The 1,153,433-nt window shown below is 34.1% G+C and overlaps 1 protein-coding gene, 1 long non-coding RNA gene, 1 other non-coding gene and 2 pseudogenes across 5 annotated transcripts; 4 read left to right on the forward strand and 1 right to left on the reverse strand.

Moving 5' to 3' along the window:
• The first annotated feature begins 78,876 nt into the window (after window positions 1-78,876).
• Window positions 78,877-847,394, forward strand: FSTL5 (follistatin like 5). 3 transcript variants are annotated; one of them, XM_019441101.2, is made up of 16 exons: window positions 78,877-79,579; window positions 129,351-129,492; window positions 208,241-208,274; window positions 348,470-348,718; window positions 491,745-491,941; window positions 506,137-506,257; window positions 599,884-600,050; window positions 660,428-660,548; window positions 697,737-697,898; window positions 702,270-702,404; window positions 739,309-739,335; window positions 748,618-748,736; window positions 769,913-770,062; window positions 786,596-786,703; window positions 792,659-792,783; window positions 844,877-847,394. In XM_019441101.2, exons 2-16 carry the CDS (start codon window positions 129,367-129,369, stop codon window positions 845,577-845,579), a joined length of 2,544 nt encoding a protein of 847 aa, XP_019296646.2. In that variant the 5' UTR covers window positions 78,877-79,579; window positions 129,351-129,366; the 3' UTR covers window positions 845,580-847,394. The 3 variants fall into 3 exon arrangements, with proteins under 3 accessions (XP_019296646.2, XP_053757135.1, XP_053757134.1); XM_053901160.1 differs by having other exon boundaries at window positions 739,312-739,335; XM_053901159.1 differs by having other exon boundaries at window positions 208,244-208,274.
• Window positions 618,427-618,526, forward strand: LOC128776781 (U6 spliceosomal RNA; annotated as a pseudogene).
• Window positions 631,984-632,092, forward strand: LOC128776789 (U6 spliceosomal RNA). Its single transcript, XR_008421960.1, has one exon. It is a non-coding gene; the product is annotated as a U6 spliceosomal RNA (small nuclear RNA).
• Window positions 811,560-811,688, forward strand: LOC128776840 (U2 spliceosomal RNA; annotated as a pseudogene).
• On the reverse strand, window positions 836,239-839,866 carry LOC109262462 (uncharacterized). The gene is made up of 2 exons (XR_002077782.2): window positions 839,757-839,866; window positions 836,239-836,526 (listed from the first exon to the last, which is right to left on the reverse strand). It is a non-coding gene; the product is annotated as an uncharacterized LOC109262462 (long non-coding RNA).
• Window positions 847,395-1,153,433: the final 306,039 nt, after the last annotated feature.

Consider the following 1,153,433-nt stretch of genomic DNA (forward strand, 5'->3'; position numbering starts at 1 on the left):
GACTGGTTCAGATTCTGTGTCTCCCTCTCCTCTGCCCCTCCCCAGCTCACTCTCTGTCTCTTTCAAAAATAATAAACATTTTTTAAAAGTAAGAAAAATAAAATAATTCTTAAATCAATGTACAGGATTCATATTTTTACAAAAAAGGAAAAGAAAAAAACATTAGTCATAAGTTTGAATAACGGAAATTATAAAATGATGCTATTTTCAAAAGCAAAAAAAAAAAAGATACTTTTAAACTATCCTTAAAAGATATTCATTTAGTATTATTTTTACATTGTCTTTTCAGGTAAAAATAATTTCATAATTATTTTATTTAAATAAGATTTATCCAAATTAGTTTTTAAAAATTTAAAGAAGGAAAAATAATTTAAAGAAGGTAACAGGAACTTAGTCTTTCTATGAAAATGTCCATACAACTACATTTGTAAGGTTTTCTACAAATAAAAGTAAAATACTAACAATCTTGAGAAGAGCAAACCAATTTATCATGTCTCCAGGCAAATTTTATAACTCCTTTGTTTAGATAGCCAGTCAACATTTTGGACAAACTAAATAAACTCTGAATCTTCTGAGATTACCCTACCAAAATTAGCCAAATAACAGGCCTCTGTGTATAAATACCTGTTCTAGGGAACTGTTGAAATAGTTCTTTATATAGAAAGGAGAAAATATACATATTTTATCATTTCACAATATCTTTCAAGTACTTTTATAAAGGGAGTACTTTGAAACTAAGTATAAGATCCTAAGCATTTGACCAAAACGTGAGATTTGTTGCTTTCAGTAGCATAGAATTTTTCCTCATCAGTATCTGTCTTTGACATATGACTCTGTTGAAATCTTATTCAATCTTATTGTTGAAAAACAATATCTGGAATAGGAAACCCAGGAATCAAACTAAGGTATAGCGGGAAAAAGTAAAACCATTACTCTAGAGTTGTGAAATCTGTGTTCTAGACCCGGATTTTTCATAAACTGCTTGTGACCTTGAGCACTTTCCTTAACCATTTGTTTCTCCTCTTCCTTTCTTCCCTCCCTCCTTCCTTCTTCCCTTCCTCTATCCTTCCTCCCTCTCTTCCTCCTTTCCTTCCTCCTTTCCTTCCTTCCTTCCTTCCTTCCTTCCTTCCTTCCTTCCTTCCTTCCTTCTTTTTGAGAGCGACCGAGAGCATGCAGTCATGATAAAAGGAGGGGAAAAGGGAGAGAAAGAAATGTAAGCAGGCTCCATGATCAATGTGGAGTTGGACATGTGGCTTGATCTCACCATTGTGAGATCATGACCTGAGTGAAAATCAAGAGTCAGCTGCTTAACAAAATTGAGTCACCTAGGCGCTCTTCCCTTCTTCATTTAAAAGTTGTTTGCTTTAGAGGTGATCTAATGAATGTTCTAATACTAGTATGTATTCTTTCTTCAACTCACACCAGAAACATGTATAACATGTGAAACTCCCCTTAGAACAAAATAATATAGAAAAATGCTGAAAAAAAACCTCTAATAATTCCTTTTATTGAAAAATCATTGCTCTTGAAATCTTATAAGAACCTACATAAGGATTAGCTGAAACTGAAATAATAATTTTAATTCTAAATATAGTTCTATTTGTCAACCAGATCCTATCCACACACAAAGTAACCCAATAACCCAAATACATTTTATTGGAATAACTTTTTTCTTCCCAGTACAAATACTGTCCATAAAAGTGTTTGGAAATCACAAGCAGAAGTTGTAGAAGAATTTAGTGAGTGACATATCAATAAATCATTGAAGAGTTTGCTCTTGACATAGCTTTTTACAACCCTGTAGTTCTAAATATCCCATATCCCCATTCTTCAAAGCTCAATTACATAGAAAATATAAGTATGTGTTTGTAACCCCTTAGTTAGTATCCTACCTTTTAATCATCCCGCCCATGTCTATATCTCCAGCCACGTGGCCCGCTCTTCCTCATAGTTATGTATGCTACAGCTCTTTCAAACTATTCACAGCTGCCCAAATGGGACCTTCCATCAAATCCTTCCGACATGTCTTTACACATGCTATTCCTTCTGAAAATAATGACTCTGTTTTCCATTTCTTTATCTGGATGATTTGTAAACATTTAACAGAATCATGTACTCTCTGCATCTCACCACTGCTTTGGAGATGAACTTTATTTGTTTCTGATTCCAGAGTAGAATTTTATGCATAACTCTATGACCTGTATTGCACACTGTTGATTTATGAGGACTCTCCCCTTTAGATTGTTTTTTCTTTAAGACGAGGGACAATGTTTTATTTTATTTGATATTTCCCACACCTAACCAAATTGGGTAGCACTCAGTACATGTCTCCAAACTGAACCAATGAAAAGCTATAAGGTCCCTATACTTTCTTTAAATTATTTTTCCTTCTTTAATTTTTTTCAAATAATTAAGATAAATCTTAAAGGATGTGGACTGCCCCCCCCACCTCAAAAAATCCTAGGTCTATAAATACAGCCATTCACAATACACTTTACTTTAGAAATTGAAGCAGGCTCCTTCATGAAAGGTAAAGGGAATTAACTTTTGATTGGACTGATTTTGATTGGACTGATTTTGACTTAAATGTTGGTTTTGGCTCTGATTAGTAGGCTGACCTTGAAAAAAACTGCTTACATTTTATAAGACTCAGATTCTTGATTTTTAAATAATTAAATGGAAATAATTATATCCATGTTGTTAGAGGTTTGAGTGGAATAAAAAATGACATCCCCTACTATACATAAGGCAGAGAGTGAATACTAATTCTGTTTTTCATATGCTCAATTAAAAGCTTAGATTACATTAAAAAATATTTCAATAATGTATGAGATTTGTATATAAGTTGTATAATCATGCAAAGCTATAAGTGACCAAGTTTTTAGATATTAATTTGTTTATTTTATCTTAATTATGGATGTATCACCACAACTGTATAGACAAAGAAGGAAAGAGTATCCAATGGAAAAAAGAAAGTCTCTGCAACAAATGGTGTTGGGAAAACTGGACAGCAACACACAACATAATAAAACCAGACGACTTATGGGTTAAAGACCTAAATGTGAGACAAGAAATCATAAAAATCCTAGAGGAAAACAAAGGCAATAACCTCTTTGACATTGGTCATAGCAACTGCTTACTGGATATGTCTCCTAAGGCAAGAGAAACAAAAGCAAAATTAAACTATTGGCACTACATCAAAATAAAAAGCTTCCACACAGAGAAGGAAACAATCAATAAAACTAAAAGGCAACCTATGGAATGGGAGAAGATATTTACAAATGACATACTTTATAAAATATTAGTATCCAAAATATATAAAGAACTTATCAAACTCAACACCCAAAAAACAAATAATCCAGTTAAAAATGGGCAGAAGACATGAATAGACATTTTTCCATGGAAGACATACAGATGGCCAATGGGTGCACAAAAAATGATTAACATCACTCATTGTCAAAGAAATACAAATCAAAACTTCACTTCACACCTGTCAGAATAGCTAAAATGAACAACACAGGAAGCAACAGGTGTTGGCAAGGATGTAAAGAAAGGGGAATCATCTCATATTGTTGGTTGGAATGCAAACTGGTGGAGCCATTCTGGAAAACAAGAAGGAAGTTACTCAAAAAGTTAAAAATTGAGCCGCTCTACAATCTAGCAATTGCAGTACGAGGTATTCACCCAAAAATTACAAAAATACTGATTTGAAGGGATACATGAAGCCCGATTTTTATAGCAGCATTATCAACAATAGCCAAATTATGGAAACAAGACTGCATGTCCGTTGACTGATGAATGGATAAAGAAGTGGTATATATATCAATGGATTATTACTCAGCCATAAATAGAACGAAATCTTGCCATTCTCAGTGATATGGATAGGCCTAGAGTATTATGCCATGTGAAACAGAGAAAGACAAATACCATATGATTTTACTCATATGTGAAGTTTAAGAACAAGAGAAATGAACATGGGGGAGAAAAAAAGAGAAAAAAAAAACAAGAAACAGACTCTTAACTACAGAAAACAAACTGAGGGTTGCTGGAGGGGAGGTGAGCAGGGGATGTGCTGAATGGGTGATGGGTATTAAGGAGGGTACTTATTGTGAAGGGCACTGGGTATTGTGGGTAAGTGATGAATCACTAAATTCTACTCCTGAAACAAATATTACACTATATGTTAACTAACTAGAATTTAAATAGAAACTTGAAGCAAAATAGAAAGAAAACAATTCTCATTTGCTTACAAAAACTAAAAGAAAAAAGTGGATGCATCAATAATTTTTCAAGTTAGAGTAATATCAATCTAAGGAAGTTTAATTTGGTCTTAAATTTGAATGAAACTACTACAGAAAATGACTGGACAAAGGCAACAGAGACGATATATGAGGCTCTCCAGAGACGATATATGAGGCTCTCCAGAAGACAATAAGGATAATGACTACTGTTATCCAGGATATATTATTTGTATTAAACTTTCTGCTGTGTTCCAATTCACATTTTTCAAATTTATGTGCCAAATATGGGTGAAAATGGAAACTGATTTTATGAAAACGTACATAGTTGATTACTAAAAATGACTATAAAGTAAAAATCTTATTTCTGTTACGGCCAGTGTCAATATATTTTGAGAGATTACATGCAATTTGGAGTGATTAAAATACATATTATCATGTCATACCAGAACCAATTGAAGAAAGCAGTTGACTATTTTGTTAACCAAAAAAAGTATCAGAATTTGAAACTGAATTAATTTTTCTCCCATCCTGGATGTTTTCAGCTTCCATGATACTTGGTTGGGTAGTTAGTAACAGAATAATGTATACAATTAAATATTAAAATAAAAGTAAGTGACATGAATATTCTGAAATTGGGTTTTGTGTTTTTGAAAATTCTAAACTAATACTCTGCATATTGAAAACTAATTTCCCAATATTAGCAAATTCTAGATATTCTGAAAACCCAAGATCTCTTACCGAGACTGTAGCATCTATAGAGTACAAAGACAAATCTGACCAAAGTGATAAAAACATAGCAACTCAGTTTGGAAGACATAAAAACAAGACAAATACAATAACTCTTGATCTTCTCCAGTCTAATGACTTTGAATATCATCTACTCAGAAATTTACACCTCAAGCCTAGAAGCTCCCCTGAACTTTAGACTCACGTTCAACATCTTCACCTTGATACTATCTGAAATTTACCATGTCCAAAGCTGAACTCCCCTCCAAATCTGCTTGTCCTTTATTCTTCTCAATTTGGATAAAAGACAATATTTTTCTGCCAGCAGTTTATGTCCAATCTTTGGAGTCATCTTTAACTCTTCTCTCTGTATGTTCACATGGAATCCATCAGGTCATGCTATCAGTTATTAGCTCTTCTCTCAAATACATTCACTATCCAATCACATCCTAATACTTCTCTGCTAACATTATGGTCAAAATCACATTATCTATCCTTTGTGCTATTGAGTTTTTATTTATTTTATTTTGAAAGAGAGAAAGAACGATCAGGGGAAGGGCACAGAGAGAAGGAGACAGAGGATCCAAAGCAACTTGAAAGCCTGATGTGGGGCTCAAACTCATAAACTATGAAATCATGACCTGAGCTGAAGTCAGATGCTTAGCTGACTGAGCCACCCAGGTGCCCCAGTCTTTGCATTCTTATATTAGCTTTGTAATTGGTTTACCTGTATCTGTCTTATACAACTGCAGTCTACTCTTAAGAGTCAGATGATCTGTAAACTATGAATTACAATACCACCTCTTCTGTCCTCAAAACTATCTAATCCCACCAGTAATATAATTGTAGTTAATGTTAGATTTATTTAGCTTGGTGTTATCATGATAGGGTGCTCATCAGAGGAAGCCTGGTGAGTCTTGGTAAGACAGGATTTACATGGAAGACCTTGTAAGATTCTAAGGAAGAATTTGAAAAACAAGTGTCTGTTTTGAATTAGATACTATTAATAAGCAGGGTGACTCAGCAATTGGGTATCTTTGTAACCTTTATTCCGAAAACAGGAAAAATGATTTGAGACTTGTTAAGAAAGCAATAACATGTAAGAAAAACCTAATTGTTTTGTGGCTATGATGACATCTTGACTGTGTTCTTTTAGAAACTTTGTTGATATGATAGGAAAGGAAAAGCCAATTCTTAGTGTGACTGATTTTCAACTTTTCAGAGCCCATCACATTATCCACTCATTTTAGGCAAAAGCCAGTGTTATCAGAGTGAACTACAAGACATCAATAAATTCCATCACACTTCACTGATATAATTTATTTCTACTACTGTACTCACCCTTTCTATACACACTTGATTTTTTTTTTTTTTTTTTTTTTGCCTTTTCTGCAACAATCAGATGTACTCCATCTTGGCATCTTTATATTTGATATTCTTCTGCCAGGAACACTTCACTTGAAGATATACAAATAGTTTACTTATTCTCCATTTTTGGATCTTCACTCAGATGTTACGTCCTCAGTGTTGCTTTCATGGAGACATTATTTTAAACATGACAAATCTCACTCTACAAATATTCTCTATCCCCCTTTCTTGTAATATTTTTGTTCCTAATAACCCATTGTACAATCTGGCTTGCTGTAGACTCTACAAATTTCTTTTGTTTATTGCCTCCTTACTTGTACTAGAGTCTAAATTCCATGAAGGCAGGGATTTTTGCCTGTGTTCATTGATGAGCTGGTGCCTAGAACAATGCCAAGCACAAAGTAAATGTTCAATAAACATGCATTCTAAGAAAAAAAGTGAGTATATTGTGTTCTAAGAAAACAGTATATATTTTTGAAATTAATTGTAACTATAAATTGAAACAGGTTAAGGTAACAAGTGCTTTATGTTAGTGCCATTGTCCATGATGGTTTAAACAATGACAATTTTTTTCAGCATGATTTTAATGCTAAAATTAGAATTAAAAAAATAGCACAAACGTGGTAAAAACAAAATGGCTTAAGAAGTTTAATATGAACTTTGTGGAAGGAAACTTTAGGAGATGAAAGTGCATAAGGAAACTTAAAAAAATATCATGATTGTTTTGGGCTTTATCTAGTAGACATAATAATGGACAGCCTTTGGAAGTCTTAAATGCAGTAATGTTTTCTGATAATTACATTAAAAAATATAAGTTGGCTGCAATATGAACAATGATTGGAAAAGAATGAGACAAAATGCAGAAAAATCAATTATGAGATTATTATAATAATCAAAATGATAAAAAAATTAAGAGATACTGTAGGCAAAATCTAAAATAGTGAAATGAAGAAATGTAAGAGATTATATAGGCAGAATTGATTTGAGTTATAAAAACTGGTATGGGAAATAAGAAAAGGCAGGAATTATAGAAAATTAATGGATCGTGGCTCTTAATCTAGCTCTATGGAAGGGCCACATGAAGCACTCTGGTGTGTTTATGTGTGTGTGTGTGCATGTGCATGTGTGTGTGTGTGTGTATGTGTGTGTGTGTGTGTGAACATGAATGCATAAACTCATTGTTTTTGGAGAAATTTTCAAAGGTCTTTTTATTTTTCAAGTGTAATGATGACCCAGAAAAGACTAAGAACCTTTGTACCTATACATGTGATGTATTATTTTGTGAGGAGATGAATAAACAGATGATATCTTGTTTAGGATAGGAGGGATGGGGAACCGGGTAGGCAAAGATGGTCACTGCTTGTGGTTAAAAGTGTTTGATTTTTCTACAGCACAATCTCTTAGGGACATGTCTATTAGCCAAAAGTAAATGGTAGTGTTAGTGACATGAAGTACCTAACGAAGACTAAAATTTGGCAGTCACTGATGAGCATAGAAATTTTTTACTCCCTTTAAGACATCTGATTTTATGGATATTTATTATATATTAACCATTGAATAGGTTCCAAAGATTAAATTTTCTGTTTTGAATTGGAGAAAATTTCCCCATTCAAGCATTGCATCAGTACATAGCAGTGTATTACATTTTTAAAATACCTAAAGATTAAAAAAAACTTTTAATCACAAAAACTTAAGTGATTGTTCATATACATTTGTACTACTGATTTATTTTATTCCTTCAGAATGGTTAAATAAGCGTCTGTGGTTTTAAACTCAACAACCTTTAAAAAATCTTCAATAAATTATAACTAAAGACAACATTTTGAGTCTAATAAGAATACATGTGTACATGCAATTCACTAATAAGTGTAATTCACATTATATCAGACAAAGAAAAGGAAGCAAAAAGAGATTCATAAAAGATGCCTGAGCTCACAAGTTTGCATTACAACAATCCAGGGAGCATGAAGACCTGAATAAGGCCTTTAATATGTCAAATAAAATACCATCTCAGAAAGATCAATATGAGGAAAACACTCATTACAGTAACAAAATCCTAGTGTAAACAGCTTTAAATAAAATACTAAAGGGCATTAGAAAACAAGGAAAGAAAAGTTCAATCATTATCTTACATAGATCACTATGATTCAAATGTTCTCCTGCTCAAATTAGAAATTGGTGTTAACTTTTTCTTTTTTACTTTGTGAAAAATTTATTCACATAAGCAGTTAAAATCTGCTTCATTTTCCAAATTGACTTCATTTACTAACATCAGAAGTTCTTTGACTATAGCTCCTTTTTACCCCAGCAACTTTATTGTGATGCAATTGTATATGATAAAATCCATCTTTTTAAGTGTACAATTTAGTGACTTTGCATACAGAGTTGTGCCACCATTATCACTATCTAATTTCAGAACATCTCATTACTCCAAAAAGAAATCTTATATATAAGGGGGGGCCTGTCCCCATTTTCCCCTCTCCTAACCCCTCATAATCATTACTTTCTGCCTATGGGTTTCTTGTACTAAAAATATCCTATAAATGTAATTGCCCAATATTTGATTTTTCATGACTGGTGTCTTTCACTTAGCATAATTTCAAGGTTCATTTTTGTTGCAGAATATGTCCATCCTTAATTCCTTTTTATTGTCAAGTAATATTATGTCATATGGCTATATTATTTTTTAAATTTTATTTATTTATTTTGAGAGAGAAAGGGACAGGGTGAATGGGGGAGGGGCAGAGAGAGAGAGGGAAAGAAAGAATCCTAAGCAGGCCCCATGCTGCCAGGAAAGAGCTCGACATGGGGCTTGATCTCACAAAACTGTGAGATCGTGATCTGAGCCAAAACCAAGAGTTGGACACTTAACCAACTTAGCCACCCAGGTGCCCGGCTATACCATTTTTTTAATTTATCCATCAGTTATCAATATTTTGTTTGATTCCATTTTTACGTTATTAAAATAATGCCAATTCGAATTTTGTTTACAAATCTTTGCCCAGATGTGCCATTTTCAATTCTCTTGGGTATATGTTTAAGAATGGAATTACTGGGTCATATGGTACCATTGTATTTAGCTTATTTTTCAGCAGTGTATGAGGGTTGTAGTTTCTCCACATCCTCAACACTTGTTGCTTTGCCTGTACTTTTTTTTTAATTTATCCTCATGGGTGTTAAGTGGTATCTCATTGACATTTCGGTTTACATTTCCCTGGTGACTAATTACATTGAGCATCCTTTCCTGTTTGTATGGGTTATTTGTCTATCTTATTTGAAGAAGTGTCCATTTAAACCTTCTGCCCATGTTTGAATTGTCTTTTTATTATTAAGTTTTAAGTGTTTATTTTAGATACTGGAGCCGTATCAGATATATAGTTTGTGACTTTCTCCTGCTTGATAGGTTATATTTTCACTCTCTTTTGTCTTGTGAAGTACAAAAGTTTTAATTTTGAAAAAGTTGAATTTATTTATTTATTTGTCGCTTGCACGTTTGGTGTCATATCTAAGATACTATTATGTAATCCAAGGTCATGATGACTTATTTCTGTTTTCTTCTAAGAATTGGTAGTTTAGCTTCTACATTTAGGTATATTATATATTTTGAGTTAATTTTTACCTTTGGCCTAAAGTGTGGGTGTGGGTGTGGGTCCAGTTATTTTTTTGGGTGTGTGTGAATATGAAGTTGTCCAGCACCATTCACTGGAAACACAATTCTTTCCACACTGAATTGCCGTGTTACCTAGTCCAAAGCAAATTAATGGTAGTTTTAAGCATTTCCCTTTTGGCTGTCAATACTGTTCTATTGACCTATGTTTCTATTCTTTTTTCCCTTTAACTTTTAAAGAGTTTTTATGGATAGCTTTTATCAGCCTGAGAGATACCTTTTATATGTCTATAGTTTGTTGTGTGTTTTTATTATGAAAGTGTGTTATATTTGTCAAATGATATTTTGAGTCTGTGAGTCTGTTGAGATGATAATGTTGTGTTTGTCCTTTATTTTGGTAATATGGTATATTACTATTACTAGCTTTTTATGCATTAACTTTCCCTTGCATCTCTGGAATAAATCCCACTAGGTCATATTATATAATTATTTTTGTAACCATTTTATATTACATATTTCAGGTTGTTAGTATTTGGTTGTATCTTTTGTATCTATAGTCATAAAGTTTATTTGTCTTTCTTTGTTGTTGTTTCTATTTCTTTTTATTTTATTTTATTTTTTATTTTTTTAAATTTACTTCCAAATTAGTTAGCATATAGTGCAACAATGATTTCAGGAGTAGATTCCTTAGTGCCCCTTAACCATTTATCCCATCCCCTTTCCCACAACCCCTCCAGTAACCCTCCGTTTGTTCTCCATATTTATGAGTCTCTTCTGTTTGGTCCCCCTCCCTGTTTTTATATTATTTTTGTTTCCCTTCCCTTATGTTCATCTGTTTTGTCTCTTAAAATTCTCATATGAGTGAAGTCATATGATTTTTGTCTTTCTCTGACTGACTAATTTCACTTAGCATAATACCCTCCAGTTCAATCCATGCAGTTGCAAATGGCAAAATTTCATTCTTTTTGATTGCTGAGTAATACTCTATTGTATATATATATATACCACATCTTCTTTTTTTAAATTATTTTTTTAACGTTTATTTATTTTTGAGACAGAGAGAGACAGAGCATGAACGGGTGAGGGTCAGAGAGGAAGACACAGAATTGGAAGCAGGCTCCAGGCTCCGAGCTGTCAGCACGGAGCCCTATGCGGGGCTCGAACTCACGGACCGCGAGATCATGACCTGAGCCAAAGTCGGCCGCTCAACCGACTGAGCCACCCAGGCACCCCTATACCATATCTTCTTTATTCATTCATCCATCAGTGGACATTTGGGATCTTTCCATACTTTGGCTATTGTTGATAGTGCTGCTATAAACATGGGGGTGCACATGTCCCTTCGAAACAGCATACCTCTATCCCGTGTATAAATGCCTAGTAGTGCAATTGCTGGGTCGTAGGGTAGTTCTATTTTTAGTTTTTTGAGGAAGCTCCATACTGTTTTCATGGATGCACCAGCCTGCATTCCCACCAACAATGCAAAAAAGATCCTCTTTCTCCACATCCTCGCCAACATCTGTTGTTGCTTGAGTTGTTAATGTGAGCCATTCTGACAGGTGTAAGGCGGTATCTCATTGTGGTTTTGATTTGTATTTCCCTGATGATGAGTGATGTTGAGCATTTTTTCATGTGTTGGTTGGCCATCTGGATGTCTTCTTTGGAGAAGTGTCTATTCATCTCTTTTGCCCATTTCTTCACTGGATTAATTGTTTTTTGAGTTTGATAAGTTCTCTGTAGATTTTGGATACTAACCCTTTATCTGTTATGTCATTTGCAACTATCTCCTCCCATTCTGTCAGTTGCCTTTTAGTTTTGCTGATTGTTTCTTTCACTGTGCAGAAGTTTTTATTTTGATGAGGTCCCAGTAGTTCATTTTGGCTTTTGTTTCCCTTGCTTCCAGAGACGTGTTGAGTAAGAAGTTGCTGCAGCCAAGATTGAAGGGGTTTTTTCCTGCTTTCTCCTCGAGGATTTTGATGGTGTCCTGTCTTACATTGAGGTCTTTCATCCATTTTGAGTTTATTTTTGTGTATAGTTTAAGAAAGTGGTCCAGTTTCATTCTTCTCCATGTCACTGTCCAGTTTTCCCAGCACCACTTGCTGAAGAGAATGTCTTTATTCCATTGGATATTCTTTCCTGTTTTGCCAAACATTAGTTGGCCATAAGTTTCTGGGTCCATTTCTGGGATCTCTATTCTGTTCCATTGATCTGAGTGTCTGTTCTTATGCCAGTACCATACCATCTTGATGGTTACAGCTTTGTAGTATGTCTTGAATACCAGAATTGTGATGCCTCCTGCTTTGGTGTTCTTTTTCAAGATTGCTTTGGCTTTTGCTTGCTTTGGCTATTTCTTTTCTGGTTCCATACAAATTTTAGGATTGTTTGTTCTAGCTCTGTGAAGAATGCTGGTGTTATTTTGATAGTGATTGCATTGAATATGTAGATTGCTTTGGGTAGTATCCACATTTTAACAATATTTGTTCTTCCTATCCAGGAGCATGGAGTCTTTTTCCATTCTTTTGTGTCTTCTTCAATTTCTTTCATAAGCTTTCTATAGTTTTTAGTGTATAGATTTTTCACCTCTTTGGTTAGATTTATTCCTATATATTTTATGGTTTTTGGTACAACTGTAAATGGGATCGAGTCCTTGATTTCTCTTTCTGTTGCTCCTTGTTTGTGTCTAGGAATGCAACCGATTTCTGTGCATTGATTTTATATCCTGCAACTTTGCTGAATTCATGAATCAATTCTAGCAGTTTTTTGGTAGAATCTTTAGGGTTTTCCATGTAGAGTATTATGTCATCTGCGAAGAGTGAAAGTTTGACCTCCCCCTGGTCAATTTGGATGCATTTTATTTCTTTATGTTTGATTGCAGAGGCTGAGACTTCCAATACTATGTTGAATAACAGTGGCAAGAGTGTACATCCCTGCCTTGTTCCTGACCTTAGGGGGAAAGCACTCAGTTTTTCCCCATTGAGGATATTAACGTTGGATTTTTCATACATGGCTTTTATGATCTCGAGGTATGCTCCTTCTATCCCTACTTTCTTGAGGGTTTTTATCAAGAAAAGATGCTGTATTTTGTCAAATGCTTTCTCTGCATCTATTGAGAGGATCATATGGTTTGTGTCCTTTCTTTATTGATGTGATGAATCACATTAATTGTTTTGCAGATATTAAACCAGCCCTGCATCCCAGGTAAATCCCAGTTGCTCGCGGTGAATAATTTTTTTAATGTATTGTTGGAACCAGTTGGCTAATGTCTTGTTGAAGATTTTTGCATCCATGTGCATCAGGGAAATTGGTCTAAAGTTCCCATCCTTTTTAGTGGGGTCTCTGTCTAGTTTTGAGATCAAGGTAATTCTGGCTTCATAGAAAGAGTTTGGAAGTATTCTTTCCATTTCTATTTTTTGGAACAGCTTCAAGAGAATTGGTGTTCACTCTTCCTAAAATGTTTGGTAGAATTCCCCTGGAAATCCATCTGGCCCTGGACTCTTGTTTTTTGGCAGATTTTTTATTACTAATTCAATTTCCTTACTGGTTATGGGTCTGTTCAAATTTTCTATTTCTTCCTGGTTCAGTTTTGGTAATATATATGTTTCTAGGAATTTGTCCATTTCTTCCAGATTGCCCATTTTAATGGCATACGCTATTTTATTGGTGTATACACCAATTATTATTGTTTTTATTTCTGTTGTGTTGGTTGTGATCTCTCGTCTTTCATTCTTGATTTTTTTTTTATTTGGCTCCTTTCCTTTTTCTTTTTGATCAAACTTGCTAGTTGTTTATCACTTTTGTTAATTCTTTCAAAGAACCAACTTCTGGTTTCATTGATCTGTTCTACTGGTTTTTTGGTTTTGATAGCATTAATTTCTGCTCTAATCTTTGTTATTTCCTGTCTTCTTCTGGTTTTGGGTTTTATTTTCTGTTCTTTTTCCAGCTCCTTAAGGCGTAAGGTTAGCTTGTGTATTTGAGATCTTTCTTCCCTCTTTAGGAAGGCCTGGAATGCTATATACTTTCCTCTTATACCACCTTTGCTGTGTCCCAGATGTTTTGGGTTGTGGTGCTATCATTTTCATTGACTTCCATATACTTTTAAATTTTCTCTTTAACTCTAGGTTAGCCCATTCATTCTTTAGTAGGATATTCTTCAGTCTCCAAGTATGTGTTACCTTTCCAATATTTTTCTTGTGGTTGATTTCGAGTTTCATAGTGTTGTGGTCTGAAAATATGCACGGTATGACCTCGATCTTTTCATGCTTACTTAGGGCTGATTTGTGTCCCAGTATATTGTCTATTCTGGAGAACATTCCATGTGCACTGGAGAAGAATGTATATTCTGCTGCTTTAGGATGAAATGTTCTAAATATATCTCTTAAGTCCATCTGGTCCAGTGTGTCATTCAAAGCCATTGTTTCTGTGTTGATTTTTCAATTAGATGATCTATGCATTGTTGTGAGTGGGGTGTTGAAGTCTCCTACTATTATGGTATTACTATCGATGAGTTTCTTTATGTTTGTGATTAATTGATTTATATATTTGGGTGTCCCACATTTGGCACATAAATGTTTCCAATTGTTAGGTCCTTTTGGTATATAGACCCCTTGATTATGATATAATGTCCTTCTGTATCTCTTGATACAGTCTTTATTTTAAAGTCTACATTGTCTAAGTATGGCTACTCTGGCTTTCTTTTGTTGACCATTAGCCTGATAGATGGTTCTCCATCCCCTTATTTTCAATCTGAAGGTGTCTTTAGGTCTAAAGTGGGTCTCTTGTAAACAGCATATAAATGGTTCTTGTTTTCTTATCCATTCTGTTACCGTATGTCTTTTGTTTGGAACATTGAGTCTATTGATGTTTAGAGTGAGTACTGAAAGATATGAATTTATTGCTATTATGATGCTTGTAGAGTTGGAGTTTCTGGTGGTCTCTCGTCCTTTTCTAATCTTTTTGCTTTTGATATATATATATATATATATATATATATATATATATATATATAATCTTTTCTCCCCTCAGAGAGTCCCCCTTAAATTTCCTTGCGGGCTGGTTTAGTGGTCACAAACTCCTTTCATTTTTGTCTGGGAAACTTTGTATCTCTCCTTCTATTTTGAATGACAGCCTTGCTGGATAAACAATTCTTGGCTGCATATTTTTCTGATTCAGCACATTGGATATTATCATGCCCCTCCTTTCTGGCCTGCCAAGTTTCTGTGCATAGGTCTTCTGCAAACCTCATCTGTCTTCCCTTGTAAGTTAGGGACTTTTTTCCCCTTGCTGCCTTCATGATTCTCTCCTTGCCTGAGTATTTTGTGAATTTGATTATGATATGCCTTGTTGATCTAATGGGGGTCCTCTGTGCTTCCTGGATTTTGATGTCTGTGTCTTTCCCCAGGTTAGGAAAGTTTTCTACTATGATTTGCTTACATAACCCTTCTACTTCTATTTCTCTCCCTTCTTCTTGTGGACTCCCTATGATTCTGATGTTGTTCCTTTTTAATGTGTCACTGATTTCTCTAATTCTTAAATCGTGCTCTTTTGCCTTCATCTCCCTCTTTTTTTCTGCTTCATTATTCTCTATAAGTTTGCCCTCTATATTGCTGATTCTTTGTTCTGCCTCATCCATCCTTGCCGCTGCTGCATCCATCTGTGATTGCAGCTCAGTTATAGCATTTTTAATTTCATTCTGGCTATTTTTTACTTCTTTTATCTCTGCAGAAAGGGATTCTAATCTATTTTCGACTCCAGCTAGTATTCTTATTGTCATGATTCTAAATTCTGGTTCAGACATCTTGCTTGTATCTGTGTTGGTTAAATCCCTGGCTGTCGTTTCTTTGTGCTCTTTGTTTTGGTATGAATTCCTTCGTATTGTCATTTTGAAGGGAGAAAAGGAATTAATGAGGTAGAAAAATTAAAATTAAAAAAATTAACCTTAAAATATAATAAAATTAAAAAATTTAAAAAAATACACAAATTGAATAAATGATGCTAGATTCTAGGTATGTTTTGGTCTGGGTGTTGAAAGTGGTTTTACAAATTAGAGAAATAAAAGGGGGGGAAGAGGAAATCATTTGAGAATTTGAAAAAATGAATACACTGAATTAGACTAAAGTGAGATGATGGAGTAAAATAGAATTTGAAAAAATGTACATAAAATTAAAGAATAAAGTCCAAAAAAGAAAGAAAAATATTCTTAATAAAAATTAAAAATAAATATGAATCTTTGCTCTTTATGTATTCAAGAAAAAGAAAAGAAACAAAGAAGAGAAAAATGATTTTAAAAAAATAAGACATTTTGAAATTTTGAAAAAGTGAATACACTCTAGTAGACTAAAATAAAATGATGGAAGTAAGTAGAATTTGAAAAAAAATTATATAAAATCAAAAAATATAGTAAAAAATTTAAAAAAATATTTTTAATAGAAATTGAAAGTAAAAATGAAGTTTTTCTCTTTCTGCATCCAAGAGAAAGAAAAGAAACAAAAAAGAGAAAAAAGAAAGAGAAAGAAAAGAATAAAAAAAGGAAATCATCTGAAAGTTTGAAAAGGTGAATACACTGAGGTAGACAAAATGATGGAAGTAAAATAGAATTTGAAAAAATTTACACAAAAGCAAAAAATATAGTAAAAAATTAAAGAAAAATATTTTAATAAAAATTGAAAATAAAAATGAACTTTTTCTTTTTCTGTATTCAAGAAAAAGAATAGTGTTAAAGAGACAAAAAAAATAAGGAAATTGAATAGATGGACCTGCTAACAGATTGAATTAGGACTGAGATTACTTCCTTTTCCCCCGGAAGTCGGACTCTGTAGCACTTATAGTCCATAAACTAAGCAGGCATTGAGACTTGTGTTCTTGAAGAGGGAAGTTGGCCCAGTGGGGTGGGGCTCAGTGTGACGGCTCCATTCTCCACTAGATGGCGCTTCTAGCCTACTGGGGTGGAGTGTTGCAGCACCTGTAGTTGTATATGCGCATGCGCAGGATGGGGACCATGCGCCACTCAACTACCCAGTCTGTTTTCCCGGATCAGCAATCGCGCACCTGTCCTCTGTTTTCAGCTCTCATCCACTTCCTACTTCTTAACTGTCCGTGCCCAAGCCCCAGGCAGTACCTCTCTCCTGAGTTTTGTCTCAGATGCAGCTGTTTTCCCCAGCCACTTACTTCTGAAGGACTGTGGCTTTGGCCCGTTCTGCCCCTCTGTGGGAGGGTCTCACTGAGCAATGGCCGAATATCAGCTGCACCCAGGAACGCTTGTCGGACCCTGCTGCTGAGGGTGCCCTGCGACTGGCCAGGTGCCAGCCCGTCCCAGAAAAATTTCACGAGATCGTGTAGCAGCAGCATTTCAGGGATTATGGAAAATCACAACACGCATCTGGCACCAGGCTTCACCTTCAACAACCTTGCCCCAGCACCAGCGAATGTGGCCACCTGCTGGAATCTGCTGGGACCAGGTGGCTTCAACAGTCTCTACCAAATGTCCTTCCAGCAGTGGAACCGCTTTTCCCCGTGTGGCCCGAGAACCTCCTGGACCCCACTCTGTTCTTGGGGATTTGCCCTTCCCACCAGCGCACTGCCAGGTATCGAGCTATGGAGTTGCAGACTGCACTCCCCTTGTTTACAGTCTTAATAGAATTTAAACCCTGTCCTTTCTCCTTTCTCCCTTTTTAGTTCAGTCCCTGCGGCTGTTTCCAATTTTCCACTTTCTGTCCAGCTGCTTTTGGGGAGGGGTGCTTTTCCCGTATTCACCACCGCACCCCCCCCCCAGTCTCTGTCCTCTCTCTGCTCGCAAAAGCACCTCCCTTCCTGCGCCTTCTCACTCCCCAAGTTCACTTCTCCGTGCCGCATACCTGCCGAATTCTGTGGTTCAGGTTTTGCAGATTGTTGTGTTAATCCTCCAGTCAGTTTTCTAGGTGTATAGGATGGTTTAGTGTTGGTCTGGGTGTATTTCATGGATGCAAGACACACAAAAAACTTCCATGCTGTTCCGCCATCTTGGCTCCTGTTTCTATTTCTTGTAATATCTTTATCTGACTTAGGTATACAGGTAGTACTGATTTCATAGAATGAGTTGGAAAGTATTCCCACTTCCGTGTATTTTTTTTATTTTGGGGAGTGTTTTTTAGGGATTGGTGTTAGTCTTTAAATATTTGGAAAAATCACCAGTGAAGCAATCTGGGCCTGGATTTTTGTGAGGTTTTTTTTTTTTTTTTTTTTTTTTTTTTTGCTTGTATTCCTTGGGCAAAGCTGGTTTATTTTTATTTTTTTCAATATATGAAATTTATTGTCAAATTGGTTTCCATACAACACCCAGTGCTCATCCCAAAAGGTGCCCTCCTCAATACTCATCACCCACCCTCCCCTCCCTCCCACCCCCCATCAACCCTCAATTTGTTCTCAGTTTTTAAGAGTCTCTTATGCTTTGGCTCTCTCCCACTCTAACCTCTTTTTTTTTTTTTTTTCCTTCTCCTCCCCCATGGGTTTCTGTTAAGTTTCTCAGGATCCACATAAGAGTGGAACCATATGGTATCTCTCTTTTGTGAGAAGTTTTTTATTATTAATTTGATCTCAGATTTTTTAACATCTTCTTGAATCAATTTTCACAGTTTGTGTCTAGGAATTTGTTTCATGTAGATTGTTTAGTATGCTGACATACAATTTTTCATAGCCTTCTCTTATAACTCTTTTTATTTAACTAAAGTCAATAGTGATATCCTCTCTCTCATTCTTGGTTTTTGTAATTTGAGTTCTCTGTTTTATGAGTCCAGTTAAAACTTTGTCAATTGTTCATTTTCAAAAAACAAACTTTAATTGTGTTAATTAATTTTATTGTTTTTCTCTTCTAGTTTTCTTTTATTTCTACTCTAATATTTATTATCCCCTTCTTTCTCCTTGCTTTGTTTCTGCTTTTCTAGTTTCTTAAGGTAGAAGCTTAGAGTATTGATTTGAGATCTCTCTCTCTCTCTCTCTCTTTTTTAAATATAGGTGTTTGCAGCTATAAATTCCCTTCTGTTTTATAGATAAACAGTCTATAAATTCCCTGCTGTTTTAATCACATCCTATAATTTTGGTATGTCATATTGTCCTTTCCATTCATATGGAAATAACTGCAAATTTCCTTTGTGATTTTTTTTATCCCATTGATTAACTAGAAGCATGCATTTTGAACCTTCAAAATTTCTTTCTGTTGCTGATTTCTAACTTCATTATGGTCAGAAAACATACATTTTATGATTTATATAATTTCAATGTAATGTGATCTTTTAAAGGCTTAACCATCTTGTCTTTCTTTGAGAATGTTTCATGTATATTTGGAAAGAATTTGTTTTCTGCTATTTCTAAGTTGAGTGTTCTGTAGATTTAAGTCTAGTTGGTTTATAGTGCTACTCAACTGTCCTAGATCCTTGATGACTTTCTGTCTAGTTTTCCTATCTATTATTGAAATTGGGGTATTTAATTATCTAATTATTATTAAACTGTATGTTTCCACTTTAAATAATGTCAAAGATAAAAGAAATTAATACTTTATAATGGATCAGAAGAATAAGCAATCATTGGCACCAGGGTGTTGCTATGTTTCTTTGAAGGATAAGTTAATATTTTTGTTTGTTTGTTTTATTCAAATATAATTAACATACAGCATTGTATTAGTTTTGGGTGTACAATGTAATGATTCAACAATTCTATACATTACTCAGTGCTCCTTATAATAAGTGTACTCTTAATCCCCTTTTCCTGTTTCATCCATCCTTCACCTACCTCTGGTAACTACCAGTTTGCTTTCTGTATTTAATAATCTGTTTTTTTATGTCTCTTTTTTTCTTCGTTTGTTTCTTAAATTCCATGTATGAGTGAAATACTATAGTGTCTTTCTCTGAATGACTTATTTCACTCAGCATTATACTCTATAGATCCATCTATGTTGTTGCAAATGGCCAGATTTTATTGCGTGGCAAGATTTTATTATTTTCATGGCTGAATAATATTCTACTATATATTTAACATATAATATTCCACTATAGATATAGATATACATATAGATAATATAGATATATTACGCATCTCCTTTTTCCATTCATCTATGGATGGACACTTGGATTGTTTCCATAATTTGGATATTGTAAATAATGCTGTAATAAATGGGTTTATGCATTCCATTGAATTACCGTTTTTGTATTCTTTGAGTAAATAACCACTAGTGCAATTACTGTATCATAAAGTGGTTCTATTTTTAACTTTTTGTGGAAGTTTCATACTGTTTTCCACAGTAGCTGCACCAATCCACCTCCTCACCAAAGGTGCATAAGGGCTGCTTTTTCTCCACTCTTGCCAATACTTCTTGTTTCTTCTATTTTTGATTTTAGCCATTCTAACAGGTGTGAGGTGATATCTCCCTGTTGTTTTGGTTTGCATTTCCTTTGATGATGAGTAATAGTAAGCATCTTTTCATGTGTCTGTTGGTCATCTGTATGTGTTTTGGAAAAATATCTATTCATGTTCTTTGCTTATTTTTAATTGGATTATTTGCTCTTTTGGTGTTGAGTTGTATAATATCTTACATATTTTGTATATTAAACCTTTATCTGATACCTTTTCCCATTTTGTCTATTTAGTTGATTGTTTCTTATGCTGTGTAAAGGTTTTTATTTTGATGTAGTCCCAATAGTTTAATTTTGCTTTTGTTTCCCTTGCCAAAGGAGACATATCTAGAAATATGTTTCTATGGCTAATTTCAAAGATATGACTGCCTGTGTTTTCTTCTAGGAATTCTATGGGTTTAGTTCTCACATTAGGTCTTTAATCCATTTTGAGTTTATTTTTGTGTATGGTGTAAAAAAGTGGTCCAGTTTAATTATTTTGCATGTAGCCTTCCAGTATTACTAACACCATTTGTTGAAGAAACTGTCTTTTATCCTTTGCATATTCTTGCCTCCTTTGTTATAGATTAATTGACCATAAAAGCATGAATTTAATTCTGGACTCTCTATTCTGTTCCATTGTCTATGTGTCTATTTTTGTCTCAGTACCATACTGTTTTGATCAGGCAATGTTTTTTAAAAGATTTTTTTTTCATTCATCTTAGAAAGTAATCCTAGACAAGGACACCTGGGTAACTCAGTCAGTTCAGCACCTGACTCTTGATTTCATCTCAGGTCATGATCTCATGGTCCTAGGATCAAGCCTGCATTAGATTCTGTGCTGGGCATGGAGCCTGCTTTAGATTCTCTCTCTCCCTTTCTGTCTGCCTGTCCCCAGCTTGTGCTCTTTCTCTCTTTCTCAAAAAACAACCAACAAACAAACGAAAATATTTAAAAAGCAAGAAAAACAGAAAACAAATGAAAAAATACTAATCCTAGACTTAATGTGGTGATTATTTCACAATATATACATATATCTCTATGTCATACACCTGAAACTAACAGAATTTTATGTCAATTATGTCAGTTTTAAAAAATAAGTGAATAAACAGGAAATGGCAAAATATTTTAGAAGTAATATTTTAAACAGTATCTAAATCTAATATCTAGATTTTTAATTCTATGTTGACCTATAGCTCAAAACCCTAAACATCTAAATCTTCAGCTATTGTGACTTAAGTCTTAAGTAAATATATAAACTACACATCTATTTTTCTCAATTGGACTATTATAAAAGCAAACAGACAACCTAACAAATACTTGTAATTATGTTGAGTTACTCAATTAAAATAGGTATTCCTAATATTTTCTAGTCCTTATTCATCATTGAACAGTTCTTTCACTTTTTCAATGCAGCAATGTTCTTGATTTCCACAGAAGCAATTCTAAACTTTTACTTCTATTTTGAAACCCTTATTTTTATATCAATACCAATTCTCCTCATGTCTTTTTTTACCTGTCATAATTTTTTCTTCCATTTCCCAATGTCTAAAGAATAATAAACACAGTTTTACTCATAGGTATCACTCATACCTTCTTTTTAAAGGTAGTATAATGGAACTTTGTGAAGTTAGACTTGTGAACTAGTTTAGAAGAATTCGTTCTCTTGAAACCTCTTTACAACTGCAGACTTTAATTCTCACAAATCTATGCTAATTCTATACCTTTGATTTTGTGTGTCATTCCTTTTGATTGAGAATATAGTTTTCTCTTTTTAAATTTAAATTTAAATTTTTATTTTTTTTAATATGAAATTTATTGTCAAATTGGTTTCCATACAACACCCAGTGCTCATCCCAACAGGTGCCCTCCTCAATACCCATCACCCACCCTCCCCACCCTCCCACCCCCCATCAACCCTCAGTTTGTTCTCAGTTTTTAAGAGTTTCTTATGTTTTGGTTCCCTCCCTCTCTAACCTTTTTTTTTTTTTTCTTCCCCTCCCCCATGGTCTTCTGTTAAGTTTCTCAGGATCCACATAGCATAAAGAAATTGTAGTTTATATACACAATGGAATACTACGTGGCAATGAGAAAGAATGAAATATGGCCTTTTGTAGCCACATGGATGGAACTGGAGAGTGTTATGCTAAGTGAAATAAGTCATACAGAGAAAGACAGATATCATATGTTTTCACTCCTATGAGAATATAGTTTTCTAATTTTAATCAAGGAGTAGAAATACTAGAATAGATGAACAGTAAGAGAATTAAAAATCTCTTTCCTTACCCTGTTCCTCCCTGTCAACTTGATGAAAATATTTTCAATGAGAAATTGCAGGGGAAAGACAACTAGCTTCACTCTTCTATTAAGAAACAAGCTCATAAAAAATAACTTGCAAAACTTTGAGGCCATCACTTTTTTAGTATGTTCTAGTTTTAATAAGGCATAAACATAGGATAATAACACTTAGATTTAAAAGAACTTGGGGCGCCTGGGTGGCTCAGTCAGTTAAGTGTCCGACTTCGGCTTAGGTCATGATCTCGTGGTTTGTGAGGGCATGGTCTCGCAGTTGTGAGTTCGAGACCCACATCGGGCTCTGTGCTGACAACTTGCAGCCTGGATCCTGCTTCGGTTTCTGTGTCTCCCTCTCTTTCTGCCCCTCTCCTGCTTATGCTCTGTCTCTCTCTCTTTCTCAAAAATAAACAAATATTAAAAAAAATTAAGTAACTAAAAGCACTTATTGTCACATTTTTTTTTCTTTCTTGGAAAGCAGAAAATGCATGGTACACTGTTAAAAGAGCAAAGCTGTTTTATGATTTCTGATGTGTCTCTAAATATAGCTACATCACTGTTTGGTTAAAGATATTGATATACTAAGTTTACAGAACCTAGTATATCAGTGCTTAAGGAGCTTTTCTTGAAAAATATTTAACAAAGCGTAAGAGTCTCTTAAAAACTGAGAACAAACTGAAGGTTGATGGGGGGTGGGAGGGAGGGGAGGGTGGGTAATGGGTATTGAGGAGGGCATCTGTTGGGATGACCACTGAGTGTTGTATGGAAGCCAATTTGACAATAAATTTCATATTAAAAAATAAAAAAGTATACAGCTGACCCTTGAATAACACAGGTTTGAACTCAATGGGTCCAATTATGTGCAGTTTTTTTTTTCAATTAATACAGTACAGAACTATAAATGTACTTTCTTAAAAATAAAAGAAAATAAAGAAAAATATTTAACAAAATTATCCAAATAGGAATAGCACTGTTTTTAATAGAATTATAGTAGCTCTTCAATTTATCTCTATAAGGCACACTTGACACACAGAAAGACTTCTGAAATAGAACACATTTAAAATTTGGATGAAATTACATTCACCTAACTTACTTATGTCACTTCTAGCAATATACCCCAAAGATGCACTTCTATGATTACAAAAAATTTAGATGCACATAGTTATTCTTTGCATCATTTGAAATCACAAAACATTATAAACAATATAACTGCCCATTTAAAGGAAAATGGTTGAGTAAACTATGCTACATTTATACAATTGAGTACTATGCATCTAGGAAAAGGAATGAGGAAGATTTCTGTGAACTAATAACAAGTGATTTCCAGGACATGCTATAAAGTTGAAAAAGCAAATCACAAATGAATATTTATAATATGTTTTTCTCTTTGTAACAAAACTAAATTGGATGTAAAAAATATGTGTCTGCTTATTTGTGATAAATGAAAACAAAAACCCAAATATGATAAATACAAACCAGAAACTAAAAATAATTTTTACTTACATGAGGGTTGTTGAGAAAGGGATGGAAAGAAGGTAGAATGAGAACATTGTAGCATAGATGAGAAGGAAATGATACTTTATGAATATAACTTTTTGTATAGTTCTGCTTCTTAGAACAATAGGAATTTTTTATATACATTTCACATGCTCTAAAAATTAAATAATTGGCAATAAATGGGATATGAAAAAATTCTAAATGGAATATAATCCCAAACAAATGAAGCTAACTTAGTAATAAGTAAATAAAATATCCACATTGAAGGAGTTGGGGAAGGAATGAACTAACTTAGGTAACTTTGGAAAACAGTACCTTGGATGGATACAGTAAGACTAAGACAAAAAGAATCATAAATACTGCAATCTCATCAATAAACCTATTTCTCACAGGTTGGAAACAAGTATATGTGTATTCTGGAGTTGAAATAATAAGTAAATATATTGTAGATAATAAGAATTGGGCTCAATGATAATGGGAAAATTACAAATAAGGAAAAGGGGAGGGCTAATATTAATCCTGTGGTGTTGAATTGGAATCCATGATGTCAGGATAAACACTTGTTTTTAGATAGATGACAGATAAATAGATATGGATATGGACATAATATATATGGATATAGATGAGTATGGAGTAATACTGACACAAGTACAGAAATACAGAAAGTGTGTGTGTGTGTGTGTGTGTGTGTGTGTGTGTGTGTTTATTTCCTAGCCTGAACACTGAGAGGACCTAGAAGTAATGACTTTTCATTGTGAAATTCATGTGTAAGGCCCTTGTTTGGTTTATAAATGCTATTATTAAAAAAATAAAAGTAACCTGGACATCTTGCAGAAGTGTTTGATTACAAGCCTGGAATGTAAAAATACAAGAAAAATAGAAGATGAACATAGAACATCTTGTGGGACCACAGTGAAAAGAAAGGATTAGAAAGGAAGAAAGGAAGGAAGGAAAGAAGGAAGGAAAGAAGGAAGGAAGGAAGGAAGGAGGAAGGGAGGAAATAAACGAATAGGGAAGGAGGGAATAAAGGAAAAGGGGAAAAGGGAGGGAACTTAGTAAAAGAACACAGGAGCTGACTTAAAAGAGTTCCTAAAAGGTAGAACTAGATAACAGTTACTTATCCAGAAAAACTAAATAAATGTTGATGGCTTTAAATTATAACTCATAAAGTAAAATAAAAATCTACCAACCCATATTGCCATAAATGAATAATCAAATACATAAAGAGGAAGACAGCTTTCACTTATGAAATTCCAGTTAACAGATGTAAAAGAAAAGAGAAATTAAAAAATCACCATTAGGCAAAACCCTTAATAATCATATGCAGACATAATCCAACTATGAATACTAATATTATACAGAATAAATTTGAAGAAAAACAAGCAAAGAATCTCCCTCAAAATACTTGTTAAATAAGCAGGAATAGCTAGTAACATGAGAAAAGAGAAACATACCAAAACTCACCCTAACAGAGTGGTGATGGTTAACATCAGTAATAAGATGTATTGACATCTTAAGTCTCATAATATGATGCACAGAAATGGTACAAACTCATTTTGTGTCATTCTTTTAAAAATGCATACCCTTCATCCAATCTTAAAATGTATTAGACAAACATATAAAGGGACATTCATTAAAATATCTGAACAAGTCTTTAAAAATAAAAGTGTGGTTCAGTGGGATACCACCTTACACCTATCAGAATGGCTAACATTAACAACTCAGGCAACAACACACGTTAGCAACGATGCGAAGAGGATCTCTTTTGCATTGTTGGTGGAAATGCAGGCTGGTGCGGCCACTCTGGAGAACAGTATGGAGGTTCCTCAAAAACTAAAAATAGAACTACCCTATGACATAGCAGTTGCACTACTAGGCATTTATCCATGAGATACAGGTATGCTGTTTTGAAGGGACACATGCACCCCCATGTTTATAGCAGTGCTAGCAACAATAGCCAAAGTATGGAAAGAGCCCAAATGTCCATCGATAGATGAATGGATAAAGAAAATGTCATATATATATACAATGGAGTATTACTCGGCAATCAAAAAGAATGAAATCTTGCCATTTGCAACTATGTGGATCGAACGGGAGGGTATTATGCTAAGTGAAATTAGTCAGAGAAAGACAAAAATCATATGACTTCACTCATATGAGGACTTTAAGAGACAAAACAGATGAACATAAGGGAAGGGAAACAAAAATAATATAAAAACAGGGAGGGGGACCAAACAGAAGAGACTCATAAATATGAAGAACAAACTGAGGGTTACTGGAGGGGTTGTGGGAGGGGGGATGGGATAAATGGGTAAGGGGCACTAAGGAATCTGCTCCTGAAATCATTGTTGTACTATATGCTAACTAATTTGGATATAAATTTTAAAAAAATAAAAAAATTAAAAAAATTTTTTTTGAAGAGCTGTTACACTGTTTTTCATAGTGTTTGCACCATTTTGCAATCCCACCAACAGTGTATATGGTTGCCAACGCTTGTTATTTTCTGTTTTTTTGAGAGCAGCCACCCCAATGGGCGTGAGGTGATACTTCACCGTGGTATTTGTATTTCTCTTATGACTAGTGATGCACCGCATCTTTTCATGTTTGTTGGTCATCTGTATGTCATCTTGGAGAAATGTCTTTCCAAGCACTTTGCCTAATTTTTAATTGGGTTATTTGTTTTTTGTTGAGTTGTAGGACTTCTTTGTGTGTTCTGGATATTAAAAGAATGCAGCTTGGGGCGCCTGGGTGGCGCAGTCGGTTAAGCATCCGACTTCAGCCAGGTCACGATCTCACGGTCCGTGAGTTCGAGCCCCGCGTCAGGCTCTGGGCTGATGGCTCAGAGCCTGGAGCCTGTTTCTGATTCTGTGTCTCCCTCTCTCTCTGTCCCTCCCCCGTTCATGCTCTGTCTCTCTCTGTCCCACAAATAAATAAAAAAACGTTGAAAAAAAAAAATTTAAAAGAATGCAGCTTGGAAGGTAGAAATAAATGGGAGTGAATTTTTTAAAATATTATGAGTCAATAAATATTATAATTAACTATGAAAAAAATAAAAGTGTGGTTAACCCATTCATTCTTTAGTAGGGTGTTCTTTAAACTCCATGTATTTGAGGCTTTCCAAATTTTTTCTTATGGTTGATTTCAAGTTTCATAGCATTGTGATCTGAAAATATGTATGGTTTGATCTCGATCTTTTTGTACTGTTGAGGCCTGATTTGTGACTCAATCTGTGATCTATTCTGGAGAATGTGCACTCAAGAAGAATGTGTATTCTGTTTTAACTAGAGTTTATTTTGATAAGAAAAATAAGCCAGAGAAAGACAAATACCATAGGGTGTCCCTTATATGTGGAATTTAAGAAATGCAATAGATGAACATAAGGGAAAGGAAGGAAAAATAAGGTAAAAACATAGAGGGAAGCAAACCATAAGATATTAAATACAGAGAACAAACTGTATTTGAACCGAGAGGTGGGTAGGGGTATGGGCTAAATGGTTGAGGGCATTAAGGAGGGCACTTTTAGGGATGAGCACTGGGTGTCATTTGTGAGATGAATCACTGGGTTCTGCTCTTGACACCAAGACTACACTGTATGTTGACTAATTGAATTTAAATTAAATTAAATTAATTAATTAATTAAATAAAGGTGTGAAAAACATAGAAGGACTGTGGAAAAGTAATAGACTGAAAGAAAAAAAGGAACATGATATCCTGCTAGAATCCTAGAGCCTAAGGAGGACATTAGTGGAAAAACTGTTGAAGTCAAATAATGTTTTGGGGTTAGATAGTAGCATTACACTAATGTAAATTTCCTGTTTTGGATAGTTATACTTAAAGTTATGTAAGATGTTAAACAACTAGAAGAGGTTTGGTGAAAGATTTATGAAAATTCTAGTATTTTTGACATTCTTTTGAAAGTCTAAAGATCATTCAAAATATAAAGTTAAAAAATATCAGAAAGAGGAGAAAAAAAGAGGCATAAATCTACGGAGCAAACTGACATTTACTTGGGTCTTATTTGCTTTCTCTAGGGGGCCGAGAGCCATGTGTTTATAGAGTTTTTACTTAACAGATACGAGATAACCTGGGTAAACAGCCAAAGCAGGGAAAGAGCCAGACAGATACAGGGATACCTCATGTTGTTGTGCTTTATGGATACTGTGCTTTTTACAAACTGAAGATCTGTGGCAACCTTTGTGGAATAAAACTATTAGCAGCACTGTTTTTCCAACAGCATTTTCTCATTTCATGTCTCTGCGTCACATTTTGGTAATTCTCACAATATTTCTAACTTTTCATTATTCCATTTGTGTTGGGATACCAATGATCAGTGATCTTTGATGTTACTGCTGTAATTGTTTTGGGGTGCCACAGACCATGACCATACAAAGTGGCAAATTTAATTGATAAATATGTATGTTCTGACTGCTCTACCAACTGACAGTTCTCCATCTTTGGACCACCCTTTCCTATTCTTACACCTCTTGCACCAGTTAGTCAAGAGGTGAATTCAAAGGAAAAGTTCTTGCAGAAAGTTAAAAGTGGTACTTTAGTAGGGGGCGCCTGGGTGGCTCAGTCAGTTAAGTGTCCGACATCGGCTTAGGTCATGATCTCTCGGTTTGTGGGTCTGAGCTCCGTGTCGGGCTCTGTGCTAGCAGTTCGGAGCCTGGAGCCTGCTTCAGATTTGGTTTCTCCTTCTCTCTCTGTCCCTCCCCTGTTCACACTCTGTATCTCTCTCAAAAATAAATAAACATTAAAAAATTTTAATGAAAAATAGAAATATTCTTTAATATAAAGAGAGTTCTGAGTGGTCTGGGTAGAAGATCAAACTAGCCACAACATTCCCTAAAGTCACAGCCTCCTCCAGAGCAAGACCCTAGCTTTCTTCAATTCTGTGAAGACTGAGAGATAAAAAAGCTGCAGGAAAAAAAAAAATAAAGCTAGCAGAGGTTGGTTCATGAGGTTTAAGGAAAAAAACCATCTCCATAATAGAAGGGTGTAAGGTGAAGCAGCAATGCTGTTGTAGAAGCTGCAGCAAATTATTCAGATTTAGCTAAGATAATTGATGAAGGTAGCTACATTGAACAACAGATTTTTCAGGGTACACAGAAAGTCGTCTTTAATTAAAAAAATAATTTTTATTTTTGAGCAACAGAGAGAGAGAGAAAGAGAGAGAGAGAGAGAGAGAGAGAGAGAGAGACAGAGCATGAGTGGGGGAGGGGCAGAGAGAGAGAGGGAAACACAGAATCCAAAGCAGGCTTCAGACTCGGAGCTATCAGCACAGAGCCCCACGCGGAGCTCAAACTCAGGAATCATGAGATCATGACCTGAGCTGAAGTCGGATGCTTAACCGACTGAGCCACCCAGGTGCCCCAGTTTTTTTTTTTTTTAAGTTTATTTATTTATTTTGAAACAGAATACAAGTAGAGGAAGGGCGGGGGTGGGGTGGTGGTGGTGTAGAATCCCAAGTAGGCTCTGCGGTCATGTGTAGTGTGTAAAGCCAGGTTTGAACTCACGAATGTTGAGATCATGAACTGAGCCGGAACCAAGAGTCAAGACACTCAACCAACTGAGCCACCCAGGCACCCCTACATGGAACAGTCTTCCATTGGAAGAAGATCCCATTTAGGACTTCCATAGGTAGAGAAGTGTTACTGCCTGGCTTCAAAGCTTCAACGGACAGGATAACTCTCTTGTTAGGGGCTAACACAGCTGGTTACTTTACGTTGGAGCTAATGCTCATCTACCATTATGAAAATCCTAGTCCCCTTCAGAATCCTGCTAAATCTACTCTTGCTTATGCTCTCTCAGTGGAACAACAAAGTCTAGATGACAGCACATTTATTTACAAACTGGTTTGCTGAATATTTTAATCCCACTGTTGAGGCCTACTGCTCAGAAAAAAGATTCCTTTCAAAATATGACTTGTTACCAATGTCACAATTGGTCACCCAAGAGTGCTGATGGAGATGGGCAATGAGATTAATGTTGTTTTTGTACCTGCTAACGTGACATGCATCCTGTAGCCCATAGAATTAGGAGTAATTTTGACTTTTACATCTTATTATTTAAGACCTACATTTCATAAGGCTGCAGTTGCCATAGATGGTGATTCCGCTGATGGACCTGGGCAAAGTAAGTTGAAAATATTCTGGAAGGAATTTACCATTCTAGATGCCATTAAGAACATTCATGATTGATAGGAAGATGTAAAAATATCATTTAACAGAAGTTTGGAAGAGGTTGATCTTAACCTTCATGGATGACTTTGAGGGATTCAAGACATCAGTGCAGGAAGTGACTGCAGATATGATGGAAATAGCAAGGGAATTGAGTTAGAAGTGGAGCCTGAAGATGTGCCTGAATTGCTTCAATCTCATGATCAAACTTTAAGTGATGCAAAGTTGCTTCATATGGCTGAGCAGAGAAAGTGGTTTTGTGCTATGGAATCTATTCCTGGTGAAGATGCTGTGAGCATTGTTGAAATGACCACAAAGGGTTTAGAATAATGCATAAACTTAGTTGGTAAAGTAGCAGCAGGGTTGAGAGGATTGATTCTGAATTTGAAAGAAATTCTCTTGTGGGTAAAGTGCTATAAAACACCATCACATGCTACAGACAAATTGTTTGTGAAAGAAAGAGTCAAACTTCATCATTGTTGTGTTTTAAGAAATTCCCACAGCTACCCCAATCTTTAGCACCCCTCCACCCTAATTAGTCAGCAGACAGCAGTCACCATTGAGGCAAGATCTTCCACCAGCAAAGGTTATGATTCACTGAAAGCTCACATGACAGCATATTTTTAAGTTCATTTATTTATTTTAAGAGAAAGTGGACATGCACACGCATGGGGGAGGGGGAGAGAGAGAGACAGGGAGAGATAGAGAGAATTCCAAGCAGGCTCTGCTGTGCACTGTTAGCACAGAGACTAACACAAGGCTTGAACTCATAAACTGTGAGATCATGACCTGAGCTGAAATCAAGAATCAGATAATCAACTGACTGAGCCATCCAGATGCCCAGATAGCATTTTTAAATAATAAAATACCTTTTAAGGTATGTACATGGGCTGTTTTTTTTTTTTTTTTTTTTACATATAATGCTACTATGCACTTAACAGACTACTATATAGTATAAATAAGTTTTAGGTGCACTAAGAAAACAAAAAATTAATTGGACTCACTATTGCAATATTTGGTGTATTGTGGTAGTCTGAAACTCACAGTATCTCTAAGTTATGCCTGTACCATAAAGGTTTATCACTTAAGTTGGAGTACTGGATAACATTGCAAAGTGCATAAGGAGGTGGTGATATTTTCCTGCCTCTGCTTTATTTGTGGATGGGCAAAAAACAAAACCAACCAAATAAACAAAATGAAGATGAAAACAACATAAAGAAATGTGAAAAAAGTCTTACCTCATGGCAGTTCTCACACTGAGAAATATAAAGGCAGAAGAATTTTTTTTAATGTTTATTTATTTTTGAGGGAGAGACAGAGTAACTAGGAGACAGGCAGAGAGAGAGAGAGAGAGAGAGAGAGAGAGAGAGAGAGAAAGACAGAATCCAAAGCAGGCTCCACGTTCTGAGTGGTCAGCACAGAGCCTGACACAGGGCTTGAATTAATGAGCTGTGAGATCATGACCTGAGCCGAAATCCGATGCTTAACTGACTGAGCCACCCAGGTGCCCCTCAAGGTAGAAGAAATTGTAAAGTGGTCTCAGGTTGATAGTATCCAAAGCTCATGACATAACAAGACACTTTTTAAATACAGTCCTGAAAAAATTGGCAGAGATAGATATACAAGAAACAAACCACCTGGGATGACAGCCAGGGGATACATAGAGTATATTTTGAATATAATGTGTACACACACACACACACACACACACACACCCTTGACTTATACAGACAATGGAATATTATCCATGCAAAAAAGATATGAGCTATCCAGTCACAAAAATACACAGAGAAACTTTGAATGAAACTTTGAAACTTACTAAGTGAAGGAAGCCAATCTGAAAGGGCCACATACTGTATGATTCCAACCGTATGACATTCTGGAAAGGTTAAACTGTGGAGATAGTTAAAAGCTCAATGGTTGCCAGGGTAGAGATGAATAGGTAGAGACTAGGGCATTCTTAGGGCAATGAAACTACTTTCTGTCATAATACAAAGGTGGATATATGTCATTATAAATTTGTTCATACCCATAGAATGTACACCACCCATGTAATGTAAACCATGGATTCTGAGTGATAATTTTGTGTCATTATAGGCTCATCAGTTGTTACAAATTGCCACTCTGGCTTGGATTTTGATATTGAGAGAGGCTATGCAAATACAGGGCAAAGCATATATGGGAAATCTCTTCAATTTCCTCAGTTTTGCTGTGTATCTAAAACTACTTGGTAAAAATAGTTTCTCTTTAAAATATCTGATGTGTTTAAAGACATTAGAGATAGCCTTGAAAGTATAATGAAGGAAGAAACTGGTATCAAAAAGGACAAGCCAGTTTTGAAAAATAACAAAATAGAACTATAATAAACTCTAATAGAACTGAAAACAAATTCTTGAAATTGTACCCCAGTGAATTTGACAGAGAGAACTAGTGAAATAAAAGAGCATAAGAAATTACACAGGAAAAAAGGTGATATAAATTATGGACATCAGAAAAATAAAGATTTCAGGCAAAACCACCAAAAATTTCACATACTATGTGGAAAATTACATTTAGAAATTCTAGTGTAGCTATGATATGTGGTTCAGTTGGAGAACGACAATACTTAAATGAGTCCTATTCCTGTTATCTGCTATAATGATACCAATGTGAGGTAATGACAGCAATACCTCAGGGTTGTACCAGTGGAGATGCTATGGATGAAAAGAATGTGGAAGCCACTCTGAAAAAGACACATTAGTATTTGACAATTCATTAATATAGTTTTGAAGCACTTTCTTCTGTTTATTTGTATTAGTTAAACTTAAAAAATTGGTAGAGATTTAAAAAAAAACAAAAAACAAAAAACAAACTGGGGCACCTGGGTGGCTCAGTCAGTTAAGCATTTGACTCTTGATTTCAGCTCAGGTCATGATCTCCTGGTTCATTCATGAGATTAAGTTTGCACTAGGCTCCCTGCTGACAGCACGGAGCCTGCTTGGGATTCTCTCTCTCTCTCTCTCTCTCTCTCTCTCTCTCTCTCTCTCTCTCTCTGCCCCTCTCTGTCTGCCTGCTTGTGGGCTCTCTCTCTCTCTCTCTCTAAATAAATACATAAACTTAAAAAAAATAAATACAAACATACTAAGTCATATAGAATGTTTAACCACCACCACACATTTAGGGATATGGTTGGCCTAATTTTTATGATTATTTTGTTAATGTTTATTTATTTTTGAGAGAGAGATGAGCTGGGGATGGGCAGAAAGAGAGAGGGAGACAGAGAATCCGATGTAGGCTCCAGTCTCTGAGCTGTCAGCACAAAGCCTGACGCAGGGCTCGAACTCACAAACTGTGAGAACATGACCTGAGCTGAAGCCGGATGCTTAAAATTCAGATACTATGCCATTTAACTCAGTCTCTAAAGTATTTCCAGGATGCATATATAATTTTGCAAGAAATAGGAAAATCGTTCATTTCAATAAAGGAAGTGTAAACAATTCTACCATTAAAATACTCAACATACCAATGAATAGCACTAACACATTTTTACTGTCCAAAGTTCTCTGACTAGCATTGTTTGGAATATGGTCTGAAAATAAGTTTAAATTCTTCATTTGTGAGATGAACAAAATCCTATTTATAAACCGAAGGTAAAATAAAAATTGTTTTTCTAAATCTATCAAGTATTTATTCACAAATGTTATACATCAGCTGCTTTCTTTATTGTAGCACAGAAGATAATGCCGTCAACAAAAACCACCAATTAACAAAGTCTGGTTTACAAACCTTACATAACTATCCTAGGACAATACAAGTAGAAAACACCAAACCTAGAATTTAAAAAGTTAAAAAAAACCTTAAACCAGCATAAAACTGTATTCCTTTTGCTACATGATGTTGCCCCTCCAGCTGTTCTATCAATTCACACACCCAAGACACTCTGCATTTATACACGACTTGGAAAAACCAGTCTACATTTCATGCTTGCTCACATTGTATTCTGATAGAATTGAAACATCGGGCATAATTTAATTTACTTTTCATTTAATTTCAGATTTAAGACATAGAGAAAATCTTATTGTCTTCCAAATAACAAAGCTTATCATACTCCTCTGTTTAAAAAAAAAAATCCAAATGGTTGCTCTTTGTCAGTGAATTAATATATAGCACCTTCACTGTCACCACTCATAATCAGTTCCCAAACTAACTTTTGTCTTGTCCAGGACCCATCACACTCACACATTCCACAGTGAGTTCATATGCAATCCATGATCCATGAACTTATTATTGTTTCTAAGGGTGACTCTAACATATTCCTTTCTATCTTTCAATTACTGATTCTTTATCTGCTAAGTCAACCAGCTCAGAATTATCCTTTTCCCATATTTTTAAAACAGTTATTAAGAGCTTATGTCATTACCCAACATGTTTTGTATAGCTAGATAACTAGAGGTCAAGCATTGACCACTTAGATACTGGGGATAAAATAAGAATGAAAAACTTTTAAAAAAGTATATTATTATTTATTTAGAATAGAAACAATAGAAACATTGAGATCTAAAGTATTAGATTTATTTTTTTTTAATTATCAAGGGTAGCATCAACAGTCTTTGCCTTCTTTACATTCTATAACACATTATAAAGGAATTATCTTTCATATGCCTTTCTTTTTTAAAAAAATGTTTATTTTGGGAGAGAGCACACATTTATTTTGTGTGCAAGTGGGGGAGGGGCAGAGAGATTGGGAGAGAGAGAATCCTGAGGAGGCTCCATGCTGTCAGCTCACAGTCCAATCTCGGGCTTGATCTCACCACCGTGAGATCATGACCTGAGATGAAATCAAGAGTCAGCTGCTTAACCAACTGAGCCCCTCATATGGCTCTCTAGGTTTGTATCAGCTTCCAGCATTTTAACCTATGTGCTTTCAAAGCCATCTAATGCCTTCTAACATGTCTTTAAGGTGAAGATTTTGCCAGCGTCCCTCCCACTGGGACATCATCCTTTTCAACACAATCATGTTCCTCATTTATGTCCATATGTTCACTTGATTAAGTTTATTTAGTCAGTCTGGCAGCATATCTAGAGTCCCCTAAAGACTGTCACTTTCAACGTTCCCACACCTCACTCTTTGTTTTGTAATTCCATTTACGTTTGATGAGATTTTACTTCTGGCATTTATAATTTTTCATTTTTTTTCTTCACTCTCGTATTGTTGGCCAGTTTCCTTTTTTATCATCCGTGTTGGTAAATGTCACATGGGTTTATCCCTGAGAGAGAAAGAGGCAGCACAGTTACATGCCCTGCTGATAGTGTGTGACCTTAATAACATGCACAGAGACCAGTCCCTTTTAGATTAAACAAAACAAAACAAAACAAACCAGTGATATAATTGGCCAGAGATCATTTTGTGTATCTATTATTTACTTACTGACTTCTGGACCAAAGAGGTGGCAGTGAATTTTGCACTTCACAGTTTCTCACATGTAATGGTTACTGGCAACTAAAAATTGGACCATATTGTTAGAGGATTTGCATTATTTAACTAAACCATAGTAACTAAAATTCATACTTCTCAGAGTTATTTAAAGCAATGTTGGCTGTAATTCCTCAACAGAAAAGAATGTGTAATACAATAAAAAATGCTATTTTTCATAAACATTTTTCAATAGGTGTTTACAAGCAGGATATTCATAGAATCTTGGTGAGATTGTTATGTATCACATGCTCTTGTGTGCCTTGAGAGGGCAGAATAGTGATTTCAAAGGTTGAATACAATTAATGTGTGTTCTTTGATTACTTCGCTTTTGAGGTAATAAGATTACTATAGTTAGTATCAGTCATATATTACTTATAAAAATTAAAATGATCTGTATGTTCTTTGATTACTTCATTTTTGATGTAATAAGATTACCATAGTTAGTATCAGTCATATATTGCCCATAAAAATTAAAATGATCTGTATTTTTGGGGCACCTCGGTGACTCAGTAGGTTAAGTGCCCAAATCTGGATATCAGCTCAGGTCATGATGTCACAGTTCATGAGTTAGAGCTTCACATTGTCAGCTCCATGCTGACAATGCAGAACCTGCGTGGGATTCTTTCTCTCCCCCTCTCTCTACCCACCCCTGACTCAAGCTCACACACTCTCTCAAAATAAATAAACTTAAAAAAAGTTTAAAAATTTAAAATGATCTTTATTTTTACTTTCTTAATGTTTGTTTTTTTTTTTTTAATTTATTTTTGAGACAGAGAGAGACAGAGCATGAGCAGGGAAGGGGCAGAGAGAGAGGGAGACACAGATTCGGAAGCAGGCTCCAGGCTCTGAGCCATCAGCACAGAGCCCAATGCGGGGCTCGAACTCACAGACTGTGAGATCATGACCTGAGCTGAAGTCGGACGCTCAACCGACTGAGCCACCCAGGCGCCCCTAAAATGATCTTTATTTTTAAATGAGTTAAGGCAAAGACTGTAACTGCCTGTTATGGATTAACTGGAAAATGTTGATAACAATGATGGCAACTTTCTTACATTCTAGTTCCATAAGTGAGAATGCATTGACACTAAAATCTTGATTCATCTTTCAATTGGATATACACTATTAAGTTAATCAGGTTGCTCATACACAAAAATTCAATTTAAGACATTGGCCAGATAGGTTTTTCTAAGTGCATAACAGCTGGTATGTACTCTTAATTAAATTTTTTCTTTTCTCCTCTCAAAAATTTACTTAGTCATGAAAAGTGTTAACATAATAACTGATAACTCTTCACAAAATACACATCTTTAGTATTAAAAAGCCATTTATGCATTAGTTGTAAAACAATACACAAAAACAGTGTTTAGAAAAACAGTTGTTTCATTTTAACTATATAGTAGGATCAGGCATATGAAAGACATTAGGGCTTGTTTTAAATTCAACATGAAATGTTGGAAAAATAAACCAAAGGTCAAAAAGAATGCAAAGCTCTTCCATTATTGCCTTATTTCACAGAAGGGTGTGCCACAGTTAGGAACTCGGATTTGGAGTTGCTGGGATTTAGTCCTTTTGCTCTTCTTGTAGCCTTTTCAACAGGTTATGCATAGACTACTGACCCACGCAGTCACAGTTTAGCAGCTACCTTTAAGTCACGATTTAGCAGCTACCTTTAAGGATAGTTTTTCTTGAAAACTCAGATTCCTAGCACCTGGGAGAAGCAACAGCCTCTGCAGTCTGTGGGCACAAACTATTTACTGTTCCTGTGGGAGGAGGTGGCTGAAGCTGACTCTGGCAGAAGATGGATGGGATGGGGTGATGCCAGCTGTTTTTATGTAAATCAAGGCACAAAGAAGATTAGGAGGCAGGAAAAATGCAGAAGCAACTTCTTTTTTTTTAAATCTTTTTCTGCTCTTGTCTGCATCACTCCAGAGCCACCAGTTCACCCCAGCTTCCAGCTTCATTTGGCATAAAGAACTAGGCTCCCATAACCTTTCAAAAGTGCCAACCTCAAGTATGTGGTGCCTCTGTCTTAGCTACCTGAACCTTAAGTCTGAGGGACTTTCTGTTTTTTTTAACATATATATTCTTAATGTTTATTTACTTTTGAGAGGCAGAGGGGAGGGAGGGGCAGAGAGAGAGGGAGACACAGAATCCAAAGCAGGCTTCAGGCTCTGAGCTGTTAGCACAGAGCCCGACATGGGGCTCGGACCCAGGAACCTTGAGATCATGACCTGAGCCAAAATTGGACACTCAACTCACCGAGCCACTCAGGGACCCCCTTCTCTGAAATCTTGATGTACCTAAAGTTATTTTAATCAGTGAAGTTTGAATTTGATCTGACAAACATTATACTTAAAACACATCAAGGAAATGGAAATTGTGTGTGTTAGTTGGGTGTTGGTACTTACAGAGTGAAAAGTAAAGAACAAAACCAAAACAGAGAAACCTAAAATGGAGAGAAGTTCATTCAATAACAACTTAGAGATGTAGATTAGATCAAAGCATCAGATGAAAGAGTAGAAATGAAAGGCTTTCGGGAAATTATGAATGAAAGGGGAGCAGTGGACATATTTTTAACAAACCTTACTGAATTATTTAACACTTTAAAGTAAATACAGGTTATACTTAGACAGTTTGATAAAACTTTAAAAAAAATATCAATTCAGGAAACTAATTCTACACAATAAAGTCTAATTACCCCAAATAACAGGAAATATGATATTAAATATAATAACCCTGAAGACATTCCCATTAAATTCAAAGAATAAGACAAATAGCAGTCCTTACTAATACTTTTAGTACTATTGTGTGTGTGTGGGGGGGGATTTAGTTAATAAGACAAAAATTTTTCAAATTTGTACATTGTGAAAAAGTAGATAAAAATCAGGTTGTATATTACAATTTTATAATCATGATCAACAGAACAGCAGTCATAATGCAGTGTAAATGTTTATGTGTGCAACATCTTGGCCAGAGCTGTTAACATTGTCTTCACTTCAATTGAGTTATGTATATTTTTGGAACTACACATGTTGAATTTAAATGTCACTTGATATACCTTCAAGAAAAAGAGCATACTATGACTTGACATTGAAACAAAAAGTTATTTTGTATACAAAAAGGCTTGGGAGTGGGAGAGAGCCAAAGCATAAGAGACTCTTAAAAACTGAGAACAAACTGAGGGTTGATGGGGGGTGGGAAGGAGGGGAGGGTGGGTGATGAGTATTGAGGAGGGCACCTTTTGGGATGAGCACTGGGTGTTGTATGGAAACCAATTTGACAATAAACTTCATATATTGAAAAAAAAAAAAGTTTTGGGAACAGTGGTGGAGATTTACATCCGATATGGTAAAACAGATATTTTTGTTTGAGTAATGTCTACAATTTATGTTTTCTTGCAAAGAAAAAAAACATACCACATTCTATGGGACTTGAGAAAAGAAGAAACACTCTAGTACAGAAAGCTTTGTTATAGTTTGTCATTTATATATAAACCAAACGATTTCCTATTATAAACTAAAGATAAGAGAAATTGCCAACTCCTTGGAATAGATGAAAAATAAAATTAAAACAATGAGAGATTTGACCAATTTATGATTTATATATCACTCTTGTCAAAGAAACCATTATTGATTTTATAGAAATTTTATGCCCTTTTGGAACAGACCTATTTAACTTCCAGAAATACATGATTCAAGTCAGAAAAAGTGAAATTATGATCTAATTAAAAAGGAAATGTTAATAAAAAATTAGTTACTTCAGCATACCAAGAAAGTATGTTGCCAATCCTAAAGATATCAAGATCATCATCACAGGTTACAAAAACTATTACTTCCTTGTGATTTTATTATTACATATAATTTTAAACTGTGGAAGAATAAGGCCATCTCCAAATTTTATCATGAGGGGGAAAAGTTTGGATAAATGCTGAAAGGAAGGGTAGGTAAATGTAATAAATATATAATTAGAAAATGAGTCCTAGAAAATATAATTAGCACTATATCTGTTTAATAATTGAAATTGTAGTCAAAATATTTCCCACAATTAAGAGTTTAGACTGAGTCGATTCAAATGTTGATATTGTGTAGTAGTTAAGGGTGAGAAAACATTATCATTGAAAAAACTGATAGAGAGGAAAAGAACACTAACCAAACTCATTTGTATTGTAAAGCCAACTTCACCCTCTTTTCAAAGCTGGGCTGGGCATTATAAGGAAGAAGAGGACAGATACCTTTCATGAACACAGATACAGAACTTTTTACCATGTATCAACTCAGATTTCACAACAGAAAAAATATCATACCACATGGCAACACATCCAAGGATTAGATCATATTTTAACATTTCAAGTTTAATTAAAATACTTTATCACACTGATGAAAGGAGGGGGAAGAGGAGGAGGGAGGGGAGGAGGACAGGTGGTGGGGAAGGGGAAAGGAGGAGGAGAAAGGGGGAAGAGAAGGAGTAGGAGAAACAGCAACTGTGACCATTAAGTACAGTGACAAATTCTTAAATTTAAAATATCCACGCATTTTCTCTTTTAGCATTTCAAACTATAATTGTGCCCATTCTGGAGATAGAAAGTCTGGATGCTTTTCACCTCCAGGTTTTGTAGTGAAAATAGAGAAAAAAGAAGTTTTATTTTTATCTAGATCTAGATATAGATAGACATACACTCAAATTTGCAAAAATAAAAAAAATACATTTCCAACTAACTTTATAGGTCAAAAGACATCGTGGAGTTGGTATGTATTTCTGTTTAAATTCATTTAATTTAAATTCATTTAAGTTAAATTTACCAGTGAAAAATACACAATCGAGATTCTTTATCCATGGACTTATAACCTATTAGTCATAATAATGTACTGTATTAACCTATGATGTCCTTTGCCATCTGTTAAAGTAGTGTAGTGCATGGAGTATAGACACAAATCTTAGTTCCACATTATGTGAACTTGGGCAAATTAATATATCCTGTGACCTGTTTCCTCATCTGTACAAATGGGATAGATCATCACCCACAGGAAACACACACACACACACACACACACACGCGCGCGCGCGCACACAGACACAATACTCCTAGCAATTTTCAGGTTTGCACATTCCTATTTTTTCATAAAAAATATTTCATTGTTACTGTTTTTTCTTTTATCTGACTGAAGGAAAAGGTTGTCTCCTTAGCTTAGCATAATGCTTTGAAAAGGGAATGCATTCATTCAATGTTTGTTTAATAAAATATTTATCAATTCTTCTGGGTGTATTTGTTCTCATCACACAGAAAATGTCAAGAGTTGGCTTCTGAATATTAGATATTAAAATGATCACATCAGCCTTCAGGAAATTTTGAATTAGCATAAAGATAATGTTTGAATACAACGTGTGACCTTCCTACTCAGTACAACTCCAAAGCATCAACCTCGTGGATGTGATTCCATGAACACACGAATGCACATCTTCACTGACACAATTCCTCTCTAAGTAAACATTAAGTCAGAATAGGAATATTCTAACATCAGAAAAATGTAGACAAAGGTAATTTTTGTTCACAGTTCAAAGGTCTAATCACCTTGATAGGTATATCACAAAGATTTGTAAACATGTCAATAATTCATCAAAGATCTCCAAAATGAACAAAGTGTTATATAGTAGACATTAGGATTAATTGAAATAATCATCTTTTTTAACACTTCAGGAAAAAAATAAAAAGGTCTAAAGTGAACTCAGTTATAGAATTGACATTCAGACAGCAAAAAATCACTACCTGCCCTCAACTTGTATTAGTGCACATCAAGGCCTTAATTATTTTTTTGGTAATCAACAGAATCCCCCAAATCCTGAACTATGATTCAATTATGAGTGTGTATGTTTGTGTGTGTACATATGTATATATATCAGATTTTTTATACATTAAGCAGCATCCATATATATGCATGTATATGGGTGCTGCTTAATGTATAAAAAAATGAGAATGGAAGAAACAAACAAAAAGTTAAATATGACTTTTCAATTACTTAGTAAGTGAAATCAGGTTATGCTAATTTTTAATATAACCTCAACAATATATCTCATATTGCTTCTATTCTTTTCAAAATGGAAGCTTTTGAGCTACTACTTACCATTGAATAGCTGTAAATAAGATACCAAATCAGGAAAACTTCATCACCAACAAAATATACTTAATGAATACCTTTCTCTTTACCTACTAATAACAAAAATGCTTTGTTATTATAATTGGAAATATCCACACCAACAGTACAATACTTTTTTCATAAAATAGTAGTAATTAAAGTAATAATATTAAATAAGGTAGCAAGACCTACCTGTGTCTGCACAGATTATTGCCTATAGAACATGAGGGTTTTTTTTCTTTCATTCTATATAAACTACAACCACATTTATTTATTTGTTAATTAATTAATTAATTAATTTAGTATTATTATAACATTTATTAAATAGTGCTGTAGGTTAATAGCAAAAGCAAAGAAGCAAAGAATTGAAATGTGAGCTATGTAAAATTCCAGCTAAAGCGTAAAGTGTCTTATGTATTCATTCATTAGCTAACTGAAAGCCCAAGAAAGACAAGACATCCAATGTAATAAAGTACTGCAAAAGAATTGGCAATTTTCAGTTATCAAAATCGTGGATTCTGCATTTGGTACCCTTTCCTCAATCAAGAAAAGAAAATATTTGGGGATGTTATATAACATACTTATAAAACAAGATAGAAAAATACATAATAAATAATAAATAGCATTTAAAACTGACTGTATATTGTACTCAAATGGCTTAACTGTACACATTATTAATCACAGAAACAGTAATATAAAAAAATCTCTAATCTAAATATAAAAAAATCTAATTAGAGTAGATTTGATAAGGAGTTATGTAATAAATTATTATTTTCTTTAGTGAAGCAAAGCACATTTGTTGAGTGGGTTCTAAAGTTTGTCACAGTTAAATTATACATAGCAAATATACCTTATTTCTAATTTGTTGTATTTGAGATAGAATGTCCATCATCAGATGAATAATGATAAATCTTACTAAATTTAAACTATTATAGTTTACTAGCGATAAATATAAAAGATAATTGAAATAATTAAACAAAAATAAAATACACAAATCTTTTCACTACAAAAATATAGAACTATATCATCACAAATTAATGATCCACTAATATGTACATAGTGAAATAAAAATTTAAAAGAAAAAAATAAGACAGTGGAAGTAATTTTTACTCTATTATATCAAATGACAAAGGAAACAAGAAAAGATGAAAAGTGCCATTACTACTAACAAATTTAATTTGATAAATTAAAATATAAGAAACAGACTCCTACTAATTTGATTTTAAATTGTAGAGAATGATGTCTGAATATAGGCCAGATTCACAACACACTGAAAGTATAATTCAACTTCAATCCAATTTATCTCATTGGGGACTATTGTCAATAAATCTACTTATAAAACAATGAATTGATTATAGGATTAATAGCAGAATTCCTTTTGACATATGCCAGAGATATTCTTGTATGCAAGGGTTTATTTTTAACTTCCTAATCAAGTTATAATTTAACATGTCTGTAACTGTTTGATTAAAGGGACATCAAGTACAATACGTAATTACAAGGTAAGTTTTTTTAGAAACACAGATTCTAAATTCTTAAGAAAAACATGATTATATAACTTAATTTAAATGAAAATTTGCATCTTTATTCATACAACATTGTTAAAAACAATATTGTGTGTGTGTGTGTATTCCACTGTTATAACAACAAAAAAATCTCCAATGAGTTAGAATGGGATTATGTGTGAATGCATCCAAAAATTACAGCACTATTGATCCAATTTAGATTTACCATAGTTAAAGGATAAAATAAAATAATGAAAATGTCTACAGAGATGTATTCAACTAATTTTAAATAACATGCTAGTTAGTTATCATTTAATAGTGCCAACAGGAGTAAAACTTCCTACATGGCATTGATTGACAATGTTCTGTGTTGAGAGTATTCTGTATTTTTCAATGACATTTATTGAATAAGATGGACAGTAACATTAAGTGTGTGATATGTTTCACGTATTTATATACACTCTTTCATTTTGTTCTCACAAAAACCTAGAGCCAACAATCCACAACTCACAGATATTAAAAAAAAAGATGAGTAGTCAGACATAAAGTAATTCAGCTAGTCTGAAAAGGATGTGGAAATTCTGAATAGAAAAATAGAGTGGGGGAAATGATGGGTGGTTTGTGGCAGTGGGTAGAATGACCATACTTCTCCATCCAGCCAGGATAATTCTGGTTTCCACCTGTTTCCAACAGTCTGAAGATGATAATCAATCATGCCTCTCTCACTCTCCAATGTCTTCCAGCTTGGATGACAAATTATGTGGTCACTGGCTCAATGAGGAACCATGACAGGCTTTTTAATGTGATAATGACATGATGTGGGCAATGCTCTAGAAAGATTAATCTGAAAGAAATGTATACATGGGAATGAAGGGAAGGGTCTGAAACAGAGAACCCAATTAGATGTCTACTTCCATCATCTAAGGAAATGTACTGAAAATCTGAATTAGGACAGGGAAAGTGGCCAGGAAGCAATATATATTACAAGCTTAATGGAGCAATGTTGCAGATATAAAATAAATAGGACACACAGACACTAAATACTTTTTATGAGAGAGACTGAGGAATTAACAGTGATTACAAGATTTGGATCTTAAGTGACTGGGACTACAATGCTACTAACAGGTGGTAAGCATTGTGATTGTGTTCTTGGCCTGAGAGCATTTTTATATATCGTTGTTTTTGTTTTGTTTTGTTTTGTTTTGTTTTGTTTTGTTTTTTTGAGAAGACTACTTCAATTATCATGGATTCTCTGACTTCATGTTTTCCTGTAAATTATTCCACTTCAAATACGAAGATGTCAGTTTATATTTGTCTGCAGAATTTGTAGCTATGTAGGTCACTTTTATGTGTAGAGTTGATTTTAAAAACTATTTTAACATAGAAACTCATATCTCTAGTATTTTCACAATTGTTTTTCCCCTCTTGTCTATGTTACCTTATACAGCAAGCTGCTCTCCCCTAGCACACAGTAATGTTTTATATTATATTATATATATTGAGGTTAGAAGCTGTATGTTATTATGATCAAATCCTCAAAGTAAATGATGATGGTATATTTTACATTACATTAAAAAAATCAGGAAAATCATACTAATGTAAATATTAATGAAATGCCAGGTTTATCAATAAAGTTTTAAGATGATTCTGAGAATAAAACATTATGTTCTTCTTAATTAAAAAAAAATCTGAAAAATTAATACCTTTAGAAAACCACAGCTATTGGATAGTACTGTTGAGGTCAGTGAAAACTTAGAGGGGGTTATGAAAGAGACTGAAGACTTTTTTTTTTCATGTTTTATTTTATTTTTGAGAGAGAGAGAAAGAGACAGAGACAGAGTGTGAGTGGAGGAGGGGCAGAAAGAGAAGGAGACACAGAATCCCAAGCAGGCTCCAGGCTCTGAGTTGTCAGCACAGAGTCCTATATGGGGTTCAAACTCATGAACTGTTTGTGAGCTCATGACAAAATCAGAAGCTTAACCAACTGAGCCACCAGGCACCCTGGAGACTGAATACTTTTTAATGTAATCCAGTGATTGGTATTTTTAGGGGACAGAATTTCTCAATATACACGTTTCCTTTGGGTTTGTATAGGTCTATCACTAACTCCACTTACATTTATCAGTTGCATTTAGGGCTTTTTTCATGTTTTAATTTATTCTTTTATTACTTTAAATGCAATGATTTTGCATTTTATATTTTACAATTATAAATACAACATCTGCCCTTTTTGTGGATCTGATTCCACAGTTTTATGCCACGTTATTGAGGTATAATTGGCATAGCAAAAACTTTACATGTTCATGTGTACAAGGCAATAAGTTTAGAGGTTAGTATATACCAGTGAGATGGTCACCACAATCTACATCATAAACATATCCATCACCTCCAAAAGTTTCCTCATCTGTTTATTTATTTGTTTGATTATTTGTGGTAAGAATGCTTAATAGAAGATCTTCTACCCTCTTAGCAAATTGAAAATATGTAATTCAATATTATTAACTATAGGCTCTATGCTGTACAGTAAATATAGAGGGCTTGCTTATTTATCTTGTATAAATGAAATTCTGTACTTTAAGTCTTTTAATTTTAATGTATAAGTGGGATAAAAAGTGATGGGGAGCAAAAGGATAGTGGATATTTCCTTGAGTTATTTGAGCAGGAAGTAAAGAGATATGGAAGATTTAAAAAGAAAACCCATTAGAAAGCAAATATCTACGGCAGACATATAAGATGTGAGCAATACAAATTCTGTAAATAATTATGAACGAATCCTCTGTACAAGGAAAAAGACAAATTATGTGAAGAAGCAACACATTCAAGATGTTAGGTGGTATCATTATTTTAGAACAGCTTGGCTATAAACAGAATGGCCTGTAGTTAGATAAAATGAATGGAGGTAGTATCCAAAGAAAAGGTTTAAGTGCAATGTTTATAAGCTAGTGTTTATATGTCTAGTCCATGCAGTAGGTAAAAATACTTACACTATCACCGCCATTTAACTATTGCTACTGTTACTATCATGTACCAGGCAATTTATACAAGCAGTACAATGTTATCGTATCATAGTAACATTAAGAGATTGCATCAACTTTTCCACTATTAGAGATGAGGAAACTGAAATGTAGACAGATTATACACACATCTTGCTGAAGTCCTCTCTGCTAATGGAAGTTTGCAAACTCTTCTGTGGCTACAGCCAATTAAGATTTTACCCCTAACGCACACTATACTCTGACTCCACATATCCTCCAAACAAGTTCAATAGTTGCACCTTGAATGCCAGAGATTTGCCAAAATAATAATGCTTGAATATCTCATAAATAGGTATTTTATCACATATAGCTTGGCTATACTTTGAAAAGCCTGTGCTGATACACCAGTATGTAGTCTTCTGTCGCCATGTCATCTCTGGATAATTAAAATTAACTGTTTCCCAGCTTTCTATCAGGGCTGTATATATGCATAATAACAATGTACAAAAGTATAAATACATTGTACATTCTATATTATACAATGTAAATACATTGTATAAATACATTGTAAAGAAAATGTGTATTTTGGTTGTAAAAAAATAATATTCTTCTGTTTTAATTTAATTTTAACTTTCACGTAAAATAAATACTTCATCACTACATTTGTGTAAAAATGCTTAAATTATAGACAAGTTCTTATTTTATTTTTTGCACATTTTTCCCCTATAATTTATTTAATTTTTATAATTTACAAATCCAAGTTAGCACATGGTGCAACAATGATTTCAGGAGTAGGTTCCTTAAGCCCTTTACCCATTTAGCCCATCCCCCCTCACATAACCCCTCCAGAAACCCTCTGTTCTTCATATTTAAGAGTCTCTTATGTTTTGTCCCCCTCCCTGTCACCCTCCATTTCTTTATCCATGCATCAATTGATGGACATTTGAGCTTTTTCCATACTTTGGCTATTATTGATGGTGCTACTATAAACATTGGGGTGCCTGTGTCCCTTCGACACAGCATACCTGTATCCCTTGGATAAGTATCTAATAGTGCAATTGCTGAGTCGTAGGATAGTTCCAGTTTTAATTTTTTGAGGAACCTCCATACTGTTTTCCAGAGTAGCTGCACCAGTTTGCATTCCCACCAACAGTACAAAAGAGATCCTCTTCTCCACATCTTCACCAACATCTGTTGTTGCCTGAGTTGTTAATGTTAGCCATTCTGACAGGTGTGAGGTGGTATATCATTGTGGCTTTCATTTGTATTTCCCTGATGATGAGTGATGTTGAGCATTTTTTCATGTTTTGGTTGGCCATCTGGATGTCTTCTTTGGAGAAGTGTCTATTCATGTCCTTTGCCCATTTCTTCACTGGATTATTTGTTTTTGGCTGTTGAGTTTGATAAGTTCTCTATAGATTTTGGATACTAACCCTTTATATGATATGTCATTTGCAAGTATCTTCTTCCATTTCATCAGTCAACTTTTAGTTTTGCTGATTTTTTCCTTTGCTGTGCAGAAGCTTTTTATTTTGATAAAGTCCAAATAGTTCATGTTTACTTTGGTTTCCCTTGCCTCCAGAGATGTGAAGAAGAAGTTGCTATGGCCAAGGTCAAAGAGGTTTTTGCCTGCTTTCTTCGTGAGGATTTTGATGGCTCCTGTCTTACATTTAGGTCTTTCATCCATTTTTAATTTATTTTTGTGTATGGTGTAAGAAAGTGGTCCAAGTTCATTTTCTGCATGTTGCTGTCCAGTTTTCCCAGCACTATTTGCTGAAGAGACTGTCTTTATTCCATTGGATATTCTTTCCTGCTTTGTCAAAGATTAGTTGGCCATATGTTTGTGGGTCCATTTCTGGGTTCTCTGTTCTGTTCTGTTTATCTGAGTGCCAGTACGATACTGTCTTATGATTACAGCTTTTTAATACAGCTTGAAGTCTGGGATTTGATGCCTCTTGCTTTGGTTTTCTTTTTCAAGATTGCTTTGGCTCTTTGGGGTCTTTTCTCATTCCATACAAACTGTAGGGTTGTTTTCTAGCTCTGTGAAGGTATTATTTGGTGTTATTTTGATAAATATTGTGTTGTGTAAGTAGCTTTCTTTGGGTAGTATTGACATTTTAACAAATATCTGTTCTTCCTATCCAGGAACATGGAATATTTTTCCATTTTTTTGTGTCTTCTTCAATTTCGCTCAAAAGCTTTCTATAGTTTTCAGTGTATAGATTTCTCACCTCTTTGGTTAGATTTATTCCTAGGCATTTTATGGTTTTTGGTGCAATTGTAAATGGGATCAATTCCTTGATTTCTCTTTCTGTTGCTTCATTATTGGTGTATAGGAATGCAACCTATTTATGTGCATTGATTTTATATCCTGAGACTTTGCTGAATTCATGGATCAGTTCTAGCAGTTTTTTGATAGAATCTTTAGGGTTTTTCACATACAGTATCATCTCATCTGCGAAGAGTGAAAGTTTGACTGCCTCCTGGCTGATTTGGATGTCTTTTTTTTCTTTGTGTTGTCTGATTGCTGAGGCTAGGACTTCCAACTCTATGTTGAATAACAGTGGTGGGAGTGAACATCCCTGTCTTATTCCTGACCTTAGGGGGAAAGCTCTGTTTTTCCCCCTGTCTTATTCCTGACCTTAGGGGGAAAGCTCTCAGTTTTTACCCATTGAGGATAATATTAGTGTTGGGTCTTTCATATATGGCTTTTATGATCTTGAAGTAATGATCCCTCTATTGCTACTTTCTTGAGGGTTTTTATCAAGAAAGGATGCTATATTTTGTCAAATGCTTTCTCTGCATCTATTGAGAGAATCATATGGTTCTTGTCCTTTCTTTTATTGATGTAATGAATCACATTAATTCTTTTGTGGATATTGAACCAGCCTTTCATCCCAGGTATAAATCCCACTTGGTCGTGGTGAATAATTTTTTAATGTATTGTTGCTTGCAGTTGGCTAATACCTTGTTGAGGATTTTTGCATCCATGTTCATTGGGGAAATTGGTCTATAGTTCTACTTTTTAGTGGGGTCTTTGTCTGGCTTTGGAATCAAGGTAATTCTGGCTTCATAGAAAGAGTTTTGAAGTTTTCCTTCCATTTCTATTTTTTGGAACAGCTTCAAGAGAATAGGTGTTAACTCTTCCCTAAATGTTTGGTAGAATTCCCCTGGAAAGCCATCTGGCTCTGGACTCTTGTTTTATTGGAGATTTTTTTGTTACTAATTTGATTTCTTTACTGGTTATGGGTCTGTTCAAATTTTTTATTTCTTCCTGTTTCAGTTTTGGAAGTGTATATGTTTCTAAGAATCTGTCCATTTCTTCCAGATTGCCTATTTTATTGGTATATAATTTCTCATAATATTCTCTTACTACAGTTTGTATTTCTGCTGTTTTGTTTTATGATCTCTCCTCTTTCATTCTTGATTTTATTTATTTGGGTCCTTTCCTTTTTCTTTTTGATCAATGTGGCAAGGCATTTATCAGTTTTTTTATTTCTTTCAAAGAACCAACTTCTGGTTTCATTGATCTGTTCTACTGTTTTTTTGTTTTCGATAGCATTAATTTCTCCTCTAATCTTTGCTATTTCCTGTCTTCTTTTGGTTTTGGGTTTTATTTGTTGTTATTTCTCCTACTCTTTAAGGTATAAGGTTAGGTTGTATATCTGTGACCTACCTTCCCTTTTTAGGAAAGCCTGGATTGCTATATACTTCCCTCTTATGACCACCTTCGCTACGTCTCAGTGGTTTTGGGATGTGGTTTTATCATTTTCATTGGCTTCTATGTACTTTTTAATTTCCTCTATAACTTCTTGGTTAGCCCATCCATTCTTTAGTAGGATGTTCTTTAGTCTCCAAGAGTTTGTTATCTTTCCAAAGTTTTTCTTTTGGTTGATTTCGAGTTTCATAGCGTTGTGGTCTGAAAATATACATGGTATGATCTCAATCTTTTTGTACTTGTTGAGTCCTGATTTGTGTCCCAATATGTGACCTAATTTGGAGAAAGTTCCATATGCACCAGAGAAAAATGTGTATTACACTGCTTTAGGATGAAATGTTCTGAATATATCTGTTAAGTCCATCCAGTCCAGTGTGTCATTCAAAGCCATTGTTTCCTTGTTGATTTTTTGATTAGATGATCTGTCCATTGTTGTAAGTGGGGTGTGGAATTCCCTACAATTATAGTATTATTATCAATTAGTTTCTTTATGTTTGTAATTAACTGATTTGTATATTTCGGTGCCCTCACATTTAGAGCATAAATGTTTACAACTGTTAGATCTTATTGGTGGATAGACCCTTTAATTATGATATAATGCCCTTCTTCATCTCTTGTTACAGTCTTTATTTTAAAGTCTAGATTGTCTGATATAAGTATGGCTACTCCAGCTTTCTTTGTTGACCATTAGCAGGATAGATGGTTCTCCATTGCCTTACTTTTAATCTGAAGGTGTCTTTAGGTCTAAAGTGGGTCTCTTGTAAACAGCACATAGATGGATCTTATTTTCTTATCCATTCTGTTACCCTATGCCTTTTGATTGGAGTATTTAGTCCATTGACATTTAGAGTGTATACTGAGAGATATAAACTCTTTGCCATTATGTTTCTTGTAGAGTTTCTGGTGGTGTTCTCTTGTCCTTTCTAGTCTTTGTTGCTTTTGGTCTTTTTTTTTTTTTTTTCATCTTTTCTTCCCTCAGAGTCCCCTTTAAAATTTCTTTCAGGACTGGTTTAGTGGTCACAAACTCCTTTAAATTTTGTTTGTCTGGGAAACTTTTTATCTCTCCTATTATGAATGACAGCCTTGCCAGATATAGAATCTTGGCTGCATATTTTTTTCTATTCAGCATATTGAATATATCCCGCCAATCCCTTCTGGACTGCCAAGTTTCTGTGAATCGGTGTGTTACAAACCTGATCTGTCTTCCCTTGTAGGTTGAGGACTTTTTTTTTTCTTGCTTCTTTCATGATTCCTTCCTTGCTTGAGTGTTTTGTGAATTTGACTATGATATGCCTTGTTCATGGTCAATGTTTGTTGAATCTAAAGGGGGTCTTCTGTGCCTCCTGGCTTTTGATGTCTGTGTCTTTCCCCAGGTTAGGATAATTTTCTGCTATGCTTTGCTCACATAACTCTTCTACCCCTTTTCTCTCTCTTCATCTTCTGGGACCCCTATGAGTCAGGTGTTCCTTTTTAATGAGTCACTGATTTCTCTAATTCTTAAATCATGTTCTTTTGTTTTAGTCTCCCTCTTTTTTTCTGCTTCATCGTTCTCCATAAGTTTGTCCTCTAAATCACTGCATTGCTGCTCATCCATTGTTGCCACTCTGGCATCCTTTCGAGATTGGTGCTCAGTTATAGCACTTTTTATTTCACCCTGACCAGCTTTTATCTCCACAGAAAGGGATTCTAATCTATTTCCAACCCGAGCTAGTATTCTTATTATCATGTTCTAAATTCTAGTTCAGACATCTTGCTTGTATCAGTGTTGATTAAATCACTTCCTGTTCTTTCTTTTGGGGTGAATTCCTTCATTTCATCATTTTGAAGGACAAAATGGAGTTAACAAGGTAAGAAAATTGACATTAAAAATTAAAAACAACGCAAAAAAATCAAATAAAGGATGCTATATCCTAGGTGTGTTATGGTCTGGCTATTGAAAAGAGCTTGATAGATTAGAGAAAAAAAGGAAAGATAAGAAAAGAAAAGAAAAAAAAGGGAAAATGTTTGAAAATTGGAAAAAAATAAATTCAATGAAATTGAATAAAATGAAATGATGGAAGTAAAAAAATTGAATGTGAGAAATTTACAAAAAGTAATAAACATAGTAAAAAATTATAGAAAATATTTTAATAGAAATGAAAATAAAAAATATTTTTTCTTTCTGTAATCAAGAAAAAGAAAAGAAGCAAAAAAGAAAAAAAAGAAAATTGAATAGATGGACCAGTGAACAGATGAAATACAATTGAAATTACATCATTTTCCCCAAGAAGTCAAACTATGAAGCACTTTATAGTCTGTAAAGTAAGCAGGCAGAGAGACTTGTGGTGTTTGAAAGAGGGAGGTTGGCCCATTTGGGCGGGGCTCAGTGTAACTGCTCAGTTCTCCACTAGATGATGCTGCTTAGCTTACTGGGGTGGATTGTTGTGGTGCCTATAGGTGTGTATGCGCATGCGTGGGGGGCATGAAAATGGTGTCACCCAGCTACTCAGTCTCTAGTATCAGAACTCTGTGCTCTCCCAGACCAGCAATCGTGCACCCATCCAGCTTGTGTCCCCTCCCCGCTTTTACACTGTGACCAAGCCATCCAGTTGCCAGGCAGCACCTCCCTCCTGAGTTTTATCTCAGATGCAGCTGTGTTTCCCAACACCTCACTTTTGAGGGACTGTGGCTTTTACTGCTTAGAACTTCTGGGGGAGGGTCTCACTGAGCAATGCCAGGGTTCCGCCTGCCACCAGGAACGTTCAGGAGATGGTGCTGTGCCAATGCCCAGAGACAGTGGCTGGATGCCCGCCTGCCCCAGAAAAAGTTCCCGTGATCCTGTAACAGCAGCATTTCAAGGATTATGAAAAATCACAACACACATCTGGTACCAGGTTTCCCCCTTAACATCCTTGTTCCAGCACCAGCAAATGTGGTTGTTCTCCGGGGTCTGCTGGGACCTTTGCCTATGGGGACGCTTCATGGTCTCTATCAAATGTCCTCCCAGCAGGGGAATTGCCTACACCCATGTGACCAGAGGACCTCTTGGACTGTGCTCTCTGCTTCTGGGGATTCACCCTTCTCACCGGAGCACTGCCAGGAGTTTCAGACTCTGCCCTCCCCCTGTTTATAGAGTCTTAATGGAATTTAAACCCTTTCCTTTCTCTTTTCTCACTTTTTTGTTCAGTCTCTTTCATACTCTTTTCTCTCCAGCTGCTTTTGGAAGGGGGGTGTGCTTTCTGTACTCTCCTCCCATCTCTGTCCTCTCCACAAGCAAAAACAGCTGCTTGCCCTCTGCAGCTTTCTCCCCCAGTAACCTCTCTGTGCCACATAAGTTCTCTGGTTCAGGTTGTGCAGATTGTTGTGTTAATCTTCATATCAGTTTTCAAGGTGTGCAGGATGGTTTAGTGTTGATCTGGTTGTGTTTCAGGGATGAGAGATGCAAAAAAAAACTTCCATGCTGTTCTGCCATCTTGGCCCCTCCCTCTTTTTTTACATTTCTTAAGAATGAATGTTAGTAGCCATTGTTCTCCCCACTATCTTCTATGATTATTACTCTGCCTTCTGATTAATATTTTCTGTGGGTATCTTTAATGATGAAATAGTATTACCTAAACCTAAAAAGTTTTTTAAATTAACACCTTTTACAAAAGCACTTTAAATAATACTTTAATCTATTAAAGTATTATTAATCTATTATTAATAATTAATCTATTAGATAATTAATAATCAATTATTAATTAATTATTAGATTAATAATTAATCTATTAATCTAATAGATAATTAATCTATTATTAATCTAGTAAAGTATTTAAATCTATACTGTAATGTATATTAGACATTTACAAAGAAGTGAATAAATGTAACATACTTTAAAAGCTATTGAGTGTGTGGTGAGTATCTTTCCTTTGTCTTTCCAGATGCTTCACTACCTGTCTCCACCATACTCTGTATCTCTGAGGCTTTGCAGAGGGCTTTGCAGTTGAGTTTAAAGAATGGGTCGTATCAAAAGGACATCTTGGAATGGAAAACTTCAAAACAAGTTTAAGGTATTTATTCCTCTATTTCTAGCTTGTGAGGTTTCCCTGACTAGCTGCATACCTCTAAGTAAAGTCTAACCTTCTGCAATGGAGGCGTCTCTGCATAGTCTTTCTTTTGCGTAGAATCCAATAACTGTTTCCCATCCAACCTACCCCTTCAAGCCCATTGGTGTTTGAGTGGATGATGACACTAAGACACTATGCCTTAGGCTTCTCTGTTAGGGCTGCCATAACAGAGTACAACATACAGGGTGGATTAAGCAACAAAAATGTATCATCTCATAGTTTCAAGGCCAGAAGTCCAAAATCAAAGTGTTATTAGACTAGGGGACCGTCCTGGTTCTGAACTCAAGTTTGGGTGCTCACCCTAGAAAATCAGTACTCAAGAGACAAGTGATGGTGGAAAAGGAAAAGATGCTTAATTGGGATGCCAGAAATCTGGGAGGATGGTGGACTAAGGTCCCAAATACCATCTCCGCCAGTTTAGGTGAAGCAGGAAGTTTTTAAATGGGAAGGTGAGGAAATGATAAAGAGGCTTATGGGCAAGAGAAGCTGGTGCTCAGCAGTTAGTCATCTATCTGCATGACCTGAACAGACAGGCTGGTATCAGTGGAGGCTGTTTTTTAATGTGCTCAGGTCTGGTCCTTTCTCCCTCAAGGCCAGTGGTTTGTAAAATCTCAAGGAAAGTGTGTTAGTTCTGCTACAAACTATGGGGCTTAGGTTGGCAAGCAAGGAATACATCAACCTGAGATAATTTAACCATTAAGACCAGTTGGAATGTTGATACAAGGTATACACAGGATCGGTTCCTTCTGATGATGCTGTGAGGGATCATCTGTTCCATGCTTCTAATGGTTTACTAGCAATTGCTGACATTACCTTGCTTGTAGACACATTGCCCTTATCTCTGCCTTCATGTTTACATGATAATTTCTGCATGTGTGTCTTTCTCTGTGTCCAAATTTCCTTTTAAAAATTTTTTTTTAATATTTATTCATTTTTGAGAGACAGAGTGTGAGTGTGGGAGGGGCAGAGAGATAGGGAGGCACAGAATCTGAAGCAGGCTCCAGGCTCTTAGCTGTCAGCAGAGAGCCTGACACGAGGCTCGAGCTCCCAGACCGCTAGATCATGACCTGAGCTGAAGTCAGATGTTTAACTGACTGAGCCACTTAGGCACTCCAAATTCCCTCTTTTTAAAGGGACATCAGTTATATTAGATTAAGAACCACATAATGACCTTCTTTTAACTAGATCGCCTGTGTAAAGATTCTGTCTCCAAGTAAGGTCACATTCTCAGGTACTGGGAGTTAAGACTTAAACATATCTTTCTTTAGAAGATACAATTCAATGCAAAAGACTGTTGGCTCAGCACTGTAAACAATCCCCTTATTAAAGTCTCTTCAGACTACCCAATTTGAGAGTTCTACCTGATTTTCCGACAGAGTTCTGAACAGAAGAGCATTAACAGCAGCTCTCAAATGTGTTGTACCACATGTATTGAAGTATAATGATTACCTGTTTTCAGATCAAGAATGTCAAAGAGTATATTATGTATTTCCTAGTACAAATGCATCTCTAGAACACAGACCATAGCATTTCAGTCACAGATATCCAAGATATAAAAAATCAAGTTTTACTCCCCTTGGTTTAACATCAAATGGTTTTAGAAAATTTACAAATTCTGTAAGTGTGTGTGTGTGTGTGTGTGTGTGTGTGTGTGTGTGTGGCAGTTTTAAGTTACTAGTATGTATGTATGTATGTATGTATGTATGTATGTATGTGTGTATGTATGTATTAAATTTTGCATCCAAATTAGTTAGCATATAGTGCAACAATGATTTCAGGAGTAGATTCCTTAGTGCCCCTTACCCATTTAACCCATCTCCCCTCCCACATCCCCTCCAGTAACCCTCTGTTTGTTCTCCATATTTATGAGTCTCTTCTGTTTTGTCCCCCTCCCTGTTTTTATGTTATTTTTGCTTCCCTTCCCTTATGTTCATCTGTTTTGTCTCTTAAAGTCCTCATATGAGTTACTGGTTTTTAAACTTAGTACTTTTTAATGGAAACAACTTGACCAAAAATCTGTCACAGAATTTTGAGACCCATTAAAACAAAAGTTTAATGAGAAAAAAACCCCAAGAAACCAGTTGCCATAACAAAATTAATCGAATTTTTGAGACAGGCAAAAAAATGTGTTTTTAAACCATGCCTATGTAAATTTTTGTAAGTCAAAGATATAGTAAATAACTCCCATTTCTCAGTTATTGTTTTTAAATTATATTTATTTATTACTTTTTTTTGAGGGAGAGAGAGAGAGAGAGAGAGAGACAGAGCATGAGTAGGGAAGGGGCAGAGAGAGAGGGAGACACAGAATCCAAAGCAGGGTCCAGGCTCTGAGCTGTCAGCACAGAACCCAAGCAGGACTTGAACCCATGAGCTGTGAGATCATGACCTGAGCTGAAGCCGAACGCTCAACTTACTGAGCCACCCAGGTGCCCCACCCATTTCTCAGTTATTTTTGCCTAATCATATACATTTTGACTTGTAAGGCATCTGTATGGTGTTATTGTTAACAACTCTCATACCTTTCTCTTCAAATGCCATTGACACATTTACTATGGAACACTACACAGAGAATTGATCAATTAGCATCCATTAAGTTGCTGCCTTTAGTACATTAGGGATGAGCACTAGTAGTACTACCAGCAGGAACAGTAGTCAGACTGTTGTGGGACGGGTGGCAATGCCAGGAGTTAGAATGGAACATATTTCTTAAATAATGAAAAGTTGTTCCAGTTGAAGTAAAAACAGGATCACTTTATCACAGAGTGGGAGTGGTGATGATGCTGACAGAAATGAGCGTTAGAATAAAAATGGAAATGGTATCATTCTAGTGTTAAAAAAAGAGACAAAGTAAAACAAAGTCAGTCTGCTAAATGCTTACTCTTTCCCATTTTTAAAAAGATTTACATTATATTTAGAGACAGAGCATGAGCAGGACAGAAGGGCAGTGGGAGAAAGAGAGAGAGAGAGAGAGAGAGGGAGAGGGAGAGGGAGTGAGAGGAAGAGAGAGAGAATGTCAAGCAGGCTCCCCCTCAGCACAGAGTCTGCACTGGGATTATGAATGGAGCTGAAATGGAGTCTGATGCTCAACCAACTGAGCCATCCATGCGCTCTGTGCTTTCCTCATTGTTTTTAGTAATAAGGTGATTTGGGGGTTATATATAAGAATAATATGTAATTATTCTTCCGAGCCATCTCATACCTTTAAAATAAATGCTAAATTGACTTTTAATAGCATATTTGCAGGTAAAAAAAAGAAGAAAGAGGGAAAGAGTAGTTGGCTTTAAGTTCTGTTTTGCCAAGATCTTTGGCGCTACAACAAAAGGAAGGTCATATGCGCCTAAATATTTACAGTAATAGTAGGAATGTCCTAATTCTTAGAGGATGCCAGTCATCAGAAAACATGAATAGACACTTCTCTAAAGAAGACATCTGGATGGCCAACAGGCACATGAAAAGATGCTCAACGTCGCTCCTTATCAGGGAAATACAAATCAAAACCACACTCAGATATCACCTCACACCAGTCAGGGTGGCCAAAGTGAACAAATCAGGAGACCATAGATGCTGGCGAGGATGTGGAGAAATGGGAACCCTCTTGCACTGTTGGTGGGAATGCAAACTGGTACAGCTGCTCTGGAAAACAGTGTGGGGGTTCCTCAAAAAATTAAAAATAGATCTACCCTATGACCCAGCAATAGCACTGCTATGAATTGATCCAAGGAATACAGGAGTGCTGATGCATAGGGGCACTTGTACCCCAATGTTTATAGCAGCACTCTCAACAATAGCCAAATTATGGAAAGAGCCTAAATGTCCATCAACTGATGAATGGATAAAGAAATTGTGGTTTATATACACACTGGAGTACTACGTGGCAATGAGAAAGAATGAAATATGGCCCTTTGTAGCAACATGGATGGAACTGGAGAGTGTGATGCTAAGTGAAATAAGCCATACACACAAAGACTGATACCATATGTTTTCACTCTTATGTGGATCTGAGAAACTTAACAGAAACCCATGGGGAGGGGAAGGAAAAGAAAAAAGAAAAAAAAGAGGTTAGAGTGGGAGAGAGAGCTAAAACATAAGAGACTCTTAAAAACTGAGAACAAACTGAGGGTTGATGGGGGGTGGGAGGGAGGGGAGGGTAGGTGATGGGCATTGAAGAGGGCATCTTTTGGGATGAGCACTGGGTGTTGTATGGAAACCAATTTGACAATAAATTTCATATATTCAAAAAGAAATAAAATAAACTACCAAACTACCAAGAAAAAAAAAAAAAAAGAAGAAAAAGATGCCAGTCATTATACTGCCATTTCCTCTGCTCACTTGTTTAAATGTCATACTTCTGGGAAACAGGAAAATGAGCATGTGTGAAAACAGAGGGGAAATGCTTCAGATAACAAGGCTGCAGAAGAGATATGAGAATGGGGCACCTTGGTGGCTCCATCATTTGTGTCTGACTTTTGATTTCAGCTCAAGTCTTGCTCTCAGGATTGTGAATGCAAGCCCCACTTTGGACTCCACGCTGGGCAGGGAGCCTGCTTAAAAAAACAGAAAAATGCAATGAGGGTAGAAATTCATGGACATCATAGTTGAATCTGGAGAGACCCTACAGAAAAAGGAAAATATAACTTTAAAGTTATGAAAAAAAAGAGGAGAAATGAAAATAGAAAAAAAGGAGAATAAGAGAATTTTATATTATTTTGAGAAAAATTCAGTGAAAAGAATGAATTTCAGTGAATGAATTGGGTGAAAGGTAAGGAAAATGATGCTAAATCTGGAAAGCATGACTTTTTATTGTCTAGCAATTCAAATCAGGAGTTTCCCTGATCTTATAATTGAGGTTGTCTGGATTCTATGCCATGGAAGGGAGGAGCATAGCTGATGAGAAAACCACTTACTCATTTAGGCAATGATCAATAATCATAGAGATTACTGTAAACTAGGCAATGAGTCTTGATCTTAGGGGACACTATCTGTAACCAGCTATGTCCTTTCCTTCATTACTTCTATTGTCCTTAAGTCCTCATATACAGACCCATTGGTATCTTATATCTACGGGCCTCTAGTTAAGAATTAGTTTTCTCAAAGGTAGAGAATAAACCAATGATATCAGCCTCCTCCATTTATGAGGTTAAAAATTATTGTGACCCTCAAATCTATATGCTGGTGATTCATTATTCATAAGCATACACACACACACACAAACATACTATCTAGAAATAGGCTCTGAGAAATCTCTGATACAATATAAGTACCTATAAACCTCTGGAGTCAAACATCTCAAGCCACCCACCCCTATTCTCACCCATGGAAACAAAATAAAATGAAACAAAACAAAACAAAACAAAACAATAAATACTGCATTGATCCAGCCTATAAACCTGGACTTGTGTCTGGGAGAGACAGCTTGTAACTATCAATGTGGGGGGGTGGAAAAAACACAGTTTTTGGATCAAGACAGTTTTAAATATGAATCCTAATTTTAATCCTTTCTAGACATGATACTTTTTTAGTATTATTTTCTATTTGAGTATAATTGACACACAATGTTAACATTAGTTTCAGGTATATAACATAGTGATTGAACAAGTTTATACATAGTGCCACATTCACCACAAGTGTAGCTGCCATCTGCTTAGTTACATTATTATTAAATATATTCCATATGCTGTGTCTTTTGTGATTTATTCATTCCATAACTGAAAACCTGTGTCTTTTACTCCCTTTCACCTATTTTGCCTGAACTGCTTATAGCCTCCCCTCTGGCAACTCTCAATTTGTTCTCCATATTTATAGTTCTGATTCTACTTTTTGTTTGTTTATTCAGTTGTTTGTTGTTTTAGATACCACTTATGAGTGAAATCACATGGTATATGTCTCTCTCAGTCTGACTTATTTCACTTAGCATAATACCCTTTAGGTCCATCCATGTTGTCTTAAAGGTACAATGTCATCTTTTTATGGCTGTGTAATATTCCTGTGTGCGTGTGCGTGTGCGTGTGTGTGTGTGTGCATGCGCATGTGCACACGTGCATGCCACATCTTCCTTATCTATTCATTTGTTGATGGACACAGTTTGCTTCCATATCTTGGCTATTGTAAATAATACTGCAATAAACATAAGGGTGCATATATCTTTTCATACCCAAGAATGGAATTATTGGATCATATGATATTTCTATTTTTCAATTTCTTGAAGAACGTCCAAACTGTTTTTCAAAGTAGCTGTACCAATTACCTTCCCACCAATAGGATATGAGGGTTCTTTTTTCTTTAAAATAATAGTTTTCTCCCGTAAGATAGTGATATATTTGAGGATGAACTTTTAAAATTATGGATAAAAATATAACAAAAAAATGCCATCTTAAATATTTTTAAGTGTACAGTTTAGTAGTGTTAACTATTTTCACATTGGTGTATGGACAGATCTCTAAAACATTTTCTTTAGAAAACCGAAACCTTAAACCCATTAAACAATAAGTCCCCATTTCCCTGTTATCCACACAACTGTCAACTACCATTATATATTGTGTTTCTACAAGTTTGGCGGCTTTGGATACCTCACATAAATGTCATTGTTTTGATTACTTTAGCTTTGTAAAATGTTTTGAAACAAGGAAATGTGAGGCCTCCAACCTAGTTCTTTTTTTATTTTTCTTTTCAAGATCATTTGGCTCTTCAGTGTCCCTTGAAATTCAGTATAAATTTTAGGATTTTTTTTATATTTCTGCAAAAGAAAATTCCATTGTGATATTGATAAGGATTGTATTGAATTCGTAGATTTTCTTGGGAAATATAGGCAATTTAACAATATTAAGTGTCTAATTTGTGAACATAAAATATATTTTATTTATTTATATCTCCTTTAATTTCTTTCATCAATGTTTGGTCATTTTCACTGCATGAATCTTTTGCCTCCTTGGTAACATTTATTCCTAAGTATTTTGTTGGTTTTGGTGCCATGGCAAATGGATTGTTTTCATAATTTCTTCTCAGATTATTGATTGTTCATGTATAGAAACACAGCTTGTTTTTGCATATTGATTTTGTATAATGCAACGTTACTGAATTTATTTATTAGTTCTAAGAGTTTGTGTGGTGTGTGTGTGTGTGTGTGTGTGTGTGTGTGTGTATGGAATAGATGGTTTTCCACATGTAAGATTTTTTCATTTGCAAATGGAGATATCTTTCCTTTTTTCCTTTCCAGTTTGGATGGAAACTTGTTATTTCTTTTTCTTGACTAATTGTTCTGGATAGAATGCTCAGTACTATGTTAAATTGAAGTGGCAAGAGTGGCATCCTTGCCTTGTTCTTGATTTTTGAGGAAAAACTTTCAGTCTTTCTTTTAATGTTTATTTATTTTTGAGAGAGATGGAGAGACAGAGCATGAACAGGGGAGGGAGACAGACACAGAATACAAAGCAGGCTCCTGGCTCTGAGCTGTGAGCACAGAGCCCAGCATGGGGCTTGAACTCACGAACATGAGATCATGACCTGAGCCAAAGTCAGACACTTAACCAACTGAGCCACCCAGGTGCCCCAAAACTTTCAGTCTTTAACCACTGAGTATGGTATTACCTAGAACTTTTCGTATATGGCCTTTATTACACTGCTGCAGTTTTCTTCTATTCCTAGTTTCAGGAGAGTTTTTTACTACAAAAGGGTATTGAATTTTGTCATATGCTTTTTTTTTCCCCATGACTTAGGAGGATCAGATGGTTTTTGTCCTTTATTCCATTAATACAGTGTAATACATTAATCGATTTTTATATGTTAACCCATCCTTGAATTCCAGGAATAAATCCTACTTGAACATAGCGTATAACCCTTGTAATGTACTATTGATGTATTCTTTCCTATGGCCACTTCTTACCTGAAATACTGCAGCAGACTTCTAGCAGTTTTCCCTGTATGTAGTTATGCTGTCTTAAAGACAAGTCTTCATTTAACCATCAGAGAATTCTTTTAAGATATTACTGAAATTTCCCTCCCCCAAACCTTTCAATGACTTCTCATCAAAATCAGTACCAAATATAACACATTGTAATGGGTCAAGAGGCTGTACATGGCCAGCCCACCTACCTCTCTGAGCTTAATCCAATCCCACCATCCTAGTTTTCCTTAGCATCTTTTGTCCTTGCTATTCCTTCTACATGGAAAATTTCCTCCAGATATTTATAAGACTCTTATTTTCCTCTTTGCCAAGCTTCAAATATTTCTTTCATTTGGAAGGCTACTTTGGACATTCTAACTGAAATATATCATCAACTTCTCTTTATGCTTACATCAACTATTTTTCATAAGTCTAATAAATATAGGATAATATAATAACTATGTATTTTTTAATAATATGTATGTTTAGATTAAGTTTCTCTCCTACTATAAAATATATTTACTAAAATTAGTACTATCTTTTTTCTTTTGTCATTAGTATCCCCAGTGCCTATTATAGCACCTGACTGAAAGAGATGTTCAAAATATACTTCTGTAAAAGTAAAATCCCTCCTTTATATTCCATAGCAAACTATTTCTCTAAAATCCACACATTCCTAATTTTAGCTTCACTTTCATGACAATGTGAGTCAATCTAACTCAGTGAGGTATAACTGTGAATGTAACTTAGAAGTAAATTATTTTTTTTTCATATTTGGAAATAGACTTGAAACATGGTTAAAGTTGAATTGCTATCCAGTCATCTATCTTTGTCAAAGTATTTTATAAAAATGCTAAGGTTGGAGCAAATGTAATGAACATTTGTAGGAAAAAATATGAACTTCTGTAATAGATGAGGTGGAGCATGTTGAGAATCCCCAGCTCTGGTTTAATGAGGATTGATTAAATGTTAAAATGATAATGAAACAAGGGAACCGGAACTATGAATTGAACACAAAGATAGGTAATAAGGCAGGTTGTCTGTGGACTGAAACTGAGGAAACAGCTTTGTGAAGTCATCTAAGATTAGTCTGGTACATGTATTGTATAGCTAAGTGAACCTTGTCATTTGCCTAGTAAGTGTATAAAAGAGCGTGCTTACTGGGCCTGATTTGAAATAAAAAATATATAAATAACCAAACAAAACATTGAATTATGTGTGCACTGAGTTGTTGCTTAAGTCTCAGGCATCTGATTACTTTAATGCTTTTTCATAAATTTTCTTTACTAGTTTGTCTTGATATTTTATGCTCAATAGTAAACATAGCAAATAGAACATATTAATCTTCAAGACTCATTTTAAAATGTGTTATTTCTTTTACTTCACAGCTTTTAATTCCTTTCTAACATTTCACTGGCTAATGGAACACTTTTATTTATTCAGTATAAAATGTCCTCATAGAACTATTTTCAGTAATTTAAGCAACATTCTGTAAAATAAATAAAAATAAAGAACTCTTTTGGCTAAGGCTTTATGAAACAATTTAGTAACATTGTATTGCCATCCATAATTGATATTCACCTTTGAGGATAACTTAAGTATAATTGTTTTCATGTATAATACCTATATTGTATTTGCTCCATAATTCTATTTTTATACAAATTAGATTAGTTTGATCACTATTTTTAGAGAAAATAACTATAATCTATGTATAATACATAAATCCTATAATAAGCAACATTTATTCTATTTGCCACATGTTTTCTTTTATTACTGGACTATAGATTCTTTAAATATCTCAAATACTATCTGTTGATTATTGCTTTCATTAAGCAAGCTATAGTTCATATCATTCTTTTTTTTTTTCAGTATGTGAAGTTTATTGTCAAATTGGTTTCCATACAACACCCAGTGCTCATCCCAAAAGGTGCCCTCCTCAATACCCAACACCCACCCTCTCCTCCCTCCCACCCCCATCAACCCTCAGTTTGTTCTCAGTTTTTAAGAGTCTCTTATGCTTTGGCTCTCTTCCACTCTAACCTCTTTTTTTTTTTTTTTCCTTCCCCTCCCCCATGGGTTTCTGTTAAGTTTCTCAGGATCTACATAAGAGTGAAACCATATGGTATCTGTCTTTCTCTGTATGGCTTATTTCACTTAGCATGACACTCTCCAGTTCCATCCATGTTGCTACAAAGGGCCATATTTCATTCTTTCTCATTGCCACGTAGTACTCCATTGTGTATATAAACCACAATTTCTTTATCCATTCATCAGTTGATGGACATTTAGGCTCTTTCCATAATTTGGCTATTGTTGAGAGTGCTGCTATAAACAACTACAGCTCGGATTGAAGAGGCAGAGGAGAGAATGGGTGAAATAGAAGATAAAATTATGGAAAAAGAAGAAGCTGAGAAGAAGAGAGATAAAAAAATCCAGGAGTATGAGGGGAAAACTAGAGAACTAATGATGCACTAAAGAGAAATAATATATGCATAATTGGTATTCCAGAGGAGGAAGAGAGAGAGAAAGGTGCTGAAGGTGTACTTGAAGAAATAATAGCTGAGAACTTCCCAGATCTGGGGAAGGAAAAAGGCATTGAAATCCAAGAGGCACAGAAAACTCCCTTCAGTCATATCATTCTTTTAACTCACAAGAAGGAATAATACATTAGGAGAAATTAACGTTTGCCAATTTCTCTACTGCTTTTAAGCAAAACCAGTAGAAAATTACAATAAATTCAACTAATAAATTACTATTGATTATATGGTTGGTATATCACTCAACTTAAGGTTACTCTTTAATTATTTAAAATGGGCATGTAAACAGCCACTAGGTAATAGTTACGTTTTGTATATCAGTTTGAAAACTTGGGTATGCATTTTCTTAATTTTTTAGAATCTTATAAATTGTATTTGTGTTATTAACAAAATAGTGGTAAAGGGGAACTGAATATGTATCCAAGTGAGGCTAACAAGAATTTTGTCAGTGTTTTCCATGTGGGTTTAGTTTAAAAGTTCTATACTTCAGTCTAAGTTTGAAGTATACATACTTGAGTTATCCTGGTTTATATCTTCTCTCCTACATTTACCAAGGATAAGTATAGATTAAGAATCAATAAAATGCTTTACAGGGTAAGATAAGACATCTCAGTCAATGTCAGGAACTTGAAACTTAGGAAACAAACTATATATTGCTTACTTTCATACGATAAATTTTCTGTCCACACTGTTCTTAGAAGCTGACATATCATTCTTTTTATTTCCAAAGTACTCAAAGAATGTTAAACTATTTGTTACATAAATATTAGGCATAATTAAAATTCTGGTGATCTTAAGACACTGATTGGTCAGATAAACATCTAATTTTTTTTCATGTTTATTCATTTTTGAAAGAAAGGGAGACAAAACATTAGTGAGGGAGGGACAGAGAAAGAGGTAGACACAGAACCTGACGCAGGCTCCAGGGTCCACACTGTCAGCTCAGAGCCCAATGCAGGGCTCAAACTCAATGAACCGTGAGATCATGACCTGAGCCAGGCGCCCTGGTAAAGTGAACATTTTAAATACTTACAACAAAATACAACATTCTTGAAATAAATTACCAAATGATGATGCTAATATTCTTACTGAGAAGGTAAAATTGTATTTTAGCAAATGTTGAATTCAGCGGGAAAATGTTCAGACTTTTATTCTTTTAGCAGATATTTAATAGGCTTTTCCCACCTGCCAGTTTGTGTCTAGCAGATGAGGATATAGAAATGAGCAACGACAGAAGGCCAAACTCCCCTTTAGGGATAGACAACAAACATAAAATAAGTAAATACACATATCTAGATGGTGTGTTTACTATGAGACAGAAATTCACATTATGTTATGATATCAAATTTATAAATCCTAAGTTTTTTTTTTATGGATATAAAATTTTTAAATCTAAGGTTCTCCCCCTACCCCCAGGATAATCACTATCTAGTGATTAGAGAGAGGAATTAAAACAAAAAAAACAAAGTATGAATAAAGACAGAATGAGCATCATGATAGACTTCTACAGTGGTTTCAAGGAAGGGTCACAGTTCGCAAATAAACTTTTATGAAAGAAATAACATTCAACATACTCTTGAAAAATAGGTAGATTTTGAAAAGTTAAAAGTGTAATAAATGAAAGCATTGCCAAATATATTAATGCAGTCATTTAGTAAATATATACTGAACACTTATGTTATAGGCAGCTCTCTCTGCACACAGAATACACGTATGAACAAGTTGGGTCTTGCACTCAAGGAACTAACATTCAAGTAGGAGAAGACAATACTGAGGGATGAGGAAATAAATGAATGAATTATCTATTTTCAAACGTTAATACATCCTATGAAGAACAAGTAGTGGTATAATTGTTAAAAGGTGGCAGTATAGAGTATTGGTAGGCAAAAGAAGTCCACTCCATGGAGCTAAATGCTAAGGTCCTAGCCATACGGAAATCTGGGAGAACAGAATTTGGGAAGAGGGTGCATCAAGTATGGAGTGAACATTCACATGGGTGTGAACATTCACATGTTCAAAGAGTAACAAGATTGCTACAATGATTGCAAGTCAGTGAAGATAAGGGCAGGAGTGGAGTCTGACATCAAAGATGTGAATGCCTAATAGTGGAGGGACCTGTGAACAACGGTTAGTAATTTAGATTTTTTAAAATAACAAATGGAATGTAAAATTTTAAGGAAAGAATCAACATAATGTGACATATATTTAAAAAAAATAACTGCAGTTAATGTGAGGAAAACATATTTTCAAGGAGGTAAGAAAGTAAGAGATCGGTTTGGCAATCAGATAATAGGAGATGATAGATGATGTATAATATAGATAATTGTAGCTTGGACTAAGGTATGTACCTGTGACAAAATAAACTTACAAAGTTCAGTGATACTTGTGCTGTCCAATTTTAATTGACTTCAATGTAATTTTAAATGAGGAATTAAGGCAAAGCCAGTAATTTTACGTAATTTAGTAGACAATAGTAACTCTCAAAAGGTTTTTGTTTTTGTTGTTGTTGATGATAGTGGGTCTATTTTATTTCTTCTTCAATACAATAACTCTTGATCTTTCAAAGAAAGTTATCATATGAAGCTTTATTATTACCTTGTTGAAATTAAATTCCTTGAAGTGTGTACAATTCTTTAAGCACTCCAATGGGCAATTGCTATTTTCCCTGACTTGTTCTTAGTTTATACATGATTTTCACTTTTTTTGGTCATCTCTTTTATTATATTTATGATAACTATTGCCTTTTTACTTGAGTTACATGCCTATTATTTTATCCTTCCCCTTCTAGCCCACCCAATGTGCACATTGTCACTCCCCTTCTAAAGTCATCATTTAGGAATTTGGAAACTCTCAAATTATTGGACTTATAGAATTAAGTATATTAAATTTTGATTCTATACTATGAGCCAGGTATGGGCTAAGATTAGAAATCCCATAATGAACTCTTTCATGGAGGTTCATGTAGGAAATAGGATACATGCTTAAATATGCAATTATATGTAATGTAATAAAGTGATAATTTTGAGGAAATTAAAGATTTAGTTAACCATGATGTTGGCATGTCTGATTAAGACTGCAAAGAGGAAAAAAGGACTACAAAGGATGGAATTAGGAATGCTTCCTGAAGAAAGTGACATCTAAATTGGGATAAAAAGAACTCAAAAGTTAAGCAATCGGACTCTGAGCTTTAACTCTGATGAATGGAGGTGTTGTTCAATAAGAAAAGGATCATAAGAAGAGATTTCAGTGAGATAGATAAATTCAATATGGGACATGTGTTTCAGATACCTGTGAATTATTTTTATTGCAATTTTATTGGGAAGTACCATTTGTCTCTGAGCCCTGAATCAGGTCAGCAAAATGTAGAGGGTTGTGGAAAGAGTGGAAGAGAATTTCCAGACAACATGTAGAATAATAATTGACAAGAGTAGGATTTGATTCCTGAGAAACATTTCAGAATGGCAGAGGAGGAGGAATCAAAAGGACAAAAGGAGGGGAGAGGGAGGGAGGCAGTGAGGGAGAGCAGGCAAGAGGAAGGATACAACTTGAGAAGGAAAGCAAAGAAAGAGAAAAGAGGCAAAACTGAAAATTATCAGGCAATTTCTTCAAAACAACAGGGTGTAGTGTCACAGAAGCCAAATAAAGAATGTCTTCCAATGCAGGCATGGTCAACAGTGTTAAATGATTCTGAGAGTTCAGGACAGGAAAAGTATCTTTGAAATTTGTTGGAAAGTGAATTATTTTGATTCTGATCAGAGCAATTTCCAAAGACTATGGGGAGAACACACAGTAAAGATGGAAGTATTTGGAGAATTAAGTGGAAGAGGAGAGAGCATAGATAATAATTTGATACAACTTTTAAAAAAATTTTTAAATGTTTATTATTGAGACACAGAGCATTGGCATGGGAGGGGCAGAGAGAGAAGGAGACACAGAATCCGAAGCAGGCTCCAGGCTCCATCTGTCAGCCCAGAGCCCAAAGCAGGGCTTGAACTCACAAACTGTGAGATCATGACCCGAGCTGAAGTCAGACACCCAACCGACTGAGCCACCCAGGCACTCCTGGATACAACTTTTAAAAAGTAACTCTTCTTGTCTCATTTGATTCCCTTCCATGACCCTTATGCACCCCATGCTTTTCTAGACTTGATTATTTTATAAGCCATAAAACAAAACAACAAGCTCCGATTTTTGTGTCCACCCCCCGCCCGTTTTGTTTTGTTTTGTTTTGTTTTTTGCACTTTCCTTCTCTTCCTGGAATACCTTTTCCTTACCTGTGAAGGAATTCTCTATTTCTCCAAATATAAGTGGTTTCCCCCTAACTATTTTTATCACACCTCAGAAAAACAATTTTGAAATACTAAGGGTTGTGGAGATATACTATGGTGATAAAGTGGAAAGATTTTCTGCATTATACTTAGATTAATTCTGGTGTGTTTCACTAACTTAATCTTCAACAATGGACAAATGACTTTACTTCTCTGCAGTCAGTGGTAAATCAGTGATTATAATAATAAACTCAGAGCGTTATAGTGAGTCATAAAATAAATAACAAATTTGAAGGTCCTAGCAGTGTTTGAAACCAAGTATTTTTTCATTTAATGCTAGTTTTCTTCTCCATAAATTTTCTTAGTATTCTAGATGAAATTTTTTAGACATATATGAAGTAGTTAGTTTCGTTGTAACAATTTAGGACAAGTATGAGTCTGGGAAGGAAATAGGGGGACTGGACAAAACTAGACAAGCTCACTAGCTTCAAAAAGCAAGGGCGCTTAAATGCTGTAATTGAGCCATTTGGTCAAGTCACAGTAGTCAAAGGAACAAGTAATTCACCATCAATTCTAGGTATAGGATAATATTCATTTTACTAGCTGTTGCTTAGTTAGGTAGGTGGAATATTGATATAGAGAACATAGGCAAGCAATACTTTGAAATCTATAGATCAGTCATTTTATATCTGGGAACAATGTCCCTGGGAAGTGCCAGCCAATCCTTCTGAATGAATTTTAAAGGCAGAACTTTGATCCCCAGTAGAAATATCTATAAGGCTTACACTGGACTGGGATGATTCTAGGCACATTACGCTATTTTAATACTTGGTACACCATAAAGCAATGGCTTGGATGGGCATTGCATATTATTTTTTGTATCTCTAACTCCCAGCATATTTGTTTCAGAGTAGAAAACAGATTTCTGTTTGTTGAATGGGTAATTGAAGAGATACTTGGAAATTACCACCAAAGAAGAGGCTTGGTTCTTATTTTGGACAAAAATGGGTAGGTGGAAATTAAATCCTAACTGAAAGATAGTGAGCCATTATGCAGTGTAGAATAGAAGCCAAATAATTAGCTCTAGAATAATGCATCTAGGTCAGAATGATAGAAACTTAGTTCAGGTCAGTACAGGGTTACTTTATTTTACTAACCCAGCCTAACCTTATTTTAGGATGGATAGTAAGAGGATGAGATTTGTTTTATTTGACTCCAGATAAATATGAAACCTAGGGCATAAATAAGCCTATATATCTCAAGAGATCAGTTACATTTTTCATATAGGAACCTAGAGAGGTCGGTTCATGTGTAACTAGGATGTTGTGAGGGATTGATGCATATATAACTATTTTAAAATCAACTCAACTACTGTTATTTACCTATTAGTTTAAGCTATTTATGTGTTATAACAGACAAACAAACCTCAAATATCAGAAGCCTAAGACGCACTTTAAATTTCAGTAGCCTAAAATAACCAAGGTTTATTTCTTGCTCATGTTTCAAGCCCATCATGGTTCAGTGTATATTAATCAGGGTTCTCCAGAGAAACAGAACCAATAGAATTTAGATAAATAGGTAAATAGATAGATTGATAAATACATGGATGATTGATAGATGATAGATATGTAGATAGATAGATAGATAGATAGATAGATAGATAGATAATTTATATAGGAACTGGATCACACAACTATGGAGACCAAGAAGTCTCATGACCTGTTGTCTGCAAGTTAGAGAACAAGGAAAGCTGTTGGCATAATTTACTTTGAGTACAAAAGTTTGAGAGTTGGGATGTTGTAGAGAGGACAATGGTGTAAGTCCTGATCTGAGTTCCAAAGCGGGATGGGCTGAAGGCAGAAGGTGGGTATCCCAGCTCAAACAGAGTGAGTTTGCCCTTCCTCCTTCATTTTGTTCTATTGATGCCATCGGTGGATTGGATGATGCCCAAGCACACTGGTAAGGGAGATCTTTGCTGAGGCCACCAGTTCAAATGCTAATCTCTTCTGGAAACACCCTCACAGACACACCCAGATGTAATGTTTCACCAGCTACCTGGGCATCTTTAACCCAGTCAAGGTGACACAAAACTAACCATCACAGTCAGCACAGGCTTCTCGGTTCAGGGTTGTCCCTGGGGAATCCAGGCTAACTGAGCAGCCACTTATCTCAAATGTTGTCAATTTCTTTGACAGAGAAAAAGGCGCTCTGCGGGATTTTGCTAAATTCTCGTCCCAGAAGTGACATGTGTCACTTCTACTCATAATCCTTCCTACAGAAGTGGGCACGTGGTTCCATTCAACCACTGGAGACCACAAAATGTGATTCAAACACATTCACAGGAGGGAAGTTGGCTTTATGAAGTGAGCAGCGTTAATGAATACACAAGAAGTATATTGTAAAATCCTGATCTGTTAGGTAGACTTGTTTTCAAGGTTCTTTTGTGACAGTGTTTGCTGTTTGAATTCAAATGATTTCTATATAATATTAATAAATAGCAGAAACACATCAGTGGAGTGAAACTTCAATAAAAGTAACGTGTATACATCTCTGTTTGGTCCTCAGCATATTTTTTTTTCCCAGACAGTGCTAGTACCATTCTTGGGAACAAACTGAGACAGCTGCTTTGGCCCATATGCTCTGGAAGGATCTTATATACAAGAAAGGCTAAAAAGAACAAAAAAAATCAGTAGTAATTGCTCACTTCACCAAACTCTACTTCTCTTTCAGGATTTATCACTTTTTACTTGTGGCTTTTGAGTCATTTTTACCTGTGAAATTTTATATATGCTTCTTAATATTTTTTATTTCTATCTTATGTATTTTAGTTTTAATTATGACATTATTAATTTTTATATTATTTATTTTTTTAAATATAATTTATTGTCAGTTGGCTAACATACAGTGTGTAAAGTGTGCTCTGTTTTTTGGGGTAGATTTTTGTGGTTCATTGCTTATTTTATGTATTATTTAATACATATGTATTTATATTATAATTTTTTTAATATTTATTTAATTTTGAGAGATAAAGAGAGACAGAGCACAAGCAGGGATGGGGTCAGAGAGAGAGGGAGACACAGAATCTGAAACAGGCTCCAGGCTCTGAGCTGTCAGTGCAGAGGTGGATGCAGGGCTCGAACCCACCAACTCTGAGATCATAATCTGAGCCGAAGTTGGATGCTCAACTGACTAAGTCACCCAGGCGCCCCAATAATGTATTTGTATTATATAATAAATACATATACACACACACAGATGCTAGACCTTAAGATCTAGATCCTTTTCCATCCTTTCTCACTGTACCTAATGTGTAGGAAGTAGCTGTTTGGGCAAATTACTTGTCCATCTGGCCAAATAAACATATCATCTCCACTAACTACATATTATAATCTTTTTGAACTGGAGACTTAACAGCCATATTCTCAATATCCTTTTATGTTCTGCTCTCAAAGAACAATATAAAATATGTTGCTATGTGTGCTCCTTTTGAAATTTGAAAAGATAATTATTATGACACTCTTAAAATATTCAGAAGTGTAAATAAAATACTAAAGGAAGCTAATCCAGTGACATACAGATTCTAAGAGACAATTAAAATAAATTTTGAAAATATTGAAATGCAAATAGTTTTTACAAAAGTTTTATAAGTCTAACTCCCATACCATATTAGTTTTCATGTATTTGCACAACACTTTAAATCCAACAATAAACATTAAAGATTTCCATCATAAATTCTTAATCAGCATGCATTTAAATCATTATTTTGATACATAGAACTCTAGGGTTCACGCTGCTGTATAATTCTCATATGTAATACTAACATTGGCCAATAGATGCCCTAAGAGATCTCTTAAACACAGGAACTCTAAGAATTAAAATCATGTTTTTGAGAATCAGTAAGTCTTACGCTTTATTTTCATAGTTCAATTTTCATTACACTTGTAAAATGGTACAGTATTTTTAGATCCTCAAGTCTTAAGATTAGCAAATTCCAAATTCCAAATTACCTGCCCCAAACACTGATTATTAAAATAATAAAGGAAAGAAAAGGAGACTTTTCCAGAATTGCTTTTAAAACTACAGTGAAGGCAGGGATATATCTGATCCACTTAGATTAATGATTTCTAATTTCAATAAATGCACCCCACACTATAGGGTGTAACTATAACTCTCAGGTTAATTTAATCATAGAAGATTAGGTTGAGTTGTAAAGCATTTGCTCAAATGAATTAATGGATACATTTGGATTTTTCAGATTTTACTACAATTTCTATTATTTTCTATAACACTGCTATTAGCAGAGTGTGCATTGAATCTATTAATGAAAGGTATTTTAATTATAGTTCTCTACATCCACTTTTAACATTTAAGTTTATGAAGATTACCAAGATTATTATATAAATCTTGAAAAATAGAACTATGTTATTTTCTCTCCACTTTTAGTTTATAAAAAATTACTCCAAAAAATTTTTTCCTACTAAGCCAATGACTAAATTATTTTCTTCTAGGCTTATGTTCGTATCTGCCACCTTCTTCTTCTTCTTCTTGTTTTTTAATGTTTATTTATTTTTGAGACTGGGAGAGACAGATCATGAGCAGGGAAGGGGCAGAGAGAGAGGGAGACACAGAATCTGAAACAGGTTCCAGGCTCTAAACTGTCAGCACAGAGACTAACGTGGGGCTCGAACTCACAAACCATAAGATCGTGACCTGAGCCAAAGTCAGACACTTAACCAACTGAGCCACTCACCTGCCCCAATATCTTCCATCTTAATGAAACTATCCCAAATTGTATAGACATATGGCAATATAAAAACAATATTTAATTTATTCAATTACATTTATTATAAAAGTATTTTCTTAATTCTTCATTTCGTTTGGTACTCGCTTTTATAAAACAACACGTTTTGATGCCAACCCTGTGAGCCTGAGAATTCTATGCATGGTCATATGGGTAGATGATGGTTCTTATAGAAAAGTTATTCCCATTGTTTTCAGACTAGCGCAGAAAAAGTAAATAGTCTTTACCAAGCCAAACAAGAAAGACAAAATATAGCTCTGGGGGAAATTCATAGTGGTATCACTTGGAAGTCAGAGAGAGTATGTCTCAAAAGAGCTATTAGATAAGGAATATAAAAGTACTGTACATGAAAACTGGAAAACTAGAGTAGGTAACACAAACATGAGTCTGGTAAATCCGTCTATTAAGGTTCATTTCCCTTGATATGTTTATATAAAGAGGCAGCTTTACTTTTCCCTCCAATTTAGAAGATAAAACTTATCAAGTTAAGGATCCATGTTTATCATAAGAAAAATAATAGCTTCACAGGTCTTTCCACACTTTCCATAGTACATACCATTCATTGTACTCTACAGTGATCCTTTGAGTGGCCCATTGGTACTTAATCCTGAATTCAAATTCAGGATTTTACTTGACCCACATTATTGATGATAATTGTAGATGATAAGCTCCAGATTGCTGATGATAATGAACAAATCTGTTGCTTAAAATCTAACCTAGATTGCTGTTAAATGCTGTAGATTTTAGCTTTCTAGTGAGGCAACATTTCTTGAAACATGTTCTAGTCTTTCTCTATTTAATATGACCTCAATACAGATTAACATCAACTAATTTTTTGAACCAATAACTTCCATTCATATTATACATTTGCTGAAGTTCTTGTGGAATTTGAAAAACCCATTTACATAGTGGGAATTAAAGAGTTCATACATGCATTGATCTGAGAATTTAAGGGATAAAGAATTCTATCCCAGGTTTTAGCATGGTATTTCTGAAAAGCAATCTCTAATCTTTTATGAAATGTACCATTTTGATGATAGGTTCATGATTAAAAATTACAGAAATAGTCTTAGTGTGTCTCCCTGTGTATTAAATACTAATATGAAAAGAACTAACTTTTTTATTATTCATCATATACGTAACAATCTCTTATGTGAAACAAATACAATGCCTGAACTCGAATAGACAAGGTAGACACAAAATAAACATAATCTGAATTTGCAACATATATTGAAAATATTAAAATTAAGCTAACATAATCACATGAAAGCTATGTAGTTGATTGCAAATACCGCTTAGGTTAAAAACGCTCTTGCACGTGTGCTTAATTCAATACTGTTCTTCAGTCTGTAGCTTTATATATTAGAATTGAAGTTTTGGTTCTTATATCTTAAACCTTATTCACATATTTTAAAGAAAACATATTTTCCTCTTCAGTGCATTCTCCCCTCACCCCCCACCCGCATACACATAAAATTGGTACAAGGTTGAAATACTGCAGTAGCTAAGAAATTTAAATATAAACATATCGTATCAACACTTCATTCAATAATACAATACTGTATTTAAATATCCTATAACACAACAGACAGATCACTAATAAATTTTTATTAATAGAATGTTAACATAAAGGATAGGTAGAGAGAGAGAAAGGTCTTAAGAGAGTAAAGCATAGAAAGGAGGAAGGGAAGGAAATAATGGAAGTAGGAAGAAAAACAACAATAGAAGTCAGGGAAGAAAAATATATTTTCAAGTGTCAAATATCCAAATAATGTTGTAAATCATTGCATACCTGGCACTTGTAATTGCTGTTAAAAAGCCCAAAACCAAGAGCATAAAATAAATTTCAGGAATTATTTTATCATAAGAACTAATTGTTGAATGCAGATTTCATGCTTTAAAAACTATGTGCATATAATGTATTAAGTGAAAGCACAATCATGGAAGCTCACATTGCAAGGAAGTTAAAATCTCTAAGATAGATACATTTTGTGATTATGTTGTAATTTTCTTGCTCTTTTTAATTAAGGAAGTGCTTGGCCATTGTGGCTCTGATTTTTTTTTTAAACCAGATTTGCTTTATTATTTTGATTCTCCAAAATTAAGAATGAAAATTACCCAGCAAAAAGTAGTGAATCTTGGCTTTTCAAAATAAACATGTTCTTAATTCACAGGAAAGCTTCTCATAATAGATTAAAAAGTAAAAATTAAGAAAGCATACATTGTTATTATCTTTAGAGTATTTATAATTCTAATATGCTACAAATACATTGGAATAATTATAATTTGAAAAGGAGCTTGTAAAATTTGATGACACTACAGGAGTCCAAACATAGAGAACCAAAAAGCAATATGATTAAAAGGTAATTCTTTTGTACAAGTATAAATACACATGCACAAAGCAACAACACAATGAGCTTCATAATTTCTGTGTATTACATTTTAATATGTTCATGTAAATTACCTAAATTAAAATCCTTAAGTACATGTTGGTCATTCAGCTTTAAAGATGTTTTCCTTGTTCATATTTACTTAATATTTTAGTCATCTTTCCCATGACAATTTATAACTAAAACTCCATCTAATGACTTTTTGCATGCATTAGATTTTATTGTTGCTTTACAACTATTTTAAACATCCTGAACAGTAATTACTTGTATGACTATATGTGAGGATATTATAATATTGTTTATATAAAAATAAATTACTACTTTATCAGACCCATTCAATCCTCTCTTAATTTCATCTTGGGTAGGTAAAATGTAGTTTTTTGACCTCTCTTACTTAGCCTCATCTTTTGTTCTAGTCACTCATCTTTTTTGCACGCCTCCCAAACTAATTACCCTAAGGTACCATTTTCACAGTCTTAGTAACCAGATGCCAATTTATCCCACCTGAGGGGAGGGCTCTTAAGATCTTGAATTCTATCACAATATCATTATAATATAGTAATTCATGAAGTTTTAAAATTCTACTGTAGAGTCATAGAATGACAGATATGTAAGGAACATTAGAGACAATTTAGTGCAATAAAATCCTCAAATTTTACAAATGACGAGTATGATGAAAGAGTTTAAATATCTTGATCTTGGTCACACAGCTAATTTAAGTCAGAAAAAAACTTAGAATCTCTGAGGAGGGTTCAGTCCTTCCAGTACTTTTCTGTATGTATGCCTCTTTGTGGATGCGTACCAAAATAGTTCTATTTCTTCTCTTCTCTTTTCTTTCTTTCTTTCTTTCTTTCTTTCTTTCTTTCTTTCTTTCTCTCCCACTCCCCACAATGAGAAAATGATTTCTCCCTCCCCCTTATTTGAAACATTTGAAGCAATTATCCCCTTAGGCTGTTGAATAATATTATGCCTGCGTTAATGTAATTCATAGCCCCAAACAATATGACGACTGAAGTGAACTGAAAAATAATGTCTATTAAACAGCATATGACACAGTTTGGTGGAATTTTGTAAGGATTTTTAATAATGCACTCTATATATTTTCACAGTGGACTTTTTAAGTTTTCTCTGCCATTTTGGCATGTTGGCATGAAGCAGACCAAAATATGCCATGTGACATTTCTAAAAGAAGCATAACATGTGTGCTTTGATCAGCCTAAGTACAGGATATTCAGTTGGCTTCATTGTACTTGTAATATAGAGTACCCATCTGCCCCAAATGTCATCCTTTAGGCCTTACCATGGTATCTGAAACCATTATAAAATCACTTTGGTAACTGAAACACTATTAGAATGTGTGTGTGTGTGTGTGTGTGTGTGTGTGCGCGCGCGCGCGCGCATGTAATGAGCAGTGCAAAAAGTGTGTGTGTGTGTGCGCGCGCGCGCGCGCATGTAATGAGCAGTGCAAAAAGGCATTGCACTAGTTATTTATATACTTACATAAAATCAATAGATGTCAGAGGAAAATAAAACAATGCAGATTACCTGGGATGGTCTAGATATGTTGCGGGATATTCCAAGGGAATTGGATATTTAGGAAAGGAATAGACAAATTCTTTAATAAAGCTGGAAAGGAAAGTTTATTCAAAAGCAGAAAAAAGAAAGTTCCCTCCGAAGAAAAATTATCATTTTTTTTCCCCTCAATCTTGCTAACTAACTTTCAGGAAAGGATGTGGGTATATCTGCCCACAAAATAAATGTGTTTCCTCAAATAATTTCTTAAATTTTGCAGAAAATCAAATTTATTATGTTTCTTGTTAGGAAAATAAAGAAGTATACTCATTTCATCGGATTCCCTACAAACATTCCTGAGCGGGTCCAGTGCAGAATAATATTACACTCCAGGAATATCAGGATATATGCATTTTTATGGAAAACAATGTATTGCATGCTAAGAAATTTCTTGAATAAATGACTTTGTTTATGAAAATATTTAGTTGCCCATTTCTTTGTACAAGTAAGTCCTGCTGGCTGTAGGTGGGACATGTGGACAGTATGTGAATAATGATCTTTCTAGGAGATTGATTGCTCCAGTTCACTAAAAGTATTTGTTTACAAGTTTAAGCAGTCAGAAATCTGGCATGGCAGCCCTTTCTCTTGCTGTCAAGGCCCTCAGAGCTTCACTGGAACAAGAAACATCACATATAGTGAGAGAATTGCTAAAGGCTATGAAATGCTTCCAGCATACCCCATCTTTCAGAGAACAATTGATATATTAGACATAATAAATATTACATAACCTTCAGTATTTTGGCAGTGGAAGTTGAAGCTGAGAACTTTCACTTTTTTTCATTATTAATTTTTTTTAACCCTGGAATTTCCAACTTCACATAGCTTGACGATGTATTCAAATCATAAGAACGATGAGGGAAGATTCTGTAGATTCTATAAGAAAACATGAATTCTGATATATGCTATGCATCATTCACATAAAAAATAAGAAAATATTCTGTTTACGAATGATGATAAGCATTGCCAGCTTTCACATTTTCTCCCAGTGCTCAGTGCAATTTTTTTCTCCTAAACAAGTTTCTGCTGCAGCGACTCCCTCTAGCAGCTCCCTGAACCGAGGAAAGGGAACAGAACACCAGACACATCCTTTCCAGTAAACAAATGGTAGGGAGCAGGAGGAAAGTTTGCCTAGGAAGATCAAAAGGAGCGGGGACATTATTTGGAGTGGTTGGATGGATTCATTCTATTCCCTAGTCCCTTCTCCACCCGCCTCCCCAGCCTCTCCTCTCAGTGCTCCACTGCCCCCACCCTCCGCCCCTTCTTCCTGCCAGAGCTGTGCCAGCAGCGATCTTTAGAGCGCACAGAAACGGCAGTCCCAGCGAAGGCAAAAGCTCATGCCACGCCAAAAGCGTTTAGTTTCTTCAGGACCGCTGGTGAATGGATTGTGAAGTCCAATGAAGTCCACGTTGGTCATAAGCCTGGATTTTGTCGCCTCGATTGCCTCAACTGACCCTACCAGAAGCCCAGTCAAAGGGGCGGCCCCGCACCTCTCAGGGAGTTGATATGCAAAATAGTTACGTCAGATGATGGGGGCGGGGCACGCCCGGGTTGAGTGGCAGCAGCTTTTGCTGTGGGAGGAGGCGCGAGAATCAGCCTGGTTCAGTGACTGAGACAAACTGGAGGTGAGAGGAGCTGGTGCTGTCCACTGTGCTGTCGGTGCTGAACCTGGGACGCGAGTCGACGGGGTGCTTCAGCACCTCGAGGCAACGCCCTCTTGCACTCTCTGTGCCCTGCGGGACCCGCTTCACCAGCAGGACCATATCAACTTGACAAAGGAGTGTGCTATCGGACGTGGGAGAGAGTCCTCTGTTTGCCACCTGGGCGCCCACTCAAGCGTGACTTTGGAGATTTCTATAGTTTTAGACCAAACTATTTTCCTCTTTTCCCAGCTAAAACAATCTTTTAGTTTTTTTTTTAACTATTATTATTACTGTGATTTATATACCTACACCATTTAAGAATCTTTCTGGGAGACTTTTTGACTCTTAAAATAAGGTAAGATAAAGAATATGTTATAAATTATTACAAAGGGGGGAGGAATGCAGAGTGCCATACAAAAATTTAAAAGCAAGTTATGATTTTTCTAATCTGAAACAGGAATTTTGGCAATGATTGCAACAATTATCTTAATAATTACTATTATTATTTTTATTACAAACACATCTATTGGTGACTAAGCACTGAATTCTACAGGGGAAGTTGAGGGTTTGGGTTTTTTTGCGAAGTTAATGTCATCAGGTTACATTCTGCTTTATAAATATAAATATTTGTAGAGCAACACTTCCAGCATGGCTCAAGAAACAAGAACCATTCAATGCAAGCCCCAAATATGTTAGTAAATTGCAGTAAATAAATCAACCAACAAGTTGTTTAAAGCAAATGCAATCTTGAAGAAATATTTGAGTGAACTAATCTCTGATTAATCAATATTACCTCTGGTATCTACAGCATAGACTGCAAAGTACAGAGCTCTCTTAACATTTTTGGAGGGGAGGTGGTAAGGATAAGAGCATTCATATCCTGCTGGGTTCATTTAGATGTGTTGTTATGCAGTAGATCCAAATAAAACTTGTGAAACTCAGTCTCTGAGAATTCTGCACCCCAAGGTCATGGGTATTTCCAAGTTGGGGGCTGTTTGTCCTGCTATTGAATAGTAAATGTCATCCCCTCCCCACCCCCTCAGGTTAGAGGTGGATGTAAATGGGAAGCTCTGATTTAATAATACAGTATTAGCTTGTATTATAGTCGCTACTGCTGTTGGTAATTGAATGGAACTGGGAAGCGTGGGCTGAGAAAATGTCTCGCTATTTCAGAAATGTTTAACCTCTTGCATGTTTAACAGAGAGCTTTTCTCTACTTAGGAGATTTTCTTTTGAAGCTGTGTTCCTTTTGTCAATTGGTAGTGTGTTTTGAGTGGGTATGAAGAAAGAATTCAGTACAGAAAACCACTGAACAGTACTTCTTATAGTGAACAATATTTAAATGATAGAAGTTAACTCGTGCTCTGTGTATTTGTTATCACTATTCATGACTTTATATGTAAGGCATATTGTTTATCTGATAAGTAGGATTATGATTTTTCATTTATCTCTTTTAGTGACATTAGATTCAGGATAAAGGATGGCTGGAAAAACAGAGAGTGGAGGGTTTACATTCCAGGGAAAGATTGCAACTAGACATCCTATCTTAATAGGAATGTGTAAAATATAAGCTGTTTCAGACTTACTAAGTATCATTCAACTGACCAGGGCTATGTTTTTCAGCAAATAAAGAGTATACTAAGTTAACTTTATATATTTGTATATTTTTAATTACAGTAAACATTTCTTTTCTAGTGGCATTACACTTACCAGTATGAACTTTAGCTTTAAAGTTAATTATTTGAAATAATTTTTCTGCATAGAGATTTTTCATTTTATTTACAGCACACTACTACATCAGAGTGATTGTTGCAAGAAATGAATATTATTGCAAACACTAGAGGTTAAATATAAATCCCCTTAAGTTGTTCTCATGTTTTACCCCAAGAAGATTGTTCTTTATAGGATTCCTGTCAGTCATGTGATCTTACATTAAATATTGATACAAAATTTTTTAAAGACTAAGCAGGTAGAGAAGCAAAGGAGGGAATATATGAAATACTGGGCCATGAAGCTCCCACTAAACAGCCTCCTTTAAATTAATATGAAATAATTTTTTTCTTCTATACATTTTAAAATTTTCTTTTTAAAACTAGTTATATGGGTATACATGCTCAAAGTATGGAATTTCAAACAGAATTATGGCTTCTTTTAATTTCAGTTTCCTTTTCTTTGTCATATGGAAACAACAATATATATTGTAATTTTATAACTTACTTGAATGGCAATAACAGAAATAAACACTATGTTCACCTAAATGTATTTTAGTATCTCATTGACTTCTTTTTGCATAAAGTTTTCCAAGATGTATGGCTTCCTTTGAGTATAAACAGTTCTTTGAACTACCAGTATCTGAAATTCTTTCAGGTGAAGTCACAGTGAGATGGTTAAATACTAAAATCAAAATATGCTATTGGAAATTGTGAAACTAAGGAGGCAGATTCGATGAGATTGCAAATTTAAAATATTAGATACATTTTTCCTGATTTTTTAAAACCTATTTAGCTTTTATATATTAGTTCTGAAGTAAGGTAAAATTAGGTGACCACGATAAACCCAAACTTAGCATATAGGGTATACTATTTGGATGTAGAATACGTTTCTTACTGTAAACAAATAAAATTGCCAAATTGGAAGATACCTATTAAAGACAGTCAAATGTGGTATCCCTTCATAAATTTTTTGCTTCACAAAGAAAATGACCATATTTTGGAGTTACAACTTGTCCATGTGAAATTCAAAGGAATATTCAATACCACAGTAGATAGCCTCCTAAAAAATGAATTCATTTCATTGCATAAGTACTACAAGTATATACAGAACTTTTTACTTCAAGATGATAAAGTTTACAAAGTGTATAGAAAGATTATTGAAATAATTTAATTATATGTCACATGACATACTCTAGTTGCCTTAATTGCTTCTCAGTTTCTTAAAGCACATTGATCTAGTAAAAAATTTAAAAATGATATTGCTAGGCAGATTTTTTTCTTACAGATAAGATGAAGTAAGTATGCATGTTTGGTTATATTTAAGGCCAAGATGAAACAATTTGGGTTTTCTGTTATCAAGGCTATATATTGCTTTCTTTTTTAAAATCTGTTTACTAACGTGTACAATGGAGAACTAAAGAAAGTAATAATAAACCTGAAATACGCTAAAAAGTTTTAGGAAATTGACTTTTTAAAAGTAACTTTTAAAATTATATTTAAAAGATTATGGAAGTAATAGTTTATTGAGAATTGTCTTTGAATAATGACAATTTTTCATGTTTAATGCTTGTTTATCGATGAGACCAAAACACCTTCAATAATATGTTTCTATTAGTTCTGCTCCAAATCTCCAAATCTACTTCTGGCATTTTATTACTTAATGTATTATAAAGTTCTAAAGATTCTTTGGAACTAATAGATCAGAAAAAATACTTCCTGTTGTTAACATTATTGCAACAGCCATGTGACCAATTATCTTTTACCAAACAGACTTAATCATCTTCTGCTTCAACACCTCCAGTGTCCTTTGGGCATAGACTAGTTAAGGTGAGCTGTAGGGTCCCTTGTGGAAAATCCTAATTTTCCCATTAAATTGGTCATCACACCATGCATCAGAACAATTGGTCCCTTTGTGCTTTAATCACCCTGGCATTGAGGAAGTTAATATTATTATAGTAAATGAGATAGTGTTTTTGATAAATTCAGAATTTCAATGAGTCTTAGTATGGGTTTTTTAAAGAGAAGGAGTTAAACAATAGTATAAGTGCATGATATAATGAGTATATATGTGTGTACATTGTGTGTGTGTGTGTGTGTGTGTGTGTGTGTGTGTATACATATATATTTATTGGTAAATTAGGCTCTACCATAAACATGCAATGGGAATGATCTTGAACATGCAAGTTCAAGAAATGTTACTTAATACAAAAATAATTTACATAGCAAGCTGAAATACAATATATACTTTTAGTGGCAAATGTGTTCATTCTGTTATTGTTTTTGCTATTTAGGCTGTTATGCTTTAGCACACACCAGTTTTTTGCCATGAAAATGTCACTCATAAGCTCTCATGCTGATTGGCAAGGGAAGGGACAATTGGAAATGAAAATTCTCCAGGAATAAGAAGCAGAATGGATGTGTACATAGTGAGGAGTTTATATTACCACACTGATTCTGAAAAAAAAAAATATGAGTGCTGATAAGGATTTGAAAGTTTCTATCTCTAAAAGAGATACATCAGGTTTTCTTCCTATATTTCTGGGCAATAAGCCATGCACTTCTAAGGGATAGAGTTTGGAGATCCCTATACCTAAGATATTTTTATTCTTTGTATATCAATGTTACACGCATAGATGTGTTAAAATGTGGGAAGAAGAGCCACTTAACTCTGAACTTTCTTGCTTTAAAACCAAATAATTAATAATAATTTAATGTGGCTTTTAGTATCACATTATGTAAATCTCCGAAACAAAGTAGTTGCTTAGTGAGTTCATTTGCATGTCAATACAGAGAATATTATTCCAACTCGTAACACTGGTTCATAACACTGCTAGAAGTTCTAAAACACAATGCAAAGGATTTGAAAATACTTTTTTTCATTGAGTTTTATTTAAATATACCATTGTAATTGACAGTTAAGAGAAGCTTACTTTAGTGATATGTTTTTTCTGTGTAAGTAGCACTAAGGTAGCAATTAAAACAAACATACAGTAGCAATTAGAACATACAAGCCTGAACTGTGTTCCCCAACGATGATGATGAAATGGAAATAATTTGCCTTTTGTGATTGGACCACTTCCACAAAACACATTAGGTAGTGTTTTAATGACCACCAAGGCTTTATTTTTTCTAATTTCTAAAACCCTTAAAGATTTTTTACTAACATGATGTGACAAATGGACAAATGCCCCCATGTACTCTGTAGGTATGTGCCCCCTTTTTCAGAGCTACAGTAATTGCTGTGATCCTGACATCAACCAGAGTCTGAACCGCCTCATTTAGGATTGAGGAGGGGGTCCCATTCATCCTTCCAAAGAAAGAGAGAGAGTGATTTGCTTCTAGTAAACGCATCTTCTGTCTCGTGGTAAATTACCTATTGATATTTGAGCAAAAAGTCTTTGAGCCTGGATTTTCTTATACAAGAAGACAGAAAAGGATACCATTCGAAGGGTTAATATGTGTAGACATATATTTTATACATATATATGTACACATGTTTTACTCATGTTAGGCCATTTTATCTCAGTCATTTAACATGTGTATAACTGTGAAAAAAAATTCATGGTACCTTCATTTTGGATAGGAGAAAGCAGAAACTCGGATGAAAGTTGTCCACCTCTCCAGCATGTGCTCACACAACCAGGAATAGGTGGATTAGACAATCAAACCCAGGTCACTCCTTTTGCAGCTATGCTGTGCACTTCCAGCACCTCTGTTTAGGACAAATATTCAACTGGGTGTGTCTTATTTAAAACTACACATTTTCTGTGAGACTTTTACTAAATGTGAATGCCTACTTTGCCCTCTTTCTCCAAGTCTTCCCTTAATTATTAAATTATATTTAAATGATTTTGTGGTATTTATTCTTTAGTATACACATTTTAGAATGCACAATACCAAAAGCTTTAAGAAGCTTTTCCTCTGTATTTAATGTTAGAAAGATGTTACATTATTCTATCTCATAGAGCATTAATAAGAGTAAGGGCAGGCAATAAGTAGAATAAGAAACAGTAGAATAGAGTAATTAATGTTTCCTAATACTGCTTGTTTTTTTCCCTCTAAAAAGTCCTACTGAATATCAAATACAAATACATCTTGAACTTTAGCCACTTCCTGAAATTACCACTTGTGCTATCAACTGACAGTCATGTTTAAACCTTCAAACTAGTTAGCTACTAATATTTCAAATGGTCTGTGAGATGAAATAAAGTAATCAAAATAAAATTAGTTTTGAAACACAATACAAAAATAGGTAGTCTAAAATGGGCTCTTGAACACTTAGGAAACATTAAATACTTCATTCATTGTTTATTTATTCTATTTGAGGTACAAAGGGAAATGTTGACCTCTAGTTGATGCTCTGTGTTTTCATATAGCATTAAGCTCACTGAGTAGGAGAAAAGGTGAGTACTGGTGGCAGTAATTATAATACAGTTCCTAGGGGAGCCACAGAGTTGCATCAGATTCCCTAGTGAATCCTCATTATCCAAGTTTTGGGTTGTCCTTATTAAATGGATCCCAAAGGAGGTAGAAAAGTTTGATTTATAGAAAAGTTAACTTAAAAGTGTAAGATTATAGGGCTTTCATTAAATATTTTAGTGTAAGATTATAGGGCTTTCATTAAATATTTTACATATTCGTTAGAAATATCCAGTGTTTACCTTTTGGAATGAAGACTGGTATAAAAGTTGTTAATCCTTGAAATTTCAGCACCATTTTGTATACTATTCATTTGACTCACTGTTCCTCATTCTCTGTGGAGCCCTGCAGGAAGTCCATTCACTCCAACAGCTACAATTATTCTCTCTTCACAGAGATCTTCCAAATATATAGCTCTGGCCCAGATTTGAACTCCATTAATGTATTTACAAAGGTCTGCTGGACATTTTAACTTTGATTTCATGGTGACAGCATAAATTCCATGAACTCATCATCTCATCCCTCACATGGTCCCCCATCTTAATTTTTTTGCCTGTCAGTTAATGACATTTTTTCTATTCACCGAGGTCTGAAAAATTAATGATGTCTTAAACTTACATCATTCTTACTATACTATATGCAGTGACTCCCCAAGTTTTGATATTCCTCCCTTTGTAACATAGCCTTTATCTAATTCTCTGTTTTCTATTCCCTCATCGTATCACTTTTACCTTGACCTAGAGTATCCCATCTCAATCAGAATTATTTTGACACTCTCTACATTGATCTCCCTGATTCTTGTTTCTTCCCTGCAGTAATAATAATTAGTGATGTTATTAGCAAGTACATTTTTTGGTAATTCATAGTATGCCATACAATATGTTAATTTCTATAAGCAGTATTATATTTTATATGCACAATGCTATTCATAGAGATAGATAGTAGATAGTGAAAGACCAAAGCTTAAAGAGTTATGCTGCCCACAGAGCTGGGACTCAAACCAAACTGTGTCTGAAACCAGCTGCATGATCATCCTCATTATGCTCTCCTGATACACACTTCATACCTCTTCTAGATTCCTCTCAGTTAAAGTAAGCTTTTAAATGTCACTGTGTTCTTCAGAAATCATCAGTGGATCTGTAATTTTTACTTTTTCAAGTTGCAATTCTCTACTTGATGTTAAGATCCTTCTTACTGTTTCTGTAGCTTCAAGCAATCAATCTGATTTTCAATTTTCTCGTATGTGCAATGCACATATGTAAAAGAGAGATTGATCAAAATATAAAGTATGATCCTTCCCTCTACAGAAAACCAATACCCTGTCTGGACTGTTGCCTTTTCAAGAATCTCCACCTACATCTCACTCCTCTAATTCCAGCCAAGTTTTTCATAGTATAAGAGCATATTGTGCTCATATGTGCTTTTCTGAGTCTTTAGTTTTTGTTGCAAGTAATGTCATGTTAGTGTCACCCTGGATATTACCAAGATGTCTATTTTTCTTTACATGCATGTATTTGTTTTCTATTGTTGCATAAAAATTACCATAACCTCAGTGGTTTAAACATTTATTATCTCACAGTTTCAATAAGTCACAAGTCTCGGTACAGACTATCTGGGTCCTCTGTTCAGGATCTCACATCAAGGTTTCAGCCAGGGTTGGGATCTTATTTGAGGCCCAGGTTTGTTGTTCTCCAAGATCACTGGCTGTTGAGAGTCTTTTTCTTTTTCTTTTCTTTTTTTTTTTTTCTCTTTCTTTTCTTTTTCTTCTCTTTTCTTTTCTTCCTCTTTTCTTCTTTTGTCTTCTCTTTTCTTTTCTCTTCAACTTAAAACTAATGGAAGTTTGTTTCTTTAAGGCCAGATAAGAATTTCACTAATTCCTTCAGTTTCTGACCTATAGATCTACTTTTATTTTTTTAATTTTAAAAATTTTTAATGTTTATTTATATTTTGAGAGAGAGAGAGAGAGAGAGAGAGAGAGAGAGAGAGAGAGAGAGAGAGTGTTGGGGGAGGGCAGAGAGAGAGAGAGGGAGGCACAGAATCTGAAGCAGACTCCAGGCTCTGAACTGTCAGCACAGAGCTGGATGCAGGGCTCAAACTCAGGAGCTTTGAGATCACCATCTGAGCCAAAGTCAGAGGCTCAACTGATTGAGTCACCAGGTGCCCCTAAGATCCACTTTTAAAGTGGCCCACCTCATTAGGTCAGGTCCAGCTAGAATAATCTCTTTTGATATACATAAAGTCAACTGACTTGGAACCTTAATTACATCTTAAAATCTCTCCTTTCCATATAACATAATGTAACCATAAGAACAATATATTACCTTTGTCATATTCTATTGGTCAAAAGCAATTTAAAGGTTATGTCTACCCACAATGTAAGGTGATTATACAAGAGTGTGGGTCATTGGGATTCATGTAAGATACTACCTACCATACCTGACTCAAGTTCTACTTGAACCTTAGAATATTTCTCCATTGATGTTGTGCCACTAATCCCCAGCATTTATGACCTGAGCTATGCAGTGAACAGTCTGGTGTGGCCTTTGGATTTTTTAAATGTGTCTTAGGTTGTTCTTTCTAATTAATCTTTAACACTTTTTAAAGGAAAACCCTAGGAATTCCTTGCATGTGTGCAAAACATTGTAGTTTAAAATCACTTCATATACATATTATTATATAATCCTCATTGAAGTTGATTCTTTTTTATATTTACTTCCATTATGTAGCATCATGCATATTTAATGAATTGGTTTTGGTACAATGATTTTGTACATGTATGCTCATGGATTGGTTCATGTTTTTAGATTTTAGATTTTGTTTATCTTTTATTTATTTATTTATTTATTTAGTCTTTGGTCTTTGACAAGTTGAAACCACACAAAGGGTTTACTGTTATTATCTTATTTTATGCAACATAGGATCTCTCCATAAAAATCGGGGACTTATATTTAATATTATGCTCTACAAATGATATATAAATTACATAGAAAGTGAAAATGATATTTATATTTGTCTTTTAGAAGAGTACAAAATTTATTTCTATACACTTTTAAAGAAAAACTTTACATTTTTAAAGAATGTCATCTTCAAAATAAACATAAAAAAAATTAGAGGACACCTGGGTGGGTCAGTCAGCTAAGCGTCCGACTTTGGCTCAGGTCATGATCTCATGGTTTGTGGGTTTGAGCCCTGCATCGAGCTCTGTGCTTACAGCTCAGAGCCTGGAGCCTGCTTTGGATCCTGTGTCTCCCTCTCTCTGCCCCTCCCAGGCTCACTCTCTCTGTCTCTCTTTTAAAAATAAACATTAAAAAAATTTAAAAGAATGTCATTTTCAAAAGAATATCACATTTATGATACTAATAATTTTGTTCTTGTCTAAAGATTGGTAAATATTTAGACAATTACTTTATTAACATTTACTATACAAAATATTATTGCACTTATATCTTTTTATAGTTTACATACAATTAAGATAATTTTAGCTTGACAAAAGCTAAAAAGGGGCGCCTGGGTGGCTCAGTCCATTAAGCATACGACTTCAGGTCACAATCTCGCAGTTCCGTGAGTTCGAGCCCTGTGTCAGACTCTGTGCTAACAGCTCAGAGCCTGGAGCCTGCTTTGGATTCTGTGTCTCCCTCTCTCTCTGCCCCTCCCCCACTCAGCTCTGTCTGTCTGTCTCTTTCTCAAAAATAAACGTTAAAATTTATTTTTCAAGCTAAAAGATTAATTTGTATATAAATTCAATTTTTAATTTTAATAAACAATAATTTTCTTAAAAACATTAAGACCATATTTATTATAAAATAATTATTTCAATAAATATTGATAAATGGCTACTGTGTTTCGGGTGCCCTTTTGGTTGCTGGGGGTTGAGTGAGAATGCTAGAAACAAAATTGCCTCTCTAGTCTTTCTGCAGAAAGAGAGACAATCAGCAAACTAAAGTAGACAGAGGATCATGTCTATTATTGATAAGTGCCATGATCAAAAGTAAACTAGGTAAGGATTACTGAGGATTAAGAGTGGTATCTAAGGTAGGAGTTACCTTGGGGTGCCAACTCTGACATTCTCTGTTCCCCATTCTGTAGTCTCTGATGTTGACATTACTTATGGGTATTGTGAATAATGCTACAATGAATGTGGGAGCACAAATATCTCTTTGAGATCCTGCTTTTAGTTCTTTTAGATAAATAGCTAGAAAGAGTTGGATCAGTTCATCACATGGTAATTTTATTTTTTACTTTTTATTTTTAAGGACTATCCATACTGTTTTCCATAGTGGCTATACCATTTTACTTTTCTTCCAACAGTGTACAGGGTTTTTGTTTGTTTCTTTGTGTTTGATAATAGACATCCTAACAGATGTGAGGTGATATCTCATTATGGTTTTGATCTACATTTCCCTGATGATTAGTTATGTTGAACAACTTTTTATGTACTTGTTGGCCATCTGTATGTGTTTTTTTAAAATAATATCTCTTTCATTTCTGAATGTCCAATTATTGACAAAATCCAAAATGCTCCCATCATGAAAAAAAAAAAAAAGATTCTTTTTATTTGTGGTGGTCTTGTTAATAAAGATTAACATCCTTCGTTGCTTGGCACTCCAATATATGTGAAATATGTTATTTAACTTTTCTTTCCACTGTTAAATACACCATACAGAGCATATATTGCAACTAAATTCTGGGATTTAAAGCGAATTTCTGAAAACTCTGCATTATACACTTTATTTGTTCAAAACTTCACATCCTTTCATAGAAAACTTAAGTGCTCTAAAATCTATGTTCCTTTGAGGCAGTGATCCACTGAGCTGGTATTCATGTCAAGTAGTCATTAACTTAAACGCTATGGCATTATAGAGAAAGGGAAATGCTTAGTATGCCTTTTGGGTTTGTGCACATGCTTGAGAAACCACAGTGTTCATTAAAAAGTGTGACATCATGGGACCATGTAAGGAAAGAGCAAAATAAAATAAATGAGATATAAATACACCCAGAACTTTATGAAATAAATGCAACAATTACATGCACAACATCTCAATCCTTTGGCAGAGTCTCAAAAGTTGGTGAATTTACAAAAAAAAAAAAAATGGTTGAAAGAACTTGCACAAATTGTGGCAGTGTTTTCCCTAAATTACTTCCTTTGGTGAGATTCCTCATGAAGTCATAATTAAGTGAGCTAAAAAATGTAAAAATGAAGTGAAAAAAGTTCTAGAAATGCTTTGTATTTTACGTCTACATATTTACAATTAAATGACAGCAAAGATTTCAAGTATATGCCCTCCATGACTATTTCTTTTAGCAAGTGTCCTGTTTCTCATTTCCTGAGGGCTGAGTATGGGGAAAGTCTTTCACTGAGTTTGTTTTCCTGTCTGTGCACAAATAGTACGATTTAATTGATAATGTCTGGAGTAGAAGTCTGTGTCCAGCTGTGAAAACTGCTCTTAATGCTAGCACTCGACTGGACAGCTTGATAATTATATATGTTTTGTTAAACATCTCGGTCAGGTTAACAACTGTCTAAAAATCAGTAGAGGGAGCTCAAGAAGGCCTTAAGGATATTTTGATACTAGCTTTCTAATGTCACTATGCTTTCCCTCAATACTTTTTTTCTTTTTTTTTCATATATAGGAAATAAAAGTATCCTTAAGTGCAAAATAACCTTTTGAATTTGTGAAGCTTATGGCTATTTAAGCACTTGAAGAGGCTTCCCCATTTCCCCCTAATTTTTTGTCCTATTTGTAACAGAAGGTAAACAGATTTGACTTATAAATTGTTGGAATGCTATGAAGATCCAGCTCTGTGATACTGGGGCTTTATTGTTCCAGTTTTTAGATCTCTGTACAGGGTTTTTGATTCAGAAAAAGAACATGAAAACTAGACGCCTAGTATTCAGAGACTTCTATAAAGCATTAGTTGGCTTAAATTAAACCTGTGATAATCTTAAAACTAAGTCTGGCCCTATCCTAAAATGTTTCTGGTTAGCTTAAATACACTGGACTTAAACATAGGTCTGTATTCTATGCAGGACTTGTGGCAGTATCCTTCTAGAAATTTCAAAAACTGGCACAAAGATAAAGGACATCCATCTGCAGAAACTCTTAAACAGACCTGATATTTTCATTTAACAACTTCATACCAAGAGCCAGGTCCCATATTTATATATATCATAAATTTGAAAGCAACAACTCAGGCTATTTTTGATTGGGACTTTGCTCCAGGATTTTCCAAAGTTTTGCTGAAAATATAAAGCTTGCTAATTTAAAACACTTTTTCAAATTAAAATTTTAATTATTGTCTATGCATCAGAGAGTGTTATATCCCAAGGGTTCAATTGAAAACTTACCATGTTGTAAGAATGAGCTATTACATAACAGCATTTTAGAAAAAGAATGAAAGTTTTATTATTAATAACTTCTAACATAGTTTCATTATTATTTAGTCCTTATTTAATGCTAAATTAATAGATTCTTTTCTTGCATAATGACAATTTTTGGAATTCATTGCCATTTTCCATAGGACACTTAAATTTAATAGCAGCATATGTGATTATTGAAATCATAATAAATTTGCATTTTAGTAAAATTTATATTTTATTTTCTATTGCTTGGCATGCAGTTTTTATATGAATGCTGAGTGATCTACAAACTTTTAAAATGTTTGAAATCCATTCAAAGCTTTTATTGTTATTTTAAAATTTTCCCAGAAGTTGAATTATTTGGTAAAATCACCTGATCATACTTAAGTTTAGAAATGGCTATTGCTGTTTTATTTTCTATAATTATTACTATAGATTTAGGCTAGTAATATTTGAGATATTTGGTCATAGTGTTGCATGTTACAATTTTGTTAATTGAACAGTGAAAATTACACTTTCTAGATTTCTGCTTATATTTGCTTAGTGAATGTGATATTTTAATGTTTCCTAAAGTAATTCTTCTGTTATAAATTTTCTCTGTATGTCTTTTGGCCATTAATCTAAGAGAACTTTAACTTGATTTTACAAAATCAATGAAAATTGGATTCTATTAAATAAATTATTATTATTATTACTATTACTATTATTATTATTATTATTATTATTATTTATTCACCAATTATTGGGCCTCAAGCCTGATTCTAGACAACACTTAAATTATTTCAATACAGCTTTAGAAGAGGTTTTTTTTTAATTCTATTTTTGAGAAAGAGAGAGACAGACCACGAGTGGAAGAGGGGCAGAGAGAGAGGGAGACACAGAATCTGAAGCAAGCTCCAGGTTCTGAGCTGTCAGCACAGAGCCAATGCAGGGTTCAAACCCACAAACTGTGAGATCATGTCCCTAGCTGAAGTTGGATGCTTAACCCACTGAGCCACCCAGGTGCCCCCAGAAGAGCTTTTAAGGTAGAACCAAGGTTGAACCAGGGCTTCTGGGGAGGTTAAAGGCCACAGTATCACAGACATGGACCTCCCAGGCTCAAAGGCAATGCTGTATGACTATATATTAAGAATTCTATAATATTGATTTCATAATTTCCATGCAAGCTGGGTTTTTCAATGTCTAAAGTCTTCAGTAAAAATACCTTAGGCCCAACAGGCTTTTTTAGAAAACACTTGGGTTTCTCAAGTACATAAGATTTCTTCAAAGTAACTTCTCTCTTAAATATCTGTGACTCTAAACAAAGATACATTATCCAAATGCAATCCTGATTATTCATTATTTTTTAATTAAGAAATTCTCCAGTTTTGCAAAAGCAAAAGCACCATGAATTAAAACTTTCTGTAATTTAAAGAGAAAATAAAACTAAATTTATTAATGTAATTTTATCTGTGTTTTTCATTCAAGCCTTATCACTAAATGATGGCATATGAGAACTTCTATTTCTGGTATACTTCAAGTATTTTATCTTATAAACGTGTCAGAGTAGACATTATATTGAAGTTGACTTACAAATTAAGTAAAAATGTAATCTGGCATTTTTATAGGAACAGTATTTTTAAAAAATATTATTCTAATAAAAGTTAAATATAGTATGTCTATACAAATGCATATAAAAGTGTATAGAAAAATGAACTGAATCTACATTGAATTTTTCATTGGGTGGGATCTTTATTATCATCTGATTTAATAATGGGAAAACAAAGATTAAACCATTTCATTTTAATTGGGATTAAACTCAACTGTGTATGGGTTTCATTCCAGTCAGTGCACACTTCTAGATTTTTGTGTATAATTCTGAACTAGATACTTTCAGGCATTTCATTTTGGGGGATGGTGTTATTGCAATAACTCTTGAATGCTAGAACTCTTTCATGAGTCTCATACCTGTAATCGTACAGCAAATGGTACAAACAAAAGGTTTTGACTTTGAATTTGCAGTATTATTCCTGACACAAGCTTTGGTAGAGTAATGTTGAACATTTTTAATGTATATATGCCTTTCAGGCTGGGTAGTACATATGTTACTTCATAAGAGTTTACCCTTTGTAATCATTATAACACTTAGAATTAATGTCAAATTATATAAATTGTATTCATTGGTATAGTGTTGACAGTCATTCCTTTGGAAATGCAAGTTGATAATGCCTGACTTAGAAAGCCAAACTGTGGTACTAAATCACATGGACTTCAAGAAATTTCATACCATTTTTTGGCTACATTGTGGAATACTTTTACATGTTTAAGATAAAAATGATTATCTCTGTGAAGGGTGAACTATATATATGATGATTTATTATTGACAGTGAATACTCTAACTTTAATTATGTTTACCTTGAAATAAGTAGTATCCTATTTTTATATTGTGTTTGTGTGTGTGTGTATATATATATATATATATATATATATATATATACACACATCTATATGTATATATATGTATATTTATATGTATATCCTCTAAATCTCTCAAGTCAGTTGGAATTTTTATACTTACTAATATGTAGATAAGTACATTTTCAATGGTATATTATATTGATACATTAAATTGAATATCCACTAGAATCACGCATATACTGAATATAATGGTTGAAAATCTCCAAATTCAAGACATAATATAAAAGGAATTTAGGGTGACACAATAACTATAACACTAAAAAAATATCAAGAGTGCATTTGATCTCACTTTACTTTTAATTGTGTCTGAGGATTTCTTAATGATAAACTATTTGTGGTTATCAGAGGGAAGAATTGGTTAACTAGTATGGAATAGTCTTTCACAAGCTCATCCAATATGATAAAGTTCTGCTGGCCTCAACTTTTAAGTATTTATTTATAAGTTCTAGATATTAAATTTAATTAAATATTGATCAGTAATCTGCCGTTTTATAGGTATGTCAGATTGTGAATTAACTGATGAGGATGGGTCAATGGTACACATACAAATGCCTGTCATTTACCAAAGTGGTCTATATAGTTAAAACATTAATTTTGTAAACACAAATGAATAAGAAGTGGATATACTAAAGAAACAATACAAACAATAAAAAAAAAAAAAACGCTTCCAGAAAACCCCTTCAGAGAAAGGATAGTGAACTGATATCTAGTAGAATTTTAACTTAAATGGTGCACAAAAAATGTGAATCCAATTGGGATTTATCACGCTATTTTGTATTTTCTCACAACAGTGGAGTGAATTTATCATTCTGTACTACAAAGAAATCTTGCAGCATTTATTATAGGACATACTTGGAAAATAAATAAGTATCAAAGCACTACCATAGATTTAAAATCCAATTTTTGCCTGTTGTGAAAACAGCTTCTTGTGAAGTGCTTCTTGATGTTGGACTTGGTTGGCATTATTTGAAAAGGAACATTACAATATTATGTAGGGGGAGAGACTAAAAAGATAAGTTTAGAAACTATGGCTCAGTTGGTTAAGTGTTGGACTCATGATTACATTCAGCTCAGGTCATGATCTCATGGTTCGTGGGATCGAGTCCCGTGTTGTCATCAGTGCAGAGCCTGCTTGGGATTCTCTCTCTCCCTTTCTCTCTTTCCTTCTCCTGCTTGAACTTTCTATCTCTAAAAATAAATATGAACGAATTTAAAACTACTTAAAAAAAAGAAGCTAACTCCCAGATGACAATATTTACAAAATTATGAAAAATGAAACTTAGACTTAAGTGAGGTCACAGTGAAGAAGGGTCTACAGAAACATAATTACTAACTGTCATGTGACATCCTCAATGAGATCTTGGGAAAGAAAAAGGACATTAGGTAAAACTAAGGAACTGAGAAAAAAGTATGGACTTTATTAACCTTAGTTAATAATAATGTATCTGTATTGGTTTATTAATTGTGGCAAATGTATCATACAAACATATTTACAATAGAGGACACCAGGTGTTGGTTGGGTATATGGTTACTATATGGCATGGTATATGAACTATCTTTGCAATTTTTCTGTAAACCTAAAACTTATAAAAGGGGCTATCCATTAAAATAATGTGAAAAGAAGGCCATTTTAGCTATAGATATAGTGATTTATTTTATGGGTAGTTTATAATTTTATGTGTATAGAAAACTACAGATTTGAACATATTTTTAACTCCACTTCATAAAGAGCATAGAAATTATGACACAAGGTTATTATTAAGGAATTTATTCTAGGAAGGAAATTTTGTATTTGATTCTTCCAATAGAATAGAATCCCCCCAAAACTTTACAGTTACTTCAATTAAAGAGGGACTATTCTTTCTTTCTTTGTTTCTTTGTTTCTTTTTAATTTTTTTAATGCTTATTTATTTTTGAGAGAGAGACAGAGTGCAAGTGGGGGAGAGGCAGGGAGAGAGGGGGACACAGAATCCGAAGCAGGCTGCAGGCTCTGAGTTGTCAGCACAGAGCCTGACGTGGGGCTCAAACTCATGAACCATGAGAACATGACCTGAGCTGGAAGTCAGATGCTTAGCTGACTGGGCCACCCAGGTGCCCCAAGAGGGACTATTCTTTAGATAAACTGATGATATACCACTATCATGCTATAAGAATAAGGAATTATTATAATTAGATGTATTTCAGTAATAAAAAATAAAAATCTTAATTACTATAGTACGGTTGTGAATTATTTTTAGTTTGTCTTTCTAAGTTAAAATATTGCATAAATTACTATTTCAATATATGCTCACAGAAATTTAGCATAAAAATATTCTACTTAAAATATCACTGTTTCAGAAAATTTAGAAAATTCAATATAGTCTCACCACCATCCTTTAAGAATCATAATATACATTAGGATAGTATAAACTTTACCACGTAAAAGGTCCTAAAGGGCACCTGGCTGGCTCAGGCTGGCTCTACCGAGCATGCAACTCTTGATCTTGGGGTTGTAAGTTCAAGTTCCACTTTGAGGGTAGAATTTATTTGAAAAAAAAAAAGTCCTGAAGTATGGTAGGAATTATTATTTCTCACCAACATTTTACTCTCCTTACTATTGAGCATATAGAGAGATTACACAGTTGCCTCCTCCTGAAAGTATTAGATATGGTCATGTGACTTGTTTAGCCAGTGAGAAGGGAGTAGACATAACAGAGACACCCTATATACCAGTATTTAAGAGCTGGTGCCTGATTATGTTTTCTTCCCTTGCAATGGCATATCCTGATGCCCATGTTAAGATGAGAGTGTCATAAGATGGGCACTCTTCGTCAGCTTATGTGTTTTTTAGTAATTCCACAAAAAGACTTTTTTCTTGCCAACTATCAATGGATACATGCCAGAGGCAAAAATTCACTTTGAAAAACAAATAGGTTTCTGGAATTTAAAATTTTTTGTTGTGTAATGTAGGCAATCTAGACTATAAATACTATACAAAAATCTCTATAAACTTGCATTTTTTATAGATAATTTAAAAATAAAGTTTTATTTCTGTCATACTTACTGGTAATATTCTAAGCATTTTGGCCTAAATGTTTCCAAATATGTATTTTGATTTCACTCCTAAAACCAGTTGAGAAGCTGAGATAATTACAATATTTCTCCTTCATTATTTGTTAAAAAATAAATTCCAACATTTTATGTGTATAACTATTTTTTAAAATGTTTGTTTATTTATTTTGAGATAGAGAGAGAAAGAGAGGCAGAGACAGAGAGAGAGAGAATCCCAAGCAGGCCCTATGACGTCAGCACAGAACCTGACATGGGGCTAGAACTCACAAACCATGAGATCATAACCTGAGCCAAAAATGAAGAGTCAGATATTTAACCGACTGAGCCACCCAGGTGCCCCTTTGAGTCTTCTATTTTTATATGAAAATGTGCATGTTTGTATGTATCTGCACTTGTGTCTTTGTGTGTGTGAGAGTGTGTGTGTACTGGTAGTAGATGTGTATCTAATCAAAATGCTACGGTATTATATAAAAATTTGGTTTTTAAAATTTTTTGAGGATTCTCACTTCTTAATTTACAAATGATAACAATAATTCTGTGTGGATACCTGCTATTTAGAATTAATTTCACATTCTAAAGTATATACTTTTACAGTCATTTTTATAAAAATTCAAAAACAAAAAATAAATTTATAAAAATAACAATTTAACAAACAAGATTACAATAATATGTGTACAGTTTAGCAGATTTTACCTTGTTCTTTTTGATTTTCTGTATTTGCTCCTTGATGAAATATGCATATGCTTTTTTCCTACTGATCATTATATTTGTCTAATCAAATTTTCAAAATAATCAGAATGTTCTTGATGTTTATAACGTCATCATGATGAAGCACAACTTTGAATTTGGTGCCATTTCCAGAGCTGACGAAGTTATTTAAAAAATTAAGTTGAGTTTGATTCCATACTAATCACACACTCTGAGTGATTGTATGCAACATAGTATACTGTGACATGTTTGATCGTAATGAATGGAATACAGCTCAAATAGTAACGTAGAAATAAATTTCCATTTGGAATAGCCTTGTGGGAGAAAAGTTCAAATTAAATCCTCTTAGTGCATTAAAATGCAAATATAGGAAGGCAATCCAATTGAGTTACATCGATAATAGAACATATAACACAAATGGAAATTCCTCCCAAATAATTAAGTTATAGCTATATAAATCACTGATGTGTGCATTTGAATTTTGTTCCTTTCGTGCATGCTTGAAAGTTCATTAACTTTGGATCACATTAGAATACGTTTTGTTTATCTCCTGCAGACCAGTCACTAGGCAAGCCCTTTCCCCTACTGAGGACAATGAAGGCCCTTCACAGCATTTCATTGCATTCAAAATATGATAACTAAAGCTTTGAACTCTATTAGCAGGTTCTGTTTTAGACATAATTATGGAACCTCCAAAATTGGGTCACCACCCTGGTAGTTTCAATGTCTTGAATTTTCTCAGTAAATAATTTTTAGTCTAAAATATGCAAATATTGTGAGAACAGTAATTTTCATATACCAATCGTATAATCTTGAGAGAAAACAAAATGCTTTAGAGAAAATTCTGTTTAGAAACTGTGTAAGAGCAAACCTCCCCGTGTGTGTGTGTGTGTGTGTGTGTGTGTGTGTGTGTGTGTGTATTAGAAGTATTAGATTTGTAATTCTAAGTCTTACTGTTGTAAAATGTGTGGTGAGTTAAAACTTCAAGTACAAAAAAAATATGCAACTTATAACCATGAAAACCAAGGAGCACTTGCGGTAAAAAGAAAAATGGAAAGAAAATAATATGCTTTAGGCATTTAAATTAGTAATGATGCCATTTATATGAATTAAGAAGGAATGTTCATGGTGATTTGACCACCAAACATATATAATACTGTATGTGGTACAAATTCTGATCTTGAAAAATAATCATCTCTCAGATTTAAATTAAGTAAGGAGCACAAGTTGCTAATGTTGTGAATCCAAAATTAAAATTTTAAAGTAAAATAAAATTGAATTAAATCACACATGTACAAATGCCTTACTACAAATCAAGCTACAGTCAGTAAGTTTTAAAAGTGATTTTTTGGATCATTGCAATTTCATATCTTATTCTAGAAACAAAATGACCCAATTAAATATAAATTGCAGATGGTTACTTGTGGAAAGTGTAGATGTTATTTGAGTTAATATTTATAATGTTGTATATCATTGGATATGAAGTTTTTAACAGAACATAGCCTATTTTAAGAAATTGCTAAACAACTATAGACATTGCATTTGAGATTTTAACTGATGATATCAGAGAAATAGCTCAAGGATGAAGTAGTTGATTGTCTCATTAAAAATCAGAATACTAATAGTTGTCATCATTTGAGAGCCTAATGTGTGTCAAAGTAAATTCTTAGGTATTATGCATACATTATCTTATTTAATTCATACCACAAGCTGAAGTAGAGAGAGGTTTAAATAATTTGACCAAAGATACATTATTAATAATTGACAAAGTCAAAATAAAGTTCATGCATATGAATGATAATGCTTGTTCTTTCATCTTCTTTAAAAAAAATCTTTGGAACATATCAATTACTGTATCACATCTTCTCTTAGCTACTCAAGGACATTGCTCTAAGGATTCTCTTTACTCTTTCAATCTCATCAATTAGTTCTGCTTTTACTGGATTATTTTTATCAGCATAAAAGAATGATGTAGTTTTTCCCATTTTTTTTTTTAAATTTTTTTTTTTTTACGTTTATTTATTTTTGAGACAGAGAGAGACAGAGCATGAATGGGGGAGGGGCAGAGAGAGAGGGAGACACAGAATCGGAAGCAGGCTCCAGGCTCCGAGCCGTCAGCCCAGAGCCCGACGCGGGGCTTGAACTCACGGACCGCGAGATCGTGACCTGAGCCGAAGTCGGACGCTCAACCGACTGAGCCACCCAGGCGCCCCAGTTTTTCCCATTTTTAAAAAATCAACAAACAAACCCTTTTGACTATGATTACCCTTCATTCAATTTCTCTCTTTTGTTTTATGACAAAATTCTTTGTAAATCTCTACCACTATATCAAATTTCTCTCTTCAGTTATGTCCTCTCTTGAATCTACTTTACCTGATAAATCTAAATAGATTTATCTCTGAAATCTATTCCGATCAAGGTCAGCATATTCTGCATGTTACTAAATATGTTGCTGTTTTTAGTCTTCTGCATGCTTGAACTATTAGATGATTTGTTATAGTCTATCGCTTCATTATTCAAACTTTTTCTTCACTTGCCAATATCTACACCCAGTCCTTTTTCAGGGATTTTTAGACGTCTTGTCTCTTTTTATTTCCATATGCAATTTAAAATCAACTTATCAAGTTCTATAAAGAACCCTATTTGAATTTTCATTGGAATTGCACTCGTCCTACCGCTCAGTTTGAGGAATATTGGTATATTAATGACAGAGTTCTCCTCTACAAAATATAGTCAATGTTGCCATTTATTTAATATTGTTTAAAGTTTTCAGTAAAATATTTAAATTTATTCTATAAGGAACTTTTTGTATTTTTATTGGTACTCTAAATTTTAATTTAAAAAAATACATTTTCTAACAATGTTGTGGCCTAAAGAATTGCAATTTCATGTTGCATGTCGTCTTTTTCTTTTGGTTCAGCAATACTTATTTATTCTAACAACAAAAATGCATTTGGCAATTTCTATTTAGACAGCCATATAATTAAAAATAGAGTTTTGCCTTAACTTTCTGATTATAGGTTTTATTTTACTTTTACTTTTTTTTTTTTACTTTTTTTTAATGTTTATTTATTTTTGACAGAGAGAGAGACAGAGCATGAGCTGGGGAGGGGCAGAGAGAGAGGGAGACACAGAATCTGAAGCAGGCTCCAAGCTCCAGGCTCTGAGCTGTCAGCACAGAGCCCGATGCAGGGGTCGGGCTCACAAACCGTGAGATCATGACCTGAACAGAAGTTGGAGGCTCAACCAACTGAGCCACCCAGGAGCCCCTTACTTTTACTTTTTAACTGCATTGACTAGACCACCAGTACAATCCTAACATAATAGATAATAGCAAGCATCTTTTTGCTTCTGATCCTAAAAGGATTATTTCAGTAAGTATGGTATTCTTAATATTTTTTAAAAATTAGATGTCCTTTTTTAGGGTAAGTAGTTTCCATTTATTCTTAGTTTGCTAAGAGTTTTTTTTTTTACTCATGCATTATCTTAAATTTAATCAAGAGAATTATATCTGTGTATATTAAGATGAGCTTCAGTATTAGTATCAGTGGCCTTTAATCTGTAAATGTGCTGTTATAATACATACTAATCAAATTAATTAATTCAGTTAATTACTTAATTGAAGTTTCTGTAATTTTGAAGTGTTCTTTCCTTCACACCATGATTTATCAAAAAACTGCTTCAAATTTAGATTAGAGCTAGATTATTGAACTGCATATATTACTTAGTAGATTTAAGAGAGAGAAGGTTTATGTTACATTTATTTATATTTATATCTGCTATGTGTATGTGTGTAGAACTGACCCTTGAACAACATGAGTTTGAGCTTCCTGAGGTCCACTTATATGTGGATGTTTTTAAATGCATGTTAAAATTTGGGGACACATTTTAAAATTATTCATTATGTAGAAAATGTCCACCAGCTTTTATTTATTTTTTGATGAGAGAATTATGATGATAGCTCTTGACTTATGGCCAACAGAGAAAAATAGCTGAGAAAAAAATTAATTTACATTTTAAACATGTTTTCTTTATTGTTTGGTATACTGCATTTTTTAAGATCTTGTTTTACTTATTACCCACTATATGCAACTGGGTTGCATACATTTATTTATAGCAGTCTATTTCAAAGTTTAATCACAAGTCTATTTATCCCTTAATATATTCTTCTTTTTAAAAAGTAAGAATTGTTAAGTATCTTTAAGAAACCCTGCATACTACGGCTTCTTCTTGGATTTTCCAATACACATTAGCATAGTGAACTGAGAAATTTTTTTATAAAATTATTTTTTATCCTAGCTTCCCTAAATTTTATTTGACCATTTCAGTCTGTTTCCTTACTATATAAACTCAGCTAATATATCCCTTGTGTTCTGCAGAATGCATTTTAGAATACGTAATTTTAGGTAAGAAATATATAATTTTTCACTAATACTGTAAATCGGATTACTTCCTTTTGGTATATAAACGTCTATATTCACAGACTGGATTTCTTGATGTAGAGTTATCGCTTTTTGTAACTTGTTTGGCTAATTAATACAGTCTACTACTATAGGGTTTTTTTATTTATTTATTATATTTTTGGTTATACTCTAACCAAGTACCCCTCTCAATCCTAAGCCATTTCACATGAATTTTTATATCCACAACTTCCCCAACTCTAGAGAAGTAAAACCTAAATTTGACAGACTCTTAGTAAATAATTTGGTTTACTGCTTCATTTATATTAAAAGCAATCATCATGGGTATGTCTTCAAGACGGTCTTCCTTTTTTTTTTTTCATTTTTAACGGGGGTCTAGTCATCACTCAAAGCCAAGCCCATTTCAGTTATGACTATTTCTTAAAGATCTCGCAGAGAGTTGTAGTTACTTTTTGGGAAGTGAGAGGATAATTGTTTTGGCTTAGAACATATTGTTTCTAAGATGCATATTCATTAAAATTTAAAACTACATTAAAAAAATTTTAAGGGGGGGGGGCACCTGGGTGGCTCAGTCGGTTAAGCATCTGACTTTGACTCATGTCATGTCATCACATTCAGTGAGTTTGAACCCATGTCAGGCTCTGTGCTGACAGCTCAGATCCCAGACCCTGCTTCAGATTCTGGGTCTCCCTCTGTCTGCCCCTCTCCCACCATTGCTCTGTCTTTCTCTGTCAAAAATAAATAAGCATAAAAAAAGACTACAATAGGTAATTACATTTATGAATCTGGGAAGAGAATATCTGCAATGGATATTGATTTAGGAAAGATAACCATATAGATGACAATTAAAGTCATAGGGGTGCATGGAGAGACAGACGGAGTGGAGTAGAAAGATACAGATGTAGAATAGAAAGTCACTGGCTATGAAAGTAGTGAGGAGTAAGAGAAAATGAAAGAGATTTTGAACATTCTTCTAGATAACTAGTGGAAAATCCACAAGGGTTATTGCCATACAAGAAAATGGAGCTATTGTTTGGAAATGAAGGATATGCTTGCTCAACAAAATATCCAAGGAGCCATACTTATGTGCCAGGCACTGTATTAGCACTGAACTACAAAGATAATAAGACAGGATGGCCTCATAGAGCTTGAAATATATAATGACACCCAATTATTTAGGGAAAGCCAAGGCAGATAAGAAAGTATGTAGAGAATCATTAAAATTAATAACAATGAGGACATACGAGACTCAGAGAGATGAGTTTTGTGGACTAGAGGAGAAGAAACCATATTGAAATGGGTTGAACTGTAAGGCATTTATTTCAGATTATAGACATAAAAATATTGAAATGCACCAAAATATTAAGCATTATTGACTCTAGACTGGAATTACAAGTAATTTTATTATATTTTTCTCATATGTATTTTACAAGCGCTTACAATCAAGATACATTTTTTATAATAAGAATACATATTATTTTTAAATGAACTGTGTTCTAATGATTATTGTTAATTAAATTTTAAATGTAAATGAAGTGAAGGTATAATATTTATCTGAATGATATTATGGTAAATATAAGAGATTAAATGAAATGATTCAAAAACTGACAGTAACAGAACCTTAGTAAACTTCCTTTGAGGACTTCATTATTCTGATTGACTACATAATGATCCAATTAAGTCGATAATTGCCAAAACTCAAGTTGTTCTATGCTGACAACACATATCCACCAAAAAAGTAGAGCTGCTTGAGCCACTGGAAGTTTTTAAAAAGTGGAAAGCAAAGCATTAATTTATGTAGCTACTAAGTTGGCACTTGCTAATGCTTTCAAAATGTAGAATAGCTTCAATTCCCACCAGTTTAGCAGCTGACATGATTATGTACATGAATCCTCTAGGAAATTGAAGAAACAGTAATAACAAGCCCAGTTAACAAGAGAAGAAAAGGACTGCCTGGCTGACTGTCTAAGTTTCCTGTGTTAACACTGATTATAAACATCAGTGGTGGTAAACACAGCCATTCCATGAGATTGAGCTGTGAACATTTATGGGAAAATAAGATCAGCAGCCATGATTCCATTCTATTAAAACAACTCCTGTGAGGCCTTTGTAAGATAATACCTTTGTTATTCTCCCTTCCCTCCAGCATGTGAAAGGGACTATGGAATTAAAATTTCCACAAGCTAAATGAGAAGGGGTTAAGCTGTTAATTTCTTCCAATGTTATTGTATTGTTAAAAAAATACACCTTGGAAAACAATGAACTACAAAGTTCTTTGTTTTCTTTCGGACAGCTTTCACAAACTAAAGGAGTTTTGAAATAGTCGTAGGTGGTTTCTCATGTCATTTAATAGAAAGAGTGTGTAATTACTAGCCTGAAGCCCATCAACCAATTACAGATTAAAATATACCTTGCGAAATGTGAAACTTCCGGGGAAGTGTAATCACATATTTTAAAATGGATTATTTTGCATTTCTGAGTACACCGCTAAGTCTCCTGACATAAATTTATTCTCCCCCACACACTTCCAGCAGGTCTCCATGGCCTGAGACACCACTGTGCCTAATATTCCCAGGATTATTCTTATTTCTCAACCTTACAATGCAGTGGCCCAGAGTTAGGCTTGAGAGAAAATAAACCACATATAGGAAAGAGAGAAGATAGCAAGAGCTATGGGTTAGAAATCAGAATTTTGAGCTTTAGGAAATCATGAAGATCATCCATTCCACATCCTGTGATTGACCAAAAAAATATCAAAACAATTTCAGTGATTTACCCAACATGACAAAGGTAGGGCCACATGCCAAGTCCTCTAGGCTGTCAGGATTAGAAGCACTTGTAATGCAAGCACCATGAGTCTGTTTCCTTTAGACAAAGAGGCTAAGGAGTCAGAGAGCCTGGGAAACAGCCAGGGGCACTGGGCACCTGATAAGAGTGAGTCTTGACAGAGAAGAAGGGGGTAAATAGGCATTGTGATCTCTGTCCTTTATACTTTAGAGCTGCTTCTGCTAAGTTCCTTAAAAGCAGAAACAGGAGAAATGAAGCATCTCTTTATGGCACCGGTTATCACAAATATAGGAAGATTCATAATTGCAAGGGAATTGCTTTGACAGAACTTTATTTTTTCACTTTTCAAATATTTATCAAGTCAACCATATGCCTAGCACCAGCTGAAACACTGACCTAATCTAAGAGAAGGGCTACATTTTAAAGTGAATGCTATTGGTATTTATATGAAAATAAGATGTTACTGCCTTTAAAAAAAAGAGAAGAGTGAGAAGAAGGAAGAGGGAGGAAGGGAAGCACAGGCAGTTGGGGGAGAAAACACCATCCATAAACAAGCGTACTTGTCTATCTCTTCTTCATATGTTGTAGAAAATATGGAACCATAGAGCTGAGATTTAGGGTGACCTTTTATACTCTGCGTGTCCTTGGAGACAGCACTCACCAGTTGTTCAGTTGTACACTCTACAGACAGACTTCTATTACTGCCTTACTTCCAGTGTTTCAGAGAGCCACAGATACTGTTAAAAGCTCAGATGCATGTAAAAATACATTATGTTCAACACTAAGCTTTTGAACAACTATTAGAATTATGTTGCCACCACTTCTCTGTGACATATTGAAACACTGTTGTTCAATTTCTAATAACTAAGCAAAAGTCAGACTTAAAAACATAGTTACAACTTTGCAATATCACCTAAGAGTTCATAGGTTGACAATCCTGGAGGGCCAAACAACTTTCTCCTCTAAGAGATAAAATGAAATTAGCTCCTCCTGCAGAGCAGATGGCAAAATCCCAAAAAGAAATATAAATACTTGCAATTTTTTTGATTGCAACTTTTCCTTCTTGCTTCTGAAGATGATTTCCTTTGCCACCTATAACAAAGAAGCCCTGTTACTAAGCTCAGGAACAGTTTTCAGGGCAGGCATTTTCTTTTTATTTTGTTTAATGAGAGAGAGAAAGAGAGAGAGCATGAGTGGGGAGAGGGGTATAGGGAGAGAGAGATAGTCCCAAGCAGAGTCCACAGTTAGCATAAAGCCCAGCACAGGGCTCAATCCCACGACCTTGGAATCATGACCTGAGCCAAAATCAAGAGTCAGAATCTCAACTGACTAAGCCACCCAGATGCCCCAGGGTGGGCATTTTTTTTTATTAACGTTTATTTATTTTTGAGACAGAGAGAGACAGAACATGAATGGGGGAGGGGCAGAGAGAGAGAGGGAGACACAGAATCTGAAACAGGCTCCAGGCTCTGAGCTGTCAGCACAGAGCCTGATGCGGGGCTTGAACTCACGCACCGCAAGATCATGACCTGAGCCGAAGTCGGATGCTTAACCGACTGAGCCACCCAGGCGCCCCAGGGTGGGCATTTTTAATGCCACTAATGATTTAATCTCAGGTTAGAAAGATTTGAGTGTTGTTTTTTTCTTTTTTTTCTTAACTATTGAAGTATAGTTGACACACAATGTTACATTAGTTCCAGGTGTAGGACACAGTGATTCTACAAGTGTATATGTTATGCTATGTTCACCACAAGAGTAGCTGCTATTTGAATACCATTGACTGTATTCTCTATGTGGTACTTTTTATCACCATGACTTAGTCATTCCATTCCCTAACTGTATCTCCTACTCCCCTTCACCTATTTTGCCCATCCCTCCACCTCCTACCCCACTGGCAACTGAAAGATTAGATTTTTTTTTAGTTCTAATGTGTGTAATATTTTGCCTCTGTAGTCTCAACACTTTTTTCCTGGCCCCTAGCCCTGTAAATGAAAGTACCTAAATAAATGAAATTCTTCCTACCTCTGGTTAGATCAAGAGCAAAGCCAATATTCAGGCACTGAAACACCACACTGAATTTAATCAGTGAAATGAAAAAAAATACCCTGATAAACCTTGGATTGTGAGTTTAATTCATGTGCTTTGAGCTTCATCGTTTTCTTACTTGGGTCTAGCAGACAGTTTTATAAAACAGTGTTTCGCCAGTATGGGGTTTGCTCCACCAGTGCTGGAATCCCCTGTGATGCCTGTTTAAGATGCAGATTCTTGGATTTCACCTAAGACCTCTGGAATTAGAATCTCTTTGGTTGGGCCTAGGAACATTTAACAAGCACTCTCTGCCTAAAATTCTCTGGCTCACCAAAATCTGATAGCTGTAGGCATGGCGTAAAGTCTTCTGTTTTAGAAATGCGGAGAAAGGGAAGCCACAGGCTAGGAAAGTCAGTGAGATAGAAATTGGAACAGTCTCAGTACTGACACCCCTGGGCCCTCTCATTGTGCCTGGAGCTTTTGACTTTCATTCTGATGCTGCTTGTGTCCTTCCAGCCCAAGGAATCTCTCAGTGAGAAGCTTCTGCTATAGTGGGTAGCCTCCAATTCCATGGAATAATTTTATATCATTGTGACATTTGATTACTATAATCTCTATAAATAGAGTGGAATGACTTAGCCGCATCCTCAGAGAACCACAGTACATCTTTTGGAACATGACTTCAATTTGAAATGATGCCACCAGATGGCCAGCTTTAGAGAAGATCAGCTGAACTTGTCCTTAAGTGGCCAAAGAGCCCCACATTCTAAAATTTTGTTGTGCCTGATATTAAACAATTGTGACCTTGTTGTAAACACAATCTATATTTTTTCACTGCCTGAGTACAAACAAATACTGTAGTGGATTCATTCATTTAATATAAAATATTCATACAGCTTTATTAGCCCACAAATAACAGAACATCCTACTCTCTATCTCCAATGAGAAATCATGTCCCATGATTACTTAATTACCCAGATAATTCCTGAGATTCTATTTGAGGGGTGAGTGTGCAGTAATGTGTTCCTGCTTGTTTAGGTACATTTTAAATCCCGTGGGTTTATATTATGGTTAACATAGCGGACAATGCCGTGTAAACCCATTGGATCACCACCTTTGCAGAGAGCATAATGCAAATCATAATGTAATTCAAATGATGTATTTACATAGGCGATAGGTCTTTGCATTAGAAAATGTGGCTCTACAAAATAATGATATTTAAAAGTAGTTTTCTTTTCCATTCAATATTATCATATATGTAATGAGAAACATGGCTTAAAGTTACTACCATGTTAGGATTGACATGCATATATTAACACACAGTAATGTGTATGTGTAAGGAAATAAATCATGCATATAAGCAGAGAAATATGTTCAATGCATAATTATTTACCATATTTAATGTTTCATACCATATTTATATTATGGAAATGTTGATAAGGTAAATATTTAAAAAGTACATAGCCAGTGCCTGTTTCATAGTGAACTGATAATTATAATTTGATTTTTGGTCATCATGAAATAACAAGGATCCAAATCTTTATCAGTGTGGTCACATCTTGGACATATCATTACATATCAGTCTAAGTTGTTTTTTTTTTCCTTTAATAATATCAAATTGAATTGTTCATATAACCTACTTAACATGAAGCCTGCAATAAGTAAAATCCTAGGAAATGTTTACTATTGCTGTTAATATATCGTTTTAACTGTATAGGCCTTGACATATCTGGAAGGGCTTTTAATATAGTTCCCTTTGAACTGACACAGCTTATTTAAACACAGAAAACTAAGAAGAAAAAAAATCACATTCATTTGGAGTTTTTCTTATTTAATATAGACTATCACTCATTTGAAAAAAAAATCTGACTGTAAAAATAATTAGCTTCTGTTTACATAGGTCATAGATATTTAGTTCATGCACTTTCCTAATCAGTAGCATAGGAAGTGCTTACAATGTTCAGGCTTGATTGCACTTTTTTTAAAAGACTATAATTTTCAATCCCATGAACCTTTTTATTATGCACTTGATAAGGGGTGAATTTACAGTGATGATGAAACATTTTGTACAGGTAATACTATACTTACAGATATGGGAATATTCTTCCTCCTGAAGAATGAACACATATAGACACTGAAAACCAAAAACAAAGTGAAAGTTTTTCAAAGACCAGACAAAGATGATGTTTTTCTAAACTCTTTGTCAAATGCTCAGGTATAGCAGAATACAATCATTTTACAAGACCTTCAGTTTGTTGCTTAAAATGGCAGGATGATTTTAGAAAATAAAAAATGTTCAATACCTATGTGGACTTTATCCCTCTAGGTTCTTAGAATTCTATTGCTTCATGTTTGTAATCTCTCTGTATTGTCTTCATAAAATATATTTATAGTGCTAGCATGGTGCCTCTTAAAAAAACACATTTGATATCTTGTGATGAGTAAATCTAAAAGAAAGTGATGGTTTTGTTTGATTAAGCTCTTCCTCTCTTTCCTTCATAGCAGGCATGTTATTGAGCACTCTCTGAGGCTACACAATTTGGAAAATTATTATTTATTGAAATTCAGCATTTTTTTCCATAAGATATTTATATAAAACTGGATTATTTAATTTACATTAAATTATTATTTGATTCAAATATAGCAGTTTTTTCCCTTTTCTTTTAATGTTATTTTGTTTTCTACATGGAGCTGAGAGATGACCTTTCTTGTTAATACTGCCATGATACAATTTGAGGTCAATTTTGAAAAGTTTCATAACTACACAGCATTGGTTTAAGACTCTTCTTTTTTAAAAAAAATTAAATATCTATTTTTGAGAAAGAGAGAGAGAGACAGGGCACAAGTGGGTGAGGGGCAGAGAGAGAGAAGGAGACACAGAATCTGAAGCAGGCTCCAGGCTCTGAGCTGTCAGCACAGAGCCCAATGTGGGGCTCAAACTCACGAATTGTGAGATCATGACCTTAGCGTAAGTTGGATGCCCAACCAACTGAGCCACCCAGGACACCCAAGACTCTTCTAGGGGACAGACTGTAAATAATGTTCTTTTTATATCTTTGATTATTCCGTGTTTGGGTTTGTTGATTGCTATACTTTAATTAAGAATTTGCTATGTAACATCAAGTGTACCATAAAAGGTTTTTTTTTCTTATTATTTTTGCAAAAAATATGAAAACTTGCAGAGATTTACTTGGAAATATTAAATTGCAACTGAGTTCTCTGGGAAACATTTTCTTTAAACTTCAAATGCAACTCAGAATGTTACCAATGCAATATTCAGAGGATTATATTTCATGTAAGATGTGGATTTGAACAAAATAAATGAGTTGATTAAACATAAAAATGGATAAAGTGTTGAGCAATGAGGTATTACAGCTAAATTTAACTTGGAGATAAGTACTGCCAAAATGTGACCAATCTTTTGTATACAAAATATTTACCGTGAGAAAAATATGTAACTTACAAACACCATTACAGAAGTATGCATATTAAATAACCAAACATTGTTAGATCAGGACAAAGAAAATTCTAGTAGCATTATTCTGTTTTCTTAATCTCTTTCTTTTGCATATTCTAAAATATAGGGTAAATGTATGGAGTTATTTGATTAGAATCTTCAATAAGTCTAGAAAATAACTTTAGGTATAAGGAAATATTGTGTCTAGACACATTCCTATACATGTATCCAAAAATATTCTGGACATATTACTAAGTAATTAGCTAAATACCATCAGAGTTCAACTCATTATACTGACTTTTTTCCCCCTCATCTGTGAAAAATGACTTTGGGCTACATAATTCTAATATGTCTTTCAAATATAAAAATCTAGTTTTTCATGTTTCATGAGACTGGATTTATGTTGGTATTAGATCAAGTTTAGTATATTAATTACTTGCTCTGCAGTTTTTGAAAATTAATACAAATAGAAGGATATGTTTAAAAAGAAATTTATAAGAATCTCCTTAGTGCATCATTTGAATTATTTGCAGGGTTGTAGATCAAATAAAGTCATGATTTTCAAATGTTATCATCGATTTTCTCCACCCAAGCATTTTTGTTAGTGTATAAATTGAATACTAATATGCCAATTCTTGTCTAATAGTTATAAAAAACCTCACTGAGACTGACACTTTCTTCTTTTCTCTCTCAGATTTTTATTTTTTTTAATTTAAAAAAAATTTTTAATGTTTATTTATTTTTGAGAGAGACAGAGACAGAATTCCAGTGGGTAGGGGCAGAGAGAGAGGGAGACACAGAATGTGAAGCAGGTTCCAGGCTCTGAGCTGTCAGCACAGAGCCTGATGTGGGGCTAGAACTCAGGAGCTGTGAGATCATGACCTGAGCCAAAGTTGGACGCTAAACTGACTGAGCCATCCATGCGCCCCTAATTTTTTTTTAATGTTTATTTATTTTTGGGAGAGAGAGAGAGAGAGAGAGAGAGAGTGAGAGAGGGAGCGCACACGAGTGGGGGAGGGGCAGAGAGAGAGGGAGACACAGAATCTGAAGCAGGCTCCAGACTCTGAGCTGTCATCACAGAGCCTGACTCAGGGCTCAAACCCACAAGCCATGAGATCATGACCTGAGCTGAAGTCAGACTGAGCCACCCAGGTGCCCCATCTCTCTCGTATTTTTACAGTGAAGCCTGAGTTATGTAATTATAGTATGTATACATTAGCATTTTGTATTTACATTTGTATTTTAAAAGCTTAATAGTACAAAAAATTCCACATAACCTTGTTTTAAATTTACTTAATTTGAAAGAGAGAGAGAGATAACTCATAAGCAGGGGAGGGGCAGAGTGAAAGGGAAAGAGAGAATCCCAAGCAGGTTCTGTGGTCTCAGTGCAGAGCCCAAGGTGGTGCACCGTTTCACCAACTATGAGCTCATGACCTGAGCCAAATCAAGATTCGGATGCTTAACTGACTGAGCCACCCAGGTGCTTCTCCACTTAATTTTTATCATAGAAAGGTAATGAAAATGGTACTAAATTTAAGTAAATTAGAAAACCAAATGGTTTCAAGAATCCGAAGCAGGCTTCAGGCTCTGAGCTGTCAGCATAGAGCCCTATGAGGGGCTGAACTCAATGCACTGTGAGATCATGACCTGAGCTGAAGTCGGATGCCCAACCAACTGAGCCACCCAGACACCCAAGACTCTTCTATATGTACTCACTAAATGACTTGCAAATTATTTTTATTTTTTCTACTTTTTTTTGTATATTTATTTTTGAAAGAGAGAGAGAGAGAGAGAGAGAGAGAGAGAGAGAGAGAGAGAGAGACTGAATGAGAGCAGGGGAGGGGCAGAGAGAGAAGGAGACATAGAATCTGAAGCAGGCTCCAGGCTCTGAGTTGTCAGTACAGAGCCTGACACGGGGCTCGAACTCATGAACCGTGAGATCATAACCTGAGCTAAAGTTAGATGCTTAACCAGCTGAGCCACCCAGGCGCCCCAAGATCTGTTTGTTTTTTGAATTCTCCACAACTCTTTATATATATATATATATATATATATAATTTACTGAATAAGTAGTTAATATTCGTTCCATCCCTGAAAGTCCAATAGCCACAGATGGATTATACCGTAAGTGTGCCTCAGGCAAACTCAAAAACAAACAAAACAAACCAAACAAACGAACAAAACCTTGTTTCCTTATTTATCCTTTGAGGGTATTCCTAAACATAAAACATATCATCATCATCACCATCAAAGCAAAAAGGGGTATATTAAAGAGTCATAACTTTGAGGGTAAGAGGGAGGAGTTGGTTGTAAAAGCCAGGGACATGTAGGGAAACAAGTAAAGTTGCCTGGATAATTAGTTCTTCGTGTTAGTGGTAAAAATAACTTTCCATGCAGATTCCTAGAAGGTGCTAGGATCAAACTGAATTCAGGAACTGAGATAGTATTAATTTGAGATGGAAAAAAAAAGGGCTGGTCATTGCTGCAAATTAAATAAAGTTTAGCATTAAGAGAGGTGGCTGCTTTTAAAAAACCTCATGATCAGGCAAGCTAAGCACAAGCTTCATAACTGGCTGCCCTTGTCTCAGCATAACCACATGGGAGAAGTACAAAGCTGCCAATATTAGACTGGGGAGGTAGGGTGAAACACAGAAAACATTCACCTTCTCTTAGACACACACATACACACATATCCAACATCATGACAAATAAATAAGTAAATACATAACTGAGTTGATTATACCCCAGAAGAAATGTGATTTAAGAAAAAAGACTGGAAAGTTTTGAAAATGAATATATTTCAGAACATCAAGTAGATAAAAGAAGGCATCATATGCAAACATAACAAGACATGAAAAAGTAAAATCAGAATTAAATAAAAATAACAGTATTTTTTTAAAAGACAAACTAGGGGCGCCTAGGTGACTCAATCAGTTAAGTGTCCAACTTTGTTTTCCTTATGAGTAGTAATATTTTAACTTGTTAAAAGACTTAATGTGGACATTTAATGTGAATTTAGAATGGTTATTCATAATGATCTTTTTTTTAATTCAATGGATTTTATTTTTTTATTTTTTGAATATTTTTTAATTCAAATTTTAGTGAATATACAGTGCAATATTGGTTTCAGGAGTAGAATTCAGTGATTCATCGCTTACATACAACAAACAGTGCTCATCACAAGTGCCCTTCTTTAGTACCTACCCATCACCTGTCTAGCCCATCTCCCACCCACTTCCCTCCATCATCCATAGTTTGTTTTCTATCATTAAGAGTCTCTCATGGTCTGTTTCCCTCTGTTCTTGTTTCTGCCCCCTTCCCGTATGTTCATTTGTTTTGTTTCTTAAATTCCACATATGAGTTAAATCATATGCTATTTTTCTTTCACTGATTGACTTTTGTCGCTTAGCATAATACATTCTAGCTCCAGCCACATCATTGCAAATGGCAAGATTTCATCCTTTTTGATGTCTGAGTAATATTCCATTACACACACACACACACACACACACACACACACACACACACTCACCACCTCTTCTTTACCCATTCATCGATTGATGGACATTTGGGCTCTCTCTATATTTTGGCTATCATTGATAATGCTGCTATAAACATTAGGGTGCATGTACCCTTTCAAATGTGTATTTTTGTATCCTTTGGGTAAATACCTACTAGTGTAATTGCTCGATTTTAGGGTAGTTCTATTTTTAATTTCTGAAGGAACCTCCATATTGTTCTCCCAAGTGGCTACGCCAGTTTGCATTCCTGCCAACAGTGCAAGTGGGTTCCCTTTTCTCTGCATTCTCGCCAACTTCTGTTTCTTGTTTTGTTAATTTTAGCCATTCTGACAGGTGTGGACTGGTATCTCACCATGGTTTTAATTTGTATTTCCCTAATGATGATTGATATTGAGCATCTTTTCATGTGTCTGCTAGCCATCTGGATGTTTTCTTTGGAAAATTGGCTATTCATATCTTCTGCCCATTTCTTAGTTGGGTTGTTTGGTTTTGGGGCATTGGGTTTGATAAGTTCTTTATAGATTTTGGATACTAACCCTTTATCAAATAAATTGTTCACACATATCTTCTCTCATTCTTTTAGTTTTGTTGATTGCTTCCTGTGCTGTGCAGAAGCCTTTTATTTTGATGAAGTCCCAATAGTTCATGTTTTCAAGCTGCATTACAAAGCTGTAGTCATCAACACAGTATGGTAGTGGCACGAAACAGACACATAGATCAGTGGAACAGAATAGAAAATACAGAAATGGACCCACAACTATATGGTCAATCTTCGACAAAGCAGGAAGAATATCTGATGGAAAAAAGACACTCTCTTTAACAAATGGTGCTGGAGAATTGGGGAATGACATGCAGAAGAATGAAACTGAACCACTTTCTTACACCATTCACAAAAAATAAACTCAAAATGAATGAAAGACCTAAATGTGAGACAGGAAACCATCAAAAGCCTAAAGGAGAAAGCGGGAGAAAACCTCTTCGACCTCAGCCAGAGAAACTTCTTACTAGACATGTTGTGAAAGGCAAGGGAACAAAAGCAGTGGACTCTTGATTTGGGCTCAGGTCATGATCTCATGATTTGAGAGTCTGAGTGCCACACTGGGCTCTGCATTCTCTGCGGAGAGCACAGAGCCTGCTTGGGATTCTTTCTCCCTCTCTCTCTGCGCCTCCTGTGCTCACATGTGCTTGCTTTCTCTCTCTCTCAAAATAAATAAATAAACTTAAAAAAATAAAGAACAATATAATTTCAAATCTTGGCAAACATACCTATAGGCATTTAAATAAAAGTTAAATGGAGAGGTTACACATTAGGTTATACACAAAAATAAAAAATGGATAATAGAATACTATGGAGAAATTTATCAAGAATATAATGCTAATAATAAATAAATAAATTTAACAAAGAGAGTGCCAAAAACTGCCAAGAAAAAGAATACATTCCCTACAAAGGAATGGCAAGTAGATTAACAGAAGCCTTTTCGTTAAATTAGTATAAGCCACAAAGCATTTCAAAGTGTTGGAGAGAAAGTATTCCATATCTAGGATTACCTACCTACCTAAAATATGTTATTTTACCTAAATATTAAGTGCAAGACAATGATATTTTAAAACACAAAGAACAAGACAGTTTGCCTCTTATTGACCCACAGTGAAAAATTATAGAAAGATTTACCTCAGCATAGAAGTAAACCATTAGAAATGTATAGTGTGCAGGAAAAAAAATGACAAATGCAGAAGTTAAATTAACTATTGACTTTAACTATAATATAATAACTGCTATCTTTTAAAGGTGAGGCTACTTTATTACTAATTTCATGTAAGGTCTAATATTTTCAAAACATGTTGAAAACTTACACTATTTTGTTTTTCAGGTGAAATATACATTGAATATTTTAGACAGTAGAAATCCATCTAGAGCATCTAAATGAAGAAGGGAAAATGTATTGAAAATGTATCAGTCCAATTGAAAGTATGAAAAGAGAGTAATAGAAGTTATACAATGCTTAAAAAAACAACACACATACATGCAAAAAAATCTAGTAGTAGAAATGTTGAAGTATATCAATCTTCATGAATGTAAAAGGCTTATATTCACTTACTAAAGATAGATTTTCATAATGGTTAACCAAAACTTCGTGGGCTGCTTAGAAAGTAAACACCTTAAGTAAATTGCACTGACAAAGATAAATCCAAATTGAATGGGAATCACAACTAGCTCTGATGAAGAGCTTTATATGCTCATTTAAAAATTGATACAGAAGAGAAAAGAACCAAGGGTTTTCCTTACTGAATATCAAGAATTATTATAAAACTCTAGTAATTCAAGTACGTACTATCTGCATAGGAATAGATAGGTTAAAGGAATCAAATAGAGTATTTAAAAACATAACCACAATGCAGAGAAACCCAGCCTTTAACCAAGATAAAGTTACAAGTCAGATAAACTGCTTGAAAAACTTTAGGTGAGTAGAATACAGTTAAGGTAAAAATAAAATTAAAATACAAGAAAAATAAAGTAAAATATTGTCACCATACTATGCCACAAGTTAATTCCAGATCAATGAAAAGACTAAAATGAAAAACTTCAGATGAAAATACATGTATGAGAATATTTTTGGTGAAAGGAGGTTTTCTTTTTAAATATTACAGTTATCACAAACCATTAAGCAAACAATGTATACATTATAATTAGAGACTGTATATGTTACAATTAAAAATGAAAATAGAAAATAGAATTCAAAATTTATTTTAAAAATCAGAAGTTGTTCAATGGAGGGGAAGCTATGTCCCCTGAGCCAGTTTTCCTTCATGCTTTATAGGCAATTGCGCCCCCCAAGGGCTGGTCTCAGCTATTTTTGTGTTTACTGTAGGACAATAACTGGGCTGAGTCAAACTTGTAGCTTGCTTTTTCAAGAAAAGTAATGAAATGAAAGAAGCATTTGAGTGTGCTTGAGGGAAGTTTTGATAGATTCTCCAGCTACCGCTCCGTATTTCTCAGCTGCTTTCTGGGTGTTCAAGGACCCATTTTGCAATAGATTCCCTTATTAAAGAAACTTGAGAGGCATTTCTCTCAGCCTCCAGCTGCAAGGAATCATTATGGTCATTTCTGGTTCTAATTCCATAAGAACAGGGGAAGGGAGATAAATTTTACTAGCGGTTTTGAGCCCAGCCAGTTCTGTTGGGAGTTTTATATTCAGTACCCAGAAAAGAAGACTTGGAGAACCAAAGTCGCTTTCAAAAAAAAAAAAGGATGGTTGTCAGGGTTACAGGATTTTTCAGAATTACAAGTGTCCTGAAGCAGGCCATCTGAGGGTTGGATGTTGCTGCTAAATTTTGTTATCTGCCTTTAGACTAGAGACAGTATCTAGATGTAGTTGCAGGTTAGCTCCAATTCTATATAGGTAAATTCCATGTAGTATTTACCCCTAAATTTAATTAGAAGGAGACATCCCAAAGGACCGCTTGTGTGAAATTCTTAGAAATCAAACTGGTACCTGTGCCTTGCCTTTATTTTATTCTTGAAGCATTTGCTTCGAAAGATGGATACTGTAGGAAGTTGGTAAGGATATATTGCCTGGATTCACATGCCTAGGCTACCTAAATCAGTGGCTTTTGTATTGATTGACTGTTATCAAGAATGTGCAAGCACATGGTATACTTGGCCTGAAGCACTGTAAATATCCAATAAACACTTTTTACTGTTATATCATAACACATTATGTTACTGCTCTTTTTCATCTTTCTTCAGGTTTCTTTATTTCAAAATCTGTTGATTTTTTTAATCCAACTTTTTACCTCTAGTTTATTTTTCGAATTTGAAACAGTGGTATAAAATAAAATGCAAGTTCTTTTATGTCCCTTAGAAAACTAACTCAAATTGGCTGCGGTTTTGCTCATGACTTGTATTTTAATCGCCAGCTACCATTGGCCTCATAACTAGCTAGTATAGTTTCTGTTACTTCCTGTTAGGAATTAATTGGAAAGTTTCAACTGCTCTTGTCTGCTTTGGTTCAAATCACTGGTAATGTGCTTATGTTCAGTTGACTTAGCTGAAATCTATCTTTATGTTTGGTTTACTCACTGCTTTCTTTGTCTTTCATGAAAGTACACAGGTTTTGATTTTGAGAAATGTTTTGAAAATCCTCACGGCAGAATTAGGTCACGTTAACCTATATTCCCTCTTTTCCTTACACACCACAGTGGCCCAGATCTCTCCTTTTGGGAAGGCATTAGGTTGTTCTGAAAAATATTCAGGTCCCAATGATTTCTTCTAACTAACTGTGGACTCCATCATTGGACTTTCCCATACTTTTGTGAATACGAAGTAGAATACCTCTGAGACCCAGCTGACCTGAACAAATGGGCAAGTTTTCCCCATGGCATTTCAGTTTTAAATACAGAAGAAATTAAGTTGTTCCCTGTGCAGCACTTCATTGTTAAACTGTGACAGAATATTTTTTTCTTGTACTATAAACGTAGTCCCAGATTTAAAGAACATAGGCTGCTAGAAACCTTGGTATGGAATAGGTTGAATTTAAAATCTGTCTGACATTGACAAAATTGCAATGATTTTTTTTAATAGCAAATAAAATCTGTAACATAGTACCTTTGGGATTTTAGACAGAGTCAATCCTAAGAGCTGCATTCTTCCTTAATTTACATTTTAAGTGCTCATCAAGGTAGAAGGCAATGAATTCAGAAGACAGAGCTTATAATGATTTTCTCTTCTCTTGAATTAGAGCAATATCTTCAAGGTCATATAATATATTATTATTTTTAAACTTTTAAAACATCATTTTTCATGTTATATCAAGCAAAGTTATTGCAGCTTAGATACAAACTAGGATCACAGGACTTTTACACCAGACATACATGAAATTGCTTTTCCTTAGCCAACATTTTGCAGTGTGCAATGAAATTATATCCATAGTGTTTGAGAGAAAACAAGCAAACAATGGTCAATGATTGGTTAGTTTTAGTTTCCATAATTACTTCCAGTTGGTACTTTGAAAATAAGGAGGAAATTACTTAGAACTCTCAGCTTGTATTATTATGACATACAGATGTTATTCCTTAATTTTTTCTTGAAAATACAAATTAAAAGACAAAGAAAAAAATGAACTTTATCATTCTGATTAATTTTTTCTTCTTTGAACTTAACATACCAAACCTCTGGGATATCAGCTTTAAGAGATCAGATGAATCAAGAAAAAGTGTAAGAAGAGACCACAGAAGGATGGCTAGAAAAGTGAAGGGAGATCGTTGGAGTCTTGTGTGATTGAAGCTACAGGGAGAAAAGGTCAAGTAAAGTGGTCACTTTCCTAAGAGCACTTCCTTTTTTTAAATTTTTAAAAAATGTTTATTTATTTTTGAGAGAGAGAGAGAGAGAGAAAGAGAGAGAGACAGAATCCAAAGTAGGCGCCAGCACAGAGCCTGATGTGGGGCTTGAACCCATGAACTGTGAGATTAGGACCTGAGCTGAAGTTCGAGGCTTAACCAACTGAGCCACCCAGGTGACCCTGTGAGAGAACTTTCAATGGATTAGTTGGTGAAGCTGGATTTCAGTTGGTTGAGAATTATAGTGCGAGTGTTAAGAAAATCAGTTTATGAACACAGCCACAGGGAGAATCCATATCTTTTTATTTTAGCTATTGTTCTTTCTACTATAGCATGCTGCTACTCAGCATTACAAATACTTTTGGTACAGTTTTTAGCAATGAATATTTTCAGTTTATCAACCACAAGAAGAAAAGTGCCTGCTTGATGTCAGATTTCTGTGAAAATGAGCTAAAACTCAGAAATTCAACATGTCAAATAAACTGCACAAAGATACAGGAACATTATTGAAGCTGCTTCTTTTATGAAATTGTCACACATAACCCAGGTGGACATACAGTGTAGAAAAGCTAAGTGCAGAATATTAAGATATATCATGCTATCGTGGTTATATTAGTCAATGTTTTTTAACCACTTATTCTGTACCATGTTGCAGGCGGCAGCTTTTAGGAAGGTGGAGAATTGATGCCCCTTTAGGTGTACATATAAACATATATAATCCAGAATATTCATTCAAGTTTATTATAAAATAACTCCAGTTTATTAATTGGAAGAAGGAACTGACAGAAGATTTGATAAACTGTATGGAAATAATTACATAAAGTTTTTTTAATTGTTTAAATGTATTTATTTTTGAGACAGAGAGAGAGAGAGACAGAGCATGAGCAGGGAAGGGACAGAGAGAGAGGGAGACCCAGAATCGGAAGCAGGCTCCAGGCTCTGAGCTGTCAGCACAGAGCCTGACACGGGGCTCGAACTCACAGACTGTGAGATCATGACCTGAACTGAAGTCAGACACCCAACTGACTGAGTCACCCAGGCACCCCACATAAATTTTATTTTTAAATATTGTCTATTGAAGGCCATCATAAACAAAAAGACATATGGAATTAATTTAATTTCAACCTATACATAACATACTTTTTTACTATTGAATCATGAATGTGTTATAAAGTCAAGTCTGGGGACCTTCTTTGGGAGATTGAATATTAGTCACTATATGTTGTCTTTTTTTCTGCCTAAGTTTGAGGCACCAGTACATGCAATTTGAAGTCCAGGCTATTGTAAGGTTATATAATTTAATAAAATTCCTTGTTTAAGTCAGCTAGACCCAAAGTTTCATTCTGTTTCAGTTGTCAAACATGCTTTAAAAAAATAATAATAGTACTATATATCTATATATCTATATATCTCCTGTACTATATATAACCATTGTATAGAACTATAAACTTCTATATGGTTATATATCTCTCACAAATTTTATATATATATATATATATACATATATATGTATATATATATATATATATACATATATATGTATATATATATATATACATATATATGTATATATATATATATATACATATATATTCATAAAATCACTTATTCATATAATAGTATATGCTTATATATAACAAATATATCTAAAACTACTGTATAACTACAGTTACATAAGTGCTACTGTAACCATGTATTTATAACTTTAACCACAGCTATATATAACCATCTTCCCAGTGAAGATCATTTTGATCAAACAAGTGTACAAACAAAATTATCCAAAAATTCTACTTGAACAATATGATTCTGTAGAGATGGTGATGCTGAAGTCCTTTCTGTTGGCTTTTGGAAACTCTTTCTGTTGGCTTTCTATTTATATTAAATATAAAGTTGTTGGGGTTCACAGAGCTTCGGCTTCTAAACAGTGCCTTAGACACTTAAAACTTTTGTACACGTGTTATTTATTTCCATAGTGAATGGATTCTGGTCAGAAGTGTTGTAGCATTTAAAAGAAAAATACCGTATTTGGAATCAGGAGAGTGACATTACACGCCTATGACTACTTTCCTTGTAAGCACAAATGCTATTCTTGCTGCTTACTATTGTCCTCCCCTATAAAAAGAAAGGGTAACACTAGGTGTCTAATATGAATTTCACTTCTCTTATCTTGTATTCTGTGTTGAAGTTCATTTTTTTATCTTAAAAATGTTTTTAGTGCACCAGAGTGATTAATATAACTGCAGCATAGTTTTGTAAGGCAAAGATGGCTTTGGAAAACAAATATTTACCACCCAACATACTTTTCATAATGTGGGATTTTCAATTGTTTAAAGGAGAGTACTCACATCTTTTTTAAAAAATTAAATGGAATTCAGTGTGAATATTTTCGCCTAATGCAAGCTTAAATTATTATACATTTCACACTGCAGTCCTTCCAAAATGCCAATGAATATATTTTATCTATATTTAGCTTCTTTCTTTTTCAAATTAAGCTGGCTATTGAAAGGTATAATTGGTTTGAATCTGGACAGTTTTGTTCATCCAAATTAATGACTCAGATGTCATTGAAATCAAAGTTCCTCCTTTGAGAGTTAAATTAATTTAATGGTCATAATTCTTATTATTTAACACTTCTATTCTTATCTTAGATGTTAAGAAAAAAGTATACTGCACATGTTATACTCTTTCAATACAGAGTTTTATATTTAAAAGTTTTGGTCTTTTCAGAAATATGAACCGATAAGGTGGGATTAAGAACTAAAGAAGTTTCCATGTTTTTGAGTGTTTCCATATAGAATTGAAAGACACTCACCCATGCAGTATGGACAGAGAAGTCACATAGCTATTGTTCTCATTATCACTGCATTTGTTAATATGCATCTCCATTTACATTGATCCAAAGTGAATGTCAAGTGAAAGATTCTCTCTTCCACTAGTATTCAGTCTAAATAAGTAGTTGTTTGTCCTCTATGGCTACTTCATGTACAGGCTATTCTTCTATATCTGCATCATTTTGTGCATGTTGAAAGTAGAATTAAATCACAGAATCATGGGTCAAAGGTGATTGGAGTCAGCCTTGGATTCCATTTTGACAATAACCAGTTTTGTGAACTTGGAAACCTTATCCTGATAAGTTTCTCTTTCTTTATATTTAGTTCAAATAAGCAATAATATCTATCAGAAAATATTTTTTGGATAATTAAATATTATTAGGTATCATCCTAGTATGTCTAGTAGGATATGTATGACGTGTTTTTCCTTTGCTCTTCTCCTGTATGTTTCTACAGTATGAAAGTGGTGACTCTTAGCTGTTTTCTTTTTCTTTTTTTTTTTAATTATACTTATTGGACTGGATATTTGAAGAAAGGACAATGATTAGGAGATTACATTGCTCTGATGAGGATAATCTACTAATAGAGGGAAAGAATCTACTTCTGTGATAGGGAGAATATATTTCCCATAACAAAAGTAGATCCTTTGGAAAAATTTTTATCCTAGGAGAAATACTAAATTAGAACTCAACCTCAGAGTTCAAAGCCATGGGTATGAAGTTAAAGTGGGTCAAAAGATACAAACAGGTACTGCAGCAGATCTGCCTGATAGATACAAAGAAGTCTCTCCCATCTTTCCAACTTCAGTTGAGCTAAGGAATGAAAAGACTGTCAGTTCTTGACAAGGGAGGCTTTTCCACAGGAACTCCCCACTGAAAACCTGGTTTTGATCCAGTTGTAAAACAAAAGCTTTTTATAATAACAGCAACTTGAATTCTAGATTGATTTCATAGTCAGTTTTAATGAATATTTTCAATTACATGAAGAATATTAAGAATCCCTTAATGTATACCTACTATTTCAAATTAATTACTTATCACCATTAATTTATTCATTCATTTATCTATCTAAAAATATTTATTGAGCTCATGCTGTATGCCAGGTACTGCTCTAATTCACACAGGTAATTAACAAAGTCCTGTCTTTATGGAACTAATGTTCTGGTTGGAAACGTAGACTACACAAACCAGTAAAAAATATAGCATGGCAGATGATAATACCTGTGGCTTCCAGTCATTGCATTCCAATGAAAATTTCCATCTATCTTTTTCTTCAAAATTAAAATTTCACTATTTTCATTTTCTCTACCTCCTAGCAGCATTTATTCCTTATTTTGACTAAAACTGCCTGAGGGCTTAGTCTTTGGACCTCTTCTCCTTTCCAACCTCTTCCCATCTCATACCTGGGTTAGATGACATATAAATGCTAAGAACTCCAAATAGGTATATCTAGCCCATACCTCTTTGCTGAACTTCAGGTTCCTATATCCCAATGAATATTCAACATCTCCAATAGGACTACCAAAAGGCCTCTCAAAAAAGGAATAATAGTTTTCTCCCTCAAACTTGTTTTTCCCCATATCCTTATCCAGATCAGTAAATCTACCCAGAAGGAATAATCTGGTATAGATTCTAGACTATATAGTGTCATAAATCCCTTCCTGCAGATGAGGCCCAAGTAATGCAATTGGTTTTGTTTAGGTTATACAGTATGACACGAGGTAGGTTAAAAGTCAATTTTTCTGTCTCATAGAATTATAGAATACCAAAAAGGAAAAAAAAAAGTAGTAATAATTTAGGCCACCTCCCTGTTTCAGAAGAGAACAGAGAAGTCTATGGAAGTTAAGAAACTCCCTAGATTGTGACGGAACCAGTTTAGTGTATCTCCCTCTGCAGCTATATAAGGATGTAAACCTTCTTAAATCAATCACCACCGTGCAAGGTGAAAAGACACTTAAGGGAGATATGTAAAAATTGCAGCAGAGAGCAGCAAAGTCCATGTGAAATTGACAGGGGAGATTTCACAAAGGAAGTGACTGGGGATATTTCTTGGAAGACCTATAGTAGTTTTCTAGGCTGGAGTGAGAGGCAGTGAGGGTACTTCCGGTGAAACCCTCAGATACTTGACTTTTCTGCAACCTTTGATAATATTGGGAATTGCTTCACCTTGATATTCTTTTCATTCATAGATATAATACCAGTTTCCTTCCCCATCTCAAATGCTACATTTTGTTCCTAAGGCAATACTTGAACACTCTTAGTTTGTTTTCCCAAATGGTGAGATTCTAGAGAATGTGTAAACAAATCAAAATCCCTGAAATATTTGAATCTACTAAATCATGTAACTACTCTAAATCCTACTGCCATAAGCAGCACAGCATGTTACACCATATGGTGAATAAAATAGTTTGATTCAGAGAAAAATATTATTTTCTGAAGAAAAGAAACCTCTTTCCATTCCCCTTACCATTTTCGAATCTAACTTTGTTAAATCAAACATTAAGCAGATACTTTTTAGATTTGTGAACATTTTGTTTTCCCTAAGTTAATAAAGAGATTGTTTTCTGATGCTTCCATATACATGTTGGGGTTACAAGGAAAAGTCATAGGATCATTATTGCACCATCTGTTCCAGCTGGTTTGTTTTAGTCACATGCTCCTCAGTGTTCTTACTGAGCTATCACAAACTGCCAATTAATTATGAAAAGCTAACAGGTTGTCAGAGGTTATAGTACTGAGAAAGTTAGATCATGAGTCAGTATATCCTGGGATCGATTACTACAGATTTACAATTTCCAGAACACCTTCTGTGGATGAGTGAACTTTTAAAGACATAATAATGGCATCCTTTGGATCCTGTAGCTGAAGAGAAATAAGAAACTGATGATTATTTTCTGAGCATCCATCAAGAAGAGTCATCTTTTTATTTAGTTTGCTAATTGATTGCTGTATAATTGGATTCAAATATTTTCTTAGTAATATCTTAGTGAAGAAAATCTTGCAAGGTAGCCCTTCACAGAAGATAAATGCAGAAATTGGTTGTGTTCTTTTGTCTTGTCTAACACTCAGTGTTGAGCTCAAATGCCTATCTGTACTAGAAATACAAAACAAAGAGATATGACTTTTAATATCAGTTGTTTCATTTTATCTGTGGTATCAAGTAAATCACTCCAGTTGCATGATAGCTTTTGCTGAGATAAAGCATTCATATTTTAAAATTTTGTGTAACTTGGTATTATTAAGAAATTTTATACTTGAAAATTCTAGGACTATCAATGAAAAAATTAATCATGGTTAGTAATATGAAAAGTGGATTTAAATGTTATAAATAAGTTGTATATGATGCACTGAAGGCTTACATGTTGACTTGTTATTAACTTTTGGTGAAATTTCTTAAAGTAGATATTCCTAGTCTATTGCCTCTTGGCAGAGAAAATATTTCAGGAGACTGTTGAACTAATTATCAATGTGTGGAAGTTTACTTACCCAAAATTTATGAGATTTTTGGTCACCTATTAAAATTTTGTTCATTCAGTCTATATAGTATATGAAATATTTGTAGCCCTGTGGAATATATGTGTGTGACTGTGTGTGCATGTGTGTGAGAGTGCATTAGAAAGAGGAAGAAAAAGCGGTGCCTGGGTTAAACCACCGACTTTGGCTCAAGTCATGATCTCGTGGTTTGTGAGGTTGAGACCTGTGTCGGGCTCTGTGCTCACAGCTCAGAGCCTGGTGCCTGGTTTGGATTCTGTCTCCCTCTCTCTCTTCCCCTCCCCCACTCATGCTCTGTGTCTCTCTCGATTTCTCAAAAGTAAATAAACATTAAAAGAGAGAGAGAGGAAGAAAAAGAGAAACCCTTAAATGTTCAGCTTAAGAAATTTATGACTTCACCTTTACCCCATCATGGTGGGACAAGGTTGTGATCATACCTCTTTTCTCCCTCTCCTGTTTGACAACAGAGTAAAATAGTATTCAGAACCCTTAGAAAATATCCCTTCAGCTTAGTTGGTACTGTTTGCTTTATTCTTGGGCTCTATCTTGGATTTAAAATATTCCATCCAGTTGTCTTATAAACAAATATTTACCTCTGAGAGAAGGATTAGACTATACATCAAAATGACAGCAAAGGGATGGATTGCAAATGAAATTATTTAGTTTTCTGGGTTAGTTTTCAGACATTTTGTAGTGGTAGTGAAATAGGAATTGCATTCAATTTCATCAAAATGCAAAAAACACACTCTGTTTTTTACTATTGAATGCAGGATGACATTCATTTATGCATTCATTTATTGAGTGTCTAGTAGGTACCAGACAATTTGCCAGTCCCAGATGATATAATGCTAAAAAGAAAAAAAACAACAACCCAGATCCCTGCATTCATGAACTTTGAAGGAGATGATAATTATATAATGCAGTGAAGAAGACCAACATTATTCAAATTATCACATTAATGATGTCTAATTACAAATGGTTGCTCTGAAATGAAGGGGAACTGATCTATGAGAATGACTAGTTAAGAAATGCAATTCAGGCTTGGTGTGATGAGGACAACCCTTAAGGGATATGTTTGATATGTGAAGGCCTTTGGGTGATAAATGGGGGTGGGGGGAGGTGAATTTCAAATGGTGGAAATACTGTATGAAAGTCTTATAGTGAGAATGGACCAAGTAAGTTCAGTGTGGCTGGAGAGCAGTTCTTTGGAGGAAGAGAAAGATATGCACAGCCTAGACTTATAGATTATTTCAGGGATTTTGGTTTTTATTTCAAGGGTAAACGAGTATATCTTAAAGTTATTAACAAGGGCAATTACATCATGATATTTGCTTTTGACATGATCACTCAGGCTATTGGGTAGGGAATAATTCAAGGTGTATGTGCATAAATGTGGATGGCCACTGAGGATGTGATTGAGGCAATTTAGGGGACAAGTGGTGCTGATAATTGAACTAGGGTTGTGACAGTAGACTGGAAAGAAACTAATATTTGGGATATATAGTTTGAAGGTAGAACTAACAGAATTTAAGGGTGGGTTTGATATGAAAGGTAAAGGAGACAAATCTGTCTCCTTTGTCTCTGGCTTGAGTAAATAAATGAGTGGAAATCTGGGAAAGCATGACTTTATGTGGGGTTTGTATACTATAAACTGTTTTTGAAACATAAAGGTGGAGTTGTTAAGTAGGCTAACTATGCCAATCTGGAGATTGGATGAGAAGCAATAATATAAAGGTTTCCCCTGCTATCTGTAAGTATAGCCTTTCTATAAAAACTTTCATAAGCCAAAAAGCATAAAATGAAGAAGGAATTGTCATTAATTTATACTGAAAAATTTTGAATGTTCTCAGACCCCCCAAAAAACCCTCTTAGTCTTTTCTGATACCTTAGGAGACATCTTGCTCACAGATGCACAAAATAAATCAAGATAAAGCATGGGCGCTCACAGACACAGTTCAAAGCTCTGGTGGCTTGGTGCTGACATGTTGAATGTAGGTGCCTGGGAAGGGGCTTGGTTGGGCCATTGTCTCTGCTCCATGCTCCTGAAGCGCTCTGCTTCCTTAAGGGCTGACTGCAAAACAAATGCTCAATACTGTTAACCCCTTTCACCTTTTTGTTTTGAGAAAGCAAAAATCGCCTTCGCATTTCTTTTGGTTAGTGAAAACAGGTACTAATGTAGCTGTTCAGTAGAAGCAAAGTGGTCTAAGGTAAGTTTCAAAAAGCAGGAGGTAGATGTAATTAAAACCACAGATGTTGTTGAATGTTTGGCTGCATGAATAGAGTAGGTAAGTGGCTAACAACAAAAATTTGATAAACTATAATATTAAAGAGTGAAGCAAAGGAGTGGGATGAACTTGCAAAAGGGCTGAGAAGGAGTTTTCTTTACAGAAATTCTACAGAAATGGAAGTCAGGGGTGTCATAAAATTCCAGGTAAAGTGACCATTTCTTGAAAAAAAGAAATGTTACTTGGATAGGGTGATAGAAATGCTTGCATGGACTCGGTTCAGAAGTTAGCTAGAATGAGATACACAACTCTTTCAGAAAATTCAAAAAGTAGAAGAGAAAAATGATCTTTAAAAAATCTTAAAAAACCTTAAGATTTGAGCATCTTTAAAGATGGACGTTAATAATTGGGTGGGCAGTTTAGAAAACAGTAACCAGCATGGTTAAATACTTGGTTAAGTTTCTCAAGAAGTCAGGTGTACAGTATGGATTAGGCAGGAGCAGAAAGAGCTCTTTTTTTTGGGGGGGGGCACATTAGGTGCAAATATATGTTGGTGAAAATGATAAAAAGAAATATAGTTTAATTCAAAGCATTGATTTGTTGGTTAGGAAGAGGGCTTAGAGTTATATGATAATAAGTTTATGCCATTTTACAATTTCTTTTGTGTGTCCAAAGACACAGAGAAGTGGAAAGACTCGTATAGTTTTGAGTTTAAAGCACTTATGAAGAAATTTTTTGAAAATATTCTTTGTGATAGTGTTGGAAAAATGCACTCACAACTCAATATAACTGTCTGCCTAATTGTTGTTGTACCTCAGTTTATTAAGTGCCTACCATAGAAGACTGCCTTATCAAACTGTCAGCAGTCTTTACTAGTGAATTATTTTAGTTAAGTGATATTCATCAAATGTACTCAAAGAGGAGTTCAAGATTTATAAGTATGTTGATAATTGTACTCTATACACATGCTTAGAAAATTAACCATGCTTTAAAGTTGGGTTTTTTTTTTTTTCATTTTCATTTTCTTTCAACTTGATTTTAATTATTTTTTTCCTCAATACATTTTGATTGGCTTCTATATTTCTATGTATGTAATGTTGTGTAAAGCTGTACGAGTGAGAAATTTTTTAACAAACTGTTTGTTACGATGAAGGGGATCCTAATCTTTAATTGGAGAGGCTTACCTGTTATGGATTCAGTTGACAATTGCCTACAAGTATTGATTAGATCTGTGGAGATTTCTATGCACTATTGAATATTTCTTGATGCATTTTTTAAATATATAATGCATTTTCTGATTACTTGCAATGCTAATTTTCACAGGTGGAAAGCAATAAGAATGTTTAAGTGCTGGTCAGCTGTTTTGGTTCTTGGATTCATTTTTCTGGAGTCAGAAGGAAGGCCAACCAAAGAAGCAGGATATGGCCTTAAATCCTACCAACCTCTAATAAGATTGCGACACAAGGTACAGTCACCACTCTGAATTTGCACACAATGCCTACCAATTATGAACTAAACTACTAGGTGTCTGCTTTATTATTCACTCAGGAGCACTTATGTCAGTATATGCCTTCAGAATAAAATTTCCATATAAAAATGCACATTTAAAAATGAGAAATGACTAATTTAGAAATTTATAATTTGGGGAATTAAATATTTCTGGACAAAATATAGAGATGGTTTATTGAAAAAAAATCATTAAAATTAAGCCGTAGTAATGGATTTATAAAAATAAGTAAATCTGTTAACCTAATCAATCAGATAGTTTCTGTCATTTCCATATTAAGTTTAGGACTTTTTAAACTAAACATAAGTGTTATGTTTTTTAATTAGCGATAAAAGTAAATAAAAAAGGATATCTATTCCATCTGGAGATATATAGGTTGACAAAGAATTAGAATTTGTAGAAATCATTAGACATTTTAATTTCATAAAATTCATGTTATTTTATATTGGGCAAATACATCACTTCCTTATGTTAAATATTTTCAAACATAAAATAAGTTGATATTTAGACATACTATAAATTATATAGATTACTTATGTTAATTAATTAATTATATTAATTATATTATACTTATATTAATTAAGCTAGTGCTTTTATTTTAATAACAGATCATTATGCTAAAGCAGTTTCATCCAATCAAATTAATTTAATCGAATTAGATTAAATCAAATCAAATCAATACATTTTGGTCTTAATAGAAAGCAGATAATAATAATAATTATGGGAGAAAATATATATTTTAAAATTTCTTATGTTACTTGTCTTAAAAGAAACACTTGAAATAAATATAAGTACAGTTGACCCTTGAACAACATGGGGTTATTTAACATGGGGTTAGGGGCACTGACCCCTGCATAGTCAAAAATCTAAGCATAACTTTTGACTACCTCAAATCTTAAATACTAATAGGCTACTGTTGACTGATAATATAAACAGTTGATTAACACAGATTTTGTATTGTATATGTATTATATGCTATATTCTCACAATAAAGTTAGCTAGAGAAAAGAACATTTTTAAAAATTAGAAGGAAAAGAAAATTTACATTTATACTACTGTACTACATTTATTTAAAACATCATGTATAAGTGGACCCACCCAGTTCAAACCTGTGTTGTATAAATACATGTATGTTTTCATGCATATATTTTTGCTAAAAATTCTTTCATAATATTACAGCGTTTTGATAAAATGGGTTACTTTTACTTGGATTTCTATGTGCCAGACCATGGGGTAAGCTCTTAAATGTCATATTTTATTTAATCTCCAAACAATCTTATAAAGATGTACCAGTTTAATTTTATATATGAAAAATCAATTTTATAGAAACATTAAGGGATTCAATGAATGCATACATTTATTAAACATATTAACTGACCAGGGTAATGTGAAGTATAAGCTTGATAGCCAGAAAAGAAATAAAATAAGTAAAATATGAAAATATACTTCAATGTCAAAAATCATTGTTGAAATTTATTCATGTGTGAAAGCAAATAAGTTTCTAGGTAAATGCAGCTGGAGAATTTGACCTGTTCTGCTACCTTTCAATTATCATTTGTGTTCCCTACCTCACAGACTGTCAGTTTCATCCTACTCCAATTTTTAGAAATAATAACTGCTTTATGAATATTCTGAAAACATTATTAATGCAATGTATGGCTTATTTTGTTACATACTAGTAATTATTTAATCTTTCCGTTTGTCTCCCCTGAGTTATATGTTTTGAGGTCGGAAACTATGCCTTTCTAATCTTTTCATTCTGGTGCCATGAGTATAATTGATACTGTTTAATTGACTCCATGGCAGAGAAATGATCAGCAGAATGCATGGCTATGCTGTTTTTATTGTTCTTCTGCTAAATATAATACCACAGGTTTTTATGTGTCAGTGTACTTTTATAAACCATTTTGAATTAAATGTGGATATTGAAGATAAATTATTTATCATGTATTGCCATGAGATTTAAACCTTTAAAGAAAAGAAACAACACAGTGAGTCAAGCCTGTTTTAGAAACACAGATAATCACTCCAAATGATCAAAGTTACCTCTCAGTCTTTTCCATCTCTATGGGTCTTACCTCTGAATAGTTACAGATAATATATTATTACTGTTATTTAAAAACAAAATGGCAGAGAATATTAGTAATACCTAACTTTCCAACAATTTTGGACAGAGGTAAAATTAAGTTATAAAAGGATTTTGTGAATGTGTGTGTGAAAGTGTGTATCTTGACAAAAGTAAAGAATATCCTAGGTTGTGCCGGTCCCTGCCAAAACCCCACCAAGTACTTTCCACTCACTAGCAACACCCCTACCCAACCACAGGGAATACGAGGTCTTTATTTCCCCAAGACCTTGAGGATTAAGCTCATTATAGTCTGTCTATCAACTATCTATCTATCTATCTATCTATCTATCTATCTATCTATATAAAGTAGGCTCCAACATGGGGCTTGAACTCGACCCTGAGATCAAGACCTGAGCTGAGATCAAGAGTCATGTGCTCAACCGACTAAGCCACCCAGGCACCCTGCCTTTATTTCTGTTTGAATCAATTATTATTTAGATTCCAGAAATGCCATGCCATCCTTTTTCCACTGATTCCCATTTCAGTTATGCTTAGTTGCAACGTTAGTGGTAAGGCTTTCACAAACCATAATTAAAAACTGTTACAGTCACAGACATTTTCTATCTCTCCTTTTAAAATACATTTTCATCTATAGAACTTATCACCATTTGTCATATATATTTATATGAGAAATATATATGTTTTATATGTGTATGTGTATATTTGACTTATTTATTTGTTTATTGGATTGTTCCCTTCCATCATGATGTGAGCCACTATTCATCTTGCTATCCTACAGCACCTAAAATTGTATTTGGCACATGACCAACATTTAATAAATATGTATGGAATGAATGATTCCACCTGCTGACTAGAATAAGGCTGAAATCATATATTATATGGTATATATAATTATATTATATAGTTTATTGTAATTATTAATAAATTAGGTATGATTTTTCTATTAATTTATCATAGTAAGATCAACAGAGAAATACTTAATAAAATGTTTAAAATAGATTATTTTAACATACATGAATTAATTTACTATTATTTGTTATTTCCTATTATTTGTTATTATTTATTGTAAATAAAAATGGTTTTATTTAAATCACAAAGAATATAAATGTCTATATTTCTGTAAGACTTAGGGAATACACGAGAAGATTTTCTATTTGGTTTAGGCTCCACTGTATTGAATATATTTATTGACTAAAAAACTATAAAATAAATAATAGATAAAATAGATCTTGAGATATAATTAGCTATTTTCCACATTTTCCCCAGAAAGATGTCAGTACTTTGAGTCTAAACAAATATTATGTTTAGGACTCATGTTTACCAAATGTTTGTGTGCCAACTGTATAATGAATCCTCGTTAGGGAGAAAAAGTGAAATGTGACTTATTTGTCAGATTACATAGAAATACATTGTAGATAGAAATATAAATATATATGTACATATTTTTTATCATTTATAACTATATGTACACATAAATATGATTGAAAACCTATGTCTGTGTCTCAAGATAAAAATGAATACCATATAAATTCATCATGTTAATTATAGAAATTCTAATTATAGTCCACAGTATGTCTGAAGGAGCTGATCATGTGTTTTAACTGCTGTGTTATCCAACAGGCATTTATGAAACATCAAATGTAAGGATTCAGTAGCTTTATTCCGTACATTAGGTCATTTAATTATGAATATTCATATGCAGTAAGGAATTTTATTATTTCTTAGATGAGGAAATTAGATTCACAAATGTATAGTAATTTTTACTGTCACATACCTAGAAATTTAGGAGAAAGGATTTAGGATTGAATACACAGAGACTAAATAATGCAGAGTACACAATGAGAACTTTTTATAGTAATTTGACCTATGTGCCATATATTTCCTATTCTCCCCACATTCTGATCACATTGTAGGAAGGTAGGATATTATATCCCTCTGTCGTTGAATGGGACTGTGTGTGTAGTTCTGGCCAATGAGTTAATAGAAGTGCCATGGAATGCATCTGGACTGAACATTTGACTACACTTACAAAATGTTCCTGAACTCTCTTTTTCCTCTAGCATTACAAACAGCATCTGTTCAAGGTAGTGGTTGCTTAATCATCCCAAGTATCTAAATAACTAGGAGGAGTAAAACACCCAGGTAATTAGTGATTGTCTTGAAAGGTAAAATGAAAGAGAGAAAAAACAAAATAAAACAAAACACTTTCATTTTAAACCACTGAGATTTGAGAGTTGTTTGTTATCAGCATGACCATAGCCTATCCTCACCAATAAGGACAGAACTAGAACTTAAACTCTTATCACCTAATCAGAAATCCTGGGTTCCTTTGTCTGTACCATCCTGGTTTCTTATTTTATTTCCATTCTTTGGATTTTTCTTACTCTCTTTTCTCTATTTCTTTCTTGTCGTTACTTCTTTCTGGGTCATAATTTCCCATCATAGTATAATTTCCTATTGTATTTACAGCCCTTAACATGTGTGTCCTAATATTTTAGCATATTGTCATATACTCTAATTGGTTGGTTGTAAATCCTGTTAGGAACAGAACTATACCTTACATCCCTTTTCTTACCTATAGCGCTGATCACATTGCTGCATCATTTGCTGCTACTAATAATCAAAGTCAGGCTTGAAGGAAGACCTTATGAGGACAACAGGAGTGTTCTTTGAGTATACCTAGTGGTGCCACTTAAAGACCTTAAAATGCTTACATCTTTATGTGACCAGAGAATGCTATGTCCAACTTAATGGTACAGAACTACTCCTGCAAACCAAAAGGGGTTTATGATTCCTTTACCTTCTAAATCAAAATGTTTGTCTATGAGAGTAGTTACTATATAAATGGACAGAGTTAGCATAATTTAATACATCCATAGAGTGTTGCTATGCACCATTTTACAGAATACTTCAAAGATGTCATTTGTGGGAGATGAGTTTTTTCTTTGGTATTAAAGAATAGTAGCTGTGGATTGGTGAGAGTAGTAGGAGAGAACTCTAGGGCAGGAGACAAACATTAAACAGCTCATCAAAACCATGACTGCTTAGAGGCTGGAAACCTTCAGGCAAACCCGGCAGCATTATTTCCTGACTGAGGAAAAATTGTTCCATTCCATCTGAAATATCTGACTGCTTGTAGCATGTTCAACAGAAGGATCTTAAAATGTTAATATATTCTGCAGAGGTCAGAAAGCAAATCAGCACAGTAGATAAGAGCAACAAATGGTGGCAATGAAGGGAGTGAGGGAGTACTGGTCAAATAATCAACTAAATATTAAAGACTGCACTAAGTAATATATAAATCGAACTATTTATGCCATATACATCATAATGGCCGAATATTATTAATAAATCACAGATTTTTTCTAGTCAAGTAAATTATGTTTGAAAAATAAGAATATTTTTGGAATTTTATTTCTGAGAAATGAAATTCCAGTATTAACTGAGCTAGTTCCCGGACCAGGTTAAACGAGCACATATCACAGAGAATGCTACATGAGAAGATATGTGAGTTGAAGGACACCATGTCTATTGTATGGCCCATAAGCCTGCCTTTTCTTTGTATCAGAGAAAAACATGACCTTTATTACTCTGACGGCAAGTATTCCTGCCCTTCTCTGTGAATGGACATACAAACTCTTCTAAGGCTATAAATACACTTTCTCTTTGTTCCAGTGAGAGATGTTATCTCTATGTTTCAAGACAGTTTTCTATCCAAATATCCCTGGCAAGATAGTCCAGAGCAAATGGCTCAGTGTCTCTGTACATGAGGCCTCAGTACATGAGGGGCCATGGAAGATTTTCTCTCAATGCATATGGAGAGCACCACATTTAACAGGAAGTTAGAATTGCCATCAGGTATATCTAAAGCCAAAATTAATTCTGTGTGTGTTTCCAAGTTGATGTGAACACCCAGTATGTGGTTATAGGATCGTCTTACCTTTCACCTGGTTAACTTTGTCCTTTCTGGAACTCTAAGGGGAGAGAAATAGTTTTCTCACCTTTGGATGTGTTGCTTGCATGTTTGTTCCATCAAACCAGGGTATATTTGATAAACTGGGGAAAATTGGCATGCAGTGGACTTAATCATTCTGCCTAACAAAACTAAGTCAAGAAAGGGATATATCTAACTTTTAAAATTCTCAAGGTGAAGACCTGCTACAGAAAATTGTCATTTTATCCCTTCAAGAATGAATTCTCAAAGCAGTACTGTTATTATAGATGTGTAAGGTGGTATGCAAAACAGGATGCTCCTTTACAGTTCTCTGACTCTACATTAAACTATTTTTTGTAAACCTTTAAAAGTAGCTATAACTTGAAAGACTGGAGCTACTTTGCATTGAAGATTTAAAGTTTTGAAACGTTAAAAATATGATGTTTTAGCATTCTATTTACATCTATTCACAAAGTATAACAAAGTAGGCAAATAAAGTCAAATTTATATAGTACATTAAAGCCAAGCTTGTGAGAATTCCAGAAAACTACTTATGTATCAGCCTTGGGCACATATCATGTTTTCTACCATCCCAATATGGATTTTCATGTGATTTGAGTCACAGTGCTTCCTCCAATGCAATGATTTGAAAAATTATCCTGATAGTTAAAAAATGGTTTTACCCCTGTTTTTCTAACAGTCATTGATTCGTTTACTAATCAACAAATACCAAAATATTAGGACCTACGTACAATGAAATAAGTTTGTCATTACTGTTCATTTTCTTTAGGTTGACTTCCAAAGCCTTCTTATGTTTAGATCTGGTTGTCTTTTCTCACCATTTCTGTGGCGAGGAGAGTACTACATCATATTAGCTTGATAGAAAATCCACCTATTAACACATCCTTATTATTTGCTAATTAAGCACATTATGCTACTTTATATTCAAAAAATAAAATATAGGTATGTTGTTTATAACAGGGTTCAATGTGGATATGCTACACTGTAGATGTAGGAAAAAGGATTGTGAGTTAACAGGTCGTGAGTTAAAGGTGAATGAAGTAGAAATGCCTTTATCTGATCATTAATATTAATATATTGCATGATAGCATTTGCATTCACCACTTTAATGTGTAAATTAATTATAAGTTGTTTTGTACATCTTCAATTATTAAAATTCTATTGTGAATTCAATTACCACACCTCTGTATTATAAATGAAAGGAAATATCCTGATTCATGAGCTTGATATTCAGCATGTTTAAAAGATAAACACCCTATGGTATATGAACCACAAATGAGTGTGTGGTATTACTTTTAACTAATATTACTCACTGTTTATTTCAGGCATCAGTTCCCTATGTATGAGCTGAGAGTTAGGTTTTTAGAGCCACAAAATAGTAGAAAATATTCAATCCATTTAAAAATATATATAAAGCCAAGGACCTGAGAGGAAAATTTCTTTGTTGAGGATCACACAGGTGGGTGTTGCTTGGCTAATATTAGAATCCAGATTTTCCAACTTCCAAAACAGTTTTCTTTTCCTTTAACACTCAAGTCCAGGTTTTCATCAGCAAAAATATGCATTCACTCATTATATCAACACACATTTATTAAGTAGCTGCTGAACAAAATGCTTCAAATTAAGTTCTTAAATACACTTGCTGGTATGCCTGTGATCATTGGTGAAGTAAACCTCTCAAATGAGTGGGTTGAAAATACAATAAAAGACCTTATTTAATATATAGCAAGGGAACTGGCCCTCAGGGAGAGCCAGTGCCAAGTTTGCTTCATAGAGAGTAGTCTACAGGAAATTTAGTAGTCTACAGCATATTTGCTGGGCTAGGCACTAGAAAAAACATGCTTAGTTAAGTTGTTGAACTAGTCACCAGGCTGTCTGAAAGTGATTGTGAGTTTATCAGTTGTGTGGGTTAAACAAACAGCCCATTCAGAGATGGGGTTGTCAGTCATTACACTAACAATTGGTAGAGATATTTGACAACATAAAAATTCTATTTTAAACATTCTGTCAGGGGCTTCTGGGTGGCTCAGTTGGTTAACGGTCAGACTTCAGCTCAGGTCATAGTCTCAAGGTTCGTGGGCTTGAGCCCCGTGTCAGGCTCTGTGCTAACAGCTCAGAGCCTGGAGCCTGCTTTGGATTCTGTGTCGCCCTCTCTCTCTCTCTCTCTTCCCCGCTCATGCTCTGTCTCTGTCTCTCTCAAAAATAAATAATAAACATTAAAAGTATTAAACATTCTGTCAGAAGTTTGCTTATATATTCTATCAGAAATCCTGGCAATGTGGTTTTGTTTTTGCCTCTTTTAGTCTTTCTCAATTTTCTTAACAGGCTTTTTTAAAATTTGTTTTTCCAAGGTAATTTCTTTTTAATTTTTTTTTTATTTGAGTATAGTTGACATGCAATGTTATCTTAGTTTCAGGTGTACAACATAGTGATTCAGTAACTCTATATGTTATGCTTACTACTATTTTCAGTGCAGTTTTAGGTTAACAACCAAAGTGAGCCCAAGTTCAGAGTGCCCATATTCCTCTTGGCACCACACCTGTGCACCCCTCCTCCACTATCAACCTTCTGCTGGATATTTTGCCATTTAGATTTATATAAATCTTTTATAAAGACGTCACAAAAACGAGTGTTCTGACGATATTCAAATAAGTAAACAAATATAACATAAAATTTTAAAATCTATTATTTGAAGTGATGTAAACATTCTCTTAAGTGTGTAAAGGTTTATTCGCTTATATTGTATTTCTTTCAAATTTATATTTTATTTCTTTTAAATTTTAAATATACAGCAAATTTGAATGAACTTTACAGTGAATGTTCATGTAACCAAAACCTAGACAAATATTTTCTTATGCTTGATTTTCACATATATGTGTATATGTTTGTGTGTATCTCCATTGCTCTTTTAATTTATTAATCTACCATATTTTTTATTTATTTCAAATTATAGACAGTACACTTTTCTGTCTTAAATACTTTAGTACATATCATTAATTAGAGTTAAATATTTATTTAGAGATTTTTTTTCTTTTGAGATGACATTTTATACACAATGGAAAGGTCTGCTCTTATGTTTTTATTCTTTGAATTTTGACAAATGTGTGCACATCTGCAATAAATACCAAAATACATGGGGCACCTGGGTGGCTCAGACAGTTGAGCGTCAGACTTCGACTCAGGTCATGATGTCCCATTCGTGGGTTTAAGCCCTGTAACAGAGCCCCCTTCAGATCCTCTGTCTGCCTTTCTCTCTGCCACTCAACTCTTTCTCTCAAAAATAAACATTAAAAAATTCAAAACACAATTATTTCGGGGAAGATGGTGGCATAGGAGGCCAATGGGCTCACTTCATCCTGCTGATCACTTAGATTCCATGACATCTGCCTAAATAACCCAGAAAAATGCCAGAAGACTAGCAGAACGGACTCTCCAGAGCCAAGCATAGACAAGAGACCCACGGAAGAGGGTTGGAAGGGCAGAGAGGCGGTGCACGCTACAGGGACTGGCAGGAGGGAGCCGGGGTGGTGGAAGGGCAGCCCACCCTGCAAGGCAGAGCCCCAGAGTCTGGCTTGCAAAAGCAGAGGGACCAGACTCCCTGAGTTCTGACAGCCAGTGGGACTTAATATCTGGAATGTTAAAAGTCAACAGCTCTGCTCTCGGAGAGCAGGGAGGGCAATAGGACTGGGAGGGACTGTTGTTGAGCCCCAGAAGGAGAGCTCGGTGGGAGAACAAAGGCACTGGCAAGTGCCATTTCCCTCTCACATCCCCCAGCTGAAATTCCAAAGGGAACCAGTTCCCGTCACTGAACTTTCTTGCACCTTGCAAACGCCTAGCACTGTGCTTCTGTGGATCAATCCCTCTGACGGGCCTGCCTCTCTCCCAGTGCTGCAGGTCCCCTCCTGCAAGGGACCACCAAAGGCAAAGCAAGCTAAGACTGCCCCTCCCACCCCTGTTCACCTTGTGGATCCACACTGGCTAATATGTTCTATCCCATCAGAGCAGCACCACAAGCCTGGCAGTGTGCAAGTAGCCCAGACAGGGGCCACACCACTCCACAGTGAGTCCTGCCCCTGGGAGAGGGGAAGATAAGGTACACACCAGGCTGACTGTGGCCCCAGCAGTGGGCTGGGGACAGACATCGGGTCTGCCTGCAGCCCCGCCCACCAACACAGTTACTCTGGACAGCACAGGAGAAGTGCCCTGCAGTTTGGAGCTACCACAGGGACTACCCAAAATGACGAAATGGAAGAATTCTCCTCAAAAGAAACTCCAGGAAGTAGCGACAACTAATGAATTGATCAAAACTGATTTAAACAATATAACAGAACAAGAATTCAGAATAATAGTCATAAAATTAATCGCTGGACTTGAAAAAAGCATAGAGGACAGCAGAGACTCTATTGCTACAGAGATCAAGGAACTAAAAAATAGTCATGAGGAACTAAAAAATGCTATAAATGAGGTGGAAAATAAAATGGAGGCGGCCATTGCATGGATTGAAGAAGCAGAGGAGAGAATAGGTGAATTAGAAGATAAAATTATGGAAAAAGAGAAATCTGAGAAAAAGATAAAAAATCCAGTAGTATAAGGGGAGAATTAGAGAACTAAGTGATGCAATCAAATGGAACAATATCCGTATCATAGGAATTCCAGAAGAAGAAGAAGAGAGAAAGGGGCTGAAGATGTACTTGAACAAATCATAGCTGAGAACTTCCCTGATCTGGGGAAGGAAAAAGGCATTGAAATCCAAGAGGCACAGAGAACTCCCTTCAGACGTAACTTGAATCAATCTTCTGCACGACATATCATAGTGAAACTGGCAAAATACAAGGATAAAGAGAGAATTCTGAAAGCAGCTAGGGATAAACAAGCTCTAACTTACAAAGGTAGACCCTTAAGAGTAGTGGCAGACCTATCTACTGAAACTTGGCAGGCCAGAAAGGAATGTCAGGAAATCTTCAATGTGATGAACAGAAAAAAATATGCAGCTGAGAATCCTTTATCCAGCAAGTCTGTCATTTAGAATAGAAGGAGAGATAAAGGTCTTGCCAAACAAACAAAAACTGAAGGAATTCATCACCACTAAACCAGCCCTACAAGAGATCATAAGGGGGATTCTGTGAGTGAAATGTTGCAAGGACCACAAAGGACCAGAAACATCACTACAAGCATGAAACCTACAGACATCACAATGACTCTAAACCCATAACTTTCTATAATAACACTGAATGTAAATGGACTAAATGCTCCAACCAAAAGACATAGGGTATCAGAATGGATAAAAAAAACAAGACCCATCTATTTGCTGTCTACAAGAGACTCATTTTGGGCCTGAGGACACCTTCAGATGGAAAGTGAGGGGATGGAGAATTATTTCTCATGCCACTGGAAGTCAAAAGAAAGCTGGAGTAGCCATACTTATATCAGACACACTAGATTTTAAATTAAAGGCTGTAACAAGAGATGAAGAAGGGCATTATATAATAATTACAGGGTCTATCCATCAGGAAGAGCTAACAATTATAAATGTCTATACACTGAATACGGGAGCCCCCAAATATATAAAACAATTACTCACAAACATAAGCAACCTTATTAATAACAATGTGGTAATTGCAGGGGACTTTAATATTCCACTTACAACAATGGATAGATCATCTAGACATAGGATCAATAAACAAGGGCCCTGAATGATACATTGGATTAGATGGACTTGACAGATATATTTAGAACTCTGCATCCCAAAGCAACAGAATATACTTTCTTCTCAAGTGTACATGGAACATTCTCCAAGATAGATCACATACTGGGTCACAAAACAGCCCTTCATAAGTATACAAAAATTGAGATCATACCATGCACACTTTCAGTCCAAAATGCTATGAAACTTGAAATCAACCACAGGAAAAAGTCTGGAAAACCTCTAAAAGCTTGGAGGTTAAAGAATACCCACTAAAGAATGAATGGGTTTTCCAGACAATTAGAAAAGAAATTAAAAACTGTGTGGAAACAAATGAAAATGAAAATACAACAATCCAAATGCTTTGGTATGCAGCAAAGGCAGTATTAAGAGGAAAATACATTGCAATCTAGGCCTATGTCAAGGAACAAGAAAAATCCCAAATACAAAATCTAACAGCACACCTAAAGGAAATAGAAGCAGAACAACAAAGACACCCCAAACCCAGGTGAAGAAGAGAAATAATAAAGATCAGAGCAGAAATAAACAATATAGAATCTAAAAAAACAGTAGAGCAAATCAATGAAACCAAGAGTTGGTTTTTTGAAAAAAATAAACAAAATTGATAAACCTCTAGCCAGGCTTCTGAAAAATAAAAGGGAGATTACCCAAATAGATAAAATCATGAATGAAAATGGAATTATTACAACCAATCCCTCAGAAATACAAGCAATTATCAGGGAATACTATGAAAAATTATATGCCAACAAACTGGACAACCTGGAAGAAATGGACAAATTCGTAAGCACCCACACACTTCCCAAACTCAAACAGGAAGAAATAAAAAACTTGAACAGACCAATAACCAGCAAAGAAATTGAATCAGTTATCAAAAATCTCCCAACAAATCAGAGTCCAGGACCAGATAGCCTCCCAGGGGAATTATACCAGACATTTAAAGCAGAGATAATACCTATCCTTCTCAAGGTGTTCCAAAAAATAGAAAGGGAAAGAAAACTTCCAGACTCATTCTATGAAACCAGGATTACTTTGATTCCCAAACCAGACAGAGACCCAGCAAAAAAAGAGAACTACAGGCCAATATCCCTGATGAATATGGGTGCAAAAATTCTCAATAAGATAGTAGCAAATCGAATTCAACAGCATATAAAAAGAATTATTCACCATGATGAAGTGGGATTCATTCTTGGGCTGCAGGGCTGGTTCAACATTCACATGTGTGATACATCACATTAATAAAAGAAAAGATAAGAACCATATGATCCTGTCTATCGATGCAGTAAAAGCATTTGACAAAATTCAGCATCCTTTCTTAATAAAAACCCTCAAGATTGTCCGCATAGAGGGAACATACTTAAACATCATAAAAACCACTTATGAAAAGCCCACAGCTAATATTATCCCCAATGGGGAAGAACTGAGAGCTTTACCCCTAAGATCAGGAACACAACAGGGATGTCCACTCTCACCACTGTTGTTTAACATAGTTTTGGAAGTTCTAGCATCAGCAATCAGACAACACAAGGAAATCAAAGGCATCAAAATTGGCAAAGATGAAGTCAAACTTTCACTTTTTGCAGATGACATGATATTATACATGAAAACCCAATAGACTCCACCAAACATCTGCTAGAACTGATACATGAATTCAGCAAAGTCGCAGGATACAAAATCAATGTATAGAAATCAGTTGTATTCTTATACACTAATAATGAAGCAACGGAAAGACAAATAAAGAAACTGATCCCATTCACAACTGCACCAAGAAGCATAAAATACCTAGGAATAAACCTAACCAAAGATGTAAAAGATCTGTATGCTGAAAACTATAGAAAGCTTATGAAGGAAATTGAAAAAAGATACAAAGAAATGGAAATACATTCCGTGCTTATGGATTGGAATAATAAATATTGTTAAAGTGTCAATACCACCCAAAGCTATCTACACATTCAATGCAATCCCAATCAAAATTGCACCAGCAGTCTTCTCGAAGCTAGAACAAGCCATCCTAAAATTTGTATGGAAACCACAAACGACCCTGAATAGCCAAAGTAATATTGAAGAAGACAACCAAAGTGGGAGGCATCACAATCCCAGACTTTAGCCTCTACTACAAAGCTGTAATCATCAAGACAGCATGGAATTGGCACAAAAACAAACACATAGACCAGTAGAATAGAATAGAGACTCCAGAATTGGACCCACAAAAGTATGGTCAACTAATCTTTGACAAAGCAGGAAAGAATATCCAAAGGAAAAAAGACAGTCTCTTTAACAAATGGTGCTGGGAGAACTGGACAACCACATGCAGAAGGATGAAACTAGACCACTTTCTTACACCATTTACAAAAATAAAGTCAAAATGGGTGAAGGACTTGAATGTGAGACAAGAAACCAACAAAAGCCTAGAGGAAAAAGCAGGAAAAAAACTCTCTGACCTCAGCTGCAGCAATTTCTTACTTGACACATCTCCAAAGGAAAGGGAATTAAAAGCAAAAATGAAGTATTGGGACCTCATGAAGATAAAAAGCTTCTGCACTGCAAAGGAAACAATTAACAAAACTAAAAGGCAACCAACGGAATGGAAAAAGATATTTTCAAATGACATATCAGACAAAGGGCTAGTATGCAATATCTATAAAGAACTCCACAAACTCCACACCTGAAAAACAAATAATCCAGTGAAGAAATGGGCATAAGACATGAATAGACACTTCTCTAAAGAAGATATCCAGATGGCCAACGGGCACATGAAAAGATGCTCAACATGAAAAGATGGCTCAACGGGCACATGAAAAGATGTTTCCTCATCAGGGAAACACAAATAAAAACCACACTGAGATACCACCTTATGCCAGTCAGAGTGGCTAAAATGGACAAATCAGGAGACTATAGATGCTGGAGAGGATGTGGAAAAACGGGAAACTCTTGTAATGTTGGTGGGAATGCAAACTGGTGCAGCCGCTCTGGAAAACAGTGTGTAGGTTCCTCAAAAAAATTAAAAATAGATCTACCCTATGACCCAGGAATAGCACTGCTAGAAATTTACCCAAGGGAAACAGGAGTGCTGATGCATAGGGGCACTTGTACCCCAATGTTTATAGGACCACTCTCAACAATAGCCAAATTATGGAAAGGGCCTAAATGTCCATCAACTCTTGAATGGATAAATAAGTTGTGGTTTATATATACGATGGAATACTACATGGCAATGAAAAAGAATTAAATCATGCCATTTGCAGCAACATAGATGGAACTGGAGTGTATTATGCTAAGTGAAATTAGTCATACAGAGAAAGACAGATACCCTATGTTTTCACTCTTATGTGGATCCTGAGAAACATAACAGAAGACCATGGGGGAGGAGAAAGAAAAAAAAGAAAAATTAGAGAGGGAGGGAGCCAAATCATAAAAGACTTAAAAACTGAGAACAATCTGAAGGTTGATGGGGGGTAGGAGGCAAAGGAAAGTGGGTGATGGGCATTGAGAAGGGCACCTTTTGGTATGAGCACTGGGTGTTGTATGGAAACCAATTTGACAATAAATTTCATATTAAAATAATAATAAAAAACAATTATATCAAGATATTGAAAATCATCATCTGTCCCCAAGAAAGTTGCCTTATGCCTCTTCCTGTCAATCTCTGCTGCCCTCCTCATTCTTTCTGAGGCCACCAGTGCTCTGATATTATTCACCATAGTATAGTTTTATCTGTTCTAAAATCCTTGTAAATGGGATCATACTATATATGCAGATTTGTTTAATACTTGTTTTACTCAAAATAATGTATTGAGATTCACTTATGTTATTGTCTCTTAATAGTACATTCCCTTTCATTTCTGAGTAATATTTTACCATATGAATATATCACAGCATTTAATTTTTTTGTTTTTTTATATATTTTCTGTTGATGGAAACCTGGTTGTAACTCTTATAAATAAAATGTCTTTGAACATTCTTGTACAAGTATGTTTGGTTATATATTTTCATTTTCCTTGGGCTAATAGTTAATAAGTGTTAGCAGTGGATTGCTGGTTTGTAAGTTGGATACTTTTCCTTTAAAAAGAAACCACCAGAACTTCTAATGATACACAATTTTATATTCTCAACAATAATGTAAAATTTGCAGCTACTCTACATTCAAGACAACTTTTTATGTTCCCCGGTCTTAATTTTTATTTTAGTCATTCTGAACAATGGTATTTATTGTAGTTTTAATATTTTTTTGATGACTGGTGGTGACATTGAGAATTTTTTCATTTGTGTACTATTCATAAATTTTGTTTTGTGAAGTGTCCAAAATTTTTTGCCCATTTTTTGTAATATTGTTTTTATTTTCAGTTGTTGAAGTATTTTACATTCTCTCAATACTTCAAAGAAAATATAATTGCTTTATCAAAATATTTATATAGGGGCGCCTGGGTGGCTCAGTCGGTTAAGCGGCCAACTTCGGCTGAGGTCATGATCTCGCGGTCCGTGAGTTCGAGCCCCACGTCGGGCTCTGTGCTGACAGCTCAGAGCCTGGAGCCTGTTTCAGATTCTGTGTCTCCCTCTCTCTGACCCTCCCCCATTCATGCTCTGTCTCTCTCTGTCTCAAAAATAAATAAATGTTAAAAAAAATTAAAAAAAATATTTATATCATTGTAAAATTTTAAACTAGATAGATCTACTGTTACAGCCTTTAGTGTGATTTCATAGAAAGCAATGTGAAGTCAGTAAAAAGAGTCTACCTTTGGACAGTCTTATATCTATTTATATTTAGGATTATATACACTGCATAATTATACATCAATGTATGTTATAATATATGATAATATATATAATTCAAAATATATTTATTTCACTCATGTTTCATTGTTAACAAATTTAGGAATTCATCTATTGCACTTATTTTATGAGCCACTATAGTTAATCAATCACACCCAATTTAAGATCCAAAACAGTATTTCCCTAGTATATCATCTCTATAACTCACTTCTGTGAGATTAACAATACGCAAACCAGAAATGGCAGAAATAACATTGATGAGAAGGAATTAAAACTCCAGTTAGGAAAAGAAAGAATAAAAGGACATATAACTATTATAATGAGAAAATGTCTCTTGCTTTATGACATTATATTAGAATTTTAACAAGTCTTAAAAATGAAGTTTCATTTCATCTTTGAAGAATAAGAAAGTAAAAGATATTTAATGCTACCCTGTTCTATGTTCCTATCAGTACCATAGATATATAGCAAGTGTTGATATAGCGTCAATAATATATCACTAATTGTATCAATTCTGTTTCACTAATCGAATATTTTGGACTTTTTTAAATTTTTGTATTTATTCTCTAAATTTATTGAGGATTTATAGATATTTAAGAAGTATATATTAATAAATTTTATAATTTTTATTTTTTAAATTTCTATTTAAATTCTACTTAGTTAACACTCAGTGTAATATTTGTTTCAGGTGTACAATATAGTGATTCAACAATTCTATACACACCCAGTGCTCATCAAAACAAGTGCATTCTTTAATCCCCATCACCAACTTAACCCATCCTGTCACCCACCTCCCCTCTGGTAACCATCCATGTGTTCTCTATAGTTAAGAATCTCTTGGGTTGTTTTCCTTTTTTTTTCCTTTGGTTATTATTTTGTTTCTTAGATTCCACATGAGTGAAATCATATGGTATTTGTCTTTCTCTGACTTACTTCACTTAGCATAACATTTCTCTCAAGACAGAGAGAGAGAGACAGAGAGAGAGAGAGAGAGAGAGAGAGAGAGATCACCTCTTCTTTATCTATTCATCCATTGATGGACACTTGGGCTGTTTTCATAATTTAGTTATTGTAGATAATGCTGCTATAAACATGAAGGTTCATGTATCCATTTGAATTAGTATTTTTTGTATTCTTTGGGTAAATACCTAGTAGGTATTTACTGGATGGTAGGATAGTTCTATTTTTAACTTTTTGAGGAAACTCCATACTGTTTTCCAGAGTGGCTGCACCAGTTTGCATTCCCACCAACAGTGTAAGAGAGTTCCATTTTTCTCTACATCACCAACATCTGTTGTTTCCTGTGTTGTTGATTTTAGACATTCTGACAGTTGTGAGATGATATCTCATTGTAGTTTTGATTTGCATTTCCCTGATGATGAGTGATGTTGAACATCTTTTCTCATGTTTGTTGGCCATCTGTATGTCCTCTTGGGGGAAAAAAAATGTCCATTCATGTCTACTGCCCATTTTTTAACTGGATTATTTGTTTTTTTGGGTTTGAGTTTTATAAGTTCTTTATATATTTTGGATATTCTTTATCAAAAATGACATTTGCAAATGACATTTCTCCCATTCTACAGGTTGCCTTTTAGTTTTGTTGAGTGCTTCCTTCACTGTGTAAAAGCTTTTTATGTTTACAAAGTCCCAATAATTTATTTTTGCTTTTGTTTCCCTTGCTTCAGGAGACATATCTAAAAAGAAGTTGCTATGGTTGATGTCAAAGAGGTTACTGTCTGTGTTCTCCTCTAGGATTTTTGTTGTTTCAGGTGCCACATATAGGTCTTTAAATCCATTTTACAATATATATTTTAAATGTGTTTATTTAATTTTTAGAGAGAGAGTGAGTAGGGGAGGCGTGGAGGGGAGAGGGACAGAGGATCTGAAGCAAGCTCTGTGCTGACAGCAGAGAGCCCAATGCAGAGCTCAAACTCACCAAGTGTTGAGATTATGACCTGAGCCAAAGTTGGACGCTTAACAGACTGAGCCCCCTAGGTTCAGTCTGTTTGAATATATTTTTGAATATGGTATAAGAAAGTGCTCCAGGTTAATTCTTTTGAATGTTGCTGTCCAGTTTCCCAATATGATTTGCTGAAGATACCGTATTTTTCTTATTGGATATTCTTCCCTTCTTTATCAAAGATTAATGGATCATATAGTTTGGGTTCATGCCTGGGTTTTCTATTCTGTTCCATTGATCTGTATGTCTGTTTTGTGCCAGTACCATACTATTTTGATCACTACAGCTTTGTAATATAACTTGAAGTCTGGAATTATGGAGGATGGTGTATGTGGAGGATAGAAATTGTGGAGGATGGAAAGAAATGTGGAGGATGCGGAGGCTGGAGGATGATGATGCTTTGGTTTTCTTTTTTAAGGTTGCTTTGGCTATTTGGAGTCTTTTGTGGTTCCATAAAAATTTTAGGATTATTCATTCTGGATCTGTGAAAAACGCTCTTGGTATTTTGATATAGATTAAATTTAATGTGTAGATTGCTTTGAGTAGTTTAGACATTTTAACAATATTTGTTCTCCTAGTCAATGAAATGGAATGGCCTTCCATTTCTTTGTGTCCTTTTAGATTTCTTTCACCAGTGTTTTATAGTTTTCAGAGTACAGGTCTTTCACCTCTTTGGTAAGGTTATTTCTGGGTGTCTTATTGTTTTTGGTACAATCGTAAATGAGATCAATTCCTTATTTTTTCTTTCTGCTGCTTCATTATTCGTGTATAGAAATCCACAAATTTCTGTATATTGGCTTTGTATCCTGCCACTTTATTGTGTTTGTTTGTCAGTTCTAGCAGTTTTTTGGTGTATTCTTTCTGGTTTTCTATATAGAATGTCATATCATCTGCCAATAGTGAGATGGGCTTTCTTCTTTTATTTGTTTTTATTTCCTGAATTTTATAACTCTTATTAAGCTTGTTTATGCTTAAGCAATATTATATTGAAAAAAAATGCCTACAGTGCTTGTCCACAGAACTATTTCTTTCCTTTGAATGAAGAACATGTTTTAATCAGGTATTAGAGATACTTAGGGAAAGAGTATGTGGATATCTCTGAATGACTATACCAGATTACTAGTTTCCAGTGCATTTTATGCTTAGGTTACAGTTACATGGATGTGACCAAGAAATAATACATGAAAATGGAAGGCAAACACCAAGATGAGCAGAAAGCTCTCTTTATTCTACTCCCATTTCACGTAGAGTATTTCTGATTTTTTTTTATTTTGAGTCATAATAAGATTCATTTGGATAAAATTTGTTGCTTAATGCAAATTAAATATAGAAATGGATGGCCTTGATTACTTAGTGATTTTGTGAATTATGGTTTCAAATGATTCAGCTACTTCCAGAACTCAAATTTGTCCCCAAAGGATGTAGATGAGCTAAAACCAAATATATATTTTTTTAAAAAATTGAAGACAACTTTAAAAGGTTTTTCCAGGAGAGAAAATTAAATATTTTGAAAAACATTCGTATTAACTTACACAGCCATTACAAAGGTATCACTGAAAGTGAAAGGTAGATGTATCTTCTTTGTCTACAAGTCCAGTATCTTCATTTTTGCTAGTGTAAAATTCAGGTCTTAACTGTTACATGCCCAAGTTGCTAATATCAGGTAGTGATAGATTTGCAATAATACCCTGGTCTCCTAACAAAGAGTAGATTAGAGATCCTACCCATTAACACATTTTTCTGATATTTTTGTTTAAAACACTACCATCAATTATACACATGCAGCATGTATGTGTATTGTATGTACAAACATAACTGGCACAAGCATATTTTTACCAATTGTACTAGATTTTCAGCTTCTAAAACTTTGTCTTCAAAACTTGATATGCCAAATAACTATGTGTTCTCAAAAAAAAAGACAAAAAAACCCCAAATTTTTATTTCTTCCTGAAGAATCATAGCCATTGTTTAAGTTCATTATTATGCTAAAAAGCAGCCTTTTAAACACAAATAGAATTGACCTTGTGCTATAGTTCAAGCCCTGTTGTTGTGTCTAGTGTCCCTCTTTTTGGAAAACTGTTCCTTAAGATCTTATGATTTTTCCTTTTGATTGATATAATAAAGTTGCTTATTCACCTCCCAGAAGTCTGTATTCATTGCCCCTGAGAACATTATTTCTGTGAAATGTTCTGCTGAAAACGGATTCTAATGACCAAGTTATTTGGAGAGAACTGCAGAGTGTGCTTCTGTGGAAATACACAATGCACAAGAGCATATTCAAGTCTGAGAAATATTCTAAACTTTGCTTAACCTAGAATTTCCCAACTAAATGGACTATAGAAAATTTTCAACACCTTCTGGTATTCTAAGAAACACAATTTGGGAAACTATGCTCTAGTAGCTTTAGAATTAATTGTTACTATACACATCAGCCGACTTTGACTCTCTTGAAACTAACGATATTAGAGATCTGGCTTGGGCGCCTGGGTGGCTCAGTGGGTTAAGCGGCCGACTTCAGCTCAGGTCATGATCTCAGGGTCAGTGAGTTCAAGCTCCGCGTCCTGCTCTGTGCTGACCGCTCAGAGCCTAGAGCCTGTTTCAGATTCTGTGTCTCTCCCTCTCTCTGACCCTTCCCCATTCATGCTCTGTCTCTCTCTGTCTCAAAAATAAACGTTAAAAAAAAATTAAAAAAAAAAAAGATCCGGCTTACCATCCTTTTATAGTTAAAAACAACGAAGTGTTATAAGTCCATCTTTTCTCTTTTTTTATCAGTGTCTATTTTAGGTTTGTTTTTTCTAGAAATAATCTTGATGTTATAGTATAATAGTTATGATACATGTATCTTTTCAAATTTGTTTTTTATTTTCCTTAAATCTCATGCTGTGTGTAATCCCCATTCTTCGAAATACTGCTGTCAGCAACTAGGCTGTATTATTAAATAAAAAATCAAAGTACACCAATTTTAAATTTTTTAATTGAGATAACTTAGATACAGCGAAGCATGTAGATCATCACCTTAAATTTAAATACATTTTTAAGTATGTACATATTTGCAGTGCCTCCACTTACATTATGATACAAAATTTTTTTTGCAGTCCAGGAGTTTCCTTTTAAGAGTTCTAATTAATGCCATCTTCTGAAGATAACCACTATTCCATATTTTTTGCCATAAATTAGTATTCCTTTTGAACTTCATATATAAATGGCATCCTGATGCAAGTATTCTTTAGTGTATGGCTTGTTTGTTTATTTTGCTAAACACTATGTGATGTTTATCTACACTGATGAATGTAACAGAACTGTATTGTTTTTAGTACTCTATAGCGCCTTATTACACAAAATTCACAATATGTTATGCATTCTGTTTTTGATGGGTATTCTAGGAATAGGAATTCTCCTAGTTTGGGGGCTATTATGACATTCTGCATATGCCTTTTGTTGGACATATACATTTATTCCTCTTGAAGTTTAACTATAAGATTATGGGGTTGGCACATATTTAGATTTAATAGATAAAGCCAAAGAGTTTTCTAAAGTGTTTGTGCCAGCATATTTGTTTTGTAAAGTATTTCAGAATGATTTAGCAACTATTTTAATTCTAGATCTTTCTTTTGTCTACCTAGATGGAAAAAATGAGGTGTGAACAGATGTTATATTATTGTTGCTGCTGACTAATGGATGAGCAAAACAATTACAGGATGATTAAGTGACTGAATATTCAGCTTTTTAGATAAAAAAAAAATACTAAAATTGAGGCTCCAAAATTTCTTACTAAGTCTATTTTTGAAAGTTTAATACAATGTGAATTAGTATGAAATGTCTGACTTGGAAAAAGAGCCATTCTTCCTTTATAAAGTTACCCTAATTATAAACAAATCACAGAACTAGAAGTTTAGTTTTTTCTTAAAGACTTTTACTCTTTTTGACATGTGAGGAAACTTAATGATTGTCAATTTAAGCTTCTTACAGTTTTTGTACATAAACAGCAAAGTTCCCAATATCTATTTATTTAACATGAAATGGTCTCTCAGATATGGCATTTTATATTTATACTCTTTGGAATAAGTCATTTCAAGCAGTTTCCATCTTTTCTCAATCCCCAGTAGGATTGGCTTCAACATTTTATTTTTGTAGTGTTTGCTGATAATTAGCAAAATAAGATTTTATTACAGAATAGAGATTTTGTATCTCTGAAACAGTATTTGCCACTGGAAAGCACTATACTTCATATGTAGAAGTTTGGAATTTCTCAACAGACATTTGACCTGTTATCTAGTAGTTCTCAGGCTAGTCCAAATTTTCCTGAATTGAAAATTAGCTAAGAATGTGTGAATAGTAAAGCATTTCAAAAATCAACAAATAAAATAAACAAGCATAAAAAAAACAAAAAAGCACAGCCATCCTTTGGTAGTTTTCTTTTTTTTTTTTTAAATTTTTTTATGTTAATTTATTTTTGAGAGACTGAGAGAGACAGAGCACGAGTCAGGGACGGGCACAGAGAGAGGGAGACACAGAACACAAAGTAGGCTCCAGTCTCTGAGCTGTCAGCACAGAGCCCCACGCAGAGCTCAAACTCAAACTGTGAGATCATGACCTGAGCCAAAGTCTGATGCTTAACAAACTGAGCCACCCAGGCGCCCATTTGGTGGTTTTCATTTGTGTAAGTGGATCACCAAATTCTTGTTATACTGTCAGGCTTTCCCACCAGCACCTCTAGTTCAATTCAACATTGAATTCCGTTTGACATTTATTTTGTGAATATTTTATTTTCTTATAATAATATTACTATTAATTATAGAGACTTGCTGAACCTAGTTTATTGAAATTTTCTAAGCTTATAACATATAAGCTCCTATACCAGTCGGAGACATAGGCTCAGGTATCTTTTGAATTATTTACCAACTGGTAGAATTAGTTGGTTTCTAAATGAAGCTAATGTAGCTTATTTCTATTTTACTTATCAAACTTTAGGAAAATGATTGTCAATTCTGGCTGATATAATTAAAATGCCATAGACTGAGTTGCCTCCGTGACATTTATTTATCACAATTTTAAAGTCTGGGAAGTCAAAGTGCCAGTAGATATGATGTTTGGTGTCTTACCCATTCATAGATAAGAGTCTTCTTACTCTATCATGACATGGCCAAGAAAGAGATAGAGGAAGCAAAATGTCTTATGTTTCTTCTAAAAAGAGTGCCAATCCTATTTATGAAGGCTCCATCTTCATTACCTAATTACCACCCGTATTCTGCTTCCCTAAATACTATTAAATTGGTCTGAATTCGGGGGCAGGACACAAATATTGAGTCCATAGCAATGATCTGAAAATTACTTACTGCCATTGTTGTGCTCTTGCTGTTATCAGGAGTGTAAGCCACGTGAAATAAAATTCTGGCAACAAAATGATCATCAGTTATGAATTTTACCTGTTATCGGTTTAAAAATGATAACAGACACTACTAACTCTTAACAGAAGACTTATGTTTAGCATTCTTATGATGAAACATTACATAAACCTGTAGAAGAAGATTATGTATTTCTGTCAAATTTTTTCTTTTCAATAATCTGAGACTATTTCAAGAAAGCAGTTATAGGTATAGACTGATTTTAAGGGCCTCTAAAGCCATAGTTATCAATATTGACTGCATATTAGAATCGTCTAGTAGCATATAAACATGAGATATTGGTCTGTTCCCTTAGGAAATTAAATCAGAGCTTTTGGGATTAAGTCCCAGACATGAATGCTTATAAAGTTTCCTGGATAATTCTAAAGTGCAGTCAGGATAGACAATCACTGGGCTAATGACTAGAATTCTGTATCAAAGAGTTGAGTGTCAAAAAACCATAAGAATATTAATTTATGTTTAAAAAAGTAATATTAAGTATTTTAAAATTTAGATATATTGAAAATTCTATATGTATTGTAGAATTTTATATTCTCTCTCCACATATTCTTATTATATATCATATAAAATATGTATTATATAAGATATATAAAATATATGTCATATAAGAATATATGGAGACAGAACATAGAATTTTTATATAATAAGAATATACAGGAAGATAAGATTTTACAGAGAGAGGATATAGAATTGTATATTACATATAGAATGTTAAATATTTCTAAATTTAAAAAAATGCATAATTATATTCACATAAAATATTCATATATGTACTAAATTATGTATTATTTACAGTAACTATGAATATATATGTGTATACACACATATATATACATATATATAATTTAAATATAACCACTAAATAAAAATGTGTGTATATATACAAAAATGTGTGTATATATACCAAAAATGGTGTATACACACACACACACACACACACACACACACATATTTATATATATATAATTTGAATATAACCACTAAAGAAAAATGGTTTTATATAAAAGGAAACCCATTTTGGTGAAAATTTTGTACTGGTTGTGAATATTTTTCTTACTGCTATGGTTGTTGAAAGACCAAAAAAAAAATAATAATGCAACAACATGAAGCAAATAGGATGTTAATATGTGATGAATGAAGTGGAGAGTTGACTATAATATGTACATGATATTAGCAGAGGAAAACCAAATCTATAATCTGTCAAGCCACAAACAAGGCCTGGAAGAATGAATCCCAAACAAATAATGAGAACAGAACTTCCAGAGGGAATGTTTGGATCATCCCTTTAATTAACATCCCTTTAATTGCAAGGTTGGCTGGGGAAAAATACCTAGAGACTTTTAATGGGAACTTATGGTGAAAGTAATCCCAAAAGTAGTTAATGTTTTTGTTTAGGATATGTTGGTTCTGTTCATAATTAAGAAAATATGTTTGGTTTAAGCCACACTTGATAGCTGTGAAGATTATGAAACACAATGCCTATAGGCTTAGATATTTAAAATCTACCAATACATTTATTTAAGTATGTATTAGTGTGGAGGTTTGAACCATATATAGTACTTACACATTCAATGAGATAAGGTATGAAACAAAAGTCTTGAGGTAACTTCAGGGTGCAATGGAATTGCATAGGATGGTTATTTGACTTGATTTTGGAGGGGGGGCATAAGTGAAGAAACAACTTAGCTCAAACTTGAAAGAAAAATGTTGATGTTACTTGGTAAAAAGAAGGGATAAAAGTGTTCTAAGCAGGTGGAAAATATTTATTCAAAAAACCCTGAGAATGAGTTCAGTGTTTTCAAAAATTAAAGTATTTGACACAGGGAAATAACTCAATTTTAAAAGATGAGGAACATTGGGGCACCTGGGTGGTTCAGTTGTTTTAACTACTGACTCTTGGTTTCTGATCAGGTCATGATCTCACAGTTTGTGAGTTCAAGCCCTGAGTTGGGCTCTCCTCTGACAGCACAGAGCCTACTTGGGATTCTCTCTCTCTCTCTCTCTCTCTGCCCCTCCCCTGCTCTTTCTCTCTGTGTCTCTCTCAAAATAAATAAATAACTAAACTTTAAAAAAAATCTAAAAAAACCAGATGAAGAGCAGAGAGGTAATGGAGGATACTACATATAAGAAGTAGTAAAACTTGAATTTTATCAGGATTGACAAGGAGCCAATTGAAAGGATTTAAGAGGAAGGAATAATATAAAGTTAGTAATTTTATATACCTTTAAATTTATTTATACCTTATAAATTTATATATCTTTATATAGCAAGGTTAAAAGTATCTTGCTAATTTTTAAGGTAACATAATTTTGTAAAGAAGCTAATTTTTATCATGTTTCAGTTTTATCATACTTTGGAAAGGCTGGCCATTCTGCACAATAATCTGTAACTGAAACTGCACTATTGGGTAGATAGAAGCTTAACCTGCTTGAAAGTTGACAGTAATATTACACACCCAGTTCCTTAAAAAAGTTCAGAAAGTGGTCTCAGAATCAACTCACTCAACATCCCTGGGGAACTTGTTAGAAATGTGAATTCTCAGATCCCCCCACATCTGCTAAATCAGCCTTCCTGGTAATTCTCACTCATGATAAAATTTGAGAACTACTGAATAAAGGGAAAGGCATAATTCAAAATGTAGCAGTTTTATTCACATGAGGATTTTAACATAACAGGGTAATTCTCTTTCCCCGTTAAATAAAAAGTTCTAAAAGTAAGTATCTGATAATTTAAATCATAACTGTTCCTCTCTTAGGATAGTTGAGTACATTATATTGTGTCTTTTGGATATCTTAAAAATCATCTAATTCACCAGATTATTATCCTTTTCTAGATTGGATATTCTCAAATATACCTGTTAAATAGTCATTCTGCTTATACTAAGTTACTTTGAGTAACTTGAAACCACCTCCAAGTGGGTGAAACTCCTCATTGCAACTTTGAAAACCTGCTAATTTGAACTAAAATCTATCTCCTTGTAGCTTTCAATTACTGATGCTAATTTAGCTTTGCAGATTTTTCATAAAGTATCTAATATCCTCTCCACAGAGAAGCCCTGTGAAATATCTGAACATGGCTGTCATATCCCCTGAAATTCTCTATTCCTCAAGCTAAAAGTCTCTGGTTCCATTAACCATTTTTCATATGACTTTGGCTACAAGTTCTGGTATTCTTAACACTGCTGACTGCGGTTCATTTTTCCCTTCCCTGTGAAAAGTGGTGCCTGGAATAAAAGTCAGTTCTCTCAACTCCAACTTCCTTCTGGATATGACATCGGTATCAAAGTACTAAGTTATTAATAACAAATTAGTTGTTTCTTTTCCTTTTTTCCCATCTTATTAAAGAACATCTACATTAGGTAGTCTAGAATCTACAATCTAAAATCTAATTTGTATTTTTGCCTTTCTGTGGATTTTGCTTGAGGGTGAGATGTTTTTCCTACCATGTGGTTAAGTCATGCTATTTTATTGTAAATTTGGTGGACTCTGTATATTGAGAGTTAAACCGGTATTTTAGCTTTATTTTTGTTAAGGATCAAAAATCCTGTTTAATACATTTTTTTGTCTACTTACATTCTTTTTATTCACAAATCAATGTATCATTTTGTGTGTGTGTGTGTATATATATATATATATATATATATATGACATTACTACAATTTGGAGAATATTAGTCAACTGTTGATGTTGAAGATGTAAATAATTATTCAAATATATGCAAGGCACGGAGTTATTCTAGAATCAGCCTGTGTAATTCAGCATTCCGTAATGATAATATAAAATGTATTCATTACTGTACTGAAATGAAGATCTACTGTATATCCCTTTTTGATAAGGGGAAATAAAGGGAATAAATGTTAGCATATGGTGACTTTTACTTAACCCATTCTGATTTCTATACAGAGTCTCCGTTTATAGATGTCCAAAGTGTCATTCAATAATTGCTTTAAAAAATTATTTGAAACTAAATTTAAACTTTTCTTTCTGTGATTTGATAAATCTGTGTTTTGTTCTGTTTTGTTTTTGAAGGGGAGGGAATGGAAAAGATGGAATTTTTTAGACCATGAAGTTTAAACTTAGATTGGAATATTTAGTTTTTATAATCTCCTTAGTATTCCGGGAATTTATCTTTGATGAATATTTTTCTAAGATTTCGTTCTCTTGATTGAACACAAAACAAAACAAAAGCAAATTGAAGACATTTTCTTTCTGCGTAATAATCATGACAAAACAACAGACCTGTTATTTGCTTGATTTTCCCCAAATACAAGCAAAGTTATAAACCAATAAATAGCCAAACAGGTTTTCTCAACTTAGCTTTGATAAATTAGAGTAATCTTATATATGCCACTATTGGAAATTATTATTGAAGTGTTTCATTTGGGCAGAATTTAAATTGCTTTTTAAAATTCTCTTATTCTAAAAATTTGGTTTATTTCCTCTGAGCAGAAGTAAGATATTTACATTGGAGAGGAGCATAAGAATCTAGAGAAAGTTGTAAAATATCTATATGCTACATTTTATATACTCACATTAGTACATTTCTTCACAGATTTACTCAGATTTGGTGCATTAGTAAATTAAATCTTTATAGATGCAAATATAAAAAAATTTTCTATCAGAAAAAAGTTATTTTAAAATATCCAAAGAACAGTCATCTTAATAATTCACAGAAGAATGTGTTATGCTAAAGTAGTACCTACATATTTGGATTTAACTAAATATTGAGATATACTTTTTCCATTTTCTTTACTTATAAAACATTGCTAAAATGTTAACTTAATCTTTTGGAATTTTAAACTATGTTATTATTTCCTTAAATGGAAATATTTGTTGAGTACATAAAAATGAAGTTTTGAGCTCTTTGAGAAAAGATAAAAATCTATAGCTCTCAGATCAATAAACATTTTGAAAGACATAGGGAAACCAAAAGGGAAAAAATCAATCCTCCAGGCAAAATACATTTGGAATAAACCACAAAAATTGCCACAAATTCAGTATTAAAAAAGTAATAAAAAGGGAATTACATTTTAGATAGTGTCAATTTTCAAAAGCATCCCACAGAGATACAAGCCATAATGCTTAAAAATATATATAATAGCATACCACATAGTCATTATTGCAGAACTGAAAGTTTTACAAATACCCTATATGTTTTTAATGTTGCCAGTGGAATTCTAGGTCAGGACATAATTGAGTAAACATCCATTATCAAAACTGAAGTTTGAGAAAAAATAGCAAAAGTAAATTTGGGGCTTTTCAAGTAGAAGGACAGGGGAGAAGGAGAGAGAGAATATAAAAGTAAAGGCAATAATATGTAAGGTGGAAAGATGTAAAGGAGAGAAAAATTCTGAATATATTTCCCCTAATCCATGTTAAGAAGTTTCATATTTAGCCTGGTGCCTTGTGGAATTAGATACATAAAGCACATATTTTGATAATGACTGAGTAAAAAGCACATTAAATTTATTGAATATTAACAGAAAGAGGGGAAATAATATTAAATATTGCATGCATTCATTGACAATGCCCTGAAGCTAATAACAGAGTCAATTTCAGAGACCACTGCTTAATATGCTGTAATTTTTGTCAAAATGCTGATTAATTTAACATTTTTTGTTACTTTCTTTCAGGAGCCCCTATTTAATGTAAATATGAAAGTTTGTGATGTAAATTAGTGAATTTTCTTAGAATAGGATCACACAGCATATGTGTATGAGTTGGATATCTCAAAGGTATCAAATCCAAAGCCCTATATTTTAGTATCCAGGAGACTGAATCCATAGAAGTAGAATAAACCATCACCTAATTGACAGAACTATTCAATGGTGGGGCCTCCAGGGGCAGGCAGAAATTCTGGGTGCCCCACTCCATCCATACAAGTACTATTATCTATCTTTCTTTCTCACACCCCATCTCTGATAACATTTCCTATTAATGAATCAGATGCTTTAGCATGTGGCTAATGATAATGTACAGATACATTGAATATATACCGGAAGCTGGATATACATAAGCAGGTTATACGGTATACTGGCTAATATAATTGTAAGAAAATAAGAAATATGTCGTTGATTTTTGTTTAGAAATTGTTAAAATCAGTATATTTTTCCAATATGTCCTTATATTGAACCTGAAATAATCTCCCTGTTAGTAGTTGTATTATTTATTTTAGGTGACAATTATTTTTAAATATTTCTTGTATATTTGAATTTTCTTTGCTATTTTTTACTATAACTTTTATAATATATAGGAATTATTGATATATTAAATACATTAACCCTTTGACCCTATTTATTACAGAAGTTTTTCCCATCTGTTAAACAACTTCAAAGACTTACAGTGAATAGTATTTTCAAAGATGCAAATTTAAAATATGTATTGTTCACACTAAATTCCTTTAATTTTAAAAGTATTTTATCCTAGTTACATAGGAATGTTTCCCAAAATTTTAGTCCTTATGACAACTGTTATTTAAGAGTTTTTTTTTTCCTAAGCTGGCACTGTGCTATAAAGTCAAAATGTTACTCTAGAATATTTATCTTAGAATTAATATGATTTTATAATTTGCATTTACATTGGAAAGTGTAAATATACATTTCAAAATGTGGAATACATGTTTTATTTTTATGTTAATTTGGGTGTCAAAAATCTTTATTTCTTTTATCCAAATTATTAACCACCTTTTCAAGTATTATTTCTAAGTGATTCATATTTTCCAATCTCTTTGAATGCTATGTAGTCATAATTAAATTGCCACATAAACATGAATCCAGGAGATAACATGCTAACTATTAAACAATAAGCATGGTCTGAGCATTTACCGATCAGAAGGACTGTTGTATGAATTTATCAGCTACCAGTCAACCCTGCAAAACTGCACCCAAAATTTATAATTTATACCAATGATGTGTCTGTTCACTCTGGCATGGGAGCAATAGCTTTATTTACTATAGCTTTATGATATACTTTACTACCTGAAATGGCACACATCTTCCTTGTTATAACTCATTTTCAGAATTCTTTCTATTGACACTTTCTTCTATGAACACTTTGGAATAATTTCGTTAAGTCACAGAATGATTTATTGGTATATTGCATTAAAATTAATAATTAACTTGTTCTTACATGAAGTATTTGTAATTTTACAAGTACAATTTTACTTTTAGAAGAATTATCACCTTACAATGAATTTAACTTTTTCTAAGAGGAAATAAAATGTCTCTCAATTAGCCATTTTTTATATCTGTTAGCAATGTTTCATCGTTCTGATATTGGTGCTGAGTATTTTGTTAAGTTGACTGTTAGGAGTTTTTTATTTCCTATTGGAAATTGGTCTGTTTTGATAATATTTTATTTTTTATGTTTATTTATTTTTTGAGAAAGAGAGAGAGAACAAGTCAGGGAAGGGCAGAAAGAGAGGAATCCCAAGCAGACTCCACGCAATCAATGCAGAGCCCATCACAGGGCTCAAACTCATGAACTGTGAGATCATGACCCGAGCCAAAACCAAGAGTCGGACACTTAACCTACTGAGCCACCCAGGAGCTCTGTTTTGATAGTTTTAAACATTGGAATTATATTTCTTTAAATTACTCCTTGCAAGTGTATAAAGATCTAGATTTTTTTGTAGTTATTTTGTTCTTGGGTTCTCCTATCGGTTCTGGTACATTCTTAGTTGAAAATCTTTGTAGGAGAAAATCTCTTCCTAAAAGATGGGATTTTCTGCATTAATTCCTTTCACCAAATCTCTGTTATCTTGAACCAGCTATTTGAATAAAATACATGTTTATCTGATACCAAACTCTGCTCTTGAAGAAAGGCAATATTTTACATCCTAAAGCTAAACTATCTCAATTTTTTCATGCTTTGAATGAAGTGATAACTTTCATTCATGGGAGAATTAGAGCATGTCATGTGGTAATTAATGATTGTTCATTGGTTTTTATGAATTCAACATTTTAAAGACTTTCATTACATTTACTTAGCCATTAAATACAAGAAAATTGTCAAATAAATTTTAGTAGGCGTATGTTTTCTGCATGTTTCCAATAGAACTACCTTAAATCAATATTGTAAAAGTTAATGTCCACCAATTTTGTTCAAAATGTAAAAAGGGATAAAATATTATCTCTGATATGAATATCTTTATTATAAGCTCTTTTGCAAACAAATGAATCACAAAACACTTGCCATTGAGTAAGCACTAAATACTGGCAGCAACTTTTACTGATATCACCCATTTAGCAACCTTATACAAATCTCACTATGTGGTGCCTTCAGAATTTTCATTTATCATTCTATTTGATATTGATTTACTTTGTAGTATATACTGAAGCATTTTTTTCAGTGGTTAGTTTCTGAGTGTGTTTGGATGCCACATGAGATTGAAAGAATATTTTGCTTTGTCACACAAAAAAAAGGAAATAGAAAAAATTATTTTATGTGTCCTGGGCTTGGGTAGATATGGATTAAATTTAATATGATAGTGACATCAAAAGATTTACATATTTAATATGCTGGGAGTCCTAATTTCCCATAAATTGATGTTCAGGACTTGCAAATTCAAATGATTTTGGAAACTAAGTAAGTGAAATAAATGGGCAAATTGGGCCTGGTGAGTACTGTAAGAAACTAGAATACTTGAAAGAAAAAATGTAATCTTAAATACCTTCTTTGTTACAGATTTTGGAAACAATAATGAACTTAATTATTTATGCTAAAATTGGACAAAATAAATAAAATAAACTTTAGGAATACATAATTTATAAAGTAGAAACAGAAATTGATAAGCTAGACAACAAAAATTAGTAGAATAGGTAAATATATAGAAAAGCTCTTTGTTTAATTTACTAATAAAATATATATCCTTTTTAAAACCTGATCAATGAATAATAACAACAGTAGGAAATATCAGGAGAAATGGAAAGAATCATAAGCAATTCTAATAGCGATTCAATTGAAGAAACTTAAAAATTATGATAAATTGGTGATTTCTTAGTAAAGGGCAAGTTATCAAAATCAACTCCAACAAAGGTGGAAAACTTATTTTCCAACTACTATAAAAGAGATTGGAAAGGAAATTACAGATCAACATTGATATAGGGACAAAAACCATATGACTCCACATTGAGTCATCTAATTACCTAACTTCTTAACGACCTAATTTTTAAAAATCAGATAATGCCAATGGTATTAAAATAATTCAGTTTTCATCTTGGTAATATATCTCAATTTTTAAGTGTTGAAATTAATTCAAATTTTATAAAATATTTTGGGCTCAAAATAATTTTGTTGAAGATAGTGACTATTTGTTTGAAATATTGTGTCATTGGGACTGAAGACTGCTTACTGGTTATTGAACTGTATTTAAAAATCTTTGAAATGTATATTCTTGTAAATTTCTTGTCTGCCTAAGAAAATATGTGTGTGTGTGTGTGTGTGTGTGTGTGTGTGTGTGTGTGTAGAGGAGAGAGAAATTAAGGGAGAAAGGAGAGAGAAGCTTAATAGTTTTTTTTTTTCCTGGTTCTATTTTCCTATTATAGACTTTTGCTTTTAGTGTACAGTATCCATGGACAACAGGATGCCATGCTATAAATTAGCCCTTGCTTACCAAATTATTATAGTGACTCTACAGTGTTGTTAAATAATACATGGAAGTGGCCTCCTTAGAAATAAAGAGTCTAACAACTTGTATATTGCCTGACCCCTCCTGAAAAGTGGGAGTTTTGTTTCCCACCTGTTTGTATTGTGCTTTTGGGAGAGCAAAGAGAAAATATTATCTGTTTTCACTTTCCATATATCATTTGATTTACCTGGGTTGTGTTCCCTGATAAAGAGAATCACTTTACAAACTGGCCTTTTACAACCCAAATACCAGGTCAGAAATAAATGAGAACTAAATCATTCTGACTGGATACCTGCCTCTGGTCTGCTTCATTAGCAGAAGGCCCTCCCCAGTGGCCCTTTGAACTCTGAGTCACTGTGATCTATTATATTTTGTTAGTTGTGATCTACTCTAGTGGACTTTTTACTTCTTAAGAGCATTTTGGTGCCACTGACCCAGGAAAACTCTGGTTTTGTATGTACTCCAATATTGCTAGTCCTGGAGATGCTGCTGTTAGATGAGAAGTGATTAGATATTCATCTTTAAGAAATTAGAATGCTTCCCACAGTTAAGATTATTTAGAGGGCAGGCATAAAGATATTCACTAAAATTAACTCTCCAGCTTAAGCTAATGTTATATTTCAATCTTGGAGTTTCAGTTCTTATTTGGAAAAAAAAAGTCGTGTGGACATAATTTGTACAGAATAATATTGTCTAAAACAACAAGGATTATTTATGCTTAGTTCATAGCAATGCTTTTAAATTTTGGCAATTTAAATTCTGTAGGGTTCTCTTAGTCAATTTTTTTAGGACTCGTCAGTTTAACAAAATGTGCTTTAGAAGTCTCTATATTTAGTCTAATGCACAGAGTTTGTCAAATTCACATTAAAAACTTCAATAACAGCACATCAGTGAATTTGAAAACATGGGGGATTTTGTTGAGATTCAATTTCAAATTATTGATACTCGAATTAAACTACAAAGTAATAATTTACAGACAAGATAATGAAATAAACCATATAACACAAGAAAGTAGTAAAACTTTGAGAAACTGATTGTTTTATAATTAATTTAAAGGGAAATGCCAATCTATGATACATTTATAAAGAATTATATTTTGTAACACTTTATACAATGTCTAGAATGGACCTCTCCTAAGGAATTTTCCTGATTGGTGCTTTTAATTCAGTACCTACAGAGTAATGAACAGCAGATTCTCCTCCAGACACCCCTCTTTTAATTTGTCAATACACAGTTTTGTGCACAGAGGGAAAATACCTCTTTAAAACCCTCTGGCAATCCCTGGCAAAAATAAAAAAATAAAAATGAATAAAACCCTCTAGCAATCAGCTTATGCCCTGCAGCATGAGATTTAATTATTCTTGTCGGTTTTAGGATACATTAAATATATTAAGTCAGAATAAATCCTTATGCAATTTGCCATAGAAAAATACAATGAAAAATGTAAGTAAAATTATACTTAAAAGCGATTGAAATCGTATTTGAGGGCTTGGGGAACCTAACACACATAGATAATCTCAATACTATGTTGTTTGAAGAGACGTTGCTCAGTTAGTGATAAATAAGACAGAATATGGAGGTCCATGTGGAGCAGAAAAAAAAAAATATATATATATATATACATATACATACACACACAGACACACACATGTGATTTTAGGGAGACAGGAACAGTTTTCCTGACTGCGACTTGTATCATTTTAATTTGGAAAAAGTTATGACACCTTTAAGAATATACACATTATTAGCTTTTTCATTAGCTAACATCATCTTTTATCCGCTATAATCCCTTAATTTTTGTTTTCCTGAAGTGTGTACTATAGTCTTATCTCTTCAACCAGTGTAATGTGTTCCTAAAGCTGTTAATTTCTTGCACCTCCAACCACACATCAAATCCAAAGTGCACTTCATTATCTTAAAATTTCTTCCCAATTTTACTGTACTGAATATTATTATTAAGTATTTTTCTCCTATTTTTTTTAATTTTTCTTAAATGTTACATAATCCTGCTCCAATTCTCATTTACATAATTTTTCTTTTTGGAAATTTAAGTGCTTTGAAGTTGCCCTGCCCCTGTCTAGAAGAATACACTGATTAAAGCATAATTTTACTATATCCACATATCTATACGTGCAAGTTTAGGGACGAATAAACATGAATACATCCTCATTATATTTTCATTGAATTAAAAAAACCTTTTAAACACATAGAATAGTACAGAGAAATACGTAATAGGAAGTCACATGCTCATAACCATATAAGGAAACATTAATGTTCCAGATTGCTTTCATATTTCTAAAAATAAAAAAAAAATAGAGAAAAACCTCATATATACCTAAAGACCCTCTTTACAGGGCACTTGGGTTGCTTAGTCAGTTAAGCATCCGACTCTTGGTTTTTGGCACAGGTCCGTGACCTCAGAGCTTCGTGGGTTCAAACCCCACATCAGGCTCTGCACTATAGCACGGGGCCTGCTTGGGATTCCCTCTCCCTCTCTCTCTCTCTCTCCCCACCCCTACTCACACTGTCTCTGTCTCTCTCAAAATAAATAAATAAACTTTAAAAAAAAAGACCCTCTCTCCATTTCCCTCCCCTTTCTTCTCCTCCTGAAATTCTTTTTCCTATAGCGTAAGGCAACCAATTATCATACAACACAAATCCATTTACCCAGAAGACACACAGAGCTCTTTTAGTCATAGGATCCATCTTGAGATGATATTCATTGCACTAATTCAGTCATACTCTCAACCTGGTACACTCTAACCTTAAAACTAAATTTGAAAGTTAACCACCACCTACATACCTTATGTAAAATCATAGAAGGAAGGTAGATTAATATGAAAGACAATTGGTTGTTTTTTACATGAGGTACAGAGTAGAGCAAAGCAGAGAATACAGGTAGTTTCTAAAATCTGTAATTTTCAACTGATCACAAACCAACTGTAAGTTGGTTTTTATAACAACCTTCCTTCATTAACTATTTCATGTTTTCTGGATCTCTAGACAATATTTCAGCCATTAGAGTTCTGTTGTTGTTTTCTCCAGTAGGCTGGGCTGTAACTTCTTTTCTAAAGGTCCTGAGTCTTTAGTGATTTTTTTTTCTGTATTAGGTTGCTAAAGCCTTCTTTCAATATTTGGCAATGCATGTAGGAATATTACGAGTTAGTCCAAAGGAACTTCCGAATTTCAGACAGATGTTTTGTGCCTGAAACCCTATTTTCTTGATCATAATCAGTCTCCCTATCTTCTTGTTTCAATTGCATGAAGATATACAGTTGTCAAGTAGTAATTTAAACATCCAATTCAATAGAAGAATATTTTGTGCCTTAGAGCATTTCTCCCTTGAATACTAAAATAACATAACTCGGAGTTGGAAAAGGAATGAACAAAAATTTGAGAATACACTATTAAGTATAATAATAAGAAACATCTCTCCCATTTTTTACCTTCGTTCCCTGGCATTTGGGATATGAAAGAACAGCATCATATATTAGTTATCAATTGATAATATCAATTTCATCTTGAACCATTAATTTGCAAGCAGTGTTTCCTCCTAGTTGGTAATGTAGCTAAGTACTCAATAAAATAAACTATTGAACTTCTCTATAAAGCCAGGTGCTTCTGAGTATTGGAATTTGTGGTAAAAGAAGTGAATTTCATAGTTGTATTAATCACTTCTTTTACATAAAAATTAGTTATTTGGGCTAAACGCAATATTATGTAGGATGTATAGCAGTAAATAAGGCATTTGGTGAATCTTACAATGGTGACAACTTCTGAACTATTGCTGATAGGAAAGTTACAGATTACTGTCTATTCTAGTGTGGAAAATATCTATAAACTTCATGATGAAATCTGACCGATGTAATAAACCTGCCCCAGATAATTGGCTTGTTCATCTGGTTACAGATGATATATTAGAGATTTAGAGTCAATTTCTGCTTTGGCATAACCATACTACTTTTCAAGGGTGCTGGTGATCAACCCAATGCCCTTATAAAGATTTCAGTCTGGTATTTGAGGGAACATCATTAAAGAGCTTTAATATGTAGTTTAAGATAAGTCTATTCTAACTTCACTATACTTTGAGTGTTTTATTTCATCTTTTGAACTATATAAAAATACTAGGACTCTTAACATTATTTAATATAGGGCACTGATAAGTATTCTAGTTTTGGTCAATAAGTCAAACAAAAGAATCAAGTGTCCTATTCTGAAGCTAGTCTAATAAATTCGGAACATTAATAATTATACCCAGATTGATTATTATGGCCTAATCTAGTTATTTTTTTTTCCTATGTAGGCCATCACTCTTAGAATTCATCTCTACATGTGCCATCCAAATTTTCACTGGAACCAATGATCAACATCTTATAATTGTTATTGTGTTAGTTACTTCTTCCTTAGTCAGATTTTGCTATTTTTCCCTCTGGGGTATGTGGATCTTACACTTGGGGATAAGAAAGGGGTAGGAAAGTATTGGTATCTCATTGTAAGATAACTATTGCAAGTGAGGTTACTGTAATTTCTTTAAGCATCTCAGGAGTAATTTGATTAGACTTAGAGTTGATTTTACTGGCAAGGGAGGTATTGTAGTGTGTATGTGAAACTATCCATTTGCGTCCATTCTAAATTTCAGAAATCTACTTCCTCCAAATTGATACATTTAACTCTTATATAAGAGACATGCCTTAAATCCTCATAGAGATGACAGCCGAATACTAGAATGCTAATTCTGGTCACTTCAACTGTGTCTATCATTCAATGTCACCACATTGCTCTCTGGCAACAGTAACATCAAGAAGATGGCCTGTCACACAGCAGTTGTGTTCCAAATCTCATGCAGGTGCATCTAATTGGAAGAACCCAATTCACATCTAAACCTTCACAGAAAAGGAAGTTTGGGAACTATAAATATTACATTTTCTATCTATCCAACCAACAGTATGTACAGGAGGCTGAAAGATCAGGAGGCTATGGTACAACCTGTGGGAATGATCTCTCTGGAAAGCTTTTGCTTTTTATTCTGCCTGGCATCTTAGCAATATCCAACCAAGGGCAAATTTTGTGCTAATATCTTACCCTGGGTTTTCCTATAGCACAGATATTGCATATTTAAAATCTACCCTGGTGGGCTTACAGTTGTGATTATGTGTTTTTAGAGATTTACTCAATCCCCTAGAAATGAATCAGAGATAGTTGCCTTGTTTTTTTTGTGGTCCAGTGGATATATGTTTTTATTTTTTTTCCTAGTTCAGACTTTCACTAAGGGTACAGACCACTGATGGTGCAGGTTTTTTGCAGTCCCCAAAGATATAAACCAATTTTTGGAAGCCCAAAGCTTTATTTCCTGCTTCATATGGGCAATATTTTTCAAGCCTCAGAATTGCTTTACCAGCAACTTATGAATTGTGCAGTATTCATCTTGACTCTTACAACTTGATTTTCATTTTCTTATTTGTTTCTAGTACTTTTTGTTTCTTTCTTTCTTGAAAGCTGAGATATGCATTTAAGTAAAATTTGTTGTGTTTCTCCAAGAATGTCTTGTAGGGTGTGTGTGTGTGTGTGTGTGTGTGTGTGCATGCATGTGTTTGGAACAGGTTTTTGAAGCTAGTAGCCAAATTATCCTTATGGTAATCACTTCATCCCACTTATCATTATCTGGTAAATTTATTTCATTTTATATATTTATAGATATTTAATTTTTGTCTGATGGGAAATTGGTAGTTTTCCCTGTAACTCTCTCTTAAAAATGTTTTCTTGATTTTATTACTATATTATTTGATGCCAATTTCCAGTAACAAACACTTTCTGGATAAGCTTTGGACCATTTTCTCATAGATATGGAGGAAATCAAGGGAAAGCAGTGATGCAAGCTCTGAAACATCTTACTTGGAACATGAATTCCTTCGAAATGTTCTGCTAAGAAATTTTCCCATCTACTTAGGATGAAAATATTGGCTTTCTTTTGTTATTAATATTTTTGTTGATCTTTAATGCTGACTGTTTTGCCACAATTAAAGTAAAAGGAAGAAAATGAAAGGGACTTGCTTGTAGAGAGTTCATATAATAGTAAGATACTAATTTCAATAATTATGCAATAGGTGTATAGTAGGAGGAAAAATTCACTCATATATTTTAGGGAATTTAATTTATTAATAACTGAGGTTTATATTATATAAAACATATATATGTATATATACACATGTATAAATAATGTTAATTCAACAGATATTCATTAACCCTTGGCACATGATATCACTGGTATTTCATATGAAATTTAGTCTTTACTGAAAAAATCCTTTGGTTATAGTTGTAAAATACACATAGATATGTTTAGGAGGGAACAAAAATTCAAATTAAAAATAAATAAAACTTAGCAAGCTTTACAAAAATACCATCACTTGACCCATAAACACTAAAGGAAACTGCACAACTATGATTACACAAAATAATAAATGCAGCTGAAAGAAAAGTGATTTTAAAAATCTCCTTAGGAAAGGAAGAATCATAAATCTATAAGTTACCAAATGGTGAGCAAAATACTTGTGTTTGGGGAATTACTTGAAGTCACTAAAGGCATAATTTAGAATCACCTAAAATTAGAAAATAGCTGTGTGTAATCCAGCTGACTTTGTGAAGGCCTAATTGTGCTGAACTAATTTAATTTCCTTTTATAATAGATTAAGAGTTTTCATAAGCAAGGGAACAACTGAGAGATGTAGAAATTCAGGTAGAAAAGGTAGATTTTAGCATATAAGACTTCTCATTGACAAGCTGAAATTTATAAAATGCATCATGTTTATTTTTTAAATGCATTGCTCAAGATTCTCAAAATTCTCTAGAGATAACAGTATTGCTTTGGCAAAACTTGAAAACACTACAAACGTTGCCTGATCTATCTTATCTTATTTCTATAGGAGAGTAGTATAGCAAGAATATTCAATTTTACATACAGGAATACCAGAATAAGTAGGGCATTTTATTTAGAACCATTAATTTCCCGGCAGTTTTACCCATTACATATTATCATGACAAAAATTAATTCACCAAAGTAAACTATTATGCAACAAATATTCATTTTTTACACTTGCTATTATAGTCAAATATTACCTAAATACTTTTTAATCATAAGCATATTTTCAAAGTACAGCCACTTGAGTCCTATGCTTTGCTACTTCTTGAGATATTTCTTGATATAATTTTTCTGTTTTTGCAAAAATTAAAGATATATCACAAATAAATGCATCACAGTTTGCCTTTATATAAACAGTTCTACTATAATGTTTGCAATTTAATCAATCAGATAGTTTACTAAAAGAAACAAAAAAAAAAAACAAGAAAAATGAGTTTCCTAAATTTGTCAGTGTAAAAGAAGTTATTCTTTTTTAAATCAACACAATATTATTATATTGAATTTATACCCATAACACACACGCATGCATATGGTAGTGTGATTAACAACAATGTATTAACAACATGCATTTTTACATTTTGTATTAGGGTGCTCCAGGGAAATAGAACCACTAAGATATATACATATTTTGAAATAGATTTATTACAAGGGATTGGCTCACATGATTTTAGAGGCTGGTAAGTCCCAAGATCTGTAAGATGAGTCAGTAAGCTGAAGACTTAGGAGAGCTGGTGGTGTAGTTCAGAGTCTGAAGGCCTGAAAACCTGAAGGAACAATGATATAGGTCCAGTGCAAATGTTAGCAGAATCAAGGACTAGGAAGAACAGTTTTTCAGTTTGGGTCTGAAAGCAAGATAAAGCTGATGTCTCAGATCTAAAGGAATCATACAGGAGAAATTCTCTTTTCTTTGGGGAAGGTAAACCTTTCTGTTCTATTTAGCCCTTCAACTGATTGGATAAGGTCCACCCTAAGGAGAGCAATCTGCTGTATTCATTCTACCTATCTACATGTTTATCTCATCCAAACACCTAGGATAATGTTTTACAGAAACATCTAGAATAATGTTTGACCAAACACCTGGACACTCCTTGGCTCAATCAAGTTGACACATAAAATTAACCATTACACATTGTAAACTTAAGAATGTCAGCTAGGTTTTGAGTGAATATATCTTAGGTTTCAACAATCTTATATTATACACAGCAAGTATGTGCTGTTGTACCAGAATGCAATTACACTGTTAAAATTGTCTTCCTTGAAGGGTGCCTATATTTGTCATATAAGTATAAAACTTGTCTCTGTTCAAAGAACTTGATCACATATGTAGAAAAAAAAATCATGTTGTATATTTGTTCCTTAAATTAGTAGCAAATAAATGAATAATTATTAGTGATTAAATGAGTCATTTGTTTATTTATTAGTTTTTACCTTATAATATTCCTAATAGATTTCAGAGCAAGGTTATTTTTATTTATCTATAATTTGTTATATATTACCTTTTTATGTTTAAACAGTAATTCATTTATTCATTAATTAAATATTGAGTAAAGTTTTTAAGTATTCAATCAGTAAAGGGCCAATTATTTACCCATAGCATCATTGATACTTAATGACATCTAATTCATATGTTGTATTCATTTTGAAAATTACACAGAAGGGGCGCCTGGGTGGCGCAGTCGGTTAAGCGTCCGACTTCAGCCAGGTCACGATCTCGCTGTCCGTGAGTTCGAGCCCCGCGTCAGGCTCTGGGCTGATGGCTCGGAGCCTGGAGCCTGTTTCCGATTCTGTGTCTCCCTCTCTCTCTGCCCCTCCCCCGTTCATGCTCTGTCTCTCTCTGTCCCAAAAATAAATAAAAAACGTTGAAAAAAAAATTAAAAAAAAAAAAAAAAGAAAATTACACAGAAAAATCAGGCAGGAAAATTTCATTTCAATATTTTATCTCTACATTTTAGAAGAATAACCACGCTGGAATTCTCAGGGTAAAGTTTCATCTTGATTTTATTCTATGTATGTTAGTGTAAAACAAAAGATATGCTTTAATAAATAAGCACATATATTTTGGCTTTTTAGATGTGAATTAATATTATGAGCTCTGATTAGATGTCCCTTATTAACTATTCATTATTTAGTCTGTTGAACCAATGTCAATTAAACTGACATTCATTATTGAAAAAAAGACAGGCTAGGTGATCTAAGTCTCCTTCATATTTCTCCCATCTAGTGACACTCCTTAGTATCACTCACTGATCGCTTGCTGTAAATATTTATGTTATGATATTCCAGTGGCATATATAGTATCTAACTAAGCAACCATACCATTTCATCAAAACTGATGCCAATCCTCACCTAATTTTTCTGTTAAAATATTACATCAAAAGACGATTATTTCAGTGTTCTGGTTCAGTTTATGTGTGTTATATACATATTATAAATAAAAGGAATAATGAAACCAGGAGTTCCCATTAAGCCCTTTTGTATCCTTCTTAGCTACCAATTTCCTATAAACCAATTTCCTATGTCCCAAGTCATGTGGCATTCAATCTTATTTTCATAGGTGGAAGATGTCTCTTCAATTTCACCTTGTGTTTCACCAAATTCATACTGAAAGAATTGTGTTCCCTCTCAGTGTCTAATCTTTTATTTACTGGCACATCCTATTTCTAGGGTTTTACACCAAACCAAATAGGTGGTATACTTAGAAATTATAGATTTCAGAAACCCAAAAATAAGGGCTAGCAGGGAATAAATTATTTTAATAAATTAAATGTACATTTACTTGAAATGAATTATAATTGTGTGGAGAGCTCTCAAACATGTGTTCTTGGGGCGCCTGGGTGGCTCAGTCAGTTAAGCGTCTGACTTCAAGTAATGATCTCACGATTCATGGGTTCGAACACCGCACTGGGCTCTGTGCTGACAGTCCAGAGCCTGGAGCCAGCTTTGGATCTGTGTCTCCCTCTCTCTGCCCCTTCTCTGCTTGCACTCTGTCTCTCAAAAATAAAGAATAAACATCAAACAACAACAACAACAACATGTGTTTCTTAAGTATCACACTAGGAAAACTTCTATAATAAGCCAATCTCAGAAAGAATGAGACCAGAGGAGTCTCAAGGGATGACACTAGGGGCAGATATAGTTATGTGGGAGGAATAGGGAAAGAGTGAGCTTTTCCATACATTCAACCCCTCTGTTTATGTCCCTTACGTTTCCATTATACAGTACAACTCTGGGGTTGGGGGTGGGGAGGTAGATAATGTTTCATTTTTAAGAAATATAATGAAAACACTGTATTTAAAACATATTATATATATATATATATATATATATATATCCATATGTATACCATTCCCATTGCTTTTGTTCTTTTGTGTGGATCCATATTTCCAACTGGTATCTTTTTCCTTCGGCCTAGAAGATTCATTTTAACATATCTTACAGCAAATGAATCATTTGGGCATAAAGGGCAAATTAGATGTATAGAATCATAAGGTTCTCTTATTATAGAAGACATGAGGTAATATGATTTGATGGTAGATATGTTCAAGCTGGAAATAACCCCCTAAATAACTAATAACATTTTTAAAAAGGCTAAAGAGTTGTAGCTAATAAGTTAAGGATGGAGTTAACTCAAAATGGTATAAGACCTAAATGAGAAACATAAAAGTATAAATCTCATAGAAGATAACATAGGAGAAAAGCTAGAAGACCTTGGATATAGCAATGACTTTTTAAAAAGTTACAACAGCAAAGGCACATTCCATGAAATAAATAATTGATAAAATGGACTTCATTAAAATTAAAAACTGTGCTCTTCAAAAGACACTGTCAAGAGAATGAGAAAACAAGCCACAGACAAGGAGAGATATTTGCAAAACACATATCTGATAAAGGAATTGTATCCAAATATTCAAAGAACTCTTAAAAGTCAACAGTAAGAAAACAACCTAATAAAAAATAGGCAAAATATCTGAAAAGATATCCCACCAAAGAAGATAAACAGATGGAAAATCAGCATATGAAAAGATGTTCAAATAATCCAAAAGGAAGAAGAAAAAGATAAGTAATCAGACAGCAGAAAGGACAAATGCAAAAAATAGCTAGATAATAGATTCACATCTAAGTACATTAATGATCACACTAAATATAAATTGTCAAAACATTATAGTTCAAAGGTAGAGATTGTCATCGTTGCATCAATAGGCAAGGAATAATTATATGCTGCCTATAAAATTCACTTTAAATATAAATATACAAATAGATCAAAAGTTAAACAATAGAAAAACATATCACATGGTAACATTAATTAAAGAAAAAAGCTAGACTAGCAATATTGTAAGCAGGAGTTAGAGATCTCCAGAGAAAGAATGAGGAGATGCAACGTTCTTGACATAAGAAAAGTAATTTTAGGCTCCTAGCTGATTCCCCACCCCACCCCAACTATGCCCTACTATGCTCCACTAGCTCCTACAGAACTTCCCTAGGAGGTGTCAGAATCACAAAGAAATGCAAAACCCCAATGGTTAAAGATTTTAAAGGAACAGAGGGAATGTAAAAGCTAATGTCTCTACCAGACCAGGAAATAGCCTAACTACATCAGAGACAATAAATCAGTGGTAAAATTCCCAGTACTGTTTCCAGAGTAAGCAAGACAATAATGAGCTCAAGATGTCATCCAATTTATGCCAGCTCTCAGAGCATGCCCATAGCCCCTTCTCTTTGTCTGATAGTTACCTCTGCTTTAAATTTTTTCTTTAACGTTTTTGCTTATTTTTGGGAGAGAGAGAGAGAGAGAGAGAGAGAGAGAGAGAGAGAGAGAGAGAGGCAGAGCATTAGCAAGGGAGGGGCGGAGAGAGAGGAAGACACAAAATCCAAAGCAGGCTCCAGGCTCCAAGCTGTCAGCACAGACAGACCCCGACCGGGCCTCGAACACAGGAGCCATGAGATCATGGGCAGAAGTCTGAAGCCCAACCGACTGAGCCACCCAGGTGCCCCTCCTCTGCTTTATTACAATGCTAAATATTTGCTCAAGGAGGAGCACAAGTTTCATTAACATAACGTAGGATACCTACACAGGCATGTGTTCTAGGTATGGCTGCACAACTTTATGCCTGCCTTTATATGCAATGGCAAAATTTCCTTTCTGAATATTCACTCTGAACCTAACTAAAATGAACCCATTCACCCCCTCAGAGAGTCAGGTTTTGGCTTTGGGGATTTTCTTTCAAGAGATCTCCTTATTTGCTGCAAACAGTTTCTTTTGTGTGACAACTCTACCTGGTCCTAGTCTCTACCTGTAACTCACCAAGAAGCAAACTCATGTTAGTTCAGTTACAATATCACTATAAGAGAAAACTGATTTCAGGGTAAAACATATTTACTGTAGATAAAGAAAGTCATTTCAAAATGATAAAGGGGTCAATCCATCAAGAGGGAAGAGCAGTCCTAAACATTCAAGTGTCTATAAATGATGCTTCCATATATATAAAATGAAAAGAGAGAGGGAGAGAAAGGAAGATACATATTATAAGGAAATGGCTCACAACATTATGGAGACTAAGTCTCAGAATCTGCAGTTGGGAAGCTGGAGACCCAGGAGAGGCTTGAGACCTGAGAAGAGCCTGTTTTTCAATTTCAGTCTGAAGGCAGGTAAGGACCTGTATCCCAGCTCAAGTGGTCAAGCAGGAGGATTTCCCTCTTACTCAGCCTCTTTGTTCTATTTATTTCTTCAATTGTATGGGGCCAGCCACATTGGGGAGAACATTCTGCTTTACTTAGTTTACTGATTCAAATGTTAATCTCATCTAGAAACACCTTCACCGAGGAACCCGGAATAACATTTGAACATATGTCTGTGTTGCCCAGTCAAGTAGACACATAACATTAACCATCATATGTACCATCAGCTAATAAATGTTCACCCCTTCTACAAACAAGACTCAGATGCAATCAGCAAAATAGCACACAGGTTCTCAAGTTTACTTTTGATCAAGAATTTTCCATCAGTAAATAACCCTATTTAAGAAGAAAGCCACTGGCCTGAGGATGAACAGAAAGGCATATGAGCATAGTAAAAGCTGGTAAAGAAGTTTAACAGGGAGGCCTAGAGAAGGAGAATAAAAATACTAATGGAAAAATAGCTGAATAGTGAAGAAAGAAAGAAAGGATAGAAGAATGTAATTAAGGTAAACATTGGGCAAGGGGAAAGAAAGAAAGTGTACTTCTTAGTTTCTTAGTCTATTTGTCATCAATCTGCATGAAGAAACATAGATTTAGAAAGTTGACACAAATCTCTGAGAGGAAGAACACAGTACAGAAAAAAAAAAAAACTTTCAAGAAGAGTTAGTTTTAAGAATTCACTTCATAAGTAATGAGAAGAGCTTCCTAGAAAAGTCTCATGAAATGAGAACCTTGTTTAATTCCAGAGATAAATTAAAGGAGTATAATTGTCCAAATATAAAGCTCTCAAAGTAAAGCATCTATTGTTTTAGAGGAGTACAAACATTTATTTTTTAAGAGCCTACAGTTAGTTTTGATCAAACAATAACAAATCAACAAGATTTTAGAAAAAGAAAAACTCAATGATTTAACTGTCCATGACAAATTTAAGATAACTAATTCTCCTATTATAATGATATAAGTTGTTTTTTTTAGAAATTAACATCTACATTTAGAATGTTTACTGTGTATCATAAGATTTGAAAGGATGGTTTTACTGTGCTTTTTCATTTGAGTATAAAGAATTTTAGATGATACAGCATATTGATCAATACAGGCTATCAGTAAAACTCAGGGAGCCATCAAAATAGGTCTTTTGAAATTAAAATGCAATCATTGTTTTATAGGTGGAAAACAGGAATGAAAAAATTCTCATATAAAAGAAGTTTATAAAAACTTCATTAAAAGAGGTTTTGTTATTCAAAACTATGTGTATTTAAGTATGAAAATAAGTGGTAAACAAATACTTCAAAAACTTTTCATAATTAAAAAAAATTTTAATGTTTATATTTTTGAGAGAGAGAGGGAGGCAGACTGCAAATAGGGAAGGGACAGGGAGAAAGGGAGAGACAGATTTCGAAGCAGGCTCCAGGCTCTGAGCTGTCAGCACAGACCCCCGATGACCCATCAACTGTGGAATCATGACCTCAGCCAAAGTTGGACACTTAACCCACTGGGCCACTCAGGCGCCCCAAAAACTTATTCATAATTTAACAGATAAGACAAATGAAAGAAGAATGGAGAGAAAATGGTGGAGCAAGACAAGAAACGCACACAGTAATAACCGCATTGCGGTTATTAAAAGACTTATTAAAAGACTAATCCCGGAAGAGTTAAAGATTCAGGTAATTAAATGATGCAAAGATGTAACAATGGGATTGGAGGAGTCAGTAGGAAAATGTGAGGGCATTCAGAATATTTTTCGAAGAACAAAAGGAAAAACTCCATTTAAAATAGTAGCATATAGGAGTACCTGGGTGGCTCAGTCTTTTAAGCCTAGAACTCAGGTTCGGCTCAGGTTACGATCTCAGGTTTGGTGGGTTCAACCCCGCATAGGGCTCTGTGCTGACGGTGTGGAACCTCTTTGGGATTCTCTCCCTCTCTCTGTCCCTCTCCTGTTCTCTCTCTCTCTCTCTCAAAAAGAAAAAACAATGAAAATGAAAATAAATAACATGGTAGTATATAATACAAATAATAAAGAGATGAATTTTATGAACTTGAGTCAAGAGACTGTCGTTTCAGAATCATTAATAAACTGGATAGAATTCAAATAAGACAATACTTTGTTTATAGAGAAACTTGATTTGAGGACCATTTGCAATACCTATGAAAAGAGAATCATGTGACTTTTATTGTTGTCATCACTCTTATTAGAAAACATGAAGGGATTTGAAAATGTTGCTTACTTAGTATGGGCAAAAAAGCTCAGTCATCCAACTAAATTGTGTGAGTAAACATACATTTTATAAACATTCTTCAAGTAAACTTTATTTTATCCTACCCTTTAATTGCCAAGACAGGGCATGAGGAGGACAACAAAGAAATTATTCAATATTTAGTTATAATAATAATCAATCCTAAAGTGATTTCTTATTTAGAAGATACATGACAATGGATATGAAATGAGGATGGAAATGTCAGATGCATGATTGTAAGTTTTTAGAAGAAACACAAAAGAGAAATGTAAAGTGATTATTACCTGCATTTACTAAGGCAGCCAAAAAAGGTATGATGTTGGATAGGAAAGTTTTGTTTCTTTTGGGAAATTCTAATAGGAATTGAACTAAGAAACAAAAAGTATCCTGAATGTCAAGGCAGTATTAAGAATTTCTCTTTCTGTCTATACAGATTGCCTGCTTAGTGTATCTATGCACTTGAAATAAGACTACTCAACTACTACTTAGACTTTGTATCCTGGACAGCAGTAAATTCATGATAAGATAAAATATTGGTTTCTATTTGCTTAATCTGTTATGAAAATGCCAATTTCATGTAAATATTGCTAATCAGAAATAGTATGTTCCATATATCAATTGGAGAAGATGTTTTAACTTCATGCATATAATTCAGGTAGAGTTTAGAAAGCACTTCTTGATTAAGTAGTCATTTTATTAAAAAAAAAGAAAGTAAGATCTCAAAATAGTTATTTGTTTAATGCTTTAAAAGGTTTTATTGAGAGGGATACTCTAAGCAGATTCACCAGTTTAATTTTTAAGGCAATTAAAAAACAAAATTAAAATTTTATGCCTTCAAATAGCCATCATACTTACTGAATGGAGGAATTACAGAAAATTGATTGCATATTTAACCATAATCTCATTATGTTAGAATACTATAGCACATCAGTGCCTAGACTTTATCTGATTATAAATGAATCATGTCCAGGTGGGGCCAGCTTTATGAGCATGTGACCTACACAATTGCTTGAAACCCCATGCGAGTCTGGGCCACATATTTGGATTCTTAATGTGCTGTCACTATTTTGAAATTCTTAATAACTATTGAACAAAGGGCTTTGCATTTTCCTGTTGCACTGAGCCCTGCAAATTACACAGCTGATCCTGACTCTGGGCCACAAATACTTCCTTCATTTATTTTAGGGAGTCCTAGGGTAACAGTTCCTCCTGTGTGCTGTCTCTGTGACTTTTGCTTTTCCATGGAAACACAAATGGCAATAGGAAGGTTACTGTTGCTTTCTGCTGCTCCTGACATCAGTTTTCAACGCTCTGGGTGCCTGAGGCTTGTCTGTTGACCTGGAATGGAGAGAATGACTCCTTGCATATGCCACCCGTATTCCAAAGCAGAGTCTCAGAAAATTGCTCACCAAAGCTGTGCCTTTGGGTTTATCATTCCCTTTGTTACTCTTGGGGAGTCTGGGCAGTAATGTGGCTTCAGTCATAATTCCTCCGCTACCTTGCTGGCTACTCTTGCCTTTCACTATTCCTCATAATCGTCTTCCTTATCTTTTCTTTGTTCTCTTAGTGTGTCACTTTTATTTTTTTGCTTCCTCTTCTTTACTGTAGCATCTTCTTACCTTTTATCTTGAACCAGAGCCCTTCATTTTACTTCCAGGAGAAAAACAAAACAAAACAGAAAAAAAAACAGGCAAGCAAAATAACAACTCAAAACCACCAAAGCATATAAACTCATGTGTGGTAGACATTTAGACGTGGAAGAAAGTTGCTCCAATCTTAAAAAATACTCAAGGCCCAATTCAGTCACAGAAAAGTTACTTTGTAACAGAACCACCCATGGAATTTTAAGTGTTTCCTAGATAAACATAAACCAGTATTTAAAAGTGGGTGTGTTGGGGCGCCTGGGTGGCTTAGTCGGTTGGGCGTCCGACTTCAGCTCAGGTCACGATCTCATGGTCCGTGAGTTCGAGCCCCGCGTCGGGCTCTGGGCTGATGGCTCAGAGCCTGGAGCCTGCTTCCGATTCTGTGTCTCCCTCTCTCTCTGCCCCTCCCCCATTCATGCTCTGTCTCTCTCTGTCTCAAAAATAAATAAACATTAAAAAAAAATTAAAAAATAAAAATAAAAAAAATAAAAGGGGGTGTGTCCTTTTTCAAAAATATTTATGTAGAAACTGTTCACTTTTTATATGACAACTTATTGGTACCAAGCAACAAAGGTCACTCAAGTAAGTCATGTTCCCCTTAACAAAAATGATCATATGCTGTATTCATTTGCTAGGACTACTATAACAAAGTATCACAAACTGGGGCACCTGGGTGGCTCAGTTGGTTGAGCGTCCAACTTCGGCTCAGGTCATGATCTCACGGCTTGTGAGTTCGAGCCCCATGTTGGGCTCTATGCTGACAGCTTGGAGCCTGGAGCCTGCTTTGGATTCTGTGTCTCCCTTTCTCTTTGTCCCTCCCCGGCTCACACTCTGTCTCTCAAAAATAAACATTTAAAAAAAATTGTTTTAAAGAAATCACTAGTAGAAAAACCATAGGTTCACAAATATAAAGTGAAATATTTTATATTTAATAGCATCCAATTCATAATTTGGGTTCTGAGAAATTGGATATAACTATATTGAGGTAAGAATATCTCTTTCATAAGTTTTATTACATTTAGGTAATTTTATCAATGAAATAATGTTTATCTTTTATGATGTTAAAGTGAGTATGGTTGGATATGTGGGAATATGTTCTGAATTTTAAAAATATGTCAAAGATTTTAAATAAGATACATGATATATCTCTTGAAGAAAAATTTTATAAATGGCAAAAATGGGTGAAAAACAAAATTAATAAAAATCAAATATCAATCCAAAGAAGTTCAAAATGTAATAGGGAGAAAGCCTATAAACCAAACAAGAACAAAAGTAGCACCTAGCATTCTTATAGTCTTTTGTTTTGTTTTTATTTTAATTTTTTTAACATTTATTTATTTTTGAGACAGAGAGAGACAGAGCATGAACAGGGGAGGGGCAGAGAGAGAGGGAGACACAGAATCCCAAGCAGGCTCCAGGCTCTGAGCCATCAGCCCAGAGCCTGACACGGGGCTCGAACTCACGGACCACGAGATAGTGACCTGAGCTGAAGTCGGACGCTCAACCGACTGAGCCACCCAGGCGCCCCTGTTTTGTTTTGTTTTGTTTTGTTTTGTTTTGTTTTGTTTTGTTTTTAAAGCGTTCTTATATTCTGAGAAAGGAAGCTAGGGAAGAAAATGATTTAAGAAATAAAACAAGACTATTGCCATCAAAGCCAACTGAGAAACTCAAGATTAGACAGAAATTCTTTCAAAAGCAAAATCAGTTAAGATGGAATAGGGTAGAGTTGCAAACTCACGTAGCCTCCGACCACAAATTTTATTTTATTTTATTTTGACTCATTGAAAATCAATGGCTTAAAACAATTACATCATAGCTATCAGTTAAAAGTGAAGTAATTTCACATGAAACAGGAAGAAGAATCAAAACTATCACATTTTCGATATTGATACTGTAAAAGGAGAATGTCAATCATAAGTTTTTTAGAAAAAGTGGCCAGAGGAATATTTCCATTGCACTGCAAGAATTTTTAGAGTTCAGTGTCTTGACGTGGTTGAACATGGGATCCTAGACACTTGGAAACTTGTTTTATGGTTGAAGACCTCACAGTACAGCCATGGAATCTTTTACAGTCATTTCCCTACATAGGATACCATCTTAGTCTAAATAGTCTATAGTATTTTGTCTCTATAGATATGAGGACAGCTGATAGGAACAATGCTTATTGAAACCTGACATAATATTAGATATCACTCAGATCTGGAAATGACCAAAGTCAGAATATAAAAATGGAAGTACATGGACATTATCTAATAGATAAATAAGTAAGTAAACAATTAAAAACATATTTAGAAGCTTGTGTAGATTTGTACATAATAAAGTTAGCTTTATTCTTATCAGAAACTAATCAGAACACTCTGAAATTATACTTGAGACATCCAATCACTTTTCCAAAACTCAACAAAGATACTGTGAATTATAGAGCCTCTCCTATCCTGTGATACATATAGTTTTATCTATTTATTTACAGATTTGAGTATAAATCTAACATGAGACCACTATTATTTCTAAGATTTTACAACCAAAAAATTTCAGCTACATTTTTAAGAAAGGTATGGAATAATAAAAGAGGTTTGGGGACAAGAAAAAGTAGCAGAACTGAAAATAAGGAACTAATTTAATCCCAAATCAACACAAGCTAACTTATTGTAACTTTCAATTGTGATATGTTTTTATTTTATATTTCCAATATAATTTTGAAAGAAACTATGAAAAATGGCTTCTATGAGGAATTTATTTTAAAGATATTTTAGAAAACTATGCTGAATCAATTCACTCCTCTTAAAGTAGAATCCAAGGAAGTCTGCAGGTTAACAAGTTCCCCAGTGATTCCTATGCACACTGAAATTTGAGAAATTTGAAACTTTTTCCAGACCTGTGGCCTTTATCTGGAAGTCAGGCATCTGTGTGTGTTTCTGATCTCTTAACCTTTTTTGCAGCCCATCTTTCCCCACAGTCCACTTAAATCTTGAGCATGGTCCTTCTTTGTCTTCCTCTTGTTTATAGACATAATTGTTTGAGTTATAGATTATGCTATTTATAGACTATTATTAGCATTCCCATTCCACTGTGACTGGACCTTTTTCTTGACCTTTGTGATTGCTTGTGCAGACCAATATTGTATTACAGTAATTTGGAACAGAATGTGGTTTGGCATTGTACTTGAAAATGCTAATGGGGGACCTGGGTGGTTCAGTTGGTTAAACATCGGACTCTAGATTTCAGCTCAGGTCATGATCTCACAGTTTGTGAGATTGAACCCTGTGTAGGGCTCTGCGCTGACAACCTGGAGCATGCTTGGGATTCTCTTTCTCCTTCTCTCTCTGCCCCTCCCCACCCCCCAAATAAACATTAAAAAAATGCTGATGATATTTAATAGGCTTAATAAATAATAATTAATATTATTTTATTTCAATTTCAATTTCCAATATGAGGTTATAATTTAGAGCTTTGAACCTACTGTGATTTAAACTATTGCAACTTAATTTTTATTTGATTCTGAAGTAAATTTAAAATTTGAATGCTTTAATGCAACCACAGCACTAATCTATAAGAATCTATGACCTCTACATATGATGTTGAATAGCTAATATTTCAGTTTTGCAAACAGAAAAATTTGACTATTAAGTATAAAACATTAACACATGACCGCTGGGTTTTTCCTTTTTTTCTTTCACTTCTGGTGTATCACAAATATTACCCACTCAAAATTTGTTGGGATTTAAATATCAAAGAGTTTTAGATTGTCTCAAAATTCTGATATTATCGCAGACTTTTAGAAATTTTGGCTATTGTTTAAAAGATATACATGTAGTCCTCCCAGTATTCAATAAGTTTAAATGTTATGAGATTTCTATGCTATTTTATTTTGATATTTATTTCTTTTCTTAAATTTAAAATTGATTGAATCACACCTATTCATAGAACTAAGAATTAGTGAACTTGCTTTCCGGTACAGTGATGCTATTGCTTTTAGATGCAATAATAAATGTTATCATTGAAAGTCTATAGGCTCATTGATTTGTTTTTTATTTTCTGATAAGTGAGCAGGTAGTGTGAATATCCCACACATTCCTTTGACCTCACTCACTTTGACCTCACTTTGGCACAAAGTAAATAGTATATTCTCCTTATATTAGTTTAGAAATCTAACTCTAAATGTAGGATGTCAACTCTATTCTAATAAAATAGATAACAAGTTGAACCTAAAGTTGATCAGATTTAAAACAAAGATCAGATTTGTTCTCATTTTTTGAAAACTGGCATAAAAGTCTGATTTATTTTCCTGTCATTTTATATCCTCGCTTTCTTTAAAATTTGTTTTTTGATTTTGAGAGAGAGAGAGTGTGGTGGGGGAGTTAGAAAGGAGCAGAGAGAGAGGGAGACACAGAATCTGAAGCAGGCTACAGGCTCTGAGCTGTCAGTACAGAGCCTGATGTGGGGCTTAAACTCACGAACCATGAGATTATGATCTGAGCAGAGGTCGGAGGCTTAACCGACTGAGACACTTAGGCACCCCAAGATATCCTTGGCTTTCTTTTGAAGCCAATAATTCAAATTAAATTTCCACATTCCCAATCTAGCTTTGTCCCTAACTGATGGAAAATGAGTTTGGTTCCTTACCATTGATGTCAAAGAAGAAATCATATGGGTTCTTCATCTATCACTACGCTCATCCTCATGCATCTCCCTACCTATATCAATACTCACAATCAGTGTATGTATACACCTTATCTAGTCTATAGCCATAAATTAAATCAGTTAGGATATGTATACACCTTATCTAGTCTATAGCCATAAATGAAATCAGTTAGGAATGCACACACATGTGTAGTTGGTAAAATACTAAAATTTTCTCATAATAATATCATGCTGTTTTAGAATGTGTTCATGGCATACCTACCTTTGTCGTTTCTAATACTTCAGCATTATATCCTTTAAATGAGAAAATTTTGAATATTAAAGTTCAATTCAAGCTAAGTTTAAAACACCAATTGTAGGAATATTTAATAAACTCATGGGTGCATTTTTATTGTCTCTTTAAGCAAAATAGTCCAAGAGGGTGTAAATATATTTAACTGTCCATGTTGGTCTACATTATGCATAATGCAAAAATGCCAAAAATATTAGAGTATTAATAATTTTTAAATCTCTTTAAAATGAGTTTTTACCAGTCGGAATAAGTGTCAAATTGTTCTTACTCTTTTGCTTTAATTTTAGCTCAGGGGAGGTTTTTTTTTTTTTTTTTTTGTTTTGGCTTTTTTTTTTTCTTTTTTCCCCAATGTTCTAGTGGTAGAGGATATGAAGAGTTTATCAGGATGGTAGCCATTTATGAGTAGAGCTTTTGAGAGGAATCTAGATTAAAAAGGAATAAGCAGAGGGAAAGCTTTTACAATCCTGCTAGAAAACCATGATTTAGTGAAATGAGGTTCCTGGAATTTAAAGATCAGATAAAAATAGAAGCTGCCTGTCAGCTCCTTTTAGCCACAGTGCTAATCAGGCAGGTGGGCCACACTCCAGCTGGGTTGGTCTGTCCCCTCAGGACCTATTTGCAACCTGCCGTACACAGGTCTTTTTAAGCATCAGTTGAAATCATATCCCTGTGCAGTCACACAGCATCAACTGTCTGCATGTATGGATATATTTTTCTCTATGATAATGAAATCAACAACATATGTTTTAAGTTAATTAAATTGTTTTATTAGTTTGTTGGACTTTGTTATTGAGATAAATTTTCTCTCCCTTTAATGTTGGAAAATATTTCTGATGTACAATAATGTATAAAAATAATAAAACTCTTTGAATCCAGCATCAAAGTAAGAAATAAGATATTATAAATATTGTTTAAGCTCCTCTGTACCTCTCCCGAATCATATTCTTTACCTGGCTACCTCTTCAAAAGAAAATGTTTTCTTGATTTTGTGTTAAGCACTCTTATAATTTTATTTAGAAGTTTAATATATATGGATATTTTGACAATACATAATAGTGAGTCAGCATGTTACAAAAGTATATGATTGTAGCATTTTATTTTTTCATAGTGATTCCTACAGCTGCAATTTATTTATTTCCTCTATAATTAATGCTTCACTTATAAGTATGTCGCATACACTATATGAAAGATAGTTTGCTTCACATATTTTTTTTAATTACAAACAGTGCTGCTAGGATCATTCATACACATTTTCACAAGTGCGAATATGCAGAAAGTGGGATACATTATCAAAAGTGGATTTGTTATCTCCTAGGATATCTGCATATTCAAGTGTAGCTGATATTCACAAACAACTGTAAAACCAATTTTCTTAAACAATATTTCTGATCTAGTGAAAATCATCTGCAATGATTCTGATTTCTTCTATGGACCTCTTCATGTTTGTCTCCTAGTTCTCCAATTCCCTTCATCTTGGTGCTGTTCAACTTGTTAACTGGTTAGGTTACTTTGAACTGTCCTACTCATTTAAAATAATATTTAAGAGGGTCCATTACTTTTCTTGTCTTATTTCTTATCTTTTATTTATTTATTTTGAGCAAGAGAGTGTACAAGCAAGGAAGGGGCAGAGAGAGAGGGAGAGATAGAGAATCCAAGCAGCCTGGAGCCTGATGTGGGGGCCGATCCCATGCCCCTGGAATAATGACGTAAGCCAAAATCAAGAGTTGAACACCTAACTGACAGCCACCCAGTCTACCCCATTACCTTTCTTATGTATTCATAATTCTCTATAGCTCCCTAAGTATTTTTCATCTCTGCAATTTATATTCTATATTCAGTAATCCCAGTATATGAAATTTGGGGCAGCAAAGTTACTCTATTATTCCTTCCACTGACATTTACATGTGCTTTATAAATTTGGATTCTGTGATTGTGTTCTGTTTATTTATGTCTTCTGGAAACTTGGGAACCATCAGCCAAAGGCACAAATTTCCAGAGATGAAAACTTCTCTGCTGTAAAGGATCTTAAGGCATTACCAAAGTAGAAATATTTTATTTCTTGAATTTTTATGGTCATAACAGTATGCATTTGCACTCCAAATCCTTATGAGGACATGCCAATGATTATAGATACTAAGGAAAATATATTTCCCCCAAGTAAAGCTCAGGGTAGAAATCAAACATTCTTATGTTACCTCCATTTGACCAAAAAGTTATTTTATTTACTTGTTTGTTTATATCATTTAATGTTATTTTATTTTTTTTTCACCAAAATCAGTGTACTCTGGGGTGCCTGGGTGGCTCAGTTCGTTAAGCGTCCAACTTCAGCTCAAGTCATGATCTCACGGCTCATAAATTTGAGCCCTTTGTGGGGCTCTGTGGTGACAGCTGCGAGCTTGGAGCCTGCTTCATATTCTGTCCCCGTCCTCTCTCTCTGCCCCTCCCCTGTTCGCACACTGTCTCTCTCGCTCTCAAAAAAAAATAATAATAATATAAATAATAAAATAAATAAATAAATAAATAAATAAATAAATAAACATAAAAAAAACACAGTGTACTCTTTAATCCTCATCCCCTATTCCCCATCCTACCACTTAACTCTTCTCTGGTAACAATCAGTCTATTCTCCATAGTTAAGAGTCAGTTTCCTGGTTTGATCCTTGCCTTCCCCACCCGCCCTTGGCTTGTTTGTTTTGTTTAATAAATTCCACATATTAGTGTGATCATATGCTATTTGTCTTTCTCTGACTGACTTATTTCAGTTAGCATTATACTCCTTAGCTCTATCCATATTGTTGCAAATGGCAAGATTTCATTCTTTTATTAAGGCTGTGATATATATGTATACATATACATATGCATATATGTGTTTGTATGTACTTATACACATATGGCTGTAGTATATATGTAAGTGTGTGTGTGTGTGTGTGTGTGTGTGTGTGTGTATCACATCTTGTTTGCCCATTCATCTATGCCTGAACACTTGGGTTGCTTCCATAATTTGCCTATTGTAAATAATGCTGCTATAACCATAGGATGCATGTATACCTTTGAAGTAGTGTTTTTATATCTTTGCATAAATACCCAGTAGTTCCATGATTGGATCGTAGGGTAGTTCTACTGCTAATTTTTTGAGAAACTCCATGCTGTTTTCCACAGTGGCTGAATCAATTTGCATTCCTACCAACAGTGCAAGAGGGTTCCCTTGTCTCCACAACCTTGCCAATACTTGTTTCTTGTGTTTTTGATTTTAGCCATTCTGACAAGTGAGGTGATATCACATTGTAGTTCTGATTTGCATTTCCCTCATGATGAGTGATGTTGAGCATCTTATCATGTGTCTGTTGTCCATCTGTATGTCTTTTTTGGAGAAATATCTGTTCATGTCTTCTGCCCATTTTTTAAATTGGATTATTTGTTTTTTGGATATTGAGTTATATCAGTTCTTCATACATTTTGGATACAAACCCTTTATCAGATATGCCATTTGCAAATATCTTCTCCCATTCGTTAGGTTGCCTTTTCATTTTATTGATTATTTCCTTTACTGTGCAGAAGATTTTTATTTTGATGCAGTTCCAGTAGTTTGTTTTTGCTTTATTTCCTTTGCCTCAGGAGACATATCTAGAAAAATGTTGCTATGGCTTATGTCACAGAGATTACTGCCTGTTTTCAAGGGTTTTTAATGGTTTCAGATATCACACTTAGGTATATAATCCATTTTGAGTTTGTTTTTGTGTATGGTGATAGAAAGTGGTCCAGATCCACTCTTTTGCAGGCAGCTGTCCAGTTTTCCCAACATCATTTGTTGAAGAGTCTTTTTCTCATTGGATATTCATTCCTCCTTTGTAGAAGATTAACTGACCATGTAACTGTGGGTTTATTTCTGGGTTTTGTGTTCTATTCTATCGAACTGTGTGTCTATTTTTAGGCCAGTACCATTCTGTTTTAACTACTACCACTTTGTAATGTAACTTGAAATCTGGAATTGTAATACCTCCAGTTTTGTTCTTCAAGTTTGCCTTGGCTATTTGGGGTCTTTTGTGGTTCTATACAAATTTTAGGACTGCTTGTTCTAGCTCTGTGAAAAAATGTTGTTGGTATTTTGATAGGGATTGCATTAAATGTGTAGATTGACTTGGGTAGTATAGATATTTCAACAATATTTGTTTTTCCAACCCATTTGCATAGAATATCTTTCTGTTTCTTTGCATCATTCTGAATTTCTTTCATCAATTTTTATATTTTCAGAGCAGAGGTTTTTCACCTTTTTGGTTAAGTTTATTACTGGATATTCTATGGTTTTGGGTGCAATTGTAAGTGGGATTGTTTTCTTAATTTCACTTTTTGCTGCTTCATTATTAGTGTAGGCAGCAGATTTCTGTACATTGATTTTGTATGCTGTGGCTTTATTGCATTTATGCATCAGTTCTAGTAGTCTTTAGGTGGAATCTTTAGGCTTTTCCAAAAATAGTATTTTGTCATCTGAAAATAGTGAGAGATTTATTTCCTCCTTACTGGTTAGGATTCTTTTTATTTTCTTATGTTGTCTAACTTCTGTGGCTGAGACTCCCAGTACCCTGTTGAATAAACATGGTAAGACTGGACATCCTGGTCTTGTTCCTGACCTTAAGGGAAAGCTCTCAGTTTTTCACCATTGAATGTGAGGTTGGCTGTGGGATTTTCATATAAAACCTTGATTATGTGGAGGTATTTTCTCTTTAGAACTACTTCACAGAGGGTTTTTATCATGAATAGATATTGTACTTTGTCAAATGCTTTTTCTGCATCTATTGAAATGATCATATGGTTTCTATCCTTTCTTTTATTGGTGTGACATATCACATTGATTGTTTTGCAAATACTGAACCACCTTTGCATCCTAGGAATAAATCCCACTTGATCATGGTATATGATTTTTAAAAATATATTGTTGGATTTAGTTTACTAACATTTTGTTGAGGATTTTTAGCATTTATACTTATGAGAGATATTGGCCTAAAGTTATCTTTTGTGCTGGTGTCTGGTTTTGGTATTGGGGTGATACTGACCTCATACAATTAATTTGGAAATTTCCCTTCTCTCATATGCCAAAGAAATTATTTAACAAAATTTATATGTACGTAACTTTCCTACTTAAATTCCATACAAAACAATTAATACATATCCTTTAAGTGCCTGTTATCATCTGGTGAAATGAATTGTATATTTTATTTTTATTTATATCTACTTATAGATGCATGTATGAATGTATGTATGTTTGTATCTATCACCTATCTACCTATCATCCATCTATCTATCTATCTATCTACCTTCCCACCTACCTATTATCTATCAATTATCTATCTATCTATCTATCATCTATCATCTATCATCTATCTATATATTTATATATCTACCTATCATCTATCTATCTATATATCTATCTATCATCTATCTATCATCTATCATCATCTGACATTTCTCTATTCCTTTTCATCCTCATTCTCTACTTAACTCTTTTCCTTATTGTCAACCATTTTATTTGTTTGATGACCGATTTTTTTGTATGTATTCCTATAAGAATGCATTTTCTTGTGTTTTTGTGTTTTGAATTCACATAGTGTTGGTTTTGTTTTCACACCATTAATTAATTTTTCACTCAGTGCTTTGTTTTTAACATTTTTCCATGTTACTTGATTATTGCTTCTAATTGTTGAATTCTTAATATTTACAAACCAGTTTTTCTAGTCATGACCACATCAGTTGCCACCAGTACATTTTACCACAAACAATGTTGTGATGGTCATCCTCCCTCCCTGCTGCTCCTTGTGGAATTTAGGAGAATTTCTAAGCTTTTGTAATAGATTGCTTGCAGGAGGTTGTCCCTATTTTATTTCTCTGGTTTTATGCAAACAGCAGTGTATCTTTTATAATTATATATGTTTTTGAAAATAATCTCATATACAAAAAACTTTATTTCTTATACATCTACTGGAATCTATCTACAAAGGTTTTGGGGTCTGGGCATTTGGAAAGAAGTTTTCTGTGGCCATTTTGGGCATATTTTGTTTTGTTTTCATGTATGGTTTTCAAATTTGACTTACCTATGCACATCTTCTTTTTCTTCTTGTACCATTTTGTCATTTTTAGTTTTTTCAGAATTGTATCATTTACATCTAAGATCATTAGATGAGATTTATTAGAATGTAATGTTTGTCCTGTACATTAAATCACTGTTGTCTGTATTTCCATTTTTTTTTACATGCCACATTTTGTTTACTCTGACATTCTACCTTTTATTTTTTAATTCAGTCTTGAAGAAGGCTTGTCTAGGAGATCTTATTAATCTTAACAAAAAGGAAATATCAATTGAAATTGTATTTCAATTCTTCATTTCTTTTTGTTCTATATTTCCTTGCTATCTGTTTTTTTTGTTTGTTTGTTTCTTTATGTTTATGTTGTTACTACTTTTTAACCTCTGAAGTTGAATTCATGGTTTGTACTTTATAACCTTTCTTGTTTCCTGATAATTAAAGCTATAAATTTACCCACAAATATTGCTTTTCCAGAGCTCCATGATTATTGTCATACAACACTTTCTTTAGCTCCCATCTTAATATTTCAGAATTACTGTATGGTTTTCTTTTTAATCAAAGGATTACTTAGTAGTCTCATATGTATATTCTAGCTATAGGGTGCTAATTTCAGCATTCTTGTGATATTATTCTAATATTATTGATTATCTGATTAATTATGTACAATTTTCTTATTTTATATTATTCTTATTATATTATTAAATGTTATTATTATTAAAATATAATATTATTATTAATAATTATATTATTCTTATTAAAATACTCTGATAACTCATAAATTAATTATATTAATTTCAGGTGTACAACATAGAGATTTAATATTTTTATACATTACAAAATGATCAACTCTATAGCTCCGGTTAACTTCTGTCACTATACGCTTATTACATTATTGAGTATATTCCTGTGGTGTAAATTATACTTCCATGACTCATTTCTTTATAACAGGAAGTTTGTAACTTTTAATCACTTTATCTTTTTTTCCTATCCCCTTCTGGTAGCCAGTTGTTTGTTCAATGGATCTATGAAAGTGTTTTTTGTTTTGTTTTGTTTGTTATTATGTTTTTAGATTCTACATATAAGTGAAATCATACATTATCTTTCTTTCTCTATCTTATTTCACTTAGCATAAGATCTTCTAGTTCCAAGTTGCTGCAAATGGCAAGATTTCATTCTTTCTTATGGCTGAGTAATATTCCATTGTATATATGTATATCACAATCACATCTTTTCTATCAGTCATCTACTGAAAGATGCTTAGGTTGCTTCTATATCTTAGCTATTGTAAATAATGCTGCAATAAACATATGGGCCCACATATCTTTTCAAATTAGTGTCTTTGTTTTCTTTGGCTAAATACCAAGAAGTAGAATTGCTGGATTATATGTTAGCTCTATTTTTAATTTTTTGAGGAATTTCCATATTTTTTTAGTGGCTGCAATAATTTAATATTCCCATCAACAGAACGCCGGGGTTCCCTTTTCTCCACACACTCACCAACACTTGTTTCTTGTCTTTTTCTTTTAATGTTTATTTTTGAGATAGTGAGTGTAGTGAGGAAGGGGCAGAGAGAGAGGGAGACAGAAGATCGAAAGCAGGCTCTGAACTGACAGCAGAGGGCCCAGTATAGAACTTGAACTCACGAACTGTGAGGTCACGACTGAACTGAAGTCGAGGACTTAACCAACTGAGCCACCAAGGCACACCAGTTTCTTGTCTTTTTGAAAACAGCCATTCTGACAATTGTGATATCATGTGTCTACCCTGGACTGAGGAGACATATCCAAAAAATATTGTTAAAACCGATGTCAAAAGCTTACTGCCTATGTTTTCTTCTAAGAGATTTAAGGTTTCAGGTCTTACATTTAACTCTTTAATCCATTTTGAATTTATTTCTTTTTAATATAGGTGTAAGAAAGTGGTCCAGTTTCATGCTTTTGCATATAGCTGTCCCAGTTTCTAGACACCATTTATTGAAGAGACTGTCTTTTCTCCATTATACTCTCTTGTCTCCTTTGTCATAGATTAATTGACCATAAAAGAGGTTATTTCTTGGGTCTCTATTCCGTTCTGATCTATGTTTCTGTTTTTCTTCTAGTATCATTCAATTTTGATTATTGTAGCTATGTAGTATAGTTTGAAATCAGGGAGCATGATACCTCCAGCTTTTTTCTTCTTTCTCAAGATTGCCTTCACTATTCAGGGTCTTTTGTGGTTTCATATGAATTTTAAGATTCTTCTAGTTTTGTGACAAATGTTATAGGTATTTTGATAGGAATTGCATTGACTCTGTAGATTGTTGTGTGTAATATGAACATTTTTACAATATTCATACTTCCAGTTTATGAGCTCAGGATATCTTGCCATTTATTTTTGTTGTCTTCAATTACTTTCATCAATCTCTCATAGTTTTTGGTGTAAAAGTCTTTGACTTCCTTGGTTAAATTTATTCTTAAGTATTTTGTCATTTTCAATGCAATTGTAAATAATATTGTTTTCTTAATTTCCCTTTCTGATAGTTCATTAGTGTAGAGATACAAAACAGATTTCTGCATATTGATTTTGTATCCTGCAACTTTAGTTAATTCATTTATTAATTCTAATAATCTTTTGATTAGAGTCTTTAGGGTGTTCTACATATAGTATCATGTCATCTGCAAATAATGACACCTTTACTTCTTTTTTACCAGTTTGAATGTCTTGTACTTCTTTTTCTTGCCTTATTGACATGGGCAAAACTTCTAATACTACATTGAATAGAAGTGATGAGCGTGGGAATCCTTGTCTTGTTCTTCATCTTTGAGGAAAAGCTTTCAGGTTTTCACCATTGACTCTGATGTTAGCTGACGGCTTTTTGTATATGGACTTTATTATGTTGAGGTAGGTTCCCTCCATATCAGCTTCATTGAGAGTTTACACCAAAATTGGATGTTGAATTTTGACAAATGCTTTTTTTGCATCTATTGAAATAACCATATGATTTTTATCCTTCATTTTGCTATGTGCCGTATCATGCTTTTGATATGTGGATGTTAAACAATCCTATTCCTGGAATGTATTCCACTTGGTTATGGTGTATGATCCTTTTAATGTATGGTTGAATTTGGTTTGCTAATACTTCTGTTGAGGATTTTTGCATGTATGTTCAGCAGAGATGTTAGCCCATTTTTTTTTGTAGTATTTTCTGTTTTAGTATCAGAGTAATTCTGGCTTCATAAAATGAGTTGGAAGTGTTCCTTCTTCATTTTTTTGGAATAATTTAATAAGTATTCATTATTAAATGTTTGGCAGAACTCACTGGTGAAGTCTTATGGACCGGGATATTTGTTTGTTAAGTTTTTTGTTTGTTTTTATTTTTATTTTTATTTTTTGTTTTTTCTGACTCAATTCCAAGTAATTAGTTTATTCAGTTTTCTGTTTCTTCATGATTCAGTATTGGAAGATTATGTTTCTAAGAATTTATCCATTTATTCTAGGCTGCCTATTTCATGGCAAATAATTTTTATACTATTCTCCTCTAATTCTTTTTCTTTATTTTTTTAAAAAATACTTATTTATTTTTGAGGCATAGAGACAGAGTGTGAGTGAGGGAAGGGCAGAAAGAGAGGGAGACACAGAATCTGAAGCAGACTCCAGGCTCTGGGCTGTCAGCACAGAGCCTGATGCATGGCTCTGACTCATCTCTTCCAGTTCTTTGTATTTCTATGCTGTCAGTTGTAATTTCTCCTTTTTCATTTCTAATTTTATTCATTTGGGGTTTCTCTTTTTTCCTGATGACTCTGTCTAAAAATCTGTTGATTCTGTTTCTCTTTTCAAAGAACCAGTTCTTAGTTTATTGATCTTTTCTATTTTTTTAGTCTCTTCTTCATATTTATCCACTCTTATCTGTATTGTTTTCATTTTCTACTACCTTCAGGCTTCATTTGTTCTCCTTTCTGTAGTTCCTTTAGATGTAAAATTAAAATGTTTATTTGAGATTTTCTTGTTTCTTGAGGTAGGCTCGAATTGCACTGAAGCCCCTCTTAGAACTGCTTTTGCTGTGTTCGAAAGATTTTACAACGTTGTATTTCCAATTTCATTTATTTAAAGTATTTTTTTTAATTTTCTCCTTGATTTACTTGTTGACCCTTTCATTGTTTAATAGCATGTTGTTTAGTCTCCTTATGTTTGTGTTTTGTCCAGTTTTCTTCTTATACTTGATTTCCAGGTTTATACTATTGTGGTTGGAAAAGATGCTTGATATGATTTAAGTTTTTTTAAATTTATTGATACTTGTTTTGTGGCCTAGCTTGTGATCTGTCCTAGAAGATGTTCCTTGTGCATTTGAAGATGATATATATTTTTCTATTTTGGTTGGAATGTCTATGTGTCATTTAAGACTACTGCTTCCTTATTGATTTTCTATATGAATAATCTATCTATTGATATAAGTGGGGAGTTAAAGTCCCCCACTATTATTCTATTACTGCCAAATTACGCCTTTAGGTCTCTGAATATTTTTTGTATATATTTTGGTGCTTCTATGTTGGGAATATATGTGTATTTCCTTACTTTTGAAGTGAGTCTTTTGTAGGAAGTATATAGATGAGTCTTGTTTTTTGTTTGTTTGTTTTTTTGGTTGGTTGGTTTTCATTTGTTTGCTTTTTAACCCATTCAGCCATCCTATGTCTTTTGATTGTAGTATTTAGTCCATTTACATTTAAGTTAATTATTGATAGGTATACACTTATTGTCATTTTGTTCATTGTTTTTTGGCTGTTTTTGTAGCTACTCTCTTTTCCTTTCTTTTCTTTCACTCTTCTCCCGTAGTTTGTTTTCTTCAGTGAAATATTTAGAATCCTTTCCCTTTTTCTTTTGTGTATTTACTATAACTTTGTGTGTGCGTGTGTGTGTGTGTGTGTGTGTGTGTGTGTGTTTGCGTGTGGCTACAAGCACTACACACATAACATCTTATGTATATAACAGTCTTTTACAAGTTAATAGTAGGTTAATATTGAACCCATTTCAAAGCTATATTTTTACCCCCCCATTGTATATTTTTGATGACACACATTACGTATTTCTATTTTACATATTCCGTAACTAATTATTTCATTTTAATTAATTTTACTTCTGTCTTTTACTCTTTATACTTGCTCTTTAAGTAGTTAATCCACTGTCTTTATTATTTTTTTACCTTTTCTAATGAGTGTTTTACATAATGTGTTTTCTTATTATTATCTAGTGCCTTTCTTTTTACCTTAGAGAGGTCCTTTTAATATAATACTTCTTGTAAAACCAGTTTAGTGGTCATGAACTCCTTTAGCTATTGCTTATCTGGAAAATTCTTAATCTCTCTTTTAATTCTGAATAGACTTGCTGGCTAGAGACATTTTGGTATCTTGTATTTTTTTTTCAGCACTTCAAATACATAATGCCACTCTCATTTGGCTTGCATAATTTCTGTTCAAAACTCTGCTGATAGACTTATGTGGTTTCCTTTGTACGTAATATATTGTTTTTCCATTATGCTTTTAAGATTTGTTTCTCTTTGGGTTCATCTTATTTGGCACTCTTTGGACTTCCTGGACCTGGTAATTTCCTTCTATAAATTAGAGGAGTTTTCAGCCATTGTTTCTCCAAAAACATTTTTCTGGCTTTTTCTCTTTCTCTTCTCTTTTTGGGAGCCTATAATGTAAATGTTATTCAGCTTGATGTTGTCTCAGAGGTCCCTAAAGATTTCCTCACTTCTTTTAAGTCTGTTTTTTTTTGTTTGTTTGTTTGTTTAATTTTGCTGCTCTGTCCAGATGTTTTCCATTGTCTGTCTTACTACTTACTGATTCATGCTTCTATTTCATCTATTCTATTTTTGAACTTCTTCAGTGCATTTTTCCATTCAGTTGTAACTTTTTTGCTACTTCTTAATATTTTGTCTCTTTTTGAAACACTTCCTGTGCTCTTTCATTTCTGTCCCAAGATTAACGAACATCTTTTGATCATTACTTTGAACTCTTTATCAATGAAGTTGAAACACAGGGTGCTTATCTCACCCATTTGGGTCTCTGCTGAACAAGGAAGACAAGGCTCAGGACATTCATTCATCCTGGTTGTGTCTCAGTCTCTGTGTGGGTTGGACAGGATTCAGGCACTCATCCAGCTCTGTTGCGATTTAGGTATGTTAGTTATTTTGATCCTGGTAATTATTCCATGATGTACGTTTTTGTGTGTGTGTATGTGTGTGTATTTGTTTATATATGTAATATCACATACACTTCAGATATATACAATTATATTTGTCGATTATTCTTCAGTAAAGTTGAAAAAAGTAAACAGTTGTAAATAAAATGCCCTAGACTTCACTCACCTTTAAGTTAAAATTAGGATGATATTATAATAGCTGCTACCAATTACCTGCCCAAGCAGGAATGAAAATCCTATTAAATATTCTTTTACTTATTTTAAGGGATATCTCACTTGGGGATATCATCTTTTTAAGATGGCAGTTAAATTAATGGTTTTGTCTCCGATATCATGTAATCACATTTGCTTGAAAATGTTGTTGTGTATACCATGTTTATCATCTCCTAGAGACCTCCATGAACCCACAGGTTGACGATGTAAGTAGGGGAAGCTAGACCATGACTTTGGTCACCTCCATGAGATAAAATATATAAATAACTTAAACATTTCTTGCTATGTAGTAAGACTAATGTGCATGTTTTAATATTCCCCTTATTTGTCATTCCCTCAGGCTCCCCTCTCCTCTCCACACACCACCCCACCCCACCCCTCCACCCCCACCTATCTCCATTTTTATTCCCCAAGTCTTAATCTTCTTTTCATAGACTTGGACCCAGTCCCTCCACCTGTTGGGATGAGCAATGGTTGTGTTTATGCTTAGAGGTCATCTATTGACCTCTGTTGTGCTTATCTTCCCTATCAAGTTCCCTTGATTGCCTGTGCCCAGAATATCTTATACTCTGGAATACTTGGCTATAAGTCTTTATATTTTCTACATTGCAGGATATATTTTTTGTACAAAATACATTTTCAATAATAAATGTGGGTTATTGGTAGCCTCTGAAAAGTGTATATTACTAGAAAAAGTTTACTATACTCCAGATCACTGGAAATTTACAAATTGAATCATTAGATTCTTATAACAATTATAATTTAGGATCCATTTACAGACTTAATAAATTACAAATTTAAATCTATTAAGGGATAAATTTAAAATGGAAATAATTCTAATGTAAATGTATGTATTTTAAATAATAAATCTTCACTAAGACTTCATTTCCATGTCAAAATCGTTAATTAGTGATTTATATATCTATTTATTCCAAATACTTTAATTAGTGATTTCTGTTAGGAAAATCATCATTATTTTTCACACTTCAAAAGCACACTGTGAAAACTGTTATAATAATTGGCGTGTTTATTTAATTTATATGGCTCTTTACCAAATAGCTTTAGCTATAATACTTAAGTAGTCACAAATATTCTTCTGAAAATAGGAGAGAAGTTTCTTGAATATATTTTTATATAATACTCATGTATAAAGAAGTATGTAGGTGAGCTATGTTTACCTCTTCACTGTTTCTCCAAAAAGATTAAATATTTTACAGTTCTGTGCCTTTGCACTGCCTAATACTCTTTTCCCCATCGAATTATTTTACTACTCTTTAATTCTTAGCTCAAGCAACAATTTTCACTGTGAATTCTCCCTTTGCTTCATACTCAGCATAGACATTTTCTCCTCCCATTCTTGTTTCCACACTATCCTATAAATTCTTTATTTTTTTCATTCTATAAATTATTTATCATTGTTTATAATTAATAGCTATCAGTCTCTCCAGACAGAATGTAAACTTATGAGATCGGAAATTTATGTTATCCATACTTCACACCTATCTCATAGTATATATATTCTAAACAAAACTTCATTCAAGGGGTGAGTAGTTTAATATGCTAATACCTTATTAAAGTGGTAACAAAATCATAACATTAATAATTTCTAATTATATTTTGAATTTCTTCACACAATAATGCGATAAATGGATAAAGCCAGTTAGAATGTATATTATCAATTTAAAAAATGTAATCTCCTCCATTCTCTTTTTAGAAAAAAATGATCTATGTTTTAAAAATTAAATAGGTATGTCTTTTAAAAGTTTCCATATTTATGCTGGATATCCTTCGCAATGAAATATTGTCTACAATACAGAATTAAAATTGTCAAACATACTTAATTTTAGATATATTTTCTTTCCATTTCAAATTTATAGCTCCAAAACAGTGGCCCATCAACATAATATTAATTTTAGATTTTCCCCATATTTCAACTCGAAGTCTAATAGTGTAAAACAATGATGCTATAAAAAGGGACTGCAGAATCATCATTTTTATTTTAATATTATAGGTTAAGTTAAATAACATTTTTTCCTCCTAGAAATGTTTAAATTCTCAAATCTTTATTCCCGTAAAATAAAGTAAATAATTTTATACTTTGTATAGAAAGGAGTACATATATATGTGTGCACCATGTGTGGACTTTTAAGTGAGTAATTTCTTTTTTGATTATTTTAATCACCTACTATCCTTGTGAGTCTTTGCATTATTTTCTATATAATCTTTCTCACTACCTAATTCCTCATTTCTACAGGCTATTTTTTCTGCCCTAAATGCCCATAATGCCTTCATCTAGTTAAATCCTGATCATCTTTTAAGATCCAGTTTGTTTATGTTTTTCATGAGTACATGAACCAAAGATGTCTTTTGTGACACATTGTGAGAATTCTTATTACTTGTATTTGGCATATTATGTAGTGATAGTTTATGCATATGTCATATCCATTTAACTTGAATACACATACTCTTGTTAAAAACAGACAAAAATATTTCTAATGTTTACATTAGATTTAAACCATGAATATAATTATATATTTTTATAATAATTGATTTTATGTTAAATGTAAATACAAATACATTTCCATCATGAACTTCTAAATTTAATATTTAAAAGTTCAGTATGTATGTAACAAAAGGATAATACAAATATTATTAAATATGGATTTGATTTATAAGTAAATTCAGTTCTAGTTTGATTTTTTTCAAGTCCTGTGCATGTGTCTTGTTACCTAGCTTATGACTTTAGAATTGAAAGTAATATTGAGGATATCTATCAATCCAATAACAAGTTTTTTTTTAATCTTTTTCTTACTTAAAATCACATAAACATATCAAATATAATATGAATTGGCAATAATAAGCGCTATAATTTTGATATTGGAATAAATGACTTTACACCAATGTATTAAGTCAAGAAAGAAGCAGATCTATATTAACAATGTGTAGCTTTTCCAGGTCATGTTTTGAATATCTATATATATACCTGTATCTATACCTATCCATATAAATCTATAAATCTTATAGCATATATTTCTGATCAAATGTTTTGTATGCTATATTTTAGATTTTATATATATATATATATATGTCTTTAAAACATAAGCAAGTTACTTTGACTCCTTCATGAAACGTTGAAGCCTACTAGTTGGCCAATTTTATCATCCCATTGTGCATTTACCATGAGACACTATTTGCTATCTTGCAGTCTTACCATGCACTCTCATAGTTTCTTAACTTTGTTCAAGCTATGTTTTCTGATAGGATCTTCTTCCCATTGCTGTAGAGATGAACTACTTATTCTTACAATCTCATCTGCTCTCTGTATTTCCCAGTTTTCTGCATTCTCAAAACTTCCTTTCATCTAAGTTAAAAAGAAGACATTGTTCCCTTGACTGTGCTCTCAAGATTTTACATACATTTCCACTCTTGAATGTCACATTTTATTTTACGTATTTCTTGAGCGTGTGTCTGTCCTGCCAACAGTTTGTGAAATTCAAGTGTTCAGAGACTCTGTTAGGAATAGTGCCCACTCTTCTGCAGATACTCTTCTAAATACTGTGGCTAAACCAGTTAAGACTGCAAAGTCCCTTTTGCTCAGGGAATATACATTCCAGTAAAGGGAACATAAAATGAACAAATAAATACATATTCCAGGAAGTAGCAACTTTTGTGTGAAATGGATAAAAATTAAGAAAAGCAGCTAGTAGTGGGGGTGCTGTTTTAGAGTGGTGAAGGTTGAGGCTTGTTGAGGAGGTGATATTGGATCAAGAACATTATTCAAATTCTAAGGGGAAGTATTTTAAATAAACGATCCTAAAATTGATTAAACTAAGCAAGACTGAAAATTTGCCATTGAAGTTTACCAAAAATAGGTCTGTATCTCCAAGATTTAGGAAGCCTGATATACTGCATTTTCATTGCCAGTAGTTCTTATTTTCGAGACATTTTATAATTAAATTGCCACCAGCAAAATAAGTTTTTAAGAAAGTGTGTGCATATGTGTATGTGTGTGTGAACATGTGTGTGTATATGTGCATTGAAAGCCTGAAGGAGGGAGCTCCTGTGTTCATGGGTATGCATGTGTCATAATAGAAGAGATTTGCGACAAGATTGTGGTGGAGTGGTTCGGCTGAAAGTGTCCTATTCTTGGCTTACATGAAATTAATATTGCTTATTATTAAATATTAATATTACTTAATAGCTCTAACATAAAAAACTTTAATATTTTACATTTTAACCACCTAGCACATGGAAATGTTAAATATATATATTGAACATGAGTAATCTACTGCACATCAACATTTCACGACTTTTATTTGGTGGTCTTTGGTAAGCAATAATTGTGTCAAAGAGAAGGGAAGAATCCTGAGAAGAAATTTAAACTAGGCAGCTATCTAAAACTAATAATGTTTACCGTTATGTTTGTTTGCCACCAAAATTTATATTTGTGTATCCTTTCTCTCCATCCATTGACTATTTTCACTGTCAGGGTCTATTAGTCTTTAGTCTTAAGTTTAAAATTATATACATTTACCTGAGTTTCTATACAATTAATGTATGTGTGTACATATACATGTATATACAATATAAGTTGTGGCAAGTATTTCTTCTTTTAATGTTTATTTTATTTTTGAGACGGAGAGAGAGACAGAGTGTGAGTGGGGGAGAGGCAGTGAGAGAGGGAGATACAGGATCTGAAGTAGGCTCTAGGCTCTGAGCTGTCAGCACAGAGCCCAACGTGGAGCTTGAACTCACAAACCGCAAGATCATGACCTGAGCCAAAGCGCTTAACCTACTGAGCAACCCAGGTGCCCCTGTAGCAAATATTTCTAATCACATTTTATGCAATGCTGTATGTTAGACTATATATATATATATATATATATATATATATATATAATGATTCAGCTTTGGTGAATGTTGACAATCTATTTGCTTCAATAACAAGTGTGGATCATATGTATTGAGAGCAAGATTACTTTAACCAGGACATATCACTTCTGGGTGCTTGAGATTTATTTGTTTCTTTTGTTAATATTTAAGTTTTAAGGTTCATTATGGACTTGATTAAATATGCCAGTAAAACTATTCAGTACATTTGACTTTTCTTAAATCTCATGACACAAGTGGTTTCTTTTTTGTTTGTTTGTTTTGCGTTTTTTTTTTTTTTCAGTATGTGATTAACCTAAACACAGTTTGAGTGTTCTTTATTATACACTTTAGGCAATGAAAAACAAATAAAGACAAAAAGACCATTTTCCCACCATGAATTAAAGAAAGTCTGTAGTCTCTCGGAAAGTCTATAGTTTTCTCAGGAAAAACAGTAGCAACCTAGAGATCCTTTCTCACTATTGCAAGGGGAAAATGCTGCATTTTACGTACTTGATGTTCCTTACTTCCTTCATGTAGTATAGACATTATTTTTCTGTATATTCAAAAGAAAGACTAAGTATACCTCTTTAAGGGACCAGGTCTATTGAACCTGTACTTGCTTCATTCTTATATCCCTCTTTGTGAAGAAAAGCCTGTGGGATGACCAAAAAGCACTTCATTAGTCTCATTAATCTACAATATGCATATGCAAATTGAAAATAAGAGTATCATGGGTATTATTTGAATGAGGTTCATGTATTTTTTTTTAATGCTTAATTATTTTGACAGAGAGAGAGACAGCACATGCGTGCTGGAGCTAGGGAGAGGCAGAGAGAAGGGGACTCATAGAATCCCAAGTAGTCTCCATGCTGTTAGTTCAAAGCCCAATGTGTCATGTTCTTTTTTTTTTTTAAGTGATTTAAGCTTTATATTATGGAGTGAGAGGACAATTCACTGTCTAATGTTTATAACAATGCTGTTATGATGGAAATGATTCACTTAGCATTTAGATGGTGTCTTCTCTTTCTAGAGAGCATGGACTTCTCAGTAAGAAAGAAGGAACCGGGTAAACTATGAAGATATTGTGGCCAAACATTTACTTTTAGTGCTTGATAAAGAGACATCAGCTTTTTATGTTATAGGCATCACGAGATGTTAGTAAATGACATTCTATAAATCCAAATACTAGATAAGAAATATTCTTAATAATATCTTATAGATTGAAGATATTATTCTGCCCTTAAATGGAACTAGTAACCTGTACATTAGTGTTATATGGCCATAGTCTTGTTTGCTTAGATACTTTAGAATCACAACATCTCATTTTAAAAATTATTGTGTACCCCAACTGGACTTAATTTTATACTGGCTTAGCTAGTTCTATTTATTATGTTGTATCTTTTTATATTTAAGATATTATACAATCATGTGTTCTTTCTGAATCCATACTACTACCCAGATTGTCTTTGCCAATCTTTATCATACTGTCTGCAAGGATCTATTTACTCATTTCTACCATTAAGTTGGATTTCATGGAGTCTATTTATATAATTAATATAGCACTTTGGGATTCTTCCAAGAAACGGTGTAGTACAAAGTAAAACACAAATGGTTTGCTATTATTTAATTTTGATATGTTGCCAAAATATATTTCTTATTTTAAGACAAGATCAATTTATCAGAAAGTCTTTTGAAAGAATATTAAAATTGAGTTATGCCAAGGGATTGGCATTCTACCATTGCAGACGAGACTAAGTTTTCCTAATGTAAGAATGTTTTTCGAGTGTATCATGAGTCCAGGATAACAAATCTTTCTGATCTTTTAAGAGTTCTCACATAATTAAATAATCACATTTTTCTCCTTAATATTTATCCATTAAAAAATTAACATTTAAAACATGAAGTAATGGCATATGAAATAAAATTCTGGGAAGTATATTGTCAGGTGAACAAAGCAACATTTTAGTCATAGAAACAACTTGGACAGTTACTACTTTGAAAATCCTAAATAATGTTCATTAAGTCTCAACTGAGATGGTTCTAGATCAAGTCTTGCAGTGAATTAAGTAGTTTATCCTTATTTGATTCTTACTTTACAGCTTTATTAGTCTCAGTCCATTAAATTAATTTCTATTTTTTTCTTTAGATACATGCTTCTTAAACATTTCCAGTTTACAGAGTATTTAAGGCTATTTTCTTTGGTAATTTATAATATGTACAATTCTGTAAATAGAAAATTAGGTTTTCAGAAACAAATACAATAAGATATAATATCAGTGAGTATTAAGTCTGTTTGACTATAGTCAAAATAAGGCTAATATCAGTATCATGCAAACTTATGATGGCAAAACCCAATTAGGATTTTTACAGTACCAAGCTGTCCTACACACCTAGTCTCACAAAAAGCAGTGCATTTAAAAATCTTCTTTATCTCCTCAAATTACTGACAAATCAGCCTACTTCATCACTCAGCCAACTGCCCTTCTAATGGATAAAGAAAATAAATCCTCATAGATTAAAAATTTTAAATTAATCATATCAAACCTATAAACCTCTTGCATCTATGCCTGCACCTCTCTGTGCCCACCTGTTATATTGGAGAAACTGGTTCTCCTCCTATCTAAACGTCTCCACTCAAGTTCTGTGTCACATTCAATAACCTTATTATCAGTCATACCATCTCTCCCTTTTATCATAATCCTTTCCATTTCTACTATGTACCCCCCTCATTTACACATTCTCAATTCTCACTGATATAGATAATATAAAACTAAACATGAAACAAAGAGATGAACAAAAACAAACACAATACCTGCACAGATTTCACTTTACTCTCTAGCTACAAACCACCCGGGTCTTTCTTTCCTTGCTAGTTTCTTCCATTCCATTTTTACTGTTTCATACATTGCTTCCTTTGAAGTCAATGGTTACATCTATGTCACTTTTTCTAATGGGCATTGCCGTAGACATAATCATACTTGGTCTGTCAGAAGAAGTCTAGACTATTGAAAATTTACCCCTGTATAAGATATTCCCTGGGAGTCCATGATTCCACCTTTTTGTGTTTTTGTTTTTTCCTCCTATAATTTGTCCATTCTTCTATTCTCTTTTGTTGTTTAATTAAACTTTATATTTTTCTTATATTGTTTCCAGTACTCAATTCTAGCTCATTCAACTATACTATATGTTCTCCAGATGCAGTACTGATGATTTATACATAGGATGGTGGTTTCTAAATTTATATGTCTTGTTGACATATCTCTTATGAGTTCCAGACATTTTAACCATCTGCCTACTTTGTGTCCTCAGAGTTATATTTAAAGTAAAATAAAAGTCAGCATGTTCAAATATCAAATCCATGAAAAATTCAGGCTCTTCATCTCTTAAGAGATAAAGTAGATAAGGATTACTTTGAGCAACTAGAAGAATGGAGAGATGAGGAAGACGGAGATGAGAAAGATGGCCAAAGAAGTAAGGAAAAATCAGAAGTTCAGTTTTGGACGTGATAAGTGGGATGTTATTAGACATCCAAGTAGAGATGTCAAAAATACACGTATGAGGCTGAAGTTCAATGGAGAGAATTGGCTAGAGATATAAATTTGAGAGTCGTTAGGAAAAGGATGGTGGTTAAGGCCATAAGAACAGATAAGATCACCAAAGAAGTGAGATGTGTATGGGAAAAGGTAAGGGTTCAATATCTCCAAACCTAGTATTTAGAAATTGAGGGGATGAGGAGGAATCAGTAAAGGAGATGCAAAAGGGGTGGTCAGACAAGAGAAAAATTCACAGAGTGAGACAGTATCAGAAATCAAGTGAAGAAGGAATAGAAATCCTTCTCATGACTCAGATCCTTGAAATCACCCTCATCTATTCTATATCTCACACCCCAAATTTATTCTGTCAGGAAATCTTGACAGTTACAACTGATATTTCAACTCCACTGTTATCACACTGTTTTATGCCATTATCACTTCCCATCTGGATTACTGTGATACCCTTCCACCTGGTCCGTCTAATTTTGTCCTTGCCCTGTTTAACCTATTTTAGTAGCCAGAATGATTCTACTTAAATGCAATTAAGATAATGTTACTCTTCTGTGAAGAAACTTCTGATTGTTTTCTCAACTATCTCAGTGTAAGAGCCAAAGATCTAACAAGTGCCCAGGTGCTAATCTAACTGACCCCTATTAGCTCCCTTATTGTATTTTCTACTAAATTCCCCTTACTCAGTCTAGTTTATTCACACTGGTCTCCTTGGTAGCTTTGACAATGCCAAGAATTTCTGTACCTCAGGAAATGTACCGTTGTTTTTCTCCCCTAGAATATATTTTCCCCAGATAAATGCTTGGAATAATATCCTCTCATTTCACTCAAAATTTTGTTCAAAAGTCATTTTATCAGTTGATGGACATTTTGGCTCTTCCATAATTTGGCTATTATTGTTAATGCTGCTATAAGCATGTGTCTCTTCGAATCAGTATTTTGTATCCTTTGGGCAAATATCTGGTAGTGTAATTGCTGGGTCATAGGGTAGTTCTATTTTTAACTTTTTGAGGAATTGCCATACTGTTTTCCAGAGTGACTCTTGCCATTTATAATGATGTGAATGGAGCTAGAGTTATTATGCTAAGCAAAATAAGTCAATCAGAGGAAGGCAATTACCAAATGATTTCACTCATATGTGGAATTTCAGAAAGAAAACAGCTGGACATAGAGGAAAAGAAAAAAAAAAGGAGAGAGGGAGGCAAACTGTAAGAGAATCTTAACCATAGAGAACAAACCGAGGGTTGATGGAAGGGAGGTGGGTATGGGGATGGGTTAAATGAGTGGTGGGCATTAAGGAGGGCACTTACAGGGTGTAAGTGATGAAACACTAAATTCTACTCCCGAAACTAATATTACACTATGTGTTAACTAACTAAAATTTAAATAAAACTTGAAACATAAAAAAGACATTTTATCGTTGTAGACCTAGGTAAAATTGCAGTCACTTATTCTAAAACTACCTTCTATGATATATCTTTTTTCCTAAATAGAACTTATTAACATTTAAGCAGTATGTTACTTTAAGGACATTTTTTTTGTTTTATTTGTTTGTTTCGTTTTGTTTTGTTTCTGTTTTGTTCATCCTTTGTAGACTTGTCACCTAAAGCAGTGTCTGGCACATGAAAGCAATCTATACATATTTATTCAAAGAACGAATGACTCAATGAATGAAAGAATCAATGGAATCAAAGGAGGAGAGAGGACAGAGAGATTATTTTTCATTAACAAATACCTCTTTGGAGAATTTACGCTTGCTTATCTTATATTATGAAAGAATAATGTATTTTTAAATCAAGTAATTAAAATTTAAATTTTAGTTTAAATGAACAACAGATATTCTAAATTAAAAATAAACCTGAAGTAGAAAAAAATCAATTAGCAAAAAACAGTACAGAATTCAAAAACAAAGGCTGGATAAATTAGGCAAAGAGAAATAGCACATAAAGTATTAAAGTCTAATAGAATCATACATTGGATAAGGATATTCCATAAAAATACATTTGTCAATATGCATTTTTGTTCTCAAATCTGACTCTGGGATTAATACCTGCCACAAAATAAATTCTTAATATTTTTCATTATTTTCATAAATTTTACCAAAATTTATTGACATTGAGACATTTCTGAAGTATGTGTATCTATATCTATCTCTATAACTATATCTATATCTATCTATAATTTTAATTAGAAATTTATTTCAAAATTATTTTTAGTGTGAGGCCCTGAAACTTTTAGACAGAGTAAACTGTGCTTGAATATTAATTGACAAGTTATAGAGGGCACAATTTCTACTTAAAAACTTGAAAGCAAGCTAATTCTTTTGGGGTTGCCTGGTAACTAATAAGGAGTATGTCAAATTGAAAGACAGGTCTGACTGAAGCAGCCTTTGAATAAATAATAGAATTGTTGTCAACTTTAGCCTTAGAGAAGTGAGGCAGGGACCAATTCTAAGTTAAACTGAAGAAAAGACAGTTGAAATGTCTTTTGTGTTTTTTTACTGAATTGTCCACTGTTTGCCCTTAAACATTTTTCCTCACCACCAATTTGTGATTAATGTGGAGACATTAATAGAAAATTCTGAAGATATCATTCAATATCTGTTGAAATTAAATGAAAATGCCCTGAGGCATTTGAGAGTCATCATTACTTATTATTCATTACCATTTACTTTTTTATAAATCCATATTAATACAATGTATCAGTTTCTTAAAGAAATATATGGACACTAAGAATGATTACTGCTCTGATAAAAGATTTGACATAAGTGGCTTTTAAGGTGAGAATTGTGTTACAATGACTCTAGGGTATACGTACAACAAAATACCTGGACAAGTCTTTAGTTACAATGATATGCTGTATCAAGCTGTTGATCACATACTCACAGATTTTGACCTATTTCTGTTTTAATTCCAGCAGGAAAAGAGTCAAGAAAGTTCAAGAATCAAAGGTAAGAAATGGCTGTTTTAAGATCATAGTTTCATAAATTCACGTGAGTATAGAAGAAAAAAAAATCATGCAGCTTTGGACATAGTTAAAAATGAGGAAACAATAAGAATTCAAAATCTTCAATGTGGTTTTAAGGGCATTGTGAGCCCTGTGGAAATTCTACAAGGTCACTGGGGATCCTCTGTTGAGGTTTCCTTTTTTTCATACTGTGCTGTTGGGAACTTCAACCTAATTTTCTGTTAGTTTTCTGAATTGTTCTCCTGGAGTTCCTCCATCAGACATTGTCCAGAAGAGCTGGTGTTCTGTTACATCTATGATTCACCAGATAAACTTTACAAAATATGTCTCATGGAAGATCTATTAAATCACTGGTATCTTATTTTATTTTCTACGAAAAAAGCAAGAACATATTTATATATTAAAAGTTGGCGGTAGCTTTTAGTATGGTGTGGTCAACTCTAGATAGACATAGGGAAACTCTTTTCCCCACAATGACACTCTTATGTTTTGATGTTTGTTTACTTGTTGAGATAATCAATTACTCTAGGTAGATTGTAGTTCTTCAGCAAAAGGTTGCCATTCGCTTGTGTATGCAGATCATAATAATGAATCTTAACTGATTTTTCCTGGGTTAATTCTTCCAGCCTCTCCATTCAGGTGCTGGTCCTTCTTATTGCACAATTTGGACATCCTCACTCACCAATCCCTTTCCAGTAGGCATTTAGTCACAAGCCTGACTATGGGCTGAAGTACTGTTTTCCTGTTTCCTTCTACCCTTTTTGCATAGGAAGATAGGTTTGTTTTTATTTTACTTTTTCTTGGAGTTCTACAAAACCAAAACTAACATCAAAACCAAAAACCAAAACCAAAACCAAAAACCGTGAAGTTACCAAGTATACATGTACTTCTAAAATGATGAAGGGGAAATTATTTTTCTGAGGGTCTCTAAATCGACAATATCAACCTTGCTTACTAATAAATCCAAATAGAATATTCTCTGCACACTTCCCTGCAAGCAATTGAATTACTCAATTTGTTTTCCGTGTTTGGTCATCTGTGTGTGTCTGCATTCCTAAAGAATATGAAAAGGTATACTTTTTTTTTTATTTTGCTAGGTATGTTTTATTCAAATGAATTATGGAAGACGGCCCTTCCAGGGATTCCCAAACTATTTGTGTTCTTTTTCAGCAAACTGAAGTATGTCTTGTTATTTTATATGTGAAATTATTACACTTATTTATCCTCAAAGCACTCATATTAACTCAAAGTTTCATACTTTTGTGTTACAAAGGGGAATTTCTATTCCAAGATGTGCTGTATGATGTGCATTTAAATGATATGTGCATTTTAAGCATATTGAGTACACATCTTACTTCTCGTGAAGGGTCCCAGTGTTTCAAGTTAAACTTAAATCATATTTATAATTCTGTTATAGTTGAAATAAGTTTAGTATAGCTTTCTTCTTGATAACTTATTGTCTTGGGATATATAAATCCTATCATCTGAAGTAGTAGAAATTATATTTTTTCTACTAGTACCTAGTAACATGTTTTCTTTTATAATGTAATAAAATTTCAAGATGATGTTTGCCACTTCTTTAACTGTTATTGGCTGACACATGGTTCAGAACTCTCACATTATGGCTTGTAGGCTACTGAGTTGTAAGTAAACCAGAGACATACTGTTTTGTTGGGACCTGTTGCCTAACTCTACTTAGAATTCAATATTTTTCTTGACTATTTATGGGAATCATCTTGAAATGTTTTTTTTTTTTTTTACTGGAAATTACAAATGGCATGAAAATGTCTTTAAAGTTTAATATTAAGAAAAAAAGAATTGAATAAAACAAATAGTTTACATATTGATAGATGAGAAAAATTCTAAAAATCAAATATTGTACATATTTTGGTAACTATTGAAATGTGAGTTATGTTCTCTTGACGTTAGTAATCAATTGTAACATCTAATTCCCTAGACTTCCTGACTAATTGGTATTCTTATTCATTAGGACATGTTTATTATATAGTCAGGAATATATGCAGGGGAAGTCTTTAACCTTTTAATTTTCTGCATTCTGTACTTATTCTTGCTTATGACAAAAATTCCATCCTCATTATACCAGTGACCTGAAGTCACATAAATTCACAAAGCAGTCCAGTGAAAATCAATCAGTCTTTCCTCTGTACATGGAAATATATATTGAAATGTTTGGAAACTTGCAACTCTAACCCTGATTAATTATTTGATACACATGCTCTTATTCTAATATTATTTTGAAATACCATAGAATCCAATATGTACATATTCTAAAATTATATTTATATGAATTCAATTGACAAAATGAATTTGGGTTCAATAGTATACCATTGGATTCTCAATTGATTTCCACATTAAGATTGCGTATGTTGTCAAATGAATTAGGGCTTAAGCTCTAGTTAGTACACAATTTTGAGGTTTACAATTATGTAAGATATCCTTTCTTAACGTTCCATTGACAAGGATAGCAGGATCATCGTATTAACAGGTGTAAAAGAATGATCAACTCTTTGGGAAGCCGTATTTCACACTGCTCTCCAGTGACATTACAAGTACATTAGGATAGGATATATTATGTGTTTAAAATTCATTAAGAATTTGAGGGGTGCCTGAGTGGCTCAGTCAGTTAAACGTTCCACTCTTGATTTTGGCCCAGGTCATGATTTCATGGTTGGTGAGACCAAGCCCCACATTGGGCTCTGTGCTGACAGTGCAAAGCTTGCTTTGATTCTCTCTCCCTCCCCTTTCCCCATTTGTGCTGTCTCTGTCTCTCAAAATAAATAAACTTTAAAAAATCCATTAGGAAATTGATAAATATTGTTAGGAAATAATTTCCTTTGAAGAATAGTTCATTACAATACAAGGGGAATAAATCAGTTGTCCTCTTCCAATATTTCTCAGGGGAGTATTTTAATTTGTGATTTGCTTATTCATTTATATTTAAGAGCCTCTCTCTAGACTTCTCAGTGATAAAACAGTAACTGTTTGTGACAAAAAATTAAATGATTCTTCCTTTACAAAAAGCATAAAACTTCTGTCAACTTAATTGAGCTTTGAATTTTCCAAAAATAATTTAAAATACTTAACTACAATCAGAAGGACAATATCACTATGGAAAGTTTACATATGGTTATGCTGTAGTATGTTCCTGAGTATGTGCTTGATCTTCTGTTATTAAAAGTATGTTTGTCCATTCACCAAAAAGATTCAGTTCTTTTTTTTTTTATTTTTTTAATATGAAATTTATTGTCAAATTGGTTTCCATACAACACCCAGTGCTCAGCCCAACAGGTGCCTTCCTCAATACCCATCACCCACCCTTTCCTCCCTCCCACCCCCCATCAACCCTCAGTTTGCTCTCAGTTTTTAAGAGTCTCTTATGGTTTGGCTCCCTCCCTCTCTAACCTCTTTTTTTTTCCTTCCCCTCCCCCCATGGTCTTCTGTTAAGTTTCTCATGATCCACATAAGAGTGAAAACATATGGTATCTGTCTTTCTCTGTATGGCTTATTTCACTTAGCATCACACTCTCCAGTTCCATCCACGTTGCTACAAAAAGGCCATATTTCCTTCTTTCTCATTGCCACGTAATATTCCATTATGTATATAAACCACAATTTCTTTATCCATTCATCAGTTGATGGACCTTTAGGCCCTTTCCATAATTTGGCTATTGTTGAAAGTGGTGCTATAAACATTGGGGTACAAGTGCCCCTCTGCACCAGCACTCCTGCATCCCTTGGGTCAATTCCTAGCAGTGCTATTGCTGGGTCATAGGGTAGATCTATTTTTAATTTTTTGAGGAAACTCCATACTGTTTTCCAGAGCGGTTGCATTCCCACCAACAGTGCACATCCTCACCAGCATCTATAGTCTCCTGATTTGTTCATTTTAGCCACCCTGACTAACATGAGGTGATATCTGAGTGCGGTCTGATTTGTATTTCCCTGATGAGGAGCGACGTTGAGCATCTTTTCATGTGCCATCAAAATCCTAGAGGAAAAAGCAGGAAAAAACTCTCTAACCTCAGCCTCAGCAATTTCTTACTTTACACATCTCCAGAGGCAAGGGAATTAAAAGCAAAAATGAACTATTGGGACCTCATGAAGATAAAAAGCTTCTGCACTGCAAAGGAAACAGTCAACAAAACTAAAAGGCAACCAGTGGAATGGGAAAAGATATTTGCAAATGACATATCAAACAAAGGGCTAGTATCCAAAATCTATAAAGAACTCACCAAACTCCACACCAAGAAACAAATAATCCAGTGAAGAAATAAGCAGAAAACATGAATAGACACTTCTCTAAAGAAGACATCCAGATGGCCAACAGGCACATGAAAAGATTCAGTTCTTTTATCATGCATTTTTCCTTCCTCCCTTTTCAAGTGGAAACTTTTAGCTCTTATCATTCAGAAGTGATAAAAATAAAGTATACCCACTTTCATTGCTAGTTATATGTTGGGGGACACTGAGGACTAAAGTTGGTTCCTTAAGAGTCACTTACATGGCATCTATTTCTTCATTAAAAAAAAATTTAATGTTTATTTATTTTTGAGAGAGAGAGCGAGACAGAGAATGCTAGCGGGGGAGGAGCAGAGAGCAAGAGGTAGACACAGAATCTGAAGCAGGCTCTAGGCTCTGAGCTATCAGCACAGAGCCCAATGTGGGGCTCAGACTCAGAAACTGTGAGGTCATGACCCAAGTCGAAGTCAGACACTTAACCAACTGCGCCACCCAGGAGCCCTAACATCTATCTTTTCTTAAATATCTAATAGATGTCAGAGATTGGATTGAGCTTTTTACAGGTATTATCTCGTTTTAATCCTCAAACACATTACTAGGTGAGATTTAGGATTCCAACATGACAGCATTTGGAGAAAGCACATCTAAAGTAAATAATTCAGAAAACTATTATCATTTTGTTCTATTTTTAAATGGGTCACATTTTATTTAACCAGTACCAATTATACATTAAACACATTTAGCGTGCTGTTATTAGTGATGCTTTTTTACATTTTCATGGATTTGATACATATGATTTTTATTATTTATGTATTATTTTTCTTTAATGGTATGGTGTTACAAATATTCCCCTACTGCTAATTTGTATAAATACTGCTCAGGGCTTTGTAACTTTAAGAAAAATTTGATAGTGATACATGTGGCATAGTAATGTCCTAAGGGACAGAGGAAAGAATTGTGCCAGCTTGTTCAATAAATATTTGTGATCTTTGACTAGTGACTTAATCCTCCAGAAGTAGTTCATTTTTTCTAGTTAATATTAACATAACATACTCCATGATATCAATAGTCATTTTATATGTATGAAAGTCTAAGGCTTATACTTCTATAAAAATATTGGACAATGCTATTATTAAAAACACTTATCTCTTGAAACTCCATAAATCTCCATAGGTTCTATATGGCAAGTATTATGTCATAGATATTTGACTATGAGAGAAATGTAAGCTGCACAATTGTTCTCCCTAGATACACACATTCGTACATGCAGTGAACAATAAAGACAGTGTTATGTTAAGACCATACCTAATGAAATTTAAGGTGTGTGTTTGGGGGTGCTTGGGTGGCTCAGTTGGTTAAGTGTCTGACTCTTGGTTTCGGTTCAGGTTTGTGGATTCAAACCCCATATCACACTCCGTGTTGACAGCACAGGGCCTACTTGGGATTCTCTCCCTCTCCCTTTCTCTCTGCCCCTCCCCTGCTTGGGCTTTCTCTCTCTCAAAATAAATAAATAGACTTAAAAAAAAAAAAAGGTGTATGTTTGGGACAATAAATACTATGGAACCTGTAGTCTTTACACACAAGCCCATACACACACACAAGTCATACATGCTGTTTACTTTTATGCAACTATGTATTCAGATTATTTTATTTCCTACAGCACAAAATTGCCAGTCCAGAGCACTGAAATGATGTGATACGTACAGGGGTAGATATATATATATATATATATATATATATATATATATATATCCATCCATATATAGATATCCATAATACAGTATATATATATACACACATATATATATATGTATGTATATATATCCATCCATATATAGATATCCATATACAGTATATATATATACACACATATATACTTATATATATAATATATATAATTTATCTCTATATATTATATACATACATATACATTATATATGTATGTAATATTGAATTGGAATGCTAATAAACTTCTAATCTGGGTTGCCTGAATATTCAGAGCTCTTTTCACTAGAATAATCTCACAGAGTCACTGAGGTTAGCTCACTTCCTTAATATCAGGTAACTAGTCAGAAACAGTTATTGGATATGGATAGACCTTCAAATTTGTATTCCTGAAAGCCACTGGACACATTACATTAATAAATGAAAATATTATGTAAAACTGAAAGATGGGAATTCATATACATGAGACCTTCATGAGACTCTTTGTCTAATTGTTGGATGTCTTTATGTTTAGAAAATAAAATATAGCCATACAATAAGTAATGCCTGAAATGGAGACTGTTACCATTATATGAAATTCAGAGTTGCTATATTTTTAATCAGTTACAATATAATACATAATGAATGCTAGGTATTTTGGTATTCAGTGTAGAAAGCTATTGCTGAGAAAAATAATTGCAAATTTTATGAAAACTGTGTTTTTTTTGTCTATCATATCCAAGTTATAATCCTTCAGAAGTTTAAGAATCTAAAAGACAAGAAAACTCAGGTCTAGAAAATGTCAACCAAAGGATTATTTTATTTGTTTTTGGCAAAACTATAATGTTGGATAAACTCTAGACAAGTGTACTTATGGAAGACTTGTGATAATAATTATTAAAAAAATAAATGTAAAAATATGTAAGGGAGCAATAATTTTTTTCTATATACGTAGTCATACCTCATTTTATTATACTTCATTTTGCACTTCACAAGATACTGTCTTGTCTCGTTTTTTTTTTTTTACAAATTAAAATTTATAGCAAGCCAGTGTTGAGCAAATCTTTTGGTACTGTTTTACCAACAGCATTTTCTCACTGTGAGTCACATTTTGGTAATTTTTACAATATGTCAAAATTTTTGTGCTTATTATATTTGTTATGGTGATCTGCAATCAGTTATTACAACCTATTGAAAGCTCAGATGATGGTAAGCACCTTTGAGTAACAAACTATTCTTTAATTAAGATACATACATTGCTTTTTCAGACATGCTATTGCACAGTTAATATACTACAGTATAGTGTAACATAACTTTTGAATGAACTGGGGAATTAAAAAATTAATTTCACTCACTTTATTGGGAGTATTTATTTGCTTTATTGCAGGTGGTCTGGAATCTAACCCCCAATATCTCTGAGGTGTGCTTGCCATTTTACAATATAGCAATTGCATTAATTAAAAATTGTATTTTGCTCTATTTATTTTATTAAAAAGTCACTTTTGAAATTAATTGGGGGAAAACATATTCTCATAAATGATTATTAATTACCTTGTTGCAAAATATCAATGTCACATATGCACTACTTTCTAGTGTATGATTGATTAGCATGCCTTAAATTACTAATATAAGCATCTCATTTATTTCAATGCATTTCACTTTAAACCTAACATAACAATAGGAGTATAAATGGATTGTTGAATGACAGATCAATTAAAAATTTAATTTCCAGTTTTTATGAACACATTGCCATACTTTTCTAATTCATTAGATGACATCTGTTCCATTTATGATTTTTTACTATGAAAAAAACTTGGTCAAAATTCTTTATATGAATGATGTTTTGTTGTAAGGTGAGTTTTGAAATAAAAATAATAATACATAAAAATAATAATACATAGATGTAAATTCTAGAAGCCATATACATAACTTCCAAACTGACAAACTGAAATAGCAATTTCAGTTCCAATGTATAACTCCATAGAAGAAAAAACAAATTTATAGGTGTATATTCACTATAAATAATCTAAAAGATGCCTCCAAATACCTTACTAAATAACTTTCAAGTACTATAGATTTCACTAAAAGTAAAAATTTCTTTCAGGGAATTAAGGTAATGCTCATTACCCAGTCTTTAAGAAATTCATTTGAGGTGGCTCAGTCGGTTAAGCGTCCGACTTCGGCTCAGGTCATGATCTCGCGGTCCGTGGGTTCGAGACCCGCGTTGGGCTCTGTGCTGACAGCCTGGAGCCTGTTTCAGATTCTGTGTCTCCCTCTCTCTGCCCCTCCCCCATTCATGCTCTGTCTCTCTCTGTCTCAAAAATAAATAAACGTTAAAAAAATTAAAAAAAAATTCATTTGACCAACTTGGTATAATTTTAAATGATCTCCGTGCATTTCCTCCTGCCACAACAATCAAGAAGACAAACCTCCTTCACTACATAATGTTATCATCAACCAAAAGATATTTCAAAAAACGTCTGATTCTATTTCTCATTTATGCCATGAATGGCTCAATTTGTATTATGCCAAACACATCGCCCCTTTCCCCTTCTGCACACACTCTCTAGTTTTCAAAAGGATAACAATAAATCATAAGGTCCAATAGATCATTTATTTTGATTTCAAGGTGATTAATTTTGCCACTCATTTTGTCCACCAGGAGGCAGTACTAACTAAAAGAAATCAAGGTATAATCCCTTTTTTGATGCTGGAAAAACACCCAGAACAACTGGATTTCTATTTTTTTTTTAAATAAAGAATAACTTAATGCTGCATGTAATATCAAATTAATATTGTTCAGGTTTTTCTTTACAGAACCCAATAGTTTGTATACCTGTACAGTAACATCTCAACATTGATCTTTCCTTCAATCACAAACTCAAAACATCTTTTTAAAAAATGTTTATTTATTTATTTTTAAGAGAGAGGGAGCATGAGCAGGGGAGAGGCAGAGAGATAGGGAGAGAGAAAATCCCAAGCAGACATCGTGCTCAGCAAGCCTGACACAGAGCTTGATCTCAAGAACCACAAGATGGTGACCTACACTCAAATCAAGAGTCTGATGCTTGACCGACTGAGCCACCCAAGCACCCCCAAAAATATATTTATTCTAGACTTTAGCAGAGCTAAATTTCCCTGAGGTTTTTTTTTTTTTTAATTCTATAGTCTGAACAGTTGAATGGCATGTTTCAAGAAAAGTGAAGTATTACTAACCAAAATGCATTGATTTAACTTGACTTCATTTATTTAACTTGATAAATCACTTCACTCAATTACAATGGTTAGCCTTCGTGACAGAGTAGTTTTTGAAATGGTTATGAACATTAATTTTGGGGGGAGAGTAAATCCTTATTTTATCTGCCAATGAAAAATTACATGGTCTATCACTTTCCGTTTATATTTTATGTCCTCAGTTTCTTTAACATGAAATTTGACTCTATTAAAAAGGCTATATTTGATAAGGATTTTAAAATGTGTATTTCTTCCTTCTTCCCATTTAATGAAATAATATTTCAGTATTTTGTAATTATTTCATGTTTTTAAATTCTGAAGGATAGAAATTTTATATAAAAATGAGTTGTTACTTTGTGATATACTCAGTGACTTCTGTGAGGAGAAGTAGACATACATTTCTTTGTCTAACTATAATAGATTAGTTAATTTAGAGTTTTACCTAATATGTTAAAAGCAAACGATTATAAGATACATTTTATAGTCTTAATTCATTAAATGGGTAATTTTTTTCAATTACTTCGATAATTAGATATAAAATAAACGTTTTTATTGGCAAATGCGTGTCATCGTACTAGAATTAATATAGTTTCTTAAATTCTTACTACATGGAATCCTTATCCATTAGATACTGGAAAATAAGGGAAAACTTTGGTCAAATATGCGTTGTGATACTGCAAAATTTTTACATAATCCTTTAGTGATGCTTATCTTGCTTCATTAAGCATTTTCATTGTATTTGATCAAGAATCCATTTTTCCCCATCACTCACCTTTTAAGAAAATAAGTCATACAGAGAAAGATACCATATGTTTTCACTCCTATGTGGATCCTGAGAAACTTAACAGAAGACCATGGGGGAGGGGAAGGAAAAAAAAAAGGTTAGAGAGGGAGGGAGCCAAAACATAAGAGACTCTTAAAAACTGAGAACAAACTGAGGGTTAATGGGGGGTGGGAGGGAGGGGAGGGTGGATGAGAGGCATTGAGGAGGGCACCTGCTGGGCTGAGCACTGGGTGTTGTATGGAAACCAATTTGACAATAAATTTCGTATTTAAAAAAAAAGAAAGATATTTTAACTCAGAGCACTAGAATTACAAGAACTGCATTCTGAAAACCACTGATTTTTTATAACACTTTTTAAGATACATCACAGGGTTTAGACTCAGTATAGTTAGGATCAGTTATTTATTACCCACTTTGAATTTTGTGTTCATCTGTAACATCAATATAACATATCACAAAGTGCTCTTTTAAGGATTAAATGAGGTAAATTATATGACTCTTTTGAGTAGAATGAAAAGCTCTTGTTTTATGTGAGTTCTTATTTGAGTATGTTTAAAAATTGTGATTATTTTGTAATACATTGGTGGTAGAAACATATTTATGAAAAAAAGTTTTAATTTCATAAAGTGTTAAGATGTCAGGACATGTTGATTTTACTTTGCTTCATTATTTTACATAATCTAAATTGTAATCCAAATACTTTCCAAACTTGAATATATTTGACCTACTGATATTAAATAGCCTTTAGGTGTCCTGTCATATTTATTCTTAGAAGAAAAATAAAGCACAGTTCAGTGGACAATGATTTGAACATAAACGTATATAGGAGATGTATTCTTTTTGAGGGGGGAAGTAGTGAGAATACTCTGAGAGTATGAACTTGATGTTGTAATGCCTTATATTCAAATATCAAGAAATTTATGAGAAATTTAAAACAAGAAAACCAAACCTAATTTAACGTATTGAATATAAGTTAACAACTACGACAGTTAAAAGTACTGTAGGGGCGCCTGGGTGGTTCAGTCAGTTAAGCATCAGAATTCAGCACAGGTCATGATCTCAGTCTGTGAGTTCGAGCCCCGTGTCAGGCTCTGTGCTGACAGCTCGGAGCCTGGAGCCTGCTTCAGATTCTGTGTCTCCCTCTCTCTCTGCCCCTCCCCTGCTCATGCTCTGTCTGAAAATAAATAAAAACATTAAAAAAAAAGTACTGTTATATGTTATATGTGAGAAATTTTGTGGTAGTGTTAGCTTGCCCGAAATTCAGAAAGGGAGAAGATATGATGCATTCACCTGCATCAGATAATAAAGCTTAGTTCAACAAGTGTTTATTAGTTATTTAAAAGTTACAAATGAGGTTAGTTGCCAGGGAAATTAAGATAAGGACAAAGTTTCCAACTCAAGGAGTCAGGTAATACTGGCTTTGAGCTTGGGAGATGGGAACTAGAGCAAATAGTCACACAAAAAGTGTGATAAATAATTTGGTAGAGAAAGGCCCAAGTGCTATACATGGAGGTACTAGGAGATCTAGGAATGGACATTTGGAAAAGGTTAGCCTTTTCTTTTTATAGAGAGACAAGATACTGTCTGGAAAAATGGGGATGAATAGGAGAGGCGAGGAATTAGGGAAATTATTCTAGGTCGTGAGTCATTGAAATATAAATGTTGACCTATTAATTCCAGGCTGATGAGAATTAGAAAAGAAATCAGAATGCAATGGAGAATTGATGCACAGAGTCATTTATAACTAGGAAAATATCACCAGCAAATTTGATGGCAGAACTTACACTAGTGTGAAGACGTGACCCGAGCTAGATAGAAGACTGGTATTGCTTAATAGGTACAGCATTGAGGGGCATCTAGGTGGCCCAGTTGATTGAGTGTCCGACTTCAGCTCAGGTCATGATCTCGCAATTGTGGGTTTGAGCCCTGCATCCAGCTCTGTGCTGACAGCTCGGAGCCTGGAGCCTGCTTTGCATTCTGTGTCTCCCTCTCTCTTTGCCCCTCCCTTGCTTGTGCTGTCTCTCTCTGTCTTCAAAAAATAAAATAAAACTTTAAAAAAATATGTACAGCATTGAGAAATATTAGGTACAAGCTAAGCAGTTTTCCAATTTGACAAATCACAGGTTTTTTTTCTTCTATCTTCTGAAATTGTTCCAATCTGTTTGCAACAAACAGAACAAAAACTAAGAACTGGTCGTGAAATCAGTTTTGTCTGCTGGTTTAGTATTCAGGCTCTAGAAATACAGTAAATTTCAATCCTGGCTTGAGCACTAAATATATAGCTGTGTGACTAATGGCAAATTATTTGGCTTCAGTGCACTAATGCCCTAATCTGTAAAATGTGGGTAATAATAGTTGTTTCTTGATAGGTTTGTTTTGATGGTTAATCAAGAACCATATACGATCTGAAATTTTACCCTCTTCACAAACTAACAAGTGAGGCTCACAGTTTCCTGGATGCTGGCAGAAGCTATGAGGCTCCTGTGTCAGAGACGAAGACCAATTTATTATATGTTACTCATGGTCAAACAGTAGCCAGACTAAAGCATTTGTGCAGGGCTAGGAGAAGAGGACTGGATGATGCCTGCAGGTGCCACCATTTACATTAGAGGAGAGGACCACTGCCCTCTCCCTCACCCAGCTCAGGAAACCCAAATATTTTATAATGAACAGGAAGCACACCTGACATTTGCTGCATTGAAAGACATTTTATTACACTTGATATTAAACATACCCGCCCCTTGCTTTAGAGGGAGACACTCTGTCTATCGCCTAAGAATATTCACTGTACAAAATACCTTAAAAGAAAGTCTGGAATAAAAAACAAAAACAACAACAAAATGAACCCAAAAAGTGTCTCTTCTTTCAAGATGTGCCGAAATTCAAAAGTCGTAGGGAAAATTGTCTTTTCGAGAAGTTAGAAGAGTAGGGGCTCAAAAAACCAACTGAATAAACATTTATAATTGCCACCATCACTGCCACCACCATCATGATCAGAGAGTATTTTCCCCCCCTGGTTATCCTCTGGGGTGCAAATGAATGTAGACCAGAGAAAATGCAGGGTTCTCTTGTCTACAGTCTCTGTTGATGTTTCATGGAAGGGGAGATGTTTCTGAATTTGCTTCTAAGATAAAATAAGTGTATATGCATACCGCAGATGGATAGATACACAGAGAAAAACGTTAATATATTTTCTCTTTATAAATGGTTAACCATGTTAATGCATGGTTATTTTAAAAGTCACACACATTCAGAGAGTTAAAAATAATTGCAGTAATTCGCAATTAACTGTGTAATTAATAAATGGCAGGCCCCTATATATATATACATTATATAAGTGTATGTGTGTGTGTGTGTGTGTGTGTGTGTGTGTATATATATATATATGAATATATATTGTATATATATATATATATATATATATATATATATATATATAGTAAAACAACCTTGGATTGTGAGTAGTTTTTATATTAATATTTTTGGGTTGTAGAACAATTATCTGAGTTTCTGTTATTTCTAATGGGGACATTCACTTTGATATACAAGTGCTTTGGATTACAAGCATGTTTCTGGAATGAATTATGCTTGCAAATCAAGGTTTTACTGTATATACACACATATATATGATACATATTTAAGTATATACTTATATATATATACTAAAAGTATATATGCTATAACATATATATTTATGTTATGTTATAACATATATATTTAACATTTATGAGTACTAGTTTATTGTCAGGTCTTCTGCTAATTCTTTCCCATGTATTATTTTATGTAAGCATCAGAAAAATTTTACATACTATTAAGAGAGTACATTTTTACTGTCAATCTGTCTATCTAAAAATGACCATAATTATCATTTTGGTATGTGTGAATTCAAACATTTTTTATACATGCATATATTTCAGCAAAATAAACAAAACAAAAAAACTCATATTCTTTTGAAAGTGTTAACAGATAACCTTGTTTCTCAAAACTTTGTTAACACTTTGTGATGGGTACTGTAAATTGGTTCACTCAACAACCATTTCAAACACCAAATAGTATGATTTCTCTTTATAGACCTTTTACAGAATCTAGTAAATTCAAAGCTACATTTCCCAGATTTTCTTGCAGTTAGCCTTCTGGATGTGTTTTAGGTTTTTCCTATCAAATTCAAACAAGCTTGGACTTTTATGAAATTCTTATTGTAAAACAAGCATAGTTTGGGGAAAGAAATTTTCCTTTCACAATAGCAAGGGCAGTGTAGTTCTGAACCTAGCAACTAGGGTAACAGCTTACTTGTGTGTTAGTCTGAGTATTGCAGGAGTAGTAAGCCTTTCTCTATTACAGTTCTGTGGTGAGGTTTTAGAAGTTGTTTCTAAGAATTCAATACATAGCCCTTCTCTTCAATCCTGTGAACTATTTTAATAAATCTCTTTTACTTAAATACTGAAGAATTTGTTGTCTGTAACATAGAGCCTTGTTTCAAAGCATTGGTCCATTCTAGGACTACAACAGCTAGGGACCTGGAATGAACAAAGTACCCAAGGAAGCAAACCTATCTGCAAGGCTGATGCAGGCAATGATACCCAAGAGGTACAAGTTGTTAAGCTCAAATTGTAGAGTGAACATGCATTGTTCAGGTGCATGTTAAAATCAGGTGGTTCTATCTGGCTTGTGAGCATAACAGTAGGGAATTCTTAAGTCAAACATAATTATGGTTCATACAGTCCCTTATGCAAGCTATTCACACTTTTGTGTTGAGCATCAACTGTGTGCCAAACGTGAGCTCTGGGCACTGGAGAAAAAATATTCTGCCCTCCTGGATCTTAGATTGCAGTTCGTAGGAAATCTGCCCATACCACAGGATAGTTGTTCTTTTCAAAGAACAACTAAAATCTCGTGAAAAGCACAGGCAACTTATCTTCTCTGCTCATCTTCTTACCATCCCCTTTCTCTACTTTACCTTAGCGGCTGTCTAAAATTAAGAGTAAGACACCAGTACTAGAGGGGATGGAGGCAAGAAAGTAAACAGGAACTGATAAATTAGAATCAACTTGATGAAGGATAAACCTTTCTCTGAGAAGTTAAACTGCTGCTATGTCTAAAGTACCCCTTTCCAGACCTTCCAACCTTAGGAGATAATTTCTGACTCAGCAAAATATGTGTCTCTCAATCTTGCCCCAAATCTCTTCCTAGTGATTCAGAATCATGGTAATTTTCATGATGTAATTCTCATGAATCCTTAAGAGGAAAGAACTCTGTCATTTATTGGCCCTTTTTGGTCTTCAGGAACATTTCATTTTCTCACAGAAATGAAGCAGCAATGCTTTCCTAGGATGACTTAGGGCACACAGATGTTGGGCTTATGGTTTACCTACAGAGGCATCATTACCTGTCTTGGTCTCTATGTGGTAATCTTTCTGCTTTATTAGGTACATTTCTATCCTCTCACAGGATGGAAATAATGGTAAAACATTATTATCCCAGTATAATTTTTAATAAATAGTGTTTTAATTTTCTTTTTAAAAATATTGATATGGAGGATAATTATATATAATATACAATACACATGTAATGTTAAAATGGTAATAGATAACATATATTATAAATAATATGATTATGTGATATATAACATGATGTGTAATGTATTATGTAAATAACATAACTAATACAATCACAATATTGGGTGATCATCAATGTGATTTATTTTCTGTTTGTGTATTTTTGTTGTGTCTGTTGTACAGGCTTAAAAGGAGAGCTGATATATATCAATCTCTTACCATGTAGCACACATCTATTTATTTATTTTATTTCTCCAGCTTATTATATCTGTGAGAAAGCTCTGAGAAATAGGTATCATTTTATATGTAAGGAATAGGAATCTTGAAGGTTAAGTAACTCATTGAATCATATACAGCTAATAAATGCTTAATTTAAAGTAATTGAATTAATTACTGTAATTCCTGATGCATGTGTAATACAGTGAAATTTTCTATTTTTGGATAAATCTATTGAGAATATGGTCATTGTTTACAAATACATAGTAACAAATATAAAGTACATTGTTGCAAGATGGAAAGGCCTGTGCCCTCAAAAATTGGATAGGTCAATTATTTAAATATCAGTTTCCATATGAAAAATTCATGTTTCATAGCCAATAAAAAAGTGCACAGGTTGAAGAAATTAAATGGGAGAAAAACTTAAACCCTTGCCCCCCAAAAAAAGAATTTCATTGTCCTATGATTTAAACAAGTGAAAGATTAATTTTACTTATTTCAATATTAATTATAAAATTAAACAGAAAATTAAAGCATTAAAATCCTTCTTATGAGAGGCCTGATAAAGCAATAATCAGTTGGTTCAATCAGCAAAGGGCACATGATAAATATGTGCTGAAAAAGCATAATTTTTATTTGAAATGCTTTTTCTGGGTTTGTTGTTGTTGCTGCTATTGTTGAAGAGTAACTTTATTCTCTTCTGCTATTTAAGAGTCAAATCGTAATGCCTTGTGATTAAGTCACACTACATAGATGGAAACCTGACTTTGACATTCACTAGCCATGTAACTATAGGCAAATTAGCACATTAATTTGGGCCTTATTTTTCTCTTCCCTAATGAGGATCAATCAAGAGCACCTATTTAATTTGGTGGATGTGAGGATTAACTATGATTACATATAGACGTGTTTGGAGTAGTTTTAGCACATAGGAAATACTTTATAACTGTTAGCTTAAATACCATTTTAAATTATTGAGTGAATTGACATAAGTAAGATGTGGGGAATTGTTCAATACCTATACCATGGGTTATCTTGACTAGGAGTGGAAAGAATCTATAATAAGGAAAATGATCCCTTTCAACATTTGGATTATTCACAACAGTAAACTTAATCATCAATTTTTCTAAGTATTGGATTTAATTTTGATGAAATAGATTTTTTTTAACAACTTAAGTTGTTAGTTTTATCTATACTATGAGTTTATGCCTATGACTTGTGTCCCATGACCCTTATTAATCAAGAGATGAATGTTCAGTATTATTTATTCAAATCGAAAGAACAAAGTATAAGTCATATTTTTTTTTCCTTTTCTCTATAAATTTTCTCATTTATAATTTGGAGATTTTTATAAGCTTTTTTTGTGAGGGACAAATAAGATAATTAATGTAATAATATATAAAAAGTACTCAGCACATTATCTGAAATCTCAAAGGTATTCAATTAATATTAGTTAAATCTGTATCAAATTTCAGTTTATGAATATATGTAGATATTTGTATATGTACTAGTAAAGAGTTCAATTATATATAGTATTAAATCTATATAATTCACAATAATTTCAGTAAGTTCACATAAAAGTGAAATTTGTTTAAAATAAACTTGTATATTTTTATACATATATACTTATATATGTCGAGGTATAAAATTAAGTCACTTTCTGCCTTTTGGAGAAGCTACTCTATATTATAACACTCACGTGCACACACACACACACACACACATATACACAACCACTTTCTTTATGGTTAAAATCAGTACTTAATCTAGTTTTTGTGTCTCTATTGAAACATTGGAGGTTCATTCTTCATAAAAGTTATTCAGAAAATATTTATGAATAAATGATGAATGAGCTAGAAGCTATATTCAGTTACAAAATGTCACTATACTTTCATATGAGAGCATCTCATGCAATCCATGATGAATTATTTAGAATATTTCTAATTATAAATGTGATACATTATTTTTTCTCAAAATTAATTACTTTCCCAGGTGTTTTTCATTAAACAATAGCAAGTATATTACATTTTCAGTTATCTTTTTCGTGTATGATCTAGACAAACAATATGCCAGAGTCTATTATTAGCTTTTTACATTTATTGTCATACATAGAATTTTCATTTTATTTCAAGGGTTGAGGTTTGCAAATGTGGAAGCAAACATTTTCAACAAGAATTATTTATTTATTTATTTATTTATTTATTATTTTTTTAATATGAAATGTATTGTCAAATTGGTTTTCATACAACACCTGGTACTCATCCCAACAGGTGCCCTCCTCAATGCCCATCACCCACTTTCCCCTCCCTCACACCCCCCATCAACCCTCAGTTCATTCTGAGTTTTTAAGAGTCTCTTATGGTTTGGCTCCCTCCCTCTCTTTTTTTTTTTTTCCTTCTCCTCCCCCATGGTCATCTTTTAAGTTTCTCAGGATCCACATAAGAGTGAAAACATATGGTATCTGTCTTTCAACAAGAATTTTAAAAACATGAATTGGTATCTATGGCCTGGTATGTTTAGCTAGATTTTTAATGAGTAACATGTATAAATTGTGATTAGTTTAAACTTTTTATTTTATAGTAAGATTTAGAGATAATATGTATATTACCAAAATGTAAATTTTCCCAGTTGAGGGAAAATATGTACCATATCATTTAAAAATTCAAAATTTCAGATGCATAGAGAAAAAGCTTTCTTCACAGCTGGCTCACAAAGTCAAATTTGCAGGCCAAAAATAATTTGTAATAACATCAAAGGACTCTTGAAAAAACAATAGAAAGTTGTTTAACTGTTTGATTAGGATAAATGTTTTTATATATTACTGCAGCAATGCAAAAAATAACATGAGCAATTTAGATTTAAACAGATTATTTACTTATTTTCATGTTTCATTATTAAAGATATTATTTGCTATGGAATTGATGGGGATAGCGAAAAAGACAGATCTACACTGAAACAATAAAAAGGAAAATATTGAACTCCTCAATATGAAGTATTAACACTGGAGCCATTGAAGAACAGGAATGGGGTCTGAGCTTATGTAGAATATTTTCTCAAGTTTTCTGAAAATTAAAAAAGAACAGTGAGTTAGAAGATGGCATTGATCTATTTTTTATTTTTTTTTATTTAAAGTAATGTAAAGCTACTGACACAAGACATACAGAAATATATAAAAAGTTATAGTAATCTTACTTTAGTATCAACAATAGTGAGGTTAAAAATTATCTAGATTGCATTTATGTTTTCCGTTATGTACTAAAATATTTCAGCAAGAGCATCTTACAATTATTTAAGATTTATTTTTCTCAATAGGCTTCAAAATAAGAAAACAATTACCTACAAATAAAACGATTATCAAACCACTGTCACCAATTAATACAATGTTAGGTATCAATAGGATTTTTGGAAATTAATGGAAAACAATATTCTAATAACAAAAACCTAAGATGTTTGACTCAACCTATACTAACTTGCATTGTCTTGCTAATTCATGTTTTAAATAGGCCCAACTCTAAAATTTGTGGAGACTGGACCAAGAGTACAAATAGAACACTCCCCTACCTACTGCCACACCTTAGTTTGCTCTCTCCTTCTGTTATACATAATTGCATGCCCTTTTTTATTCTTTTCCTTCTTTGGAAAATTTTAATTTTTTAAATGTTTGTTTATTTTTGAGAGAGAGAGAGAGACAGAGCAGGAATAGGGAGGGGCAAAGAGAGAGGGAGACACAGCATCCGAAGCAGGCTCCATGCTCTAAGCTGTCAGCACAGAGCCCAACATGGGGCTCGAACATGAACTGTGAGATCATGACCTGAGCCAAAGTCCAACGTTTAACCAACTGAGCCACCCTGGTGCTCCTCCTCTTGGGAAAATTTAAAAAGCAAAAATATGCCCTGAGAAGTGACTTATGCAGGTCCAGGAAGCAGACTCAGAGTTATTGTTAGGGAATCCTGGGGTCCAATCATCTCAAATAAGACCTGGAAGAGAGCAAGATACAGACTTGGGCATAACCCCAAGAACTTATTGCCTTGCCAAGAAAGGAACAACCAAAGCAAGGAGCTCAAGACAGGAACCCACTGCCTGGTCCCAGTTGGTGCTGCTGGAAGAGGTGTAATGAACTGGAAAATACCACTTACAAAGGGTACAGTAGGTAGGGAAATCTGCATTAGGGGAAGTTTAGAAAAGGAAACTACATTTGAAACAACAATGGCTTACATGGGTTAAAACCACATTTTGAAAAACTTGAGTTTGATGACCTAGTCATTAAATCTTTGTACATTAGGAAAAAGTGCTATCCACTGTTGTTTCACTCTCTAAACTATTTTACTGTTCTTGCTGACCCCATCCTCTGCTGATTGTGTTAGGCTGACTTAGTGAGTGGTCTGCTGGAAGTATGAAAATAAGTTAATTAATTTAAAAATGCACAAAATCCTGTGCCTGATGGTGTTGGTGCCCTAAGCTTAGCCCACTTTAAACTGCTCTTCAAAAGGGCGGTGGAAACTATACACCAGGTCACGATGCCTTCATTGCATATCTGACACAACTTCCTCTTTACATGGTCATCTCTCGAGTAACAGTTATCATTTATAATAATTTTAGTGTGATGTAATAGCATTCAGAAATGTTAAGAGACACTTTATCAGTGAAAAATATGCTTTCACTTTTCTTTAGGGCTCTTAGTATTCATTGAACGTATCTAAAAATACAAAAACAAAAAAAAGGTCAGGTAGAGATGTTACAAAGAGTTTGGCTATTGTCTGGTCATTCTGGAAAGAACATGCTGGCAGATAATCTACAGGATACAGCATACAGCCCATCTGGCATGTGGTCTGCACCCCACAGGCCCTATGATCTCAGTCACAGCAGGAGCACCCTCACAGGATAACTACACTGTTACCCTGCAAAGACTGACTCCAAGGGAAATTTACTCAAGAATAGGAGCAGAGAGAACTTGCATGCTTTCCATTCAGATTGTTTTTAGCTTTACTTTTAAACCATTTGACTAAATTATTAAGCCTATGTTCAATATGCTGTGTGGGCATCCTGCTTAGAATTTATCAGGACAGTTACAAGCCTTCATGAAATCACAAACCCACCATCAACCAGGGCTACTGATGTATTGATGGCTCATGTAGATTTTGTCTCCAGAAGATGCTGAAATGAGTCAGAAAAAAATAGCTGTAACTCTAAGACTATTCCCTCCAAACTGAATGTTCATTCCAATTCTCTTACACTTCCCAACTATGCCCAGCCATGTTGTGAGCTACGTTTCATCCAAGATTTTATATTAAGATTATATAACATTATAAAGATACTCCAAAGAATGCCAAGACCATAGAGATACTCAAATACAATTATAAATCTCATTCTTATTTGAAGCCTGGGGAAGCTGTTAAAGAAATTCAATTGGAAGACTAAATTCCCATGTAAGTTAAATTCCAAAGACTCTAAAGTCCAAAGGAATTAAAACTCAAAAAATCAATTATCTAGCCCCTTTAAATCCAAAGAAAATAGATTTTTTTCTATTTTTCTATCCTGCTCAGCATGAGCCCTAGGGGATGTCGGAGTCTGGCTATAATGCAGCTTCTTTCAGCATAGTCTGGGCTTCTGTTTTCTACAGTGTTGGTGTGGTTCTCTCACTAACTCAGAAGCTCAATGAGATCAATACCAGGTCTGATGTGCCTCCCTTTTAGAAGAGTCCAGAGATTATTACAGTCTGTATTCCTAGCCAGTAAATCTTCTAAAGAAGCTTATTTCTAGAACCCAGGCAAAGTTATTCCACTCCGAATTATATTTTCAGAGGCTAGGGTTTGGGATTGGCAAAGACCAAAACAGAAGCCTAATGTTATCTGAAGAAATGGAACTAGAGCATGAAAATGAGCTTTGTTAGAGCTACTCAGGAAACCAGTTCATTCACGCCAGTTGCCCATACCTATGAACTTTGAAAATAATTTCAACCAGAAGAAGACTCTGATCAAGAGGTTAAGGATGGCACAGTGTTTACCATATCTGGGAGAAAAGTAAACTTACAAACGCTCTCTCCTTTCCAGAAAATGGCTGTTGAGACATGATCACCTTCTCTTGAAGTTTGGAAATAACACTTGAAGGTTTTAGCGTGTATTAGTTTACATAGTTTTCTTTCTCATCCAGCATTTGAAACATCTTCTAATTTTCTGTCAACTGAATTTCTTTTAAAATCAGAGCCTTTGGAAAGACTTATGTGCTAATGTTTAGTGGGGAGGACATCCCCAGGGACTGAGGAGTAAAGAATAAGAGAGAAAGAGAATGTTGGAGAGCCATAGATGCTCTAGCAAGCTAGCCATCATGCTTCATAACAAGCTATGTGGTCTCAAAGGACTAAATAGTGAAACCGTATAAGGTACTCTATCTGCAGATAATCCATCATGGGAAAGAAGGAGGAAGAATTTATCTGAATGTACCCATCGACCTCTATTAAAAACTTGTCACTAACTGCCCCATCATTCCAGGTTGTCTATGTGTGTATGCTGAGCTGAATCTTGTGCCTCAGTGTATAGTGCCTAGTGTGGCATGACATATTATTGGACTGAGGGCAGTGGCAATTTTCTCCATGACTAAGAAACAGCTAAATTGTTGTTTGAGTCATTCAGTCAGAAACTAAATCAACTCCATGTCTGGAGTAAGGAATAAAACTGAATCCAGAATCTTTTCTTTTTCTTTGAGTCTTTTTTTTTTTTAATATATGAAATTTATTGTCAAATTGGTTTCCATACAACACAGTGCTCATCCCAAAAGGTGCCCTCCTCAATACCCATCACCCACCCTCCCCTCCCTCCCACCCCCCCATCAACCCTCAGTTTGTTCTCAGTTTATTTATTTATTTATTTATTTATTTATTTTTTAATATATGAAATTTACTGTCAAATTGGTTTCCATACACCACCCAGTGCTCATCCCAAAAGGTGCCCTCCTCAATACCCATCACCCACCTGCCCTCCCTCCCACCCCCCATTAACCCTCAGTTTGTTCTCAGTTTTTAAGAGTCTCTTATGCTTTGGCTCTCTCCCACTCTAACCTCTTTTTTTTTTTTCCTTCCCCTCCCCCATGGGTTTCTGTTACGTTTCTCAGGATCCACATAAGAGTGAAACCATATGGTATCTGTCTTTCTCTGTATGGCTTATTGCTTCCAACCCACCAGTAATGCAATGAATGTGGAAACATTAAAAAAATAATAATAATGTTTATTTATTTTTTAAATGTTTTTATTTATTTTTGAGACAGAGAGAGACAGAGCATGAGTAGGGGAGGGGCAAAGAGAGAGGGAGACAGAATATGAAGCAGGCTCCAGGCTCTGAACTGTCAGCACAGCCCGACACAGGGCTCAAACTCACAGACTGTGAGATCATGACCTGAGCTGAAGTCGGATGCTTAACCGACTGAGCCACCCAGGTGCCCCTAATGTTTATTTATTTTTGAGAGAGAGAGAGAGATAGAGAGAGAGACAGAGAGAGAGATAGAGAGATTTATTTTTGAGAGAGGGAGAGGGAGACAGAGTGTAAGCCAGGGAGGTGGAGAGAGAGAGGGAGACACAAAATCTGAAGCAGACTCCAGGCTCTGAGCTGTCAGCACAGAAGCCAATGCCGGGCTCAAACTCCTGGACTGTGAGATCATAACCTGAGCTAAAGTCAGACGCGTAAGTGACTCAGCCACCCAAGTGCCCTGAATGTGGAAACATTTTAGTAACCAAGCCTCCATCCTCCCTTGTGGACCAACATTTATGGAGCCTGGCCACAAGAGGCTCATTGTACTGCCTTGTTACTGTAGAATTGTTCACGTCTATGAAAACTGCCCCCCGGGGAATGTTTTGCTCCTATTTTGGTTTTAATATCACTCTCAGAAGATTCCTAACTTTAACCTACCATTAATGCTTCAGAGTTCACACTAAGAACACAGTCAGGACAATAGATCTGCCATGAGTTCTTCAAGTGTTTTGAGCGCTTTAGATCTTGAGCCTTATATCTAGCTGGTGTGTGTGTGTGTGTGTGTGTGTGTGCAATAATGGAAGATAACTTCTATTGTTTTATTTTCCTACTCTTTCTCTTCTCTTTTTAGAAAAGCCATTGGTAACCTGCTTATAGAGTTGGTCTTTTTCTTTTTCTACCATGTAAAAAATAGCTCATTCCTGGATCTTAGTGCCTTGCTCCTTTACCATCTGTATGCTTACATCCAGAGTTTTAAAAAGATTTTAGACCCAGTATCTTGTGAATCTGCCAAATGCATCCATTGCCCAAGCAAATCTTGTGCACCTTCACTTTCTTGGCTTGGATAACCCCACCCGAGGAATATTATCATCTAACCATAGCATGCACTGAATCTATCCATCTGCCTTCCTGTCCTATGCTTCCTTTTTGCTAAGCTTTCTTTTATTATCACAGTTTTACAAATTGATCATACATGTTCTCTCGAGGCAAAGAAAATTCCTGGCTAGCTAAGTAAAAGTAACTTCATTACCTAAAATTATTTTATTACTTTTCAAATCTCAGGCATAAAGGCTAACTTCATGAATTCAAGCTTGGTTCTTCTGCCATTTCCTCTTTAGCCTTGAATGCAAAATGAAATCTCAAGCACCCGACCTAAGCCTGGCAATAATAATTTAAAACCAGAACCTCTTTAGTACTATGCAGCATGCCTGGAATCCAGCTGCCTTGCAGTATAAAAGTCATTCCCTTGTAGACAAGGCTGCAAAGCACAATGCAAATGACAAATAACTTGTTCTGCTTTTTAAAGTCTAAATGGTAGGAATATGGCAAGATTTGCTTTTCCACGCAGCTAAACTTTTACTTCAGTGAAGTCTGATGGCTCAGGCCTCTGCAGCCCCCTGGTGGCATCTATTCAGGCACCACTGCCTTCACACACACACTGAGGGTGCAAGTCAACTTGCCAGACTGCACTCAGAGCCAGGATTCACCAGGATTGCCCCTTTACGAAGCCTATGGGGCTTTTCAGTGTGTTCTGAAATTTTCTGACTGAATACAGTGCGTTTTGGTTTCAGATACCCATGTGGCTTCTATGTAGCTTAAATCCAGAATGACCGGTACCTTTCTCCAAGTCAGTGCACCTTTGCTTAAGGCCTTGTGTTTGCAGGCATGTCTTTGTATCTCTTTTAAAAACCGCCCATGGAGGGGCGCCTGGGTGGCTCAGTCGGTTAAGCGTCTGACTTCGGCTCAGGTCATGATCTCATGGTCCATGAGTTCGAACCCCGCGTCGGGCTCTGTGCTGACAGCTCAGAGCCTGAAGCCTATTTCAGATTCTGTGTCTCCCTCTTTCTCTCTCCTCCCCCGTTCATGCTCTCTCTCTTCTCAAAACTAAATAAACGTTAAAAAAATTTAAAAATTGCCCATGGAAAAGTCCTTCATAACCTGCAAAGACCAGCCAAGGTAGAGAAATAATCACAAATCCTTGATTTAAGGCTGTTGATAACCTAAAATTCATTTACATAACCTTATCTAAGCCTCTATAAAAGCAAAACAACAAAACAAAATAACAACAGCAACAAAGACCCCACTCTTGTTTAATAACATGTAAAGTAAAACCATGTCCAGATCCCAATTTGCAAAATCTAAATCATGGAGAGTAGAGAATAATAAAGGAAAACAAATAAACAAAAACTCCCAAAACAGAGAACAAACCAACAAACAAAACCAAGCACAGAAAGAAAGTAAACAGGACAATCCCAGTTGTTTCTTTCCAAATTCAAGTCTCATATCTTTCTCCTAAGAATGAATGCAAGAGAGGAGAAAGAAACCATGAGTAGTGTGTGTTATACTAATGGAGTTCTTCCATATGGATGGGAACATCAGGAGAAGAAGAAGATTCTTCCACTTTGTCTCCACTCTCTGGTCTTCAACACTGTCCTTCCCCAAATCTCAGAAGAACAAAATCACTATAGAAATGGTTACAGGAAACATTTGAAGTATAATAGACACTTGTGAAGCTATTCTGAGAGGTTATATTTTAGTGAATAAAATTCTTTTTTTAATTTTTTTTTACATTTATTTATTTTTGAGAGACAGAGCACTAGTGGGGTAGGAGGAGGAGGAGGAGAGAGAGAGAGAGAGAGAGAGAGAGAGAGAGAAAATCCAAAGCAGGCTACAGGCTCTGAGCTGTCAGCACAGAGCCTGACGCAGGGCTCAAACTCACAAACCGTGAGATCATGACCTGAGCCGAAGTCGAAGGTTCAACTGACTGAACCCCCCAGGTGCCCCGTGAATAAAATTCTTAATACCGTAATATTAAAAAATTCTAATAACATACAATTTCATATAGAGGAAGGGGGGAAAAACATGACTCTCCACCCATTCTGGGAAAAAAATCTACAAGCTTCCACTTTAATATTAAGCAGTCAGATATTTGAGTCACTTGAAATGCATTTGATATAAGTTTCTTCCTCTATAATTTAACTAAAAGATAAAATAAACCTTTCTACAAGCTTTTCAAGTTTTGTCACATGGGGATTTTCCTATCAAAACTCAGCAAAGTTGAATTAAAATTCATATGCTTAAGACTGTTTCCTTTTACTTAATGTTATGCTACAGATTTTCTTAATTGAAGAAATAATTGGAATGTCTTGAACTATGATTTAAATGGAATTTGGGTCACATTATTTCATTTTAACTCTGATTTTCTGTTTTCACTAATAATCCATGTTCATTTGAAGAATTTATATATCCTGAGAAGGACATGTGAAATTGCACCAAGGTAAGAGAATCAAGTGTTGGTGATCTGTAAGAGTTGGAATAATGCTATTAAAATTCAGTACTTGTACTTCTGGAAAACCATCAAGATTTCTGTGGGTAGCATGTTCCTCAGGATAAATCATATTTTTCTTTGCCCTAAACTGAAAGGTGATATTGAAGTTCATGTCCCACTTCAGTCTGCTGCCTTCCACAGACACCCCCACAGAGGGTTGATGCATGTTGTGTATCAATATTTGATGTGTGCTGGATATTGTATTTCTGGATATTACCCTTTGAACACTGTGCATCACATAAGGATTTAGAACTCAGACATTTACTGAACATCAACCTAAGTGCAAAGTACTCACCTAGGCATACCAAAGATACAAACCCGTGCAATATTTTACTTGTCTTCTCAAAGCTTGTGGGAAGCTTATTCCACAAATTCATGCCAGATCTTTCAGTATATAACTCAAGGTGAGCCTGGGGATGGAAATCCTAGTGGTTTGATGGTAAGAAGAACAAGAATGGCACTGAATAGCTGACTTGAGATCTCCCCTAACTCTGAACTCTCAAATTCCAGGCATCATTGTATCCCAGTTTTCACTGCCACGTACACTTCCCATAACACTATAACCTGATAAAAATTCAGTGAAACAGATGTGTTCTTCCTTCCTGGGAGCATCTATAATCTGGTCTGGTGTTCCTAACTTTTATTGTGCTTTATAACATTCCTCAAAATCTGATTAGCTTAAGTGGAGTTACCATATACACCAATACAATTCCTAGGTATATACCCAAGAGAAATAAAAACACACATACAGAGAAAACTTGTACACAAATGTTCATGGCAGCATTATTCACAATAGTGATAAATTTGGAACAATCCAGATGCTCATGAACTGATAAACAGAGAGACAAATTTGGTATAATGAAATGGAATATTATTCTGTAATAAAAAAGGATGATGTACTGATATATGCTACAACATATATAGATGAACCTTGAAAACATTGTACATGAGAAAAGCCAGACATAAAAGGCCACATATTATATGAATGCATTTATATGAAGTGTCCAGAATTGGAAAATCTATAAGGACAGCAAGTATATTAGCTGTTGGTTAGGGAGAGCTAAAGGAAAAGATGGAGATTGACTACTAATTGGTTTGGGCTTTCCTTTCATGGTGATGAGAATGTTCTAGATTGTAGTGATGGTTGTAACACCCTATGAATATACTGAAGGCATTGAATTGTATACTTCAAGTGGGTGAGCTGTGTTCTATGTGAAGTGTTTCTCATATGTTCCTCCATCATTTTTCTCCCTAGCATGATAATCATGAGTAGCAGGACTGTACTTCTTATTTAACTTCTCTATGATCTTCAGCATTAATGCATCACCACTCAAGGGTGCTTTAACAAATAATTTTATAGGCATAAAAATGCGTTAGAAAGGGGGGAGAAACGGTTTGAGATATATTGCAAGATAAACTTCGTTATTTTGAAATAGCACTATTGGCTAAACTCTTAAGTTTGGTGTGTGAACTTTATAAAAAGTAAATTAACCTACACATAGGAACAAAGCATCAAGAAATTGTTCAGAATCATCACTTATGTTTATGTTCTGTACTAGTAAAGATACAGGAAAATTTCAAAAGGTGTTATTTCTTAAAACAAAATGAAACAAAAGCAAACAAAAAAATACCAAGAAAATTTACTTAAAATTGCACATAAGAAACCAAAATCCAATAACATTATGCTACTTTTCATCTTTATAGCCTACCACTACTACACCTAATTTGTAGAAAACTGGTCAGAAATGTATTGAGTTGAATGATTATTTATATGGTGTACATAGGAAGAAATAAAATACTAAATGATATTGAAATTCTCATGCAGCCAGACTAATGTAGGAATAAAAAAAAATAATTCTTGTTTTCTGCGTATAGCAGTTTTATTATTCTTATTTTTATGCCACCTATTAGCTTCAAGTCTGTGAGTTAATGCTTTTAAATATTATTAATTATATATTAAGATATATTATTTTCTCTCATATTGTCTACTGGCAATTTAAAGGGCAATCAGAGCTCACATATAACTTTGAAATATGAATCTAAGGAGGGCTTTTTGGGGTGGTATATTTTACAATTGTAGCTTTCTGCATTATGCAGGTTCCTACTGAAACAATTATTGTAGTCATTTTGTGCTCTTGACTTTTCATACAACTGCCGCATTTCATTAACGATTAAGGTCATATTCTGGTTCATTCCAAGTACACTCCTTTGCCCCTACCCCGGATCCTAGAATGCTATTAATAGTGCCAGCTCTGCTTAACGTTTACATCAGACTTGAGAGGAGATATTACAGTGAAGTGCAAATTAAAGCCTGCTAAAATGCTGCTGCCAACAATTATACTGGGGCACAAGCACATTTTTCATTTATTTCAATGGGTCACATTAACAAGGCTGCATGCCACATTATCATAAAAGGTGGACCAGGCTGTCGGTTCTGATTATTGTTAAAGGAATGGCATATCTAAGAAGGCTTTGCTAAGAGAGAACACATCTATTGCTAACTAGTACTTTAAATGTATATAATTATTGGACACTTTTTGTAGAATGTTAAAAGCTTCTGTCAATCAAAGGTCAAATTTTTTATTTCTGTCCTTTTATGTATTTTTTTTCTTTTCAATTTAATTTCTGTACAAAATTAAATCCTTTAGTGTAAGCTAAATAGAAGAGAAAAAGTCTTCGATTTCAATAGCTTTCTGAGTAACTGAGCCTGTTTAATTTAAAATACTATCACGCAAATTACTATCCTACAGGAAGATTGTGTAAATCAAGCCCAAGTTTAAGCAATTTATCCTTCATATTAAATATTAAAAAAAAAAAAGCATGACGTAAAGTCATTCAAGCTGAAGGAAATTAGAGCCCAACACTTTTTTCTTTCTTTTTATCTAGTTTATTGTCTTTTGGGTAATGATGTCTTTCTTCTGGAACAGGGAAGGAAATTGTATTTAAAAATTCATTATTTATTTTTGTGTAATATGAACAAACATAATAGTGATTTTGTCATTGCTTCTACAGGACAGGTAATTCAGATAAGATTTTTATGTCATTGTCACAAGAACAGTGCATGAGTTATAAGCCATCTCTATAAAAATAAAAACAACAGATGACTTTCCTATTGAATCATTTTTAATCATTATAACCATCCTTTATTAAGTAGCACTCTTTATTAGCAAAATGAGTTGAACCTAAATATTATAAAACATTAAAAGATACTGTTGGAAAATAAGTAATGGATCTTAAAGTTAGATTTTTAACTCCTTCAACTCTGCCTAAGACTTGTCATGGCACTATGGTTCTTTGATCATTAAACCATTACTATAATTACGTAGAACACTTGTGTTTGCTTTTTTTATGTTACCCTTTTTTTTTAAGTTTTTTGAAAATCAAGATGAATACAGTTAGCAAGAGCTGTTATCTCATTCATGGTCATTATATTAATCCAGGCACTCTGAATTCAAATTTCAAAATGTTTAACAATATATTTACAACAAATTTCTAATTATATACAATTTTCATAATATATTTCAAAGGAATACTTTATTATAGGATATTTTATATAAACCAATAACAAGTGATGTATACCACATCACTAAATAGAGTATTACAAACCACCCCCCCTTAGTTCCTCTTGTCCCACCCACTGTCCAGTTCCTAGCAAGTTTAAAAGTTAAACATGGTTGTAACTTCTAAAATTGAGTTTCATTTTACCCATTTTAACCATATATAAGTGAAATAATATAATTATTCTGTGCCCAACATTCTAAGATATTTATAACACTTATTGCCCCAAATTGTGTTTTCTTCATTGTTATTGCTGTATTACACTGTATGGACATACCACAAGGTACTTACCCATTGTGCTGTTGATGAGTGTTTGGCTAATACAGAGCAGAGATTAAAACCCAATTTTGCCTGTCTTTTGAGCCTGTGCTATTTCTTCCACACTTATACTTTTTGAAAATAAGTTGAATGAAATTTTGTGTTATGGGCATTGCAGAGTTAACATAAGGAAATATACATAACCATACTACAAAACTTACCAAGCTGCATAAAATGTTTTAGTGCTAATATTTCCCCCTAAATCTAAGTATTCCAAAAACTAGTGTTCTAATACATTTTTAGTGTACATTTCTCTATATTGTAATTTTTATTTGAAAAATACACTTGATTTTAAAATATTGTGGTATGCATGTTTATATATACTATGATTCTTTATAACCTCTGCATATTAGTAACTTCAGAATGTGAGAGTACAAGAATTATCTCTTTCATTTTCTTTAAAATAACTAATGTTATCAATCACTGATGAAATCTCGTTGGTTAATTGTGGACCTGGCAACAAGTTACAAATAAATGGGGCTACCTCCTTAAATCTCTGAAAGTAGCCTAATCATCTGAAAATAAGATTCTGATTAGCTATGAGAAAGTAAAAATATCCAAGGATTGACATGGTAAATGACAGATAATATAGGTATCTATTTTTTCTAATTTTTTAATGTTTATTTATTTTTGAGAGAGAGACAGAATGCGAGCAGGGGAGGGGTAGAGAGAGAGGAGAGGGAGACACCGACTCCAAGCAGGTTCCAGGCTCCAAGCTGTCAGCACCGGGACCAAGTGTGGCTCAAACTCACAGAGGGTAAGATCATGATCTGAACTAAAGTCGAGCTCAACCGACTGAGCCACACAGCGCCCCTGTATCTATTTATTTAATTAAAAAATACTGATCCAATAATTTAAATATTTGGCAATGCTCTTTCAGAAACTTGAGGCTATTTTATTGTTTTTGCTCCTGAACATTATTTGAAAATAAAAAACCTACCATAAAAATGGAAAATTGCAATATTGCAAATAGGCTCCATACGAATGAATATTTTTAAAGCAGCAAATCTTACTTGGAAACAACATGAGCATGCAAAATAAAAGAAATTGTATTGGCTTATTATTTAAGACACTTAGTGCAATGAATAACACTGGACTTAGGAAATATGATTTTTTTTTTCTTTTTACCAAAAGAATACTACTAATTCTTGAATAGTCATTCTGCTGTAGAAACTAAAAAAATTGACTTTAATCATATATATTTTTTTACTTTATAATGACAACCTATAACATTTCCTTACAAGAAACCCAGAGAACATGTATAATCTAATTTTTATATAATTTATTCATTTATCTGTGTCTTATTTTTTAAACACCACAGTCCCCAGGTGTTTACCAGTTTAACTTTTCAAATGAAGGTCAGAAAATTATTTGGCTTGTTATTCTAATTTCTTCCATTTTCCCTGAATTTATAGGAGTTCTTGGTCATAAATCATGTTTAGAATGCAATCATTGTGTTTAGAAGAAAACTTTTTTTTTTTATATTTATTCAGGATATAAATGTTTTCAATGGTAAATTAAATGTTATGTGATAATAGCAATAGGAATCTACCCCAAAATATAAATTATATGCAAATATAATTACAGCTTTATATTGGAACACTATAGTATCTCAGTATTATAGTTTTTATATTATATAAAAATAAAGTTTATGTTAAATTTGATATATACTCAATATATAGCTGCCAGCAGTTAATTGAATGTGTTGTGTTAGGAGGAGGAATGTATGTGTGTGCATATACACAATGTGAGCCAAAAAATAAAAACCACACAACTTGTAGAATTAAAATTTTGTCAATAGTAGCAGGAGAAGCAGTTTACATGGAATAAGAGAGTGGGATTTTGGATTTTTGAGTTTAAATCCTATTTTAGCTTATTAAAAGTATTTCCTCATGATATTTACTGAGCCTTTCTGTCTGCCATAGTGCACACTATACATAAATAATACCTATCCCACAGTGTCATTGTGTCTGGTATTTATTACCAATATTAGTGTTTTTTATATTACCAAAACAGATGATATTAAGGAATTGAAAGAGGAAAGAACTAATCTTATCCCCCAAATCCTTTGTTGTTTTTTTTTTTTTTTTTCTTTTGCTGGCTTTACAGACTTCTCAAACTGAAGTTAATTAGGCTTCCACTTCTATCTCAATTTTCTCTTCATTTTCAGCAGAGGGTTTTTTAGAAACATTAAACATAAACATAAGAGCCTAATCTACTCAGAGGATGGAATGCTTCTGTATGAAATGTATATTTAAAGTTATATAAAGGATATAAAGGGAATGTACCTCAATGTAATAAAAGCCATATAGGATAAGCCCACAAATATCATCATAATAGTGAAAAGTGGAAAGCTTTTCCTCTGAGATCAGGAACAAGACAAGGATATTTGTCTTGCCATATTTATTTCGTATGGTACAGAAAGTTCTAGCCATAACAATTAAGCAAGAAAAAGAAACAAAAGGCATTGAAATCAGAAAAAAAAAGAAGTAAAACTGCCTCTGTCCACAGATAACATGATACTATATATAGAAAACCCCAAAGACCCCACCAAAAAGCTATTAAAACTAATAAATGAATCCAGTAAAATTGCTGGATACAGAATCAATACAGAGACATCAGCTACATTTTTATACAAGGACAACAAACTATTGGAAGGAGATATTAGGAAAACAATCCCAGTTGCAATAACATCTAATACAATCTTAATCTCTTCTGGAAACACCCTGACGAAAACATCCAGATATAATGTTTAACCTGGACATCCTATAGCCAGTCAAACTGGTACATAAGATTGATTATCTACAGTTTGCCCTCTGTCAACTTTGCACCCATATGCATCTTAAACCATACTTAATCTCTAAATAAAGACAATAACAAAGATGTAATTCCATCTAACATGACAACTATCCAGCATACAACTGAAAACATGCTAATTTCTTTCCCAGAAGAAAAAGTAAAAATCATTGAGTGGTGTTTTCTCTTCTCCTGTTATATTACTTACATACTATGAAATAATATATGTACATTTTATGTTATTGATAAGGGGATAAGAGAATAAAGAAAGCAAAGATATATTAGATATTAGATGATAGATAGATAGATAGATAGATAGATAGATAGATAGATAGATTTATGTATGAACCCATTCATAGCAAAATAGGGAGGAAATACTTGTGACAATTAAACTTCTCGTTTCTGTAACTGGTCTTGTGATCAGAGCTAGTATTTATGACTACCACAGCTTGTCATTGTCTTTTACCCAGTGGGGTGGCCCAGACCTTCATTCCTGAAGTATCTGAGCCATTAATAGCACTGCCTAGATTGGGTTGTGGGTTTACATTGACCTTAATCGCAGGGCATGATAATATTAAGTGACGATTTAAGGTATCTCTTGTATTCCAGACATACCCTTCCTTACTTCCATTGTGGAGTAGCAGTCCAGTGTCTCCTTCGTAATCAAGATCAATCACCCCAGTCAGTATTGTATCTTCCTTTTCATCCTGTTGATTCAGTGGCATGAGGAACCCAAAGACCAGGTTATGGTTTTAACTTCCAGTTCAATGGAATCGTTATTCTGTCTCCTGGTAGAAACATTTCTTCTTCTGGACTAAGACTTCTAAGCCTGAAGAGCAAAAGGTAATGGAAACTGGAAGCAAAAATTTTGCTAGTACGTCATTAAGGGTAATAGTAGTGAGTGGTGTCACTCGCATTTTCACCCCTTAACTCCAAGATCCATAAATTATGGCTTTGGGAGAAATGGAACCATGTATCACATGCTGATTCAGAGCACCTACAACCTTCTGGAAAATCTTGCCTCAGCCCTGCAAGATAGTGTCACCTAGATGATATTGTATCTGAGTCTTCAAAAGGCCATTCCATCATTCTTTCAAGGCAACTGCTTCAGGATGGTAGGGAAAAAAGACCAGAGAATTCTATGAACATGGACCCCTTGTCACACTTCTTTTGCTGTGAGGTGGGTTTGATTAGAAGCAATGACATATGGAATGCACAACAGTGGACAAGGCAGTCTGTAAGTCCACCAATGATAGTTTCAATGGAAGCATTGCATATAGAGAAGGCATATCCTTTTCCAGAGTAACTGGCCCCTTACTATTCTAGTAAGACAAAACATGGCCTGTTCCATGTTGGAGGCAGCCCAGTGTAATCAGTCTGCCACAAGATAGCTGACTGATCACCACAGAGAATAGTGCCAGTTGAGATTGGGGCTCAGTGTTGGTTTCTATTGCTGGAAGATTGGGCACTCAGTTGTGGCCATAGCCAGGTCAGCCTTGGTGAGTGGAAGTCCATGTTGCTGACCCCATGAACAAACTCCATCCCTACCTCTGTGGCCACTTTGTTCTTGAGCCTATTGGGCAATGACAGAAGTGGCTGGGAAATAAGTTAATCCAAATCCAGGTATCTACAGTCATCTTACCTTTCTGATTATTAAAATCCTCTTCTACTGAGGTCACCCTTTAATGAGTATCATATGAGACACGAATATCTTCATTTTTTTGTTGTTGCTTATTTGAAGAAGTCTATCTATGTAACTCTGACCTATTTTTTTGTGTCACTAATTTTTCAATAATTTCCCTTCCAAGTCTCTGATCATCTAGTCAAAACATTAGCCATAGTCCATGAATTGATATATAATCACATCTGGCCATTTCTCCTTCCAAGCAAAGTGAGCAGCCAGGTGCATTTCTCAAAGTTATTTCCACTGGGAAAATATTCACCTTAGCTCTATCCCTCAGGGATTTCCCAGAAAGGGGCTGTATTACTATAGCTGTCTACTTTTGGGTAGTGCCTGCATATCATACTGAACCATCTATAAGCCAGGTCCTAGTCCCCTTTTCCTATATCAATCTATAATAAGAAACTCCCCATGAGGCCATAGGTACAGGATTGGAAAGAGAAGGTTAATGCAGCAGGACTGGGAACCATAGGTACTTGAGCCACTTCCCCATATAACTTGTACCTTCAGAGCTTGCTTGGACCCATTCAAGTATACACCACTTCTATTTAATTATGTAATGTTTCTGTGCATGCCCAACTTTATGACTTGGTAGGTAAGATGACACACAGTTCCTGATGAGTAACTCAGGTCATATGGTAACTTGGTGAGCCATGGTTAAGTTTTAGTCTTTACTAAAGCCCAGAAGTAGTCAAGAGTTATTTCCAAAAGGAGAATAGTCCTTTGTGGATGATGGCAGGGCCTTGCTCCAAAATCTGAAAGCCCTGCACTGTGAATCATTTATAGAAGACTTCCAAAGCCTCTAAACAGCACTCCTATCTGTTACTAACACTTCAAAACCATTAGATCTGCTGAATCATATAGCCCAAGTGGTGGATTACCATTTTACCAAGTGACCTGAAAATCTGCTAGTTTTGAGTGGGGATCAGAACAACAACAAAAAAGGCTCTGCAATAGGTCACTTGGTAAAAGTGCTAAAGTAACACACCCAAATGAAGAAAATGTTGCTTCTCAAATCCAAAGAGGCCTTCTAGGTATTGTGCCTCTTTCTCAGTTGTAGGAGAGTCCAGATACACTAACGTATCCTTTACCTTAGAAGGAATATCTTGACATGGACCACTCACAACTAGACCACTAGAAATTTCACTGAGGTAGAAGGCACCTGAATTTTCATCAGATTCATTTCCTACTCTCGAATGCACAAATGGCCTGCCAATAAATCTAGAGTAGTTGCTACTTTTTACTCACTAGGTCCAACCAGCAGAATTTCATTGATGTAATGTACCAGTGTGATATCTGTGGAAGTGAAAGGTGATTAAGATCCTTGAGGATTAAATTATGACATAGGGCTGGAAAGCTGATATGTACACAAGGTAGGACAGTGAAAGTGTACTGCTGGCCTTGCCAACTGAAAGCAAACTGCTTCTGGTGGACCCTATGCAGGTATGGAGAAAAAGATATTTGCCATATCAGAAGTTTCATGCCAAGTACCAAACAATCAAGCCACATTTGGTATAACATCTGCAGTTGGAGTCAATACCTGGCTAAATTTACTATAATCCACTGTCATTTTCCAGGATCCCTCTGTCTACTGCACATGCCAAATTGGAGACTTGAATGAGGATGTAGTGGGAATCACCATCACTGGATCTTTCAAGTCTTTGATTGCGATAACAATGTCTGTTATCTCTCTGGGAATACAGTCTTGCTTTTGCTTTAGTTTTTTCAAAGTAGTTCTTATGGCTCCCACTTGTCCTTTCCTACCATAATAGCCATCACTCCACAGTGCAGGAGACCAATGTGGGCATTCTGCCAGCTGCTAGGTGTGCATTCTGGAACTGGGAAGATAATTTTCAGATGGGTCCACAAACCCACTGACCCCACCTTGAGATGGACCTGAGCTAAAGCTGCATAGCTTACCTGACCTCCATAAGCTTCTACTCTGACTGGTGGACCATAGTGACATTTTGAATTTTAGGGAATTATTGTCCAGACCCAGTGTCCAATCATCCCTGAAAAGTCTGATTATTTGCTTTTCCCTGTGATCTTAGATGTTGATCCTTTTGGGAAAAAGTAGAGGAAAAATTAACAATAAAAATTTCCAGTAGTGTCTTTCCTCAAGGTGACCTGATTTCCTCATCATTCAAGGAATTATGGCACTAAAAAGTGTCTCATGTCTGGGAATTGATTGAAATCCCATGATTCTTTGTTTTTATGATTCAGGTTGGACTTTTGTTCATGACCTAGAACTTTTTTGCTTATATAGATCAAGTATTTAGTAAACTTCTTATTTCACTTCTGGGAATGCCATGACCAACTTGACAATATCACTCCTGCATAAGTCAGATTATTATTTTTATTTATTTATTTTTTAATGTTTATTTATTTTTGAGAGAGAGACAAAACATAAACGGGAGGGGCAGAGAGGGAGGGAGACACAGAATCAGAACCAGGCTCTGAGCTGTCAGCAGAGTCCGATGCAGGGCTTGAACTCATGAACCATGAGATCATGACCTGAGCTGAAGTCAGACACTCAACCAACTGAGCCACCCAGGTGTCTCAAGTCAGATTATTTTGATTGATGCTTTGACTCTGTTGTCTATTATGGTAACTATGTTCACCTTGTATTTGACAATTGAGTGCTGCCACTAGGCCCCTGCCATCCCAGGATTCAATTGTTCCCATCACATTTGGGTTTCCCAATTCAGAGACTATGGTTCCCACTCTGAAATCTGTTTTACAGAGAAAAGTTATCACCGAGCTCTTCAAGGACACCAGGGCTCCCCTCAAAAATGTATGCCTCCAAGTATCAGTAAAAGATATGTTTTCTGGACCCTTACTGTTGTAACATTTCAATCTCCCTCAGCCATTTAATCCTTTCCTCTACATTAAGCCAAGTCATGTCTGGCATTTCTGATGCACTCATTGGGGGGTGGAGAGGGATCACCCTTTGGTCTGTGTTTCAGTCAACTGAGCAAACAAACTTTTGAAGCCCCATTCTAACTCTAAATAGTTAGAATTGCAACATTAAATGCATAATCTCTTCCTTAGTATGTCCAGCCTGATTCCACCTTATATTCCATCACCATGATCTCACACCCTTAATATCCTGCCCACACATATTTCCCAGATATCTGTCTGTATAAACTAGAAAACTCAAGCAGTTCTTTTGAAATGTAGCACACCTCCTTGTGGGTCACACTTTGTGCCACAAAGGGCTTGCTGGGACATGAGTCTAGTTAAGTTTTAGAAGCAAAAAAGAGGTGTTGGGGCGAGTGCTGAGAAAATCAGCATTGTCTTGTAGGAGGCTATTATAGTTTCCTCAGGCAATATATTGTTAATCCCCTCAAAAAAGAGGTCAAGCAACTAATACATCTAGGGAGAGGTACGTCACTGCCATTGGGGGTAGAGAAACAAAGAAGACCCACTAGAATTTAGAGGCTACATAGCTTGAACGACTATAGAAGTTCTTAGGTCATTCATATGCTGTTTAAGTTGGGAATTCAAATTCCCAGAATGCATCCTTTTCTTTTACTGCTTTGTCCAGTGACATTAGGAGCAACCAGCCAATGTCAGTATAATTTTTTTTCCAAAAAAATATTTGGAAGTATCATCACTGAGTCTCCTAGACCTTGTTTCTAATAAGCAGTTGATTAGGCACCATGTGGAACCTGTAGATATTTTGCATATCTTTATAAATAGTTCATGCCATTGACTATCAGTACTCCATTTACTACTGGAACTATAGTCATTAGTGTCTTTAAAACTAATCAGATTGGAGAGCCAATTCCAGAAAACCCAAAACCAATTCAGAAAACTCATCATTTGGTACCACTCATGGTACAAAATTTACGCTAGGGTTTTCCAGAGAAACAGAAACAATAGGAATTATATATATATAATATATATATATAATATTATATATATATTATATATATTTATATATATTTTATATATATATATATATATAATATATATTTATATATATATTTATAATATATATATACTATATATATATATATATATTTATATATATATAATATAAATATATATAATTATATATATATTTATATATATTATATATATAATATATATAATTATATATATATAATTATATATATTATATAATATATATATATGGAGAGAGAGAGACAGAGAGAGAGAGAGAGAGACAGAGACAGAGAGAGACAGAGAGACAGAGAGAGAAATTTATTATAAGGAATTGGCTTACATAATTACAGAAGCTGAGAAGTTAAATTATCTACCATCTGTGAGCTGGAGACCCAGGAAAACCAGTGGTCTAATTCATTCTGAGTCCAAAGGCTTAAGAACCAAAGGAGTTTGATAATTGATATGCCATCAGAAGAGCTGATGGCATAAATCCCAGTCCAAGGACAGGAGAAAATGAGATGAATGCCCTAGTTCAAACAGTTAGGTAGAAAAAAGATGTGAATTCCTCCTCTCTCCATCTTTTTTCTGTTCAGGCCTTCAGTGGATTTGGTGGTGCCCCACTCACACCAAGGAGGGCAATCCACTTTACCAATCTCATATACCAATCTCATCTGAAAACACCCCCACAGACATACTGAACAATATTTAATCTGGCACCACCATGACTTGTCATGTTACACATAAAATTGACAATCACAGGAAGTTTACTCCAAGTGGTGACATATTCAATAAAAATAATTAACATAATATGATTTAATTAAAAATGGAAAGAAAGTGGTGATGTGTGACATTTTAATAAAGGTGTTCTGAAAATGCATACCTGACGTGATAATATTTAGGTAGACCTAATGATAAATACTTAGAAGAAAGTCATGCTATATGAAAAGGAGAAAGTAAAAACTCTGATGTAGAAATATATTTAGCATGTTCAAAAATACTGATTCTAAAGGACACATGCACCTCAATGTTTATAGCAACATTATCAACAATAGCCAAATTATGTAAAGAGCCTAAATGTCCATAAATTGATGAATGGATAAAGAAGAAGTGGTATCTGTATATACAAGGCAATATTACTCAGCCATGAAAATGGACGAAGTCTTGCCATTTACAATGATGTGGATGGAAGCAGAGTGTATTATGCTAAGCAAAGTAAGTCAGTCAGAGAAAGACAAATACCATATGATTTCACTCAGGTGTGGAATTTAAGAAACAAAACAGATGAAATAGCAGAAGGGAAGGAAAAATAAAATAAGATAGAAACAGAGAGGAAGGCAAATCATAAGAGACTCTTAACTGGGAGAACAAACTGAGGGTTGCTGGAGAGGAGGTAGGTGGGATGGGCTCAATGGGTGATGGGCACTAAGGAGAGCACTTGTAATGAGCACTGGGGGTTATATGTAAGTGATGAATCACTAAATTCTACTCCTGAAACCAATAATATAGTATATGTTAACTAGCTTGAATTTAAACGAAAACTTGGGGGTGCCTGGGTGGCTCAGTCACTTAAGCATCTGACTTCAGCTCAGGTCAAGATCTCAGGGTTTGTGGGTTAGACCCCAGCATCAGGCTCTGTGCCGACAGCTCAGAAACTGGAATCTGCTTTGGATTCTGTGTCTTCCACTCTCTCTGCCCCTCCCCCGCTCATGCTGTTTTGCTCGGTCTCTCAAAAATAAATAAACATTAAAAATACATACATACATACATACATAAAACTTGGAAGAAAATAAATAAATAAATAAATACATGGATGAATGAAGACACATGGAATTATATCATTGTTAGTGAAGAAGAGGTTGGTATGAGGTTCAAGAAGTAAGCAGAGATGATTCTACTTGAGTTATGACAGTAGATTTTGGGGGCCTGATTTGAAAGAATTGTGGAAGCAGAATCATTAGGTCTTAGCAATGAAGTGTTATGATGGATGACAGAAACTAAATTGTTAATAATTTTTAGATTTCTGACTAGGTAATCTAGGTAGTTATTTCTATGGTGGGCAACATAGGAAGAGAAGCAGTCTCAATGGGAAGAACAACGTTTAACTTTTTATTTTTAAAGTTGTACTGAATACTATCCAGGTGAATAAATGTGTAGAGAAGGATTTTATTTTTGAAGTTGTTCTGTATGTTGTCCAGGTGAATAAATGTATAGAGAAGGAAAATTTGATTACATGGGTTTAGAGCTTAGAGGACAAAAAAATAGTAAGATTCACCCTATAAGATGCAGAACACAAAATGTTGACAAATTACTTAATTTGCCCAATGATGCATCTATTAAGTGGTAGAGAAAGGATAAAAACACTATTTTCCTGACTTTTCAATTAAGTCTAATGCTACTTTCTTGATTTTGCTCTCTAGCTGTTTTCAGAGGACTTATTTCATCTATTCAAGAGTATTCTCATGGGCCAAAGGTCACAAAATACATGCACTATTTCAATAGGATTTATGGGTGGGGTGTAGTAAAAAATGAAGAAATATGCAAAATACCACTTTATATAAACTGTTAAAACAATAAAATATATAATTTGCACATATTTAATTAAATAACACCATTATTTTTGTAAATAAATATCTTACATTTATAATATGTGGAACATAGAAATACAATAATATTATGTCATTCCTATGAATAGTAATCATACTGTTTATTCCATCCTCATCATTTAATTCATTACAAATTAAATACTAAACTTTCCTCCCTATGTTCTTTTCTGCCTGACTGCCTTGCTGCCTTCTTTCTTTCTTCCCTTCCTTACTTACTTTTTCCTTCCTTTTTCTTCCTATCTTCTCTTCTATTATATATTTAAGTATTCATTCATTTAGTACCAAATTTGCTAAGACAATATAACATAATTGTTGAGAGTCAAAATTTCAAGGCCAAACATCTGAATACAAATTCTGAATGGCTTTGGTCACTATACCTTAGTTTCCCATCTCTTAAGTGGCTGAAGAATGGAATTAGTAAAACACATAGACTGACCAGCATCTGGCACATGTGAATGTAAATGTAAGTGTAATATATTATTATTCCTTGCCAGATACTTTGATATATAAGTCAAGATGAATAAAATAATGGATGACCCCTGCTAATAACCTCTAATAACCCAAGGTCTATGGAAATGAAATCAGAGTCAGGCATGAAAACAACAAACCTTAATAACAATAATCTGAAAGATGCCTGGGTGGTTCAGTTGGTTGAGTGTCTCTTGATTTTGGTTCAGGTCATTATCTCACTGTTGTGAGATCAAGCCCCATACTGGGCTCCACGCTAAGTGTGCTTGGGATTCTCTCTGTCTCTCTGCTCCTCACCCTCACTCGTGCTCCCTCTTTCTCTAAAAGTAAAACTTATTTTAATAATAATTAATAATAATGTGATTGTCAAATTAGTAAAATACTACAGTAAGATAGAAGAGAAGCTTTTTGATTTAATAGGGAAAACAACATAAAATAATATCTTTGGGTCTATGTGGTAGATTGCTGTTATTTTATCTGATTCTCTTAAGTCTCTTTATATACGTAGAAGAACAATCTGGTACTCTCCTATGTGACTACCATGGAACATAGTCTGACGCAAGCTAGTAATAGGTTCAATTTTGCATTTGTAGCCGTGTATTCAGTAAAGATTGTTAACAAAGTACATACAATCCCATAGTTAACAAACTAAAAATAACAATGGTAATTAAATAATTGATAGCATAAAACAAGATGTTACAGACAGGTGTAGCAGGAGTTTCTCTCCTATGGAGCCAATATGCTCTGGTTGAATTCAGGGAGGAGGGTTTACTAGAGGAAGTAACCATTAATCTGATACCTGAAATATGTGCACAAGTTAACCATTGGATAACTGGTTGGATTTGGGGAAAGAACTTTATTGATTCTAATGTAAATCTCTTTTTAAAAATTATTTTGAAATGGAATTTTTGAGTTAGTTTCTAGTTAGAGCTATATGATGGAGCAGGAATTTTCATAAGTTATAAAAGTTGTATATAAAATCATAAAAATCTCAATCTCTTTGAATTTATAGTAGAGTTCATTCAAATGTAGACTTTTTTATATCATCAATTAAGTTATAATTTTCCTATAAAAATTTAAAATTTGTAACAATTGATCAAAAAATAATGATATATATTTATTTTTTAAATTTTTTATAAAGTTTATTTATTTTGAGAGAGAAAGAGGGAAAACAAGCAGATAAGGGGCAGAGAGAGAGAGGGAGAGAGAATCCCAAGCAGGCTCCACACTGCAGCACAGAGCCTGACGCAGGGCACAAACTCACAGCATGTGAGATCATGGCCTGAGCCAAAATCAAGAGTCAGACACTTAACCGAATGAGCCATTCAGGCACCCCAATAATGATATATTTTTAAACAAATGAGTAGGTGGTTTCAACTCTATTTTACAACCTTATAAAACTAGGATTGACCTTGTAATAATAGTCTTTGTCCTAATGGATAGACAGTGCCTCATTATATATCCCCAAACTGCAACAGTGTCTTAAATGATATATCCAATTAAGTATAGAATTTTAAATAAAAATAAAGGAAATGGAGAATAAATCATGTTTCTTAATCTGCACCAAAGCAGGAGGAGACTGAGTTTGGCATCAATGCAGTGAAAATACTGGTTTTGGTGTTAAAATAATACCGGGCTTGAATCCTTGTGCTAACATTTAGCAATAATGGTATTATTTCTTGAAGTACTGAACATGTGTAGTCACACTTACTGAATGTTATCCATGTATATTGCCTGTACACAGGCACACATACACAAGCACATTAGGCTTCTACTCGTATCAGAAAGAGACATCAGTGTATTATTCAGTTGACAGCTCATAACATAAATATGCTCACTATCTTACACTTCGTGTACGATGAGGAAAGCAAAAAGTCAGAGAAACAATGCAATGTGTCTAAGATCTCATGGACAGCAAATGTCTGAGTTGTGATTCATATTCATGACTATGTGACTCTTAACTGTTATTCAGCAATGCCTCATTTTCACAGTCCTTACTGGTTACTGTCTCCTCAGTTCTACTTCACCTATACAAGAGGGAATAATACCAATTGACCTTCCAAGCATGTAGTTAAAAATAAATATGATAAGCAGACACACACTTACAAAATGCTGTTTTTTTCCTCCCTAAAGAGAATACAACATCTCCAATATTTTAACTGCATTGCAATTGTATTCAATACACTTAAGAACTTGCTGAGAAGTTTTCCTCTTTAAAAAAATGAATGTGATAAAAATGTAAGATACAATATTCAGTTCCTGGCTGGTAGTAAGTAGATATCAATTAGTAGCTGCTAGTTCTTATTTGTTTGTTATTATGAAACTAAATCAACACTACAAAATCTCAGGACTCTTGTCATTGTTTGACTTTTTTTTTGGAATCAAATTAAAAAATTGTGCTTGTTGATCCACTTAGTTTAAGATACATAGTTTCTAATAGATCTGAATCAATGGGATATCAAATTAAATTGTTTATACATAATTACATGCTACTTGTACTAATCTATTTCCAACACTTATAGTTTTAATAACTTGGGAAACATTTACAGGCATGTTCTCCCCCCACACACATCTCTTTCCCTATTTTAGTGTTCCCCTATTGTCTACCAAGGGCTGCAACTTCTGTTTTACATCTACTTCCACAACCCCTGTAAGATAGTTTATAATTATGACCTTCTCATAGAAAATAATAGCATTTATTTTAGTAACAACTTCTCAGTCCCCTTTGGATTAGAAAGATCATTGTACAAAGGTGCTTTTGCACAATAACCCAATATTTTATTTCACAGTTTACATTTAAAAATGTAGAGAATATGGCATTTTTAGTTCTTTTACAATTGTAAGTGGTACCGCATAATAAAGGAAAATATTCAACCTTCAATTTTAAAGCTTGAACTACTGAACCTGTGGGTACTCGTATCTTTGTGCCTGGCAGGCATGGGTGTAAATACATAGATTTTGGCTGATGCTGCCAGAAGTCAAACCTCTTGACATCTGTTCTCCTGATAGCCCCTAAGCAAAAGAACTTCAAATCCAATAGATTAGATCAGCTTATCAGAACTGATTTCAATCTTCAATCATTTAGTACAGGCTGACCTTATGATACCTGAGATATCCAGCAAAAACTGTTACTTGCATTGAAAAATCTACCTGTTTTATCTGGGAAATCAGAGCTGAATTTGACCTCTGAAACCTTTCTAGTTTTCTAGTCAAAACCTTTTGACTAGACTAGAGGTGACTGCAATGGTTTTCAAGTGAATTATCTAAGCAAGAATGATGAGAAGTGGGATTTTTACATCATTATTTCATGTAGGTTATTGACTTTATAAAATTTATGGATTATACTTGATTTTTTCTTTTCTAAAATTAACATATAATTGAGCCATAAATGAAATTTGTTGGCTATCATGGTGTTACTTCAGCCACATTAAAGTGTTTTATCCAAATGATCATTTGTGCATACATTATGCATTGTAATTTTCCCAGAAGAGAGTATTTCTCTTCTTATTAGACTTTTTTAGACAATCTATTTGCTGATGAGTACAAATATCTTAGTGGCACCATGAAGTGTTTGCAATACATAGTTAATTAGAAAGAGATTTACTATACACACAAAAGGAGATAATTTCAAAGCGAATTTGTTTTCTCATCAATATCAATTTATATTACCAGATTAAAGTTAATATTCTGTTTTCAATGTTTACTTTCAAGGGAAGTTTGTTGGGTTTTTTTTTATTGGTATCTTAAATATCCAGGTATTTTGTAATTTTTGATCCATATGGCATAGCATTTATCTACATAGTCAGATAATACATTTTTCATTAAAGCATATTGTCTTTATATTAAATAGCCAACTTCATATTTCAGAGTGGAAATAAAATAAATCAATGTCTTTATAAATAACTTTAAAACTTGAACATGTCTGAGGACTTGAAATGTAACAATAATTTGTTATTGATATTTTAGGCATTGGACATGCTTTTAATATAATTCTCATAGTTTATTTTGATCAATATGTGTCATCTATTATTTCTGTAGGCAATATAGAAATTAAATATGCTCTTTCTTTTTAGCATATTTTATATTCTTATTTTTTTAGCTCCATAATGAATTCAAAGATCTAGCCGACATTTCTAAAATCATCATTTTCATTTAAACAATATTTTCAGCCTATGTTGATTTCTTCCTCCCAGATCTTGAGTAATTTATTCTTGACAGGAGGCCTGATTCCTTTATGAAGGTGGTACATGGTAACATAATCATCACAGGTGTGTCATCCCATTTGGTTACCAGTTACTGGCAGGGTTATACCACAGGTGATGTTATTTCAGAGACAGAGAAGGAACATTTCAAAGTCATGAGTGCTTGCCAATATTTTTGATCTAATTATAGCCTCATTTATTTTCTTACATTGTTTTGTAAAGTTTTATCTCAAGCACTTCACATTTGGCTTTGCATCTAAGCTGTCAGGTGGTATTTTATTTTCATTCCTATGTTTTTGATATTTTCATTTTATTTTTCCTAAAATTAAGATGGCCATAACAAAGAGAATATTTTAAAATAGCTTTTACATGTAAGGCATTTTTAATGGTTATCTTGGATTATATATCCTATTAGAAATTTTATCTAGTTATATGACTTCATGGTAATGAACTTCTACACCAGACTAGAGGTCACAAAATCCTGTCGCTTCTGCACTGAAAAACAGTGTAATTCACAGAAAAATTGGTGATATTTTACCTAAGAAAAAACATAACTTATGAATAAAGCCAGAATCAGAATTAAAAAAGCCATACATCATTCACCATCTTATCTAAATAATTGGGAATATTTTTAGATATATATGCTGAAAAGTAAATTTTCTACAAAATAAAGCAATATAACATTTATTTTGAAATACAACTATAAAGCAGAAGTGATAGAAATATAAATTTAGAGTCTATCTTTTATTATAGGTATTTCCTCTTAATTACAGTATTATAATTTAATTTATTTAATAACATAATAAATTATTTATTTCACTTATATTGAGTTCACAAACTTTTTTTCTAGCATGGCACTTTCTTTTTTGGAATAATATTGCTCAATAGCACTTGAACAATTGATAAGTCATTTTTTAAATCTAGATATTTCTTTGAAAAAAATATTTTTTGTTTAATAACTAAAATAGTACATATTTCTTTGTGCAATTCATTTTGTATAGTAGGAGAAGTCATGACCTACCTATTGAAAAGCCCTGTTTTCATGAATGAATCAATTGACTGAATTGACTCGTTATTGATCCAAAAGCAATTCAATCAAATACTCTTTAGCTACAAATATCGAATACTTTGTAAAGTAAATTGCACTGAATACTTGTTAAAAATGGCAAAATTTTATTTACGGCTATTACAATAGGGGTCAAGACCCTTGCAATAGGAGAGAGCCACTAAACTCAACTCCCCTAGAGCAAAAGGTAGGAGGGTTGTAAATGGTGGAGGGAGGTAATGGAAAAGTACATGTGAATCTCCCTTAATAGGGAAGTTGGTCAATGCGATTAGGCCATCTGTGTTAGCTAATTTTTCTTATCTAAGTTAGGCTCCTACCTTCCAACAAAGATTAGGAGATCAGGGCACTATCTTTCTTGATAATTACATTTCAAAGACATAGCTCCCAGGTCCTTAAGAAAGACATTCCTGGACCACTTTCTCATACCATACACAAAAAGTAAATTCAAAATGGTTTAAATACCTAAATGTTAGACAGGAAACCTAGAGAAATCCTAGAGAAGAACACAGGCAGTAACTACTTTGACATCAGCCATAGCAACTTCTTACTAAATATGTCTCCTGAGGCAAGGGAAACAAAAGCAAAAATAAACTATTGGGACTTGTCAAAATAAAAAGCCTCTGCACAGCAAAGGAAACAATCAACAAAACTAAAAACCCACTGAATGGGAGAAGCTATTTGCAAATGACCATATTTGGTAAAGGGCTAATATCCAAAATATACAAAGAACTTATAAACTCAACACCCAGAAAACAAATAATCCAATTAAAAAATGGGCAGAAGATATGAATAGACATTTTTCTTTTCCCCAAAAAAGGACATACAGATGGCCAACAGACACGAGAAAAGATGTTCAACATCACTTATAATCAGGGAAATACAGATCAAAATCACAATGAGGTATCATCTCACACCTGTCAGAATGGCCAAAATCAACACCACATGGAAAATAAACAGGAGTTGGTGAGGATGTGGAGAAAGGGGAGCCCCTTTACACTTTTGGTTGGAATAAAAACTGATGCAGCTACTCTGGAAACAGTATGGGGGGTCCTCAAAAATTAAAAATAGAACTACCACGGCGCCTGGGTGGTTCAGTCAGTTAAATGACCAACTCTTGATTTTGACTCAGATCATAATCTCACGGTCATGAGCTCAAGGCTTGCCCTGCAGAGTCTGCTTAGGATTCTCTCTCTTTCTCTCTCTGCTCCTCCTACTCTCTCTCTCTCAAAACAAATAAATCAACTAAAAATTATAATTATTGTTAAAAAAAATAGAACTACCATGTGAACCAGTAATTACACTACTAGGTATTTACCCAAAGAACACAAAAGTGCTAATTTGAAGTCTTACCCTGATGTTTAGAGCAGAATTACCTACAATAGCCAAATTAGGGAAAGAGCCCAAGTGTCCAAAACTGATGAATGGATAAAGAAGAAGAGGTGGTATACACCATGGAATATTACTGAGCCATAAAAAGAATGAAATCTTGCCATTTGCAATGATGTAGATAGAGCCAGAGAGTACTATGCTTCCTGAAATAAATCAGTCAGAGAAAGAAAAACACCATATTATTGCACTCATATGTGGCAAGAAACAAAACAATGATCAGAGGAACAAAAAAAGAGAGAAAAACCAAGAAACAGACTCTTAACTATAGAGAACAATCTGATGGTTACCAGAGGGGAAGTGGGTAGGGGGATGGATTAAGTTAGATGTTGGGGATTAAGGGATGCACTTCTGATGAGTACCAGGTGTTGTATGGAATTATTGAATCCCTAAATTATATACCTGAAACTAATATTACACTGTATGTTAACTGTAATTTAAATAAAAACTTTAAAGTGAAAAAAATAAATAAAAGAATAGAGTCTCTTCCACTGAGCAGCTTTAGATAAAAGAATGTTACAGACATCCAATTCTGTTTCTTACATGGTTTTAACTAGAGGTATCTGAGGCGACTATTGCTTTAGTCTTGACTGTTGGGCATAGTACAGACCCTGTGATCTATACTCACATTGACACGCTTAACATTTATGCACACACACACACACACACACAAATGCACACATGTGTTAAATGAACGGACTTAAAAAACTTTGTCATTTGTAGTAGGGTCTATTTGACTTACTTTCAATTGAAATATCCATTGCAAAGAGAATATATACAATATGCCTGATATATATATATATATATATATAACATATTATATAACATATATATATAACATATATTATATAACATATATTATATAACATATATATATGTTATATATATATATAACATATTATATATCATATGTTTTATATACATATATATTACTGCTATACATGCAGTAATATATTTAGGGAATTTACATAGGTTGCATCTCTTCCATGTTTCACGTAAGTTATTCTTTTGTCAATTGTATCCATTTATGTTACACATCTTTAGATATTTTCTGAAAATAATAAGGAAAAATCTATTAAAACATAAAAGTTTTATATGAAAAAGAAATTGGTTAAGTCATCAAATAAGTTCTGGGGTGGAAATTATGTTTCCAAATATTTATTTCTAATCTCTGAGAACTTCATTAGCTCAAAATAATTCTAAAAATTCAATTTAGGTTCTTCATTTGGTCCCCACATAAGTTACAATAAAAAGTTAAATAAAACATTGTAAAACTATAAAATAATATAATATACAGACAATATACATCTGTCTGACTCATCCCATGTGAGATCTAATTAGCATGTGTTTTGACTGTACTCACATAAATTTTATTGGAGTGGTGATTTCACACTTTAAGTATAATTGCCTACTACAATGTGGTACATATTTTTAACTATAAAAATAAGATTCCTCTGTAATAACATCTATCCCGGGAGAATGATTTTTGCAAGGTTAAAAACATTTTCTAATTAGCAATAGATACAATTGGAATTCTTACTTATAATCAAACCTTCAAGACAGGCAAATATATAGACATTTAGTGCAATAATTGTAGAAAACAAATAAAGTTAGCAGATTTATCAAACAATAATCTGAGCCGGTGGTTCCATTGTAGGGGAGAGCACATGCCAGGTGGTATACAAAAGGATGTATTTCCATTTCAGAAAAAATAAATGGCACTGTAAGGCAAAGGCTATTGAATGGTTTTAAATATGATCATTTTTATATATCCAAAGGAAGATATCAGCAGCTATGTCGAACATAGATTAAACAAACGAAAGAGACAAGACAGGTGGAGGGGAGACTTTTGAGAAATATCAGTTCCTAAATTATGATAGTCACAATGAGGATGGCAAGGGAGGGAGGGTTTAAGATCTATGTAGGAGTTAGAGTCAATGGTGAACATTTGGACTGGAGAGGATAAGAAAAGATCTGCAGATAACACAGTTTCCTGAATATTTGCTGTGCAGTATGAAGATGAATCATGGAAGTAATGCAAGTTCTGGAGAGAAAAATGAGTTCATTGGTGAGCAACCTTAGTTTAAGGAGCCTACAGGCCACCCGCAGTAGTCAGATCATTCTTAAAATGTGCCTTGGCCACATGCAGGATATATTACCTCAGGCAACTTATTTAATATCTTTGAGTCTCAATTCCCTTGTTGTATAATGGAGATTGTAACCACTGATTCATACAATTATTTTCAGGATTGACTTCATTAGCAAGAGTTACCTTTTCCTAGGCACCTCTGGTATTTTGGGGCCTTGTTTAGCAAATAATTGTCATTGCATTAACACTAGTGTACTTTAATCCCTCTAATAAAGTGGTTTTTATATCCCTGTGAGGTGACTGCTGTTTAAGAGTACCAGGAGGTCTTTTTAGGAGAACAGCAGGCTTTAAGATTCTTATAGGCGATCTGAAGAATGCTATGGGTCTCCAGAGAGTTCTTTTGGCTAATTGAGAGAAAGAGTATGTTTTCATTAGATATTAAAGGGAATATATATCCAAATGCCAAAAAAAACCCACCTCATTACATGTTAATAAATAGTTTGGAAACTGTCAACATATTTAAGGAAATATTTAGAGAATATAAATTAATAATTCATTAACAACATAGTGGTCTGTATCCTAGTTTATAGCTTTGATGTGATACAGTATCTTCAGTAAAAAAGTACTGATGCTTGATGCTGATTGCTCATTATTGCATTCGTAAGTGCTGACAAATTAGTAACTCTGGTGCATCTGTTTAAGGTGATAAGAATAATTTTCCCTTTACGCACTAAGGAAGTATTTGTTCAGAGAAGATTGGACACCCAAAGGATATAAGTGATACATAAAAATGTGACACGTTAATTGCAAGCCAAGTACAGGCTTTAGTGTTAGGCTGTCTGGTTTGGAATCCTGAGCTCATTGCTCTACTATATGTGAGACTGGGCGACTCACTTTCTTTCTCATTTTGCTTATTGGTAAAAGCAAATAATTCCAAATTTATCTATAGAGTGGTTATCAGTAACCATTGCTGTGCATATAAACGTATGCAAAATTTTATGCAATTTGCTTTGCATAGGCTGTATAATGTATCATTCTTATTTTATAATCATTTTTAATTAGAGTGAGGATTTGATTTCCCTCCCTAGCCTTACATCATACTAGAGTAGCCTTCTTTTAATAATCTGTATCTAAATGCACAAATCTATAATATTTTGAGTCAATTATTTATTCCAAATAAAATGACAATCTTACACATACGCAGCTGCGCGCGTGCGCGTACACACTCACAAAAACTGAAAATCAGGTCACTGTAATTTTAGTGTTAATTTTATTCACGACTACTCTCGCCTTACCCCAATCTACACACACACACACAAAACATTCTACAAAAGGTATTCTTTTTTTATTTAATTTATTTTTTAAATTTACACCCAAGTTAGTCAGCATATAGTGCAACAGTGTTTTCAGTAGATTACTTAATGCCCCTTACCCATTTAGCCCATCCCGCCCACATCCCCTCCAGTAACCCTCTGTTTGTTCTCCATATTTAAGAGTCTCTTCTGTTTTGTCCCCCTCCCTGTTTTTATATTATTTTTGATTCCCTTTCTTTATGTTCATCTGTACAAAACGTATTCTTAGTTCAAAGGCCAGGTTTACTTAAAAAGTCTTTCTTTGGTGAGCCTGTAATAAAGTTCTATAATCACACAGCTTTAAAATTTTGATTTCCATACACTGAAAGCAAATAGTTTATTGTTTTTCTGTTTATTTTTGAGCAGTTTACATTAAGATTAAAACTCATGCAAAGGTAAAATTTATTGCATGCTTTTGAGAAGGACCATGGATTTTCAGTTATAAATTATATTCTATTTTTTCAAAGATTATGCACCATTTATTTTATACCTCATATATAACTTCCAAAGATTTTCTTTTTTTTTCTTTAATTGACTTCTTGCTATTTAGTAAAAAAGTTACCCTATAAGCCTTTTTTTTTTTTTTTTTGAAGCACCATCTAGTAAGGACCTCTGGAAATGAGTTCAGTTATATAATGGTATCATGATTTTTTTTCAATTTGCAGACCAACCATATCACTGACTTTATGAAAAAAAAATATTTGTAGGCAATTGTTTTTTTTTAAATCATATTCATTTATATTTGACATTCAAGCCGTGGAATGAACACTTGATATCAAAGGCAGGAAACAAAACATATACACACATCATTTGTGAGGCACACTAAAAAATATCTATACATGAATATCTAAAGACATCTCAAATTTATCCTATCCAGAGCAGAATACATCTTCTCGTGCTGTGTTTCCCTTCACAATTAATGGCTACCCCTCCCTTTCATGTGCTCAGTCCAGTCTTACAATCAACTTAGACTCTTCTCTTTCACTCAGCTTTCTTGGAAAATCTTAGTCTTTACCTTCTAAGCTCTAAGTTGCCCCACAATTCCGTTTCAGCCGCTCTTATCCAAGCCACTACGATCTTTGTGAGAAGATAACCCCAATTACTCTCCTTGTGCCTGCACATTCTTCCCTCCAAACTCTTCTGAATCCAGCAGCCAGAGTGATTAAGATAAAGTCACTCTTGTGACTCTCCACTTCTCCCTGCATGAAGGCAGATTTACCACAGGGCCCTGCAAGCCATGTCCCTGCCCCTTCTCTCCAAACTCAACCATACCACTTTCTTTTCATTCACATTTCTCCTGCCACACCACCCTCCTTCTGCTCCTTGAACACAGTCTCTCCTGGGGTTTTTGCACTCCATCCTCCCTCTTTCTGAAATCTTCCTTTCCCAGCTATCTACATGGTTTATTCCCCTATGTCCTTGCTGTTCCTGCTTAAAGGCTATCTTCTCCTTGAGGTCTACCTTGACTCTTCTATTAAAAACTGACAATTCCCATTTGGCTAGCATTTTCTCCCTCTAACCCTATTTTCTCTTCCTTAGTGGCCTTATCAGCCTCTAACAAACTATATATTTATTTTTTTAACCTGTTTGTTATCTGCCTCCCTCACTAGAATGTGAGCTACCTAAGGGCAAGAATTCCACCTGCTCTGGTCATTCTTGTACACCATGTATTTAGAATATTAGTATAAATAGATCTTTGATGAATATTTTTAAATAGTTTATAATAGAGTTATTTATATAGAGTTTATATATTTATATATTTATATATATTTATATAGAGCTTATATATTTATATATTTATATAGAGTTATAATAATATAGACTTATTTTTATATTTTAAAATATTTGATACAATACATGAGGAAGTTCCTCCAAATCTGCCAGCAGGAATATTAAAATATGTTTTATGAAGTTTATATATTTATTTTTGAGAGAGAGAGAGAGAGAGCGAGCATGAGCAGGGGAGGGACAGAGAAATAGGGAGAGAGAGAAAATCCCAAGCAGTGTCTGCACTGTCAGCACAGAGCCTGATGTGAGCCTCACACGCACTAACCATGAGATCATGACCTAAGCTGAAACCTAGTCAGAAGCCTAATTAACTGAGCCACCCAGGAGCCCCAGAAATATTAAGATATTAAAATATTAAAATGATTGAGTGAGAGAAAGGACAACAAATTGAGGATAGTTGGTGTTGTAGCCACTGACATGACATTACAATGTTGGGAATCTTAGTTCTCTGGGAACTCAGTTCTTTCTTCCCAAAGTTCAATTATCTTAGGTATAAAATTGGATGCAGATTATGAAATAACATTGATTATTCAGTACGTATGAGACAAACCAGTGCATTATGTGAACTATTTTACATTAAAATGAAATGAAAATTATATGAAATTGAAACATATTATTTGTAGTTTGCATATCTTAATAGCCCTTTTATTTTTAAGTCTTGATATTACTTCCAAATCCCTAACAGTGTAATCAAGTTTCTTACGAAATTAGTGTTGAGTATTTGGTCCACATCTAGAGGGTTTTTTTTTTTTTTGTATCATAAATTCCATTTCCGTTCACTTGCTTCTGGGACTCTGTTGTTAACATTCAGCTAGTAGCTGCTATATTTTGATTTCCAGGTTAGTGGAGACAGCAAGTTTGGTCATGTAGGTCTAACACCCAACTAGAAACAGTCATCATTTGGTGGCTGTGATTCAGTTTAAAACTTTTTGAGTTGAATCTCACATATTTCCTTCACTGGAAAGAGTTCAAAAGTGAGTTATTGATTCAATCTGTTACTAACTAAGGTCATGATGCTTCACAGGGATTAACCAAAAATGTTTATACAAGAAATTAACAAGATAATGGCTAAAAACCTTTCAGTGTAGTATCTATGTTCTTATCATCCTATGAATTTTCATATCTCCCATTGTAGTTTTTAAAGTTTTATTTTTTTATTTTTTTATTTTGAGAGAGGGAGAGAGCGAGCGAGCATGGGCAGAGAGAGGGAGAGAGAATCCCAAGCAGGCTCAATGAGGACAGGATGTAGCCCACTGTGGGTTCTATCTCATGGACCATGAGATGATGACCTGAGCCGAGATCAAGAGTAGGACGCTTGGGGCGCCTGGGTGGCTCAGTCGGTTAAGCGTCCGACTTCGCTCAGGTCATGATCTCACGGTCTGTGAGTTCGAGCCCCGCGTCGGGCTCTGTGCTGACAGCTCAGAGCCTGGAGCCTGCTTCAGATTCTGTGTCTCCCTCTCTGTCTGACCCTCCCCTGTTCGTGCTCTGTCTCTCTCTGTCTCAAAAATAAATAAACATTAAAAAAAAAATTTAAGAGTAGGACGCTTAAGCCACCAGGTATCTCCATCATATTTCCCAATGAACTGTAATGGAATGTATATATACCTATATACATACATTATATATGTACATACATAATGTATATACATAATGTATGTATATAGGTATATATACATGTATATAATGCATGTATATAGGTGTATATAATGTATGTATATAGGTATATATACATGTATATAATGCATGCATATAGGTATATATACATGTATATAATGGCGATATAATTTATATGTATATAAGTTAATATCAAATTTATAAAAGAAGGATAATTGATCCACTTTATTCTATTTTCACTTATATTGTATTTTTTATTTTAGATATATGTATTTTAAAAAGTAGTATATTTAATAATTCATTCACACTTAAACCTATAAAATTTAATTAACTTTATTGATCATGATTTTATAACACCATTTTCTTTGAAGGTGCATTTTTTATTTTTAAAAAATAAACAAAGTTGAGGCGTCTGGGTGGCTCAGTCGGTTGCGCAGCTGACTTCGGCTCAGGTCATGATCTTACAGTTTGTGGGTTCGAGCCAGCATCAGGCTCTGTGCTGACAGCATAGATCCTGGAGCTTGCTTGCTTCAGATTCTGTGTCTCCCTCTCTCTCTCTTTGCCCCTCCCCTGATCACACTCGGTTTTTCTCTGTCTCTCAAAAACAAATAAACATTATTTTTTTTTTTTAGATAAACAAAGTTGAGTGGCTTTCTTACAAGTGTTTAGGTAAAGAAGGTATTTTATACATAGACTAATAATCTCTCTTGCTAGGGGTGTCTGGGGAGCGTTCAACTCTTGATTTCAGCTCAGATTATGATCCCTTGTGGGGTTGAGTCCCACCTCAGATTCCGTGCTGAGTGGCTGAATGTGGAGACAGTTTAAGATTCTCCCCCCTCCTTTCTCTCCCTCCTATGCCCCTCTCCCATGCTCGCACTTTCTCTCTCTCTCTCTCTAAAAAAATAACATAAATAAATATATATATATATTTATCTTTCTTGCCAAAAATGTAGCTTATTTTATAGTCTTACTACAAAATGAAGCTCACATAGAAACTCTTTAAGGTTGTTTAATCAGTCTAACTTCCTAAACCAGAGTTGAATAAATAAGGATCCAGCCTCACTAGATTGAATAGACATCACTAGACTGTGTAGCATTGAAATTTCATCTTGTTTTGAGTATTTAAATTTTACTTTAATTTAAAATTAAGGGAATAGATTCTCTAAAGTTGTTTTCTGTATGTGTAAATTTATTCGATATAATTTTAGCAACAACTTTGAGGTATATTTAAGTTATGGGTGCTCTGTGTGTGTGTGTGTGTGTGTGTGTGTGTGTTAATGACATATATATACCATTATTGTCTCATGCAGAGTAATTTCACTGCCCTGAATTTCTTTGTGTTCTGCCTATTCACTTTTTTCTCCCTTCTAACTCTTGAAAACCCTTGATAATTTTACTGTCTCCATAGTTTTGCCTTTTCCAGATTGTCATGTAGTTAAAATCATACAATATGTAGTCTTCTTAGATTGGTTTATTTTACTTAATATTATGCATATAATTTTCCTCCATGTCTTTTAATAACTTAATAGCTCATTTCTTTGTAGTGCTGAATAATATTCCATCGTCTGGATATACTACAGTTTATAATTTCATGCATCTAATAAAGGACATTTTGGTTTCTTCCAAATTTTGGTAATTATGAAAAAAGCTCCTGTAAGCATTCATGGGCATGTTCTGTTAGTTTGACGACATGTTCTCACATATACTCACCACCAACATAATCAAGAGATATATGAGTAGATATTTCTCTATACCTATCTTTATATTTCTATCTACCCATGCGCACACACACACACACACACACACACACACATATATATATGAAATTTATCATTAGCTATTTTCATTCACAGAGCTATGAGCTTTAAGACCTGTTTAACATCCCATAATCACCAGCAAAATTAAGATATGAATAGACCCATTACCCAGTAATAATCTGTAATACCTATCCTTTCTAGTCAGGTCATTCCCCAGACCTCTGCCAGTCAACTGATTTGGTTTTCTGTCCCTATAGGTTCGCCTTTTCCAAAGTAACATATGAACAGAATCATGCAGGATGTAACCTTTGGAGACATATTGGCATCTCTATTATCTAATGTATTTAATATTTCAGTAAAATAGCATGTGTTTTTTATTTGTCAGAGTAGATACATAAAAGTCTATTTATATAGTCTGACATACTCCTTTTAGCTATGATTCCATAGCTATGCTTTGGCTGCTATTTGAAGCATGATAAGTATGTTCATAAAGTATAAAACATGCTGGGATATACTTAACAATATCTTGATTGAAATGTACTAGGTTATTTTTCTCATTGAAACACTAAATACTTAAATCTAATTGAGTATTATATTCCCAGAACATATTGATTACTTTGTATACAATTGGCTGACCTTTTCTATTCTCTTCTCAGTTTATTCAGAGGGAGGAAGCTTTTCATGTGCTAGTTTGTCTCTTTGAGAAGTCAATTGCAACCTTAGGCTTTCTTGCTTTGAATCTCCTGAGAAACATTATGAGACACAAGGCCTGTTTATTTCCTCTAAGCCTTTGTTGTACTGGCAGAGCCTGCCCTTTCCCAGATATCTATTTTATTTCTCAAGTTGTGGAAACTGTTTAAAGGTTAGCAGAATCAGAGATTCAAGTGGAATACACCCTTGGCATAGGGGGTGTGAAGGTCGTTGCTGCATTCCACAAATGATTATAGTTTCCCATCAGACACTTTTCAATTTGATCCACTTGCTATCAGAAAAGTCAATATTTGCATTCTGTTGAATATGCATAACCACTAGTGTTTGAAGAAAGGGCTACTTGATATATGCACTTCTATGATTATCTTGTTTGCATTCACAAGAAATTATCTGAAAATCTTCTAATCATTCAAAGACTTGCTGTAAGGGGTTATTTCATTATTAGAATTAGTTCTGCTGCAACTTTAAGTTAAACCAACTTAGCATTTTATATTGCTTAATTTAAAGTAAATCATCAGAAAAGGAAAAAAATGTAAATAACTAAAAAAAAACTTCTTTATTAATAAAATGTTGGTTGCATATGTGGCAAGAACTTTTCATAATTTTCATCATGTGTCTGACTTTTTAAATCTCAAGTGTATGCATTGAAAGAGTTCATTTTCCCTGGGGGAGTTTTCATATTTTAATAAATCCAATTAGTTTCTACTGAAATTATAACATGCCAGTTTTTTTATTGATAAACAATTTTCCAAGATTTATTTTCCATAGAATTGTCTTATTTTAGAGATTTTAGCTTCTCCTTGAGAATTATTAACTGTCACTCTAATTAACTTACATATATTCTGGATTTTTGTTGTTTTGCCCCATATCAGGGCCAATGGTCCATTTTCTGTTGTCAGTGATTCTCTTACCTTAAACAGTGGGAAAACTTTTGCCTGCTTGGCTATCTTTGACTTCCCCATTCTAACCCTCATGTTTTGTGGTTTGTACCTATGAAAACAATCTTGTAATTACCTCCTAACATCAACATTTTCTACTTCTTCTAGATCCTATTTGCCTTTCCAATGTTGTGAAATCAAAGAAAATGCTAACCTTTATCTGAAATGGGAAGCATATTTCAACTCTCATGAGTTACGTCTATTTTTCTCTTAGTAGTTTCTGAATTCAGTCATTTATTCTCTCACTATAAAATTTGTAGAGGCCTCTTCATATCTTCAGTTTGCAATTTCAAACTGAAATAACTTAGAAATAGATTCTTTAGTTCTTCAAGACCAACTTTCTACGTGTGTAAAATGATGAAATTGGACTAGATAAATACTAATTTTTATTATGATTTGGTAGTCTAGGTTTTACTGATCTCTCAAAGTCAAGCTAAAGGTGACAAATCTCTTGTTAAGGGACATTTTCATTTAAGGTATGCTCAGATATGGAGTTCTTCACTGAGAACTCACAACTTTGCAAGTTAGAATTTGTTGGAACCATTGAATAGGAATATTCCTCCTGATTCTGTCTTCCTCTGTTGGGCTTCCTAAACCCCTTGGATTCTCTTTTTATGTAGTGTTTATATTGTTACTTAAGAATTATTAAACCTGCTCTTCTATTTTCAGTTTCTTCTCCTTTCCATACCATATCAAAATACCTTCCTCACAGCTTTGTTAACTGTTCCTGAAAACCCACCAGAGGAGCTATGTTTATTTGGGTTTTAGAAGTGCTTTTGTGAAGACAAACAAACAAAAGCAACCATTACCACCATCACTGTAATCTGTGAGCTATAACACAGAATACTATAAGTAATAAAGAAAGAAACTGGTTTATTTTATTTTTATAGATTTTTTTTTTATTTTAGAGAAGGAGAGAGATAAAGTGGGGGAGAATGGTAAAGGGAGAGAAAGAAGTATCTTAAGCAGGCTCCCCACTCAGCATGGAGTCCTACATGGGACTGAATCCCACAACCCTGGGATCATGACCTGAGCAGAAATCAAGAGTCAGATGCTCAACCGAGTAGCCACCCAGATGCCCCAGAAACTAGTTTATTTTTTTAAATCAGGTTTTCTGTACATGGAAGTTAATGGATTAGCTGTGATGTGGCAAAACTAGGGGTAGGGCAGTAGATAAATTGGAACAGGAGTAGAGAGTCTGGGAGTATTACTCCCTTAATTACTACTTCCTGGCTCCTCTTTCTGTAATCCATCACTGTCAATTTCACAACTTTTAACTTTCAGGTATCATATTTTTAGGATTTAAATTCCAAGGTTTATGACCAATCTGAGGCAAGTTTCCCCAAACTTCAAGTGTTAATTAAATCTATCAAATAACAAAAACTCAACTGAGTACATTTTAAAGACCTAAATGGTTTTATTGAATAATTCATGAATTGGGCAGCATACAATCTAGCAAGTACAAAGGAACTTCAAAAAGCTACAGAAAGGGAAAGATTATTCAAGGCAATACAAAGAAATAAACAATAATAACAAAAGGATTATTTTGGCCAAGATCATCTCTCTTTGGGGGACAACTGATCTTATTACATGGATTATTTTACCAGTGCTGACCAGGAAGTTCCCTACTGACCAGTTAAGATACATTCCTGGGGAAGGTTGAAACTACAGTTAGGAGAGGCATTAAATAGCCCTGGTTTGGTGATATGGGCCTAGAGTAAATGACTCTGTTTGGGGCCTGTGGTTTATTTTTTAATAAACCCAATGTTTGTCTTCAGCAGTTATTTGAGCAAGAATAGCTAAATGCAGACCAGAGCCATAAATGTCAAATGTGGTGCTTGTACCACTCTTCTAGAGTCTTGATCACCATGCTCTCCACTTTTCAGAAAGCTTTTGAGGTGAAAACATTTACCTCAACTCTCCATTCAGTCATCTCATTTGAGAAACTATTTGAACAAAGTTGTTCCTATATTTGAAGCAATTGTGAAATCTCCCAATTAATTTTCAAATCTGTACATTTATTATTCTAATTTCTTTAATTATTCATTTTTAAAACAAATATTTATTTGATGGTTACCATTTACCATGATCTTTGGCAAACACTAACATTACAATTGTTAAGGATCCCATTTCCTACCTCAAAAAACCTTATATTTTAACAGCAAAGATGTGCAAAAATAGCACTGTGATTTAATTACATTAGGTACAAAAGTCTGTGGGTACTTAGAAGAGCATAGTGACATTTGTCAGTTAAAAACATAAAAAGGTTTATAAAGAGGTGACAAATTTTGATAGGTACACAAGGTAAGACTAGGTGGTAGGGGAAAGTAGTTTGATGGAAGACTTACGTCTCAAGGGAATGCATATTAAAATAATGTCTGTTTTATTTTAAAAAGTACATGTTCAAACTATTAAATATGCCTGGAGTACAGATATGTGGATAATAATAAATATTTTTATATGCAATTGTTCATAAAATTACCCTTTCCTCCAATAATTAAAAAAATGTTTTTAAACTTCATTTTTGAGAGAGAGAGAGACAGAATGCGAGCAAGGAAGGAACAGAGAGCGAAGGAGACACAGAATCCAAAGCAGGCTCCAGGCTCTGAGCCATCAGCACAGAGCCCAATGCAGGGCTCAAACTCACAGACTGCTAGATGATGACCTGAGCCAAGTCAGTCGGAGGCTTAACCAACTGAGCCTTCCAAACTCCCCTCCTCCAATAATTTTAATGCCATTCAACTTAGTAAAGTGTAATGTGACATCAAAAACTATTATTAAGTGCTTACAGATGGTATATGGATATTTAAAAATATAGTTATATTCAAAATTAAATTCACTTATATAACCGAATTTAGCTAGTTTTTATTTCAGTGAAGTTTTGAGTCAATTATATTTTTAAGAAACTTATTTCAGGGTGCCTGGGTGACTCAGTGGATTAAGCCTCAGACTGCGGCTCAGGTCATGATCTAGCTGTCCATGTGTTCAAGTCCTGTGTCAGGCTCTTTGCTAACAGCTCAGAGCCTGGAGCCTGCTTTAGATTCTGTCTCTCTCTCTCTCTCTCTCTCTTTCTCTCTCTCTCTCTCTGCCTCTCCCCTGCTCACTCTCTGTCTCTCTCTCAAAAATTAATGGACATTAAAAAAATTTAATAGTTATTTTATTCAGAAACACATATTCACTTATGTCAAAAATTGAATTTTGTGGTGAAACCATGCAGTAGTAATAGATAGAATAATTGGGTAAACCACAAATTTGTCTTCTAAATAATATAAACTTTTCAAAAAATACACCCCTTTCTGAAAGTGATTCATAACTATCATTATTTTAATAGTTTCATGAAGTTTCCAAAATGTTAACATCCTTGATAGTGACATTAAAGAATTTTAAAATAACTTTTATGAGATTTAAAAACAATGAATCCAATCAATCCTGAGGGTATTTTTGGTTTACAAGAAAAGAAATCTTGGTTAAACATAAAAATCACTCAGAAAAGATATTTTAGAGATAGAAAGAAAAAGAAAGAGAGATAGAGGATATGAGAAAACCTCCTTAGCTTTATGACTACTGGTGTTGATTTAGTAGCTCTGAGTGAAGCCCAGGAATCTGGATTTTTCAAAGCTGCTTAGTCATTCTGATTTACAATGAAACTGGCAGAGCCACTCTTGTAATAGCAAGTACACTACAGATACGTTTACTTTTTCTTATTATTAAAAGAAGTACACACTAATTATTGTTAGTATTATTTTAATCATTTGGAAATGACTGAGGATCTGGAAATTAAAGTCAATTAAAAACAGTGAATAACAATATAGGGACCTGATTCTAAATTGAATGAGATTATTTCTAGGGTTTTTCTAAATTCTTTATTATCAAGTTTTTTATGGAAACAGTTGGCAGAATAAATAATAAATAAATGACATTTCATATTGTAGGTACTGATTATTGGTATAGTGTATTATATGTATTATATATCTGTATATATCTGATTATATATCTGTAATATAAAATTAAGGGTATGTGAAATGTCAGAAGAAAGTTAAATGAAACCTGTAGCAGAAAAACGGAGCAAAAAAAATAAAAAAAAAACATATAGTAGAGGAGCTTGAAAGCATATAATACTAGTTAATTGCTAATTGATTTCACTTTACATATTACTTGATTAGAAAAAATGTTTTGGTAATTTTGACCCTAGGGGGGACAAATGTATGGAGAAACACAAATTTTAAAATAGCATGATATGGGGGCACCTGGGTGGCTCAGTGGTTTAAGCAGCCGACTTCAGCTCAGGTCATGATCTACCAGTTCATGAGTTCAAGCCCTGCGTTAGGCTCTGTGCTGACAGCTCAGAGCCTGGAGTCAGCTTCAGATTCTGTTTCTCCATCTCTTTCTGTCCCTTTCTCGCTCACACTCTCTCTCTCTCTCAAAATTAAATTAAATTAAATTAAAATTTAAAAAAGAAATAAAACATAAAAATAATAATATAGCATGAAAATAGAAGTTAAATTTCTTTTATAACATTATAGGATATTATAGTATTTACTATAATTCTTTTAAACTTCATTATGGAAGCATTAAGGAAATGTGTTTATCAGACAAGAAGCAAAAAGATTTAGTCATTGGATATTGTCTTGTGAGAAGATTTTCTGCAGATGTTTGTCAAATACAAGAGGTAAACAATGAGAGTATGTTTTAATCCAAACTATATAATTGTGCTCTGTGGTCTTGCAAAGTTTTCTTAGCATGTTCTGGAATTGTCTTGGTGAAAGGCATAATATTGGAAAACAAATAAATTAACAAGATATATCTTGTATTTTTTTGTTGTATAAATGAGTGTCCTGGGTTCTAATTTTAATCATTCTTCTCCCATTTTCATTAAATGATTAGATATTTAAATCTCTATAGGAGAAGACATGTAATTCATATTAATGCTAAACCACAGACACAAGTATTAAAAAATGCACTGCTTACAATTGATATGAATGATACATTATTTCCATAAGAGTTCATTTTTCCCCATGCTGTAAAAACCTTCTTGAAAGTGTTTTTTTCCTGTTTCATCCTAATTTGTCAGTGCAATACATATAAAAACTGATATGTTTCTTAATCCTTTTATTAACTTATGATTTGCTGTAATAATATCCTCCTTAAAAAAAGATTAAAATAGGGGCGCCTGGGTGGCACAGTCGGTTAAGCGTCCGACTTCAACCAGGTCACGATCTCGCGGTCGTGAGTTCGAGCCCCGCGTCAGGCTCTGGGCTGATGGCTCGGAGCCTGGAGCCTGTTTCCGATTCTGTGTCTCCCTCTCTCTCTGCCCCTCCCCCGTTCATGCTCTGTCTCTCTCTGTCCCAAAAATAAAAAATAAAAAAAAAAAAAAAAAAAAAAAAAGATTAAAATACATAAGCATAGTGGGGCGCCTGAGTGGCTCAGTGGGTTAGGCGTCAGACTTCAGCTCAGGTCATCATCTCGCTGTTTGTGAGTTTGAGCCATGTGTCGAGCTCTGTGCTGACAGCTCAGAGACTGGAGCCTGCTTCGGATTCTGTGTCTCCCTCTCTCTCTCTGCCCCTTCCCTGCTCACGCTCTCTCTCTGTCTCTCAATAATAAATAAACGTTAAAAAAATCTTTAAATACATAAGCATAGTATTTGAGTTAGGTTTGAATAATATATTGTAGAAGCTTCCAATATTACATTCCAATAACCTAGAGAATGCATTGTATATTTTGATAGTAAATGAATACAGTTATAATATCTTTTTCTCATGATATACTATCTTAAACAGTGCTATAATGCAGTTAATGCATTGTAAGCCATATCAAATTCCTAAGAAGTTAAAAAAAATACTACACCCATCAAACAAGTAGCCCATTCATTTATTTTTTAATGAATTACTGAGTGAAAAAACTGGCAGTTTATTTTGTAACTTCTCTTAATTTATTATCAAAAAGGACCATAATAGAATACTAAAGACCATAATTATGGTATATATAAATGAATACTATATTATTACATGTTACATATGGGACATAACTCAAATATTATTAAAATATTATTCATGTTTTCACAGAGGTAGTCTTAAATAGGTATATGATAGTTTTTCCTAAGCAAATGAATATGTAATACAAATGCGGATGTGGATATACAAAAAAGTTAGTAGAATTCAGCTAAAAGACAGAAGTGAGAGAGCATTCATTTTTCTAAAGGCAACTTTGCTTCCCTTGTCAGTAACTGTGTTGCAGAAAAATGGCAATTATACATAGAGAACTTCTAATTTGGAAGTACCTTTTTGTCCTCCAAGAGACATTTTTACAATTTTGGTCTTGACTTCCTGTGGATATAGTTAGTAGTATGAGGGCCCACAACAGATCTCAAAAACAAGACTTAATCCCAAATAAACCATCAATTGGGCAGATGACTTTTGTGTAGTTCATTCTTGCAAGGTAAACTCCTTACCCAGCTTCTTCCCTTTATCCAAACTAGGTCTCAATCTACTGTGGCTTTGTTGTTATTTATGAAGACATGTGTAATATTTGAAAATTGCAGTCTTAACTTCAACATAATTGCTGTAGTTCAAATTTGATTTTGAGTACCCACTAGAGGCATAAGCATCATAAGGCAGCCTCTAAAATTCCAATAATCAAGGAGAAATATATCAGAATTAATGACCTTGTTTTGTTGAAGAGTTTATAAAAGTTAAATATAACTTATTTCAAAATATATCTATTTCTTTAACTTTTTTAATGTTTATTTATTTTGGAGAGAGAGAGGGAACTAGTGGGGGAGGTGCAGAGAGAAAAAGACAGAGAGAGAGAGAGAGAGAGAGGGAGAGAGAGAGAATCCCAAGCAGGCTTAATGCTGCCAGCACAGAGCCCAATGCGGGGCTCAAACTCACAAACCATGAGATCATGACCTGAGATCATGACCTGCCCTAAGTTGGACCCTTAACCAACTGAGCCACCCAGGTGCCCCAAAATGTATCTATTTCTTTTTTTTAATAATTTTTTAAAAATGTTTATTTATTTTTGAGAGAGAGAGAGAGAGACAGAGCGTGAGTGAGGGAGGAGCAGAGAGAGAGAGAGAGCGTGAGTGAGGGAGGAGCAGAGAGAGAATCCAAAGCAGGGTCCAGGATCTGAGCTGTCAGCACAGAGCCTGACTTGGGGCTCGAACCCACCAATGGTGAGATCATGACCTGAGCCGAAGTCGGACGCTTAACCAACTGAGCCACCCAGGTGCCCCAAAATGTATCTATTTCTAACTGAAGAAAACCAGGACCAACTTAAAGGTTCCTGTAGAACTTTATATAAATTAGTTGTGTTTTCAATTATTATATAAACGTGCAATTTAAATGTCTAAATGACATAGTAATTTTTAAACTCTTTTTTAAAAAGCGTTTATTTATATATTTGAGAAAAAGAGAGCATGAGCCAGAGAGAGGCAGAGAGAGAGAGAGAGAGAGAGAGAGAGAGAGAGAATCCCACAGGGTAGGTGCTGTCAGCGCAGAGCCCAACACAGGGCTCGATCTCACGAATGCTGAGGTCATGTCCTGAGCCAAAATCAAGAATGGGAGCCTTCACAGACTAAGCCTCCTAGGCACCCCAAGAGCTTATTTAATGTCAATTTTTTTACAATATGTGTATATGCCAAAATAAGGTAAAGATTATATTTAAACACTAAAATATTGAGTTGAAGGCCAAGTCCGAGGATCTCATAGGCTACATCCAAACCTTTGTAATGAAATATCCTCAAGATGAACTAGTGGTCTGATGTGAAGACTATACTTATATATCATTATAGAAAGAAGTAGTGGCATATAACTAGGGTAAAAAAAATAAAATATGGGAGAAAACTGACACACACACACACACACACACACACACATATATATATATACACACACATTTGTATATATATAAGTATGAAAATTTCACATTTTTGGTTGTAGCATATCCAAAGGCAAATAGTTTTGGTTGTAGCATACCCAAAGGCAAATAGTCTTTTTACTACTCTGATTTCTTATTGAAAAGTTACTATAAAATACAAGATCATCATTGTAACAATAAAACATTTACATTATCTTTTAATGGATCTAAATTCTGGTTTAGAATGTGTGCTATGCATGATAGTGAATTTCAATTGAGGAAGCAAGGATTATATATCTGTATTTTAGTAAGGAGGTAACATACTTGGCTTAGTTGTCTCATCAAATCTTTTCCTGTACTAACTTTTTAGAAAATATATATCTTAGAACTACAAAGTGTTCTTTTGCTTTTGGTAGAAAAAAAAAGAGTAGAGATTTTCTACATGCTAAGTTTTGCAAAAATTACTTGAATTTATTTGAATAAAGTACAATCACATTACACATTAAATTATTTTGTGTTAGTCTCTTGCTTTTAATTATTATTATTAAGGTATTATTTTTATTATTATTATTAGAAGGTTTGGTGTTTTGAATAGACGGATTTATGGAACAAACTAGAGTATAAAATACCACTCACTTTCCCTATAATTTCCATATGATACAGATGATAAATGAGAAAGAAGAGACTAAACGGAAAATTATAAGAAAACCAAGAGATAAAAGCGAAAATGAAAATGTAGGGAAGGAATTACAGTGGACAAAGAAAAGGAAAAATGAGAGAGGGAGAAAAAACTGCCATGTTTAGGAATAAAGGAAACAAAGAACAGGTGCCATGGATATAACTTGTCATTTGTTCTTTGGTCTTAAGCAGCTGCTGCTTCTTTCCCAGTTTCTTTTTAAATCCACCTGTCTCTTGGTAATTTATTCAGTTCCTTAAACTTTCCTCTTTCTTTTTTGAAGGGAAGTGATCCAAGTATATTTCTGTAGAAAAAGTTTTGGACTTTAGATTAAAAACCTACACAGTGTTGGATTGATTGTCAAGTACCATTCCCCACTACCATGGATCAGAGATCCTTGAGAAATGTGTGATTCCAGGTATGGGCAGTGGTGAATATGCTATTAGTACATAAAGCAAAGAACTGCTCAGAGACAATAGGGTTGTGTCCAAAAAGTATAATAATTAGTATGTTAAGGGTATCCACCTGTTCAATTTAACATAATTTAAGTTTCAAACAGAATAATAATGCAAATGAAGTATAACATATTGAATAAAAACTCTTTGAATCCATAGTGACTTATAAAAACAAAGAGGGGGAATAGAGAGAGAGTTTTACTTAAGGCAAGTTAATATATATATATATGTTATATATATATATATATATATATTAGATATAGATATAGATATATAGATATATAGATATATACATACATACAAAAAGCAAATATAAGAAATCATTTTTCAACCCCCAAAGTACTTACTAAATCAAGTAAAGCTCATCAGTATTTGCCATAATCCAGTTTAATAGTCTTACGTTATAACATATACAAAGAACTTTTATTTGTGTTTTTAATTCTCCTGGACTAGTGGCTATCTGAGTCACAAATTTTATTTTGTGGTTAAAGGGAGCAAAACAATAAGCCTGGGCAAGGATATTTCAAGCAAGCCTCTGTTTTCATACAATCCACTAACATCTCATTGCCAAAGCAAGCCACATGGCCAAGTCTACATCCAAAATGAAAGAATAGATAATTCTTCTATGATTTATCTGTCACATATTAGATAGATCTAGCTAATTAGTAGTATGAAAGCTTGTTGCACATCAGGATATTTATATTAAAATATTACAAATGGATTACTTTTTTGGTTCAGAGAGAAAATGTAGTCACCATTTAAGTGATAAAAATAACCTATTATGTATCTCCTAATATGATGTAATAAGTGCACAAATCATCTGCATAGTAAATTTGTCCAAAGTAGTTAACTTTAACTTAAATTAAATACGATAAATCAGTAGACAAATCTAGAATGTAAACTATTCTAGAAGATAAGTAGCTTACAGTCTTCAAAACACACTAAATGATGGGGCTATAACTGTGACGGAAAAGAACTAAGGAGCCATACAACCAAACACAAACTATGGAGCTTGATTATATCTTAGGTTAAAAAAAAATTATGGATACATTGATGTACATTAAGTAAAGACTAGTGTGGACTATATATTACTTGCTATCATGAAATTATTATCAATTTTATATGGTGTTGTAATGATGCTGTATTACATAGAAGACCATCCTTATTCATAGGAGATATGTGCTGAAATAATTAAAAGTGAAGTTCATGACAGCTGTGGCTTACTTTCAAATGCATTAAACAGATATGTAGAATAGATAGATGGATGGATAAAATAGGGCAAATGTGAATTTCAAAATTGTTTTTAGATTATGTATAATAAATAAAACATTATGAGTGATGTTATATTTTTTGCATGTAAATAATAAATCATATTCACCACCTTAATGTGATTATTTAAACAAAAGAATAAATAGCTCTAAATATCCAGAAGTGTCCACTAACTAGTTTTCTGCTTTTTGGTTTTTGTTTTTTTTTGTGTGTGGTGATGAGGGTTATTTTAATATTTTCAAAAATGTTAACATTATATAATCAATAGCTTCATGAGATAGGTATGGAATATATGCATAGAAATATACATTTCAATATTTTATGGTTTAATTTTCTTAATGGGGAATAAATAATATAATTTTTCTAGAAAATTATCAATATTTGTGTATTTTTAATAAGAAGTCCTATTAGCCATTATTTTCAATGGCTATTAGACATAAACTATGTTAAACAAAAACAGTAGGTTGCCTTTGGAGGTTTACGTTATAAATAAAAGTAGAAAGGCCAATACTATTAGTTTTGTTTTCGTACTGTTGGGACAATAACATGAATGATAAATGGATTCTTCATTGTTATGACAGCATCAAAATAACTTACAGATTTCATATAGTAATTCATTTTGGTAATGTCAAAACATACAATAAGTGTTAAGGTTTTTCAATCCCTATTTGTGATATAGATTAATAAAAATATCATATTGATGGAATCTCATGGTCAGCCTAATTCTGCTTTGGTAAAGTGTGTCTCATTATAAATGATGGGTTCACTTACAATTGAGACTTTTAACTTTAGGACTTTACAACTGCTCTGCTCTTTCCTGAATGAATAAAATGAAGATAGTTATAATAATCACCATGGAAAATAGAAAGGATGGTGTCCATTTGCAGAAAAATAATGATAGGAATAAAGGTTTAATCATGAAACCTTAGTCTTGGATGAATTTGCAATTCCCACATACATAGAAGGGTTTCTTCTGTTTCATAGGTCCCATGCAGTTTACCAGGTTCATGCAAATTTCTCAAACCTAAATATATCTTAAAATCACTCCATAAACATTCAAAAAGCTACTCATATTTTGATCCCACACTGAGAAATTTTGATATTTATTTGTTGGGAGAAACAGTGTATCCCATTCTTCCTTTATCAGATCTTATGCGTATTTTCAATTAATTACTCTTAATACAAAGACCATCAAAGAGAGGCTGTCATGATTGGATACAGTAAATAAAGCAAGCAGTAGCATTACCACTCTCCCTTACCCATAACCTCCTATTTTATTGCAAAGGGGAATACGTTCATAGTCTGAAGTTCTCCACTCGAGATAAATGTGGGTGAAGATGAAATGCACATGAGGAATCATTAACGGACTCTGATTTGGCCATGCCTGTATTTGATTGATTGGTGGTAGAGGTTGGGTCTCGGTATAACACAGTGAAGATTTTCCCTCCACTCTCATTATCAGAGTCAGAGAATCCTTCATTAGTGGTCTAACTTCTCAATCATTACCACAAGCGGGAGTACTTTGCATTGTACTGAAGTACATTTCTAACACATTCTAAAAGTATTATGAAATATTGTTGAATACTTACTCAGTAATATACATAAAACTTGGTGCTTTGCACACTATCTCATTTAATCTTTAGTATAACCTTATGGGTTTTACAAATATAATATATTATATTTCTAATGAAGAATTCCTCATTGCTAGTGAAGAAATTGAAAAAGCTTTATTGATTTTTATTTTTCCAATAATTTGAAATACTTCATTTTTTGTGTATTAATTATCTCTCTTAATTTTGTGCTATTTATAAAATAAATGTGTTTTATTTCCAGTTCCACTCACATGTTATAACAATATTTAACAGAATAGGGCCTATCCTAGGGCCCAGTGATATCTACACAGACACTACAGCTGTATTTGATATAGTTTATGCCAAAATTACCTTTCTTTTTTTATATGTATATCTGGGTGTTTAAAACTGTCGTGAAACAACTTTCACTAAGTAATACAAAAGATATGAGACACTTTAGCAAATGATTTTCTTTTCTTTCTTTTTTTAAGTTTATTTATTTATTTATTTATTTTGAGAGAGAGAGAGAGAGTGCAAGAGCATGAGCAAGGGAGGGGCAGAGAGAGGGAGAGAGAGAGAATCCCAAGCAGGCTCCTCAGCGCAGAGCCTGACAGAGGGCTCCAATTCACAAACCATGAGTTCATGACCTGAGTCGAAATCCAGAGATCATAACCCAACATGAAATTCAGAGTCTGGTGCTTAACCAACTGAGCCACCCAGGCACCCCAGCAAGTAATTTTCTAACTCTGACTGTATGGCAGTAAGTGGATCTGAATAATCCTCCCTAGGGACAATGATCAGACTGGAGAAATAGATGAAGGCCACAGGTGAAAGTTTTTAGGTCATATTAAGGAAATATAAATTTCTTATGATCAATGAGAAGCCATTAAAGAATTATAAACAGTATGTGTGGTTGGAAAAAGAGAGAAGACATTGTGATTAGGTTTGCATTTCGTACAAACAACTGTTGTTGAATGGAGGAGAATGCTTTGGATAGTGCCAGAGGAGAAGCTAATAAAACACTTGTAGTCCATGTTAGAGTAATAGTATCTGTATTATTTATTTGTGGTGATGAAGTACCACAGACACAGAAGCATATAATGAAACACATTTTTGCCCCAAAGTTTCCATGAGTCAAAGACTGGGCAAACTTGAAATGGGTTCTCTGTTTCTGGATCTCCCACATGTAAGGTGTTAAGCATGGTTGGAGTCTCATCTGAAACTTCAAGTGTGGAAATATCCCCCTTACAAGCTCACTCAATTGTAGACACCATTTAGTTTCCTGAGGTACTAGAAGCCCGTTTGAATGAGGGCCTTGGTTTCTTGCTGTCTGTTGACCGGAGCCCAACATCTTCAGTGCCTTGCCACATGGTCTGCTCCACAGGGCAGCTCCCAACATGGGAACTTGCTCCAGCAAAGTCAGCAGGAGAAAGAGTTTGCTAGTGAATCAGATGTCATTCTTATGGCATCCCAATATATTTCCCATATTCTATTGTTAAGAAGTAAGTCATCATTTCCTCCCACAATCAAGCAGGGAGTGGAAGGTTGAGAGGAGGCATTATTCGAGTGAGTAAATACCAGCAGGTGGGGATCATTGAGAATTATCTTAGAATCTGTGTACTATAATAATTTTGACTTGCTATAGTTCCTATGAAGGATAGAAAGTAGGGCAGAGGATTTTGACATTATCAGATAGTATCTTCAACTTGGTAAGGGATTGGATAAGGTAAGGGTGGGAGAATGATTTCAAGAATATTCTACAATCAGTTGGAGGAAAGATGCTGGCTTTACTGATTGATAAATGAATGTTTATTTATAACATTGGCTATTTGGATTTTTTGTTTGAGATACGCACAATTTATAACTAGATCTTTTTGCATTATGTCGGTTGATAGACTATGGCTGCTGGCTTTTGTATTCTGATATTTAAACTCAGGAAATGTATAGTTTTCAAAGAGAAATCCATATTATTTATTTCAATATTTTCCTCAGGAATGTTGAGGCAATCAAAGTTCTTACTCCCTGATCTTGATCACCTCCTAATAATATGTTCATGTCTGAAGATGGTTCTCCAGGTTCCTTAGAAAATTTGTGAAAATAATTAATAGTTACCTTAAGTCATCCCAGATTATATAAAATATGTAAGAAGACTTAAAAATAGCTTAGAAATTCTGCAATATGGGATTTATAAAATTAATTTCTGATATACCAAACTAGAACTATATGGCATTTCTGGTATTTCTGTTTATAACCTATTAAAAAATTTTTTTAATGTTTATTTGTTTTTGAAGGAGAGAGAGACAGAGCATGAGCAGGGGAGAGGCAGAGAGAGAAGGGGACACAGAATCTGAAGCAGGCTTCAGGCTCTGAGCTGTCAGCACAGAGCCTGATGTGGGGCTCCAACTTACAAGCTGTGAGATCATGAGCTAAAGTTAGATGTTTAGCCGACCGAGTCACCCCGACGCCCCTGGGCCTATAACCTATTAAAAAAAGTATTTTTATATGGTTCAAGGTGACATTACACTACCTGTTATCTGATTTGAGAAACTCCTCTCTATCTCCTGAAATCTCCAGTCTGAGTCATTTTATATGAGCAAAATATATATAAAAAATAAATATTTAATATTTACCATTGCTATTATTATGTTATGGCAGTAATTGATATATGCATTAGCAAGAAATTATTATTACTTTCTAGTAAAATAATTCATAGGCCCAGATGGAAAAGTCATTTCTTAATGATGAACCATCTCTCTTTTTATGTAATTACATTGCTTACAGAGAGTACACAAATGAAATAGAATCCATACCAAGTATTAACTCTAATTTCTACATGATTCACTTGAATTTCATTGTTCAAATATAACTGATACACTCAGAGCTGCTTAGAATATAAATTAATTTTCAACCATGTATTGAAATCATATTATTCTTTTTGCATTTCAGAGATTTGTATTGTGAATATTTGCATGCATTACCATGGGGATTTTGTTTCTAATGTTCTGTCTTTAATGGTCTTTTCCTTAAACCAGGATTAAATGTGTGCCTTTTAGAAAACTTTTTGCTCAATATTTCAGCCTGAGAGAGTTTTGTACAGGATGAAATCTCTGTTTCTCACTGCACAGATGCCTTCTCCATAAGGCAACATTTTACTTTTTTCTTAGTTCAATCTGGATACCAGATCCCTGAAAAATTAAAAAATATAGTCTTATATGAATTAAGACTTTTTTAAAAATGTCATGTCTTGAAGGAAATGTAATGTGCTGTCATGAAACTTTGGTTGTCACCACAATTCCGCACTTTTAAACATTTAGTTCACAAGTCTGTATTCTTCTTATTGATCTTTTCTTCCCAAATCCAGACTCAACTCACTGATACTCAGGATCAATTAAGTTGCTTCCACACTGCAAAGGTTCCATTACGAACCTGAAAAATATTATTATTGATATAGTCAACATAAACTTGCTAAATTCAGAATAAGTTCTGGAATTATAACATTTTAGTGTTTTTAAAATCTGTTCTTACTTTTTTATTCCTCTATCATGATCTTGCTTCAGGTCCTCATTTTCTCCATCTGGACTATTTTAATAGTCCTCAAAAAACATTTTACACATTTTAAACTTTTATTATTTTTTAATCACATAATTTTCCTGAATGTCCATCAAATCCAGTCCAAATTTCTTAGCCCCACACGTAAGAGTCTGGTCCTCACCGGCCTCTTCAGCTCATAGCCTTTCACTCTCTGCGCTGAAACTTACACTATAGGAATCATAAACTAATTACATGTTTTCAAACACACACCATACCCTTTATCTCCTCTAACCCTCCCTCATTTACTCATGTATTATTAATCATCCCACCTCCCTTATACATTTTTTTTCTTTTTCCCCATTTCCCCCCCTCCTTCCCCATTTCCTCCCTTTTCCCTCCTCTTCTCCCCCTTCTTGGATTGGACTAATGAATCAGTTCCTCCAAAAAGTCCTTACTCATCCTGAGACCAAGTTCTTCCTCTTCTATTTCCCTACAGCACCCTACAATACATCTATAATAGCAGGTGTTATCTTTATTCATTATGCTGGAAATAAAGGTGTATCATATAATTGGGTGTCTTTTACATTCAATGAAATAGAAAACATAGTATTAGATTTTGAGGAATATTTTGTATCATTGATTTTCCTTCTATCTCTGGCCTAACTGCCTACTTGGTTGAAAGTTTAATTATTTTATTTCTTCCAAAGCAAAGTACCTACATTAATATCTTGATCTCTAGGTGCCCCCTAACAAATTCTGCTACTTGTCCTTCTATAAACTAGCTCTTTTACATGATCCTATAAACATGTTGCTGCCCTCATTTATATAGTCTTAACTTCCAACTTTCATTTTTATTTCCCTCCAAATGCTGAACATCACAACCAGTTAATGTTGGTTATTATTTATCCTTTCTTTCTTTTCTTTCTTTCTTTCTTTCTTTCTTTCTTTCTTTCTTTCTTTCTTTCTTTTGGGATGGAAATCTATTTTATGTTCTCATCCTATCCTCTGCCCTTTTGAACATACTATGCTACAAACTATAAACATAATCTTAATTATTATCATTTTACTCTACATTCCAAATGGTTGACTCACCAATATGCTTTAAGGTAAGCTTATGTTGTTAGAGGGGATATTCATATGATGTATTGATCATTTTCTCAAACATTCACTGCTTGTTTCATTTTACCAACATCTGTATCAACAGTGCCCATATGCCAGGTTGTTCCTCTTTATGTCTTCACCCATTCTGTTGATGCTATGTTGAAATACGTCCTCTGTGTATATGTTATTCTTTCATCTATTACAGGCTGAGTTTCTTAAAGCACTGTGATATTCAATTATGTATCTTCTATATCTGTGGCTTTAGCTAATCTCTCCCAATGATATACGGCCCAAATACATTAAAACATTTCTTATAAATGCATTTCTTTCCAAATAGAAGCAAACAAGTGCATTTGGAAGTTTGTGACTTGGTATTATTCTCTATTTTTAGATTACAGAGGAAATACTTGCCAAATTTGTATATGTCTTGAAGTTCTGATAGAAAATAAACTAGGTAAATATTTTGTAACCCTAAGCATGCCAACATTAGGCCAAGTAGTTTTAGTATAATCAGACAAAATATGTTACTTCCAGACTTTGGTGGACAAAATGACTTGAGAAAGGAAACAGTGAAGCAGCAGAAGAAAGTATGATTTAAACTTATTTGTATATACTTAGTAGGTCATTTGAGAGAATAGGTTAACTGAAGCTGCACTTTCTACTAACAGTAAATATGGAATACTATTGTCACATATAGGCTGGCCTTTATTTCCAGAAACGTGTGGCCTCTCTTCCCTGCCACCACCCTGGTATCTGTACAGGCAATGCCAGTGAATGTGATAAAAAGTTTCACAGCCAACTCATAAATCCCTGGTCCTTAGACATTTCTTTTGAAAAAGACAAAGTACTGTGTGTATTTGTGTGTGTGTGTGTGTGTGTGCGTGTGTGTGTGTGTAAATGTACATATGTGTGTTATGGGTGTTAGTGGGAAGCGTAATTATTTTCTTTGCTTAAAGTCTGTTATGACAAGAAGGATTGTTCTTCTCTTAATACCCCAAAGGATTAATAAGTAGAGGCTAAAGTGAATATATTTGGCTCTATAAAAACTAAATATTAGCTTTAAATAATCAGGATGCTAGAGACAAATTTAGCAGGCAATATGTGTTACTGCTGCGTATAACAGGTATTCAAACATATATGGATTGAATGCCCGGCTGAAAAGCTTTGAGGGGAGATTAAAATATCAAATGAATGGCCTGTTTTAGAATGTCTCTGAGGTGCCTTCTAAATCTCAGATTACCTATTTTTTTAATGTTCTGTTCCCAAATGGCCAGTTTATATATTAGGTAGGGAATTTCTGTTCTGAATTTATGCTATAAGAAAAATACAAATATTTTATTTTATATGAGTGTGAGAAATATGCAGTAGTACATGTATAGTACAATGTATTTTTTTGATTTATAAATATACTGTTTCTCAAGTATGTGTGTTTTTACCTCTTTCATAGACTATATCACTTATTTCAGTGGAAAGAATGACAATTTTAAAAAAAAAATTGCATTTATATTTTATACATTATATATATTACCCACATACTTAATAATGAAGATATATTTCTCCCTTAACCAAGTTTTTCTAACATTTTTGCCAGATGAAGTCTCCTTGTATCATATCATACAATGTCATATCATGTAAGTTTAAGAACAATACATTTTACAGATAAAAAAATATGTGCAGATTAATAAACTACCCATGGTCCCTCAGTTAATAGGAGAGGGTATTTTTTAAAAATCAGAAGTACACCAAGCCCTTATTCCTCACAACTGCATTATATTTTAAGCAAATAAAGAACAACAAAGAAGCATTTATTTTATTTTTGAAACATCCATAAGCACAGCGGATATTAAAGGAAAAGTCTTTCTTGGAAAGTTTTCTAGTTTATTTTCAGCACAAAATATTCTATTTACTAAGGTGTCAGGAAGAAGATATTTCTTTAAATATGAAGGCTTGAGATTCCCCACTCATCATTTCAATCCTTTCTATTAGTCTTAAAAATTGAAAAAGAAACATTTTTATTTTAAGAAAGAAGTTTAAATCAGGAGCCTGTTTGAACCAACTACTTCCAGTGATTAATGCTTTTAAAAAAGAAAAGTTAATTTATTCTAGATAAATTGTGTCTCAAATGTTATAGTGTGAGGATGCTTTTTGTCTGTCTGCCCTTAATTTTTTAAACACTTCAGTTTAATACAAGAAGTTATATTATCTTTAGTTCCTCTATATCTTTATAGCATTTGACAATAAGTCAATAACTTACAAGTTTACTTTATATAATTGTGTATTTTTTCTCCTTTCCTTAGAATCAGGATCATCCTGTTTTTAGCTTTCCTCTTCCTAGTTTCATTTTTTCCTTTTCTTTTGTTTCTTTTTCTTCTTCCCTTCTCTCTCTCTTTCTTTTTCTTCTCTCTTTCTCTCTCTCTCTCTCTTTTGGTGGGGGGATTATATTTGTTGTGTGCTTTTTGTTTAGGAAAGTATTGACTTTGTTGAGGGAATATGGAGGCAGGCTATTTATCTTGTTTCTAGCTCAATAAACCTTTAAAATGATTGAAGAAGAAATTCCATAAGGTGGAGTTTCTCAACAGTACGTGACAGAGACATGTTAACTTCCTTCAACAACTGTGATTCTAGCCTGGAATTTTTTTTCCAAGTCTAATATTTTCTTTTCTTTCTTTTCTTTCTTTCTTTCTTTCTTTCTTTCTTTCTTTCTTTCTTTCTTTCTTTCTTTCTTACATTTAAGTTAGGTAACATACAGTGTAGTCTGCCTTCAGGAGTAGAACCAGTGATTCATCTCTTACATATGACACCCAGTACTCATCCTAAAAAGTGCCCTCCTTAATGCCCGTCACCTATTTAACTCAACCCCCACCGAACCCCACCCCTGCTTTCTAGTAACCCTCAGTTTGTGCTCTGCATTTAAGAATCTCTTATGGTTTGCCTCCCTCTCTGTTTTTATCTTTTTTGCTTCCCTTCCCGTGTTCATGTGTTGAGTTTCTCAAATTCCACATGTGAATGAAATCATATGATATCAGTCTTTCTCTGACTGACTTATAATGGATATAGCTAGATGACTATCTCAGCTACATTAAACTAAAACCAAAAGCTTTATTCAAATTCCTATATTTAGGTAATTCTATAACATGGTTTAACTATGAGACGATTGTGTGTTTGAGACATAAATCGCAAATTACTAAATTGGGCAACTTTGTATGAAACTTTTCTTTGTAGAAATTAAATATTGAGAGTATTATCTAAAAGGGACAACTTCAGTTTTAAAATAGTTTATCTGTGTTCCCTTTAGAACAGTCAATAATCTGTTTAGAAATTTGAAAATTTAAATGAAATATGAAAATGTTTATATATAAAATGAATTATTCATATAATGACTTAATTTATTCAGGAATTGTTATCATTCAAATAGAAATCAGAAGAAGGAGTACTAGAATGTACTCAATTTTGTGTATTTTAGTAGTGTAACTCTTGATTTTAGAGAGCAGTTTATAGTTGTTCATCAATGACATTTTGAACTCATGAGGCTTAGCTGGTAACTGATTCTGTATACAGAATAAAAGGCTGGAGGGGAAATAGAAGACAAGTCAGTTAATCTTATACTACTTTTATGTGGAGAGGGTTAACAGGTTTCTTATGGCTAAGTTAGTTGTGACTAAGCCCATCTTATGTAAAATGTTTCCACTGAAAGATCTAGATTTTCTTTCATGTTAAGCTATGAGTAAGTCATTCATTTGACTTATGTAAAGCATTATTTTATAAGGATGGAGTGGATGTACCCAAATAAAATCATGATGTCAAGAAAGATGTTCTATATTAGTTTGCTCGGGCTGCCATGGCAAATTACCCCAAACAGGATGGCTTGAAGAGAAGAAATTTAGTTTTTCACAGTTCTGGAGGCCAGAAGTTTGAGACCAAGGTTTTGGCAAGACTGGCTCCTTCTGAGTACCATGAGGGAAGGATCCATTCCAGGGATCTTTCTTTGACTTACAGACAGCCTTCTCCTTATGTCTTCACATTTTTTCCCTTTTGTCTACCATTGTGTCCAAATTTCCTTTTCTTATAAGGGCTTTAGTAATATTGGAGTAGGGTCCACCTAATAAACTCATTTTGACTTAATCAACTTTGTAAGGACACTTCCTTCAAATAAGGCCACATTCTAAGTATTGGGGGTAAGGACTCAAGCATACTAATTTTGGGAAGGGACACACCACCTCATTGGTGGCTTTTGTTTGATATTTCCTTAAGTGCTTATGAAAATGTCCTTAAAGATTTCCTGAATAATTCATTTAGTGTTTTATATGTAGCAGTGCAAAGTAAGAGATTTAGTGAAACCTAGAATGTAATGCTTGAGATCAACAAAATCAGGATGGATGATCTCAAATTATAGAGCTGTAAGCCAAATTTCAGTGTGAACTGAAACTTCAGCTTTCATAATCTCATTTATCTGCTTAGTATGAATCAAATAAAATACATTAAGTTTTCTTGTGATAGCCTCATATTTCCTACCATAAAATTTTATTGCAAATCAGCTCTGTGGCAATAAGAAAATCACACACACACACACACACACACACACACAGAATGCACACTCACACACAAATGCTTCCACACAAAATAACAAATTTATATGTACACATACATACAGTAAAATTTACTAAGTGCCAGGTGTTTTACATAACATTTATTTAACCTGGCTATTCAACAGTCCCTAAATTAATAAACTAAGTATGTAGGAACTTTCTAAACTGTGACAGACTACCCATATTCTACTGATAATTGGTGAAAAGAGAAACATTATTTCCAAGGCATCTAAGTTGGATATCTAAATATATTTACCAGTAGAAAACGGCAATCCCTATCATTTTTCATCCCTTAAATACCTCCACTCTGTGCTGTAAAGCAAGTGCCTGAAAAATGTTGTATTCAGTATTAAGCAAAGTGTGAATTATTGCTCCCTGACTTATTTAAATATCCTTTATAAGAAGAGCAGGAAGAAAATTGTTAAACTGAAAATAAAAAGCCACAATGATAGGCAAATGATCATTCACTTGCTAGCAAGGAATTGTAATTTGGGGAGCACAGATTCTGTGTGTCCCACATGCAGGGTGAAAGCAAGGAGTTTTTATGAAGAAGTAGAAGAGGGAATAATTAAATAGGTTAAAGAAAACAAAGTTTGCTATGGATGTTAACTAGCTAAACTATTCTGGGTTATACATTGATTCACTACTGATTCCTACTTCAGAAAATCCCAAACCATCGGTCTTATGAACAGGATGTCCATTCTCCTGTTGAGTTTTCAAGAAATTGTTTATAACTATTTATAGTTTTGCCCTCTCCAAAGATTTTGGCCCGGTTCCAAAAAGAAAAAAAAAAAAAAAAAAGGTATGGCAGTTTTTCTGCAGTGGCTCAGGCTGTATGTTAAAATTGTTCTAATCGTGTCAGTTTTTCAAAAAAGGAATAAACAATAATGGCCTCCTGAGTAGATACATAGGTCACATTCTTCCCAAATTTATTTCTACTGGGCATAGCAAATGCGTATCTCAAGACAAATTCTGTCTGGTCTTATACAGACTGTGAGCTACCCACTCAGTTTGCTTTCTAGTGTGTTCTCTTTCTCACTCTCTCACTCCAGCTCTCTCTCTCCCTCTCCCTCACACAAATTAAATGAATAGTTACATAAAAAGTAAAAGGTGAAAGATACCAAGTAATATTAGTTTCACTCTCTAGTGCAGATAAAAAATCTAGTTACCATTCCAAGGTGAAGTTATCAACACTCTTCGATCCTCTCTCATGCTCACATGAGATTGCTACAAGATCTAAATCCCTAAAACGTATTAAGGTAGACCTAGTCTTTAGTCCTATAAACTTGTGACACTTAAACTATTTAGAGGGTGGTCACATGCTTAAGATTCTGAATATAGTTGTATAAGGGACCATAGGTAGCGAATGGAAGTTAAGGTCAACTAACAAAGGTAATGGGCCCATTAGAAATATTAACGATTAAGGTATAATAAAAAATTCAACATTCCTATGAATAAACATGTGTTTTAGGAAAAATATTCAAAATAATTAATGTATACTTCCTAATAATCAGTTATCCTTTAGACTTAATAATGCTTTAAGGGATACCTTAATAGTTTTACATCAACTCTGGATGCTTTCCTAAAATTAGATAGGCATTATCCTGATCTAGAATAAAATAAAACAATGCAGTGATGAACCAACAATTAAGGATGGTCTTATTTGTTACAGAGAAATTATTATACTTTTCTAGGATCTCAGGAAAAAAAATTCTGAAAAGTAGTGGCCATATGTGATATAAAATTAGGAATGTTTTATTCCAAATGTAACTCTTATAACTAGAAGCTAAATCTCATGTTTCACAAATTTCTATTACTATCATGCTGTGTCCTAGAAGGCAAATACAGGAAGTTATTAATATTTATGGACTAAGATGAAGCAAACATTATAAATTAAATATTACCTGTTTTCATAGAAGAGTACAGTAAACTGACCACAAATCTGGCAGATGATTTCCTATGGTAACAGAAAAAGAAAAACCACAGGGGGTCTTTAAAACAGTTAACCTTCGATATTATTAAATCTCTCACTTTACCACATGCAAGAGCCTGAGATTTCTTGATGTAAATAATAAATAGCTAATTCCTGGAATTTCAGCTAAAACTTTATAGTCTTTTTATTCAACATAATGTAGCTTCATTTCACTATGAGGTTTTGAGAGGAAAACCGTAACAATCTACATGTAAGTTGAAATGTGTTTAAAGAGCTACTGCAAAGCTCTTTTAAATCTAATAAAGAATTTGATAAATTGATTGTTAATTAAATAATTCAAAACCAAAATCAGTGAGCTGAAGTGTGAAGATGTCATTTTCTGCTAGAGGTGAAATCTGACTTGAAATTTTCCACTGCAGTCAAAATCATTGCCAATCGAGAACATACTCTCAGATATATTCTTCAAATTATAATAAAAGCCACCTTCAATGCAGTGTCTTTATTTGATATCTATCATATTTCAGGGTCACATAGAATTGAATAGGGACTAAAATCATTGCAAGTGTGAAAAGTTAGTATTTAACATTCATAAAGTTTAAATACAACTAGAGGGGGAAAAAGGATATTATTTAAAAGTTAACTTCCTGAAATCTTTTGTCTCAGTAATAATAATAAAAAAACTATACATAATTCAGAATTCATGGAGATATATTATTATGTGCAAGGATCTCATAAGATTACTATTACAACCAATTTCCAAAGTGTCTTAGTAATTTCAGAAATTATTTAAATCACTTTTCCATATATTTTACAGTTAGCCATGTGTCCAGAGTAAGCAGGGGGAAAATGCCTTGAATTTGTACAGTGTAGTATAGTGTCATATTATTACATAGGTGAGGCCATTAATTGGTTATAATAATAAGTTTGCATTTTGTGTTGAAATCAACAATAGGCAAACTTTTGTGAAAAAATTAGTTTGAGGAACTCTTTTTATTGAATTGCATCAACCTCTTGCAAAAGGTCAGTCATTAGAAATGGAAGGTTCATAGAAGCATACATTTTAAAGAATACCATATTTTAGATTATGATTTTCTTTATATGAGTTTTCAAGTATAGATCCTAATTCATGTTTCTGCAATATAACGTTTTACTCTTTTAAAGGTGGAAATATACGTATGAGACCATAATTAAGTTATCTAAGGAAGAGCCAAGGTTACTGTTGTATTTCAGCTGCAGTGAGAATTATGCATAACAAATAAACCTGCAAATGAGGAAACTTGGTGTGAATGCTCTGTTTTGATTTATATTTAAAAAAAATTCAAAATCAACTTCTTAAAAATGCCCTTCTTGTAACTGTATGCAATATATGAAAGATTTCTGAAAAAATATCATTTTAACAAAGAACATTTTTGTGATCTTGAAGGTGACTCTATGAACTTGATAGAACAAAGGGAGACTTCCTATTTTACTATTTTACAGTTATTTTGAATTCATTTACAAGAAAGTGCAAGGAAAAAACAGTAATTATCATCTACTATATTCACATGTTCTGCATAATCCTTTACTTAAATGATTTTGTTTAAACTTACAGCAATTCTGTGAGTTATTATATTTCCTCTCTATTGGTAGTAAATTGGGCTAAACAAAATGCAGCTAGCAAGTGGCATAGCTGGAATTCAAACTTAGTTTAATCCCCAAACCTATGCTTTTTCTTTCATAACAATACTTACCTCTCAAAGTGCAGTATACATCAACACACATATACATACGTATACACACACACATACACACACACACACACACACACGCTTTTATTTCCTTTCTTGAAATATCTTTATAAATTAAAATAATCCTTAATGGGGTTCTAAACATTCTGTGATAGAAAATTTTGATACACTATATACAGATAGCTTTTCAAATAGTTTTTGGTATTAATAACCAAGAAGTACTTGTTAATTGCATACATACACCTATGAAAAGGCATGTTACTCTTGTTGGTAAGATTCAGCTTTTAGAAGAATGGCAACTTTATCCATTATTGTAATAATAAGGGGCTACTTGAGAGAAAGGAGAAATGGATTCTGATCTCCAAATCACATGTCTAGAATATAAAATTTTTACATCAATTTTCCGCAATTAGAAAATGAATGTGTTTAAATGATAGTTCTTCAAGTGCCTTGAGAAATAACAGTTTTTAGTTCTATGGACATGCCTGAAATTGCAGTTAGTGATTATCTAAATAGTGCTTTAAAGAGTATTAAGGTCTCAGTTAATAAGCTGTATCAATGACAAAATTATTTTTAATTCATAGTGCCTGCCCTAGAGGAACTTAAAAGATAGGGCATCAAGTTATGAAAATTAAAAGATGGATAATCAACAGTAAAGGTAATAATAAAAGATGCTATCATACAGTGCTTCTAATTCCATTTTCAAACGAGCAGCATGGGCAATTATTCCTCTGAGTTCATAGGAAGGTACCAATTAGAGTGTTGAAGGGTTACAATAGAGGAAAAGAGAATTATTCGATCTCAAAAAAGGAACAGTGTTGGCTAAAGTAGGAAGCAGAAAAGATTTTCTAATTCATATCACAATAATTGCACACTGAGAATAACGTTAGGTTCTTAGACAAAATACTTAAAAGAGCAAGTGGGACTGTATTCTTAGGTAACTTAGAATCTACTTAGGAATGTTTATATAAATACTCAAATTTTGTTCTGTAACTTTCTTAATATTCTAATATGGTACAAATATTTTAAATTTGAGAGTAGGGTACACAAATACTTAAATACTTCATTCAATTTTACTCATATTTGACTTATTCTGTGAGTGTCTGTGACTCAATTTTCATAAATAAAAAGATTCTATTGAGATAAACATAAATTTTATGTCATATTAACATATAATATCATCAACACCTATTACTATATTTAGCATAAGTAAAATATATGTCCGACTAGTTAGTAGAGAATTAATTTATTTAAAAATACATAAATTCACTCAATTGGGACCCACCTGACCCAATTTGTCTAATAGAAAAATTTTATAATTACAGTGTGGGTTTTTTTGTTTTGTTTTGTTTTCCAGTGTGGTTTTTTTTTTTTATGAAGTTTAAAAATCATATGAATTTTGGTAAGAAGAACTTTTAAAAATTAATACTCAGGGACTAATTGAATTCCACAATATATAAAAAGAAGTTAATATCACCAAATTATCAACTTTGGAGACATTGATGTTGTTCTGTTTTATGGACAAAGCTTTGATAATTGTTTTGGAGATGGAATGAAAGTTCTCAAGGTTTAAAGAATTTCAATTTAATAAGAAATGATGGTTATTAAATAAAGAGAAGATGTGTTTCAGAATTCAAACTTTATATTTATAAAATATTCATGTATGTTTCCTTCCAGGGTGAAATGGTGAATATAACATTTATTTGGTTATTATCTCTTTGGGACCAAAGAGACCAGTTAAGCTAGTAGCTATGCAAGGTATCATTTCAAATTTTAAGATCTATTACAACCAAAGTTATTTCTTCAAGTTTGCATTCCTTTTGAAAATAAAGAGCAAAATAGAGCTAGTTATAAACATATAATCCATATAGGCAAGAGTATATATAAGAAAGCTTCACCAAGTAGTTATATTTAATGAGATATACATGTAGAGCAATAATTTAAATTTAAAAGTTTTCATGTTCATTTACAAATGAATTCACTGCATTTCCTGATTATTTTGATCATAGTTCATGAACTTTACAACTTTGAGTTGTTAACATAGTTTTCCCATTCATATCAGAATTTTTAAAAATTATTTTTGCTTTAAATTATCTTCTCAAAATTTCTTACTATTTTAATACCATATCAGGCTTGCATTTGGTGGAAAGCGGATACTAACATGTTTATTTATTTATTTATTTTGAGGGAGAAAGAGACAGTGTGTGAGCAGGAGAGGGACAGAAAGAGGGAGGGAGAGAAAGTATCCCAAGCAGGCTCTGTGCTGAGCCCAACAAGGGGCTCCATCCCAGGAACCGTGAGATCTTGACCTGAGTTGAAATCAAGAGTCCAACACTTAACTGACTGAGCCATCCAGGCGCCCTGTAAAGCAGATAGTTTAGCAGCAGTTTCATTTCTGTCCTGAAATATATATATGTAAATATTTCAATAAAATATTAATATATGTAATGTATAATTATTGAATAAGTATTTATATTTATTTTTAATAATTATTATTTTAAAGCAAATCATTATTTAATAATAAATGATATTATTTAATAAATTATTTAATAAAAATAATTTAAGAAATAATGATTCAATAAGAAATAATAAGTATAGATAATTTAATACATATATAAATATATATACTTTATATACAGATTTCATTGTATATTCATAGTATATTCATAATATTCAGAGTATATTAAAATTTCGTATATCTCAATCTGCCTGTTTATATTTTAGCATAGGACTAAATATTGGAAAAGCAAATAAGCTAACTGAACATTCAAGTGCTGAATTTATTTTTGTTTAACTACATTGTGGATAATAAATGTATATCTGCTTTCTTTGGCTTGATTTGGAATTTCAATGTGATTTTAGTTTGGAGTTTGGGAATACTCTGAAATGCTAGCTTTGTCATGCTGAGCATGCAAGAAGCCAGAAGTTCTCCTCTGTGTAAACTGCTCCCTGGATATAAATTTAAAACATTGTTCATTCTTCTAGGCAACCAGGACACCACTTAGTGAATTACTGTTTGTGTTAAAGGCCAATTCACCATCACACCTCTGAATTAGCTTTCTCAGAAAGCCAATTCTCACCCAATAAATCGTAAGGCACAGAACTCTGAAGGGTGAAACATTATTGAAAAAAATCTCTAAAACCATTTATATACCAAGAAACATCTCTAATCTAAATAGATGATTTCTCACACATATATGCTACTTTTTGTTAATGAAGTTAGAAATTGTTGACATTACTAAAATATATTAATTTAAAATCTTGACTGAACTTTTTGCCATTGTTACCATTTTTTCAATCAATTGGTATTAGAACTGTAATAAAAGGGTCTACATATTTTTGGTATTAGGACTTCTGTTATAAAAGGGTCTACGTATTTTTAACATGATAACGTAGTCATAATTCACTAAATAGTTAAAAACTATTTACCTAAGTCAGTTTATAACTTTCTGAAGTAATATATCACACTGAATGTAGAAGTCTATTTATTGTAAGACTTTATTTGGGTACTACAAAACTGAAAAATAAAGTCTGTAAATTGAATCATTGCATCTATGTAGGCAAATGTTCATCTTAGCATCATTGAAATTGGCATATTTCTTTAAAAGTTATATAAGTCTTTTGTGACCTTAATATAATATATAGTCACCTTAAATAAAATAATGGTTATATAAGAGTAAAAGTTCAAACTCCATTGCAAAATATGTGTATCTGGCCAAGTTGAAGGACCAGGAAGAGGGTTCAGCCTCCTCCTTGAAACAAGTAGAAAATCAGGAGGAATAATATGAAACATTTTTTTAAGATCTTGGTCATCAGGGAACAAAAGACAGTGATGTCTGAGAGACCAGTAATCAACAATGTGAGAACAATGCTTCCCCCAGGTCATGGGCTGGGAGATTTCCATACCATGTGACCCGGTGACAGGGATGTTAGAATGGGCCCAGGAGTCTCCATAAATTAAGAAGACAGAGCTAGAGTCTGGAGAGGATAGCAAAGCTAGAGTTCAAAAGGCAAAGTACTGGAAAATAGAAAATTGCACAGAGAAAAAAAAACTTGGACATCTGGACATCTGAAGAAATTCTTCCTTGAGGCTTCAGCTGAGTTCTGAAGAGCAAAAACATGAGAAAATGATCTGAGAAATAATTAGAGGGATCAATCTCTAGAGCTCACATAGAACTATGAATAGTTCTTTTGCCCACAATCCAAAGTAGAGTATTTCATAATTCAAGAAGTAAAACATTAGGGAGAGTAGTCAAAAGGGTCTTGTTTGAGGAATGAGGCAAATTTAGCACTATGTTAACCACTGTTCTAATCCTAGTTAACAAAGCTTAAAAGCACATTGCAAAAGGATCAAACTTTTTCCAAGTAGCTTAATTCCATCCCAGAACAAAGCTCAGTAGTGCTTACAGGAATACAAAATATCAAGTACCTTGGGTAGAATTCACAACACCTTCTATCCAATCAAAATTCACCAGACATGTGAAAAATTGGGAAGTATAACACACAATGAGAAGAAATACCAATCAATTTAAATCAGTCCATGACAGAGATGATAAAATTAGTAGATAAGAACATTAAAAGAGATACTATAACTATATTCCATAAAATCAAGAGACTGGAGATCTAATGTGTTAATTAGAAATATGGAAGATGTAACTAAGACCCAAATTAAACTTCTAAAGTTGAGCACCACAATGCCTGATATGAAAAAAACAATGGGTGGATTGACAGAAAATTGGACACTGCAGAGGAAGAGATTGCTAACATTAAGTATCAAGTATAGATTCATAAAAAGTATCCAAAATATAACAGAAATAGAAATATGATTTAAAAATATTGGGGTGCCTGGGTGGCTCAGTTGGTTGGGCGGCCGACTTCGGCTCAGATCATGATTTTGCGGTCTATGAGTTAGAGCCCCATATCGGGCTCCGTGCTGACAGCTTGGAGCCTGGAGCCTGCTTCGAATTCTGTATCTCCCTCTCTCTCTCTGCCCCTTCCCCATTCGTACTCTGTCTCTCTCTGTCTTTCAAAAATGAATACATGTTAAATTTTTTTTAAATATTAAGAGCATCATTGATTTGTGGGGCAACTTCAAGCAGCCTAACATATGTAGAACTGAAATCTTAGAAATGCTATGTGTAACTGGAGCCCAGAAAATTATTTTTTCAAATTTGATAAAAAATTATAAACCAGCAAATCAATGAAACTCAACAATCTCTAAAGGCTAGAAAAATAAACATAAGTTGTGTGTAAGTCAAAAATTACACCTTGAGCTGTAATTATTCAATTTATAAATTTTTACAGAAAATTAAGATTACATACTTTAAATATATATAGTTAAATGTACATCAGTTATACCTGATAGCTGTTAAAAAATCAACTTCTGAGGATTTCATAAAATGGTTGTCTTAAATATGCTATTTCGTGTAGTAGGAATTACTCTGTTTGGCTGCTGTAGGCCTTTGCTCTCCCCGCATGTCTCTTTCATCCCTTCGGTTGCTATTCTAAGCATGTTTTCATTCATTAAGAAGAGAAACAAGAGAACAAGATTTTTATAAGTCTCTGCTTGTACCTTGATTTCTAAAATTCTTTTGGCTAAAGAAAGTCACATGAATAAGAGGAGCAAAACATATTACCCACTTGTTATGAGGCCTGGACATGAGGGGAAGTACCATACCACAATATAAAATGGAAGAAGTATATGTTTGTGCAAATGTCTGTCGTTTAGTTTACATTAATGCAAAAGTATGGTGCTAGGTGATATGCATTTATACACATTTTATAAATTATATTTGGTCACAGAAGTAAAGCCTGAAGATAATAACAACAGCAAAACAGCAACACTCTATCCACCATTCATCCCAACTGTGTAGTTTCAGAGTTTTTTTTTTTTAATAAACATTGTTTTTATAAGCCAGGGAATCCTTATATCTTTTCAAATCAGTTCATAAAAATCTAATTTAATTTTAATTTTTGTTAAATTACATATTTTATATAACCAGCCCTTTTCTCAAACAATTTTATAACAAATTCCTTAGTACTTCTGCTGGTAATGCTGAGCTATTTTTTTTTCTGTCAATAGATTAAACACATTGCTTATAGACCTTGTGTATTTAAAATTTTACTAAGTAGTACCAAATCACTCTAATAAATAATACCAACTTAAATGTATAATTTTTGAGACATGCCAGTGTAAATACATTTAGTGTTAACATGTTCTACAATTTTTGTCAATCGTGGGGTGCCTGGGTGGCACTGTGGGTTGAGTGTCTGACTTTGGCTCAGGTCATGATCTCACAGTTGATGAGTTCGAGCCTGGTGTAAAGCTCTGTGCTGACAGCTCAGAGCCTGGAGCCTGCTTCTGACTCTGTGACTCCCTCTCTGTTTGCCCCTCTTGCACTCATTCTCTCTCTCTCTCAAAAGTAAATAAACATAATTTTTATTTAATTTTCGTCAATCTTATGGGTAAAACATCAGTTTGCATTGTTTTGTGTACCTTTATTAGAAAGTGTCAGCATTTTTCACATTAACTTATGATTCCTATTCTATGCCTTATTTGGCAGCATAATTTTTTATTAAATTATGTGTTATTATTTGTGGGACTGGCTTATATATTATAGACACTAGTCCTTTCTGTTTTATGAGTTGTAAATATTTTTCTCTTTTCCTATTTTTTGAAATACAGAAATATCCAAATTTTATTTGATAAAATAAGTCAGTGTCCTCCTTTATAATTTTGGAGAGTTGTAAAGAATTTCATGCATTCCTAATTATTATTTTTTGTATTATCTTAGAGTGGATATAAAGTCATTTTGTGTGTCATTTATCAATTTTCACATATTTTGTCTATATTTCATTTTTATCCTCATTTTTAAATAAGCAACCTACATACTTACATTTTGAAAGAACTAGATGTTTTGGTATTCTATTTACTCTTGAAATTCATTTATTTATATTTCACTATTCATTCCTTCCTCAGTTCTTTGTTCATTTGGCCATTTGCAAACTAAATCTTTATATAGACCTAAGTGAATAAGAGGTTTCATTTGTAATAACAAAATAAGTAGCTGGTACAATAGTTTCACTCCGACACCAATCTCCCATAAATTTTTTCTTTCTTTCTGTGAATGTAATTCTCATTTTTCCAGTTTCAAGGCTTCTGCCCCTCCAGGCATCTCTCTGTGTTCCAATAATGAAGAAAAATTAAGGGGCGCCTGGGTGGCTCAGTCGGTTCAGCTTGGGACTTTGGCTCAGGTCATGATCTCACGGTGGGTGAGTTCAAACCCCGTGTCAGACTCAGTGCTGATAGTACAGAGCCTGGAGCCTGCTTGCATTTGGTCTGCCTCTCTCTTTGCCCCTCCCCCGCTCATGCTCGCTCGCTCTCGCTCTCTCTCTCTGTCAAAAATAAATAAACATGTAAAAAATTTTAAAAAAGAAGTAAAAGGTCTGTGTCATTGGTCAAAATTTTTAATCCTCTTATATATCGCCCACTTATTATTAATCAAAACCATGTCACATGATCACTCCAGCTGCAAGGGTTCCGGATGGTGACTATGCTAAGCTGGACTCAACACACTCCAAATGCAGGTTCTGTTTGCAGCAGAAGAGGTCACTCCTTAGCTAGGCTGCTAGTCTTGTGTCTTTTGCTAGCTGTATGTTTTCCGGACATTCTCTTTTGATATATTTTGTTGCTCAGTTTTTATTTGCTATATGAGATACTTAGGTTAATTTATTTCATGATTTTTACTTAATATTAAAGAAAATAAGTTTAAATATTTCCCTTTCTGTGGGATTTCTACATCCTCTGAGTATTGCCATAAAATGTTATTGCCTTGCACTGATTTCTTTTAAGTTCTAAGTTTTATTTTTATTTTTTAATGTGAGATTTATTTAGAATAGATGTTTTTGGTTTTATTTAAAGTATCTACCTGAGGGTTATTTATATTATTATAATTTATCTTTTAATTGTCTTGAGGTCCAATAATGTGATATGGAGGAATTCTGCCTTCTGTAACTAATTAAAGTGTGTGCATGTGTGTGTGTGTGTGTGTACGTGTGTGTGTATTAAGGTAATTTTTGTAGCTGTTCCTTACACATATAAGAACTTTCTTTCTTTTCATGGGACATAGTGTCTCTTTCTCACTCTTTCTTTCTCTCCCAGAAATAAATATTGCCTGTGGAAAATTATACATTTTATTATTTGACTCATAAATTAAAACCGAAATACTCAAGTAAAATATTTTTATATCAATGTGGCATAAAATATCCTGAAGAGAATTTAAATTGGGAGGTATACTTTTTTTTTTAATGCTTGCATTTCTCAGTAAATTTTCCTCATGTATTTTTTTTGTTTTTCTGTGTTTTAATATGTATTATCATTATGTTTTCATTGCATATTAAAACTTTTATCATCATGAAATTTTGTCTCTTTTCCCATTTGCTATCTGGTCCTAAATTCCACGTTATCTAACTTTAGTCTTTTCATGTCCTAGTTTATTATATATTTTATTCTTAATTTGCCTCTGACATTTATTGAGACATATTTTAAGTGATGGACCAGTAGACATACATATATTTTTAAGTAGGCTCCCCACCCAACGTGTGACTTGAACTCATGACCCTGAGATCAAGAGTCACATGCTCTGCCAACTGTGATAGTCAGGTGCCCTTTGACATATTTTCAATGATAGACATATTTTCAATGATAGTTTATTGATTTCAGCTCTGGGAGAAATATGTAATGTGCTTGGTATACGTGAATAAAAAGAGTGAAAAAAGAAGTAACAAAGGAAGGATGGAGTTGCCTTACAGGAATATAAAACCCAGGCCTACGGTGATGATGGATAGATGAATGGATAGATAGATAGATAGAGATGGACACACTGATACATTTTAACACATAGGGGCACACACAAACAGGGATATTTTACATGTAGACTCCAATATATAATATATGGCTTGAAGAGATCTATAGAATAATAGCCAAATTTATAGGCACTAATTTCCAAGTAGTTTATAAAAGTATCTGTGCTAATTCTACATGGCAAGAAACTAAAGGAATATGGTCTATGAATATTTTGAAAATTTTGAGATAGCCTTTTAAAATATTTTAATAATTTTGTATGTATTATGGTTCTTAATATATAACTGACTTTATTTCATTTAAAAAATCTATTTATTCAAATTAACTAAATTAGGAATAATTCATTTCTGTGAAAAATGCCATTGGAATTTTGATAAGGATAGCATTGAATCTATAGATTACTTTGGGTATAGAAATTTTAACAATATTTATTATTCTAAAATGCGAACATGGATATATTTTTATTTATTTGTGCCTTATTTCAACCTACAAATATATAGCAATCAAAACAATGTGGTACCAGAATAAAAGCAGATACATATACCAATAGAACAGAATCAATAGCCCAGAAATAAACCCACATGTATATGGTCAACTAATATTTGACAAGGGAGTCAAAAATACTCTGTGGGGGGAAGGGTAGTTTCTTTAATAAATGATATGGGGAGAAACTGATATTCACATGCAAAAGAAGTTGAACCCCTATCTTACAATGCTCACAAAAATTAACTTGTAATGGCTTAAAACTTAAATGTAAGACCTGACACTATAAAATTTCTAAAAGAAAATATAAGGAAAAAGCTCAATGTTGGTCTTGGCAAAGAATTTTGGGATATGACAACAAAAGCACAAGCAACAAAACAAAATTCTACAAGTGGGACGACATCAAATTGAAAAGCTTCTACGGAACAGACGAAATAATCAACACAATGAAAAGGCAACTTACAGAATGGGAGAAAATATTTGTAAGCTATATATTTGATAAGAGATTAATATCCAAAATATATAAGGAACTCATACAATACAATAATAAAAATAAGCGAATAATCCAATTACAAAATGTACAAATACCTGAATAGACATTTTTTTTCTAAAGAAAACATACAAATGAGAAAACCTACAAATGGCCAACAGAAACTTGAAAAGATGTTCAACATCATTAATTGCCAGGGAAATGCAAATCAAAACCACAATTTTATATCACCTCACATTGTTAGTTATCAAAAGATGAAGGGGCACCTGGGTGGTTCAGTTGGTTAAGTGTCTGACTCTTGGTTTTGACTCAGGTCATGATCTCACAGTTCGTGAGTTTGAGCCCTGTGTAGGTCTCCGTGTTGACAGTGCAGAGCCTGCTTGGGATTTTCTCTCTCTCTCCCTCTCTCCCTCTGTCTCTGCCCCTCCCCTGTCTATGCTCACTTTCTCTTCCTCTCTCTCAAAATAAATAAACTTAAAAAAAAAAGATGAAATAAGTGCTGGCAAAGATGTGTCGACAAGGGACCCCTTGTGCACTGTTGCTGAGGATGTTAATTGGTGTAGCCATATGGAAAACAGTATGGAGGTTCCTCAAAAATTAAAATTAGAACTACTGTATAATCCAGCAATCCTATTTCTGGTCATATATGTGAATGAAATGAAATTACTATCTCAAAAAGATATCTGCAATCCACTCCCATGTTCACTGAATCATTATTCACAATAGCCAAGATATAGAAACAACCTGAGTGTCCATTGACAGCTGATGAATAATGAAAATGTGATAGTATTACATAGTGTAGAATATATGTACATATACAAAAGAATAGTGTTTGGCCATAAAAAAGGAAGGAACTCTTGACATGTCTGAGATGGGTGGGCTTTGAGGGAAATATGTTAAGTTAAATAAGCCAGACAGAGAATGACAAACAAAATACTGTATTGTATAATTTCAGTTATGTATGTAATCTAGAAAAGTGAAACTCATAGAAACAGTATGGTGGTTGCCAGGGCCTGGGGGATGGGGCAAAATGGGAAGATGTTTGTCAGAGGGTAAAGATTTTCATTTATAGATGGATAAGTTCTGGGGAATCTAACATGCAGCGTGGTGACTACGTTTAACAATACTGTGTTATATACTTGAAATTTGCTAAGAGTGTAAATCTCAAGTCTTAGCTCTCCCACCACACACATACAGACAGTAACTGTATGGGGTGGTAAATATGTTAGCTGACTTCATTATGGTCATCATTTCATGATATATAGATATATCGAATCGTCACATTGTATACCTTTAACTTGTATAGTGTTATAAGTCAGCTATATCTCAGTAAAGCCAGGAAGAACACAAATGCAAATAAAATAAAACCTAAAACATAAGTATAATAGGACTGCTCATTTACTCCACGCAGAATCTAAGGTTAGATATCAATTATTCATGTGTACCACAGCTTTGCCCATTAGTGGTTCAAATTCTGTAAAAAAAGAAAATTCATTTCATACATGCTCATTTTTATGTTTTAAATATTATTCTAATGTTTTTCTGTAACACAGCTGAATCTTGTAATGTGTTCATTTTACTTTATTGTCCTTTGATACATAGCACTCAAATTGAATACTAAACATTAATATGCAATGGATCATCTAGCATATAATATCTCAGTAAGTTATACTGTATAGTCGATCGCAAAATTAGTTGTGTTAATATTTAAGTAATGGATATAAATGACTTACTCCTTGACAAAACAAAATTCAAATTTAAAGACACATTTTATTTTATTATTTTTTATTAAAAATTTTTTAATGTTTATTTATTTTTGAGAGAGAGATAGATACAGAGCATGAGTGGGGAAGGGGCCGAGAGAGAGGGAGACACAGAATCCAAAGCAGAATCCAGGCTCTGAGCTGTCAGCCCAGAGTCCAATGCAGGGCTTGAATTCGTAAACTGTGAGATCATGACCTGAGCTGAAGTCGGCCGCCCAACCGACTGAGCCACCCAGGCACCCCGTAAACATACTTTTTAAAACTGTTTCCAGATCTACCAAGTTTTATATCTTATATAGAAAACAGTTGAAAATCATTAGGGAAAAAATATATATACATATGGGATAATTATGGGGTTTGAAATACAAAAAGTGAAGCAATTTTGTTTTTGTTCCTCCTAGATTTAAATTATTTCTACCCAATATTTGAAAAGATGTGTTTGGCAATTTTGTGGTGACCTAATACTGTGCAATTTTATTAAAATCACATAGAAAGATTGTTATTTGACACTATCAAGGCAAAATTACCTACTTAGAGAAGTGTATCAGTTCTGTTAAACATGTGACTAATTTTTGAATTGAATTCACATGGACACATACAGCTTATAAATTAGCAGTGTCCATTATATATTGTCTAAATGCATAAAATAAATGTCTTATCCTAAAGGTAAATTTTCCTGTATTTTATATTTTCAAATAACTTAAGCACAACTTGTCACAAATCAGTTGAATACAGAGTTAAATTTTAAAATTATAAATAAAAAAAGCTTCAGAATACTTAAATTTTATAATTTTCTCATCTTACTATAATTTAGATGAGTTCATTGTAAAGTTAACAGAAGGACTTGTAGCATTATTCTTTAAGATACATACTTGAATTGAGTCCACAGGCTCACACATTATATAACAGATTACAGTGCAAATCTTCTAAATAGAGAGAGCAAACAGCCACATTTTTAAGGTATGGTCTAAAGGACCTACTTAGATTGCCTGTGATAATACATTCTAAAGGGGAGAAAGGGAAGTAAAATAATCCTGTGATAAGCCATCTTTCTTCAGGGCCTGCAGGCAGATAAATGTCTAAATCATTCCTAAGAGTTGTGTCTTGTATTCATGAAGATAAGGAACCTTGCCTTGAGCCAAAAGTAAATGGTCATATAATTTAATGTATGCTTAGCTCTCTATAAACCCACCATATTTTTTTTCATGGTTATTTTTTTAATAAAAAGGTTGTTCTTAAAGTTATGATGATAAGGTCTACATTTAATTTACCTAAAGATATTTTCAAAAGCAGTTAATAGATTCTACTTACCTGGTCTGATCAAAATTAAAAGATTGCTTAATACTATGGCCATTTTATTCCTTAGTCTAGTACTGTGCCTAGTTATCCCTCACATATTTGTGAAGTGAATGAATGAATTCAATTAATTCTTTAATTTTTAAAGCTAAGACCTTAACCATATTATTTCCAAAGCCAGGTGGCATCCTTTACACTGCGTAAGAATGTTTACATTAAAAAATGAGATTATTTCTTATACTTTCTAAGTTGCTATCTGATGCACAAAACAAAACTTAACTAGAATTTCCAGATGTTTTTCAAGGCTTTGGCTAAAAGCACTATGAAGTAATTTTTTTGTCCTTCTTATTATATGATGAGTTAAACTGTTTTCCAATGACCTCAGATCACTCTGTAACAATCACTTGAAAACTACTACATTATATCCTCCCTTCTTTCCTTTGTCCAGATTTTTATCTTCTCTCTCACTTTCCATCTCTAGTTCTCCTGAGACATATTTTTCAATAAGGTCAAAAATAGAACTATTGATTGTGTCTGACAAGTGTCAAAAGTATTTTCTGTTAAAAAGAAAGAGAAAGGATGACAATACCTAAAAGTCTAATCAAAGCTAGTGAGATGGATGGTGTTACATTAAAAAGCAACATCCATTATTTCCCCACGTATAACTTTTAAACCTTTTGTTATTTGTCATTATATATCTGTAAAGTTTTCTTTTTTTCAGAGATTAATTTTCAATTTAACATTCTACCAAGCAGCTTATATTTTTATTACCTTCCATGAGTAAACATATAATACCTTGAAAGTTATATATTTCACCTAAACAAGGAATCCGTGAAGTTGGCTATAGATACATTGAAATCTTTTTTATAAAACGTGAAGTTCTTCTATCAATATAACTGAGTTGAGAATTATGTCAATAAGGACATTGCTATAAAAAGTCATTATTTTCCCACTGCTATTATTCCAAAAAAAATGTAATTCTATTTTAAAAATAAAACTGCATTCCCATGTAAAGACATAATACTATATGAACATTCTCATATACACAATAGATAAATTGAAAATTCCAAAATATATTTCAAATAATTTTGCAGCAAAGTGTGTTATGCGATTCTTTAGTCAAAAGTTACGGATTTTATGCATTATTTTATTTGATTTTTAGACTTCATTTACACTATTGTTTTTAATTTATCTAATAGGTAAAATAATTTAAATATTACAGGTAAGTTAATTTTGACAATAAGCCTTCAGGTCAGGATTAGTTAGTATACACTTAGTATCAAACTTTGCAGACTTCTGCCTCCAAGTAAGACATAGAATGTTTCAAGAGAATATCACTTTTACTCAAATAATGAAGAAAAAAACAGAAAACTGACAAAATCGTAGTTTTAAGAACCCATTAAGGAAATGAGGATGCAAATAAACTTTCATGAAGTAAAACCTATGAAGCAACAAGGCCCTCTTAGGAGAAAAGAGACCTAAATCTGCTTTCATCCTTGGTGGAGTGGATGAAGGAGGAGGAATTCATCAGGGAATGGGGTAAAGTGAAACAAACCTAAATTAACATACAGTAGTGGTAGTAGGATTAGCAACTAGCAAATAATGCCAAATGGTGTCTGGCATGATGATGGAGAATCCTGAGGGGCTCCACCTTGCAAGCAAGTCTTCATCTACCTGTCAACTCTCTACATTCTTCAGTGAGAATGGGAGTTGCAGCCAAAAGACTAAAGAAGTGGAAGGGTGGATAGAGAGACCTTTCATCTGAGGCATTTGGAGCCCACCGAAGACTGAGGGCAGGTCTGGATAACTGAAGGAAAACGAAATGAGGCTTTCTGGGCCTTCAGTAACTAGGAGGCTTTGGCTGTTGAACACTGTGGGGAGGGAGAAACAGTTAAGATAAGCTCCTTAGAGGTAAACATTCTGGGAAATATCAGGCATGGCTGCTACAGGTTGTGTAGCCCAGGAACTAAAGCAACGCCTCTGAGCACATTGTGTCTTCTCAGAGTCTAAAGCACGGCATCCTAAGGATGTGGCAGGATAGGGAAGTTAAGAAAATTTAAAAAAATCACCAAGGCTTTTCAAGCTTTCACTGAATGCTAGACCACAGTTCTTCAAAATGTAGGCTCAGGGAAGCAGGGCAGAGAACAAACGAGAGAACATCTGAATATCATAAAGGCAGAAGTAGGAGTAGGAGGCAGAAGTAGATAGCAAATAGAATTTTTCACTAACCCAAATAGCTGAGAGCCAAATCTCCTGTGATTTAGAGTGTTGGTTCTGTGTGTAAATCAAAAAAAGTGATTTTTACAGTGTCCTTGGTGGTGAGATCCCAGGCGCTGCTGAAGTGAATGAACCTCATCAGAACTGAACTCAATATAAACATTAGCTTAGGCTAGAATTTCCCAAGAACACATTTATCGACTCAGGGACTCACATTACTGTTCAGAAAGATAAAGGATGTGCCCTTTTCTGAAGGTAATATTATTTATATCATTTTCTTCCGAATTACAAAAAAATCATGAAAAGGAACCATAAAATATAACATCATCAAAGAATGAAACCATTAATAGAAACCACTGTAGAGATGGCCTAAATGTTAGAATTATCAAGCAGAGAATTTTAAAAGTTTGTAGTAAATATGCTAAAATGTATAGCAGAAACTTGAGTGAACAGAGGAAGTATTGAAGTAGAAAATGTCAATTATTTTTAAAAATCCACATGGAGATGTTAAGAAAAACACATCTCTGTTTGGATATCAGAAAAATGGACACAGGGAAGAAAAGAATCTGTGAATTTGGACAGCGATTTTAAAGATGATCTAAACTGAAGCAAGAAGAAAATGCGGAGTAAGAACTATTGACAGAACATTTGAGATCTTTAGTGCAATAAAATATATTCTATATATGTAAACTGGAGTTCAAAAAGAGAAGAGATTCAAATTAATCTCATTAGAATGAGAAAAAAATTGAAGATATAATTGCTAAGATTTTCAAAATTTGGAAAAGTACCTGTGGAATCAAAAATCTCAGCAGACACTATGCAGGAGGAAAAAAATAAAACCATACCCAGGTATATCAAAATCAAATCAAAGAAAATCGTATCTAAATAGAAATTCTGTTAAAAACAAACGAACAACAACAACAACAACAACAAAAACCAAAGAAACAAACAAAAAAACTGTGTACACTCAATAGTAGCTCCCCAAAGATGTCCATATCCCATATCCCATATCCCATATGTCCATATTCCAGAACCTGTCAATGCCTTACCTTATATGGCAAAAGGAACTTTGCAGATGAGATTAGGAGAAGGATAGGGATATGGGGAAGATGATCCTGGATTATCTAGATGGGCTCCATATAATTACAAAGGTCCTCCTTATAAAGGAAAAAATGAGACAAAAGAGTGAGATCTGAGAAGATAATGAAAGCCTAGAACAGGGAACAGAGATATTTGAAGATGCTATGTTGCTGGCTTTAAAGACAAAGGAAAGTACCACAAGCCAAGGAAAGACAGGCAGCCTCTGGAAGCTGCAAAGGATAGACACTGCCCTAGGCCCTCCAGAAGAAACACAGTGCTGCCAATACCTATGGTTTAGGTCAATAGAACCATTTCAGACTTGTAATTTCCCAAATTGTAAGAGAGTTGATTTGGGTTGTTTAAGCCATCCAATTTGTGGCAATTTGCCACAGCATCAATAAGGTAGTAAACTACCAAAGGAGAAAGCCATGGATCATATTGAAAAACATTAAGAAAAATGGCAAAATTGTCATCATAAAGAATGATGAAATAATATCTTTTAAAGGCTAAATTTGGGGTTCCTGTGTGGGTCATTTGGTTGAACATCAACTCTTGATTTTGGCTCCGCTCATTATCACATGGTTTGTGACATGGAGCCCCATGCTGGGCTCTGCACTGACAGCACGGAGCCTGCTTGGGATTTTCTCTCTCCCTCTCTCTGCCCCTCCCCTGCTCACTCTCACAGGTTGTCTCGCATGTGCGTGTGTGCAAAAAAATAAACATTTTTAAAAGGCTACATTAAACAAAATAAATAAATGAAAATTCAATAATTATTTCAGCTGTACATTCAGAATGAATGAAAGTAAAAAAAACCAAAACACTTGTAGGACAAACAAAAAAGGAAAAAAAATATTTCTTTCCTACAGAATACACTATAAGAGTAATTAAAATAAAAGCAACAACAGCAACCCAAGTTGTACAGGTTTAAGGGTAATTGTATTGGATCAAAACCTAGATTTTCAGAAACAAAATAATGAAGGTTACCAGAAAGGATGAATCAATGTCTCTTTTTCTTTCTTATTTAGAAAATAAAATAAAACAGCATTTCAAATAGCTTTAATGTCAAATAATTAATCATAAGGCATACAAAGGAATGAAAGACCTCTCTATAGAAAACCTAAATAATAGAGAGGCATACCATATTTATGGATTGGAAAACTTAATATTATGATGTTTATTCTTCCAAATCGATAGATTTAAATAAAGCTAGAAGACAGTATTTTTTTTTTAATTTCAATATGATTCTAAAACATATTTGTACATTCAACAAATCTGAACTGGACAAAACTATTTTGAGAGAATAAATAAAATAAAGAAAAGAAAATGCTGCAGCCTTCACTCTAGGCAGCTTTGACATAGACAAAGGATATCCTAGGATAACACACAAAAAGTAAAATCAAAAAGACAAAAAATAAATAGAACTTCGTAAAAAATAAATTTCTGTTCATCAAAAGACTTCATTAAAGAAATTAATAGGCATAAACAAACCACAGACTAACACACGCATACATATATATCTGTCAAAGGAATCTATACAGAACTTTTAAAAACCAATATAAAATTAAAGTCTTTTTATAATGTTTATTTTCAGAGACAGAGAGCGCACGTGTGTGAGAGGGGCAGAGAGAGCGAGACAGAGGTTTCATAGTGGGCTCCACACTGACATCAGGGAACCCAACGTGGGGCTTGAACTTATGAATGCAAGATCATGATTTGATCTGAAGTCGGATACTTATCTGACTGACCTACTCACGTGCCCCCAAACCAATATAAAATTATATATGACTGAATAAATATGGACAAAAGTCTTGAATAGATATTGAAAAATGAAAATATGAATGTCTAGAAGGTACATTAAAAGATGTTCATCATCATCATTTATCAGGAAAATTAAAATGAGTGTAACTATGAGATGCCATCCCATACCTACTAGAAAGGCTAAAATCCAGAAGGATGATAAGAACATGATTTAGCAAAGATGTAGCAAATGTGGAACTCACATATAAGTGTAAAATAAGCAGCTACTTTGAGCAATATTTTGGTAATATTTTATAAAATTAAATATAGATCTACCTTATGACAAAGAAATTTCACCACTAAATACTTACTTAATAAGTGAAAACGTATTTCCAAAAATATTTGTGCATGAATGTTCATCACAGTCTTGTTCATGATAGTCCCAAACAGGAAAACAACTCAAGTAATCATCCACAGGAGAATAGATAAGTGGATATTAATATATTCATATAATGGAATACCACTCGTCATTAAAAATGCAAAATCACATATGGTAACATGGATAGTTCTCAGAAAAGAAATGTTTAATGAAGGATGGCAAACACAGCAGTGCACATACTGTATGATTGATTTCATGAAATCCAAAGGAGATAAAGTTTTCTATGGTGAAAGAAATCAGGGCTGCATTGTGACTGTGGACCCTAAGCACATTTGACTCTTCTCGTGTAATAAGAAAAATAATAGTATTATGTAACATTTCCTTTCACCTAAACCTTATTTTTCCTTCTGGATTTAAAATAAAACATTTCCAGGGGCCACAAAGAGTACTGAGAGCCCTAGGCAGTGTGTCTTGACCGATATCAAAATGGTGCTTCTCTCTGAGGTGAGGAGTTGAGCTTGGGATTGCCAGGAAAGGTCAGAAGTGAACTTGATGTAGATGGAAATATTATATATCTTAATAAAAATGTTAATAGAGTATAAGATTGTCAAAACTGAATTACTTGAGATCTGTGCACTTACTAAAATATAAATTCTGTCTCGAGCTAAATATATAAATCAAAATGTCATATTCAAATTTATCATATTCCCAAATATATGTCTAAAGAAAATTAAAATAATGGGTGAAATTAGGAATTAATTCTTGCCTTCCTAAAAGAACATTTTATCCCTTTATTCTCATTGCTCTGTGCTTCCTATCCCAGATCTCCTAAAAAATGTTAAAGCTTCACAAAGTCCATCCTTTCGGTCCAGCTTAATTTTGTCTTTATGTATACAGCAATCATTCTCAGAGTGAGAAACCTAGTGGATCAATCTCCAGAAGTTAGCAGAGCTAAACAATAATAAGTAATTAAAAAGGAATTTTTCTTTACTTCTGTTCCTCAGGACAGAAGGAAAATGTGATCCTCTTTTTTTTTTTTTTCTGCACTCTAACATTTATTTTTAGAAATTGCTCCTGTCAATCTGGAAGGCTATTTAACAACCTTTCTTGCTTTACTGTAAAGAAGGGGAATGTATGCCACTCCACCTGACCTATCATATTACCCCTTTTTTATAGTCACATGGATTAATCAGGCATGGGCATCTGATCCAATTAGGACCAATTAGAAACCATTTGAAGAGGTTGATATCCCAAATGATGATTATCTCTTCTACAAAGATAAAAGATTGTTGGCACCATGTAAGTCTAGAGTAGCTTGAAATCATCATTGCTGTAGGGTGGAAGCACTACTGAGGAAAATGAGGCCAATGGTAAGGAAAATAGTTTCAGAGGAAAGAAAAAAAAACAAAAAAGAGAGATTCATGATGACATTGAAGAAAATCTGAAAAGAGCATGTCTAAAATTAGAAACAACCTCGGACATGAGTTACAAGGGCCAGAGATTCTCTTTGTGTAGAATGTAAGGAAGCCCATGAACATTTCTACACTAATAGTTTTCTGTCCCTTTTCTTGCAAGAATTGTTAGAAATATAATCTTATTTACAGCCATAATTATCATTAGATATTTATAATAAATTCAGTGTTGAAATAAAACACACATTGCATATTAAATTTTAATTGTAAACAAAATAAATGCAAAGTGCTGGTATGAACAATCACTTATGTTTATTTATATATATATTTTAAATATTTATGCACATTCATATGGGTATAAATAAATGGCATCCATGGCTAAGATATCTTAACATACTTGTCATCTATATATTGCTTAAAAATAAAGTTGGCTTTTCTCAGATAAGTACATTTGCATTTTAATTTTTCAGTAGATCCTAAATTACCCCAACATATTTTATAAACTTCTGCAGGTAAAATTTTAAAACAATACAAAGCAAAGCTAAGCAACCATATAGATACATTAACAGAAATTAACATGTGTGGCTTTGTGACATATCTGGAGCAAAATTTCTTAGACAAAGAAGGCTAAAAGGTAATCTATGAGTCCTTGAACATATTTGTGTGTGCTCTGTAATTCCATCTCCATTATGTAGATTAAGGAGTAGGGCACAGACCCGTTCTCTTATATTGAGCACTCCTGTTGGTATGTTGAACTCAAGGAGCATTACACACATCTAAAGTATAACATCACAAATTGTTTTCTCGATAATTACATTAATATAATTTTTATATTTGTAATTATACATGCAAGAATCTAAATTGTTTTAAGTGATGGCAAGAATAAGACAATTTTGTTTTAAGCTTTTCTTATGAAATCAGCCAAAGGCATGATGTATTTGATCCACAAGTAGGGACACGAATCAAGGTACAGAGTGTCATTAGATAACCAGATAGTTTTTTTGTTCTGTTTTGTTTTGTTTTGTTTTTTGCCACTGTCAATTCCCTCAGCAGAAAGCTGTCCATGCTCTGTACAGAAGCATTGACAAGTCCACATCCTCCAATTCTAAATGTTAGAATTCTTCAACTCCATGCAGAAACCAACTAGTAGTCTCTCACTTCCAACTCCAAATTTGAGATAAAACAAAATCTAATGAACAGATCTGGGGTTAGTCCTCTCCCTTTATTAAATCAGCTATGGTCCAGGTGTGTACATTTTTTTTTAATGTTTATTTATTTTGAGAGAGACAGAGAGAGCAAACATGCACTGGGGAGAGGCAGAAAGAGTGGAAGAAAGAATCCCAAGTAGGCTTTGCCTGGTCAATGCAGAGCCTTATGAAGCACTTCATCCCAAGAACTATGAAATCATGATATGAGCTGAAATCAAGAGTTGGACTCTTAAACAACTGAGCCACCCAGAGGTCCCTGGTGGGGGAACCTTGAGGCCTTTGTAAGACATCTCACACCAACTGTTCTTAAATGACATTCTGTAGACCACATCATATTGTATTAAAAACAAATCCACAAGGGGTGCCTGAGTGACTCAGTCGGTTAGGCATCCAACTCTTGATTTCAGCTCAGGTCATGATGTCATGGTTAATGAGGTCTAGCACCACACTGATAGGGCAGAGCCTGCTTGTGATTCTCTCTCCTTCTCCCTCTACCCATCCCTCTTCCTCTCTCTCTCTAAAAAGATAAACAAAAAACCCCACAAATTCACAAGAAAAGAAACCTATTTCCTCTTTCTGCTAAATTTTGAATGTTTGTTCCATTCTAAGTGTTCTTTCAAATGTAGAGTTCAAAATTTAAAGATTAGTCACAACTGTATTTAAGAAGTACAGTCTAAACACCTCCCCTTTCCATATATACCTACTAAAATTCTAACAACCAAGCAAATGGAACAACTCATTACATTCTACTTAGTTTAGAGATTCCACAGAAAGTATGCTAACATGATTAACAGTCATCTCAGACATTTTTACTCTTTGTGGACTTGTACATAATAGTATTTTAAACAGAATGAAAACAGAGTCAGATCTTAAAGAATGGATCCTAAATCTTCTGGGGTGGTCTTCAAAGTTAGGAAATTATTACAAGTTACAATTATAATATTTCAAAACGACAAACTAATTTAAACTCACAATCTGATTTCGTGAAAGTATCAGAAATCCAATAAATATTTTGCATTAGGTAACTCAGTTTTTAAAAGCATAGCAACTTTTAAGAGAGTAGCATAAAATCTTAGTCATGCTTTGAAGTGTAGGAGAGGAAAGCAACTTTTCCCTCTTCTTATTTCAGTAGCTGGGTGTCTGAGAATTAAGCTGACAAAAAGACAGATTAACAGGAAGAAAAAAAAAAAAAGGTTTATGTGTATGCATACTATGCATGGAGGTAACAAAAGAAATAGCCGGCTCCTTAAATGATTAAAGTTACAAGCTTGGAGACCTAATGAAGTAGGGAAAGGGAAGAGGGATGAAAGGCTCTTCTAGGAAGAATAGAAAGTTTTCTTCAAGAAAGGTAAATGGCTTTTTAGGAGAACCAAGGAGAGATAAGAAAGTTTATATATTTATCTATATAGACATGAGGGGTCTCTCTTTCCTTCAGTGCCTTATGTAGGCTTATTTTTATTCTTCCTCCAGGAATTGACACACTTTGAAGAGCGAATTTATAGCAGCCTCACTTCCAGGAAGTTGCCAATTTTAGTCAAATAAGGGAAGGTCAAAGTAGGCTTTCCTTCTGCATGTGTTGAATTTCACATGTCTTCAGTTTAAAATAATCTTCAGACCAATTCTGGGATTCCCAATGGGTTTCTGCACAAACAAATGGAAAGCTTTGCTAAAAGACAGACTACGCAATATTAAAAATTGTAAGTTTACTTGAGCAAAATTCAATTTGAATTGGGAGCCAAGAAAAATAATTATATGAGAGTGCAGAAGCAAAGAAAGGAAATTCCCTGATTGTCTATGGCTCAAAGCCTAGATGGCCGCATGTGATGGTGATTGGTTGTTCTGAGTGTTTTGATTTTGGAACTTTGAGGCATTTACAGGCTTAGACTTTTGGTTTGCTTACGTAAGCTGCCACGGCTTAGAGCTACCTCTGTCTAATGGCCTTCTTGTTTAATTTATTTAGCAACATCTATGATGTAAATTTGCTCCCTAGAGCTCCACATTATTTAAAAGTTTTGTTAAAGCTCTGTATCTTCTGAAGTCATATTAGAAGGAGGTAAGAGAAGAATAGCAATTAATGAACACAAAATGAATCACTTAAGACACAAAGTTCAAAAGTTACCAGACAGAATTGGAGACCATAAAATTTAGATGTCATTGGAAAAATAAGTCAATGGATGAACATATTAGATTGATTTATAATTAGTTTGGCAAAGAAATTTGAAATATGGATTATTTAGTATATAGGGAGAAATGTATGGCAAGTTTACAAAAAAAGCTTTGACAAGCTTGGGTTATATCTTTTTGTGTAAACACATACCGAAATTATTTTATCCATACAAATATATAATATTGTTAGCAGTGATTAGAACATAAAAAGATTAGCAAAACTTTAAAGTAAAATTATAATATGACAATGTTAGAAACATTCTAAAAACTGTCTTTAGCTCCCTCTCTCTCTCTCTCTGTCTCATTTTCCACTTCAAGGCCCTCTCTCAGAATTCTGCTTTTTTTGTTGTTGTTCTTAGTTTCTTCTGACTCAACTAAAAGAGTGTTGTAACACGTGCACGAGGATTTCTTCATTCCTCATCTGTAGTTTGTGAAATTGGGAAGAGAAAAGGAGATGTGGATGGGATCTCCCTCACATAAAGGAGATCTGGGGTGCCTGGGTGGCTCCGTAGGTTGAACTTTGGACTTCCGCTCACGTCATGATCTTACAGTTAGTGAGTTTGAACGCCACATTGGGCTTGCCAGAGCCCACTTTAGATCTACTGTCCCCCTTTGTCCACACATCCCCCGCTCATGCTTTCTCTCTATCTCAAAAATGAATAAACCTTTAAAAAAATGAAGGAGATCTAAAAATTAGGAATTCTGTTGGTTGTGGGTAAATTCTATGAGGAAAATATTACAGATCTACATATAGCATTTGCTTTGGAAAAGAATGTAACAGTTGTCATTCTTTGACATATCAGAAGCCTTCAGTCTTCACTGGATTATTTTAACAGTAACAACATTTTTTTTTTCTTTTGTGAAATTGAGAATAAAGTTCTCCTGGGTACAAATAAAAGTGTCACCTGAGATAACCTCAATAGAAAGACAGAATTATGCTAGTTTTTCCATCCCTACTCATTGAATGTTTGGGAGTTTTTTTTTAAAATCTCCCTGCCTCTAGCATCATATCTACTAACCAGACTGCAAAACCAGTAATAACAAATTTTAGATCATCAACTTAGTTTAACAGGCATTAGTTTGTGAAATTGAAATAATTGTTTTCAATGTATATATGATACATGATACTATATAGGATGATGGTTCTGAGTCTAAAATATGTATATTCACTTTTTATAAAGCAATTTTTCTACCCTATTTCTCTATGTATACAATTCTATGAGCACTGTGGCTTGGGTTGGCTAAAATCCATACTGCATTCTTTATGTCTGCTTTTATATTTTTCTAATTAGCCAAGAACAATTAATGAATTATACTTCACCATTATATTATTTCATGATGTCAAATATGTCTCATTTTATGGAACAATGTAACAAAGCTTTCATTTTTTAGATTGCTTTTCAATTTTTAATTATACGTGTAAAATAGACATTTACTGGCAAAAATATTTTGACATGATTTCTGAGGTCAACACAGATTACTGGCAGTTGACATTAGGGTGTACAAGTGTAAATATAACCATAATTAAATTCTGGAATATTTTTGTAAAGTGGGAGACTATATTGTTACTAGCAAGCAACTTTTAACTATAAATACATCAAATTTCAGAATGAAATACAAGCTAATGGCAGTGAACCGAAGACAGTTTCATAGCAAGATAGAACTTTGAAACTGAGGTTTGGCATTGCAGAGAAAGGAACAATTAATTTATACCTCAGAAGATTGGAAACTAGAAGCTGTAACCCTGAAGAAAGACAGAAGCCTTAAATTGATTCTCTGACTGTTTAAAAGAGAACCAGAAAAACTCTGTAACTCTATTCCTCAACTTAGGACAGTGGAAAAAGAAAATCAGCTCTATGCGTGAGAACTTGATGGAAGGGGGAAAAAAAAAGTTATATAGAGTAGTTACATTATGGAGGTTATGATGGGAAATACCAAATAAAAAAACACTTACAGGACTTCTGGGAATGTGATGGAAGTAATAGCCCCAGGAGATATTAGGCAATAATTTACCAGATAAAAAAATGTGCCAATCATCTAAATAAGCATAAAATAAAACACTTCAGCAAAATAAATGGAAACAAATTCATATGTAAAAATACCATGTCAAAATTCTAAAAATAACAGAACACCTTAAAAATAATTACAACTACACTATAAGCATGTTTCTTATCAGCATTTAAAAAAGATTATAATAGGGGCGCCTGGATGGCTCAGTCAGTTGAGCGTCCAGCTTCAGCTCAGGTCATGATCTCACGGTTCGTGGGTTTGAGCCCCGCATCAGGCTCTGTGCTGACAGCTCGGAGCCTGGAGCCTGCTTCGGATTCTGTGTCTCCCTCTCTCTCTGCTCCTCCCCTGCTCATGCTCTGTCTGTCTGTCTCTCTCTCTCTCCTTCAAAAATAAATCAAAAAATTAAAAAAAATAAAAAAGTTTAAAATAAAATAAAGTAATAATAGTAGCTAGCCACAATGGAACTTGGGTAGTATTGTCACCTTAACAATATTTAGTCTTCAAATCCATCAACATAGAATATCTTCATATGGATCTTCATACAGGTCACTTTAAATTTATTTCAACAACGTGTTTAGTTTCTAATGTATGATTTGTACTGGTTAAATTTATCCCTAGATATTTTATTCTTTTACGGGCTATATTGTAAATGGAAGTTTTCTTAATTTCTGTTACCATTTTGGATTGTTCATTGCTAGTTTATAAAAAAACAACAACTGCTTTTTCTGTGTTTATACTATATCCTGCAAAGGTGTTGAATTTGTTTATTAATTCTAATCAGTTTTCAAGGGTTCTTGAGCATAAGATCATGCTGTATGTAAATTAAGATACTTTTACTTCTTCCTTTCTAACTTAAGTGTCTTTTATTCCCACCGCCGGCCGCAGCCACAGCCTCAGCCCCAATTGTTCTGTCTAGAATTTTCCAGTTGAAAAGACCAGTGGAATTGGGCATTTATGTCTTGTTACTGATCTTAGTGGGAGACTTTTCAGTTACTGTGTAATAGCAGTGGGTTTTCTCATAAATAGCCTTTATGAATTTGAGGAAATTCCCTTCCATCCCTAGTTTGTTAAGTGTTTTTATAATTTAAAAAGAAATGTTGAATTTTATCAGATGGTTTCTTTTCTTTTTTTCTTTTTTTTTTTTTACTAACTTATATAATCATCCCCTCACCTCCTTTATTCTATTACTACGGTGAATTATATTGTGTTCCTTCTTCTGTTTTTGGAAATGAATGGAAAAGAATGATTGGGTAATTTTCCATAAATGGTTGGTAGATAAAACCAGTGAAGTCATCTAGTCCCGGGTTTTGTTTTTGTTAGTAGGTTTTTGATCACTGAGTCAATCTCTTGTTATTTCAGTTACACTTTTTATTTCAGTAAGGTGGTAGTAATGACCCCATTCTAATTTTGAATTTAATAATTTGATTCTTCTCCTCCAACACGTTGTTTTCTATTAGTGAATCCAGATAAATGTATGTACATTTTGTTGATTTTTTTCAAAGAATCAACTTTGGTTTAGTTGATCTTCATTGTTTTTCTATTCTCTTTTTTAAGATTTTTTATTTTTATTTTAGAGAGAAACAGGTGTCTCTCTCTCTCTGACTGACACAGGGATCTAGCCCACGATCATGGGATCATGGGATCATGATATGGGATCATGGGATCATTAAATCATAGTTATGATTTCTGTCATAACCTTTCCATCTCTGAATATTTTAAGTATGGTTTGTTATGTTTTCATTTTCACTCATGTCAAAGAATTGGGGGTGAAGTTTTCTGAATATGTCTACTATGTGTAGCTGGTTTACAGTGTTGTATGTTTTTTATTTCATTTTTTGATATTGTCTCTAGTTTTTTTCTCCATTATTAAAAGGGGGGGGTGAAGTTTGCAATTATTACTGTAGAACTGTAAATTTTTCTCTTCAATTCTGTCAATACTTGTTGCATATATTTTGGAGGTCTGATGTTTGATGCCTATATGTTTGTCACTGCTATACCTTCTTGGTGAAATGATCCTTTTATCAATGTATAATATCCTTCTTTGTCTCTGATAACAATTTGAGACTTACTTTTTATTTTGTCTGATAATGTTATAATCATCTCATCTCTCTTTTCGTTATTATTTGCATGGAATATATTTTCCATCTTTTGACTTTCAGTTTGTATTTTTAATCTAAAGTGCCTTTCTGCTAGACAGTATATAGTTGTATCACCTTTTTACCCATTCTATTAACCTCTGCCTTTTGACTTAATAATTTAATCCACTTAAATTTAAAGGAATGAATGATAAGGAAGGACTTCTATATTTTTCTACTTTTTCTATAGGTCTTACTATCTTTTCTATTTCCCAGTTTCCTCCATTACTGCCTCATTTTGTGTTGTTGATTTTTTTATTTTTTGTAGTATTCCATTTTGATTACTTTCATATATATATATATATATATATATATATATATATATATATGGTTGCATTCTTGGTTGTTCCCCTTGGAATTGTAACTAACCTCTTAAACTTATTATATTTGTTTTGAATAAAGATCACCTTAGCCTTAATAATACATAATAAAACCACTGTCTCATACAGCTCCACTCCTCACCCTTTATATTGTTGTTTTCACAAGTCAGATTTTTATCCATTATGTACATTAATATAAATTTAAAATTGTTTTTTACTTTTTATTAACCCATATAATTAAAAGAAAGGAGTTACCACTCCAAAATTCAGTAATACTAACTTTTGTATCTCCCTATATAGTTACCTTTATCAATGCTTTTAATTTCTTTATATAGCATTTAGTTATTATCTAGTATCCTTTTATTTCTGTCAAAAAAGAGTCCTGGTACTCCTTAGAGGTCAAGTATACAAGTAGCAAATTCTCATAGGTTTTGTTTATCTGAGAATGTCTTAATTTCTCCATTTTTGAAGGAGAGTTTTACCTGATAATGGAATTCTTGTTTGTCAGTATTTTTAAGTCAGGAGATTAAAGTTATCCTTCTACTATATTCTGTTCTCCATGGTTTCTGTTTAGAAATCAGCTGCTATTTGGGGTGCCTTGGCAGCTCAGTCAGTTAAGCACCCAACTCTTGGTTTCAGCTCAGGTAGGTTGTGGGATCGAGTCCTGTGTCAGACTCCAGGGCTCTGCTCTGAGTGTGGAGACTGCTTGGGATTCTCTCTCTCCCCCTCTCTGACCCTTCCCCAATCGCACACATGTGCACCCTCTCTCTCTCTCAAAAACCTTTTTTTTTTTTAAAGAATTCAGTTGTTATTTTTATTTTGTATTTATTTTATAGGAGAAATATCATATTTTGCTACTTTCAAGATTCTTTATCTTTCAGAAGTTTAAAGTGTGTCTCAGTGTGACAATTTTTGTATCTATCCTTCTTGGTGCTTATTAGCTGTGAAAATTTGTGTTTTTTAAATTAAATCTGGGAAGAATTTGGACATTATGTTTTCAGATGTTCTTTCTGCCCCTTTTTCTCTTTCATCTCCTTCTTGGACTACCATTATGCTTATTGTATATGTTTGATGGTGTCCTACAGGTGTCTTAAGCTTTATTCTTCTGTTTTGTTTGTTTTGATTCCTTTTTATATTTGTCCTTTAGACCGGATAGTTTGAAGACTTATCTTTGAGTTTTCTGATTCTTTCCTCTGCTTACCAAATTCTGCTATTGAAAACCTCTAGTGAATTTTTCATTTCCATTATAATAATCAGAGCCAGAATGGCTGGAGACATGGACTGGTATCTTTAACATAATTACCACTGAGCTGGGAAAGAGAGAGCAAGGGAAAGAGAGAGCAAGGCAAGAGCAAGGGAAAATGTCACAAAGCTTTTCTACTATTTTTAAGTTGACTTTTTCTGGAGTCAGCCCTCTCAGTTTCTATAAATTCTTGAATATTTTCTAGAGTTCTGATAAAGCTTATTCTGAGGGCTTAAGTTTAATTTTTTTTATTTTTATTTTTTGAGAAGGACCAGACTCTTGGAGCTACCTGCTTCACCATTATCACTGACATCGTCTTGCACATAACTTTAAAAGTAACTTTTCTGATTCACTATTTTCCTCATGTTACTGTTTGTTCAGTAATCCAGAATGATACCTTATTTCCTGCCAAATCTAGCCAAACTCCTCAAACTGGCAGTAAGAATTGTTATACATAAGTAGCAAATATCAACTCCTCCTGTATAGTCCTTTTCATTACATGGACATTTTTATGCCTGAGTTATGAAGTGTGTCAATCAGCTTAATGAATCTGAGTGCAAACTATCTAGAATCAGCCAAAGGGTATAAAGAAGAAAAGTTGGGGCACCTGGGTGGCTCAGTTGGTTAAGCTTCCAACTTTGCTCAGGTCATGATCTCGCGGTTTGTGAGTTCGAGCCCTACGTTGGGCTCTGTGCTGACAGCTCAGAGCCTGGAACTGCTTCAGATTCTGTTTCTCCCTCTCTCTCTGCCCCTTGCCTGCTCACTCTCTCTCTCTCTCTCTCTCTCTCTCTCTCTCTCTCAAAAACAAATAAACACTAAAAAAATAAAGAAAGAAAATAAAGAAGAAAAGTTACTGAAACCATTGACTGAATAAGCCTAAAATAAAATTGAGTCTTATCTTGATTATTTGGGATTTAAATAAAGAGAAAATATTGTAAAGTTATATATACACAGTGAAAAGAAAGCTTCTCTTATTACAAATATTTTCAATATAATTTTAAGTTATAGGTCTCCAACAATAACAAGAATATACATTTTAGGATTTCATTAAAATTTCTACCTTGTTCTAATTTAATACATAAAAACACAATTTCCTTTATTCTAAGAAAATAAGATAAACTTTCTTTCCAAATTCAAACTCCTTTATTATTAAATAGTTCGCCAATTTTCTGTGTCAATATACAATACGATAGCACCGTAATAATTAAATTATATTAATGCTTTTTTACATCTTTAGATGATATAATTAATTATCAGTTGTAACCAGGAAAATGATATATTATGGTCATTGTCATTCTCTTTTTTTATGATGACATCTTCTGAACATATTTCCATATTACTAGCTGCTCTCTTTGCTGAGGACTAAAGCAACAAATGGTACATTTTAAAATTATTAATTAATAAGATAATGAAAATTAACCACTGGAAACATTTTTCTGTGACTTACATCACCAATAAAAGGAAACTTGAGTCTAAGAATAATTTATTCCCAATAGAAAATAATATAAATAACTGTAACACTTATTCATAAGAATGCTACTAAATTATTTAGGCATCTTATAACCAAAGCACTCAGAAAAAAAATAGAGATCAGGGACAATCATTGATAGGTATACACATTGCAGTATTTCTTTAGTTAAGTCACATTTTTATAAACTGTATTTTATTTAATCAATTTATTATTTTCTAGCATTTGGCATTTTACTACTCTAACTTACCACTGTTATTACATTTTATTCAATCATGATATATAGAAAATGAAGATGTGCACCAGTGTTTCATATCACAACATTTTCATGTAATCTTTCTCACAGATAAAATTTGTGCCAAATATATGAAGTTGAAAAATAATAATGTTAACTGAGTATCTATGTATCTATCACTTTAAAAAATAATGTATGTACATATATATAAAATAAATATATATATGTATATGTATATATATATATATATATATCTTTTAGAAATATTTCACATTGTAGTTCAATTTGTTGATGCAATGTGATGTTTTTGAATATAATATCAACTAATGTGTCGGGGTGCCTGGGTAGCTCAGTTGGTTAGGCAGTGACTTCAGTCAAGTCATGATCTCCTGGTTTGTGGATTTGAGACCCAAGTGGGGTTCTGTGTTGACAGCTCAGAGCCTGGAGCCTGCTTCAGATTCTGTGTCTCCCTCTCTCTCTCTGCCCCCTCCCTGTTCTCTCTCTCTCTCAAAAATAAAAATTAAAAAAAATTAATTAAAAAAAAAAACAAAAAACTAATGTATCAGGCATTCCCTCATCCACTTATTAAGATTCACCAGGGACTCTGCTAGGGGATGAGGATCCAGTTGTTGGACAAGCAGGCAGTATCTTTGCTCTCTTGAAACCTCGATTTATTGACACACAGATATTAAACAAATATTCATACCAGTAGCCTTATAATCGGTTCTGTTTTAGGTGTTATGGAGAAAAGACACAGAGTTCTACAAAAGTGCATTGACACTGATGACCAATGGTGGAGTAACTTTAGTAGTAAAGTAGTGTAAGGAAAGGGATAAAGAAAGGGCATAAATGAAGGTCTCTTTGACAAGAAGCCACATAATGTGAGACCTGTGTGATGAGTGGGAGTTAGGCAAAAATGTTGGTGTGTTGGTGTGCAGTTGGAATGATTTCCGGGGGATCACCATATTATAATATCTTAAAGACCAGAAGTTTGCAATGAGGCCATTGACAGGGCTGTAGTGTGAACCAAGCACTAAAGTACAGCAGACACATGGGCTGAGAGACAGGTCTTTGAGTTGTTTTGCTTCCAAATTTACCATTCCCTACCTCCATCTTTCAGGAGTAAGTCAAAGCAGAAATACCTCTGTAGAGAGACAAAAAGTGTCCTCAGGAGCAGGACATGGAGAGGGGGGCAGGTGCAGGGAAGACATAAGCACAAGGTCCTTTCCCCTTCAGAATTTTGTACTGCCTTCTGGCCTTCTTGATTTCCCTGTTACAGCTGACAAGTCAAAGGCCATTCTGTTTTCTAATCTGTTTTGTGTGACGGAACATTTATTTTTTTTTTCTTTTTAGAAGCTTGTGGAAAATTCCCTTTGTTTTCAATATTTTTAAATTTCACAGTGTCATTGTAGGAGTCTATTCTGATTCATTTTACTGGGCACTGGGTGAGCACTGTCAATTTGGCAATTAATGTCCTTTAGTTCTGGGAAATGATTTAATAATTTTATTAATTATTTCCTACCATCTGTTTTTCTTCCTTCACCATCTGGACCTTCTATTATTTGGACTTTGGAATTCTGGAAGTGATATCCATGTTGCTTTTTTGTGGTTGTTGTTCTATGTGTTATCATTTTTTCCATTTAAGTTTTTTAACGTTATTTTCCAGACTTCCTCTTGAAGTCTGGTTTTTAAATTTGTCAGGTTTTTAAATTCCAATAGTTCTTTTTGTTTTTGTAATGTTTGTTCTTATTCTTATTTCAGGGATCAACTATTACCTTTTATTTCTTTAAGATATAAAATACAGGTTTGGTTTGGTTTTGGTTTTGTAGTATTTTTCTCCTCGCATATTCTCATTTCACGCTATTTTTTATGCTTATTTTGTCATTAGTTTCTTTTTTTTAATTTTTTTAACGTTTATTTATTTTTGAGACAGAGAGAGACAGAGCATGAACAGGGGAGGGGCAGAGAGAGGGAGACATAGAATCTGAAACAGGCTCCAGGCTCTGAGCTGTCAGCACAGAGCCCGACGTGGAGCTCGAACCCACGGACAGCGAGATCATGACCTGAGCCGAAGTCAGATGCTTAACCGAACGAGCCACCCAGGTGCCCCTGTCATTAGTTTCTATGTTAGACAGTTTACTCGGATGTCCAGCTAATGTTGGCTTTCTGCTTTCAATTATGAAAGAAATATCAAGAAGCTGACTTAGAATTTCTGAGCACCGGGTAAGGTTTTTTAACTGTAAACTTCACTGTGGTTGACCTGGGTGGATCAATTTTAGGGAACTCTCGATAGTAAGTTACAGATTTATCAGAGAAGAGTCTTTGAATCACCTGCTTCAGAGTTATGCCTATGACTGCCAATATTCTTGCACAGTGCTAGGATTGAATGCACTGCAGGGAGAGAACTTTTCACTGCATTCAATATTCAGTATTCTTCAAATTCCATATAGTTTTTGTCTTGAGTGAATTACCTTTCAGACTTCTACCAAGGTTGTTCAGTGGAGAGAATCTAGTAATTTAGCAATTTCTCCAATAATTTTCAGCAGGGCTCTGTATTTTAAAATCACTGCCAGGGTGCCTGGATGGCTCAGTCGGTTAAGCGTACAACTTCAGCTCAGGTCATAATCTTCCTGTTCGTGGGTTTGAGCCCTGGGTAGGGCTCTGTGCTGACAGCTCAGAGCCTGGTGCCTGCTTCGGATTCTGTGTCTCCCTCTCTCTGACCCTCCCCCACTCATGCTCGCTCTCTCTCTCACTCTCTCTCTCTCAAGAATAAACAAACATTAAAAAAATCACTTCCACTCTCACTTTCTGAGAGACACTTGGTGCTGCTTGTTTTCTGGGGAATCTGTGCAGTAAATAAGGTTTTTCAACTTTACCAACATAGTGTTCATATTCAGTTTCCCCCGAGTCACTAATTCAGCTCCCACTTATTTATATTCTTTCAGACTTCTAATATTTTTTGTTGTCTTTCTTCCAGTTCTCCTTATCCTTGTATATATCTTTTAAAATAATTTCTTTTTGGTGGTTTTGAAGGGCTTAAGTAGGGAGCATAATGATGTTCATATGTCCAATATGCCATAGTAAACTAGAAGTGCACTAAAGAGGAAAATATATGTGTGGTGGTGTATATGTACATACACATACTTAGATTATGTATTTTGTACATTTGTGTGAAATATATGTAAAAGAAGCTTCATTGTTTTCTTAATTTCTGCAATTCCCTAATGTAACCACTGTTAAGGAACTTTATCTGTATTTCATTAAACAAAAATCTATACTGGGTAATAGTTTCTAGTTTTTGTTTGTTTGTTTAAGAAAATGTTCAGAGGAGGGTCTTTAAGTCTACACATTTTTCATAAGATTATTTGTGAAGGAAGTAAAGGTTTATCCTATTGCTTGTTATCAAGACGATCAAGAAAACTAGAGAAAAGTCTGTTAATTGGGCCTGAATGGATGAAAGTTGAATAGAAGGAAACTGATATAGGACAAAAAAGACTGAGTATCAAAAGCAACAGATCTGTGCAAAGGGAGAGGCAGAATGTGACACCCAACAGTTTGAGAAAAGCCCTCATATTCTCTATAAAAGTTCAGTGAAACCAAGATGCCCAACCCCTAAATACTTCTTACTGGTGATTGAAGAGATAGCTCTGACTATGTAGCCCTAGATGTCAATCAGAAGTATCATAACAGAGATGCATTCAACGACCACCAATATCAGAGAGAACATCTGGTAAGCAGATGGACATGACACAGTTTAGGATTGCCTTTTTTCGGAAACATGTCATGAGATGGTTGGACTCACCTTCCTGAGGAAAGACAGAGAGTTTTGCACCATTGATGTTGTGTACCCTAGAACAGAGAATAAATTGGAAACAAAGATTCTCTGGGAATCAAAATTTATAGAAATAAGTGGTCTCCAAAGTTTTCTGTTCCTAGTATCTTGATGTTCACATCTTTCTTTTTACCAACACTTTACAAATGCCTTGCCAAACTTGAGCTCTTGTGTCAATAAAATCATTAAGTAGGAATTTGAGATGTTTTCTCATTTCCACTACTTGGTAAGTTGACAATGTGGACAGGAAATCTTCTACAATAGAAGAAATGTAGTCATGAGATCCAAAGTTAAATTACTGGCCACATTGTTGTTGAAGAACATTTTCTGTAATACTATCAATATGGTACCATGCTATTGAATCATCAAGAGTTAAGTAGAGTGTGTGAACTAATCTGAGAGCTTGTCAATTATTGTTTCAATGAGTATCAAATAGCACATAAGCTTTGGATTATGATTCTTTGAAAAGTGAAAATGTCAATATAAAATTTTCAACTTTGAAAATTTGAAAATTGCCTACATTTGGGTTTATGCATTAGAATGAACAATACTAACAACAATAACAATAACAACAGCAGCAATAATATTGTTGTTAATAATAGTTAATAGTAATATAGTTATTAATAGACAGCTACTATCTTAAGGATGTTAATTTATAATAAGTCTGTGAAATCTGTTTTATTACCATCTCTGTTTTTCAGATGAGAAAACTAAAGTAAAAAGACACAAAGAAAATTTTCAAGATTACACAACCAGTTACTGATGAAGCCAGGTTTCAAACCCTGGCAGTGCGCACACACACACACACACACACACACACACACACACACACATATACACACACACACACACACACACACACATATATATATATGTATATGTATACACACACACACACACACACACATATATATATATATACACACACATATATATATATATGTATATGTATACACACACACACACACACACACACACACATATATATATATATATAAAAGACTTTTAATACCAAGTCTTTTATGACTAAAGGTGAAGGTAATCTCAGTCCTTGTGAAAAAAATTTCTGAAGTCCAAGTTGCTCTACTTCCAAACTCCCTTCTATGCTTTTTTTTTCTTACAAAGCATTCACTCATGTTATCATTTATCATTTTATATAGATGGCTGTCAAACTCAGATTCCTAGACTTTCCACTAAGCTCATATTTTACATTTCCAATTGCCTATAATAAATATGTTCTATATATTCGACCAGAAATATAAAAATCAGCTGGCACAAAATCCGGGCAAAATAATGTAATGGTTAATATTTAAAATACATGGATTGAAGCCTGAGGCCATCGCTGATCAAATGTGTGACCTAGGACATGATAAGTAAACACTTTGGGCTAGTTTCTATTTTATTTGTAAAACAGAAAGCAAAAAATTAATTCATAGGTTACAAATACCAAGAAAAGGAAAAATAATTAGGAAAATGCTTTAGTCAGTATTCATAAAAGATAGTTATCAGAAAGGAAACTTGTTTTGGAGGTAATTCTCTACTTCAGAGCTACCACTCAAAGAACTAACTACCTAGGAAAAACTTTATTTCTGCCTTTAAAAAAAATTAATGTTTTTATTTACTTTTGAGAGAGAGAAAGAGACAGAAGGCAAGCAGGGGAGGGACAGAAAGAGGGAGACAGAATCCGAGGAAGGCTTCAGGCTCTGACTACAGAGCCTGACACGGGGCTCCAACTCACAAACCGTGAGATCAATGCCCTGAACGGAAGTTGGACGTTTAACTGACTGAGACACCCAGGCGCTCCTATATTGCTGCTTTTTATATAATTTTTGAAAATATGTGATAAGTACTTAAAAATAAATAGTTTAAAAGAGATATCATAGGTTCTAGTGTTTTCCTTTATTGGGACAATAATAAAACATTTAGGAAATCATCACTCTGAACCTATTTGTAAGGGTCATATAAAAATGATACAAGAGCCAAGTTTTATAGAACATAACATATTCTTTCTTGTCTTCCCATGCTTTTCCTTTTCCAACCAATTTCCACCTGTCAAATTCGTAGCCAATTTTTAAAAATCTTTGATCAAATATGACTTCTGTTAGGAAGATTTTGTTATTACTTTCCCTTAAAATAAATCTCTTACTCCAAACTTTCATATCATTTTTTATCTACCATGTGACATTTTTTTTCTTTTTAATATATTTACATCTTAGCTACTTCATATCCCTATTAAAACATAAGGTCCTTTGGAGCCTAAACACAAATGACATATATTTTAGTCTACTTTTCAGTACTTAGGTGATTACCTTTTTGTAGTGAGTTCCAGAACATAACCTGTACATCCAAGAAAGAGGAGATAGACAGAGGAAAGAAACAAGGATAGTCACCAAGTTATAAACACCATAAAATATCATTCCAGTGGGATCATGTGGCCATGGAGCCTGAAAAGCATAATGAGAGAGAAACCCTTGGAAAAGAGCATCAGTGCTAGATATGTTGGCAGGGTAGGGAGAGTGAGGTGCCAGATCATGAAATAATTCTAAATTTACACCAAATCTGCCATATTTGTCTGCCAGCAGTGTAAAATGGAAAAATGATAATATTATCCAAGCAAAATGTACATGATATAAAGGTGTATAGAGATTATCATGTGACTATGGAAATTAAAACATTTATAAAAAGATAAAATATTTCTTTATGTATGGTAGAGATTATATTTTGTTATATAAATTGTAGAGAGTTTATCAGCAATTTAAAAGTAAGCAAAATCCATTGATGGGGAGAACACCACAATCAAAATATTTGGAAGGCTAAGGAAACAACTATCTAGTAAAATTAATAAAATAATCTTTAAAAATAACTAAAAAAGCATTTGTTTTGGTCAACCGATGAACTAAAATATTTATTTTATTTTGTGGAAAAATGAGATTGCAAATATGTAGAAGTCATAAATGTGGAATAAGTTGAAAACTTTTAGAACGTTTAAAATAATACAGTGATATGAAGCAAAACAACAATAACAAACAAACAACAACAAAACAAAAATAGAATGTAGAGCTACAGAATAAATTAGTAAGACCAAACCTAGAAATCACAATGGAACATAGGCTACATAAGATTTTAAATACAAATATATAAAGGTAAAGTTGGTCTTGTAGAATGCATTTGGAAGTTTTACCCTTTTTGAGATAATTACCCTGTGAAGCCCTTAATTTTTGTTTTTTGGAAGTTTTTTGATTATTGATTCTATTTCTTTGCTGGTCAGTCTGTTCAAGTATTCTATTTCTTCCTGTTTTAATTTTGATAGTTTATATGTTTCTAGGAATTTGTCCATTTCTTCCAGTTTGACCACTTGTTGGCATATAATTTTTCATAAATATTCTTTCATAATTGTTCATATTTCTGTGGTATTGGTTCTTATTTCTCCTCTCTCATTTTTTTTTATTTGGGTCCTTTCTCTTTTCTTTTTGGCTAGAGGTCTATCAATTTTGTTAATTTTTTTTCAAAGAAATATGTCCTGGTTTCATTGATCTGTTCTATTGCTTTATTTTTGTAGTTCTATATCATCTATTTCTGCTCTCATCTTTATCATTCCCTTCCTTCTGCTGGCTTTAGTCTTTGTTGTTCTTTTTCTAGCATTTTTAGGTACAATGCTAGGTTGTTTATTTGATACTTTTCTTGTTTCTTGAGGTAGGCCTATATTGCTATATACCATGAGATATCACTTTACACCTGTCAGAATGGCTAGAATTAACAATACAAGAAATAACAGGTGTTGGTGAAGATGTGGAGAAGAAACCCTCTTTCACTGTTGGTGGGAATGCAGTCTGCTATGGCCGTTTTGGAAAGATGTATGGAGGTTCCTCAAAAAGATAAAAATGTAAGTTCCCTATGATCCAGTAATAACACTACTGGGTATTTATCCATAAACTACAAAAATATTAATTCAAAGGGATACATGAACCCCTATGTTTATTGCCACACTATTTACAATAGCCAAATTGTGGAAACAGCCATGTGTCCCTCAATAGATGAATTGCACTACTAGGTATTTATGCAAAGAATACAAAATTACTAGTTCAAAGGGACACATGCACCTGATGTTTATAGCAACATTATCTATAATAGCCAAATTGTGAAAAGATCCCAAATGTCCATTGACTGATGAATGGATAAAGAAAAAAGGACATATATATATGTATGTATGTATATATATATATATATATATATATATATATATATATATTACTCAGCCATAAAAAAGAATGAAATATTGTCATCTGCAACAACATGGATAGAGCTAGAAAATACTATGCTAGGTGAAATAAGTCAGTCAGAGAAAGACAAATATCGTATGATTTTACTCATATGTGGAATTTAAGAAACAAAACAAACAAGCAATGGGGAGAAAAGCAACAGAGAGGGAGGCAAACCAATAAACAGATTCTATTTAACTGTAGAGAACAAGCTGGTGGTTACCAGAGGGGAGGTTGTTGGGGGGATGGGTTAAATAGGTGATGAGGATTAAGGAGGACACTATTGTGATGAGCATTGGATGTTCTATGGAAGTGTTGAATCACTATATTATACACCTGAAACTAATATTACACTGTATTTTAATAATTGGAATTAAAATAAGAACTTCAAAAAAATAACTAAGATTTTAAAAACAAATATATTAAAAGTTCTAATATGACATTCATTTCATTGTTAAGATAATTAGCTTTAATATATGCAAATTATATTTCTGCTACATACAGCTTAATTTTCTGACTCATGTGAAAGCCACATAAGTATTAGAACTTATTAATATAATGGAGATAATAAACAGTAACTTAAAAAATAAAAGAAGACAACAGCTTGGCAATTTTACATCTAAAAACGTCTCCTGTTATCTGGGTGAATAGAAGGAGAATTTTTTTAATTTTCCATATGTCAAAGAAACATAATGGATTGTCATTTCAGCTGACAAGAGTATGTTAGACTTAATTCCATGACTATAAGTGATGTTAAAGTAGTAAAGCAATTTACCAGGCAAGAATTCAGAAAACTACCTTATTTTCCCTACTTGTACCCTGTTCTTTGTACCCTGCTTGCAATACTTTCTTTTGAGTTGCTTCTGGTTTTCATCCATTCAAATCCTTCCATCATGTTCTCCCCATCAGTATAGTGGTGAATTTCCCTGCCTGTCAAATCTTTCCACCACACTTGACAAGTAGAACGATTACTCTTGATAGTAATAATCATCATCATCTTACTTTCCCATTCTTCTATGTGAGATGAGTGAGTTTTGATGAAAAATAACACAATGTTGTAAATTAATGCAATTAAAGCTATTCGGATTCCAGCCTAAATTGTGTCATTTTCATCCACAACCAATTATTTATTGTGCTTACTGTTATTATTATTCAAGTATATTGAGACTAAGAATTTCTTCAACCACTTACAAAGCTGTTGACAAAATTATCTTTACTTATAACTACTCTTAGACTCTTAATTTATGTTCAGTGTTTCTCTTTTTGCCTCCTCTCTTTATGACTGATATTATATTGCTCCATATATTGAGTTTCTAATAGATGTCCTTGTTCTGACTCACATTATTTTTATGTGGGCCAGGGTGGTAGCTTCCTAGCTGGTGTTTATTTTCTATCCTCCATATAGATTCATCCTTAAAACTATCACATACTAGCTTCTACTGCCACAGTAACACATCCTTAACATAACCTTCAGGGCTGCTATTATAATCCTGTCTCTAATTTGGGCACCACATCCTCTAACAATCTCAACCATAATCTTTGCCTTTTGGTAACATTAAATCATCTTGTGCATATATTCACACCTTGTTCAAAGTCTCCTTTTATGATTCTTTTCTTTACATGGCTAATTCCCATACAGTGCTGGTCTTTTCTCCTCTAATATGGCTTCCATAACCCTACAGGGCAGAGTTATATGTCCTTACATTATAAAGCAGTGACATAACACTTTTGAGGTAGTATTCTATTATTTTCTCCTTGACATTTGTCCAATTCAAGCAGTGGATTGAACCCGTGTCTGTTACCTCTGAGAAGTGAAGTGTGTGAACAGCCTAAAATGCCTATTTTTATTTCAAACACCTAAGTCATGGGAATTGGGGGATTATGAGGATAAACAAAGATTTTTGGAGAATTGGATATGTATTAGATTTAAACCACAGTTGGTGACGGGAAGAAGTAGGTGGTTAAAGGAAATAAAGTATGAGAGTAGAGAAGGTGCTTTATGTCTTATGTTGTTCGTTATTGTCTTATGTGTTGTTGTCTTATGTGCATAGAAATTTGAGTGACCATGGGAATAGGAAATAAAGTTGTAAAATAACAAACTGTGTGTTCTGAACTTAAGGTCAAATGAATTGATCTCTCATGCCTTACTATTTCAGAAAATTCACCCTTACATTGACTTACACCCTCAAGGAAGAAAACAAAAACCTCAAAAATGACTGAGATTGAGGTTTTATAATTAATCGTGGAAGTATAGTGTCTTAGAGTGGTAATGAGTTGACTCAGGAAGCAAAGGCTCTTATTTGCAAATAGTGGATGATCAAGTTTTGTTGGTGGTGGGGAAGGTTGTGTACTTTGGAAAGAGGAGATATATAAGAACTCTTTGGACTTTAATGTTTTTTTCCAAATTTATATTGTAGTAAAAAAATATGAAACTACCTTTTCAAACATTTTTAGTGTGCAGCCCAGTGGCGTGAGGTACACTGATATTATTGCGCAAACATTATCACCGGTTTTCAGAGCTCTCCACATCTCTTTTCATCTTGCAGAACTGAAACTCTTTCTTTTTTTTTTTTTAGTTTTTCACTTTTTTGTTTTTTTTTATTTTTTTAATTTTATTTTTTATTTTTTAAAATTTACATCCAAATTAGTTAGCATATAGTGCAACATGATTTCAGGAGTAGATTCTTTCGTGCCCCTTACCCATTTAGCCCATCTCCTCTCCCACAGCCCCTCCAGTAACCCTCAGTTTGTTCTCCATATTTATGAGTCTCTTCTGTTTTGTCCCCCTCCCTGTTTTTATATTATTTTTGTTTCCCTTTCTTTATGTTCATCCGTTTTGTCTCTTAAAGTCCTCATATGAGTGAAGTCATATGATTTTTGTCTTTCTCTGACTGACTAGTTTCACTTGGCATAGTACCCTCCAGTTCCATCCACGTAGTTGCAAATGGCAAGATTTAATTCATTTTGATTGCCGAGTGATACTCCATTGCATATATATACCACATCTTCTTTATCCATTCATACATCGATGGACATTTGGCTCTTTCAATACTTTGGTTATTGTTGATAGTTCTGCTATAAACATGTGGATGCATGTGTCCCTTTGAAACAGCACACCTGTGTCCTGTGGATAAATGCCTAGTAGTACAATTGCTGGATCATAGGGTCGTTCTATTTTTTAGTTTTTTGAGGAACCTCCATACTGTTTTCCACAGGGGCTGCATCAGCTTGCATTCCCACCAACAATGCAAAAGAGATCCTCTCTCTCTGTATCCTCACCAACATCTGTTGTTGCCTGAGTTGTTAATGTGAGCCGTTCTGACAGGTATAAGGTGGTATCTCACTGTGGTTTTCATTTATATTTCCCTGATGATGAGTGATGTTGAGCATTTTTTCATGTGTCGGTTGGCCATCTGTGTGTCTTCCTTGGAGAAGTGTCTATTCATGTCTTTTGCCCATTCTTCACTGGATTATTTGTTTTTTGGGTGTTGAGTTTGATCAGTTCTTTATAAATTTTGGATACTAACCCTTTATCTGATATGTCATTTGCAAATATCTTCTCCCATTCTGTCGGTTGCCTTTTAGTTTTGCTGATTGTTTCCTTCACTGCGCATAAGGTTTTTATTTTGATGAAATCCCAGTAGTTCATTTTTGCTTTTGTTTCCCTTGCCTATGGAGACATGTTGAGTAAGAAGTTGCTGCGGCCAAGATCAAAAAGGTTTTTGCCTGCTTTCTCCTCGAGAATTTTGACAGCTTCCTGTCTTACATTGAGGTCTTTCATCCATTTTGAGTTTGTTTTTGTGTATGATGTAAGAAAGTGGTCCAGGTTCATTCTTTTGCATGTCGCTGTCCAGTTTTCCCAGCACCACTTGCTGAAGAGACTGTCTTTATTCCATTGGATATTCTCTCCTGCTTTGTCAAAGATTAGTTGGCCATACATTTGTGGGTCCATTTCTGGGTTCTCTATTCTGTTCCATTGATCTGAGTGTCTTTTCTTGTGCCAGTACCATACTGTCTTGATGATTACAACTTTGTAGTATAGCTTGAAGTCTGGGAATGTGATGCCTCCTGCTTTGTTTTTCTTTTTCAAGATTGCTTTGGCTATTCAGGGTCTTTTCTGGTTCCATACAAATTTTAGGATTATTTGGTCTAGCTCTGTGAAGAATGCTGGTGTTATTTTTATAGGGATTGCATTGAATATGTAGATTGCTTTGGGTAGTATCGACATTTTAACATTTGTACTTCCTATCCAGGAGCATGGGATCTTTTTCCATTTTTTTGTGTCTTCTTCAATTTCTTTCATGAGCTTTCTATACTTTTCATTGTATAGATTTTTCACCACTTTGGTTAAATTTATTCCTAGGTATTTTATGGGTTTTTTGTGCAACTATAAATGGGATGGATTCCTTGATTTATCTTTCTGTCTCTTCATTGTTGGTGTATAAGAATGCAACCGATATCTGTGCATTGATTTTATATTCTGCAACTTGGCTGAATTCATGAATCAATTCTAGCAGGTTTTTGGTGGAATCTTTAGGGTTTCCCATATAGAGTATCATGTCATCTGCAAAGAGTGAAAATTTGACCTCCTCCTGGCCGATTTGGATGCCTTTTATTTCTTTGTGTTGTCTGATTGCAGAGGCTAAGACTTCCAATACTATGTTGAAGAACAGTGGGGAGAGTGGACATCCCTGTCTTGTTCCTGACGTTAGGGGGAAAGCTCTCAGTTTTTCCCCATTGAGGATGATATTAGCATTGGGTCTTTCATATATGGCTTTTATGATCTTGAGATATGCTTCTTCTATCCCTACTTTCTTGAGGGTTTTCATCAAGAAAGGATGCTGTATTTTGTCAAATGCTTTCTCTGCATCTATTGAGAGGATCATATGGTTCTTGTCCTTTCTTTTACTAACGTGATGAATCAAGTTAATTGTTTTGCGGATATTGAACCAGCCCTGCCTCACAGGTGTAAATCTCATTTGGTCATGGTGAATAATTTTTTTAATGTATTATTGGATCCGGTTGGCTAATATCTTGTTGAGGATTTTTGAATACATGTTTATCAGGGAAATTGGTCTATAGTTCTTTTTAGTGGGGTCTCTGACTGGTTTTGGAATCAAGGTAATGCTGGCTTCATAACAAGCGTTTGGAAGTTTTCCTTCCATTTCATTTTTTGAAATAGCTTGAAGAGAGTACATGTTAACTCTTCCTTAAATGTTTGGTAGCATTCCCTTGGAAAGCCATATGGCCCTGGACTCTTGTTTTTTGGCAGATTTTTGATCACTAATTAGATTTCCTTACTGGTTATGGGTTTGTTCAAATTTTCTATATCTTCCTGTTCAGTTTTGGTAGTGTGTATGTTTCTAGGAATTTGTCCATTTCTTCCAGATTACCCATTTTATTGGCATGTAATTGCTCATAATATTCTCTTATTATTGTTTTTATTTCTGTTGTGTTGGTTGTGATCTCTCCTCTTTCATTCTTGATTTTATTTATTTGGTCCTTTCCTTTTTCTTCTTTCAATCTATTTTGTTAATCTTTCAAAGAACCAGCTTCTGGTTTCATTAATCTGTTCTATAGTTGTTTTTTTTCTTTTTTTTGGTTTTGATAGCATTAATTTCTGCTCTAATCTTTATTATTTCCTGTCTTCTGCTGGTTTTGGGTCTTATTTGCTGTTCTTTTTCCAGCTCCTTAAGGCATAAGGTTAGGTTGTGTATCTGAGATCTTCCTTCCTACTTTAGGAAGGCATGGATTGCTATATACTTTCCTCTTATGACCAACTTTGCTGTGTCCCAGAGGTTTTGGGTTGTGGTGTTATCATTTTCATTGGCTCCCATATACTTGTTAATTTCCTCTTTAACTTCTTGGTTAGCCCATTCATTCTTTAGTAGGATGTTCTTCAGTCCAAAAGTATTTGTTACCTTTCTAAATTTTTTCTTGTTGTTGATTTCAAGTTTCATAGCATTGTGGTCTGAAACTATGCATGGTATAATCTTGATCTTTTTGTACTTTTTAGGGTTAATTTGTGTCCCAGTATATGGTCTATTCTGGAGAACGTTCCATGTGCACTTGAGAAGAATGTATATTCTGCTGCTTTAGGATGAAATGTTCTGAATATATCTGTTAAGTCCATCTGGTCCAGTGTGTCATTGAAAGCCATTGTTTCCTCGTTGATTTTTTTGATTAGATGATCTGTCCATTGCTGTGAGTGGGGTGTTGAAGTCTCCTACTATTGAGGTATTACTATCAATGAGTTTCTTTATGTTTATGATTAATTGATTTATATATTTGGGTGCTGCCACATTTGGTGCATAAACATTTACAATTGTTAGGTCTTCTTGGTCTATAGACTCCTTGATTATGATATAATGCCATTCTGCATCTCTTGATACAGTCTTTATTTTAAAGTCTACATTGTCTGATATAAGTATGGCTACTCTGGCTTTCTTTTGTTGACCATTAGTATGATACACACACACACACACACACACACACACACACACACACACACATATATATATATGTTTATCTTTTCTCCCTTCAGTGGATCCCCCTTAAAATTTCTTGCAGGGCTGGTTTAGTGGTCACAAACTCCTTTCCTTTTTGTTTGTCTGGCAAACTTTATATCTCTTGTATTTTGAATGACAGCCTTGCTGGATAAAGAATTCTTGGCTGCATATTTTTCTGATTCAGCACACTGAATATATCCCACCATTCTCTTTTGGACTGCCAAGTTTCTGTAGATATGCAACAAACCTGATCTGTCTTCCCTTGTAGATTAGGGACTTTTTTTCCCTTGCTGCTTTCATGATTCCCTCCTTGCCTGAGTACTTTGTGAATTTGACTATGATATGCCTTTTTGATGGTCGGTTTTTTGTTGAATCTAATGGGGGTCTTCTGTGCTTCCTGGATTTCGATGTCTGTGTCTTTCCCCAGGTTAATGAAAAGTTTTCTGCTATGATTTGCTCACATAACTCTTCTACCCTTATTTCTCTCTCTTCCTCTTCTGGGACCCCTATGATTCTGATGTTCCTTTTTAGTGAGTCACTAATTTCTCTAATTCTTAAAATGTGCTCTTTTGCCTTCATCTCCCTCTTTTCTTCTGCTTCATTATTCTCTATAAGTTTGTCCTCTATATCACTGATTCTGTGTTCTGCCCCATCCATCCTTGCCGCCACTGCATCCATCCGTGTTTGCATTCAGTTATCACATTTTTACTTTCATTCTGGCTATTTTTTACCTCTTTTATCTCTGCAAAAAGGGATTCTAATCTCTTTTCCACTCCAGCTAGTATTCTTATTATCGTGATTTTAAATTCTGGTTTAGACATCTTGCTTGTATCTGTGTTGGTTAAATCCCTGGCTGTTGTTTCTTCATGCTGTCTTTTGGGGTGAATTCCTTCATATTGTCATTTTGATGGGAGAAAAGGAATTAATGTAAGAAAAATTGAAATTGAAAAAAAGGTTAAAATTTAAAACATATTAAAATTAAAAAATTAAAAACACACACACAAAAATCGAATAGATGATGCTAGAGCCTAGGTGTGTTTTGCTCTGGGTGTTGAAAGTGGTTTGACAGATTAGAGAAAAAAAAAGGGGGGGGAGAGAAAAAAAGGAAATCATTTGAGAATTTGAAAAAATGAATACACTGATGTAGACTAAAATAAGATGATGGGGGTAAAATAGAATTTGAAAAAATATACACAAAAGTAAGTAATACAATAGAAAAAAATTAAAGAAAAATATTTTTAATAAAAATTAAAAATAAATATGAAGTTTTTAATTTTCTGTATTTAAAAAAAAGAAAAGATAAAAAGAAAGAAAAGAAAAAAATCGTTTGGAAATTTGAAAAAGTGAGTACACTGTAGTAGACTAAAATAAAATGATGGAAGTAAAATAGAATTTGAAAAAATTTACATAACAGCAAAAAATATAGTAATAAAAGTTAAATTAAAATATTTTAATAGAAATTGAAAGTAAAAATGAAGTTTTTCTCTTTCTGCATTCAAGAAAATGAAAAGAAATGAAAAAGAGAAAAAAAGAAAAAAGAAAAAAAGGAAATTGTTTGAAAATTGGAAAAGGTGATTACACTGAAGTAGACTAATATAAAATGATGGAAGTAAAGTAGAATTTGAAAAAATTTACACAAACGTAAAAAATATAGTAATACAAATTAAGAAAAGATATTTAATAAAAATTAAAAATAAAAATGAATTTTTCTTTCTGTATTCAAGAAAAAGAAAAGAATTGTAAAAGAGAAAAAGGAAAAAGAACAAAAAAGAAAGAAAATTGAATAGATGAACTTGCTAACAGATTGAAGTAGGACTGAAATTGCTTTGTTTTCCCCTAGAAGTCAGTCTATGTAGCTCTTTATAGTCCATAAATTAAGCCAGCAGTGAGACTTGTGTTCTTGAAGAGAGAATTTGGCCCAGTTGGGTGGGGCTCAGTATAACAGCTCTGCTCTCCACTAGATGGCTCTGCTAGCCTACTGGGGGTGAATTGTTGTGGGGCTTGTAGGTGAATAGGAGCATGCGCGGGAGCGATGAAACTAGCCACCCAGCTACCCAGTGTTTTCCCGGATCAGCAATCACACACCTGTCCTCCGTCTTCAGCTCTCACCCACTCTCTGCTTCTTCACTCTCCGTGACCAGGCCCCAGGCATTACCTGTCTCCCAAGTTTTGTCTTAGATGTGGCTGTTTTCCCCGGCCCCTTATTTCTGAAGGACTGCGGCTTTGACCCGTTCTGCCCCTGTTTGGGAGGGTCTCACCAAGCAATGGTCAAATGTCAGCTGCACCCAGGTATGCCCGCTGGCCCCTGTTGTTGCTGGTGCCCCAAGACTGCAGCCAGGTGCCAGCCCATCCCAGAAAATGTTAGCGAGACAGTGTAGCAGCAGCAGCAGCAGCAGCAGCAGCAGGGATTATGGAAAATCACAACACACATCTGGCACCAGGCTTCACCCTTAACGACCTTGACCCAGCACCAGCGAATGTGGCCACTTTCTGGGGTCTGCTGGGACCAGGTGGCTTCAACAGTCTCTACCAAATGTCATTCCAGCAGTGGAGCCGCTTTTCCCCGTGTGGCCTGAGAACCTCCCGGACCCCACTCTTTTCCTGGGGATTCGCCCTTCCCACCACAGCACCACCAGGTATTGAGCTGTGGAGTTGCAGCCTTTGTGCTCCCCTTGTTTACAGTCTTAATGGAATTTAAACCCTCTCCTTTCTCTTTTCTCCCTTTTTAGTTTAGTCCCTGCGGCTGTTTCCAATTTTCCACTTTCTCTGCAGCTGCTTTTGGGGGGGGTGCTTTTCCCATGTTCTCCCCCGACCCTTCCAGTCTCCGTCCTCTCTCTGCCGGCAAAAGCAGGTCCCTGCCTGCCGCCGGCTTCTCTATCCCCAAGTTCACCCCTCTGCGCCACATACCTGCTGAATTCTGTGGTTCAGGTTGTGCATATTGTTGTGTTAATCCTCTCATCAGTTTTCTAGGTGTGTAAGATGGTTTAGTGTTGGTCTGGCTGTATTTCATGGACGCGAGACACACAAAAAACTTCCATGCTGTTCCACCATCTTAGCTCCTCTCTAGCAGAACTGAAACTCTTACCCATTAAACAGGAACTACCCATTCTCCCTCCCCCAGCCCCTGTCAAACTACCATCCTACTTTATGTCTTTATGATTTTGACATCTCTAAGAAGCTCATAATTAGAATCATATTGTATTTGTCTTCTTATGATTGGCTTAGCTGACTCTCTGTATTTCCTACAGAATTTTGTTATGAACCAAAAAATACTCAAAAAATAAGTCTATTAATTAAAAATATAAAATCAACGAATTAAAAACACTATATAAAAACAATACTTTTTCAATGGTAAGTGAGCATATCAAAATAATTTATTGAAGTGGATTTTAAAATTGAAGCCTTTTTTCACTAGGAAAAGTGTTGGGTTGTTTCATTGTTAGTTTTTGGCTTGTTTTAAATTTTTATTTAAATTCTAGTTAATTCACATGTAGTGTAATATTGGTTTCAGGACTAGAATTTAACAATTCATCACTTACATTTAACAACCAGTGCTCAACACAACAAGTACCCTCCTTTGTACCCATAAAACTGAAACTTTTAATTTTTTTTTTCAACGTTTTTTATTTATTTTTGGGACAGAGAGAGACAGAGCATGAACGGGGGAGGGGCAGAGAGAGAGGGAGACACAGAATCGGAAACAGGCTCCAGGCTCTGAGCCATCAGCCCAGAGCCCGACGCGGGGCTCGAACCCACAGACCGCGAGATCGTGACCTGGCTGAAGTCGGACGCTTAACCGACTGCGCCACCCAGGCGCCCCAAACTGAAACTTTTAAATTCTAAAAGCAATGTTCCTCTTCTAGCAGCCATTTATGATTACAGTCAGTACAGAAATTGTTGTCTTCATTTCTTCCTCAATTCTCTATTAGTCATGTTGTTGGTCTGACTCCAGCAATCAGCATTACAATGAACCTGAAGATTGCCTACCCAAATCTACCCTTCCATTACAATGTTTGATCTTCAGTTTAAAATTTTTATTTTGCTATTTAATATTCTTTATCATTGTGTGAAAATATCTACATTATTTGAGAATAATCTATCTACTGCTTTAAGTTTTTATGTAAATAGGAAGTTAGATATTTTTTTATGATTTGGGTTTATTCCAAAGCCTGAAATATTTTAAGTATCACAGATGATTTAACATATGTCTTTAGTCTCCTTACATAGACTTCTATAAAATACTTTTATTTTATGTCTGTTAATTGATTTATTTTCTTATTTATTATAAGGGTCAAAATCATTCATAGAGAAGAGTAGCCACTAGTTACTAAGCAAAAGGATTACTTTTTTTCTTTTAATATAACTCATAACTCATAATCTTCACAGAACTAAAATATTTAAAAATATTTTTTTTCTTTTTAATAATCACTGTCATATTTTAAAAAAGTTTTAAATACCATATACTCACCTATGATCTATCCATCTATCAGTTTATCAATTTATCTCTTTACTGATATGTCTATAATGTCATTGCATTTCTAGCTACTAATAGCAAGTATTAGCAAGTGAGATTTCTTTGGTTTCCAACCCATTTCTGTGATCTAAATAAATCACACAGATGATGAAAGTATTTTTATCTGGTAAAGTGTATAACCACAAGTATTACTCTAAGTTCTCAGTAGGATTGAAATATTAAGTTGATAGAGAAATCTTGGCTCCTAGTTGTTACTTGGAAAAGATAAAATTAAGGAGTAGGATAAATTTTGGTGTACTTTGTGATCAAGGTCTCTAGTTGAGGTTGGAAACAGTTTTGAGCGTGTATCTTGGGCTCTTTCAGTGTTCTGCTATTGGAATTATACTGCAGTTGAGAACTTCAAAGAAGTAACTATTAGCTAGTGATCTCAAATTATCTAACTTCTCATAATGACACATGAAAAACTATCTGTGTTGGCAAAAATTTCCTTGAGTTAAACAGGAACTATAATTTGGATGGTTGCAATTTAACTGAATTCCTGGCTTTTTCTGTACTTATCTTTTTTTTTTTCATATTTACTTCTTTTAAAATAAATCTGAATGCAGAATTACATGAAAGTGCTTACAGAAGTCCAATAGGATGTTTAAAATAAGATGGGGAAGAAGGTTCCAAATTCACTGAACTACTGTTAGGTGGTCATTCAAACTGTCTTTCAGTAGTGGCACCCTGGGCAAACTATCAATCAGGTAGCCTTGTTTTCACCAACTTCACAAAGTAGCAGCAGGAAATACATATCCTAATCATTAAAGGTCATGAAAAGATCATAACTGTGCTCAATCTTCTGCAGGCATCAGAATATTTACTTGAACTGCTACTTGCCATGAAGTTAGTGAGGACCGAATGTGTTTTATTCATTTACAGTGCGAAATTGTATTTTGCATTTACTGAAGAGTTTTGCAATTTTTCTTTATGTGGGTAACAAAATATCACCAAAGTATTATACTTATTTATAAATCAAAATATGTAATTAGATAAATTTAGGGTTTTTTTCTTTCTTTTTTATTTTTCTTTCTTTATTTTTTTTTTTTTTGCGGGTGAGGGGAATTCTTATGTAGTGGATACTATTTAAAATTTTTAGGTATATTATTTAGAAAAACACACCTCAACACTCCCACAAATACATTTCTAATGAACATAATAAAAGCTAGAGTTGTCAAAAGCTGTTCTTTATTCATTCCAGTGATATTAAGTCTATGCCAAATTGATCATAAATGATAATTATTAATAATAATAACTACATCTGTCATACTCTAAGCCAAGTACATGCAATGCATTATCTCATAAAGGATATCTCTATGCTATCCTCTCATAGGCTCAATCATATTACCCTATGCTTATTATTATTATCCTCATTTTATTTATTCATTTAAATAATACTTATAGAGTTTCTTCTATTTTTTAGTTAGACAAGGAAATTGATACTCACCAATTTTAACTAATTGCCCAGAAATTTCACTGGTAGTGACAGTTGGAATGTAAATTAAAGGACTGATTTTAGGCCCATTGTTGTAATTATTAACATGATATAGAAATAGAATATATCATCACAAAATCTTAGAAAGGAGAAATTAGAAAACCTACGTTAAAAATAATTTTGCATTTGGGGCACCTGGGTGGCTCAGTCAGTTTAAGCATCTGACGTGGGCTCAGGTCACAGTCTTGTGGTTTGTGGGTTTGAGCCCTGCATTGGGCTCTGTGCTGACAGCTCGGAGCCTGGAGCCTGCTTCAGATTCTGTCTCTCCCTCTCTGCTCCTGCTTGTACTCTCCTCTCTCTCAAAAATAAACATTAAAAAACTTTTTAAACAATAATAATTTTACATTTTGTATGTCTGATGCTATTTCTAGAGTATGAAAATATTTATTTTTTTTTTTTTAAATTTTTTTTTTCAACGTTTTTTTATTTTTTATTTTTGGGACAGAGAGAGAGACAGAGCATGAATGGGGGAGGGGCACAGAGAGAGGGAGACACAGAATCGGAAACAGGCTCCAGGCTCCGAGCCATCAGCCCAGAGCCTGACGCGGGGCTCGAACTCACGGTCCGCGAGATCGTGACCTGGCTGAAGTCGACGTTTAACCGACTGCGCCACCCAGGCGCCCCTAGAGTATGAAAATATTTAAACTAGAAAATATTGAGTATGTGATTGTTTAATGCAGGTGAAGTTTAAATATTAAACATTCTAGAGAAAGATTAATATATTTCTTGGATATTAGCTTTTATTAAAATTATGTTTTGCCAAGCATTCTTAAATGAAGAGATTGGATGAGAGTAAATCTGAACATAATTTATCAGTTCCCTTTTATTTTACCATTTGAATATCAGACCTAAAGACATTACAGCCTAGATGAGGTCAGACTAATATGTAATGGAAAAGCAAAGACTGTAATCCTGTTCAATTCCAAAATCTGGTTTTTTTTTTATTTGTTTGTTTAACAAGTCAAAGTTAACGTAATACTTATATTTGGTACTTTAGCATTATACATTTTTATGAGACAATTAACACCTCAAATAACTTGGCACTCTAAATTAATTATGTTTATATTCCATTGGAATCATTAGAAGTAGTTAGCTCATCACAATCTTTTACCTCCGTCTGCTGTTTCTGTTTTCAATCCAGTATCTGTTTATTCCATACCATGTCTAATCCTAGAGCAGCTTTCTGAACTCCGAATCCATTTGTAGGACATAACCTCAACTGTGACGTGATACATTGCTTGTGAGGTCTTACCTGTTATTATCCATCTCACTCTCCAAGTTGTGTCCCTCCAACTTTCCTCCCTACTTGGGCACACTCAAATCCTGCCTTATGCCCTTTGTGAGCCACTACAAAAAGTGTCAATGACGGTTCTTTTCATCTGTCCTATAGCAACTAACATAGCACCTTACAAATAAAAAATAAGTACATTATATTAAAGTTTATTTCAATTTAGATCCATTCTATATTAAGTACTCTTTGGTAAATTGTATATTACATATGTAATCACTTGAAGAGGATTGCATCATGATTGAGAATCTGAAGAAAAAATTTTTAGAATTCTATGGAATTATTTTGCTTTAAAACTTGGTGTCTTTTATCTTTAAAGGTCTCATCTTTGTCTCAAATCTTTTGAGGAGTTTTTATACTGCTCTGAAGGCATAGAAATTATAAAATGATGTACTTGTTAAACATACAGCACTTTTTTGGGGAACAAATGTTACTTTATCAAGTTATGAGACAGCAGGATATAAGTTCTTGATTAAAATTCATTTAGTGTGTCATCTGCCTGAATGTACTTAAAAGAAATCTTTGACATGTTGATCAGATTAAATTGATTTAATCTCAGCTGAAACTTAAGTTCAGTGTTAGTCATGGATAATTACTGTCAGAAAGGATATGTTCTAGCTATTCATTTACATAATATGAGCTTTCTTTTGGATTGCATATGAATTAATTAAATTTCCTTTAATTGTAGCAACTACATGCAACATGCAGCTTCTAACTAGTTCATTAACTTCTAGAAAATGGCCAATATCCTAATATAAATCTCTAGAGTATAGGCTTTAAGACAGAAAAAAAAATAAAAAGAAGAGAGAATCTGGGAAAGCAATTCATCAGATATACCAGAAATGACTTCATTTTTAGCAGAGCATTCCTCGCTAAAAAGAAAACTACTGATTCAGTTAGCCAACTCATTTTGTGACTAAAGTGTAAAATAATCAGACTCTCTTAATAAACATTAAACTCATTCTTTGATAGCAAAAACATGAAATATTCTCTTGAAAAATCTTAAGCTATTTGATAGCAATAAAACTATTTAGAATTAGTAAGATAGTAAGAACACAAAGAAAATATAAGGTGTAAAATTATACAAAATGCAGGTATGTGAGTCAGATTCCTGGCACTCACATTTTGGACTCTGTCAACATTAGATCAACATTTGGCATAAATACTGGCATAAGGATGAGGAAAAAAAGATTTTCCAAATTCAAATAAGTCATTACTGTAGAGTTACAGTTGACATAATTTTGGACTTTTTAAAAAAATGTATTGCATTGAACATTAAAAAGCAGTAATACAAACATAGGAAAATTTGCCCAGCATTATATCCACCTAGTTAATAAATTGTTTATTTTACTTTATCTTTTCTTAGTTTTTTCTAAGTTTCTTAGCTTCTTCTTAGTTTCTAAGTTTCTTAGTTTCTTCTTACATTATTTTATATGTTTTTATTGGTACCATATACTTCTCATCTTTCCCACTTAATAGCATTCTTTAATTGTTTACCTAGTCTTTCCCTTTGTGTTATATTTATTTTAAATATAAAGTAGGATTTCAATAAATCAAAGACCCTAAAGTATGATCTCAGAAACAACAGTACCATCATCACATAGGAACTTGGAAATATAAATTTGGGGCTACACATGCCCAGATCTACTGAATCAGAACTCTTAAGTGGATTGGAGGTAGAACTGATCTTTTAACAACTCCTCTAGGCCATTTTAATGCATGCCAAACTTCAGAAACTACCACATTAAATGTATTTTACAAAATTTAACAAAATATTTCAGTGAGGTATCATATAAAATAACACATCAGGAAGGTTTGTTAAATAAATTATATTATCTTTTTATTTATTTTGCTTATTTTTTATAAGTTTATAGACTGCATTCTCAACAACTGGAATATATTATCAAAGGGTTCAAATATTTAAAAATTGTTTTCAAGAAAATTTGTTCCAATTTAAACTGCTATCAAAAGCCATACCTTAAAAAATACAGTTGATAGTATTGGTCTTTTTTGTTTGTAATATTATGTTTGCTATACTCCATTTGGAAATACATGCATATGTATTGAAATAAAAGTACAGCATAGGTTTCATTTAAAAGCAAATAAAATCGATTTTTAAAATACTTTTTATTTGTATATATCTGCCTTATGAAAATTAGTCCCTAAAAATATAGTATTAATAAAAATAACCAGCAATTAAATGCATTTTTATATATGCCAAATATTTTAATTTTAATAACCCTATGAGGATATGATATTATCTCTATTTTACAGATGAAGAAACTGATTTACAGACGTGTTAGGTACTCACCCAAGGTCCTGAAGGTTGTAACTAGTGGGGTTATGGCTTAAACTCTGTATAAGAATCTATGTTCCTTATCATTATGATGTCATCATGTGAAGAGACATACTATTTATTTATTTATTTATTTATTATTTATTTTAGGGAGAGAGAGTATGTGCATGTGTGTATGCACGTGGGTGTAAAGGGGAGGGGCAGAGAGAGGGAGAAACAGAATCTTTTTTTAAAATTTTTTAAAGTTTATTTTCATTTATTTTTTAATGTTTATTTATTTTTGAGGGATAGAGAGAGAGAGAGAGAGAGAGAGAGAGAGAGAGAGACAGGCAGAGTGTGTGTGAGCAGGCAAGGGGCAGAAAGAGAGGGAGGCACAGAATCCACAGCTGAGCTCTCAGTACAGAGCCCAATGCAGAGCTCAAACTCACAGATCACAAGATCGGACCTGATGAAGCTAGATGCTCAATGGACTGAGCCACCCAGGCGCCCCTTAATTTTTTTCTTAATGTTTATTTATTTTGAGAGAGAGACAGAGTGCGATTAGGGGAAGGACAGAGAGAAATCTGAAGCAGGCTCCAGGCCTGAGCTGTCAGCACAGAGCCTGTCAGGAGGCTCACAAACCGTGAATACATGACCTGAGCCCAAGTTGGACACCCCACTGACTGAGCCACTGAGGCACCCCACGAGAGACAGAATCTTAAGTAGGTTCCATATTCAGTGCAGAGCCTGACATGGCACTCAATACCATGACACTGGGACATGGCCTGAGCTGAGATCAAGAGTTGGACATTTAACTGACTGAGCCACCCAGGTGCCCTGGAGCAATGGTTTTAAATCAACAAGTTGAAAATATACACTATATGTCTAATAAAATTACTGTAATTTATTACTTCACAATTGTTTTCTTTTTTTGCAATATATAGGTGTCATTGTTTTATACATATATATATATATATATATACACATACATACATATATATACACACATATATATGCACACACACACACATATATCCACATGCACACATATATCTCTGTGTGTATCTCTCTGAATATATATATGCATGTATGTATACATATATATTCATGTATTACATAATATGAATATATATATATATATATATATATATATATATATATATATATATTAAGTTTACTGACAATTTTCACTTTCCAGTCAGATAAAGTCCAGTCAGATAAAAAAGAAAAGCCAGATCTGCCTATGAAAATGCAGGGATTATAGATGATTAGTTTGGTTTTAGTACAAGGCTGTTGGATCCATCTTTTCTTTTCTGATGCCAATGGAGACTGTTAAACTGAATAAGTAACAAGAAAATTGAATTCTTCATGATTTGTTCATTTAGTCAAGAAATGTATTAGTGCTTGTCAAGTGGCAAAGGTCAAAACAAGAAAGGAGTAGCTATAACTACCCATCAAGAAGTTTTCAAGGCACAATAATTTTCCATTCCTACTTCCTGCTTTTTATACATGCATGTCATTTCTCCTAGTCATTTCTCCATGTCATTCTCCTGTCATTTCTCCAGGATTCTATTAATGTAAAAGTTGAATTTATTAAACATTTACTCTATGACAGGAAAGTCATTCCTGTGGATTATTTACATGTAATATTTTGTACAACTTTAGGAGGTGGTCTATACTATTACCATCATATGACAGATGGGACAACTTGGCATAAAGACGTAATTTATCCAAAGACATACAGCTAATAAATGGTAGACTTAGGATTTGAACTCAGGCAATTTAATCTTGGGGATCATGTTTTTAAGGACCACAGTACTCACTGGAGAGATGGAAGAGAGCTACAAGCACAAGAGAGAAGAGGGGAGCAATGTTGAGAGTGTTTTCAAAAGTTAGTCTCCCTGTCTAATACAAGTCTCTTTTCCACTGAGAACAACTGAACCCTGATTATACTGAATTTCTCTTAGAATTTTTTTATTTCACACTTTGACATGCCACATTTAGACAAATGAATACAAATGATTTTTTCTTTATCTTCAGGATTCCTGATTGAGGATGTCCCTTTGGGGTCTTGTGAAAATAAATACTGTGGTTTGGGAAGGCACTGTGTCATCGGCAGAGAGACAGGGCAAGCAGAATGTGCCTGTATGGACCTTTGCAAACGTCACTACAAACCTGTGTGTGGATCTGATGGGGAATTTTACGAAAACCACTGCGAAGTGCATAGAGCTGCTTGCCTGAAAAAGCAAAAGATTACCATTGTTCACAATGAAGACTGCTTCTTTAAAGGTAAATACAGGGTGGACCTAAAGTGTCACCTTCTATTTCTTTCGTCTTCTCAACTACTGCCTTTAAACTTCAAGTTTAACCTCTAACACAATTTTATATCAGGAAATATTTAAAAGTGGAAAGGAAAAGATTGTGAGTTTCATCACACCAATAAACAGTAAGTATATAGAAATTTACATGGATACAATTCTGAATCTCAATTATGAGTACAAAGTTGGCCAAAATCTGACTGAAATTTAATATAGCTTACAGCATTGCACCATATGGCTTCCCAATCATGGCAGTTATCTTAGGACACAGGGAGGCCAATTCAGTCAACAGGCCAAATCCACCCAGTGGAAAGCACCTGGAGTGGAATTGAGTGAATAGTGAATGCCAAGCCATGCTGTGATAACATCTCCTTTCTTCCTGATTAAAAATGATGGGTTTCAGTTTGCACCACATAATTCAGATTATATGGAGCCTGCAAATGTCCGTTTAAATAACTCTGAAGAACTCATGCTAAATTTAATTAGTAAATTTGAGATGACAATAATATAAAATCTGAAAGTATTGGTGTTTACTTTCATGGTACTCAAAATCATTGGTATTGTCTATGAAAAGGCACTGCTGATTTAGTGATTTGAAAAATTATTTTAACATGATATATAAAGAAATCTTTGGACATTTTAATGTTATTTATTTATTCACAAACTCATTTTCTATTTGCTTCTACTGGAGATAATATTTGCTTAGTAATTGTCATAACCCACACTGAAATTCTGAAGTCTTAAGTGTATGGAACTTCCATCATTCGAATAGGTCAGTGATCAGCTTGATTTCTCATCTTTGATTGGTTCCTCATCTCATTTTTCATAATGTTCCTGAGGTTTACTTACAATTAAATCTTGTCTGATATTTTAATTCTTAGCTTAAATGTATGACTGAAATATAATGTATTTCATCTGTGCACCAATTAAGGTAAATGACTAAAAACGTTCCTTTTTTCAAATTTGGTAGAATAAATAAAATATTATTTCCAAGGTAATAATAAAATTATGCACAGAACTTTTCAAATGATATAAGGGGTAATACTCTAGTCAGTGTGGCCACTAGACGCCTACTGATATAATCAAAGTAAAATTAGAAGAATAGTTTTCCTCACAACAGTAAACTATGTGCAACTTGAATACATGCACAGAAATTTTTATGGTATCAGATTATCTTCTTGTACAGAAAGAATATCAGTTGTTGTGGTTTCAAGTCTATTTACTCCCCTCTTCTATCAAGTCTATTTTACAAATAACTATAATTAATTCTATTAGCATTGTGCTTTAAAACTCATGAGAGAGTAGTGCGTGTGTGTGTGTGAGAGAGAATTGATTCTGTCATTTTTTTAAGTTTATTTATTTATTTTGTCAGAGAGGGAGAGAAAGAGGCAGAGAGAGAGGGAGAAAGAGAATCCCAAGCAGGCTCCCTGCTGTCTGTGTGGAGACTGATGTGCTGGGCTCCATCTCGTGAACTGTGAGATCATGACCTGAGCTGAAATCAAGAATCAGATGCCTAATGACTGAGCCATCCAGGCGCCCCAATTCTGTCATTTTGACCTGAGATGGTACAGTGCAGATATTACTATGCCAATGTTGTATAACATCCTAAAATCATATAAATAATATTCTATTAAGGTAATTTAGAATCATATTCCCAAAATGAAGTTTTGTCCAACCGAAACACTGTAAATGATTATATGGAAACATATGATAGTAAATTATCATGTGAGAAAAAACATTTGGAATATCTAATGTTCTACTTTATTGCTGGATGCTTTGGCATATTGCAAATCAATGTGTATATCAGTATGGAAGTGGAAGAACTGGATATAGCTAGGAGCGTTGCCTTCCTTGTGAGTTCATAAAACAATGGTTTGAAAAATTTTTGCTTTTTAGACTGATACTCAGCATATTTATCACATCTATGATCATTTCAAAATACTTTTTCACCATATGTAAGTCAAAGTACTTCCTTATCTATATATAGTATTAAAATTTTATTAATATTGTCTGGGTTAGTTAGCAAGGGTTAGCATGTTTCTTTGGTCTCAGAATTTGTGAGTCTTCTGCTTATTTATTTTGGGGTTTTGCCTAACATATATAACTCACAAAAGGACTTTGCTTCAGCAGAAAGGGACTAAATAATATAGAACAAACAATAAGTTGCCTGTCTTATTGGTGTGCAGTTGGTCAAGTTTTAGGTGTAAAACAAGATTCGTTATAGCTGAAGGCCTGACATCATTGTGATGGCCAAAATTAATCCTTGTGATTGTGAAGTCTATTTCCTCTAGAAAGTCTGCAATTTATATTGTTTACAATAATGGCCTAAAGGAAGAAGCAAATCAAAATATTAAGTTCATGAAATGCTAAAAACCTATATTTAATTAGATTTTTAATAAAAAAATCAAAACTAAATAACAGGAACGAGTTTTCCTACTTTGGGGGAAAAATTTGGTAGTTTAGATCTAATAAAAGGTAATTAAGCAAACCTTAGAACATTAGTCAACAAACAGGAAGTTAGAGGCCAAATTCAGGATCCAGTCCATTTTTTTAAAGCAATGTGTTATTGAAACAGAGCCACACCTGCTAATTTAGGAAATTTTCTTTGGGTATTTTTGCACAACAAAAGGAGAGTTGAGTATTTGCAACAGAGATAGTATGGCCCCCAAAACATAAAAAACATTTTGTCTGCATCTTCCCAGAAAAAGCTTGTTAACATCTGCTTTAAAAGATTACCAGTGCCTTAAAACTAATTATTTAAAATATTGATGGGTATTGGAGCAACTGTGTGGCTCATTTGGTTGAGCATCTGACTCTTGATTTCAGCTCAGGCCATGATCTCATAGGTTTGGGAGTCTGAGCCTGCATCAGACCCTGCACTGACAGTGTGGGAGCCTGCTTGGGACTCTCTCTCTCTCTCTCTCTCTCCCTCTCTCTCTCTCTCTCTCTCTCTCTCTGCCTCTCCCTTACTTGTGCTCATTCTTACCCTGTCTCTCAAAATAAATAAACAAACACATTTTTCTAAAATATTGATAGATTATCACTATCCTATATCTTCTTGGCTATGGTGGTGAATATAGGGACATACTCATTGTTACATTTGAATAGAAATAAACACACACACACACACACACACACACACACACACACATAGTTACAAGTAAAACAGGAAATCTGAGTAATATCAGTGGGTAGTATTAAAGATGATATGTTGGTTATGATATTGTACTACAGCTTTTCAAAATGTTACTATTGGTAGAAACTGGGTAAAGGGAACAAGGAATCTCTATATTATTTCTTACAACCTCATATGACTATTACAAACTCATATATACAACATCATACAACCTCATATGACTCATATAACCTCAATAGAAAGAGTTTAATAAAAAAAAAACCTGGACACTATTAGCAAATACTAAGACAATTTTAAAGAAAGTATGGTTTGCATTATTCATTAATTATTTCAATTTTAGGCTAAGACCTATTTCACATATCAAATTTATCAGGTTTATGTTTGCCATTTATACTTAAACTTATTAAAATTATATTTGTACAATCATGCTTATTGATTGTTTTAAAATTAAGATTAGAGTGTAAGTTAAAAAGACATTTCCATCTTTATACATATGTATATGCTTATAACTATATCTATATATCTTTCTTTTATTATATTTGTTAAATATTTGAATGCCTCTATAGTGTGCTTAGCATTTACTCTTACACTTAAATAGAGACATTAATTCACTAAGAACTTTCTTTAATGATTTATGATTTATGGAACTATAAATAAAGCATCTAATATATCTAGTAATAAAACATCTTTAAATTTATTTCTATTCACATTTATGTAATTACAAAGAAACTGGCTATAGTAAGAAAGAATAATGTAGCATTTGTTTTTTTGGAATCAAAGACTTTAAGATGACACTTGACATATGCTGGGGAGGAAAACAATTTTATCTACGTTTCTACATTCTTCTGGATGGCCTAATCATCAAATTGACACAAGACAGATAAGAGGAGAAAGATAAATTTAATTATATATACATAGGGCCCCCAAGAGAATATGAGATCCACTGACAGGGAATTGAGGTTTATATGCAGCCCTGAAGTAAGAAGAGGGTAAGGGTCTAAGACTTCAAACGGGAGAAGATAATTCATAAGTAGATGGAAGAGAAAACATTTGGGGGGGAAAAATATATATATATTTGCTGTGTCATGCTGAGAAATTCTTCTTATCAAAAAAAAAAAAAAAAAAACACAAACCAAAAAAGCAAGTTATCTTTAGGCTCTAGGGCCTCTATCTAAATTCTCTAAGGCAGTTAAGGGAGTATGGGGGTGGGGGGCAAAAATCTCTTTTTGCATCTGTAGGGCTTTATTGTCTTCAGCTGAAAATAATTCTCATGCCAAAGCAGCACATTCTGATATGAACTGTGCAGAATCCTATCACATAGCATAAAACTTTTATATTTTTATGTAATGCCTAGCTATTCGTTGTGATGGCAGTTTGGGCTTAAAGTCATTTCCCATCCCCACCTCTACCCCCAAACAACATCTAACTTCTACAACTCACATCACTTATAACAAGTAAAATTTCCTCTCACCCTGACTCCAGGTCAGTCTGTCGTACACAGCAGAATTTACTTACTCAGAGAATAGACAAAAGCTAGAGTAAGAAACTCAAGATATAACCTATGCCAAAATGAATAAGGAATTAAGCCTTTTATGAGAAAGTCAATTGAACAGAAACCCTTTTGCCATTTACTGTGCTAAGAATAAAATTGCCATAAAAGCAAATGTTGTGTGCATTTAAATGTGCATCACAAACAATAACAACTTGGGAAATATGGTTTTTATGGCTATGTGTGCACTATTTGAATGAGATCTGACATTGTGGTTTTTTTTTTCTTTGGTATAATCTGGAGAGACATTCATATTCCACTTTTTAATTCGTTCTCTTACCTGATTTTTTTTTTTTTAAGGATAAGACTTGTAGGAATTGGGCTAGAGAACTAGGCTGCCAATGATACAATGATATTTTAAAATATAACAGTAATTGCTGTGTGTTAACACAGAGGAGCTTTTAGATTACTTTTTTTTTGAAGCTTTGTAAAGTTTCTATTTTCTGTCTACTTTTTTATGCCATTTAATGAAAAATAGTAATCTTGATAAATATTTAAACTTTGGAAAGTGATGCCCAGATACTTGTTTGCTTAATTTTGTTTTTGGTCAGTGTTAGCCAACTGGAACTGCAGGGTGGTAGTGAAATTAATAAAATGAACAATAACTCTTGAAGGTCATATTACAGACACAGAAACTCTAGTCCTTCTGAAAGCCTTCAGTACACAACATCAAAATTTGATTAATCACCCATAATCGGTAGATTTATGGTAAAATTTTCTGAATTTGGTGATATGAAATTGAGTTGTGTTTCACTTTTAAAATTTATATTGCATTTAACATTTAATCAAACTTAACAATATAGTTTCGTTGCCACTCTCTCTAATCCTAATGTGAAATCTAGAATTCTATGTATTCTCATTACGTAACATTACATAATATTCTTTAGAAATCATTGTAATGTGTATACTCATAAACTTACCATTTTTATTAAAATCATACCAAATATTTGTTTCTCCTCTGATTTAGGATTAAGGATTCTGTAAACATTACAATTTATATGGGTTTATCTTTTGTTTATAGAAAAACAGTGGATAAATGGTAGATATTATACAGAATATGAAAAATGATCCAAAAAGAGATTTAGATATTGACTACTTAAAAAATGTATTAAAAAATATTACCAGAGGGGCGCCTGGGTGGCTCAGTCGGTTAAGCATCCGACTTCGGCTCAGGTCATGATCTCGCGGTCCCTGAGTTTGAGCCCCGCATCGGGCTCTGTGCTGACCGCTCAGAGCCTGGAGCCTGTTTCAGATTCTATGTTTCCCTCTCTCTCTGACCCAACCCCGTTCATGCTCTGTCTCTCTCTTTCTCAAAAATAAATAAATATTAAAAAAATATGTATATTACCAGAAAGTAAGAGAGAGAGAATACCAGTAATAATAGTAATACATTGGGTATTTATTTTAAAACACTTCAAGTATTATACTACTGTTTTATCATAATAAGCCAATATACTATAGAGAAGACAACAAGCCTAAGGTTTTAAAAATGACCTGCCGACATGCGCATAGCAAGTTAATGCTGCTGGGACAAGAACCAATGGATTCTGTCCTCTCTTTTAGTGTACCTATGCTGCAAATGTTCTGCTTAAACATATAATACCATGACATCTTACTTGCCCATGTCTTTCAAAAACTTTACTTTTAATAGTGATTTCCAAGAACATGCAACATTATTTGGAAACATTCTTGCCCACTGGATATTTTTAAGGATTAAGTAATGTATTTGATATAGTTCTTAGCCAATTGAAGAACATAGTAAAAGATAATACTTATTTAAGACTGTAACGTTTATATAGTAACTGTGAACATTTGATTGCAATAAATTTTCAAATTTGAGTCTGTGAAGCCACACATATTTTATTTTAGGTTAACATTAGGTTGTAATCTTGCATCAAAAGACTCAGGTTAAATTATTATATAACTGAATTTGCCAGATTGTAATAGGTTAATTTATGGTAGTAATTTTTTTTTTATTTTAGATAAGAATACTTGAAGAAAAAATAACTAACTTGAATTTAGAAATATATTTATTGTTAAAAAATACATTTATTATTAGTTTCTTGGTTGACATTTAAGATGCTATCTTATAGTCACCTTTTGCACAGATTTATTTTAGGCTGATTTTGCTGATCTTATGCTATAAATAGAATATCTATTAGATATGTTACAAAGTTATTTCAATCTCCTATTCCCCCCTCCAAAAAAGAGAAAAAAAACATTTAAAGACTAAATTCATTTACTGATGCCTTTAATTTTAGTCAAATTTTCTCATTTTCCCCCCATTATAGGAACTAAATTTAACATTCAAATACATGGATAGCCTTATCTTGTTTTTGTATATTTTCATGCTATATCATTTTTCTTCAATTTCAAGTTATAGAATAAACACTTTAGTTTAATATTTTATTTCATGCTTTCTATAGATATATGAATATCCCATCAATAGTTATAAACACAATATTCAATAGTGACAGAAAAAAATAAGAACATTTTATCAGTTCAAATAACTTGTCCTTGTCTTGTATATTGAGGCTGTTTAAACATTGTATCAGTCATTGTCTCTCACTGGCACCTTCACTTATCATGTTTATTTTTTCAGTATCCTATTTTCAAATGCTGAATATGTATTTTTAAATGCTATAACTTACAAAGTGAAGAACATTTTTAAAACCATTATTTTTTAATGTGGTTAATTTCTTCTCTTTGACATTTCTTTGCAAAAACATGATGATGAAAAACTTTCCAATGATTACACTCCGCATATATAACTGGGGATAAAATGTTCTAGAAAATGCAATTGAAAATTGTTCTCTATTAGTCTGATTCATATTTCACTTTTAAAATCCTTTCTGAAGGGTGTATATATACTTTAGGGGACATTTGAAAACTATTAATGCTAAAAATTTTAAACCAAATGGGAAAAATGAGAAGCTTTGTGTGTAGTTATCATTCAGATAGTTATGTGGGAAAAAATAAATATTTGAAGGGAATCACCCTGAAGAAAGAAGATTTGGCACTTTCTAGCACAATGTAAAGCATAGGTAATTAGCAATGCTTCTGTTTTGAATACTGGTTAAGAAAAGTATAAGGAACTTCAGTTCAATTAACAAAAATTCAAATTAATTTAATACCGTAATATGCAATCAATTTGTTTTTAGTTCAAAATACCACATCATCTAGCTGTAAATTATTTATCAATCTCATGGTTACAATAGAAGGTAGTGTGTGCTCAGACAGATGTGAAGCATTTCATGTGTTCCCTTACATGATAATCACTTTAAAGAATTGTTTCTATATGTTTCTCTAATCAGTATATGAATTTCCAGTGATTTGTATAATGACTTTCTAAAAGTCTTCCCCCAAAATCTAGGCATAAGTTGTGATTACATTTTGTCAGTATTTTTTCCCCTTGATGAATCTAAAGAGATCACTCATAACCACCAAAGTTCATGAATGGATTTGTATACGAAACCAGGTTGAACTAAAGTCCACAATGTGTAGAAGCAATATTGTACTAAAATTTGACTTTAGCTTTTCTATAAGAATAAGGCATTTTCTGTTGAATAAGGCATTTATCTCCACATTTCTTGAGAATTGTAAATATAAAATAACATAAAACAGACAGTTACAAATAGGTCTAGAATAAAAGTTTGTAGTATTAGTGGAGATTTCTAAATGAAATTTTCACTTTTTTTTTTTACCATAAATCAATAACAACTTTCAAAAATCCATAATAATTTAACATAGAGGTGTAATTTAAAAAGTGGTAGCATAGTAAATTCAACAATTGATACTGTTTCCAAAGGTTTCTTCCCAATAATTCCAAATCAGTTAGGTGCCAGATAGGTCTTCTTTGATGATTTTCATTCATTTTAATTGTAACACAGTGGCTCAAAAGTCCTTAGGTGAAAGTATGGAAACATGTCTGTGAGTAACCCTTAAAGGATGGTAATAACAACTAAGTTACTATTAGGGAAATCAAAAGTTACAATTAAGGCCAGAATAATCAATGAAGAATCTCGGTGGATTAAGTAGAAAGATTTGCCAAAACTAAAACATAAAATGTTTCCGGGGTACCAGAGTGGCTTGGTCAGTTAAGCACCCAACTCTTGATTTTGGTTCGGGTCATGATCTCAAGGTTTGTTGAGTATCAGCCCCTTAACGGGCTCTGTGCTAACAGTGATTCTCTCTCTTCCCCTCCCTCCCCCACTTGTGTTCTCTCTCTCTCAAGATAAATAAATAAACTTAAAAAACAAAGACATAAAATGTTTCTTTGTTTTAGTTGGATAAGAATTCCACGGCACAGAAAAGCAAGGTGTCAGTTGGGCACTCAGTATCTAAGTGTAGTTGCCCAAAAGAGAGTAGAGATGATGCTGGCTTGAATCAAGATGACAGAAGTGCCAGTGATGGTACAAAGTTGTCTGACTACCTAAACACAACTTTTTTGGGTGTGGACATGGAGTTTATGGGAACTAAATACAGGAGCTCAGCAAAAATAAATAAATAAATAAATAAGAAGTCATTAACTGAAATATGAAATGCTGGGGGACTCACACATTTGAAAATGGATATGAGGAGAAAATATACACATATGCACTTAATATCAGTTAAATTTAAATCTCTTTTAGACAAGTGAGGAAAAATGCCATTTATGCAGTTGGATCTGAGTCAGGAAATCAACGGAGAATTTGGAGGAGGATACATATATATAGGATTTATAAGTATATTAATAAAGAGACAGGCATGGAACTTTATACTTGAGATATACAAGAGAATGAGTGCACATTAGGAAGCAAAGAATGCTAGGGATAGAACTCTATTGTATTTCACCCTCAGAGGTCAGGAGATGGACAAAGAACAAGTAAAGGAGTCAAATACATAGTCTGCAGTGAAAAGGGAGGAAAACCAAGAGAGTGTGGATACATGAAGCTAATTAAAATTTTTCATGGAGGAAAAAATGATGAACTGGATTAAATGTTGCTGAAATCAAGTATAATGGGGATTAGGAAATGAACATTGATTTGGAAAGATTAAGGCCGTGGTTAACTTGGTAAGAGTCTGTAAGAGAAAATAGTAAGTGAGGAAGTGAGATAGTAAGCATGTTCCAGAAAGCTCATTGGAAGAGTGTTTCTCAAAAGAGGAGCAGATACATGTGCAGATATATATCTATATATATATCTATATATATATAGTGATCAGGAGACACAGACATGTGGATGGGAATAAGAAAACAGAGAGGGGAAAACTTATAAGGCAAGAGAAAGAGGAGGTAGTTGTCAGAGCAGAACCATTGGACAGGATAGAGAGAATGGGATCCAGCAGAGAAGGGGTAGTTTTGACTTTAGATGAACACATGGATTCTTCATCCGTTAAATAGGAAAGGAAAAATAAGTACTTTCAGGTGCAGGTAGATGAACTTATTTTATGATATAAAAGTGCATTGTTCTTATCTGTATATATAGATACAGATATATATCTCTATATGCATATATATATACATATATATATATATGAAATAAGACATGAAGCATTCATTTATTTTATATGCTTTAATCAATCTGCTTGCCAATAATGTTGGAATATAGATTGATTTAATGTGGCTATTTCTGGGGCTCTTAGCATTTAATTCATTTTTAAAAGCATTCTTTTTCCTAAAAAAGAAGAAAATCCTATTAAAAATTCAGAAAGATGCATGAGCATTTGATTAATTTAATTGGTCATTAGTGTAATTAAATGTAAAAAACAATATTACATATACTTGATTAATTCTATAAATGCTCAAAATGTTGTGTACTTGTCAAAAGAGTTCAGGTAATTAATATAAAATATCTATAGAAATAAAATATATGCACATGTACACATGGATAGGTATGTATGATAAAATATGACTTTTTTTAACCATTCATCAGTGATTATTTATTGACACCTGATCCTGTGTCAGACCTATCCAAAAATGTAGATGGCACCATTCTTAATTTTGCTAACTGGGTAGAGATGAGTGGCTAGACCAATCTGTTAATGACCAATAATATGATTTTTTCCACCATGTCTGGAAAATCTCATGATATGCAGTTAGATTGGCATCTGTACCTGATATTCAGGTACATGAAATTATTCTGTGTCAAAACAAGCCCTTTTGTGTAAGAAATAAGAATCAGATTTAGGAAACAGCAACGTGGAAGTTAGAACTCAAATGTAGAGAAATAATTTTATCTTCTTACCACTTATGTTAATTCCTTTAGCTTTGGAAGGTACTGCATATTGTTTTAATCAGCAGACAATGTTTCTTTATAAGAATTTACAACCTCAACCTAAGTTCACTCTAATAACCTAGGAGATACTGGTCATTCACTCTACTTTCATGTAAGTGATGATATCAGGTAAGGTGTAGTGACATTGTATACCCTGAGGCTAATGCATACCTATATAAATCCAGAGAACCTAATGGTATGTATGTAGTGCGTGGCATAACTTGACTAAGTAAATATTTCAAGGAGGAGAAAGACATTTGGGACTACTTATTGACATTGTATCCATCTGGTCATTAGACTTTGATCTACTCCCGAACAAGCACGGAATATTAACATTAGAACTTTAGCTTTGAGGTAGTTTTATACCTTATCAAAACCCATAATTTCTTTTATGTATCCCCACATTTACTTATTTTCAAAACATACACATGTGTAAATTAGTCATAAAAGACAAAGTGATTATTGTTTAAGCTTCACTTGAAAAATACTACAATAGGCCCACATCACCTGCACTTTTAGTGAAATATAAAAGAACATGTAAGTTGGTACGGGATGTGTTTTCCAGTATTTAGAATAATAACTATGGCATTTAGCTTCGATGATGGTCTACAAAACATAACAGTAGGATTTGGGGGTTTAATTAAATTTATGCCAAAATTACTTTCAAATCCTGGGGAAAAATATGCTTGAATAATACAGCACATGTTTTGGCCTTTAAAAATTTTAACAAGTGGAAACATTTACATGACACATTGGCACAATCTCCGTAGTTCAGACATAGCTAGTATACAACATAGCAACAGCTTTGTTCATTAATTCCATAGTAAACACGCACACTGACTCTCACATAAATTTGTCAGTGCTGTGTCTACATCTAAAGGGAACAGCCAGCATGGAAGTGAGTTTCATTTCAACATATCAATAAATATATGGAAGAAAGATTACGCCATGCCCTTTTTATGTAACTCTAATTATTTCAACATCAGAATACCACAATAAATAAATAAATAAATAAATAAATAAATAAATAATAAATAAATAAATATCTTATTTAGACATCCAGACATCCTACTGCAAGAAATAGGGAGCAGAAGGTTACTATTTTTGATTCCAGGTAATTCTAAATATTTATAAAATTTACATGCAGCTACAGAAAATGGTTACCAAAGGCAAAGCCTCCTGTCACCCTTCCCTCGCCCCAGTCCTCTTCATCCCCCTTCCCAAAGGACGCCACTGTTCTCTGAGACTTGAAATCAGTGGTCTTGGCAAGGAAAAAAAAAACCAAAAACCTATAATACTGTGAGTTTTGCAAGAGGCCAAGACATCAACTCAATTTATAGTTCAATCTCCTGACTCTGTTTCTTAAGAAAAGCTCAGAAGGACACAACTGTTAAATGCATAAAAAGCAGCTTCCTTTCCAACCTCATTTCCAATCAAATGAAAGTGAATGGATCAATTTGAGCTACAGCCTTTAGCTATTTCAAAAATTTATCTTCTTTTCCCAAAGTGCTTAACCTGAATTTTTTTGCTTTTGTCATTCTACTTCTGTCATTTTTCCTACTCCTGGATACTGGCAGAGTCTCATCACTTCATCTTACTACTGCCAACTAGGACTGAAGAAGGAAAAGATACTTATTAGTAATGGTATCAGTGAGCATTCATAGAATTTGACTTAGCTGGCTTCTTGTCATTTTCTTGGGGCACTTACGTATGTCTTTTCCTCAGGACACTCAAGTCTTTTTTTCCCCATTCTTCTATAACAAAATCTATATCTTTTATATGGACTCATGAGTTTGGACTTTTGACTCTTTGAACTTATCTCAGGTATGCACGTGTTCATATGCCAATATCACAGATTAAAACACTGTCCAAAGGCAGGTTCCCTGGAAACTCCCAGGCTCATCCACGTTCTGGGTCAAAAAAAGAAAACCTCTCTCACAAACCAGTCCACTTCTTTCTCTTGTGTTTGGTTGTGCTTTGACTGTTCAGTGTCGTCTACAGTCCAAAAATCTCAACCATGACTCTACCAGTCCGCTCCATCATGCTTCCTTTGTTTTGAATATCAGTGGAGAAGCTTATAGTCTTCAGTTTTACCAACCTGTGTATCCCCAGAATCTTTACATAAACAGAGAAAACAGTGTTTTGTTGTTGTTGTGGTGGTGGTGGTGGTGGTTGCTATCTAAGCCATACATATTCACAAATTTTGATCATAATAGCCTTTAAAAATAAATGTGGTTTGTTTGCTTTATACTCATATTTTAAAGAGGCCATTCAAGGGTCTCTTTCCTGATCACAGAATGGTAAACACACAATGTTCAATTATTTCTGACCAAGTACCTATTACACATGAAGTTTCATTTCAGATGTATCTTATTGTCTACCAAACTGTCTACACAAAATATATATATATATATATAAATTTATTTATATATATATATAAATTTATATATATATATAAATTTATTTATATATATAAGTATACATAAATATATATAAATATATTTATATATAAATTTATATATATAAAACCATTTTTTAATTTTAAAGGAGCTATATTATGAAAGAACACCTGTTATAAAATGAAAATTACTTAGCAGAATGATTTTTTTCCTAGTTTACTTCATTACAAAGTGAATTTTTATGTATCAGGTTTGTTAAACTACAGTTATCATCCAACTGCCTATTATTGTGATAGACATATTGTAAATTCATAATAGTAGACAGGAATGAAGTAATTCATGTATAAGTTTAAAAATAGGGGTGGCTGAGTGGTTTAGTCAGTTGAGCGTTCACTTCAGCTCAGGTCGTAATCTCATAGTTCGTGGTTTTGAGCCCCACACCAGGCTCTGTACTGACAGCTCAGAGCCTAGAACCTACAGCCTATTTTGGATTCTGTGCCTCCCTCTCCCTTTGCCCCTCCCCCTCCCCCACTCACGCTCTGTCTCTGTCTGAAAAATAAACTAACATTAAAAAAATTAAAAAAAATAAAATATAGGGTGACACCTGGGTGGTTCTTTCAATTAAGCATCTTACTCTTGATTTCAACTCAAGCGACCTTATATTTAATGAGGTCAAGCCCCGCATCATCCTCTGTGCTGAGCATGGAGCCTGATTGGGATTCTCTCTCTCCCTCTCTCTGCCCCTCCCTGCTCATGCTCATTCTCTCTATAAATAAATAAATAAATAAATAAATAAATACACATTAAAAATATATATGTACACATAAACACATTTATATGAAACTATAACATTTACATTAATATTAATCTTTATTTTCCCACATATTATAATGATAGAACAATGACTTTTTTAAAGCATACTGCTTTTTTAAAGCATATTGATATGCTTCAATACTTGACTGGCTGAGGATACAGTGATTTTCAACATAATATATCAAATTAAATAAGAAGGTATATTACTATAGGTATTAATACTCAAGTCATTATTACTTTGTTTTTTTATGGAGTGTAAATGTGTCTGTATTTCTTGAGGGATATTTGTGTGTGTGTGTGTGTGTGTGTGTGTGTGTGTGTGTGTGTGCGTGTGTGTGTTTTGTTTTCTAGGAATAACACATAGTCTTCCTTTATTGGTCTGAGTTTCTGCTTAACACCAAACCTGCCCTTACCCCTTAAAAAAAGGTATTTTATATAAATTTAACTCTATTATTATTGCTTCACAAAATTATTTAAAATAATGTGAAGTTTCAACAATAAATTGTCTTATTCTGAGAAAAAGGAGAATGGTATATTTTATTTTATTTTTTTAATTTTTTTAAACGTTTATTTATTTTTGAGACAGAGAGAGACAGAGCATGAACGGGGGAGGGGCAGAGAGAGAGGGAGACACAGAATCCCAAGCAGGCTCCAGGCTCTGAGCCATCAGCCCAGAGCCCGACGCGGGGCTCGAACTCACGGACCGTGAGATCGTGACCTGAGCTGAAGTCGGACGCTTAACCGACTGAGCCACCCAGGCGCCCCAAGAATGGTATATTTTAAATAATTAGCACTCAGCACTGGTCAATAATGGGTTGAATTTGAGAAAATAAGCTTCCTATTTCTAATTGTCAAATCCAAAAGTATTTGAATAAATTAAATTGTGAGCCACTTTAAGAATGATCCCCTTTTGACTACTTAACTGTGCTAAGGAAAAATCATCACATTTATGTTGTGCACCTGTAAGTTCACACTAAGACTGATACTTAACTGCCAAGGCCTATGAGTTTAAAAGTGACAATTCATCAGAACTTTGTCTGCTTATGAATCTAAGTTAACAGGTCTGTAAACTGTATGAAAATTGAGAAAATATATGCCTTAAAGTTTTAGAATTTGAGACAATAGAAAAAAATGAGAATTCTTTTTTCATCTAGGACTTTCCTAAGGCATGTTAGGATAGTGAAGGAAATTTTTTCTTTTTCTTAACTTTTTTTCTCCAAAAATTTGGCTCTTGAGTTTATCTAGTAATACTTTTTCCATCTCTGTGATAAAATTGCTTTTCACCTTCTACTGTCTCTACATTATTGAAGCAAGGACTGAAGACTTGGAAGATAAATAAAGATCCCAGACTAACACTGTAAGGGTTTGGGTGGCCAAGAACATGCAGTGTCTGAATTTCAGTTAGTGACGGATCTATGCAACTAGCTTTTGGAGAGAAAATACTAAATATACTAAATGTACTCTGAGAAAATCTAAATACTATTTCCCAAGAGACAATTATTGCCTATTCCTACACACACACACACACACACACACACACACAGCCCCATGGATGTCTAATTTTAGGGGAAATCTAATGTCATTTCAATAATTGAACTATCTGGGGGCACCTGGGTGGCTCAATTGGTTAAGTGTCTGACCTTGGCTCAGGTCAACCGCGAAGTTTGTTGGTTTAAGCCCCACATTGTCTCTGTTCTGGCAGCTCAGAACACACACTCTCTCTCTCTTTCTCTGTCTCTGTCTCTCTCTCAAAAGTAAATAAACATTAAAAAAATTAAATAATTGAGCCATCTGACTTTTGATAAGAATTTAAGAAAAATATTGAGGTATTATGACTGAGATTCATGGGATGTGACTATAGTTGTTAAAAAAACATATTTTACGAAAGATCTAATATAGTTACAACAAGGATTTTTTAATACATTATACCTAAAATGAAGTAGGACTAAAGAAAAAAATAAATGAAAGGGTGGTTTCATCTAATAATACTTGAGGAAATGAATGAAAAAAGGGTCTCTCATTTTTATTATTTTTATGGGACAAAGGTGTAATGGTTTTTGAGGGGTCTAGAAAAGGAAGGTTTTTTAAAAATTATCTCTTTATGCCAGAAGGAAATGAAAATTATAGTTGAATAGAACACTTGGGGCAGTCACATCAATAGTGTCTTTTAAAATGTGTTAAAAGTGATGGCACATAAAATGAGGAGAGAACATTATAGAAGACTTAATAACCTGATCAAAAGAAAAAAAAAAAATGAATGAACTACATGAAAAAAAAATGTTAGAGCTTGGGATTTGATATCCTGTAGGAATAACACCTATTAAAACCATCACAATAAAAATCCTGAAAAGGTGTTTAATATAGTGTACTGTCAACTCTCACTAGGTTGAGTAGCCTGACTTTGCTGTTTAATTAGACCTCACCATTCAAACATCTAAAACCAGTTATCAAAATCTTAATATTGGCGGGTAAGCTGGCAAAATGCAAGAGAGCTGATATGAGAGTAGCAAGGATTAAATATGTTCACAAAATGTATTCTTTTGGATATTATTTTTAAAAGAAAAGCTTTATACATTAATTCTTTCATCATCACTTTGATAAGACACAAATTCATTGAAGATGAAGAAAAAAAGAGAATCACTGCTACATTTAAATTTAGCCTTACTGCCTTTATCTATTATTTAAACATGTGTATGTTCCTTTGCCTGCCATTTAAATATTATTTATTAAAAAATAAAAACACCTTTCTCTACTACTGTAGCAAATCAAGAAGAAGAATTTAGTTAAGGCTTATTAATACATAAACCATATCTGTTGGATTTTCCAGCTTCTCTTAGTGAGCTTGAATAAATGCTTATTTATCAGATTAGCTATCATATGATTTTATATATTAAGTTGATTTTATAGAGTGTCTTTTAGGGAGGTACAGTCTTTATTAAACTAATTAAAAACTAGGTAAAATACTGATATGCATAATTTATAATTGGTAACTATATTAGGTTCGTAAATATTTTAAAAGACTGAGAACAATAAAGTTATCAGAATACATGTGAGAGAGGATATTAGATAAACAAAGCAAAGATAACGTTGAAAACGTTCTGGGGTGCCTGGGTGCTTCAGGTGGTTAGGCATTCGACTTCGGCTCAGGTCATGATCTCATGCTTCTTGAATTTGAACCTCATGTCAGGCTCTGTGCTGACAGCTCAGAGCTTGGAGCCTGCTTCAGATTCTGTGTCTCCCTTTTCTCTACCTTTCCCCCACTCACACTCTGTCTCTCTCTCAAAAATAAAAAAAGGAAAGAAAATGTTCCACCTATATATTCATGTTTAGTGGGGTTTAATTTATGTAAACCTTAGGGTTTTTTTCTAACTACATATCCATTTCAAAGATCAGTGTGAAATTTATAAAAGATAAAATTATGTTACTCTCTCTCAAAATGCCCCAAATGCATTTTGATACACCAAATAAAATACATTGTTTTAACCACAATCTAGAAGGGTTTCATGTGTTCTAATTAATACCTATATAAATGCCCATCCTCTTTTATAACTCTCCATAACTGCTTACTCATTTCAGCCTTCATATCTGTTTTCATTGATACTAAAACACAGCAAGCTCATTCCCACCTAAAAACTTTTACATTTCCTGTTTTTGCACTACTGGTAATGTTATGCCTCAGATCTGTTCAGGGCTCATTGCCCTACTTCATGAAGCTCTCATACATCACCTCTTCACAGGATACCTTTTATAAGGTACTTTTTGAAATTTTCTTCCAAACACATTAAGTATTCTGTACCTAAATGTTAATGTTTATTTATTTTTGAGAGAGACAGACAAATTGTTAAAATACAAAACACTTTAAGTAAACATTTGAAAAATTGCCCAAAACATTATCAATTTATGTCTTACGTTTTTTTGGCAGGTTTTTCTTTTCTTTTTTTTAATTTTTTAAACGTTTATTTATTTTTGAGACAGAGAGAGACAGAGCATGAACAGGGGAGGGGCAGAGAGAGAGGGAGACACAGAATCCGAAACAGGCTCCAGGCTCTGAGCTGTCAGCACAGAGCCCGACGCGGGGCTCGAACTCACGGACCGCGAGATGGTGACCTGAGCCGAAGTCGGCCACTTAACCGACTGAGCCACCCAGGTGCCCCTTGGCAGGTTTTTCTACTAAAAAGTAATCTCAGTGAGGGCAGGGGCATCTTCTTTCTTGTAGATCATCTATGCCATCTCTAGAGCTGAGGTAGCCACTCAGTAAATATGTGATGAATGAATGAAAGAATGAATGAACAAATATTCTAAAATATCTCTTCAGATGTCTTTAATAATAACAATAAAAGTGGTTTAGGAAAACAGTTACAGACTATGCATGACTGATTTCTAAAGAGTTAAATAGCACACATAATATCAAACATATTAAACCTTTCCTATAATCTCTTTACAATTGAGAGTTGTGCTAACTAATCACATATAACCAGACAAATACCACACTTCTACTGTTTTAAATGTTTGCATCTTCCTATGTGTCAAGATGTACACAGACCCCCTTATGCAGTGGCTCAGTGTCCACCTCATGCTATCCTTATTAAGGATTTTCTGTTCTTCCGAGAATCCATTAGTCACATTTGTGGTTGTTCCTGCCATACTCTGTGCTTCATTTATAATGTGGCTTTGTGCTGTGACTCCAGATGTGTCTTCTGTCATCATCATGACATGCTTGTTCAGCTGCTGTTTAAAGCTGAGATTTGCGAAGCGCACTCTGCAGCCACTTTTGCATTCCTGGGTTCAGAACTTTGGTGATACTACTGTTAACATGTTTTTTTTTTAATTTACTTATTTCTTTTGAGAGGGATAAAGGGAGCATGTGAGCAGGGGACGAGTAGAGAGAGAGAGGGAGAGAGAGAGAATCCCCAGCAGGCTCTGCACTAACAGCGTGGAGCCCCAACGCAGGGCTCTCATTCATGAACTGAGATCATGACCTGAGCCAAAATCAAAAGTTGGACGCTTAACTTACTGAGCCACCCAGGCTCCCTTGTTAACATGTTTTTTAAATATGGGATGTCTTATGGGAAGTTTGCTTTGTTTTCTTTTCAGAAAAGCCTGGCTACTCTGAAAATGGGATTTATGTCTTTGGTTTATTTTCTGTTTCTCTGCCCACCCCACCCCCCCAACAGAATGACATTTTTTGAAGTCAGAGTCATTTTTTTTTATTTTTCATCATTGTGTCCTCAAACCCTAGAACAATATCTGACACATAACAGATGTTCAATACATAAGTTCTAGCTTAAATAATTGGATAATAGGAAGTGAGAGGCTTCCTAGAAGTTCTATTGTGACGGGTAGAGAATTTTAGGCCTTTCAATGACACCTATGTTTGAATATATCTGTTAACAACTTTGAGACTTGACAGAAAAATCCGGTGAATTGGATGGAGTAAATACTAGGGAATTCAGTGGTATATACAATTAAAATTGTTGCTTCAAAATTTCAAACTTAAAATCGTAAGAGTTAAATACAATGCACACAGGGGTTCTAAGAATATCCTAATGTGTCCTCTGTCCATGTTCCACCTCTGTTCACCTCTTTTTCAGCTCTACCTAAGAGGCACAAGTAGATTTTTCTCATATGTCTGCGACACCATGTGGCTTAGTTTTTTTCATATTTTACTGTCTGAAGTAAAGATAGTTTCTCTTACACACAAATTCCAATGAGAATCTCATGGTTACACAGTTGGGTCACATGCTATCCCTAATTCTTAGCCTACCACCTCACTCCCGATGACAGGCTTGCTTTAAATAATAAAGAAGGAATCACTCCATCCAAGAGGATACAGAATGGAGGAAGACTATCTTCCTAAAAGAAGGGAACTGCAGTGTTGCTAGCTGAAGGGAATAGAGATTGACAGTGATAGACACCTCAATAAAAAAGATAAGAAGATGATGAATACTTAACCAAAAATGCTCAATATCATTTTTCTTTTTTTTTTTTTTAATTTTTTTTTTCAACGTTTTTTATTTATTTTTGGGACAGAGAGAGACAGAGCATGAACGGGGGAGGGGCAGAGAGAGAGGGAGACACAGAATCGGAAACAGGCTCCAGGCTCCGAGCCATCAGCCCAGAGCCTGACGCGGGGCTCGAACTCATGCACCACGAGATCGGGACCTGGCTGAAGTCGGACGCTTAACCAAGGGCGCCACCCAGACGCCCCTCAATATCATTTTTCAGTTGGAAATTGCAAAAATATATAACAATTCAATACTAATACACACCTATTAGAATGGATAAAATAAGTAATAAATAAAACACCAAAATGACAATAATAAATGTTGGTTTGTTTCTAAAGGACTTAATACAAACCTGAATTTGACATAAAATGGAATCCTTCAATTTGCTGTCATTTAGTGACTTTGGCATTCTGGTTGTTTAAAAATATAAGAATTACACTTTATACTTGAGCTTGTAGTAATTAAAATCTCAAGACTGAATTGTACTTTCCTGCAATATGAATATAAGGATATTGAATTAATTACTTTGTCTATCTGTGCAGATACCAAAGACCTGATTTGTGGCTCGTAATAATATTCAATCATAAATCAGCACTCTGAATATTCAAATTTAAACACATATTAATAATTGTTGAAAGTTTCTGAGAGCTAGTATTTGATTTTAAAAGGTAAGAAAGCATACTTTGGGTGGATGGATGCAGGTTTTAAAAACCTTAATGTAGAATAGTCAGAAGTGTTCCCTACTGTTATAATATCCAATGCTTCAAAATTTCAAACTCTCTGAGCCTAAGTACTTGACAGTTTGGCAGTTTCTTACAAAACTAAACATGTTCTTACCATATGACCTAGCATATATTTCTAGGTATTTATCCACTTGAGTTGAAATTTTAAGTCTATAATAAATAACGCTGCACACAAATATTAATAGCTGCCTTATTTATTTATTCACTTCTATAATTTGTTGTCAAATTGGCTTATATACAGCACCCGGTACTCATTCCAACAAGTGCCCTCCTCAATGCCTATCACCCACTTTCCTTTCTCCCCCAACCCCCATCAACCCTCAATTTGTTCTCTGAATTTGAGAGTCTCTTATGGTTTGCCTCCCTCCCTCTTTGTAACTTTTTCCCCCTTCCCCTCCTCCACGGTCTTCTGTTAAGTTTCTCAAGATCCACATAAGAGTGAAAACATATGGTATCTGTCTTTCTCTGCCTGACTTATTTCACTTAGCACAATACCCTCCAGTTCTATCCATGTTGCTGCAAATGGCCAGATTTCATTCTTTCTCATTGCCAAGTAGTATTCCATTGTGTATATAAACCACATCTTCTTTTCCATTCATCAGTTGATGGACATTTAGGCTCTTTCCATAATTTGGCTATTGTTGAAAGTGCTACTATAAACATTGGGGTACATGTGCCCCTATGCATCAGCACTCCTATATCCCTTGAGTAAATTCCTAGCAGTGCTATTCTTGGGTCATAGGGTAGATCTATTTTTAATTTTTTGAGGAAACTCCACACTGTTTTCAGAGTGGCTGCACCAGTTTGCATTCCCACTAACAGTGCAAGAGGGTTCCCGTTTCTCCACATCCTCGTCAGCATCTATAGTCTCCTGTTTTGTTCATTTTAACCACTCTGACCAGTGTGAGGTGGTATCTCAGTATGGCTTTGATTTGTATTTCCCTGATGATGAGTGACGTTGCGCATTGTTTCATGTGTCTATTGGCCGTCTGGAAGTCTTCTTTGAAAAAGTGTCTATTCATGTCTTCTGTCCATTTCTTCATTTGATATTTGTTTTTTGGGTGTAGAGTTTGGTGACTTCTTTATAGATTTTGGATACTAGCCCTTTATCCGATATGTCATTTGCAAATATCTTCTCCCATTCAGTCAATTGCCTTTTAGTTTTGTTGATTGGTTCCTTTGCAGTGCAGAAGCTTTTTATCTTCATGAGGTCCCAATAGTTTGTTTTTGCTTTTAATTCCCTTGCCTTTGGGGATGTGTCAAGTAAGAAATTGCTGCAGCTCAGGTCAAAGCGGTTGTTTCTTGCTTTCTCCTCTAGGGTTTTGATGGTTTCTTGTCTCACCTTCAGGTCTCCCATCCATTTTAAGTTTATTTTTGTGTATGGTGTAAGAAAATGGTCTAGTTTTATTCTTCTGCATGTTGCTATCCAGTTCTCCCAGCACCATTTGTTAAAGAGACTGTCTTTTTGCATTGGATACTCTTTCCTGCTTTGTCAAAGATTCATTGGCCATATGTTTGTGGGTCCATTTCTGGGTTCTCTATTCTGTTTCACTGATCTGAGTGTCTGTTCTTGTGCCAGACCAGACTGTCTTGATGATTACAGCTTTGTAGTAAAGGTTAACATCTAGGATTGTGGTGCCTTCCACTCTGGTTTTCCTCTTCAACATTATTTTGGCTATTCAGGGTCTTTTGTAGTTCCATACAAATTTTAGGATTGTTTGTTTTAGCTTTGAGAAGAATGCTGGTGCAATTTTGATTGGGATTGCATTGAATGTGTAGATTGCTTTGGGTAGCATTGATATTTTGACAATATCTATTCTTCCAATCAATGAGCATTGAATATTTTTCCACTTCTTTGTGTCTTCAAATTCCTTCATAAGCTTTCTATAGTTTTCAGCATACAGATCTTTTACATCTTTGGTTAGATTTATTCCTAGGTATTTTATGGTTCTTGGTGTAATTGTAAATGGGGTCAGTTTCTTTATTTCTCTTCCCATTACTTCATTATTGGTATATACAAATACAACCGATTTCTGTATATTGAATTTGTGCCAGGAGACTTTGCTGAATTCACATATCAGTTCTAACAGACTTTTGGTGGAGTCTGTTGGGTTTTCCATGTAGAGTATCATGTTGTCTGTGAAAAGTGAAAGTTTGACTTCTTCTTTGCCAATTTGTATGCATTTTATTTCATTTTGTTGTCTTATTGATAATGCTAGGACTTCCAACACTATATTAAACAACACTGGTGAGAGTGGACATCCCTGTCATATTCCTAATCTCAGAGGGAAAGCTCTCAGTTTTTCCCCATTGAGGATGATATTAGCTATAGGTTTTTCATAAATGGCTTTTATTACATTTAAGTATGTTCCTTCTGTCCCAACTTTCTTAAGGGTTTTTATTAAGAAAGGATGCTGAATTTTGTCAAATGCTTTTTCTGCATCTATTGACTGGTTCTTATTCTTTCTTTTATTAATGTGATGTATCACATTGATTGATTTGCGAAGGTTGAACCAGCCCTGCAGCCCAGGAATGAATCCCACTTCATCATGGTGAATAAGTCTCTTTATATGCTGTTGAATTCGATTTGCTAGTATCTTGTTGAGAATTTTTGCATCCATATTCATCAGGGATATTGGCCTGTAGTTCTCTTTTTTTGTTGCATCTCTGTCTGGTTTGGGAATCAAAGTAAAGCTGGCTTCATAAAATGAGTCCGAAGTTTTCCTTCCATTTCTATTTTTTGGAACAGCTTGAGAAGGATAAGTATTAACTCTGCTTTAAATGTCTGGTAGAATTCCCCTGGGAAGCCATCTGGTCCAGGACTCTTATTTTTTGGGAGATTTTTGATAACTGATTCAATTTGCTCACTAGTTATGGTTCTGTTCAAATTTTTATTTCTTTCCCATTTAGTCTTGATAGTGGGTGCGTGTTTAGGAATTTGTCCATTTCCTCCAGGTTGTCCAGTTTGTTGGCATATAATTTTTCATAGTATTCCCTGATAATGCTTTTATTTCTGAGGGATTGATTGTAATAATTCCATTTTCATTCATGATTTTATCTACTTGGGTCCTCTCTCTTTTCTTTTTGAGAAGCCTGGCTAGAAGTTTATCAATTTTGTTTATTTTTTTAAAAACCAACTCTTAAGTTCATTGATCTGTTCTACTGTTTTTTTTTTTTTTTCCTGAATTGTTTATTTCTGCTCTGATCCTTATTATTTCTCTTCTTCTTCTGGGTTTGAGGTGTCTTTCCTGTTCTGCTTCTACTTCCTTTAGGTGTGCTGTTAGATTTTGTATTTGAGATTTTTCTTGTTTCTTGAGATAGGCCTGGATTGCAATGTATTTTCCTCTTAGGACTGCCTATGCTGCATCCCAAAGGGTTTGGATTGTTGTGTTTTCCTTTTCATTTGTTTCCATAAATTTTTCAATTTCTTCTCTAATTGCCTGGTTGACCCACTTGTTCTTTAGTAGGATGTTCTTTAACCTCCATGCTTTTGGAGGTTTTTCAGACTTTTTCTTGTGGTTGATTTCAAGTTTTATAGTATTGTGATCTGAAAGTGTGCATGATATGATCTCTATTCTCTTATATTTATTGAGGGCTGTTTTGTGACCCAGTATGTGATCTATCTTGGAGAATGTTCTATGTGCACTCGAGAAGAAAGTATATTCTGCTGCTTTAGGATATAGAGTTGTAAATATATCTGTTCAGTCCATCTGGTCCAGTGTATCATTCAGGGCCATTGTTTGTTTACTTATTTTTTGTCTAGATGATATGTCCATTGCTGTGAGTTGAGTATTAAAGTCCCCTGCAATTACCACATTATTACCAATAAGGTTGCTTATGTTTGTGATTAATTGTTTTATATATTTGGGTGCTTTTGAATTCAGTGCACAGACATTTATAATTGTTAACTCTTCCTGATGGATAGACCCTGTAGTTATGATATAATGCCCTTCTTCATCTCTTGTTACAGCCTTTCATTTAAAGTCTAGTTTGTTTCATATAAGTATGATTACTTCAGATTTCTTTTGACTTCTGGTAGCATGATAGATAGTTCTTTTTTTTTCTGAAGGTGTCCTCAGGTCTCTTGTAAAATGGGTCTCTTGTAGACAGCAAATGTTTTGTTTTGTTTTTTTTTATCCATTCTGATACCCTATATCTTTTGATTGGAGTATTTAGTCCATTTTCATTCAGTGTTATTATTGAAAAATCTAGTTTTAGAGTCATTGTGTTATCTGTAGGTTTTATGCTTGTAGTGATGTCTCTGGTCCTTTGTGGTCCTTGCAACATTTCACTCACAGAGTCCCCCTTAGGATCTCTTGTAGGGCTAGTTTAATGGTGATGAATTCCTTCAGTTTTAGTTTGTTTTGGAAAACCTTTATCTCTCCTTCTATTCTGAATGACAGGCTTGCTGGGTAAAGGATTCTTGGCTGCATATTTTTTTCTGTTCATCACATTGAAGATTTCCTGCCATTCCTTTCTGGCCTGCCAAGTTTCAGTAGATAGGTCTGCCACTACCCTTGTGTGTCTACCTTTGTATGTTAAGGCCCGTTTATCCCTAGCTGCTTTCAGAATTCCTCTTTATCCTTGTATTTTGCCAGTTTCACTACTATATGTTGTGCAGAAGATCAATTCAAGTTACATCTGAAGGGAGTTATCTGTGTCTCTTGAATTTCAATGTCTGGATTCCTTCACCAGATACTATGATTTGTTCAAGTATACCTTCAGTCCTTTTCTCTCTCTCTTCTTCTTCTGTAATTCTTATGATAAAGATATTGTTCCATTTGATTGAATCACTTACTTCTCTAATTCTCCTTTTTTTTTAATCTCTCTTTTTTTATCTCTCTTTTTCTCAGCTTCCTCTTTTTCCATAATCTTATCTTCTAATTCACCCGTTCTCCCCTCTGCCTCTTAAATTCGCACTGTGGCTGCCTCCATTTTATTTTGCACCTGATTTATAGCATTTTTTTTAATTCATCATGACTATTTTTTAGTCCCTCGCCCCTTGTAGCAGTAGACTGTCTACTGTCTTCTATGCTTTTTTCAAGCCCAGTGATTAATCTTATGACTATTATTCTAAATTCTTGTTCAGTTTTTTGCTTACATCTGTTTTGATCAATTCTTTAGCTGTCATTTCTTTCTGGAATTTCTTTTGAAGAGAATGCCTCTGTTTCATTATTTTGGTTAATTTTCTGTCCCTTATGAGTTTTAAAAGCTTGTTATGTGCTCTGCACCTGTGAGCACTATAGAAACTTTATTTATAAATGCCCCAAACTGGAAGCAATGAAGATGTCTTCTCAGGGTGCATGGAGAGAGTACCATATCCATATGATAAATACAGATGCATAAATATCATAAATATGAATATAATATATAGGTTAAAATTTTAATATTAGTAGCTGTATGTATTTCATGTATTTCATTTATAATACATATAATAATATATTGATAATATATATAATAGGCTTATATATATTTATTTTAACACTAATATCATAATGTTGCAAATATAAATATATAATATGACATACACATATACATAAATACAATAAAAAGAAATGAGCTCTCAAGCCACAAAAAGGCATAAAAGAACTTTAAATGCATATTGTTAAGTGAAAAGCTACATAATGCATGATTCCAACTATATTACATTCTGGAAAAGGCAAAGCTACTGAGAAAGTAAAAAGATTTGTGCTTGTCAAGTATTTTAGAGATGAAAGGAGGAATGAATGGGTGAAACCTAGGAAATTTTTAGAGCCCTGAAACTATTCTGTTCAATAGTGTAATGATGATTCCTCTATGCATTTATCAAAATCCATAGAATGTGCAACACAAAGAGTGAACTGAAGTGTAAACTATAGACTTTACTTAATAGTAAGGTATCACTATCAGTTTATTTAATTGTAGCAAATGCACCAAAGCAAGGCAAGATGTTGATAATTGAAGAAAATTTAGGACTTGGTGGATAGAAGTATCTCTCTGCATTATGCAATTTTTTTGTAAACATAAACTTTTTTAAATATTAGCCTATTAATTAAAAAAAAGCAGGGGTGCCTGTGTGGCTCAGTAGGTTAAGCATCCGACTTTTGGTTTCAAATCAGGTCATGATCTCAGGGTTTGTGGGGTTGAGCCTTCCATTGAGCTCTCTGTTGACAGTGCTGAGTCTGCTTGGCATTCTCTCTTTTTCTCTCTCTCTCTATCTGCCATCCTCTCTCTCTCTCAAGCTAAATAAATAGACTTAAAAACAATAACAATAATGGCTTTCACTACAATAAGTTAAAAGAATCTTGCCACAAAGAACTTAAGAACTTTAGTTACCTAATGGATACGTTAAAAAAATGAATTACTTTAAAATATATATATATATCCCATTAGAATATATATTATATATATTATTTAGTATTCCTCCAATTACCTATTACAAATAAGTTGAATTAAATATGTAATTTAATCCTCCAATAATACGATTTCATAAACAGTATGATGCAGTTGAATTCTAATGTTTGATGTTTTCCTTATATAAAAAAATGTTTATTTGTCTATTTTTGAGAGAGAGAGAGAAAGTGAGAGCACAAGAGGGGAGGGGCAGAGAAAGAGGGAGAAATAATCTCAAGCAGGTTCCATGCTGTCAGCACGGAGCCTGATATGGGGCTCAAACTCACGAACCGTGAGATCATGACCTGAGCCGGGATCAAGGGTCAGACACTTAACCAACTGAGGCACCCGTGTTTTTGTTATTTTAAAGATATATCACTATTTTGAAAAGATTTGTATGTTATATATGTCAACAGAATCTTTAACATCTAAGGGAAAAAATTTAATACATTTCACAGAGTGTACGATTTACTGATGCTTTCATATTGGAATTAAAAATGTATAATATAAATATACACAATAAAATCTCTATAACTCAAAAGGTCTTAAGGAAATGCAAACATGATCATTTAAAAAATTATAAAAATTCTTCTTAAGGAATTATGTAAATGCCCAATTACCTAATTAGAAAAAAATTAATATTTTTTTCAGGTTAAAGATATTAAAATTTTCATGTTTTATCAGCTTATGTAGCTGCAAGCATTATTAGATGCAAATTCCATTGTATATAATATAAATATTTATTGAAAAATGAAAACCAAGTCTTAATATGGTATAAAAGAAAATCAAAGATATGAGCTTTTCACAGTTGAAATAAGCTGCTTTAATACTTATTTGGGTGCATGTGTGGTGGCATGGGAGTTATCCCTCTAGCATTTAAATTAAATTTTCAAAAAGTGTTGATATGTTGGTGGAAGTCCGTTAGGAAAGTATTACATTATAACCAAGGTTAGCATGTGTATTTTAGGAAATAAGATACTATTATCAGTTCAAAGCATACAAAATTGCTAATATTTACCATTTTTTTTACCTAAAAGGTAAGTTTGTATATTTCAGTCTAATTTGTAACCTATCATTTTTACCATAATTAAGGAATGAAATAGTTTAAGTAGCAAAACAATGGAGATGTTAAAAGATGCCTATATATTTATTGGTAGAATTTTTCAAAGTTTAACATTATTATGGAATTCAGATGTCATGACAGCAAATCAAACATATTAAGGCTAAACTGATACTTAAGGATTAATTATCTAGACACATACTGTTCTTATGTATCAACTGTATATTTCCATGGCCATATAGGTGAAGGAGGAAAATACTACTCTTTTGTGATTCAGGTGGCTGTTCTGTGTCAGTGACAAAATGCAATATGGTCAGATATCTAAGGGAAAATAATACAGGAAGGAAAGCAGCAGATATGCTCCTCTGTATTGTTTGTTGCTCACCAGAAAATGTGAACTCTGCATTGCAGAATACTCATTCTGAATTCCACCATTAGAAGCCAGTGGTCCTCTGGTCAGTGATTAAGACATTTAAAAATTATTATGGCATGTAAAAATAATCCTAATAAATAGTCTGTAGTGAGGATTAAACAGCACAATGTATAAGCCCCTTTATCACAATGGCCAGCATAAAGTTAAGTGCACTCTAAAGTAAGTGAAAATAAATAACTTTATTATTTTTTTGCTTCTTGCTATATTTCTGCTCTGATATATCATATATAGCATCACAGTTACAATTGCTGTGGATGGAGTCTCAGGCACATTAAAAAAAAACCTGTGAATTCAGCTTCATATTTCTCTACTTAAAATAGCTCTGGACTGAAAATCAGAAGAGTGGGTTCAATTTCTGTCCCTGCTACTTCCTAACAGTATGGAAATCCTTGCAACTTAATTGAGCTCCTCAATTAAATGTGAATCCTATATATCACTTAAAAGCTGGTTCCAAATAAAAGAACATGACGCATAATAGTTTTTTAAACAATATATCTTTGAAAGGTAGAAAGAACTGTAACAATAGATTTGTTTTTTTTCTTATTCATGCAGAAGAAAGGACATTTCTAACACAATATTGAAATGTAATAATGGAATTTAGTGCAGCTAAGTGGTTAAAATAAAGAACACTGGAGTCAGATTACACCTGGTGGGTGTGCTTCTGCTACTTGTTAGTTGTGAGATCTTGGGCAAGTTAACCGAACATTCAAGTCTGAATTTTCTTAACTGCAAAATGGAGATAATTACAATACATAACCCACAAGAGTTGTTGCCCTAGTTGAAGACTCTATAAGGATGTAACTCACAAATCACAGTGCTTGTCACATAGTAAGTACCGTGTACATGCAAGCTATCATTATGATTGATTTCTCTAAGCATTGATTTACTTTTGGCAAGTACTGATATAGCCAGGAGAGCTTTACTCAATCATGTGCACATTCTTGAAGAAAATAATTTCCTATCTTATAGAAGCTTCCTTTCCCACATAGGATATAGTATAAATATGCACCACGTAAATATATGTGTGTCTGCATGTGTGTCTACGCAAATATGTTTTGAAAAAGCATATGTATCTTTGTCCACAGGCAGACATATGGAAATGACCAAGAGAGTTTTTCTTTTTTTTTTTTTTATTGAGTTGTTAATACTACACTAAAATATAAAGTGATGGTAGTCTAGTAATGATGTGAGCATGAACTAAGAAAAATCCTGATTTCACTAAAGCTTAGACTAATAGTTTTATAGTGAAATGGAGAGAAACTGGAACTTGGGACGCAGGGAGGCTTGAGATTAATCTATGCTCTACCTCTTACCATGTAACTTTATCCAAACATTCATCTCAGACTTAACTTTCCATATCTGTGGACATAATATTGAGTTAGAGCAATGGTTAAAGCCTCTTCATGTAAAATTCTAAAACTGAGAACTATATACTAGCCTCTGACTCCGATAAGTTTATAGTATAGCCTATGGAAAAAACATACCTGTTTTTCTACCATAGATACAATTTAAGCTCTGCAGGAATTCCCTAGGAAAGCTTGACTAATATTAAGTTTGCAGAAGTAAAAAGTTGGTTTATCTTCCAGTATGGAACATCGTTAAAATATTTAGGCACCGAGATTATTGAATCTTTAGAAAAAGACAAAAAATACCAATTAATAAAAAAATGCTGATGTCAATTTAAAGCACTGAAAAATCTAAAGTGTGATTTCTAAGAGATTACTGCTGATATTGTAAATCAGTAGAAGTATGCTGTGCTCATTTGTTCTGTTTTAATACACCTTACATAGCTTCCCAGGAATTATCATGTTAACAGAGAAGCCAATAAATATCCAATGTTCAGAAAGTTTTGAATTACCTGATAAGAAAACAAAAGTGTATATCTGCTATATTTTTTTTTAACTAGGGAAAAGATATTTGGTGTTTTTTTCCCTCTATTGTAGTATTTAATTGAAAAAGTATGAAAGCATTCTGATAATTTCAGAGGCTTAACTGTTAAGGATTATGTGATGGCTTCAGCTTACATTGATGGCATTAGAAAAATGAAGCAAAACCATAATCAAAGAATTATGGTTAGATGACAAGTTTAAAATATCAGAATGGAATATAGAACTTGAAAACAATCTTTCCAGTGTTAAAAGCTAATTATGACTTAGAAGTTTCATTATCTGTCTTAAATTTAAAACAACTGCTAAATGGATCATTTCTTTGTTATTTAGCCATTTGAGCTTCTCTTTGATAAAGGTCCTTGCCAGCCAAACGGAACATAAAGATTTTATTGGTCTCTAATGATGCCAACTACAGCTGTACAATCATCATTTCAGAGTCCAAGCTCTGTCTGCTCTTAGATCTTCTGTCACTTGATCACAATTGCAGAAGTATCTTTAAGTGTATTTGTTTAACCAGATGGTAAATGGCTGTGTAGGGACTATATCCATCTTTTTTACTGTATGACTAAGTGTTAAAACAGAAATTTTAGCTATGGTAGGAAAACACAGACTTGACTCATGCAAAAAAATAGTTTTTCTTTGTTTATTGCAAGAGGCAGATATGAATATTTGCATCATAAGAATACAACATTGTGGCAAATATTTTTTATAATATGTACTTAAATATTTGAGTAATACCTCTAATTAAAATTTAAGTAAAGCATGAATATTGCTATAAAATATTATCCAATACTTGGCATATTTTTCAAAAGAAAACCTGAAGAATTTCTACTTGCTATATTCTTCTTCAGCTGTTTATTTAAATTAATAGAATATTAGGCCTAGAAATCTTGATATTCAAAGTATTTCAATTTTCTATAGATAACTAATGGCATTTCACACGTGTAAAAGTTAGTAAAATAAACTTATAGTGTGATGTGATTTATTGAGAATTTATATTAAATACTGGAAGGTGATTTGGGGTTAAATCTTCAAATTTGAAAAGCTGCATAGATATATTCAATATACATTTAAACCTATAGACTTCTACAGGTCTATATAGTTACAGAGAGCTAGGATTAAAATCTCTGTGGCAAAGAAGAAACTCTGGTGGTGTGCTATAGTAACAAATATGAACTGAGAATATTAACAAAATGGTAAATTTATGAACTTTTGTCCCTGTTTTTTTTGAAAACTGGACTAATAAAAGTATAATGCGAAGGGAGAATTGACAACTAAGCATACAATACTGATAGAATCCTAGCGAATGAAGATAAAAAATCAAATTGAGGGGCATGTGGGTGACTCAGTCAGTTGAACATCCCACTTTGGCTCAGGTCATGATCTCACAATTGGTGGGTTTGGGCCCCGTGTCAGGCTCTGTGCTGACAGCTCAGAGCCTAGAGCCTGCTTCACATTCTGTGTCTCCCTCTCTCTCTGCCCTTCCCTTGCTTGTGCTCTTTCTCTATCTCAAAATGTAAACATTAAAAGAAAAATAAAATTTATTAAAGTAATTAGGAAACCCTAGTATTTTAGACTGACAAGAATGTCAGATTGTAGGGGAGGAAGGTCAGGCAGCACTAGCTAATTTATCTATCAATTCAGCATGATCCGTGGCCCTACTTTGTTAGTAGTTGCTTTGCAGTTAAAATCATAGCATATAATTTTATTGTTCAACAAAAAGAAAGAGACAGATAGAAAAAGACAGAGGGACACAGGTTTCTTCTAACATGAGGCTTTCTGTGGTTTTGAACCTGATTTTTATAAATCATGTTACTGGTTCCAAAGCTTCTGCACATATTTTTCCTCACTTGATGCAAAATAATCCTGGAAATAAGAGAATGTATTATTCTTAAGGTGATTTGTTTCACATTATTAATTAATATAGAATAATATTTCATTCAAGCTTGAATTTGTGATGTTTGACATCAGCTTACAGCAAAACTTCAATATACCATCAACCCATAGTTTAATCAAGTGCATCCATTAAGTGCCAGTCAGGTAAATTGTGGCATGTGAACTTCCTTCGTTTTATACCTTAACAGAGTTTATTGGAACTGATTATAAATATGTTATATAGATAGATTCATCTCCGGTTCCTGACACAGAGAATAAAGAGGGATAAAAATAGAGATGTATTACTTTGTATATCTTACATGATTCACAACAATATCTGACAGCTGGAATATCCCCTTCAATGTCTGTGTTATTGGCACTGACTTTATCACCTAGTAATGTTTTTCGGAATTGTGAGATCAGATTATAAACCACATATATTTGTTTACTAGAAGTAAACAACTAAAGTATTTTTTAATATTTTTTTAATGTTTACTTATTTTTGAGACAGAGAGAGAGAGAGAGAGAGAGAGAGAGAGAGAGAGAGCATGAGCAGGGTAGGGGCAGACAGAGAGATAGTTACAGAATCTGAAGCAGGCTGCAGGCTCTGAGCTGTCAGAACAGAGCTGGACATGGGGTTCGAACCCTTGAACCGTGAGATCATGACCTGAGCCAAAGTCAGAGGCTCAAGGCACCCCCAAAGTTTTTTTTTTAATTTCCTTTTATTAAAAAAAATAATGGCTTTAGGAGACAGGCAATATTATTCATGGAAAGTCTATTAGAGAAAACCTCTGTTAGAAGATGGTATATATTCTTAGGCCATTTAACTCCCAAGTTTCTATCGTAATTTTCAACTACCAGGACTACAACCACACACATCAGAAACAAGAACATGAATAGACACTTCTCTAAAGAAGACATCCGGATGGCCAACAGGCACATGAAAAGATGTTCAACGTCGCTCCTTATCAGGGAAATACAAATCAAAACCACACTCAGATATCACCTCACGCCAGTCAGAGTGGCCAAAATGAACAAATCAGGAGACTATAGATGCTGGAGAGGATGTGGAGAACGGGAACCCTCTTGCACTGTTGGTGGGAATGCAAATTGGTGCAGCCACTCTGGAAAGCAGTGTGGAGGTTCCTCAGAAAATTAAAAATAGACCTACCCTATGACCCAGCAATAGCACTGCTAGGAATTTACCCAAGAGATACAGGAGTACTGATGCATAGGGGCACTTGTACCCCAATGTTTATAGCAGCACTCTCAACAATAGCCAAGTTGTGGAAAGAGCCTAAATGTCCATCAACTGATGAATGGATAAAGAAATTGTGGTTTATATACACAACGGAATACTACGTGGCAGTGAGAAAGAATGAAATATGGCCTTTTGTAGCAACGTGGATGGAACTGGAGAGTGTGATGCTAAGTGAAATAAGCCATACAGAGAAAGACAGATACCATATGTTTTCACTCTTATGTGGATCCTGAGAAACTTAACAGAAACCCATAGGGGAGGAGAAGGAAAAAAAAAAAAGAGGTTAGAGTGGGAGAGAGCCAAAGCATAAGAGACTGTTAAAAACTGAGAACAAACTGAGGGTTGATGGGGGGTGGGAGGGAGGGGAGGGTGGGTGATGGGTATTGAGGAGGGCACCTTTTGGGATGAGCACTGGGTGTTGTATGGAAACCAATTTGGCAATAAACTTCATATATTGAAAAAAAAATTAAAAAAAAAATTAAAAAAAATTAAAAAAAATAAAACACTAAAAAAAAAAAAAAAAAAGAAACAAGAACAGAAACAACTTATTTACCTGTAAGTGAATTTACTTACATTTCCAATAAGTGATCAGAATGCTCTTAAAACACATTATTTCATGCTTCCCCAGGATGTTCAAGGATAAACATGAATTACCATAACCGGGATTTCCATAAATCATATCCACGACTCCATTGTATTATAATAAGATAGAATCTTCTGCCTTTCAACAAAACCAAATGTTAAAGAAGAGTATTCAGACCTTCTCTCTGTGATGAATGGCCTTAAATTGCTTTTCCAAGCTTTCCAAATCTAGGATAATTTGATTGCTATCTAATTGTGGATGAAAAAAAGTTAAATACTTTCTCATTCTTCTTAGTTGTAAACATAAAAAGTCACTTACACATTTTGGGGATACCTGGGTGGCTCAGTTGGTTGAACGTCTGACTCTTGATTTCAGCTCTGGTCATGATCTCATTGTTAGTGTGTTCAAGCCCCCATCAGGCCTCGCACTGGCAGTGTGGAGCCTGCTTGGGCTTCTCTCTCTCTCCTTCTGTCTCTGACCCTCCCATGTTCACACACTATCTCTCTTTCTCTCAAAATAAGTAAATAAACTTTAAAAAAAACTATAAAAAATCACACATTTTGTAATAATATCTGTAAATAAATTCTTAATTGCTACTAAAACTAATATCAGAAATCCAAATAAGGATATCTGTTGTAACTCAGGAACAATTCTCTTCATGAAATGTTTTGTGAAAGATTAAAACAATATGATATGCTGTACACATAGATGACTCAAAAAAATCCTGAGTTATTTATTTTATAAAGGAAATATGAATCAACTCATTTAAAGTTAGAAAGTTAATAATTATTTCACAGTAGTTGTGGCTTACAAAATTCTTTCCTCCTATTGTGTTTTTAAATAAAGGATACAGTAGTTGAAATACACTTGATCTTAGCCAAAAGGCCGAGAAGCGATAGTAGTTGAAATATATAGAAAACTAAATAAATATATGGTGAGATATGTATATCTATTTAGTATTCTATTTGAATCATTCTTTTTGTATAGACAAAACAAAGAGATAGTAAAGCTACTGAGCATGTCAAGTCAAAAAGAATTAGTGGAACTAACTAGATATTTTTGTGCATCATTGTTTGGCTAGAGTCATACAATGAAGCAATGACAGAATCAAATCATGACTAGTTCTTAATTTGTCTGCCTAAAGCATAAAAATTAATTACTAAAATTCAAGTATATATTAAATATAATATTACATTTCTGTCATCCATTATCCATTAAACAGATGTATTATTTTTTTTTAATTTTTTTAATGGTTATTTGTTTTTGAGAGAGAGAGAGAGAGAGAGAGAGTGAGAGTGAGAGGCAGAGAGGCAGACAAGGAGACACAGCATCCAAAGCAGCCTCCAGGCTCTGAGCTGTCGGCACAGAGCCCAACATGGGGTTCGAACCTACAAAGTGTAAGGTCATGACCAGAGCCAAAGTCAGACACTTAACCGACTGAGCAACACAGGCACCCCTGCATTAAATTTTTTTAATACTTAAATATTTTTGAGAGAGACAGAGCATGAGTGGGGGAGGGGCAGAGAGAGAGGAAGACACAGAATCCAAAGCAGGCTCCAGGCTCTGAGCTGTCAGCACAGAGCCAGCCACAGAGCTCAAACTCGTGGACTGCAAGATCATGACCTGAGGCGAAATTGGATGTTTGACTGACTGAGCCACCCATGCGCCCCCAAATGTTATTTCTTATACCTCTTGTAGTCCAGGAAGTGTTTTCCAGGTTTGGATGGGCTCTGCTTCATGTTGTAATTCAGAGACCCAGGCTTCTTCTGGAAATCTTAGAATCCTGATCTATATCAGGTTTTGTAAGGTCTCTCCAATGAATGGAGAAAGAATGAGGCTCACTCGGGGGAGGTTCTAATGAGCCAAACTGAAAGTGGCACACACTACCCTGCTATATCACATTAACCAGACTCAGTCACTTCGCTGTACCTCATTTAAAGGGAAGCTGGGAAATGAACTTGGTGTATGCAGAGAAGGAAAAGAAACCGGTTTGATGAATATTACTTGTCTCTAACAGCCACAGGACCTTATTTATTTTACTAGAGTAGACACTGGGACAACTTTCAGGTGGAGTTTGGTGAAGCCAGTGGGTTAATGGGGGGAAAAGGCAAAGAAAAATAAACTTGAACAGATATTGGTACGCAGGGACTGGGTGAGTCTTGATACCTTGACAAGGCATTACTCTTTCTGGACTTAGATGTCCTCACTGGTAAAATGAACGAATTATACTATGCATGGTCCCTACTGAAAACTTTTCTGTGGAAGATTAACTGTGGTTAATCAGTCTTATGAAAATTAGTTTTAAGTATAAAGTGAATTAAATTAAAAGATTGACACTTGAATATGAGTGCATACTTGATCAATAAATGAGATTTCTCATCCATTTTGCTCATGAATGTATTAAAGTACAAAAATACTGGAATAAAGCATAGAAAATATTAACAGAAATTAATCTAAAATACTTTAAAAAGATTCTATAGGTACCATTAACAACATTACAGCAAAAGATGAAAAAGTGTGAGAAGCATTTAAAATTGGGAAAGTGAGAAGACCCAATAGTATAGATAGGATGGATGAATAGATGATAGCTAGCTAGATAGACAACATATAACAGGGAACCTCAGAAATAGAAGAAAACACCAATACATGAAACAAATCATAATTGATCAAACAATGTTCCCACATTTTTATAAAAATCAAACTTGGCGATGATGGTAAAGTAGCAGCGTTTTTTGTTTTTTGGTATTTTCTTGGTCAGAAGTCTGAATGTTTAACTTAATTTATCTGCACTTAAATAACTGTCTGATAACCCTTGAAAACAAGCAACATTAATTTACGTTAAGTGATCTTCAGCCTTACCTGCTAATGCTATTACGGGATTTGGGTTATGAAAATTTGCTACAAACTTTCTTCAGAACCCTTAAATATTGCATTACTTGTAAATTACCAAACCTCTAAAATGTTAGCAGTCATGAATTTATGTATTTTAAAGGTTACATTGACTGAGCTTGAAAAATATGCTTACACAATGAAGTTCCCATCAGGGCTACAATTGTTTTGTACAGGATAGCTTACATTAGGATTGTTGTATTGACAACCCAACGATTCTTGAATTGCTATACAAGTATTTGTGATGTGTGTCCATGAAATTTGTATGTGCATATCCTAAAACAGTGTGCTCTTTTTCTTCTGAATGAAGTGTATAACACTAGAATATACTCCAAAGATGGTGGGCCTTTCAGAATACACTGAGCTTTATGATAAATTAATATTAATGGTGACCTTTGGATACAGATAAAGGTAACGATGTATGGAGATGTAGTCATTTTTTGCTGTCTCCTTCACAGTCTATTCATACCTTTTGAAGTACTGGCCCTGTTTTATCTAAATATGATTAAAGCATAGGGGAATTATTTATCTTAATGCCTCTTGTTTATTCAAATAAAAATTTCTTCTAATATAACGTTACTTTGATCAGCTATCTACCAATATGAATTATAAAACTTTATTTAATTGTTCCCTTCCCCATATTAGATACTAATTTCTCATGGCACAGACTTTTATAGTATCACCAGTTACTTAAACAGTGTCCAGTCCAAGAGCTTGTAATATGTGTTTTAGAAATAACTGTTTATCAAAGGACATAAAAACAGGAACTAATTGAGTTCTTCTGGCTAAGAAGTTATGTTATTCAAAAGTCCTTCAGTAGCTCTCCATAGCATTCCTCTGATACCTTTCATGTTGTTACAATGGTAGAATCCTGTGACAGTAGTTGTGGCTACCTAACTAAGCTAAACTGTTCTGGCCAAAAGGAAAACACACACACCTGTGTGTGTGTTTTCCTTTTCTTACATTTGTTTAGTACAGGGTATAAAGTTGATAAGGACCTAAGGCAGACACACACACACGCGCACACACACACACATACAACACATAGCAAAAAAAGAGGAGGGAGGGGAGGAACAACACAAAAATATTAGAAATACAGTGATTTTTTATTTTTTATTTTCTTTACTTGTTTTTTTATTGTATATACTGTTTTGCAGGACTTGTCTGCAGAGGACAAAATGTAGTTAGATTCCCAAAACTCAGTTATACCACAAAAAAATGTATTGGGAAAGAAATGGCTCAAGTGTCTTCCCTTGTTTACTTTTACTCACCCTTCAATTTATATAAATATATATCAAAAATGATTTTATCCCTATTTTTATTTTTCTACCTCATGAGAATTTAAATGGCAAATTTTATAAAAATCATTCTTGTGTGTGTCTAAATGCATTGAGTTTAGACTACACTACATCCTTAAAGTTATTACATTCAGTAATCTTGTTGATAATAACTGCCTTTAACTTTGAACATTTTGGGGATTAGCTGTCAATCAAAAAAGTCTCCCTAATGGTTATTTATATCATTTGCACTGATTGCTCTTCTTCAGTCATAGAAATTATTCAAATATTTAAAATTGAGATGAGCTATAAAAACTATCACCAGAATAATTCACCTAAAACTTTCTCCTGAATTTTCTTGGTTTTCAATTGCAGAAACTGAATTTGGGCTACTTTGTTAGGATCTCAAAATATGACAAAGATCAGTTGAAGATTTAAAAAAATGGGTAGTAGGAGTATTCATTTAACTGAGATAAAGTCACTTCGGTCTTATACTGTCTCTGAAAACTATGACTACCCTCAATCACAAATTCACGTATTAAATGTAAATCAAAATTCTATAGTTTCAATTTCTCACAGCATCACCTAAGGTTAAAGGTAATTTAAAATCAAAAGGGGATATAATCCAAATTGTAGGTTCTGTGTCTACCTGCAACTTTGTAACTAACTACATACAGAAAGAGCATGTATCTTTTCACTATTGTTTTTGTAGAATGGTTATTTACTATGTAGTTTTCATAATATACCATTTCTCTTTCAATTAAAAAAAGTGCTTAGTAAGCTCAGGAGAGATAGGGAGGAAGATTTTTGTTAACATTTTAATACTTTCAGATTTTCTTGTCATAGATATAACAATTTCTTACATTTGGTTAGTACAGGGTATAAAGTTGATAAGGGCCTAAGGCAGTGGTGGCATAATGAACTCTCTAGAGATTTTTAATTTAAGTGGGAAAAAAATAGGTTTGGAGAAATGCAGTGTTATCTGAAGATCTTAAAAATATTTTTTATTTAAAATGCATTTTGTTTGTAGATGTATCTCATTCCTGAAACATTAGATTTTACATAAAAAATACCTCCCATTAATGAAAGCACAATTAAAATGGCATTTTATATGTTAAAGTAAAACAAATATATGAATTCTGTTGTTTACATTTATTTCTATGCTTTTTTACTTTTGGTAGAAGGTGAACTCCCTTTTATATTGCATTTTACTTTATTGTGCATAGAAGTTTCTTAAGAAACATAGAATGGAGGAAGAGAAGGAAGAGAGATTGTAAACTGATAGTGGACCCACAGTGTGGATCTCTTGTCTCAGTCTTTCATATCTGCTACCTCTTCAAATCCTCAAAATATTCCTACCAGTGTAGAATGGGAGAGATGCAGACTGAGAATCATGGAAGTCAAATCCTGTCCTAAGTTCCTTCCTCATCTAATAAGTTTCAAGTTTGAGGTAAAATTCTTGCCTGTAAGTTCCAAATTGAGCATTCTCTCCTTCCATCTTTTCATTGGGGTTTACACCATATTGTTTCTAATGGAGACAAAATTATTCCTGACAAGAGCTGCTTAAATACATTTAAACAATCAGATGCTCAAAAGAATTTCTAAAATTCTGAGCCCTAAGCATATTTTCACACAAAAAATATTGAGGACATTTTGAAATATATAAAATTATATCATAAATACCGGACAAATCTCAGAATATGTTCAAACAGGTGAGGACAAAATTTATGACACAGCACAAAGAATAATGCATCCTCCACCTATCTATCAACCTTTGGGAGTCACCTGTGTTACTTGCAACACCATCAGTTAACTTCAGGCAGAATCTTGGACTTATGAAGCTCTCATCTCTGACCTCAGGGAGCTTAATATCTGCCTTAGTTTATACCAGCACTTGGTTTTGACCCATCAATGAACCTTTATCTCTGTTTACATCAATTATTAATAATAGGTTTTTGCTAAAATTTTATTTCAATAAAATGCTTACACCGTCCATGATTATTAAACCTGACATTAGTTATCCTGAAATGTCATTATTCCAGAGGGTTATCTTTGTTTTCTCTACTCATTACAGTAAATACCAAGGGAAGTTTTTATTTTTATTCAAATTTTAAATTACTTAGCAAACAGCTGCATGAGACCCATTTAGAACTCATAATGATGACAGAGTCAATGCGACACTGAAAAATGAAATGGATAAAGGACATAATTTATATATACTTAATACAACAAAATAAATCATCAATAAGTTAGTCACTTAAAGAGTGTTTTGTTACTGACCCTTGTTAAATGATTGGGTTTTGGGGCGCCTGGGTGGCTCAGTTGGTTAAGCGCCGGACTTCAGCTCACGTCATGGTCTCTCAGTACATGAGTTTGAGCCCCGCGTCAGGCTCTGTGCTGACAGCTCAGAGCCTGGAGCCTGCTTTGGATTCTATGTCTCCTTCTCTCTCTGCCTCTTCCCTGTTTGCTCTCTGTCTCTCTCTCTCTGATAAATAAATAAACGTTAAAAAAAAAAAAAGATTGGGTTGTGTTCAACTTAGTGTCCTTGATTCTATTAGGTTAAAAATAAATTCTTACTGACAGCATCAATGGGGAGTTGAAGAGTTTACAGATTGGAGATTAAAGTACTATGAGTATATACTCTTCTGCTGTTATTTTCTTATGACTATTTGAGAGCAGTTTTAGCTTCATGGTAAAATTGAGCTGATAGTACAGAGACTGCCTAACACCACCCGTGGACAGCTTCCTCCACTATCAATACCCTGCACCAGAGAGGTACATTTGTTACAGTCTATCAAACCTTCAGTGACATATCACTATCACCCAGAATCCATGAATTACTTTACAATTCACCCTCAGTGTTCTACACTTTATAGATTTTAATAAATGCATAATAAAGGGTATTCACCATTGTAGTATCATATATAATAATTTTGTTGTCCTAAAAACCCCTATTCTTTCCCCCACCAATCCCTGGCAGCCATTAATCTTTTTTTCTGTCTCCATAATTTTGCCTTTTCCAGAGTGTCAGGAGGTTGGATCCATACTGTATGTAGAATTTTCAGATTTGCTTCTCTTACTTACTAATATGCATTTAAAATTTCTCCTTATCTGTTTATGGCTTGATAGCTCATTTCTTTAGAGCACCAAATAATATTCTGTTGTCTGGATGTACCACAGTGTATTTATCCATTCATCTACTGAAAGATACCTTGGCTGCTTTCAAGTTTTGCCAATTGGAAATAAAGCTGCTATAAACATTTGTACACAGGGTTTTTGTGGGCTCAAGTTTTCAACTCTTTTGAGTAGATGCCAATGAGCACAGTTGCTGGACTGTATGGTAAAAATATGTTTAAATCTATAAGAAAATGGCAAACGGATTTCCAGAGTGGCTGCACCATTTAGCATTCCCTCCAATAGTGAATGAGAGTTCCTGTTGCTCCACATCTTGGAAGACATTTGTTGTTGTCAGGGTTCTGGATTTTGGCCTTCCTACTAGGAGTGGAGTGGTATCTTGTTGTTGTTTAATTTTGCATTTCTCTGATGACATACGATATGAGCATCTTTTCATATGCTTATTTGCCATGTGCATATCTTCTTTGGTGAGGTGGCTGTTACAATATTTGGCCCATTTTTTAGTCAGGTTGTTTGTTCTCTTATTATTAACTTTTGGAATAATTCTTTGTGTATTTTAGATAACAGTTCTCCATGAGATGTGCTCTCTGCAAATATTCTCTTCCAGTCTATGGCTTGTCTTCTCATTCTCTTGATATCATCTTTTTGCAGAACTAAAGTTTTTAATTTGAATGAAATTTAGCCTCTTAAATTATTTCTTTCATGGATCATGTCTTTGGGGTTGTAACAAAAGGTCATTGCTCTACCCAGGATCATCTGGATTTTCTCCTCTGTTATCTTCTAAGGGTTTCATAGCTTTACATCTTACATTTATATTTATAAGCCATAATCCATTGTTAATTAATTTTTGTGAAGGGTGGAAGGTCTGTGTCCAGATTCATTTTTATTCTTGCATGTGGATATTTAGTTGTTCCAGCTCCATTTGTTAACAAAACAAATCAAACAAAAACACACATCTTTTTTTTTCCACTGTATTGTCTTTGTTCCTTTGTCAAATATGATGATTATATTTATGTGGGTCCCTTCCTGAGCTCTTTAGTCTCTTCCATTGATTTGCCTTTCCTTTATTGATACCACATGTCCTTATTACTTAAGCTTAATAATAAGTCTTGGAATCAAGTAATGTCGATCCTGTTCTTCAATAATGTGCTGTCTACTCTGGGTCTTTTGCCTCTTCATATAAGCTTTGAATCAGTTTGTTAATATTCACAAAATAACTTCCTGGAATTTAATTGGTATTGCACTGAACCTATGGATCATGCTGGGGAGAAGTGACATACTGATAATATTGAGTCTTCCTATCCATGAACAGAATATCTCTTTATTTAGTTAGCTCTTCTTTGATGTGTTTATCAGAGTTTGTAGTTGTTTTAAGTGTTTCATTTTGGGGGTACAAATGTAACTTATATTGTGATTTTAATTTCAAACTCTACTTGTTCATTGCTATTATGTAGGTAAGTGATTGGCTTTTATAATCCATATATCCTGCAACCTTCCTAAAAGGGCTCATTAGTTCCACATTTTCTGTAGATTCTTTCAGATTTTCTATATAGATGATCATGTCATCTTTGAACAAAGACAGTTTATTTTTTTTTTTACTCCCCAGTCTGTACACCTTTACTTCCTTTCCTGTTATTGCATTATTAGGAATTTCAGTATGACATTTAAAAGCAGTGGCAAGAGGGGTCATTTTGCCTTATTCTTGATCTTAGTGGGAAAGCTTCAAGCTTCTCACCATTAAGTATGACATTAATGGTAGATTTTTTTTGTAGATATTCTAAATTGAGAAAGTTCTCCTCTTTTAGTAGTTTGCTGAGAGTTTATCATGAATGGGTATTGGATTTTGTCAAGAAATTTTTTCGCATTAATTGATATTAGCATGTGATTTTTCTTCTTTAGCCCATTGATGTGATAGATAACATTAATTTTCAGTTATACCAATCTTACATACCTGAAATAAATGTGACTTATTTACCATGTACAATTATTTTTATACATTGCGGAATTTGATTTGCAAAGATTTTGTTGAAGTTTTTACATATATGCATGAGAGATACTGATTTGTAGCTTTCTTTTCTTGAAATGTCTTTATCTGGTTTTGGTATTTAGGGTAATGCTGGCCTCACAGAGTTAAATGTTTCTGCTTATAAGCTTTGAAAGACTGTTTAGGAGTGCTATAGTTTCCTCCTTAAAATTTTGGTATGATTCACCAGTGAACCTACCTGGCCTCATGCTTCCTGTCTTGAAATGTTTTAAATTATTGATTCAGTTTTTTAGGTATTGCCTATTTGTAGTTGTGTGAATGTTGTGAGATTGTGACTTTCAATTTGGTCACCCAAATTTGTTCATAGTATTACTTTATTACCATGGGGTTTGTAGAAATTTCTTCTTTCTCCTTTCTGATAGTATTAATTTGTGTCCTCTCTTCTCTCTTCTCTCCGCATCCCCCTCTCTCTCTCTTTCATTCTCTTTCTCTCTTTCTCTCTCTTTCTCTTTCCTTAAACCCGGATGGAGGCTTATTGATTTTATTTGATCATTTCAAAGAACCAGCTTTTAGTTTTATTGATTTTTTCTATTGATTTCCTTTTTTCAATTTCTTTGATTGCTGCTTTATTTTTTTATTATTATCCCTTTTCTTCTCCTTAATTTACATTTAATTTGTTCTTTTTATGTCAAATGGTGAAAACTTCTAGTTATAAGATGAGTAAGTTCTGAGGATCTAGATTCCTAAGGTAGAAACTTAGGCTATTAATTTTAGATATTTATTCTTCTCAAATATATGCATCCAATGGTATGAATAACCCTCTATAATACTCTTCAATTCATTTCATGAGGAAATATTACCCAGAAACCAAAGATAAATAAATACATGACAAGACAACTATAGGCCAGTATCCCTAATGAATATATATACATATAGATGCAAAAATTCCAAACAAAATACCAGCAAATCAAAATCAGCAGCACATTAAAAAGACCATACATCATGATCAAGTGGGATTTATCTCTGAAATCCAAGGATGGATCAACATATGCACATCAATAAACTTGATACACAACATTAATAGAATGGAGAATAAAAATCAGAAAAAAAGAAAAGAAAGAGGTCAAAAATACACCCGTGCATAGACAGTCATTTAATATTTGATAAGAGAGCCAGGAATACTCAATGGGGCAAGGATGGTCTCTTCAAGAAATGGTGACAGGAAAACTGGATATTCACATGCAAAAGAATTAAATTGGGCCCCTATCTTACACCACTCACAAAAATTACCTCACAACTGATTTTAGAAAAACTTTAAGACATGAAACCAGTTAGGTCTTTCACCAATTTTGAGTTTATTTTTGTATATGGTATAAGAAAGTGGTCTAATAGAGCTTTCAACAATAGCCAAATTATGAAAAGAGCCTAAATGTCCATCAACTGACAAATGGATAAAAAAGATGTGATTTATATATACAATGGACTACTACTTGGCAATGAGAAAGAATGAAATCATTCCATTTGCAGCAACGTGTATGGAACTATGTCCTTCAGAGAAGGACAGATATCATATATTTTCACTCATATGTGGATCTTGAGAAACTTAACTGAAGACCATGGGAGAAGGGAAGGGGGGAGAGATAGTTACAAACAGTGGGAGGGAAGCAAACCACAAGAGATTCTGAAATACAGAGAACAAACTGAGGGTGGATGGGAGGGTGGGGGAGAGGGGAAAATGGGTGATGGGCATTGAGGAAGACACTTGTTGGGATGAACACTGGGTGTTGTATGTAAGTGATGAACCATGGGAATCTATCCCAACAACAAAGAGCACACTTTACACACTGTATGTTACCCAATTTGACAATAAATTAGATTGAGAAAAAGACGATGAAACCATGAAATTAATAGAAGAAAACAGGAAAAAAAGCTTCTTGGCATTGTCTTGGCAGTGATTTTTTGGAAATGACAGAAAAAGCAGAAAAAAAAATCATCAAGAGGAACTACATCAAATTGTAAAGCTCTGCCCAGTAAAACAACAACAACAACAACAAAAAACACAAAAACAAATTAAAAATCCAACTCTCTCTCTCTCTCTCTCTCTCTCTCACACACACACACACACACACACACACACACACACACACCAAAATGGAGAGTCAACCTAAGGAATGGGAGAAAATATTTGCAAACCATATATTAGTGGTTAATATCCAAAATATATAAAGAATGCCTACAACTCAGTAGCAAAAACACGAATAATCTGATTTTTTAATGGGCAGAGGATTTAAATAGACATTATTCCAAAGAAGACATACAAATGCCCAATGGGTACATAAAAAATATATACTAAAATGGGTATATAAAGTGTAAACACCACTAAGTAACAAGGAGTACAAGTCAAAACCACAATGAGATATCACCTCAAACCTGTTAGAATGACTGTTTTCAAAAAGAGGCAAGATAACAGGTGTTGGCAAAGATGTAAAGAAAAGGAACTGCTTGTACACTGTTGATGGAAATATAAATTGGTACAGCAACTATGGAAAAGAGTATAGAGGACCCTCAAAAGAAATGAAAAGGATAGATAGATAGATAGATAGATAGATAGATAGATGATAGATCAATCGATCTTTCATATGATCTAGCAATCCCACTTTTGGGTATATATCCAAAAGAAATGAAGTCACTATCTTCAAGAGATATCTGCGTCTTAATGTTTTTTGCAGTGTTATTCACAAAGCAAAATATAGAAACAACCTAACTGTGCACTGATGGATGATCAGATAAAGGAAATGTGATATTTTCTATCATTTGTGGCAATATGAATGGACCTTGAGGTCATTTTGCTAGAGGAAATGAGTCAGACAGAGAAAGAAAAGTGCTGTATGATATCGCTTATATATGCAATATAATAAAAGCCAAATTTTTGAAACAGAGTGTAGAACATTTCTGTATTATATATGTGGAAGTTGCTGAAAAAGTTAATCTTAAATGTTCTCACTATAAAATAAAATTGTAGTTATGTGAGGGGATGAAAGTATTAACTAACCTGAATGTAGTAATCATTTATCAAATAATTACATTGTACACTTCAAACTTATACAATGTTATATTACATCTCAGTAAATCTGGGGGGAAAATCCCTCTAAGCTCTGTTTTAACTGCATTATACACATTTTGATAAGCTGTGTTTTCATTTTCATTTAGTTCAAAACACATTTTTTTAAATTTTGTCTTGAAATTTATTCTTTGATCCATGTGTTTGGTAGAAGTATGCTGTTAATTTCCACATAGCTTAGGCTTTTCCAGTTATCTTTCTTTTATTGGTTTGTGTTTAATCCCATTTTGGTCTGAATTCAGACATTGTATGATTTATGTGTTTTCAAATTTATTAAAGAGTGTTTTATGGACCAGAATGTGATAATCTATTTTGTTGAATGTTCCATAAGACCTTTAAAAAGGATATGTATTCTGTTGCTTTGAATGATGTAGTCGGTAGATGTCAATTATATCCAATTGATTGATGGTGTTGTTGAGTGCAACTATGTCCTTACTGAATAACTACTTATTGGATCTGTCCATTTCTGATAGTGAGATGTTCAGGTCTTCAGCTTTAATAGTGGATTCATTTATTTCTCTTTGCTTCTATCCATTTTTGCCTCATGTAGTGGGATGCTCTGTTGTTAGGTGCATTCATGTTAAGGATTATTATGTCTTCTTGGAGAACTGATTCCTTTTTCATTATGTAATAGCCTTCTTTATTCTTGATAACTTCCCTTCATTTGAAGTTTTTCCTGTCTGAAATTAATATAGCTGTTCCTGCTTTCTTTTGATTAGTGTTAACATGGTATATTTTCCTCCATTCATTTACTTTTTTTTCAATGAAACTTGTCTGAGTTCAATAAATCAAGGAAGAACAATAAACATATTACCCTTAGATTGCCTCAGGGAGGTGAAGGAATGGAAAGTGCTATTTTTCATTAGAAGCTCATTGGTACTATTTTATTTTTCTGCACCATGTACAAATGTTACACTGATAAAAACTGTTTTTCTGGTGATTAATTTTTCTTTTAAATTTTAGTTACAGCATAATTAACATAAAGTGTTGTATTACTTTCAGGTATATAATATAGTGTTCAGCAACTCCATACACTATTCAGTGACCATCACAATAAATGTATTCTTACTCCCCTTTTCCTAATTTACTCACCCCCCCCCCCCCCCACTAAACTCCTCTCTGGTAACCACCAGTTTGTTCTCTACAGTCAAGAGTCTGTTTGTTTGTTTTTGGTTTCTCTATTTATTTGTTTGCTTGTTTTGTTTCTTAAATTCCATATATGAGTGGAATCATATGGTATTTGTTTTTCTCTGACTGACTTATTTCACTTAACATTATACCCTCAAGATCCACCCATGTTGTTACAAATGGAAGATTTGTATATATATTTGTGTGTGTGTGTGTGTGTGTGTGTGTGTGTGTGTGTGTGTGTGTGTGTGTATCTCGCTTCTTTATTCATTCATCTATTGACGGACACTTGGGTTGCTTCCATAACTTGGCTGTTGTAAATAATGCTGCAATAAACATAGGGGTGCAAATATCTTTTTTGTAGTTTCAAGATTTTATTTAAATTCCAGTTAGTTAACATATAGTGTAATATTAGTTTCAGGTGTAGAATTTAATGATTCATCACTTACATACAACACCCAGAGTTTATCACAACAAGTGCTCTCCTTAATACCCATCACACATTTAACCCATCTCCCTGCCCACCTCTCCTACAGCAACTCTCAGTTTGTTCTCTGTAGTTAAGAGTCTGTTTCATGGGTTGCCTCTCTTTTTTTGACCCCATGTTAATCTGTCCTGTTTCTTAAATTCCACACATGAATGAAATCATATGGTATTTGTCTTTCTCTGACTGACCTATTTTGTTTGGCATAATACTCTCTAGCTCCATCCATGTCATTACAAATGGCAAGATTTCATTCTTTTTTAATGACTGAGCAATATTTCATTGTATATATACCACTTCTTTATCCATTCATCAATGGATATTTGGACCCTTTCTATAATTTGGCTATTGTTGATAATGCTGCTATAAACATTGTGGTGTATGTACTCACTTGATTTAGTATTTTTGTATTCTTTGATAAATACCTAGTAGTGCGATTGCTGCATCTTAGGGTAGTTCTATTTTTGAGGAAACTTCATGAGGAAACTCCCCATGAGTTTCCTTTTCTAGACTCTTTTCTAGAGTAGCTGCACCAGTTTGTACTCCCACCAACAGTGTAAGAGGGTTCCCATTGCTCCTCATCCTCACCAACATCTATTGCCTCCTGTGTTGTTAATTTTAGCCATTCTGACATGTGTGAGAAGATAGCTCATTGTAGTTTTGAGATATCTTTTTGAATTTGTGTTTTTTTTATTCTTTGGGTGAATACACAGTAATGGAATTACTGGATAGTATGGTAATTCCATTTTTAACTTTTTGAGGAAACTTCATACTGTTTTCCAGAGTGGCTGCACACGTTTGCATTCTCCCCAGTAGTGCACAATGGTTCCTTTGTTTCCACAACCCTCACCAACACCTGTCACTCTGTTTTTCATTTTAGCCATTTTGTCAGGTATAAAGTGGTATCTCATTGTCGTTTAGATTTGAATTGCCCTGATAATTAATGATGTTGAGCATCTTTTCATGTGTCTGTTGGCCATCCAGATGTCTTTGGACAAATGTCCATTCTGTATTCTGCTCATTTTTTAATTGGATCATTTGTCTTTTTGGTGTTCAGTTGTATAAGGTCCTTATATATTTTCGATACTAGCCCTTTATCAGAATTGTCATTTGCAAACATCTCCCATTCAGTAGGTTGTCTTTTTTGCTGATTGTTTGCTGGGCAGAAGCTTTTAATTTTGATCCATATACTTTTAATCTGTATATGTTTTTATATTTAAAATGGTTTTCTTGTACACAACATATACTTGGATCTTTTTTTGGGGGGGAGGGTTTGCTGACAATTGCTACATTTTGATTGGTGGATTTAGACTCTTGACATTCAGAATGATTTTGATATATTTGGAGTCACATTTAGCATATATTACTGTCATCTATATGTGGCCTTTGTTCTTTGTTTCTATTTTTTCTCCCATTCTTTTGCTGCCTTGATTTTAGTTGAGCATTTTATATAATCCTATTTTTTTCTCTTTTCTTAGCACATAGGTTAGATTTATTTTTCCCCTTTTTTAGCATTTGCCCTAGAGTTAACAATATACATTACAGCCAATGTAAGTGCACTTTCATACAATACTATGCCACTTCTCAAGTATGTGATTAAGTTATGATAACAAAATAATTCTATTTCCTCCCTCCCATCTTTTCTATCATTGCTGTCATTGATTTACTTATGTATAACCATACATATATGATATATCCATAAACATACATAATCAAATAATTTCTTGGTATCATCACTTTGAACAAACTGTTATTTGTTAGATACTTTAAGAATAAGAAAAAATAGTTTTTATTTTAATTTTATTTATTCCTTTTGACAACTTGCTTTCTTTTTGTAGATCCAAGATTCTGAACTTTATTATTCCCTTCTTTTTTTTTCTCATGTTTATTTATTTATTTTTGAGAACGAAAGAGAGAAGATGGGGAGGGACAGAGGTAGAGGGAGAGAGAGAATCCCAAGAAGGATGCAAGGTTTGATCCCACAAACCATGAGATCATGACCTGAACTGAAATTAAGAGTTGGACACTTAACCAACCTAGCCACCCAAGTAGTTCTTTAGGGAAAGAATTTCTTTTAACATTTCTTACAAAGAAGATCTGTTGGCTAGAGACCTTTCAGTTTTTATTTTTGTCTGAGTCTTTATTTGTCCGTCAGTTTTGAAAGTTAATTTTGCCGTGTACAGAATTCTAGGTTGGCGTATTTTTCTCTCAACTCTAAATTAATCATTTTACTCTCTTCTTGCTTGTATGGTTTCTGAGCAACTGTCAGATACAATTTCTATCTTTGTTCCTCTTTAGGTAAGGTGTGCTCCACACACCTTCTTTCAAGATTTTTTTTTTCTTTTCTTTGATTGTTTGTAGTTTGAAAATGATATGCTACATGTAGGGTTCCCCCCTCCCCTCCTTCTCCTCCCTCCTCTCTTCTTCTCCTCTTCTTCCTCCTCCTCTTCCTCTTCTTTTTCTCCTCCTCTACTTCCTCCCCCTCTTCCTCCTTCTCCATCTCTTCCTCCTTTTTCTTTGTCTGTATTTATTATGCTTAATATTCTCTGTGTTTCCCAGATGTGTAATTTGGCATCTGTCATTAATTTGGGGAAATTCTCATTCATTTATTGTTTCAAATATGTTCCTTTCTCTATTTCATCTCCATCTGTTTTTCCCATTTTGAATACATTATACCTTTGTAGCTATCCCCCCAGCCCTTATATAATTTTTTTCACTCTTTGTTTAGTTTCCTTTTTAGTTTTTGAGGATTCTACCAATACATTCTCCTGCTCAAAGATATTTTTCAGCCTTGTCCAGTATATTAATGAGCTCATCAAAAGCATTCTTCATTTCTGTGACAGTGTTTTTAATCTCTAGAATTTCATTTTGGTTCTTTCTTAGGATTTCTATGTCTCTGCTTACATTGCTCATCTGTTCTCACATACTGTCTACTTTATCCATTAGAGCCCGTAACATATTAATCATAGTTGTTTTAAATTTCTGGTCTGATCATCCCATCATCTCTGCCATGTGTGGTTATGCTACTTGCTCTGTGTTTTCAAATTGCATTTTTTGCCTTTAAGTATATCATGTAAAATTGTTTTGATAGACAGACAAGATGTAGAATGTATCAGAAAAAAAAAAAGAACAGCTGTCATTAGGCCTTTAATAAGGTGGCGGTATGATCTAGAAGAAAGAAAAGTTTCTATATGAAAAGAAGAAAAGCTTCTCCTATGATGAGGTCTCAGTGTTCTAGAGGACCTTTCCCTCTGAATTATCAATGTTACCTATGGGTCTCAGTTTTTCCCCTTCTCTTAAGTCAGACAGGATGGCTAACTAGAGTGAGCTGAAGTTGGGTATTTCTCTTCTGAGGATTATGTAGGATATGATAAAACACCAGCTGTTTGGGCTCTCCTTAAACTGTTAATTGTGAGAGCACACCTTGTTAAGAACAAGGTGTTTTCTCATATTTCAACGTGGTTACTCTTCCCCATCCCCTCCTGAAAGCCTGAAGGGATTTTTCTTCAACATTTACTGTGAGAATCTGGTTAAGCTTTAATTTTTTTTTTTTTTTTTAGATTTATTGATTTTTGAGAGACAGAGACAGAGCACAAGTTAGGGAGGAACAGAGAGAGAAGGAAGCAGAGAATCCAAAGCAGGCTCCAGGCTCTGAGTTGTCAGCACAGAGCCCAACACAGGGCTCAAACTTACAAACTGTGAGATCATGACCTGAGCGGAAGTCAGACGCTTAATCAACTGAGTCACCCAGGCACCCATGGTTAAGCTTTTAAAGGTGAAGCTTGCAAAAAGGTTGGGGCTCCCTATGACTGGGTACCCCTGAAGCTTTTAACTCTCATACCTGTCCACACAAAGCCTCAGTAACTTATCAGTTACAGTTTATGTTTTCTTTTATCTTTTTTCTTTTCTTTTCTTTTCCTTTCTTTTCTTTTCTTTTCTTCTCTTTTTTCTTTTCTTTTCTTTCCCTTCCTTTCTTTTTCTTTTCTTTTCTTTTCTTTTCTTTTCTTTTCTTTTCTTTTCTTTTCTTTTCTTTTCTTTTCTGGCACTGTTTCCCTTGGTGTCTTTTACTGCTGAGTCTCTGCCATGGTATACTCCTACTCACCTACTCACCTGTCTTTCCAGTACAGAAGCAGCAGTTTGCTGGGTATCCCCTCTTCTCTTACAGATCCAGGAAGAGTTGTTGATTTTTTTCAATCTGCCCAGCTTTTTATTCATTGTTAGGACAGAGTGGTGACTTCCAAGCTCTTTACAAGAACTAGAAACCTGTAGTCCATATATTCTGGTTTAAAGTTTATCTTTCACTTCATGTTTTCAATTGCAATATTGTATTCTAGGCAGGAAGAAAATAATCACACAGTACCCTGAATATTATGTGCTTTCCAAATATCTAAAACGTATCTTCAATGGACGTTATCCACAAATAGATCATTCAGCAATGTTCTCACTGAAAATCAATTATTCACTATTGACCCAAATGGGATAATACATGGGGTATGTTGGAGTGGGGTCTTTTGGAGCCAAAATGAAAACCAAATTATTTATACATTTCAGCGAACCATTTAGCAGTAAGCTTCGTACATGGCTAATCAGAGAATTCTACTGAAAATTCTCCCTACTCCATTATGGAGAGACTGTGGCTTATTCCTTGACTGGAAAGTTACATCAGGTTCTGTAAAATGATGATTCCACTCTAAATGGAAATAGAAAAAGTACAGAAGAAATGAATAAAGATAAAACATGCTTAAAATCATTTTTATTTTTAGTTTTTTTGATCTATGTAAATAGGAAACATCCTAGATAAGGTATTCTCATTCGTCATTATTTAAAGTTTTTATGTTTCCTTAATAAAGAACTTACATGATTACTTCAGATTTATGGATAATATCATTGGGTGGAAATATTTATTCTGGATTTTTAACATAATATGATTGGGATAAACAAGCATAAAATAGCAAACAAATAATATCTTAGCTAACAGAGATGCCAAAAGCTGTATGAATGTTTGCATTTTATAAGTACTACAATTTTGCTTTGGTACAACAGATGGAAGCTTCTAAATAATCTGATGACAGGAATTAGTTGAGGATTTATGGTTTTCAAGTAGCAGGTCACTAGTAATTTGAGAAAATCCTGAATTAGAGAGGAACAATTTAAGATAAGACAAGTGATCAGCTTAAAGTCCATTACTGTTGGCTTAGGTCTTCCAAGTTGAATATATATATATATATATATATATATATATATATATATATATAAAATTACTGGTGCTCACAGAGTCTGAAGAAAATTAACCAGAGGATGAGGGTAAAGAGAAGCTGGAAAAGAACTTTTATAATGATCGAATGTTATTTAATTAAATATAATAAATATTAAAACACTACTTTGACCATTTGTAAAGCAGCTATATATTTCTATGTTAAAACTGCCTGATCAAATAGGAATTTCCAGTGATCAGAAAGAAAAGGGTCTGACCTACTTAAACACTAACATCAATATTAGTTTGAGGCCATTTTATAAAATCCTCTGGATGCCTGCTGACATAGTTAATAAATAAGCTTTGAGGGTTAGTGCAAATTAACATTTAAGAAATTGCTGTATTAAGAATCAAGGAATCAAGCAGGAGAAACCAAATACAGCAAAAAGGATTTTCTGACCCTTACTATAACACAGAATGTTATGTTTGCACGTGTAACACTGATTGTGACTATAATGGCACCAGATAGCTTGAGATAAGCCTGTGAAAGAGAAAGCAGTTTTCTTTCATAAAAGGAAAACAAAACCAAAGGGAAAAAAAAATGGGCAGTGACCTTAGTCTTTTCCTGCTATTAGCAAAATGCGGGATTTCTGCATTTCTTCACTAGGAGTATTCTAGAGCAACAAGATAGTGCTGTCAGAATTAAAAAAAAAAATAGCAAGAAATGGGGTTCAAATTTTGACATCAGAAAAATCAGCATTAATCTAAACAGTTATTTCTAATTTTTTTTAATGTTTATTTATTATTGAGAGATGGAGAGACACAGACCATGATCAGGGGAGGGGTAGAGAGAGGGGGAGACACAGAATCTGAAGCAGGCTCCAGGCTCTCAGCTGTCAGCACAGAGCTCTACATGGGGCTGGAACTCACAAACTGTGAGATCATGACCTGAGCTGCAGTCAGCTGCTTAACCAACTGAGCCACCCAAGCAGCCCTGAAAACAGTTATTTCTAAAACTTAAATGTGAATAAGAAAGATAGTTGTCTGTATACCTGTTTGTTTTTTGTGTTACTGTTTTATATAGTGTCCCAGGTAATTAGTATACTGTGTTCTTTAAAATTAAATATATATATATATATATATATATATATATATGTATATATTTACCAAATATTCTTGAACCCCCAAGCCTTGAAGTTTACTCATTGCAACTTCAGTACATAATTCAACCCAGAAACATCTGTGTGGTATGTGTGATGTGTGTGCATAGTGCGTAAACAACATGTTGAGTTGAAATACGGTTATCATACTATTGGCTGGATGTACTAAATGGCTAAATTATTTGCTTTTGTCAAAGTTATTTAAGTTTTATTCCTCAGCAACATCACAAATTACCATATCATAGAACATTGTAAGGTTAATATTTTTAAAAAATACAGTCAAAAATATTTTTTTAACTTCTTTTCTGTATTGTTCTATGAGTTTTAACACATTTATAGATTTGTGTAACCACCTTCATTATCAGGGCACAGAAGAGTCCCCTTATCTGCCCCAAATTCCTTTTGCTCACTTTGTGTAGTCACACCCTCTCCCTACCCCTACCTGAGAGCAAACACTGATCTCAACTCTTGCCCTATAGTTTTACTCTTTCCAGAATGTCATATGAATGGAATCATACAGTAAGGGACCATTTGAAACTGGTTTCTTTCACCAGCATAATGCCTTTCAGATTCATTTATGTTTTTTTTTTTATATATCAATAGTTTATTTCTTTTTATTTTTGAGTAGTATTCAATCATATAGATATTGCAGTCTGTTTATCCATTTACCCACCAAAGGACAGTTAGGTTGTTTTGAGTTTTTGGTGAATAAAAACAGCAATAAATAAATCAGCTATAAACATTTGTGTACAGGTTTTTGTGTGGATATAAGTTTTTATGTTTTCAAAGTAAATAACTAGTAGTGGATTTGCTAGGTCATATGGTAAGTGTATGTTTAACTTACTAAGAAATTGTCTAATTGTTTTCAGAGTGTCTATACTATTTTACAGTTTAACAATATATGAGTGTTAGTTTATTACATTTTTTAAAAAGACAAATATTAAATACCTGAGTCAAGGTTGCATTGTATTTAGTAGCTATGTTCTGTGTTTAATCACTATAGGAGACAAAATAATGGCCCTCCAAAAGATATTCAGGACCCAATCTATGAACAGGATAAATATTACCATATATGAGAAGATGTCTCTGCCAATATGATTAAGGATCTTGAGAAGGATGCCTGCTAACATAGTTAGCAATGAGTCATTAAGGGTTAATGAAAATTAACATTTGGGAAATTACGGTATTCAGAATCAGGCAGGAGAAACAGTCCATTCTTTCTATGGAGCTAACATTCTAGTGAGACAGAGTAGTCTATAAGGAAATAAATAAATATTTAATATAATAGTGGTATGTGTAAACAATAATAACTGATAGGCAAGTGTCCCAGGGATAGAAGTTTTTGGATGGTCCCTCACATACGATGACATTTGAGCAGAGAATTGAATGAAGTAAGGTGCTAGCCATGTGACGATACAAGAAAAGAAAGTTCACAGCAAAATGTAAAAGTATTGAAAAAGTTATGAGGCGAAAACATACAGCATGTGTCAGGAAATTACTACATGGTGTGTGTGACTAGAGAAGAGTGGAGAAGAGAAAGCTGAATAGAGATGATGTTGGAGAACTGCCTGAGATGAGTCCTCTTGCAGGGATTTCTGCACTTTGCTAAACAGTCTGGATTTATCCCTTTATGCGAGAGAAAGTCATTGGGATGTTTTGCCTAGAGAAGTACAGTGAACAGATTTATATACTTGACCCTTGAACAACCTGAGAGTTAGGGTTGCTGACCCACAGCAAAATCGAAAATCCACATGTAAATTTGAGTCTCCCAAAACTTTACTAAATAGCCTGCTATTAGTAAAGCCAGAAGCTTTACTGATAACGTAAACAGTCAATGAACACATATTTTGTTGTTATGTGTATTATATGTTGTATTCTTACAATAAAGTAAGCTGAAATGTTTGAAGTAAAAGAAAATGTTTAAGAAAACCATAAGGAAGAGGAAATACACTTACTGTGCTATAATGTAAAACAAACAAACAAAAATCCGCATGTAAGCAGACCTGCGCAGTTCCAACCTGTTTTATTATGATGACTAATTTGCAGGTTGAGGAGAGTGAAAAATGAATCCCAGGTAGGAGGCTATCAAAAGTCTATTCATTAGGTGAGAAAGGATGCTGGCTTAACCTACTGTGATAGCAGTGGGGGTGAGGAGAATTTCTTGGAATCTGAATATAATTTACAAGTAAATCCAATGAAATTTACTGCTGGTCTAATACGAGGTGAGGGTGGGGCAAAACAATGGTAACATCAAAGTTTCAGATTTCAGATATCAGCTGACTATTTCGTAACCAAGGAAAGACTGAAAAAGAGAAAGTTCAGGAAAGACAGAAAGCCACAATTTGCCTTTTAGAGTGAGTATTACATATTTAAATGGATATTTTGAGTGGGCAATTCAAAATACAAACCTAATATTTAGGGGAGAGGTCATCATTGCAGAAAAATTTAAGAACCACCAGAAAATATAAATTTCTGAGCCTAGTGGCATCACCTGTAAGTGTAGGATAATATCCATGTTAACTAATCAATGGAAAACTTATAGATTTTATACAGGGAAGAAGTTTCTAGAATTTGCTGTCATACCCATTAATTTCATTTAAATTTAATATCTATAGGAATGGGCATTTAGATCGAGTAAGATGTAATATTTGCAGGAATACTGCGTCAGTAAGTTGATGTTCCACCTTTCATGCTGACGACTAGGATATTTTATATTACATTTTATAATCAGAACCCTATTACCCTTATTATTTTCATCTTAAATTTCACAATCCATGTTTTTTCTTTCTTTTTTCTGTTTGGTTTTAAAATATATGTGTTTCACTGATATTGTTGGGTTTCCTAGTTTGCTTTAGGAGGACGCAAAATGTAAATAAACAAAAAGGTTATTCCCTTTACACAGTTTAGATTATCCCAGTTGATCAAAATCAAAAGATCATACAATCACCTCCTCTGTGGTGTTCTTTGCTTGAATCGTTCTTTAAATGAAGAATCGAAGAAATTACATAGATTGCTTAAGTAAAAATAATCCTCCAAAATATTTGCACAATCATGATTGGTTCTTATATTTGAACTTCTCAGTTCATCAAACTACAGTGCATGTATATACACATTATTCTTATAATTAAAACTAGGAAAGGGAAGGGAGAAAAAGCTCATATTACTCTTCATTACAGAATTACAAATATATATTTATAAATCTGTATATATAGAGAGAGAGGTGCTTAAATACAAATAAAAATGCACTTAACAAAACTGAACTTTGGATTACATTTTTAGTAAGTCACACAAAACAAGAATATTATTAAACAATTTTTTAAGTAGTGAAGTATGGGAAATTTAAATGTTTACTGAAGGTAGAATTATTTTCCCACTTACTGGGTAAAAATGTATTTCTCTAATATATTAACAATGTAATCATATGTAAATACACATACAAAAACACTATTACATTTGTTTCTTATTTATAATAGTGCTATGCATTTTGTGTGGTAATATATAGGAGAAAGTGATGATGGTTTTATATAAAAATTTAAATAAAATACTGTAATTAAAAAAATTAAAATTACTATAAAATGAAAATGTTTTGATTACTAGTCACTTTAAACAACAATACATTTAAACATTGCACTGTAGCATAGACTTTTTTTGTTGTTTTTAGTTAAGATTTATTTTAAGATATAAATATTTTAGCTGCCCCAGAGTGCTATTCAAATAGAGATAATTATTGACACAATTTACATAAATGCGATACAAAGGCATATAGTGCTACCTTAATTATCTCTTGAAACTTTGTTCTTTATCTAATGTTTTTGCGCTGATCAGATATACTTTAATATTTCCTCCTGATTATAATTTAGGAAATGTGTCCAAAAATCATTTGCTATATACACATTGTATAAAACATTCAATAGAGACATAAGTTTCCCTACAGAAATATATTTAAGAATATTGTTGATGAGGGGCATGTGGATGGCTAAGTCGGTTGAGCCTCTGACTGTTGATTTTGGCTGAGGTCATGATCTCAAGGTGGGATTGAGCCCCGTGTTGGACTAAGCATGGAGCCTGCTTGGGATTCTCTCTCTCTCCCCCTCTCTCTGCCCCTCCCCTGCTCTCTGTGTGTATCTCTCTCTCTCTCTCTCTCTCTCTCTCTCTCAAATTAAAAAAAATTGATAATTACAAACTATCTCTCCTCTGAGATTTTGGTTTTAATTTATATGATAGCCACATTATGAAAAACCTCAGTGATTCCATTTTAAATGGGATTTGGGATGATAGTGCTAGGAAAGGGCAAGCAGTACAAAGGTTTTCTTTGCAAACTTTTACCTTAGGCCTGTGTGTGGTTCCACAGAGAAACAACAACAACAAATTATATAATATATATATATATATATATATATATATATATATACACACACACACATATATATGGCTCCAAATTAAAAAAAATATTATTCACATAATATAATAAGGAAACTTGAGTGAGAACCAAGATAATCATCTCTGCAGATATATAATATCAAATAAATACTATATAGAGATAAAGAAAAAGCTATTAAATGGAATAGAAGAAAAAACAAAGCCTATAAAATGAACAAGCAGCTTTTATACAATTAAATAGAAACTGTAGAAATTACACAGCGTGTGTATATATATATTCTGGGTGAATGGCACATATACTGTCCAACCAGGAAGTTGAATAGCATAAATATAACCTTGCACAGTATTTTCTGAATTAAATCCTTTCAGAAAAGAGAGCAGGAACATGAAATTTTATAAAGGTCTTGAGTGGATTTTTAAGCATTCTTAAAGCCACCATATTAGTCTATGAAAGGCCCTTCTGGATTCAACAAAATTTATTTTTCTACAAAGCAATATCTTTTGGTGTGAATAAATATGTAGTTGTCAAATGGACAAACAGTAACAGTTTTGTGGTTTAAAAAGTTACTTTTATTACATTCTTGAAATAATAATTATAATAATAATAGCTTCCAGACTGTGCATTTAGGATTGCCAGACACTTTTCTGTGTACTTTCCAAGAATCAAATGACTCATTTCACCCACTTTGTAAGACAAGCACTATATTTATCCTTATTTTACAGATGAGAGAAGGTATCATGATATTTGTAAACTTCCCAAAGACACACAGATAATAGAAGCAAGAACCATGCTTAGTCATAAATTCAACTTACATATTCATTATATTAAAAATAAATCAGTTTGGAAAATGGACAATCTGCCTGAAGGTGGTCATATAAACCCTTAACAAGCATTTGCTGAACATTCGATAGCTGAGTCTTTTCCCTGAAGATGGAGAATATTTATTCCTGTGTACCACACAATATATTGGGAAATGTCCTATTATATGTGGAAATATATGTAGGTTATGTTATACACAACAAGATACTAGGTAAATGTCCATTGTCTTTACTGTGTTGCTTTTTGAAATGTTTGGACAAATTTTCCGTCTCGATTGCAGTGATTGTTCTAATAATTTTTTTTAAAGTCACAGATAAAATTTTTCAATACTAGATTTTCCTCAAATTAAGAATTCATTTATCTATAAAACAAACTCAGAAATTATTCTTTATTTTGAAAATTGAAAGTAGTTAGATAAGCATATGGAAAATTTTCATTACTGAAAATGCAAAGATGTACAGACTCTTTAGCTAGCATTTGTTATGTTCTACATTATGTCAGGTAAAACTACACTAACATATATAGCATGGGCTAATGAATCCATTATAAAAATTCTTTATAATAGCTAACAGCTATAATTCATTAGTAATGCTTAATAGTCGATTGTTCTTGACTTGGAAAAAATAATGTGAAGATAATGCTTCTTTTCTAAGCCAATGGTTCTCAAAGATGTGACTGCACATATTTTTTTAATATAAATTAAATTATAATTTATTTTAAATAAAATTAGTGATTTAAAACATATCTATATATTATTAGGGCATCTTGATGCATCAACAAGTTTTACTCTCTCCTGTCTGTCATTCCCTTTGGGCTTGTTTTCATTACGTGAAAAATTTGACCCATTTAGTACACTTGATTAGCATCCAGCTGTCTGAGCTGTTTCTCAAGCAGAAAATTATTTGCAAAAATAAAGACATAAAAAGAATTAATATGTATTGAGCACCTGTAATTTGTCTAACGCTTAGCTTACATTAATTAATTGAATCCTAATAAAACCTGTAGGTAAGTATGGTTAGCCTTATTTTATAGAAACAATCGTGGCTCAGAAAGGTTAAGTGATATTAATTATGTCAATAAGAATTTATTGAGAGCCAAGTATATGCCAGACATTTCTTCTCCCAGACACTTTGCATACATTGGTTAACATAAAAGAAAAAAAAAAGAGAGAGAGAGAAGTCGAAGCATGACACTATGATGTGATATAAAATAAGCTGGGCCAAGATTAGAAGCTTGGTATTCTGATATGTATTATATTATATATATGATTTTTGTGATTTTTTAATGAAATTTGTATTGTGCTGATATTTTATATATATATATATATATATATATATATGATTGATATATACATATATATGATTGATATATACATATATATGATTGAACAGATGATATTTCATCTTTGTGATGGAAAAAGGAAAACTCCTAAGTAACTCACTCTTTTGTGAAAAGAACACAGAAGGACAAAGCAATAAAATAATCACCATTTATATACCACCTAACATGTGCCAGATATTGTGCTATACACTAGGTGGTGAACAAGTACATGACCTCTCTTATAGTATTTAGTCATGAGATAGCTCATGAAGTCAATGAGGTCATCAAAAACCCCACACTCTTATGATCATTTTTCTCTATTGTCTCTGCTATAAGAGATTCCCCTTGCAGCCTTAAAGTGAGTGTTGGTATTCATCAGAGGTACAACCCTTCTTGTCTACCTTCAGTGAAAGGGTAGAAAATGGACAAAGGGAGATGGGAGGAGGAGGGACAGAGAAAGAAACTGGAGGCGAATTGAGAGGGGTGGAGAGGAGGAGAGAGCGACTCTACGCTTAAATATAATTTCTGCATGTAAGTCCAATTATATCAACTTAAACTACATATAATCTGGAAAATCCTATCTAGGAAATGCCATATGCTGGTATTTTAAAACTGGCATAGTGTCTGGGATAGCCACAATTGATTATCAGACCATGGTTTCTCAATGTTGGCACTATTGATATTTTGAGTTATATAATTCTTTGTTGTGGAGGGCCTTGCTGTGCCTTGTGGGATGTCTGTCAGCATCCTTGATGTCTACTTTTATATGCCGTTCACACTCCCAAGCAGGTCTTCAGACATCGCTAAAAACTCCCTAGAGAGCAAACTCTCCCTTGGTTGTGAATCACTGCTATTGGAATAATCAGGGCTTAGAGCTGGATAGGTGGGATGGGTGGTGAAAGTCAGCATGTCAACAACAGCAGTATTATTTCTCTGTTACTGATAAAGAAACTGAAGCTTAGATAAGAAGCTTATTATGGTTATACAACCAGTAATCTGTGATATGCCTAAATATGAACCCAATATTCTCATAACCTTAATATATTTTCCCTCCTAAGTAGTCATCACTGACTGTGTATCTCTTATGTTCTAAAACATTTTCCCATAATTACTACATTCTTCCCCATAGCTGCCTAGTGAAAGAAGCTTCATTTGTTATCTTTTCACAGTCAGATTATTAGTGTTTGAGATGACTTAGAATACGAGGGTAGCACTGTCAAAATCTGCCCAGGAGACCAAAGAAGCCTGCCAAAGGAAATGATAGTTTGTGAGACCAGAGGAATAAGGATAGTCTGGGACATATCCAAAGAGGCCACACCAAGAAGAGGCTCTAGGTCTAGCATTTATAGATGGACCCAATTGTGAAAGGAAGTTGCTTTAAGGAATCATAACGATTTAGTGCAGATAGATTGTACATAAATAAGATAAGATGCCTGGAAGAGGCAGAATGTCCAACCACTTACATCACACTAATGGGTTTAGATACTATCCAGTTGACGATAAAGAGTCATTGAAAGAATATGACCTCAAAATTGATAATAGTACTAAGTTGTTAGAAAATCACTTTGACAAATTGTGGAAATAGATTTGTGAAGGAGAAGGGGATTATTTGACAGAGAAAAGAATAAGGAGGTTCAGACAAGACAGGGTGAGAGATGATAAGCACCTAAACTAAAATGACATCAGTGGTTTTGAAGAAAAAGTCAAGCTCTAGTCAGACTGAGAAAAGAAGGTCAAGAATATATGTTAACTAATGATAATATTATAAAAGAAAGAAAAGGTAATGCTTTAGGTTTTTGGCTTGGCCATCTAATTAGTACAAAACCCTAATAATGGGAGACAAGAAAAAAAAAGATGGATGGAAGGCGGGGAGGGGTGTTAAGAAGGCACATGGTTGTAGATGATGAATAGGAGGAAGGGAAAACTACCTCAGAATGTTTTCTTGTTTCATTTCAAACTATTTTTATTCAACTATCTCCCTAATTTACAAAAGGCTATTTCAGTGTATATATACATATATATGTATGTATACACACACGAACATACACACACATGTATATATATATACATACATACATAGATATATATTTGATTAGACTTTGGGGCAGTTACCTTTATCCTTTTTTGATGCAGTTTTGTTTTTGTAATACAGTTAACAGTATATTATAGGCAAATTTGTATTGTGCTTCTCTTACTTTGCTTTATATTGTATGCAAATCCTTATAGTCAGTATTTAATTTTCTCTAAGTTTTGCACTATAAAACCCTGAAGTAAATATCTTAGCATATGATTTTTTTTTTGTATATTAAACTCTTTCCTGAGGATAAGGCCTCAGTTGGTTTATGGAACGAAAGTTTATAGATATCTGTTGTTCCTATTCTGTACTGCTTCTTTTCTTTCATGAAGGACTTTATTAAATTATTTCCACAGAAGTAATGTTTAAGTATTCCATTCATCTCACTCCATGTCAAACATTAATACAATAATTTTTCATTGTTTATATGATAGCCAAGTACTTACATACAAATAATGTGTGCATAGATTTTTAATGTATTTGATTAGTTCTAAAGTGAAACATAATTTCCATGCATACTTAAAATATTTATATTTCTTTAATTTTAAATTGCTTGTCTATGCCTTTGCTCAAATATCCATGTGTCTGTCACATAGAAATTGCTCATTAAGTTAATTAGCCATTAATGATTTGAGACATTGGTAGATTAAGTATATTAATACTTTGTATTACTTAGGGCATTAATTTTAAAACAGTATATCATCTATTTAGGGAAATAGATGATAATTAAAAGACAATTTCAAGACAGCAAGTAAGCATGAACATATAATAGTATTGTAAAATTCACAATTAATATGTATATAAATATAAAATATACATGTATGTAGCTGAAACCACTTAATAAGTGCCCTCAGATGATAAAGCAAAAGGTTGGGATTTTAACTAAAGCCTGGAATACCTCATTCTATTTCCTCCTCTCTCCTCCTGAATTAACAATAAACTTCAGTATTTCCGGAGGCAAATAAGAGAGAGAGAAGACATGTTATTAGCCAAGTATAAATCACACTTGTTTGCTTTCATGGTCTCCTTTCTTCTATCTTTAGAGCTTAAGATAGAGTGCAAAAAATGACATTTAACTGTATAACACAAATTAATAAATGTGAAAATCACCATTTTTTCAATCTTTTTATCTTCCTTTATTTGCCTAACTGCAAAATACTGAAAATTGTGTTGATCTTGTATTAGTCTTGTATAGCAGAGTGTAAGACTTGATATTAGAAAGTTATTGAAATAAATTTAATATGTAGGAAGAAAAATGCATATGTAACTAAACATGCTTTATATTTTAATTTGATCACTACATTCTGTCAGTATAAAATATAATTTCATTACATTGCAACTAATGTTAAGGCTACATTGAAAAATTCATTCATTGTTTATGTTATGCTCATTTCTTTGGTCCATTTGCATAAATCCATAGGTTTTACTCTTATATTACTATGCATCTCTATGTATCTATGGTTCCTGTAACATTCTTCCAGCTGTTATCTTATATTTTATTGCTGGACATATACTCTGAGAATCTTCACCAATATTACAAAGACAATGCAACCAAAATTGAACTCATTATCCACTCTTGCTAATATTTATAAAACAATTTCACTCTGGTTTATTACACTAGCTTCATACCTCTCCTCCTACATTCAGCTTGCCTTGTTCCATTCATTATTAATAACGGTCTTTAATTTAATCTGTATACTTAGCTCTGGACTAAATGCTACACTTATATTATGTCTATTAATCCTTACAACACCTTCAGAGATAAGTCACAATACCCCCATTATATTGATAGATAAACTGAGCTTCCCATGGCTTAGATGGCTTTTCTGTAGCTACATAGCCAGTAAGAGTCAGGGATGAGATTTGAGGTCTGGTCCACTTGACTCCAAGGCTAGTGAATAACTGAACCTTGACTGCCAACTACATATGACTGTCAGAATGAATCTGAAATACATATGTTACTCCCCTTCATAACATCCTTCGGAGACTCCCATAGTGCCCTCAGGACTTCATGTAACTCATTGGATTAGAAGACATTTTAGGATCTACTTGAAGTAGTGTGTTTCTTAAAGATAAATATGAAATACTTTGTTCAATATCAAGCTAACCTACAGAAAACAGAACAAAACATGACACAGCTCCCGGAGTCTTCAGGGGGCAGCGGAGGTCCATATAAATAGGATTTCTGTTCCCCACTGGAGTTATAACAAATTTTAGGAAGAAACAACAGAGGCTTTTCTTTTTGCCACTGATAAAATTAAGGTTAAAACACATGGCTTGCTGGCTTGCAATGTGTGAGCCTAATGGTCCTGAAAATCCTGACCACGGAACTGGCCAGACTCATCCCAGCTGTGCTGACATCCTTCTCCCGCAGAATCAAAGCTCCTGCAGGAGCGGCTGAGTAGGCTCACTGCTGGCAGATGTACAGATCTCAGGGGAAAAGTGAGTGGAGCTGTGACAAGCTGGCCAAAGTATACTTTGTAAATTTACAAACAAGATAAAGAACTCTACTTCTCAAGAGTGGAGCAGGGAAGAATGAGAAGGTGAGGCAAATCGCTGCTCACGGAAATCAAGAACCAGAAAAAGCAAACACTCTTAACCCTCTTACCCAGGCTGAATTTCTCCAACACCCCTCTTTTGGTCTGCTTGCATCATATCCAATCTGTCAATTCCACTGTCAGCATGCCTAGCACAACTCATTCAGCGTCTCCGTCTCCGTGTACTCAATTTCTGTTGTTGTAACTAGTAACAACCTGTACCTGATTCTTCTGTGGTTCCCCCCTTTTTTTTTTCTGCGTTGGCTTTCTCCATGAGCTGAATACAAATACTCATGCTCCTACACTGTTTTGCTGCTGAAACCCCTTGGATAAAACAAACAAACAGACAAACAAACCTGATCTATCATCACATGTAGTAAAAGTCTGACTGCAATCCAAGGTTTTCTATCATCGGACATAAACCCACCTATTCTATTGTCACTATTCGCTGTTTACCTTGAATAAGATCATTTATTTATTCCTCAGCACAACCATTCATTTCCTAACACTGTGTCCTTTTATTGTTTTTCCTGTTTACCTGTAACAATTAACAATATACAGCAACTATCTTTATATTTAAATATGAGTACTTAAATGTCATAACTGATAGAAAAATGGCAGACCGCTTTATTGCATATAGATGAGTAGGGATTTCTGTAAGGAGCTTCATATGTATTTAGGGATTATTACATATGAAAGCCAATTTAATCAAATCAAATTGTGGCATTATCATAACATTTGGTACAGAGAATATTTTGTACTCAGTGGAGAATTTATGACGCATACTTTCTCCACTCATTTGTAGCATTATCACTTTTATTTTTCAGACAGTTTGAGTTACAATAAAAGTGCATTTGTAAATTCTCTACTTACTTTCAGAAGAGAGAAGAGACAACAATTTAGACTTTCTAAGTCGAAATTTTTCCTTACAATTTCAATTCCTCTTATACTGACTTCTTGAGATTATCCCTGCACACACTAAATATGGTATCTTCACACAATTAATATTGACATTACCTGTTTGATTTGAGTAGTGCTGTTATTACTTGTTTAAAATTGAAATTCTAATAGAAAATAATGAACTTCTTTTACTATATGCAAACTATTAATTGCCCAGTAGTTATAGACTCAAGTTTATTTTTCATATTCATTGATGAGTGAAATCATTATTTTTTACCTTTGTTGTATTCTAACTATTGAAAGCAAAAATGAAATACCACTACTTTTTTAAAAAAAGGAATATATTTTATAAGATTTTCAAAAGTATATTTAAAATGTTTTTATAGAGTATTCATCAAATGGGAAGTATTTGCATAAAGAATTCATTCTCATTGACAGTTCAATTTGATCTCTGTATTACAGTTCCTTTCTAAAGAAGGAAATTGAATTCTCTTGTGTATGCTATGCCACTTTTACCAGGTAAAGAAAGACTAATGATGTCAGATTACTTTTCAGTGGGATAGAATGAACTAAATTTGCATCAAGGGAGAAATGATTTCTTAGCCACAGACACATGCATTGATCAGATTGTCTGTGAGTAGTTTATTCTATGTATTTATATATTTTCTTTCCATCTTGCTGTCAACTATTATTATACCACATTTATCATCAGAGAATTAAAGTGAGAAAACAACTTCCAAAGACTGCTTGAAATGAGTTGAAGTTTGCCCACTAAATCCTTCAGCTGCTTCTGTAACAAGAATCCAGAAGAAAGAAACAACCTCTACCCATGAAAAATATGACACTATCTGAAGTGGGTTTTTCTTCCAAACACTGGCCTGCTAAGTTTTTGGTGCCATGTTTGAATGAGGATTAATATCAATTTTTTTTTTAATTTGAATGATGCCACCAAACTACCATTTCAAATTTCTGACAGGAAAACAGAATATAATACCCTCTAGCAGAACCAGTAAACAGATGATATCAACACAAATATTTACAAGTATAACACACAAATCACTGAACCAAGAGATGATATTTAAGAATATTCGGTTGTAATATTGCCTTCAATGTTGTATTTTGAGAAATATAACATGCTGTCTTTGTGTGGGGGTTAGTAATAGATGCATAATACCCAGTCCAAGATCTCTTGGGCTATAAAGCAAATACTTGCATTGTTGTAGGCATATACTTGAGTATTTATCCATTGCTAAACAGTACTCTGTCAGCATTTCTTGCAGTGTGGGCCATGTAAATATAGCATAATGAGATATTCTGTGGGAAAACAATGAAGTCAATTACACGTAAAAAAATGTTATATACTTTACACCCTTCTTAGAGATTCACCAGACAGAATATAAATGCACAAAACAAGAAGGATGGTTAAATTAAATTTTATGTGTCCACAAGGTAGAGTATTTTAGAGCCCCATTGTCTCTACCCTGATTTATGCTACCATTGCCTTTAATATGAATTCCTCTTAATTCAGCTTCTTGCCCCCATTTTTAAGACCCTGGAAATTTTTTCTACCTTAAAGCAAAATTGACTGATATAAAAAGGCAAATCTGACTCTATTATTTTTTCATTCTCCAAAGACTCCCTATGTTTTTGTTTTACCATGCAAACTCCTTAACATACCATGCAATAACATTATTATTTGTTCAACTTCATCTCTCACCTTTAGCTCTGTATTTCAGCCAAACTTCGTTTTAAATTCCATACTGTCTTAAACACATTGGAAAGCACTTGACGTTTCCTCATTGCCATCTCTCTTTTATTTAATACACTCTTCTCATACTGTAGACAATAATTTCATTGGCATTTAATCTTCAAACCCTTCCTTGACACCCCAACTTAGCCCCTCACTCTGGGTTCCATTTCCTTCCACCATGTTCCCCAGCCCTCTGCATCTGCATATCATAGTATTTAATTGTTGAAATGTAACCATTTGCTTCTTCAAATGGGCTGTAAGCCTAATAATAGTAAGGCACTGGCTTACTCCATTCATTATTTTATCCTAAGCAGTTAGTGCTATGCCTCTTACATAGCTGATTCTCCCCATCCCCAAGCGTTTATTTAAATTCCAGTTAGTTAACATACAGTATAATATTAACTTCAAGTATAGAATTCAGTGATTCAACACTTACATACAACACCCAGTGCTCATCGCAAGTGCCCTCTTTAATCTCCATCACCTATTTCACCCATCCCCGCCTCCCCCATCTCCCCTCTGGTAACCATCAGTTTGTTTTCTATAGTTAAGAGCCTATTTCTTGGTTTGCCTCCCTTCCACACCCCCCCTTATGTTCATTTGTTTTATTTCTTAAATTCCACATATGAGTGAAAGCATATGGTATTTGTCTATCTCTGACTTATTTAGCTTAGCACGATACTCTCTAGCTCCATCCATGTCCTTGCAAATGGCAAGATTTCATTCTTTTTGATGGCTAAGTAATATTCCATTGTATGTATGTATGTATGTGTGTGTGTATTATAGATTGGGGTTTACCAAGGATTTGTGGCTGACAGTAGAATTGAAGGAATTAAAGCTCTAAGCCAAGAGAAGCTCCATGTGATACCAAAGAAAGAGACAGCAGGGAGAAAAGCCAGGACATATTGCTGATCTAAGGTTGGAAGGCATGGCCATGTACTAGATATCTCAACATATTCACAGAGCAGAACCAGTAGAATGAAAATGGTAGAGGGGTCACTTTTGTGGTCTGGGAATGAGAATTAGAATTACAATTACAGAGTTCAAGGCAGTGTCTATGGAGAAAGGTAGCTGGAGTGGGCTGCAGGTCAGGGCATTTTGTGGAATTGTTTGCTTAGTATCTGTTTCCTCCCATGGAACTTGATTTGCATGATGACAAGGATCATGTCTGCTTCTGCTACTAGGCTATTCTCGGTGCCTATCATAGTGCCTCAAAGCAGCAAAGGCTCCCTAAATAAGAATTTTGTGAAAGTGAATTATGCAAATAAGTCAAGGAGTTTTAGATTAGGGTATGAGTAGTTGCCTCGAAGCCTTTAAATTTGATAGGTGGTTAAAAGTTAGGCTAAAAGTCCCTTTGTTACCAACGCTTAATTGATTGGTAGGTGACAGCAATAGGAAGAGGCTATAGAAAAGGTGATAGAAACAGATCCCATATAAACAAGTGGGAAAAAAAAAATAAAGGAAAATACAAGGAAGAGAGACTTACTTACTCACTCAATAAATATTTATTGACTTTCCAGTGTCTGCAAGGTCCTGGTATTGAGAATAATTTATAAATATAGCAGACACAGTTCCTGCCCTTCTGGAGCCTTCATACTGGGGAAGCAAACTTTATTAAATGAAATTATTAAATTAAAATTTAAGTAATTAAAGCAGAGATAAATGTGACAAAAGATACTTATGTAGACTTGCAGGGAAATAATCTTTAGTGAGATATATTTATATTGAGTAACGAAGATGAAGTAAGAGATTTATGAAAGGGATGGAGGTGGCATGGGAGGAGATAGTATTCCAGGCAAATAAGTATAATGCAGCAGTTAAGAATGTTACAAATAATTATTCCTCCCAAATCATCTTTTGGAAATTTTAGGAAAAAATTCTTAATGGATTTAAATATATTTTCACTGAGGTACAAAATACAAAAAAATATTATTACTCCATTCTTTCCCTCCGATCTCACATTCAATCCAACAGCAGATCCTAATGGAAACATCTTCCAAATCCATATCCAATTTGGGAATCTGATCAATTCTTATCACGTATTCCACTGCCACCTATTCCAAGGCGTTTTCATCTCTAACCTGCAACAGTAGGCTTTTAAATACTACTCCTCTGCTTCCAGCTTTACAATCAGAATGATCTTGTACAAAGGGAAGTCAGACCATACCACTGCCACTTCTGAAAATCCCAATCAATGAATCCCCACCTGCTTTTAGAGTAAATTCTAAATTCCAGGCAATGATCTATAAAGATGAGGTATCAGGCTTCTATCTCAACCGTGGCTTTCATCTCATCATTCTCTCCCCAAGTTTACTGGGCTTTAGTCCATTAGGACTGTTTTTCCATTCTTTAGCATGAAAAACTCATTCTGGTCTCAGACAGAACTCTGCCTGAACACTCTTTCTTCAGGTCTTTGATAGCTTTGTTTCTCTGTGTCAGTCAGGTTTCTGGACTCATTTATGTCTTCTGTCTTTACTTACCAACCAAGCTTTCAATCCCCATCTGGGTTTTATTTTTTATACTTAATAATATTTGAGTTCACAGTACTTATTTACTTGTGGATACACATACATACACATTCGTAGATATATGAGCATGCAAGTAAATAATAGATGCACATATAGAAATAGTCTTTCTTCCACAATAGAATATACATTCCTTTAAAAGAGACAAGTGTTTGGCTGCCTATTCACTCTTGTATCTCCAGGTAAAGAATTGTACCTAGTACACTATTTGCTCAGTAAATGGTTGATGATTGCATATAATTAAACCAAAGGGTATTTCAAAATGGCTTTTTGAAAATGACTATACTTGGGGATTCCTGGGTGGCTCCATCAGTCAAGTACCTGACTTCGTCTCAGGTCATGATCTCATGGTTTGTGAGTTCGAGCCACACGTTGGGTTCTGAGCTAAGAGCTCAGAGCCTGGAGCCTGCTTCAGATTTTCTATCTCCGTCTCTTTTTCTGCTCCTCCCCCTCTTATGCACTCTGTCTCTCTCAAAAATAAATAAATAAAACATTAAAAAATAAAATAAAATGACTATACTTTAGACATCCCTACAATTATTTTCTTAATTTTATAATTATACTATTAATATTTCCAACTATCAGTGTATTCAAAATATATCTTCAAAAACTACATATTTTTGGTTGTGATCTTCTCCATTCTCTTGAGCACACACATTTGCCCACCACCATACCTTACATTATGCTGTTCCTCTTACTTTCCATTCCAAGAAATTTGGCCTGAATTATCACTTAAGGAAAATTCATATTCCTTGAGATGCATGAGACTTTTGCTATCCCCCAAATGAAAATAACTCACTATTCCTTCAGCATTCAAATATTTGGTCTTGGGATGCCTGACTGGCTCAGTCGGTTGAGTATCAGGCTCTTGATTTAGGTTCAGGTCATGATCTCATGGTTCGTGGGTTCAAGCCCCACATCCCTGCTTCAGAGTCTCTCTTCCTTTCTCTCTGCCCTTCCACGCTCACGTTCTCTCTCTCTCTCTCTCTCTCTCTCTCTTTCTCAAATAAATCAACATTTAAAAATATATTTTGTCTTTCACTAATAATTAGTGTTCTTTATTATAGATAGGTGACTTGTTGTGGCTTACACTGTATTCCTCTAGACTGTAAGCTCCTTGAAGGCATGATGCATATAAATATTTAAAAACAAAACAAGCAAACAAAAACTAAACAGCAAGATTTTAAATATCTTACTTTTTGTCTTCCTGTTGAGCCTTATTTTCTTGTCCAAACCTAGATGTTGGTACTTTAGTGCCTTTGCCTGCCCTATGTTGAATGAACCCTTCCCAATACAACCAAAATTGTACATGGTTTTATATGTACAAATTGCAAAAAATTACCCATGGAAATGAGATTTTTATTTAATTTTGAAGTGTCTAGTTTACCAATCTAAATGAAAAAAATAAATAAATATGTTATTAAATTAATTTCAGCAAATTTGATTAGTGTCTATATTAACACTCTGATCAAGTTGCTGTATGACCAGTAAACAAAGTAGTGAACAATATTCAGAGAAAGCAGACATTTTACCTTTTCCACAAATTTCAAATATAGTCCTGGAACCAAGTACTGTGCCTCTTTATCTCTTCCTGCACTTCTTATATTTTTTGGCATTGATGTAATGAATAATTAAGAGCAGATTTCTATGTGTTTCTGTGAATTTCCAATCTAACTATAAATTCTATACAAATGTGATTCAGCACTCTGATTGCAAACAAGCACATTGACATTATATTGAAATAAATGAGTCTTTTTATGCTCAAAGGAGAGGTTTGTTTTCTTTCCACGTATTCCTCATGGACCTGAATATATAATTTTCTTCTATTGTGAAATTTCAAGGGAATACAGAGTAACTCTGAATAAACCAGTTAGAAAGCTCTCCAAAGATACCTTATGGCAATTTTAGCCTATGTTTATGTAGCCCAGGGCATAAAACTTTGCAAATCTTAATCTTTATATTTATTACAATATAATTAATTTACCCCAAATAGCACAATTAGGGCTTAATCAGACTCTCTTCTCTTTAATATTATCGCCTTGAGTCAGATTTCTAAGAACATTCTCAATCTTCTCTTTCAAGCTGTAGATTTAGTAGTAACAGGACTAGAAGGAAAAAGAAAACAAAACCCACAACTATATTCCTCAGAGGGAAAGCAAAAAAAAAGTGAAGATTGGCTTAGCTATACTGCCATTTCCATGTCAATTATTATCAGGTTTAGATTTAGAAAAATGATTTGGCTTTTTTTGTTTGTTTGGTTTGAATATTTTCAAAATAACCTTCTGAGTCAGTAATGTGTTTGAAATTGTATCTATATGGTAATTACATGCCTATTTTTTAAAAGACATATATAACTTATTGCATTTTATATATTATAGTTTATATGGTTCATTATGTGCTATATATTTTGTAAAATATTTCTCATGACCCCTATATTCTCATGAAAACCAGATACTATTTGACACAGTAACTTTTCCTAACTCATTTATTCCTAGTATTTCTCTTCCTAGTATTTCTCATTTGAGTCACACTCTCTGACTCAAGAAGTCCATGTTTGTCTATAAAATTGGTGTTTTTGTTAGAGTAACATCAGTAATCCCCATGGAGAATTAAAACCCCCCATCACCCCTATTTGATATGATATGAAATCAAATATCTTTTGTTCTCTCAGGCCACTGAAGAGGCATGTAATCATTCCTAGTGAATGTGAATGCTTATAATCAAAACCCCTGTCAAGAGAAATTATTGTCTAGGGACTCCCCAGCAGTTCATGGCACTCATCCAAAGAACTGATACTGCTCTTTCCTGTGCAAGCAGGCTCTGTGCTGAGTGCTGAGATTATCTACTGGAAGTCTCATTTGAGACAGAAGTTCCTAGGACTGAACATACTCGTTTGAGCACTGGTTCTCATCAATTGGGAAGCGAATATTAGTCATCTGTTTCCTCTTCTTAATGAAAATATAACTGTCCATGTCATCATGAATTACTCTTTTCAATGGCAGCCCTTCCTAGGATTCCAGTAATAGCCCATCTCTCCTCTCAGACAGCCCATCCCCACCCAACTCTGAGTTCCAGAATAAGTTTGTGTTTAACTCTAAAGTTGTCACTTTAAAGAAATGTATACAGGATCTGATCTACATTTGTAAATAGGACTTCTAATGGCAGTTAGTTTTCTTAACTCCTGTCTTATAACATGGATTATTTTATTCAAATTTCATCTTGACCTATAAAATAAAGACTATTACTTTCATTGTATTGGTGAGGGAATTGGGCCTCAACATTGTAACTTAATGTTACAGAGACAGTGAGTCGTAGAACCTAGATAGTCTTATCTAACTCTAGAATCTTAATGCTCACTTGTCTGTTTTCTGTCAGAACCAGAATACACCCTACTCAAATGCATAGGAACATTTAAAATTGGTCTTACTATACTTTTTTCTGAACAGGATGAAGAGGAATAAATACCCAAGAACTAGCTTTGCTCCCTTGACCATGTCAATAATATCAAACTATTCGGAGTGTAAAAATGCTATAAAAATTGGCATATTCCCAAGAAAAAGCAAAAGATAAGTGATTAAATTTTAGGAAAGACTTTTAAAAGTGAAATAACTTTTTTTTTTTTTAAACTGTAAAGCACTTAAAACTCATTCATCTATGTGGTTAAGTTGTATGATTTTTGTGAAAACTTCCCTAAAGGTGAATTATAGTATATTGATAGTATAGTTAGAAAATTGGAGGTCTAAACAAAATGAGAAACAAACAATTTGATAGACGTCTTCAGGGGAATTGTTAGGAAACCAATTTTTTTCTCTCATTTCAATAATATAAATAATACATAAATGGTATAATATATGAGAAAATAATAAGATTAGATATTATTAATTTCACCTTTCTTTTTCCTAAAGGATAAGATACCTGCTGGTGGGGGGTTTTGTTTTTCTCTTTTTTGTTTCTGTCTGTTTGTTTTGTTTTGAAGTAATTCCTTTATCTTCAAATAAGTTATTTTAAGTCCTTTAATATTTGACAGGCCTTTCCTATATAATTAAATGTATAATTTCTTTTTTTTAATTTAAAAATGTTTTTTAATGTTTATTTATTTTTGAGAGAGAGAGACAATGTGAGTGGGGGAGGGCAGAGAGAAAGGGAGACACAGAATCCAAAGCAGGCTTCAGGCTCCAGGCTCCAAGCTGTTAGCACAGAGCCCGATGCGGGGCTCGAACTCACAAACTGCAAGATCATGACCTGAGCCAAAGTCGGATGCCTAACCGACTGAGCCACTCAGGTGCCCCTGTATGTATAATTTCTAATACACGTGTACATTTTACATCTACTTGAGTCGAAAGAGTGTATTTAATGGGTATTTTGAAAGGCTGAAGGTCATGTTACTAACCTCAATTAACAAAATGAGAAACTATGTTGTGTCCAGAAGAAATATATGTCTTAGGTAAGTCTCAAAGATTGAATAAATTAAATAATGTACATTGCATTTCCTGAAAATGTTATAGCACAACAAAGTGACCAAACTGTCATGAAGAGAAAATATTCTTGAGAATGAAACAAAATTATCGTAAGTTAAATGGTTTGAAAAATCGTGTGTGTATGCACATACTTTAAACTGGATTCTCCTTTATTTTGTTTTTCTTTAGCGCTTAAGATAGTTGTAGAAAGGGGCGCCTGGGTGGCTCAGTCGGTTAAGTGTCTGACTTCAACTCATTTCACGATCTCGCAGTCCCTGAGTTTGAGCCCCGCGCGGGTTCTGGGCTGATGGCTCAGAGCCTGGAGCCTGCTTTGGATTCTGTGTCTCCCTCTCTCTCTGCCCCTCCCCCATTCATGCTCTGTCTCTCTCTGTCTCAAAAATAAATATAAATGTTAAAAAAAAAAAAGATGGTTGTAGAAGAAAGTAAAAGTATCCTTAAGTTAGGTAACTTTGAGAGAAGCTAAAATTACAAAGAATATAACATTCAAAACAAAATATCCTCACATAATATAGGGAATATATATGACTCTAACATTTGTTTTCTGAGTTACTCTGAAATGTTTCATTGCATTTATATATTCTAGGGGCACCTGGTGACTCAGTCAGTTAAGCGACCAACTTCAGCTCAGGGCATGATCTCACAGTTCACGAGTTTGAGCCTCACATCGGGCTCTGTGTTGACAGCTCAGACGCTGGAAACTGCTTCAGATTTTGTGTCTCTCCCTGCTCACACTCTGTCTCTCTCTCAAAAATAAAAAAAAAATAAAAAACATTAAAAAAAACATTAAAAAAATAAATACTCTAATAGTGTTTACACTAACATGCACAATGAAGTTATTTCAGATATAGGAATAATGATTGAAAAAATATAGCATATATATACTCATATCATGTGCATATATCTGTAAATATATGTATGTGTATATACGTGCATACCTTTTGTTTTGTTTTGGCAGTTTGTCATTAGGAAAGATATATTGAAACAGTGTTTCTTGAATTATTTGTGATCCTGTGCACCTATGTTTGTGTGCTCAGGTAATCTGCAATCTTCATTCAGTGACACTAATTGTAAAACACATTATTATTAACCAGATACTACTGATGATTATCTACTCTAAACAGATTAATGGTGGCACCTCAATAACAACACAGACTATATGAAAAACTCACATCTGGATTTATGGTGTAAACACTTACTTCATAAGAAGATAGCTTCTACATTTCTTTATATTCTGTATGAAAAAGAACTATGGAGTCAGTATGATCAACTTCCAAATTGTAGTTCTCTCAGTTTTTAGCTAAATTATTGTGAGAAAATAATTTATATTTTCTTTTTCTTCACATTTATTTACTCTGAGAGAGAGAGAGAGAGAAAGAGAGAGAGAAGGAGGGAACAGGGGAAGGGCAGATAGAGAGAGGGAGAAAGAATCTCAAGCCTGCTCTGTGCTGACACAGGGCTTGAAATCACGAACCGTGAGATCATGACCTGAGCTGAAATCATGAGTTGGATGCCTAACCTACTTAGCCATCCAGGCACCTCAGAATTTATGTATTCTAAGCTTCATCTTAGTCATGTGTAATTAATGAGAATAATAATTTCTACAGTAGACCAAATTTTTACTTGAATCGTTCTTGCCCTTGAATATACGGGTAAATTTAACTGTAAAATTTCCAAAATCAGCTCCTTGCTCCTCTTCAAATTTGTAGATTTCTGACTTTATTTGCTTCAAACCTCTTTGTCTTCCTTCATATGAATACATAGTTCATAGCTTTCCTTTTCTGGTTAACCTTTGAATATCTTGGGTTACTGGAGGGAGTAGTCACTTTATTTCATGCATGGTCAGCCTCCTCTGAGGCTTGGAGAGAGGGGGGCTGACTTTGACATCTGGTGGACTTTGCCACATGCTCCACAACCTTCCAAATGTCTTTGGGCCAGACCTATGATTTTCTTCCACTATGAAGATTAGCACAGCCTCACCCTGTGTCCTCACTCAGCATGCTTGTGTGTGTACATGCACACATGCACATCTATATTTTGTATGAAACAATTCAATTGTGCTAAAAAACCATTCCCTCAATCTTGCTTTATTACCCTGAATGGTCACTCTGATAATTAAATGGGCTAATGTTTTAAAAATTCATACCAATACACAGTAACACAATCAATGCATTTTAGTTTCCCTTCCCATCAGACACTGCAGTCTTCATTCAATTGTACTAATTCCAAAACATGTTATTATTAACTTATATAATTAACAGCTTCTACCATTTTCTAGCTAAAATTCTCGGAAATCATATCATCCCTTTCCCTAAGTTACAGAATACTTTTTTAACTCTGTATTTGAAATGGGTGATGAGATATGTATCCTTAATTTTTTGCAATACATATTTTTACCAGGTATTACAGTGTGTAAATACTGTACCAAATTTATGTAAAATTAGCCTTTCTTTTTTTGATCTTGGTGATACCAAACAATTCAATATTAATGGAATAAAAAACTATACATATTGACACAGAAATTGATTTTCTTGACTTTGTCATATTAAGAACTAGAAGAGCTGCTCTTTAGGGATAATCTATGACAGCAGTGGTGGTATCAAAGAAACCAGGTAACAATTTCATGATTATAAAAGAAAAAAGTCCTAGACATTTATAGATTATGTAGCATTTTATTCTTATAATTTATATAAATAGCTTACCTAATTTTTATGAATACTTTGTATTATTAAATAGTGCCATTCTCATTTAGCAAAGAAAGAAACAAAGAGAGAATGAACAGAGGAGAAATATTCAGTAAAATTTCAAGATCCTGTACATGTGTGTGAGCCAAATAGATCATGTGAAAGCTGATCCCCATCACTGCTAGATGTTTTCAGGGACAGAAATCCAAGAAACACAGTCATGCTGCTGGTGGTTGGGCTTCCTCTATGAAGACATATCTAGTTTTTCTAGTTTCCTCAGATTTAGAGGTCAATGGACACTTTTTTCTAAAGAAAAAGTCTTTAATATGGAAACTACTTTACATTAACATTGACTCAAAAATCTATATTTAGCAACTACTGTGTGCAGTTAGCTACACATTTGTCACTAATTCCTATATAGAGACAGTGGTAGATTGTGTTACTTTTAATGTTTCTTATTCCTTCACTACTGATGGCAGTTCTCGCCATATGACCTGCAACACCTCTCAAGTGTAAATGATTATGCTTCTACACCCTAATGAACTCAGAATGTCTATAACTTACTTTCATTACTTTAAGGAAAGCAAAAGTGATATATACGTCAGTTTTTAGTAGATAAATAACCGATTCATGGTTTGTGAATACTCTCTTTACCCTCTGTCATAAGAACCACAAAATTTCCAGATGGAAACAGCACCACACAATTGGGCTCCAAATGATGATGATATGGAGCAGAGCTTTATCGAACACATTGTTAGCATGTAGAAAGGACTTTTCTGAATTTTTTTGTGCTGCAGAAAAATGTATCCTTTCCCAATGACTTAATAAGGAAATAAAGTTATATGTAGTATACAAATTATGCAAATACACAATGTGTGATATTAATTTTTGAAATCTCACAACACATGCTAGTATATTAATCATTAACAATTCATTAAGCATTGATAATCTAGTATAATTTAAAAAAACCATGATGGGACTCATTTTTTCAAGTTCCTATTATAGAAAATGAATTTAAGATAATATTAGTTTAGAAGAATGACGAAAGATATAAATAATAAAAATATTATTTCAAAAATAGTAACCCTCCATTTCATGAATCAAAGCTAAATAATCAAGAAATCCAGATCCTGAAAATTATGAAGCAGATGACCCTTTCATTGTAGCTATTCTATTTATGAAAAAACTAATTATACCTGAGATCCTTTTTATGGATTATTCTTTAAAAACAGTACATTTCTGATAAATAGCAACTCATTTCATGTCTTCACATTACTGTAATTTTCAATACATAAGCTATTTTCTTTCCTTAAAATATCATGAAAAAATAAAATTGTATGTTCTATCTGATATTTCTTGATTTTTTTAGGAAGAAATGATTTGAATATGCTGAAATTAAAATGTTAAGGTTATAGCTACAAATATAAGGTAAACCTGGAAGTTATTTTGTTCTTTACTACAATTCCACTTACAGAGAAAAAAAGAGAAAACAAAATTAAAAAATAAAACAAAACAGAAACAACCCTGCTTTCTGGAAAAGCAAATGGCAGTGAACCTAGAGGTGTCTTGATTCTAGAGTCAATAAACTCTGGTGCTTGAGAGAGCCAGCTCTGGAGCCAGGTTGACTGACTGGTATTAAATTTCAGCCCTGCCATTTTGGTATCTATGTGACCTTAACCAAGTTACTTAACCATCCTATGTGTGTGCTTCCTCGTTTATAAAATGAGGATAGTAATAGCTCCCTTGCAAAAGAGTTTTAATTCATGAAAAATGCTTAGAACAATAGTTTGTACATTGAAATCACTCAATGAAAGTTATTTATTATAATCATAAGAAGGATTACCAATTCATCATTCTTTCTATAATGATTCTCTAATTAAACTTTAGACTAAACTTTGTACAGACATTTTGTTTGGTTTGGTATGGTTGTTTTTTGTTTTTTTGTTTTTTTTTTTTCCCGATAATGATGTTTCCTAAATATTCTATTCAATACATATATTATGTGACCTGAACATCAATAAAAGTAATATTTTTACTTTACTATTTTACTATTCTATCATTAAATGTTTTTTTTTTCACTTTTAAAAATTGGTATGATACAAACAGATGAACATAAGGGAAGGGAAGCAAAAATAATATAAAAACAGGGAGGGGGCAATACATAAAAGACTCTTAAATATAGAGAACAAAGAGAGGGTTGCTGGAGGGGTTGTGGAGGGGGAGATAGTCTAAATGGGTAAAGGGAATTAAGAAATCTACTCCTGAAATCATTGTTGCACCATATACTAACTTGGATGTAAATTAAACAATAAATAAATTAAAAAATAAAAAATAATAAAAATTAGTAAAATAAATAAAAAGTGGTATGAGTTTAAAGCAATGATTCTATAATTCTGTCAAGTATTTTCTGCTAGTTATTTGAAATAATAGCAAAGACTAGCACAGATTATTATTATTATTTTTTTTAAGAGAAAGAACACATGTGAGTGGGGTAAAGGAGCAGAGAGAGAGAGAGAGAGACAGGAACATAAACAGGCTCCACACTCAGCCCAGAACCAATGCGGGGCTTGATCCCATGACCTGAGCCAAAATCAAGTGTAGGGTGCTCAACCGACTGAGCAACCCAAGCACCCCTTACATAGATTATTAAAACACTCAAGTATCACTTGAAATCTAGGGGTAATAGTTAAATGTAAGTTTCAAGTGATATTCAGATGACACATGCACATATTATTTTGATCAACATTTCATTATTTTCTTAATCAGGTAAAAAAAAAAATCACGGTAGGCAGCTAACTCAGGAATACTTGACTTCATGATTTTATACAGTGAAGTGGTATCCGTAGTAGAAAAAAAATGCTTATGTTCTAATCCTCCATTCAACTTTGACTAACCTATTGACCTAGATAAATACTCAAAATATAAGTGTATCAGTTTCTTTATCTTACAATGTCAATAATGTAAAATTATAGTTTTAATAATAAAATGACATAATGAAAGTGAAAATCTTGGCAGAATGAATTGTGATTGGTTAATCATTGTGAATCCTCTTCATAGATATCTATGGAGTAAAAGTATCCATGTATGGTTTTCTGGTATAAATATATAGCTTTTGAAGTCATTATTACTAGTATTTTAGTACTAACGAAAACCTGCAAATGGCATTTTTAAAAGTTTACTTATTTTAAGAGACAGAATGGATGAGAGGCAGAGAGAAAGAGAGAGAGAAAATCCTCGGCAGGCTCATGCCATCACTGGGGAGCCTGAGGCGGGGATCGAACTTACAAACCATAAGATCATGACCTGAGCCAAAATTGAGTCTCATGCTTAACCGACTGAGTCACCCAGGCGCCCTGCAAATGCCTTGTACCTTAACTAGTAACCTAAATTTATATTCAGGAGTTTGAATTTATGTGTACATTGTTTACGATGCAATCAATGACAAGAATTTGTTCCACAAACTTAAATACTAAGTTGCTACTAATATGTTTATATAGTTTAATATATGGTAAACATATATGTATATAGATAGATATAGATATAGATATAGATATATATAGTAAAATGACACAATTTTGAACAAAGAATGCACTTGAAATGCAGACTTATTTAAAATAGTTATTTATAATTTGTTAATTAATTATAGAAAATAATTTAAAGATTACTCCAACAATAATAACATTGTAGACTACAAATTACATGCCCTTTGCATGCACAGACACATACACATACATTCACTGTTCTTAACATCAGATAAAATACCTAAAGATGCCTGTAAAGAATAACATTACAAATCTGTGAAGTAATTAAATAGTGGACCATATTATAAACAAATGTACCTCAGCCATCAAATGAAAATTTAAGACGTTGACATTTCTGAAACCATGTTTTCTCTTTTGCAATACATTTGAATCCTAAAATAAAAGTTTCCAATACACTCAATGGTGGTAAATATGTTTTCTTTAAAGCAGAATTCTTTCATGCCGTATTTCATGTGAATAAGATGAGGGGTCAACCTTCGTAATATCATTTACAGTCACAAATGCAATAGTCTATTAAAGAATGAGATTGATTTTCCAGTGTGACTTGTAAGCTTGTCCAGAAGACAGCTTCTAAGTACTCGGAAGACTGCAAAGACACACAATATTCATGCTTGTTTTAAGAGCACATTACCTGCCCTCAGCAGAAAAAGACAGCATGACAAAAAAGAAGCAACAGCCTTAGTTAAAAGAAAACTCAAAAAGAAAAAGAAAGTCACTTTTACTTGGCTTTAAAGATATTTAGGAATCAGTTATTATAATTTACAAGATTTCATTAATATCATAGCTTGTAGTACTATAGTACATTAGTTTCTCAGGCATGCAATTTGAAGATCTGGGCATTAAACTCAGGAAAGACATAAATAGGGTAGCATGGTTGAACTCATAAGAACAGTTTTTATTGTTTTTTTTCAGGTTTGTTTCTTTGTCTTTTTTTATTATGCTTTTATTACAAAATCAAGCAAAAGCTTTACAGGTACATTATTACCTAATTCTTAATAACCTATGACAAAGATATTAGGTATACAACAGAGTTTATCTAAATAATAGGATAGTTATTCAACCCTTTAAGTGGTTATCCACAAACTGTGTAAAGGAGGTTTCTGGAAGAAATGGTACTACTCAGCAAATAGTAAAAATTGGGCTCATCAATCCTGAGAAAGAAGAACAAAGATGGAGGCATGACACTTCCTGATTTCAAACTTTATTACAAAACGATACTACATAAAACCATATGGTACTGTTGTATAAACAGACACATAGAGCAATGAAACAGAATTGAGAGCCCAGAAATAAACCCAACCATACATGGTCAATTTGACAAAAAAAGCCAAGAATATTCGTCAGGGAAAGTATAGTCTCTTTAATAAATGAAAACTGGATATACACATGCCAAAAAGTAGAATCTGACCTCTACCTTATACCACTCACAAAAATTGACTCAAAGTAGACTAAAGACTTTAAAGGTAAAACCAAGACTGAAAAGATCTTGCATTTGAACCCTAAAGTATAATTTAGGTATAATTTAGGTATAATTTTTTTGTTATCAGACCAAAAGTACAAGTAACAAAAGCAAAAATAAACAAGATGAGTCTACAAAAAACAAACAAAAACAAACAAACAAAAACTTTTCATCAAAACAAAGGAAACAATCAGGAAAATGAAAAGCCAGCTATTGAATGAGGGAAATATTTGCAAACCATCTATTTAATAAGGGGGTAATATCCAAAATTTATAAGGAACTCATACAACTCAACAGCAGAAACAAACAGACGATATGATTTTTTTAAAAAATAAGCAAAGGACTGGAATAAACAGTTCTCCAATAAAACCATACAAGTGGCCAACAGGTACATGAAAAGATACTCAACATCACTAACCATCAGGGAAATGCACATCAAAACCACAATGAAATATGACCTCATACCTGTTAGAATGATTATTATTAAAAGACAGGAGACAATGAATTCTGGCAAGGATGTGGAGAAATGGGCACCCCTGTGCACTGTTGATCTGAAGTGATACAGTCACTATGCAAAACAGTATGGAGGTTTCTCAAAAAATGAAAAATGGAGGGGTGCCTGGCTTGCTTAGTAGATCATGTGACTCTTGCTCTTGTGGTTGTGAGTTCAAGCCCCACATTGTATGTAGAGATTACTTAAAAACAAAATCTTTAAAAAAAGAAAAATAGAACTACCTTGTGATCTAGCAAACCTCTATCTCAGTACATATCTGAAGGAAATGAAATCACTCTTTTAAAGGTACATCTGTCACCCCCATGTTCATTGCATCATTTTTCACAATGGCCAAGACCTGAGAACAACCTAAGCATCCATTGATGGATGAATGGATAAAAAAAAAAATGATAATTCAATGTAACGTTATTCACCCATAGCAAATCAGGAAAACATGCCTTTTGGACAGCATGGCTGGAACTCAAGGGCATTTTGCTAATAAGTCATACAGAGATACAGTCATACAGAGAAAGACAAATACAGTACTTTATGTTCTCACTTATGAATAATCTAAAAAAGTCACTCATAGGAATAGAGAAGAGAATGATGGTTGCTAGATTCTGGGAGATGGGGGAAATGGAGAGATGTCGGTCCAAAGGTACAAACTTCCAGCTCTGAAGTTTGTACTTCCAAAATAAGTTCTGGGGACCTAATGTGCATCATAACTATAAACAATATTGTATTATACACTTTAAATTTGTTAAGTGAGTAGAACAGAAATGTCATCACCCCAAAAATGGTAATTGAGGGGATGGAGGTGTTAACTAACTTTATTGTGGTAATCATTTCTTACAGTATACATATATTAAATCATCACATTGTACACCTTAAAGTTACTATGGCAATAGTCCCTTAAAGTTGGAAAAAAGAAATGAGCTTTATTGTAATAGTTTAATAATTTAAAAAAGAAATATTAAATCACATGAAACATGAAAAATGTTTAAAAATGTAGAATAGCAAACAAAATTAGGTTGGCAAATAGGTACTCAAATCATTTTCACCTCCTTAGGGCACTAGATAAAGAATTATTGAGCACAGTAGTGATTCTGTTGAAGAATTCATGGTAGATCAAAGTAACTATGATCTCAAAAGATTATGTTTTATGACTTGTATCTATATTTTATGATAATCACATTTGAACTTGAAAACAGGACAAATTATTAGGAGAATTAATAAAATGACTACTTGCAATTGTCTAGTGAAAAAGTAATTATATTGGCTGAAGTCAATAGAAGTAAGAATGAGAACTCTCTGGGTAAACTGCTATTTAATTCCAGTCATTCTGTCTTCTCCCACATAGTTCTGTGAAACTAATCTCACTTCAACCTAATCTTTGTTATGTGGCAAACCAAATTTTGTAAATTACCTCCAAAACATTGCTGAAATGATTGTACAGAATAAACTGGGCAACGGATGCCTTATCCCCAATTTGGATCATGTTTCCTGTGCTTGTTCTGCTCTCTTTCCCTTGCCAGATCTTCTCTTGGGTTGTATAGATAACTTCAGAAAGTTGTCTTGACTTTTGGTGTCTTGAAGGGGTTTAGGAAATGAGAAGCACAGGCAAGAAATGGAAGGAAGAGAGAGGGTGAGACTGGGGACAGATAGATAGCTGGATAGATGATGATGACGCATGATGCTGTAGGTAGGTAGGTAGGTAGGTAGGTAGTAGGTAGGTAGATATATGAGAGAGATGATTAGATAGATACAGATTTAGATATAGATACCCTCTTCCCCACCACTTGTAGGGCACTGGATGTCACTGCATCCTTTGACCTAACATCACAGACCTTGTCAGGGGACACTCAACACAGCTTCTTTCTAGTAAGAAGAAAGACCTGTTCAGATCTAAAGTTGGGAATGGGACCTTGCTGTTACTAGGTTATTCACACTCCTATAAATAGTTTCTTAACCTGTCTTCAAATTGACTATAGTTCAAGTACCATTTGATTTCTGCTAGGATTCTAATTGTTTTGCTTCTCTTATTGATAAAAACAGAAATGAGAGGAAAAAAAATGACAGTACTATTGCTACAGTTTCTTACTCATTTCCTTATTTTAGAAAGTATTGTACAAAATGTATTGATATTATATATTTGGGGGGCCAAAGTGGCCCATGTATTTGAAGCGGGCATAAATAGATCCAATACTGGCCATAAACCAATTGTGAAGGCAGGAAGAGTTACCTAAATTTTGTCTTCCAGTCTTTTGTGAATGAAAAGCTTCTGAGTTTCAGTTAACAGATAACCATCTAATTATTCTAAAACAAGACGGAAAGTACAGCAGAAGGTATATATCTTCATCTGATGTTAAATTTATTCTTTAAAATCAGTTCCACTTTTGTGTATAAAATATGTTTGAAAGCATTCATGCATAATATTTGGGACCAAAATCCTATAGATGAACATATGGAATAATTTTTATTTATTCAATAGATATTTATAAAGAACAGCTTTCTAGGAGATGGAGATATGTTAAACAGAAGAGATGAGATCACCACTGTCACAGAGCATCTATTTAGGTGAGAGGATATAATCAATCAATCAATCAATCGATCATAAGTAATGTTAACTGCTGTTCCTAATTCTTTAAAGGAGCTATTTTAAGAATAGAGAAGTGACCAGTGCAATAGAAGCATAGTGAATAAGATCATATTTAATATTTTAGTGTTTAATCTTCTACTTGGCTCTTTAGTAACTGTTTTTGATGCTGATGAGGCTTTGGCATCTCCTCAGTGGGCCTGAAGATCTGCTCCCAGCTGGGCTGCATGACTATTCAGATTGGTGTGTATGTTGGCACTGAAGGATGTGAGGCTGTCTTCACAGTGAGCTTCAGGGAAAACACTGAGGGGCTTTGCATGGTGTCAACTGTAGGACTCCAGCAGAACCAGGACACCTTGTGACATCAATATAAATAGCTGCAAATTGACAGCTGGTACCAAGTAATCAAAAACAGGTGGCTAAATGTGAACTGAAATGCAATGGTGATTATTGTATTTTGAAGGTACAGTCTGTGAATCTTCCTGTGTGTAATCAGGATGGCTATTTGCATTATAAACACTATAGGCTCATTCCAAACCATATCTGTGACTTCACCAAGTCAACTTCCATATTGGCTTATATAATTCCAAACATCTGTTCTTTTATCCACATTTATACAGTTATGGAGAACCAACTACGAGTCTAAAAGTGGTCTTCTACAAATGAACTCCAGCATAATCATCCTTTCAGGTCATTTCTCAAATTACAAGTGACCAATATAAAACAAATAAAATAAAATAAAATGCAAATATTCTCATGTAAAATGAAATATATCTGTCTGTTAAATTCTATTAAATGACTTCTATTTTAATGACACTTACCTTTATTATTACTTTTTATACACACTTTGTTATTTTTTTCTTTTTTCCAACATCTTATGATAGAATTATATCACTGAATTTAAAAATTTTCCTTCTTCATATGAATATTTAAATATCCAGTTTTTCCGCTATAACCAGGAATACATAATATTCCTAAGTAACAGAACTTATAATAGCTAAAACAATCTTTACAAAATTAATAAGTTGGGAAGATGATCTTACGTTAAATTAAGACCAAGTGGTAATGGCAGAGGTATAAGCACATAGAGTCATAGAAGAAAACAGAGAATACATAAATAGAGCCACCAAAACACAATGGCAACCCAGTGAAGGAAAGATAGCCTTTTCAACAATGATGCTGGGGTTCCTGGACAACCACAGTGCCAAAAGAGAAAAAAAAAAAAAGCACACACATGTACACATATGCACAAACACACTTCAACCTAAACCTCACAGCTAAATGTAAGATGTAAAGGGGAAAAAATAAGGTAAAAGTCTTCAGGACTTAGAATTTGATAAAAATTTCTTATATGAAAATCATGATTCATGAAAGAACAAGTGATAAGTTAACTTCATCAAAAAAAAAGTTTACTTTAAGAAAGTTCATGGGACCAGGGTGCCTGTGTGGCTCAGTCGGTTAAGCATCTGACTTCAGCTCAGGTCATTATCTCACAGTTCATGAGTTTGAGCCCCATGTCAGGCTCTGTGCTGATCCTGCTTTGGATTCTGTGTCTCCCTCTCTCTCTACCCCTTCCCCACTCGTGTTCTGTCTCACTCTCTCTCTCAACACTCTTTCTCTCTCTCTCAAACATAAATATTAAAAAAAAAAGCTCATGGGACCAGGATAAAAAAAAATAGTAGTTACAAGGGCGTCTGGGTGGCTCAGTCTGTTAGGTGTTGACTCTTGATTGCGGCTCAGGTCATGATCTCATGGTTCGTGGTTTCGAGTTCTGCATCAGGGTCTGTGCTGACAGTGTGTAGCTTGCTTTGAATTCTCTCTTTCTCTTTTTCTGCCTCTCCTCTGCTCTCTCTCTCTCAAAATAAATAAACTTTAAGAATTTTAAAAAAAATACTAGCTCCAGAGTGGAAGAATATATTTGCAAATTATATATCCAACAAAGGACTAGCATTGAGAAATATAAAGAATGCTCAAAATTCAACAATAAAAATAAAAAATCCAAAGAAATTTTCAGATGAACCAAAGACATTAATAGACATTTCACAAAAATATATATATTCAAGTGCCAAATAAATACACAAAAAGATGTTCAGGATCATTAGTCATCAGGGAAATGCAAATTAAAGGTGTAAGGAAATATTACTGCACACATATCAGTGTAGCTAAAATAAAAATTAGTGACAACACAAATGCTGGTGAAGATGCAAGAAAATTGGATCACTTATACATTGTTAGGTGTAATATAAAATGATACAGCCACTCTAGAAGATAGTTTGGTAGTTCTTACAAAACAAAATGCCTAATAACCATATATTATGGATCACATGTTTTTATCCATCCCAAATTCATATGTAGGAACCCTAATCTCCATTATGGCTATTGTTAGAAATGAGTTTTCTAAAAAATGCATTAATATTAAATGAAGTCATAAGAATGGAACTGTGATCCATTAAAATTAGTATCTTTATAAGAAAAGATATAGGAGAGATTGCTGTTTCTGTCTGTGTGCACATACAGACACGTGAGCACACAGCGAGAAGTGCTCATCTGCAACCTAAGCAGAAAGTTCTCATCAAACAACAATTCTGCTGGCACCTTGATCTTGGCCTTTGTGTCTCCAGAAATGTGAGAAAATAAATTTCTGTTGTTTAAGCCACCTGGTCTGTGGTATTTTGTTCCTATAACCCTAGACAACCTATATTTCATATAACCCAGCAATTGCACTGTTGGTCACTTATTGTAGAGGAATGAAGCTTATGCTCACACAAAAATCTGTACACAAATATTTCAGTTTTGTTTGTAACAACCAACAACTGGAATCCACCCAGATTTTCTTCAATGAATGTTGGAACAAACTGTGGTCCATACATATCATGGAACACTACTCACCAATTAAAATGAAGAGATAAACTTGGCTAAACATCCAGGGTGAAAGCAAACAAAACAACCAAAAAAAAAAAAAAACAAAAAAACAAAAACTAAACATTGCATACTGCCTGATTTTATTTATATAACATTTTTAAATGATGAAATTTTGGGTATAAAAGACAGCTTAGTATTTGCCAGAAGGTAGTTATGTGCAGGGGGAGGGTGGGGGGCAGCTGGAGGATGTTGGGTGTGGTTATAAAACTGCAACACAAGGAATCCTTGTAGTATTGGAGTTTTTCCGTGTCTTGACTGTGGTGGTGCATCCATAACCTGCATGAATGATAATATTGTGCAGTTACACACATACATATGTGCGCCCTCAGAAATATATATACAAGTAAAAGTGCTAAAAACAAGTAAAACCTGAATAAGATAAATGGATAGTAACAATATGAATATACTAGTCATGGTATTATAGCATAATTTTGCAAAATATTATCAGTATGGGAAATTGGACAAAGTATACTAGGAATCTCTATATTATTTTTTACAATGACATATGAATTACAATTCTCTCAAAATTCAATTTCAGTTAAAAAAAAAAGATTGCATGGCCCTACAATCACTATTTGTCCCAGAAAGTTGCCCTCCATCAACCATTTGTAAGTGTAGAGGACTGCTTATAGATCTATCATCATCAGTACAAGGGTGGTAAAGGGTGGAAGGTATTGGATTTGGAAAAAGTTTTCAAAGTAAAGAAGAGCGTTTGAGAAATTTAATTTCAGAATGAGGTGAGTTAGAGGATTTGTCCTTCCTTTTCTGCTATCTGGGGAAATTTTCATGTTGGTTTCTTGAATAATGTCAATGGTAGTCCAAGCTTGGAGTATAGTTTGGAAGAAGGTTAAAATTTCAGAGTGCTCTGACCGGTGAAGTGCAAGTAATGCTATGTGAGTAAATGCTGATCATCCTTTGCCTGACAGAAAACAAAAGAGAAAGAAAAATGTCCTGATGTGTAACCTTTGCAGAGAAAAGCCTTGGTTTGTAACCTTTGCTGATTTCAGTTGTGTAAATACTCCCACTGTGGTCAATTTTAAGCTACCAGTGGGTTGTTGCTATGTGGGAAGCGATGTGAACAGTTGACTCTTCTGATCTGGTATGAGCTGGCTCCAGCAAGAAAGAATGAGTAGTGGAAGGAAACATAGAAAGTGGATGGTGAAGAGGTTATACAAATCTGAGGATCTGGTTTAATGATGTCCCTATCCATTTGCAAAACTAGAGATGATTGCATGCAAAGAAACCTTTGGTTACAGTTAGCTTTTTATTGAACATTAATCCGGAAGAAGATGAACCTTTCCCACATTACCACTTTTGTATTATAATACACATTTTTAAATGGTGTAGAAAGATTGGTTACCATTACACAGAAAATATTCTAAGTTCACTTTGATAAAAGAATACTGCCCTCTATTAGAGCCCATTGAGAAGGACTTCTTTTTTTGAACTATTTTTTGTATATAGCTCCAGTTAAAAAACAAACAAAAGAAGTTGCAGGTCACAAACAAGATTTTTGTGCAGTAGGAGCTGAAGAGTAGAGAAGTATCCTCCTTTTAAACATAAGAATACTATGTATGGTTTTTTTTAGGAAATGAAAATTTCTATTAGTTATACTTTATTCTTCTGATGTAATTTTATTTTCTGAAAATGATGAAGTGCTAGAATTCATTTTTGCTTTCTCTTTCTCTCCTCTTTTTTTAATATTAATGTTCTCCTACTCCTATATCCTGGGAGAAGTTTTACTTCTTTGCTCAATTTTTCTGTTTTCTTCTTCCTTTATTTATTCTAGATCTCTTTTTATTCTCTTTCTCTGCCTTCATTGTTACTGAAAAAATACTTATTGCCAAGGTATAGTAAAAAAAATGAGTAGAAACAAAATGACTTTTTCTTTCACATAAAGTCTTTTATATTCTGACATAAGTGCTAACCTGTTATTCTAAATAATTTTGTGTTTATTCAACTCAGTTCCACTATAATTATCAATGAAAAACAGTCAGAAAGCTCTGGACTTCCCTTTCCTCATTAAAGCACTGATTCAACAACAAGTCATAGATAAATTTCCTTTGTGAGAAATCCAGAATTGAAATTGAAAGGCTCCTTTACGCTGGGCAAATGTGAAACTAGACTAATCAGAAAAGGTAGGGAGATTCAGGACATCCTCTTTCCAGGGTCCCAGCACTTGTGCAGCAACATAATAATCAGAAAGAGACCTTCCTGCCTCCCAGATTCTCCCAGAGGAGGAAAGAGATTAGTCATTTGTTTAACACCACAAGCTTTTCTGATGGGGCTCATCAGAGGACTGGCTTCTATCTTACCATTCTTGTAGTTTTGATGGGAGTGACACGGTCTACTCCCTTGGGAGAGAATGGAGACACTGTCTTGGGGGTAGTATAAGCCATGCATTCTCCGTTGTCCTCAGCACAGAGCAAGCAGATGAAAACAAGTTCTTAGTTCTTAGCTTCTCCCTGGAGAAGGAAAGAGTTGATCGTGTCACTTGTCTTATTAGTCTTGGATCTCTGATAGCCCCAGCACAATGTAGCCTGGACGGTAACATAGCCTGGGAGAGACTGTAGATTCCTCCTCACCCAAATCATGAGTCCACCTACTCATGCCCTGAGCACAAAGTGAACAGACAAAAAAAAACCAAAAAACAAACCCATTCTCTTCTTCCCCCTGGAAAGGAAAGAGTTGACCAATATGCCTGGTACCCCACCTTCTACTGGACTCCCCCAAAGGAGTGTCATCAGTCTTACTGTCTTTAATATTTTTGTGTTAACAGAAGAATGAAAATAACCACTTTAAACTTGTCACATAATTTTTTTGGCTTTTGAATACTTTTTTAACTTTTTAAATATTTATTTTTGAGAGAGAGATGAAGTGCGAGCAGGGAAGGGGCAGAGAAAGAGGTAGAGAGAGAGACACACAGAATCTGAGGAATGTTCCAGGCTCTGTGCTGTCAGCACAAGAGCCTGAAGCAGGGCTCAAACTCACAAGCAGTGAGACCATGACTTGAGCTGAAGTCAGAAGCTCTACTGACTGAGCCACCCAGGTGCCCTGGCTTTTGAATATTTTAACGGCACAAAAGTGCCAGAACAATTTAATATATAGTGAGAAAACATTTTATTATAAAATAAATTAGTTTTGGGGTGCCTGGGTGGTTTAGTCAGTTAAACACCCGACTTCAGCTCAGGTCATGATCTTGCAGTTCATGACTTGAACCCTATGTCAGGCTCTCTGCTGACAGCTTGGAGCCTGAAGCATGGTCCAGATTCTGTGTCTCCTCCCTGCCCCTCCCCCCCCCACCTCTCTCTCTCTCTCTCTCTCTCTCTCTCAAAAATAAAAATTAAAAAAATAAATAAAAGAATAAATAAATAAATAAATAAATAAATAAATAAATGAATGAAATTAGTTTTTTTCAAAAAATATGGAGTAATCCTTGGGTCACTTGGGTGGCTCAGTTGGTTGAGCATCCAACTTTGGTTTAGGTCATGATCTCACATGGTTCTGGATTGGAGTCCTGCATCGGGTTCTGTGCTGACAGCTGAGAGCCTGGTGACTGCTTCAGATTCTGTTTCTCTCTCTCTGCCCCTCCCCTGCTTGTGCTCTGTCTCTCTGTCTCTCAAAAATAAGTAAATGTTGGGGCGCCTGGGTGGCTTAGTCGGTTACGTGTCAGACTTCAGCTCAGGTCATGATCTCACAGTTTGTGGGTTCAAGCCCCGCATTGGGCTCCGTGCTGACAGCTCGGAGACTGGGGCCTGCTTCCAATTCTGTGTCTCCCTCTCTCTCTGCCCCTGGCCTGCTCACACTCTGTCTCCCTCTCTCTCAAAAATAAATAAACATTTAAAAAATTGTTAAATAAATAAATAAATAAATATTAAAAATTTTTTTAAGAAAATGGAGTAATCCAAAATTGATACCTCAAGGTACATATTTGCAATAGTAATAAGTGTATGTTTAATATAAGTAAATTGTAAATATAAAGTTAAATATAAAAAATAAGAAATATTAATATGCTAATGTATAACAAATATGTACAACATATTTTTAAACTAATAATTTAATAATAAATATGTATAGTAAAGAATTAATTGCTTAATGATAAACTATTTAATAAATATAACATTTAATAAAATATTACATAAAATGGCTAAATATATTTTAATTATAAAGAAAGTAATAAAGTAAAATCATAAAATATGTGATATATATGTTTTATTCATATAACCAATAATAACATGACACTATGCTTCAAAGAACAATCTTTATATGGAGCAGTACGTTACTCCTAAGCAGTACTTATTCCTAACATGAGCATTTATTTTATTTCTTTAACCTTTTGGGGTTTCAAATGTGTATAAGTACAACAAAAAAAGAGAAAAGAAAACCAGTTGAAGGACAACCTATGACTATAATGTATACATATATAGAGACAGAAAGAGAGATAGAAGTTCACATGAATTCCTCCACTTTCTTCAAGAGTGCCAAGATCAAGTCTCTTGGTAACTCAGGTTTACTCTGGACCCCTGACCACACAGGGTAGTCCTTGAAAGAGCATATGGATTACAATCACATGTAGCACAGGACCACATGATGACATCTCTAAAGAAATAACATCATTTTCTAAATGACCAATAATGATTAGTTGTATTGTATTCTGAGACAATGCTGTCTTTATTACATTGTTCACATCCATTCCAATTCAGACCCAAATTACCACACTCATTAAGTCCATAATACTTCCCACTTTTTATAGTAGCGTTTATGTGACATCTCTGTATCACTCAAAACCTAGTCTACTTTTCTGACATTTAAAATTTGTGTTCATGGTTCTAGTTAAAATTTCATAGACAGATGTTTAATTACTCTAGTCTGCAATTTATTTTAGAAAGAATAATATATATTGCATATTTACATCCATTTCTAGGCACGTAGTGATGCTATTGTTTGATACAAGTAACCAGTTCCGAGGAAAGATGATAACAATCATCAGTGTCATCTCTTAAAAATCTTCTCTTACGTGGATGAAATTTAGAAATAAAAATATTCAATAAAATTTAAAATATTTTTTCATACATGGAGTTATAGAGAGACAGACACACAAACATATGCAGTTTTCCATCTTTATCACTATTTGGTATTACCAAGAAGGTAATATTATTTTAGCATTTTTTTTATTTACTTGCTTATTTCGCTTTATTTTTAGTTTTACTTTTTTCTCAAATTATTATCTATTATTGGTGAGTGTGTGTGTGTGTGTGTGTGTGAATCCTGGATATATTTTATTCAATCCAACCCTGTTTTCTAAAATAATAATAAAAAATAACATGTATAACATTAAAATCATGTAATAAAAGTAATATTTCTAAGCAGTTATAATAATCAAGTCCAATAGTTAACATTCTGTGACTTCCATAATGATATATTAGTATTTGTTCTATTGACCCTGAAAGTCAACAAAGTATCTATTTTATGGATGAAGAAGTATTCATAATTTCAAGTGGGTCAGCATTGATTCCATGTGTAGGTTCATAATGCATTCATTTCATTGGCCATAGAATAAATTTTTAACCATATTTCATAATTGTAGTAAAAGTATAAAAGTTATCTTTTATAAAGATGACAAGACCTCACAGAGTAAATAGTGTGATCTTTTTAATTGACTAATGGTATTAAAAAGCTTTGTCTAGTTTAAAATATCTTTTCTAATTTGCTTATTTCAATTCCTTGCTGACTCTTCATCTAAAACTAATGCAGGGCCATCTGCTCCTAAAATTCACTGATTGTCTTCCCTAATTTCAAAGGCATCCTACTTAGTTATAAACTAGGCATTTTTCATTATTGGTTTGATATAGCTTTTTTATAGTATTTGAAAATTTTGAGCATTTTATATATCTAGAAATTCTTAGTGGTATTATTTTCTAAATTTCCATCAACATTTCTTTAACAACATCTTATTCTTTTTCCTGGGCTCCTATTTCTATTCTTTTGGTCTTAAGAAAGGATCTTTCTCAGATACTGTACCTGGTTCTCTTCCTTTCCACAATTTACACTTAATATCTATTGGATTATTCAAATCAGTAAATAGGTAAATATTCGAAATTTGTTAAAAAAAATTCTTTCTGACCTCTTAAAAATATCTTCATTGTATCTTTTTTCTTTTTTTTTTTACATGTCCAGTCTCGCCCCTTATTTTAACATCTGAAAAAATTTCTAAAGAAATGAAATTTTACAATAACTCAAATATTGTTCCTCAACAGACTATTCTCAACACTGCTTCTGGAGTACTCTTTAATGTCCAAATTTCTTATATGATAGTCTTACAATGCTGTCTGCAATGCAATGCCATTTTAAAATTGCCTCCCTGATATAGTCCAAACTCCATAGAAGAGCATTTAGACTCTTCATGAACTCTCAATATCTACCAGACTCCACCAGCACCTTCTACCTGAGGGATAATGCACTATATGCAGGTGTAGGAATATATCTCATTCTTTACCAATTTTATGCATTTCTACTTGTATTCTGGCTCTCTGGCATGATAATCTCTCCTCACAAAATACACCACCACATAGTCCTATAGTACAGTTCATTCTTTTAGTTTAGTTTTCATCTTATCTACACATTCTTCCCTTGTCTTTGCCCTGAGACAGTCACCCCCTCACCTGAAGTGTGATCAAGACTTACAAATGTATACCACGCTTAAAATTATCATAATACTATGTTGTATTACAGTGGTTTGTTTATATGTGAAAATTTCCACTAGCCTTACTATCAGGTGTCTTTCCTCTCTATATGACCTATTCTTGGCACATACTAAGAAGGAGACAATAAGACTCTGTTGATTGTAATAGTCTTAATTGGGCAATGTCTTTTACTATTATCCAAATTACTTAATAGGTCGGGGCACCTGGGTGGCGCAGTCGGTTAAGCGGCCGACTTCAGCCAGGTCACGATCTCGCGGTCCGTGAGTTCGAGCCCCGCGTCAGGCTCTGGGCTGATGGCTCGGAGCCTGGAGCCTGTTTCCAATTCTGTCTCCCTCTCTCTCTGCCCCTCCCCTGTTCATGCTCTGTCTCTCTCTGTCCCAAAAATAAATAAAAAACGTTGAAAATTTAAAAAAAAAAAAACTCAATCAAATTACTTAATAGGTCAATAAATTCACAAGTCATTACTTACTCATTTTGTAAATACATTTTTCAGCAAAATGTCTCTAAAACCCTAAGAATATTTTTGATTTTTTAGAATGGCATTAAATATATATTAATATGCTATTCATAATTATATATATTACAAATACAAGTTACTTAATAAATGAGATTACTTAAAAATATATTCCTAAACAGCTCTTACTTTTCAAACCTAAAATCATGTGGAAATGCACATTAGAATAAAATACTATATGATATTGAATATAAAAAATTTAACTTTATGCTTTGATCTTAAATCTAATATAAATTTTGGGGATCATTAATTGAAATCATAGAATATTTAAAATTTTTATATGATTCCTGTGAAAAATGTAAATCTTTTCATTTTATTTTCAAATTTTGTATTATCTCCTCCTGAAAATGACACAAAAGAAACCATTCAGGTGATGAAATGTTAATTTAAAAACCAAGCAGATGGTGCTTGCTTGTCTTATCAAATACATAATATGAGGTATGTTTCAAAGGGGGAAAATTGCATTTAAATGTCCAAATAAGAATTTACAGTATGTCCACTGATTAGATATTTGGGAAAGACTAAAAGAGCCAAATGCTTCTTAATGCTAAGTCATAGAGTCACATTTAGACTTTTAGAGAACATGTAAAATTGTGATTTTCAAATATGCTCAGCATCATAGCAATTTATTGTTGATAGGGACCCACCTGTCATCCAATACCAATTTTTCCCTCAAGATAGCAATGCCACACCCTAGGGGTCAGAGATATTTTAATATGTTTTCTAACCTTATTACCCCATTTCCAATTTTTGGGAGTATTCTGGTCAAACAATTTGAGAAAATGAAGATTGATAGATTTTTGATTGATTAATAAATTATTCATTCATTTAGATTTTTATTCAATACTCAATATTTTATACAATATTCTGACATTCACGCTGTCTTTTTGTTGAGATACTACACAATGACTATTTCCCAAACATTTTCAAAGGGACACTTTTCATTTAGTTTTATGTTTTTGAAACATACAGGAGCATCTTGAGTTTAACACTCTTGACACTAATACTTTCATTTTATAGACAGAGAACCTCAAGACCAGAAATTCTAAGACCTTCTCTAGACCACAAAACAAAGGAAAATAGAGGCTAAGATTCTCCTCACTCAGAATCAAATATTTTATCCACCACAAAACTATGCCTGCAAACACAATGTCATGTTTATCACAATTTTTAGTTTAAGCAGGGCAAAGCAAGCTTGGTCAAATTAAATGTTTTCAACAAAAATAAGAGACATTCAAATCTTTAAAAATTGAATTATAGATATCTTTACTTTTAATTCTTATTATCCTCTTAAGAACTAGGAAAACATAACAGGCAGCAAAATCTCTGGAATTAATTGGCATCAGGTTCATTTATTTTCAAAGTACACATCTTTGAGTTTTCCAGTTGTTCGAAAGGGCAAAAAAAAAGTCTGAAAATCATTGGCCAAATTTTCTCTATACTATAATTGAATACCTTAACTAACCATAAAAAGAATTGTTCTTGCAGAGTATCAAATATTTTTACCTGAGTTAAATATCAATAAATATTATTATATCACTCAAAAAGTTCATAGTTTATTTAATCAGTTGTATTTATATCAGATATTTAAAACCATTTAAAACAATAAGATAATTCTGGAATTCTACTGGATCTTTGCTTTCCAGTCTTTATTCATCTCAAAAATGCTTCTGATTCTAGCCTTTCATTGTTACAAACTTAATTATTGCTCTTTCCTTGTGAACAAAATTGCAAAATGTGTTTGTTCCTTGTCATTGTTGCATACAATCATTTAAGGGAAATTGGCAGGATGTATCTGAGGTTTTGGATCTGTGGTTTGAAGACAATCTGCATACACTTGTGTAAAGGCAGGTGGCAAAATGTGAAACCAGAACTATATCCATTATGTTCATTTACTTTACCATTTAGAAAGCACAGATGTTAACTATATAACAACAAGGTGGTTTTTATTGTAATCACCTGCTGTTAGGGTCCCTCCTGGCACAGTAGCCAAATGGATTCTTGTTTTCTTCTCATTTACAAGGTGTTTGTTATTTGATGGCTCAAAACAAAACTGGAAATTATTTTCCATTCATAAGAAATGCTCAGAACAAGATAATTTTGAAGAAAAATTGGTGTAAATTTGAATTGCATACTATCATAGTTAATTGTATACATTCATCATAATGTGATTTGTGTTGATTTTCAGCTTAAAAATCTTGTTCTCTCTTGGTTTATCTTTTGATTTGCTATTGTTTAGGCAGAATTCTTTCTATTCACTGACAATCCTGAAAATGATTCCTTGGTTCTTTACTTCCTTTAGCTGTCACCCATGAAGTGAAAAATGTTAGTATTTTCTTATGTTTACTATCAATTAAAATTAATATTTTAAAGAGCTTTTGCTCTAAATATCAGAATATACACAGTCCTAAGCAACTGTTCTTAAAATATGTTATAGATATAATATATATATATTACAATATTTTTATTAATGTACTACCCAGAAGTTTTATTTTTTCTTATTTAAAAAATTTTTATGTTTATTTATTTACTTTGGGAGAGAGAGATAGCATGCGCAGGGTAGAGGCAGAGACAGAGGAGAGAGAGAGAATCCCAAGCAGGCACCATACTGTCAGAGCAGAGCCCAATATGGGGCTCAAAATCACGAACTGTGAGATCATGACCTGAGCTGAAATCAAGAGTCGGACGCTTAACCGAATGAACCACCCAGGATCCCCAGAAGTTTTATCATCAGAAAAATATTAATCTGAAATAGAGAAAGACTCTGTCCCTAGAGATAGAGTCCATTGGCTTCCCCCCTCTCATCGTGTCTAATGTAACTAAATCTCTTTTTTGTCAAGTTTACTTATTTATTTTGAGAGAGAGAGAATACAAGCAGGGGAGAGGCAGAGAGGGTGGGAGACAGAGAATACCAATCAGGCTCCTGATTGTCAGTGCAGAGCCTGATGAACTCACAAATTCACAAATCATGTGATCATGACCTGAACTGAAATCAAGAGTTGTACGCTTAACTGAGACACCCATGCGCCCCTAACGTTTTTTTAACTCTTCATCTATTTTTTTTTTTTTTCATTTTGGAGTTCATCTATTTCTCAAGTATCCTAAATTCACCACCATTGACACCTACAAAGAGTTCATCCTTTTTCATCTGAGAGTTCATTCTCTCATAACTTCACTCTTCATCCGAGGCCTGTTGAAGGACAGGGCTTCATATTTTGCTTTTACTACAATAGCCTTTTTTGACATAACTTTGTAATGGAATGGGGTCTGTCCATAGCTGGGCCAAATCAAAATACTTGTCTCTACTCTCTACTGATTTCCCTTCCTGATTGCATGAATATCACATTTATAAAAAGTTGTAAAAACTAAAAACGTGTACAAATGATATATGATAAATATAATGTCTAAAATAAAATTAGATACAAAATGCATAAATGTGTTCAATCACTTGGTAAAAATGTATTGAACATCTATCATTAGCTAAATATAACTGAACTCTGTCCAAGAAAAGTTAGTGATATATGTTTCTACCCTCAGAGAATATTTTGTCTAATGAAAGAAATCACAGATTCTAAAATTATCAGATAATTACTCTAAATGTCTTTTGTATAGTTAAAAAGAAACTTTTCCCAAATAAAACATTCTTTTTAAAAATATGAACCTTAACATGGCCCAAAGAACCTATCAAATTTGGGGCACCTGGGTGGCACAGTCGGATAAGCAGCCTACTTCAGCTCAGGTCATAATCTCAGAGTTTGTGAATTCAAGCCCTACTATGGGCTCTGTGCTGACAGCTCAGAGCCTGGAGACTGCTTCAGTTTCTGTTTCTCCCACTCTCGGCTCCTCCCCACTCATTCTCTCTCTCTCTCTCTCTCTCTCTCAGAATGAATAAACATTAAAAAAAATTTAAAAAGAACCTATCAAATCTTCATTGTCCTTTAATTAAACATGTTTTTAATCAAATACCATTAAAAAAAGTTTACAAATATATATTTACCATCCATAAAGCCATTTTGTTTTGTTTTGTTTTGTTTTGTTTTGTTTTGTTTTTTTGGTAAATTGACCTTTGATTTCTAATAATTAAGAATCTTTGAAAATCATTGTATTAATTAATGAATGCTAGGATGCTGTCACAAATAAAAATATTGTGATGGCTCAAATATGATAAACATTTTTTTCTTGCTCATATAAAAACCAAAATGTGTTTCTAAAACACAAGTAATTCTCTAATTGAGACGCAGGTTTCTTCCATTTTATGCTCCATTTTCAACATAATTCAAAGGAAACAAGCAAAGGGATCATCTATAAGTCCAGGGCCATAGGATTACCACATATTACTTCTGCTCATTTTCCATTGCCTAAATCTGTCATTCAATCACACCCCACTACAGTAAACACTGAAAAAATCACATCCCCATGAACCTGGGAAGAATAAGAAATGGGTTTGGTAAGGAATACAAGCAGTAACTTCTTTGACATTGGCCATAGCAACTTCTTTCTAGATATGTCTCCTGAGGTAAGGGAAACAAAAGCAGAAATAAACTACTGAGACTTGACATCAAAATAAAAAGTTTCACTCAACAAAATCAACAGTCAGCAAAACTAAAGGGCAACTATGGAATGGAAGAAGCTATTGCAAATAACATATCTGTCAAAGGGTTAGTATCTAAAATGTATAGAGAACTTATAAAATTCAAAAACCAAAAAATGAATAATCCAATTTAAAAATGAGCAGAAGACATGACATTTCTCCAATGAAGACATCCAGATGGCCAACAGTTACATGAAAAGATGCTCAACATCACCAATCATCAGGGAAATACAAGTCAAAACTACAATTAGATATCACCTCATACCTGTCAGAATGGCTAAAATCAACAACACAAGGAAAAAACAGGTGTTAGCGAGAATGTGGAGAAAGGAGAACACTCTTGCACTGTTTGTGGGAATGCAAACTGGTACAGCCACTCTAGAAATGAGTACGGAGTTTACTTGAAAAGTTAAAAATAGATCCACCAATTGCACTACTAGGTACTACCAAAAAGATACAAACATACTGATTCAAAGGGATAAATGCACCCCAATGTTTATAGCAGCATTATCTATAATAGCCAAATTATGGAAACAGCCAATGTATCCACCAGCTGGTGAATAAATAAAGACGTGATATAAATATGCAATGGAATATTACTCAGCCATAAAAAAGGATGAAATCTTACCATTTCCAATGACATGGCTGGAGCTAGAGAATATCAAGCAAAATAAGTCAGAGAAAGACAAATACCATATTATTTCATTCATACCTAGAATTTAAGAAACAAAACAAATGAGTAAAGGGGAAAAAAAGAGAGAGGTGGACAAACCAAGAAATCGACTCTTAAGTGTGGAGAACAAACTGATGGTTACCAGAGGGTAGGTGGATGGTAGGATGGGTAAAATAGGTGGTGGGGATTAAGGAGGGCACTTGCTGTGATGAGCACCCGGTGTTGTATGGAAGTGTTGAATCACTATATTGTACACTTGAAACTAATTTTACACTGTATGTTAACTAACCAAGATTTAAATAAAAACTTTAAAAAATGTAGACAGTAAATTAAAAAAAAATAAACAGCTGTTTGTTATGTGTCTCAAAAACCCATTTTTCTATTAAAAATATGTGTGCATAGCATTAAACTGCATACATATTAGAATTAATCCTTAAAATATACCTATTTGAATCCTAAGAATCACAAGTTCTTAAGGGTGGTTCTGAATTCCTTTCTTTTTTCTTTTGATAATTTTTATTATTTTTCCTTAAACACAGGGACAGGTGGGGAAACATGTAATAAACTGCTTCCTATAATCTTTATCTCCCAATAATACTTTATAATCTAATTTGTAAGTTATAAAATATTTATGTTAATTGATACTATTCAAAGCAGTAGGCAAAATAAGAGGGAAATTATGGTAAACTTTTGTAAATAGTTTTCTCCTCTATGTTATTGAGAACAACTTTTGGCAAGCATCAGGAGATAAATATTTTCCACTTTAAAAACATCCTATAATAGGGTAAAAGATTAAAACTTCCAGAACTTTAATGGAACTAAAAATCTTCAATGTCCTTTAGAGAAAAATGCTGTATAAGTGTTTAAAAAGTACTCTAATAACTCTTAACTTTTTTGCCTTATGACAAAAAAAAACCCACCTCCAGAATATCATCAGGTTTTGATATAGACGTAACATTTTGAAAAAAATAATTGATTCAGAAGATGTGAACTAATTTTCCTCTAAGACACCACTCTTGAAAGTATGATTAAATCACTGATTTCTCATGCCAACTTTACTAGAATATGATATTTATACTTAAATTTCAGAAGAGATTGCCACAGTTAAAATGTATTTTAAAATGATAAAAACTGATTTTGGATTTCCTTTTCTTGTCCCAAATTTCCTTCCATCTGATGCAACGACTTGAAAATAAATTACGGTAAATCTGATTGATGTACTCTGCTGAAAAGGTCACACTCTATGTGTATAATATTCAAAATGCAAATACTGCATTTTTAAATGCTTGAAATTCACAGAGAGTGACAGATAGATGATGAAAGCTGGAAACTGAAGATTAATTTTGAGAAACTGTAAGCCCTCTTTATATTAGTTATACAAAATAAAATTTCAAGGAAGTATCTTGACTATTATTGCATAAAATAAAAGGAATCAACTCAGTGAACAAATTACCTGTTGTTTTCTGAGTAAGTTATTTGTCAAAGGAAGCTATTGCTTATTTCCAATAAACATTTTTATCTCTTCATAAATACTGAAAAATTCTAGTTTTTCAGTTCTTATAATGAAACACGAAGAAATGTATTTTACCTAAAATATATCATCTTGGTAACTATTATTAGATAATAATAACATTGCTTCATATATTAAAATATAGAAAAGTGAGGCTAACAGATTTTATTGCAGTAGGTGAATGAATGCATATGTTCCATAGGCATTGCTATTTAGAATGGTTAAATTATACTATAATTTTCTTTACTTCAGCAAATGCATTTATTTTTTCTTTTCATTGTTAAATAAAGCTCTTATGAAGCCTCAAGTGTGTGAGAAGCATACTAATTACTCAAAGTGGTTCCCCCACCAAAAATAAAGGTCTAACATATAGAAGGTTACAATTTTCTTGGGAAACCAAATATATTCAGCAAAAATAATAGGTAAACTGATAAAAAGACACCTATAGTAGATATAAAAATCATATAGCAAAGGTTGTTGTTGTAATTACTAGCCAGAGTCTTTTTAGTTTTGGAGTAGTCCCCATTAGCTCAAAATATACTGAAGTTTTAGAAGGTTTTCAAAGAAAGAGGGATTATTACTTGACTAGAATAATGTCTTATTCTAAGATTTACAATGAAAACCTGGATCTAAATATTAGAGAATTTAAAAAAAAATTCTGATCCAAGACCTTTTCATCTGAAAGTAAACACACACACACACACACACACACACACACACACACCCTTCACACTTAATTTTCAGGTATGTTCTAAAGTCAGCACCATTTCTTTAAAAATTGGAAATGGTATTTTAGAAATAGTATTAAACTTTTAAAATAAAATGAAAGTAAATAAAAATAAAACATTTATGCTAAGACGTATTGAGGATAGTTTGCAAAATGATAATACAAATAATCTTCCTTTTTAGAAATCTCAATCAATAACTTCATTTCCTCATTGTAGAACCAAGTTGAGACTCAGTCCGGGCCATTATTAAATGGCTGCTGCTCCACATCTGTTGGTTTCAGCTGGCTTCCCCTTGCTGCCAAGCTGTAGGTTATACTTTGCTCCCCAAAGACTCCTTTTAAAAAATAATTTTCCCTTTGGTTTTTCACATAAACAATATTCCACATTCTTATTTTTTTTAGTTTCAAGTATAATTATTAAATACACATTTTCATTGATCCTAACAAGCTACTAAATTTCTTTTCCTAAAATACAACACATTGTAATATTTGTGTGTCTTCTCCACCAGGGTTATTGAGAGCATTTGAAAGAATAACTCAAGAAATGCTGTCTCAAATTAGTTTATAGGCTCTAAACTTGTTCCTGAATTCAACTTAATCCTCCACATTTTATTTTTCAACTATTGTGTCTTCCTTATTATAGTCTATGCCTTTGATCGAATTTGTCAACTTGTTTCATATGTCTGGCTTTTGAACTTGTTATAACAATGACACACCCTTATTTTGCTCTGATTACCCCTCTAATGAGATATCATTATAATTTTGGCCAGTCTCCTTACTGAGTACTCAGGTTTGGATATTAACAAAGTTAAAACATGATCCCGAATAATTTAGAGCCTCTAAAATTAAGCATTTTGGCCTGAGTCAAGATGGCAGAGCAGCATGGAAGATTTTTTGCCTCTCTCATCCTTGAAATGCAGCTAGATCAACACCAAACCATCTTGCACACCTAGAAAACTGATCTGAAGATTAACATAACAATTTACACAACTTGTACCACAGAACACAGCAGGTTTGTAGCACAGAGAGAGAACTAGAGGAGGGGGGAGAAGCCGTGGAGGGAATTCACCCCAAAAGAAAGAACTAGAAGAAATGACAGCCAGGGACTTAATCAACACAGATAGAAGCAAGATGTCTGAATCAAAATTTAGAATCATGATAATAAGAATACTAGCTGGGTTGAATAAAGCATAGAATCCCTTTCTGTGGAGATAAAAGAAGTAAAATCTAGTCAGGATGACATTAAAAACACTATAACTGAGATGCAATTTCAAATGGATGCCACAGCGGTAAGGATGGATGAAGCAGAGTAGCGAGTCATTAATAAAGAGGACAAACCTGTGGAGAATAATGAAGCACAAAAAAACAGGGAAACTAGGTAAAGAGCACAATATAATAGAAAACTCAGTAACTCATTAAAAAGAGATAACATTGGAGTCCCAGAAGATGAAGAGACAAAAAAAGGGAGAGAATGTTTATGTGAACAAATCATAGCAGAACACTTTCCTAACCCGGGGAAAGACATAGACATCAAAATCCAAGAAGCACAGAGAACTCCCATTAGACTGAACAAAACCTGACCATCAACAAGGCATATCATGGTCAAATTCACAAAATACACAGACAAGGAAAGAATTATGAAAGCAACAAGGGAAAAAAAGTCCTTAACCTACAAGGGAAGACAGATCAGGTTCTCAGCACACCTATCCACAGAAACATGGCAGGCCAGAAAGGAGTGGCAGGATACATTAAATGTGCAAAACTGGAAAAATATGTAGTCAAGAATTCTTTAGCCAGCAAGGCTGTCATTCAAAATAGAAGGAGAGATAAAAAGTTTCCCAGATAAACAAAAACTAAAGGAGTTCATGACCACTATACTAGCCCTGTAAGAAATTTTAAGGGAAACTCTCTGAGGGAAGAAAGATGAAACAAAACAAAAAAGACCAAAAACAATGAAGATTAGAAAGGACCACAGAGCAGCACCAGAAACTCCAACTCTACAGGGAACATAATGTCAATAAATTTGTATCTTTCAGTACTCTAAATGTCAATGGATAAACACTATAATCAAAAGATATCGGGTAACAGAATGGATAAGAAAACAAGATCCTTCTACATGCTTTTTACAAGAGACACATTGTAGTCATAAAGAAACCTTCAGATTGAAAGTAAGGGGATGGAAAACCATCTATCATGCTAATGGTCACCAGAAGAAAGCCAGAGTAGCCATACTTAGACAATCTTGATTTTAAAATAAAGACTGTAACAAGAGATGAAGAAGGGCATTATATCATAATTAAAGAGTCTATCCACTAAGATCTAACAATTGTAAACATTTATTCTCCAAGTGGAGAGGCACCAAAATATATACATCAATTAAACACAAACATACAGAAATCCATTGATAATAATACCATAATAGTAGGAGACTTGACCACCCCACTAATAGCAATGGACAGATCTTCTAAACAGAAAATCAACAAGGAAACAATGGCTTTGAATAACACACTGGGCCAGATGGACTTAACAGATATATTCAGAACATTTCATCCTAAAGCAGCAGAATACACATTTTTTTTTCTAGTGTAAAAGATTCCATACTGGGACACAAATCAATCCTCAACAAGTGCAAAACGATCAAGAGCATACCATGCATATTTTCAGACCACAACACTATGAAACTCAAAATCAACCACAAGAAAAAGTTTGGAAAGACAATAAGTACTTGGAGACTAAAGAACATCCTCCTAAAGAACGAATGGGATAACCAAGTAGTTAAAGAGGAAATTATAAAGTACGTGGAAGCCAATGAAAATGATAACACCACAGTCCAAAACCTCTGGGATGCAGCAAAGGCAGTCATAAGAGGGAAGTACCTAGCAATGCAGGCCTTCCTAAGGAAGGAAGAGAGGCCTCAGATATACAACATATCTTACACCTTACAGAGATGGAAAAGAACAGCAAATAAAACCCCATACCAGCAGAAAAAAGGAAATAATAAAGATTAGAGCAGAAATCAATACTATCAAAACCAAAACCAAAACCAAAACAAAATCAGTAAAACAGATCAATGAAACCAAGAGTCAGTTCCTTGAAAGAATTAATAAAATTGATAAACCCTTAGCCAGATTGATCCTCAGGAAAAAGGAAAGGACCCAAATAAGTAAAATCAAGAATGAAAGAGGAAAGATAACAACCAACATTACAGTAATACAAATAATAATAAGATAATATTATGAGCAATTATATGCTAATAAATTGACCAAGCTGGAATAGATGAATTCCTAGAAACATATAAACTACCAAAACTGAAACAAGAAGAAATAGAAAATTTGAACAGACCTATAACCAGTAAAGAAATCACATTAGAAATAAAAAATCTCCCAAAAAACAATAGTCCAGGGCTGGATGGCTTTCCAAGGGAATTTTACCAAACATTTAAAGAAGAGTTAACACCTATTCTTTTTTAAGCTGTTCCAAAAAATAGAAATGGAAGGAAAACTTCCAGTCTCATTGTACAAGGCCAGCATTACCTTGATTCCAAAATCAAAGACCCCACTAAAAAGAACTACAGACCAATTTCCCTGATGAACATGAATGCAGACATCCTCAACACGATACTACCCAACTGGATGCAACAATACATTAAAAGAATTATTCACCATGACCAAGTGGAATTTATACCCGGGATACAGGGATGGTTCAATATCTGCAAATCAGTCAGTGGGATACATCACATCAATAAAAGAAAGGACAAGAACCACATGATGCTCTTAATAGATACAGAGAAAGCATTTGACAAAATACAGCATCCTTTCTTGATAAAAACGCTGAAGAAAGTTGGGATAGAAGGACCATACCTCAACATCATAAAAGCCATATATGAAAGACCCACCACTAGTATCATCCTCAATGGGGAAAAACTGAGAGCTTTCCCCCTAAGGTCAGGAACATGACAGGGATGTCCACTCTCATCACTGTTACTCAACATAGTATTGGAAGTCTTAGCCTCAGCAATCAGACAACACAAAGGAATAAATGGCATCCAAACTGGTAAGGAGGAAATCAAACTTTCACTCCTTGCAGACTACATGATACTCTATATGGAAAACTCAAAAGATACCACCCAAAAACTGCTAGAACTGGTCTATGAATTCAGCAAAGTCGCAGGATATAAAACCAATGAACAGAAATTGTTTGCATTTCTATACACCAATAATGAAGCAACAGGAAGAGAAATCAAGGGATCGATCCCATTTACAATTGCATGAAAAACCATAAAATACCAAGGAATAAACCTAATCAAAGAGGTAAAAAAATCTATATACAGAAAACTTTAGAAAGCTTATGAAAGAGTTTGAAGAAGACACAAAACAATGGAAAAATATTCTATGCTACTAGATTAGAAGAACAAATATTGTTAAAATGTCGACACTACCCAAAGCAATCTACATATTCAATGCAATCCCTATCAAAATAACACCGGCATTCCTCACAAAGCTAGAACAAACAATCCTAAAATTTGTATGGAACCAGAAAAGTCCCCGAATAGCTAAAGCAATCCCAAAAAAGAGCCCAAAGCTGGAGGCATCACAATCCCGGGGTTCAAGATGTATTACAAAGCTATAATCCTCAAAAGAGTATGATAGTGGCACAAAAACAGACACTGAGATCAATAAAACAGAATAGAGAACCCAGAAATGGATCCACGAATGTATGGCCAACTAATCTTTGACAAAGCAGGAGAGAATATCCAATGGAATAAAGACAGTCTCTTCAGCAAGTGGTGCTGGGAAAACTGGACAGCGACATGCAGAAGAATGAACCTGGACCACTTTCTTACACCAGACACAAAAATAAACTCAAAATGGATGAAAGGCCTAACTTTAAGATAGGAAGCCATCAAAGTATTTGAGGATAAAGCAGTCAAAAACCTCTTTGACCTTGGGCTCAGCAACTTCTTACTCAACATGTGTCTGGAGGCAAGGGAAACAAAAGCAAAAGTGAACTACTGAGACCTTATCAAGATAAAATCTGCTAGTGAAGGAAAAAATCAACAAAACCAAAAGCAACCAACAGAATGGGAGAAGATATTTGCAGATGACATATCAGATAAAGGATTAGTATCCAAAATCTATAAAGAACTTATCAAATTCAACACCCAAAAAACAAATAACTTAGTCAAGAAATGGGCAAAAGACATGAACAGATACTTTTCCAATGAAGGCATCCAGATATCTAACAGACACATGAAACAATCCTCAGCATCATTAAACATCAGGGAAATACAAATTAAAATCACAATGAGATACCACCCCACCACCAGTGAGAATGGCTAAAATTAACAACTCAGGCAACGATAGATGTTGGTGAGTATTTGGAGAAAGAGGATATCTTTTCACTGCTGGTGGGAATGCAACTGGTGCAGCCACTCTGGAAAACAGTATGCAGGTTCCTCAAAAAGTTAAAAGTAGAACTACCCTACAACCTAGCAATTTTACTACTAGATATCTATCCAAAGGATACAGGTGTGCTGTTTCGATGGGACACATACCCCCCAATGTTTACAGCAGTACTATTGACAATAGCCAAAGTATGGAAAGAACACAAATGTCCATCGACGGTGACTGGATAAAGAAGATATACATATATATATATATGTGTGTGTGTGTGTATATATATATATATACAACAGAGTATTACTTGGCAAACAAAAAAGTGAAATCTTGCCATTTGCAACTACATGGATGGAACTAGAGAGTATTATGCTAAGTGAAATTAGTCAGAGAAAGACAAATATCATATGGCTTCACTCATATATGGAATTAAAATACAAAACAGATGAACATAAAGGAAGGGAAGCAAAAATAATATAAAAAGAAGGATGGGGACAAAACATAAGAGACTCTTAAATGCAGAGAACAAACTGAGAGTTGCTAGAGGGGTTGTGAGTGGGAGAATAGGTAAAGAAGATTCTTGCTGGGATGAGTACTGGCTGTTATACATAGGGGATAAATCACTGGAATCTACTCCAGAAATCATTATTGTACTATATGCTAACTAACTTGGATGTAAATTAAAAATAAATAAATAACTATATAAACAAATAAAATTAAATTAAGGATTTTGGTATATCAAATTATTTATTTTGATATTGCAATATATTTATATGTAAAGTTACTTATTTTATATTGTATATCTCTATGAAAAGCCTGTTAGCCAAAATGTAATTACAGTGCTCAGCACTGAAAAGGCACTATGACATGAAAAGTGGGTGGACAAGTGGACAGACCCAGCTTAACTATATGAAATATAATAAATCACAGTGCTATGTGGTGCCTGGGTGGCTCAGTTGGTTAAGTGTCTGACTTTGGCTCTTGTCATGATCTCACACTTCATGAGTTTGAGCATCAGGCTCTCTGCTGCAGTGCAGAGCCTGCTTCAGATCTTCTGTCCCTCTCTCTGCCCTTCCCCCCTCTCAAAGATGAGTAAACATTAAAAAAATCACAGTGCCAGACCCAATAGCTGTTCCTAATAATTCTCATTTTTCTTTAACCTCCATATTCAAAGAATATTTTAAAGTTCCTCAACATTGAAAGTCTAGTTATCGCCCTTTGAATTTTGTCCCATACTTCTGGGATCAGGTGATCTGAATGACATCTTTAGGTTGCACTACTAAATATTAAACCAAAAAATAAATTTGAAAGAAACTTCTGTTTGATTATGGGTGGATGCTACTGTGTTTGGGAGGAGATAAACATGGATAGTTTAATTGCTACTTTAATTTTTACAACAGAAATATATAAAACAATGGAAAATAAGTTTTAAACATCAATGCCAATAACCTATTTAAACCTGTGTTTATGATAGATGGATAAGATACATGATAGATAGATAGATAGATAGATAGATAGATAGATAGATAGATAGATGATAGATAGATAGTGTTCTATTAAAATTTAATATTCTATAAGGCCCCAAATGTAGAGAATTCCACATAGCCACCTGTCTCAACCTGCATGTTAATATCTGTATCAACCTCACCATATGCCATAAACCTCAGTTTATTTGCCAGGATGCAAAGTCTGAGCCCATTCTGAGTGGTACACTACTTTGGTACAGTTCTCCTCAGTGAATCATAGTGTCTTAGTTTGAGCTGCTTTAACAAAAATACCAAGACTGGTTGGCTTAAACAACAAACCTTTACTTCTCACAGTTTTGAGGGTGGCAAGTTCAAGATCAAGATAGCAGCATATTCAGTATCTGGTGAAGGCCTTCTTCCTGGTTTACAGACAGCCACCTTTTTGCTGTAGCCTCATGTAAGAGGGAAGGGGTGGGGTGTAAGACCTTTTAATAAGGGGACTAATCTCATTCATGAGAGCACCACTCTCATGACCTAATTACCTCTCTAAGGCCTCACCTCGGTAAACCAATGACAGTGGATTAGGATTTCCACATATGAATTTAGGGGAGGGAAGATACAAACATTCAATTCATAGCACATTGTAACAACAGCCAACTATTAATGAGAGCTTCGTATGTACCAGATACGGCTTAAAATCCTCAAAATATAATTTTTAGTCTTCATTAGAACCACAGGAGATGGTTTTGCTCATTTTATTTTTATGTACTTTTTCTTCACTTTAGATGGGAAAATTGAGACAAAAGAGGCTAAGCAGTCTACACAAAGTCACACACCTGAAAAATGGCAGAGTTGTGTTTTGTTCCCAGTGTCGTCCCGAAGTTCAGCTTTTAGCCACTCCTTCATAGTACTTGTACACGTACTTGTACCTGGCTCTGTGATCAAAGAAAGAAAATGGAGAAAGATGTGTCTATGTGATCCCCTCTCGAAACTTCACAGTGCCCTTTGAATAGGACTAAGAAGTCTCTTTACAGATATTTACTTCAATAGTCCCACAAACTTTCTTTTTTAAATGAAGCATATATTAATATCTTATAGAACTAATGTTTCCTAAAATAAAACTTGGGAACAAATCTCTATAACATCTATCAAATTTTCAGATGCGTTGCCATTTTATATAGTTTAATATGAAAACAGAGGATCTAGAATTCTGAAAAATAAATATTTCTTATTAATATTTGCATTGTATCCAAACATTTCCCAGGGATCATTGTCAAGTATTACTTCAACATTTAATCTATAGGGCAGTAGTAGAAGTGGTTTTAGGAAGAGTGATCCTCAGAGCTTTTAACTTATATTCAGTGAGCCAATTGGTGATATTTGTTTATTATGTATAAGTTCTATGTTTATATTTAAGCCTTCAGATAATCATTTGATTGTAAGGCAAATTGTACATGACATTAAATATGTAGGTGAATTGTTGTGCATAAAATTTGCTGACTTACAACAGAATAATAGCATCTCAGCATCGTATTCTGTTTGCAGTGGTTTCATAGATTAACCATGATTAATGACATAGTTTTATTTTTCAAGCTCTGTCTTGATTTGAACATCAAGTAGGATTTTGGGTCAATGTTTCATTTGTGATTTCATCTCCATGCTTTCAGACATATTGTACACTATGCAAAATTCACTCTCAGTAGAGTCATTTTAAGATTGTTGCTTGTTTTGGTGAAAGCTGAGTGAAGGAAATTTGGATTCAATTGTAGTGTACAGAGAAAGTCCATTAAAATGCTGTCACAGTGTACAAGTCATTCAATAATTCATGTGCTTGGCATCTACATGAAAGGAAAACATTTTAAAAACCTCCTCATAAAATAATTTTATAATTTGATTATCCTTCAAGAAAATTCATATGGTTTATATATTTTTAACTCTCTCTTGCTTTGACTTTAGTGAAATTGTGCCTGTTCAATCATTTTTGGCACTGTGTTGTTCTGTCTTTGAGTCATCTCACTTCTCTCATTGCTTTTTTGTATCAACACAAAAAGGATTCTTCAAGATACTGCCTGCAGTTCTCATCCCCTCTCTGTATAGTCACTTTATATTACCGATTTATAAAAATGGTGGAGAAGAGTAAAAATAAGTCCCAATGGTTTGAAGATCAGAGGAGAAAATTCATGTGAAATGTCTAGGAAAGGGCTGACACAGTTCCATAGTGAGTGTTCCATGCCTTTAGATGGTAGCTACTCTTGGTCTGGTGCATTGTTTTGTTGCTTTGTTGTTATTATTAGATGCTTATCAAGTATGTAAATCACTTAATCTCAGAAGTTATAATTGTTTTTGTTATGGGTACATCTAACCATCTTCTCTATATTAAGGGGTTTATTTAAATTACTGTTATTATTACGTTATATAAATTATATATCAATTAATATTGTTATAATTAAGTATATAAATTTAGAACAAAGCTATGAAGTAAAAATGGTCTTTCTCACTAAGATGTAAAGCAATATACTAAAGGTTACATTGGTAGTAAAATTAGAAATCATAATCTATTTATGTCTAGTTATACACTGTAGCTTTGCAGGAAATTGAAATATTTTACCACAACACTAATGTCTCTGGTCAGGATCATTCTCTCATACCCTGGTCCTGAATTTTTAATTTCCTGTTCACCTCTCTATGGCTTTCTTTCTTGGCTACTCAAATAGAATGCACCCATCACTGGGACTATCTTCTTGTATAACATTCATTCTTCTCCTCTTGCATATTCTATTTTATTAGTTTCATTATCATTGAACACATCTTAGTCTCAGAAACTTGAAGTAATAATAAAAATCAAAATAATAATAACAATTATAAAACAATAATTAATTTGTGTTGATTTCTTTCTATGTGTCACATGTGGTGCTAGGTACTTCATAAGTATTATCTCATTCTATCTCACAACACCATCATGGTTTTTAAGTTTTAATATTATTCTTATTTACAAATGTTTAACCGAGTCTTAAAGAGGCTAATTGATTTGTCCAGGTTCACCAATTTGGAAACAATGATATTTTGACTCAAATCTACACATTCTAATTCCAGAGCCAATAGATTATTGATCAAAATATTTGACTCTATATAATTTTTTTATTTATTAATTTTTTTAAATTTTTTTTAATGTTTATTTATTTTTGAGACAGAGAGAGACAGAGCATGAACGGGGGAGGGACAGAGAGAGAGGGAGACACAGAATCGGAAGCAGGCTCCAGGCTCTGAGCCATCAGCCCAGAGCCTGACGCGGGGCTCGAACTCACGGACTCACAGACCGTGAGATCGTGACCTGAGCTGAAGTTGGACGCTTAACCGACTGAGCCACCCAGGCGCCATCAGCCCAGAGCCTGACGCGGGGCTCGAACTCACGGACTCACAGACCGTGAGATCGTGACCTGAGCTGAAGTTGGACGCTTAACCGACTGAGCCACCCAGGCGCCCCTATATAATTTTTTTAAAAGATGTAAGTACATCCACATTATTGTGTAACCATCATCACCATCCATGTGTCTTGCAATGCACATGATTTTAATTTTGATATAATCCATTTTATCTATTTTTACTTTCTTGTTGTGCTTTTGTTGTCATATTCAAGAAATCATTGCCAATCCAAAATCATGAAGCTTTTCCTCATGTTTCTTTTAAGTTTTATAGTTTTAGGTGTTACCTTTATGTCTTTGATCCATTTGGAGTTAATTTTTTATATCTATTTATCTGTTAATGGATACTTCAGTTGTTTCCATTTTTTGGCTATTGTGAATAATGCTGCTATGAACATGGATATAGATATATCTATTCAAGTCCCTGCTTCCATTTCTCTTGAGAATATGCCTAGGAGTGGAATTGCTGGATCATACGGTAATTCTATATTTAATTTCTGGATGAGTTTCTATACAATTCTATTATTTTGCTATTATACACTTCTACTTTTCTATCTCTCTCTATCTATCTGTCTGTCTATCTATCTATCTATCATCTATCAATCTATGTATCTATCAGAATTTTTTTTTAATTTTAGGCCCACATTATTTTAATTTTCTATCAGTCCTTTCTCTGAAGGTTATATCACTTGGATTATTTTCTTATTTAGACTGCCAAAAAAGTATAAATCATTTTATTATTTACACACATAGAAATGTGCCATAGCCTGGTTTTACTAAATTTTATTTTATCTATTTCCCTTACCTTTTTCTATCCAGTAACCCCAACATACATGCTATCTGTCGTCTTTACTTTCTGATCCTTCTAATTACTCCCTGTATATTTGCTTATTGATTTAACTAGTTCTCATTTCCAGTCCAGTCCATCCAACATGGTCAACACTTTAAACACTCTTTTGCCTTGACATGCATGCCTTAGTGCCCATCCACTGATTAGGAAACTTTACCCAGGTTCAATACGAGTTTCTGCTTTCTTGTCTACACCAAATGGATATATATTTCTGCAGAACAGGGTGTTTAATCTATGGCTAATGGGCTAAATCTAGCTTACCACTAATTTTTGCAAATAAGGTTTTATTGGAACACAGCCATGACCATTTATTTATGTATTTTCTATGGCTGCTTTTGTGTTAAAACGAAAATTGAGTAGTTGCTACAAAGACCTACAAATCCTGGAATATTTACTATCTGACCTTTATACAAAATGTTTGCAGATCTCTGTCTATATGGTATCACAAACCTCTTAAAATAATACCATGACAAATTCAGCCAAGACTCGAGTACCAATTCTGCCCAGCAAAGTTTCTACATTTCTTGAGGCATCTCTGTCTCCATAATCCACAGTAACTATTTCAAATGGACTCCTTTTTCTTCAGACATTCAAAGTGAAAATTATTGCCATTTATTTTAAACCTTGAGATCAGCTGATTAACCAATATCCAGTCTCATTGCTTCTAATTACTTCCTTTTATAATAAAAAATACTCCTCTAACCCAAGCGTGATTTCTCAACCTATATGTAAGCTTATGCTCCCTTTTGGCTTTTCATATACTTTACTCATTAATCTGTTCCTTCTTAACTTTTTAAAATTTTTTAAAAATGTTTATTTATTTTTGAAGGAGAGCGACAGAGCATGAGCAGCGACAGACAGAGCATGAGCTGGGGAGGGGCAGAGAGAGAGAGGGAGACACAAAATCCAAAGTGGGCTCCAGGCTCTGAGCTGTCAGCACAGAGTCCGATGTGGGGTTGGAACTCATGAGCAGTGAGATCATGACCTGAGCTGCAGTGGTACGTTTAACCGACTAAGCCACCCACGTGCCCCATTTTTTCTTAACTTTAATTTCTTCTCTTATTCCCTTTAACAAACATATTGTGACTATCATCTATCTATTTATCATCTATCTAATCATCTTGGATGCTAACCAAATATATTTTGGTCCTACGCTACTATTCCAAGGCATTGTTAACGTCATCCATGATTTGCTCCTTTCTGTGTCCAACAGCTATTTTCCATCTTTTTTCTCCTTATACTTATCCAATATACTTATCCAATATCCACCCTTAAGTATTGGACATTTTTTCAAGCACTCCTCACTTAAATTGACTCATTCCATTTTTCTGCCAACTACGTTTGACACTTCTTTTTGTCCCTGATGGACCGTAAAACCAATGGTGGTATGGCAGTAAGAGAAATGGATACATACAAAGACCTACTCCACAGAAACTTTTTATTACTTAATGTTAAGAGTGTTCATCCAAGTGCTACCATTACTAATTGTATAACTTGAGAAAATCTCTTACTTCTATTTGGCTTAGTTTCTCATCCATAAAATGTAGTTTTAATAATTATATCTACCTTTTTTAAGGATTAAATGAATTAATGTGTGTAAGTACTGCAACAGTGCTATGCACAAAGTAGTATCTATGTGCTGTAAGGGTTAGGAATGACCTCCAAAACCTTCTTTTAACCACCTCAGGGGCAATGGATCTTAAGATTTCCATATTTGGATAATGTCAAAAAACTGCTACTTGTTATTTTCACAATTGACTATATTCTCCTATTCAGTCTCCTCTGGTACTTAAACTAAATGAACAATTAACCTTTTTCTTTTCTATTAAGAAACTGAACTTAATTTTTGAAATTTACATTAAGGATAGCTCTTTGAAACCCTGTAGCCATCTGTTCCAATGGGCAAATCTTACTAAATATTTATTAGTTTCTATTTAAAAGGTGATAAAAGTAGCCCATATTTTAAAGAATTTTCCCATAAACAGGAAAAAGTATGATAGTTGATTTTCACTTTGAAGAAAAATAATGATTGTAACAAAATATTTGGTTATCTGAGGAACTGCTCAATATATATTTTGGCACATGATATTGTTAATGAACATTAATGAATAATTAGAGTTTGAAAATAAAATGTAATTGAAATAAGTTAATAGTAAAAAAAAAATAGGATATGTAAAATAACTAACAAAATACCCGTGGTAGGCAGAAACTTTGCTCCACCTTTAAGATATCCACATCCCAATTCTTGAAATCTGTTAATATGTCACATGGGAAAATAAACATTAGTGATACAATTATGATTAGGGACCCAAAAATAGAGTCCCCTGCATTATCTTGATGGAGTTAATTAATCACAAGAGTCCTTAAAAGCAGAGAACTTACTGGGGTGCCTGTGTGGCTCAGTAGGCTAAGCATCAATTTCAGCTCAGGTCATGATCTCAAGGTTTGTGAGTTCTATCCCCACATGGGGCTCTCTGCCATCAGCACAAAGTGCAATCAGATCCTGTCTCCCTCTCTCTCTGCCCCTCCCCCACTTGTGTGCCCACTTGCATGTGTGCATGTTCTCTCTCTCTCAAAAATAAATAAACATTAAAGCAGAATGCTTACTTTGGTGAAGTCAACAAGAAGCAGCAGAAAGGAACATCAAAGATTTGAAGGATAAGAAGGACTGGATGTGCTATTTGTTCTGAGATGTAGGGGACTCCATGCACATCCCACAGAGAGATCCTTTGGATCTAAAGGTGACAGCAAGAAAACTTCAGTCCTACAATTTCAAGGACCAAAATTGGCCAACAACATGCATGAGCTTGGAAGTGGATTTATCATAGAGCCTCTAGAAAGCAATGCAACACAGCTGACACCCTGATTTTAAGCCTTGAGAAACTCAGAGCAGAGGACCCAGCTAAACTACACTATATCCAGATGTTTGGACTAGAGAAACTATGAATTAAGAAATTTGACTTGTTTTAAACTGCTAAGTTAGTAATAACTTGTTAGGACAGCAGTTAGAAATTAACACACATATTATTAACATTATAATTCTTAAATAGTGTATTGATCAGTTTCTTTGCATATAGAAAGTTTCTTGGTAAAATAAAAATTATATTCACCATCATAAATATTTTTGAATATTTTGAAATTTGAAACTTTGAAATTCAGCTATCTGAAGACAGTGACAGAATATTTGATCATCAGTGTTTTACAGGGCGATAGATATTAAAAGACCTTGCAGATTGTATATTATCTCTCTTCAAGAAGCTACAACCTATTAAATTCCAATGTTTTATTTATATGGGTCCTTTTAAATGGATTTCAAGCATGACTCTGAGGCTTATTATCCTAGAAGATTAATTTTACCCAGTTAATCAATCACGAAGCCAGTGATAAACAATGAGCATTACCATTCACAGAAATAGAATAAAGGTTTAAGGAATTTTTAAAATGCCTTGTGCAGAAATCATATAGTATCCTTTTCAATACAGCAGCAAATTAATTCACTTCTGAATTTATAAACCAGCAAGTGCAAAATATACCAGGTACTAGGATACCAGGAAAGCTCAGAGATCAATATATGTGTCTTCTGCCTTAATTTTTTCTGTAGATTATTATCATAATAATGGAAGAAAAATAACTTTGCACAGGTAGTGAATTATTAAGTTTCAAAAATTATTTTCAAGCTATTGCCACAAAATATATTCAATCCTGCAATCTTCAAGTGTGAATTTCAGGAAGCATCCTTCTATTCAGTAAGGCCATGGACATCATTAGTGATAGAACAGAATGATTTTTTTTTAAATCTTCTCATCCACATATGAATGGAGTTCCTCTTTAATAACAGCATTTGTATTCTTTGTCTCCTATGTTCTAGCAGCAGCAATACATGAATTAAAGACACTCTCTGACACATAGCTCTTTCTAGGCTTTAATTTTTACTTAAAATACAGCAGAACATCTTAGATATTGATCTGATAATAAAGATAATTAATACCATGAGATTTGGAAGGTTGAAATACAGGCTTAGCAAAAAAAACCCCTGCTCATATAGTAAAGTTTATTATCTCTTTTTACCTAACTCAACGAATGGTTATCAGAGTAGAGCAATGTGAGAGCTCCACATCATTTCCCCTGAGTGCGTTGCCTATCTTATTTGTCAGAGTCCTCTGGTTTGGAAAATTGTAAATGGGCTCACTGTGTTAGAATCAGAAAATATCATCAATACACACACATGTATACACACACATATAGTACCATTAAACTGACTATTTTAGAAATGCTTAGATCACAGTGGCTATAATCAATGTCCTAGAGTTAACTGTTGTAGAGGGTAGTTGGCTTTCTTCATTTTATGACCAAAGAGCAGTTGTTTAACCACATAACAGAATTAACACAGGTATGATGTGGTTGCATCTTCAAGCTCATGTGAAAGGAGAATCCAAAGAACCCATTATATTCCTAATAAAGAAAATACTAAAGGTTGACTAAAATGGTCTTCTTTCAGTGTAAAAAATAGCACACCATCTAAATAAAATTTCAAAAGTATGCGCAGACATGAGACTTTTTGGTGACTGTATGATTTTACTCTATTGTCATAGATTGAGTACATTATAAAGTAACATTCTATTCTTGAATACTGTGCAAACAAGGAGAAAGCCATCTTTAAAGAATGCCATATCTTGCAGTTTATTTTCTGGGGAGAGGGAAGAGCATTAGTACTAGAGGCACAACAGGAATCTCTTTTTAGTCTGTCTTTCATGCAGTTCAATCACAGCTCATCAGGTATTCAAGAAATTTGATAGAATACCTGCCAGATAGAGACTTTTTTTTTCAAAGGCATTATTATTATTATTATTATTATTATACATACCATATTAGCCATATACACACCATACATACAAGATTCTTATACATATTTATATATAACACAGTAATAAATGATATATTCAAGTACAGTTTCACAAGAATGTATCAGTCATACTGAAAACTCTGATTATAGTATGTTTAAAACTGAATATTGTGCTGGATAAGAGATTTTAAATCTGAGACCTAGAATGTCTGCAAGGAGAAGAGGATTTTACTTTTCCATTAGGAACATAGTGATAAAACAGAAGGATCTCTTGATTCTGTAGAAATGAGTCTTTCTCATATTTCTCTGAGGAGGTTTTCCTTTAAAGAAAATCCCAGACCCTAGGAAAGCATAAATCTGAGAAAGACTGTCAGGCCCCATTCATTGCTTCACAAAATAAATGTGCATTAAGTGAATATGTAAACCCAAATGGTATCCCTACTATTTGCCAATATTGCTGCATACAGCCATGAAAAGATTAAAAGGAATAATATAGTTCATATAGGAAACATACATTTGTTCATCACTCTTGTCCTCCCAGAAACACTCCTTCTCCCTGCAAAAACATGCATCAACAACAAAAATCTGAACGCTAAGATATTTTCAAAAGTTTTTTTTTTAACTGGGACAGCAAAAATGCTGGTTTATTTATTTTGCATCTCCCTAATGTGACAAGTGTAGCACTTTTCATCACCTAATACCAATCCCTGAAGCTGCTTAATGAAACATATCCACTGTCATTCATCATTATTTTCTAACAGTTCTCAGTATTTCCAAACTCCTATCTAATGAAACTAAAATTAATATATTCACATAGACTCCGATAAACTTATCAAGTGCTTAAAAATAGGACCGAAATATATTTCACAACAGTCACTGATTCTCTTATATTATCAGGGACTGTTTGGGCTCTTCTGAGAAATAAAATATTTGTTTCTATCAAAGATGTTTACACTACCTGAAGAACTGCCTATGATGATAATCGCGTTTACCTAGTGCATACTCGCATTTTTTAAAATTATCTTCCGTGGCATTTTCAGAATTAAAATATGACTGAAGCTTAATAGAAATGTACTTCTTAAATTTCTAATTACTAGTTGAGTCACTTGGAAGTGCTCATTTATCAAAGCTTTATCCCAATGAAATCTAAATTAAAAGTTAGCTTTACTTAAGAGGTAAAGAAATCAGGGCAATTCTGTCTCAATTGAGGAAAAAAGATGGTCTTTGTATATTCATTTCCATCTGCCAGCTTGAAGATTTTCTTTTTTTAAAAGATTCTTTTGAAATTTAAATGTAGTTTCTGTGAAGGCTTTGAAATGTCCTTTGACATAAACATGGAAAGGTGAAAATTGGCTAGGCCACGTGGGGACAGTTCTGACAGTGGTGGTTGTTGTATCTAGATCCTGCACTGTAAAGGAGGAAGCAAGAGTCATATGGAAATGTTCCTCTTCGTCTCATCTTTAAAGGATGCTTCTCTCTGGCTTAGGCTGGTTTTGTGTATTGTTTACTGTATTTATCCCATTAAATGAAGTGAATAATTAGGGGCAAAATTTAGAACATAAGCTTTTTCTCTTGAGCCATTTACTAAAAGTAAAAGGTAAACTTTTGTCATCCTCAGAGATTATATCTAGAAATTAAGCTTAGAAACAAACAAGGCAGAGATAGGAAAGGGATTTTCATCTTAGTGCTAAAAATAAAATGTAAAATTAACACTTTAAGATGAGACATCACTATTTCAATAATCAGTTAGCCAAGTCTAATCTTAGCCTGTCTATGGCATTCTGTACTACATCTGTATGATATGGTAATCTAAATTTGAGCAGATGTCCTGAATGTTATGTCAATATTTGAATTGCTATTATGGCTATGAATCAATATTACTTTGTAAACATCTTTATTTTAAGAGGCTTGAATCATGGCGCAGTGGTTAAATACACAGACTCTGGAGTTTAATTGCCTGATTTTATAACCCAGCTCCAGTAGTCACTGACTATATCTCTTTTGGAAACTTGCTCAACACCCAATTGCAGTAGTTTGCCCATCCATGAAAGAGACGTAATATTTATCTCATAATATAGTTGCAGGGATTAAATGTGTTAATACTCAGCTTGAGATCCTCTAACATGATGAACATTCAATTATAATTGTTTGCTGTTTTCATGTATACATTATGTCTTGCTTCCGTATTTCCTTTTTGGAGTCAGGCAAAATACATTGCACTAAAATACAGCCTATGTGAACATGATGAAAAGTAGAGTTTAGGGATAGATAGGAAAGCAATTTGACTCAAACATCTATTTTTGTTCTACTATCAAAATAGCTTAGGCAAAAAATTCTATTTTTTTCATGTATTTCACCTTTGCAAACATTGGAACATCATAAATAATATCAAACTGAATTAATGTCACTAGTATCTATCCAAAATATTTGTAAATAGAGTATCTATCTATTTATCTATCTATCTATCTATCTATCTATCTATCTATCTATATTTATCTGTCATAGCTTGCTCATTACTGTGGTGATGTGTTCTATTTGCATTAAAAGGAGAATCTAAATCTAACATTGTGGGGTGGGGTCAGTTATTTATCATAAAATGTGGTGAACTCTTTACGTATAATTTAATCATTTCAAAAATGCATGAGTTAGATTCTGATATCACTTTATTAACTAAGAACACTAAGATACAGAAAGAGTCAATGACTCACATGTTCACAGCTGGCATATGTTAGAGCCAGGTTCTTAACCTAGGCACCTATCTTTTAGTAATTGAGAACAGTCATTTAATAATGCATGGCCTCAATATCCAACCTAGTCTAGGGTTCACCTTTTGAACTTTCATTTGAGTTTCACAGGATGAGTTCACAGTCCGTCATAATTTCCCTCAGATGTCTGTCTGTCTACATGTTACTCCCATCCCTGGCTCTGTAATTTCCACTTTTCTTTCCACTTCACACAATTTAGAAGTTCAAACTTCTTCAGTGTGTTTTCTTTATTAATTCATATTATTAAAACAAAACAGTTTTGCATTTGGCCTGCCAGACTATGCTAAAAATTAGGCTTGGGCTCACCTGTGAATTACTTAAACTTCGTGTTTTTTATATTTCTAAATGAGCCTCTTAACTGGATTACACTGTTGTGAGTAAAATCTGGTGTTTATCAAACTTGAGTGTTCATCTGAATCACCTGAAAAACTTATTAAAACTCAGATTGTTGGGCCATATACCTAGAGGTTCTGACTCATTACTTTTGATTGGTGCTGAGAATTTGCCTTTAGGCTATAATGTGAGACCACTCATATAGACTAATATAGTATATTTTAAAAATGCTTTCAGTCTCTTTGTTCCCATAAATGCTAAGTATTTTTTTACTATTATGAACATTATTTTTGACCCTTGACAAAATTCCAGCTAGCAGAATATCTATATTAGCTAGGAATTGATAAAATTTTGATTCTATTTTTCCCTTCTCCTTTTTTGGCAGCTGTTTCTATATTTAAAATTTATTTTTATAACATTTATTCATTTTAGAGGGACAGAGAGACAGAGCCCAGGTGAGGGAGGGGCAGAGAGAGAGGGAGAGTCCTAAGCAGGCTTCAGGCTCTGAGCTGTCAGCACAGAGCCCAATCAGGAGGGGGGCTCCCAGACCATTAATTCACTACCTGAGCAGAAGTCGGATGCTTAACCAACTGAGCCACCCAGGTGGTGCATCTATTTTTATAGACTAGAGGAAGCATTAGTGGAACAGGAAGCTATAATCAAATTTTTCAGTTACAAATGTCTAATGTCAATCACTATCACTTGATAGGCTGTAAAGTAGCACACAGTTGGCCAAACTATCTAAATTCAAATTCTAGCTCTGATTTACTTATTTAACCTCTCTGTGCCATAGTTTCCTAATCTAAAGTAGGAAAATAATAATAGCATACATCCTATTGAGTAGTTTTGGTAACATATGGATTAATAGATGAAAGGCACTAAGAAATATTTACGGTGAAGGATAGAGGAGTGTTCACTTTTGCTTTGATAATGACATTATGCATATAATTTCAAATATTTTGCTTGAATAGTTTATTAACTGATAAATTATGATATATATAACCATCATATGGACTTCAGATCAAATGGACTTCAGATCTCAGCTTATCATCATGTTTCGCATTATGCTTATAGTTTTAATTCAACCATAATATTCCTGGAAATGTTACAATTAAAATATTTCCAATACCAAATTCTTCAAAAATATCATATTTATAAAGCAACAAATAAACTTTGCTACTTAAGAAAAAATAAATTTCTTATTCTTGAAAATATTACATTCATTAAAAATCTATTTCAAATTCTTTAATAAACACAGTACTTATAAAACAGCCTACAGAATCCTACCTTTTGTTTTAAAAACCCATTTGTTCTAATAGTGCTCTATGTGCTTTATAATTAAAATATAATCATCAGAATGGATCAATTGTCTGGTCAAATATTTATTTCAATTTCTAATTTTGTAGAAGACTTGTCATTTTTATGCAAGAATAGCTAATAGTGTGGTAAAGAACAGCGTTTTACCTGATTAAAACCAAATTAACATAAACAAACTATTCTAGGAAAGTTAAATGCTGTACTGAATATCATTAAGCAGTTCCCAGAATGTTATAATGCCCCATTTATAATAATTTTATTATGTATGTGGACACATAGACAATTTGAGTGAAACATAATGCTTACTATGCATCTTCAATATGCTTTTTGTACCATGACCCTGCTGAATAGGCAATATGAAATCCTTGCTAAAAGACATCGAGTAGCCAATGAGCAGACAGCCCTCAGAAATTTCAGAGTATCTGAACAACACTAGAAGTGAAGTTAGTGAGTTGATGAAAGGCAGAGCTGTGTCACATTTTTCTGTTTGGACTAAATGTAGAAAGGAATGGTAAACCATTTAAAGGTTTGAAGCAGAAAAGGTACCTGAAAATGGTAATTTATAGATTAACAGTAATTAGATTGAAGTTGGCAAGATTGAAAATATAGAAGGTTGCATGTAGGCAGTTAAGAAATTAATGGTAGAATCAGATGAATGCTAGCATCCCAAGTTACATTACCTACTAGTATGGATGGAGAAATATAAGAGAAATTAAGAAGGAAGGGTAGAAGAAACCTAAAGAGATTAAACATTTATCTCATCACCTCCTTAGACTCCAATAAAATGAGACTAAAATAATAATCCCATAAAAAAAATTGGGCTATTAATGAAAGTGGTTTTTTTGTTTCTTTTTTTTTTTTTTTTTGTTTCTTTGTTGTTGTTGTTGTGGTGGTTGTTTTTTTGAGAGGGAAAGAGTGAGGGGGAACCAGAAGGAGAGGGAGAGAATCTTAAGCAGGCTCTACACCCAGCATGGAGCCAACATAGGGCTCAATCCTACCCATGACTCTGAGATCATGACCTGAGCTGAAATCAAGAGTAGGACACTTAACTGACTGAGCCACCCACACACTCCATTGAAAGGAAATTATAAATAAATTTCTCGAAGACACAGAAAAGAATAGAAGATATTTCTACAATGAACATATATGATAAAATACTGAGGGCAAACACTAAAATAAATTTTAAAAAGGAGCATATGAATTCCAAATCAGTAACAGGAAAATGATAAAATAAAAACAAAACAAATAAAATTTATCCAAAAAGAAAACATAAAAGCAAAACAATAGTGAGCACAAATAAATGTTACAAAAACAAATTCAAATACACTAATCATCATCATTGTCTTGGTCCATTAAGACTGCTATAACTAAATACCACAGACTGAGTAGTTAAAAAGCAACAATATTTTCTTACAGTTCTGGAGGCTGCAAATTTCAATATTATGGTACCAACAGATTTCACGTTTGGTCAGGGCTTCCTGGCTCACAAACAGCTGTTTGTGAGGTCTATGTTTTCATACGGCAGAAGGGGTTAGGGAGCTCTGCTGGAGCTTATAAGAGCACTAATCCCATTCATGAGGGTTCTATTCTCATGACCTAAGCATCTCCCAAAGGCCCAATCTCCTAATGCCATCACATTGAGCAGTAGAATTTCAACATATGAATTTTGAGAGGACACAAACACTCAGACCATAACAGTAATAAATATAAATGGACTAATCTTACCAATTAAAATAAAGAGAATGTCAGGTTTTTAAAATCCATTGATATGAGATTAGGATAAATGTAATGCTGCCTTAAAGGTAATTGGATGATTTAGGGGAGAGTTAGTAACTAAGGTTGTCAGATAAAATACAATGCAATATTTAGGAATATGTATGCCAAAATTTATTCATTATTTATCTGAAATTCTAAATTAACTGGCTGTTTTGCATTTTACGTCCTAAATCTGGCAACTCTAGTAATAGCTGAAATGCTCATTTACTGCACTCTTTCGGTCATTTTTATTCTTACTCTTTTCAAGTAGATGTTAAGATATTCAACAAATATTAGTAAGCAAACAGGTGCTAGCACTGAGCTAAGCAGTGAAAATACAAATATATATTTGTATTCAAAATATAAATATATTTGTGTGTGTGTGTGTGCAGTTATAGTTGTAGATATAGTTTCTTCAATAAGCTGGTCACTATGTTTACCTGATTATAGTAATAAAATATAGGCAATGTGCATAATGAGAGCGAAGGAAAAAAAAGTGTGACAACCTATTGGTATTTATGACAATTGATTAAAATGTTATTATGTGTCAAACCTAGTTATAACCTAGTTAATAATCCAAAATGAATTAAATGATCTTACCATCATCCGAAAAAGGAGGAGAAATGTCATGTTTTAAAAAATAAAAAGTAAAATGAGAGAGAGAACAAAAGAGAGAGGGAGAGAGAGAGAGAAGGAAAGGGAGAGAGAGAGAGAGAGAGAGAGAGAGAATTAGAATAAATGTGATTCATACAAAGTACTATAGAAGTTTAAAAGGAGGAACAAACTTAGGCCCCAGCCAGGGCCTGTCTGTTTCTGATCCCTATGGACTGGGAACATTGCCTATGTTGCCCCTAAGTTGGATATTAAAAGTAGATGGGACTTAGATTGCAATTCATTGATAAAAGCATATTTTTCTTCAGCTTTACAAATTTAACTTAGATTTACAATTATTGCAACTCACAGAAATAGCTCTGAAGGCTCATTTTCCTGTTGCATAGGCTACTAGGCTCATGTGTGTGAAGAAGCAACTAGGACATCATGGTCTAGATTTAGCTCCTGAACTAATGTCAAGTCTGTTTTTCATCTTATAGGGATATAGTTATAATCTAATTTATTTAAACTCTGAAACTGTGGTTCACCACCCTGGATGCACTTATGAACCATTTGAAGCACTTTTAAAAAATATTGATGCCCAGGCACCACTACAGATCAAGTAATCAGACTCTGAGAAAGAGGCCCAGGCATCACTTGTTTTAATGTTCCTCAGGTGACTATATCATGAACCGCACATTAAAAACTGCTTTTGAAAGTTCTAGTCTCTCATTCAGTGGACCTTAAAAGCAACTTCAAGCTGTGCTAACAACACTCTTAGGGGTCTGAATTACCTGTTTGTCTAGCTTTCCTGACCATCCCTATGAGGCAAATGGCAGATCTTTCTTATATTCACAAATTAATATAATACCGAATTTGTCCTGACTGTATTTAACAAAATGCTTTCATGTAAAACAACCCCTTTTGACCAAGAGGTTACTTCAGTAAAAGTAAAAGGTCTAGTCTATTATATTAAGACAAGAGGAAAAAAAAAATCAATGACTTTCCTGGGATATATGTGGTATAGTAGCCCTCTTTTATTATCCCTTAAATTTACATAACATATTAATTTCTCACACCTTTTGAAGTCCATTTATATGACACATTAAAGGAGCTCTTAAAATCAAGATAAAAATGCTATTGAAAATTTTTCTAATATTTATTTATTTTTGAGAGAGAGAGAGAGAGAGACAGAGCGTGAGCAGGGGAGGGGTAGAGAGAGAGGAAGACATAGAATCTGAAGTAGTCTCCAGGCTCTGAGCTGTCAGCGCAGAGCCTGATGTGGGGCTCAAACTCACAAACTGTGAGATCATGACCTGAGCCAAAGTTGGACGCTTATCCCACTGAGCAACTCAGGGGACCCCAAAAATGCCACTTTTGAATTCAGTATTGAATATATCTGTACCTGTGTCTTTTTTCTGTTTCCCAAAAACTCAACACTTAAATTTCAAGAAAAGAGCAAACAAACCAGACAAACCAAACAAAAAAACCAGAAGTAATATAATTAATTTTATACTGATATCTATCTCAGCTATCCCATTATTCTATACACCAGGGGACAGCAGATTATGGCCAACTACCTGATTTTGTACATAAAGTTTATTGGAGCACAACCATGACCATTTATCCATGTACTGCCTACGTTTGCTTTTGCCCTGTAGTAACAAAGTTGAGTAGTTGTGACAGAAATGACACGGGCCAGAAAGCCTAAAATATTTATTCCCTGGGCCTTTGCAGAAAAAGTTTATGCTAACCTGCTATAGATTGATTTTAAAAAATCTATTAAATTTAAGATAACTTGAGAAAGCTAATTCCCTCAGATTGCTCTTTGACAATTCCTTGTAATGAACAAAGGAAGGGAAAAGAGTTATTTGCGAAACAAGTCTCTTCCTCAGTGTGAAATGATCTTTCACTTTCTCTCTTTTTTTCTGTCTTGTCCTCTTTTCCCTTCCTGTTTGTTTAGTTGTGTTTTATTGTGTTTTTTTGCTTTTTTTTTTCCTTCTATGATACAATATCCTATCTTCCTTGGACCATTTAAAAAGCTATACTTCTTGGACTTTTAAAATGATTGCCATCTTCCCACAAATCAAGGGCCAAACTTTTTTTCCTCCCTTGAGATCTCTTACCAAGTCTGGGAAAGATCATTTAAGGATGATTTGAAGAGTCATTAAAATAAAATAAAAATTCAGTTATTTTCTCACATAGCTTTGTATTTAGTCTCTAAACCTGGCAGAATTCCAAAACGATGGGTCTGTGCTAGGGACCTGTCCTGAATCAAGTATTGGGTACCAACCAAAATCCAAGCATGGTTAGCACATGTTAGATGTTTAACAAATCTGTTATTTATTCATAAGGGACCTAGGCAGATGTTATAATCAGTTCAAAGAAGTCAAAGAGCCACATACTTATATGGAGTAAACAATTGTGGAAATGTAGTTACAGTTGTACATGAATCTGGCTTTTTCCTCAAAAGAGGGAAGAGAAATCAATTGAATCTCTTCCAGTCAGAATTCGTTTGCAAGTTCATAGAGAAGAATTACTTCTCATTGGTAACAGTTATCTACAATTTACAGAGCAGTAAAATATTTCAAAGGCAACAAAAGGCTGAAGTTAGATAACCCTGAGAGTAATGTTATAAATAATGAATAATTTTCCATTGGAGACACCTAATAATTTCTTTGCTCATTCCAAACTTACCAAACTGTAGTACTAGAAATCAGTATGTGGCATCAACAGCATTGAAGTCACACAAAATGAAAAACTTCAGACATAAATTTTATAACCACCATCACTATTTTAATTATGGAGCTAAGAAGAAATTAATTTAATTGAAGAAAATGTTACTAAACCATTATGTATTTTTCATTAGTTCTATGTGAACATATATAAATATAGGTGTATGAATATTAATGTATGTTATCTTCAAAGAGAGTATGTTTTTGTTTCTACTGCTCATAACAGATAACTAAATAAATAAGAATTTTAGAGTTAATGGAAAGGCAACATCTTAGTTTTTCTTTTTCCTTAGAAACTAGGCAGTCAGGCATTGCTTTAAAATGAATTTATTAAATAATTCTGCAACTCATTTGTAAAACGAATGGCTTTAAAAATAAGGAGCTTGTAATTCATTTGCATCTGAAAAAATACATAGAAGGACAACTCCTTAAGTAATTCTCTTTTACTATTTATTCATAGTGTAAAAATTAAGAATTTTACATAGGCTTTAGAAATTTCACACATTTTAATTTTTTTCTTATATAAACATATTCATAACCCATATGCTTTTAAATTGTAAGCAAAAGTAACTTGAGAAAGGTCAATTTAATGAAAAAGCAACTTTTCACTGTTAAAGTTATCTTGAACATATCTTTATTAAAGCAGTCCATAGCCTTTTTCTAAACATTAGTCAACACCATATCAAAGGAATATATCTCTGCAAGTGCTGTTATCACTCATATTAATAAAAACACAGATTTTGTTTTATGCACACACACACACATCCTTACATAGGGTGAAAATAAAAATGTTAGCTGAATTTCACAGTTAACTTTGCATTTCAGAGAAAGGGAATATCTCTTTTCCTCATATTCTTCCATGTAATTTGCAGCAGTTAGTCAATTTTTCCTTTTTCAAGAAATAGACTTTAGCACCTAAAGTTGTGTGATGAGGGGCACCTGGGTGGGTCAGTCAGTTAAGCACCTGACTTCAGCTCAGGGCCTGATCACATGGTTTGTGAATTTGAGCCCTGCATCAGGCTCTGTGCTGATAGCTCAGAGATTGTGTATCTCCCTCTCTCTCTGCCCCTTCCCTACTCACTCTCTCTCTCTCTCAAAAATAAATAAACATTATACTCTGGTTTCTCTTCAGATCGTATAAATCTTTCGCCTTTTACTAAAAAATAAACAAACATTAAAAAATTATAAATATGTAAATAAAGTTGTGTCATGAAATTATCTTCATTTCTTCTTCCACCAAACTAGTCAGTGCTTCAGCATTCTCTTTATAAGAAATCTGTATCTTGTGGCACCTGGGTGGCTCAGTCGGTTAAGCGTCCCACTTCAGCTCAGGTTGTGATCTCAGGGTTCATGAGTTTGAGCCCTGCATCAGGTTCTGTGCTGACAGCTCAGAGCCTGGGGCCTGCTTCGGATTCTGTGTCTGCCTCTCTCTCTGCCTCTTCCCCACTGGCGCTAGACCTCTCTCTCTCTCTCTCAAAAATTAATAAAAAACATTTAAAAAAATAAAAAAAAAGAAATCTGTATCTTAATATTCCTTGAAAATGTGTGTGGTCATGGTTTTACCATTGTCATCTTCATTTCACACTCAGCAAGTTCCCTCCTTTATTATTTTTTTTTGTTATCACTTCAAGTTTTATGTAAATTCTAGTTAGTTAACATATAGTGCAATATTCCTTTCAAGACCAAAATTTAGTGATTCATCACTTATATATAACACTCAGTGCTCAATCCAAGAAGTGATGCACAACTGCCATGCATTTGCCAATGACTCATTCATCCAATTTATCAAACACTTTCCTTCTGAACTAATGAGCTTCTGAGCTATAACTATATTTCCTTTTCCCTCATTGAGACCTCTAACAGGATATCCCCAAATTATCTAAAACTCATCTAATGTAAAAATAAAGACATCAGGGCAACTGGGTGGCTCAGTTGGTTAAACCACTGACTCTTGTTTTCATCCCAGGTCATGATCTTGCAGTTCATAAGATTGAGCCCTGCATTGGTCTCTGTGCTGAGAGTACAGAGCCTGCTTGGGATTCTCTTTCTCCCTCACTTTCTGCCCCTCTACTACAGGTGCACAGGTGTGTGCGCTCTTTCTCTCTCTCTCAAAATAAATACACATTTAAAAATTAACTTGTCATTTCCTCTATATTTATTTGCTGTCTCATAAGCCCAATTTCTTTTTTTTTTAATTTTTTTTTAACATTTATTTATTTTTGAGACAGAGAGAGACACAGCATGAACGGGGGAGGGGCAGAGAGAGAGGGAGACACAGAATCGGAAGCAGGCTCCAGGCTCTGAGCCATCAGCCCAGAGCCCGACGCCGGGCTCAAACCCACGGACGGCGAGATCGTGACCTGAGCTGAAGTGGGACGCTTAACTGACTGAGCCACCCAGGCACCCCCTTAAGCCCAATTTTTACTGATGAGATACACAGTCTACACTTAATGCGGAAACTTTCCAGTACTAAATGCCCCACTCTTCCTATTTATAATGCTTACATAGTTTACCCTCTGTCTTTTCTAGTTCCTAAGTATCTTTGGTCAAGTTCATGATGAACTATTGTTAAAATGTGATGGGGAATCTGGCTCAGTCGGTTAAATATCTAACTCTTGATTTCAGCTCAGGACATGATCTCACAGTTTATGAGTTTGAGCCCTGTGTCAGGCTCTGTGCTGGCACCATGGAGCCTGTTTGGGATTCTCTCTCCCTCTCTCTCTCTGCCCCTCTCCTGCTCATGTGCACACGCACTTTCTCTCTCTCTCTCTCTCTCTCTCTTGAAATACATAATAAACTTAAAAAATGTGACATATACCCACAAGAAAGTTCATGACTAAGTTGATAATTATTTCTTATCTTGTATGACTAAATATGGGTGAATTAAAATAAAATGTCATAGTGTCATATTTCTATGATATGTAATACTGAGGAATTGAACAATTAAAATTTATAATCTTCCAGATAACAAAACAGTGTGAATTGTATAAAGATTATATATAACCAAATATTCTTTATTAAGAAAATGTTAATGTTTTATTTTTTTTTTTTATTTTTGAAGGAAGAGAGAGAAAGAGACAGAGACAGTAGGGGAGGGGCAGAGAGAGAGGGAGACACAGAATCCAAAGCAGGCTCCAGGCTCCGAGCTGTCAGTACAGGTCTGATGCAGCACTTGAAGTCACAGACCGTGAGATCATGACCTGAGCCAAAGTCAGACACTTAACCGACTGAGTCACTCAGGCATCCCACAAGTGTTCTTACTATATAGTATTTTATGTGTAAGTTATTAAAATCTAAGACAAAAGTAAGGTCCACTTTGGAAATACTCCAAAGAATCATTACATAGAAGAAAATGACAGATACATGTCTAGTTGAAGAAGTTCTTTCTTGACCATTTAACTATTTAACTACTAAAACCAAGACTGATTTGAAAACACAAAGTAATTCTCTTCTACAGACAGACACAAATGGGTAGAATCATTTCTGTTTTTTTGGTTGGTTTGTGACAGTGGGGAGGTAATTAATGCTACATCCATGCTATGACCAATCTATATGTGAAATGTCATAGGACATTTATAGAACAATATCTATAGGCCAACTGTGCTTAAAATAAATAATGACAATTGATACATAGTTCTTGTTCCCACAAGCACATGAATTTTTGCACATTGCATCTATTCAGATAAATATTTATACATGATAATTGTATTAAGAAAAAAATATTTATATATGATCATTGTATTAAGAAAAAATTTATACATGACCACTGTATTAAGAAAAAAATCAAGGGGGCGCCTGGGTGGCACAGTCGGTTAAGCGTCTGACTTCAGCCAGGTCACGATCTCGCGGTCAGTGAGTTCGAGCCCCGCGTCAGGCTCTGGGCTGATGGCTTGGAGCCTGGAGCCTGTTTCCGATTCTGTGTCTCCCTCTCTCTCTGCCCCTCCCCCGTTCATGCTGTGTCTCTCTCTGTCCCAAAAATAAATAAAAAAAAACGTTGAAAAAAAAAATCAAGTAAGGTGATACTACCCATATACTGATATTTATATTAACCCACTTCTAGATTGAACCTGTATGAAAGTATCTATCATAAAAAAAATCAACACCATGAACATCGCTGTTGTGATGTTTAATACATGATAATGTGTGCACATTTATAGTTGATTATAATTAGATTTATTTTTGCAATAATATTTCTTTTTATAGTTGATAGGATAAAACACAGCCAGAGGCTGATGCCCATTCAAGACTATCATCTCTTGTTTATTTGGCAAAATAAGTTATATAGAATGTATAAGAAGTAGAAACCCCAGAGAAAAATCCTGTTTTTCACTATCACTTCGTTACTTTTTTGTGATAAATGAGACAAAGAGTAGCTGAACTATTAAAAAGCAAGATGCGTATGAACTCTTCACTAAGTTACTCAGTGACCAGAAAAAGACATATACTCATGTTCATAACTAGGAACTTATAAAACCAAACTGTCCAAAGTACCCAGGGTTCATGGATGAACTTCAGGAAGAAATTGATTCAACCTCAAACTTCTATAGATAAATTTAACATTAAGCTTAGTGCCTAAGGAAGAGTTCTATAGTCCTATAAGAGTACATTTCTGGATTTGTTCCAGACCCATGTACAACGCTTAATGGCTGCTTGATCTATGTTTCCTATACGGAAGTTTGCAGTTTTTCTTTGTGGTTGATCAAGCTTGCCTGGTAATTGTATCACCATCTGAGTTACATTTTTTGAAGTTGTGAGCCTACAAAATCATGATGTTTAGATAGGCTTGGCAAGTCATTCATGTCATTAGGTAGGCCTATTGCTCGTTGTGGAAATTCAAAACCCCACTAGCTGAAAGGTCTCTGTGTCTCAATATAGAAGACAAAAGCAAAGAAAAAAAAAAAGATTTATTGAGTATGCATATGAGATTTTACACCTGAAGCTTCTCTAGCTTTTCAATAGACAAATAGATGCAAACTTGTGAGTTCTGTATATCTCAAGGGAAATTTCTGAATTAATTTCTGAGTGATGGGCTTCCAATTCTAGGGTTAGATGTTTCTCAACCTTTCACATAATGTCAAATGTCAAACCTATTATTGGGCTTATTATACTTCCAATGATATGATATGACTTTATAGGGTAATTACAAAGATTAAAGAAGTTATCTGTAAAATACTTAGAACAGTGCTGGCACAAAACAATTGTGCAGGGATAGATTTACTTTTTTGTAACCTGGTTAATTTTAAATGATTTGGTGAAATTCTTTAAAAAATAAGCAATTTACTTTATGTATCTTTACTCCAAAAAGTCATATAAGTATTGTAACATGAATGAAAATTAATAACCTTCATAAAACACAGGAGGCTATCACAACAAGAAATGTAAGGTCAATGTGTTATATATATTTAAGGCAATATGCACTCACATTTTAATAATAATTGTAAATTTGTAAAAAGATGGTAGGCCTTACATATTATGTGCAAAATATTTGTAGATTGATTACCAGAAAAAAATTATGTACGGAAAACTTAGTTCACAAATTGTTAAGCAACATTAACTTTCATATCTTGTAAAAGAGCTATGCCTTTTCATATGATGCATATTGTATTTTCTTGGTTTTTACTACAAAGACAATGCTTTAAGAGGCTTTTGAATTCCCTAAACAATAGAATTACACATTTGGCCAATTATGATAATTAATATTACAAGTGTTATTTACTTTGGGTAAGATAAATGTCCATTTTTCTTTTAAGTTTCCAAGCATTCTAGGTGATCAATTTCACCATTGTATTGTGCTTTTCACTTTGCTGCATTCTCTGTATCTTTATAATATGTGATTGTGTTTGTGAAGATGATGAGAGAGGGTGGTGATAGTAAGCAACAGCTAAGATGAGCACCTACTCCAAAGTGTGTCATCTTTTAAGAGTATAGTTGGAAATAGAGCATACTGTGACTAACCTGACCCCTCAAAGACATTTTAATTAATGTTCTCTTAGGGTTTACAGAGCAAAGTGACCTGATTACTAGAGCACTTTTATTGAAATTCTAATATACAATCACTTTTGCCAAACTAGAAAGTCAAACCCTGTTTTAAATCCTGCTTATAAAGATTTGTAGGCAGTTGTCAATGACATGTGGCATATCATTGACAAAAGTTATATATAAGTAGCAAAGCATTTGGAGAATGGGTATTTAATTCATAATACTTTCCTTTTATTTCCAGTAAGATTAATTCCCAAAGTTAATCAGTAAGCATACCAATTCAATTAATTGTATCCTTCATCATATTCTTTTAACTATTCAACAATGCTTAAGGAATTAAATTAAGCCAAATTACATTGTGCATGAGTAAAGAGTAGGAAAACGGTGAAAGAACCAATATCTCTTGGAAAATATACTTATTAACTTTAAAAAATTGCCCATAGAACAATAATGAGGTGCCACTGCATATGTATTAGATGGTGAAAATCCAGAACACTGTCCCCCCAAATGCCAGCAAAGCTGTGTAACACCAAGAATTCTCATACATTGCTGATGGGAATACAAAATGGTACAGCCACTTGAGAGACAGTTTAATGGTTTCTTACAAAACTAAACATAATGTTATCATCTGATCCAGGAATTATGCATTTTGGGATTTACTCAAGAGTTGAAGACTAAGGGCCGCACAAATATATTTGAACACAGATATTTATAGCAGCTTTAGTCATAATTCCCAAAATTTAGAAGCAACCATGATATCTTTCAGTAGGTAAATGGATAAATAAAGTTTGGTATATCCAGAGAATGGAATATTATTCAATGCTAAAAAGAAGTGAGTTCTCAAGCCATGAAAAGACATGTAGTAATATTAAATGCTTATTACTAAATGAAGGAAGTCAACCTTAGAAGGCTACATTCTGTATGATTTCAAATGGACTTTTAGTGATAGTGATATGTACTGTATGTTCGCTGATTGTTGCAGAATATTTATAGTGGGGAAGTCTGTGCATGTAGGGGCCAAAAGGTATATGGAAAATTTTATTTTCTGATCACTTTTGCTGTGAACCTAAAACTAGTCTCAAAAATAGTGTATTCTTTAAAAACTATTCCCTACTTCAAACCAAGAAACAGACTCTGATGGTTACCAGAATGGAGGTGGGTATAGGGGTGGGTAAAATAGGTAATGGGGATTAAGGAGTGCAATTGCTGTGATGAGCACTGAGTGATGCATGGAAGTGTTGAATCACTATTTGTACACCTGAAACTAATATTATACTGTACAGTAACTAGTTTGAATTTAAATAAAAACTTAAAAGGGGCACCTGGGTGGCTTAGTTGAGTGTCCAACCCTTGATTTTAGCTCAGGTCATGATCTCATGATTCATAAGATCAAGCTCCACATTAGGCTCTGCACTGTCAGTGTGGAGACTGCTTGGGATTCTCTCTCCATCTCTCTCTGCCCCTCCCCAACTCATCCTCTCTCTCTGTCTGTCTCTCTCTCTCAATAAATAAATAAATAAATAAACATTTTTAAAAAAACATAAAAAAAAAGATCCTTGCCTCTAGGAGAAAATCATGGTTCTTTAAATGTCCTACATTGTGAAGAATGTGTATGTGTGTTTGTGTGTGTGTATGTGTGTTTGTATTAGTGAATTCCCAGAATAGAATAGTATCTGAAACATAGTTAACTTACATTAATTTTGTTTATAATTATCATATATTTTTTTTAAGTTTATTTATTTATTTTGAGAGAGAGAGACCACAAGCAGGGGAGGGGCAGAGAGGGAGAGTCCCAAGCAGGCTCTGCACTGTCAGCTCAGAGCCCAATGTGGGGCTTGAACTCATGAACCATGAGATCATGACCTGAGCCAAAGTTGAAAGTTGGACACTTAACCACCTGAGCCACACAGGTACCCCTAGAATATACTTTTTAATATGAACATTTAAGTAGAGTTCATGTAAAATAAAACAATTTACACATTTATCTTTTTTCACATTTAAATAGATATCCCAGTTAAGGATTAAAGTTTGTTTTAATTCTTTTGACTACTTTTAATCAAGATAAATTCAATCAAGATAAAAACACACTTAACAACTTACAAATTAACTTCAATATAATAGCTTTCCATGTTGAATTTGATTCACATATACACATAAATCAATATACTAAAGTTTTGATATATTCCTTATGCTATAAATACGAAATATTTTTCTAAAGATATGTGAGGGGCACCTGGGTGGGTCAGTTGGTTAAGCATCTGAGTCTTGATTTTGGCTTAGGTTATGACCCCATGGTTTGTGGGATTGAGCCTTGCATTGGGCCCTACGCTGACAGTGCAGAACCTGCTTGTAATTCTCCCTCTTCCTCTCTCTGCCCCGTCCTCCCAACTCTCTCTCTCTCTCTTTCAAAAAGAAAATAAATAAACTTTAAAAATAAATAAATAAATTATGTGAAAAGACTTTATTAACAATTATTGAACAGTTTGAGGAAAAAATAGTTCCAATATACATTCTAATACTTGAATAGAATTAACACTAAAATAAAAACATTCAATTTTTATTCTTTGAATATCTAAGATTTTAGCTTACATTAGAATGAAAATAATCAAATTCTAACCATAAATGTTAAAAAGAAAAGTAATATTCTTATATATTTAGGTTTGAATGTTTTTGTGTTGAAGGAAATAGGTAATTTTTATTGATGGATGGGAGAGGGATAAAAGTGTAATTTCAAAAAGATAAAAACAGCCTTTGGAAAACATAACACTAAGGATAATTGATATAATCTATAATTTTTAGCACTTACCATGTCCTCAAACAGATGGATGTACTATAGGATGTATAAAATGTAATTATCTTTGGTTCCATAGAGACTTGGAGAGGTACTGCCAGCTAGCTACACAGGTGCAGCCATTTGAATGTCAGAGATTCTGCATCCTTCCCGGCCCCCCAAGGCCAGATGGATTTTAACTTCCCTTTGAATGACTCTGAATCAAGAATCAGCACAACCTCAGTGTCACTGCATTCATGGGAAAGATGATGGAATAGATACCACCAATAGGCATCTCATTTGTCTTGTTCTCAGTGTCTAAAACAGGGAATGCAGAGGAGATCTCTTACTGGTCTCCCAGAATAGGAGGTAAATCCAGGAAAATATTTCTTTCTCTTACCTATACCAATCAAACACTGACTGTTGATTAATCTTTGAGAAAGGAATCTTATCAAAGCAGATGAACAAAAATTTCTTACCCTCCTGCCTGATGTTATTCATGGATGAGTCCATGATTTCCAAATATCTATTAATTGATATTTATTTCTAAATATCTATTCTGTTTCATTAATAATGCTGGTTCTTTTTCTTTCACTAAAAAAGGTAGTAAATATTTAATAATGCCAAATCGTCACTGTTTTTGCTCCTTAACCCATTATAATAAGAATTCTGCTGCATTTTGAAGATATTTGCAAATGACATGTCTGAGAAAGGGTTAGTATCCAAATTTTATAAAGAACTTCTAGAACCCAACACCCAAAAGCAAATAATCCAATTTAAAATGGACAGAAGATATGAATAGACACTCCTCCAAAGAAGACATGCAGTTGGCCAACAGGCACATGAAAAGATGTTCGACATCACTCATCATGAGGGAAATTCAATCAAAACAACAGTAAGATATCAGCTCGTACCTGTCAGAATAGCTAGTCAAAACACAAGAAAACCAAGTTTGGTGAGGATGTGGAGAAAAAGAACCCTTTGTGCCCTGTTGGTGGGAATGCAAACTTGTGCAGCCACTATGGAAAAAAGTAAGGAGATTCCTCAAAAAGTTATAAATAGAACTACCCTACGATCCAGCAATTGCTCTACTGGGTATTAACCCCAAAACTACAAAAAAACATTAATTCAAAGGGATATATGAACCTATATGTCTATTGCAGCATAATTTACAACAGTCAAATTGCAGAAGCAGCATCAATAGTTGAATGGATAAAGAAATATATATACATATATATATATATATATATATATATATACACACACACACACATATATATCATTGAATATTATTCAGCTATAAAAAAAAGAATGAAATCTTGCCATTTGCAATGACATGGATATAGCTAGAGAGTATAATGCTAAGAGAAATAAGTCAGAAAAAGACACATACCATGTGATTTCATTCATATGTGGAATTTAAGAAACAAAACAAAGAAAAAAGAGATAAAGAGAGAGGGAAGCCAAGAAACAGACTCTTAACTCTGTTTTCTATTAATAGAGAACCAACAGATGGTTACCAGAGGGGTGGTGAGTGGGGGGATTGGTGAAACAGGTGATGGGGATTATGGAGTGCACTCGTCATGATGAGTACTGGGTGATTTATGGAAGTGTTGAATCACTATATAACAAGGTATGTTACCCATACTAAAATTAAAACAAAATAGAAAAATATCAATGGGAAAAAGACATATAATAAAAAAGGAGATTCTAGATTTTTTAAAAAATGCTCCATTTATTTACTAAAATCTTCTTTAAAGTCACCAGTTACCTACAGTTTAAGGAATTCGATGGGCCTGTTTTATTGTCTATCTTACTTTTACTCTGAAACATTTGACATCTCATCAGACCCTCTTTCTTGAGTTCTTTTCCCTTTAGCTTCCTTTTCAGTATTTATTTTCCTGCTAGTTCTCAGACCTTTTTCTTTTTCCTTTGTGAGTTATTTTTTTCTCTACTTGCCTAGTGTTTATTATGATGTTTATCTTTCTCTTTACAAATAATCCTTGGAAAAATTTACTGAATCACATGTAAAAGTTGATCTTAAAACTCAGTTCTGAAGATAAGAGAAGCAGAGAATAAAAGATAGAAGGGATATTGCTTGTATATAAAAATCACTCTGGGGTTGCCTGGGTGGCTCAGTGGGTTAAGGGGCCGACTCTGGCTCAGGTCCTGATCTCACAGTTTTTGAGTTTAAGCTCTGCATAGGGCTTTGTGCTGACAGCTCAGAGCCTGGAGCCTGATTCAGATTCTGTGTCTCCCTCTCTCTCTGCCCCTCCCCCACTCTCTCTCTCTCTCTCTCTCTCTCTCTCTCAAAATAAACATTAAATTTTTTTAAATAAAAAAAAATCACTCTGCTCCTTTCTAGCTCTGTAACTTTGAACAATTATTTAATTTTTCTGTGCCTTAATTCCTCATCTATAAAATGGTGATAGTTGTCTTTCTTCTGGGACTCTTGTGAGGAATAACTAATTTAAAATGTATAAACTTCCTGACACGTAAGAAATCTTCATTACATGTAATTTATTGTTAATAGCAGATGTTCCTATTTATTACTAAAAAAATCTGTGACAGAAATTTTATTAAATCTATAAATTCTACAAAGTTTTACATAATTGCATAACTACTTCTTGTACATTTCTGTGGACTATAAATGCCTTCACTGCCATGCTTTTATTTTTATTTTCTTTGGATTGCCAGCAGCCACCTGAACTTTCAAGGAAATTTACAAGTTGGGAAATGAAAATATTAATAGGATCATGATGATGATCACATTACTCAGTTTTATCAAAATTAAAATGAACAACTCAAACTGTTTCCTTGTTCCTCAAATTTTAAATATTAGTTAGCAGGTTTTCAGCATTTAAGCCCTGATTCCCATTGTCTCTCACCAACATTCTGGTCTCCACATTGCCTATGGCCCAATATCAGCTCCCCTAAATTCAACCCTACTCAGCATCAGTCAAAGGAGATACCAACCCAAGGTCAAATACAGAAATTCCATGGAGGGCTATTGCAATGGTCTATTATCCTTTTTCTCATTCTTTTATCACACATACGCATGTGGGCACACACACACAGAATCACAGGCACACACACGTTTGAAGGCTTCTTTTCTGTCACTTTCATGGACACCAAAATTTCTACCTATCCCCTCTAGATCTGATTACTTCTCTCTTTTGTCAGTGATTTCTTTGCTATTATGAAAACATTTTTAGCATTATTTTTATACTGAGAATGGAATAATGCAAAATTGACTTAATCTGCAGCACAAAGTTTATGTTTTGTTGTAAAAAAAGAAGTTCTTGACAGGATTGCTAAACACTAAAATTGCTGAACAACAATAGCTATTTCACTATCTTTGAAAAATAAGACAGTCTCTCATTCTCTAGACGAGATTGTTTTCCATCTTGTCTTGAAAGAGAATGAGACTTCAAATCCTGTTTTTCAACTCCATACTTCTTAGACATATATTTAAAAATCTTTAGAAATCTTTTAAAATTGTAGATTCTGTTAAAGCCTAATTGTCAATATTGACAACAATTATAAAGTTAGTATTTTCTCTAAAAGTACATTGTAAAAATTCTTGGCTAATATAATACCTACTTTTTTTCATTTACAAATTACATTAGGCACTGTATTTTCTATATTTTATATCACATTTGCTATCAGTAGTATATACTACTTTCCACTGTACTATTTAAAGACATTATCATGGGGGCCAGTGTAAAAAAAAAAATCCTTTGTAAGACAATTGTGTGAAAATTGCAGTTATTTTTGAAGACATTAAGCTAAGCAATCATTTTCACTAATTCTGATGTTGCCAGTATTGTCCTGGTTATTTTATGGGAAATATGAAAATCTTTGATGCATTGTTAGTGCAATGAGCTTATACTTCATTTGTGGAGATGAAATTTGCAAAGTTAAAACTTGGAGATACAAGGTGCAAACACATATCATGTAATACACTGTGGTCCTAAAGGAGAGATAAACAAATATCAGAAAAATAATTAAAGTCTTTTAGAAGAATACAAATAAGACCTCAGCATCATTGGGAATAGGATTTTTATAAATGTAAACACATGCGTACAGACATCTTCAAAACAAATTTAAATGTAAAAAGCATACTTCCAGTTAATATATGCTATCCTATTTTGAAACCAGATATATATATATATATATATATATATATATATATATATATATATATATATATATGAGCTCAAGTGCAAAAATCCAACACAATCTAACTCTTTGCCGGGCAAGTTATTTCAACTCCCTGTACTTCATGTTAAAACCGATGAAACTATCTATATAGGAATGTATGGCGAGGATTAAAACTAAGATAATGGGGCCACCTGGGTAGCTCAGTTCATTAAACATCTGACTTATGCTCAGGTCATTATCTCAGAATTCCTGGATTCCAGCACCTTCTTGGGCTCTGCAGGCTCTGTGCTGACAGCCCAGAGCCTGCTTCAGATTCTGTCTCCCTCTCTCTGCACCGCCCCTACTCTCTCTCTCAAAAATAAATAAATGGACATTAAAAAAAAAACTTAAAAAAACTAAGATAATGTATTTAAACAATTGGAACTATCATGTGTTTCTAAACCCCTCATAGAACCAATTACTTTATCCTAGAGAAAGCACACAGTAAACATGTTTTTATTAGATTTGATACAAATGAAAATATCCTATTATTTTAACCTTGTACAAGTTGGAAGATAAAAATTATGTACCAAGTGTATTATTTATAAGATATCAATTTCTTAACATTAAAACAATAAATGATTCCTTTTCAATAATATTGCTTTGAAAATAACTTAGTTCTTCTGTTACAGGAAATAACTGCAAGACCACTGAATACAACAAGATGAAAAGCATGCTTTTAGATTTACAAAATCAAAAATATATTACACAAGAAAATGAAAACCCTAACGGTGATGACCTGTCTTGGAAGAAGTTGTTGGTGGATCAAATGTTTAAATATTTTGATGCCGACAGTAACGGACTTGTAGATATTAATGAACTAACTCAGGTATGATTAATGATTAAATTAACAAGCTTATTTAAAAATCACATGTACAATATATTTATATCTGTGTGAATTTATTCTATATTAATAAAATGTATTTAATTTGTATTATTTGAAAGTGTGGACAAAACATATTTTTAAGAGTAAAATTTGACTGCTGTTAAATAACAAAGATTTGATTCAACTGAGTCAATTTTAAAAATCTAATTGGCTTTACTGTTCAATTCATGAACTGGGCAGCATCCCATCTAGCAAATAGAGAGGCACTTGGGAAGTTGTACAAATGGAAAGTTTTTGCAGGAGAGTGGGGCAAAAAAATTATTAGCAAAAGAGAAAGATTTTTCCCGGCAAGGCTGCTTTCCTTTAGCTGGAAAGGCTAGGGCTGTTATGTCGATTACCTCATCATCTTTTGTGGGATGGAAAAGGACCAAGTGGCAGACCCACTGGGGCTGATTGAAAAATTCCTGACCGACCCGTTAAGACTACATTTCTGGGGAAGGTTGAACTGCCATTCACGTATTAAACCCCAGTTTGAGGATTTGGCCTAAATTATGCCATTTTAGGACTGTTTTAGGACCAAAATGGTTTGGTTTTTGGGTCTTGGTGTTGTTTTTCTTCTAACACTACTCTAACAACAATATTAATTTCAAATAACATTTATATGATATTTTAGAGTTCAAAATAAGATAGCTACTTTTGATAGGTTTCTGTACCTTAAATACCTTAAGGAATCATCAATTCTTTATCTTACAAAATTTGTAAGATATCTTCAGATATGTTCTGAAGCCTTTTATAATGTTTAATTTTCTATCACTCAGTAAAAACTTGTGTATCCAATATTCAAGGAAACTATTCACCAGCAATTGAGCACATCTATAACATGATGTAAATACATCATTTAAGAAGGTATTAAATTTCTGACCTATTTTATTTTTCCAATAATCAAAGATCAATTAGGATATAGTTAATCTAGGTATAGTATTAAGTCCACATTGTTAAATTTCACTTATTTGAAAATTGTCACCAAATGAAATATGTGATAAGAAATTTGTTACTAAAGAGAATATTTGAATAAACAAAAGGTCTTTATGTGAACCATTTGGAAAAAAATACAAATACTTTTTTGTGTGTATCATGGAGACAGAACAGTTTGAAGGAAATTATAATACCCAGATTTTAGAAACTAAACTAGTTGTAGGTAGTATAGAAATGTGAAATAAGAGACATAAGTTTTCTCCAAAAACGTATACAAGTTTTAGGAGTAATGGAGAAAAAAAGCCAATCTAGGGTGACCAATCTAGGAAAATGGTTATAGCACTGAAGAAGTTTTCTGAATTCTTAATAATCCTTATAGTGTTTATTAAGGTGGATTTTGCTGCAGTGATTGGCAGTTAATATAGTTTTAAAAAAATCCAGTAGTTTATCTCCATAACACCATGCCATTCATCTCTTATGGTTAATTTTATGGTCTATATAAAGAATCTGACATTGTGGAATATTGGTTCGATTATACAAGGATTTCTAAGCTTTGGAATAGTGTAACTTAGTTTCAAGACTTTATATCAAAGTGACTTTCTAAGTAAATTAATTACAGTTCTTGCCATTCCAGTTAATTAAAATATATATCATTTTCCTTATCTTCTTTAATTTAGCCTGCATTTATTGAGAAGTTACTAAATCCAGGCATTGGGATTTAAAGAATTGAACTCTGGAATTTTAGAGTAAAATCAGAAAATTTTTAATTAAGATACCTATGTTATCATTTACCTCATGATTTATTTTTCAAGAATGAAACTCTTTAGAATTTTATATTTATAGTAATGATAAGAAGTGACTAGTTAATTAAAATGAAAATATAATTCAGTCATGTCACCTTGGTCTATGTGGGCCTGACATATTGGAATATATTGTGGTTTTGCTTTTGCTTTTATTTTGTGTATTATATATTATTATATATTACATATTTTACATGTATTTATTAGTTTTTATTAATGTATCTACATCATTGTAACCACTGGTTGGGTACAAAACATGATCTGACGAAATCCAGTTATTATCATAGTACCTACATCTAAATCCAAATGGAAAACTGCTACTCACTAGAAAATGGCAGTCACAGCACTTTATACCTATTTCAAGTTTATACTACATTCAAGTTAGTATTTGTTTCCTAGGCAGCCATTACAAAATAACAGAATGTGGGTGGCTATATCAACCTGTCCTTCAGTTCTAGGGGCTCAAAGTCTAAAACCAAGGAGTTGGCTAAGCCATGCTCCCTCTGAAGTAACTGGGGGAGGATCTTTGCTTGTCTTTTTCAGCTTCAGGTAGTGCTAGGCATTCTTTGGCATTCCTTGGCTTGTAGATAACATCATTCAGCCTCAGGGCGCTTGGGTGGCTCAGTGGGTTAAGCAGCCCACCCTTTATTTTGGCTCAGGTCGTGATCTTATAGTTCATGAGATCCCGCTGTCAACACAGAGCCTCCTTGGGATTCTCTCTCTCTCTCTCTCTGCTCCTTCCCTATTCATTCTCTCTCTCTCTCTCTCTCTCTCTCTCTCTCTCTCTCAAAATAAATAAACAAACAAACAAAATCTGCCTCTGCAGTCATATACCATACTTGGTGTGCCTGTCTTCACAACACATTGCCTTTGCTTGAAGGACACCAGTCATATTGGATAAGGGGCCACCCTACTCCAGCATCACCTCATTTTCAATTATCTAGTTATCTCTTCAACAACCCTATTTCCAAAAAACACAAAATGTTATGTTCTGAGGTCCTCAGGATTAGGTCTTTAAAATATCTGTTGAGAAGATACAACTCAACTCATAATGAAGTTTATCTACTACCAAATTTAGTTGTGTTTTCTCTGTTACCTTTGATTTGGACTCACTTTATGTCCGAAAAGTCTCCTTCCAATTCATCTGAAAGTCGTCTTCAGAAACCCATTTCTTTCTTGGCCATCCATGAGGTACAAGCAAAGAAAGATTTGGGAGATATACTGGCTTCCTTCTGAATACATCCCATACTACATAAGTCATTCCCACCTAGTGTGTTGTGAAAATGTCAGTATCTCATCTGTAAATAATCAACTATGAAAAAAACAACATAAACAAAAACACAGAACTTAAACAACAACGACAAGAAAAACAGAAGGTTGTAACAAGTAATCTTGAAAAAATATAATAAACACCTAGATATGAATGGCACAAATACTGTTTTGATGGTAGTATTTTTAGATTTCAGGTACTTTTTAAAGATCTTTTGCAAGTATTATAACCAATAATACATACGGTTTTATTAATAAATGCAGAAACATATAATACCATCATTTAATATGGAATTTTCAAATAATTTAACTTAGAAGAGTAAAAAGGGAAAGGATCTTAATGGTGTCTATTAATAATTTATAAGATATTATTAACAGAAATGTAAGATACTGCCAGTGACAAGTAAAAATTAAAGAATATAATTTGACTTTGAGGTTTTATAATTGTAGCATGAAAGCTGGCTACCCACATTCTATTTTTATTCCCCATAATGAATGGAGAATCTTACAGATTTTCATGTAAATTAGAACACAGAGGCCTGTCTAATTGAGAGAAAATACATTAAAAAATTAATAGTTAAAAGAGTAGGACCTTTAGAATCACAGTTAACAACATGTTATAGCAAGAAAATATTTGCTAAAATGAACTGACTGGTTATAGAAATAAATCACATTCAATCCATCTCTTTACCACTCTAGCTTAATAACATAAACATCTGTAACTCTATGTTTAGTCTTCCAGTCTGGGGCTAATGTTCTTATGTTGAAAATATTCAAGTATGAAATACAAATTGATAGCAAAGTGAAATTTTGGACTTTTAAAATAATTTTTATGAAGTTGATAAAATTTATGATAGTACACTTGTAGATTTGTCATTGGTAGTTGAAGATCCAGAAGAAAAAAAATCAAAAAAGATTGAGATGGTATATTCATTTCAGAAGGAGTGGGTCCCAAGTGATGAAGTCCTAGTATATTTTTTTTCAAAATAATCTTTTTTATGATCAAAGTGTAGTGGTTAAGAACTGTTATTATAGATCCTGGGTTCAAATAACGTCTCTTACTTATGACCTGTTAACCTTTGGCAAGTTATTTAAAGTTTCTGAGACTATATATATATAGACAATGATACTAGTACCTACTGCGTAAATTTGATGTCACACACACACACACACACACACACACACACATCATTTAGAATGTGTCAGCTTCTTAGAAGCATGACTAGCACATACAAAATAGAGTGTGTTAGTTATAACTGTATTTTTAAATCTAACTTTCATGTGAATGTCATGGATGATAATGGAAATAAAGTGGGTACATACCCTTAAGTTAGTAATTGAGCGATTGAATAATATTTACCCTATGTTCATCCCTTGCAACTTTTTAATATTTATGCTTGAATGGTAGGTGATAACAACTTAAATACCATTAGTTTACAGCCATTATAACCCAGAAATCTATACACACATTATTAAACATACAAAAGTTTTAATACCAACTTTTACAATGAGAAAAAACAATAGTTCTTGCAAAAGAAGAGTAGTTTTGGTTATCTCAAGAAATTAGAAAAAATAAATGACGGCATGTTTTTATTTTGCCCATCTCATTTGAAGTGGTTACACATTTATCTCATATAGCTGGCATGAATTATTAAATCCTCAGTACCAGATTAGAGTAACTGAGTAATCGTAATTTTAGTAATAATGGTAATGATACTATTGGGTTATTGCCGTAATGCAGATGTCTGTTGTCTCCTTTGTACTTCTATTTGAGCTCCGCTATATGTATGTGAGTGTTTACATCACAAATTACACAAATCCCAAATTGAAATCCAGTTTAGATCCAGCACTTTGTACACTTTTCCTTTCCTTGTACTCTGTCCATGGTGTGCTTTTCATTACCTGCACCACTGATACAGTGCCCAAGTCTATCTCTCAACCTCAGTTTTCCCTGGGGGCTCCAAATTATTTGTCATGCAAAACAATATGTTCTATTTTAGATTCTCCTTCTAAATATGTATGACCAAATATATCACATTCCACAGATGCCAACATCTACCTTAGTTAAAAAAACTAATGACAAGTTATAGAATACTACAACAACATCAAAAACCAGTATCTATCATACTCTTCCCTCAGGGAGAAATGTATCATCAATTCTCGAAACAAAAAGAAATCCCTAGCCTCCATCTTCTGCCCTATTTTTTACACCCTCAGAGCCCAATTAAGTCATATCTATCTCTATTTCCTCAAGTGCATTGTCCACTCTTACCCCTGGGGTGAGTATTTCTGTTTTTCCAAATGACATGGACATGGTGTTGGGGAAGAAAAGTGGGATATCTATCAAAGTTTTTTTGTAGGAACAAAACAGATTATTATTGTCTCCTCTCCCATGTGTCTTAATTACTGTATGATAAAGGTAATATTTCAATCACATTAAATTTTTTTTTGTATTTTTTTTCTTCAAATGTCTATCCTCTATTGAAAACAGGTAAATGGGAACTTACTTTGGTCTAGTGGTTCTATATCTTCTCAAATCTATGCCATAGTGCCCGGATCCCATTCATAATGAGGTTATAGAACTGAGTGGTCTGTGCTGGTAACCAATCCTGTGTACTAAATGCAAACCCAAATGTTCTGCCTTTTCCTGAGGACCATTCTAGTAAGGTGTGACCCTCGCTTGTTTGGTGTTTTACCTTAGCTCCTCCCCACATCTAAGCAAATTTCTAACATTCATCTCTATTACCTGGATCTCTCTCTCTCTCTCTTGCTTCTCTTAAATTACCTTCTCCCAAAGTGAGAATTCACTGCTCTCTTTGGAGAAATCTGAGCTTTACTAATGCCTGCTTCAATGAAAATTGTTCTAACAATATGCTCCAAATTGGCTTATCATACTCCAATGTATGACTCATAGAATAATAGCTTACTGCAAAAGCCTCAACAAACATAATTTTTTTTTCCAAAGGATGATCACAAACCTGTTATCTCCCCTAAGCGCTGTATATATGACTAGTGTAGTCAGGTACTCAGTTTCATAGTGACACATTTGTGGTTTTAAGAACACAGATTGTTTCTAAAACAGACATGAATGTGTAATGCTTGAAATCAGGATTTCAGGATGAAGAGACCTGAGGTATGAGTATGTTCCTTCTGGCAGTCTGGCATGTAGGGAAAGGTCACTGGAAGTGTGAAAGTTAATGAGCATTTGTTGTCAAAAGGAGCTCAGAACTGTTCTGGGTGGCTTATTCATGTGTATATGGAAACCACAGAGAATATTAAAGAGTTAAGGTAGACAGAAATAGGGGTGCCAGGGTGGCTCAGTCAGTTGAGCATTCGACTTCGGTTTAGGTCATGATCTGGCAGTCTGTGAGTTCAAGCCCCACCTCGGCTCTGTGCTGACAACTCAGAGTCTGGAGTCTGCTTCGGATTCTGTGTCTCCCTCTATTTTTGCCCCTCTTCCACTCGTACTCTGTTTCTCTCTCTCTCAAAAAAAAAAAAAAAAAAAAAAAAAAACATTAAAAAAAAAAAGGTGGGCAGAAATATTGTGAATCAGCAGTTAAATTTATTTGTGAATTATGGGGAGAGAATAGGAAAGAACTATGTAGCTGAATGGCCTGAGATCCAAAGTAGGTTCTAGCTCTCTATCAATCTATTGTTGATCGATCAATCTATCTATCTACCTATCTATCTATACCTACCATCTCTCTCATCTTTGTATCTATCTAATGAAGACTTGGTTTGGGAGGAGGAAATAATCCAGAAGTGCCAGTAGGGAACCATTTAGTTATTGACCCATCTTCCTCGCTGAGGTAAAATGGATATGAGAGAAAAATTGGCCACCAATTGTTAAAATTATTTTACAAGTGATTTTCTTCAGGGGCAGCCAGAATTTCTTAAAGTTAGTGTGCATGGATTACATGTCTTTATAAGAAATGGAGGTGAAGAGTTTTTTGACCAGAAACAGGATTTCCAGAGGTCATTATGATGGGTTTGAGTTAGAAAAGAATGGAGATTGAGTCAGAGAAGGAAATATGCAAAGCAATATAGGGAAACTTGGGTTTCATAGGGTCACATAGGACAAAGGAATTTGTCCAGATTGCTCCTTAGAGGAGAATGGACAACTGTGTTTTGCACTGTGGTGTAATATGTTTGATAGAGTAAGATGAGGGAATACATAGGCAGACTTCACCTGGCAGAATGGCATCTTTGAATTGTTAGCAGTGTTAAAAGATGGGTATATTGAAACATATTAAAATTTTAAGGGTTTATTTTATCTTTTAAGTTTATTTTTGAGAGAAAGAGAGAAAGAGAGAGAGAGAGAGAGAGAGAGAGAGAGAGAGTGCATGGGGAGGGCCAGAGAGAGAGGAAAGGGAGAATCCCAGGCAGGCTCCCTGCTGTCAGCACAGAGCAGGTCTTGGGGCTTGAACTGACCAACCGTGAGATTATGGCCTGGAACAGAAATAAAGAGCCAGTGAATTAACTCATTGAGCCAACCAGGTGTTCATTTCCAGAGTTTATTGGAGGAAAAGTTGATTTGAATCCAGCAATGCCAAATCAGAAGTGGTTAGAAGCACTCTACTGAGGGGAACTAGGGGAAAGCTTCTATAGAGAAAGGAGAGAGCAAAGTAAGGCAGGAAATCATTGATTCCCTGTAGCTTAACACATCCTATTTGTGATTGGTTGTGAGTTTTGAAACATTGAGGCATTTACAGGCCTAGATTTTGGGTTGTTTACATAGGCACCAGGACATTAGAGCCAACTCCGTCTAAGGGCTTCCTTGTTTAGAGCAGCAAACATAGGGTTCTTAAAGTGAAATAGTGCTAACAGCTTGGAAAATCTACTCTTTTGGCCTCTCCCTATTTCATAAAATAACCACCCGTGGAATTTAAGTAAGCAAAATCATTCCCTTGTGATTCTGAGTTTAAATAAGCAGCTGTATTGAGTATATTGATTTAGCACTTTCTTCATTTAGATTCTGTCATCTTAATAAGCTGATTCACATTAGGCATGCATATTAGAATGAAATATTTCCCTAATGTGCACACATGCCAACTCTTTATTAAAATAATAAAAAGAGCTACTTGTTCACAGGATTTAGATTATTACGTTATACATATTTGACTTAAAATGCTATTTGCTCAATGACTACCATATGTGAATACATTTACGAAATTAAATAAAAAGCAAGAATAAATAAGACTAGATATTTTTAAGCTATCAGGATGGGCAGGGCAATGATGTTTTTGCAACCTTTGTACATACCAATTTTCTTTAGAAATTATTAGAGCTGTTAGATAGGGAATGGGCAGTTAATCTTTATTTTGAGTTGATAAAGCCTATTACAATTTTAAAGGCTTTTTAAGAGGTTCTGGTTTCTAGTCAACATATTTATTTACTATAAGATTGGTAAGAATTGTTTTGTCTAATGGATAAAAAGCTATTTTGGTGGGAACAAACTAAATACAAACAAATAAGCACTTGTATGGCTAGAAAAGGGAGATAAGTGAGAACTTCCAGGAAATGCCATGGTAATTAATCCTATTTAACATTTAAAACCCCATGAACTTTCTGGTATACAAAATAAGGCAGCAGAAACCAGGTATTTGACTGAGAATGGTAGTAGCAAGGCCAGTAGGTAGATCTTAGTAGTACTGGCAATTTCCTTTGAAGCGCTAAAGATTTCAGAATAATAATAATAGCAACAGTTAGCACTTAACAGAAAAGTGGGGCCCCTAATTGTTGGTTTGGGTGCAGCTTGGGGCTACAATTAAGAAACAGTACTTCCAATTCTATCTGGAAACATTAGTAACTAGTTTCAAATACTCTTTTTTTTTAATGTTGTTCATAATATGCACAAGACAATTGGAAAATTAAAATTTTGTCTTAAAAAATTTAAACATATCTTTTATAGCATCTTTCCTTTAGAATGTTAACGTGCTTTTAAAAATTTGGCATTCATATTCAGAGAATCCCTGTGAGCCATATAGGATGCCTTCAAAATAAGGTATTTTTTCTTCCCACCACGGGTTGAATAATGTTATCTCTTCAGTGAATTTTTCAAAAGAATTCATGTTGGCCCTATTGATTTTTTAAACGTTTTCTAATGTGTTATGGATGTTAGGAAACCTAAAGACAACTTGAAAGATGTAATTAATTTTTATGTGATCCTTTTCTTCTAACACACCTATTGTATGATAGCATCAGTTATATATGATTAAACAATTATAATTTGTAATGTTAGTTTTTTACTCTCATCCTTTCACCTTATTTTTAGAGCACTGTTGGAAATCTGTAATTATTTTGTTTATTTAATTATTTGCCTGTTCCCACACATTCTCTCTAGAAAATTAACTCTATGAGGACAAAAACTATGCCATTCTTTTTTACTACTGTATCTCCAAAACTGTAGCACATTTCTATGCACATGTCAGTTGTTAAAAAGAAAAAGGAAGGGGGAAGGGAGAGAAGGAGAGAAGAAGGAAGTCAAATAGGAGATATTCAGAGAACTAAGTAGTAGGGAAGCCAACCCATAGTGAGTGTATGGGAGAGGCTTAAAGATAATGCCTAAAGATACATATTTCTAAAAAAAGTATATTTATTTCCTGACCCTTAAGTTTTGACGTAATCTACATATTTGCCAAGTAAAGACTGAATATATCGTCTTCTCCTCAACTTCACAAATGTGATGTACTTTCTTTAAAATGGAGGAACACTGAACTCTGATCTACTAAGACCACTGTGATTGTGACGTGGTCATGATTAGTTTGAGGAGAAACAGCTTGCAAAGGATAAGGAAGCGCTCATCCTCTGATGAACGCTTGAAATTTTGAGTGGTGTATCTTTCCATGAGTTTACAGTTGCTGTTTTTCCCTGTTTCCACAAAGAAGAATAAAGAAAAAGACATAGAATTGGAAGATTCTACTTCATTGTGCTCCTATGCCCTCATGCCCATAGACTCATTACCATGATCTGACTTGAGACCATCAAAATTATGGATATATTATATCTCTTTTATGAGAGTCAATATAATAATCTTTGATTTCCAAGTCATGATATATTCCTGGAAAACCAATATTCATACAGGGATATATATATTCATATATATATATATATATATATATATATATATATATATATAGCAGGGAGACAATCCTCTACACCTACCTCTGGCATTTTCCTTTTTTTTAATTCCAGTTTTATTTATCTTTAAATAAATTGTTATCTGACATACTATATATTTTACTTATATATTTATTTGTTCCCTTCTACTAGCATATAAATTTCACAAAAGAGGGTTTCTTATCTATCTTATTGGCTATTATCAGAGTCTAGGAAAGTGTCTGAAAATAGTAGATTTTCAAAAATGATTTGTTGAATGGATACTTGAATAAACAAATGAAGCAGAATGATAAGGAGAATAGTTTAGTTTGGGGAGGAACAGTTTTTTGTTTTGTTTTGTTTTGTTTTGTTTTGTTTTGTTTTCCTGTTTGGGGACAAAAGAGAATACAGTATCAAAACATTGAATCATTCCTGAGTTATAATTCTTCATGCAACTTTAACAGTTCTGTTACTTTGAAATTAAATATGTACCCCTCTGGAATACTGTGTATCTGAGCTCCCTGGATGACATACATTCTGCTAATACTTCTATTTTGTCACACTGACTCATCTCTGTGGAGCAGAATATTCATGTAACTTGATTTTTGATCATTAAAGAAAGTGAGAATCTTTAATTTAATTATTATTATCATTATTTTAGCCTTAGAGAGTTCACCAAAGCACTGGTAAATTTGGAAAACATACTCAATATTTTACAATAGATAACAAATAAAATTATGAGTCACCTCCTAGACTAAAGCTTTATTGTAGGATACTTAGATAACATTTGTGCGTCTGGCTCTGTCATGATCTCTAGTTCAGAAATAACATGAGTGTTTTGAGGAAACTAGACTGGGAAGTTTTGAAAGCCAATGGCAGAAATAAACAAAAGAAATGCAGGCAACTATGAAAGCCCTACAAGTTTGGATCCTCTGTTCCAAAGAGTGCTTAATGTATTACTGTGCACTTGGGAAGGAAATCTGCTTATTTTCTATCATATTTTCTTTTTTTTTTAAGTTATTTATTTATTTATTTATTTATTTATTTAGGGGTAGAGGAGAGGGAGAGAGAGAATCCCAAGCAGGCTCTGCACTGTCAGCACAGAGTACCTCAGGGCTTGATCTCATGAATCATGAGATAATGACCTGAGCCGAAATCAAGTGTCAGATGCTTAGCTGACTGAACCATCCAGGCACTCCTCTATCATACTTTCTTGCAGACAGTCAAACATGATCAAAGCTCTAGTTATTTAAAACCATTTCTCTATGCTGGTTAAGAGGTCTTAGGAAAGTACCCTCCTCATTTGGAATACACCAGACTACTCATCTCCCATCAGGCATTCTAAAGAGGAGAAGAAGTAACTAGGAAGTATGTTTTTAAGTAGGCTGTTTTATTGGCCAAAAAATGGAATAAATGAAAAAAATATATACTTGAGCTATTGATGATGAGAGACAAATCTCCTGTCTCCTATATATGGGCATGGTCCAGTATAGGTGAAGAGGGTTTTTTGTTTGTTTGTTTGTTTGTTTAGAAAATTTCCCAGCCAGAACCATTTGCTTTGCTAGGGCACACTAATTGAAACAGCAGGTCCAGCTTAAGTTGTATAATCATGATCAAATCAACATCAAGATCAAATCAAGATCAAGCTAGTCTTAAGCCAGCATTCAGAAAAAAAGGTAGAAGTTCATTCTCTTTGTCTAATTAGACATGATTTAATCTGAGTAAACTATTAAAATAGAAAATATGAGACATAAAATGATGAATATTTTCTCCAGGTTTTTCCATCTCCTTCTCTTTATGAACATGTATGAGAATAAAAATTACTGAGAAATATTATTAAAATACCTGAATACACCAAGCCTGAGTGTCACTGCATCCTTAAAATTACCATTATGCTAGCATTGCAGAACTTTAGGAAGAGCATAGTGAGGTAAAATGAAATATGCCACCCCCCCCCCACTACCACCCAGGGAAAGTCATTTTCCATGATCTAACAAATAACAGATGGAGAATGACTGAGAGCTCTGTTGCCTTCTAAATAGAAAAGCAGTATTAGTTTTCTCATTAGGCTTATAGGAGAAATGGCTTCAGCCGTTACGTAGTTTTGTTAATCCCTACAGCTGGACTATGCAAAAGTGTAGGGCTTAATACTCACTCTCAACAATATCTATTTATGTGGATCAATTAAAGCAGATAAATGTTTTGCCTATTTTCCCCCTCCAAGACAGCAAACATCGGCTTAACCAATGAAATGTGAATATATAACACAAGAATAGAGAGCCCAGTATATTGTAGAAGTTATATTTAGCAACGTCTATGTGTCATCATTGCTAAACCACTCAGGTGGCTACAGAAGAGGGCCAGAGGCTCTAGTGATACATATGCTAAGCTCCATCCTCAGAGCTACCTCTATAGCTCATCCGCACTCAGGCAGAACTGAACTTTTAACATAGAAGTGTTCCCCAAAGGGTTATTTAAAAAAAAAATAGTCAATAGCATCTGAGAATCTTTTGAAACTAGTATCACTGATCTGCTATTGATATAACAAAGAAAGTCTGGATTCACACTGTGAGCACACAACAGAGCTTGTGCAAGCTGGCGTGGAAATCTGCAGTGAATTATTTGAATAAAAAGCACATTATATTTAAAAAATCATTATTTTTAACTTAAAATGATTACTTTTAACTATGTGTTATATGTTGTCTTACATCTAACTATGTGTGTATGTGTGCATGTATATGTGTGTGTATGTGTGTGTGTATACATGTCTATAAATATGATCTTCACAATAGCCATAAGAGATAAATGTTACTATCTGTTATTCCTAACTGAGGAAAGGTTAAATAATTTGCCAGAAATTATAGAGCTATATTAAGTGCCATTGGCAGGTGCAGAAGCCAGAGCTGGCTGACTTCAGAGCTTGCATTTTCTAATTACATGGCACCACCTTTTTTTAAAAAAAGCACACACTACAGGCACCGGGGTGGCTCAGTTGGTTAAGCGACTGACTTTGGCTCAGGTCATGATCTTAGAGTTCATGAGTTCGAGCCCCACTTTGGGCTCTGTGCTGACAGTGAGGAGTCTGCTTGGGATTCTCCCTCTCTCCCTCTCTGCCCCTCCTCCACTTGAGTCCTCTGTCTCTCAAAATAAATAAAACTTAAAAGAAGATGAAAAAACACAACTATAATGCACAGCTCCAACAATGTGAAATACTGTCTCTGTATGTGAGAGAATGTGAAAAGCTATGGACACAGCTATGCAGCCACCCAGATGGATAGGAATGTTTGAAAAATCTTGGGGAGCTCTTTTATGTGAGACACAATAGTCAAATCAGTAGAGTATAAAAAAAGCTACGGCCTCAGTCCATAGGACAGAGCACAGAGAAGAAAAGCAGTTTGATGATTTTTCTCACCCACACTTGGATGGATTTTCATCATCAATTGGTGCATTAATTCTCTCTGGCTCCTGGAAACAGTCATTTGCTTAATAGCTCTTTTGTGACCGAGGGAGTTAATGCACAATCCCAAATGGCTTAACTTCCAGCTGAGGAGGAGTTTGGGCAGAGAAAAAAAACAAAACATCTAACTTCATTTTTCACAAATAATTTGAAGATGAAAGTTGGAACAAACGATCTCACTATTTTTGTTGAGAAAGAGCCCTGTTTTCTTTTGACAGAGGTCACTGAGACGTAGGAGGCAATTTTCATGTGGAGATATTTCTTTGAGTCACTATAAATGGAGCAAAGAAAATGAGTGAAATACAAAATGTCCTTGTAAAGCCCAGATTTTCTGGGACCTACTATGAGATTTTTGTATTAGAAAGTTTGGACAATTCTAAGTACCTATCTTAACTTTTTAACTTTATACCTTTGGAATGGTTCAAAATAATTGTCCAGTAACTGAAAATCAGGATTTTTCATAGGTACAGTTTTTTGCCCTACTGCAGACTTAAAATGACTGCAGACTTAATAATCACTAAGTGATTATTATGTATGATTAATTATGCTATAGAAATGTTAAGACGGTTATAATTGTATGGTTATAATTTCCTTGTCAGGTGATAAAACAGGAAGAACTTGGCAAGGATCTTTCTGATTGTACTTTGTATGATCTACTGAAATACGATGATTTTAACTCTGACAAGCACCTGGCTCTTGAAGAATTTTATAGAACATTCCGTGAGTATAATATTCATTCTCTAATTCCTCTTCGTTCATTTTCCTGTTTCTTTACACAATCCAGAATGTTACTTGATCTGAGAGTACAGGCTGTTTTTAAATTAAGAGAAGTGGTGTAAGTAAGATAAAGTGCTGAAGTGTACTGAAACATATGTAAAAGTTAAGGGATGCAGTAATCCTAAAATGAAAAGCTGGAAATATTTGATAACCCTGGATATCAGTTCTTACTGATTCTCATTGAAAACGTGAATTCCACAATGCTGTTTTTAAAGTCTGGGGGGAGTAGTAGCACTTGACTACTCTTCACTGTATAACAAGAACAATTTAATTATTTACACAGTGACTTTTTGTTTTTTGTTTTTTGTTTTTACACTATAGGGAAACCAAGGTAGATTAGTAGATAGAGTTTGCATATATGTTAACAATAATTAGCATAACAATGGAAAATTGTATTTATATTAAGGTACTTTGGAATAATTTACGTATGTTTAAATTGCTTAAATACTTCTTTAAATCGACTATTTATGCTTTATAAAGCGTAGATATGCTTTATATGATTTATGATTTGTATATGCTTTATAAATCATGTATGAAATATGATTTATATATGCTTTATAAGTCACCAAAGAATCAAAGCTCAACAGGATTTAAGTCAGCACTGAAACCAGTATTTTCTTCTATCTTTCTATCTTCAATGTTATATATATGCACATTTATATATTGCTTTCAAAAAAGACAGGAAATAGGATATGTACTTGATGTAAAAAGATCTCTTTTGAATTATGCCTCTTCCATCTATCAGTGGTCTGATATTACGGAAATTACTTAAATTCCTGAAAATCCATATAAATATGAATAGTAATGTTCTTGTCATATGATAATTTTATATTAAAACATTAAATTAGATTTTATGTAAGTTTTGATAAAGCAAAATAATATATGTGAAATAGTTGCAGGTGATGAAGCTTTAAGACAAGATATCAGTATGCTCTTCAGATTAATTAAATTGCATTTCCATTTTCAATTAAAAGGCAGGATAGCAAGATGCAGAGTGACTCTATAAACAGTTAACCCCTTAAAAAATGTCACAATCAAGGATAGACACCTTTCAAAGACAACAACAGGAAAGCAGCATTATTATTCTACGTTTGTAAGAAGAAATTGAAACACAAAGAACTTAAGAACTAAGTGGCTGAGTTTATAATCAAAGCTATGTCAGACTGTGAAGGCTTTGTGTTTTCCACTAAACTTCACTCTGTAATAGGAATTGTTCTGTGTACTCATGGTGGCAACGAGAAGATATTATGGTTTATCAGAAAAGAATTTATATTTATATTCTTCTATATCTGTATTACATTAATATTGTCATATATTAATTTACAAATACCATATATAAGCTAGAAAGAGATACACATCACAGAAGGGACTACATAAAATATTAAGTAAGTTAGAATATAATCTAATTTGGGAAATCACGAAGACTTTTTGAAGGTGGTAGCAACTGAATTAGTCTCCAGGATGAGTGGATATGGACTTTGGGCAATAAAAGATGGGAAACTGGACAAAAATGTATAGCATAAATAAAAACTCAAGTGTATCACATACCAGGGTATTTACAGAAATTAATTCAACTGTAAGGTCTGTTCCAGTATTGAAATTCTATGAAAATACATAAATTATTATTATTATTTTACTAACTTGTTTTATTAAACAATCAGTCTAATCTACCAGCTCCAATCTCTCACCCTTCTACTAGGCGGATACTTGGATTTGACTAAATAAAAGTAATTGAAACTTGTAGCAAGAGCAGAACATATTTTTAATAGCATGCAATTTATCAAGCATCAGTAAGATAATTAAATAGATGTTTGTGAGAATTTTTATTAAATATTGTTGATGATGAAATGGTGGAGCTAGAAACTAAAACAATAAAAATAAAGTAGGAATAATATGTTATTTTTATGACAGTACAGCGAAGACTGAATAATGATTCCTGGCAATATCAGTAAATAAGAATCTTGTCTAGAATGCTGCTGCTTACCCTATCACAGGAAAAAAATGATACTGTGTTTTGAGATATGATTTGATGTTGCTAAGGAAGGCAAGGTAGATCAGTATATTGTTCTGATAAAGAAAATTTTGCAATTCAGAAATGTGTATCATCAGTAAAAGCATTCAATAGAGAAATAATAAAATGTTGTCTGTGAAGGAGCTAAATTGTACTAGAAACTGTTGAAGTTGGATGGAAAAAAATCTATATGATTTGGGTTAACTCTTAGAAGTAACAATTTTATGGAAATTATATATAGTAAAGGCAATGAATTTAATGAATGTTATAATGTTTCTGCCATGAGGTCAAAATTATGCATCACACCCAAGGTCTACATTTTTAATATTCTGAGTCATAAAGAGATATTAAGTAATGAAAGCACTTGGCAATCAGCAATCGTATTATGAGCTTTTTCCCTTTTTGTGTAATTGCAAAACTATCCCTTAACAATGATAAAATAATGTTCATGTAGTCATTTAGAGAAGATAATGTTTTTCTAAGTAATGCTGGAATTATATGGAATATTTTAATATTCTTTGTGGTCTTACCAAGCGATTTTCTGGAAAGTATCACATTTTCAGTGTTGCACCTTGCTTAAATAGGTCATCAGACTATATAATGATCCCTTAGAGGTAGAAGAACTAATTTGTGTGGATAGTGTCTACATTAGCAAAAAGTATTTATACTTCTTGAATAGAAAACATATATCTATTTCTTTCTTTCCATCTATTATAATACTTTACAACTAAACCCAATTTGGTTTTATGAAGTTTAGTGGCAGGCTTTTAATAATGGCATAATTTCAAAAAGTCACTGCATTATAAAATACTAAGGTAGTGTCATGAATAAAAATGTGTAACAATAGTGAGAAAAGCAATCTATTCGAAAATCATGTATTAAGTACTTATGTGTATAGAATGCTGTGATAGTTAAACCAACTTAGAAAGATTGTTTTCTTTCCCTTAGGAATATATAATCTCAGACAGACAATGATAAAAATGACAGATCTAGTAAGGGTAAAATAATCTTTTTTTTTTTTTTTTATATCCAGAATGATTCCTCCAGATAACTCTTAAAATGAAAACCTAGAAAACTAAACAGCCCCTAAATGAATGTTCAAAAGAATAAACGAAGTCCAGAGAAGTTAAAAAACAAAAACAAACAAACAAAAAAACTTCTCTTAATCCATTAATTATTTACTGGTAGATACAAGAATAGACAGAGTTGCAATTTATTATTCTTTCTGCCATAGTATAAAATGGAAGAAAGTAGAGCAAAATGTAACGTGCAAACAAGAAAAGGTTAATGTTATTTTAAAAATAGTACATTATCAACCATTATAACACTAGTAAATTGTTATTACAGTTGGTAATAAGGTTTTCTGTAAAATAGCCTTTTTCCCCCTCTTTGGATAAGAAGAGGGATTATTTTAATATTTGACAATAGGCATTGGATGCTATTCTTAATTTTTCTCCAGAAATTTGGGGATTATTAAAAAGATATTTAAAATAAATCCTCAGTGTGAGCATCAAGCATTCTAAACCATGCCTTGTTTTATTAATAAATTTGGAAATCTATTTTATGGGATCAAATAAATTTTAAATGAGGTCAGTTCACAGTTTTGAATACTTAGAGGAAATACTAAATCCTCTGGTCAGATGGCAAATTCTTTCACCCAGGCATTTTGTTGTCTTGAATAATTTCAGTTAAATGTATAGATTTTTCAGTGCAAAGCTTTCTTATAGAATTAAAAATGAGTAAACAGTGCCATTATTGACCATAAGGACTTGAATTAACATATGAGAAAACAGCACTTTATTTTCTTCGCACTCAAAATTAAATTAAAATCTTTGATTGTTTGATTTGCATGGAGCACTATATTTTTGCCTTAAGTCTATATAGGTAAATGCAATTTATTTGTCATCAAACATGACCATACACTGAATTGAGGCATTTAATTTTCATAAATGATACTCAGATAAATATTTGTTTACCTATTTTTGCAGTCAAACTCAGTTGAGATAATAAATTTTTATTAAATGATTATTGGTCTTAGGAATTAGTTGTTTTTGTTTCTAGCTAACAAAAAGTGGTGCAATTGGCTATCCAGAGAAAAAATATCTGTTTTGAGAATGCTTTCTATGTACTTTATTTTCTGAGTTAAATTATAAATTGCTCTGACTATCATGCTAAGTCTTAAAATTTTATGAAATGAAGAGTTTGCAATTCTGATAGATTCTTAAAATTCTATTAAATGGTTACGAGTTGCAGTTCCTAAAGCCATGTACAAGTCCTTCAAGATATGCATGTGTTCTATTAGTTCAAGTTCTAATGTTACACTTAAATAAATCTCTATCAATTCTAAATGATCTTTATGTGTGGAAAGTTCCCTAAAGAAATGTGCTTCTACTAGGCATGAAAAAATTAGTTTTTTGCAAGCATAATGCATCAACTGTGAGCATTTATATTGAAACTAATTGTATAATAGCTCTCTCTCCATTCTTAAAAAGAATAGATAATTAGGATTCTAAAACTTTAAAGTACTAAAAAAATACATGGCACAGTTATTTTAAATTACCTAACTATTCATGATTATATTTAAAATGTCATATTTCTTTATATGAAATACTTCTTAATGGAATATAGATTTGATAATGACATGAGGAAAAAATCATTTTCTAGGAAGTCACAATTTCTATAATAAAAATATTACTTATTGGAACCATCTAATAATCAGAGCAATGAAATATGAATATTATATTAATATTCATAGATTTTAGGTCATTAGTATATGAAAGACATTTATTTGAGAAAAATAACAGAGTTTAGTGAGAAGAATTAAAACTATTACAGTAATATGGGTTAAAGGTGAAAGGGTCAGGATTAAAAGAGAACAGTAATGATACAGAGAGGTGGTCATATTTGGGCAGTAACTTACAAGCAGAATCATTTCAACTTGAGTGATTACATATACATGAGATAGAGACAGTAGGGTCAAGGACAATGTCCAGTTATCTAGCTTCCATACTGAGGTGAACAATGATACTATTCATTAAAGTAGGGCACACAGTAAGATAAGCAAGTTTGGGAACATATACTGAGTTGGATTTTCAGCATATTGGCATATTTACATAGAAACATTTGGTTGGAGAATATTGTGGCCTAGATCTCAAGTAGGAGTTCAGGGACACAAATAGAAATATGGGGGATACAGTTAAAACCTGTGCTGGCAGGTAATGGGGTACCCAAGGTGAGTATGTAAAGACAGAAGAGATGAGCAAAAGAGCAACAGGGAACTAAAACTTAAAATTAAGTAATGAAATTAAAAACCAAACAAACAGGGGCACCTGAGTGGCTCAGTCGGTTAAGTGCCTGACTCGATTTCGGCACAGGTCATGATCTCATGGTTCATGAAATCAAGTCCCACCTTGGGTGTAGAGTGCACAGCCTGCTTGGGATTCTCTCTCTCCCTCTCTCTCTGCCCTCCCCCACTTTCTCACATACACATGCACATGCTGTCTCTCCTAAAACAAATAAACTTTAACAACTTAATAAATAAAAACAAACAACAAAAACAAAAATGCTTAGAGAAATAGGGAATAAACCAAAGGACTATGTATTTATAAAACTTTACTAGAATTTGTTGATGAGCAATTTCCATGACTGAGTTCAAAACAAGAGATATATGACAGATAAAGAAATGGCTACCAGTTTTGATCACAAGGAGGTGTGGGTGACTTTGGTCACAGCACTTTCAGCGGAGATGTAGGGGTACATCTACATTTAATTAAAAAAATTAACTCACTTGTTTGAATACTTGTAATTTTCTATGTTAGAGTTTATAGATATGCCCTGACAGTTTAGGTAAATAAAGGTCAGCATCATTCACTTATAGGTAATTTCCACTTTATGTTCTAAGTTCTTTAGACCTTTTAGGAAAAGGACTGTCCAAAATGATTGCTGAGACCCAACCTATAGACACATATTCCAAAAGGACAGATTTTGTCCTAAACAAGATAAATTGCACATACCAACTATTAATAGACAACAGGTAAAGCAATACCAATTTGAAGTTAAATTTTAAAAATAATGAAAGTCTTATGTTTGTTTTCCATTTGAAGATGACCCTTCCCTCCAGATTGCTAAGATTATCTTAATCTTTTGTAGCTAGTGCACATTTATGTTTCTCCTTTTACCTATAGCCTCCATAATGATTTCTCATTGGTAGTTTTCTCACTGGTAGCCTCCATAATGATTTCTCACTGGTCACTTGCTGACCTAACTACTTGGAACTCATAAAAGCAGAAATAGGTATTTTAGCTTCTCTTTTATTTCAAGTGAAAACCTCATATTTATTTCTTAAAGTATTGACTCTGTGTCATATAGATATTGAGAGTAGGGCCTTTTGTGATGCAAAATAAAATTGAAATAAGAAACAATAAAATAGAAATTGATTAATCGTTCTTATTTTTCCATGCTGTACCCTGTCTTGTCAATCATGACTTAGTGGATCTGACTTAAAATTACTTTCCTCTGACTTCAGCATGGTATTCAGCAATAGAGTTTGCCTAAGGCTGTTTTGGACTTTCAAAATCATTTCTGTAATTCATGGGTACTTTGGCTTTGTTAACCCCGTGTTCTTTATACTAATTTCTCAGAAACTCCTTGAATTGAGCCTTGCGTTGTGCTTCTGTGGTTCTGAACTCTATCTGGATGGCATCTTCTTCATAATGGAGTTCTTGTGGAGATCGCCAGCTTCACTGCTGCCCCAGTGTCATTTGGGCACGACGGTGTTGCTGCAGTCTGGCACCAAGGCCTTAGCTTCAATTTACTGTATCTCAGGGACACCTGGATAGCTTAGCCAATAGAACATAGGACTGTTAATCTTAGAGTCTTAAATTCAAGCCCTATGTTGGGTGTGGAGCCCACTTAAAAAAAAAAAAATAGAAAGTATCTCATATTTCTGAACTAGGTTTCTATCAGTGGGATTTGATTTTAACTGGCTAAATCTTGTTCAATAATTTAAAACAATTTGAATGTAATGTATCATGTTTTAATTTGTAGCTGTTTTTGAATTCTCTAGTTAAGGTTAGTCTGAGAATGCATTTCATTTACATTTACCAGGTGAAAGTTTCTTTATAGGATTCTGCTCTGTCAAATGATCCACCATGGAGACATTTATCTACAAAGTGAATGTTATGATATATAAAATCAAGTGCTTTTTAAATAGATAAGATAATCATACATGTTTAGGCAATTAATCTTTAATTTTTTTTAATTCAAGGATTTGAAAGCTAGCACTTAGAAAACACATTTTTGTTAAATGTATTTTAATATATAGTTGTTATTACCTTCACATTTTTTTTAAAAACCAGCCAGAGGCTTATCCTCTTAGTTAAGAGAGTCCTATCACTTTCATATTGTGGTCACATGGCTATAACCAGATAAAACAAGAAGTTTTAAGTAGGCCTTATCAATAACATGTAGAAACAATAAGACTTAAGCTGTATAATATTAGTTTGAATCTATTTGTCTTGTTAAAAAAGAGGAAATGAATCAGAACAAGAGAAATGGAATTTTGAATTTTAATAAATTTTAAGCCATATCACATATTAATAAAGTTTGGCCAACAAACTTCAATTTTATTAAGTACCATAATTCCATATCCTTTTTAACAATGACAATTTATTTTGGTTCTTGCAGTAGTTAAAACAGAAAGGCACAGAAGAGAAAATAGGAATCAATTTTAGTTCCATCATTTAGGTATAATCACTTTGATATACATATATGCACATATTTTATGAAAATGTGACTATATTATTATATCCTCAAGATTTACTTTAATTATTCCTAATTTTAATTAATTAGGGTAAGATATCTCAGTATTGGTTAGCTTAACATATTTTTAATGGCTTGCATTGTGTGAAGTTACCATAATTATAAAAATTATAATCATAACTCTCCATTTATTACTATTACCAAGCTATTATTTCTCTTTGAAGACCAACATTGTCCATTTAACATATAATACATGCAAAAATGGTAGTCATCCTAGAAACGTTTAATTTTCTAGCAGTCACATTAAAAAAAAAAGAAACAAGTAGGGCTCCTGGGTGGCTCAGTAGGTTAGGTGTCTGACTTCAGCTTAGGTTATGATCTCCAGGTGGGTGAGTTCAAGCCCAGTATCTGACTCTCCTTCCAACACAAAGCCTGTTTCAGATCCTCTGTCCCCACCTCACTCTGCCTCTTCCCTGCTTGCACTCTCTCTCTCAAAAATAAATAAACATTTAAAAAAACGATTTAAAAGAAACACGTAAAATTGATTTTATTAACACTTTATTTATCCCTATAGACCAAAAAAATATTATCACAACCTATGATCATTATGAAAATGAAGGAAATACATTATCATCTCTTCCTATCAAGTTTTAAAATCTAGCATATATTTTATTTTAATTTATTTATTATATTGTACTCATTTTTTAATTTTATATTTATATTAGGATATTATACAATTTTCAAATTAACAGAATATTTTTAGTATGTGATTTTGAGGCATAACAAAATATAAATCTAGCATATATTTTACACTTACAACATATCTCATATCTCATTTTGGACTATCTACATTCTGAATGCTCAGTAGTCATTGACTACCATCTTGGACAGTATTATATTAGAGTGTTAAAATCTCTACCTAAAATTCTATTCCAGTGTTTCTATAATAAAACTGTATTTATTCAAGGACAACATAGGTGTGTATGTAGGAAATCTACAGATTCTATCTATCATCTATCTATCGATTGATCTATTTTTTATGATTAAAGTATAATCGGCATACAATGTTATATTAATTTCAAGTGTATAGCATATTTATTTGACAATTCAGTTATTTTGAATAGGAGGTTAAGCACATATTCTACTTGTAAATAAAAAACAGAGTATGAATTTCATGCTAATATCTATTTTTCAGGAAGCCAGAAAAGTACACATTTATAGGATAAATGTAGTCATCTAAGCAACAAAATTATATCCTCAACATAAGTAAGATGTTTATTTTAAAAACATAATTCAATAATATATATTTAATGCCACCCACCTTAAACCACTCTCTCCCAAATGTGTTATCAAAGGATCATTTAAATCATATATCCTCTGCCCACAGTTAGCACCTTAATTTTTTTTTTCTGAATTTTTAATAATCTCATTCTTAAGGTCTATTTTTCCCTTCTGATTTAAAACAAATGCACCAATCATATACATCTTCCAGTGAGAAGCTGTTCAATCTGAGAATGAAAGGTATTACTGAGTGAGTTTAGTCTAACACTAAGCAATGAAACACTTTCAAAGAGCCTGTAAGACCTTATGTACCACAAGGATTAATGTTTATATTCATTTTTTTTTGAAGTATTAAAAACAGCTCTGGAGTACTTTTACCTCTGAGAATCCTAGGGGATTTAATGCACTACACTGAACATAACCCAATATTCTTTAATGCTTAGGAGTTACTGAAATATCTTGTAGTGCCTCAGGGTCACCACAATAAAAGAAAAATGCATGTACATATGTAAGTATTTATTGTTAACAAGGTATATGCCAAATACCTTATTAACACATCTTACAGTTATTCAGTCCTGATACTTTGTATGGCAATTCCTTTTACAGATATTCCAAAACCAATAACAAATTAGTTTGTAACAAACACTTTAAGAATTGACAGAATAAGTTAATACACATCCATTGTTATACTTTTATACAAGTAATCAATTCGATGAATATTACCTATATAAATTATATATGCCTGACACTGTGTTTAGTAATGCTCAATCTTTTGATTGTTTATTTTATTCAAAAACAGTCTTTCATTTCTTAAGGAAATCCTATTACAACTCTCTCCCTTAGTTTATAATAGACTTATAATAAGTCTGTAGTAAGTCTTATTATAAGTTTATAATGGACAAACTCTGTAGTGCTATATGATGAATGAATATTTAGCATAATCTATCATTGATATCATTAGCAGATTTTGGAATGATAATTTCTTATAAAAATATATTTATCTTATAATTCTAATGAATATTCATTATATCTTTAGGTGACGATTTAAAAAAATAGATCAAGGGGTGCCTGGGTGGCTTAGTTGCTTAAGTGTCTGATTTCGGCTCAGGTCATGATCTCATGGTTCTTGGGTTTGAACCCCACATTGATTTCTGCATCGACAGTGGGGAGCTTGTTTGGGATTCTCTCTCTCTCCCTCTGCCTCTTTCTCTCTCTCTCAAAATAAATAAATAAACTTTAAATAAAATAAAATAAGTAAAATGAAAAGTAGATTGAAATGAAATAGATTTCTTAACAAAGAGGGAAAGGAGACATTACACCAAGTGCTGTTTAGCTGCCTGATTGAGGATTTTGTGAGGCATGGAATACTATATATCATCTGCAACGTGCTCACCGGGTAATGTGTTCATCCTAATGGAAATTGTTCCTATAAAAAGGAAGGAAATTGCAGTAAACTTGTTACTGATCATTTAAGTAATGCAAATAGGCCCTTGGTGGTGGTGACCAGATAAGATGGGAAAAAAGCATCAATGATGTTGAAAGCATTATGGAAGCTACAGATTGCAAATCATCTTGAGAGGTAGTTTACATTTATAGCAACTGCCTGGAGGACAGGGAAGGATAACTCTTTCTTCTGACTGTTGCTATAATTGGTCATTAATTATAGTAATATATTATTAAATAAATAAGAAAATTAGACATTTTAGTATATGGTATATTGTACTTAGTCTATTCCTAAAAGATAAATATTTTCAACTAAACATAAAATTTAAAAAGACAAGATAGGATGAAAGGAGGGGAAAGCGAGCCAGAGAAGCAGACAGAGAGACAGACAGTGACCTAAGAAAAAAGACAGAGAAAAGAGATTGAAGAGAGAAAGATGAAAGCCAGACAAAGAAGAGTAAGTGTGGTTTATTTTATGCAAGTATTTTGTAGTTTAAAACTTAGCTGTGCAGTGATCCAGGGGTACACTTTTACATATTTCGATTAATATTTCCATTACAGGTACTAACTTTATACACAACAACCAACATGTATTTTACTCTTATGTGACATTCACAAGGCTAGTCACTACAAATATAAAAATAGATAAGAAAGCTTTCTTCTCAACTCCAGGAAATTAAACAGAAGAAAACAATTAGAAAATAATATGGCATGGAGCAAAAGTGACTTGTATAAAATACAAGAAAAAAGAGGCCACTGTAAGGGATGGATTCTAAGCAGAAATAACTTCTGAATTAAGCATACCCTCATATAGGAGTTCTGGATGAGAAAATCAAACCATGTGCTTTTCTGCTAAGCAGAGCATATCAGCAAAGACTGAGGTGTGGGAAATTACAAGCAATGTCAGAGTTGAGGGAGATGGAGTGAAAAGGGGGAATTAGTCAAAAAAAAAAAAGCTTAGGAGGGAACTAAGAAGAGCTAGATTTTGAAACTCCATGAATGCAATATTGAGGAACTGAGATAATCTGTATAATGGTAGGCAAGAAAGATACTGGTAGAAATATGGAATTGTCAGATCTAAATTTGGAAAGATCACTTAGAAAGCTGAGAGCAAAATGCAGTTAAGAAACAAGATTGGGCACATTAGTGCAATCAGTGGTGTGTTGAAGTCAGTGATTAAGTTTTCGGAAATTTTACTGTTAGGTTGATATCATTGAAGACTAGGAAGTGGCCCATGGTGGGAACCTTTACACCACAGACATTGATTAGTGCTACAAGTTAAAGCCCTACCCCCAATTCCAAACCCACTCCAGCTCAGAGATCTGCAGTGTTTTTGTTTTGTTTTGTTTGTTTTGTAATATTTACCAGAACACTACTGACTAAAGGCTGCAATCCTCTAGTGATAAATTTTGAGAGACTGAACAAGGATAATTGGGTAATTAAGAGGGTGTTGATTAAAAAAAATATATGTATTTAAAAGAAAAGACCTAAAACACTAAGGCTGACAATTGCTAGAAAAGAATCTTAGAAGATACACATTTTGCAATCCAAAATTAGTAATAATCAGATCAATAAAATTGCTGTGATCTATAAAAAAGACATCTAAGAAAGTTAATTGGTGATAATTCTTGTTTTTTTTTCAACTTCAAATTCAAAAATATTCTCTTTATCTCTAGAAATCTTAATGTGGCATTTTATTGTAGTATAAATAATTTATATATGTGATGTAATAGATTTTTGACAATAGAAAGAAGTCATGAGCAATTTGTTACAAAATTTTTGACCTACTAAAGTATAAAAAGTATACTAGTCTTTTTTGTTACTGATGAAAAATGGAGATTGAAATGATATCAAACTAAATTAGATTAGCAAACTAAAGATCTGAACCAGTGATTGCATTCAATTCATTTCCATTGACACAATTCATTTTATTAGAATAATCTTTTATAAGAATTTCCTATGTTAGCAATCTGAAAACTACATAAGTGACAGCTTAACGTTTCTTTTAATGATTGCATCTTTGCTATAATATATGAGTTGGCAACATTTTCTTTGATAGCAAGAGTTTATCTTACTTCTATATTGAGTGAGATTATTAACTTATGGGTTGACACATTTCTCATATAAAGGATATTATTTTTGTGACGTCTCATTAAAAGTGCAGATTATTTTCCTGCCCTTTGTAGATATTTTGGCACTCAACTAAAAATCTATAATTAAATATTTAACACCTTTTAACTATGTTTTAACAACAAATGAAAGTGCTATATACACCACTCCTCTATAGACCCGCTTGTTATTATCACCCCATATTGTAACTGAACAGCTTCATATTAATACCATGTTTGAAAAAGATTTCATATTACCACTGAATTCCTAGACTTCATAGCTTAAAAAGTAGTACATTTTCACATAGCTACAGGTGTACAAAATAAACAGTGCCAATGAAAGATGTTCATGTGACATTATACAGCTTCACTTAGTCTGTGTTTTTTCAGTCTTTTGGATTGATGAACTTTTTTCATATTTTGATTTCAAACTTGACTCATCAAGTTATTACTTGTTGAAATATTAGGATATTTGAGACATTATTGTAGTTCAGGGAAATAGTAGAATCAATCAATTTTAATTGAGGTTATTCTTCAAGATCCAGCTCATGTGGTCACTTTTTATGCTGTTTTAGCAGAGAACTGCATTCTTTTCTCCAAAACCACTCAGTCTCGGTTGCTGCTAAATCCAATAAGGCAGAATACTTGCATCTGATATTTCCTATCCCTAATTTTATAGCTCATTTTGTAGTTTGTGTTATATGGTCTTTTACTTTTTTTTTTTTTGATGCAGAGACAGCTATTCGAAAAATATTGATACCCCAAATTATGAAACTTTGATTCTAATAGTATATAACTATCACCACACAGTATCGATTGAAAGAGTATAGTTATATTTAGAAGAAATATAGTGCTAAAATTTTTAGTGTATATAAACTGAAAGAGCTTATAAACAATTTCATCAGGTTTTACTTCTAATTTTAGCTGAGACAGGATATCAGAGTGTTGAGAAGTGGCCTGTGCCAATTGGATCATTAAGAACTATTAGGTTTCTTATAGGGACTACCAGAGACCTCAAATAGCTGGGGATGGATGAAGGCCTGATGTCACCTCTCTGGTAGAAAATGCTTGCTTTGCCACCAGGTGATATTAGATGTTGGTATGTATGGTGGAATTTGGCGTGAGACTTCCTTGCATCTTTCATCACAATTTCATAAGTAGAAACAGATAGGGACGCTGGGGTGGCTCAGACAGTTAAGCATCCAACTTCGGCTTAGGTCATGATCTCAAGGCTTCTGAGTTTGAGCCCCGCATCCGGCTCTGAGTGATGGCTCATAGCCTGGAGACTGCTTCAGATTCTGTGTCTCCCTCTCTTTCTTGGCCCTCCCTCACTCTGTTTCTCTCTCTTTCAAAAATAAACATTAAAATAAATAAAGAAAAAATAAGTAGGAAAAGTTATAATTAGGAACTGAGTTATATCATCAGTGTTACCAATCCATGTTATAATGTTATAGGAAATATAACCCAACATAATAATAACTGAAGAAAGGTAAAAATTGTGTCAGCTTTGACTATATTGATTCATTGGACTAAGAAGTATATATCTATATGAGTTGATGCATAATTATTTTTTTTAATGTTTATTTACTTGTTCCTGAGAGAGAGAGAGAGAGAGAGAGAGGAGAGAGGGAGAGAGTGTGTGTGCTGGAGTGGGGGAGGGGCAGGGAGAGAGAGGGAGAGAGAGAATTCCAAGCAGACTCCACACTCTCAGAGCAGAGCCTGATGCAGGACTTGAGCTCATGAATCGTGAGATCATGATGTGAGCCAGGATTAAGAATCAGATGCTGACTGAGCCACCCAGGCACCTCTTGAAGGTATAATTAAATCACAGTTATAAAATTGTGGTGCAAACTGATTTCTTAAATTAGTTTGATAGGATTCTCAGAGAGTGTTACTGTCCAAAAAGTCTACACAATGATGTACTCATTCCTTATGCAGCTCTGACCATATGCTTTTATTACTCTTGATTGTAATGTGAACAAAGCATCTCTTAGTGAAAGAACAGAATAATTTTTTTTAATCTTGTATTTATCATATTCTTATAATAGTGATAGAATTTGCACCTGGTTGAGCATAACAGATTAAGTGGCTCTGAATTTTTCAGTGAGCTAAGCGAGTAAATTTACACAATGGATTCCACTAGAAGAGAGAAAAGAAGCATATTGGACTCTAAAGAGTCCCCTACTTTTTACAAACCTAGATTTCAGCTAAAACATTGTATCAGATGCAGCAGCATAATTCTTCACCTTGAAAAACTTGTGAATCTTATTATACTTATCTATCCATCCAAAAAGCAACCTATGAATTTACAGCTTTAAAAGCAAAGTATATTTATATTAATTTTTATTTGTAAACATATTCTGAGGTTATGGAGGAAGATGTTGCAAATGTGGTAGATTAAAGTATATCTGCAAGACATTCCATATTCATGATTTAGAAGACTTCACACAGTTAAGACGCCAATACTATCCAAAATGATCTACAGATGTGATGCATTTACTATTAACATGCTGACAGTGGGATTTGTTGTTTGTTTGGGGGGTATTTCTTTTGCAGAAATAGAAAAAAATCCATGCAAAAATTCATTTGGATTTCAAGGGACCCTGAATAGCCAACATTCTCTTGATAAAGAAGGAGAAAATTTGAAGTCTCATCCCTCCTGATTTTAAAACTTAATATAAAGTCATAGTCAAAGCAATGTGGTACTGGCCTAAAGATAGACATATGAAATAGAATGGAGAACCCAGAAATGAACTCTCACATGCATAGTCAAATTATTTTCAGCAGGAACACCAAGGTCATTCAATTGGTAAAGAAGAGTCTTTACAACAAATGGTGTTCAGAAAACGGGGTATCCACATAAAATAAAATTAAATCAGATCCTTAACTTATACCATCTTAAAAAAAAATGACTGAACATATATGAATGGCTTAACAGTAAGAACTAAAACTATAAAAATATTTGAAAAAAACAGGGAAAAAGTATGACATTGGATTGGGCAGTGGTTTCTTGGATACGATACAACAAAATAAAAAAAATAATAAATTGGACTTCATCAAAATTAAAATTTTTTGTGCATCAAAGAACATTATCAATAGGTTGGAAAGGCAACCCAAGGAATGGTAGAAAATATTTGGAAATCATTTGTCTGATAAGAAGTTAATATCCAAAATATTTAAGAACTGCTGCAGTTCAACAACAACAAAACAATGACACAGTAATTAAAAAAATGGGTAAAGTATTTGAACGATATTTCTCCAAAGAAGATGTACATAGGCCAATACGCACATAAGAATATGTTCATTATCACTAATCTTTCAGGAAATACCAATCAAACTCATCATGAAATACCCTTTCATATCCATTAGGGTGGTTATTATTTAAAAAAAAACACAGGAAATAAATGTTGACAAGTATGTGGAAAAATCAGAAATGTGTGCATTGCTGGTGAGAATCTAAATGATACAGCTGCTATGGAAAATGTTAGGTAGTCCTTGGAAAATAAACACAAAATTACCATATAATCCAGCAATCCCACTTCTAGACATATATTCACAAGAGTTGAAAGCTGAGACTGTAGAGATATTTGTATATACATGTTCATAACAGTATCATTCAAAAGGGGAAAGATGTGTCCATTGATGGATGATTCAATGAACAAAATGTGGTATATATGTACAATAGGATATTATTCAACCTCAAAAAGCAAAGAAACACTGACACATCCTTCAAAATGGGTGAAATTTGAGAACTTTATATTAGGTGAAATAAGGCAATTAACAAAGGACAAATATTATATGCTTAAACTCACATGAAATATCCAAATTCATAGAGACAAAGTAGAATGGTCTAGGATGAGGGGAAAATTAGTAGTTGGTATTTAATGATGGGGTGGATGATGATGAACATCTCACAACAGTGTGAATGTATTCAATACCACAGAAGTATAGATTTAATAATGATTAAAATGGTAAATTTTACATTAGGTGTATTTAGTAACAATTTCAAAAGATAATAAAAATAAATATATCTGCAAATACTTTGTAAAGTGTATGCAAATAATTAAAGGATACATTGATTTTTACCATCAATATTTTTATTTACTAAGTAGAATGGAGAATTTTCTAAGTAGAATTTTATTTACTAAGTAGAACACTATTGCTTTATATGTCCAAGAAGCAAGAAGCAATTATCTATCTGTTATGAGTCAATTTTCTTTATTTTAGTTGATTGACATCAATAAGTACATTGCTAGAACTCCCTAGAGAATAGTGACAGGTCATACATTCCAGGCAAACCCATCCTTTTATTTGCATTCACACTTACCTTTTCTTCATTATCTCTAGCTACAATACAAAGAGACATTATCTACCTTTAATCCCTTGTAATAATGTTACTTATACAGGTTTGTACCCAATTTTTTCTTACATCCTGTAAAATCTGAGTCTCAAAATAATTCTTTCTCTATAGTATACCTCTATTCTCTCCCATTAGGATGGCTACCTTGCATCAATAGTCTTAAAGGTAAGTTTCTCCCCATCACACGGCATATTTTCTTCCAACTGGTTGTATTCTCTTACCCAAACTTTTACACTTGCTTATACTTCATATTTCTGTTCTTATCTTAAAACCATATTCCCATGTCACCGCTCCAGAGAAAGTGCTCTTGCAAGTGTGAATGTTAACTTGCTTATTGCCAGACCCAGTGAAATGTTTTTAGTCCTTATTTTACTTGATGTCTCCTCAGTATGTGAAATTGCACACTATTCCCTCCAATTTAAACGCTTGCTCTCCTAGTTTTGTCAGTCACCATATTTCCTGGAAATCTATCTATTTCTGGTCATTCGTCACTTTCCTTAATTGAGTTCTTTTAGTAATCACATTAAGATGGAGGTTCTTAGTAGTTCTACTCGTATAACCCACTGTGCTCTGGTGCTTATAATCTATACCTTGTAATAATGTAATGCACACCTCCAGACTAGAATCTTCATAACAACAATCATTCTTAGACCACTGGATAATGCCACTTGGATTCTCTTCATGCATTTCTTTTTTTATATGAAATTTATTGTCATATTGGTTTCCATACAACACCCAGTGCTCATCCCAACAGGTGCCCTCCTCAATACTCATCACCCACCCTCCCCTCCCTCCCACCTCCCATCAACCCTCAGTTTGTTCTCAGTTTTTAAGAGTCTCTTATGTTTTGGCTCCTTCCCTCTCTAACCTTTTTTATTCCTTCCCCTCCCCAATGGTCTTCTGTTAAGTTTCTCAGGATCCACATAAGAGGGCAAACATATGGTATCTGTCTTTCTCTGTATGACTTATTTCACTTAGCATCACAATCTCCAGTTCCATCCACGTTGCTACAAAAGGCCAGATTTCATTCTTTCTCATTGCCATGTAGTACTCCATAGTGTATGTAAACCACAATTTCTTTATCCATTCATCAGTTGATGGACATTTAGTCTCTTTCCATAATTTGGCTATTGTTGAAAGTGCTGCTATAAACATTGGGGTGCAAGTGCCCCTCTGCATCAGAACTCCTGTATCCCTTTGGTCAATTCCTAGCAGTGCTATTGCTCGGTCATAGGGTAGATCTATTTTTAATTTTTTGAGGAACCTCCACACTGTTTTCCAGAGTGGCTGCACCAGTTTGCATTCCCACCAACAGTGCAAGAGGGTTCGTTTTCTCCACATCCTCAACAGCATCTATAGTCTCCTGATTTGTTCATTTTAGCCACTCTGACTGGTGTGAGGTGGTATCTGAGTTTGGTTTTGATTTGTATTTCCCTGATGAAGAGTGATGTTGAGCATCTTTTCATGTGCCTGTTGGCCATCTGGATGTCTTCTTTAGAGAAGTGTCTTTTCATGTTTTCTGCCCATTTCTTCACTGGATTATTTGTTTTCTGGGTGTGGAGTTTGATGAGCTCTTTATAGATTTTGGATACTAACCCATTGTCTGATATGTCATTTTCAAATATCTTTTCCCATTCCTTTGGTTGCCTTTTAGTTTTGTTGGTTGTTTCCTTTGCTGTGCATAAGCTTTTTATCATCATGAAGTCCCAATAGTTCATTTTTGCTTTTAATTCCCTTGCCTTTGGAGATGTGTCAAGTAAGAAATTGCTGCGCCTGAGGTCAGAGAGGTTTTATCCTGATTTCTCTTCTAGGGTTTTGATGGTTTCTTGTCTCACATTCAGGTCCTTTATCCATTTTGAGTTTATTTTTGTTAATGGTGTAAAAGTGGTATAGTTTCATCCTTCTGCATGTTGCCATCCAGTTCTCCCAGCACCATTTGTTAAAAAGACTGTCTTTTTTCCATTGGATATTCTTTCCTGCTTTGTCAAAGATTAGTTGGCCATACTTTTGTGGGTCTAATTCTGGGGTTTCTATTCTATTCCATTGGTCTATGTGTCTGTTTTTGTGCCAATACCATGCTGTCTTCATGGTTACAGCTTTGTAGTAGAGGCTAAAATCTGGGATTGTGATGCCTCCTGCTTTGGTCTTCTTCTTCAAAATTACTTTGGCTATTCAGGGTCTTTTGTGGTTCCATACAAATTTTAGGATTGCTTGTTCTAGTTTCAAGAAGAATGCTGGTGAAATTTTGATTGGGATTGCATTGAATGTGTAGATAGCTTTGGGTAGTATTGACATTTTAACAATATTTATTCTTCCAATCCATGAGCACAGAATGTTTTCCATTTCTTTATATCTTCTTCAATTTCCTTCATAAGCTGTCTATAGTTTTCAGCATACAAATCTTTTACATATTTCGTTAGGTTTATTCTTAGGTATTTTATGCTTCTTGGTGCAGTTGTGAATGGGATCAGTTTCTTTGTCTTTCTGTTGCTTCATTATTAGTGTATAAGAATGCAACTGATTTCTGTACATTGATTTTGTATCCTGCGACTTTGCTGAATTCATGTATCAGTTCTAGCAGACTTTTGGTGGAGTCTATCGGGTTTTCCAGGTATAATATCATGTCATCTGCAAAAAGCGAAAGCTTGACTTCATCTTTGCCAATTTTGATGCCTTTGATTTCCCTTTGTTGTCTGATTGCTGATTCTAGAACTTCCAACACTATGTTAAACAACAGTGGTGGGAGTGGACATTGCTGTAGTGTTCCTGAACTCAGGGGGAAAGCTCTCAGTTTTTCCCCATTGAGGATGATATTAACTGTGGGCTTTTCATAAACAGTTTTTATGATGTTTAAGTATGTTCCTTCTATCCCGACTTTCTCAAGGGTTTTTATTAAGAAACGATGCTGAATTTTTTCAAATGCTTTTTCTACATCGATTGACAGGATCATATGGTTCTTATCTTTTCTTTTATTAATGTGATGTATCACATTGATTGATTTGCGAATGTTGAACCAGCCCTGCAGCCCATGAATGAATCCCATTTGATCATGGTGAATAATTCTTTTTACATGCTGATGAATTCGATTTGCTAGTATCTTATTGAGAATCTCTGCATCCATATTCATCAGGATTTTGGCCTATAGTTCTCTTTTTTGCTGGGTCTCTGTCTGGTTTAGGAATCAAAGTAATGCTGGCTTCGTAGAATTAGTCTGGAAGTTTCCCTTCCATTTCTATTTTTTGGAACAGCTTGAAAGGATAGGTATTATCTCTGCTTTAAATGTCTGGTAGAATTCCCCTGGGAAGCCATCTGGTCCTGGACTCTGATTTGTTGAGAGATTTTTGATAACCGATTCAATTTCTTCACTGGTTATGGGTATGTTTAAGTTTTCTATTTCTTCCTATTTGAGTTTGGAAGTGTGTGGGTGCTTAGGAATTTGTCCAGTTCTTCCAGGTTGTGCAGTTTGTTAGCATATAATTTGTCATAGTATTCCTTGATATTTGCTTGTATTTCTGAGGGATTGGTTGTAATAATTCCATTTTCATTCATGATTTTATCTATTGGGGTCATCTCCCTTTTGTTTTTGAGAAACCTGGCTAGAGGCTTATCAGTTTTGTTTATTTTTCAAAAACACAACTCTTGGTTTCATTGATCTGCTCCACATTTTTTTTTAGATTCTGTATTTGGGATTTTTCTTGTTTCTTGAGATAGGCCTGGATTGCAATGTATTTTCCTCTCAGGTCTGCCTTGCTGCATCCCAAAGCGTTTGGATTGTTGTAGTTTCATTTTCATTTGTTTCCATATATTTTTTAATTTCTTCTCTAATTGTCTGGTTGACCCATTCTTTCTTTAGTAGGGTGTCCTTTAACCTCCATGCTTTTAGAGGTTTTCCAGACTTTTTCCTGTGGTTGATTTCAAGTTCATAGCCTTGTGATCTGAAAGTGTGCATGATATGATCTCAATTCTTTTATACTTATGAAGGGCTGTTTTGTGACCCAGTATGTGATCTATCTTGGAGAATGTTCTATGTGCACTCGAGAAGAAAGTATATTCTGTTGCTTTGGGATGCAGAGTTCTAAATATATCTGTCAAGCCCATCTGATCCAATGTATCATTCAGGGCCCTTGTTTCTTTCTTGATCCTGTGCCTAGGTGATCTATCCATTGTTGTAAGTGGAGTATTAAAGTCCCCTACAACTACCACAGTCTTATCAATAAGGTTGCTTATGTTTGTGAGTAATTGTTTTATATATTTGGGGGCTCCCGTATTTGGCACATAGACATTTATAATTGTTAGCTCTTCCTGGTAGATAGACCCTGTGATTATTATATAATGCCCTTCTTCATCTCTTCTTACAACCTTTAATTTAAAGTTTAGTGTGTCTGATATAAGTATGGCTACTCCAGCTTTCTTTTGACTTCCAATAGCATGATAGATATAGTTCTCCATCCCCTCACTTTCAATCTAAAAGTGTCCTCAGGTCTAAAATGAGTCTCTTATAGACAGCAAATAGATGGGTCTTGTTTTTTTTTTTTATCCATTCTTATAGCCTATGTCTTTTGGTTGGAGCATTTAACTCATTTAAATTCAGTGTTATTATTGAAAGATATGGGTTTAGAGTCATTGTGATGTCTGTAGGTTTCATGCTTGTAGTGATGTCTCTGGTCCTTTGTGGTCCTTGCAACATTTCACTCACAGAATCCCCCATAGGATCTCTTGTAGGGCTGGTTTAGTGGCGATGAATTCCTTCAGTTTTTGTTTGTTTGGGAAGACCTTTATCTCTCCTTCTATTCTGAATGACAGACTTGCTCGATAAAGGATTCTCGGCTGCATATTTTTTTTTTTTCTGTTCATCACATTGAAGATTTCCTGCCATTCTTTTCTGGCTTGCCAAGGTTTAATAGATAGGTCTGCCACTAGTCTTATGGGTCTACCTTTATATGTTAGAATGTGTTTATCCCTAGCTGCTTTCAGAATTCTCTCTTTACCCTTGTATTTTGCCAGTTTCAGTATGATATGTCGTGCAGAAGATGGATTCAAGTTACGCCTGAAGAGAGTTCTCTGTGCCTCTTGGATTTCAGTGCCTTTTTTCTTCCCCAGATCAGGGAAGTTCTCAGCTATGATTTGTTCAAGTACACCTTCAGCCCCTTTCTCTCTCTCTTCCTCTTCTGGAATTCCTATTATATGGATATTGTTGTGTTTGATTGCATCACTGAGTTCTCTAATTCTCCCCTCATACTCCTGGATGTTTTTATCTCTCTTTTCCTCAGCTTCCTCTTTTCCATAATTTTATCTTCTAATTCACCTATTCTCTCCTCTGCCTCTTCAATCCTAGCTGTGGTCATCTCCATTTTATTTTGCACCTCATTTATAGCATTTTTTAGCTCCTCATGACTATTTCTTAGTCCCTTGATCTCTGTAGCAATAGATTCTCCGCTGTCCTCTATACTTTTTTCAAGCCCAGCGATTAATTTTATGACTATTATTCTAAATTCTTGTTCTGTTATATTGCTTAAATCGTTTTTGATCAATTCCTTACCTGTTGCTACTTCCTGGATTTTCTTTTGAGGAGAATTCTTCCGTTTTGTCATTTTGGATAGTCCCTGCGGTGGCGCAGAACTGCAGGGCACTTCCCCTGTGCTGTCTGGAGTAACTTGCATTGGTGGGCGGGTCTGCAGTCAGACCTGATGTCTGTCCCCAGCCCACTGCTGGGGCCACAGTCAGACTGGTGTGTACCTTATCTTCCCCTCTCCCAGGGGCAGGACTCACTGTGGAGTGGTGTGGCCCCTGTCTGGGCTACTTGCACACTGTCAGGCTTGTGGTGCTGCTTTGATGGGATCTGGCGTATTAGCCGGGGTGGATCGGCAAGATGCAGAGGGGCAGGAGGGGCAGGCTTAGCTTGCTTTGCCCTGCGGGAGGGGCCCTGCAGTACCAGGAGAGAGGCAGACCCGTCAGAGTGATGGATCCACAGAAGCCCAGCGTTGGGTGTTTGCGAGGTGCAAGCCCGTTCAGTGACAGGAACTGGTTCCCTTTGGGATTTCAGCTGGGGGATGGGAGAATGAGATGGCACTGGCCAGCGCCTTTGTTCGCTGCTGCCAAGGTGAACTCTGTCTTCCAGAGCTCAACACCTCTCCCTCCAGGTGTCCTCTCGCCATCCAGCTCTCTGAGCAGAGCTGTTGACTTATAACATTCCAGATGTTAAGTCCTGCTTGCTGTCAGAACTCACTCCATCTGGCCCCTCCACTTTTGCAAGTCAGACTCGGGGGCTTTGCCTTTCCAGGCAGGCTGCCTCTCCACTGCCCTGGCTCCCTTCCACCAGTCCGTGTAGTGCGCGCTGCCTCTCTGTCCTTCCTACCCTCTTCCGTGGGCCTCTTGTCTACGCTTGGCTCTGGAGAGTCCATTCTGCTAGTCTTCTGGTGGTTTTCTAAGTTATTTAGGTGGATGTGGGTGGAATCTGAGTGATCAGCAGGACGCGGTGAGGTCAGCGTCCTCCTACACTGCCATCTTCCCTCTCTTCTTGCATTTCCATACCATTTATGCAAGCCTAAGTTCACTCTTTGTGTCTTGTCAAAGCCTACTCTGTGTATCCATCTCAGAGCATGGCATCACCTTGTACCAAGTTGCTAAAGCAATACAAATACATTCTCTCCCTTATCCTTGTTTCTTAAGGCATAACAAAATCCGTGTTGAATTGCTCTCTTAAAAAAATTAAAATCTAAGGTCACCTGGGTGGCTCAGTCAGGTAATCTTACTTCAGCTCATCATGATCTGAAGTTCAGAAGTTCAAGCCCCCACATCAGGCTCTATGCTGAAGAGCTTGGAGTCTGCTTGGGATTCTCTGTCTCTACCTTCCCCTGCTGTGTGTGTGTGTCTCAAAAATAAATAAATATACATGTTAAAATAATTAAAATCCTCTCTCTTTTTTCTGTCATCTCCACCAGTCTCCTCATTCAGGTCATCATCCTTTCTAAACAGATAATGCAGCAGCTTTCTGCATGATCTTCCTGCATCCATTGTTGCCCCCTTTTAATCTATTCCCTTTACCAGAATATTCTTCCTACAATGCAAAGCTTATCCTGAAATAATTTTTAATGGCCTCCCAATCCTCTCAAGTTATTAAGTACACTCTTCTTAACAAGTTTATCTCTAAAATAACTAGCCCTTTCATTAGTCTAATAGTAGTCAGAGTTTTTTGTTTTCTTGCTTATTTTTGTTGTTTCTTCATTTAGTTTTTTCTCACAAGCTATCAAGTTACCATACTGAACCACTATCCAGAAATGCCACATACTTCATTTCTTTGTATATACTTACTGCTTATTCACACTAAGTCATAACACTGACCCAGACTTTCTTTTTAATTAAAACTCATTCTTTTTTTATTATTTTTTAATGTGTATGTATGTATGTATGTATGTATTTGAGAGAGAGAGTCAGCGTGTGAGTGGCAGAGGGGCAGACAGAGAGGGAGACACAGAATCTGAAGCAGGCTCCAGGCTCTGAGCCGTCAGCACAGAGCCCAATGTGGGGTTTGAACTCACAAACTGTGAGATTGTGACCTGAGCCAAAATCGGACACTCAACCGACTCAGCCACCCAGGCACCCCTAAAACACATTCTTTTGGGGTGCCTGGGTGGCTCAGTTGAGCAACCAACTCTTGATTTTGGCTCAGATTATGATTCTAGGGTTGTGAGATCAAGCACCATGTTGGGGCTTACACTAAGCATGGAACCTGTTTGGGATTCCCTCTCTCCCTCTCTGCCCTCCCCTTCTTACTTTCTTGTTCTCTCTCTCTCTCTCTCTCTCTCTCTCTCCCCCCCCCCTCAAACTAAATAAATAAGCATTAAAAAGAAAAAAAAATCATTCTTCTTTCATGTCCCACTTCCTTCCCAGTCCCTAGGCTGTGTTTAGTGGATTTGCATAAGTATTCCTATACTCACTCATACTAATCCCTATACTTACCACAGTCTATTATAAGTCCCTATTTACTTTTCTGAATTCTCTGTTTGGTTCTTAGATCCATTGGATCAGAAATATTATCTGTATTCACTTTCTATTGCTTCCATGATGAATTACCAAAAATATAAAGGCTTGAAACAACTCAAGTTGATTATCTTAGAGTATGGTAGGTCAGAATTTTGACATAATTGTCACTGGGCTAAAATCAAGGTGTCTGTTGCAAGGCTACATCTTTACTGGACATCATGGAATAGAATCTGCTTCCCTTTCTTCTTCTTAAGGCCGTCACATTCCTTGGTGTATGGCTCCATTCGTCCATCTTTAAGGCCCACAACTTTGGATCAAGCTTTTCTCAAGCTGCCATGTTTCTGGTTCTCTCTCTTTTTCCTACTTCTTCCACTTATAAAGACCCCTGTGATTACATTGCCCCTCCCAAAATATTCCAGGATAATTTTCCCATCTAAAGGTCAATTGATTAGTAATCGCAGTTCCAACTGTAACCTAAATTCCCTTCTGCCATGTAATCTAACATATTCACAGGTTCTGGGAATTAGGATGTGGATATTGTTTGGATCAGGAGCACCACACTATTTAAGTAGGTAAAGTGTTCTAAATACATATTTTATGTATGAAACAATCAATGAATTAATTTCAAAAGATATCAAATTCAAAATGATGATTTGGGTATAAGATTAATGTTAATGAAATATCTATGAAAATTATTGCACAGACATAGCTCTGCAGTGTGGGTCAGTAAACATGGTATACTGTAAATAACATGAAAATCAAGAACAAAAGACTAGAATTATCTGTAAGCCATGCTTCTTATTACTTTTAATTTGAGGATAGTTTATCTTTCTAAGAATCGGGTTTGTGTGTGTGTGTTGTTTTGCTTTGTTTTTTCCTTAAAACATGGAAATTGAAATAGGGCTTGACATGCTTATCCCATGAAAATATAAAAATCAAATTTGATAGTACATTTTAAAACTCTTCTTAAACCTTTATACACATTGAGAATGTTGTCAATCAACGCTTACAGGGGATGCTATCTTATTTTAGATACCTTGATTAGTAGCTGGGATTATTTGTCTTTGATTTGCCTTCGGAACGTAAATTTTGGGATTCCTTAAGCTTTAGGGTAATCTACAAAAACCACAAGGCATCAGTTTTCTTGCTCTTATGAAGCCCAGTTATGTCTAGTTTTGGGTTTTTGTTTGTTGGTTGGTTGGTTGGTTTGTTGGTTTTTGCTTGTTTTGTTTTTTTAAAGTGCACTAGTCTGGCTACTTATTTTTTAAAAACATGTTTCAATTTTAAACAGGGGGCAGACATATCTTTCACTTGTTTAAAACTACTTCCATGCCAACCCCTCTTCACTTTACATTTGGACCCCCTATTTTTGCCCAGATCTGGGACGTCAATCTCTGACTCTCGGTCCTTATCCTAGTGTGTGCCATTAGTTGTGCTGGAGTCTGAGGTGATTCCTGTTCTTGCCCTTCTGTGTTCATAATTGTTCCCCTATTCAAGTGAGCTTTGTAAAAATGGTTGCCTCAGTGTGTGGAAAATTTGGCAGTTAAATCAGTTATGAATATTTTAAGCCTAAAGTGATATAAACAAGTTGTATTGGTTTGCTAGAGTTATCATAACAAAATATCACAAACTTTGTGGCTTAAACAACAGAAATCTATATTATCTTACAGTTCTGGATGCTGGAAATCCAAAATACAAATTTTAGTAGGTCTGGTTCCTTCTGAGTGCTGAATAGGGGATCTGTTCCAAGTCTCTCTCCTTGGCTTGTAAATGGCCATTTTCATGTTCAAATGGCATTTTCTCTATATTCATGTCTCTGTGTCTAAATGCCTCCTTTTTATGAGGACATCAGTCATAATGCATTAGGGCCCACTCTAATGACCTTTTCTTAACAACTAATTCCATCTACAATAACCCTAGTTCCAAATAAGGTCACATTTTTAGTTTAGTTTCAGCATGTGAATTCGAGCAGGACACAATTCAACCCATACCACAAGTAGCCATAGCAAACACATTTAAATAACTAAAGCAGATAATTATGGATGCCATGCATAAATAGATGAACATAGTTGTTGGAATTTTCCTATACAAATAGTGCCTTGAATGAAATTTGGACAAGAATGCTATTTTCTGTAAATTTTCAAAATAATAGAGCACTTTAAAAGAGCTTGATTGCAACTTATACCATTTAAGGAAATTATGCAAGTGATTTAACCAAAATATGCAAATAAAGGAGACTCATCAGAAAAAACAAGTGAAGTGTTTTAGGTATTATCAAAAACATGCAAATTATCAAAGGCTTATTTTGTAGTTTAATATTTTGTTAAGCCAAACAGTTTTGATTTTGCATACAATTTTCCAAGTAGGTAAACCATTATTATTTGAATTTGATCAACACTAATTAATTTGGTTACCTTTCAGCTAAGTGTTCCCATTATATTTTTATTCATTTGATATGTTTTGACATAATACAAACTATACTTTGATCACAGTTTATTATATTAATTATCTCTGTCTCTGGATCAGTTTCAATGCCAGCTTTTCTGATTTTCATTCTTATTCATATAATACTTTTTTTTTCAATGTGGTATCTGGAAGAGTGAATGAACATCATCTCCCCAGCTCATTTTTGACCCTTCTTATTTTGTCATTGAGAAAAGTTAATAGTAATTATATTATGAGCTATTATTTCACAATTATTGAGCCAAATCACATACATTATAAAAGCTTTTAGGTTTTCAAAAGCCAGCAACATAAGTTGATGCATTGTTGGAATTATTTAGAGGTTAATAGCTACTTATGAACACAAGAACTTTGTTTAATGGACCATCTCTCTCTTATTTTCTCAGATAAAATTGACACTCAGAAGAACATTAAGTGTTGTCCAGAAAACATAGTCTGTAACTCATAAAAGAATGTACATTCTCATTTGGTTTAACAGTAAAAAAAATGCAAAATAATTTTCATCGGATAAATAATGGCCTTTCTCTTTAAATATTACGTTCATGATCACTGAGAAAATCAGCAAAAAATTAGTTTTCTCATTTTTTATTCATAGTCTGTTTTTTATTCATAATCTATATGCTCCCCTTCTCATTATGTGCTCAAAAAAAAAGAATATCACTGGAATTCTAAAAAGTGTTGACCCTAAATTTTTTATCCTTAAGATTATTCATAACAGTTATATTTAAATGCATCTTATTTGGTCACTTTTAAACTTAAAATTATAAAGAATATTATAAAGTAGTTGATTTAGAAAAACCTGGAATTTGCCCCTATTTTTTTCTATTTTTTAAACCTATTCAATGGATAGATGTCAGCATCATTGTTATCAAACATAAAAAAAATTAAATTTAACAATGTTTCTCAGTTTGAAAATAAATATATAGATTTTGTTTAATTGGAAGTTTGATTGTCTTTGCCTGTTGATCTTCTTTTTATCCTTTTAAGTTGACAAAAATATGCTGAAAATAGTGTTTGAGAGCTACTTCATGCTTGTGCCTAACTGGTAATAAACAGACAATGAAAAATAGTGAGAATATAAATTTTTTTTTGTATTATTATTGCAGAATGCATTTTTAAGGAACAGCAGTTGTTTTATAAGAACTGTTGTCCCACATTCTGTGATCCTTCCTGCTATTCCTGCCCTACTGTAGGATCAAATTTTTTTTTTCAACTCATCATTATGATTGCGTATCTCCCTCAATATGAAACCACAAAGGTTGATTGATGGCCACACTTTATTTCCCTTTCCTTACCCTTTCCTTGATTTTCCACAAAGCTAGCACACAGTGCTTTATGGACATGCCAGGTACTCATAAAGGGTTAGGTTCACTAAAGGGAACAATAAATTGAAATAGAAAAAAGCAAAAACCTGAATTTTAAATCTGATATTTTCCATAAACCAAAGCTGAAGCTTACACAGAGTTAACAGTGATTCCTTCATGGGTTTGTTTGGTAACTAACCTTCTTTGTTCTTCCTATTCTCTACTTAATGTTTCCCTAGGAAATTTTTTCTGTCTTCTAAGGTCCATTTTATTATTCATGACTCACCTTTTGGCAATCTACATTCCACAGGATCATCCAGAGCAGTAATGGACACTGCAAATCCACGTTTCTTAGATTATTGGTCACCATAACTAGAGGTGCAGATGTGACTTTTTAGTATTTAGATTTTTCAGGGCCAGCAGCTTAATCTAACAATAGCAGTAGGTTCCTATAGCCACAGACATTCCTGCCTAGCCCAATATAAACCCATGCAAAGGAATGTGTTCCTAACTACTTCTAATTTGCAGGACAAATTCTCTCATAACCAACTTCAGATTCTGCACCTCTTCTCCTGGCTCTTAGAAATAGGAAAAGAACTCTCAGAATGACTGTTCCTTGGCTCCACACTAGAGAAAAAAATGAGAATTATTTTACATAATCAATATTATCTACTTTACTATCTCCCATGAGGGCTAGATGGGGTCTACTTTTTCAGTTACTTTTGATTGTCCAATACTAAATACTCATATATAAGATCTAGGAAGGGAATAAAATAGATGTATTTTATGTATTACAAAATATATTACATAGCATTAATAAAGCCAAAACTAGTTGTTAATTGGTAGATTCCTTCAATTAAATAGATAACTTTTGGGGGAGCTTCATTTCATCTCCATAGATTTATGTAGTAATACTGCTTTTTCTTAAGCAAGAGCATTTTTAATAATGTGAATTTTTACTAATACAAAATGGTAGTAAAGGATGAGCTAGATGACACAAACTATTTTGTAAAGACTCCTACAGCATCAAACATGTTTATCTCGGTAATTGTAAGCAAATAACATGCTGTAATTAAAGAGTACTATTATGAAATTGTGATATGATTTATTTTTGAACATTCAAATATGTGAAATTTGATACAGAAAGTCATATAATCTCAAATTCTAGGCTTGCTGAGAGAACCCTACTCTCATAATTGCAGAAGGTTAGCTTCTATGTTTTTTGAATATGGATGTTGGAAGACCTGGGAATAATCTCTTCTCTCCATTTACACTGTTTTTTCTTTTTTAACTTTTCTTTTTTCTTTTGGTGGTCAAGTTAAGTCCAATAGAATCAAGCAATTCTATTAGAAAATAGAAGAGTTGTAAGAAAGAAACAAATATTCCTGGCTCACACTTTTTATAAAAATGAATACACAGGGGTGCCTGGGTGGCTCAGTTGGGTAAGTATCTGACTCTTGATTTCAGCTCAAGTCTTGATCTCACAGTTTGTGGGATTGAGCTCTGTGTTGGGCTCTGCGCTGACAGGGTGAAGCCTGCTTGGGATTCTTTCTCTCCCTCCCTCTCTCTCTGCCCCTACCCCCACTCACACACATGCATGCACACACACTCTTTCTCAAAATAAATAAATAAGCACTTAAAAAGTGGTGAATGTACAATGTAAATTCTCAATTTATCAAAAACTCTACTGGAGAGTTTGTGTATTTAGTTACATGCAAAAAAAAAAATGCTCAGGGCCCAGTAATTTTAAAGTGTCTTCTTGATCATTACTACTGAGATCATTCATACATTAACAAGTAAAAGTATTACTTATATGATACAAAATAAATTCTGAATACAACGGAACATTTTCTTAAACTAAAATTATATCACATTAACTGATTCAATTAGACTTTAGCTAACTGATCTTTTTAGAAGAAACAGATGATAATAACTGGCAGGTAAGTCACCTAATTTTTAAAATTATTTATTTAACTTAATTCATCTAGTTTGAAAGACTGACTGCTTGTTAAGCAAAAAATATTTCATTTCTCATCAGATCAAAGGGAATTTAGCTAATGGATCTTGAGACAACCACATTGATTTGAGAGACACATAGTATTCAATATTTTATTTTTCAGTAAAGCACATTTAAAAAAGTTAATTAATGTATATTAATAATTATAATATTCTCATATATAGGGCTGATAACATGCAACATGGATATAGATGAGGACATCACCACCTGCTAAAAGTCATCTCCAAAAGTCCTTTAGGAATCTATCAAGGATAATAAGACAAGAAAGGGACTTCAAAGACATACAGATTAGAAATGAAGTAAAAGTCTTTATTTGAAAACAACACAATCATCCTAACAAATCTACCCCCCCCAAAAAAAAACTACTAAAACTAGTAAGTTAGTTTTTCAAGGACACAAGATATTATACCAATATAACTTGACTTCAATAAACAACTTACTTGATTTCAATAAACCAGCTATGAACAATTGGAAGTTAAAATTTTAAAAATATACACATATACACCCACAATAGCAACAAAAATAGAATAGCAACCAAAAATATAAAATATTAGAGATAAATCTGATAAGAAATGTGCAAAATCAGTATACTGAAAATTGCCATTTTCATAAGACATGTGTCATGAAGACAAATGAATAGAGAAGTTGATCATGTTCAGGGAACAAAATATGTTAATACTATCAAAATTGATCTATGGATAAATACAAAGCAAAAAAAGAAAAATGTTAGGATCATTTTTATCAAAAATCAAGGCCTGCATATAAATATATATGGAAATAAAGAATATTTAGGTAGCCAAAACTATTTCTTTAAAAAAAAGAACAAAGCTGAGGAATTTACATATAATTTTAAATTATTTTATAAAGCTATAGTAATCAAGACAGTGTGGTGTGTGTATAAAGATAGATATACAGAAAAATGGAATAGAAAAAGAGGATCAAGGAATGGTGCATTATAAGGTCAACTGATTTTTGACAAAGGTGTTAAGGCCATACAATAAGGAAAGGACAATCTTTTCAACAAATGGTATTGGAACAAATAGCTATACATATAGGCAAAATAAATAATTAAATTTTTGTCTTTATGACACATCACAGACTGAAATGAACTCAAAGTGGATCTTTGATCTAAAATTAAAACCTGAAATAATGAAAATTCTGAGAGGAAATATAAAGTTTTACTTACCTTGGAATGGCAAAGTTTTATTTAATATACATGAAAAAACACAATTACAAAAGAAAAAAAGAATTAAATTGGTATTTGTAAAAATCAAAACTTTCATTTATCAAAGAAAATCAACATTACAAAAATGAAAAGGCAACTATAGAATGAAGCACATTTTTCAAACCATATATCTAACAAAGTACATTACGAAGAAACTATAAAGAATTCTTCCAATCTAATAATAGGAAGACAAAAACTCAATTTTAAAAATGGGTAAAAAATGAAATAACAGACATTTCACTAAGGAAGATACACAAATGGCAAATTCATGTGCATACTTGCCAGCACCCTTAATTATTAGGGAAATGAAGATTAAAAGCACAATGAGATACTGTTACGCTCCCACTAGAATGGCTTAAATTACAGATCAACTACAGCAAGTGTTGACAAAGATACACAGCAGCTGAAATTCTTATATACAGCTGATTGGAATGCATAATAGAACAACCACTTTGGAAAACAAGAAAGTTATCAAAAGTTAAACATACAAGTGCCTTATAACCCTACCTAGGAGGTAATAAAAATGTAAGAATATGACACACAAAAACTTGTACACAGGTGTTTATATTAGTTTATTTGTTACAGTCAAGCTTGGGAACTACTGAAATGTCTATCTGTTGGTAAATGGATAATCAAATTATGGAATATCTATACAAAAGAATGGCCCTCGGAATATAAATGAATCAAGTATTTATACACACAACACAGTGGATATATCAAAATGATTATGCTCAGTACAAGAGGCCAGACCAAAAAATAGTGCACACTAGATTCCATTTATAAAAATTCTGGAAAATGCAAACTAACAAAGAGAGGCAGTGTTTGCTTGAGGATAGTGCAAGGAAGGAGTTGCAAAGGGGCACTAAATTTTAGGGGTGATGGTTTTATTTATCATCTTGATATATGATGTTTTCATGGGTACATGTATACTTATTAAAATTCATCTAATTATACATTTAAACATATGCAGTTTAGTCTACATTAGTTTATCTCATTAAAGGTGTAAAATTAATAAACTGGTTAAAAATAATAGTATTAAACAAGGAATATTATTGATAATGACTGGTAACTGTAAGTAAAAATAAGTATAATAAAATAAATTGTCTCAAATCCATAGAATGTAAAACACCAGGAGTGAATCCCAGTGCAATCATTAGGTTGACAATGATGTGTCAATGTAGGTTCATTAACTGTAACAAATGTACCACTTTAGTACAAACTGTTAATAATGAGGGAGGCTGTGCATGTGCAGATCAGGGGGTATACAGAAAATATCTGTATTTTCCGCTTAATTTTGCTGTAAACTTAAAATACTCTAAAAGAAAGCCTTATGGAGCAACTGGGTGGCTCAGTCAGTTAAGCGTCCCACCCTTGATTTCAGCTCAGGTCATGATTCCAGTGTCATAGGTTTGAGCCTGGTGTCAGGCTCATTGCTGAGTGTGGATCCTGCTTCTGATTCTCTCTCTGTCTCCCTCTATTTTCTGTTCCGTTTGCGTACTCTCTCTTAAAATAAAATAAAATAAAATAAAATAAAATAAAATAAAATAGTAAATAAATAAAAATTTTACAAAAACTTTAAAAAATAATAGATGACCTTAAAGTTTACACACACACACACACACACACACACACACACGTTTCCTTTGCATGGGCACTAGCAACATGATTTTTTTTGTTTGTTTTGGGATAGATATGTATATCCCCCTAAAATTCTCCATTTCTCCTATTTTGATATGAAAGTGTTAGAGTTTTCATTAACAGTTTTCATCTATCTAGTATAAGATTCCTAGTAATTCAATGTTGAGCTGCAAATCTGAAATCCTTCCAAATTCATGTGCAAGCAAGAAAAGGTAAATTAACGTTGAATCAAAATTTATGAGTAGTAGAGCCATACTCTGGCTAATGAGGCAATGCATCATTTCAGAGAAAGGGTTAGATTTGTGAGAATCTGGATGAAAGGGGAAGTGAAAGGTCAACAACTGAAGATGGATTTTGACAGCAGCTAACTTTTGGTGCAAGTTTTTCATATGAAGAGTACAGGCCATTTATTATGGATACCATCCTAGGAAAATATTGATTAGTGCAATCCATTCTTGATGAAAAGTAATTTTAAATATATCTTCAATAAAATTAAAATTAATTTTAAATAAATAAAATAGACCAAAGAAAAATAAAATGGAAAATATCTCCTAGACTAAATTATTTTAATAATTAATTTATATTTATTAATATTTAATAATACTTTATATTTCACATTTGTTGTAAGTCAGTTTTGGGAGAGTACTACATACCTAAAAATATTCCAAAATGTTCATATTTATAATTCTTTTGGCACTATATTCTATAGTCAGATTTTCTAATACGGATCCTTTGTAATTCTCAAAGGAATATTTGTTTCATATAAAGCTCTTCTGTCACATGATTCAATATGTGCAAACATAAAAAAGAATTGGAGCCAAAAAATACAGAAACTGGATAACATTCACAGACATGAATAAGACTGACATAAAATAATAAAAGCATTAATCTTGAACACACAAACATATACCACAGACACACAATTACAACAAGTGCTGATTTAGAATATTCTAGGCTGAAATTACTCCCAAATTCTCATGAAAAATAAACATATACAGGAAAAAAATGCTACAGCTTTACATCTACACACAAGTAGAAGTAATGATGATGTTACTTGCCTTGTCATATACTCTAGGAGTTCATCACCTTCTGTGATGCACAGAAGAACATATGATTCCCTCCCATCATCGTCTTCTTTCTATACCTGAAATTACTTGGAATTCAGTTTTAATCATGGACCAACTGCTACCATCCAACTTCATCATAAATGCCTGTGGAAATAAATGAATAGTTGTACACAGAAGAGTAAATTTTTGTTTGCTTTCATTTCAAATGTGAAGGAATTCATTCCTTCCATATGTTTCATAACTAATTTTCATAATTCAGAATTGGCTTTGCTTAAAGTATCTATTTTTGTTCTTCCTTCCAAATCTTTAAATCACTGAAAATAATAGAAGGAGACAAATCATATATCACTGAACTTGATGAAGTGGTAATTGCCATCCTTTTTAAGACTGCTGGGCTAGAAAGATCAGGTATGAGGGCAGAGTTATTCAGAAGTGTGTGTTTAAAACCCATGAAGCTTCAAATCTGACATGCTCAGCATCATAAAGTATTCTCAACTGCCTATACACCTTTTGGCCTTGCACACTTCTAAACTTTTACTTACAGGAAACTGATGGGTAGAGGACAGTAAAACATCCATTTTACGGGAGTTATTTGGGGGTTGTAAAAGTGGAGGAGGTGCTAGAGTAGGCACTAAAACTTTCTTAAACCCAAATTTTATGAAAACATTTTGGTATTCTGGCCACACTCCCTGAGAGGATATCTCAGCTCAGAGGGAGGCAGCAGGGACTCAGTCTTATTTAAACAACAGGAAGGTGCATGTGGAATATATGTGCTGCTCTCTGGATCGAGATGAGAGATGTAGAGCCAGACGTCTAGTAAATTGTCTTGGGTGGTGATCGTAGGTTTGCTGTGCTTTTGTGGCAAATTTCTAGGATTTTAGAGGCCATTCTCACCTTGGTGAGTGGGCAATTGCACAAGTCAGCTGTGAACGCGATAAAGCAGCAGGAATGTTAACTGAAGGTAGCAGCTTAATTTCATAATGTTACGGAAGACCTCTGAAATAATTCCTATTAGTTTAAGGTGTTGTTAGGAGATCTAGGGGTGCCTGCGTGGCTCAGTCAGTTTAACATCCGACTGTGGCTCAGGTCATGATCTCATGCTTTGTGAGTTCGAGCCCTGCATTGGGCTCCGTTCTGATGACTTGGAGCCTGGGGCCTGTTTCGGATTCTGTGTTTTCCTCTCTCTGCCCCTCCTCCACTCACAATCTGTCTCTCTCTGTCCCCAAAATAAATACACTTAAGTTAGAATATCTAAAAGGACACTTATGAACATATCATATACTACCTGTTTGCATAGAAGTTCTCCAAGTCTTTATCATATTTTCTCATTTTAATTACACCTAAAATTTGTATTTTATTGTACAGTTTTCATAGGAAATAGCTCACCTGGTATTTATTACTGAATCACGTCTGCAAGGTGGTTTAAAGTTGAGTGTCTTCTTTGCTATCTGAAATCGTATTAGTATTCATTGTTTTGTTCAATTCAGTGGGAGTACTCAAGATGAAATAAAATATATCTGATTATCTTTTGTGAGTGCTTTAGAATTTTCTATTATCTTGACGTAATTTTATTAATGCAATCTAAATTCTTCACACTATCACAAGTTAATACATATATACTAGCTTCCTATTGCTGCCATAATACATTAAATTTAGCAGCTTAAAACAACACATTTATTATCCCACAGTTTTGTAGGTCTGAAGTCTTGGTAAAGTGTTGTTCAGCTGGGTCCTCTGTGTTACAAGGTTGAAATCAAGGTCTAGGGAAGGCTGTGGTCCTTTCTGGAGTCCCTGGGGATAATCCACTTTCAGGCTCATTCAGGTTGTTGGCTTAATTCAGTTTTTTGCAGCTGTGGGACCGAGCTCTCCATTTCCTTCCTGGCCGTCCATCTTGGGTGGTATTTGCTCCTAGATCTGCCCACATTCATTTTTATGTTTTCCATGTAGCTTCACCTCCAGCAATGACTGGTTGAATCTCTCTCATGTTTCAAATCTCTCTGACTTCCCTTTTTGCTCCATATCTCTGACTCCAGATAAAGGATGTTCTCTACTTTTAAGGAATTATGTGAGTAAGTTGTGCCCTCCTGGACCCTGGATAAGTTCTGTGTTTTAAGGGCAGCACATTAAATACCTCTGCAAAGTCCCCTTTGTTACATAATATATTCACAGGATCTGGGGAGTACGGCATAAGCATCTTTGGAGCGTGATTATTCTGCCGGCTATGGCATAGAATAGCATTCGAATCCCAATCCTGTGGTGTGTTTTGTGTATCTACTCTGTAAGCAGTAGGTCCCACTTCACCAGCTTGAGCTGTACATGCAGACAGGTATCCACTATATGTGCTGCAGGGATGCTCTGTGTTTAAGATTCCAAAGTTAGGGCTTGATAAAGCTTTTTAGTGCATCTAGATTTTTCCCCCATAGGTAGTGTGCCTATATCCAGAGAAGCTTCCAGACCTAGATAACCATGACTGAAGAAGCAGATTTTTTCCTAAAACTCCAGGTTTAGTTGAGTGTATGTCACCAGCACAGAACATGCATCCACACATAGTGACTTTCTTTCTTGGACCCTTTAGTGACAGGATACCATTGTGGCATTCAAATCCTTCAGAACATATAATAACCTTGATTTTCAAATGGGGCTAACATGCTGATTGCTTTCTTCTCAGCTCCCGTTTTATTTCCTATGCCAATTTACCCATTCTCCTTAGCAACCAATTTGTTAACTTTGACTACTGGTGTACTAGTTTTTGTCGTTATTGGTTTGTTTCTAATACCTCCCTAGGCATTGTTACAGCCGCATGCCCTTTCTGACTCTTGTGTCACACACTGTAGAAACTGATATGGGTTATGTAGTGGTGCAAATCTAAGCAGTAGTGGAACTAGATCATAGAATGGCAGCAAAGATGACTGCAATTAGAGAGCAAACGGTGGAAAGTTTTCTAGTGGTGCAGTTTCCAGTGCCTGGAAATACTCTTCAGCCAAATCTTCCCTCGCCACAATTATGAACTTGGGAAGGGAGAAAGAGATGGAGAGAGACAGAGAGAGAGAATATCATGTGTGTGTGTGTGTGTGTGTGTGTGTATTATATATATATATATATAATTGTTATATATTGTTGTATATATATAATTGTTAATTATTAATACATATATTATTGGACAGTTGGACAGTTACGACTTCTATTTGTATAGTATTGGACATTTACAACATTTCCATTAAATTCTTTGAAACATAAGGGAATCAAGAACTTAGTCTTAATGTGAGTTCTTCCCTAGCTCCATCATGTACCTTCATTTCTCTTTCTTTTTTTTTCCAATTCCTGTTACTTTTTCTATTCCTGATACAGTTGTCCTGTGTGATATATGGCTTCAATTATGTATGCCCCAATCTTTATCCCTCACTCCCTTCTAACCTCAAATCCATATGTGCACACACGCACACTGAGTTTCATAAATTACTATACATGTTCCCTTGAATAGCATCTTAAATTCAAAATAAACCAACATTATCATCATCCCTTCCAACCTACTATCCCTCCCTTATTTCTTCTATGAGGTAAGCATCAGTTTTCCAGACTCGAATCTTTGCACTGCTCTTAATGTATTGTTTCCTTGGCCTCCACAGTTATCAACAGTGAAATTTTACTTAACTAAATATCTCTCAAAAATGTCCCCTTTCTATGTACATTTTTAATAATTGGTTAATCCTTTAGCATTTACTCCCTAGATTATTGCAAAGTATCTTTATTAATATTTCTGTTTCAAGAATTCTCAAAGTCTTGGGACACCTGGGTGGCTCAGTCAGTAAAGTGTCCAACTCTTGATTTCAGCTCAGGTCAAGATCTCACGGTTGGTGGGATTGAAATCCGCATCAGGCTCTGTGCTGACAGTGGGGAGCCTGCTTGGGCTTCTCTCCCTCCCTCTCTTTCTGCCCCTCTCTCCCTCTCTCTCTCTCTCAAAATAAATAAACTAAAAAAAAAAAAAAAGAATTCTCAAACTCTGATCTTTAAGCTGCCAGCAAGGTGGTATTTCTAAGTTTCAAATCTTGCTATAAATCTCTCAGTGGCTCTCAGTGAATTTGGGAATCAAGCTGAGATGCTCTCTTCTCTTCTAAACTTTAGAACATCGTTTTATTTGTGTTGCTCCGACTTGTAGCATTTTCCATCCTCCTAGATTTTGACTCAACACATGTGGAACTTGTCACACTTTGTTTTCAAGCAAGGTTTTTAAAAAGCTACTCTCTTTCTTGAACACATTTTCTTCTCTTTTGTCTCATTCAAGTTTTGCAAAACTAAGAAGTTACCTTGTTCAGAAAGCCCTCTCTTATATTTACAATTTTTATTTGTTGCTACTTCTGTGTTACTTTATTTATTTATTTTTAAAATATTTATTTGTTTTTTGGGAGAATATAAGCTGGGGAGGGCAGAGAGAGAGGGACAGAGGATACAAAAAGGACTCTGCGCTGACAGGCAGATAGCAGTGAGCCCGACATGGGGCTGGAACTCACAAACCACAAGATCATGACCTGAACCAGAGTTGGACACTCAGCTGACGAAGCCACCCAGGAGCCCCTGTGCTGCTATTTTAACAACAAATAGAGAGGCTAATGCTGAGGTGGAAAGTGGAAGGGACATAAGTAATAAAGGCGTGTGTTTTTAACACACAGGAGATGATATATTAGATTAGAAAAAACTTCCACCGATTGCATGTAAAGACACAGGGTCAGGGCCAGAGACAAAAGCTGTCAGGAAACAAGTGAAAACTTGGTGAAAACTCTTTAGCAATTTGGCAGGTTAGTCATTCAGTAAAATGACTGAGGTGGATAGATACGCAGCAAATTGGCCAGGCTTGCTGTAGTACCTCTCTTCTGAAATTGCTGAAGCAGAATCACATGTGGCTACCTGTGGCTAACACTCTATCTGATTCTAGCTGAATCTAAATTAGGATTATGTTGACACATAATCTCTCTCTCTCTCTTTAATTTTGGTGCCCCTACCTGTGAAGGATTAACAACAATCCAAATCACTTCACAATATATTGACACTAAGAATAACTAAAGGTAACTGTGACTTCAAAATATAGAGTCTTATGATGTAAATAAAGAAGTCAGTTGTCAAAAACTCTTTATAAGGGCAACAGCAGGACCCCTCACCTGGATAAATTGTCAGCCATTGCAAACTACACCTTTGATTAAGTGCAAAAGTATTATATTTACCTCCTACTGCGATATCACAAGCAGCAAACAATATCTCTGACAAGAAAATTATCTCTTCAAAGTATCTCAGTTTTCCTGAATTTTTAAACTAAAACTTGTATATACAATGCAACAACAACAACAACAAAATCATACTTTCTTTAACATACTTTAACATACTTTAACGCTTTTCTTTATCCAGACAGACACAAAAATTATATGAAAATAATTTTTCTGTGTGTTGATTTCTTGCCAGAGAATTGACTGACTCTTGGTAGTTTAGAATTGATTGATGATAACTTCCATCAGCTATGGAATTTTGAGGCTATCAGCTCCTAGATGAACTGTTTATCTATAAATCAGTAAATTAATTACCTATTTATGTTCAAATATTGTACTTTTGACAATGATGATAATGAAAATAATGACTATCCATTTTAGTCTTTATAAGAATATGGAATTTAAAATAATAATCATAGACAATGCCAATAGAGTTAATACTTCTATTGATATTTTCTTCCAGCTTATTTTCATATGCATGGTATAAATTTATTTTTTTCCCAGAATTAGGTTCAGATTATTTAGCAGAGTTACATTGTATTTTTTTCCAATTATTATCACATCAACATTAAATGGTCTTTTTAGTTTGAATCCATTGTAGAAGCAGAATAGCTTACGGCACTGTGGAGCTAGATAGCCTGTGTTTACATCCTAACTCTGCTGTTCACTACCTTTTTTGACTCAGGCAAATTATTTAACCAATTTGTGCCCCTCTTTCCTAGCTAGGAAACAGGGATTATAATACTACTTATCTCATAGGTTTGTAGTGGGAATTGAATGAGTTCATATACATATATAAAGTACTTAGAACATTCCCCAGTATACTCAGTAACTCTATCACCATTCCTCTTTCTCCTTGAATATCCAGGTGACTCCAAGGATTCAAATATTGACTCTTTAATGTTTTTTTATTCCAATTATTTTTTGTCTTTTCACAAATGTATTGATACATTACCAAAAATGCCTGTTGGCACTAAATCTTATGAAGGTAGTGTTTTAAAAAATATGTTTATTTATTATGTATTCTGTGATATTTTCATATATTTTATTTATGTATTCCATTTAACCTTTCAAGTAACTTTTTATATAGTAACTCTTTTTAATTGTAGATTTAGATTTAGCTATTTGTTTAGTTTTTACAGTGTTCATATATAGTCAACCTATTATGATACTGGCAAACTTGACTTTTTAATGATTTTTTTTAAAAAGTAATAACTATGTGAATAACTATATACACATGGTAGAAAATAAATAGTATGGAAGAATTTACAGGCTCAATGGCACAGAAGAGTTTTGTTTTTTTCCCTTTTTCACAAAACAATTCACCTCCCTGGAGGCATCCATATCACAAACCACTTAAGAAGTTAATTTCCAGTGTCATTCTAAACATGTACAAGAGATTATGAATGGTTAGCATATAATGTTCTTGGGTCTTTATCTTGGTTTTTTTTTTTTTCTGTTAACTATATTTTAGAGAAGTTTCACATTAAATGCTTCTGCCTTATTTTTTTTTTTAACGTTTACTTATTTTTGAGAGGGAGAGAGACAGAAGATGAGCCGGGGAGGGGCAGAGAAAGAGGGAGACACAGAATCCAAAGCAGGCTCCAGGCTCTGAGCTGTCAGCACAGAGACCCACGAGGGGCTCAAACCCATGAACCGTGAGATCATAACCTGAACTAAAGTTGGATGCTCAACAGACTTAGTCACCCAGGTGCCCCTCTGTTAATGCTTACTATCCCCTTCCCAAATGCCTCAGCAATTAATTTTGATCCATGTCATTTACCCAGGTATAGCTTCAAGGTAACTTTTACAGATAGGACCTTAATTAATGTATTTTCTGAGTAATTATCTATGTGCAATTGTCTTTTTATGGCTTTCATATTAAACAAATAGATTAAAATCTTTCATCACAGGCATTGTTATAATGTCTTTTAACATTTTATATTTCAGAGAAAGTCCTTAAGATAATTCATGTTTTTATTCCTTCATATATATATATATATATATATATATATATATAAAATGCATTCACACACATATGTATATGTGTGAATGTTTTGTCTACTATGGATGTTTTTTCACTCACTTTTCCATTTATTTTGCTGGAATATGATGAATTTTCTTGATCTTTACATAGGTATTTTTTCAGTTTCAAAAAGAAAGATTTTTTTTTTCCTATTAAAAATTGCACTATTGGGCCACCTGCGTGGTTCAGTTGGTTAAGTGTCTGACTCTTGATTTTTGCTTAGGTTATGATCTCATGAGTTGTGAGATTTAGCCTCATGTTGGATTCTGCACTGACAGCTCGGAACCTGCTTGGGATTATCTCTCGCCATCTCTCTGTCCCTCCCCATAACCATGTGTTTGCACTTCCTCTCAAAATAAATAAACAAACAAACATTACAAATTGCATTATTGACAATGCTTATTTCATTGTTCTGGCATGTACTCAGGAACATGAATAATATTTAGGTGTGGTCTACTCTCTGTCCTCTTTATCCATTACCCAAATACTTAAGAAAATTTTAACCTTTTTCTCAACATCATCATTTAAATTTTCCATTATCAAGTCTGCTCTTACTGTCTTGAAAAGAGTTTTTAATTATGTTAATGCTATTTTTTTCTTTGTGATTTTTATTTCAAAGAGTTTATCATCAAATCTCATTCAGTTTTACTCTTATTTGACTTAATATCCTTTCAAAAAGACTTGATCCTTCTTATGGCCTTTAATTCTCCTTTGTGGATTTAATGTTATTTTGAATTTCACTAAGCATCCAAATAGTAACTTACTTTTTTTCTGTATAATTATTTTCAAAATATATTTCTTCTTCTTGGGTTTCTTTTCCCTCTGGTTAAGTACAATTTTCAAAATCCAGAGTTGGTTTGTTTTGGTGTTGATTTTCCTTTCAATATACTCTTGATAACCCAGACATCTGTCTGAATATTAGTCCTTCCTATGCAGAGGACGCTGGATTGTGGTTAATTTCTACTTTCAAAGAAATAGTTGTGTCTATTGATGTTCAGGCTTTATCTGTGTTTTTTTTTAAACCATTTTATCCATGAGGATTCGATAACCACTTAAAATTCATCTCCCCATATTCCTGGCTGTTGTCGTTTAAATGATCATTTCATGTATGGATATAGAAAATGAGTGGAGAGCAAAGAAAAGAAAACAATTCTCAATATTTAGGATCCCCTCATGAAAAGTTTAGCAATAATGGAAGTAAAAACGATCAATCATCAAAGTAGTAATCAGTAAAAGTTTATTGTGCACAGATCGAAAAGTTTGCAAACCAGGAGCATTTAAACCAAAATGTGGAATGAGGCTCAGGAGTATAAAGCAGCTTCTATAGTGAGAAAGCAATGACTGTTTGTTGTTCACAGTAATTGGGTATAATATTAGAATTTTCTTAAATTATAGAGAATTGGTCAGTGGTTACCTCAGATCAACCTTGGGAAGCAGATTAAGTTTTGCTCATGATTTCCAGAAGTACAGGCAAGAAATGACCCAGGTCAAGTTAGTGTTGCAAACTAAGCTAAATTTAGCTTTGTTTGTATGGCTAAACTGTTTTTGTCTGCTCAGGGAATTTTCAGAGTTGTTTTTCACTTGGTTTTGATTTTAACACCCTTAAAGATGTTTGCCTAATATTCTGTGTGATATAGATCCTTGGTTTCCTATCTAGAGGACAGAGAGAAGTAGAAGAACCAATTGTCTATGTTATAAAAAGCACTCATTGTGCACTGATAGTTTTTTCCATCCAGCTCAATCAATTTTCTAGTTAGTGGATGATCCCTCAATCCTCTGCCAATAAGTTGCTCATCAATCTAAGTTTTGGCTTAGATAGTCTTATCTTCACATATTTTAGTGCATGGGAGAGCTGCTAATCTTACGTGTTTATAAGCCTGACTTTCAGCTAAAAAACTTTATATGTATGCATTTCCTTATTTCTTTACAAATAGCATTTTATCAGGAAAAATACGCCTTATATGTAAACATAAATTATAAGGATGCCTTCTTATTTCAGAAATGTACTTTCTGGTTGGACTCGAGGATGATTTGGATTTGCAGATTTCTGTTCTTATAAAATTATGTATCCTCTAGAAAGGAATGTAGCTGTCTTTCTATAAATGTAAAGGTGACACTTATAAAAAGTTACCTATAGCTCCTACTGAGTATTTTTAATAAAGACAGCTTTAACAATAGCTGCTCAGGGCCCAGAAACCTCAGTGGCATTCTAGTGACCCAAAAGGATTAACATGCCTCCATAATTTTCTTCTAGTGACATTTAGTGTATTTAGCTTGAAAAGCTAATCAATCATGCCCTATGAGATATGCCAATTAAAAAATAGTTTGGCCAAGAATATAATTCAATATATTTAAGTGAATAAAACCTGTGAGAATGATTAAAATGGAAATTGAATTGAGGGAGGAAGTAGCTAGTTAAGTGCCACAGGGTTAGTTGTGCGTATAGATAGATCAGCCGTACCATGATAAGGAAATACATCATTGCAATTCACATACATCAGAATATTTAAAGATACTGGAAACACTGGTAGGGAAAGTCACCTAAAATAAGTGAACTAAAAGGAGGTATGTGAAATGTGAGCTGAACATCAAATGAGATTCATCTGTAGTATAAGAAAATTATTTGAAATTCAATAATTTTAAAGGCAAGAATAGTCTGGAAAGCAATATTCTAAAAAGACTTAGATGACCCTTCTAATCATTTTGAATCAATTTCATGTTGTGAATTAATTAAAACTTAATGACAAATGTTGAATAGGATTAATCATTAAAACAAATAGGTACAAGAAATTTTTACAAGAGTAGAAAGAAATCTGCTAAGGAAAATGTTTGCATTTGCATTTAATTTCCCAGCTGTGTTTTCACATCAGTGAGAGGATGAAAATAAAGCAATATTAACATTTCTGGGAACTAATCCCAGACACCCACATAATCCTTAAGGCAAGGAAGTTGAAGCTAGACATGTTATTCCAGAGAGAAATGAAAGAAAAAGACATCTTAAACGTCTTTTTTTTTTCATTTATATTTGCATCCGTATCATGTATCAGATGTTATCACTGTCTAATTATAATTTAATTCACCAGATATCCTTTGTGTCTTTTTACAAATTCAATTACTTTGACCCCTGGCTCACCAATATAATGATACCTGATTATGTTCTTTTAGACTATCCCTGTGCAAACTATTTTAAAATTCACTATTTTTTTTCTTTTGTATGTATAATCATTGCCAAAGAAAGAGTGAAAAGTTTCTGTTAAGTAGCTTTATTCAAAGAAAATCTTGTCTACATTGCATGATGCTTTTTATGTTTTTCACTTTCTTTTTCTGATACAATATGTCTTACGTCCCAGCCCAGGAGGCATGAGGTCATGTTCTTCAAAATGTAATTCCAGGAGACCTTGCATTGCAGGGAAAAGTTTAGAGGTTGTCCACTGGGAGAGAGAATAAACCTGACAGGTGGGACTTGGACCCCCCCCCCCCCCCACACACACCACTTCCAGGCTCAACACACTCAACACACTCAGCATTTAACTATTTAAAATTTCCAATTTTTTTTTCTACTACTGATGAAAGTTTGTTCAAGGATTGTTGGTATTAATATTTTCAGAATGTAATCATTGGATTTCTAGTGGCTTCCAATGGAATTCCAAAGACTCTTAACTAATTATTCTTTCCTCTGAAACAAAAATTTAGTACCTAATTTAGATATTAAGTAAACATCTGTGTTAATGGAAATAAAATAAGCGTATAGTGATACAGACATACCTTCAAATGTTTACTTGATAGAATATAGTTGCTGAGGTGTTAATGTTTTAACGTGTTTTTATTTGTAAATACATATTGTATAATTTATACCTTAGTGTACCATAATTTAGAGATGGGGAATACAGGAAATACTAATTTTGAGATAACACAATTTAATGGGGAACATAAAAATGGTAATAATTCTGTCAAATTGCCCCAAGATGCTGCTCAAAGATTACTAAAAGACATTAATCTGAATGAATTCCTTACATAGTATATAAAGTTATTTCTAAAACTTCAAATATCATTGATAATAAACCAAAAATATGTTAACAATCATTGCCAGTTTCTCTTTTCAATTATAGAATTATAGATCAAATTCACTATAAAGAAAAGTCTTAAAACAACAGCCAGAATTTCCCAAAATTTATATTATTATTCATAAACAATGATTCGCAATTCACAATCGTTATAAAAGTATGCTAGTTGATTTTTAATTTTTTTTAACTTTTTTTTTTCAATTTTGAGAGAGAGAGAGAGAGAGAGAGACAGAGCGCAAGTGGGGGAGGGGCAGAGAAAAAGGGAGACACAGAATCCAAAGCAGGCAGAGCTCTGAGCTGTCTGCACAGAGCCTCAATGCCTGTCTCAAACTCACAAGCTGTGAGATCATGACCTGAGCCAAAGTGGGAAGCTTAATGGACTGAGCCACCCAGGCACCCGAACCAATTGACTTTCAAAGGCAAAAATGCAATAATTTCAAATATCAGGTAATAAATTCAGACTTGGGCATGCACCTCGGTTAAGCATTAGACTCTTGATCTCAGCTCAGGTCTTGATCTCAGGGTCATGAGTTCAAGCCCAGGGTTGGGCTCCATGCTGGACACGGAGCTTGCTTAAAAATAAAAAATGCAGGTTTGCTTTCTGTTAGATGCCATAACACATAATAAAAGTCTAACATTTTAGAATGACTATTTTCCAGGTTAAATTGATACAGTACAAATTGATGAATTACATTAGTCAACTATGTTAGTTTAAAATGATTTAAGTAGCTATATCACCTATTAAATGGGAAAAATAGGTATGTCTTTAGATATGCAATTATATAATTGGTAAAAATATTCAGTTACTTATGTGGAAATATTATAAACTTATTTTTTATAATTATTCTCTTCTCAAAAAAATTAAATGATTTAATATAATGCTAAATAGCATAAATATATATTAGTTTATAATAAAACATATTTTTAGCTTTGTGTTAAATTGAGATAAAAAAGAACAGAACATTGCATCTTTTAACATAAAAATTGTGTTTTTAACAAACCGCATATAGCTGATCACAAAACAATGCATTATTTCCCTTAAGTGGGCCCCCACTGCACAATGCTAAGACGCTAAGGATCCAATTCTCTGAAGAGGGCAATCCTGTTTACCTGACCCTATTGCAGTTTTGAGGTAGAGATGATAAAAGATGTAGTCACTTAAACATTTACACAAGTATAATTTTGGATACTATGACTATCTACTTCGATGTCCTGTCTGTTGGGGCGTAAACCAGAGTGGATAAAGGCTGCTATAGCTTTAAGGTCTTTATTAACACAGGCATGAAACCGGTAATAATTTCTAATAATGAAGAGGAAGAAGTTGTCTTTCCTATTGATATACTCAGCTGTAGGAGCCCCACAGTCTAAGTACTCAACACAGTGCAAATATTTATTAGGAACTGAAATCTCTAAAGAAAATATAATCTCATACACATAGATATGTCAATTTCCATTAACAAAAAGACCATTTAACTTCTTAGTTTGAATTATGGGCATTTAGGTCATGTCACTATATTTATATCTTAACCAAGAGTCAAAAGGTCACTAAAGGCAATTTTCCATACCAAAGGAATGTCTGTTTCAAAAAAGTAAATTTCAACTTCAGAGAAAAAGAAAAATAATATTTGTAGTTTTAATCTAGCAGTTTTTCTCCATTCTAGTCACAAAAATTGTTCAAACCATTTTGAAATCCATATTGAAATTACTACCCAGATGTTTTTATTTAACCACTTCTATCTTTAGTACCTTGAGTTGAATATAATCAGAATAATCTCTTTTCTAGACTTCAGTAGTAACTCTCACTTATTAATTCATTTAACAATACTGTATATTGATTACTTAATTTTGTGTGTGGCGCTGAGGTAAAGGATTATATAAGATACATGAAGTCCTAAAAGGTTTCCATTCTGTTGGATAAAGAGAGAGAGAGGACAGGAAAAGCGCATAAAATATCATGTGGAGATTATATGAACAAAAGTAATGGATTAGACAGCGATAAGGTGCCATTATTTATAAGTAGCTGGGGATGACCTGTTGGATGTGGTGATAAATAAGAGAAATTAGAATGCAGTAAAGAACAAGCCATGTGTATATCTGTGTCATGGTGGGGAGGAGACGGTGCTATCAGGTAAAGGGAATAGCAAGTAGAAAATTCCCAAGGCAGGAGTGTGCTCCCTGTAGTCAAGGGTCAGCATGGAGACCAATTCAGCAAGAAGGTGAGTATAAGAAATAAAATTAGAGAGGTAGTCAAGGGTTAACAGTCATTCTGCTGTGTAGACCCTCTTTGAGAATTTTGGATTTGATTTTGAGTGTGATAAGAAACAATTTACTTTTTAATGGAGTTTCTCTGTCAGCTCTGTAGAAATAGTCTATGGAATAAGGGGAGAGCAGGAATGGAAGTGATAGATTGGAAAGGTAGTTTTGGTATTAGCCCAGGCTAGAGATTATATATATATATGAGTTAGAACACATCTTTTCATCAAATGTAGAATCGGTGAGAAAAGAAAAATAAGGATAACTTTGAGAACTTTGCTCTGAATATTTGGACAAATGGAGCCCTTGTTTCCCTAGATGGGTAAAGACTGAGGAAGGAGAAAATTTGGTATATAATTACATCTAAGTACCTATTAACATCCAAATAGAGATGTTGAATTGGCAGTTAGAAGTGAGATTCACTGGAAGTATGAATTGGAAACTGAATTTTTGGGTGGTATTTTAAACCATGGAGCAGGAGTTAGAGGAGTGAAGAGTTCACATGAATATTTCGAGTTGTGAATATTCTGAGTTCTGAGCTCTGCTATCTAAAAGTCAAGAAGATGAAAAACATCCACTAAAAATAGGAGAACAAGTGGCCAGTAAAATTGGAAACAAACAAACAAAACTGCAGAGTATATCTGTAGGAAGCCACAAGAAGAGAGTATTTCATTAAGGAGAGAAGACTCAACTGTTATCAAATATTTGGACATCAGACAAAACTGTTTTGCTTTCTGAACTGCTTGAAATCACCCTTTTTTGTAAGCGAAATAATAGCTATACATAATCAGTTTTGTATGGGTCATCCCAATGCCTCTTCTGCACTTTGGCTTCCACTTTCAAATGGAAGGAAAAACCTACAGTTATGTTGGTTACATGGCTGATAAGTTCTCATTGCATTTTCTCTTCCTTTTCTCTTCCCATCCTCCTCTTTAAAATATGTTTCTCATTGTAGTGATCCTGATTGTATTCATTGTATAGCTACATTATTTATTTTAAATAATCAAAAACCATCGGTGGTTCTAACATTCAATCTAGTCTTTTTACTATAAAATAGTGTTGCTTTGAAATTAGTAAAACTTTTGAATGTGCAATTTATTAAATGGGCTTCAAACTTGGAAATAAAAGGTATATTTAGATTGGCATTAAAATTACTAGTCTTTATTCCTAGTACATGTTACATAGAGAAAGTAACTTCAGGCTTTCTTTAAAAAAACAAAAAATAAAAAGCCAATTTATCTACAAAAATCAAGCTGCACCTGTTTGCCTCTATAATCAAGAAAGCACAAAGCAAACTTTATTTCTCCCAGTGCAGAAGTTATGGCTTGTATCTAGAAGCAAACATTTTTAATTAGAGCTTATTTTTTCCCCTGTTTTCCTTCTTTCTAGAAGAGACTGGTGAGTATGTAAAGGTGACATTGGGATAACCACAAAACTCAGCAGATGATAGCGTTAGACTGAAGCCAAGGAGCAAGGAAATCCTGCAGCACAGCAAATCCTGCTCACACTGTGAGCATTCATTACAGGAGACAGGCTGGTGGATTAGAAGATTTGTTAAAGGATTAGGAGATTTGAATGTCATTTTTTTTCCCTTTCCCTTTTTTATTCTTTACAACAGTTTTCACTGTGTAAATCGATTATGAAATGTTTCATGTCTGAACATTAAGTAGAACATGAATGTAGCATTAAGTAAGATGGAGTACACTTTTCACTGAAAACAACAACAATAACAACACAGGCCTTGGAATAGAATGTTCTTATGTGCATTGTGGTCCTGAGGCAATTGAATGAGCATTTTGGGTGTTGGTTTACTTTGTCTCTGAGAAAATGTGACTTGAGGTGACCTCAGACCATTTCACACACTTTAATGAGTTTCTGCTTGCCCTTTGAGTCTTCCCTCTGGATGGGAAGCTCCTGAAAAGCTTTTCCCGAAGCTTGGGAAAGGAGGAAATTTTTTTAAAAGTAGGAATGCAAGTGACCAACAAACAGGAAGTGTTCTTCAGCTCACCAGTAAATAAAGACAATTTAAAATGATGGGATTGTTTTAAATGTTTACAAATATGGTAGGTTGAACACAGTGACAGCACAATTTCCACAAGGTTATGGGGAAAAGGTATCCACCAGGAGTGTAAAAGGGTGTATTTCTGGGGAGCAGTCTAGCATTAAAAATCAAAGAGTTAACATGTATATTTTTTACTAAACAATTCCAAGTAGAGAAAATATACAGCATTCCAAATCCCTTTGATAGTAGGGGTTTAACTTAAATACAATATGTTACAAAAAAAAACCCAAAAAACAAAGGCCACCAAAAATGAAAAGATATTTACGTGAAAATATGCCTATTTTATGTTAGTAGAAAAGTTATGATTAATGGAAAACTTAAACATCTGTGCAGATATATCTGAGGAGAGGTGTGTGTGTGTGTGTGTGTGTGTCTACGTATGTGTTATTTTATTTTATTTTAAAGTTTATCTATTTTGAGAAAGAGAGACAGACAGAGAAAGCACGAGCAAGGAAGGACAGAAAGGGAGAGGGAGAGAGAGAATCCCACGCAGGCTCCATAACATCAGCATGAGCCTGACATAGGGCTTGAACCCACAAACTGTGAGATCATGACCTGAGCTGAGATCAAGAGTAGAACGCTTAACCTACTGAGCCACCCAGGTGCCCCTGTATGTGTTATTATAAATGGGTAATCAATATATTTTTCTCATGTTTTTGAGGGATTTCAGCTTCTATCCCCTTTTTCCATCATTTTATTTTAATTTTAATTTTTTAAGGTTTATTCATTTATTTTGAGAGATAGTGAGCACGAGTGTGGGAGGGGCAGAGAGACAGGGAGGCAGACAATCCCAAGCAGGCTTCGTGCTGTCAGCACAGAGCAGGACGTGACTCCTCAGGAATCATGAGAGCATGACCCAAGCTGAAACCAAGAGTCTGACGCTTAACCCACTGAGCCACCCAGGTGCCCTGAGCATTTTTACACTCAAATAATTTAAGAGTGTTGTCTGAAAAAATATTTTTGAGAGTTTTAGTGAATATTCCCTTTTCAAAGCAATATCACAAAACAAAGAAACTCATTTGACCTTGAATTACTTAACATTTCTCTAAACACTTCATCGGGAAATGCCATTTGACATGACTGCTTCTACTCAAGAGCATCTGAGAAACACCTTTTGAAACCCCCACGCCTCTGCTGTTTGTGCAGTGTCACCCTTCACATCCCCAGACAGAACTACAATAACATGCATATGCGTAAAACATGTCTTGGTATTTGAGGCTTTCCTTCACATTATTAGCTACTATGATTCCTCATTGATTGTATAATGGTTTCTATTTATAGAATGCTAACCAGAAAAGAGGTACTCCTTTAAATCATAAAGTTGTTTAGGGGAAGTGCAGACTTATTTCCTAGATTAATGAAATCTACATTATACTACTACACGCTGACTTCATTAGACATGGCGACTGTGGCACAGACATGGCACAAACACATTTTCTGAGTGTTGTTGTATCATGCAACCACTGGCATCGATTCTCCGAGTCTGGTTTCCAAACCCCATCAGTCTAGAATTAATTCTGTGATAGGAACTTCATTGTCTTTGTGAAATCTGTAATGGTTCTTGCAGAGTCACTGCTAGGAAGGTTAACCTAATGGTCAAATGATTTAACTAGCTGAATTTAAGACCATTTACCAGCATTTAGATATTCTGCAAAATAGCAGAACTCAGCTCTTTATGTATTACTTTTTAAATTATTTTAATGTTTATTTATTTTTGAGAGAATGACAGGGAGAGAGAGACAGAATGTGAGCTGGGGAAGGAGCAGAGAGAGAGGGAGATATAGAATCTAAAGCAGGCTCCAGGCTCTGAGCTGTCATCACAGAGCGTGATGCGGGGCTTGAACTCATGAGCTGGGAGATTATGACCTGAGCCAAAGTCGGATGCTTAACTGACTGAGCCACCCAGGCGCCCCTATGTATTACTTTTTAAAAACACCTTTATTGAGATATAATTCATATACCATAAAATTCAATTCGCCTCTTTCAAGTGTACAATCCTCTGTTCTTTTAAGTTTATTCACAGAGGTGTGCAACCATCACCACAATCAATTTTAGAACGTTTCTACAATTTCGAAAAGAAATCCCTTACCTATTGGTGGTCAATCCACATCCACCCCAACCTTCAGGATAATATTAAAAAGAAGTATTGAAAAACATTGTTTCTTATTCCTGATCTTTGGAGGAAACCATTCAGTCTTTCAAATTACATATGATGTTAGCTGTGGGTCTTTCATACGAATCCTTTATCAGATTTAGGAAGTTCCTCCTTACTTCTAGTTGTTGAGTGTTTTTATCACAAATGTTTTTGGGTTATGTCAAATGCTTTTTCTGCATCTATTCAAATTAGCATGTATTTTAGTTCTTTATTTTATTACTATGGTGTATTACATTAAGTGATTTTCAAACGTTGAACCAATCTAAGATCCAAAGGATAAATCCCACTTGGTCATAATGTACATATAGCTTACTTTATATATTGCTAGATTAGGTGTGTTTGTATTTTGTTGAATTTTTTTTGCATCTATAATCATGAGGTATTGTTACATAATTTTCTTATGTAATCTAACTGTGGTATTAGGAAAATATTGACTATAGAGTAAGTTGGAAAGAAGGTTGGTCATTTGGGACAATATAAAGTATCAACTCTAAATACTGACACCCTACTCTAGAGTTTCTTGTTCTTTTTTTTCTTACTATTTGTTTAGTAATTTAGCCATAATATTTCAGTAAAGTTTCTTTTCCCTGCAGAAGAAAGTTCAGCCTCTGATACTGCAACTCAAAGGACTTATTCTTGGGCATGCACATATTCACCCTGGTACACCCATCCTAAGTTAGTCAGTGGTTGAAATAGGGCTCTCTATGTGCTTTCCCTGATCTCTGTTCACCTTCTGAACTGAATTTTTTATATCAGTTCCATTTGTTTTTTTCCACTAATTGTTAGATAATCATTCTATTGTTTGATAACAACCTGGATGTAATCAATGTTCCATAGTCAGGTGACGCTAAATTTGGTTCATTTTGGAAGCATAATTTTGATGTATTCTTTGAGGCTTGCTTCAATCCTGCAAAGCCTCCTTTTAGCTATTTCTTTCCCTATTTTCTCTGTTAGGTGTTTCACTTGTCTATTGTTTCATGTAATGTTAATGTTATCATGGAGTTATCAACTCATCTTAATTGTTCACTAAAATTTTCACTGTTTTCAACAGCCCCCTTAGGCCTGAACTTCCCCATATTCTGTTCCAAATAGGTTAGTCACCTTAGAGACTTCTATGGAGATTTTTTTTTTCCCTTGTGGCTTGCCTAGGCAGAATTCTATGCTACTGCACTGGTTCTGGTGGTGAGAATAGCATCCCATTTCTCTCTTAGTGACAGACAGAACCTCGGTAAGAGGTTTGTTGGGTTGGGTTTGTTGCCTTGATCTTCTCACATTGTGTCTTCTAAGGTAAGCATTTCATTGGATGAGTGAGTAGTGATGAATGTAGTTGAGCCCAACATTCTTGCATCCTAGAGGTGGGGACTGGGAAAAGAAGGGAACTCAGATTTCTCACCCATGCTTGCCTAGAAAAGAGCCCTTTATTATGGAGCTGAAGGAAATGAGAAATGATGGTGACCTTCCTCTCCCGGGATGAAAGTGTAGCTCTAGACTTATAGCTGGGGAGACAGGCAGTGCCATTTCTTTGGTGCATATATACAGTGTAGAGCTTGCATCTTGCTGAGTTCAGGAGCGAGGGAACGGGTTTTCATTCAAATGCCACAGACTTGCTCTGTTTTTATTGATATTTAGTAGATCTCTTCGTCTCCTAGAGTAATTGTATCTCCATTTGCTGTATGCCTTTAGTTCAATTTAAAGACATTCATTTTCAAAAAATGAATTTTTACCAATTATGGTTATTTGGTTAGATAAGGGTCCATGAATCTCTCACAATACCATTGCTAAGGTGTTTTATTTGCAGCATTTAAAAAATAATAATTAAGGAAACAGAAAATGGAAAAAAGTATGTCTCATAATTTTTATATATCTGTAATATGTATTTTATTTATATTAATCAAAGAAATAAAGTTATAATAGTGTAGAAATAAAGCTGAATATTCTATGCAGAAGACTGATACAAATGAATATAGGATTCAACTATTTGTCAAATAACAAAACAAATTATTTGTTCAATAATAAAACCACACTTATATATACACTCACACACATATTTACACATCACAAATATTTTATTGAAGAGATTATGATGAATATCTGTTATTTTTATCACCCATCATTGCTATATTCTTTTATTTCTCAAACCCATATTTTATACCACGGCACTGATTCTCCAACTTGAGTAGCTATCAGAATCATCTGGATAGCTTATTAAAACTCAGATTACTAGGCACCCCTCGCCCCCACATCGGGCTCTGTGCTGAGAGTTCGAGCCTAAAGCCTGCTTCAGATTCTGTGTCTCCCTCTCTCTCTGCTTCTCTCCCACTCATGCTCTGTCTCTTTCTCAAAAACAAATAAACATTTAAAAAAAATTAAAAACAACCAAAACAAAATAACAACTCAGATTGCTAGGTTTCACCAAAAAGTTCCTGATTGAATAGGTCTGAGGTATAGCTGATAATATATGTATATTTAAGATAAACTTTGAGTACAACCGTTCTAGAGAACTGCTTTTTCTTTCACTCTTATTTTCTGAGGCTTACAGTGATTCAGATCTGGCCCATCTGAGGATGACATTCTTCCTCCACAGTGATGGGAACATGACTCAGTAAGGACCATGACACAATAAGGATCATTATGTCCATGGTCCTTATTTTTTTCCTGCACCATTTGGAGAAAGGCAAGCATTCTCTCTCTCTTTCTCTCTCTCTCTCTCCCTCTCTCTCTCTCTCTCTCTCTCTCTTTTTAAATGTGCCTACAGTTTTATTTATTTATGTGTGTATTACTATTTAAGCATAGTTGACATACAATTGTATTAGTTTTATTAATTTAATAGTTTTAATTTTAGGTGCACAACATAGTTCTTTGACCATTCTCTATATTACTCAACGCCTACCACCGTAAGTGTAGTCAGCGTCTGTCACCATACAACATTATTGAAATATTATTGACTATATTCCTTATGGTGTATTTTTCAATTCCATGGCTTAATTATTTTTTAATGGTTTGTATCTCTTAATCCCCTTCATCTATTTCGCCCTTCCTCCCCACTCTCTCCCTTATGGCAACCACTAGTTTTTTCTCTGTATTTATGGGTCTGTTTCTGCTTTGTGTTTGTTCATTTGTTTTGTTTAGTTTTGTTTTTTTAGATGTTATGAAAAATAACAACAGATGTGTTTGAGGTAAAACACTGGCAAATTTTTGTTTGACTATAGGTTATAATCAATGCATATTGGATTTTTCATGTATTTAAATGATATTATAGCAGTTGTGATAAATGCCACAAGGAAAAGCAAATTAGTGAATTATTAGCATTATTTTACATTTGACATTTCATAAATATTCTGTATAATGTTGTACATAGTTTTATGTAAATTTAGCATATAAAAATCTATTTAGAAGAAATACTCCTAATATATATTTCCGTAGATCCAGAATTGACATCATGTTCATGCCTGGTAGGCAAATAACCAGATAAAAACTATTTTTTTGTTCTATTATACAATTCATCCCCCTTTCCATAGTTACAAATATATATATATATATATATATACACAAATATTTATATGTATTTACAAATATATATATTTACAAATATATATATGTAAATATATATATATATACATATATATGCACGTTTAATCATTAGAAAAGGGGGAAGTGTTAGAAGCAAAGTCATAGACATACAAAGAAAGCAAACATAAAATGATGTGTGTTTTTGAGAACTTGAAAAATAATTTATGTAAATGATCTTACATGGTGTAAGTAAAGAGTACAGTCTCTAAATGGTGCACACGGCATGAAACAGCTTTAAAAGGGACATCCAACAGTAGAATCATTTCCCTCTGACTCAGGGCTGACACTTGTTCAAGGTTTTGTGGGTTTCTTATTTTGATTTTTTTTTGTTAATACCTTTAATGTATTGAAGTACAACTAATTATGCATTAAATATGGAAATACGCTCTTAAAGTGGAGTGTTATTTTAGCAAATATTGAGTGCATGTATAAACTGTAAAACAAATAACCTCTTATTTTAGGTAAAATTTAAGTAAAGAAGTGATATAATGCAAAGGATTAAATTATTTTATATAAGCTTACACTTTGAGAGGTCTTCTAGATTTCTAAAGTAGACGAGGGTGAAAAAATGTGATAGAGAAGAGATCTAGATACATTACAAGGAAGACGAGGGCCACAATCTTTTCTTTGCCTTTGAATTTGGGACAGGATTCTGGATGCCTCTGTGCTGAAGTCTTAAGATTTGAAATGTGTAACTTCCCTTCCATCTGTAAAATTCCACATTGTAATAATATGTGCTCACTTCAGCTTTCTACCATCTGGAATTTTGTGGGCAGGCATTAAAGGTCTGTTATTGATAAAGTATACCTTTACCTTCACAAAACTTGAAAAGTATTTTTGTGGGGGAAATGAATATCTATTAGTTTTTAATGTTTTCTTCCTCCTTTTTGTCTTTATTCTCCATTTCAATATTATCAAGTTAAACCCCAAGCACCAATGAAACAAAGACACTGTCTAGAGACCAAATATCATCACAGATTTTTTTTTAAATTTTCTCCATTTGTACAATGGAATATATTCTATTATTTTATATCATCATCAAAAAATTAGTAATGCTTGTGGTCCATTGTGTAATAAAATTGAATTTACAAAATCAGAACGAAATATGTTAGCAAATTGAAAACTTTCATAAATCAGTATATTTGGCATAACAACACCAAAATAGCAAGGTATTATGAGGAAACAGTGAAATAAGGTTTTGGAATAAACATATTAAATTGTTTCATTTTCATAGGTTAATTTATACAGAAGTATTATATGTAGTACATACTTCAATCTTCATGCTTTAAAATTTTATGCCATTGAGGCATTTATAGAGTAATGAGTGAAATACAAATTCAAAGTTTTATACTATTTTCTCCTTTTCAATAATGTATCTTCTAATAAAAGTATTGTCATAATTTACAAATTTGTTGGTAAAAACAAATCATTGGCATTTTTAGATAACTCTTTCTATTTTTTAAATGCTTATTTATTTTTGTGTGTGAGAGAGAGAGAGAGAGCATGTATGAGTGGGGAAGAGGTAGAGTCATTAACTGCATAAACATTTTTTTTCAGTAAGGCATGTGTTGCTTCTATAATAGGATTTTGGCCAAGAAGTTCGGTTTAAAATTCATTTCAATACAATGTTCTTCTGATGTGTGAAAATTAAATTTCTTGCTTGAGAAGTGAAAAGTATCATGTAACTATTGTAATTAGACTCAATTTGTATTTCTAGAAAGGTATTTCTCTCTGAACAAATTAATTCATAGAAATAAACAAATTAATTTTTGTGGAGATAATTTTTTGGTTAAATAAATGCATTAGAATCATTAGAATAAGTGTATGATAAAATAAGTAATATTATAGCACTAACTACAATCTGTATAAAAGTAATGTTAATCTAAGAATTGATGACCAATAGTTTTATGTAAAGATATTTAACTATTATTATATGCATTCTTTTAGTGAAAGACTGCTGTATTAGCTGTTTGATATTGCTAATGAAATGATTTTAGCCTGCAAAGATTGATTATGGGAACCTTGTTCAGAATCCATGATTTGGATTACCCTGGATGATGCTATTAGCTTATTAACTTAAACAAGCTAGTCCATTCAGATTTTTTCTTTTTCAGGTAGTGATAGCTATGATCTCTAAAAAACTCGTTAAGTGCACATTTTCTTGTTTTAACTTTAAAATCACTTTTGTTACAATGCAAAAATATTTATAAACCATATTTAATCTAAAAATATTTTGCTTATTAAAATGTTTATTTATTCATGCTCTCTCTCTCTCTCTGTCTCAAAAATAAATAAATGTTAAACAAATTAAAAAAAATGTTTATTTATTAATTTTAAAAGAGAGAGAGAGCACACATGCAAGAGTGGGGAAGGGGCAGAAAGAGAGAATCCTAAGCAGACTGCACACTGTCAGTGCAGAGCCCATCATGGGGCTCGATCTCATGAACAGTGGTATCATGACCCAAACCCAAACCAAGAGCTGGACACTCAACTGACTGAGCCACCCAGGAGCCCTCCACAATATTATTTTAAATGCTATATACATTTGTAAGAAGAATGAAAGTAAAAGAAACACCTCAGTTTTAGCAAATATCCAGTAATATCTCCTACTAATTTTCCTCTTATCCATGGTTTGAGTTATTCTAATGAAAAAGCATTCAATTGGCAATTAGATAGTTTCCAAATTTTTTCTAGTACTTATTATATCAGTAGCATTTTTAGATACCTCTTTCTCTTTATTTTTTAAATGCTTATTTATTTGTGTGTGTGTGTGAGAGAGAGAGAGAGAGAGAGAGAGAGAGAGAGAGAGAGCATGTACGAGTTGGGAAGAGGTAGAAAAAGAGGACGACAGAGGATCTCAAGCAGGCTCTGCGCTGACACCAGGGCCTGATGCAGGTTCAAATCCACCACCTCGAGACTATGACCTGAGTCGATATCAGGTATTTAACCAACTGAGCCACCGAGGTGCCCTGTTTCTCTATTTAAAAAAAAAAAATAATGATAAATTATATCCCTTTTTAAATTAAATAATTTTATTAAATAATAAGTAAAAAAATAATACAGATCAAAGCTTTCTTACCTGTAAAATAAAATAATTATTGCCTTCCAGACAGCTGCTTATTTTGAGATCCTTATACTTTTATAAGCTAATATATGTTCATTCTTATAATATTGTTTTTACCTGATGATTTTATAGATGTTGTTGGTTAATCTTCAACAGGTGCTAGTGAATTAAGACATTTTTTTGGTCCATCCTTGTTTGATTCTAAATTAAACCCACCTCACTGACATAAAGTCAATGACTCATGATAAATAGCTCCATAAACCTATTATTCAAAAAGAAAAAAAAAAGAGTAAAAGTAAAAAGTGGAATTCTTTCACCTTTATTACAATATAAATACTATTATAATAATCATTAAACCAAATTAAAAAATACATATTTTATAAAGATTAAGTATTTTATAAACTTTTTAACTTTAGGTATTCACAGAAACCTTGCAAAGAAGGTTGGCAAGGTCAGTGTTATTTTATTATTTTATAAGTGAGTAAACTGAAATTCAAAAGACAGGACCCAACCAAATCACAGAGCACGAAGTGGTCCAGGCACAGATTTGGAATTCAGACCAAGGCCTTTTGACTTTCAGTCAAAAAATGAATTTCCTTTGTGGTTTCCTAATGTACTTATTGTCCTGTCCAACTGAAGCTTAGGTCAATTTAAAATATAGGATTTCTTCTAATATTGTACATTTTTCCCCCTATGACATCCTAAAGAAGTTGATGCAGGCAGGTTGGGCCTGAGGACCCAGAGGAGGGACCCACAGAGTAGCCAGGAGGATCCTTGGCTTCACACAGAATGGAAATCAAATATAGCCAGAACGAGTGAAAGTATTTATTGAATAGGGTGAGTGACAGATGGAGAATAGTAGATGGAGCGTCTGGGAAACTTGGGAAGGAAGTAAGAATGAGTCTTGTCTTTGTTTGGGGTTAGGGAATTTTATTGGGAAAGGATCTAGGATATGTGTTTTTTCAGGATTGCATGATAGGGTCCAATCAAAGATGAGTCTGAGGTGAACAATAGGTGTTATTCCATAAATTATGGAAGGTAAGGGTATTGATGCCAACATCAAATGAGGTTTGTCTGATGCTAATATCCTGGAATGTGTTTGGGATCTTGTTCTCCTTAGGTGTTATCAGCTGTTTGCGGCCTAGGACAAAACTCTGAAAATGATTAACTTCCTTGCTTCCCCCTATAAGTGGGAACATAGCTTTTTTGGCTTATTCAGAGGCAAAATATGGAACATGAGTAAATGGGGACTAGCAAGAAAACAACAGAGATAGAGTCTTTCAAATATGGAGTCCCTTCGGCTTTCCTACTTTAAGACTATTCTTTTCTTTCAAAATCAGTACATCTTCTATAAGTTTTTGTTTTGTTTTGCTAATAATACATATAGTTAGGGTTTTGTAGGAAAAAAACATTTCCCACACTTCATAAAAATAAATATTTTTATCTTCTCTAATTGGCTATCACAAACAGGTTTAGTTCATTTCAACATTCATTTAATATCTGTCTACTTTGTGCTTGATATAGAGTTGACATAAATATAAGTTTATATGTAAGTTAATTTATAAATATGAATACAGAATTACGAATATACATAAGATGCCATACCTGTTTCCACGGAGTGTATAATTTATTGGAAAGATCATTGCAAATAGTATAATTTTTAAATGTAATACAATATTTAAATACTATAGTAGAGCTATAAATAGGACTATTGGATTATACAGATGAATAAACCCAATCTGAAGTTCAGGAAATGCTTCTATAAAGGATAGATGACTATTTGAAGAATAAATGATGTCTGAATTTTTAAGAAAAAAAAAATGAGTTAGATTAAAAAAAATGTGAGACACAACAGCATGAGCAAAAGCACAGAGTAGACCTCAAGTAGGTCATGGTGAGAAAGAAGATGGTCTCAGACCTGAGAAAGAAAATGTGTGTGTGTTTTGAGGGGTGGGGGGAGTTGTCTCATATGATTAACAAAAAGGTAGCATTACTGAAAGTAGAGTTAAGCAGTTGATTGTGATAGAATTTTTCTTCAAACTGCCTAGGTAAACATCAGTCTGTAATAAAACAAGATTCTTTTTTCTTTTTTCTTGGTACCTAGTTTACTAGTGTTTTTAACCAACCCTTCTTCCTGTAAAAATTATTTATCAGATAAGAAATCTTGAATTGCCTTTCTTGGTCATTAGTCCCTTGTCACAAGTTTGTAATAAAACTTTGACAAGAGCTAGCAATCAGTTCTTCCAAAATTTATTTTAAAATTCCCAAAGTGAATTTTCATAGGGTATTAACGCTGTGTTCAGATTTTTGTTATGGTTGAATCTGCTTAGAAAATTTTGAGTTGGATTTATTTCCTTTGAAAACTTGTTTGTGTTTTTATCTATTTATTTGTTTATTTATGTTTTTAAAATATAAAGGTAATAATATATATGTTCAAGTTGAAAAAAGGGGAAGGCCAATGACTGAAATGAAGGTAAGGCTGGATCATTGTATATATTATAAATCTCAATATTATAGTAGGTAATTGAGAAATTAATTTATGCTTTATGAAGTTCTGACCTACAGATTCATTGTTAATTTAATATATTTAATATTATGCATTAAAATGTATATATAATCTCTATAAATTGTTCAGCAACATGGAGTCTGAGATTACCCATAAAGCAACTCATCAAAAGATTATTGTTATAAAGGTCTGTCTACATATGTGGAGGGAATCAAACTGTATCAAATGAAAGGGAGAGAGAGAGAGAGAGAGAGAGAGAGAGAGAGGTGTGGGATTTTTGTTTCAAATGGTGCTGCCTGACGTTAAGGATGTTTTGAACCTCAGGAAAGGGTGATAAAGCCCATCAGGTCAAGACCACCAGGAACAAACCTGTAGTCAAACAAATTTAGGTTTACTAACTTGCCACAACAAAGGAGAACTTAGCCAGCTGGAGCTGCCATAACAAGGTAACAGACTGGGAAGCTTAACAGAAATGGATTTTCCCACAGTTCCAGAGGCTAGCATTCCAAGATCAAGGTGTTGGTAGGTTTGGTTTCTCCTGGGTCCTTGCTTCCTGTTTGTAGGTAACTCCCTCTCACTGTGGCCCCACACAATTGTCACTCTGTGTATGACAATCCTGGCATCTCTCTCTCTCTCTCTCTCTGTTTGTAAGGACACAGGTCATAATGGATTAGGACCCCTCCCTAATGGCCTCATCTCAATGGATTTACCATTTTCATATGCCTATTTCCAAATATACTTACATTCTGAGGTATTGAAGATCACAGCTTTGACACATGAATTGAGGACACAATTCAGTCCATTGCAACTATGTATCAGTTGTTCTGATACATAGAGGAAGGACTGGAGGAAGCAGAGTTCAGCTTTGTTTTGGTTTCTGTCATACAACAAGGGAGGTTTAGCAATCAGTTAAGTCAATAATATTTTTATTTATTTGTTTGTTTTTACTTTAAAAAATGTTTATTTATTCTGAGAGAGAGAGAATCCCATGCAGGCTCTGTGCTGGAAGCACAGATGTGGGTCTTGATCTCACAAATCCCAAGATCATGACCTGAGCTGAAATCAAGTCAGGCACCCAACCACCTTGGTGACCCCAGTAATCTTTTCAAGGTAAGGCAGAACAGCAAAATGGATCTGAAGACATCATTGGTATGACAAGAGAAATCACTCCAAAGGTGGCTGTTTTAGCAGCCTGAAGCAGAGGTGGCCTGTGGAAAAATGTTTGCTACCTTTGGAGCCAGTCATATATCTACGGTTGTTATCAAAGTCTGATAATCAGCAGGACTGATTCCATTCTCTCATTCTAGGATGTCACAAGAAATAATGAGTAGAATGTAGAAAATCCTGAGTTTACTCTAAAATGACACTCTAGGGTGGCATGTCATTTCGGGGGATGACTGTGTGGCTGCCCATAGATAAACAGCCACTAATAAATTGCTACATCTGTGGGAGCCTCCTAAAGGATTCCATGACTAAGCACGGGGAGGAGGAATTTGCAATGTTAGGAGAGGCAACTTCAAATAAACTTCAAATGAGCTAGATTGATCTAATAATAAAAGAGAAGTGATAATCATTATGTAATTAATGTTTCTATTGCCCTCATCAACTGCAGGCACACTTACACTTTCATTTGACTAAGGTAATTTTTAAATTTTGAAGTAGTTTTATTGACATACTGAGTGTCATGCACCAATTAATTCCAATGTTGTAAAGTAGCTTAAATTTTATTTTGTATATCAAGGGAAACCATCAATAGTTTTAAGTAGGAGAATGCCATGGTCAACCCTTCAAGATTGTATTAGTACCACCAATTTCAGAATATATCTCTGCCTGCTTTGAAACATATTTAAATATGTACTAAGGAAGTACATAAGATACTGTAATAGGAATAACGCAAACAAATACTTTACGAACTATATCATTGTAAGTATATTAACATATTTGTATGTAAGCAATGCATGTATAATATCAATCCAATCAGCATGTAATGGTACCTGCATTACAACTGACTGTTTCTTATACCAAGCATCAGAACATAAAACCACTTTTGAACTATGGCATAATAGTCAGTTATTCCATACACAGTATATTCAAGTATCGCTTGAATATCATATCCAAATGAATCAATTTACAACTATTTAAGTCAACTCAATAGTCCTCTAACCACATAGTTATATGATAAAATCTTTAACTTATATTTTGAATAAGAAAGATAATACGGAATATTTGTTTAGAGCATTATCATCTGGAAGAATAAATGGTCACAGTGAAGCCTGGGTGGTTCAGCTGGTTAAGTGTCCAACCTTGGCTCAGGTCATTATCTCGCGCTCCGTGTTTTCAAGCGCAGAGTTGGGCTCTGTGCTGACAGCTCATAGCCTGGAGCCTGATTCAGATACTGTGTCTCCCTCTCTCTCTGCCCCTTTGCTGCTCATGATCTGTCTCTGTCTCTCTCAAAAATAAATAAACAATAAAAAACTTTTTTTTAATTAAAAAAAAAGAATAAACGGTCATTATGAAAATACAGAGTGATACAGGTATTTTCCGAAAGTTGGAAGTACACATTGGGTCACTTCACTTTCACAAAAGACCTACTACATTAGTGGAGTAAAAAAGTGAAAATTTTCTTTAGGTTCCTTTCATTTAGCAAACACAAGTACTGATACAGTTCCTTTGTAAAAGTGAAGTGGCCTAATGCAAGCTTTCAGAAAATGACGGATACTCTGCTTTTCACTGCTTTGGTTTACAAAAGGTTTTACAGATGTGCTTTTGGATAACAAAAGGTATTCTTGTTAAAATCACATTTTGCTTTACCTAAAACTTGTTCTGATTTTATACTAAATGATAGAGCTATAATTTAGTTTTCTTCTCAATTTTTATAATCAGATATTAAAATAATTCTGTTTTCTTTTTAGGAAAAATACTGCTTTAGATTTACATTGCTTTAGAAAGTTACATTGGGAAAATGTTTTTACATACATTTAAGATTTTTTTTCTTTGTGAGAATAACATTTAAGAAATGTAAAGTATTAATTCCAGTGGATCCCAAGTATCTTTGTCACCCATATGAATAAAATTAAAATCATTGATATAACATATGTCCAAATAAAGTACATATTTTCCTTTATTGATGTTTTGATGTAACAGAATACATCAAATCATGAATGTACATATGATCAAATATTCATTAAACTTGAAACATGGTCTTAGAATAAAGGTACTTTTTTAAGTTTTAGAATAGATTGTTTTCAAAAAAATACAAAAAAAATAAAACACAGTTGCTTTTAAATCACATTCTAAAGAAGGAAAGCAAATGAATGCAGGTTTAATTCAGTCTTAATTCCAGACATAAAGAATATGCTTCATTACCATTTATTAGTTTAGAATTTTAGCATTAATTTTGAGGAAACAATGAACTAGAACTTGAAAAAGAAATAACAAGCCCAAAATCACATCATTGTTAATAGAATATGTAATTGAATATGTAACTGAAACATACATTTTAAGTAGAAATCCTTTATTTTGTAATTAGTAACATGTTATATGCATTATAAAAATAGTCATATAAATGTACAAATTAACATAAATTTTTATAATTGTATTCTATAGAAACTCAATATTTTATGCACTACAAAAGAAATGGCCAAAATTACATTCACTTTGCATATCTTAAATGTGAATATATTAATGTGTTTCTTGCAGATTATTTTAGTTAAATAATGAAAAGCTATATCTGAAAATATCCTGCAACTTACACAGCAGATTCCAAGTTATCACAGCACAGGTTGTTGGTTGGGAAAAACAGTGCTCTCTTCTCTAAAATACAAGGGGTGAAGATTGAGGCAGAAAAAAATGCAGACTGCTTTTGTCTTGTCTTTGAGCTGAAAAGACTTATTTCATGTGACCAGTACTAAGTAGTACATATTAAATATTCAACAAATGTTGAGCAGCGTATGAGTAATAGTGAAAATATTTGTACAAGCAATTTATATGGAATATCATCGTTTTATGTATGCATTATAGGCTACAGTAAGGCATAATTTAAAAGGAAAACTTTTCAAAAAAATTAATACTTTTTGTTTTTATGTAAATTTCAAATTTCAAAATCGCAATCTCTTTATTCCAAAAATAAAGAAACAAAGGTTTCAGCTATTAAATGGTATGTCAGAATCAATCGGCTACCTAAGGACAGATCCAGAACTTGAAGCTGTTTCCTGTTCATCTGCTTTTCACAGTTCTTTTACTGCTCTTTGAAGATTTAGACTGTTTCATCAAATTAATTCTTCCTTTCAGTTCAATTGCTTTTATTCACAGTTCCCTTTAAACGTTCATTACTGATATGAATTTCAGAGTTTTAAACTTTCTTATTGACTATTTTTCATTATTTGTTTCAAAATTACCCTGTGGAATATTACAGAAGATGGTGGAATAGGAAGCTCCCAGAAAGGATTCCCCCTACTAAAACCACTATTGAACTGGCAAGAATTGTCAAAATAAACTATTTCAGGATTCTGGATGCTGGTGAAACAATTGTAGTGTCCAGTAGAGTGCTTGATGAATAAATAGGTTGGTAAAGCATTCCACATAGGAGCCACCATTCCTACTACCAAACTCAAGTGTAGATAGCTGTGTGGATGGCAGCACACATTCCCAGTGTGGCTTGTTGGGGACAGTGTGGACAATATGAATGTTACCCTATAAAGATCAGAAGTGGCACATTAATTTGCCTGTTGTTTCACTGGGGGATTGGTGCAGAGGTTGGCTCAAATGACTTCTAGCATTTGTAAAAATAATTTAAAGAAATAGAGGACATCTTTTTTTTTTTTTTCTGGCTGATCCGATAATAGAACGAAGACTTCAGTGATCACACATGATAAAATATACAGTCTTTGTAAAAAAAAAAAGTTTTGAAAAGTCACTTATCAAATGGACAGCTGCAGCCCTCAACAAGTAACATCAGCAATCTCTGGGGACAGAGGAGAACACGATTTACAGACTTATCATATTACAATATTTAAAATATCCAGTTCTCAAAAAAATTATAAATTAGCCAAAGAAACATGAAAATATAGCACATTCATAGGAAGAAGCAAAATCAGAAATCTCTGAAGAAGTCCAAATATAGATTTATTACATGAATACTTTAAATTAGCTATGTTTAAAGATGCTCAATGAGCTGAAGGAAAACGTGAATAAAGAAATAATGGAAATCAAGAGGCTGATGTATGAAAAAGTAAGGAATATCAGTAAGAGATATAATTGTAAAACAAACAAACAAACAAACAAATAGAATTGCTGTAATTGAAAAATAAATAGCTCAAAGGAAAAATTTTCATAATCTGGTCTTACATCACCAGAGAGGTTCAACAGAAGATATTAGCGGGAAGAAAAAAGAAACAGCAAATTTGAAGATAGGGCAGTTGAAATCACCAAGGAGTCCCTCAGGCTGATCAAAAGGACACTAGACAGTAACTTGTACCCAAGAAACAAAGATCACTGGTAAAGATAATTACATAGATAACAATAAAAGGCAGAATTATTATATTTTTGGTTTGTAACTTTCTTTTGTTTCTGAAATTATTTAACAGACAAATTTACAAAACAGTAATGAATTTATGTTAATAGCTACACAATGTATAAATATGTATTTGTGACAATAAAGCATAAAGGGATGGAGGAAAGAGATGGATAGGGATAGATTTAGTATATGATATTGAAATTACATTGGTATCAATTCAAACTTCTTTGTTACAAATTTAGAACATTAACTGTAATCACCATTGTAATCAAAATATGGGAATGAGAAGGGAATCAATATAATTTGCAACAGAAAATCCACTGAACTAAAAAGAAGCAGTGGAGAAAATGAAAGACGAAAAGGGTATAAGATATATGGAAACCAAACAGCAAAGTAGCAGAAGTCCTTCCTTATCTGTAATTATGTTAAATGAAAACAAACTAAACTCTAAAGTCAAAGGCAGAGATTGGTGGAATGGATTTAAAAAACATGGTCAACTCTATATTTTGTTTAAGAGATTCACTGTAGATTTAAAAATACCAATATGTTGAAAGTGAAGGAATGGAAAAAAATGTTCCACATAAACATTAACCAAGAGGGAGCTGGGATGGCTATACTAATGTTAGACAAAATATTTTTATGACAAAATGTGTTAGAGGAGGTAAAGAGTGGCATTATATATTGATAAAAGTGTCAATTCATCAAGAAGATGTAACAATTATAAACATATATGCAGCAAACAATAGAATCCAACATACATTGGCAGCAATTTATTGGTAGCAAACATTGACAGAATTGAAGAAAGAAATAGAGAGTTATAAAATATATGTCTACAGTATTGTTGGGGACTATACAGTAATACAATTGAAGATTGTATGTTAATTGAAAACTTCACACCTCAATGGGATGAAGTTAAAATCAATAAAAGAAAAAAAGAACTGTAAATTGACAAATATGTGGAAATTAAATGATACACTCTTAAACAACCAATTAGAAGAATCTACTAGGAAAATTTGAAAATACTTTGAGATGAATAAAAACAAAAACACAACAAATCATAAATACCTTTTGTCATGTAAAGGAAGTCCCCATCTTTTCCTGGTTTGGTGAGTGTTTTTATCATGAAAGTGAATTGAATTTTGTCAGAATGTTTTTTCCACATAGCTTTCCATAGAATGAACAAAAGTTACCTTCCTAGGAAGAGTTTATAATATACAAAAAAAGGAAAGTCTGGTCTTCTATTCCAGGAAAGTGAAGAAAACATTCTTAAGTCAACTACATTTTTTTCCTACTCATGTTGTTCCCTGTTTCCATATCTTGGAACATATTAAAAAGGTTGCAGTATGAACAGAATATACAGAGCTGTGTCTAGTGATGTAAATGTTTCTCCAAAAAAATTAGTGCTGCATGAAAAGAAGTAGTTCATGACTTCTGTAATTTGTTTATTTTGAATTAATTACCATAATAAGGCTAATAAAATCAGTAAGAAACAATGATAGAAAAGTCAATTATTATTTGCAAATGATGTAATTGCATATCTAGAAAATCTAAAGATCTCAATTAAAAGCATTATAATTGAGAAGGATATTGGGTTCAAGAAGAATACACAAGCAGTACTATTCTTGATTGTAATGCAATAAACATTTAGAAAATACAATCAAAGAAAGATGCCATTCACTCTATCAACAACATAATTAAATATTTCTATTAACTTGTCCATAAAAGTAACTAAAAGGTGAAAAATCCTATAAAATTGCAAGTCTTATTGAAAAATGTGGAATTAAAATGGCAAGGAAACTAATATGTAAGAAGTGCAAACACTCAGAGATCAGTATTCTGTGAGAAAGTCCAAGGCCAGTGTAGAGATACAATGACCTATAGAAGAGCGCTGAGGTGACATGTAAATGAACATTTCTTGCGTCTATCAGTCTAGTGCATTTACTAGCAGAATGCTACAAAGTGAATGTCATGGAAAAGAGTAATTTCATAGTTGAGTTGAGCCTGCAATACTGACCTACAGAATCATGATTTAATACAATATTTGCCTCTTTACACCACTAAACTTTAAGGTAGTTCTTTATGCAAAAAAAAAAAAAAAAAAAAGACAACTGTTAAAACAGTCGTTATAAGGAAAGGTTTATTTAATTACTTTAATGCCTTTCAATACCAGTCCAAATGTTATTACTGCATATATATATGCACACACACACACACACACACACACACACACACATATAGTAATCTATATATACCACATAGGTATATATTTAAAACTAGGTATGGAATTTCCAGAAAGGCTAATTTTTATTTCATTTTCTTCCTTTCTGTTTGTGTGGGATGTTAAGATTGATTAACAGTTACTTTGGATTAAAGATGGTTTTGAAGATGGAAAATATAAGCAGTGAAAAAAAGAAGGATCCTAGGTTTCTGGTGATATTGCAAAGCCACCAATTCTAGACTGGTTCTTCTCAGTGGCTGTGAATGTATAAAATCTTTTGTGTTTACACTTTTATAGCTGAACCTAAAAATCAAAATGATAGTAAAGTTTCTATAGTGAAATATTTGAAAATCATACACATTTTTATACTCTTTACCTCATATCTTATAGGATATTTAATTTGAAATGATTCCAAAAGACAAAAAAAGGAAATAAATGAATTAATAGAAAATAAATTCACTTTAATTACAGGTTGGAAAATTTTTGTAAGAAGAACACCAAAAGAATAAATACTGAAGCATATTTGTTAAATTAAATTGCATATTTATGAATATGACTCAACAGCATAAACCACTATAAAAATTATTTGTGACATATATGGCAGGAAAATAAATGTTAAACATTGTACTTAATCATTGCGGATCTAATATAAATTTTGTTACCATTATCTGGTCATTATGCATCCAGTTTACTTCAAACATTCAATTATTCTAAATAATTAAGAAAATACACATAATTATTTCATTATTATAATGTAATATAAATAATGATTAAGATGCAAATTAAAGCATTGAGGCACACATTTGCCCTTCTTTAATTGTCAAAGTGTGCATGTGTGTGTATGTGTGTGTGTGGGGGGGTGTATTTAATGATAATACATACTGTCAGCAGGAGCCAGACCAACACACATTTTCTTGTCCAGTTTATTAAATTGAAAATTGGTATTAATTTTGAGAGGTCAGACTTCAGATATGAATAAATATTTTTACTTTGTCACAAAATTAGTTTCACATATTCCACTTATAGGGATTTATTTCAAAAAATAATCAATTTGTTAATTATCTTATGCTACTTATATACAACTTATGATTTATTTAGAATAAATTATAATAGAGATGGAAATGACAAAGATATCAAAACTGTGAGATTGACTATATAAATTATAAGTGTTTTATATCTACCTACAGAATTATTAAATTATTAAAAAGAGGATAAAAAATATGGGTAATGATATGAAAGTATGCCTAATACCTTATTATTGAGAAAAAGTTTAGAAGCCTGTAGAAATATCATTATCTGTGTATGTTTCATGCTACAATACATATATACATATGCTTATATTTATATATACATACACACATATAGATTCATGCACACATATTTAGCATAGTTTAAATCTCATTATATAATTATTTGAAATGTGTATAAAATATTTCAGTAAGTGTTTATGGATAAACTTTCTTTTTTAAATTTTTTAAAGTTTTTTTTAATTATTTTGAGTGAGAGATAGTGTGAGTAGGGGAGGAGCAGAGAGAGAGGGAAAGAGAGAGAATCCCAAGCAGGCTTTGCACTGCCAGATTAGAACCCAAGGCAGGGCTTGATCATGAAACTTTGAAATCATGACTTGAGCACAAATCAAGAGTCAGATGCTTAACAAACTGAGCCACCTAGGTGCCCCTATTTTTTAATTTTAATTATATATTTGACATACAATTTTACATTATTTTCAGGTTCACAGCACAGTAATTTAACAATTATATACATTACAAAATGCTCACCAAGATAAATCTGGTTCTTAACTGTCACTATACAAAGTTATTAAAATATTATTGATTATATTCCCTATGCTGTACTTTTTTTTCCTGTGCTGTCTCCATGACATAGTTATTTTATAACTTGAAGTTTGTACCTCTCCATTCCCTTTGCCTATTTTTGCCTACTGCCCCCCACTCTGACAACCATCAGTTGGATCTTTCCATCTGAGTCCCTATTTTATTTTTTTAGTTATTTGTTTGTTTTGATTTTTAGATTCCACATACAAGTGAAATCATATGGTATTTGTCTTTCTGTTTGACACATTTCATTTAGCATAATACCCTCTAGGTCCATCCACATTGTTGTAAATGGCAAGAATGCATTTTCTTTTTTATGACTAATACTGTACTGTGTATGTATAGCATATCTGCTTTAATTTATCTACTAATGGACACTTGGGTTGCTTCAATGTTTTGGCTGTTGTTAATAATACTTCAGTAAACATACAGACACATATATCTTTTCAAATTAGTGGTTTTGATTCACAAAAATAAACTCAAAATGGATAAAGGACCTGAATGTGAGACAGGAAACCATCAAAACACTAGAGGAGAAATAGGAAAAGACCTCTCTGACCTCAGTCGTAGCAATTTCTTACTTGACACATCTCCAAAGGCAAGGGAATTAAAAGCAAAAATGAACTATTGGGACCTCATGAAGATAAAAAAACTTCTGCACAGCAAAGGAAACAATCAACAAAACTAAAAGGCAACCAGTGGAATGGGAAAAGATATTTGCAAATGACATATCGGACAAAGGGCGAGTATCCAAAATCTATAAAGAGCTCACCAAACTCCACACCCAAAAAACAAATAATCCAGTGAAGAAATGGGCAGAAAACATGAATAGACACTTCTCTAAAGAAGACATCCAGATGGCCAACAGGCACATGAAAAGATGCTCAACATTGCTCCTCATCAGGGAAATACAAATCAAAACCACACTCAGATATCACTTCACGCCAGTCAGAGTGGCCAAAATGAACAAATCAGGAGACTATAGATGCTGGAGAGGATGTGAAGAAAAGGAACCCTCTTGCACTGTTGGTGGGAATGCAAATTGGTGCAACCACTCTGGAAAACAGTGTGGAGGTTCCTCAAAAAATTAAAAATAGACCTACCCTATGACCCAGCAGTAGCACTGTTAGGAATTTACCCGAGGGATACAGGAGTGCTGATGCATAGGGGCACTTGTACCCCAATGTTTATAGCAGCACTCTCAACAATAGCCAAATTGTGGAAAAAGCCTAAATGTCCATCAACTGATGAATGGATAAATTGTGTTTTATATACACAATGGAGTACTATGTGGCAATGAGAAAGAATGAAATATGGCCCTTTGTAGCAACGTGGATAGAACTGGAGAGTGTTATGCTAAGTGAAATAAGCCATACAGAGAAAGACCGATACCATATGGTTTCACTCTTATGTGGATCCTGAGAAACTTAACTGAAACCCATGGGGGAGGGGAAGGAAAAAAAAAACAGGTTAGAGTGGGAGAGAGCCAAAGCATAAGAGACTCTTAAAAACTGAGAACAAACTGAGGATTGATGGGGGGGGGGGGGGGGTAGGAGGGAGGGAAGGGTAGGTGATGGGCATTGAAGAGGGCATCTTTTGGGATGAGCACTGGGTGTTGTATGGAAACCAATTTGACAATAAATTTCATATATTAAAAAAAAAAAAATTAGTGGTTTTGTTTTCCATAGGTAAATAATGGGTAAACTTTCTTATATGAAGTTTTCTTTTCTGTATTTTTCCCCAAGTATTTAAAAAATTATGCACTGAATATATTTTATATGTATAATTATAAAAGTATTAAAATATGCAAAGAGTAACAGATTTTGTATACACACACACACACAATCTCTGTATAACTTAGTTTTCTTTTGTAATTTGACAATGTGTATCAAGAATGTTAAACATTATTAACTAATTCTTATTTTTTAATATCTTTTTGGAGGGGTAAGGAAATATAAAATAAGAGAAAATATGTAGTTATGAATTTGCACATTACTGTACAATATTTATTACACTAAAAAGACTTATAAATTATATGTATTCTATACAGTATGATCTAGTCATTTCAAAATACTGATTATTGGGGTGCCAGCGTGGCTCATTCAGTTACCATCTGACTTTGGCTCAGGTCATGATCTCCTGGATTGCGAGTTCAAGGCCCCCATGGGGCTCTTTGCTGCCAGCGTGGAGCCCAATTCAGATCCTCTGTCCCCTTATCTCTCTTCCCTTCCCACATGTCCTTGTGTGCTCTCTCTCTGAAAAGTACATAAACATTTGAAAAAATGCTGATTATAAATACAATTTCAACATTTGTGCAAATTCTGACTGTTACTAAAACTAATATTCAACTGGCATGATTGGATCGATCAGTACCAGTATAGTACTGGTTGTGAAATTTGTTTAGTATACTCCTGATTACAAGGATGAAAAATAAACGTAAAGATGTTTGAAACCCACAAACATCTATCCGTTCATTGCAAAATAGTTCAAAAGAAATGTACCAAATGCTTCTGATGTGTGCTAGTGTGTCTCTTAACTAGACCTCATATTTCTTAAATTTTGTGTGATGTGTTTTTTTGGTTTTTTTTTTTTTTTGGCTCGTGACATTTTTTTTTTTTTTTTTTGGCTCTTGACATTTTTTCTAAGTCAGAAAGCATTTGTGTCCTAAAGTGTTTGTAATCCCAGTATTTAAACAGTTTTTAGTGGAATCATTTCAATTGTACGAAGATCATTTTTAATTCACACACACACACACACACACACACACACACACACACCGGCTAGATTTGTTTCACTTGACCCACAGCTGGATTTATCTGCTCCATTAATTGATTTCCATAGTTACTCTTTCATGTAATGAAAGTTTTGCCTTGACTATAATTCAGTTTGATTTTTGGACTGCATCTACACATTATTACCATTTGCAGTGTTACACTTCACTGAACTGAATGATTTAATGTGTTTTTCTTTAGTGTCAGAGAGGGACTTACAAACAAGGGAGAGTAGAAAACATGGAATTCCTTTGAATCTTGGTATTTTGAATCTTTCAGTGCCTCAAAGTTTTCAAGGCTTCATAAGTCCACTGTTAGTGTGTGCTTTAAATTTTTTACTTAATCAATGTCAATTTATTGTTTAACAAATGCTTGCTTTTCCAGAGATCTTCTCCCAGGGATATTTAGAAATTTAGGAATGTATATGAAATTATACATTTTATTTAATTCTTCCTCCATTTTTTTCTAATTTAATAGAAAAATAAAACATTTAAAATAAAAACAAACTGTAACATCTATGAAAAAGGGTGTAATTCATATCTTCTGAGAAATGTCTGCTTGTGCCAGATCCTTATCCTCACAAATAAAGATGACAGGGAGAGGAAGATGAAAACAAAACAAAGAAACAAGAGCAGAAAAGTTAAAGTCACTGCTGCTTCAACTGACTGAGGGTAGCTCTTCATGAAGCAGATTAAAAAATGAGTGTTAGCGTAAACCTTAGTGGACCAAAAGCTGAAAGGGGATGGAAGGGTTGGAGTGAGTAAATGTGTTCCGGGAGGGACAAATAATAGCTTGGAATTGCGACAATATGCACACAGATGGCTATGTGGTCCAAATGTTGATCTAATTAAGTAGACTCAGCTCAGAACATGATGTGACAAGCAAAATGTATGGCATTGGGTCTAGCATCATGTTCAAATCTGTTTAATTTGAATCTCAAAGCTCTGGGTACCTAAAATGAAGTCTGGGCTATATTTCTTTTTAAGATGTTCTTATTTTCTTCTATAAAACAATATGTATGTAAAGAAATATTTTTAAGTTACAATTGCATATTTAATTATTGTTGGTATATAGTTGGTTTAACTTTATATCATATAATTATGTCGATTCAAAATTAACTAAAAGAATATAATTAGGAATAAAAGTGTAAATAGCTGAGCTTTGGTGAAATATTACTTTATACTTCCTGGAATATAAGCTCTGAAGAGAGGACCATTCTATGTGTTTCAAAAATGTATTCCTCACACCAGAAGAGTATTCAGCACATAGTATGTGCTCAATAACTATTGTTGAAAAGGAAGAAAGATAGCATATTGGTTTATTATTTTTATTTTCTCAATGAATGAATGTTAATTCCAAACTGCACTCATTTAGATTATTTTCTATGTATTTAATAATTATTTATTAATAATTACACTATGTATCAGGCACAGTCCTTTTTCAGTAACTCCTATTTTCTTGCATTTAATTGATTTCTACACTTGTATTCTATTCTATATTTGCCCCCTTTTCCCAATACTAGAATCAATGTAACATAATGGTAACTAGCACACATTCATGGAGCCTGGAGTGGGATTGCTAGATTCAGCTCTCAGCTCTACCACTTACGAGCTATATAACCAAGACTAGTTAACACAATTGTTCCCTGCTTTTGTGTCCCTAACTTTCAAAATGGAATGATAATTCTAACACATACGATTTTTGAGGATTAAACAAATAAAAACTAGTAAAGTATGGAAAACAGTAATTAGCACATAGTTAATGCTCAATGTATGTTAGCAAATTTTGTCACTTGTGAAAATCATGTCTTACTGAAACCCTTTATTCCTACATATTAACATCCAATGCTTTTGTATGCTTCCTTTTATTTTCTCTTATTTAAATTTTATGCTATCAGTTTTCAGAGTTTATATCATCTTTGCTCCATTACTTATAACTCTGCAACCTTGAAAAATTACTTAATATCTCTAAGAGATAATACCCCATCAGTAAAATGACAATAGTAACACTACTTCAATATTTACTTGAATGTTTAATACTAAAGAGTTTAATAGAACATCCAGTGTGTACCTAATATTCTATAGCTTCTAGCTATTAAAATTATTGTTGTTGTTTTAAAAAGTATTATGGTTGCTAAAAATTAACCCTGAGTGTGTAGATAAAATGGCAATAATCCTCTTTATCTACTACAAAACATATTTCATTTAGTTTTCACTTCTCTGTCATATAGCAAAGATTCCCTCCCATAATAATCCATAGTTAATCTCCAAAAGGTGTTCTCTAACCAATACTCTTCAATTTGTTTCTTTCTTTGGCATCCCTTCTGTGTATTCCGTTGCATTTATCTAAATTAAATCTCATCCTTTATTGCTGTTTTCCCATTTCTCACTTTCCATCTCTCTGAAACTTTTCTCCACCTTCTGCAGGGTTTACAGTTTATTTTGAAAACATATCTGTAGCTTTCATCAATGCATACTCTTCTTTTGTTGATCAAACGTAATGATAGAGTCCTCTCTGAATTCTACTTGACTCATTTAATTATTACATTCTCTTTCTATAGTCTCAATGATTTATTTGTGTAATTTGTATTATCAGTAGTAGTAGCAATAATGATGAAAACAAGATCTGAGAGAATGTGGGCCTAAGAAACTACAAAGATTGGTTTACTGTTCTTTTGTTGCATTTTTCAAAGTTCAAATGTCTTAAGAATTGGGACCAAAGATTTTTGCGAATGTTCTGTCTTTCTTGATGAGGGAAAATGAAGAGAACATATTTATAATTATTCCCTTCACTCCCCTGCCAATATCCTACCTTTAATTAATTTAACTGATTTCTATGAGGGCAGTTTGTGATTTCTATCCAAGGTCCTATGAGAAAGTGTTAAAAGAGTCAGAATTCAAATTCGGAGTCAGACCAGGAACCAGTTTGTACTTTTCCAATGTGATTTGTTCCCTACAACTGTATCATACAAATTAGTTTATATTGACTGATATGTGACATAGCAAGGTCATATCACATATATAATAATATATTACATGCTGTTGTCTAATATTTTTGAATTGTTCCTTTTCTGAGAAAATAAATATATCATACATATAAGATATATAATAAAAACTTCTAAAGATTTTATATCAGACAGCATCATATTAGCATAAATTACATCATGAATCTAGGTTTTGTTTTCTCTTTAAATTTTTCCTTAAAAGCACATTAATGTAAGTTTTTTGTAGCAATGTATAAAATCTGATTATACAGCATGCCTTCAAGGAAAAGAATATATTTTTTATTATCTCATGAGAATTACAATAGTTGCACCCCTTAAGAAAAATACTACCTCCAAGTTTATGCTTTCATGATAAACAGTAAATCCCTGCTTCTTAAAACCACCAAATTAGAATTTTGATAAATAAAAAATGGATTATGTAAAAATACTTCCTATTTAACTGTGCTAATTATAGCGCTTTGCCTTTATGAGCGTAAGAGGAATTAGTTAAGAATCTCAGTGTGTTCCTGGGTTGCTATTTTAACAAAATGGTGAGTTTAATGTCTCAATTATCTAATATTAAATTGATAATTAAGCATTACTGGGAAAATATTGTGTTCTGTTGTTCATTTGTATTCCAATTTCCAAAATAAGTGAAATTCTAGTAAATACGTGTTTAAAGAGTATGATGTGACACTCTTTATGGATCAAGTTCAAAAATAAGTAATAGCTATATTGGTTTATCAAATTTTCATAGAGGGAATAACACTAATGAAATGTTTCCACATGATTTTAAACTATATATGCTATTATTTTATTACTATCAAGCAATTAAGTTTAAGCAACTGTTTATCATTTGTTTTATTGCTAACTTTTCACTGAAGTGATTAGAAACATATCTATTTTGATATTGATGTGTATATATATATATATAGTGAACTGAAATGTTTATGAAGTGTCCTGCTATATCTATAATTTTGTGTTTATGCCTCTATTACCATTTGCATGATATTAATTTTGTAATAGATATCTCAGCTGAATCAAATCAGAGATTATAAAGCTGAACTCAGGTACTGAAGCACAAGACCTCTGTCAGGAGAGAGAGGCTCTGTTTCCTATGGAGTCTCACAAGGGCAGCAACAGTACCAGGTGCTAAAGCCCCAAAGAGTTCTCCCAAAGATCAGATTTACATGCATCCCAATGTCAAACAGAATGGTACATGTCTTCACTGAAATGTTTCTTTATCAAAGGTAATAGTCCCCCTTTGTGCCTTCTGTATATCGATTGCCCTTGTGACCTAATCCAAGTCTGTCTGCCTGATGCGCAACAAAACCAATCACTGAGACATCAGGGATGTGGCAAGGAAAGTTTATCTGAGAGGCAGCCAAGAGAGGAAAGACAAAGCTCATATTTGCCTCCCTGAGCAGGGAGAGAACAGTTTTTTATAATCATAGGGGCTGAGATTACATACATATTGATGAACTCATGAACTCATGAAGAAAGATGGAGCAAGCACCATGAGCAAACGTATATATAACAATACATCCCATGTTCATTTCGGGATGGTGACAACACCAAAATGAGGCAAGGTTCAGCCCCTGACATCCGGAGGTTATCTTAGGACAAGGAGAAGGGGTTACAGGCATGCTCTGAGAGCTGGTATAAACTGGATGAGGTCTTGGATTCAAGTTGGGTAAGGAATGCAGAGCCTTGCTTTTTCATAGTCTGGAACCTTATCAGTTGACCTTGAGTCCAGGCTTCTGCAGACAGCTAGTGCGTTACTTAGAGGGGTCTGAACATACACAATAGCAGATTAGGGGAAAACGGTTCTCTGAAAAAGAAGCTTTCAACTTTCTGCTAGTTTCAACCTCATTAAATCTATGGGGCATGACTTCACCTTTACTACCTTTTTCTTCATAAACTATTGTCACAGACTTGTGTTTCTAACTTGGTCACTAGATATGTCTTTAATATATAATACATCAACCAAACAAGCCTATCAGGGAGGCCATTGGTATGGTGACATACCTATATAACAGCAGTGGCAGGCCCTCAGGTGTGGCTAGAGAAAAACCCAAATATGCTGCTTCCCAATAGTTCTGGTTTTTATGTGTCGGAACAAGTTATTTTTTCTAAGACACATGCAAATATAAAAGGGATATGGATCATTTTTTTTTTATTTCTAGTATTATTTATATCAAACACTAGGGTAGCAATGAAGAAATGAAGTCAATGAGTAATAAGATGAATTAGCTGTACCAAATCGTTTCAATTTTTTCCTCATTTCTATTCTTTCCATTCATCCTTTCTTTCCAAGGAAGTGATTTCTGTTAGAATGTTGATGCTGTAAAGCTTTGAGTTTAGTATCTTGCCAAATATACATTTCCATTACAAAATTTCTATTAATAGTGAGAACCTATGGAGTGTTTTTTTGCATTAATTATTAGATTTTTTAATTGTTTACTAAGTAATATCAGCCAAAACAAAATCATTCTGGTTGACAACGTTATATGAAATACAGTGCTTCATCATATCTTAAAATTGCTTTGATTCTAAGTGAATTAGATTATAAAGGTTAAAATACTATGACTTTTCTGTTTGACAGTTTATAAATAGGTATTGAAATATTGTGCTAATTTTATATAATTTTGAAACAAGTTATAAGTCTTCATGAATTTAAAATCAGTATAAAAATATTCTCAAAAATAATTATTAAAAATATACACATGTCATCTAATAAGATAAATTATGCACTTTGTATCACAAATTAATAAGACAAAACTCAGACTTAAATATAAAAATTGTGACATTTGATAAGTAACATTTATTTGTTACAAAGAAATAAATATAGTGTCAAAGGCTAGAATTCATCAGCATATGAGTTTGACCCACTCTTTTATCTACTTAACCAAAAAAAAAAACAAAAAATAAAAAAAAAAACATGGTTTGCTTGTTTGTCATATGATGCTATAGTAAATAGTTTTACTACTTAAGAATTACTAAAAATCTTTTTGGATTTACCTCAGCAGCTTCTTTGAAAATGAATTTAGTTTTTAGTACTGTGCACAAAATTTGTTCAAATGAGCAAGATAAAGATAAAGTACCTTAGTGAAATCTCCAAAAAATTGGGAAACTTACTGCAAATATCAAATTCATGTGAAAGACAGATTTTTGCATGAAAAAAGCCACAAAATGTAGATTTTGACATTTTTGTACTGGATCCCTTTTCTCAAATAATCAAATATGCTTTAGCAATTAGGAGATCTATACATATAGAATTTCAATTAAAGCCATGCAAGTTCTAATTTCCATAAACACATTTCAATTTGTATGATTTAAATCAAGTGCATTAATTTTAGCAGCCAGTGTATAGAATATCTATTCAAAATTACTGGGTAAAGTGCATCATTGTTCACATATCTTCTTTGTTTTGATGATGAGGATAAATGACCCTAAATCTGAGTTTTTAGGCGATTAGACAACGTTTGATTTGCTGGAGAGCTTCCAATTATACTCTATTTACATAGGATTTGTAAGGACCTGTAGTTTCAAGATAGTGATATAGTATAAAATTATGCCTGGAAGATCCTAAGAGAAGTACATATTTAAAGTAATTTAAACTGTATTTATATTCAGCGAAGATGTATTTCTAGCTTGATAAGTGATAAAAACCACCATTGTATAGAAACAATCAAAAACCTGTAAAAATCCTTAAATTTATAGCTTTTTGGGGGGATAGCTGAAAATAAATGAGGCCAATCTGTTTTTCTTCAATTTCTCGACCTCTCCAGAATGATAGACCATAAATAAATGTCACTCGTCCCCTCATTAATACTTTGTAAAGTCCCTCTCTCTTAAGCATGATTGAGAAGTAGGAAGTAAAGGTGAGCAAATACCATGATTTTTCAGAAAAGGAAAACTGATTTCTGCCTTTCAATGAAAAATTGCACCTCACAACTTAAAAGGCAAGGAAGACTATTGCAATAGGGGAAAGACTGAACTCAACTCCGCTGAAACAAAAGGCAAATGAGCTACTAAGCACCACGGTGAGCAAACTGAAAGGTACTGAAGGGTAATGGGGTGAAAATGATGTTGGTCAATTTGATGAGGCCAAGCGTGTCTGCTCATTGGTGCTTGTTGGAGTTAGCCTCACACCTCAGAGAGACTGGGGTAAGAACATATCTTCCTTGATGATTACATTTCACAGGGATGGCTCTGAGGTCCTTGAGAAAGGCGTTCCTGGGTGGCATAACTGGCCAGATGATTTACATCTCTAAGGGGCAGAGAAAGAATTTCCAATAGCAAATTTTCAAAGCAAATGCTCTAAGAAAAAGGTCAGAGAACTATAATCTAGACAGGTTTTGTCTAAAATTTGGTCAAACTGAGCGGAACATTAAGTCTGTCTATGTCAGATGTAGGTCCCTCTGATTTTTTAGTGAGAAAATGGTGTCAGAGTTGACAAGCGTTTCTTAGAAGGTTTTCTTTCTCATAGTATTTCTACTAAGCATTTTGGTAGTTAAAGACACATTTGAATTAAAATGTTCCCTATTAAAATGTAAATTCTCTCTTGGAAATCAGGCTTGTTCACAGATTAGTACTGTGAATGACTTACATGGGATAATCAGATTGCTTTCCTTCTGGCTGAGAAATGTGTCCTGAGAATTGGTATTTTGATTGGATGTTAAAAAGAGAGAAGAAATGATCATTGTTCTACATGATAAACTCGGAGAAGACACACCCAGTAGGATGCTACCATCAGGAACTAGGAATTTACATTTGGGAAGGACAAACTTGACTCACTTTTACATTATTATTATTTTTTGTACTCTAAGAGCATCAATTGTCATAGAAACTCCTCCCTTCGTTATTTATGGAAGCTTCAGAGAAGATAAAAAATACAGTGGTAATTTACAAATTCACCCATATATAAATGGGAACAATTTTCATGTATTCTTTGTGTAATTATTTTATGCTTAGCATTGTGAACCTAGAAAGGAGAATCCAATAGTTCACATTTAAATAACTAAAGCATGGTGAAGGGATGTAAAATCGGCAGTGTGGTATTTCCATGATGAGGCAATTTTGTATAAAGGGCCAGAGAATAAATATTTTAGGTTTTGTATACCATAAGGTTTCTGTAATGACTACTCAGCTCTGCCCATATAACTGAAATCAGACATAGACAATACAGTAATACAGGAATATACCTGTGTTCCAATACAACTTTACTTACAAAAACAACCGGTGGGCCTGATTTGGTGTGTGGGCATCATTTGCCAAGCCCAGGACTACGGGAACATTAACTGATGTGAAGAAGGCTCTTATATGCTCAACTCTTACAGCATACCTGAGTTAATACTCTAGTTGCAAACATATGGTCATTTGCATGGAGAAAAAAAAAAAAAAACAAAAAACAAACAGGAGGCTAAGAGCTGAGAATTTGTCAGTAAACTTGAAAGTGACAAGGAAAAGAAAGACTCTCTAGACAGAAATGTCTTTAGAGTTGAAAAGGGCAATTCATTAGCTGATTAGAGCTTGACTGGCTTGAGAATAGCCAACTCCCTTTTTTGTAATTTTCTGTTCATCAATCTTGAAAGCTTTTGACCTGTGCATTAGAAAGGAGATTCCCAGGCTCACAGCTGACACTACTTACTAAACCTGATGCTTTCCCAATTGTAAATGAATAAATTGGTATTCCACTATAAACAAAAGTATCCTGTGATTTTGATTAGCTCAGTCAATCCCCAATAGCTTAATTAATTCTGGATGAATTGTTAAATTTGTTTCTGAATTCTCATAGCTGAGACCCAGTCTTCTGAAGCTATGAAGAGCTGCCAAAATGAACAGCCAGCGTTCAATTCTCCATCTTTCAGGTCTATTCGCTGCAACATAATAGGGAGACTCTAACTCTGTAAAACTTCATAGTGTAGGCGAATGCTCTGGATCCCAGTTTCAGTTTTATCAGTTAATAGCAGTGTGTTAAGGCAAACAACAATCTTCTCCTTTACCTGAATTGTTTTAATTAGGCAAACAATACTAAAATCTTTTCCAGTCTGAAATGCTCAAAATCTATATTACATTGCATGGAGGGAATAGTTAATTCATTTAGCTCTGCCGACTGACTGTAATCTAAAAATTGGTGGCAAAATTTCAATTTATTAAAGACAGAGCAAATAATGTGTCATTTGATTGACTCCAACATTAACATCCTGGGGTTTCCCTGAGATAAGTTGAAGGAACGAACACAGGTTAACATTCTATCCTTATATCTGTAATAGCTTTTTAACACAGCACTGAACACACTGTTAACATACAGGAAATGGGTAGTGATTAGCTGATTGCTTTGCCCGGAGTGACAAATGAGGATTCACGGGCGAACTCTTCACGTTAGATTCTTTCCTTCGCATGTCTATACAATTTCTCCTCGTAATTTATTACACTGAATTCCATTTATAAGTGATCATACTGAAGCTTTTAAAAGATTATTAGAGATAGTAGATTTATTCAGTATTTCATGTATTCAGTAATTTAGGCATTTAGAGAGTAATTTCAGATTTTCTCAAATCACACATGGTATTTATTCCACAAATTGTACAGTAGAAAGATATTTGATTATTTCAACATTTCATTATATTTTTCTTGATTTTTGAAGGTAGAAAGTGATTATCATTATGTTCAATAGGCTTTGTTTTTTTAAACATGCATATTAAGTACATTAAAGGCACTTAGTTTGTATGTAAGAGTAGAACTAAAGTAGAGCCTAAATTGCCTTATGGGTCATGAGCCTGGATTTTTCTTCTTATGTTTAAGTAATATCAATGAAAATCAAACCAATACAATTTATATAAGCAGCGCCTTTTTCAAACAGATCATAATGTTATATTTCTATACATGGTAAAATGAGACCTATTTTAACTTACACATACTTCAATAGCTCTTCGTTAGTAGTAACAGCTGTGGCATATCCAGAATTTACTAAAGACCAGGCACAGTAATAAGTATTTTAAAATATCATATTTTCACAATATTCTTAAGAGTTAGGCACCATCTTTATTGTAGAGATGGAAAAATTGAGAGTTTAAATCACAGAGTTTAAATAACTTGTCAAAAGTCTTCTGGGGGTGCCTGAGTGGCTCAGTCGGTTGAGCGTCCAACTTCGGCTCAGGATAAGATCTCACAGTTCACAAGTTCGATCCCCATGTCGGGCTCTGTGCTGACAGCTCAGAGCCTGGAGCTTGCTTTGATTCTGTGTCACCCTCTCTTTCTGCCCTTCCCCCACTCACGCTGTCTCTCTCCCTCAAAAATATAAATAAACGTAAAAAGTGTTTTTAAAAAAGTCTTCTGAATAGTGTGCATTAGAAATCAAAGGTATCCAAGTCATGTCTCAAATGTGAGTCTTCTTGATGATGTATTTCATGCTTTTATCCTCCATGCTCTTCAGACTTCATTGTCATTAGCGTGTATCTTTTTAAGATGATTGGTGCAAGATACCCTAAGATAGTATTTTTTTTTTTCTTCTCTGTAATTGTAATCAAAGACCAGAACTCTTCCCTTTGCATTAGCCATACTTAGTGCGTTGGGGAAAGTTCCTATTTGATCACCAAATGGTTGGTGAAGTTTCATTGATCTCTTTCTCACGTAATAGAATTACAAATGAGTGGGAGTGGAAAAGAGACAAAGGAAAAAAAAAAGCAGGATCATAACATCATTACCTCTTAGGGTAGTTGTGAAGACTAAATGAATCAACTACAGTAAAATCTTGGTTTGTGAGCATAATTCGTTCCAGAGACATGTTTGTAATCCAAAGTGCTTGTATATCAAAGTGAATTTCCCCATAAGAAATAATGGAAACTCAGATGATTTGTTCCATAACCCAAAAATATTCATATAAAAATGATTATAAGGGGTGCCTGGATGGCTCAGTCAGTTAAGCGTCAGACTTCAGCTCAGGTCATGATCTTACAGTTCACAAGTTTGAGCCCTGCGTTGGGCCCTGTGCTAACAGCTCAGAACCTGGAGCCTGCTTCTGATTCTTTGTCTCCCTCTCACTCTGTCCCTCTCTCTCCCTCTCTCCCTCTCTGTCTCTCTCTCTCTCTCCCTCTCTCTTTCTCTCTCACACACACACACACACACAAACATTAATTTTTTTAAGTTTATAGTACTTAATATAATACAAAATAATGAAAATACAACATATAAAGAAAAACAAATTAACTTTCGCTTACCTTTGAAAATCTTCATGGCTGGTGTAAGGAAGGCAAGAGAGAGGAGGCTTATTGTGTAGGATGATCTTCACTATCATTAATGGAATCCCTGCTATGTATTGGCTCAATGGAATCTTTTTCTGCATGGGAGCCATTGTATATGCTTGCACGAATATTGGCTACAGTACAGTATTAATAAACTCTTGTAACCACTATTTTATGTGACTGGCAATAAGGCAGTGGAGGAAGGGTCTATGTCTGCTGGCAGCCTGACCTAGAATGAAGCAAAGCATTCCTAAGCTTACTCTTGTGTGGAAAAGTAAAGAACTGTCCATAGGTGCTTTGAAATGCCAAAAAAATACACTAGTGCCAGTTGTGGGCACCTTCCAATGTTCTGAAAAACCACTAATTTCTGCGAAACACTGTGGCCTGAGACAGAGCATCCAAGCATGGGAGACTGTCACCCACAATCCTACAGAGACAGAGAGAGAGAGAGAGAGAGGAACAACTGGCTCAGTTGTGATATGTTCGGTGTCACATACTACTCATAGCAAGACATCGCTCGTTTATCAAGTTAAAATGTATTAGAAATGTTTGCTCGTCTTGCAGAACACTAGCAGAACAGGTTACGCACATTTCAAGGTTTTATTGTACCTAGAACAGTGTCTAACAAATAGTAAGTGCTGAATAAATGCTGACAGCTACTTTCTATTTTTTACCTCAGTCCTCCAAGGAACACTCACTTGTAAAGAGATTTTAAACTGGATATAATATAGCTTGAAATATCAATACCTTATTATTCCAGCTTATATACCTATAATGTTAAAATCATCCAGTTGTCTCTACCTTTGAAGTTTTCCAAATTGAAATGTTAAAATTAAATTGATTACTTTGGGTAATCATCACCCAGCTCTTTGTTGGATACAATTTTGTTAGGTCACATTTCAAAGTGAAATTATTCCTCATAAAAAAGAATTATTTCCCAAATTGTTACTGTCATACATATCACTGAATGAATAGGCATATTCTTCCCATATTTCAGTTTAAAATTCAACTGTATATAATTTATTTGAAAGAGAGAAATTAAATATACTTGAAGAGAAAAGTTGAATGGTAATTGTACTACATTTATAAGATCATGGAAAGAGCATCAAAATCATGACTAAAAAAAAATGTGACTTAATATTGTAACATGTAAGATGTCTTGCAGTGTTATCAAAATATAGTCCTGTCTATAATTCTGTATTGTCCTTATTGCAGAATTATAAAGAGATGACAAAATGAATTTCCAATTTTGTACAAGAAACTTTGCTCAGTTGTACAGAAAATCTCTTATTGAAAAGTCTTTTTAAAACATCTTCCCATAACTTTTAGATCCCTCCAATGACACAGGAAAAAATGACCTTTTTATTTTAACTAACTGCTACATACTTTATTTATGCTTATGATTATAACTCCTTCTGGTTTCCTGCACAATTTGTGGTGGAAATAATTCCATTTTCACTTGTATTCTCGGAATTTTCCTCTCTACGGATTCTTTTTTTTTAGGATAAACTGAGTATTTTTTTAAATCCTAATTCCAAAACCAGATTCTTCTCTCCCAAATTAGACCTCTTCTTTCCCCCACCCCTCACCCTCGCTGTCTAATGTATTAAAGATCTAGAAAATATATGCATTGCTACCTCTATTAATTTATATATATATATATATATAACATGTAAACACTCTGCCTTCTCTGTTTCACTTTTGGCTTCCACAAGTCACATGGATAACTTTGTCTTTGGAAACATGAACTGACGGGGCAAGTTTGTGTAGAAGAGACTTTATTTACCAATGGGGAAAGAAACTATATATGTGAATTCTCCCTCAAGGAATATAGGAATTTATGTTGCTTCATATTCTTCCTGACACTTGCTATCACGAGACTTTGTAATTTATGCCAGTGTGAAAGTTTTGGCTTAAACCTGCTTCTCCCTGATTACACATATTGTTAAATACTTTTTAGATTTTCCTTAGCCATATGGATTAATTAATTTATAGATTATTTGTTCAAGTCTTTGGTGGTTCTTCGGACTTTGTCATTTACTTATTGATTTTTAGGTGATCTTTATTCATTCTACATATGAGCTTGTTTTGTGGATGACAAGTATCTTTTCCTGCTTGGTGGCTTACATTTTTGGTCTCCTAAAAGTACATTTTGAGGAATAGATCATGTAAATTATCATGTGGTTAAACTTGTAAATCATTTCCCTTGTGGTGAGTTTGATGTTGCTGTTGTTTTTGTTTGTTGTCATTTTGATTTTTTGTTTTTGTTTTTTATGTGTGCCTTAAAAAATCTTTCTCTACCCCAGGGTTATGAAGATATTCTTTTATGTTATCAGGCATTCTTGAAGTGTCAAGGTATAATGTTAAACTTTAATAGTTGCATTTAAACACTTTCTTTGCTCTGCTTTCCTTCACACATCTTTGAGCTTCCATCTAGGAGCATTTTCCTTCGCCAGAAGAATCTCCTGCAGAATTTACTTTAAGACAAGTTTACTAGAGATCAATGTTCTTATTGTTTTTAAAAATGTATTTATTGGGGCGCCTGGGTGGCTCAGTCGGTTAAGCATCCGACTTTAGCTAAGGTCATCATCTCACAATCCGTGAGTTAAAGCCCCGCGATGGGCTCTGTGCTGACAGCTCAGAGCCTGGAGCCTGCTGCATAGTCTGTGTCTCCCTCTCTCTCTGCCCCTCCCCTGCTCATGCTCTGTCTCTCTCTGTCTCAAAAATAAAAACATTAAAAAAAAGTTTAAAAAATGTATTTATTTTTTATTTATATGTATAAAATATTGAGATTGATTTTATTTTGTTCTGTCATCTATACTATATCATTCACTAGCTTCTTGTTCCTGTTTTTGTTAATGATATCAGTTACTTTTCTAGTTTACTTGCTGTGAAGGCAATCTGTTATTTTTTTATTTGCACAATTTTCAGAATATTCTTTCTCTTTGATTTTTCTTTAATTTTACTACTAAGTGTCTAGGTGTAGATTATTCTAGTTTTTTTTGTTTTCTTTGCTTCACATTTGATGATCTTCAATCTGTTGATTGGTATCTTTCAATGGAAAATCCTCAGGTACTATTTCTTCAAATACGTATTACGTTTGTTTTATTTTCTTTGTTTTCTCCTTTTGAGGTTCCACACAAACCTATTTTTGTTACCCTCGCCCATATTTTCAATTCTTTATCTTTTTGCTTTTCATTCTGTAGTGTTTCTTTTCATCTCTTCTCCAGTTTACTAATTCTCTTTTCTGCTGTGTCTAATCTGTTCTTATGTACAACAATTTAATTCTTAATTTCACTTATTACATTTTCTACTTATATAATTTCTACTTGGCTCTTCCATGGATTTATAATGTTTATTGATTGCATGTCTAAGGTCTTTGTCAAATTTCCTAACCTGATTATATTTTCATAAACAATACATTTTATAATTCTGGTGAGTTCGTTACTACTGTATGGTATTTCTGCTTATTCTCATCATGTTGTCTTCTCTCTGTGAATGCCATATTATCCTTAATTGTTTATTGGGAATTTTATTTTCAGAATTTCTTATAATAATGATCGGATGAGTAGGATGGTATTATTTTACCATACAGGGGAAGATTTTATATTTTATGAGACACCTAGATAAAAGTGAGCTGTAGTCCATACTATTCATTTGCAGAGTAAGACATCTTCAAGTTCAAGTACAAACAGCATCTAGTCCATTATTGCACGTATCCTATATGCCTGGAGGAACAAAAGCCACCAAAAGGCTTTAAGCCTCAGTCATGTTCTCAAGATGGAAAATTTCCTAAAGGGATTTGTGACTCAAGGTGCAATCTTATCTCTCAAAGTTACAGTACTCTCCAAGGCATAGATTGAGCAATTCCTCACTGTCCTGTTATCTCTTTCATGAGATAAAAATAAGAAGGAATGAGAAAGAATATGTCTCTCATATAGTCTTTTAAAATTTGTATTTGTATTTATTCCAGGGTTGTTTTTGTTGTTGTTGTTGTTGTTTGTTATGTTACTTCTTTAGTAGAAGAGTTAGTCCAAATTATCTAATCCATTGCTACCAAAGGAAAATTTCTAGATCTCTTATTAAATTTATTTTGTTTTATTTTTGCAATGCATATTCTGATATAAACATACAATAGTTTACAGATAAGCAATTAGTATTAAAAAATTCCAGACATTTTATCACAGTAAATTAGTGTATATCTTGACATGTCTAAATTAGTTAAGAATTAACATTTATTTTGAAATTACCTATTTCTTGACAAAAGATACCATCAGAATTTTCTAGTTAGTTAAGGAGTGTGTCATTGAGTAAGTGTGGTTTTATTATGAGAATAATTAATTACACCACTTAGGATTTCTAAGTGTCTTTTTTGGTGTGATGCATTTCTTACTTAAGTATTTTATTTTTTCTGTTTTTAATTAGTAATTACTTTTAATGAGGTAGAGAAGGGAAAAACACATGTAATTTGAAAATGTTGCTGATAAAATTTCTTCCATTTTTTATTCCTATAATAATAATTATATGCATAATTAAGGCAATAAGACTATAGAACTGGTATTAAAATATTCAACATAAGTATGTACTTAGGAAGTTGGAAGGAACAGAATCCTGTTTATGATAAATTATATTTTTCTAATGATTTTAAAATAATAGATTTTTAAATCAATTTTTAAGTCAGTTACTAAAATCTTCTTTTTAATTGGTGTTTCACAAATATTCACAGTATGTTATTCCTTTTTTGGTACTATTTTAAGAACACATACTATTTTTACACATGTTCCTATTACTATTTCTATCACCTAGTTTCTACTGGAATAAATGCTTTAAAAATACTTACCTACTGTGGTTGAAGTTGTACTCAACTGTACTTGTCTCTCTCTGGTTATAAGGTTCTGCTAGTATAGATAATTTTTCATTCCTTTGTAAGCGAGTTCTTAATATTCCTGTTAAGTCAAGTTGTGAAAATGAGAAAGTGCAGAAAGGGTTCTAAAGGGAGACACTATTTTACTTGCCTCTTCCTTTTCCCAAGTAATCAAAAGAAAAGCTGATCTAGAAATGGCATTAATAGTCTTCATAAAATGAGATTAGAGGAAACGCCACAGCTGGATCTCTGATTTCTTCCCTTGAATACTTGAGAGGTCCTCCACTAGGAGACAAGGCTTATAGGTCGAAAGAAGTGCTGAAGTGTTTCAAAAAATCTAGTACCATCTGTTAAACCTAGCCTGTATGTGATTTTACTCAAAGACTTTTATATGTGTGCTATTATTGGAGCTGAAAGGATGGAGTGGGTACAAAAATGGTAGATCTTATTTTCTACAAAGTAGTTGTCTTCACATAACTAGCATAAGCTGTTTGTGGATAGAATGCTGTAGAATGAAATATGCTTTCATTTAATGTATATCTATGAAAATGTAGGTTAATCCTAATTAATAAGGAATTAAATTTTCAAGATTTTTTCCTTGGAACTAATTTCTGAACTAACAACTTTGAACACTAAATATCCACAAACACTCAGAGACAACCAACCTGTACTAATAGCTCTTAAAATAAATGTTAAATTGGCTTACAGATTGATTCATAGTTATTGTTTTGGGTCGTTAATCTAGACATAGTCACCATTTCTTTATAAAACATAAATCCAATATGCTTTATATGTATGTTCTTTACCATTAAAGCAGGTTTAATGAAATTTAGAATATAAGAATAAAAACGTTTAATGTCAGTGACTTTGTGAGATTAAGTCTTTGCTTGTTAATAGCTATTAAAAAGACTAGTAAAATAAGTATGACAGTTTTGTAGGTAAAACAAATTTCGTTGCTATACATATTTAAGCAAAGAACCACTTGATTTTGAGAAGTAGCAAGTGAACATAATTGGCTTGGTGTATGTAGTTTTATGTGATATACTAGAAAGAGGAGAAATGTATATGTAACATGAAATATGCAGGAAAAATTCTAAAGTTTTCAAAATACGTATCATTATTTAATAATACATATCACTGAGATAGTTTTAAAAATCATTTTAAAATGTGATCTCCAAATTAAAGAAGAATTTTTACTGTGCTTGTTAATATACCCTGGGTGAAGAGTAATTCTTGTTTCTCATTATGCATCCTCTCAAAAAAATTACATTTTAGAAAGATGTCCCACATTGTTATGCCCTATCTTTCATTTACTCTAACATGTTCATATTATCTAATTAGCATTGTTAATGCATAACTACCAAAAGCACAACTGATTTGAATGCCCCGGGATCTAATACCAAATGATGGAGGTTAGTGAAGAGATTCCAAAGTGACTTAGTAGCAATTATATTGCTAAATGTCAGAATAGCCAATGCTATTGGCTATTGGCATTGGTCAGAATAGCCAACGCTAACATATGGATTTTAGAACCAGATGTCCCCATTGTCTCTTGGATGATTTTATGAGAAACCAGAAGCTGGAATTCAGAAATGTTATTGAAAACTATAAATAATCCTTATGATACTCTCATGATGTTTTTACTCTTATAATTCTCTCTTTTTCTATAAGTTTATCATATTTTAAAAAACCTGAAGAACACTGTGTTTGAAAATTTCAGATGCTTTCTATGCTTAATTGGTCAAACATATAAAATATAGATAAATAAATAAATAAATAGGTAATAACAGAATTAGTATTAAAGAGAAGCTTAAACATATTGCCTATGTTCTTATTACTCAGGAAACTCTGAAATAAAATGTGAATACAGATGAATGTCATTAGGCAACATCAGGCTGCCAATACAAATGACTGAGCAACATGCTTGTTACCTATTTCTATCAGTTCTGGATGTAATGACAAAAAGAATAATCTTGGGCTGAGTATCATAGGGTTTTTCAGTTTCAAAAGCATGCCTACCCCCTTCTTTGACAACACAAAACACTTCTGACTTAAGTAATTAAGGCCTTTAAATTTAGAAACTAGATTTTATATAACAATGTAAGGGTCAGTTTATTTCATTTATTTTCATCAGGTAACGGTGTGGCAGACAGTGGTTCATGACAATAGAGATCGTTTAACATTCATACTTAGCATGTGCATGTGAGGAATTGTTTAATCCTGGTCTTAGTTTACAAAAATGCATGCCATTTTTGACATTGCTTTTTGTGATTGCACCAAAAAATAAAGTAACTGTTTATCAAATAGTTACATTCTATAAACTATTTGATTGGCATTTTTCTTCCTTCTCAAGAGGACATATGATTCAGAAAGAGAAAAAAAGAAGGTAGAATGGTGAAAGGAAAGGAAAGTGGCTTGTGGAGGAAACAGCAAGGATAGCACCTGATCATTATTTATCGCAAATTAAAAGCCATCACTTTCTCTACCCAATGCCCCCATGAAAAATATCATCAATTGCAACAAAGGAACAAAAGATAATCATTGTTCCTCCCCACACTACCCCCGTGGAAATTTCAGTTCAGAATTGTGGTTTGTGATATTTCTAACCTGGCTAAAACTGAGCAAAGTCAAAATGCAAGACTCAGTCATAGCATAGAAAAGACAGTGCCTGTGAATGTCAGCTGAGAAAACTAAAGGGCAACTTTCATGTGGAAGAAAACTGGTAGGCTTATCCAGTCATTTCTCATGATAATCGACAATGACAGAGGTGTTAATTCCCATAATTTGTAAATATTGTCTGAAAGTAGAAAGGGAAAGCCAGATCCAAGTTACAAATTATATTTACTGGTTCGGCAAAATTATTGGAAGAAATGTGTTGGGTAGTTAAAAATATTATATTTAACTTTAAAATTTAAGGATGAGGAAGCAAGTGTACTATACCAACATTGTCTGACTGATACAGGCAGCTGGCAGAATTTCACTTAATTACTGTGTGGTTGGTGAACTTCAGTTTTTCCTCCTTCAACTTCCCAAATAAATCTTACTCCTTTAGAGTCAATTTACGTTTCCCAGCATAATGATGCATTTTACCCATTCAGCTATGCTAGTGTTCTCTGAAGCCAGCCAGCAATGATCTCACCGCACCTACAATATAAATCTATCAGTGAATAAACAACATCATTTTTATTTCAATGCCGATGACACACTACATGTCGATTTGGCAGTTAAATAATTTATCTCTCTTTTGGGTGCAATCTGCCAGGCTTATTATAACTCTACTTCTGATATTCATTTCATGTTTAATAGTTCTTTGCCTCATGAGGATGCTTGTCAATCAATTAAATTGAAATGTCATTCTGACCTTTTATTGGAAACAATTTACTCTTTTTTTTCATTTCATCACAAGCTTTTTTCAATTTTATTCAAACTAAAAGCCTTAATTACTAGTATTCAGAAACTTTATAGTAATTAACCTTATAAAACTACAGGCTCATCAACATTACTGACACTTTATCTTTGCAGAGGTTATCCAGTTGAGTCTGCCTGAAGATCAGAAACTAAGCATTACAGCAGCAACTGTGGGACAAAGTGCTGTTCTGAGCTGTGCCATTCAGGGGGCACTGAGACCCCCCATCATCTGGAAAAGGAACAATATTATTCTAAATAATTTAGATTTGGAAGACATCAATGTGAGTACATACATAGGTGTTCCTTTATAATTTGTGTATTTCATGTGATATACTCTAGGCCTTGTGAAGTCTGAGTAGCTTAATGAATACTGGGTGTAGTGTAGAAGAGAATTGGAACATTGTCATATCCACACTACTGACTCGGATGTGCACTATAGATCACATGAAATTATCCAAATCACTTGTGTAGATGTGGTAAGCAGGTAGTGTAGCACTGTGTTGGTGGGATCATATCAACTTAAACCAATAATGTCTGCCTGTCAGAATTTCTACAATTATTAACAATTAATCTTTATGTATTTGCTATTATGGTTAAGCAACCACCTTTAGCTTGTGAGGTGTTAAATTGGGGAAAGGCGGTTTTTGCTTCAAATTCTTCATAATGTATTAGAAATAATAAATATCAATCAAGCAACAAATGGTTTATTTTTTCTAGAATGAAATTGGAATATATTTTTCCACTCAGTTCTCTCCTAGAAATTCAGAATCTAAACTCAATTTGAAAGGTTACTGCTCTGAAAATGAAACAGAAATAGAACAAACTTCAGGGTATTCATCTGTTTCTTCCATGCTATGCGTTCCAAGTGGGGATTAAAATGTATACATCATCCTAGATGATGAAAAGAAGTAAAAATTGTGCATTATGGGATGCCCATGGAAATGATGTAGGGCAATCTTTTGTCTTAGTGATTTGGGGATTTTATGATCTCTTTGCACATAAATTTTAGTTATTTTTTATTATTGCTCGGGAAAGCCATCACCTATCCACTCATTCTTTACTGCTTCATAAAGAAACCCTAAAACACAGATCTAAGAGAGTCACTTCTATGTTACATCTTACTAATACTCTTGTTTAATGTCCTCAAATTATTCAAAAAAGAAGCTTTCTAATTTTAATTTTTAAATTTAACATTTTTTCTAACTTTGCTTACATCTGTGAAATTTCTTTGGAGAGTACATGGAGAATAATATTTAATTCTTAAGGTATCATGAACACTGTGCATTAGAACAGCTATAATCTCTGGAGCATTCAACAGTCTTTGAGAGATATCGCCTTAAATAAAGCCACATTGGGTTTGCTTTTTATGTTGTTATGTCTACATTTTATCTTTTATTTTCTATCTTCATTCTTACTATCATGTTTTCCACTGTTATTTCCAGAGGCCCCTGTATTCTATGGTGCTGTGGTTTGAATACCTTAAAATAAGCTCATTTGAATTGTTTCAAGAATAAGAAAGGGTATGCTATGAGTAATACCCTGTGGAAAAATTGTAAAAATGGGCACATTCTTGTGCATATATCTTGTAAATTATTTTACTTACTTCCTAACTTTTGACTCTGTTCTAGAAATGTGAAATCCCTAGAAAAATGATTATAGATAAGTTAGATGTCTAAAATATATGTGAGCATTAGATAAATTCTGGTATCAATAAATACATTTTTATTAAAGTTATTTTGGTTACATTTCATAAAGCAGGTAAATTTTAAGAAATTTAAAAACATTTTCAAGAGTCGGAAAGTTTCAATTTCATTACAAGTCATATTTAAATAAGTTGGACAAATGTTCATAATCTGTAGTATACACATAACTGCCAGCATTCCAAATAAAACTGTAGGGATATCTTTGAAAGGGATATTTATTTAATGTCCCAATGTACTACTGGAGTTTTCATTTAAATGCATTTACCAGTAGAACTAAAGTGTGAAATAAAGCAGTTATAAACTATTACTTATTGTGTTTTGTTTTATACTTATTCTTGCTTGAAGTCTGCTAAAATATGGACCACACCATGTAAATAAACAATCTATCTGTCTATCTATCTATCTATCTATCATCTATCTATTTCTATCCATCTGTATATAGTGTATAGTTTATTGTAGTTAATAAACTATAAAGTTTTAAAATACATAACTGTATTAAATATAATAAACTATCATAGTCAACCATATATTATAGTATATTATACATATTATTATATTGTATTTATTATATAATAGTTAAACTATTCTAGTTTATTTGATAGATGATAGATAGATAGATAGATAGATAGATAGATGATAGATACACACAGAGAGTCAGTACTATCTCTAGTGGACATATGATGTGTCTTCTGATTACTCAACATCTTTTGAACACCCCTTCAAATATTTTGTCGATGCTTGGATTTTTTTCTTCCCCAAGGTAGAAACCAAAGTCTTATTTAATTAGCCTTCTTTGCAGTTAGGGAGTATATATGTAAATAAAGCTCTAACAAAAAGACTGCTAAAGGCTTCATTTCATAAGCAAGAACAGGGAATTACAGGTACTTTACAGAATTCACTCTCCCATCCATTCTTCCTTATAAGTGCTGTGGCAGCAGATTCTACTTGCCAGGACATTAGTGATAAAAGTTCTGGAGTTGGTCAGTGTTTAGGTGTACTTGGGTTTTCATTGGACAGTGTCAACATGTGGCTTATGCGTTTTTCCATAAGGATGGCTTCTCATTCCATAAGGTTGACACTCAGTTCTGGATATTCTATGACCTTCCTACTATCTTCATTAAATGTCTTTCTTGCTTAAAACTCACTAGAATGGGTTCTATTGTTTGCCTCTAAGAATGTTGTTTAATTAAATTTTCAGGTGTACTATGTTAAGAAACATCTATAAATTACATATTCTTTTTTTTTTAAGTTAAATTATTTTGAGAGAGAGAGCCGAGGAGGGGCAGATTGAGAGAGAGACAGAAAGAATATTCCAAGCAGGTTCTGCACTGTCAGAGCAGAGCCTGATGAGGGGCTAGAACTCACGAACTGAGGAGATCATGACCTGAGCCAAAATCAAGAGTCGGGCGTTTAACAGACTGAGCTACCCAGGTGCCCCTATAATTATATCTTCTTGAAATGTATATTTCATCATTGGATATAGATTTTGGATGTGTTGAAAGACCAAAATGACCTCAGTATAGTAAAATACATTCATTGTTTATAAGCAAAGAGAACTTCAAACCTTTCAGATATGAGTCAGTTTTATACCTACTTTGTATATATTTATTTTCACAAAAGTGGGTTTAGTTACCATTAAATTATGTAAGGTTAAAATTATAACCACTGACTCAGTGATAGTTTTCAAAATTCTTTCTCATTATTTAATATATATTAGGTAGGATTTAATATATACTTACCTAGGCAATACATACATACTTTCTGATTGCAAAAGATTAAAATAATATAGACATATTTTTAAAGCATAACTACCCCTTGTTTTATTTCCACTTACTCTCATTTTTAAGTGCAGAAGAAATCCTGTGAGATTGCTTTTAATCTCCCTTCTATGAGCTGCAAATATAATTTTATTTTTTTAGTAGGCTAGATTCATATTAATCCTCATTATGTCACTACTTTATTATCTTATTAGTCCTAAAGACAACTACATGAAGCAGGGAATCTTATCCCTATTTACCTATGTGGGGATTTATGCTAGAGAGTTGTTCACCCAAGGTTGTTGAGCTGATAAATGGTACAGCTGGAATGTTTATATGGCCTGATAGACTCTAGTTCTTGAGCTTAACCACTGCATGGAAGTGAGATGGTCTGTCATTTTATGCTACCCTTTGAAAAATGTACCCCAAATAATTCTGGCCCCTATACATTACTAATAGATTTTATATCCTTGGTTATTATGTGTGAGACAGATTGATATTGTTAATGTTAGAAGACTTTCATTTTGCTTGTCTTCTGTCTTCTGTTTTGTATCAAATAAATAAAAGAACATCACTGAACTACTGGAGGCAGTGACAGTGGTTTGCAACACAGGCTGGGGATTCACACTGTCTGAATTCCAATTAATATTCAATCTCTTGGGAATGATGTGCTCTCGTTATTCAACCCACCTATGCCCAGCTTCCTTATCTGTAAATTGAAGATAACAGTAGAATGAACTCATTTTTGCACAAGAGCTAATGGCATAAAGCATTTTAAAACTGGTAACACTGTATGAATCATACTGTAAATGTTCAGTTAAACTAGGTTCTTGGCTTTCTTTTCTCTCTTCTCCTCCTCCTCCCAACCTCCTCCTCTTTCTTTCCTTCCTCCTGATATATATTTCAACAGCACAGAAACACTCAACCTGCCTGAAACCACAGGAATTCAATGCTAGGACACATACAGCAATAAGAGAGTTTGAAAACTCACAGGAAATGCCCCCACCAAATTTGGTCCAATTATAGTCACTAAAACTGGAAGTTGTTTTTTTGTTTTGTTTTGTTTTGGTTTTGTTTTGTTTTTCTATTCAGTGCAGCTTAGGAATCAGGCTGATGAAACTTTCTTTAGCAATCTTGTATTAATCCCTGCTCTAAAGATATGCCATTAAATTCACTCAGGGGGTGCCTGGGTGGCTTAATTGGTTAAGTGTCTGACTTCAGCTCAGGTCATGATCTCAGGGTCCCTTGAGTTCAAATCCTACCTGGGGCTCTGTGCTGAAAGCTGGGAGCCTGAAGCCTGCTTCAGATTCTGTGTCCCCCTTTCTCTCTGCCCCTCCCCCACTCATGCTCTCTCTCTCTCTCTCTCTCTCTCTCTCTCTCAAAAATAAATAAAAACATTAAAAAGTTTTTAAAAATGCACTCAGCTACTATATATTTATATATTTTTCTTAGTATCTGTGCCCTCAGTCCTCAACCTAAATTTCTGCAATAGATCATTGGTTTATTTACATCATTTTGTTTTGGGTAGTACTTGGCACACAAACTACACTTCTGGCATTATTGTGATTGAACTTGAGTCCTAATGCTGGTCTGCTGAGCCATGACCAGGGATGCAGATGGGGAGCTATGAGGTACAGAGTATGACTCTCCCGCTCACCTTTCTTCTCTCCAGCTGATTCTTAGATTCCAGCCCTAGTTTTGCCACTTATTAGCTATGTAATCACAACGAATAGACTGAACCAATTTAAGGTACAGTCTCTTCATCTACACAAGCAGATATTGTCATAAAATTCACTGACACATATCAACTTGCACATAAAATATGAGCTATTTATTTTATCACTATCAGTAGCGTGATTCAACATGGCATTGTTGATCATGCTTAATAACAAATGTAAAGCCCCATGAAAATATTATTTCAAAATAGCCTGATATAATTTATATCATTATAACATTCAACAACTTTAAAAGTAGACTTACTAGACAAAATACTGAACTCACAGACACATTTGAATTTCAGATATACAATACATATTTTTTTCACTATAGGCATATACAAAATGTACAATGGGATATACTTTTACAAGAATCATTTTTTGCCTGTCTGAAATTCAACTTTAATTAGGTGCTGCATATTATTTGCTATGTCAGGCACTCTATTTACATAAAGTCAGATTGGCTTGAATACTGCATGAAAACCATTTTCTTACAAATGATACTGTGGCTTATATCACTGAGATTAAAAGTTTGAACTGTCAAAAGTTCATATGAATTTAATACATTGACTTTGTGGAGTCTGTACTGTTTTCCCATCTTAACATGCATTCTGTGATTTTTGTTTCTTTTTCATCTATCTAACCTGTTAGTAATTGTGTCTGGCACTGAGAAGAGGTGAGGAAAAATAGTGGATTAAATGCACAGGAGTTTGTTCTTTCAAGAAATATATTGTCCATAGCTGGCATGATTGCTCCATGAAGCATCTGGATCTCAATCTTCTATCTTCTTTTTCTGACATTCCAAGAGCATGGCTCTTATCTTCAAGGTCATCTCAGGGGTCAAGAAGGCTGTTGGAACTCCAGTCACCAATCTATATTCCATCATTCTGTAATCCAGGTCCACAAGAGTACAAAGCAGGTAAAACATGAAGGAACTTATTCCTGGAAGTCCCACAACTGTTTATGGGTCACCGATGTGCAATAACTGGCATAACTATACTAGGGAGACTGGTAAATACCATCGTTTAGCTAGGCATACTGCTCAGCCTTCTGTTACAAAGGAGGAACAGGAGAGCAATCTCTACTTCTCTACCCGAGGCCATCTAAGAGGATGTAAGATGTTCTACTTTTTTCTTTACACTTTTGTTTCGTTTTGTTTTTCTGCATTAATTAAATGTGATTATCCATCTGAATTCCAATCTGAGCATCTCTGCACACCAATTTTGTTCCGTTGGTAGTTTCATCAGTCATCAATTTACTTCCTTGATTTTTTTTATTTTGCTTTTATAGGCCTCTGTGGAAATATTCCACTACGTTTGGGGCACCTGGGTGGCTCAGTTGGTTAAGTGTCTGGCTTCAGTTCAGGTCATGATCTCGCGGTTCATGAGTTCGAGCCCTGCATTGGGCTCTGTGCTGACAGCTCAGGGCCTAGAGCCTGCTTCATATTCTGTGTCTCCCTCTCTCTCTGCCCTTCTCCTGCTCACGCTCTGTCTCTGTCTTTCAAAAATAAATAAACATTAAAAAAATAAAAAATATATATATTCCACTAAGTTTTATTTATATATTTTGCATGTAGTCTGATGATTTTTTTTCTGATAATTCTTAAGATATCTCTGTCTATCCCTGCAGCTTATTTGAAGTGATTCTCACCATGTACATTAACTTCCACTTAAAGCAAAGCATTCTCGGGGTGCCTAGGTGGCTCAGTCAGTGAAGCATCTGACTTCAGCTCAGGTCATGATCTCACAGTCCGTGAGTTCGAGCCCCGTGTTGGGGCTCCTGTTGAAGAGCCTGGAGCCTGCTTCAGATTCTGTGTCTCCCACTCTCTGACCCTCCCCCATTCATGCTCTGTCTCTCTCCATCCCAAAAATAAATAAACATTAAAAAAAAATTTAAAACAAAGCATTCTCTTGAAAAAAGATAAGTCACTCACAGACAATTGAAATAATCACTTTAATTCAAATCAGAATCCAAATGCAGGTGTGGGCAGTTTGCATTTGATGATTTGTTTTGCTTTTTTGTTTTGTTTTGTTTTGTTTTTTGTCTCTAAATATTACATTTCCTAGTACATAGTTGGCAAACTAGTACTGGGAGATAACGTATCCAAGCATAATAATGAAATTTGATCCAAATTAAAAACTTTAATAAAATAAAATTTTATTATTAATTTTATTTTAATATGTTTGAAGTTTTAAAGCCATTAAATGCTTACTATAGAATACTATACCTTATTATGATATCTTATTTCAGAATATATGGTGAACTTCAAATTTAGAAGTAAAATCCCTAAGGAATACTTAGTTCCCAGAGACTGAAAGTGATTTTAGTAGCAGAGAATTCTGACTTTGTTTCTCAGGTTTAATACTTAAAGCAGTGTGAAGATATAACTTTTTCCCTTAAATCTATGAATTTTAAAGTTCTCATATATAAAGACAAACATTTTTACCCCTTATGTTATTCTTTGGTAACATAACCAAAATTATAGATCTCTGATAAAAACAATTTAATTAGCAAGATTTAATTTTAACTTTTTAGAAACCTACAGTGTTGCCTTTCAATATAGAACATATTAGAGTATAATGTCAAAACTAGTTATTAAAAAGAACGGTATTGACTTTTTTCTTCTCTAGACTATAAACAATCCATTTCTTGTTCCATCTTAACTAAAAATGTAGACATTTAACGTTTGGTATATAATACGTATTTCACCATGTAATTTTCATCACTAATTTATTTTTAATATAAGCCTGAGGCCACTGTGGCTCTTAAAATCCAAGGGGAATTAGAGAATATTTATGATTCAAAATCTTCCAAGCCAAATAAAGCAGGGAGCATTGGCAAAGCTGAAGATGTTGGATTTCTTCCACAAACATCAAATACGCAACATGCATTCATTTTCCACCAATAATTGTTAAATTGGTGAAATTGCACATCATCATAAACATTGCCTAAGAGTGTTCTGCTTTAAAATGAGTATTGTTCCTAACTTGCTTTGTTCTGCTGATACAACGGAACACTGCATATTACAATTCACCTCTTAGAAAAGTATTAAAATCAGTAATTTAAAAATATTTTTAAATGTCATTGGCCATATTCTTTTTGAACTTATTCTTACAAATAGCAACATATAAAAACAAAAGTATTCATGTGTGGATACGTGAATGAAATAGTCACATACTAGTTTGTTGAGTACCTAGTAATGTATTTTTTTTTAATTTTTAAAAATTTAAGTCCAGTTTTCAAAGTTATGACAGATCATGTTATTTAAATAGGTTTATGAGAAATATTAATTTGGAAGCATGACTTTACTATGACATTCTTTTTTTTTTCAATATGAACTTTGGCTGAATATCTACATAGATTCTTAAATTGATGAACTTTTTTTTTCATTTTCCCCCCTCATTATGTGTCTAAACCCATGGCTTTAATTACTATGTTTAAGTTGACACATTCTAAGTTATACTTATATTTAAAATTTCTCGCTCTCTTTTTTTTTCATTCGAATGTGTGAAATCCAAACCAATATCTTTATTTCAAAAGCTGTGACATTCCCAGTGTTTCCCACTCCGTGCAAATGTAGCCAGAAAACCAAGTCATGTTAGAGTTCTCTCTCAATTTTCCCCTCAAATCCAATCTATCACCAAACCTTGTGAATTTATCTTTTTTATTTACCTTACATCTCTTCTGTCATCTCATTTCCACTATGGCTGTCTTAGTTTAAGGTCCTATCAGTTCTCACCTTCAAACTTGACCCTTTCCTACTGAGACCAACCCCGCCCCCCCGCCCCAGTTGAAACATGCACTTTATATCACAGGCAGACAGATTCTCATAAAATGTATAGCTCTTTAAAACCTTTAATGGTGTCTTCTAGTTTTCATGAAAAAAAAAAAGATTCAAATTATTTAGCTTACTCTGGAAAGCCTGTTTATTAATTCTTCCTACTATTCATACAATTCCATTCTTTCCTAAAGCCCCTCCAGAACACTAGCTGCTTTCTATTAGGTTGTGTTATTATTAGCATTCTCAAACACATTCTTGTCTCTCTGGAAAACCATCCCTTGTCATTTTCATCTAATGTATTCTTTACAAATAGACAAATGCTTCTTATGCCTACATTTGACTTTTTTAAAAGTTCTTTTTCCAGTAACTACCATACTTGTTGCATCATAATAAAACTGTTAATATTCTTGCCTTTTTTCTCCAGACTAGAAACGCTGAGTTCAAGGACCTTGGCATATTTAACTTTGTGTTATAATGTAATAGTTAGCACTATACTGACACATAGGAGATAATCAAATTTAAATGTACAAATAACAAATGACATAGTGATATTTCTGATATTCACAATTATGCATTATTGAATTTATTTGTACACTTTTTATATTCAAATCTTGCTAGAGATTTTATTTACTTACTCTAGCTACTTGCAGGATTATCAATCAACTGATGTTTATTTACAATCAATCATTTAAGCCTAGCATAGCTCAACAATTTCTGGATTCCATTTCTTTAATAACATTTCTAATTAAGCATATTGATTTTTTACTACAGTTTCAATTTAATCTTTTATCATATGCAATAAGGGGGACAAGAAAAAGATGAGGGGCAACACATATTTGGTCATTGCTTAATCTTTATGTATTCAACACATATTGATTTAACTGCTTCACTTTTCTAGGTACTCAGTTAAATTCTGAGAACATACCTAAAAGAGACAGCATTCCAGGCTTCAAAATCTCACAGATTGAAGGAATCAAAGAAAGAACACAACTGCATTATATTTGATAATGCAGTATGAAAGTTTCCTAAATACAGATCTTCCTCAACTTACCATGGACTACACCCCAATAAACCCGTTTTAAGTTGAAAATATCTTAAGTGGAAGATGTATTTAATACACCTAACCTACTGAACACCATAGCTTAGCCCAGCCTCCTTTATAGGTTCCCAGAATGCTCATATTTGTCTTCAGTTAGGCAAACTCACCTAACATAAAGCCTATTTGATAATGAAGTGTTGAACCTCCCATGTAATTTACTCAATATGGCACAGAAAGTGAAAAACAAAATGATTGTATGGGTACGGGCAATTTTGTTTACCCCGGTGTACGAGTTGTTTACCTTGGTGATTGCGTGGTTGGCTGCAAGCTGTGGCTCACGGCTGTTGCTCAGCGTCACTAGAAGTGTTAGTACTATACCGGGCTGGCCCAGGAAAATATCAACATTAAGATCAAAGTACCGGGTCTACTGAATGTGTATTAGTTCCACACTTGGCAAAGTTGAAAAATCATAAGTTGGAGACCATCTGTATATGTACATTTGTATATTAATGTGCAAATATATAAGGAATAGAAAAGGGAAGTCAAATTTAAGTTACAGAGTCTCAGAAGACTTCTAAGAATACACTAGTCTTGCAATTTAGACGAGAGCTAGATGAAGGAGTGGCAGATAGGTATACTGGGAAAGAGTATATATCAGGCTTGAGATAGCATAGTATATTTAATGCATTGCAAGTCCCTTGTGTATAAACAAGCAAGGACAATAGATTAATAAAGGGCTTCAGTATATTAATATATTGATAAAAGGTTTGAATATATTACAGAAAATTAGGTTTTTGCACTTGATTATCGAGGTATACATTTACATTTACAACATATAACACAATAATAACATTGGATGGATACTTAATATTTACCAAGCATTGATATTTATCATTCTAAAACAGTATACTAACTTATTTATTTCACAACACAAGAGAAACCAACATTATCTATACCTGTACACAATATGATGTTTAAGTTGTTTTAAGTTTATTTTTTACTTATTTTGAGAGAGAGAGACAGAGAGTTGGGGAGGGGCAGAGAGAGGGAGAGATAGAATCCTAAGCAGGCTCCATGCTTCCAGAGCAGAGCCCGACCCAGGGCTTAAACTCCTGAACTGTGACACCATGACCTGTGCTGAGACCAAAAGTCCACCACTTAACCAACTGGGCCACCCACACCCCCCCCAAGTTGATTTTTTAAATGCTTATTTATTTTGAGAGAGAGTGAGAAGAGGGGAGGGATAGAGAGAGAGAGAGGCAGAGAATCCCAAGCAGGCTCTGCTCTGTTAGCCCAGAGCCCGATGCAGGGCTCAAAACCAGGAACCGTGAGATCATGACCTGAGCCAAAATCAAGAATCAGACGCTTAACAGACTGAGATACCCAGGCACCTCTAAGTTGATATTTAAGTGCATCGTTTTGATAATAATCTTGGTTCTCTTAATAGTTTATCTTTGTCCAGTCACCTTGGTCCATGTTTGCAGATAGAACTATAATTTAAACAAATAATACATCTATAAAATTTTAAACAACTTTTTAGTTTCATAGCAAAGGAGAACGGCAAGCACAATTTAAAGGATATATAACCTATGCCAACTGATCTTACAGACCTCCTAAAATATATACCATTCATTTCACAGTAGACTTTCCATTGCCCTCTAATTATAGTTAACTTCTTCCTAACCTTTTAAATAATGACCAGATTTAGGAGCTACATCTACTACACAATTTATTTTAAAAGAACCGAAGAGAAATTCTATGGTATAATTGCTTCACAGCCACCAACAATCATAGGGTTCAAAATCAAAATCTTCTTATCTAATTAAAGGCATAATAGGTGCAGACTTTTTAATACAGAAAGACAACCAATCACTTTAACAGTAATTGTTGATTCTTATTTTCTTAATCTTTCTCCTTTTGTACAAGAAGCAAAATTTATGGTTTAATATAAAATAAAGAAATAGGGGGCGCCTTGGTGACTCAGTCAGTTAAGCATCAGACTTGGGCTCAGGTCATGATCGCATGGTTTGTGAGTTCCAGTCCTGCATTGGGCTCTGTGCTGACAGCTCAGAGCCTGGAGGCTGCTTCAGGTTCTGTGTCTCCCTCTCTCTCTGCCCCTCCCCCACTCACACTCTGTCTCTGTCTCTCTCTCAAAAATAAATAAACATTAAAAACATTTTAAAAATAAAATAAAAAAATAAAATAAAGAAATAGTATCATAGATATCTCTGTCTTGAAACAGTTTTCATAGAAGCTTGTATACTTGTGAGTATACTTGTGAGTACTATAGTATACTTGTGAGTACTCAGTGTTTTAGATAGAGAAATTTAAAAAGGCTATGAGAAATGATTAACCAAAAAGAAAAGAAGTTGTAAAATCCAATGTTGTTGTTCCTTAAAGGATTTGCTATTTCTGTTCAATTAGCAGGGTTTTGTCAGAGGTTGGGGATTTTTTATATATTTTCTTCCTAACAGTATACACTATTAAAATAAGGCAAGGACATAAAAACACTACTAATAAAGAACATCATTTCTTAAATTTTTTTTGCTCACTCAAGGAAGTTGATGGAGAGGTGTGTGAAATCAGTTATATTAGTGAAGCATGTTAATTGGCAATTACTTGCAAATTACTGTTTTTCCTCCTGAAAATGAATTATATTTATGACAGAGAACTCTAACAAACTCTTAAATTTATATAATCAATGTTCAAACATATTTATACTGACATTGTGACTCACAAAACCTTCTTTCAATGGAGGAAAATGCATTGTTATTTTACAACTTTTGTCTAAAATAATTAACTAGCTGTTGTCCCAAAGGCAGATATCAAATCCTCCCTTATTTTATTCATTTCTATTCCACTATGGCATATTTAAGTCTAATGACTTAGGCTCAATGAGCTTCTTTGACAACTTATCAATGAATTTTTACAAAGCCAAAAAATATGTATGATTAATAATAGGGGCCATATTATATCATCTATTATTCTAGATAAGAGGTACTTAATTTATGGCAAAAGTTGGCTTCAGAAATAAAGACAATCTTCAGTGTATGAGGTGAACAAGGACAATTTAACTTTTAGAGAGAGAGAAACTGAAATAAACATGATCACAATGATATGTTGTGACATTGGTTCGTATTCTGGGTTAAGGTAAACAACTAGAGGGCCATTTTTTGCCTGATGCTTTAGAGTCAATTGCTGGAAACAACGTAGCAGTGATGTTACAAAGCTATTTAACAATACCATATTTTTCAATGCCATACTGAAGTATGGGCTAACATTCTCACCTGAAGATTATTTAATTCTCTAGGGATGTACATTTGCCCATTAACTACTTATTGGGACAAAGACTCTGAATACGCGTGTTGTTAAGTTGTATATATGTTGTCCAAAAGAGACGCAATTGATTTTTGTTCTATAGAAAAAAATAACTCCAAAATAATTGTTTATTAATCACTTTTGTGTTTAACTTAACAAACTTACCTCAGCATGACTTTCCCAAATTATACAAATCTCTGCTCCTCAAATGGACTTTAAACTAGCTCTACTGTCCTGTTGGTTTCCTCATTAATGAGATAAGTAAAACTTTGTCTCCTGCTCATTTCATATTTTTACTAGAATTGTGTTTTAACTCTTTTATTTTTTTAATGTTTATTCATCTTTGAGAGAGAGAGAGAGAGAGAGAGAGAGGGGAAGGGACAGAGAGGGTGACACAGAATCTGAAGCAGCCTCCAGACTCAGAGCTGTTAGCACAGAGACCAACGTAGGGCTTGAACTCATGAACCATGAGCTTATGACCTGAACTGAAGGAGATAATAAATGACCTGAACTGAAGTCAGATGCTTAACCAACTGAGCCACCCAGACACCCCTGTTTTAACACTTTTAAAGCTACACTAACAGTGTTTTAAGCTGCCTGCATCTACAGTTCTTACACACTCCAGCAGGATATTTTGGTAAAATGTGATTTTTACTTCCAGCAATTTAACTGAATAAAAAGAGGGAGCTATTATTTACACAATTTAGTGATAACATTCGGTGTTAGAATCAGTTTTTGTTTTTGTTTTTTGTTTTTTGTTTTTTGTTTTTTGGCGGGGTAGGTGGAAAGAACTTAATTGCTTCTACTGTATTGAGACATTCAGAGACTTTTAACATAATCTGTGGCTCAAGAGAGATATGCATCCGTGAAACACTGAAGTGTTTGCTGTGAAAGTGCCTTGGTAATTGAAGGTTGGCAAGGAGTGAAATCTCTCTAAGTCACAACCTTTTTATTTGTAAAGAAAATAAAAGACATTCCAGCAACTTGCCTTATAGATTTGTGAAAAAATTATATTAAATGAAACATACATCTTTAAAGTAACACAAGATAAATAGTAAAATTTAATAAGATTTAGTTCTCCTTCCCTCACAAGAACATTTACTCCATTCCTTTTGTCCTGACTTAAATTCCCTTGTTCATTTACTAATAAGATTTTATCCTATTATATCTGAATATTTTAATAATCAAAGAAGTGAAAAATCGATTTTTAAGTAAATTAGTGAAGCATATCTAACACCAATGAATACTTCATAAGAAAATATAATATTCACCTTCTAACTGAAAAACACAAAAATAATTATCCAGAAAATGTTCTATTTCAGACTCTTAATATTACATAGAATATGTTTTCCTTGACACAAATTCCTAGAGTAGAATATAAAAATTACTATCTAGTGAGGAATATCAAAAGAATACAATTACATTAACAGAAAGATATATTTGGTCATGTAATTTACTTTGAAAAAAAAAATCTTATTAGCCTTAAATGATACTAATTTTGAAGACTTTGAAACAGTGCACACCTATCTCTAATTATACCATGGCAACCATGTTTCTTTGAATCTATTTTCTTCTAAAAATAAAATGTTACTTCTGTGCAGTGGAATGGCGATCAGTTGAAGAGTGTTGTTTTCATTGAAGTTGGAGTTGACCTTGTCACATGTTAAAATAAATCTTATATGAGTCAAATAAAACTTCAATATATTTCTAAATTGGAGGTAACTTTAAATGAGAGAAGTTAGGATACAATAAATCAAGAATAAATCAAGACTTAAAGGAAATGCCTAAGAAAGACCCCACTTATATAATATGCTGAAATCTCATACAGCTTGCTTTAATTACCAAGTTTATTCAGGCAGCAATTTAAATTTGAAACTATACTTCTTAATATATACCTAATTTTTTATTATTAAATTTGTCTAATCAAAACATCGTGGCAATTATGTATGCCTAAGAAGGCTATATGTCATTTTGAATAATAATTGTGTTGTTAAATGAATAAAATATCACAGCACCAAGGACCAAATTAGTGTTGTGGGTCACATGCATTATTGATAGAAGAAAGGAATATGAATTAGTGGACTAAAAAATTGATGGGGAAATTCAGACTTTGGTTTTGAAGAATTAGAAGGAACAGAAAATTCTTTTTTTAATGTTTATTTATTTTTGAGAGAAAGATGTAGAGCATGAGCGGGGGAGAGGTGGAGAGAGAGGAAGACACAGAATCGGAAGCAGGCTCCAGGCTCTGAGCTGTCAGCACAGAGCCCGATGTGGGGCCCGAACTCACAAACTGTGAGATTGAAGGAACAGAAAATTCTAAGAAATATGCATAAATGTTAATTATAAGGACATTTCATGGAGGCAGAAATGGACAAATAATATTCAGAAGACATGAATCAACCAACTCCACTGCCATACTTGCTCTATGTAAGACAACAGTAGGGAATGGAATTTTCTTGCCTTTAAATTGATACTGAAAAACGTCTGGGTGCATCTGATAATTATTAAGTTGGCCTGTGAAGAATTCATTTGCTCAAGTATTGCTTATTTGTTTCTAATTGAACAAATATGTTACAAAAGTGTTGGGGATAGGCAAGATGACATTATGTGTCAGATTCCTGTTAAGATAACAGGTATAGATAGCAAGTGAGGTTCTGTCTCTTTCATACGTGCACATGAAGCACTGTCCTGGGGAAAAGCAGGAACAAAATAGGACTCAAAAACTTGGGTCCTGGTGACTATTGCACAGTACTATTAGTACCACATAGTACCCAGTACTATTGGTAAAAAGTGAGTTAGTTTCTTGTTGGAATTAGAATATGTTTTACATAAATATGTTGACTTTGAAGTCATCTAATGACATCCTGTTGAAAATATGTGTAGTTTGAAGATGCAAGATCTAATGTTCATATTTATAAAAACTTAACCAAAGTGTAACATGATTCATATGCTCAATCGCTGTTATTTACTGTTTTGGAGATCCTTCAAGTTTCCAGTTATAGTTATGGTTTTGAGATTGCTGTTATTGAATGTCTGTTTTATCTTAAGAAATCTACTTATGTCATCTCTTATGATAGAAAGGCATCAGCATCTCAGTTTTACAGCTAAGAAGAGCTCAAAGAAGGTAGACAACTTCAAGGGCCAAGTTGAGCTGGAGATTGCTGAGTGGCCAGGTGTCACAGTAGCTCATTGACACTACACGCCAAAATGAAACCCTTTAGTCACTTAGTGCAAAATTATAAGCAACAGGCTAAATAGAGGAAGGCCAAATCTCCCACTGTTTCATTTTTCTCTGTCAAATGGCACCAGACAAGGGTCAGATGCATCAGCACAGATATGGTGGATTGCTAGCCAAAATGGAAGTAATTATATCACTCCCAAGAGAAACTGAACAAAAGGATCCTGTAGTTTTATGGACCTGGGTGGAGGAGGAGAAGGAAAGGTAAGGGCTAGGAGTGGCAAAGTACTAAATACTTTGTCAAGATTCAGACTACTAATGGACAAGGAGAAAAAAGTGTCATGTCCCTCCCCCATCCTTTTCCCCATAAAGAAATCTCAGCAGAGGTGTCTGTCACAGGTGTCTCTTACATTGGTTCCTGATGGGGGTAGAGAATGGAGGCGCTTAGGCTGGTAATACAGATAAGAGCATGGCTGGCTGGCCAAGAGGTCCTGAGTTCCTGACTGTAACTTTCTCCAGAAACATCCGTGCATTGGCTGTGCTCCGAGTCTGGTGTAGGAAAGGCAGCTCTCCCTTACAATATCTGCCAAGCAAAACTTTTGTAACTGCCTGTGGTCAGGCCTGAAAGATCACACATAGATTTTTTGAACAGAAGCCTGACTCCTCAATAATTTTGGCATAAACCGATTCAACCCAAACTTGTACCCATATAGCTTGAAAAAAAAAATCCCATTTTATTCTATTCAAGATCGCTGTCCTCATTAAAAACATTTTTAGTAAGTTGACTTTATTGATTTTCCTATAATCTCTTGGAACTTTACCATTCCTTACTAATAAAATATATGTTTGGAAATGTTTGCTGCAACTTAGCATAGAAAACAGAGTTGGAAGTAGAGATATATGTGGTAGTCCCATAGGCCACATAAAAAATGATGAAGGAAAAAAAAATGATGGAGGAAGAATTCCTTGTGTGAAATTTATGTTAGACAGCCATTGGGTTCTGCTGCCTGGATGTACCCTAAACATCACTAATCTCCATATATAACACAAACCTAGATTTTATTAATGATTTATTGATTTAATGTCTTTCTGCTTTGTCTAACACATATCTATATACACGTTGCCTTAGCTCCCTCACTAAATTCCAAGGTCTTTGCTCACTGGTAATGCTTAATTCTGGCAGTGCTTAATTCATATTTTGTAACCATATAATAACCAAAATAATATCTTCACAGGAAGTTCTCAATAAATACTATTGAGTGGAGTATGCTAAGCAGTCAATAAAATATAGAGTTTTATTGGTCCTTGAGATCAGTGACTTTTTTTTGGTACATCCAGGTAGCAGAATAACATGGCTGTCCATTAGTAGTCTGAATCTTGACATCAGAAATGAGTAAGTGACAAATTATAATCGAGGGCTTGAGATTGGCACAGCCAACCTGATAGGAAGTTCAAAGGAATAAATTACTAATTAGAAATGAAAGTTTCAGATTGAGATGCATTATAAAATTAAAACTTAAATTTCATTGGGATTTAATGTTACTCTTAATGGATGAAAGTGATTTTAAATGTCCTTTTTGGCATCTCTTTGCACATTAAAAGTAATATGGCCGTCATTCATCTTTGGTTAATCTGAGGAAGTAAAATGATTATACTTTGAAATTATGTTTTATGTAGTAATTTTTCTTTAGGCATAATTTTAAAAATGGAGCTGCCATCCGTGTGTTTCCTTTAAGCAGTTTTTATCATGGTGGTCATACTTCTGATTAGAGTGTAACATTTCTACCTTAAGAAATCCTTTAGACTCATCAGGGCTCATTGATATTTTAAATACAATTTATTGTTGTTTTGTTACCACTTACCAAAACTAAAATATTCTCCATAATTTAAAACATAGAGATTATAGATTTTCAAATCCAATCAGTTCAATAAAAACATATTGGAGGAATTAACATTTTTTGAGTGCCTTTAACATGACAGACACAGTGCTGTGTTATATTAAATTGGCTCCTTCAATCATGATATTCAAATTCAATAAAGAAAGGTGCATTCCCACCCCCCCTCCCTCCGCCATTTAAGTATGAGAAATGGAAGCTAAGAAGACTGATTTAACCAAAATCATACAAAGGGAGCTAGAAGTAAAGTCAGAATTAAAAGCCGTATTTGGTGCTTGCTTGGCAGTACATAATATCAAATTGGAATGATATAGAGAAAATTAGCATGGCCTTGGTGCAAGGATGACATGCAAAACATGAAGCATTTCATTAAAAAAAAAAAGCCAGATTTGTTGGCTTCAAAGTCATACCATTTTGTCTGTACAGGAATGTTTCTATCCATGTCTATCTAATTGTTCCTTGTGTATTATATTTGAATTAAAAATGAGTTAGGGACACCTGGGTGGTTCAGTTGGTTAAGCATCTCAGCTCAGGTCATGATCTCATGGTTTGGATTGGTGAGTTCCAGTCCCGCACTGGGCTCTGTGCTAACAGCTCAGAGCCTGGAACCTGCTTCAGATTCTGTGTTTCCCTCTCTCTCTCTGCCCCTATCCTGCTGGTGCTCTGTCTCTCTCTCTCAAAAATAAATAAACATTAAAAAAATTAGTTATTTGCCTGGGTGGTACAGTTGGTTGAGCAACCAACTCTTGATTTCTGCTCAGGTCATTGTCCTAGAACTGTGGGATCAAGCCCTGTGTGGGACTCTGCACTGAACCTGGAGCATGCTTGGGATTCGCTCTCTCTTCCTGTCTGCCCCTCTCTCCCCTGCTCATGCTCTCTCTCTCCAAAAAACAAACAAACAAACAAAAAACAAAAAACAGTTATTTTGGCATATGATGCCATCATAAAACTATTTACGACTATTCCAAGTCTATACCTGTATAATAGTATCAGTATAAATTCAGAATTTTTATAATAATAATTTCCATTTCAGATATGAAATTACATGTTTTATTACATATAGAATAGAAATGGTATTATTTTAATATTCCAGAAAAATACTTCGATATTACCCCAAGTTATCATGTGGAAAATTATCTGGTTATACATGATTTATGCCTTAAGTTACTATAGTAACAGATCTGAACATGGTGAATTATCAAAAATTAATTCAATATAATTAACAACTAATTGGTCAATATTGGCACAAAGGTACCTGATAAAAGCACACTTCCTAAAATTATTGTGAAATACTGCTATTAAAAACTGGTAAATATGGAAAAATGGTCAACTTATTAAGACTTCAATTTGCATATGATTAAAAAGAACTTTTTGAAGGCTGTCATTCCCATATAATGGATATTTTATTCTGCTGTCCCATTAATGAAAAATAGTGCATGCTATTGACAAAGTAGAGTTAGAATGACAAACTGATGTTTCCTAACACGGCTCCAACTGTAGCGGCTGTGATGCTGGCCAAAGTGGCCCCACGCGGCTTACATGTTATTCACCACAACATGGGCTTCTCTGTCTTGTCCAATCTAGACTGCATCAGACTTCTGTATAGGATTGGAATTCAATTTTGTACACAACAGATCTGTACAAACTCAATCTACAGAACAGAAACTGATACAGATTATATATACATATGTGTGTGTGTATATATATATATGTAAACACTTTAAGGTAATGAGCCTACAAAAAGTAATTAACTTACTTTGAAGAATGAAAGTTTTTAATGTGCTGTGGTTAAAAAACAATAGACATCTTAACTATAGAGAACAAACTGATGGTTATCAGAGGGAGGTGGGCAGGGGGATGGGTGATGTAGCAGATGGGAGTAAGGGGGGCACTTGTCTTGATGAGCACCAGGTGTTGTGTGGAAGTGTTGAATCACTATATTTTACACCTGAAACTAGTATTACACTGTTTGTTAACTAGCTGGAATTTAAATAAAAATGTGGGGAAAAAATAAAAATAAAATATTTCTAAAAAAAGAAGCAAAGAAAAAAAGGGATAAACAACACTAACAAAACAATAGATACAATACAATATATACAATATTGCTATAAATCTGTAGCTCTACTCACATTGTTAAACAGCTTTTAATAAGTATCTACATATGAGAATGAAAAAATACATTATAAAATCATCAAATTTTTTTTTTTTAATTTTCTTAACGTTTATTTATTTTTGAGACAGAGAGAGACAGAGCATGAACGGGGGAGGGTCAGAGAGAGGGAGACACAGAATCTGAAACAGGCTCCAGGCTCCGAGCTGTCAGCACAGAGCCCGACACGGGGCTCGAACTCACGGACCGTGAGATCATGACCTGAGCCGAAGTCGGACGCCCAACCGACTAAGCCACCCAGGCGCCCCTAAAATCATCAAATTTGAAGTGTACATAATTTTTCATGCTTTCTAGTTATACTTTCCTTCTTTCTTTTTGTAGCCAATTTCTGTAGCTTTATTAGCAGATAGGAAATTACTCTCTCTATATAAATTGTTTACCTTATTTTATTTTTTTAAATTTACATCCAATTTAGTTATCATATAGTGCAGCAATGATTTCAGTAGATTCCTTAGTACCCCTTACCCATTTAGCCCATCCATCTCCCACAACCCTCCAGTAAGCCTCAGTTTCTTCTCCATATTCATGAGTCTCTTCTGTTTTGTCTCCCTCCCTGTTTTTATATTATTTTTGTTTCCCCTCCCTTATGTTCATCTGTTTTGTCTCTTAAAGTCCTCATATGAGCAAAGTCATATGATATTTGTCTTTCTCTGATTGGCTAATTTCACTTAGCATAATACCCTCCAGTTCATTCCATGTAGTTAAAAATGGCAAGATTTCATTTTTTGATTGCTGAGTAATACTCCATTGTGTGTGTGTGTGTGTGCGTGTGTGTGTGTGTGTGTGTGTGTGTGTACATATATATATACCACATCTTCTTTATCCATTCATCCATTGATGGACATTTGGGCTCTTTCCATACTTTAGCTATTGTTGATAGTACTGCTATAAACATGGGGGTGCATGTGTCCCTTTGAAACAGCACACCTGTATTCCTTGGATAAATGCCTAGTAGTGCAATTGTTGGGTCATAGGGTAGTTCTATTTTTAGTGTTTTGAGGAACCTCCATACTGTTTTCCAGAGTGGTTGCACCAGCTTACATTCCCACCAACAATGCAAAAGAGATCCTCTTTCTCTGAATCCTTGAAAACATCTGTTGTTGCCTGAGTTGTTAATGTTAGCCATTCTGACAGGTGTAAGGTGGCATCTCATTGTGGTTTTGATTTGTATTTCCCTGATGATGAGTGATGTTGAGCATTTTTTCATGTGTTGGTTGGCCATCTGGATATCTTCTTTGGAGAAGTGTCTATTCATGTCTTTTGCCCATTTCTTCACTGGATTATTTGTTTTATTGGGTGTTGAGTTTGATAAGTTCTTTATAGATTTTGGATACTAACCCTTTATCTGATATGTCATCTGCAAATATCCTCTCCAATTCTGTTGGTTGCCTCTTAGTTTTGCTGATAGTTTTCCTTCACTGTGCAGAAGCTTTTTATTTTGATGAGGTCCCAGTAGTTACTTTTTGTTTTTGTTTCCCTTGCCTCCAGAGACATATTGAGTAAGAAGTTGCTGTGGCCAAGATCAAAGAGGTTTTTGCCTCTTTTCTCCTCGAGGATTTTGATGGCTTCCTGTTCTTACATTTAGGTCTTTCATCCATTTTGAGTTTATTTTTGTGTATTGTGTAAGAAAGTGGTCCAGGTTCATTCTTCTGCATGTCACTGTCCAGTTTTCCCAGCACCATTTGCTGAAAAGACTGTCTTTATTCCATTGGATGTTCTCTCCTGCTTTGTCAAAGAATAGTTGGCCATATGTTTGTGGGTCCATTTCTGGGATCTCTATTCTGTTCCATTGATCTTAGTGTCTGTTCTTCTGCCAGTACCATACTGTCTTGATGATTACAGCTTTGTAGTATAGCTTGAAGTCTGGGATTGTGATACCTCCTGCTTTGGCTTTCTTTTTCAAGATTGCTTTGACTATTCCAGGTCTTTTCTGGTTCCATACAAATTTTAGAATTATTTTTTCTAGCTCTGTGAAGAATGCTGGTGTTATTTTGATAGGGATTGCATTGAATATGTATATTACTTTGGGTAGTATCAACATTTTAACAAGATTTGTTCTTCCTATCCAGGAGCATGGAATCTTTTTCCTGTTTTGGTGACTTTTTCAATTTCTTTCATAAGCTTTCTATAGTTTTCAGCATATAGATTTTTCACCTCTTTGGTTAGATTTGTTCCTAGGTATTTTATGGTTTTTGTGCAACTGTAAGTGTGATAATTCCTTGATTTCTCTTTCTGTCACTTCATTATTGGTGTATAAGAATGCAGCTGATTTCTGTGCATTGATTTATATCCTGCAACTTTGCTGAATTCATGAATCAATTCTAGCAGTTTTTTGGTGGAATCTTTAGGGTTTTCCATATAGAGTATCATGTCATCTTCGAAGAGTGAAAGTTTGACCTCCTCTTGGCCAATTTGGATGCCTTTTATTTCTTTGTGTTGTCTGATTGCAGAGGTTAAGACTTCCAATACTGTGTTAAATAACAGTGGCAAGAGTGGACATCCCTGTCTTGTTCCTGACTTTAGGGGAAAAGTTCTCAGTTTTTCACCATTGAGGATGATATTAGCGTTGGGTCGTTCATACGTGGCTTTTATGATCTCGATGTATGCTCCTTCTAGCTCTACTTTCTTGAGGGTTTTTATCAAGAAAGGATGCTGTATTTTGTCAAATGCTTTCTCTGCATCTACTGAGAGGATCATATGGTTCTTGTCTTTTCATTTATTGATGTGATGAATCATATTAATTGTTTTTCGGATATTGAACCAGCCCTGCATCCCAGGTATAAATCCCACTTGGTCGTGGTGAATAATTTTTTTAATGTATTGTTGGAGCCAATTGGCTAATATCTTGTTGAGGTTTTTGCATCCATGTTCATCAGGGAAATTGGTCCATAGTTCTCCTTCTTAGTGGAGTGTCTGTCTGGTTTTGGAGTCAAGGTAATGCTGACTTCATAGAAAGAGTTTGGAAGTTTTCCTTCCATTTCTATTTTTTGGAACAGCTTCAAGAGAAGAGGTGTTCACGCTTCCTTAAATGTTTGGTAGAAATCCCCTGGAAAGCCATCTGGCCCCAGACTCTTGTTTTTTGGCAGATTTTTTATTACTAATTTGATTTCCTTACTGGTTATGGGTCTGTTCAAATTTTCTATATCTTCCTATTTCAGTTTTGGTATTGTATATGTTTCTAGGAATTTGTCCATTTCTTCAAGATTGCAAATTTTATTGGCATATAATTGCTCATAATATTCTCTTATTATTGTTTTTTTTTCTGCTGTGTTGGTTGTGATCTCTCCTCTTTCATTCTGGATTTTATTTATTTGGGTCCTTTTCTTCTTTTTGATCAAACTGGCTAGTGGTTTATCACTTTTGTTAATTCTTTCAAAGAACCAACTTCTGGTTTCATTGATCTGTTGTACTGTTTTGTTTTTTGTGTTTTTTTTTTGGTTTTGATAGCATTAGTTTCTGCTATAATCTTTATTATTTCCTGTCTTCTGCTGGTTTTGGGTTTTATTTGCTGTTCTTTTTCCAACTCCTTAAGACATAAGGTTAGATTGTGTATCTGAGATCTTTCTTCCTTCTTTAGGAAGGCCTGGATTGCTATATACTTTCCTCTTGACTGCCTTTGCTGTGTCCCAGAGGTTTGGGGTTGTGGTGTTATCATTTTCATTGACTTCCATATAGTTTTTAATTTCCTCGTTAACTGCTTGGTTAGCCCACTCATTCTTTTATAGGATGTTCTTCAGTCTCCAAGTATTTGTTACCTTTCCAAATTTTTTCTTGTGGTTGATTTCGAGTTTCATAGCATTGTGGTCTGAAACTATGCATGGTATGATCTCGATCTTTTTGTACTTACTTAGGGCTGATTTATGTCCCGGTATATGGTCTATTCTGGAGAACGTTCCATGTGCACTGGAGAAGAATGTATATTCTGCTACTTTAGGATGAAATGTTCTGAATATAACTGTTAAGTCCATCTGGTCCAGTATGTCATTCAAAGCCATTGTTTGCTTGTTGATACTTTGATTAGATAATCTGTCCATTGCTGTGAGGGGGTGTTGAAGTCTCCTACTATTATGGTATTACTATCGATGAGTTTCTTTAGTTTGTGATTAATTGATTAATATATTTGGGTGCTCTCACATTTGGTGCATAAATGTTGACAATTGTTAGGTCGTCTTGGTGGATAGACTCCTTGATTATGATATAATGCCCTCCTTCATCTCTTGTTACAGTCTTTATTTTAAAGTCTAGATTGTCTGATATAAGTATGGCTACTCCGGCTTTCTTTTGTTGACCATTAGCATGACAGATGGTTCTCCATCCCCTTATTTTCAATCTGAAGGTGTCTTTAGGTCTAAAGTGGGTCTCTTGTAAACAGCATATAGATGGATCTTGTGTTCTTATCCATTCTGTTGCTGTATGTCTTTGGATTGGAGCATTGAGTCCACTGACATTTAGAGTGAGTACTGAAATATATGAATTTATTGCCATTATGATGCTTGTAGAGTTGGGAGTTTCTGGTGGTGTTCTTTGGTCCTTTCTAGTCGTTGCTGCTTTTGGTATTTATTTAGTTATTTCTCTCTATATATATATTTTTCATCTTTTCTCCCCTCAGAGAGTCCCCCTTAAAATTTCTTGCAGGTCTGGTTTAGGGGAAAAAAGGAAATCATTTGAGAATTTATAAAAATGAATACACTGAAGTATTCTAAAATGAGATGATGGGAGTAAAATAGAATTTTAAAAAATTTACACAAAAGTAAAGAATATAGTAGAAAAAACTTAAAGAAAAATATTTTTAATAAAAATTCAAAATAAAGATGAATTTTTTTCCCTTTCTGTATTCAAGAAAAGGAAAGTATTGTAAAAGACAAAAAAAAAAAAGAAAGACAATTGAATAGATGGACCTGCTCACAGATTGAAATATAACTGAAATTACTTCATTTTCCTGTAGAAGTCAGACTATGAAGCGCTTTATAGTCCATAAACTAAGTAGGCGGTGAGACTTGTGTTCTTGAAGAGCAAGGTTGGCCCTGTTGGGAGGGGCTCAGTTTAACGGATCCGCTCTCCACTAGGTGGCGCTGCTAGCCTACTGGAGTGGATTGTTGTGGCGCTCGTAGGTGTGTATGTGCATGTGCGGGAGTGGTGAAAATGGCGTCACCCAGCTACCCAGTCTTTAGTATGTGAACCCTGTTCTCCATGATCAGCAATAGGGCACCCGTTCTCTGTCTTCAGCTTTTGTCCACTCCCCGCTTTTTCTTCACTGTCCATGACCAAGCCCCAGGCACTACCTCTCTCCCAAGTTTTGTCTCAGATGTGCCTGTATTCCCTGGCCCCTTACTTCTGAAGAAATGCAGCTTTGACCTGTTCCACCCCTCTGTGGAAGGGTCTCACCAAGCAATGGCCGAATGCCAGCTGCACCAAGGAATGATTGCTGGACCCTGCTGCTGCTGGTGTCTCAAGACTGTGGCCAGGTGCCAGTCTGCCCCAGAAAAAGTTTGCAAGTAGTGTAGCAGCAGCTTTTCAGGGATTATGAAAAATCACAACACACATCTGGCACCAGGCTTCACCCTTAACGACCTTGTTCCAGCACCAGCAAATGTGGCCACCTCCTGGGGTCTGCTGGGACCAGGTAGCTTCAACAGTCTCTACCAAATGTCCTTCCAACAGTGGAACTGCTTCTTCCTGTGTGGCCTGAGAACCTCCTGGACCCCACTCTGTTCCTGGAGATTCGCCCTTCCCACCAGAGCACCACAAGGTATCGAGCTGTGGAGTTAAAGACTCTGCACTCCACTTGTTTACGGTCTTAATGGAATTTAAACCCTCTCCTTTCTCCTTTCTCCTGTTTTAGTTTAGTCCCTGCAGCTGTTTCCAATTTTCCACTTTCTCTCCAGCTGCTTTTGGGGAGGCGTGCTTTTCCTGTATTCTCACCCCCTCCCCCAGTCTCCATCCTCTCCGCCTGCAAAAGCAGCTCCCTGCCCGCCGCCTGCTTCTCTCTCCCCATGTTCACCTCTCCGTGCCATGTACCTGCTGAAATCAGTGGTTAAGATTGTGCAGATTGTTTTGTTAATCCTCCAATCAGTTTTCTAGGTGTGTAGGATGGTTTAGTGTTGGTCTGGCTGTATTTCATGGGGGTGAGACACACAAAAAACTTCCATGCTGTTCTGCCATCCTGGCTCTTCTCCTCTATTCTTTAAATATTTATATCAGAAGATATCTTGATTTTCAATCTTTAAAACAAATTTTAAATATGTGGAAATATACATGAAGAGAAAAATTAAGATAAAATAAAAGTGCTTATTTCTGGATTTCAAAATTGAAAGTTCTTTAGGCTTTCAAAACTTAATATGTAGTCCTATTAATATAAAAAAGGGGGAAATCAAATTTAGTGCAGTAACTTATGGAGTAGAGGTCCACACTTCAATTTGGCAGACAGGGGAAATTCAAAATATGAATGGAGTTACTGCTGTTATCCTTTAGTAATTGCTTCAAATGCATTTTCTTAATTGGTAATAACTATCTTATCTCTTATGAGTAAGCATTTATCTTCCCCACTGCTTTTGTCTTATGTAAAATAGTATGTAATCAGTATTGGAAAATTTCGCTTTTCTATATCCCCCCCTGTAATCTTTCTCATCACTTAAAAATTTCTCTTGCAAATGTAATTGCCTAAGAGCTTATGTGAATTTAATTAAAGAGAAATAATAAATTTGAGATGTATAAGCAAGTCCTTGAGAGTTTTACCACATCCAATATCTCAAATACATTAAATAAAAGCTCTCCAAGCAAAGGGTACAAGATATTCTGCACAAATCTGCTCTTAGAGGTTCCACTTAATGAAGAAAAGTGATAGCCTTCTTTAACAGAAATAAGTAGATATCTATCATTGACTTGAAATATATCATGCCAGAAATCACTCATTTGGGATATGAAATGTAATACCATCATTTTATTATTTTGTTTATAAACCATAACACACACACACACACACACACACACACACAAAACTGAACCTAAAACTAATTTATAATTTTATTTTATTTTATTTTATTTTATTTTATTTTATTTTGCTTTTTATTTATTGTCAAGTTAGTTAACATACACTGTAGTCTTGGCTTTAGGAAGATTCCTGTGGTTCATCACTTACATATGACACCCAGTGCTCATCCTAACAAATGCCCTCTTTAATGTCCATCACCCATTTTGCCCACTCTCCCAACTCCCCACCCCCATCAGCCCTCAGTTTGTTCTCTGCATTTAAGAGTGTCTTATGTGAACCGAAAACTAATTTAAAATAAAGTATTATGAAAAATTACACAGGAAATGATTTTGTTGATAACATAACTGACATATCCTGACAAACAAGGATTTCATTTAACTAATATAAAAACTATAAATAATCTTAATGAGCAATAAGCATAATATATTTTATAAAGAGTCTAGATACAATATTTTAGATTTAAATTTTTAAAAAATGTTTACTTATTTATTTTGAGAGAGAGAATGCACAAGCAGGGGAGGGGCAGAAAGAGAGAGGAAAGAAGAGAATCCCAAGCAGGTTCTGTGCTATCAGTGCAGAACTTGACATAAGGTTTGACTCACAAACTGTGGAATCATAAACTTAGGCAAAATCAAGAGTCAGAAGCTTAACCGACTGAGCCACCCAGGCATTCCTCAGATTTCAATTTTTTAAATATATGGTCATTTGGTAGTCATGTATTTAATTTAATACCACATAAATGTTGAGATAAAAATGGAGTAATTGGAATGAAAGCGTGTTTGTAGTGATAAATAAAAAATAAAAAATAAATAAAAATTCACCTTCTAATGTTTTTGTCATTGTTTGTACACTTGAGAATGAGACAGGAATGGTATTCATTAATATCATAATTTCTAATTGCATTCAATATCTTATGAAATGAAACATGGGCCCAAATTTGAGAAAATTCCTATTGTCAAGGATGAGTTCCAGATATAATCTCAAATACAACTGGGTGTGTGTCTGTGTCTGTGTATGTGTATCTACATATAATTTTAACTGCCACCACCCCTTGTGATGCTTGATATTTTTGTGAGTCTATCAAGAAACTCTAGAAATAAAGTTAGAATGGAACTGAGGCTTTCTTTATTTCTCAAAAATCTATTCATAAATTTAAAAAATAAATGTTTAAGTGTTGATATAAATAATATTTCTCATGTTGAAGACACAAGTATGTTATATGTATTTTCACTTGACACTTTATTGAAAATTCATAATTTTGTCCTTACATCTGTGAATACATCTTTCTTGTCTTTGCTTTTATTCCTTTTCCTTGACTTACTGCACCTTTTAGAAACTCCAGTAAAGTGTTGAATGAAAATGATGATAATGGGAATTTTTCTCTTTTTCAAGTCTCAAAAGGAAGCTTTAAGGGTCTGACCCTTAAATAGGATGTTTGCTCTAGACATTTTGAATACCTGTTGGCAGATAAAGGAAGTTTATTTTATTCTGAATGTCCTAAAAATGTTATCATCAAAGATTCTTTTCTATCAAATATTATTTTTTTCAGCAGTTATTGGGATGGTCTTACGAATTTTCTCTTTTAATCTTTTACTGGAAGTTGAATTTTATAATATGCACCAACCTTGGTTTCCTGGATAAAGCAAATTGGGTGTGATTTATTGTAATGACCAAGATATCCTTTATCAGATTGAGGTAGTTATTTTCTGTTCCTGGTATTCAGAGAATTTTATTATTAATGAGAGTTGAAAATTGTCCAGTGTTTTTTTTCTTCATTTATTAACGTGATCATGCTATTCTGATAACATAGTAGATTATGGTATTTAGTTTTTAAGGTTTAGACTAACTTTTCATTCCTGGAATAACTCTATTTGTTCATACTATATTATCTTTTTATGTGTTATCATTTACATATATTGCTGTTTTCCAATACTAACATTTTAACAGTTTTGTCTATATTTATGAAATGCTATAATATTCTATTTTAGCAATGTTTTTCTCATGTTGTGACATCAAATTTTTTCTGAGCTCATAAAATATGTTGAGAGGTGCTTTCTTCTGTACTTGTGGAAGTGTTTGTAAGATTGGTATATTAGTTCATTCCTTAGTCTGTCTAGGATTTACCATTGAAAACATCTAAAATATGAACTTTCTTGGTGGGAAAAGATTTTGACAATAAAAACAATTTTTGGGAGATGTAGAGCTATACAGCTTCTGTCGTGTCTTGTTGATTGAGTTAACACATGGGCTGTGTCTCATCAACTGTAAGATCGTGACCTGAGCTGAGATCAACAGTCGGATGCTTAACTGACTGAGCCACCCACATGCCTCAAGATTTTTTTTGTCATTCCTTTTTTTTCTTTGAATCTTTGATCCTATTTATAGCATCCTATGTAAACTCCTTATTTACTTAATGCAATAGCTCAGTCATCTAAGTATTAGTTTTTATTGACAGATTTTTTTTTTCTCTTCAGTTTGGTCCTGTTTTTCAATTTGCTTGTCTGGTTTATTTTTAATTGGATAGTGTATAGTAAGAACAATATGTTATGAACACTGTGGATTCTTTTTTCTTTTTCTGAAGAGGGCTCTTTTTTTTGTTTTATTTTGTTTTTGTGTTTGTTTTTTTTCTTTTTCTAGTAGGCAGACTATATGACTAGACTCAAATTCCAAACTCTCTTGCCTTAGGCAGTAGTGGAAAGTTCTGCTCAGTTTCTCGTATACAAGCATAGTTCAATGGAAGATATTAAAGGGATTTAGATGTAGGAAGAAATAGTTGGTTAAAGAATGCAACTGAAGTATTGAAAACAGGGTGCTTAAGAAAAAAATAGATATTGTAGCATTCCAGGCAAATATAAAATGTAAAAAGTAAGGCAGTAGTAGAGTGGAAAGTGTTGGGTTTTTTTGTTTGTTTGTTTCTTTGTTTTTAATTTTGCCAGCCCAGAATTTCTTTATCTTCTTAGATAACCATCTCTCCATGACTCTGTGTCCATGGGTCTGGATGTAGATGACCTCATCCTTAGTTCCAGATGGGGCACACATAACACTGTAGTCACCAAAACCAAAACATGTAGTCAATATCAATCCCAAGTTTTGGATGAATGGATAGATTTTTTTGAGCTCTTTCTGCTCTGCTTAGATTTATAAGGATATACTTCTGGGGTCATATCCTGAGAAATTCTATTATGGGAGCCATTATGTGGATATAGTCAGCCTGAAAATGAATATGTCATATAAAAATCAGAATAGAGGTGTAGAAACAACAAATGCCAGATATTCATGACATCCGATGGTATCCAGGATCCATTTTTTTACCCAAAGGTAGAATTTCCAGGTACTAACTTTGATAATAACAAAATATCTGGGAAAATGGAGTAAGGGTAGGGCAATGGAAATTCCAGAACAATATTGTGATCAAAACAATTAAAAAATAAAGTTGAAATTGTTCCTGATCAAATCTATACATCATCTTAACTAGGAGCTGAATATGAATACAAGTAAGATAAAACTCAAAAAACAGTGGCTTAAATAAGTAAGGATGTGTTTGTCTTTCATAACTCAAGTCAAAATTGGACAGGCTGGAGATGGAATGGTTGATCAGCTGTGGCCTCGGGACCCGGGCTCCTCCATCCCTCATTCTGTGCCTTCCTTTGTGATGGTGGTTGCACTTTGGACATCATGTACACATTTTAGTCACACAGACAAAAAAAGTGGAGGAGGAAGTGCTAACAAAATTGCTGATATCTCACTTACAAAACCAAATCTTTTGGCTAATTTTTAACTTTTACTTCTAGACCAAATAATGCCATGATAGAAAGGGCTTAACATGAACATTACATAAGCCAATAAATAAGGGCTTTTAACTAAATTAGGACTGGGGATAAAGGAGGACATTTTGCAAAGAGTGACAAAAGGAATATGTGAGATAATATGTTTAAGGAAAGTAAATATTTCCTTCTTAGAAATGTAGGGGAACTTTATTTATTTACTTTTTCACTAAGAAAGGCAAAAAGACAAAAGTATGTTAAGTGTGTCTTAAAAATTATTTTATGTTAAAAATCATCTCTGGGAGAATTTCATTGTGAAGTGCTTTATTCCTTATCAAGATCTAGTAATTAGCTGGGCTGGAAAAAGTAATCTGTATTTTTAAACAAGCACTCATTGAGACTTTGATGCAAACGATATGCAGATTACATTAAAAAAAAAAACAAGAGTATATTTTAAATAAGAAAGGAGAGAAGATACAAGAGCTCATACATCTTCTCTATAAAGTAGGTAAAAAGTTTCTATGCCTATCATGGTAGCTTCTTGAGTGAGACTTGAGGCTTCAGGGGAAAAAAAAAATGTGAACACTGTGTCAAGAAATCCATTAAATGAATATAGCTTTGGTTAGATTGGTAGTAGCCCAAACCATTCTGGCCCCTGTTTATCTAGCCACATGCTTGTCTAGTACCAACTTCCACGACAACAAAAATCAAAATAATTTCCTGTAAGAGTGTTGTCGGACTATAATAATACAAACTAGATATCTCAAAAATCAGGTGACCTATCTTAAATATAAAACAAATAAAATAGTTACAGTTTTTAAACTTAAACTTGTTTATACATATTCCTAATGTATGCTTTTCCCTGCAAACTACATAAATTTTAAACAGTGATGAATATGTAGAGTGCTCCCTTGGGCAGCACATGTACTAAAATGGAAATGAAACAGAGAAGATTAGCATGGCCCCACATAAGAATGACGTAATGAATATGTAGAGATCTCAACATGGGCTTCACAGATACAACCTTGGGGTTTATCCCCTGAGGATTGAATTTAAAAAAGTTGAAAGAAGCAAATTATGGAAATACTCAGAAATACCAATCCGCATTAATAATACTTATAAAATAATAAGTGAAAAACGAAAATATCACTGTGGTAAAGTTGCATTTTGTTCTTAACCATGATTTAAGTATTGAGCTACGGCAATGCATGACCTGCCATAAGGAGCTGTGTGAAGGCTGAGCTCTACCATTATGAAGTCCTTCTCTGCCTTTAACTAGATGTCTTCTCTAGGCTGAGGAGATTGGGAGCCTCTTTCTTCATTGTAAAGTGAGGATGGTACACTTTTCACACACGACATTAGGTTTGTAAAGTGTTTAGCAAAATTATTTCCATTTTTCAAACAATAAAGTAACAAAATCTGAAGATATACTTAGTAAAAAAAGAAAGAAAAAGAAAAAGAAAGGGTGAAAGAGAATTGTTGCTCTTTTAAAAGTCCAATTACCAGAAAAGTAAGAGAATATGGTTGCTGAGTAGCAGATATAATCCAAACAATTTTAAAAGGTGGCTTAATAAAATAATTTTGACAGAAGGAAAGTTATGCATGCTACAGTTTAAAAAATGTATTGCTATAATAGCCTAGTAAAAAGTTTCTATACACATGATTATGGAAAATGTTGATGGTATTGGAAGTACACTGATATTATAAATATAGGAGCACTGAAGAGATGGAGAATATTTGTACCATTTCGTTATGATGTTTATTTGATCTAATGAGGGGAATTAAATCCCATTTTCACTTATGTTTAGATTTCTTTCCATGCTACATGGATTGATATGCTTATAATGAAAAATTAATAATATTTTTATGAGATAACAAGAGTATTGCATGATTCTAAATATTTTTTATGTTTAAAGATTTTGATATTTAAAGAGGCAAAAAATCATACAATACAATTGTATATAATACAAATTGTATATAATACAGATTGTGTATAAATCTGGAAGAAAGGATTATATGGACTCCTAATTATTCAGGAAGATTCTCCCCTTTATTTGTTCTACATGATCATTTCATCTTGTTGATTGGTTACAATTTCTATTATCTCAATGAATCTCTTTGAGGTTCCATAACAGATAGTAATGGACACCTGATTGCAAACCTATATTTAAATTGAAGTTCTCTTTTACTCCCATATTTTTGAGATCGTCAACCATTGGATGATGAAGAGGTGTTGGTGAATTTGGAATGACTGTGAATACATAGTCTCTGGGAATAAACTTATTTTAAATATAGTGTATTGTCTACTGGGTGCAATATAGAAATGGTTTGCTATCAGAGTATAGGTAAAAGGTTAATTAATGAGAATAGGTTGTTGGAATACAGTCATAAATGACAATGATTGTGATTACTTGCAATTTACCAGAAACTTCGTGTGCTTGTATTATGCAACATAAACATTTTTATTCTTACTAATTAGTGAAGCCAGTTGACTTGTGAAATGGAATCCAAGAGTAGAGAATGGAATTCAAGTCCTTTCCAAAGTTCTGATTTCAAAATCCTTGCTCCTGTCACTCTGCTAAATTACTTCTTTATACTTCTACTTTAACTAATGTCTATTTTGTGATGGATAGTATACTAGAAGATTTGCCGATCTAAACTTATTTAATCAAATAAATTCAGTTTTACTAATCTTATTTTAAACGATAAGGAAACTGGTGGTGCCTGGGTGGTTCACTCAGTTAAGCGACCAACTTCGGCTCAGGTCATGATCCTGAGTTGGAGCCCCACAACGGGATCTGTGCTGACAGCTCAGAGCCTGTAGTCTGCTTTGGTTTCTGTGTCTCCCCCTCTCTCTGCCCCTCCCATGCTCATGCTCTGTCTCTCAATAATAAATAAATGCTAAACAAATTTTTTTAAAGATAAAAAAATTCAAGGAAACTGAAATTCAAGGAGCCCAGCTTTCTCAGGATCACATAATTGCTCAACATCAGATCATTTGGTTCATACTAGAATAAGACTGGAAAGTTTATCAGAATCCATACAGAATAATTAAGCTTTAAATTTATACTAATTTTATTAACTTGATTTTGTATAATTCTGAGATAATTACTAAATAAGAATGTCAAGATATCACAGAAAATATTAGCCCTATCTAATATAAAAAACCACACTGTGAAACTCCCACTTTAAGGAGTTCAAATAAATTGTAAGCAAGAGTATTTTAAATAGCAATTATTGTGTATAAGCCAATACTATATTTTAAATTTAAGCACTCAACTATTTTCCTTCTTTAAACATGAGAAGAATTTGGGAATGTAATAAGTATTAAATAACAAAATAAACCTAAAACTCATTTGATTAATTGGTCGATGATATATGAAATATAATTGAGCTACGTTAGGAGTTCATGTTTTGCATATTTTATGTTTGTTTCAATTCAAAGTCTTCACAGAAAATGACTATTTTAAACATGACCTTCAGACTTAATTGTATTTTTTTGCATTCTCTACATACATTGTTAGTTCACAGACAAGATATGTTCCGGAAAAGTTACATATGAAACAAAACTTGTAATTTTTCATCTAAAAGATGCTGAAGGAATGTGTTCTTTAAAGGAAAACTCAGATGAATATTTTTGAAATGCAGATAAAAGTTATTGCATATGGATTTACCTGTATGTTTTCTTAAACTGGATAATATTTGAAGACATTATCAGGGATTTTGCCTTCTGGCCCCCCGTTTTCCTGCTCTACTCTGTAGTCTTTCTGTCTCGGGGCCTTCTTCTTCATCAGCATCAGCATCCTATGAGCACGTATATGATTAGGCCACCATGTTAAGTTTTGAGAGCATTACACGAGATGCACTACTGTGAATTGTCACATAATTAGTTTTAGTTTATAAGAAATTCTATGATTATATTTTGAGTTCAATAGATACAGTTTCCTTCAGGCTTGGTTAAAGATTTGTTAGTACCAGGGTGCATGGGTGGCTCAGCCAGTTGAGTGTCTAACTCTTGGTTTCTGCTCAGGTCATGAATGCCAGGGTCGTGAGATCAAACTCTGTGTTGGGCTCCACGCTGTGAATGGAACCTGCTTAAGATTCTCTCTCTCTCCTCTCTCCCTCTGCCTTTTCTCCCCACTTGTGTGTGCTCTCTCTGTCTAAAATAAAATTTAAAAATACTAAAAAAAGGGAAAAAAAGGAAAAAAAAGATTTGTTAGTACCTTTTTTAGCTCCAAGCTTTTCTGAATTTCAGTATTCAGTCATAAGGTAGAATTGTTAAACTACTTAAGATTATAATAACAGAACACCAATAATAGATATTTATGTTACAATTGCAGTGTTGCAGACACATTTGTCAGTATATTTTACAAATAGAATCATAGAACCTTGTAACATCATTAATATTATAAGATTATCACTAACATTCCCGTTTTGTAGATGGTAATTCTGAGACAAAAAGAGGTATGGGATTTGTCTTCATCACATAATTCTTGCTTTTAGAATAGATTCTACTTCAATACCTTTCCCTACAGAAACAGACCCCTACAGCACTGTTTACCAGTTTTTCAGTTCACAAGCAGAAATTCCCTCTGAAGCTTTTATAGCCTTATATGCCTTCATTGAAGTAATGCCCTGATAAAGATATTGTGTCTTCCCTACTTCCAAAGTCCAAGTGAACTGTGTGACCTTTTATTGTTGTTAAAAGAATCTAGAAAATCATATCACAAGTTTATGTTAATGTGGCAGCGGGCACTAATGAATATCACAATGGTAGAACACAATAGCGTGGTTTTCAAGCACCAAATTCATTCATCCTGATCATACACTGGTTCTGGTAAAGGGCAAAATAGAGAAAGCTGACTATTCTAGCCTTATAAAATGCCACTGATTTTATTTTCCTTTAGTGAAAAAACACACTAATGAATACCATGAAATAAATCCTTGTTCTTTGATTACTGTGTTATTGTATTATGTACTATTTATTATCCTGAAAGTAGTAGGCATAAAACATCTTCTTTTAATAATATGAATACAATATTTCAAGTTATTATTCACATTACTTTTATGTATCTGTTATTTTATTGCTTTTCCTTTATTCTAAAGTAATATTGAAGTTATACTTTGTTTTTTTATTTTTATTTATTTTATTTTCATGTTTGGCAATTAATTGAAGTTCTGCATTAGAAGTTGTTAATTATTAGGGTCGCCTGGGTGGATCAATTGGTTAAGTGTCCAACTTCGGCTCAGGTTATGATCTCATGGTTTGTGAGTCGGGCTCTGTGCTGACAGTTCAGAGCCTGGAGCCTGCTTTGGATTCTGTGTCTCCCTCTCTCTCTGCCCCTCTCGCGCTTGTGCTCACTCGCTCTCTCTCTCTCTCTCTCTCAAAAATAAATAAATAAATGCTAAAAAAAAAAAAGTTGTTAATTATTAGAAGGCACACAATGTGAGGAATCTCTTTTCTCTTTTGGCTTTCTCTCTTGGCACATTGCTGGTTTTATTTTTGTGCTTCTGGAGGATCTTGAGTCTTCTTGCTTGCCAACTCGTCCTTCACTAACAATCTACAGATTTTGGCACGGCCAGATTTAACCCCCTTCTCTTTTCTCCAGATGAACTCATCCAGCCTGAAGTAAGTGCTGTGATATTCACAGATTTAACTCCAATAGCTCTGGCCTTTGGGGCTTTGAGCTTGAGCATCTCTCTCTTTTCTTTATGGCCCTTCCCATGGCTGGTTCCTTTTCAAGCTTATAGTTTCGTTAGTAAGATATGCCCTGGCAGAGAGGCCTTATATGACCATTCCATCCAAAATAACTTTTCCACCCTAAATTTTTTTCCATAATTTTGCGCTAAGAAATTAGTTCTTGTCTGTATTTACTGTTGTATTGTCCTCACTGTAATTAAGCTTCCTGATGGCAATTTCTTGGTTAGTTGGTACACTTTGGTATACAGAGGACCTTGAATACCGTATACTCCCTAGTGAGTGTTTCATGAATATTTACAATGGATAAAAAATTCATTTATGAACAAAAACATATAACATATTGCTAATTCTTAGCTAATTAGTGATAAAGGCTACAGTTATCATAAGAGTGTATGTAGTAAGTTACATACTTACTACATACTTACTTTTAATCTTTTATAAAGATCTTTTAAAATATTTTAAAAATACATTTAAAGAAATAGAAATAGATACGTCCTGCTCCTGGACATGTCATGTCATAAGCCTGTATCCAGCCACACTCCAAGCTCCCCATGGCCTCTGTTCTAATCCCATCACCATTCATCCTTTCCCTCATGTTCTAACAGGTATTGCTCCTGAGAACATTCCCAACTGATCCTCAGAGTATATTCATAGGTAAATCTGACCTAAGACCATAGCTTTTAAAAAAGATATAATCCTGCCCTTGTGAAGTCCCCATCTTAATGGAAAGGCACACCATACTGTATGATAACTACTGAGACATGTCAGAATGTCCTCAACTCATGTGGGAGTGGTGGCTGCATGCAGGACCTGGTCGGTGCCTCCACCAGCCCTCCACATCCTATGTTGCTCCCTGGGAGGTAGGAGATCTGGCTACCCCAGTGCCAAGGAGTGGTGCTGCGCTGTGGCTGCCTTCCGCTGGCCACTGAAGAAAAAAATATGCCTTCTCTTCACACCCCTCGCCAGCCTCTCCCCCACCTACTCAACCAGTAAATCCTTCACTGGTGCTGAGAAGAAATGGAAAATCACTTCTCTTCCTTCTTCCTTGATGACTAGGAAATCCAAACATCCACATTCAGGCTGAGAAGCTGAGAATCCCTCAAATGTTTCTCTTCTCACCCATTGTCCCAACCACAGCTGAGTAACTGGACTGTCCACCCACCTTGTGCCTATTTTGTGCCTTTTTTTTCCAGTTGTATCAGGAAGCCACCCCCTCCTTGTGTATCAGCTCAGGTCTGTGGCAAATTCTCTCAAAATGTTACTTCTGTTTCGTGCTCCTTTTATTGTATCCACTAGGCTTCCAAAAGCAGGTACCTGGCTGTAGCTAAGCACCTTATGAAAAAGAAACAAGCCCACCAACCAAGGTTGGCTCAAACTTTGGGCCCTCCTACTTCCTAGCAATGGGAATTCACCACTCTTAGCCTTAGTTTTTTCTTCTGTAAAATGAGGCTCATCTTGCCCACCACCCAGGAATGTTGTCAGTATGGAAAAAGGTGATCCACATGAGGCGCCCCACACTGCTTAGCACATAGTCCCTTCCATTTATACTCAAAACTGCTTTGCCAGCACCAGGTTTATGTACCTTTGTCCCATTTTCACCAGGCATCCCACCTTAATAGCTCTAGAGATATCTAGGAAAATATATTTACCTTCTAGTGTTTGAATGCCACTTCTCCTATCCTGGCTTCAGAAGCATCTTGGAATGGGCATAGTATCCCCAAGAGTTCTGGACACCCCTCCTCCATTGTCTCTGTTTCTGCTGTAGCTCTGCTCTCATAATTTGATCTAAAGGTATTTCTGCTGATTCTTCATCTTTGGCTGAAAGCCTGCCACACCTGGCCAAAATGGCTTCTAGTCCAAAGCATTATTCTCAAGTTAACACTGTGAGTGGCCCTCAGCTCTCACTTGGGACCCATTAACCCATTGATGTCACACTGGAAGGCTTTTATCTATATTTTCCTTCTAGTCCAAACACATGGTCTTCACTTAGAAGATTTGTTATAATGGCTTTCATATATTCTATTTCAGGCAAAGGTCTAAAAAAAAAAAAAAAAAGATTAGAAGAAAAAGATATCTCAGGTTTCTTCATAGAGTATTAATGATTAAATTGCAAAGAAAGCCTTAAGATGATGATTTAAATAATTGACTGATCTAGGAAGTTATGTTTATATTTTTTTCATCTCTTGACCTCACCTACTCTATGACCTTGGGCAAATTATTCAGATCTTCTGTGTCCATTTATTCCTTGATGGAATAAATATACTGAATTGAGTTATCTTACAAGTAATTTTATGTATGTCTTTCATAATTTAAAATTTAATTATGTTGGTTATTTTGTCTTATGAATGAGAAAAGGGGCTATAGAAAATAGATAGTCAATTTTTCATTATATCTGCACCTGGAATTGCAATGCAAAAACTATAGCACATAAAATCTCTACAGAGAAACTTCATCCACAACCAAAATATAAATGAAATAAATTATGGAAGAAGTTGATTTAAGTTAGTAATTTCATATCACTACAAAGAAGCTGCCTCGTCATTTCAAGAATGAAATTTGTGGCAGAGTCTTCATTTTCAATTTCAACCCCTCACCATTTGATTTTGAATTTAGGTTTCCATGCCAGGGGTGATGTGCTATCCCCACTGAAATGATCCTCCCCCACTCTCTTGTTTAAAGCAGTCCTTTCTAGATTTTGCAAACCTGGATTGCATTTACTGACTTCAGCCATGCGATCACCTCAAATTTTTCAAATTTAAAGCAAAATTGGGCTGAAGCAAGGATAGAATCAGTTTTCTTCTGAGGCCAGCAGCATGCGTTGGGAAAGTAAAAGAGATATTATATTTGATGTTATTACGTGATGTACACCTCTATCTCATCTTTATCACTTCTGCCAGCTTAAGCATTCTATAACAAAACCGTAGTTCTGTGATTAGAGCATATGTAACCCTTACACATGCAACGGAGCATTTTACAAATGTGCAACATGATTGGCTCTAGAAATATAATCCAAAAGAAGGAGAGCCGACATTCAACATTTCTATGGCTGCGTATTATCTATTTTTTATTAGCGAGAAGAGTTTCAACAAGCCAGTATACGCTTTAATTGGTGTCATATTTAGTGTGCTTAAATATACGTATGGAAATAAAAGTTTTCTGACACAGTACTGCTCTGATAAAATGAATAAAATGATTATTTCAAAGTATAAACTGCAAGATTTCCATTAAATGAGGAGTACATTAAAAAACAATTTTCCATTGAGTGTTAAACATTTTTGCATGTCTTTTGAACAGAGGCACTGACGGTTTTTGTTCAGGACTATGTTTGTAAGGGTATTTGTGTAGAATACAGTCCTTGAAAATGGAAATAGTGTCTCCCTCCAAAACAGAGTTTGGGCTTGCTTACTATGTGCAGCATTCACCCGGGCTGCTTTGCATCATTCCCATAAGGCTGACGGGGCAAGGGGAACTGATAAAAGTGTGAAGCTCATGCTGCTTGCTGCACTACAAATAAGGAAGACTTTTGTCACTGACCCAGGAATCTCATGTCTTCCGCCAGCATTCACAGAACTTGAGCAGGCCTACTTAGTAACATGTAAGTAGGAAAAAATATTAGACCAGTCACTGTTCTTGATAGCTTGACCTAATTCAATCCAGCAAACTAGCCCCATGACGTATCAGGATTGAATTTAATTTTGATAACCATCTTTAAACAAAATATTTGCTGTGGAGGGGTGCCTGGGTGGCTCAGTCAATTAAGCGGCCAACTCTTGATTTCAGCTTAGGTCATGACCTCACGGTTGTAAGATGAAGCGTTACGTGGGGCTCTGTGCTGGACATGGAGACTGCTTATGATTCTCTCTCTCCCTCTGGCCCCTCCCCTGTTCACACTCTCTCGCTTTCTCATAAATAAATAAATAAATAATAAATAAATAAAATGCTCTGGAATCCAATGAAATAAATAATTTAAGGTTTAAGTATATTTGTTGGGTTTAAAACCGGAATGCTGCAGCATAATTTTATCTAATAAATCTAAATAAAAACACTTAATGATCTACCACTTAATAAAAAGTCTAATCAAAGGTAAAATAAACTTATTTTCAGCATGATATAGACTTTAAAATGTTGTTTATAATAAATAATTTTCCAACTAAATGCTTGGGAAATTTGAAAAAGAGAAATTATTATTGATTTATTTTATTAACACACTCAAATGTCTATTGCACTCTTCCCATATGCCAGGCATGGTGCTACATGCTGAAGACATGTAGTGAACTACATGCTACCTGCCTTCGTGGATAAGACTATGGAGATAGATCATTAAAAATAGTCACATAAAATTTAAAAGCTAATAGCAATTGTACCAAAAGTTAAGAATAAAAAGTATAGAGTAATATGATAGATTATACAGAGGGGACTTCATTTTTGTTATCCAACAGGAAATTTAGTGTAATATCTCAAGGAATATAGGAGATGTTCTGGAAGGTGTGCACTAAGCAATAGGTGTGAGCACTACAGGGTGGAAAGGATTCTGGACTGCTGGAAAGAAATCAAAAGAGGCCTCTGTGAGCCTGATGGCAAGAGACAAGACTGCATAGGCAATCATATATTCTTTTTTGATATAAAATTTAAAACTCTCATGTGACATTTTCTATTAGTATATCACATGTGGTTTTTCTTCTACAGATGTTAACATGAGGTAAAAAATGTTTTTAAAGAATATATACTAATTATTTAAGATTCTTAGTTATGACTTTTTACTTCATCCTTTTTGATGAGTTTAGAAATGTGTAGAAAATCTCAAATGAGGAAGTATTGCTTTATTCTCAGTTAGCTTTTCTTTACCATTTTGCTCTAAATGTGAAATTATCATCCGAACAACGAAGCTATCTGAGCCTTTGTAGACCAAAGAAAAGGAACCGTGAGAGAAACAGTCCTTCCAAACAGAAGAATATACAGCTGCATTTATAAAAGAACTTCAGAACATCTTAATTTTACCAACTGTATGAAAACTATACTGATTGGTGATGTTGGAATGAACTGCTAAAAGTAATTATAATATTGATTGTTACTTTAACATGTTTACCTCCATTTGGAAACCTTCAATGCATGCAAAATTAGATGTGCTAATATACAAACTTTTAATTCCTTATCATTAAAAGGGTCATATGTCCTATTTTACTGTAATTTACAAAGTGCTTTCCGAAACATCATTTTATTTTCATTTTCTCCTCAGATCTACTTGTGACATAAAGTGAGCAAATGTTTTCGACCCCGTTCTGTATATTTGGAAATTGAAGCTTGGAGAGTGGAAACAGCTTTCTCCAGTTTTCTTGAAAGCAGTCTGTGACAAAGCTGGATTTCAAATTCAAGTTTTGATTTTTCAGAAAGTCAATGACTTAAATAAGTAATTAGAATTAAAGTGTTGTTAACTAAAAAGCATCAACCAGGCTTCTCTAATAAGCATAGTTTTGGTGGGTTAAGTTTACACATGTGGATGTATAATATCATCCAATAAAGCTGAAGAAAGCAGAAAGAATAAGTAGAAAGAAAAAAATAAACATTTTGAAATGCTAAATAATCAGCATCCTATAAATTCTGTAAATATCTTTGTTCTAAGTAAGCACCCATTGGATTGGAGAGTTCAAAAATTTTTTTAAGATTAGGAGTAGAATAAAGAATCATCTTTATTCAGGTCCTCAGTACCGATTATATCTTTTTTCTTTGTGATTAGTTAAAAGGAAGTTATCCCTTCCCATAGGACATATGAAAAGACAAGTACGCAGCCTTTGCCTGAGATTCAAAGTGGCCAGTCAAAAAGAAGGTATCCAACAAACATTTCCTGAAAGAAATAAATTGTCTTAGAGAAGTTATTTAATGTTCTTCATTTTTTAAAGTCTTATTTATTCTTATCATGGTAACAGACAGCATTAATGTAAAAAAAAGAGTCATTGTTTTTGAATATGACCTATATTTTACCTGTCGTGCACACAATTAGAAGAACAATACTCCCCATTGTCTCCTAACTTACGAAAGACAACTGAGCCAATAATAGGGTTATCATCTAACTGCACAGAGAAGAAAAATTCAGTAATAAATTTCTCATATAAACAGTATTTCATGACCAATCATGAAATCATAGGTTCTTTCCCCTAACTTTCAGAATGATATGAAACATGAGACTGTTCAGTTTTGTTCGGCTGTTCATCATTATTACCTCACTGATGGTCATCAAACTTGTTATGTTACTTAATAACAACCTGTGGGTCAGTTCACACATAGTGAAACAACAGTAAGTCTACATTTATTGAATTATCACCTTTTTTCTTTTTAATTTTTAAAATGTTTTTATTTATTTTTGAGGCAGAGAGAGACAGAGCTTGAGCAGGGGAGGGGGAGAAAGAGAGGGAGACACAGAATCCGAAGAAGGTTCCAGGCTCTGAGCTGACAGCACAAAGCCCGATGTGGGGCTTGAACTCACAAACCTCGAGATCATGACCTGAGCTGAAGTCGGACGCTTAACCGACTGAGCCACCCAGGCACCCCGAATTATCACCTTTTGATTGTAAAAGACTTCCAAATGATTTTAAAAACATTTTTTATTTAAACGTTGCAACTTTCTTAATGAAATCAGAACATTACTACTGTATATTTAATTTTTAACTGTTAATTTCATTTTTCATCAATTATATTATTTAGTAGGCTCAGCATTTATAGATTTTAAATATAAGCTCTTAACTCATCCCACGTAATTTTAAAGTTCATGGTATATGATATTCTCTATTTTGGTTGTAATACAATTTAGATTTACAATCTCTCATTGCTGATATGAAGAAAAATGCTCTCTAGTTATTGAGAAACCCAAGTGATCACTTAATGTTCTACATGTGGCTTTTTGATTCTTATTCAGTTTGCCTATTCAATAACTCTAGTGAAGTGCTCTGAACATTATTTCTTAAGAAAACAAAACCAAACAAAATTTTAATAATGAAAAAAATCAAGTAAGAGAAAACTCCAGCCAGAGGTAAAAAGTTACACTAATTAACATTGCTACATGATACATTATTCCAAAATTAAATGACTTAAAATTGCAACCATTCATTATTTCTTGCAAGGTTCTGGGTTAGCATGGAGACCTTGATGATCTGGATTAAACTAGACTGACCTTGCTTAATTTTCTCAGTCCAATGTAATAAACTTGTGTGTAAGCCATGAACTGCTCAGTCTTGAATAGCCTCAGTTGGGATGATTTAGCTCTACCCCATAGGGTGTCTCAATTTGTAGGAGGCTAATCTGCGTGTGCTTATGCTAATGGCAAGAATCCAGAAGAGAGAAGGACAAGTCATGTAATAGGGCAAGCAGAAATGCACTTTTCTTTTTTTCAAGTCTCTGTTTGCATCACATTTACTAAATCACTTTAGCCAGAGTAACTAAAACAGCAAAAGTCATAGTCAAAGAGAAGACTAGAAAGATATAGAGCAAATTACATTGTTTAGAAAAGCAAGTAATTGAGACCATCAGTGAAATCTGTCTACCACAAAAGGTGATTCTTATGTTAACAACACTGTCAAAAAGACCTACCTTTTAAGATTTGGGATGATTTTCCATTGAAGGGCAAAGACATTTCAACTTTCAGTATTGAGGATGAGTTGGGTGTCCAACTAGTAAATTTCATTGAAGGGCAAGAACTTAGGGAGTTAAATGAGGGTCATCTGGTTTTTACCATAAAATAATTAATACTGTTGCCAGTAGCTTCCTGATAGCATATATAATGACAATTATCTTCATGTAGAGGAAAAATGGGAAGTCATAGAAAAACATGTTTTGAATGACTGACAAGTCTTTACTTCCACAGTAAACTCATTCTTTAGTTCCTTTTTAACAAACCTTTATTTAGGATGTGGAAATAAAATTATTTTCAATTCAGAGCATTGCAATTAAATAGGCAATTACAACAGAGAGAAATACGTGTTAATAGGGCTATAGACATGGATTCTATGGAGTGCTACACACAGGCAGTCACTAATAATCAGAAATTAAACTTTGCAACAAGGATATTTTATTTTAAATCTTTATTAAAAAATGTTACAGACAAATGCATAAACCACAAATTTACAGTTTGATGAATTTTCACAAACTGAAAATAACAATGTATCCAGCCCTGGGATACTTTTGAATTTATTCTCTATATGTTATCCCCTCTCCCCTCTTGTTCTCTTTATTGGTGAATGAGGATAGAAAGTGTGTGTAGTGAAAAACATATGGCTTGTAGTAGATCAGACCGCTGACCTTTTGTTTTCCTAATTTGGCATTTTTCTTGAAAGATACTGAAAATTGATGTTTTTTTGATGCATTGTGTCTTCTCTCTAATCACCCTTAAATGATAGTTCTGTAATATATTTGAAAATATTTCTCCTGTAGCAGATGGCATGCTTTTTTAGTAGAGAGTACTAGAAGAACACATCAGTAGGAAGGTTTCTCTTTCAAGTTCTGGTGTGTTTTCCTTGGCAGACTTCTGCACTATGTGCAACTTTTTAGCCCCAAAGCTTTGTGCAACTCCTGGTTTAGTCCCTTGACTCTAAAAGTACACGATTTTTAACAGCTCATGGCAGTCCCCATGGGTAGATTTCTCCAAAAACACCATAAGTGACTTCTCAGTTGGGGGTTTCCAGCAGGGTACGTCCTATGAAAAATTTCTCCTGTACCTCTTGGGAAGCTTTGCAGCTCAGTGAATTTTCTACTCTCTAATGACCATGGACATGCCTACCTTCTACAAAAGCCTGGGTGTCAGCAATGCAGGAAAGGAGTCTCTTCTTTAGGCTTACTATCTCACCTCTCTGGGTAATGGTTGCCCCTGTATCTGTTATTCCTACATTGTTTAGAGTACTTTTAGTAGACGATCACCCATTACTGTAATTCATTGTTACAGTTAGTAATTTCTAATAGAAAATTCCATGCTCAAATTACTGTGTGGTTTCTGCCTCTTGATTGGTTTTTGAATTATGTGTTTGCTTTCTTCTGGTTCTCAGAGCTCTTCTGATTCAAGACTGATGATTCATGGTAATAGTGCTGAGTGGATTTTTGCATATTATTATTTGCTGATTTAATCTGTGAAATTTAAGATATCTATCAATGAATATTAAACTCAATTTAACTGAATATGAAAATCAACCCAAGAAGATATTGGGAAGATAATTATCAAAACTACATTGAAAGTAAGAAGCAAATTCTATTGAAAAGAAAGTGATTGGAAATGAATATTATTTAGGTACAAATACCAAGAGATGATTAGTTTTATCATTTGAATATATAATAGCATCAGAATCTGATCATTTTCTGTTAAAATTGTATGCATTTTTTATTTATATATGCTCAAACAATTAATTGATGGAGTGATTGACTGATATTTGCAATAAGGTTATCAATGATTGAATGGTCCAACTTCCCTTGGTCAGGGAAAGAGAACTTCTCTTATTTTATGTTGGAGAATTGATATTGATATTGTTACCTCACTTCCCTGATTTTTCTTAACCTCTGTTGGAGATCATCCACTCCTCTACATTATACATATTTTTTTTTCAGATATGTCGATACTTTTACTCTGGTAATACCTGGTGTCAAGAACCTGGAAGGCTCTCCAGGTCCTTAAAGTTGATTATGTGCATTTGTTTTTCTGACAACCTTTAGCATTTCTCTTTATCTTTGGTCTTCAGCAGTATGAATTTATTTCCTGGTTGTTTTTTTAATTAGTTATCTTTGAAAATATTTTGACTATTCATTTGCAAGCATTTTTCTCTCCATTCTCTCTCTCTCTCTCTCTCTCTCTCTCTTTTCTTTTAGGATTTCAATTACACACATTTTAGACTGATATTGGCCTATATCTCTTGCATGCTCATTTCTCTCTCTTTCTTCTAAATTTTTATTTCACTAATTTCCTGTGTGTGTTTCCATCTGAGTAATGTCTATTGACCTATATTCAAGTTCACTGAGTCTTTCTTTGGATGTGTCAGGCATACTGATGAGCCTGTCAAAGGCGCTCTTCATCTCTGCTACTGTGTGTGTGTTTAAATTTATTTCCAGCATGTATTTTGACACTTTCTTATTGCTTCTATTTCTCTCCTGAAATTACCCATCCATTCATGAATGTCTTCAAGTTTCTCTACTAGAGCCTGTGACATATTAATCATTGTTATGTTATCCCCTATCTGATTTTCCTAACAGTAGATTTATACTTGAGATTAGTTCTTTTGATTGTTTCACCTCTCAACAACAAATTATTTTTCCTTTCAATTTTGTGTGTCTCATAATTTTTTTGTTGAAATCCGCATATTCTGTGTGGGGTAGTAGAGACCAAGTTAGACAGTTTCAAGTTCCTCTAGTGGTACCTTTTGGTTAAGGTGGGAGCTAGATTGCTTATCTGAGAAAATTCTTGATTCTGCTTGGTCCACCTTCAATTTTATACTTTTGTGCCTCAGCGAAGTTGTCTCTCCATGCTCTTGTCCTCCCCATTAGTGGTATTCTGCTGTTGTTTATTTTCTGGTTCTTGATATCCTGGGTGGTGAGGAGCAAGGAAGCATTCTATGTTTTCCTCATTCAACCTTAGCCTTAGGCTGTTCATGTGTCTCTGAGTCTTTTGAGCAGAGTTTTCTCAGATATCCTGCCTGCCCCCAGTGTTAAGGGATCTTTAATTTTCTGGAAGTAGGAAGATTTCTTGCCTTTCTCCCTTTCCCAAACTCAGTAAGTTTTCACCAACAGAAAGTGACAGGATTCACTGCCTTTCTTTGGCAGTTTAAAACTTTATTCCACTGGGGAGAAGACTCAGACAAGAACTGTTGTTTCTTTTTTCTCAGCAGCAGGACTACATTATGTGACACAACATCAGAACTACACTTGATGGATGCTCCCCCTGATCTCTACTACCCCCAGTGTTTTTCATGAGCAAATAGTGAGGTCCATGGAGAAATGGCTGGAAGCATTTGTGCTCCCAGGGGTCTATACTCCTAACTGTGTGTGTTTAGCTGTTAACAATTCATTAAAAATCACTTCAACTTAAAGTATACAACTTAAAGTAAAGTAATACACTGATAATTATAGGCGGCTGCTGGGTGGCTCAATTGGTTAAGCCTCCGACTCTGGATTTCGACTCAGATGATGATAAAACGGTTTGTGGGTTTGAGCCTTGCATCTGGCTGTGTGCTGGCAGTGAGGGACCTGCTTGGGATTCTCTCTCTCTCTCTTCCTCTTCCCCAGATCATACTTTCTTCTCTCTTAAAGTAAGTAAACTTAAAAAAAAATGCAGTGATGATTATGGACCCAATAATCATTTAAAAAATATAGCATTAACAACAAACTTGAAGCTGCTTATAGGCTCCTCCCCATTATATTCTCCTTCTTTTTCTGTAGATATAACACTTACCATGACTTATATGTTAACTAGTTATTTGTTGTTTTTTATTTTTACCATAAATGTATATAATGTATAATGCATATATACCTAAAAGATACAGTTAATTTTTGCCTTTTGAATTTTACATAAATTGAGTCATATTGTATTTTACATATGCATTTGCCATTGTGTTTGGAGATTCATCTATATTGATGCTTATATCCATAAAGCATGGACTTCCAGAACTTGGACTTCACAGTCAGATGGCCTGGTTTTGAATATTGTAAAATTAACTAAAAATCTTCATAGATAAGTTACTTCATCTTTTTGACTTCTGTTTATTCATGTGTAAAGTACAATATTGCCAAAATATAAAGAATTCATATAATCGGGGTGGTTCAACATTATGTGACCTTGAAGTTTTAAAGCACCCACATTTTGAGGTGTCTGAGTGGTTCAGTTGGTTAAGCATCTGACTTTTGCTTTCGGCTCAGGTCATGATCTCACAGTTCTTGAGCCCTGCATTGGGCTCTGTGCTGACAGTGTGGAGCCTGCCTGGATTCTCTCCCTCCCTTTCTCTTGCTCCTCCTCCACTTGCACTCTGTCTCGCTCTGTCTCTCTCTGTCTCTCAAAATAAATAAATAAACTTAAAAAAACCCTGTAAATTCCATTAAAAAAATAAAACACCTGTAGTTTAAAGGTGCTCTATTTAAGAAATAGAATACAAATTATAAATAACAATTAGATACAAAATTGGATGTTTATTACAATAAGACAGGAAATCAGAAACTTCAATATATTTATAAATTATACAGAAACATATAGCAATATACACACATTTCAGGGTTCCTGTCATATCCTTGTAAATGTACAGATGAGGGACTCTGAAACTTAATTAATCCTTATTATCTTTGGGGAAAATCTGAATCCATATATACATAAAACCCTTTGAATAGTAGTTCTATAAAAATGATAGACATTTTTAATTTATTACTATTATATCAATGGAAACATTTTGTAAGTCTCTTTCCTTTTTTATTGAAGAATAATTGACATGCAATATTATATTAGTTTCAGCTGTACAACACAATGATTTGATATTTATATACATTATGAAAGTGTTATTATGACAGGTCTAGTTACCAGCTATCACCACACAAAGCAGTCACAATATTACTGACAATATTCCCTATGTTGTGCGTTATGTCTTCCTGTATTATTTATGTTATGACTGAACTTTGTGCCACTTAATCCCCTTCACCTATCTCATCTGTCTCCCAACTCCCTCCCCTCTGGCAAGCATCAGTTTGTTCTCAACATCTGAGTATGTTTCTATTTTGCTTTATTTGTCCATTTATTATTTATATTACATGTATAAGTAAAATCATACGGTAGTTATCTATCTCGCTCTGACTCATTTCACTTCGCATAATACCCTCTAGGTCCATCCATGTTGTTACAAATGGCAAGATTTCATTCTTTTCTATGTTTGAGTAATATTCCATTATATATATATGTATATATATATATATATATATAATATATATATATACATATATATATTTAAATTAATATTTTTAATGTTTAATTATTTTTGAGAGAGAGAGATAGAGAAAGAGAGAGACAGAAAGAGAGAGAAAATGTGTGTGAGAAGGGGAGCAGCAGAGAGAAAAGGGGACAGAGTTTTTAGAAGTGGGCTCTGGGCTCATGTGGGCCAAACTCACAAACCATGAGAACATGACCTGAGCTGAAGTCAGATGCTTCACCAACTGAGCCACCCACGTGTCCCAACCACATCTTCTTTATCCATTTGTCTATGAACGAATATTAGATTGCTTCTATATCTTGGTGATTGTTAATATGCTGCAATAAACATAAAGATGTATATATCTTTTCAAATTAGTGCAGGGTTATTTTCTTCAGTGAAATAAAATATAATTAATCTAATTATTCACATAAATATCAAATAATATTTTTTACATAGCTTTCATGATTTTGGTTTTGATTTTTCTCACCAAAGAATGTAGTTGCTTGACTTTTGTTTGCTTGTTAACTTGAAATAATAATTTCAGTCCATATTAGTTTACTTATTTTCTAGTGTATCTCTTTAACACATGAAATGGCTTACTTTAGAGGAAAAAGTTGTTTTTTATTTTAAGTTTATTTATTTATGTTTGAGAGAGAGAAAAAACACGATTGGGAGAGGGGCAGAGAGAAAGGGAGAGCGAGAACCCCAAGCAGGCCCCACACTGTCAGTGGGGAGCCCAATGCAGGCTTGAACCCACTAATCATGAGATCATGACCTGAGCCAAAGTCGGAGACTTAATTGACTGAGCCAGGCAGGTGCCCCTAGAAGAAAATAAAAGTTTTGCAAATAATGTATTTAACAAATTAAATTACATTATTGAATTTTTTACAAAATTCAATTTACAAAATTGTAAAAAAGTTTTACAAATAATGTATTTAACAAACTATATTTACATTATTGAATTTTATATTTCACTGTGCTATTTATTGATGATGGAATAAATATCTCAATAGGTTAATGAGAAACTACCAGAGTTTTAGAAAATCACATAAATCATGAGATAATAGTACTTAGTCAATTTTAAAATGTAGATGTTTGCTTAAATTACTTTTATTGCTATTTTATGAAAACATATTTTATACACATAAAAAGCTAGGAAATAGTTTATACAAGTTTACAAAGTAAAAGCACACTAGCATAATCAAAATTACAAAGGAAATTACATTAATGTGAGTGTATATTGAAGCAATGTATATTACATAGAAAGCCTCGTTTAAAGTAAAGTAACACTGCTACCATGTAATCTAGAACTATGAAGAAAAACGTAATACAAAATAGGAAAGTAAGTTTTAAATTTAAAATTTGCCATTTTTTAATGGATGAAATTTTCTTTCGGATTGGAACAAATGCTTGTTGTTAAATATAGGCCTGAAATTCATTTGTTATGTTCTGGTATAATCACAACTGACATGTGCTACCCTATATATTCAGAGTGGTCAGTGTTTACCATTTATAGGTTGTTAAATGTTCTAATTTTTACTCTTACATAATTGATTATCATTAATAGTAGCCCCAATATTTTTTCAAAATTTTTGAAATGTGTTACAGATTTTACTTTTAACCACAGTTCTCTTTTTTACTGCTTTGGAAAGAATGTAAGCAATCAACTCAACAAAATTAATGATTTTTTAAAAAGTTGTAGTTTTTTTTCTATTGACTTTCCAGACATCAGAGCCTTGAGGCAACTTTTTAATTGTGTAGAAGCTTATAAAGATTTAATCACTGAAGAAATATTTATGGAGTTTCTATTGGCAGTAAGATCATAAAGGTGTAATGGGGGTTCAGGATAAATGGAAGATTTTGTCCCTGAATTCAAAGAGTGCCTATTCTCAGGCCATAATTCTCAACTATGGTCAAGCATCAAAATTGTACATTTGATTTCATCTATTTAAGATTAGAAAAATGCTGAGAAAATGAAAGATTAAAAGATTAGAAAAGCTGAATCAGGATGGAGGTAAAGAGTATGATTGATGTGTCTATATATATTTATATATAGTGTATCTATTTATATATATATTAAAACATATATATTTTAAAAACTCAAAGGTAATTTTGAGGTTTGGCTAAAATAGTGGAAATCTAGAAAGAGGAAGATGTGTTAACAATTACATAATAACAAGGAGAGCCTGGGTGTCTCAGTTGATTAAGCATCTGACTCTTGATTTCAGCTCAACTCATAATCTCACAGTTCATGCTCTGTGCTGACGGTGTGCGTTGTCTCTGCCCCTTCCCCCCCTGGCAAATGAATAAAATAAAATAAAAAAAAAATACTTTCATTGCATAATAACAAGGGTAGTTCGATTCTGCAGTCCAATGGTTGGGATGCTCATCTTATACCCTGGCTTTGGTGGTGTCTTAGTCCACTGGGATGCCATAACAAAACACTAAAGACTTAGTAGCAAAAACCATAAAAAGTTATTTCTCACAGTTCTGAAGCTGAGAAATCAAAGTTTGAAGCACTACCATGTTGTCATAGATTTTAAGTCTAAAGTTCTCTTTTGGCCAGCAAAAGAGCAGATGCAGGATTAAAGCGAGAAGATGGCTAATGTCCAGGAAAAAGACAACAGCCCCGAATAAGGGTCCTTGCCCCATTTTTATTAGGATCAGAAGGCTTACAAGCACGGGCGATGGACGTGCACAAAGGGACAATGAATCTGTGAACATTAACTTGTGGATATGGGGGAAAGGGGGGTCTTGAGGATATTCGTGGTTAGGGGTTTGGGTTAATACAAAGCAAAATCCGGGCACCAGGCAGTCTGGAGGAGGGTTGTTTACAGCACACATGAGGCAGCACCTCTGTTTATCTTAGCCTAGGGGATGAGACAGATAGCGGGAATAACCTCAGGGTTGACAAGGCACCTTTTCTTTTGTTAACCATCTCTGCTGACTGCTTTGCCTGCACCATAGCCGTCTGTGGTCTAATTCACCAATTTACCTAACCTGGCCCTATACTCCTGTGAAAACAGCTTTTCTGCTACAGTACTAAATTGGGGGTGCTTCCACTCTGAATATCTAATCTTGTTCATTTCATATACCTGTGTATTTAGCACCTTTGCACCATTTCTATTTTAGGCCTTTGCCTCTCCATCTCTATTTTGAGGGTTATGCCCCCTCTCTGTTTTGGGGTGCCTTTGCACCGCCCGATTCCTGGCACCTTTGCACCTGCCTATTCTTGGGGTGTCTTTGCACCCCCCTATTCTTGAGTGCCAAACTGGTTTACCCAAACTCAGGTGTGAGCATTTTATGACTTTGTATTTCTTTATGCCTTGTTAACCCATTGGTGTAAGCCCAGGGATTCCTAAGCTTATCCCCCACACCATATTAATATTCTGCTGAGAGCCCTCTTCCTGATTCATAGCAAGTGGCTTCTCCCTGTGTCTTGAAGTGGTGGAAAGGGTGAGGGGTCTATGTTGGGTCTCTTTTAAAAGAGCACTAATCCTATTCATGAGGGTTTCACTTTCATGATTTAATCACCTTAAGGCCCCATCTCTTCACACCATCATATTGGGCATTAGGATTTCAACAGATAAATTGGGAAGGGGACACAAACATTCAGACCATAAGAACTGGTGACCTCAAACTTAGCATCAGCATACTTCAGTTTTCTTGTATATAAAATGGAGTCAATAATAGGGCATTTAAAAAAGATTTTTTAAAGGATGAAATTTTATAATTTATATAAATTATTTAGCACAGTGCCCGACATATTTAAGTGCTCAATAAATATTTATTAGGTTTAATTTTAGTGTAGTGAAAAGATCCATGCCTTACTCAAAGTGATGAGGGAATATTCAACTCTTGTTTATATAGAAAAGCTGTCTGAAAAGGTGATTATAAAGTTGTATATTGAAAGAAATTGAAGCTGGAAGATTTTGCTTCCATTTAGAAGAAAGAGAAAAGCATAAATATAGACTAGAAGGGGGTCACACATATGCTATTTTAGAAAATACTCTAAGTTAAAGCAATTTCATGTTGCAGAGTAACAGAGATAGCAATAAGATACTTTAAATAAACATCCTCAAAGTTATATTCTCAGATAGTTTTCACATCATTGGGTGAAGGAGTCTTAATTATAGTAGACAAGGAAGAGTCATATTTTCTAGGTAGCTATATAGAACAATACATGGAAAAGTTGTTTATTTCAGATTTTATGGAGATTTAAAAAAGATTGTTTGAAAATATACTTTAAAATACCTATTGACAGTCTGGGATATAGAAATATAAAAATAATTAAAAATATCAAATATTCTTTGGGCTTTTACAATTATTTCCAACTATTCTTGTTCAGTGAAGGGATTCATTTCTGTTCTGATTTGGTCTCCGTGATTTGCTCTGCTTGGGATGAATCTTTCTTCCAGGACCATGCCCCTCTGCCTCCCTGTCACCTTATGCACACTGGGTACATTACTCTTATATATTAGGTTATCAGTTGTTACTTTTGGATCATAATCTTTCACAAAATATTTTGTAACTCTAACCATTATTAATTGATTTCTACAGAAGTTTGGCTTTCCCACATTTTATCCTGCCGCATGTCAACTATCTGCCTTAGTGTTAACCAGAATTACAGCTTCTGTCTTTATGTTTGGCATTTCCATTCTCTAGCCAAAGTGCCCTGCACTAAGAGTGAGCAGTGTTTTTAAAGGCAGCCTGCAGTAATGCAAGGAGTTTTATCACACATGTGTATCACACAGCGACTTTCTTGTTGAGGATCAAGTTCCAAATCCTCTCTTATTGTGCGGATCATGAGCCTTCCCCTGTAGCTTTATGAAAGTTCCTCCTGGCAGCTATAGATATGTGGTATGATTAATCTTATATAATGTAGAGGGGTTTAATTTTATTTGGCAGTTATTAAAGAAATATTATTTTTCAGCTAAATAATATGATTGCCAGAGCATACATTATATTTTTTTCCTTCTTTTCTGCCACTGTTTCTCTTTATTTTTCCCTTTTCCCTTCTTCTACCCTCTCCTCCTTGTTCACATTCTTATTCTTCTTCCTTCTCTCACTCCCTCTCTCTGTCTCCTCTCTGTCTCTTTCTCTCTTGACTGAGAGTACATTTTCATTATTTTCGGGCCCAGATTCAAAAGCTTCATAGTAATTTTCTTGATTGCAATCAATCTGTATGAGAATCAGTTACAGGGAATCTATTTTTAAAAGAAATGCACATGGTTTGAATATAGGTAAAGTCAGAAACATACAAGGTATGTTTTTGGAGCACTGCTGTATGAATATTCGTAAGTCACTGGGTACTATGATATTTTAACAATACAAGGATTTAAAAAAAAATCACTAATGGGCCAGGGAGTTTCCCGACCAAATGCTGCTGACACAGTTAATTATGGTTTAGGTAAAATGTAAAGGTGATTGCTTACTTCACAAAAATAAAAATAAAATAAAAATAAAATGTTAAAGGATTAAATGTAATTTTACAAACATTAGGAAATGAGAAAGAAATGCTGGGAAATATTTATTTAAAATCAGAATGAAAAAAAAAAGTCTTTCTTATCATAAAGCTGCTATAATGAATGAAAAAAAAATCCAAACTACAGTATTCCACACAAAATTACAAGATAAGCAATGCATTAAAAAATTGGAGAATTGCCATGAAAAGTAGCAAACTCCAAAGTTAAAAGTTGAAAGAAACAGTAAACAATCCTTAAAGGGTAAATCTTAATCATCACCACACGTATAAAAAAACACTTTAATAATATTTGTTGTAAAAGATGTTGAAAATTTGTCAATTGCATCCTGAGAAGAATGAGTACAACAGCACCCTTCTTGTCATCCTCCTTTTCTGCTGCTGAGAAAAGGAAGAGACACAGTTGTTGACTTATTTAAATACTCTTGTCTTTTGACTTAAGCCTCAGATCTATCAGCTTTCCTTCTTCCTTTTCCATATGTGCTCTCACTATATATCTGGCCCTTTCAAACTTAACGGTATAATTGACTTCCTTTTTTGGGGCATTTTATCTTGAATTTTTTCTTTGTTCTCTTGTCCTTATTTCTAGTTCAATCTATGATTGACAAGGAAGGCAGCATCGTGGAGGGGTTTAAAGCACAGCCTTGGAGTAAGCCTACCTGGCTTCAAATGCTAGTTCTACTAATTAGGGGCCAAAAGAAACTAAGGGGATTACTTAACATTTTAATATCCCCTGCTATAACGTGGCAGGAATTTAACAGATTCTCTTTAGCAGATTCATAGGCTTGTTATATGGACCAAATATATCAATATTTATCAATTACTTAGAGCAGTATCTGACATATAATAACTGTTACATAAATGAGGATTAAAATGTATTTTTTATGTATATTTTGCATAGATAACCTGAGGTTCATTTTCTTTCTTTTAATGCTTACCATGTTTTGTAATTCAGAAGTGTTTATTTTTTACATAAGGATATTGGTCATTCTTTGATTTCTAAACATTTATTTTTTATTACTTTTTTAACATTTATTTATTTTTGAGAGAGACAGAGCATGAGCATCAGAGGGGCAGAGAGAGAGGGAAACACAGAATCCGAAGCAGGCTCCAGGCTCTGGGCTATCAACACAAAAGCCTGACCTGGGGCTGGAACCACAGATCATGACCTGAGCCAAAGCTGGACACTTAACCAACTGAGCCAGCCAGGCACCCCACTTTTTTTGATTTCTAAATTTTTATACTAATTAAAGATTCTTTCTTTTTATGTTTTTATTTTATTTTTGAGAGAGAGAGAGACAGAGCATGAGTAGGGAAAGGGCAGAGAGACAGGGAGACACAGAATCCAAAGCAGGTTCCAGGCTCTGAGCTGTTGCCACAAAGCCTGATGCAGGGCTCAAACCCAGGGATGGTGAGATCATGACCTGAGCCAAAGTCTGAAACTTAACTGACTGAGTGACCCAGGAGCTCCTAAAGTAAATAAAGATTATATTAGCTAAAATTATATATAGTTTTATTTTAACATATATATTTTATATTTAAGTATTCCATATATAACTTATTTTTAGTAACAGCTTTGAAATATAGTCATACCATAAATTTAACCCCTTTGAAAAATATGGAGTTCAGTGGCTCTTAGTATATTCTCAAAACTGTACTGCCATAGGGCACCTGTAGGGCACAGTGGGTTAAGCCTCTGACTCTTGATTTTGGCTCAGGTCTTGATCTCATGGTGGTAAGATAGAGCGCCAGGGGGGCCTGGGTGGCTCAGTGGGTTAAGCGTCCGACGTTGGCTCAGGTCATGATCTCACAGTCCGTGTGTTGGAGCCCCGTGTTGGGCTCTGTGCTGACAGCTCCGAGCCTGGAGCCTGCTTCACATTCTGTGTCTCCCTCTCTCTCTGCTTCTTCCCTGCTCATGCTCTGTCTCTCTCTGTCTCAAAAATAAATAAACATTAAAAAAAAATTAAAAAAAGATAGAGCACCATGTTGGGCTCCCTGCTATGTGTGGAGCCTGTTAAAGATTATCTCTCTCCCTCTCCCTTTGCCACTCTCCCACTCGCTCTTGCATGTGCTCTCTCTCCAAAATAAATAAATAAGTAAATAAATATTGTGTTGCCATAATCACTATCAAAGATTAGAATATCTTCATCATTCCAAAAAGGAATCCAACCTATTAGCACTCATTTCCTATCACCCCTTCTGCTCAGCTCCTGGTAGCCATTTTCTATCTCTATGGATTTGGCATTCTGGACGTTTCATATAAATACACTCATACAATTTGTAGCTTTTTGTGTTTCATTTTTTTTTTTTTGACTTAGTGTAATGTTTTCAAGATTCATTTATTTTATAATATGTATCAGTACTTTATTCCTTTCTATAGCCAAATAATATTCTATTACATATAGACATATCATTTTGTGTTTATCCATTCATGAATTGATAGGTATTTGAATTGTTTTCACTTTTTGGTTAATACAAGTAATGCTACTATGAACATTCATGTACAGTTGATATTTAAATTTTTTATTTATTTATTTTTATTCTTTTGGGTATATGCCTACAAATGAAATTGTTAGACATATTAGACTCTTTGTTTAACAAATTTTTATTTATTTATTTTTATTCTTTTGGGTATATGCCTACAAATGAAATTGTTAGACATATTAGACTCTTTGTTTAACTTTTTGAGGAACTGCCAAAACTGTCATCCCAACTAGGTATTCCGTTTAATATTTCCACCAACAATGTTGGAAGTTTCCCATTTTCTTACATCCTCTTCAATGGCTGTTATTGACTGTCTGATTTATTTATTTATTTATTTATTTATTTATTTATTTATTTATTTTTGCCATCCTAGCAGGTGTGAAGTGGTATTTCATAGTGGTTTTTATTTGTATTTGTAAATAAAAAATATTTTATTTTTATTTGATGACTAATGATGCTGATTATACTTGTATGTGAATATTGCCCATTTGTAATTCTTTTTTGATAGGTATGTCTTCAAATTGTTTACTCATTGTTTTAATTGGAATGTTTGCCCTTTTATTGTTCAACTGTAACAGTTTTTTTAAATATATATATTGAGGATACAAACTCCTATGAGGTAAATTATTTGCAAATATTTTCTTCCATTCTGTTGGAGATCTTTTCCCTTTCTTGATAGTATCCTTTGGGAAGCACATGTTGTTAATTTTGATGAAGTATAATGTATCCAATCTCCTTGAGTTTGCTATATTTAATCACTGAAACCTTTGCTCAGTGTAGTGGTGAGCTAATGATTGAACAGATATTTAATTAAATGTATTGAATCAATAAGTCTTCCAGACTAGGCCAAGGGGCTATATTTCTGCTTTTTGCTATAAACTGAATGCTCCCATAGGCAGTTACAAGTCTGCCTTAGCCTTCACTTTCTGTCCTTATGGGACCTCAATATCAATCAGAGATGAGAGATTAGGGATTCTTTCCCTAATTCTAAAATGTAAAGAAAACACATCTCTTTTGGGCATGCACACAGTCCTACACATTTTTATGGACTTCTAAATTCCCAGAAATATGTAGATTTGTTCATATCCTTCTCTTGACATCCCATTCCCACTTTCCCTTTAAGTTTTTGTTTGTTTCTTTTACTTTGTATTATTTTGTTTGGTACACCTGTTGTTATCCACATTAATATCTCCTTCACAAGAAGCTGTAATGTTAAACAATTGCTGTTGTTTCTTTTCAATACAGACCTTTGGGATAGGACTCAAAGCCTTGCTCAAACAAACAAAGTCAGAAAAATGGAAGTTCCCAAAGGGCTGCTAGATAGGTCAAATGGTGACAATTCTCTGGGAATGGGACCTTGGAAGAGCTCCTAGCCTGCTCTTCCCCCTCTGGTGCCTGCTAGGATGATGGTTTTCACAGATAGCAGAATTACAAAGTTGGTGGTTCAAGGCATCCATGAAGCTGTGGAGAGAGGGATGCCACAAATTTCTTTGTTCTTACTGAGATTCAACTACTTTTTTGGAGTAAATGCTCTGTAGTTTGGTGCAAGCCCTTTTTATCTATTTCCAAACAGATAAACTTTCTGAAAAAGTTGATTTTGACAATTGCTGCAGAGTATTCATTGCCTTTGTGGAAGAGAAGATTTTCTGGTATTTACTCTGCTGTTCCAGAGGTGCTTCTTAGATTTGATTTTGACAAACACTGTGAGATTTTGTTTTTTCTTTCTTCTTTCCAAAATGGTCATACATTTGCCCCCACAGTTTTGAAATGGTATGGTTGTTTTGCTCTACTCTATTGATTGTTTCTGGGCTTTAAAAAATTGTACTCTATCAATATACCTATAAATTTTATCTCTGAGACCATACTGCTTTCATCATCTCTTTTCTGGGTAAATATATAACTAAAGGATATAAAAATTAATGGACAATTATAAGTGTAAAGAATATAATTAAGAGCTATTTGTTTTAGCTACAAATAAAAACAAGTCATTTTACCTATTTATTAATTAAAAATGGACAGCCTCAGGGGTTGTGTTCCAAGACCCCCAGTGGCTGCTTGAAACTTTGTATAGTATCAAACCCTATATACACTATGTTTTTTCGTATACATACATACCTATGATAAAGTTTAATTTATAAATTAGGCATAGTAAGAGTTAACAACGGTAACTAATAATACAATAGAAAAATTATAACGATATACCATAATAAAAGTTATGTGAATATGGTCTCTCCAAAAATATCTTAGTGTACCATACTCATACTTCTTGTAATGTAAGATGATAAAATGCTCATGTTATGAGATGAAGCAAGGTGAATGATGTATACATTGTGATTTAGTGTGAGGCTACTACTGACCTCCTGATGTTACATAAGGAGGATCATCTGCTTGCAGACTCTGGTTGACCACGGGTAACTGAAACTGGGGAAAACGGGACCATGGATAAGGGGAGACTGCTGTAAGCTAAATTAGAAAAAAAATATGTGGAAACTGACTTTATATATAAACTCATATAATTCAAATAAGTACTAAAATATCTGTATGTATGAGTGAAATTACACTTTTTAAACAAACCATATCTTGAGAAATGATAATTATAGGTCTTCCATCCCTATAAAGACTAACAGTGATATTTTGATAATTTAAAAACAATACTTTAGTCTATTTACTTTGCTCCTGAGTACACGTTTATTTTTTAAGTGAATTGTTCAAATACATTTTAAATATGAACAGCTCATTTTGTTTCATTTTATTTTATTTCTATAGGACTTTGGAGATGATGGGTCCTTGTATATTACTAAGGTTACCACAACTCACATGGGCAATTACACCTGCTATGCAGATGGTTATGAACAAGTCTTTCAGACTCACATCTTCCAAGTAAATGGTAAGAAATATGGTGTTGCTATTATTGTTTTATGCTTCACTATATATTCAAAGAATATCACAGTTGATTAGGAAGGTAAATCTTCAATTTTCTTTGAGTTTTGGCAAAGTATAAGCTTTGTTTTGTTTTCTTTTGGGAATTATTGTTAATGTAAAACCTTTTAATTGAAAGCAAAACAAAACAAACAAAAAAGTGCAGGACACCTGGGTGGCTCAGTCAGTTAAGCATCCAACTCTTGACTTTGGCTCAGGTCATGATCTCATAGTCGTCAGTTCAAGTACTTCATCGGGCTCTACGCTGACAGTGTGGAGGAGCCTCATTGGGATTCTTTCTCTCCCTCTCTCTGTGTTTCTCCCCGACTTGTGCTCTCTTTCTTTCTCAATATAAATAAATTTTTAAAAATGGGGTGGTTGAGTGAGTAAATGTTATAAATTTGTACCACTTTTCTCATTCTGAAATGTTATAGAGTAACTCATTTTAACTGGAAAATTAAAGCATAAGAAATTTAAATTACTTTTTAAGCTCTAAATATCAACAGGTAGGCAACCATATACCTTTTAGAAACAAAATATTAAGCATGTTAAAATTTTAATCAGATTATCTGGTTGATCTTATTAATGATACAAAAAACTGCTATTTATGTTCAGCAAATGTTATACTTTTAATAATTAACTAAATGACTTTGGACATTTGCCATGTAAGCTGATATTATTCTTATAATCAGAGCCTTTTTTTTAATTTAATTCAAGTTTTAGCTATTTAGTCAATTGATGATACAGGATGGTATGTATGACACATTAATTCATACCAATTTACTTCCATACTGATATATATGTTAATTTACTTTATGATTTACTAAAAGGAGACAGAAACTAACTGGGCTTTTCAGCTAGTGTGATTGGTTTGAATTAAGAGGGGAGTGGCAGATATGAGCTTGGTGAGGTAGTCTGGGGTCAGATCATGTGGAACTCCGTGGACTTAATTAAATATGTGGATTCCCATTCTAAGTATTTAGTGTGTGAAGTGGCATATTCTGATTTATTCTAAAATGACTGGAAGCACTGAGATCTGTTTAAAAAAATTATTTTAATAGTCTAGGGAAGAGATAATTGTGGCTTAAAATATAGTGTTAATGATGAAAAGGTAAAGTGCGGTTAAATTTGAAATATATTTTGAAAGTAGATCTGGTGATATTATTGAGGAATGGCATGTAAATATAAAAGAGAGTTAAAAAAAAACAAGAAATTTGAAACATTTACATATATCCTTGTGACATAAACTGAATATAGAAGAAACACATTTGGAGACTGAGTGAAATTAATATATATATCTTTGGACAATACAATTTCTAAATGGAAATCAAGTCTTTAGTATGCAAGTTTGGAGATCAGAGGAGGGTGTCAGCCCAAGTTGTATATTTATATAATATCAATGTGCATAAACTGTATTAAAAGCCATAAATTTGAGCTTGATGGGGTCACTTTAAGAATGAGTATAAATACTCCTATTGAGGAATAAGCCTTGTAGCTGAGGTTAACAAGTGGAGAAAAGAAGACTTAGAATGAGCACCTTGTGATTGTAAGTGTGTCCTGAGAAATCAATTTTAAAATATTGGCAAAAACTTTGAAAAGATTGGAGAGTTTATGGTTTGTTGTGAGCACTCAACAGAAGCAGATCTAGGCCTTGCTTTCTAATGTAAACCCAGTTGTAACTAACGTGGGTCAAGGCTTGAAAACCAACCTTCAAGGAAGCCAGTGAAGAGGGCAGACAAGGTACAAAGGAGGTTATGCATGTTATTCCCAGTGGTCCAGATGTTTGGAGTTGGGCTTTGGATACAATCTACCTGAGGATATACAATCTTGAGAGGACAGAACAAGTCTGCCTAGGGGATGTTCTCTATCTAATTGCTGCATTCCTGGGGAAATGGCTATTGTTGAAAATCTGGTACTTTCCTCCCTCTTTGTTGTGATTGTTTACAAACTAATGGCCTATTTGACAAGACAAATGCTCTGAGCTGTTACCTTTGTTTTGTTGGAGATTCTCCAGTTTTGTTTTGGCTAACAATTAGTTCTCTCCTCTATACTCACTCTCTCAGTCTAAGGACCAACTGGTCAGGTTTCTAGTTTCTAAAGTAGTGCATGGTTCACGTTCTAACTGTATCAGAATCACATGAAAAAATTATCAAAATTGTAGAACGCTGGACTCTACCAGCACTTTATGGAAGTTGATTTGAAATCTGCATTTTGTCAAACTTCCTAGTAATTGTAATGCATGGTCGGGCATGAGAATCATTCCAAATGACTGTTCTTTAGGAGTTTCTGCTCCTTATTGATGTCTGAAGCAGACTTCTCAGACAACTTTACTCATTTGCCATGCTCCAGCTGGGAAGCCTAGGAACAAGACTTTGAGCCAAACTGCAGGCTTTCATGTTGCAAGATATGCCCTGAGCAGTACTGGAGAAATGCAGTTTCCCTACTTCATCCCCTCCTGTGAATGAACTGCTTACTCTCTGATCTCAGGTTTTTCTGAAGATGGAATAACGGAATAAAGGAACAATGAGGTCTCAGCAATAGAGCCATGACCATCAGTCTCAATATTATGAATTAATTTAGAGGAATTCAATATTAGCAGTGACTGCCGCTGAGATCTAATGCTGTCCCTCTGCTAGAAACACAGATCCCTGAACCTGGGAGTAAAACCCATCTCTTTCTATTACCTCCTACTACATTTAATCTGTTTCAGAATCTTTCATATAAATGTTTTTATGAAGGCATGGGGTTTGGAAAAAGGGAAAATGATATTATTATTGCTGAACACTGGTTGCAAGTGAACAGAGAGAGAACTCTGCAGTAGCTGGAGAGTGATGTGAAGTTAAAGGGGGGAGGGAACTTATAAAAATTGCAGATATGGTAATCTTTTCTGCTGATGTGAATAATATGGTAAAAGATGAAAAGCAGATCATTTAAGAGAAAAAAGGGAAAATTGCCGTAGTCAAGTTTTTAAAAAGTTGATGTGATTAGTACAGAAATGGAAGGATTGGTCTTTGGAAGATGAATAGTTAATCTGTTGAAACTGAGCAAGACAGACTGTTTGGGAACAGATGCTCAGGGAGAGAGCATGAGAAAATAATCCTCTTTGCATTGCTTGGATTTTTTCAGTGCAGTCGGGAATACCAACTATTGAAAGCAAGGAGTTTGTGAGAGTTTCAGTTTGAGGAGAGGAAGAGATAGAAAACAATTATCTTGCAGGGCAGGAGGGTGATAGAAATGGCAGGCGGCAGTTGGAATGTTGGCAGATCTTTGAGTGTTCTCGAGGTGATATATATTAGTATGTTTTCCTTCGGTTGTGGTCGGCTGTGAGTTTGCAATCCTGGAAAGAAGGGAATTGGGTTTAACCTGCATTTTATTTTGTCAGGTGAGTAACTGAGAGAGAAACAGGCATGAGGAAACTAAACAAGTTTACAAGAGAATGATTATAATGATAGACCAGAGAATAAGTGGTAAGGTAAGGAAAGTGGTAGATGAGGAAAGCAGTGAAAGCATGAAAAATGTGAAATGAAATGAAACCCTGACTGGTGTTTCCAAGTTGATCAAATACTACCAGGAGGAGGTACTAGAGAGAATGAAATGTAATACCATCACTAAAAGCATTTGTTTTTAATTTTTTTTAATGTTTATTTATTTCTGAGAAAGACAGAGAGACAGAGTGTGAGTTGGGGAGGGGCTGAGATAGAGAAGGAGACACAGAATCCAAAGCAGGTGCCAGGCTCTGGGCTGTCAGCACAGAGCCCAATGCGAAGCTTGAACTCCAGAACTGAGAGATCATGACCTGAGCCATGGTCAGAAGCTTAACGGGCTGAGCCACCCATAGGCCCCATTTTCTTTTTCTTTTTAATGTTTATTTATTTTGAGAGAGAGAGAGAGACTGGGAAGGGTCAGTCTCTAGGGAGAGAGAGAAAATCCCAAGCAGGCTCTGCAATGTTAGTGCAGAGCCCGACATAGGATTTGATTCCCTGAACCATGACCTGAGCCGAAGTCAAGGGTCAGGTGATTAACCAACTGAGCCACCTAGGTGCCCCATTCAAAGCATTCTCTTAAGACATATGGCAATTTCTCTTTATTAGAAACACTTTTAATTAGGTCAAGTTTATATAAAGGAACGTGTGAATCACTAAGGTTTGATAGGTGTTTAGGGAGCTAGCTGTTCTAAATCTAACTTGCCAGTTCCAGGCTTAGCTGAAAAGGAGAAACAAAGGGAAGAATGACATTAATTCATCAAAACCAACGAGAGTAGATCAAAACCTTGTTCTACCTCATTTTTATCAATGAGGGAAGATAATAAGTGCATTTCAAGGATCATCTTTAATTTTTAAACCTATTTGAAGAAGCCAAGAAGCTAAGTAGAAAATGTATTAGATGTATATCAGTAAGAGATTACCTTCAGGCATGATATCAGAGAACCAAAATGACAGGGGCTTAAAGAAGATACCAGTGTGTTTTTTTAATGCATAAAAAATGTTCAGATGAGGTGCTTCAAAATGGCTACTCCACAATGTCATCATTATCCTATTCTTCCCCCACTGTGGTTAGAAATGGTTTCCATTCTCAATGTCATCCCATGTTTTCCGAATGGCAGTGGAAATTCCAATCATCATGTTCATAGTACAAGGAAAAAGGAAGAAAGAAGAAGGAAAAATAACACCTGAGAGAACATCTGAGAGATTACTTTTTTTTTTAATGTTAACCATTTTATTTTCATTTTTTAAATGTTTGTTTATTTTGGGAGACAGAGAGACAGAGTGGGGGCAGGGGCGAGCAGAGAGAGAGGGAGACACAGAATCCGAAGCAGGCTCCAGGCTCTGAGCTGTCAGCACAGAGCCCGATGCGGGGCTCGAACCCACAAAGCGTGGGATCGTGACCTGGGCCGAAGTCGGACGCTCAACCGACTGAGCCACCCAGGTGCCCCAAGAGAGAGCACTTTTGAAATAACACCAATGGAAGCATAAACAATAACTTACATTGACCCTCTCTAAATGCAGAGATTAAAGTATATTTCTTCGACCTTCTTGTTTTACATCCACAACAATTAACAGTTCAATTATTTACAAGAAGAATAAATATTGGGTAGGTAAATAGCCATCTTTGTTATAAAAAAATGTCTGGTCTGTCAAAACATTTTGCAAAACAGTAATAGAACAATGATACTTTATAAAATTATTTAGAAATAGTAAGATTCTCTATAAAACAATAACTCTACAAGTGATTTGCTAAACAAGTGATTTCTCCTCTTTTTGGTGGTTTGCTTTCTTTTGATTTTATGGTGTTTTATATTTGGGATAATAACTTTAAACATATATTTTGAGTATAAATAAGTACAGTAAACTTGAGATCACTCAGAATATTGTTATAGACCAATAACAAAAGAATAGTTGGAAATGAGCTGTGACACTGGAAAAATACAATGAAAATGCAAGAAAATGCAAATTAGATTAGCCAAATGGCACATTTATAGATCCAATAAATCTCTAAACTGGTTTAACTCATTTTCTATTCTTCATCCACTTTTCAGAAAAGGTTAAAAAGGCCTTTAGAAAATTAAGTTTTCATAGAAAATTTAACATATTTGTCTGAACAATCTTTCAATTAGTAATAAAAATAAAATATATCATTGATTACCATAAAAAGCTCTGAAAATACCACAAGTTATTGGAATTTGTGAAAGAGTGTTTTTGAAGTGCAAAGTCTATTTAAATATCCCAGGGTGCAAGCCAAATAAGTCTATCAATAGCCCTGTTTCTTTTCAAACAATGCAAAATTAGATTATTGAAATATGAGAGTGCTTCTGTGTCCTTGTCAGAAGAAACATTATGTATAAATCAAAGGAGCTTGACTCTGCCAGTGGAATTCATTTCATGCTTTTCTTTTTCTTTTTACATAAAGCAAATCATCTTTAGATCTTCAGCTTATGATACAGAATGTTTGAAATTTTAAAAGTCATTCAGTGTTTACACTACCCTCTGGGCAAAAAGCTTGTCCATATTCACAGTAGACCCATATGTATGCTGTTATTTCTCTTGTTCTTATTATTTAAAACCTCACACATAATATCAATTGGATTTTTTTTTCCTGCTCATGTCAGAAATGTCTGCACAATATTGCTGGTTTTATAAGATGTGTATATAGAACACCCCATTTTTCTCCTTCAAAGTTTGGAAAACTCTAAAAGAAAGACACTAGAGCCAGATGTATATATGGAAGCATCACCTTCTTTACTGACAAAGCTATTTAGAGAAAGTGGCTTAGGTCTGGGCAACAGTGGCCTGCTTCTTCTTACATCATAGATTTGAACTTCCTCCTCCAGTCACAGACAGCCTTCCCTGCCAAACTTTCTGTATTGCCAAAGTGCAGATGGGAATAAAACCTTCCCGCAAGCAGTAAGATCCAGAAAGCAGGTGGTAAGAGGCCTACTTCCCCCTTCTCACTCCTCCTTCTTCTATGACTTACGAATGGATGAGAGAAAGAAGAGTCTTGAAGGTTACTCTGGCTCAGTGATTCTCTGTGGTTCTTGGGCGAACACCTTCAGCAATGGGTTTTAAATGCAGATTCTTAGGGTGCACCCACGAGTACTAAATCAGAAGTTCTGTGCATGAGGGAGAGTGACCTGTGTTTTAACAAACCTTCCTGATGATTCAGATGATGTAGCTGAAGAATTACTGCTCTAGAAATGCTATTCCCTAGAGAAATGGGAAGTGGGAATATGTGTTCCTTCCTCATATACTCCAGCTTTCTTCCCTTAATTTTGACTTGAAACTAAGTTCACAGTGTTCTTGGGAAATGGCTGTCTCTTAGGGGGTGGGATCAGCCATGCATCAGATCAGTCATCCCTCTCATGAGGCCTGGCAGCAGATGGTACTGATGTCTTGCCCAAAGCCCACCCAGGCCACCTCAGCTGTGGTGGATGTCCCCTGATGCCTTGATACTACAGGAGCCAGTCCCAAACCACTCTTCCTAAGAATTATATTTGATACGGGAGGCTTTATCAGCTGTACTCAAGGCAGCCTAGATGTGCCAGGGATTTAACCTCTCCCAGGACACTCTTTAACCAGTGAGGGACACAAGTCAAAAGGTAAGAATCACAGCTTCCCACTCACTCAGGGGGAAGATTCTGAGATGCAGTCTACATGATTCGTATTTATTTATTCATTCATTCATTTATTTATTTTTGTTTGCTTGCTTTTTGTTTTTTGTTTTTTGCTATTTTTCTTTCCTCCATCTTATTTTCCTGGTCTCTAACTTGTGTTTCCTGGGATCACATCCCAAATAGGAAACACGAACCTAAATTCTGTCCTCAGAGGTGCTTTTTTGGGGATTCTCATGTTGGGGAATATTCTTACTTTAAGGTAATTGTTATTAGTAATAATTGCTGCCCTTTGGTAGCTCACCCTTGATAGCTACTGGTAGGCACCATATGTTTGCTTCCAGAAGTCTTTGAAATGTGATAAAACATTACACTAATTCATTAACTCCAGAGTCTGAAAATTCTCTGTCTCTATCATTTACCCATGCTAAATTATGTCCAGTTATACTATTCAATAGAGCTCTTCAGAGCTTCTGCAACTAGATTAAATCATGGCATCAAGATACTGCAATTATGCAACAGCAAGAGCATATAGATGCTCAAAATTTAATATATATAATCTAATTATTAAATTCCCAGAGATACATAAAATTTTAAAGATTAAAGTTTCAAAGAAATTAGTTTAAAATAATTAATGTCCAAAATTGAAGACTTCTGCCCTGGAACATAAAGTCTAAAGAAAGTCCAAATGTTTTAACTACAAGTAAAGTTCCAGGAGTCAAGTTCTTCCCTTATTTCTTATTTTGTTCCCTCTTGATGAGAGAGGTCTTTGAAAAGTTTATGGCTTTGATATAATGTCTACATCTTTATCTGATGAGGATCTAATTCCCATCAGATTTAAATGTACTATCTTGCTATTTGTTTACAAATGGTCACATCTGTTCTTTATTTCCTTGTATTTTGCCTTCTGTTGGATTGCATAACTTCAATCCAACTTCAATAGAATTTCATTTTATCTTCAGTATTGGCTTATTGGCTATACCTCTTAGTTTAATTTTTTAAGTGCAGCTGTAAGCTATATTTATAATATGCAACTTTAACTTATCACCATGTATCTGTAAATAATATTTTATTACTTCACATTTGAAAGAAGAACCTTAAAACAGAAATCTTTGACCTCTCCCTTTCTATCCTTTGTGATAATATTGTCAAATAGTTAATTCTATATATGTTACAAACTCTACAACATATTGTTTTATTTCTGCTTTTAATAAGTAAATATCCTTCAAAAAGATTATTTTTTAAAAACAAGAGACAAAACTTTTACTTTAAGTTTCTGATCCTCCTCATTGTTTCACATAAATGCAAATTTCTCAATTTTCCGTTAGCCTAATAAACATCCATTGGGGTACCTGGATGGCTCAGTCGGTTAAGCGTTCCACTCTTCATCTCAGCCCAGGTCGTGATCTCAGGGTCATGATTTCAAGTCCCGTGTTGGGCTCCACACTGGGTGTGGAGCCTACTTAAAAATAAATACATTACAAAAAATCCTTTAACAATTTTCTCAGCCTTTGTTTGTCTTAGCCTTTGTTTTTTCTCTTCACTTAAGAATATTTCTACTAGACATTGAAATTTGAATAGGCAGTTTTTGTTTTCTGTTTTTCTTTCAACATTTTACAGAAGTTGTTGTATTATCTTCTGGATTGTATAGTTTGTAAAGGAAAGTCAGTTATATTTCCAGGCTTTCCTCCCTGCCCCCCACAACCTGGCTGCTTTTTAAATTTTCAATTTTTCACTGGGTTTCAGCAATTTAATTATTAACATGTTTTGGTTTTGTTTTCTTTACTTGTATTTATCCTGTAGGGATTATTCAACTTCTTGGACTTTGGAATATATATTTTTCAACAAATTTGGAAAAAAAATTGGCGATTTTTTTAAGTAGATTTCTGCTTTCTCTCTCCATTAGGAATTCAATTACAGATATGCATGACTGCTTGACATTTTACCATAGTCCACTAAAATCTGTTTTATTTGTTTTCCTCTTCATGCTTTGCTCTCACTATACTTCAGTTTAGATAGTTTCTGTTGCTCTGACTTCAAAGTCAAAATTCTGTTTTTCTGTATGTATAATCTTCCACTAAGCCCAACCAATTTTTAAAAATGTATTTCAGATAATATATTTTTCAATTTTAGAAGTTTCATTTGTTTTTTCATAATCTCCATTTTCTCATTAATTATGTTCATGTTTCCCCTTAAATATCTGAACCTATCCGTACCAGATATTTTAAAAATCTGTATACTAACTTCATGACCTCTGAAATGTTATGTCTGTCTTTATTCATCAATATTTTTCTTGCATATGAATCACATGTCCTTCTTCTTCTTACATCTGTCTTTGTTGTTGTTGTTTTGTTTTGTTTTATTTTGTTTTTTGATGATGGGAATTGGTGAGAGAGATTTGCAGGGTTCTTGAGAAGTGCTGCTTTGGCATTAACTTACCTGCACACCTGTTAGATCTTTTTTGACACTTTTTTTTAAATTATATTTGACTATATCTAGAGTAACCTTCACACTAGGGTTTATTTCACTATCCTTCCAAGATATAGTGTTTCTGGGGTCTCTAGGAGGTGTTTAGTGGGGTTCCTTTAATTTTTTTTTTCTTCTATTAGGTCTCTCCATTCAGAGTCTGATTAATCTAACTCAAATGACACCTATCCTTGAGCAAACTCTTGGAGAATTTATATTTATAGCTCCCTGGTTGTAGTTCTTTTTATAGTCACTGAACTTTGCCTTACTTTGTGGAGTTTCATCCCCAACAGACACCTATTCGGATTCCTGTAGATCTCTATCTCTACATATTTCTCTCAATTTTGGAAATCTGCCCTACAAATTCCAGGTCTCAAGCTTTCTTGAATTCCAGTCTCTTTTATTATAGCAAGACCCTTCAATTCCTCTTCCTAGAATCAGTTTAAATGTCTCTAGGCAGAAAGTTGAGGCAATTATAAACCCACCTCGTTTGTTTTCTTTTTTCTCTTCTTTCAGGGATCATGATCTTCTGTTGGTGGTTTCCCAGCATTTGACAGCAGTTGTTTCTTATTTTTTTTAATGTTTATTTATTTTGGGAGAGAGAGAGACAGAGAGAGAGACAGAGAGAGAGAGAGCACACACAAGTGCGGGAGGGGCAGGGAGAGAGGTAGAGAGAGAGAATCCCAAGCAGGCTCTGCACCATCAGCACAGTTCTTGATGTGGGGCCTGAACTCACAAACTTCAAGATTGTGACCTGAGTCGAAATCAAGAGTTGGATGCTTAGCCAACTGAGCCACCCAAGCACCACTCATATTTGTTCTATTTATCTATGGCAGAGGACTTATCTGCTATACATTTTCTATCATGACTTTAAATCTCAGAGGAACCTTTTTTTTTCCCTCTATTTTCTTCTTTTAAATTCCAGTTAGTTAACATACATTGTAATATTAGCTTTAGGTGTAAAATTTAGAGATTCTTCACTTACATACAACTCCCAGTTCTCGTCACAAGAGCCCTCCTTAGTCTCCATTACTTATTTAACACACCCCCCACCCACCTCCCCTCTGGTAACCATCAGTTTTTTCTCTATAGTTAAGAGTTTTGTTTCTTGGTTTGCCTCTGTTTTGTTTTCCCCCTATGTTCATTTGTCTTATTTCTTAAATTCCACATATGAGTGAAATCATATGGTATTTGTCTTTCTCTGACTGACTTGTTTGCTTAGCATAATACTTTCTAGCTCTATCTACATTGTTGCAAATGGAAAGATTTCATTCTTTTTTATGGCTGAGTAATATTCCATTGTATATAAAAACCACATCTTTATCCATTCATCAGTCAATAGACGTTTGGGCTCTTTCTATAATTTGGCTTTTGTTGATAGTGCTGCTAAAAACATTGGGGTGCATGTATCCCTTTGAATCAGTATTTTTGTGTCCTTTGGGTAAATACCTAGTAGTGCTATTGCTGGGTTGTAGGGTAGTTCCTTTTTTAACTTTTTACGGAAGCACCATACTGTTTTCCAGACTGGCTGCACCAGTTTGCCTTCCCACTAACAGTGAAAGAAGGTTCATAGGAACCATTTTTTTTAAAAAGACTGAGAAGTTTTATTAATTAAAGGCAAGTTTTCTTATGACCCTTGTGTATAAACTTTCTGAAAGTTAGTAGACATGGCTAATGTTGGCAGCATCAACACTATGTGAAATACAGTTGGAAATTTCAGGTATTACTTGTTTGTTCTCAGTGTCCAGTACTTAATTCTACCAAGAGGATGGCAGGTACTCAGTATATGAAGGGAGGAGAATGAATAACAATAAAAGAAAAATAAAAGGTTTGTTTTGGCTGTGGCAAGGTATGAATCTTTCTATATTAGTTTTTCAATGCTCAATATTCAAGGCTAAATATATAATTGATCATAACCACCCCAAAATATGTTAATTTTGTGACTAGGTGTGAAGAAGAGACTATTAGCTACCACCTAATTTTCTTTAGTTTTCTTTAGTGACAGAGGCCCAATTTTAGCCCTTCATGGCTAACCACCTAAAACTATATTTCTCAGATCTTTTTGAAGCTAAGTATTATCCCATGACAGAGTTTTGGCCAATGGAGTGTGATACTATCTAATGTATTTAATATCTGGATTTTACCATAAAAAAGGAGGTTATGTGCTTTCCCTTCTCTTTTTCTCTGTTTTTGCTTATTGGAATATGGATCTGACAGTGGTAGCTGAGGAATGATGTTCAATTAAAGAAAGGAAGTCATGTTTAAAAGTTAGCAGAAGAAAATAATAGAAGGTCCCTGGGTGTGGAAGGCTTAATAATGTCTTCACAGAAGATATTCATATCCCAATTCCTGGCATTTATGAATGGTACCTTATATGGCTTAAGGAGACTTACATATGTGATGTAGTTAAGGATCTTGAGTTGGCAATATTATCCAGGTGTGTTGTAAATATAAGGATTCCCATACAAAAAAAGGCAAAAATGTCAAAGAAGGAAACGGGAGATGTGATAACAGAAGGTAGAGATTGGAATGATTTGATAAAGGGGTCTTAGACCAAGGAATGCAGGTGGTCTCAAGAAGCCAGAAATTGCAAGGAAATAGACTGCCCCCTAAGACTCCAGAATGATCCAACCCTGCCGACATCTTGACTTTAGGTCACTAAAATAGGTTTTGGATTTTTGGCCTCTGGAAATGTTACTTTAAGCCAGTAAACCTGTGGTAATTTTTGTCAGCGACACTGGGTTCTGTAACAAGATCAAGTAACCAGACCATCCTTTGGCCATCTACAAGGACTTATCTTTAGCTTAAACCACTGTATTTGAGTCTCTATTATATATACTATCAAGCCACTCATATTGACTACATATCAGAATTTATATCTTATTGAAGCCATGACTGTATTTTTGCTCTGTTACATCAGTTTAACCAACATCATATCTTTATCAGGTTTATTTTTCATTTCTACCACAGTCCAACCGCAGATTTGTAGAGGGGCTCTTTTTGATGCATTCAGTAATCCAGGATCCTTCTATGTCTAGCACACTAGAGTATTATGTAAGGCTATGCTACTGCATGTCCTTGTTATAGTCTGTGAACTATTTGAATCAGTATTTTTGTGTCCTTTGGGTTAATACCTAGTAGTGCTATTGCTGGGTTGTCATCTGTCATCTGTTACCTATCCATAAAATAAAGTATAGAAATTATTAGTAAGTTCAAAAAAAAATATAGTAATTGCATATTTCTACATCATCTATGGAAAGGATTCTATTATCTGATAACTGTAGAGATTGAAGAAAAAAAAACCTCCAATCACAGATAGTTTGAGAATCACTTCCGTAAAGCCTGCGAGTCCTCCACTAGATCCTCTGTGTGTTTTTTTAGTGGTTAACAGAAGAGGCAACACATGAAGGATTGTGTGGGAGGTTTATAGGGTAGCACTTGTAGCAGATAGCACTTTTGCCCACTTGCTGGGATTCACAATTATACATTCTTTTGTAAGGGAGTTTGAGAATGATAAGCTGGTTCTGGGCTCAGAAAGAAAGGGGAATACTTTTAGTGTGCACCTAGCCTGATTTTGCCACAAGAGCATAATGCTCATAAGCTTTCTAGGAGAAAGATCAAATGGTATAGAAAACATTTAAGATAATCATATTGTCTTCTAGGAACAGGCATTTTGGGACCCAGTGTCACAATGGAATTCTTTGCATTTTTAAAAATTATTTTAATGTTTATTTTTGAGAGAGAGAGAGAGAGAGAGTGAACAGAGGAGGGGCAGAGAGAGGGGGACACAGAATCCGAAGCAGGCTCTATGCTCTGAGCTGTCAGCATAGAGCCCAATGTGGGGCTCGAATTCACAAACCAGGAGATTATGACCTGAGCCGAAGTCAGACACTTAATTTAGTAAGCCACGCAGGAGCCCCAAGGAATTCTTTGTATTTGTGAAACCAAGTCCATAAGGCCTGGTCTCAGCTGGCATATATCCTTTAGCTGATTCTGAAACTAAACCTGAGATTAATGTTTCTGAGAGCTGTGCCTTCAGGGGACTACTGCAGACCTAAACTTCACCAGGAGCTCTATGATGTGTCATTTCCTCAGTTTAGAAGGATTGTAGACCTGTGCTATATGTATTTCTGCTACACTTTCCCCTGCTTCTACTGCTCTCTTTCTCTTAGTTCTTCCATTATTTATTTCAGGAAGGTTCACCGACTTCATTATCTTCTTAATTTGGACTATTTCTTTTTTTTTTCCTTTGGCAGGGTGGTATGCTAGAAATAAGTGTCTTCCTTCTTTTTTATTGCTCTCTTCTTTCTGGCCCAAACGTTTTTGTTCTCATGTATTTCTCTGTATGTTGTCCTGTGGGATCTGTCTCAGTGAGAGATTTGAAAATATTGCATCTGAAGCTGCCAAAAACATTCACAGTTCAAACAAATATTATCCACCTTCTCTTTATTGATTTGAGTAATCCCACTCAGAGGTTATTTTTCCATTAGAACAGTATAAAACCTCTGCCCAGACATGATCCATCATTATCATGCCTAGATTCCTTTAGCATGTTTCATCTTGGATCCTTCTTCTCTCAGAGTCTTAATTCCATAGATTTCCTGGTTATGTGTCCTTGGTTGCAGAGGATAGCTCCATGACCACCTGTAATGACTGTCACTTTGAAATGCATCCAGGGATGTCATGAGACTTTTATGCTGCTCTTCTGTCTTCTAACATTTTTTCCACAATTTGTGTAAACATTTGGTAGAGATCTGTGAAATATTATTCTCATTTTTGAGTATTTCCCACTTAATATGATTATTCCTATTTTTGTGTATCCTTAACTTCACATTTATGAAGTCAGACCATGTCCCTACTCTGCTTAAAATCCTTGAGGCACCTAGGATAAACCCAGTCGGTTAACCATCCGACTCTTGATTTCTTTGGCTCAGGTCATGATCTCACGGTTCATGGGTTCAAATCCACACTGTTAGCGTGGAGCTGCTTGGAATTCTGTGTCTACCTCTCTCTCTGCCCCTCCCCTATGTTCTCTGTTTATCTCTCTCTCTCTCTCAAAAATAAATAAACACTTTAAAAAATCCTATAGTGACCCCTTTTAATCACTCAGATTAAAAGCCAGTCTTTCAAATGCCCTTCAAAATGCTAAATGTTCGGATTTTGTGGTGTCTTCTTATCCTGCTGTTCTTTCCCTTGCAAACTCCATTCCAGGTATTTAATGTGCTTTTTTTCTTTAAATATAGCAAGTGTTTGCAGCTGGCTATTCCCTCTGCCTGAAGATACTTTCTATATCCTCACCAGGCCCAGTTCCAACCTCCTTCAACTCTTTGGTTAAATGTGCATTTTTTAAATGAAGTCTACGCAGACCACACAATTTGAAACCATAACTAGTCCCCACCTTCTCACACTTGCAGTCACTGACAACTTTATGGATAGTAGTATTACCTTCTAATAACTTCATGCATCCTAACATAGTATTGCACTAAGTTTTTTCCCTGGCATTTTAACATCCTCGAAATAGGGATATGTTCTACAATCTAGGGTTATAGGAAGCAATGTGTCTACTACACTGGAAGCTTTCTTTTTCTTTGTTATTGGTATATAAATAATGGCATCTTAGATTTAATTAAGTAAGGTGGATTACTTATTTAGTATGTTTATAGTTTTTTTTAATGATTATTTTGAGAGATGGAACATGCAAGCAGGGTGAGAGGGCAGACAGAGAGGGAGAGAAAGAATTCCAAGCATGTTCTGCACTGTTAATGTGGAGCCCAACATAGGGCTGGAAGGCATGAAACGTGAGATCCTAACCTGGGCGGAAATCAAGAGTCGGATGCTTAACCAAGTAAGCCACCCAGGCACCCCTGTTTATAATTTAATTTTGGTCTTCCCTCACTGGAGGAGATTCTCTCTCTCTCTCTTTCTCTCTCTGCCTTTTGGTACTTAAAACAGTACCATTTGCTGGATAAATACATATGACTAGATAAATAAATATTTGTCATTAGCTCCTGGTTCAGGATCCCTTTGAGGAATCTAGTAGTCTGCTCTCTGAGATGTTCCCATTCTCCTCAGCTGTCAGATTGTGAGGGACTACCTTAAATAGACAACTAAAACATTTCCTCATTTTTTACTGATATCCTTTTTAAGAGCCGCCTCTTCATGACATGTGCATGTATGTGTGTGTCTGTGTGTGTACAGTGTGGGCGGATGTGTTTGCACTGGACCTCAAGATCTAATTTTCCTTTTGATATCAGGCTGTTCTGTCTTCTAAAATGTCTTCTAGGTAAATCTCTCTTTTCCAGTGTAGTCAATCTTTCTTCCTTTCTTTTGTTTTCATTTTCTACTACTCATGTCCTGGTAGAGAATTAAAGTATATTTTTCAATTATTTCATTTCCTCCTTGGCATCCTGAGCAAATGTAATTCTTAGAGACAGTGGAGGTATAGAGGTTCAAAGGTCGTGTTAGGTTTTTCGTTAGCAGTGTTTTCGTTGAGTTGTTCCTCTATCCAGCCCTTGAGATTTACTTTTCTAGAATGAAGATTTTTTTTTATTTTGCATTTGTCTGCTAATAAAATATATAATATTTGTTTGGGTGAAGACACATTATAGATCTCTGCAATCTAAAGCCATGATCAGAGTTTATATAAATAAGGAAGCCAGAGAACTTATTACCACTAACAGTGGGCTGGGGCTTAAGAGTCTTTGAAAAAGCTTCTCTTTATATTAGTAATCCCTGCAAGATTCCTCCCTTTGTAATGAAAAGGTAGTTAATGAAATTTGGGTAGTCAGTTTAATATTGCCTACCTAGATATGCCACTAATAATATAAAGCAATAACCTGTACTTAGCACTTTGTAACACTAATGGAAATTAGCTGCCTGTGCATTAGGGGGAAAAAAAAACACAAAAATGTTTCCCACAGACATGGTTGAGAAACACAGCACAAGCCACTTACTGATACCTTTACTTCAGCCTTGATTAAAATACCAGATCAAAGTGCACCTCTGTAATTCAAAATTGAATTATTAAAGCCCATACACAGGGTGACCCACTTCTTAAGGTCTGTATTTGTTAGACACAGTTCTGCCTGCATAAACACAACAATTCATTTATGGGGAAAAAGTCACCCAATGGGATCAAATCTAATTAGCCCATATTTATTAAAGCTTAAGGCCTAAAGCCACTTGCTAAGGCTGCAGCATATGGAAACCTACTTTCCTACTCTCTCTCTCCATAGAAAATCACCCTCAAAGCATATACTATCAGAGTTAAGTTACCCACTGGAGCCATTTCAAAACCCTAGTGTTATCATGTCAACCAAACTTTACTCTGTAAATTTGTCAAGGCTTCCCAAAGCATCAGATGTTGGGCATTTAGGAGATCAGTAAATAACACCAGCTTCTTCCCTTCCTGATCTTGTCTTTGGAAGCAAGTGAGGGACAGATAATGAGTCATATAAAGGACAAAATATCATCTACATTGTGGAAAAGCTGCTTAGAGAATGTGTTTGAGATATGTGACAGTTGTTTAATTTTTATAATTTAGTTTGTCCAATAACTCATGAGCATTGGTATAGACCTTAGCACAAGAAAACAAAAGTTGATACCTGATTTAACCAAGAGCAGAATAATACACATCCTCTTTACAGACAGACCCAAAATATGAGAAGGGATGAACTGAAAAGGCTCAGTCTTTCTTAAAGCATGACAAGAAGACACTTCATCCCTCTTCTTACTTGTGGATTTACTAAGGTCTGGGGATAGATACAATCCTCGACAGGAACACAGAGTTCTTTGGAGTCTTTTGTTAATAGGAGCAAATCTTTCAGGTGGATGACTCATTCTCAGATACTATTGTATTCACCTGTGATTGACTCAGACCTAAATTTATTCAGCCAGAATTCTTTTATGGTATAAGTGAATGTATTTATATACTTTCATGGGTAAGTACATGTACTAAATCTTATTTTTAAATATTACAAAAGTATTTTCCTTCATAAGATTATAATCTTATTATATCTACATCCACGTTGAAATTAGCAAGGCATAGTTTACTGGACTGGTTTACACCTGTCCATAGAAGTGATATTTCATAGATTGTTTCTGTGTATACAAGTACTAGGTAATGTTACAAAACACTCATGAGGTGGCCAGCACTTAAAGAACAGTATAATGACTAATTAATGTAATGACACTTGTATAACAAGAGAGTCGAAAGAAGGTTAATGTGATAATGAGGCTTATTTGATCTTAAAGATTTAGCATGAAGGAACTCTCAAGATAGCTTAATTAGATTTTAAGCACCTTTTCCAATTTGCATGTGTACTTGTTAATCCATATGTTCTAAAAATAAATTTTACTTCCTTTAAGTTAATGAATTTGTCTCATCTCTTCCCTTGTGCTGTTTACTGTTACTAGTGATGGGGTTTCTTTGAATTTTTCATTTGATATGTGTTATTTATAATTTTTTCTTTCGTATTATGTTCAAATTGTAGTTTGAGTCAAATAGTAAGATGTTTTAAATTATGAAACAATAGCTGAGTAAAATGCAGGCAAGTATGACAAATCATGACTAGACTCATTTAAGTAATTTTTATGTCATTTAGTACACTATATTACACCATACAATATGTTAGTAAGTGTGATTTCATTATTTGATACCTGTGTCATTTTTAAACTTGACCAAATGGAAAGAACATTTTAGAAATTAATTTAACAATGAAACAGAAGATCATATGTAGCAGTAATTCAGTCAATTGTATACTGTTTTCTGGTGCTTTGGAAAAATATAGAATTACATTTTCACATTCCATATTTAGGCTTGGATGAGTTCTCCAAATTAATACCCCTTTATTAATACCTCTTTGTTAATGAGTGATTCTCATAATTCATTTACATGATTTTTACTGCCCAGTCTTTGTTTCTTTTTCAATTCAGTTTATTCTTGTAGCACTTTATTTCTTGAAGCCATCAGAGCATGAGTACTGGCATGGGTCAGCCTCTTATTTTCTCTGACTTAAGTCAGATCCATTTTCTAAGACTCAATTCATGTTTCATGTTTTACATGCAGATATCCATGAGCACCTCAGCTCATAGTAATCTCTTCCACTTTAGGCACCCTGCTTACTACATATTTTTTTCATTAGAAGTAATGAAGTTGACGGTTAAGCATCCGACTTTGGCTCAGGTCTTGATCTCATGGTTTGTGGGTTTGAGCCCCTCGTCTGGCTCTGTGCTGACAGCTCAGAGCCTGGAGCCTGCTTCGGATTCTGTGTCTCCCTTTCTCTCTGCCCCTCCCCCCACTCACACTCTGTCTCTCTCTCTCTCTCTCCCAAAAAATGAATAAACAGTAAAAAAATTTAAAAGAAGCAATGAATTTGATTTTCAAACTATCTTTCTTTAGGGTTTTAATGTATATGGAGCTTTGCATTTAGATATCCAAAAAATGAGGGTCAAGTTTCATAAATTCTTTGCTTTCTCATAGGTTTAATTTTGTACTTTGCAAATAGCAAATAGTCAGCATATCTATATTGATCTGTTTTGCTTTTTGAACTAGAAAAAATTTTTTTGACAAACTAAAAATAATCAACTTAATGGCTTATGGGCTGATGAAAATTGGCCATTCTACATGTAATTGTGGTATTTGTGTCTCAATATACAGTTGACCCTTGAATAATGTGGAGGTTAGAGGCGTGAGCCCCCCCTCACAGTTGAAAAATCTATATATAACTTTTGACTCCCCCAAAACTTAACTACTAACAGACTATTGTTGAGTGGAAACCTTACTGATAACATAAATCATTAATTAATACATATTTCGTATACTAAAGGTATTATATTACAATAAAGTAGAGAAAGGAAAATTTTATTAAGAAAACCATAAGGAAGAGAAAATACATTTACAGTCCTGTATGTATTTACCAAAAAAGACTTGCATATAAGTTGGCCAGTGCAATTCAAATCTGTGATGTTCAAAGGTCTTTTGCATAGTAGTCTCAGAATGATGAAACCACTGCCTGAATTAAACACACAACAGATAAGGTCATTAATTAAATGTGGTGATATAAACAAGGGCATAACTCCTACCCATACAGCCTTTTTGAAATTTGAGGTATCATACAAATCCAAAAAGTTGTGTGTAAAGTGCAAAGAAGGACTTTTCTGAAATGGGCCATGGACACATGCTAGCTTGAGTACATTTTCTCTTAGCAGGTTTGATACTCATGCAGGCTAATAATTTTAGATGAGGTCAAAGAGAAAGGTGTGGTTACGCAATAGCATTTTTTTCCTCAGAAATCTACATAGGTATTTATTTTAATGTATTTATTGAGCCTATATTAAGCACAAGGAGGTTTCAATTTAGTTTAGATGATGAGGCAAGCATACTTCTTGAAGTTTAATGACATATATAAAGGCTCCATATTGGTCAAGTGGTAAAAGATGTTGTTGTTACTGCTAGTTATGATGACTATGATGATGATGACAGACAAGATATGACGAAAGAAAGTGAGAAGGCAGTATGGATTGGAAGGCTCTGATTATGTTTTGTTCATAAGGTGGCCTGAGAAGTTCTTTGCTTCCCGCTCCACATTTCCAGCTAACAAATTAGTTTAAGTAAGCTTTGCCAGAGGGTAAGCAGAGGGAGTGCTATATACTGACAACTGTAATAGTGACTTGGGAATATGCTTCATAGCAAAATACAGATAATTTTGTCTGTCATATACACATAAGGTATTAACAATGGAAAATAGATCATTTGTGACTATCAGTGGTGCCCTATCACTATTAATAGATTACATGTGGCATCAAATTTTAAAATTTTCCTCTAAATCACTTTTTCATTTAAGACCACTAGCTATTTTAAAGTAAAAGCAAGTAATAAGCAAAACACCCAATGATAGTACTATTCCCAACAACTACAGTGGTCACCTTTCTTGCAAATGCTCATTTAAATCACACTGTCTTAAAAATAATAATAATAATAAAAAAATGTTTCTTAGAAAGTATCTGGGAAATTTTGTGAATGATACCAAGAATTTTACAGTAATTATCATGGTTTTAAAAACTGTATCATTTTTGAAAGTGAATATTTTAAAGTATTATATCACCATGTCAAGGGAATAATAATTATTTATTGAATATAAGTTTTTAGAAAGAAGGAAATATATTATTGAATCAACTGATGTATTATAGCAAATTTTTTATGTTATAGTGTAGCAAAAAATGTGGTAAATAGTAGTGCCATCTATTGATAAAATTGAAAACTACAGTTTCTTTTTAAGGAAAACCGAGACTTACATGTATAGGAATATACTTCAAAATATATAATTCCTTAGTGTTGTGATTATTTTAAATTATTATTTTATCACATCAAGTACTAGACTTGTGTTAAAAATAGTATTTGTGTGAATGGGTGTGTTTATGTGTGTATATGTATGTATTTATGTGTTTTTTTTTATGTATGTAATTAATAATGTTATACTTCCTGTAATAGACATTGGTTATTGAATTAAGTTTAGTTAAGCTGTTAATCAATTGAATAATAATAAATTTAATCAATGAAGAAAATTAACTTTAATATTATATACTATATTCTGCTAAAAATATTAAGCAATAACTACCTATATGGCGAGGGATGAATCATTGTGTCTCGTTATTTATTATTTTTTAATGTTTTTTATTTGTTTTGAGGGAAAGGAAACACACATGTATGAGTGGCGAGGTGCGGAGAGAGTGGGAGAGAGAGAATCCCAAGTAGGCTCTGCACTATCAAGGAAGCCATGACTTGAGCCCAAATCAAGAGTTGGAGGCTTACTTGACTGAGCCACCCAGGCTTCCCTCTCTTTTATTCTATTTTAATGTGCAGAAAATACTTTTAACATGTAAAAATTTGAATATGTACCTTTCAGCATACTATTATGACTGAATTTAATATTTATTTTTTTTTAATTTTGGTTTTTTTATATATAATAACAGACTATATAAAAGACGCTTAGATTAGCTCTTCTCAATAATTCTAAATTATTATCTTTAATTTTTCCAATTTTCTACAATACACCTGGCTGGAACAATCTGTCTTTCTGGCCAAATTACCTAAGGTAATACTGAGTAGTTTAAAGAGTTTGATCGTTAAAAATATATGCTAATTAAGGGACAATACTTCAGAGAGGAAAGGAGCAGAAAGTGGTGGTAATATCCATTGACCTCTAGGGTTTGATCAGATTATATATTGCAGGTGATATGTGCCAGAACATTAACAGGTGCAGATATAGCACTGTTCCATTACCACAAGGATCCTTAATGTTGCCCTTTTATAGCCACACCCACTTCTCTTCTGCCCTCATTAACCCCCAGCAATCACTAATCTGCTCTCCCTTTATACGATTATTTTGAGAATGTTTTATAAATGAAATAATATGGCATAGTATATCATTTTGGGATTGGTTTTATTTCCCCATGGATCACAGTTATCTGGAGATTCATCTATGTTGTTGTGTGTATCAATAGTTTGTTCCTTTTTTTTTTTTTTTTTGAATAGTATTCCATGGTATGGATATATTAAAGTTTGCTTATTCATTTACCTGTGGAAGGACAATTTAGGCTGATTCCAGTTGTTTTCTATTACATATAACACTGTAAAAGGTATTCATGTAGGGGTTAATTCATTCGGCTAAGCAACCGATTTCAGCTCAGGTCATGATCTCATGGTTCATGGGTACAAGTCCCGCATTGGGCTCTCTGCTGTCAGTGCAGAGCCCGCTTCTGATCCTCTGTCCTTCCCTCTACCTGCCCCTCCTTGCCCTTGTGTTCTCTCTCTCTCTCAGAAATAAATAAACATTAAAAAAAAGTATTCATGTAGAATTTTTTATATGAACACAAATTTTCATTTTTCTGGGATAAATACTCATGAATTTAATTGCTAAGTCATATGGTAGTTAGATGTTTAGATTTTTCTTTTCTTGAAACTGACAGAGTGCTTATACTATTTTACATTATCACTAGCAATGTATGAGTGATTCAGTTTCTTTGCATCCTGGCCAACAATTGGCATCATCACTGTTTCTATTTCAGCCATTCTGATATGTGTAGTGAAATCTTATTGTCATATTAATTTGCATTGGCTAATGAAGCCAAACATCGTTTCATGTGATTACTTGCACTCTGTATATCACCTCTAATAAAATGTCCTCTTATGTCCTTTAACCATTTTCTAATTGAATTGCTTGCTTTTTTACTGTTGAGTTTTGATAGTTCTTTAGATATTGTTTTGTTGCATATCTGGTTTATAAATATTTTGTCCACTCTGTAGTTTGTCTTTTAATCCATTTCACAGATTTTTTTCTAGAGCAATAGTTTTAAATTTTGGTGAGGTCCATTAATCCTTTTTTTTTTTTTAATGAATAGTACTTTTATGTCAAATCTAATGATTCTTTGCTGATTCCTAGATAGTGAAGAATTTTTCCTATGTATTTTCCTAAAAGTTTTACAGTTTTATGTTCTGCAGTTTATAGTACATTTTTAGTTGGGTTTTGTATAAGGTATGAGATATGAATCAATGATAATGCCATGACAGAAGGATAATATGTTAACACTAACAAAAGAGAAAATAGTAACCTCCAACTATGGGTATGACATTACAAGAAGCAGGCAATGGGAAGGATGACATAAATCTGTGTAATTACAAACTGGACTATCTCTCCTATAGCCAAATATCTGCTTATTTCTCAGACAGCTCATATATCTCTAAATTCTAATCCCTAAATTATACCAGAAAAATAAAAGGATTCCTGTCTCCATGATGTGATTGAGTTAGAGTTTTTGCTGGTCCTATTTTACTTTTTCTAGGTTGGAAAGTGGATGTCAGGAGTAAAAGGAAGCAAGAAAACAAAAGAATTCTAAAACTCTATCTTAGATAGGGGTGGTCTTACATCCTGAGGTAGGAGTAGCTGTTATTTAATTCTTAGATATAACTTGACAAATAAGATTTTCATATGATAGCTAAACACAGGAATTTTGCAATAGAACTGAAGAAGAAGGAATACAAAGGAACTTTATCAGTGAAGTATAGGTAAGAAAAAGAAAAGGTTAAGCGCTGACTTCAACTCAGGTCATGATCTAGAGCCCTGCATCAAGCTCTGTGCTGACAGCTCGGAGCCTGGAACCTGCTTCAGATTCTGTGTCTCCCTCTGTGTCTGCCCCCCCTCCTCCTACTGTCTCTCTCTCTCAAAAATAAAATAAACATTAAAATTTTTTTTAAAAAGTAAAATAAAAAAAGGAAACAGCAACAATGTACAAGTTTAAAATAAAATGGAAAATTGAAAAAAACTATCATGTGTATCACAATTGGTATATGTGTTTTAAACTTCTGCATCAAATTGAATGTTTGGATAAAAAAATTCAGTTATGTAATAGTTGTAAGAAACACCAAAAAAGAAATAATGAAAATATATTGATAATAAAGTGGTTAGTCAATACATGTGTAGAAAATAAATTACATTAAATCAACGGTAATGTACCTATATTTGCTAAAGTTTTATTTATGCTAAACTCATTGACTAGAATAAAGAAAAATATTTTCCCATAGTAAAAACATACAACATACAAAGAACATATAAGAATCAAAACTTTTTATGTGTCCAATATATACAGTAAAATTGCATCAAGCAAAATATAAAACTCAAAGGATTCTTTGATAAAGGTATAATGATAGGATTTTAAAATATAGTTAAAAAAGACTTTGAGGCACCTGGTGCCTCAGTCCGTTAAGCATCTGACTCTTGATTTCGGCTCAGGTCATGATTTTTGTTCATGAGATTGAGCCCCAGCATCGAGCTCTTTGCTGACAGTGTGGAACCTACTTGGGATTTTCCCTCAACTTTCTTTCTCCCTCCCCTGCTGTGTGGTCTCTCTCTCTCTCTCTCAGAAATAAATAAACTTATAAAATATTTGACAGATTAAATGAATAAAGTTTAAGCAAAGGAATGGAGATTGTAATGACTCCATGAGTATATGTGAGATATATATGTTGTGTTTAGATATAAGTAGACAGACAGATGACAGAACTAATGCTATGGCCATCCAGCCATCCATCTATCTATAATCTAAATACGACATATATATCTCAAACATACTCACTGAGTTATATGTATGTATATACATATATATTCATTTTCATATGTGTTCATGTCTATATATATACATATATATATATATATATATATATATATATATATATATATATAATGCTGAAAAGTAACTGAAACATAACTGGTCAAATTAATATACCATAGCATACTAAATTAGATACCAAAAAAATCAATCCATACCTTACAATGCTTATTTTTAAAATGCTACCTAATATAATGGATGTTTCCTTTAACACCAAAATAAGCCATACTATCATCTATCATCCATAATTAATCCTCATTCAAATTGTTTTGAAGTTTAAAAACATAAATATTACAAGATTGACAGTTTTTTTTTATATATTTGCTGATGATATGATGGCTTACCTTTGAATCCCAAGAGATCAAATATCTAAAAGCTTTTTTTACTAAAAGAAAATTAGTGCTCATTGGCACTTAACTACTTATGGATATATAGAAACACATTTCTCATTAACAGCAAAAAAGGAAAATGTTAAAAAACTTAGTAGAAAAAGTCCAGAATCTAACTAAAGGACTTCAAAACTAATGTTAATAAATGGAGCAATATACTACGTTCTTAGACTGGGAGATATCCTATATTAAAATAATTGCACAGCTTCTTTAATTGTGCATTTAATTCAGTTTCAACTGGAATTCCAAGGATCCGTTTTTCCTTCCCTTTCTCTGTTTCTTTTCTTTCTTCTTCTCTTCCTCCCTACATCTCCTTTTTCTCTTTACGCTCCCTCGATGTCTTCTAATAAAAGAATAAATGTGGGGGGAAAATGATAAGATGAACACTAGTGTGAATGAATTTGTTGTAAGGGATAATAAAGCCTAATTTAAATCTACAGTAACCAAAGAATATAGGTAAAATTCATGAGGTGAATAAATTACCAGAAAGAAATGCAGCCAGTAAATTTGTAAAATCATTTTAAGTGTGAAAATATATGTATGTATATATGATGCATAAAATAAAATAAACACAGAAAATGTACAATGGAAATATATATAGTGATTGACAAATTATACAGTGTGATGAAGAAAGGATATCCAATTATTGAGAATATATTGCTTTATTCTTGAATGATGTATAAAAAGTAATCAACATCACTGAAAGAAAATTATGTGTCTTCACACTATATGTAAAAATTTTAAACATTCATCCAAAAATTGGATTATAAACTAGATTGTAATCTAATTATAAATAGAATTGTTTTAAGAAGAAAAATAAATTTAGGGTGTTCATTGTTCAGGAAAACATTTATTTAATTGAAGATGGCAACATGTGTGCATTTTTCTTTAGCAAGACAAGAAATCCAGTAGTAATAAAAGAGATTTTCATGGGTTACCTTAAATAAAAATATTCTGTTTTGTAATTATTTAAAATAGACTAGATAAAACATTTACACACAAATAAGGGATAAAAGATTATTGTAGGTTTTTCTAGTTGAATATGTATCCCTATATACTTACAAGAAAAATGGGTAAAAGCTGTGAACAGGCCTTTTCATAGAAGAAATCAAAATGACTAATGAGTATAGGAAAACGTATTCAAGTAGCAATCAGTGAAATTCAATTTATTTAAAATGAGAAACCATTTGCCAAATTAAAGCAATAATAACATGCATTTCAGGTGAATTTGTGGAAAGTGGACCCTCCCACACATTGGTTAGTTTGGGGAGAAGGGATTTGTACATGTTAGCTAAGTCATCTGACATTCAATTTTAAATGTATGTACTTTTTAATGTAGCAATTCTTTGATTCGGATAATCTGAAAAATTGAAAGCAACAGTAGTATGTAGGTACAAGAATGATTTTTTTTAATGCTTATTTATTTATTTTGAGAGAGACAGAGACAACACGATGGGGCAGGGGTAGAAAGAGGAGAGAGAACCCCAGGCAGGCTTCTTGCTGCCAGCACATAGCCCAAAGTGGGGATTGAATTCACTAAATCCTCAGATCATGACCTGAGCCGAAACCAAGAGTCAGCCACTTAACCAACTGAGCCACCCGCATGCCTTGGTACAAGAATGATTTTTATGAGCAATTGTGTATATAATAGTGGGAAACTGTGACCCCTAGTCATCATTAAAATTGTTGAATACATTATTATAACCCTTACTGTAAAAATTATTAAATTAATCTATTAAAAACAATAAACTAATTTACACATATTGTCCTAAAATATGTCTAAGATATCTAAAATAAAAAAAATCAAAAGTAATGTATAAAGAATAAGTTCCTATTTGAGTAACAAACATCTGTATACACTGTAAGGATAGAGGTAAAATTTAAAGTACATTGAAAGGTTAAAACTGGTCATTTCAAACATCTGTGATGAGAGAGGCAATTAATATTTTATATTCCTCTTATATATTATGAGTTTTTAATAATAAATATGCAGTATATTAAGAAATCAGTAAGAAGAAATTAGAAAGAAATAAATTAGAGCCAACATGAATGAGCAATTTCTGTTTTTCAGTATTTTGATGGTTTTTATACATACATGGTATCAGTCTTTGTGTGTATGGCTTATTTCACTTAGCATCACACTCTCCAGTTCCATCCACGTTGCTACAAAAGGCCATATTTCATTCTTTCTCATTGCCACGTAGTATTCCATTGTGTATATAAACCACAATTTCTTTATCCATTCATCAGTTGATAGGTAGTTTCTTAAGAAATTACTTCACATTGCTAAATCTGGAGATCAATCCGTAATAAAAAGTATATATCTCTGACATGGAATTGTGGACTAGCTAAATTGGCATAACTGTAGATGAATTTAACCCCGTAAACCTAAAGATTTTTTTTCTTTTTTGTTTTTTACATAGAGTAGTTTGCAATAAGAAAATCTCTGAACAAAATTATTTTATATTTGCTATTTTCATCATCTTCTCTATTGAAGACTTCTACCAACATTTGAATCAACAATATTAACCATAAATGTATTCCTCTCCATTTGCAAAGCATTTTATATTTTAAAGAGCCATCACATTGTTTCATCATCATTTTTTTTTTCGAGTGAAGAAACACACACTGGAAGATTTAGAGTAAGTTTTCCAAAACGATTTAATTCCAGGGTGTGATCTAAGATCTGTAAATTGAGTGATCCTGTCTGATACAAAGTGTTTCATATTTTATGGTCTCACATATATTTAAAGTTCTTACAATTCCTTATACAAATGGTGGAAGATAGGTCTGGGTAGAATGATAGCTTTAAGGAAAGTTGTCTTTTTGGCCACACATTTTAATATTATATTGAATAACATATTTTCTATATCTTTTTGAGCTCTAATTAATACAATTGTTTTTCTTACTTCTTAGTCACAAACACAGTCTTTTTACAGAGTAAGCATACACTTAGTTGTTATGTGACCAATAGGGTACAAATGTGATTGAGGAAGAGCTTAGAAGATTCACTTGACCTGTTTAGAATAGTTACAGACAGCTTTGAATATATCTCATTACATATTGTATTGAGATAGGGTTTATATCTAATGTTGTATATTGAAATTAAACAAATTTGCAAAATGTTTCTTGGCTTCCATTTCCCTTTCTCCAGTCTTGGCAGATTTTGCTGATCAATTATAGCTTTTATATTATATTGAACCCATACATAAGTTTTGGCCACTTCCAATTTAGGTCTTCAAAATGTCCATTTCTACTAATCAATTCATATTGACTAGTAAAATTATGTGCATTTGTCATTTCTCCTATTAAGTCTCAGTCATTCTGCAAATAATGGCAAAAATATGATTTCTGGAAAGTAAAGTGTGTGAGTTAAGACACCTAATATTTCAACTTGTCATACTTTGTTTCTTTTCATCAATTTCATCCTAGGAAGGGTTTTACACTTTACAAGTGGGGAAACTGAGACTTAGAGAAATTGGATATTTTATTCCTTAGAGCATAGAATAAGTGTTAGAGATATATTCAAATTTTCAGGTGTGCATGTGGAGTGGTTACTATAATGTTCTATAATGCACACTCCCTGCCTCAAATAATTAATTTGAGATCTCCCCAATTTTTTAAAACTAAATATATATTAAATGAAAGTAAATACAGTCTAAAGAAAAAAAAACAGTATACATCATGTACCAGACATAACATTATTTTTTTCATTAGTTCTTTTTTCATAGATTTAGAAAAATAACATTTTATATTATTGCCTTGAATGCTTTTGTTATGCTTTCTTTTGTTTCAGAGAGCATTTCTGTAAATGAGGGCTTTTGAGATTTTTCAAAATTGGGGCTTAAAAGGGCCACTAACTTTAAAGATAGCTATTAATGGATCTAAGTTTGTCAAAGTAGGATAGACTCCTGTTCCTTTCAAAATAGCTTAAAAAGTTGTGATTTGTTACAATACTGTAGGATAAATAGGAAGACCCAATAAAAAATTGCAAAAGTTTATGACCATAAGTATGTTGCTGTTATTTATATTTTGCCTCCAACATTTGTTGTATCCTCTACATTTTTATGAAGGCTGCAATAATGTGATCAGAGAGTTTTGTAATATTGACAAGAGGCAGTGTGAAAGTCATGAATATAAAAAGACTGCTTTGGGACAAAGTTAAAGAGAAATTGATGGCTTTAATAATGTCAGAGACAAAAGGCATTGGACAAGCTCAGTAGCATTTAAAATATTTATTAAACTCTGTCTGTAATTTTTCATAGGAAAGTTGCTTTAATGACAAAGGAAGTCATAATACAAACAGAACAATCCAGATGCCGCTGTGAGTCAGCACTACTTCAGAGACATTTATATTCTTACCCTCAAGCTTTCTTAGAACCTTTTGTAACAGTCGCAGCTGTGTGAATAATTTGTGGAAGAGCAGTGATAGAATCCTTCAAAAGAGTGCAAGATAATGGCATCAAGAAAAAGAAAAAAATATCTAATGTTTAGTTGTTTACATACCAGTGACCTGACAATTCACCTTAAATTCATTTTTGTTTTCAGTTAGATTGCAGTCACCGTATTGGGTCAGTGACCTCTGCTTCCTGACTCCAAAATCAGGCTTCCAAAGTACCCAGGTTATGCTGTTTTTATACTTTCTGATAATGGTGCAGCAGTTTCTAAAGAAAGATCACAGAATGAAAGCTAAAGGGGCAAAAAATCAGGTTTTAGTATTATAGAGATCTATTTTTTTCAATAGATCTTTTCTAATACTAGATGAGGAAGATTATTAGATTCTATTAGACACTCCTAATATTGAGAATAGCACTGATATATTTTAATACAATGAAGTTATTATAGATCTTTAAGAAATATATACATCAACCTTTACTAAGCTTCATACCTATTATTATTCAATACTTTATGGTTTTGAGCTGATAAATCTTCACAAATGATTCCATTAGGACCCCAAAGTTTCCAGGAAGAAAGATCTAACAAATATAATTGTACTAATTGTGCAATATTTTCTTTAGCTTAGCTACTTTTTTGATTCAAAATTTAATATTTAGTATCAGAACCTCATTTCCATTTTATTTTCTATAATTAGTTAAAAATGTATTAGCCTTAAATACCTACTCTTAGTCCTCCATATACAGTATCCAATTACTTTTACTTTATGCTGTAAGAACCATGAGGTAAATTAAATACAGTTTTATTATATTAGTTCAATATAGTCACATGATATTTATTTTAACTGTCTTATAGAAAGAAGAGTTGGGTTTCCATAAGTTATGTCCATTTAAGGTGAATCATTAATCCCTCTTCAAATTAGTATAAATGAACTGACATTTATTTGACCTTGACATTTAAAATACTATTTTTCAAGGACCCCAAATATACCTTATATATAACTGCTAAACACCGAATTCAGACTTTATATTTAGATTCCAAGTAGTTAAATCCAGTAGATATGTTTATTTTGTAATCAGTACCAGATAAGACAGTTTAGGCCAAGAATGCATTTTTTCCAGTGTTCACTTGGCTAATTTCAAAACCTAAATTCAACATTCACTCAATATGTTAATTCATAAAACAGAGTATGTGGGAGATGGAGAGAGAACATCATCTAGCTCAATTTGCTACACTCAGAAGTTGCTCACTAATTATCTGTAAATTATTATTTCAAAACTCCTATTTTATGTTTTTTAAGTTTTATTAATGATAGAATTCATATATTTGCATCCTCTTAGATCTCTTCCATCTTAAGGCACAGACGTTTATTTCGTTATATTTTATAGAATGAATTTGAACAATATGTAAACTCAACTACTTAAATGTTTAGTACATATAAGCACATAATATTATACTATTTAATATAGATATTATTTGACTTTATTAGACAATGTTATGCCAAATAAATTCAACCAGTTTAAAGTGCTTCCTGAGTTATTTTAGTGCTACACTGAATATCATTAGAAAATGTCCAGTGTATAGACACTAACCTTTACATACTACATTTTGCTTAAAATACTGGGAACCTGTAATTTAAAGTTTTGCATGATAGGGGCGCTGGAGTTGCTCAGTCAGTTAAGCCTCTGACTTCAGCTTAGGTGATGAGCTCCTGTTCATGAGTTTTAGCCCCGCATCAGGCTCTCTGCTGACAGCTCAGAGCCGGAAGCCTTCTTTAGATTCTGTGTCTCCCTCTCTCTCTCTGCCCCTCCTCTACTGACACTTTGTCTCTCTCTCACTCTCTCAAAAATAAATAAACATTAAAAAAATTAAAGATTTTCATGATAACACACACAAATAATATTCTAAATCCAATGTGAAAACCCTTTGGTGGTCTTCCTCAGTTTCTTTATTTATGCAATACCAGTAGAAAGGAAAGATAAGTTCATAGAGAGAACTTCTTAACTAAAAATGACGGTAACAAATGACTTGAAATGCTCTCTGGAGGGTTATTGACTTTTTAATTCAGGCTGCCATCAATCGTCATTTATATTTCATAATATGTATCCCGGGAAAAATAACCTACTTTTAAATGTGTAGCTTGTCACCAAGGTTAAGTAGTTGTTATGCCGATCACTTATCCTTCAATTTGGTGTCTAAGTTAAGAGATAGCTTTCAGACAATCACTTGGTATCCATATAGTAAAGAAGAAGCATACAATATGAGTATTAGGATTTTTTCAAAATGTAATATTATATATTTGGGTATAAAAGTTCAATATGACAAAAATTATTATTCATTATTTTCCTTTCAGTTCATGTGCAAATGTATCAATAAGGTAGAAACAACCAGGAATGCAGGGGGAAATTGAACATCTTATTTGAAAAGCTGTTCTTTGGGGAGTATCAGTGACAGTGTAGGTGACCCATATAATATCTACAATTTTTAATAGAAAAGATGTAGAATTTATTGTTTTTGTTGTTTTGTTTGAGAAAAAGAGAGAGTGTGAGCTGGAAAGGGGCAAAGAGAGAAGGGGACAGAGGATGTGAAGTGGGCTCTATGCTGACAGGCTGACAGAAGTAAGCCCTATATGGGACTCAAACTATGAACCATGAGATCAAGACCTGAGATGAAGTCAGACACTCAACCAAATGAGCCACCCAGGAGCCCCTAGAATCTATTGTTATCATTGAGTTGACTTATGTACTTCTTTTCAAACTAATTTTCAATGTATGTAGGTTGTCTCAATTTTTTGCTATTCCAAATAATATTTCAAGAAGCCTTGGTCCTTACTTTGGCTATGAGTTTTGTGGTAAGATACACTTTCTTTTATTAAATGTTTACTGAAAGAGTAGATTTCCATTTTGGCACTCTATGAAAGTCTTTTTAAAAAACTCATCTTCTAACTCACTTTCGAGTTGTCAAGAGATTAAAGATTGGGTCTGAGTATATGAAAGAAGTCTCTTCACTGCAGATCTTATGGTAATGTGGTTTTGCTGGAAGTATATTACTGTATCTCTTTAAAAAGTTATTTACTTGAACCTCCAATGTAATAAAATGGCATAGAAATTACCCTGGGCTTTTAGATATGTACCCAATGCCTAAATACATGTGTTAGGTGGTCACCAGAAAGCATGTACAGAAATTTATGAAGACTATTTTTGAAAATATATTTGATATTTCAAAATAAACCATTTAAATAGTCATTGAGGTTAACAAAAAATCAGAGCTTGGTTTACTCCCATCGCTGTTGCAGATGTGTGTATTGCATTTCTTTGGAATTATATTTAGGAGAGGGGGAAAGGATGTAGCAAAAATCTGGTGTTCAGAATTTTGGAAGTTTAATATTTTTCTGCTCCTGAAACTATTAAAGGCAATTCACAAAGTAAAGAAGCAGCTGCAAATTCAAAGGATTACTGGGACTTTTTGAGGACCCCTTCCTTCCCTTTGTCTCCATATCAGAGCTGATTTGAGTCTAGTTTAAGAACTCTCGTACACAGCCAAAAAGAAGGGGACAGTAGGATGATAAACATATCTATAGTCCTGATTGTGGCTTCAACTAGTCTCTTGGTTTGAATTGCTTTTATATCTTCAGTAAATCTAGAAGGCTGACATTTATTCATTAGTCTATCTAATTTGTATATACAATGGCTCCTCCAGTCACTAGAAAGAACAGTGGTGAAATTAACTTAGGTCTAAAGTTGAGATCCTAAAGAGAGTCTCCCAGTTTAGTTATCCACATTGCATCTTTGACTGGCATTCCATTGGATGAAAATAAAAGAAATCAGGTAGTTCAAAGTATATTAGTTAACCAAAGAGCAAAATGGCCCAGGTGAGCATATCTGTCCATTGTCTTCTGCTAAGATAGCTCCTGCAGAAAATTTTTTCACTGAAAACCATAGTGTTTTTCTTTATTTACCAAGTCATATTATTACAAACAAATGCAGGGTGCATATGCTTTCATGATCATTCTAAATAACAAATGCTAAAGGCACCTGGGTGGCTCAGTTGGTTACGTGTCTGGCTTTTCACTTTGGCTCAGGTCATGATCTCACAGTTTGTGGGTTTGAGCCCCATGTTGGGCTCTGCGCTGGCAGTACAGATTATATATATATATATATATATATATATATATATATATAGAGAGAGAGAGAGAGAGAGAGAGAGAGAGAGAGAGATTAGTGAACAATAAATTATCCTCAAACTTAGTGGTTTAAAATAACATTTGTTTTCATATGAGATAACAGGAAAATAGAGATATAGAGTTATGAGATTATAAGCAGAGAAATGAGACAACTAAAGAATTTGAGAACAGCTTAAGCAGATGGTCTGGTATTAGGTCTTTTCTGAGGTTGCAGTCAACATAATTTTCTTACTGTTGTTGGTTTTATTGCTGTTTGTTGTTGTTTTTAAGTTTTACATATAAGTCATCCATAGAGTATCTTTTTTTCTCTGTCTGGTTTATTTCACTTACAATATGCCTTCTGTGTTCTTACAAATGACAGAATGTCCTTTCTAAGGCTGAATAATATTTCATCATATATATACCATATTTTCTTTATCAGCCATTGATGGGCACTTAAGGTTGTTTCCTTACTTTGGCTATTGCGAATAATGCTGCTATGAACATAAGACTACAGTTATCTCTCTAAAGATAGTGATTTTGTTTCCTTTGGGTATATACCCAGAAGTGGGATTGCTGGATTGTAAGGCAATTTTTATGATTGACTGACTGATTGATTGATTGCCATAGGAATTACTGATCAGTCAAATTTGGAACATGTTTTTACTACCCTTCAGATTTTTGTGTATTTTTTTTCCTATTGGCTAAATTCAGTGGCTATTAGAGACCAAGATCAGCCAGGTTGATTAGGGGCAGCATGAAAAGCAAAGAACATTGGCTGAGGAATCACGGCCTCCTGGAGTTTCATCTCAACTCTGGACTCTAACAAGCTCTGTGTCCTGGGGAAGGCTTCAAACTTCTTTGTGACTCATCTTTAAAGCAACATGACTATAAGAAGTACAACACAAATATTCTATGGCATCTATGAACATATTATTGTTTTTACTCTTAAAGTATTATTGCTGATGGTATTATTTTCTATCAGCAGAAAAACTGACACAGGGTAAAAGAAGATACACAAATTCAATCTTATTTTTCCTGGGAGAATATTGAGGATAAAGTTCAGAAGGAATCTGTGTCAGTTAAAGCTTACTTGAGCAGGAAGTTAGAATTTACTGACTTGGAAGTAGTTCTATTTTTAATTTTTTGTAGGAGCCCCCATACTATTTTCCATAGTGGTTGTACCAATTTACATGTCCACCAGCAGTGTACAAGGGCTCTGTTTTCTCCATATCCTTACCAATGGTTGTTATCTCATGCCTTTTAAAATAGACATCCTAACAAATATGAAGTGGTTTTGGTTTGCATTTACATGATAAGCCGTAATGTTGAGTAATGTTGAGTACCTTGTCATTAACCTGTTGGTCATTGTATGTCTTCATTAAAAAATGTCTGTTTAGGTACTTTGCCCATTTTTATTTGCTTTTTTTCTGTTAAATTATATGAGTTCATTGTATATTTATATATTAATGACTTATCAGATATCTGGCTTACAAATAGTTTCTCCCATTCTATAGGTTTCCTTTTCATTTTGCTGACAATTTCCTTTGCTGTGTGGAAGGGGATGTTAGTCTTTTGTTGCTAGGTTATAACAGCTCATTATATATGCTAGATACTAGTATGTTATCAGATATAATTTGCAAATATGTTTTTACTCTGTGAGTTGTGTTTATACTTTCTTGATAGTGTCCTTTGAGCACCCCAAATTTTAATTTTAATGAGTTCAGTTTATTAATCTTTCTTTTGTTGCTTGTATTTTGGGGTCATATCTAAGAAACCATGGTAAAATACAAAGTCAGGATAATTTATCCTTATGTTTTCTTCTAAGTGTTTTATTACTTCAGTTCCTACATTTAAGTCTGATTAATTTAGAGTTAATTTTTATATATGTTGTGAGGTAGGGGTTCAAGTTCATTCTTTTTCATATGGATATCCAGTTGTTTCAGAATCAATTTTTGAAAAGACTCTTTTCTGGAATCCTTATTGAAAATCCATTAACCATAGATTAATAGGTTTATTTTGGCATCCCAAGTCTATATCCATAGATTTGATTTTTCTCTTTATGCCAGTTATCACATTGTTTTGATTACTATACTATATGTGTGTGTGTTGTCTACATATATATACATTTGAAAATTGGGAGATATGAGACCTCCAGTTTTGTCTTCTTTTTCAAGATTGTTTTGGCTATTTGGGGTCCCTTGTAGTTCCATATAAAGCTGAAGATTAGCTCTTCCATTTCTGCAAAAAAATGCAGTTGGAATTTTGATTGGGATTACATTGTATCTATAGATCGACTTTTTTGGAGTCTTGTCATCTCACAGACAATTCTTACCAATTCTTACTGTCCTACTAATTAATTATTTCAATTAATAAACACATGACTTTTCACTTATGTGTTTTTCTTTAAATTCTTTCAACTCATTTTGCAGTGTTCAGTGTAAAAATCTTACACCTCCTTGGTTAAATTCATTTCTAAATATTCTAAATATTTCTAAATATTTTATTTTTTGGATGCTTCTATAAATATAATTGTTACTCTGATCTTTTAAACATGCTATGGTAAGGAAAATATTTTTGTTCTTTCTCATTTATATATTCATTATTTGTTTATATAACTGAATTCTTTTTTTTAATTTTTTATGTTTTATTTATTTTTGAGAGAGAGAGAGAGAGACAGAGCATGAGTGGGGGAGGGGTAGAGAGAGAAGGAGACACAGAATCTGAAGTAGGCTCCAGGCTCTGAGCTGTCAGCACGGAGCCCGATGTGGGGCTCAAACTCATGAACTGCTAGATCATGACCTGAGCAGAAGTTGGATGCTTAACTGACTGAGCCACCCAGGGGACCCTATAACTGAATTCTTAAAGTCTTATTTTGTTCCTTATAGTTCTTTAGAGTTGTTAATTATTTTAATGCCCAAATTTTCATATATTTGACAAATATGAGCCCCTTTAAGCTGGCTTTTGTATTTTGTTTTTAAGATTTTTTTGTTTATAATGTGTTTATTTTTGAGAGAGACAGAGAGTGAGCAAGGGAGGAGCAGAGAGAGAGGGAGACACAGAATCCGAAGTAGGTTCCAGTCTCTGAGCTGTCAGCATGGAGCCTGATGTGGGGCTCGAACTCATGAACAGTGAGCTGATGACTTGAGCTGAACTCAGATGCTTAAGCAACTGAGCCACCCAGGTGCCCTTGGATTCTGTATTTTATTGTTGTTTCTATCATCCTTTGAAAACCTCCTTTATTACCAAAACAGGATATTCCAGGCTCAGCTTGTATTTTTCCCGACACAGTCTCATAATAACCTTGATGCAAGGAATAGTGGCAAATTTTTGGAGATATTGATATTTGGAAACTAAGATCTGTGGAATTACATATCATTAGAATATATAATTAGCAATTTTATCATATTGCAATTTTTGGAAAATCACAGAATATGGCTTAGTAACTTACTTTTTTCCCATTTCCTCTTGTAGTCCCTCCAGTGATCCGGGTGTATCCAGAGAGTCAGGCTCGAGAACCTGGGGTAACTGCAAGTCTCAGGTGCCATGCAGAGGGCATACCAAACCCTCAGCTTGGCTGGCTGAAGAATGGAATCGATATTACACCAAAGCTGTCCAAACAACTCACACTTCAAGGTGCTTTTCAGTTTCATTTGCTCCTCTCAAATGACCATGTAGAAATTTTACATTAAAATTTATAACACAGTTTACATGACTCAAAAAAAAAAAGTAGATGACAACAAAATGTCATGAATATGAAAAGAATATAGCTGTTTCTAACACATTATATCTGAAATAGAGCCCTTTACTATTTTTAGTGTTTTCAATAATAATCTTGTCATAATAATTATGTCATTATTTTAGCAATAAATAAAATATTATATTATGTATCTTTTAAATACTTGTCTTATGGATTATAGCAGATATGCTGAACAGAATAGGTGGATGTCTTCAGAGAATACCTTTCTGCAGGGGCCAATTAAATGTTTAAATCATACTTTTAAAATACATTATAGGAAGTATAAATAATATGGAAATTCCTTAGTGAATGTTTTGTAGTATACTTTGCAAATGAAGACAGAGGAAAATAAAAACATTACCAAATTGTTTTAAGGTTATGAATATTATTATTGAATTCTAATTTATAAAATATCCTAAATTTTAATAATCTAATGTGTAACTATAATTAATCAATTATTACACATATAATAATCATTAATATGTGGTAAGTAGAAAACAAAAAATATCTTTGTGCAAAAACAGTTGCATATACGTTGATTATACCAGTAGGTTGAAAAATGTATATCTTATTTCCACCATCAAGAGTAGAACATGACAGGTCATTTTACTGGAGTATCTGTTGCATGACATGATATTCTTTATTGCTTGCTTTAAATTCCTGCAATTCATACTGCTAGAAATGAATGTATTTTCATTTTGGCATTATTTCTGTAAGCACAGACATCAATTCTTATTCCACTTTGACAAAGAATGTTTCAATATATGTTTTTAAATACTTTTTTTGAAATATCTACTATTTTTTTCAAAAATGACATGGGAAAGTAATTTTGACCTTTAAAACCTGAATGCTACAAATCTCCATATTAATATAAGTAAACCAACATGTTTACATCTGCTGATCATATCTTTAGTGTCTATAATCTTAGAAGAGAAGAAGATTGATCTGATTAACACAAATTAAAGTGAAGAAAGTTCTAATTAGTTTCTGATTTTGTCATCTCTTGCCCATTTAATACTAGTAAGCCATATTAGATGGGCAAGTTATATCTTTGCCTCTAGGAATATACAGGGAGGTAAATTCAGGGGTTTGGTTACACTCTAGATTCAATATTGAAAGAGTGTGGGCCCTTGTAGGATAGCTATTATCATTTTTAAAAACGAGAAAATAGCTAAAGTTTTGACAGAATGTGACAAATGAAAGGTGAGTGGGGAACACAACCTACGAGATAACTCTGAGTGCATTGGAGTGTTGAATTTCATAGGACTTTCTATATGATTACATATTACCAAATACTATAGTTATTCAATTATCCATTTATTCAACAAATGCTTAGTTGGCATTAATATGTGAGGTCCAAGTCTAGGCACAGACTCCATAACTATGTCCATGGATGGGATGATATGTTAATGAAAGGAAGTAAAATCCTAGAAAAGCAGAAATGTTTAATTGGAAGGCAAATCAAGATAAATAACACAAGGAGACTGAAAATCAACAAGGAAGCATGAAATTAAGGTGATTCTACAGAAGAAAATAAAGCTAAGTATGGGAAAGTGTTCAACAATGTCAAATGCATAGAAAGGTTAAGGAAAGTCACTGAAATGTATTTGTGAGTTAGGTGATTAGGTTTGGCCTTTTGACATTTAAAAAAGCAGTAATAGTAGCAATTAGTCTTCAGTGGGTTTGGAAATGAAAAGGAAGTAGGAAGTATAAAAATCTCTCCAGTTTTGAAAGGAAGAAAAAAGAAAAGTTAGCTGCCACTGAGGGTAAGAATTAGGCCAAATAAAGATATTTTTTCTTAAACAGTGCATCAATTTGAAGGAATATTAGTAAGGAAAAAGATGTGGAGATGATGGAGGTGAGGAAGGATGACCAAATAATCATAGAAATCAGAAAGAAAAGAGAGGAGATTGATTTCCCTTGCAAAGAAACAGGAGAGAGTTTCCTTTGAAATGTAAATAAATGTAAAAATGTAGATGGAAATAGGAAATTGGCCTAACTCGTTTTCCCAGCTTTTACTGAAATATAATTGACATAACATTGTGTTAGTTTAAGGTAATAAAATGTGATGATTTAATAACCATGTATACTGCAAAATGATTTGAGTTTACTTTCTAATTACATGTATGTATTTCATTATTTAAAAGCAAGGTCACTTGCGTAGATTAAGAAGTTAGTATTAAGATGGGAAACATCAAACATAGTAAAGATTTGAAATAAAAATGGAGCAGGAAATGAAAGGCATGTAACCATAAAGGTCAGGTGAAATAAATAGCAAGTAGCATTGAACATCTTGCAAACTGAAAACTGTGAATTTCAAAATCTGTAAATTTGCCTATGCAGTAGTCTCTTAATGTACTCAAAAAAAACTAGATACAGAGACACCAAGTGTGGAGATATGTCAGCTTGTTGCAGTTTGGGCAGTTAGTAAGGCCTGTGTGTCAGAATGATAAATGGACGAGGGAATTGCTCATTCTGGCAATAGAGTAGAAAATATTTAGAAATGGTGGATTATGTAGAGAAGGAGGAAGACAGTGAGGCATGTAGGTTAGGAGAACATATAAGAATATTGAGAAGAGAAAGTTTGAGGAAGGAATAAATCGACGATATTTCAAAACAAATCTAGAGAATTGAAGTTGTGAAGTTGTGGGTCTTAAGAAAAAGTATGTTCTTTGGAGAGAGCCATATTTCATGTAAAACAAGAAGCTGATGCAGGCTTAAATGTATGTTCACTCCTTATTTTTCAGAGCAGGGGTCTGCCAACTAAGGTCCACAAGCCAGATCTGGGAAAATGCCTGTTTTGTGAATAAAGTCAATTGGGGGCGGGGGGCGGCTTTGTTTTTGTTTGCCTTTAGAACACAGCCACACTCATGTTGTAAAGTATTGTCCATGGCTGCTTTCATGCCAGTATGGCAGAAGTGGGCAGTTGTCACAGATATGATATGGCTTATAAAGCACAAAATATTTACCAGGCCTTTTACAGCAAAGAAACAAAAACAAAAACAAATCACCAACCTCCCTTTTGGAGTAGTGACTCTCAACAATGGATGGGGGCTGGGGGGTGGTGGAGGTGTGTAATAACATCTATAAAGTGAGAAAGAGGTTCAAGTAGTCTGGCTCTTTCTCCCCAAACACTCACTGCCTCTCCATATCCTCCTATTCACATCCCTTGAGAGCCACTGGCATTTCAGGCTCTTTTCCCACTGTTTTTCTGCCTTCTTTCCCCAGACAACCACACAAGACATGGTGCATGGTGTTCTTGTGATTAGATAATAAAGGGCACAAGCACACACAGAAAGACTTAAAGAAATAAAGTAAAAGAGGGAAAAAAATGAGCACAACAAACACTGGATTTGGGAGTCTGATAGGCATCCAGCCCCCATCTTTTGAGTTGAGTGATTTATGTACGATCATTCTCTGAGTCTCGGATTCTGCTTCTGATAATTATGTATTACTTAGGACAATTAACACATAATATGTGTAACACCACCTTGTATATTTCCTACATATAGTCAGTTTTTAATTATACTCTGGTATCCACATTAGGGAATACAACTCATTAATTAGGGATTAGCTTAAAAAATTATTTTACTAAGATTTAAAAGTTGAGCTACTTATTCCCTTAACCCTTTGGTTATACATTGACAGTGTTAATTTCCATATTATAATGTTGTTTACATATATTCCTGGCAAAAGATTGAAATCTTGCAGACAAATCATGTGTTTTTATCTTCTGTTTTCCTTACTTAATAGTTCCCTTACCTTATAATTCCAGATATTTAATACACGCTCAATAATGTACTTGACAAGTGGTAATTGCACTATACTTGTATGATGTAGCTGGCTTAATTCCTTTATGAAGTCTTTTTATATGTATTCTCCTGTATATAAAACATATTGTTATTATTTTTAAATTTTGTAAAACTTAGGACAAAGTGAATTTTGAATACTAAAAAGAAATAAATAAATGGAATTATAGTTATCAATATGAAATACCTATACCAAGTAGGAAATAGGAAATAAATATAAAATATAAAGCATGTGCATTTGATACAGAGTTTTGGGTTCTCTGTTAGCAGAATGACAACACAGTTTATGAAACACTTGAATGCTTTTGGAATAATTTGGCATGCCTCCAAAGCATGAAAGTAGGAAGGAAAGCAGTTTAATTAGGACAAGCTAAGAGAACTGCTTGACTGTGTAATCGGAAAGCACTGTACCAAAACTGAAATTGGAGTTTACAAGTTGCATTTCCCTTCTGTTTTCAGCAAATGGCAGCGAGGTTCATATAAGCAATGTGCGCTATGAAGATACAGGAGCATACACTTGTATCGCAAAGAATGAAGCAGGAGTGGATGAAGACATCTCTTCTCTTTTCGTGGAAGATTCTGCCAGAAAGACCCGTATGTATCGAACACTCGCCCTCACAAAGCGCGACTGGCTATAGAGCAGGGCTTTTCTGCAGCAGTCTCTGGTTACTGCCACCTTAAGAGCTCACTGCCCTGCCACCAACATCAATCCCTGGGCTGTTTTCTCCATTTAGTGCTAGAAATGCTTTGCCATCACTGCCCACGTTTCCCGATTGTATCATGAAGTAATGGGGAAAAATGTACCATTCATTCTTTTTTAAAACAAAACAAAACAAAACAACAACAACAACAACAACAACAAACTATTACGTAGCGAAAGAGATATGGATAGAGTGGGGATGCTCAAGATGGATTTTTAGTTATAGCTAAATTGCTTGGAACTCCAAGTACCATGATTTATCAAATGTGCTCTCTATGAGAAAAGTCACGGACACTTTGTTCCCCCAGTCCGCATATGCCACAGGATGGTTGTTTTAAGATTGGGTCTGGATGTACTTGGAATGACTATTACCCTTGCTCTTCAATCTGATTTGTTAGATGCATTTACAAATCTAATTATTCTAATTTGTTGCAGGGCCCCTGATACTTGGAGGACTCTAGTTTGGCATGCCTATTTCTCAATCGAGTTCTTGAACAAGGTTAAAGCATTGTCTCAGGAATCTTATTTCTCTTTAAATCAACGAGTATATGTAGATATTGGTGGATCCAAGGGGGGAGAAAGATCTTATGCAAGTCCTGACTACTAGTATATCTTTATCTATATTTGGTCTCACTAGTTCAACCGTCATTGCAAGCAAATATTTAAAAAGAAAATTCTTGGGTCACCTGGGTGGCTCAGTTGGTTGGGAGGCCCACTTCGGCTCAGGTCATGATCTCAGGGCTTGTGAGTTGGAGTCCCAGATCTGGATCTGGCTCTGTGCTGACAGCTTCTGGAGCCTGGAGCCTGCTTCGGATTCTCCCTCTCACTCTACCCCTCCCCCAATCGCATTCTGTGTCTGTCTCTGTCTCAACGGTAAATAAACATTAAAAAAAGTTTTTTTAAAGAAAATTCTTAAGGTAGATAAAGATAAAAGAAAGCTAAAGTTAATGACCTGGATAAGGTCCAGCATAACTTCTCTATGCCTTTTATATATTTCTGCTAAATATCAATTTGCAATCCACTTTCTCTTTAAAAATAATTTAGGTGACAAGTAATTGAATACTTTAGTTTTCTTTGTTCTTTATGATGAAAGTTGTAAGACAGAGTTTAATTTCAATTCTCTATTCTGATTTTCTTTTAATGTTAGTCAAGTATTTTTCAATATGTTTCCCTAGTTACAACATTAAAATACTAGCTACTATTCCTTTAATCAGTGAACCACTTACTATTTAGCAGCATGTAACTTTGAGAAAAATTTTAGGGGAAGATTTAATATAATTTTATTCATAGATTCAGTCACATGAATGTATTTGCTTAATTATAAACAGTTTTCTGAAATCATGTTTTTACTTTAAGCTCTTAGAGGTCAAAATAATACATTTTAAATAAATTTTTGAGATTATATGTTAACATCCTATTAAAATCAGAAGTAGCATTTGTAAGTTATAGCAATGCAGGCCTTACTATATCTATATTTATAGAACTTTCAAATTCATCCCATAAGTAACAATATAAATAAAAGATTCAAAGGGTTTTGTTCCTAAGTCTGGATATAATTATTTATAGGTGTTCCTTCTATATTTAATTATGTAACATTTTCAAGGATAAAGAGAGAAAACTACCAGATTTTATTTTTTAATTTAATTAATTCATTTATTCTGTTAGGAACACAGCATAAATTCTCTACCCTCTTAAATTTTTAAATGCTCCACATTTTATTGTTAACTATAGGCACTAGGTTGTACAACAGATCTCCAGAACTTGTTTGTCTTGTATAACTGTGACTTTGTACACATTGAACAACTTTCATTTTTCCCTCCTCCGCATCAACTGACAGCCACCATTCCATTGTGTTTCTATGACTTTTGACTCTTTGATAACTCATATAATGCAATTACACAGTCTTGGTCTTTGTGACTGGCTTGTTTCAATTAGCATAATGTCTTTCAGGTCTATTCATATTGTCACAAAGGATAGGATTTCCTTCTTTCTAAGGTGGAATAATATTCTATTGTATGTATACACAACATTTTCTTTATCCATTCATTTTGTCAAAAGATATTTATTTGAGTTGTTTCCATACATTGGCTATTGTGAATGATGCTGCAATGAATATGTGAGTGCAGGTATTTCTTTGATCCTGATTTCAATTCTTTTGGATATATATACCCAGGAGTTGGATTACTGGATCATATGATAGTTCCATTTTTAATTTCTGAGAACTTCTATGTTTTTCATAATAACTGCACCATTTTTCGGTCCCATGAATGTGCAGGGCACATTCCAATTTCTCCCCATCCTTGCCAATACTTCTATCTTTTGTTACTGTAATAATAACCATCCCAACAAGTGTGAGATAGCTCATTGTAGTTTTGATTTGCATTTTTGATTAGTTATGTAGAATACCTTTTCATAAACCTATTAGCCATTCTTATATCTTTTTGGAGACATTCAAGGCCTTTGCCCATTTTTTTTTTTTACTTAGTTGTTTTTTTTTTTTTTTAAGTTGAGTTACTGAAGTTCCTTATATATGTTGGAAATTAAACACTTATCAGATAATATGATATGAGCTGAAAATATTTTCTCCCATATCTTAGGTTGCCTTTTCACTTTCTTGATTGTTTCCTTTACTGTGCAGAAACTTTTTAGTTTGATATAGTCCAACTTGTCTATTTTTGTTTTTGTTGCCTGTGTTTTTGATAAAGTTATAGGCCAATATCCTGATGAACATAGATGCAGAATTCCTCAACAAAATATTACCAAACTGATTCTAACAACACACTAACAAAAGCATACACCATGATCGTGTGGGATTCATCCTTGGAATGCAAGAATGGTTCAACATATGCAGATAAAATTGTGATTTGCACATTAAAAAAAAGAATGAAGAAATGAGTAAAAAATCACTTGATCATCAAATAGATGCAGATAAAATATTTGACACATTCATACTAGAAATGCTCAACAAATGACACATGGAAAGAACATACCTCGACATAATAAGGGCTATATATGACAAGCCCACAGCTAGCATCATGCTCAATGAAAAAAAAAAAATGGAAATCTTTCTCTCTCAGCTCAAGAACAAGACAAAGATGCCCAGTCTCACCATTTCAATCCAACATATCACTACAAATCCTAGCCACAGAAATTAGACAAGCAAAGGGAAAACAAGTATTCAAATCATAAAGGGAGAAGTAAAATAGTCTATTTGCAGATGATATAAACTTTTAAATAAAAACCCCTACAAAGACTCCACAAACAATCTGTTAGAACTAATGAACATATTCAGTAAAGTTTCAGTGTACAAAATCAACATGCAAAAATCTGTTATGTTTCTATAAATTAAAATGAGATATCTGAAAGGCAATTAAGAAATCAATCCCATTTATAATAGCATCAAGAAGAATAATGTACTTGGGAATAAACTTAATCAAGGAGGTAAAAGACTGTACACTAAAAACTATTATACATTAATGAAAGAAATTGAAGACACAAATAAATGGAAAGATATTTTATGTTCATGGTTTAGAAGAACAAACATTATTAAAATGCTAATATTATCCAAAGAAACCTATGATTCAACACTGTTTCCATAAAAAACACAATGGATTTATTGTTTTTCAGAAATAGAAAAAAAACTAAAATTCATATAGAACAACAAAAGATCTGGAGTAACCAAAGTGATCCTGAGAAAGAACAAATCTGGAGGCATTGTACTTCCTGATTTCATAATGTACATAAAGCTATAGGAAATAAAATAATATGATACTTGTATAAAGACAGATACTTAGACAAATGGAACAGAACAGAGGACCCAAAAGTAAATCCATGAATGTACAGTTAATTGAATTCCAACAAGAGGACCAGAATATACATTGGAGAGAGGGTAGTCTTTTCAAAAAATGATTCTGGGAAACTGAATGTCCATATGTAAAAGGATGAAACTGGATCCCAATCTTACACTATATACAAAAGCAACTCAAAATGGATTAAAGATTTAAACATAAGACCTGAAAGTGTAAAACTTCTATGTTTCATTACATTGATCTTGGCAATGAAAATAATGGATTTTGACTGTAACCCTGAAGTTTCAAACATTGCTAATTCATGTTTATATTCTACTCTTTTATAGGATACAATCCAGTTTCTTTGGAATAACAAATTTACCTCTCATTTAAATAAATGCCTTTAATTTTTGTGACATTTGGTTTCCAAAAACTTGCTGTACTGGTTATATATATATATATATATATATATATATATATATATATATATGGAGAGAGAGAGAGAGAGGCAGAGACAGAGAGAGAGATGTGAATGCATCCATTTTAGAAATTTATGCACATAATTAAAATCAGAATAACACTAAATGAGTAAAATGAGAATATTAGGAGCTACAGAAAAGAAGAAATAGAAAATGTAAGAATGTCTATGTGGAATAAGACAGTTTTCCTGGGGATGTGTCCTATTACTCAGTAAAACTGTCAGAATCCTGTATAACAAAAACAATATCCAAATCAAGTGGAGATCACATTAGAGAAGTCTATGGCCTTATGTAACCTACTTCTTAAGGATATCCTTGGGTTCTCTTCTAGTAATTCAAGGGACAAAGTCCAATATAAATTATACAATGTGTATTTGGATAGATAGTTATTTTCAAAAAAGCCAAAGGAAATAGTCACAGAGCCATCCCTGATGACTTTACTTTTCTCATTTGTACATATTAAAAAATTGTGGACTTGCCCATATTGATCAAATATAAGTTCAGAGGTCTTTTATTCCCTGCCAGTAGTGATGGGATACAATGTATCTAAAAAGGCAGATTGGTATAGTAGAAGAGCATGAATTTGGGCATTAGACAGGAGTTAGAATCATTGCCCTACCCCATGATAGTTCTGTGATTTGGAGCTATTACAAAACCTCTCTGAGCTTTAATTTATCTATTTGTAATATGGAATGAATACTACTAACTCACTAAGGGCTTTCTTTGTAGACATTATAAAGCATTCTCCATAGTGCTAGACATAAATTTGCTCTTCCTCCAATTTATGCTTATTTTCTGAAAATAATTATTTACTCCTTGCTAGAAATATTGACAGTTATTTTTTTAATACTCTGGAGAATCTAGCAATTCTTAGAAATTAGAGTTTCTAAGATGAATGATACTTAGAGACAGATAAAAAGATTGAGGCAGAACTGAAATAGATGTAGAGATAATGAGGGATTGGGAGAGAGGACATATATTTGGACACCTATAAAATTATTTATTCAAATATAAAATATCATTATTTCATTTGGCATAAAAAACTTGTTTCAATGGATTAGAGAATACATTTTTCCTTTAATGTAGCTTTTAATATATTTTAAATAAAATACATTTTGTTGACAGAGTCCACTTTTGTCACAGAATGAAAGCAAAAGCTACATTTTATTTCTCTTTACATCAATTTATACTCCTATTATATTTTAAAAATAATTCTTTAATGTTCCCTTCTTCTGTTTTCTTTTTGAAAGATGCAAGAGAGAAGTATTGAATTTCATATAGGCAGCAAGAAAAATGGGGAAAGATTTACAACTTTTGGACTAAATGACACCACACAGTCTTACTTTGTTTAGCTACAGCTTCAGAGCAATCATCCATTATTTTCTACATAATAGAGCACTCATAGCAGTATCAATCACATTTTTTTTCTTATACTACATTTCCCAGCAGGATGATACTGTTGAGTGAACAATTCATGCAAAGCATCATACGGCAAAGGAGTTTATGTTTTGCTTGTAACCTAATCTTTGAATTGGAAAACCTTGAGTTACAGTGCCCAACTTTGTCAACAAACCTCACTGGAAGTCTTCTTGTGTGACAAATTGAACTACAAAAAAGTGCTTCAAAGTAATATAATCTACAGTTGCATTAGGGATAGGGTTTGATAACTAAGATTTAATAGAGTGATATATGAGGAGGATTTAAATGTAAAGAAGAGTAGAAATGGGCCATAGGGGATTGTAACAGGGAGTAAGAGATGATATGAAATATATGAGAGGGGTTTAGGCAGAGGTAAATGTTATTCATTTTAAAACATCTTGCAAGGAGCATAAGCACTTGATACATTTTCATTCCCAAGGGGAGTGAATTCCCAGATGACAATAATTCATCTGCAGGATTAAGGTAAATGAAAAGCAGTGTGAATGTAGGCTGCTATTGAAAGCTTTTAAGCTACTGGCTGCATTAAGCACTAAGCACAGATTATATCACACCTTGCTAGGATTTTAGTAAAGATCTAGCCTCTTGTAAATATTGGAATATAATGCCTGAATATAATAGTATATACAATTTTTCTTTTCATCATTGTCACGGTCAGTATTATATTTGGAAATATTGTGCCATTACAACAATCATTATTTTAGAATTCAATGAATTAGTATTGGTCAACAATTATGAAATACATCAGTTGTAAGATTCCTTTACAGGGTATTTGACATGTGTTAAACTCTACAACAAGATTACTTGAATAAACAAATTATGCAAATATATAATGTTAATGTAAATTAATGCTATTATAAAACTATAATGAGTGTAATTCACAATATACAGACTTTAGGAATATGGTAAAATGTATCCATTTGCACCTAAATATTTCAAAAGATATGTAAATGCTTAAGAAGTGTCTGTCTATTTTAGAAGGGACCTTGAGAGCATGTTTGGAGTTACAGCAGGGGAGCACAGCTACTCCTATCTCCTTGAGGAACGAAGGTCTTCCTCTATTAGAGATGATCATCCTCTTCCGCTGAGCACACAGCTTCAGAGGGACATGCAGGCCACAGTGAGGGGAGAAGGGGACATGTGCCTAACCAGCCAGATCAGCAGTCTCAAGCCTGGTAATCAGTGGGGTGACAGATGTCACAGCCAGCTTGCCTACACCTGAAACTGTGTGTAACATACTACATTGTTATGTTAACTGGAATTTAAATAAAAACCTTAAAGCAAAATGCAAAGATAAGAAAATGAAAAAAAGTAGAGAAAAGCATCTTAAAATAGGTTAGGGGCACCTGGGTGGCTCAGTCGGTTAAGCAGTTAAGCATCTAACTTCAGCTCAGGTCATGATCTCCTGGTTCTTGAGTTTGAGCCCATGTTGGGCTCTGTGCTAATAGCTCAGAGCCTGGAGCCTGCTTCAGATTCTATATCTCTGTCTTTTGCTCACACTGGCTTTCTCTCTCTCTCTTCTCTCTCTCTTTCTCTCTCAAGAATAACATTAAAATAAAATTAAAATAAAATAAAATAAAATAAAATAAAATAAAATAAAATAAAATAAAATAAAATAAAATGGCTTAAAACAGGGTCTTTTTACATACAAACACAGTTTGAATATGGTATCACAAATTTTGAAAATAGAACATATTCTGATAATATAAAACAATTAACGAACTCTCTAGTCTTCATTTACCTCCTGTTTTTATTATTTTTTAAATTTTAAGTAAGTTTCACATTCAGTGTGGGACTTGACCTCACATTTACTTCCTCTTTTTATTTTTAACTTAAAAAAATATTTATTTATTTATTTTGGGGGAGAGAGAGTGCATGTGCCCATGCAAGCAAGTGGGGGAAGGGCAGAGAGAGGGAAAGAGAGAATCCCAAGCAGCCTCCATGCTGTCAGCACAGAGCCCAATGCAGGGATGGAACAGTGAGATAATGGCCTGAGCTGAAATCAAGAGTTGGACACTTAACCAATTGAGCCACACAGGTGCCCCCTTCCTATTTTTAAAGAATGGACCAGGGGTGCCTGGGTGGCTTAGTTGGTTAAATATCCTACTCTTGTTTGTTTGTTTGTTTTATGCAAAATATATTTTGTTTATTTATTTTTTTATATAATTTATTGTCAAATTGATTTCCATACAACACCCAGTGCTCATCCCCACAGGTGCCCTCCTCAATGCCCATCAACCACTTTCCCCTTTCCCTCATGCCTCATCAACCCTCAGTTTGTTCTCAGTAACCAAGAGTCTCTTATGGTTTGCCTCCCTCCCTCTCTAACTTTTTTTCCCCTCCTCCTCCCCCATGGTCTTCTGTTAAGTTTCTCAAGATCTACATATGAGTGAAAACATATGGTATCTGTCTTTCTCTGCCTGACTTATTTCTCTTAGCATAATACCTTCCAGTTCCATCCACACTGATGCAAATGGCCAGATTTCATTCTTTCTTATTGCCAAGTAGTATTCCATTGTATATATAAACTGCGTCTTCTTTATCCATTCATCAGTTGATGGACATTTAGGCTCTTTCCATAATTTGGCTATTGTTGAAAGTGATGCTATAAACATTGGGGTACAAGTGCCCCTATGCTCAGCACTCCTATATCCCTTGGGTAAATTCTTAGCAGTGCTATTGCTGGGTCATAAGGTAGTTCTATTTTTAATTTTTTGAGGAATCTCCACACTGTTTTGCAGAGTGGCTGCACCAGTTTGCATTCCCACCAACAGTGCAAGAGGGTTCCCGTTTCTCCACCTCCTCGCCAGCATCTAGTCCTCTGATTTGTTCATTTTAGCCACTCTGACCGGCATGAGGTGATATCTCAGTGTGGTTTTGATTTGTATTTCCCTGATGAGGGGTGACATTAACATCATTTCATGTGTCTGTTGGCCATCTGGATGCCTTCTTTGGAAAAGTGTCTATTCATGTCTTCTGCCCATTTCTTCACTGGATTATTTGTTTTTCAGGTGTGGAGTTCTGTGAGTTCTTTATAGATTTTGGAGCCTAGCCCTTTATCTGATATGTCCTTTGCAAATATCTTTTCCCATTCAGTCGGTTGCCTTTTAGTTTTGTTGATTTTTTCCTTTGCAGTACAGAGGCATTTGTGTTCAATAGTTCATTTTTACTTTTAATTCCCTTGCCTGTGGAGATGTGTTGTGTTAGAAATTGCTGCAGCTGAAGTCAGAGAGGTTTTTTCCTGCTTTCTCCTCTAGGGTTTCGATGGTTTCTTGTCTCACATTCAAGTCCTTCATCCATTTTGAGTTTATTTTTGTGAATGGTGTAAGAAAGTGGTCTAGTTTCATTCTTCTGCATGTTGCTATCCAGTTCTCCCAGCACCATTTGTTAAAGAGACTGTCTTTTTTCCAATGGATACTCTTTCCTTCTTTGTCAAAGATTAGTTGGCCATACTTTTGTGGGTCCAATTATGGGTTCTCTATTCTATTCAATTGGTCCATGTGTCTGTTTTTGTGACAATACCATGCTGTCTTGATGATTACGGCTTTGTAGTAGAGGCTAAAGTCTGGGATTGTGATGCCCCCCACTTTGGTTTTCTTCCTCAATATTACTTTGACTATTCAGGGTCTTTTGTGGTTCCATATAAATTTAAGGATTGTTTGTTCTAGCTTTGAGAAGGATGCTGGTGCAATTTTGATTGAGATTGCATTGAATGTATAGATTGCTTTGGGTAGTATTGATATTTTGACAATATTTATTCTTCCAATCCATGTGCATGGAATGCTTTTCCATTTCTTTGTGTCATCTTCAATTTCCTTCATAAGCTTTCTATAGTTTTCAGCACACAGATCTTTTACATATTTGGTTAGGTTTATTCCTATGTATTTTATGGTTCATGGTGCAATTACAAATGGTATCAGTTTCTTTATTTCTCTTTCTGTTGTTTCATTATTGGTATATAAAAATGCAACTGATTTCGGTACATTGATTTTGTACCCTGAAACTTTAGCAGACTTTTGGTGGAGTCTGTCAGGTTTTCCATGTAGAGTATCATGTGGTCTGCGAAAAGTGAAAATTGACTTCATCTTTGGAATCTTGATGACTTTTATTTCATTTTTTTGTCTGATTACTGATGCTAGGACTTCCAACGCTATGTTAAACAACAGTGGTGAGAGCAGACAACCCTGTCGTGTGCCTAATCTCAGAGGGAAAGTTCTTAGTTTTTCCCTGTTGAAGATGATATTAGCTGTGGGCTTTTCATAAATGGCTTTAATGGTGTTTAAGTATGTTCTTTCTACAGACTTTCTTGAGCGTTTTTATTAAGAAAGGATGCTGAATTTTGTCAAATGCTTTTTCTGCATCTATTGACAGGATTATATGGTTTTTTTCTTTTCTTTTCTTTTTTCTTTTATTACTGTCATGTATCACAGTGATTGATTTGCGAATATTGAAACCAGCCCTGAAGCCCAGGAATGAATCCCACTTGGTCATAGTGAATAATTCTTTTTATATGCTGTTGAGTTCGAGTTGCTAGTATCTTGTTGAGAATATTTGCATCCATATTTATCTGGGATATTGGCCTATAGTTCTCTTTTTTTGTTGGGTCTCTGTCTAGTTTGGGAATCAAAGTAATGCTGGATTCATAGAATGAGTCTGGAGCTTTTTCTTCCTTTTCTATTTTTTGGAACAGCTTGAGAAGGCTAGGTTTATTAACTCTACTTTAAAACTCTGGTAGAATTCCCCAGGGAAGCCATCTGGTCATGGACTCTTATTTTTTGGGAGATTTTTGATAACTGATTAAATTTCTTCACTAGTTATGGGTCTATTCACATTTTCTATTTCTTTACATTTTAGTTTTCATAGTGTGTGGGTGTTTAGGAATTTGTCCATTTCTTCCAGGTTGTCCAGTTTGTTGGCGTATAATTTTTTATAGTATTCCTTGATAATTGCTTGTATTTCTGAGGGATTGGTTGTAATAATTCCATTTTCATTCATGATTTTATTTATTTGGGTCCTCTCTCTTTTCTGTTTGAGAAGGCTGGCTACAGGTTTATCAATTTTTAAATTTTTTTCAAAAAACCAACTCTTGGTTTCATTGATCTGCTCCACTGTTTTTTTATATTCTATATTGTTTATTTCTGCTCTGATCTTTATTATTTCTCTTCTTCTGCTGAGTTTGGGGTGTGTTTGCTGTTCTGCTTCTAGTTCCTTTAGGTGTGCTGTTAGATTTTGTATTTGGGATTTTTCTTGTTTCCTGAGATAGGCCTGAATTGTAATGTATTTTCCTCTTAGGACTGCCTTTGCTGCATCCCAAAGGGTTTGGATTGTAATATTTTATTTTAATTTGTTTCCATATATTTTTTTAATATCTTCTCTAATTGCCTGGTTGATGCATTCATTCTTTAGTAGGGTGTACTTTAATCTCCATGCTTTTGGAGGTTTTCCAGACTTTTTTCTGTGGTTGATTTCAGGTTTCATAGCATTGTGATCTGAAAGTGTGAATGGTATGATCTCAATTCTTTTATATTAATTGAGGGAAGTTTTGTGACCCAATATATGATCTATCTTGGAGAATGTTCCATGTGCACTCAAGAAGAAAGTATATTCTGTTGCCTTGGGATGCAGAGTTGTAAATATATCTCTCAAGTCCATCTGGTATAATGTATCATTCAGGGCCACTCTTTCTTTACTGATTCTCTGTCTAGATGATCTATCCATTGCTGTAAGTGGAGTATTAAAGTCCTCTGCAATTAACCACGTTCTTATCAATAGGTTGCTTATGTTTATAATTAATTTTTTTATATATTTGGGTGCTCCTGAATTCGATGCATAGACATTTATAATTGTTAGCTCTTCCTGATGGATAGACCCTGTAATTATTATATAATGCCCATCTTCATCTCTTATTACAGCCTTTAATTTAAAGTCTAGTGTGTCTGATATAAGTATGGCTACTCCAGCTTTCTTTTGACTTCCAGTAGCATGATAGACAGATAGAAGGTGTCCTCAGGTCTAAAATGAGTCTCTTGTAGACAACAAATAGATGGGTTTTGTTTTTTTATCCATTCCGATACCCTATGTCTTTTTATTAGAGCATTTAGTCCATTTACATTCAGTGCTGTTATTGAAAGATATAGGTTTAGATTCATTGTGTTGTCTGTAAGTTTCATGGTTGTAGTGATGTGTCTGGTCCTGTGTGGTCCTTGTAAAATTTCACTCAGAGTCCCCCTTAGGATCTCTTGTAGGGCTGGTTTAGTGGTGATGAATTCCTTCAGTTTTTGTTTGTTTGGTAAAACCTTTACCTTTCCTTCTATTCTGAATGACAGGCTTGCTGGGTAAAGGATTCTTGGTGGCATATTTTTCCTGTTCATCACATTGAAGATTTCCTGCCATTCCTTTTTGGCCTACCAAGTTTCAGGAGTTAGGTCTGCTACTACCCTTATGTGTCTACCTTTGTACGTTAAGGTCTGTTAATCCCTAGCTGCTTTCAGAATTCTCTCTTTATCCTTTTATTTTGCCAGTTTCACTATGCTATGTCATGAAGATTGATTCAAGTTACATCTGAAGAGAGTTGTGTGTGCCTCTTGGATTTCAAAGCCTGTTTCCTTCCACAGATCTGGGAAGTTCTCAGCTGTTAGTTTAAGTGTACCTTCAGCCCCTTTCTCTCTCTCTTCTTCTGGAATTCCTATAATACGGATATTGTTCCATTTGATTGAATCACTTAGTTCTCTAATTCTCCCCTCATACTGCTGGATTTATTTATCTCTCATTTTCTCAGCTTCCTCTTTTTCCATAATTTTATCTTCTAATTCACCTATTCTCCCCTCTGCCTCTTCAATCCGTGATGTGGCTACCTCCATTTTATTTTGCACCTCATTTATAGCATTTTTTAATTCATCATGACTATTTTTTAGTCCCTTGATCTCTGTAGCAATAGATTCTCTGCTGTCCTCTATGCTTTTTTCAAGCCCAGCAATTAATTTTATGACTGTTATTCTAAATTCTTGTTCAGTTATATTTCTTAAATCTGCTTTGAAAAATTCTTTAACTGTCACCTCTTCTTGGAATTTCTTTTGAGGAGAATTCTTCCGTTTCATCATTTTGGCTAGTTTTCTATCCCTTATGAGTTTTAAAAGCTTGTTATGTGCTCTGCACCTGTAAGCACTGTTATATTAAAGGGGGTCATACACTGTCCAGGTCCTGACCCTTCAGGAGGTGTTTTTTGGAGAGTGTTACTTTCTCTCTGTTGTTGTGACTTTGGTTATTTTATTTCCCTATTCATAGTGATGTTTTTGGTCCCTCCATTAGATGTGCCTTGATTTGTTCCTTGAAGTAGCCCTGTGAAGGAAAGCAAAGAGAGAGACAAACAAGACATAAAAACATGAAAACACACAAATAAAACAAACCAACAAAAACAAAAAAAATGAAGAACTGAAAACAATCCAAAAGCAGAAAACCAGAAACACCAGCTACAAGTAAAGTACAGGGTGGAGGCCATGCTGATAGAGGAACGCAAAGAGAGAAATGACAAGGGCAGGGAAAAAGAAAAAAAGAAAAGAACACTGATCAGGCAGAGAGACTAAAAGGCTTAATCCAGAGAGAAAGAAAGGAAAGTAAGGAAAGAGGGGGGTGGGGGAAAGAAACGAAGATAAAGTTATCCAGACAGAGAAGCTATATGGCTTGATTATTCCAGAGAGAGAGAAAGGAATGTAAAGAAGGAGGTGTGGAACATGTATCAAGAGAATGGATTAAATATGTCTGTTTAAACAAACCAATAACCAGAGTAACCAGCCTAGAAGAGGGAAGAGATAAGGAGGAGAAATGGTTGTGGGGGGGGGGGGGGGGGGCGCATGTAGAATACATCTATATATCCAGAATTGTCCCAGAATTAATCCAGACAGTGCTGCAGTGCTGGTCTGGAGGAGCTATCCGTCTAGTTCCACAGTGTCTATCCTGCTCCAGTAGATACACAGTTACCCAGTGCAGAGGGGCATAGTTTGGTGTAGGCTGGTCCCACCTCTACTGTGGGCCCCACCTTGGTGGTGGTGGGGAGAAAAATGGTGACCTCCCCAGTCTCTTCTCCACCACCTGGTGTCCCAAATCATTCCTTTGGAGCTGTCCTCACTGTGCTGCGAGCCCAGATGAGGCAGTTTGTCCTGCTTCACTGACTCCTTTGCCCCAGGGGCTTGGCTGGGAATTAAATTCCCGCTTCATGCACCCCAGTACTGGGGAAGCATCTCCTGATATGAGGTCCTGGCTGGTTTTGTCTTGTGCTGCAGCCCTTCAGGGGAAGGGACTGGTTTCTCCTGCTGCAGACTGCGCTCATAATCTATCACTAAACCTGGAGTTGGCTCCCCACCTCCCCAGGTGTGCAAGCAGGGCAGCAGGCCCCAGTCTGAAGATGGGATCTGCAGTTAGATCCTCTAACCTGCAGTTTGAGATGGGATCCCTGTCTGTCGGGCCTGATGTTTTTTCTCTTGTCCAGATACAGTCCTATGCTTCCCCAGCCACTCTTTCTCTTCCCTTTGTCTCTCAGCAGAAGGGGATCCCTCTCCTCTATGCCTATGTGGCCCATTTTATCTCCCCCGTTCACAATCACCCACCTATGGTCTCTCAAGTTGTCCTGTTTTCTTCCTGGTAGATTCAATCTTTTTTCCTCCCAGAGTCTTGGAGTTCAAAGTCCTTTGGCTTCAGCCCTTCTTTGTTTGGGAGATGCGGGAAGTACAGATCCCCCTACTTCTCTGCCATGTTGGCCATCCTCCCCTACTCTTGGTTTTGACACAGGTCATGATCTCTCAGCTTTGTGGGTTCGAGCCCCACATCAGGCTCTGTAGCACAGGGCCTGCTTGGGATTCTCTCTCTCCCTCTCTCTCTGCCCCTCCTCAACTCATGCTGTCTGTCTCGCTCAAAATAAATAAATTTAAAAAAGAAAAGAATGGAGAAAATATCTACTTCAAAAGGGCAGTTGTATGGATTGAATGAGATCATTTATGCAGAATCTTATCAATATCTTAGATGCTAGGAAGATAACATAAATAGATGAACATAGTCCATAAACAGGTACAGATGAAGCAAGATCCAGCTGTCATCCATTAGTTATAATTTTTACACTCAACCACTGTTAGATAGGTAGAATAATTAGGAGTAAGAAAAGTCCATAGTTAAAGATAAGGTGTGCATGTGATAGTCAGAGGGAGATTTTAATCCTGATAGTTATAAGCTAAGTGCTTGAATCAAAAAGAATGATGTAAAAACAAATATTTGAGGAAAACTGAAATAAATCGATACATGAAAAATGTTAATTTTCTTTTTTAATTATTACTGAATATTATTCCATAGAAGAGCTATACTAAAAATATTTAAAGCAGAATGAACAATTCATATTTCTTTTGAAAAGTCCCCAAACCTATTTATTTAATATTTGTCACAGACTCTGGCATATTAGTAAGCTTAGTGCGAAATAAAATGCACTTAGGATAATCAGAGTCATGTCAAGGTTAGCCATGCTTGATAAGCATTTATTATTTTATGAGCTTTTATTATTTATCATAAATTCTAATATTCATAGTCTCAATTTGGCCAATGACATTGTCACATCCTGTGAAGTAACTTGTTCCATAAATCTTTTCATCTGGTGACCCAGAACACGCTGAAATTATCTGCCTCGTGATTTCCACATCTGAAGGCTGTATTTTTAAAATAACACCCTTTTCAACATCATTAAATAGATCTGTGTCTAACACATTTTTGCACAATACTAGAGGCTTGCTGTCTAACAAGAATGCTATGTGATCTGAATGTCATCGAATTGACAGGTTTACAAAAATTATAAGCAATTGGGCATCTCTTTTGCCTACCAAAAAAAATAAGACTCCAAGCTTTCTTATTTTGATTTATTGCCTACATTTTGTCTGCAAGGCATTATATACCTTTACTGAAATATTCTCATATCATATTACATAATGCCAATTGCCTAATTTATTTGATGATAAATTAGGCAAGTGATGATGACATCTTATTTATATTACTTCAGGCATGTAGACTAAAAAGCTTGTATACAGTGGCAGTGCTAAGTATAACATCTCTATGAAACTTAGAAAATCTCATACTGTTATGTTTCTCAGGATCCACATAAGAGTGAAACCATGGGGGAGGGGAAGGAAAAAAAAAAAAAAAAAGAGGTTAGAGTGGGAGAGAGCCAAAGCATAAGAGACTGTTAAAAACTGAGAACAAACTGAGGGTTGATGGGGGGTGGGAGGGAGGGCAGGGTGGGTGATGGGTATTGAGGAGGGCACCTTTTGGGATGAGCACTGGGTGTTGTATGGAAACCAATTTGACAGTAAATTTCATATATTAAAAAAAAAAAAAAAAAAAACAGAATAAACTGAGCACTGATGGGGGGTGGGAGGGAAGGGAAAGCAGGTGATGGGCATTGAGGAGGACACCTGTTGGGATGAGCACTGGGTGTTGTGTGGAAACCAATTTGACAATAAATTTCATATTAAAAAAAAGAAAAAAAAAAAGAAAATCTCATACTAATATTTTGTTGGTGTGTTCAGGAAAGAATGTTAGAACTCACTTTAAAACTCTGTAATTCCAGGGGCGCCTGGGTGGCTCAGTCGGTTAAGCGTCCGACTTCAGCTCAGGTCACAATCTCACGGTCCATGAGTTCGAGCCCCGCGTCGGGCTCTGGGCTGATGGCTCAGAGCCTGGAGGCTGCTTCCGATTCTGTGTCTCCCTCTCTCTCTGCCCCTCCTCCATTCATGCTCTGTCTCTGTCTCAAAAATAAATAAACGTTAAAAAAAAATTAAAAAAAAAAACCCTCTATAATTCCAAAGGTCTTAAGCTTGGTGAATCCTTTGCAAAATAACTGGGCACTTAGTTTCAAAAGGAATTTAGAATTGTCATCACTCTGTGATTTTCTTAGAGTCCTCTGATACGGAAATGCAATTGAAAAATAGTGTAAATGTGTGAAGCATTACTAAAAGAAATGGGCTCTTCACTGCAGGCTCTGGGATAAGGAGCTGCAGTGTTACCTTCTTAAAGTTTTATGAAGTCTAATTTATGCCACACATTTTTATCAACTGTCTGCAGAGCCCAGATTACACATAGTGCGTCCTATTGTCCTCTGTTTGCCCAGATACCTGAATTCTGATAGAGCTGGTTATGAGGTGAATATGACAGAAAGAGTGAGTCAGTTTAATTATTGTTCTGCATCTTTATTTGTTTTATTTTTCAACTTAGTCCACATTTCCAGACTTGTGCTGCATATGAAATGTAATATTACATATGAAATGTTTTAAATATGAAAATTCTTTAAAAGCACTTTCTTATTTCATGCAGTAAAATTATGTGTCAATTGGATATCTTTGCCCTAAATTTACTTGCTTATCTAACACATACCTTTATACTAAATTCTACTGTAAACATAATAAAATTTTTGTAAACATTCTGGTGATAGTGAAATTTTAATAGAAAATAAATTATTAGTGAATAAAATATTTCTGTTTTAGGAAGGGCTCTTTTTTCATTCTTTTAAATATATTTATTTATTTTTGAGAGACAGAGACAGAGTGCAAGTGGGAAAGGAACAGAGAGAGAGGGAGACCCAGAATCCAAAGCAGGCTCCAGGTTCTGAGCTGTCAGCACAGAGCCCTTTGCAGGGCTCAAATCCATGAACCACGAGTTCATGACCAGAGCTGAAGCTGGACACTTAACCAACTGAGCCACCCAGGCACACCAAAATATTTGTTTTAATTTCAAATATGTTTTAATAGGAAGTCAAAATATGTCTCTAGAGACAGTTTTGACTCAGATGACTGAGTATACTGTAGAATAAAGAGAAAGATGTGTTCTTTTCTATTTTAATTATTATAATAATATTTAACTAAAAACTGTATGTATTTATACATATATACATACTATCCATATATATTGCAACCAATATTGTACAAATTACGATTATACAAATTTATACAAATGTTAATCAGTAAATATAATGTAATTGTTTCAAAAAGCAAAATAAATGTTAGAGGAAACAGCATGATTATGTTAAAATTAAGAAGTTCTAATCATAAAAATTTGCCCCCAAGATGTAGTCAATACAAATAGTTGACAAGGACTTGTGTCATAGACAGATAGATAGATAAACAGACAGATGTTAATGAAGCAAAAAAACTAAAGCATAGTTTTAAAAAGAACTTTTCAGAGATGAGAAAAAATGAAGCAGCAGTTTATATTATGAAAAGAACGAATCCTCATTAGTTATCAAGGAAACGTAGCTTATAACTACAGAGAAATGCTACTTTGTATGCACTAGAATGCCAAATGTTAAAAAGCTACATAATAACAAGATTAGGAAAAATAGGAATCATTATACCTGATTTGTACTAATGTCAATTTTACCACCATTTGGAAAGCTCTTTGGCATTATCTATTAGAGCTGATTTCACATATACCTAGGGAGCCAGCAATCACATGCATTAAAGAAACATTGAATTGCCATACATTCAGAAGTTATTTAGGAAGAAGTGCCTGGGTGGCTCAGTCAGTTAAGTGTCCGACTCTTGATTTGGCTCAGGTCAGGATCTGACGGTGTTTGGGATCAATTCTTACGTTTGGCTCTATGCTGACAGTGTGGAGCTTGATTGGGATTCTCTCTGTCTCTCTTTCTTTCTGCCCTTTGATCCCCCCTCTCTCATTCTCTTAAAATAAATAAACATTTAAAAAAAAATTAAAAAAAGAGAATCTATTTAGGAAAAACCTTCCATGTAATTGATATTCTGCTACAATTTGTAATTTCTTTTAAATCTGCCTTTTAATTCCATCCATATTTCCATGGCAACTGAACTAAATTTAATTCAAATGCTTTTTACAATGGCTATAATTTAAATGTGTGTGAAGCTAGTTACCTTCCCGCTTGCATGAACACCGCATCAGTATTACTTCAAACTTATCTGTTCATTTCTTAATTGGCTATTAGAAAAGGGACATTGACAAAATTTACCATGAATAAGAGGTTTCATTGTGGAGAACAAAAAAATCTACAGGGACAATAGGTTTGTTCCCTCATGTTTTCACTTATTACATATTTACTGAGGTAAAAACAAACACAAAAACAAACATGTCGCTGGCATATGGTTAACACAGAATAAGACTGTTCTCTACTTTCAGAAAGGTATAGTTAAGTACAAGTAGAAGTAAAGAATCTATAATGCATGGTGGAATAAAATAATTGCTGCACTAGACATATAAGCCAGGTATGAAAGGATCACAGACACAGAAGCAACAAATTCCAACCGAGTTACATAGTGTAGCCTTTCTTTATAGAGGTGATGACATTTGAGCTGGTATTTGGTGGCTCTAGTGATCCTTACATAGCTGGAGACTTAAAAGTATGTCAAACTCAGGGAATAATCATAAAGTACATGGTAGGTTTCATGAACTAGGTGTAGTATATGATCATAAAAATGTTTCCTGGAATTTAAAACACACAGTGAGAACAAATTATGGGGTAGAACCAGATTTAAGGAGGCCTTGAACTTTATGAGTGGAAAAAAGTCAAATTAAGAGTGAATTACCAGGATCTTGGGTGACTCGGTTAAGTGTCCGACTTTGGCTCAGGTCATCATCTCATGGCTCGTGGATTCAAGCCCCACGTTGGGCTCTTTGTTGACAGCTCAGAGCCTGGAGCCTGCTTAGGATTCTGTGTCTCCCCCTCTCTCTGCTCTGCCTCTGTTTGCTCTCTCTCTCTCTCTCTCTCTCTCTCTCTCTCTCTCTCAAAAATAAATAAACATTAATTTTTTGTCTAAAAAAAGAGTGATTTACATGGTATATTTTTGGAAAGGTAAAAATTATCTACATATACATTATTTAGAGAGATCACAATAAACATTTTTTCTAGATTTTATTATTAAATATAGTGGACATTTGAACATGTTTTTATTACCTGGGTAGAATTAATGAAAATTCAATTTCCCAACATAGTTTATAAGACAAATATGCTTGTATTTAATCACAAGACAGAATGTGTATGGTGAAAACTCATTACAGCATGCTGGTGACTCACGATTGTTGTGAGCATTCAAGGTGAAGTTGAATTATCTCCCTTTATCTATCTTTTGAAGAGTATTTGGCATAATGGCACTTCCCAAAAGTAGTATTACTTGGTTCATCAGCCTACTTGAATTTCTAAGAAGAAAACCAGTGCATTCATAAAGTATTATTTTTCATCATAAATAATCACATTAAAACAGTCAAGGACTAAAATTATACTTTAGGTTGTTTGTGCCTATTAATTTGCAACCATTAAATTACAGCAAAACTGACATGGGGAATATTCTATTATGATAATAGATAGAAGATAATCTACTGTCAACTTAATACTTTTGAGCCCTCTGAGCAATCTTTACTTTACAGTGATATAAATACAGTTGGTGGGATGTTGGCCAGGTAAACAACTCTGGCTAACAAACCTAATCTGAAAACATTTTATGTGATACTTTAACAAGTGGTTGTTATGGGTCACCTGGGTAGCTCAGTTGGTTAAGCCTCCAACTTGGGCTCAGGTCATGATCTCATGGTTCGTGGGTTCAAGCCCTGCATGGGGCTCTGTGCTGACAGCTCAGAGCCTAGATCCTGCCTCAGATTCTGTTCCTCCCTCTCTCTCTGCCCCTCTCCTGCTCATGCTCTATGTGTCTCTCTCTCAAAAATAAAAACAGTCAAAAAATTGAAAAGAAAATAAACAGTGGTTATTCTGCTCATTGATTTATTTTTAGAATATTATTATTTTATCCCAGACTATTGGATTTGCTTATTTTATTTTATTTTATTTTATTTTATTTTATTTTATTTTATTTTAAAGAGAGAGCATACAAGTAGGAGAGAGGGCAGAGGGAGAGAGAGAGAATCTCCAGCAGTCTCCTCATTTAGTGTGGAGCCCGTCAGGGCATTTGATCCCATGACTCTGGGATCATGGAAATCAAGAGTTGATGTTCAACAGACCGAGCCACCCAGGCACCCCTAGCCTCTTTTTTTTTTTTTTTAAATATTTATTTCTGAGACAGAGATAGAGGATGAGTGGGGGAGGGGCAGAGAGAGAGGGAGACACAGAATCCAAAGCAGGCTCCAGGCTCTAAGCTGTCAGCACAGAGCCCAACGCAGGGCTCAAACTCACAAACCATGAGATCATGACCTGAGCTGAAGTCAGTCGCTCAACCAACTGAGCCACCCAGGTGCCCCACCCCTAGCCTCTTATATTCTTAACACGTGCTTGCTTTATGTTTATTATTTATTTATTTATTTATTTAGATTAAGCTATTACAGACATTAACTCAATTGGAGACATTTGTAGAAATAAAATTTTAATGATCTAGTGTTGTAAAATACTTACCATATGTCCAGCACATAACTTAAAAAAAAAGAGTGATTTACATGGTATATTTTTGCAAAGGTAAAAATTCTGTACATATACGTTATTTACAGAGCTCACCATAAGCATTTTTTCTAGATTTTATTATTAAATATAGTAGATGTTTGAGCATATTTTTATTACCTGGGTAGAATTAATGAAAAATCATTAATTTGAATTAATGAACACTCAATAGGTGTTTTTTCTGATTATCATTATTGTTATTATTTGGGTTCAACAATTATTAGCTTTAAATTTTTTCTTGGGGCGCCTGGGTGGCTCAGTCGGTTAAGTGTCCGACTTCGGCTCAGGTCATGATCTCGAGGTCTGTGAGTTCGAGCCCCGCGTCAGGCTCTGTGCTGATGGCTCAGAGCCTGGAGCCTGTTTCAGATTCTGTGTCTCCCTCTCTCTCTCTGACCCTCCCCCATTCATGCTCTGTCTCTCTCTGCCTCAAAAATAAATAAACGTTAAAAAAAAATTAAAAAAAAAAGAAACTGATTTACATTAAAAAAATAAAATAAATAAATTTTTTCTTAAATATACTGAACAATGTATAAAAATGAAATTGGGTGAAAACGGATAAAAGTGATAGTACTATAAGCTTGGTATGGGACTATTGAAGAAAGAATCACAAACTAGATATCATAGGTGTATATTTAGTAGCAAAATATTTTGAAGTTCAGATATATTTAGAAATTGCTTACATTTTTATTAACAGGTGTGGCAAGTGGCTATCCGTTTACTCTTGTGTCTTACATAGTCTATCACTTTCCTCTGAAGCTAAATTCTGTTTTTGAATCCCATCAGAACATTTTATCTTCCAGTTTGAAAACATGCCCCTAGAACATCTAATTTCAGAGTTTTATTCAAATCTGATAATTATCCGTGGCTTTGCCTTCTTGTAGAGAGTGGAAAGAAAAATAAGTTTCATAAGGAACGTTAGTAAAAAAAAATTTAAATATATATGAAAATGTTTTTATATCATATTCTCAAAATCATGCCTCACCACACTTTATTTTCAAGAGTGAGCGATAGTTAAAGGTTACACTTGTGCGGAGTAACTGCGCTATCAGAAGGCTTCAGCTGAAAATGCTCTCACGTTTCGGTGCCAACGCACATTCTTACCGCAGCCACGGGTGGTTACACTGCTGCTACTTGGCCTAGTTTTTTTGCTCTCCCTGTGACTTCTCTGCTGAGCATCTCTGACCCCATTCCCTTTTCTCTATGCCAGTAATTGCAGCTGCTAAGGTATCACTGCTTTCTGTTGCTAGTTGGGCCCTTTTTCAGCATCGACAATGGAAGGAAGAGCACCTGGCATTGTTCTCTCTTAAGGAAACAGAATCTTTGTGGTGTAATGGTAGAGATGGGAAAGAAGAGGAGAGGGGAAAGATAGGGCTTTGGGGAGAAGAGACCAGTTTATACCTGTTAGGATTTTCCAACATTTGTTTCTCCATTGTAACAGTTAAGCAGTGATCCTGCCCCCAGAAGTAACAGTAATGTTTCAAATAGAGAAAATAATCTGCGTTCCAATGAGATGGGTTTACAAATTCCTAATCTTGATTTGTAGTGGTAGGGCACATTTTTGCTTCCTTTACCCAGTCTTTGACATCGATGTCACTTCTTCAGGCTTTAATTTCCCCTTCTCATGTGATGATAAAGAATTGTGGTTCTCAAGCTTATTTGCAGGCATTTAAAACAATAATGATAATATCTCAATAGAGAAGATATTAGGCTCTAGGCCGCCTGGGTGGCTCAGTGGGTTAAGTGACTGACTTCAGTTCAGGTTAAGATTTTGCAGTTTACAAGTTCATGAGTTCGAGCCCTGCGTTGGGCTCTGTGCTGACAGCTCAGAGCCTGGAGCCTGCTTTGGATTCTGTGTCTCCCTGTCTCTCGGCCCCTCCCCTGGCTTGAGCTCTATCTCTCTTTCAAAAATAAACATTAAAAAGATTTAAAAAAAGAGAGAGAGAAGTTATTAGGTTCTTGGAAGGTTAGAGATTTAAAATCAAGTGAGATTATGATCAGGGGTTTTAATGGAACAATGTAAGAAGCATGTTAGTTAATCTAGAAAAAAAAAACTGGATGACTAGAGACATTTTTCTGGTTTCATTATATTTTCCTCTTTATATAAACCATTGAACTGACTCTTAGTTTGTCATATTTAAAACACCATATTTCACTTAGTTCATCTAAATGATGTTTCAAAAACAGGTAAGTAAATTCCAAATTCTAATAATTAGAAGGGTATCTATGGAGAATTTTAGTAAAACATAGACTAGTCAGTGGCAATACCATGAAGAGCTGAGAACAAAATCTAGAGTTTATGATGTAATTTTAGGCAGAAGCTGCCATTCCCTTTCCATTAATGCAAGCCAAACAAAGAGGCTAATGTTTTTTGAGCAAGTACTACATTCATAATTAAGTCAGAGAAAGAGAAATATCCCAGGAGAACAAACGGTAAGAGAAACCTCAGGCTATAGTTTGCATTGGCAAGTACAAAACAATCCTGTTCAACAAGATGACTCAATTAACCAAGTGTACATGCAATGCACAGTTAACTTATCTTCTTGGGGTCATCAGGATACTTTCTTTTTTTTTTTTTTGAGTTTATCTGTTTATTTTTTGGGGGGCGATGAGTACAGGAAGGGAGAGAGAAAGAATCTCAAGCAGGCTCCACACCAGCAGCGAGAAGCCTGATGTGGGGGTAGAACTAACAAACCATGAGATCATCACTTGAGCCAAACCAAGAGTCCTGTGCTTAACCCACTGAGCCACTCAGGTGTCCCAAGATACTTTTTAACTTAATATCACACACATTTCCAAGATTAAGCTGAAATTATTTTATAAAAGTTATTGTTAGTGTCTAATTTCCCAATTAATATTTTTATATCAAAATTCCTACCTCATAATGCTGATATCTGGGTTCTCTACTATGAAATTGTACAAAAGCTAAGATACATTTAAAATACTTTGGGGAAAATGAATTCAGTTCTAGAGTTAGTCATCCTTTCGGTGCCACTACATGTGACCTTATTGTTATAGAATGGGAATGTAACAGATTGAAAATATCACATTTTAATTTTGTAACAGAGTGCTAAGCCTGGTGCCGATTGTGTCTATGAGAAAATCCAAACAATATGAAATTCACTTTAATCAACATTTCACGGGTGTCTGGGTGGCTCAGTAGGTTAAACCTCCAACTTCAGCTCAGGTCATGATCTCATGGTCGGCAGGTTCAAGCCTCCCATCAGGCTCTGTGCTGACAGCTCAAAGCCTGGAGCCTGCTTGGGATTCTGTGTCTCCCTCTCTCTCTCTCTGTCCCTCCCCCACTCATGCTCTGTCTCTCTTTCTCTCTCAAAAATAAATAAACATTAAAAGAATTTACAAAAAGACTTAAAATACTTGAAGGTATTGTAAGAGACAAATTTGAGTTTATTTCAGAACTTGTCATTGGCCTGCTAAGGTTTTTAATATTTGGTCTTTGACAAAGAATGTCTTTTTTTTTTTTTAATATATGAAATTTATTGTCAAATTGGTTTCCATACAACACCCAGTGCTCATCCCAAAAGGTGCCCTCCTCAATACCCATCACCCACCCTCCCCTCCCTCCCACCCCCCATCAACCCTCAGTTTGTTCTCAGTTTTTAACAGTCTCTTATGCTTTGGCTCTCTCCCACTCTAACCTCTTTTTTTTTTTTCTTCCCCTCCCCCATGGGTTTCTGTTAAGTTTCTCAGGATCCACATAAGAGTGAAAACATATGGTATCTGTCTTTCTCTGTATGGCTTATTTCACTTAGCATCATACTCTCTAGTTCCGTCCACGTTGCTACAAAGGGCCATATTTCATTCTTTCTCATTGCCATGTAGTACTCCATTGTGTATATAAACCAAGAATGTCTTTTTTTTAACGTTCATTCATTTTTTGATAGAGAGAGACAGAGTGTGAGTGGGGGAGGGGCAGAGAAGGAGACACAGAATCTGAAGCAGGCTCCAGGCTCTGAACTGACAGCACAGAAGGAGTATGTGAAATAATGTGTTTCTCAACACTGTGTACACACAAACATCATATTATTTCTCCTTATTAAAAAGCAATATATATGCTAATTATTACTGCAAGTTGCTTCACATTTGAGACACAATATAAAGTTGCTATCTTTAAAGATATGTTTAGAGAAAAATATATATGTACATATGCATATAAACATATCTGTGGTGTGTGTGCATACACGTGTGTGTCTGAGTATGTGCCAATCACTGTTGTAAGCAATTTAAAATTTTAGCTCATGGAATTTTCCTAAAATCTTTATAATATCTAATTTTTCTTGTTTCATTCAATTTCTATAGAAGTCTGTTCTTTTTTTCTTTATTGGGGGAGGGGCAGAGAGAGAGGGAGACAGAGAATCCCAAGCAGGCTCTGTACTGTAAGCTCAGAGCCCGATGCAGCGATGGAACCCATGAACAGTGAGATCATGATCTGAGCAGAAACCAAGAGTCAGACTTGAACTCAACCACTTGAGCCATCCAGGTACCCCTAGAAATCTGTTCTAAGAAGAAGTAACCCCCTGTTAATTTATGTTAATTTACCCTCTGTTGTTTTATGAGACATTATGTCATTTTCTACATGAACACTTTCTCAGATAGTGTAAAGTCCAATATTTTTTTTTCCTTTTTGTTTTGTGACTACTGGAAATTTCAGGTGCTAAATTTATGGCCTACTACAGTGGTTATTCATTTGGGTGTCTGATGCCTTTTATTGCACTGCTACTAATCTGTTTATAATATCTTTAAAGATGAGCAATTTTAACTGAATTATAAACTAAGCATTTACCCAGAATTCATAAATATCAAGATATTTAATGTATTTGAGGGTTGTAATTATAATTTTAATTAATCTCATGAAATATTTACCTAAAATCTTTATTTTATTGATAAATAATGTTTTTAAAGTAGTCAATTTCCTTCAAAGATTCCATATCTCTTATTTTACTTACTCTATATTTAAATATAATTATATTTGTGTGTTAACATATGAATATAATTATACTAAACAGATATTTAAATATCAAATAGTGAAAAGTTCAATATATGAGAGAAGTGATAAAAGTGATAGAAATAATACTCTATAAAAATTATTCTGCATTGCAATAGCTTTAAAGTCTACCATCTTTCATTGTTTCCTATGCATAAGGTTAATTAATATGCAAATAGTCTATTTCTCTAATTAATTTGTTTTCTCAGATGATAATAAGAGAGACTCTCTGATAGTCCTAATGATACGCTAGGATATGCTTTTATGCAAGGTTTTGTTTTGGCAGCATTTCTATTAATTTAATTTCTATAGGTATGATTATCTCGAGTTTTACCTAGGAGATATGGGATATATATAAATACATTTATTGTATATATACAACTATATAATCAAGATCTATTGAACAATTCATTATGTGCCATGTGATATTTAACAAATATTATAATCACTTTATTTTATTTTGTAATTCTCTAATTAACCATTTGGTATATTTTCTAGGTGAGAAAGTTAAAGCAAAAGAGGAAGTAACTTTGCTTGCCATATACTTGAAATGGTAGGGTATATAAGTAAGTTAGAAGGCAAAGATTTTCCCATACATACCCATAGCTAATCACCACAATTGTTTAATAATGTCATTGTTTCTTGTTTATCAAGTAAATATGACGATCAATAATTTGTGTGAAGAATTATCAAAATCAAGTCACTTCCTGACAATGGTGGGCTTAGAATTTCTCTTAAGAGAAGCTCAGGTGTTGGCAGTCTGGATGGGAGGATGTTAGCTAGAAAATTTTTCTTGAAGTTATGTTTGTTAGCAAGCAGCCTGTTACACTAACATTGTGTGGTATCTGAGATGGTCCTAATGATCCTCCTCTGCTGTTATACACACCCTTATATAATTTTCCATTGAAATAGATCAGTTCTCTATCACATATAGAGTAGGGTGGAGGTGGAAGTATATAATTTCTGGAGCCAGTTCAAAAAGGGCATTTGGGCTTCTGCCTTGCTCTCTTGGATCACTCACTCAGTTGGAGGAAGCCAACTGTCAGTATGTGAGGACATGTAAGTAGCCTTGGGGAGAGTCGCATAAGTGGTGAACTGAGGCTTTCTGCCAACAGCTAGCACAAAATTGCCAGCCATGTAAGTGAGCCACCCAGAAGTGGATCTTCCAATCTAAGTCAAGCTTTCAGATGACTGGAGCCTCATGAGATATCCCAAATCAGAACTCTCTTAGACAAGTCTCCACCACAGATACCATAAATGTGTTGTTGTTGTTGTTGTTGTTGTTGTTGTTGTTTTAAGCCACTAAGTCTGAGATAATTTTTTAACACATCATGTGTTAACTACTACAGATATAAGCTTACTTGATTTGGCATTGGAAGGAAAGATGGATATAGTTTTTTTGTTGTTGTTAAGTGTATTTATTTATTTATCTAAGTAATCTCTACATCCAACTTGGGGCTCGAACTCAGGACCTCGAGATCAAGAGTCACAGGCTCTTCTGACTGAGCCAGCCATGTGCCCTAGAAATATGAATATAGTTTTTATTTGTTTTGTGTTGTGGCTTTAATCTTTTGACAGGGGAACAGTTCTTACATTGCCTTGGTTTCAATCAGACTACTTGGTTGCCAGAGTAAGTTCTATTTGGTTAAGTATAGGTTATTTTAAGTGATGTGATTGTTAAACTGGCAATGTGAAGCAATGAGGGATGTATCCATATTCAAAATCCAGAAACTGATATCCTAGACACCTGCTGACTCTCTTCCTCTCCCATGGGAGAGTCCCACTCTGAGTTCTCTTCAGTCTCACAAATTATCAGGGGCTCTGAATCTACATAATGGTGCCTTTTGCTCTGCATTCTTATAATTCTGGTTCTCTGTGTTCTTCGTTTTTTAACATGATTTCTTGATTCAAATTAGTCCTGAAAAGAATCTGATCATCTCATTTCATCAGCTTATATAAATTAAGACCATAGATTCCTGGCCAGTTTCTGAGTCATATTCCCCAATGTAAGTTGGACACTATATAGCCTACTTAGTTAATGTGAGACACTAGGTTGGGAAGCTGTGTAGTCAGTGGGGAGAATCATCTTCAATCAGTGCCCAGCAAGTGACAGTTTTACTTAAAAGTGGCTTTGAATTTGGCACATGGCAGGCAATGTACTTGACATATCTTACATAGCTTTCCTTCCTAAAAATAGTATATTTTAAATGTCTCATTTCATTCTCCATATGCACTTTCAAAGAAATTCCAGCTTACCATAATACTAACTATACATTTTTAGATACATTAAATTTTTATCTACATTTTCTTTTAACGTTACCCTTTTTCGTTTGCCTTCTGAAGTTAAGTCAATTTCTTAAATGCAAAAGGAGAAGCAGTCAATAAGACATCTAACTAAAATACTATCTTTCCGTAAATGCAGTTTATAAAAATATGTTTTCCACTGATGAAAACCTTACACTTTCAAAGACAAAGACGAACAAAAACTTATTTAATGAAAAGCCAACCAGTTTACATATGAGTAGCCAAGCAAAATTAGCTGTTTAGTACTATGATATGCTGCTATGTAGTTAATCACCTTATTACTATTACTTATATAATATTCAAATCTCCCACACATATTTCCACAAACAGGTAGCATATTTAATATGAGATCCATCACTTTGAAAATAATTGCAAGTCGCTAATATAAAATGAGGCAATTTATTTAAAAAAGGCATTGGGGCACCTGGGTGGCTCAGTCAGTTAAGCATCCAAATAAGCATCCAAATAAGCTCCAAATAAGTGAAGCATCCAAATAAGCTCAGGTTATGATCTCACGGTTTGTGGATTAGCGTCAGGCACGGTGCTGACGGTGCAGAGCTTGCTTGGGATTCTCATTCTCTCCCCTCTCTCTGTCCCTCCTCCACTTGTGCTTTCTCTCTCTCTCAAAATAAATAAACTTAAAAAAATTTTAAAAAGGCATTAATAAATGATTCTGTTACTAGTGTTCAAGCATCTCTTCCATTGAACCACATTTTCATTATAAGACATATGCTATCTTCAGAAAGAGTTTTGCATTTCATTTAAGTTATGAATAAGTGTTTAATTGCTTGGTGTCTGTAACTTTGAGGGTTTTTTGTTCAATTATAAATAAAATATTTCAGAACAGAAATTTACTTATGCTATATTAAGGGATGCATTAGATGTTTTATAGGATTCTATAAATACAGGAACAAAAAATTAAGCCCAGACTGTTGGTTCTACAGGGAAAAAAAAAAGATGGTTTAAAAGAGAACTAGGGGCAAATTAAGTGAAGAATTCTGGTAAGGGTATTACTGTCATATTTAACATATGGGTAAAAATGAAGAAATTTAAAATGACTTGATGTTTGGAATGTGAGTTTAATATGATACAAGCATGTCATGGATGACCTTGTGTGCTATGCTAAGGACTTTGAGTACACACACATGCACACACACACACACACACACACATGCACACATTCACACACACACGAATATGCATTATGTTTTTAAGCAAATAAATGGCATGATCAAGCCTGCATTTACTATAGGTAGCTGTTTTTATTGTGTGAAAAAGAAATTAATATGGAAAAACAAAGCCATTCCAATATGCATGCAGCTGTTAAAATATAAAACATAGAAAAGTAACATCCCAATAGAAATAATAGGTTAAAGGCATAAATAGAAGAAAATTTTCTTAAATATTTGCAAACATACTCAATATAGCTTATAATCAAAGTATTATATATTATATATAACATACATATGTTATATATACACATGTATCATATAACATATATTCATATTTGGTGAGCTTGTGCATATGTACACATACACATACATACAGTCTTAGTCTTCCTTGAGTGTGGAGGGGTGAATACTTGCATAGACTGCATTTGGTGCTGATAACAGCCATCTGGCAATTAACCTGACAGCATGCGTCAATGGCTTTAAATATCCCCATACCTCTTGTAGGAATGCATACTAATGGAGTAACTACATAGAAGGATGGTCATCACAGTGAAAACACATCCATGCACACATACACACACACATATGCGTATCAATGTATACATACATGCATCTTTTTGACTAAGTCAATGATACTTACTGAACCTTATAACTTAAATTAGCTTCTGGTCTATGTACTAAGTTAGGATTATTGAATAATGAGCAATAGTGTTTTTTAAAGGAAGAAATCCATATGAATGAATAGTGTATAATGATTAAAACCTTATATATTTGAAGTCTAGGGTAGACATATGATAGATTAATATAGAGGATTTAAAATTATTTTTATATGTTGCATATTTACTGATAGTATCAGAAACACCCCCAATTCATGCACATTTATATAAAGATCAGAAAAATAATGAAAAGACATCTAGGGAAAAGAGACTTGGTTATTATATCCCTGTAATTGAGTTTAAAGTATTTTTTTAATTTAATGTGCATTCCAACTTGATACAATAACATGGAATATGTTCTAAATACACAATACCAATATATGCAAATTTTAAATTAAGTAATTGCAGAATAAATTCTATCTATAAACATTCATTCTCTTGAATTAAGAATAATATAGCTTTACATCTAGCATATCTTTAGTGAAGGTTACACTTGATTTGCTATACTTTTTATATTTTAATAAGTCATTGAGTTTTTATTTAAATTCCAGTTAACTAACGTACAGTGTAATATTAATTTCAGGTGTAGAATTTAGTGATTCATTGATATGTTATGCTTTGGGCTATTGTAAAAAGATCTCTTTTGCATTTTCTTTTTTTAAAGTTTATTTATTTTGAGAGAGAGAGAGTGGGGGAGAGGCAGAGAAAGGAAGAGAGAGAAAATCGTAAGCAGGTTCCCCTCATCAGTGCAGAGCCAGATGCAGGGCTCAAACTCATGAACCGTGAGATTATGACCTGAGCCAAAATCGAGAATCAGATGCTTAACCTACTGAGCCACCCAGGCACCTCTCTTTTGTGTTTTCTAATTCTTCCATAGCATAGGTTTTGGGTTATTTATCTTGTGTCTTGTCACCAAATTGAATCATCTTGCTAACTTTATGTGTACTTTGAATTCAATGTTTTGGGATTAATTTTATCTTCAAATTTTGATTATTTAATTCTCTAATTTGCACTACTAATGCAATTTATATTTGTTTCTTGACTTAATGAATTGTCTAATGAATTCACAAAAAAACTAATTTCTAATGAAAATTACAAATCACTATTTAGACTCTCAACTTGTTATCCTGATATTTTGTTAAATTTTTATTAATATAAAATATGTCTAATTTTCTTTTTTATTAAGTATAGATAATAGCAATTTAGTTAATTCTATTGTATTTACATTCTCCTTTTTTTTTATTTTATTGAAGTATAATTAATGTACAATATTATATTAGTTTCAGGTATATAACATATTGATTTGACACTCTATACATCAATGCTCATTCATCACGAGTAATGTGGTCACCATAAAACATTTTTGCAATATTATTGACTATATTCCTTGTTCTGTACTTTTCATCTCTGTGACTTATTTTATAAGTGGACGTTTTCACTTCTTAATCATCTTTATCTTGTTATCTTCTTATCTGTAGTTATGTATCTGTTTGTTTTTGTTTATGTTTTAGATTTTACGTGTCAGTGAAATCATGTGGTATTTGTTTTTCTTTGTCTGACTTATTTCACTTAGTGTAATACCCCCTATATATAGTTTGCTCAGTCACTAAGAGTATTTAGACTATACTTGGTAATAGGTGGCACACTCTATCAGATTATATTTATTTAGTTATATTGCATTAATTATTCTCACTTTATATTACTAATATATTACATTAAATTAATTAATTTCTTAAATAAATACCTACCAATATAGTCTTTCATTCCAAGAGGATTCCTGTCTATGATCAAACTTTAATTTATTTTTATTTGTTTTTTAAAATTTTTAATGTTTATTTTTGAGAAAGAGAGATTGTGAGTGAGGGAAGGGGCAGAGAGAGAGGGGAGACACAGAATCCAAAGCAGGTTCCAGGTTCTGAGCTGTCAGCACAGAGCTCAGTGCGGGGCTTGAACTCATGAGCCACGGGATCATGAACCTGAGCTGAAGTCAGATGCCGAACTGACTGAGCCACCCAGGCTCACTTATGATCAAATTTTTAATATCCTTATTAGTTTTGATTGCATTTTATAAATAATTTTTTGTCATTAGTGAAATTGTCCTATAATTCCCTTTGCTTTGTTACCATTATCAGATATTGGTATCTCTTTTGCTGACTTTATAAAATAAATGAAATGTTTCCATCTTGGTTAATACTCTAAAAACATTTAAGGGACCCCTGAGTAGCTCAGTTGGTTGAGTGTCCAACTCTTAATTTCAGCTCAGGTCATGATCTCACAGTTCACGTGGTCGCATGGGGTGTGGGGTTCTGCGCTGACAGTGCAGAGCCTGCTTTGGATTCTCTCTTCCTCTCTCTGCCCCTCCCCCACTCTCTCTCTCTTTCTCAAAATAAACAAATAAATATTTAAAAATATTGCAATTTTGGGTGCCTGGGTGGCTCAGTCTGTTAAGCGTCTGACTCTTGGTTTTGCCTCAGGTCATAATATCATAGCTTCATGGGTTTGAGACCTGCACTGGCAGTGTGGAGCCTGCTTGGGATTCTCTCTCTCCCTCTCTCTGATCTCTCCCACTTTCGCTGTCTCTGTCTCTCTCAAAACAAGTAAATAAAAACTTTAAAAAAATGTTTCATGTTAGTACCACGGTTATTTTTATTCCATATTTTTCTTCATTTTCAGTTTGGATATTTATATTTCCTTGGATTTTTTTTTTAAATTTTTATTAGTGTTTTATTTATTTTTGAGACAGAGAGAGACAGAGCATGAGCAGGGGAGGGTCAGAGAGAGAGGGAGACACAGAATCCGAAACAGGCTCCAGGCTCTGAGCTGTCAGCCCAGAGCCCGATGCGGGGCTCAAACTCACGGACCGCGAGATCATGACCTGAGCCGAAGTCAGACGCCCAACCGACTGAGCCACTCAGGCGCCCCTCCTTGGATTTTTTTTTAAGTGAAATCCAGATTATCAAATTTATTAGCAAGAAATTCTACATTAAAGTGATGAATCACCAAATTGCGCTCCTGAAACTAATATTACACTATTATATTAACTACTAGAATTTAATTAAAAACTTGAAACTACAAAAAAATTCTACCATATTTTAAAATCATAACTATAGTCATTCCTACTTTCTTCCTTGTCTCCATATTTCTCTTCCTTTTTTCTTCCTCCTGCTTCTGCTTCCAATTCTGCTTTCTCTCTCTCTCTCTTCCCCCTCTCTGGCTCAATAATGAATCAATTAAGTCTATGTATTACGTTTTGGCCAAAACTCTTTGGGTCCATATATCGAATACTCATCTTTGTTGTCTTATATGAATTGTAATTATATTTGATTTTTTAAAAAGTAATAATTTATTGAAGAATTTTGTGTGTTTAAACACCTCTCATAGATTTTCAGGGCACCTGGATGGCCCAGTCGGTTGAGCATCCAACTCTTGATTTCAGCTCAGGTCATGATCCCAGGGTTGTGGGATCAATCCCTGTGTTGGGCTCTGTGATGAGCATGGATTCTGCTTAAGATTCTCTATCTCCCTTTGCCTCTCTGCTCCTCTCCCCCACTCATGTGCTCTCTCTCTCTCTTTCTCTGAAATAAAATAAAATAAAATATATTTAAACACCTCTCATAGATTATCATATTTTCTTTATTATTGTCTGAAAATATCTAAATGATTTATGCTGACTGGAATATATCTACAAAACAGAGACTTTTTATTTTCTAGTTTAGTTTGTGAGCACTCTTGAAAATATTTTCCAGAAAGCCTGAAAAAAATACTTCTGTTTGTATAATACAACATTCAGTTTGTATAGTATGATAGTTATTATAAAAATACTAATTCAGTTTTAATAATTATATTATTGAAACTTTGTCTTTTTCTCTTAATTTTTCAAACACTGCAAGTGAAGAGTTATAGAAATAGAATATAATTGTGGATTTATCAATTTTGTATCCAATCTTAATAGCTTTTGCTTTATATTTTAATTGTATGTTTTTAGTTTACATAATTTTAGGTTCAGCATGCAGTGCCTTGAATTTTGCCTTGTTTGATGTTAATATCACAAACCATGTATTTTTGGTACTTTCTTATAAATGATTTCCTATTTTAAAAAATATCTGTCCTTAGCCCTTTAAAATAGCAGTACTTTGGTATACCACTAGAATTTGTGCAGGCTTTTTCCAGTATCTGGAAAACCTACCCTTAAATACTCACTCGGTTCACTTTTATTTATCTTGTATACTACACCTTCAATATTTCACTATGATTAATCCACCTGTTGAAAGCATTCACAGCAATGTTCTTCTCTTTTATAACACATTAAATCTGTAATTTAATTTTTTTTTCTCAATTAGAACATCAGCTCTATTAACAGAGAGACTAGGCCTGTTCTAATTTGTGTCCTATATCACTGAACACAATGTCTGACACATGCTAGGCACTCAGTCAGTACTCACTGAGAGAATGAATGGAGATAGGAGGAAATGTGTCTAGTCACCCCCCCTTTTTTTAATAAACAAACAAAAAAACCCCACCCATACAAAGATAAGTCTAATCATGGCTCAGCCTTGCCTGAGCCTACAGAAGAAAATTTATTATCTGCTGCATGGTGTACAAAAGACTTTGTTCATCTACTCATGGAAAAATTCTCCGGCCTCATCTTCTTTTGTGCTTCAAATAGACTCAGTTACTTAAATTTCTCTGAATACAGTAGTTAGTTCTCTCTTATGGAGGGGATATGTTTCAAGACCTCCAGCAGATGCCTGAAACCCCTTATAGCACTGTACCCTAGGTGCACTGTGTTTTCTTATCTGTACATACCTATGATAAAATTTAATTTAGAAATCAGGCACACCAAAAGGTTAGCAATAATAACAAAATAATTTTAATGATGTACTGTAACAAAAGTTGTGGAAATGTGGTTTCTCCCTATCTGTCTCTCTCTTAAAATATCTGTTTGCACCACACTCGCCATCCTTCTTCTTGCGATGATGTGAGATGATAGAATGCCTATGTGATGAGAGGAAGTGAGGTGAATGACATAGATAGACACTGAGACTACCACTGATATTCTGATGGTACTTCCGGAGCAGGATCATCTACTTCCAGACCGAGGTTAACTGCTGGTAACTGAGGTCTGTGTCCTCTCCTCACAAATAGGATCTATCATTTTCATATTCATTTCAAGAACACTGTAGACAACAAGAATAGCACCACAAAATGTCCTGAAGGGAAGCATATAGCATGCATTCAGATTTGGATAAATAATCATAAAGAATTTAAAATGCCAAGAATTACAAAAAAAAGCTTACTTTACACAAATTTATTTTTAAAAAATACAGCAGGTTTTGAAAACTGGATGACTTGGGCCGTCAGCATCTGTCTAAGAGTGCTGGACTACCGTGTTGGCTCTGCTGCATTCATAAAGGGCTTCCGTTAAAAAAAAAAAGTGCTTTAATATGGCTAAAATATTCAGGGAATATTTAATTGTGCATGAGATTTTACATCAGTCACACTTTCTTTTGACATCTTATTTTGCTTAGAAAGCATAAAATTTGGGCAACATTGAATTGGTAATGGAGGCAGACATTTCTCTGAGAATATTTCTAATTGGTATTTATTTCATTATTTCTATCTCAATATTTTAACTCTATTGATTTAATCTCGGTATAATATTTAATAAAACTATTTTCCAAAAACAATTTAATCTGAACCATTATTGTGCACTGAACTAAGTAAGATATAGTTAGAAATACAGTAAAACCTTGGGTTACCAGTAACTTGTTCTGTCAGTGTTCTCCAAGACGAGCAAACATTTCTAACACATTTTAACTTGATAAATGAGCAATGTTTTGCAATATGAATATTATGCAATGCTGAAAGTCACATGATCGCAGATGAGTCAATGGGTCTTGAAATTTGTTTTGATATAAAAGTGCTTTGAATTACAAGCATGTTTGTGGAACGAATTATGCTTGCAAACCAAGGTTTTACTGTATTTAATTCTGTTTGGTTTAAAAAGTGAAAGCAGGCTACTTAAAAATAGGCTACTGCTATGTTCAAAACCTTTAATTACAAGAATTCTTCTTGCTCAGGAATATTGCATATTATGTAGTTATATTACATATTGTGATTATTGAGAATTTTTAAAATACATTTTTTTTCAGTTAGCAACTTTTAACTATACTGTCTTTAGTAAATAGTTTTAACTACCAATATTTGTTCTAAAGATGTATTTCAATAACATTAACCTAACTATCCCATTCTTTCCAGTGATGCATAAAATGTTTTTTGTTTATTAGCAACATCTTTATTACAAAGAAGAATCGACAATTTCAATAAATGAAAAGAGCATTATTAGCTAGTACCAGCATTTTACTGTTTTGTTAATTCGAAGTAGTTTGTTGAATTCAACATCACTTTTATGTACATGTTCTATCTTAGAGATTGTGACCTCTTTAATAGTTATTTATATTAGTATGCAATTGAACCTCTATTTACTTATTTTTCTTTCTCTCCTTTTTCTTTTTAACATGCTGCAGTAGCTAACATATTATGGAGAGAAGAAGGTACTAAATTCCATTATTTTTATATTGTGATTATTTTGTTTAATTTTTAGTAGATTTGTTGACTATGTTTTAGTAATGACCTTATTCATTTTTATGTTGACTCAATATTTTCATTTGACTATAAATCAATATTATTTTGTGAAACTGTTACCATTAAAATATTTATTACTCTTCATCAGCTTGATTTATTATCCCTATATAACCAGAGAGGTACATTATAATATATTGAAATGATTTTAAGAGTTTAAAATTATGTCAAAAAATAAAGGCAAACTTAAACATTAACTTCCATAATAAACCCTGATTTCGATTAGAAAAAGAAAAATTATAAAAACTATTACCTTATCAAGGAAATGTAATAAATTATTTAAGAAAATGGATGATAAACTTGAAGGATCTAGATTCAAATCTAGATTCCACTACCATATAATCGAGGGCCCCTTAATGTCCCAATTTTCTCATCTCAAATATAAGGATAGTTGTTAATACTCAGTAGGGTTATTACCAGTTCCTTAAACATAGTCTATACTGAATAAGCAGTTTCCACTTCCATTTATTATTGTTATTATTTTTCTTATTCATAAAAACCAGGGAGAATGCATTTGGCCAGGTACTCATGTGCTTCACTTAAATTCTTAGGAGAAAAATGTAGTAAGTCATCATTAGAGTTCTGGTAAGCAATGACCAAAATATTGCCTCACACTTGATCCTATACAAACTTTTTCTTCCCTCATTATAATGGGCTTCCTAAATGAATTGGAGTCATTGCCACCTGCGAGGGCTGTGTCTCATAAGCTTCAAGTAATTTGAGAATTGAAGCATCTCAGTTTTGTTCTCAATGATGAGGCATACCACCATTTCCCCCCCCCTGTTGGTATTTGTTGCTTCTCAAATCTTTTGTATGGGCTTCTTCAAAGTCTGGTTTTCTTTTTTTTTTTTTTTTTTTTTTTTAACGTTTATTTATTTTTGAGACAGAGAGAGATAGAGCATGAATGGGGGAGGGTCAGAGAGAGAGAGACACAGAATCCGAAACAGGCTCCGGGCTCTGAGCTGTCAGCACAGGGGCCCGATGCGGGGCTCAAACTCACGGACCGCGAGATCGTGACCTGAGCCGAAGTCGGCACTCAACCAACTGAGCCACCCAGGCGCCCCCAAAGTCTGGTTTTCTGAAGAGGTTCTAGTGTAACTATACCTTCTCATTTTATTCCACTTAGGTAGTTCACAGCTGAACATACAAATGTAATCATTGTTGAAACTAGCGTTAACATGTCTGTTAAACATTTCTTTATATTCTCTTCCCTCTTGAGATCATATAATATATCTCCTGAAATTTTAAAAATTAATTTCATGTTATCGAAATGCAAGGAACAAAACTTAAGTAGTCAGAGATCAGGTAGCACAGATCTGACTTTTGCTGGTTAATTGCTGGTAAAAACTGGATGTATTATTTTACTTCTCTGAGCCAGATTTTCTAACATATTGCTTGAAATACAGTTGTCACTCCGCTTGCAAATTTGTGATATATGAATGCCCTCAAAGTATGTGAAACAATGCTTTCTTATAATTTGACTATGATAACAATCGTGAACATGATTATTTTATGATTTGAATATGAATAATAATATGATATTTTTCAGGCTACCCTTAAAATTATAGGAGACCTCCAGATTAATTAAAATGACCCTGAGATTCATTATATGAAACCATTTTTATCTATTTAAAATTTTCCTCTGTTAGTTTTTTAAAATGTATACTCTCAATAATTATTTTCCATCAACCAGTGATTTGCTTACTTTTCATAACTTTGTTTGACAGAGAATATATCTTGAGGAGTAATAGCCATTTAGTCTATTTCGCAGATAATTTGAAGACCTGTATAAGTAAATGTCTTTGGGTAAAGTTTTTAAAATCTTTTATTTCATGTGCAATTATCATCAGAGTCCTTTGTTGTTTCTTAGAATAAACAAGATTTAACATAGTATATTTGAGAAAACAATATGCCTGATTTAGATTCATAGTCATCTGTAAATTATTTTTTACAATGCTGCAGTTATTGGCAAGGCATTACAATTAGAAATGATTGCATATAATAATAGTAATGGTGGCCAGCTTGAGAAATCACTGAATACTAACAGTACGTACAATTATTTCATAAAAAGTAATTAAAGTAACAGCCAACTGAAGCTTCCAAATTAATTTTTCTACTTTTATTTTTAAAGGATCAAAAATAACAAATATGAACTACATAACTCTGAGAGCCATTTTTATTTCCACATGTAGTAATGCTCCTTGTTTGTATGCTTGTGTCATTGTCGTGGCCAAGAGAAATTTACCCAAGAGAAAACCAGCTGGGGAATTCCAGTTTCTGGCATTTTAAGATTAATATTGAAAAGAGTTAAAAATGATAAACCTCTCATAATGTCATTTTACTTCTAGGCAAGTATTAAAACTATAAAATTTTATAACTGAAAAATTACTTTTTTAAACATTAACATCAGAATCTAGCTTAGCCAGGGTTTTGTAATCTGAATTGATTTTACTGAATTTAATGTGTATTATCATACTAATTACACAGATATTTAAGCTTGAAGCACAGCGTCCTCTACTTCTATGGGTTCTTCCACTCCTTTTCTAGCCATCATTGTGGCTTGCAGGAGTGCAGGAAGACATTATTAAGAGAGGAAATATCCACCTCATTTAATGACAAATATTTTAAAGAGCCTATTAAATGTAAAGCACTTTGAAAATACTGGAAATATAAAGACTGGAATATTTTCCCTAAAGAAAATTTCAATCTAGTAAGTTAAAGTCTAAGTCATTCTTGTTGATAACTGACTTTATGATGTGATTTGAAAATACACATTAAAAGATCGACTGGTTTTCTTCCACAACATTTTTATGATCTTGTAATAAAATGTAATCTAATAAATTGTATATTAATATTTGTTTGTAAACAACAATTTAGGAATATATTATATGGTCTAACTTAATAATATGTGTTTTGGTTTGTATAAGCGCTGAATTAAAGGAAATTAAGCCATTTTATTCACTGATGAATTAATCTTAACTTTTAAATATGCTAATTTCAAGCGCCTAACACAGATGTAAGGTGGTTCGTTATGTAGGATAGCATTTCCTAAATTTGTTAGAACATGGAATTATTTTGATGAATATCTATAGGATCAATATTGAATAAAGGCTACTTTGGGATATAGTGGATTTACATGACATCTAATGATTTGAAAGTCAAAAATATAACTTCTATGTTATTAAAGATTGTCCCTTCTAATCTTTGTAAATATTTATGAATCTACTCAAACAACAATATGGAAATGATTGAAACAAATCAATATAATTAACACCTACCGACACAAGATACAAATAGAAAGTTGCAGGGAAATCTTACAAAAAGCTTACATGTTACACCATGATCTGATCACAAAGCCTTGTGATCTGTAATGTCACCAAACTGGGGAAAAAGAGATATGGCAAACAGGTCAGTTTTTAACTTCTTCAGCCTGAAATTATTCTTGTTTCATTGGCCTAACTACTATGCATTGTAAGGGAGTTTGAAAAATATAGACTAATATATACCAACTTTGTGAGTTCCATAAGCTTCTCATATATTTTTAGAGAAAAAAAAATGCTAAGGTTCTCAAGACCAGATTGCTGCCTCACAGTAATATTGAGAAGTTATTTAAAATTAAAAAGGATTTTCAGAGCATAAAATTCTAAATTCATGAAACTTAGAAAGTTACAGCATTGTGGAGAGGTAGAGACCATGCCTTCTAACGGTCAGTACACGATGCCAATTAAACCATGATCAAGCTCTCGATATTTTCATTAGCCAGTTCTACCCTTGCTTTAAATACTAACATCAACCTGGCCTTTTGTGTATTTTAAATTATTTCATTAAAAAGTTTTCACATCACAATTGTGATCTGACAAGAGATATCCATTTGCAGATGTATGTGTATATACATATACATATTTATGTATGCTAAATGTGTATATATATACATACATACTCATGGGTGTATATACAAAGATATACATAATTCCAACTAATATTAATTATATGACAAAAATACTCTATTATAACCTTTGCTATGTTAATCATTAAATATGATATTAATCATGCAGATTTGTATTCAGCTTTTTCAGCATATCTTTGGAAGTTCAGGAAATGGTATACTGACTCAAAAGGACTGGTTTTACATAATGTCACTCTGACCAATCAAATAGTACCCACTTGCTGAATTAATAGTGCCCAGTGCCCAGTAAAGAGCATGACCACTTGCAAAAAACTTTCTAGCGAGAATGAAAGTAAGTTTTCATTACTTATTTATTTTGAGAGAGAAAGAGAGAGTGCATGTACGTGCAGGGGAGGAGGGGAGGAGCTTTGAGTGTGAAAAAGTTTTTAACTCCAGAGACAAAGATATAAAACGGGAACATTCGTGAACCAAAACCTTTCCCTGCTAAGTTATTCAAGGTGAGACATGCAATATGGACTATCTATCTATTCTTGCTTATATTTTTCTTTAGCTAAAAAAGATATTTTTTTCTATATTTCAAAAAAAATAAGCTCAGCATCTTTATAAGGTGAAAATAATAATATCAACCAATGAAGGACTTTATAACACTAAAACTTATTGAATTATCTTTTGATTGGTTACCAAATCACTGCATCATATGATTATAATTTGCTCTTGACTATAATTTGAATGTTAAAGCAGTGGCAATTTAAACAGAGAACGACAAACATCACCACAAAATAGCTTTTATTACTATCTTTTGCCATCGTTATCCATCCAATAATTACAAATTATCCACATTTTATTGTTGATATAAATTACGTAACATATACGCTATATATAAGAAATGATCCAATTATATTATCTTGGTACATGGTTATTCTTCAGCAGATAGCCTCAAGAGACAGCAATGTGCATTATATCCACTTTTTTCTCAGTCTATTTCATGTATTTAAAGGTGCAGTATTGACTAGAAATTCCTCTAGGAAATACTTCCTTTTTACAAGACTGCAAGTAATTCTTGCTTACGTCCTTTCTCTGTATAGAAAGAAAAACAAAGCAAAAAGAAAGCTCACAAGGAACAAACAAATTATGGATCACTTTCTAGAGCCTCTATACTCCATTAGATTAACAATCGACCTGGAAAAGACAAAGTACATGTGTCTGTCTTCACCAGGGGATGAAAAAAGAAACAACAGGCTGCACATATTGCAAATCTTTACTGTGACTAGAGTGGTGAAGCTTTTACTGAAGCCAGGAACTTTTGTAATATACTGCAATACAACGCATTCATGAAGAAAGAATTGTAATTGAAACCTAAATGGTTATTAAACTTTTTTTCAGACTCAGAACCCCTTTGCTCTCTTCAATATTATTGAGAACTCAAAAGCTTGATTTTATGGGGTTACTACTATCCACTTATATTCACCATACTAGAAATTAAAACTGAGAAAAGTAAAAGATGTTTATTTATTAATTTATTGAAATAAACCATAATAAACTCCTTATATGTACCCATAACTAAAACTGTTTTAAAGCTATATTTTTAAAGCTACATTAGAAAAATGAAGAGATTCACGTTTTGCATTTTGCAAATTCTTTTCATGTCTGGCTCAATAGAAGATGCTGGATTCATATATTCTGCTTCTGCGTTGAATTGTTGTGATATCACTCATTATATCACATGTCATGTAGCCCCTTGAAAACTACCCTCTATATTTGGAAGAATCTAATGTGTGAGAATGGAAGAGAAAAATGCAAATGACACCTAAGTATCATTATGAAAATAGTTTTGAATTTGTAGACCCCCTGAAAGGATCAACTTCAAGAATTCCTACTAGAAAATGCAGTTGAGTTTTAGCAGGCTCATGGATCCATAGAATTTGATAACATAGAAAACTGAAATGTAGCAGTATATTTCACAGTGTAGATTTGATGAAAACATGAGAACAGAAATCAAAATCTGGTTATATACCATTTTACAATTTTTTTCTACTAATTTTTAAAAGAAGAGGTAATGTCAGTCATAAAAATAGCAACAGTACCATTTTTTTTTTCAAAATTTACCATGCACCAGTCACTGCTAAATGTTTTACATTCTCCATTTAATCTAATTCTTATAATAGCTGTATGACATAAGTATAATACTTATCTCCAAGCTTGAGATAGAGAATTTCTCACATAGTCTGAGTAACTTTCCCATGGTACAACACTTAGCTCTATTGCCATGATTGATCTTTGAAATGTGTGAACCCAGAAAATGGAGTTTATCTCTCTTTGTTACTGTCTCTCATCTAAACAACAACAACAAAAAGAAGTTTGGTCATGACAACTTAATAATTATAGTGAACATACACAAATATATTATTATTTTCTTTATAAATAAAGCTAATGAATGCTCTAAATGCAAATCTGTGTCTTTAACTACCAACATCTCCATTATTGGGTATTTTTTATTATTCTGTGCCCAGTATAATCATAATAAGTGTTTATATGTATAATATTATAGCAGTAAATTTAAAAATAAACACATCTGTATCACATATTCAGATCATAAATTCTGCTGCTAAAACCTACAGAAAACTTAGTTTAAAATATTTCTCTAACCAGAAAAAGAAAAAGGAAAACACATCTCTTGTGAGTGTAGAGAAGAGTAACTCATAGATGGCTCTAAAGGTATACATAAAATTTTAATTGATAGCAGGAGAGTGATTAAAAACTACTCGTTTTATAATTATTATTTTAGCTAACATATATGGTATTTTGCTGGCATTACTATTCATAAACACTGAAAAGTTATATTTCCATTGAAAATAAAAAATTCAAGAACAAACTAAACTTTGCATAATGAAATCTGTATTTCTTCAATAGTTTGTAACCTGGGAAGCAGCTGTTTTTGTAACAACACTGAATGTGTTATTTATATTTTAAAAAGTAAGAAAATAGACTTGAGATTTGAACAAGTGATTTGGATGGATTAAGTGGGTTTTAGAGGAAAATACATCTTAGAAACTTCATCAATTGTTCTTAGAAACAATTCAGCAAAATTCCACTGACTGCATTGTATACAGAATATGGTAAATGACATAATGAAAGATTCCATTTGAGTCAGGGCAGAAAGATTGAAAGATTCCATTTGAGTCAGGGCAGAAAGATTTCATGAAACTTTGCACTCTGGACTTAGAGTATTTTTCATATTCAAACACATTCAAATTCCTGATTCTGGACCAGAATTTTGCAGTAGCTGAAGGAAGGGAGAGTCATAGTCATTAAACATTTTGGGAGCTTTATAATAATCATGAAACATAGTTAACTGACACAACTAAAAATTAGACACCACATGACTACATTATTATGTTTACAAGTTTCAACAACCAAAAAAATTGATAGTCACCAACATGTAGTTCACGTCAATCCTATGTTAATGCTTACATGGAAGCTTGCTGATATGAATCAATTGTTTTGGCATAAAATCAAACTTTTTAAAAGTTTTATCCTTTGGGCATAGAATTTATATTCATCTGTGTATAAACATAATTATAAATAAGAGCTGACAACTACTAAATTTTATTTTCTGAAAAATATTAAGTTTAAATTAAAATTATTAGAAATCATGAAAAAATTAAATTTTATGAAAATTTATGAATTAAATTCTATGAAAAATACGACTTGAATTTAGTTTTTGCTACTTTTGCTACTGTTCAGAAATATTCCAACATACTGTAGTGCTCTCTGGAATTATAATACATAATAACTGATAAAGATTGCATCATTTTAAAATAGGAGTACTATGAAATATTTATAAAGCAATAAGATGTGTGAAAATTATCTGGAGTCACTTAAAATGCATAACTGTACTATATAGAAATGATTTCATGTGTTAAAAGAAAATTATAACCACTATGTATAAACACCAATAAAGTTATAATCGTACTTGAATATATTTTCCTCTAAATCATAAGAATAGATGGATATGTGGCTGGATGGACAAAATTGGTGATCCTTTTATTAACTAGGAACATATTAGATAAGAATAAATGTGGCTTAAGTTGAATAAACAAATATTTTTATGAATCAATACACTTTTATTATGATCCTTAGGCTTGACTTAAAAAACCTTGCAGGTGTTATCAATCAAAATGAAATGATGCTTGGGGAAATTTTTTTGTATTTAAATAAATTTTTTTCTTTATAAATATTTTTAGAATTTAAACATTTAAAACAATAATGGTTTGGCTTTTCAAACTACTGAGATTTGAATATCATTACTTATCTTTTAAAGAGGTCATGCTATCATTGAATTGTGCATGCTATAGTTAGATTGAATACATACAATTGTGCAAAATAGTACAGCCAGAGAGGGAGCTATTCAGGTGAAGATCAGAAGAAAAAGAACTATATGTGCTAAGGACTGGCCATGTTGGAACAAAGCAGAAGCAGAGGAAACAGAGAACAGGTGTGCAGGAGTATGTGAAAGCCTCCCACATGCAGGCATCAGTTAACCTTACCCACATTCCCGGTGTCTGATTTGTAGCATCCTGCACCTATCAGGAATGGATCAGTAAAGTGAGATGAATTTCTGAGATATCAAATACCCAAATCTGTGGTGTGAATAAATTAAAAGTATGATTTCAATCATTTACTGAAATTTTCCTAAGAGCGTAAATTAATACAAGTTTTAAAGTATGGAAATGGATCCCAAACTTGGCCAGTGTAAAAACTGAAATCTAAGGCCTCATATATGATTATATTTACAAAAATTACTTTAGGAAAAAATATATTTTCTCCAATCTGGAAGACTTGGTCTTTTTCTTTCTAAAAGTCTTTATGTAAACAAAACTTCTACAAAGAATGAAATTTTATTTTCCCTAGGGAACTCTAATAATTATATACAATAAATATAATTCTTCAAAAACTATTTTTATTTTTTAATCAACACCTATTAAGTGGGGAAGGTGTCAGACATAATCTATATGTCAAAGAGTTTATAATTTCCATTTCTATGTGAAACATTTATTGAATTATACTAAAGAAATCACTGAATTGCAGATTAGAGACCATAAAGAATGTTGCATAATATCACAAAGTTGCTTTGGTATAAGGTAAAGGATTCATATGGTTTGCTTTATTAACATTATACAACTTTACAAATCGATCTCCTGCCAGTACTGGGAGGAACGCTGAGTTTTGGTTGTAAAGATTTCTGATAATTTTATTTTGAACTTTTGAATGTGTTTTTATTCCTAAGGTCTGGGAATTGGGAACATGTTCTATGTTTTTTATGAAGATGGAATCAAAGTGATACAACCCATAGAATGTGAATTTCAGAGGCACATTAAGCCTAGTGAAAAGCTCCTTGGATTTCAGGCAAGTATTTAAAAACTTCCTATGCAGTTTTATGCAGCAGATTTGTTAAGTAGAATTATATTTTGGAAACACAATGAAATCCATGCGTGTATGAGAAGTTTGGGGAGGAAAATATTAAAACTGTGAGACAGGCTGATATTCTATGCAGGTTTTATACTTGAGAAGGAAAAATAATATGTTGTATATTCCTAATTACTTGCTCTAATTAAAATAAAGGCAATAGTAGTGAAACGTGTAGAATGAACACAGCATAATAACTTTACCTGCTCCTTAATTTAGAATGTCTCCCATCTGGGTAGGCAATGGTTATTTAACAAAATAAAAGAAAATAACATGCAAATAATCTGATGGGAAACGGGGGTATATTAGCTGCTTTATAAATATTGATTCCCCTTTATTTTTCATCTCATTTTTATGAGGTCTCAATGGAATGAATGCTTTAGATTTATATGGGAAAATATCAATTCTTTTATTTATAAATATGTATCTTACTCTTCTTAGAAAGATTTTTTTCTGTAAAATATTGATATAGCATTCTGAAAATAAAATAATGTCTAACAAAATGGGGATTAATCATACATATTAGGGATTACATTTTTATGAGATGATAAATTATAATTATGTTTACATTGTCATAGTTCTATATATATCTCCACATAAACATGTATACACCAAAATATGTAAGATTAAAGGTATCTATGTTATTTATGTGTTCCCACACAAGTTTGGACATGCACCAAACTCCCCAAATAAGTTAAAATATTGGTAGACTTAATCATGGATCCTCTCCCAATACTCATTTTAAAGGTTAGCGTGGCCATGAGATATGAGTAAAATAAATATTTAATAATTCCATTGTTTAGATTTTTTACTTTCAACTCCTATTTTCAGCCTACCAGTAGCCAGTGTTGTCTTATGTTGATGTATGGAGACAATTCACATCTTATTCACTAAAATGAGAAGAAAAATATAAGTGGGATAAGATAATTGAGCTTCCCTCCAGCTATTTTATAGGAAAAACATGTCTTATTTTATTTTATTTTTTTAATTTTTAAAATTTATTTTGAGAGAAAGAGACAGAGAGAGGCGACGGGGGGGGGGGGGGCAGAGAGTGAGGGGAGATGGAAAATTCCAAGCAGGTTTTCAGTGCAGAGCCCAACACAAGGCTCAAACCCATGAACCGTGACCTAAGCCAAAATCAAGAGTTGATGCTCCACCAACTGAGCCCTCAGGCACCCCCAAGACCTCTTATTTTAAATGAAGAAAACAATTTAATTCAATATGCCTGTGATTGCTTAAAACAAATGAAACATTTTTTAATTTAAAAAGGTTTCGGTTATAAGCTAAATAGAATTATTATTTTTGCTAAGCTATAGTTTAACAAGGAAGAAAACATTTAAAATTACACAAACAATTTTGTTTTGTTTTATAATCATATAATATCAATACTAAGTCCATTCTGAGTAAGGCATATATGTGTGTGTAAATAAAGACATATAGGAAAATATAAATATTTGCTTGTGATAGAGCAAATCATGCAGTTTAATACCACATTCATATTTTCATAAAAGCATTATGGATGAAAATTCTGGGCTAATACAAAGATAATGTAGCATCCAAATGATTTAAATCAAAGCAAAATAATTTTGTAGGAGAGTGTATCTCTGATTCCTACAGGACCAGCAGTTTTGTAGCTAACTGACACAGATGTGTTTGTCATATCACAGAATTTGAAACTTCGGCGACTAACAGCAATAAGATAATCTGTGATATCCATATTTTTATCTCAAAACCATCACCTCCTGAATTTGATCTGCAAATTTAGAGACAAAGAATTTTCTTCTTACAAGTGTGCTATTTCAGAGTATCAGTAAATGGTTTAATGCAATTTAGTTGAATGCAAGTCTTAAGAATATCCTTTTTTAGAATGTGTTTTGATGGCTCTGGATGAGTTAATTTAATTATTTGGAATCTAAAACTGAGAAAGCAAGCAAAAAAGTGATGTGGAATTTTTGTGACATGTCTTGACAATAGGGATGTGAGTTTACTTACCTGAGTTTCTCTCTTTTTAAAGCCTTTGTCTATATAGACCTTCTTCTAAAACAACTAAAGTAGAAACTATATAGGATCATGCATCTCTCCCTACATGTCTGGGTATATATAGTGAGAAATTACGTATGTACATAGATGTAAATTATATGTAATTTTCTATAAAAATTAAAAGTTGAAGAAGTGAAAACCAAACCCTGTGATGACAGCCTTCACTCATTTCTTTCAACCTGAGAACCATTATCTGCAAACGTCCATCAACAGTGAGTGTCAAAGCAACGGTCATTACTAAAAACTAGTTTACTGCATCAGATTTTCCAAATCATAGTCTCTGGAAATCTTATATTAAGCCTACATAAGAGTTTATGCTAGAAATGCATAGTGCAAAATGAAAGAAAATAAAAGGAAAAAAGTTAGCATTCCTGTATTATAAAAAACAAAAACTTACAAAAAATTTAATACTCTAATTATCATAATGGAAGAGTAAGCAAAAAGTAAGAAATATCAGATTTGTACTTTTAAGAAGAAGGCAACTATCAAATTAAAAAAAATTAAAGTTTATTTTTTTTTGAGAGAGAGCAAGCAAGAGAGCACACATGCACACACGAACGGGAAAGGGGCAGAGAGAGAGGGAGAGACAGAATCCCAGGCAGGCTCTGCACTGTCAGCACAGAGCCCAATGCCAGGCTTGAACTCAGGAACCATGAGGTCATGACCTGAGCCAAAATCAAGAGTTGAACATGTAACCGACTGAGCCACCCAGGAATCCCCAAAATGTGTATGTTTGAAATTTATGACCGTTCTATTGCTTTGAATGTTGACATTAAAATACCAAAACATTTCAGCTGACCAATATATTTTTTATTTTATATTATTTTTTTAATATGTTTGATGTTTATTTATTTTGGAGACAGACACAGAGTGCAAATGGGGAAGGGTAGAGAGGGAGATACAGAATCAGAAGCAGGCTCGAGGCTCAGCTGTCAGCACAGAGCCCAATGTGGGGCTCAAACCTATGAACTGTGAGATCACAACCGGAGCCAAAGTTGGAGGCTTAACTGACCTAGCCACCCAGGCGCCTCTGACCAATATATTTTTTAAAGCACTAAGAGTAATAGAATTGTGAATTGGCTAAAACTATGTCTTGCTTATAACTGTTAAATGCAGAATATAAAAGTATTCAATGAATACCAAAAAGAAAGACACATTTCTTATGTGATTATTATAGTCCATATATATGAAATAAAGAGTACAGTAAATAAATTTTTATTTCATATTGTTCTGTTACTTTTTTATTCCTTAGTGTGAGATAAACTTAAGTAATTGGTATATATACACAGGCACTTTCATGATATACAAGTATACAGAGGTAGAAGTAAGAAGAAATTGATCATGTTAAGTTTTGAGAATAAAAGCTCATGCAAAGCTATTTTGTTTTGTGTTTAAACACAAGAGAGATACCAATTTCAGAGTGTGTAAGCTATTTGGTGCTACATTTCTAGATTTACATTTCTAATTATAAAATAATTTCCTGAGCAAATTGTTGCGTATTATGTGAGAAACAGAACCAATATAATTAATACCTGTATCTCTTTATTCTGACTCTATCTCTATATTTATCTCTATCCTTATCTCTGTCTATCTCTGTCTCTGTCTTTATCCCGATCTTTTTATTTTGTGGAATTGTCTCAGGTGATGGTGGGAGGGTTAGCAAGTCTGAAAACCCTAGGGCAGGACAGCCAACAGGAAATTCAGGTAAGAGTGGATACTGGGATGCTATATATAGTCTGGAGTCTGAAATCCAGATGAAGCCAATAGACCGGCAACTCAGACACAAAATGGTATTGAAGTCTTGAGTCTGAAATATGTACGCAGACTAGAAACTCAAGCAGATTTCCATGGGGAAGGCTTGCGGCGGAATTCCTTCTTCTATGGAAAACTCATTCTTAAATCTTAAGGCCTTCAATTGATTGCACGAGGACCACTCACATTATGGGAGGTGATCTGTTTTCCTTAAAGAACGATTATGAATGTTAATCACCTTTAAACAACTTTATAGCAACAAATAGACTGGTGTTGCCCAAACAGCTAGGTGCCATAGTCTAGTAATAACCCAGTTAACATACAAAATTAACCATCACATCTTACTATCTCTTAGTCAAGGGACTTATTAAATCCGTGTTTGTATACCCAATATTAGTACAGTGTTTTACCCATGGCAGGTAATCAAGCAACATTTGTTAAATGAATTTCATAAAAATTCCATTGTTTAGACAGTTGGGCTATTCATTCTTTTATGCATTCTTTAAGTCTAAACATGTATACATCTAATTTCTTCCTCACCTTAATATTGTTCCTTACTTCAGTTCCCAGAAAACAGTGTTCTTTCAATGTGTTTGTGAAAAAAATGTTTCATAGAATAATTTATCAATGAATTATTTCAGGGTACATATAACCTCATGTGTCTATTAATTAAGGATCACGTAGTCAAAATATACTGTGCAGATAAATTGTAGAAGATAGTTTGGAGTTCTACTACAGAAAAAAAAGCTGGTTCTTTGGGAATTTAGAAGATAAATCTCTTGAGTGAGAGTAATGAGTCTTTTGGAGTTTTTTTTTTTTTCTTCCATGAAAGGATTAAACATAAATATAACATTTATCAAGTCATTGTTGGTATTAAGAGAATGGAAGCACAATTTCCAATATAACTCATTAACTAGTAACATTAAGATGAAAACTGAAATATTGCGAATATAGAATTTTCCATCAAATCTCTCAGAAGATGCCATTTTCTTGCTTTAAATAAAAATTCAATTTTGGTGCAATGTCAGATTACATCGGGTTTCAGCTTTTGATAATGAGCTGGTCAGGATTCATGCAACATGGCTTTACTTTCATTCTCTTTCTTTTTTGTTACATAGCCTTACTAGATGACTTTTGCTATATTTATCCTAGTTGTACACATGATTTCATCTTGTCCCCTACAGTATGAACTTCAAGCAAATAGAATTCTAACCCAGACTTATGAATTCAGAATGCAAACTGAAATGGGTTGGAAAAATGTGTAAATTACAGGCTCAAGGATGACAGGATTTTCCAAGATTACCAACCTTTTCACTCTTATGGTTTTCAACTATTTTGTCATCTGTACTCCTTAATACCTTTTAAATTCCATTACTTTTGTGTTTGCTTATTATAGATCTAGCCACGGTTCCTCACACATACCATGGTGTTACTTATTCTTTCATCGACCCTAGAAGAGCTCAAATGAAGATCACATATATTTTATCCTGCATGGGTCTTATATTCTGAGACACGAAGGTTTAATTACTGGGTTTAATGATAATTAAAATGGTGCTGAACTGCAGAGGAACATACTTTCTACAAGAAGTCTGATATGTATCACCTCTAAAATGCCTGTTTTCTAGGTCTGAAATTCCCATCTATGAAAATTACTTTACTTTTACGAATAAATACTATTAGTACTCTATTGAAATGGTATTGGTATATAGGAACAGATTGTCTATAGCATTGAGAATATTTAGATATTAAGAAACTGATGCTGAAATTAGAAATAGGGAAACACAGCAGGTGCACATTTCTTTCTCCATTGGTGTTGTCTCTGGCCTCAAGCACTGCTGCCTTCAGGGCATTTATCCGTTCCATTAGTTACACCTCCAAATTTCCCTTTTCAGCGTTTCTTTCTGGTTCTAACCCAATTACTACTTCTCCTAACTCTGTCCACAAAAAATATTTGTTAAATCATCAGCTCCTTTATATGATGCAGACCATTCATTTCCCCACGAAGCCATTGAGCATCCTTTTGAATTCAAGGGCACTGTAGACTTCAGAAAGAAATGTTTCTCCATTTATTCTTTTCTCAATGGGCCTCCACTCAAACATGGCTTATAGTGAAAAGAGTTCTAGAATGCTGAAGATTTAAGCTTTTCTCCCTTTGTGGTTGCAGTGATGTCCTGCAAAGGGCGTCTTATAGAAAGTAATACAAACTACCCCTATTTCTTAGTAGATTCCTCTGTAGATGTTAAAAGAAGTAAATATATGAAATCTTTGAAACCCTAGACTTAAAGAGGCCTTCTAATTGTCCAAAAAAAATCACATTATTTTTTTTTATTTAAAAAAAAATTTTTTTAATGTTTATTTATTTTTTTGAGACAGAGAGAGACAGAGCATGAATGGGGGAGGGTCAGAGAGAGAGGGAGACACAGAATCAGAAGCAGGCTCCAGGCTCTGAGCTGTCAGCACAGAGCCCGACGCAGGGCTCGAACTCACGGACCGTGAGATCATGACCTGAGCCGAAGTCGGACGCTTAACCAACCAAGCCACCCAGGCGCCCCAAAAATCACATTATTTTAAAAAATCTTGTATTGTGCTTCTATTAGACTGTAAGTATGTAAGCCTAACATTGGGAGAACAACAGTGGGAAACATGTAAATTGTGCAGTAACATTTTAGTGGAGTTGAATAGCAGGTGACTTTATCTAAGAAAGCAGATTAAGTCTCCTTCAAGAATTACTAATGAGAACCAGCCAAGTTACCTGGATAAATATGACCAAAATGATATATGTATCTTAGACAATCATTTGCCATCATTATGGAACATTTTATTCAGGAGAAATAAGAACTCATTATAATATAAAGTACATTCTATGCACTTCAGAAAGAAATGAGTTCATAGCAATTAATTTTCTCGATGGAAATTTCCTAAGGATAAAATTGAAGAGTTTTGCAAGAAATTATTCAGGACTTCCTGGGTGGCTCAGTTGGTTAAGCGTCCAACTCTTGATATTGGCTCAGGTCACGATCTCATGGTTGTGAGATGGAGTCCTTTGTTGGACTCTGCACTGGGCATGGAGCCTGCTTGGGATTTCCTCTCTCTCTCTCTTTCTCTCTCTGTATCCCCCACATGTGTGCTCTCTCCCTCTTTCTCAAAATTAATAAACACTTAAACTATTTAAAAATTATTAATACAAATGTCTTTAAACATGAAACCTTTTTACTTGAGATTTATGAAGTCACATAAGTATGTCTTTTACAGATTTTAAACTATAGTTCTGGCCTAAGATTTAGTTTTATTCACAAGAAAGGTACCTATTCTTTATTTTTATTTTTATTTTTATTTTCCCAAAGGAATGATTTGCATGGTAAAATAAAATGATGCAAAAAAAGCTTAGAGAAAAAGTAGTCTTTTGTTTTTTTTCTTCATTCTTCCCTATTCCCAGTACCACTGCATGGAATCAATTTCATTTACTCACTTTAAGGAGTGTGCAGTATCTCTTGAATTATGAATTAGGTATTTCCTGTTGGTGTTTCTTTATGAATGAGGACAATTCTGCTCACACAATTCCTAACATTTCTCTTTCTGAATATGTTGAAAATTATGTAATTATTTTAAAGCTTTGGTGAATTAGATTTAAAATTTTAATGGTTTGTTTAAATCTTAGTTCTTATTTTTCTTGAAATTTCCTAAAATTTCTATGTAACTTTAATATCCCAAGCTCTTGCTTGATATTTTATTGTTTACATTTTATACTTGAAACCTAGTTGTCAAAGTTGCAACTTAATACCAAAGGCTAGTCATTTCCTCTAATATCATTTTCATATTTCAGATAGGTCATAAATCTCAGTTTGAATAATTTGAGAGGTGGTGTAGGAGGAAAAACAATACAGTAAATTAATGTCCTCAATTTTATTTTATTAAGTGTTTGAATTGTGAAGAATTAAAAATATTGCTGAAAGCATTTAGAGAGCCAGTATGCATTTCTTTATATACTTATCATATAATGATTTTATATGCTTCCTACATGGAAATTGGAGATACAACTATATAATAAGAATTAAAAGAAGACAAAACTTAAAGCTCAAAACTATTGTTTATCTCTTAACTATTTAAGCTACTAATTTATTGCCTATTAAAACTCCTTTTTCTTTATAATTTAGTAATGTCTCTTCAAGATTTTATTAAAGCAGTTTTAGACAACATGTTACAGATTGCTCAGTAAATTAAAGACAAACCCAAAGCGCACCTAGGGCTTGCCAAACAGCATGGCAATCATTCCATTCCCTTTTTAAATCTCATCTCTGAAGTGCTAAAGAAAATGGAACACGAGCCACTATGGAGGGGCTTAACTACTGGCAGTCTGAGTTGCCCGAAATCACCGCCAAAGTGTTTCTCGTTTCAAGAACTGGATCCATTTACGGACTCCATCTTACGTGTACTTCCTTCCATCCTGAAAAAGACCACAGCAGTCGCTCCTATCTCATTTCTGTTTTAAGATGAAAAACGTACTCCTATGATAAGAGCAGAAGAAAACGAGCTTAGTATATTTAAAAACCTATACACTAGTACCATTTTCATTGAAAAATAGTAACTTTTAATGAGTAAGTCATGGGTAAAAGAGGCAGCAGAGGGAATATAGTCAATGGTATCAGAATAGCATTGTGTGGTCACAGATAGTAGATCCGCTTGTGGTGAGCACAGCAGAGAGTATGGACGTTTCGAGTCAGGGCATTGTCCACCTGATGCTAGAGTAACACTGTGTATCCATTGACTTCAATTAAAAAAAAAGGAACTCTTTAATGTATAATTTGCAGCATATAGTTATCTACTAATATAATTTCGTAAACATTTACTTTACTGCTGATTGCTCCCTGTTGAAATTATTTAAAAAAATTAGAAATGTAATAAAATAATAGCATATCGGATTAGGTGATCTGTACACATTGAAATATTTTTAAACGTTTATATTTGAGAGAGAGAGGGAGACAGATCACACATGGGGGAGGGGCAGAGAGAAAGGGAGACACAGAATCAGAAGCAGCCTCCAGGCTCTGAGCTGTCAGCACAGAGCCTGACATGCGGCTGGAACCCAAGAACTTCAAGATCATGACCTGAGACAAAAACAGACGCTCAACCGACTGAACTACCCAGTCGCCCCATTCTGTATACATTTTGAAGGATTCACATAGAACTAAGTTACAGAAGCAGTTTTGGTGAATTCTCACTCAATACTGTTTTCATGTTATCACCCAAGAAGTTTTTTGAACTGGAGAGTGTGGCAGAACTCTTATGTAATTCAGTAGTAAAAAGGAGACAAGACAAAATATAGTTCTGTAGGAAATATAAAGAAAATGTACCTTTGGTTTGTATCCCCTTATAAAGAAGGTTGGTGCAGAGATAAATTATTTTAACATAACATTTATTTCTAAAGGTTTACAAAATATAACTTAAAAATGGGCCTATTTTCATGGTTTTTCTTTAACTGATATAAACAAAGCAAAATACATAAGTGCATAAATTATTTGACCAATATCATTTCACTGCATACCTATAAGAAACAGAATGTAAAGTCATTTGCAATAATATTTAAACAGTAAATAATATAACACGTGCTAAAAAAATTTTTAAAGACTGTTGACCTAAAAGGTAAAATGTAATGGTATTCAATGTAGGCATCCTGATGTGGGACAAGTTATGTGTGCATTACAGTAAAGTTGAAAAATAGAAATGCATATAGTTATCCTATAAATAGCTTTATAATTTTTGAAGATATATCTATCACCCTTCAGAATAATTTGCTTCAGTAAATAGTAGTCTTGCAAAAATGATCACGCCTGTCTTCCACATAAGGCACTTCTGTGCTAGACAATATGGAAAGATGGAAGGACTCGATCAAAATGACATGTCGCCATCTGCATTGTGAGATTATGTGCTGCAAAAAAAGTTCAATTCCTAAATTATATTACACTCTATTGAAACAAGTGTAGATAGTCCAACAAGTATAAATTAGCTCTATTTATGCTTTCTTTTTCAATTTATACTTTTATGTCAACATTTAAAAAAAATTTTAATGTTTTTATTTATTTTTGAAATAAAGAGAGAGACAGAGAACAAGCAGGGGAGGGGCAGGGAGAGAGGGAGACACAGAATCTGAAGCAGGCTCCAGGCTGTCAGCACAGAGGCCAATGCAGGGCTCAAACTCACAAGCTTTGAGATCATGACTTGAGCCAAAGTCAGATGCTTAACCAACTGAGCCACCCAGGGACTCCTTTGTCAACATTTTTAAAAATAGTTACCAAGGCAAAGTAAGGTATTCACAAGGACAGATTACATATGTATATTTAAAAAAGATAATCACTGGGGCGCCTGGGTGGTGCAGTCGGTTAAGCGTCCGACTTCAGCCAGGTCACGATCTCGCGGTCCGTGAGTTCGAGCCCCGCGTCAGGCTCTGGGCTGATGGCTCGGAGCCTGGAGCCTGTTTCCGATTCTGTGTCTCCCTCTCTCTCTGCCCCTCCCCCGTTCATGCTCTGTCTCTCTCTGTCCCAAAAATAAAAAAAATAAAAAAAATAAAAAAAAAAGATAATCACTAAAACCCATCTTGATCCTAAACTAATGTTTTGAAACAAAAAATTGAAAAATGGGCATTTTCAAATTTCATGTGTCACTACTAAAAAAAAGAAAAGAGAGAGAGATGAACATTTAAAGAAGGAAAGGACACCTTAGAACCTTAGATTGTTTTTGATATCCCATCTCATTTAAATTGTTTAGCTCTTTCCTTAAAAGTTTAACTTCGATTCATCTATATCCTGTGGACTTTAACGATAAGAAATAACTTAATGTACTCCATTTTAATAGAAGAATTTCAAAGCATTAAGGTAAATAATCCAAACTGATGCATTTACAATGTCTTCTAAAAACCAGCAATTTTATTTTGACAGATTGCACTTCTTCATGCTCCTATCATATTACTTAAAGCATTTATAGATTTTGAAATAAATAATACCTGTGAAGTGGATAATCAGGAAGGCAAAGGAAATGAACTCCTTAATTTGTACTGACGTTAAAAAAATGTAAGTTTAGTTTTGGGAGCTGTGTTTTAAAGGGACATTAACAAATTTTCTTTAACATTGGAAGGACTTTTATGTAAAGTTTAGGAGAGAATATATTGCTTCAAAATGGAAAAACTAAATCAAATGATGGAAAGCTATAAGGAGACAGATCTATGCTCTCAAGCCAAAATGTAAAAGTGTACATTATAAAGAAGCCTCCCTTTTTTCTAAATTAAAAAGAAAGAAAGAAAGAAAGAAAAATACTAGATATCCAGCTGTCAGAAAAATTGTAAAATTGTAGAATGGAAATGTGTATATTTGGCATTTAAACAAATGTTTTATTCATCTTTTTAATAATGAATCTACTAATCAGTAGTTGGAAAGGACCATTTGAACAAGTACTCTCTATTTCCACTTAAAGAAACTCAAGTACAGAGGTGTCTGGGTGGCTCACTTGGTTAAGTGTCTGACTTCAGTTCAGGTCATGATCTCAGTTTGTGGGTTCAACCCCTGTGTCAGGCTCTGTACTGACAGCTGTAGCCCGCTTTAGATTCTGTGTCTCCCTCTCTCTCTGCTCCTCCCCCACTCACATTCTGTCTCACTCTCAGAAATAAAATACAAACATTGAAACTTTTTTTTAACAAAAAAATTAAAAGAAAGGAAATTATAAAATGTATTTGAAAGAAGTAAGCCCCATTTCCCATGATATTCATTAGTGTTCATAATGATGTCACTGTTATAATGAGTTTTTCATTATTTTAAAGAAAAGTTTACACACTATAGCCCAGCTTGGTTGCTTTCATTCATTCTTTCTTTCTTTTCTTGTTTTTTCTTCTCTTGTTTTTCTTTTCCTTTCCTCCCTCTTCCCTCCTCTCCTCTCCTCTCCTCTCCTCTCCTCTCCTCTCCTCTCTTCTATTCTCTTTCTGGTCACTTAACTTCATGTGTTATCTGGTAAGGAAAAAAAAATTGTTAATCTTATTTTTTTCCCTCTAGCTCACCATTTACTAATTGTGCATTGTAAAACAAAGTCAGGAAAAACTATTATTGCTCCTATACAAATCAAAACTTCATTATGCTAGGGAACAAAATTCAACATAACTAATAATTTAATTTCAACTATCCCCACTACTATTTAATCAAACTATCCACCATAAAACATATTGGCCCATATAATTTATACTTTCTGATATTGATCATAATTGTTCAATTTCTTTAGTGCTTGATATCAGCTTTTGATTCAACTTTTTTGCCAAACTCTATTTACTGGTTCTTCAAGCTAACTTTAAACCTTCAGTTTTTATATTTAATTTGGTCTCCCATTATTCAAATTTATGCCTTTCCCAACAGACATTAAGTTCCTGCCCCTGGGATTCTCAGTGCCTACTGGCAGCTGGACCAAGCCCTAGCCAGGATTTCAGTTCTTTTATAAGAACCAAGAGAAGCAAGACACAAACCATCTAGTCCTACATTTACAAAAGGTCTACAGTTTTCTTCACTTATGAAGGCATTTGAGGTTTAATACTTAAAAAAAAAATTTTTTTTTTGATTAGTGATTCTTACCTAATGCAATATGTTTATAAACTGGGTAAAATATTTTCCATTTAAGCAGAATAGAAATAATTCAGAAAACTTTGGATTTTTTTTCTTTTTTGGAAACAGTTGACAAAATTTTAATTTCATGTCTTCAACCTACAGATGAAATGTGACAGGTGAAGTGATTTGCTCAATGTCACAGAACTTCCAAATGATAAAGGGAAAAAAATCTCTTGAATAATTCTATCTATGCATCAACTATTCCATACTTAAAGTAACTCTCTGAAATTCTTAAATATTCACAGTGACTTCTCTCCAAAACACTATGAAAAAGTGAAAAAAAAATGTATGCAAAATATGTAGACTATTTTAGTTTCATGAAATATAACCCATGGGAAATTTTCTATATGAAAATAGCAGGTAACATTATGGATCGCTTAACCTTTTCAAGCATTATTTTATTTAATGTACATAATAATCCTATGTGATACATAATATTGTTATACCACTGAGATAAACAAGGGCCAAGAAGAATATTTACACAGTTAATATGAGTGTATTACCTCTAGATCTGGTTGACCTCAAAGTCAAAACCTCTCTAATTCACTGTCTCTAAAGAGATACTGATTCTCAATTTATAACTGTAATGTTATCAGCTCCATTTTTATTGTAACACTAAAAAACATAAATACATCCTTTTTATATTAAAAGAAAGGATGGAAATTTTTGTAATGCGGTCTTTGTACTTTTAATCAAAATCATGCTATATGACAGTTTTCTAAGGCCAAATTAAGGCAAATGACCTCCTACATTTCTCTGACTACCTGTGCTTTGACTAGTATGAGCTAGACTGTTTATGACACTTTAATAAATGAAATGGCAAATAGAATTAGATAAATTGAATATACATAATTATAGAAAAAGTTGTATTGCTCAGGTTATAAATAGTGAGTTCAATTAAAAATTGATAAAAGTACTTAAACTTCATGGCCTTTCTTTTTAAAAAGAGGTCCAACAGGGAGATAACTATTGATATTAATTTAAATTAATACATTTTTGTGAGATCTCTTTTTTTAATATCACTAAGCAAGATCAACAGAATACATTATATTCAGTGTATTAAAAAAAAGCTTAACCTTGATTATAGATATTTTCATGTTATGAAAACTATCCTAGGAATCCCAACCTAAACAGTACAAAAGAACCTTTGTTTCATTTGTCTTGATTCATGATAAACTGAACAAATCCTCATTGGAAATAATTATTTACAGTCTATTGATAAAGTGAACACTATTTTTTCAAGTATTTTATTATTCACTTTTCTATATATCTCAGTTGACTCAGATGATGACAGTCGGGATTTAAAAAAAAAAGCTCAAATCAATGCTTCTTAAACTATTTGTGGGGGGAAAGAATCACTTTGATTTTTGCTCAATTTTTCTTTTTTTCTTTTTTTTTTTTTTTAACCAGTAGGTATTTTTCATCCCAAGAAATCCCCCAGGCAACTTTGACACACCCAGACTGGTCTAAATTCTGTTTAAAGAGATAAGTCTACTAGTCATATGAGCACATGGCTATTATGGCAATGCCAAATTGCTGCAAAAGATTCCAAATATATTTTAAACATATATTTACTGAAGAAATATTGTATCTTTGCTATTATGTTTGGAAAATGTAAAAATATAGGAATAGCAAAGGCTAACATTTCAATTAAGATGATAGTACATGGTTATATGCCAAACTATGTGATACAAAATATAAAAGCTATGGAAGTTGAGACAAGAAGGAAATCAGTAAGACCCATAGTAGTTAGGGATAAGTTCACTGGAAATATTACAAATATGACTGCCAAATGTAGATTGAAAAGAATTTGATTAATACAAGGTATGGTGTGCTTTTTAGTAGCTATGGAAAATCATTGGTGTTTATGAAGTTTTGGTGAGAATATTCTAGCTAGGGAACAGACTGTTTATTGCAGGTAAATGAAGATTACAGTTACACATTTTCAGTAAGATTTTTTAAATTTCTTTCTTTCATTTTTTTTTTTTCTATTTGCAAGGTCCCTCAACTCCCCACAATTCTTAATTACTGCCAGGGGAGGCAACTCTCTTGCCAGTCTTAGGAACATGACTGGTAGAGAAGCAGAAAAATTAAACAATGCAGAACTACTAAAATCAATTTATTTTTAATAACTAGTGACCACATCAGCAAGAGAACCAGGTCTGCAATATATCTATAAATTTTCAAACTTAAATGCTACATGTTGATCAAAACGTCAAATTCTCTTTCTCTCATTCTTTGACTTAATATAAAATTCTAGTAGTTCAGTACTTACCTAAGAGTGTCTGTATACCACCCTTGGGTGAATCCAATGCCTAAATTTGGTATATCCATCTTAGATCACCTTATATGTTACATGCTTATTTCTGCCTTTTTAATAATATTTTATTATAATATAATATAAGCCAGTTTATTTTTATTCACAGCTCTGTATATTACATGACGCCTTTATAATCCAAATTATGCAAAAGATCAGATATTTACTTTTCTGTATATCTCAGAGAATTCTAACCTATTTGTATTTAATTAGTTTGCCTTTTGTGTTTTGTTTCCTTTGCTCCTAGGCCTGACATTCCTTAGATTATTGTCTACTTTTAAACAAGATATTTTACATATCAACTATACTCACATTTGTATGCGGGCCTACACATGATTATTATTGTTAATTTTACTCTGTTGTTTTGCTACTCAATAGTCTTTATTTTATAAAATTACTTAGTTTTTTAAAGTTTCCAAATATAAAACAAACCTTATTATCTATCTCTAGATGGAAAATGTTTATCTTTCTATACCATCTGTGTATTTCTCCTTCTCTATCATATATCTCCCTATCTTATCATCTATCTGTAATTTACCTAAGTGTGTTCATGTATGTGTATTTCACCCTTTTTACTTTCTATTTAGTTTTGAATCACCTTTAATATAGTACACATTTTTTTATTATTGTGGCGGTATTTCAAGTTGTTAATTTAACAGATTTTTTTTTCTGTAAAAGACTGATAATAGAAGTCCTGGTGGTTGGCAAGGCCACAGATTAATTTCTTTGTGTCATCTGACCATAATTACAATAAAGCAATAAGAATGAATGCACTCTGAGAAGAATTTAATGTAAAGGAAATAAAGCAGAAAACCAAGGTCTGAGGCTTACCTTTTCTGAAATCATAATTAAGGAGCATAAGATAAAGAAGTCACTATAGACAGAACTTAATAGGATTTAAATAATAACTAAGATAAGGTTATATCCAAGAATGAGATCAACAACATTTTATTCTACAGAGGTTCAGATAGTAAATATCTTAGGCTTTCCAGTCCACATGATCTTTTTGTCTGCTATTGCATGAAAAGAGTCATAGACAATATTTAAATAAATGGACGTGGCTGTGTTCTAATAAACCTTTATGCAAATTTGAATCTCATATAATGTTTACATGTCACAAAATAGTATTCTTCTTTTATTGTCAACCAATGAAAAATGCAAAAAAATGTTCTTAGCTGTTGGGCCACACACCAGAGTAGGAAATGGTATGAATTTGGGCAGTCCCTATCAAAATAACATCAGCATTCTTCACAGAGCTAGAACAAACAATCTTAAAATTTGTATGGAACCAGAAAAGACCCTGAATAGACAAAACAATCTTGAAAAAGAAAACCAAAGCTGGAGCATCACAATCCCGGATTTCAAGCGGTATTACAAAGCTGTAATCATCAAGACAGTATAGTACTGGCATAGAAACAGACACTCAGATTAATGGAACAGAATAGAGAACCCAGAAATGGACCCACAAATGTATGCCCAACTAATCTGTGACAAAGCAGGAAAGAATATCCATTGGAATAAAGACAGTCTCTTCGGCAAATGGTGCTGGGAAAACTGGACAGCAACACATAGAAAAAAATGAACCTGGATCACTTTCTTATACCATACACAAAAATAAACTCAAAATCGATGAAATACCTAAATGTAAAACAGGAAGCCATCAAAATCCTCGAGGAGAAAGCAGGCAAAAACCTCTTTGACCTTGGCCGCAGCAACTTCTGACTCAACACATTTCTGGAGGCAAGGGAAACAAAAGCAAAAATGAACTATTGGGACCTCATCAAAATAAAAAGCTTCTGCACAGTGAAGGAAACAATCAGCAAAACTAAAAGGCAACTGACAGAATGGGAGAAGATATTTGCAAATGACAAATCAGATAAAGGGTTAGTATGCAAAATCTATAAAGAACTTATCAAACTCAACACCCAAAAAACAAATAATCCAGTGAAGAAATGGGCAAAGGCATGAATATACACTTCTCCAAAGGAGACATCCAGATGGCCAACCGACACATGAAAAAATGCTCAACATCATTCATCGTCAGAGAAATACAAATCAAAACCACAATATCACTTCACACCTGTCAGAATGGCTACAATTAACAGATGTTGGCGAGGATGCGGAGAAAGAGGATCTCTTTTGCGCTGCTGATAGGAATGCAAACTGTTGCAGCCACTCTGAAAAACAGTATGGAGATTCCTCAAAAAATTAAAAATAGAAGTACTCTGTGACTCAGCAATTGCACTACCAAGTATTTATCCAAGGGATATGGGTGTGCTGTTTTGAAGAGGCACATGCACCCCAATGTTTATAGCAGTACTATCAACAGTAGCCAAAGTATGGAAAGACTCCAAACATCCATCGACAGATAAGTAAAGAAGATGTGGTATATATACAAACAATAGAGTATTACTCAGCAATCAAAAAGAATGAACTCTTGCCATTTGCAAATACACGGATGGAACTAGAGGGTATTATGCTAAGCGAAATTAGTCAAAAACAAATACCATATGACTTCACTCATGAGAAACTTAAGATACAAAACAGATGAACATAGGGAAGGGAAGAAAAATAATATAAAAACAGGGAGAGGGACAAAACATGAGAGACTTAAATATAGCGAACAAACAGTGGGTTGCTGGAGGAGCTGTGAGAGTGAGGATGGGCTAAATGGGTAAGGGGCATTAAGGAATCTACTCCTGAAAAAATGTTTTTGCCGATCTTCGCCTTACTTGAATGAAAGAACATTTTAGGAAGAATCAGTGTCTGAATAGCCAAATGCATCAGAATTTATGAGCAATCTGAGAGCAGGTGTTCTCTTCTATTCATGATTTTGTTTCCAAACATAGTTTTGTACAATATCTCTCACATAATATGAACTCAATAAATGCTTCCCAATAAAAAGTAAAGAATAATGATTGGAAATTCTGAGGCCACTGGTGATCTTTCCTCTTTTTAAAGAGCTAGGATGATGAAAACCTGTCTGAAGTATGAACAATTTATATTGAAAGATCAAGAAATGGAAGTAAATTTCGAGACAGCTTGTTCAGTGTCTGAAGAGAATTGGATGGATGATTGGAAGGGAAAGATGATGAAATCCAATTAATGTTTTCTTATTCTTTGCTTCTTAAATTACAGAGAATGTTCATGCTTGAATACTTAGAGACATAGCTAAAATCAAAACCACACTCAGATACCACCTCACGCCAGTCAGAGTGGCCAAAATGAAGAAATCAGGAGACTATAGATGCTGGCGAGGATGTGGAGAAACAGGAACCCTCTTGCACTGTTGGTGGGAATGCAAATTGGTGCAGCCGCTCTGGAAAGCAGTGTGGAGGTTCCTCAGAAAATTAAAAATAGACCTACCCTATGACCCAGCAATAGCACTGCTAGGAATTTATCCAAGGGATACAGGAGTACTGATGCATAGGGGCACCTGTACCCCAATGTTTATAGCGGCACTCTCAACAATAGCCAAATTATGGAAAGAGCCTAAATGTCCATCAACTGATGAATGGATAAAGAAATTGTGGTTTATATACACAATGGAATACTACGTGGCAATGAGAAAAAATGAAATATGGCCTTTTGTAGCAACATGGATGGAACTGGAGAGTGTGATGCTAAGTGAAATAAGCCATACAGAGAAAGACAGATACCATATGGTTTCACTCTTATGTGGATCCTGAGAAACATAACAGAAACCCATGGGGGAGGGGAAGGAAAAAAAAAAAAAAAAAAAGAGGTTAGAGTGGGAGAGAGCCAAAGCATTAGAGACTGTTAAAAACTGAGAACTAACTGAGGGTTGATGGGGGGTGGGAGGGAGGGCAGGGTGGGAGGGAGGGCAGGGTGGGTGATGGGTATTGAGGAGGGCACCTTTTGGGATGAGCACTGGGTGTTGTATGGAAACCAATTTGACAGTAAATTTCATATATTAAAAAATAAAAAAATAATAATAATAATAAATGGAAGCAAATTAAAATGAAAACATGACAGTCCAAACCCTAAAAAAAAAAAAAAATAAATAAAAAAAAATAAATAAATAAATAAATAAAATTTCAAATGAAATATAGGGCAGATCTTTCTGAAGGCAAAAGACAGGTGGACAAATCTATGATTGGAGAGAAGGATGAGAGGAGGGGATAATGACAGACACTTGCTGAGTTGGATGCAAGGAAAATGGAGGTGCTTATGACAAATAACATTTGTCCTTGCCATAAATAATGGAAGGCATGTTGAGAGGGGGTGTATGAGGAAGAAGAGGAAGGAGAGGTGGGAATTTAGAAATCTGAGGAAAATGTGTTTTTAATAGAGAGTCAATACAATAAATAAAAATGCCAAAGTATAGAAAACAAATGCATATATCCATCTATTTGACCTACTTATGTTTAGAAGTCAGGTATCATCAGCACTGTTTTAATTGTTAAATCCAAACTTTCATCATCGCTAGAAACATGTCTTGTTTGCCTTTAAAGTTTTGGAAGAGAATAATGCATAGACAGGAATTGTGTATTATTAAATGTCAAAATGACCCAAAGGGAAATAGATAAGTTCTAATTATGGATTATGAGTTGTCTTTTTATTATTGATGCTCATCCTTATTAGTTCTAATATCTTATTAATTCCTTTTACTCTAAATGGTGGTATACATTTCTATAAAAAGTGATTTAATTAAACTTCTCAATATAATTCCTGACAATTTCCCTAATCCGTATGTATTATCTTAATTTTATTTTGCATCTTTGTTTTTTTTTTTTTTTTGAGGTTTTCTTTTACCTCATTAAATGCCTAAGGCATGTGAAAAAAAACATTCCTCTAAAATTCCTATCCCCAGAAATAAATATTAATCTATGTGATCTGAAAAAATAAGAGTGTCGTTGCAAAATGGGACCTAATAGACTCTCATCAGAAATAATGGCATAAAGTGAAGCAAGGAAAACTCAGGGTGGCTGTCAGGAAACTTTTAATGGCTTTGTAAAAATGATTGCGAGGCTGGTCAGGGACATCTTATGGGGACAGCATACAAATAGGAAATAATTCCCAGCAGAGCAGTTTATTTTACTGTTGAATAGTTCTGTAGAAAACAAAAGGGTGGAAATTGCTCCTGGTTCAGCAGTTGTTCCGCTAACAGTGATGTGTCAGGTCACTCACACTTCCTATTATTCTGGCAGATTTTCTTGGTAGCTTTTACACAACAGCAAAGAATTTGTAAACAATTTCCCAAATTCAGAGCCTTTCATCAATCTTAGATCCCACTTTCTTCCCACATCTTCATGCTTCTCAAGTACTTACTTTATACAGTGCTTGATTCTCACAAAATAGGTTCCTGTCAAAGATATTTAATATGCTTCTGAAGAAGCATGTTTGGCATAGAAAATAATGTTTCTATTCAAATTCATTTGATGAATGAAACTACAGTGGGCATGTGCTGAGGACAGATTTCTGCCTTCAGGTTTGTGATGCCCACTTAAGGGTATCATGGACATGATTCAGGATGAACCCACTGGTAATCATTTTAGAATGACTGCGGTACATTCTATATAATGAAGTTAATTTCATACCTCCAGAACTACCAGAAGCATATATAGGATTTTTTTTTTTTTAGGTTATGTTCTGCAAGCCTGGAACAACCTGTATTGGTTTTGTTTGTTTGTTTTTACTTTTTATTTTATTTTTTAAAATCACTCTCATTATATATTCTTGGTGATTTGGCCATACCTGGAAACTTCTGGACTGAATCCTAAAGCTTCTGGACTGAATCTTAAAATCTTAAAAACTAGATCTTAAAATCTAGTGGAACTGCCAGATCCTCCCGCAATCAGATCTGAAGTTCTCTAAAGAACAAAAACAGCAGACCACATATTGACCTTCTCATTCCACAGTGCTATGGAATCATTTCCAGTGGATTTGGAGGCTTTTGAAAAGACCATGGAGATGCCATGGGGGCAGCCACAGATGCTGTGATAACCTCTAACTATACTTTGGTGTGGCATTTAATGTCTGGTAAAGAAGCTTAGGAGTGGGAGACTTGAGAGAAAACATTGAATTTATTATCTATATCTGAAGTTACTGAGTTATGAATTAGGTAGTAACAAATGAAAGGCCAATGTCCTATTAGAAATAAGTAATTAAGGGCTTGATGAAATTTATATTAGAGGGTTATTCACATTGATTTATTTATACATTTAATGAGCTTAAATGTGCACTATGTATTGTTTTATTTAACAGACAACTTTATCTCTCTGTGTATGTTTATATTTAACATTTGATGTTGAAAGTATTAAAGCATCAAACATTAATTTTGCTCCTAATATGTCATACCCATGTTATAATTTAAAATATTCATTTTTCCACTATTTTCTAAATTATAGGATGAAGTATGTCCCAAAGCTGAAGGAGATGAAATTCAGAGGTGTGTGTGGGCCTCAGCTGTTAATGTCAAAGACAAGTTCATTTATGTTGCACAGCCAACTTTGGACAGAGTCCTTATCGTTGATGTGCAGTCCCAAAAAGTTGTTCAGGTATGCATGATCCCTGCTTTTTAAGGTGATCTTTAAAAAAAAATGTCCTTTTATGTAATTCTTCACCAGGTAACTTGTACATTGCCATTTGATTGTCTTTGGTAACTTGTTTCATTAATTGGATAACTGGGAACTATATGCATTTTCTGCAAAGTCTCCTCTCATTCTGCTGCTTGAACTTAATGAATTTAGAAAATAATTAATTTTTATTTTCAGAAATTTGATTCCATAAACACATCATAATACTAACATGACTAGTTCCACAAAAATGAACCTAAGAATTGCTTATTCTGTTTAGAGCAAGAAGAATTCAAATTAGAGGCTAATTAAGGTATTCCTAGTTACTATTCCAGAAACACTATTATCTCTTTATTTTATTCTTAACAAAAGCCAAAATAATAGTAGACTTTATTAAATAATAGTAGTGTAGTAGGTTTTAGTATAGTAGTAAAACAAGTCAATAGGTGGATAGGTCAATGACAGAGAAAAAAAATCCTAATAAAAATTATCATGATCATGGTTACAAAAAAAAACATTCTGGTTTGAGTCCCCAAACGTTTCATGCTCTGCTCCATCCAAAGTTGTTTAACCTAGGCAATCTGTTTGTACTCCACTGCACAACAGCAAACGGGTTGTACTGGATTTGCTTCTGGGTAGTTTGGTTCCAGTGAAAGGGCCCTTGACTCATGATCTATTGCTTGACAGCTCAGAGGAAACAAACTTAAAACAGTTTTATTAGGTATATCTAATAACGGATTAATAATTATACATATCTCATAAAGTTATATTTAGAATTAACTCAACTGGGCAGCCTGGGTGGCTGGCTAATGTCATGATATCACAGTTTGTGAATTCAAGCCCAGCGTCGGGCTCTGTGCTGACAGCTCAGAACCTGGGGCCTGCTTTGGATTCTGTGTCTCCCTCTCTCTCTGGCTCTCCCTGGTCGTGCTCTTTCTGTCTCTCAGAAATAAATAAACATTAAAAATAAAAAAAATAAACAAAAGAATTAACTCAATTAATGCATATAAAGCATTTATAGCAGATCTTGGCATATAGAAGTGCTTTATACCTGTTCATTATCAAAGTTTCTGAGAGACACTGTAACCTAATCATTCCTTATATTTAAAGACTTTTTTTTGCATCGATATTGGTTTGAAATTGAATATTGAAGTAGCTATTAGTCCCTCTAATGATTCCTGACTAGAACCACAAAAAGTGGTAATAAGTCCAAAGTTAGGGCTTTTCGTTCTAAGAATCCTGAACAGCTTCACATGAATTTATCTAATCACCCACCCACCCATCATCCATCCATCCATTCATGCTGTACATATTGATTGCCTACTATGAGATATTTTTGGTATTACAAGTAAAAGAATGAAAAGTGTTTCTATTGAAAAACTCTGGTTAGGGTTACAAATTTACAGTGGACAATTAGTATAATGGTTTAATTTCTAATAAGATAATGACTGGTATAATCATGAGAAAAAGGATGCATAACTGTTCTGGTAGAAAACCTATCTAAGGCCTCCAGAGTTACATGATTCTCATATATATAACCAATCTAATGGTTCAGTACCTATTATGAGAATATATATCTTTCTGTATATTTCACCGCTTATGCTTCTGTCTTTGAGACTGCTGGATTTTGAGCAGGTTCATTTTATCTTGATTTCAGCTGTAACAGAGGCCATCAAATTATAGGCATTCAGTATGGGATTATTTACATTCTAAAGCTAGCAGGATAATGGGGGCACCTGGGTGGCTCAGTCCGTTAAGCCTCCAGCCTCAGCTCAGGTCATGATCTCAAAGCTTGTGAGTTCGAGCCCCACATCGGGCTCTGTGCTGACAGCTTGGAGCCTGGAGCCTGCTTCGGATTCTGTATCTCCCTCTTTTTCTGTCCCTCCCTGGCTCACATTCTGTCTCTCTCAAATAAATAAATGTTAAAAAAAATTAAAGCTAGCAGGTTAAAATTAGAAGTATGTTTCAGAAATAATCAAACTGGTCTTTAAATTCAGTCTTCCAACTATAAACCTACACTGACTAAATATGTATTACCTACTAGATCCTCAAAAGTGAGAAAAACTAACATCACTTATCTTCATATAATCACTATCTTCAGACAGCAATGTAAAATTTTAAATTAATAGAAAATATTGATAATGAAATGTTAATGCAATGGTAAAAGTCACATAAATTATATTATTTTTCATAGTGCCTATAATTACAATGAAATATGAGAATGTAAAAGATACTATATAATACTGAATTATTAAAAATAATATTATGATATATCATGATTGTGGAGATTTTTCAGACAAGAATCTAACATTTACGTTTTTATAGGTTAGAAAATTGGGCCCCATCCAAATGAGTCCTCCTTATGATCTTGTTACTAAAATAATAATACTTTATTACTCCTTTTGGCCATTATTCAAAGATAATCATTATGTGTATTTCTGCCACCATAAATAAGTATTGACTGATTTTGAGTACGACATAAGTGGAAATATATAGTTCCATTATTTGTATCTGGCTACTTTGCTGTACATTATAATCATAAGATCATTTCATTTAAACATAGCTGTAGTGTGATTTTTTTTTGCTGTAGGGACATTGATTATAGTTAATTATCATTGTCTATTCTGCATTTGAAAGTTCACCAAATTCATTTAGAACCAAAAAATCAATGCTCATGGTGCTTTTGTGGTCATTCAGGGACATGCACAGAGTGGTGAAAAATTCGTCACCCAACATATATATTTCTAGCAAAGATTGAACTTGAAGAGACTCTGCCTTCTTGTTTCAGCTTTTATACTGTAAACAAGTCTTCTTTCCATGGTCTATTGAGTACCATGTGTTTTGCATTTTTGTGGTTTTGTGGGCAATTTTCCACTTAAAATGACTCCTAAGCATAGTGTTGAAATGCCCGTGTAAGAATGCTGTGATGTGCCCAATGGTAAGCTTCATTTAGCCATGAGTTGTAGTACACTTTGGCCATGAGTTCAATGTTAATTAATGAACAATATATATTAAGTAAAGTGTCTTTGAACAGAAACACACATGAAATAAATTTAAGTATTGATTAGTTGATGAAAACCTTTTGACCAGAGGCCCTTAGGAATTGAAGTATGTATTCCCCCTAGGAACAATAGGTTATTATTCAGAAATTCAGTGTTTATGGTAACTTTATGGAAACAATTACCAATAATAATGAAATCAAATGCATCTTAATATACCAGACGTTATTTATCCATTAACAGTAGAAAGCATAAATTAAAGAAGGAGGTTCCAGAAAGGAGGTAATATTTTTCAAAACGGGAGTGAAAAAAAGAAAAAAAAAGAGGAAACAGTATTTAGGTCAAAATGAGTGACAATAACTGAGCATTTACTATACTATAATAAAGAATATTTTATATATATGTGTACACATATACACTGCGTATTATTTTTATTTTATAATTTATAAAATAAAATATAGTAAGCCTTCAGATTTAGAAAGGACAATGAAATCTAAATGGAAAAAAATAAATATCAAAGAAGAATCTTAAAATGGCAGATGAATTACTATGAGAACAGCAGCAATTTTCTCAATAGCAATAATGGACACCAAATGAAAGAGAAACATTATTAAAGGGCTTAGTGGAAATAAAATATATTCTAATATTATAATATGATCAGGGAAAAATAATTTTGAAACCAGAGCATTATTTATTATGTCAGAGACACAAAAACAGATAATATCACCAAGATAAACTGAAATAGAACTGAAACTGCTTCAGGAATAAGGAAAATTAACTGATCAGTAAGTTTGATATGATAGTGAGCACACAGTTTGGTAAATATATGATATATTAAAATACTAACTTTCAGTAATAATTAGGATATCCTCTTAGTTTAAGATTGAAATGTTTAGGGGCACCTGGTTGGCTCACTCCGTTAAGCGCCTGACTTTAGCTCAGGTCATGATCTCATGGTCTCTGAGTTTGAGCCCCAAGTCATCCAGCTCTGTGCTGACAACTCAGAGTCTGCTTCGATTTCTGTGTCTCCCTCTCTGTCTGCCCCTCCCCCACTCACACTCTGTCTCTCTCTGTCTCTCAAAAATAAATTAAAACGTTAAGGAAAAAAATTTTTGAAAAAAAAAGATTGAAATGTTTAAAAGAGTGAAAACACAAGACAAAAACAGTGATATGAGTGTTTAAGTACTGTACATAATACGTAAACAGGGAAAGGGATGATTTTGTTTGCAATATTTTAAGATTTTTTGTATTATTTTGGAATGGGAATAATAACTAATTATCCATACATATATTATGTATGCTTATTAATGTTACAAGAACTTATCTTTCAATATTGTGTCTGTCTATTAAAAAATAAAAGGCAATGAAAAACTTACAAATAAATACACTGGGAGAAAAAATAAATAAGAAATACAAATAATAAGGATGGAAAATCCCAAATAAATAGAAACAAGTTTAAACAAAATGATAGGATAAAACTGAATACATTTATTTTTTGAGGAATTTTCATACTGTTTTCTACAGTGCACAAGAGTTCCTTTTTCTCCCCATCCTCTTCAATACTCATTGTTTCTTGCTTTCTTGATTTTAGCCATTCTAAGGTGATATCTTAGAAAATATTATGTAGATTCCTCAAAAAATTAAAAAATAGACATATCATATGATCCAATAATTCCACTATTGGGTATTTCCCCAGGAAATATGAAAACACTAACTCAAAAAGATATACTCCTATGTTTATTGCAGCATTTTTTACAATAACAAAGGCATGGAAGCAACCTAAGTGCCCATTGATAGGAATGGATAAGGTAAATGTGATACACAATGTAATATTACACAGCCATAAGAAAGCATGATATCATGTCATTTGAGACAACATGGATGGACCTAGAGGGTATTATGCTAAGTGAAATAAGTCAGACTGTGAAAAACAAATATACTATATGTGTTCACTCATACGTGGAATCTAAAAAAAAATAAACAAACAAAATGCAGAATCATACTATAAATATAGAGAACAGACTGATAATAGCCAGAGAGGTGGAGGGTGGAGGGTTGGGCAAAATACATGAAGGGGAGAGGGAGATACGGGCTTCCAGTTATAGAATGAGCGAGTCACAGGGATAAAATACAAAGCAGAAGGGATACAGTCAGTGATACTGGAATAGCAATGTAATGGGACTATATTTACAGTAGCTATATTTATAGTAAACATAGCATAATGTATAAACTTGTAAAATAACTAAGCTGAAACTTAGTGTAATAATGTGTGTCAGCTATACTCACGTATTAAAAAATAATAAAATAAATAGAAATTTAAAAAAATATGTTCACAATAACTAACTGAGGATGGACTAATGTAACTCAATGAAAAACAAAAAAGAGAACTGTCAGCCTGAATAATGAAAATCTAGCCATATGCACATTATGAGATAAGAGATAAAAGAAAAATTGACGTGTAAGGACAGTGCAGATGGTGCAGGAAGTATGCTAAAAAAATCAAAAAAGCTCATATAGCTATATTGACATCAGATTTTAAAGGAACTTTAAGGCAACAAAGTATTAAGTTAAAGAAAGTTACTTGATAACGATAGAAGGTTTACTTTATTAAGAAAATATAAGACTAAAAACATACATGATTGCTTACAATTTTGTAAAGTGATTATTGCCATACTACTAGTAGAGATTGACATATGATCAAAGTGAGAAGAATTTGATAAATCTATACTTGACCAATCAACAAAATCAACACTATGTGTGAATTGAACAACAGTATTACTATGCTTGAACAGATGTATGTGTTTGGCTTTGCATCCAGCAATGATTAATATATACATCATCACTAAACATTTTATCATATCTTTGTCCATTAGGGCCATTACAACAGCATACAACAGACTGTGTAGATTGTAAACAATAGAAGTTTATTTCTTACAGTTCTGAGTCTGGAAAGTCCAAGATTAAGGTGTCAGCATGGTTGTGATCTGGTGAGGATTTTCTTGCTGGTTCATAGTTAGTGCCATCTCACTGTGTCCTCGCATGGTAGAAGGGGCGAGGAATCTCTGTAGGATCTTTCTTTAAAAGCACTAATTCCATAATCTCCATGCTCATGACCTAATCACTTCCCAAAGGCCCACTTCCTGATACTATCATCTTTGAGAGTTAAGATTTTAACATATGCATTCTGAGGGAGAAACAAACACTCAGACCATAGCGAAAATGACCACATGGTAGGCTACACATTAAGTCTCAAGAAATAGAAATGAAATTATTTCATACTGATTTTCTGACACAATGTTAAGCTATTAACAGTACCAAAGTAAATTTAAAATATTAATATCAATATCAAGTAATATTGATAACCATAAATAAATATGTTGAATCCAAGTAAGACTATGATTTGAGGTTATTTTTTTCCTTAATTAAAAAAATTAATAATAGCTAAAAATAAAACATTTAGCCAGATAGTTTTAGAATTTAGCTAAAGAAAATCAGAATAATCTTTATGAAAGAAGGAAAATATAAAAACAAATATATACAGTAAAACCTTGGTTTGCGAGCATAATTTGTTCTGGAAACATGCTTGTAATCCAAAGCACTTGTATATCAAAGCGAATTTCAAGAACCATTGGCTCATTTGTGATCATGTGATTTTTGGTGCCATGTACTACTTGTATTGCAAGACATAATTAGCTTATCAAGTTAAAATTTATAAGAAATGTTTCTAATCTTGCAGAACACTCACAGAACAAGTTACTGGCAATCCAAGCTTTTCCTGTATATATAAATACACAAAGGAATTAATGTATAAAAGACAAAAACTGATTTATTAAAAAAAAGACTAAGTAAAAGTAAACTCTGGGAATTTTGGCAAAGAATAAGGACAAAAGTCACGATTAACACTATTAGAGTTGAATAAAAGAATATATAACCACAATCCTAGCAGAGAATAAAAGAAACTAAGAAAGTATTAAAGTAGTAAATTCTAAAAACAATGTGGGAAGGAACAAATTAAAGTGAAAATATGTTAGAAACATGTAACCCCAAAAAGAATAAAAAGGAATATTAATTTAAGAGCTTTAAAACAAAACAACACAAAATATTCTGTCCCAACTGGGTTTAGAGGTGAAAGTTGACTTGGTGGCTGGCTTTCTGTTTTATCTACTCTTCCTCCTCTGGGGATAGTCTCTGTATATTCTCATACTTTCTACTATCAAAGACAAATCTTAACCTTCTCTTGATGCATTTTGCCCCACACACCATTTATCAGCCTTATTGCCTCACTTTCTACAGCTGCCTTCTATTTGGAGAACAGTAGGAACGAAGAAAAACGTACCAGATATGTTCCTATTGTAGGAAAAAAATGTAAGAACTTAATATTTGGAGCAAAAAGGCTGAGGCAGTAGAGTGTCATGGGGTTTCCCACACAATTCTGGCAAGGTGTATGATGAAGTTGAATGTTGCCTTTCCATCAATAAAAAGAAATGGTTTTGAATTATAGGGGCTACCAAATACCTCACTGGAAAGAAGGAACGTGAAGTAGCAAGTGTAATGATTTGGGTGATTCTCCAACAATCTGTTCTATAGAAATTTAGACATCACTGTAGTTTTAAAATGAAAATTTCCATACTGAGTACACTCAGTCTAGTATTCTTTCTGATAGAAATACTACTTATTGAAACCTATGGTTGACTGGTTGACTGTAAATATCAACTTAAAATTTTAGATATATACATAAAAGATTGCTTTCTTTTTAAATATAGAAGTTAGAATCTTCTTTTTTTAAATTTAATTTTATTTATTTTGAGAGAGAGAGCATAAGCTGGGGAGGGACAGAGAGGGGGAGAAGGAGAAAGAGAGAGAGAGGGAGAGAGAGAGAGAGAGAGAGAGAATTCCAATAGGCCCCTTACTGTCAGCACAGAGCCCGAGGTGGAGCTCTATCCCACAAAACATGAGATCATGACCTGAGAAAAATCAAGAGTCGGATGCTTGACTGAGCCACCCAGGGGCCCCAAAAGTTAGAATTTCCAATTTTTTAATTTGTCTAAGCTCTTTTTTTCAAAACCATGTATAATTTTAGCCTGTGAACTCTTTAGATAATGAGTTCCATACATCTACTACCTGCTGGGTGAAAGAACACATCCTTATATTTGTCTTAACAATACCTTACAGTATGTAAATTTTAGTCTTCAAAAGTACATGCTTAAAGGTGAATTATAAATATCCTAGTGGTTCTATTTTTGTACTTGAAAACACTTCATCTCTTAGAATTATAAATTCCCTCAAGGTTTTCCCAATTTGAAAACAACATGATAGATCTTACAGACTTCAATATTGAACCCTCTGTTTTATAAATTAATAACCCAAGTAGTTCAAGTTTTAAAACTACTTAAAGAAAAAAAAAACATTTCTAGCTACTTGAAAGACTAAATAAAAAAAAAAACTTTATGATTTAAAGCTGTATTTATATCCAAATACAGGGCACACTCAAAGTCAACTGCAAAGCACAAAGTTAATTTTATAAAAAGTAAAGCATCCCTTTCTCATTCTGACCGCTTTTCTCAACTGAGCCTAGATTTGAAGTGAGTCTTTTTTATATCCAAGTAAAGTTATACTTCCTGATTGAGTGCTGTAGCTGTTTATTTCTTTCTTTCAAACCTGAGTATATTATACAGCTAAGAATATTATAACAGAAAGTTAGTTCATCTTCTCCCAAACATGATAAAAAATACCATAGAATTTTCCATAGTGTGGATATATAAATGGAACAGTGAAGTCCCAAATCAATCTTAAAAAAAAAGAAAAGAGAAGAAAAATAACACTACTCTTATTTAAGTTTAATCTTTCGAGCTTTCTTTTTCAATCTAATTAAAGTAGATCCCTAGTGTTTTACACTGACCTTATCTAAGAAATCATATTTCTGACTTTTGCTTTTGCCTGAAAACACCTGCAAAAGACTGTGTGGATTGGTATTAAATGTGTATTTTAGGATTAAAAATCTAAACATTTTGAACAGGTTTGTTACATTTTATTATTAAAATGACAAATATTTTCTTGACAACGTAAGATTTTATAAAGCCCATGATAAAATATTATCATTGGAGTCTATTTGTTTTCAGTGGATGCAACAATATCATTTGTATCAACAGCTTAAAAAGTAAAAGGTCACAATTTTTTAATGGAGTCTATAACGTTGGTGTTGCTTTAAACATCAAATGTGTTTTTATAAGAACACATGAAATTTTTATAAGAGTGGCATACAGGTGATATTTGGCTGTAAAAGAGATTGACTAGTAACCAACTGACCTCATTTTGTCTTCTGTGGAGCAAAATCAGGTTTTGCTTGGATGCAAAAGTGGCTTGTGACACCTCGGGAGTATTCTTAAGTGTCATCAGCAGTCTCCTCTAGCCATTAGCACATTATCTTGAGAATCGACATCATTAGTTTAAATTAGGTTCACTTAATTAGCCAGCTGCTACTCTCCTTGTCAGACTGATAAACAAGCTGTGCTTCACTGTTCCTGCATGTCAAGACTCAACCCCAAGTTTTGTGTATCTTCCTTGGTATTATCAGTATTTCACCCTTACAAAATAAGCCATCTTTATAGAAGTTGATGCAACTGGCCATGACCAGTATAGCAAGTATTTTAATTTTTTAATGTTTATTTATTTTTGAGAGAGACAGTGAGACTCAGTGCGAGGAGGGGAGGGACAGAGAGAGGGAGACACAGAGTCTGAAGCAGGCTCCAGGATCTGAGCTGTTAGCACAGATGTCTTCATGGGTCTTGAACTCATGACCTGAGCTGAAGTCGGATGCTTAACTGACTGAGCCACCTAGACGCCCAATATAGCATGTATTTTAGATTTTTTATATTTGCCTCACCCCCTCAAGAAATACTGATAAATTTATATAACGGTAGGTATGTTGGAATTATGAAGGAGTTAAGATTTGTAGATTGACATAGAGAAAAAACAAAACAAAACCTTATAGTGTAAATTATATCCTTAAACAATGTTTTAAAATATTAAAGAAAAAAAATTTATCAATATCTTTACAAAGGTACAAATAAAACCTTTTTATTATTACATTATATAGTACATTTTAAGAAAGTAATAGGATACTGGGGCGCCTGGGTGGCTCAGTTGGTTGAGCCTCCAACTTCGGCTCAGGTCATGATTTCACGGCTTGTGGGTTCGAGCCCCGCATTGGGCTCTGTGCTGACAGCTCTAAGCCGGGAACCTGCTTCGGATTCTGTGTCTCCCTCTCTCTCTGCCCCTAACCCACTGGCATTCTGTCTCTGTCTCTCTCAAAAATAAATAAACATTATAAAAGAAACGAAAAAAAAGAAAGTAATAGGGTAAGAAGTTAATTGAACATAATATAACACTCTGAAAACGGTACTTATATGGAAAATTAAGAAATATGGATTCTCAGACCTGAATACCTAGGTCACTACTATTAATTAGTTATGGTAACAATATATTGTAATTTTTAAGATATTTCTGAAAATGAAAATTTTTGGAAGTAGGATTATGGTTTAATTATCTGAATATCACCAGGCCAAGCAAAGGATACTGTGTGCAGAAAATCATAGTGTTTATTATATGGGAGAAAAATTTCCAATCTGCAGTATCAGAACCTTTAATTTAAACAAAGTCTTATGCAGGGCACCTGGGTGACTCATCTGGTTATGTTTCTGACTTTGGCTCGGGTCATGATTTCTTGGTTCTTGGGTCTGAGCCCTCATCAGGCTATATGCTGACGGCTCAGAGCCTGGAGCCTGCTTCAGATTCTGTGTCTCCCTCTCTCTCTGCCCCTCCCTTGCTCATGCTCTGCCTCTCCCTGTCTCTCAAAAATAAATAAACATTAAAAAAAATTTTAAACAAAGTCTTATGGAATCATTCAATAGATCTAAACTGCTTCCCTTTGTTCTATTATGGTCAGGATTTCAATGACCTGCTACAAATAAAGATCTCATTTCCATAGGCTTCTCCAGGCAAAGTTTGAAAGCAATTTTCCTAGTAAAATAATATCAGTAATTAAAACAAATTTATACAAAGTAATAAATGAGCATTCTATATAGGTTAGCTGTGAGGTGAAAGATGAATACATATACACTTTTTTTTTCCCAATCACATATTCTTGAACATTTGTTATTCAATTTATATCATGTTTTTTTTCTTGGTAAATGGTTAGTAGCTGCAGAAAAAAAAAAAAAAACCTATATACACCAATGGTCTCCAAAGTGGAGTGGGTGCAGCATAAAGGAATGAAAATGACAAATTGTGAGAAGGAGATACTAGGATGTCTTTTTTCTTAAAAAAAACATATTACATTTTATAAACATTTAATATACGGAACAATGTGGGAAGCTTGAATTCATTTGTATTTTGAATAGTGATGTAATGCACATTAAACATGACGGCATTTGGAGAGGAATGTGGGAGTTTTACAATAAGCAGGGATCAATAGTGGTACTTTAGTTCATTTTTATCTGTACAAAGGGGATAATGATACTGCATACCTCATCACAAAGACTATTACGGAGATTAAAAGAAATTGTATTTGTAAAACATTTTTAAAAACCTTGTTTATAATAAGCATAGCACAGAGTATAATTGTCTTTCTTAAATAAAAAAATAATAATGATAGTAATAAGTTTTGGAATGTTCCTTAATTTTGCAATTTTGTTTCCCCAATTAAGTAGATTTAGAGGTCCATTAATTGTATGTTGAGTACTGCTATTTACAAGGTATTGTTCTAAGTGCATAGGTGATATTATTGACTTACACAAACACAAACAATCTGCTTTCTAGCAACCTAGAATCCATTGGATGAAAACAGAAATGAAAGATGGGAATATTAAAATGTAAATTGCATAATGTATGCTGAGGTAGTAAGTCCTTTAGAAAAGGTAAAATGGTAGTGCAAGGCCACGTGGGATTGGGCAAGCTAAGGATGAGGGGATGTGCACAAAGTGAAGGCTGCTAACAGTATTCAGCAGGGTGGTCAGACTGGCCTCCCTGAGAAGGCGAGTTCTGAACAAAGGAGGTGTTGAGGAAGCAGACACTGGGCTATCTGTGGATAAGTTCAGGGGAAAAGCCCTCCAAAAGACAGACATGTGGAGAGCATGTTGGATGAATGGCAGGAGGCCAAGAGCACCTTGATTGGAGGAGTAGGTGAAGGAGTCAGAGAAAGAAGAGGGAAGTGGCAGGTCAGCTAGGGCCTGGTAGTCATTCGAAGAACTTTTGGCTTTACTGTGAGGAAAAGGAAAAGACACTGTGGTGTTTAGAGCAGATTATTGTCAAGATCTGTCTAATGCTTACAAAACAAACAAACAAACCAAAGCATCCTGACAAATCTGTTGAGAAAGTTGGTGAGTATAAAGTTAGATGTTAGAAACCATGTGATGAGGGTCAAGAGGATAGAGTCTGTTCTTGTCGGTAGCAGGGGAGATGCTGCAGAGATCAGTATTTAAAAGGCAGATGGAATCCTGTTCCGGAGAATGAGAGGCATGGGAGAGAGAGGGCAGAAAAGGATAACAGAAAATTTACAATCCTTTTCATAAAATGTGGAGAAACATTTAAAATATTTTATAACACCGAAGTTTACAGGTTTAATTATGGAAGAAAAAAATTAAGTACCAAATATAGTGTCTTTCTCTTTTATAAAGGCTAATGGTCTAAACTTAACATTTAAAGTAATTTCCAGAGTATACAAGCAGGTATTTTGTGAAATACAATATAATACGTGCAATTTAGTCCTTTCAAAAGTTGACAATATAAGAAAAATAACAATTTTTTGGCTGAAAATTGGGTATGGCAAGATTAGCCTGAAGATGGTTGTTTGGAAATATTTCTGTCATTGTTACATGAATTTGTTACTGAAAACCATGTAAATGTTCCCTCTGTGAAATGTGTTATATCTGCACACTTGAAATGTTGTAAACATATTTTTATCTCCTAGAGTTAAACATTTTCCAAATAAAGTATGTCAGATGTACTTTTCTTCATTTTGATCCACATATCTTTTTTAGTTCTGGTGAGCTTTTATAACCAAATCCCAAAATAAATTGAAGAGAATTGAATACCAAAACTTTGAAATCCTGAAAGGCAAAATGTTCAAAAATTTGGAAGAGCATTGAGCAGATATTTTTCTAACTCTGAAGCTGTTTTGAAAATTGATTGATATTTTTCTCCTTCAAATATGTATAGCTTAATTTACTTGAAGGCAATTATTCATGGACTGCTTTTTGACGTCTCCTGAAACATATTCTCCTAAGTCTCTGTCTTCCCATATAAAATAGTCTCTATCTTCCCATTTATAAAAATACTCATACTTAAAAGCTCAAAGTATCACCTCATGCCCCTATCCTTCATCTTGCTTTTTACTCCTTCCCCTGAGCTTTCATGGCATTTGGTTCTTATTTTTATTTTTTGCCACATCTAGTTATTTTAAGTTCTTTCATCCTCTTGTCTACAAATTCTTTCAGAACAAAGACTGTGTTTATTTACTTTCTCTTCCAGGTCTCAGATTCTTCATTTGCTAAATAAGGGTACTATATCTCTAACTTTAAAATATTATGATGCTAATTGTCATGAAAATACCTCTAGTTCGGTTAGCTTTTCTGATAGTAGTAGTATTTCCATGGCATACCCTAAGTACTTTATATTTACTACCTTACCAAAATATTCAGAACAACCCTTTGAAGTAGGTGTGATTATTGTCTCCATTTTATCAGAGAGGAAACTGAAACACAGAAAATCTTAGTAACTTCCTAAGGTACTATTATTTTTCTAACTTAAGTGAGGAGGCTAAAACTTGCAGTTAGCTTCAGAATGCATGCTCATAAGCATGGGGTACTACTGCCTCTCACTGATTCTTGGCTTCGTTTGCACTGTCTATACAGATAATACTGCATGTATTTGGGTCTGTGGGTTTCCTTCCACCTTTCATAAAAGAAAAAAAACAAAAATAAAAACAAAAAACAAAACCAACAAACAAAAAAAAAACCCAAAGAATGTTTCCTATACATGAGGCATAAATAGAAGTACACCATATCCACATACGCACTGTCAGGAATTAAACTATCAGTTAAGAAGGATGATCTTTCATGTGCAAGGAGGTTGCCACATTGGGGATAAACACAGACTATCAAATCTCAGCTCTTCTGATCACCTGCTAGATGACTACTGGTAAGACCGAGTCTCCATTTCTTATCCTGTTTTATGTGGATATTAACATAACCCATGGACTGAACCTTATGAGAGCTGGCAAAATGGAAATTTTCATTTAAATTGTTCCTTAATATTTAAAGTTACCTAAACATCTTTGATCTTTGTTTAACTGTGTCTTAACAGTTGAAAAATAAAGAGCCTTTTCTTAATGTTGCTTTTGTTGTTGTATTGAACTATTTTATCTTTACATTGTAGATTATTCCATTTTAAGCTGCATGCAAAACAGGGTAACGTTATAATCACACATAGATCAAATTTTACAAATAATACAATATTACGATATGAAAAACAAAAGAATCTTATTGCTTTGTTATTAGTGTAATGATTAATGATGGCACTTTTGCTGTATATGCAATGAAATTGTCAATGAGGACATGAAGAATTTAAATGAAACATCTGGCATTCACTTGATTACAATGAACAAAATACCAGACTATTTCTTAAGTAAAAAAGCCATTTAATTATCCCAAATAACATCAAGTCTAGAGACAGTTATTCTAGGTTTGTGTAGCAACTCAAGGTTGTTATGGAGAATTCAGTCTCCTTTCATTTATCTCTTGCCAAATCCTCTAAGTGTTGCTTGGGTTTTTCTTCTTAAGCTTATTGTTTCATGGCCTCAAAATGACTTTGGAAATTAAGGTTTACTGTTCTCATATGAGAGCATCCAAAGCAGGAAGAAAGAGAAAGTGTGGCACAGTAGCATTCTCAAAAATCATTCATCACATTAATCTTTACCATGTATAAAGGGGAATATTCTATGTGACCACTCTAGCCTCTAGAGAGGCTGGGAATCTTCGCACTTGTGAAAGGGACCCTAAATAAGTGTTGTTTTCTCCCCTTCAATATGACTGTAAACAATGGCACCCATTGTAGCATAATGTTTGATTTTTTTTTTAATGTTCCGTATGAAAACTACAAACTACCTTAATTTTTACATGTGTTTCCCATTGTAGATAAGCCTGTCTTGCTGTCTGGATTTTTTTGTGTATATGTGTTCTACCAATTAACTACTTTTGCAGTTTTAATCTTGTATTATTTCTTCTACTTGGTTTTGTGTAAAAGGGGAATAATAAAGCTGGAATCCCTAAAAAAAAAAAAAAAAAAAAAAAAGGGAAGTAGGCTTAAATCTCTGATGCTCACCAAGTGGGCTACCTTCCCTGAGAACATTGGTGGGCACCTAATCCCAAAGCAACATAGTGGCTCTGTTAGTCAGGAAGAAAGTGACAAGGGCACAAATACAGAAATCTTTAAATAGGTGTTTTTAGAAATTAAATAATTACTGCAGTAATCCAAGAGTATTGAGAATTTTAAATAGATAAAATGCAGAACAAGGTTTTAGAAAATAGTTACTTTGGTAAGACTAAATTGCCAACATGTTAACTAAAGCATGAACCTTCACATGTTCAACCAACAGTAGTTTACCTTTAATCCACTGAGAAGAGGATTGCATTATGAACTAAAAATTGGGAAATTCTCAAGGGATATTGAACAGAGCTTTTGGAAGAAATGCTTTCTATATTGAATAAAGGTAGTTTTATTGAATACAATTTGTTTAATGCTATATGATCAGAAAAAAAAATATGTAAGGAAACTACTACAGGAAATTACTTGAAAAAGGTGTTAGCTTGAAATATAAATAGCTTGAAATTAAGGTGAGTGAAATAACTTCCTGGCAGCAATTTGTTTTCTGGAAGTTTTCTTTTAAGTAATTGCTAAATATTATAAATATTAGCAGAAAAACACATTTACCACATCAATATGTTAAAATAATGCTTTTACTTCTTTCTGTAGTATTAGATTATTCATTAAGGAAACTAAATTAGGTAATCTGTCATTAGAGTTACAACCATATATCAGATTGCAGACATTTTAGCATTATAGATGGCGAAATCCCATAACCAGCACTAGAATGAAAAAAAAAAAAACCTAATAGTATAAACATAGTTCTTACGTGTGTTCAACAATTGAATAAAATACACATATTAATCATTTATATATCTTGAGTTTCTAAATAGCTTTTCTACGACACACAATTTGCATAGGTAATGAAGGAACTTAAGACTACATAAAAATATGGGCCAAAAATTATTCAAAAAATATGCTTGGGTAAAGTATCATATTTCCAAATTAATCAAATAAAGGTTTAGAAAATTAGATAATTTGCAACATAAATTTTTAATCTGACATCTAAACTCTTGTGTTCTTTCATAATTTTTGGCATAGTTTTAAATGAATATTTCAGTCTGAAAACATTTTTTTCAACTCCTATGTATTACAGGCAGTAAGCACAGACCCTGTGCCAGTTAAATTACACTACGACAAATCACATGACCAGGTATGGGTGTTAAGCTGGGGTACCATGGAAAAGACTTCTCCAACATTGCAAGTAAGTACATTTCAGTATATTTGAGAAAACAATGATTTTTAAACCTTTAGATATATCACTGGATATTTATAACTATTTAGCAATGATATTCTTCCATCTGAGGACTGTACTTTAATCACATCTAGATCTGCATGGAAAAGGCAGGGGGAGATAATACTCAAGTATTTGTTTGGATTGGAAAATACTGTAGGTCATACTTATCAAAGGTTAGATTTATACACAAAAATAATAACCGATGATGACAAAACTGATGCCATTAGGAAGAAAAAAATCATAATTTACCTTTCAGCAATTACCTTCCTCCCTCCAATTTGCATGGGATTTTTTTTGTTTCCATCTCTGTTTCAAAACGTGGCATGGAGATAGAGACTAAGAGAGTTGGACAGTCTCAAGATACATCTCCAATTTTTCCAGAAAGATAGTGTGTTATTATCTGAGCACAGACTCGTTTCTAACTGGGGAATAAGTGGTAGAATCTTTGTGGAATTTGCTTACATTTTAAAGTTGTTTATACAGAACTTAGTAGAGAAAAAAATATATATTTTGACAATGTCTCTTTGGCACAGTCTTTCAATTTTTGGAGTTACAAGTTTAACAGAAAACTGAGAGGGAATGAGAAAGAACATTTGGCCCTGGAAATGTGTTTTTATCTATATCTCAAACTGCCTTGATTATAGCACTGCTGTGAAGATTCCTCTTCTTATAAAGTCCTAAATCATTAACTTTGGCCAGTTTTCACTAAGTATTACATGCAATTTTTTTTTGTTTTGTTGTTGTTTTTTTTTTTTTTTTTACTTTTTGTCAGTTGTCACTACCAATACTTTAAATGATTCTGAAGTATTTTTAGTTTTACAATATTTAACTTACAAGAGGCAAGTTTACTGAAATGATTTTAAAGGAACTATGAGAATGATGGTTCATTTTATATTTCACTAGAAATATGTGTCATAAGTAACATCTAACATGTAATAGTTATTCAGTTATTTGCTGTAGCAAATGAAATCACCCCAAAATTTGATGTGTTAAACAGAATTAAAGAATGACTTAATGGGGCACCTGGGTGGCTCAGTCGGTTAAGCACCCAACTTTGGCTCAGGTCATGATCTTGTGGTTTGTGGGTTTGAGCCTGCTTTGGATCCTGTGCCTCCCTCTCTCTGCCCCTCACCTGCTCATGCTCTGTCTCTTTCTCTCATTCAAAGGGAAATAAACATAAAACATAATAATAATGACTTATTACTCATAGTTCTGTGGTGCAGCTATCTGGGCAGTTTGTGGGCATGATTAAGAAACACTCAGATGGCTGCACTCATCTGATTACAGTAGCTGGATGGTTCAAAATAGTCTCACTCCCACGTTTGTTATGTGATAGTGGTGATTAGCTGGGTGGCTTGTGTCTCTAGCATGTGCCTGCTCATCCTTTGGCATCTGGCAGCATGGTGGTTCCAGGTTATAAGACAGTGGAAATTGCAAGGCTAATTAAGATCTAGGTCCTAGAATTCACATAAAGTCACTTCTACTACAGATTATTGATCAAAGCAAGGCATACTCCATGCCTAGATTCAAGAACATGAAGTAACAAGGCCAATCTTTTGATGGAAAGACTACAGTGTTCATTGTGGGCAACTGTTTGACTGATCTATGACAATATGGTAATATCATCTAGTTATTTGATATTTTACTCTTAAATCTTGACAAGATAAAACAGGCCAATATATATTATGTTTTAAAAAAACATTCTTATGAATTATTTTAATTCTATTACCTTCAAAATAAAATAAACACAGCTTATAAAAGTTAATTTTTTTTCTTTTAAAGCTGTATATATTTTCTTTTTTTATTTATTTTTATACTTTCTTTAAAACTTATTTATTAATTTTGAGAGTGGGAGAGACAGATAGTAAGTGGGGGAGGGCAGAGAGAAAGGGAGGACAGAGGATCCAAAGTGGGCTCTGTGCTAACAGCAGAGAGCCTGATGTGGGGCTCCAATTCATGAACCATGAGATCATGACCTGAGCCAAAGTCAGACACTTAACCAACTGAGCCACCCAGGCACCCTACAAGCTGTATATATTTTCATTCTACTATATTCTTTAGAACTGATTTCTTCCCCTCCCTATTGGTATTTGCTACTTGGATAGATTAATGTTGCAATCCTCAGTGTTGCAATCCTTCCATAAGGCACTTTAGGCAGACTCCTTTAATATCATACAAGAAGGGGGGAAAAGGCTTTATAAAGGTGTTAAGTAACTTCCCACACATTATCCAGCCCTTACAAAATGGGTTCTTTTTCTCTGGATGTCTAATAAAAAATATGCTAGTAAGATTTAATGATTTTTTTAAGTACTTGCTGGATGGAGGGAAAGGTAAGTTCCACACCTGAAAATATAATACAATATGTAAGAATTCAGAAGTACTATTGAAATAGTACATACCATAAGATTTATTTGCATGAAGTAAAATTTACACACATGCACATACATCTATATAAATCTGTGATAGATTAGATAGATTGATAGATAGACAGGCTGACAGGAAACACAGAGTCTCTGGATCATAGAACAGACCATTTCTTACTCAAGGAGCATATTTGTGTTAATTCTCCAACCCCATTCCCATGGGGTGATGCCATGAGAGATTAATATCACCCTGCCTCAGCACAGTTGCACTAACAAGAGAAGGAGCCTGCAATTATGTGTCTCCAAGTTTTTTTAAGACTGCTGGCACAATAGCCCATCCTCTCCTGTGAAAGATAGACATTATTATTACTCTGGGATGCAAATCTTATCAGGACGGTACCCTGGAATGTCAGTAAGGCTCAAAGGAGTTAAGCCTCTACCTCTCTCTGGAGCAATACACCACCTTTAGCTTCCAAGGCCTTTTTGCTACCCCGTCATCCTTTAACCAACTCTGCCAGTGCCCTCTGCTCAGAAAGACTTGACTCAGCAGAAATGTCAACAGATTAATGGTTAATTGTCTTCCAACAAGATTATCAGGAAACATCTGCAAAGGAAATGGGATTTAAGATTTGTTTGAAAGGGGAACAGACTTACCTTTGGAGAAACTGAATTCACCAAGCCAGAAATATGAGCAAGGTCTGATTTTTGCTAGAGTGTTCCTGTGGCATGTTGAAAGATTAGACTAGAACTAGAGATATTGATGTCAGGTTGTGATGGCTAGGCAATAACTTTTTGCCCTAATGCAATATATCTTATAATAGTGGCCACTGAAAGCTTGAAGGTGCGAGAGCATTTTTATCAATGATCTGAAACTCATATATATACTTATACTTTGTGTTTTCATTTGACTATAATTAAATTTATACAACTTTACCAATTGTGGAAGCAAAACATATTTCCTGTGATATTTATAATTAATTAATAACAACTAATAAAATTTCATAACTATAGGTACGTAAGACAGTGGTTTTCCAATTAGTATTCTCAGATGAATTATCAAAGATTTATTATCGTTATTTTTTTATTTATTATTTTTTTTAATTTTTTTAATGTTTATTTTTGAGAGAGAGAGACAGAGACAGAGACAGAGTGTGAGCAGGGGAGGGGCAGAGAGAGAGGGAGACAGAATCTGAAGCAGGCTCCAGGCTCTGTGCTGTCAGCACAGAACCCGATGTGGGGCTTGAACTCACGACCTGAGCCAAAGTCGGACGCTTAACCGACTGAGCCACCAGGCGCCCCTCGTTATTTTTTTTTTAAAAGGAAACTATGCCTTACGAAAATTTAGGAAATGCTGTTCTGAAAGTCATGAGTCTGTCATCTACACAGATTTACAATCCATATGTTATGTCTTTTCAAATGCACAATAATTAGAGAGGAAATGTCCTCAGGAAACAACTTGGAATAAAGTCTTTACGTCTTGCTATTGGCCAGGAAGTAGGCTCCAGCCAGATGGGGTGACAGTGGGAGTTGGCAGCTGTAGGTTATTACAGATAGAGAAACAAGCAGCAGGATGCCATTAGGAATGAGCCAAGGATTGTCCCAAGATCTGGCCTGTTGATTAAGGTGCATCGTGGATCAATTTGTGTGTCCTGGCAGTTAGCTCAGTCCTGATATCTGGTAATCCACCTCTTCCTATTCAATTGCAGCAATGAGAAGGATCTAGAACCATCAGGAAACAAAGTCCAGACTAAGAACTAGGGAAAAGTTAGTTAACATACAGTATAGTCTTCTTGGCTTCGGGAGTAGAACCCAGTGATTCATCTCTTACATATAATACCCAGTGCTCATCTTGAATGCCTATCACCCATTTAACCCACCCCACCACCCCACTATCCCTTCAACCCTCAGTTCTCTATATTTAAGAGTGTCTTATGGTTTTGAGGATGTAGGGAAAGGGGAACCTTATTGCACTGTTGGTGGGAATGCAAACTGATGCAGCCACTCTGGAAAACAGTATGGACATTCCTCAAAAACTTAAAAAGAGAACTACTGTACATCCAGCATTTGCACTACCAGAAATTTATCCAAAGGATAGAAAAATGCTGATTTGAAGGGGCACATGCACCCTAATGTTTACAGAAGTGCTATCAACAATAGCCAAATTATGGAAAAAGTCCAATGTCCATCAACTGATGATGAATGGTCAAGATGATGTGGTATATATATATATATATATATATAATGGAATATTACTCAGCAATCAAAAAAATGAAACCTTACCATTTGTAACAATGTGGATGGAACTGGAGAGCATTATGCTGAACAGAGAGGGAGGCACTGTATTTTTACAACGTAGGACTATGCCAAACACAAATGAGATGCTCAGTTATGCTTCATTGGCATAAAATAATTTCCATCAGTAATGTTGGGATACATTATAGTGTTGTTTGACTATTAAATTATGTGATTCCTGTAAACTGCTTAAAACACATACTGGTATATAGCAAGCTCTCCATAAATGTTATTATTGCTGCGATCAGCCTGAAGAAATGAAGAAATGAAGAAAACTTAGTTTCTCAGAGAAAAAAAATCAAAAGTGCTATTTACTTTTGTCATATAAACCAAAGGAAAAGACTCAGTTTTAAGGGGGGAAAGTCTACTTAACTTAGGAGAGTCAGTCAATAGTTTAAGAAGTTTAATTTGGTGGCCATATGTAGAAAGGATTTAAAAGGGGAGAAATAAAGGCAGAAAGTGCTTTAAAAGGCTAACACAGAGCAATGATTGTCCAGCAGGAACAGGAAAACATATGGAGGTGTGAGAAATCTGAAGAAAGAACTGATAGAATTTGGCGCATAATGGGATATGAGGAACAAAAGAGCTTAAATGTAGTCATCTTTTCTTGAATGGACTATAAAAGTTTTAAAAACCAATTAACAATGAATAAAAAGAGGAAAAGTCTTTGATAAAAACTTACTTGCACCTGTTATTTTCAATGTATAGGAGGAAAAAGTTAAATATAATTTCATCTATTCTAACGTTATTAAGCGCGAAAATATTATGTATGATTTGTTTTAGAGTTTTCAGTCTTATTTCCAGCTCTGTTCTATATTAAAAGTTTTCTGTTCATCAGTTGTACCTTAACAAAACTGAAGAAAGGAAGGAAGGAAGGAAGGAAGGAAGGAAGGAAGGAAGGAAGGAAAGAAGGAAGGAAAGCTAATAATCTTATTTACATCATATGTATGCTTGTTTTTATTTTTCTCATTATAGCAAGGTTAACATGTTTATAACACAGAAGTTATTTGTAATAATTTTATACTTTAAGCAGAAATTATTCAAGACAAATCTTTTTCTGTTTTTTTCTTTATAAAAACAAATTTCTATGTTGAAAATAAGCAAACAATTACAAAATTCCAATTTGCTTAATGATGTACTAATTTTCAGGATGGCAATAAAGAATCTAAGAAACAACTGCTGATTTGTTTCATCTCTAAATAAAGTTAACACTGATACTATTAAGGGAATGCACTGCCAATGTCTAACCATGGCGTGTTCTGTTTAGGTAATAACCCTGGCCAGTGGGAATGTTCCCCACCACACTATTCACACCCAGCCTGTGGGAAAGCAGTTTGACCGAGTGGATGATTTTTTTATCCCCATGACAACACTCATCATCACACATATGAGGTAAGTGCTAAAATGAATGATCAATTTTTGGATTCCTTCTAATTTAGACAGGAAGCCATGGGAAATCATAAAAACTAAAACACATTTCTGTTATACAACAAATACACACATGATTTACCTTGTCTCATCTACTTGATGAAATTTTATTTACCAACATTAGTAATGAGTTTCCTGTCATGCATTTCTTTGTATGCCTAATAAGGAAGTGAATTTTAAAAGATCAGTTGCATTTTTAAATCAATTTTACAGTTAATATTTTTGCAAGCTGTCATTAGAGTCTTCTTATTAGGCTTTTACAAAATGCTGACATTTGAACTCAGCATGATGAAAGAACCACTCTTCTAGAAATCTATTCAATATATTATAATGACATTCTTACACCACGTCTATATAGAAATTACTATAAAAATGTCCATAAGAAATTAATATAAAGCTGTATTAGGAAGTATACAGTAAGTTTAAATAAAATGTTTGAGGTCCACCCTTTGAGAAATACGTTATTGTGCTCCATCTTTGTGTGTACTTACAAGAGGAAGAAAAGTATTAACTTCGAATGACGTCACTCCAAAGTTCCATAGAAGTGGCTTAAATGCTGGATAATAGCACAGTTTCAGGTACTGTGTATCTTGATAATCTATTTGGAAAACTTTTAAAGTATTGCTTCGCAATGTTAGTGAATTTGAACCTAACTAATAATGTTCTGTTTTTCAAGTGAATGAGGTGGAAATGCTCCAGATATGTTATATGAGTCATTATTGATTCTTGTGTATATTTCTCTTGTATTAAAGTGGAAATTATCTAAGAATTGGAGCTATAAGAATTATGAAAGATTATGAAATTCAACTTTCATGAGGAAAAAAAGGCGGATTAATAAATCAGACTTGTGGCTCATAGTCAGACATTACATATAAACTGTCATTTGCACAGTCAAGTATGTTTTCAAAGAGGTTAGCATATTTTTCAAGCAATTGACCATTACTTTCAGAGTGTCTATTATGTACTCAGCAATAAAGTGATTAAAAAATGTAATGGCCTGTCACAATTATTGCATGTTTTGTGGAAAATAAGTAGAACTTATTGAAAATGCAGCATATTTTAAAATTGTTTGTATCAAAGTCATAATTTTTACATTTGACTATAAGCACTGTAATAGTTCAGATACAGAAGAAATCAGCATATTAACCAAAAATGGTACCACTTGAGATGGTACCTAAAAATATTTTTATACACTTGATAAGGATACAACTTCATTTAATTGGCAGTGAGTGTTATGAGTAACAACTATTCCTTTTTTATTTTCAAGTTATTGATGAATTATCACTAATCAATAATTTAATACGTAAAACTTACTTTTATTTACCCCATTTCTTGTTATGCATTACTGTATTTAATATACTATTCTGAAATTTGCTTGAAATAATGCATCCAAATGCATTAAAGATGGAATTATTTGCAGCAAATTTTCTGTGTCTATAACACTAATCAGGTTAATAGTGTACAGTTCGGGGGTATTTCTTTTCCCCTGCAACCAGTAAATTATTTCATTATGGTAAGATACCTACCAGGCCAAGAGTTTAACTTTGTCTAAATGCTGTAAGTGCTATGTGTATTTCTGGGGTTGTATTTATAATTGACATTCAAGATTGCATTGCACAATTATAGAATTGATACATATGCAGTCAGAACATAACATCTCTTTAGGGTCTTACAACATAGCTAGAGATGGAGCTAATAATTAGAGGAGCATCCTAATAATATGAACACATATAAGGCAAAATTTTATTTGGGTTATTTCTATATATTATGAAAAACACTGGAAAGTGTGCTTGAAGATATTTTAAATCTTTTTCCTTTTAAGGATGCATAGTGAAATGCAAGAGTGTTTTGCTTTATTTATACTAAATTACAATCCTACTTGCATATGGAGTCCCATTTTAATGAATGCAGATGGTCAAATTTTCTACTGCAACTATTCTACTATTCTACTCACTATTCCTATTACTAAAGTGAAGAGTAAGAGTAAAATTTAGCATACATTTCCAAAATCAAAACATTAAACATAAACTATTTTTAACATAATGAGAATTTTTTTTTACATTAGGAAAATCTGACGGATAGACACAATCTTTTCTTCTACCAATTTCATGTAACATATTTTTTCTAATCAAATTTGGCATGTGTTTAAATATGTGTTGCAAAGATTGATCTTTTTATAAATTGTGTTTTTTGGAATGTGAAACTATTTTCTGACTGTTTTGCTTGGTATATATTTCCAGGCTATGCAGAAGGTCTGACCCATAATATGTGTTGGATTAATATGAGTTTCCTTCCTCTGACCCCTCATCACATTAATCTAATTTTCTCTCAGATTGCTACACTCTCACTACAAATAATTTATATCTCCAATGTCTGAAAAGCTCTTGGACAAGTGTCAGGATTTTATATTCTAAGTGCCTAAAAACTGGTAGGCTCCTAATTCACATATCTCATAAGAATGGGAATAAAGAAAAAAATACTACACCGTCTCCTAAACCAGAATTTGTACAGTTTTGAGGGAATTATATAGCAATGAGGGAACTGTATTTCTTATGTACTGGATTTCTCAACATCTAACATGATATCAGAGATGCAACAAATACAGCATTAAGAGCACATGAATTCTGTAGAAGTAGTAATAAGTACTTATGTTTCCTGTCAGATAGATTTAAGCCTGAATGTCCCAGCAACACCATTTGCCATTGGCTATTGTGACCTTAGCTAGTTTACTTCATTTCTTTCTAAGGACTGGAATGAAATATTGTTTAAGTATTATGTTGCCCATAATCATCTTTCAGACTACTCTACTCATAATTTACATTGGTTCAGGGGCTCCCTTGCGAATACTTTCAATTTTGCTAAAAGTCTCTATTTTTTCCCTACTTGGCTTCTTCTCATTTTGTTCTTTTATTTATTCTTTTTCTTTTTTTAGTGTCTATAATTCTCAAGCTTGTTTAATCTAGTGTATAAAGTAAATCAAGACTGAGGAATTTAAGAGAACCAAAATTACTTTATCAATCTATATTAAAAAATAAACTTGTAGTTTAAAATATAATCAGTCAGGGTGCCTGGGTGGCTCAGTTGGTTAAGCGTCCAACTCTTGGTTTTGGCTAAGGTCATGATCTTGCGATTTTGTAGGTTCAAGACCCATGTTGGGCTCTGTGCTGGCAGTGTGGAGCCTGCTTGGGATTTTCTCTCTCCCTGTCTCTGTCTCTGCTCCTTCCCCACTGGTGCTGTCTCTGTCTCTCTCAAAATAAATAAATAAACTTAATAAAAAATTTAAAAAATTCAGTCTTCACAAAATTTAGGAAGATGTTCACTTTTTAAGACAGCTTAATATTCTCAGTACTTTAGAAGTCCTTGAGATTCTAATTTATTTTTCCCCTTTTAACATAAGTATAGTTGACCTACAATGTTATATTAGTTTCAAGTGTACAGCATAGTGATTTGACAATTGTCTGTGTTATAAAGTACTCACCATGGTAAGTGTAGTTACCATCTGTCACCATACATAAATATTACAATGTTATTGACCATATTCTCTGTTTGTACTTCTAAGTCCCCTTCACCTATTTCACTCATCCTGCTTTCTAGCCCCTCCCTCAAAACCACCAGTTTGCTATTTGTATTTATGATTCTGTTTTTGTTTGTTTGTTCACTTATTTTGCTTTTTAGATTCTATATATTAGTGAAATCATTTGATATTTGTCCTTGTCTGTCTTGTTTCACTTAACATAATACCCTCTAGGTCCATCCATGTTGTTGTGAAAAACGTCATTTGTTTTTATGGCAGAGTAATATTCCAATGTGTGTGTGTGTGTGTGTGTGTGTACATATGTTTCACATTTTCTTCACCCATTTTGAATGGCCTGAAGAATTTTCATTTCAAAAAACTAATTTCCATTTTAAAAATATCTGAGAAGGAAGGCCTGGTTCCATCTACTCATTCAGTTTCTCAGCTGAATTCCTTCCCATTCCTTGAGAGACACAGCCTAGGCCACATATAGTTATTCTAAATTTATCTTATAGAGTGACACTTTATTAAAGAAAAATCCCCTTTAGTTTTATGTATTCCTTTTTTCTCTGTAGAAATCAGAAGGGTACCTGAGTCCTAGGCTGGGGATAAAACAGATACATCAATGCCATGCTATCTTTGATCTAAATCAAAATGGTCTTTAAACTGTTGACTTCTGTTTACTGGACCAAGCTTGTGTCCTTGCCTTCCACTTTCTTGAATATGAGTGCTTATCCAGAAGATAATAAAGAACTCCAACCAGCGTGCAGCCATTCTTTAAGATATGCATATGTGAGCCCCAGTTGTGAATTCAGTTTATTTTAATGAAACTAAACTTCCAGGAAGATGAGAGAAGGTGTATTATAATGGTGTTTCCCCAAAGTTCCAACTACTTACTCAACTTCTGAAAGGCTGACTGAAAGTTTGTTTTTAAAATGTTATTAAAATTCTAGCATAGATATTTTTAATACATTTGAGTGTGAGTTGGTCAATATCCCCCCTCCAACTGTTCAGGGAAAATTTAAATTCCCTGAAAAAAGAAAAAAGAAAAAATTTTTCTTTTTTAATCAAAAGTGCTATACAAATGTAAAGGAAAATGTTTCATATTGTACTCATAACTTGTACCCAAAGAGCTGAGTTATTATAATATCATTAAATGCAAATAAATATATTTGAATGATATTATAGTTCTACTCTTAATATTTTTATGATTTGGCTAATGCATGGGAGATTTTATAAGTTTTGTACTGATTTTTTAAATTAGAGATTAAAAAGAGATTTAAAACCAAGTTGTTTTTTTTTTCCCCAGAAAAATGATTGTATTACAATGGTTGTATTAACTTCAAAGCAACTAAAATTCATAAAGAATGAACATTTACATAATTTATATTGTTTAATTTTTGGTACCATTCTGAAGAGAAAAGAATTTAATGTCAATTTTGTGTTGTAGTATGTGTAAAGATTACAACTTACTGTGCAAGTTTTACTCTAATAAGTATAGAAAACAAAAAAAACACAGGTTTGGCAGTGATTTATCAAATTATCATATTTTTTTTTTTAATTTTCCCTGTAAAGATTCAACGGGTGAGCAGAATTGAAAAAATAAGAGGAGTAGCTAATGAGGTGGAAGATATCTAAGCAATGAGTGACAAAATAATTCCATGGAACTCCCCCTGCCTTTTGAAAGTTCTTCCATAATTTTTCCAAAGAATGATTTATTCTTGGTAGAGGGGTGACTAAAGAGAAAATTACATAGGGGCCAAGGTGGCTCAGAGCAAGGAAACTTGATAAAGCTTAGTGCAAGATACCTAGAAGGCCAGCAACTACAACAAATGCAGGAATTAGCAGAAGTCTTTCTGAGAGCCTTTGACTTGTCATGAATAAAAGTAATTGGAAGATAAGGAAGAAGGTAACAGCTAGATCGTTTCACCTCCATTAAAGGGGCACAACATTTAGAGCTCTAAGAAATTCTTTAAAATTTTCCCTGACCAAAATAATACCTTTGATACAATTTAAAATAGGTGCCACATTGGGATGCCTGGATGGCTCCGGCGGTTAAGCGTCTGACTTAGGCTCAGGTCACGGTCTCACAGCTCTTGGGTTCCAGCCCCACATTGGACTCTGTGCTGATAGCATGGAGCCTGCAACCTAGGCCAAGTTCTGTGTCTCCCTCTCTTTCTGTCCCTCCCCTGCTCATGATTTCTCTCTCTCTCAAATAAATAAACATTAAAAAAATTTAAAATAGGTGCTACATGAAGGAAAAAATGTGTATTTACAGCCTAACCCTTATAGGTCTACAAATCATGTGTCTTCCATCTCTTGTCCTCTCTGAAGTTATGACTGCATCTACAGACAAGTTTAATCCCATCTAGTTCAACTGGCACACAGGAGACTTACAGTAAATACAAGAAAGAAGTCATTTCTAGACTATGTGCTACTTCAGGAGTAGTCCTACAGTAGAAAGGGGAGATAGCAACTTCGATGATGCTGTTTGAGATGCTTCGAAAGGCTTGCCTAACCTTAACATCACCCCCAACACCACCATTTGATAATATTGCCTAGAATTTCAAACTCTGTTTTTCTGTTTCTTTGGGTTATATTTCTCTAGAAATTTACCTTTAAAGTGCTTCTACTTCTTGAGAGGAAAATGGAGTTGTTGGGAAATTTGATAATCTTTCTTACTAGCATTTTACTTTATGGGTTGATTGGTTGATTATGTAGTTTCTTAAAATTAATGTTTGAACTTGGGAGGGTGTGTGTGTGTGTGTGTGTGTGTTATTTCAATCAATGATTGCATTGATAAACAATAAGATGAATAGAGTATATATAATAGAGAACTTAAAAGCAATAACACCTGAAAATGCCAGTTTCCACATTTTTCTCTTCCTCTGGACCTGACCTACCAAACAAAACAAAACAAACAAACAAACAAACAAACAAATAATGTTCCAAAAGTTTCCTTGTAAAACTCCTTCCTTCCTTACCACATACTCCAAGATGATGTCAGTGTCGAATAAATATCTCAAACTGGATAATTCCATGGTTGGTGGACTTCAGTGTTACTCTTCAATTTTGATGGGCTGGAAAGGAAAGGGTAGTTGGAGGTACTGTTTTAGGACCCTCAAAAGTCGAATGAGTATGAAGAGTGTAATGTAAGAGGGTTGCAGTCAAATGTGGAAAAGAGGCTCAGTGCTTATCCAGTTTCGGATCAGTCATAATTCCTGCACAGCCAATGGCTATGGCTCCACTGCAAGAGATGAAGAAAACTGAAATAACAAGTAACGGGCACTATTCTGTGAGTCTGGAGAGAGGTCTATAGCACTCCTTTTCTGTTATAAATTACAGCAAGGAAATGATTAAGAAGGGATTGGAGTTGATTTATGTTTCCTTGAAGCTTCTCCAAGGGAAAAATAAACATTCTGTGAAAGTGAAAGTTAAAGTAAAGTATATCATTCTTCTTCATATTTTATCAAATCTGTTAAAGCAAAATTATATATACGGTTAGCCATTTATCAAGACAACTCTACACTTGTGACTTGATTCATGGATTGGCCAGGTGTAAGGAGATACAATTTTAGCAGTAAAATTGTCTGGTTACACTGAAATCCTAGCACATTAGAAATTGAAAATATCAGTTGGGCAATTCATTTTTAGGAAAAATATAATCTCAGGATGAGAAGCAACAATTAAAATTGTTTTGCAAAATGATTCTTAAAGAGCTCACAAAATCACAGTTCAATGAAGTTCTTTTTTTTTTACTCCATTCATCCTTATATGCTAATTCCTCCCACAAAGAAATAAACTAACAAACTAGAAGGATTCTAAATATCCTAGGAGTGGGAGCTCTTTCTATCTATATTCTCTTACATAGTAAATATCTGAAACATTCATAAATTCTGAAACCATGGCCTTCTCTTTCCCCAGTGTCTCTGAAATTCTTCATTGCCCTCTCTACTCCACACAAACACACACTCTAGATTGTCAGGACCTTCTGTATCTTGGGATCCTTACATGTACAGAGCCTAGTGCACTATCTGAAAAACATAAGACATTCATAAGTTGCTTATTAAACAAAGTACATATATGTAGATTTATGAGCGTGTCTGAATATACATATACAAATCATTGCTGGAAAACCTTCCAGCATTATTACATGGGTGCAAAGCATCTTCTGCATAAACACTTGACAGCTTTCTTCATCTTATTTTTAAAGAAGTATAAACACACTATACCCTTCAATTTGGATCTGTAATGCTATTTTTATTTTTCATTAAGGTTACTGGATTACCTTTTTACTTTCAACCTTCTTTACCATACTAGTGTGATACACACATGGAGTGTAAAATGCTTAGACAGAAAACCAAGTGGTGTGCTTGCAGCCAAGTGGGATGTGTGTGTGTGTGTGTGTGTGTGTGTGTGTGTGCATGTATGTGTGTGTATTCAGTGTGTTATCATCATTATTTCTCGAGTTAGAGAACACGGTCTGCTTCCCTGCTTGGTCTCTGTCCTATATTAACAGGTCTTTGCACTATCTGAACCCTGTGTAAAAATAAATAAATAAATAAATAAGCAGGGCCTAGTGTCCAAAGTGGATGAACCAAGTAGATCAGCATCTCTTTTGGATACATATACACTTAGCTTAGTAGCTCATAATAGCTGTAATTTTTTTTTATTGTATAGGGAAACAATATTTGACTTAAAGGGCAAACTGTATTTAAAACATGGGAATCTCATTATTTTAAAAAAGGAGAAGTTTTGTACAGATGTTATTAGTAGACTCCAACTTCTAGGATTTAATAAAGCCCCTAAATAGACTCATTCTATAGAATTTTTAAAGGAAGAAATCAATGGAGCAAGAATAACATGTTATTTAGAAACACTCTACATTGCAGATCTGCCTCTTGAGTTTTATTATGCAAAGAAACATAGCTCTTGCTTCTCTCAGAGATCCTTATGCTAACTCATCAAAGTGTTCAGTAAAACATAGGTCTGTCCATTTGATAGGACCCAGTATTCTTGTTAGGTGACAGCTGTGGGGTATATGCAGCATACTTGTACTTGTTTTTCCTTTGTCACATATGATTTTGAGTTTTGCTGGAAATGGTAAATCTAACTTATTTTACCTTAAATGAGTCAATGATAAAATTACATGGATTGCTCTCTTTGCTTGGTAGTAAAAACAGATTCAGGTAACAATTAAGATTAGTAAATAAACAGGGGCACTTGGGTGGCCCAGTCAGTTAAGCAACCAACTTGGACTCAGGTCCTGATCTTGTGACTTTTGAGTTTGAACCCTGTGTCAAGCTCTGTGCTGACAGCTCAGAGCCTAGAGCCTGTTTTGGATTCTGTGTTTCCTTCTCTTTCTGTTCCTCCTGCGCTCACACTCTGCCTCTCTCTCTCAAAAAAAAAAAAAAAATATATATATATATATAAACAATAAAAACATTTAAAAACATTAGTAAATAAACATATAAAAAGTGAAGATATAATGCAATACATTAAGTGAGGGGTAGAGCTCATCCTGAGAATTTAAGTAATTTCTTATGTGAATTTAATATATGCACTCCATGACCTATTTCATGCATATATTTAATAGATTATAGTATTTTGAATCAAGCTTATAAAGCATTAACTAGATCTCATAAAATGTGTATACAAAAGAATAATGTATATTGGAGTTTCTAATTCTATCTGAAGTGACTATATTATTATTCTATTGAAGGAAGATGATATCTTTTACCAGAATATCTTATGAATTCATTAATTTTTATTGCTGAAACATTTGATAAAAGTACTAAAACTTTAAATACAAGTATCATAGCATAACAAAAACTCCCTTTTGAATGAAAGACTTACTGTGGCTCAACAAAGCAATACTGTTAATAAATAATTTTATCTTTGATAATCATGCATAAATTCATAATTACTGTCATAAAACATTTTGGAAATTTTCTGTGAATGTGGCTAAATACTTTTTTATGTATACATCACTTTTCAATTTTGGTTAATTATAAAAACAAAGTTAATTTAAATGTATAATTAGTGGTGGTAGTGGGGGGCTGTCTTTAGATGGACACTGATATTCTCTGTCTACAATGATTTAAGACTGTCAAAACTATTCACTGTGAATCTACCCAAGTTGATATTTTGTGCTGTTTTAATCTAGCTGTATATTTACAGTGAGATAGTGAGATGTTGTCGTACTATGGCTATCCATGTAGGAAAAAGGAACTGGTTGTTGTAAGCCAATCGAATAATTTTAACACAAATGCATTCCTTTTTTTTTCCATTAAATTATCATTCACTTGTTATGTAGCAGTGTACTAGCTCTTGCTTCTCTTTTTTGAAAAAGTAACCATGCCGCAAAATTTCAGGTTTTAGGGTTAAGATTTGGTTCAAGCAAAAGTAAGGTACTTAAGGATATCAGAAGCCTTTAAAATGTACTTTTACAGAAAAACCAACCAAATTAGTAGATATATAGAGAAACTGCTTATTAGGTCTCATCTGTCAACAGTCATAAATGGAAATACTCAACATGACCTCATGAGTAGATTAAGAACACTAGGTAACAAATATCAAACTGCCAGGGTTATATCCTTTGGTATACACACTAGTGTTGTGTAGGTATATAAATCTCACAAAATGTATTGAAATAGCCAACTTCAGAGGAGATAAAAATGACACTTGTCTTAAATGACTTATAAAGCTGCTAGCTGGGTTAGTTATGGTTAAAATGTCTGTGTTTGTTTAGACTGAGGTTAGCTGAATTTTTCTATACTAAGAAAACTTTTCTTATCTTCCATTTTTTTCTTTTATTTGGGGGAGATAATGAACACTTATTGATTTTTTTCTATATTGGCAACTGATTTTCAAGGAAAACTGTATGAAATTACAGTAATTCATTTTTTGTCATAATGTAGAGGCTTACTTTTATGCTTATGTAATTTGCATCCATAAATACAATTTTTAGTTCTTTGAAACGAAAGGGAATCAGAGTTTGCATGTGCTATGAAAGTAGTGGCTGATTTATGTAACTAAGCCAAGAAAATCCTAAAATAACCTAGATTTTTCCCCTGTAATGTAAATCAAGATTATTCATCAACTTTGAGTGATAGAAAATATTTTAATGTTTTTAATTAAAGTGGATATTATTTAAATTCTGTTTAAAAACTTGGCTGCACAAATATGAAATAATAGAATATTTGGAACATCTGAAGAATTTTTATTAAAAAACTGGACAATGTTTATTTAATTAATACATGAAAATAATTTGAAAATAGATTATTAGTTTACATAGGAAGATGATATTAAAAAATATTTTTAGTAGATCATAGGTACACATATCTTTATGTGGGCTAGACATGTCTTCTAGGATTCCTTGTATATAGCCTTAATTTGTTTGGTAATTTTTGACATCAAAAACCCTTACTTCTGTCCAAATTACTATTCACATTGGAACATAATGGAATATAATTTAGAGAGATTTTTTCGGACACAAATTATTTTTTTAAGAAATAAAATCAGAGGGGTGCCAGTGGCTCAGTTGGTGAAACGTTTGACTCAATTTCAGATCAGATCATGATCTCACGGAATCAAGCCCATGTCAAAGCAAGGGGCCTGCTTGGGATTCTCTCTCTCCCTGTCTCCCTGCCCTCCCACTGCTTGCACTCTCTCTCTCTCTCTAAAAATAAATAAACACTACAAAAATAGAATAGAATAGAAATTATTTAGCAACAGTCATTTTGAGATATACATTATATTGATAACTTAATAATGAATGCTTTATGAATAAAGAGATATATCATAGGTATCATCATTATCAGAGACCTTATAAAAAGAGAGGTCACATTAACCTTTTTTTACATTTTTCATTTCCTGACTCAAGTCTGTGCCTTGACAACATCATATAAAGATGTATTGATATTACCATCTTTTAAAACTTTTAAATACTTGAAAACACCTTTGGATAACCATAATATGTGGCTTTACCGAAGGCAGATACGTTATATTTAATCTTCCTATTATGAAGTTGTTATTAAAATTTCAAATTCACCAGGGAAATATTTTTCTTTTTTGTATTTATACTAGTTAAATATAAACAATATCATTAAATTAAAATGTAAGTCATTCAGGTAAATAATTTAAAGAGATTCACCTTTTTTATTATGATAAACTCATAATGATTTCCTAAAAGTTATGCGAATAAATAAATCAAGAATTTGAATTTTATCAGGAAATAAAGGAATGAAAATATTAAGAAAAAGAAGCCCAGGTACATGGGAAATTTATTAGAAATACAGGAAATACATGACTACCACTTATTCGTATTGTCTAGCAGCTTCATGATTAATGTCCAACTTTCCTCTGGTCCTATGTATAACAATCATTTAAAGTGGTTTTCTACAATTTTATTTTAATATAGTAGCAAAGCCTGATTTTCTGAAGTCAAGTGTGAGTTTACTTTATCATTTATATACCCTCAGGTTGCATTGCTTGGTTATAGTTTTGTTCTTATTACTATGGTTATTATATAATATGTTAAGAGTAATGAGGAAACATTGAGCACTTATTCTATGCCATACAATAAGCTCAGCATTTTTATGCACTGCCTCATTTAAAACTAGCAGCTACATAAATTTTTATCCCTATTCTACATATGGTGAATCACTTAACTAATAAGTGTTGGAACCAGCTATAAACTCAGCTGTGTCTAAATTTAGTTTCTTAACACTTAATACATTTTAGTGTTCAAGTCCTTTTTTCACTTTTCAGGTAAACCTTAATGACTGATGTCCTCTACAAATTATCTTAAACTTACCTTTAAAACATTCCCTCTCTCTCTTGTATGCACCTGTGCTACAACTAAACTCTCCTCTTCACAGCAAACCTACACCGTATTTTCTCACCTATCTGCATTTATTTGCAGAATGCCTTGTTTCTTCATCATCTGCCCAATAAACCCTTCAGAGCTTATCTCAAAGCCACCTTTGATAAATTTTTTTTATAATTTCCCTAATTGGAGTCCCCTTGGCATTCTGAATTTTCGTTCTCTCTCATTTGTGTTGAGACTCGCACAAGACCTAGGTTGGAAAGTAGCTCTTCAGATCCTTTGGGGCCTTTAACACAGTATTTAATTTTGCTTAGATAAGTTTGATTTTCCTCTTCCAAAGGTAAATGATTTCAGAAGGGATAGAGGAAAAAAAATATGATGTGGTGTCTACAGTCCCTACAGATCCCACAGTAATTTTTTGCTGTCTGCTCATGTCTAACTTCATAATGTCTATTTATTAATCTGCTCCTCTCCACTCTCATGACACAGACCTAAGCTGAGCTTCCTTATCTCGCACCTTGCTAATGCAATGAGGTCTTCACTGTTTCTCTTTACTTCTTTTTCTCCCCACTTCAGTTCACTAAACAGAGAACCACTACATCCCTCTTCCTGAATTCCTAGCTGTGATGATATAGTTTTGCACTGGGGAGAAAAAAAAATGTTAAAATATTTCCTTTTGCATATAGGTTAAGTCCAAACTACGTTGAACCCACTTCCTTACTAATCGGAACTCCTAGGACTGATCTGCACATACTTTATGTTCCAGCGAATGGACCATACTTTCCTGTTCCCACTTAACCATTCATTTTATCTAAGGGGCTCTCTCTGATTCTGATATAGACCCTCTTAATATATGTCCATCTTCTGGCCAAACTCAAAAACACTCCAATTCATGCAACATTTTCTTTTTTTTATTTTTTATTTATTTTTTTTTAAATTTTTTTTTTCAACGTTTTTTATTTATTTTTGGGACAGAGAGAGACAGAGCATGAACGGGGCAGGGGCAGAGAGAGAGGGAGACACAGAATCGGAAACAGGCTCCAGGCTCCGAGCCATCAGCCCAGAGCCTGACGCGGGGCTCGAACTCACGGACCGCGAGATCGTGACCTGGCTGAAGTCGGACGCTTAACCGACTGCGCCACCCAGGCGCCCCGACATTTTCTATTCCTCTGTCATTTATGCTAGCACTCTCCTCAGAACTTCTTGTTAAGTGCACCAACCTCACCTCAATTGTTAGTTTATTTCATTTATTCTTTCAATACAGCTGAACTGTTCACATGCCAGACATTATTCTAGATTCCAATAGGAAAGTGAATACAGACTTTATCTTATTTTCCTATAGTACAATGTAAATATCACAACAGTTAACAAAAATTAAAAGATATTTTTTAAAAAGAACTCACACTTTGAGATGATAATAATATAGATTCAAATTCAGATGCTACCACTCACTACAGTGCAATTTTAAGCAAATTAAACTTTGTAAAGGACATTTAAAAAAATTGTCTGCTAGGGATATGCGTCTCATCCAGAAATGTTGCTTGTTTCAAATATTAGTTTATCTTTAATTCGCTGGAATGATTTTGTTCACTTATTCCTCCCCCTTCCTCACCTACAACTACACACAATTTATGTCCATATTCAGGTCAACTGACACCTAGTTTTAAAATATTAGTGTTCTTTCTTTTTCTCTTACTAAAGCAATGGAACCCTATGTCGAAGTTGAAGTCTTTATGTAAAAGAAATAAATGTCAACCCAGGTTGACATTAACAGAGATAGGTGGGGGTGGCAGGAGGGGAAAGCCTTACCCACTCACCTTCACTTTCATTTCTTCCCTGCTTTTCTCTGCAGACTCCAATGGGGTGTGATTCTTCAAAATCTTTTAAAAAAACTTTCTCAAGGTAAATTTTTTAAAAGAAAACTGTCTGCTACAGATTCGCCCTCCCTCTTCTTAGGTCCATGTCTTTTGCATATGTTTATTCACTTACTAACTGAAGAGGAAGAGCACCTGTACAGAGAGATAGACAAATACGTCCCCATATTCTCTCTGACTATAATAATTAGTTCAGACATAGGCGTGTAACCCACTCAGAACCCATATGTTACAATGAAAAATTTTTCTGGGACTTTCTAGAAAGCAGCTTCTGTTTTTCTGTGTAGGCTGGTCTGGGAGATCTAAAGCATCAGCAGTTCTTTTCATACCATGTGAAGCCCAGACCTGAAATCAAGATAGAAGATGGCAGAACCAATATACAAAGAAAAAATATGGTCTATATTAATATGACTCTAGACCAAATTTCAGCTATGCTTGATCTGGTTCTAGAATTTCTATCTGTATGAATCCCCATATTCTTTTCCTTTTAAAAGGTCTGGAGTGCATATCCTATTACTCACAAAAGAAAGAGTCTAAGAGGAGGCTTCCTCATGTCTAAAATACACCTATTGTAAAGGACATTCACTTCACAGTATTTTGAGTTGGTTGCAAGATCTTGTGCAGTTCTGGGCACACTATAGGTGATTAACAAATGCTATTTTCCTACTGCTTTGGGTTGACAAATTTCTTGTCATGGTGTAGTTACTATAACTATAGCAGTTTTACAAATTAGCACTCAGTAAATATTTGTTAAAAAGTCGTGTACTTAGTAATGTTTCTCTGAATGCCTGTCTGGCACGGTGATTCTGCATAAAAGAGCAAAGGGCAATGAGTCAAGTCCCAGTTTGTAGCTTACTGAAAACTTCTCCATGGCTTTAGTGCTATGGAGATAAGGAGCTGCTATTTATCAACCACTTGTGTAACATCCTAAGAAGATGACTCAGTTTGAAGATATTTGAATCACTTGAGGCAGCTCAAGAGTAACACTGAGACTATAGGGCTTCATTTGTTGAGGTTTTCTCAGCGTCCTTTAAATTACAATGGTTACAGACCAGGCCATTGGTTTATTCAATCTGGGCATCTATCTCTATGGTTTGCACGAATCCACATTTCCTCTAAGTGCTAAGAAAAGAAAATTCACTAGGACTTTCCTCAGAGAGAAACTTGTTATTTCATTTAGGATTAGACTGAAACTTGTGACTGAACAAAACCTTGAACGCTGGGAATGTTATAATTCTAAGATTTAGAGAATCTAGTTTATTTTTTTCCTTTCTCAGGTGGATTTCTTTATAAATCTCCTAGAATGTTTGTTTGAAATTTATATCTTTCATGAAAATCTGAAAATGTTCTAGAGACATTTACTCAGTGATTTTTTTTCTGGTTCAAAGCAATGTGTATTGGAGTGGACATTTCATTAAATGTCTCAGGGTTTTTTTTTTTAATGTTTTATTCATTTTTTGAGAGAGAGAGAGACAGAGACAGAGTATGAGAGGAGGAGGGGCAGAGAGAGAGGGAGACACAAAATCTGAAGCAGACTCCAGCTTCTGAGCTTTCAACACAGAGCCCACGTGGGGCTTGAACTCACAAACCAGAAGATCATGACCCGAGCAGGTTGGGATGCTTAACTGACTGAGACACCCAGGAGCCCCTAGGTGTCTCAGTTTCAGTTTACTACTAACCTAGTTTATAGCACTATTGACTAATTAGTAAGGTTTATAAGTAAGTTAGAACCCTACCCACCCCATGGCTAATATTTCTCCAAAGAGTGTAATTTTTTTATTGAATTTGTCAAATTATAACACAGCAAAGAAGAGCTTCATCTGTAGTTGATATTCAGTATATTTATTAAATAACTTATAAAGCTCAGGAAGCTTTGGTTTTTTGTTCATTTTAATTTTGAGGTTTATTTTTAAATTTTTTAAGGTTTATTTAGTTTTTTTTTGGGGGGGGGGCAGAGAGAGAGGGAGACACAGAATGCAAAGCAGGCTCCAAGCTCTGAGCTGTCATCACAGAGCCCAGTGCAGGGCTTGAACCCACGAACTGTGAGATCATGACCTGAGCTGGAGTAGGACGCTTAACCGACTGAGCCACCCAGGCACCCCTTAATTTTAAGTTTTAACATTGGTGCTATAGAGAAAGCAAATCATAGTCTTCTGCAAACAAGATATAGGAAAAAGTTCAAAACCAAGGATAGTGTGGTTTTGTCTTGATTTGTTTTGTTGTCAATCATGAGGACTGATGATTCACAAAACTGTGGGTAGCTGTATTGAGTGCCTTATCTCTCTCTGGTGAGAAATAGTTTGAGTAAAAACATCCTGTAACAAAGATGGCATAGAAGAAATCTAAATAAATATCTATCAAATGGAATACTGGAGAATTTTTTAGTGTCACTATCAGAGTAATCAAATCATAAATCTATATGCTTATTACCTGACGAGCATTATATAGGTAAATGTTTGAACATTCTCAAAATTTATTATTCAGTTGACTAGGAATATCAGTACATACTCAAAATGAATTAATAAAGAATTGTTCACAGTTATTTCTATTATGTTCAATATGTGCCACTGTAAACATTAATCCTATAGTGTAATTTTTGAAGTAAAACACCATTAGTTGTTGAAATCACAGCCATGATAGAGACCTTCACACAAGAGTGAGATGAAAACATGGCAAAAAAAAAGGATCTCCAAAATAAAATCTAGATATGTTATCTGGCCGGTCCAGAGGCACATCAGTATTTTGAACAGAATCAACAACCACCAGCATAGATGTTCATTAGGAAACTCGGAACAGCATGAAAAGAACAAGACAAATCCCCATTCTTTTGGAGACTGAGACTGCCAGAGACTTTCTGTAGGGGTAGGAGGAGAGAAAATAAAGTATTTCATCAACAAGTCCAGATATGTGATTACACTCATTGTGTTAGCTGCTATAGATAGATAGATAGATGATAGATAGATAGATGATAGATAGATAGATAGATAGATAGATAGATGCTAGATGGATGTTAGATAGATGATATATAGATAAAAAATGGAACAAAAATCTGTATGTTGATACATCCCTTACATGTTCAATGATGAAATGTTTGTTTTAGGTACCCCCTAGGAACATTACGGTTATTCTTTTTTTTTTTATTATGGTTTAAAAAAAAAGGAAAATCAAACATATGCTTGTCATTGTGAGATGAACTGCAAAGTCATCTTATTTTCTCTATGACTCTAATATTAGCATATATTGTATTGTTAGGCATTATCTATTTCTGACAGGACCTGAAGCTTCTGAAATGGCACTAATCCATTTTCAATCATTTATAGAAAATATGCCAGACCATGGCATCAATAAATGCCTCTCAAAGAGCCAACTCATTTTGGCCACTACCTGGAGAACTTTCCTGACATAATCTTTAGATACACTAAAGGATATCTCTATAACTTGTTATGTGAATAACTTAACTTTGCAGTAATAACAACTGAAAAGTGTCAGTTGGTTACAAATCACTCTTTATGCACATATATTTTACACATGCACATATAAGTGTGTATTAAATAATCAGGGTTTGTATTGAGGAGGTGTATACCAGGTTGCCATGCATTCTAATTGGTTGGTGCCTGTGACCTATAAGTTGTCAGATATTTTTAATATCACTTCAAAAATAACTGGTGTTTATTAACTACTTAATCTGTGCAACGGAATGTATCTTGTGCATGTTTAGCTTATTAATCATAACAGCCATACCAATTCCATCTCATGCATTAAGAAACAGATTCACAGGGTTCCATATGTGTTCACTCTTATGTGGATCCTGAGAAACTTAACAGGAACCCATGGGGGAGGGAAGGAAAAAAAAAGAGGTTAGAGTGGGAGAGAGCCAAAGCATAAGGGACTCTTAAAAACTGAGAATAAACTGAGGGCTGATGGAGGGGTGGGAGGGTGGGAGGGTGAGTGATGGGTACTGAGGAGGGCACCTGTTGGGATGAACACTGGGTGTTGTATGGAAACCAATTTGACAATAAATTTCATATATTAAAAAAAAAAGAAATAGATTCACAGAAAAATCCAATGGCTTGCTCAACGTCACACAAGTTATTACATCATGAAGCTGGACACAAACCTGCATAGTCTGGTTGGAGTGCTGCGTGTGAATGTTCTTAAAAACTTTGCTCTGTTGAAGACACCCATCTGACCCAATTCCTCAACACAAGTACATACACACTTACTTCCATTTAACATTTCCCCTTGTGTGTGTTTGTTTTGTGGAGAGATTTTGCACAATCTATTGGTTGGTCAGACATATTTCTGAAATTTGTTTTATGGGATGTTTTTTGAGAGATGTTCATTGCTAATGTATAAACAGTGGCTTATTGTGTTATAAGACATCAAATCAATTAAATTATATTGATTATAATGTATGTTTTATAATAATTGGGTGGTGCTATGTTCTGGTGGTTTCAATGCTTAAAAATTACTTCTGGTGGAAAACAAGCAAGCTCATTCCTCATTTTTATCATCATCTATGATCACTTCTAGGCCTTTTGGCTAAGATCAAGTGTAGTATCTGTTCTTATCAGTTTAATACCATCATCTATGAGCTTCCTTCATGGCTGACATTGTGTTATATACTCTAAAAACATTATTTACACTCACTATAAAATATTACAGGCACAGGCTTTAGAAAGGATACAATATATATTTCAATTTCAAGTATGAGACAGGAACTACTATAATATGGATTTTCATTTCTAATCTATTATATCAGAGTTGATTGCTTGTCTTTTCCAAAATGTTACTTCGTATGTGATAATTAAGTACTCTGTAAAAACATTTAAGTATCTTTAAGATAGAGACTCATTATATTAGATTCTTCAATTTAATTTTACTTTTGAACCCTTGTCCAGTAGTGATATACTTTAATTCAATTCAGTTATCTTTTGTTCATTTAGTTCATGAATTATAGAAGTGAAATATAATTCTGGGTGTTCTTTAGACTTTTATAATCTTTTTTTCCATGAGATATTGGAAAAATACGATTCTGTAGCCATATAAGATGGTAACTGGGCAACCTATTTTTTTAATCATCAGCAAGAGATAAAGGATAATTAAAAGGCAACATATGAGTGATTTTAGATGAAATGCTTTTGTTGAATGGTATATTCATTTTCACCATGAACACATCCAGTACAATAAGCTGCTCATTTATTTGTATGTAACAGTTGTTATTTTCTTGCTAGTACATTGTAAACATAAAAGAAAAAAAATAAGTATAGACTTTGGCCCACTTAGAGATAAATGTAAAAAACTTCAAACGGACAGATGGAGCTCATAGGCAGAAAATCACTTCAGATGCCTCAACGTTATCTTATTTTTATAGACAGCTATTTGAGTTAAATTTCCCTACACCCACAGACTTTTAAAAGCATTTTTCTTCACCCTCCTTGATTTTAATGAAACTCCATTCCCCCTATTGTAGGCTATTTTTGCACACATGCCTTATTCTAAACAGCCTTGATGTGCGTGGGGCTGAGGGAGCGAGTTGTTTGCCTTTGCCATTTTTGCCCACACAGTCATTTATAGACAATTGGTCCTCCATCACCAAGACAAAAAGGCAAGTGCTCCCCTTCAGAAATGTATAATCCCCTTAGGGTGCCTGGGTGGCTCAGCTGATGAAGCATCCAACTTTTGATTTCATTTCAGCTCAGGTCATGATCTCACAGTTTGTGGGATTGAGCCCTACATTGGGCTCCATGCTGGCAGTATGGAGCCTGCCTGGGATTCTCTCTCCCTCTCTCTCTGTCCCTCCACCACTCACACTTGCTGTCTCTATCTCAAAATAAATAAACATTAAAAAAAAAAGAAACTTGAATGTAGATTTAAAAACAAGACAAAACAAAACTTCAGTTGGTACTTTTCTCCCCATCCCACGTCTTGCCATGTGACTTCTGCTTATAAGTGGACTTCTCATCCACCATCTCACTTCACGCTTTCACAAGATCAACCAGTGCTGTTGATTCTACTCAAAAATATATCCTAATTTGTCTAATTGACCCTAGTACTCATATTGCATTTAGAATCAAACCAATGCTTCAAATAGGACAGTAACACACATTATCTTTGAAAGAAATACCAGAATGTTTTTCATGGCATTAAAGACATTTGTGACCTAGGTTTTTCATTTTTTTTCTTCATCCTCCCCATCTGCTACTTCCTAATATTTATCTTGTGTTTCACACAGACTGTTCACAGTGCCCCTACTATTCCAGGCTCTCTTATGCTGCAAGGTCTCCGTGCCTAATCTCATCTGTTGAAGCATTTCAGCCCTTGATAATTGCATTTTCATAGAATTCTATGCAAGTGTATATGACAGTAGAACTCAGTTTTCAAAAATTATTTGTTCACATATTTATCTTCCCCATGAGAATAAGGTTCCTAGTAACAAACAGAATCATAATCGTTGTACTGTTTTCCCTAGCCCACAGCTCCTTGTCTGGCACAGGAATGCTCAGTTAGGGAATGATTGAATGTAATTAGTGGAAGCCACTTGCACATATTTCAGAAAGTTTCTTCTGCAATCTTGAAACCAGTTAGGGGAAGGCTTTACTTTCCTCTATCTCTATAAGAGCCGGTAATTCTTATTATTCTTAGTAAACGCAATGTCCCAATTTTTTTGATGGACGTAATCTGACCCTTGAAGACAAACATAGGCACAGGTGGAAGATTCTGATACAGAAATCATTAACTCATGTGTTTCAACCAAGTTCTTCATCACTGAGTGAAATAGCTTCGTATATAAACATTGTTTAATTCATTATGGTAAGGGCTATCACAGAGGTAATGCCAACACGTTTCTATTAGAAGTGAAGGACACAACCATTTTGGTCAAGTCAGACAAGTGGCAGTAGCAGTGATGTGTTCAGTCAGTTTTAAAGAAATAAAGAAGGCAAAGCTTGTAACGTGAAAACGCTAGCAGAGTTTGCACAGAAATTTGAACATCAGCTCACCCCTTCAGTAAACACTGAGGAATGCTTAGTTTCTTACATCAGGCAAGTGGGCCGTCAATAGCCAAAATCCCCCAAAGAGTTGGAAGAATCTAGGAGGGTATATAAATCCCTTGAGAGTCGATGGAAGAAACAAAAGAAGGGACTTTTATAGATCTTCATTCTCTCTTCAGGGTTATCGTCAGCAGTTCTCTTATGGGGACTAGTGGGCTGATAAAATTGTTCCTCCAACTGAGAGCCGTCTGTTGTATCTTCTGCATGAAGTGCTGACCAATACAGACGTGTTCTTAAATCTTTGACTTCATTAAAAAATAAGTGGCTTTTTGCTTATGTCTGTTGGAGAATTTCTATTAATCAATCTAAGACAACTACAACAAGTTCCATGGCTAGTCATACTAAAGAAGGGAGAAACATGAGGACTTATTACAGATAGAGGAAATATCATGTAAATTAAAAAAAAAAATTTAAATGGCATGCTAACTTTTATAATCAGAAAATAAAGTGCACTTAAAAAAACTATTTTGATTCCTTTGGGGAAGTCCAATTGTTTCTGAATCGTAGAAGCATAAAGTGTTGCATTCATTGACCAACATGAATAGGTTTTTTGAGAGTTGCCAAGGAACAGTCTAATTTTGACAGTTTACTATGAGGGCTGACCTTCTGGTTTAATAAAAATTTATTGCTTCTATTGAAGTTTTGTCACCTTCACAATATGGCTTATTATAACTGGGCGTTATTTTTACATATCATTTATATGCACGTGTCTTATTCTGGGTCTTTTGTAAGGCAGACACTAAGCAGAAATTTATTAGGAGGAACACCTGTGAAAACAAATGGGGAGGGAGACAGACAAGGCTGGGGGTGTTACCTGACCCTGTGCATGTCGGACCCTGAGTGAAGAACAATGAAAAGAAAAGGAAGTCAGTTTGGATGAAACATCCTAGACTGCCAGAGATCTGGAAGATTTAATAGTGCTCTCGGAAGTCCTAGAGCCAAAATCCTCATTCAGAGAAGCCTCGCCTCTAGAGGGAATGGGTCTGCTTTATTATCAGTACTGGACTGGAGCACTGGCTCAGAGCAGCCTGTTGAAAACATGGTCAGGTCACAAATGCATCTATAGATTTCAAAGCACAGCAGCCAAGACCCTCAGTCAATTAGGGTCCCCACAGGAGAAGAACGGATGATCTTATTTTCATGGCTGACACAGCATGTAACATGGATCTTACAGAAATCAATAGTCAGCAAGAGTTTAGTAAAATTAATTGAATTAAGTTAAATTACAAGTAACAATAAAAATGAGGGCGATATTTTCCTAAGGAAGCATATTGAGGTCTAGGCAAAAATTTAAAGTTAACTTCTACTCTAGAGTATTTAGTTTCCAAGTTGGGAGTTTTGTAATGTTTAGCCAATCTTTATTTTATATGTTTACAATGCCTGCATATTAGTGATGTTTGGTTTTCTGCAGTAGATAATGCATTGTTTATATTTCAATCTGAACAATAGATTTAGATCTTTAAATCTATTGTCTGAATCTTTGACATAATTTATACTTAACATGATATTTGGTTGAGAATACAAGTCCTTTCAAAAACCACCTTTGGAAGGGGCACCTGGGTAGCTCAGTTAAACTTCTGACTTCAGTTCAGGTCAGGAACTCACAGTTCATGGGTTCGAGCCCTGTGTCAGGCTCTGTGCCAATAGCTCAGAGCCTGGAGCCTGCTTCAGGTTCTTGCTCCTTCTCTCTCTCTGCCTTTACCCTGCTCACATTTTGTGTGTGTGTGTGTGTGTGTGTGTCTCTCTCTCAAAAATAAATAAACATATACAAAAATCTTTTGTTGAATTCTCTGAGACAGTTGGCAATCATTTTAAGTGTGGCTAGAGACCATTAGGTAACTAAGTAAATTTTATGTGAAATTATTTTCAAGGTCCTCATAGCTACAGATCAGAGAAAATATGGTTGTTTTAGTCCTCTCAATAAGTAGAATAAAAATTTACCTTCTTCTATTGAAAGATATGTGCCCTCAAGCTTGGAAAGGGAAAGTGGAATGTGGTAGAAGTGAACTTGGAATAATTCCTGTACTAAAAACACCCACCTTCATACACATGCCTACAAGGACTGTCTCTCATTTAAAACTCACATCAAATTGTGTCTGTTATTTTTAAGGATTTTTTCCATATTTTTTTCAGTATCATTCTGTAGCTGCATCTATATTACTCTGTCCATTTCCTGTGTTCTTCAAACTGATTATGATTATAGCTACTGTAGCATTTATCATATTGTACTTTATATTAGAGAGGTTTTTTTTATCTTTGCATTCTAGACATTATGTTGCTGGAAGTAAGGTAATAGAATTTTGTTAAACTGTTCACTTATTCACTTATTGCAGTACCTAACAGACAATGTGTTAAATAAATATCATTTGGGTAGAATTTATATGTGTACATATATATACAATTAAAATACACATATATACAGACATGCATACATACAAACATACATATCACAACATATATATAAGTATATATAATATATAACATATATATCATATCTATATATGTTAATCAATTTTAGTAAATTTAATATCTGCCTATAATAAAGAATATGTAGATACAAAAATGTTTATAAATTACACAAAACAAATAATATTGTGCAAATAGTATAGATTGAGATACTACCTAGAAAATGGTAGATTTTGAAAGTATTTGTTTTCTGGAATTTTCTGTTGGTTTACAATCTTCAATCATTCTTAGTTACTCTTTCCTTCTTTCTATGCACTAATTAAAAAAAAAAAAAAAATATATATATATATATATATATATATATATATATATATATTTCCCACAGTAGTTTTAAGTTCTACTCATGACCATCTCACTCCTGAGAGAGGAATAGAATTTAAGAACATAAGACCTAATCCAAGATCCTCAGTAAGCGAGCTGTGTGACTTCAGGTATATCCTTTAATCTCACTGGGCTTCAAGATTTTCATCTGTAAAATGAAGGGATTGAACCAGATCATCTCTAAAGTCTCTCCAGTTCCAAAGCAAACGCCAAGGTCTTAAGATTGTCTCAGACCAGAACATCTGGCTTTCTGCTTTTTTCTCTCTAATGCCTTGTGGTAGTATATAAGAATTACAAAATATTAATCATTCTCCCAAAGGAGGCCAACAGTCTTTGGAATATGAATTTCCCAGGCAATTAATACCTGTTAAAATACAATACATGATTATTCAAAGATCTATGAGATCTATAACACAGCCCAGCTCGCCGTATTGTCAAATATAGCCTTAACTACAGATAAATCCTTGCTAGGCTCAGCCTATTCTTGTGGCATTGTACAGGAAGAAGACACATCCCCAGAATCTTTGGATTGGTATTTGACATACTTTGATGTAACTAATATCTAAATAAGGAAAATTTGAACATTAAGTCAAGATACCAACATTTTATGAAATATAAATGATTTTCTTTCCTAGCTACAGTTTTTTTCTCACTTTAGTGTCTGCCTCTAAAAAAATTTCCAACATTATATAACCTTTTTTTTCCTTTTAAAATTTGTAAAATTGAAGCTCATGTGCAGAGTGCATATCTGCAAAGATTCAAAGTCATGTTCTGCCATTTTCTGACTTAAACTTCCAGTCTCCACACTTAGAGACTATACATTTACAAAATCTTATTAGCATACTGAGTCCTAGAGAAAACAGGAAAGAGAAGGGATTTCCTTTATATGCATATATAAATATATAATACATATATTTATATAAGTATACATAGCCATATATATATAGTCATATATAGTCATATATATAGTATATATATATATATACACACACACACATGAATAAAGAGATAGAATGAGAAAAAACACAAAAGAAAACCAATAAATGTGTTTAAAAATTTAGATAAAGGGGGAAAAAAAGTATAAGCTTTTCTTCAAATGAAAATGCAAGTCGTCTGCAGAAACTACTTAGGAAATTTTCTCCCTGCCACGCAAAAATTAAAACCTTAAGTAGGGTAGACTATTTGCCTTGAAGACACTATATCATTTACTGTCATCCCCTATATCCCAGTAAACATCCAGGAAATGTTTTGATTAAATCAACACCCTATTTCCAATGATAAAATAATTATATTAAAGTTACCTTAAGAATTATTCTTACTACATGGATAATCTGGGCAATCTTTCAACATCAGTAAAGCTTTATCTCCTCTCTATCCTCCAACTGATGATAAACCATATAAAATACTAGAAAGGTCAAACCCTGTCCACTGCCTCAGGTCACTTTCAGGTTGACTTTGGTTCAGCTGCTGATGTGTCCATGCTCAGGACTAAGGCATCATATCTGGAGAAGAGAGTATTTTCATATTGACCTATACCTGTCCATTTATACGAATGATAGGATTCTCATTTCACTAACGTCTTAGTCTTGGTAAATTCAATCTAATAGTGAATGAAAAATAATCTAGAGAAAATACTGCTTCTTCAAAAACAGTAGACATAAAAATAAATATATAAGGCCAATGAAAGCAATTAAGAGAGTTATTTACATTATGAAAAGACTCAGTTAATTGTTTCTTAAGGTAGAATTTTTTTAAAGCTCTTTTTTTTTCTTTTATGTTTATTTTTGAGAGAGACACAGAACATAAGTATGGGAGGGGCAGAAAAGAGAGAAGGAATCACTGAATCCGAAGCAGGCTCCAGGATCCAAGCTGTTAGCACAGAGCCTGACAAGGGGTTTGAACTCACGAACCATGAGATCATGACCTGAGGCGAAGTCAGATACTAAACCGACTGAGCCACCCAGTTGCTCCTTAGGGTAGAATTTCTGAGATAAATCATGACATATTTTACCAGAAATGATTCTTTACATCATTTGTCAGGATACTTTCAGGAAGTACTTAATGAAAGAACATAGTATTTTATTTCATACTGAATTTAAAGCTAAACACTGTTTATTTATTTTTTTACTAGCCAAGACATGATCTTGGAAAGAACTTTCCTTATGAGGGAAGTGGTGATTGCCCCATATGCCTTTGAAATCTGTTTCGTGTAAAGAAATGGAGTTTTGAGTCTCATCAATTTTTAAACACAAAGAAGTACTTGACATACTGTAGTGAAAAAAAGTTATAGTCCCTCATTATTAATTCACAGATCAGCTGTTCAAGCAAAATTGTTTCTGAATTTATAGCAAACTAAAAGGAGCATAAAAATTATTTCTTCCTTGTGGTCTCCATAAACAGCTTTAACAGGGACTAGGTAATAAGTGCAGTATAAATGCCTTTCCAAATAGATAAGCGAAGCTGTGATTGGATTGTAATATGCTGTAAATGTGTTTTCAGGCCATAGGTCCTTTCCAAGGCAACACTCTGGCCTCTTTCATACTCTCTTTTTCTAAAAAAGAAATGTGTCGCATTATGGTTGATTTATTTTTTAAAAATAAAATACATTCCCCAGGGCACTTTGAAGACTAGGATTTAGGTATCCTGTAAGGAATATTCAAATCCTTTCCTTTTTTTTTTTTTTTTTTTTTTTTTTTTTTGGTGGTTACACAGTCAGAGGAAGTCAAGGACAGGCAATATAGGCAGTCCTAAGACCCAGTCCAGATGCTCAAATGCCCTCAGCTATGCTGGACCTCCACACTTTTACCTCAGCCCCTGGGATCCCTAGCTTCACTTTCTGTGGGATAATTCTAAACCCAAGTAATTTCTGGATTAGTCCAGGCAATCTAAACAAGAAAATTGGTTCTGGACTCCTAATAAAATTCTCATTAGCTCAGCAGGAAAAACTAGTTTTCCTGTTCAGAAACCTCATGCATCTCATTAGACCAGCAATCATAGTAATAGTAGAGCCTCTTCATTATTTTGTGCCAGGCAGTCTATTAAGTACTTTACGTATAACATTTACAGTGTTCTCAATAACCCTTCAAATGAGGGATTTATAGACATTAATAGAGAATGAAATGTGGAAATCATATAATGCTAACCAAAGAACAGCCTGCTGGAGGCTGAGCAGAGCCTTACTAAATGATTCTTAGATTTGATAACAGAATTCAGGAGTTAGACTCTAATTTCAAGGCCTGGAGACTAATACTTTTTTTTTTTTTTTTTTACATTTGTTTATTTTTGAGCAACAGAAAGAGACAGAGAGTAAGCAGAGGAGAGGCAGAGAGTGGGAGACACAGAATCAGAAGCAGTCTCAGGCTCTGAGCTGTCAGCACAGAGCCTGACGTGGGGCTCGACCCCACCAACCGTGAGATCATGACCTGAGCCGAAGTCGGACGCTTAACCCACTGAGCCACCCAGGTGCCCCGAGGAGACTAATACTTTGAAGTACGCAGGGATGACCAGAATCTAAGCACGACCTCTAGCCCACTAAAATACATAAAAGGTCAAATAAGACATTAGAATGTAAACTGATTGGTAATAAGCAGGGTATGCTTCTGAAAAGATGATATGGATTGAAAAAAAAAAGTGAGAGAACAATCAAAGCAAGTATTTAAGGTAGAGGGAGCTGGGTGCAAACATACTGAATAGAAATCTTTGGGCATATTTGAGGAGCAGCTTGGAGACCTCTGCAGTTCTGGTGGTAGGAGATGAGTTTGAATAAGTAGAGCCATTGGCATATTACTCTGAGTGTGATAAAAGCCATTAAAAGTTTTGATCAGAGATGAGATGAAATCTGATTTTCACTGGGAAAGTGCACAGTTGTGGAGATTATGTTTTAAGAAGACAGGTGTGGAGATGAGTTAAGAAGCTAATGTAGAAGTACAAATCAAAGGGCAGGATCTCCCTTGGGGCGCCTGGGTGGCTCAGTCGGTTAAGCGCCCGACTTCAGCTCAGGTTGTGATCTCACGGTCCGTGAGTTCAAGCCCCGCATCAGGCTCTGTGCTGACTGCTCAGAGCCTGGAGCCTGTTTTGGATTCTGTGTCTCCCTCTCTCTCTGACCCTCCCCCATTCATGCTCTGTCTCTCTCTGTCTCAAAAATAAATAAACGTTAAAAAAAATTTTTTTTTTAAATAAAAAAAAGGGCAGGATCTTCCAGACAGTGAGTCCTCAAGAACATGATACTAAGAACTGATCAGTGTTCAGGAAATCTCTTTCCTTTAAGAGTATTTTCTTTTGTGTTCTCTCTGCTCTTCCCACTACATTTGTTTTAAACTTCTAGATTTAATGTGTGCTATACAAAAACGGAGGTGTTGTAGTTAGAACAATTATTTTTGTTTCATATGTGTAGGTAAACATGTATGATTTAGATGGAAGAAAAGAGGAGGCTGAATAAAAAGCAAAGAGGCCTTAAGTTATGAAAAACATGTCTAGTACTAGACCAGGAATGTGTCTTTAATGCCATTGGTAACAAGCAGAAACTAGTGTTCAGCCTCTTCTTCTTCTGAGGGATTATGTGTGTACCATAGGTTATTCTGGAGGCTCTACAGGAAGTAGATTGAAATGTGATTGAGAAGAGTATTTGAAAGAAGTTTAGAAAGCCATCACAAGAATAATGCATGACATGATGAGGGTCTCTTTTGTGTAAAGCTCTGGGTTAGAGACTACAAGTGCTGCACTTATGCCAGCCCAGGACTTCCCTCTCCGGGAGCTTAGGAACAGAATGAAATAGATATCTCTGCTTTACACATTTCAGTTGTGTGACACAAGGCAGCTTACACGTGCTGTTTTAGACTGCATGGCTTATTTTGTTCCCTATACTTGAAATGTATTTTCCCCCTCCTCCATTTGACCACCGTTTTCCAACATTTATTTTATTTCCTCCAGTAAGACATTCATAATCTCTATCAGTCTGTGTAAATTGCCCATTTTCTAATGGAATTTCATGGCTAATTATAACCCTTAATACATTGTATTAAAATAATTTGTGTATTCATTAGTGTCTCTTTTTAAATATTATTGAACAAACATATATGGGAGTAAATATGTGCAAGCCATGATTTTGTGTTACATGAATTAATTCAGCCCTCACAAAACCCTTACACATAGATGTTATTGCTATTCCCATCATAGAGGTGATAAAAACAGGTCCCTGATGGCTACACAGTTATTATGTAGTGGGATTTGAAGCTAGAAAGCCTAGTGTCCAGACCTACATTATTAATCCTAGACTACACACCCCTAAAGAATAGTGACTGTTCCACAGTCTATGATGTATTTCTAGTACCCAGCAACTTTCTGAATAGGACAACATGAGAAGAGGAGATCAAAAGGTTGGAAAATTATGAAACATATTAGACAAATTATAACTATAAATTAGCTGTAGTGTAGAATGTCATTATTGAAAATTAGTAAGAAATGAGGCACACATTATTTTATGAGTGTCTTTGATGATAAGAGAGAGAGCGATAAAAGTTCACTCAGTTTGCATGACCATTAACAGATGTGGATTTTTTTTGGGGGGTACCTCGGTGGCTCAGTTGGTTAAGCCTCTGACTTCAGCTCAGGTCATGATCTCCCGGTCTGTAAGTTCAAACCCCACATCGGCTCTGTGCTGACAGTTCACAGTCTGGAGCCTGTTTCAGATTCTGTGTCTCCCTCTCTCTATCCTTTCCCTGATGGATCTCTCTCTCTCTGTCTCTCTCTCAAACATAAATAAACATTAAAATTAAAAAAAATAATAAAAGAATTGTGGATTTTTGAGCAAAATTTTCTAGAGTGAAAACAAACAAACCAGTTAAATATCTACTAGATATGCTGCTTCAAAATTAGGCTACTGTTGAAGTATAAAGTAGCATTATTTATGTTTGTTAAAACAGACCACATATAAAGAGATGCTGTCCAATGCATAGATTTTAGTATAATGTACTGAATATTGAAGGCAAGCCTGGGGTCCTTTGGGAAATGGGCAATTTACACAGACCAGAAAGGATACCACTGTTGGGTATGATTTTATGTAGAATATTTTTAAATCCTGCAGAAATGAATTGAGAAAAAAAGTGCTGATGAACCCACACTTCTTGTGTGACTAAAGCATGACATAGTGTGAAAACAAGAAATGATTTCAATCATCTTTAAAATAAAATGACCAAATAATGGGGGAATAAAATCTTCAGTAGAAACAAACAGAAAAAGCTTGTGTAAAATATATCCTAGTGATTTAAACTTTGTCAGTCGCACCAATAAATTAAAAGAGTTAAATGAAAGATCACTGGCTCTGTCAGTTCTCTAAACCAAATTGTTTATTATAACCAGCCATGACAACTGGACAACACTTAATCATTTGCAGTCATCAGAAGAAAAAAGTGGGATTCAATGACCTTCCTCTCAGATGAACTTTTCACATTTTCTCTTGGAAAAATAATAATGAAATTATGTATCACACTAGATCATTGTGCTTTAGGGAAAATCTCTTGTCATTCCATATTTTAATGTTGATGGATTGGCATTGAAAAGCTCATCAATAAATAAAGATATAGAATCAGGCTTAATGTAAGCATAAGCTCACACGCTTGAATGTGCTAAACAGAAATATTTCTCCATATGGCATTTCCAAGTATCCAAGCGCTAAGTTCTCTGAATAGAGAAATGATCTGTGCAAGCCATCCATCACTCACCCACCCATTATAGACATAAATTAAAGAATAACATCAAAGCAAATTAGCAGCTGTTACTATGAAATGCTAGAGAGTTAACCCCCATAATACAACATGTATCTTCTTGACTAGGTAGAAGATGATAAATTATTTTAAAGCCAAAATAGCTAAGTGAACCTCAAAAGAAAGTGAGCAGACAAGAAAACCTGCTGAGGGGGGAAAATAAAATCAGAGCTCTTAGATGTATTTATCTTCCCTTTTCAGGGCAATTATCTAAATTCTAGAAAAGAAACTGCATTATTTGTAATTTTACTATATTTTCCTGATATTTTGCAATTATCGTTAATGGTAATAGCTGTAATTATTAAGCTCCTACAATACATCAGACTTTGTACATGTATTTCTCTAATATTCACTGGTTTGCATTGTTAGAATATATAAAAAAGAGAAGAACCAAAGCTCAAATAAAGTAACTTATTCAAAATGTCGCAATAACAGTACTGAAATTCAGGTGACTCCCCAACACCTTATACAAACAATCATGATGAACTTGAATTGGAATATTGTTTCATGTTAAAATTCATACCAGTATTTAAAGGAAGGAAATAATAGGTATGTTATTATTTTCCACATGCAGAAAAAAAATGTTCAGTTAATATTCTTCTGGGATTGCTGGTATGTTATTATTGTCGTCTTTTCTATTTATTTTTTGAAACCTTTCTTGCTTTTGTCGCTTCCTTTCCTGTAATAGTGTTTTTATTTTTGGTTTTTTTCTCCTTTTTTGGTGAGTTTAACTAATGAATATTAGACAACTATCTAGGTTGTCTCCCTATATAAAATATAAGGGATGAAAAGATTTTTTTAAGTTCATTTATCCTGAGAAAGAAGTGGTGTGGGGAGCGGCAAAGAGAGAGAGAATCCCAAGCAGGCTCCACACTGTCGTTGCAGAGCCCAAGGCAGGGCTGGAACTCATGAACCGTGAAATCGTGACCTGACCCGAAATCAAGAGCCAGTCACCTGACAGAGCCACCTGGGCACCCCAAGGGATGAAAAGATTTAAGATACCTGACTGATATTCCCATGATAAGTAAATGACCGTTTTGAACTAAATGCTAAAATTACACCAAAGATTCTAGAAGTACGGTGGACTCAGAGAATCTCTAAATGCAAATATTAAAAATGTATTGCTTTTTACTTCCTTCAGGTGAATAACCTAAATCGTATAGATATTTTTGTTTTGCTTTGTTTTTATATCTAATTTGTTTCTATATCTAATTGACTATATCTAATGGACTTCTGTTGGATGTTTATGTTTTCATTGTTTGTTTCTTTTCCCTGCAACCATTAAGTAAAATTAAGGATGGAACTGAGGATGTGATAAAACTGCTGTTCAATGTGCCCCAAAGCAGGGACAGCATTGTTTAATATCGTTGGTGTTGTCTTGAGTTATACTCAGTCAGCAACTCCTACTCCTCTTTTGCTGTTAGATTTAGTTTAGCCATCAATTAATACTTTGATTTACATTGTTTTTTTTCTAATATTTTAGGTGAAACTCGCATAACACAATATTAAACATTTCAAAATGTATCATTCGTAGTATTAATATATTCAGAATGTTGTGTGACCATCAACTCAAGTTTAAAAATATTCCAGGAGTGCCTGAGTGACTTAGACTAAGTGATGGACTCTTGGTTTCAGTTCAGGTCATGATCTCATGGTTCATGAGTTAAAGCCTTGTATTGGGCTCCATGCTGACAGTGAGGAGCCTGCTTGGGATTCTCTCTCCCCCTCTCTCTCTGCCTCTCTCCCACTTGTTCTCTCAAAATAAATAAATAAACTTAAATATCCCAAAGTGTTGTCATCACCTCTAAGGGAGAACCTGTACCCACTAAACAATAAGTTGCCATTATCCTGACTATCATCAGAAATGTTAGCTATACTCAGATCCTTTCAATAACAGTTCCTTTGTGTTTTTTATCTACTCTTAATTGACTGATAGTTATACAGAGATATAAAAAAGTCACTTGTAAAGATCCTATTATTGATTGAAAAGTAAGAGAATGTCAAATAATTATAATAAATTTAAAATCACTGTAGTAAAATAAGAAAAAAATGTCATTATTGAGCTCTAAGTTAATTGACATTAATTAAGTATTCTAAAAAGACAGCAACTAAATTATGGAAAGAGCCTAAATGTCCATCAACTGATGAATGGATAAAGAAGATGTGGTGTATATATACAATGGAATACTACTTGGCAATGAGAAAGAATGAAATATGACCATTTGCAGCAATGTGGATGGAAATGGAGGGTATTATGCTAAGTAAAATAAGTCAGAGAAAGACAAATATCATATGTTTCACTTATATGTGAATCTTGAGAAACTTAACAGAAGACCATGGGGGAGGGAAAGGGGAAGAAAATAGTTACGGAGAGGGAGGGAGGCAAACCATAAGAGACTCTTAAACACAGAGAACAAATTGAGGGTTGATGGTGGGGGGAGAGAGGGGAGAGCGGGTGATAGGCATTGAGGAGGGCAGTTGTTGGGATGAGCACTGGGTGTTGTATGTAAGCCAATTTGACAATAAATTATAAATAAATAAATAAATAAACAGATAAACAAGCAAATAAGTAAATAAATAGCAACCATCTAATTTCCATCCAAGTGAAAAAGCACCATTTTTCAGTTCATTGTTATAAACATTCTAGCTATATGTATGTTGCTTCTGCCCTATATAAGAATTTCATGACTTAAAACACTGATATTCTTAAAACTAACTTATTCTTATAGTGTTCTGGGAAGTAACTAGCATAATCACCATTGTGCAAACATAGATAAAACCAACGAAATTATAGTTTTGGGGCAGGCTTACAACGTAAGTATCAGACACAGTTTGGTTTTTCTATTTCTAATTTCTTCCTCATAAAACTTCACTACATGTTTCTCTATAGCAGCATTGTGCCAATTAAAAGAAGTTACCAGGGAAAAGCTACTAAAGCTAATAAGATTAAAATTTCAAGCAGAACTGATGAAGTAGTTATACAAATCCAACTACTTTTGACTTGTTTGTCTTCATTTCCATAGTATGTATTCCTGGTTCAATCTTTGAAATGAATATGCCTTTTCAGAGATTTCCAATAAATCACATTCATTTTTAAAGTCTGATGTTCAGTCACCAAATTGCCCATAACAGACTTAAAAATGGAAAACCTTCCAAAATTGTTGAAATGAGAGTTAAGACAATTATCAAAGGTGCTCTTTTGAATATAGAATTTGTAAATATATATATATATTTACATATATATATGTATATATACATATTATGTATATATATATGTATATTACATATATATATGTAAATATATATATATTTTTATATACATATATATATATAGTATTGTCAGGTTGAATTTCAAAGCAGATATTCAAAGACAGTATAGTTTAGAGACATATAAAAAATAATCTGTGATTAACACTGTGGTATGATATCTTGAAAGGAGAAAACTTTCCTGTTTCCAATTTTTCCATTCCATTGTTTTCTGCTGCATTCTTCTATCTATTAAAATCACAGCTGCGAAAACTTAGTTTGTGGGTTTGGGCCCTGCGTCGGGGTCTGTACTGACAGCTCAGAGCCTGGAACCTGCTGGGGATTCTGTGCCTCCTTCTCTCTCTACCCTTCCCCCACTCACAATCTGTCTCTTTCTCTTAAAAGTAAATAAATGGTAAAAAAAAAAAAAAATTAAATATAAAATAAAACAAAATTACAGCTGCAAACCATTTTCTTCAAGCAAAATTTTAATTTCATTTTACTATGCAAATTATTTATTAGTATTACAAATCATAACATTTTCCATTGGTCCTCTAATATTCAACTATTATATTCTTATTTATACTATGAATTTATTGTTTCATTATCTTCAGCGCAGGTATTCTTTGTATTTACATGTTTTTCATTTAATTTAACATCAAAACATACTCTGGTATTTTCTTTTTTTTTTTTTTTAATGTTTATTTATTTTTGAGAGAGAAAGAGAGACAGAGCATGAGCAGGGGAAGGGAGGAGAGAGGGAGACACGGAATCAGAAACTGGCTCCAGGCTCCGAGCTGTCAACACAGGGCCGGAGGTGGGGCTCAAACTCATGAACCATGAGATCATGACCTGAGTCAAAGCTGGATGCTCAACTGACTGAGCCACCCAGGCACCCCTACTCTGGTATTTTCAAAATTTTTTTTCCAGTAAGTCTATCATTCTCTGCAGATAAGTCTTTACATGGATGAATTTTTACTGAAGCATGAAGCATAGTCTGTACATTTATTTATTTATTTATTTATTTATTTATTTAAATTCCAGTATAATTAACATACTTTGTTATATTAGTTTCAAGTGTACAACATAACGATTCAGCAGTTCCATATATTATTCAGTGGTCATCAAGATAAGTGTAGTTTTAGTTCCTTTCAGCTATTTCACCCATACCCACCCACCCCCCAACTCACCATCCTTCTGGTAACCATCTGTTTGTTCTCTGTAGTTAAGAGTCCGTTTTTTGGTTTGTCTCTTATTTTTTTCTTTGTTTTGTTTCTTAAATTCCACATATGAGTGAAATATCATATGGTATTATTCTTTCTCTGAATGACTTATTTTGCTTAACATTATACTTTCTAGATCCGTCATGTTGTTGCAAATGGCAAGATTTCACTTTTTATTATGCCTGAAGAATATTCCATTATATCTTCCTTATCCATTCACCTATCAATGGACACTGTATTGCATCCATTGTTTCGCTGCTGTATATAATGCTGTAATAAATAAAAGACTGCATATATCCCTTTGAACTAGTGTTTTTATATTCTTTGGGTAAAAACCCACTCTTGCAATTACTGGATCATATGGTAGTTCTATTTTTAATTTTTTGAGGAATCTCTATACTCTTGCACAGTGGTTGCACCAGTTTGCATTCCCACCAACAGTGCAGTAAAGGGTTCCTTTACTCCACATCCTCCCCAATACTTGTTTCTTGCGTTCTTTATTTGAGCCATTGCAACAGGTGTGAGGTGATATCTCATTGTATTTTAATTTGTATTTCCCTGACGATGTCTGATCTTGAACATCTTTTCATGTGTCTGTTGGCTACCTGTATGTCTTCTTTGGAGTTCATTTCTTCTGCCCATTTTTAATTGAATTATTTGTTTTTGATGTTGACTTGTATAAGTTGTTTATATATTTTGGATACTAACCTTTTCTCAGATATGTCATTTGCAAATATCTTCTCCCATTCAGTAGGCTGTCTTTTAGTTTTGTTAGTTATTTCCTTTGCTGCACAGGTTTTTATTTTGATGTAGTTCCAATAGTATATTTTTGCTTTTGTTTTTCTTGTTTCAGGAGACATATCTAGAAAGATGTTGCTATGGCCAATGTCAGAGAAATTACTGCCTGTGCTCTCTTCTAGGATGTTTATGGTTTCATGTCTCATATTTAGGTCCTTAGTGAATTTTGAGTTTATCTTTGTGTATGGTATAGGAAAGTGATCAAATTTCATTCTTTTACATGTAGCTGTCCAGTTATTCCAACACTATTTGTTGAGGAGACTTTTTCCCATTATATATTCTTGCCTCTTTTTCTTGAGGTTAATTGACTATATAATTGTGGGTTCACAGTCTGTTCATTTATTTAGCCACTTAGTAAGTGCATATTCAAGATTGAAACATTGAGCAATTATGAGTGCTACCTGGGCTTTTTATCCAGACTTAATACATACTCTTTTATTTCTATCAGCACATAGAAATATATGATATATTTTTTGTTACAAAAGTAGACTATTCTCTTTGAACAAAGATTGCAGACTTAAAAAATGAGCTTAATTCAGTCTCTAAACTTGATCAAAAAGTGAAACTTTGGGTATATTTACCTTCAGTGCAAGCATGGGCTTTGTTTATTTTCTTATTAATGGTTTAATCATATCATCCATACAATATTGTGCTTTTTTGTTATAACTTTACTGAATGAACATTAATCCTAAATTAGTGTTTTATATTTTCAACATGTGTACTCTATTGCATCAAGTGTCTCTATTACCATTTACATATTCATTCATATGTGGTCTTTTTGGTTGCTTACATATATTTACTACAATACATAATAATATTATGAGTGTATTTATACACAAAGCTTCATTCCTGTTTATTATTGTTTTCTCAGGATAGTCAACTAGAAAGTGAATTACTACTAAAAAGGGTAGAAATATGTGAAAGATCCTTCATGCTAATTACTAAATATTTTCCACATGCAATTCCACTGTTATTAGCAATATAAGTGCCAATTTCATTGAACACTCTTTACCCTTATATATTCCTAATTTGTGAAATGAAAATGATGATTAGAGACTAAAATGTCTCTAATTTTCTTTAGTTGAAAACTTATGTAGCTGCTTGTTTTCTTTATATATTTTGAAATATGTATGCAATATTGAAACCATCAAGAAGTTTATATAAGTACTCCTTTTACAAGCACTCTTAGAACTTTTCACTTTAGAAGACGAGACATATTGCTGAATAAACTTTCAATCCATTTCTTGAAACAATTACACATAAATGCATTAAAATATCTAGTATTGCTTTAAATCTGGTATGTCTTCTTTAAAAATTAACCATTTTGGAGATACCTCTATGTCATTTGTCAATAACCTATCATTTGTATAGCTGCAAGATTTTGTATAGTGTGAGATTTCTTTTTTTGGTTGTTCATAGTGTATTTAAGCATTCCTCTACTGTTTGACATTTAAATTATTTTTAAATTTCTTTATTGCAACCAAAGCTGCAGTGAATATCCTTACGAATGTTACTTTGTGGTCATTTATGAGCATTAATTAAGAGGAGATACTGAGAGATGTTATTGCTTCATTAAAGCAGAGTCATATTTTAATTTTAAAAGGTAACATCAAATCATTCTCTAAAAAGCCTAAATTATCTATGCTTCTAACAGTAGTACGTGAGAACACCTATTTGATCAGATCTTTACCAATGTTGGATTTATAATGTTTATTTCCTTTTTTATTTTTATTTTTTTAACATTTATTTATTTTTGAGAGACAGAGAGAAACAAAGCATGAGCAGGGGAGGGGCAGAAACTGAAGCAAGCTCCAGGCTCTGAGCTGTCAGCACAGAACTGATTCCAAAGCGGGGCACGGGGCTCAAACACACAAACTGTGAGATCATGACCTGAGCTGAAGTCGGATGCTTAATGGAAGGATCCACTCAGGCTCCCTGTTTAATTTTTTTTAAGAGAGAGAGAGAGGGAGAGCGCCAGAGGGTAAGGGGCAGAGAACGAGGGAGACAGAATCCCAAGCAGCCTCCGCTTTGTCAGTGAAGAGCCTGACTCAGGACCCACACTCAGAAACTGTGAGATCATGACCTGAGTTGAAATCAAGAGTTAGGTGCTTAACTGACTGAGCCACCCAGGCACCCCAGAATCAGTGCTGGTTGTAAACACACTTTATTTTTGTTACCAATGGATTGGTGAAAATAAATACCACATTTTTTGGGGGGTGGGGGGGTTAAATTAATCCTCCCCCCCCACATGAGGAATAGCTCTTTGTTTGCTAAATTTTTTTAACTTCTTGCTTTTTTGATTTTAGTAATTCATTTTATAGTCAGAATATTGAATTCTTCTTTTGTATTTTGCTCATTTTATGGATTGCATTAACCATTGTTCATTTTTAAAATATAATCACCTTTATCAAGCTTCACTTCTAGACTTTAAGAATGTGGGGTTTTTCTTTAAAAGGTATCATCTTCCCCAATATTTAAATTGTTGATGCATTAAATGCTGTTATTATACTGTTTAATACCAATCTTTTAATACTATTTAGTATTAGTGTAATTTTAACTCTTTCACCTATCTAGGTATTATTTTACACAGAAAATGAGTTATATATACATTTTTCTTATTAGATAGGTGATTATCTCAACATACAATGTAGCCTATATCTTCGCTACAGTTTTAATAAACCATTATTATTATTATTATTATTTTTACTTTCACATAACACATGTCTGCTTCTGAAATTTCTATTCTTTCCATCAATATTTTTATATATTGTTGAAACACCACTAGATTAAGACCAATTTTGAAATATATATTTTATTTTATTTTGTTTTTAATTTTTTTTTAATGCTTATTTATTTTTTTGAGACAGAGAGAGACAGAGCATGAAGGGGGGAGGGTCAGAGAGAGAGGGAGACACAGAATCCGAAGCAGGCTCCAGGCTCTGAGCTGTCAGCACAGAGCCCGACGCGGGGCTCGAACTCGCGGACCGTGAGATCATGACCTGAGCCAAAGTCGGACGCTTAAGCAACTGAGCCACCCAGGCGCCCCAGAAATATATATTTTAAAAATAAGAGGAAAGTACTAGCCACTGCAATGATAAAATGAAGACTTAATTTGGTTAGAAAAGAGGAGGTAAAATTATCCATCTCTAAAAATGATATGACTGAATATAAATAACAGTCGAATATAGGCTGGAGACCCTAAAACAAAGTAACTCAAAATGTTAAGGGGCACAAAATTAATATCAGAAATTAATAACTTTATGCATATGAATGAAACCAATCAGGAGATATAATGGAAAAAAGAATCTATTATTATTAGCAAGTAAAAGGTAAAATATCTATGAATATACCCAAGAAAAAATTAATTTTTCTTGATACAGCAATTAAAAATGAATCAAATTAAAAAAATAAATCAAATAAGTAGAAATACATATCATATTATTTTTAAAATGTTAAAACTCAGTTACTATGTAAATTAATAAACACCTCATATATCAACATTTTAATTTTTTTAGTTTATTTATTTTGAGAGAGAGAGAAAGAGAGATAGTGCGTGGGGAGAAGGGGGAGGAAAAGGGTAGGGAAGGAAGGGCAAAGAGAGAATCCGAAGCAGGCCACTCTGTCAGCATACAGCCAGAGGCGGGGCTCCAACTCAAGAGAATCCTGAGATCATGACCTGAGCTGAAGTCAGAAGTTAGATGCTTAACCCACTGAGCTCCCCAGGTGCCCCATAAGATAAAAGTTCTAATTGTGTTCTAACCTGATAAACTGAAAAGTTTACGTAACATCACACACACTCAGGCACACAAACACAGATACACACACACACAGACACATACACACGCACTCGCTCAAATAGCCAATAAGTTTTGAGAAAGAAAATTGTTAGATTCATTCTCCTGGCTATTTATACATGTTATATAGGCTCAATGAATAAAATAGTGCAAAAAGTATGAGGAAAGAGAAAGACGGCTGAAAGAAACAGAACATTCAGACATAGACAAAATGCATGTAGACCAACAAGTGACACTCCAAATCAATGGGAAATGATGGACTATTCAATAAAATAGTGCTAATAGGTAACTATCTTAAGAATAAAAAAAAAATGAGGGGGGGCTCAGTCAGTTTGGCTCAGGTCATGATCTCATGGTTTGGGAGTTTGAGCCCTGGGTCAGGCTCTGTGCTGACAGCTCGGAGTCTGGAGCCTGCTTCAGATTCTGTGTCTCCATCTCTCTCTGCCCCTCCTCCACTGACACTCTCTCTCTCTCTCTCTCTCAAAAATAAATAAACATTAAAAAAATTAAAGAAAAAGAATAAAAAAAACAATTGAGCCATTACCTTATATGATAATTTTTTATGATAATGATCTCCAGTGAATCCTATCTCCCAGTATCAATGCTTTTGGTGACTCTCCTTGCACATTGCCCCTAAGCATGTTATTTCTTTCCAGGAACATAAGCAAACACAAGTGAGGCAAAGGCTTGACAGGAGCTTTCCCTCTTAGAATGTTGCAGTTACCTTTGTTGGAAGTCTTGTGAACATCCTTGAAGGACAGAAAACCACATGGACAGAGGAAGGCTCATCCATCTCAGGCTTTCTTGCTAAGCTCAGCCACCAACCAACCCACCAATTTAATGAAGCCACATGAGTACACTTATTATTAAGGAAGTGATTAAGTAAAATATGGTGGATATTACTATAGATTTCCTATGAGTGACTATAAAGCAGTATAGTAAATATGCAGAGTAACACAAATATATCTTTAAAATGTAGTGCTGGGGGCGCCTGGGTGGCGCAGTCGGTTGGGCGTCCGACTTCAGCCAGGTCACGATCTCGCGGTCCGTGAGTTCGAGCCCCGCGTCAGGCTCTGGGCTGATGGCTCAGAGCCTGGAGCCTGTTTCCGATTCTGTGTCTCCCTCTCTCTCTGCCCCTCCCCCGTTCATGCTCTGTCTCTCTCTGTCCCAAAAATAAATAAATGTTGAAAAAAATAAAATAAAATAAAATGTAGTGCTGAAAGAACAAAACACACCGTATGAGATATACACCACTTCGTCATTTATATGAATAAAAAATGCAAACAAAACAAAATAAAGTCCTCCCCTTTCCCTTACTCTGCATACTGAGAACATATACACAGATTAAGAAAGTTTTAAAAATTACCAAATACAGGTAAATTTCTAAACATATTTTATAAACTTTTAGCCTGTTAAACACAAATTACTCATGCAGCTTTACCTAAAGAAAATGTAAAAGTAATGGGAAAATAATAATACAACCACTGGTATTAATCATGTGCATAACTTTTACCAGAGATTTCTAACTTAGTTCTGCTAATTTAACAAAGTACCGTGGACTGGATGGCTCAAACAACAGAAGTTTATTTCTCGTATTTCTAGAGGTTGGGAAGTCAGATATCAGGCTGCCAACACGCTCGAGTTTCGGTGGCGAGCCCTTTCCCTGATCTGCAGATAGCTGCCTTAAGCTGTGTCCTCCCATGGCTGACAGTGAGAGAGATCATATCTCTATGTCTCTTCTCTTAAGGGCACCATTCCCATTAAGGAGGGCTCTACCCTCATGACCTAATTTCCTCCCCAAAGCTCCACCTCCAAATAATATCACATTGGGGATTAGACCTTTCACATACGAATTTGAGGTGTGGGGGAGACACAATTCAGTCATAGCATTCCACCCCTGATTCCTCAAATTCATGTCTTTCTCACATGCAAAATGCACGCATTCGATTCCAACAGTCCCAAAGGTCTTAACTTGTTCCAGCATCAAATCTAAAGTCTAAAGTCTTAACTAAATGTCATCTAAATTAGATATGGGAAAGACTTTGATTCACACTGAGGCAAAATTGTTCTCTAGCTGTGAACCTATGAAATCAAATATGTTATGTGCTTCCAAAATAAAATGATGGTGCTGGCATAGGATAGACATTCCACTCCATATGGGAGAAATAAGAAGGAAGTGGTGAGTAGTCCCAGACAAGTCTAAAATTTAGGAAAGCGAAACTCCCTAAGATTTTAAGGCTTGAGAATAACCCCTTTTGACTTGATGTTCTGACTTCCAGACCCACTGCAGTGGGTGGCCATGTCCCTGCAGCTCCGTAGGGTGAGGGTTGCACCCCCAAGCTTCTGGGTGATGTTTTGTCTCTTTCAAACTGAGACTGTAGCCCTCATGATCACTGAATCACCTTGGAGTCATTTTTTTTTTTCCTTTATCTTGAATAATAATGCATGTTCACAGATAAATAGCTGTGTGGGAGGGGCGCCTGAGTGGCTCAGTTGGTTGAGCGTCTGACTTCAACTCAGGTCATGGTCTCGCAGTTCATGAGTTGGAGCCTCGCGTCTGGCTCTGTGCTAACAAACAGCTCAGATCCTGGAGCCTGCTTCAGATTCTGTATCTCTCTCTCTCTCTCTCTCCCCCCTTCCCCTGTTCATGCTCTGCCTCTCTCTGTCTCTCAAAAATAAATAAATGTTAAAAAAAAGTTTTAAAAAGAGCTGTGTGGGCTCATCCCATAAAATTCAGGACATCTAAGAGCTTTCCTTCATTCCATCCAGTCTCCATCCCCTTCAGTTCAAACTGGCAGTCTCCCTGCAGGGGTAGCTGATTAGTTCTGTGGTTCACACTATGTTAACCTCCTTATTAAGGGGCTGGTCTTCCCTACCCTTAATATTCTTTTCTGAACAAGTATTTCCTTTTTTTTTTTTTTTTTTGTATTATAGACAGGCTAAAATTTTTCCAAATATTTATGTTTTGGGCCCTTTTTGCTTAACAATTCTCTCTTTAATTCATTTATTTCTGCTCTCACTTTACTATAAGTATCAGGAGAAACCAAATCACTCTTTCAACACTTGGCTTATAAATCTCAGCTGATTATCCAATTTCATCGTTCTCAAGTTCTACTTTCCATAAAATGCTAGAACACTACCGTAGTTTAACTAAATTCTCTGTCAATTTACCGTAAGGAAATGCCTTTTTTCCAGTTTCCAATAACATATTCCTCATTACCATCTGAAATCTCATCAGGGTGGCCTTTACCATCCATATTTCTACATTCTGTTCATGATCATTTATGAATTCTCTAAGAAGATGAAGGCTTTCTCTCCAGCCCTCCTCTTTTATTTCCGAGCCCTCACCAGGAATGTCTTTAGTGGCCTCTACACAGCAGTATTGACTCTTTCTAGCATGCACCTCAAAACCTTTCAAGGCTCTGTGCCTTACCCAGTTCCAATGCTTCAGCCCCATTTCAAGAAATGTAGAAGCACCTCTCTGATAAGAGGTTTGCTTTAGCCAGTTCAGGCTGCTTTAACAAAATATCACAGATTGGCTGGCTTAAACAATGGAAATTTATTTATCACAGTTCAGGAGGCTAGGAAGTCAGAGATCAGAATGTCAACATGTTTGGGTTCTGGGCAGAGCCCTCTTCCAAGTTTGTAGACTGCCATCATCTTACTGTGTCCTCACATGGCAGAGATAGCAAGAAATCTTCTCTCTTATGACTCTTCTTATAAGGGCACGGATCTAATCCATGAAGGCTCACCCTCACAACCTAATTTCTTCCAAAAGGCCCACCTCCAAAAACAATGGGGATTAGGGCTTCAATACATGAATTTGGTCTGGTGGGGGGACACAAACATTTATTACACAACAATTACTGAAAATATTTACCAGTAATGAAAGGTAAGAGACATTTTCTAAAGCTTTACCAGAAATAAGAAAGTGCTATCTGAAGAAGCATTTATTTCAGGTGGAAAAAAAATAATCAAGAATGTTCCTTCTCCCCAGTGCCTGAGTGGCTTAGTCAGTTAAGCATCTGACTCTTTAGCATCTGATCTCTGCTGAGGTCCTGAGATTTAGTCTAGCATCCAGCTCGGGGCTGAGCATGGAACCTGCTTGGGATTTTCTCTCTTCCTCTCCCTTTAACCCCTCCTCTCTCTCCCTCTCTCTCTGTTCCCTCCTCTCTCTCCCTCTCTCTCTCTCTCTCTCAAAATAAATAAATACACCTAAAAAATAATGTTTCTTCTCCCAGCTTGGAAAGTTACACAAGTTTTCTTTATCAGTTGTCAAATGATTCCAATTAGAAACTAAATATAGGAGCACCTGGGTGGCTCATTTAGTTAATCGGTTAATCTCATGATCAGGTCATGTTCTCTAACGGTTCATGACTTTGAGCCCCACATCAGGCTCTGTGCTGACAGTTCAGAGCCTGGAGCCTGCTTCAGATTCTGTGTCTCCCTCTTTCGTTGCCCCGTTCCCACTTGTGCTCTGTATCTCTCTCTCTCTCTCTCTCTCTCTCTCTCTCTCTCTCTCTTTCTCTCAAAAATAAATATTATAAAAAAGAGACTAAATGTATATGTCACATGTCACAATCCTTACTTGATGTAGCTCTGTATATTCACTAGAATTCCTTTTCTTCAAGTCTCTTTGGCCAAGGAAATCTGTGGCTGCTGTTTTGCATTTCTATCCCCCGGTACACACTCTAGCCTTCACTATCTTGCTTTCTATCCCAGAAGGCTGAATACTATGGCTTCTGGTTGTTTGGGCCAATGAAAAGCCTGACTGGAGATTGCATGAAGACGGAGCATGAGACCAGAGTATAGAATCCACCCTACCCTCCCACTGCTTATTCCCCCACTCCTCCCACCCCATGTCTGCTGTTTTGTAAGCAATCAGCTGTTTCTTTAGATCAAAGGAGACAGATACTCACACGAGGCACCTCTCTATATAACTCCTTCCTTCCCAGATAAAGTAGTGACAACAGCCTTATTATTACTCTCCCCATATTACTGCACTGTCTCTTGTGACCGATTTCTATTTCACTGTAAACAGACTCTTTATTGCACCCTCCTTGATTTATTCTAATTGAAATTTATTCCTTTCCTTCTGGGATCCAGACTAATATAAACTCTCTCTTCAAGTGAAAGCCTAGCATAACAGAAATGTAAATTAGTAGCTGAAACAGGGATATAACTCTATCCATCCCTTCTCTCATCTTTGAAGAGGCTCCCTAAACACTTTTTGAAAGTCAGGGCATACAATTATAAGCACCCCACTGTTTGACTATAATTACCTTAAGGATAGGAATCATTTATTTCCTCTCCATTTCCTTTATAAGGTTGTACAAAGTGTACTGAACATAGCAGGACGTGAATAATATTGAATTTGGTCATACAGTATCTAGAACCCAACTCATGACAGACCTAGTTCCTACTGAATCTTTCTCACCCATTATTTCTTTCTTGTAGGTATGCAATGGATATTTCAGTAGTATTTTTTTTATTAACAGATTTTGCTCTTGCCTTTGTTTTACCTTCCTTTTGTATTTCCACCTTTATATTCACAAATTATTTCTTTCTTCTAATTACTAACTCCATTTCCACTCTGGCATCCCTGCTCCATTTGTCAACTCCTGCATAAAACATACCCTAATCAGAAAAATGGGTAAGACTCAAGAGGCTCCTATTTTCAGATTTTCATGTTTTTCTAAAACCAAATTAAGAAGAGCAACCAAACTTTTAAAATGCCATCTGAAAGCACAGGTGTCGGTGTCAGGGTGTTTTGTTTTTGTTTTTGTTTGTTTTGTGTTTGTTTGTTTGTTTGTTTTGTTTTTTCCCTAAGTTTTTAAGCTCTTCAAAAAGAGGTTGAGGACTTTGGTTTTTGAAATATGTTCTGTAGTATATATGGTGTGCACAGAATTCTTAATAAATCTGTTTGTTTGTTTATTTATTTATTTATTTTTTAATGTTCTGGACACTAGAAGTGATAGACCTCTAAACACTGTATTAATTCTATCAAGCAATTAGACATCGTGAATATACTGTAATCAAATTATGCATTTATGTTTTGATTTGGCCTAGAAGAATCAAACTTTCTACAGATCAGAACAATAGGGTACCAGAGAGGGAAGAAAATAGGGAATTTAGTATTCCAAAACACATTCCACTTTTTAAAGGAAAAAATTCTAAAAGTGAAAGTAGGTGAAGTAATGTTAAAATCTTTACTATAGAATTTCTATGATATACTTTAAAAAGGCAGGCAGAAGGCATCCTGTGGTTCATTCTAGCTTTTCCAACCTATGTTTTGAAAACAGAAAACTTCAAAGTAGTACCATTTCTCAAACGCATCAAAGCATTAGGTCTATTCAAAAACTGTCCTTGCCCTAGTTATAAATCTCTACTAAATGTGTCAATTTTATTTCTCTGTGCTTCCCATATCCCGAATATGAATGTGACTACTATTTATGAACAGGTGTGTTTTACTGAGCTATTTATGTGAAGTTCAGATAAAAACTAAATCCTCTGGTACTTGAGTAGGAACAGCATTCAATCTTTTCTTACAAGGGTCAGTCTGGGATAATAGAAAACAACTAAATATAAAGGAATTCATAAACTAGTGAATAATGGCTCATGTCAGATTTATGCTTTGCACCCATGAAAACTCTCTGTCAGCTGTTACACAATGGAAGATGTCATTTCAACAGCACATTGTATATGTGAGTTTATATATTAATTATATGGAGAGGAAGTTATAATTTTTGTTTCTTATCATCTGTTAAGCATCTCTTACCTTCCAATTTAAAAAAAAACAAGGTACTTATTATCCAATTAATAAAACAAGGTATTAATAATCCTGCCCACTACTATTATGAAGTACTAATTATGATAATATGTTTTGGATGTTGTGCCTCAATACAACTAATTCCTAGGGCTGTTGAAATTATTCTGCTCTATTTCAAAGAACATGGTTTCTATTATTGCGACATCAGTAATAGACATCAGTGCTGTTTTTATAACAGGATAGAGTGTCTGATGAATCCGATGCCCAAATACATCCAATCTGTACTTACAACTTCCCCTTTGCATCCATTGATATACATAGAAATACTTGTTTTAAAATCTAAGGAGGTGTAGGGACACCTGGGTGGCTAGTTGGTTAAACATCTGACTTCAGCTGAGGTCATGATCTCACAGTTCATGAGTTGGAGCCCTGCATCAGGCTCTGTGCTGTCACCTCAGAGCCTGGACCTTGCTCCGGATTCTATGTCTCCCTCTCTCTCTGCCCCTCCCCCACTCATACTCTGTCTCTCTCTATCAAAAAATGAATAAACGTTAAAAAAAAATTAAATCTGGGGAGGTGTAGATGGTAGGGTATGAGGAAAGAAGTCATGTAGGAATGGAGAGGGAACATCAGGGACACTTCCCAGCTTGTAGTAAGGGGGAGGGGGGGGGCGGTGATCTCACTGGTTAAATACTAAAAGTCAGCAGTAGGGTGAGCTGTTCAGGTGAGAATCTATGAGGACTCTGGGGAAAGGTGGTATTAAGACTCAGGAGATAAAATAATTGTTATTCTGCAAATCTTATGAGTTTCTTTCACCCCAAGCTTTGGATTATTAACATTCTTGGCACCGACCATGAAAGGTAATACAGGTTATTAATTGTAATTCTGAAATTCCTTCAGTAGTATCTCAAAAAGCAGAATAGGGGCAGACTAACACGGCAGATGATGTGAGGTGACAATAACTGGAAAATTGCTCTGTGAGACTCTGTGATCAGACTCATTTGGGAACTGGGTGAGACATCTGGGGAAATCAAACATTACTCAAATGCAAAAAATGCAGCCTGGTCTTGTGGGATGTGGAGGTCTTTGAGCAGCTCTTTATTCGGCTTCATGGTATTTCAGCCATGTTTCTCTCTAAATATCTGTTCTTTCCCCTTCTCTGCCAAATAACTTCCCTTGCAAGGCTCTTGAATTGCCATGACGTAAACTCTGACTGCAGTTCTCTGCGTCTTTAGACATCCGTGTCCTAAAGTTGCCTACAAAATTTTCTTTTAGTGAATTTCACTTTAGCGAAAATTCTTGAGTAAGACAGGTATCTGTTTCAAATCCCATCATCTATGCCGACGTCAAAATCACCCAGCACACCATGACTCAGTGCTCCAGGCCCTCAACTGAAACAGCACCTCCAAGCAAAGGAGTGAGCTGACCGCCTTCGTTCCTAACAATGTGAGAGACTTGGTTTTTGGGTGAGGTGTGTTCCAGCCATAGATCCTGTTGGCACAAGTGAGAGCAAGAATAAAAATGTGAATTTCTAATGTCAGTGCGATCTCTGCTGCATTCACAAGTAGAAAAATCTTGCCACATTTGAGTAACATGATGTGCTTATTTTAAAAGCTGGGAAGACTGGGGCACCTGGGTGGCTCAGTCAGTTAAGTGTCTGACTCTTGATTTCAGCTCAGGTAATGATCTCATGGTTTGTGAGATCTCTTTCTCTCCCCCTCTCTCTCTACCCCTGCCCCACTCTCTCTCTCTCCTTCTCTCTCTTTCAAAACAAATTAAAAAAAAAAAAAAAAATAAATCTTTAAAAACTGGAATACTGGCTATATAGAAAAATCAATAATTTGTTTTTCTTCCCATTTATGAATTATAATAATCTGCTGTCCCACAGGAAATATCCTATTTGAGTGACAATAGGAAAATGATGTTAGTTGCAGTGTAAAGCATAAGCAAGTTCTATTTATTAAGGATGTACTGTTTGCCTGGTAAGAACACACATTTCACTTTTATCCTCAAAGCAAGGTAGTACTTTTATCCTTTTTCTGCTAATGAAAACATTGAAACTCATGGCAGTGGAGGACTTTACGCAAAGTCACCTACCTATTACCCTGAAAAACTGGATCATGAGACTAAATCAGCCTGGACTGAAAACCTTTACATCGTCCAAAACAAGTTCTCTTGTATGAATCAGTTCAGGACCTCACCTCAAAGTACAAAAGCAGTAATTAAAGTTGAACTTTTTAAAAACATCTATAATGAACTAGATTGATTACACTTCAGAAATCTGGGAAAGAACGGCTCTAATTCTCCTCACCACCTCCAACAACAAATCCACACAATGCCGTGCTGGGAGGTCACACTTTCCTAGGTTTATTAATTTCCTAGTAAAAGAAGTGATTCCGAGAGTAAGTTTTACCTCTCATTTCTTACAGTCTGGAACTTCCTATACACATTCTGACAAATATGAGACAAACTATGTTAGGCCTAGTACTGTGCAGGATTTTATTATACTAAGCAGGCATGAAAGTTGAGAGCCTCGTAAATATTAATCACAGACTAATGAACAGTGGGAGATTTCTGAATATCAATCTGTACTAGAGGGAAATTTTGAATTAGAGACACTGCTTCCTACCCAATAAATCAGTAGTGAAAAATTGAAGGCATTCTCATGCATCTGCTTATGTAGCTAGATCTCTAGTCCTAAAGGAGCATGCAGCATGGATGCCAAAATAGATGTAATTTTATCACCCCACATGGAGCTTTTGCATTTTTAACGGGACCATTTTTTAAAATTTTAATTACCTCCAAAAGAGGCTGGATTGTATCACAGAAAACTTGAGTGCATTCTTTAGTATTAGAGTTAAAATAGTTCATGAGTAGTTGGAGCTTTCTCATTCTTCTTCATTAGCATTCAAAAACCATTGCCAAGGGACTGGAAGACTCAAGGTTAGGAGAGGAGCTGAAATGCCAAAACTTGATTGGCTTATTGCTTTTATTAAGTGTGAATGTTACTGCTTTTGTCTCTGGGCACATGTACGACACATAACATAACAAAGACGATATCTTCCATTATTATTCAAAATTTCATAAATAATAGCACATACAATCATATACACACTTGCATATCCTTAATGATTATCCATTAATGGAAAAATATCCCTTTACAATAATCAAAGTTAATTATTTATTAAGACAAGTAGGAGAGTGGAGAGTGATATCTAGGATTTTACAGTGTTTTTGATGTTGACAAAAAACAATGGGACTCAGTTTTCAGTTTGAGGTTTGGTTTTTTTTTTTCTATTTTTTAATATTCAGTAGTATTTAAGAGCTTTGCTAGGTTATTAATATTTTAGTGGAAAAACTAAGAAGTGGTTTTTAATAATATTAATGTTTCTTCATATCATTATAATTAAAACTAAAACTTTATCCTAAATAGGTATGGTATGAGCTGTCTTTACTGAAATGACACAAACATAGTTATTAAGGACACAGGAAAGAGAAGGATCCAGGAAATAAGCCGAAATGGTGAATGTCATTCTGAAATACACCAGAAATGTTATTTTCAAAATGATTACTTTATTCCATCTCGTGTAAATAGAATAAGTGATAATTACTAAATTAAGTCACAGTGTAGCAGAATGCTATAATTAAACATTAATCACTAAGTTGTCATTTTTTATTAATCATTTCCTAGACTCATTAAAAGCAGGAGAGATATGTTGGTCCTTAATATATTCCCAGCACCTTGTAGATGTTCAATAAATGCTTAAAACTTTTTTTTAAAAAGGATTAAGTATACATTGTAGTTTTCCTTTTGTATAGATGGAATTGTAATCTCTCTAAGGACAAATAGTCTCTTCACAAATGTTCAAATATAGCGAAAATTACAATATGGTTTCCCAACCATATATAATATGAGAACATAGAAGCAATTACAACTTTATATCCATTTCAGTAAAGTATTTGTGCTTATGCACTTGCTGCTTTCTACAATTACAACACAGGACTGATGTTTGACAGCATTCATCTTATCTTCTCTATGATATTAAAGATGAGTTTATTTATATTTTTGAGCTTGCCATGTGCTTATATTTGAAATTTTCAGGAACTATTACCCCAAATGCACTAGATGTATGTGTTATGTGTGGAAATGGTCATTTTTACATAAATAAAATTTTGTGTAAATATTAGCATATTGAAAATGATTTCTGCAGGTGACAATAACATAATTGGTTATCATTAGAGTTTTTGTTTGTTTTACATTGTCACAAGTCATCTTATTTTTTTTCATTTATAAGCACAGTGAATGTAATAATAGATGCCTTTTTTTTATGTTTAAGGAGATTTTGAAAATACTAGGATGTGTTTTAATCAATATTATTAACAAAAAGTAGAGTTCTTCATTGACCAGTATCCTTGTGGATATAATTTCGTATAGTAGCCCCCATCTCATTTTACCTTATTTAACTTACTTATTTTTCATAAGAACCCACTGGTCTTATGGGTCTCAGTTTAAAAATACATTTACATTCATCACAGGGATTTATAATAATTTATAGCTAGTATTCCAGACAAATGCTGTGAAAAATACTGAAGTAGTTAAAGAGGACACCAAAACAAATAAGAAATATTTACTTTTAAATGAACTTTGACAGAAAATATCATAAATCTTTAAGGTTTATCATTGTTCAGTATAAGATAACCAATATAACTTAGATATACCACCAGAAACAATAACAATTTAAGCATAGCAAGGTTGAAAAATGTAACTTGTATTTAAAACTTATAAGTGTTAAAATCATAAAAGTTGTTAATCAAAGTAATCCTAAAATCTAATAAATAGAATTTTAATAGTTTTCTAGCAAAAAAAAATCTTCATTTTTTAAGGTAGTCCTGTAAAGTTTATTAAAATGAGAAAGTAGAAAGTGGTGGATAATTGTCTAAGTAGAGATGACTGTCACATTTTTCTGTTGGTCATGAGACAAGAAGGAAATGAAGTGAGTGAAATACCTATATATTCAAGTATTTTATTCTTGCTGACTTTAGTAGCAGTAAACCAAACTTGTTCAATATCAGGATTAGAGACACACAAGATGATTTTTACCTTTTTCCCCCTGTATGGTAAAAGTAAAATTTGTTGTTCCAATTAACTAGATATATTGCTTTTAGTTATTTTGTTTTCTACACCATGAGTTACAATTGTTTAGCTGTAATGAAGGAATGACCTAGAGAAAGGAGGAGGGTGGCAAAATTTTAAAGTTTAATTCTAACACGATCGTGACACAAATTGCTGCATAGCCTGACAATTAATGTGTGGACTTGCGATGGCCCTTTCCACCTGCCCACGGTACATTTTCATATGGGATTACCCCTCTGTAGTTTCCCGTCTAACTCTGGTTTTCATCTTTTCAGGTTTGGATTTATCCTTCACAAAGATGAAGCTGCATTACAAAAAATTGATCTTGAAACCATGTCATACATCAAGACAATTAACTTGATGGACTATAAGTGCATTCCTCAGTCATTGGCATATACGCACTTGGGAGGATACTACTTTATTGGCTGCAAACCTGACAGCACTGGGGCAATTCCACCACAGCTTATGGTGGACAGTGTAACCGACTCAGTCATTGGATTCAATAGCGATGTGACGGGCACTCCATATGTCTCTCCAGATGGGCACTATCTTGTCAGCATTAATGATGTGAGAGGTCTTGTAAGGGTCCAGTACATTACCATCCGAGGAGAAATACAGGAGGCTTTTGATATTCACACAAATCTGCACATATCTGATCTGGCATTTCAGCCATCCTTTACTGAAGCTCACCAATACAACATTTATGGTAGTTCAAGCACACAAACTGATGTGCTCTTTGTGGAGCTCTCCTCTGGGAAGGTTAAGATGATAAAGAGTCTTAAGGAACCACTCAAGGCAGAAGAATGGCCTTGGAACCAGAAGAACAGGCAAATCCAGGACAGTGGCTTGTTTGGTCAGTACCTGATGACACCTTCCAAGGACTCTCTCTTTATACTAGATGGACGACTCAATAAGTTAAACTGTGAGATCACTGAAGTTGAGAAAGGAAATACAGTCATTTGGGTTGGAGATGCCTAGAAGCCCTATTAGATAATTATTGAATGAAGAGTTTTCCAGTACATTGCACTTAACCCATTGTTTAAATTTACAGCTTAACTTTTCAAGATCACACCCTAGTCAAACATAAGTTACTTGATAGACCCAAATAAAACAGATTTTTTTCTTTTGCAAAGATGAACACAATTAGTAATATTGGTTGACTGGAAATATTTAACACAACATTTAATAAAAAAACTAGATCAATCACAAGATTCAAAACTATAATTACATTCAAGCCAACAAAGTAGAAATTTAAACAATTAAAAAATAACTGCAGGGAATTTCAGATGACTTTAAGCATTTCATTTTGGAAGTGGTTTATCTATTATTTTTTCTCTGTCTTTTGGTATGCTTAAACTAGACATAAAAAGGTATTGTGGAACCTTAAAATTCTTACTTCAAAATATTCTGTCCCATCCACTGTTTATAATCTTTTGTGCCTTGAAGGGAATGTCACAAGAGGAAAAAGTAGGTTGAAAGCTGCATACTGAACACCCTCATAACTACAAATCTTTTGTCATTAAAAGAGAAAAGTTTAACATCTCTTACACCAAATCCTGTCTTCAGCATTGGTTTAAACCTCAACGAAATATCATTTGAAGGCATAAGTTGACCTTAGGTCGTACACCAGTGACAAACTCTATTTAATACTTACTATATGGTCTGCAGCATGCTATGGAAAATGAGGAGGAAAGGAGGAAAAATAATTATGAAAAAATGTTTGCAATGTATTCTCTATTCATTTTGCTTTTAATCATTGGAGTGCATTGTATTTTTAATGCAAGTTTGTCTGGGATGTCAACTGCTTACAAATGTTTATTATTAGCAGAATCGATTCCTTTCTTTTCATGTAGTCCAGAATTGAATCAGCAGGAACTTTCAGTTTTAAAAAAGTAGTACCATTTGTATCTGCTTAGAGTAAACCTCATATGGGGAAATTAACACCAAGAACTGATGAATATTAGCGGGTTAGGAGAATTAGTAGCAGAAATTGGAAATAAGGGGATAGCTCCACAGTGGTGAGTAAAGACATACTTCACTATTGCCTTGGCAATTTAAATATAACTCATCAAAGAACTTCATTCCTTAAGAACTTTCCTAAATGACTTCTGCTCAACTGCTACATAATCCTTAAATGACCCCATCATTAACTCTGTGCTATGGTTTGAAACCTAACTAATCCTCTTATTTGAGAAACTGTATAGAAGTAAAAATTATTGCTTCTTTTTTTTAAGGGCAAATAAAAGGCCAGTGGACGTGGATTAAAACTAGAAAGTTGGTTTACTGAAATAAGCAGATAATTATCTAGGCTTAAAGTAATAGCTTACATGTTTGGAGAATCTTTTTACTTATTTTTTTTTAATTGTTGCTAAAAATGCTAATGGGCTGTTGAAATGACCTCCGTTTACTGAAGGTAATCCAATAAGGTCTTTTTTAAATACAAATTTTACTCAAGTTTAAATTGTATAAAACTGCTTAGAAACCTGAAATTTTATAGTGTGTAATATCTTATGTATATATAGCATCCTGAGCTGTGTGATACAGTAGATTTCTTCTTAGCTTAAGGAAACATTATGGGAGGTAGATTTAATAAACAACAGAGATGAGCTTATGTTTCTACTTACCTGCTTTCCTTTTTAGCGATTTTCTCCCTTGTGAACATGAACCATATAAAGTGTCTAATGATTTAATGTAAGTCTGTCTCATACATCCTTCTTCAGTAGCTTACACCATGTGGATGCTCTGTCTGTAGACATTGCTTGATAAAAGGAGAATAAACCTCTTAAATTTTAACGCTTGAGTTCAGTCAATGTTTTAATGCGCATAACAGTGTTTTGTTTTGTTTTTCCTCCACGTGCTCATAGTCTGGTACTCTGCATTATTTTGAAAATTGATGGGATGAGGTAGAGGGCAAGTAAAGTGAGAACAATCAAAAAAAGGTAATTTAGTTTATCTTTTTATAGAAAATGTTAAGTTGTATTGCAAATAATGATGTCAGTGATAATGTGGGTATGTGTAAACACTGAAAGTTTAGAAAAACCAAGGTAAAATTATGAGATAACTGCACTAAACAAACAAACAAACACAACTCTATCAAATAGCATATTTCTACTAAACAGAGTAAAAAGTGAAGTGATAGCAGTGAAGGGCCCTGGAATGAGAAAAGGTGTGAAACAAAGAATGGGAATATGATATGGGAGGTCCTTGACTGAAACTGAAGAAGTAAATGTTTTATGTAAAGAAGGTGATATTTGAGAAGGTAAGAAAAGTAGGTTATGATCAGATTTGGGAGGGTGGGAGAGGAAGAAGAAACCAATGTAAAGAGTTTGGACTTCATCCAGACAATAGGGACTCAATAGTTTTTGAAAACAGAAATGCCAGTGAAAACAGAACTTTTAGAATTTAATATTATTATTTTTTAATATTGTAAGTTTATTTATTTTGAGAGAGACAGAGAGAGTGAGCAGGGGAGGGGCAGAGAGAGAGAGAGAGAGAGAGAGAAACCCAAGCAGACTCCACACATCAGTGCAGAGCCTGAGGTAGGGGCTCCAACTCATGAACCATATGAGATCATGACCTGAGCCAAAACCGGGAGTCAGATGCTTAAATGAATGAACCACCCAGGTGCCTCTAGAATTTATTATTTTTTAATGGAATGAAGAGTTGACTGAAGAAAAGGGAAATTAGAGGAAGAGGTATCAGTTGAGAGGCTGCTGCAATAAGGTGAGTTTATAGTTTTTAATATAAGAGAATTAATTTGAAAGTATATATTTTGAAACAAGGGGTATTAAGGAACCAGACATGAAATGCCAACTGAATACATATGGGTCATAAAAAGAGGTAAACATGACCGGTTTCAAATACGACATCATTGATAGAAATTGGAAAGCCATGAGGGAGAAACAGATTTGGGTCAGAAAATAAGAAACTAGATAAAAGGCAAATTAACTGAAAATATTGGGCAATGGAATATATTCCCAGAGAAGTGTCAGCATGTATGGCAAACCAACTTCCATTTAATTATATCTACGTAAAGTTGAAGCATTTTTTAAAAAATGCAATTTAGAACCTTATTGCCTTTCAGATTCCCACTCAAAAATTCCTCACAGGGTTTTCTTTTGAGAAATAAGTTAATTTGACTGGATTTTACATTCAGTAGTAAAAGATTTTACAGGATGAAACAATATGTTTAATCATATATAACAATTTATCATATTATATAAATTTTCAAGTGAGAAAAATATTAAGGATAAATACTATCATGGAAATCAATACAAGATGAAAATGGACAACCCACCATTACAGCCTTAAAAGGTCATCAGGGGCTACTTCTAATGCCACTTGTTCATATATCTACCATTTATCTGTTCCTGTATGAATGGAAAAAAAAAGAACTACAGCAGCACCTTATCAAAGCCGATTTTCACTATCCTTCCGAAAACACTCAAATATCATTTACCTCTTCTGGGAAACTTCATACATAGCAATGTATTCTGAAAGTTATGCTATGGAAGTTCTTGTCTGCAGTCTTAAGTCTTGGTAAGTTTTCCTACTTCCCAGGAGATTAAGTCTTAAGCAGAGCATACAAGCATATTTTTGTTTATTTGTCTGTTTGTATTTAATAAATTATATAGTCCTATTGGTAATTGGAAAAGCACTTAGCTTTTCAGTAATATTCATCAGCAAAATGTAGCTGTCTCTGTGGTATTTAATGGGTACATCACAGCTATTTTACAGTAATTTTCAGCTATACTTGGTGACTTAGAAAAGTTTTAATTGTTCTTTTATACTAGAGCTGAGAAATGATAGAATTCTCAATGTTTTCAGATTCATGTTTACATACATAATTAAATTTTGTAAATAGTATAATTTGGATAAAACTAACACTAAAATACCAAACATGATTCTGTTTTAATGTTTGATAAATGTATTGAAGACACATTTCAACACTTTTAAAAGAATCAAAATTGCCTTAGTGTCAAAAGAATAGACTGTTACTTGAATTAAAAAAAAAGTCTGTTATTCCTGTGTGTAATTATTTTTACACTTCTATGAAAAATTACAATGTTCTTTTATACCTGGATCTGCATACTTGTTCAGTGTTACACATTACAAGAGGACAGTCTCATGATAATCAAGATAGGGACTCAACATACATGAAATATATAGCTATTAGAAGCAAATAATCATTTATTACCATACTGTGCCTCAGCTTACCCACCTACTTTCAAACCAGTTTTGCTCTTAATTCAAATTATGCTCTGTGGTCAGAACTATTAGCAAAGAGTAGCAAGCATTCAACATTTGAGCTTATGAATAAAATATAATCCATGACTTTGTCTAGATCAATAAACATCCTTTTGATACATTAATTGTTCTTTAGGGAAATAACTATAATAAATTGGGAAAAAGTAAATATATAGATTAGATTAAAGATATTATATTAACACATAGCATGTTGATTTTGCATAATTTAAAAATTTGATTGTTGACAGAAATATTATATTATTCCATTTTGTCAATTTTGGTGCAACTGCACCATATGCCATGCAGTTTTAGATACTGCAGCAATTAGACAACTCACTGTGTGTGTGTGTGTGTGTGTGTGTGTGTTTGTGTGTGCGTGTGTGTGTGTTAATTAGGGCATATGCAAAAATTGAAGCATATCTGGAAATATTGGATAATTAAATTTTAATATTCAAACATACTCCATTAGTATTTTAGAATGTCTATTAAATCTAGAATGACAAGATTGATTGTCAAAGTATTTCAAAGTATAAGCTAAAGACACCTGAGTGGCTCAGTTGGTTAAGTGTCCAACTCTTGATTTTGGTTCAGGTCATGATCACAAGGTTCATGGGTTTGAGTTCCGCATCAGGCTCTGCACTGACAACATGGAGACTGCTTGGGATTCCTTGTCCTTCCCTCTCTGTCCCTCCCTCTCTCTCTCTCTCTTTCCCTTTCTCAAAATAAATAAATAAACTTTAAAAATGAATAAATAAATAAATAATGAAAGTATAAGCTACATAGAAGTAAAGAATATCGTAGAAACCAAATAGTAATGGGTCTTAATTCTGGAGATTCTATTAGATCAAGTAAATTAAGTGTATATATGATCTGAATAATGTAATATTAAGATTTAACAAATGGCTATGTGTGTGTATATACACACACACTTATACACATCACTCCCTTGAGTTTTTCAAAATTACTAGTACATTTTAAAATCAATTACAAACACAAATTTAATAAAGAACATAATATATTTCATTTTTTTTATGGCTCAAGCATTTTCCATTGTGTATGTATATTATATGCATATATATCACTTCTTCTTGGTCCATTCATTAGTCAATGGTCACCTGGGCTGTTTCCATAATTTGATTTTGTAGATAATGTTGCTATAAATATCAGGGTGCATGTATACCTTTGAATTAATATTTTTGTATTCTTTGGATAAATACCTAGTAGTGTGATTGCTGAATCATAGGGTAGTTTTATTTTTAACTTTTTGAGGAACCTCAAAAACCTCTGTTTTCCTGGGTGGTTGCACCAGTTTGCATTCCCATGAACAGTGCAAGAGAGTTCCCCTTTCTCCACATCCTCACCTATACCTGTTGTTTCTTGTGTTGTTAGGAGCCATTCAGACAGGTGTGAGGTGATATCTCATTGTAGTTTTGATTTGTATTTCTCTGATGAATATCTTTTCATGTGTCTGTTTGGCCATCTGTATGTCTTTTTGGAAATGCATCTATTCATGTCTTCTGCCCATTTTTTCAATTGGATAAGCTAGAGAATATTCCATTAAGTGAAATAAGTCAGTCAGAGAAATACAAATACCATATGATGCCACTCATATGTGGAATTTAAGAAATAAAGCAAATGAACATAAGGGGGGAAATAAGAGAGAGAAAGAGGCAAACCAAGAAACATACTCTTAACTATAGAGAACAAACTGACTGTTACCAGAGGGGAAGGGAGAGTGGTTAAATAGGTGACGGGGATTAAGGAAGGCACTTGCTGTAATGAGCACTGGGTGTTATATGGAAGTGTTGATTCCCTATATTTTACACTTGAAACTAATATTACAGTATGTTAACTATACTGTATGTTCACTAACTGAAATTTAAATACAGACTTTAAAACAAAAGAAAAAAAAAGAAAGAAGATGATATAGAAAACATTCTCAATTCATTTGAAATAAACTAAGAAATAATTTTTCAATCACTTAAGAAGTTATAAATATGTAAATTAATAAGCAAAAATATATACAAGTATTTATAAACAACACTTTAAAGAAAAATTAAATTCAGATATGCCCAATCTAGATTCTTTATATAATAATAAAAATGGAAACAATATAATTAAACAATAATATGAAGATTCTGACATTACTTAGAAAGTAGAGATCTGGAAAGAAAGTTACTGCCACTCTAGTAAAAAGAAAAAGCTGAAAAATCAACAAAATTATAATTTCACCTGAACATATCATACATTTGGATTTGCAAGTTCCCCAAGTAGCCCTTGGCATGGCACAAGAAAAAGGTGGCCTCCATAAGAGCAGGTGTCAAGATATCTGCTAAAATTTTGACAAATTCTTAAAGGCTATGGGTCAGTTAGCTTATCAGTTAGGAACAGCTGCAGGAATGGAGAGGGGGTGGTTCAGGCACATGAAGAGTTCATATTCACTTTCAATATTGTTTCACAGGCCTCTACCATGTGCAGGCAAAAGGATCAGAGAACAGGCAGGAGATCAAAGAGAGCTGCCCAGGCAGCATGGTGTGTAAGTGGTGTCCAGTTGTGGGGAGACAGACATTTCCCCCGTGCCTTGACTCCTCTGCCTTGGAAACCAAAACATTAAGGAGCTAAGATATGGGCAGTCATCTGTCTCACCCATGAGGGGCAGGTTAGGATCTATATTTCTAGCAGCTGAAAATAATATCTTTTATGATTTTTTTTTAATTTTTTTCTACATTTATTTATTTTTGAGAAACAGAGAGAGACAGCATGAGCAGGAGAGGGGCAGAGAAAGACAGAGACACAGAATCAGAATCAGAAGCAGGCTCCAGGCTCCAGGCTCCAGGCTCCAGGCTCCAGGCTCCAGGCTCCGAGCTGTCAGCACAGAGCCCGACGTGGGGCTCGAACCCACGAACCGTGAGATCATGACCTGAGCCGAAGTCAGACACTTAATCGACTGAGCCACCCAGGCACCCCAAAAATAGTATCTGTTAGATAGCATACTACAGCAACTCTAGATCTTCTCTCTCCTCTCCTTGTTTCTTCATTTACTTGATTACTGATTTAACTGGACAATTGAAATAAAATACAGAAACCCCACAATGTGAAGCCTCTGATGTTACTCCTCAGAGAACACCACATTATGTGGCATATGCACATTAACTCTAGGATGACATTGTTTTAGTCGGTTTGCTTATACTATTTCTTTACTTGATCTCTCTATTTTGGCATTATACCCAGCTGTTGAACTCCACTAATTGCTTTATCCATTCATCAGTCAATGGACACGGGCTGTTTCCATAATTTGACTTTTTAGATAATGTTGCTATAAATATAATGGTGCATGTATGCTTTTGAATTCACATTTTGTATCACTAATTGCTGGCAGAATTTATTATTATTTTCAGCAATGTCCTGGGAAACAAATTGCTCCAGTCTGCCCAATTAAATCTTGACTCCTATGCAGGGATAATTTTGAGGCATCTGATCATGCCCTAGCACTTTCTCCCACAATTATTTCAACATAGCTCTCCTTTACTGTTTCCTTTCCTGGTTATCTCTGGAAAATTAGCTGACTTATGATTTAATATATTACCCAGGTAGAGTAATCAGCTTCTTAAATTTTGCATAATTTTCATTTTTTAAGTTTATTTATTTTGAAAAAGAGCATGTGATCAGGGGAGGGGGAGAGAAAACCAGAAAGAGAGAATCCCAAGCAGGCTCTGCAGGGTCAGTGCAGAGCCCAACATGGGGCTCTAACCCGAAAACTGTGAGATCATGACCTGAGATGAAACCAAGAGTCGGACACTTAACCGACTGAGCCACAGAAGTATCCCCACCTTCTTCTTAATTACCACCAAAATCTCTAATGTTTTGAAGAGCCCTTAGGTTTGAATTCCTTCACACTCTTTTGCGAGTCAGATTTTTATGACTATAGGGTCTATACTCTGCTTTTGAGTATGTGAGTGTGTGTGTGTGTGTGTGTGTGTGTGTGTCTGTGTATGTGTGATCTGCCTCTCCCTCTTTCCTGTGACCTGCAAAATATCTGAACCACAGCTTTGGAGCTGGTGTTGGAAATAGTTGCTCCCTACTCTTGGACTGATACTCCAGTTTTATGAGCAAAGCAGTGGGTGGGAGGTGGTAGCTTCTGTTCCTCTAAGCTTTCTTCTCTGATCCTGGAACTGTCTTAAAATTATCTGCAGGGAACATCATGATGTAACATCCCATTAGCTCTCTAATCACCTGATCATGCCCTAGCACTTTCTCCCACAATCATTCAACTGTAGTCATATAGCTGTCTTTCTTTTCTTTTGAAAAACTACTCTTGACTTGGGTCTTTACATGTTGTTTTTTTCCACTTATAATACACATTCCCCAGATATTGTCATGAATTCTTTCTTTACTTTCTTCAGATGTCTGTTTACTAGTGAGATTTCTTGACTACCCTATTTAAAATTTGAAATCATCTTCCAAAATATGGTCATCTACCTTTGCTGTTATGCATTTCCATAAATTTATCAACATCTAACATACTATATTATTTATTGTGTATTTGTTTATTACCTGCATAACCCCAGCCAACACATTCACATAATGCAACCAAATAAGAGCAGGGACTTTTGTCTGTCTTGTTTATATCATACCCAGAAAAAGGCTTAGAATGTGGTAGGTCCATATTAGGCAGTCACTAAATGTATGTGAGACAACTGAATTGTTATTTTAATTGGACTCAAACTATTTTTGGTCTCTATAGAATATATATTTAACTTTTGATAATCTCAAATCATTATCGTAAAAATGTATTCCTTGAATGTTATTAAACTGTGCTAATTAACTGTGGAAACATTCAGGCAGGAGTTTTCTATTTAATATTCTATAATTCTCTGAAGTATTAGAACTAATAGACATATAATGAACATTTGAATAGATGATGTCTTTTTTAAACATTTGTCATCTCAAATGTAATTGCTTATGTAAACATGATATTTGTTATGCTAAAGATTAATCCCTTCCATGTATTATTAAACTCTAAATTAATATATATCATGTTTTAGTTATTTCTAGAGGCAGATTGTCCTGTATATATTAGCCGTGCCACAAAAAAGCATGCTTACATAAAATAAATAAAAAATGTTGCATCTTGGTATCCTAAAGAAATATCAGTATATTGGGGGATGATAATTGTATTTCTGTTTCAAGATTACTTACGGAATCAAAAGTATTCCACTCCTTACTGGAGGCAGCTACAATTTTATTTAAACTTTATTGTTTGATGAATTTATACTTTCCCAACACTCAACCTGAGATAACTTGCCTCTGATTTCTCTTACTCATGTACGTGCATAAAACTTTTCACTGTTATCCAACTATGTTCAATATCTCCTTCCATTATTAGCTCAGTGTTTATTTTTGCTAATACTATTAGTTATGATTATTTGAACCAAGTAGTGCTATCCAGAAAGAGCATGCTGATTAAAGAAAATTATAGTTAAAAAATAAGTAAATGGAAAAAAGTAAATGTACACATTATACTTGAAATACTAAACTATGTTATTTATAAATTGTATTTTTGAAGTCTCTCAGAATATTACCAGGATCAATTTTTGCTTTTTAAAAATCTGAGAAGAGAGACAAAATTAAGGAGAAGTTTATACAAGGAAAATAAATAAGTAGTCCCAATATTTACCTAAAATATTTATCATTTTTAAACCCTCCTAGATTTTTTTTCTATAAAACCCATTATTATTATGTATTCTCTTAACTTGTAAAACCAAGTAAAAATAAATTTAACAGTCTAAGCCTAGGAGAAATGTACATAACCCACAGGATTGTGGGAGAAGTGATATTATGGAAGGTGCATAGAATTCATATATTAAGTAAGGTATGAGGGAGAGTCAGCTATAGACCTAAGGTAAGCAAATTTAAAGCTCATAAATTATTAATATTATAAAAGCTTTAAAATAGCATTATTGGCAATAGTATAAGGTATTAATTTGATTCATAAAAGGTCCAGGTTGCAGTATACAATGTCCTGCCACATTGTATTAAGCCTATAGTCTCAGTTATATTGGAAAAGCCCCAAATAAATCCTCCTTCCTCCTGGGCTTTGGAGCATATCCATGTTATATTTTTCAGAAAAAAAATGAAGTTAAAAGTAGCTTCTTGTTTACTACTGGCTGAGACTAAACACTTGACCATGTTGGACAAAGTTACTGTATGACTTAAATTATGCATTATGGAATGAATATTACTTAACATGTTGAGCCAAAAAACTGAATGTCCATGACAATCCACTCATAGGGCAGAAAGAAAATCTACCCCAGTCTAGAAAACTTGGAAACACTGGCTTTGCTTGACTTTGCCCCAACTTACTTACAAGTTGGAGTTTCAGGAGAAGAGAGGGAATTCAAAAAGACCAAAGAGTACAATACCAGCCTAGTGTCACACAGAGGAAATTGAATCATTTTTCCCACTCCCAATGTCAGATCAGAAACCAGATATTTTGCACAGGAGAAGAGGCAGACCATAAGAATAAATAGCTCTAAAATTTCCTTCGAAATAACTGATGTTATTTGAAACAGAATGTGAAGAATTAAGGTTAGAGACCACTCTTACAAACAATAAAGATCTGGATTATAAGCAACTAAGTGGAGGTTGGTAGCTCCACTTACAATTTACAAGATAAATTGTATGCCAACAAGTTTATGAGAAAGAATTAGAATTTACTCAATAAATTAAAACAAAACTATCACATGACCCAGAAAATCCACTTATGGGTATTTATCAAAGAAAATAAAATCACCATCTCAAAGACAATGCATCCCCATGTTCACTGCAGCACTATTTACAATAGGCAAGATGTGGAAAAAAACTTAAGTGTTCATCAATGGATGAAGAACAGTGACACACGCACACACACGCACACACACACACAATGGAATAATGGGAATATTATATTATTGGATCATAAAAAGGAGGAAATACTGCCATTTGTGACAACATGGATAGATTAGGGCATCATGCTAAGTGAAATAAGTCAGAGAAAAACAAACACTATATGATTTCACACATATGTGGAAACCAAAAAGCTGAATTTATAAAAACAGAGAGTGTACAGTCATTGCCAGGGACTGGATGGAGGTAGGGGAATGGGGGAAAACGAAGAGATGTTGATCAAAGGGAACAAACTCCCCATTATAAAATGAATAAATTCCAGGCATCTAATGTACAGCCTGGTGACTACGGTTAACAATCCTATATTATACACCAGAACATTCCTATGAGGGTAGATCTTAAATGTTCTCATCATAACAGCAGCAACAAAAAATGGTAATTATATGAGGTATAAGGTGTGTTAACTAGCCTTATTATGATAAATATTTTGTAATATATACATACATAAACTCATTACATTTTAAACCTTAAACTCACAAAATGTAGTATGTCAATATATCTCAATAAAGCTGTAAAAATAAGAAAACAAGATATAAATATGGCCTGTAAGCCCAAGAAAAGCTGTCACACTATCAGTGTGGAGCCTGCTTGGGATTATCTCTCTCCTTCTCTCTCTGTCCCTCCACCGCTCATGTTCTCTCTCTCTCCCTCCCTCTTTCTCTCTAAAAACCAAATAAATAAACATTTAAAAGAAACAAAATGATATTCTACTTCACATCAACTAGAATAATAAAAAGAAAATATCAAGTATTAGGGTGTATGTGAAGAAATTAGAACTGTCTTACACTGCTGGTGGGATATATAAAATGTTACAGACACTGGAAAACAGGATGAAAATAAAGTATTTTATTAAAGTATTGATCTCAGAATTAGCAAACGACTCAAGGATCCCACTGCAAGATATATATCCAAATAATCTAAAACAGGTCCACACAAAATCATGTACATGATTGTCCACTGCAATATTATTCATACTACCCAAAAAGTGAAAACAATCAAATGTCTAGCACTTTGTTAATGGACAAATTTAATATGGTATATTCCAAGTAATTAAATATCATTCATAAAAGAATGAATATTATTTTATGCTTTAACATGAATAAATCTTGAAAACATTATGCAAATTAAGTGAAGTCAGTTATAAAAGACCATATCTTGAATAATTTCATTCATATAAAATTTCTAAAATGAAAATCTATGGAGATAGAAAAGCATATTAGTGGTTGGGGTAGAGGAGACAGAAGGAATGACTGCTAATGGGAATCGACTTTCTTTTAGAGTGGTAAAAACATTCTGCAGTTCATTACAATGGAAGTTGCACAACTCCATGATATATTAAAACCATCTTTTAAAGTTTATTTAATTTGAGAAAGAAGGAGAGAGAGAGAGAGCATGAGGGGAGGAAGGGCAGAGAAGAGAGAGAGAGGAAGAGAGAGAATCCCAAGCAAGCTCCACGTTGTCAGCACAGAGCCTGACAGAGGGCTTGATCTCATGAGACACAAGATCATGACCTGAGCCAATACCAAGAGTTGGTTGCTTAACCAAATGACCACCTGGGAGCCCTATACTAAAACTATTGAAGTATACACTTAAATGACTGAATTTATAGCATTTGAATCTTATCTCACTAAACTATTATATAAAAAAATAAAAATATGATGAAGATAAAAGGAGAAATATTCAGGTGACATGATTTATTGGTAGAAAATTCCAAGGAATCTACAAAATTTCCTAGAACTCATATGTGTAATCAGTATGGTCATGAAATACAATATGAATACACACAAATCAACTGCATTTTTATGTATTTACAATGAACAACTGGACACTGAAATTAAAGATGCAATATCATTTACAACTGCTCCAGAGAAAAGGAAATATTAGGATAAATCTAGCAACATATTTATATGATCTATATGATGAAAATACAATATTGAAGAAAAAAGTCAAAGAAGGTATAAATACTAGAAGAGGCATATTATTTTTATTGATTGGAAGATTCAACACAGTAAAGATGTCAATTGTCCTTAATTGATGTGTAGATTTAATGCAATTATTATCAAACTCTCAGCAATTTTTTGTAGATATAGAAAAAATATTCTAAATTTTTTATGAAAATTCCCTAAGATACATAAAATTTTTTAAAAAAGGAAGTGAGAGGAACCATTCTTTCCAGTAGAAATGCTTATTTTATATCTAGAATAATCAAGACAGTGTGGTACTGCTGGAGAGAATGACATAGATAAATGTAACAGAATACAGAAACTAGAATTAATTTTTGACAAAGGGGAAAAATAATTTAATTTAGGAGGATAATCTTTTCTTCTTTTTTAATTTTTATTTAATTTTACTTTATTTTTAAATACAATTTATTGTCAAATTGATTTCCATACAACACCCAGTGCTCATCCCAACAGGTGCCCTCCTCCATGCCCATTACTCACTTTCCCCTCTCCCCCACCCCCCATCAACCCTCAGTTTGTTCTCTGTATTCAAGAGAGTCTTATGGGGTCTTGAGAAGGAGGATAATCTTTTCAACAAGTGATGCTGGGGCAACTGGACCACTATAGGCAAAAAATGAAACTCTGACACATTGTACTAAATTAAGTTAAAGTTGATAATGGATTAAATACGAAACATAATATGATAAAACTTTTTTTTTATAAGGCAGTAGAAAATATTTGGGGTATAACACTAGGCTAAGCATCTTATACTTAACAATTACATGTATGATGGTGATCCATGATCCAAAGGAAAAAATGATAGATTGAAACCATCAAAATTAAAAATGTTGCTCTGTTAAAAACTCTAAGATGAAAAAGCAAATTACTGACTCTCGAAAAATATTTCCAAATCCTAAGTCTGACAAAGAATTCATATACACAATATGTAAAGAATTCTTAAACGCAATGTTAATAAAATAAACAATACAATTAGATAATGAGAAAAGATGTGAACAGACATTTCACAGAAGAGGATAACAGGCAGATGATAAATAAGCATATGGAAAGATCTTTCACATCATTAGCTTTTACAAAAATACAAATTAAAATCACAATAAGATATCACTACATAACTATCAAAATGGCTAAATTAAAAAATGATGATAACCCCAAATACTGGTGAGGATGTGTCAAAACAGGATAACTCATACATTGCTGGTTCAAATGTAAATTTTTTTTAGTGTTTATTTATTTTTGAAGGAGAGAGAGACAGAGCGTGAGAGGGTGAGGGGCAGAGAGAGAAAGAGACATAGAATCTAAAGCAGGCTCCAGGCTCTGAGCTGAACTGTTAGCATAGAGCCCTACACAGGCTGTGAACTCACCAGCCAAGCCATGAGATCATGACCTGAGCCAAAGTCAGACACTCAACTGACTGAACCACCCAGGTGCCCTCCCTGGTTTGAATGTAAAATGGAAGAGTAATGTGGCATTTGGCAGCTTCTTTTAAAACTAAAAATGGTCTTTAAAAATTAGCAAAGAATTACATTGTTAGGCATTTATTCCAGAGATTCATGAAGAAACTTGTCCATAAATGTTCACAGCAGCTTCATTTATAATCACCCCAAACAAACAAACAAACAAACAAACAAAAAAACTGTTTTTTAAATGTTCTTCAGTGGGTCAATAGTTTAACAAACTGTGGAACTTCCATGTCATGGAATACTCCTCAGCAATAAGAAGGATATACACAAGAACTTGGGTTGACCTTCAAGAAAATTATGTTGAGTGGAAAAAGCCAATCACAAAAGAACACATGTTACAAAATTTCATTTGTATGTAGACATCTGTCAAATAGCAATTATAGAGATAGGGAGGAATATCCATTGCCATGGTGGAGAGTGGGGTAAAATGGACTTGGCCATAACATAAGGAAGTCATGCGATGGCTCACTTAACTATCCTCATTGATGGTGGTTACACTAAGCCACACATGTATAAAATTGCATAGAGGAACACACATATGTACATACATATATACACTGCTGCATATATAACTGCTGAAATATGAATAAACTACAGCTTGAATCAGGTCAATTTCTTAGTTCTGACATTTTCCTGTAGTGTACAAGATGTCAAAATTGATAGAGGCAGGTGAAGAGTACACAGGACCTTACTGTATATATTTTTGAAACTTTCTGTGAATCTGTAATTATTTCAAAGTTAAGTATTTTTAAAAGTTGACTTTTTATTGAATTGAGTACTAAATTTATATTAATGTCAATTTTATGGATGTGATGCTATATATTTGCTGGTTATGGAAACTTTGGTTTATAATCCACAAGTTCTTATTATGTGATGTATCCTGGGTAGTAAATGTCACTATGAAGTATCACTATGTTCCTGAAGAAACAGAAACAAAGGCAGGAAGTTGCTGTGATATTTATATTAGTTTTAAACCATATTTTTATATGAAATTCTGTGTAGGAAGCCAAATATGTTAGGTAGAAGGAACTTAAAGAAATATTTAATTTGATATGAGGTGCAGCCATCAGCAAAAATACTCTTTAGAACTATGATGTCCTCAGGGCGCCTAGATGGCTCAGTTGGTTAAGTGTCCGACTTCAGTTCAGGTTATGATCTCACAGTTTGTGAGTTCAAGCCTTGCGTCAGGTTCTGTGCTATCAGCACAATTCAATTTCTGTGTCTTTCCCTTTTTCTCTGACCCTCCCCTGACTCTGCTCACACCTTGTCTCTCTCGCGCTCTCAAAAAAAAAAAAAAAAAAAAAAAGTATGATGTCCTAGGGGTGCCTGGGTGGCTCAGTCAGTTAAGCATCTGACTTCAGCTCAGGTCATGATCTCGCGGTCTGTGAGTTCAAACCCCGCATAGGGCTCTGTGCTGACGGCTCAGAGCCCAGAGCCTGTTTCAGATTCTGTGTCTCCCTCTCTCTCTGCCCCTCCCCCCACTCATGCTCTGTCTCTCTCTCTCTCTCGTCAAAAATAAATAAATATTAAAAATTTTTTCTTAAATAAATAAAAATCATGAAAATTTAGGGGCGCCTGGGTGGCTCAGTTGGTTGAGCGTCCAACTTTGGCTCAGGTCATGATCTCATGGTTCGTGAGTTTAAGCCCCACATCGGGCTCTGTGCTGACAGCTCAGAGCCTGGAGCCTGCTTCAGATTCTGTGTCTCCCTCTGTCTGTCCCTCAGCCGCTTACACTCTGTCTCTTGCATTGTCTCAAAAATAAATAAACATTTAAAAAATTAAAAAAAAAAAAAAAAAGAACTATGATGCCCTAAAGAAAGAACATTCTTTCTAATGGAAAAGTTCCGTATCTTCTCTGTCCAATATATAGCCACTAAACATCTATGATAGCTAGTATTACTGAGGAATGGAATTTGGTTTAAAATGTTTATTTTGGGGGGGCACGTGGGTGGCTCATTTGGTTAGGCGACCAACTTTGGCTCAGGTCATGATCTCACAGTTCATGGGTTCAAGCCTTGCATTGGGTCTGTGCTGACAGCTCAGAGCCTGGAGCCTGCCTTGGATTCTGTGTCACCCTCTCTCTCTGCCCCTCCCCCTCCCCTAAATAAATAAACATTAATTTTTTTTATTTTTTTAATTAGTTTATTTTTATTTAATTTATTTTTTTAATTTACCTCCAAGTTAGCTAGTATATAGTGGAACAGTGATTTCAGGAGTAGATTCCTTGGTGCCCCTTACCCATTTAGCCCATCCCCCCTCCCACAACCCCTGCAGGAACACTCTGTTTGTTCTCCATATTTAAGAGTCTCTTAGGTTTTGTCCCCCTCCCTGTTTTTTATATTATTTTTGCTTCCCTTCCATTGTGTTTATCTGTTCTGTGCTTTAAGTCCTCCTATGAGTGAAGTCCTTTGATATTTGTCTTTCTCTGACTGACTAATTTCACTTAGCATAATCCCCTCCAGTTCCATCCATGTCGTTGCAAATGGCAAGATTTCATTCTTTTTGATTGGTGAGTTTGCATTGTATATATTTACCACATTTTTTTAATATATGAAATTTATTGTCAAATTGGTTTCCATACAACACCCAGTGCTCATCCCAAAAGATGCCCTCTTCAATACCCATCACCTACCCTCCTCTCGCTCCCACGCCCTATCCACCCTCAGTTTGTTCTCAGTTTTTAAGAGTCTCTTATGCTTTGGCTCTCTCCCATTCTAACCTCTTTGGGTTTTTTTTTTTCTTCCCCTCCCCCATGGGTTTCTGTTAAGTTTCTCAGGATCCACATAAGAGTGAAAGCATATGGTATCTGTCTTTCTCTGTATGGCTTCTTTCACTTAGCATCACACTCTCCAGTTCCATCCACGTTGCTACAAAGGGCTATATTTTATTCTTTCTCATTGCCACCTAGTACTCGATTGTGTATATAAACCACAATTTTTTTTATCCATTCATCAGTTGATGGACATTTAGGCTCTATCCATAGTTTGGCTATTTTTGACAGTGCTGCTATAAACATTGGGGTACAAGTACCCCTATGCATCAATACTCCTGTATCCCTTGGGTAAATTCCTAGAAGTGCTACTGCTGGGTCATAGGGTAGATCTATTTTTAATTTTTTGAGGAACCTCCACACTGTTTTCCAGAGTGACTGCATCAGTTTGTATTCCCACCAACAGTGCAAGAGGGTTCCCGCTTCCCCACATCCTCTCCAGCATCTATAGTCTCTTGATTTGTTCATTTTGGCCACTCTGACTGGCGTGAGGTGATATCTGAGTGTTGTTTTGATTTGTATTTCCCTGATGAGGAGAGACGTTGAGCATCTTTTCATGTGCCTGTTGGCCATCCGGATGTCTTCTTTAGACAAGTGTCTATTCATGTTTTCTGCCCATTTCTTCACTGGGTTATTTGTTTTTTGGGTGTGGAGTTTGGTGAGCTCTTTATAGATTTTGGATACTAGCCCTTTGTCCAATATGTCATTTGCAAATATCTTTTCCCATTCCGTTGGTTGCCTTTTAGTTTTGTTGATTGTTTCCTTTGCTGTGCAGAAGCTTTTAATCTTCATGAGGTCCCAGTAATTCATTTTTGCTTTCAATTCCCTTGATTTGGGGATGTGTCAAGTAAGAAATTGCTGTGGCTGAGGTCAGAGAGGTCTTTTCCTGCTTTCACCTCTAGGGTTTTGATAGTTTCCTGTCTCACATTCAGGTCCTTTATCCATTTTGACTTTATTTTTGTGAATGGTTTGAGAAAGTGGTCTAGTTTCAACCTTCTGCATGTTGCTGTCCAGTTCTCCCAGCACCATTTGTTAAAGAGACTGTCTTATTTCCATTGGATATTCTTTTCTGCTTTGTCAAAGATTAGTTGGCCATACTTTTGTGGGTCTAGTTCTGGGGTTTCTATTCTATTCCATTGGTCTATGTGTCTGTTTTTGTGCCAATACCATGCTGTCTTGATGATTACAGCTTTGTAGTAGAGGCTAAAGTCTGGGATTGCGATGCCTCTTGCTTTGGTCTTCTTCTTCAAAATTACTTTGGCTATTTGGGGCCTTTTGTGGTTCCATATGAATTTTAGGATTGCTTGTTCTAGTTTCGAGAAGAATGCTGGTGCAATTTTGATTGGGATTGCATTGAATGTGTAGATAGCTTTGGGTAGTATTGACATTTTGACAATATTTATTCTTCCAGTCCATGAACACAGAACGTTTTTCCATTTCTTTATATCTTCTTCAATTTCCTTCATAAGCTTTCTATAGTTTTTAGCATACAGATCTGTTACATCTTTGGTTAGATTTATCCCTAGGTATTTTATGCTTCTTGGTGCAATTGTGAATGGTTTAAGTTTCTTTATTTGTCTTTCTGTTGCTTCATTATTAGTGTATAAGAATGCAACTGATTTCTGTACATTGATTTTGTATCCTGCGACTTTGCTGAATTCATGTATCAGTTCTAGCAGCCATTTGGTGGAGTCTATCGGTTTTTCCATGTATAATATCATGTCATCTGCAAAAAGTGAAAGCTTGACTTCATCTTTGCCAATTTTGATGCCTTTGATTTCCTTTCGTTGTCTGATTGACGATTCTAGAACTTCCAACACTATGTTAAACAACAGCAGTGAGAGTGGACATCCCTGTTGTGTTCTTGATCTCAGGGGGAAAGCTCTCAGTTTTTCCGCATTGAGGATGATATTAGCTGTGGGCTTTTCATAAATGGCTTTTATGATGTTTAAGTATGTTCCTTCTATCCCGACTTTCTCAAGGGTTTTTATTAAGAAAGGATGCTGAATTTTGGCAAATGCTTTTTCTGCATCAATTGACAGGATCATATGGATGTATTAATGTGATGTATCACATTGATTGATCTGCGAATGCTGAACCAGCCCTGCATCCCAGGAATGAACCCCACTTGATCATGGTGAATAATTCTTTTTATATGCCGTTGAATTCGATTTGCTAGTATCTTAGTGAAAATTTTTGCATCCATATTCATGAGGGATATTGGCCTGTAGTTCTCTGGAAGTTTTCCTTCCCTTTCTATTTTTTGGGAATAGCTTGAGAAGGATAGGTATTATCTCTGCTTAAATTGTCTGGTAGAATTCCCCAGGGAAGCCATCTGGTCCTAGACTCTTATTTGTTGGGAGATTTTTGATAACTGATTCAATTTCTTTGCCGGTTATGGGTCTGTTCAAGCTTTCTATTTCCTGCTGTTTGAGTTTTGGAAGTGTGTGGGTGTTTAGGAATTTGCCCATTTCTTCCAGGTTGTCCAGTTTGTTGGCATATAATTTTTCATAGTATTCCCTGATAATTGTTTGTATCTCTGAGGGATTGGTTGTAATCATTCCATTTTCATTCATGATTTTATCTATTTGGGTCTTCTCCCTTTTCTTTTTGAGAAGCCTGGCTAGAGGTTTATCAATTTTGTTTATTTTTTCAAAAAAACAAATCTTGGTTTCATTGATCCGCTCTACAATTTTTTTTAGTTTCTATATTTTTTATTTTTGCTCTTATCTTTATTATTTCTCTTCTTCTGCTGGGTTTAGGCTGCCTTTGCTGCTCTGCTTCTATTTCCTTTAGGTGTGCTGTTAGATTTTGTATTTGGGATTTTTCTTGTTTCTTGAGATAGGCCTGGATTGCAATGTATTTTCCTCTCAGGACTGCCTTCGCTGCATCCCAAAGCGTTTGGATTGTTGTATTTTCATTTTCGTTTGTTTCCATATATTTTTTAATTTCTTCTCTAATTGCCTGGTTGACCCACTCATTCTTTAGTAGGGTGTTCTTTAACCTCCATGCTTTTGGAGGTTTTCCACACGTTTTCCTGTGGTTGATTTCAAGCTTCATAGCATTGTGGTCTGAAAGTATGCATGGTGTGATCTCAATTCTTATATACTTATGAAGGGCTGTTTTGTGACCCAATATGTGACCTATCTTGGAGAATGTTCCATGTGCACTCGAGAAGAAAGTATATTCTGTTGCTTTGGGATGTAGAGTTCTAAATATATCTGTCAAGTACATCTGATCCAATGTATCCTTCAGGGCCCTTGTTTCTTTATTGACAGTGTGTCTAGATGATCTATCCATTTCTGTAAGTGGAATGTTAAAGTCCCTTGCAATTACCACATTCTTATCAATAAGGTTGCTTATGTTTATGAGCAATTTTTTTATATATTTGGGGGCTCCCGTATTCGGCGCATAGACATTTATAATTGTTAGCTCTTCCTGATGGATAGACCCTGTAATTATTATATAATGCCCTTCTTCATCTCTTGTTACAGCCTTTAATTTAAAGTCTAGTTCGTCTGATATAAGTATGGCTACTCCAGCTTTCTTTTCACTTCCAGTAGCATGGTAAGTAGTTCTCTACCCCCTCACTTTCAATCTGAAAGTGTCCTCAGGTCTAAAATGAGTCTTTTGTAGACAGCAAATAGATGGGTCTTGTTTTTTTATCCATTCTGATACCCTATGTCTTTTGGTTGGCGCATTTAGTCCATTTACATTCAGTGTTATTATAGAAAGATATGGGTTTTGAGTCATTTTGATGACCGTAGGTTTCATGCTTGTAGCGATGTCTCTGGTACTTTGTCTCACAGGATCCCCCTTAGGATCTCTTGTAGGGCTGGTTTAGTTGTGACGAATTCCTTCAGTTTTTGTTTGTTTGGGAAGACCTTTATCTCTACTTCTATTCTAAATGACAGATTTGCTGGATAAAGGATTCTCGGCTGCATATTGTTTCTGTTCATCACATTGAAGATCTCCTGCCATTCCTTTCTGGCCTGCCAAGTTTCAGTAGAGAGATGGGTCACGAGTCTTATAGGTCTCCCTTTATATGTTAGAGCACGTTTATCTCTAGCTGCTTTCAGAATTTTCTCTTTATCCTTGTATTTTGCCAGTTTCACTATGGTATGTTGTGCAGAAGATCGATACAAGTTACGTCTGAAGGGAGTTCTCTGTGCCTCTTGGATTTCAATGCCTTTTTCCTTCCCCAGATCAGGGAAGTTCTCAGCTATTATTTCTTCAAGTACACCTTCAGCACCTTTCCCTCTCTCTTCCTCCTCTGGAATACCAATTATGTGTAGATTATTTCTCTTTAGTGAATCACTTAGTTCTCTAATTTTCCCCTCATACTCCTGAATTTTTTTATCTTTTTCTCAGCTTCTTCTTTTTCCATAATTTTATCTTCTAGTTCACCTATTCTCTCCTCTGCCTCTTCAATCCGAGCTGTGGTCGTCTCCATTTTATCTTGCATCTCATTAATAGCATTTTTTAGCTCCTCCTGGCTGTTCCTTAGTCCCTTGATCTCTGTAGCAATAGATTCTCTGCTGTCCTTTATACTATTTTCAAGCCCAACGATTAATTTTATGACTATTATTCTAAATTCACTTTCTGTTATATTGTTCAAATCGTTTGTGATCAGTTCATTAGCTGTCGTTATTTCCTGGAGGCTTTTTTGAGGGGAATTCTTCCGTTTCGTCATTTTGGATAGTCCCTGGAGTGGTGCGGAACTGCAGGGCACTTCCCCTATGCTATCTTGAATAACTTGCTTTGGTGGGCGGGGCCTCAGTCAGACCTGTTGTCTGCCCCCAGCCCACCCCTGGGACCACAGTCAGACTGGTGTGTACCTTCTCTTCCCTTCTCCTAGGGGCGGGATTCACTGTAGGGTGGCATGGCCAGTCTGGGCTACTTGCACACTGCCAGGTTTGTGGTGCTGGGGATCTGGCTAGTAGCTGAGGTGGATCGGAAAGGTGCACAAGGGCAGGAGGGGTAGGCTCAGCTCACTTATCCTTCGTTGATGCACTTTGGGAGGGGCCCTGTGGCACTGGGAGGGAGTCAGACCTGCCATCGGAGGGATGGATCCGCAGAAGCACAGAGTTGGGTATTTGCACGGCGCAAACAAGTTCCCTGGCAAGAACTGGTTCCCTTTGGGATTTTGGCTGGGGGATGGGCGAGGGAGATGGTGCTGGCAAGCACCTTTGTTCCCTGCCAAGCTGAGCTCTGTCATCCGGGGCTCAACAACTCTCCCTCCCATTGTCCTCCAGCCCTCCCGTTCTCCGAGCAGAGCTGTTAGCTTATAACCTTCCAGATGTTAAGTCCCGCTTACTGTCCGAACACACTCCCTCCGGCCCCTCCGCTTTTGCAAGCCAGACTCAGGGCCTCTGCTTGGCCGGCGGGCTGCACCTCCACCCCGTCTCCCTCCCACCAGTCGTGTAGCGCGCACCACCTCTCCTCCCTTCCTACCCTCTTCCGTTGGCCTCTCGTCTAGGCTTGGCTCCGGAGAATCCGTTCTGCTAGTCTTCTGGTTGTTTTCTGGGTATTTAGGCAGGTGTGGGTGGAATCTAAGTGACTCACAGGACGCAGTGAGCCCAGAGTCCTCCTACGCCGCCATCTTCCCACCTTTTTTCTTTTTTTTAATTTTGAGAGAGAGAGAGGCACATGTGTAAGCAGTGAAAGGGCAGAGACAGGGGAGAGAGAATCTGAGGAACAGGATCTTCAATTTTTTTAAATTTCAGTTACAACTACACATGGCTAGTGTCTACCATATTTGACAGAAACAGTCATTAAAAGTTCTAGTCTGGAAAGAATCCTTTTAATTAGCATATAGTATACATCATTTCTAATTTACAGTGTTTTTCTTACCACTTATCTGTATAATCCTTATTAGGCCATAATCTCTTTGGAATAGTTTACTTCTCCCTGAGATGAAAGAATTAGACCACTTTAAGGTCCCATGTTTCCATATCTATCTCACTTGCACTGTTACCATTTTATTTAAAATACTGACATCTGCCTATACTGCCTGTATCAGATGGTTCACATAAATCATACTTTTCAACACAAATCAGACTGTAGCCTAAGGGACAAGGGAACAATCTCTCTCATCATGTGGAAGCTGAACGCTGTTAGAAGTAGTGCTTTTCTAAACCAATTGATGGAATCATAGAGGTGTAAATGTGCTCTCTCTCACTGAACCACCACCTTCTGAGAGGCTGACAGGCAATGGGTGGCAACTAGCTGTCTGACAAGACTGATTGGCAGTGCATACCTCAAGTGACACGATTATAGAAAAGAAAAGAAAACAAAACAAAACAAAAATCAAATTAGTGTCTATACTACGGCTTTCAAGCTAGAGGAGGAATTGCCTAAAGTTACCTGTTTTACAGAAGATTTAACAAAGTAGGAACACTGGTAATCTTGGCTTGCAGAGATTAGGGCAGGCTTTATTTGATCTGGCAGGATGTCTGCTTACTGAGAAAGTTTCTTGGGATTTAGTTCAATTAAATTAATAAATGCATGCTGACTCTGAATCAGATACTGTGTACTACCAGGGAACAAAGATGAATGAGATCCTATCACCATCTATAGAAGTTTTCAATCCAGTGAGGAATAAACAACCAAATAGAACAAATATTTTGAAATTTTTATTTGGCAGCCTTTTAACTTTATCAGTTTGACCATTTGCATTTGTGCTTTGTAGCACTGCTGGTTTGGGCACTTGCTCACCAGGTGCTATATGAGTGTGATGTTATTATGTTTTATATGACAGCATAGTTTCCCCCAAGTTGGAAGATATTTACCTTAGGAACAAATGAACATTATCTATACTAGCAACCTGACTTTTTCAGGAAAAGAGTTCACTGTGTCCTTAACTACATCAATCTTCTGATCTTCAAATTCTGTTTTTTCTGTGCTACTTTTGTTCTTTCCTTCATCCATTTACAAAATATTTGGCAAGTACTGACTATTGCTAGGGTTTGATCTAGGTGCTGGTTATAGAGCAACAAACAAAGAAAAAGACTTTTCTTGAAGGGGGCTTGTCTAGTCAGGGGAGATGCAGGGAACCAGGAGGACAAAATTCTATCTGTTTGAGTCCTTGCCTGTGCCTTCTGCTATTCATGGTGGCTTCAAAAATTGTGCTCCAGTCGATTCCCATTTCTATTTTTTATGCTTTGTTATTTATCCCTTTACAGATGATTCTTTCATTTATCCATTTTATTTTTATTTTTTTAAGATTTTAGTTATAAGTAATCTCTACACCCAAAGTGGGGCTTGAACTCACAACCCCAAGATCAAGAGTTGTATGCTCTACCGACTCAGCCAGCCAGGCACCCCTCTCCATTTTTATCACTGTAGCTTTTAATTGGTGTACAGGAGTCCCTGGGGAAAGGATATAGATCGGAAACACACCTATACACAAACATACTGACTCAGTTAAAACAAGGGGGAGGCATGAAGTTTCATAAAGCTGCCCCTGGAACTTTAATCCATAGCTACCATTGCCCTTTTTGCACTGCTCTCAATGCAACTTAAGGGTCAGTGGGCATCTTCTAAATGCAAATATCTTACCTAGTTCAAGAAAATCACTAAACAATGGTATGATTTTCCACCTTACACTCGATTTTAACAAATCACAGCACAAATGCATCACTACAAATAATGTGATCAGATATGATAGGTTCAAAAGTTTTATGTTTGACAAATTCATTTAAATATGTTGAGTGCTCAACATAGGCATGTGGTTGTCTAAAGGACTGTTAGCCAGATGCTCAGAGACACTTGAGTATGTTGTGTAACTCTTGTTCTAACTCTACAACTCTGAGTTCAAGAACACACTTGGATGGGGTTTTATTAGCTTAGGAAGCTACAGATGACAAATGAGCGTGTTCATGCCTGTGTTCTGTGCCTTCCCTTACTCACTTTCACTCTGTAGCCATATGGGATATAGTACCTTCCCAATACTGATGACATATGCAGCGTGCTTCCAATCTTGCTATGTACCGTATGTAGTAGGTCTCTACACTTGTACATAGAAGGCTGAGTTTTCATGGCTCACATGAGAATCCTGGAGATAGGATGTGACTCTCATCCTCATATTATTTTTTCATATTATTTTTTTCCCTGGAACAGATGAGGATTTCTAAGTTTTAAGAACTTTGTACCACTATCTCTTATGAAAAATGGTGCTTCTCTCTGTGACATATTCTGACTGTACTGACTTACTTAAGAATAGTTTAGATGATTTGCTATGGAAACCATAGACCATTAGGGTAAATCTCAGTGGAAAGATACCAGGGTGATAAAGGGAGTGGAGTTGGGGAAGAACATATAATGCTTGATTGATTGAATGTATCTCCTGTGATTCAGACATTATGATATATTATGGCAAGTAGAATTCTCAGTGGAGTATGAAGACTTAGCTCTTAGGGGCCTGGCTCGTTGGATTACATTAGCATTTTTGAAAAGAAAAACAATCATTGAATTTCCCTAGTTATTGTTAACTGCTCTGTAGAAGATTGAGACGGCAGGATTTGCACAAATAACATGGAGGAAACTCCTGGGTTCTGTGGATTATGCCATTAGCTCTAAACACCAACACCAGAGGCTGGCTATAACCTTAGGTAGGTGTTGGGCTGCAGTGATGAAGATGTGAAAAATGAAAAAGGAGGTTAAATATGTTTAGCATGATCTCTGTTCTGAGTGACACAGTGTAGCACAGTGGTGTGGGAATCAGAACCAAATGCTAAAACCTTTCTGATGTATGGAGTGCTGCTTTTCTCTCAGGTTTAAGAGGGCATGCTTGGTAGAAACCTCTGATCTACTAGGCTGAAAGTAGTGGGAAATTTGAAATCATACTGGCTCTAAGGAAGACTTTAAGAAATAGGATTTCTAATTGAAGAAATGGTATATGTAAAACATTTGAGTATAAGAATAATAGCAAAATCTTATATAGCTCTTTATATTTATAGACAATCTACTATAAGCTTTAAGTATTTTAACTGTTTTAATGCTCATGACAGCTCTATGAAGTAGGTACTATTAAAACGCACTTTACTAAAGAAAACGAAACACAGAAAGATTAAGTAACTTGGCAAAGTCATGCAGCTAATAAGAGGTGGAGCTAGACCATGAATCCAGGATGTCTGGCTCCAGAGTCCATGCTTTTAATCACTGAAGGAGTGGAAGCTCAGCTAGATGAAGGCAAATGGCACACTGTTATTGATCTTGTTCATGCTAGTTTTTCCCACTCTATTATAAAACACAGTCAGGAAGAGTTTGCATTTACTTGGCAAAAAATTCAATACACCCGTAATGTTTTACCCTCTCAATAGGTGATTTCTACTTTAATGATATCAATGTTGCATGAAGAAATATGATCTGTCATGACATATTATGATAGTCACCACCAGTATTCTAAGAAATTGTATTGCTACAATGTACATGCCAGTAAAGAAATGACTTCTCACTTGTGAGAGTGGACTGTCCTCTATGGTTTTAATATTCTTTCACTTATTAATTTTTCCCATTTATTTCTCTCCTTATACATAAGGTTCTGCTTGATACTACTCTCATACATTTTTAGATATCAATCTTTTGAGTATTTTATTTGTTACTGGCGTTTATCTCGTTGCTTACTTTGCTGGCAACAGTTTTTCTAATAAATGGTATTTGATCTCCCTGTCTCTCAAACCAAAGAATCAGAATTTCACAATAGCAAAAGCCACCACTGATGAACATACAAAATTTTTCTGATTTTTTTTCAACAAAACAATATTCATAGATCTTTGCAACCATTTTCTAAGAAAATGTAAATATTCTGATACAAAATGCCATAGGGACACCTGGGTGGCTTAGTCGGTTGAGTGTCCAACTTCGGCTCAGGTCATGGTCTTGCAGTCCGAGAATTACAGGCCCGCCTCAGGCCCTGTGCTAACAGCTCAGAACGTGAGCCTGCTTTAGATTCTGCATCTCCCATTCTCTCTGCTTTTCTCCTGCTCACACTCTGTCTCTCTCAAAAAATAAATAAACATTAAAAAAATGTGACACAGTGAGCCATTTTAAAAGACCAAAGGGAAAGAGAAAACTGTACAAACTTGGGTTGATTTTACGACAACTAATATAACACCAGATTGAGTAAAGGATGTTGTGAGCAATCACATTGTAAACTGGTAGCTCCTACGTAAATGAACAACCTTTTCCTTTATGTTTTTCTAATATAAGACTCTTCTATTACACTGGTATTCCCAGCGCCCCAACACCCCTCCAATTTCAGGAAAGTTAGATAAGCATGTGATTAGGAATTAGTAGACTCCTCAGCATTTTGTTTTCATTAATTATTTAATTATTATTATTTTTGCCTTTTGGTAAGGTCAAAAAATACACATGTTTAATTCTAAGCGGTGGATAAGGGAAAGATATGCTTAGTGACTTCTTCTTATGTGTTCTTAACAGTAATATTATTGATTTTAGTATACTCTTTCAGAATTTTAATGTAGACTTAACCATTGAGAAGCAAATTGTTCTGAATTAAATATTTTAAAATCCCATTTATTTAAAAAAATATTTAAATGTTTATTTATTTATTCTTTCGAGATAGAGAGAGAGAAAGCAGGGGATGGGCAGCAAGAGAGGGAGACAAAACCCCAAGAAGGCTCCGCGCTGTCAGCGCAGAACTTGATGCCAGGCTCAAACCCATGAACCGTGAGATCATGACCTATGCTGAAACCAAGAGTCAGAGGCTTAACCAACTGAGCCACCCAGGCATACCTTAAAGTCCCATTTATTAATGTCAGCAAACTTCTAAGCATTTTAAATCAGGTGAAATCTCACTTCTTTGTAGTAGGCTGTTTTATCCTTCTTCATATTTGGTTTCCCTGCTCTGATCTATATCATAATTTGTCACCATTTGAGTATTCCCATACCTCATGATTTTTCTTCATTAATATTAAGTTATATTGACAAGTACTTCTCTCAGGAATGGTGAGAAAATCAGTTTATTCAAATATTTTACATAATGTTTGGTGTTCTTATATTTCTTTTACCTATACCAGATTCTATGCTACTGCTTTTGCTGAATTTTCTGCCCCAAATTTCCTAAATAACTAATGCTTTGAATAACGTTTAGATCAAGCTTGAATAAAACTTTGAAATAATGGATTGAGATGGTTACAAAGCAGGGCAACACTTAATACTTTAATATTAAATAATAGACATCCCATTCCTAGATGAATCATAAAATTCCCAGCTTGCCAAGACCACATAGCTAGAATATGCTGACCTAGTATTGACCTCTGGTGTTCTCTTTTGAGTAAAGTTCTGGTATTACAAGTAGACATAATCACACGGTAATGCAGACTTTTTTTTTCCAAGTGAGTTATCTCTTTCCAATAGTTTTATTTTTTTAATTTGTTTTTAAATTTTTAAAAATAGTTTAGTTTATTTATTTTGAGAGAGAGAGAGAGAGAGAGAGAGGTATGGAGGGTCAGAAAGAGACGTGGAGAGAGAGAGAATCCCAGAGCCTGCTTTGTACTGTCTCTGCAGAGCCTGATGTAGGGCCTGAACTCCCCAACTGTGAGATCATGACCTGAGCTGAAACCAAGAGTCAGATGCTTAACCAACTAAGCCATCCAGGTGCCCCAATCTTTCCAATAGTTTTAAAACATGGATGTTCTCTTCTAAATTTGTGTCTGCAATATTTCTCATACAGATTTACATCATATTTTTTTACCACTGAAATCTAGCAATGTACAGATTGAAATATTTCCATTATGTCTTTGTTTTCTGTTTCCAGCTTAGCTCAGTAAAATGTTAATTTTGCAAATAATCAGCAATGAAATCTACACATTTTATTTAATCATATATTCCACATTTATTTATTGGCTCTTAACACCCATAGCACTGTGCTTGTTTTACATTCTGGGAGCATAGCAATAAATTACAGCCTCTGATTTCTCCTAGTTGACAACCTTGCTGTTGGGAAACAGAAAGAGACACATTTAATAGTATGAAACAAAATCCCGAATGTTATAATAACTATGTAAACAAATTCTGCCAGGGACATAGAACGGATAGTGATTAAAGGCCTTATAATTGAATAGTACCCTGTAGATTTCTTGGCACTGTCCCATGCACTAGTTTATTTAATCCTTACAATAATTAAATGGGGTAGTTAATGCAGATATTATTTTTAACACTTAACAAGGGGAGAAAATGTTAAGTGTCCAGAATTCTCCAATGGCAGAATCAGGTGGAATCTCTTCTGACTCATAATAAAGGATTTGTTTTTACTTTTATATTACCTATTTAAGTTTATCTTTCATATCTAAATTTAAACCCCCAGAATACTAACATTATTTCAATTTTTAAAACAGTGAATAGTGAAATATATTAACCCTTGCTACATGGGTACCTACAAATGACAGCAACAAAAAATGATCCAAGGCAGCCATTCAAACCAGGCAATGTCAGAAGGCACCAAGTACATGGCATTGTAACAACTGCTTTGTGTAATTTGAGAAGAAGAAAAATATGAACGTGAGATATCCAGAATTAGAAAAGATCCGTCCTGCTTGAAGTCAACAAGTGCCTGCTTGAAGTCAAGGAGCTAGATCAGATAATCTTCTAGGACCCTGTTATTCATTTGTTCCTCCATAGTACCTAAGTTAAGCTCTGTAAGAATGTTTGGCATCAGGTACATAAATTATTTGGACCACTTGGGTGCTGTTTTGAACATTATACATGCACTGTAGGTGCTAATGGTCCTCTCTAAGTGCCTAATTCACTCTCAGGCAGGGACTTAAGTGCACTGAACAAACTTACTCAGACGGCTAAAACCTTTTAGATTAATTCTCACTAATGGAATGACAATATGTAAAAACAACAACAACAAAAAGAAGAAACTAAAAGAAATATGTACAAAATAATGATGGAAATGAAAGGAGTAAATTATATTAACAAAAGTTTACAGTTTGTATTGTAGTCTAGAGTTTTTAAAAGTGGTGATGAAAAAGAGTAAAGGTAAATGATGTTTGAAGTAAAAAAGAGGGAATGAGTATTAAAAACTTGCATTTACTTTTAAAGTTATTTTATATATATCAACCCATTTGTGAGAAAGGAATTTATAATCCATCAAAAGAAGGAAAAAGCTTTAAATAAACCATATGGAACTTTTAGAGAAACACCATAACATAAAGGATAAATATTAAAGATTAAACTTCATAAATTTGAAGAAACATTATATGTACCAAGGGAATGGTTTAAACAGAGACTTTGAGAAAAAGTTTTAATGCAAGTCTTTTGGAGTGAAACTTTTAAAGTGAAAGGGGGTCAAAGTGTATGATAGTATTTGAAATTCAGACAGCTGGATTTGAACCCATAGGGTATATATGGTATGTAGAATAGAGGATAGAATAGAATAGAATAGAATAGAGGATAAGGATGTTTTTAACTTGATCACAGATATATGCCAAGTGCCTCAGGTATGTTACAAAGGGGTTTGTGATGAGAACTCTAGATCTTTGTAAGAAATAGTTTGTTGTAAGCAAGACACATTAGGAAACATCAAATTCAGTGTTTCATTGGAACAACCTAATGAGATTATGTTTTATTAAGTCACAAAAGAAGTGTTAAGAAAAAAGAAGCTAATTACACATAACATCACTGAAGCCCACTAGTGCACACAGTCAAGACATTTCCTTGTCGTCTTTCTGAAGCTGGTGTGTGCTACCTGCTATACTTCCTGGTTGCCCTATTGAAGCCAGTGAGCGCACATGAACAACAGGGGATACCCCTTGTTTGCCTGACCCTGGTAGCCAAAGGGGCTGGCATTCTGGAGCTTCAAAGTACTATAATAATCAGAAGGACAGTTCTTGGCAGATCAAACAACCAGGACACTACACAGAGACTGAAACATACCTCCAATCTTCCTGTGAAAAAGGCCTATTTACTTATCCTGGAGCTTCAGCTTGTGAAAGAGGTTCCAAGTTCTATAGGTTATGCAAGTGTTCCCAGAGAATGTAAGCAGGAAGACACCATTCTTGGGTACCCCTTTGTCTTGCTAAAACTCAATGAAATGTCTCAGAAATGGGCTTATCTGAAGCCCTGATTTTTGCAACTGTTGCCCAGGGGATACCTGCAGACTGAGAGATCTGGAGGCTAGCAGAGGTTACAATTGTGGCCTCACAGGACTGTATATATTTGAGTGCTTCAAAAGGTTCTGTTTGAGGGTACGACTCCAATCAGCCTGCAACCTGATGCAAAATGAGATTGTTCCTCTTGGAACTCTGACAGGTCTTGGCACACCATCAACAATGAAGATATATCAAGAATAAATCAGGGTATTTAGACAAACAGAAAGGTTTGAGAGACACCTGTGAAGTAGGGCAAAGGTGAATGAAAGCTTCATCACAAACACAAGGCTACTCCTTCAAGACTCAAGGAGGTAGCTGTTTTGTATAATACATACAAACAAACACATAAAGTCAAACAAAATGAGGAAAGAAAAAAATATGTTCCAAATGAGAGAATAAGACAAAATCTTAGGAGAAGACCTTAATGATATGGAGGTAAGCAATTTACCTCATAAAAAAATTTAAAGTAATGGTCATAAGGATGCTCACCAAACTCAGGAGAAGAATAAATGAATACAGCAAGAACTTCAACAATGAGTTAGAAAATTTAAGAAAATACCAGAGTCATAGAACTGAAGAATACAAAAATTGAACTGAAAAATACATTGGAAGGGTTCAACAGCAGACTGGATGAAACAGAAGAATGGATAAGTGAGCTGAAAGACAAAGGATTTTGGAACTCATCCAGAGCAGCAAAAAGAAAATGATAATAATAATATGAAGATAATTTAAGATACCTGAGAAAATACCAAGCTGAATAACTTTTGTATTATAGAGGTCCCAGAGGAGGAGAGAGAGAAAGGAACAGAAAATTTATTTGAAGAAATAATAGCTTAAAAGTTTCCTAAACCACAGAGGAAAGAGATATGTAAGTTTTCAAAATCTATGGAGAGTCACAAATACAATGAACCCAAAGAGATCCACACTAAGATACCTCATAATTAAAATGGCAAAAGTTAAAAATAAAGAAATAATTTTTTAATGTTTATTTATTTTGAGAGACAGAGAGAGACACAGAGAGAGAGAGAGCATGTGAATGAGGGAGAGGCAGAGAGAGAGAGGGAGAGTGAGAATCCCAAGCAGACTCCATGCTGACACAAGTAGGCTCTGTGCTAACAGAGCCTGGCAAAGGGCTCAAGCTCATGAACTGTGAGATCATGACCTAAGCCAAAATCAAGAGCAAGATGCTCAAGTGACTGAGCCACCCAGGCACCCCAAAGAGACAATCTTAAAATCATCAAGAGATAGGCAACTTGTCATGTGCAAGAAAAATCCCATAAGGCTTTCAGCAGACTTTTCAGCAACAACTTTACAGGCCAGCAAGGAGTGGCATGAGATATTTAAAGTGCTGAAAGGAAAAATAAAACTGCCAACAAAAATATTCTACCTGGTCACAATTGAAGGAGAGATAAAGAGTTTTCCAGAGAAGCAAAAGCTCAAGGATTTATCATAAGTAAACTGACTTTACAAGAAATGTTAAAGAGACCTATTCAAGCTGAAAAGAAATGGCACTATTTAAAAACCAGAAAACATATGAAAGTAAAAACATCACTTGGAAAAGTAATCATACAGTAAAGGTAGTATATATAAGCTAACATGAAGTTTAAAAGACAAAAGTAGTAAAACAGGGAATATAGTCAATAATATTGTAATAACGTACGGTGACAGATGGTCACTGCACTTATCGTGGTAAGCACTGAGTAATGTATAGAATTGTTGAAACAATATGTTTTACGCTTGAAACTAATATAACATTATATGTTAATTATACCTTAATAAAAAAGTAGCAAAATTAACTAAAACCGCAATAATTAAAGAATACATAAAATAAAAAGAAGTAAAATGTGACATCAAAAAACATAAAATGGGAGGGTAAGTAAAAGTGTAAAGTTATAGAATGTGTTTGAATGTAAGTTTTTATCAATCTAAAATTAACTGTTATATATACAGGATATTATACATGAGCTTCATGGTAACCACAAAGCAAAAACTTATAGCAAATGCAAAAAGGAATCTAAACATAACACTAAAGAAAGACATTATACCACAGGGGAGAGAGAAAAAAAAAAAGACACAGAGAGTAACTACAAAAACAACCAGAAAACAATTAACAAAATGGCAATAAGTACATACCTATCAATAATTACTTTAAATATAAATGGACTAAATTCTCCAATCAAAAAGCAGAGAGTGGTTCAATGGATAAAAATCCAAGACTCATCTATATACTGCCTATCAAAGACCCACTTCAAAAGTAGCATCACATAGTGACTGAAAGAGAAGTGATAGAAGAAGGTATTCTATGAAAGTAGAAATGGAAAGAAAGCTAGTGTATATATATATATATATATATATATATATATATATATGACATGTAAGACAAAATAGACTTTAAAACAAAAAAAATGTAATAAGAGGAAAATGACATAATGATAAAGGAGTCAATTCAGCAAGAAGATATAACATTTATAAATATATATGCACCCAACATATGAACACCAAAATATATAAAGCAAATATTAAGAGACTTAATGAGAAAATTGGCAGCCATGCAATAATAGTAAGGGACTTGAACTTCCCACCTTACATCAATGGATAGATCACTCAGACAGAAAAATCAATAAGAAAACATTGGCCTTAAATGACACATGAGACCAGATAGACTTAATAGATATATACAGAATATTCCATCCAAAAGCAGCAAAGTATACATTCTTCTCAAGTGCACATGGAATATTATCTAGGATAGATAACATGTTAGTTTATAAAACAAGTCTCAATAAATTCAAGAATATTGATATCATATCAAGCATCTTTCCAACTATAAGGTGTGAAATTAGAAATGAATTACAAGAAAAATAGTGGAAAAAATACAGATTAAGCATGTTACTGAACAACTACTGCATCATTGAAGAAATCAAAGGAGAAGTAAAAAAAAACATAGAGACAAATGGAAACAGAAATACAACATACAACAATTTATGGGATCTGGCAAAAGTGGTTCTAAGAAGGAGGTTTATAGTGATACAAGCCTACCTAAAGAAATAAGAAAAACCTCAAATAAACAATCTAAATCTATACCTCAAGGAATTAGTAAAATAAAACAAAATATAACAAATGAAGCTCAAAGGTAATAGAAGGAAGGAAATAATAAAGATTATAAAGGAAATAAATGAAATAGAAAATTAAAAAAAAACAGTAGAAAAGATACATGATACTAAGAGCCAGTTCTGTGAAAGAATAAACAAAATCAGCAAATCTTTAACTAGACTCAACAAGAAAAAAATTTCAAATAAGTAAAATCAGAAATGAAAGTAGGGATATTACAACTGATACCATAGAAATATGTTCGGTATTTTCTGATATAGAAAAAGGGCTATCTCTAGTATTCTGTTGTTATAGTCTGTCAGAATCTGCATTAGAGTTGAAGTGTTTTGTGCTAGTGTCACAGCATAAAATCATATTACAAGTACTTAAGGATTCAGAGTCTCTATAGAATTATCATAGTTTTATACTGGATGAAAGCCACTGCACTTGTATTTTGATTGGAAATTCCTTTAGTATCTGCTTCTTGGAGGTCAATAATATTTGCCACTGAAATTCATCCACAGAAGAAGTTACTTTGCTTTCAGTGATATTATGCACACAGAGTTCCTTTCTAGTTCTTGACAGAACAGTACTTTACCAATAATACTCTTGACTTTTTAAGTGATGTGCTATAATGAACAAAAGGACTATCTTACTGCTAAAATCTAATTGCATATGCTTTAGAATTTTCTAAGGTTGTGTTTTGGATGCTGTAAATGTGAATTTTTATGTTATACAATTATGAACAATTATATACTAGCAAATTGGACAACTTAGAAGAAATGGATAAATTCCTAAAAAAAAATACAATCTTCCAAGATTGAATCTGGAAGAAATATAAAATCTGAATAAACTGAATACTAGTAAGGACGTTGAGTCAGTAATCAAAACTTTCCAACAAACAAAAATCTTAGACCCAATGGCTTCACTAGTGAATTCTAGCAAACACTGAAAGAATATTTAATATCCATCTTTTTAAAAATCTTCAAAAAAATGGAGAAAAAAAGAATACTTCCAAACTCATTTTATAAGGCCAGCACTATTCTAATACCAAACAAGACAAGGACTACCAAAAAAAAAAAAAAAAAATTCACAGGTCAATATTCTTAATAAACATAGATGCAAAAACCCTCAACAAAATATTCTCAAATAAATTTAGCAATAGGGGCGCCTGGGTGGCGCAGTCGGTTGGGCGTCCGACTTCAGCCAGGTCACGATCTCGCAGTCCGTGAGTTCGAGCCCCGCGTCGGGCTCTGGGCTGATGGCTCAGAGCCTGGAGCCTGTTTCTGATTCTGTGTCTCCCTCTCTCTCTGCCCCTCCCCTGTTCATGCTCTGTCTCTCTCTGTCCCAAAAATAAATAAATGTTGAAAAAAAAAAAAAAATTTTAAAAAAATTTAGCAATAGATTGAAAGGATCATACACTATAATCAAGTGGGATTTATTCCATGGATGCAAAAATGGCACAATGTATGCAAATCGATCATCATGATACACTATGTTAACAAAATGAAAGATAAAAATTACGCTATCATTTCAAAAGAAATGGGAAAAGCATTTGTCAAAAATCAACATCAATTTGTAATAAAAACCCTCAACAAAATGAGTATATAAGGAAGGTACCCCAATATAATAGTCATATATGACAAACCTACAGTTAATATCATATTCAATGGTAAAGAGCTAAAAGATTTTTCTTTAGGATCAGTAACAAGACAAGGACGCCCATTCTTGCCACTTTTATTGAAAATAGTATTGAAAATCCTAGCTACAGTAATCAGAAGAGAAAAATAAATAAAAGGCATCCAAATTAGAAAGAAAAAGGCAAAACTGTCACCATTTGCAATGACACAATAATATATAGAAAACCCTAAAGACCCTAAAGCTGCAGGATACAAAACTAATATACAAAAATATGTTTTGTTTATATACATTAATAATGAACAATCAGTGAGAGAACCTGAGAAAACAATCCCACCTACAATTACATCAAAATGAATAAAATACCTAGGAATACATTTAACCAATAAGGAAAAAGTCTTTTACACTAAAAACTATAAAACACTGAAGAAAGAAATTGAAGACCCTAATAAATGGAAGGATATTCTATGCTCATGGATTGGAATAATTAATATTGTTAAAATGCCTGTATCTCCCAAAGCAATCTACAGATTCAATGCAATCCTTATCCAAAATTGTAATGGCATTTTTTCACAGAACTAGCACAAAGAATCCTCAAGTTTGTATGGAACCACAAAAGACCCTGAGTAGCCAAAGCAATCTTGAGAAATAGGAACAAAGTCAGAGATATTCCCAAACATCAAACTATAATACAAAGCTGTAGTAATCAAAAGAGTATGTCGTTGGCATAAAAACATACATAGATCAATGGAACAGAATACAGAGCCCAGAAATAAACCTAAACATGTAGAGTCAATTAATTTATGACAAAAAAAGGCAATAGACAAGAGGAAAGTATAGTCTCTTCGATAAAAGGTGCTGGGAAAACTGGACAGACACATGTGAAAGACTGAAACTGGACCACTGTCTTATACCAAACACAGAAACATTAACTCAGAGTGGATTAAAGGCTTGAATGTGAGACTAAAATCGTAACAGTTCTAGAAGAAAACAAAGGCAATAAACTCCTTCCCATTAGTCTCAGCGGTTTTTTTGGATCTGACTCCAAAGGCCAGGGCAACAAAAGCAAAATAAGCAAAAGGGACCTACTCAAAAACTTCTTTACAGGGGAAAAAAAAAAAATCAACAAAACCAAAACACAACCTACTGAATGGGACAAGTTATTTGCAAATGATATATTTGATAAGGGGTTAATATTAAATATATATAAAGAATCTATACAACTCAATCACAACAACAAAAAAATTAAAAAATCTGATTAAAAAATGAGCAGAGGATCTGAATAGGCATTTTCCCAAAGAAGACACACAGATGGGTAAAAGGCACATGAAAAAATGTTCAACATCACTCATCATCAGAGAAATGCAAATCAAAACCACAAGGAGATATCATCTTACACCTGTCAGAATGACTGTTATGAAAAAGACAAAAAATAACAACTTTGACAAGGATATTGAGAAAAGGAAATCCTGGCACACTGTTGTTGGGAATGTAAATAGGTGCAGCCACTATGGAAAACTGTATTACAATTCCTATAAATAAATAAATAAATAAATAAATAAATAAAAACTATCATATGACCCAGCAATTCTACTTTTGGATATTTATCCAAAGAAAATAGAAAACACTAATTTCAAAAGATATGTGTACTTCTAAATTCATTGCAGCATCATTTACAATAGCCAAAATATGAAAGAGCCTAAATGTCCATGATGGATAAACCGATAAGATGTGGTATATATACATACACAATGAAATACTGCACAGCCATAAAAAAAGAAAGGAATGCTGCGATTTGCAACAATATGGAAGGACCTTCAGGGTATTATGTTATATGAGATAAGTCAGAAAAGAAAGGCAAATATTGGATGATTTTAGTCATATGTGGAATCTTACAAAACAAAACAAAATAAAACAAAACCCAGACTCATAGCTGAAGAGAAGAGATTGAGAGTTGCTAGTGGGATGGGGGTTGTAGTGCAAAATGGATGAAGGGAATCAAAAAGTACAACTTTCTAGTCATAAAATGAGTAAGTCATGGGGATGTAATTTACAGTAGGGGGAATATAATTAACAACTTTTTATTAACTTTGTATGATGACATAGGGTAGTGGACTTATTGAGATAATCATGTCACAATGTATATAAAGTTAAAATCACTTTGTTTTACACTTGAAATTAATATATTGTAAATCAATTATATGTCAATAAAAAAGAAGCTAGTTATATACAAAAATTTAAATGTTAATAGCAAAAATTAAAAATAGATAAACTATTACAAATATTTTAAGAGAAAAAATATGAAACTGGCACAATAAAATAATTATTATATGAATGTTCTGAGCTCTCAGGAAAAAAAAATACTGTTGATAGGATAAAATACATTAAAATTAAACTTTAAGTTAAAATACTATGTATTCTCTATAGATATTTGGTATTCGTCAGGAAAAAAGCGTAGAGAAAAATATCCCTGTCTTTGTGAGGCTCTCAGTTTATCAGGCAGAGAACAGCATTTAATAATACACATAATCAGTAAATGACACCTTATGATTACAAGATGATATTTTATATTAAAGAAAACCGAGCAGATAAAGACACCACTAAAAAAGAGAACTAAAGGCCAATATCCCTGATAAACATAAATGCAAAATTTTTCAATAAAATACTAACAAACTGAACTTACTAATATATTTTAAAAAATAATTCACTACAATCAAGTGGAATTTATTCCTGGGCTGCAAGGTAGTTTAACATTTGCAAATCTATCAATGTGAGACATCACATTAATCAGAGGATAAGAACTAGATGCAGAAAACTCAATACCCAAAAAATGAATAATCCAATTAAAAAATGGGCAGAAAGGGGCACTTGGACGGCTCAGTAGGTTAAATGTCCAACTTTGGCTCAGGTCATGATCTCACAAACCTCACGGTTTGTAAGTTCGAGCCCCTCATTGGGCTCTGTGCTGACAGCTCAGAGCCTAGAGCCTGCTTCGTATTCTGTGTGTCTCTCTTTTCTGCCCCTCCCCTGCTCACACTCTGTCTCTCTCTCAAAAATAAATAAACATTAAAAAATCTTTAAAAAATAAAAATAAATAAATGGGCAGAAAACATACACAGACATTTCTCCAAAAAAGGCACACAGATGGCCAACAGACACATGAAAAGATGCTCAACATCACTGATCATCAGGGAAATGCAAAGCAAAACTACAATTAGGTCACCTCCCACCTGTCAGAATGGGTCAAATAGACAACAAAAGAAACAACACGGGTTGGCAAGGGTGTGGAGAAAGAGGAACCCTTTTATACTGTTGGTGGGAATGCATCCTAGTGTAAGCACTCTTGAAAACAGTGTGGAGATTCCTCAAAAAGTTAAAAATAGAACAATCCTATGATCCAACAATAGCACTACTAGGTATTTACCCCATGAATACAAAAATACTAATTCAAATGGATACATTCACCTTGATGTTTATAGCAACATTATCTACAATAGCCAAATTATGGAAACAGCCCAAGTGGCAATCAACTAATGAATGGATTAAGAAGTGATATATATATAATGGAATATTACTCAGCCATAAAGAAGAATAAAATGTTGCCATTTGCAATGGCATGAGTAGAGCGAGGCAGTGAAATAAGTCAGTCAGATAAAGACAAATACCATATGTTTTCACTCATATGTGGATTTAAGAAACCAAACAAATGAGTAAAGGTAGGGGGAAGAGAGAGAAGCAAACCAAGAAACAGACTCTTAACTATAGAGAACAAACTGAGGGTTGACAGAAGGGAGGTGGTTGGGGGCACAGGTTAAATAGGTTGTGTGTATTAAGGAGTGCACTTGTTGTGATACAACCAGGCGCTGTACGGAAGTGCTGAATCACTCACTACATAGTACACCTGAAACTAACATTATACTTTTAACTAATTGGAATTAAAAAAAAAAAACAAAAACTTAAAAAAATAGGGCAGAGTAAAGAGGGTGAGAAATCCTTGGGTCAGGTGTACAAGTGGTGGCTAATTGGGCAGGCAGGATTGACTTTGCTTCCAAAGTGGGATTTCGAGCAATAACTCGAAAGAGATGAAATCTTTTGAAGAACGTCTTCCAAAAGACTATCTCAAGCAAAGGGTATGGGTAGAACTTGTTTCTAACACAGGATTATACTTAGTAGTTCTAGAAAGGAAAGGAGGCTCTGACTCAAGTAAAGAAGCTAATAGAATAAAAATTCAGAAAGCTAACAGAGGTCTGAAGTACTCAGTTTGGGCAGCCATAACCAAATACCATTGACTAGGTGGTTTAAACACCAGAAATTTATTTTCTCACAGTTTTGCAGGGTGAAAGTCCAACATGAAGATCCTAGCACTGTTAAGTTCCAATGAGGGCTTCCTTCCTGGCTTTCAAATGACAGAAGTCTGTGTCCTCACATAGCAAAAAGAATAAAAACACATTTTCTGATATCTCTTCTTATAAGGGCACTAATCCCATCACAAGAGCTCCACCCTCATGATATCATCTAAACCTAATTATCTCCCAAAAGCCCCATTTCCAAATGTCTTAATATTGTAGGGTAGGGATTCAACATATAAATTATGGGGAGATGCAATTCAGTCCATAGCAGGGTCAGATCTTGCAAGGTATTCTAGGTCATGGGAAGGTCTTTGGCTTTTACTCTGACTGAAATGGAGAATCATTGCCTGGCTCCGGCCAGGGAAGAAGTAAGAATTACAGCACATTTTACAGGATCACTGCGGCATCTATTTTAAGAACAGATTAGAGAGAGCACTAGAAGAATTTGAGATCTGTTGGTTACAGCAACAATTGAAACTCAACATGACAACAGCAACAGCTTAGATAGAGTTAAGAGATTAAGAGGTGAAGAGACTGAGAGAAATGGCTAAAATTTAAATTATAAGAAGATTTTCTGATGGCTGTGGGAGTGAGAGAAAAAGTGACTCTAGGATTTTTCTAACTGAGCAACTGAGAGAATGAAGTTCTCATGAAAAGAAATTTGTAAGTTGTCAGTTTTTGCCCTATTTAAAACCATGGGATCAATAAGATCATCAAGAGATTATTTATAAAATAAAAAGAAAAACAAAGGAGGACCAAGAATTAACACTAAACAATGTTGACAGAAATAGAGTGAATCAGAAAAGTGAGTTAGTAAAAATAATGTAATATAGTGTTCTCAAAACCACGTGAAGAATGTCTATCAATGGTATTACATACGTCAAACTCGGCTGATATTCTGTGTCAAGTATTTCATTGAGAACTAATAATGTGGATGGTCAGTGTGGATAATACTGGTGATCTCAAGGAGAACAGCTTTTGTGAAGAGGTGACAGAGAGTACTTAGGGACTTCAGGACAAGAGGAGGAGATGGAAACTAGATCAAATGAAGGAGTGCATCATGGCATCATCAAGGAGAAGGTGATTCTTGACAAGAGCTTTGAAGTTAGCAATTAAGAGGAAAATAGAAAGAATGCCAGGTGGAGAGAACAGTACAGGTGAGACTGATGAGAAAGATCGGGTCACGTATTTCAAACTGAAAAATTTGAGTTGGGTCCAGAGCAGTGTGATGATGGCAGTAGAAAAGATAGATGAAAGACAGCTAATGAGTTTGACTTTTATCCTAAATAAAATGTGAGAATTGCTATAGAAGTATAATTCAGGTAGGAATATATATATATATATATATATATATATATATATATATATATATATATATATAGACAGAGAGAGATGTGGGGGAGAGAGAGCTCTTCATTCTTTCCATCACTTCACCACTTTGAGCCCGTAAAAACTGAAAGGTAGATGCAAAGAATCTATTGTGACAATTTCCTTTGATATTGCAAACTAGTGTTGATATCTGAAACAGTGCTGGCTATTGGAACAATTTCAGGAAACTGTTCATGAACCTATATTGTATTATTTACCCTGTAATATTACTGAATTTACACCAAAATGAAGTTAATATTACTTGAAATAATGTAAGTTTATACAAAATAAATACGCTTACTTGCTTCCATATGAGAGTCCTTTATGAAGAAAAAAAAAAGGTTTGATGAGCTTGATGATGTGGTGTTGTACTTATGAAGCAATAAGAACTTATAAATAATTAAAATATTTTAGCCAAATTCAGTGTGTGTGTGTATTCAAGACAATCAATATATGCTATCCTCACTTGCATAATTTCAACTGAAAATTAGGAGAATAAACCCATTGCTCTCTTCACGTTAATTAGGGTGGAATTGAGTGGAGGAAAATTGAGAAAAAAATATTATAGTGAAAATTTATCTTGGAGCCAAATGTATTCAAAAAGATTTTTAGGGGCACCTGGGTGGCTCAGGCCGTTGAGTGTCCGACTTTGGCTCAGGTCATGATCTCACACTCTGAGCTCGAGCCCCGCGTGGGGCTCTGTGCTGACAGTTCGGAGCCTGGAGCCTGCTTCCGATTCTGTGTCTCCCTCTCTCTCTGCCCCTCCCCCGCTCATGCTCTGTCTGTCTTACTCTCAAAAATGAATAAATGTTAAAGATAAACTAAAGAAAAAAAAATTTAAGAATAAAATTGAAAACTGAAAGTAGCTAAAATAACACTTTTATTAACCCATCACATAGTTATTAGACTTAATATAAGAAGCATTAACAACGTAATTATTAATGAAAAACTTGCCAATACACCACAGATTCCCTCAAGCAGCACATTTTCTGAATTTTTTTTAATGTTTATTTTTGAGAAAGACAGAGACAGAATGCAAGTGGGTTAGGGGCAGAGAGAGGCAGAGAGGGAGACACAGAATCCAAAGCAGGCTCCAGGCCCCGACAGAGCCCCACGCTGGGCTCGAACTCACAAGCCTTGAGATCATGACCTGTGCCCAAGTCGGAAGCTCAACTGACTGAGCCACCCAGGCGCCCCTAAAGCAGCACATTTTCTGACCGAGGGAGCACCAGAAACAGGAGCTGACAATCTATAAGTCACACCTTCGTATATAACCTAGAAACTGAGACCTGTAAAAAAGAATAGTGTCAGGATGGTGGAAGAGGTGAGTGTTCATCTGGACTTAAATGACAAGATTTGAACAGGCAGAACAGAGAAAACTGAGCACGTTGGGAAACTGGATCACATGAAACCTGGCCTGATCATTGACTAGGAAGGGTGAACTCTTTAGGAATGGCAGAGTCATATAATAGAGAGCTTTGAAAGTCTGTGCAACAGGTTTAGATCAAATGTAACAGAAAAAAAAAAGGGGGGGGGGGAGGGGGAGTGGGAATATCTTCAAAAATTTGGTATGTTTTCCTGACAATTCTGTGCAGTGTGGTTTTGAGCCCCAGTCAGAAAATCCAAATAAGAAGCTACATCCATGAATCCTTAAGAGAAATATCTAAGCCCGCTATCACAGGGGTCATCTCCCAGCATGAAGTTAGAGAAATTGACAATTCTTAAATAAACACGATTTTTTTCCTCTACTTCCAAGTTCAGAGTTTATTGTTTCCTTACTGCCTTACCTCTAACAGTGTTCACTTCACTTTGGTACAGCTTTCCTATTTTGACTCTGCCTGTCTCAGGTTTTTATTTGCAGATCGTAAGCTTTGGGGCAAAGACTATCAACTTTTCATTTTCCACAATGTTTGGTGTCCTGTGTCCCAGTAACAAACAGAAAATAGCAACTGAAGAAGTAAGTTAAATGAGAACTGAATTTCACCTTCCTAAGCATTCGTGAGAATCATTACATTTTACACATAGCAAAAAACGTTGTTTCATTTAATTCATTAATCTAAAATAATTGCGTTTTATTTGCTGCTATCTACAAAGTAGAAAGTTATTGTTACTGGAAATTCTAATGCATATCCTTTAAAGAAAAGTAGAAATGTGGTGTGAGAAAGCTCTTGAGAGACAGATTTCTAGCTAAACTTGGAGGGTGTGTATAACTAAAACAGATGGATGAAAAGAACAAAATAAATAAAGAAAATAAAGATTTTCTTGTAATGACTGGATCTGTGTAGGTGTATAATTTGTCATCCTTCCTCTCCCTCACGTATTGTACATAACCATTAGCAGCACGTTTCAGTGGGACAGATTTAAACACAGTATGTTTTGCCACACAGAACGTGTTGCTACTTTTATGATTCCAAAATGTACTGTGCCCCCGGAACTGCAAATGTTGTCATATTAAAGCACTTGTCATTTGGGTTTGCTGAAACAATAGCTTTTGCCAGAATTCACTCTTGCTGAAAATGATTGCCTTTTAGGAGTTCTCACAAATAGATTTATTAGCTTTCGCACTGAATAAACAACCAAGAGCTTGCTATGCAGATCGGCCCCAGAAGCTGTTACAGAGGATAGATTTCCAACTTTTATGGCAACATCCTTTACTTTTATGTTCTATCCTCTCCCGAATTGATAAATTGAGTTTTGTTTAAAAAATACAAGAAAATGCAACACAATGAAGCAAGACGATTTCTTCTGTTTCTTTTAAACCTAACTCGTAGAGTTTGCTTGGTTTTAACGGAATCAAGGTTTCAGAGGAGCAGAAGTTTTCATGGCAAAGTCTCTAGAAATGAGGATTCAACAGGGATGGATTGAGGCGAATTTAGGAGTTAGTAACAAACAAGAACATAAGTATCATTTAGGAAATGTAGTGTCCCTGTAACTTCCTCCTCCAACTGGGTTTTTTTGTTTATTTGTATTTCTTTTGAGGGTGTTAAGGAATAAGTAAGCATATAAAAATTTTATGACTTGAGAGAGCATGCTGTTTTGTCAATTAAAATATTAAATTTTGTGAAACAAAGATGCTTTAAATTACAGAAGAAACTTCAGATATGGGGAGAGGGAATAAGTGAAAGAGAGGAAATGAAGGAGAGAAAGAGAAAGAGAAAGAGACACAGAGGGAAAGAAACAGATTTCTAGGCCCACACTAACCGAGTTTCAGTATGAAAAAGGAAAGGCGTATTAACTCGAGATGATTACATTTCTCACTAGATAAAAAGTGCAGGTATTGCAGTTATGAATGTATCACATTGGGAGACTTTATGGATGTAGACTCAATACATCTTTGCACTTATATTTTTTGTGGAATAGATGAGAAGTCAGACGCTCTCTCTTTATATCCTGCCTGCCATGTTGTCTTGGCTGCCTGCTCCAGGGAGTTTTCTTCTGAAATAGAAATAGAGTCCAAGAATCTCCAGGAGTAGATATAAATGGACCTAGTCCTGCATGTTTTATATTTCTCTGCAAAATGTTACATACTCCAAGGAAAATGTAGCACATTCGGATAACTATTTCCCATATTTTTAGTAGAAATGTGTTTTAATTAAAATAAAAAATTTTTTTGCTGTATCTTATGATGGAACTCAACTGGCTAAGTTAAGGTTTTGTGATATATTTTCTCCAATCTCTGTCTTTCTACTATAGTGAAAACTTACAGAAACATTTTATTCTGAACTAAATATTTAGTCCTTTTATTGTCAGAGAAGTCTCAGCTAGGCAGGATCAGCACAGAAGATAAGGAGAAATGAAAATCCTCTTTAGTCTGAATTACTTGGATCCCTCTCACTCACAAGTAAATGGGAACAGTGCAATAGACCTAAAATGTGTTCACCAGATCTACTAGTAAAGAACTCAGTACATTTCACTATCCAAAACTCAGCTTCTTGTAATATTTAAAATCCTGGTTATTACAAAATTTTCACTGTATATATCCATACATGAATCTAATAAAAGCTGTGGACTCTTGCCCTAGAAAAGGACAAACACGTACTTCTAATCCAGACATTAACAAAAGATGCCAAGGATCAGGAAATCTAATTTAGACTTGACTCAAACACTATATTCAGGCATTTAGCTTCTAGGACTCAACTTTATTGTTCATAAGGGAGAAGGATAACCAAGATCAATTTGAATAAAGTATAAAAAATACTTCTGAAACCAAATAGCAGCTTTTTATATATGGAACTTGGAAGTCAGAGAAATTGAAGATAGGAAAGAAAATATCTGGTTAATAATGAGATAGATAGATAGATAGATAGATAGATACATACATACATACATACATACATATATACAGGGTGGGAGCTGGTAGAGAGGGCAGTGCTTAATTTCCTGCCAAAGAACTAGAAAAATGTTCTTTACAGGATTGAGAAAATTTGTCTAAATGAAACAAACAATATAGCAACCTTACTTCATATTCAATTTACTTAATCTTTAATTGTTTTCTACAAGTAGTATCAAAATTTTGCATGCCACATCTGCCTTCACATTTCTTCTAAGAACATATGGTAAGGGAGAAATGAGGGGTAGGCAAGTGAAGAAAGTGTTTTCACACTTCTTTTTACCTGAGGGGCTCTCTTCTCCAGAAATGTGAAACAGTTCCACCCAATTAATAAACCAAGTATAAGGGAGTGTCGAACAAGAAAGAAATGAGGCTGCAAAGCCAACAAAAAGTTTATTTGGGGTCTTTAGGAACTCAAATCCAGGAGGCACAGATGCAGGAGAAACCTGAAATGTGTTCTGAGAGGTGAGGAGAAAGAGTTTATAAAGGCAAAAAGAGTGGGCTTATGTAAGTTGTTGTGGAAGACACATGATTAGTGTAGGCAAAAGTAATTAACATTGGTCTATATTATACTATAGGTGACTATGCTAGTTGCTAGGTTGGAGTTTAGTGAAATAATTCTTTCTGAGAAGTGCAACAGGATGTGGTAGTTTGTGGTTGGCACAGTCTAAAAAACGTTCACATTCCATCCAAGTGTGGACATGTGTAAGACTAACCTCCCCAAGGACCTGCCACTCCATTGACATTCCTGACTTCATTTCAGATATTTCTGTTCATAAGAGAAATTGTCTGATAAATTTATACTTTCCATAGTTTTGAGCAAACTATTTCTAGTTTATGGAAATTTCCTATACATGTTTTAGAATACATTAATTTTTTTGCCAGTACATGTTTCTCCAGGCTATGCCATCCTAGGATGTTACAAGAATAATACCAGTAAAAGTAGTTAGCATTCATTCAACAATTGCCATGTGACAATGCCATTCAAAGAATTTAATATTTATTAGCTCACTTAACTTCATATAATCCTTGATTCAGATGCTTTTGAATTCCTCAGTTTAGAGGTGAAGAAACTGAGGTGTGTGGAGTTTGAGTAAATTCCAGAACTGGTAAATGGCAAAGTCAATTCTGTTCAGTGTGGTTAAGACAGATGGTTCAGCTGGACTGGTTAAAACAGAAAGATTAGTAGGCATCTGGAATCACCATTTCCTCTCCAACACACACACACACACACACACACACACACACACACGCACGCACATGCAAATACACATGCTATTTGTATAAGTTAGTTTAGTAATGCCTAATTTTCTTTTAAATCTTGGATATGAATTCAGATTTTTAAAATGGAGTAGAGTGAAAGAGAAGGCTGTTGATGAGGGAAATTTAGATATTGGCATGATTTTGATTTTGACTGATGGATAGCTGAAAATTATTGTCAGGTTCTGGGCCCACACTGTGTTGGCTCAGAACCTGGGAGACGGAGAACCACACGGACATGAGCATAGGCATGCTACCTCACAATTCTAGCTGGCATGGCTTAGACACTTTCAGCATTCACAGCAGTTATGAGCATATGACAGCTTTCCTTAGTTGAGCATTATTTTCATCCAGGATGTAAGAAGTAGTTATATTTGTTTATTTATACCAATAATTATTTGAAAATGTTTTAAAATGAACATTTTTATTTTCACCCCACAAGGGACCTAAGTTAAGAGATCTCACAATGCAAATAAATGAGCCAAGAGAATTGATCAATCAGGGATACGGCAGGAAAATCAGAAATCAAACTAGGAATTTGAAATGAAGGAGTTTAACAGAGAATTGGTTATGTAGATGTTGAATAGACTGAATGATTAAGAAACAAAAACAGGAACACTGAGGTAAATCAGAAATAACTACAAGAAAAATCTATCATTCTTACCTTTGGGGCAATAAAGGAGAAAGGGTGGGATTATCGTAATATAGACTATTAAGAACGGTACCCCAAAGTTTATAGCAGCACTCTCAACAATAGCCAAATTATGGAAAGAGCCTAAATGTCCATCAACTGATGAATGGATAAAGAAATTGTGGTTTATATACACAATGGAGTACTACGTGGCAATGAGAAAAAATGAAATATGGCCTTTTGTAGCAACGTGGATGGAACTGGAGAGTGTGATGCTAAGTGAAATAAGCCATACAGAGAAAGACAGATACCATATGGTTTCACTCTTATGTGGATCCTGAGAAACGTAACAGAAACCCATGGGGGAGGGGAAGGAAAAAAAAAAAAAAGAGGTTAGAGTGGGAGAGAGCCAAAGCATAAGAGACTCTTAAAAACTGAGAACAAACTGAGGGTTGATGGGGGGTGGGAGGGAAGGGATGGTGGGTGATGGTTATTGAGGAGGGCACCCTTTGGGATGAGCACTGGGTGTTGTATGGAAACAAATTTGACAATAAATTTCATATATTGAAAAAAAAAAAAAAAGAACGGTCCTGCAGAACAGAAATCAGGACTCGGAGAAGAGGTGTGAGAGTGCTGCTGCAGGTACCAGGAGGGGTTTAAAGGACCCAGGTGCTAGGAGAGCAAAAAGGATCGGGAGGCTGGAATCACCTGCTGCTTCTGAAGTGAAGTCCAGAGATGGAGGTGGTGGTGACATAAATAGCAAGCAGTTGGAAGAAGGGAGACAGTCTCCCCTTTGTTTAGTTTGTAATTTTGTAATTTCTTTCTTTTTTTAATAATTTTTTTAATGCCTATCACTTTTGAGAGAGAGAGAGAGAGAACGTGAGCAGGGGAGGGGCAGAGAAAGAGAGAGAGAGAGGTAGACACAGAATCTGAATAGGCTCCAGGCTCTGAGCTGTCAGCACAGAGCCAGACATGGGGCTGGAATCCACAAACTGAGATCATGACCTGAGCTGAAATCTGATGCTTAACTGACTGAGCCACCCAGGCACCCTGTAATTTCTTAATTGTGTTGCTCGCTATGGTTAGAATGTTACAAGAAGGCAGTTGCAATGATAAATGTGGTTTGCAGATTTTCAAACTCAGCACCATCAAGTAGAGATCAGCAAGGTAAAATGGATGCAATGAGACAATACCTTAATCACCCGGAAAGTGTGCTAATAGATACCTAACCTCTTTGTGATCTGTTTTCTCATTTATGAACTTCTGAATATAGTAGCACCTGCCTCAAAATGATGTTACAAATAGTAAGTATAAATGTAATAAATTTAAATATAAATTTAAAAATGGTATGTAGTAAGTGCTCAATAAATGCTAGCTAGTAAAATAATATTTATTCATAGAGTTCTCTAAAATACATGAAAGCCTGTGGGAGGGAAACAAGAAAGAGGAAAACCTTTAAAACGAAATTTAACCTGTAGAGAATGAATAGACTAGGATTAAAGTTCAAATATCCTTGAACTGACAATGTCTATAGCGTGGTAATCAGCCATCTTCCTTGTCTGTCAGTAGTAAGCAAAGCTAGAAGACAAATCAAATGTCTTAAATCTGTTGAGCAGACATTTATAAGCTATATAAGATATTACTCATTGCTGAAGATTCTGTTAGACTCAAGGAAGAATGCTTATGTAACATGCCTATTCGAGTGAGAGCTCACTGATTTGTGCCCCTGAAAATCCTGTTTATTAAAGGATTTATTAAATGTTGGAACTGACATTATATGAATAAAAAAAAAGCATGGATAAAAATTTTGTACTTACTCAACATTGTTTACTTATTAGAAAAATAGTAACTTCTCTGTATGTATCATTGTTCTAGGATCCTAGAGAACAACAAAACAAAACATGACAATCTGGGTACTATCGCATATATTTGGAATGAACACACGGCTTATAAGTCACAATTTATGAGCAGATTAGTCAAATGGTTTTATTAAACACATTAAGCTGTATTTATTTTAAAGTGGTTATTTAGTCCCTCCAACAAGCAGGGAGAGAACTGACATTTATTAAGTCTTACACTTTATATAAATTACTGCATTTAATTAGTGTAATTCCATTTCAGAGATGAGAAAAGAATTTGAGAAACTTTCCAAAGATAATTATTCTTAAGTGATTAAAAACATTTATAAACAAAGTTGGATAATCCTACAAGTTAACCATGTTGTTTGTTAGCTCATACTTTACTATATTTTACATATTCTTCAATAAACATTAATGTTTACTTATAAATTTTCTATGAATAAATATGCTAAAGACAAAAAAATAAGCTTCACTCTTCTGGAAGACACACCTATTTTTTGGAAACTATAACATATGACATAATTAGAGGTAAGAAAAAAAACTTAAATGTTTATGTATTGTTTATTTTGAGAGACAGAGAGAAAGAGTGCATGTGAGTATGGGGAGGGGCAGAGAGACAAAGTGAGAGAGAGAAACTCAGGCAGGCTCCACATTCTCAGTGCAGAGACCAATGCAGGACTCGAACTCATGAACAGTGAGAGCATGACCTGAGCTGAAATCAAGAATGGTGCAACCAATGGACCTACTCAGGCACCACAAGATAAGAAAACTTTTAACAAAACTTTTTAATTATTAATGTAGATAAATATATACAGTATTGTCAGAAAATCTCAGATATTAGTTGTTACTAAAATATTTGAGAAGGTACTCAGTGTATGAAGAAGAATTTGGCTTAAAGAATAAATAGCATTTGGCATACACTAAGGAGAAAAGCTGTCATTGAGCGCTTTCTAACCCTAACCCTAACCCTAACCCTAACCCTAACCCCTAACCCTAACCCTAACCCTAACCCTAATGCAGTATTCTGCTGGGCTAAAAAAAAAAAAAAAAAAAAAAAAAAAAAAATATATATATATATATATATATATATATATATATATATGAAAACGAAATGAAAAAAAAAAACATTGAAAATATTGTTTATTAGTAGCGATCAGATTGCCACCCCACGGAAAAACTCAAAACAGATAAAACATATAAAACACTTTTCAAGACATGGACATCAGGCAACAGATCCATGAAAGACAGGAAACAATTGAGGGAAGACTTGACCGCTTTAGTTTATGGCAGAGTTCCGCATCACAGGGATCAGGACCCCAGAGAATTGAGAGATAAAGCTGAGAGATCTGAGAAGCAAAAGTGGATAGTTTTCGCAGGACAGATTATCAGAGAAGGGAAACCTGCATCAAGAGACCCTTGGGGCGCCTGGTTGGCGCAGTCGGTTAAGCGTCCGACTTCAGCCAGGTCACCATCTCGCGGTCCGTGAGTTCGAGCCCCGCGTCAGGCTCTGTGCTGACGGCTCGGAGCCTGGAGCCTGTTTCCGATTCTGTTGTCTCCCTCTCTCTCTGCCCCTCCCCCGTTCATGCTCTGTCTCTCTCTGTCCCAAAAATAAATAAAAAAACGTTGAAAAAAAATTAAAAAAAAAAAAAAAAAAAAAAAAAAAAGAGACCCAGAAATCCTTTTGTAGCAATATGGATGGAACTAGAGAGTGTGATGCTAAGTGAAATAAGTCATACAGAGAAAGACAGATACCATAAGTTTTCACTCTAATGTGGATCCTGAAAAACTTAACAGAAGACCGCGGGGGAGGGGAATGAAGAAAAAAAGTTAGGGAGGGAGCCAAACCATAAGAGACTCTTAAAAACTGAGAATAATCTGAGGGTTGGTAGGGGGTGGGAGGGAGGAGAAAATGGGGGATGGGCACTGAGGAGGGCACCTGTTGGAATGAGCACTAGGTGTTGTATGGAAACCAATTTGACAATAAATTTCATATTAAAAAAAAAAAAGAAACTCAGAGATCTGCAGAGGATCTTATTCCTAAAAAAAAAAAGTTTTTACATTTATTCATTTTTGAGAGACAGAGCACAAGCAGGGGAGGGGCAGAGAGAGGGAGACACAGAATCTGAAGCAGGCTCCAGGCTCCAGACTCCCAGCTATCAGCACAGAGCCTGACACGGGGCTCAAACTCACGAACCGTGAGATCATGACCTGAGCCAAAGTTGGATGCACAACCGACTGAGACACCCAGGAGCCCTGAGGATCTTCTTCTTAAGCTGAGTACTGATCAGTGCATACGTATAAGGTGATAATTCAAGGCTGGAGAAGGAATCATCCACATGGACTAGATGGTGCTAACTCCTGTACTCAAACAGGACTAGAAGCAGATATGTCTCATCAGCCATAGTAAAAACCCAGAAAATTCATAGGGCACAAAAATATTTAAAGAAATGATATAAATGTTTCACATTTGTTAAAATAATTCCAAGAAGATTAAAGTATCCCAAACAAAAGAAACATGAATAAAACTGCATTGAGGCACATCCTCATTAATTGCTTAAGACAAGTCATAAAGAGAAAATCTTACAGGCATGGCAAGAAAAAAAGACATTAGTTGCAGAGAAACATCTGTAGCATATTTCGGTTTTTGCCTTGTTCTTTTGTACAAAATGAACAAGACTGTTAATCTTGTATTCTATATCCAGCAAAAATATCTTTTAATATAGATAACATTTTTCAGACATACTAAATTGAAATTCATCAACATCAGACTGCACTTCGGGAAATCATGAAGGCAAAAGAAAAATACATCAGATCAAAACTAGATTTCAAATATAAATGAATGAAACGATATATATAAGTATATAAATATAAGAGATATTTCTGTTAAAACTTAAATCTTATTAAGTGAAAATTGGCTACTTAACGTAAAAAAAGATATTTGTGGAAATTATATCATATATGGAAGGTAACATATTGACAAGCATAACAAAAAAAGCATAGGGGAGAAAAATGGAAATGTAGTTATGAGACTTATACTGTGGCATAACAAAACTTGAAGGTTGTGTGTAATAAGTTAAAGTAAATTTCATAAATTCTAAAATGAACAGTAAATATGCACACAACAGTTAAGCTAATAAGGCAACAAAGGAGATAAAATTACTAATCAGTAAAAATAATTCAAAGCAAAGCAGAAAAAAAAAGGGGGGGATGAACCAAAAAGAGATAGGACAAATAGAAAATAAATAGAAGCATGATAAATTTATACCTAGTGATATCAATAATCATAAAACTGTAAGTGATATTAAAACCAAATTAAGTGAATACTGCTGATAATAAAGCAATATGGAACTATGTGTTTCTATATAGGAAAAAATAGTTTAAAAGTAAAAGGCTGGAAGAAGTTATATTACAATTATATTAATCAAAAGAGAGCTGGCGGGGGGGTGCTTGTGTGTTTCAGTCAGTTAAGCATCCGACTCTTGATTTTGGCTCAGGTCATGATCTCATGATTGTGAGATTGAGCTTTATGTCGGGTTCTGCATATACAGAATCTGCTTAAGATTCTCTCTCCCTCACTCTCTGCCCTTCCTCTGCTCATATTAGTTCTCTTGAAAGAAAAGAAGAAAGAAAGAAAGAAAGAAAGAAAGAAAGAAAGAAAGAAAGAAAGAAAGAAAGAACAAGCTAAGGTGGCTATTTTAGTAATTAAAAGTTTAAATTTAGAGCAAAGAATATTACCAGGTATGAAGAGGTCATTTCATAATAAAAGTGAAAATTCACTGAAAGGATATAATAATCCTAAAAGTCTATGTGCCTAGTAGACAACTTTAAGATAAACTAAGAAAAGTTGATAAAACTTAAAGTAAATATAGTAAAATTCAACAGTTACAGTCAGAGATTTAGACACCCCTATTTCAGTAATTGAAAGAAATTATTGGTACATAGTAAAGATATAGAAGATGTGAACATCACTACCAATCAAGTAGACCTACATGACATTTATACAGTATTTCACTAAACAACATACACATTCTTTTCAACTGCACAGGAAACATTTAAAGATGGACCATTTTATAAGCCATAAAAAAAAAAAAACCTCCACATATTTACAAAAATTAAAGTTACATAGAGTATGCTCCCTGACTACAACATGTTTAAATTAGCAATCAATAACAGAAAAGTCTCTAATAAATCCTCAAGCAGATGGGAACCAAATAGCATGCTTCTAAATAATCCATGGGTCAATAAAGGAATCAATGGCTGAATTAGAAAGTATTTTAAGCTGAATGAAAATAAAAACACAGCATATCAAAATTTATAGTATTCAGCTAAAGTGGAACTTAGAGCAATAATTATAGAGTAAATTTATTAGAATAATGCATTAGAAATAAATACATTAGAAAGAAGTCTCAGGTCAATGGCCTCAGTTTCCAAATTAAACAACTAGAAACAAAGAGCAAGCAATAAAACAAAAGAAGTGAATTAATAAACATAAGAGATAAGTTGAATAATTAGACAACAAACAAAATGGGAGAAATAAAATGAAACCAAAAATTAGCCCACTGGGCAAAAAAAATTAAATTGATTAACCCTAAGTCTGACCAATCAGGGAAAGAGGAGGGAAGACATAAATGACCAATATTTACAGTTAGAGAGAAGACATCAATACAAATTGTGTAGAGATTTAAAGGTCAATAAGAAATTATTATGAACAAGATTATGTAAATATATTAAAAATTTAATGTACAAATTCTTTGAAAAATATAAACTACCAAAGTTCGCAGAAGAAATAATAGTTTATATCTATTAAATAAAGTAAAATTAGAGTTAAAAACTACCCACCAGAAAACTCCACACCCTGACGGCTTCACTGATAAATTCTGGCAAATATTTAAAGAAGAAAAAAATTCATATAAACTCTTGTAGAAAACTGAAAAGGAATAAATAATTTTAAATTCATTCTTTGAGGTTATTACATTGACTTTAAAATTAGGTCAATGCATGTCAAAAATAAAAATACAGATCAGCTTACAAATGGAGCTTATCCAAAGAATACCAAGTTGGTTTAACATTTGAAAATCAATCAATGCATTTTACCATTAAAAAAAAAAAAAACTTGTAAAGATAAACTCTATGGTTATGTCAAAGCTGAAGGAAAATAAATTAACAGTGTAATGGAATTTTCCCAACCTGATAAAAGGCATCATCTAAACATCTACAGCTATTATGCTCCTAAATGATCAGAGACTGAATACTTTGTGTTGAGACCAGGAAAAAGAAAGGGTGTCTGCATTCACCATTTCTATTTTCCAATATATTGGAGATTCTTGTCAGTGCAGTAGGAATAACAAAGAAAGTAATGTTATCCAATTGGAAAGGAGAAAGAAAAATTTTTTTCATTTGTAATCAACATGATTATCTATGCAGAAAATGTACAGAATCTACAAAAAAAACATGCTAATCTAACAAAGTGAATTTAGCAAGTTTGCAGGATACATGACTAATCAAGACCCTCAGTTGTATTTCTATAAACTAACAATAATCAGAAATTAAATTGAGAGCTAATACCATTTACAGTAGCTTCAAAAAATATGAAATACTGAATGCATTTGACAAAAGATGTACAAGATCAGTAAAGATCTTCCTTGATTTACAATGGAATTGTGTCCTGATAAGTCAATTATAGGTTGAAAATGCACTCAAAACAGATGACTTACCAAACATCATAGGTTAGCTTAGCCTGCCTTACAGGTGCTCAGAACATTTACATTAGCTTACAGTTCTACAGAATCATCTAACACGAAGCCTATTTGATAACAAAGTGTTGAATATTTTGTGTATTTGATTGAATACTGTAAAGAAAGTAAAACAAAACAAAACAAAACAAAACAAAACAAACCAGAATGGTTGTGTGGGTACAGAATGGTTGTAAGTGTGTGGGTGGTTTACCCTTAGGATCTTGTGGCTGACAGAGAACTGTGGCTGCCACTGCCCAACATCATGAGAGAGGTTCATACTGAATATTGCCAGCCTGGGAAAAGATCAAATCCCAAATTTAAAGTATGGTTTCTACTGAATGTGTATCACTTTTGCATCATTGCAAAGCTGAAAAATTAAGTCAAACCATCATAACTTGAGGACCATCTATCCTGAAACTTACTCAACACTGCTGGGAGAAATAAAAATTAAAACAAACAAACAAACAAACAAACCATTAAAAAAAAATTTAATGTTTATTTCTGAGACAGAGAGAGACAGAGCATTGGGCGGGGGGGCAGAGAGAGAGAGACATACACACAGAATCAGAAGCAGGCTCCAGCACAGAGCTGGAGCACAGAGCTGTCAGCACAGAGCCTGATGTGGGGCTTGAACTCACAAACCGTGAGATCATGACCTGAGCCGAAGACGGTGGCTCAACCGACTGAGCCACCCAGGCGCCCCCATTTGTGATATTGCGATTTATAATAAGAAATATATATTCAATCTTTGTTCTTGTTACTGGCACAGAGCTCCTAAAATAAAACGCTTGGGTTTTTTTTTTTTTTTTTTTAACGTTTTATTTATTTTTTAGACAGAGACAGCATGAACGGGGGAGGGGCAGAGAGAGAGGGAGACACAGAATCAGAAGCAGGCTCCAGGCTCTGAGCCATCAGCCCAGAGCCTGACACGGGGCTCGAACTCACAGACAGTGAGATCGTGACCTGAGCTGAAGTCGGACGCTTAACCGACTGAGCCACCCAGGCGCCCCAAAACGCTTGGGGTTTTGATAAAGATGTATTTTGTTATTCATAACAAGCCCGTTTCAACAACACCTGAGATTCTACTAATAAGGTGACTTTTGTAAAGCCCCTTAGGATGGGAGCTCATTGCCAAGGGAACCAATAATACGATTAGAGGATTAGAACTCTCAGTCCTACTCCTGACTTCCAACCTTTGGGGAGCTAAGGGGGCTGGAGATTGAGTACAATCACTTAATGGCCAATGATTTAATTAATCTTGCCTATATAATTAATCTGCTGTAAAACCCCAAAAGGATGGGCTTAGAGGACTTCTGGATTGGTGAGCAAACATCTGGAGGTGCTGGAATGGCAGTACACCTAGAGAGAGGGCATGGAAACTCCATGCCCTCTCCCACATACATGTTCTTCGCATCTCGTCCATCTCTCTGTTCTTGAATTATATCCTTATATAATAAACTGATAAGTAAGTAAACTGTTTACCTGAGTTCTGTGAGCTCCTCTAGCAAATTAATGAATCAGAATAGGGAGTCACAGAGAAGTCCCATTTAGAGCTGGCCAGTCAAAGGCACAGGTGACAACCTGGACTTGTGATCACTATCTGAGGTGGGGCAGTTATGGGACAGAGCCCTTAACCAATGTGGCACCTGAGGATAACTCCAGCTAGACAGTGTCAGAATTGAGTTGAATTGCAGGACACCCAGCTGGTGTGAGAGAATTGTTTGATGTATGGGAAAATTCACATCCAGTTTCAGAAGAGACATATCGAGGTTAGAGAGAAACAGAAGAGCTTTCCTTTACACTCTGATCATGGATCAGGAGCTTAACACAATGCTAGCAGCTTCTGTGATAAGCATTGGGTCTTATAATTGGTGACTGAATAAAGAGGTGCACTCACAAGGAAGGCAAAGACTGCCCTTAGTAAAAGACAAGTTTCAATAAGGAAAATGAATATAAGGATGTAGTTAAGGTTTCAAACCTAAAATATGTTGGAATATTAAGAGAACAGTCATTGATAGAGACAGGAAGGTTCAACAGGGAGAGAATGGGCTTGGGTTAAGGATATGGGAGCCTGTTGGGTACAACATGATTGACCAGCAAAAGGAATGCATGCTGGGGTGGAGTGATGCTCTAGTGAAACAGAACAAAACAGTCCAAGACCACAGCAGCCCTTGGAACAATGAATTTAGCAAAGATTCAAATATGTATGCTATCATGAAATGAAAACACAGAGTGATAGTAGAAATGATAGCAGATGGGATAATAATTTTTCACTTCAAAAGAATTTTAGTAAATTATTATTGTAATTAGGTAATTTAAATCACATTAAATTGTGTATGACTATGTTGTTACCCCAATTTAATAATTCATATCTGATTATTATTTTCTATTAGTTGAAACACCTGAGATGTTAATGATATGCTTGTAGCTTGAACTTTAGGTGTAATTTATTAGTGGGACGCCTGGGTGGCTCAGTTGGTTATGCGATTGACTTCAGTTCAGGTCATGATCTACTGGTTCTTGAGCTCAAGCCCTGCATCCCGCTCTGTGTTGACAGCTCAGAGCTTGTAGCCTGCTTTGGATTCTGTGTCTTCATTTCTCTCTGCCTCTGTCTCTGTCTCTGTCTCTGTCTCTCTCAAATAAATAAACATTAGAAAGCATTTTAAAAAAGAGTAAGTTATTTCTCTTTCTGGGAATGAAGTAGTAGACATCTGAGCTTGAGTGAATTTAGTAAAGAAAGTACTTGCACTAGAGTAGACACAGGGGACGCTTGAGAGAGCAACAGACTAAATGTCTGAGAAAAAAAGGTTTTTTTATTAGGGCATGGGGCATAACCAACCAGATTAAGGGTTAACATTATTATTAAAATTTCATTAGTAAATGTGACATTTTTGTTGAACCAGTAAAGATAATTGCTTTTCAAATTATGTGAGGATGTTTTCTGACTTGTTCTTAAAGTAAAATATATTTCTCATATATAAAATAAGAACAACAAACTCTACATGAAACTCAGTTCTTGCTAGTTCAAGAGGTAAAACACGCATTCACACACACCCATCACACTCACATCCACATATACACTCTAAAATACCCACAGCCATACAACTCACAGCCAAATGTGCATGCCTAAACACAAATGCTGTGCTTTCTCATTGAGTATCTCATCTTGCCACAATGAAAACGGATAGGCATTTGTGTTTATGTATGCATATTTGTTGTGCGTTTGCTGAAAAGCAAGACTGAAATGTTACTTATGGAAAACTAGATTATTATTGAAAACGTATATTTATAGAATATTGACATTCTTTTTTTTTGCATGAAAAAGCTACAGCACAAATAGAATTTCATAGATGGAATGAAGTTCAAAGATTTATTAGAGTTTTTTTCAATACATGTACTATGGTTTAAATTTTTGATTAGGCAGCCTATTTAAAACAGCAGGAGGTCAAACATCCAAAGAATGGTTCCTTTAAAAATGAAACAGAAGAAAAAGTATCTTGAGAGAGAATTATAATACCTTTAAGTACACATATTAATTTTTTCAGAGGCTTTTCAGCATAATGTGCATCTAAGCAGGGGCATACTGATGTACATCATGATATAGTCTTTTATTTAAGGAAAACTGTATGAGTCAATTGTTACCACTAAAACTTTAAAGTCAGTAAATACTGTATTCATCCCTCCAGACAGACACCTCATTCAATCCCATTCATAAAAAAAATATTTGTTTATAAGATAATTTTTTTTCCTTAGCCTACCTTTAAAAACTACATGACCAGTGCACAAAAAATTAGAAAAATATATATAACCCATTTAGGTAATAAAACGTGATAAAATAGCTTCATATTACAGTTATATCACAAAACATTGATTAGGATGAAAAACCACCCACTCTGATTTAAAACAAGAACAGCTGTGGCAGACATGATGGTCCTGGAACAACTGTTACTAAATAGAAAACTCCCAGTTCTTGCAATTTGTAACGTAGGGAGGAAATGTACTGCACATAAAGAAATATGACATTGGAATGTTCAAAACTCAAAGAAGAGTGAAACTAATGCAAATATCAAAGCAGGAGAAAATGCCAGACTTGTAAAGAATGTTTTGAAACCTAGCTCAGGTTTTATTAATAAAACTCCATATTTACTGAATGTTTCTTAAGGGCCAGACAACATATGTGGGGCAAAAGAAAGGAGTTATCTCTTACCAGCAGTATAATTCTGCCTTCCAGTAGCATACTACTGGGAAAGAAGTTCAGGATGAGTGTAGTAAGAATAGTAACAACAACAACAACAAAAAGATGTTAAGAGATTTAAGAAAGAGAAATCCTAAAGGGTTTAAAGATTACATCTAGAAGGATCTGCAAATCCTCCTGAAGGTATGTATAATCAGAACCTGGGGAGGGGTGAGGTTTTGTCTTATTTTCAAGTTAACAAGTGAGCCTGCCTTAGTGTTATAAGAAAATATGAGAATCTGCTATCAGAGACAAAGACCAGTTATAACTCATGATAAAAGCAGCAGCCCCAGCAATATTTTGTATTAGTTTCCTAACTCAGATCTCCATACAGAGTGAGGGAGAGATGATACCTGACACATAGTGGGGGAATACAGAGGACATAAGGAGGAGGAACTCAGGAATTAAGGAATGCTGATCTTATCTAGGGCTGCTGGTGACCTACCCACTCTCTCCTCATTTATGAGGAAAAACAAAAGCCCTTATCTTTACTCTGGAAGGTAAACAAATCTTCTCTGGGGATGAAAAGGAGACTTTACTTTCCTGGAATGTTTCCTGGAAAAAAATATAATAAAATTCTCTATCTTTATTATATTGGTCAGGAAACAAATGCCCTTTGACCTGGAGAGAGATACTATCTCTAGTTTCCAGGGAAGATTTTTAGTACCTTTTGCTCAGAGAAGCAGACCATTTGGATGGAGTGTTATTTCCCAAAATAGCAGTTGAATTGGCTAGAAGAAACTGGAAAGCATTTTAGGTAGAAGAGACTCTTTGAATCAAAAGACCCTGTAATACAAGACCGGAATTTGTCTATTCAATTGATATTCTATTCGTTTACTCCATTGAGGTTAGTGGAGGGAAAGGAGAGATAGCAGGGGACATTCAAATATAAGACTAGGAGTAAGAGGGTCCACGTTTGTGCTGACGACTCTGGCCTGATGGCTCTGCCATGTCTTGGGCTATCAGATTTGAAAACAGTGAATGTGGGCTGCTGTGGGTGAGACAGTCTAGTATAACTGTTTAAGTGTCAACTACGTATTGTAAATGTCACCCTGCAGTTTTAAGAAACAGTAGGACTTAAGATATACAATTAGAGAGGGCACCTCGCAGGCTCAGTCATTGAGTGTCTGACTCTTGATTTTGGCTCAGGTCATGATCCTCGTATTGTGGGACTGAGCCTGGTGTGGGGCTCTGCACTGAGCTAGGAGCCTGCTTAAGATTGTCTCTTTCTCCCCTTCCCTGCCTCTCTCCCCCTGCTTGCATGCTGTATCTGTCTAAAAAAAAGAAAAAGAAAGAAAAAGAAAAAAAGAAAAAAAGAAAAAGAAAAGCGCACACACACACACACACACACACATACACACACAATTAGAACCCTTCATTTGGGCTTATAATTTTATTTATTTTATTTTATTTTTAATAAAAATATTGGGTTTATTGACCTGGACTTTATTTATTTTTAATATTTTATTTTTTATATTAAATATAATTTATTGTCAAATTGGTTTCCATACAACACCCAGTGCTCATCCCAATAATTGCCCTCCTCAACACCCATCACCTGCTTTCCCCTTCTCCCCACCCCCCATCAACCCTCAGTTTGTTCTCAGTATTTAAAAGTCTTCTATGGTTTCCCTCCCTCCCTCTGTGTAACTCCCCCGCCTTTCCCTTCCCCATGGTCTTCTGTTAAGTTTCTCAGGATCCACATATGAGTGAAAACATATGGTATCTTTCTCTGCCTGACTTATTTCACTTAGCATAATACCCTCCAGTTCCATCTACGGTGCTACAAATGGCCAGATTTCATTCTTTCTCATTGCCAAGTAGTATTCCATTGTACATATAAACCACATATTCTTTATCCATTTGTCAGTTCATGGACATTTAGGCTCTTTCCATAATTTGACTATTGTTGAAAGTGCTGCTATAAATATTAGGGTACATTTTGGAGAGAGACAGATAACAGATGAATGAGCAGGGGAGAGGGGCAGAGAGAAAGAGAGAGAGAGACAATCTTAGACTCCACACCCAGCTTGGAGTCAATTGCACAGGACCAATCCCATGACCCTGGAATCATGACCTGAGCTGAAATCAAGTATTGGAAATTCCATCTACTGAGCCACCCAGGCACCTCTATAATTTGACATCTAGTGGTTGTGAGATTCTTGAAACAAAAATTACATATATTCATCACGACCTATGAGACAGCATGACATTAAACTGGAGATTTGACTGATGAGAACAAGGCTACTGCTTCTGGATATGAAGCATGTATTTATAATCAATGAAATTCATGAGTTCAGGGTAATTGCCATATTCTTTTGCTACACAACATGCTTGCTGAACCCAAAGAATACTGTGTCAGACAGTATAAAGAAAGGATAAAGGATCACAGTTTTGACAGAAGCTCTGTGGAACGGAGAGGCATATTCTTTCTTATCTGGAATATTTGTCTATCTCTCTGAGAGCACAGTAATGTTCCTTGGTGATAAGAGAGGTTCACTATAATCAACTAGATACCAGCTTGCCCTCTGATACTATATTAGGAGTTCAGTGTTGGACTTTGCTCTTGGAAGATTATGCATTCATTCAACAGCTCTGGCAGACAAAACAGCCTCAGTAAGGAGAAGAATTTGTTATTAATCCCAGAGAAAGCCTTCATCCTGCACCAAAGCTATGTTATATAATCAGTCATTTTGTCTATGATTATTGACACTCTCCTCCAGAGTGGATGTGCTTTGGTGGTCATTTGTACATGGCACAAATATCTACACTCTATTCCAAGGGATCCATCAGCATACATTTTCCCATACATATTTGTCACCAAATTTTCAGTTTTGCTGTTGTCAAATTCTGTCCAATAAGTTATTTGATCTACAAAAGCTAATAGGAAATATCTACTTGATAATAGACACTAGAATTAATACTTAGTGAGTTCCTTCTTTAACTCAGTCACTGTGTTAGAACTTTTTTTTTTTTTTTTTTTAATATATGAAATTTACTGTCAAATTGGTTTCCATACAACACCCAGTGCTCATCCCAAAAGGTGCCCTCCTCAATACCCATCACCCACCCTGCCCTCCCTCCCACCCCCCATCAACCCTCAGTTTGTTCTTAGTTTTTAACAGTCTCTTATGCTTTGGCTCTCTCCCACTCTAACCTCTTTTTTTTTTTTTTTTTTCTTCCCCTCCCCCATGGGTTTCTGTTATGTTTCTCAGGATCCACATAAGAGTGAAACCATATGGTATCGCACTCTCAACAATAGCCAAATTATGGAAAGAGCCTAAATGTCCATCAACTGATGAATGGATAAAGAAATTGTGGTTTATATACACAATGGAATACTACGTGGCAATGAGAAAAAATGAAATATGGCCTTTTGTAGCAACATGGATGGAACTGGAGAGTGTGATGCTAAGCGAAATAAGCCATACAGAGAAAGACAGATACCATATGGTTTCACTCTTATGTGGATCCTGTGTTAGAACTTTTTAATATTACTATAGTTTATCCTCACAAATAACCTAGAGGATATTATCATTTCCATTTTACGGAAAAAAATGGGGCTCAAGATAATTAAATATCTTAATAATACCACAGTAGAACCATCATCAAAATGTATACAATAAATATGTGGATTTTTTGTATGTTATGTATACCTCAATAAAAGTGGAAAATGGTATAACCAGAATTTAAATCAAGTTCTGACTCCAAGTCTCATATTTCTTCTAAAACCAACTGCCTTTGGGTCAGTTGAAATCTGATTCATTAAACTTTTTTTTAATGTTTTTATTATTATTGTTTTTATTATTATTATTTTTGAGAGACACAGAGAGAGCATGAGCAGGGGAGGGGCAGAGAGAGAGGGAGACACAGAATTTGAAGTAGGCTCCAGGCACTTAGCTGTCAGCACAGAGCCTAGTGTGGGGCTCAAACTCATGTGAAATTGTGACCTGAGCTGAAGTCGGATGCTTAACCAACTGAGCCACCTAAGCGTCCCTGATTCATTAAACATCTTATTGTGTGTGCATGTGTACATGTGCATGTGTTCTTATATACACAGGAGTAAGATTATACATATTATATGAATTAATGACATGTTGTTTTGCTGTAATGTCTTCCCTGTAATGATTTTTTGGTTTGGATTTTTTGCTAGGAAATGTAACAACACAAAACAAAACCTCTAATTTCTCTAATACTCTTGGACCCTCATTGATTCGGATATATGAGTATAGATGATCACCACATGTCAACTCTCAAACTATTTAACATCCTGACCTTTAGATCCCTAAAACTATTTCCTGATTAATTCATCTGTTTCCAAATAAAAAAAAAAAAGTTGCTTAGCTTAAGAGTACTTTAAAAAACATTTTCTTTTTTTAATGTTTATTTCTTTATTTTGGGAGAGAGAGAGAGAGAGCAGGGAGAGGTGTAGAGAGAGAGGAGAGAGAGAATCTCAAGCAGGTTCTGCACTGTCAGCAGGGAGCTCAACATGGGGCTCGAATTCACAAACCACAAGATCATGACCTGAGCCAAAATCAAGAGTGGGACACTTAACCAACTTAGCCACCCAGGCACCCACCCCCAAAACCATTTTCTTTTCACCATCATTATTCTATTACTTATTTATAATTTAAGCTATTTTTGCTTTGTTATAATTAATTTACCTCAAAACTAAGTGTCAGTTTTCTTCTTTAGAAAATACAACAGCGAATGATGCATAGTGGCTTCCTCAAGTAGTCTGAATTCTAAAATAGAAGAAAAGTGAACAAACCAATCATTCCAATAAGGAATTATAAATGCAGAGGTAAGGTTAATTACAAGTGGCTAGGTCTAAGAATATAAATGACAAAAAAATATGTTTTGAAGTACAGCCAATATGTACACTATTGACCTTTGTCATATTCTCTTTAATTCACCATTGAATAACCTTATTTTTATTCACTGAGATAAATATTAATATATGTGTACATAGTATGTACTACATATTATGCCAGGCCAAGGGCAAACAACTATAGATGGAGTTTATGCCCTCAATGAACTTACACTCTTCTAGAGAAAGATTTAATAGTAACAAAATATTCTACAGGTTTTTTTAAATTTTAGTTTTTAGTGTATCTGCAGTTATCAGCAATTGAGAAAGATATGTGAGCTTACATTTTGGAGACTATTTGTCTCCAAAATATACATACTAATTTTAGTGCTACCTTGAGAATAAAATTAATGTAAGCATTCTTCCAACTGAAATCATAATAGAATCTCGGGAGATTTAATGGAAGACTATTTCATATTATTTCCACTTAACTTCTTGGAACACTTTACCATTTGGCTATACAGTATGCAATGTAATTCCTAGAAGAAAATCTAGATTTCTCTTGCCTCTAGCCCCCTTCTTAGTAATTTCTCTATACCATTTGCCTTTTCCTTCTTACCTGAAAAACTCCTACTCAATACTGAGGTGTCAAATTAAACAAAAATGCCTTGGCATAGCACATCCATCTGTAACATATCAACGAAGCCTTTGACACTTCAGGATTATATTGTTACTCTTCTCACCTTAGGCTTTTTTCTTTTTTCTCCAGTAAATGTAACTCGTTTGAGGTCACCTTGCAATTCTCTGAAAAATCTATTTTCTAAAGAATAAACAGTTTGATGTTCTAATTTGACTTCCCATTAAAAAGCTTTCTGGGGGTGCCTGTGTGGCTCATTAGGTTAAGCGACCAACTTCAGCTCAGGACATGATCTCACAGTTTGTGGGTTCCAGCCCTGCATAGGGCTCTGTGCTGACAGTGGGGAGTCTGCTTGGGATTCTCTCTCTCTGCTCCTCCCCTGAGGAGCACTTTTTCTCCTCTCAAAATAAATAAACTTAAAAAAAAATCTAAGGGGCACCTGGGTGGCTCAATCGAGTAAACCTCTGCCTGTTGGTTTCCGCTCAGGTCATGATCTCACAGTTTTTTGAGTTACAGCCTCACACTGGGCTCTGTGCTGTCAGTGTGGAGCCTGCTTGGGATTTTCTCTCTCCGTCTCTCTCTCTCTGCCCCACTCCCACTCGTGCTGTCTATCTCTCAAAATAAATAAATAAACTTAAAAAAAAAGCTTTCTGTCACTAGCAAAGGAATTCTTATATTTTTGGAATGCAATTTTAATACAACAGGAGTAAAATCATAACAGTCATTTGACATATTATATAATACCTCAAGAAAATAGTGTTCTCTTTCTCTCACACACACAGGCAAAATGGTAACTATGTAGAGGTGATAGGTATGTTAATTAGCTTGACTGTGGTGATCTTCCTACAAGATATACATATATCAAAACATAAAATTGTACACCTTGAATATACAGCATTTTTATGTGTCAAAGATATTTCAATAAAGTTGTTTAAGGGAAAAAGGACATTAAAATTCTTAAGAAAACATTGTATTAAACAAGCTGAGAATAAACACAAAGATTGTGTTTTCTGTGGTTAAATTTATTCCAATTATGTTGGAATACTAGCCATCTTATGATTACTATTGGGTTTTTGACAGATCATGTCTCCTCAGCTTTAAGTTGCTAATACTCCTTATTCTTTCATATACAATTTATTTTGGCACTGAATGACCTTTTCCTATATTTTGCTCCTTTCCCTTCAAAGTATATATTCTTCATATTTAAGATTCAGATTTAATCACTTCCTCATAAAGAGGAGGTTGATTTGGTCATGAAACTTATGAGTCATCTCCTATGTGATAAGCAAATGATACATTTTGAAGTTACAAATATAAATGACAAAGACCGTGTCCTAAAGGAGAAAGGAAATAGCAATCATAATGCCATATGCTAATTTCAAGACAGTCGTAAATGGGATATGCACAAAAAAGAAAAAAAGGAAAAAAAGGTTTTTATTGTTCTTTCTCTATTGAATAGTATTTTTACTAGCTTATTTCAACTCTCCCAGTTTGCATACGGCAAAAGCAATATCTTACTCATATTTTTAAAGAAAATGAAAATTGTATCACTGGAAGTACTGAAAGAGTATGAGGATGACTTATAAGAAATATTGCAGAGAATACTTTTCTAAAGAACAGAGTTTTAAACTAGGTGATTTCTCTGATTCCTTGTGATTCCAACAATTCATGCTTCCATTTTCAGAATTACCTTTCCCCAGTAAATTTGTTTTATTTTCTAAAACTGAAAATTGTCTAACAACTTTATTCACTTAGGAAGAGCTTGTCAGATCTTAGTAAATATTCTCATAGCTTATTAATATTTGGGGATTATCACAAACATGTAAAAATCATTCAAGACTTCACTTTTGAGATCTGCCACTATATTTTTGGCACTGGACGATGAAATAAAGGTTGAGCACAGTCATTTCGTTTCATTAAAATGTTCCCCTAAAGATTACTGTGGGTCAGAAGTTTATCTATTGACAAGTTACAGCTCAAACGTTATCTCTTCTGTAAAATGTTTAGATTTCAGCTGTATTTGATCTCATTTTTCTGTGTTATCAGTACGAATTATAGAGGATGCTGTAGACTACCAATGCTCTCACCATAAATATATTTTATCCAGTGTGCTGTTTCCACATCTATCTTCTGTTACCATGGAAGCTTCTTGTACAGGTGTAACTCTCACACTGTTTCTCATAAAGGTACATTTATAGAGAAATAAAACAATTAATACCTTATTCAGTACAGAATAATATGAATCCTAATCTATGGTAATACTGATACATACCATCTAATGAAAATGAAACAAACTATGAAAATAAAAAGTAACCATAATTATGAAAATAATGAGTGTTATCCATAAATTGGAAGATTACAAAACAAATGCATGGAGAGTTACATTTGAAATAAAGAGACTTTAGAATTGCAGGGAATCTTTGTGATGATATTGTTTCACTCAGCTCCAGAATCTCTCTTGTTTCCTGACAAAGAAAGACTCAGCAAAGAAGATAGTTCACAACTGAATTACTCAACATAGTTAGCACTTGGATCTATGCCTTTGATACCGCATTGATTTTTCATTCCATTAGACAGAATCAAGACTGAGAGAAGACAACGTATAAGAATTATCACTTTGGGGCGCCTGGGTGGCTCAGTCGGTTAAGCCTCCGACTTCGGCTCAGGTCATGATCTCACGGTCCGTGAGTTCGAGCCCCGCGTCGGGCTCTGTGCTGACAGCTCAGAGCCTGGAGCCTGTTTCAGATTCTGTGTCTCCCTCTCTCTGACCCTCCCCCGTTCATGCTCTGTCTCTCTCTGTCTCAAAAATAAATAAACGTTAAAAAAAATTAAAAAAAAAAATAAATAAAAAAAAAAAGAATTATCACTCTATAATTTATTTTATTTATTTTTTTAACGTTTATTTATTTTTGAGACAGAGAAAGACAGAACATGAACAGGGGAGGGTCAGAGAGAGGGAGACACAGAATCCGAAACAGGCTCCAGGCTCTGAGCTGTCAGCACAGAGCCGGACGCGGGGCTCGAACTCATGGTCTGCAAGATCATGACCTGAGCCGAAGTCGGCCACATAACTGACTGAGTAATAACTTCTACTTAAAGAATAATGCATGTTTACAATATTGATAAGGGGAACATTACTAGATGAGTATTCGGTAGTTACTTATTAATTTATAATTGAGCTATTTGGACAGTGTTATAACTTCTGGGTTCAGCATCACTACAGAATATTACGCCAAATTTCAAAAGTACAAAATTTATAGTCACAACACAAAAATCAATGGACTATTGTTCTAAGTTTCATAGTCATTTTTAAGTTCATAATATTGTTCAGTTTGTATAATTTAAAGACAGAGCTGGAAACAGATTTGGTAGTGAAAAAACCCCACAAAACTATATTGACATAGCTTTCAAAGTAGTAAGTTTCAATTAATATACTTCAAAGTGAAGTCAGATATGAATAAAGTATGGAGTGTGATAAACAACTCTCCATTATTCTCAATTTTAAAAGCTGTAGACATTTATAATTTTCATATCTCATTGGTTTTCGAAAGTATAATACTTTTTTCAGGAGTCTTCTAGAATCCTGCAATTACACAAATACAGTGTGAGTTTACATTCTATTATTTTGAAAAATTGGACTTGTCAGCACAACATTGCAACTTATAGGCAAGGTATAAATAAACTAGTCCTCTACTTTTCATATAGAGATTTCTTGACATTCATGAAAGATAGGCTATAGATATTTCTACAAATGATGGAACCGAGAAATTTCATTAGTTAAGTACATGTTATATATGGAATATCCCCGGACATAAAAATAAAGTACTTACAAAAGCATATTTTGATGATAATAATGTATAATGATGTGCACCAAAACAGTAAATAAGTGATGAAATCCATTCAAGCCACATAAAATAAATAAATCTTAACAGTGAAACCATTCCCCTGTGTTTGGAAGGAGTAATACAACAATAGGAGAGTCAGCACTCTGTATCTGAGAGTATTGATACAGCCACAAATGTTACATTATCTAGGATTCATTCTACTTAAACTAGTAATGGTTTCACAGTAATATTAAATGGACCTATGCATATGACAAAGGTAACGCATTAAGCTTTTTTTAGTTATCGCTTGTGCTGTGTATGCACAGACAGTCTTTCATGATACACAGTTTAAATATACATTGAACTATTTCTCCATTTTTTCAATACTGGATTTCAAGTCAAAGTGCACTTGTTAGCATTTGCTACAAACAAAACTATGATTTTCTCCTTCCCCTTAATGTCACTTAATATTAGCATTTTGTAAATGCTACATACACATCGTGCCACTATTAAATTTACCAAGTGTATCTGATCAGTGTCCTTGTTAATTTTAGCAATTCTCTCACAAGATAGAAAAACTGTACTTCCATTGATTTTCCCTCAGATGCTATTATATGTAAAAATAGACAAATCTACATCACACTTTTGGTGTATCATCTAGAACTAGAGGTCCAGAGATAAAGAAGATGAGATGCCAGAATAAGAGAGAGCAATGTGAACTCCAAGGCCAGCAAATTTCAGGCCTGATAGTAGTAAACTGATTACTGAGGGTATTTAACGTCTCATGTAGTACACAGTAGCAAACAGATATACATACGTAAATTATTGTTCACTTAAAAAAAATCTTCTGTTTGACTTTGGCATTTTCATGGAATTAAGGTCAGAGGAATAAGGAATAAAGTATTAAATTTAAAAGTAAATCAGGGAACCTGGTTGGTTCATTCAGTTAAGCGTCTGGCTCTTGGTTTCCGCTCAGGTAATGATCTCACAGTGTGAGATAGAGCCCCATGTCGGACTTTGCACTGACAATGCGGTGTCTGCTTCGGATTCTCTCTCCTCCTCCTCTCTCTGCTCCTCCCTCACTCATGCTCTCTCTCTCAAAATAAATAAATAAAACATTAAAAAAAATAAAAAATAAAACCAAATCATCTTAGTTGTACCCATTGACAATGTTGACTTTGATGATGTCACGAATACTACATTACAGGATAACATACTGCAAACTTTTTATGTTATGTTTTCTGTGTCTCTGGTGTGCTAATTTTTGGTGCATAATTATTTTCAATCAAGATCATTTGGTTTTGGTGAGTTCCTAATTGTCTGATAACCTATAAACCAAAAGATGTTTTATCTCAGTTTATATAACTGAGAAGCAGGGGTTGAATAATCATAATAAAAATTATCATCTGGAAGAGTGGAGAATGAAAGACACAATGAAATCACTTTTCCAGAGAAATAATAAAATCCTAAAGTTCAGGTATTCTAAGAACCACTTTGACTGTTGGAGAATCACCTTAATAAGACCCTCCCTAATTTTCCTCTTATACATTGTTCTCATAATTGCTGTTTGTTTGTTTTTTTTAATTCTTCTTCTCTCTGACAAATTTCTCCTTGTTTCTTACTCTCCAAAGCTACATATGAAGTGTGTGTAATCTGGAGAGAATGACCTATTTGGTCATGTGCAGTTTTCACAGTGTTCCTACATGTGCAACTCTGAACAGATTTGAAGCAAAAAAAAAAAAAAAAAAAAAAAAAAAAAAAAAGTCAAAGGGTTTTGCTTGTTTGTTTTTTAGTTCTAGATGTGTTGTTTCTTTGACAAAACAATTCCCTCAAAATGTAGTAGGTTTTGAATCTGTTTTCTTGGAGCCATTTCAAATGTGCAATACATTCACAGAAAGTCGTCTTAGTGCATAGTTCTCAGGTACTCTTTGTTTATTTGGTTTATCTTATGCTCCTTTCCCCTCTTAATTTTGGCTAATGTGAAGTAAAATGAAAGAGAAGATTCAAGTGTGTCAGTATTAGTGTCAATGATCTTTGTCTCTGGACTGGATCTTTGTCCCTTTAGGGGGTATTATTGGCTCTTTATTCATATCTTTTTACTTGGATCGAGAAGGGGTTGGTGGTTTTTCCAACCCCATAACTTCATTTCTATATCTTCTCTATTTATATCTGTATTTGAAACCAGGCAATTCTTGTTTGATGTCATATCTTATAATACCTTGCTAAAATCTGCCAATCATAGCGAATATACAGTATATTTTTTTAACTCCATTTCCCTTAAGTCAGGCTCAGTGGGCACATAGTCTATTTTGAAAATTTTCAACAATTTTATAGGAAATAATTTTATTGAATACTTTTCAATTATATAGTACAGGTCTTCAATTAACACAACTTTACAATTTGTAATATGTGTGTGTATATATATATATATATATATATATATATATATACCACCTGTCATCCAACCACCAAGCCAATGTCACATACTTCATGTGACTATAAAGGCAGCGATCCATTTCTGGTTACCAGTTTTGGTATAAACTGACATAATGACAGATGCTCTAATAAATAAATATAAGGACTCACACATGAGCGAAGTCTATTTATCAGTTTAGTAAATTCCAAAACTAGTGTCCCTAACTGGTCTGTGTCTTTCTTCTTAATAGTAAGTTACAAACCTGGATTTCTTTTATCTTGAATCCGTGTGTTTTACAACCCTTGGACATTCATGTACATTGGATCGTGCCCAAAGAAAGGACAAAAAAGTATGGGTTATGCTACATGGGAAGTGACATGAGTCAAGCCTACAAGCCTAGAAATAGTTTTTAACACTTGAACTCATATGCTGTTGCTCACAGTGCATCACAGTGAATGACCATGTCGAAAATCAATGCAATCTAGCTATTTATGTGGTGAGAAAAATAAATAGTTGTATTTATTTTTATCTTTGTTTTTGTTTTGTTTTGGCTTTTTTTCTCTTTCAAATTTTAATTTAAATTCTAGTTAGTTAACATATAATGTAATATTGTTTTCAAGAGTAGAATTTATTGATTTATCACTTACATATAACACCCAGTACTCACCAGGACAAATGCCCTCTTTAATACCCATCACCCATTTAACCCATCCCCCACACAAGTCCCTCCATCAACACTGTATGTTTTCTACTGTAAAAAGTCTCTTATGGTTTGTTTCTTTCTCTTCTTTTTCACCTTCCCATATGTTCTTTTTTTTTGTTTTAGTTTATTTATTTATTTGAGAGAGAGTGCTTGTACACACACATGGGAAAGGGGCAGAGAGAGAATCCTAAGAAGGCTCCATGTTGTCAGTACAGACCCCAACTTGGGGTTCAATCTCATAAGTTGTGAGATCATGACCTGAGCTGAAACCAAAAGTTGTTTGCTTAAATGACTGACCCACCCAGGTACCCCTCATCTGTTTTGTTTCCTAAATCCACATATGAGTGAAATCATATGGCATTTGTCTTTCTCTGTCTGACTTATTTCACTTAACATAATACACTCTAGCTCCAGCCACATCATTGCAAATGGTAAGATTTCATTCCTTTTGATGGCTGTGTGTGTGTGTGTGTGTGTGTGTGTGTGTGTGTGTGTATTTATATCTTTATCAATCCATCAGTCAATGGGCATTTGTCTCTTTCCATAACTTGGCTATTGTTGGTAATGTGGCTATAAACATCAGGGTACATGTACCCCTCGAATCTGCATTCTTGTTCTTGTATCCTTTGAGTAAATACTTAGTAGTTCAATTGCTGGATTGTAGAGTAGTTCTATTTTTAACTTTCTGAGGAAACTCCATACTGTTTTCCAGAGTGGTTGCATCAGTTTGCATTCCCAAAACAGTGTAAGGGGCTTCTCCTTTCTCCACATCCTCACCAACACTTGTTTATTGTGTTGTTGATTTTAATTACTCTGACAGGTGTGAGGTTGTATCTCACCATGGTTTTGATTTGTATTTCCCTGATGATGAGTGATGTTGAGCATATTTTCATGTTTCTGTTAACCATCTACATGTCTTCTTTGGAAAAAACTGTCTATTCATGTCTTCTATTTCTTAACTGTTTTTTTTTTTTTAATGTTTATTTATTTGTGAGAGACAGAAAGAGCGTGAGTGGGGAAGAGGCAGAGAGGGGAGGGGACAGAGGATCCTAAGCAGGCTCCATGCTGACAGAGGAGAGCCCGATGTGGGGCTTGAACTCAAGAATCATGAGATTATGACCTGAGCTGCAGTTGGATGCTTAACCAATTGGGCCACCCAGGCACTCTGGGTTATTTGTTTTTTGGGTGTTGAGTTTGAGAAGTTCTTTATAGAATTTGGATACTCTTTATCAGATATGTAATTTACAAATATCTTCTCCATAGGCTATCTTTTAGTTTTGTTGATTGTTTCCTTCACTCTATAGAAGATTTTTATCTTGATGAAATCCCAATATTTCATTTTTGCTTTTGTTTCCCTTGCCTCTCAGAGATGTGTCTGGTAAGAATTTGCTCAGCCAAGGTCAATGAAGTTATTGCTGTGTTCTCCTATAGGATTTTGATGGTTTCCTGTCTCACATTTAGGTCTTTCATCCATTTTGAATTTATTTTTGTGTATGGTATAAAAAAGTGGTCCGGTTTCATTCCTCTGCATGTTGCTGTCCATGTTTCTCAACACCATTTTTTGAAGAGGTTATCTTTCTTCCATTGGATATTCTTTTCTGCTTTGTTGAATAAGAGTTCACCATATAGTTGTGGTTTCATTTCTGGGTTCTTTATTTTGTTCCATTGATCCATATGTCTGTTTTTGTGACAGTACCATACTGTCTTGATGACAAAAGCTTTGTAATATAACTTGAATTCTAGATTCATAATGCCTCCAGCTTTTCTTTTCTTTTTCAGGATTGCCTTGGTTAATCTGGGTTTTTTTGTGGTCCTATACAAACTTTAAAATTGTTCTAATTCTGTGAAAAATTCTGGTGGTATTTTGATTGAGATTGCATTAAATGTGTAGATTGCTTTGGGTAGTATAGACATTTTAAGAATAAATAGTTTTGTATCCATTTTCACATCAGCATATACTTAGATAAATGAATATGGTTTCCATTTCCTTTAGAGAGGTATTTATGCTTTTCTAACATATCATTTGTATAATATTGGGAATCAAAGCTTGTAAGTTTGGAAAGATATTTTTAGGCCATTGTATACAGCTGTATTCTGAGGAGGAAACTGGCAACTAGGAAAATTTGAGGAAGTGATGATGGGCATATAAATTACAATCTTATCCACAAAAGTTTTCCAGGAGAATCAATATATAGTTCTTGAAAAATGAAAGTGAATGTTTAGGAAAAGCACAAAGAATAATCTTTCCAGATATAGTTTTGCATTAAAACATATTGATTGGTCTGCATTTTTTATTTTAGAAAAAATTTAAAGTATTAACTGGGAAAAAATAAACATATTTTTGGATAAAGGGAACATAGATTCATCATTGCACTATGCATGTATCTGTTTTGTTGAATCAAAGATGGAATGAGTGGTTCTGGACTTGAACTGGAGTAAATGAGTGATGGAAAAAGTGTGTGGATATTGTAATGTAAATTATGCAAAATTTAAACTTTTATTCTTTATATATTTCCCCAAAATGCCAAGGTGGCATGGCATGGGAGGTATTATTCTGAAGGATATTTTAAGGCAAAGACATTTAATTAAATTTATTTTTTCAAAATAACATTCATCCTACTGTTCATCTGGATAATGTCATGACTATGCACATCTAAAATGTACAGAAATATTTTTATGCTCTGAGGCTTTTCACTTACTATTATTATAACTCATTATTATTTTCAAATTGTATGATCTAATAAAGCTTTTTAAATTAAAAAAATTCAATGGCAAGCAATTGTGTTTTCAGATTCTCAAAAATAATGTATAAAGGGGAATAATTCTGGCTATAATTAACTTCAGGTTGCCCAAGGGAGTAAGAGAAAATTAGTTTGTGTTGTGAATATTCCTTTTCATATGTGCTGTATTTTAAATTCTTTTTCATCTAAGCACTTCTCATTAGAATAAATATAATTAGTGTATAGTCATTGTTTTCAAAGTTTAAATTTCCTTTAGATACATTTGGAATTAAAGTGTATTTTGGATTTAATTAGGAGGTAGAATGAACACCTTGCCTCTATAACTGTTTCTCTCGTATTCATTGTCAGAAAAATGACCAATTATTGGTATGTTGTTTATTTCCATTTTGGACAGGCTAATGAAATCAACATAGTCAACCATTTCCTACTTGTGTGTTTTTAAACTTAGTTTTTATTGGCATTTGGGAAGAACATGACACTGAAAATTAAAGGCATAAGTGAAAGCCCTATAGAGTTGAGAACACTTGAAAATAGCATGATAGATCAGAACTAGCTGAGAACAGAGGAGGGAAACTCTCCCTTAGAGGATCTTAAAATCAAACGAAAACAAATGCATAAACACATAAACAAGATAAAGATAATATGTGCAAAGTCCCCTAAAGAATTATAGTATTTGGGGGGAACAATTTGAGGAATAATGATGGTTTTTAAATGGATATGTGATTCTGAAACTTGAAGATAACAACTTTAGAGTAGAATTTTGTCTTCAACTTCCCTAAAATTTATTCTTGGTCTTAAAAAAAAAAAAAGTGAAATGACCTTAAGAGTAGAAATATGGAATAATGTTTCCAATTTTGCCAGGCTAGTCACTAAAACCCTATTGACCTCAAAATTGCTCTACTCTACCCCTTAGTGATTTTAGCATTCTTTTTAAATCATGTAGTTTTTGCTGTTTTCAGGCCTGCAGGCTTTTAGAAGCTCAGTATAACTGGCGTTTTGTGGCATTCTTGAGTTCACAGCAATATGTCTTTGTCTCTCACATTAGAAGGTTACATGACTGATGTTAATTTTCTTTAGCAAAGTCTTTCTGTCAGCAGGATTTATCCTGAAATTGTTTAGAATGGTCACACCAATAAACAATTTTTAGTCAACTATGCTCTCAGCATTTAAGAATTAAATGACACAGTGGATGCCATATTAAATATAATAGTTGTATGACATACTGCAAAATGTCTTCATGAGGTGGAAGAGAACTATTTTGAACCATAAAATTTCACTGTCAAGGGATACCCAGAACTCAACAGTATAATAGTGATTATAAAAGTATTAGATCTCTTCAAATTTCAATAATTTTTTCCTCCCCATAATATATTTCCAGAAAGAGAATTAAGGGATTGAAAGAAATAAGATTTATGTCCTGAATTAAGGTTTTTTTTTTTCTTGATTCTTTGTATGTTGATAGACTGCAGACCACATCTATATAAAAATACCTATATCTTATTTTCATGTTTAAGCATGTTCTAAAAACAAATTATAAAATATTTCACCTCTTGCTCATCATCTAGAATTCAAGAGGAAAAACAAAAGCAATAGGAAAATACAAACTTGGCTAATATTAAGTCATAAAAGAATAAAATACAGGCTTTTTAGAGTTCATGTTTCATTTGAAGTTCATATGGGTTATTCTATGACATAGTGAGACAAAAGTTACCCAGTGGAATTTTACTTAGTTTCATCAAAAATGGGTCTTATAATACTATAGCATGGCTAGTATTTGAGTAGGGGTTAAAAAACTAATGGATTGAAAATAAAAACTCATATAACAGAACAACCACAGTAACAAAGAGGTGTGTACTGACTTTTTATCCCAAGTCAGTCAATTTAAAAATATATATCTTGAGAGGAAGTTTTAGAATAGGAATATATAATATATAATGCTATTTCCTGAAAAACTTATTGATATAAATAAGATATGCAGATTTGCACCCTGAAACAATCTCTTTCAGTCCAATATGTACATACATGCAAATGGAAAATAAGACATGAAAACATTCAAATTACCTAGTGAAGATTTAAATACAGAACAACACACAGAAATATCGTAATATGACAAGATGAACACTTTATTGTGTCAATATGCTCCTGCCTTTCACTATAATAGGTAAAATTGGATATATTCTTATTTTACCCACAGAAATTAAATTGAGTATTTGTGATAGGTAGAATAGTGTCCCCCTCCAAAGATATCCATATCCAGTCTCCAGAACCTGTGAATACTAGATTACATTGCAAAGAAGAATCGGGTGCAGATGGAATTAAATTTGCTAACAAATGACCTCAGAATAGAGAGCTTATTCTGCATTATCTGGATGAGCTCTGTGTAATCACCGGGGTCCTTAGGGTGGAAAGGAATTGGAAGAAAGAACAAGAGATACAGCAATTGTGCTGGTTTTTAAGATGGAAAATGGGCCACAAGCCAAGAAATCAGGCCACCTCTAAAAGATGGAAAAGCAATGGGTTGGGTTCTGCCTTGGAACCTCTAGACGCAGTCCAACCCTGAGGATACCTTGACTTCAGTCTTGTGAGACCCATTTTGGGTCTAACCTCCTGATTATAAGATAATAAATTTGTATTGTTTAGGCCACTAAACTTGTGGTAATTCATTACATTCAGAAACATACAGATTTGGATAGCTTTCTATTCAGAATTTTCAAAATCCTACCTTATCCAGATATTTATCCAAAAATTCATCCAATTTAATTTTCTCCATAATATTATAATGTCAGAAAAAATTAAAATGTTGAACTATTGCAGGTAATTCAATTGCTTACCAGTTACACTCGAGATTTAGAAACACACACATGCACTCAAGTTTCCAATCTATAAACTTTTAGTTAGCCTTTCTATTTATGTTTAGACACTCAGGGTTAATATATATTTTCTTTTTTTACATAAACATCACGCTTCTAGGTGAAATAATATGAACTTGAGACTTAAGAATTGTAACTTATTTACATGTAACAAGCACGTATTACATTCTAGCTGTTGTTCTAAACATATATACTTCACACAGCAATTCTCTCACAGTAATTCTCACAGCAATCCTCTAAGTTTATTTACACTTCTTTCTTAAAAGAGGATCTTTTTAAAATTTTTTTTAATGTTTATTTATTTTTGAGAGAGAGAGAGAGACAGACCATGAGTGAGGGAGGAGCGGAAAGAGAGGGACACAGAATCTGAAGCAGGTTCCAGGCTCTGAGCTGTCAGCACACACAGCTTACAGCACAATGTCAGCAACTTAACAAAGATCATTCAATTAAAAAGTAGTGTGGTTAGAATTAAAACACAGTCTGGCTGCAGAGTCTTACCTACTCACCAAAGCCTTACATACAGTAAGGCTATTATTCAGCTATTGTTGTGCAAATATATAACAAATAATCCCCAAAGCTCAATGGATTGCAGCAACACATATTGATTTTTCTGGCTTATGGATCTTTAGGTTGGATACAGTTTGGTTGGTCTTAACTAGACATATTTGGTTCTCAAAGAGCTCAGCTGAGACTCTGGAATTCTTAACTCATTTATCTTCATCATTCTGGGGACCAACAGTTACCCAGGTTGTGGTCTTTTTGTGGCCATAGTAGAAGCCCAAAGGACTGAGCCAAACAGCAAAAGCCCAATTTAATCATCTGTTTACATCACATCTACTAACATTTTATTGTCCCAGCGAGTTACATAGTCAATGGGGTGGTAATATATACTCTGCCTACTTGTACTGATAACCATTACAAAGGCAAATGGCAAAATTAGGTGGTTATGTAATTAATTACAGAGAGGTAGTGGAGGCTTGGGAACAATTAACAAATCTAACATGAACTCTTACATCAGCCCTCTATTTCCACTTCTGGTGTTTTCTCTTCCTATTTTTCTCTGTAGTTCAGTGTTCTTTACAATACTTCATTTTACTCATAAAGGAAAAGGCTTTAAGCTAAATACTTTAACAATACCCCCAGCAAGTCTCAAAGGACTCTAATGTATTTTATCAACTTAGATACTCCAAGAAATCCAGTAGGAGTGATTAATCTTTTCATTACATAGTTTCAGTGGGACAGAAGGAAAGTGGACTTCATGCTCATGTCTCTTTTTTTTTGTCTTCTTAAAAAGTTGAGTGGTGTTAAAAATATATTTATTTGCCTTCAATTTTCTTATTTACTGAGATTTTCATATTTTCATCATTTTATACTTCTTTTAAACAATTTACTCTTATCATAAGGGCTATTTTTTTTTACTTTTTTTAATGTTTATTTTAGGTTTTTTTTTTTTTTTTTTTTTTTTGAGAGACAGAGAGAGAGAGACAGAGCACAAGCAGAGGAGAGGCAAAGAGAGGAGACACAGAATCAGAAGCAGCCTCCAGGCTCCAAGCTGTCAGCATAGAGCCCCACGCAGGGCTAACCCACAGACTGTGAGATCACGACTGAGTGGAAGTCAGAAGTTTAACTAAGTCATCCGGGCACCCTTAGGGTTATTTTGAAAAACAAATACACATCTATTTTTGGAGAGAACCTTAGTGATACTAACAACCTAACTGTAGCCTGACCATTTGAAACATATTTTTCTTATACACCATATTCATAGAAAAATTAAAGAAAAAGTATGTGCATGGAATGTTTAGAGAGTTTTTTTTCCAGGTTGTGTGTTAAAGAAAATGTAAAAAATTTTCTTGTTTCTGATTCTATTTTAATATTCCAAACACATTAATTTTTACATAAGTATATATAATTTTATCGTAAAATATTTTTAAATACTTAAAAGCAATTACATTAGATGGGTAGCATTTCTCATATATTTTATCATAAAAATATGTTAAATAAATTTGTTATTTACTTTCCTGGCCTTATTTAATATTTATGTATTTATTCAATAGGATTTTGCCTTTTTTTCCTCAAATTGGTAATCCTCAATGAAGAATAATTTTCTGTTTGAATGTCTGTTGTATCATAGAGTGCTCAATTATGAACCAAAATAGAAGTAGAAGACTGTCTTTCAAACTATAGATAATTAGGAAGCAGAGATAAAAAGATATCATTCTCAATGAGAAATAAAAATTCAAGTGGAAGTTGAATGTTTTATAGTATGTACTTTAAGGTGATTACTGATAAATAATTAGAAGAACATGTTCCATGAAAAAAGTTTATAATAATTAATTGTATTGAATTATAGAGAATACTTTCATCCTGTGTGTTTTCAGAGACAGGTATGACAGCAACTACATTAAGCGTTCATAATCTAGGATTTGATTTAAATATTCACTTGTATTTGTTTTTTTTTTCTAATTTTTATATTTATTTTTGAGAAAGAGAGACAGAGTGCGAGCAGGAGAGGGGCAAAGAGAGAGGGAGACAGAATCTGAAGCAGGCTCCAGGCTCACTGAGCCTGACTCAGGGCTTGAACTCACAAACAGTGACATCATGACCTGAGCTAAGTTGGACACTTAACTTACTAAGACACCCAGGCACCTCTAAATATTTATTTATATTTGTATATGATGTTCTGCCAAGCTTACAGACTTAGAAGACCCAGAAAAACATTTGGATATTCTTTTTGTTGTCTTATACTGCAAGTTAAGCACAAATACTTTCCATGTTTTATTTTAATTCACTCTCTAGGTTTTCTCGTAGAAAGAGTGATATTAAATTTGACTTATCAGATGTGCAGAAAAGAATTGTTTCAGACAGTTAAGCCCTGAGTAAAAATAAAATCCCCTTAGGAAAACAGCCTGACAGTTTGAGAACTCTACTTCTTGTTTATTCTAAAAACTACCTGAGAGATTTTCTTTCCCTATTCATACTTACCTTATTGGTGTTATGATAGACATTCTTAAATACTCAATGGAGCAAGGTGTTTGACTTCATTTCATCCCAGTAATCCTTTTTTAGACACTATAACTGCGATAGACAGAGCTCTTTTTGTTTTATATGAAAGCCCTTAGAAAAACCTTGTATTGGCTGCTTCTATGTTTTGTGAAAACAAAATATTACCGTTTATGAATTGTAGTACAAAAAAATGTAGTGTGAGAGTGTCGTCAAATTGCTTTTATTTACATATTATTTTTTTCTATTAGGATTTTTTGTTTGTTTCACCATATAGTTCATTAATTTTTATTAGAAAAGAGCTTTAGATTATTTTTAATTGATATATAATGGGCATATGACGTTATATTAGTTTCAGTGTACAAAAAAAATGATTTGATATTTGTATATGTTATGAAATGATCACCACAGTAAGTTTATTTAACATCCATTACTATGCATAGTAATACAATTTTCTTCCTCGTGATAAGAACTTTTAAGTTCTACACTCTTAGCAACTTTCAAACATACAATTACAGTTATCAATTATGGTCATTTCCTGATTGAATTTTCATTTTCATTCCTTCATGACATTCGTATTTGTAATAATCAAAACTTACACATCTCACAAGTATGAATGTAATGGTAACAATAGGTGATGCAATGGAAAATGATATTTTAAATAGAGAAAATCCTGGAAAATCTAATAAATATGCCAATGGTGATACTATGTAATATTTTATACTAAGTTTCTAAATAAAATAAAGTTCTTCTAAATAAAATCAAAATTATAAAAGTTCAAAATAATCTAGAAACATATGTATATGTACATACACGTACACATGTATTCTACAGTGGTACCAGTCTCACTTCAAAGTGCTTTGTATAATATTAAATAAGTAGGCCCTGTAAGTTATTCTTTTATGTTTTTAACCAGGGAAAATGAAGGCACAGAGAGAGGTTAAATAAGGTTTTCTGGTTAAAAGATCAAAGTTTATCAGTATTGCACCTGATCTTAAAGTTGTTTGGACTTTTTGAATATTATCCACTGTACTATGTTGCCTCTCATTACAAGAGAACCTAAAACTAGCATTTCCAATAATTTTAATTTATGTCCAATGTTTTATCAGTATCTCATACAATGTTGAAAGAAAAGCAGAGACCAAGTTGTGCTAAAAATTTAATAGTTTCCATAACAAAGACTTTGTAACTGTTCTCCACTTTAGAACATGTGTTAAGGAAAGAAAACGAATCATTTCTATTTCCCTGGTCATAGGCTTTATAAGTAAGATGGATGAATCAGTCAAATACTGTTTTGTAATCTGATTTCATTAATAGGATCAGTGTTATTATGTTTACAAACTTTGTTTTATAAATAATAAAATATTTTGGGGCACCTCAGTGTCCTGGGTTAAGTGTCCAACTCTTCACTTTGGCTCAGGTCATGGTCATGAGATCAAGCCCCACATTGGGCTCCATGCTGAATGTAAAGTCTGCTTAAAATTCTCTCCCTCTGCTCCTCTCCCTCACTCTTGCTCTCTCTCTCTAAAAAAATAAAATAAAATAAAATAAAATAAAATAAAATAAAATAGAACAAAACAAGTATTTTGTAGGTCATCCCTATTTATTTTTTAAATTTCTCTTTAAATTCTCAAAGACAGTAAATTTTTTTAAATCAGCAAATTTTTATAGAAACGTTTCATGAGTTTTAATATTCACAACTTATTTACCATCACAGTGTAACCCTTAAATTAATTTGCTATGACATGCCTATTCCCCAATTGTAAGTGTAGAATTCATATGCCATTCTTAGAAATAAGAAATATGAATCAAAAGATAAGCACCCTACATTGCTGCCATCCATAAGCAAAGACTTTGTTAAACTTAATGATTTGTACAAAATCATAGAATATTAGAAATCCAGGGGTGCCTGGGTGGCTCAGTCGGTTGAGCATCTGACTTCGGCTCAGGTCATGATCTTGCGGTTTGTGAGCTGGCGCCCCGCATTGGGCTCCATGCTGACAGCTCAGAGCCTGGAGCCTGCTTCAGATTCCGTGTCTCCCTCTGTCTCTCCCCCTTCCCTGATCATGCTCTGTATCTCTCTGTCTTTCAATAATAAATAAACGTTAAACATTTTTTTTTTGAATAAAAGAAATCCAATCACATCAAGTTATTTTTTAGATAGTTCAGAATATTTGCAATTGTTACATAACCCTTAAAAAGTATAGTTTTTCAAGTTTGTTATACCAAGTTTAAATCAGTTTAAAGTCTGTGATTCCTTTTACTACCTCTTATCACTAGATGAGCTAGAATGATTTGCCCGCGATTGATGTAGCTCCCTACTGAGGGTCCTGCTGTCAGACTCTCTTGAAGACCATTTGAAACAGCTGACTAAACTACAGAGTCACTGTGTGTGGAAGATTTCTTATATTGATTGTTGAAACTCTTAGGAATTTGATTCATTACATTATTTTTGTTCTTTAAACACTAAGTTTCCTATAGAAGATTTTTATTTAGAATCCATGAAGTGTGTTTTTAAAAATAATAAAATTGGGGTGCCTGGGTGGCTCAGTCCGTTGAGCGTCCGACTTCGTCTCAGGTCATGATCTTGCGATCTGTGAGTTCGAGACCCCCATCGGGCTCTGTGCTGACAGCTCAGAGCCTGGAGCCTGTTTCAGATTCTATGTCTCCCTCTCTCTGACCCTCCCCCATTCATGCTCTGTCTCTCTCTGTCTCATAAATAAATAAACATTAAAAAAAATTTTAAAAATAATAAAATCGCTAACAGCCTGAACTGATCAGTGAATAGCTTTATTTTTATTGGATTCTTTAATTTCAGAGGCTCCTGGGTGGCTCAGTCAGTTAAGTGACCGACTCTTGATTTAGGCTCAGGTCATGATCTCCCAATCATGTGACAGGCTCTGTGCTAATAATGTGGAGCCTGCTTGGGATTCTCTTCCTATCTCTTTCTCACCCCTCTGCTGCTTGTACTTGTGCTCTCTCTCTCTCTCTCTAAAATAAATAAAGAAGCATTTAATTTCAAAGTGGTTGTCTTATTTGTTCACTTGCTTATACTTTTGGTGTGTGGCATTTTAATTTAGTTTTCATATATATACCTCACCTATTTACATTCAACCTCTTTATTACATTATGTTTCCCTTTGGGGTAAGTTATTTGTACATTGAAGATGTACAATGAAGATGCTTCATATTCTTGCAATCCAAATTGTTTCATGACACTGATGGGGGAAATGCAGTTATAGCTTCCCTGAGAATGAGGGGAAGATGTGAAAACATAGCAAAATTTGTAAGTAATAAACAGTTTGCATCAACTTGTAAAAATTTCCCACTTTCCAGCCTGATTTCATGTCATCAAGGCAAATCTGCCTGCTTTAAGTAGCTCTAAACTCCAATTTTACAGTTAGAACAAAGATCCACAACTTCCTATTAAGTGTATAACTGTTTCAAAATCATTGGCCATGTGAAAGTTGGTTTATCATATAAAAATAGTTTCAAAGGGTAAATTTTGTGTTTAATAACTGCTTCTCAAAAGGCTTATTCCTGCTAGTTTTCGTTTCATAGATATCTTTAATATGACTGAAAAAAGTTTTAGTATTGCTTACATCAAGCCACCTCTCTATCTAAACAATTTTATAACTGGGGTAGGGCACCACTCTTCAAGCAACACTGTGGCAATTATTTTTACTTTTCTGAATGGTTTTTCCTCAACTAAAGAGAAAAGCTCACATATTTCAGGAGACCAATGTGGACTTTTGGATCTATTCTATTAAAACCTTCTGCTAACACAATCACTGTGCTATTTGGGAAAATCTTTTTTCAAATAACAATCTTTTGCTCACCCTGCCTTGCTCCCCTATAAAAGGTCATGACTTGCACATGATTTAGATAACTGGAGGAAAATAATCACACAATTAACGTAATGAAATTACAAAGTTTTAGTTAAATAACCAACAATATTCAAGAGCAGAATGTATTCATTTATTCACTTATTCTGTTATATATTCATTCATTTATTTAATGAATACATATTAAACACCTACTCTGTACTAGACACATCTCTTAGTGTTGGGGATACAGTGGAGAGAAAGACTGAAGAGCTCCTGACTCCCTAAAATTTAGTTTTGTGTTGGGAGGAAGGAGAAAACAACAAGTAATAGTATGAATTTTTGTGAGAAATCCTATGAAAAGAATATAATCAAACTCATACATATTTACATGTTTGGTTAGGGATGTTATGCAGGCCTACCTTAGGAAGCGAAATTTTGTCTAGAATTAATCTATGAGGGTGAGCCAAATATATAAAGAACTAAGTGAAGAGACTGCTATATAGATGAAATAGTACATAAAAAGTACATAAAAAAGCAGAGAGGATGTATCTGAAGAACCAACCGAAGGTCATGTACTATTCTGAAGGCTGGAGAAGTTGACAGAAGCCAGAACATTCATGGTGTGTCTGTGTGTGTGTGTGTGTGCGTGTGTGTGTGTGTGTGTAGCAAGAGTTTGTTTTCTTATAACACACAATGTTATTAAAAATCAACAATATTTATTGATTTTAGTGTTTCTGTTATGTTCAAGTAACTATTTATCTACATAAATGATACAAAACATAAGTGAGATTTTACTCTTTCATAATTAAAAATGAAAACTGGCATTTATTCAGTATTACTAGCTGCTAGACACAGTCCTAGATTGTTTTACGTTTTAATTTATTTATTCTTCACGACTGAGAGATAGCTGTTGTCATTATTCACTTTACACATAAGAAAAAATACCCAAGAGAGTTCAATAACTTGCCCAGAGTACCATTGCAAGTGGCAAACGAAGATTTTGAACACAGCCCATCCAACTTCAATGTTTCTTATTCTCCTTGTTTTCCTTCCCTTTCCTTTTTCCCCTCATCCCTTTTTGTGAATATACAGAAAAATGTAAAAAAAATCTATAATATTTCAAAGCTTAATAATAAGATGAAAACCCATGGACACCACCAAACTTAATGAATATAATATTGCCATTGCAATCAAATTTCTCAATGGTTCTGTTCTGAAAGGATCTTCTTTCTTCTCCCTGCCCAAGAAAATCATCCAAAATGCTATTATTTATCCTTTTATATTGTTTCATCATGTTATGGCATAGGTATTCATTTTTAATTAATTTTAAGTTTTGCACACTTGGTTTTTACTTCAATGTAATATGCATGTGTACTCTTCTGTGACTTGATATTTTTCATTAAATATTTTTTAAGATTCATATATGTTGATCAATATGAAGTTAGTTTATTATTTTACACAGTTGAGGGGCTCCTGGGTGGCTCAGTCATTTGATTGTCTGACTTCGGCTCAGGTCATGATCTCACTTCATGAGTTCTAGCCCCATGTTGAGCTCTGTGCTGACAGCTCAGGGCCTGGAGCCTGCTTCAGATTCTGTGTCTCCCTCTCTCTCTGCCCCTCCCCGGCTCATGCTCTGTCTCTGTCTCTCTCTCTCTCTCAAAAATAAATAAACACTGAAAAAAAATTATTTTACACTGTTGAGTAGGATTTTGTTGTATAACAAAATCTATAAAATTTGTATTTTATAGATTTCTATAAATTTGTATAACAAAATCTATAAAAATTGTATTTATGCTTTAAATATGAATAGACATTTGCTTCTTTGTCGTGTTTTGTTTTTAGAACTAATACTGGCATGTGCATTCTTGTACATATTCATTGGCACAGATATGCAAGAATATTTCTAAGAATAAAATTACATATCTGCAACTGGTAATACCAAATTATTTTTCAAAAGTATGTCTATCAATTTATATTCTGCTTAAACTAGCTATTGCTCTATTCTTTACTGTTATCTATAAAAAAATTTTTTAGTGTTTGTTTTGTTTTTTGACCTGTTAAAAAGGAAATGGTATTCAATTCAGTAACATTGTTTGTATTTTTAGATTAATTATAAACTCAAAATTGTTTCTTATCTTTATCATTGAGTTATATTTTTTCTATTGTGAAATATGTGAAAATTACTTTAGCCCCATATTCTGTTGTGGTGCTTGTGTTTCTCTTATCAACAGATAGGAAACAATGTATTCTGAATATTAAGACTTTTGAAATGATATAAAGCTAATATTGTCTCCCAGTTTATGTCCTGTCTTTTCATCTCTTGTGTGTTGTTATCATAACAAAAAGGCTACATGTAGTCAAATGCATTAGTCTTTATTTTCATGATTTGTATGGTAACGCCAAGAAATTCCTTCCCAAGCCCAATGTCATTTAAAGATATTCTCATTCCAGGAAATTTCAAAAATTTTTTTTCTTATTTAAGTTTTTAATCCACCTGGAAGTTACTGAATATTTTTATTATGTGTGAGATAGAATTGAATTAGCAGGAAGGATTTAAGCATATGTGTGCATGCGCGCGCGCGCACACACACACACACACACACACACACACACACACACAATGGGAAAAGAATGAATAAGGTCTACTGAGAAACAGTGAGTGGGTTATTTGGACTAAGTTAATGGTTATTTTAAGAGACTTCAAAAATGCACCAGAAAGATAAGTAGTAACATATAGTAGTGATCTTTAATATGGGATGGGGAAATATAACTTTTTACAACATGAAACAGCACAAAACATGGTGTTTTTGAAAGTTTTGAATAAACCATATGATAATTAATATAGTCCTCCAGGAAGGATAATTGAATAAACTTCTGCAAGTTTAACTTGAATACAACTAAATTAAAACCAATCAAAGGGATGTTCTAAAATTCTGAAGAAAAGATATTGGCAGTGAAATTGGAAAGCAAAAAAGAAAAGGTAAATTAAACAAGGAAGCAATTTTTAAGAAAATATAAAGTGATAAACGATTATATAATTGTGATAAGAAAACATAAAATCTATTTACTAAGTGTATAGACCATGTGAACAGAGGAATAGAAGCTCAATTAAATAAGGGGCAAGGAGATTTGCCTGAAGTGGTTTGTGGCTAATATTAAGAGAAAAAGGAGGGTGAAGAAAGCATGGTAGGGAGTTAACTAAAGATAAATACCATCAGTGTTGAATAGCATTTACAACCCAATGTAAGACCTTGATAAAACTTTAAATATCTGTGTAGTGATTATCTTTCTTTTTTCCTTGAAAAATTTAGAGGCCAATTCTAAACTATATGAAGAGTTTAAAGCTATACTAATAGTGGTCAATGTAGCAAAGTTCAAGCAGAAACTTCTGTAGTGAGGTCTCTAACAGACATATCTACAGCAAGGTTATAAGCAACATTCCTCAAATCTATGTGAACCATTTGTTATAGAACATTAATAAGAAAATATTAATTTTTTTGGAACATAAATTTGATTGTCTTAATGACTAAAAGCAAGAATTAAAAAAAAGAGCTGATAGAAACTTCTGGTTTACACTTCTGCATGTAAGGACCTTGAAAGTTGTCATTCTGTTCTAAGGAGTGAAAAGTTGAACAGACTGAATAATTAACAATGCTTCTTAAATTTCTAATGGAGGTGAGGAAACAGGGCAAATGTCAGCCTCAAGATTGGTGAGACAAACAGGAAAGTACAGTTTACCAGAGCAGAGATTCACAAGCAGATGGGATAGGAAAATCTGAATTACAATTGACAAATTACTGGAGGCTGAGAGAGGACAAGTGTGAACATTAAAAACTCCAGTGGAACTCAGTTATGGAGGCCCTCTTCCTCTTGTAAGCTTTACTTCCAAAACTTTGACTACAGTCTCACAGTAAATGTTGGAGAAAAATCCCCTCATACTTGCAGCAGAGGGAGGGGAAAAGGAAGCATTTTGAAATATGCCATAGCATTGTTATTCTTAAAACCTTCTGCCCTCAGGAGAAAATAGTTAACTAGAGCCTAACCTGCTGGCGTATTATCAGAGCCTCACTTCAACCTACTCCAGCAATTCTGTCCTGCCTAAGGTAAGGGTTGAAGAGAACTATGAAGCTCAATGTCCAGAGACAAAGGATCACTAAGACCTAGACCTGATCATTGAACAGTACAATGCTCTCCTTCCCCTTCTACCTTAAGTATCACATTACTAAAGGCCTACTTACAGTTGTTTCTTTTACCCAATACACCATTTTCAGCTACCAAGAAAAAAACCACAAAGCATACTAAAATACAAAAATCACAATTAGAAGAGACAGAGTCAGGGGTGCCTGGGTGGTTCAGTTGGTTACTCTTGATCTCAGGGACACCTGGGTGGGTCTGTCGGTTAAGCCTCAGACTTCAGCTCAGGTCATGATCTCACGGTTCACGAGTCAGGAGCCCTGCGTAAGGCTCTGTGCTGACAGCTCAGAGCTTGGAGCTTGCTCCAGATTCTGTGTCTCCCTCTCTCTCTGCCCCTCCCCTGCTCACACTCTGTCTCTCAAAAATGAATAAATGTTAAAAAAATTTTTTTAAAAAGACTTTTGATCTCAGCTCGGGTCTTGATCCTGGGGTCATGAGTTCAGGCCCTGCATTGGGTTCCACAACAAGCGTGAAGCCTGCTTTAAAAAAGAGAGAGAGAGAGAGAGAGAGAGAGAGAGCGAGCATCAAAACTAGACATGGCAGAAATGAGGGAATGACCAGATTGGGAATTCAAAACTACTAAGGTCAACATGCTGAGGGCTCTAACCAATCAAGTGGACAGATTGTAAGAAAAATAGGAAATGTAAGCAGAGATGGAAACCCTAAAGGGGTGGGGGGGAGAATTAATGGTAGAGATAAAGCAACAGAAATGGGTGCCTTTGATGGTAAACTGAATACAGTTGAGGAAAGAATCTCTAAGCTGGGAGATATAGCAATAGAAACCTTCAAAACTGAAAAGCAAAGAAAACAAACTCTGAAAAGACCAGAACAGACTTTGGTTTTTAGAGCCATGTTAGGTTCACATCAACATTGAGAGGAAAGTACAGAGGTTTTTCCATGTACCACCTGCCCCTATACATATACAAACTAATCTCCCATTACCAATATCCTATACCAGAGAGGACGTTGTTACAGGTAATGAATCTATATTATCATCATAATTACTCAGAGTCTACAGTTTACATGAGGGTTTACTGTTGGAGTTGTACATCCTATTTGTTTGAACAAATGTATTAAGACATATATCCACCATTATAGTATCATGCAGAATGTTTTCACTGCCTTAAAAATCCTCTGTGTTTTAGAAAAGGAACTAATAACTGGTCTAACTACATCTAGGTAGGGTACAGAGTTTTCTATAAAGGACATAATTGACTGGTGATTAGCTATCCTGGTGAGAGAAATATCCTGAACATATTGAAAATAAAAATCAATCAGGACCTAGATAAGTAGAAACTTTATTTTTAAAAGATTATTGAGATGCAGAGGAGGCTCTGATCTTAGTAATTTGCAAACATCTCAAAAACAAACAGGAAAGGCTTTTCTTCTATAAGAAGGACTAGCAGGACTCTGTGAGAGAGTCAGTGGGTCAATAAGTGTGAATGTGCAGGTGGTAAATCAGTATGCATCAGCAAGAAATGTTTCTCTGTGTGGCTGGCTGATTCTCAGAATGAGCTGGTCGTGAAGTACTTGGGTAGCTCAGTCAGTTGAACGTTCAACTCTTGGTTTCTGCTCAGGTCATGATCTCACTGTTTGTGGGTTTGAGCCCTGCACTGAGCTCTGTGCTGATGGTGCGGAGTCTGCTTGGGATTCTCTCCTCTCCCTCTCTCTCTTCCCCTCTTCTGCTCACGTGTGCACCTTCTCTCTAAAAATAAACTTAAGAAAAGATGAATGAGCTGGTCAGAGGGGATGTTCTGCACCTAGTGCTTTAGTGCTTGCTCAAACTTGGAGGCAAGCCAACGTTTAGGGGCCTGTGGGGAGAAGAGAAGCCTGACTACAGTTTGGTCAAGCCAAAGGTCAGTGGACACATTTAGGGCATTTTGTGAGCGCTTGGTCAGTAGGTGATACAGAAAGGAGACAAGGATTTGTATTTACAGGCAATATGTGTCCAGTTTAAGGTCTTAACAATGAAATAAAACAATGAGGCCCATGAGGGGCATGTCTTTGAAATGAAGGAATCAAAAGGCCTTTGTTTCCTAGTGCAGAGTTCCAAAATATAAGATTGCCATTTATATATTTGTGGCAGTATTTACCTACCCATTGTATTTACTTGCTTACTGCTTGCATCTTGAGATTTTAATCACACTGCATTGATCTGAGGAAGTTTCATGGATCTAGAGATTTTTCATCCATAATTTAAATACATTAATGTAAAATAAGTATAATAAAAGCTATTGCATATAAATACATATTTATAGTATATATGTATATATTGGCAGAATTGAGATAGATTAACTCCAGAAAATTCAAAGTATGTGGTTCCTATGGAACTTAGAAAGGAACAACATGATTTAAAAACATGAAGAGATCATCTCTAAATTTCTAGTTCAAGAATGATTTTTTTATTTTTTTATTTTATTATTTTTTAATGTTTACTTACTTTTGAGAGAGAGAGAGTGAGAGAGCAGGGAGGGGTGGACAGAGAGAGAGGGAGACACAGAATCTGAAGCAAGCTCCAGGCTCTGAGCTGTCAGCACAGTGCCTGATCCAGGGCTCAGACTCACGAACCCATGGGATGATGACCTGAGCCGAAGTCAGATGCTTAACCAACTGAGCCACCAAGGTGCCCCAAGAATAATTTTTTTTAAATATCTTTTGAGTTTTTCAGTTAAAGATGTGTTGCTTGAAATTTTTAGCATTAAAACCTTTCACAAATGCATGAATCACATGCATGCTTTATAGTATTAAAATCTAGCTCTGATAGTCATTTGAATCTGCTTTGAATAAGTTTTTTTTCATATTCTCTCTGTGGATATGGACATAAATATTTTAGCTTTTGTGAAACTGTGATGCTAGAAATACTATAATCTATGCACAAATCTAAAATGCAGTATATAACCTCACTGTGGTGTTTCCACTTCAGATTTCCTTCTGTATTCATCCCTTCAACATCATTTACATTCAAAATGTAGTGAAAATGCATGTTCTGGTATAGTAACCTTCAATTCAGTCAAAATTCAATTCAAACTAGAGTTTCAATGTTTGTTATGTCAATGTACATTGACCTCACCTCTGTTTTAATGTGCTATTTTAATATTGCCAATGTCTTGTAATACACAATTTATAATTCACACATCTGAGAGTTTCATACAGTCATATATTTAGTTGACCCAAAAAACTCAGTTCAAATGAACACAGAACGATAGTCAAACAAGGTAAAGAAATAAGCTGTAAAGGGTCATATCCTCTTTATGGAAAAAAAAAAAAAATCAAAGATCATCTAACTTAACTGACAGAAAGAAAACAGGTCATGTTTACTTCAAGAGAAATTATCATCCTAATGAGAATACTTTATCCAAACTGAGTAGACAGAATTTACCAGAGTGTAGTTTTTACTCATGATATAATGAATAGGAATTACAATGTACATATCTAAATGTAACAAACCTTGTTCTGAAATGAGATTAAATGGTGGGATTGAAATGGAAAGTATTTCAGTTGTGGAAAATCAGCATCTAAAAAGAGACTCAAGTAATGAAATTAATATAGGTCCTCTCTGGAAATGGCATATATTCTTTTTAAGTATGAGTTAAGACTGTGACGAGTTTGGAAAGGGTCTGTATTATAAATGCCATGACTATTTTATTCTCAACTAAATAAGTATCGTGTTTTGGTTGGGAATGGATAGATACTTGACTTAAAAAAAATAAGATAGGCATGCAAGCAGAGTTAGATTTTTGTGATGATTTATCTGATCAAAAGATATAAGTATGGCTATACAGACCTGGAGATATAAAATCAGTGTAAAAATACAGTTAAGAACTGACCTGGGGAAAATCTATTTGGCATGTAAATGATAAAATAACTAAAGTAACAAAGTACAGAAAAACATAAATAGGAAATAAGGTAAGCAATATTTATTGAGCAGCTACTATACACCTATTTTGTTAATAATCTTACTTATCATATCAAGTAATTTTGGAAGGTATTATTATGCAAATTTCAAAATTAAAAAAAAAATAAGGTCCATAGATATGAAATGGTTAGCTAGAAAGTACTAACACATGTATTCACACCTGGGTCTTGTTCCTAAGTTCAGATACTTTCTACTCCCTAATACAGTACGATTATAGAATGTAGACAAATAAGGTAGTTCTAATAATGAAGACTAAGGATTATAAAAGTGGTGCTTGGGTTCAGTTTTCAAATAAATTGTTAAGAATAAATAAGCCTGTCTCATAGAATTTCTTTGGAAATATACAGCAATGTTGAGACATGTTAAGATGGAAAACTATGTTTAAGAATTGCCCAAATAAATGGATACTTGATGGCAAGAAAACACATAAGATGTCTAGAGCTGTGTGGTCCAATAAAAGCAAATAATCAAATGTGGCCATGGAGTCCTTCAAATGTAGTGAGTCTGAAGAACTGAATTGTTAATTTTGTTCATTTTAATTAATCTAAACTTAAATTAAAAACTGATATTCTATTCAGGTATTGAAAAATCATTACATATATGCTAACTCTGGTGCTAAGTTTATTTTTTCGATAGTAAATTTGATGACTTCTGTGATGGTTAAGTTTTATGTGTCAACTTTTTCAGACTAGATTACCCAGTCTATAAAAAATGTTTCTAGACATTAAAGATTATTTAACATTATTTAATCAAACAATAATCTAGGGATAGATGTGAAAGTATTTTGTGGATGTAGTAAATATCTACAATCTGTTGACTCCTAAGTAAAGGAAATTACCTTCTATAATGTGGATGAGCTTTATCCAATAAATCTAAAGGCTTTAAGAGCCAGAACCAGGTGTTCCAGAGAAGAATAAATTCTGCCTCAAGACTGTAACATCTACTCATGTTTGAGTTTCCAGCCTGCCAACATTTCTCAAAGATTTCAGACTTACCAATGGTTACCATCAAATGACCCAGTTCCTTAGTATAAACATTTTAATATATACATTGTTTTATATAAAGTATATTATTAAAATAAATATTATTCTCATTAAGGGCTTGTATCCAAAATATACAAAAATTCTTACTACTCTATAATAAGAAAACAAACACAAATAAAATGGGCAAAGATCTGAATAAACACCTCATCAAGCAGATATACAGAGAATGAATATATAAAAAGCTACTAAAATATTTTGTCATTAGGTAATTGCAGATTAAACAATAAGATACTGGGGTGCCTGGGTGGCTTAGTTGGTTAGGCGACCGACTTCGGCTCAAGTCATGATCTCGCGGTTTGTGAGTTCGAGACCCGTGTCAGGCTCTGTGCTGACAGCTCAGAGCCCAGAGTCTACTTCAGATTCTGTGTCTCCCCCTCTCTCTACACCTCCCCTGCTCATGCTCTGTGTCTCTCTGTCTCTCAATAATAAATAAACGTTAAAAAATTAAATAATAAGATACTTACATTTATTAGAATTACTAAAATCTAAAAAAAACTGACAGTAACAAATGCTGAAACAGCAGGACCTCTCATGCATTGTGGGTGGGAATGCTAACTTGTACACAACTTTCAAGGATGGCTGGAAGTTCATTATAAAGCTAAACATGGTATTACTACACAATCCAGCATTTGCACTCCTAGCTACTTACCTGATTTGAAAACACTTGCCTACACAAAAACCTCAAAGTGTGTTTATAACAGCCTTACTCATAATTGCCAAAGTTTGAATGCAACCAAGATGTCCTTCAACAGATAAGTAGATAAACAAACTTTGGTACAACCATATAATGGAATACTAGTCAACAATGAAAAGAAATGTGCTATCAATCCATTTATATACATAGATAAACCTTAAAATCGTATTGCTAAGTGAAAGAAGGCAGTCTACAAAGGCTAAACACTTTGTGATTCCAATTATATGGAATTCTTGAAAAAGCAAAATTATAGTCAGTGAAATGATCAGTGGTTTCCAAGAGTTGGGAAGGGCAGTAGGGAAACTTTACATGGGTAAACTTGGGGATTTTTAGAGTGGTGAAACCCTTCTACTGAGAGTGTAATTGTGGGTCCATGACATTTTGCATTTGTGAAAATCCATAGACATTTACATCAGAAAGAGAGGACCTTTTATATGCAAATTCTAAAATATCATTTAGGAGATTGAGAATCATAGAAAGGAATTCAGAATCTGTCAAGAGAATCTAATTGAAATACCAAATTTGGAATACCATATACATGAAACACCCTCAGTGAAGGAAGAGGGAGGTGCTAACCTAAGTAACTTTAGAAACAGTGGCATCTGTAAGACTGAAAGCCAAACTGCATAGAGCCACTGTATTTTATTTGCTGAAGTTGGCTCCTCCAGGAGTACAGGTTAAGAATTCTGATATACTTTTACATGCATATTGTTATACATGAATATTGGAAACGTACAATTAAGTAAATAAACAGTTGATGTTGGGAACCGGATTTCTCACTGCGAAAGCATGAGTTTATGCGTGAATAAGGAGTGAGACTGAAATGATCCATCTGGCAATGGAATAAAGTTGGAGATATTATGAACTCATATTTAGCTTAATATAAATACAGTGGTTGCATATAGACATTTGTAGCGATATATCCATACACAGAGGTTCCTATAGACACATATACTAATTGATTACAATAAATGGATTAATGTAATAATAATAACAGACAAAAAAACAAAAATCTCACGATTGTCTCCATAGATGTAGAAAAACATTTGACAAAATCCCAATCCTTTCATAAGGAAATAATTAACAAACTAATAATAGAAGGAAAGTTCGTCAACCTGGTGAATAGCATTTACAAAAAAACCCACAGCTAACAATAAATTAATGGTGAAAGACTAGATAGTTTCCTCCTAAGATCAGAAATAAGACAAGAATGTCTGCTACTTACCTCTTGAGTATATCAAATCAGTAGTCATATATCATAATCTAGTCTACAGAGACCTTGATAACTTTTTCCTCCCACAAGATATCCTATTGTCTTACTACACTGAGAGGACATCATGCTGTTTGAACCCAGTGAGTGAGAAGTAGCCACTGCTCTAAACTTATTGGTAAGACATTTACATGCCAAAGGTTAAGAAATAAATATGACAAAAATTCAGTGCCTTATACCTCGGTAAAATTTCTAGGGGGCCAGTGGTGTGGGATATGTTGAGATATCTCTTCTGAGGTGAAGGATAATTGCATTTGGCATTTCACATAACCTAAAAAGAGCCACAACTACTAGGCCTCTCTGGATTTTGAAGGCAACATATTCCTCATCTGGATGTGCTACTCTGGCTTATTTAAGTTACTCAAAGAGCTGCTACTTTCGTGTGGGTCCCAGGCGAAAAGAAGGCATTGTAACAGATCCAGGCTTCTATGCAAGCTCCTCTTCAACTTAGGCCATATGATCCAGTCAATCCGATGGTGGGATAACCTTTTGAATATGTAGAATATACCAGCTAGGTGCCAATACCTTGTAGAACTGTGACAAGGTTCTCTAGAAGTTTTGAATTTGTGTCTAATATATGGTGTCGTTTCTCATGTAGCCAAGATTTATAGGTCCAGGAATCAAGTGGCAGAAATGAGTGTGGTACAACTCATTATTACTCTTGGTGATCCACTGACAAAATTTTCATTTCCTATCCTTACGACCTTATGCTTTGTGAGTTGAGAGGCATTAGTTCCAAAGGAAGAGTGCTTGCACTAGGAAACACAATGATTCTTTGAACTGCAAGTTAAAACTGCCATTCAGCTATTTTGACTTGCCTGTCTCTGCACCAATAGGCAGAGAAAGGATTTCCTATACTGCAGATTCTGATTACCAAGGGGATACAGGGCTGCTACTCTACAATGGAGGCAAGAAAGAGTATGTCTGGAATATAGGAGATTTCCTTGAGATCTCTCTTAGTACTACCATGCTCTGTGATTAAAATCAATGGGAAATAACCACAACCCAAAACCACTCAGGACTACTTATGGCCCAACTACTTAAGGAGTGAAAGTTAAAGCCACCCACCAAGCAAAGTACCACAACTAACTTAAGTAGTTGATGAGATAAAATGGAATATGAAATGGATAGTTGAAAAATACAGTTTTAAATTCCAGCTATGACCACATGCCAAGTTGTATAAACTAGGACTGTAATTATTGTATTTTTTCCTTATTTTGTTATGAATACATTTATGTATGTATGTTATATACTTCAGATATATATACTTTCTTCTTATTCCTTTATCATATAACATAAGATGTATTGATAACAGTTAACATCACAATATTGGTTATATCTGTGGGAGGAGTGAACATTATGCAAGAATTTTGAATCCTCTTTAGAGAAAAGGGTTAATACATTTTTGGTTGTATATAGGATAATTTTACCATGTTAGGTGGAAATGTAACTTTTCTATTGACATCATTAATAGATAATTATGGTTTAAGGAGACGTGCATGGGTATCAGGTTAACAAGAGTTGGAAGGTAATGATTATTTTGATTTGCCAACTTGGCTAGGCTGTAGCACCCAGTGATTTGATCACACATTAATTTATGCTTTGCTATGAAGGTTTGTAGATGTGGTTAACATTTATGATCAGCAGATTTTCAGTAAAGGTGATTACTATCTGTAATGTGGGTAGACTTCATCCAATCAACTGAAATGGATTAAGAGTAAAAAAGAATTCCTCAAAGAAGAAGAAATTTGCTTCAAGACTACAACATTAGTTCCTACTTGAGAGTTTCCAGTCTTCTGGCCTGCCATACAGATTTTGAACTTGCCAGACATCACAATCACATAAGCCAATTCTTTGAAATAAACATCTTACATATGCGCGCGCGCACACACACACACACACACACACACACACACACACACACACATTTTGTTTTCTGCTGGTTTTGTGTCCCTTGATAACTAAATGATCTTGATTGACTGATAAAACTTTTAGCCAGGGCAATTAGAAATGGAGAAGAAATAAAAGGCATTCATATTTGAAATAAAAGTAAAACCATCCCTACTTGAAGATAGCATAATCTTGTATATAAAAAATTCTAAGAAACCTACTAAACAAATTATTAGAATAACAGATTCAGCAAGATTGAAGAATGTCAATATGCAAAAATCAGTAGTATATGTATACATTTGGAGTGAACATTCCAAAAAGGAAATTAAGACAAAATTTCCCCTTAGAAAAGTATCAAAAAGAATAAAGTACAGAGGAGCAAATTTAAAAAAAGAAACACAAAATTTATTTTTTGCACTAAAAAACAACGTTGAAAGAAATTTAAAATATTCAAAATAAATGGAAGAATATTTCCTATTCATGGGCTGGTAAACTTAACATTTGTTAAAATGACAATACTTCCAAATTAATCTATGGATTCAATGCAATCCCTAACAAAATATCAGCTGACATTTTTGTCTCTGCACTATTACATAAATTTTTCTGCAAATTTGAATCTGTTCTAAAAAATAACAACTATTTAGAAAAATATTATTTTTATTTTTTTTTCTTAATGCGGCTAATAGAACTGAGAATCACATCTGTTGGAGCTTGCTGACCCAAAGAAGGATACAGCAAGATTGGAACACCTACGTTGCCTTCTGCATTGGCTGTACTTTCAAGAGACTTGCAGTCTCAGATCATTCGAGAGGATGAGTAACTGTGTATACTGAGGTTAACTGATAAACAGGAAAGAATCTGGAAAAATTAAAAACAAACAAACAAAAACTCAAAAAACCAGAACAGTTTTCCTCTCATTAGCTAAGTCTCCCAAAGATGGTGTGTGTGCTGGGGCAGGGGGTGGAGTGAAACAAAAACAAGAAGATTATAATGAATTTGAAAATATGGAAGCATCCACAATTTGCAATTTACTTCAGGAATTTTAATTTATCACTTCATAGAATAAAGTCATTTCTTTTAATAAGTGTATGATTGAAATATCTTGCACAATAATCACCTTTGCCCAAATATTAGACATACTAGGAATGAGAATGCTATTTATTTTAGAACTCATTTTGGTTTCTTTTCAGGGAAGGGAAATCCCTTGATATCAGGAATTTTGAGGATCATAATTTAGAGCTTCTTTTCATTCAGTAAATTATTAATCAGTCATGACTTGTAAAGTGTAGAAATATGACAAACATATTTTTTCGTCTATACGCTGAACAACTTTAAATACTTTATATCTTTAGTATCTACCTTTTAAAGCATTTTATTCCATTTGTGGTTCAAGTACTTTAGAGGCCAAAGTATGTCATAACTTTTAATTTATATATGTATTTATTCATCCATTCCATAAACATTCCACAAGTGAAAATTCATGGTGTTTAGTAGGTGATTTATCTGGTTAATTTTGAAGACAAACTGGCTTGTTTGTGTGGCCCTTGGTTTTGTGACCCTTGAATTCTCTAACAAATTTCTTCTGATTACTACCTGTTTTATCTCTCTTCTATACGTTACCATCTCTACTCACTCTTAGAAAATATCTTTAACTGTCATCCCTTCCCTTCAATGTACATCTATATCTTCAAAGTATCTTATCTCTTATTTCTCAGCCAACCTTCCTTGAACATTAAATTTGAATCTAATGAATCTAAAAAAAAATAAGTTTAGTTAGTACAAGTAATTTTATTTTATTTTTTTGTTTATTTATTTGTTTTGAGAGAGAAATAGAGAGCAAGTGGGGGAGGGGCAGAGAGAGGAGAAAGAATACCAAGCAGGCTCCACGGGTCAGTGCAGAGCCTGATGCAGGGCTCAAACGCACAAACAGTGAGCTCATGACCTGAGCCGAAATCAAGAGTTGGATTCTTAACTGACTGAGTCACCCAAGTGCCAAGTACAAGTAGTTTTAAACAACTGCTTGCCCCTATTAGTATCCCTGACATGGCTCTAAGCTTGTGATATATGCAACAGTTATTTGATACATAGGCATACCTAGGGGATATTGTGGGTTTGGTTCCAGACCACCATAATAAAGCAAATGTTGCAGGAAAGGGAGTCAAATGATTTTTTTTTTTTTTTTGGTTTCCCAGTTCATGTACAAGTTTATAAATGTTTAAACTATACTATAGTCTATTAAGTGATAATAGCATCATGTGTAAATGCTATTTAAACTTAATTTAAAAATGCATTATTGCTAAAAAATGTTATCATCTGAGCTTTCAGCAGCAAGTCACCAATCAAAGATCACTGTAACAAATACAATAATGAAGAAAAAATTTGAAATATTGCAAGATTTACCAAAATGTGACACAGATATAAAGTGAGCAAGTGCTGTTGGAAAAACAGCACCAATAGACTTGCTAGATGCAGGCTCCTGCAAACTTTCAATTTGTAAAAAAATGAACAAACAAAAAAACACACAATATCAGCAATAAAATGATGTACACCTGTACACGTCTACCTCGGGCGCTTGCAAGTTCACACAGTTAGAAAATAGTGGGATTTAAAAAATGGCCACTTCATTCAACTTTTAGTGCCATCTCATTAGTAAATGCATCAAAGCAAGAAACTACATAGCACCTACTGTAATGATATATGTTGGAAAAGGTGATAAACTCTAAAAATGGGAAGGGTTACGTAAGACCAACAGGTCGCTTGGAAAAATCAATAAAGGTAGCAGTACACTACATTTTCAACCATTTGTACTATCATTTATCCTCACTCGAAGGTTACATCATAGTCTCACTGCACTACAACAGCAGTAAGACAGCAGTAATTATCAGAAGGGACAAGAACTTGCAATGTGTCATACGTACTCACCAGACAGGTTGAGGACGTACTTGTAGTTTGAAAAAGGCTCCACAAGGTATCGTGATAGGAAGTGATTTTGTGGAGAATGTCTTCTCTGGGTAGAACACAATGAGTTTCATGAGTTTTTATTTTGCTCAGATGACTTATGTTTTTTTTTAGGAGTCTTTCCTCTGAGCAAGATCAAGTCAATGTTACTTAGGATGCCTGTCTGGGAAGCAATCCTCTGCTGCCCTCAGTGCAATTTTGTGGTTAAGCAGCACATATATTTGTAAATTTTAAAAAAATTAAAAAATAGGGGCGCCTGGGTGGCGCAGTCGGTTGAGCGTCCGACTTCAGCCAGGTCACGATCTCGCGGTCCGTGAGTTCGAGCCCCGCGTCAGGCTCTGGGCTGATGGCTTGGAGCCTGTTTCCGATTCTGTGTCTCCCTCTCTCTCTGCCCCTCCCCCGTTCATGCTCTGTCTCTCTCTGTCCCAAAAATAAATAAAAAACGTTGAAAAAAAAATAAAAAAAAATAAAAAAACAAACAACAAAAAAAAACAGGCATACACAACAAAGAGACCAAGACACTTAGATGTTAGCTGAAAAGATCAAGGACTAACGTCACATACAAGATAGAGACAAGGTTGTATATTTTCCTCTTACAATGCCTTCTTTTCTCCAGAATCACTCTAGCACATGCCCTACCCATCAAAATGTACTATTAAGAAATCATGTAGCTATAGTGTGTATAGAGAGTAAAAATAAGAGCAGCTAATAGTTACTCTATGATAATTAAGCTCCAGGCATTGTGCTACCACTTTTCTGGCATTATCATTTTGCATCTTGACCACATTGCCTAGACTGCCCTCTCACAAAGCAGGGAATACAGAATTTAATCATGGAATTGTATACCCAGATTTTTGGTCTAGAAAGAAATGTCAATCCATCTATAGAACTAAAACTCATAAGAATTCAGGATCCTAGAATTGCAAGGGTCCAAATAGGTTTTTCAGTCTGGCTCACCCACTTAATGAAAGATTTTATGTCAGACTTCTTTAAAAAATAGTCAGGGTGGGGTACCTGGGTGGCTCAGTAGGTTAGGTGATGGACTCTTGATTATGGCTCAGGCCTTGATCCCAGGATCATGGGATAGAGTTGGACTCTGCACTGACAGCATGGACCATGCTTGGGATTCTCTCTCTCCGTCTCTCTCTGCTCATCCCCTGCTCGCACATGCTCTCTCTCTCAAAATAAAGATTAAAAAAAAAAAAAAAAAATCAACGTAGTGCTGATAATTAGGGATGGTACCAAAACCAGACTTTTGGCTACTTATCCCAATTCTCATATCCCCTCCACCACACCAGCTAATTTTTTTTAATTGTATATTATTTTCTGCATTTTTCTAAAACTGCTTATTACGTTGCATTCGACATGTTGTATCATAAATTAATGCTTATTGTAAGATGTATGAACAGTATAGCATGTTGCATTCACTACTTATTTTTTTCTCGAGGTATGATTTATGTAATATTATATTAGTTTCAGGTATACAATGAAATGATTCAAAATGTGTATATATCTTGCAAAATGATCACTACAAAAAGTACAGCTAACATCATTCATATACATAGTTAAAAAATCTTTTCTTCCTGTGATGAACACTTCTAAGATCCATTCTCTTACCTACTTTCCAATATACAATAAAGTATTATTAATTATAGTCACTATGTTGTATATTATATTCCCTTAACTTTTTCATTTTATATCTGGGAATTTGTATCTTTTGACCCTCTTTACCCATTGTGCCCAACTCAACTCCTTGCCTCAGGCAATCACTAATCTGTTCTCTAGATCTATAAGTTTGGTTTTTGTGTATTTGTTTGTTTGTTTTTAGATCTCATGAAAATGAGATCATATGGTATTTATCTTTTTCTATCTCACTTTTTCACTTAGTATAATGCCCTCAAGGTCCATCCATGTTGTTGAAATGGCAAAATTTCTTTTTTTTTTTTTGTGGCTGAGTACTATTCCACTGTGTATATATATTCCACAGTTTCTTTATTCATCCACTGATGGACATGTAGATTGTTTCTAAGTCTTGGGTATTGTACATAATGCTGCAATGAACATGGGGGTGCATATCTTTTAAGTTAGTGTTTTAATTTTATTCAAATAAATACCCAGAAATGGAATTGCTGGATCATATGATAGTTCTTTTTTTTTTTTTTTAATGGACGTAAGTAAACACTAATACATTTCATTGATGTTATGTTTTCTTTTTCTTTTTTAAATTTACTTATTTAAATTCAAGTTAGTTAACGTACAGTGTAGTACTGGTTTCAGGAGTAGAACCCAGTGATTCATCATTTACATATAACATCCAGTGCTCATCCCAACAAGGGCCCTCCTTAGAGGCCATTATCCATTTAGCCCATCCCCCACCCATCTCCCCTCCAGTAACCCTCAGTTTTTCTGTGTATTTAAGAGTCTCTTATGGTTGCTTCCCTCTCTCTTTTTATCTTATATTTCCTTCCTTTCCTCTATGTTCATCTGTTTTGTTCCTTAAATTCCAAATATGGCTGAAATCATAAGTCTTTCTCTGACTGACTTATTTCACATAGCGTACTACACTCTAGTTTCATCCACATTGTTGCAAAGGGCAGAATTTATTTTTTTCATCAATGACTAATATTCCTTGTTTACATATATATACATATACATATATATACATATACATATATATATGTATATGTATATATACACTTCTTTATCTACTTCTTCTTTATCCATTCATCAGTCGATGGACTTTTTGGTTCTTTCCATAATTTGGCCATTATTGATAGTGCTGCTATAAACACTGGTTCACGTGCACCTTAAAATCAGCAATTTTGTATACTTTGGATAAATACCTAATAGTGCATTTGTTGGGTCTTAGGGTAGTTCTATTTTTTTTTTTTTTTTTTTTTTTTGAGAATCCTCCATTTTCCCAGAGTGGCTGCACCAGTTTGCTTCCCCACCAACAGTGCAAAAGTGTTCCCCTACCTCCACATCCTCACCAACATCTGTTGTTTCCTGAGTTGTTCATTGTAGCCATTCTGATATCACACTGTAGTTTTGATTTGTATTTCTCTGACGATGAGTGATGTTGAGCACCTTTTCATTTGTCTGTTAGTCATCTGGATGTCTTATTTGGAAAAGTGTCTATTCTTGTCTTTTGCCCATTTCTGCCACTGGATTATTTGTTTTTTGTGTGTTGACTTTGATAAGTTTTTTTTTTTTTTTTATGTATATAGAGTTTGGTTAATAACCCTTTATTTGATTTGTCATTTGCAAATTTCTGCCATTCTGTCGGTTGCCTTTCATTGTTTTCTTCACTGTGCAGAAGGTTTTTATTTTGATAAGGTCCCAATATTTCATTTTTGTTTTTATTTCCCATGCCTCCAAAGACATGCCAAGTAAGAAGTTGCTGCAGCCAAAGTCAAAGAAATTGCTGCTTGTTTTAGGATTGTAGGAATGTAGGATTTGGTTTTTTTTTTGTTTTTGTTTTTGTTTTTTCCATTGGATACTCTTTCCTGCTTTGTCGAAGATTCATTGGCCTTATATTTGTGGTTCCATTTATGTGTTCTCTATTCTGTTCCATTGATCAATGTGTTTGTTTTTGTGCCAGTACCATACTATCTTGATGGTTACAGTTTTGTAATATAGCTTAATGTCTAGAATCGTGATGCCTCCAGCTTTGGTTTTCTTTTTCAACATTACTTTGGCTATTTGGTTCCATAAAAATTTAAGATTGTTTGTTCTAGCTCTGTGAAGAATGTTGGTGTTATTTTGATAGGGATTGCATTGAATGTGTAGATGCTTTGGGTGGTATTGACATTTTAACATTTGTTCTCCCAATCCACAAGCATGGAATGTTTTTCCATTTCTTTGTGTCTTTTTACATTTCGTTCATAAGGTTTCTATAGTTTTCAGCATGCAGATCTTTTACTCTTTGGTTAGGTTTATTTCTCCCTATCTTATGGTCATTGGTGCAATTGTAAATGGGATCCATTCCTTGATTTCTCTTTATGCTGCTTCATTATTGGTGTATAGAAATACAACCAATTTCTGTATGTTGTTTTTATATCCTGCAACTTTGCAAAATTCATGTGTCAGTTCTAGTAGTTTCTTTGGTGGAGTCTTTTGTGTTTTCCATGTAGAGTATCATGTCATCTGTGAAGAGTGAAAGTTTGACTTTTTCTTTGCCAATTTTTATGCTATGTATTTCTTTTTGTTGTCTGATTGCTGAGGCTAAAACTTCTAGTACTACATTGAACAACAGTGGTAAGAGTGGACATCCCTGGCATGTTCCTGATTTTAGTGGGAAAGCTCTCAGTTTTTCCCCATTGAGAATGATATTAGCTATGGTAGTTCTATTTTTTTTAATATTTTCAGGAGCCTTCATACTTATTCCCATAGTGGCTGCACCAATTTAGATTTCCACCAACAGTACACAAGGTTTCTCTTTCTCCACATCCTTCCAAACACTTGTTATTTTTGTCTTTTATTTTTAATACTATCTATTCTAACAAGTGTGAGCTGATATCTTATTTTGGTTTTAATTTTCATTTCTCTGATGACTAATAATGTTGAACATCTTTTCATGTACCTGTCAGCCATCTGTATGTCTTCTTTGGGAAAATGTCTATTCATATTCTCTGCTGGTTTTTTAGTCAGATCTTTTTACCATTGAGTTGTAGGAATTCTTTATATTTTTAGGTATTAACCTCTTATCAGACAAATAATTTGCAAAAATTACTATTCAGTAGGTTGCTTTTTCACTTTGTTGATGGTTTCCTTTGCCATGCAGGTTTTTCATTCGATGTAGTCCCAACTTTGTTGACTAAACTTATTTTTAGATCACTAAAGAATTCAAGTTATAAATGATTACATTATATTATCAGTACAGTTCTTTATTTGACATTAAAGTATGGATTGAATAGGGATAAAATATATGGGTAACCTTGCTATAATGGTAATAAATAATAAATTAAAGAATAAATATGCTCTATGAATTTTAACTTCAAGTTTAAACTAAGTGGAATTTAGATTTTAGAGTCCCAACTCAGAATATATAATTTTTATTACATATCAGTATAAAGATCAATTATTTTTGGAAATTTTCCATTAAAAATATATTCAGAGTGTGCTCAGCCTTTTGGAAGAATGCTTAACTTTCAAACAATTTTATTTTCTTTAAAGATAGTGTGATGTTTTATTTGGCTTTCTAAGAATTTTATGAGAGTTTTATATTATATTGATTTTATTTTTTCATTTTAAAAAAAATATTTATTTATTTTGAAAGAGAGAGGGTGAGCACAAGCTAGTGAGGGGCAGCGAGAGAGAAGGAGAGAGAGAATCCTAAGTAGGCTTTGCACTGTCAGCACAGAGCCTGATGCAGGGCTGAAGCTTGCAAACCTAGGAGATCATGACCTGAGCTGAAATCAAGAGTCAGATGCTTAACTGACTGAGCCACACAGGTACCCTTATGTTGATCTTCAAGATAAAACAGTTTTACAATTAAATGAAATGATGAGAGCCATCTATCATTTAATGAGGCACTATCTTTTGAGACATACTTACTCAGTTAAGTATATGAGATCTGGACTCTTAGAACTACAGAATTTCAGGGCTTATATGCAACCATATAAATTATTTTCTTAGTTTATTGCATTATTAAAAATGTTAAAAGAAGATCAAGAAAGTACAATTCACATAGTATTGTTTTTAAATTATACAAATATATCTGTGGTAATGGACATGCATGTCCAACTATTAAGCATTCCTTTATTTTGCCTGTTTTCCTATGTTAATTTTTTTTTTACTTATTATTGATGTGTCAGCAAAGTTAACTCCAAGTATACAAAATGTATCTTAAACACAATTAGTTCTCATTATAATTGACAGTAATACATACATCATAAGGAGATTTTCTTTTCTTAAGAAAAAATATGTGAAGCAAGTACGTGTTATAGACAAGAGGACATATAACATTTCTTTATCCCATGTTTCTCATCTATGTAAACTTCTGGAGAAGCTGTTTTCATTGAAATTGTAGGTCAGGAAGATTTGTCGAGAAATCGAAAACTATAAAGAGTTTGTGTGGTGTAGAACAGCTTGAAAGTCCTTTTAATCAATATTTCTTTTACTCCTAGCATATGAAATAGTCTGATACTATCTGTTGATAATTATTTAGCTTCATATAAACTTCCAATTGTTCAGAATAAAAAGCTACACATCCAGAAAAACATGCCTAAGTAAGTTTTATATGCTTGAGAGCCGTTTATCTTGCTCTCGAGGAGTGTAAGATTTATGAGATCTATGGAGTGTGACAGAAAAGGAAAACTGAAATGCTTTCATCATGTCCAGCAGAGAAAAAGTTGGCTTTCAGACTGCAATGTTAGCAGAAGGGGAAAAAAAGGCATTGAAGCAAGTTGGATCCAGTAGCAAAAAGACAGAGGAAGGTAACTTTTCTAAAGAGGCCATGTTTGGGAAAGCAATATGGCACTTCCGAGCTGTGCTATTTCCAAGAGGTTGTACTTAACTCTGGCTTGGTTGGTAGGCCTGGAGAACTGAAAAGACCCATTAAGGTGGTAGAGTTATGATACAGTGAGAAAATAGGTGACAGGCAATGCTTGGAATCAGTCAGGAGATAGTGGACCAGCCTCCTAAGAACAATATCACTGCTGAAGGAACACAATTTGGGGGAGATTGACAAAAGGAAGATTGTGTATAAAGGCTCCAATCAGCTTGCTTTTGATTGGTGCAGAACCAGATTTGAACTTACAAGTACTAAGCAAGGATATCAAGGCTAGATGAAGTCTAGTTATACTGAGGTAGCAACAAGGCAGTGGGAGGAGTAGTGATGAAAAAGAAAAAGACAAGACAGTGGATTTACATGTAATTAAGGCTTTTCTGCACACTAAATACCAGGTCTTCAACAAGACTAATTGCAGAGCCTATCAGCTACTCAATATGAGACTGCCAATGTATTGACTCATTGCTCAGGATATGGGCAGATTGAGCATTCAGTGAATAAACATTATTAATTTAAACTGTGAAAATCCAGGGAATAAACCATGTTTGGATACCAGAAAATAGACCAGTTTTCCACAAATTTCTTTCTTTTAATAATAATGAAAATAAAATGATTTACTTTAAATACATTTTCCCTATTTGTTTCCTTTTTTTTTTTTTTTTTTTTTTTAATTGTAGAGTCAGGGGAGCCTGGGTGGCTCAGTCGGTTGAGTGTCTGACTTCAGCTCAGGTCAGGATCTCCTGGTTCACAAGTTTGAGGTCCGCATAGGCTCTGTACTGACAACTTAGGGCCTGGAGCCTGCTTCAGATTCTGTGTCTCCCTCTCTCTCTGCCCCTCCCCTGCTCATGCTCTGCCTCTCTGCTATTCTCCCTCAAAACTAAACATCAAAAAAATAATAATAAATAATAAATAAATACACAAATAACAAAATAAATAAAATAAAAATTGTAGAGTCAAAATGGCTGCATTAGTAAGAAGTACTATCACATTACCTTGATATAACATCAAACATAATTATTGAAAGTAACTCATTAGTGCTGTTTAGGAACATTCCAATGTTTGCATGTGACTCATCTTATTTCTAAGTGCCGATGATTTGGGACAATGGAGCAAGATCACAAAATTCCTAAGGTTTAAGACAAGTCCTACTGTCCATGCTCTCATGTTACTTTGATATTTGAAACCATACATTCACCATCTCACAATCCAACTGGGCATGTTTTGTTTTCCAAACCAGATAGATATTGTATTACAATGTTGAAATTCAGTTTCTACTGTGGTGTTTTATCGGGATTTCAGTGTGTGCATGATCAGATAAGGATTCTTAGAGGTAGCTGTGTATCTGTCAGGCCATAATATAAGAAATAGTGTAAGAATCCACTTAAAGTATTCCAACCAGCAAGAAATTTAATACAGGGAATTTTGTGGTTACAATAATGATTGAAGGGGTAGAGACACAGAATGTAAGGAATCTTCAGGTACACATCCTCTATGCTTGTCTCATCTCTATGAAACTTATAGTTAAACACAAAAATATGGAATCTGCTACAAATATTCATATGTGTCAGGTCTTGCTCTCCCTGCTTTAAAAGTGCAGTAAAATGGTCTAAGTTAAAATTTCTTTCAAATCCCATGAGAGTGTTATTTATTTCTATAATTTAAATGCATACAGAACACTAGCTTCAAGGAAGAATAACAAATGTAGCTTCTGCTTCCCAATCACTGTGATAAAAAGGGGTGGTGGGGGTGGAAGTGTTGAAAATATCTGACAAATTCCAATCAGGTTATGCAGCACCACATACAAGACTGTTTTCTAGGAGATACACCTGTTATGGCCAGTTCACATTTACAAGTCAGCTCAATAAACTATAAATGTGCCACTCGTTTACCAATCACCAATAGGTAGGTCAAGATTATTTCCAAATGGTTAGTTGATTTCACTTGGATGAAAGATTTCTATTTTAGCAACAAATGGATTACTTCAAATTGTTTTTAGGAATTAAATTCAAATTCAAAAATAATTGTAATACTACTACAAGGAAATGATCATAAATTAACTAATATGTTAATATGCATATTCATTAATATGTATATTTATTTTATGGTCTATTAATAGTCCTTTTCTTGTTTAGTTGCTCATTTCTCTTTATTAAGTATTGTTCAAGTATTTTAGCAGAAAATAGCCAAAGGCAATGTCCTACTCTGTCCCAGTTTTCTGTTTTGTCACAATGTCCTTGGAATCTCTATTGTCCTCCTAAACTAGTAATTTTCTCCTGAGACAGTGGTGTTTAAAAGTTTATTGGTCCCAGGTTCTCTCAGATTCCCTACACACTAATGTCTTTAAACTGTAATGGCTGCTACTTTTCTGTAGTTCCTGCTATTACAGCTGGTTGTATCTTTCATCTGTTTCAGTCCTCTTACATTTGTTTATTCATTCTTTATGTTTCCCTGCTAAATGCAAGACACTTCCTTTGTCTAGTTAGGAAATCGCTCTTCTTTAATTATTTGTAATTTGCTCTTGTCATGTTATACTGTTCTATATTGGAGGCAGTTTATATGGGTCATCCTTTTACAGTAACAATAAAATGCTGTACCTACATAAATACCAAGATTTTGGTCAAATTTGGTTTTATTTAGTCAAGATAAGGTGTTGCCTATTGCATCTACTGAATAGGGGTCATTCTGAATACATTTCTCAATGTTGTACATTCTTTATGTAAAACTCCTTCTTCTAAAGGCTGGTTTTAGACAACTTGATATTATAAGGGGCCAGAACATTGGTCATGTTTTGTGTTCTCTTGACTTGGTTAAGCTGGAACAATGTTTTCCCAGAATCCCCTCTCTTGTACAGTTTGAGGTGAGAGTTGGACAAAAGATTTGGAAAACAGAAGTGAAGGATGGGGTCATTACTGAAGCTGTCACACACCCATGGGTTCCAACCTCTCTTTGATCTCTTTAGGTCTTCTCTCAGATTTTTGAACTTGCTGACCAACAGAGGCCCCAAGTTCACTGTATGCTCAGCTGTCAGAGATAAAGCCGCTCAGAGGCAGCAGCTTTGCATGGAGCCTCCCATAGGTTTCTCCTTCTCAAGCCCACATCTGGGAGTAGAAGTGCTTGTCTTTTCAGACTGACTGGTTAGTGACTGACTTCTTTTTCCTCTAATTTCCCCTTCCAGGCTTTGGCTGTCCAAGCTTCATCCACAAATGTAAAAGGTCAAACTAGAATAGTAAATCCCTTATCCCATTACACCCATAGTGACCCTCTGCTTGCCTCACTGAATACAGACTGAAAAGCCAGGCTGTATAAATAGTGCTAATGCTTAATATATTTTATTTTCTCCCCAAATCATACACATGAACTATTTTTACCAGTTTAGATTCTTGGCTATACAGGCCTCATTTTAATGACTTCAGATCGCCATTGACAGAGGCTTTCTTGAATATACAGATGCTTAAGTCCAGTGATTTATTTCATCTTTACTCTCAATATTTTTAGAAAGTCAATTTATTCTTATGTCACAATTAAGTATGGTAAGGAAACTTCTAGTAAGACTAGTCATTCTAGAAAAATCAGATCACTTCCTGTTTATTTATTTTTAAATGTATTTTCTCTCTCTCCCTTTTTAATTCACTGTTTCTAAGAATTGTAGAATAAGAAATAATTATATACAAAAGCATCTAGAAAGCACAATGGTATCTTTACAAAAATCTAAATATACATAGCTTGATTCCTATTGTTATTGACACAGCCTAAATATTTCTAGTTAATAAAAACACTTAACTCTTTTTTGTTTTACTGCCTCAAGTTTTTCCACCCAGATAAGCTTAAGAGTATAGCAAGAGACTATTATTCATATGTTTAACCTTTTTTTCTAACAATATTAAAGTGCTATGTGCTGCATTTGCTAGCTGAAATTAACAACACATATTTTAAGACTACATTTGATCCAGGTACTATGTTCTTTTTCTCTAACAGAGTAGAAGCAATATAAATAGGGTATGTCCTGCTCAAGTATAACATAGAGATCTCTAAGCTTAGTAATAATGTATATAGCCAAGCTAATACTGGTACTAAATGAATATTAAGAAATCAATCAAGAGCCTGTGTTATATTTTGATATCAAACTACTCCAACCACCATAAAGACAAAATGTCTGATGGTTGTTTACACTCATTTACTGATACACTGTAAATCTGCCATATTTCATGTGCCTTGGCAAAGCCACTGACAGGAGGTTAAAGAAGATATGTGTTCACTATCTTTATCACCAACTGAGAAGAATGCTTTGGAAGATTCTTGATCAGAGGAATCAGACAGATATACAACTTGTTTTTTTACACGTGATTTTTTTTAAAGTTTATATATTTATATTTTGAGAGAGAGAGAGAGAAAGAGAGAGGCAGAGAAAGAGGGAGAGGGAGAGAAAGAATCCCAAGCCAGCTCTGTGCTTTCAGCACAGAGCCTGATGGGGGTCTCCGTCCCAGGAACAGTGAGATCATGTCCTGAGCTGAGATCAAGAGTCAGATGCTCAACTGACTGAGCTGTCAGGCACCCCATGTGCTACTTTTAAAAAGAGCACATTCGCACAAAGGCCAAGATGTGCAAACACAGTGGTTATCTCTTTGAGCCATATTTCTCGCTTTTCTCTGTAAGTCACAAGCTGTTCTTACCAAAATGTTACAATGGCATTCTCCATTTAGGAATATAGATGATACCTAATAGGGGTGATAATTGAATAACCAATTTTTTAGAAAGTAACCTAAGTTTTAAAATCCTTAATTGACATAAAGATGACTTAACTAAGACTGATTAGGGTGAGGGGCACCCATTTTTTTAAAAAATCAAACAAATCAGGAAATGTAACTTTTCTTCTCGGATGATGTTCTTGAAATTATACACTTAAATTTAATTCCTGTTATATTAGATAATAATTTTCATTTATAACAGACAGAACCCAAAGTCAATCTTGTTTACCCAAATAGAGTATATATTGGCCTAGGAAAACTGAAAAACCCAGGCATCTTCTGTATCAAATACACATGAACTTTGGTCAAAATATTGGCATTAGGTCTCTATTTCTCTTTCTGTCCATATCTTTGATCATAAAGAGAGGACCTCTTTCCGAAAGTAGCCAAGGAACAAAGAATTATTTTGTGCCTTGACCCACTCTCATTCTTATCCCTGAAACAACTACTGTGACCAAGTGTATAAATAGGCCCATTCTGGATCATGTACTTACCTCTGGGGCAAGGGACAGAATCCATTCAACTGCACAACATCTCTTGAAAAGAATCTAGACTTTGATTACCAGTGCTTAAACAAATTAGAACACAATCTCTTTTAAAACATTTTGCTTTTGGGGCACCTGAGTGGCTCAGTCAGTTAAGCGTCTGACTCTTCGTTTCGGCACAGGTCATAATTTCACGGTTTGTGAGTTTGAGTCCCACATAGGGCTCCGTCTTGGTACTGTGGACTCTGCTTCAGATTCTCTCTCTCCCTCTCTCTCTGCCCCTTCCTGACTTCCTCTCTCTCTCTCTCTCTCTCTCTCTCTCTCTGAGAAACAAACTTAAAAAAAAGAACTTTCTTAAGAGTTGTTAAAATACACAACATTTTTGCTTTTACCATAAGCAATGCAGTATTTAAAATATCTAAAGTACAAATGTTGCAAAGAGGAGCTACACAATAAAGAATGGATAGTATAAAAAGAGTAAATAAGGTTATAATAGAATACAAGTTTAATGTATAATTAGAATATTAAGTGGTTTCTGAGAAAAGCACAGATCAGATGTGGAATATGCATACCACTTTATATGTGGAAATGCATACTACCTTTTTTCACTTCTGAACCATTTTAAGGCAATGAATTTCTTTACTCCCGTGGAAAATTTCTATGGAGAAAATTTACGATTATTTTCAGATTTCCTTGAAATTATTTAAATATCACTTGACCTTACTTTTTTGTTTGTTTCCTGTCAGCTCTCCAATGTTTAGTGTTACTGATCTTCCTGTAACAACCAACTATTTCAATATAAAGACCAGAAATAAATTAAAGTCTATTATTCAATAGTTCTTTCAAAGCATTATATGAATTAGATTCTTTGTTTGTTTTCCTCTCTCAGAATTGATGAAAAAAAAAAGGCATTTACTAAAACTGAAAAAAAAACACCTCAGTTTTCTACTTTCTTTTAAAAAAATTTTTTTTACATTTATTTATTTTTGAGAGACAAAGTGAGACAGAGCACAGGTGGGAGAGGGGTAGAGAGAGAAGGAGACACAGAATCCAAAGCAGGCTCCAGGCTCTGAACAAGCATTCAGCACAGAGCCTGACGTGGGGCTTGAACCCACAAACTGGGAGATCATGACCTGAGTCGAACCCAACCGACTGAGCCACCCAGGCTCCCCAGTTTTCTACTTTCTATATTGGGAAAAACACAGTTCTTCCCTGCCGTGGGTCTTTATCCCTGTGTCCCCTTTACTACTTACACAAAACACACTTCTGGCCACCAAATGTGTGTGTGTGTGTGGAGATGGGGTTGGGGGCGGGGATGGTGGTTCCCACAAGAACAAGCAGTTTTTGGACACCAGTAGGGTGTCAACTCAATTCTGACACCATGTACCGGAAGATAGCATCAGATCTCACATGTTAAAAGCCCAGTCCCACAAGACTATGCCACCTTCCCTCTTACTTCAGATGCCAGTCACGATGACCAGACAGCTACAAATTAGAGTTTCCAATGACCGCCTCCTTGGGTTTGATAAATTTGCTACAGTGACTCACAGAACTTGGGGAATCAAGTACTTATATTCACAGTTTATTACAGGAGATGATAAAGAATACAGATAAACACCCAGATGAAGAGATACATAGGATGAGATCCAGGAGTTTCCTGAGTGCAGAAGCTTCTGTTCCCATGCAGTTGAGATGTTTGACCCTCCTGGTCTGTATGTGTTTACCAAACTGGAAATTCTTTGAATCCAATTCCCTACTATCGGGATTTTAGAGAGACTTCCTCACAAATGCATGATCAATTAACTCTATTTCCAATTCCTCTCTTCTCTGGAGGAAGAGGCGGCGGGGTGCTGAAAGTTCCAAGCTTCTTACCATGGCTGGGTCTTTCTGGTGATCAGCCCCCTTTCCAGGAGCCATCTAGGAGCCCACTCAGAGTCACCTTAATAAACAAGAGGCTCCTAGTGCTCTTACGCAAGAAATTACAAGGGTTTTGGGAGGTCTGTGCCAGAAAGAAAATAACTTCCTGATTCGGACTGGGGAAATAAAAATGGGCTTATTATCTGAATGCTCATTAATTTTTCAGCAATGGGTTAGAAAAACCCTTGTCCTTATCTCTAGTCTGTGTATGTGCAGTAAAAGTAATTCTTGTATGTTAATCTTTCATAGGGCTTCTGTGAATGTGAAGTTAGCTAGGAAGTGATTTACTGTCTACTGACTTCAGATTCTGAATCTTTATTTTGTTAATGGAATTGATAAGAAAAATGGGTCTCTCCTGCCTTTTTCTTCCTTTCCTATTTCCTTCCTACTTCACCTTGGCAGAGATTTATCTGTAGGCACAAAAAGGAGTGTGTATATGTACTGCAGTGGTACTTATCTCCCTCCGAGGTCACTGTAGTGGATGCCTTGCCTTCTGTACCAAGTAAAGAATAGATTGATCAAAGATGCATGATCATGAGTGGATGTTGGGGAAGCTACTATTTTTCACAAGCTGCAAAACTATTGGGAGGGAAGTCATGACTACTCTAGCTATATACTACAAACTAAAGTAATTTTATTTTTAATGACATAGACACCTGACCTTAAAAAGTAAAATTATAAACATGTGCCGATTATTGAAATATCCCAAACTATCTTCAAATTAGCTGAATAAAAGAAAATAAACTTTAAAAGAAAATGTAATCTTTAAATATACTCATATATCATATTTTGCCTTAAAAATATTACTTTAATTTAGACCAAGGACTTTTCCTAAATGACCTAGTAGCATATGAGAAAAATAGAAAGCTTCCAGAAGTTTCCTCAGAATGTTTCTCTTCACTCTACCTTGCCATTATCACTTTCTCAGTGTAATTGTACCTCACCAACCTGCCAATTCTAGAATTTGTAGTCTCCCAAATTTTCAAAGCATTTTGTTTCCCTTTGTACTGTTAGAAAATAAGTTACAGTTTTCTACATCAATAAAAGGATTAGGCCTCATTCACACAGTCACATTTAATAATTTATTCTCTCTCCTTTGGAATTAAAGAAAGAATGAAGACAGCTCTCAGGTGACAATAGCAGTGTGCACAGGATTGTGGTATTTCTTTGTTTTACTTCATCTGGTTCTCTGTATTTAAAATACCTTATAGTATTGAGGCACCTGGGTAGCTCAGTCAGTTGAGCGTCCTACTCTTGATTTCAGCACAGGTCATGAGCCCAGGGTCATAGAATTGAGCCCTACATCAGGCTCTGCACTGATATCACAGACCCTGCTTGGGATTCTCAATCTGGTTCTCTCTATGTCCCTCCTCCACTCATGCTCTCTCTGTATCTCTTAAAATAATAAATCTTTTTAAAAATTAGTAAAATAAACTTATAAAAAGGAAAAATAGAAATAATTTAATCTTATAATCTAGATACAAATTATATTATTATTTGTCTTTCTTCCTAGGCTTTATTCTAAGCATATGTATTTTTTATAGTCAAATACATATCATATAGTTTATCTTTCATGCTGGATATTTTTACATAACATTTAAAAGCACCTATGTTCGAAGTTATTTAAAATTATTAACTATAGTAATCATGAATGTATGTGATCCAGCCTATGGCTGTAGCATAACATTCTCAAACATTCCAAGAATGAAGAATATTTAAGTGTTTCTGATTTAAACATATATTTCAAGGTTTTGTGGGGTTTTTTTTGTAATTTTTTAGAGAAAGAGAGAGCACCGGTAGGGAAGAAGGGCAGAAGGGGAGAGAGAGAATCTTAAGCAGACTTCTACAGCAAAGATTCTTAACTTTTATAATGAAATAGTTTGATTTTTAAAGGTTCTTGCTCCAAGTGTGTTAAAACTATAAAACCAATTAATTTTGGAATTACACACACCATGTTAAATACAGTGTAAATGAAAAAGAAGACATCTGATACTCAGATGGTAACTTACAACATGCTATGATTTACATTTGGATATAAAGGTGAAAATGCTGCTGGGTGCCTGAGTGGTTTAGTCAGTTAAGCCTCTGACTCTTGCTCAGGTCATGATCTCATGGTTTGTGAGTTTGAACCCTACATCAAGGTCCATGTTGACAGTGTGGGGCCTGCTTGGGATTCTGTCTCTCTCTCGCTCTGCCCCTTCCCTACTCGTGCTCTCAATCTCTCTCAAAAATAAATAAATATATTTTTTTATTTAATCCAAATCTCGTTTGATAAGAGTTAACTTTAATGAAGTTTATTAACTTGCCCAACGTTATCTTGCTATTTGATGCTATAAATGGGACATGAAACTTGTTTTCTGGGCTGCCTGCATAATTTTCTGTGTACTATATTCAATTCTAATTTGAATAAAAAGAATACAAACAGGTAAATTTCAGCTTAAAAAATAATCCTTTCTATTTTTTAAAAGTGTTTATTTATTTTGAGAGAGAGAGAAAGAGAATGTGCATGCACATGTGAGTGTGAGTAGGTGAGGAGCAGAGAGAGAGAATCCCAAGCAGGCTCCATACTGTCAGTGCAGATTCCGATGCTGGGCTCGAACTCATGGAACTGTGAGATCATGAACCTGAGCCAAAATCAAGAGTCGGATGCTTAAACCACTGAGCCACACTGGCGCCCCTCAAAAAATATTTTATATAATTGTGAATTTTAGAAGCGAATGAATTTGGAGTGGATTTTGGAAAGACAGGAGACTGTAATAACATTCATAATAACTGAAAATACTTAAGAAATAAACTGCACTAAGGAATTTTTATAATCAGTGATATTTGATTTTTTAAATGTTTATTTACTTATTTTTAGAGAGAGAGAGAGAGAGAGATCATGAGCAGGGAAGAAGGACAGAGAGAGAGAGAGAGAGAGAGAGAGAGAGAGAATCCCAAGCAGGCTCCATACTGTCAGTGCAGATTCCGATGCCGGGCTTGAACTCATGGAACTGTGAGATCATGACCTGAGCTAAAATCAAGAGTCAAACACTTAACTGACTGACCCACCCAGACACCCCAGTGATATTGATTTTTTAAAGCTCAATGACTAAAGTACAAATCTTTACAAATGTAATTCAAATCAGTATCTACAGTCCACTGCCTCTGTATGTTTCTCTGTTTCTCCAAAATTCTACTTTCCTTGTTTTTATCTGATTTTATTTATATGAACCTAAATACCTATTTATCTTATTCCCAGTCTATGCCTATGTATCTTTCTTTTTTATCTCTCTACTTCTCTCAACTTCCTATTCTCTTTGTTTCTTACTCAATAGACAACTGCATTTTTATCTCTGATTACTTTTCTTATTATTTTTGTGTTTTCCTTATCCTCTCCTGTTTCTTGTCTCTGCATTATCTAATAAGTAATGATAACACTGATAGATAATAGCTGCCACATATCGAATTAGGCATAAAACAGGTAAGAATATACATGAAATAATCTCAATTGTGTATTACTATTTTTCCCACTTCAGAGTTCTGAAACTGAGGTTTTAGAGAAGAATGTGAACCAATTAATTTTACAGAGTAAGTAAGCAAGAAAGTGATGATGACATGACTGGCTGTCAGCTGAGAATATCCACCATCCCTCTTAAGCTATATGCTGGGTTAATCGGCAGAATTGCCATGTCATTTGCTTTTTTTTTTTTTTTTTCTGTCCCCTATGTATTTAAAGCAAGTATATGAGGTTTACTATCCTTTCTCTCTTAGAAATAGTGACAGGGGTGCCTGAGTGGCTCAGTCGGTTGAGCGTCTGTCTTTGGCTCAGGTCATGACCTCATGGCTTGTGAGTTCAAGCCCCATATCAGGCCCTTTGATGATGGCTTGGAGCCTGGAGCCTGTTTCAGATTCTGTGTCTCCCTCTCTCTCTGCCCCTCTCCAGCTCACAATCTGTCTCTGTCTCAAAAATAAACATTAAAAAAATAGTGACAAAATAATGTTTTTAAAATAGGTGTTGGTAATAGTCATTTGCAATGCAAAAGAATACATTCTGCTAAAAACAAAATTTTCATTGTATTCCTGAGCTAACAGGAAATTAAGAGACTATCTAAGGAGAGAGAGACAGAAAGCTGACTTGCGGTGAAAAATGAAATCTTCAAAGAAGTCATAGCCACTGAAAATACAGGAGTAAGCAAATGCTAAAACAAGGCATCAAGAAGAAAAGAATGCTGTTATCAGTTAAAAGACTAAGCATTTGGCCAGTGGATAAAGCAGAGGAGCAGCACCTGAAACCCTCAGATTCATCCAGGGGGGCTGTAAGGGGCCAATTGTGGTCCTGGTTAAGAATGACATTTGACTACTAAGAGAAGCAAATGTAAATTTCCATTAAAAGACAACATTTGAAAATTAGACCCCAAATTTCCATGTTATAAATCAATCTATTAAGAGTTCAAAATCAAAGAGCATCAATGGGTCAAGAACAAAATACCATGTGTGCATCAAGCAATGTCTCCAGGCTAAACTGGAATTCTTGCACCTATAATTCAAAACATACTATTATTTTTAACAAGCTTACTCTGTTTTATGTATTAATAAAATAAAGGATTTGATACTGTGGTTATTAAAATAAAATTCACTTAAACATATTTTTGAAAGCAACCATTCTCAGATGTGAGACTTGCATGTTCTTTGATGTTAAAAAGTGTTGTTTTTAAACTAGATCTGGTTTTATATGCGGGTTTAATTATACTAACTCTTCCTAACTTAGCTTGAGTTATTTGAATGCAAAACCTTTAGGTATAATTTGTGTTTGACACTGATGTAAATTGCTTCTAGGCTGCCCTCCTAGCAAGTCTGTTTACACACCTTACTTCTATTAGAAGCTATTACGGCTAATTAAGAAACAGACTTAATTTTTCTTTCAAAATCTGCATCAGTAGATGCTCCAGGGGTTATTACTACTGATATTTCCTCTTATTGAAAAGAAAGAGAAAAAAATGAGTCTCATAAGCAACATCATTAGATATCAGCATATGATGTAATCATGACTAAATTGTACCAATTCGAAGAAAGTTACAAGAACCTCTTTGTTGAAGAGGAATCAAACACCTTATCATTTGTATTTCTTTTTTGTTAAGATTTTTAAAATAATAGATGTGGTTTATAAATTTGCTTTAGCTATGGAAATTTATCCTCAGCACCAACTGGTTTGAAAGAATTTGTAGCTTTTATCATGGATCATTACATTTTGAGCAACATTTTAAAACAGAAAAAAAATTTCAAGCAGTGATTTTAAATTGTTTTCACACAGAGGCAAACTAAATTTGCTCTGCATAGATGAATCACTTTATGATTCTGAATCTTACCTTCTTTGCTGTAGAATCAAGGATACACTAGTAAAATCAGAGTGAGGAAATAATACGTTGAACTTCTATTCTGCTCCTGGATTCCAAATTTGAGCATTGAAATGCTGGTAACATATCATCTGTAAAGATATAGCAATATTTTGGCATTAACAGGTAGAATATCCTGAAATTCATCTACTAGGGTAAAAAGGAATCATCAAAATTTTCCAGAGGATGATTTCATCCTGAATATTATTGTTAATGTTGGTATTATTATTTAATAAAGATTATATTGAAATTGCAGATCAATTTAGGGAATTTTGCCATAGTAATAATAATAATAATACTTAGTCTTCTGATTCATAAACATGTAATGGTTTTCCATTAGTTTGATATTTAAATATCATTTTTGAAAAATATTAAAAATTTAAAGATTTCAATGAAAATATTTGGTAATTTTCAATGGACAAGATTTTCACTATTTGCTAAACTTTCCAAGCATTGTATTTTTGATGCTATTATAAGTGGAATGTTTTTCATTTTTGGATTTTTCATTGCCAGTTAATCTAAATACAAATAATTTTTGGATATTGAGCTTACTTTTTGGTAAACTTATGAATTTACTAGTCCTAATAGTGTTTTTTTGTGGCTTTCTTAGGATTTTCTATATGCAAGACTATACGCATCACATTATAGGTGAATAGAGATAGTTTTACTTCTTCCCTTCTAATCTGGAGGTCTTTTAAAACTTTTTTCCTGCCCAATTTCCCTGTATAGAATTTTGAGTACAATGTTAAACAGAAGAGATGAGAGTAGAAGTCTTTGTCTTGCCCTCTACTTAGAGGGAAAACTTTCAGTCTTCAAACATTAAACATGTTAGCTGTGGGGAGCGTGGCTCAGTCTGTTGGGTGTCTGACTTCAGCTCAGGTCATCAGATCATAGTTCCTGGGTTCATGTGTGCCTATCAGGCTCTGTGCTAACAGCTCAGAGCCTGTATCCTGCTTCAGATTCTGTCTCCCTCTCTCTCTGCCCCTCCCCTTCTCACACACTCTCTCTCTTTGGTCTCAAAAATAAATAAACAAAAAAAATAAAAATATAAATAAATAAATAAATAAATAAATAAATAAACAAACTTTTTTTAAAAATGTGTTATGTGTGGGTAATCTATAGATGGCTTTACTTGGTAAAGGAAGTCACCTATTCTTAGTTTGTTAAGTGTTTATCAGTAAAAGGTGTTGTATTTTGTCAAAGGCTTTTTTTCTACATCTCTTGAGATAGTCATGAGGATCTTGTCCTTTATTGTATAGTATGGTGTATTACAGTGATTGATTTTCGAGTAGGTTAGCCTTGCATTTTTATAGTAAATCCCACTTGGTCAAGAAGTATAATCTACTTGATATATTGCTAGAGTTGATTGCTGGTATTTTGTTGAGGATTATTCTAGCTATATTCTTAAAAGATGTTGCTCTGTACTATCCTTTTCTTTTGATACCTTTGTCTTGTTTTGGCATCAGGGTAATTCTAGTCCAATAAAATTTGTGGAAAACTATTTACTGATTTAATATTTTGGGGAGAGTCTGTAAAGGCCTGGTATTAAATATTCTTTGAATGTTTAGTAGAGTATACCATTGAAGCAGTGTAGGCCTGTTTTCTTCTTTGTGGAAATTTTCAAAATTATTAATTGAATTATTTTTAATTTTATAGATCTATCCAGATTTTCTATTTCTTCTTGATTCAGTTATGATAGTTTGTTTCCTTCTAGGAATTTTTCCACTTTATCTTGGTTTTATATATATAGGTATATTATATATATATATGTATATTACATATGTAATGTATGTATATATTGTATATGTATTTGGCAGATAATTGTTCATAGTATTTCCTCTTGTTTTTTTTTATTTTTGTCAAGTAGTAAAGAGTTTACTCTTTTATTCCTGATGTGAGTAATTTATGTCTTTTTCATTGTTCTGCCAAGCTAAAATTTTGTCAATGTTGATTTTTTCAAAGCTCTAACTATTGATGTTATTGGTTTCCACTATTATTTTTTCTATTTTCCATTTCATTTATTTCTGCCCTAATCAATTTTATTTTCTTTCTTCTGTTTGCTTTGAGTTTAGCTTACTCTCTATTTTATATTTTGTTCAGACAAAAGGTTAGGTTTTTTAATCTTTATTTTATTTTCATGTTGGTGTTTATAGCTATAAGTTTCACTTTAAGAAACACTTTGGCTATATTCCACAATTCTGGTATTTGTATTTTGGTATTTCATTTTCTTTCATGTAAAATTACTTCTGAATATTCCTTAGGACTTATTCACTGACCCATTAGTTATTTAGTTTTTGAAACAATTTCCATATATTTATGAATTTCCCAAATTTCGTTTTGTTATTGATTTCTAATTTAATTCCATTGTGGTCAGGGAACATGTTTTACATGATATCAATTCTTTTAAAATTACTGAGACTTGTTATGTGGTTTAACCTATATTATATCCTAAAGAATGCCCTATAGTCACTTGAGAAGACTGCACATTCTGCTGTTGGTGAACTGCTCTCTAGATGTTCCTTAGTTATATTTGGTTTATAGTTCTGGTGAAGTCTTTTATGTTCTTTGTGTTCTTCTACTGATTTGTTCTACCTTTTATTGAAAGTAGGATATTTGGGGCACCTGCATGGCTCAGTCGGTTAAGTGTCTGACTTTGGCTCAGATCATGATCTCATGGTCCTTGAGTTTGAGCCCTGCCTTGGGCTCTTTGCTGACAGCTCAGAGCCTGGAGCCTGCTTTGGATTCTGTGTCTCCCTCTCTTTCTTCCCCTCCCCCGCTCACACTCTGTCTCTCTCTCTGTCTCAAAATTAACATTAAAAATTATTTAAAAAGAAAAGAAAGTGGGATATTTAAATCTCCAACAGTTGTTAAATTTTCCATATTTTCTTTCAATTCTCTCAGTTATTCCTGTATACATTTTAGAACCTTGTTAGTAGCTGCACACGTTTAAAGTTGCTATATCTCCCTGATCTTTCCATCCTTTTATCATTTAAAATGCCATTCTTTGATGCTAATAACAATTTTGTTTCTTAAATTCTTTTTAGTCTCTTATTAATAGAGCCATTCAAGCTCTCTTTTAGTTATTATTTGCATGGTATATCTTTTTCTACTCTTTAATTCAGTCTACTTGTGAGTTTTAATTTAAAGTGTGTCCCCATGCACAAAACATAGTTGGATAACATTTTTTTTTTCATGCTATCAACATCTCACTCTTCGTTGGATGTTTAAACAATTTAAGTTTAATGAAATTACTGATAAAGTAATTTAGGATACTTTGCTATTTTTATGTCTTCTGTTCTCTTAAATCCTATAGGATATTTTGCTATTTTTATATGTCTTCTGTTCTTTTATATTCCTCTATTTCTACATTATAGCCTTCTTTCATGTTAAATAAACATTTTCTAGTCTTCCATTTCATCCCTTTGTTATTTATTCCAGTATACATTTTCAGATATTTTCTTAGTGGTTGCCTTGAGGTTTATAATTACATCTTTACATAAATCTATATCATTCACATTAATATTAACATAATTTCAATAATATATAAAATGTTTTCTCCAAAATAGATCCATCCTCTATCCTCCTTCTTCGTGTTATCTCTGTCATACAGTTACATATTTATACAGTTTAACTTTTATAATTATTACTTTATACAGTTGTTTTTAAATCAGATCGTTGAAGAAAAATAAAAAGTCTAAACACATACATATTGCCTTTCCTGTTTACTTATATAACTATCTTTATCAGTGATCTTTATTTTTCGGATAGATTTAAATTACTTTCATGTATTATTCCACTTCCTTTAGAATTGCTTATAATGCACATATCCTGGCAATAAATTCATTTATTTTTTAAAAGCTTTATCTTTACTTTTATTTTTGAAGGATATAGAATTATTTGATGATGGTCCTTTTCTTTCAGCAATTTGAATGTCATCCCACTGCTTTTTGACTTCCATGGCCCTTATGAGAAATCTGCTATTACTCTTATTGAGAATCCTTTGTGTGTGATGAGTTACTTCATGCTGCTTTTAAGAGTCTCTTTTTGTGAGAAAGAGGCAAACTAAGAAAGAGACCCTTAACTCTCTTCGTGAGAGAGAGGCAAACCAAGAAACTAATGGTTACAAGAAGGGAGGAGGTAAGGGGATGGGTTAAATAGGTGATGGGGATTAAGTAGTGTGCTTGTTGTGACGAGCACAAGGTGATCTATGGAAATGTTCAATCACTATATTGTACACCTGAAACTAGTATTACACTGTATGTTAACTAACTGGAATTTAAATAAAAACTTTAAAAAGAGTCTCTGTTTGTTTTTTTACTCTTGACAACCTAACTATATAATTTGTCATGATATTAATGTCATGCTATTGTACATACTATTAGTAGTCTGAATTTCTTGGATGTATAAATAGTGCTTTTTAATTTCAGAGGTTTTGGACCATTTTTCTTCAAATACACGTTCTGCCTCTTTCTCTCTGCTTTCCTTTGTCACATTTATTTGCATGTTGGTACACATTGTGATATCCCCTAGACATATGAAGCTCTGACCACTTCTTCATCCCTTTTTTCTATCTGCTCTTAAGACTGGGTAATTTCTTTTGACCTATTTTCAAGTATGCTTATTCTTTCTTAAGCCAATTCAAATCTTCTGTTGAACTCTCGTGATTATTTTAAATTTCAGTTAATGTATGTCTTAATCCATTTGGGCCAAATTTGACAAACACTAGTATGGCTCAAAACAACAAACATTTATGTCTCACAATTCTGGAGAATGGGAAGTCCAAGATCAAGGTGCTATCATATATGGTCTCCTATCTGGTTCATAGATAAATATACATCTATAAATATACATGCTGTGTCTTCATATAGTGGAGGGGATGAGGGAACTCTTGGGGCCTCTTTTATAAGAGCACTTATCCTGTTCATGAGGGCTTCACCATCATGAGACAATTATTTTCCAAAGATTCTCACTTCCAAATACCATCACATGGCGGGAATACATTTCAATACATACATTTTGTAGGAAAAAAATATTCAGTCTATAACAATGTACTTTCACCCCAGGATATTTTTTTAGAATTTTTCTCTCTCTTTTTGATGTTTTATTATTTATTTTTGAGAGAAAGAGCACAAGTCGGGCAGGAGCAGAGAGAGAGAGGGAGACACAGGCTCCAGGTTCTCAGCTATCAGTACAGATCCTGACATGGGGCTTGGACTCACGAACTGTGAGATAATGACCTAAGCTGAAGTCAGCCACTCAAGCAACTGAGCCACACAGGCAACCCTAGGATTTCTCTCTTTTTTATGATATTCTCTATTTAGTAACATATCAATCCACATCTTCCTTTAATCATTTAGACATGATTATTTTTAGTTCTTTGAACATTTTTAATTCCTTAAAATCTGTCTAGTAAGTCCAACATCTGTCCTTTCTTAAAGAGTTTCTATTGATTACTTTTGTTCACTTGATATGAAGAAAAAAACTAATGGATGTTAGCATTTTTGAAAATTATTTTTTTTAAAAACGAATGTCACAGACAATATATTTGACAAGTATGGGTAGTAGATTCCCTCTCTTTCCCATGTATTGTTGGTGGTGTTTACTATGTTGGGGTTTTTTGCTGTTTGTTAGTTCAGTGATCTTCCTGAACTGATTCTATAAAGTCTGCATTCCCTGACATTTGTGGCTACTGAAGTCTCTGTTCATTTAGCTTAGTGGTTAGATAAAGATTGGATAGATTTCCTTAAATACTTGGAATCAGTAAGTCTCTTACACTTCATCAGGATTCTTTAGTTCTGACTTGGGGTCACATTCAATGTTTCTATATGCAGATTGCATCTCTGCTTTACCTTTCACTTCTTGCTTGCATAGAACCTCAAAATTAGCCACAAGTGAAGCATTCATGTATCTGGGGTTTTCTCGCCATGAAACATCTTTGCACATGCATATGGTCTTTTATATTTATAAAAAATGAGGAGATTTTTAAAACCACTATGGACATCTTAATTCCTCAAATCTTCCTTTTAATATTTTACTTTCCTCTTGTTTGTCTCAACCAGTATCATTGCCTTAGTCTACTATGATGTTAAATAATTGTCACTAAGTTTTTTACCAACTCCCTAAGAAAGAGACTTTTTCCATTGAGCAAGCTCAGAATCAGACAATCAGATCTGGGAATGGGACTTTTACAGAGTGGTGACATATATGTCAAATAGTGCCAATTCTTTGGCAATGGGGGACTTTGGATGAGCTGCACACTGGGCTTCTCCTCTCCAATTACTATAATGTTGTTAGTTTTCACACCTTTCAGGTTGTGAGGCTGTCATTTAAAAGGCTACCATGAACCTGGGGACACAAGGTTGGAAATAGGATATGTCAAAAACTGGCTGTTCTTACAGAGATTTAGCTGTTATTACTGAATAGTCACTCCTTAGATGGTTGCAAGCCTTTGGTTAAATCTAGAGTTTTGAGTTGATTTTGACACATTTCGTCAGTTTTCTCATGGCTTTTATGGAGATGAAGATTTTTTTTTTGAGATGTAGATTTTGGAAGGGCCTTCTTCTGCTATTCTGAAAGTATTGCCTTTCTCCTGAATCTTTTATAAGTGCATGTAGCCTGAATAATTTCTGTTTGTTGAAAACCATGCAATTAAATGCTTTAAAATTTCTCTCCATCTTAAAATGTAGACAGATTTTTCCAGAAAATTTAATGCTTTAGTTTTAAGAATAATTCACTAGATGCCGACCCATATTGTTCTTCATCAACATACACTTTTTATGCAGGCAAAATAACACATTTATATGCAATATTAAATAATCTGTTACATGCTTATGTATGTATTCTCACATATATGTATTTTAAGCAAATATTTATTGAGCAACCAAAATATTCTCGACACTGGTCAAACCAGCTGTCATTGCCCCAGTGAATTTTATATTCTATACTGTCAAGTAGATCATCAATGATGCTGGAAAATTCTTCTTTTCCTTAATTTCTGTTTTTCATTTCATAGAAACATCCAGGTATGCCTTCATTTTCACTTTTGATATTAAAGAAGTTTAAAATGTAAAAGTTATATATTCTCAAAAACTAAATGTTCACTATATAGCAAACAAATAATATGTAATCTTTGTTGAGGCTGTTTCCTATGTCAATATCTCTTAAAGTTGAATAAGGTATGGACTGTTTCAAAGAATAATCAAATTATTGTGAACACTCACTCTCACTAAGAGAGTTATTGAAATATTAAATATACTAACAAGTTACATGTAAACTCTTACGCTATGGTTTCTCTGCAGATATAAAACCAAAACCTTTACAAATTAAATACTAATGTAACTATAGAATCAATTACATTTAATTAGTTCATTAATTTAATGTTATGAATGATGTGCTGAAAGCATTCTTTTTTTAATGTTTATTTATTTTGAAAAAAGCAGAGAGTGCACACACACACACACACACAGACACACACAGACACACAGACACACACACACACACACACACACGCACAGGAGTTGAGGAGGGGCAGAAAAAGAGAGAGAAAGAGAAAGACAGAGAGAGAATCCCAAGCAGGCTCCACATTCAGCACAGAGCCTGACTCAGTGCTCTATCCCATGAACCACAAGATCATGACCTGAGCCAAAATCAAGAGCCAGTCGCTTAAATGACCCAGCTACCCAGACGCCCATGAACATACCACATTCTTCAAAGAAGCTGAACTAGTATATCGATATCTACAGCACAAGGTTTTTTTTTTTTTTCAAATTTGCCATGTCTAGAATTATGAGTGATGTGATGCTTTGATTTTTCTGCCTTTTTATAAAATTTGAAATATTGCAGAAGCTTCATTTGTACACATAACATGATTAAGGCTTCATTTGACATGAAAACTTTATTTTAGGTCATAATTTTACTGATCATTTCTCATTCACCTTTGTAAATTAAAGTCGGACTACTTGTCTCTGAGGTAGTTAACAGACACTGATGTGCCTTTGGCATGTTCAGTTATAATAACCAGTTTATCCATAATAATATAACAAATCTCAGACAGAAGTCATATCCTTCTCTATATTATGTCATACTATAAAACTTCTTAAAAGAATGAGCTAAATTTTCATTCACAGACATGGAATGAGGCCCAAAAAATACTGCTATGTGTAAATTTAATATAGAATAATATTAAGTTCTATTTAATATTACATAATAAATTATAATATACTAAATATATATATACATTATATATGTGCACACACATATAAACTATCTGGAAGAATAAACTCCAAACTGTCAGCTGTTTTTATTATTTTACTGTTAGGGAATGTGAGTGAGTAGAGTAGATGAAAAATTACTTTTATTTATTGTTTTTGTACACTCATATGATAAGATTATTACCTGTTTATACTAAAAATATCTGTGTATAGAGAAAGCATAAGTTTTAATTCTATAGTATTAGAAAGTTTAGGACAGGAATTAGATATAATTTTCCTAAATATATATTGATAAATAAAATTAGCACTCAAGTGTGTGGTTAGAGAGTAGACAGTAATAATGAAATTTTGTGTTAAGCAAACCATGAAATGAAAAGTACCAAATATATGAACCTTAATACATGATGAAAAGCAACATTTTCATTTTCTTTAAAAGTTAAATTTTAAACAAAAATAATTGAGTTTTATTTTAGATTGCAAGTCTGGTACTATAGAAACATTGTGTTCAATTCAGAAATATGAACATTTAATTAATTTCAGGTAAGATTAAATCGTCCCATGAAAATAAAAGAGCCCAAATGTCCATCAATGGATGAATGGATAAAGATGTGGTATATATATATATATATATATATATATATATATATATATATATAATGGTGTATTACTCAGCAATCAGAATGAAATCTTGCCATTTGCAACTACGTGGATGGAACTGGAGGGGATTACGCTAAGTGAAATTAGTCAGAGAAAGACAAAAATCATATGACCTCACTCATATGAGGACTTTAAGAGACAAAACAGATGAACATAAGGGAAGGGAAATAAAAATAATACAAAATCAGGGAGGGGGACAAAACAGAAGAGACTCATAAATATGGAGAACAAACTGAGGGTTACTGGAGGGGTTGTGGGAGGGGGGATGGGCCAAATGCGTAAGGGGCACTAAGGAATCTACTCCTGAAATCATTGTTGCACTATATGCTAATTTGGATGTAAATTTAAAGAAATAAAAAATAAAATTAAAAAAATCATCCCATGAAAATAGATTTATTATGAAACTTCAACTTCTAACATCATAATAAAACGTTTTGTATATTATATGATAGAAAGACCCAACCTTTTTACATCTAGCAGGTGAACTCATCTCTCTAGTTACTATTGTCTTCATAAACTACTAGATCATTCTATTACCAGCCAGATCTCTTTGCCACAAAGAGTTTAAAACCTAAGTCACAACTTTTTGTTTTCATAATGCTCATGCAAGCATGGGATATCCTAGTATAATACAACTTATGTATAGACAGCTATAATTTTGTGCCTCTTTTCTCAGCAAATTTAATTCCTAAATGTTTTTTTCATTGCAAAATTATTCTGTGGTTTATCCTTAAATAATCATTTATAGTATTTATATATATTAAATAAGATAAATTACATTTAATTATATAATAATATAAATGCATATATATGCATAGGGTTATAGTACTTGTATATTATAAAAGTGGTTGTTTAAACCTCATCTCCCCCACAACCACAACTACTGAAAAGGAGTCCTCTATTTCTTTACGTCCCCAATTGCAGAAGAAAATCTTAACTTATTTTTTTTTTTTTTTTTTTTTTTTTTTTTTTTTTTTTTTAAACAGAACTCTGAGACATTGTTGGTGGGAATTTTTTTTTTTTTTTCAACGTTTTTTTTTTATTTATTTTTGGGACAGAGAGAGACAGAGCATGAACGGGGGAGGGGCAGAGAGAGAGGGAGACACAGAATCGGAAACAGGCTCCAGGCTCCGAGCCATCGAGCCATCGAGCCATCGGCCCAGAGCCTGACGCGGGGCTCGAACTCACGGACCGCGAGATCGTGACCTGGCTGAAGTCGGAGGCTTAACCGACTGCGCCACCCAGGCGCCCCTTAACTTATTTTAATGGAATAAATTCCTAATATCAAAAAGAAAAATATAGAACCCTGATAGTAAGATATAACACATTAGAATTCTCTAGTCCTAGTAGAATTTTGACAGGCACTTCTTTAAACAGAGAATTTGAATATCTAGAGCCTACATTTGTATCATCTTTTTGTGTCTTCTCTTAATCTAAGAACTCAACATTCTCCAGCTTCTATGTGCATAAGACACAGTGTACCCAGGTTACATTTAAAAAGTGAAGAGTAGGGGCGTCTGGGTGGGTCAGTCAGTTACGCATCTGATTCTTGATTTCAGCTCAGGTCATGATCCCAGGGTCATGAGATTGAACCCTGTGTTGGGCTCTGCACTGAGCATGGTGCCTGCTTGGGATCCTCTCTCTCTCTGTCTCTGCCTCTGCCCCTCTCCTATGGTTATCCTCTCTTTCTCTCCCTAAAATAAAAAAAAATTAATTTTTAAAACTCAAGAGTATTTATGTAATATAAGGCAATACCAATGGTAAATTAAATTAAATATTCAAATTTAGTTTGATATTATACTCAACTATTTGCCTAATATTTTATTACAAAAACTTGTATAAATACACAAAAGTTGAAAAAATAGTAGAATAAACACTACTATATCCTCTACCTAGTTTCACCTATATTTGATTACAATACACATTTTTATATACTGATTTAATTTCACTGTGTAAATACAGTAGATATTTTTTATTGTTACTGGATCACTTGAAGTAAGTTGGAACATCATAACACTTTACCACAATTTCCACAAAATGTGTATCTTAATATTAAGTGTATTCTCCTCCTTAATCACTCTACCATTCATATAGGCTTTCCAGTCTAAGGTGATAGCATCACCATAAACTGAGTTCTTTCAGGCAGTACAAAGACACAGTGTTCCCAAGAATTTTTAGTCTAGACAGATAACGTGAAAGCAGACTGCATAATTCAAGACTGACAAAACAAGAATTAATAACCTAGGACCAAAAGGTCTAAAAAAATACTTGTAATATTTGTATTAATAGTGCATGTGAAAACCCACTTATATTTCCTTTATCTGTAACCCACAATTTATCAGATTATTATTATACAAACAGGCATTAAATATTTATTTACACAATATCTCTTTCCAGGTAACACTTAGAATTGAACAAGACTATTTTGCTAAAATATGGATGTTAATAAGCTTATGAATTTTCAAGAAAAAAAACCACTTAATTCTTTAGATAAGAATGATGACTATCAATTGACTTTGTTTACAAAATAGCTCAAAACAATAGTAACAATATTTAAATATTTCCCAAAGTACCTTAACTATATTACTTTAATTTGTTTTATTTTTGGATTCCACATATGAGTGAAATCATATGGTATTTGTCTTTCTCAGTCTGACTTATTTCACTTAGCCTAATACCTTCTAAATCAATTCAGGTTGTTGTAAATGGCAAACAAAACAAAAACAAAACAAAACAAAAAGACAAAAAACAAGCAAACAACAACAACAACAACAACTACAACACCCTCATCTTTTTATGGGCAATATTCCACTGTGTGTGTGTGTGTGTGTGTGTATGCGTGTGTGTGTGTGTGTGTGTGTGTGTGCGCACGCATACCACATCTTCTTTAACCATTCATCTATCAATGAACACTTAGATTGCTTACATATTGTAGCTATGGTAAACAGTGCTGCAATAAATCTAGTGATGTATATATCTTTTCGAATTAGTGTTTTTTATTTCCTTTGGTAATACCCAATAGTGGAATTATTGGATCATATCATATTTCTATTGTTAATTTTTTGAGATACTTCCAGACCATTTTCCACAGTGGCTGTACCAATTTACATTCCCACCAATAGTTCAGGAATTTTCTTTTTTCTCCACATTTTCGTCAACAACTGTTATTTCTTATATTTTTGATTTCAGCAATTCTGAAAGGTATAAGGTCATATTTCATTGTGGTTTTGATTTGTATTTCCCTGATGATTAGTGACATTAAGCATCTTTTCATGTGTCTGTTGACCATGTGTATATCTTCTTTAAAGTATTTGTCTATTCAGGCCTTCTGCTTCTTTTTTCTTTTTTCTTTTTTTTTTTTTTGGATTGTTTGTGTTTTGGAGTTGTATAAGTTCTTTTTATATTTTAGATATTAATCCCTTATTGGATATATCATTTGCAATTATTTTCTCCCATTCAGTAGGTTGTTTTTTTACAAAGAAGGCAACAATATACAATGAGGAAGAGACATTCTCTTCTACAAATGGTGTTGGGAAAATGGAACAGCTACATGCACAAAAATGAATTCAGACCACTTTCTTATACCATACACAAAAATAGACCCAAATGGATTAAAGACCTAAACATGATATGTGAGACCATAAAAATCCTAGAAGAGAACATAGGCAGTGATTACTTTGACATCAGCCGCAGCAATATTTTTCTAGATGTGTCTCCTGAAGCAAAGGAAACAAAGCAAAAATAAACTATTGGAATTACATCAAAATAAAAAGCTTTTGTATAGTGAAGGAAACCATCCATAAAACAAAAAGGCAACCTACTGAATGGGAGAAGATATGTTCCTTTACTTTTTCTAACCATGTAATTATTTACTTAGGTTTAAGAATATATCCTTTTCTTAAAAGAACACAATTGGATATATCAAGCAAATTACTAAACTGTGTCAGAAAGCTTATAAATTAGGTACGATAAATATCACTTAAGATCTTGCTACTCATTTAACATTAATACCTATAAAATCTTCCCAAGAAACTGTCCTACCGTCTACTTTATAATAAGTGGAATGACAGGGTGAAGGTATTAAGGAATATTCCCTATGGCAGGACAAGAGTATTGACAACATTGATATCTCAGGAAGCAAAAGAAAATACCTTTAAAAGGACTATAGATGAAACACAGAAGAGTTGGTCTCAATGGCTCCTGGTTTCTTATCTTTTTAATGTAACATGATAGCAAAAGTATGTAAACAAAAAAAACTTGAAACAAACAATTCAACCACCTTATGTTACTCATTGTTTAATTCTTCTGTATTGTTACTGAATTTTTATCTAGGTGATTTATCATTTGTTGATAAACCTTATTAAAGTCTCTATCTCTAAATTGTTATTTCTTAATTCTTCAGTGTTGCCAGTTTTTGCCCCACATGTTAAAGTGCAGTTAGTAGATGTCTTAGACATGATACGTTTAATTCCTACTGAATTAGTATTTTGTCATAACGCAATAAAGTTCTGTATATCAGATAATATACCATGATTATATCTAAAGCATATTTTTATGATCATGATATAGCCAATCCAGCTTTCCTGTCCTATCTCTTTCAAGATATATCTTTTACTATGGTTTGCACTTTTCAAGCCATCTGGATATTTGTATTTAGTGTGTTCTTTGTAGATGACAAGGTTTGGGGTGTTACTACTTACCTATATTGACAATGATTGTTTTTAATATGCATGCTTAATTCACATATATTTAAAACTATATTTAAAACTAGTAAATTGCATTTTACTAGTTTGTTTTTGTTTAAGTTGACCATTTTGCTATTTGTCACATCTTCATTTTGTTACTTTAATCATGTTTTTCTGCCATTTTAGTATCTGTTGGTTTTATGATCATATTTCTTTTTAGTTTTAAAAGTGACATTTGGGATCACCACCTATCTTATGTGTCTTTAACTTATCAAAGTCTACCTGGATGTAATATTGTAGCACTTCACTTAAAAATAAAAAAACAAACAAAACCCCAAACCTTATAGCAATAAAATTCTGTTTACAGCCCTCTTCATCTTAGTATTTTTTTCATAAATTATGTTACTAAAATTGATATCTCCAGTTGTTATTATAAATGCTTTTACAAATAGTCATACTTTCAAGAAATTGAGAAGAAACATACATACACACAGACTCACATACGAGTATATATGCACACATACCCACACCTGTTATTATATCAGATGCTCTCCACTCCTTACTGTAGATCCGTTTTCATTTCATATCATTTCTCTTGAGAATGAATGCTATATACATACACATTATATACACACGCACATAATAGTAATGCTTGAGCGTTGTCACATTCATGATAGAAATTTCTGTAGTACATTTGCTATTGAACAGATATAATTTTCATTCAAACAGAATTTTTCTACATTAGTACAGAGTTCTGGCATCACATTTAAGTTACTACTCCATTTTCTGTATATAAAAATACTGTTTTTATTAACCATTATTTTTCTTATTTATCAATAAGAGAAGGAAAGTTTTCAGGATATGTATGTGAGTGTGACTTTAAGTGAAATTCTTTGAATTCAGACAAGATATAATCAATGTAATTGTGATTAAAATAGCCTGTTAGGCAAGCTGCTGAGTAGTAAGTCAGTTCTCCTAGGATTTTTAAAAGTAATCTCAAATCAAATTTGCAGCTTTCTTTCAATGTTACATACATAAAAATCTTGCTGAGTGATGAATACCATGGCTCTTTAGGTTTTTGCACCTGCTTTGAAAGGATAGTAAAGGCTCAAATAAAATTACTGTAGGCACTTGAAGTTTCTCACCTGTGAAAGACAAAATGCTGCAGTAAGTAAGAGTCCTTGGAGACTGCTATAAAAGATTCATTTGCAAATATGCTCAAGTGACTAAGAGAGAACCTTTAAAGTATAGGAAAATTTTTGATATTTGAATTTTTGTATCACCTATCAGGTGTGAGAACAAATAATTCTGGGGTAGTTCTTTAGGAAGTCACAATTCTTTAAAGATAAATAATATCTTTAAAAAACCCTTGCATCTCAATAAAAACTATAGATACAAAAAAATAAAATTAGAAACAATTAAGATAAAAAGAAGTTCACTGTATGAGGTCATTATTTTTAGTGCTTACTAGAATTTTGAACTTCATAGCAATTATCCTTTATCTCTTCTAATGTCAAATATCTTATTTTTATTGTATGCAATGCTTTCCATTATTATCTTCATCTTCACATATTTACTATTTTTTAATCTTTCCAATCTCAATCTTATATTCTCTTCCAAATTTGTTTTCCCTTACTTCTACACTACCCTAAATCTTGTTTATATTCTTTTGATCACCCTTTAATTTTGTAAGACTCATCAACATTAAATTAAATAAATAAATGCACAATTACCTGGTTAGATCTGTTTCTACCTCAGAAATGTAAGTTCCATGGTGTTATGGAGCATTCTTTGCTATTGCTTTCTTCTAAATGCCAATCACATTCCCTTACTGTAGAGAATTGTTAAGAAATGTCGCGTCAATGATACATAATTATATCACCATACGTGAATATCCCATTATAAAAGATATCTGGCAAAATCATTAGAAATGAAGAAAGTGATACTCCTGAGACCCTGCCTTCTTTTACAGTGATAAAACTTGGTTGGTTTTTAGGCGCTTTTCACTTTGAGTAAAAATATCTTATTTGTTGTTGTTCTTTCAACACAATTCAAAAAATGTATACACATTGAACATAAAAGTATTTTATCAGTGTTTTTTTTTTAATTTTTTAATGTTTTATTTATATCTGAGACAGAGAGAGAGAGACAGAGCATGAGTGGGGGAGGGGCAGAGAGAGAGGGAGACACAGAATCCAAAGCAGGCTCCAGGCTCTGAGCTGTTAGCACAGAGCCCGACGTGGGGCTCGAACCCACAAACTGTGAGATCGTCACCTGAGCTGGAGTCAGTCGCTCAACTGACTGAGCCACCCAGGCGCCCCATATCAGTGTTAAACTAATAACTAGACTTATGTTAGCTATCCTCCTTATCTAGTCCCCAGAGATGCCCATAATTCAGGGCAGGGACAACCACATACTGCTGATACATTCTGATTTATTATATTGAAATAAAAAAGAAGAACCATGGAATGAGCCGTAACTCTCTTCACACTGGTATTCTTTTAACTTTATACTGTAGAGTCATAAATGGGTACTTGCTGCAATTTATATTTGTTATGGTACAGAAATTAGACTCCTTATTGGAAATAATTATTCAATTATTTTAAATGAACACAATTACAGGAGCTGACTTACTTGCATAAACCAGTGATATGCCTTTGCTATTGACAGTTAGACTGCTATATTTAAAAAAACAAAAAAGAGTTGGAAGATATGAAATGTTTTTAAAATTATGTAGTTTAAGAGAAATAGCACCAAGAAAATTTGTCTGTCCAGTTGGTCTTCTGCAGGGTAACACAACTTGAGTTACATTTTAAAGTCTGATCATTAATTTAAGTCTGGTAATTCTCTCTAGACTGAGGGCTGAGAAATGACCAGACTAACTCAAGAGCATCAAGTTACACTACACAAAATTTTACTTCATTAATTAGCACTCTTCAATAAAAAACCTACACTGGAATTTATACTATCAGGAAGTGTACTTCATAAGCACTACACAAGCAAAATATTAAGTGATGTTAACCAATGCCAGCAATGATAGCTTGATAAGGCTATCCCTTCAAGAGAATGTGACTGGCGTAAGAAAGCGGTCCAGGTTCATTCTTCTGCATGTCACTGTCCAGTTTTCCAACACCATTTGCTGAAGAGATTATCTTTTTTCTACTGGATATTCTTTCTTGTTTTGTCTAAGATTAGTTGACCATACATTTGTGGGTTCATTTCTGGTTTTTCTATTCCGTTCCACTGATCTATGTGTCTGGTTTTGGCCAGTGTCATACTGTCTTGATGATTACAGCTTTGTAATATAGCTTGAAGTCCAGAATTGTGATGCCTCCAGCTTTGGTTTTCTTTTTTAATATTACTTTGGCTATTCAATGACTTTTCTGGTTCCATACAAATTTTAGAATGGAGTTTTAGTATGGAAGAATTCTCATGTTATTTTGATAGGGATTGCATTAAATATGTAGATGCTTTGGGTAGTATAGACATTTTAACAATATTTGTTCTTCTAATCCATGAGCATGGAATATTTTTCCATTCCTTTCTTTCTGTGTTCGGCAATTTCTTTCATAAACTTTCTACAGTTTTCAGTGTAAATTCAAAATGGATGAAAGAACTAAATGTAAAACAGGAAAATATCAAAATCCTAGAGAAGAAAACAGGCAACAGCCTCTTTGACCTTGGCCACAGCAACTTCTTACTTGACATGTCTCCAGGGGCAAGGGAAACAAAAGCAAAAATGAACTAGTGGGACCTCATCCAAATAAAAAACTTCTGCACAGTGAAGGAAACAATCACCAAAACTTAGGCAATGGGCAGAATGGGAGAAGATATTTGCAAATGATATATCTGATAAAGGGTTGGTATCCAAAATCTATAAAGAACTTATCAAAATCAACACCCAAAAAACAAATAATCCAGTGGCAGAAATGGGCAAAAGACATGAATAGACACTTTGCCAAAGAAGAACTCCAGATGGCTAACAGACACATGAAAAGATACTCAACATCACTCATCACCAGGGAAATACAAGCCAAAACCATAACGAATGAAATACCACCTCACAACTGTTCAGGATGGCTAAAATGAACAACTCAGGAAACAACAGATGTTGGCAAGGATGTGGAGAAAGCGGAACCCTTTTGTACTGCTGGTGGGAATCCAAACTGGTGCAGCCTCTGTGGAAAACAGTATGGAGGTTCGCCAAAAAATTAAAAATAGAACTACCCTATGACCCAGAAATTGCCCTACTAGGTATTTATCCAAAGGGTATAAAAATGCTGATTCAAAGGGGCACATATACCCCAATGTTTATAGCAGTGCTATCCACAATAGCCAAATTAAGGAAAGAGCCCAAATGTCATTTGATTGATGAACAGATAAAGAAAATGTGGTGTGTATATATACACACATGAAATCATGTCATTTGCAGCCATGTTGATGAAATTAGAGTGTTGCAACATTGCAGTTGGAACTAGGCAAAATGTCAGAGAAAGAAATATCATGATTTCACTCATATGGAACTTAAGATGCAAAACAGATGAACATAGGGGAAAGAAAGGAAAAATAATATAAAAACAGAGAGGGAGGCAAACCATAAGAGATTCTTAAATATAGAAAACAAACAGGGTTGCTGGAGGGGTGTTGGGTTGGGGACGTGGGTTAATTGGGTGATGGGCATTAGGGAGGGCACTTGTTAGGATGAATACTGGTTGATACTTGTTAGTGATGCATCACTAAATTCTACTCCTGAAATTATTATTACACTATATGTTAACTAACTTGGATTTAAATAAAATTTTTAAAATTAAAAAAAAAACACAAAAACAAAGGCAGTTTGACATAAAGTCCATAGCTTCCTTTATGTATCAATAAACTCTCAAGAGATCATATACTTTTATGTTCCTGTTTTTGTCTTAACACTTTACATTTTTTCTCAAAATATCATTAGGAAGAAATTCCCATTTATCAAATATTTTCCGTTTTCCTCATAAGAAATTCTTCTGGGATTCTAAGTCAAAGTTTTCTGGTGTCATTACAGACTATGGAAGGAATTACATTGATTTAGTGCTTACTATAGGACTACCTTCTTTAAAATCTGGATAACTCATGATACCGATTCAATAAACTAAGCAAAATGTTGAAAATGGGAGAGAGAGAGACATAATGTGACTGGATCATCTGGAGCAACTGACTGTAGCACTTCATCTCCCAAGGAGTACCTGATATATATCGACAGGTTACCTTTTTTACAGAAATTCAATTTTCTAGGCCCTGTGAATTCTTTCTCAATCTTACTAATAAACGTTTTCCCTTAAAATGTGTATTTATCAGGAAATAAATGACACTAACTTTGAAAGTTGAGGATAGTTTAAAAAAGAAACCTTTTTAAATGGTGCAGGTGGGAATATGAAAAACCAATAATGAATAGCTAGGGGGGCTTAGCTTACAATAAAGAAATCTGCCCCATGTCTGAAGTTATCAGAACCTGGACAGATTAGTAGCTTCCATTAAAATAATTTAACCAATCTGTAGCAATCTTACGGGGGATGGATTCAGGAGAAATATTCCATGACTGACTCCACACCCACTTGCTGATTCCTTGCTAGTACTTTTTGTTAGTTCAAGTGGATGCCAAGAACAAGGAACTCCTTTGATGCATTCCATAAACATCTGTCTCTCTTGGCACAGAGCAGAGGAGAGAGGGGTGGAGAGTGGATTTGGTGAGGCAGAGAGGTACACAGCCCACACAAATAAAATTTATTTGACAAAGTTATACTTACTAAAATGATCACGTAAAACGCACCATAGCTTAGACACCTTGATTACAATAAGGCTATTAAAAATCCATTTTAGTAAACAATTCATAGATTTTTATTTAGTTTTATTCATTTTACTAGAAGGCTGATCCCATTCACTCTATTTTTCTAAATCACATTATTAGAAGGCAACTTTTGTTGTAACTTATGGGTTTCCTTATGTTATCCTTTTTGTACTGATTATAATTTCCACACCTTTAGGTAATAAAGCCTTAATACACACACACACACACACACACACACACACACACACACATACACACACACACACTATACAAACCTAAAGACCACATATGTTTCATCCTAATGTTTTGATTTGGACAAATGTTCCTTTACTGTGCATTGTCTTCCTTTATGTGTGACAATCTATTAATCCGTCAGTCATTGACTGCATACCTATTAATATATGTTCTCATTGTAGTAATTGTATCAAACATTTCAAGCACAGCTGAATTTTATTTTTCTTCATAATGTTCTTCACTTTAAATTTACTGTTGGCTCTGCAGTGGAATTATTTCTCTGGCAAACAGGAAGTAAAGACAATATTTTCACTTCCACTATTCCAAACAATCAAAATCAAGTTTGTTTTTAGTGGGATATGCTTTGTGTCCTGAAAGTGCTACTAACCAGTTCACCAATGTGTCATTATTGACATAGTAGGTAATACATAGATCTGATGTTATCACACATTCAGTGATATTTTTCCAAATGAGAATACATCTATAAAATGTCTGAATGTGATTAGAATTAAATGATTGAATATTTCTTACTGATCACTGAAAACTTCACTTCTTAAATCTAGTTAGCTCTACATTACCTCTACGAGTGGAAATATAAAAATAATTAACCTATCAATTTTAAGCCTTATTTGGAAATGCAAAAATCATTTTGCACCTAAAACAACTTGATACCAAGAATAATGAGATAAACATTTTAATTTTGGTCATAGGAATAAAGTAAGTTGCTTATACAAGTTTTCAATTCACCTGATGTTTGTTTTCTTATAATTCAGTCATGGTCTAACACGTATTTTTCCTAATCCCCGTCACACACAAAAGTGCGGTTTACTTTAAATGCATGTGGCTTTCTTTCTTTTTTTTAATGTTTATTAATTTTTGAGAGACAGAGCATGAGGGGAAGAGGCACAGAGAGAAAGGGAGACACATAATCCAGCACAGAGTCCGATGAGGGGCCTCATGGGTCTCAAACTCAGGAGCTATGAGATAATGACCTGAGCTGCATTCGGATGCCCAGCTGACTGAGCCACCCAAGAGCCTCTAAATGCATGTGACTTTCTAATTTAGAGAATCATATTTATTGACTCAACTTGTTTAGTGCTTGTAATATTAACTAGACATATACTGATATAATAATAATAGCAGTAATAAACATTTATTTAGACATTTAGGAAAAAAGAGTACTAAGCATTTTTGATAATTCTTTCATTTAATTTTCACTAAAATATTCAATAGAAAAGGGCAATGGTGTTAAAAGTTCAAAAGGATACCTTAATAATATGCCAAAATACAGGGTAGCTGTGCAACTAATTGCTGAAAAACAAACACACAACATAGAAGACAAAAACTGCCTAAAATAGAGCAATTATAATAGGTTACTTATTTATTTTTTCACGTTGATTTATTTTTGCGTGCGCGCGAGACAGAGAGAGAGAGAGAGAGAGAGAGAGAGAGAGAGAGACATGGACAGAGCACGAGCAGGGGAGGGACATACAGAGATGGAGAAGCAGAATCTGAAAGTACTCCAGGCTCTGAGCTGTCAGCAAAAAGCCCAACATGGGGCTTGAACGAACAAACTGTGAGATCATGATCTGAGCCAAAGTCAGATGCTCAACCGACTGAGCCACACAGGAGCCCCTAGGTCACTTATTTTTTTTTATCAACTAATGTTTATTTTATTTTATTTTTTTAACGTTTATTTATTTTTGAGACAGAGAGAGACAGAGCATGAACAGGGGAGGGGCAGAGAGAGAGGGAGACACAGAATCTGAAACAGGCTGCAGGTTCTGAGCGGTCAGCACAGACCCCTACGCGGGGCTTAAACTCATGGACCATAAGATCATGACCTGAGCCGAAGTCGGATGCTTAACCGACCAAGCCACCCAGGCGCCCCAACTAATGTTTATTAAGTAGAGTTTCCAAGAATAAGAGAAATTTTCTTTCATTCTCAGTGATTTTATTTATGACACAATATATCTGTGAATTTGTGTCAGCTTTATTACTCCCTGCCTTCAACAATCTGCAGATATTGGGTTACTTATAATTTATCCTTTCATCATCCATACTCCCCAACAGACAGCTTCCTACGAATATGGCATGTCTAAGGGATTTCTCATTTACCTTGACTTTTCCAGCTCCTCCTTCACTTTTCTAGCTCCTCCTTACACCCATCTAGGAAGGCCCATATCAGCCACTGAAAGGTGGTCCCATTTCTCTAAATAAGAGATGCTTATTTTTCTTCCTAGGTATGCTGCCTTATTCAGGTAATGTTCTGCCAGCTATCTCTGAAATCTGAAGCTGAAGGACATCTCTTCAGTCTGCTTGCAACTCTCTTTCATCTTGTTCTTTTAAGATGGATTTTGCATATCACTGTCTTACATTCCTTGTGGTATATGACAATTTATGAGACATGGAAAAGGGCATTCCGTTTATACTCTACAATGTAACTACTGTAAATAGGTTTTTTTTGGGGGGGGCGGGAGGCTGTTGTTATTTTGTCCTGAGTCCAAAAAAACTAGGTCTATACATTGAGGCTACGCTTAACAATAAAGGAAAAATAAATGTCTGTGAACAGTGCAGAAAACATTGTTTGTTATGTAGGTTTTTTTTTTCTTATAACAAAATCATTTTCAAATATGTAAACTAGGAATAACTAGAGAAAATTAGAGAAGGGAAAAGAAGACTCTCTGGGTTGCAGAACAGAGAGGGCTCAGAGACATGCAGAGTGGGTGTAAGTCAGGTTTAACACCTCTGTTATGTTTATTAATATGCATGGTATAACTTTGGTTGTTTTTTGAACAAATAATTATTATATAGATATTTCTTCATGGCACTGGTGAAGTGAATAGGGGATACACAAGAGAAAATACATGGTCTTTCATGAGTTTTCAGTTAGTGGGAGAGCTAAGCTAATTTTTGTGAAAGGCATAAATTCCTTGTCATTAAAAAAAGAAAAGGATACGCTGTGTTACATGAATCTTGAGGATGGAGAGAATGCTTTATTAAAGAGTTGGTTCTTGAGGGTAGGAATTATTCAAAACAAGGAAGAATAAAAATACACCAGAAAGAAGAAAGAGCATGGGTGATGAGAAAACATGGTGCACATATAAAAAGAAAGTAAATAAATTTGGTTGAAGCAAATATAAAATATAAAAGACATTAGTTGAATAGAAGTTTGAATAGTAGAAACTCTTGAATTCCGCACAGGTATTTTATCCTTTTTCTTAGCCAATATTAAAAAATGCTACAAAATACAAAGATAGTTTTAACTAGTGAGGTGAATAAATTTTTCTTTGAACAATTCTAAGATTCTAAATTATTTGTTTCTTTTTCAAAACTTTTGAAATAAAATAGACCTGAAAATACCTTATGTGTTCAGTTTTACTATCCATAGAACAAGAATTCCCACACAGGCACAATGTTAAGAATTCTAACTTGTTCTGTTTCCATGGATCAATAAGAAAATTAAATGCTTTGACATTTTTGCTATGTTGCTCCTCTTTTTGAAGATATGTATGAAAATTCTTATGTTTTTCACTCTATTGGTAACTTCATTAGGGATTTTAACTAGTAATGAGCAAAAATCTGACCAGGCTGTACAAAGTATATGATGGTGAATTTGCAGTGAAGGTAATAAAACTCCAACTTTGCGCCTTTTACTTTCATGGGATTCTTCCAAAACCCCAGGATGAGCTCTGGATATTTGTTCACATAATCATGTCTTTTTTGTAAAATTTTCCAAAGTATGATTTTAAATACAATTGTTAATGTCTACTATCTCTTAATGGTTCATCTTACTATCTGTCATCTTTTCTCTCATACTGGTTAATACTGGACTAAGCATGGGCACTTTTGAGGATATCACTGAAGGAGTTGGGGAATCTTTTGCTTTTAGTGTTGTAGGATATACTTCTGGGACTTGTAATGTTTGGTTGGTCGTCTTCAGTTTAGGAGCTGCCCTTCACTGTGCTGACTCAACCAGCACTGTGACACAGGGCCAGATAAATTCACCATGCAAATGTAATCTACAGTACTTGGCTCTGGAATGATGTGAGTAGTGTAGGAGAAAAAAATAAATACATATATAGATCTGGAAATAATTTTGTGGAAAATTGGTATAGTCATGAGCTGTGTAAGTTGTAAGTGTATTATTCACTTCATTGATCTTTAGAATAGATAATCTGTCTTGTCTGCTTACACGTATAATTCATTTTTTTACTATTATATGAGATGCACAGATAAGTAGGTAAGTGAGAAGATCATAGGGATATAGATAGACAGATAGACAGATAGATAGATAGATAGATAGACAGATAGACAAGTAGATAGATTATTTGAGGGGTGGTCAAGAAACGTGGGAAACAGAAATCACCAAAATTCATGGGTTTGTGTGGCACAATCTATATTAGTATTCGTATTTCAAACAGCGAATGTGCTTGTCTGTGAAGTTACATATTTTATGCATCTCAATCTATCATATTGCATTTTAGCATGCTTCATATGTTTTCCTGCCAAAATTTGGCAGTCCCAAAAGAAATTGCATGCAAAATTGTCTCTGGTGTGGCAAAATGCCATGAAGAAACAAATACTATAGTGACAAAAGTCCTACACATATAAATACATACATACATAAATGCAGGTAGTATTAAAATAACTTGCATATATACTTTTTGAATGTGCATTTTTGAGGTTTAATACAGAGCGGCAAATTACAAAATGCTTTCAACTATTCTTGTGTACGCCTTGATTTCGGAATAATTTAAAATACTTTCACAATAATTTATCCTACAAAACTAAAAATCTAACTAAAAGGAATCATCTTAGTGGAAGCCAAAAATGCTAAAAGAAAGGCTGCCAGAAGCATCAAAATATCACACATTTATTGATTTTGTTTGTATCTTTTAGCAGGCAGTTAACTTGATTTGACTCCAACAGAAAACTGTCTTGTGAAGAAGCTCAAATCTAAGTTACATTCGTTAATCCTTAGCTTAGTGTCTGCTCCATACAAGTGTAGCTCAGGGGTAACCAGATATTTAGACAGTGTGGATACACAGAACTCAGGGCTCTGGCTCTCTTCTTCTGGGATTTCTCTCACCATTCAACATTCAGCCCTGCAATTGTCTCAAACTCTTTTTTTTTTTTTTTTTTTTTTTAGAAAATGTCGCCATTGAGGTAGCACTGCCCACAGCCTGCCTCAGGCAGGCTGAGTCATAAAAGCTGGAAACTCACCCAGAGACATTCCCTTTGTTCAAGTGTCAACAGAGCCTGCCTGCTTTTTGTTCACTCTCCAGTATCTTCAGATAGCTGTTTTTAGTATTTAATCTAAGGTTTATTTGTTATCTGCAAAAGATTGTTCCTATAAGAGCTTCTTGGCAAAGTCTTAAGTGTGGGTTCTTCGGAGTCTTTTGATTAAGAGTTTAGCAGGTTTCTGATTCTTCACAGCTAACAGATTATAGAAGATTCCATTCCATCGCTCAGAGGTCTTGAGTTTTAACTCTTTATCCTTATCCTACACATCTTCACAATCTGATTTATGTCTTGAGGCAGCAACTCATTGTGCATGTGTGGCCAGAATTTCCTGAGTCCCCTGCTCTCTGGATCAGTGGGACCTTTGTATCTTAAGCACTATGAAACCATGGGTGATTTCACTTTGTCTTTCTGGCCCCAACATCCAGTTTCCTCACGTGCCACCCTAAAATTCACAATATGTACTGCAGTAAATCTGGCTTGTATTGTGGATTTACTAATTTCCAAACTGTCAAGGTCATCCCAGGTAAGATATGAACAGATACCTCAGCAAAAAACATATACAGATGGCAAATGATCATAGAAAATTATGCTCAAATCATATATTAGAAATTGCAAATTAAGTAACAGTGAGATGCCACTACATGCCTATTAGAATGCCTATTAAAATCCAAAACACTAATAGCATCAAACGTTAGTGAGTATGTGGGGTAGCAAAAATGTTTATTCATTATGCTGGTAGGAATGCAAAATGGCTTTCCACTTTGGAAGGCAATTGGCAGTCTCTTACAAAGGTAAACATATTCTTACCCTATGATCCAGCAATTACACTTCTTGGTATTGAACCCATATGAATTGAAAACTTTTGACTACACAAGAACCTACACGTAATGTTTATAGCAGCTTTATTCATAATTGCCCAAACTTGGAAGCCATCAAGATGTCCTTCAATAGGTGAACAGGTGAACAAACTATGTATATCCACATAATGGAGTATTATTCAACAATAAAAAGAAACAAGTTATCAAGATATGAGAAGGAATGGAGAAAACTTAAGAATATTGCTAAGTGAAAGAAGCCAATAGGAAAAGGGTACATACTGTATGGTTACAACTACATGATATGTACTGGAAAAGGCTAAACTATAGCAATAGTAAAAAGATAAGTGCTTTCCAGAGGCTTCAGAAGAGAGGTAAAGAGTGAATAGGTGAAGTACAGGAACATTTTTAGGGCAGTGAAGCTATCCCATATAGTAATACTTCAAGGGTGGATACATGACAGTATGCACGAGGCAAAACCCACAGAATTGTACATCAAGGGTGAATCCCAAGGCAAACTATAGATTTTAATTAATAATGATGTATCAGTATTTGTTCATCAATTCAGGCAAATGTACCACACCAATTCAAGGTGTAATAATGGAGAAACTGCGGGCAGGTAGAAGGGTATACAGGACGTACTCTATTATTTTTTTTCCAATTCCCCTGTAAACCTAAAACTGCTTAAAGAAATAAAATCTGTGAATTAAAAAAAAACATAATAAATGCAAAAAATTGACCTCTTCAATTTAACAAGTATTTTCTTTTTCCTATTTTCATCAGGAATGTTCACCTATCACAGTCTCCTACATCTTAATTGTAAGTCTCAAATAAGGAGAATTTTAAAGTAATACTTGAAGAAATTAACCTATAGAAGACATTCAGGATCTATTATCTGCAAATTAAAAGCCTTACAGATAAGCACTATGTAAGTACTCTTCACAAAATGAGAACAGATATTTGGAGCACCTGATTGTTTCACTGTTAAAATATTATTGCATAATAGTCCTAAAAAACAACTACTAGTCTCATTCAGCGGATGGAGAACTAGGCCATAAGTCTAGTTTTGTCTTGAATATTTGAATCTGAAGTTGTGATTACAGAATATGTAGCATAGAAACAATATTTAACAGTAGTAATCTACAGTATTTTAAATATACTTCAGTTTTTATAACAGTTTTAGACTTCTAGAAAATTTGAGAAGAGTATGAAGTCCTCATATACCCTGTACAATGTTTCCCCTAATATCAGCTTCACACATTAGTATGTGACATTTGTTATCAACATTCAACCAATATTGATGTGTTTCCATTAACTAAAGTCTCTAGTTTACTCCTTGGTTCTTTTTTTTTTAATATGAAATTTATTGTCAAATTGGTTTCCATACAACACCCAGTGCTCATTCCAACAGGTGCCCTCTTCAATACCCATCACCCACCCTCCTCTCCCTCCCACCCCCCATCAACCCTCAGTTTGTTCTCAGTTTTTAAGAATCTCTTATGGTTTGGCTCCCTCCCTCTCTCTCTTTTTTTTTTTTTCCTTCCCCTCCCCCATGGTCTTCTGTTAAGTTTCTCAGGATCCACATCAGAGTGAGTTTTCACTTATGGTATCTGTCTTTCTCTGTATGACTTATTTCACTTAGCATAACACTCTCCAGTTCCATCCATGTTGCTACAAAAGGCCATATTTCATTTTTTTTCATTGCCATGTAGTATTCCATTGTGTATATAAACCACAGTTTCTTTATCCATTCATCAGTCGGTGGACATTTAGGCTTTTTCCATAATTTGGCTATCGTTGAAGAGTGCTGCTATAAACATTAGGGTACAAGTGTCCCTATGCATCAGCACTCCTGTATCCCTTGGATTAATTCCTAGCAGTGCTATTGCTGGGTCACAGGGTAGTTCTATTTTTAATATTTTGAGGACCTCCACACTGTTTTCCAGAGCGGCTGCACCAGTTTGCATTCCCATCCTTGGTTCTTATCTACCATCCTTTTTTTTTTTTTTTTAAATCTTTATTTATTTTTGAAACAAAGAGAGACAGAGCATGAACGGGGGAGTGTCAGAAGAGAGGGAGACACAGAATCCGAAGCAGGCTCCAGGCTCTGAGCTGTCAGCACAGAACCCGACGCGGGGCTTGAACTCACAGACCCTGAGATCATGACCTGAGCCGAAGTCGGACGCTTAACCAATGGAGCCACCCAGGCGCCCCTTATCTACCATCCTTTTACTGCTCAGGGGTTTTATCCAGGATACATTGTAGTTAGTTGTCATGTCTTAATGGGATGATCCTATATGTGACCGTTTCTCAGAATTTCCTTGTATTTTCTGACCTTGACAGTTTTGAGTATTGATCAGATGTTTCGTAGAAGTCACCTCTGTTGGGAGTTTTTCTACTGTTTTCTTCTCATCACTATACTAAGATTGCAGGGTTTTGTAAGGAAGATCACTAAGGTGCCATTTTCATCACAGAATATCAGGGAAACTTATTTAATGTAATTTATAATTATTGCTGTTGATTTTGATCACCTAACTGAAGTAGTATTTGTTAGGTTTCTTCACTACAAAGTTACTCTTCCCTCCACCCTTGATCTTTTCCACATTTTTCACTTTGGAAGAAAGTCACAATAGTCACTTAAGTAATAGAGAGTTATGATTCCCTTCCTCATAAAGAGGTATCTTGATGAATTATTTTGAATTTTGCTTGTGACATTTGTCTTTCCTTACTCATTTATTTATTTTTCAGTTATTTACATCAGCATGGACTCCTGGATATTTACTTTATAATTTAGGTTATAATCCAATACTATTTTGATTAATTTTTTATCACATTTTTACATTTTGACTATTGAGAGATCTTTCACTTGGCTCTTATGCCTTTGACACAAACACTCCCCTCAGTGTTTTGTTGTTGTCTGTTTGTTTTTGGATAATTTCTTATTTTCTGGCAATACAAGATGTTCCAGACTCATTTTGTATATTTCCTGTCCCAATCCTGGACTCAGTCATATCTCTAATGAGCTCTGGTAACTTTTATTGGAGAATGATAATGTAATTCAAGATCTGGCTTCTAGATGTGCTCATTGCTACCGAGGTATATTTTTAAGGTCATGTAAAGCATTTTTATATGAGTAACAAAAAAGATATTACTATAAAAATGAATTATGTTACTATAAAAATGATATAATAATAGGAGTAAAAGCCAAGATTTAAACTCAAGAATAAAACAAAATAATGAGGTGTGGAGTAGCTAGGTGAAACACAAATTTTATAGAAGTCCATTAGCTTTTTTTTTTTTTTTATTATTATTATGGAAAGCTGAGGAGTTGTTTGGTTCCTTGATTAGCTGGTTTTGGTTCATCTTAAAAGCAGAAAACTGTAACAAACTTTGGGTACAGTGACATAAAGATAACACTTGTAATTTTTTTCCTGCATTACAGTATCTCTAAGATGCCCCATTTTGCCAATAATTGTACTTCTAGATGCCCAAGAGCAGAATTCCACATAACTTGGAATTCTAAGAATCTATCAAATCACTCTGATCATGGTATTTTCAATTTGTGACCCAGCATATTTGCTTTGAAACAAGAATGCTGAGATTGTTATGATCCTTCTAATCACTTTTAAATAATACATAATCATCACACAATCATAAATTGGTCAGAATGTATTTAAGAAATGTATTACTGGGGCACCTGGGTGACTCAGTCAGTTAAGCATCCTGATTCTTGGTTTCAGCTCAGGTCATGATCTCATGGTTTCATGAGTTACAGCCCCACATCAGGCTCTGTGCTGATAGCATGGAGCCTACTTGGGATGTTCTCTCTCCCTCTCTCTCTGGTCCTCCCTGTTCATGCTGTCTCTGTCAATTAACTTTTTATGGATTATTTATTACATAACACTTATTTTCAATTCTTAATGATAGCTAATGTTAGAAAGAAATTTAAAGAAAGAGACACTTTCCAAAGCTGCTTTCGGTAAAATTGTTCTAAATGAGAAGACAATGGTTGCTGTATCACAATTCCTAAATCTGGAAACCACCAAAGTTGACTGATAAAAATAAAAACCCATAATTGGAGAAAAAAATAAATAGACAATAAAATTGAAAGTGTACAAAAGTACATACTCTAAAATTAAAATTTGCCTAAAACTGAGAAGAATGAGAGTTTTTGACAGAATATGTTATCTGTGAAATATGACCCAGAAATAAATAATTTCTTTGGACTAATGAACCAAAAATAATATTCATAATGGTGACAACTGTAATTCATCAAAATGTCTTATTGAATATTCATTTCAAAGTTAATATGCAAATAAGTGATCTCAAAAAATAATTTTTAAGTAAAATTATGTAGAAGATGTATTTAATTATATTTTTAAGAAAAAATACAATTAAATTTACTTGACAGACTGTAGCTCCAAAAAATAAATTTACTCCCAATATTCAAATGATTTGCATTATTTACAAAGAAAAACATGTTTCATATTTTTCCATATTTCAATTAAACATTTGGAACAACAAAACATTAAAGTCAATAATATCCACTAAAGATGAAAAGGGCAGATTTTGAAACATATGGGATTCAGAGCTGCCTATAGGTCAACAAAAAACCCATTAAATCTTATGTTTTCTGGAGTAATTTTCCTCTAAAGAATAATTTTTCTATTCACTTTGAATTTCTTAGTACTATTGGTTTCATTTGAAGTTTTGTATCTAGAATCCCAACATCTAATTTAAGCATGTTGAAATAAAAAAAAAAAAAAAGAATTGCATTTATCTTAAGGATTTTAATATAAGACCTCTAGGGATCAACTTTAGAATATAGATAAGTAAGGACTGTGGTAAATCTATGTATTTTGCATGGAGGAAGTGCGCTGAAAAAAATAGTTAAAAAATGGAATAATGTCAGATTTGGCTGAATTAAAACCAACTTTATCAGTTAAACTTATGGGCAGAGCCTAGTTTCATCCAACAATATTACAATATTTTACCTATTTTCTAGTAACTGGGAAATCATTATGCATGTTAGTTATGTAGATGTTTAGAAACAAATATGGAAACTCTCATATATTGAAAAATAAATGAAAATAATATTCTTGCATACGTTTTTGTGATTAGTTCATTCCTAAACGGTTGGAAGTCAGAAAAAAATAATTTTCAAGAAATTTAGTCTATAACATAAATTTCTGTAGGGAATATTCAAGCCATTATTTACAAATACTGTGGATTTGTGTTTTCATTCAATATAATGTTCTCTACTAATTTCTATGTGCATTATGTATCCTGCTTTAGTTACTAATTTAACAGAATGTTTTATTTTTAGCATACAAGAATGTATGCACATAATATGCTAAAAGAACTTTTCCACTTTTCCAAAAAATGTAGGATTTTAAGCAAATTATGTATTCTTGTCGTCAATTCAGTTAAACATGTTTATTCCTTCTCTTCAATTGCTAGCACATATAACACATGAGGCCTTTGGTGTGGGCTTAATGGTCAGCCAGATGAAGAGTAGTATTTTCTTAAACTATTTCCACACAAAGGAAAATTATTTTCAGAGTATTTAGAAAAATAATGAACCCCTATAATAAAGACAATTACATTTTTCTGGGATTTTTTTATTTTTTATTTTTTTGGCAGTAGTTTCAGAGAGCCATATGGATAGCTTTACTTATTTTTTTTATTTTTTTTGCTTCAGCTACAGTTGTTTCTCTTTTCCCCTTAAGGATGCCTTAGATGTCTTGTTTATAATATTTCAAGCAGCTTTGGGTCCAATGAGCTATTGAAACTCTATAGCACTGACAATAACTAAAACTTTTCTCACCTTGGAATGGCAGGTAAGTGTGAATATATATTCATGATCTAATGAATCTACAATCATGTTTATGTACCAGATGCTTGCTTTTTCTCTGCTGCTGTAATATATCTGGCTCTGAATTTTCTCTTGCTTTTTATTAACCTCTTGGAAAAAGAAAAGAAAGAAAAAATCAACAGGATATGGAGTCTTCTGATAAATGTAAAGTTCTGACATCATAACTTCACAAATATATATGCACCCTGATGAACCTCGATATTCTATGTACATCAAATACATCAAGTATGTTTATTTTTGTATGCTAACTTATTTTAGATGGAGATTTCTATGAATATGCAATATGTGACTACAAATAAATAAAACTGATTTTCATAAAAACATTTTTTTATCAATTCACAATCAAAGACTACCTAAGTTAAACGGTTTCAGTATTTTCCTTATTCCATTTTCCACTGAGTCTACTTATCTAATTTTCTGATCTCATCATAATATAGTTTCATAAAGTCACTAATATCTTAATCGAAGGTGCAAAGAAACCAATAAATACATTTGCTGTGTTGATTCCAATTGAAATTATAAAAAAAATGAAATGAAAGCATTAATTTATTAGACCATTAATCTTGAGAATTAGGAAAGTTTCTGTCACCTTTAAAACCAGTTTGAGATTTACATGTGGTTACTTGCAAATTATAGATATACTTATAATTTGCTCAGATTCCCACCTAGCCCATGGATTATGGAAGTGTCACCTACTACCCCAGAGTTCAGTAAATTCTCAGAGGCTAATGTTTTCATGGCTGCCTCAGCCTCTAAAATATTGATGGCTAAAGAAAGCCATCACATGAAAATAATATAGGTACAATAGATGTCCCTCCCTGATGATTTGGCAGCTGTGGTATAGTGTACATTCAACAACTGTCTTCTTGTTTCTCTGGCTGGTAAAACACTCTTCCCAATGCAAAAGGGAAAATAAATGGTTGTACATTAACTAATCCATTGATTTAACAAGTTTTAATGAACACCTGCTAAGGAAGATGCTCCACAAGATCCTGCGAATTCAGTAGAGAGAAGAGAATAAGTAATTCTCTTTCCTTGTGATCCTATGTGTGCCATATACTTAAAAAGACTATCTTAATAACTATTTCCTATGGCTTGAATAGATCCTGGAAATAAATCATCTACGAAAATGACTTTCTTTACACCAGGAAATATACATTGAGAATCATACAATTTTATTTATTTTTTTACAAAATTATGAAGAAAGAAGAGGTAATGATATGGATATTTGACAAAGTATTAATTAATTTGGCTTTCTGCTTATTTAAAACCAATTTATTATTATATTTCAATTTCTAAATGTGTAATCGAATTCCTTGAATGTGATTTCACATATATTTCTAATTTTGAAATCAACATACAAAGTTTAAAATTCCAGGAGCTATATAGAATGAAAATTCAATTGTTAATATTTGTTCCCTAATTAAATCTAAACATCTATATTTCTGATTATTTTCTTGGAATAAATTTTTAAAAGAGATAATTTAACAATATTTGACATTTAATGCTTAGTTTTTATAAAAGTGATTCTTTGGCTTATATTTCACTAGGTTATCCCTTCCAGGTTCTTGTTCATATCATAATTCTATCCCAGTGTAATTTAAAAAGTATAATTGGAATGCCTGGTTGGCTTGGTCACTAGAGCCTGCAACTCTTGATCTTGAAGTCATGAGTTCAAGCCCTACATTTGGTGTTAAGGCTACTTAAATAAATTAAAAAAAAAAATATATATATATATACATATATATATGTATATATATATATATATATACATATATATACATATATATATATATACATATATATATGTATATATATATATATATAAATCTAATCATTATTTGATTGCTGGTGGCTCAGTCTGTTAAGTGTCTGACTTGTTTTTTTTAAGTTTATATATTTATTTTGAGATAGAGACAGCGTGAGGGGAGGAGCAGAGACAGAGGGAGAGAGAGAATCCCAAGCAGGCTTGGTGCTACTAACACAGAGGCAGACACAGGGCTCAAACTCATGAAACCATAAGATCATCACTTGAGCCAAAATCAAGAGTTGGATGCTTAACTGAGACACCCAGGTGCCCCATAAGTGTCTGACTCTTGATTTCAGCTCTGATCGCTCTGCTTGTTCTCACTCTCTCCCTAAAATAAATAAATTAATTAAAAATTATTCTTCAGTATATTATCTGCCTTATTATAGTTAGATATATATTAATGACTTTTAAAAGAAAAATAGAATGATTTTAACAAAATGCAGCCATCTCCTGCTACTATCATCTTCCAACTCGTATTATTGCAACTTCCCTTGATTGTTTTAGGTTATTCTTCTGTTGGTTACCACTACATATCAAATTAATATGTTTTCTCAAATGTTGATTTATCAACTATAGAAATTAGCTGTTAATTTATTATTATAATAGATAAGAGGCTAGCTCATTTGTATAATCTTGCACCTTTCCTCCTTCCGACCGTCTTCCTGGCATATTTTAATTCCCAGTTTAATTTCTTCATTGGTTGCTTTACAGTTTTAAATAACTTGTTACATTTATATTTTTACTTCTTTCAGCTATCATTTGACTCCTTATTTTGAAAGATGAGGGCACTATGAACACTGCTCTTTTCTTAAGCTCCTATTCCCAACTCTTACTACCTCCAGTCTATATCTTATTGTTAGATTTTTCCAGGCTGGAGATTTATATCATGCCGTTTAATCATGGCATAATAATATCTTTAGTTTTGGTGTAAAAGTAAGAAAATATATACAGCCTACATTATATTTGTGTGAATGCTTTCATTGTGGATCCAAGTAACGTATTTTAAATTTATTTTAATGTTTATTTATTTTTGAGGGAAACAGAGACAGAATGTGAGTGGGTTAGAGGCAGAGAGAGAGAGGGAGACACAGAAGCAGAAGCAGGCTCCAGGCTCCAAGCCATCAGCACAGAGCCCGACGTGCTGCTGGAACTCTCGAGCTGTGAGATCATGACCTGAGCCGAAGTCAGACGCTCAACCGACTAAGCCACCCAGGCGCCCCATCAAGTAACGTATTTTAGAAATAAGTCCTTCCTTATACACTTATATGAAGTTAATAATTGACATTCTTTTTTCATGAAATAGATAGATAGATAGATAGATAGATAGATGATAGATAGATAGATAGATAGATAGATAGATAGATAGATAGATATATTAGCCAAGTATTTTCCCAAATTTCCTATTAATGAAGTCCTATGTAATCTTCTCTGTTGGCTGAAAACACCTTCCCTTCACTTTCTCTTCTGCTCCAGTATGCTCTTTACTTTCTCAGCCAATGAGCTGCCATTCTGTGTTGCTTTTCTAGTTTGGGTCCCCACTTTTCTGGATCCGTTTCTTGATTCATCCCTTCATTTGCTATGGCATATCCTTACTACTGTCCTGCAACAAGTTTATAGGATGAAATGTTTTGAGCCCTATAAGACTTAAAATGCCTCATTTTACCAATACAATTAATTGATAAATTAGCTATGTATAACATTTTAAAATATAATAATGTTTATAATATCTAACACTTATTGAACACTTAGTATCTTCTGGCACCATTCTAATTGCTTTACATGTATTAACTTATTTAATCTTCAAAACAACCTTATGAAGTTAGTACTACTGTCGTCTTGATTATAACAGGTATAGACAGAAAGTTTCAGTAATGCAGTGAAGTTCACATGGCTAATAAATGGTGTGGGCAAACACTGGAAGTGTTATTCCAGAAGCACATTTCCTAAACGTTATACATATTGCCTCTACTTTTAGGTGTCTTAGTTCCCATCTGCTGTTCCACTTCCTAAGGCTGAGATGGATAAGGTAACCCGAAAGAGAGTACCTCACCTCAGTTAATGGCCATACAAATGTGTTCTACATAGCCAGGTGTGTTTTTGCATGATTTGAAAAAGTCAGATATTTATTTACATTCATATGTTAACAGTTATGTGCCTTTCTACTCTATTAGTTTTATCTATGATATTTGGAATTTCATTTTAATTTAACAACAAATTGGGGTGCCTGGGTGGCTCAGTGTGGTAAGCACTGGACTCTTGATCTCAGCTGAGGTCTTGATCTCAAGGTTGTGAGTTCAAACTCCATGCTAGGCTCCACACTAGGCATGGAGCTTACTTACAATAAATAAATAAATAAATAAATAAATAAATAAATAAATATTTAACAACAAAATGTGCATTCTCAAATAAAAATCATAATGAAGAAATCCAAAGCTCTGGAACAATGAACAAATTCCAAAATGAGAGAAATTAAACCTTTGAATATCGGTAAATAAAACAGTCTAAACAGAAGATAAACTACAGATTTTCATTCTATCTTGAAGATAGCAGAAAGCCATAAGAGATTTTGTGCTGGTAAATTAAACGGTCAAATTATTAATTCAGAAAACTCACTCTGAAAGCATAATAAATATTGAATGTGTGTGGAAAGAAGATTAATTGTGAAGAAATATTTACAGGTAATTGAAAGAGGCCAGAACCTCTAACTAAAGTAGTATAAACAGGAATGGAAAGAGAGAGACAAAACAAAACAAAACAGTTTTGAGATCTATGACACAGGTAGACACAACAGCACTGATAACAGATTTCACAAAGGCAGGTGAGAGGTCAGGGACAGTCTGTGAGTTACATAGGCTCCTAGCTTGATTAGCTAAATGAATAGTAGTCTTGACATGTAAAATATGTCACAAAGAAGGAGAAGCTAGTTTGAAAGGAAAAGAAATATGTTCGTTTTTGACACAGCAATTCTGAAGTATGTCTTGGAATAGGTATTCAACCTCAGTCTCCTACATTCTCCATCATCCCACTTTTTTTCTTTGACAGAAGCCCAGAGGATTTGTTTTGGCAGGATATACCAATTTATTTTCTATCAACAAAGCTATTCAAACATATGCTTTCTGACCAAAAATCTAGGATTTTTAAAAATTCTTAAATATGGTTCAATACTCTTCTTCATCTCTATACATCACAGCACTAAGTTTCTCTGCTTGCAAGCTATAGAGAATGCAAAGGCTATACTTTTCACCTCTTCTTATTTATGTGTTTGAATCAGTAAGTATAATGTTTCTCATTATATATTGATACACACATCAATGTGTCTATCTATCTATCTATCTATCTATCTATCTATCTATCTATCATCTATCATCTACACAATATATATATCTGACTGAAGATAATACAATGATTAAAACCAATAAAAAATTGGCATCATTTCCAAACTTAAGGAAAATAAAAACCAAAAAAGAAGTTATATCCCCTAGATGTATCATGTGAAACAACATGCATACTCAAAAATATATATTACATGCGATTTCTCTGGTGTAATCATAGCACATTAAGACCCATTTACCAATGGCATTTTTTAAAATATACCCTACAACCGTGGCAGAGTTAACTGGATTAGGAGAATAGAAGAGTTTCTTTGAATATATTTAGCTTTCTAATATCTGCATCTTTAATACTCTCAAGTAAAACATTTTATTTTTCAAGATTTAGAGTCTATATTACATACAGGTGATAAAAGGCAAGATAACTATTGTTATTGTTAAGGTGGTGCTGAAATAATTTTTATAATATTTCTCTTTTATTTTTATTGGAATGTTATCTCTCTTTTCTTTGTTGCTGTTTTCAAGATCTTCTGTTAGTCTTGGGATTCTACACATTTTTGCAATATATGTGGGTGTACTTTAGTTTTATATCCTGTTTGGGATATGTTCTGCTTCCTTTGGGTTCATATCTTTCATGAATTTTCAATCATTGCCTCTTTAAAGATTCAATACTCCACCGCTTTTTGTTTATTTAGCTTGTTCAGTTTCTTTTCCTGAAAGTCCTTTAACATTCCTCACAGCATATTTTTTTTCTTTTTAATATTTACTTATTTTGAGAGAAAGACAGCAGGGGAGGGGCAGAGAGAGACAGGAGGATAGGGGATCTGAACTGGGCTCTGAACGGACAATGCAGGGCCCAATGAGAGCCCAATGCAGGGCTCGAACTCATGAACTGTGAGATCATGACCTGAGCTGAAGTTGGATACTCACTGAATCATCCAGGTGCGCCCCCACCCCCCGCTTCATATACTAATCTTAATCAGTGAACTTAAATAAGTTTGATAAGGTTTAAAAATAAGTGACATTGAAGAAATACTAATCGACATTACCCAATTTGAAACAAAAAGGAAAATAAAAAGAAAATAAAACACAAAACACACTTAAAAAGTAGAAAAGAAAATAATAGAACATATTATTGCTACTCAATATCAATCATTTAACATGCACGCAACTGAAATTTCAGAATAAAAAAGTAATAAGCACGAAAATATTTGAAGACATAATGATATAAATTCTTACAAAAATGGTGAGGGATAGCTAACCATACTACCAAGAAGCTCAAAGAGCATCAGCCAGTCTATTTTTTTTTTTTTTAAGGCAAGGGAAAAATTAAAATTTCCTAGACACATATATTCAGCACCAAAAGAGAGGGACAGACACAGAGACAGGGAGATACAGAGAAAGATTGAAAACATCTTGAAGGTAGCCAGGGAAAAGAGACACATTATATATTGAGGAACAGAGATAAGAATTCCACAGTCCTCTTGTTAAGAACTATAGAAGTAGAAACATTTAGTGTTGAGAAAAAAAATAAAATAAAATCTAACAACCTAGATTCTTTATTCAAATTTGCATCTTCCATTTTCAAAATTGAAGGAGAAAAACAAGTTTTATCAGTTGAAGTAAAAAAGGAAGAATTCATTCCCAGCAGATCTACACTATAAGAAAATTAACAGAAGTTATTTCGGCAGACAGAACATGGTAAATTTATATCATATATAAGATAATATGATAGAAAGTTCATCGATACAAGCAATGGAGAGCACTGGAAATGGCAAAAATCAAAGTAGAAATAAATTTATTTTTTTAATGTTTAATCTTTCTTGTGGGGCACCTGGGTGGCTCAGTTGGTTAAGCGTCCAACTCTTGGTTTTGGCTCAGGTCATGATCTCATGGTTCGTGGGTTCGAGTCTAGCATCCTTATTGACAGTGTACAGCATGTGTGGGATTTTCTGTCTCCCTCTCTCTCTGCCCCTCTCTACTCGCTCTCTCTGTCCCTCAAAGATAAATAAAAATAAATTTAAAAGTTAATTGACTGCTAAACCCAAAATAGTGGCAACATATTGGTGTTTACAGCATATGTAAAAATGTGATAAATATCATAATACCAAAAAGTATGGGAAGCAGAAATCATGAGTTTCTTATTGTAAGGTTCTTATACTATGTTTGAAGAGCTATAACATTATTTTAAGGTAGACTATGACAAATTAAAGATAAATATTGTATATCCTAAGGTAATATCTTAACTTTAAAAAATTGTATAAATAATAAGCCAATAGTGGAGAAGAAATGTGATCATAAAATACTTAATAAAGCAAAAATCAAATATGTCACTATCGCATGAGATGAATAGTGATGCTCACAGTATCTGTAATATTTATTCATATCTCTGCTAAATCAAAAGGATTGAGGAATATATTTTTTTATTTTTTTAAACTTTATTTATTTTTGAGAGAGAGACAGAGTGTGAGCAGAGGAGTAGCAGAGAGAGAGAGGGAGACACAGAATCCGAAGCAAGCTCCAGGCCCTGAGCTGTCAGCATGTCAGCACAGAGCCCCACACGGGGCCCAAACCCACAAACCATGAGATCATGACCTGAGTTGAAGTCGGATGCTCAACCGCCTGAGCCATCCAGGTGCCCCTTAAGGTAAATGTACTATGGTCACATTAAGTCATTACAAAAGTATCCTCAGAATTTTTTTTTTTTTTTTTTATGAGAAAGAAACTAAGCATTAGCAGACCACAGTGTCCCCAGGGCCTGCCATTCTTAGTTTTGGTTTAGGCATCCAGCACAGAAGCCAATGCTATCTTTAATTCTCACTTTCTTTAGTTTACTTCCTTGCCACTGACTGATGATAAATTGCCATCATTGTTCCTTTTGTTATTTATAAATGGGATTAGATTGAGCTATTTCTCCCCTTGGAAACTCTAATTGCAGTGCAGTTTCTACTCTCCCATAAATGACGTGAAGGATCTGTGTTTTTTTTTTTTTTTTACCTTAATTGAAGACTTCAGGCAGCCTGCCTTCCTCATGCAGTTACTGAGGCTGTGCACTCAGATGTCTACAGCAATTAGATCATAACACATACACAAAATAATCATCTGTTATTTATCATGCAGTAAATCTTCACTTAGTACATATAAAAGGCACTTATGTAATCATACCATTTTCTCTTATTCTATTCATTCTGCAAATGTAATGAAAATTCATCATTGTATGTTATAATACCTGGAAAACACCTTGATTATTTTCCTGTAAAAAAATCAAATATAAACCAATAATATATTAAGTTCTATTTATGCAAGATCTTTATCTTCTATAAAATGAGATCAGATCTGACCCAATATTTGTTCTGATCTGTTCTGATCCAATATATATTTGAAAGACATCTGAAGTAGGTGAAATGGAATGAAGAGAAAGGAAGGATTCCACTTAAAGGGAGAATGGTCAAAAATAACTGGGAAGCTGGGTGGTAAAGATATATCTACAGCTGATTAAAGGAAAGAAACAGCAAGTAAAATAATTTACCCAAACACATTTTGGACTTGCTTTTAAATGAATATTTCCAACATTTCTTTATGACGTGAATGTTTAAAAAGTTTATTATGTTTTTTTAAAAATTTTATGAGTATTCAAGACATTTTTTTCTGGAGTCACCTTATACTCTACATTGTAGCAATCTAGTGATTACATATATATAAAGATGTATATATATGGAATACATGTAGGTGTGTATACACATGTGTATGTGTATACACACCTACATGTATACACACATGTATGTGTGTGTGTATACATACTCTTGTTATATAATCAAGTTGCTCTAAATATATAATATGTTGATAATATATATTATATATAATTATATATACCAATTATACATATGCCCAATTATACATACCAATTATACATATACCAAATATATATGATTTTACATATCAATTATACATATGACCAATTTTAGCATTTACCATGATATAAACCAGGTTTTTTAAATATAATTCATCATCAAAAACCTAGGTAGTATTTCCACTTGTGTTATATCTTTCACTGCATCCCAGAGCTCTGCTTTCTCTAAATGTCACCCTGAATAACCTCATATGTACAATTTTTGATTAGCACATATAAACCAAAACTCCCAATAACTCCTAATCTATGTCTGATTCTGTCTTTTGAGCCAAAGCTCATCCGGCATCTCCACTGAGAGTTCGTACTAAAAACTAAAATAAATATGTTTAAATCTGAAGACCATTTTCTCCCCACATATCTATTCTCCCTGTATTTGCCATGCTTGTGAATTGCCCTTTTTCTACAGTCAGGCAAGTTAGAAACTCAGAAACCTCAGTCCCTTCATTTGTCACATGCCTTATCATGTACCAGAGTCTGTGAATTGTCTTCTTTATTTAATTTTGCACTCCTCAACTTCTCTCCTTTTCCATTATCCCAAGTTCTGTTATTCTCCTCACTTTTACCATGTAAATATACAGATTTGATTCCCAACTGCACTTCTTGCTTGTATTTTCGCAAACATTTAATCATCCACACACTACCAACATAATTTCTCTAAAACGCACACCTACCTTAATATTTTGATAGCAGTACATTATCATAATTTTTAGGGTCCTGGCTTAACACATAAAGCCTTTTATAAAAATTTGGCTAGGGCCTTCTCCCAGGGAGTCCTTTCCCATCATCCATCCTTATTTCTTTTCTCACTATTCATTAAAAAAAAATTGTCCCATGTCATTTTAATGTCTCTCTGACATTACATATGCTCTTTTCTCTACCTGGAACACACTTCTCCCCTCCTTCATCCAGCTGCTTCCAATCTGCCTTTCAAGGCAACTTCTACAATGATTCACCTTGACCCAGCCCCATGGCAGATCTCCTTACTCCATTCCTGAATACAGAGTACACAGTGCGTGTATCTTTATCACCCTGCACATCACGCTATCTTGCAGTTATTGACATGTTTGTTTCCTTTTTCTCTCTAGAATATAATATCCCTTAAGCCAGGATCTGTGTTCTGTAACAATATCTCCTTGGCATCTAACATAGTGCCTGACAGACAACAAAGATTTTAAAATAAAGGCTGCAGGTTACAGATTGTTTTCCTTGCTTTTTACATTCAACAAAATTGTATCTCATAGAAGCAATAATATGGCCAAGATCACAGTGCAAATGAATCAAAGAGCTTAATTTAAATTTAATTTTCTCTGTGACAATTCCACAAAATCCTTACCTGTATACTGTCGTAAACAAAGTATTAAAGTAATATGCCCAATTAAAATGAGCATTATTTCTATACTTACTCTGACACATGATGATGTGGTTGACACTGATATTTCAGGTATTTGCTGCTTATACAGAATTATTATGATGGGGAAAATAAATTATTTTTGTATAATGTTATAATTACCAAGTTTTAAAGCTTTCTTTGCAGTCATTATATCAATAATGATTATTAACTACTTTATTCTAATAGTTTATTTGACTTATTTGAAGGGTTAAAAATAACTTTTCCTTTTTATTTATTAAGCTCTGCAACACTATATCTTACACCTGAAACTAATGTAATATTGTGTCAACTGTACTTTATTAAAGATTATTTTTATTTACTTAAAAATTTTTTTTTAACGTTTATTTATTTTTGAGACAGAGAGAGACAGAGCATGAACGGGGGAGGGTCAGTGAGAGAGGGAGACACAGAATCTGAAACAGGCTCCAGGCTCTGAGCTGTGAGCACAGAGCCCGACGCGGGGCTTGAACTCACGGACCACGAGATCATGACCTGAGTCGGACGGCTAACCGACTGAGCCACCCAGGGTCCCCTTTTATTTATTTTTTAAAGTTTGTTTATTTATTTTGAGAGAGAGAATCCCAAGCAGGTTTTTAGCTGTCAGCACAGAGCCCTATGTGGGGCTTGATCTCACAAACCGTGAGATCATGACCTGAGCCAAAATCAAGAGTGGGATGCTTATCCGACTGATCCATCCAGATGCCCCTATAAAAAAAAAAAAAAAAAAAAAAAAAAAAAAAGAGGCACATCGGTGTCTCAATCGGTTGAGCGTCTGACTTTGGCTCAGGTCATGCTCTCATGGTTTGTGGCTTTGGGCCCTGTGTTGGGTTCTGTGCTGACAGCTCAGAGCCTGGAGCCTGCTTCAGATTTTGTGTCTCCCTCTCTCACTGCCCCTCCCCCACTCATAATCTGTGTCTCTCTCAAAAATAAATAAACATTAAAAAAATAAAAAAAATAAATAAAGGAACTGGTCGCACTTGCTGTGATAAGCACTGGGTGTTGTGTGGAATAGCTGAATCATTATACTGGACACCTGAAACTGTATGTTACCTAAATGGAATTTAAAGAAAAACTTAAAATAAAAATAAAAAAGAACTGGCCTTACAAACCCTCTTCCTATGGGCTCTTCTAAGAAACTTTTGAGACTATAGAAGTTATTTTAGAACAGTATTCTTATTCCTTATTTAAAGATATAAATATTATATTTTTATCCACATAGAAATGTTCTAAAATAATACTCTAACTGATTTATTTGGTGGTGCTGTTGGCTTAAATATATTCATTTATGTTCAATTTTTATTTCAGTAAAGATTTAGCATTGTTATGTGTTCATATAAATATTCTCTAATTTCATTAATTTTTAAAATACACCATCACCATTGTTTTGATCAACAGATAAAAAACAGATAAATCATTTTATGAGATATTTTAGAAGATTTTATGGAATTCAGTAAATATATTTTTATAATTTGAATGCATACAGAAATATGAAATAATTTTACATAAAATATTAATCTTATGTAAGGAATTAGCTACAAAATACATTTTAAGGAATATAGCAAGCAAAGTATCTCTGTACACCAACTTCAAGCTAAGTCTAAACCTGTTTAAAACAGATGTTAGAATTATTTGAACTACTTTTTTATTTGGTCAGTTTTGACTGATTAAAATTTTTAATGCATGGTGAGAACATAAAACAACCTCGGGAGACAGATTAAATCTGGAAAGGAGGAAGGGGAATGTGTTAACAATATAAAGAGGAAACTTAACTCACTTTATATGAAATGTTAGAATGAGTGCTTGGTGGGTGGTCAGTGGAGATAACCTGTAAAGTAGGCAAATAGCATCAGAAGACACTTTACTATACACCTATATATCCCAACCTTTTTTCCTCCAGCTTTATTGAGATATAATGGACACATAATGTAGTGTAAGTTTACGGTATACATGTAACAATCATATATATGTGATGTATGAAATACTATATATATATATATATATATATATATATATATATGAATATATATGATCGCAACAATAAAATTAACATATCCATCACCTAACATAGTTACACTTTTAGTGTGTTTGTGTGATGAGTACTTTTAAAATGTATTCTCTTAGCAACTTTCAAATATACAATACAGTATGCTCACTGTACATTACATATCCAGGACTCATTCATCTTGTAACTAGAAAGCTGTACCCTTTGGCTGCCTCAGCCACAATCCCCACCCCACATCACCACCCACTCATGTCCTTGGCAACCACCAATCTGTTCTTCAGTCTTTTTTTTTTTTTTCTTTTTTGCAGTTAGATGTGCCCATGTTGATTAATTTGAAGAAATGTAATTTGAATAGCATTTTGTGTATACTTTCCAGTTTAATTATGATAGAAATTACATTCTCTCTCCCCATTTTTCCAAATGTTGATGAACAACAATATCTAGGTTGAGTTTTACTCCAAAGATCCAATTAGGTGAGTTTGCTCTGACATCCTAAATATGTGGTTTGGCTTCTAGCTCTGGGTCTCAGGCTGTGGAAGTAGGAAAGAAGAAGCACATCTATCCCCCTCAATTTCATTGCTCTCCTGCTAAGCACAGTGTCATACTAATGGCCAGGAAATGCAGTCTCTGGCTTAGCGTCTACATTGCCAACCACAGTTCACGGATTTTTAAAAAAATAGAAGGAAGAAAATAAGAACAAATGCTAGGTTATAGGTAGAAAATACCATAGCATTCCTGAATGCCATTTTTTTCCCACAAGTAGGGCTATTTCATGACTCATTCCAAGGGTGAACTCCTCATGTCCCTATCTGCACTGCTTTCAGCTTATTTTTTTAGGATCTCTTGGTGGTGTGCATTAAGTACTCTCTAGCAGGTCATGCTATGACTACTTTTTCCCCAGTAACCTTAAAAAGTCAACATATCTGTCCTTCCACGACTGATGTACAATGATAGAGCAAAAATATAATAAGCCCATTAAATTTCCATTTGGAAAAAGGAAGAATGCCACAGTATAGCTATGAGGACTTAAACCGCTCCAGTGAAATCTCCCCAAATGTACAAGGATGAAGTTTACATCTTGCCTTCAGCACTAGCATGCTTCATCTGCTGCAGGTCAGAGGGTCGATGCTTTCACAAACTCAGGTGCTCTGCCATTTGTCATATGTGGTCCTATAACATCAACCTGATGTTAGCTACATCCGAAAGCCAGAAGTTGAAAAGAGCTTGGAGTAAACTGTGGAGATTTTCTTGTGCCAGGCTTAGGTACTGTACCCAAATTTCTGCTCGTATTTTATCAGAGAAAACTTAACCACTGGGGAACACCCAACTGAAAAATAGGTTAGGAAATTTTAGCTGCCCTTAGTTGGTCATCCATATACTCAGTTTGTAAAGCTGAAGGGGAGTATGAATCTCATTAGTCAGCCAGGACTTTCTACCTGAATGGGATACACACATCAGTCAGCTATCCACAGCAATCTAAAAATCCTTCTCGTCAGAAAATGCAGACATCCCCAGGCCTGAGAAAGAAGTAAATTCTTTGGTAAGTCCATCTGCCCTTTGTGAATAATTCTCTGGCTGTCTTTCACTGAGAGGCCATTCTGTTGTATAGCTTATATTCTGCCAGTGAAGGATTTGGAGTACCCAGAGTAGACCTCAGGATGAGGACTTGGGTCCAGAATGTTTAGGACAAAGTAATCCCAAGGAGTCCAAATGAGGAAAGTGAGACAGTGAAGTGAGAAAAGTTAAAAAAAAAAAAAAAAAGTGTACAAAAATGAGCCTAGTCGGAACTGTGATCAACTTGGGCTCAATTCCACTGTGAATCTCTAAGAAACTACGTAGAGTTTACCACTAAACTGCCTCAACAAGAACTGTTCCACCAGCGGCATTTATCCTTTCAGACCCTTGGGTGTTCAGCATTGCACTCAGGATCTTCAGACTTTTAACCCCATCCTCAGCTCACATTCTTTAGTGTCATTGTTGCAGAGTCAGCTCCCAGGCTGCAGAGAAAGACTAATAGAAATTAACTTCCATAGCTTCAAGTGAACTCAGAGATGCGGTAGGTATACAATCTGCTACACTGGCTTTCAAGATTCAAGCTTGTGGTTTCTTCTGCAGTAAATTGCCTAAAACGTTTATCAGGGTTCTTATTGATTTGCTTCTAAATCTCTCCAAGTTAAAGTAACCATACCAAAAAATTGCAAAATCTCTTACTTCTATAGAAGGGACAAAACTCAGCCCATCCCTGGCTCCCTTTTCATGACTGAAGAGAAGTCTTAATTACATACTCCTTTTGATCAGATAAACAGACTCCATTCAAATTTTAGTGGCCTATCAATTTCCTTGTGTTGTGGAGAGAGTCTATTGGCTAATAGCTAGTATTAAATCTCTAATTCTAACTTTCTGAGGGATCAGCAAAGATTGTGACATTATCTAAGAGGTTTACTTTCCTCTCCTTAGTATCATGACTAGGATCTCTACCCATGACCTCCACCTGGAGCATGACTGGAAAAATACAGAAAAAGATAGAGTGCCTTTCTTAAGTAGTTTCCTTGCCCTGAAGACTTAAAAAAAAAAAAAAAGAAAAAGAAAAAGAAAAAAAGAAAAAAAAAATTATTTATTTTGAGAGAGAGAGAGCATGAGCAGGGAAAGGACAGAGAGGGGGCGGAGAGAGAAAATACCAAGCAGGCTCCGTGCTGTCAGCACAGAACCCAACTTGGAGATCAAGCTCACAAACTGTCAGATCATGACCTGAGCCAAAACTAAGAGTCGGGAGCTTAACCGACTGAGCCACTCAGGCACCCCCTGAAGACGTCTTAAGCCTCTGAACAGCTGGAAGCAACATGAAGTCATCTATACTACTTGAAAAAATAACGAAGCCTAGTAAAATCTTCTCCAAACACCTTGATTATATTCCCTTGTTCATCACAGTGTAAGATAAATGGCTATATACTTTGGCTCTAGTAAAAGATGCTGTCCTATTATTTTTAAATTTTCAATGTTCTTGGAAAAGAAACCAAGTGTTGCAGTTGCAAAGGAGTCACCTATCGATTATATCCCTGCTTCTCATGTATTGTGATTATATTTAATATAAAAAGTCAAGTGAGTTCACATCATACAAAAGTATACTTCTTCTTATTAAGTGTTTGTTAGTCCTTACTCCATTTCCTAACAAGGAGACAATAACACTAAACAAAGAAACATATATTAAAACAAGAACTGAAAATTTAGAGGTAATGTGTAACAAAATTTTCTGTCCCAAATGGTATATGCATGGTGAGTGCTCATATTAATCTGTGTCGTTTTCTTAATTTCTGCCAAATTGAGTTCACATATTATGGATTCTGAACAACTGAAGAAGAATGACTGACATCGGCTACAATTAATTTTTGTTATGGTCTTTCATAGATCTAAGCAACGAGTTCTTGGAATATACTTCGACTCAAGTAAACTTCTAGAGTTTGGGAATACTTTTGGGGAGTGTATGTATAGTTTTCTGTCTGTAATACTGGTGGTGTGTTAATATGTGTCACATTAACTCTACGGACTTTTAACAATTGTGCCAAGTCAGCAGTTTGGTTCTAAACTTTGGGACACTAAAGGAGTCTTTTAGAGTATCAAGTGGAGTGTGGGAGTGTTGGAGGAGACTCCATCACAACCTAGGCATCAGACAGACATCTCATTTTTCAAATGGAGATCTTGAAGGAATTAAGCTAAGCTTATTATTCCCATTTTTCTATTTAACTTTTTCAGCTTTTTTTTTTTTTTGCCAGTTTAATTTTTCAGTTTGAGATCTAGTAAGAGAAATAAGACCATGGTAAAAGAAAAAAAAATAACTCAAAAGCACTGGTAATAAAATAAGAGAGATTAAATTAGACAATGATTCCTGGGGAAGGTCATCAAGCACATCCTTTGACTCTTACCTCTCAGTTCTAACAATTTATCAGTAGAGAAGTGATCGCAAACATGAGTGCATAGAATGAAATCCTTTATACAGTAAAAAGTCATTGCTGCATGGTATATGTATAACTAGTAATTATGTGAGAATTTTCTCTGTAATTTAAATGTCAGGTTAAATATGAAAATACATATATAATTATCTAAAGAGTACATCTGAATAAATTTAAGATTTTAAATTATAATCAACATAGCACAACTCAATCACAAAAGACAAAACAAAATAAAACAAAACAAATGATTAAAAAGCAGGCAAAGGACCCAAATAAACATTTTTTTTTCCAAAGAAGACATTCAAATGGCCAACAGATATATGAAAAGGTACTCAACATCGTTAATCATCAGGGAAATACAAATCAATATCACAATGAAAAATATCACCTCACACCTTTTAGGATGGCTAGCATCAAAAAAATAATAATTAACAAGTGTTGACAAGGATATGGAGAGAAAGGAACCCTGTACACTGTTGATAGGAATATAAATTGATACAGCTGTATGGAAAACAGAATGCAAGCTCCTCAAAAAACTAAAAATAAAACTACCATATGACCCAGCAGTCCTCCTTCTGGGTATATATCCAAAGGAAATGGAATCAGTACCTCAAAGAGATAACTGCACTCCCATGACATTATTCACAATAGCCAAGATACAGAAACAACCTAAGTGTCTGTTGACAGATGAACAGATACAGAACTGAAATTATGGTGAGTATATATCATTCAGTATCAAAAAAGTAAGAGATACTTCCATTTTCAACAACATGGATAAAACTGGAGGACATTGCACCAGGTGAAATAAGCCAGACACAGGGGAAAAAAATGTATGATCTCACTTATAAGTAGAATCTAAACAATACATAGAAATGGAAAGTAGAATTGTGATTATCAGGGGAGAAGAGGTAGGAGAAATGGGGAATGCTGGTTAAAGAGAACAAAATTGCAGTTACATAGGATGAATAAGCCAAGAGATCTATTTCTTCCTACATAAAATAAGTCATTATAATTCTAACATAACGGAGATAACAACTAATATTTTGATATATAGCCTTTCAGACCTTTTCTATGCACACCTAATATATATACATATTACAAAAAAAACTGAATTGTATTGTAATAATGTTATTTTCACTTGATCATCTGTTTATATCAAAAATATAATTTTTATAAACGGCCCCACTGAATTCTACTTTATAGATATGGCCCAATATCATTAACATGAACCTATTTTTTTGTTTTCTTTTGTTGTACTTTTAGACTCTCTTCACTCATTTCTCCTACACACTATCCCCTGACTCTGGCAACCTCTGTATCTATGAGCTTTGTTTTTCCTTTTTGTTTTTAAGAGTTCACATATAAGAGAGATCGTATGGTATTCATCTTTGTCTGAATTATTTCACTTAGTATAATGCCCTCAAGGTCCATCCTTGTTGTCACAAATGTCAAAATTTTATTTTTTTCAATATATATAATATTCCATTATATCTAAAAATACATATATATCCCAATTTCTTTATCCTTCAGCTATCAAATAGACACCTCTTTTCTTTTAATGTTTATTTATTTTTGAGGGAGAGACAGAGATAGAGCATGAGCAGGGGACAGGCAGAGAAAGAGGGAGACACAGAATCTGAAACAGGTTCCAGGCTCTGAATTGTCAGCACAGAGCCCGGCACGGGGCTTGAACTCATGAACTGTAAGATCATGACCTGAACCCAAGTCTGACGCTTAACTGAGGCACCCAGGTGCCCCATAGACACCTCTTTTTTGAATTGAATCCTCTCAATTGAATCACCTTAACATCAAATTGAGTTCTCTCTCCTTTTTTTCTTGATGAGTCTCACTAAAGGACTGTCAATTTTGTTTATTCAAAGAACCAGCTCTTAGTTTCATTGATCTCCTCTATTGACTTTTTTTTCTGTTTCTTGAAATGTAAAGTTGGGTTGTTTATTTGAGGCTTTTCTTGTTTCTTGAGGTAGATATTTACCACTATGAACTTTCCTATTAGAGCTGCTTTTACTGCATCCCATATATCTTGGTATTTTACATTTTTAGTTTTGTTTGTTTCAATACATATTATGATTTATCTTTTAATCTCTTCTTTGATCCATCGGTTGTTCAGTAGCATGTTGTTTAATGTCCACTTATCTGTGAATTTTCCTTTTTTTCCACATAAGTAATTTCTAGTTTCATTACATTGTGGTTGTAAAAGATGCCTGAAACGACTTTAATCCTCTTAAATTTATTAAGACTGTTTTGTAGCCTAACAAAGGATGTATACTTGAAAATGTTCCAGGTGCACTAGAGAAGAGTGTATATTCTGTTGCTTTTGGATGGAATGTTATGTAAATATCTGTTAAGTACATCTGGTCTAACGTGTGTAAAGCTTTTCCTTTATTTCCTTATTGTTTTCCTTATTGATTTTGTCTTGATAATCTATCCATTGATGTAAATAGGATATTAAAATCCCTAATATTATTGAACTGTTGTCTATTTCATCCATTAGGTCTGCTTTGTAAATTTAGGTGCTCCTATGTTGGATGCATACATATTTAGAAATATATCCTTTTGTTGGATTGCCTCTTGTTTAATTGAGGCAATTTAATCATTATGTGCAATCTGTCTTTGTCATTTATTAGTCTTTGTTTTAAATTCTGATATAAGTATATCTACATCAGCTACACTAATGTACAGCATGATGACTATATACCAAAGAATCAGGTTGCACACCTTAAATATATATAATTTTTTAATGTTTATTTGTTTTAAGAGAGAGAGTGCTAGCAGAGAAGAGGCAGGGAGAGGGGAAGAGAGAAAGAATCTCAAGAATTCTGCTGACAGCACAGACCTCAAGGTGGGACTCAATCTCAGAAACTGTGAGATCATGACCTGAGCTGAAATTAAAACTCAGATGTTCAACCAACTGAGCCACCCAGGCGCCCCAATAGAACTTAAAAACCATTAAATTAAATTAAAAATAAAACTATAATATCTTTGAATCAATCATTGCCTATAAATATTTTTCTTGTACACAAGATCAAGGATAAAATAAGGAAACAAATGAAGAGTGCACAGGAATAAAGAAGTTGATCTGATTTTTATTTTAAACACTTAGTAGAAAAAAATATGATCTATTTGAGGAAAAATAGTTTGGGTAGTAATTTAGAGCAAATTATATTGATGTGTGTTGAATATTCAGATCAGCATGATTAGCATACACAATTCAGTACATGATCTCTTTAGACTTCTTTCCTATCTGTAATCATTACCCGAAATCTCATTTTCCTTCCTGTTTCCTCCTGTTTTGCTATCTTTTTCACCAATCTCGAATGAAGCCCAGGTTTTCACTTTCATTTAGTACTTGACTCCTAATTTAGCACACATGAGATTTCACTTGCTCTTTCAGCAATAAATCAATGGCATTTGTCTATAAACTATCAAATATTGAGTTCTGTTTATGTTATTTACAGTTGCAACACCCCTACTTTTCCCAGTACCATGTAATTTATGTCATAAAAATGTAAAACATGATATATTCACAAAATATACTAAACGATGTTAAATAAATACTATTAAAAATAAATTTAGCACTATAAATCTCTACTAAGTTTCTTTCTTCATATAACATACTCAAAAATGTGACTGCAATATAAAGTAATTCATTCACATATTATATAGATATCATTTAACTTTTAAGTACTGACTTAGGTGCAGAATAGAAAAATTTCAAAATAATGCAAATATGTAATCTGTAGTAGCGAATACTTGCATGGTAGTAACAGCTCCTCAAACCATAAAGTATATATTAATCTGCTAGAAATTCTTAAATGGTCACTATTATGTCTTTTGAAAATTAGAATGGATGATATTTTCAATTCACATAAAATGAATACAGACAATAAAATACAAGGTTTTTATACTGAAAAGACAAAATAATGTGAAAATAAAATTTTCTAAGGTACTAAATAGAAAATAGTAGCACTTATTCCTTCAAATAAAGATGATATTAATGGTAAAGAAAAAGGTGATCACAACTACACTTCTAAGATTCTGAAAGATGTTTTGATATATGATAGATATGTGTGAAGTATTTGAACATAAATTAATATAATTATGTGACAATACATACTTTTAAATTTGCAAAGTGTCAGCCTTTACTAAGAAAACCTGAGGGAAATGCTATAACAAAGTCACATTTGGTAAAATGCAAGATTCATTAAAACTAACAAAAAGCAGTAGTAAAAACAAATATATTATCAGAATAATCCCAGCCAATTTTCTGGTAGATATTAAGGTTTTCTATTATTTTATCTTGCTCAAATATCCTTATATATTCATTGTTTTCTACTCCATTTTTTCCTCATTTAATCAAAACTGATTTTTGTAACAGTGTTCTTTTATTCTCTTATCTTTACTCTCTTTCCTTTAACAGTGTTTATTTTAAAACTGCAGCTTCCCAGAAGCACAAGTTATAAATATGGAATATATATTTTCTGGCAAATGTGATCCTATGGCTTAAATAGGTATATTGTAAGAGTAAGAAAATTATATATATGTATATGTATGTACAATAATTTTCTTTAATTACTGTAAGTAAATTGTATGTGTGTGTATATATATGGGTGTGCATATGTGTGTGTGTGTATATATATATATATATATATATATATATATATATATACACTCTATATACATATGTATGTGTAATTTACAATCCCCTCTTGTAACTTTACTCATAAGGACTCTGAGAAATTGTCTCATGTATTCAGGGACTAATCTTTTTGATATTTTGTTTGCTATTGTAACAAACTGCTTTTCCATTTCCCCAAAAAATATTCCTATGCCAAAGCCCCTACCAAGAAAATATGCTTATACTGCTTCTATGTTTTCTGCTTTTCAGTGCCTCACTTACCTTTCTTTTCAAGGTCCTTTTACCATGTGCTGCTGTAACACAGTCTGGTTTGTCAGCTCCTGTTTTAGTACAAAAAGAGCTATATCTTAGAAAAAAAACCTCTCCTCAGGATTTGAAAAGTTCTGTTTTTTGGTGATGAGTTTGGAAGTTTGGGGGAAAGCCCACAACCTATATAGCTGCTTCCAAAACAAGGGCTAAAAGTAGAATTGTTTTTAATGTAAAATGGATAGGACAGATTATCTGCCTTCTGTAGTCCTGGTACTGTTTTTTTCCCCGATTTCTGATCTTGGAAACCATGATTTATGGTTTATGGATCATGAGAGTTGTTGCTCATTCCAGATTATGCAACTAAATGTGCAACTGAGGGTGCTGTAGTTGTAAGCATTATTATTTTACCTTTGACTTTGCCTCTATGGATTAACTGTAATGTTTTGTATCATGGTAATGCCAGCTTAATTTTTAACATTGTGTATATTGTGACTATATATTTTTTTGACTTAAGATAATGAAAATGAATGATTACCATGCCAACACAGGATGACTCAGACATTATCAAAAAAAAAAAAAAAAAAAAAAAGAACTGAACAACTGTGCTATATTGATGGCAGATGGGGGAACACATACAACTGGATTAGGGAGGTAAAAAAGCACAATGGAGCATATTGGACAATCTGCAGAACAGAACTTGTTATTGGACCTGGTGGAGCAGAGCATAAGAAAACACATACGGACACAGAAACTCACATTTCCAGGAGAAGACACACAGTCACTTCTAAATGAATCAAAAGATTGGTCATCTCCCCAAAAGACACAAATTGTCTATTGAAAATAGTGACTGCTGAATTAGCTTGGGTATATTACTATAGGAATGAAAAGTAATTATCATATTGTTCCTTTAAACACAAAAGGACATTTTAATAACATATGTTTGGGCTTTTTATGGTGTAGTGCTAATTCTGAGGATCCTGCCTATAATGATACTCTCTAAAGTTTATCAAGTTGTTGAGTCATGGTGAAAGAAAAAAGAAGAGAAGGAGAGGAGAGGAGAGGAGAGGGGAAGGGAGGAGAGGAGAAGAGAGAGGGGGAGGGGAGGAGAAAAGATGAAGAGAAGAGAAGACAAAAGAAGATAAGAGAGAGAGAGAGGAAGAAGGAAGGGAGGGAGGAAGGAAAGAAATATAGAAAAGAAAAATTCCCCTTCTAGCTTTTAGGAATTTTGACTTAAAAAGTGGAGTTTCAAATAATCTTGATTTCTATCAAGGGTGATGAAACTGCAGAAAATATGAAACTACAGATTGTTACCTTGTTCAAATAAAAACTAGACTCTGCTCTCATGTTTGGCAGAGAACACAAATGTAGATTTTGGCAAATCCCATTTAGTCTATAAAATTCTTACCAAATAAATGAAGAGATCCTACTTGCTAAACATCCCGCATATCTTGTAAATAGCAATGTCAAACGGAGCGGGGTTTGCTGACTTGTGATATTGAGGCTTTCATAGTAAAGATTTTCTTCGCTTTCTCACTTTTCAGTTTTCTTAAAACATGCATGAGCCCATGATAAGATTTCAACTTGATATAAAAGGACAGAGATAGCCTTCTTAGACTTGCACCTATAAGATAATTATCATTTTTTTCTGGCCATAGAGATCATCTTAAAATGTTGGCCTGCCATCAAATCATATTTTCAGTGTGTACATATAGGATGTACTCTAATTTGGAGATACATTGGAGATGAAAAAGAGGGAAACCATTATAGTAAAAGAAAAATTATGCTGTTTCACCTAAACTGTTTGATGATCTTTGAAAAGGACATATGAGCCTAGAAAAGGATAAAATAACTGAATTTGAGTTATTCACTGTTATTGTATGTATGAAAGAAATTCCCAAAGTGAAAATAACAAACTATAGGAAATAAGATGGCTTTGGAACTAAAAAAATAAAAAGAAAGAAAGAAAGAAAGAAAGAAAGAAAGAAAGAAAGAAAGAAAGAAAGAAAGAAAGGAAGAAGGGAAAGAGGGAGGGAGGAAGGAAGGAAGGAAGGAAGGAAGGAAGGAAGGAAGGAAGGAAGGAAGGAAGGTTGGTTCACCAGAAAAAGGAAGCCAAGTTAAATACAACTTTCTTATGTCTTTTAATTCACTTGAAATTTAACTTGTTTCCCAAAAATCAAATTACCTCTGTGCATTTAAACCATTTTCTTTAAGAAAGGGATTTATAATTCATGATGACATCCACGTGCTTCAGAATGATTAAAAATGATGGACACTTTAAACATGAATAGGCTGTATAATACATTTATGAGTACAGAAAATCTGATTGGTAAATGACTGGTCTACCAGATCTAGCTGGCAGTGTAAGTGGCTAGACACTTGGAGAGCTGCAAACTAATTCCTATCATCTAAAAACTTTCTGGCAAGTAAAATTCTAAATATTCTATGTTCAAATGTTTCTGGTGTGAGGATATTTGGTTTGCTGCCATCTCATTAAATGTGGAACCAATGTGACACAGCCTTGAGAAGACGAGAGTTGCAAGTCAGAGTGAGTTTTAAAAGAAAAGAAAGATGTCTCAATGGCTGTAGGCAGTTCAAACAAGTATTACTAGACAAGGAAAAAGAGAGTAAAAGTATTCTACTGTATAATAGGACAAAAGAAACATTATTATCAATATTATTTAAAAATAAATATGGGTAGGGACACTGGGTGGCTCAGTCATTTAAGCATCCGACTCTTGATTTCGGCTCAAGTCCTAATCTCACAGTTCATGAGTTTGGGTCCCACATCGGGCTCTCTGCTGTCAGCATGGAGCCTGAGTGGTTTTCTCTCTATCCCTCTCTATGCCCCTCCCCCATTCTCTCTCTCTCAAAATAAATAAATAAACTTTAATAAAAAGCTAACATTATTTATCATAATAATAATATGGTCTATAAAATTTAAATTATATATATCTTTAACTTTTTTTTTAAATTTTAGAGAGAAAGAGAGAGAGTGGGAATGGGGGAGAGGGGCAAAGGGAGGGAGAGAGAGAATCTTAAGCAAGCTCCACCCTCAGTGCAGAGACCTATTCAGGGCTCAATCCCAGGACCCTGGGATCACGACCTGAGCAGAAACCAAGAGTCGGATGTTTAACTGACTGAGCCACTCAGTCGCCCCTATCTTACTTTAACTTTTGACAAGTGTTTTATATATGATATGTTATCTTAATTATTCTTTTGGTTGCATTTCTAATTTTGAAGTATATACTTAATATTTATGTTAATATCACTATTGAGCAATGCCAGTTGTCCCCACTTTGTAAGACAAAGCTATTATTGACATATAAATTTTCCCATTCTACAGTCCCACATTCACACCTCACCTTTAGTCAGCTGCACTTTTACTTTTACACCCATGGTACTATTCCTCTAGTATTTTCTTCCTAAGTTGATCTATATTTTATAATAAATAACAGAAAAAATCACACTACTGTAGACATAATTGTCTCCAATTCATAGATTGTCTTGAAGATAGCAGCAGCAGCAATAATAATAGTAGTGGTAAGAACAGTAGTAGTTATGGGGTAATAGTGCTGTTACTATATTTTGTTGACATTGTAAAAACTTTTCTTTAGCTTACTTGCTTTTATCAAGACTTCATTGTATTTCTCCTTGCTTAATCAAATTTTCTCATTTCCTTAGTTCTTTTATTGTCCTTTTGAGAGACTCTACCTTCAATCTCTATTCTCATGGTGAAACTTTGATCTCCCCACCTGCAATTGGGCTGTTACCTTAAGAATTACTGATAGCAAGAGCCACTGTTACCTGGTTTCTAACAGTTTTTCTTCTTTGATGTACATCCCACTCTGCCAAAACACATCTTCAACTATTTAACAAAGGCTGTAACAAGTTAAACTTTCTGAATTCTTATATATCTGTCATGCTTTTAAAAATTCCTCACACATGGGGGTTCCTGGGTGGCTCAGTCAGTTAAGCATCCGACTTTGTCTCAGGTCATGATCTCATGGTTTGTGAGTTCGAGACCCACATCGGGCTCTGTGCTGACAGCTCAGAGCCTGGCCTGCTTCACATTCTGTGTCTCCCTCACTCTCTGCCCCCTACCCACTCACACTCTGTCTTTCTCTCTCAAAATAATAAATAAGCATTAAAAAAATTTAAAATAAACTTCTCACAAGTGAATTAATAGTTTGGCTGAGTATATATCTCTGATAGAAAAATCATTTGCTTATAAAGTTAAAAGTGCTGCTGCTATGTCTTTCTAGCATCCATATCACTGTTAGGAAACTCATTTCCAATCTAGTTTGTATATTTTTCCTGAACATTTGTTTTCTATGTGTTTGTGTGGGTTTTTTAAATCTAATTTTATTATTTTGGTTTTTTTTTTTAATTTTTATGATTTTTTAATTTAAAATATGTATTTTTTAAATTTTATTATTTTGAATCATCACTAAGTACTCAGTGAGCCATTTCAATCCGATTACTTGGATATTTCTCAGTTCTTGGCACATAAAGGTTAAGGAGAAGTAAAGTTTTAAGAAAGTTAATTAACAGTAAATTTAATCAAGATTTGCACATAAAAGTTATAAGGGGTTAATTGCAATTTTGAAGATTACTTTTAACACAAAGCATTCAAGCTTTAAGAACACTAAGATCTAGAGAGTAGTGAAAGGAAAGAAAGAGACAATGATATAGAAAAGAAGTTTGTAACTATAACATGAGTATCAAGAGCATAATATCACTGAAGAGGCAGCAAGAGAAACTTGCAAGCCATGAATGACCAGTGGAACCAAATGCTTCAGAGGAATTAGGCAAAAGAAATACCATGTAGGAGATTAGATATATATTTTTTTCTTTTAAATTTCAAGTCACCCTTATATAGTGTTGTACAAGAGTGGAAGTCAAATAGAAGAGGATGAAAATAAGGAGCACATGTAGGTTGTAATTAAACCTGATTTCAAGGAGATTGAATGAAAGATTAGTCCTGAAAGGGCATTTTAAATAATCATTTAAAAAAAAAATATTAGCAATTGAGGGACGCCTGGGTGGTTCAGTTGGTTAAGTGTCTGACTTCAGCTCGAGTCATAATCTAGGGTTCGTGAGTTCAAGCCCCACATCAGGCTCTGCGCTGACAACTTGAAGCCTGGAGCCTGTTTCAGATTCTGTGTCTCCACTCTCTCTGCCCCTCCCTTGCTTGCACTCAGCCTCTCTCTATCTCTCTCTCTCAAAATAAATAAACATTAAAAACAATTTAAAAATAAAATAAAACATTAGCAACTTGAGAATATTTAAAGATATAAAGAAAGGAACCTTTTCCAAGAGCTTGAACATCTTAGAAAAAAAAGTGCATTTTCATACCACTAAAGTCTCAAATGTGTTAAAGGTTGATAACCTGAGACCATTTATGATTTTAAGTTATTTACAAATGAGACATGTATATTTATTGCTATACTGAGATGAGATCAGTATATGTGAAAAACTCAGGTTTTTCTATTGTATGAAGCAATCTATATTATTATGATTAATAAACTATATTATTAGTAACATATTGAGCAGGGGGGTTCAGGTGGGAATGAGCTGAAATTGGGAACTTAAATAAAATGAATCCTTGTGAGATAATATCTGTGGGTCAGCCACAATGAACTCAATTAGAGATAAGCAAAGGGCTGGCTGATCCGCAAAAAGGATAAATTTGAATAACTATTTGACTTCAGGAAAATTATTAAGAACATGTGCATATATATTCAAACAGTGTTTCATTCAAACTAGTTAAATAACTAAAAGTTTTATATCTTTTTTCTATAAAAGCTCCAATATGTAGACTGAAATATTTAATTAATTATAACTATAAATTTCTTTTTTCATCCCTTCTTTGATTAGTATCATTTCCACTCCAGGGAAATTGGAATAATCTATAATCAAGGATTGAGCTGCAAAATTTTAAAGCAAATTAACCTTTGGGAAAGAGTAGCATCGTTTGTGTAATTAAAATAATGAGAATTCTGGGGCGCCTGGGTGGCTCAGTCGGTTGGGCGGCCGACTTCGGCTCAGGTCATGATCTCGCAGTCCATGAGTTCGAGCCCCGCGTCGGGCTCTGTGCTGACAGCTCAGAGCCTGGAGCCTGTTTCAGATTCTGTGTCTCCTTCTCTCTGACCCTCCCCCGTTCATGCTCTGTCTCTCTCTGTCTCAAAAAAATAAATAAACGTTAAAAAAAATTAAAAAAAAATAATGAGAATTCTAAGAATAATAGTATTTGGATCTTTTCTATTCTTTATAAATGGAATCCTATTTGCATCCAAACAGTCAATCAAAAGTCAAACTCTAATTGTATATTCAGAAATTCCATCCTTGTGCCTCTATGTTAAAATATTTTTCTTTAAAAAAATGACTAGCTTTAGACAAGGATAAATTTGACATTTGCAAAAAATCATGGCCTCTGTTGAATGTCAATGTTAAACTTCTTGACTTTTATTTATATATAAATGCAGGAAACTTTTTTATCATTTGCAATCTTAGAATTTACTTTTTATATTTTACCAATAATCTTTGATTACCTTAAGTTCAAAATTTAAATAATTTTGGAACATTTAAAATTTACTGTTCTTTTTGGACATAAAGCATAAAATACTTAAAAATATTTTAATGTTCATTCATTTTTGAGAGAGAGAGAGACAGAGTGTGAGCAGGGGAGGCGCAGACAGAGATAAATACACAGAATCCACAGCAGGCTCCAGGCTCTGAGCTGTCAGCACAAAGCCTGACTCAGCACTCAAACTCACAAGCCAGGAGATCACGACCGAAGCCGAAGTCAGATGCTTAACTGACTGAGCCACCCATGTGCCCCATAAAAACTTTTTAGTGACTGGTATAATGTTGGTGGTGACCTTGCATTTACATAATATGATCTTAGTAAATCTATGTACCTATTTACTGTCTTAGACAGTAAATCTATGTATATAACATGATTAGAAGAGTGTGACATGAATGACTATTACAGCTTGCCATGATGAAAAACACTTTTCAATACTGGTTGCAGTGACTGTTGACAAGGGAAACACAGGGAAGAAGTTAAGAAAAACATACAATAAGACCTTTACTTTTTAAAGTTTATTTATTTATTTTGAGAGAGAGAGACAGGGAAACAGAGAAAGATCACAGCAGGGGAGGGGCAAAGAGAACAGGAGAGAGAGAATCCCAAGCAGGCTCTGCGTTGTCAGAACACAGCCCGACACAGGGCTTGATGTCATGAACCACGAGATCAAGAGTCGGACACTTAACCAAATGAGGCACCCAGCCACCCCATCAACAAGACCTTTATTTACCTGCCACAAATTCTTTTATATAAATGATATGAATGGTATAAGTAAGCATGGAGCAAATTTATAATAAGTGACCTATAATAAGTCAAGAGAATATTTTGAGGTTCATATTGAAATTTTTGTGTTGGTAACCACATTAGAACATCATTTTAAGCAGACATGAAATACATTTGTGTAGTCAAGTCTTTCTTCTGAGGAACTGAGTGGGTGATATCATACACTATGATTTCTAAATTTCCTGGGGAACTTCCAGATTAGATAACTTTATGGTCACCCAAAAGGTAAATGCAAACAGACCCAATATGGTGTTAAAAATTAATCCCCAATTTCTCTGTGTATCTTAGTGGTTCCAACCAATACAATTAAGCATTATAGTTTTCTAAATACAAATTTCAAATCCCAGCATCATTCATGGATATTAGTTGAAACCATGTTTGTGAACATGACCTTTCTTGACTACACATATACCATTAAACCCAAGATAAGGGCAGATAACAGACACACTTCCGGGTGGCCATGCCCAGAACCTCAACAAACAGTGTGAAATTTTTTTATCTCCAAACATCTTATGCTCACTGTTTGTTTTATTTTAATTATTTGTTATTTATAATTAATTAAAAATTGTCTTAAAATGTGAACATTTAGCTATGACATCTTGAATTTTTCACTGTATACAATACACATGAAGAGAAAAGATGCTTCTCAGTTTTCAAGGTAACGCTTTATGAAGAACTGCATTGTGGATAATAAAAAAACATAGTACTTTCTGAGATCCATTTATGGAAGGAAAATAAATATCTCTCCCAAAACAGTCATGGACATTCATGTAATACCTAGCAGAAACAGGAAAATGCTGATATGTAGAGGTTATTTCTGTGCTGGTTTTCCACATGATCCCTAACTTCTTGAGGCTTTTATTTTCTGAATTATCTCATTCAGATCAGACAGTTATCATGTGGCAAATATATGTGGGAATTGAAAAAAACTGCATGAGAATGTTGAGAGTTGTACCTTTTATTTCTGAGCTCTAAACCCACTGTATCAGTCTCCAGTGATTTTTTTTTCATCATTCCTTGGTATTCTGAATAAGAAATATTTGTACTCAATGGAAAAGAGGTTAGATTGCTCAACTTAAAAAGTTCAAGGAAAGAGGGAGGCAGAAAGAGGAAAAACAATCTTGTGAAACGAGATGGAGATTGTTGAGATTTAAACATATGAGTAGCTTCAAAATATATGTGTCAAAAAGTAAGGTAGAAAAAGAAAAATTCTGAAAATGTTGACATGGATTTTGAATTAGATACCTCTTAGTAATCTTTCATAGATACAAGTCAAGTATGTAATTCCATTTTAATTATTTTCTGTATGATTCTTCAGAAGTAATTCAGAGTAAAGGTTAAGGCATCTGTCCCCTCAAATTTATCAGGTTTTTCTCTGGGCATTCAACTTAGACTTCAGAATTTAGGTATAATACCAACCAACTGATTAAACGTATGCCTTTCAATATTCAGAAATCTAAACTATCTCCCTCAAAAAATAGCAAATTGGTTACTTTTCCTTACAACTTCATGACCATAAAATTACTTAAGAATTTGGACTTCTTTTTGGATAAAGAAAACAATCAGGGTTTAAGATAATTTTAGTGTTTCTGCCTTGCTTTTGTCAGTCAAGACCAGAAATTCTATGATTTGGGAGGCAACTCTAGAAATCATTCAGTAGTAGAGGCAAAGGCAAATTGTTATTAGAAATTTGGGTAAATTTTATTACATGATGTTCCATGAATCACATAAATTGGTATTATATACATTACTATGGTTAGGAAATAGTTTTGCAATTGTTTACATAACAGCTAGTTTATAACATAAAAATTCACTATGTGAGAATTTATACGGTTCACAATAGTAGATGTTTATAGATTCAAAGTCACAAGATGTATTTCATATGTAACACATTTTACTTACTGGTCAAAGAAATATATTTCACTTTGCTTAGATCAAAGTACATCCCCCAAACTGTCTCATTCTCCATATTCCTACTCCTAAGTGTCTAAAAATGTGTTAAGAAGCTGAAAAAAATGACTGGGATTTTGGTGGAGCTTATATGAAGAATTTATTATCCACACACTGAGGGAAGGGTTCAAAAAAATACTATCAGAGACCATATTTGGAAAGTAGAATTAAAGAATAAAGTTACCAGCAAGATGGGTGGGGGGCGGGGGGGATGGTCCCTGCTCTCTCAGCATCCTTTAGAGAGGAATATTTGGGTCAGACTCAACTAGAAATAACACTGTGTTCCAGGAAAGAAATTTTCCTAAAAATATGTTCTACAGAGAGTATTTGGGTGTTCTTAAAAATGGTAAAATGATAGTCTGAACTTGGGTACCACCTGTTCAATACTTGTACTGATATCACTGGAAAACTCTAGAAGGTTGACAAGATTCTTTGTAGATTCTCCAAGTGCCTGGTAATAGAATAAGCTAGCATCCTTGCACAATACCAAGAGAACTGTGATAGTCTGATCTTACCGAAAATTATGTCTTTTCCAAATCAACCCCTAATCTTAAGAAATAATCAAACATGAACCCTGTTTATCAGGAGATATAATTAATTGAATCAAGAATAGGAAAACAGAGTGAGAAATATATTATACCCTCCATCCACTTCCTGGGGTTGGCAGTGTTTGACTAATCCATTGGGATTTTATTCATCATTGACTATTACCCTTCTTTCATACCCAGAAGACAACATTATGTCACCATATGTGATTTCTGAAAATACAAGAGTTTAACTTTGGAGCCACCTAAAATGAAATGAGTGTCCAAGTTATGTCCACCCAGCTGCCCTTCATCTGAACAATGGGAACCATCCATCAACCTACATTGTTCAAGGAAGTTATGAAAACAGAGAGGGGAAGTAGAATATTCCTCAAGATTCTCTACCCCCCCCCCCAACTCTTAGGTTTTTATTTTGTCAGGGTAGAGGGCCTGAATATTGATGCCTTCCTTTGGTGGACCTTCTACCAGAATTTTTATTTGCAATGATTACTCTTTTGAAGCAATCAGCAAAGATCATAACAAGCAATTCCAACTGCCATTTTGACACATTCACAGAGCGAACAGAACAGCAGTCAGTCTCCAGCCCAAGGAGTTTGTATGGTAGATATTTGGATGAGCATTAACAGTTTTGATCTTTAAGAGGCAGTCCTCTCCAGGAGCCTACCCTTCCAATAACCTAGCCAGATACTTCTAAAAATTAACTCTTCTGCTACTATATCCAACCATATGATCATCCGTATAAAACTTCTACCTCTACTTTCAGTTTTAGCCTCAGTTCTGTTTTTTTCTGTACTCTCTGTCCCAGAGAATTAGCTATTGGCAAGCTCCCAAGGAGATTACACCACATTAAGGATCATTCCAGAAATTCTGCTCAGTTCCATCCAGCTTCTTTATATATTCTTTCAGACCCACCGGCTTTCATGTGTTTCTCCCATAGAGAAAATCTTTGATAAGTTCCTGGGGAACATACCTGTGAGGAATAGGGCAAGCAAGTGGGAGCACACTACCAAAGATACAGTGCTCAATACTCTCAGCTTTGTGGAGCTCAGCTTTCATGTAATTGGAAACCTAAAGTATTTTCCTAGACTTGGATAACTAAAATAAATTAGATATCCCCACTTTCATCCACTGGATTCCTAAAGGCAAAGACTAGTGGGTGGAAGGAAACTTTTTCCATATTCTTGATCTGATTCCCTACACCCAGGGAAGAGTTGAAGTTTGGGAATATAACCACTAATTTTCTATGAACAGAATGTGATGCCACAGAGGAACTGCTTTGGCTATTGGGCTCATAAACACTAGGTTATTTTGACACGGGTATCATGTAATCATAAATTCTTTGGGGACTAGACATGGTTTTGCTCTTGCTTTAGTTGAAATAAACAAGCTTATCCAATGGCCATTGCTACATGAACCATTTACCTCTTTATGTCTGAGTTGTCTATTTCTAGAAGAAAAGTGTATATATATATATATATATATATATATATATATATATATATACACACACACACACACACACACACTATATTTTACAGTTTTCTTGTTCAGCAAGTCTATTCCCATTATCTATTCTTCTAGTTTTATCTAAGAGAATCTAATTAGCCAGTGAAATTCCTCCTGGTAGTGTTATTAAAGGTGCCACAGAGAAATCATACAAAGTCCCAGTAGGAAGACAAGTGTGAAGGAGTTAGAATGTAAATAGAATAGTCTTTGGGTGATGCATTTACATATGAAACATCTCTGCATTTGCAGACTGGCTAATGGAAAAGTGTGCTGATAAAGAAATTAATATGATATTCAAATATTTAACAACTGATAGAATGTGAACATCACAATGATCAAGCTCGTTCTAGAGGTCTTGTTTTGTGATAAACATTAACTCTTTAATAATAATATTAAGCATGTCAAAACCATTATTTAAAATCAGATTATTGTAGGATACACAATTTTCTTCTTATCATGCACTAAAATAAAAATAGTCAGTGAAAATAAAACGGTAATATGTATAGCTTACACTTACCCAAATGCTAAAAATGATTTCTTATTATGAATAAAGTCATGAATGTGATCTTTCAATAATTTTAAGCAAGAATGCAATCAACCAGATGTTGTCTTATATCATAGATTACTCTAGAAATTTGGTATGATGCAAATGATGTAAGAAGCTTCTGGTTGTCATTTTGCAATAACATTATTAACAAATAGTAGTTAAATGGTTGGATTTTTCTAGAGTCTTTGACTTAAAATGCAAAATGGAAACATCTTTATTTAATGCATATTTAATGAATCACACATGAAAATAAATGAAGTTCTGTTTACTTTCTGCATATTCTAATTATCAAAGGGGTTATGCTTGCTTTAAAACCAAAAAATAAAAATGTAGGTAACTGGATCCTCATCCCTTATTAGCAGTTATGTATGACTGTGTGTATGTAATTTTTATCTTTGTAATTTGATTAATTTTAAGATAAGAGAAATATAGAAGTAACATTTTTTTACATTTTTATATTATTGATCAATGTACTTTTAGAATATTTAAATCATGTTAAATCATTCCTTACAATTTTAATTTAACTTTTATTTTGGTTTATCTTCAGCAAACAATGTCTAATTATTTGTTAATGGTTATAAATGAGTATAAATAAAAATGATACCACAACCACTGGCAATTGCAAAAATCTTACCCCTATTTTGTTCTCATTGAATATGCCAACATATTATTCAGCATGACATTTTCATGGTTATTTAGAACACAAGAATCAGTTTTATGTTTTTGCCATTAGACTATCTGATAACCCAATGAAAACCACTCATTTGAAAAGGAAGATAACATCTGCAAGTAGTTTGGCTGAAGTGTTGTCTGTGATCTTCAGGAAAGAATCCCACTATTCTCCACACAATTCAAAACTATCTAGACTCTGTTGGTACCAAACTTTTTTTATAGTTTGCTTGCTCTAACCAGGGGGTGTCAACCGAGTAAGAAAAAGGTTGGTGTATTGGGTAGGATTCAACCAGAGAAGCAGAACTAACAGTCTGCAGATTCAGGATATTTATGACTGCGATATACAATTTTACATGAACTTATTGTAAGGAATTGGCATATAATTGTGAGCTCTGGCTAAGCACATCCACAACTGATAGGCCTGTTTTTGGACTGAAATCCTTTCCCTATACTCTATATGAAATCATATCTCAGAGTATAAGCCTAGATTTTGCTTTATATGAATAATAGTTCTGAAGGTGTGCAAGGTCCAGCACATCATGCTGGTTTCTTCGGTCTTCAGCACGAGTTTACTTCAAAACTGTCAGAAAAGTGAAACAGTTTAAGTACTTTGATTTCTTCTAAGGACATTACAGAGGAGATTGTTTGTCTTTTAAATTATCCCCCTATTTAATATTTCTATTTAAAATATGAAAGCTGGAATTCATAACTGTACGTTGTATCATCCAGGAAAATTTTTCTCAGAGTAGAGGTGAATGTGACAATTAATGTTGGCAGGGGCAATTCTTGAATATAAAAAATCTGACCTTATTTGCTGGACCCACATGGGGGGACACTGTTGCTTTATGATTACATTATAAACTTTAGAATAAGATAGACATGGTTCAAGTAACAAATCTTTTTCATATTGGTTGTCTGATAATAAACATCATTTCTTCTTTGTGATCAGTTTCCTTGTCGTAGAAATAAAAGAAATAATACCTGTTGTTCAGGATAATCTGAAAATTAAATGGGATAATTCTTTTTACTGTGCCCAGAAGAGAGAGGCAGTAACTGTTAAATGATAATTTTACTGTGATACGCACTAAAATTATAAACTTAATGTTCTCTATGTGAACAGCCTGTCAATTTTCTACACAATGATCTGTACAGTGGCATGGGCAGAACACTCGTTGCCTAACAGACACCAGAAAATGAGAAGTGTGCAAAATTTGTAGTCTGATGACAAACCAATAGACTTTAAAGTGTTGGGTTCAAAGTACCTTAACTGACTGCATGACTTTGGCCAAGTCATTTTAATTTTCTTGACTTCATTTTTCTTAAAATGTATAATAAAGATAATGGTATATATCTGAGTTTAGCTGGGAAGAGTAGACAAAATAATAATGAAGTAATGATAGTAAACACTTTATTGAGTACGCTATAGACACTTAAAGTTTTTGTATACTAGTTAATTACAGAAATCATTTAAGTTAGGTGACAGTATTATTTCTATTTTACACTTGAGGAAATGGTGCTTGAAGAGAAGGAAGAGAAGGAAGAAACTTGCCTAAGTCTACCATACAAGTTAGCTCAAGTTTGAAATATGTCTGACTCCAAAGCCTGTAGATTTAAGCCCTCCACTAACATTTCTGGCACACTACACTTGATATTTGATAAACACCTGATATTTGGTAAGTACTTAATTATTTTTATTAGTTTTCACTTTTCCCTAATTAACTTCATGTCAGAGAAAAGGAAGAGGGTCTTGTGTGTTTGTTGGGAAAAAAAAAAATGATACCTCATGTTGAGAAAACAACAACAGGCTATTTTTCTGTGGCTGAACAAATATTCTTTTAATCACTAGCTTTGTATACATACACAAAGGTGTATAAATTAAATGAATAAATTCAAGCATCAACTACTTCTTCTGCATGGAGACAAATACTTGGTTTAGCTTTACTTTCTACCTAGTTTGTTCAACTCTGGTGGCAATGATGATTTTTCTATCATAAATAATGTCATATATTTTACTTCAAAGTAAACCCCCTTATTTTTAATACTTTACATATTAAAAAGCCAAAATAAAGCAGACCATGAGTAGGAGTAAATGCGTTTAAATTTCATTTATAGAGGGGCACCTGGGTGGCTCAGTCAGTTAAGCATCCGACTTTGGCTCAGGTCATGATCTTAAGGTTTGTGGGTTTGAGCCCTGTGTCAGGCTCTGTGCTGACAGCTCAGCGCCTGGAGCCTGCTTTGGATTCTGTGTCTCCCTCTCTCTCTGCCCCTCCCACACTTGGGCTCTGTCTCTCTCTCCCTCAAAAATAAATAAACATTAAAAAAAACTAAAACTCATTTATAGATAACTGTGTTTTTATTTCTTTAATATTTCTGGAAGGCAATATAAACAAGTTTCCATAATCTTTACTAACACATGGCATCTTTTTGAGTAATATAGCTATTTACATATTTAGTGGCACTTAACCAAATATAGGAAATGAACAGACAGTATTGAAAAACAGGCAATTGGGATATATTTGACTGTAACCCTTCATTTAGATTTTTACATCTATTCCATGTTTGACCAGATTAAACATATTTGCCCAAGATACAGATAACAAGAGGCTTCTGATGGATGTAACTTTGAAAAATAAGGCGTTGACTTTTTTGGTTGGTATTTTATTTTTGTTTTCTTTTAACACCAGAAGTGGCTCCCTCAAGTGAAAAGTGTAAAATTGCTGGACTCTCTAAGGAGCCAAAGAAAATTACGTGTGGCATGAAGTGTGGTGATAAAGCACTTTTACTTTTTATCAAGATGTAATCCAAGAAGTCAGTGGGGATACATATGCTTTCTCCATTGCTATTAAAACATAAAACAAAATATCACAGTGACCAAGTATTTATATGCAACTCTATAAAGAGACCAAAGAGAGTGGACTTTCCTGAGGTCTCTAGGTTTCCAAATTGCTCAAGAAATATAACCATATTCCACAGAGGAATGAAAAAGGCTTCTTTGACATCTCAATATTTTAAAACCCTGAAAACAACTCACATTTAGCAAATTTTAGCTAAAATATAACTTGACATTAATGACAGGCTGCATTTGAACACTGTAATTTTTATTGAAATCAACTTTCTCCTGTAACAACCCAAGCAATTATCTATTTTACGTTTGTAGTTTCATAACTTTTACAACACACCACAGTATTGTCTATACATAGCTTCACAATGTTTCCAAAATTGGCATGTTCAGGGGGATATTGCATCATATTCTTGATGTTATTAAAAGTTAAACTCTAATGAAATAAGAGACTAATTGAATGACTAGTTAGTATGATTGTTCTTCAGAAACATGATTTCAATTTCATGGTTTGCTGAGGCATTTATGGATTTCAAAATATTTCTATAGTTTCTGGCTACTAGTGTGAAGATGAGGATATAACAACACCAATTCTAATTAATTGTAACATTGTAGAGTTTAGATTTTACATTAATCAAGCATTTATGTAGTGACAGATACCATTTTAAGTACTCTTTATACTGCCTGATTTTTCTAACATAGGTGAATAGTATTATAATCCATATTTTTATAATAATGAAACAGAAGCAGCAAGATTTTAAGTAAATGTATAAAACACACAGTAAATAAATTGCAAAATGTGCTTTTGTACCCATTCAGCCTTCATAGTTTCTGCTTTTCCACATTGTGCTGCTTCAGTGTGAAATGGTGTGTGTGATAGTTGTTTTGGTGTAATTAGTGTCCCCATCATTGATTTTTCTGGTGTTGGAAATCTATTCCATATGATTTATGTGAAGATAATCTTATCCACCGTCCATCCCATATAGCTGGACAGTCAAGATCTGTCTAGTTTTTTTGACAGATGTTTTGACATATGTACCCTGGGAAATAAAAGGTCTTTCTTTCTTGAAGATGAATACTTGTGTCAGTAAGTGGATTGCCACAAATTTCCCTGGTCTGATGAAGGAGTCAGAAAGAAAGAATGTGTGTGTGTTGGGGGGGGGGGGGGGGGGAGTAGGGGGAGGAGAACAAACGTGCAAAAAGAAAAGCAGAGTTGATAGATGGACTGAGGAAAATATGAGCCAAAAATACCGTATTTTTGGCTCTAGACCCAGGTATATCTATAGTAAGCAGAGCACTATGTTTTTGTTTCATGAACAGTGATTCTTCTGCTTAGTTTATGGTTAAGGGGGTGCTTACCAGCATCACACTTTCCTTCTACAGATGAGGAGGCAAATTAAGAAATGCCAACATTAGCTCCATTATCAGCTCCTTGAAGGCAAGGATTATGTCCTGTTCAACACTGATGTATCAACACATGAACTCACTCAAAAATATCTGTGAAGTGAAGGAAGGAAGGATAAGCTCAAAGCTAATATTTGCTATTCTCATTAATAGGCAAAGTGAGATCACAGCCAAGCCCTGACTTCCAAGGCTATCAGTGATTGATTACTATGATACAGTCACACTATACTTGGCAGAAATTATATTGAGTATTTTTATCATCATCATCATCTTTTTAACAACAATGAAGTATCATTTACATATAATGAAATTAAGAGATATTAGAGACAAACTCTGATCACTTCTGACAAAGGCATCCATCCATATAATTTGTAACCCTATCATGATATAGAATATTTCCTCTCCAGAAACTTATGTGTTTTTTTTTTTTTCCAGTCAATCCCTATTGCTATAGTTATCTATTTTTATTTATTTCAAAGGTTCGTTTGGCCTGCCACAATATAAACTCTTTTGTGTCTGGTTTATTTCTATCCATACACTATTAATATCCTTCTTTCTCAGAGAAGGAAAATGAAATAAGGAGAATAAATAACTAGTGACTAATTAGTATTAGTCAAAGGTCATCCAGACAGTACCTGTCATAGCTCAGGTTCAAACTTAGCAGTTTGATTCCAGAGTCTGTGTCTTTAGTTGTATGTTTAATGCTCACTTGCTCCAGCTTCCATGCACTTACATTTAATAACTAAATATATTGTCAAGGTTTAAGATTTTAATTACTATGCAATATGTTTTATATTTATAGTACAATATGTAGAATTTATATGTAGAATATATTTTTAAAGTACCTAAATAATAAATCATGTTTTTTTTCTCTTATGTTACTTTAGCATATTTTATACACACCAAAGAATACAGAACCAAGACAACCATCTAGAAATTTAAACAACAAAAATTGTTTTCAGTTGAATTATCTTAATGTTTCAGGAATTGTTTTTGTGAAAGTGTTGAAAATAGTTAAATATTCTATTACACACTGCATATGTAGACCAGACTTTGTGGGAGAGCACCACAAATAAAAAGGCTTAAATTATATGTTAAAAAGATAAATGTATATCACAATATAATTTACAATGACATTAATAAGCTCATTAGTTTAATTCATTCTGACTGAAGCATTGATATAATGAAATTATTAAAAGCAACTGGGTTTAGCAACATATTATTGTGGCAAGATTTTTAAAAAGACTGCCATTAATTAATTGATGCTATAAAGATCAAGAAAACTGTTTATAGAGGTATTTTCTTATTGAATTATTTGAGTGAAATTACTTGGTAAAATTTTGGTATAATGATGCCATAAAATATTGTCTGGGAATGAATTGCTGCAAACCCTTCATGAGTTCCCAAAAGGAAGAACATTCTTTATTGAAATTTAAAGCCTCTCATTAAGAACTCAGAAGAAAATTATTGACATGCTGTGGGACTTTCCAGGATGAATAGAAAATTATCTGTTTTTCTTCAACAGCGTATAAAAGACATATATAATAAAACAGATGTGAATGAGGATAATAATGAATGCACAAAGCTGCTTTTTAGGAAATTAATTATTCTTCTCAATATTTCTTCAGTCCTTTTAACTACTTCTACTATGGTCATTGTCAATTATATATAGATTCATTTGGGTAATATTTTCTAGACATAAACATACAAAATTATGTCCTACCCAAGGGTGATCTGAAACTGTCACCTCCCCCACAAACTGCCCTCCCACTTTCTCCTGCCCGACCCTAGTAAACTAAGATGGCATTTTAAATTGGTGAAAGTAATGAGGTTTACATAATACATATATAAACTAACGGGCAGAGATAGATTTTTTTTTTATATTGGCTGTATTATAGAGAATAGTGTGATTTGTACCTTATCAAAGGAATTATTTAAACCATGCATTTGTAAAGGGAGCCCCATCACCTTTAAAGGAATAAGAATTAGCTCTTTTGAGCTATCATATCTTAGATATTATAATGGTTTGTGGCCTTCAGTACATACATAAACAATATACAGTATCTCTGTGGTATTAAAATTTCATGATGGAAGCTGAACAATTAGGAAAAAAGAAGTCTAAAAAGGGTCAGTAGGGGAGTGGTAATGAGCTTTTTTGCAAAACATTAAATAATGATAGTATGCCAAATACAGCAGTGTTGATTCAATAATTGTGGCCATATTTAAATGTTTTTGTATGAATATAGTTACAGATATAATAAAGTTAGATTGCCTGTTGCTATTGACTGAATGTTTGTGTTCCCCCTCCCCTCATTCATATGTTGAAATCTAATCCCCAATGTGATGGTATTTGAAGGTAGACCTTTTGATAGGTAACTAAGTCATGAGGGTGGTGCCCTCATAAATGTGATTAGTGTCTTTTTAAAAGAGATCCCAGAGATTCCCCTTGATCCTTCTACCATATGAAGACACAAAAAGAATGAGACAATCTATGAACCAGGAAATAAGCTCTCACTAGATCTTGAATGTCCCAGTGATTTGATGTTGGATTTCCCAGTCTCCAGAACTGAGAAATAAATTTCTGTTGTTTATAAGCCACGCAGTCTATGATATTTCTGTTATAACATCCAGAACGAATTAAGACTCTTTGTATAGAGGTAGAGGGGTGGGCAGGGATAATCAAAGTCTAGCTGCTTAAGTTACTGGCCCACAGACAAAATTAAATACATATTTGCAAATGTCTCCTTCATTTTTAATAACATACCTTATATATTATTTAAAGAATAAAGTTATTTTGTGAACATGTTCTTATGAGCCAATTAAGACACGAGGAAAGGGGGCTCCTGGGTGGCTCAGCCAGTTAAGCGTCAGACTTCAGCTCAGATCATGATCTCATGGTTCACGGGTTCGAGCCCTGCATCGGGCTCTGTGCTGACAGCTCAAGGCCTGGAGCCTGCTTCGGATTCTGTGTCTCCCTCTCTCTCTGCCCCTCCCTCTCAAAAATTGAGTAAACGTAAAAAAAAAAAAAAAAAAAAAAAAAAAAAAAAAAAAGACACCAGTAAAGTTAAAACCTGTCTTAACATATGTTACTACTTTGATTCTAAGTGGGTGTGGAAAATGCTGAATAAATAAGGTTAAACTAATTCCCACACTAAAAGCAGTTTTTTAACTATTTCTTTTTAAAATTATCACAAGAAGCTTTGGTTTTACAGAAATATATTGGCAATTCTTGGCCTTTACAAAGAGATCAAATTGAGCCACATCTCTCTTAATTCCCAAAAAGGAAGTGTCAAAGAAAAATTACGGATTTAAACAGGCAAGGAAGACTTTATTTAAGACTATTGCAATAGCAAAGAAAGACTGAATTTAACTCTGCTGAAACCAAAGGCAAGAGCATTCTTAAGTACTAGGGTGAGCTACTGGTAAAGTACAGGAGGTCACTGAGAGGCTGGTCAATGTGTTTAGGTCACCCGTTTTTACTAATTGGTACTTATCAAAGTTAGGCTCCCACCCTCCTTTAGACAAGGAGATAGGAGTCCTATTTTCTTGATGATTACATCACAGGGATTGCTCCCAAATCTTTGACAAAGATTGTGTGGTAAAACTAGCAAGAGGCAAGGACAGGCTAGGAGAAGATTTACATCTCCAAGAAACATTAAAAGAATTTACATTTGCAAGATATCTAAAATAAAAGCCCTAAGAAAACAGAGACCAGGGCCTATAATCAGGAACAAAGCTGCCTAAAGTTTAGTCAGACTAAAGGGAACATTAAGGCCACCTTGGTCAAAAAAGACTAATCAGGATCCCTGACCTAATTAGATCATGATATTTTACTCAGAAATGGAGCTACTATCCAGAAAAAAGGTTAAAGTTAATCCTGTTTGTGGTTTTCACTCTCTTTTTGAGATCATGTTTGTTGGCTACTTTATTCCAATCTCCTAGTATAGCAAAAGGAATTAGAAGAGTTTTTGTGTTTTGCTTTTTGTCCTTGGTTTGCTATTTTCATTTCCTTGTTTTTCCTCATTGATTAACACAACTCTGCTTTAGGGTCTCATAATAAATACTTTTTCCTCTGCACATTATTTTTTAGATTATACTTTTCTACATGCCTAAGATTTGTCAAGAATTTAGTGAAAAGGGGAAAAAAAAGAATTTAGTGGAAAAGGAATCAAAAGGCCATTTGGTTGGGGTTTGTGTACAGGCTTAAGCTAGATAGGCAAAAAGGCCTTTGTCACTCATACATGCCTTGGCCCACATACTAAGGAGACTATAGGGAGCATAATAACAGGTGATTACTAAAAGTGCATGTGAGTGTTAGTGGTTTCTTTCAGATACTTTTCCATCTTTACATTATAAATATCATAGTATTCTGTATTTCTACTGAGAAACTTTGAAGAAAATATTCTATATATATATATATATGTATATATATATATATATATATACTCTAAGTAATCAAGAAAACTCAATGTTTTCTTTTACAAGAAAATATCACACAAGGCTTTGTAAAGCAAAGTGACACTTCAAATTATAAAACCATTTACTAACAAACTACACAGTTTTGTGTGATCTAGATTTTTCAGTAATTTTAACCAACTGGGTTGGGTCTCAGTATAGAATCAGCAAGTATAAAAATGTCATGTTTATGCAGGATGACTGGGCAGTAAAGTAACTAGAGATTAGTTGAATATTGGTTAAATGAAAAGTAAAGGATTCTTGTGTTTATTCTTACATATATTTCTGATTTTTGAATAATTACACTTAGCTTTGAAGTTATCCTAACCATAATCTTCTTTTGATTAATAGTGGCATTGGGGCATTTCAGCCTTTATTGCAAACCTATTTGAGTATTTTCTTCATTCAGGAATTGTGATTGTTTCCACAAAAGTTAAAGCTCAACTGAAGACTAAAGATAAGGGGGATACCTACACAAGAAATTTCCTTGTTTACAGAGTGGAGAATTCAAGTGAGAGGAAAGGAAAGTCATGTCCCAGGGAGGTCAAGTTTGTTAACTGGCTTAACAAAATACAGATGCTGTAAAAGAGGGTGGTCATGATATCCAATCCTCCTTTAACCCCACAACTGTGTTATGGGGACTCAAGTGCATCAAAAGTGATGTCCAAGTCTTTCAGTTTATCACTTATTCAGGTCTCCTCTCCAACATTATATGATTTGAGAGTTAAGCTTTTGAATTAAATTATCATACTACCTGGGCACCTGGATGGTTCAGTCAGCCAACCCTCCAATTCTTGATTTCAATACAGGTGATGATCTCAGGGTCCTGAGATCGAGCCCCAAGTCTGTTGCACTGGGCAGGAAGCCTGCTTAAGATTCTCTCTCTCTCCCTCTGCCCCTCACCTGCTCTGATGTGTGTGTGTGTGTGTGTGTGTGTGTGTGTGTGCGCGCGCGTGTACATGCATGTGTGCACGCACGCTCTAAAATGAAAAAAAAATTATCATACTAAAACTTCCCAAAAGTGTGTTTCACCAGTTAAGAATTGTGATGCAAAAATCGGTAAGGGAAAATTTTAAATTACATAAAATTATTTTTTTTTCTTTTTTAACTGAAGTACTTCTGGGATATTTTATATTGTTGTGTTCATCATAAATTTTCTTGATGTTGTAACATAGTGTGTTTCTCTAACATTTTTACTTGTTTTTCATGAAACACTGTAAGTAGTACTATACTATTGAAATCATATGCTGCATAGTGCCATTTAATTTAAATTTAAATTAATTATATTTTCACTTATAGGTTCTAAGTGGTTAGAAGTAGTACTTCCATATTTTAAGAGTATTATAGAGGTTAAATTAAAAAAAAAATAAGTTACACATTTTTGGAATACTTTAAGGACCCTCGCGAAGGCCCATCTACCCATATTTGTCATGAACCCACCTTAGCACTTTTCAAATATCCTGTTGCCATATGAATTCAATTGACTTGATTACTAGAAAAGTGTAATGTGAATTTATTAATATAAAATGACATTTTTTTTCTTTTTAAAATTTACTCCTTTCTTGGGGCGCCTGTGTGGCTCAGTCAGTTAAGCACCAGACTTCAGCTCAGGGCGTGATCTGAGTTGGTGGATTTGAGACCCTTATCGGGCTCTGTGCTGACAGCTCAGAGCCTGACACCTGCTTGGAATTCTGTGTCTCCCTCTCTGTCTGCCCTTTCCCTGCTCATGCTCTGTCTCTCTCTCAAAAATAAACATTTTTTTTTAATTTACTTCCTTCTTGATTTAGAGCTATAAATAGCAAGTAGCTTCAAGAGATATAATCCAACCTATCCTTCATAGCTCTCAAAAGAAATTTTAGTAAATTTCATATGTGTTTTTATTTAGTGAGTTTTGCCCTTAGCACAAATTTTTATATATTTATATGAACAATTTTTTTTCTAAATTAATTTATTCTTGATGTAGTTCTTGATTGTGGCAATTGTGATAATAATGATGGCAGAAAATAGAACCAGCCCAATTCTGGAGTACTCCTTAGAATTCTCATGATTTAGTTTCAAATTTCATTCTAGCCTTCATGAGGTAATAAGACACTTAAAACGTGCATTTATCCAATTGATAAATTTCAAATAAATCCCAGGGAGATTGCAGATCAAAACAAACAAATGCGGATGTCTGCCATTAATTACCCCTTCCTCAAATCAAACTTCTTGTTATTAATCTCATCATAATCCATCTTTTTAATGAAATTACAGAAGGTTAATTGTTCATGTTGTGAATAAGGATCAAACATACGAGATACTCTGGCCCCTTATTTTGAATCATTTCAACCTGTTTCATCGTATTTAACATACTCTTTTACTTTGAATCACATAAGTTTGTAAATTATTTTGATTAATCTAAATTAATCATTCTCCAAAACTGACAAGACTTTTAAGGGATATCCAAGACTAGGGGCACCTGGGTGGCTTAGTTGGTTAAGCGTCTGACTTCAGCTCAGGTCATGATCTCACAGTCCGCAAGTTGGAGCCCCACGTCAGGCTCTGTGCTGACAGCTTAGAGCCTGGAGCCTGCTTTGGATTCTGTGTCTCCCTCTCTCTCTGCCCCTGCCCTACTCATCCTCTCTGTCTCAAAAATAAATAAATAAATAAATAAATAAATAAATAAATAAATAAATAAATAAATAAAACATTAAAAAAAAAGGGATATCCAAGACTGTTCTATTAAATTTTGATTATTAGCTGAATGAAGACCTTTACTGGAGACAACCCTGAACATTCTAGAGCTCTTTGTTTTTCTTTTTTAATTTCCGAATATGCAGAAAATTCTCCATTTTTCTGACTTTGCTCTAGTTCTTTAGAAATATAATGGTCCCTTGAATGTTAGAAAGATAACATATTTATTTACGAATAAACTTGGGTATGCCCATAATGTTTGGAAGTAAGAAAAGTCACGCTCCATAGCCACAAGGAAATCTTATTACCAGATGATGTATATACCTAACAGAGATCAGAGAATGTTGCAAATTCTTTGCTCTCAATCCATAAAATGAGCTAAGCATCAAGGAACCCTCCATCTTTTTCTCCTATCATAGGTCTACTAGTATCTTTATACCACTACTTGCCCATACCTACCTCACCATGGTTCTCTCACAGTGAATCAGATGTAGGATGAGGGAAGTCTTTCGGGTTTTTTTAGATCAGAATTTAAAATGTTTTCAAACTTAAAAGCTACTAGAATTTCAGGCCCATCTGGCCCATAAATGCGTACAATAAATCTTCATTTCTCTTGTTATTTTTGAACATCTCTTTCATCTGAACTCTTTGCATCATGGAAGTAACAGAGTGTTCATCTCTTTTTGCTTCTATACCAAAGACAGAATGGGTTAGGACAATGAAATGGTGAGAAAATAAGGAAGATGGACTAAGTTCTCAGAAATGAGGTGGTGGGAATTCTGGCCTTTAAAAGACTCTCCCTGGAGAAATGCTTTGAATATATTCAAAGTGAGGATACTCTCCTCTCCCAGTTTAATGAGTGGAGAGGGCTAGGAGTACCTTTTCAGGTAGCTTCCAGCCACATGTAGTGGCGTGGTGGGGGTCTCTTCCTAAAATTGTCACCTCACTTCAAGTGAGGAAAGTGAGTGGTGGTTTATACGTGGAGCTCTTACTTGTTCCTTATCACTGAATGCCAAGAATCACATACTCCATATCACTCCCCTCTTTTATATACTCACCTCACATTCCACATTATGTTCCACAACACATTTTGCCACATCTTGCCCCTCAATATCCTGAAGTTACACGACTGGGCTGTCACTTCAGGTGTTTCTACTACCTCTTCCCACCGATTCCACTGATAGAATGAATAGGGTGAAGTTGGGAGGACCAGACTCTTGGTAGTTAAGTTTGGAGCAGTGCTGGGCAATTTGAGCATGGTTATTAGGGTCTGAATTCTAAGGTAGGCAGAGTTGGAGCTACACTACCCTCCATTTCCCTTACTCTTTTAAACAGAGTCCCCATCATAAATCTGTAAAGTCTCTCTAGTTAGGGTTCACCTTAAGAATGTGGATGATTCTTGCTAACTATAATACTTTTGGAAAATAGAGATGCTCAAAATCTTCTGTTCATTGGAATAGGTTCAAGCCAGGAACCTATATATAGAGAATGTATTTTTCTTCACACTAAAATATCATCAAAGTGTTTTGATTCCTATCCTAGACCAGTACTCTACAGTTCTGATTCCTCTTTAATCAAAGGGTGGGGGGAGAGTGCTGATGCATGCTAATTCTAGTAGGTTTTTAGTTTGAAAATATTTTTAATAGGTGATACCAGTGTGAAAAATTTTCCTCTGAACCCAAGTTGAACCAAATTTTGTCTGAGCATTTGCAGCCACATAGGATGAAAAGAACCACACCCTTGTAACCTCTACTCTGTGTTCTTTCTGAAAGTGGCTAAAGTCACCTGCATGATCACTAGAATCATGGGGAATTTTTTTTAAATATCCGTATCTTTCTTAGTCCATTCATAGAGCATAATAAAAATCTATAATTTGTATTTATATAGGTCTTTGTAAATCTTATATAAATCTTTACCTATAAATCTTTTATGTAGGGGGAATGTTTGCACATTTAAAATCTGCAACATTTCAAACTTCAACCAGGTTTTGTCCCACCCTGTGCATACTCCTGACCAAATCTTAATCCCCATCTAAGGAAACATTTTTTCCCATCTGCAGTGCTTTAGGGCTATATAATTAATATCTACTGTGGCCACAGCCTCTAAGTAAAGCCATAGATTTTCAAACTGGGTTCTTTGAATATTTCAGTTGGTTCCCTTCTTGCTCAGCCCACATCCCACTAATGGAGTAAGAAAGAATACTTTTCCTGTGGTTTCACATTCAATTATTTGAAAACTAGAAATGACTGTGTTGCAAGTATTGAGACTTTCTTCTTTTACCATAAACAGAAGATAAGGAACATGACTGCTTATTGCTCCCTTACCATTAATACAACTTGAGCTAATCAAATTATAATTTTGTGATAGATAAGCTTAATGAGCTTATCCTATGAGATAGAATGGATTAGTCAGTAGGGGAGTTTAATGCTGTGTGGGGCTCACTGGCACTGACATACTAAGACATTTATCCTCAATTCTACATCCTTCCCAATAGTAAGAAGGGGTTTCTCAAGTGAGTGTGTTCCAGTGGAAGGCCAAGATTGAACTGGCAGGAGATATCTTTCTTGGGTGCAGGCGACAAGGTATCACATATTCTATATAGAATTTATGAACAAAAATAAAACAAACTGAACATTGGTTGGCCTTATATTATCAACATACACTGGCATTTAAAAAAAATTTAATGTTTTATTTATTTTTAAGACAGAGAGAGACAGAGCATGAGTGGGGATGGGGCAGAGAGAGAGGGAGACACAGAATCTGAAGCAGGCTCCAGGATCTGAGTTGTCAGCACAGAGCTCAATGCGGGGTTCAAACTCATGAACTGTGAGATCACGACCTGAGCTGAAGGTGGATGCTCAACCGACTGAGCCACCCGGGTGCCCCTATACTGGCATTTTAAAATAAAGGCAGTGACAGGGGTGCCCGGGTGCCTCAGTTGGTTAAGCATCCAACTCTTGATTTCGGCTCAGGTCATGGTCTCGTGGTTTGTGAGATAAAGCCCCAAGTAAGACTCTGTGCTGACAGAGTAGAGCTTGCTTAGGATTCTTTCTCTTCCTCTCCTTCTGCCCTTACCCCCTCAAAATTAATAAATAAACTTTAAATAAAGTCAGTGACAAAATAAATGTGTTATTTTAAAACACATACACACATATATACATGGGTTATATATATATATATATATATATATATATATATATATATATATATGTGCATATGTGTGTGTGTTTTAAAATAACACATTTATTATATATGCCTTAATAATTTGGAAAATTTCCCAGTTACACAATTATCCCTTGAATCACATATATTCCAGTTTTTTAAGAGTATATATATATTTTTAAAGAATAAATTCATCAAGATTTGAATTTGTTTAGGATCACTTCAGACTCACTTTTTGTCTCCAACCTCTGTGGTGCTACATTTTCCTGCATTTAAACAGTGGATTTAAAGTAAACAATATTAGGACAGTGATTATAAAGGCAAAGAAACAAAACTTGAGTTATTTCAATTTTGTGTGACCATTTGGAAATTATGTTTAAAATTTAAAACGATGAATAAGATTGTGAACTAAACTTTGTTTGGTAAGTGAACATTTTAGATCAATGTCTAATCTATTAATTTCATGTTATCTATGAATGGGAGCATGTTTGTCTTGCTCATTACTTTAACCACAGAACTTCTCACAGTGCCTGCCATATATATAGATTCTCCATAAATACTGAATGAATGAATAAATAAATAATTGAATGAATGGGTGTCTCTTAGTTCTTCCAGTTGTCTACCCTGCTCAAGTAAGATTTAAAAATGATCAAAATATAGTGTTAGAGCTCTGTGAGAATTTATGCTTACTTTCTGGTGTCTATATCATTGTTTTCTTAGTAAACTAGGATATTTTATTTTGGAATCGTATGTGATCATATTATGGGTTGTCTTCTATGTCAGTAAATATATGAAGAAGAGAATTAACATTTATTTAGAACTTGTTATTTTTAAGGGATTGTTAAGAACATTTAAAATTCATGTTTTATTTTAATTTTCACTGTAACCTTAGGAAAACAGCCACTATTATCCCCTTCTTACAAATGATGGGAGTGAAACAGCATTAACTAAAAAATGTCCGTACTTTCTATCAGTTATTTTGAAACACCTTCTGAGCCTTACTAGATATAGGTTATACTCAGAGAACACTGATGAAGTCCAAGAGGCACGGTGAGGATTGTAAAACAAAGTCCATCTGTTTCTCCAATGCAGCAGAAATATGTGTGAACTTACAAATGAACACTCATTCGAAGAAAGGGATAGATAGCTTTAGAATAATCAAATGATTATACTATGGCATTTTTATCTCCCCACAGCAATGCTCATCAATTCACATAATTTCAAAACAACTCAATTGGTCCTGGATGAGTTCTCTGCTCTCCAATTAACCCCATCCATGCAAAGAGATCTTGAAAAGGAGAAAGGAGGAGCAAGAAGTTTCCAAGTGTGTCACAGACAACAGAAGTCAGATACTCCAAATAATTTTCCATAGACTTAAAGAAAATACACTGGGAAGTACTATTATCCCTTGAATGCTGGTTTGGTGATTCACTTATTTTCTATATGAATAACAAAACCAACAAAAGAACAAGGGGAAAAAAGGTTCTGATTGAGGAAGATTTCTGAACTTATAAGCATTTGAATAAAAATCTTCCTAAGTGATGAATTTTACTGCTGTGTATTTCTAAAATAAAGCAGCACCGGCACATTTGTGCCATTCATTCCCATACAATTTGTAAAGTTATTACCTATTTGGAATATTACCCACTTTTCTTCATGTACAACATAAAAATTTATGATGGATACCCTCTAAATGTGAATCTAAAAGTATGCATTACAATAAAGTATGATTTGTGATGGGAGTAAGCATTGCATCTTCATTTTTAATTACCTTTCTCTTATAGATGAACTCAGGAAAATATCTAAGTGAAATGTCCTATCACAGAAGAATACATCAGGATGGCTTGAATACTATATTAAACATTATCCATATTAATGATCAGAATTATTCCCTTACTGAATAGCCACACAAATCTGGGTTCAGTTTTTTTTTTTTTTTTATGGAGACGATTATTGAATTACACAATCTATATTATTTTGCTCATTATTCTGTGATATAGTATTCCACAAAACAGAAATATTTGTAGGATTTGAAATATGCCCATTGAGTTCTGAGAGATTATTTTATGTATTTTCTATTATCTTAGATGGCAATTATGCTCATACATTCCAGGACACTAAATGATTCATAACTGTGCTATCCTAAGATACTTTATTTTGTGCCATAAAATGTGGAGTGGTCTGAAATAAAACTAAGCAAGATAGTCATCATATGAAAATGAACCTTTCCACTTAAGTTTGGGAGCTACAACTTTATAAATAACATGCAATATCAGCAAGTTTGCAGAGAAATGAAGTTCAAAAATACATGGAAAATGCAATATTCAGGAAAGAGCAGAATGTTAAGTATACTTATTTATTTTGTGGTATGTTTACAACCTACAATAGAAGTCAGCAACAGACACTATAAGGATAACCATACTCCAGCAGAACAGCTGTCATCAAGTCATTGCCAACCCACAATGCTTGGGAGTATGACTCCACATGCCATCTTCCAGGTGACATTAGAAATTATCCTCTCAAAGGCGCTTGGGTGGGTGGCTTAGTTGGGTAAGTGTCTGACTCCTGATTTTGGCTCAGGTTATGATCTCACAGGTTTGTGAATTTGAGTCCCACATCAGGCTCTCTGCGCTCTTGACCTCAAAAATAAATAAATAAACATTAAAAAAAAAAAAAAACAATCATTTTCTCAGAGAATGCTTTTTTCACTTCCTTTTTCAGATACAGAAAATCTCCCCAAGGTAACGAGGGCTTGTGGTATTCTCAGTACAACACTGAAATACCACACCATATATTTTTTTTAAGTTTATTTATTTATTTTGAGAGAGACAGCGCAAGTGGGGAAGGGCCAGAGAGAGAGAGAAGAGAGAGAATCCTAAGCAGGCTCCATGCTGCCAGAGCAGAGTCAGAGGCAGGTCTCAACCTCACGAAATCAAGAGATCATGACCTGACCCGAAACCAAGAGTCAGACACTTAACCAACTGAGCCACCCAGGTGCCCCTACCACACCATATTTTTTATATGTGTCAAATCTAATTCACAGTAGCGAAAAAGATGGAAATCAAGCACACTAATCTCTTATTCTTTAGATGCAATGGCCAGCCACAGGGGTTCCATGTACAGTCAAGGGAAGAAACACAAAGTAGGTTTAGGGACTCAAATTAGCTAATTCTGGATATAGGTTGGATGCTGTTCTGAGGAAGACATTTTCATTTCAATGCAGCAAACAGGATTTTAATCCTTGGTGAAAGCAGGCAATTTTTATAAAATATCTGGAGGGAACAGGGGAGAGGTGGGATTAGTCTGATGTCTTTGGGTATTTTAAGGACAGTGATTTATCAGAGTCCCTGGGTTATTGAGGAACATTATGGCAGACTAACACACTGTGGGTACCCTCTTTTAAAATACAAATTAACAAATACAAAGGGAGATAAAAATCTAAACCAAGCACTGTGCTCTTGTTTTTATGACTTTGTGTGTTTTCAGAACATAAAAATAAGACATTCATGTAAAGAAATTTAAATTATTTAAAAACATCAAATAATGAATAAAAATAGGATCTTTTCATCATATAATGCAGACTCAACCAATTATTATATTATAAATGAATGCTAAAAAATGGATATGCTTATTTACTATATAGCATTTTATACTTTTTTAACACGTACAATTTCAATTAATTAGAAAGAAGAACTGGAGTTTCTTCTTTATTTTTTCCCATCTTCCTTCAATTACATTCTTTTCTAGAAATTAGTATGTACTGTTTCTCATGGTTATTTCCATAATTCTAATTCTTGATCTATCAATATGAGATATTGACAATCTATTAACTTACTACAATAAAACATAGCAATTTATCTTATCAGAATCACTCTGTCCACCCCTGTTTTTCTTCCATCCAATACAGAAGAGTAATGTTATTTTTAAAACTTCAATTGATTTTTAATTAAAATGTCAATTGTAGACAACTTTTAACATTATCCATTGACTCATCTTCTTATAAGGTGAGGATCCAAGAGCCTGTGCTCTTTCTGTTAGGAGTTTATATATGACATAACTTTACTTTTATTCTGACAATGATGCAAATTTTATTTCTTTGGCAGATACAATTCAGTCTTATGTACTTTATTTGCTAATATAAAATATTACATATCAACACAGAGTTTTCACTTTCAGATATTATAGAGTAAATGATATTGGATTAGACCTCTAAACAAATAACAATCAGACAAAATACATTAGGCAAGGTTAGTTATTATGAACTGGGTGGCCAACAGCATATAACCACAGATTTTGGAAACATGGAAATTCATAAGATGAGCTCCACAATCATCCCTCTACCAACAGACAACTTCCTAATGATGGCTCAGCAAGCTGATCTCCAAGAGGAACCACAATGGTTGAACTGAGATAAGGAGGGAGAGGTCAGAATTCATAAGTGCTCAAATAGCTGAATTCTGTAGCAAGGACTACTGAAGAAGAGGATTATGCAAAGTGGTTTCCTGAAAATATGCATGAAGTTTCCTAACTAGTCATTTGTGGAGGACCAGATTTCACATACATAATGGAAAATTCTACACAATTTACTATATAGCATTCGCTAAGGCGTTGAAAATGAAATAGGCAGATCACACAGTTCTGGGAGACACTGGTAGCTCAGTCCAGCCAAAGTGGAGAAATCACATTACCCTTACTTCACATCTTGTACATCTAGCTGAGACAACAGAAAAACCGCAGCTTATGAGTGAGTATGATGACTTAAGTAAGGCCTACACTATACTTTTCCTAATAGCTAAAATCAAGCCCTGACAAGATCCAAAGCAGAGGCAGTTTGAGACTGAATCTTACCAATTTAGAAGAGCTTGAGAAACAACTTAGACTTCCCACAGGAAGTCTTCCTTACCAGGAAAGTGTTAACAAAGCCTACTTAAGGGTAGCGTAATCAACCAGTAATTGAACTCCTACCAAAAGAAAATAAACATACTTGAGAAGAAATTAACAGAATCTAGAGTCTCCATAATGTATCATCAAACATTTTCAGTATAAAATAAGAATTTCAAATAAGTTAATAATGATTTAAATAATAATAATGTAAATAGAATAAAATAATAATAATTTTAGGGGTGCCTGGGTGGCTCAGTTCATGATCTTAGGCTCAGTTCGGCTCAGTTCATCATCTCATGGTTCGTGAGTTCCAGCCCCACATCGGGTTCTCTGCTGTCAGCATAGAGCCTGCTTCAGATCCTCTGTATCCCTCTCTCTCTGCCCCTCCCCTTCTGTCTAGCACTCTTTCTCTCTCTCAAAAATAAACAAACATTAAAAAAAAAAAAGACTTAAAAATAATTTTAAAAATCATATATGCAAAGAAACCAAACTATATGCCTACTAGTCAATAAAACAAGCAGTCAATAGAAGGCAAACCAGTTATATCTTGATGACAGATTTAGCAGACAAGTTTAGAAAAGGCATTATTTAGTTCAAAGAAATAAAGTTTTATAATGATTTTCAAAGAATTAAACAAAAGAAGCTGATAATGAATGCAGCTCAGAAAAATGGAGCCTACTTTTAAAAATAAAAATTCTAAAACTGAAAATTATACTGAGGTGAAAACTTTTTCTGTGCTTCATAGTAGGCTGAGGATGGGAAAAGACTCCGTGAACTTAACCACTGACCAAAAAAAATTATACTATCTAACAGAGAGAGAGAGAGAGAGAGAGAGAGAGAGAGACTACAAGCAGGGGAGAGGGCCAGAGAGAGAGAGAAGCTGAAGCAGGCTCCACACTCAGCACGGAGCCTGACCTGGGGCTCAATCCCATGACTCTGGGATCATGACCTGAGCTGAAATCAAGAGTCAGTCACAGCCAATTTAGCCACCCAGGTGCCCCTGTGATGGCATTTAAAAAAAGAAAAAAAAAGTTACAGAGAGGGAAGGAGACAAGCCATAAGACTCTTAAAAACTGAGAATAAACTGAGGGTTGATGGGGGGTGGGAGGGAGGGAAAAGTGGGTGATGGGCATTGAGGAGGGCACCTGTTGGGATGAGCACTGGGTGTTATATGGAAACCAATTTGACAATAAATTTCATATTAATAATAAATAAATAAATAAATAAATAAATAAAATTGAAAAATTAAAAGAAATAAAAAACTGAAAGAAAGAATGGAAAACAAAACCAAGTTCTGTCCACCACTCTTCTATACAGTTAAAATATCCTTGAAAACAAGGGTAAAATAAAACTTTTTCAGAATAACGAAAACTGAAATATTTGGTTGCCCAAAGACCTGCACTACAAGAAACGGTAAAGGATATTTCTCAGGAAGAAGGATAACCACACTGAACAGAAACATGGATCTACCAGAAGGAAAAAAGAGTGCCAGAAAAGTAACTATGTAGGTAGGAATAAAGGACTGTCTATTTTTTCTTTCAAAGTATTCCTCCAAAAGAACTGACAAAAATAGAATTAATAAAATGTAAAATGTGGTTTATAATGTACATTGCAACACAAGATACGACAACAACACTTGGAATTATTCTTCCATGTAGATATGAGGTGGACATAGAGAATTACACTCCTGGGACATTATTTCATTGTAGAAGTCAGAAGTGGGAGGTTGGAACTAAAAACTGGCAAGTGTGAAGTGTGAAGTAGGAAGTATAAAGGGTAAAGTATGAAGTGTAAAGTTTAAATAATACAATATTTATTCTAAACATCTTTTCATAGGGATGCCTGGGTGGCTCAGTTGGTTAAGTGTCCAACTTTGGCTCAGGTCATGATCTCACATTTCATAGGTTTGTCAGGCTCTTCCCTGACAGTGTGGAGCCTGGAACCTGCTTCCAATTCTGTGTGTGTGTCTCTCTCTGCCCCTCCCTTGCGCACTCTCTCTCTCTCTCTCTCTCTCTCTCTCAAAAATAAATAAACATTAAAAAAAGTCTTTTTTTTTTAATATCTTCATAAATTGGGGCATCTGGGTAGCTCAGTTGATTAAGCGCCCAAATCTTGGTTTCGGCTCAAGTCATGATCTCATAGTTCATGAGTTCGAGCCCCATATTGGGCTTTGCGCTGACATCATGGAGCCTGCTTGGGATTTCTCTCTCCCTCTCTCTTTGCCCCTCTCCAGCTTGCTTGCTCTCTCTCTCTCTCTCTCAAAAAATAAGCATCAAAAAAAATAAAAAATAAATACATAAATAAAATATTTCATAAATTAACAATGCATTTTTCAACTCCAAAACAAGCATTTATTTTTTTTAAAAGAGGTATACATAACAAATATATTACGAGAAGATATAGCACACTATTAAAAAATTACAATGTATGCTGCCATTTGTGTTGAAGTAACTGTTACCTGACCTTTCCTCTGGCCTAAAAACCTAAGATACTGGACAAAATTAAAAATAAAATTTTAACATGAGTCTCATTCTTTTTGGCTATTACTTTCTTGTATGAAAGTATCTTGAAATATTTATTCTTGAACAGCGATTTTCAAATGCATTAGTACAGACTGGCTATGTGGGAATTATCTGAAGAATTGGTTTAGTTACCACTTTTGAAATCCAGATTTCTTTTCTTTTTCTTTTTCCTTTTTTTCTGTTGAAGTATAGGTGACATGCATTACATCAGTTTCAGGTGTATAACATAGTGACTCAACAAGTATATATGTTATGCTGTGCTCACAAGTGTAGCTACCATCTGTCACCATACGATGCTATTACAGTATCATTGACTATATTCCTTAAGTTGTACTTTTTATTCTCATGATTCATTCATTCCATAGCTGGAAGCCTGTATCTCCCACTCTCCCTTATCCATTTTGTTTTGTTTTTTAGTTTCCATATATAAGTGAAATCATATGATATTTGTCTTTCTCTGTCTGACTTATTTCACTTTGCATATTCTTGCCATAAAAAGAGTCTTACTGAATAAGAACTTCTGGAAACCAACATATTCTAATGTGCAATCAGGTATGAAAACTATAAAACTAAATGACCCTTAGTCTCTCTTGCAGCTTATACATTCTAAGTCACTGAAAACAATTAATTTTAAACTTACATATTTGCTGTTTCCCTTTCAGTAGTAATACATCTTTAGGGATTTTTCTTATGAACGTGCCATTAATGTATCAATTAAATAGGCTTGCTTATGAATTTAGATGCTTAATGACCTTTTCAATGAAATGCTTCATTTTAATACCCCTTCACTATAAATGTCTCATTAAAGGGAGAATACTCCCAGGAGCATATAGAAGTTCTGAATTTATAGGGTCAGAACTACAAATGATAAATAGTAGCAACTGGACAGATGCTACAAAATAAATCTTCAGAAACCTAATAATTAGTAGCACAGTTTTCTAAGCCAAATACTGTGTTTGCCAACATAAACACAAATAATTACAGATCTAGAAATAATTGTGAAATTATGGGCTGTTACATAATGAATGTTCAAGAATGATGTTCAAGAATAGTGTTATTTATCATTTCTTTCCTTTTATTTATCAAAGCATTTAAGCTCACCTGCCAAGAGGATGTTACCTTAAGAGCCCACTATCTGTTCCAAAAATTGATTTTCAATTAATCTGCATCTCTACTTCTTACCTTAGCAAGCATACCTCCAGGAAACACTGTTCACTGAGAAAATTAATTCATGAAATTTGATTACATGACACTTAATGGGCTCAAACTGACACTTCCTTCACCTCCTTGGGACATGTTAATTACACATTTGGCTTCTATAAGTATATATAACTAAATATAACTCTTATGATTGTCTCACACATCACTGGAAACCAGGTCAAGCCAACTGATGACACTGTGAAGAGAAATGAAGTGCTCACCTGTGTATCTGCTAGGCACATGACCTGAATAAGAGCAGTTATTTCTCCCCCGCCCCCAAATAAAAACCTTTGAAATATTTCCTAGTGCTATTTCTTCTCAAATACAAATGTGTTCATCTGTAAATGAATATAAACAATAAGGTCCATTCAAGTGAAACAAACACAAAGGAGAAAAATTACATATGCAAAATTGCTCAGTATTCACCTTTCTCTCCCTTTTGCTGTGCCCCTCTTCGCATATATAACATAAATGAGTCAGTGTTGTGAGCACATCAACATAGATACTCACAACTGGGACATAAAGTGAATCCAGTGCCATGTAAAAAAAAGTTACATAGACTTCATATTTTCATTGTCCCACAATGTCATGACACAGCATGCCTCTATGATGAACCCATGACAGTTTCTTTTCACATCTACTTACAAAAAGGAGCTGGATTCCACAGTTCTGGAACTTCTTTTTAGCCATGATTTTTCTTAATCATCTTTCAAGCCAATTTTGGAGAAAAGAGTTATACTTTGATCTTCCTCATATATAGTCCTCCTATATGTCAAATTACTACATAATTGAATACATTTTCTCCTTTTAACTTAATAATTTTGTTTCTAATAGGCACAATTTAAGTATAAAAGTACCTATTTCAGAAAATGTAGTCTGAGTAATCAAATCTTTAAGAGCTAATATTACTGATAAATGAGATTGTTACGATTTGGGGGCAATAGATTCAGAGGCTATAGATTCTAAACCTACTGGGTATATGGGGCCTTCTTGAAACCTTGTGGACTTTTTATTACACATTTCCTTTGACATTAGTTATAAACCCCTTAACAAATTATTTTTTGTTAACAAATTATCCAATTATAATTCAAAAATCATTTTATATTTGTCCCATTTTTCCATTTTCATAGTTCTTTGTGTGAATCTAAATGTCTATCTGCTATCATTTTCTTTCTACCCGGAGATTTTATTTTAATATCTGCTTTAGTACAGGCCTCTTAGCCAGGAGATTGTTCAGATTTTGTCCGAAAGTCTTTACATCCATTTTCCTCTGGCATGATATTTTCAACGGGTAGAGATTTCTAAGATGGCAAAAATTTATTTCAACACTCTGAAGATGTTATCCCATTAGATAGGTCTTATTTTCTTTCTTATGAACAATCTACAGTTCTGCACATATTGCATTTTCCTTTTGCAAGTTTATTTCAATATTTTTTTGTATCACTGGTTTGTTGTAATTTCATGACGATATGCTTTGATGTGTTTTCCTTGATTTTCTTTTACACTGTTTGAGGTTTGTAGAGATTCTTAAATATGTGATTTTATAATTTTCACCAAATTTAGAAAATTTTTCACCATTACAAAATAGGCCATATTTATATTAATGATTCAATTGAGATTATTAAACTCTCAACTATAGGTTCCCCTCCCCCCTAGTGCCACTCTTCAATTGTATCAGTTACTCATGAGCTAATAAGCTCATATTTTTTCCTACCAAGTCTTAACAACAACTCCTCTGACTCCTGGATCATCTAATTCCAGAGAGTTGATCTTGGGACTTTCATAGATGTTGGGGACAGCAACTAGAGAGGGCAATATGGCTCTCTCCCTCATACATAATATACACAGAACCCTCCATTCATTTCCTACATCACTACGGGTACCACTTTTTATAACACCATTCAAGACATAATGATATGTATATATCTTATACTTTTCATAACACCATTCAAAACATAATGATAACAGATGTAAGGAAATCATATGAAATTTCTACTAGGTATGACTGATTGTTGTTCTTCCAGATGCAAATTCAACTCCAGCATTTCCTTAAGGTTTCTTTAAAAATATGGTCTTCAAATTTCTGCTAATATTTCCTCCCAATAGGATTTTGAAAATATATAACTTGGGAACCAATGTTTTCCACTTAAAGTGAATATAGTCCCACATATGTCCAGCCCAATTTGAAGTTAGGAGGGGACACATAATTTGCTCTGGAAAATTGACTATAAGTAGAAGCTATATGTGTTCTATATATGTATGCTACCCCTTCCCCAAAATGACCAAGGAAGCCTATTTGGTCCAAGCTCTGTGTCTGAGTGACTATGTGGAGTAGACCCCTCCTAATGATGCTCAATGGATATATAAGATGATCCAAGAAGTAATTTTTATTATTTTAAGCAACTGAGAAATAAATACCTGATGATGTCAGCATAGCCTGTCATCTCTTGACAAATGTACCTTCATGTACTCCTAAGTTTAGAAGTTTGTTTTTACTAATGGGAGATGGAGTACATCAAATAATTGAAAAGTTTTAAATGGTGTGAGCAGACAGTATTTAAAATTTAGAATAAATATTTTACAATATGATGCACTAAGTTGATTTTGACTAGTCTCAAGGGCACGTACTGAATCTAAAGAATCCAAACAAATGTTATCTATTTATTGTGTACACAGTCTACCCTGAAAAAGATTATTGGCCCCAGAAAAACTTCCAGTTGCATTTAATAACCAGTGTTGTTGACTGGGTCTGAGACTAGCCAACTATTTTCCAAAGTTGGCATTTTCTTGTAAGCCCACAGTTGACTACATTTCACGTTTTTCTTGCATTTGAATCTTCAATTAATGGGATGTAGGAAAAATTGATGAAATCACTTCGAGACCAACTCTCTCATTTTTTTTTTTTTTTTTTTTAATCTAAGGTGATCTGTGCAATCAAGTGTTGAAGAAGGTAGAGCCACCTTGAATAACTCTATCATTCTGGGTTCCTGAATAACTCAATTGAGCTGAACTCCCCTACAATAAACTTTATGTGTGACCGTGTTAAGCCACACTTCTCAGTGTTAATGAACTAATTCACTTAAGACATGGAAATGTCAGGATTTATCTGTAACAGCATTTAACTTACTTTAACAAATTATTTAACCCACACCGCTTCAGCTCTTCTCAGTTATATTCAAGCAAACACAGGCCAAATTTCACCCTTAACAGAAATAAGCATTGCACAGAAAAGACAGAAAGCCCAAAGTGCAAAAGTGCTCTAATTAATCTTTTTAAATGGTTTCAACAACTGATATTTTAAAGCCTCTGCTTGTGATGGGTTTTGGTTTTACATCCTAGAACAAGGCATCTTCATATGATTTCTCTGTTTCTTAAAAAGGCATTTATGACTTCTTTTATGCTTATGTCTTTGCCTCCAGGGCTCTTCTTTAAATACCTAGACCTGAATATTTTTTCCAAGTCTTTGCTTCACTGTTATCTGATTGAAAAAGCTGTCTCTAATCATACTATCAGAAGTTATGCCCTGTCATTTGATTATTCAATTTATTTGGTTGTTTTCTATTATAAATTCTTATATGTGCAGTTACTATATTTGTTCTTTTAAGTTTATTTCCGAATCCTAAGTAGAAAATATACCACCCTAGGGAAAGCATCATGTCTTCTTGATTTATTAATGGAGTCTAAGTACCTAGCTTTGGAAGATAATCTTGGAAGATCATTTGGAAGTAGTATGGAGAAGAAATTGTTCAGAAGTGCAGTATGAAGCAAAATGTAGGAGGTGGGTGGGGGGAGGTTGAAGAGACGCAGAGGGAGACTATTGCAGATAAGAAATAAATGAATGTTTAGCAGTGTCACAAATAAGTATAATTGAATAAGATAAATTTAAGTAATCCCTACACTGGCTGAAATTGAATAGGAATCAAAACAATGAGTGGGGATCAGCCATGGATTAATCCCGGAGTAATCAGAGAGAAAAAAGGCAGCATCTAGTAATTGCAGAAATAGCAGATACATGTTACCCTTTTTTCCTTCCCTCTATTATACTGGTCCTCTTCTGGCAGAAATAGTTTCTTTTATCAATGATATTTGTTAAGAATAGAAGCCTAAAGTCAGGACAGAATAGAATAGAATCCAGCAAGCCAGGATACAGTTTTTGGTGTTGCTCCCAGGAGCAGTACAGTGATAAGAGTAGGAAAATTGTGTGCCTAGATTAAGAAAGTGATTTATAGTAGCAGCACTAAGAGCAAGTAAGTTAGCATGGAGTGTCTGACTACAAGAGATATTTGTCTGTTTAAAGGAGATCACTTCATCACAGCAGAAACAGCAGGATGGCATGAGCAAGAAATCACAAAACAGAAGGAAACATATGCAGGAAAATATAGTGAGGTGCATAAAACCAATGATTTCAATAAAGGCCATCCACCAGTGATTAAAACAACAACAATCTTTATAGTAAATTTGCAAAGCCCTCATAGACATAGTGATATTTAGATTCTAAGTGAGTATAAAATGTGTTTCTACACCCCTTACAACATACGAAGAAAGATGAATAACACTATGACCCACTGCCATAATTCCAGGTATGCAGAGAGTCATATCTATTTTATTTTATTTTTTCAAATTAATGGCTCAGCTCATCCCATGATTAAATTAACATGATAATTAATATATCTTTCTTTTGAGTTTTGTTTCTCTTATTCCTCTTCAAATATAAAAACATTTAAAAATTTTTAATGTTTATTTATTTTTGAGAGGGAGAGAGACAGAGCAAGAGAGGGGCAGAGAGAGAGGGAGGCTCAGAATCGGAAGCAGGCTCCAGGCTCTGAGCTGTCAGCAGAGCCCAATGCATGGCTTGAACCCACGAATCTGACCTGAAGTCAGACGCTCAACCGACTGAGTCACCCAGGTACCCCAAATATAAAAACATTCCAAAGGGATGTATTCATTCCAAAAGTGTTAAGTATATTTTTAACCACCAGACCAGGAAAGCCCTAGTAAGAACTCAATACCTTCTACTAGTAGAACCATGTATTATCTGCTGTCATTTCCATGATGTCCATATTGTGTCATTAGTGTATGCTGGTTTCTCACTGACTAGGGCATTCATTCTATAATTGCTTTTCCAAATCCCTTCATAAACCAGAAAAATGGCTATACTTGGTCTTCCAAGTTAACAACCCTTTATTTTCCATTTAATATTAATAGTAGCAGTTCCTAAATTGTTAACAAGTTAAAACACACACACACACACACACACACACACACACACACACACAAAACTAAGGTATATGAATGTAGGAGACAGTCATAGAAAGGATGATAGGCTTCTAGACTCAGTCCTACGCTTAGAGACTCAATCTGATCTTCACATTCCACTATGGCAGCATAGAAGCAAACCTGTTCCAAGAAAGCTTGCTGTCAAATTTTAAATGGTGTTATTTATCAGTAAAGATGACAGAAAGCGTAACACTGTTTGCTCTGTTTCAATTAATAAATGATATCAAAGGAGCAAACAGGAATTTTCTGGACTGATGAACATGTTCCATAACTTGACTGTATTAAGGTGGTTACATGAGTGTGTACTTCTGTCAAAAGTCTTACACACTTTGAATGAGCTTTTTGGTGTGTAATTTATACCTAAATGGGGTTGATTTACTTAAATAAAAGAAAAGTATAGACACATTTAAGATTCATTTATTATTAAGATTGACTGGTACTTGGAAATACGGTGTTCATGTCCAAGCAGGAGAAATGGCATATTGCAATGAATTATGTCTATGATCATATCCAAATTTAAATTCCCTAAATCCATTGGTTCCTCCGTTATTTGACTTGTGTGTTACTATTTTATTGGTGATATAGTTACATTAATGATAAATATGATTATTACTATTATTTGAATTATTAAATGCTATAAAATATTACATGGCATATTTAATTATCTGAAAATTCTTATTTTAGATTTTATTTCAAAGTTCACATGGAAAAACATATCTCCCCTATGTCTACTAGAAATGTTTATCCTACACAAAGAGGATAAATTACTCCTTTTCTAAGTTTATCTGCTTAACTGTATCTTCTATTTTTACTCCCAAACTGATTTCCACCTAAAGATTTTTTTCATACATTACCACAAAATGTGTATGGAAGGGGCCAAAAAATCTTCAATATTTTCTTTAGATCTTCTACTCTTTTGTAATTCTTCCTCTATAGCAATTTGGTGTCTTTATTTTTGTTTTAGCCATAGCATAACTGTCATGTAAGTGGCATCTTTTGCCTATCATTAGGGAGCCAAATTCTGAACACTTCTGCCCACTGTATCCTATTATAAGAGTCATCAAGAAAAACACAACACAGTCACGCTTTATTCTCCTGGAGAACAGACAGGGCTTCAGTACTGGGTATCAGTCCCCCGTGGCTCCAGATCCCTTCCAGGGGCAACTGACAGGGACACACCCCTGTTGTGATGCAGAATAAAGACCCCCATTGTTTCCCATTAGGAGACAGATATAACCATCCAGTTGGCCAGGTGCCGTATGACATGCACAGGTAAGCAGAACAAAAGAATACACTGAATCTGAAACAAGGGAAGACTGTCCTACACAAGGTGATAATCCCAGCATAGGCTGTGAGAATTCTATCTCTTGGTAAGGAAGTGTTGTTCCAGGCCCAAGCCACATTCTCATGTAGCCCAGTGAGCATTAAAAGACTCCATGCAGAGATATTAGCTAAAGTTCTGGTGGTAATCATATTGCAATATACAAATATATCAAATCAACACATTGTATACCTTAAATTTGCATGCTATATGTCAAGTATATCTCAATAAAATATTTTTTAAAAAGGGTTTTTAAAAAATTGCCGGGACCACTATCTTATACAATACACAAAAATTAACTCAAAATGAATTAAAGATTTGAATGTAATACTTGAAACCATAAAACTCTTAGAAAAAAAAAAAGTGGTAAGCTCTTTGACATCTTGGAGATGATTTTTTGGATGTGACATCAAAAGCAAAGGCAAAAACAAAAATAAACATGTGGGACTTTAGCAAACTCAAAACCTTCTACACAGCAGAGGAAATCAATAGAATTAAAAGGCAACCTACTGAATGGGAGAAAATATATGCCAATCATAGATATGATAAGGAATTAATATCCAACTATATAAAGAACTCACACATATCAATAGCAAAAAAAAATCCGATTAAAAAAATGGGCAAAAGATCTGATAGACGTTTTTTTTTCCCCCCCAAAGGAGACATACAGATAGCCAATAGCTACATGAAAAGATTCTCAATGTCACTAATCATCAGGGAAATCCAAATCAAAACTACGAGATATCACCTCACACTTGTTAAAATGGTTATTATCAAAAAAGATAAGAAATAAGGTTGGCAAAGATGTGGGTAAAGGAAACGCTTATGTACTGTTGGGAGTGTAAATTGGTGCAGCCACTATGGGAAGCAGTATGGAAGTTCCTCAAAAATATAAAAATATAACTACTATATGATCGAGCAATTAGATTTCTGGATAGTTGCCCAAACAAAAACACTAATTCAAAAAGATATATGCATTTAGTGCACTGCACTATTTATAATGGTCAAGATATGGAAACAACCTAAGTGTCCAGCGATGAATGAATGAATGAATGAATGAATGAATGAATAAAGAAGATGTGGTGTGTGTACACGTGTACACACATGAATATTATTCAGCCATAAAAAAAAGAATGAAATTTTAATTTGCAATACCTTGAGGCCATTATGCTAAGTGAAACAAATTAAACAGAGAAGGACAAAGATCATATGATCTCACTTATGTGTGCAATCCAAAAGAAACAAACAAACAAAACCAAACTCACAGAACAGAGAAGAGATTAGAGGTTGTTTTCATAGTGTTCAAATCTGTATTTTTGTAGGTAGAGAAGTAATTTTAACACTAATCACTGATAAATATTATATTAAAAAAAAAAAAGAAAAAGAAAAGAGAGAGAGAGAACAGATTGGTAGGTACCAAGGTAGGGAGTGGGGTGGGGTGAAATGAGCGAAAGGGTCAAAAGGTACAAACTTCCAGTTATGAAATAAGTAAGTCATGGGAATGTAATGAAAATCATGGTGATTAAAGTAAAGATATTGGATTGTATAGCGGAAAGTTACTCAGAGAGTAAATCTTAAAAGTTCTCATCATAAGAAAAATAAATGTTTTTTAATTATGTGTGGTAATGGATGTTAACTAGACTTATTGTGGTGATCATTTCACAATATATACAAATATAGAATCATTTTTATGTTATATAAACTCAGTAAAAAAAAAAAAAGTTAAAGAATTTCGTGGACAAAAGATTGCCTTTCCCAACTATATGGTCACTATATGCTTGATTCAGTATGAATTCAGATATTAAAGTATATTTATTAAATCAAACAAAAAATGTAAAAGTTATTTTAAGTTAAAAATGAAGTTTATTTTTTAATATATTTAGATTTTTTCACTATTTATTCTAGATAGCAGTCTTTTGTCACAATATTTTCTCCCAGTATTTGGTTTGTCTTTTTATTTTCTTAAGTCTCTTACTATTCATCTTTATTTATTTGACAATGTTGTACAATGTCCTTTATTTTTCACACAGCTGACTTTCTTTCCAGTTCCCAAATGACCTTTCCACCTAAAAGTATTTATCCTTTTACAATTCTTCCAAGTCATCACAATAAACTTCTTTAATAAAAAAGATTCAGACCTTTAAAGCCCAAGTACAGTTGCTTTTCCTGGCTAGAATTTTATGTAACTGCTATTTAACTGTTCTACTTTCTGGTCAAATATTTCATCATTAGTCGTCATTTTGCTCCCATTTTCTCCTTAGTACTTATCCCTGCAACAGTATTTACATTTGCTATGTTTTTAATAATATATTCAATTAATCTATAAATTTTCTGTATCTTATATTCATAGATTTATTCAGAGCCTCAAATTTTCCATTTCAACACCATAATTTTGACTCCCTGGTTTCATTCCTTCTAATAAGATTGTTTCAAGCCACGTATAATGCAGATTCTTCAAACAGTCCAACTTGGAGAAAAAAAATTCTACCAATAATAAATAATAATCCTCTTACAATAAGCCTTGTCCCTGAAACTGGTGAAAATTTAACTCATACTCTAAAGTGCTTTCCCAGCCATTTCTGAGTTCAGAGTTGGGGGCATAAGTTTTGGATATGATTTGATTTATTATTTAAAATCTACTTGTGTTCTGCCTAAACTACCTTTCTTTATTGCCCTTGACTGCAGAGGTACCCAGTAAGATGAAATTTTGAGAATCCACCTTCCTTATTAAATACAGTTTCGCTTGTGTATAAGGTGAAAGGCTTAAGGTCATGAACACTACTTCTTATAGCTTCCTAACTTCTTTGTGCCATTTCCTCATACTTGCTGCCACCTTCTGCTGCTGAAGGTGCTATTGGAAGCCAGAACTAGCAATTAGTCTTCCTGTAAAACACAGTTTTATTCCAATGCAGTCTTACACTGTGTCTCATTATTTTTTTTCGGATTATTTGTTTGTTTGTTTGTTTGTTTTAAGATAATATTTTAAAATGTCGTACACAGACTCTTGTCTACAGTTGTCACATTACAAACACTAAAGGTCAGTAGCAAATATCTTTTCCCATTCCGTTGGTTGCCTTTTAGTTTTGTTGGTTGTTTCCTTTGCTGTGCAGAAGCTTTTTATCTTCATAAGGTCCCAGTTATTCATTTTTGCTTTTAATTCCCTTGCCTTTGGGGATGTGTCGAGTAAGAGATTGCTACAGCTGAGGTCAGAGAGGTCTTTTCCTGCTTTCTCCTCTAGGGTTTTGATGGTTTCCTGTCTCACATTCAGGTCCTTTATCCATTTTGAGTTTATTTTTGTGAATGGTGTGAGAAAGTGGTCTAGTTTCAACCTTCTGCATGTTGCTGTCCAGTTCTCCCAGCACCATTTGTTAAAGAGACTGTCTTTTTTTTCCATTGGATGTTCTTTCCTGCTTTGTCAAAGAGTAGTTGGCCATACATTTGTGGGTCTAGTTCTGGGGTTTCTATTCTATTCCATTGGTTTATGTGTCTGTTTTTGTGCCAATACCATGCTGTCTTGATGATGACAGCTTTGTAGTAGAGGCTAAAGTCTGGGATTGTGATGCCTCCTGCTTTGGTCTTCTTCTTCAAAATTACTTTGCTATTCGGGGCCTTTTGTGGTTCCATATGAATTTTAGGATTGCTTGTTCTAGTTTCGAGAAGAATGCTGGTGCAATTTTGATTGGGATTGCATTGAATGTGTAGATAGCTTTGGGTAGTATTGACATTTTGACAATATTTATTCTTCCAATCCGTGAGCAGGGAATGTCTTTCCATTTCTTTATATCTTCTTCAATTACCTTCATAAGCTTTCTATAGTTTTCAGCATACAGACCTTTTACATTTTTGGTTAGATTTATTCCTAGGTATTTTATGCTTCTTGGTGCAATTGTGAATGGGATCAGTTTCTTTATTTGTCTTTCTGTTGCTTCATTGCTAGTGTATAAGAATGCAAATACAAATCAAAACCACACTCAGATATCACCTCACGCCAGTCAGAGTGGCCAAAATGAACAAATCAGGAGACTATAGGTGCTGGAGAGGATGTGGAGAAACGGGAACCCTCTTGCACTGTTGGTGGGAATGCAAATTGGTGCAGCCACTCTGGAAAGCAGTGTGGAGGTTCCTCAGAAAATTAAAAATAGACCTACCCTATGACCCAGCAATAGCACTGCTAGGAATTTACCCAATGGATACAGGAGTACTGATGCATAGGGGCACTTGTACCCCAATGTTTATAGCAGTACTCTCAACAATAGCCAGATTATGGAAAGAGCCTAAATGTCCATCAACTGATGAATGGATAAAGAAATTGTGGTTTATATACACAATGGAATACTACATGGCAGTGAGAAAGAATGAAATATGGCCTTTTGTAGCAACGTGGATGGAACTGGAGAGTGTGATGCTAAGTGAAATAAGCCATACAGAGAAAGACAGATACCATATGGTTTCACTCTTATGTGGATCCTGAGAAACTTAACAGAAACCCATGGGGGAGGGGAAGGAAAAAAAAAAAAAAAAAGAGGTTAGAGTGGGAGAGAGCCAAAGCATAAGAGACTGTTAAAAACTGAGAACAAACTGAGGGTTGATGGGGGGTGGGAGGGAGGGGAGGGTGGGTGATGGGTATTGAGGAGGGCACCTTTTGGGATGAGCACTGGGTGTTGTATGGAAACCAATTTGACAATAAATTTCATATATTGGAAAAAAAATAAAAAAAATAAAGGTCAGTAGCTTAATTCTGGGTACCTCTAGGTGCAAAGAAATACTCATCATTCATCTGTTTTAAAATTAGAAATTTTTCCTGGTGCATTATTTTCTCCCTTTTATTCCAGCTTTTATCTTTACTCTTTTTCTCTGTTCCATTATTTTATATGCCTCATTTATTTAATGACATTTCATATCATATATTGATACACTTTTCTGGTGTATAAAAATAAATGTATCTACTTGGCATTTATATCTGTCTTTGGTTACTTAAAAGTTATTTGAAAACAAAGGGTTATCTAGAGATCGTTTTTAAAAATAAATCCTTTCTGGGGCGCCTGGGTGGCTCAGTTGGTCTAGCGTCCAACTTCGGCTCAGGTCATGATCTCGAGGTCTTTGACTTCCAGCCCGGCGTGGGGCTCTGTGCTGACAGCTCAGAGCCTGGAGCCTGCTTCGGATTCTGTGTCTCCCTCTCTCCCTGCCCCTCCCCTGCTCATGCTCTGTCTCTCTCTTTCTGTCAAAAATAAACAAACATTAAAAAATATATAAAAAATAAAAATAAATTAAAAAATAAATCCTTTCCTGGGCACCTGGATGGCTCAGTTGGTTAAGTGTCTGACTACGGCTCAGGTCATGATCCAGTGGTTCATGGCTTGGACCCCCATGTTGGGTTCTGTGCTGACAGATCAAAGCCTAGAGCCTCCTTCGTATTCTATGTCTCTCTCTCTCTCTCTCTCTCTCTCTTTCCCTCCCCGCCTCGTTCTCTCACAAATAAACAAAACAAAAATAAACAAACATTAAATAAATGTTTAAATAAATGTCAAAAATAAATAAACATTAAAATTTTTAAAAAATAAAAATAAAAAATAAAAATAAATACTTTCCAATAATTCATGACATATTTTCAATGACTATTTTAAGTGGACAAAAGAAAATATTTTTAAATTTATTATAAGAGGGCACATTCAGTTTATTAATTTTAAGTGATTCATTTACTGATCTGATAAAACACTACTTTCTTTCAATGCAGTATCTCACTTTGGTATTTTACCTAAAAACCTCCTGATTCTAGGCATCAAAATGATTCTTCAGGAAAAGTTACACTTTCTCAGTGAGTATCAATGCCATGTTCATTATCACACTGGCTGTAATAGGCACTTAAGCAATCATTTAACATACATAAGCCTCAGCTTCCTCATTTGTGAAATGATTACATAAGGATCCACCTCAGAAAGTTCCTATAAAATGAAATAAATTTCTGTTTGTAAATTACTTTGAATATGTTGACACACACAGCAAGCTGAATAAATGATAGCTATCATTAGTGTCATGGAGATCTCCAAAAAGGGTAATACATAACTATTAGAGAAAAGCCTACAGATTCTAAGTGAAGTAAACAAGTCCTATTTTTCATTGTAAGGTGGCAAATTGCAGAAGAGTAGTTTCCTCTTGGGGGATCACATGGGCTATTATCAGGGAGGGATACACAGGAGACTTCTACAATGATAATAATATTGTTTCTTCTATTGGGGTTTTATGAGTGCTTAATTTGTAATTATTTGTTAAAATGCACACATAACTGGCAAGGTACTTTCTACAGGAATATTTCACAGTAAAATGAATATATATATAAACAATGTATGTTTATTACATATGTGTATACATTATTGTATATATTTTATTTTATTACATTATATACTATTTATATATTATGTATGTTATATTACATTATATATATACATACTTCTTAGTGATTGAAGTTTGCATAATAACATATAAGCTATTTATAGAAATTATATTGATACCATTAGTTTAAAATACATTTTATTGAAAATATTTGAAAATCAAGGAATAAAAAATATATATAAAAAATCTATTAACCGATTTGCAGAAATTTCAGGCATTCATAATAAGTACTCTCAATCATTCTCATATTAGTCAGTGACCTATGTATCAGGTAAAGGTTAAGTTTCAGTGGTACAATAAAACAAATTATGGTTAATTCAACATAAAAGAATAAGTAGTCTATTAAAATAAAATTCAATTAATGTAAAATTTTAAAAATAAAAATAGTATGCAGAACCCAAATGATGGAGGAGAAAATGGAGCTATATTTTTCCAATTGTATGGCACATCACCTCAGTGATATTTACTACCTGACAAAACTATTGCGTACCCTTTAGGCTTCAGTCATCTAAAATTTGTAATGTGCAGTTCAAGTGGCTATCTAATTGTTTAGCCTAGTTAGCAAGTCATTTCTGCTATAGAACTGTATTTGCCAAAATAACATGTAATTTTTAACTCATATGCTATATTCCATCATTTTGTTCTCTTTAGGTAATTAAACTCAATTTTAGACTGCATTAGAATTAAATTATGTTAGTAATTATAGTACAATGATAAAACCTCAGGCTATTGATCCAAGGATATTTGTGCGTTCTTTTATTCAGTGCACTGTTTGAAACATGATTTATTACTGCCTTAGGCTAGTGTTGATAAAATGAAAGATCTGAACTTAGGATATCCATTAAGCCTCTTTGGGGACCGAGAAGATGTCTTCAATCCTTGTCCTCAGATCATAGTTAAACACACTAATGAAGGAAATCGATTCTCTTCTCATGTTAATTTAAATGAGTGTTTTTCAAATAGCAGTGAAGAAGGGAGAAACAAAGAAAATAATAGTAAAAGATAATGAAGAGGAAGAGAAAGAAAGAAAAAGGAGAAAGAAAAAAAGAAGTGAAGGAGAAATCAAGAAAGAGGAAGAGGGGCATAAACAGATGATTCAGAAGTAGAAACCACAAAAGGAGTAAGAGCATGAGAAGGAGGAGGAGAGAGAGAGAGGAAGGGAGAAGAGGGAGGGAAGAGATGCACAAGCAAGGAAAGGAGAAGGAGAAACCTACACTTTTTTTTTTCTTATGAGAGCAGTACACTCAATTTAAAAGCATTTTGGAATTTCTTTCAGGCTAATCAAAGTGCTACTAATTTTTTGGACAATGATTTTTCTAGCTAATTAATTAATGCCTATAAATGGCCATTTAAATTTAGTTCAAAATACCATTTTTCAAGTGCCATGCACATTTCCAAATAAAGATAAAATCTGAAAAACTGTTTCTGATAATTTATTTTCATAATAGCCAAATCATCTCTTGATTTTATGCTTGTTTTTATTCATCTGTTGTTATTGGTTGATTATATTTTATAGCTCAAAATTTATCAAAACTTGTACTTCTGTAAAAATATCCACAAATACCTAAATTATTATTTTTGTTTCATACAATCCTTACTAGATGCCAGTCACTGAAGTTTACTGTACAATGTGAGCTCATGAATACCCAGACACTTGGGTATTCAGTGACTTGAAATCAGACACAATGCCTAAGAGGTAATAGTCACTCAATTAATATGTGTTGAATGAAGGAATGAATGCAAGGAAAGAAGAAAATGAAGAAGATATATGAGCTCTATATTTTTTAACCAATGGGGTACAGCATATTTAGTAGATATTATTTTGGTAGATATATCGTCAAAATAGTGATTTTATAAGATCACTATTATTTTTAGGTATATTATAAGCTTTAAAGATATGCATCAAACTCTTAAAAATGAAGATAGAGAAAATAAGAATTACAGAAACTGAATGTCACCTAACCCAAACATTTTTCTAATGTGAAATGACTTAGAATCTGTGATTTCACAGTTCTCATCATTGTTAATTAATTTCAGGCAATGAATAAACAGAAATATGTAGATACTGAAATGTTCAGTTGGCAAGTCAAAGTGCTGCACATTCTGTACGAACTCACAAAATCAGTGAGCTATTAAAACAGTCTGAATCATTATGTAAACTATTGCCCCTGACATAACAGTGTTTGCTGCAGGCTGTCTTTGCCCTACTTGTAAGTATAAAATTACTTTTCAGATCATCAGTATTTTTTAAGAAAGAAGAGCATGTTTATATTGCTTTCTTCCCCACAACAGACTACTTAAATGAAGGTGCCAGTGATTAATATTTTATTTAGCCCACTGTCCTTGCAAACCATTAAGCTTAACCCCAGTAGCCTTTTCTACTCCTTAGAAAGTTATGAGCTCATTAAATGTCATACTTAATCAATGGCATTCCTAATCAGTGATATTTGTAAATACAGAGACCACAAATTATTACAATGCTCAATTTTGATTTTTTTCATTAACATCGCTTAATACTTCAAGTAAAAAAATTAAAAAATTGTATAAATTAATATGAAACAAGTTGTCATCTACTTTTGCTTTTACTCTTTGGCCTAAGATAAAAAGTCATACAAATTATCCTTGCTTTCCATTCTGCTGGGTGATGAGCAATTCTCCTTGATAAGGAGAACAGACCAATAAAACAAAAAACTAATTTTCAAAAGCTCTACCTCCCTAAGACTATTCTTCCTCCTTTGTACCTAGCTTTACTATGTTTACTTAGCTACTTAGGTTGCTTAGTTACTTTGTTATGGTCACCACCTAAAATTTTGGATTTCTTATCCTAGACTGCAGATTTTAAAAGGTGTCAATATGGACAAAATATAGAGAAGGGAATAGAAACACCCTTTGCCATTGTTGCCTTGTTAAGTTTTCCCTATTTACCACAAGTTGTATAATACATAGTGTGTGCGTGTGTGGACATCACTTTTATTAACGAAGGGGATTATAACATGAGGAAATGCATCACTGAGGAACATAGTCCAACACATCACACAGGAGTCTCATGCGGGTGGGGTGCCCAGTTCATTATGTAGTTCCCTGTCCTTCAGATTGCCTCTCATTTTCCATGACTTACTAATCTAAACATCTTCATGTGAACCAGCAATCACCCTTTGCTATTGCTAAAGTATATCCAATTAGCATAGTCATAATTTGTTTGAAAACCATATCTGCTACGAGTGGACTCACCACCAGAGGTCTGAGTCCTTCAGTGTGGAATAAAACATCATAGGAGCAGAGGTTAAGAAGGAAAATCAGTCCCTCAGAAGAGTCCAGATGAGTAACTCTTAGAAAAATGCATACTCATGATTTTTTTTTTTAAATTAGGAGCCCTTTACTGCCTTTATTAAGTTAGGCTTATCTGGGGAGTCTCCCAGGGGTGAGTCTTGAGAACATTTTTACTTACTTTTTCTGTGCCTAATTAAGTAACTTCTTTGGTCAGGGGATATATTAAGTTGTCTAAGTATAACCGCAGATCAAAGCCACAGTGTAGACCATTTCCACCTGCAATCAAATTGATATTTTGATCAAGGAATGACCACATTATTTCTCAATTGTTTCAAACTGGAGGGAGAAGGTGTCTGTCTAGCTGTCACACCTCTGACCCCAAATCAGAAAGTGTATACTCACGACACTGAAGAGGAAAGTCAAAGAAAACAACTATGCCCCCAAAGAGGGCATGACCTATGTGGGAAAAGTAAATTCAGATAGGAAATGAACAGTAGCACATTATGAAATAAAACACCGAGGAGGCATAAAATTACCACAAAAACTAGGTAGAATAAGATGAGTTATAGATATTTTTGATTGCCTTTAAAGGAGCATCATCATAATTTAACAGAAATATGACAAGGATATGCTGTAGACTAGGGAAAAGATAATATGTGGAGGAAGAGTTAGGTGCAGAAAGGGGTACAAATTTGAATTCTCAACATACAGTTTGTATTCAGTTTTGTTTTGAACCATATGCATGTATTATATGGAACATTTAATATCACATTTAAATGAAAAAAAGGGTTAAACAACATCAATCCATCAAAATGAATCTATATTTACATGACATAGATAGCAATGGATGCTCCCCATTTGTAGGCTAGCTTATTTAATTTCCTTGCACTTACAGAAATAATTCTGTCTGTGTGTCTTTGCTTATGTTTATTATTTTCTATTCTTTCCACCTTTTAAAGCATTTCCTGGAAGATGAATCCTTATTCAAAAAGTAACCAATATGGTTACCAATATGGTCCATAATGGTGACACTTTTTAAAATTATCTTTCACAATACCTATGACCAATGCATATGCTACTTGTTGTAATCAGTATTTTCCATGCATAACTTTATTTTTCTAAAATAAATTGCAATTAAGAATATTTTATCTTCTCTTGGATATAACATAACTTTAAATACAGGGAATGTCTAACATATGCAGATGAGTGGACCAGAGATATAGAAATAGAAGGGGCAATCAATTGTCATTGATTTTGAAGGTAAAAAGAACCTGAGATTCAAGGAATGTCATATGCAACATCTTTTAGTTTTGTTTGTTTTCTGCACTTTTCAAAAGTTTCTCAGAGCAATGTTTGAATAATTACTTTTCAAGGTTGTAAGTCCCTCAATCTCATGTTTTCCTACAAAAATGGTTCTATCAGAGAGACCATTACAAATTACTTCTTGGTAATGGGAATGTTAACCATAGTTTGAATACCATTTAGAAAGCTCCTCAGACATTAATTTCACCCTGCCTTTTAAGATAATTTGGTAAGATTTCCTACTTTCCACTGGTTAGGTTTATTCTTTTTTTTTTTCTTTTACATAATTCAAGATCAGTTTCAAATTACTAGTCACTAGTAGAACCCTCAAAAACTGCTGATTATAACAGACACAGTAAACAGATGGCATCACAGTGATACACTTAGTATTGCTTCAATGGAATGTAGGAATAGTTTTTGGTCAACTATAAACAAACATGTTTGTTAAGCTCATTGACACTAGGTATGTCTCCCTTAAAAACAGACTTTTTTTCCTAAATTATTTTTCTCTAATTTTGTCTATGTGTTAAAACAAAGGAAAAAAAAAACTTTATTATAGGAGCAGCTATGCATTTAACATATATCAATTTGTGTAGTGTAGGCTCAGTGTTGTTTTTATTTTGGACTGCATTTGATGACTAACATTTTAGTGAGAAATCAGATAATAAATTTTAATGATTCTTTGTGAGTCTTATACTGGCTATGGGTAGAATTAAACATATCCAGGATTTGTAATGAAGCCTGATGAGAACAATGTATTATTATATTTCCAATTCACTGTTCCTAAGGCAAGCCCAAGGCTTACATGTTTCCATGGGTAGAAAGTGATAATATCTTGCTATTTGCAGCAGTTATGATGTTGTAGCTCACCACAAGGACCATGTACACACACACGCGCGCACACACACACACACACACACACAAACATAAAAGCATGATTTGTTAAAAGAAGAAATTTATGTTAAAATAAGATATTTTCAGATCTTAGGTATTATTGTCTTGATGTCATCAAAAGGTTATATGTCTAGTTTATGTCATTCTGGTTCTTTCTTCAACCAATGATTTTATTTATTTTATGAGAACATAGATTACTTTAAATCTCACTATCACCCAAATGTATTATATTTCCTAAAAACAGTGTGCCATAATTAGACTTTGGTAATTATGTAAATTAAGTATGTAAATAATGAGGGTTAGTACACAAGAAAAAGATCAAAGCAGCATAAGACTATCTGCATTGTGAGGGATATTTCATTCTGCACAAGCTACATAAATTTGTGTAATACATTTGTTGTTTATTACCAACTATATATACTTATGTACATTATAGTCAAAATCTATTTATCCCTTAAAACATAACTAAAGTTCATAATACTTGGTTGCTTTTCAGCCAGCTATTTTTATAACTGAATAACTACTTATTAAGAAATTAGAAACCAGGGCGCCTGGGTGGCTTAGTTGGTTACGCATCCAACTCTTGACTTTGGCTCAGGTCATAATTTCATGGTGCATGAGATCAAGCCCTGTGTCTGGGTCCATGCTGACAGTGCAGAGCCTGCTTGGGTCTACCTCTCTCTCTCCCTCTCTCTGCCCCTCTCCGGTGCTCTTTCTTTCTTTCTCTCTCTCTCAAAATAAATAAACTTATAAAAAAATAAATAAAAATAAAAATAAACAGCAATGTACTATCATGATATAAGTGCTAAGGGGTCAGAGATACAGATGACATTGTGATATCATAGGTCATACAAGAATTGACTTATTGTATCAACCATGTTTGTACTGAAATCTCTCCTGTGTTTTTATTGGTGAGTCATGTTTGAATTTTAGGATTCTGTTTAGGGTAACTCTTTGCTTATAGAGTTGTTGTTTTTTGTTAATTTTTGGTCTCTGTTCCACATTTGGTCTACTGTTTCATAGAAACAAGAGCTCAAAACTATTAGAGTGACTTCAAATGTAGACATCATTTGGTGAGATATTGAGTAAAAAATGATTTAAGTAAAAGATAATTATCATTTTCACAGTTTTATACATGTCACAAAACATTATAAATACATTATATAAATTTCTAGCATACAGTGTACTGTGGGAGGATCACATGAGAATTTTCTACTATGGGATAAGAAAGACATGACAATGATTACAACGTAGCATATGTGTTCTGCTTCCAGTTCTTGAATTGTGTGGAATTATCTCCAATCTAGAATGCAGAACTTATATCATAGTATCTGCTGTTCTAGAAAGGGAACGAAAACACAAAATTCTTTCAGATGGTGTAACAAAATACCTAAATATATTTAGATCAGATATCTTGATCAAATAGATTGGCATTATCATTCTTGAATTTATTATAAGAAATTGATCACTTTAACTTCTCAAAATCTTGCTGTCATGATTTATAAAATGAAGATGGTAATTCTTCACAGAATTTAGGTTAACATAGTAGATAAGATAAAAAGGTAGAGATACTAATTATATTATAAGCACATTTAAATATACATGTAGTATACATTTTAGAGAAATAAACACAAAATAGAAATTTGCAACAAATAACTATTATTAAGAAATTTAAATAAATGGAAACCTTAGATAAAAATGTCACTAATTAAATGAATTGGCAACGTATACACATAAATTTAAATTATTTAGTGATGTAATGTGAAATTGGGTTAGCTGTTAATTGATCAAGTTTGTATTATCTGTTTTCAATGATGTGTTCAACATTTTCTAGAACAGCACTTCTTTAAGTATGTAGGCCTGTTATGATCTTCATTTGGAATATTTGTTAAAGTGTAGATTCCTATGCTTCAGGCCATACTTAAAGAATCAGATTCTCTAAGGGTGGAACCCTAAAATTTGCATTTATACCAAACATGCCAGTTCATTCTTGTATATATTAATCATTGGAAAGCATTTAAATGCTATAGACTTAAGAACTCTAGCAGAACCATTTATAGTAGATGTTTTTCAAAAAGATAAAATGGAAGCATTCTTGGTTACATCTCTACGAATATTAAACAAATTAAGTTCAAAGAATGTTAATTTATTTTTAACTACTCAATATCCATTTCTTCCTCTTAAAAACACACTGACGTCCTTAAAGGAATGGTTTGCTCCCCTTTGGATTTAGTCTACTGCATATATAAAATGTGACTGAAGTTAGAATAGTCATATGCCTCCTTTTTAATTTGAATCTTGAGCTGAAAAGAACAGCAAAGAAACTGAAGATGTTTAGCACCTTTACCTTTCTGGTGTTGGCATTCGGACATGATGGTTTCTGTTATGACACTCGATACTGTAGCGTCCCCACTTCTCAGCCTCTACAGCTAAATAGGGCATTTATCATTTTCAAATCTGTTCTGTTTATCAAGTTTGTAAGAACTTAATACATTTTACTTAGACAACATCAATTTCTGTTACTTATAGCCCAAAACAAGCAAATAATAAGAGGAAAATAAATTAATGACAGATGTTCCTATAAGAAATTGATATGGCCAGGACAATATGAAGTATTTTTGAAGAATGCAGCTGAAGGCAGTGAAGCTCTATTCAAACTCAGAAAAATATCCTGGCCATGCTTTACCCTATGACAAAACAACTAAGTAAGTTATTGCTGGTGGTCTCTTGGGTATGCCAGGAAGGTCAGGCTCTGGGGGAATCACAGAATATTATATTATTAACAGTATGCAGCAGTCAAGAAATATGGGATGGTGTGACTTTTTATTAAGATACTTAAGAAGAGTGAGAAATGCCACTTTCTGAATTCTCATTTCAAGGAATGATCTGAAACTCAGGGATTTTCTATGCCTATGTTGAAAGAATCTCTTATATATGTTTTTACACACAAGGCTATGATAGCCAAAAAATAATCTTCGAGTTGGCTGAATTATATTATCAATTCAATTCGTATCTTACTATCCTCTAATATAAAACTTGGGAGCATTGATAGAAGAGGAAGTACTCTGTCATTAGGTTGGAGCTACATGACAGGGTTTGAAGAATTCAGAGCATCCCTAAACTTGAATAACTCTGAAGGCTCCAGATGCTCCCCCCTTATCAAATGAAGCAGCTCTTCCATCTTATAAGAAAATTTCCTTCTCGTTTGAATATAATTTACTCCCTTGCCATCAAACTGAAAAAAATTCTCTTGTAGTTGAAAGTCAATCATATACTGTGACCTCCTACCAATGACATTGGACAAGTATAGAAAGTCCCCTTTCATGAGGAATCAGTATCATAATGGTATTTTATCAAGTGTCTAATGAGATTGATGGTTGTAAAATAGACTTTACCAACAATCAAAATCCAATCAGTTCTTCTATTTTTTCTGAAATATTTATCTTCTCAGCATTCTTAAGTCTATTACAAATTAGGATGTGGCTAGGCCCCAAGTACCATCCCATATCCATCCCAAACTCTTGCTTTTAGTGGATTTGTAGTATTTCAACTTGGCTAGGCTTCACTACGGGGGGGGGGGGGGGGGGGGACTACCTTTCCTCAGCCATGTCTGGATACAGTGGAATACAAAAAGGCATTTTGCGTACGCTTTGGAATGCAGAAGTGAAGCAGTAATATTGGACAGAAGAACAAGACGCTGTTGCAGCTCACACGTATGTCTCTTATTTGCTATATCACTTTGTGGATGTAAAGAAGACTGTTATGGTTCCGACACAAGTTGATATAGAGTCGTTCTTTTATTTGGATATTCTCTAAGTGACCTTTAGCCATTGGCATGAGTCATCGCACACTGAATAAAATAGGACATTAAAATTTTCCCGGGCACATGAAGACACTGGCTTGGGGCAAAATAATTCCATGATACCAAGAATGCCATTATGGCTCACTAATAAGAGAGAGGATTTGATTGAGGAACTCAGGTAATGAATTTTTGTATGTTTGTTGTTGTTTTTTTTTATCTTATTCCTCTTCTTGCACCTTGATGCAGTTATTGATCTTGCCTGTAATTGATTTTTTCCCTCCATTTTGTTAAAGAGAAAATAATTGAAGTAGTTTTCTTTTACCCATCATGGGATATATTTTAACCTTACTATTTTATCTCATGGATAAATCAACACCTCTGCATGGTGTTAGAATACAATACACATTGACTTTTAACCTATTAATGCCATTCTTGGAAAGTTGGAAATACTGTACCAAGTACACTATGTGACTTGTTAAGGCACATGCGTAGCAAATTATGTGTCTATATTATTTACAAACATACATAGACATAAATCCCATGTAATAAAAGAGCCTGCTATATTGTGTAGTTTGGGGGATTCTGTGGCTTAAGTAATATGGAATTACTCCTCTAAAGCAAAGAACACATCGCTGAATTTATACTCCCTAATACTAAGTAGGAGATTGCAATATGGTCTTTCAATTATGAAGGCAAAAATTGTCATAGTTGGCTATCCAATTTTCACTCATTTCCTATATCTTCCCAAACCTGTTAGCTTTACAGAGGACTCAGATCAAGAAAGGATGTTCCAGGTGGACCAAGAGTACTATTGCTAAATATCTATGATCATCCAACGGGCATTAAAATGTCTCTGGGACTTGCTTTGTAGACCATAGCAAGTCATACTAGGATAATCATAGTATAGACCTCAGAGTTTTAAGAGCAAAGATTTTTCCTCTAAATAATGAAAAAGTCTCATTTTAAGAAAGAACTCTTGCTATTAACCTGTGATGGATATTGAAAAACCAGCCAAGTTTTTTTTTTTTTTTTTTTTTTTAGAAAAGTAGGAAATTTACCTGTCTACAATGAGTTTAACATTATCTAATATGACTGGCCATATAAATATAAATGCCCAAAAAGCATTCTATTGTCAAGTGGAAGAGTTATACATAAGCTAAGACCTAAACAGATTTTGAAAGTCTGAGCGAATTTCAAAAATAGTTTGCTCAACTTCCAACATGTCTCTTTTTTCTTGTCATTCTGCTGTTTCTTCTTCAACCTATATCTAAGGCCTCATGTGAGGTTCTGTGACTATTAACAGAAAAGAATCCCCAGCATTTCATGGCATTAGATCCTGGCTTAATGAGGACCCAGAATGACTATGGAGAAGGAAAATTTCACACTGGCAGAACTTCAACAACTATATCACCTTTCCTATTGTGTCTGAAAGGAAAAATAACAAGAATAGATCTATGTCAGTTAACAGCAGGGAGCAAAGTATTGTCCTGAAAGATGGCAGGTATACTTGTCTATTATGAGGCTCATTAATAGCATCCAGTTTGGAGAAGACCTTTTATACCTTTATACTGGGAAACCACTACCTTCACGCATATCAGTTAGCCACAAAGGACTTCACCAATTAAGTGAATATGATGGCATTGTTGCTGGTTATGTAAGAGTTCAAAAACATGTTCTATTCACCAAAGTTAAATTGGTTACAAACCCTGCTAAGTACCCAATCTTCCAGCAACAACCACTAACTCGTAGCTACCAGTAGCATGAAAAAATAAGTAAATAAAACTAGGCAAACAACCTGTTGTTTACTACCAGTTTTAAAGCAAAAAGACAATGATTGATACTCTGATTTTGGATTTTTTTTCCTCACATAGGACATTTTCCTTTTGTTAAGAACCCCATTTCTTGGAAGTCTGAGATAAAATGTGAAAGATAGCATCATCACTCTACATTTTATGTAACATTATGCTCCTGAGACCCAAATCATTTCTGCTCGGGCTACAAAATTTTATAGATTTTTGTTTGCTTTGTTATAGAGAAACAGCTGTTGCAGCTGTTAATTACAGCCCTCTCTCCTTTTCGGAACCAATTATGTGCCCATGATGGTTGGATAAAGAAAGATTAGAATTATAGCCACCAGGCTATATTCATAATTGCCATCCCATTTTGAAAACTGTGGATCATTTTTTGATTAATTGCATTGTTCTGACTATTCCATCCTTTAGGAAAATTTCCTACTCTTGTACTCCCCAATTTCTTATGTAAACAGAGTTATTAAATACTGTTAAATCTTTTCAATCTACTCTAAACTTTAGCAAATTTCCTAAATGTCTAGGAATCCCAAGTAAGGCTCTAGCTGGTAACCCTTAATACAGAGAAGAATTTAATGTGCTCGTTCCATATGAAAGTAACCAGAAAATCCAATATTTTCCAATTTCTTATAAAAATACATTTTCAAATCTCAATAAGTACCTGACATCAATCTATTAAATAAATATTTATTAAGCACTTATTTACAGTAGGAATATTCTAGACTTTGGGACTATGCTCAAAAATGGAATTAAACATATAATTTTTTATAGAACAAAAAAAGTTTGAAATTTTTAAAGATTAATGTGGAGAAGCAAAGTAAGAATGAAGTCTAATGAAGTTATGGAAGTTTGCATCACAATATCTATTCCAATCTTCTTCTGTTGTGACTCCCATTTCTTGTGGAGAGGAGAAAGCTAAATCAAAAGTTCTTCACTTTCAGTTGTTGATCCAAGTGTAATTCAGGTTCCACATCAGATGCAATCACATGACACTCAAAATTTGAACTGAGATAAAACACTTGCACAATATCCCATTCATCAATGTGGAGTAGAGCAAATGTGGCATAGGTCTGGAGCTAAAATCAATCTCTGAGGCTTGCTGATTTAGCAGAAATGGCTTTTTTTGTTTGTTTAAATAAAATACTGACCCTTATTTTTATCTATGTAGTTACGTTGACTGTTGTTTATGGTCTTTTTAAAAAAATTACTGAAGTACAGTTGACATATAATGTTACATCAGTTTCTGCTGTACACCACAGTGATTCAACAATTCTATACATTACTCAACACTCATCACAGTAAGTTACCATCCATTTCCATACAATGTTATTGCATTATTACTGACTATATTGTCTGTGCTCTACTTTTCATCTCTGTGACTTACTTATTTTATAACTAAAAGTTTGTACCCCAATGCTCTCCACCTACTTCACACATCTCCCCACCGAACCCTGAAGCTATAGTGTAAACTTTCTGATTTTGCAATTGAGGTGATGCTTTTCTGGAACCAGTACCTATAGCTAATTTAGCATACCAGATTAAGGCAGTCCTTATTTATATACATACTAAAAAAGATGCCTCCTGATTTTACTAGCAGCTTCCTGATCATGAGGAGAAGCACTTCCTTTAGCAGCTTGATTCTGAAGTATAGCTTTGAGATTCTAGAATCTCATCCTACGGTTTTCTATTCAGCATCTTCATAGTTGTATAAGCAATCTGGCATGCTGTAATACATCCTTTTTATTCAAATTATCTAGAGTGGAACTCACCCTTTGCATCAGAATATCAACCAATACAAACTCCAAAAAGATTATACAGAACACATAAAATGATGGTTTTTAAGGGCTTTTTTTTTTACAGTAAATCAAGTAATTGAGTTGAATAATAATTAATCCTGATAACGCATCTCTTATTGTGATTTCTCTCTTTTTCAGTCCTATTCATTTTCTACTTCTTTCTGTCATTTGTTGACTTGCTGTTTAGAAGAAAGGTAAAAATAGACTCTACATTCAGCTACCTCTGTGAAGAAATGTTCTTTTGAATGCAATGACATATATCTAATTTGCATTGTTTTACTTCTCTTCAGTATGATGCAATGATGTTACTTCAAATCAAACTCATTTTCCACTTTATTTTCAAGTGTACATTCTTCCTTTTTTCTTTTATTTAAAAAAATCCTTACCACTAAAATTCCTTCCTTTTTGTCTTCGTTCCCCTTTTCTTCTCTTTTGAAAAACTGCATTTTTAATATGTTAGCATTCTTTGCTCTTACAAAATTTTTGATAACTTTTATTTTTGTAAGATAAAATATGTGACGTTAAGACTTTTTCCATGTTTCTTTTCTTGTAAAACACCTTGTCTGCTTATTGTCTGTCAATACGATACAAATGAAACTCCCAGATTATTGAAATCAACCTTTTAAGAAAATGAATTCACAAAACTGAATTAACTTTAACATATTGATCTAGGGGTTTTTATAGAAAATAACAAAACTTGTATGGTATAACTATAGCAGTCATTAATATTTAAATTATGGTTACAATTTGAAAACTGGGAAAAATTTTGTTAAGTGCCAAAACTCTGGGCCAGACTCAGGAATCATTACTTCTCTTTGTATCAGTTTTCTTCTCTGTAAAGTGGGCTAACGATAGTGTATATTCCATATGGTTGCTGTGGAATTAAGTGAATACACCCACACACACACACACACACAGGTGCTTGTCCCACAGCATAGGCTCTGCAACCATTCATTATTATGCTGTTGCTGCTGCTTTTGCAGTTCTTTCTTTGAATCAAAGAGATATTCCTGACTAGAATAAATAAATGGACTAAAATAAATACATGGTAGAGTGGCAACATAGGCAGTCAATGTGATTTTATAAATGCCTGGAACTTCCATTCTCCCCACATTCTCTTCTTTCTTCTTAAATTCGCAAGAGCATCATACACTAGAGCATGTGGTTTGGATGCCATCACCAGCATTCATTACCACAGGGAGAGACTGATAGCACCAGGGAAAGATGAGCCCACTCTTAAAAAAAGAGAACTGCTATAAAACAGAAATAAGAGCTGAAAGAGATGACCAAATAAAGTAGAATTACTGAAACAGCTGTATTTAAATTACCTTTAAGAAAATAAAAACTAACTGTAAAAGAGTAAGGAAACATATTGGTGATATGACATAGTAATGAATTTTCATAAAACAGAACCAACGGAAAATAAGAGCTGCAAGGGAGAATACGTTTAAATAGACAAATCATAAACCAAAGAGGAGAACATATGCATGAAAGACAACATTAGTGAGCTGAAGAATTAGACTGATGAACTCCCAAAAATACCTTAGAAAGTTTAAGAAATAAATGAATTAAATAAAATTATGCTGAGACATGAAAATTGTAAGTATCAATATCCCAGATAATAGGAGTCCCAGAAGGAAAGAGAAACAAATGGAATGGAGAAAATATCACTGATGACATATTCACATAATCAAAGAATGATATAAGAAAGCACATTGAGAGGATTCAGTATGCCAAACATGATACAAAAGAAAATTCTGTACTAAAAATTTGAAAAATTTGAAATAACTATGGACCAAAAACCACACTGAGGGGCAAAGAATCTTCAAGACAAACATACTGGCTATAAACGTGGAACAGAATTTTCAAATTATGAAACCTTTATTCTCAATTTAAATTGTAATTTAATGAAAAGTACAATAAAGATATTATTAGTTAAGTTCTCTTATTTTGTTTACCAAAAAGCATACCTGAAAGGAATTTTGAAGAAAGGTTGAAAATTGGAAGAATAATATAGATGACACTGGAGGAAATATGTAAATTGAATATAATCAAAGAACCAAACAAATAGAAAAACATGCATTCACAAAAGTCCATGTAAAATTGTAGAAAATATCACTATGGTGTTGGAGAAAGAGAGAAGACAAAATAATGTGAGACCATATTACTTCTTGTCTTCATTCAGAAATTCATATTTGGATTAATTTCATAAATCAACAGGGGTAAAAATACCTCAAATATAAACCTTAACTAAAGAATTACAAAATATATTACTTTGTAGTCAGCAGCAGAAAAGCTGACATATACAACTATGTGCATAATAACATACACTTCAAAGCTGGCAAGAAAATAGAAAAAATAAAGTACAGTAAATGGAAATATGAACTAGCATCTTAGAAACAAGTCCTAAAATAACGGTAATTATGTTGAGTATAACTGGTTCAAACACAGTAATTAAAAGATGGAGATTTTAAAATCCACAAAAATAATGAGTCACCGATTTGTTGTTTACAAGAGATACATTTAAAAGTATACAGAAAACATGAAAATAGAAGTTGGAAAATATATATGCGGAGATTAAAAGTATATTTTTTAAGTTGGGTATGGAGAAAAAAGCAGGATTGTACTAGATTTATTTGTGTCCCTCCTTCAGTGCAGTGTGCCCACTTGTTCCTTTGATCTTCTCCCACTTGCTCACTGGTGAGCCCTATTTATAACCAACTTCGTCTCCTCATCTAATATCATCAAGTGCCCCTAATTCCCCAACACTGGGGCTTAGCTTTTGGTACAGCTTCCATCAGGGCTGCTTCAGTGGGCATTTAAGTAGCTCTGTCACTCTGCTTTCGTTGACTAGACTGACAGAATAAATGGATCCTCCCACCAATTCCCAATTCAGATGAGGCATTGCCCCATGAGGCATGAGATATGGCTACATCCAAGGTGTCTTGGGCCTGGTTACACATGACAGGCACACACACAGTTAACACACCATGAGGCAAAATAGAAACATGAAAAGGAGAAACAAAGGAAGTGGAAAAGTAGTCTTATTCTCCCCTGATGGATGCATTAACCTAGTCTGTATTTCCTTGTGAAAGCTTGGTGAAAGTACCATCTTGTATTTGCTCCCTCTACTTTGTGTTTTCATTTCAGTTTTCCTTATCCAAGAAATGCCTCAAATGAAGCATACATATAGTAGTACATATATTTTGCCTCAGCCCTCTTCCCTAGGAAATCAGAGCTAACACACTTGATACCACAAGAGGCCAGAATCTTATTTTGGAGTTAACTTTCCCACTTTTATATAAGAAATGAGAATCTTTGTTTATGGCTGTAATTAGGGTGGAAGTCAACCTGTGCTTTGCAGTGACCACACAACACTTATCTGTGGTCAAGTGGAATGAAGTTCATGTGAAAGTTAATACTTTGCAGGCGGAGGGGGGGGACTGCCTATTGTACTTGAATAGTAGAGTGGCAATGATAATTGTCCTGTAGAAAACCTGCTTTTGATGGCACTTGGAGCTTTGCAAAAAGAAACCCTTAGGTCCAGAAGTGTTAATTAGCAATTTAAATCATGCTGTGAAAGTTAGAGTATCTTTATGATGCTTCATTGGAAATTCTTATATTCTATAGATAATGGTCAGACCCTGCTGAACAGCAGCTTCAGGATCTAATTACAAAGGACGAAGAATAAAGTTATGAGATTTACATTATATCTAAGTTTGTTCCCTCATCAGGTAGGAGAGGGTATTCTACTCCTAGGAAAACAGCCTCTGAGTACACAAATCTGGGAAATTAAATATTCAAATCCTTTGAAATTCCCTGGCTAACAGTAACATCCATTCTCCTTTTACTGAAAATAAATAAATAAATAAATAAATAAATAAATAAAATGAAAAGCAGATTTCTTTGTCTGCAGGCTGCATAGTGACTCCATCTGAAGTAGATACCTCATGTGACAAAGCTTGTTCTTGTCAGGATATTCAACACTTATTTTTTGGTGGTGATGACCACGGTGAGAACACAGCATCATTTTAATTTTGAATATGGCTTCTGTGGCAGAAAAAAAGAAAAGAAAAAAAAAAGGATCTCAGGAGCCTGGGTGGCTCAGTTGGTTAAGCATCTGACTTGATTTTGGCTCAGGGCATGATCTCATGGTTCATGAGATCGAGTTCCACATTGAGCTCTGCGCTGACAGCATGGAGCCTGCTTGGGATTCTTTCTCCCCCTCTCTCTTACCCCTCCCCCGCTTGCTTTCTCTCTGTCTCTCAAAAATAATAAAAATAATAAAGAGTTTATTTTCCTTACCATAAATGGGGGAAAATAGTTTATTAAATATGTGTTAGAAGGAACCTGGGTAACCTGAACAGAGATGTGTCTTAAGGAGTTAGATCTGAGTAGGAATAACATGAGGCGAGACAAAGAATAATACACTGAAAAATGGACTTACTACTGGCTAAAAATTGAGTGTTCTGGCAAGGAAAGTCAGAGCTAGGCAAATATACTACTGTAATATCACCTTGAACCATGAACATAATGATTCCCTATACTAAATGAGATTGAGATGTCAGTATATCTTTAGTGTAACAATGGATTTACTATGTAATAACTGCAGTTCTATTTATTATGTTCTTATTATATCAAATTTATACTAATTATATTCCTTGGAAAGGCCCAGAGGTCATTCCCTTTATTAGGTAATAAGGACTGCACTAGTGAGAAGATACCAACATCTTTTGAGAAGTTTGGTAATGGCCATCCTCTAGCCACAGTTAACAATGGAAGATGTTTCCCTGAACCGAGCTTCCTAATTTCAACATGGATAATAGCATTACAGAATGGCAGTGTTCATATTATGACACTTTTTACCTTAAGTTGTAAGAATGTTTTAATTCCTCATATGCAGGATGGCTGAGGAGGCTACTAGCACTGTGTCTGGACTCTCAAGACAATATATTGACATTTAGTAGTTCATAATATTCCAGGAGGCATAGATAGGCAGCCAAGTAGAAGGTTGTTTAATCAATATAATCAAAATAAAATTGAAAGTCAATGAGAAGGTAAATATGTCAGCTACCACCATGAAAAATAACAACTCATTATCCTGTTTATACAAGTAATGTAGTTTTCAAAACCAGAACCCAGTGACTGAAGACGAGGCAAATCATCTTAAGGAAAGATACTGTAATGCCACTATAAATATTTATAGAAAATATTCCTCTGATTTTTCCATAAAGGAACCTGTGGCAATTTTTTCAGACGCTATGCAATTGAGACAGGTAAATATACAGAATTTCAAGAAAGGGAAACAGGGCATCTGTGCTAACATGAATACCAGGTAAACCACAGAAGTTATTAATGGAAATTCCCAACTGTGCAAATGAAATACATAGCCCGGGAACATATGAATAATCAAGCAATGGATCCACATTTACATTCAAAGTATTTGCCTAATATAGAGCTTTGGGATTTAGGAATCACATCGGCAACAAAAGGCAAGGGTTTGGGCTCATGCAAAGTGAGAAGGAAAGGAACAGAGAATACAAACTCATTTCTATTCCCATGTAAAACCAAAAACACAGGCTCAGTAAAAGGACAGTGGGGGGGGGGGGGGGGGGCGGGGAATCTGCATTTCTAGCAAAAGGAGACACATACATATAAAAACATGTCTGCTTTGCTTGGGTTCTAGATAGAGGTTTGTTTTTTTGTTTTGTTTTGTTTTGCTTTGTTTTAATATAAGAATTTGTAAATACCGGCCTATACTTATAATGATATGGGGTTTGAGATTATTTGTTGGTAAAGCCCACTGAAACCAAACTAGGAACATTAATTTAAAAAAAATTTAATGGGATTTTTGTTGTTGTTGTTAAGTGGGAACTATTTGGAGTACTTGGCAGAACCAAAAACCAATCTCTATGAAGTAAAAAATCCTCAACCCAGCCTCATAGGATACTCCCAGCTCAGCCAATCATCAATTCACATGTAAAAACTCATCAAATGAGTAAGTAAGAGACAAGAGACACAACAGTGGGGTTTAAAGGCAAACCTACCTAGGACCATAGATGCAAAAAAACCCTAAAGACAGATATAAATTAGAAAATTCTATCAAGGGTGCCTGGGTGGCTCAGTCAGTCCAACTACTGATTTCAGCTCAGGTCATGATCTCATAGTTGCTGAGATCGAGCTTCCTGTTGACGCCGCACTGACAGTAGGGAGCCTGCTTGGGATTCTCTCTCTCTACCCCTCTCTCGGCCTCTCCCCCACTCGAACTCACTCTCTCTCTCTCTCTCAAATAAATAAATAAATAAATAAATAAATAAAAAGGAAGAAAGAAAAAGAAAGAAAAGAAAAAGAAAACTCTACCGATGTAACAGATTAGAGGATAAAAACACTAATTACCTCAATTACTAAAAAAAAAAAGAAAAAAGAAAAACAAACACATAATGCCTACTGCCATTCATAAGCTTTTCTCTATATGTTTCATCTACTAAACAGCAGTTACCAGTATCTCACAGCAAATACCATTCTTTATGGCTGAAATATTGGGACCATTTCTTTAAATCAGAAACTAGATAAATCCTGATACTTAATGATAAAAATTATTTTCAAAAAAAGTTGAATTATTCAGTTGGTAGTAAAGGAAAAGAACTCATTCTGACAATAAAATGTTAAAACAATATTATTTATTCACTCATGTAAACATATTTGCTACTTAGTATATCCTTCACTGACATAGAGTCCAGCATATATAATTTATTCCTTATAGCAAATATTTTAAAATAACTTGGCATTTTATGTAATTTCTAAAACTATATTTTTTGTTTCACCTTCAACCTAAATAATTGTCAGTAGTTATGATCCTGTTATATACTTCTGTGATTTATATAATCAATTATAGTATTATCCATCAGACATGGATATGCTAATTATATTAGCGCATAACTGTCTGTTTTTCCCAATGGTTGTTCAAAATAATGTGTGGGCAGAATACAAATATTTATGTCTGCACACAGGAAAAATATTCCATTATCATAGTCTCTTTGTACTCTAGCTCAGCTCTTTTAGGCAATGCATATTATATTAATCACTTTCTACTGAAAATTCTATAAATTAGTTGCTTGAGCCTTAATTCATGTATTTCTATTTTATTTTAATCACTAGGATATAACATCAATTATAGCAACACATACACATTTTAGAAAGAAACTATTCACTCTTTTCTGGTATAATAGTAATATTACACTTTGTCATTAGAAATAAAATGTAAAACTATAATACATGGGTTCTAGGTTGAATGAAACTATGTTTAAAGAAGCAGGAAAAGAAAAATCTGTCTCTGATTCAGATATGAATTTGATCCAAATACTATTTTTAACTTGGCTGATTCATATTCAGAAAGATTTTCTCTGGAGCTAGTTTTTACATAGAAGTCAGCCCATAAAATCCATATACAATATGATAGGAACTACGTACTATATCTCACCATTGAACTCAAAGAAAAATATCTCTACAAAATTCTGGTTTAATAAAAAAGAAATGTTTTCACTGATTGAATTTTGAATTTATTTTGAGCATTATTTCCCAGAGAGAAAGCAGTTCAGAATAAATATTTAGATACAAGTTAACTGAAAATTATAAAAGTACTTAATGATTCTTATTTGATGTCATGCCTATTTTCATTTAATAATTTTCATGTAATTGAAATGTACTTCATTGTTTAGGCTGTAGACTTGATTGAGATATTATCTGGGTTACTTGCAAAACAAAATTATAATTAAAATTATGTGTTTTCCTTAAGTAATTAGGAAAAAAGAAAAGTTTGGGTTGTGAAGTAAAAAGAATAAGTAAAATATTTGTACATATATGAAAAGAAATAACCTGAAGTTAAATTAACAAACTCGGGGTAAAAAATAAAAAGGAAACCTTTGTTTCCCTAATATTAACAACTCTCCTTTAATTCTGCTTTATGTACGAGTGACAACGATTTTAAAAATAGGATATTAAAACAAAAAGAAGTTATCAGCCTCCGTCCCCTGATTCAGGTCCTATTTTTCAGGATTAACTATTTTTAAAGTTTTCAGTTTTTAGTTATTTGATGATTAATTGCACAGCTTTGAATCATGCACATCTTTTCCTTTATTTCTTAATTTTAAAATTATTTAGATAAAATGCTTTTTAAGTTACCACAAAAAAATACACAGAATACACTAAATTTCTCTACCTCTCACATCTGCATAGACTTTTGGTTTGTGTTACTTTGGTTATGATTATTACATTGTCAGGTTTTACAACACTGGCACTCTTTCCACACTTCTAATTAAGCCTTCTGTGCTTTTACCTGCTTAATACTGGAAACTTAACTCACCACAGCAAAATGTGCACAATTATAATAATGCAGTACTGTATTAAGTACTGTGAATAATCCAAAAGAGAATAGATAAATCTATGTCTCAAATATCCACTGCTCAGTGGTGAACCTTCCATTCATGCAATATACTAAAAGGTAGACAGGGATTCCGTGTTGTCAGATCAGAGTGAATAAGGAGCAGCACAAAAAAGGGTAGAGCCCTGAGGGAGCGGGAGCAGGAGCCCTCATGGGGACATGAGAGAGCCTGCTGGGGTCAGAAAGAGACTCAGGGCACCCTGGAAAGGGCGGGCAGATGAAAGCCCAAGAAGCCCCAAAGACCGGAGGGTGCAGGACTGGACAGGCCAGTGTTCCCATTGCAAGTCCACATGCTTTAATGAACACTCAAAAGCTGAAGGCATTATGCCTCTATTCTCAATAAAACCACACAAGGCAGCTAGAAAACCTAGAGGTTCGTCTTTTGGCTAAAATTATATGCAGTGTGTATGGAAACATCAGCTACCTATCACCTAACCGGAAGCCAGGGTGCAGCTGCTGATCTTTCCTTTTACCAAGAAAACGAAAGGCATGAACACCTCACTCACTGCAACATCCCAAGACATGAGGTCTACAGTCCAGCAATAGTAACAGGGTTCCTGGTGGAAAGGGGCACACTGGAGGCTGAGGTTGTACTTGACTGGGGGTTAAGCCGCAGGGCCGGCTAAGGCCAGGCCTGGAAAGGTGTGCATGCCCCTGGAGGCTGGCTATGTCCTGGGTGACATTCTTAGTGACAGAAGGTTTGAACAGGGGTAGCCAGTCCTCGGAGCTGCGGATCAATTGCGGAGCCAGCAGGACCCATGTCCCTGACCCAGGGAAAAGGTGTCAAGCCACCTCCACTCCCCTGAACTTGAGCACTCGGTCCTTCCCAGAATGCCTTTTGTTTCCTGCCCCCCCCCCCCCCTCCCCGGCAGGGCAGAGAGGAGCTATGACTGGCTGGCGGCCCACCGGGCGAGGGGAGCAACCATCTGCTTATAACCTGGGAAAAGCTCAGGATGCGATGTCCATTCACCCACACCGTAACTGGCAACATCGCCTACCTTATTGTGGAAATGCAGTTTCCAAATCACCCGGCTAAAGGTCATCATGGGCGCGTTTCACAGGCGACGTTGAGTTAGGCCACTCTTGCCCCCTCTTGTGGAGTGACGTCCCTCCAACTGTGACACCTAGTCTGTCATGGTCATCCGGGGATCTAAGCTCAGAGCCTCAGGGGAAGGAGGTCCGGCTGCACCTGGGGCCCACTTGGCTTCCCTGGACAGTCCTGGGCTTGTCCCCATCCACAGCAAGCCCCCGGAATGGCTGCCGCGGCTAGCACCGCCAAGAAGCGCTGAACCGACGCCAGACCTACAGCCTCGCCGAGAGCTATGGCGGCGGCCACGCCCCCTTTCCCATCCTTCACGGACTCCCGTCAGGACTTTCGGCTGCAGGCTGGGGCCGGCCTACTTTTTGAATAATCCCGCCTCCAGAAAAAGCTCCCGGGATCCTGGTGGGTTTGGAGGAAGCAAGGTCAGTAGGACTGCTGAGTGCCCCAGAGATTTTTGGGGATCTGGGTATTGAGTGGCACCCAGGGAGAGCTGCTGTAGAACAAAGAGGACTTTCTCTGCGAACCAAAACATTTCCTGGCAGTGTACAGGCAGCAAATCCCCAGCTCAGCCACATTCACCTCTCGCGTCTCGCCGCAGACCCCAAGGAGAGACCAAAGAGAGTCCTCCAGGGAACTGGACACCTTAGTGTGGGCGTGGCATTGGCTGTGGGTGGTGTTACCCCTGGGGCGTGAGACGTGTCTCTGCTGTGGTCCCCACCTTGCTTCATAGGCACTGGTGGAAAACAGCCTGCCCCCAGGAGATGGCCCCACCTTCTCAAAAGGAGGAGGAGACAGCCTTGCTGAGCTGTGAGACACCTTGAGGTCTTTCTCCCTTTTCTTGAAGGATCACAGCTAACTAGTTCTCAGGTAACTAGCTCTATTGTGTAGTCCTATAGAATCCCAGAAGTCTGAGAGCCTTCCACCACTTCTTTGGTGTCTATGCCCTTTAGTCAAAGCTACAATGTTTCCACTTGTGTAATCCTATAATCTCTTTATCCAGTGATAGTCCTTAGTCAAATGCACCTCACAATTCTTCAGCCTCTGCCCATCATCCAGTTCCATAGCTGCTTTCATATTTTTAGGTATTTGTTATAGCAGAACCCCATTTCTCTATGTCAAAGTCTGCTTTAGTCTGCCTGGGCTGCTTTAACAAATACCAGAAACTGGGTGGCAAAACAACAAACATGTATTTTTCACAATTCTGGAGGCTGAAGTCTGACATCAAGGTGCCAGAAGGGTTGGTTTTTCTTGAGGCCTCTCTCCTTGGCTGATACATGGCTACCATCTTGCTGTGTCCTCACATGGCCTTCTCTCTGTCCAAAACTATAATTTTATTTTAACTTGGAAAGTGTTCATTTACTATTTTCCAGTGTTATTGATGAAAATTATTACATTAGTATAATTCTTTACTTTTTGCTTGATTTTATCTCTGGTGTCTGAGACGATTCTGTCTTCATTTTTGCGCCTCTGATACTTTGCCATAATGTAACTATGAGTCTTTAATCGTTCATCCTATTTAGCAGGCAGTGGGTCCCATTAATGTAAATATCTGTGTTCTCTACAGCTCAGTGAAAATCTTATTAAAGTGTTTCATCAAATCTAAAGGTGCCATTAACTGTAAGTCTTACTATATTTTGTGTACTATTAAGAAAGAGAAAATACTGCCAAATAAACTGATACAAACTAGTGATTGTAGGATGCATCCTAACTTCTGAGCTCTTAAAAATGTGAAAACAAATGTGAGTTCCAGCATCAGTGAAAATGGTCTTCACTTTTGTATCTGTTCTCCTTGTTTCTTCAGTTAACATGGACAGCCAGCTTTTCTTAATCTATCCCTATATCACTTAATTCTTTCCTGCCCCACTCTCTTTATTTATGCTTATTTCTGTGAGTATAACTTTGCATTATAATATTGACAACATACTTGTTGTACTTTTCCTGTATTGACACTTTATGAAGTGCTTTACCTTTAATACTCTTAACCCCATTATGTTCCATGTGTAAAGCAAATTCTTGGTGTATTTAAAGCTGACTTATGAAGAAAAAAACTGAAAAGTATTAGGAAAAGTATACAAAGGATTAAATTCATCTTAGGCAATTTTTTAAAAAGTACTAAAAAGCAGAAATAAAGATTGATGAGATGTACAAATATCCGAGTATATGAAAAGACACTGTACATCATTAATCATCAGGGACATGCAAATCAAAACTGCAATGAGATATCACCTCACATGTGTTAGGATGGTTATTATAGAAAACAGAACAGAATAACAATAACAACAAAAACCCAAAGCTAACAGGTGTTGGTTATGGATATGGAGAATTTGGAAACCTTACACAGTGTTGATGGGGATATAAAATGGTACAGCTGCTATGGGAAAAAGTATGAAGTTTCCTTAAAAATTAAAACTAGGACTACCATATACCTCAGCAATCCCATTCTGAGTATATATCCAGAAGAACTAAAATTAGAATCTCAGAGATTTCTGCACTGCCATGTTCAGCATTATTCACAGTGGCCAAGAAACAAATGTCCATCAGTGGATGGATGAATAAGGAAAATGTAGTAAATCCATACTGTAGAATATTATTCACCTTTAAAAAAAGGAAATGCTGCCATATAAGACAACATGGATGAATCTGCAGGACTATGCTAAATGCAATAAACCAGACACGGCAGTATAAATACAGAATGATTCCATTTTTAGAAGGTACCTATAGAGAAGTCAGACTCAGAGAAAAGAATGGTATTTGCCTGGAGCTGGGAGAAGGAGAAGTCGTTCAACAGGTAAAAAGTTTCAGTTATGCAAGGTAAGTTCTGGAGATCAGCTGTACAACATTGGGCCTAGAGTTAACAATAATGTATTGTTCACTAAAAAATTTGTCAGAAGGGTTGATCTTATGTTAAATGTTTTACAACATCAACAGTAATAATAAAAGTAGTTAAACAATGGGGAGAAAAGGAACTAGCCTCTTTTCATCTTGGAGCAAGTAGGGGGAAGTTCTTTAAAGAGTAAGCCATTTGGTGAATCCGGTGGGGTGCGATGTCTCAAGCAGTGTTGTTATTCACATAATGTCCATAGCTATTAAAAGTATATTTTAGGGGCGCCTGGGTGGCGCAGTCGGTTAAGCGTCTGACTTCAGCCAGGTCACGATCTCGCGGTCCGTGAGTTTGAGCCCCGCGTCAGGCTCTGGGCTGATGGCTCGGAGCCTGGAGCCTGTTTCCGATTCTGTGTCTCCCTCTCTCTCTGCCCCTCCCCCGTTCATGCTCTGTCTCTCTCTGTCCCAAAAATAAAAAAAAAAAAAAAAAAAAAAAGTTGAAAAAAAAAGTGTATTTTGTTTACATTTTCAGCATTATACATTTTTAAGACAAAAAAATATTAAAAATAAAACAGAAAATTCTCAAACAGCAATTTTTGTAGTATTTAAATTTTGTGTTATTGCCTATTTTATCCCTGTGATGCATTCAACATTTTATTATTGATTTGTAGGATTTTTTATATTAAAAGTACTTACTTGTCTATCAAAAAAAAAAAAAAAAAAAAAAGAAAGAAGAAGAAAAGTTACAAATTAATCTTCCTTAAAATAAATACATTGAAAAACAACAACAACACATGACCAAATGTATGAAAAACTAAACTGAAATGCAAAGCCCAATATGAAATGATAGATTTATATCTGGAAAATTCAACAAAGAATTGATATTCAGAGTGTACAAAATATATATTTTTCAAATAGTTTCTACTACCTACAAACCAATAGAAAACTAGTTAAATTGTATGACTAAAAAAATTCATATTTGTTGACATTAAAGATGCAGAAAATTTCTCATCTAGTTAGGTATTCTAAAACAGGAAAGTAGAAGTGGTGCTGATTTAATTTTCATACTATGATTACACACGCGCGCACACACACACACACACACACACACACACACAAAGTCTAATAATACCAAAAATGGACACAATGTGGGAAAATGGCATTTCTCTTGCATTGCTGATTGTAAGGTTACCTGGGAAAGCAATTTGGAAAATGATTTCAAACACTTATAAAATTGGAAAATGAACCAATTTTTACCAGTCATCAGGTTCTACTAGAAAAAGAAACCTACATTTGCATTAAGAACTTTAAAAAGGTATCCATTCCAATAGTCAATGTGTTATCTGTTAATTATTTTTCTGTTCTTAAATTTTTGAGATTTGACAATATTTCTCCCCTCTAGGCCTAAAAGATATAACACAGGTTTCATAATATTTGCTATACTAAGTAAATTTGCTATGAGTTCTCTTTGACTTAGTCTGTTATAAGGCTCTACTTGTTATCAATAAGACTGGTAAACTTCACAGTTATTTTTAATTCCAACTATAAATTGACACTAGTTACAGAAATTTCTATCTTTAACTACCTGTAAGGAAAAGAATAAATAATTTTATAGGTAATTCATTCTGGAAACAGGTATATTTTCTTATTACACCTATTTTTTCAGCTCAAGAGAAAATAAGGTTATAGCTCTTATTATCCTGCAGAACTAGACTCAGACTTGTCTCGAAGTCCATTTGCCCTTTTAGAGTTAAGCAAACTGCAATAAATGCGTGTTCATTCAGGTAGAAATGAATATTTTTGCTTCTAGCTAACATTGCTTCAAGCTATTGCTGAAAGTAAGAAACATAACTATGTATGACAATTCTCTAATTTCTTAAATTATCACACCCTGATTGTATTTACATTTCAAAAGTAGTTAAATTTATTGACTATCTTGTCTGGTTGAACTGATAATCTTTTTTTAAATATATTTTATATAATATGGAACTATCCATTAATGATTCTTGTCAAATTTCATCTATAAAATCATCTGTACCTCAAATATAAGATCCTTGATTATCTTTCAAACTGTCATAAGTATAAAGTTACTCAGGCTTTCTACTTCTTCTTGGTCCAATTTGGATAATTTATGATCCCTTGGAAAATTTCTTGTTTATAATGCTTTTTTAAATGCATTGGCATAAATTCAATAGAATCATAGATTATAAATAGTATAATTTCAGCCTGGCTCTAACCTTTTCATTGATTAGCTTGTTTATATTCTCTTTGATAATGAAAATTCGTTTTTTATACATTTCCAAAAAATACCTTTTAATATTGAATACATTATATATTTTAAGATATTTCTTAGGACTTTAGACAATATTTAACACCCAGTGAGAAAACATCCCACTTTACCAACAAATAAAAAAGAGCTAATGAAAATCATTTCGATTTCAATGTTCATGATTTCTCACATCTGTCAAATTTCCTGTCTAATCCATGGTAGTACCTGCTCATTTGATGAATTTTTGGGTTTTTTTTTAATCATCTTACTTGATATTTTCCTTCGGATCTCCGAAATGTTTTTGGGCACTAGATGGAAAAGCTATGTATGCCTCTTCTGTGTGTCTTCTGGCTTTTTTTTTTTAATAGAAAATAAGATTGGGAGATTGCATTTTTTGCATGGGGTCCTTTGTTGTCTACTAATTTGGATGTAGATGCTCCATTTATCCTCCACAATAGCAGGCTATGTGAGACATTGTTCTTTCTTCAACCCCATCTCACATAGTCATTTCTCCTCTGTCTGGTACGTATATCTAGTACTACTGTCAGGGATGAGGCAGGTGGGGAGGTAGAATATGCAGGATTTGATTCCCCAGGAATCATACTACATACACTTTACAATTGCTAATCTTGAGAACTTTTCTCTTTCTTGTATCTATACCTACTTATGAAAAGGACTATTGGTGCCTCTGGCACATACTGCTAGATATCAATCCAATATCCATTCTAGTCTTCTTCATTAATAATAGAAACTATAAAAACTTCAATTTAGTTTGGAAAGGCAATGTGTAAAGCTAAACAAAGAAAATGAAAACTATATATCACAGACTTTCTTTTGAGAGAGATTGCCAAAAGACAAATTTTGGCCAAAGAGCCATACAGAAATGAGAAAGCCTGTTTAAAATAAGGTCGAGTAGTACAGGCTTCTCTCCTTTTTCACTTTTCTCTTTCAAATTGCTTATGACATGCTTTTGATTACTGAAAGTAGAGGTACGTTCCTGAGCCTATAAGGAAAACACTCAACACTAATAACAATTGAACAGAAAAAAACTAAGAAGCCCACAACATTAATGAAACCTGGAATCCTGAAATTCTTATCTTGGGAGGAAAAAATATAAAAACATCCTCATTTGTTTAAGCCATTACTATTTCAAGTTTTCTTTGAGTCATAATCAAACTGAATTACAAACTGTGTAGTTCTATACATTTTTCTTTTAAAAATGGTTTTATTAAAAGTTTAATACACAAATTAAACTTCACATAGTTAAAATGTGCAATTTAATTTTTAGTACATACTAAACCATCACTACAGTTAAGATAATAGGCATATCCAACACCCCCAAAAGTTTGTTTACATTTGTATTACCACTTACCTCTTTAAGGTCCCCATCACAAGATGACCACTGATCTTTATGTCATTATATTTTAGTGTAGAATTTTGCTTTCTGAAGGCATTTCACAATGTCACATTCTCATATGCAATGTATCAAAGGTTGAATTACTTCACATCCTAGCCAATACTTGCCATAGTGAGCCTTTTAAAATTTATACATTCTAATTGGAATATAGTATTATATCATTAATGGAGTTAATGGATTTAATTTCAATTGGAATTAATACATTTATACTTGAAATACATTTAATTTGTAGTTTCCTTTTTTAAAAAAATTTATTGTCAAGTTAGCTAACACACAGTGTATACAGTGTAGTTTTGGCTTTGGGAGTAAATTCCTATGATTCATCACTTACATACAACTCCCAGCGCTCATCCCAACAAGTGGCCTCCTCAATGCCTATCACCCATTTTCCCTCATTTTCCCTACGCCCCCCCCCCCCCCAGTGTCTCACTCCCATCAACCCTCAGCTTGTTGTCTGTATTTAAGAGTCTCTTATGGTTTGCCTCTCTCTGTTGGTAACTTATTATTCATTCCCTTCCCCTACAGCCTTCTGTCAAGTTTCTCAAATTCCACATATGAGTGAAAACAAATGATATATGTCTTTCTCTGACTGACTTATTTCACTTAGCATACTACCCTCCAGTTGCATCCACTTTGTTGCAAATGGCAAGATTTCATTCTTTTTCACTTCCAAGTAGTATCCCATTGTATACACATACCTCATCTTCTTTGTCCATTCATCAGTTGATAGACATTTGGGCTCTTTCCATAATTTGGCTATCATTGATAGTGCTGCTATAAATATTGGGGTACATATGCCCCTATGAATCAGCACTCCTGTATCCTTTGGATAGATTTCTAGGAACCTCCACAGTTTTCCAGAGTGGTTGCACCAGTGTGCATTCCCACAAACAGTGCAATAGGGTGACCCTTTCTCCACATCCTCACCAACATCTGTTGTTTCATGAGTTGTTTATTTTAGCCACTCTGACTAGTCTGAAGTTGTATCTCAGGGTGGTTTTGATTTGTATTTCCCTGATGATGAACGATGTTGATCATCTTTTCATTTGTCTGTTGGCCATCTGGATGTCTTCTTTGGAAAAATGTCTGTTCATGCATTGTGCCCATTTCTTCACTGGATTATTTGTCTTTCAGGTATTGAGTTTGATAAGTTCTTTATAGATTTTTGATACTAATCCTTTATCCAATATATCATTTGCAAATATCTTCTCCCATTCTGTTAGTTGCCTTTTAGTTTTGTTGATTGTTTCTGTTACTTTGTAGAAGCTTTTTATCTTGATGACATCCCTATAGTTCATTTTTGCCTTTATTTCCCTTGCCTCCAGGGACATGCCAAGTAAGAAGTTGCTGCAGCCTAAGTCAAAGAGATTGCTGCCTATTGTTTCCTCTAGGATTTTGATGGTTTCCTGTCTCACACTTAGGTCTTTCCTTTATTTTTGAATTTATTTTTGTGTATGGTGTAAGAAAGTGGTCCAGTTTCATTCTTCTGAATGTTGCTGTCCAGTTCTCCCAGCACCATTTGCTAAAAAAACTGTGTTTTTTTTTTCTTTTCCCCATTGAATACTCTTTCCTGCTTTGTTGAAGATTATTTTTTTCTTTTCCCCATTGAATACTCTTTCCTGCTTTGTTGAAGATTATTTGTGGGTCCATTTCTGGGTTCTCTATTCTATTCCATTGGTCTATGTGTCTGTTTTAGTGCCAATACCATACTGTCTTGATAATTACATCTTTGTAATATATGCTAAAGTCCTATTTTATGATGCCTCCAGGCTTGGTTTTCTTTTTCAACATTACTTTGGCTATTCAGGTTCTTTTGTGGTTCCATACAAATTTTACATTGTTTGTTCTAGCTCTGTTAAGAATTCTGGTGCTATTTTGACTGGGATTGCATTGAACGTGTAGATTGCTTTGGATGTTATTGACTTTTTAACAATATTTGTACTCCCAGTTCATGAGCATGGAAAATTTTTCCATTTCTTTGTATCTTCTTCAATTTCTTTCATAAGCTTTCTATAGTTTTCAGCTTACAGAACTTTTACCTCTTTGGTTAAGTTTATTCCTAGGTATTTTATCATTCTTGGTGCAATTGTAAGTGGGGTAAATTCCTTGATATCTATTCCTGTTGCTTCATTATCTGTGTAAAGAAATGCAACCAATTTCTGTACATTGATTTTATATCCAGAGGCTTTGCTGAATTCATGTATCAGTTCTAGCAGTTTTTCCATGTAGAGTATCATGTAATCTGCAAAAAGTGAAAGTTTGACTTCTTCTTTGCCAATTTGGATGCCTTTTATTTCATTTCATTGTCTAATTGCTGGGACTAGGACTTCCAACACTGTTAAACAACAATGGTGAGAGTGGACATCCTTGTCGTGTTCCTTATCTCAGGGGAAAAGATCTCAGTTTTTCCCCATTGAGGATTATATTACCTGTGGGATTTTCATATGTGGCTTTTATGATGTTAAGGTATTTTCTTTCTATCCCAACTTTCTTAATGGTTTTTATTAAGAAAGAATTCATTATTTGTCAAATGATTTTTCTGCACCTATTGATAGGATTGTATGGTTCTTATCCTTTGTTCTATTAATGTGATGTATCACATTGGTTGATTTGTGATAATTGAGCCAGCCCTGCAGCCCAGGAATGAATCCCACATGATCGTGGTGAATAATTCTTTTAATATACTGTTGAATTTGATTTGATAGTATCTTGTTGAGAATTTTTACATCCTTGTTCATCAGGGATATTGGCCTGTAATTCTTCTTTTTAGTGGGTCTCTGTCTGGTTTGGGAATCAAGATAATGCTGGCTTCATAGTGAGTCTAGAAGCTTTCTTTCCATGACTATTTTTTGGAACAGCTTGAGAAGGATAGGTTTTAGCTCTGCTTTAAATGTCTGGTAGAAGTGCCCTGGGAAGCCATCTGGCCCAGGACTCTTATTTGTTGGGAAATTTTTGATAACTGATTCAATTTCTTCACTGGTTATGGGTCTGTCCAAATTTCCTATTTCTTCCCTTTTGAGTCTTGATAGTGTCTAGGAATTTGTCCATTTCCTCCAGGTTGTACAGTTTGTCGGCATATGATTTTTAATAGTGTTCCTCGATAATTGTATTTCTGTGATGTTGGCTATGATCTGTCCTCTTTCATTCATGATTTTTATTCATTTGGGTCCTCTTTTATTTTTGAGAAGTCCGGATAGAGGTTTATCAATGTTGTTTATTTTTTTCAAAAAAACAGCTGTTTCAATCAAAATGAATGAAATCTTGCCATCTGCAACTACATGGATGGAACTGGAGGGTATTATGCTAAGTGAAATTAGTCAGAGAAAGACAAAAATTATATGCCTGCACTCATATGAGGACCTTAAGAGACAAAACAGATGAACATAAGGGAAGGGAAACAAAAATAATATAAAATCAGGGAGGGGGACAAAACAGAAGAGACTCATAATATGGTGAACAAACTGAGGGTTACGGGAGGGGTTGTTGGAGGGAGGATGGGCTAAATGGGAAAGGGGCACTAAGGAATCTACTCCTAAAATCATTGTTGCACTATATGCTAACTAATTTGGATGTAAATTAAAAAATAAATTAATTAAAAAATAAACCCAGCTGTTAGATTCATTGATCTGTTCTACTATATATTTTTTTGGATTCTATATTGTTTACTTCTGCTCTAATCTTTATTATTTCTCCTCTAGTGCCGTCTTTAGGGTTTCTTTGTTGTTCTGCTTCTAGTTCCTTTAGGTGTGAGATAAATTTCTGTATTTGGGACCTTTCTTGCTTCTTGAGATAGGCCTGGATCACATATTTTCCTCTTAGGACTGCCTTTGCTGCATCCCAAAGGGTTTGGAGTATCGTATTTTCATTTTCATTTGACTTCATATATTTTTTCATTTATTTAATTTCCTGGTGGACCCATTCATTCTGTAGTATGATTTTTTTTTAACCTCCATATATTTGGAGGCTTCCCAATTTTTTTTCTTGTGGTTGATTTCTAGTTTTCTAGAGTTATGATTTGAAAATATGCATAGTATGATCTCAGTCCTTTTATATTTGTTGAGGACTTTTTCATAAACCAGGATATGATCTATTTTGAAGAATGTTCCATGTGCACTTGAAAAGAATGTGTATTCTGCTTTTGGATTAAAAGTTCTGAATATATCAATTAAGTCCATCCAGTCCAATGTGTCACTGAGACATATTGTTTCCTTGTTGATTTTCTGCCTAGATGATGTGTCAATTGCTGTTAAGTGGAGTTTAAAGTTCCCTACAATCACAGACTTGTTATCTATACATTTACTTATGTTTGTGATTGATTTATATACTTGGGTTCTTCCACATTGAGGACACAAACATTTACAATTGTTAGCTCTTCCTGATGGATAGACCCATTAATTATGATATAATGCCCTTTCATCTCTTTCATCTCTTGTTAGTCTTTGTTTTAAAATCTATTTTGTTTGGGGGCGCCTGGATGGCTCAGTTGGTTAAGCATCTGACTTTGGTTCAGGTCATGTTCTCACGGTTTGTGGGTTCCAGCCCCGCATTGGGGTCTGTGCTGACAGCTCAATCAGAGCCTGGAATCTGTTTCAGATTCTGTGTCTCCTTCTCTCTCTGCCCCTCCCCCACTCATGCTCTGTCTCTCTCTCTCAAAAATAAACATAAAAAAAATTTTGTTTAATCTATTTTGTCTGATATAAATATGGCTACATCAGCTTTCTTATGATATCCAGTAGCATGATAGGTGGTTCCCATCCCCTCAGTTTCAATTTGCAGGTGTCTTCTGATCTAAAACAAGTCTCTAGTAGGCCGCATATAGATGGATCGTGTTTTTGTTTTACCCATTCTGATACCCTATGTCTTTTGATTAGGTCATTTAGTCCATTTACATTCAGAGTAATTTTGAAAGATAAGAATTTAGAGTCACTGTGTTATCTGGTCCTTTGTACTCTTGGCTGTTTTCCACTCCCAGAGTTCCTCTTAGGATCTTCTGCAAGACTGGTGTAGTGGTCATTAACTCCTTCAGTTTTTGTTTGTCTGGGAAAGCTTTTATCTCTCTTTATATTCTGGATGACATCTTGCTGGATAAAGGATTCTTGACTGTATGGGTTTTTTTGTTTGTTTTTTTGTTTTTTCTATTCAGCACATTGAATTTTCCTGTCACTCCCTTCTGGCCTGCCAAGTTTCAGTGAACAGATCTGTGACTACCCTTATGTGTCTACCCTTGTATGTTGAAACCTGTTTGTCCCTGGCTGCTTTCAGAATTCTCTCTTTATCTTTGTATTTTGCCAGTTTCATTGTGATATGTCATGATGTTTACTTGTTTTTGTTGATTTTGAAGGGAGTTCTCTGTGCCTCCTGGATTGGATGCCTGCACCCTTCCTCAGATTAGAGAAGTTTTAGCTATAATCTGTTCAAAAAAACCTTCTGCTCCTTTCTCTCTTTTCTTCTTCTTCTTCTTCTTCTTCTTCTTCTTCTTCTTCTTCTTCTGGAACTCCTATTATATGGATATTATTTCATTTCATTGAATCACTTAGGTCCCTGATACTCATCTCACAGTCTAGAAATGTTCCTTCCCTCTTTTTCTCAACTTCATCATTTTCCATAATTTTGTCTTCTGTTTCACCCATTCTCTCCTCTGTTTCTTCCATCCTTGCCATCACAGCATTTAGTTTATTTTGCATTTCACTTATTTCTTAATTCACTTATTTCTTAATTCATCATGACTATTTCTTAGGTCCTTGATCTCTGCAGCAATAGATTCTCTGCTGTCTTCTATGCTTTTTCAAACCCAGCTATTAGTCTTATGACTATTATCCTAAATTCTTGTTCAGATATATTGTTTATATCTGTTTTTGAGCAGTTCTCTGGCTGTAATTTCTTCCTGGAATTGTGTTCAAGGAAAATTCTTCTGGTTCGTTATTTTGGCTAGTTTTCTGTCCTTTACACGTTTTAATAGCTTGCAGTGTGTCCTGCACTTGCGAGTACTACTATATTAAAAACTGGTCATACACTGTCTAGGGCCTGTCACTACAGGAAGTGTTTTTGGAGTGTGTCGTGTGGACTCTGTTGTAGCGTCTTTGGTTGCTTTATTTCACTGCTCGTAGTGGTAGGTTGGAACTTCCACCAGGTGTGCTTTGATTTGTTCATTGAAGTAACCCTGGAGAAAAGGAAAAAAAAAGTGGTGATGGGGGGGAAGAAACCTTATCCTATACAAAAAGAGATATGACAGGGGTGGAAAAAAAAAGTCCAGGTAGAGAATCAAAGAAACTATAAGGCTTAATCCAAAGAGAGAGAGAGAAAAAAAGAAGGATATACAGAAAAAGTATAAAAAGAATAGAGTAAAAATGCTTGATTAAACAAACAAACAACCAGAACAGAGAAAGGAACTCACAAAGATTTCCTCCTGTGTTTTCCTCTAGAAGTTTTGTAGTTTGGGCTTTACATTTAAATTTAGGATCCATTTTGATTTAAATTTTTCATGAGTTATGATGTATGATCTAAGTTAATTTTTCACTATTTGAAAATCTAATATTCCCTGAACTATTTATTGATAAGACTATCCTTTCTCCATTGAATTTCCTTTACTCCATTGTCAAAGATTAGTTGACTATATATGTATGAATCTCTTTCTGTATTATCCATACTATCCTATTGATCAGCTAAGATTTTTACTGGGCTTGCTTGAATCTATAATCCAATTTAGGTAGAAGTCCCCTACATACCTCTTCACTGTAAACTCTAGTTCCTGTTGCCTGTTTGAATTTTTTGTTCCAATCTGATTTTAGAAAGGCTATAGGAGTCTGTTTAGATTTTTTCTTCCTGCTCCATGGACTGGAAATTTTCTCCTGGTATTAAGCCAAGGCCATTCTAGGACTTACTTTCCTTGTTTTCCTCTATCAATGAATACTATCTTTGTTATCCAATGTCCATTATCTCAACAATATTTGTTTTATATATTTTGTCTATTTTGCTGCTGCTGTTCCTTCAAGTGGGGAGGTAAATTTGGTCCTTGATACTCTATATTGATCATATATAATTTTCATTCAAGCATTTATCACTGTGATTTTATTCTTCAGTAATATGCTATCTGTTTTCCTTATTTCTGATATTTCTTGACATTTTTTGTCCACTAAGCATTCTATATCTAGCTTTCCAAAAAAACTATAGATCTTTAAAAATATTCTTCTATAAATACCACATTTTTAAATAGGCAAGGGGCAGCTGAATTATGTTTTCAGCCCATCATCTTGAAATAAGTTTTAAGGTAAGATAAATAATTCAAGGCCAGAATTCAAATCTAGGCTTTTAAGTTTTCAAAGTTCAAGGAATGAATGAAAAAAAAAATTAATAACATTCTACTTTTGTGACTTTATTATGATTTATTATTGCCATGATTTAAAAAATTAGCAAGGTGAATAACTTTTTACTGTAACTACAAACTCAAATGTTAGCAAAGGACAGTAGTTAGAATATTTTTATTTTAGTTCCACATTTGCTACTATTTATCTCTGTGATATGGGTTGGCTCACTTAATCTCTCTAGATCTGTTTCTGCTTATGGGAATGAAATGGTCACGACATTTTTGTTCAGTAATGTCAGTTATTTTCTAGCAGGCCATAATTGACAACCATTTTATGGGTGAGTTCTACCTGGCTTTTTGTTCTTCTTCAACTCTAAGATATTTTCCTTGATAAAGCTATAGATTTGGTGTTTAAAATAGAGCTGGGACACATTCAGAGTTTATTCACATGAGGTTTATATTTTTTTCCATTTTTTCCAGCTTATCTGATCCATTACTTTTCCTTTTCAATCTTTTACTACCTTCAAAGGACTTGTTACTTAATTTTGCCTTAGAAGAATTGAACTCAACATATTACTTCTCCAAGGAGATATTTGAAGTCTTATTTCTCATTGTGGCATAAAAGATTTCTCTCTTGTTAAAGGTATTTCAAATATATGTTGGAGAAAAGTTACTTTGAAATCAAGAATATTTCCCAGTGGGCGTTTGGGTGGATCAATTGGTTAAGCATCTCACTTCAGCTCAGGTCATTATCTCATGGTTTGTGGGTTTGAGCCCTGCGTGGGGCTGTCTGCTGTCAGTGCAAAGCCAACTTTGGATCCTTGGTTTCCCTCTCTGTCTGCCCCTCCCCTTGCTCTCATGTATGCTCTCTCTCTCTCAAAAATAAATAAACATTAAAAAAAGAGTATTTCCCAGAGGTCAATGAAATTATGTCATATAGAAAGGTATTTACTTTACTTAAAGCAATATGACTTCCATTGGGAATGCATAAATCAGAGTTAGTATTATAATGGTGCACTATTATATGATCTTATAGTTTCACAAATATTAAATTAATTCTGTACTCTATAACTCAATAGGTGATTAGAAAATATACAGGGCATTAGGTGACATCAAAATTATACTTCAGAAAACAGAAAAAAACCAGATATATCAAAAGTAAGTTAATAAATAGGGAGGATGAACAAGAATGGAATAAGCAAAAAAAAAAAAACCTATTAAGAAGAAATGAAATTATGCTTCATTTAAAGAGCTTAGTAGTTATCACATGCAGAAGAAAAATCTGGATAAACTAAAAATCAGTGACTGTTTTTGGACTCAGAGAATTGAAATTTCAGGGGAAATTGCTATCTGGAAATATGGAGGTACTGGAACACCCTGAGAGAAATTCTCTAGATCTGCTTACTTGGAAATGAACCTAGAGCCTTAAACAGGTAAGGACACTAAAGTGGTAATTTTGATGATTGTTATAGGTTGCATACAGACAAATGCAAGACTGAAAAATTTCTGGGGGCTTTGGTATTGAGGGGATCCATATTTTCATGTATTTTTATCTCCAAGATATATATATCTTGGAGATAAAAACGTATAAAATAGATAGATAGATAAAAATATATAAAAGATATAAAATATATCCCCACAAATCTCAGGTTCCCATAGTGAAGATCAAGAAAAATCATCTTGGTTCTGGCAGGTTTCAGAAGGGAAAGGTAATCATTGTGAAATTTATCAAGGGTTATCTCCATAACAAAGGCCTATATTTCAGGTGAAAGGATTTTGCCAAAGCTTTTGGAAAGCTGGGATAAAGGCATTCCTGCCACTCCAGCCCTTTATAGCCCTCCTTTTACAACTAAAGGGGAGAAGTCATCAAGAGGCATCAGGCTCTTAGGAAATGAATTGAGAACACTGTACTTAGGGAAGAGAAATCAGTGGAAAACATGAAACAGAAGTATACCATGGATAACTACTTATGAAAGTCATAGCTTTGTTTCACAGGGTCATTTAAACACTGTGATTTAATTAGGAAATTATAGAAGTATCTCCTTCCACACACTTTTCACCACACTAACACACTAACACAATAACAGTGGGTTACAGCTGAAAAAGCTCTAAAAAAGGGATTCTTTTTGATGGGGAATGTTCATAGAAGACTAAAGCCAAGATAAATGACCAAAACGAAGACCCTGGAGGAAACTGAAGGTCTGGCTCCTACAGTACAGTGAAATCAACACAGCCCAAATCCATGACAGATGTTCATAAAACCTCCCATTTAAAGCCTATGTAACCCATTTCCTATTGCCATTATCAGAGAACAGTAGAGCTGGTCATTAAAGTAATAATAACTGGGGCGCCTGGGTGGCTCAGTCGGTTAAGCGTCTGACTTCGGCTCAGGTCATGGTCTTGCGGTTCGTGAGTTTGAGCCCCATGTTAGGCTCTGTGCTGACAGCTCAGAGCCTGGAGCCTGCTGCGGATTCTGTGTCTCCCTCTCTCTGCCCTTCCCCCACTCTCACTTTGTCTCACTCTGTCCCTCAAAAGTAAATAAATGTAAAAAAAATTAAATAAAAAAACTTTAAAAAATAATAAAGTAATAATAACACATTTTACTCAATACTATTGTGGTCTATCACAATAGAGGAAAATAGACTTCAAAATAGAACTGGGCTCAATTTTGAATACAACACATAAAAATGGAAATTTGTAGCAAAGGAGCTGTCTGGTGGATGGAAAACAACTAAAAGAAAATCTCAAGAGTATTGGAGGGGTAGGGGGTGGGGGTGTCTTTATCCAAACCTAACAGTATTCTTGTTGAAAGCAGACCAAGGTGATAAGATATCACTTGGGATATAGGAGAGGATGAGCAGTTTGGTCATTTAATCAGAGTGGGGGATTCTAGCTAAACCAACTTAGCAGGATTTTTGTAATAATGGGGCAATGGAACTCCAAAAGTTTAGGCCTAGTTGGGGAAAAAAATCAGATAATCCTTGGTTAAACTTTGGTTAAGAAAAGATTATCACTAGATATACATCATGCCCCGTTTCCAATAAAAAATTACAAGATATACTAAAATACAAGAAAATATATTGTCTGAAAGTAACAATGAAGAATAAGAACTAGATTCAGATATGGCAAAGATTTTGAAATGACTAGACTGGAAATTTAAAATAAGTAGGACTAATATGATAAATGCTCTAATGGAAAACATAGACCAGATGCAAGAACAAATAGGCATAGAGATAAAAACTCTAAGAATAAAAAAAATAGAATTCGAATACAATTGTTGAATGAAGAATGCTTTTGATGAGTTAAGTAGATTTCACATGGCTGAAGACAAAAGCAGTGAGTTTGAAAATGGTTAATTACCTTTCCAAACTAAAATTCTAAAAGATGAACCATCGAATAAAATTGAACAGAACACCTAAGAACTGTGGGACAATATCAAAAAAAATGTAACATATGTGGAATTGGAATACCAGAAGGAGAAGGAAAGAGAAAAAAATATTTGAAGTAATGACACACATCAAACGACAGATTCAGGAAGCACAGAAAACTTCAAGCAGAATAAATTAAAAACAACAGAAAACAAAACACCAAAAAGAAACACACCTAGGTATATTCAAACAGCAGAATGGCAAACACAGTGATTGAACAAAAGCCAGACAAAAGGTAAAACACCTTAAATATAGAGAACTGAGGACAAGAATTATAATAGACTCCTAAGAAACTGGGAATAGACTGAAATTTATAACATGTAGAAAACAAAACAAAACAAAACAAAACACCAACCTAAAATTTTTTTATCCAGCAAAACTATTCTACAAAGTGAATAGAAGTAACATCTTTCTCAAAGCAAACAATCAAACAAACAAAAAACCCAAAAATTCAGGGAATTCTCCAGCAAAACTGCCCCACAAGAAATGTTAATGGAAATTATTTAGGCAGAAGGAAAATCATGTAAGTTAAATACTTGCTTAAATAATAAGAAAAGAAAAAACAGAAAAAGAAATCAAGATAAAAAATTTTATTTCTCTTATTATTTGATCTAAAAGATAACTCTTCGCTTAAAGCAAAAATAATACCACTGTATTGGGTGATTATAACATATATAATATATCTATGTGTATATATATATACACATAGATATATATATATATATCTATATCTATGTGTATATATATATACACATAGATATACACATATATATATACACACATATATATATATACATATAGCATACGTATAACATATATATGAAATAAATGACAGTAATGTCACAGGATATAGGGGAGGAAGGATTGGGAAATAGTCTGGTGAAAAGTACCTGCATTACATGTGATATAGTGTTATTTGAAGATGGAATTTCATTAGTTAAACATGTTTATTGTTAAACTCTAGAACAGCACCAAAAATTGTCAAGTAAATATAATTGATATACTAAGAAAAGATATAAAATGAAATCATATAAAGTGTTCAATTGAAAACAGATAAAAAGAGAAGGGAGGGCAACCCATAGAAAACACAAACATGGCAGATATCTAATTATATCAATGATTGTTTTTAAATGAATGGTCTAAAATACCAAGTAAAAGAAGTTAGATTCAACAACAACTAAATCCAGTTTTATTTATATATGCATATGTATACACACACACACACACACACACACACACACACACACACACAAGAAACCAACTTTAAGTATAAATACTTAGGTTAAAAGTAAAGTGATGGAGAAATGTATACCATGCTAACAATAAAATAAAGCTGGAGTAGGTATTGATTTCAGACAACTTCTATGTCAGAAGAGCATTATGTAATGATTAAGGGGGCAATTCTGCAAAAAGACATCATGATCCAAAACATATAATCACCTGAAAACATAGTTTGAAAACATAGGAGACAAAATTGATAGGAGAAATAGACAAATCCATTGTCATATGTAGATACTTACACAAATCCATGTCATATGTGGATACATTATACTTACAAAATTATCATTAATGATTAGTTGAGATAAGCAGAAAGTCACTAAAGATATACATAAATTATCTGAGAAGTACCATCAATCAACATTATCTAATTAACATTTATAGAAAAAAATCAATACAATTAATACAGCTTTAGTCAGACTAACAATGAATAAGCGAGAAAAGATACATATTAGCAATATGAGAAATGACAAGAGGTCATTAATACTCATCTCATGAACATTTAAAGACTAATAATGACATACTGTGGACAACTAACCCTTAAGCTTACAAATTTTATAACTTACATCAAATGGACTATTTCTTGAAAGGTACAACCAACCAAAGCTTGCATAAGGTGAAATATACAACCTGAATAGTTCCTGAAAATTCGGGCTCCTGGCCAAAAAAAAAAAAAAAAAAGTGTCTATTTTTTCTTTTCAGGCTCAACCATAGACAACTACAGAGGCTGTACCTGGTAGACCTTAGGGGAAAGCTGGCCTCTCCACACCAGACTTGGTACAGTCAAATACTTACAGGTTCTGAAGTTGACTTCAACTCACCAGCCATACTCTATGAACAAATATATAGTTGCATTGTTAGCCCAGATGTCTTACATTGGAGGCCTCTATGTCTGAGTCCTTTAGCTGAGGCCTTCCTCACATGCTTCTACTCAGACCTCCTTATTGGGGGAGGTAGACACAAAGACACTTTTCCTTACCATAACTCCATACTCAATAACTTTCTACTCCTAATCCTCCCTCTGCTTCCCTCTCTCCAGCCTCAGGGCCCATAAAACTAAAAGAACATTTTGTTCTAGTCTCCCTAGATTGTGAACTGACCCTCTCTTCCATGCTGATACATCTGACCCTGAACCAATGCACTGACTCATGGGGGAAAATGGAAAGTGGAGGAGTAGGCATTTTTTTGGGGGGGAAGGGAGGGTTAGCCTTGCAGTTACACTTCTCCAGTAAGTGATTAAAGGCATTGCTGTTATTTTCATTTTGGCATGTTACTGCTTTCATTTGTGCCTCTGACATCTGGCTGCTCAACTTGCTCTCCAGTTCAGCTGAGTTCTTGACAGCTCTATCTCTGCTAAATAAATTTAATCACTAATTAATAACCTTTAAAACAGAAACCATTAAGCCTGGATGATGTAACTGGTGAATTCTACCAAATATTTATGAAATGAGTAACACTATTTCTCTACAATCTCCCCCAGAATATAAATGCAGTGGAAACACTTCCCAATTCATGTATGAAACCAACATTATTTAAAAAGAGACTGGATAAAGACATGCAGAAAAAAAAAAAGAAGACAAACCAATGTCTCTCATAAACTTATATATGAAAAATCTTAATGAAATAATATAAAATTAAAACAAACAATGTACAAAAGGAATTATACTCCATGAACAAATACAATTTATTCCAGGAATGCAAGGCTAGTTCAAGATTTAAAAATTACATTATATCTTGTCAACAGAGCAATGAAGAAAAAGGATATGATCATATCAATTGACATACAAAACACATTGGACAAAATCCAGAACGAATACATGAAAAAGATCTCAGCACACTAAGGGTGGAGAACTTCCTTGACTTAATAAAGAATATTTAAACAAAGCTTACAGCTAACAACATATGTGATGGTGAAAGACTGAACACTTTCTCACTAAGATTGGAAAGAAGATAAGGATGACCTTTTGCATCACTCTTTTTCAACATAGTACTGAAAATTCTATCTAATGTAATAAGACCAAAATAGTTAAATAAAAGTTATACATTTTGTACAGAAAGAAAAGTAACAACCAGTTTTTTTGCAAGTGCCGTATTGTCTATGTGGAAACCCCCAAGGAATCTGGAAGAAAAGCCCTGTAACTAGTAAGTGAAAATAGCAAGGTTGCAGGATACAAGATCAACATGCAAAAGTTGACTGGTTTTCTGTGTAGTACTGATGAACATCTGGAATTTGATATTACAAAAACAATATCATTTGCATGAAAAAATAGTGTATTTAGGTATAAAACTAACAAAACCTATGTAGGATTGTTATGTGAAAATCTACAAAAATCTGCTGAACCAAATAAATGGAGAGATATTCCATGGTCATGAGTTGGAATACTTACTATTGTTAAGATGCCAATTGTTCCCAGTTTGAATTATAATTAAAAACAATTCCAGCCACTATCCTAGGAAGGTATTTTGCAAATATTTTAAAAAGTGATTAAAAATATATATGAAAAGTCATAGACCTAGAATTGTCAACACAATACTGAAGAACAAAGTTGAAGGTCTAACCCTACCAGATTTCAAGACTAAACATAAAGCTACAGTAATCAAGACAGCATTGCACTAGCAAAATAAAAGACACATAGATCAATGGAACAGGATAGAAAACCCAGAAATAGACCACACAATTATATTTAACTGATTTTTTAATGTGCAATGAAAATTCAATAGAGAAAATAATCTACCAACAAATGGCACTTAGAAAATTGGTTGTACATGGGTATAATAATAATAATCATAAAAACATCAGTAACACAGAGAAAACCTTAACATTTGCACAAAAATTCACTGAAAACACATCATGTTCCCAAATCAAAAATGTGAAAGTATAAAATTTCTAGCATAAAACACAGGAGAAAATGTATGTGACCTTGGTTTTGGTGATGAGTTTTCAGATACTACATTAATAGGACAGTCCATGAAATAAATAATTCATAAGTTGGGCTTTATTAAAGGTAAAATTGCCTGTCCTGTGAAGATTCTGCTAAGAGAATGAAAAGACAAGCCACAGTCTGGGAAAAAAAAATATTGGCAAAACCTAGATTTGATAACAGACTTGTAACGGACTACAAAAAATTCTGAAAACACAACAGTGAGAAAACAACTCAATTCAAAGTAGACAAATGATCTGAACATTCACCAAAGAATATATACAGATGGCTAATAAGCATATAAAAAGATGCTCAACATCCCTTGTCATTTGGGAAATGCAAACTAAAACAATTATGTGATACCATTTATTAGAACGCTAAAATCAAAACAAATGGTAATTGATGGAGAAAATGTGAAAAACCGGAACTTTCAACTATTGCTGGTGAAAATTCAAAATGGCATGACCACTTTGGAAGACAGTTTGGTGATTTCTTACAAATTTAGTCTTATGATGGAAAATAGTATCGTAGTTACTTTTTTAATTCCTTTGAAATCTTATGTCCACATAAAAACCTGCAGAAACATTATAGAAGCTCTATACATAACCACCAAAAACTGGAAGCAAACAAGATGTTCTTAAATACATGAATGAATAATTAAATACTACAGGGGAATACTGTATTCAGTTATCAAAAGGGATTTCTATCAAGTCATACAAGGCCTGGATGAATTTTTTTTTTTTTTTTTTTTAATATATGAAATTTACTGTCAAATTGGTTTCCATACAACACCCAGTGCTCATCCCAAAAGGTGCCCTCCTCAATACCCATCGCCCACCCTGCCCTCCCTCCCACCCCCCATCAACCCTCAGTTTGTTCTCAGTTTTTAACAGTCTCTTATGCTTTGGCTCTCTCCCACTCTAACCTCTTTTTTTTTTTTTTTTTTTTTTCCTTCCCCTCCCCCATGGGTTTCTGTTATGTTTCTCAGGATCCACATAAGAGTGAAACCATATGGTATCTGTCTTTCTCTGTATGGCTTATTTCACTTAGCATCACACTCTCCAGTTCCATCCATGTTGCTACAAAAGGCCATATTTCATTTTTTCTCACTGCCACGTAGTATTCCATTGTGTATATAAACCACAATTTCTTTATCCATTCATCAGTTGATGGACATTTAGGCTCTTTCCATAATTTGGCTATTGTTGAGAGTGCCGCTATAAACATTGGGGTACAGGTGCCCCTATGCATCAGTACTCCTGTATCCCTTGGATAAATTCCTAGCAGTGCTATTGCTGGGTCATAGGGTAGGTCTATTTTTAATTTTCTGAGGAACCTCCACACTGCTTTCCAGAGCGGCTGCACCAATTTGCATTCCCACCAACAGTGCAAGAGGGTTCCTGTTTCTCCACATCCTCTCCAGCATCTATAGTCTCCTGATTTCTTCATTTTGGCCACTCTGACTGGCGTGAGGTGGTATCTGAGTGTGGTTTTGATTTGTATTTCCCTGATAAGGAGCGACGTTGAACATCTTTTCATGTGCCTGTTGGCCATCCGGATGTCTTCTTTAGAGAAGTGTCTATTCATGTTTTCTGCCCATTTCTTCACTGGGTTATTTGTTTTTCGGGTGTGGAGTTTGATGAGCTCTTTATAGATTTTGGATACTAGCCCTTTGTCCGATGTGTCATTTGCAAATATCTTTTCCCATTCCGTTCGTTGCCTTTTAGTTTTGTTGGTTGTTTCCTTTGCTGTGCAGAAGCTTTTTATCTTCATAAGGTCCCAGTAATTCACTTTTGCTTTTAATTCCCTTGCCTTTGGGGATGTGCCGAGTAAGAGATTGCTACGGCTGAGGTCAGAGAGGTCTTTTCCTGCTTTCTCCTCTAAGGTTTTGATGGTTTCCTGTCTCACATTCAGGTCCTTTATCCATTTTGAGTTTATTTTTGTGAATGGTGTGAGAAAGTGGTCTAGTTTCAACCTTCTGCATGTTGCTGTCCAGTTCTCCCAGCACCATTTGTTAAAGAGACTGTCTTTTTTCCATTGGATGTTCTTTCCTGCTTTGTCAAAGATGAGTTGGCCATACGTTTGTGGGTCTAGTTCTGGGGTTTCTATTCTATTCCATTGGTCTATGTGTCTGTTTTTATGCCAATACCATGCTGTCTTGATGATGACAGCTTTGTAGTAGAGGCTAAAGTCTGGGATTGTGATGCCTCCTGCTTTGGTCTTCTTCTTCAAAATTACTTTGGCTATTCGGGGCCTTTTGTGGTTCCATATGAATTTCAGGATTGCTTGTTCTAGTTTCGAGAAGAATGCTGTGCAATTTTGATTGGGATTGCATTGAATGTGTAGATAGCTTTGGGTAGTATTGACATTTTGACAATATTTATTCTTCCAATCCATGAGCAGGGAATGTCTTTCCATCTCTTTATATCTTCTTCAATTACCTGCATAAGCTTTCTATAGTTTTCAGCATACAGATCTTTTACATCTTTGGTTAGATTTATTCCTAGGTATTTTATGCTTCTTGGTGCAATTGTGAATGGGATCAGTTTCTTCATTTGTCTTTCTGTTGCTTCATTGTTAGTGTATAAGAATGCAACTGATTTCTGCACATTGATTTTGTATCCTGCAACTTTGCTGAATTCATGTATCAGTTCTAGCAGACTTTTGGTGGAGTCTATCGGATTTTCCATGTATAATATCATGTCATCTGCAAAAAGCGAAAGCTTGACTTCATCTTTGCCAATTTTGATGCCTTTGATTTCCTTTTGTTGTCTGATTGCTGAAGCTAGAACTTCCAGCACTATATTAAACAGCAGCGGTGACAGTGGGCATCCCTGTCGTGTTCCTGATCTCAGGGAAAAAGCTCTCAGTTTTTCCCCGTTGAGGATGATGTTAGCTGTGGGCTTTTCATAAATGGCCTTTATGATCTTTAAGTATGTTCCTTCTATCCCGACTTTCTCAAGGGTTTTTATTAAGAAAGGGTGCTGGATTTTGTCAAAGGCCTTTTCTGCATCGATTGACAGGATCATATGGTTCTTCTCTTTTTTTTTGTTAATGTGATGTATCACGTTGATCGATTTGCGAATGTTGAACCAGCCCTGCATCCCAGGAATGAATCCCACTTGATCATGGTGAATAATTCTTTTTATATGCTGTTGAATTCGATTTGCTAGTATCCTATTAAGAATTTTTGCATCCATATTCATCAGGGATATTGGCCTGTAGTTCTCTTTTTTTACTGGGTCTCTGTCTGGTTTAGGAATCAAAGTAATACTGGCTTCATAGAATGAGTCTGGAAGTTTTCCTTCCCTTTCTATTTCTTGGAATAGCTTGAGAAGGATAGGTATTATCTCTGCTTTAAATGTCTGGTAGAACTCCCCTGGGAAGCCATCTGGTCCTGGACTCTTATTTGTTGGGAGATTTTTGATAACCGATTCGATTTCTTCGCTGGTTATGGGTCTGTTCAAGCTTTCTATTTCCTCCTGATTGAGTTTTGGAAGAGTGTGGGTGTTTAGAAATTTGTCCATTTCTTCCAGGTTGTCCAATTTGCTGGCATATAATTTTTCATAGTATTCCCTGATAATTGTTTGTATCTCTGAGGGATTGGTTGTAATCATTCCATTTTCATTCATGATTTTATCTATTTGGGTCATCTCCCTTTTCTTTTTGAGAAGCCTGGCTAGAGGTTTGTCAATTTTGTTTATTTTTTCAAAAAACCAACTCTTGGTTTCGTTGATCTGCTCTACTGTTTTTTTAGATTCTATATTGTTTATTTCTGCTCTGATCTTTATGATTTCTCTTCTTCTGCTGGGTTTAGGCTGCCTTTGCTGTTCTGCTTCTATTTCCTTTAGGTGTGCTGTTAGATTTTGTATTTGGGATTTTTCTTGTTTCTTGAGATAGGCCTGGATTGCAATGTATTTTCCTCTCAGGACTGCCTTTGCTGCATCCCAAAGCGTTTGGATTGTTGTATTTTCATTTTCGTTTGTTTCCACATATGTTTTAATTTCTTCTCTAATTGCCTGGTTGACCCACTCATTCGTTAGTAGGGTGTTCTTTAACCTCCATGCTTTTGGAGGTTTTCCAGACTTTTTCCTGTGGTTGATTTCAAGCTTCATAGCATTGTGGTCTGAAAGTATGCATGGTATAATTTCAATTCTTGTAAACTTATGGAGGGCTGTTTTGTGACCCAGTATATGATCTATCTTGGAGAATGTTCCATGTGCACTCGAGAAGAAAGTATATTCTGTTGCTTTGGGATGCAGAGTTCTAAATATATCTGTCAAGTCCATCTGATCCAATGTATCATTCAGGGCCCTTGTTTCTTTATTGACTGTGTGTCTAGATGATCTATCCATTTCTGTAAGTGGGGTGTTAAAGTCCCCTGCAATGACCACATTCTTATCAATAAGGTTGCTTATGTTTATGAGTAATTGTTTTATATATCTGGGGGCTCGGGTATTTGGCGCATAGACATTTATAATAGTTAGCTCTTCCTGGTGGATAGACCCTGTGATTATTATATAATGCCCTTCTTCATCTCTTGTTACAGCCTTTAATTTAAAGTCTAGTTTGTCTGATATAAGTATGGCTACTCCAGCTTTCTTTTGGCTTCCAGGAGCATGATAAATAGTTCTCCATCCCCTCACTCTCAATCTAAAGGTGTCCTCAGATCTAAAATGAGTCTCTTGTAGACAGCAAATAGATGGGTCTTGTTTTTTCATCCATTCTGATACCCTATGTCTTTTAGTTGGCGCATTTAATCCATTTACATTCAGTGTTATTATAGAAAGATATGGGTTTAGAGTCATTGTGATGTCTGTATGTTTTATGCTTGTAGTGATGTCTCTGGTACTTTGTCTCACAGGATCCCCCTTAGGATCTCTTGTAGGGCTGGTTTCGTGGTGACAAATTCCTTCAGTTTTTGTTTGTTTGGGAAGACCTTTATCTCTCCTTCTATTCTAAATGACAGACTTGCTGGATAAAGGATTCTCGGCTGCATATTTTTTCTGTTTAGCACACTGTAGATATCGTGCCAAGCCTTTCTGGCCTGCCAAGTTTCAAAGGAGAGATCAGTCACGAGTCTTATAGGTCTCCCTTTATATGTGAGGGCACGTTTATCCCTTGCTGCTTTCAGAATTTTCTCTTTATCCTTGTATTTTGCCAGTTTCACTATGATATGTCGTGCAGAAGATCGATTCAAGTTACGTCTGAAGGGAGTTCTCTGTGCCTCTTGGATTTCAATGCCTTTTTCCTTCCCCAGTTCAGGGAAGTTCTCAGCTATAATTTCTTCAAGTACCCCTTCAGCACCCTTCCCTCTCTCTTCCTCCTCTGGGATACCAATTATGCGTATATTATTTTTTTTTAGTGTATCACTTAGTTCTCTAATTTTCCCCTCATACTCCTGGATTTTTTTATCTCTCTTTCTTTCAGCTTCCTCTTTCTCCATAACTTTATCTTCTAGTTCACCTATTCTCTCCTCTGCCTCTTCAAGCCGAGCCATCGTGGTTTCCATTTTGTTTTGCATTTCGTTTAAAGCGTTTTTCAGCTCCTCGTGACTGTTCCTTAGTCCCTCGATCTTTGTGGCAAGAGATTCTCTGCTGTCCTGTATACTGTTTTCAAGCCCAGCGATTAATTTTATGACTATTATTCTAAATTCACTTTCTGTTATATTATTTAAATCCTTTTTGATCAGTTCATTAGCTGTTGTTATTTCCTGGAGATTCTTCTGAGGGGAATTCTTCCGTTTGGTCATTTTGGAGAGTCCCTGGCGTGGTGAGGACCTGCAGGGCACTTCCCCTGTGCTGTGGTGTATACCTGGAGTTAGTGGGCGGGGCCGCAGTCCGACCCGATGTCTGCCCCCAGCCCACTGCTGGGGCCACAGTCAGACTGGTGTGTGCCTTCTCTTCCCCTCTCCTAGGGGCGGGATTCACTGTGGGGTGGCGTGTCCCGTCTGGGCTACTTGCACACTGCCAGGCTTGTGTTGCTGGGGATCTGGCGTATTAGCTGGGGTGGGTAGGCAAGGTGCACGGGGGCTGGAGGGGCAGGCTTAGCTCGCTTCTCCTTAGGTGATCCACTTCAGGAGGAGCCCTGTGGCAGCGGGAGGGAGTCAGATCCGCTGCCGGAGGTTTGGCTCCGCAGAAGCACAGAGTTGGGTGTTTGTGCGGAGCAAGCAAGTTCCCTGGCAGGAACTGGTTCCCTTTGGGATTTTGGCTGGGGGATGGGCGGGGGAGATGGCGCTGGTGAGCGCCTTTGTTCCCTGCCAAGCTGAGCTCTGCCGTCCGGGGGCTCAGCAGCTCTCCCTCCCTTTGTCCTCCAGCCTTCCCGCTTTCCGAGCAGAGCTGTTAACTTATGACCTCCCAGACGCTAAGTCGCGCTTGCTGTCGGAACACAGTCCGTCCGGCCCCTCCGCTTTTGCCAGCCAGACTCGGGGGCTCTGCTTGGCCGGCGAGCCGCCCCTCCGCCCCGGCTCCCTCCCGCCGGTCCGTGGAGCGCGCACCGCCTCGCCGCCCTTCCTACCCTCTTCCGTGGGCCTCTCGTCTGCGCTTGACTCCGGAGACTCCCTTCTGCTAATCCTCTGGCGGTTTTCTGGGTTCTTTAGGCAGGTGTAGGTGGAATCTAAGTGATCGGCAGGACGCGCGGTGAGCCCCGCGTCCTCCTACGCCGCCATCTTCTGGAACCTCCCCCCTGGATGAATTTTAAATGTATATTGCTAAGTAAACAGGCAACCTGCAAAGGACACATTCTGTATAATTCCATTTATATGACAGTTGGAAAAAAGAGAACCTATAGAGCTGGTAAACAGATTTACAGCTGCCAGGAATTAGAAGAAATAATCATTGAATAGAGAAGTACAAGGAATCTTTGAAAACAAACTTTTAATTTTAGAAAATTTTTTGGACTTGTAGAAAAATTGTGAAGATAGTACTGGGAGTTCCCAAATATTCCACACCTTTTCTCATTATATTAACTCTCATAATATTACCTTACATTAGTATGGTACATTTCTTACAATTAATTAAACAGTTTTGATGCACAGGTTAACTGAAACCTGTATATTGATTATATTTTCTTAGTTTTTACTTCATATCCTTTTTTTCTGTTCAGGACCCCATCCAGGATTTGAGCATTATACTTAGTGGTCATGTCTCCTTAGGCTTTTAACTGTGACAGTTTCTCAGACTTTTCCTCCTTTTGACGACCTTGGCAATTTCGAAATTGTTATTACTGGTTAGGTATTTTGCAGAATACTCCTGAAGTAGAATTATTTTTCTCATAGCACTGAGATTATGGGTTTTAAGGAGGAAATTACACAGTTAAAATGCCTTTTTATCACTTTATATCAAGGGTACATACTAGGAACATGACTTAGCAGTTGAAACTGCTAGATTGATCACCTAGCTGAGTTTGTGTTTGTCAGGTTTTCCACTACATAGTTACTTCCTCCTTGCCTCTTTTCAACTGTACCCTTTGAAGAAAGTGACTGTGCATATTTAAAAAGTGAAGAGTCATGTTCTATCCATGCTGGAGTATTTACATAAACTATTTGAAATTCTTCTGTAGGGGAGATTTGTTTCTTCTTATTTATTTACTTATTTATTTAATAAATTACTCATATCAATCAGTATGAATGTATGTGGATTTATTTTATACCTTGGGCTATAATCGATTACATTATTATTTTTATTTATTTTTATTATTAGTTTGCTCATATGGTTCCATAGTTGGACATTTGGAGCTCTTTCAGTTGACTCCCATGTGTCTTTGTTATATTCTACTTATTTTAATTTTTTTCTAAAGCACTTCCTCACTTTCTGGAATTACCAGTTGCTCCAGGCCCAGGTTGTATATTTTCTGCCTAGTCCTATAATCAACCATTTTCCCCAAGGAAACTTGGTTCCTTTTTTTGGAGAATGATATTAGAAAACAAGATCCAGGTGCTAGATGTGCTCATTGCTACGTGGGTGTTGTTGCTTCTAGGCCCTCTCAGATGACTAAGTAAGGAGAAATATATGCATGCTAGCCTGTATATATACACAAGATAAACATGTCTATATAAAACCATGTCTATTTTTATTAAGCTACATTTGAATTCACAGTGATTTCTCCAAATTTAATCCGTTATTACACAGATCATTCCAGACCTAATTATTTTGCTTTTCTTTGAACTCCACTGCAATGTTGAAACTCTGGTTCCAACCATCTTCTATCCATTATAGTGTCACAAATAATAAGATATTTTAGGGTAAGTTCATATAGTTCATATAAGGAGTTTCCATAAATGGGAGTCTTAGGGGAGTTTTATATAGGGAAATCTTTGTGTGTGGTATATGGGAACTCTCTGCATTATCTCCTCAACTTTTCTGTAAATCTAAAACTATTGAAAAATAAAAATTTATTAAAAAAGAATGGGCACTTTAATATTTTTCTTTCTGCTTTCTTAACACTTTAACATATTCCAAGATTATTATATATTCTTAGAATGATGTTATTGGATAGGAGCATAATGTTGTTTGAATTCTATGATGTATTATCTTTTTTTTAATACTTTATTTTTTTTAATTTTTTTAACATTTATTTTTTTTTCTTTTTTTTTTTTCAACGTTTTTTTTTTTTTTTTTAATTTATTTTTGGGACAGAGAGAGACAGAGCATGAACGGGGGAGGGGCAGAGAGAGAGGGAGACACAGAATCTGAAACAGGCTCCAGGCTCTGAGCGGTCAGCACAGAGCCCGACGCGGGGCTCGAACTCACCGACCGCGAGATCATGACCCAAGCCGAAGTCGGCCGCTTAACCGACTGAGCCACCCAGGTGCCCCTATGATGTATTATCTTAAGTTCATTGCCATACTTCCAAACATTTAGTTGTTTTAAATTTGGTGGGATTATATGGGACAATCTAATGAGTATTTGTAAACATGTATCTTTGACCACGATTTATATTATTTCGTTTAACTAAATTTCAGGAGGTGGAAATACCAGAGATAATACTCGAACATCATAAATATATATACTTATACATACACACTTGTATATTTTTATATATGTATGCATACACAATATATATTTATATGTAGATATGTATGTACATTTATATGAATATATGTATATATACATACACATGTATTTATACATATATACATATATAATTTTTTAAGGTTTATTTATTTTGAGAAAGAGACAGAAACAGAGAGAGGGACAGAGAGAGGAGAGAGAGCAGTCAAAAGTTGGATGCTTAACCAACTGAGCCACCTAGGTGCCCCATAAAGGAAGTTTGGACTTATTCCAATTTTATATCTAAATTTAATGTGAATTTCTATCTAATGTACACTGGAAAACACCATATGTCATCTGTATGGAGTGTTTGCACACTTTAGCGTTTATGTGATTAAATTTCCAACGTTTGTATTGATGAATCTGATCTTTTTAATATTCATCAGCCATTTCTAGTCATATTACTTTACTGTATCTTTAAATCTTTAACAGTTTCTCACTCTATTATTACTTTAATGAAAATTGCTCTATTGCTTCTTTATAAGTTTTTTCAGAGCTTTCATTTTAGTAATGTAGATTTAATTTTCTCAGCAAGCTTTCATTTAAATAAGATTTTCACATTGATTAATAGAATTAAACATAATCTCTTACCAAAAAAACTAAAGGTAATCTAAAAAAAATTGGTGTCAAATTATTGTAGTTTATTTAATTACATTCTATTCAGAAGCATAATTCTTTATACTTGCCAAATTTTATACCTTACACAAAGGGGTTTCAAATCCATTATGTTTTACAGAATAGCATAATGTTACTAGCCAGATCTCATTCCCAAACTAAACTTTGTCAATATTAGCAATTTGTGTAATTTCACTGGGCCTCTGTTTTCTCATTTTAACAAGCTGGAGTATATTTACAATACCCACCCCATAAGTTTATTGAACAGATTAGAATAAAAACATGAAAGCTTTTATGTAGAAAGCATTCAGTAAATGGTATTTGCTTCCAACGATGACCAAAATAGATGACATTGCACTAGAATGCTTACAATGCTCATAATGTATTTAAGATAGTGATTTTATTATTAATACACAAAATTAAAATTTGTAGAGTTTGGTGACTGATTGTTATGTAGCTTGTAAGCATCAGAATGAAGAGAAGAATACTGGCTTCCTTAATCTCTGCTCTGTGCCCTTTTCCTCCACCACGGTTCCTGATACTATACCTCTGGGTGAGTATTATCTTTGAAGATAAGCTGCACATTGGGTATTCACATGATCATAGCTTAGTTGAGACAATTCTCTTGCTGCTTAGATAATCAGAGCCCCCAAATTGATAATTCTTCACTATTAGGTCACTGTACTACCAAATTCTATACCTCTTTAATGTTTTTAGCAGTTATCTAAGTGATAATATGGCAAATTGTTGTCAGATCTCTAGATGATTCCTACCCCTGAGAGATAGTCAGCCATTTGGTGACAGAATCAAGATGCAATGCATTTTTTAAGAGGCAAAATCCTTGAACATTAAATGCCACATAACAGTTTGAGCAACATAACAATATGAATATCCTATAAAATAAATTATATGTACAAATGAATGATAATAGGGAAAAATTAATGGTCAGAATTGGATGTGGGACAAAAAGAACTTATATTTGACCAACCATATCATGATTTTAAAATAACGCTATGATCTGATATGCTGCTAAACCACAGAGCCAACACAATGTTATTGGCTATGTATTCTAAAAATTGTGGAGAGTCTGTATCAAAGAAGATGGCATGGTTGAAGGTGATCATATCACTTGTAAGGTATATTATTGATTGTTAGGCACCATGTCATAGTGAGAAATGGATAAAATGGAATGAGTTTGAATGTTCTAGGATCTGAAAACCTTATTGTATAAACTTTATTAAATAAATGAGATATTTCTGATATAAAAATAATAGCCCTTTAGCATATACTAAATGTCTTAAGGCATACAAATATGATGAAGTTGGAATCATTGCCTTTTAAAGTGATTATAGTTGGGAAATTTAACAGGGAAAAACAAGACTCAGTGTAGTAGCAGTGTGACCAGGAACATAGGCACTGAACTCCAAAGTTTAGGTTTGAATCTGGCTCTTCTGCTCACTAATGAAGTTACCCACCTCACTAGGCTTTTAGAACCTGGAGACAATCTGAATTAAACAGATAAAAAACTCATTATATTTTTGAGAGGGCTATATTTTCTAAATATCTGCGAGCAAATATGACTAAGACCTGTATCTTAGTCATAAGATAGAAAGTCATAGCAGTCATAGAAACAAAACCTGTACCTCCAGATGTCCATGTTTGTGATGTAGACTAAAAAATAGTTGCTCAGAACCCACAAAATAGATATTTCACAAAGTCTCTTCAGGTGGAGCAAAAGGGGAAAGAAAGAAGCTGCAGAAGAACAAAGCCAGGGTGTTTGGAGAACAAGACAGCTACTCCCAGGGTGGAGGCCTCCATCTTTATTCACCTGTCTGTCCAAACGCATCTCAGAATTGCTTCATTTCCTTTTCTTCATTACCTGAATGAGGGTGTTTATTTTAATTACATTATCTCTGTTCCACCTACGTCCACTGAATATATGAGGTGGAAGCAAACTCATGCTTTTATTTCATAGGTTTCTAGATCAAAGGGGAACCACATGGATCTGATGAATATATAATTGCACACTTTTCAGAGTTTCTGAACTTTAAATTTGATGCCATGATCTTATTATTGGACTGGGAATTGGGGTTGTTTCCCTTGAAGATGGGGTATTTTGTGTGTTGGGAGAAGTGACTATTTAGTGGTAAAATGTAGATTGTCATTAAAACTAGTACATTTATCATATATATTCAACTCTGCTTCCTAGTTATATGGATTCACTTCTTAGCTTCCTTCACTTTGGTTGGTACCCAAGATATGGTGTGTGTATAAAGATATGAATGTTACTTCTGGGCCAGAACATTTAATTGCTTATTTGAGATCATTCAGATATCTCTGTTGTACTGGCATAGCAATCAACAATATTCAAGATACTGTCTACTTTACCTTCCTTAAGAAATTCAAAAGAGCATAGACTTCTTTCAACTTGTGGCAGACATACATTGTGTGAAGAAAAAAAAGTCTTTGTTGTTTTAAGACATTCATTGAAATTTTGGCATTCTTTTTTACCAAATCATAACCCAGCCTATGCTGACTGATATAAGCAAGATGATAAATAGATTTAGCTTTAGATTTAGATATGTGAGGGGCACCTGGGTGACTCAGCGGGTTAAGCGTCCGACTTTGGCTCAGGTCAGGATCACACGGTTTGTGAGTTCGAGCGCCCGCATCGTGCTCTGTGCTGACAGCTCGGAGCCTGGAGCCTACTTCGGATTCTATGTCTCCCTCTCTCTCTATGCCTCTCCCCTGCTCACGCTCTGTCTCTCAATAATAAATAAACGTTAAAAAAATAAAAAAAATAGATTTAGATATGTTAATATACACATATATAGATATGTATTTAGTTTGATATAAATCTATTTATATGCTTATGCATATATATAGAGACGAGATAGTAATTCATATATTTATGATGGAGAAATTCTAATATATTTATAGCTAGTCAGAATTATTTAATAGAGAGAGAAAATAGAACCAAGCAGGACAAAAATCCATAAAACTGGTAGAATCATACCGTGTTGAGGAGACGAGAAAAGGATCTAAAGTATAAGTGTAGGCATTGGCTTTTATAAAAATCTGGGCAGTTTTTTCATAATAACAGAATGAAACTGGAAGGGAAGAGAAAAGTGATGCATTATAAACCAGGCAGCAATTGCAGAGAATACATGGTGGCTTTCATAAGAATAGTGAGTATGTAGTATATTTTTTCAAATTATATTTTTATTGTTTGGAAAAAAACTACAGTGGGTGGAAATTTCAAAAGAGTATAGAAATGCATTCTATATATAGGTATTGAAGTACTTGAAAATGTCTGTGAGTTTCTAGCATAGGTGACTGGAATTCGTAAATTACTGATTTAAGTTAAACACAAAGAGAACACAAGTCTGGGATCGGGGAGAGGAAGGATGATAGGGTACATGGAAAACAATCAGCAGTAAGAAAAGTACTACTGGTAGTTAACTAAAAATAAATAGGTGATGGGGGCTAAGAGTTACAAACTTCCACATGCAAAACAAATAAGGCTTGGGCATGAAAAGTACAGTATAGTGAATATATCAAGAATATTGGAATAACTTTGGTGACAGATGGTAACTATACTTATTATTATGATCATTTTGTAATGTATATAATTGTAGAATCATGATGTTGTACACCTGAAAGTAAAATAAGATTGTATGTCAACTATACTTCAATAATAAAATTTTAAAAATCAAGTTTTTCTGGGGGCACCTGGCTAGCTCAGTGGGTTGAGTATCCACTCTTGATTTCAGCTCAGATAATGATCTCATGGGTTTGTGAGATCAAGCCCCATGTCAGGCTCTGCACTGATGGTGTGGTGTGGAGCCTGCTTGAGATTCTCTGTCTCTGCCTCTCCCCTTCTCCATAAAATCAAAATAAATAAACTTAAAAAAAACAAGTTTTTCTGAAGGTAAACTAAAATTAACAGTATTCACTATTATCAAGCAAAAAAGTAAATTTCCATAATCCTCTCAATGAAAAGAATGAATTCTACATCTATGCAGTTTACTGCCTTAAGCTTACTTTATAATCATTGAACAAACAAATGAATAGATAAATCTTAAAATTAATCATAGGAGAAGGATTATATTTCTCACTGTGGAGAAAAATGAAGCAGAGATCAGGTATTTTGTTTAGTGCATAGTTAATAAAAAGCAGAGATCAATTTCAAACTCAAGTCTTAACAATTCTGGATCCCATGGTTGTTAACAGGAAGGTATGCTGCCAAGTCTTGCAATATTGTTTTTCCTTTTCTAAAAAAAATTATCATAAATTAAAGGATCCCACCAGCATTTAGCCTTCTATACCACCTTGACCACTGGTCACAAGTATCTTCGATGTTCTATACTACTCTGAAAGTGGCACATGACAACTACTCCAAGAACAATGCTCTAAATCATGTGACAAGGCAGTTACTTTCTCCATAGTATCTATAGTCTCAGCCCAGCCATCCTGTTGGGAGCAGCTGCCTGTATGGATATTAAAGCCAAGACTATGTAGAGAACAGATTTGATTGTGTTCATGAAGCTGTCTTGTTCAACTGTCCTAATGAACAACAACTGTATTAACATTTGGATAATGGGTTTTTAAGATATAACAGGGCTGACCATTTGTGGTCTGGACGTTTATGCCTTCTCAATATATCCATAATAGGCCATTAAAAAATAGGATTCTTCTAATCTCAACATAACCATTAACAAATATTGCATTTTACATTGTAAAATTTAAGAAACTTTTTACAATAAATCTTATTTGAGAATCTGCAACTCACAACAGACCTCTAAAAAGATTTATATAGCTAAGCTGCACTCCTATTGCCAGATGAAGAACAAATTTATTAATCATGCCATGTAGAATGTATGCCTTTAAATTGCTGCTGTATGTGAACTATTAGACAAAGCCAAAATCCTAAGAAGAGTTTACTTTTTGAGCTAAAATTACAGAAAATTTATTTATTTGATTTAGTCAAGTAAAAAATAAGTTAAATAGGAAAAAAAAAAAGACACAACAGCCATTTGAATGGACAGGTTAACAGCGGAAACCTTCCAAATGTTATTCTTACATAGATGCAACTGTACTTTGCCAGTTTAAAATTAATGTTCATGTAATCATCCTTTACTTCGATATTAAACATGGCAAGTTAAGTAGGCAAATAGTCAAACTTCAATTTATATTATCACTTAAGCTGATAGAGAATTCAAAGAAGAAAATGAGTAAACTATGTACAATTATCTCAACATAAAATAAAAAATGACATCTTTAAGCATTATTGACAGATTGTCTAAAGACCTATCTATACGATTCTATGCCACTCATTTCCAGATTACAAACATTAATTTTTAAAAAGTAAAATTATATATGCTGAAAAATAACTAACAGAGTTATGTTTCATTTTATCCTTGCAAATTTAAGAAATAAGAAATGAATCAGTATGTTCTGGAGTTTTTCTATTGTACAATCAAATGATTCAAAAATTGTTCTCCCAAAATGAAATTATGTTATGATCTATTGTAAAAGAGTAGATCATATAAACTCAAATTATTTTACTTTATTTTTCAAGATTTTCTTTCTTATTACTACTGAACTTATGAGAAGTGATTATTATCATTCAATAATAACTATACATAACTTTCCCTTTCACAACTTTCTTATTTAAATGATAAATAAAATAATGTTCACAATATTTTATTCAAAGTTTATTTTGCAAATTATATTCTGAACGTATAAATAGGTTCTGGCATCACTTCCAATGTGACAAGTGTTCCCACACCTACAGGTAATTCTTTGGGCACTAACTAGGTGTCTGGTAATTCAACTCAATTCTGACACTATGTACCTTGAGATGGCATCAGACTCCATAGGTTAAGGGCTCAGTCTCACAAGACAGCCCTTGCTCCCAGCCAACCCCCATTTCAGATGCCAGTTGTAAGCCAAGGTTGTTATCTGTGCCTGTGACTGATAGGCTACAGATTGGAGATTTCCATTACCTCCTCCTTGGACTTCAAATGCCAGTCACAAGTTCAGGTTGTTACCTGTACTTCTTTCTGATTGGCTATAAATCAGAAGTTCCCACAACCCTCTTTTTCCCTGAGCTTGATTAATTTGCTAGAGTGGGTCACCAAATCCAGAAAAACATTTCACTTACTAGATTACCAATTTACCATAAAAGGGTATAAACGTAACTCAGGAACAGCCAGCCAGAAGAGATGCTTAGGGCCAGGCATGGGGAAAGGGTGAGGAGCTTCGATGCCCTCTCCAGACATAATACTGTCCAAATACCTCCACATGCTCACCAACCCAAAAGCTGCCTGACACTGTCCTTTTTGTGTTTTATACAAGTATAGACATGATTAATTAAATTATTGGTCATTGGCAATTGATTCAACCTCCAGGCTCTCTCCCTTTCCTGGTGGTCTGGGGTGGGAATCAAAGTTCCAACCCTCTAATCACATGCCTGGTTTTCCTAGCAACCAGCCCACATCTTTAGGTGGGGTCCAAAGGCCACTTCATTGACATAACAGAAGACACCTTGATCACTCACAACACTTGAGAAATTCCAAGGGTTTTAGGATCTCTGTGCTAGAAACCGGAGGCAGATAAACAGTATTACAGTGTATTATTTTCTTCTCATTATTTTCATGAAATTTCCTACCATGTTTCAAATTTGGTACACTAATTTTAATAAAGTCCTAAGAAAATTTGATGTACTACACTAGCTAATATGGAGGAATAGAGGGTGATCATGAATAAAAGATTACTAAAAATTTTCCATATCACACAATTTTATTTATAAGCTCTAATTGTTACAATACTTTCTATCCCGGTTGTTGTCACTAAAACCATCAAATCTGTTCTACTACATTTATGAATATCCAGAATCAGCCTTATAGGTTTTGAAAGTTTATCATTGTCTTATTGGAGGTTTTTGGTATGATACTGGATATATCATAATTTTTTGAAATATACAGCATGCCTGGGTGGCTCAGTTGGTAGAATATCTGACTTTGGCTCAGGTCATGATCTCATGGTTTGTGAGTTTGAGCCCCACATCGGGCTCTGTGTTGACAGCTCAGATTCTGGGGCCTGCTTCAGATTCTGTCTCCCTCTCTATCTCTCTGCCCCTCCCTTGCTCATGCTCTGTCTCTCTCTCAAAAATAAATAAAAACATTAAAAAAATAAATATAAAACACAACCAGATAAGTGCCAACTCACCCTCTCCCCCATAAATATGCAGCTCAGTGAATTATCACAAAGAAAATACTTGGATAACCAACACCCAGATCAAGAAATAAAATAGTACTGCCACCTAGGAAACTCTCACTTGCCCATTCTTTATCATAATCTCATTCTTTACTAAACATTAACACTAAAATAGAGTTTTCTGTTTTCCTGTGTTTATATAAATCAAATCATTCATTAATATTATCTCACATTATTTAATTATACAATTATACTTATTTAAGTATATCCTTTAGGTCTAATTTTTCTGACTCACCATTATAATTGTAACCCATCCATTCATATTAGCTCATTTAGTACATAGTGTTCTTCATTATATCTTTGTCTTTGATGCTTTTAGTGCATATTGTGATGACTCTATTGTCATTACTTACATTAGATATTAATGTCTTCTTTTTCATTCCTGACCAGCCTCTTCAATTCTTTGTTGTGTTTCATTTATAGCAGTTATTTTAATCTTTTTATATTTTTTATATTTCTATAAATTACTTCAATTTTTCTTTTTCTTTTCTCCATTCATTAATTTGATGTTCTTTTTCAATCTTATTGGAATGATACTTAGGTTAATGACTTTAGATTTTTCCCTTTTTAATATATGTAATTAAGACTCTTAACCTTCTTTCAATCATTGCCTTATATGTATTCCACAATTATAGTTACCTTATTTTGAAGTATAACATTTATAAAGTATTTAAATTTTGGTAACTTTAACATACAGACTGATGATTTTTTTCTATAATTTATATATCCATGTAAACAAAACTCAGATAAAAATATACAATGTTTTAGAAGCACCAAAAGTTGTTTTGTGTCACTTTCTAAGCAATAGAACCCTATTATAATTATAATTATAATAAATAATCTGATTTCTCTCTTTAACCTTAGATTTTCTTGTGCTGAAACTTTAAATGAATGGAATGCCCTCTTTTGACTTTATTGCAAAATAATAGCTATAATATGTACCCATTTTGTTGTGTGTATTAGTGTTTATTTTGTTAGTTTGGTATATTCCATTACATGAACATACCATAAGTCACTAAGTCAACAGTCAATTTTTCTAGTGACAGACATTCTGTTATTATGAGTAAAGTGATGAATGCTCCCATGTGTACATTTTTGGTGCACATAGGCATTTATTTCTCTTGTTACTTGTTACGTACGAGTAGACTTTTCTTTGTCATAGTTTGAGTATATGTTTACATTTAGTGGATATCACCGAACAGTTTTCCACAGCTGTTGTACCAATTTACATTCCAATCTATGATAATGATTGTTGTAAGTTACCAAATTTTTAATTTTAGCCATTCTGATGACTATATAATTCATTGCCTTGTGATTTTAATTTGTATTTTCCTGATAAAAAATGATGTTGAGCATCTTATCATATGCTGATTGGCTATATGGATATTCTTCTTTGTGAAATGTAAGTTCAAGCCTTTACCATAATATTTAAATTAAATTGTTTGTCTTTCACTTATAGATATGTAGGAATTCTTTAAAATATCTGGATATGATTCAATCTTTGATATATGTTGTATGAAAATCTTCCTTCCATCTATTTTTTTCTTTTTCATTCATTCAGTTGTCTCTACTGAAGTAAAGATATTGTTAATATTAATTCAGTGTAATTTATGAGTTTTTTCCTTGAATGGTTAGTGTTTTTTGTGTCTTTGACAAAAATTATTTCCCCAATGTCATGAATTTTAATTTTTTTTTCTATAAAGCTTTATGTCTTTTATTACACATATATTTTAGGGTTCATAACAAATTAATTTTTATACTAATGTGAGGTGAAGGTGAATATTTATTTATTTTCTCCATAGACTAACTTAATACAAATTCTTTCCTTTCTTTTTTAAATTTTTAAATTTTTAAATTTTTCATTCTTTCCCTTCTGAAATCTATTTCTGCACTCTATATTCTATTAAACTTTTCTATATGTTTATTCTTGCACTAATATGCTGTTGTGATTTTTGTAACTTCATAATTGTATAGTAGTCCAACTTTGTTGTGATTCAAGATTGTCTAGGGTACCTGAGGTTTTTGTGTTTTCATTTTATTTTTTTTATTTTTATTTTTATTTTTTTTTTTAATTTTTTTTTCTTAACGTTTATTTATTTTTGAGACAGAGAGAGACCGAGCATGAATGGGGGAGGGTCAGAGAGAGGGAAACACAGAATCCGAAACAGGCTCCAGGCTCCGAGCTAGCAGCACAGAGCCCGACGCGGGGCTTGAACTCACCAACCACGAGATCATGACCTGAGCCGAAGTCGGCCGCCCAACCGACTGAGCCACCCAGGTGCCCCTCATTTTATTTTTAAAACAGACATCACTTTTTGCAAAAAGATCTCAAATATTTAATGAGATTGCTTTGAATTTATATAGCAATTTGGGAAGCTGACATCTTTAACATACTGAGTTATCCAAGTTACTAAACAAAGTGTAGCTTTCCATTTATTATGTCTTCTTTAAATTATCCTATCAATGTTTTGTTATTTTCAGTTAGAGACATTGTGCATACTTGATTATTTTTATGCCTAGGGGTTTTATGGCTGAGTTTTGTTTGTTTGTTTGTTTGTTTGTTTGTTTTTGATACTATGGTATTTAACTTATTTATTTATTTTTATTAGTTTAGATATTTGGAATAGTTAGGCATATGTTAATCAAATGATAAACCTTTCATTTATGCATACTTTTGTACCCTCAACTAAATCTCTTCCCTGCCAGATAATGGATTATATTTTAGATAAAATAGATTTTGATATTTATTTAAAGGAAATTTTAAATCATTATATACGATATAAATTTTCTATTAGGGCTATAAAATCTGGTGGATATTGTGGCCATGTATCAAACAAAGCTAATAGCCTTTAACCACCCTAAATCTTGAACTTCCAGATCTATATAATACTGCTCAGAATATATTTAGAATTTCCCATGAATATATCCCAACAAAAATATTTTTTAAAAACTTAAGAGGAATGTGCCTGGGTGGCTCAGCTGGTTAAGCATCTGATTCTTGATTTTGGCTCAGATCATGATCTCAGGGTTTCCTGGGATTGAGCCCTGTGTCTCTCTGCACTGACAGCATGCATCTTGCTTGAAAGTCTGTCTGCCTCTCTCACTGCCCTTCCCTAACTGGTGTGCTCTCTTTGTCTCTCTCTCAAAATAAAATAAATAATAAATAACTTTAAAAAACTAAGGATATGAAATTTTATAAAATTCCTGTAAGATTTTTAAGTTTCTAATGTTCCTTCCTTCCTTTCTTCCTTCCTTCTTCTCTCTTTCTCTCTCTCTCTTTCCTTCTTTCAAAATGTATTTATGTATTTATTTAGACAAGAGATTCAAGACTGGCAGTTACAAGAAGCACTTACTTAGGACACTATAATAAAACATACCTTCATATCAAATGCATGAAAATATGGAGCAATTTTTGTTTAATTATAAGCCAGTTTCCTTTTTTTAAACCTAATATCAGGTAGATTGTCATTATTACATATTTTTATATTTGCTAGGTTATTTAGGCATAAACTAAAATCTTAGGTGGGAGCCACTCTATGCAACAGTGGACATTTTAGTAGTTGTAACATTCTCCCCCCGATAAGCTGTTAAGTCTTCAAAGGCAAAGTAAGTAACTTCCCTCTTAGACAGAGCTATTATTTGGTGATGCTATAGTCAGGATCAAAATAAATCTGTCAAGACTGAAGAAATTATATTTGCCACAACCCAAATTGAGGGCCTTATTTGAAATAAGTTGTAAAATAGGTAGTGGGAGGGGTTTGATTTCCCCATCAATAAGGTGATACACTTTAAATCACATTTCATTCTTAGACAAAAGTCAGAATGCCGTTCTAAGAAACACTAAAACCTTTTCTGTTATTTTGATGGAGAGCCCTCTACAGCATATAAATCAGATATAAACTCAGTGTGCTAAGGCAAGCCATATACCCTTTTCATGTATCCAATGTGCTGTACAAGGAGAACAAAATGCTATCAATCTTCAAAATCTACAGTACAGTAAGGTAAATTGTTAGTGCCTCATTCCCTTGCTTGGATTTTTCATCTCAGATGCCAGGGCAGTAAAGTCTATAAAGAAAGCCTTATTCAGAGTCTCTTGTTCCTACTTTTTGTCAGTTCTTTATAACTTTTACTCAAAACTCACTACCATTTGCCTTGCTGCCTCCATAGCTATATCCATTATCTCAGCTTCCCAACTACTAGACGAGCGACCCAAAGTCTGTGCCTAACACACAGAAAAGTTCTCAGTCAAATATCTAAGATAAGACAGTAAATACATAACTAGCATGACCTAGATTACAGTTTACTAGACACAATTCTGGTTTACAACTGTGGTTCCAGTGTCCCATCTCTTGGCCTCACAACCTTTCAGTCTGAAAAGTGCTGTTGTTTGGCTGCAGGATTCTATTGTCTCCCCTGCCATAATCTGAAATCTCTACTCTTACCTAAGGAGTAAGACCTATGGTCTATGACAATTTGAGTGTAATATAAAATTTATTAATTAGTTTATTAAGTTATGTTAGGGAAACCATTTCTATAAAAATATGAATAATGAATTTCAGCTGAATCTCTTGTATTTTCAACAATTTCTATTTCTGTTGGAAGGAAAATGAGACAGGAAGAAAGTTTTTCCTTGCATTATACTGTATATGCTTAACTATTGGTAGAAGAGCCCCATAAATTTCAGAGATATATATTCTTGTCAAGTTTTTAGCTATTTAGATTTTTACATTAGCAAGCATGTCAAAAAGAGATTAAAATCATGAAAAATTTTCGGTAACAAGTAAACTTGAAATTCAGTTTTGAAATATTGATATTGAAAACTGCAAAGAAAGGTCTTTATTTTCTTAATAAATATTTTTATTTCATATTAAAAAGTTGGTTATTATTTTTGTATTTTAAATGTGTATAATTCACATGACTAATTATATAGTACAGTGCCAAATAAATATTAAACTATAGCCAGATTTCTTTATGAAAAATATTTTTTAAAAATCCACAAAATTAAGCACTCTAATTTCAAAATTCATAAAGTCATTTAATAAAATGGGTTATTGTGAACTTTAGAAAAGCTATGATTATACAAGATCAAAACATTTAAAAATGAAAAACTGATCCAACAACATTCAATGATAATGAATTTAATGTGTCGTTTATGCATTTAAAAAATATTTTAAATTTAATTTAGTCTTTTGGTGAATAATATATTTTATTTTCCATTACAAAGGTTTGTTTTTTTTTTTTTTATTTATATCTATTGTCCAAATCTGAGAAACCAGGGAGGCCTGAACACATGAAAAGAAGGGACTGTTCTCTACGTGACTATCAGAGACTTGATAGACTTGCCAAGCAGGGAGACAAACTTGACCAAATCTTGCCCTTAATTTAAATCATACCGATGGGAATTGATTGTACCTTAGGTCTAAATTAAATACTATGTATATTGATGCTTCCTCTTCATTATAGCTGTTTCAAACTTTAATCCTTGAAAAGACAAGGGTGTATTTTTCACATGCTTCATACACACACTAAGCTACAGTAATCAAAGCTGTTCTGATGAAAGAATCAGGCTCATAAAAAATGTTACTCTCTGAATATATAATATATCCCAATTCCCAAAACATGTTTTCCCAGATTAAAAAAAAAAATTGTTCTGCTAATTTTTTATTTGTATCTGTAAATACAGATCATCTGTATGTGTGCGTGTGTGTATATATGTTCAGCTTTTACTTATTACATATGCCATTACTTTTCATGAGTCCTTTTGAACTCATTTCTGAGTTGTACATCCATTCTGAATGTGCATACATTCCCTCCTTCCTGCTGCATTTCGTCTTATATTTTTGACTGTGACAAACTTAGCTTTTTGTGGTGCCTAAAAAAAGGCATTTTTCAACATTCTTGTCCTCTTCTTGATCTTCTCCCAGCATATTTTTCTCTTACTTGTTATCTGAAGTTTTTGATGTAGGGTAGTAGAAAAGGAATTCTCTGCTTTTTTTGAGTAAAGCATAGTCTTAAAGACATTTCTGCTCATTCTCTCAAGATAGGATTTTAAAAAGACCAATGACAAAATTTCATTGGGATGTACAAGATATAAGCTAACAAACAAAAAGAGACAAACACACAAAAAAGACTCTTGGGGAGCCTGGTGGCTCAGTCGGTTAAGCATCCAACTTTGGCTCAGGTCATGATCTCACGGTTAGTGAGTTTGAGTCCCACGTTGGGCTCTGTGCTGACAGCTCAGAGCCTGGAGCCTACTTCTCATTCTGTGTCTCCTTCTCTCTCTACCTCTTCCCCACTCACACTTTGTCTCTCTCTCTCTGTCTCTCTCTCAGAAATAAATAAAACATAAAAAAATAAAAAAAAAAAAACCTCTTAAATATAGAGAACAAATTGGTGGATGCCAGAGGGAAAATGGGTGAGGGATGGGTGAAAATGTGAAGGACATTGAGAGCATACTTGTCCTGATGAGCACTGAGTAATGTATACAATTGTTGAATCACTGTATTGTACACCTGAAACTAATGTAACACTGTATGTTAGTTATATATGAATAAAAAATAAAAATAATTTATTAAAAATATTTAGAAAGATCTATAAGTGACATACTTTCAGTGAAAAACAATAATAAAAGGCAAACATCTCTACTGTAATGTTTTTTTATTATATTCTAGTAGAAAGAGAGAGAACAACTGTCTAAATATAGACTATGATCTCAGATGTTGATAAGTACTATGAAGAAATATAAAGCAGAGTAAGAAGACAGAGCGTGCTGAGTAAGAAGGGGATCTATTTTAGCTCAGGGATGATGCTGGGATGCTCTGAGGAGTTGGCATTTGAAGACATAGATGAAATGATAGAATAGACCAGAGGATCTGTCGAATGTTCCATGTCAGAGGATCCAAATGCCCTAAGCGGAGAAGTGAATGTAGCCTAAGTCAAGGAAGAATTTTTGGACAGCAAAATATTTTTAAAAATAAAACATTAACTCACTTAATATTTATAACCCTGAAAAGTCAAACTATTGCTATTCCCAAGTGAGGAAACAGGCAAATTTTAACTCGCTCATATCTTGTAAATGTATGAGCTTGGATTAAAATCCCGGCACTCTGATTCCATCATCTTTGATATTATCCCATACAACTGTGGACTGCTTAAATCCTATACATCATTTTCCTTTACCACTCATTAACTGCTTTTGTCAGACTTTGGTATTCTTAGAGCCTCCAGTACTAAGCTCATTACTTTCATATACTTGAATATAGTGATACTCATTATATTCTGTTCAATATCTTCATACTCTACCAGACACAGATATAGAAGTCCCTTTGGGCCTCTTTCATTAAACTAACTTGTTTTTATCAACCAAAACTGATTATTTCTGACCAACTAAAACATATTTTTTATCACTTTGTGCCTTTTATTATGAACTTTTATTTATTTGATTACTTTTCTTGCTTCTACTTATTTTAATAGTTTGTCAGATATGTGTCAGTAATCTTGTTTTGACCAAGAAGAAAAATATTGGAGTGGGAAAATTTAAAAGTTAAATACATATTTGACTTTCAATTCTTCAGCATTCTAGGAAAAAAGGACACATTAACATTTATGTAGTTTATTATACCTCAGGTTTTTTAAAAAATTAAAAGGTAAGTATATTTGAATGGTATACTGCATACAAAGTGTATGTTCCATGGGCAGTAATGGGGAGTGGCAGACAGAGGGAAGCAATTCTGGAATGCTCTGGGGTCATGAATGTTGATAAGATGTCATAAAGTAACCTTTGAAGGATCATAAATGAAAAATGAAACTTTTCAATTTGGTTCAGGCCGAACATCCTTCCTGAGTGAAACTTGGCTTAAAAGGAAAGAGGTTTGTTTGGTTTAGAAAAATCACTACAGCATGCTTTTGCCATGATTCATGCTAGTGATAATAAGTCTCTGACAAGCGGTGGCCAAAAGGATACAGAAGAGATGTTTTTTGAAATCATCAGGAGCTGCTACAAACTACAGGTTCTAGTTGGATTTTAATCTAGTTCGTGAGGAAAAGTGAGAAGCAAAAGGTGTTGCTGTTTCCATCTCAACTAACAGGAAAGTGAAATAAATTAGCTTTCTCAACCTGACTAATTTTCCAAACTTTCACACACTTAGTTTTAATGTGGAGGTTTGGTTCCCTGACTCTATTCACTCCTGCTAACTACCAGCTATTAATAGCACTTGTGTCCATCATACAAGTGATGTGAAAAATTGATTTGACAATCTAGTGAACCTATTTATATGTTTTCCAATTCCTGAGAGCATCCTGGTATCATTCTATGTCTAAAATAGAACCCCTTCTCACTTAGCACTCTGTCTTCTTATTCTGCGTTATATTTCTTCATAGAACTTATATACATACATACATACATGCATATGTACATAGGTATATCTACAGATATATGTATATAGATATAAATACTATATGGGTATACATATGATACACGCATTTATACCTATATATTTGTAGATAGGTAGATAGATAGATAGATAGATAGATAGAACTAGAGGATGTTTACAGAGTAGTAGTACAAAAACAAAACACAATTATATTTAAAAAAATGAATTTTTTGTTACATTTTGCCTACCACAATGCAATCAATAGTATATCAGTTATCTGTTGCTATGTAACACACTGATGAGAAACTTGGTGTTTTATTTCATTTTTGTTTTATTTTGTTTTTTTTGTTAGGTTTCTGTATTTATTTTGAGAGAGAGAGAGAGCACAGGTGGGGGTGGGGACAGAGGGAGAGGGAGAGGGAGAGAGAGAGAGAATCCCGAGGAGGCTCTGCAATGTCAGTGCAGAGCCTGATGGGGGCTTGAACTCACAAACCAAGAGATCATGATCTGAGCAGAAATCAAGAGTCAGGCGTTTAACTGACTGAGCCACCCAGGCATCCCCAAAACTTGGTCTTTTAAAACAATAAACAGTGATTTAGCTCATGAATCATTGACTCGCTGTAGGCTTGACAGATCTAGGATGGCCTTGGTTGTGTAACCTGCTGCAGTCAGCTGGGGTGTTAGCTGGAAAGACTGATGGCGTTTGGCTTTGCCGAGTTCACTTGGACTCTTCCATGTACCTTGGGTCTTGGCTGAGATGAATCAGCTGACTGACTCTGTTCTAAGTCTTATTCATATAGAAGCTACAGAAGTCCAAGCAAGCTACTGGGGACATGCAAGGCTTCTCCAGTCTGAAGTTAGGGAGTAAGATATAATCTCACTGTGTCTCTCTCTTAGCTAAAACAAGTCACTGTACCAGCTCAAATTCAAAGAGTAAGGAAAGATCCTCCACCTCTAAAAGAAACATCTGCAACATTACTCTGCAAAGAAAATGGACCTAAGGAAGCACAAATAATTGTGCTTTCCCAATCTCTCATAAAAAGGCTTACATATTTGTAAAGAAAGTATTAACAACCTTCTCAGCAACTTGCTGCTCCTAGGTTTTCCTTAAAGAATCAAGGGATTTTTGTATGTATCATCATAACATTAAAAATAATTTATTAATGAAGTTTCCAGTTGCTTGCATATAATTTTATTCTTCTCCTGCTATCTCTGTGGCATACTGAACAACTTGTACCCTTGGGCTTTGTCTCCTCTGGATGTTACTAACCTGCAAAAAAGTATGTTCATTACTATCCTAATGCAGCAGTTAATTGAATTTCAGTACTAGTCAACTTCAGCCAAGGTCATCTTAAGTCGGCTTCTACTTTGACAGGAATCTATTAGCATCAGGACACACGAAGCAGTTAATAGCTATATTTTAAGTTTGGTTATTTTCATTTTTTCTCTCCTTACATCTTAATAAATGGAAACACATATCAAACCTTACAGTTATGAATTAGAATGTCTTTCCTGGTAAATGACTTATTGATGCTGAAGTGATTAACCTTTCATTAAAACTTGATATAAAATTCTTCCCTCCATATATCTATGTTTATTACTCAAGCCCCAAAGGAAAATACATCAAACATAGGACAGCTTGGTTTTTTAAAACACTTTTGCAACTCAGAGACTCATAAAATCTGGGATTTTCTAATGTCTCCTCCACTACATCTACTTTATAATAAAAGAAAATAAGTTCCATAAATGAACACACACTTTCCTCAAGTGTATCCTGCTTTGTACCTTTGGGACTGATGTATAAAATTAACTAAGGTAATGCTCTATAATCCCCATGTAACATATAAATAAAGAAGTGTAAGTACTTTGGCAGAATGTTTTCTGCTATGAATCAATGTAGTGCCTGACTTTGTATATCTCTTTACAACAACTTGTGACATAGTTGAAACATACTGCATGATGGCCCAAGGGTTTTTAGGAACTGAACATAAACGCAGTGTTACAATTTCTGTAACTAAGAGAAGTTATGTGTCTCCATCCAGAGGAGCCTTTCAAACCCTCTGTCCTATTCATTCCTTCAGATCCACAGGGGTTGTGATTCTATGATCACAACACAGCACTCAGCTCATACAGAGCCATCACCTTTTACCCTGTCTTCTGTTTTGACTCTGCTTCTGTTTGATAACATTCACCTTTCCAGCCTCTAAAGGCCACCAAACTCCCCAGCCAATACTTCACTGGGCCAAAGATGTTGAGAGCTTCCTGTGGAGCCCGCTGTGGCTGGTGCCAGGACAGTGCTAGGGATGATCTGACAATGTCCACTAAAGGGCCATTAAGCTAACAACCAGGCTGCTGTGAATTTGCTTCACTGTTATGGAGAGAAACCCTTTCCCTCCCTGTATTATAATCTGTTACATCAGTAAAAATAAAGCTGTTATATTAGACAGACTTTAAAGAACATTCATGTGAACTTAGCTCTTTTATAAAACAATCAAAAACATAAAGAAAGAAAGAAAATCCCAGCTCTGGTCACCTCTGCCTTTCCTGCCTCCCCTCTAGCCCCCAAATTCTTTACACAAATTGTGGGATCTGATAACAACCTGAGTTTGGAATACTATACTGTACTTAGAATCTCATGACTAGTAAGCACTGCTAAATGAAGACATTTCTAGGTGCACGTTCTTCTTTCCTGGGTGATTTCCTGGACTTTGCCAGTTATAAAACCTAGATGACTCAAGACAGTCCAAATGAGCTTTGGGAACACATTTACCTTTTACTTAGGTTTCTTTTTTTAAAATTTTTTTTAACGTTTATTTATTTTTGAGACAGAAAGAGACAGAGCATGAATGGGGGAGGGTCAGAGAGAGGGAGACACAGAATCTGAAACAGGTTCCAGGCTCTGAGCTGTCAGCACAGAGCCCGACGCGGGCCTCGAATTCACAGACCGCGAAATCATGACCTGAGCCGAAGTCGGCCGCTTAACTGACTGAGCCACCCAGGCGCCCCTTAAGTTTCTTGATAATGAAAATTAAACTTTATAGCAACTAGGGGGACAACATTCCACTGGTATAATATTTGCAGTTTTATTGAGATGTAATTGACATAAAACATTGTGCAAGTTGAAAATGTAAAATCTGAAATATGTGGCTGGCTTAGTGACCAAACAAGGAGAGGTGAGGAAAACCAAGTTCTCATGTTCCTTGTTATACTGCAGCAGAACGTTTGGTAAGTTGTCATTGTGGTAACTTGACAGAACATCTGTGTAACTACAAGGCCTCTGGCTTTCTGGAAGCAGTTGGAATGATCCAGAGTATTAGTAAGTATTAATTATTCCTAGCTGCTTTTAACAAAATATTATTGTTATTGGTTTTTAAAGTTTATGTATTTACCTGATGGAGAGGGAGTGCATGCAAGCAGGGGAGGGGCAGACAGAGAGGAGAGAGACAGAATCCCAAGCAGACTCCCTAATGCCAGCAAGGAGCCCAATACCGGGGTCAAACTCAAGAACCGTGAGATCATGGCCTGAGCCAAAGTTGGTTGGTTAACCGACTGAGCTACCCGGTGGCCCCTTAATAAAGTATTATAAGAAAAAATTTATCTCAACCAAAATTTGGATTATTTGCTGGGAATGAATGACACAAAGACTAGAGACTGAAGGACAAGATACTTGTTCCCACAGCATCAAATATTAAATCACGGACCCAGAACAGGTTAACAAAAACAAATAACAAAATTGGCAAAAGGGATAATTGAAACCACACAGTAGTTTCTGGTGCACAGCAGTGATAAAATCAGCTGGCAGTATTGGAAAGCCTTTTTGACCAGGCAGGGGAACAAGTCCTCGGTGTATCTGTTTCCTATTTCTGCTGTAATAATTTTCCAAACATTTGGTAGCTTAACAAAATAAAGCTTATTCTTTTGCAGTTCTGGAATAATATATCAAATATTAATAATAATATTGGGAACCATATATAACACTGTTCCTTGTGCCATTCTCAAAGGCCTCGTATCACAAGCTCTCATTTACAATCAGTCCTAATCCTGCAACAGATTGTATTAAATAAAGGTATCACCTTCTAATGCAAGATAGTTTTATTGTAACTATTAATAAAATGATGGAAAAATGTAGATTGAAGGCACTTAATAAGAAAGGCTTAGGAATTCTATCCAAAAAGGAGCATGGTGAATGTTTACTAGTACATGCTATTAGAAGTCTACTATTTTTTTAAGAGGATTTCATGGTTAATGATCACAAGCTTGATTTGAATAAAAAGATTCGGGCCTTCACATATGCATCATAAGTACCAGACTATGAAGACCTCAACCTAAAGGAGAGTTCTCTGGCACCTACTATAGCCAAAGAAAAACATGTCAAGGAAAACCTCTAAGAAGTCATGGATAACAGTGGGTAAAGGGTTTCTTCCCAGAGAACAAGCACAGGGTCTTACTAAGTTTGTGGGAGGGGATAGGTAGAAAATGGCAAAGATGTTCCCCTCCTAAAAATTCCTGAATCTGTGAGTTAGTTAATTACTAGTTACTAATGGTAAAAGGGACTTACAGATAGATCTTGAGAAGAGGGTGCTCATCCTTGATTGTTTGGGCAGGATCAATGTCTTTATGAGAGACAGGGAGAAGGATCAGACTCAGTTGGAGGGTGTGTGATGATGGGAGCAGAAAGAAAAGGGCTATGTGGTGCTGTTCAGAAGCCAAGAGTCTAGAAATCTCTAGAAGCCGGAAAATTCAAGGGAATAATTCTCCCCTAAAGCTTCCAGAAGGAACCAGTCCTGCTGACACCTCGATTTTAGCCCAAAGTCACTTCAATATCCCAAACTGTGAGATAATGAATTCGTATTGTTTTAGGACAACTAAGTTCGTGGAAATTTGTCACAGCAGCAAAAAGAACCTGATACACTATGGAATTCACTCCACTGATGGGTCAGAGGAGGCTTTCAAATCTTGCCCAGGATTTAATCACTGCTGTGGACTAGAAACTTCTGTGATTTCAGTTCTTTTGCCAAATCTTTATTGGTTTGTTTCTGTTATTCTGTTCTGACTCCATGATTTTATATTTGATGGGGTAGGAGCAAATACCTCATCTTTCAGTCTGTAGTCTCAAGATGATAAGCAGTCAAATACGGACCTGTTGCAAAGAATAATGCATCACACAGGAATCCCAGACTTTTCCTGAATAAAGTAATTTAATGGATCCTGTGAAAGGAGAAAGTTATGTTTGAGGTATAAAAAGATGATTCCATGAATTTCTGCGTATCCAGCAGATTGCATATAGATGTTTCCCCAAATCTATGATTTCCTTTTCTAAGGCACATAAATTCCCACCTGGGGATTTTTTATTTTTATTTTTATTTTTTATTTTGTTTTATTTTTATTCCCCTGACCACCTTTCAGGAGGCTTGGGCATCTAAGTTTTTCCCAATGACACATGAACGAAAAGCAAATTCTACTTTACTTCGTTAAAGAAAACTACTGCCTGTTATGGTTAATTCTATGTGTCAACTTGGATGGTGTTATTGAACGAGATTAACATTCAAATTGGTGAACTTTGAGTAAGCATATTTTCCTCCATAATGTGTTTGGGCCTCATCCAACCAATGGAAGGCCTGAATAGAGCAAAAAATCTGGCCTCCTCCAAGCAAGAGAGAATTCTTCCACAGACTACCTTCAGACCTCATATGTACATAAACCTCTATCGTATTGGTTTGTTTCTCTGGAGAGCTCTGACTAATTCCACAGCCACTGGACTTTCTTTCCTCTTTCTTTAAGTTGGAACGCAAGATATTTCCTTGATCTAGCATAGATCATAAAGGGATGGTAAAGTTTTAGGACTGGGGAACTTACTATAGCAGAATACCTCAATAATAATATGCACTTTTTCCTGCAGGACTTTTCAATAATAAAGCAATAACTTATTTCCTTTCCTTGCTATTTGTGCTTGTAAATAAGAGAATACCACTGCCTTCTTTATTTCACCTCCTTATTGCCTGAACTGTGTCTACAGATAATTATTCAAGAATTATATATGGGTAGTATTTTTTTCTGCATCCTAATATATGAGTGTTGTTCTATTGTACTCATTCAAAAGAAAAACAGACTGGCCAAAATATTCTTAGGTCACAATTTTGTTTTCCCTGAGAATTGAATTTCATAAAACAGAAGAGCCAGCTTATATGCACACCACTGTCTTTCCATATATGAACCAGGTAGAAAATTGGCTGGTGTCAGGGAAGTCAAGAACTAGTCACTTTTTCAAGTGAATATAGATTAATTGGTTCAATAATTGCCATTATTTATTTATATCAACAGTTTGGGAGTTGGTAGGCAAACTGCAAATGTCAGTGATGTTTGACTTTCCTCCCTGGTGTCTTTACAGGTATTTTATGAAAATTTGAGACCTATTTTATTTGGAAATCTAAACCATGAGAGTGCAGTCCCCAAAGATCCACAAGGCTAATTTACTCTTTCTTGACTACAAAGACTACCTTTTTACTAAAATAGAACATGTTTTTAAAATATTCTGTGATGAGCAGGGTGTTTCTGGGGTGCTGAAATGCTACTCCAAAGGGTATCAAGATTTTAAAAGAGACATAGAAAGATAAAAAACATGTCCGCTCTCAGTCCCTCTCTTGATCTGTTGTATATTGCACTAAATACTGTAGGAAATATGCATTATATGTTTTATCAATAGATGTGCGTAATTAAATTTATTGTTTTTTGTTCAAATGTTTTTGTAAGACATCTCAGAGTCTATGTAGAATGCATAAAGGTGGAAACAAATATATCAATTAAATATCAACATAATTTTAGGTGTGCCTGGGTGGCTCAGTCAGTTAAACATCTTACTCTCGATTTTGGCTTTGGTCATGCCTGCTTGAGATACTCTCTCTCCCTCTCTTTCTGTCCCTACCCTGCTTATGCTATCTCTCTCTTCCTGTCTTAAAAACAAATCAACATAATTTTAGTCAGCTCAAGACCTGCCATGTTACAGACAGAATACAAATTTGGTGCAAAGACTTACTTTCCAGTATAAACATTAAACATTTGGAACCTAAGAGTAAATATACATTAGATACAGAAAATTTGTTGATAAAAAAAGTTATTTTTCCTTAAATTACATGAAAGAGTGTCAGTATCAAATATTAAAAAGAACATTGTCCTTTATATCAGCAGAATTGAGCTGTGCTTACAGACTGATAACCATATAACTATATTACAAACATTTTAGAGAGTCCAAGATGTTCAGATGTAAAACTCTGAGTGCGGTAAGTAGGCAAAAATTTTCTATAGAGAAACAATCTCCTTTAAATTAGAAATATTGATACCACTGTTCTACACCCGTGTTTAAGGATGTGTCAGAAAAATGTTCCATATTTTTAAAATTTGATCTATATTTAGATTCTTGGTGTTATTAAGCGTGATAATAGATTTTTGAAGTAATATATTTTGAAATCACATCCACATTTGAAAGTATAACCATTACATTATAGTACTTATTTTTAGGAAAAAATAAATTAACTAAGAAAATATTTGTAACTTAAATTCATCCCCAAATCATCTTGTAAGTATGGTATAACTTGTTATAGAAAAGTGTTTTGTAATTTTGTTTTAAGTTTTAATAAGAGTTTTAAAGATATGTAGTTGGGTACCTTAAAATTGCTTGTCACAAATGTCACAAGGATTTATCAGTACAAATGTGTGATTGATATGTCTAGAATGAATTAAAAAGAAGGAGGTCTTAAATTTGTGTTTTATATGCACTAACTTGAACTCTATATACTTTGGTATACAAATCATTCGTTTTATAATAGAAAACGAAGAGCTGCAGCTGGTTTGATATCATATGAAGACAAAAGAAAAAAAATGCTTACTTTTAACTAAGTATTTTAAAAGTAATTTAAAATTTTGCCAAGTCTTTTTGACATAATTTGTCCCTTTTAGATTTCTGAGATCAGATTTGAAGATTTCAAACATTTAATGATAGTTGTAAAGATATAATGCTTGTTTTTTAATGTGTATTTATTTATTGACAGAGAGAGCAGGGGAAGGGCAGGGAGGGAGGGAGAGAGAGAATCTCAAGCAGTCTCCATGCTGTCAGCACGGATCTCAACGTGGGGCTCGATCCCACAAACTGCAAAATCATGACCTGAGCCAAAATCAAGAGTCAGGCACTCAACTGATTGAGCCACTCAGGCCTCCCATGCTTGGTTTTATTCATAGTGGGTATGAATCAAAATCTTGGATTTGCAAGAAATAGAACTTTATTTTTTTGTTGCTGTTTTTAGTCACCCTTTTAAGGCACAGTTGATGAGTCTTGAAGAAGTATAGAGTTATGTCACCACCACCATCATCAAGATAAAGAACAATTTAATCACCCTAAAAAGTTTCCTTATGCTCCTCTGCAGCAAGTTCACTCCTAATTCCCCCCGCCCTAGCAACCACTTATTTGATTTCTGTCCTCATAACTGTGCCATTCTATAAAATCATATACATGGAATCAGATAGTATGTAGTTTCAGCAACTGGTTTCTTTCATCTTGTATAGAGATTAATGTTGTTGCATATCTAAGTAATTTTTTTAAATCATTGAGCAGTTTCATTGTATGAAGATACCAAATTTTTAATCCATTCAAAAGTTTAATGACATTTGTGATGTTTTTAGATTGCAGTAATTATGGGCTAAAACTGCTACCAGCATTTGCAGTTAGGTCTTTATGTGAATAACTGTTTTGCTTCCTTGTAGGAAAATCTTAGCAATAAGGGTCTCGGGTATTATTATGAGCACAGGTTGAAGTTTATATGAAACTGCATATTATTTCTCATACAAAGTGGTTGTACCATTTTGCATTCCCACAAACAATTCATGAGAGTTCAGTTGTTCTGCATCCTTACCTGTACTTGGTTTTTATCAGTCTTTTAAATTTTAATCATTCTAATAAGTGTTTGATCATATATCAATGGGGTTTATATGTGCATTTCCTTAAAGAATGAAGATGATAAACTTTTTTTATTTTTACATACAATCTGTGTATCTTCTTTGGTAAAGTGTCTATTCAAATATTTTTCCCATCTTGTGTTAAATTATCTTTTTATTTTTGTGTAATGAAAATTTTTTTTGTCAATTCTGCACCCAAGTCCTTTGTCAAGTATCTATTTAGCAAATAGTTTTTTACACCAGTTTTTAAAATTTTTTCATAACAATGAATTTCAAAGAGAAGATTGTTGTTTTAATTTGATAAAATCCAATTTATCAATTTTTGTTTATGATTTGCACTTTTTGTGTCACATACAAAAATTATTGACCTAAAGTTGTCAAATTTTCTATTATATTTCTTTGTAGAATATTTGTTATTGCTATATCTTACATTTACTTCTGCAACCCAATTTGAGGTAATTTTATATAAGAGAAGAAAATCACATGTTATAAGTGTAAGGAAATCAGCTGACACTTGTTATATGAGTTGATTTCTTAACTCCTTATTTTATCCCAGGATTGATATGTCATAAGCCAATAACCTATTTTCTCAATTACTGTTATTTCACAGTAAGTCTTAAAAATTGGGGCACCTGGGTGGCTCAGTTGGTTAAGCGGCCGACTTCGGCTCAGGTCATGATCTCACAGTCCGTGAGTTCGAGCCCCGCATCGGGCTCTGTGCTGACAGCTCAGAGCCTGGAGCCTGTTTCAGATTCTGTGTCTCCCTCTCTCTGACCCTCCCCCGTTCATGTTCGGTCTCTCTGTCTCAAAAATAAATAAACGTTAAAAAAAATTTTTTTAAAAATAAATAAAAATCAAGTAGTATAAGTTTATTTCTAGACTTTTTATTCAGTTCCATTGATCTATGTATCTATTTTTATGCCAGTACTATACTCTCTTAACTACTATAGCTTTGTAGTATGGTTTGAAATGAGGAAATATGATGTCTTCAGCTTTACTCTTCTTTCTCATGATTCTTTTGGCTATTCATGGTCTTTTGTGGTTCCAAATACATTTTAGAATTGTTTTTTTTTCTATTTCTGTGTAAGATGCCATTGGAATTTTTACAAGAGTTGCATTGAATTCATAGATAGCTTTGGGTGGTATGGACATTTTAACAGTATTAATTCTTCTGATCCATGAACAGATAGTGTCTTTCCATTTGTTTCTGTCTTTTACATTTTATTTTATCAAAGTCCTATAGTGTAGAGTGTACACATCATTTACTTCCTTCATTAAATTTATTTCTAAGTAGTTTATTGTTTTTGATGCTGTTGTTAATGGAATAGTTTTTTTCTTTCTCAGATTTTTTTTTGTTAGTGTATAGAAACACAACTGATTTCTGTATGTTGAATTTATGTCTTGCAACTCTACTAAATTCATTGATCAGTCCAACAACTTTTTTGGGGGGGTCTTCAAGATCGTCTATATAAAAGCTCATATCATTTGCAAATAATGATAATTTTACCTGTCACATATTTAGTCTACTAACATTTGACAAGGGAGCCAATAACATTCAATGGGGAAAGGATAGTCTTTTCACTAAATGGTGTTGGGAAAACTGGATAATGCAGAAAGACAATAATGGACCTCTATCTTATACCACTCACAAAAATTAACTTGAAATGGATTACAGACTTAAACATAAGATCTGATATTGTAAAAAAAAAAAAAAAAACAAAATAAAACAAACAAACAAAAACACCTAGAAAAAAACATAAGAAAGAAACTCCTTCACCTTGGGCTTGACAATCATTTTTTGGATGTGACATCAAAAGCACAAACAACAAAAGCAAAAATCAACAACTGGGACTGTATGAAACTAAAAAGCTTTTGCACAACAAAAGAAACAATGAACAGAATGAAAAACCTGTAGTATGAGATAAAATATTTGCAAACTATACATTGAATAAGGGATTAATATCAAAAATATATTAAAACCTCATGCAACTCAGTAACAAAAAATATGATTGCCAACTGGGCAGAGGGACTAAATAGACATTTTCTTCAAAGAATACATCAAAATAGCCAACAGGTACATGTAAAGGTGCGCAACATCACTAATCATCAGGTAAATGCAAGTCAAAACCACAACCAAATATCACCTCACACCTTAGAATGGCTTTCATCAAGAAGAGAAGAGGTAACAAATGTTGGTGAGGATGTGAAGAAAAGGGAACCCTTTCGCATTGTTGGGAATGTAAATTGGTTCGGCCACTATGGAAGTAGTGTGGAGTTTCTTCAAAAACTTAAAAATAGGACTACCATTTGATTCCATAATCCCACTTTTGGGTACATATCTAAAGAAATGAAAACTGGATATGGAAAAGATATCTGCACTCCCATTTTTATTGCAACATTATTTATAATTGCCAAGATATGGAAACAACCTAAGTTTCTGCCAATAGATATATGGATAAAAAAGATGTGAGATACATGTGTATCTATTCTAATTCTGTTCTATCAATTCTATTTTAATTAATACAGAAACAACATGTATAGAAATAATTTCCTGTCACCAAAAAAAAAATCTTTGGATACACATCTGGAAAATAAAGTTAACAAATAATCAATTTTATAATTTTGTTGTCTATGTGTGACAAAGGCCTTGTTACATGTAGCAATGTGGAAAGAGAGGGAGCCTTTCCTGGTTAGTTTACAGTTTAAAATTCACTTGCTTGGCTAGTGAATAATGGACATATATTGAGCATTATCGACAATAAATATTAACACTTGGCAGAATTCGGACACTGAGCAAGGTTATATAAGAGAAAATTATATAAGAGAAAATAAGGAACGTAATATTTTGTAATTGAAAACAAAAGGATATAGGTGAGTGTTTCTATCAGTTGTTCCTCTACTTGCCTCATATGTGTTTATTTATTACTTTAGGCTAATTGTCACCTTTTTCTGTCGCTTCCTACTATCAATGTGTATTTTTGATTACCAGGTATCTGTGAGATAGTGTTTGTGATAAAACATTCCCTGTTTGGGGACACAGAAACAAAATTAGTCTGTCATTCATATCTTTATTTGCCAAGGGCAAAATTTTATACTCAGTGTCAGAGAACTGCTTAATGTAGTTTCAGTATAAACCTTCCTGATGAAAGGAAATAAATAAAGGGAATAGTGGAAGCACTAACCACTAAGCTGATTGTAATGGTTGTCAATTTTACTACTAGTTTTACTCAAAAATTATTATCCATAATACTATTATTGAATTATTGAATATTATTAAATTATTCTCAGTAGGTCATATTTCCACTCTGTTTTTTCCCCCTAACATTTATTTTTGGGGAAAAAAGTGTAAGGAAAGTTTAAAAGATTTTAAAGTAAAAACCTTCATATCTACCATCTGGAATCTGCCTTTGCATATTTACATACTTGGATTTCATGTTATCTGTCCATCTACTAAATCTTCTATCGATACATATGGTTTGTATTGTAACTCAAAGTAAATTGTTGATATGAGTCCAGTTCTTCTTAAATTTGACACAGAAATTTTAAAATAGACTTTACTGTTTGTTTACAGGTTTTTAAGTGGAAATTACATTAAATAAAATGCACAAATCTTAGTTACATATTACTTGCTTTCCTAATCCCTGTCATAATATAGATTCTTTTATTTTATTATTATTTTTTTTTAAATTTTTTTTTAACGTTTATTTATTTTTGAGACAGAGAGAGACACAGCATGAACGGGGGAGGGGCAGTGAGAGACGGAGACACAGAACCGGAAGCAGGCTCCAGGCTCTGAGCTGCCAGCACAGAGCCCCACGCGGGGCTCGAACTCACAGACCGTGAGATCGTGACCTGAGCTAAAGTCGGACGCTTAACCGACTGAGCCACCCAGTCGCCCTATTATTATTTTTTTAAACTGTGTTTATTTTTGAGAGAAAGAGAGACAGAGTCCGAGTGGGGGAGGGGTAAAGAGAGAGGGAGACACAGAATCTGAAGCAGGCTCCAGGCTCTGAGCTGTCAAGCATAGAGCCCGTCAAAGGGCTCGAACTCACAGACTACGAGATCATGACCTGAGCTGAAGTCAGATGCTTAACCAACTGAGCCACCCAGGTGCTCCTAACTTCTTTTAAAAGGCTAGTTATCTTGATGATTCCCCTAGTATATTAATCAAGAACAAAAGAATAAAAAATACACCATCAGGAAGAAGAAAAATCACCATAGATTCTACAGACACTAAAGGATAATGAGAGTGGCGCCTGGGTGGCTCAGTCTGGTGGGCGTCCGACTTCGGCTCAGGTCACGATCTCGCGGTCCGTGAGTTCGAGCCCCGTGTCGGGCTCTGGGCTGATGGCTCAGAGCCTGGAGCCTGCTTCCGATTCTGTGTCTCCCTCTCTCTCTGCCCCTCCCCCGTTCATGCTCTGTCTCTCTCTGTCTCAAAAATAAATAAAAAAAAAAAAGTTAAAAAAATTAAAAAAAAAGGATGAGAAAATATTGTGAACACCTTTATTATAATTAATTCAACAATTTAGATGAAATAGGTATATTGCTCAATAAAATACAATAACCCCAAATTGACACAGATATAAATAGAAATTCTAAGTAGCCAGATAGATTTAAACAATGATTTTTGTAGTAAAAACATTCCCACAAAAATGCCTTAAGACCAAGATGTTTTCACTGGTGATGTCTATCAAATATTTAAAAAATGGATGCTATCAATTTTATATAAACACACTTAGGAATCGGGCAGAAGGACACTTCCCAAATAATTTCCTCAGTCTCATACTTAACTCACACCAAAGCTTGATAGAAATTTTAAGAAAAAAAATTTTCAGAGTAACATTGTTCATGAGCTTACATATAAAAATCCTAAGAGAAAAATATGAGCTCACAGAATTCCTGCAATATATTTCTGACAATTGACAAATTGAATTATATCCCAGAAATGGAAGATTTCATTAATATAACAAAGGAAGCCATTCATTTTTTAATCTCAATAAATGAAGAAAAACGTATTTGACTATATTCAATAACCTCTCATCATATAACATCTGCACAAAATTTGAGATAGAAACTCTGCCTCAAGTTGATAGAGAACATCTAAATAAAACCTCAGTTAATAACATACATAGTGATGAAATAGTACTCTAAGGCCAGAACAAGTTAATGATTCCTTCTTACACAATTATATTTAATACTGTATGGAATTGCAGGCCTTTGAAATAAAGCAAATAATAAAATCAAATTAATGAGGACTAGGAAGAAAAAATAAGGCCTTTCTCTAACTAAATCTAACATGGATTAGGTATTAGCATTGAGATTATGATCTAACACAGCAAATAATTCATGGTGTTTTATCATACAATGCAATAGCATCCAAATCTTCTCATTTTTGTTTACTTGTATAAAATTTAGTTGGAAAGATATTTAACACCTATGCTCCATGCTTCTTTAACTGTTGATACCTGTCAAATTTATGTTAGTCACTACATATTTAATCTTCCTTTCTCTTGTTAATAAAAACCGGTTCATAACCACTATACTTCTTCTATATTTGCAAAGGACATAAGATTCTTAGGGCACAATTAAATGCAATACATGGCAAAGAGATATGCTTGGAATAACAGGAAATTAAATTAATGTCTTTTATGTTTATGGACTTTTCAGAAGCATCTGTATCTTTCATATCCTTTATGTGTTTTCAGCTTTAAGAACTAAAGGAAAGGGAGAGGTGCCTGGGGAAACTAAGGCAGTTAAGTGTTGGACTCTTGATTTCCACTAAAGTCGTGATCTCATAGTTATGATCTCATGGTCATTATTTCATGTGTGGAACCCTGCACTGAACATGGAGACTGCTTGTGATTCTCTCTCTCTCTCTCTCTCTCTCTCTCTCTCTCTCTCTCTCTCTCCCTCTGCCCCTCTCCCCCATTTGTGCTCTCTCTGAAATAAAATTTAAAAAAGATTATAAAAATGAATTAAAGCATAGGGATGTGCAAATATTTGTATTTTGATAAAAGACTGGGGGAAAGGACACATGCGTAATGTCTATCATAAGGAAAAAGTTGATTAGACTTTTGGAAGGATGTAAACAATTTCTCTTTGTTATCTTCAAGTTGAGTCAATACCAAAACACCAAATTTGGAATTCTTACATAGAATGGCCTAAAAATAATTTGAATAATAAGGAAATTTCCTTAATTGACAACTAAAACTCTCTAGTCCTATTCTTCATGGGTTTTAGAAGACAGTAGCTTGGGTAAATTTACAGTTGAGAAGATATAATGGGGACAAGTGAATCAGAGGCATAGGAATTGTTAAATTTTGCAATCATGATTTAAAATTATAAAATTTAACACTCATGATTTAGGTGATGCATGTGTGTGTGTGTGTGTGTGTGTGTGTGTGTGTGTGTGTGTATTCACCAAATAAGACATAAATATGTCATACAGAATAAAGAACATTTTATCTCTTTCCATTAGTAGCAACATGGAATCTTCAGGTATCTATTTCACAAGAGTTTATTTAAAATGTCTGTAAATTAAATTTTCTTTTCTTTGAATAGGGCCTATAAATGAAAAACATTTTACATTTTGCCAACCCCTCCATGAAATATCCTTTTTTAAAAAAATATTTAAAATTTATTTTAGAGAGAGGGAGAAGAGTGCTTAAGCGGGGAAGAGGGGCAGAGGGAGAGTGTGCGAGAGAGAGGGAGAGAGAGAGAGAGAGAGAGAGAGAGAGAGAGAGAGATTCTTAAGCAGTCCCCATGCTCAGTGTGGAGACTGACATGGGGCTTGATCCCATAACCCTGGGATCATGACCTGAGCCAAAATCAAGAGTTGGACACTCAACTAGCTGAGCCACCCAGATGCCCTGAGATACCCTTAAAAATATTAATGCATAGAGATTACAAATCACATTTTAAAGTGTCTCAGAAGACAAGAAATAGTCTTTTGAGACAATTAGTTGCTTAAAAAAAAACAAGAAATAAATCTTTATATAATTTAATTTTCATAAAATGACTACAGGTTGGAAGAGGATGTTGTGCTGTTAAATTTACATGGATATGAAATTGAATATTATGGGATTGTTTAAAACAGGACATATGATTGACATTTGAATATACTTAATTCCTAGCTATCTGCCCACACAAAGGCAAGGGGTGTATGTTCCTGTGGATCTTATGAAATAGGCTGAAAGAAGACAGAAAAAGAGTCTCTTATGTCAAGGAGTTTTAAAATGGAGCCAGGAAGCCATTAAGGACATGGGTCTTATGCACATTCGCACTGAGTAGAGCCATGAACTTTGAACTGGGCCAAACCACAAGTATTTCAAACTCTACACAAACATCCACAATTTTCTTGCTACAGTAATGTATTTTTGCTTAGTGATAGCCTTACCAACCAATTACATTTAGGCAAGATTAATTTTCAACCACCACAACCAACCAAAATTCCTTGTAAACAACACATAGTAGTATTTCTTCTGTCTTTAAAGACCCCAGACTTCTATTCCCTAGGAGGACACAATTTGGGTTCCTGCCCAAATCTCCTCTCTCAAAACTGCAGTTTGGAGACCACAAATAAATTCTTTTGTTTTATTTCAGTTCTGCCTCTTTTCTCCATTCACAAAGCTTACATCAATCTGAAATTACTAAGCGACCAAAGAGTTTTGTAGAATGCAGAAATATGCCTGTGGACCAAAAGTATACTGTGGTTCTGAGGAACTGAAACAATGGGCTTGATTATCTCCATATCCAGAAGTAAAACAAGAAAGGAAGCATTATGATTCTAACATACTGAAGGATACTAAAATATAACCATCTGTTTCAGGTGACTGAAGTGGGGTCCAGTGTTTATTGTATGCAATGGTATTTCTTTATTGATAAACCAGAGCCCCTCCCCTATAAAAAATGCATACTTGTGATGGCACACACAAGCAAACGTAGGTGGCAGGGATAAAATATGAGTAGAACCTACCAACTGGCCACTGACTAGATATGCAGTAAGCTGCATAACACCAAGAGAACAAATGCAGAGATGTCTTTTTTTGACATTAGCCATATCAGACAGGGAAGAAAAGGCAAACTTGCAAGACATGGTCAAGAGAGAAAGTGAAAATTTTCCTTTAATAATAAACCTGAAAACGGAAGTACAAAATACAAGACGTAAATAATATTGAGCCAGATAGCCAAAAATATTAAACAATCAGGAGATAAATTCAAAATTGATGAAATTCCAGTTACAGAGAAATTTCGATATAAGAATCAGTTAGAATCAGTGGTCATATTATTGACAATGAAACAATTTATCTTTGAGAATTTTCTGCAAGAATAGGAAAAAAAAATATCTTGGGAACTTGGAAGTGAATAGAGAAAGAGATGAGTAAAAGTAAAGCACA

This window comes from Panthera pardus, unplaced genomic scaffold (genome assembly GCF_024362965.1).
Source record: "Panthera pardus isolate Hobbes unplaced genomic scaffold, ASM2436296v1 HiC_scaffold_13, whole genome shotgun sequence".
Lineage (NCBI taxonomy): Eukaryota > Metazoa > Chordata > Mammalia > Carnivora > Felidae > Panthera > Panthera pardus.

What these genes read in the sequence shown, in the direction of transcription:
- FSTL5 (XM_019441101.2), top strand. Translation starts at nt 129,367, where the DNA reads ATGTTTAAGTGCTGGTCAGCTGTTTTGGTTCTTGGATTCATTTTTCTG. An exon ending in TGAAGACTGCTTCTTTAAAG is followed by an intron (nt 348,719 to 491,744) that starts GTAAATACAGGG and finishes CTTCTGTTACAG; the next exon opens with GAAATAACTGCAAGACCACT. An exon ending in AGTCCCAAAAAGTTGTTCAG is followed by an intron (nt 770,063 to 786,595) that starts GTATGCATGATC and finishes TATGTATTACAG; the next exon opens with GCAGTAAGCACAGACCCTGT.